The sequence below is a fragment of the Jaculus jaculus genome, chromosome 17 (assembly GCF_020740685.1).
Source record: "Jaculus jaculus isolate mJacJac1 chromosome 17, mJacJac1.mat.Y.cur, whole genome shotgun sequence".
Lineage (NCBI taxonomy): Eukaryota > Metazoa > Chordata > Mammalia > Rodentia > Dipodidae > Jaculus > Jaculus jaculus.
In genome coordinates this window covers 54,323,374-55,476,806 of record NC_059118.1, presented here as the reverse complement: position 1 = coordinate 55,476,806, position 1,153,433 = coordinate 54,323,374, and the positions used below count along the sequence as shown (strand labels likewise).

Below are 1,153,433 nucleotides of genomic sequence, written 5' to 3'. Positions count from 1 at the left end.
ATAAATAAACTTTAAAAAAATATATTAAAAAAATTTTTTTAAAAAGCAGCATGACTGTTTCAGGCTGCACATCCCATGCAGATGAAATTGTCTACCAGCAGTCCCTGGCATGGGTACGTCATCCTCCTGGACTCTAGCTCCACAACCGGGTCAGTGGGGAGAAGACAAAAGAAGGGAATCCTCTAGCACAGATACCTGCAGACACCTGTTGTCACCCATGTTCAGCTGTCCTTTTACCTCGCAGACTCCAGCAGGACAGACCCGCTTCTCAGGCCCTCCTTGATTACTCGGCCCCACAGAGCAGATTTGCAGAGGGCAGGCGAGTCAGAGGTCGTGGCTGCTGGACGGGAACCCTCTGTTCTGGTCGGGATAGGAAGCCGGTGTGCCAAGCCTGAGCAAAGTCCTCCTGCAATTGGCTCTGGAGAGCAGCCTGGCCGCCACTCTGGTTTTTGAGCCAGATTCTCTTTATTGGTTCTGGAGCTTGTGCAGCTCCAGTGATTCTTGGGTCTCTGCTCCCCCGCAAGAGTGGGGTTACAGGTGCACATGACCATGCCCACACTGATTACAAGGGAGCCGGAGATTTGAACTCGGGGCGTCTCGGGTCCCCTCAGCCTTCACGCTTGCACAGGAAGTGCACTTAACTGCTGATCCTTCTCTCCAGCCCGGCTCGTAGTTTCTTATACTGACGTCTCGTGAGGAGACATGAATGTGCACACCCACAGAGTGGGGAAAGTACGGGATTCACATCGAAATGAAATCCGGGGTTCAAGCAGTCTCTCTTAGTAACTCAGGCTCTGAGTCTTCTGTGTTCAAGGGGTTGGAATAATTACAGTAGTGACCTTCTGTGGATATGACCCATGCTGATTTACCAAAGTGCCGGGAACTAAACTGCTACTGTATTGATGCTTAACACGAGAGACCCCTCCTAGCCGCAAACTTAGAGTTAATCCCACTAAACCCAGACACATGACTTTCTGGGGGTCAACAAGGCTAGAAAGCAATTGGCTATGCTGGCTGTGCTGAGGTTAAACATGAGAAGAAAATTAACTAGCTAAGGAAAGAACTAGCTGGCTGTGTCAAGCAAACTTAATGAAGCCAGGTGTGGTGGCGCAAGGCTGCAATCCTAACAGTCAGGGGGCTGAGTGTGAGAGGCCTGACATGCAGGAGGGGACTGAGTTCTAGGCTAGCTTGAGCTCCATCCAAAAACAGGAAAGAGAAGAAAGGAGGAAGAGAAAAGGAAGAAGACAACTGGTCAGTCACACCATCAGTCACAGGCCTGTCCCACAGGGAGCAGGATGCCAGTAACCTTGGAATCTCAGGGGTACCATCCAGAAAAGACAAGGGCCATGGGGATGTGAAGCTGCTCGTTACCTTGTCACGAGTCAGGAAGCAGAGGCAGACAGGAAGTGGAGCTGAGTTACGTGGCCTCCAAGACCTGCTCCTAGTGACCCATTTCCTCCAGTGAGATTCAAACCCCAAAAAGAGGCACCAGAAGCTGGGGACCAAGTGTTCAAACACACGAGTCTGGAGGAACATATTATTATTCAAACAATAATAAGCCACCCTGACTCCAGATTGGCTCTTATCCCCATTTCTAACCAGTTTTAAGTTGAAAAGAACCCAAGGGTGGAAAGGAACTGAATGAGGTCTGAAATGGATAGAGGAAGGAAGGAAGGAAGGAAGGGAGGCAGGAAGGAAGGGAGGAAAGAAGGGAGGAAAGAAGGAAGGAAGTTTTGGAAAATCAATGGAGCGCAGGATGACGGGAAGCCAGGCTTGCTGGAAAGAAAACTGGCAACAGACATGAAAGACTTCTTAGCTAGTTTCAAAAGATAAGCCAAGCATATCATATTCTATGGACTATTTCCTTGTGATTGAAGAATGGATGTGAAACTCATTTCCTGTCCAGATGCTAGAGGGAGGCTCTGTGAGCTGACACCCCTTTTCAGGATGTGGGGAGACCCGGGAACATGGTTTCCTCATCACCATAGCTGTCGCTAAGCCTCTCAGGGTCCTGGGTGCTGCTCAGGCTCAGTGACTAGAGACTAGGCTTTCCACACCCTGATTACACACCTTATTCCATTAGCTGCAATAGCTCTCAGTCTCCCCACCTGGGGAAACAAGTCCACCTTAACATCCACCAACTGGAGGCCTGAGCTGGCCGTCACGCCATCAGAGATGTAAGTGGCACCTGCAAGTTGTCAGCAGTGATTTCCCTCTGGCCTGTGGCCTACACGGGGACTAGCGTGGGAAGTGAGGACAATGTGGGATAATGGAACCCGGAGTCACCGGCTGCGTGGGCACACAGAAGACAACCCTGAAACTTTCAGAGTACTAATGAATCCAAGACAGACAAAGTCAATGTGAAAAGACACAGCCTTCCCTTCCAGTAGACCATAAGGCATGCTCAGCCATTTGTGACATTTGCAGACCTTCCCCATTCCGTAAAACAGAAAGGAAGCAGCCGGGGACTTGTGCAGGACAAAGGAATCCCATGGGCCCAGCAGCCAGCCGTTTGTTAGCTATGAAGAAAACACCAACTCGAATTTCCCCTTTCCTGCTGCGGGACACGCACAGCTGATGCAGGCCATTCCATCACCCACGGCCCACACTCATCACAGAGCGGAAAAGGCGAGTCTGAAAGTCAAAAGAGGAAGGTAAAGAGGAAATTGCAAGGTCAAAGTGACCGCCTGGGGAAGTCTGATTACTCAACATGTTTAAAGCATTATTAGAGGTGTCTGGAGGTGGTAAGCTCAGAATGGGGGGTGGGGAGGGCTGGTGGTGAGGGAGGGAGTCCAAAGAGCTGCAGAAAAAAATAAAAAGAAGGGGCTATAAACTTAAGAATCCCTCCTGGGGTTTTACTGAACTGCCTGCAAAAGAAAGAGGACAGACCCAGCCAGCCAGCCAGAGAACGGGAGTGTGGAGTAGAGGTTAATTGTGGCCGTCAGAGATGAGTGGTTACATGAGGGGATTCATTTAAAATTAACGAGGCATTGGTTGCATTTTATAAGTCTTCCTAGGTAGCAAGATCATAAGCCAAAGGGGCAGAAATGGAATGGCTGTTCAGAAACTTTTCCTGACCAACCCTTGAGTCAAATAGGCATGCACTAGGTCAGTCTCACAGTCAGAACAGCACAAAGGTGTGTGGGTGTCGTGAACCCGGGGCCGTAGCAGAGGATGCTGCCTTGCATGCGTTGGGGCCAGGCTGCAGTTATATGGTAGTCCCGGGGACAAGCGAGGCCATGATGCCCTGAGAATATGCAAGTTTGTCACTTGAAATTGAACCATGTGCTTTGCCCTGAGATCACTATAAAAGAGAGATCCCTGTAACTACAAGGAGGTGCTTGTTTTTGTCAAAGATGGACTGCTTGTACGGTGGTGGTTCCCGAAAATTATATCACCTAGTGACGTCATAGTCATCTGCTGACAAGCAGTACTGGAACCATCTTAACCTGCGTAAGCCCACGCTGCAGTGTTCACGCAATGGTGACACGTAACAGGACATTCTCACAATGTTGGCTCCAGCCTTAAGCAGCTCATGACTGTCCTGTCTGAGCCTCATTTCACTATCAACATCCTTGGAGTTAGAAACAGTAGGCATGACTCACACAGGCACTGCCAATAAGTGCTTAGCACAAATACTTCTAGAAAGGCACAGATGGTTCTAGAATCTGACTTGGGAAAGAGGAAGGGGTGGGCTATCTCTATCAGGGTGATCTTGAATCAAATACTGGGGTGACTTGCCTCTTCTGGGAAGGCTCTCCCCTTGCTTTTCTCCCTCATGCCTCAGGCATAGAGTATCATTTCCTCCTTACATATCCCTGATCATCACGTTTGCTTGATTTTTGTTAGTTTGATTCAAGAGTGAGAATTTTGTCTCATCTACCACATGGCATTAGGGAAGCTCTATAGAAATTGTACCAGGGCAGGAGAGAAGGCTTAGCAGTTAAGGCTTCTCAACAAACCTACCTTGTGGGGGAAAAAAAAAAAAAAAAAAAAAAAAGAAGTGATAAAAGAGGATACTGACACAAATGAACCAGCTCTTCCTTTTCTTCTCCAAAGAAAAGAATGTGTGGGGTAGTGCCTACTGTACCGTAGGAAGTGGAGAGAAGGAGCTCTTCCGACGAGACACCGGGACGCACAGCAGTGAACCACAGGCTCAGCCGGGCCCAGTTCTAAGCCACGCTCTGGCTGACTCCTTCGTCCAGGCAGGAAGACACACACACACTAGGACCTCTGTGGTCAAAACCCTTCTTCACTACTGATCTGCCCGCCTGTGCTGGTGTGATTCAGGGGTCCCCATAAACTTAGGTGTCCTGAAGGCTAGATTCCCAGCTGATGGAGATTTGGGAATTAACACCTCCTGGAGGCAGTGTATTGTTGGGGGCGGGCTTAGGGGTGTTATAGCCAGTTTCCCCATGCCAGTATTTGGCACACTGTCCTGTTGCTATACCATATGTTGGACAGGGGGTGATGTCCACCCTCTACTCATGCCATCATTCTCCCCTGCCATCATGGAGCTTCCCCCTTGAGCCTGTAAACCAGAATAAACCTCTTTTTTTTATCTCATAAGCTGCTTTTTGGTTGGGTGATTCCTATCAGCAATGCGAACCTAACTGCAATACCACCCCACACTGTTGTTATTATGTCTTCTTCCTCCGCCTCTTCCATTTTTTCTTGTCTTTCTCTTCCTCTTCTTCCTTCTCCTTTTCCTCCTCTCCTTCCCCATCTGTCTTCTCTTCTTCCTTCCTCTCCACTTTTTCCTTGTCTTCTTCCCCACCCTTCTCTCCTTCTCCTGATCACCCCTCACACACACGCCCACACCCACATCCACTAAATCCTTCTTCTTTCTACATCTTAATCCGGTTAGGTTCAAAGTAAGTCTTTGACACCATGTGACCCAAGGCATGATGTGTACTGGGAAAGACAAACATTTCAGGGTTGTCATTCTGAGTAAAGCTGGCCAAACAATGACACTTCAGTAGAGAAGGCTACATAAGAAAGAGGCTTTGTCTTTTATCTATAAGATGTGGGTGCCATGTAGGGTCAGTGGGGGAGTCACGGGGCTGTGTCTCAGATGCATGACTCTTCCAGGACTGGAGGCTATTGTAATAGGTTGACAAGGGCAGAGGAGAGCCTGAGTCAGGCAGGCCACCCAGCAAGAGGAGGAGAGATGGGATGTGTGTATCCAGAGCTGTGCAGGGGCTGTGAGGACAAAGATGACCAGAAACATCACTCCCTTCAGGACCTGGGATGGGATCAGTGTGTGATTTGCCTGTAGATCTAAGTGCCATAACTCAGGTGGTCTTGGTTTACCTTGGAGACCAAACTGACCTTGTAGGTCAAGATGGCATGTCTATTGTTCTAAGAAAATGAATGTCCTCCTTGTCAACTACAGACAAGTGGGTGGGAATGGCTGGGGGGGGGAATGGACCCAGGTGAGGGTTCTAGAGAGTCACTGATGGAGCAGCAGGAAGTAAATGAGTAAGGCAGGACCTAGGGGCAAATTCAAGGCCTTGAGAGAAACCACCATGGGGCTAAAAGAAAACCAAGTGAGCACCTGACCTGGAAAATTCCATGATAGAGGGAGAGATAAGCGGATCCAAGGGGAGCAGAGGGTCTTACCAGGATGGATGTGTCCTGCAATTCAGCCTCACGGGGCACTGGACACTTCATGTCTCTGTGCCAGGGACTTTCACAGTGACTACAGTCCTAACAGGGCAACAAACATGACCTTTCTAAGCTGGTGAAGTGAGACACCATGGCTACCTTGGGTTTCATCTGCGTGACTGATTTATGTTCTTTGGACCCACCCTACTAATTCCCATTGGTCCTGGTTTTCTTTGCCTGTGTAATAAGAGCGAGAACAATTAACCTGAACCCAGAGAAATATCTGCAAGTGGGTGGCCCAGCAGTTTAGCTTCTTTTGTTCACCCTGACCTCAGATCAGCAAAACAGTCCCTGCCAGAGTTACGGTCCCAACATTCAAACTTCCTGCTTTAGTCGGATCTGGAATATCATAGCAGGCCCTTGTGTTAGAAGTGTGATGCCCCAGGATGACATTTTTGGAGGTGGGCCCAAGCGAAGGTTTTAGGTCATCGAAGACGTGCCCTTGAAGGTGACTCTATGACCCTTTATCTCTTCTTCCTCTCTTTCTCTTCCTGGCCATGAGATGACCAGTTTTGTTCTGTCACCCATTCCTGCCCTGACGTCACAGGCACAAAGGCAACAGGGCCAACCAATCATGGACTGGAGCCAGCAAAAACCATAAGTTAAAAATACACCTTTTCTCTTTATAAGTTGATGGTGACAGGAAGCTGACTAACACACTGCCACAGAAAGTTAAACTCAGCAGCTAAGAGCTCAGCTTTCATTCAATTCAGGGTGTTAAAATCCCTCCCTCAACCCAGTTCTCAGGGCTTTATTATATATGATCAAGTGAGTTTGAATGAAACTGTCTCCAAGTCCTCATTTTTATTTCATACTGACAATATTATTTTTATCAAGCTCATATTTCAAGAAGCTTTATTCTACTCTGACTTCCCAGAACCAGGGGAAATTATCTTGTTCCTTCCCTTGAGTTTGAAAGAAAACCTTTCCATAACTAATGTTTATCAGTGGCACAATTTCTTTTGCAAAAAAAAAAAAAAAAAAAAACCTGAAACCTTCTTGACATAGAAAGAAAAAAGAATATCAGGGGTGGAATGAATGTAAAACATGGGGAAAGCTTAAAAGGCAAGGGTATGTTTCCAGCAGTTCTCCCCTCTGAAGTCCTTCCGGGAACACTGATGTGGAGACCAGAGACCTGGATGGACTGCTGCTGGGCCAGGCTTTAACCCCATCCCTTCTGGTTCATGTGAAGATCTCGGAGAAAAGACAGCCATAGTCTGAGCTTGAGGAAATGGGGCATCCAGGGATTCCAGAATGTTCAGCTAACAGGCTGTGCGCATATGTGGAGGGAAGATGGGGACACAGAGAGGTGGGGATTTCAAAGGACAGGCTCACGCAATTACAGGGGCTGGGTAAATTGGCAAGCTGCAAGCTCAGGCAGGACTTGATGCAGTCTTGAGGCACCATTTCTTCTTCTCCAGGAAGCTGCACATGGGCTCTAAATTCCTTCATTGAGTGGATGAAGGCCGCCCACCTACTCAAGGGGAATTGCCTTGACTCAGAGTCAACTGACTATGGACATTAACCACATCTGCCAAACACCTTGCCTTGTTGTAGTTTAAATGTGAAATGCCGGCTGGGTGGTTAAAGGCACTTACTTGCAAAGTCTGATGGTCTGGGTTCAATTCCCCAGTGTCCACATAAAGCCAGACTCACAAAGTGGCACACGTGTTTGGAGTTCGTTTGTAGTCCCTGGTGCTCTCTCATTCTCTCTCTCTATGTATAGATAATAGATATATATATATATATATATATAGAGAGAGAGAGAGAGAGAGAGAGAGAGAGAATGTGAAATGTTCCCCATAAGCTTAGGTATCTGAACACCTGATCCTCAGCTGGTGCTGTTTTGGAAAGGCACCAACCTTCTCAGAGAAGGCAGAGCCTCAGTGAAGAAAGCGGGTCATGGGGAGGGCCTTGAGGTTTCATAGCTTGGCCCTGACCCTATGCACTCTGCTTCCTGACTGGAGATGCAATGCGACCAGCCACCTCTTGCTCTTACTGCCACACTTCTATCCCTCACCCCCGCAGGCCAACCGTGGTGGGTCCTATTCCCTCAGACCATAAGCCTGCCTTACTCAAGCTGCTTGTTCTAGGTACTTTGTCATGGCAGTGAGTAGGTAAAGAAAGTAGGGTCGCTCAGGAGATTCAAGGCAGCTGCTAGTCACAACCCCATTGAGGGCCTCTAGAAAATCTCTCGGCCCTGTTGTGACTGCAGCCACAACCTCCATCTGGCTCTGAAATGTAATCCAGCAAGGGTTCCTAGAAAGAGGAAGCAGGACAGAAAGGGGGAGACACAAAGGGGAATTTGGGGGCAGCTCCTAGGGGCAGCAACTGGGATGAAACATCGAAAATGTTCTCGGTCCTTATGCCAAAATCCTGTCTGTAAAACATGTACTTCCAAGTCACTGGTGAACCCACACTGGAGTGACCCCTACTTCCTTTACCAGCCCAGCAGTAGCATGAGGTGGCTGGTCACATTGCAACCCGTCAGGAAGCAGAGGGGAACTTCCATAATGATCCTAAGAGGAGAAGAAAATGCTATAATCCAAGAAACCACAGCTTCTGTTCATTGAGAATCTCCCAACATTTCATGAGGCCTTCTTAATAGCATTTAAGAGGTAACAGTTCTAACTCCCCTACAGGTGGAAAAACAAGGCTTCAAGAGATCAAGTAGCTGGTCCAGCACCATCACACAGTGCAGAGAACGAGAACTTAAATGTAGTTCTGTTCAATCAAAAATCCATGCTGTTCATATAACATTATGGAAAAAAACGGCTGTGCTGACCAGAAATAAAGTTAGGGATTTGGAGTGCCTGACTTCATGTCATCTGGTAAGGGGTGCCCAGTGTTTAAAACCAGACCTTTTAACCAGATTGCAAAAGTAGTTTTCATTATTAATAGTTCACCTCATAACCAAACCCAGGCCACTATCGGCACAGTTAGTTTTCCAGAAGATCTATGAATCTTGGGTTGTGTTTTGTCCTTGCCATCTAGCTCTGCAAGTCCAGTACTGGGTTTATAACAGGATGCAAGCTCTGGTTGATTCTCTAATGCACATAGCTATATTAACAAGGCAGTACATAAATACAAATTTATCAGCTAGCATGGTTGCTACATCGCTCGAAATGGCATTCTCCTTGCCCCCAAAGCAATAATACTTTGATTGCAAACTATTTCCCTTACCAAATATACTCCTTCCCACAGAGAACTGCTACCATGGAAATCTATGCAATAGATTCATTTTTGTGGCATTGCATATCAAATTTGACAACATGATTTTGACATTTGGTAAAAGTATATCTTTGTAAGAGGACTTGCTTAATAGCATTTTCTTAAATACTCATGCACAACATACTTCATGCCTACATCAAAAAAGAGGGTGAGGACTTTGTCATGTTTTTTGGCTTTGCTGTTTGTAATTTAAACACCTGAAGGAGTTTTTGAAAAATTAAAAGGCACCTGAAATCAGGTTGCGATTTTTTTGAAAAATGATTTTCAACTCCATATGGTACGCATAATTTTCAATTCAGTCATGACGTCCAAGCCTCATAATACCACTAACCTTGTCCATTCCACGTACCGCCCGATGCCAAAATCCTTTGGAAGGATCACTTTGAATTGGATTCACGAGAAAAAAAATTGAAGTTACTTCACTCCAAGAAACTAGAACCACATTATAATAAAATAATGCCAAATTATGCTTGGAACTAGGATATGCTTGGTTCCGATTTCTTGTGACAAAATAGTTCCAGATTACAACTATACAACGTAGGACAAATCCTTTTTATGCTTAGGTATTACAAACATCTCTAGCATTGTGTTATTTGTGAAAGAGAGAAGGAAGGAGGGAGGGAGAAAAGAGAAGAAACGGCAGAAAGAGAGACCCTAACTTTACTTTAGACCCTCACCATATTACTATTCCTTATAGAGTACGATTGTGTATAAAATGGTTTTATATTTGATCCAGGCACTGTTTTATAGTGAATTTCTTTTAAGTATTTGTTAAACTCAAGGTTAATAGCTTACAATTGACCAAAGAATCTGCTATTTTACTCTCTACTCAAATGACAAGTGCTTTGGGGCTACTTCTGTTGTACTGTCATCAATGGAGAAAGGCGCCTAAGAGAGATCAGCTTTTTCTAGCATGTTCACGAGCTAGCAGCACCTCAGCAAACACAATACAACACTGATTCAAATGCCTATCCCTCACGGAAGGAATTGATATGTTCAGCTACCAGATCCTCATTTGTTCTCCAGCATTCTTTGTCATTTTGAACTCAAACAAAAGAATAAATAAAAGCCAAGAGACCCAGCACTAGGGAGGTTGAGATAGGAGGATCTCTGACTTTGAGGCCACCCTGAGACTATATAGTGAATTCCAGGTCAGCCTGGGCTAGAGTGAGACCCTACCTCATAAAAAAAAAAAGAACTAGAGAGATGGCTTAGTGGTTAAGGCACATGCCTGAGAAGCCTAAAGACCCAGGTTCAATTCTCTCCAGGTCCCACATAAGCCAGATGCACAAGATGGCACATGTGTCTGGAGTTCGTTTGCATGGCTAAAGGCCCTGACATGCCCCTCTTCTATCTTTCTCTTCTCTCTTAATCTCTCTCTCTCTTACTCTTTCTCTCCCTCTCTCTCTGTCTCAAATAAAAATAAATTTAAAAAAAAAAAGTGAAGAGAATGGCAGAGAAGCTCCTGTTTGGAGAATATGAAGGAGAACTCTGGTTTATCACACACCTTCCCACCTTTTGTTTCTTTGATCCATCCATTCATTCTTGAGAAATTTCAAAATAAGTTGCAGACTTAACCTTTGTATTCTCTACTTTCCTCATCACTGTGACCAAATACCTGATCAGGCAACTTAAGAGAAGAAGGATTTGTTTTGCCTCACAGTCAGAGGAGATCCAGTCAGTCATGGTCAAGGATGCTTGGTGACAGATGGCTCTGACTAACTCACAGAGACAGAACAGGAAGTTGGTCCAGGCTATGAATCTCAGGACACACTCCCCAGTGACTCACTTCCTCCACCTTCTAAAAGTTCCACAACCTTCCAAAACACCACCACTAGCTGGGGATCAAGTGTTTAAGCACATGAGCTTATAAGAGCATTTCATATTCAAGCATAACTCCTAAATATATACATATGCATATCCCTAACTTAAATTTTAGATACCAAACATTGTTGATGATGGAATGACATGACCAAATTAGGAGTAAGGGCTGGAGAGATGGCTCAGTGGTTAAAGGTGCTTGTTAGCAAACCCTGGAAGCCTGGGCTCTATTCCCCAGTACCCACTTAAAGCCAGATGCACAAAGTGACGCATGGATATAGAGTTCATTTGTAGTGGCAAGAGGCCCTCATGTCTATTTCCCGTTTCCCTCTCTTCCTCTTCCTCTTTCTTTCTCACTCTCTCTCTCCTTACAAATAAATAAATAAAAATTTTAAAAATTAGGGGTGGGAGTAACCCCCCAGATGTCAATGGGATACATGAGAGAAGCCTGGTGGCTAGGGGCTGGAAGAGACGTTCACCAAAGGTCCAGAGACAAATGATAAGACCCCGGATCAAGGCAGGATCCAATCAAAACAAAAGCAGGAGACAAAGGGTATAACTGTACTTGATTGAATGGACATAGAGGACAGGAGAAATAGTAACTTCCAAATTTCTACCTTGAACAATAAACAGTAGGACAGTGTACTATTTAGGAAATGACATCAGGATGATGTAATGTATTGTGGGAGATGTAAGTAGAATTTTGGCTGTAATTTTGGGTGTATGTGTGCCACATCCAGATAAATTATCCAGTGAACAGTGGAATAGAGTTTCTGGTTGGAGAAATACACTCTGGTTGGAGTCTGTAAAATGCATGTGGTGTTGAGAGCTTTGCTCCAGAGAGGGAACATGTGGGCTCAAGATCAAAAACAGCTTGAAACAGCACAGAGATTAAAAGGGCACGTATGGAAGAGATGACCGTAAAAGAAGCTGAGAAGAAGCAGTTGGTGAGCAAAAAAGAGAACCAGGAAAGAATGAAATCAAAGAAGTAAGGGAAGGAGAAAATTTCAAGAGCCTATTGATTGTAAAGAATGCTGGAAAGTCAAGAAAGGGAATAGGAATGTGAAATTTGATATCTCAGGGGTTGACAATGACCTTGACAGCAAATAGTTTTCTTGGAGGTAGAGAAATGGGAGCCAAGTTTCAGTGGTTGAAGATGGACTGACAGATGAAGTCATTGATACACTACGTGAAGATCAATTACTGCAGAAATTTGGTCATGAGGGGTAAGATAAACATATTTAGAGGATGATGCAAGGTCATTGAAGGGTTTTCCATAAGAGTTGGACACTCTGACCACATATAAAGGAATGCCTACCTTATTAAATCAACATGAAAATCTATTGTCATGCACTGACAACTTGTATTGTGTGGGTGTATAATTACCCTGATTACACATGAACTTCTGTGAACAAGTGGACCATGGGCTGAACCCGTGGTGCCATGGGACATAAAACCCTGACTATGGGCTGGAGAGGTGGCTTAGCAGTTAAGCGCTTGCCTGTGAAGCCTAAGGACCCCGGTTCGAGGCTCGGTTCCCCAGGTCCCACGTTAGCCAGATGCACAAGGGGGCACACGCGTCTGGAGTTTGTTTGCAGAGGCTGGAAGCCCTGGTGCGCCCATTCTCTCTCTCTCCCTCTATCTGCCTTTCTCTCTGTGTCTGTCACTCTCAAATAAATAAATAAATAAATAAAAATTAAAAAAAATAAAATAAAATAAAACCCTGACTATGACAGGCGTCGCTGACTACATGTCCTCATCTTAAGATGAAAGCATCTAAAGCCAAGAGAGTGTGTAGCTCAGGGTCACACTCAGCAGTAAAGAGTCCTTCACAACGTGTTTTCCCAAAAGGGGAGAGATCTTATTTTCCAACACAACTGTGTGTAAGTTTTAGCCTTAGCACCATCTCAAAAGCATAGACCTGTCAGTGGATTTCCTCCATGTCTTACTGCAATGTGCTCATCTTAAAATAAATAAATAAGTGTGGGCTGGGGAGATGGCTTAGTGGTTAAGGTGTTTGTCTGCAAAGCCAAAGGACCCAGGTTCAATTCCCCAAGACTCACATAAGCCATATACACAAGGGGCACATGCTTCTGGAGTTTGTTTGCAGTGGCTACAGGCCCTGGCGTGCCCACTCTCTCTCTCTCTCTCTCTGTCTGTCTTCTCTCTCTGCTTGCAAATAAAGAAATAAAAATAAATCATTTTTAAAAAGTGTGTATATGTGTGGTATGTGCATATGTATATGCATGTTTGCATGTTTGTGGGTAGGTAAAGGTATGTGCTGGTGCACATGTGTGTGTGGCCTATGAAGGCCAGAGGCAACGTTGGGTGTCTTCTTCAATTGCTCTCCATTTTAATTTTTTAATTTTATTTATCTATTTTTATTGATTTGAGAGAGGCAGATAGAAAGAGAAAAAAATGGGTACACCAGGGCCCCTAGTCACTGCAAGCAAACTCCAGATGCAGGTATCACCTCGTGCATCTGACTTATGTGGGTACTGGGGAATTGAACCTGGGTCCTTAGGCTTTGCAGGGAAGTGCCTTAACCACTAAGCCATATCTCTAAGCCCTCCACCTTGTTCTTAGACAGAGGTCTCTCACTGAACCTGGAGCTCACCAATTCGGTTATACTAGTAGGCAGAAGACCCCAAGGATCCTTCTGTCTTGGCCTCCCCAGCCCTGGGATTATAGATGTTCGCACCTTGCCCAGCCTTTTACATGGGTGCTGGGCATCTGAATTCAGTTCTTTCTGCTTGTGCACCAAGCACTTTACCTACTGAACCATCGGCCAAGCCCCCTATACTCATTTAAAAAAATGTTTCTGTGCTCATTTTTATATGGATAAAACAAAAATGCTCTCCACTTTCAAGTTAGAAATGATTTGTAGATGCAAAATTTCTTGATAATGTACTTTTCCCATCTCTTCTCACTTCTCTTGCTGCTTATTCCTGTTCTGGTTGGTATAAAATGGAAGCATTCATAGAACTTCTGGTTGATCTGGCCTGTCAATAGAAGGTACATAGCAAAACAAGCTGGGCGTAGTGAAACATGCCTTTAATCCCAGCACTCAGGAGGCAGAGGTCTGTGGATCACCATGAGTTCAAGATCACCCTGAGACTACATAATGAATCTCAGGTCATCCTGGGCTAGAGCAAGGCCCTACTTCAAAAATCTCAGAAAAAAACCTACAGAATGGGAAAAAAAATCTTCTCCAGTTATATATCTGATAGAGGATTAATATATAGGATATACAAAGAACTTAAAAAGTTAACTAATAAGGAATCAAACAAGCCAATCAAAAAATGGGCTATGGAGCTAAATAGAGAGTTCTCAAAGGAAGAAATACAAATGGCATATAAGCATCTAAAAATATGTTCTACGTCATCAGGGAAATGCAGATTAAAACTACATTGAGATTCCATCTCACTCCTGTCAGATTGACTACCATCATGAAAACAAATGATCATAAATGTTGGCAGGGATGTGGAAAAAGAGGAACCCTTCTACATTGTTGGTGGGAATGCAATCTGGTCCAGCCATTGTGGAAATCAGTGTGGAGATTCCTAAAACAACTAAAGATTGATCTACCATATGACCCAGCTATAGCACTCCTAGGCATATATCCTAAGGACTCATCTCATTTCCTTAGAAGTATGTGCTCAACCATGTTTATTGCTGCTCAATTTATAATAGCTGGGAAATGGAACCAGCCTAGATATCCCTCAACTGATGAGTGGGTAATGAAGATATGGCACATTTATACAATGGAGTTCTACTCAGTGGTAAAGAAAAATGAAGTTATGAAAGTTGCAGAAAAATGGATGGATCTGGAAAAGATTATACTAAGTGAGGTAACCCAGGCCCAGAAAGCCAAGCACCACATGTTCTCCCTCATATGTGGATCCTAGGTGCAGATGACTGGGCTTCTGCATGAGAAGGAAAAAACTCAGTAGCAGAGGCCAGTAAGTTAAAAAGGAGATATAAAGGGAAGAGAAAGGAAGGGAGGAGGGTACTTAATAGGTTGGCATTGTATATATGTAAGTAGAATGATTGAGATGGGGAGGGGATATGATGGAGAATGGAACTTCGAAGGGGAAAGGGGGGGAGGGAGGGTATTACCATGGGATATTTTTTATAATCATGGAAAATGTTAATAAAAATTGAGAAAAAAAGAAAAAAGAAAAAAATCTCAGAAAAAGAAAAGGAAGGAAGGAAGGAAGGAAGGAAGGAAGGAAGGAAGGAAGGAAGAAAGAAAGAAAGAAAGAAAGAAAGAAAGAAAGAAAGAGAGGACACTTATACTCAGGACTGGTACAGTTATAGGAGTAATATTCTATGGGTTCATTTCGGACATCAGGTGATTAAAAGACATGGACTAAACCTTGCAACGTTTCCCTTTTCTTCCCCCACTTCTTCAGCACACTCCCTAAATTTAAAGTCCATTTGAAACACCCAATACCAAGAGAACGCAGTCTCTCTCTACAGAGCAGTAACCCAGTTTGGGGGCAACTGACTTAATCTATACAAAGAAACTTCATGTTAATTTCCCAAAATTTATCTCCTCTTTTTATTTGGAAAGCACAGTAATTTTCCACTTATTCTCCACTGATGTAAAACAGATTTGTCTGAAACCTAGAGAAGGCTCCATGTGGCACTGGTGTTTCTTTTCCATTTTCCCGCTAGACCACTCCAGGGGCTTAGCTGCGCATGCCTGCACTGGGCTTGGCCGAGCCCGCTGTACACACGCGGCACCGTGCTCCTCTATACGTGGCAAGCAAAAGCTCTACAGGTTGAACTAAATTCACCTGCTTCTCCAAAATTCCTTAATTTTATTGACAAAAAGAGCATTTCTTATTTTTCTTAAGCCGACTATAAGTAGACCATTAAAAGAACAGTGAGTGTCACCCTCAAATAGATTTTCCTAAAGTAATTACCTTCCCTTATGGGTCCTGGCAACATAATCAGGAAATTCTTTTGGGGTCAGCGTATAGATACAAAATTGCCTACCACAAGCTTGCTTTTCTTTGTAAAAGCAAACAAACATTATTTATTTAAGAGAGTAATAGAGATAGAGAGAATGAGGAAGATAGAAAGCGAATGGGCATGCAGGTCCTCTAGCCACCGTAAACAAACACCAGATACAAGTGCCACCTTGTACATCTGGTATCATGTGGATACTAGGGAATCGAACTGGGTTCATTAGGCTTTGTAGGCAAGTGCCTTAGCTGTTGAGTCATCTCTCCAGCCCAGAAGATTGTTTTTCTGACACTCTTTTTTTATTTCTCTTGTCCATGCTTACCCTAGTTTTAGTATCGATGTTTGATGATGTGCTTGTATCACAGCCTAACTTTTTTTAAATTAACACTATGGTTAATAGATAACTCCTTTATTGAGGCAGGAGTTGCTGTTTCTTTATTTTATGTTGATGGAACCCTTCTTATTCTAAGAGTCCAAAAATCCTTGATGTAGAGAGCACAATTATCCTGGAACTAGACAAGTGGGCCATGAAATTGCAAGGGTGCATCACCAGTCTGTACATCCCACTGCGTACCGTAGGTGAGCCTAAGAAGCAGAGTCAGGGCCTGCCAGCAAAGGGGTTCTGTCTCAGCGGGCCGGTTGTCTCAGCCACAGCCTGGCTGTGGTCCAGACTGTCACTCTGCTATGCTGGGGCTGGGAGAATGGGGAGTCTGGATTGGGTGTGCGCTGACCCACGCTGGAGGAAGCAATCAGTGTGGAATTGAAGCCTAGCTATGAAAAAGGAAGGTGCTAGAACAAAGACAAGTCTGAGGGGAAGCTAAAAGGTGTTTGACCCAGAACTAGAGAAATGTAATGGAGGAAGGAGAAGGCTTAGAGAGAGATTCCTGGAGACAAATCAGATGAGCATAGCCACACAGGGAACCTTACCACTGCTTTCCTTTGGTCTTGGGCAAGAAGGAAGCTACTTCAAGAACCAATTCATATCAGAGTAAAACCAGAGTCCATAATCATTGTTTTACTTTATGTGTGACTCACACTGAGGCACCCCGTAAACCGACCAAGTGTGCTTAACGTCTGTCGCCCACGGTGGCTCGGCAGGACCATCGGAACAGAGGTTGTAAGGCATCAGTTTAATTCGGTTGACATGGGACCTCAGCTAATGTCATTGGATTGACAAAACACCTTGTCAAACCCACATAAAGTTATTAAACTAACGGGTTCTGTAATGGAATGTAAAAGCTGTTCTTTCCTTGCCTCTGTTTAGAATTATGTTCTAAATACAGGATCAGGCCAGCGAGCACTTGGTTTCTCCCCTAAGTGATGGGTGGAGGCTAGACAGAGACAAATCGAAACACTTTTCTGCTAGGTTACCTTTTCAACCCATTTGTTTACAATTCATCAGTCACTTATGGGTTACAAAGAAAATCTCCCAGGATTTATTGCTCAGAAAGTTGATGCAGGTTGTTGGTGAGAGAATCACTAATAAATTGATGGAGAAGTGCTTTGTTAATGTGGAGTGCTGTTGAAATGCATAATAAAATGTAGCTTCTCCAAGGTCACTCGCCCTAGAACAAGCTTGAAGTCTGGATGCCTCACTCTCCATCTAACAGCCCCTGAACTCAAAGACAGCAGAGAGTATGACTCTAACCCCACTTAGGTGCTCCAGAAAGGGTCCTTACTTCTTTCTACACAGTAGTCTAGTTGTGCTTCGCAAAGTAAAACAAGAAACAGAGCAATGCTTTCAAGTTTTAGTATGTAAGCAAGTCAACTGGAACTTATTAAATACGAAGTTGGGAGTTCTTAAGTCCGGAATGGGACTCTAGATGTAGCAGGTAAGGACGCCGCACAACTTCAGTCTCAGGCACCTAGAGGCTGAGGTAGGAAGATCTCTGTAAGTTTGAAGCCAGCCTGAGTTAGAGTGAGTTCAAAGTCAGCCTGGACTAGGGTGTGATCTTATGTTGAAAAAGAAAAACATTCGGGTTGGAGAGATGGCTTAGAGCTTAAGCGCTTGCCTGTGAAGCCTAAGACCCTGGTTCGAGACTCTATTCCTCAGGACCCATGTAAACCAGATGCACAAAGTGGCACATGCATCTGGAGTTCGTTTGCAGTGGCTGGAGGCCCTGGCGCGCCCATTCTCTGTCTCACTTTCTCTCTCTCTCCGTCACTCTCAAATAAATAAATAAATAAACAAAAAAATTTTTAAAAAAAGAAAAAGAAAAAGAAATTCAAAACACAGATGCTATATGTCTCAATAAGCTGTCAGGTGACACTATTGCTGGTAATGCAAACTGTTGTTTCAATCAAAAGGGTGAAATGAGGTCCCTGGACCCCTGCAGTCTCTAGGACTTCATAGCTGACAAAGACAGTCTCTGAAGGAAGATGGAATTATTTGTTTGATAGTGTTCAAAATATGAAAATGAAAGCAACCAGTTGGGGATGCCTAGAAGGCAAAGGAACTGTAGAACTGGAGTTTAGGAAGAGAAGAAGGCCATTAATGCAGTTCTGGAAACCATAACACACATGAGTTAAGGATGTCATGAGTGTAGATAACTCCAAGTTAAGTTCCTAGATGAATAAACAAGCAATGTAGAAGAGACCTCAAATTTCTCCTTTCTGCATATATCATTACCCTTACCCAATACAAAGTTTCATTTTGACATTAGAGGCCATTGCCGAGGCCCTTGGTTTCCCCAACAGGAATAGATGGTAAGACCCTATTGCTGGAGACTCCACATACTTGGGCTGCGAGGTCACTGAGAAACCCTGCTGGAGATGAGCTGAAAACTTCCTCCATGTAGACCAGCTGACAGAAAGCTGAAAGAAGCCATTCTGCATGCAGTTCAATGGGAAAGAGAGAAATCACCAGTGAAGATACTCAACAGTGGACACTGCAAGCCTTATATTTTGCCAGCCAGGCCAAATGAGCCAGCGGGCACAATAGTGGCATGTCTGTCATGGTGGAAACCAACTGTCCTCTAATTGGGCTGGAGGCCAGCTCCATGGGAGGAAATACATCCCTGATACTAAAAACCTACAACAAGGGTAGTTCTGAGCCCTAGGGGTGTAACATCTGCTGTTGTCTGGCTAAATATATATACTATGCTCATCAAACTGCCCAGTAAGCACTTCTGTTAATGTTCACACCCCATATTAATGCTACTCTCACTTTTGGTAGAGAACCCTCTCTTTTCAGATGGCAGTGACCTTGGTATGACTCAGAAGGCATCATGGTGCTGGGAAGAAGTGACAGAGGTGTGCTCAGTACTGCAATATCTCCATTACACCTTCCAAGGCTCAGGGTCCATTGAGGAAGAGGTGGCAGAAAGAATGTAAGAGTCAAAGGAAGGGTCGGACTCCTTACAACGTGCTCCTCCAGACACAAAATGGCCTGGATATCCATGACCTTACAGTGCCTGACACTACCTACACAAGACCATCATAATAGGAGGAAAAGATCATGACATCAAAATAAAAGAGAAAATGATTGAGAGGGGGAGGGGATATGATGGACAGTGGTGTTTCAAAGGGGAAAGTGGGGGGAGGGAGGGCATTACCATGGGATATTGTTTACAATCATGGAAGTTGTTAATAAAAAATAAATTAATTTTAAAAAAGCTAAGTTACATTTTGAATTTTTTTTTTTTTTTGAGAGAGAGAAAGAGGCAGAGGGAGAGAGAGAATGGGGACACCAGGACCTTCAGCTACTGCAGGTGAGCTCCGGATGCTTGCGTCTCCTTGTGTGCGTGTGTGATATTGCAATCTTGTGTCACTGCGTGTCTGTCTGGCTTACATGAGACCCAGAGCGCAGGATAACAAAAACTCTGTGACGCTTAGTCACATTCCTGCTGCCATGGTAACAGGGTGTCCCTAGACCAAGCCCAGCTACCTCCACTTTTCTGAAAACAATAGACTCTTTTCTTCTCTCTCTCTGCATTCTTTAGTAAGAAACCCCTTCCCTTTTGAGTGAATACACCTGGCTCTCCCAAATGCTGGTGTAAATGCTACTTTCTGGACAAGGATAAAATTTACTGATTATTCTGAACGGTGAAATTCTTGGCCTAAGATGTTGGCCAATCCATGTGAATTTAGTAAAATTTGTCCATAGAATTCAAGAAGATATAAGCATGAGGAATTGAAGGAGCGCCACTCCCCCCATCTAAAGATTGGAAAGATCACTTCAGTGCCATTGCTATGGTGTCATTGTCATAGATTTCTGACATTATCCAGGCCTCACTGCTCTTCCTCCTCCTCTTTGCCATGTTCCGTGGATTAAGCTGTTTCTATTCGCTGAGTTCTTATCCACTGACTCGGGCCTGGGCCTCATTACCTGATGCCTGAATCATGGAGACAACCTCAGAGGACTGCCTCCTGCATGCAAAGCAGCCTACCTGGAGAGTCACCACCACCACACGATTGTCTGTCTGGCCACTGCCCAAGTATGAAGCTCGTGCATCAGAACCACAGCCCTTCACAACCTGGTCCCACCCTGCGTAGAGCTGACTTCTCATCATTGACAACCTGTACCTTCTGCTGCAGTTATGTAGACCTCCTTGAAGTCCCCCAAACACCGTGCTCTTCCCTCCCCTCCATGCCTCTCCCCGCCATTTAGCATGTTGGGAAGCCACCCTCCTGCACCATCCAGTTCAGCAGATCCCCCAGCCTCTGCCTCCCCTGCTCTGTCCACACTCCCAGAGCAGTGGGGCTCAAGCTCTCTGGTTTCAGGACCTTTTGTTTCTTAAAATGATTAGCATGCTGGACAGATGACTCAGTGGTTAAAGATGCTTGCTTGCAAAGCCTAACAGCCAGGGCTTCATTTCCCAGCGTTCAGGTAAAGCCAGATGCATAAAGTGGCACATGCATCTGGAGTTCATTTGCAATGTCAGAAGGCCCTGGCGTGCTTCATATACATTCCCCCCCCTTTCTTTCTCTCTCTAAAGTACAAAAATAAAATATCAAAAAATAAACTGGTAAGATCCCAAAGAACTTTAATTTGGTGGATCATCAATTTTTCCAATATAATTATATCCACCCTTAACTTACTAATGATTATATTCTATAAAATAAGTTTTATCAATGAAGCTTCTTTTTTTTAGTGTGTGTGTGCATGTGCCTATATGCATGTGGTTGTATGTGTGGCCAATGTGCGTGCAAAGCCAGAGGTCGATGTCCACTGTCTTCCTTAGTCACTTCCCATCTTCTTCTTTGAGACAGGGTCTCTCACTGAATCTGGAGCTCACCACGTGGATTAGTCCAGCTAGCAAATGAGCTCCGGGGATTCCCTCTCCCTCTCCTCCACCACAGGAACAACAGGCACATACCACTGGCTTTTACATAGGTGCTAGGAATCCAAGCGAAAGGCCTCATGACTGGAGAGTAAGCATGTTACTACATGTTACTACCTGAGCCATCGCCCCAACCCCTATCCTAGGGAGTTTCTAAATATTTATTAAATCATTAAAAAAAATCAAACCTGGGGGCTGCAGGGATGGCTTAGCGGTTACTGCATTTGCCTACAAAGCCAAAGGACCCAGTTCAATTCCCCAGGACCCACTTAAGCCAGATGCATAAGGGGGCACATGCATCTGGAGTTCATTTGCAGTGGCTGGAGGCCTTGGTGCACCCATTCTGTCTCTTTCTCTCTCTCTCTTCTCTCTCTCTCTCTCTTTCTCTATCAAATAAATAAATAAATAAAATATTTTTAAAAATTCAAACCTGGGATGGAAAGATGGCTCAGTGGTTAAAGGTGCATAAAACTTGATAAAAGTCTATTGCTCAGGTTCAATTCCCCAGTGCCCATGTAAAGCCAGACTTACAATGTGACACATCTGTCTGGAGTTTGTCTCTCTCTGTCTCATTCTCTTACTCTCTCACTCTCTCATTTTCTCTCTCAAATAAATAAATGAATAAATGTAGTATAAAATAAATATATTCCTTGTTATTACTAAAACACGATTTAATTAAAAACTGCATCTTCTAAAGTGAAAAAAATTATAAGGACAATAGTGGCAAATCAGATGTTTGAAAATTTCTTTAATATTTGGCTTAACAGAAACAGCTGGATTCTCAGACCTGTTTCTGCATTCAGTCTTCTGTGACACGTTGTCTTGGTTGAAGTAGATGAAAATTCCACCACACAGCCACAATGGGTAGAGGAAGGAGAACCTTAGTTGTCTTTTATTTTTATTTTTATTTATTTATTTACTTTTACTTTTTGAGATAGGGTCTCACTTTAGCTCAGGCTGACCTGGAATTCACTGTGTAGTCCAGGGTGGCCTCAAACTCACGGCGATCCTCCTACCTCTGCCTCCCCAGGGCTGGGATTAAAGGCATGCGCCACCACGCCCGGCTTTAGTTGTCTTTTAAAATGATTACAGATGTTCCTATTTCATATGAAGCAAACTTCAAAAGTGATAGCTCCTTACATGTGAATTACAATATGGAATCTGAACCTCATCAGCCAGATTTTCATATTTTTTTTACTCTAAAATTGTTTGATTTATCTTGCACTCGGAATGGATTTTTTAACCTACTTCTGATGTTATATCATCAAGCACTAAACCATTTAGAAAATATTGATTCACTGAGTTATAGATGTGGACATATCCATTGTTGAATATATATGTTTTTAAAAGTATTGTGCATCCATATGACCAACAATCTCATCAAAAATTCTTCAAGTATTGAGAAACTGTCAAGCTCATGGTGGTGAATACAAGTTTCCCAGAATTCTCTTTATTTGTAAGTTAGAACTTACTAATTGGTAACAAAAAAAACATCAATTGTCTTCCTTAAAGCAATAGGCTCTCTTTCTTCATATCCAAGAAACTGTTTGGCATATACCCAAGTATGCATAACTATAGTTAATCTGTCAGTCATGGTGATAAACAGAAAATGTATACCACCATCCCACTCTACATTACCACCACAAAGATCTATTCACCCCAGTACCCGTGAGTGTTACCATTTGAACAAAAAATATGTACCATGAGTTGGTGGGCTTATTCTGGATAAAATAGCAAGGTAGATCCTAAACCCAAAGGGAAGTCTGATATATGAAAGAGGCAGAGGGAGATCTGAGATGGACAGAAAAGAAGACATAAAGGCATAAAAAAAGATAAGGCCTGTGAAGACAGAGGGGGAGATCAAAGTGAGGCTGCAACAGCCAGAGACCCCCAAAGCACATCCAGCTCCCCAGAAGCTGGGAGAGCCACAAAACTAATTCTCTCCAGAACTCAAGAGAGAAAGCAAAGACCCACCAGCCCTTGACCTTAGACTTCTGGCCTCCAACGCTGGAAAGAATACATTTGTTTTTTCTGTTGTAAAGCACACAGGCTGTGGTGATTTGCTATGTCAGTGAACGTTGTTCCATGAAAGGCTGTTAGTTGAGCAACTTAAACAGCCACAAAGGTATTTATCTTGCAGGTATTGTGTTTCAATATGGATCCACAGTGCTTTATGAACACTTCTCATTTCATCACCCAAAATATTAAAAAGCCATGCAGTCAAAAGTTGAGACTTGGGCTGGAGAGATGGCTTAGCGGTTAAGCGCTTGCCTGTGAAGCCTAAGGACCCCGGTTCGAGGCTCGGTTCCCCAGGACCCACGTTAGCCAGATGCACAAGGGGGCGCACGCGTCTGGAGTTCGTTTGCAGAGGCTGGAAGCTCTGGTGCGCCCATTCTCTCTCTCTCCCTCTATCTGTCTTTCTCTCTCTGTCTGTCACTCTCAAATAAATAAATAAAAATAAAAATAAATTAAAAAAAAAGTCGAGACTTGGGAGAGATGGCCCATCAGATAAGGTGCTTGCCTGTAAAGCCTAATGACCCAGGCTCGCTTCCCCAGTACCCACATAAAGCCAGATGCACAAAGTGGCACATGCACCCAGACTTTGTTTGTTGGAAGCCTTGGCATGTCCATTCTCTTTGTCTCTCTCTATCTTCTCTCTATCTGCTTGCAAATAAATATATATATGTTTTTTAAAGTTGAGACTTGAATTGGGAATGTAGCATAGTCACAGAGCACTTGCTGGGCATGTACAAGGTCCTGTGTTCCATCCTAGTATTGAAAAAACAAAACAAAACAAAAAATTGATGGCTGGGAATATGGCTCAGTGGTTAAATGCATTTGTGGTACAATTGGAAGGAGAGTTCAGCTCCCCAGAACCATGTAAAGCTGGACACAGAGGTACGCATGCACTCAGAATCCTAATTGCAATGAGACGTGGATATTTCTATATTGTTTAAATTTCCGTGATAAAATGTGGAGGGGAGAGGCTGGAGAGATGGCTTAGCACTTAAAACACTTGCCTGAGAAGCCTAAGGACATAGGTTCAATTCCCAAGTACCCAGATGCATGAGGTGGCACATGTGTCTGAAGTTTGTTTGCAGTGGCTGGAGGCCCTAGTGCACTCATTCCCCCCCCCCCCTCAAATAAATAAATAAATTTTAAAAGTATGTGTATGCGTGCGCATGCATGCATGCACAGGTGCATGGTGCCATGGCACGTCTGTGGAGGTCCCATGACAGCCTCAGGTGTTGGTCCCCACCTTCCACCTTGCCTGAGGCAGGGTCTCCTCATCACCGTGCACAGTGGCCCAGCTGGTTCTACGGGGTTCTATGAGTCATCCCGTCTCCACCTCTCATCTCGCCATAGGAGCACGGGCAGAGCAGACGCATACTACCCCATCCAGCTTTCTGTGGGCTCTGGGGATCAGAACTCAGGTCCTCGTGTTCGTAACAGGTGCTTTACCCATCAGGCCATCTTCACAGCCCCTCCTAGACAATTCCTAACTCAATCAAGCTGATTAAGACCAAGCATCACAATTTGCAACCCCTGGACAGTGTCCAGACATGCATGGTTCCTCTAGCTTTCTGGGGTATTGTTTCCTGCTCCAGAAATGCTGCCCTTCTCTCTTTTTGCACCTTTTTGTTGTTGTTGTTTTGGGGTTTTTGTTTGTTTTTGTTTTGTTTTTCAAGGTAAGGTTTCACCAGTCCAGGCTGACCTGAAATTCACTTTGTAGTCTCAGGGTGACATTCAACTCACAGCGATCCTCCTACCTCTGCCTCCTGACTGCTGGGATTAAAGGTGTGCGCCACCACGCCCGGCTCTCTCTGCACCTTTCTTTGTCCAGGTGAAATTTAGCCTTCATGCGCTAGCTCTAGTTCTCTGCCTCTTTTGGCTGGCTCTGGACTTTGTGTACCTAGAGTCAGATTACACAGTGGAGCAGTTGGGCATCTGCCCAGGAGACATGCAAAATGATTGCTAATATATCAACAGAATAAATGAAACAGAGGATGCCAGCTAACTCAGGTCCTTACAAGCAGCTCCTGATGTAACAGGTGGCATGTGAATTAATAGCAAGAGTTAAAGTGTACGGTATTCCAGATGGAACTCTTCTACCGCCTTATGTCTCACCAGCATGCTTGCCCTAACATGAGAGGTTATCCTAAGCAACCAAAGGCCATTTCTGAGACTGTGGCTTGAAGTGGTAGTTGAAAATTGCAAAACTTTTTAGAGAAAATATCACAAAATAGGGTAGAAAGTTACTAGGAATGCATAGGTCATATTATATACATCTTAACCATTTAAAAAATTATTTATGGGGGCTGGAAAGATGGCTTAGTGATTAAGGCACTTGCCAGCAAAGCCAAAGGACCCAGGTTCGATTCCCCAGTACCCATGTAAAACCGGATGCAGAAGGTGGCACATGCATCTGGAGTTTATCTGTAGTGGCTAGAGGCCTTGGTGCACCCATTCTCTCTCTATCTGTCTCTTTTTATCCTCTTTTTCTCCCTCTCAAATAAATAAAAGATCTTTTAAAAGTTATTGACAAGAGCTGGAGAGATGGCTGGCTTAGCAGTTAAATGCTTGCTTGTGAAGCCTAAGGACCCTGGTTCAAGACTCCATTCCCCGGGACCCACGTAAGCCAGATGCACAAGGGGGCACATGCATTTGGAGTTCGTTTGCGGTGGCTGGAGGCCCTGGCACACCCAATCTCTATCTATCTATCTATCTATCTATCTATCTATCTATCTATCTATCTGTCTGCCTCTTTCTCTCTGTGTCTGTTACTGTCAAAAAATAAATAAAAATGAACAAGAAAGATCATTGACAATCTTCATATACACACGTAACATATGTTGACCACAGTCCTCTCACATGACCTGTTTTGGTCTCCCCTGTCCTCTTTCCAACGACGCCTTCTTCTTTCTAACTAGTCCCTCTTCTATTTTGATGTCTTGGCTTTTGCCTTCCTCCATCCTCCATGACAAAATGCTAATGGGCCCAGTATTGTGCAGTCCTGGGAAGTAATATAGCTACTGTGAGGTCGTGAATGCACCAGCCATTTCTTGTCTGGGAGACAACATTGCACTCACCTCCGCTCTCTAGCTCTTATGTTCTTTCTGCCCCTCTCCCAGTGCTGAGTGCTCAACAGCCACATATTGTCAGCACTCATATGTCAGAACAACACTGATATTTTGGCATAAACAAAAATATTTAGTGAATGATTAGACAGACACAACATATCCGTTTAGCCAAACAATAGCAGTAGCTTTCCTCCCTATGGCCTGTGCCCTTCCTAGCCATAGGCACTTGATTAGATTTTCAATACCAGACAGGAATTGTTGGCATCTGTCACTCCCTAAGTACTTCATTAAGTGAATCACCTCAGGAGCCTCAGATCCAATCAGAGAACGGTTGATAACCCCTTAATCGTCATGCCACTATTGCATCAGGGGCACATGTGGCCTGGTTTGTTGGTTGTCATATAGTTCACAGGGTCTACTGCGGGTTAAGACTGTCAACACCGCCCCCAAAGTCAACTGGATACAAAAATTCCAATTCTGAATGAAAGGTTAAGCTGTTCTAATAGATTCAGTAGCTATAATATATCTCTTATTTCAAACAAGAAGGAAAAAGGTACATAGTTTTTTCTTGATAGAGAATCCCTTTTGTGTCTCTAAATAGACTATGTGTTGAACATATATTCAAAGAGTATCAGTTTCAAGGAGTTAAGATTTTGTCTGCCTGGAATGCCCATGTATGTCTTTTTTTGTTTGTTTGTTTGTTTTTGAGGTAGAGTCTTTGCACTAGTCCAGGCTAACCTGGAATTTGTCTCAGGCTGGCCTCAAGTTCACAGTGATCCTCCTACCTCAGCCTCCTGAGTGCTAGGATTAAAGGTGTGCGCTATCACGCCTGGCATGCTCAGTCCATTCTTCTCTTGCCACTCTCTCCCATTCCTCGATCATGGCAGGACACTACAGTAGCTAAATTATAGGTATTTCTTTCCATATTTGACTATAAGCTCCTTGAAGGTAGGGACTGTCTATTTTTGTATTGTACAAAGCCCAGCCCAGTGCCAGATACCTACAAGTTGCTCAATATCTGTTTGGTAATTAGGTGAACATCTTGCAGTAAAGTACCTTTACATGTAAAATACACCATTGTACAGATTCTACATATAGTACTTTCGTTGCTAACAGAAATAGGGCTCCCAAGGAGACCCCCCCTCCCCTGCCCATGGGGTGGCTCACTTAATCAAGTATTTACGGAGCAACAAACACCAGCAACTTGCTGGCCTTGGAGCCGAATGCCAGAGAATGCAAAACAAAACCAAGCCTTCGCAAAAGCAAGCTCTGCGGCACCCAAGAAACATTTCAGAGAGATGCAGTCGTACCCCTCCAGGACAAAAGGAAGTCCTTTCAAGGGGCCCCAGATTCTGAATATAGCATGAAGACACCTGTTCCCCCTTTGTTCTAGAATAATCAAATGCAGACAGTGGAGTAAGGGAACCTGATTATAATATAGCATAAAAGCTCCTAGGCCACACAGGATATGATTTTTTTTTTAAAGTTAATAAAAGTGGAAAGAATTCTAAAGAGCATCTATGTACAACATATTCAAATATCCACCCTTGGGTGCAAAACAAAATCTTAAATCCTTTTCTGAGTACTGCATGGTCTGAACTATTGATTTTCAGGTCTTAAGGAAAATTTACCACCTACTACACCCAGGAAAGATTTAAAATAACAGCAGCTATATAACATGTCATTTTATATTTGTGACCTAATTAATCTTCATACTGTATCTCGGCGCTCGGCCCCTCTCCCTCACATCCTGCCCCCGAAGTTTCCGCAGCCTTCTGTCTACGGGGCAGAAGCCCAGCGCACTGCTGTTGGAACTAAGAAAAAGAAACCCCAGATGTGACACACTGGAATGCTGGGTATTTTAAATTCAGAGCCTGCCACACTTCCAGGACAGCTGCCAGATGTAGCAGCTATAGGATGCCGAGTTAGATCTGCGCGTTAGTCAACAGCGAGTGATACTGTTTAGCTTGTCTCAGAACAGGCAACTCCTACCAATCATTCATGCCTGGGCCAAACATCACCCCTACGGTAGGGATGAGGAGTAAGGTATCTCCCATTTCGCAGGCAGCTAGTCACCGGTACAGGTCCACAACAAATACACAGACATCTGTATGGCCTCACAGAGCCAAGCAGCACAGAGATTGTACAATGAGTCCAGAGAGCAGAGTCTGGGAACTAAAATCCACAAAGCCCTGACTTCCAAATGGTCAAAAACCCTGGCTTACACCCAGTCACCAGGATGTCAGCTGACTTATTCAAAGTAACCAAGCCCCTGCCTAACGCATCAGCCTGTAAGGAACCCCACATCCACCCAAGGTAACCAATGCAATGTGCCCAACTTGATGCCTAATTTACATCCCCAATACCAAATCAAAAGCCCCCACATGTGATCTAAGTAACCAGTACAATCCACCTCAACTCGACAGTTGCATCCCGAAGGGTATAAGAAGCCCTGATCCAAGTCACTGTGAGGCTACCCACTTGGGGCCCCGTCCTATCTTGGGGCTTCTTTGGTTTTAATTTCACTTGCTACTTGAACTGTCTGCTTTAGGGCTAATAGACTTTTGCTTGACCTACCCTTCTTCTGTGTCTGCACTTGTCATTCTTCGTGGGTCATAAGGCAGGAACTTGAGAGCCACCAGCCTGGGGAGCTTTCGTGACCAAAGAGTGTCTGATCCCTAAGCTAAGTCCATCCAGAGCCGGGAATGGCTCCATTCCTCTCAAAACCTGCAGCTGTATTTTCCCACTGTCTGGCCCCAAGGAAGAAAGCCCTCTCCTGGTTTATAGTTCTCCCACATGGCTTTTGCTTCCCTGTCTCCTGACAGAAGGCAGTCACTCATGGCCCTATCTCGTCCTTTCTACTAGACACTAGCTCCACACCCCCCAGCAACCAGTCCTGGGATGGGTCATAACCACCCAGGCCTTCACTAAAGTACACGAGCTTATTAGAACTAAGAAAAAAATGTAAATGTCACACTTTGGCATGTTGGGTATTTTTAAACTTTTTACTGACAACCTCCATACATATAAATAATATACGATGATCATAACCCCCCACCACTCTCCTTTGTCCCCCACCTCATCCATTCTTCTTTATAACTAGTCCCTGTTCTATTTTGATATATATTTTTTCACCTATTACTCAGGTCTTGCGTAGGTAGCACCAGCCACTGTGAGGTCATGAATGCCATGGCTACTTTATGTCTAGAAGACACAACATTATTGTAAAACATTGCTCTCCTCCTTTTTTTTTTTTTTTTTCAGGTAGGGTTTCACTCTAGCCCAGGTTGACCTGGAATTCACTATGTAGGGTCAGGGTGGCTTTGACCTCATGGCAATCCTCCTACCTCTGCCTCCTGAGTGCTGGGATTAAAAGAGTGTACCACCACGCCCAGCTTCTTACAGTCTTTTAACCACCTCTTCTGTAATGGTTCCTGAGCCTTGGAGGGAGAAGTCTCACTCAGTGCTGAAGACTTACTCCACTGTTTCTTCTTCTCAGCACTTTGATGAGTTGTGAGTCTCCCCAGCAGTCACTGCCATCTGAAAAGACAAGCTTCTTTAACCAAAAGTGAGTTGTACTGGGTATTTTGTTTGTTTGTTTATTCATTTGAGAGAGAGAGAGAGAGAGAAAGAGGCAGATAGAGAATGGGCACACCAGGGCCTCTAACCACTGCAAACAAACTCCAGACACATGCGCCACCTTGTGCATCTGGCTTACATGGATACTGGGGAACAACACCCAGGTCCTTAGGCTTCTCAGGCAAGCACTTTAACCATTAAGCCATCTCTCCAGCCCTATACTGGGTATTGTGAATTCAAGGAAATGGAATGGCTTTAGAAACTGCTTCAAGATCAAGGGCTCTCTGACCCACCCCAACTCTTCACCCCACCCTCAAGTACAAAAGTCTGGAAACACCCATGTTCATCCTTGTAACTAAACACAGCAGGTTCGTATCTTGGTGAGTCTAAAGCCAAATAGACACGGACAAGAAAAAAGAGCAGAAACCATTTCTGATCTGTAACAGGTAAGTAGAACATGAGAATTATTTCCAAAGCAAGGCCTCCTGTGAGCAAAGGAAACATGAGGATTTTACTCAGAGACTCAAATTACAGGAAGTGGTACATTCAGATAATGAAACACTTTGGGGGCAGACACACTCCTGAGCATGCTCAGTTTAAGGTCACAGTTCCACATGGCAAATTGGTGGAAGTATTTTTCAGCATGCTTAGCTCAAGGTCTTGGAGCACATTCTTGAACGTGTAAACTGGCAGGCAGGAGCGCCGTGGGGCATGCTCACCTTGTGTTGTAGTGATTTTACAGACAGGACACCTCTGGGCATGCTCAGCTTGTGTCATAAAGACGGCAGACAGGAACCCTTCTGGGAACGTCCATTAACTTCATCGGAAAGTTTTAGCTAAAAAGAAGAGCAAAGGACACTGAAATTGTGTTAATATAGTTTATCCTTAAACGGAGAGGCTTAGCATTCAGAAAGATCAAATTCACTCTCACTGGGGAACACCTATCCCATGCAAATTTGTTTCAGTTTTCTCTCTGAAATTATGTTAAAAATAAAAATATTTTCTGGGAATGTAAGTCAGTTGCAGAGCACTTGCCTACCTACCATTCATAGATTCTATCTTCAGTATCACGCCAAAAAAAAACAAAAAAATGATGGGCTGGAGAGATGGCCTAGCGGTTAAGCGCTTGCCTGTGAAGCCTAAGGACCCCGGTTCGAGGCTCGGTTCCCCAGGTCCCACGTTAGCCAGATGCACAAGGGGGCGCACGCGTCTGGAGTTCGTTTGCAGAGGCTGGAGGCCCTGGCGTGCCCATTCTCTCTCTCTCCCTCTATCTGCCTTTCTCTCTGTGTCTGTCGCTTTCAAATTAAAAAAAAAAAAATGAAATATTCAAGTCAACAAAAACATGCATTAGCTAGAACAGTACAGTATATACAAATCAATAGCAAGTGGGAAAGTATTCCAGAGAGTCAGGTTATGAGTCATAACATTCACAAAACACACAAAAAGGCAAAGGAGCCGGGCGTGGTGGCGCATGCCTTTAATCCCAGCACTCGGGAGGCAGAGGTAGGAGGATCACCGTGAGTTCAAGGCCACCCTGAGATGACAGAGTTAATTCCAGGTCAGCCTGGACCAGAGTGAGACCCTAACTCAAAAAACCAAAAAAAAAAATAAAAAGGCAAAGGAACACTTAAAGAATGTTCAACCTGATTATTGCTCAAAAAAATGGCATTGTTGGGCTTAGTGGTTAAGCGCTTGCCTGTGAAGCCTAAGGAACCCGGTTCGAGGTTTGATTCCCCAGGACCCACGTTAGCCAGATGCACAAGGGGGCGCACGCGTCTGGAGTTCGTTTGCAGTGGCTGGAAGCCCTGGCACGCCCATTCTCAATCTCACTCTCTCTATCTGCCTCTTTCTCTCTCTGTCACTCTCAAATAAGTAAATAAAAATGAACAAAAAAAAAATGGCATTGTTTTTCCTTTACAATAGCAAAAAGCATTGAAACACTGAAGACCTAGTTTTGACAACAATGTGTCTAAATGTGCACTCCCATGTCATTGCTACCACAGGCAGTGTGCATGAGGAGAGTGTACTGGTTTTTTATTCATCACTGAGACAAAATACCTGAGATAAACAGGATAAAGGAAGAAGGATGTAGTTTGGCTTATCAACATTACAGTTCATCAAGGCAGGGAAGATATGGAGGCAGGCACTTGAGACAGCTGATCACATTCAGGCCACAGTCCTCAGAAAGTGATGAATGCTATTCTTAGCAAGCTTTCTCCTTTCTATTTGTTTTTAAACATTTTTAAAATGCTTATTTTATTAATTTACTTGAGAGAGACAGAGAAAGAGGCAGATAGCGAGAAAGAATGGGCACACTAGGACTTCCAGTCACTGCAAAAGAACTCCAAAAGCATGTGCCACCTTATGTATCTGGCTTTACATGGGTACTGGGTTCTTTTGGCTTCACAGGCAAGCATTTTAACCACTAATCCATCTCTCCAGCCCCCAGTTCTCCCCCTTTTTATATGCTCCAAGATCCCAACCCATGGAATGGGGCCGCCCACAGTTACCTACTCTAGATAATCCAGATCATTTGTAGCAGGTGACTGACTCTAGATCCTGTGGAGTTGACAACCATGTAAACCATCACAAATAGTGTCTGCAAGGAGGCTGCCAATTCCCACCCACAACCTTGGAAATATACCTATTTTTTTTTTCTTTTAGTGTTTCGAGGTAAGGTCTCACTCTAGCTCAGGTTGACCTGGATTTCACTATGTAGTCTTAGGGTGGCCTCAAACTCATGGCGATCCTTCTACCTCTGCTCCAAAGTGCTGGGATAAAAGGCGTGCACATCACACCCGGCTAACATTCCTATTTTCTGACTTGGCAACTTTATTTCTAAAATCATTTCTCATGAGAACACCTCAGACAAGCACTCAAGGTTCTCACTACTGCACTATTTTTAAAAGACATTTTAAAAAGTGAGAAGCAAATAAATGCCTACTGATACAGGAATGATTAAATAAAACATTGTGTGTGTGTAAGAGAGAGAGAGAGAGAGAGAGTCAGTTTTCTGTTACTGGAGCAAATATCTAAGCTAACAATGTAAAAGAAGGAAAACTCGGGACTGGAGAGATGGTTTTGTGGTTTAGTGTGGTGGCTTGATTCAGGTGTCCCCCATAAAACTTAGGTGTTCTGAATGCTACGTTCCCAGCTGATGGAGATTTGGGAATTAACACCTCCTGGTGGGAGTGTATTGTTGGGGGCGGGCTTATGGGTGTTATAGCCAGTTTCCCCATGCCAGTGTTTGGCACATTCTCCTGCTGTTATTGTCCACCTTATGTTGGCAAGGAAGTGATGTCCACCCTCAGCTCATGTCGTCGTTTCCCCCTGCCATCGCAGAGCATCCCCTTGAGTCTGTAAGCCAAAATGAACCTCCCCCCCACCCACCCCACAAGCTGCTCTTGGTTGGGTGATTTCTGCCGGCAATGCAAACCTGACTGCAATAAAGCTTGCCTGCAAAGCCAAAGGACTCAGGTTCAATTCTTCAGTACCCATGTAAAGCCAGATGCACAGATGTTGCTTGAGTCTGGACTACATTTGCAGTGGGTAGATGCCCTGGCATGCCCATTCTCTTCTCTCTATCTGTCTTTCTCTCTTGCTTTCTCCAATAAAAATAAAAAGTAAAAGGAAGTTTTTTAAGAAAGGAAGGAAGGGACAGAGGTAGAGAGGAAGAAAAGAAAGAAAGAAAGAGAGAGAGAGAGAGAGAGAGAAAGAAAGAAAGAAAGAAAGAAAGAAAGAAAGAAAGAAAGAAAGAAAGAAAGAAAGGTCTATTTTGGCTCACAGGTTTGGAGATTTCAATCCATGGCACTTGGCTCTGTCACCTTTGGGTCTGGGGCAGAACAGCATGTCATGATGGAAGTGTCTGGCAACAGAAGCTGTTCATCTCATAGTGAATAGGAAGCCAAGAGAAAAAGGAAGAAGGAACTAGAATCCCAAGATCACCTTCAAGGGAACCAGTGATGATTTAACTTCCTTCCACTAAGACGCCACCACTTAAAGGTCCTACCATATCCCAACAGCACCACAGGATAATGACCAGGGCATTAACACATGGGCCTTTGGGAGACATTGATCTAGCCTATATCAATACAAACATAAGAAAAAAAAAATTATAGTAGTTATTGGAAGTTAGGTTTTCAAAATGAGTGCTGAGCAATCCTAACAAGAAAAAACAAACTTGTTCTAGTTGGGAGAAGCTGGTTGCTACTGATGTAATAATTTCATAGTCTCAGCAGAAATGTCTGTCTTGTTCACATCACACATCCAAATGAGATTCGGCAGGCTGTGAGAGGCAGGCTCCCTGCCTGAAATCACCAATGACCCAAACTCTCCGAAAAGTGCACATGATGCTTTTACAGCCATGAACATAAATGCAGAAATCCCTTCAAAAATACAGGACCTGGGCTGTGAAGTTATGGCCAGTTCTCATTGTCTTTCAACACACCTGAATTTTCTAAATTCTATATAAGAAATACATTAATTTCTAGAACCAAAAGAAAACAAGTCTTACATTTTAATATTAATCATACTATCTTATATTCTCTCTTTTTTTAATTGTTTTTTGTTTATTTTTATTTATTTATTTGAGAGCAACAGACAGAGAGAAAGAGGCAGAAAGAGAAAGAGAATGGGCATGCCAGGGCAATCAGCCACTGCAAATGAACCCCAGACACATGCGCCCCCTTGTGCATCTGGCTAACATGGGTCCTGGGGAATTGAGCCTCGAACCGGAGTCCTTAGGCTTCACAGGCAAGTGCTTAACCAGTAAGCCACCTCTCCAGCCCCACTATCTTCTATACTCTTAACCTTAGGAAGTAAATATTTCTTCCGCCTCACAGAGCAGAGTCTTTCTAAGACTGTCTGACTCAATCACACTGACAAGTTTGGGGGCAGTAGGTTACTTCACGTGGACACAGCTCATTCCATAAAATGGGACCCAGTATTATGTGTTCTTCCACCCATCAGAACTAAGTGAGAACTAAAAAATAAATGCTCACTTAAAGGCATTTCACTGTGATGTCTTCCTCAGCGCTGTTAGTTCACTGAGGCACTCAATCTGCATGTGAGATGAGGTGACATCTAACTAAAAGAAATGCCCAATTCAGATGATTATTCCCTAAGGAAATATGAACCCTTTCAAATAGTTCAAACTTAGGAAAAAGAATAGCTCAGAATATTCATTCTCAAGTGAACTGAGTTGATGCTTGGGTACCAAGTCCATTCTTGATGAATCTGTATCTTTCCTGGCCGGTGGGTCTCTGGAAATTTCTTTCTATGAAGCCTGTTGCATTCATAGTCCATATCACTTGATCAACCCTGAACTACTGAACCCCTTGTCTAAGTACTAATGTCCAGGGTCAGAGTTATTTCTGAGGAGGGTGGGGATGCTCTCAATGTCATTTTGTGTCCTCTTGCCTCAGCTGCTAGATAAATACTTGCTGGTTTGACCTGAACCCTTTGGAAGGAAAAGTAAAATATGGGTTTGAACATGGTCTCTCCAACTGACAGATAAAATCCCATTACGGAGACACAGAGGATTAGAAATGGTGGTAGAATATAGCTTGACCCTCAAGAGCCAAATTGAGATTCCATTCTTGTTACAAACAGAAACTCACAGGCTCTATCTAGTCAAAGAGAAAGGACTTTGTCTAACAAGGCTGTCAGACCGTCCACCATCTCTTGATGAAAAAAAATTTAAAAAAAGACAACTACCACGATGGGAATCATAGTGCATCTGAGACAGATGGGCTGCTGTGTTTGGAGTCTTTTGAAGAGTTTTTTTAACATGCCCCACTAGTCAAGGTCTCCATCGATGTGAGGAGAAATTAATTAGTGGCAGCTTTGGTGCCGCAGCATTGCTTAGCTAGCTGCCATGTACCAGGCGTGGGGAAGGGAAGGGAAGAAGGGTGGGGGAGGGTCATCATAAAGCAGATGAAGTTTTAATTAATGGAAGCTTGAGATGTTACCTCTCCTTGAACCAAATAAGAATGACCTCTTGACTGGTAGCTGATCCAATGCCGCATTCACTGTACTTCGCCCAGATGGTTCCCAACCGGAAAAGGAGTGGAAAAAAATTCTCGGGTGACGGAAACATCCTCCAAGCCCCACAAAAGACAGACCATCAATACAGGCCCAGGGACACCGAGACCACTGGGGCCTTGCTAGGTGATATGTGGGTGCAGTATGCAACTTTAAAGCACACCTGACCTCAGGTTGAGCGAAACCATGCATTTTTGACACAATTGCTATCTTACATTTAAAATGACTCCCGACCCCCTTTGAGTTGCTGGCTACAAGCAGGAGACTTAATCGTATCGTTTGGCTCTGCGATTTCTGGGTATTATCAATCACAATGTGGTTTTAGGCAAGTAGCATCTGTCAAAGTGCTAAGAGGCCAGATCAATTGGCATCTTATAAAGAAATAAAAATAAGTCTGTTTATAAAAATATTTCAGAGTAAGTGGCTTACTGGAATAACGAGCTTGGCTATTCTGTCAATATTCCCTTTCTCACTAGGATGTTATGATCTTCCTCCATTCTTCCCAAATCGACATCAGCACACCCATTGCCTACTCCCTCCATAGGGACACAGTGTCCCTTCTGTCAAGGTGTCCATCACTCTGGTTTTGTCCAGCATGAATGAGGACTCTAAGCAGGGAGAAGAGACCTGGAGAACGCGGGATCTGGTTTGTATCACCGTCGTCCTCTTAACACCATGCGTCCAGGTTTGCAAACATCACAAAGAAATTCCAAGTTCACTAAGTAAGTTAATCAAGCAGTGCGTATTCTACCCTGCTTGACACAGTCTGTCTTGTTTTTGCCATCACAAATGCCACACTGGTTGGTCTTTGGACTTGGGGATTCTCCTGACTCAGCTTCCCATTGCCATAGGCGTGTTGGGACTACAGACACGTGAACTGATTGAGTCCAACTTTGAATGGGCGAGGGGATCTGAATTCCAGTGGCCTTGCTTTTAACCACTGAGCCATCTCCCTGGCCCTTTACTGTCCAAGCCTCTGCACCCTATCTTTTAACTTCTTTTGTTTCTAATAGACATCATACCAACACCACTTTATACTAACAATCCTCGTTCAACTAAGAGTGACTTCTGCCCTCCTGGAATTGTTTAATAATGTTTAATAGCATGAAGAAATTGCTCAGTGGTTAAGGTGCTTGCCTGCAATGCCTAACAATCCAGGTTCAATTCCCCAGTACTTACGAAAAACCAGAAGCAAAAAGTGATGGAAGCATCTGGAGTTCATTTGCAGTTCTAGAAGCCCTGCTACACCCATTCCTACTCCCTCCCTCTCCTTCTCTGTCTGTCTGTCTGTCTGTCTGTCTCTCTCTCTCTCTCCTTGAAAATAAATAAATAATGCTTAACAACCCAAGCAAGTTTTGCTCGGGGCATTCATTTGTACGTGGCTGGCATCATACAATACCATAAGCTGGACAGCCTGAATGGCGGTCATTTACCCTCTCACAACTCTGGAGGCTTAAGTCCAAGGTCAAGGCATCCATGGCATTGGGTTCTCCTGAGGCCTCTGTCCCTCGCTTGCAGATGGTTGCCTTTTCCCTGTGTTCTTACATGGCCTCCCTCTGTGTATGTTTGTGTCCCAACCTCTTCTCTGAAGGACGCCCCTGTCAGATGAAATCAGGGCCCACCCACTCACCCAGGGGCCTTATATTACCTTCATTCCTTCCTTATTCTTCACCCCCCAAAACAGCTGCACTCTGAAAGCCTCAACGTGTGGATTGGGAGGGGCGTTGACACAATTCATCCTATAGCACTTTTCTACAACGTCACCAAAGTCAACATGTGCATAAATGAACACACACACACACACACACACACACACACACACACACACGCGCCGATACATATTTTGCCCTTTCCCATAATTTCCCCTAAAACCCTAGTTCTCACCACAAGATTGAGAGCTATGAAGGGAAGAACAAGTCCTTACACTCTGGAGTGAGCCCCGTGTCTTCCTGTAACCTCTCAGCTTCGTGGACTGTCTAAAGCTGCCGTCACTTTTCTCTAAGCGTGAAGGGACCTCACCGTCTTCAACACAGTGACAAGGAGTGACAAGGAGGCCCGGGTCACGCTGTCTCCTTGCTGAGTCTCCTGCCTGAGTCCTCACGGCTGGGTTTGCTGAAGAGGACAAGCCAGGGAGACTCAGCATCTGATTCCCGGCAGAGGCCGTCACCTGGCCACCTCTTCCTCTGATGACAATTCCCTCGGCTCTCCCTGCCCCTGCAGGTGCCCTAAGGACTGGTTGTAGTTGCCCACTGATCTCCAAGTCTGACAACTGACTTCCAACTGTCTTCTTCAAGAGAACTCTGCTCTGTCCTGGTGACGACCCCAGCAAGGTCTTAGGGGCATCCCCAAGCTAATGTCCACTTCTTCTGCCTACACAGTGTCATAGTTCTTCTTTTGTTGCTATAACAAAGCACCTGAGCTAGGTAAGTTATAAAGAATAGAGATCTATTTGGTTTGAGTTCTGAAGGCCAGAGTGTAAAAGCATGGCACCAGTATGTTCTTGGAATCTGGTGGAGGGCATCACATGGCAACATGGACCACTTGGGTATGCCTCCTCATTTGGCTCTTCCTTGTCTCATGAGGCCACTAATGCCACAAGAGGGCCCACTCTTATGATTGCATCTAATTCTAATTATCTAATATTCTAATAGAAGCTTCACCTCTAAAGACCAGCAGCATATGAATTGGGGATTGAATTTCCCCATTGATATTTTTGAGAACATGATGCCTATCGCCCTAGCAACTGTGAAACGAATATTCCAGTACATCCACAATAAGCAGACGGGGTGTGGGAAGCCCATTTATCTGCTTGCCATCACAGGCAGTGGGTAGACCACTGAATGCACTTTTTGGGTGTATGCGTATGCAGTATGCATACGTATGTGAATATGCGTGTGCGTGTTCATGTACGTGCATGTGGAAGTGCACACACTCGTGTGTGCATGCCTGTGGAGTCCAGAAGTTGATACTGAGTGTCTTCCTCTGTGTCCCTTCCCTTTATTCATCGACACAGGGTGTCTTGCTGAACCTAGAGCTCACAGATTCCACTAGACTAGCCAGTGAGCCCCACGGATTCCCTGTCCCGCTCCCTGAGTAATAGGGTTACCGGCGCATACCGCCTCTCCAGGGATAAGAACCAGAGATCCCAACTCGGTTCCTCATGCTTGTCCAGCAAGCACGTGGCCCACGGAGCCATCTCCCCCGCCCCACTCGCCAGGCTTCCATTGAAAGAGGCCTTGCTCTGGCCCCTTACCAGAAATCTCTGCCATTGGAGGAGTTCAGGCAACATTAACAGCAATTACCTTCCCAAGAGCCTGGCAGTGCCAACGGGTTTTACTGTTCCCTTATACGGCTCAGTTGGGAGAAATTAAGGATGTGAAAAACTTGAAGAATAAGATCAGATGAAAAAATTCAGTACAAAAGGCATGGATTGGGCTGGAGTGAGGGCTTAGCAACCGCCTGTGAAGCCTAAGGACCCAGGTTTGGTTCCCCAGATCCCACGTAAACCACGTGCACATGGTGGCTCATGCATCTGGAATTCGTTTGCAGTGGCTAGGGGCCCTGGTGCACTCTCTCTTACTATTTCTTTCATAAATAAATCAACAAACAAATAGATGTATGGATTGGCCAGTTCCCTGGTAATCATCACATTAAAATAGAGGGCCTGGATTGGAAACTAAACCAGGGTTCTTGGCATCATATCTTAACTCTCCCTTTCCCAAGCCTGGTATTTGCACCTACCTGTAAAATCTCTGTGTTTCCTCCTCTGTGGGATGAGGGTGCGGACAGGCCCACAGCATGCTGGTGTTGGGAAGTGAGCTAGATCTGCAGGTGGCACGTAGTAGACAAACAGTGAATGTCAGCTGTCATTATTGCTATCAGGTTCTAGGAAAGGTGATTACTATGGACACTAGTAGCTGTGATTTATTAAGCGCCTCTTATGAGCTAGGCAGTGTTATAAGTTTCCTAGGTGTCTAACAGGTGCTCAAAATTATTTATAAGAGTATTTGACAGTCTTTTCTCCACCCATTCCTAGGTCTGTCCACCCCACTACCACTTTTAAATTCTAACTCGATTCACTTGCCATTTCCCCATGGGATCGGTACGCTGGTCTTTGTCAACAGATGAGAGGGGAGGTACGGAAAGCCTGAACGACAAGGAGAGCTCTATTTGCAATGGCAAGAGTCCTAGCAAAAAATAAAGATTAGCTACACGAAATAACAGCCAGTGAACACGGCAAGCGTCTGTTGGGAAGGAAGAGCAGATTGAAGCAAGATTTTCAAGGATAGCAATTCTCCGTGGGAAGGGAAGGGCTTAACGCTGCAGACCAAGGAGTGCTTCTGCAATGCTGGGTTCAAACCCAGGGCCTCGTGCGTTCTGGACAAGCAAACTCCTGCCGGGCCACACCTCCAGCCCCAAGGCCAGAAAGTTTTCATTACATTTAGCTGTTTCCTATGTGTAAACTACCCCATGGAATTTTCTTACCATATTCCAATAAACACTTGAATTGCTTCTCACAAAACCTCTTCATGAATATTCTTGGAATGTGACTGTAAACTAAGACAAGGCCACATGTGGAGCTGGCTTTATGTAGGTTATACAAGCCTCCTTTTATTTTATCCTTGCGACAATCCCGGGAGCGGGATACTAATATTCTCTCTCATTTGAAGAGGAAACAGAAACTTGGAGAGGTCACTTGCCCACAGTCACACAGAAAGAGCCAGTGCTGAGGGCAAAGGGTCACAGAGCCCACATGCTGACCACTGGGCCACCTCAGCTCTTCCCTCAAGCTCGCCTCCTGGCATTTCCACCTCTTGGATCATCTCCTGAGATGGCTGCCTGCAGAAACTTGTGATGCATTTTCTCCCAGTAAGTGTTTCCTGTCAATAAAAATACAAGTCAGGGTGTGTGTGTTTGTGTATACTTTTAATTTAAACATGCAATTGTTTAAAGTGCAAATGGTACAAACAGAATACAGCAAAGTCCCCACATAATCCTCCAATTATCTGTCCTTCTTTCTCAGAGGAAAACAAACTTATCAGCTTCTATTACATCTAGTTTCATTTTTTAGAGAACAGTATTCAAAGAGTTGGGCATGGTGGCTCATGCTGGGAATCCCAGCCCTTTGGAGGTTGAGACGGGAGAATCACCCATGCACTGGAGGCTAGTCTGGGCTACAGAGCGAGTTCCAGATCAGCCTAGGTCTGGTTCGCGTGAGAGTCTGCCTCAAAAACAAAAAACTTCTGTTTGTTAGAGCCAGAGTTTCACTCTGTGGCCCAGGCTGTCCTAGAACTCAATATGTAGTGCAGGCTGGCCTCAAACACCGAGCAATTCTCCTACTTCATTTTCCCCAGTGCTGGGATTACTGGGATGTGCCACCATGCCCAGCTGAAAATACTGTCTTCATTCCCTTTTCATAAACGTCAGCATGCATGCTCACTCAAGGTTGTGTGCTTTGATGGTTTCTGCTAAGCCGTATATCCAGGCATCTCTGTTGGCTTATAAGTGGCATCTTCATTTTACTCAGTTTTCATCTTTCTTTTTTCTTTAGTCATACAAATTAGTAACTAAGAGGGCCTACACCTGTTAAATTCTCTATAAAAAAAAAAAAAGTAAGGGCTATCTCATTTGTCCTGGTGCTAACTTACTCTCCGTTGGAGAATCTGCTTCTCTCTTTCAGATAGATGTGGATCCTAAGGAGAGAGCCACCCAATCATACCTCAAAAAGGCCCTGGCTGAAACTAAGAAAAATTGGTGAAACAAGCAAGGTTGCTGTTTTCCTGGTGAACCGGGTACCAGCCAAGGGTGAAGGAGATCAACACAGAGAAAAAATCAACTCCTATCAAATCAGAGACCCAGAGACCCCCAACACCTTATCACAGAAACAAACCAAAAATGAACCCAACATGGCTCAGGGAAATTTGGCAGAAGAGGGGGCGGAAAGAATGTCAGAGCCACATGTTGGGTCATGATATGCAGAGACATTTATCTTACCCATAACTGTGGGCTAACTCCACAATGCACGAACCATATACCTCAACAAGGAGGGGCCACGGGGAGGGGATAGGTCATGGATGAGCCTAATAATGGTACCAAACTGACTGTATTTGCTGAATACAAAACTAATTAATAAAAAAATTAGTAACTAATGGTATGCTCACATTTATTTAAAAGTGTGCCAACTGTTGGACGATTTGAATATTTCTAATGGTGCTGCTGTTGACCTAACATTGAACACCTTTCACATCCCAGCATATCTGTAGTGCAATTCCAGTCAAAGACCAAACTCATATACTTAGATGCTCCCAATTACCTACATAGAATATCAAAGTACACTCCTACTTGGTGTATAAGATTACTTAGTTCCCATGCCCTCTTTTGCAGAGGGTCATTAAGCTTTTGGTCTTTTCCCATCAAATAGAAGATGTAAAATGCATTTCTATTCTCTTGCCTCAGGGAACATGAGTTTAAACTGTGCCTTGCTGTCCATACACCTCTTTCTTCATTCACTTAAACAGGACAAGTCATTAAACAGATATAGGTTTGGGTCTTGGGCATCCCTTTGCCCTATAAAACAAGAGCTTTCCTCCATAATTATATGTAAGATTCCTTCAAATGTCTGGGACTCAAGTAACTCCCAATGTCTTAATTATGGAATAATTTACTAGAGTTTTAGATAACAAATAAATAATGTCCCAGACTCAGCTGTCTCCGCAGCCTCCACCATCTTCATGTTGGGATCAATTAAAGAGAATCAGAGTCAGACAGATGGGAACGAGAATATATCGGCTTTATTTCTCAATAAAGCTGATTGAGGTCTGCAGCTTAGACCAGGAGATGGATGGGCTTTCTAATGCGTGCCCCACACAAAGGAAAGTCATGACTAAAGCCATACCCCAGTCAAAGGAACACCAGGCCACAGCTCCTGTGAGGTGATGACCATGCTCACAGGGCAGGGAGGAGGAGGGGCCTGAGGTCAGGTCAGCCTGGCCCACGGGGAGCCAGGGCAGGACCATATGGTCTGCCCAGCCCGGGCACAAAGCAGGCAGAGCTAAGCAAGAAGCGGAGCAGCTAGGCCAGCAGTGTCCCTCCCCCATATCTCTCCCTCTTGAGGCAAGGAAGTTGCCATCCTCTCTACAAGCAGAAGACAGGACTAAGAATTCTTCACTAATTATTGGACCTTAGTGAATAAGTTATTAATAAAATGAGGTCTTTAGGGGAGGGCACAAAAGTTTTTAATGGAAGAATGAAGGCTGTATAAGTTCATTCTTTCATTCAACATATATTGAGTGAGGATTTACTTAAATAAATGCCAAGATCTGTACTGGGATTGGGTTTTACAAAATGTATAGAACCCATGTCTCACCTTTTATAGGACTGACATTATAAAGGCAGATAGCCATGCCAAAAAAAAATTTTAAAAATCATCCTTGGGGCTGGAGAGATGGCTTAGCAGTGAAGGCACTTGCCTGCAAAGCCCAAGGACCCAGGTTCAACTCCCAAAAAGCAACATAAGCCAGATGTACATGGTGGTGCATGTGTCTGGAGTTCATTGGCAGTGGCTAGCAGCCCTGGCCCATCCATTCCCCCGACTCTCAAATAAATAAAAATAAAAGATTCTTAAAAATTATCCTTGAGCAGACTCCACCCTAAGCATATAACACACTGAAAAAAGGATTTGGGGCCTGGGCAAGAGGAGAAGTCCACATCAGGAAAATAAAAATCAATTGCAAACGTAGGGAATTGATGCAGGCTGTGCTTGGGGCATAGAAGATATTTCTGCTGGATAGAGACCTGTGAGAAAAGAGAGGACAGGTGTACGGTAAGCAGGATGAAGCTCAGAGGTGATTCCGATCATTGAGAAGCCCAATTCTCAGGGAAGGGGGAGGCCTGCATGTTTTTCAGCCCAACTGACATAATCCAGTTTGTTTCAGGAAGATCACTGTGGAAGTAAAGGAAGGGACCCAACAGTTAAAAGCATCACACACTTGTCCAGGAGAAAGAAGTTAAGAGACAAAGTGAACACAAAATGATTAAAAAAAACAAATTCAACGAACATCTCCCAGTTGGGATGGTAAGACATCGAAGTCCACTGAGAGGTGAGTGAGGAGGCATCAAGGACCAATCACTGCTGTCTGATGGTAGTCCATTAGCACGGAAGGCCAGAAGCAAAGGAGAAACACATTGGTGACAGAATTGAATTTAGTTTGCAGCTTGTAGCACTGGAATTGTCTGAAAGATGTTGTATTAATCAGCTTTCTGTTATTGTTACAAACAAACGAACAAACAAAAAATTGGATGGACATGGTGGCGCATGCCTTTAATCCCAGCACTCGGGAGGCAGAGGTAGGAGGATTGCTGTGAGTTCGAGGCCACCCTGAGACTCCATAGTGAATTCCAGGTCAGCCTGGGATAGAGTGAGACCCTACCTCAAAATAAAAAAAAAATTAAAAAAAAAAACTGGAGTTAATTGAGTTAAAAAGAAGAAAAAAATTGTTTTGGCTCACAGTTTTAGAGGTTTCAGCCTACAGATCTGTTGGCTCTGTTGCTTTTAAATCTGAGGCAGTGCCTCAGGGTGGAGCGTACATGACAGAGCAAGCTGCTTACCTCAGAGCAGCCACAAAGTGAACAGAGAGGGAAAAGCGGGCTGGAGAGATGGCTTAGCAGTTAAGGCATTTGTCTGCAAAGCCAAAGGATACTGGTTCGGCTCTCAAAGGGGCACATGTACCTGGAGTTCATTTGCAGTGACTAGAGGCCCTGGTGTGCCCATTCTCCCTCTCTCTCTCTCTCTCTCTCTCTCTCAAATAAATAAATAAAATATTTTTTTAAAAAGACAGAGCGAGAAAGGGAACAGGTGACTAACCTCCCACAGTCCCCAATATGAGCATTCCGCAGTGACCTAATACCCTTCAAATAGGCTCCACCTCTCAAAAAGCCCACTGCCCATATAAGCATCTAAAAAAATGTTCTACGTCACTAGTCATCAGGGAAATGCAGATTAAAATTACATTGAGATTCCATCTCACTCCTGTCAGATTGGCCACCATCATGAAAACAAATGATCATAAATGTTGGTGGGGATGTGGAAAAAAAGGAATCCTTCTGCACTGCTGGTGGGAATGTAATCTGGTCCAGCCATTGTGGAAAACAGTGTGGAGGTTCCTAAAACAGCTAGAGATTGATCTACCATATGACCCAGCTATAGCACTCCTAGGCATATATCCAAAGGACTCATCTCATTTCCTTAGAAGTACATGCTCAACCATGTTTATTGCTGCTCAATTTATAATAGCTGGGAAATGGAACCAGCCTAGATGTCCCTCAACAGATGAGTGGATAATGAAGATGTGGTACATTTATACAATGGAGTTCTACTCAGCGGTAAAGAAAAATGAAGTTATGAAATTTGCAGAAAAATGGATGGACCTGGAAAGTATTATACTAAGTCAGGTAACCCAGGCCCAGAAAGCCAAGTGCCACATGTTCTCTCTCATATGTGGATCCTAGCTACAGATGACTGGGCTTCTGTGTGAGAATGAAAATACTTAGTAGCAGAGGCCAGTAAGTTGAAAAGGAGACATAAAGGGTAGAGAAAGGAAGGGAGGAGGATACTTAATAGGTTGATATTGTATATATGTAATTACAATGATTGTAACGGGGAGGTAATATGATGGAGAATGGAATTTCAAATGGGAAAGTGTGGGGGTGGGGAGGGAGGGAATTACCATGGGATATATTTTATAATCATGGAAAATGTTAATAAAAATTTAAAAAATAAAATAAAATAAAATAAATAAAATGTTAAAAAAAAAAAAAACAGCCAAAAAAAAAAAAAGCCCACTGCCTCCCAGTAGTGCCAAAGTGGGGACTAAGCCTTTAGCACAAGGACTTTCAGGGTGTGACTCCGGCAGAAGTGTCTAGGAGGAGCAGGAGAGAGAGAGCTGGAGGGGCAGAGAGAAGGCTGGGAACCTAGGAGAAGCTGTAGGCACGCTGCCAACGCAGCCCTCCCTGCCTGGAGCTCCCACCACCTCTCTCTCTCTCTCTCTCTCTCTCTCTCTCTCTCTCTCCCCGCTTTCTCTCACTCTCTCTCAAATAAATAAATGGAACATTTTTTTTAAAAAAATGAAAAACTAAAGTGGAAAGCGACTGAGGCGGTCACCAGGTGTTAACCTCTGACTTCCACATGCACGCATACGTGAACCTGGACCCCACACACATGTGCACGCACAAACACGCATGCACACAACCACAGCCACATTCACACACAAGGTAAGATCATGCTGAAGTCTAACCCAGTTTGTGAAGCGTTCCTTTGTTTTCAGAGTCTGAACTCAACAGATGGCTCGTGTCTACTGTCCTCTGACTGTGGATTTAATCCATGTTAAGCTTTTTGTTAATTATTTTATTTATCATAATCATTTAGAGGAGCAAGCAGATTTTTTTGAGACAGCCCACGTCCTGCCTCTACACGTCACTATTTAATCCATGCACCTGACTGGCAGTATGGAGCATTTGTCTTGTGCCAAGCACTGTGTACAAGATGGGGATGTTCAACAAATGAAAGCAAGTGGAGAGAAAGCATTTATCCCATGGGCCAAGAAACAAGCATGGGTGTCCTTTGGGGAATGCAGAACTCACATCTCATGCCTCCCATTGCCTTGACAGACAGATCATTCTCCTAAGCAGAGAGTGGATCAGTTGCCCTTCTTATTGCTATGAGAAAAAAAAAAAAAAAAAAAAAAAAAAACACTGACAAAAAACATCTCCAGGTCATTGGGGAGATGGCTCAGTCAGTAAAGTACTTGCTACGCAACCATGAGGACCTTAGTTCAGATCCCAGCACCCAGGTAAAAGCCGGCCCCATGGTGCAGTCCTGGAATTCCAGCTCTGGGGCAGCAGAGTGAGAAGGATCCTGGAGCTTGCTGGCTGGCTAGTCTAACCAAATCAAGCTCCATTCAGTGAGGGACACTGTCTCAAAAATAAGATGAGGGGGCTGGAGAGATGGCCTAGCAGTTAAGCACTTGCCTGTGAAGCCTCAGGATCCCAGTTCGAGGCTCGGTTCCCCAGGACCCACGTTAGCCAGATGCACAAGGGGGCGCACGCGTCTGGAGTTCGTTTGCAGTGGCTGGAGGCCCTGGCATGCCCATTCTCTCTCTCTCTCTCTCTCTCTCTCTCTCTCTCTCTCTCTCTCTCTCTCTAACTCTCCCTCTCCTTCTCCCTCTCCCTCTCCCTCTCTCTCTCCCTCTCCCTCTCCCTTTATCTCTCTCTCTCTCTGTCTGTCTGTTGCTCTCAAATAAATAAATAAACTTTTTTTAATTTCAAAAAAATAGACCAAAAAAAATTTTTTTTAAATAAGATGAGGGCTGGAGAGACAGCTCAGTGGTTAAGACACTTGCCTGCAAAGTCAGCCAAAGGACCCAGGTTTGATTCCCCAAGATCCACATAAGCCAGATGTACAAGGTGGCACATGTGTCTAGAGCTCATTTGCAGTGGCTGGGTGCCCTGGCGTGCCCATTCCCTCTCTCTCTCTCTCTCTCTCTCTCTCTCTCTCTCTCTCTCTCTCTCTCTCTCCTTCTCTCTCCCTCTCTCTGCCCCCTCTAACAAATAAATAAAAAATAAGATACTTTTTAAAATAAGATGAGGGGCTGGAGAGATGGCTCAGCATTTGAGGTGCTTGCCTGCAATGTCTCACGACCAAGATTTGAATCCCCAGCACTCATGTAAAGCCAGATGCACAAAGTGGCCCACGCATCTGGAATTCATTTGTAGTGGCTAGAAGGTCTGGTGTACCCATTCTCTCTGTCTGTCTCTCTTCTCTCTGTTTCTCTCTGCTTGCAAATAAATAAATAATTTTAAAAATAAGATGAAAAGCACTTGAAGACACCCAATGTTGACCTTGGGCCTTTACATGCTTGAACACGCATTCACCCACATACACACCTGCACTACACATAAACACACATCTCAACAGCATGTAAAGGGAACGAGAGTCTATCATGGTTCACGAGGCTCGGTCCACCATGGCAGGGAAGGCATGGTAGAAGGAGCATGAGGCAAGTGGTCACGTTGCCTCCACGGTCAGGAAGGACACAGAGGGGAGTGAGTGCTGGCGCCCGGCTCTCTTTCTCGTTTTGATTCAGCCCAACACACCAGACCCAGGCATCATGGCACCCACATTTAAAGTGTGTCTTCCCATCTCAATTAACCCAATCCAGAAACTCTCACAGGCACCCCCAGAGTTGTGTCTTCTAGGTGATTCTAGCTCCTGTCAAGTTGGCATCACAGAGAGGAATGAACAAAACCTAAACTGTTCATGTTGACTTGAAGCAACAGTTGGGGCATGCTGCTTTAATAAAAGAGCCTTGCTTTTAAAATAGTTATTTATTTAAGAGAGACAGAGAAAGAGGGAGAGAGAGAGAGAGAATGGGTGCACCAGAGCCTTCAGCCACTGCAAACAAACTCTACAAGCATGTGTCACCTTGTGCATCTGTCTTACATAGGTACTGGGGAATCGAACCTGGGTCCTTAAGCTTCACAGGCAAGCAAGTGCCTTAACCACAAGCCATCTCTCCAGCCCAAGAGCCTTACTTTTTTATGCCAATAGTACTCCCACAAAAAATGCTGGATGCTCCTAAAAACCATCCCACTTTCTATAAGTGTGACAAGCACCAAATCCAAGCAACACAGTCCATGTACCCCAAAGCATCAGGACCGAAGCACAGTCATTATCATTATAATGAACAAACTAAGGCAATTTTCTGGAAAAATAGCCAAAGGTATAAAAAAGATTGTGCTGAGGGTGGAGTAGCCTGAGTCTAAGTGCAGATCTAGGAGAATGCAGCCACTGAGAGGAGAGGCACCCCCACATTGGAGGAGCAAGAGGAGGACAGATGACCCCGTGTTCAGCTTCATCTTCTCTTTTAGTAGGAAGACAAAAAAGTCTTAGGGTTATGTTCACTTTGAAAATAAAAGAGGCTTTTCTTTCTTGTCTTGAAATTAGGATATCCGTATGTTCCTTGTGAAAAGTTGGGGGTAGGAGTTTTCAATGCCCCCATAGTCATCCTGTCTAAGAAACAAGCCCAGTGACGATTTATGTAACTCTTTTCAGTCTCCTAGCAAGCCGTTTGAAGAGTGTTCATAGAAATGCCCTATATTGGGCTGGAGAGATGGCTTAGCAGTTGAGGCGCTTGCCTGCAAAGCCTAAGGACTCATGTTTGACTCTCCAGGTCCCACACAAGCCAGACACACAGGGTGGCACAAGCGCAGAAGGTCGCACACGTGCACAAGATGGCGCACGCATCTGGAGTTCAACTGCACTGGCTGGAGGCCCTGGCGTGCCAACTATCTCTCTCTCTCTCTCTCATAAAAAAAAAAAATTAAGTTTGGGGGCTTGAGGGATGGCTTAGAAGTTAAGGTGCTTGCCTGCAAAGCCAAAGGACCTTGGTTCGATTCCCCAGGACCCACATAAGCCAGAGGCACAAGGTGGCACATGCATCTGGAGTTCATTTGCAGTGGCTGGAAACCCTGGTGCATCCATTCTCTCTCTCTTCCTCTCTTCCTCCCTCCCTCTTTCCCTCTCTCAAAATAAACAAATAAATTTTGGAAATTAAATTTTAAAAAGTCCTATATTAAAAAGCCAGGCATGGTGGTGCATGCCTTTAGTCCCAGCACTCGGGAGGCAGAGGTAGGAGGATCGCTGTGAGTTCGAGGCCACCCTGAGACTCCATAGTGAATTCCAGGTTAGCCTGAACTAGAGTGAGACCCTACCTCAAAAAAACGAAAAAAAAAAAAGTCCTATATTAAGCACAAAAGTTTTATGGATTACTCCACTCTTCTACTGGTTAGCATCATAGTATAAACATTTTTTTTTTAGAAAGCATCTTTATGAACATCGTCTGTGAGAGGCCTCTTCCTCTCCTATGCATTCCTATAACTAGGGGAACAATCCTAGATCCCAGTGTGCCCCCCACTCCTCTGTCATCTCCCCGGTCAGGGTAGGAAGCCAAGAGCTCACACCATCCTCTGCTGTAACAACAGGAACCGGGAAGAGCAGAAAAGAAGCAGGCAATCAGCACCTGCTAGAAGCAGGGAAATGTGTAGGATCCAAAATTATTGAGCTGGAGGGATGGCTTAGCGGCTAAGGTACTTGCCTGCAAAGCCAAAGGACCTTGGTTCGATTCCCCAGGACCCACATAAGCCAGAGGCACAAGGTGGTGCATGCATCTGTAGTTCATTTGCAGTGGCTGGAAGCCCTGTCATGTCCCATTCTCTCTCTCTCTCTCTCTCTCTCTCTCTCTCTCTGCCTCTTTCCCTCTCTCAAATAAATAAAAATAAAAATAAATATACAAAATTATAACCAGGACCATCCTTGTGACCTTTCTTTTCTATCTTCCTTCCTTCTTTCCTTTTTTCTTTTCTTTTTTTTTTTTTTTTTTTTTTTTTTGGCAGTGTTACACGTGCCCCAGTTGAGCCTCAAATTCACTATGTAGTTAAGGCTGGCCTAGAACTTCCACTCATTCTGCCTCTACCTCCCAAGTCCTGGGATGACAGGTGTACACCACCATACCTAGCTTTATCTTCATTTCTATAACGAAGATTTGTAAATCCAAGGTTCTAAGAGATACTAGATATCAGAATCTGAAAGAAGGGCTGCAGAGATGGCTCAGCGGTTGAGGCACTTGTCTGCCAGCAAAGCCTGGCAGCCTGAGCTCGATTCCCCAGGACCCATGTAAAGCCAGATGCACAAGTGGCGCATGCATCTGCAGTTTGTTTGCTTTAAGTAGACACCCTGACTCACCCATCCCTCTCTCCGCCCCCTTTCTCTCTTCATGCAAATAAAAATATTTTTAAAAAGAAGCTGGAAGAGGCCCGGAGAGATGGTTTAGTGGTTAAGTGCTTGCCCATGAAGCCTAAGGACCCTGGTTCAAGGCTCAATTCCCCAAGACACACGTTAGCCAGATGCACAAGGGGACACATGCATCTGGAGTTCGTTTGCAGTGGCTGGAGGCCCTGGTGCACCCATTCTCTCTTTCTCCCTCTCTCTCTCCCTCTCTTTTTCCCTCTCTCTCCCTCTCTCTCTCCCTCTCTCTCTCTCTCTTTCTCTCTCTCTCTCTCTCTGTTGCTCTTAAATAAATAAGTAAATAAATAATTTTTTTTAACCTGTAAGAATAAAGATAAAAAGGTTGTGGAAAATACAAACAAGTGCCTAGTGGTATAGGACATTGTATACAATACCCTCTCACTGGTGGGGCCTCCCCCTCTGCCCCAGAAGAGAAGGTGGTTATAGCCTCTTGAAGGACATATTGTACTCAGTGGGAAGGAAGGCTATACCCCAAGTGCAGAAGCCTAGATTATACTTGTGTTCATTTATTTTCTTGATTCTGTGGCCAAATACCTGAAAAGAAGGCTTTTAAAAGAGAAAGGGCTATTTTGGCTCCCCTTGAGAGGACACAGTCCACACGGGTGGAGGAAGACACAGCATTCAGAGGAGAGGAGCGAGTCGGTTGGTCACTTGTGTCCGCAGTCAGGAAGCAGTGAGACGACCCTGGTGCCCGGCTCACTTTCTCTTCTGCTTTCAGACCAGGACCCCAAACCATGGCATAGTACCACCTGCAGTCAGAGTGGGTCTTCTCTCCCCTAATAAATCTCTCCGGAAACACACTTCTGGGTGTTTGTAAGACTAGTCAAGTAGGGCTGGAGAGAAGGCTTAGCACTTAAGCGCTTGCCTGTGAAGCCTAAGGACCCCGGTTCAAGGCTCAATTCCCCAGGACCCACATTAGCCACATGCACAAGGGGGTGCATGCATCTGGAGTTTGTTTGCAGTGGCTGGAAGCCCTGGCGCGCCCATTCTCTCTCTCTCTCTCTCTCTCTCTCTCTCTCTCTCTCTCTCTCTCTCTCGCAAATAAATAATAATAATAATAAAAAGACTAGTCAAGCAGAGCATAGGGCCGTGGTGGCGCACACCTTTAATCCCAGCACTTGGGAGGCAGAGGTAGGAGGATTGCCTTGAGTTCGAGGCCACCCTGAGACTCCATAGTGAATTCCAGGTCAGCCTGGGCCAGAGTGAGACCCTACCTCAAAAAAACAAAAACAAAAAAAATCTAAAACTGGTCAAGTTGACAATCAAGATTATTAACCATCACTAATCCTCATCTTGAAGTTCCACAGGTTTATTTTTTCCCCCATTTCCAAAAGGTCCTTGAGGATGAATCCAGCGGGAGCCTTTCCTGTGAGTTCTTGTAATGTGGCAATGCCTCCTAGGACACCAGTGACCAGGGAAGGAAAGTCCATCCCTACAATTGACTCAGGACCTGTCTCACCTTCAAGAAAGGTACGGGCTGCTTTTTGGAAATGGAGAAGCTCATGGAGGAACAACAACAAAGCCTCCACTTGCTCTTCCTTGAGGTCAATACCGTGAGCTCTCCCTGTCTGCACACTGGAATCACCTGATGCCTGTCTCCCTGTCCTGAGGTTGTCATCTCATGCATTGTGGAATGGCCTAGATTTGGAAGTTACTCAAACATGGCAAGGTGATACCTGTCAGACATGTTTGGAAGTTTCTGCTTAACTATAAGATCTTCTGGCAATCCCTCCTTCTTTTCGGTGGACCACTGCCATTGCCTAGGGCAACCATAATGCAGCATGTTACTGGAGCTATCTATCTTAAGTGAGAGAAAATGAGGTCGGATTAAAACAAACCTGAGCCGGATGTGATTTTGTGTCTGTAATCCCAGCACTTGGAAGGCTGAAGCTGGAGTATTTGTATATATACATACATATATCTATGTATACATCTATCATGAATATATATACATATATGTATATATATATATGAACCATAGAATTATAACTTGTAAGATAAAACATCATTACTGTCTGCTGATAGACCTCAACTTCTTTCTGGATAACTGAGAGGAAATGCTAAAGCTTTACAGTGTCTCTATACGTGGGATGGGTTACTTGTCCCCACATACACATAGGCTAACAGATATGTAGCCCACACATGCACTCAAGTTACATGCCTTCCTCTTTTCCACCCTAACATTCATCCATATGTGAGTCTAAGCAACTCCAGAACAAGTATCATCTCTTTGGTTTGTCACCTCGTGGCATCTTGAAGAGAAACATGTTCTCAGTAAATGTGCACAGTGTTCATTAACTCTCCTGCTGCTGCTGCTGGTTCTCCCAGAGCTGGCTAATGGACCAAGGAATAGCCACAGCTCCTAAGTGACAAGGTATTTCTTACCGAAGTGGTGCCTGGGGTCCTTCACGGAGACACCAAGAAAGAACTCTGCCCAATTAAAATGTTCCAGATGAGGACCATGACGTGGTCCCCAAGGATGGCACTGGCTGCTCCAGGGCTAAAAGCAATGCATACGTCACACCGCTTCCCACTCAACTGCCTTTTAAGTGGGGAAAACAATTTTCATCATCCCCAGCAGGAAGCTACCCAGAGCCTGGACAAGTTCTTTGAGCATCCTTGAGAGACCTGGACCAGAGGGAGAGCTGGGCCTCAGAGCTCCTGCCTGATGCAATCTGAGCACATTCCCCAGTAGATATATTTCTTACTCCTTAGCTCAAGAAAATAAGTCAAAAGTCTAGGGGAAAAAACCAAACATCCCCTACTGTGATTTCAGAGACAAAAGACAAACTGAACCCATCATAGCTTAGGGTATCATCCAGCAAAGATCAGAGCCCATGAATGTATGGAATCCATCAGTGGGGTACACGGACCTTCTCTTGGTACCGCTGACATGAGCACACAGGGCAAACCAAAGCATTCTCGCCCTCTGTCTTGTCTTTTTTAAATTATTATTATTCTGCCTTAAAAAAATCTTCTTGCCCAAGTATGGTGGCACATGCCTTCAACCCTAGCACCTGGGAGGCAGAGGTAGGAGGATCACTGTGAGTTTGAAGCCAGGCCCTGAGACTACATAGTAAATTCCAGGTCAGCCTAGGCTAGAGTGAGACCCTACCTTGAAAAACCAAAAATCAAAACATAAAACCTTCTTGTGGCACATGGCTTTAATCCTAGAACTCTGGAAGCAGAGGTAGGAGGATCACAGTGAGTTCAAGGCCAGCCTGACACTACATAGTGAATTCTAGGTCAGCCTGGGCTAGAGTAAGACCCTGCCTTGACAAAACAAAGCATCAAAAAAAAAAAAAAAATCATCCTGAGGTTGGGTACCTGGCTCAGCGGATAGAGTACAAACTGACTAGCTAGATTAGTGGAATCAGTGAGCTGGGAGTTCAAGTGAGAGACTCTGCCTCAGTAAATAAGGTAGATTGATAGAGGATCACACCCAACAGCAACCTCTGTCAACCATATGCACATGCACACATGTCTGTACACATGTGCCCACATTCACATGAACACACATACACATGCACACTCACCACATGTACCTGCAACACATGCAAAATGAAAGGTCTTCTCTTCTGACATCAGATTCCCTCCTACAGACTCTCTAATGATATATTTAATTAGTAGAGCACAGAATCCAACCTCAACTGTGTTGTGGGGAACCTCAAAAACTCATTATGAAGGAATTACTTAACATGAATATCTCACTCATGTGAGCTCACCTTGATCTTAAATAAAATCTATCTCTTGACACATTTGAGGTGATAAATCTGTTGGTGAAGGAAGGGATGTTTAAGAAAGATGAAACAAGGCACTGCAGAGATGGCTCAGTGGCTAAAGGCACTTGATTGCAAAGCTTAAAGGCCTGGATTCCCCACTTCACATAAAGCCAGACCCAAAAAGCAGTACCAGCTCCTCGCATTCTGTTTGCAATGGCAAGAGGCCCTTGTACACAACACACACACACACACACACACACACACACACACACACACACACACACACATGAGCATGCACATAAATAAATAATTTTTAAAAATAAATAACTAATAACAGGGCTGGAGAGATGGCTTAGCAATTAAGGCACTTGCCTGTGAAGCCTGAGGACCCAGGTTCGATTCCCCAGGTCCCACGTAAGCCAGATGCACATGGTGGCGCATGCATCTGGAATTCATTTACAGTGGCTAGAGGCTCTGGTGCACCCATTCTCTCTCTCTCTCTCTCTCTCTCTCTCTCTCTAGCTCTGTCATAAATAAATTAAAAATATATCAGACCAGCTATATATCTGATAAAGGATTAATATCTAGGATATACAAAGAACTCAAAAAGTTAAATAATAAGGAATCAAACAAGCCAATCAAAAAATGGGCTATGGAGCTAAATAGAGAGTTCTCAAAGGAAGAAATATGAATGGATATAAGCATCTAAAAAAATGTTCTACGTCACTAGTCATCAGGGAAATGCAGATTAAAACTACGTTGAGATTCCATCTCACTCCTGTCAGATTGGCCACCATCATGAAAACAAATGATCATAAATGTTGGCGGGGATGTGGAAAAAAAGGAACCCTTCTGCACTGCTGGTGGAAATGCAATCTGGTCCAGCCATTGTGGAAAACAGTGTGGAGGTTCCTAAAACAGCTAGAGATTGATCTACCATATGACCCAGCTATAGCACTCCTAGGCATATATCCAAAGGACTCATCTCATTTCCTTAGAAGTACGTGCTCAACCATGTTTATTGCTGCTCAATTTATAATAGCTGGGAAATGGAACCAGCCTAGATGTCCCTCAACAGATGAGTGGATAATGAAGATGTGGTACATTTATACAATGGAGTTCTACTCAGCGGTAAAGAAAAATGAAGTTATGAAATTTGCAGAAAAATGGATGGACCTGGAAAGGATTATACTAAGTGAGGTAACCCAGACCCAGAAAGCCAAGCGCCACATGTTCTCTCTCATATGTGGATCCTAGCTACAGAAGACTGGGCTTCTACGTGAGAATGAAAATACTTAGTAGCAGAGGCCAGTAAGTTAAAAAGGAGACATAAAGGGTAGAGAAAGGAAGGGAGGAGGATACCTAATAGGTTGATATTGTAAATATGTAATTACAATGATTGTAATGGGGAGGTAATATGATGGAGAATGGAATTTCAAATGGGAAAGTGTGGGGGTGGTGAGGGAGGGAATTACCATGGGATATATTTTATAATTATGGAAAATGTTATTAATAAAAAAAATCATTAAACTAAAAAAAACATATATATATATATATATATATATCAGGAAAAAAAACATTTTTTAATATAATGAATAACAAGTTATACAAACACCTGAAAGAGCCACAAATTTTCTGTCAAATTTTATTCATGGCCCCTTCAGGTATGCAGATTATTCTAAGAGAAATCTGTTCATAGAATAAAGGAATCCTCTGGCTCTTTTCCTTCCAGTCCCTGCTCTTCTGACTTAGAAGTCTGTACTAATGTGGCATTAGTGGCCACACGATCCTGTGAATGCTCTCGACTTCCCTGGCACCTTTCTCTGTGGATGTTTCTTAATTGACTTCCTCATTGGTGTGTCACCATCAAATGCATGGCCCCTTGGGCTCTGTCCTTGGTCCTTATCTCAAACACCCTTGAGTGCTTAGGAAACCAATCCTACACATCACCCTACTTTGACAGACCCAGCTCATGGCAGCTCCATGACTTCAGCAGTTACCTGTGAAGGATTCCCAGGTGTATCTCTAGTCCTGACCCCTTCGACATTCCCATAGGTTGGCCACTGCATAGCTCTTTTAAACTTGACATGTGTAAATCAAAGTGCATCATTCTTGTTCCTAAATCCCCCTCCCATTTATTTATTACTTACTTATATGAAAGAGAGAGAATGGGTGCACCAGGACCTCTAGCCACTATGAATGAACTCTAGACACATGTACCACCTTGTAAATGTGGCTTACATGGGTACTGAGGAATCGAGCCTAGGTCCTTAGGCTTCGCGGGCATGCGCCTTAACTGCTATGCCACCTCTCCAGCCCAGTTTTTGCTTGTTTGTTGTTTGAGCTAGGATCTTGCTCAACCCAGTGGTCTTAGGGAGGCCTCTACCTCCTGAGTGCTAGGGTTAGAGGCGTGCACCGTCAAGCCAGGCCCACTCCTTCCATTCTTCATCTTGCAGCTTGTGCTGTTATCTACCCACTGGCCAAGCAATAAGTGAGAGTCCATCCTCAGATCCATACCACTTTGTCTACCTTTGTCTCAGTCAAGAACTGAGTTTGGCCAAATAAAATCAGGTGACATTCACAGTAAGTTCAACTAGAAAATAGTCTTGGTTTCTCATGTAGTATGAGGTTCAGAGGCATATGAGCAACATTGGCATGCTGGGTCCATGTTGGGCATGTTGCCCTCAGCCCTTGGATTTCCATCTTCCCAAGGTTTGTGCTGCTTAGAGCACAACACAGTTATATCATGATGGTTCCCAGGCACAAAAGTAGAGAAGAAGCCATTAAAGCACATTCGGCTGAGTAAGCATCTGCAAGGAGCATTCCAGAAATGCATCCCATTTAGCTTATCTCATTAATACCCCTTTAAAAGCGTTACACATATTTAGATTTTAGGTAGTCCTTTTACTCCTCTCAATAAGGTCTGTTCATGAAGAGAAAGAATAGAACGGCGGGATGGAGAGATAGAGAAGAAGCTAAGGCCCTTGCCTGCAAAGCCTAATGACCCAGGTTTGATTCCCTAGTGCCCACATAAAGCCAGACGCACAAATGGCACATCATCTGGAGTTCCTTTGCAGTGGTTGGAGGCCATGGTGCACCCTTTGTCTGCCTGTCTGTCATCTGTCTCTCTCTCCCTCTCTCTCTCTCCTTGCAAATAAATAAAAAAAATTTTAAGAATAAAATGGCTATTAGAAGACAAGCAAGAAATTGGTGACATCCATTTGACTTTCTTTTTATATTTTTTTTTAGTTATTTGTAAGTAGAGGGGGACGAAAGAAGAGACAGAGAGAGAGAATGAATGAATATGGGCACACCAGAGCCTTTGGCACTGCAAACAAACTCCAGATGCATGTACCACTTTGTGCATCTGGCTTTATATGGGTACTTTTTATGGGGAATTGAATCCAGGCCTTGCTTTGCAAGCAAGAGCCTTAACTACTGAGCCATCTCTCCAATAGCCATTCCTTAATATATTTTGTATTCAATTTCCTAACATGCCTAATTCAGACCTTCCTAATTTCTCGTGGATTAATTCAGTTGCCTCCTCATCAGACCAATTGTCCATCACTTCTGTCTCTCTCACAGCAATCATTCCATAATTATTGCCCTTGAATACATATGTTTTCTGGTCAATCCCAGCTTAAAATCTCCTGGGTTTCCCCTTCATCCTTTAAGAAAAAAGCCCAAGCTGCTTTGCATGACTTTTAAGCCCTCTGTGATCTGGCTCCAGACACCACTGGGCCTCCGCTCTCTGCGCTGCCCACAAGCTCCGTGTGCACGAATCATTTTCCACCACCCAAAGTGCCTCAGCTCTCTCAGCTTTACAGGCACTGCTGGCTCTCTGTCTGCAACAGACATTGTCATGTGTAATCAACAATTAAAGATTCTAGGAAGTGCCCCCACAGCAAGGCCACCTGTTCATATGGAAAAATAATCAGCAAAATATGTTCTTTGTTATACATGTATAAATATCACTCCTTAACATATAATAAGGCTGCCTCCTCTGTCTCCAGAAATAATCTGAAGATATGGGTCATGAGAGATTAGACTATGCCACCACAGAATATGTAAGGTGACTGACCTGAAGGCAGTTAGGATGAAACAGAAAAGCCCTCTGCCCTCCCTCTCAGCCTAAAACCGAAAGGTACCCTGAAACCCTTCTCCCAGAGAGAGCAAAGGTTAGCCACTGAAGGCCGAGAGGAATCTCATTGACAAGTTACTTACCAGCCTTCACCTGTCATTTATTTGCCTTCTGACCAGTTGCTCTCCCTGGAGATCCACAGCCCTTTCCCTTTATTTCGTCACTTCCCCAAAAATGCACCGCTGGTTGTTGAAAATGATACACAAGCTAGAATTCAAAGCTGCTTCATTGAGGGCTGGAGAGATGGCTTAGCGGTTAAGGCACTTACTTGCCTGTGAAGCTTACGGACCCAGGTTCAATACCCAGGATGCACATAAACCAGATGCAAAAGGAGACGCATGTGTCTGGAGTTGGTTTGCAGTAACTGAGGCCCTAGAGCTCACATTCTCTCTCTCTCTCTCTCGCTCTCTCTCTTGCTCTCACTCTGCCTCTTTCTCCCTCTCTCTCTCTCTCTCAATGAAATAAAAATTAAATTTTAAAAAAGAGCTACTTCATTGAGAACTACTCATTCCCTGGGTGTCAACCATATATAAATATATGAAATACCTTTATAAAGATATTTCTTTGTGTTCTCTCTTGATCATCTAACTTTTTTTAAAAGAGCTCAAGTCAACTAAGAATTTAGAAGGGATGAAGAAAAATTATTTTCTTCTCCTTACCCTATCAAGGAAGAAAGCAGTGGGGAAGTTTACCTATCATTTCCACTCCCTCTATGAGCTCACTAGACATAGGAGTCCAGAGAAAGGGGGAAACACACCTCTCACTTGAGGAATCCACCTTGTCAGCTGAGACCTCCCTACACAGAGAAAAGCAGGCCAAAGAAAAGGCAAAGAATGATGAAAGAAAAGTTGAATCACCATGCAAGAGGAGCAGTACCCCAGATACATATAATCTCGGGCAAAGTACCAGGCCAGATTCAATCCAGAGATGTTGGCCTGAGGACAAGAACAGAGAATCAAGAACCAGCAAGAAGCTGGCTCAAGCTGGAAGCGACAGGGGCTTTCCTAGGTCTTCTCAAACCGGAGTTGCTTTCCTACAACTGGAACGGAAAGAAAACCACAGTCAAGAGTTACCGCTGAGTAGGCAAGGGTGAAGGTAACACAAAGTGATGTGTCTGGAGTGCCCTGAGCACAGCTTGCTACCTATGACAGACCCCTGTGGACAATGGAACCCTGAGTCTCTTTTGCCATCTGTCTACTGGCTCCTTCCTGGGAGCTTTACATGGATCCCCTTCATGCCAGTTCAATGTTGTCCCTTCACTGGAAATAAATGCTACTGGCAGGAAGCTGGCCTGTCACCACCCCCACCAGTACTAATACTTGGCCACTTCTTTCAGCACATGCGTCATCAGGAACGAGGTTGGTAAATGACTCAAGTACCTCAGAGAGAGAAAGATAACGACCACCAACGCTGCCCAGTGAAAGAGTCTGCTAAGAGCGCACATCAGCTGTCTGCCAATCATGTTACTGGCGCTCTGTGGGAAAAATCATTTCAGAGATGTTGGCAAGTGAGGGGAAACCGCTTTGGGAATCTTGGTTTTCTGCTTCTCCACTCCATAGTCTTAAAACAAAAAGAATAAATAATGAAAACTTACTTTTTAACCACAACTGATGAAAGAGAACTAGAAGACAGCTCAAGAAAATTCCAAAATTCTTCTTCATTGCAATGCAAAGCAACTTTTTTGGTGACCAGGATTGCATGACTGGTGGATAGAAAATGAATTCAAGCTTTGGAGGAAAGGGAGAGCTCACCGGAAGCAGCGGCAGTCGTGACTTTCCCTGGCATTTGCACAGCCTTTACAGTACTGGACTGCACGAGAATTGGCCATGAAGACAGGGACACTTCACTGTAGTCAGGGATAAGAGCCATTACACCCCACAATGAGAGGTGCTGACCCTGGGTACCATGACCAAGAGCCACTAACAACTAGACGTCATCTGGCTCCACTTGGCCAAGTGCACTGGTCATGTTATTGGCTTCCACCCTCTACATCTGATTCCCTCCAATTCTCCAATGTTCATCAATAATAATAGGGCAAAAGAGCCATCGCCTTTCCAGAACACTCGAGGGCTACTGTATCATAGGGGGAAATGATCCCTAAGCCCATAGGCCCTACAACCAAAGGTAGATTAAAGAGAAACACAGGACTGGGTATTGGTGGCATGCACCTATAATCCCTGCAGTTGATAGGCTGACACTGAGGCTAGTCTGGGGTACAAAGCAAGACCCTTTATTTTATTTTTTATTATTTTATTTTTGAGAGAGAGATAGAAAGAAAGAGGGAGAGAGAGAGAGTTAGAGAGAGAATGGGCACGTCAGGGCCTTTCAGCCACTATAAATGCACATGCCTTCTTGTGTGCATGTGCAACATTGCATGCTTGCATCACTGTACATCTGGCTATGTCCGACCTGGAGATTCAAACATGCGTTCTTCAGCTTCCCAGGCAAGTGCCTTAACTGCTAAGCCATCTCTCCAGCCCCAAAGCAAGACCTTTTTGAGAGAAGGATGAATGGACGGAAGGAGGAGGAAGAGAGGATAGATTAATATTTATTTAACATAAATTGTGGGTAACATGGGAACTAAGGAAATGAAAACCTAAATAGCTAAACCTATGTGCATGTGCGTGTGTGTGTGTATATGTGTGTATGTGTGTGTGTGTGTATATATATACATATACACATATATATATGTATGCTTGTATTTATGTATGTATATATATTATGTATGTATATATTTAAGACAGAGATGGAGATGGAGAACAGACAGACTACGAGTGTGCCAGGGCCTCTTGCCACTGTAAACAAATGCCAGGCACATGCACCACTTTGTGCATCTGACTTTACATGAGCACTGGGCAACTGAACGCAGGACAGGCTTTGCAAGCAAGTGCCTTTAACTGTTATGCCATCTCCCCAGCCCTTGTATATTTTTTTATGTTGAGGTTGGATGAAGTGGAGCGTCAGGGAGAAGTATGGCTAGACGAGGAGAGTGTGACCTAAAGGTAATTTATCAAGGCATGTGTGTTAGTATTTTTTTTTTTCTTGGTTTTTTCGAGGTAGGGTCTCACTCTAGTCCAGGCTGACCTGGAACTCACTATGTAGTCTCAGGGTGGCCTTGAACTCACAGGGGTCCTCCTACCTCTGCCTCCCCGAGTGCTAGGATTAAAGGCGTGCACCACCACGCCCGGCTTACGGATTCTATATTGTGTTTTCTGTCTTCAGAAACAGGGATGTTCATGTCCTTGGAGCATCTGCAAATACCCTCCAAGGGCAGGTCTTAGTCACTGCATCGGGGAGATCAGAGAATCTTTCTTAGTCTGTACCATCTGCTTCAGAGAAAAGAAAAAGATGGTAAGTGTGTCCTGCAAATATTTCTCAAGTCCTGTGTGGCTGTGGTTTAGTGTGTCCTGAACTACAACACCATCTCATGTACAATTGGCATGTGATGTCGCTTTAACTGTAGCAATGCTCATACTCCTATGCGAGAACGCTGCAGACTGCTGTCTTTTACTTGGAAGCACTTAGGTCAGCCTTCATTCATCTTTGGATCTGCCAAGCTCATCAATGACCCTGCGGTAGACTTTGCTTCCACACCTCAGCATTCATGGCAAAGTTCATTGTGTGTGCATCAAGCAATGATTTTGGAGCAAGACCACATTGCAATCAATAAAATGCAGTCAGTCTTCAACTTTTTTTATCCCCTCTTCCCCAAGCTCTGCTGAAAACATGAAGCTAAGTGGGGTTCTCCGCATATTGCTTCTGTTTGGAAGAAAAATACAAGAGTAAAGTTTTACATGAAAATGTTAGTTAAACAAGGTGTGGTGGTGCACGCCTTTAATCCCAGCACTTGGGAGGCAGAGGTAGTAGGATTGCCATGAGTTCGAGACCACCCTGAGACTAAATAGTGACTTTCAGGTCAGCCTAAGCTAGAGTGAGACCCTACCTCAGAAACCACCCCCCCCAAAAAAAATATGCTAGTTAATGTTCAAGTTTCACCTTTTTTTTTTTGGAGGGAGGGGCCTGAATCAGAGTCTCATTCTAGCTATCCCAGGCTGGCCTTGAACTCATGGCAATCCTCCAACCATAACCTTCCTGGTGCTGGGATTCAATATGTTCACTCTTGTCCCTTACACACTTTCAACTTAGGACAGGTAAGAGACAGACCACCGTGTCAGGGCCCTGCCTGTGTCTGTCCCGAAGTTGAGGCACCACAGGCCACCCTTGGTTCCACACTGAAGGTGGCAGGTCACGGGTGGCATTGTAGGGTGAGAGTCACCATGGGGTCTTGATTGGAGTAGATTCTGTAACAAAACACAAACTCACAAGAGGAAATGAAACAGATGCTTGGTTCTATTTCTCCCATACACATGGGAGACCCACAGAGGAGGAGAGGCTGTCTGAATTTCTGTTTATATCATATCTTCAACAGAGATGTTTAGCGAAGTACAAGACAAAAGAGTGGCAACTGGAGGCAAGGCAGACCACAGAGAAAGCCAGCCAGCAAAGCTTAATGATGCAGATTTCTCCAGAACCATCTTCAAGCCCAAGAGGGCCAGTGGTTCTCCCTGGGAGGAAGGGAGCCAGGATGCCTCTTGCTTCCAGGCAAACGGAAGGACAGAGAGCTCTCCTGATCTTCTGAATGAGCAACTGGACAAGAAAACTTCATATTTTGCAGGGGTCTCACCTGATCTCCCATAGCAGAGACTGAATGCAGAGGAAGCGACCTGAGTAATAGTTTTCCTTGCCTTCCTAACCCAGACAATTGAATCTTCTCTTGGCTCTGCTGAGTCTTCCAGAAAGGGGACATTCTGTCTCCTCACTAAAGCTGTCTACCTGTGGCTTTTATCACTGTTTTCAAGCAAAGGATGTATAGGTGAAGGAAAAGTAAGGAATTATGCTAGCCACACCTTTTCCTTGACTTTCTTCTGAAATGGAGGAAATGAAGGTGGATAGCCACCAGTAAACAAGGTGTCTAGTCTACACCAGTCCAAGAGTTTTACATATCAATTTGTTTTCTAGTATGGGTTGCAGGGTGTCCCCAGGGGGCTGTTTATTAATACTTCATTCACCACAGAGAATATAAACAGAGTAGGTAAAAGTTGCCAAGCCTGATGCAACTTCTTTTAGGGCTGAGCCAAACACTGATGCAAAACCCCAGGGAGTCTCAGCCCTTCCACTGAGGGGACTGAGCGACGGGAGAAATCTCATCTTTGCCACCAGCTTTCCATCTTTGCTTTAAAACCCCTGGGCCTTTCGTTCACCTGGCTAATTGTGGCTTACACACTTACATTAGAAACCCAGAGTCATGAGGGAGGTATAGCTCAAGAACAATGGAGGAGCAAAGGATGTTGGAAGGCAGTGACAGCCAAACCATGGAGGAGAACGAGGGCAGCCCACGTTCTAAGCATCCGTTTCTAAGGCTTCTGGTTATACCTATGCATCCTGCCCAGTATGTGAGCCACTTTCTTTTGGGTAAGGGGACCATGAAGAGAGTGTTGGGTACCACACTTCAGGAATATGAATTCAAGCCCTTTGGAAATTGCCAGCTTGCCTCTACTTATGCACTGAAAAGCATTAAGCGGCATTCATATCCCTCTGACCTGGCCCTCAGACAGCTAGGTAAATAGTTCTGCAATGACTGGATACCAATGTTTTCACAAAAGCTTCTCTCTCCCACCCCTCCTTGGGCCACAGTCCTTGTGAATTAAAAGGCTGAGATATTGAGGAACAGGACTGTGTGGAAAGGCCACAGGTCCTCGCTGTCCACAGCCTTCCCATTGAGGAGAAAAAAAAAAAAAAACAGCAGTAACCACTCACAGTAAGTATTGTTTTTACTCAGCCAGGCCTCAGGAAACCTTCTGACGTGAACTCCGTATGGAAAGTTCCAGACATAAGGTTTGTTTTTAAAGGAAACCGGATCTACTGGCCAAGTAATGAAGTGTCGGGCCCCAATATACATCACCTCCCAGGAAAGCCCCTTAAACTGGGGCAACACTCTTTCTTTATTCACCTGTGGTGTTTTACCAGAACTTGACACCATCACTTATAACCGATAACCCCACAGGAATGGCCTTGGGGCCAGTTCTTGGTCTACCACTGACATCCAAGTGGACAGAGAAAACATGTCAACTATTTCACAGGCCCGGTGAATGACAGGACTTTTGTTGCTGCTGTTTCTTTCCCATAGTTAGCTCATATTATATGTTTGTTTCCTTTGGCTTTTAAAACAATGAATTCCAAGTTTTATCTCTATGGCATTCTATCTCTGGAGGTCTCCTGATTTAAAGCAGGGTGGGGGGATGGAATCCAGTTTAGATTGATTAATTAAATTTAAATTGGTTTCCTAAATGCAAGTAATAATGACCAAAGGCTTCAAAAACAAAAAGGAAGTTCATTTCCATGTGATCTCATCTCTCACCTTGAATGTGTCACTGATTTTCATGCTCTCTGAGGAACCACACATCTATAACACTTTTGCATTCCTCTTTCAATTACCATAGCCATCCATTAGCAGGAAATGGGGGAGCCAGGATGTCCCACTTCAATGTTTGCGGTGGTGAGAGGGAACTAGAAGACCATCTAGGAAAGGAATAGCCAGGGTGAGTGGCAATTAGGAAAAGGGCAAAAAGAAGATAAAAAGGAGTTTCTCTTGCTGACCTTTTTCCTATTATGATGTGAAGTGTACTCACATGAGGGCTCTCTCTCTCTCTCTCTCTCTCTCTCTTCTTACTTTAGATATTCCAAAGTGAACATGGAGCCCCTGAGAGCTCGCTGTGGGGTTCTTCCCTCGTGTGCACCCCTCCCTCAAGTTGGCATCCCCCCCCCCATGTCATCTCCCCTTACATGGTAGTCTCACCTCATATAGGCGTTCTCATGACAGGGTGCCCCTTTATCACACAGACCACCCCTCACATGGTGGTCTCCTCTCATGTGGGTCTTCCCCTTCCATGGCCCTCAGCCTCCAGGGTAAGGCCACTCTACAGAGGCCCTAGTCAGACTTAAGGTGCCAAGAAGCACAATCATGTGTCTTTCAAAAGCACAGATAGGAAGAAAACAGACCATAGTCATTCTTTGATAGGATGTGTAATTTTCTGACATAAATCAGGGCTTTAGAAACCTGCGGGGAGGGGGTGAATAGAATCACAATGCAAGGGCCTCAGGATGTGGTGAGTCACCTCAACAGGAGCCCTACAGAAGTTCAGAGTCCGGTTGCCCTCTCAGTTCAGCCTCCCATTTCCAGGGCTCACCTCTTTTTATTTCTCCCTATGTAGCACCTTTGTCTGGAATTCTTGCTGGTCTGTAAATAATGTTAGTGGGTCATGCTGGACCTCTGGGGTTTTGAATGCCAGCATCCTGTTCCCAGCCCTTTGCTGTGAGCTAATCCGTCCACTTTGCTGAGTCCACCCCCATGATGCTGACCTGTTTTCAGTGGTGACATGTTCTCTTGGAGGAGAGGGAGCAAGGACACATGAGGAGAAGTGGATCCCAAACTACTCCAAAATTCCTCAGCCTCCCACCTGATGGTTACTTCTCTTGAATTTCTCCTTTTTTTTTTTTTTACCTCTAGCATTTTTCCAGTTCTCCTCCCCTTTCCAACCACGGTTTTCTAGGTCAGTTCATTGGTTTTCCTTCTGACCCAATATTCCAAATCTGGGACGAGTGGATAGAAAGGATCCCTCAAAACTTGGGATGGGAAGGGCATCCCGCATGAGGGTCTTGGGCCGGGTAAGGCTTTAGGACCTAATGGACCTTGTCCGGTGCGTTGCTCCTCTCCTCCCAAGCTCCCGTGTCCCCCAGCTCTGTCCCCCAGCTGACGGTGTGCCCTTCCTCTCCAGATCCCAAGGAGGGTAAACTGTGGCTGAGGATTTCTAGGCTCTGCTGGAGAACACAAGCCTAATCAGTGATAATGTTCCGAATCCTGGAAGTTCAGAGGTCGAACTATAGCAGCAATTTGAATATTCTCCACTCCAGGTTTACTCTAGATTTCCCTCCTGTGACCTCTGGAGGAGTACAAAGGGGTGATAAGGCCATGGCCTGGCATTCCTACAAGAGATAGGTTAATAAGAAAAAAACAGGTCCAAGTTGTTTCGGCAGTTTGATGGGACATGGTGACCTTCACAGGCAAACATGTGAATTCAAAGAAACATGACTATTTTGTGCCTAGATTGGAAATAGTACGCCCAGCAGCCTAGGTGACTAAATAAAAGGCTTTGGCCTCCTGGTGCCAGGTGTCCAGACCCAGTTCAGCCTGTGCAACTTCCTCCTGCTTTTTCTGGGTGGTGCTCCTTCCCCCAACAGTAGAATAGGACCCCTCTGCAATGAGTCTCCTGATCTACTTTGGGGCAAGGCAGGTCAAAGAATTCTTCTGTGGCCATCTTCAGATGGAAAGGCAGGGGAACTTCCATGTGGTCTTCTTGCTTCTGAATCTTTTCAATCTCACTTAGTTGAAAGAACTTTGGGGTAACATGTCCTAAGCCCTGACAACCTCTCATACTAAGATGTTCTATGTAAGAAAAGAAGCTGAGGGCTGGAGAGACGGCTTAGTGGTCAAAGCATTTGCCTGCAAAGCCAAAGAACCCAGGTTTGATTCCCCAGAACCCATGTAAACCAGATGCACAAGGGGTGCAAGCATCTGGAGTTCCTTTGCAATGGCTACAGGCCCTGGCACGTCCATTGTCTCTCTGCCTGCCTCTCTTCTCTCTATCTCTCTCACTCTCTGTTTGCAAATAAATAAATAAAAATAAATAATTATTTTAAATAATAATAATAATTAATAAATAGTGGGCTGGAGAGATGGCTTAGCAGTTAAGCACTTGCCTGTGAAGCCTAAGGACCCCGGTTCGAGGCTCGGTTCCCCAGGTCCCACGTTAGCCAGATGCACAAGGGGGCGCACGCATCTGGAGTTCGTTTGCAGAGGCTGGAAGCCCTGTCGCGCCCATTCTCTCTCTCTCCCTCTATCTGTCCTTCTCTCTGTGTCTGTCACTCTCAAATAAATAAATAATTTAAAAAATAATAATAATTAATAAATAGTTAATGTGGAGATGGCTCAGTGGGTAAAATGTTTGCTATGCAAGTATGAGGACCTGAGTTCAGATCCTCAGAACCCACATAAAGATGAACACAGGAATGAGTGTCTAATCTCTGTCCTCCTATAGTGAGATGGAAGGTATAAGACAGGAGAGTCCTAGAACAAGGTGAAAGGTGAGGACCAACACTCGGGTTGACCTCTGACCTCCACACATGCTCCATGGCAGATGCAGATGTATGCCCACATGAACACATGAACACACACACCACAGAGAGAGAGAGAGATTAAAAAGAGAGAGGCTGGGGCAGGAGTTTTAATTTGTATCATAAAGAAGCAAGAATGGAGCCAGGTGTGGTGGCACAAACATGGTGGGGTGGTTAGATTCAGGTGTCCCCCATAAACTTAGGTGTTCTGCATGCTAGGCTCCCAGCTGATGGAGATTTGGGAATTAACACCTCCTGGAGGCAGTGTGTTGTTGGGGGCGGGCTTATGGGTGTTACAGTCAGTGTCCCCTTGCCAGTGTTTGACATTTTCTCCTATTCCTATTGTCCACCTGATATGGGTGAGGGGGTGATATCCACTCTCTGCTCATGCCAGCGTTTTCCCTGCCATCACCGGGCTTCCCCTTGAGTCTGTAAGCCAAAATAAGCCTCTTTTTCCTACAAGCTGCTCTTGGTTGGGTAATTTCTACCAGCAACGAGAACTTTACTGCAACACATGGTAATCCCAGCACTTGGGAGGTAAGGGAAGGAGAGTAAGGATTTGAGATCAGTCTCTGCTCCATAGTGAGTTCAAGGCTAGCCTAGGCTACAGGAGCCCTGGTCTCAGAAAAGAGGGACATTTCTATTTTTTCTTTCAAAGTAACTGCTTCTGATCTCCACTTGCCTGTCTGGCAGTAGGCCATTACTGGAACGTCTGTCTCACTCCCACAGTGTTACAAAATGCACATGGTAACAGGGTGTGCAGAAGCAAGCAGAGGGAAGGAAGGTGCTAAGAGGTCAGGTTGTGGAAGTCACCATCACAGCCAAAGCTTCTTCTCTCCCCCTGCCTCTGGGCACCGGCCACCTGGCAAAATCTGGACTCACACCGGCTCCCATCCCATCGTCTCTTTATCCACAGGCCGCCTATGGAACCCTGATCCCTGCTCTCTATGCAACGTTCCTCAGAGGCACTGTGTCCAAGAGGGCCTGGCGGGAAGATAAATAATCTTTTCCTCAGCCCTCTTAGGTGAAATAATTGGGGGTGTGCAAATTAAACTAAGGAAGGACAGATTAGTCCAGAGGAGTGGGGAGGGGGCTGATTTAATTAGGTATGCATGCGCTGGAATTCACAAAGGTGTCTTGAGGGGGTGGTTAGAATTTGGGCTTATCTACCATCTTAACAGGGGTGGGAAGAGGAGCAGTTCTGTGAAAAGGGGGAAAGGGTGCACTTATGGAAAAATCAAAAGACCTTTGGAAAGATAAATGGGCCCTGGGGAGCATAGATAGGAGACAGAATAGTTCCGTGATAACATCTGTTGAGTGTGGGGCTGGTATCTCTCCACAAAGAGATTAGAATTGCTTCCAGGGAGGCAATATGACAACTGAAGTTTGGGGGAAGCTCTGCTTTTAGACAGATAAAAGATTACAGGAATTCACATACCTTCAGTTCAAAACCACTTTTTGTTTTTAATGCCACTTTGACTTATTCAAGACTCTACCACTGCCCAGGACTTTGCATGCCTGGAAACTCCAAAATCTGCCACTCCTCTCAGCCTCACAGAATCTCCAGTTACCCATCCACCGCCACCAAGCCAGTTCATCTTCTCCACTGCAAAACATCTTCCTTTATATCTTTCCTCTCCTGAACCACCAGTTTAATCCTACCCAGAGGATCTTTAAAACAAAGCTTCAGGCTGGGGGGCTTCCATGATGGGTACCCACCAAATTGTGCCTTGTCTTTGTTACACAAAGGCTTATTTCTCAGGACAGGGGAGGTGAAAATACAATAAAGAGAACAAAAGTAAACATTCAATAAATCTTCTCTCAAAAATATCAATGGGACAACAGCATGAAGGCTCTGTTTTGGCTAAAACAGTTTTTCTGCTTATGTTTTCTTGCCTGCCTGCAAATACTATCGTGTTGTTGAAATTACTCTCAAAATTACTTCAAATCCATGACATTCTGCCCAAAGCACCTCACTGCTATCTCCCGAGAACAAGCTGCAAGCTGCTGACTCTGGGTGTGAGACGTTCTTTGTGTCCCATCAGGCATATGGTAGGTGGAGAAAATTGCTTGTCAATTCAAAATAGCGCCATCCCATTCAATGAGAGGGAAGGGAAAGAGAATGGAATTTGTCTTAAGAAGGAGGCCTCTAGCCAACACAAGATATGATTGTGGTGGCCCATGCCTATAATCCCAACATTGGGGAGGCTGGAGCAGGTGGATTGCCATGAGTTGAAGGCCACCCCACTTTACATAGCAAGTTCCAGGCCCCTCTGTGCTATGGAGTGAGAACCTGTTTCAAAAAACAACAAAAAAGGCTGGGGGCTAGCAATATAGTTTGGTGGAAGAGTGTTTGCCTAGCGTGCGTGAGCCCTAGGTTTCATCCCCAGTACTGAAAAGAATCATTTTTTAAAAAATGTGGTCTTCTCAAAGGTAAAGTCAGAAAACTCATCGTAAAATAAGATCAGCAAATAGGATAAATTTGAACCAGGATCATTTTTTAGCACAAGCACTTATGTGCCATACAACATTTGGGATACAATTATACGAAAATGTATCTCCACTGGTTATCTAATCAAATTCGGCCATTCGGCGGTGGTTTTATTTGCTTACATCTGTCAGCCCTAGTTACAAGGCCCTTTGGAAGCAGCAGCTTGAGGAACTGATGGCGTGACTACTTAGCCTGATGGAGGCGGTGATGGAAACCCTGTGCTGGGTTACACCTCAACGGGAGCAGGCCAGAGGATGAGGCCAAGCAGCGTCCGGCTGCCGTCTAGCCCTGCGCCGCCTTTCTCAGCAGCAAGCAGGGGCCAGAGTGGTCGTGGCAGGAGCGGATGCTGCGCCCCAGCCACCGGCTACAGGACCGGGAAGTCCTGGGCTGGGGATGTGTCGTATAGTTCACGTGGAGCTCTTCAACTTGCTGCCCGGGGCCCAGCCCTAGATCCCAGGACTCCCTTCTTCGCCCTCTCCAAGAGGACACACTGGCAAATTAGGTGCACCTCTCACTAAGCAGGCTCCAGGCAGCTGCCCCCGGCTGAGCGCCTCTAAAGTTTCTCATCATTTTCTCAAAGTCAAAGAGCCAAAGCAAAACTCAAGCCCCCAGCTCCACCTCAGTGGCAGCCTTGCTCCTCGGAAGCTTGCACCCTGATGCTATCTCCGACATCACTCACTCTCCTTCCCTTCTCTTTAACTTTTTTCTTTTTTTTTTCTTCCAGACAGGGTCTCATGTAGCCCAGGGTGGCCTTGCACTTACTAGGTAGTTTAACATGACATTGACCTTCTGCTGCTCCCGTCTCTGTCTCTTGAGTGCTAGAATCACAGGTGTATGACATCATCCTCGGATCACACGGTACTGGGAATGGACCCCAAGGCCTTGTGCGTGCCAGGCAAACCCTCTACCAACTGAGCCACATCTCCGGGCCCAGGCCCAGTTTCTTTCTTTCTTTTCGCTTTCTTTCTTTGGTTGCTTCTTTTTCCTTCCTTCCTTTCCTTCTTTTCACTGAAAATTATTACTTGTACATAGTCTTTGTCAATGCAACAGCATTTTCCCCAGGCTACTCTTCACTCCTAAAAGTACAATATCCCCCAATTCAAGCAAACCAGGCCTTTCCTCTCCGAATCGGCCTCATTATAGCCATGCCCTTGAAAAAGTTCCCATGGCGTCGAGCTTCCTGCAGAGTTAAATGTAGACCTCTTTTCCTGCCCTTCATAATAAAGCCCTGCTTTGCCTAGAAACTTCCGTCTCTCCTACTTCCCAACACAAACCCTTTTCAATAGTGAGACCCCGGACCTTGTGCCTTGGGAATCCATTGCTGTCATTCCCAGCTCCACTGCACTTTCCCTAGTGAGAATGAGCTGGCTTCTGGCTTCTAAATCCTGTCCATCCTTTAGAGACAAAAGTGATTGATTTCCCGTTCTAATCACAGAGATTTCCTTGTATAACCCAGCCCACTGGGATGTCTCTCAACAGTCTCTATCTTTCCACTAAGTACAGTAAGGATAAAATGATGGAGCTGGGTTGGGATTTGGGTCAGAGTGCTTACCTAGCATGTGCTCAGTTACCTCTCCAGCGCCATAAAAAACTTAAAAAGCAGGCCTTGTGTGCACACCCGTAAACCTAGAACTCAGGTAGTGCAGGCACAAGGATCAGAAGTTCACGGGCGTTCTGGGCTCCATAGAGAATTAGAAACCAACCTGAGCTCCTTTCTCAAAAGCCACACATTAGACCATGTCTTAAAAAAAATAAGTTGGGCTGGGCATGGTTGCGCACGCCTTTAATCCCAGCACTCGGGAGGCAGACGTAGGAGGATCGCCATGAATTCAAGGCCACCCTGAGACTCCATAGTGAATTCCAGGTCAGTCTGGGCCAGAGTGAGACCCTACCTCGAAAAACCAAACTAATAATAATAATAATAATAAGTTGGGTGTGGGGTCACACACTTTTAATTCCAGCACTTGAGAGGCAGAGATAGACTAACCATGAGTTGGAGGCCACCCTGAGACTACCCAGTGAATTCCAGGTCAGCCTGGGCTAGAGTAAAACACTACATCGAAAAACAGTAAGAATAATAATAACCTCTCTGCCTCTTTCTGTCTCTCTCTCAAATAAATAAATAAAAATATTTTGAAATAATAATATAATAGTTAAATGGCAATATCATTTTAAGGATATCCTATCATCTTGCTCTAGCTGGCAAGAACAAGGCAGACACCTACTAGAGCCTATCTAAAGATTGTTATTTAATTAACTCTCCCAGAAGTGCAGAGTAGAGGGGAGAAAAGAGAGGAACAGCACAGCCAATTAGGAAACTATGGAAACAATCCAAGTGAGGTCATAAGAGCCTTAAATAAGGGCTGGAGAGATGGCTTAGAGGTTAAGGCACTTGCCTGCAAAGCCTAAGGACTCAGATTCAGTGCCCAAGTACCCATATAAAGTCAGATGCACAAAGTGGCACATGCATCTCGAGTTCATTTGCAGTGACTAGAGACCCTGGCCCACCCATTCTCCACCCCCCACCCACCTCTGTAAATAATTTTTTTTTTTTTTTTGGATTTGCAAGGTAGGGTCTCTCTCTAGCCCAGGCTGACCTGGAATTCACTATGGAGTCTCAGGGTGGCCTCGAACTCACAGCAATCCTCCTACCTCTGCCTCCCAAGTGCTGGGATTAAAGGCGTGTGCCACCACGCCTGGCAATAAATAATTTGTTTAAGCCTGAAATAAAATGGTACTAGCAAGAGGAAGAGGTCACAAAGGCATCAAGACATAGCAGGACCGAGGAGCTGACCTGAGGCTGGCAGAGACAGTCATCTATGCATAGAGAGAATGTGAAGCGAGCAGTAAAGGAAAGAGCTCCAAGTCACTTGACCAGGGTGCTGGGTAACGTTTGGTGCAGATAGTGGACCCTGGACCTGGTCCCAGGCATGGATGTCCAAGCTCTGTGGGAAAGAAGCTGTAGGCAGAAGCCAAAAGATGTGTTTTCTCAAGACTGTAGACACAGAGGCTAGACACACTGCCATGTGTCCCACTAATAAAATGTGACCCACACAAAGGTGAGCTCTGTTTCCTGTCACGCTCTGGCCCAAGGGGGGTGCACTTTAAGGGTGCTGATGAGGACTGAGACCCCCCCACACACAGGCTTGGGAAGCATCAAGAAAGCCTCAGGGGGAAACTCAGGGTCACGCCAGGGGACAAAGGCCAGGCGTGGATCACCAAGCAAACCGCAGGACCAAAGGGCAAGCCAAAGCACACACGCAAGAAAGACTCTGGGGACTCAGAAGGGCCAGACAGAGGCCCTGCGACAGGAGGGACGCTGGAGAACTTTGAGCTGTCACAGTGCCTTTGACCTCCTCTGTGCCCACAACCTTGGCGAAATTTGAAGCAGCCGTGTTGCAAAAGGACACAGGAACCTGCTCTTCCGAGTTCACTACGGCTCACTAAGCTTGGTCTGTCACCGTGCTCTCGGTACAGGGCAGGAAACACACAGTAGGTGTCACTGCGCCTGAAAGTGGATGAAATACCAAGAATCTCATCACCTGGCATTACGGAACTCCAGCACTGGAGATGAGAACCAGTCAGATGCCTCCTGGAAGAAGCATGAATTCTGAGGTGGCCATGAGGCCCAGGGGGGCCTAGCTGCCTCTGGTACTGCTGGAAAATGCCTCTTATCTTTCTGTTCCTTATAAAACTCAGATACCTGTAAGCTTAATAAAATCGGCAGCTCTGCAAGAATTAGCAGATTCAGAGGGGTAAAAAAAAAATCCTTTTCCTGTCTACATGGGGATATGCTAATTAACACAGAAAAAAACATACTTAATCTCATGTATTGGTGCTCCCTCCTCATCTGTAATTAATATTCCTGCATGGGCCAGAAAGGAAGACCAGAATTTGTTTAAAATGCAGATTTGAGCCATGCCTGTAATCTCAGCAAGGCAAGAGGAATGTTGCAAGTTCAAGATCAGCCTGCTACATAGTGAGTTTGAAACCAGCCTGTAACAAAATATAAAATAATACAATACAGCGCAATGCAATACAATACAATATGAATCTGAGAGGCACTGGGGGAGGGGAGGGATCCCAATTCTATTGCAGAAATGTCCCAGGTAAGCAAGGGACCAGCAATGACTACTGCTGCCCAAACTCACTGTGGTGGTTGGGATGTAAAAATGCCCCCCACCCCAACTTGTTTCAGATGTTTAAATATAAAACCCTAAGCTGGCGGCACTGTTCAGGAAGGTTGTGGAACCTTTAAAAGGTACATCCTTGGGCTGGAGGGATGGCTTATCTGTTAAGGCATTTGCCTGCAAAGCCAAAGGACCTACGTTCAATTCCCCAGGACCCATGTTAGCCAGATGCATAAGGGGATGCACATGTCTGGAGTTCATTTGCAGTGGCTGGAGGCCTGGCATGCCCATTCATTCTCTCTCTCTCTCCCTCTCCCTCTCTCTCTCTCTCTCTCTCTCTCTCTCTCTCTCTCTCCCTCTCCCTCTCCCTCTTTCTCTGTCAAATACATAAAAATAAAATAGAAGGGAGATCCTTGCTGGAGGAAGTGTATGACTGAGGGCAGGCCTTGAGGAGTTATAGCCTGGCTCCACGGGCTACTCTCCCTCCCTCCTTCTCTGTGCCCCTCTTTGTCTCCCTCTCCGTCTCTCTCTTTCTCGCTCTCTCTCTCTCTGCTTCCTGACTCTGTGAGATGCGGGACATGTAACCAATCCAGCCATGCCTTCCCTGCCACTCTAAAACTTCTTATCAAAACCATAAGCCGAGTTAAACCCTTTTTCCTCCATAGCTGCTTTTAGTTGATCTTTGTTCACAGCAGTGGAAAGTAACAGATACGCAGCAAGGCGAAGTCTAAGGGATAGAGGAAGAGGAGGCCGCAGCGAGCCGCAGCAGCCCCAGACCTCCAGCTAAGCGCCCACCCCACCCGAGTCACTAACAAGACAAGAAAACGCCAGCGTGACATGCCGCATTCCGGCTGAGCGCTCCCGCCTTTGGATAGAGAAGCTTCTCCCTGGGGACTTGGCTCAGCAGGGGTCACAGCACAGGGTAGCCCCATGACGTTCCAGCCGCTGCACCCTCTGCTCTATGAGCTACAGCCCTGCAACAGTAGCTAGGGCTTTGTCATTTAAATCCAAGTGAAAGCCAGCCTTGATGAGGATTTGGGGTGCTAGCTGGCTGGGGGCTGGAGAGGAAGGAATTAAAGACATTCTTGTGTTTCTGGTCTAAGACCCAAGTCAGATCTTCATCCCTATACTACTTCTTCCAGGTATTGATAACTGTGAAAGTGTGTGTGTGTGTGTGTGTGTGCGCGCATGCGGCCCATATATGCATGTGTGTACACGTGTGTAACCTGGAGGCATGCATGTAGAAACCAAAAGAGGGTGTTGGGTACCTTTTTCTGTCACTCTTCCATTGTACTTGCTTGGGACAGGGTTCTCACTGAACCTGGAGCTCGCTGCTTTGCAGATAGATTACCGCCAGTGAGCCCCAGCCGCCCTCTGTCTCCGCCCCTTAGCTCTGGGGTTACTAAGGGGCGTGCCCATGCCCACCTGGTGTCCTCATGCATGTACTGCCAGTGCTCTTACCCACTGAGCTATCTCTCGAGCACCCTGATTTTTAAAAAAATATTTTAATTATTTATTTGAGAGAGAGAGACAGAGGAAGAGGCAGAGAGAAAGAGAGAATGGATACACCAGGGCCTCCAGCCACTGCAAACGAGCTCCAGACGCATGCGCCCCCTTGTGCATCTGGCTTACGTGAGTCCTGGGGAATCGAACCGTGGTCCTTAGGCTTCGCAGGCAAACACCTTAACTGCTGGGCCATTTCTCCAGCCCCTGATTTTTTTTTAAACTACTGTGCCAAAGCCACACATTATTACAGCAACAGACTGCTCTGGCTCTCCCACCACTGCCGGGTAAGATAACAACCTCCAGATCAGGGCAGGCTGGCCTTCCAACACAGCGCCCGAGTGCGCTTCCAGAATTCGACACGGGAAAGAATCACTCCTAAAGCAAAGGAAACACGAATAGTCCACACAGTGCTTACAGAACATTAAAACAAGTGCTTGGCATCCCAGCTTGCTTGCCTAGTCTTAGTCACTAGAGAGGAAAAAAATCTTTTATTTACAGATATTGAACCATGTGGCTTTGGTCTTGAAATGGCCTGGTGATGTTTGTTCCCAGAATCTATGTGATATAGTAGATGGTGAGCCTGCCCATCACTATAAAGGGATGCAAGAGTTTCCAGTAGCTGAGATGAGAGGAAGATGAGACATGAAAGTCAACCCTAGGTCTAAATGACTCTGGCTTCATCAGACTGATAAGGTCCAAAAGCACGCTAAATTCTCAGTTGAACCTAGGCCCTTGGGCTTCACAGGCAAGCATCTTAACCATTAAGCCATCACTCCAGCCCCTCTTTAGCGTCTTCTGGAAGGGACCATAGATTTTGATGTCTATGATGTGGGTGAGAAGTTAGAAATAGTTCCCCCACCAGTACCCAGGGACAGCCATTCATAGTGTTGAACATGACTTCTGCCCTCAAGGACAGTCTGAGATTTTTCATGTGTAGAAAAGACTAGAAGAGAAAAATAGACCCTAAGTGAATGCGGCCTGCGTGTGGTCAGAGGAAGACACCTGAACATTAGGATAGACAAAGGGAGGAAGCTCCTCCGAGGGGAATCTCCACCACGAAGTCTCAGCCAGAGGCCAACGACACACAGAAGAGCAGCTCTGTTTGCAGAAGCCACCAAGAGGTTCTAACTTGCCATGAGAACACTGATGACTTTTGAAGATCCTCTGATGGCAAACCAAAACTTCATAGTACAGGGCCAGCTCATTTTAAATTCCCTGCCATGCACGCCCACATTTTATGTTTTCTTTCTCTTCTGACACTTGTTCCCTGGGGGATCTGAAAGTCATCTCCTCACAAGGCTGGATAGAGATGAAGGAAGAGGACCATGGGACTCCGGACTGAGGTCAGAGCCTCCCTCTGGGAGAAGCAGGGATTGAAGGCTGCAGGTACAAGGAAGGGAGCCAATGTCAATGTCATGTCTCCCTGGGCAAAGTGTGGTTAGGGCCTAACATCAGTAACATCGACTAGGGGGCCTGTTAACCGTATAGCACTCAGCACCTGTGATGGAATCAGAAAGTGCATTTGAGCAGCACCCTGGGAGTGACTTCACGCTACCTCATGGAGATGACCTGATTCTGTGATGTCAGCCAGCATGTCTAACAGCTGCTCTACCTGTTCTCTCCCTTTCCACAGGATCACCTGACATAGGTACTCTGAGCTCCCTAATACAGATGTGGTAGATTTCCATCACTGTAACAAAATGCTGAATTGACTTAAAAGAAGGAATGGGTGTTGTTGTTGCTGTCCAATGCTTTTGAGGTTGTAGTACCCCAATATCCGCTTTGGGGACACACCCTTGGTAGAACTTCCTTCCACTAAGCACTGCTTCCTAAAGGCTCCATTGTCTTCCAATATGACCACAAGCTGAGGACCAAGCCTTTAACATACGGGTTGTGGGGTGGGGGGGGGGCATTTACTATCTAAACCATAGCAACAGATGTAACAAAAATACTATGTTGGGCTGGAGAGTAGGCTTAGCAGATAAAGCACTTGCCTGTGAAGCCTATGGACCCAGGTTCAATTCCCCAGAACCCACCTAAGTCAGATGCACATGTCTGGAGTTCATTTTCAGGGGCTGGAAGCTCTGGTGCACCCATTGTCTCTCTCTCCCTCTCTCTGTAATAAATAAATAAGAATAAATATCTTTAAAAAAAAAAAAAACTTGTTAGCCAGGCATGGTGGCGCATGCCTTTAATCCCAGCACTCGGGAGGCAGGGGTAGGAGGATCGCTGTGAGCTCGAGGCCAGCCTGTGACTACATAGTGAATTCCAGGTCAGTCTGGGCTAGAGTGAGACCCTGCGTATAAAAACCAAAGAAAATAAGAAGTGTTGTTCAGAGAAATTAATGTAGATATGTTTGTTTATTTGTTTGTCTTGATCTTTGAAACAGACTCAGGAAGCCCAGGCTGGCCTCAAACTTGCTGCACAGCCAAGGATGATGACCTTCGACTTCCTGCTCCTTCTACTTCGGCCTCCAAACACTGGCATTACTCCCGTCCACCATCTTGTCCAGCCCAGAGAAGCTAATTGGCCTAAGAATGAACAGCTGTCTTATAGCAAAGCACAGAAGTGAAGTCTGGCTGGCTGATTTCAAAGTCCTGAGCTTTCCTACTTGATGCATGAAGTCTAACGCAAAGTGAAGAAAGGGGAAGTCCAGCCCGGGCCATCCTGGGTGGGGTGGGAAGGCATCAGTAGGCTGCTATCCAACCAGAGGCCACTAGGCTACAAACTAGGACTTAGGGTCCGTTGCAAAAGGCCTCCAGAAAAACCTGGGTCCATAGCAATTAGTAACGAGGGACCATGGAGACAGAGCTGTTTCACCCCACTATCTGGGCAGCAAGGATGGCACCCCATCCTGCAGACCTTTCTGGGGCTGCATCAGACTTCCATAAATCTTCCCACCTAAAATCGGACATGGTTTGGGAGGACGCAGCAGCTGCGGGGAGAGCTCCCAGGGGCCTACAAAGACGCTAACTGAACTGGCTGCTTTGTTGGGTGGTGGAGGGCCAGCAAGGTCCTGCAGCTGGTGGGCTTTTGCTGCGCTCAGTGGGGAAACGCCCTGGCATCTGCTCTCCCAGTCCAGGAGAGGCCAGGCAGTGATGGTCTCAATGCTTAGCTAAGACTGAGCCCAGGGACTGGTGAGGCTCCACTCCAACACAGCCACTCCTCCCCCATCGGAGCCATAAGCTTGTGGACATACTCAAAAGCACCTTGGGTTTCAGGTTCAAGGTGAGACCCTCCGCCTGCCTCTGCCTTTGGTGGAGAAAAGGTGACCAAACACTGTCTTCATTTCAAAGAAGCATCTAGGGGCTAGAGAGATAGCTCAGCAGCCTAGAGACCTGGTTTGATGCCTCAGTACCCACGTAAAGCCAGATGCACAAAATAGCACACACGCATCTGGAGTTTGTTTGTAGTGGCTCGAGGCCCTAGCGTGCCCATTCTCTTTCTCTTCCTCTCTGTCTCTCTCTTTTGCAAACAAATAAATAAATAAAAATGGAATTTTAAAAAATAAGTATTATACTACAGTATTAAAAGAAAATAGATTGCCGGGCATGGTGGCACACACCTCTAATCCCAGCACTCGGAGGCAGAGGTAGGAGGATCGCCGTGAGTTCGAGGCCACCCTGAGACTACATAGTGAATTCCAGGTCAGCCTGGGCTAGAGTGAGACCCTACCTCGAAAAAATAAAACAAACAACAACAACAAAAAAAAAAGATAGAAGTGTCTAGAAAGAGACAAAGGGATGTCAGGAAGATCTTCTCTGTCTTTGTTTTATGGGCTCTTGGATTTGGAGAGCCCCCTGATCAAGTGGGGATCCCATGCCTTTATATTTTGCAAGACTTCCTTACAAATGCCAGGCAGCAGACTGGGCACAGAGCTGCTGCCTTCAGAAGCTTGTTTTCTAGTGCACAGACTGCAGCAGCCCGAGCTGGGTGTTCCTGGCCAATCTGTCCCTCGCGTCATTACCAAATCCATCTTCTTCACTCAGAGCTCTCGCCCCAAGGCCCCCTTGCTGAAGGGCTTCTGAGACTGGTGAGAACAAGTCCAAACGCTGGATCTGCATTCAAACCACTGGGAACAGGCCACCTCCACCCACTCACTGCCCCCTCACCCAGAGCAGGCTTTACCCAAGTCCAGCCCCCCAGTACCCCTGGACTTTTCATTAAACTTGCTCCTACCAACAATGCTTCCTTAAACCAGCCAAACCTGCACAGTGGTGAAAACAAGCCAAGGTCAAGGGCAAATTGCAGCAGGTCCATCAGCTGGGTCCCTCTATTTATACGTGTTTAACAATTGGCTCTGTGAGGGAGAAGATGTGAGCATATGTTTAGCTACACAGGTTAATTATATACTCTACTAATATACAATATGTACAATCTGGAAATTCCACGTAGACAACTGTCCTAGATGCCTGCATTCATTTTTGACAGACTCCATCTGTCCCCAACCTATGGTGGCACTTGATGAGCAAGGGTAGTTTTGACATGGCTGTTGATTGATATTTTCATTTGTTTATTGTGGTTTTTTTTTTTTTTTTGTAGTAGTAGTAAGGATAGAACCTAGGGCCCCACACAGGCTAAACAAGTGTTCTACCAATGAACCCCAGCCCTGACCTGCACATTTATGCAAACACAAGGGAAACACCACAGCAAAGATCTGTGTCACTTTACTGCCAATGACAAGAGCAACTTCTCTGCAGAATTAAAGAGCAGTCTTCAAAGACTGGATTATTTCCTCCTTGGTGCTTGTCCCAAGATAACGGCTACTTCCAGGCTCACGCTAATACTTCATCCATGCTTCAACATTATCTCTCTCTCTCTTTAATGTCCTTTTTTTTCTTTTTTAAAAAGTTAACATATGGGCTGGAGAGATGGCTTAGCGGTTAAGCGCTTGCCTGTGACGCCTAAGGACCCCGGTTCGAGGCTCGGTTCCCCAGGTCCCACGTTAGCCAGATGCACACGGGGGCGCACTCATCTGGAGTTCGTTTGCAGAGGCTGGTAGCCCTGGCGCGCCCATTCTCTCTCTCTCTCTCTCTCTCTCTATCTATCTCTGCCTCGTTCTCTGTCTGTTGCTCTCAAATAAATAAATAAAAAAATAAACCAAAAAAAATTTTTAAGAAAAAAGTTAACATACAAAGCCGGGTGTCATGGCGCACACTTTTAATACCAGCACTTGGGTGGCAGAAGGAGGAGGATCACCGTGAGTTCAAGGCCACCCTGAGACTACACGGTGGATTCCAGGTCAGCCTGGGCCAGAGTGAGACCCTACTTCAAAAAAAAAAAAGTTAACATACCAAAAAATTGATTTTATCGCAACATTTTCTTATGTACGTACATTGTACCTTGCTGTTATTCACACCCTCAAGTCATTTGGTGTCCTCTTCCTCTCCCCAAATCATCTCCCCTTTTGATTTCATGTCACATCTATATGTATGTGTGTATGTACATATATGTAGTTAAATTTAGGCTCAGAATATGATAGAAAATATGCAACATTTTGTCTTTCTGGCTCTTCATTACTCTCTCTTGTTCCCCTCTCCTCCTCCTTTGTAGAGGCCCTTCTATTTTCATGACAGACAGACAGATAGATAGATGGTAGACAGACACACACACAGACATAGATTCTGCATATGAGAGAAACCCTGCAATATCTGATCAAGTCTGGCTTACTTTGCTTAACACATGGATCTCCAGTTCCATCTGTTTCCTTTTCATGGCAGAATCAAGTTCCATTGTGCACATGTACCAAGTTTTCTCTGTCCACTTGTCTGTTAATGGACACCTAAGCTGGATCCATATCTTGACTGCTATGAGCAGGGCAGTAACAGTCACAGATACGCAAGTACCCCCGTCGTGGGCTGACTTAGAGCCCTGTGGATATATACCCAGGAGTGATATAGCTGGATCATGCCACAGGGCTATTTTTAGTTTTTTGATTTCCACTGTGGCTATACAAGTTCATATTCTCACCAGCAGTATATAACCATTGTTCTTTCCCCACACCCTCACCAGAGTTTGCCATTCCTTGGTGTTAGCCATTCTGACCAGGGTAAGCCAGCGTCACAACGCTGCTTTAATCCGCATCTCCCTGATGGCTTAGGATGTTCACCACTTTGTTCAAGTACTTATTTATTGGCCTTTTGTATTTCTTTCCTCTCTTTTTTATTTTTTTTTTTTGAGAACTATCTGTTCAACTCATTTGCCTGTTTATTACTGGATGATTTTTACTTCTTGGTGTTTAAGTTTTGGAGTTCTTTCTAGATTGTAGATATTAATTTAACACAAAGAGTTTCTGCCATCCTGTATCTGTCCTTCACCGTGCTGGCTGTTCCCTCGTCTTCTGAGGCCTAGATCAAGATGCAGCTCTGCCTCTGTGAAGCCGGAGAGTGGGTCCCATTAGCTGGGTGAGCCTCGCTCTCGGCTTTGCCACTGTGATGGGGAATCAGCCATAGCCGTCAATTAAACGAAAGACTGTCATAGCTAGGTACCAATAAAACATTTATGAAAGCAGGTGGGAGCCCAGATTCCGCTCACAAGCTAGAGTTTGCCAACCCTTTGTCTAGACAGTGAACAGAACAATAAATCAAGCCCTGGTACGTAGTGTTTCTCTAGAGATCAGCTGCTGAGGCCAGTCCAAGCTATCAGCGAGGTAGACAAGAAGTGAGGAGTGAAGCCGGGCGTGGTGGCACATGCCTTTAATCCCAGCACTTGGGACACAGAAGTAGGAGGATCATCGTGAGTTGAGGCCACCCTGAGACTAAATAGTGAATTCCAGATCAGCCTGGGCTAGAGTGAGACCCTACCTAAAAAAAGGAAAAACCCAAAAAAGAAAAAAAGTGAGGGGGGAGATGAACACCAACCAGTGTGCATAGTTCTCCAGCATGGCATTTCTTCTGAGCATTTCCTGAGGCTGCAATCGCAGGCACCACTCACCAAGGGGCCTGGCTTCCGGTGCAAGGCTGGGATGTTAGGGGCTCTTGGCCTGCTGGACCTTCGCAGCCTCTGCTTTCTTCATCTTCATTTGGTGGGCTTCCTTTGCTGCCCAAAGTGCCCCTATTTAGAAGGGCATCAGTATTGGAGGGGCACTGGATGAGGAGCCCACCCGATGTCTATCTTCACTAACTGTACCTGCACCAGCCCTCTTTCCCACAGAGGCCATTCTGAGATGTCGAGGATTAGAACATCAACATACGAACATGGGTGTACAGTTCAAGTCCAAGATACCCACACAGCTAAAATAGTCTAAATCATGTCTAGAGCATAGTAAATAGGCATCTAGACATATAATCTGTCATTCCAATACTTGTGAGGCTGAAGCAAGACAAGGATGAGTTGGAGACCAGCCTGGGACATATAGCAAATTTAAGACCTGGGTGCATAAAAACCTACATGTAACTAAAGGAATGAATGAATGAGAACAATAATGCTTTTTGGATATTTATTACCTTTGTTTTAATGTAAGTTATCTAATAAATATTCATCAACTTTATATCTTTATCACACAATACCTGAGATAATTAACTTATAAAGAGAAGAGGTTTAGGGCTGCAGAGTTGGCTTAGCTGTTGAGGCGCTTACCTACAAACCCAAAGGACCCAGGTTTGATTCCCCAGTATCCATGTAAAGGCAGATGCACAAGATGGTTCATCTGGAGTTCATTTGCAGTGGCTAGAGGCCCTGATGCACTCATATTCTCTCTCTCTCTCTCTCTCTCTCTCTCTCTCTCTCTCTCTCTCTTTAATAAATAAATAAAAAGAGAAAAGGCTTAATTTGCCTCACAGTTTTGAAGTTGCCAGTCTGTGAACAGTTGGCCTCGTTGAATGTTTTGTGAGAAAACGTATCGTGGCAGGAACACATGGTGGAATAAATCCACTCACCTGGTGGACAAAACCCACTAAGAAGAGAGAAAAAAAGAGGGGCCATAGCACACTTGAGAGCACGCCCCACAGGAAAGACTAAGGACTGACCACTGTGTCCCAACATTTAAAACTTCCACTTCTTCTTAATCGTACAACCCTGGGGACCAACTTTAACACATGGGTCTTTGGGAGCCATTTATCCAAACCATAGAGAATGGTAAGTTCACATGAGGCTTAGAGAGTTGAATTTATAATCACAAGTGCATTTAATAGCAGGATCACACAATTCCAAGAGTGATCAGTTCACTCTCAAAAAGCCAGGATGAGTTAGCCTCCACACATCGTAGACTCAAAAATATCTGTCTGTGCCAAAAAAATGCCCTCCCCTCCAGAGGCCGGGCACAAGGAGAGCAAACTCACAGGCCTTGGTTCCTCCTGACCCCCCCCCCCGCCCCGAGTGTCACTCTCACTCACTGTCCCCACCTTTTTTTTTTAATTGTTCTCATTTATTTTACTTATTTGAGAGAGAGAAACAGACAATGGGCGCATCACGGCCTTCAGCCACTGGAAACAAACTCCAGAAGAATGCACCATTTTGTGCATCTGGCTTATGTCAGTCCTGGGAAATCAAACCTGGGTCCTTTGGCTTTGTAGGCAAGCACCTTAACCAGTAAGCCATTTCTCCAGCCCCGTCTCCACCTTTTGACATGCTCCAGGCACCTGATATCCTCAGCCTCATTCTCCTGCTCCAAAGAGGAAGGAACAGTTCTTTTGAGCTAAGCAGGGCACATTAAGCTGTCCATTGGACCCTGTCTTACTGTCCTCTGACGCTCACACTTCCTGCAAGGCCAAGGAAAACCTTCAGCCTTCTACGGCTTCTCCCACCTAACCAGGCCACACCAATCTCCCTTTTGCTGAGCTCCTGGAGAGTCTGCTTACATGTGGGATCACTATGTTCTATGGGATGCCCACATGAAACTCTTGCTTCTCTACTTAGTTTATAAAATATTTGGGAAGAAAAAACAATGATCTTTAATGTCTCAGCCCCATTCCAAAACAAGCTGGATCTAAGGACATAATAACTATCTTCCATTTACTTACATAAAGAACAGTAGACAGTTGTTGGGATTTTTTTTAATTATTTGTTTGCAAACAGAGAGAGAGAAGACAGAGAGAGAGAGAATGGATGCATCAGGACCTCCAGCTACTGCAAACAATCTCCAGCTGCATGTGCCACCTTGTGCATCTGGCTTTATGTGGGCACTGGGGAAATCACACCTGGGTCTTTAGGCTTTGCAGGCAAGTGCCTTAACCACTGAAGCATCTCTCCAGCCCCAGATAGGAATTTTGCATTAGGTCCAGGTAAGAAAGAACCAGACCTTGGCTCAGGGAAAGAAGATATGAAACTCAAGGATAGTCATCATCTATACTCACAAGTGTCCGTATGTGTGAAAGAGGAAGACCAACATAGACCAAGGAAAGATCTCGGCAGGTATGGTTTGTCTCTGTCTCCTGACAGCTCCCCATGGGAATGTGTTCTAAGCAGAGATGATGGCCAGCTTCTATGTATTTATTATCTACTGGTAATGACCAAGCCAATGTTATCCATCATAACAAATACACTCCTAGTTCTCACCCAGGGATTATAGTAGACAGCTTCAGGTTGCTGGGATGAACTTCCACACCAGGCAGTTTATGGGAGGGATGGAACTTATTTGAAGCTTACAGATGCAGGGGAAGTTCTACAATGACAGAAGCAGCTGGCTCCCTTTCACAGGTCCAAGCAGAGAGAAGAACAACCACCACCAGCACACGCAAGCACACCCCAGGAACCCAGGCAGAACTCGGGCACTCTGCCTACCTGAGGCTGGAATTCAGATCTGCCCCCAGTAACAAGCACCTTAGGGCTGAACCCCAGGGCCTGCCCAGTGACACCTCCTCATGCCAGATAGCTGGATATCCAAGTTACAGCTTGAATAAAACTCGGGGAACATTCATTCAAACTACCACAGGGATGTGACAAAACTTAGTTGTTTCTCTTGCTCACATCGATGGCTGTGACGGGAGTGGGGTGAGTAAGGAGGGAGCTTCGTTCACACAGCCATTTGTGAGCAGAGCTCACCATATTCCATACCTGGCTCCTATACCCTAAACACAGACACGTGGGAGAGGGGTCAAGGGTCAGTCCTGAGAGGTCTTACCACTTTTGTTCACCTTCTACTGGCCAGATTTCAGTCTCGTGGCTTCCCTCCTGCAATGTAGATGGCTGGTACCACAACTGCCCACTGTAGGATGGGACCACAAGCCATCAAAGGGCAGCTGTCCCAGGACCAAGAAAAATCCAGCCATGAGATTTCTTGGCTTCGACCCTCCTCAGAAAAAGCTATGTCAGTACACCCAAACACCTTATGTTACCATGTCAACCTAAACACCTTATGTTACCATATAAACCTGAATACTGAACACCTTATGTTGCCATGTAAACCTGAACACCTTATGTTGTAAAGCAATAATTTTGTTGCTCAGTAGGTATTGTCTCAGACTTCAGGGCCAAATTCTCAACCTCAAATCATTGCTACCCCTGCCTCTATGTAGGTTCCTTTTAAGCCCCACACTACATAACCTCCTTTGATATCCACATACATCACAGATCTTAAGGATTTTCCAAAAGAAGGAGTCTTGCCAGGACCTCCCACATTATCTAATAAGGACAGGCCAACATGGCAGCTTTACCAACCCTGCTGTAAAGCACTGGGCTGGGCAATCAAAGTGGGTGGTTAAATCCCAGCAAAGTTGGCCATCATTTATGGAAAATGCTGTAAACCAGGTAAGAATCTTACTTAGCTGGAAAGGCCCCATCGACAAATGCAGATATACCCAAGAGCTCAAATTCCTTTCTGCCCTGAGAGGTTCCGTGTCCTGTTTCCATGAGGTTACAACACCCACAGCTTACCGAGGCCCCTGAGTAATGTCCCAGCTCTATAGACCTCTCCCTTCAAGATCTCTCCCTCAGCCTACCTGAGCCTAAAACAAGCACCCTCACAGAGAGTGGTGGTAGCTTAAGGTTGTGGTACACTGAGTCTTTAACATTGGAAAACCCAGTCTGCAGACCCAGAGGTGCCAAAAGTTATATATATAAAAAAAAAGCCATGGCATCCTCAAAGCTCCCATATCTCAAGAAGGGAACTTGATGACCCAGCTCTTATTTTCTAGATGAGAACAGAAATGTGATCCACTATAAATTGTCTGGAGGAAGTTATCATTGGATTTCAAAACATCTAGCACTAAGAAGTACTAAGAATGCCACACTCTGAAATTTTGTCTTGTTTATGAGCCAGGAAATGAGAATTAGAAGGAAAAAAAAAAATAGCTCAAGTGGGATGGACAGATACATCAATGGAATAAAGTTCTTCCTTCTACAAAGCCAAGCTAGAAAAGTCTCGGAGCATAGCCCAGACTGATATTGGAACTAGGAGGAGAAAGATAATAAAAACACGAAGCTTAAAACAGCATCCATATGTGGAACTGAACTGAGACAACAGTTGTGCCAAAGGAAACGGAAAATAAAAATAAATGCTTTTGCACCACCTCAAAATAAAAATAGATGATCATTAAGAATGTTGGATTTGAAGCCGGGCACTTGGGAGGCAGAAGAAGTAGGAGGATTGCCATGAGTTTAAGGCCATCCTGAGACTACAAATAGTGAATTCCAGGTCAGCCTGGGCTAGAGCAAGACCCTACCCTGAAAAACCAAAAAAGGAAAAAGAATGTTGGCTTTGACAACTCTGAACCTTGGAGTTTTAAAAACTTGAATGTGTTTAAATTAATTTTACAATAAAAGGGGAAAGGATAAAAAGAACGGGCAAGGTATGCTTTATAGGAAAAAGATAACGATTTTTAAAGCAGCTGTATTTACCAAAAGGTTGGAAAGATTGCCCACAACAAAGACAATGGATCACCCAGGTGCTTTGCAAAGCAGAGCTTAGACAATTACTAGCTGGCCAGCTCAGAGCTTTCGACGGGACCACTGAGGTGGGTAACAAACCCCTTCCTCCTGATTTCCTCTCCCCTGCCCCTGCCAACCACCAACAAAATGCCCAAAGGAAAACATATGCTGTGGGTGTCTGGAAGGAGAATAAAATATATGACATCCTACCATGGCTTTAAACATATGAAGCTCTCAAAATAAACCCTAAGGGAGGGAAAAAAAAGACAAACAGCTTAGCATCTAGCCTATGTTTAAATATATATATAATAAAAACCACATAAAAATAAAGGCCAATCCTGCAAAGTGTGTGTCTGGAACAATTTATACAGTGAGTGGCAGGTAGAAACGGAAATGCCAGCAGATCCCACCATGGCAACGGCCACGCAGTCACCCCTCCGGGCTCCGAGGTGGCCCACAGCTACGTCCTCACAAGAAATATCGGCTCTTTAGTTGGACTACTTATAGATGATGATTTCTCTCATGGAAGAAAGGAATTTTTTTAAAGGGGGTTTCTGCGGGCTGGAGGGATGGCTCAGTGGTTAAGACACTTGCCTGCAAAGCCAAAGGATGCAGATTCAGTTTCCCAGGACCCACGTAAGCCAGATGCATAAGGTGGAGCATACATCTGAAGTTTGTTTGCAGCTGCTGAAGGTCCTGGCATGCCCATTCTTTCTCTCTCTCTCTCTCTCTCTCTCTCTCTCTCTCTCTCTCTCTCTCAAATAAATAAATAAAACAAAATATTTTAAAAAAAAGGTTTCTGAGCCAGGCATGATGGCATACACATTAGGAATGCAAGGACAACTTGAACTAAAGGAGTTGCAAGCCTGTCTGGGCTACATAAAAAAGACCCTATCTCATAAGTAAATAAATAAATAAATCTTAAAGGCTCTGGGGGGAGGGACAAAAGCATGTCAGATTATACTCAGTGGCATCTGAAACTTACCCATGATACTGGCAATCTTTTTCTTTCTTTTCTTTTTTTTTTTCCCCAGAGGTAGGGTCTCATTCTAGCCCAGGCTGACCTGGAATTCACTATGCAGTCTCAGTGTGGCCTCGAACTCACAACGATCCTCTTCCCTCTGCCTCCCAAATGCCTAGCTTCAAATTCAGCATTCTTCATGATCATCTCCTTTTATTTTGAGATGATGCAAAAGCATTTATTTTTTATTTTCCATTTCCTTTGGCTGATATTGGCAATCTTGCATTGATCCCTGCCACACTGACTTTGGGTTTGGCCATGGAACTAAAGTAAACTGTCAAGGATGACAGTGGCAAAGACTTCTGCCACATGGAAAGAGGTCCATCTGCCCTACTGGTGAGCCCACGTGGAACAGTCATAAACTGGATAGCAGCCCAGGGGCCACCCCAGATATGTGAGAAATAAGACCGTGGTGCATGTCCCAGTCCCTGTGGCCACCCACAGACCATAGTAACTGCTCCGCTGCCCTCAGCTCTCTACAGGATTATAAGAAGTGGTGATTTGGGATTATTTTAAAATACTCTGTCTTGGGTTATATGTACTAGCTAAAGATGTCAAGAACACCTCCTACTGACAAGTAAGAGGAGTCAAACCTTATGACCTTGGGATCAAGAGGACCTTAGTTCAACTCTCTTAACCACTTTTGACTAGGTGTGTGATGTAGAGCAGTTTCTCTAACCTCTATTCATCATTACAGTGATAAAGTAGTTTACTGTGGGTGGCTTCCCCACCCTTACATCCGGGCTGTTTCGTTTGAGAAAACCAATGCTACCATAGCTCCTGAGGGAGACAAAGGGACACAGGAAATCGATTAGTGTCTGCCTCCTGCCCTTATAGAAAATTGACTCAGGAGCTGAGGTGCTTAATGGTAGTGTGCCTTCCCAGCATGCACAAGACCCATAGGCCATCAAGAGAGCACGCTGGAACTGAGAGCTAAGTCAGTTCCCTCCTGGCTAGCTCTCATGGGAGCTGCTAGGGAAAATAGTTGCCAACAGTATAAACAAACAGGAAAGCCTGCAAGATATGAAATCACCCGGCTGGGCAAGAAGTACACACCTGTGCAATAGCGGCACACAACCCAGGTGGGTAACCAGCTATTCTCAGATTGGACATGAGACCCACTCATTGGGAGAAAACTCATACCTGGTACTGGGAACCAAGTCAGATGCCCATGGACAGGAAGCCAATAGACTCCAGAGAGAACCTCCACTGTTCTTTGGCTAAGAATGGGTACTCACATCAAAAAGTCTCTTAAATAACTATCTTTATCCCCTTGAATGCAAGCTGCTCTCACTTTTGGCTTGAGAATCTGTTTTATCTTACAGATGGCAGAGAATGCTGGGAGATGCAGGAACCATCAGCAGAACAAGAAAAGATGATCAACTGCCTATCATGAGATGGGTCACCTCTACCACATCTTTTGGCACCCAGCAGGAGAAAGTGGCAACATTAGTTCTGCCCTCACTTCTAGAGCGTTTTGATATGAGTTCAAGGTCCTTTTGCCTGATATTTATGTCTGTTGGACACTTCCTGCTGTGTATACTGTTTTTCGTTCTCAGACTAGTTTCTAGAACAGGAAATATTCATGTCTTCAGTTGAAGTCCTGAGATTCATTTTGATTGATTGATTGGACTCGGTTAGGTCACGAGCCTAATCCTATTATTTATTTATTTTTGTGCTAGAAATGGAATCCAGGGTCTTGTGCACGCCTGGAAGGCACTCCACCCTTGAGCTGCACCTCAGCTCCCCAGTCATTTTTCTGAAGGGCAGGAGGCAGGACACTAATTGAATTCCTGGGTCCCCTTGTCACTCTGAGGAGCTATAGTAGCAAGTTGTCACCAGGTACCAAACCTGCTGGGGCTTTTATCTGACTTCCAGCCTTCAAAACTGTGAAAAATACATTTATGTTGTTCACAATTCACCTGGCTTCATGAAGTCAAGCAATGCCTGTGAGGTGTACGGTGAAAATGCTAGCAGCCCTCCACTCTCTTGCGCTCTCTGTCTCGTCCTCTCTCTCATTATGTTGTCCATTCTTCTTAAGCATAAAGACATCACAAAGGCAATGACTAGCTATGCATTGTGCGGCTAGCAGTATGGACACCTTCCATTCATGGGGTGCCAGTGTGGTGCCTAAGTGTTTCACACATTGTTTCCAAAGCTCCAGACCGTTCTTTCCAAGGTCTCCAGCCAGTGAGTAAAAGCAAGGGCAACTTTCCAGCCAGCTCCTCTCCTTCCAATCCTCAGGCCCCTATTTATGTTCTTCCTCGATCCGCTTCTCCAGATACTCCTCAGAATCAGTAGCTGTGAGTTCTAAGGCCATTTCTGTAAGAAAGTGCTCCTAGGGGCTGGAGGGATGGCTTAGCAGTTAAGGCATTTGCCTACAAAGCCAAAGGACCCCGGTTCAATTCCCCAGGACCCACGTAAGCCAGGTGCACATGGTGGCACATGCATCTGGAGTTTGTTTGCAATAGGTGGAGGCCCTGGCACACCCATTCTTTCTCTCTCATAACTAAATAAATAAATAAATAAAATATATTTTTAAAAATAGTTCTAAGAAAGTGTTCCTAGATTCTTTCACTAGTGTGAAGGTCTCAGTCCTCCCAGCTTTGTTTTTTGAAGAATCCTCAAAAGGTAAGACTCCAACCACCTGAAAAATACCCATGCTATTCACCAACAATGAGCTAGGATCTTTCCTCAAAGGAATACTGCACCATATGGATGAAGGGGTGTCACCCACCCACATGGCCTGGGTAAAAATTATGAAAGGGAACTGTGAAAGAAAATAGAAAAGAAACTATGGAAGTTGGGTGTGGCAGCTCACACCTGTAATCCTAGCCTTTTTTTTTTTTTTTTTTTTTTGGTTTTTTGAGGTAGGGTCTCACTCTAGCCCAGGCTGACCTGGAATTCACTATGTAGTCTCAGGGTGGCCTCGAACTCACAGCGATCCTCCTACCTCTGCTTCCCAAGTGCTGGGATTAAAGGCGTGCGCCACTACGCCCGCTCAACTTTTTTGTTTATTTTTATTTATTTATTTGAGAGTGACAGAGAGAGAGAGAGAGAGAGGAGAGTGGGTGCACCAGGGCCTCCAACCACTGCAAACGAACTCCAGACGCGTGCGCCCCCTTGTGCATCTGGGTAATGTGGGTCCTGGGGAATCAAGCCTCAAACCAGGGTCCTTAGGCTTCACAGGCAAGCACTTAACTGGTAAGCCATGTCTCCAGCCCAATCCTAGCCATTCTTGAGCCTGAGGCAAGAGGACCATAAGTTCAAGACCAGCCTGGACTACATAGCAAGTTCCAGACAATCTCAGACAATAATCAAATAAGGTTATGAGAATCCAAAGAAAAAAATAGAATAAAGAAAAATGATTCTACATATATAAAGATAAAATCAAGCTGGCCATGGTGGCACACACCTTTAATCCCAGCACTTGGGAGGCAGAGGTAGGAGGATCGCCATGAGTTCAAGGCCACCCTGAGACTCCATAGTGAATTACAGGTCAGCCTGAGCTAGAGTGAGACCCTACCTCGAAAAACCAAGAAAAAAAGAAAGATAAAATCAGATAGAATAAGCCAAGCCTTTGGACGTCAAGGTTACTGGGACCTTGGAGAGAGACGACAGGATGACGGAGTCTGCGCTGTGACTTCAAGGGGGCTGGCTGGGTTAGATCCCCGCTTCTGGTCATACGTTGACTCAGTGTTTGTTGATCTGGCTCTTCGGGATTCCAGGTTTTCCTCTCTGTTCCTTATGCTCCCGTGCAGACATCTTCACAGGAGGGAAAGAGAGGTGCTTTCCTGGTGTCCGGGCTGCAGGGTTTGGCTGGTGGCACCCCCAGTTCTTCCCCGGGCCCAGGAGTTCCAGAGTCAACAGAGCTTTCCACCGGGCAAGCCTATATTCTAGCCACCTGCTCTACCCTCTCCGTGATGCCCTGGCATCCTGCTGCTTCTGCTTCTCGGGCTTTCTGGAGGCCTCGTGTGCCCTGCCTGCGGGAACTCTGCTGCCGATATGCCTGGAACACTCTCCCCCAGCCAGGACAGAGAGCCCCTTCTGCCCGAGAAGTCCAAGTCTTTCGATATAAAGACAGGAGGCCTCAAAATGCTACAGTGACTTCAGTTTCACTGCCAAATCTCTGAAAAAGCTTTCCCCAGAGAGTTTATTACATTTCCACTAATAAAGAGCTCTATTTTCACCCTCGCTTCTCCTGCCCAGGGTGTGTGAGCACTCTGGTAGGGAGTTGGTTCAATTAGAGCCATATGTTAGGATGGTTGAGAGCCTGGTTCCAAGCGGCTCACTCTCCACCCACAGGCTCTGTCACTTACTGCTTAGGTGGCCTTGAGCATTTCTGGGCCTCAGTTTCTCAGTTCAGACACTAACCTTCTTCATAGGGATCACAAAGAAAAGTATGTTATTCTCATAGAACCGTTTGGCCTAGAGGAAGACCACTGTGAAAACCTACTGTTGTGCATGAAGAACTGAACATTTAGCTCATATGGTTAAGCCGCTGCAACCAGAAAGCAGCAGCAAGCTTGGCAGTTGTGTGTCTTGTCATCCTGGCATGAGGGAGGCTGAGGCAGGTGGATTGCAAATTGGGAGGCCAGCCAATGGTATAAAGGAAAACCCTGTCTCAAAAATAAGTAATAAGGGGCTGGAGAGATGGCTTAGCGGTTAAGGTGCTTGCCTGCAAAGCCAAAGGATCCTGGTTCAATTCTCCAGGACCCACATAAGCCAGATACACAAGGGAAGCATGCATCTGGAGTTCGTTTGGAAAGGGAGAGAGAGAAAGAGAAAAAGAATAGGCATGTCAGGGCATCTAGCCACTGCAAATGAACTCCAGATGCAGGAGATACCTTGGGCAGCTGGTTTATGTGGGACCTGAAGGATCAAACTTGGGTCCTTAGGCTTTGCAGGCAAGTGACTTGACCACTAAGCTATCTCTCCAGCACAAATAAGATGCTTTTAAAATAAATAATAAATTTGGAGCCAAACACCACTTATAAATAAAAGCATTATGATTGGCTTTGACTGCTGAATAAGAAATGAATAGAAATGAACAAGTTAGTCAGGTATGGTCACACACATCTTTTAATTCCAGTATTGAGGAGGAAGAGGTAAGAATGTAACAGATAAATACAGGGTTCTGGGGTGTTTCCTGGAATCCCAAGCCCTGACTTCATATCTGCATATTAACCAAAGAATTAGCAATTCCAGACTAGAGAAAATGATTTTTTTTAATTTCTTTTGTTTATTTTTATTTATTTATTTGAGAGTGATAGAGAGAGAAAGAGGCAGATAGAGAGAGAGGGAGAACGGGCGCGCCAGAGCCTCCAGCCACTACAAACGAACTCCAGACGCATGCGCCCCCTTGTGCATCTGGCTAACGTGGGTCCTGGGGAATCGAGCCTTGAACCAGGGTCCTTAGGCTTCACAGGCAAGTGCTTAACCGCTAAGCCATCTCTCCAGCCCGAAAATGATTTTTAAACGCTGCATTTTATCCAGATACCACGGGGATGTGGGGAAGGGAGATGGCTGAGGGCTGAGTAGGGGAAGGTAACGTGGAAGAAGGGAAGCGGAAAATGCACCACGTGGTCCAGAAGCCCCTGTACACGAACATGGATCTTAGATGTACAAAAGAAAAAAATACATGAAAGGGATTTTTAAAAAGGCACGTGCTTTCAAAAACGATTAAAAATAAAGACTACTAAAAAGTGCTGCTGGAGCCGGGCCTGGTGGCGCACGCCTTTAATCTCAGCACTTGGGAAGCAGAGGTAGGAGGATTGCTGTGAGTTCAAGGCCACCCTGAGATTACATAGTGAATTCCAGGTCAGCCTGGGCTCAAGTGAGACCCTACCTTGAAAAAACAACAAAACGAGAAAGAAAAAAGTGCTGCTGGGGTGGAAGAGGGAAGTCTTACCAGAGCAAAGACCCAGATGCATTGCTGTAACAGTCCCAGAGCAAGATCTCTGCAAAAGTCAGCAAAGCTATACTTCAGAATTCATGCTGCGCACATCTAGACACCTATCCCAGATGTCCCAGCCAATCAGCCTGGCTCAGAGAAGGAATCCAGCCACACCTGGGCAGGGTGCACGCTCAAGAGAGATCTGGCCAGGGGCAGGGCAAACGCTGAATCCCACGACTGAAGCGGGCAGAGCAAGCTGAGATAGGCAAGGCCAGCTGGGCTAGGTGTGGCAAGGGTGTAATGTAAGATCATCCTACGATGCCGCCCTTAAGTACCACGTCCTGTTTAGCCAGATCTGCCTACTCTGGAACCCCCACAGGAGGATTGCTGTGAGTTTGAGGCAAACCTGACACTACATAGGGCATTCCAGGTCAACCTGGACTAGAGCAAGACCCCCTACCAAAAAGAAATTAACAAGTGAGTTTCCAAAACATTGAAACACTAAAACTTTGGGCTGGAGAGATGGCTTAGTGGTTAAGGCCCTTGCCTACAAGGACTAAGGGCCCAGGTTCGATTCCCCAGTACCCACATAAACGAGATACAGAAGGTGGGGTATGTGTCTGAAGTTCACTTACAGCCGCTGAAGGCCTTGGCACACCCTTTCTCTCCCCCCCCCCCACTTTCCCTCTTGAATAAATAATAAAATTGTTAGAAAAAAATTAAGCAGGGTATGGCGGTGCACACCTTTAATCCAAGCACTTGGGAAGTAGAGGTAGGAGGATCGTCATGAGTTCAAGTTCACCCTGAGACTACATAGGGAGTTCCAGGTCAGCCAGGGCTAGAGTGAGACCCTATCTTAAAAATAAAAATAAAAATAAAACCTAAAACTTTTTCACAGTTAAAATATCAAAAGTTATGAGAGCCAAGTATCAGAACACAGACCTAAATTCCTAGCATAAGGAAAGAAAAAGCAGGGAAACCTCAAGTTTGATGCCAATCTGGGTTACATGATAAGGCCTTGTATCAGATAGATGATTGATAGATAGGTAGGTAGATAGATAGGTAGGTAGATAGATAGATAGATAGATAGATAGATAGATGATAGATAATAGATAGAATCGATTATAGATAGATAATAGGAAAGCAGACAGAGAACGTGTGTCTGTGTGAGAAGAGACTGACTGACTTACAGTATTCACTCATGAGAAACCAAAAGAGAATTCAGAGAACAAAAGTTTGTATGAACAATCAATCAAAAGTATTAAATTAAGTTACCTGAATTAAAATACAAACTCATGAATGACTATAGGGCAATAAAAGTGTTAGCCTTGAAGTTGTTTTTTCTACTGGTCAAAAACCATTTGTATTTCTCTCTCTCTCTCTCTTTTTATTTTTTTGCATGTGTGTATACATGTGTGTGTGTGTGTGTGTGTGTGTGTGTGTGTGTGTGTGTGTGTGTGCAGTGTGCATGCATGCATATGTGTGTCTGTCCATGTGTGTATGGGCATGTGGAAAGCAGAGGCCCATGTCAGGTGATTTCCTCAATTGCTCTCAACTCTTTTCTTTTCTTTTTTTGGAGACAGGGTTTCTTACTGAACCAGAGCTTGCTGGTTTGGCTAGTCCAGCTATCCAGCTTGCCCCAAGGACCCACCTGTCTCTGCCACCTAAGCACCGGGATTACAGCACATCCCACCATAGCTGCCTTGTAGGTAGGTGCTGGGATTGAACTCAGGTCTTCATGATTGCCTGACAAGGTTTATACCAACTAAGCCACCTCCCTGGCCCCTATTTTGTATTTCTAATAAACAAAAGTCTCAATATAGACATGTAACTTCATGGCATCTGAGCTCCAATCAACAATATGAAAAGTGCATTGGATAAAGAATTAACCTTTGGGTGAACTCATGAGACAAGGCCCCAGTATAGAATCAAAAGATTTAGATAATTTTTTCTAACAATTGTTATGGTCTCCCAAAGTTCATGTGGCAAAACTTCATTACCAGGGAGGGATCTTTAAGAAGTCATGAAGTCTGAGGGTTCTTATTGATTTTTAAATTATTTATTTATTTATTTATTTGCAAGGAGAGAGAGAAGAGAAAGAGAATGGGTATGCCAGGGGCCCCTGATATTGCAAATGAACTCCAGATGCATATACCACATTGTACATCTGGCTTTATGTGGGTACCAAGGAATCCAATCCAGGGCAACAGACTTTGTAAGCAATCAGCTTTTTATTTTTTTAATATTTTATTTTTACTTATTTATTTATTTGACAGAAAAAGAGAGAGAATGGGCGCACCAGGGCCTCCAGCCACTGCAAACAAATTCCAGATGCATGCGCCCCCTTGTGTATCTGGCTAATGTGAGTCCTAAGGAATCGAACCAGGGTCCTTTGGCTTTGCAGGCAAATGCCTTAACTACTAAGCCAGCTCTCCAGCCCAGCAATCACCTTTAACTGCCCATGGAATCTTCTATGCCCTTCCTGCCCTTTGCCCCCTCTGTCATGGGAGGACATAGCTCTGTACAGCAACCAGACACTTGGGAGAAGAGCCTGGATCCTCAGCAACAGCAAACCTTCCAAAGCCTTGACTAGGGACTTCTCAGCCTCTGGAATAATGAAACTTGTTGTTGTTAAAATTACCTAGCCTTGTGTTTAGTGGTTAAGGCACTTGCCTACAAAGTCTAAGTACCCAGGTTCGATTCCCCAGTACCCACATAAAGCCAGATGCACAAGGTGGTGCATGCATTTGGAGTTCATTTGCAATGGCTGAAGGCCCAGGAATACCCATTCTCTCTCTTGCTCTCTTCCCCCCACCCTCAGATAAATACATAAATAAAATACTTTTAAAAAAATTACCTAGCCTCAACTATTCTTTTCTACCTGCCCAGACAAAGAAAATTATAGATAGGAGGATTTTTGAATTAGCTTTTTTAAACTGGCGTACAGTGTCCTGGGTTTTGTTAAGACATCTTCATACATTGGTTCCTGCTGACCCTCCCCCCCAATAAGGAAAGCTGTCTTCAACATAAAAGGAGTTCAGAGTCGAATATCAACACATCACAATTAGACTGCTATGTTCAGATTCCCTGTCTTAGTACTAAGGCAATTTACCAGCCACTATCTCGTCATTTCCTAATGTCACCTGGTACACTTTGCCATTACAAACAGAATTGAATATGTTGTATGCTGGGACTATTGTTAAAATGCAAAATATTCAAACAGTACTTCCAAAATAAATAGAGGCATCCACTGCCAAGGAAAAAACAAGGATTACCAAAGAATATCAATTAAAGCTCTACCAAAAATAAAACTCTTCAAAAATACTAATCCCTAGTATTATAGTTAACTATTTGTTTAAACACATTTAATCCATCAAAGCTACTATTTTGATTGAGTCACTTGTCCTTATGAATAAATGGTAATGGACTTGAATTTCCACAATACTTCTTACTCTTTAATTTAGAATCCAATAATTGGCATCTTTTGAAAAATCCAGTAGAGGCTGCTCAGAAGTTTGATTTTTTCTTTTTCTTTCTTGTTTTTTTTTTTTTTTTTTTTTTTTTTTGCAGCACACACAGAAAAGTAGTTTGATAAGGACCTTAGTAGTGGCAATCAAGTTAGAAGAGAAGGCTTAGAAAAGTGCATTTTAGCTACTTATTAACATTTTAAAATATTGTGAACCCTTTAGAAGCACCTATTTACATAAAATCAATGTAGTAATTAGAGATTATTCATATCTCTTCATTAAGATAAGCCTCCTAGAAGCCCCCACTCACCACTCAGTGCCGGCCCCTCATCTGGCTTCATCGAAAACACTCGGAAGATACTTTAAAAATAGAAACCCAGGTAGTTCATGTAATCCTGGAGATGCTGGCACAGCGGAGGAGCCCAGGCACGCGCACTAGACAATCCCACCACCGGTGTGCATGTGGACCAGGAATGAGGACCAGGAACCAGGAAAAGCAAGTTTCTCTGCAGGCCTGACTCCCATGCCAGGACATCCTAACACATCCTGGATCCAAAAGGGGAACTTGGAAAACATCAAACATGATACAGCAGCTCTCTACCTATATCCTACGGTTCTGAGGTTTAAGTGGACTTGGGCACCAGATCATGCTAATTCCTGAACTTTTAATTAGTTAATCTTAACTGATTAGTTTTAACTTGTATTTTATAATAGAAGCCTAAATTCAGTTAATCCTCTCTACTGCTAGGGGGTAAAAACAAAACCTAGAGGTGGCAAGCCATAGTTTCTTGGCCAAATACACTGCTCTTTCTATTCATATACATAAAGTCTTATTGAAACACATGTATGGCCTTTCATCTTTCTACTGCCTATGATTGCCTTCACAATAGAGGTCAGAGGTCAGAACAGAGACCATGTTGCCCACTGACCCTGAAACATTTTCCATTTGGACCGTAATGGAAAAAGTTAGCTAATTCTGGGGCCTAAATCTTCACTTAAGTTGATAAAAATGTTTTAATGTTTATTTATTTATTTATGTGCAAGCAGAGAGAGAATAGAGAAAAGACATACAGACAGAGGGAATGGGCACATCAGAGCCTCCAATCGCTACAAATGAACTCCAGACATATGTGTAACCTTGTGCATCTGGCTTTCATGGATACTGTGGACTGAAATCCAGGTCCTTGGGCTTTGCAGGCAAATTCCTTAACCACTGAGCATCTCTCAAGTCCCCCCAAATTTATTATTTGTATGAAAATATAAAGAATTTGGATACATGATACAACTCTTAAAATTTTATGAGAAGATAGCACAATGGGGCTGGAAAGTTGGCTTAGCTGTTAAGGTATTTTCCAGCAAAGTCAAAAACCCCAGGTTCTGCCGGGCGTGGTGGCGCATCGCTTTAATCCCAGCACTCGGGAGGCAGAGGTAGGAGGATTTCTTTGAGTTTGAGGCCACCCTGAGACTCCATAGTAAATTCCAGGTCAGTCTGGGCTAGAGTGAGACCATACCTCAAAAAAACAAATAACAATAATAATAATAATAATAACCAGGTTCAATTCCCCAGTAATCATGTAAGCCAGATGCGCAAGGTGGCACATGCATCTGGAGTTCACTTGCAATAGCTAGAGGCCCTGGCATACCCATTCTAGCTCCCCTCCCCCATCTGCCTCATTCTCTCTAAATAAATAAATAAATATTTTTAAAAGAACATAGCACAATGTCTTTATAGGCAAAATATTTGAACACAAACATTATTTTTAAAAAGACATATGAATGAAAAATAAGAACATAGCAGGATACTTGCAGTATTTCATTCAGCTTTCCCCATAAACTCATGTGTTTTGGAGACTTTTTTCCCAGCTGATGGCATTTTGGGAGATGGAGCCCTGCTGGAGGAGGTGTGTTGTTGGGTGTGAGCCTTGAGGTTTATTAGTTCTAGCTTGCCAGTGTTAGATTGGTGCACCCTCCTGCTGTGGTTGCCCACCAGATGTTTGCCAGGAGGTGGTGCCCAGCCTCTGTTCTACCATCTTTCTCCTGCCCTCATGGAGCCGTCCCTTGAGATAAAACATTCTTCTATGATTGCTGCTTTTTGGTCAGTAACTTTGTCCCAACAATAAGAAAGTAACTGCAAGAATACCCATAAATTGGGCTGGAGAGATGGCTTAGCGGTTAAGTGCTTGCCTATGAAGCCTAGGGACCCCGGTTCGAGGCTCAATTCTCCAGGACCCACATTAGCCAGATGTGTCTGGAGTTCGTTTGCAGTGGCTGGAGGCCCTGGCGCACCCATTCTCTCTCTCTTGCTATCTGCCTCTTTCTCTCTCTATCACTCTCAAATAAATAAATCAAAATGAACAACAACAACAACAAAATAAAATAAAATAAAGAGGACTTGTGTCATTAAAAAAAAAAGAATACCCATAAATTATCAGGAAAACACATAACTGAGACCAACCTAAATGCTTGGCAAACATCTAAGACTGATGGGACCGTGTGCCAACTGAGGAGGCAGGGCAGCTAGCCCCTGTGTGGTGCTGACGGGAGCTCAAAATGATATAAGCACGCTGAAAGCAGTGTGGTCGGGGGAGAAGAGTGAGTAAAGGAAGGGAGGGAGGAAGGCTAATCAAAATCTAAAAGGAATAATAAGCCATGTGGTAACCTGCTTTTTTGGACAATGGTGCATGCAGAAACCATTAATTGTTAGTAGAAAAATTTCAGTGCCAGGGATGGGATACCTTCCAGTGAGTTGTTGGCCAGCGAGGTACCCGATGCCTCCCTCAAAAAAAAAAAAAAAAAAACATTACAAGCCATTGCCAAGGATCTTGGTTTCCCACCAGGGATAGATGGTAAGACCCTATTGATAAAGACTCCACATGCTTGGGCTGCAAGGTCACTGAGAAATCTTGCTGTAGCTAATCTGAAAACCTCCTCCCTATAGACCAACTGACAGAAAGCTGGGGGTGGGGGAACTATAACTGCATGCTGCTCCATGGGAGAGAGAGAAGTCATCGGTGGAGATACACAACAGTCGATACTGCAAGGCTTATGTTTGGCCAGCCAAGCCAAAAATGAGCCAATAGGTGCAATAGTGGCATGCTTGATATGGGGAAACCACCTGCTCTCTAATTGGAATGGAAGCCCACTCCATGGGAGGGAATACATCCCGGATACTGAATACTTGTAACTGGAGAGGTCATGAGCCCTAGAGATGTAACACCTGCTGGTTTCTGGATAACTGCATATATTATGTTCACCAAACTTCCCAGTAAGCACTTCTGTTAATGGTCATACCCATATATTAGCTGGGCATGGTAGCACACACCTTTAATTCCAGCACTCAGGAGGCAGAGGTAGGAGACTCCTTGTGAGTTTGAGGCCACCCTCAGAATACATAGTGAATTCCAGGTCAGCCTGAGCTAGAGTGAGACCCTACCTCAAAAAAACAAAAACACCGTGTGTGTGTGTGTGTGTGTGTGTGTGTGTGTGTGTGTGTACTCTCACTTTTGGTTAGAGAAGCTTCTCTTTTCAGATGGCAGTGACCTCTGGGATGACTCAAAAGTCACCATAATGCTGAGAATAAGTGACAGGAGTGCTCAGCACTGAGACATCCCTATCACACCTTCCTTGGCTTAGGGTCCATTGTGGAAGAGGTGGCAGAAAGAATGTAGCAGCCAAAGGAAGGATAGGGCTCCTTACAAGGTGCTACTCCAGACACAAAATGGCCTGGATCTCCATGACCTCACAGTGCCTGACACTACCTACCCAAGACCATCATAATTGGAGGAAAAGATGATGACATCAAAATGAAAGAGAGACTAATAAAAGGAGGTAGAGTGGAGTTGTGAAGGGGAAAGTAAGGCGGAAGGGAATTATCATGGTTTATTGTCTATAATTATGGAAATTGTCAATAAAAATTTAAAAAAACAAAAGCAGTTTGGCTCTTTCTTTAAAAGTTAAACACAGGGGCTGGAGAGAAGCTCAGCCACTAAGGCACCTGCCTGCAAAGCCTAACGACCTAGGTTCAATTCCCCAGTATCCACATAAAAGCCAGCTGCACAAAGTGGCTCGTAGGTGTGGAATTTGTTTGCAGTGGCTGGAGGCCCTAGCACGCCCATTCTCTGTATCACTTCTTTCTATCTCCTCTCTGCTTGCATATAAATAAATAAAAATGTTTTTTAAAAGATTAAACATGTATCTACTACATGATCCAGCCATTATTACCATCCTCCAATCAAGCATTAATCCGTAAGAAATGAAAGAATGTGTCTATATAAAACCAGGCACACAATTGTTCATAGTAACTTTTTCTTTATTATCAAAACCTGGGAATACACAGGCATTTTGGTTCATGCCTAAAATCCCCAGCGCTCAGGAGGATGAAGCAAGTGGATTATCATGAGTTTGAGGCCAACCTGGGCTATTTAGTGAGCCCTATTCCAGAATGAGCTACAGGGTGAGAGCTGGTCTCAGAAACCAAACATAAAATCTAGGAATAACTGAGATGGATGAACAACCAGCAGAGTATATAGATCATGGAATAGTGCTCAGCAATACAAATGAATGAGCAAGCCGGGAGTGGTGGTACACTGCTTTAATCTCAGCACTCAGGCGGCAGAAGTAGGAAGATTGCTATGAGTTTGAGGCCAGCCTGAGACTACATTGTGAACTCCAGATCAATATGAGCTAGGGCAAGACCCTACCTTGAAAACCAAAAAAATAAACAAAATAAAATGAGGGTTGGATAGATGGCTTTTAGCGGTTAAGACACTTGCCTGCAAAGCCAAAGGACCCAGGTTTGATTACCCAAGACCCACCCAAGCCAGATGCACAAGGAGGTGCATGCATCTGGAGTTCATTTGCAATAGCTAGAGGTCCTGGTGTGCCCATTCTCTCTCTCTCTCATAAATATAAATAAAATAAATGGGGCTGGAGAGATGGCTTAATGATAAAGGCACTTGCCTGCAAAGCCTAAGAACCCAGGTTCAGTTCTCCAGGTCCCACATAAGCCAGAGGCACAAGGTAGTGCACGTGTCTAGAGTTCATTTGCAGTGGCTACAGGCTCTGATGAACCCATTCTCTCACTTTCTCTTTCTCTCTGTCTCAAATGAATAAATCAATAAGTTTAAAAAATAAAATAAATGGCTGAGTAACATGGATGAATGTGAAAACAATAATATTCAACAAAAGGAGTCAGAAATATATATCACTGGGTTAAATACATAGCTCGATGGCACAGCATGAGGCCCTGGGCTCGACTTCATTACATCCTATCCCCAAACACACACACACACACACACACACACACACACAGTATTCTGCTTTTTTGTTGTTTCAATTTTGAGAATCAAAGCCATGCTTAGCTCATGCATGCTGAGGCAGTGCTGTGTCACTGAACTACGTTGCTTGTCCAAAAGGTATAAAAGGCAAAGCTAGAGACAAAGATCAACACGCTGATCACCGCGAACTTTGAGTGCAGCAAAAAGATTGAGAGTGACTGCAGTGACACGCAGGGAATGTCTGACATGATGGGAACATCTCACACCTTGATGGTTGAAGTGGTTGCACCCTGTGCATGGTGGTCAAAAGAATGCCAACTATCCTCTTCAAAGGGAAGGAACGTTTTGTGTGTAAGTTACAACATGCTACTTGTGACTTGTCAAAGCCAACAGGAACTGGCTGGAAAAATGTGCATCAGTCAAGCAGGGGACAATTTGAACACCAAAATAAACAATAATAGTAACAGTTACCCAGTGAATAAAAGAGGAATCCCTAAGTCATGTAATTAAATAAGCAAAGAAAATGAAAGTGAGGGCTGGAGAGATGGCTTAGCGGTTAAGCGCTTGCTTGTGAAGCCTAAGGACCCTGGTTCGAGGCTCGCTTCCCCAGGTCCCACATTAGCCAGATGCACAAGGGGGCGCACGCGTCTGGAGTTCATTTGCAGAGGCTGGGAGCCCTGGCGCGCCCATTCTCTCTCTCCCTCTATCTGTCTTTCTCTCTGTGTCTGTCGCTCTCAAATAAATAAATAAATAAATTTATAAAAAAAAAAAGAAAATGAAAGTGAAAAGAAGGTTTGTGGACTGTGGAGAGATGGCTTAGCAGTTAAGGTGCTTGCCTATGAAGCCTAAGGACCCAGGTTCCATTCCCCAGGACCCACATAAGCCAGATGCACAAGGTGGCGCATGTGTCTGGAGTTTGTCTGCAGTGGCCGGAGGCCCTGGAGTGTCCATTCTCTCTATCGGCCTCTTTCTCTCTCTGTCTCTCTCAACTAAATAAAAAATTAAGAAAGAAGAAAAGGTTTGTACTAGCAAAAGAATGGCAGCTAATAAACCTGAATAACAAACTTAGAAAGCAAGCATGCGATTATCACTGTAGAATTAACTCAAAAACCATCAAAGGATGCTTAAACTAGTGGCGAGGAGTCTGTAGAAAAACTGAATGCCTGTATTGTACAGTCTCAACTTAACGTTCCCACATGATATTACTAATTCCAAGAAAAAATACAGTTGTGTGGTGCTGAGGATGGGACTCATGGGCTCACACGTACATAGTCTATGTAGGGTTACATCCCCAGCCCTGAAAAATAATGACTTTACAGAAGAGAAATTTGGTTGACAAATAAGAACATGATTGTAACAAACTGCCATCGGAAATGTCCAACATGGGATGTGAGGGAGCGGCTTGCTAGTAGAACATGTATTTAGCATGTGCTAATCCCCAGCCACACAACAGACAAATAAATAAATCATATATGTGGTGTTTCTATCAACTATACAAACCCAGAATTCTAAGCATGAGACAAATCCAATTTTTTAAAAATTCTATGAAATAGCTGGTCCATACTGCTCAAAAATGTCAGGTTAATGAAAAGACTTATGGGGGACATACCACATTAAAAGATATGAGGAGCCATGACAAGTGAACGCAACAGGGACTCACTGTACATTCTGGACAAGAAGAGACACTACAAAGCCAACTGGCAACTTCTGAATAAAATCAGCAGATGACAAAATATTGTATTAATTCTAATTTTCCAGATTTGATAAGCTGTTGCAGTTATACTTGAGAATTCCCTCATGTTTTACATTCTGTAGTACTTTGAGGTTAAGGGGCAAATATATTTGCAACTTAATCTCAGGAAAAGATATCACACACACACACACACACACACACACACACACACACAGGCATGCTGGCAACTGTTTAATAACTGGCGATCAAACATATGTGCACATGTGCACAGACATAAATTTAGCAGCAATTTTGTGTAAAATATACAGAGTATACTCCCTAAATAATTCAGCATGGCGAGCTAACACTTCCATTGTATTAAATAATGCACCTTGGCGAGTTAACACTTCCGTTGTCTTAAGTATAGTAAGTAATCTAGAGAGGACTGCGTGTATCCAGAGGACATGCATGGGTGGTATGCAAAAAGTATCCCATTGGGCTGGAGAGATGGCTTAGCGGTTAAGCGCTTGCCTGTGAAGCCTAAGGACCCCGGTTCGAGGCTCGGTTCCCCAGGTCCCACGTTAGCCAGATGCACAAGGGGGCGCACGCATCTGGAGTTCGTTTGCAGAGGCTGGAAGCCCTGGCGCGCCCATTCTCTCTCTCTCCCTCTATCTGTCTTTCTCTCTGTGTCTGTCGCTCTCAAATAAATAAATAAATAAAATTAAAAAAAAACTATCCCATTTTATGGAGAAGACTTGAGAAGCCTCAGATTTTAGTATCCTCAGGGGTTCTGGAACTAATCTGTCCTACATATCAAAGACAAAATATACATATAATGTAGAAAAAAATAGAAATTTAACGTACTTTTCTTGTAAATCCTATATGACTATTGACTCACAGAGTAGAATATCCCCTGCCCACTTTGGTGAGTTTTGGCACTCTTTGGTCTGTAGCCAGCCTGAGGTTACAATGGTGAATGATTTAGCTTTGTCTAGAATGCTGGCCAATGGTTTCATCTGCATTAATGAATAAACAAAAATAAGGGAAGGTTGGAACATCTAACTCCACCATGCCAGTGACATGAGAGACATTACTAAACCACAAGAATATTTTCTCGGAGTTCTTTGTGCTGATCACAATATGATCACCGCAAATCTGATGTACTTTCATGTCCTACATTAGCATCATCTAATATATGTTTTGGGCTGGAGACCAAACACAGAGCCTCGCCTATGCTAGGTAAGCACCCTACTGCTGAGCTACATCCCCAGCCCCTCCTCTTCTCACCATCTTCAATTTAGACAAACAACAGAACAATATGATAAGCCCTGATTTGACATTAACTTTTATATTTGTCAGTTGTTTCAGCATAAATGTTCCCACGGTGGCCTATTTCCAGCTACCTGTCAGATTTCACTGAATGAGGAGTTGGGAAGCAAGGTAGCAGGGCACTCTGTGATATTTTACCTGTTGACATATTATAGGAAAATCGCATCTGGCCCCTAGATAATAAATGAAAAAATTAGGAAGAGGTGAACGTTCAGTACTCCTTCATTGACTAATTATTTAAGTTGGAAGTTTGGACAAGGCATTGGTCACCGTGCTGTTTCCAAGCAATCTGGAGAAAGAGCATATAGCAATTCTTTCTGCTGTTCCTACAACTTCTTTGAAAATCTGAAAGTATTTCAAAATGTGTAAGTTTAGAAAATAAATCAACAGACCCTGATTTGTGAAGGTATTACAGTTTTCTCCTTGGAAAGATAGACTTGGTACACATTAGGTACATTGTTAAAGCACTACTAAAAAAAATTGAAGGAGACATGGTCTAACCTACTTAGCAGCAAATAACCTGTTGTGATGCCCACACAAGTGCAATAGTGGTGCACAGCCATGGTGGGGAACCAACTGCTCTTGATTTGGCTAACTGATCCCCTCAGTAAGAGACCCATAGCTGGAGCTGGGAAACAAGTGAGAACCATATCCAAACATAAGCCCACTCTCCATTAACAAGATACCATCAATCGTGGGCTACAAGAGGGCCTACACCTATTAAATTCTCTATATAAAAAAAAGAAAGGGTTATCTCATTTGTCCTGCTGCTAACTTACTCTCCCTTGGAGAATCTGCTTCTCTTTTTCAGATAGATGCAGATCCTAAGGAGAGAGCTCCCCAATCATACCTCAAAAGGTCCCTGGTTGAAACTAAGAAAAATTGGCGAAACAAGCAAAGGTGCTGTTTTCTTGGTGAACCGGGTACTGGCACAAGAATGAAGGAGACCAACACAGAGAAAAATCAAGTCCTACCAAATCAGAGATCCAGAGACCCAGAGGCCCCCAACACCTCAGCACTGAAGCAGACGAAAAATGAACCCAACATGGCTCAGGGAAATTTTGCGGGAGAAGGGGTGGAAAGAATGTCAGAGCCACATGTTGGGTCATGATATGCAGAGACATTTATCCTACCCATAATTGTGGGCTAACTCCACAAAGCATGACCCATATACCTCAACAAGGAGGGGACAAGGGGAGGGGGCAGATCACGGATGAACCTAATAATGGTACCAAACTGACTGTATTTGCTGAATACAAAAATAAGTAATAAAAAAATTAAAAATTATTTTAAAAATTGAAGGAGAAAGTCAAAAATATGGCTCAATGGTTAAGATGCTTGCCTGTGAAGCTTAAGTTTAAGATCCAGGTTCGATTCCCCCAGACCCATGCAAGCCAGATGCACATGGTGGTACATGCATCTGGAGTTCGTTTGCAGTGACTAGAGACCCTGGCATGCCCATCTTCTCTCTCTCTCTTCTCATAAATAAATAAATGAATTTAAAAAAAAAATTGAAGGAGTAAAGGCTCATTCAAAAACAAAACTAGGGGCCAGGCATTGTGGCACACACTTTTAATGCCAGCATTTGAGAGGCAGAGCTGGTAGGATCACCATGAGTTGAGGCCACCCTGAGACTACATAGTGAATTACAGGTCAGTCTGGGCCAGAGTGAGACCCTACCTCGAAAAACCAAAAAAATAAAAAATTAATAAACTAGGGCTGGAGGGATGGTTTAGCAGTTAAAGCATTTGCCTGCAAAGCCCCAGGATCCCGCTTTGACTCTCTAGGACCCATGTAAGCCAGATGCACAAAGGGGCACATATGTCTGAAGTTCATTTGCAGTGGCTGGAGGCCCTGGCATGCCCATTCTCTCTCCCTCCCTCTCTCTCTTTCTCTTTCTCTCTCTCTCTCTGTGCCTCTTTCTCTCTCTGTCACTCTCAAATAAATAAAATAAAATAAAAGGACACCGCAAGATGTCTAGTCTTTAGAAAGAAAACAAAAAATGACCAGAAAGTGTGGGGCAGTTGGTTGGCATGGAACAAGAAAGTCTGACCACCTGACAATGACTTCCATATCTCTCCTGTTAAATTAGAATTGGGGCCTATTCCCTTTCCAATCTAACATTTTAGTCTCCTGCTTCAGGCTTTAGACCACACTGTCCAGATAGCTTGTGGGTAGAAACTTAGACTTGACAGTACCAAAGAACAAAAAAGTTATCCCTACATCCCTGTGGCTCACCAAATTACCCTCCCCTTCCCCAGCTGGAATTTGGCCACGCCTTGACACAAAGCAGCTGTCCTGCGTGGGGCGACAATGCAGAGCAGCTTGGGACAGGGAGTGAAAGATACCGCATCCTCCTGAAACCGCACGGGGAACTTGCAAAGCCTATCATCGGAGCTCCCCAGTTGGGCTCTCCTGTTATGCCAGAGGGTGGATGAGGCTGTGGCCTCCGTGGCATGTGCCTGTGGGTAGCGACTCGGGATGGTTGGCCATGCTTAAGCCAGCATGGTGAATGTCCCTAGGGGGTGGTGACAATAACCACGAATTGACTGAGTGCCCTCATGGGGCCTGGATGTGGAGCAAGATGAAGTCACCAAGATTATGTCACAGCCCTGAAGATACTCAGAATGGAAGGATTCTGGAAAGATTTGGAAGTGGTCTTGGAGCTCATTTCGCTGAATGACGGTCATGCTGGAGAGAAAACCCGCGCACTGGCAAAGGCCCCTTGCCGCTCAAGGGTGTCAGTGAAGGGTGCCAGATGTATAGCAGGAATGTCCAGTTCAGGAGGGCCTGCAGAAAGACGCGATTATTCAAATCTGAGGACGGCCTTCCTCTACTCAAAGCAAGTCCTCTGCCTGGCCAAACAGCAATGAACAGGAATCAAAGATTAAAGAGGAAGAAAGCACTCTGGACCTTAGGGCTGGGGGAGAAGAGGGGCAGGCAGCAAGGTTCAGGGGGGTCGGGTTAACAACATGAGCTTCCCTGGGTCCTAATCGCTATGACCTGCGGAAGGATAATCAAAGGCCACCACGCAGAAATCAGTCTCAAACCTCCATCACCATCCATTAGGTGCTCAGCAAGAAGGAAAACTAGGAAAAGCGTGTTTACCTTTGGTTTGGTTTGGCCCAGCTTGTTTGTGTGTGTGTGTGTGTGTGTGTGTGTGTGTGTGTGTGTGTGTTTTCTTTTTTTCTTCTTTATCTCTACTGGGCTACCTAAATTTGTTTGTTTTCTGAGCCCATTGTCTGAGGTTCTGTTGGCACATCTTTCTACTCCAGCTTCCCCTCCCCCACTCCTCACCACAGTCTCTGTTTCGCATCCAGGGCTCCACACAGGGGCTCCCCAGGAAGATGGCAACCCACCATTCACACTCTTGAGAACGCCTATTTGGCAAGCCACCAGGCTTGGCTCTCTCAGAGGTTCTGGAAAGAAAGATAAAACGTGCCTTTTACAACACAATGTTTGTGGACTCTGTCTCAAATTCACGTTGCAGTCAGCTCTGTGAAACAGCTGGACGCAAAACAGAACCCCGAGTGGAACTGGCTGCCAAGCCCCACCTGGCATCCCAGACCCGAAGAATTGCCCAACCTCGGCCTTCTCAGGTCTCCAGAGCAAAAGGGGGTTTCCGGGGACCAAGTTCCCTTTCCTACCACAGCAGCATACAGTGGACATCTGACAGAGGTCCACAGGAGTGGTCTGTGACAAGCCAGCAGGCATCCTGGCCCTCATGGACCTGCGCCCTGATCACAGCCAGTCCAAGCAGCTTAGGACCATCTCTCTAGCTGTCAGTCTGCAAGGACTTATAACTACATCTTCCTAGTTTCAGGAGCCTACAGAGACCTGTTGAGGTGCCCTGAGCGTCTTACAACCACGTAGTCAGGATAGTCCCTCACAACACTAAGCCTGCAGAAAGCTCCAAGGTTAGAAATAGGTCATTGAGAGACCCATGTCGCTGACAGTTCCTGCACCCCTGGAGCCCTGTGACAAGCTACACAAGGCAGGGCTGGGTCCCAGACACCTCCAGTGACGCAGTCAGCAGGCCTCAGAGATCAGCATAGCACCTTGCTTCCATGTCATTTGCTCCCGACTTCTGTCCCCTGTCAGATCAACCCCAGGTTTAAGTGAAACCCAAGATCACAAGCTACACATGATGGTTTACACTTCTAATCTCAGTATTCAGAATGTTGAAGCAGGAGGATTATTGCTAGTTCAAGGCCAGTCTGGGCTATAGCTACAAAGTGAGATAATCAAAAAATACAAATTGGGGCTGGAGAGATGGCTTAGTAGTTAAAGGTACTTGCTTTCAAAGGCTAACAGCTTGGTTTGATTTCCCAGTACCCATATAAGCCAGACGCACAAAATGGAGCATGTATCTGGAGTTCATTTGCAATGGTAAGAGGCCCTGGTGTGTCCATTCTTTCACGTACTCGCCCTTTCTCTGTACTTGCCAGTAACCCTTAATAAACAAATTTTTCCCCAGAGTAATACATTACTTTCCCTTCTAGTCTATGAATTCCTGAAGTCACCAGGATTGGACTGATTCATGCCACCCTGCTCAGATTAATATAGCATCACTTTGTTGATCTGCAAAGACACTTACCTACTGTTGCTTATCATGAATTAATTTCTCCAGCAAAGACCTCAGATGATTATGGCAGGGCTCGTGCATTCTGTTAGAGAAGGAGAAAGGGGACATAGAGAAAGTGCATGAGGCTGGGAGATAGCTGGAACTGGGATGAAAGAAGAAAAACATCAGAGCAGAACTGGTGAGAGATGACACTGCTGAGGATATACTATGCGTCTCTTACAATTTTGGCTGCAAACTTCAAAAATCGAATGACCTCCCAACAGCTGCTGCATTTCCCTTCTCTTCGCTTGATGTAGTATTGGGGAGGAAGTTGTTACTGCTTGGGTTTTGAATAAAGCATGTTATATAACGAGTCTATAAAGCTCCAAGACCTCAAACAACCTCAGACATACGCTCTCACTCCCTCCTTCTACAGTTTCAAAGCTGCAGTCCCTTCCTGGGGCAAAGGTGACCCTCTGGGTGGCCTACACTCTCATCCTAATTAATATCATCCAGTCTTTGAGGAAGAGAGAATTTAACGAAGGGAGAGAGCCACCATGGAAGACCAAGATGAGTGTCTTGATTAAGAAAACAATTTTAGGCTGGGCCAGCACTCAGGAGGCAGAGGTAGGAGGATCGCTATGAATTCGAGGCCACCCTGAGAATACATAGTGAATTCCAGGTCAACCTAGGCTAGAGTGAAATCCTACCTAGAAAAAAAAAAAAAAAAAAAAAGAAAGAAAACAATTTTAGCCAGGTGTGGTGGTGTACACCTTTAATCCCAGCACTTGGGAGGCAGAGGTAGGAGGATCACCTTGAGTGTGAGGCCACCCTGAGACTACATAGTGAAATCCAGGTCAGCCTGGGCTAGAGTGAGACCCTACCTAGAAAAAAAAAAGAAAGAAAGAAAGAAAGAAAGAAAGAAAGAAAGAAAGAAAGAAAGAAAGAAAGAAAACAATTTTAGCCAGGTGTGGTGGTGCACACCTTTAATCCCAGTACTTGGGAGGCAGAGGTAGGAGGATCACCTTGAGTTTGAGGCCACCCTGAGACTACATAGTGAAATCCAGGTCAGCCTGGGCTAGAGTGAGACCCTACCTCGAAACCCCCAACCCCTCCCCCAAAAATTTTACTTTACAATCGCATCAAAAAGAATAAAATACTTAGGAAAAATCTTAACTAAAGAAGTAAATGATCTAAAAAATGAAAATAACTAAATGTGTCAAACTCAAGAACACCCAAATAAATGGAAGAATGCCTATTTTGCATGAATATGAGGACATAATACTGTGAAGATGTCCCATACTACCCAAAAGTGGCCTACAGATTTAATGAAATCCCTATTAAAATTCTAATTTTTGGCCTGGCATGGTGGCACATGCCTTTAATCCTAGCACTCGGGAGGCAGAGGTAGTTGGATCACCATGAGTTCGAGGCCATCCTGAGACAAGATAGTGAATTCTAGGTCAGCCTGAGCAAGACCCTACCTCGCAAAACAAAACAAAATGAAACAAAACAAAAATTCTAGTTTCTTTTCTTGTTTTATAGAAACAGAAAAAATCATCCCAAAATTCATATGGAATTTCAGGGACCATAAATGGCAAAAAGCAATCTTGAAAAGGGAGATGTGCTTCTATAGTTTCAGAATGGCCGTCCCTTCCTGGAGCAAAGGTGACCCTCTGGGTGGGCTGCACTCTCATCCTAGTTAATATCACCCAGTCTTTGAGGAAGAGAGAATTTAATGGAGGGAGAGAGTCACCATGGAAGACCAAGATGACTATCTTGATTAAGAAAACAATTTTACTCATAATCTCAATCAAACTGCTCTGAACACACACTTTGGGGCTAGACTACAAGACCTCTCCTCCAGCAGGCTACTGGAAACTAAAGTTACAAGCTTCATAAAAAATATCACAGGCTATGGGAGAAATATATTCACATTCAAACCAGCACAACAACAAGCTGTGTTTAGTGGTTGCAATAGCGGCATGACTGTTATGAAGGTAACCATCTGCAACTGCTCTCGGATTGGACTTGAGACCCACGCCATGGGAGGGAATTTATGCCTGGTACTGAAAACTTAATCAAAAGACTATGGCTGAGGATGTCATAGGCCCTAGAAGGAAAGTTACTACCATTGTTTGGCTAAATATATTTATGTTATGCCCATTTAATTACCCTGTAAATAGTGATATTTGTTCCTATAGATTGATGCTGTTCTCACCTTTGGTCAGAGGAGCTTCTTTTTGCAGATGGCAAAAAGACTATACATTATGTACACCTTATGTCTACTGGGGAAACTTAAAACTCATCAAAGTGCTGAGAATAAGTAACTGTTGAATGCTCAATGCCAAATGAGACATCTCTATCATGCTTTGCAAGGCCTAGGGAACATCTCAGAAGAGGGAGCAGTAATAAGGCAAGAGCCGGAGGATGGAAGGAATGCTTCAGAGCCCCTTTCTCTGGACATGAAGTTGCTCTTGCATTTCTAACCTACAGAGACTGTCATTACCTGTACAAAGCCTGCGCACTACTGGGTCCATCGACATTTCATCACGAATGGTGGAGGAGGGCAAAAAGAAAAAAAGAGACTAGTTATGAAGATGAAGGGTTCAATGGGAGGGTGTGGGGACAGGGGATAAAATAATGGGAGGAGATTGAGATCAAAATATATTTTGTACACATATTTAAATTGTCAATAAAAACATTTTCTGATGTTTTTGTCCAAAAGTGTTTCAGAGTCCTGACTTTTTTCCTTTTTCTGTTTTGGGAATGTTTGCTTATATATAATGAGGTATCTGGGAGATGGAACCTAGCCTAAATATAAAATTCTTTTTCCTTTTTTAGTTTCTCTTTTTAGACAATGTCTCACTGTGTAGTCCAGTGTCCTAGTCAGGGCTCTCTAGAGAAACAGAACCAACTGCTTGAACTGGTATTAAAAAGAGATTTACTGAAGTAGTTTACAGCAGTCCAACAATAGCTGATTGCAGGCTTGAAAGTCAAGGAACCCGACAGCTGCTCCGTCCCTGTGGCTGGACATCTCAGCAGTCCCAACCCAGCACCGAAGGCTAGAGGGTTCCTGGAGAGCCCCTGGTCCTCAGTCCATGTTGTAAGTCTGATGAACCTTGATCCCAGTCTCAATGAGGGATAGCCAAACAGGATAGGTACACTGATAAGTGAATAACAGAGGTGATGGCAGCCAGTTCAAAGGCACTCACCAGTGAGTAGCACAGGCAGGCAGCTGGAACAAGAGACTGTGTCTTTAGAGCTCCTTTACATATAGGCCATCCTGCAGGAAGATGGAGGGAAGCCTTCCTTCTTCAGCTAATCCCTCCTGGAAACAACCTCAGGGACCCACCCAAGAGGGATGTTTGTGGATTCCTAATCTGACCAAGTTGATAAATAGAATTTAACCATCACACCAGGCAGACCTCAAACTCACAATCTTCCTGCCTTTGCCATATGATTGCCGAGATGACGGGTGTGTCATTACACCTGGCCATTTGTATGTTATGTACACCTTATGTGCATAGCCTGAAGGTGATTTCATACACTGGCCTTAATGCACCAGCATTTTGGCTACAACTGGTAACTTGTGGTCAGGATCATGCGGATAGTCACAAAGGTTTCCAATTTTGGAGAATTTCAAATTCCAGGCATTTGGATTGGTATACTAACACAAATTAGCATGTCCCTCCAAAACCACATTCGTTTTCTCAGCTCCCAAGTCTCAACTTCAGGTGACTTTCAATCCTTCTATAATTTGTCTCATCTTTTCTCTTACTGGCCCTCAGTCAGTGCATGACCTCTAGTCCACCTGAGGTTTTACTTCTGGGTCTCTCATGTATCAATTTCATTACTTGGTGTATTATTTACTTCCTCATTGCTGTGATAAAATAGCTGACAGGAAGAAACTTAAGGAAGGAAAAGTTTCATTTTCAATTATAGTTTTTAGAGGCTATAGAGATACATTCCATTACAGTGGGGCAGGATTGGCAACAGAAGCAAGAGGCCAGCTCATCACGTTGCAGCCAGAGTCAGGAAGCAAAGAACAAACAGGAAGTGGGGCTGGGCTCTAAATACTCAAAGCCCATTCCCTAGTGTCCCACTTCCTCCGATGAGGCTCCACTTCCTAAAGATTCCACCACCTTCCCAAAGAGAACCACCAGCTGAGAACCAAGTGTTCAAGTACATGAGCCCATGGAGACAGTTTACATTCAAACCACAAAACCTGCAATACCTCCTTACTGACTTCCCTTCAAGTCCTGACGCATACCACCACTGTTGCAGTTACCTTTGCATTGCTACACACAGCACCCAACCAAAAGCAGCTTGTAGAAGGAACAGGTTTATTTTGGCTTTCAGATTCAAGGGAAAACTCCACGATGGCAGGTGAAAACGTGGCATTAGCAGAGACTGGACATCACCACCTGGCCAGCATCAAGTGGACACCAGCAGCAGGAGAGTGTGCCAAACACTGGAAAGGGAGAGCTGGCTACAACACTCATAAGCCCTTCCCCAACAACACACTTCCTCCAGTAAGAATCCAGTTCCCAAATTGCCACCAGCCAGGGATCAATCATTGAGAACTCATGAGCTTATGGAGGAACACTTGAGTCAAACCACCACACCCACCTTCAGAAGATGCAGTATACCGGTTATGGTAACTTATATCTCCCAGTTTCTCTCAGGTGAAACTGTACCATCCTCTGACTACCACTACTAAGCACTTTCTCCATTGCACTGAAATTAGCAGAGCTCTCTTTAAATGCACAGCTCTAGGCTAGAGACTAGATGAGATCCATCAACCACTGCCCTCTAGTTGACTCATCCATAAATCTTGTCTGGACAACCAGATGGTCAATTTCTTAAGGATGAGACCATGCATCTTCCCATGCCTCTGCACAAGACAAGTGTCAGGGTGAATATAAAAAGAGTTCTCTGGGGGCTGGGGATGTAGCTCAGTTGGCTGCATGAAACCATACACTCAATCCAGCACAACATCAACTGGGCATAATGGGGCATACCTTTAAGCCTAGCACTTGGGAGGTAGAGGCGGGAGGATCAGGAGTTCAAGGCCATCCTCAGTGAGCTGGAGACAGCCTGGGCTACATCAGACTCTGACTCAAAGAAAAAAAAAAGGCAGAAGAGTGACTAATTTTCATTGCCAATTCAGTACTAGAATGGTTATAATAATAAAAGAACTTTACAACTGGAGAGATGGTTGAGCAGTTAAAGTGCTTGCCTGTGAAGCCTAAGGACCCAGGTTCAATTCCCTAGCACCCACATAAGCCAGATGCACAAGGTAGAGCATGCCTCTTGAGTTCATTTGCAGTGGCTAGAGGCCCTGGCATGACCATTCTTTCCCTCTCTCTTTCTCAAATAAATAAAATATGAAAGAAAAAAATGCAGAACTTTAAAGGCTTACAATTTGAATAAAACTTCAATTATTTAAGGTAAGTGTGGTAGTGCACTCCTGTAATCCTAGCACTAAGGAAAATAACTGCAGCCATAGCAACCACACACGGCATGACCTGGTCTCAAAACCAATCAATCTGTTAGTTAATTAATTAATTAAAATAATTTAGGAGTTGGAAAGTTTAAACATAAGCACGTCATGCAAAATTCCTCCTGGTACACCCAGTCCTCGATACTTGTCCCAGAAAAGAAATCCCTTAAAGCAGGTAAATAACAGGAGAGGCATAGATTCAAGAAAGATGTTCTAGAGGAAAAATTGCTTCAGAATTTGCCATGTTTAGTTTTTTGTTTTTTTTTTCTGTAGGGAGAAGAATATGAAGAATCTGGGGCGTGATGTCGCATGTATGTGTACACATGTTTGTATGTATGAATGCATATGTGTGTGGAGGTCAGAAGACAAAGCTTGGGTGTCATCCTCGGGTACACCATCCACCTCCTTTGAGCTGGGGTCTCTCATTGGCCTTACATTCACTGGGCCAGACTGGCTACCCAGCGAGTGTACCAGGAAACCTCTTATCTCTGCCAGTGATTACAGATGCTCACAGCCATGCCTGGATGTAGGAGGGCACTAGGGGTATATCTCAGGTCCTTCTGTTTGCTTGGTACATACTTCCCCAACCAACCTGTCTCCCCAGCCCAGAATGCCGATGATTCCAGCAGACAAGGAAAGACTGAGGCCCAGCAAGATGAGCTGGCTATCCCACTATAGTAGTCAGCTCTACATTGCTGGGTCAAACATCCAGCCACACACAGCTTAAGGGAGGAAGGGGTTTATTTTAGGCATACAGATCCAAGGTAAGTTCCATCAATGGCAGAAGAAAGAAATGGCTCCCTTTCATGGATCCAAACAGAGAGACACCACCAAACAGCCAGCCCATCAAACAGCAAACAAACACCACCACCAGCAAACACAGACACCAGAGCTCTAAGCCGCACCTGTGGGCTGGAATTCAGATCCACCCCAAACACATCAGGACAATAAGATCCACCCCCCCACACACACACACACAAACACACACATACTCTCCACTTTAGCAGGGATCTGCCTGCTAGGGACTCAAGCAGAAAGTTAAATCAAAAATGCCTGAGGGGCCAGGTGTGGTGGTACATGCCTTTAATCCCAGAACTCAGGAGGAGGAGGTAAGAGGGTTGCCATGAGTGAATTCCAGATAAACCTGGGCTAGAGGAAGACACTCATGGAAAAAAAAAAAATGCCTGAGGGCTAGAGAGATGGCCTAGTGGTTAAAGACACTTGCTTGCTTGCAAAGCCTGACTGCCCAGGTTCAGTTCCCAAATGCCCATGTAAAGCCAGATGCACCAAATGTCTCAAGTACCTGGAGTTCTTTTGCAATGGCAAGAGACGCTGATGCCTCTCTCTCTCTCAATCTCTCTCTCTCTCTCTCTCTCTCTCTCTCTCTCTCTCTCTGTCTCTCTCAAACTAAGAAATAAATAGTTTTAAAAAGCCTGGATCTTTGGGGCCATACAAACTCTCCCATTCAAACTGCCACACCTACCTTACAGCCTGGACCCTATCCGTCCTCGCTTGTCGTCTGCACAGCTCAAATCAACATCCCAGAGCCACCAGGCCACTGCCACAGCCCAGGCTGCAGCATGCCATTGAACCTGAGGCTTCCACGTAGAGAAGTAGAGCAGTCTCTTCCTAGTGCCGTCCTGCATGAAATAGAGTCTGAGTAAATACAATTATGTATGATTTAAAATTTCCTTTTTCAAGAGGAACCAACTCATGAAAATTTCATAGAAAGGAAATCGAAAATCAAGGGCAGGATGTAAAACTGAAGAATCATAGAAGCAAATGTGTTAAGTGGGGACTTCCTAAAGAGCTTTTTACTGTCTCTGGTTATATATTCTACTTATCGCCAAAATGGAGACTAACAAGCTTGTGTTTTTCTTAGCAGATCCGTGAATGGAAAAAGCAAAGGAAGCAGTGTTCCTCCTATGTCGCTTCTGGAAGCTGCTCTGGGCACAGGCATGCCTCTCCAACCCACCTCAAAGCCGGCTAATACCGGATCAATCCTGAAGGGTCTGGCAACAACAAAAGGTGTTGACTGCTGCAATGAAAGGGCTACTTAGGCCCGGCTGGGCCCGCAGAGGTGCCCTGCTTCTATCTGTCCCTTGTCCATGCCAGGGGAGGCCCTTCAAACAAGCCCTTTGTGTCCTCAGGAAAGGGGCAGGGCAAGCCCAAGCAGGAAAGGGCCCTTGTTTAGAAGCCCACAACCCATCATCCCAGAGGGAAAGGAAAGCAAGGGAAATATTTCAACTGGGCCAGAAAGTCTTCAACATGCAGAGGTGGGCAGAGCGCTGTGAGGGACTGTCTACAGGTTGGGAGCTGCTAGAAGTTTCTCTTTTCCGTCTTTGCTACTGCAGAGCCCTGCCTGGCTAGTGCAAACTATGTGAGACCTCCCCAGAGCCATTGTGTAGACAATACCATGCATGGTCCGTACAGGCCTCGGAGAAGGATCTCCTGCTGTAAGGCAATTAGATGAAAGGTAGGCAAGGCTGTTTTTACAGCCAGCCAGGTCTATTTATCTCCCAAGATCTGAGCAAGGGAGAAACCCAGAATGTATGCCCATATTCTATTTCATAAAGATCAGTAAACTTTCAGCCATCCAGATTTATTTTTGGCCAAATAATGTTCTTTATAGCCACATGCTAGTAATTGTATTTTAATTTCCTTTGAAAGAGAAAATATACCATGACAAAAGGCTGTCATAAATTACATAATTTTTTGGGGGGGGGGTTGAGGTAGGGTCTCACTCTAGCCCAGGCTGACCTGGAATTCACTATGGAGTCTCAGCGTGGCCTCAAACTCACAGCAATCCTCCTACCTCTGCCTCCTGAGTGCTGGGATTAAAGGCATGCCCCACCATGCCTGACAAAATTATATGATCCTTTTAAAAAATATTTTTATTTATTGCAATCAGAAAGAGATAGAGAGACAGAGAGAAAGGGTACATCAGGGCCTCTAGCCTCTGCAAATGAACTCCAGATGCATACACCACGTAGTGCATCTGGCTTTGTGTGGGTACTGGGGAATCAAACCTGGGTTATTAGGCTTTGTAGGCAAGAGTCTTAACTGTTGAGCCATCTCTCCAGCCTTACATAATTCTTTTATCATAAATATGTATCATTTCAAAACAGCCTCCAGTGATACTTGAAAAGCTCAAGCAGAGGACATCATTCCTTTACCACCCTTCACTCTGTCCCCACAAGACCTTTCTCTGCTTCCTGTGCTCCTTAAGAGTCCATTGCTACAGGTTGAATAAGATATCCCAGGCTGGGGAAATGGCATAGCAGTTAAGGTGTTTTCATGCAAAGCCTAAGGACCCTGGTTCGATTCCCCAGGACCCACATAAGTCAGATGCACAAGGAGCAAATGCATCTGGAGTTTGTTTGCAGTGGCTAAAGACCCTGGCGTGCCCATTCTCTCTTTCTCTCTATCTGCCTCTTCTCTCTCAAATAAATAAATAAGAATAAACAAACAAACAACGAAAAGAGACATCCCAGCACCAGATCTCAGAGCAGAGGGGAGCTTTAAAGAAGCGTCGTGGTACCTGACCAGTGACTCATCTTCCCTGCACCCTCCTACCTCTGTTCCAAGCAGCAGCGCAGGGGTAGCACACATCGGGGGGGGGGGGTCATATGCACTGAACTTTCTAGATTCATCCTGAGTGGCAGCTAAAAGCTCCGGGAAATGGGTACTTTAGGTTTTCAGCATTGCATTTTCAAGAACTGTGATTGACTGAAACCTCAGGTTCTCCATTTATAAACTGAAACCTTACGTGTGGTTTCTTTTATTTTGTTGGCACATTAATTTATTATTTGTCAGAGACATTTGGTTCATGTGGCATCATCCATTAAAAATCTAAAGCCGCCAGGCGTGGTGGCTCACGCCTTTAATTCCAGCACTTGGGAGGCAGCGGTAGGCGGATCGCCATGAGTTCGTGGCCACCCTGAGACGACATAGTGAAGCTCGGGTCACCCTGGGCTACAGCGAGACCCTACCTTAAAAAAATTAAAAATTAAAAAAACTAAAAAAGAAAAATCTAAAGCCTCAGGCTAGAGATATGGCTTGTGCACTTCTCTACAAAGCCAAAGACACAGGTTCGATTCCCTACTACCCATTGCAAAGCCAGATTCACAAAGTGGATCATTGCATCTAAAATTTATTTGCAGTGGCTGGAGGTCCTGATGTGCCCATTCTCTCTCAATTTCTGCCTCCCTCTCTCCATCCATATATACATATATACCTCAAATAAATAAAATCTAAAGCCTGGGCCATAGAGATGGCCCAGCTGTTAAATCTTCTTGGCATCCATGAACACCAAATGCTAGCTATTGACATGAAACTGTCCACCATAAAAACTTGTGCCCAGGCTTAAGCAGGCAATCAATTAGTATTTAAAGAATGAATAAGAAAGAAAAGGACCCCATGGCAGTCGACCGGGAACCGGAGGGCCTCTGGACAAATTGGGTCTGGAGGTTGGGTGCGTCACAGCCACGCCCACACTCACTCACCATCCTTCACCCCGGCAGGCCTCAAAGCACTTGTCCAGTCAAGCTGATTGATGGGCCTGGAATGGCCTTGTTTGCCATGCGGGTGAGACACAGCAGCTGCTTAACAGCCCTGCAGTGACCCTGGTCAGCACTTTCAAGGTAGGAAGCGCAGAAGAATAGAGTGTCCACTTAAAGCTACACCAAAGGCAGTGGGAGGAGGACTGTCCCTCAGCGAAGGGTCCACTCTAATGATGCAAACACAACTGAGGGGCCAGGAGGAAGGGAGAGTGAGGAAGGCGGTGAGGAGCCCGGGCGACAGCGCTCTCACGCAGCCCTGACTGAGCCCTTTGTCCCCCGGGGCCAGTGTGCCTTGAACGCTGACATGAAGTCACATAAAGCCCCATGCCTCCGACAACAACATCCCTGTCTGGGCCAGTTTCTGGCTGCAGGAGCCTTTAAGATGCTCCTTAGTCATCCTCTTTCCGGGGGACAATTCACGTGCTGTGAGTTTCCCTGCTTAGCTCTTGCGTCATCCACATACTGTGTACTCATGGTTAAAGGTCCACAGCCTGGGGTGTTAGGAGGTGGGCCCTGGTCGAAGGAAGTTAGGCCACTGGGAAGGTGCCTTTGAAGGGGCTGTGGGAACCCAGGCAGCTCCTCTTCTTCTCAGTTCTTCAAGGTAACCCCACTGCTCCCACCGTGATGTATGGCCTCGCCCCAGGGCCAGACCAAAGGGCCAGCTGACCACAGACTGAAACCAGCCAGTCAAAATAATCTTTTGCTCCTTTGGAGTATCTCACGCATTTTTTTTTACAAGAATAGAAAGCTGACTGGCACATCTATCAGCCCAAGAGCCCCTCCTCCACATCACTACTGAAAGAAATCAAACAGAAAACCTAATCCAAGTGGACTCTCACTGCCTATAGCTGACACTTGAAGCAACGAGATTGGGAGTTCCAGTCCCATCTCAACTTACTGCTCTTGATGGATAAATTCTGCTTCTTTCATCCACCCTCCTGGCCCTTAGGCTTCTCCTCAGCTTCATGTCTTTTCTCACCTAAGTTTAATGAAAGACACCTACCTAGGCAGGACTATGATTTCTTTTTTAAAAAAATATTTCATTTATTTATTTGACAGAGAAAGAGGGAGAGAGAGAGAGAATGGGTGCACCAGGGCCTCCAGCCACTGCAAACAAACTCCAGCCGCGAGCGCCCCCTTGTGCATCTGGCTAACGTGGGTCCTGGGGAATCGAACCTGGGTCCTTCGGCTTGCAGGCAAATGCCCTAACCTCTAAGCCATCCTTCCAGCTCCAGGACTATGATTGCTGACTGCACAAGCAGATGAGGGCAAGTGTACATTTTGCAAGACCTAAAGTTTTCGGTTTTGTTGTCATTGGGACTTGTTTTGTTTTGTTTATTGCTTTTTTGTTTAGTTGTTTGTTTTGAAATAGGCTTTTAGTCTATCCTAGACTGGACTCAACCCCTCGGCGATCCTCCCACCTCAGCCTCGAGTGCTAGGATAGCAAGTGTGAGCTGCCGTGCCCAGCGCAAGACCTAACGTTTACACGACTATTAAAATACAAATCACACATAAGATTATAAATACAAATTAGGTATGGGCACCTTCAAGAGCATGCCCAGGTAAAGGGGCTCCAAGTTGATGTTTCATTAGCTTCCAGTAAATCAGCCCATGGCTCTGTGGATGGGTGGCATGAACACTCTCCACTACCTTCAACTTCCTGAGTAAGGGCCAAGTACAATGATGTGAACGCAAAGTGGGGGCGGGGGAGCCACTCACACCCTCCAACGAATGGGTCAGGAGGAAACACCTCTGAGTATCTTCTCGGCTTTGCTTCCTCCCGAAATGCTATACCAAATGGATATAGACACGGGTTGAATCAGAGCTGGGGATTGGCACCCTGAGAAAGCTACTATGAGTCCACATTTACTTCTTGGTTTGAAAATGAGCTCAGCCCTTCTGGGCATGGTAGCACCTGTAATCTCAACGTTCAGGAAGTAGAGGCAGGAGGATCTTCAGTTGGAGGCTAGCCTGAGCTACACGATGAGTTCGGAACCAGCTTAGTTTCTGTAGTAAGAGTCTGTTTTTTATTTACAAAAAATAAAAATAAAAATGCTCAGCCATGGCCAAAGGAGACAGTCTACCACAGAGCCACTCACTAAACAGGCAGTGGACAGGCAGGGACCCACAGTGTACTGAATGCACGACACCCCATTGAGTCCTAAGAAAAAAAGACAGAGGTAGGAGTCAGCTCTTCCCTCTATGTGGGAGCTAAAACTTTTGACCCAGGAGAATTTTACAATGCAGTACATTGTGTCGGGAGAACCTGGGGGAGAGAGGGAAAGCATGAGCTTTGGCCATGAAAGACGTAAGAGCCCTGTGTTGGGACTGAGTCATGCGGCAGTGAGGAGGTCTTGCTGGGCCCACAATGTTCCATGTGTAAACGGAGCAGCAGAAAGGAGTGCAAAGTCTCCTTCCGGGATTTGCGCTGTTTACTTGAGTAATTGCATCCCCTCTGCAGTCATCCAGGCTTGACCCCAGCTTGTCCTAACCCCACAGCCTCCCATTGCCCTTCTCTCTCCTCGGCCTCCCGTCCGATCAAATTGCAAACAGCAGTCTTGTAACCAAATGGGGAAATGGGTTTTAGTACACCATTTATCAAAAGGGCCTGTGGAGACGTAACAGAGAGGCGGGGATAAAGGACCAGGGAGAAAAAGACCAAGACCCCTCCTTTGGGGGGACATGTGCTGGTGTTGCTATGGCTGCTGGAGAGAGGCGAGGAAGCGAAGAGTAACATGGAGAAAGCAAGCAGAGAGGCCGAAGTCGATGTCACAGATGAGAAGTGGTGCCCATGGCTATGCTCATGAGGAGATAACTTCCCTTTTAGTGTGTGTGTTTTGTTGTTGATTTTCTTGTTTTTTGTTTTTTGTGTTTTTTTGAGACAGGGTCTCTAACCCAGGCTGGTTTTGAACTCCTTATATAGCTGAGGATGACCTTGAATTTCTGCTCCTCCACCTCCTAACAGCTGAGATCTTGGATATGTAACTTAACAACCCACTCAGGATCTATGCAGTGTTGGGGATCAAGACTCATATATGCTGGACAAACATGCTACCAACTGAACTACAGTGGCATCTTATTATTATTTATATGCACTAATTATACATATTAATGGGTCTCACTGTGACAGTTCCATAAATGTACAATCACACTCTGAGCGTCATACAGGGAGTCAGGCAAGTGCCTGTCTGAAACTCCCAAAGGCAGCCTCTGTCCTGGAAAGACCTCCTCCTCTCAAACCCTCTTGCATCACATAATCTTTTTCCTTCCTCCGGGCTCAGCATAACTGTCTGCTATGCGACCCCCAGTGGGATTGTGAGGTTCCTTCCTCACAGCCAGGGACATGTAGAGCTATCTCGTCCCTCTCTATGCTCTGATAGTCTCTGGTGGCTTTAGTTCTGTTCTCAGGCATCTTCTAGCACATTCTCCAGCTCTCCTTCCCCTAACCCCCATCCACTGGCCTCAAATCATGCAGTTCTTTACAGAGGATGCTTCTTGGGGTGTGTTTAATAAACATCATAGGGCATGACCCTGTCCTGGGGCCCCTCATGACTAAAGTTGCACAAATCTGATTTCATGGGTTCACATTAAGCTGAGCTGCTGTGATTCAGCCATGTTGGCATCTGAAAAGATGACAACTTTGTGAACGTCAGTCTAATAAAGGAGCCTCGTATTGAATATTGAAGACATTGATCTGACGTCCCACCTGCTCTTTTCCCACAAGCTATGTGTAAATTTGGAAGTGGGTGTGGGGGAAGAGAGCAGTGTGTATGAATTCTGCAAAATGTTTGGTTGGGGCAATTCTGTCCCAGCAGGGGCTGTTTCTAAATGTCTGGAGATATTGTTGGCTGTCACAATGGGATGGGTGATGCTACTGTTGTGAGATGGGTAGAGGACAGAGGTGCCACTAAATGTCCTGCAGCATGTGTGCAAGACAGCCTTCCACCCTAGCGAATTGTGATATTGGTGGTCATTGTCTTCCAGCAGCTCCCACGGGGCTTTCCAGCATTATGACAGCTAACCAAGGAGGGAGCTAGCCTCCCTTTTTTTTTTTTAATTATTTTTTTATTTATTTGAGAGCGACAGACACAGAGAGAAAGACAGATAGAGGGAGAGAGAGAGAATGGGTGCTCCAGGGCTTCCAGCCTCTGCAAACGAACTCCAGACGCGTGCGCCCCCTTGTGCATCTGGCTAACGTGGGACCTGGGGAACTGAGCCTCGAACCGGGGTCCTTAGGCTTCACAGGCAAGCGCTTAACCGCTAAGCCATCTCTCCAGCCCTAGCCTCCCTTTTTGTTTCAGCATGCTATTCTGATGTCCCGTGACCACAGCCTGGGGTGCCTTCAGCAACATGGTCTCACCTTTTAGCTCTGACAGATAATCCCAAAGTTAGTAGTAGACTGAATGTCCCGGATTCAAAGTGTTTGGAATTAGAAGTCAATGTCAGATGGGGAGGGAGGGTTTCTAATCTTTTCATAGCCATAAAGATAACTTTGGTATGAAACTTAAACCCACATGAAATATACTTAATGTTTCACATGTACTTTATACACATCGCATGAAGGTAATTTTTTACGTTATTTTTAGTGGCCTGCATTTTGGCTGCAACCCATCACATAAGGTCAGGTATGGAATTTTCTACTTGTGGAGTCGTATTCGCTCTTAAAAAGTTTCAGATTTTGGCGCACTTCAGATTTTTGATTTTCAGATGAGAGGTTTGTAAGTTGCACTGCCAAGGTGAGAAAAGCTGGTTTCAAGTGTTTTCCGGGAACCCAGAGCCTTCGACGTGCCTCAAGGTATGTTCTCTTCCTATGCTTGAGGAGCATAGCAGTGCCGAGCTGTAACCTTGCTCTGACCCTCAGCCACTCACCTCTCTGAAAGCCCCTTCCCAATTCTGCACAACATCATGCGCAACAGAAGTGATGGACATCTTCAGAGTGTCCCCAAATCCCTGAGGCAGACTCGAGGCTCAATTCCTTGCTGGAGAAGGGCACTTGCCCCTCTTCTCACCTGCTTCTCCCATGGGAAGGGAGCTTGTGTCATTGTGCATGATGGATAAGGGAATTCGAAAGCACACTATGGCCCCCAGCTGCCACTGCTGCCCACCATTAAGCCTGGGGAGTTCTGAAGGGACTGGGTAAGTAAGTTCACACTGTTCTTGAACTATATTTGCCCTTAATATGCAACCAGCTCAGCTCTCTCCAGTTCCTTCCATTGGCAGAGTATGTCTGAGACGGAGGCACACTCACCTTTATGAACTTGAACTTGAGGTATAGCCAGAGAGAAAGAAAGAGAGAGAAAGGCTGAAGAGGTGGCTCAGCGGTTAAGGCGTTTGCCTGCAAAGCCAAAGGACCTCGGTTGGATTTCCCAGGGCCCACATAGGCCAGATACACAAGGTGGCTCATGCGTATGGAGTTTGTTTGCAGTGGCTGGAAGTCCTGGCATGCCCATTCTTTCTCTCTTTCTCTCTCCTCCCCTCTCTCTCCCTCTTTCCATCTCTCAAATAAATAAATAAAAATAAAATATTAAAAAGAAGGGAAGGGCAGGGAGGGAGGGAGGAAGGGAAAGAAAAGAAAAAACTCACCACTCAGAGAAATGCCAGGAATGTTGGGAGCCATCTGAACAAGGCCACATCATGATTTCTAAAAATAACAGTCACGATATTGTGCTCCAGAAGGTTCCTAATGGAAGAGATTCCTTAGAAAGCCCTCCCCTAGTGTTGCGCCGCCCCCGGCTCCAGTGACATCCTCCTGCTGTCCCAGCATCTCCCCCTCCAGCTGCAACTGGACACTGAGCAGTAAAACAGGAGAGGGGGACATTTTTGAAAATAAAACTGAAGACATATGATCCTGTTCCAATACTTAGCCTGTTCTCTGCTTTTCAGAACTGAAAACCTGCCTGCCGTTCACCAAATGACTCCAAGTGCTGGCAGATGGAGGAGAGAGAAAAGGCTAAATGTATTTTAATGGGACCATTAGGATTATGTCAAAAGGTGAGAAAAAAGCATTTGCCTGCCAAGAAAATAAGCATTGGTCTAAAAGAAATATAGAGTGTCCCACAGCTTTCCCATTCACTCCTTCTTTTATGCTTTTTATGAGAACTTGATTCAATAGGAGACAGCCTAGGTCATGTGTGGCACACAAATGCATGTTTGCTTAAGCAAGCAATGTGGGCAGAGATATGTGAAGGGAGAAAAAGAGTAATCGCGTTGGTATCGTTTACATCCAATGGGATAGAACAACTTTTAGGCTAGGACCTAACTTCAGATAAACCAACCAGCCAGCCAGCCATATTTCCATTCAGGTTAACCAGTAACGTCTCCCCACTGCTCCGTAACATGTCATCAAACTTTGGAAGAACACATAGAAGTGAGATTGTTTTTCTTTCTTGACACAGGGTCTCCTGCATCCCAGGCTGGCCTCCATCCAACTCACTATGGAGCTGAGAATGACCCTGAACTTTTGATCCTCCTGCCTCTACCTCTTGAATGCTTAAGCTGCAGGCATGCAACACCATTTCCATTTTATGGGGTGTTGAGGATTGAACCCAGGACCTCATTCATACTATACAGGCACTCTACCAACTGAACTACATTTCAGCCCCAGAGATTTTCATCTGAGCCAGAACATATCTATGTCTTACTGTTTCCTTAGACCTGGACCAGAGCCATCAAAGGGAAGGGAGGATGCAAATCCCTTCCTTGATCGTGGCAGACACAGGTGACTCCATTACGCAGCCAGAGAAGAGATGGTTCCCCAAATCCTTGGCTTCTATTCAGGCTTTTGTGACAATAACAACGACACTGGAAAGGCTCTTTAACCACTGGCAGAGCAAGAGAAACACCATTTACTGTTGTTGTTGTTGTTGTTATTTTCCCTGAGAAAAGAAGAAACCCTAGAATTTAAGTGAGCTTCTGATTCCTGTTTTACAGAAAAAGAAGACATCCAAGGAGTGGATGGGAAGTGTAAGGCAAGTTTGGGAATAAAAGGAACTTCCTTGGGACAGAAAGATGGCAAGAGCCCACCAGATCTTGACTGTCAGTACAAGAGGTATGGAGACACACAGCTGTAATACCATTACAACTAATACCATTACTTGGCTGAGGCAGGAGGATGGAAAGTTTGAAGCTAATCTGGGCTACACAGTTGCCGCCCACAAAAATTTCTTTTTACTAAAAATTTTTAAAAGTCGGGCTAGAGAGATGGCTTAGTGGTTAAGGCACTTGCCAGCAAAGCCAATGGCTTCACATGCATCTGGATTTTTTTTTTGCAGTGGCTAGAAGCCCTAGTGCTTGCTTGCTCTCTCTCTTTCTCTCTCTCCCTCTCTCTCTCTCTCTCTCTCTCTCAATCTGTCTCTATCTGTTGCTTAGTAGATGAGGAAGGAGCTTGTCTGTGAGTGCCTGTGCAGATACAAGGCCAGGAGACTGACAGCATTCACTTCTGACATTAAGGTAATGTCTCCTAAAAGACTTCCACATCAACAGTATGACATGTGTACATTAGAATCTATGACCTACTCCTTAGTTCATTTATGTCACATTATTGCTAACCACAAATCCACCCAAGATTCTACAAGACTCACTCAGAAACCTAATGAGGGGCTGGAAACATAGCTTAGCCATGAAGGGACTTGCCTGAAAAGCCAAAGGACCTAGGTTCGATTCCCCAGGACCCACATAAAGCAGCAATTTAAGGTGGTGCATGCATCTAGAGTTCATTTGCTGTGGCTGGAGGCCCTGGTGCACCTATTCTCTCCCTCTCTCTCTCTCTCTTTCTCTCTCTCTCTCTCTCTCGTTCTCTCTCTCCTTCTGCCTCTTTATCTCTTAAATAGATAGATAAATAAATAAAAATAATTTTTAAAGCCTAATGAGGGCTCTGCAGATGAAGCTCAGTCGGCAGTTCTTGCCTGGCAGGTACAAAGCCCTGGCTTCAATCCCCAGCCCCTGATAAACCAAGTGTGGTGGCTCTCGTCTGCAATCACAGCTCTCAGAAGCATGGCAAGAGAAGTTCAAGGTCATCCTCAGCTATATAGTAAGTTCAAGACCAGCCTGGGCTACTTAAGACTGTCTCAAAGCAAACAAAAGACAAACAAAAAAATTGTAATGAAAACGTACACCAGAGGGTTTATCATTCATATGAAAGATTAAATTTTGGTTTTCTTTGGGTAAAGTGGTTAGTATGCAATACTTGGTTGTAAGAAATTAGCACAGGCACTACCACCCCTATGGATGAGCCCTAATCACATTTCACAAGAGATGACTTAGGCCTGTGCCACTCGATTCATGAGGGACAATGGTATATGACTTCTCCTGAGCAAGAGTATCACTTCACAGGGAACCTATGACACAAGTTGCTTGTTCATGGACAGGAGTGCCCCAGTCTATAGGACTTACAACTTGGCTTTGCACCTGGCTCTGAGGCTGTGGAGGAAGGGCCGTGTCACCTCCACGTGAGTACACTTAACTTGTTTGTTTATTGGACCCAGGGCCTGGCTCCGCTTGTATCTTAATTTCAAAGACTCCATGTTTCCCCCACACATCTGGCATTTGTGAAGATGACACAGTGCTCGTACCACAAGCATTATCAGGCAGTGTCTGCGGGCTGGCTGTGGCCTGGGCCCCAACAAGAAGCCGAGATGAGGGCCTGGTGGCCAGCACCAATGACCAGACCATTAAGCACAGGAGTAGAAAGTCAAAATGTTATAGATGACCAGACAACGGCAAAAGTGTGCCTGGCCCCCGCTGTTATCCCCCAGCCCATTGCTCACTCTAGCCTTCCACTGTAGACCAGCAGAAGAGCACTGGCTACAAAAAATACATAAATAAAAATGAACCATTTCTTCATAAATAATAACTCATCCCCTTCAGAAAGGAAATCCCCCAGCAGCAGAAGCAAAAGAATAAAGGAGGACGAACTGACATGAAATCAAACGGGGTTCAGTGGTAACTGTCCCCCGAAATAAAAGGAAGGGGGAACACATGCACAGTGGCACTCACATGCCCACGCTCATACATGTGAACATGCACACACACACACACACATACATACCAACATATTAATTAAAAAAGGATTTAAAAAAAAAAGAAAAGTGGGGCTGGAGAGATGGCTTAGCGGTTAAGCGCTTGCCTGTGAAGCCTAAGGACCCTGGTTCGAGGCTCAGTTCCCCAGGACCCACGTTAGCCAGATGCACAAGGGGGCGCACGCGTCTGGAGTTCGTTTGCAGAGGCTGGAAGCCCTGGCGCGCCCATTCTCTCTCTCTCTCTCTATCTGCCTCTTTCTGTCTCTGTCACTCTCAAATAAATAAATAAAAATGAGTAAAAAAATTAAAAAAAAAAGAAAGAAAGGTGAGCCAGGCGTGGTGGCACACGCCTTTAATCTCAGCACTCGGGAGGCGGAGGTAGGAGGATTGCCACAAGTTTGAGGCCACCCTGTGACTCCATAGTGAATTCCAGGTCAGCCTGGGCTAGAGTGAGACCCTACCTCGAAAAACCAAAACAAAAAATAAAATCAGAAAAAAGAAAAGAAAGAAAGAAAGGTGAGGGCTGGAGAGATGGCTTAGTGGTTAAGCGCTTGCCTGTGAAGCCTAAGGACCCCGGTTCAAGGCTCGGTTCCCCAGGTCCCATGTTAGCCAGATGCACAAGGGGGCGCACGCGTCTGGAGTTCGTTTGCAGAGGCTGGAAGCCCTGGCGCGCCCATTCTCTCTCTCCCTCTATCTGTCTTTCTCCCTGTGTCTGTCGCTCTCAAATAAATAAATAAATAATGAACAAAAAAAAAAAAAAGAGAGAAAGAAAGGTGAGACTGCCATTGGAAAGAAGAAGGAACACCCCAAGTTGTGGCTCCATTACTCTCATCAGCAGGTGACCCACAAAATTTCTTCCATATAATTTTACCCACTGCTTACTATCTTTAAATCAATTCATTTTGTCTCTAAATATCCTTATATTAAATCATGGGGGGCAGGGGAGATGGATCAATAGTTAAAGGCAGTAAAATTCTTGCTCTCAAAGTCAGCCAGCCTAAGGTTAAATTCCCCAGCACCCACATAAAGCCAGATATACAAAGTGGCATATGTACCTTGAGTTTGTTTGCAGCAGCAAGGGCCCTGGTATGCCCATTCTCTGTCTTTCTCTGTCTGTTTCTCTCTCTCTCTTTCTCTCTCTCTCTCTCTCTGTGTGTGTATATGTGTGTAACACACACTCACACTTACTTACAAAAAACAACTTCTCGATACAAACATTGAATTGCAAACCAAACCAAAGTTGCTTACAATAAGCTAAGGCCATATGAAAATAAACATCAATATACTAAAAGCTGGGAGCCTACAGCCTGTTACTCTTACCAAAAATGATAATCACAACTTTGAGGCCAGCCTGGGCAACCTACCAAGACCCTATTTCAAAAACATAAATAATACAAGATGTTTTCCCACCTCTTGTAGCTACCAGATTGTTTGCAAATACAGCTGACTACGTATTGGTTGAGCAGAATAGAAGAGTCTCCATGAAAGCTCCAGTGTTCAAAACACCAACACTGGCCTGCATGAAGCAGGACAAACCCATGAGAAGTGGTGATGGGGGTGTGGTGAGATCTCCCCGCTGGGTACAGCCAGGATAGAACACACAGCACGTCAGAAATCAGATTCAAGCCAGGCATGGTGGCGCACGCCTTTTAATCCCAGCACTCAGGAGGCAGAGGTAGGAGGATTGCCTTGTGTTCAAAGCCACCCTGAGACTACATAGTGAATTCCAGGTCAGCTGGCTAGAGTGAGACTCTATTTGGAAAAAGAAAGAGAGAGCTAAAAAAAAGAAAGGGAGAGAGAGAGAGAAAGGGAGAGAGAGAGAAAGAGAGAGAGAGAGAGAGAGAGAGAGAGAGAGAGAGGAAGGAAAGAAGGAAGGAAGGAAGGAAGGAAGGAAGGAAGGAAGGAAGGAAGGAAGGAAGGAAGGAAGGGACAAGGAAAGAAAGAGGCCTGGATAGATGGCTTAAACAGTTAAGGTGCTTGCCTGTGAAGCCTAAGGTCCCAGGTTCCATTCTCCAGATCCCACATAAGCCAGATGTACAAGGTTGCACATGCGTCTGGAGTTTGTTTGCAGCAGCTTAAGGCCCTGGAGTGCCTATTCTCTCTCTCTTTCTCTCTTTTTCTCTCAAATAAATAAATTAATAAAATATTTTTAGAAAGAAAGAAGGAAGAGAGGGAGGGAGGAAGGAAGGAAGGAAAGAAAGTCAGATTCAAACTACAGGCTCTCAAAGCTGAACCCTAGAAACATATCACTGGACTTCTAACCTTTTTGCTAACACTCAATGCTAAGTCCCCCACCTAAGAGGTCCCCCATAGCCCATGGAATGCTGCGATAAAGGACACACCAACAGTCACTGTATGGGTGAGGTGTGTCCAAGATTAATTGCCAAATTGAATAGGCAAACAAACTCAGCCCATCTTAAGTCAACAACTCAAGGCCTGCACACACAGCCTCCACCTCAACCTACTAATCACCCTCAACTGTCCCCCAAGACCATTACCCCCACTATACATCTCAACTCCAGTTCAGTTTGTGACTGGGACACACAGGGATTGAGGCACTAGGATTTAAATATATCTTTCAGATTAAAATATTCAGTTATTCATTGAACCTTTTGGGCATGTGTACAAGGAACTGGAGCCACGCCAGGGACTGGCCACCATCCTCAAAGGCTTCTCAAGCTACTGACAGGTCTGGGTAAGTCCATGGGTAGGGAGGGAGTGGACCCAGTTCCCACTACCCTCCTAGATTCCTGGACTGAGTCTCTAACTTACTGATGAAAGACAGATTGACAAAGGAAGCAAGCAGCCAGTCTGTGCTCTCCATGGAGGCTTGTTCTGTTTGGGAACCGACCTCACCTCCGACTCCATGAGCAGGGTTGGTGAGAACTGGGGGGGTCTATATGGCTTACCAAGAGAAAGTGAGGAGTCAGAGAGAGGGCACTTACACAAAAACAAATGATCATGTGGGAAGCTCACCAGCTCTTAGGAGATTTTTGACAGGACATGGGATAGGCTTAGGGCACTGGCTGACTTAGAGACTTCCAGTCTCCAAGAAGAAAGATTTCTGAGTTGATCCCGGGGAAGGACTATGAGAATGGAATTTTTTTTGTTTTTTGTTTTTTTGAGAGGTTCTGCTTTCAGACTAATAAGGGATCCAAACAACTTGAATGCATTCAGCTCAAAGTACTTAGAGGTTTTGTTCGGTTTGGTTTTGTTGTTATTTTGTTTCTTGAGGCAGAATCTCACTGCAGCCCAGACTGACTGGGAACAACTCACTCAAGCTGATCACAAACTCATGGTGATCCTCCTACCCGAATGGCCTGGGATTAAAGTTGTGAACAGCCACACCATTCTTCAAAATGTTTCTCATATCAAAAGGGCATATTTGAAAATAAAAGGGGCATATTTGGTGGTGGCAGGTCCTGCTGCCTTCACGGACAATGACAGCATAGGATTAGGGGCTGGGGAGATGGCTCAGCTCTTAGAAGCACTGGTTGGCTTACAGCCTGAGCAGTCACGGAAGACAGGGCACGAGCGCTGCCCACCTTCAGCTCCTCGCAGGCACCGGGCACAGGGCAAACACTGCAAGACGTTGCGTGGGACAGAGGCGATGGTGACGCAGAAGGGAGGTAGCGGAGTGGAGACGCCACACGTGGGGGCTCACTCCTGATCCTGAAGCTCAGGAAGCTGAGGCAGGACAGTAAATTCAAGGCCTCAGCTAAATAGTGAGATTCTGTCTCAAAAAGCAAAAAAAAAAAAAAAAGTCATTGGACAAAATATTGGGCTCTCTTCTCCCCTAGGAATGTTCCATCCACCCACTTCATGCATGATCAGACAGCCGTGAGCACCACTTGTCCAGGCCTATCCAACCAATGCCTTCTACCAGCACAGAATACATGGCCTTCAAAATACAGAAGAAGGGCTGGGGAAATAGCTTAGTGGTTAAGGCATGTGCCTGTGAAGCCTATGGACCCAGGTTCGATTCCCCAGGACACACATAAGCCAGATGCACAAGGGGGCACATGCATCTGGAGTTCATTTGCAGTGGCTAGAGGCCCTGGCATGCCCATTCTCTTTCTCTCTATTTGCCTCATCCTCTCTCTCTCTCTCTCTCTCTCTCTCTCTCTCTCTCTCCTTCTCTCTCAAATAAATAAACTATTTTTAAAAATAGTTAAAATACAGAAGAAAAAGGTTGGAGAGATGGCTTAGCAGTTAAGCATTTGCCTGTGAAGCCTAAGGACCCTGGTTTGAGGCTCGATTCCCCAGAGCCATGTAAGCCAGATACACAAGGTAGTGCATGCATCTGGAGTTCGTTTTCAGTGGCTGGAGGGCCTGGCTTACCCATTCTTTCTCTGTGCCTCTTTCTTTCTTTCTCTCTCTCTCTCTCTCTCTCTCTCTCTCTCTCTCTCTAATAAATAAATTAAAACAACAAAAAAAACACAGACGAAAAAGTCACATTTGCCTCCTCCCACCCACTCACCTCAGTTTGAAAACTGGACATCCTTTATTCTCCTTGTGCCAAAATTTGTTTTGCCTGGAGAAGTTCCTTTACACCAAAGCCTCCAGGCTCTTTTCCAGCCAGGGCCAAACAAAGCTTAGAGAACCAAGGAACAGGCTAAAACAGCCAGAGAGAGGGAGTAAGGATGGGAAAGCCAATTGCCACCAGCCTCAGCCTGCTGAGCCCAGCCAGACACTGCCTGGGCAGAGCCACTGACTCCAAAGTCTCAGCTAACCATTGTCTTCCCTTCCACTTCTTGTTAAAATGATTGAAAGAAGGTCTGGAGGGATGGCTTAGCCCTCAAAGTGTTTGCCTGCAAAGCCAAAGGACCCAGGTTCAATTCCCCAGGACCCACGTTAGCCAGATGCACAAGGGGGCGCATGCGTCTGGAATTCGTTTGCAGTGGCTGGAGGTTCTGGCACGCCCATTCTCTCTCTCCCCCCTCTTTCTGTCAAATAAATAAAAATAAAATGTTTTTTTTTAAAATGATTGCAAGAGAAGAGCTGGGGGTAGAGAGCCAGAGCTCAGGCTCTTCTCACATTGACGGAGAAGGATGTGTGGTTTATCCCAACATGCGCCCACGACTTACCAAACACAGCGCGGTGTGCAGCTGAGAGGCGAAGAAACTACGTGCTCTCTTCCTCAGCTGTTCCTACTGCTTTGGAGACTAGCTTGCAGGGGTGCGGAGGGGGGCAGGGAGGAAGGAATGTTTGAGGTTGTCAAGGGCAAAGGAGGGGGGAAGGCAGGACCAGGGGCTGGGAAGGCAGAGCAAGAAGGGTGCTGAAGTCTTTTGGCAAAGGCCATGGAGCTTGGTGAGTTAGCTGAAAAGTCCATTTTGAACATTCTGGAAATCCCTGGGGACACATCCCTGGCTGTGTTGACAAGTTTGGGAGCAGGGTTAGCTAAAGGATATTCAAAGAGCAGTTACAAGAAACAGCTACTCCACGTTGGTTGTTGCTCGGTTGCTTGTTTTTATGATTATTTATTTTTATTTATTTGAGAAAGAGGAAGAGAGAGAGAACGGGCACACTGCAAATAAACTCAAGATACATGCACTACCCTGTAGGTCTGACTTATGTGGGTCCTGGGGAATTAAACCTGGGTCCTTAGGCTTTACAAGCAACTGCCTTAACCACTAAGCCATCTCTCCAGCCTGGCTGCTTGGTTTCTGGAGACAGTGTCTTGGTCTGTAGCCCAGCCTGACTTGAAACTTGTGGCAACCCTCCTTCCTCAGCCTCCCAAGTGCTGAGACTACAGGTGTGAACCACGGAGCCTGGCTTCCATTTATATTTAACAAAGTTAAATTTGAAACATTGTTCAGTCTTGTGTAGCAGCATTAGCTCCCATCGCCTCTAGAGAATTCTACCCTGACAAAAAGTGTGTGTCTTCAACGCTGCAGTCCTCAGCCGGCTTTTCTGCCAAGCACTTGACCTTGATGGCACTGGCCAAGTGGCCTCCAGTTTTCCAGTTTCAAAGTCCTCTAGTGTCCTGGTCTTGGGTTCTCTCAGAAGAAGAGGGGATCCCCACCAGCCTGAGCTAGCACACAGTTTCAGTATTCCTGTGGTTGCTAGTGGCAATTATCCTGATTACAAGGCTTCCTAAAGCGCGTGTTGACCCTTTTGTGGAAAACACTGTGAGCCCCTAGGCTTTGAACTCTAAGCCTCAAAATCCTTACCATGTTATTTCCACTACCAAGGACACTGCGTCATGATCCTTACCTGAAAAAGCAGGTCTCTTCAAAGCCAAGTGCAATTTGACCCAGATGGAAGTTTCTTCCCCTTGAGAAAATTGCCATGATTATAGGAAAAGAGTTTCTTGTTTTGCTTAGAAATAAAGATAAGATGGTGGACGTAATGGCCTAAGAGCATCCCACTGCCAGCTTTGCCCAAGGAAGTTATCAGAAGACAGGGCCACGAGCTATAAAGCAAGTTGAGCCTCATTGTTTTGCAATGAGTCTTCCGTGAAAAGGAATGAGCTGGGCTGGAGAGAGTGCTCAGTGGTTAAGGCAGTTGCCTGTGAAGCTTAAGGACCCAGGTTCGATTCCCCAGAACCCACATAAGTCAGATGCACAAGGTGGCACATGTGTCTGCAGTTTGCAGTGGCTGGTGGCCCTGGCATACCCATATTCTCCCTGTGCCCCTTTCTGTCTCTGTCTCTCTCAAATAAATAAAGAAAAAGGAATGACCTGATATGAACACATGACATGCAGGGGACGGCCATGATGGATGACAAAGTTAAAGGGAAAACCAAGCATGGGTCCCAGCGTTGAGGATTACATATTCACTTTCCTCCTTTAAGCCATGCAAGGGAGCCCAGCACCCCAAATCTCCCCAACTCCACACGCTGCTTTGGATGCTGAGAAGCAAAACTGCTCACATGCATAACGTGACTTTGCTATGCCACTCTCTTTGCTGACATGGTTCTACCATCCCTGTGGTTGCCAGTGGCAACTGTCCTGATTACAAGACTTCCTAAAGAGCATGCTGACTCTTCAGCGACAGAGCGTAACCCATCAAGGATCACTGTGCCCTGATCCCTTCCTGACTCTAGCCAAGCCTCCACCAGGAAAAGGCCTGCCTGCTGTTGAATGTCCAGTTCCCGGTCAGTGGGCACCTGGCCCTGCCCTCTGGAGTCGCTGTTGGGGGCTCTTGTCTGGGTGGTTTCTCCCAGACACAGAAATCACAGATTGGGGCTGGAGAGATGGCTTAGTGGTTAAGCGCTTGCCTGTGAAGCCTAAGGACCCCAGTTCGAGGCTCGATTCCCTTAGACCCACGTTAGCCAGATGCACCAGGGGGCGCATGCGTCTGGAGTTCATTTGCAGTGGCTGGAAGCCCTGGCGTGCCCATTCTCTCTCTATCTGTCTCTCTCTCCCTCGCTCTCTGTCACTCTCAAATAAGTAAATAAAAATGAACAAAATATATTAAAAAAATAAATAAATAAAATTTAAAAAAAGAAATCACAGATTGCTATTGAGGAACCCAGCACCCACAGAAAGAATCCTGCCATCTCCACGCCAGAACTCTCCTTACCTACCTACAAGCAGAATCACCCGAAAGAATTCCACCGCCACAAACCTTTCGAGGAGTTTCGTGGCTAGAGGAGATTGACACCCGTGGCCAGACACAAGTCAAGTCCCAAGATGAGGCGTCCATGCAATCATCACAAGACTACCTATCAATCCCACCTATCCCCTGCAGATCTACTTATCTTTCCTAAAAAGCCGTTTCTTTTCTCCTAAGTTCCCTTCTGCCCCTCCTCTTCCCCCCATTAAGATGTTATTTACACCCTAAATTCTAACCACCTCTCTGAGTCACAGTTTGCTATGAACCCCTGTGTGCTCACATAAATAACAATCTCTGCTCTCTTGTTAATCTGTCTTATGTCACTTTAATTTACAAGACCTGACTATAGAACACGAGAGGGAGGAGGAAGTCAAGAATGAGTGTGGAGAAGGCTGAGAGAAAAAGCCACTACCTACAATTCGAAAGAAGACACTGGAAAATACTAACTAAAGTCAAAAGTACTGAATGTTTACCTTTGTTTATTTTTATTTTTTAAGTACATTTACTTGAGAGAGAGGCAGATGAGGAGAAAGAAAACAGGCATGCCAGGGCCTCCAGTCACTGCCAACGAACTCCAGATGCACGCACCACCTTGGGCTTCTGGCTTACGTTCAGTTCCTGGGGAATTGAACTTGGGTCCCTTAGACTTCACAGACAAGTGCCTTAATTGCTAAGCCATCTCTCTAGCCCCTGAATGTTTACTTCAAAGCATAAAGCTTTGGCATTTAAAAGGGAAATATTGAGCTAGGTGTGGTGGCACACGCCTTTAATCCCAGCACTTGGGAGCCAGAGGTAGGAGGCTTGCCATGAGTTCGAGGACACCCTGAGGCTACATAGTGAATTCCAGGTTAGCCTGGGCTAGAGTGAAACCCTGCCTCGAAAATAAATAAATAAATGGGAAATATTGCCTAATCTTCATGAATTCCAGCATTCAGTTTTTCCCATGAAATTCCTACTGTCTACACTGACATTCACATTTCTTCTCAGGGTCTTTTACCTCTCTCCTACCTCCTACTCCTTTCCTGACTTTCCTGTTTATCTTTTATAACAGTTTTATTCATAGAAGATTAACACAGAGAATTCTGCATACACTGTACTTTCTCTCCACACCTAATTCCCCTGCCATTACATCTTGCATTCATATGGTACACTTGTCACAATTGATAAACCAGTGAACACATTATTGTCAACTGAAGTCCATACTTTGAAGCCAGACGTGGTGGCGCACGCCTTTAATCCCAGCACTCAGAGGTAGGAGGATCGCTGTGAGTTCCAGGCCACCCTGAGACTACACAGTGAATTCCAGGTCAGCCTGGGCTTGAATAAGACCCTACCTTGAAAAACAAAAAAAAAAAAAAAAAAAGAAAAGGAAGTCCACACTTTGTTCAGATTTTTTTCCATTGCCATTAAGTAAAACCCCCACTTTTGTTCAGAGTTAGCTTTTTATGTCCTTCCTCTGTTACAGGATTGCATCTCAGAAACCACATTACACGTCACTCTATGTCACCTAGGGCTGCTCTTGGCCTTGATAGCATATCAGAGTTTGCTTGTTTCTGATGGCTTTGACATTTTTGAATGTTGGTCAGGTGTTATGTAAGATGTCCATCTAAGCTGGGCGTGGTGGCACACACTTTTAATCCCAGCACTTGGGAAGCAGAGGTGGGAGGATCACCATGAGTTCAAGGCCACCCTGAGACTACATAGTGAATTCCAGGTCAGCCTGGGCTAGAGCGAGACTCTACCTCAAAAGAAAAAAAAAAAAGATGTTAATCTATCAGAATTTGCTTGTGTGCGTGTGTGTGTGTGTGTGTGTGTGTGCGTGCGCGTGCGTGCGTGCGTGCGTGCGTGCATGCGTGTGTTTGTGTGTGTTGCCTGATTAAAATGGGGCACTAGGCTTGAAGAACGTGGATCTCAGAGGTCAAGTACCATTTCTATCACATCATATCAAGGGTATTGTATTGGTTAGCACTTTTTTATTTTTTATTTTTTTGTTATTTCAACCAAACATCTGGCAAGACGTAACTGAAGGAAGGAAGGGTGTATTTAATCTCCTGGTGGATGGGGACAGACCATCCTGGGGGGGACAGCATGATGGCAGAGGTGGGCCTTTGCTGTGGCAGCAGGAATATGAGGCTGCTCTCTCCTTTCTGGATGGATCAATAAGCAGAGATGAGGCAAGAAGTTGGCCAGGCTATAAACGCCAAGGCCCATTCCCAGCAGCCTACTTCCTGCGGCTAGGTTCTGCCTACTAACACATCCACAATTTTACAAAACAGCATGACCACATGAGGACCAAGTGCTCAAACGCATGATCCTGTGGGGACATTTTATACCCAAACCATAACAGCTACATGCTACTAACATGACTTCACCCTGTTGATATTGACCTTGGCCAATGGCTGAGGTCGCACTTGACAAGCACGCGGTAAAGTAACTCTTTCAGCCTCCCCCTTAGCTCTCTCTTGGAAAGAAGTCACTGTTAGCAGCTGTCACTCAGGGGCCAATAAAGCTCCATTTCTTTGAAGGTAGACTATTTGCAAAAATTTAGCATTTTTCTACATAGGAGATAGACTCTTTTCTCTTTTCTCCCCAGTTTATTAATGTATTGGGTAATTACTAGGTAGGGACTCCGGGCTACTTAGGGTTTTACACTTTGGGTCATGATCTGAGATTGCCCTGTTTGCACAGCTCACATCCACGCAACATTTGCCATTGTCACTTCTCAGCACTTGGATGCGTTTTGAGTCTCTCCAGTCTCTGGTAGTCACTGCCATCTGCCACCAGAAACATCTCTTACCAAAAGCGAGAAGAGAACCAATCGATGGGCATAAACATATGCATTTAGAGGGCAGTTTGGTGGGCACAATGTATCTACTGAGGAAACAACAGTAGTACCTTCCTCACTAGGTATGACCTCCCCGGCCAACTGTTTTTGACTAAGTTTTCAGTAGCAGGCGGGGACTCCTCCGGTGTTGCTTCTGCTTGGAGTGAGATGCTCCTCCTCGTCCCAGTCACAGTCAGCCATCACCAGGGACACGTTTTACATAAAGAAATTGTTTCCATTGCAACGCAAGAGTCACAGTGCGAAGAAGACCAGGGGACAATGAAGAAGGCTTAAGAGGCTCATAAGAACGAGGTGGCCAAACCTCTGGGCATTCTCGTGGTAAGAGGGCTAGGGGAGTTCTTGGAACCCACATTCTGCCTGGGTTTGTAACTCTACTTACTTCATACCGCAGGTATTTCGTTTATATGTGTGTTTTGGGTTTGTTTGTGTTTTTTGAGGGTATCTATGTAACCCAGTCTAATATGGAGCTTGAGACCCACTATCTCAGCCTTCCAGGTACTGGGATTATAGGCATGGGCCACCATGACTGGCTAAGCATATATTTTTAATATTTTGGATTATTTTTAAAAGGAAATGTTTAAAACATTTCTGGAATCGCTCAAGTGCCTCCCCAGAATATGAATTTATAAAACATTGCTAGAGACCAAGCAATTATGTTTTCCCTAAGTATCCCCACCCAATAACCCCATGGGGTGCTCCTCACACCCAGGGTATGTCCAACCTGCCCCCCCAACTTCTCTGGAAAGGTTAAAAGGTATGTCTCACCAATATTCTAGATGTTCATTAATCCAGTCAAGGTGACAAGGTAACAACGATGATTAATCATTACAATTCCATTCCTTGTCACCTTGACACTCAAATATATTAATTTCCTTAATCCAGAACATTCTATTCAAAGGTTCATGGCCCTCTCATAATGCAAAAGGTCTTTAGTCCAAGCATCACCAAAGTCTTAACAGTTCCAACATTATTCAAAAGTCCAAATTCAGGGCTGGAGAGATTGCTTAGTGGTTAAGGGTCTTGCCTGTGAAGACTAAGGACCCAGGTTCAACTCCCCAGGACCCACATAAGCCAGATGCCCAAGATGGTGCATGTATCTGCAGTTCATTTACAGTGGCTAGAGGCCCTGACATGCCCATTCTCTCTCTACCTGCCTCCCTCTGTCAAATAAATAAATAAGTAAAATAGTATTTAAAAAAATACAAACTTGGGCTGGAGAGATGGCTTAGCGGTTAAGCGCTTGCCTGTGAAGCCTAAGGACTCCGATTCAAGGCTCGGTTCCCCAGGTCCCACGTTAGCCAGATGCACAAGGGGGCGCACGCGTCTGGAGTTCATTTGCAGAGGCTGGAAGCCCTGGCGCGCCCATTCTCTCTCTCTCCCTCTCTCTGTCTTTCTCTCTGTGTCTATCGCTCTCAAATAAATAAATAAAAATTAAAAAAAATAAAAATAAAAAAAATACAAACTAGGGCTGGAGAGATGGCTTAGTGGTTAAGCGCTTGCCTGTGAAGCCTAAGGACCCCGGTTCGAGGCTCGGTTCCCCAGGTCCCACGTTAGCCAGATGCACAAGGGGGCACACGCGTCTGGAGTTCGTTTGCAGAGGCTGGGAGCCCTGGCGTGCCCTTTCTCTCTCTCTCCCTCTATCTGTCTTTCTCTCTGTGTCTGTCGCTCTCAAATAAATAAATTTAAGAAAAAAAAACTAGCTGGGCGGGGTGGTGCACGCCTTTAATCCCAGCACTTGGGAGGCAGAGGTGGGAGGATCGCTGTGAGTTCAAGGCCACCCTGAGGCTCCATGGTGAATTCCAGGTCAGCCTGGGCTAGAGTGAAACCCTACCTCGAAAAACCAAAATAAATAAATAAATAAACCAAAATAATAAAAAAAAGTCCAAATTCAAAGTCTCTCCTGAGACTCAAGGCAAACTCTCTTATAACCCTCTGTAAAATCAAGAAGTAATATACATACTCCCAACAGAAATACAATGGCACAGAGTAATAATTCCAAAAGGGACAAATGGGGAAATCACATGGAAGAATTGACCAAAGAAAGGCTAAAACCCAGCAGGGAAAACACAAGCTCCTCTAGTCCTATGTCCAGCATGAGAGCTTGGGCAGCTCTACCCACAGGCATTGCTATTTAAAGCCAATGTGGGGGGCTGGAGAGATGGCTTAGTGGTTAAGACACTTGCCTGCAAAGCCAAAGGACCCAGGTTTGATTCCCCAGGACCCATGTAAGCCAGATGCACAGGGTGGTACATGTGTCTGGATTTCTTTTGCAGCAGCTGGAGGCCCTGACATGCCCATTCTCTTGCTTTCTCTTTTTTATCTCTCTCTCTCTCAAATGAATAAATTATTGTTTTTAAATGCCAGCATGGCCTCTCTCTCCTGTAGCTTTCCTTAGCAAACTCTGCATATTCCTGACATTTCTAACACCCCAGAGTTTCAGCTTTGCATATTGCTTTCTCAATGCTCCCTGCAAGGACTTGACCCTGTTACATATCGCCTGGTCTCAGGGAGTCTTCTTTAAAACTCTGTGTGGAAGTCTCTACGAACCTGTAACTCTTACATTCTGCATGCCAGAAAAGTCAGCACCCCGCGGGTTATGCTTAGGTCTGTCACCTGCTCAGGTGGTTGCTGGGACCCCTCAACTATTGCTGGGGCGCTGAATGTGGACAAACACTGACTCAGCACTTCGGGCGCAGCACACCTGAGATAGCTCTTTTTTTCTCAACAGGGAACTCTTTTAAACATTGACAGTTTTACACCCTGGAGTGGGCAACAAGGCCTGACCAATTCCCCAAAGCATCTTTCTTTCTTTCTTTCTTTTTTTAATTTTTTTCTTTTATTTATTTACTTGTTTTTGCTTTTTAACTTATGTTTATTTATTTATTTGCAATTAGAGAGAGAGAAAGAAAGAATGGGCACGCCAGGACTTCCAGCCACTGCAAATGAACTCCAGATGCATGTACCCTTTGTGCATCTAGCTTACGTGGGTCCTGCGGAATCGAACCTGGGTCCTTTGGCTTCACAGGCAAACACCTTAACCGCTAAGCCATTTCTCCAGCCCAGCCAAAGCATCTTTCTTATTGTCCCAGTAGAGCAAGATTATTTATTCCAATAGTGCTAATTGCCTTAACAAATACACTCTATTTGTCCACGACCTTCAGTCCACTCATTTTCTTATTAGATGCACATTTCCCACTCTGTTTTTTGCTCCTCATTAGTCTATCACCTTTAAACCCAGCGCAAAAATGTCAGTTCTTTGCCAGAATGTGACATGAGTTTTCTCTAGACCAATTCTCTACCAGAGTCTTTTTTTTTTTTTTAATTTTTATTTATTTATTTGAGAGCGACAGACACAGAGAGAAAGACAGAGAGAGGGAGAGAGAGAGAATGGGCGCGCCAGGGCTTCCAGCCTCTGCAAACGAACTCCAGACGCGTGCGCCCCCTTGTGCATCTGGCTAACGTGGGACCTGGGGAACCGAGCCTCGAACCGGGGTCCTTAGGCTTCACAGGCAAGCGCTTAACCGCTAAGCCATCTCTCCAGCCCTCTACCAGAGTCTTTATTTTACTAGGAAACGGCATGAGCCTGGCCCTCTTTGCACGTTGCTGTCAGCACTCTGGCCCGGCGCGCTCTCACCAGCATGTTCACTGAGCCCTGCAATGGCATTGTATGGTTTCTCCAGCCCACGTGTCCAAACTTTCCCAAAGTCCTGTCTGAACCCAGTTCCGAGACCTAACAACCTCTTTGTCAGGTTCGCTCTCATCAGTGACCTTACAGCTAGCATGCGGGTTTTCTGGATAACGATGACAACGTGCCTGAAGAAAACAACTTAGGGAGAATGTGTTTTGGTCCCCGGTTTCAGAGCCAGCGTCCAGCCCATCGTGGCGCAGGATGTCGTGGAGCAGAGCGAGCGCTGGGGCTCGCACAGATGCATTTTTGTTTTGTGCTGTGTTGTGTATATGTGGTAGGTGTGACCCAGTGTAGGTGTGGTGTATGCACACGTGAGGGAAAATGCGGTGCCCTGTGCACACGCACACATTCACAGAGGCGAGAGGAGAACGCCTGGGGGCCCCTCTGTTGGGCATCTGCTTGCTTCCTTGGGACCACGTCTCTTTGTCGACTATGGAGCTAACCGTCTTCACGGCCCAGCAATTCTCCCATCTCCGCTGCCCATAGGACTGGGGCTACACGTGTGTGTAACCATGCCCAGCTATTAATGTGGCCTCTGGAGAATAAACCCAGTGGTCTCAGGCCCCCTCAGGCCCTCATGCTACCACAGGAAGTATACTTAATGTTGAGCCATCTCTCTAGTCCTATATATATGTTTAGGACATACATATATATACATACATATACATATATATATATATATATATATATATATATATATATATATACACACACACACACATATATGTATGTATGTATGTATGTTTGTTTGTTTTTGTTTTTGTTTTTTGAGGTAGGGTCGTCTCACTCTAGCTCTAGGCTGACCTGGAATTCACTATGTATGCTCAGGGTGGCCTTGAACTCACAGCAATCCTTCTACCTCTGCCTCCCTAGTGCTGGGATTAAAGGTATGCGCCACCACACCCGGCTTCATATATATTTTTTTTTAATTAAAAAAATCTTTACCTTTTTCAAAATGAAAGGATTTAAACCTATCCGTTCTGGCTCCAATGCCCATGCGTTTTAACAATATATGGTCTCGGAATACCATAATTTCCATGGTCACTGGACTCATAGCAAATTTGTGATTAATTTATTCCATAAGCATCCAAGGTGTCCCTGTCCTGTCCTTCCACAGGTCCTCTCTCAAACGGAAGGCGTGACAATGCATTGCTGGACTGTTCTGTGCACGTGCAAAGGCTCACATGCAGGGTCTCCCATCCCTGCTTCTCACCCTTACACACCCCAGGTGCAGTTCACACCGATCAGCCTCCGTGGCCCGTGGGCTATTCCTCATCATTGCCTGGTGCTTTCTAACAAGCTGCTATGGAAAAAAAAAAAAAATTCCCTTTCCTCTTGCCTTGTGAAATCTTTTCTTGCCAAGGCCCAGTCCTAATTTCATCTCCTCTACAGTTTCCTGAGCCCCTGACTCACCACCCCGTTCCTGTACTGCATACATTTTCTAGTGCGTCCTCTCTCACAGACAGCATATCACAGATAGAGAGGCCATTTTCATCTTCTGCACCCCAGTACTGGTATGTGTGTATATACATGATACAGTACTCTAATATATGGCAAGTACTCTAACAAGGTCTGTTGGAATAGATAAATGACATATCCTAGAAGCCCACTGGGAAATTATATTCTAGAGAAGACATAGTTCTATTTTCCAAGGAGGCTATGGTCGGACTGAAGAGATGTGGAAGACAAGAACAACCACAAACTAGGAAGCCAGTGCGATAAGCTAGAAGCAAAACAAGAAGATATCAGAAGACTGGAACGTGAGATGGTTCCTGCACCAGCTCTGCGAGCTTGGGCAGGCCAGTTCATTCTGAGTCCCTCCCCTCTAGTAAAAGGAGGACTGATGGAAGTCAGGGTGTCTCCCAGTCCCAACAACTCTAGTGAATCTGTGAGCAGGCGAGGCTTGACAAGTCAGCTTTCTAAAGGTACAGTGTGAGCTGGAGAGATGGCTTAGCGGTTAAGCGCTTGCCTGTGAAGCCTAAGGACCCCGGTTCGAGGCTCGGTTCCCCAGGTCCCACGTTAGCCAGATGCACAAGGGGGCGCACACGTCTGGAGTTCGTTTGCAGAGGCTGGAAGCCCTGGTGCGCCCACTCTCTCTCTCTCCCTCTATCTGTCTTTCTCTCTGTGTCTGTCTCTTGCAAATAAATAAATAAATAAAAAATTTAAAAAAAAAATAAAGGTACAGTGTATTGGCATTTAAAAAAAAAATGAGAAGACAAGCCTGTTGTGGTGGCACATGCTTTTAATCCCAACACTTGGGAGGCAGAGATAGGAGGAGTCTATGAGTTCAAGGCCACCCTGAGACTACATAGTAAATGCCAGGTCAGCTTGAGCTAGAATGAAACCCTACCTCAAAAAAATAAATAAAATAAATAAATAAGAGAGAGAGAAAGAGAAGACAAAAGATTGCTCTTATCTTCTCCTTTATATCCTTTTGTTCCTAAAGCAGTTCATAAAACCTTCATATGACAGATGACCTCCCTGTACCTGGAGGAGAAAAATGTCCTTATCTCTGAGGACCCTGGGACACAGGGAAGAATCTGAGTAAACAGGCCCGACCACTTCCCTCCAGGTTATACTATTAGGTGACACTTTTTTGTTGTTGTTTTGGTTTTTTGAGATAGGACCTCACTCTAGCTCAGGCTGACTTGGAATTCACTATGTCGTCTCAGGATGGCCTCAAACTTACAGAGATCCTCCTACCTCTGCCTCCCAAGTGCTGGGCTCCAAGGTGTGTGCCACCATGCCTGGCTTAGGTGACATCTTCTTTGTTCTACTACCCTTCCCCAAGAGCCTCCACAAATACACAGGTGTCCCTGTTTCTCTGGTTCTTCACTTCCCGAGGTTCCCATGTCTCACCGAACTTACATTGAAGAAATTTGCCCATTTTTCTCTTGTTAATTCATCTTCTGTTATAGGGGGGCTTAGCCAGAGTCTTGGCAATGAGTGAGAGGTCTTTCCCCCCAAAAGTACAGTCCACAAGGGAGACCAACCTGTCACTACTGACATGATGATGCCTCTCTCTCTCTCTCTCTCAGCCATCAAGAAGCAGTTGTGATACAACATGAACTCAATGACAGATGCATCCTCTATTAGGGAAGTGCTGGCGAAGCAAAGAAAGTTACAATGGCAGATCAAGCAGAGAGAGGGAAGGTCTGGATAGAACCAGATGGAAAGCTGGGAAGGAAGGAAGAGATGATTAGGACTTAGCCATCCATGAATTTGGCCATGGCCACACCATCATTAGAGTGACACTCAAGTACCAGCCTGTCCTTCTCTTAGCCTAGAGCCCCCATCAGAGCTGTTTGATGACATTCGCTCTCATCCCCTGAGCACTGTGAAGGAAAAGGTCCTAATGACTACTTCTGACTCCCAATTCCCAGCATAATGAGAGAGAGGAAGTTGTCTTCCCCCTGCACCTGCAAGAAGACTTCCTCCCAGGGATCAGCCTATATTTACCAGGAAGAAATTCGCTGCTTTGCCACGTGAAAATGAGGCCTGAGGTTACAAGCAGTGAACAAGGACGACCAGCATTTGGAAGAAGCTGGCTTCCAATATCTTACCGGCCTTTGTTGTGTGAATATTTCTGAGTCTATATAAGCTTCCAGGGTGATGGCATTACCCTGCATCAGAGATGTGTGAAAAAGTTGAGAAGCACAGGAGAAATCATAAACGGTGTTACGTAGCGTGGAGGGGGCATGAACATCCAACAAGGCTGAGCGCTGGGGGAGACCTACGGGACCTTGGAGAGAAGAGAAGTGGTGTTTTAGGTGCTAGGGACCGAGCCCTGGGCCTTGCGCATGCCACCAAGCTGTATCCCCGGCCCTGCAATGAGGACTCCAAAGCATCTAGAGCTGAGTCCCTGGTGCAAGTGACCCTCTCCCAGTCTCCTCTACAGAGCACTTACTGAAGTCTCTGCAGTCCTATTGAAAACCTCAAGAGGTTCTAAGTCCTGTATCCAGATTGCACATGGGACCATAACCCGTAGCAAAGGGGCGCAGTTGACAGCCAGGGTTCACTAGAAGGACAAAGGCCATGATAGTGAGCCCTGGGGGGGTCATCATAAATATTGCCCCATCATAAAGTAACGCCTTGGCTTTCCGTGACATGAATCACCCCGAGGGGAGTTGGATGACATGGTACCAGCCTCCACAGGGTTATGACCCCAGGGGAACAGGATCACAAAACGCACGCACACGCTGGCTGAGGAAGAGACAGAGAACCGGAGGCTTTATCATCAGACTGAAGGTCTACAATGGATGCACACACACCCAGACTTCCTCAGTGGTCACCTTGGCAAATTGCATTCCAAGGTAGAAAGAATGCTTGCAAACCATCACCAACTTTCCTGTCCCCTCAGACCTGTTCTCATAAAATTCCACCTTCTTCAGAACAGGCAGCTCCAGGGAGCTTTCTAATTGGCACGAGGTTGATTGGCCCACTAATCCCCCCCCGCCCCCCCCCTCACAACCACACGGACGAAGGGAGATCAATCAGGAAAAAGGGACAATGGGTCTCCAGAAGGCGCCAGGGAGTCTCAGAGTCTGCAGTGCTGCTTTGCAGGTAGATGGGACAGGAACCGGAGTGTTAGAGAAGGCCAGCCGAGCTGGAAAAGCCCACCTGCACAGACTCACATCCTGCCCCGCCTAAATTACTAATTACTTTAAGGGATTTCAAGGAAATGGCAGGAAGGACAGGGGACAGACAAAGAGAAGACCGGAGGAGCTGGATGGCTGGGAAGGATCGGGCTTTAAGCATCCCTTCGGGGACGGAAGTCCTTGCCAACCCCGGGCAGCGGCACCAGCAGCTGGGCAGAAAGAGAGCAGCTTCGAGGATAGGCAACAGGAAGGAGGAAAGGGAGGTGTAAGTCAAAAAATCCCCAGGAAGGATCAGATGCTGCTTTCGTGAGCAGGCGCACGGCGTCTGCCTGGGTGCCTTGAGCTAGTCTGAAACACAAGTCATGATAATGGAATCCAGGTGTCTTCACTTCCTACCAAAATGGCTGCCAACACCGTCAACGCAGAGCAATGCTCTCAACTACATCCGAAGCACATCTGTGTTTAGACACATAGCAAGCATATTTGCTTTCTTCTCCTCCAAGGAGGTGTCTGTTCTATATTTATGTTATGATAGCATCAAGGAGACTCGAGACTAAGATGGTTTTTAGACAGAGCCCTTCCAGGTTGGAAGAAAGTGTTGGAGTTTTGGTTGTTGCGTCCCAAAGAAAATACCGGTGAACTGGGTATGATGGGGTGAACCTGTAATCCCAGCGCGCAAGACTGAGGCTCAGGATGGCCCAGGAGTTCAAGGCCAGCCTGGGCTGCAGAACGAAGCCATGTCTCAAGTGAAAATAAAATCAGACACCCAGAAATCCTAAATTGCAAGAGGTATGGCTGCTCAGAGGTACCCCAAGCAAACATAAGAACAATACACCAATAAATGACATAATAAACAAAATAATCTTTCCTCAGACACATTCTTTCAGATTGCATTGTTCCATGGAGTGGGAGGGAGGAGTGTGGGTAAAATGTCCTTGGGAACACTGGCAACATTTTTCAGAAGCTCCCAGACCTGAATCCAGATCCATTATTCTGTTTTTGGAGCAGGGTCTCCGGTCAGCCTTTCTGAGGTTCACACTGACTTACAAGCTGGCTCCAGAGAGAAGCAGGTGATGGTGTGAAACTCACAGTGGATCACCCTGAGACTACAGAGTGAATTCCACGTCAGCCTGAGCTAGAGTGAGACCCTACCTTGAAACCCCCCCAAAAAATTGTCTTTAATTAAAAAAAAAATCAAAGTGGATCACCACCATCCAAAGCAAAAGCACACTTTTGTCTCCGAGCCTCTCTTTGTATCTCCCTCCCTCTGCTTGCTTATCATAACCCTGACCCAGAACGCCCTCTCCAGCTGTGGAGCCTCCATAGCCTTTCCACGATGGGGTCCATGGGCAGGAAACATCCTTCGCATCTCAGCATAAGCTCTCAGGAAAAGACTCGCCTGCGCGTCTTGTTTGTACTGAGCTGAGCGAGTCCCTAAGTCCCTAGGACAGCCTGGGCCCGTGGATCGGTAGGCCAGTACTATAGCCACAGAAGGTCTCCTCAGAAGCACGGGGAGAAGGAAATGCACAGACTGAGTGACTGAGTGAGTCTCTCTCTCTCTCTCTCTCTCTCTTTTTTTTTTTTTTTTTTTTTTTTTTGAGGTAGGGTCTCACTCTAGCTCAGGCAGACCTGAAATTCACTATGTCTCAGGTGGCCTAGAATTTATAGCAATCCTCCTACCTCTACCTCTGGAGTGCAAGGATTAAAGGCATGCGCCACCACACCTGGCTGTTATTTTCATTTTCTTGGCCACCTCCTCATTTATTAAGAAGAATGATAATTTGTCATTAGTAATAAGCTCCATTAGCAAAGCCATAGGACAGAGGTGGACATAAAATTGGGTTGAGTTTTTTAAGAAGACTATCTTAATATCAGGTGTGGTGGTTTATACCTGTAATCCCAACACTTTGAAGGCTGAGACAGGAGGATAAGCTAGTTCTGAGCTAAATGGTGAGTTCTAGGTCAACCTGGGCAATAGTGTGTGTGTGTGTGTGTGTGTGTGTGTGTGTGTGTGTGTGTGTGTGTGTAAGATAACTATATTGCTACAACTGTTTAAGGACATTTCTACACAGACTTAAGAGGAAAGGCAAAATGTCTGCATAGGGGCTTAGAATTCTACCTGGAGTCTTGGTACTAGAGTCTAAAGAACTAGAATGAAGGTGGCAGAAAGAATGTAGGAGCCAAAGGAAGGGTAGGACTCCTTACAACATGCTCCTCCAGACACAAAATGGCCTGGATATCCATGACCTCACAGTGCCTGACACTATCTACACAAGACCATCATAATAGGAGGAAAAGATCATGGCATCAAAATAAAAGAGAGGCTGAGAGGGGGAAGGGATATGATGGAGAGTGGAGTTTCAAAAGGGAAAGTGGGGGGAGGGAGAGAATTACCATGGGATATTGTTTACAATCATGGATGTTGTAAATAAAAATAATAATAAATAAATAAAAGAACGAGAATGGATGTCTATACTCAGTTAACACACATATAATGATATCATAACTGACAGGTACATTTATAGAGTCTGAGGAAGTCCTGCACATTCTAAGAGTAGTCATGGTCATTGTCATGTCACAGGCACAGGCAATACATGACCATGGCACCCCATGGGCAGACCTATGGCCATGCTGAGGACTTGCCCTCAGTGGCCCTGAGCCTCCAGTGGGTTCCTTCCCCAAGCCACAGTCCCCTTGAGAAGAGAACCCAGCGGCTTCCTCACCTCCCCAGAAACATGCTCAGTTATATTTTGCCACCACTACAGAAACTGATACAGGGACCACATAGGTCTTATTCTGCCTGCTTGCCCAAGGCCCAGCCCAGGGCTGTCACGAAGGCTATGTGACTGGATGAGGGAAGAGAGCTCTGTGGCCACGAGGAGCAGAAACTGTTGTTGGGGAGAGGGTGGCTTATTTAATTTTGTCTTGTTTTTTCCTTCTCATTCAAAACAAAGATTTGGGACAGAGCTGAGGGCCTCAGTACTGGCCAAGTGCGTTTTCGTCCTAACTCCTTCCCTGGTCTGTTTGTGGGTGAATGTGGACAGCTGTTTAGCTGTCCCAGGTTTCCACGAGGCAGTAAATGGGCCAATAATCCCTTCTCTATTTGGTAAAGATATATGAGGAGATCAAAAGAGCTCATGCATAGGAAAGACTCAGAAGAAAAGAAACGACAGCTTCTGGTGGGGAAGCAACTCTGAGGCCCAGGGCTCTGCCGGGGTCCCCAAAGGGGGAGCTGCACCCTGGATCTGGAGAAGTTTGAAGTTTTAGGGCAAATTTGCTCACCCACATTATCAAGCACTCAATGCATACTCTGAGCCAAGACCGAGAGACAGGTCGTGGTGCGTGCTACGCTTAGATATGGTTTGTCTCCTAGGGTTCAAAACCTTGTTCCCCAGTGTGACAGAGCCTGTGTTGGGGCTAATGGAAGGTAATTAAGCCATAAAGGCTCCATTCTTTTTTAAAAATATTTTATTTATTTGAGAGAGGGGAGAGGAGGCAGACAGAGAGAGAGAATGGGCGCTCCAGGGCTTCCAGCCACTGCAAACAAACTCCAGATGTCCAGCACTGAACACTCCAGCAAATTTCTTTTCTTGACACACCACTCAGCATCAGGTATTTTGTTATAGCAACATAAAATGGACTAAGACAATTGGTCTCCACCTCATGCTTACCTCTGGAAACTTCCGTCCTGAAGTACTTTACCTGGCCCAGTGACAGGTGTTTTGGTCTGACCTTTCACTACCTCCCACAAAATCATAACACTTGCTGCTGCTGCTGCTGCTGCAATATTAGTTGCTCTGAGACATTCATGTGGATGTACAGACCATCAGAGCTAGAGAAGGAATGCAGAGTTCTCATTTTCAAGATAATAAAACTGAAGCTCTGATTAGCAAAGAATCTCATTCCTCAAATAAGAAAGCTTCCTACTGAACATTGCCCCTTTATAAATTCTCAGATGAGTAGGTGATATTTGAATGCCAAATGATACCACAAGACAGATGAGCTTTGATTTAAATGCTGCTATAGGACAGACCCAGCCATCAATCATAACCTGTCTCTGGAGAGTCATCCTTTAGGAAAGGACTTGGGAGCAGCATGACCAGAATTCACAACGGAGCCCAACTTTGCATGGCAGTTCTTTTGTACCCAGCTCTGAGGCCGGGCTCTCCGTTGAGGCCGACATGGAGTGAGGACACTGCTGGGCCCATCCCCCGTGGATCCAGTGGATCCAGTGGAGTGGGTCAGGAATGGGGAGCAAGCACGGGTATTCTCACGTGTTTGGGCTGCTGCAGCAGCTACAGCTGCAGGTGGCAGGGGGACTGGAACCTTCTTGGAAAACCGTGCCAAGGCCGCAAGGGCACCGCACTTAATCTACAGAAATTTTAAGAAAATTGGGAATTATATTCACAATTCTTTTAGTTGGAGTTGGGGGCTAAATAGGGTGGATCTTCTCCATGCCAAGTCATATGCTGATGTCTTAGCTCCTGGTAGCTCAGAAGGTGACTGCTTGTGGAGAGAGGACCTTGTGCGTGTATGATATGTGTGTGTTTGGGGGCTGGGAATACCTGTGCGTGAGCGCACATATCAATGATGGGCATCTTCCTCCATCACTCTCCGCCTTATTTTATTTATTTATTTATATTTATATTTTGGTGGAAGCTGGGTGGTTCTTGACAGGGATGCAGAAGACTCCAGCCTTAAGTATGTGGGTGAGAGATAAGGCCTCACCCCAGCCTTTATACTTCTCCTTGGGTCTTGTGGGGGTTTGATTCAGGTGTCCCCCATAAACTTAGGTGTTCTGAATGCTAGGTTCCCAGATGATAGAGATTTGGGAATTAACACCTCCTAGAGGCGATGTATTGGGTGTATTGTTGGGGGCGGGCTTATGGGTGTTATAGCCAGTTTCCCCTTGCCAGTGTTTGGCACACTCTCCTGTTGCTATTGTCCACCTTATGTTGGCCAGGGGGTGATGTCCATCCTCTGCTCATGCCATCATTTTCTCCTGCCATTGTGGAGCTTCCTCTCGAGCCAGTAAGCCAAAAAAACTTCTTTATCCCAGAAGTTGCTCTTGGTTGGGTGATTTCTATCAGCAATGCAAACCTGACTAAAACAGGTCTCTTGGGTGCAAACTTCTCCTGTAGTCTCTTCCACATGCTTTTATTTATCTCCTCAAACTCTGGGGCGAGGGTACTTGTCTTTATAGTAGTTTGAATGGAGTCATGATAAGCTCTCATTCATCTGATCACAGACCTGAGGTTCCGTAACCTGTGTGTTCTCTCCTTCCCCAAAGGCTGCCCACGCCACAGGGAAATGCCCAAGTCCCGGCTCCATTTGGTCTTGACCACTGGCCATTCCTCACAGAGCTTAAGGAAACACCCACCCCTCCACCTTATCTTGGAGACAGAGTCACTCACTAAGCCTAAAGTTCACCAATTTGGCTAGACTAGCTGATCAGAAAGCCCCAGGGGCCCTCCTGTATCTGCCTCCCAGGACCCATGATAAGCCACCCCAAGCTGAAGCTTCGACCTTGAACTTCCAGTCCTCAAAACTGTGAGGATTAATCTGAGGCTGATGCTGCCCGGCCTGTGGTAGCATGTTATGGCAGACAGAAGAAGCAGGCTGGCACGAAGAGATACATTCCACAAGGAACCAAGGGTCGCGGGTTCTGGTCTCAGCCCCACCTTCAGGCAGGCGAGCATTGTTCTCTCAACTTGAGAAGCTCTTCTGTCAAATGGGAGCCATGACCTGAGCTCTTCCTGCCACGCGAGAGCTTTGTGCAGCTTGAAAATAGAAAAATATGAACATTGTGGGATGTTGGTGAGGGGCTGAGCCCCGCTCTCAGGCATCCCTGGCTCACTTCGGGTTTGCTATGTAGCTGAGAATGGCCTTGAACTTCTTATCCTCCTGCTAGGATTATAGGCATATGCCACCACACCTGGCCAAGAAATTATTTTTAAAATGAGAAATTTGGGGCCAGGAGTGGTGGCTCATGCTTATAGCTCAATACTCAAGAAGCTGAGACAGGAGGATCATGAGTTTGAAGCCCCTCTGGCCTACAATAGCCAACTTCCAAGCTCATTTGGACTAACTATAGAGATACTGCTGTCCCAAAATAAATCAATAAATAACATTTTTAAGTATCAATCACATTACTTCTGGTTCTGAACTGCTAACATGTCAAGATACAGCCAGGCATGGTGGTCCACACCTATTATCCCAGCACTACAGAGGCCAGTTGAGACAGGAGGATCATGAGTTCAAAGCCAACATGGACTACATAGACTCTGTCAAAAGAAGGGAGGAGTCTGGGTGTGGTGGTGCACACCTTTAATCCCAGCACTTGGGAGGTAGAGGTAGGAGGATTTCCATGAGTTTGAGACCACCCTGAGACTACCTAGTATATTCCAGGTTAGTGTGGGCTAGGAAAAGACCCTACCTCAAAACACACACCCAAAAAAGAGGGGAGGATGGGAGAAACAAAGAGACACAGAGAGAGATCTAATTTTTCTTATTATTATTTCAGAGAGAGAGGGGCAGATAAGAGAGAGAAAATAGACATTCCAGGGCCTCCAGCCACTGCATATGAACTCCAGACACGTGTACCACATTATGCCTCTGATTTATGTGGATACTGGGGAATAGAACCTGGGTCCTTAAACTTCACAGGCAAATGCCTTAACCACTAAGCCATCTCTCAAGCCTGAGATCTAGTTTTATAAGAAGGCTGGTCCTTAAAGCAGTTTTGTACTGAAGACCAAACTCAGGGCCTTACACATGCTCGGCACATGCTCCACCACTGAGTGACACTACCAGCCCTAATCAACATGCATGCAACCCGCAAAGATGAGACTATCAAGCAGGGCCTTGGCAAGACTGTCTCTCTGAAACTTGGCCCTCAAAGATGACCACACATAATGAAAAACAGAGCCAAGAGAAAGAGAAATAGACAATAGAAACACTCCCACAGATGAGTCCACAATGACTGATAATCTGACTCAGTTGATCATGTGTAAACTTTAAGCAGCTGTGATCATCTGTTCAACAAAAGATGGAATTTCATGGGATAACTGGACATCAGATTTTTTTTAAAAAAAAAGGAATAATCTAGTGGAAATTCTAGAGCTGCAGTTATGTACTGCTTGGCTGAGTTTAATAGCAGGTTAGTCTCAGCTGTGAAGAGGGCTAGTAAACAAGAAAATAAATCATTAAGACACATCTAGACTCAACTGCAGGGAGTATAATGAGTGGAAAAGCCAGAAAAAGAGCACACGCGACACATGAGATGGGTGTCCCAAGAAAACCAGTAACTGTAAGAAGGCTAAAGTTGGTGTAAGTCAAGTCCCAGAGGGGAGGGGACAGAAGGGAGCCGTGACCATAAACAGCTGAAGCAAAGAGTGAAAAAGTCTCCAAAACTACAAAGCCATGTGGATCCACAGGGCGGAAGACAATTGAAAACAGCACACAGAGCCCAGGCAGACCAGTGCAGAGCAGTGACAGGCAGACATGAAGCGCTTCCACAATTGCATATTCTGATGATTTTGGAAAAAGAAAATGCTGGGGCTCTTGGCTGAATTCACAGAATCAAAAAGAGCACAGGGAAGCCAGGCGTGGCGTCTCATGCCTTTAATCTCATACGCAGAGGTAGGAGGATCACTGTGAGTTCGAGGCTTGGGCTAAAGTGAGACAGTACCTTGAAAATAGAAAAGAATACAGGGGATGGGGCACAGGGACACAGGAGATGGGGGCACAGCCTGGCGGTAGAGTGCCTGCCAGCTTGATCCCCAGTGGCATAGAAAAAGGGGAGGGAACAAAGGAGTCATCACCTTGATCCTCAAGGAGTCACAGCCATTTGAGAAATATGCTAAGAATGAATTATTCTTTGTAATTTTTAATTCAGTTTCACTGGTAAGTAATTAGAGATGAATAATTAATATTCATAAAATACTCTGAACGAGCTGGGTGTGGTGGCTCATGCCCTAAAGCTCAACACTCAGGAGGCCGAGGTAGAAGGATTACCATGAGTTCAAGGCCAGTCTGAGACTACATTGTGAATTCCAGGTCAGCATGGGCTAGAGGGAGACCCTACCTCAAGAAAAGAAAAAAGGAAAATACTTTGAACAGCACAAGACACATAATAAATACATAGGTGAGGAATTTGTAAGCAAAATAAATAATTAAATATTGAGTATATTATGTATTAGACTGACTTACCACTTCACTCAGAGAAATCTAAGAAAAAGTAGCTGCTAAATCTGGGCAGGATTTTTTTATTATTATTATTATCTGAGAGAGAAAGAGGCAGATGGAGAGAAATGGAGAATGGGAGCGGCAGGGCCTCCAGCAGCTGTGCCGCCTGTGCAGCTAGCTTCTGGGGGTCCTAGGGAATTAAACCTGGGTCCTTTGGCTTTGCAGGCAAGTGCCTTAACTGCTAAGCTATCTCCTCCGCCCAAGAATTCTTTTAAGGAATCTTCAACTCTCTAAGACAAAGTTCCTTAACCTCCAATCTTTGGACCTCACAAAGTGCCTATGGTGAATACATGTCCCCTATAGCCTCAGGGGTTTCTGATTAAGGTTAAGGTTCCTACTTAAGTCTCCAGCAGCCTGCTGGAGGAGGGGTCCCTGGGGGCGGATCATTTAGTCCAGCCCTCAAGTGTGTAAAGAGCCAGTTTGAGCTCAGCTGTTCCTGATTGCTGCCTGTTGGTGATGTTTCTCTGCTATGGATCTATGGAAGTGAGCTGGCTTCTTCTGCCTCGATGGAACTTCCCCTGGGTTCTATAAGCCTGAAATAAACACTTTCCTCCCATAAGCTGCTTCTTGTCACATATATGTCCAGCAATGAGAAAGTAACTGCATCTATAGACAGAATTAAAAGGAGTCAAAGCTAAGGGGGAATATATATAGTATGTGTGTATGATTTTATATATAATATATATAAATATAATATACATATACATACATACATATATATATATACATATGTATATATTTGATTTTTGAGGTAGGGTCTTGCTGTAGCCCAGGCTAACCTGGGATTAGTCTCAGGCTAGCCTTGAACTCACAGTGAGCCTCCCAAGTGCTGGGATTAAAGACATCTTATATTTTTGTCACTAGATGCTAAGTTGAATTTAGCATTTTCTTCCATTATGCTTCTACACAATAAACTATTTATATGAGCGGCAACTGTGATTTGTCACCAGTGAAAAACACTTCTCATACAATGTCACAGAGATCAGAAAATATCCCCCATGGATTATTGCTTTGAAATTACGATGGGCATTAGATCTGCCACAAGATCGTTTTGTTTGGTGCTGTAATAGAGAAGCATATTTGTTATGATTTGGAAAATTAGGATTTAAAAAATATTTTAATGGGACTAGCAGTTGTAGCTCACTGGTAAAGTGTAGGCCTGGCCATTCAATCCCCAGCAGACAGAAATATTTAGGGATGTCTTTAATATAATAGGATTTTTTCTTTTGTAATTCTATGTATTCTATGTTAGATACTTAAAGATATTATTCTGAAATGGAGTGTAAACATTTCCTTCATCTTACACAGGATCCATAGTATTGGAATCAAAAGGCGGAGGAAGCCAGGCGTGGTGGTGCACACCTTTAATCCCAGTGTTCAGGAGGCAGAGGTAGGAGGATCGTGGTGAGTTTGAGGCCACCCTGAGACTACATAGTGAATGCCAGGTCAGCCTGGGCTACAATGAGACCCTACCTTGAAAAACCTAAAAAAAGAAAAAGAAAGAAAGAAAGAAGGAAAGAAAAAGAGGAGGAGGAAGAAGAGCCCTGATCAAAAGAAACCATGAAGGGTTGGGGAGAAGGCTCAGCAAGTAAAGTGCTTGCCGTGAGAACATGAGACCCTGAGAGGGAGAGTGACAGAGAAAGACACCAGCATCAGCCTCACACACACACGCACGTGCACCTGCACACACGCAAGAACACACACATTCACGTGTGCTGCACACACAAATAATAGTTATATAGTAAAGAAACACTAAGCAAAGATGAGCGTGCACACCTGTCATCCCAGCACACAGGAGTCTGAAGCTAGAAGATCACAAATTCAAGGTCAGCCTCCACAGCAAGGGGAGACCCTGCCTTAAATCACACACACACTCACACACACACACACATACACACATGCACGCATGCACACACGCACACACACTCGCAATTTCTTAAAATCCATTTCTCTACGTAATGTTACTTTACTAAATTTACTTTAGGTTTGTGATGTGTTAATAATTACTTAAACCAGTCCCTAGATTTAGACTTTTTGTTCTATTTCTCTTTCTCATTTCCCCTTTCCTCCTCCTTGGTGACATTTTGTGGAAAACCCCTCCTCAGAAAAGTCACCGAGACAAGCTTCAGCTGTTTCTCTCTTTTTCTTTCTTTTTTTCTGTTTCTTTTTCTTTTCAAGGTAGGGTCTCACTCTAGCCCAGGCTGACCTGGAATTCACTATGGAGTCCCAGGGTGGCCTCGAACTGACGGTGATCCTCCTACCTCTGCCTCCCGAGTGCTGGGATTAAAGGCGTGCGCCACCACACCCAGCTGGCTGTTTCCCATTTTTGTTTGACCTTGTCTGGGGACCCCATGTAGAAGGGCACCGTCTTCTTAGCAGTGACACAGTGCTTTGGGCTTTCCCAAGCTTTTTTCTTTAAGCTAAGTGTGGAACCCAGGAGCAAGCTCCTGTTCTAGCGCCAACCAAACCTAAGCCACACAGCAAGAGAGTTAACCAGGAGCTGGGGACATGGCTCAGAGGCTAAACATGTTTGCTGCACAAGCCTGACAACCGGATTTGAGTCCCACAGAAGCCATGGAAAAGCTGGACACAAGTGACACATGCATCCGTAATCTTGACACGCCTAAAGCAGAGTGACCTAATCGGGAGAATGTCGAAGCTCACAGGCCAGCTAGTCTGGCAGGCGTAGAATCTCTCACTGAACCTGCAGCCCCCCGTTCTCCAGTTACACCGGCTGAGCAGAGACCCCCCCCCCCCCGTGACCTTCTTATCACTGCCCCCTTAGCAGGGGGGGTACAGGCATGTGCAGCAAGGCCTGGCTTTTTACATAGCTGCTGGAGGATCAAACTGAGGTCCTCTGCTTGCACAGCAAGCATCCCTATCTGCTGAGCCGTCTCCCCGGGCAGTTGCTGTTTCTTGAAAGATTTTATTAGCTTTATTTTTAATTGTAAAACTGAGAGCGATTACATTCCATGAAATAGAGTAAGTATCCCCATAAAGTATTGCTGGAAGAGTTCGGCACCGCAAGTGTGACTCCAGGGGAGTGTTCTCCATGGAAGAAAGGCTTGGGAGCAGGACCTGGCTGCCCCATGCCAACCCGTGCACCTGTGCTTCTGCTGGTTTTGCTCTGCAATTTTTTTTTTCATTTATTTGAGAGAGAATGGGCATGCCAGGGCTTCCAGCCACTGCAAACAAACTCTAGATGTGTGCGCCCCCTTATTCATCTGGCTAATGTGGGTTCTGGGGAATCGAGCCTCGAACCGGGGTCCTTAGCCTTCACAGGCAAGCACTTAACCACTAAGCCTCCAGCCCCTTACTCTGCATTTTTGCCATGGTAAACTATAGCTGAAAATACACTATGTGATCTCTCTGTAGAATGGTTGAGCTTGGGGCAATCTTGGCTAGCCTTGGCCCTAAGAATAGAAACCTCATGTCCAAAGAAGGGAGCCAAATGGTGGTTTATTTTCAAATGTCTATGTGTGTGTGTGTGTTTAAAATGTCATTCCATGGCTATCATCATGAAAACGAGTGCCAATAAACGCTGGAGAGGAGGTAGGAGAAGAGAAACCCCTATTTACTTCTCTGGGAGGGTGAACTTGCACAGCCACTGTAGAAAAAAGTATGGAGGCTTCTCACTAAAACTAAAAATAGAACTACCACTGGACCCAGCTATATACTCGAGTATCTGCCCAGAGGACTCTTAGTCTACATACCAGAAATACTTGCAAATCCATGTTTATTGTAACACTATTCACAATAGCCAAAACATGAAACCACTCTAGATGTCCATCCATAGATGAACAAATAAAGAAAATCTGAAGCTGGGCGTGGTGGTACACATCTTTAATGCCAGCACTCTTGAGGCAGAGGTAGGAGGATCACTGTGAGTTCAAGGCCAGCCTGAGACTACATAGTGAATTCCAAGTCAGTCTGGGCTAGAGCAAGACCCTACCTCAAAAATACTAAAAAAAAAAAAAAAAAAAAAAAAAAAAAAGTAAAGTAAAGTAAAATCATGACATATACAGAAAAATGGATAGAACTGGAAATTATTATGTTAAGCAAATTAAGGCAGGCTCAAAAAGACAAATATTGCTTGTTTTCTCTATGTTGAATCTAAACTTTTACATATGTGTGTGTGTGTGTGTGTGTATGCACATATATATTTGTTTGCTTGTTTTTTTGTGTTTTTTTTAATGACATTCTAGCTGGGTGTGGTGGTATAGGTCTGTAATCTCAGCACTAGGGGAGGCTGAGGCAGAAGGTTACAAGTTCTAGGCCAGCCTGGACCACATAAGGCAACTCCATCTTAGGATGGCGGGGGATATCATTCTACAAATCAGCTCACAGAGATAGTAAATGCAAAGTAATTTTATCATTGTTATGATCACTGAGACATTCGTAAGAGCGAAGTCCACTCATGGTGCCTGATAAGCAATGAGGTCCTGTCATGAGGCCAGAGGGCATCAGGTCTTCCAGTCCTTTTCCACTGTGGCATCCTCCATTAGAACAAAAACGTTCATGAACGAGGGCTGGAGAGATGGCTTAGCAGTTAAGGCACTTGCCTGTGAAGCCTAAGGACCCAGGTTCAATTCTCCAGGTCCCATGTAAGCCAGATGCACATAATGGCACACTCGTCTGGAGTTTGTGTGCAGTGGTTAGAGGCCCTGGCATGCCCAATCTCTCTCTCTTTCTCCTTGTCTCTCTCCATCTGTCTCTAATAAATAATAAAATAAAATATTAAAAAATTTTCATGAATGAAAGGAGGGTAGTGCCTTGAGTTAAAGGTTGCTGAGCTTCCTCGTTTGAGGCCTGCAAGGAGCTTCTTGACACCCCAAAACCTGGAGGGGAACCCACTGGAAACAGCTGATCTGATGTAATTCTCTTGCTTACAGATGAAAGAGCCTGAGCATAGAATAAAATGAAGATTTGCAAAATCACAGCACTCATTTATTGTCCAAAATCTTCATGAAAAACCCATCAACAGAACTTCTTTTTTTTTTTGAAGGGGTGGGTAGGGAGAGCATGCATCCCTCCTGCATTCTCTACTTCTCTTACAGGACCTCAGAGAATATTCTAGACTCGGCTGGCATTGCCTGCACAAGTCCTGCGCAAGATAGGACCCTTCAATATTCCCTTGTGAGTGGTGGAGGAGCTCACGAGGACCCAAGCCCTCCCTGAGGAGTTACTGGTGGCTAATGGTTGCTAGGAGAGACAGGCATTTTCTTCAGTGGTGTAGTCCCAGTTAAGTGGCCCATAATCCAGTAAACAATCCCTACCATGTCCTGGAAGCCACTGTTCTTCATCTCAGAGGGGAGAAAACATCAAAGCAAAAGTGAGTCTAGTTGGGAAGAAGGGGGATTTTAGTGGGAGGGTTAGGGGGCAAGAGAAGATAATGAGTGATAAATATGATCAAAATATATTACAGAAATGTATGAACATTGTCAATAAACAATTTTTTTTAATTTTTTTTATTCATTTTTTATTTATTTATTTGAGAGCAACAGACACAGAGAGAAAGACAGATAGAGGGAGAGAGAGAGAATGGGCGCGCCAGGGCTTCCAGCCTCTGCAAACGAACTCCAGACACGTGCGCCCCCTTGTGCATCTGGCTAACGTGGGTCCTGGGGAACCGAGCCTCGAACCGGGGTCCTTAGCCTTCACAGGCAAGCGCTTAACTGCTAAGCCATCTCTCCAGCCCAATAAACAAATTTTTAACAAAAAAAGAAAATAGAGTGAAAATACAGCACCAAAGTAGTGAGATGGGTAGACCCCCGGACCAGCCAAGTAACTGCCCCGCCTACGACTAAGACACCCTAACCCAGAGCCATCAGACGGGGAAGGGCAGGCTGCGAGAGTTCAGAGCAGCAAGCCCTGCAGGGGCGACTGTGTACAAGGCGTGATCGGCCTGTGATGTCACCCTTCCTCCCTACACCCAAATCAGCCCCGCACGGGCCTCACTGGGCTTAACAGCAAGAAAGTGAGCCCCTACCAGGCTCCCGGCCTCAAATGTCCTGGGATTCCCCGGGGAAGGCCCGCATGGTGCATAAGTCTGCGCTGTGGATCGCTTGTCACTCCCAGAGCCCTGCCCTGCTTCTGTCCTGAAACCAGACTCTGCAGGCAGCTGCTGCCACCCTTCATTGGCCTGACCCTGGGCACAAGCCTCCTCCTGAATTTCCCTCCGTGGCAGTTAATGGTCGGAAAAGCCAGGGGGTGACCAAAGCTAACTGAACCCCAAGAACCGGAGCTGAAAACTGCAGACAGCTGTTACTCAAGTCCATGGGTCCTGGCTTGTGTACGCTCATAGTAAGTTCTGCCTCAGGCTTATTTATGAAGGGTCACTTCTCTTTCCCCCATAAGCCCAATCCCAGTGGTCAAGATTAGGGAAAGGAAAGGTTTTCCACTGGGGAGGAGGTGAAAAGTCATTTCCATCTACATAGAAGACAAGGTATTAGACCATGAGTTCATCTGGTCTTGAACTCCATGACTGTTCTCTGCTTTACCATTGCTTAAGCAGAGACCTTACAACATTTGTCTAGACAAACAGACAAGATGAAATAAAGCCCTGTGCCTGAAAATAATGAGAAAATAAAACAACAACATCAAAATAACCATTTACACTTAAAAAAAAACTTTTTGTTTACTTACCTGAGAGAGAGAATGGGCATGCCAGCGCCTCTAGCTACTGCAAACAAACTCCAGAATACTGCACCACCATGCGGAATCGAACTTGGGTCCTTAAGCTTTGCAGGCAAATACCTTAAACACTTTTGAAAGGGTCATCTTTCTTACTTTCAGTCCTTGATGGCCCATGAAAATTTATTGGTTAATAAATATATGGAGGGCTGGAGAGATGGCTTAGCAGTTACGGTGCTTGCCTGCAAAGTCAAAGGATCCCAGTTCGATTCTCCAGGACCCACATAAGCCAAATGCACAAAGGAGCACATGCATCTGGAGTTTGTTTGTAGTGGCTGGATGCCCTGGTGTGCCCTGCCCATTCTCTCTCTCTCTCTCTCTCTCTCTCTCTCTCTCTCTCTCCCCTTTCTCTCTCTCAAATAAATAAATAAAATATGTTTAAAATAAATAAATAAATATATGGAAAAATATGCTTAACATTGAGAGAGAAGAGAAGAATAATGTGAGGATGAATACAAAAAGAAAAATGCTTAAAATCACTAGTGATTAGGGAAACACAAATTAATACAACAATGAGATAATACTGCATGCCCATTAGAACATACCCACACAATGTTGGTGAAGATGTAAAGAAATCGGAACCCTTACGTGTCACTGGCAGGAATGTTACATGGAAAGATATGTCATGGTCATTCGAAATATTAAACCTAAAGTTAGCCATAAATATGATTCAGCAATTCCACTGCTGCAATCCACCAACTCCCCCCCGCCAAAGGCATTGAACATAGCCTGAGAGAAATCTGTATGCCCTCTGGCAGCACCATTCATGACGCAATGAGGCAGACACAGCCCAAGTGCCCATCAGCAGAGCAGATGGAGAAGCAAAGTACAGTAGATGCCATTCATGTGCCGATGTAGAATAAGAGATGGCTCAGTGGTTAAAGGCACTTGCTTGCAAAGCCTGCTGTCCAGAGTTCAATTCCTCAGAATCCACATAAAGCTCGATGCCAGATGCACAAAGTGGCACATGCATCTGGAGTCCATTTGCAACAAAAGACACTGACATGTCCATACTCATTCTCTGTCTCTCTCTCCCTTCACAAATAAATAAAATGCTTTTTATAAACTAAACTAAAAACATATCAAACTGCATATACTTATGGTACAGTTTTTCTTTGTTTGTTTTGTTTTTCGAGGTAGGGTTTAGCTCTAGTCCAGGCTGACCTGGAATTCACTATGTAGTCTCAGGGTGGCCTTGAACTCCCGTCGGTCCTCCTACCTCTGCCTCCCAAGTGCTGAGATTAAAGGCGTGCGCCTCCACGGCCAGCATAGTGAGTAAATGTTTTTAAAAGATGGATGTAAACCAGTAAAGTGCTTGCCTAGCATGCACAAAGCCCTGTACCCCGCCCCCCACGAAATCACATAAATCAGATGTGGTGGCACGCACGTGTGATGCCAGCACTCCAGAAGTGGAGAGAGAGGATCAGCAGCCCGAGGCTGAGCTGAGGGGCAGCTCAGTTGGTAGGCCGTGCGCTCGCCCAGCATGCATGGAGCCCTGGGCTGGACCCCCAGCACCACATAAGCCAGGCATGGTGATGCATGCCTGGAATCACGGCTCCTGGAAATACAGCTAGAAGGACCAGTTCAAAGACATTCTTTTTATTTATTTATTTATTTATTTATTTGAGAGCGACAGACACAGAGAGAAAGACAGATAGAGGGAGAGAGAGAGAATGGGAGTGCCAGGGCTTCCAGCCTCTGCAAACGAACTCCAGACGCGTGCGCCCCCTTGTGCACCTGGCTAACGTGGGACCTGGGGAACCGAGCCTCGAACCGGGGTCCTTAGGCTTCACAGGCAAGCGCTTAACCGCTAAGCCATCTCTCCAGCCCCATCAAAGACATTCTTTGACTGCATAGTAATTTCTAGGCCAGCTGGGGCTACGTGAGACCTGCCGATTAAAACCCAGGAACAACGAAACAAGCTGACTGATCCTTTCAAAGTTACTTTCCTTGGCTGACAGTGTGGCTCAGTGGAAGACCATGTGCCTGAAGCCCCAAGTATGATGTCCAGCACCAGAAACAAAGGAAGGTGGGGACCCAACAAGACAAAAATAACTGACTGAGCCAGGCATGGTGCCACACGCCTTTAATCCCAGCACTCAGGAGGCAGACAGAGACAGGAGGATGACCATGAGTTCAAGGCTACCCTGAAACTACATAGTGAATTCCAGGTCGGCATGGGATAGAGCGAGACCCTACTTCAAAAGAAAAGAAAGGAAAGGAAAGGAAACTTGGCTATTATCTCTCTAACCTTAATATTTCAGGGCTGGAAAGATGGCTCAGCTGTTGAAGGTACTTTCTTGCAAAGACTGACATCCCAGGTTCAAATCCCCAGTAGCCGTGTAGAGACAGATGCACAAAGTGGCACCATCATCTGGAGCTTGCTCGCAGTGGCAGGAGCCCTTGGCATACCTGTACTCACTCTCTGTCTGCCTCTTTCTCTCCCCCTCAAATAAATAAATACAAACACTTTAATTTTCAGAAGCAGCTTCGGTTCAGCCGGATAATGAAGACTCTTAGCGTGAGTGACTCCATTTTGATTTTCAGCTGGGTTTGTTGAGGCCCAGGAGAGTAGCCAACCCATGCTCTCCTGACATTTAATTGAATAACAAACACTCATCACTGTCCACCGACTGTTCTGTTGGAATTGTTTTTCTAACAAGTTATGAGAAATTATGTAGCCAAATGTCATGTTTGGAATAAGAACCCAGCCCCTTGTACACTGTTCCCATATACTATGGCTTCCCTGTGCCTGCAAGGATGTGGTAACAGCAGCACCAGAAAGCCAGGGTGGTCCTCCAGCTTGGCCCCCTTGGGTCAACATCACAGCTAAGTTCTAACACCACAGCCTTCCCTGAAGGGGGCCCGGCGTTCTCCACAGCACACAGCCACAGCCCACATAATGGAAGCCACGAACGGTTGTGTGCGCTATTTTTAAACCTCCAAAGATCCTACTGAACCTGGATAATGGGAACGCCTAAGTGCCCCAGTGTTACGGCCCCAGTCAGCATGCCATCTAAATGCAGAAGATAATAATCTTGCTTCTAATAGTATCCCCTTGAAAAGGCGCCCCGTTCAATGCACTGTTGTATAAATGGCCTGCCTGTTGAATAGGAGAGGCTCCATCTTTTTATGAAGAAAATCTCCCTGTGAACCATATCTCCCTGTGGTGATATAGTCGTGCATTCAACTGCATGCTCTGCTGGCTTTTTGTGTAGGCTGAAGCTGGAAAGATTTGACTAAATATAAATATCGCTACATGATTCTAGGTGGTGTGTTGCCTATTTTCTCTCCTTTATCCGTTCCTTTCCCTTGTGTGTTCTTACACTGACCGTTCAGGCCTAACTCTTCCTTGTTCTACCTTGTCTAGTTTCTGCTATGTGTGGAAGACGTGTGTAAGCCCTGGATCTTCGTAGTTTGGAGGTCTGGCTCTAAACCCCAAGTAATAGTAGGCACCACTGACTAGGCCTTTGCTGGGCATTAGGCACTAGGTGAGGGCATGCTTTCATATGCCTGACATTATTGTGTTTTTCATTAGGGAAGTGTCAATAGAATGGGAGTTATGGCCAAGTCAACACTCATGAGTCAAATTGGTGGAATAAACAGGCAAAGCCAGAGGCAGGCAGACACTTCAGCTCCTGTTCCAATACTTGTTAAGAGCTGTGTGTCCTAAGATTAAATATTTATGTATATGTGTGTATATACATACATACATTTGCCTTCAGTTCAAAGCTCCTTGGAATTTGATGGGCAAGACATTTTTTATTGCCTTGGAGGAAGAAATACAAAGTCCAATCAATTGATCACTCTAGAGGACAAGTCAGACTTCTTCAGAAAGACCATAGATGTCCACCGTGAGGGAACAAGGGACACCAGGCTTCCCTCCAGGGAGGTCCCCTGGCATGGGCTGTGCACTGAGGCTGCCTGTACCTCTCAGCATTGACAGAGGCTGAACCGCCCTGTCTCTGTGAATCAGGACAGCCAGGTATGGTGGCACACACTTGCAATCCCAGCACCCAGAGACAGAAGCAGGAGGACCTGAAGTTCAAGGTCATGCATCTCAAATGAAAATGTCTAAGAACATGTCCCCGAACTTGCTTAGAATGAACAAGTGTTTGCAATTCTAGGAAGGTTTTAGAATTTTGTTGTTGTTATTGTTTGTTTTGGGGGTGGGGGGATTGCTTGATGGTTTTGTTTTTTGTTTGGGGTTTTGCTGTTGTTTCAGACAGAGTCTTACTCTGTAGCCCAGGCTGGCCTGGAACTCACTTTACAGCTCAGGCTGGCCTCAAACTGGTGTATCAATCCTTCTGTTTCAGTCTCTGGTATACTGGAATAAGAGGAGAGCCACCAGTAGTTCAACATTCAGAATTTCAAATAAAGATTTCTAGTATTTTTGCATTAGAGGACCAGTGAATATGTTTGCTAGTGAAGCATTGCCACAACATTTAAGACACTATAGCCTGTGAAAACAACAGTTTAGCTTAGCAATCTCAATTTAGAAAGTGTAGCTGAGTAACTGGTTCAGACTTAAGACATTAAGTTGAAATTGTGTTAAGTGCTTAAACATCTGGAACATTTAAGAGTTCTTACAGTGCTATATCTTCACATGTTTATCAGATTTATTAAAATTACCTCTATGCTTAAAAATTTTGTTATCTGATCTCATCCCTAAAAATAATACGTTGTGTAATACGTTAAATTTATATGTGTACTTTAAAATATATAAAGAGCTTCAATTAACTAAGCATATGAATCAGAACACACAAGACTCAAAAGCTCCTAAAAACTCCAGCCCTCAGGAGAACTGTGTGTTGAAGGCCAGCCTCAACTATCTAGTGAGACCCTGTCTCAAAACAAAACGAAATACTAAATCTTGCTAGAATGATAAGTAGAGTAGCAAAATTCTTAAATCAAACTTAAAATGAAATTTCCACATTTGTAATTTCAGTAAAGAAAATGTCACTCATGAAACTGAAATAAGTTTCATCTTTTGTTTACAAATAAAAAGCCCTTGAGGGTATCCAAAACTGTCAATATAAGGGATCATTCTTTGGAGCCCTGCTCTGGGCATCTAACACAAGCCCTAAGGATGCCCAGCCACTTAGCTGAGAGACTTCTATAACTATAGCAACTGTCCCATGGCATGACATTGCTTTCTTTGGCAAAACCCTCCCCTCTGTTCATCCGGGTTTCCAGGGCCAGGAGTTAGAGAGCTGCCTTGCTGCTCTGAAGCCTGCCAGAGGCTGGTGAGCAGTGTGAAAGTTCCCAATGTTGAGCCCAGAAGCAAACATCCTTCCCAAAACTTGAGGACCAAAACCTGTCTTAAAGAATGGGAGATCCGGGTGTGGTGGCGCACACCTTTATCCTAGCACTCGGGAGGCAGAGGTAGGAGGATTGATGTGAGTTCGAGGCCACCCTGAGACTCCATAGTGAAGTCCAGGTCAGCCTGGGCTACAGTGAGACACTACCTCCAAAAACCAAAAAAACAAAAGAAGAAGGAGAGGAGGAGGAGGAAGAAGAAAGGGAGAGCCCAGAGGTACCCAGAGAAGAGGGAGGCTATGGTCCGGATGGGTTATTTACTGGCCTGGAACACTGCAGGGTCTCCGTACAGGTGTGCTTACTGAAAGTATGCAAGAGCTTAAAACTCCTTTGCAGAGGCCCCACATGTCAGAGACAATATAGAAATGTGACTCGCCTGGCAGTTATTGATAGAATATTGGAAAAGCCACGGAGCCTTCCTGGCCTTTGTAAGGGTTAGTGCCTACTTCTCTAACTCTCAATGTCACAGCTGCAGGTGACATCAGATTTCCTGCCACATGGGCTTAAACCAACAAAATGAATCTATCCATGGGGGAGGCCAAGGTGGCCATAATGTGGGGTTCATAAGGAGGGACTGAGCAGTAAGGTCCAAATAAACCAGACTAAGATTGTCCCTGCTGTCTGAGGATGCCTCACCACATGGTCTCACGTTCATGAAGCTTGGCTGCCTTTCTTGGTGGAAAGAAGGAAGAAAGGAAGAAAGGAAGGGAGGGAGGGAGGGAGGGAAGGAGGGAGGGAGGGAGGGAGGGAGGGAGGGAACATGTGGGGCAGCAAGAGATACCAGGGGCTGTGTCTCAGACCCAAAGATGGCTTAGGGAAAAATGTTAAAACTTCACTTAATTATTAATCAGTAACTAATATTATTTTTTAGTATTTTATTTATTTACTTATTTATTCGACAGAGAAAGAGGGAGAGAGAGAGAATGGGCACTCCAGGGCCTTCAGCCACTACAAACGAACTCCAGACGCATGCACCCCCTTGTGCATCTGGCTAACATGGGTCCTGGGGAATAGAACCTGACTCTTTCGGCTTTGCAGGCAAACGCCTTAACTGCTAACCCATCTCTCCAGCTCCAGTAATTGATATTATTAATTGGTTTGTTGCAGCAGTTTGCTCGCTTACATCCTAGTAGTGTGACAAGTGAAAGACCGGTCACTTCACACATCATTGTAATCACATGTTCCTAACAGAACACACACTCTGGAACATTCAGAGCTTTTTCCTAAAGATGGCCAAAGAGTGAGAAACGACCAAAGACTTCAGAATTGCAGTGTGAATAATCCCAGCATGTTGATTCTTCACTTAGGGTGGGAAAGACCCCACAGGGTATGTTTTTGTCTGTTTGAACTTTCTTTTCAAACACAATTGCATTTATTTCTTTGCAAGCAGAAAGAGAGAAAAGACGGACAAAGAGTATGGGCATGCCAGGGCCTCCAGCCAGTGCAAATGAACTCCAGATACCTGGGCCCCTTTGTGAACTTGGTTGTACAAGTGGTTACTGGGGACTCGAACCCAGATCATTGGGCTTTGCAGGCAAGTGCTTTAACCACTGAGCCATCTCTCCATTTCCCTACACTCTCTTGAATACCTGTGGGAGGAAAGCGCAGCACATGACCACGTTCACACAGGCCGTCTCAGCAGCCCATTGGCTAAAGCCCTGCAGGAAGAATGGAAACTGGAAATGCAGACTATACCCTTCCTTTCCAGAAAGTCGTGGCACAGGTATTTTCGTAGAACTCCAGGGCTCGTGATGTTCCAGTAATTCCCCACAGGTCCTGTGGTTTCCCCTTCTGTATTAACTCAGGAGACACGAAGAAAGTGATGCAATTCCATTGTCTCTCCCTTCAACCACATGCAAAGCTTTCACCTGCCGCAGTCAGCCCTCCTTCCCCAGACTCAAGAGAGTCCTAGCCGCCCAAGGCAGGTCCCCAGGGCGTGAGGAGAAACAGTGGAGGGAGGTGGTAGGAAAAAAAAAATTACATTTCTCTTGCAGAGAGTAAAGCACATTCCCAAGTGGTAAAAATAACTTCCAATGACTTGCCTTAAACCAACTCTGTAACAAGAGGCTTTGTGCCCCAGCACTTCATTTGCCTTACAGGGCAGGCAAGCGTTCGTGATCAGTGTACTCCTTTCCATGAAACACCTGCTGTCTGGGACACGTTTAGGACAAAGTCCTCAAAATGTGAACTAGGACCATCTTCCTAGGACTCGCCTGAGTCATTTATTAAAAATACCAACGTATTGGGACAGATGACCAATCCCAGCCTTTCAAACCTGCTGGAAGCAGCATTTCTACCCTAAAATTCAGCTACTGAGCTCATCAATGTCACTAATAGAAATGAAATTCTCTGTCTTGACCAAACAGTTTTCCCATTATCTTCTCTTGTCCCCTACTTCCCTGCCCCACTACCACTGAACCCCTTTTTCTTTACAAATAGTCTTTCTTCACTTTGATGCCCCTCCTTTTTAAGAAAAAAAACACAATTTCTTATGACTCTAAAAATCTTCTAGCTGGGTGTGGTGGCAAACCTTTAGTCCCAGCACTCAGGAAACAGAGGTAGGAGGATCACCATGAGTTGAGACTACATAGTAAAACCCAGGTCAGCCTGGCCTAGAGCAAGACCCTACCAAAAAAAAAAAAAAAGAGAGAGAGAGAGAGATGGCTTAGCGGTTAAGCGCTTGCCTGTGAAGCCTAAGGACCCCGGTTCGAGGCTCGGTTCCCCAGGTCCCACGTTAGCCAGATGCACAAGGGGGCGCACGTGTCTGGAGTTCGTTTGCAGAGGCTGGAAGCCCTGGCGCACCCATTCTTTCTCTCTCCCTCTATCTGTCTTTCTCTCTGTGTCTGTCACTCTCAAATAAATAAATAAATAATTTAAAAAAATTTTTAAAAAACCCTTCTAGAATTAAGCTGGAGACATTGTTCAGTGGTTGGTTAAGGCACTTACCTACAAAGTCTAATGACCTGTATTTGATTCCCCAGTACCCATATAAATATGCACAAAGCGACCCATGAATCTGGAGTTTGTTTACAGTGTCTGGAGGCCCTGGCATGCCCATTCTCTCTGCCTGTCTCCCTCCTCTCTATCTGGCCCTGCTTGCAAATAAATAAAAATATATTTTTTAATAAAAGTCTTTTAAAATTACACCTAAGTTAAATATTTATTACACTATCTATCTTTAATAAACAATTTTGGAGGGTTTTCATTTTGAGTATTTTTTGTTTATTTTGGGGGGATGTTTTGCTTTTGGGTTATTTTTTAATAAGTAATTATTTATTTACTTATTTATTTTGCTTGGTTTTGTTTTTCGAGGTAGGGTCTTACTTTGGCTCAGGCTGACCTGGAATTCACTATGTAGTCTCAAGGTGGCCTCGAACTCACAGCGATCCTCCTACCTCTACTTCCAGAGTGCTGGGATTAAAGGCATGTGCCACCATGCCCAGCAGTAATTATTTATTTGAGAGCACAGAGAAAAGCAGAGAGAGTATGGGTACACCATGGCCTCTTGGCACTGCAAATGAACTCCAGATATATGTACCACTCTGTGCATCTGGCTTCATATAGGTACTGGGGAACTGAACTCAGGCTGGCTGGCTTTGCAAGTAAGTGTCTTTAGTAGTGGATTTATCTCCCTAGTCATGTGTGTGTGTGTGTGTGTGTGTGTGTGTGTGTGTTGTTGTTGTTGTTGTTGTTTGTTTGTTTGGGTTTTTTGAGGTAGGGTCTCACTCTAGCTTAGGCTGACCTGGAATTCCCTATGGGGTCTCAGCATGGCCTCGAATTCACAGCAAGCCCCCTGACTCTGCCTCCCAAGTGCTGGGATTAAAGGCATGTGCCACCAGGCACAGATCCCTTGTTTATTGATTTATAAAACAGGATGTCACTCTGCAGTCCAGCCTGGCTTAGCCTCCTGAGTGCTAGGGTTATAGGTGTGTGCCACCATGCCCAAGCCTTGAATGATACTATTTTTTGAAGTGTGATCTCCCTCTAGCCCAGGATGACTAGGAACTCACTGTGTAGTCCAGGCCAGCCTCCAAAGCATAGTGATTCTCCTTCCTCAGCCTCCCAAGTACTGGAATGAAAGACATGACTCAGCACACCCAGCTAAATATTTTTTAATTCCAAAATAGTTGCCAAAGACAATGCATAGAAAATCCATTGTAAGGAGTGCACATGCGCATGCATACACAAACACACACAAATGGGCTGGAGAGATGGCTTAGCAGTTAAACACTTGCCTGTGAAGCCTGAGGACCCCAGTTTGAGGCTCGATTCTCCAGGACCCACGTTAGCCAGATGCACAAAGGGGCGCACGCATCTGGAGTTCGTTTGCAGTGGCTGGAGACCCTGGCGCGCCCATTCTCTCCCTCTCTCTCTTTCTCTCTCTCTCCCTCTCTCTCTCTCTCTCTCTCTCTCTGTGTGTGTGTGTGTGTGTGTGTGTGTGTGTGTGTGACTCTCAAATAAATAAATAAAAATGAACAAAAAAGAATTAAAAAAAAAACCTCAGGTATCACGAGTCCATAGTGACTTCAGCTGCAGTGAACACCGAGCAAAGCCAATCTGACCAAGCAAAGCTCAAGTATTGACACCCCTTCGATCTCATTACCAAACTCCTAGAAAGCTGATCGCAAAGCAAGCGCTGCTGTGCTTACTGACATTTTAACAACTCTTACTAGCCAGTAAGCACAGCACGGCGCTGTGATTTTCTCCGTGTGCTCAGGTGAAAGCGCAGTTGCCAGCAGCCACCTTGTCCTCCCAGGGCCGTGGCTGCCCACGGGGCCGCTGAACAGCTGGAAGGGAGGGAAAACTTTTCCTCTTTAGTTCAGTCACCTGGAGCCTGAGAACTAAATGGGTCAAAGAAGGCTGGGCATGATCACATACGCCTACACCCGGCCGAGGCAGGAGGGCTGCTAGGCTCCTTGGTCAGCCAGTCTAACTGACAACGGCAGCTCCAGGTTTGTTGAGAGAGTCCATCTCAGGGAAATACGGCAGAAAACTATAGAAGGAACCAGTCACTGTCTTTCTCTGGCCCCCACAAGGGTTCATGAGGTGTGTACATCTGCACACGCATACACGTATTCCATACACACCACCACAAGCATGTCCACACCACATACTACACACACAAAAAAAAAAAAGTGTGGCAAAAAAGGTAATTTACAAGGAGGAAAGGCATACAATTTCCATTGATGTTAATATGCATCTGTGTACAGAAAAAGAAAGAAAACCCAAAGAACTATTTATACTGGGGGTATTACATATCATTTTAACACAGGATGATAAATTGTGGACAGCTGACCACAACAAAGGAAAAGGGGCTCAGGAACTTAGCGGTGATAAATTGTGGAAGATGACTTGGAAAATATATGGAGGAAATCAATGGAAGATAAGGGTTATTTTAGTAAGGTCTATTTACACACATTCATCTTGTTGTTGAGTCCTGTCTGTAGTGATAAGAGCTGCTCTCCTCTTCCTGATACAAGGAGGGCACCATTCTCATGGGAAATTTATGCCCTGCTTTCAGAAGGATTGGGCAAGGGCTGGAGGCTCTTCCCGAGTCTGCAACACTACACCACTCACAAGAGCTAAGAAACAGAGCCAGCCTCGATTTCCATCAACACATAAATGGTTAAAGAAATTTTGCTTTGGTCCCTCTTATTATAGTATTGGAATTAAGTCTAGTTAATTTATCAAGTCATGTTCATGCCATGATTTTATATACTTGTATCTATCAATAAACATTGTGATACTTGAAAAAAAAAAAGAAATTATGCTACATATACAAAATGGAATCTTTTTAATATTTTATTTTTATTTATTTATTTGGGAAAAAAAGATAGAGAAAAAATGAGCCACCAGGGCCTCTAGCCACTGCAAACAAACTCCAGTGTGCCACCTTGTGCATCTGGATTATGCAGGACCTAGAGAATCAAACCTGGGTCCTTAAGCTTTGCAGGCAGGCATGTTAACTGCTAAGCCAGCTCTCCAGCCTGAAAATGGACTGTTATGCAGCCAAAGAGAAATGAAATCCTGACATTTGCAGAAAAATAGTTAGAGCTGTAGATCATCATGTTAAGCTATATAAACCAGACTCGAAAAGATAAATAGTGCACACTTTCCCTCAGATGTAGATTCCAGATTTAATTTCTTATTTGTTTTTTTTTTTTTTTTTTTGAGACAGGGCCTCAAATTCAACTATGCAGTCAGGATGACCTTGAACTTCTGATCTCCTGCCTACACCTCTAGAGTGCTTGGATCACAAACATGTGCCACCAGGCCAGGTTTCATGCAGGTCTGGCTTCATAAATGACAAGCAAGCACTCTACCCACTGAGCCACATCCCCAGCTCCTAGGTGTGTGTGTGTGTGTGTGTGTGTGTGTGTGTTAAAAAGTTATTTGTGACTCACCTTCCATGGACCAGGGTCCATTGCGGAAGAGGTGGCAGAAAGAATGTAAGAGCCAAAGGAAGGGTAGGACTCCTTACAATGTGCTTCCTCCAGACACAAAATGGATATCCATGACCTCACAGTGCCTGACACTACCTACACAAGACCATCATAATAGGAGGAAAAGATCATGACATCAAAATAAAAGAGAGACTGACTGAGATGGGGAGGGGATATGATGGAGAGTGGAGTTTCAAAGCAGAAAGTGGGGGGAGGGAGTGAATTACCATGGGATAGTGTTTATAATTTTGGAAGTTGTCAATTAAAAAAAAAAAAAAGAAAAACCAGGGGGGAAGGGGGGGAAGAGTAGAAGGGGGCTAGGAAGATGACTCAGCTATTAAAGGCTTGTAAGTTCCTGCCAGCCTGGGTTCAATTCCCAAGCCCCCCACACAAGCCACTCATGTTAGCCAAATGCAAAAAAAATGGCACAAATGTCAGGTGTTCATTTGCAGTGGCAAGAGGTCAGAGTGTGCCCCTACCCTCAATGCACACATGCAAATAAATTAAAATTTAAATGAATATATGTAAAAAAAATATCTATGACTATCACTGCCAACACATACAACAGACCCTGCTTCAAGGTTCTGTGAGACCTTAAGAGGCTGAACCCTTAAATAAAAGTTAATGCCCAAAATATTGTCAAAACCTTCTAAATTTTCATAAATGCCACAGATTCTTGCATGACATATTACGTCTCTTTACTAGTCTATGCTCCAATTAGTGATTCCAAAGCTATTCATAAATTAAGGCACCCACTTTTCTAACTGCTGCCTAGGCCAGCTTAGGAGCAGTCTATGTATCAAACACGTCATGTTGCTCTAAAACTTACCAACGAGGGCTTAGGAGGACAGCTCAGTGGACAACGAGCTTGTTGTGCAATTCTGAGGACCTGAGTTCAGACGCCCAGGCCTACATAACTTTCACATAACTTGTGCTATGGTTTGGGAAAGTGTTAGCAAAGGCCCACGAAGCACAGGATCGGTGTTGACCGCACTGCTCTCAAAGAACATCCTGGGATCTTGGTCTCTTCCTTCTGTAAGCCAGAAGCTGTGACAGAAGGAGGCAGAGACATGAGACTGTCCTAGAAGCTTAAGAACTGAGCTGTGACGGGACTGAAGAGATGGCTCAGCAGTTAAGACACTAGCCTAGGGCTGGAGAGATGGCTTAGCGGTTAAGCACTTGCCTGTGGAAGCCTAAGGACCCCGGTTCGAGGCTCGATCCCCCAGGACCCACATTAGCCAGATGCACAAGGGGGCGCACGCATCTGGAGTTCGTTTGCAGAGGCTGGAAGCCCTGGCGCGCCCATTCTCTCTCTCTCTCTCTCTCTCTCTCTCTCTCTCTCTCTCTACCTCTTTCTCTGTCTGTCACTCTCAAATAAATAAATAAAAATAAACCCCCCCCAAAAAAAAAGACACTAGCCTACAAAGCCAGGATTGATTCCCTAAGTCCCACATAAGCCAGATGCACAGGCTAGCACATGCATCTGCAGTTCATTTGCAGTGGCTAGAGTCCATGGTATGCCCTTTCACTCTCTCTCTCCCAACCTTGCAAATGAATAAATAAAAATATTTCAAAATATATTCAAATTGTTGAAGATTATTAACACACCTGAAATACAAATCTATTCACTGTGACAAAATATCTGAAATAGTCACGTGTAAGGGGAAAAGCATTGTTTCAGCTCAGTTCTGAGGTTTCACACTATGGTTGGCTGGCCCATTGCTTTGGGCCTGTGGTAAAGCAGATGATGGAGCCTGTGGCTCATCTCATAGCAGCCAAGAAGCAAAGAGAAGAAGAATGAGGAGCCCAGCACCCTGGATCCCTTTGGAAAGCACTGTAGGCCACCAAGCCTGAAGTACATGGACCTTCGGTGACACTTACCCAAACCATAATACAAGCTATGTGAAGTTTATGATCATAACAAGACTGTGACTACGGTGAGGCAAAGTGAGAGTAGCATGTTATAGAACATTGAACCCATGGCAGCAGCCAAGGAGTGATTTCTAGAACCTTGCAGGAAAGGATGAGGTAGGAATAGGAGCTACGGGATGATCCCATAGATAGTTGCATTTAGACAGTTAAGAGACCTCGTAGTAATGACAATTGAGGCATTGGATACCCAAAAAATCCTGGGATCAGATCGCAAATGTTCTCACTTTGAGAAAAATTTGTAAATATGTGAGATGCTAAGTATGTTAGTTAGCGTGATCTAATCATTTCACAATGTATGTGCATATCAAAACATCATCATACACAGTAAACATATACAGTTTTTATTTGACAGTTATACCTCCATAAAGCTAGAGGGAAGCGTTATGGAATAAATATGTGACCTTCATGAATTATGTACGTCTTTGTCAGCAACAGCTGATCCAAACACCTCCATCCTGTTAAGAGAACACTCTGACACGAGCAATAATTACCTCTAGTTGGCTTTGATAGATTGCCAACTTCTAGTCATTGAAAAGCACAGATTTACATAGATTTTTAAAAATTTGATTGTTAATGATGATATATTTGACAGCTTGAAGGATAAAAAAAATCAAATTGCAATTTGTAACTTTAAATATTTAGATAAACACTCCTGGGTCTCCATGTGCATCTTGTGTTTGGATCCTGTGAAAATTAGCGGGGTGGGGGCTGAATGTGCAGCCAGTGTTGAAAAGGTGATTGACCTTGGGCCTGAAGGTGATTCTCAGCATACCTCCCTGATTGGGAAGTTATCTGTACCCAGACTTCCCTGGAAGAAAATACTCTCTTAGTTTGTTTCTGGTGCTGCAAGAAAATACCCTAGACTGGGTAAGATGTAAACAACACAATTGAATCCTCGCTGCTGTGAAACCAGGCAAGTCTATGATCCAGATCAGGTAGATTTGGTGTCTGGGGAAGACTTGGTCTCTGCGCCCAAAATGGCATCTGTGTGAGTTCCTGGCAGAAGGTGAGAAGGGCAAACCCTGTCTTCACAAGGCCGGAGAGAATGGATTTTTTTCTTTTTTTTTTTTTGGTTTTTCAAGATAGGGTCTCACTCTAGCCCAGGCTGACCTGGAATTCACTATGGAGTCTCAGGGTGGCCTCGAACTCACTGCAATCCTCCTACCTCTGCCTCCTGAGTGCTGCAATTAAAGGCATGTGCCACCACACTCGGCCCATTCTTTTTTTTTTAATTTTTATTAGCATTTTCCATGATTATAAAAATATATCCCATGTAAATTCCCTCCCTCCTCCCCCCACACACACTTTCCCCTTTGAAATTCCATTCTCCACCATTCATTTTTTTAATATAGGGAAATTCTGAGACAGAATCTCACTTCTCAGTTTTCTCTTTTTGTTTGTTTGCTTAGTTGCTTTAAGTTGTTTGTCTTGTCGGCAGTGCTGGGATGGAATCCAGGACTTAGCTAGCTGTATCCCCAGCCTTCGCTTCCCTCTGCAGAACAATCAAGTGTGAGTCTTAACACAGGCCACAGGGACAGTAGGGTCACCCCTGTGCTGACCGGTGCCATCCCCGGGCCACTGTGCAGAATGAACACACTTGTAAGGCTCTCCTTAGTGAGACAGCCCGTGTGGGTGCGTGGCTGGGTGGCATCAGGAAAGAAAGGCTCTCAGAAGGACCACGTGTATATCAGTTTCAAGGATGCCAGCTCAAATAATAAATGTTTCCCGACGTGTGTGCGCACCCATGCATGTTGTGTGTATGCATAAGAGAATGGGAAAGTAAATTTTCTTTGAACTAAGTCCTTTTGAGTATCAAACAAATCCTGTGGGATTTGCTGAGCTAGAATTGCTAAGTCAGTTCTCATTTCCCTATGCTATGCTGTTATCACAGTGCTCATTAATAACTTTCATTTACGGAGCAGGGGCTGCATTCAGGGCCGGACGCATCACTTTCTCATTACTTGCTGTAACAGAACACCTGACAGAAGCCACTTAAGGAAGGAAGGGTTTATTTTGGCTCACGGTTTGAGGGTACATTCACCGTGGTGGGGAAGGCCTGGTGGGAGGGGCTTAAGGCAGCTGGTCACATTGCACATTGCTCAGTCAGGAAGCAGAGAGACGTGAGTCCTGGTGCTCAGCTCACTTTCTGCCTTTTATTCAGTCCCACACCCCAGCCCGTGGCTTGGTTCCACCCACACTTACCTCAACTAACCTAATCTAGCAGCTCCTTCACAGACATGCCCAGGCCTTGCTTGTTCCCTTGGTGACTCTTATGTCCCAACTAGCAGACAAGGTCAGCCATCACAGGGGCACTATGAAGAGCTTAGGTTTGGGTCTTACCTCCTGTTACTAATAACCCTGGGAGGTCTGCATCATTCTCTTTATTTAACAAATGAATAAGGAAACTGGGACTTAGAGGAGTTGTTCTCCACATTCAAAGATATTTGGCACAGCTAGGATGTCAACCTAGGTCAGCCACATGTACTGTCCAGGACAGCCCTAACAAATTATACCAGCAGGTAGCTTTAGGCAATAGAAGTTTATTCTCTCTCAGTCCCGCAGTGTGGAGGGACATGACGTTGATTTTGACACACGTGCCTGCTTTGGAAGCTGAGAGAGTAATTCGTTTCATGCCCCTCTCCTCAGTCTGGTGTGTGCTGGAAACACTGGGACTCCTTGGCTGCTACACCCACCAGTCTAACCATCCCACTAAGCATTCTCCTCCGAAGACACCACTGGCTGGTGGTGGTACATACCTTTAATCCAAGCACTTGGGAGGACAACGTAGGAGGATCACTGTGAGGCTGAGTTCAGACTGAGACTACAGAACGAGTTCCAGGTCCGTCTGGGCTAGAGTGAGACCCCACCATGGAAAAGAAAAAAAGAAAAGTGAATGAGCCACCCTCTTTGGCACATAGTATTCTCAAAGTTGCTGTCAGACGTATTAGTAAGACAATAAATATTTGCCTCTATCCTCCTTTGCTTCCTAACCTAGTGCTTAAGCTCTTATAAATTCAAGATGCTGCATATATGCTGTGAACTGACCAAATGCTGTAGCAAGGTTGAGGCAAGTCCCAAAGCCCTTAATCAGCCTGCGAACAATAAAGATACGATGTGTGTGTATGCGCACGTGCAAAAGACAGACTCCGTTGTACTAGGAACAGAACGTGTCACAAGGAGGAGAGACTCCCCCAGAGCGGCACATGGCTTCTGTGTCTAGTCTTGACATGAGGCTGCAGGTAAACAAAGATAAGAAAATTTTGATTATTTTGCTTAAAATCCTTAGTAGTGCCTCTTTGCCTAAAAGAACCAAGTCTTAAACATTTCATGTATCTCTAATCTCCCCAGCCCTTTTCCACTATGAAAGAATGACAAGGCCATCCTTGGGACCATGTACAATTCTCATGCTTATACTGTCCTCCCGGCCCAACTGGAGACATTCCAGTGATCCTTCTAGACTTCCATTGCAATTACCAGCCCTCTTTACAACTTGACATAGTCCACCATCCTGGGTAAGATTCCTCTGTGCCTTCTCTATGTCTCTTCTCTCTTATCTTTTAGACAGGATCTCATGTATCCCATGCTGGCCTTGAACTCACCGTGTAGTCAAGAATTCCCTTGAACTTCTGGTCTTCCTGCCACACCATCCTCCTGAGGGCTGGAGTATAGGTCTGCTCCCCCCCCATGCTTAATGTGTATGGTGCTGGGCATGGAACCAAGGGGCTAATCATGCTAAGCAAGCAGTCTATCAACTGAGCTGCATCCCCAGCCCCCTTGTCCATGTTTCTAGTGTAATTTTCATCATGTCCTATTGTTATTTACTTAAGAACGTGAGGTCAAGAATTGTGCTCTATTCATCTCGGTGTCTCAGGGTGGGAAGTGCCAACGCACAGTGGCTGCTCAGTGAGTATTCATCTTATCAAGCGTTCCTTTCTATGCCTGCTCCCCTTTCTTTTTATTTTTTTTAATTTTTTTTTTTTTATTTGAGAGCGACAGACACAGAGAGAAAGACAGATAGAGGGAGGGAGAGAGAATGGGCGTGCCAGGACTTCCAGCCTCTGCCAACGAACTCCAGACGCGTGCGCCCCCTTGTGCATCTGGCTAACGTGGGACCTGGGGAACCGAGCCTCGAACCGGGGTCCTTAGGCTTCACAGGCAAGCGCTTAACCGCTAAGCCATCTCTCCAGCCCGTGCTCCCCTTTCTTGAATTCATTTCATCTTCCTGGAAATTATCTCTAACTTTCGCTCAGACATCTGGCAAATTTATAAACCAAATTCTCTTTGTAATATTTTATTTATTTATTTGAGACAGAGAGAGAAGGGGAGAAAGAGCTAGAGAGAAAGAGTGCACCAGGACCTCTAGCCCCTGCAAACAAACTCCAGATGCATGTGCCGCCCTGTGTGCATCTGGCTTTACGTGGTGTGGGGGTTTGACTCGGGTGTCCCCCATAAACTTAAGTGTAATGAATGCTAGGTTCCCAGCTGATGGAGATTTGGGTATTAATGCCTCCTGGAGGCAGTGTATTGTTGGGGGCGGGTTTATGGGTGTGTTATACCCAGTTTACCCTTGCCAGTGTTTGGCATACTCTCCTGTTCCTGTTGCCCACCTGATGCAGGCAAGGGGTGATGTCCACCCTCTGCCTGTGCCATTGTTTTCCCCTGCCATCATGGAGCTTCCCCTCGAGCCTGTAAGCCAAAATAAACTTTTTTCCCACAAGCTGCTCTTGGTTGGGTGATTTCTGCCAGCAATGTGAACCTGATTGCAGCTCATTGGTACTGGTCCTTCAGCTTTGTAGGCAAGGGACTTAATCGCTGAGCCATCTCCCGAGCCCTAAACCAAATGCTTTATGTTCTCAAATCATTTCCCCATCTTATAGAAGTCATAAATATTCTAGCGTGAGTGACATCATTTCAGTCCCTTTGTTGAGATGTTGTGACTGTGACCCGGTGGTTTTGCAAGAAGCAAGGATTGCATTTATGTCTGAAACCTGTCTTGACACCCAGTTTGGTTTTTAGAGCTCTCTAGTAGCTTAAAGAAAACCACCCTTCAGAGAGGAAAGGTAACAATTATGATGGAGGCAGCAAAGCAACAGCTTATGGTAAGGGAGGGTGACTAACTCTGCCACCGGAGCTGGGAGCTCTCCAGAAACATGGGGTGTCACAGAAAACTAGACACCTTAGCAAGGCACCAGAAGAGTACGGTAGTAACAGAGCGAGGCACGGATCCTCACAGAGCAGCCAGACCCTTCATGGGACTGGACTGCGCCTCCCTCCCCCACCAGAAGCAGATTGTCACAGGTGTAAATACTCTCTGAAATTGGGGCTCAGAAAACAACGCATCAAGGAGGAGACATGAAAATGCTGAGCACTTCGAATGAAAAGAAATTGAACGGTCTGAAAAGCTACCTTGGAATCAAAGGCTCGAATCTTCCTTTATTTGAATTGGAAACGAGGAAGCATCTTCCAGAGAAAGGCAATTGTCTTTCTCCCTTCTGCAGGAATCTCATTCGGTAACTGAGAAAGATTAAGGCTAGAGGAGAGGAGAAGAAAAGTCCCTACCAGGGCTGAAGAGATGGCTTAGCGGTTAAGGCACTTGCCTGCCAAGCCAAAGGACCCAGGTTCAATTCTCCAGCACGTAAGCCAGATACACAAGGTGGTACATGCATCTGAAGTTTGTTCACAGTGGCTAGAGGCCCTGACATACCCTCTCTCTCTTTTTCTTTGCTTCTTTCTCTCTCTTAGAAAAGAAAAAAATAAGGCCTTACCAGGCCCAGAGAGACGTTTCATAAACTCCTCTGAGGGGGCCTTCCAGAAATTACCTGGGAGATTATCTATATAAAATAGCTTTTTTTCATAGTGACACAACACCTCTCACCTCCCCATGACTCATTGCTGCTCCCCCACCCAACCCCACTGCCCAGAGGAACTTTGTCTGATGTCCCCATCTATCATTTAGGATCATTCACATCTCCTAAAAGGCCTTTGCTACTCTTCTCTATTCCCTCCCCTCCGTTACACCTCCCCATGAGGGAAGCTTCAACTATTTGACCCTTCTCTGTACCCATGGCAAGTAGAATAGATGAGCATGCTTTTTGCCTGCTCACTGCCCGCTAAAATGCAGTGCACTTCAGAAATGTCAAATGCTAGGGGGAGTTACCTCTCATCATGACTCACAGCTGAAAGGTGTGTGATGGGCTGAGCATGGTGTGACCCCCCAGATACCCAGCACTTGAGGCTGATACTGAAAAAGAGGTTTGAGACCAGGAGTTCAGGCAAGCCTGGGCAACATAGGTAGACTCTGTCAAAAAAAAAAAAATTTTTTTAATTTAAGAAGAGTTAGGGGCTAGAGAGATTGCTTAGCGGTTAAGGCACTTGCCTGCAAAACCTAATGACCAGAGTTGGATTCCCTGGTACCCACATAAAGCCAGATGCACAATGTGTTGCATGCATCTGGAGGTCAATTGTAGCAGCTAGAGGGCCTGGTGTGCCCGTTCTCTCTCTCTCTCTCTCTCTCTCTCTCTCTCTCTCTCTCTCTCTCTCTCTCTGTGTGTGTGTGTGTGTGTGTGTGTGTCTATCTGCTTACAAATAAATAAATTAAAATACTTATATAAAAAATGTAAGTACAGGGCTGGAGAGATGGCTTAGCGGTTAAGCGCTTGCCTGTGAAGCCTAAGGACCCCGGTTCGAGGCTCGGTTCCCCAGGTCCCACGTTAGCCAGGTGCACAAGGGGGCGCACGCGTCTGGAGTTCGTTTGCAGAGGCTGGAAGCCCTGGCGCGCCCATTCTCTCTCTCTCCCTCTATCTGTCTTTCTCTCTGTGTCTGTCGCTCTCAAATAAATAAATAATTTAAAAAAAAAAAAAAAGGTAAGTACAAAATCCCCAACTAACTTCTTGGGGTGCGAATGCAGCCCTGCTTTAGCTGTGCCCCTCTTTTCTACTTTTCTGTGAGTTTGGCAAGGGGGGTTATTGTTGGTGATCATTTTTGGTTTTGTTTCTTAGGATCCTGATTTCTGCTGTAGAGATCAGGCTGATCTCAAATTCTCAGTTCCCCTGCCTCAGTTTCCAGAATAGCTGAAATTACACTTGTGGGCCATTGCACTCTAATGTACTTGTGCTTTCTTTTTAGGGTCTCACTCTAGCCCAGGCTGACCTGGAATTTGCTATGTATTCTCAGGGTGGCCTCGAGCTCACGGCAATCCTCCTACCTCTGCCTCCCAAGTGTTGGGATTAAAGATGTGCACCACCACACCTGGCTACTTGTGATTTCTTTACCTGAGTTTTCTGTTGTTTGTTGGTTGGTTGGCTGGTTTGTTTGCTTTGAGACTGGGTTTTGTTTTGTAGCCCAGGCTGGCCTGGAATTCATAATCTTTCTGCCTCATCTTCTTAAGTACTGGGATTACAGACAGGAGGCTAGCTTGCCACCTGAATTTTACCTAGAAATAAGGTTCTTCAGTGGACCAGAGAATAACCAATAAAAAGGAAGCAGAAGAATATGACAAACAGGGAGATTAACTCCACAAAAGGGAAGGACAGGGACACTTGAAGAGGTGTTGGTGGCTCAGGCAACTGAATGAGGGGGCTACGGATTGCTCTCTGAATGGAACATTCCCAGCAAATGACTTGATTGTGATGTGAATACTGCAATATGTGTTAAGTAGAAACCAAATTCCTGGCACTGGAGAGGGCTGGGGTCCATATTTGAACTTGAACAATGGCCTGAGGAGAGCACAGCAGGGCCACAAACCTCACAAAAGGGCAAGAATAGACATGCGAGGAGGAGTGGATGCATCGTGGGAGAGAGAAAGAAAAAGGCAGAGACAGGATGGGCACATCCGGGCCTCCAGCCACCGCAAATGAACTCCAGAAGCATGAACCCCCTTGTGCCTCTGGCTTATGTGGGTCCTAGGGAGTTGAACCTGGATCCTCTGGATTTGCAGGCAAACACCTTAACCACTAAGCCATCTCTCCAGCCCTGATCATGTTTTCTTCAAGGTGACAGAATTGTGATGCTTACAGCACACATTCCTTGTAAATAAATGATAATCAGATGAAGCTGTTTGATCAAATGACTGGATCAACATTCTGTGGCTAGAAGGACTCACAGTGACCTGAGAGGGAGACCCTCACCAACTTGGCAAAAATGCCCTAAATCCCAGGGTTTGGGGACTAATACAGGAATATCTCCCCCCCCCCAGATTTTCCTGACTGAAGTAATCACCATTCCAGAAGATGCTTATTTAGGCAACCTTCTTCAAAGACCATAATGTCCTGATATGTCCCTTCATGACCCCTGCATAGCAAGAAGCACCATGCTCTGCTGAAACTTAGCACAGAGCCAAATGTAAACTGGAATGTTGCAAGTCCCCAGCTGGCCTGCTGACCCTGGGCAAACCTATACATTTCAGGCTTGTAGCATGCTCTTCGATCTGCCAAAATAAGAGAGTATGGTGGTACGTGTAGTGCACACCTGGAATTCCTGACCCTGGGAGGGTAAGGCAGGAGAGTCAGAACAAGTGCAAGGCCAGTATAGGCTACCTGAGTTCAAAGCCAGCCAGGGCTACACAGTGAGACCCTGTCAATAAATAAATGAATAATGAAAATAAATAAATGAATTAATGAATAAAAAATAAAGAAAAGAAAAAAGTGAGACTTAGTAGGAGGAAGAATGAATTAATGATAGTTAAGCACCTTGGAAATGCAAAGTGCTTTTTAAATACAATAAACTGCAGATTAACAAGTTCACTTGGGCTTCAAGGAGGACTATCTACTACAGAAACCATTAAAAACCGCAGGCTATAAAATAGCAGTAAAGTAGGCTTTGTTCAGCTTTGCCCTAAAGAATCATATAACCTTGCCTGAAATTACCCATTTCCCCCAGGTTAGAACCTATCAGAAGGAAGTGTTCATCCACAGCTAGATAAGCCCTCACGCCTCTGAGGAGAGTCCTGTCTGCCTTTTGTATTTGCCTAGTCTCACCACCCAAGCCACTCCAGCCATTCCCGTCACCCATGTGGTCCCAAGGGCTCACTCCAACTGAACAGCTCAGAGATAGAGGTACCATAGTGGCCACGAATCCAATACCTAGTCCAATTCAGTAACTTGTCTGGGGTAGAGAAGTCCCATACGTGAGTCAGCTGAAATAAACCGACAATAGACAGATGAACGGCAGAAAGACATCTACCTTTATCACATGTAAATGGAGCCACGCAGAATACGGCGCTCAAAGAGGGAGCAGATGGTTGAGGATTAAATACCCTCTGTACAGGAGAGAGAAAGTAGGGACTGCAAGTCAATTTTAGAGCGGGGAATAAATGTATGTTAGGAATGGCCAGTGACCTAGGACAGAGTTCTTCCAGTTTTGAAGTGGTGTTTGATTCTCAGTCTCCTCCTGGCCGATGTGAGTATAATCTTCCACGTTAATGAGATTTCCACAAGAGGAACCAAAGCCGCTGTGCTTCCTGGTGGTCACCTCAGTGGTTAAGGAATGAGGGAACTTCCTGGAAGGTCCTTCCTACCTTTGCTCTCCCCATGTTTTCTCAGATTGAAGCTCAAGGGGTCAGATGTCGGGCTCATCATTTCCTAAGCTTAAATGCAAACATCAAACAAGTCAAACCGGAGACACTGCCTGGTGCAGCGGGGCACGCCTTTAATCCCAGCACTCAGGAGGCAGAGTGGATCACTGTGAGTTTGAGACCACCCTGAGACTACATAGTGAATTCCAGGCCAGCCTGGGCTAGAGCAACACCCTATCTCAAACACAAACAAACAGAAAGAAAAAAAAAAAAAAAGCAGAGATAGAAACAATGCAGTTTGCTTCTGGCCCGATTCATCTCCAACGGAGATAATCCTTCATCCCTGCCCTCATTCCTCAGTCACTAATCCATTCTGGTCACTGCATAACACCAAGGCAACCTAGATTGAATTATGTGAGCACTTAGTGCAAATTTTGGAAGAGAAGGGAGGGAGCAACAAAGAGACTCAACTTCCTTTATTCCCATAGTTCCTTCTGGGACATTTTATTTGCTTGAAAATCTCTTAACTAGATTTCACAAGTGGTTAAGCAGAGAATGAGTCAATATTTCATACTCTAGGATGTCACTTGATTTTCTAACCCAACAGTGAGCATAGAGAAAAGAGACAAATACTCCTGAAGTCAGTCAGATGTCAGCAAGTTAGAGATGAGGTCCTGTAATCAACTGAGTAGAAAGGAACACGGTCCCTACCACTTCCACAACTGATGACAAAACTCAGAATGGGTCCAAAGTGTCCTTCAGGCTGTCCATGGGAACTTCTGGGGGACTTTTTTCTCTAGAATCAAAAGCATGGGTAGACTTAACTTTGAAAATTATATCCTTGTATAGGTCTTTCCTGCTGTGTCTTTAGGTGAGAGGCTCCCCTTTTTACACAGGAGGACTTATGGGGTCAGTTTGAAGGAGGCATCTGCAGGAGCCAGAGTGGTATTAAGACAATAATGTCAGATATTTTTAAAGACACAAAGAAACTTGGCATGGTGGTACACACATGTAATTTCAGTAGTCAGGAGTTGGAGACAGAAGGATCAGAGGTTCCGAAGACCATTCTCAGCAACGTGATGAGTTTGAGGCCAGGCTAGGTTACAGGAGACCCCCATTTCAAAACAAGAAGAAGAAGCAAGCCCAGCATGGTGGTGAACACCTTTAATCCCAGCACTTGGGAGGCAGAGGTAGGAAGATCACTGTGAGTTTGAGGCCAACCTGAGACTAAGTAGGACATTCCAGGTCAGCCTGGGCTAGAGTAAGACTCTACCACCAAAAGAAAGAGATGAAAATGGATGGACCTGGAAAGGGTTATACTAAGTGAGATAACCCAGGCCCAGAAAGCCAAGTGCCACATGTTCTTTCTCATATGCGGATCCTAGCTACAGATGATTGGGCTTCTGCGTGAGAATGAAAATACTTAGTAGCAGAGGCCACTAAGTTAAAAAGGAGACATAAAGGGAAGAGAAAGGAAGGGAGGAGGGTACTTAATAGGTTGATATTATATATATGTAAGTACAATGATTGTGATTAGGAGGTAATATGATGGAGAATGGAATTTCAAAGGGGAAAGTGGGAGGGGAGGGAATTACCATGGGATTTTTTTTATAATCATGGAAATTGCTAATAAAAATTAAAAAAAAAAAAGAAAGAGACGAGAAGAGAAGAGAAGAGAAGAGAAGAGAAGAGAAGAGAAGAGAAGAGAAGAGAAGAAGCAGGAGAGAAGGCATATCTACAGGAATTACTTGAAAAATGCAACCATTTGCCAACTACTCAGAAAGGGAATCATGTGAAAGGCTTAGGTGACCTGAAAGCAGCTGGAGCAGGTGAGGGCAGATGGCAGAAGGTTCATCGCCCTTAGGGAGGGCAGTGACAACCTAGACCACAGAACAGACAAAACCAAAAGGCGGGTGGGGGGGGCTGAGGAGAGGAGGAGAAGAGCCAGTTGAGTCCCATGTGACAAATGGAGACAATAACACCTGTTCACAGGACATAAAAGGAAAAACGCAGACGCTGTAGCCACCTTAGACCCCGAGGCAAATAGAGAGGATGGTCGAGACGCGCACAGATGGAAGCCCCCTCTGTCCTCATGGGACCAGTTCGTGAAGGAAGGGGAAGCAACATGATGACGCTCCTAACGCCACTCCCGATGGTGTCCCCATTTTCTCCCATTGAACTTCAGATTACCTTGCTCGATATGTATTCCTGTATCCATTTTACAGGTAAGCAAACTGGCACTTAGAAGGGATCTTAGGCCAGGCATGGTGACAGACACCTTTAATCTCAGCACTCAGGAAGCCAAAGGAAGAGGGTGGCTGTGAGTTCAAGGCCAGCCTGAGACTACAGAGTGAATACCAAGTCAGCCTGGGCAAGAGGAAGACCCTATCTCGAAACTCTCCCTTCCCCTGACAAAAGAAGAAGAAAAAAGTTTCTGGAGGGGGTCTTGGTGTCATAGGAAATAGAAGCATATCCATGAAGCCCTCAGCCAGGGAGAGGCCGGTGCACACTGCCACATCCCCAGTCCCCGTGGAGGCCGAAGGGAGCCTGTGCTCTAGACACAAAGGCAGGAAGACAACACAGTGCTTGTCATGAACAGCTTGTTCCCCTCAGCCGAGCAGCCCCTGGGCTCTGATCTCTAACAGATGATGGTTCTCAGCCACAGAGAGCTGTCACCAAATTAGCTCACCCTGAAATGAAGCTTAATTGGTCTACAATATTGGCATGTTCCAGCCAAGACAAAGAAAGGTTTTATTATCAAACGACAGCCTGGGGTAAAGATGACTCCAGAGCAGCCAGAGGATGAGATGAGAGTCAAGGAAAACTGGCCAAAAAGGAAAATGATTTGGAAGGGTTAAAACTGGATAAAAATGCTTAATTATTCTTTCTCCCGGGTTAGTGTCAAGGTGGAGGCCTCAGGACCTAGCGCTATAAGTGACCATAGAGGAGCAGTGCTTTCACATTGCTGCGCAGAGCCGTGTCTCAGGGTCTCCTACGCGGAGAGAATATGTTCCTCAAGAGCCTGTCGTCACAGATCAGAATCAGGGAGTTTGAGACTGGAAATTCAGGATTTCTACTTATGAGATGTGGCCCGGACTAACTCACTCTGTTCCAATGCCTTTGACTTGATTATCTGCAAAGTGGGATGAGTTATCCGCTGCTATATAACAAATAACCCCAAAACTGAGTGGCTTAAGACAAAATTACACCACCTTTCTTCCTGCATGCTCCAGTGCATGAACAGGAGGGATAAACAGCTCTGGATCAGGGTTAGTTCCAAGGTTGCAAAGAGATGTTAGCTGGCCCTGCGGACAGTCTGAAAGCTCCACCGAGGCTGGAGGATCTGAGGAGCCACATCCAAGATGGTTCACATGGGCTGTTGGAAAATCACCTCGGTGAATCTGCACATGGACCTCTCCACAAAGTTTTCTCCATTGTGGTAGCTCACAGGGATGTAGAAGACAGAACCTTTTATGATGCAGCCTTTGGACACCCACAAGCATAACTTCTATCTTGTTCTGTTGCTTGAAGTAATCAGTAAGCCTAGCCGGGCATGGTGGCGCATGCCTTTAATCCTAGCACTTGGGAGGCAGAAGTAGGAGGATCACCATGAGTTCGAGGCCACCCTGAGACTACATAATGAATTCCAGGTCAGCCTGGGCTACAGTGAGACCCTACTTCGAAAAAAAAAAAAAATCAGTAAGCCTCATGTATAACCACGAGTGCAGTAATTAGGCTCTAGGGAGGGAAAAGAAACAGAGAATGTGAATGGATATTTTTAAGTCACCAGTGGTGAAAAGTGTTACACATTTTTTGAGGGGAAGGGTTGGAGGTAGAGTCTCACTCTAGCCCAGGCTGACCTGGAATTCACTATGGAGTCTCAGAGTGGCCTCGAATGCACAGTAATGCTCCTACCTCTGCCTCCCGAGTGCTGGGATTAAAGGCATGCGCCACCACGCCTGGCATGTTACATATTTTTAAGAAGTACATACTATATGGTAAGCATCTTATTAAATTAGAAGAAAAGAAAAGGAAGAGAAGAGGAAGTAAACGAAGAAGACAACTGGAGACACCAGAAAGATAATTGAAGAACACACAAGAAAAGATCCAAGGGCTGGAGAAACGGCTTAGCTGGTAACGTGCTCACCTGCAAAGCCTAATGATGCAGGTTTAGTTCCCTAGGACCCATGTAAAGCCAGCTGCACAAAGTGGCAAATGCGTCTGGAGTTTATTTGCTGTGGCTAGAGGCCCTGGCACACCCATTCTGTCTCTCTCTCTCTTCTTCCCTCCCTCCTTACAAATAAATTAAATAGTTAAGTAATTAAAACTTTTTTTTTTTTTTTTTTTGGTTTTTCAAGGTAGGGTCTCACTCTAGCCAAGGCTGACCTGGAGTTCACTATGGAGTCTCAGGGTGGCATCGAACTCATGGCAATCCTCCTACCTCTGCCTCCCAAGTGCTGGGATTAAAGGCATGTGCCACTATCACGTCCAGCCAAAACATTTTTCTTTTTTAAAATATTTTATTTATCTATTTTATTTATTTATTTGAGAAAGAGAGAGAGAATTGGGTGTGCCAGGGCCTCCAGCCACTGCAAATGAACTCCAGACACATGTGCCACCTTGTGCATCTGGCTTATGTGGGACCTGGAGAATCAAACCTGGGTCCTCAGGCTTCGCAAGCATATACCTTAACCACTAAGCAATCTCTCTAGCCCAAAACATTAAAAAAAAAAAAAAAAGGAAAGTTCTAAGCACAAAACAGAGGACCACTGGGAAGCATGGTAAGTCTTAGACCACTTATAAGGAGTAAGAAGAAATTTCCTAAAATAAGTGCCTTCTTTGCAGAGTCCTAAGAACAGCTAGGAGTGTGGAACAAAGGTTTTCCAATAGAGTACAACAATATTTTCCAAACAGAATTGTAACTCACTAATGAGTCATGAAATCAACTTAGTATATCCAGGTCAGCACTTGTATTTAGATGAACTAAAATGAGAAATATCAAAGAAAATGGTATGCAATAAGGATATTTTCATAGATCTTTTGTGTTATTCATGTTTATGTCTGCGTATTTCTGTGAGGTAGATACCAGGTTATGATGAAAACTTATTACATCATAATACATCATGATACACTTAGTTGCTTACTAACTTACTTCCTATGAGTAGATTCAAAAACAAGTTTGGAGCTACAGAGATGGCTTAGGAGTTAAAGGCACTTGCTTGCAAAGTCTGATAATCTGGGTTTAATTCCCCAGTATCCACATAAAGCCAGCGATACAAAGAAACACATGTGTCTGGAGTTTGTTTACAGTGGCAGGAGACCCTGGCATGCCCACTCTCTCTCTCTCTCTTGCTCTTGCTCTCTCTCTCTCTCCTGAATATAGATTTAAAAAATAATGAACAGGGGCTGGAAGAGTGGTTTAGCAGTTAAGGTGCTTGTCTGAAAAGCCAAAGGACTCAGGCTCAATTCCCCCGGACCCACATTAGCCAGATTCACCCATTTTTCTCTCTCTTTATCTCTCTCTCTCTCTCTCTCTCTCTCCCCCCCTTTCTCTCTGTCAAATAAATAAATAAAAATATATTTAAAATTTAGATGAAAAATAATAAACAGATAATAAATTGGATAAATAAATAAAACAAGTTTGAAGACACAGGACTTAGTAGACAATGAGGTGAGGAAATGACAAGATGCTGCTGCTTTCTGTCGCCCACTAGAAGGAGACAGTAAGACCCCGACCCTATGACCAGAGATGTGATATCACCCCCACTTTGATTGCAGGACACTGAGAAATCAAGCTGAGACTACACAGGAAGCCTCCTCTCTGCTGGCTAGCTGCCGCATTGCTGAAAGGTGCCGAGCAAGCTGCCGAGGGAGAAAAGTCACCCCTCAGCCCCCTTACTCAGTATTGGACCCTGTATGCTGCATGACCAACTCATAAGGCAAGATGTGCCATAGGTGCGATAGTGACATGACTGTTAAAGGGGTAACCAAACACTTTCTGATTATCTTCAAGACCCATTCCACAGGAAGGAACTCACATCTAGTACTATAAACACAGTCAAAAGCCTGTGGCTAAGGTGGTTATAGGCCCTAGGAGGTAGCCAGTATGTTGTTTACTAAAGGGACATGATACGTAATCATATTGCCTCTTGAGTATTTTTGTTTATGTCCATAGATTAGCCCTGCTCTCAGCCTTGACCAGATAAGGTTTTTCTTGCTTTTGTTTTTATTTTTCAGTAGGTGGCAGTTAATGCAGACACATAATTGGCCAAAGTTCTAAGAATAAATGATTGTTGAATACTCATTCCTAACGAGGCATTGATATTACCGCCTTCTCCCTCAAGGATCAGGCAACATAGAGGGACAGGAGGCAGAAAGAATGCAGAAGCCAGAGGGAGGGGAGCGATGCTGGGAAGCACCATCTTTCTGGCATGACATGGCCATTCCATCCTTGAAGTCTCAAAAGTTCTGGTTTGTTGCATATGACAAGCACAAGGTTGCGACCATCACCATTCTGTCATGGAGGAAGGAAGGGCTCCTGAAGCCCCAGCCTTCTCTGGGGGTTTACAGGAAGCTAACAGTGGCTGACAGAGAGACATTTCCTTCGGTGGGATAGCCAATGGCAGGTTACCCAAGTTACCCATGCTCCTTAAATAACCCCTTACCCATGCTCCAGTAAGCAGCCTAATAAAATTCCGTCATTGGTTAACAAAAAAAAAAAAAAAAAAAAGATGGGTCGGAGAGATGATTTAGCAGTTAAGACACTTGCCTTCAAAGCCTAACGACATGAGTTCATTTCCCCATACTCACATAAGGCCAGATGCACAAAGTAGCACATGCATCTGGAGTTTGTTTGCAGTGGCTGGAGACCCTGGTGTGCCTATTCTGTCTCTCTTCTCTCTATCTCTCTCTCTGCTTACAAATAAATAAATAAAATATATTTTTTTAAGTCAGGCATGGTGGCACACACCTTTAATCCCAGCACTTGGGAGGCAGAGGTAGGAGAATTGCTGTGAGTTCAAGGCCACTCTGAGACTTCATAGTGAATTCAAGGTTAGCTTGAACTAGAGTAAAACCCTACCTCAAAAAAACAAAACCAAAATATATATTAAAGAGAAAGAAACATGAAAATAGAAAGGATAGTATTTGGGGCTGAAGAGATGGCTCAGCAGATAAGGAACTTGCCTGCAAAACCTAACAACCAGGGCTAGAGAGATGGCTTAGCAGTTAAGGTGCTTGCCTACAAAGCCAAAGGACCAGGTTCAATTCCCCAGTATCCACGTAAGCCAGATGCAAAAAGTGGTGCATGTATCTGGAGTTTGTTTGCAGTGGCTGCATTCACTGATGCTCCATTCTCTCTATCTCTCCCTCTTTCTGCCTCTTTCTCCCTCAAATAAATAAAAACATTTTTTTAAAAAAAAAACCTAACAACCGGAGTCAATTTCCCAGTACCCGCTTGAAGCCAGATGCACAAAGTGGTGCATGCATCTGGAGTTCGTTTGCAGTGGCTGGAGGTTGCACCCATTCATTCTCTCTCTCTCTCTCTCTGTCTCTCTCTCACTCTCTCAAATATTTTTTAAAAGGGTGGGGGAGTATTTGGGAAAGGAGGTCCCATGGGAATGGAAGACGGATAAGAAGGGGTACTGCGGGGGAGGGTAAATATGATCAAAGTACATTGTATGCATGTTGAGAATGTCATAATGATACCATTTACTATGTATAATTAATAGATGTGCTAATAAAAATAAAAATCTTCCCATTAACAGATAGGCGCATGAACACAATTGTACATACATAAAATGAAATGGTATTTAGCTTTAAAATGAAAGTCAGAAACATGTTGCAACATGGATAAGCCCTCCTGTGATAAACATCATGCCAAGTGTAATCAACTAGACACAAAAAAGACAAGCGCTACACAACTGTGTTTCCTGAGAGCCAGGATGGTGACTGCCAAGGGCCGGACAGAAAGTGGAACAGGAGAGATCGTTTACGGGTCAGTTTCAGTCTAGACAAGCTCAAGCGCGTTCAGGGCAGTGTGGCAGTGGATGAAATATTTTTATTTATTTAGTTGTAAGCAGAGAGAGAGAAAGAGGGCTCACTAAGACCTCTGCAAACAAACTCCAGATGCATGTGCCACTTTGTGCATCTCGTTTCACTGGGTAATTGAATTCAGGTTGTTAGGTTTTGCAGGCAAGTGCCTTAACCACTTAACCATCTCTTTAGCCCTAGTTTCAGTTTAGGGAGAAGAAAAAGTGCTGGGGATAGATGGTGGTAAGGGCTCTAGATAAGTGTGAACTTCATGAACTGACCATATAAAATGCTACATTTTTTTTTTTTTTTTTTTTTTTTTTTTGGTTTTCTAAGGTAGGGTCTCACTCTAGCTCAGGCTGACCTGGAATTCACTATGTATTCTCAGGATGGCCTCAAACTCACTGCGATCCTCCTACCTCTGCCTCCCGAGTGCTGGGATTAAAGGTGTGCGCCACCACACCCGGCTACATTTCATATTTTTAAAAAAGAAAGAGGCAAGAGGTTAGGTCACAAAGATGTGTCCACGGGGGCTGGCTGGGTTGTGTTGCAGACACAAATGATCCCACATCTCGGAAGCGATGGCTGTTTTCTCCCCCGTATTCCTTGTACTTGAGAAGCTGTTGAAGCTTGTGTGGCATTCACGCCAGGAGCTAGTGTATGCTGTGTATGATGGGGCCCATCTCTCCGTGGGACATAGCGGGTCACATAAGAGAGAGAGAGAGAACCATTCAGTGGCTATTAAATGTCTGTCTGGAAATTCCACTTACTCATATCTCATTGGTCACAGCAAGTCAAGGAACAGTACATTTGTCAGTAATGGGGCAGAGGAATTCAGATGCTTTCCCCCCAGGAAGAGCAGCAAGCCATCAAAGACAAATGAACACCTGTCATCCCAGCACTCAGGAGCTGAGGCAGGAGGATCATGAGTTCCAGACCAGCATGGGCTACATAATGCAGTATGACCCTGTCTAAACCTCATTTTGTTCTTGGGGACTCATATATATATATATATATGAGTCAGGGCAAATGACATCCTCAGAAAGGCCAGTCAAGGGTGGGCTCTGCAGAGAGGCAAAGGGACCCGCAGCAGTGAAGAAGGAGGACGCAGCCACGCTGGCTTGACAGCAAGGATGGATGGGTGCCCGCAGGGAACACAGAGTTGAGGGCCCCAAGCTGGAGGCTGCGATTCAATTGCACACTCCAGGACAGTTTTAAAATAGAAGTCTTGCGTTTGGTATTTGGTGGTAATAGCTACAGAAAGCCATGAAGTCTTTCTTAAAAAGAAAAATTTTTTTAATCAATCCTTAGGTCTCCTCTGGAGCTTGAAGGGTAGTCCTGCTTTTTCCTGATCTTGGACCGTAGCCAGGAAGGCGAGTGAAAAGATGAGCCACCATCACTCCCTGGAAGGACGACACCCTCACCCTCAAACGTGCTAGGACCAGATCAGCCTTTGGTAAAGCGTGACTTCTGATCACTCAGGGAGGAGGAAGGCATACTGTCCCATGCCCGCCATCTCAGCACTTGGAGGCTGAAGCAGGACGACTGTTGTGAGTTTGCAGCCAGTGGGGACATTGCCAGACTCTCAGAAAACCATGTCCAGGGACTGGAGAGGTGATGGCTCAGGGGTTAAAGGCACTGGCTTGCAAAGCCTGCTGACCCGGATTCAAGTCCCCAGCCACCCACATAAAGACAGACATGGTGGTGCATGCATCTGGAGTTCCTTTGTGCCCGTTTTCTCTCTCTCTCTCTCCCTCTCTCTCTCTCTCTCTCTCTCTCTCTCAAATAAATAAGTAAATTTTTTTTTTAAAAAGGATGCGTTTTGGCTCATGCTCTGGAGGTTTCCGCACATGCTCCCTTGGCTCCACGCTGCTGCTCCCGGTTGGCCCTGGTGGGCACGCGTGCTCAAACAAACGCCGAAGCGGAAGGGAGAGATACAGGGGGGGTGTGGGGTTACTGTCCATCACCTGCTAAGGCAGGCCAGCGACATGACTTCCTTCCGCTAGGCCCCGCCTCCTAAAGGTGCCACCACCTTCCCATCTAGCCTTGAGCAAGACAGCCTTTGAGGGACAGCCAAGATGCAAAACTACAGCCAGCAAACACAGTGGCCTGTCCACCCTCCCTCACACAAGGGGGAGTGGGAGCAATGGTGACCAGGTTATGGCTTCATCAGAAGGGGTCTCACTCTGCCACATCCCTTCTCCTCCTCCCTCCTGGAAGTTTATACAAGTGAGACATCTGATACAAATTCGCCTCCCGCGCTCACAGACGGAGAGGAGAAGCAGGGTGAGGATGCATAAATGAGCATATTTTCCTAGTTGATTGGAACACCCCTCTGTATGTGGCATGTGTTTCATTACACAGGAGGCTGCCTCTGTTAAAAAGTGATGTTCTAGAATGCTGTGCCTGTCTGTGTCTTTCTGCAAAAGGAGTTCTGGAACTCGGTTCCCAAACGCCACCCGTCGAAGTAGCAACACAGGTGCATGTGTGTATACATGGGTGAGGACAAGGCGACAGTCACAAATACAGAGGAGGAGGCATCGCCAGGCAGGTGCTTAGATTTAGAGCCACAGTTGTACACTGGCTTTGCCATTGGTTAGGGAGGAAGAGCGCACACACACACACACACACACACACACACACACACACACAAGCCCCTCCTGAAAACAGTGTCGCAGTGGGAATGGGAATGAGCAGGTATAAACCTACAATCAGGATAGAGTCTTCCATCTTTCCTGAATGTCATGCCCCAAAGAAAAGCGTCAACATTTTTCTAACTACCTTCCCAGGAGAAGCTGACAGTTTTGTTTGCTATTCTCCCCCCAAGTAACTCAACGAAAGGAGCCTCCCTCGCCCCCAGTGATGTGACCAGTTTTACATCTCTCCTCCTCCCCTGGTGAAGGCTTCTTCCTGCAGAAATGGTCCCAGAGACTCGGCAGAGAGGCTGCGTACCCAGCAGCATGCCAGGGCCAAGGACCCCTCTGAGGAAAGGAAACTGTCACCGAGCTGAATAGGAGAAACTTGATTGCCCATTATTTTCTCAAATAAATGGAGTCCAGTTTGCCTCTGCTATAATCCAGGCATAACATTTATATGAGAACATAAACTGCTACGCAGCTGTAAGTAAAACAATATGCTGTCCCTGAATATTAGTGGCACCACTTGCCAGTAGGACTGTATTTTGCCCAAATAAAAGATGACCGAAATTTGACTCGGTGGGATGAGATCTACTCTATGATTGCTTCTTGAAAATAACGGGGTGGAGATAGAAAGGCTCCTGAGGGTGGAGAGAAATGGGTGAAACCAACAGAAAGAGGAGGGAAAGTTCCATGCCTTTCTCTGGGTTTGAAGCTTAGTTTGTACAAAGAAAAAAAAGGCATTTAATTTTAAATGTTTCGTGTGTCCTGCCCAAATAAAATCTTATTTTATATCAGACAGCCATGCTGCCAAGCTTCACGTGTGCCAACGTCACATATACAAAGAAGTGGCTTTCTAGAGATAATGAGGAATGCATAAAAATCGTAAGCTCTGCAGTCTCCAGTGAATTTTATGCATTCTTCCCTTCCATCTTTCATTCATATGTATGATCGCTTGTCAAGGATGCATTGTGGGCTTAATATGTAGCAGCTCTCGCCCTGAATGAGTCTACAGCCCTTGGAAGGGAACCAAGGAGGCAGATCGTACCAACCCAGTATGAGAAGGACCATGACAGGAGGAGCCTCCGCACAGGGCACACAGCACTGCCACGGGAAGAGCGCAGGCTTCCCGACACCTCGCAGAGAAGATGCTATGGGAAGCACAGGGATCAAAGGTAATAGGGCGCGAGCTGGGATTAAACCTACAAAGAGAGAGGTTCAGCAGGAGGAAGATCTACCCTGAATGTGGGCGGCGTCCCAGACTGAATAAAGGGGCGTCGAGCAAACGCCAGTTCCATCTCTCTCTACTTGTGTGCTGCTGAGCTGTGAGCAAGCAGTTGTGTGCACTGTGCTGCCTCAGCGTCACCCGCCACCACGACTCCCCCACCATGATGCACTGTATCTCCTCCAACCAGGAGCCCAAAAAGCCCTATATATTCCCTTTAGTTGCTTTCTGTTAGACATTTGATCACAAAGCCATGGAAAAAAACTAACACACTAACCTCCCTTCATTGGCTGGCAGGAAGAACTAGCAAGATGGAGTGTCGAGGAATTGCTTCCTAAGGCTGTATATAATAAATCACCCAGAACTTTGCGGCTTGAAATAACACACGTGTAGTCTCTTTGGTTCTGTAAACTAGACATCTAAGCTCAACATGAGTAGACTCTCTGCAAGGATCTCAACAAAATCTAAGCTCATCATGAGTAGATTCTCTGCAAGGATCTCAACAAAGTCTAAACTCATCATGAGTAGATTCTCTTCATGGATCTCACAGAAGTGTAAAATATAGTCACCCTCACCAAGGCTCTCCATGGGCTTCATCCCACTTAAACATTGTGAGAGGCTGGAGGAACCCAAGGACACAGCTTCAGTTCCCCAGTACCCACATAAGCCAGTTCGTTTGTAGTGACTAGAGGCCCTGTCATACCCATTCCCCCCTCCTCTCTCTCTCTCTCTATCCACCTTTTTCTCTTTCTCAAATAAATAAATAAAATATTTTTTAAAACACTGTGGGGTTTTTATTTGCCCTCCCATACCTCCTATAGAGTCCCTTCCACCCCTACCCAATAGACCTTCCTTCTGCTTTCACGTCACATCACAAATATTCCTTTCCCCGTTCTTGTCTCCTTTCCCCTTCCCTTTAGAGCTCTTCCTGCCCTCCCGTAGCCCCCTTTCTACTTCCAGCCTTACATATATATTATATGTAAATTTAAATCTAGAGTCTACATAGGAGAGCAAATGTGATATTTGTCTTTCTAAATCTGGCTTATTTCACTTAACATATTGATTTCCAGTTCTGTTCATTTTCCTGCAAATGTCATAATTTTTTTTTGTTTATAGCTGAATAAAGTCCCATTATGTATAGTAAAAAAAAAAAAAATTGCAGGCTTTTAGTAAGCATATGTCTTGTTACCCTGTGGATCTAGTATGCAGCTAAGGCCTACCTTCATTTTCCAGGCTGACAGCCCACATCTGATTCCTCTCTCTTAACTCAAGTGTCTTTGCTGTATTTACTCTGACATTCAGTTCTCTTCAGGGAGGTTACAAGAGTGCTCTCTCTCTCTCTCTCTCTCTCTCTCTCTCTCTCTCTCTCTCTCTCTCATCCCCCTCTCCTTCCCGTCTATTTACATTGATCATGTTCCAGTCAATAGCCTTCAACCAGCATCTGTTTAAACTGGCTGGGATAACTGGCTCTGCTACCTGGATTCTCTTCCTTTCTCTGGCACAAACTCCACTCCCCAGAAGGACAATATGGTGTCGTGGCTAGAAGACTGTTAGAACCAGATAAATGTACTTTCTAGCTGAACATACGCGGTCTCTCAGGCTCCCAACTTCCTCCATACATGTGTGGTTGAACCTACCACATTGCGCTGTTGAGAGAATTAAATGACATAGTTTATAGCAGGCATGAGCTCCAGGCGCTTCCCCTCTTCTCCATCTCCTATCTCATCTTCCTTTCTCCCTCTCTCCCTTCTCTCCCTTCCTCCATCTCAAAGAGCACTGAAGGACAGATGTGAGGACAATCTGGCTGTGGTATCTGTCACCCCACTGATCACCAGGGCTGATTTAGCTGGCTAGGCAGGTATTGCCTTCTCCCCTTACTGCTCCAGGGTGTCCCTCCCAAAGCTATAGGTGGGTTGAAGAGAACGGCCTTCCCCATAGAGGAGGACTGTTCTTCAGTGAAGAGTACGTGAGCAGTCACTCTTCCCTGCTAGAACCTCCAACAAGCTCCCAAGAGCATTGAAGGCTAGTGATCAACGAAGAGCATCCCACTCTCAGCCTCGTACTTGCACCCAGACCCTGTCTGTGTCAATGCCAACAGGACATGAGTTGTGGGGAACGGGTTTGACACTAACCAATCATTTCCAGATGGGGCTGTTAGAGTGAGGATCCTGTTCGTCCCATGTCCTGACACCATTTGTCATACCTTTCTCTGAAACTGTACTTGGCCCGTGTTTTCACACACTGCTACTACATGCTCACAGATTTATGCTCCTTAGAAAGCGTTCCAAGTATATCCCTTCTAGAGATGCTTAGGATTAAGGAAGGATTAATGGTCAAAAGTAACTTAACTGAAGAGCCAAGGCAGCCCAGGAGGAAATGTGACGGACTGCTTGGCACAAAGCTGCACTTTCTGGCAAAGTCCTCAAAGTGCTGAATGAAAGGGGTCAGGAGTCATCTACTTAAGGACTGGTCTTCTGGGCAAAAGAGTGGAGTCCAGTTCAGCTGTCACAGTGAGCTATGGTGTGCGTGTGACATGGACTTAACACAGCAATTATACCAGTCATAAGGCACTTTTTAAAATTCCTGAAGCATGATTCTAACCTGCTGAATTTTTTTTGTTTTTTGGTTTTTTTTTTTGAAGATTCTAACTTGGTGGTGTCTTTGAGGTTGTGCCCATGAGAAGGTTCTGAAAACAAGCCCCCTTCATTCAGCATTTCTGGGTTCAAGCAATCATGGGAACATGGATACAAACAACACCTCTGGAGAAAAGAACAATAAAATTGTCAACCAGGGACCTCCAGCTCTTCCCACCCCATAGCTCAAATGCATTCTTTGTGCTGTGAAGCAGGACTCCAGGGACAAGACTAATATGTCCACTGAATTTTAATGATCCACACAAGAGAGCTCATCTGCCCAGGCAGCTCATGCCAGAGTCAAGCCCCCTTCAGCAAAACGGTCCTTCTGTGAATCATTAAAGACGGAGGTAACAAGAAAGCTACTGGATTAATCCAGCATTATAGGCAGAAGGTTTACATTTGCCAAATGCTTTACAACCATTTTAGGAAGTATTACTCAAAATACCCTAGGAGATAAATGAGCAGTATGTACCCCAATGCAGAACTGAGGACGCATTTGGCCATGGAGGGCCTGGGGAAGTTAGTAGCAAGCTCATGTTAAGACCTCCAGCCAACTCTCTAGACCGACAATTCCATGCTTTGCCTCGTAACAAGAATAACTTTATGTTATGAACCAGAGGATAAGCTTAAATTTGGAGCCCAAGCAAAACTAGGTGGTGAATTATAATATATATATAATTTTCGAGGTAAGGTTTCACTCTAGTCCAGGCTGACCTGGAATTCACTATGTAGTCTCAGGGTGGCCTCGAACTCTCAGAGATCCTCCTACCTCTGCCTCCCGAGTGCTGGGATTAAAGGCATGCGCCACCACGCCCAGCTTCTTTTAATATTTTTGTAAAATATTTATTTATTTATTTATTGGAGAGAGAGAGAGAGAGAATGGGCAAGCCAGGGTCTCTAGCCACTACAAACAAACTCTAGATGCATGCACCACCTTGTGCATCTGGTTCATGTAGCTACTGCTGAATCCAACCTGGGCCATCTGACTTTGCAAGCAAGTGCCTTAACTGCTAAGCCACCTCTCCAGTTCAGCCCTGAATCTTTTTTAAAACATATTTTTAGCAGAGTATGGCGGTGCACGCCTTTAAGCCCAGCACCTGGGAAGCAGAAGTAGGAGGATCACTGTGAATTCAAGGCCACCCTGAGACTACATACAGCTTAGGCTAGAGGGAGACCCTACCTTGAAAAACCAATCAATCAATAAATAAAATATTCTTATTTAATTAATTTTGAGCAGAGAAAAAGAAAATGGGCATACCACGGCCTCTTGCCACTGCAAATGCAGTCCAAGAGACATATGCGCTATTTTGTGTGTCTGGCTGTAAGTGGGTACTGGGGAATAGAACCCAGGCTGGCAGACTTAGCAGGCAAGCAACTTGAATTGCTGAGCCATCTCCCCTATATCTTGGGTTTGAAACGTTCCCAAAGGCTCATGCATTGAAGGCTTGGTCACCAGGGTGATGCTGTTGGGAAGTGCTGGCACCTTTGAGAAGAAGGACCTTTGGGAAGTTCTTAGGTCACTGAGAGGGACTCTGGGCCTCTGGCCTCTCCTTTCTCTTTGCTGCCTGGCCATGGGGAGGAAGTTTGCTCCTTCATGCACTTCTCCATGACAAGCCTCAACTCAGGCCCACAGATACCGCCCAGCCAATCAGGGGCCAGAATCTCTAAAACTGTGCCGAAATAAAGCTTCCTATTCCATAAATTAGCTCTGTCAGGTATCCTTCATAATGATGAATCTGGCTGGAGAAATGGCTTAGCAGTTAAGGCGTTTGCTGGCAAAGCCAAAGGACCCAGGTTTGATTCCCCAGTACCCACATGAACCAGATGCCCAAGGTGGCGCATGCATCTGGAGCTCTTTTGCAATGGCTGGAGGCCCTGGCACACCCATTCTCTCTCTCTCTCTCTATCACTATAATATATAAATAAAATAAATATTCTAAACATATATTAAAAATAGTGATGAATGCTGAGTTCTAGTCACTTAATTTTTACTGATACACCTCACTAGCTTACGAATAAGGGTTTCATTAACACCCTTCCAGGTAAACACAATGGTTTATTTCCTTCCTCTTCTCATGTGTATCGTAGTCCAGAGGTGCAGGGCAGCAGTGCCGTCCTCAATATGTAGTTTCTTTCCTTTCTTTCTTTCTTTTTTTTTTTTCTTTTGGTTTTTCAAGGTAGGGTCTCACTCTAGCCCCAGGCTGACCTGGAATTCACTCTGTATTCTCAGGGTGGCCTCAAACTCAAGGTGATCCTCTTACCTCTGTCTTCCAAGTGCTGAGATTAAAGGCGTGCACCACCATGCCCGACTCAATATGTAGTTTCTGTCTTCTGTGTTCAAAGTGTCTCCCAGTTTCACCATGCCCAGTCATCATGAAACAGGGTCCAGCAACACACACCTATAATCCCAGCACTTGTGAGCTAGAGGCAGGAACAGCCAGAGTTCAAAGTTATCCTTGGTTGTATAGCAAGTGCATGGCCAGCCTTAGTTGTATGAGACCCTGTCTCAGAAAAGAATGAAAGAAGAAGAGGAAAGGGAGGGTGGACATAAAGGGCAGCACTTGACCGAGAAGTCATATCCTCCAATTTAATTCATGGCTCACTGGCCAGAACAGTTATTTGGCCATACCAAGCTACAAAGGAGGCTGGGAAAGGAGGTCTAGTTGTTTTGTCAAATGCCCCACAGAACCCTGGAAGCTATAGAGAAGAAAGGATAACAGCGGCCAAGTAGTCATTGTCAAATGACACATGAAAAGCAAAGGTTGACAATCCTCAGGCCCACTGCTCCTCTATCCTCCCGAGTCAAGGCAGACATCACAAAGGCATGCCAGTTCTTGCCTGACCAGGAAGAAACGCGATGCAGTGAAACGGGAATGACGTGGAGACCCAGATGACCTCATTCCTGTTCTGCCATGTTAGCTGTGAGATCTTGGTCAGGTCAATGAAATTTTGGATCTATTTCATCATATATTTTAAAACAAACAAACTAGGCTGGAGAGATGACTTAGCAGTTAAGGTGCTTGCCTAAGGACCCAGGTTCAATTCCCGAGTACCCATGAAAGCCAGCTGCTCATGGGGGCTCAAGCATCTGGAATTTGTTTGCTATGCCTAGAGGCCCTGGAATGTCCATTCTCTCACTCTTTCTGTGTGTAATGAATATATAAATATAAATAAATAAATAAATAAATATATATATATATATATATATATATATATATATATATATATATATATATGAGCCAGGCATAGTGGCACACATCTTTAATCCTAGCACTCAGGAGACAGAGGTAGGAGGATTGCCACAAGTTAGAGGTCACCCTGAGACTCCATAGTTAATTGCAGGTCAGACAAAACAAAATGTGTGTGTGTGTGTGTGTGTGTGTGTGTGTGTGTGTGTGTGTTTTTAAATAAATAAAAATTTAAAAATAAATTTTAAAAAACTATGATAGCACACACCTGTAATCAGAACACTTAGAAAGCAAAGACAAGAATATCAGGCGCTCAGCTTGGGCTGCATCAGGCCTTGTCTCAAAACATGAAGACAGGGCTAAGCAGAAGGCTCAGTGGACAACTTGCTTGTGTGCAAGTGTGAGTACCTAAGTTTGAACTCACAACACCTACATAAAACCAACCATTATAACGCTAGCATCGATAATCCCAGCACACCTAGGGCAAGAAGGGAGGTTGAGAAAGGAGAGCTTCCTGGAATCTCATGAGCCAGCTCTCCCGGCAAACACAGAAAGATAAATAGGGAAAGACCCTGCCTGAGACAAGGGGAAAGGCAAGGCTAATGATCCGACTTCTCCTCCAACCCCTCAAACAAGGCGGAAGGAGAGGACCAACATCCCAAGCTCTCCTCCACCCTCTGCATGTGCGCTGCAGCTCACACAGGAACATGAATACACACACAAATGCATCATGCAAAAAATTAACTACTTAAAGTAAAGTCATTAGACCAGGTGATCATTGAAGGTATTTCTAGATCTTTTACTTGATGATGTCAAGTGAACAAAATGGCATGATAAACTTTATAATAAGCCATCTCCCCTCACATTGACAAATACATGATCAGAACACACATTATGGTAAGGTCTTAATTTTTTAAAATTACTTTTATTTATTTACTTAAGAAAGAGAAAGACGTAGATAGGGAGAATGGGTGCACCTCTAGCTGCTGCAAACTAACTCCAGATGCGCGTACCACTTTGTGCATCTGGCTTACGTGGTTCCTAGGTAATGAAACCTGGGTCCTTAGGCTAGAAGGGCAAGTGCCTTAACCACTAAGCCATCTCTCCAGCCCAAGTTCTTAATCTTATGAAATGTCTATAGTAAGCTCACTTTATGAAAATCACTGCATGATGCTGCATCGTTCAAGGCACATTCTCACAGGACAGCAATGAGCATTCTGTGGATGTTAATCAAAGCTAGTTTTATTAAACACAATGGATGATGAAGCTGATGGTAGAATGTGTTGCTTTTTATATAAATAGTAAACTGAGTCTGAATGGTGTCACATTCCTTTGATTCCAGAGGCAGAGAAAGGAGAATCCCAAGGCGAGGCCCGCCTGGGCTGTATAGAGCTCAAGGCCAATCTGAACTAAGTAGGAGACCCTGTCTCAAAAAACTAAGAGCTAGCAGAATAGCTAAGTAGTAGTGTTCACCTAGCATGTGCAAGACTCTGGGTTCAGCCCCTAGTCCTGGATAGATTAAAAAAATAAGTAATAAAAGCCGGGCATGGTGCGCACACCTTTAATCCCAGCACTTGGGAGGCAGAGGTGGGAGGATTGCCATCAGTTCAAGGCCACCCTGAGACTCCATAGTGAATTCCAGGTCAGCCTGAGCTACAGTGAGACCCTACCTCGAAAAACCCAAAAATCAATTAATAAATAATAAATAGACTAATATTGTTTAATCTAGTATATGTTATTTATACATATTTTAATGGTGTTTAGTGTGATATTTCAGCGCATGCAAACAGCAATCTGGAACTTTTCTGAATGAAGTAACATGTAATTAATGGGAATGTTAGACTGCTTTCTAAGCTGATTACCTTTGAAGAAAACAACTATATAAATATTTTGTTTAATTTGGCTACTTTTAAAAGTCTCATTGCTTGGGCTGGAGAGATGGCTTAGCGGTTAAGCGCTTGCCTGAGATGCCTAAGGACCCCAGTTCGAGGCTCGGTTCCCCAGGTCCCACGTTAGCCAGATGCACAAGGGGGCGCACGCGTCTGGAGTTCGTTTGCAGAGGCTGGAAGCCCTGGCGTGCCCATTCTCTCTCTCTCCCTCCATCTGTCTTTCTCTCTGTGTCTGTCGCTCTCAAATAAATAAATAAAAATTTAAAAAAAAAAAAAAGTCTCATTGCTTTATAATTAGATAATAACTCCATACTGTGAGGAATTTCCAAGCGCCAGCTGTGTTTCTAACGAACCACTTTTAGATGGACTTCTCCCCCGAACTTCCCAAAAGGGTGCTTCCAGCTCCTGTGCGTGTCTGAGGCCCACTCCCCCCCTTACTCAGAAGAGATCCTCATTTGTGGGAAACTTCAACGAAGCACTAATTTAGCATCCTAACTTGTTTGACATCAACGCCCAATAGGATGGGAATAAGGTGGCACCGGCTCAAGATTGCACATGCGCACAAGGTGGCACATGCATCTGGGGTTCAATGGCAGTGGCACGAGACCTCGACACATCATTCTCTGTGTGTGTGTGTGTGTGTGTGTGTGTGTGTATCTCCCTCGCTCTTGCTCTCACTCTCATTTAAAAAAAAGCCGGGCGTGGTGGTGCACTCCTTTAATCCCAGCACTCAAGAGGAAGATGTAGGAGAATCGCCATGAGTTCGAGGCCACCCTGAGACTACAGAGTTAATTCTAGGACAGCCTGAATTAGAGTGAAACCCTAAATAAATTTAAAAAAAAAAAAAAAGCCAGTCTGATGGGCATGCCTCAAAAAAAAAAAAAAAGTGGCAATAATTGAAACATCAATTTAGTTCATTGTTGTCTATAGCTAGAATTATTTTATTTTAATTTGTTTTATTTATTTGCAAGCAGAGACAGATAGAGGAGAGACAGACAGAGAGAATGGGCCCACCAGGGACTCCAATCACTGCAAAGGACTCCAGATGCATGTGTCCTTTGTGCATCTGGCTTTACATGGGTACTAGGGAATCAAACTCAAGTCATTAGGCCTTGTAGGCAAGCACCTTAACCACTGAGCCATCTCTACAGCTCCTAGAATTATTTTAGAGAAGAAAATATGAACTCTTAAGTGAACCTAAGCCACCATAATTTGGGATGTTTTATTCTACGCTATTAGTATTTACTGATAACCTTCCCATTTCTTACAAACAAGCATGTTGAGATTACTCATGAGACAGAGGAGTGACAAACTCATCTCAGGTCCAACAGCTGTGCAAGTGGAGAGCCATGCTTCAACTCAGACAATCTGACTCCTGCAATTTCTGTCCCTCAGAGCCCACATCTGCATACTTTACTGGTTAAAAGTGGAATAAATAGAAGAACAGATTAACAGGGGTGAAAAGGCCCAAGTGAGGTCAGGGGAAGAGATTGAGTAAAGGAAAGAGAGCTAATCAAGATCCAAGAGGATATAAATAAATCATATGGAAACCTACTTTTTTGGATAATGGAACACTCAGGAGCTGTAGATTGTTACTAGAAAATTTTCAGTGCCAGGGATGGGCTACCTTCCAGTGAGTTGTTGGCCAAGGAGGTCCCTGATGCCCCCAGTTGCCAAGGCCCTTGGTTTCCCACCAGGAATAGATGGTGAAACCCTATTGCTGAAGAGTCCACATACTTGGGGTGCAAGGCCACTGAGAAATCCTGCTGGAACTGAGCTGATAACCTCCTCCATGTAGACCAGCTGACAGAAAACTAGAAGAAACCATTCTGTATGCAGTTCAATGGGAGAGAGAGAAATCATCAATGAAGATACTCAACAGTGGACCCTATAAGCCTTATATTTGGCCAGCCAGGGCAAATGAGCCAACAGGTCCAATAGTAGCACATGTGTCATGGTGGAAACCAACTGCCCTCTAATTGGACTGGAGGCCTGCTCCATGGGAGAGAATACATCCCTGATACTGAAAACCTAAAACAGGGGTAGTCAGAGCCCTATGGGTATAATGTCTGCTGCTGTCTGGCTGAATATATATACTATGCTCATCAAACTGCCCAGTAAGCACTTCCCTTAATGATCATACCCATATATTAATGCTACTCTTACTTTTGGTAGAGAACCTTCTCTTTTCAGATGGCCTTGGGATGACTCAGAAGGCATCATGGTGCTGGGAAGAAGTGACAGAGGAGTGTTCAGCACTGCAATATCTCTATCACACCTTCCAAGGCTCAGGGTCCACTGCGGAAGAGGTGGCAGAAAGAATGCAAGAGCCGAAGGAAGGGAAGGACTCCTTACAACGTGCTACTGCAGATACAAAATAGCCTGGATATCCAAGACCTTACAGTGCCTGACACTACCTACACACGACCATCATAACTGGAGGAAAAGATCATGACATCAAAATAAAAGAGAGACTGATTGAGAGGGGGATATGATAGAGAATGGAGTTTTAAAGGGGAAGGTGGGGGGAGGGAGGACATTACCATGAGATTTTATTTACAATCATAGAAGTTGCTAATAATAACTAAATAGGGCTGGAGAGATGGCTTAGCGGTTAAGCGCTTGCCTGTGAAGCCTAAGGACCCCAGTTCGAGGCTCGATTCCCCAAGACCCACATTAGCCAGGTGCACAAGGGGGCGCATGGGTCTGGAATTCGTGTGCAGTGGCTGGAGGCCCTGGTGCGCCTATTCTCTCTGTCTCTACCTGCCTCTTTCTCTCTCTGTCTGTCACTCTCAAATAAATAAATAAAAATGAACAAAAAAATTAAAAAATAGTAATAATAACTAAATAAATAAATAGAATGGAAAAAATGTTGGGTGTGGGGGTACATGCTGGTAAGCCTATCAAGAGGGATGCTGAGGCAAGAGGATGGAGAGTTTGAGACCAGCTTTGGCTATCTGGTGAGACTCCTTCTTAAAATAAGCTGGGTGTGGTTAATCCCAGCGCTTGAGAGGCAGAGGTAGGAGGATCACTGTGAGTTTGAAGCCAGCCTGAGACTACATAGTGAATTTCAGGTCAGCCTAAGCTAAAACAAGACCTGACCTAAAAAAAAAAAAAAAAAAGTCAAGAACGGGTTGGACAGATGCTTAGCAGTTAAGGCATTTGCCTGCAAAACCAGAAGATCCCGGTTCGACTCTCTAGGAACCACTGAAGCCTGAGGCACAAGAGGGCACATGCATCTGAAGTTAGTTTTCAGTGGCTGGAGGCCCTGGCATGTCCATTCTCTCTTTCTCTCTCTCCCTCTGCTTTGTTCTCTGTCTCAAATAAATAAATAAAATATATTTTAAAAAAAAGTAAATAAATCTCTGACTCAGCTGGATGAAGCCAGCCTAGGACAACAGAGTGAGTTCCAAGTTAGCCTGGGCTAAAGTGAGACCTTACCTCAAAAAAAAAAAAAAAAAAGGGCTGGAGAGATGGCTTAGCGGTTAAGCACTCGCCTGTGAAGCCTAAGGACCCCAGTTCAAGGCTCAGTTCCCCAGGTCCCACGTTAGCCAGATGCACAAGGGGGCGCACGCGTCTGGAGTTCGTTTGCAGAGGCTGGAAGCCCTGGCGTGCCCATTCTCTCTCTCTCCCTCTATCTGTCTTTCTCTCTGTGTCTGTTGCTCTCAAATAAATAAATAAAATATTAAAAAAAAAAAAGAAACAGTATTTGCCATCTTGTTCCTCCACTTATTTTTTTAATTACAACTGTTCTTGTTTAATTTTTATTTATTTATTTGAGAGCAACAGAAAGAGAAAGAGGCAGAGAGAAAGGGAGAGAGAGAGAATGGGCATTCCAGGACTTCCAGCCACTGCAAACAAACTCCAGACACATGTGTCCCTTTGTGCATCTGGCTAACGTGGGTCCTGGGGAAGCAAGCCTCGAACTGCGGTCCTTAGGCTTCACAGGCAAGGGCTTAACTGCTAAGCCATCTCTCCAGCCCTTGTTCCTCTACTTTTGTTTAGCCTCTACATGATGCTATAAAATCACAGAAGTGACAGAGGAGTGGTTGGCTATCATAATTTAATGTGTTAAGTCTATGGATTGCTAAGTAATTATGCATGTACTTTGCTACACCACGTAACGAAACTGTTGTGAAGATCAGTACTTCATGATGAAAGTCCATTCCCCTCCCATTCGACTTCTGAGAATTCTTCAGAGGCCAGTGATCTTCTCAGACCCACAGCCCGTCCCTGCATCCATCATTGCAATGACATACATGCTTGCATGCATGAAGCTGCCGTGCTAAGCCAGACCTTCACAGCCAGGTCAACCTTGATTTCCTGCACTGTGGGACTAATAAGAAAGGAATGCTTCGGAGCTGGAGAGATGGCTTAGCGGTTAAGGCGTTTGCCTGGAAAGCCTTAGGATCCAGGTTCGATTCTCCAGGTCCCACATAAGCCAGATTCACAAGGGGGTGCATGCATCTGGAGTCTGTTTGCGGTGGCTAGAGGCCCTGGTGTACCCATTCTCCCTCTCTCTCTACTATAAATAAAAATAAATAAATATTTTAAAGGGAAGGCCTCAGACAACTGTAATGTATTCCAAATATTCTGCCCTCACATTTATGCTCCATTCACAGCAGAGTGCCAGGGGAGCACCGTTGTTTCATTGGCACCCACATCTTCCCATGATCTCCTAGCAAACTCCAAGAGCACCCAAAGGCTTGTGGATGGCCTTCAGTGCCCAGTCAGCAAGAAATAGTCCAGCAGCCACCACATTGCATTCTGCTGATTAGACTGAAATTAAGACCTATCATTGCACAGAGAGGGTAGCCGGATTGCAGAATGGATCGTCCTAGCTTCCCAGAAACAGCAGGGACAGACGTGTGCCCATCACTTGGTCATGGTAATCACCAGTCAGCCTGACTGTGAAACTGCTGAAAGGCCATGACCAGTTCCAGATCAAAAAAGACCCAAACTGAGAGGGTTTCACGTATGAAAAACAAGTTACTCACCAACCAAAAGCCTGAGAGTCTCCATCAGCACGTGAGGAGTTATGGGAGGTATTTCCTGAGAAAGTTCAAACTGTGTTTCTGAACCTTCGTGCTGGACATATAAACCTTTTTGTTTCTCTAGATCCATCTTCTCCACTAAAAAAAAAAAAAAAAAAAAAAAAAAAAAAAAAAAAAAAAGGCTGACCTGTAAGGAGAACATCCAGGGACTCTCTGGCCCCCAGCTCCCCACTGCGTTTGGCCACAGGGAAACTCCAGCAGATGCTGGAACCATCCATGCAGGAGGAAAAGTCCAAGGTCTCTCCTCTGCGGGCTATGAGCTGACAGTGCCTCACCACTGAAGGCCAGCACTGCTGTGAGGCACCCTCACCTACAGCTGTCTCTCTGTCTCTCTTCGGGTTCCAGCCTCTTGCCCACTCCTTCCACCTCTGGTACAGTAGTGGTTGGCTTCCCATTGGTACCCGCCATAGTATACTATGATCTCTGTATGGTCTCTCTACCCAGTGCCCTGCCCAGACGTAATAACTCTCCTCATAACATCCAGGCAGGGCTGGAGAGATGGCTTAGCGGTTAAGTGCTTGCCTGTGAAGCCTAAGGAGCCTGTTTCGAGGCTGATTCCCCAGGACCCACGTAAGCCAGATGCACAAGGTGGCACATAAGTCTGGAGTTCGTTTGCAGTGGCTGGGGGCCCTGGAGCACCCATTTGCTCACTCGCAGTCGCTCGCTCTCTCTCTCTTTCTCTCTCTCTGTTGCTCTCAAATAAATAAATAAATAAAACACAAATCACAATGATGCCAAGTGATTTAACCCTTGTGTCCTATAGAAAATATTAATCTATTTGCCTTCCTTCAATTAAAAAAAAAATACCACACTTTTGGACTGGAGATTTGCCTTAGCAATTAAGGCATTTGCAGCAGCTGAAGGCCTTGGTGTGCCCATTCTTTCTCATTCTCTGAAGTAAATAACTTTAAAAAAAAAAAAAAAGAATATTATAACATCCAGGCAGAACATACTCCCCTTTTTTCTTTCCTACCAGGGTTCTTAGAGAATGTCCAAGTAGGTTCAAACAAGAGTTTGGAGGTCCAGCCAGGTGTGGTGGCGCACACCTTTAATCCCAGCACTCGGGAGGCAGAGGTAGGAGGATCATCATGAGTCCAAGGCTGCCCTGAGACTACATAGTGAATTCCAGGTCAGCCTGAGCTAGAGTGAGACCCTACCTCAAAAAACAAGCAAACAAAAATAAAAAAGGAGTTTGGAGGTCCAGAGCATACTGGGCTCAGGGTAAGGAGACCTTCAGGGGTCCCACTGGGTTCTCCCACCAGCCCAAATGGCACAGCAAGGTACCCTATTACTCTGCATCTTGTATCTTGACCTTCCAGATAAAACACAGAACTCAGGGCTGGAGAGATGGCTCAGCAGTTAAAGGCACTTTCTTGCAAAGCCTGACAACCCTGGAAAGTGGCCTGTGCAGCTGGAGTTTGTTTGCAGTGGAAAGAGGCCCTTGAGTGCCCATTCTCTCTCTCTCCTTACAAATTGATAAAATTATTTTTTTAACACAGGACTCCAATGACCTCTAAGATCATGTCTACATAGAATAGTCTCATAGATCTCCTCTACCTTCCCTGCCTTTTTTCCCACCTGTGAAATGTCTCATGTGTTTGAACACTTAGAAATCAGCTGTGGTACTGTTTGGAAAGGCTGTGGATCCTTTGGGAAGAGGCTTGCTGGAGGAAGTGGATCACTAGGGCGGGCCTTCAATTTTTTAACTTGGCGCCACTTCCTATCTTCTCTCTGCTCCTGGATTGACTGTGGATGCAAGGTGACCAGTGACTCGTGTGTCCACTACCATGCCATCCCAAACATGATGGACCAGGTCCTCTCAAACCAGCAGCCAAAACAAACCCCTCCTGTGTTAAGCCACTTCTGGTCAGGTGTTTGGCGACAGCAACTAAAAGAGTGACACACCAAAGTGTCACCTGAAAAACAGTGCTGGACGTTAGGGGTAGAAAGCAAACAAAGACACCATTGTTTTCTCTTCATACATCTGAATCTCAAAAGCCCCAGAAACTCAGACGCACCAAATTCTATTTTAAATTTTAATGTAGATTTAAAACTCTGTGGCAGTGTGATCGTTGGCATAAATTACAACTTCATAATTTAACAGTTCAGGTTACAATGAACTATACACGGGTCCTTGGTCAGCTCATTCCAAAACAGTCCACCCTTGACTTTTATAAGCATTTAATTAACACAAAACTGCAACAAATTGCAGAACAATGTGGGAATCTGGTGTCCAGAAACGAATTCAGCCAATTCATGGTTGTCAAGTGTTTATGCAAGTTGAGCAGCAGACAAAACTGGAGCTCCAAGCCTTCTCCCACTTCCAATTATGTAAACCACAAAGTCAGCTGCTGGCAAAAGTATGCGTACATGTAACCCCAACTTTCCAACTCAAACCTGCATGAATTCTTAAACTGCACCAATAAAGCTGTGAATCGCCTCAGCATGGGGCAGGTGCGGGCCGACTGGACTCAGTGGTCAGTCTTGCTCTGTGGCCTTCTGACAGCATTGCACCATCTTCTCATCACTGTGACAAAACACTTGGCAAAAGCAACTGAAAGAAGGAAGGGCGGAGGCTGGGGAGACGGTAGAGTCAGCAATTTTCACTTTTACTTCATCTTGTGAGAGGACCTGAGCCTCATCCTTAGAACCCACATTAAAACACATTAAGGGGCTGGAGGGATGGCTTACTGGTTAAGGCGTTTGTCTGAAAAGCCAAAGGACCCAGGTTTGGTTCCCCAGGACCCATGTTAGCCAGATGCACAAGGTGGTGCACGCGTCTAGAGTTCGTTTGCAGTGGCTGGAGGCCCTAGCGCGCCCATTCTCTCTCTCTCCCTCTTTCTCTCTGTCAAATAAATAAATAAAAATAAAAAATATTTTAAAGGGCTGGAGAGATGGCTTAGCAGTTAAGCGTTTGCCTGTGAAGCCTAAGGACCCCAGTTTGAGGCCCGATTCCCCAGGTCCCATGTTACCCAGATGCACAAGGGGGCGCACGCATCTGGAGTTCGTTTGCAGTGGCTGGAAGCCCTGGCATGCCCATTCTCTCTACATATATCTCCCTCTTTTTCTCTCTGTTGCTCTCAAATAAATAAAAATAAACAAAAAATATTTTTAGATTTTTTTTAAAAAACACATTAAGAGCTGGAGAGATAGCTTAGTGGTTAAAGCACATGCCTGCAAAGCCTAAGGACCCAAGTTCAGTTTTCCAGGTCCCACGTTAAGCCGGATGCACATAATGGCACATGCATATAGAGTTCATTTGCAGTGGCTAGAGGCCCTGGTGTGTCCATTCTCTCCCTCCTTCTTTCTCTCTGTCTCTAATAAATAAATAAAGTCTTTAACAAATTAAAAAAATTTTAAAACGCATTAATAACACTCCTGGTTGTGCTGGTAGCTCCAGCTCTCAGGAGGCAGAAACGGGCGGGGCTCTGAGGCTCACTGTGCAGTCATTTTGAGGTACTATCTCAAAAAGGGGTGGGGGGAGCCAGAGCTACAAAAGGAAGAAGGGGAGGAGATAATGCACAGTTCAGTTTGATGCTGACTCCAAGGCCCTCAATTAGCCAAAACCCTCCCAGCTTTCAAGAGCACACAGGGCAAGGGACAGACAGCTGTGTCCATGAAGAGAGATGAGGGCAAGGAGGAATGGCAATTCCAAGCAATAGGAATGCCTCCCTTCCTCACTCTTTTACCTGTTTACCTCCAAACTTGGTTTTCCATTTCGATCTTAAGAACTGCCTTTTCATCTGGGCGTGGTGGCACACTCCTTTAATCCCAGCGCTTGGGAGACAGAGGTAGGAGGATTGCCATGAGTTCAAGGCCACCCTGAGACTATATAGTGAATTCCAGGTCAGCCTGGGCTAGAGTGAGACCCTACCTCGAAAAACAAAAAAAGAAGAAGAAGTAGGAAAAGAAAAGGCATGAGGGCTGGAGAGATTGCACTATGGTTAAGGCAATTGCCTTCAAAGCCTAACAATCAGAGTACAATTCTCCAGTACCTACATGAAGCCAGACACACAAAGTGACACACACATTGGGAGTTCATTTACAGCAGCTAGAGGCCCTGGCATGCCCATTCTCCCTTGCTCGCTCACTCTCTCTCTCTCTCTCTTTCTCTCTCTCTCTTTCTCTCCCTCCTTGCAAATAAATAAATAAAAACATTTTTTAAAAAGAAGCATGGGGCTGGAGGAGCCGTAGATTGTTGCTAGAAAATTTTCAGTGCCAGGGATGGGATACCTCCAGTGAGTTCTTGGCCAGGGAGGTCTCTGATGCCCCCAAAACATCATAGGCCACTGCCGAGGCCCTTGGTTTCCCACCAGGAATAGATGGTAAGACCCTATTGCTGAAGACTCCACATACTTGGGCTGCAAGGCCACTGAGAAATTCTGCTGGAACTGAGCTGATAACCTCCTCCATGTAGACCAGCTGACAGAAAGCTGGAAGAAGCCATTCTGCATGCAGTTCAATGGGAGAAAGAGAAATCACCAGTGAAGATGCTCAACAGTGGACACTGCAAGCCTTATATTTGGCCAGTCAGGCCAAATGAGCCAACGGGTGCAATAGTGGCACATCTGTTATGGGGGAAACCAACTGCCCTCTAATTGGATTGGAGGCCCGTTCCATGGGAGGGAATACATCCCTGATACTGAAAACTTAAAACAGGGGTAGTCATGAGCCCTAGGGGTGTACTGTCTGCTGTTGTTGCTGCTGTTGTCTGGCTAAATGTACATACTATGCTTATCAAACTGCCCAGTGAGCACTTCTGTTAATGTTCATTCCCTTAGATTAATGCTACTGTCACTTTTGGTAGAGAATCTTCTCTTTTCAGAAGGCAGTGACCTTGGGATGACTCAGAAGGTATCATGGTAATGGAAAGAAAATGACCACAGTGCTCAGTACTGCAATATCTCTATCACACCTTCCAAGGCTCGGGGTCTAATGCAGAAGAGGTGGTGGAAAGAATGGAAGAGCCAAAGGAAGGGTAGGACTCCATACAACATGCTCCCTCCAGACACAAAATGGCCTGGATATCCATGGCCTCACAGTGCCTGACAATACCTACACAAGACCATCATAAGAGGAGGAAAAGATCATGACATCAAAAGTAAATGAGAGACTGATTGAGGTGGGGAGGGGGTATGATGGAGAATGGAGTTTCACAGGGGAAAGTGGGAGGAGGGAGGGTATTACCATGGGATATTTTTTATAATCATGGATGTTAATAAAAATTTGGAAGAAAAAAAAAAGAAGCACGGGGCTGGAGGGATGGCTTAGTAGGTAAGGCGCTTACCTGCAAAGCCAAAGGACCGTGGCTCGATTCCCTGGGACCTACGTAAGCCAGGTGTACAAGGTGGCACATGTATCTGGAGTTCGTTTGCAGTGGCTCAAGGCCCTGGCACGGCCTCTCTCTCTCTCTCTCTCTCCTCTCCCACCTCTTTCTCTATCAAATAAATAAATAAAAATAAAATATTAAAATAAAAAAGGAAGAAGCATGAATCGATGGGGAGAAGAAAGGTGTTAGCAGGTGGGGAAAGGGAATAAGAGGATAATTAGAATAAGATCAAAACACATAACATATTATATAGATGCATTAAAGTTTTTAAATGAAAACAAATAAATGTTCTTTAGAATTGCCTTTTACCCAAGGTCTTAAGTATTTATGTTAAAGTATGACCAACCTCACCTCCCTGGCGAGCCGGTGGGCAGCCTTGCCATTTATTTGCAGGAAAAGCCAGGAGACCCCTGGGAGACAACTAATCCTGAAGAACTTCATGGCGAGGGGCAGGGGTGGGGGGGACCTCAAGTTCCTCTCACTTCACATAACCTGGGGGGAACAACCAACAGGCCTTTGTACTAAACTCTGAGCGACCTGAGAGCCCTGTTTGGGAACAAGAGTATCAAATAGGTAGAAGAAAAGCTCATGCTCTCTTTCTCTCTCTCTCTCTCTCTCTCTCTCTCTCTGTGTGTGTGTGTGTGTGTGTGTGTGTCTGTCTGTTTTATGAGGGGACAGTGTCCTCCAGGAACACCAGGCAGCATCAGTACCAAACTGGTCTCTGCCTGGCTCTGAGGGAGGAGATAGTAACTTTGGCAGCAACAGAAAATGACTGTTTCTGCCTCAGAGGACTGACACAATTATTGGCCAAAATGGCCATGTATAGCCCAAGTACAAGTATTAGAAAGAGGCACAGGAAAAGCACTGGTAGGAAGACGCACTGGTTTTCATTCTGATGCACGCAGCCTGAATGGTTACAATCTCTGCAAGCTACTAAAATCTCACTCAGGCGCCCTCTCCCACATCTAACGCTCATGTGTGTGCCTACGTGCATACATGCGGGCGTGCATACATGTATGCCTGTGTTTGTCTGTCTGTCTGGCGGAACACTGGAACCCAGAGCTTTACCACTGAGCTACATCCTTACTCCCTGTCTGGTGGCCAGTACGCAGTCTGGAATCCCTGACAGAACTTGCCAGAAGTCGCAAAGGCTGGCCTGTCAAAGCTGTGCTCCCACTTCCTGTTGCCCCTCCTCTCTCAGGGACCCCTCACCTCAGGGAACCCATCTCTTCTCCTGGCCCTTTATCTTTTCTATTTCCAGAGTCACCTTTTACACATGCCCCATATCTACCAGGTGTGCAACCTGACAGATGTGAGGGAGACAGAGGAGGGAACTTTCCTCACTGCATTTGAAATTCCTCCAGCCACCCACATCTGCACCGCCCTGGGTCACCACCTGTTACCCTGGGGGCTTGGCCCACATTTTCTCATTCACCCCTGACACCCTTCTTCACTTTTCTCTTCTCTTCCTTCCATCACTGCCCATAAAGCCCTCTTCATTTCTTTTGTTTGTTTGTTTGTTTTTCGAGGTAGGGTCTCACTCTAGCCCAGGCTGACCTGGAATTCACTATGGAGTCTCAGGGTGGCCTTGAACTCACAGCGATCCTCCTACCTCTGCCTCCCGAGTGCTGGGGTTAAAGGCATGCGCTACCACGCCTGGCCCCTCTTCATTTCTTAAGCAGACTGTGGATGTCACTGTCACTACTTTTGGTGACTCGGTTTTCCAGGCCTAAGAGAAGGGACTTCCCCTCACATCTCACCCAGACAGTGTTCTGTCAAAGTATCTTGCCAAACAAAAGACTACTTACTTCACCAAGGGATTCTGCCACGCCTGTGGGGCATAGACAGCTGTAGTCTGTTGTACTTTACAATGCTATTTTTACCTCTATTTGGAGGATGTTTCAAGCTTTCCCCACAACCTTCATTAATTTAAAAAAAAAAGCAAGGGTTCACATACAGGCCAATGTGGTGATTTTCACTCCAGAAGACATTCGACAATGTCTAGAAGCATTTCTTATTGCCACAGCTGAATGAAGGGGATGGACTCTGCAGTGGATAGAGTATGCACCCCGCAAACTACAACATGACCCCACACAACCAGGGCCCAAATGCTAATAACACTGAAACTGCGGTTCTGCAGCATCAAAAGGGCGACCTTGGGCCAAGCGGGTTATCACATGCCCGTCACCCTAGCAACTCAAGAGGCTGAGGCAGGTGGATTAAAAGTTTAAGGACAGGTATGGAGAGATGGGTCAGCGGTTAAGGCACTTGCCTGCAAAGCCTAAGGGCCCAGCTTCAATTCCCCAGTACCCACGTAAGCCAGATGCCCAAGGTGGAGCTTGCCTATGGAGTTGGCAGTGGCTGAAGGTCCTGACATGCCCATTCTCTCTATGTATCTGCCTCTTTTTTTCTCTATATATATCTGCCTCTTCTATCTAAATAAATATAAAAACAACTAAATAAGCACAAAGGCCTGGCTTCATCTCCGACAGCACATAAACAGGCCCTGATGGCACACCTCTGTTATTCCAGAACTCAGGAAGTTAAGGCAGGAGGATCAGGAACTCAAGGTCATTCTCCTAACATAGTGTGAAGCCAGCCTAGGCTACATGAAATGTGTCTCTAAATAAGTTTTAAAAAGTATCCAAGTAAACAAAAAGCTACAATGGGGCTGGGGCATGAAGAGGTGAAGGTTTCACCAGAGGGAAAACAGAGGGCAAATAAACACGTGCAGAAGAGAGGCTCACTGTCACTGACCACTAAAGGCAATGCATGTTCAAGCCATCACCCCCTGTGTAAAAGCCTGAAGAGGCACACTGGATTCTCATGATGATATGGAGAGATGGTCAATTAGCTGCAGGTGGAGGTGGGAAACAATTAACTTCAGTCTTGCTCTTTCACCCAGATAAATGAAGATGTAAACTCACTCAAAGACCTGTGTCTGAATGTTTATAGCATGTTTCTTTCTGATAGACACAGTAGAAATAACTCAAGTGTTCTCCAAGGAGTAAGTAGCTCAACACAATATGGTAGCATTGTGCCTCAGAATCCTGCCTAGCAGGGACCTTGGGATGACTCAGAAGGCATCATGGAGCTGGCAAGAAGTGACAGGAGAGCTCAGCACTGCAGTATCTCTATCACACCTTCCAAGGCTCAGATCCCTGTGTTATTTCTTACAACTACAAGGAACTAAAAAAAAAATTGGCGGGACTGGAGAGATGGCTTAGCGGTTAAGGCATTTGCCCGTAAAGCCAAAGGACCTCGGTTCGATTCCCCAGGACCCACGTTAGCCATGCGCACAAGTCTGGAGTTCGTTTGCAGTGGCTGGAAGCCCTGGCGCGCCCATTCTCTCTCTCTCTCTCTCTCTCTCTCTCTCTCTTTCTCTCTCTCAAATAAATTAATTAATTAAATTTTTAAAAAGTGTTTGGCACCGGGCAGCCCATTGCCGAGTGCCATGGCGAGCTCCACGGGGAGGTGGGCTCCGCGGTGGCTCTGGGTGGTGGGGAGCGGCCATGCGGTGGCCAGTCCCGGCCTGGCCCTTGAGTGCCCAGCAGCTGGCCCGGATTCAGAACAAGGCCGTGGCCCAGGGGCTTTGGTGACAGCCAGAGAGGCACCTCCGCGGAGAGTTCGGAAACCAACTTGATCAAGCCAGTGTGGCATCGGATGCAGAAGGAAGAAAACATTACCGCGTCTACCCATCCCCGGCCCAGGTCGTTCACATGGGCCCAAGGGTGCGACGTGAGAGAGGCGAAGGGTGTCATCCCGGGACAGGATCCCTATCATGGACCCAGTCCAGCTCGCGGGCTCTGCTTCAGCGTCCGAGGGCCGGGAGCAGATCAGAAGCCATCAGAACCTGGGCGGCCCTGTCTCGCGCAGGGGAAGGGCAGTGCCCCAGCAGGGGCAGCACCGCATCCCGCAGATGGCTGTGGTCAGTGGTCAGCGGACAGACGTGGGGCCAGAAGCCCATGGACGGGAAAGCGCTGTGACCTGCACCAAGGGCGTCTGTCTCCGCCAGGGGTTCGGAAGAGCTGCTGCTGTGAGGTCACCGACAGTTTTCTGCTGGTACAGGCTATTTGAGGCCTCCGGGAAGGATAAGAGGTGGTCCCAACCAAGCCAGGGCTGCCTTGACCAAAACTGAGCCCTTTCCTACCTTGGGGTGGAGGGGAGATCAGCAACTTTGGTCGTCATTGTTGCAATTTATTTTTACCTGATAGGTCAACAGGTTACAAAGTCTTGTGTCCTATCTTTCTAGGAGCTCTTGGGCCTGTCTCAGGAAGAAGCACAGGGGTGTTAGGAGAGTTTCTGGAAATCTGGCTCAGAAATTGGGGGGCTCTGGCTCCTGATTGTAGTAGAGGGGACTGCCTGTAGTCTCTCCACAGAGAGCAGGAGCCACTGATCTATCCCTGGCTCCTTGACTCTTTCCTCCAGTAAGTGGGAGAAGTTGGACACAGGAGATTTTGTTTTAAATGAGGGTGGGTGGTTTGTTCCTAGGACTATGCAGACTTGCTTATATATTTATTTATTTAATTTCATATATTTTAATATAATAATGTAATATATAATATTATTAATGTATAATATATGTTATTTATATACAATATTTATATATTATATATTCAAATATATGATTATATAAATAATATTTATATTACATATTAATATATAATAATATAATAAATTTAAATATATAGTTGTCTTTTTAAATATATTTTATTTATTTATTTGAGAGAGAGAGAAAGAAGTTGAGAGAGACAGAATGAATGCACCACAGCCTCCAGCTACTACAAACAAACTCCAGATGCATGTGCCACTTTGTACATCTGGGTTACGTGGGACCTGGGGAATCAAACTGGGGTCCTTTGGCTTTGCAGGCAAATGCCTTAACTGGTAAGCCATCTTCTCCAGCCCTATATTTGTCTTTTTTTTTAAGTGACAGTCTGTATTGGGTTTGCACCTCCAGCCTGGCTCTCAGTGGAGTAGGTGAAAGAATTACTCCCTGCCTGAGTTTGATGATAAAAGATTGATGAGGTTGACTAAAAATAATAATAATAGGGTTGAAGAGATGGCTCAGCAGTTAAAATGCTTGCCTGTAAAGCCTAGCAACCTGAGTTCAGTTCCCCCATTACTCACATAAAGCCAGGTGCACAAGGTGGAGCATGCCTCTGGAATTTGTTTGCAATGGCTAGAGGCCCTGGTGCGCCCATTCTCTCTTTCTCTCCTCTTCTTTCTCTATGTCTCTCTCTCTCTTTCTGGGGCACGGTGGCACATGCCTTTAATCCCAGCACTCAGGAGGCTGAGATAAGAGGATCATTATGAGCTCCAGTTGATACCCTACCTTGAAAATCAAAACAAAGCAAAAAGGTTAATAAATGTGTGTGTGTGTGTGTGTGTGTGTGTGTGTGTGTGTGTGTGTGTTATACTCAACACTGTGCATTTTAGACAAACTTCCTACTACTAAGCTATATTCCCAGCTCTAAATAGATAGGTAGATATAGGAGATGGGTAGACATGTACATATACAAATACACAGATATATAAATACATTGATCTTTCTATTCAAGCATGTTGTGTTTCTCTTATCTTTTTCTTTTTTGAAGTGCTGGGGATCAAACCCAGAGATTTGCACATTCGAAAAAAACAAGCACTATTACCACCGAGCTTCATCCAAGCCCTGTGTTTATATAAGTAAAGAGAGTGATGATAGATATTTGATAAATGCTAAGAGGCACCCTTGTGATGTGACCAGGTGAACCACACATGGTTCTAATCACTTATAATCCCAGTGCTTAAGAGGCTGAGCTAGGTCTAGTTGCAGACAAGCTTGGGCTACACAACAAAACCCTGTCTCAAAATAATAAAACAAACAAACCAAAAATGTGATCAGGGCATAAGGACACCCACTCTCCTGAGATCAGCAACACTAATCCATGGTAAATAAGTGCAAAGTCAGGGCTGGAGGGATGGTTTAGCCATTAGAGCACTTGTCTGCAAAGCCAAAGGACCCAGGTTCCATTCCCCAGGACCCACATAAGCCAGATGCACAAGGGGGCAGGTGGCGCATGCAGCTGGAGTTTAATTGCAGCAGTTGAAGGCCGTGGGTTTGCTCATTTCTCTCCCCCTCCCTTCTTTCTCTGTCTCTTTGCCACTTTCTCTTCTCTCTCAGATAAATAAAATAAAAACAGTTTTAAAAAAGAAAGTGCATAGTGTGAGACGAGTGTGGAACAGGAAGGGGGTTTTATATGGCAAGTGCAAACGGAAAGCATCTGGAAGCTGAAGGGCAGAACACTAAATGCTTTTGCCGCACTGACCAGACCAGAACCCGCTGGCCAACGTAAGCATCTTGTCCACTGGGCGAGCATAGTTCTAGCTGACGGAGTGGGTCACACTGGGCAGTTACCACGTGACAGAAAATAAACCCTCTAGGAAATCCAATTTTCTTTGCTCTAGCTCCATAGTCATCAAGCAGTTTCTGATCTTAATTTGATTTTTGATGGTTTCCTTGCTGGAAGAAAAGGAGCTACTGAGACCCAGACCACTAAATGATTGTGTTTTCTTCCCTTGTGACTCTTCCATAGTTTTATGGCATTGGGCATTTTGTTCTAAGTTATGTCCTTTCACAGGCATCTTTTCTCCAACAAGAATATAGTCCTGGGCTGAGAAGATGGCTCAGCAGGTAAGGTGCTTGCCTGCAAAGCCTAAAGACCCAATTCAATTCCCAAGTACCCACATAAAGCCAGATGCACAGTGGCACATGCATCTGAAGTTCATTTGCAGTGCCTAGAGGCCCTGGCATGCCCATTCTCTCTGTCTCTTCTCTCTATCTCTCCTTTGCTTACAAATAAATATATAAAATATTTTAGAATATAGTTCTGCAGTGCATGGTGGCACACAGCTAGAATCCCAGCTACTTTGATGACTCAAGCTGGAGGGTTGCAAGTTCAATACCAGTCTAGAGTACAGAGTAAGGCCCTAATTTAAAATAAAAAGGGAGGGGCTGGAGAAATGGCTTAGCAGTTAAGTGCTTGCCTGTGAAGCCTAAGGACCCTGGTTCAAGGCTCGATTCCCCAGGACCCACATTAGCCAGATGCACAAGGGGGCGCACACGTCTGAAGTTTGTTTGCAGTGGCTGGAGGCCCTGGCGCACCCATTCTCTCTCTCCCCCTCTCTCAAATAAATAAATAAAAATAAAGTTTAAAAAAAAAAGGGGGTTGGGAAGAAGGCTCATCAGGTAAGAGCACTTGCTGCACAAGTATGAGGTCCTGAGAGGGTCTGAGTTTGACCTCTGACCCCACGTAAACAGTTGAGCATGGCCACACATGCCTGTCACCTCAGAGAGCAGAGAGTCACCAGGGCCCTCTGGTCAGCCAGTCTGGCTGAAAATGGTAGCTCGAGGTTCAATAAGAAACTCCATCGGCCTGGAGAGATGGCTTAGCGGTTAAGCGCTTGCCTGTGAAGCCTAGGACCCCAGTTCGAGGCTCAATTCCCCAAGACCCACGTTAGCCAGATGCACAAGGGGACACATACATCTGGAGTTCGTTTGCAGTGGCTGGAGGCCCTGGTGTGCCCATTCCTCTCTCTCTCTCTCTCTCTCTCTCTCTCTCTGTGTGTGTGTGTGTGTGTGTGTGTGTGTGTGTCTGCCTCTTTCCCTCTCTTGCTCTCTCAAATAAATAAATAAAAATTAAAAAAAAAAAAAAAGAAACTCCATGGCATCCAGTGTTCTCCTTGGGCCCTTGCACATGCAAACACGGGTCCTGCACATCTACATACATGCACGCATGCACATACAAACACCATACCACACATACTGCTGTGGGCACACGTGCATGCATGCCAGAAGAAAAAGAAGGAAGGAAAACAAAGTCTGTCAAGGTTCCTTCAAGAGTTGTTTCCGCATATTTACTGTGACCCTGATCTGAGCAGGCTCAGCCTTGTGTACGTGAGGATGCATCTCTCCTATGGAAGTGTCCCCACGGACGGTGCTTTGAGAATCGCCCGCTGTGCGCGTCTTTGCTCACTCTCCCGCCTGCTGGTGATACTGCGCCGCTTTTCACCCACACAGGTGCAAACTCGGGCGCTCTGGGATACTATGAGCAACCTCAACTCGGATGCTACTGTCTGCCAAACATAGTCTGCGGGTACAGCACTTTTGCTCAACAATCTTTTTTTTTCCAAGGTAGGGTATCCCACTCTAGCCCAGGCTGGCCTAGAATTCACTATGTAATCTCAGGGTGGCCTCAAACTCACAGTGATCCTCCTACCTCTGCCTTCTGAGGGCTAGGATTAAAGGCGTGCGCCACCAAGCCCAGCTCTTTTTGGTTTTTTTGTTTTGTTTTGTTTTAATATTTTTAGTTATTTATTTCCAAGCAGAGACAGAAAGGTGGGTAGGTGAGAGAATGGGTATACCAGGGCATAATGCCACTATAAATGAATTCCAGATGCATGTACCACGTTGCATCTGGCTTTATGTGGGTACTGGGGAATTGAACCTGGGTCCTTAGGCTTTGTAGGCAAGTGCCTTAACCACTGAGCCATCTCTCCAGGCCTATTTTTGTTTTTTTATACTTTTTAACATTTTAAAGCTTTAATTTTATTTATTTATTTGAGAGAGAGGGGGCAGAGAAAGGGAGAAAGAGAGAATGGGTATGCCAGGGCCTCCATCCACTACAAACAAACTTCAGACGCGTGCACCCCTTTATGCATCTGGCTTACGTGGGTCCTGGGGAGTCAAGCCAGGATCCTTTGACTTTGCAGGTAAACGTTTTAACAGCTAAGCCATCTGTCCAGCCCCTCTTTTTGTTTTTTTAATATGTTTTTATTTTTATTTATTTGAGAGAGAGAGAAAGAGACAGAGAATGGGTGCTCAGGGCCTCCAAACATTGCAAACGAAGTCCAGACACATGCACCCTCTTGTGTATCTGGCTTACATGGGTCCTGGGGAGTTGAACCTGGGTCCTGCAGGCAAATGCCTTAATAGCTAAGAAATCTCTCAGCCCCTCTTTTTGGTTTTTTTGATGTAGGGTCTCACTCTAGCCCAGGCTGACCTGAAAATCACTGTATAGTCTCAGGCTAGCCTAGAGCAGCAATCCTCCTACATCTGCCTTCAAGTATTAAAGGTGTTCACCTGGCCTTAAATATTTTAATTTATTTACTTGAGAGAGAAAGAGAGTGCAAGGGTCTCTTACCACTACAAAGGAACTCCAGACACATGCACCACTTTGTGCATCCAGCTTTACATGGTGTTGCAGTCAACCTCACATCTCTGGGATGAGCTTCCAAACCAGGCAGAGCCACGGAGGAGGAGGGAGTTTATTATTACAGATCCAGGGGCAGCTCCACCATGGCAAAAGAGGCTGGCTCCCTTTCACTGATCCAAGCAGAGAGGAAACCACAGCGGCCAGCACCACAGACAAGACAAAAGCTCAGCAAACAGCAGGGGCTCAGCTAACTCAAGCTCTGCACACCTTTGGGCTGGAAATCAGACCTGCACCGAGAGACACCTTAGTGCTAGACCCCAGGATCCCCAGTGACACCTCCTCCAGCCAGGCAGCTGCAGATCTAAGTTACAAGCTTGAATAAAAGTCCTGTATCTATTAGGGGGCATCCATTCAAACTACCATACATGGGTACTAGGGAATCCAACCCGGGAAGGCAGGCTTTGCGAGCAAGTGTCTTTAACCACTGAGCAATCTCTCCAGCACTTTAAACTCTGACTTCCAACTTCCTCAATCTCCACTGTGTTTGGTTTTACCTCTGCAGGGCTGAGACCTAATAGCAGAGGTCCACCCTTAAAGGACAAAGCCTCCCCAAAGCAGAAATGCACATGTAGTCCGCCTCTCACCGCAGAGACTCTAGAAAGTCCTAGGGTACTTTACTAAGCAAGGCACTCTATCACATCTGTTTGTATTATTTTAACTAGTAGAAAGCCCAGCAGCTGGGTTGGAGGTCAAGTCTGACAGTTGCATGAACCATGGCTATGGTATCCGAACAGAGCCCTGATCAGAAAAAATACTTCTCTAGTCAACTTAAAATTAAAATTAGCTTGAATCTGCTTCCTGTTTGTTTATTTGAGTCTTTGAGGCAGGGTCACTTCAACTCCAGAATGGCCCTGAATTCACTCTGTAGCTGAGAATAACCTCGAACTCCATCTCCTAAGTGCTAAGATCATAGGCATGTGCCACCATAACGAGCATTAAATCTGATTTTTTTTTTAATTTTTATTTATTTATTTGAGAGCGACAGACACAGAGAGAAAGACAGATAGAGGGAGAGAGAGAATGGGCGCACCAGGGCTTCCAGCCTCTGCAAACGAACTCCAGACGCATGCGCCCCCTTGTGCATCTGGCTAACGTGGGACTTGGGGAGCCGAGCCTCGAACCGGGGTCCTTAGGCTTCATAGGCAAGCGCTTAACCGCTAAGCCATCTCTCCAGCCCTGATTTTTTTTTTTTTCAGCGTTGGGATCTGGGGCTTGTGCGTGTTGGCAAGTGATCTACCACTGAGCTTTATCCCCAGTACTTTTTTCACTTAATTAAAAAAAATTAAGGGGGCTGGAGAGATGGCTTAGCGGTTAAGCGCTTGCCTGTGAAGCCTAAGGACCCCGGTTCAAGGCTCGGTTCCCCAGGTCCCACGTTAGCAGATGCACAAGGGGGCGCACACGTCTGGAGTTCGTTTGCAGAGGCTGGAAGCCCTGGCGCGCCCATTCTCTCTCTCTCCCTCTATCTGTCTTTCTCTCTGTGTCTGTTGCTCTCAAATAAATAAATAAATAAATAAAGGGAGGTAATATGATGGAGAATGGAATTTCAAAGGGGAAAGTATGGAGGGGAGGGAGAGAATTAACATGGGATATTTCTTTATAATCATGGAAAATGCTAATAAAAATTTTAAAAAATTAATATTTTTTGGCAAGGAGAGAGAAAAAAATGGGCTCTCTATATTTAACTACCTCTTTATCTCTCTCTCTCTCTCTCTCTCTCTCTCTCTCTCTCTCTCTCTTTCTCTCTCAAATAAATACATAAATAAATAAATTATATATGTAGATATATTTTTTCCCCAAGGTAAGGTCTCACTCTAGCTCAGGCTCACCTAGAAATTACTATGTGGTCTCAGGGTGGCCTTGAACTCATGGTGATCCTCCTACCTCTGCCTCCCGAGTGCTGGGATTAAAGGCATGAGCCACCACACCCGGCTAAAATACATTTTTTTAAAAGGCAAATAAAGCCAGGTCTGGTAGCTCACGCCTAAAATCCCAGCACCTGAAAGGCTGAGGTAGTAAGATTGATGTGAATTCGAAGCGGTCTAGGCTATAGAGTAAATTCCAGGTCAGCCTGAGCTACAGTGAGACCCTACCTCAAAAAACCAAACCAACAACAACAAAAAAAAACTACCATGTGGCTTGTGGCAGGAGGTTGACAGAGTCATTTTTTCTCTCTCTCTCTCTCTCTCTCTCTCTCTCTCTCTCTCTCTCTTTGTTTTGTTTTTTGAGGTAGGGTCTCACTCTAGCCCCCAGACTGACCTGGAATTCACTATGGAGTCTCAGGGTGGCCTCGAACTCATGGCAGTCTACCTCCTGTTGCCTCCTTAGTGCTGGGATTAAAGGCATGCACCACCACGCCCAGATAGACAGTGTCATTTTCATGCTACAGGTAAGCACACATTTACATAATTCAACTCAGCAAACATTGATTGAGTGCTACATAGTATTATATAAATACATAACAATACACATGAGAACCAAATGAAGAGAAACTGGTCAAAAGGACGGAGTATAGAAAACAAAAATGCAGTGTGGATAAGCCCTTCCCCCTTCAGTTCCTGCTGTGGGATTGAGCTGCTTGACTTTGGGGAGCAGATGTCATTTATATACCACCACATTTTTCACCTAGCTCTCCCTGGTGCACGTCCCTGATCCCCCAGCATGGTGGATAAATAAAATCTGTGTGCATGTATTGAATCAGCATGAATCACGTACTGCCAGAAAGCACACAGAAACTGCATCTTTACTTCCAAGCACATGTCATGAGAGACCCTAAAAGAGATTGCACTTGCAGAAACCAACAAAATATGCTAGTTGTTTGTTTCTTTCTTTCTTGGTTTTTGAGACACGGTCTCAGACTCATTGTGTAACTCATTACGTAACTTTGTAGGCCAGGCTGGCCAGGAACTTGATGCATTCCTCTCACCTCCTAAGAGGCGAGATTGCAGACACGAGCCACTATGCCTGGCTTCCAATGTGAAGCCTTTATTTTGTTGTGTGTGGTGGGCGTGTAAGTGTGTTTGTATGTGTGTGGATGCACATGTGAGTGTGTAAGGGGTGTGTGTACTACACTGAGGTGTTAGAGGTTCAATGTCGGAATTTTAAGGAGACATCATTCAGCCCATAATACAATCATGAGTGCTTTGAAATAAAAATGTTGGCTGCCTGGGTATGTGGCTAGGTGATAGGATAAAGCACATATACAGCCTGAACTCAATCCTCAGCGTCAAAAATATAACACTGAGGGTCTGAAGAGATTGCTCAGTGATGAATGTCACTTGCTTACAAAGCCTACCAGCCCAGGTTCACTTCCCCAACCAAACATGTAAATCCAGATAGGCGTCCATTTGCAGTGGCAGGAGAGCCTGGTGTGTGTATGGGACACACAGACAAGTGAGTAAACACTTAAATATACATCCACAGTATGCACGTAGTGTGTGTGTGTGTGTGAGCCAAGCATGGTGGCAAAGTCCTGCAGTCCTGGCAGTTGGGAAGCAGAGGCAGGAGGATCTGGCTTTGTAGCACAGATTGGCTTTGAACTCATGAACCCACTGCTTTAGCTTCTCAAGTGCTGGAACTGTAGGTATTTTCCGCCAAGCCCAGCTTCTCTATATATAAGGATACCAGACTTATTGGACTATGATTGTGTCCTTACCATCTTCTACGCTCTCCACTGTAAAAATGGAACCCAGGGCTTCATTCTTTATGAACTGAGCTCTATGAACATAGCCCTTATTTTTATACTGCTACACAGCAAATTCATGGCCAGCCTGGGCTACATGAGACCCCGTCTTAAGAAGGTCTGGAGAGACGTCTTGGTAATTAAAGGCCCTAGCTTGGAAAGCCTGACAGCCTGGGTTTAATTCCTCAGTACCCATATAAATCCAGATGCACAGAGTGATGCATGCATCTAGAATTTGCTGGCAGCTGCAAAGGCCCTGGCATTCCCCCTCTGTCACTCTCTCATGCTTGCTCACGCTCTCAAATAAATAAATAAAATCTTCTTTTAAAAACATAGTATGGGCTGGAGAGATGGCTTAGCAGGTAAGGTGCATGCCTGTGAAGCCTAAGAACCCAGGTTCAATTCTCCAGGTCCCATGTAAGCCAGATTGCACAAGGTGGCATATGCATCTGGAGTTCGTTTGCAGTGTCTAGAGGCCCTGGTGTGCCCATTCTCTCTCTCTCTCTCTCTCTCTCCCCTCTCCCTGATTCAAATAAATAAATGAAAATAAAATCTTTAAACAAAAAAGCATAATATTGGGCTGGAGAGATGACTTAGCACTTAAGGCACTTGCCTGCAAAGCCAGAGGACCCAGATTCAATTCCCCAGGGCACACACAAGCCAGACACACAAGGTTGAGCATGCGTCTGGATTTCATTTGTAGCAGCTGGCGTGCCCAGTCTCTCTTCCTCTCTATCTGCCTCTCTTTCCTTCCTTCTCTCCCAAATAAATAAATATAAATATAAAATATAATATTCACAATGATTAATTTTTATGAATAGTAGCACATTCTTGAACTAAAATCTAGAAAGACATTATACTATACTATAGCTGAGGATGACAAGCACAAAATAAGCTTAATGCATATATTGTTAGTCTCATCTTTTGTGTCACATGCAGCACTCAGTACAGCAGACACAAAGGTGAAACACTACTGCCCTTGAGGCACAAACATGGAATTGTGTATGTGTGTGTGTGTGTGTGTGAGTGTGTGTGTGTGTGTGTTCTGTTTTGAGATAAAGTATCACTATGTGGTGCAGGCTGGTCTCAAACTCCAGGTGCTCCTCCTGCCTCAGCCTCGAGTTCTGGATTACAAGCACGAACCACCACACTACCCTCAAATACGGGATTTCAAGGGAACATGCTCAGCCCGCTACATAATGTTCTCTGACATCGCGTCACCCCTCCTAGCTCGTCAGGGGCTGTTTTCTATGTCCTTTCCTGAGTATTCCATTAAAGCTTGATTATTATGATTTTTTTTTTCAAGGTAAGTCTCACTCTAGCCCAGGCTGACCTGCAACTCACTCTGTAGTCCCAGGCTGGCCTTAAACTCACACTGATCCTCCTACCTCTGCCGCCCATTAAAGACATATGCCACCACACCCGGCTATTATGATATTTTAGTGGTTATCGACAATTTACCTGGCCTAACCCTGGAGAACAGAACAGACGAAAACTGGGCTAGATAGCCAACTCAGAGTTACAGTTTAATAATCCTGCTCATAAGGTTTGAGCTGATGAACTATAAGGTCAGGACGACTCCCTTAGGGACAAGAGTCTGCCTCTGGTGAGCAGCCACCAGGTTGCTGACAGCCAGCATAGAGAGATTAGGTGCTCAAGTGGCAGCCTTGCATGGTGACCAGGACTCCTGCAAAGGCTAGCTTCTCTGATGAAGAAATCACTGTGGGCACGCCCACGCCCTACGGCAGTGGAGTCAGGAGGAATCCTGCAGACCACTCACACCATGCCTATAACCCCATCTCTCCAGAGACGGAGGAAAGAGGAGTGATGCGGGCTCCAGGCAAACCTGGGTTAGATAGTTCCAGGTCAGCCGGGAGCCCCATTGGTTGTGGGTTCTCAGCACCCACCTGCATGCAGGAAATGGCCCTGGGTGCAGCAGTGACAGTTCTGCTCTGCTTGCTCCATTGATGGAGTGGTTCAAGAAAAAGTCACTCTTCAGTGGAGTGTTCGGCACTAAGTGAGACATCTCTATCACACCTGTCAAGGCTCAGCAACCATCACAGGAGTCAGGGCACAAAGAATGTAAGAGCCGAAAGAACCTAGCGGAGGAGCGCTTTGCAGCACTGTATTCCAGACGCAAGGTGGCCATGGTATTCATGGCCTCGTAGTGGCTAACACCACCTATACAAGACCTTTGTAATAAAAGCAGGGAAATGACGACATAAAAATAGGAGAAAGGGGCTGGAGAGATGGCTTAGCAGTTAAGCGCTTGCCTGTGAAGCCTAAGGACCCCGGTGCAAGGCTCAGTTCCCCAGGTCCCACGTTAGCCAGATGCACAAGGGGGTGCACGCATCTGGAGTTCGTTTGCAGAGGCTGGAAGCCCTGGCACGCCCATTCTCTCCCTCTCCCTCTATCTGTCTTTCTCTCTGTGTCTGTCGCTCTCAAATAAATAAATAAAAAATGAACAACAAAAAAAAAATATTTAAAAAAAAATAGGAGAAAGACTAGTGGAAAGAAGGTATTCAGTGGAGGGGGAGGGGAAGATGATGGAAAGGGATTACGATCATGATATATTGTCTGTATGTGTTGAAGTTGTCAATGAACGGTTTTTTTATTATTAACTTTTTGCTCAGTGAATACAGTCAAGTTGGTACCATTGTTAGCCTCCTCGCTGCCCTCCCCCCTCCACATGGACCCTCCTTGTTGGGGAATATGGGTCATGCATTGTGGGGTTAGCCATCAGTTATAGGTAAGAGGAAATGTCTCCGTGTATCATGACCCAATGTGTGGCTCTGACATTCTTTCTGCCCCCTCTTCTGCAAATTTCCCTGAACCACATTGGGTTCATTTTAGATCTGCTTCAGTGATGAGGTCTTAATAAAAAGTATTTTTTTAAGTCACTCTGGGGCTGGAGAGATGGCTCAGCAGTTAAGGCACTTGCCTGCAAAGCCTATCAACGCAGCAATCGTTTCCCAGTAATCATGTGAAGCTGGATGGACAAAGTGGCCCATACATTTGTAGTTCCTTTGGAACTGGAGACCCTGGTGCCACCATTCTCATTCATTCTCTCTTTCCCTCCCACTCTGTCTCTTTCTCTCTTCTTCCCTCTCTCTCCTTGCAAATAAATAAATAAAACATTCTTTCAAAAACCTTTTCTGTTTTCTCTTTCCACCTGATAGCGAAATACAAATGCCAGGGCGCTGAGCGCGATCAGGTTGTATTTTCTGTTTTGCCTGCATGTAACATTGACTTAAATGCTCATGACCAACCCCAGCCCGAGAGAAATGCTGAGTCCACCCCGATGGCTGTGCTGGGTGAGTGCCCATCACCTTTGGAGGCTCAGCACAGGATTGGTGACCACCAACTCAGACTCACCTCGCCGTCGGTACAAACAAGCTAAACTGAGAAGGAAGCTGGGAGAGTGAACATTGAGTTTCTGGCATCTTCCACGCTCTCCTAACCTCAGGAAGCACCCAGCCACATCTTGCACAGCTGAATTCCCAAGCTGGTTTTCTTTTCTCTCTTTTGTGCTAAAGCACCCTCCTTTCCATGGGTTCAAGCAGCAGCCCTCACCATCCCTGGCAAAAATGATGAAAGTTCTGGAGCTGGAGAGATGGCTTAGCAGTTAAGCCTCTTGCCTGCGAAGCCTAAGGACCCTGGTGTAATTCCCCAGTACCCACATAAGCCAGATGCACAGGATGGAACATGTATCTGGAGTTCATTTACAGTGGCTGGAGACCCTGGCATGCTCACTAGTGCTCTCTCTCCCTCTCTCTCTCTCTCTCTCTCTCTCTCTCTCTCTCTCTCTCTCTTTCTCATTCGCTTGCTTGCTCGCTCAAATAAATAAATAAAATATTTTTTAAAAATTTTTAAAAATAAATGATGACAGTTCTTCAGAGATATAGATGGAATGTACTCGGCCAGTGGTCCAGGATTCATGCAGTGAACACAGACTGGGGCTCACATGGGCAAAAGAAACTGTGATCAGTGAGGGGGCGCTCCACGGGACACCAGACCCCGCACGGCTGCAACCCATGCTGTTGCAGTCAGGTTCGCATTGCTGGTAGAAATCACCTGCCCAAGAGCAGCCTGTGGAAAAAAGAGGTTTATTTTAGCTTACAGATTCAAGGGGGAAGCTCCATGATGGCAGGGAAAACAATGGCATGAGCAGAGGGTGGACATCACCTTGGGCCAACATAAGGTGGGTAACAGTAACAGGAGAGTGTGCCAAACACTGGGAAACTGGCTATAACACCCATAAGCCCGCCCCCAACAATACACCACCTCCAAGAGGCGTTAATTCCCAAATCTCCACCAGCTGGGAACCTAGCATTCAGAACACTAAAATTTATGGGGGACACCTGAATCAAACCACCACACATGCCAAGTGGCAAATGGTGGTGGGTGGCATACCACAGACAGACCACATAGGCAAGAACCGTGTGGCTTTGACTTGCTCAGCAAAAACAAGTTCATAATTGGGCAGGAGCCTTAAGAGACTTCTTTGAATGCTTGGTCCCCAGTTGGGGGCAATTTGGGAGCTGGAGCCTTACTGGAGAAGGTGTTTTGTTGGAGGTAGACTTGGGGGTGTAATAGCCAGCACCCCTTGCCAGAGCTCAGTTCACTTTCCTGCTGCTGTTTTCCACCTGCTGTGGCAGAAGTGATGCCCAGCCTCTGCTTGTGACATGTTTTCCTCTGCCATCATGAAGCTTCCCTCAATCCTTTAAGTCAAAATAAAAACCTTTTGAGTAGGGTATGGTGGTACACGCCTTTAATCCTGGAAGCAGAGGTAGGAGAATCACAGTGAGTTCAAGGCCACCCTGAGACTACATAGTGACTTCCAGGTCAGCCTGAGCTAAAGAATGAGACCCTACCTTAGACATAAAAAAAAAAAAAAAAAAAAAAAAAACCCCTTTTGGCCTGGCATGGTGGCACATGCCTTTAATCGCCTTTAATCTTGGCCCCCGGGAGGAGGCTGAGGTAGGAGGATAGCTGTGAGTTCAAGGCCAGCCTGAAAAACGGTGTAGTGAATTCTAGGTCAGCCTGGGCTAGAGCTAGAACTTACCAGCAACAAGAAAGTGACCACAACACTTTACGCACTTGCTTTAACCCCCACAAAGAGAATAAGAGATGAGTACAGTGACTGCCTCCGTTTACAGAGAGGGCTGAGTGACTGTTGGCGACTGTCAGGGACTTGAACTCGGGTAACCCGGCCCCAGGATTACACTCTCCCCCTTTGCCCTGCAGGAAGTGTGTACCAAATTTAAGGAAGGACCCAGGAAAAGCAGGATATTCAGAAAAGTCTTCTAGAAAGGAACATGTGCTGTGTTTTTCTTTGTTGTTTTGTTTGATTGGGTTTTGGAGATAAGTTGGCCTGCAGTTACCTATGCAGCTGAGGATGACCTTGAACTCCTGGTCCTCCTGTGTCCACCTCTCAAGTGCTGGGGTCCCCGGTGTGCGCCTCCACAGCTGACTTCATGCAGTGCTGGGAGTTGAACACAGGCTTTAGGCAACCAGTCTACACATGGAGCTGTACCCCAGTGTTTTCTAACACCCCCAGAGCAAACGAGATCCACCAAGCCATGTTATTCATGTTGCCCAGTGGCTCTGCCCCTGCAGACAGAAACACGGCCTCAGAGGATTCAAGTTCCTCCACCCAGTCCCACAGTCAAGTTCACATCCATGAACAGTGGTAGCATCAATGCATGGGAAAGGGAGAAAAAAAAAAAAAAACAGCAGTGAATGACCCAAACAGAACCAAAACCAAAACTTGTTAATTTACATAGACAAAGATGGAGTACCAAGCAGCTTGGACCCCCAGACATGTGGAATCAGGTGAGGACTCTGAGTTTTCAAATCCATTTCCTGGTGTTTATGTCCAAAATCCAAGTGGGGAACTTCACCTGGATTTTACAAATGAGGAAAGGGATGGAGAAAGGCCACTGTCGGTGGCCAGGATTCTGACCACCCTGTTTTCATTGCATGCTGCCCAGCAGGAGAATTAACCTGGGAAATCCAATTAAGACATTGCCTCTGCTGGCTGAGAGCAGGCTCCGAAGTGGTGCTGCGAAGCGGCAGGGCGGTCTTGGGGAGACAGGGCTACAGGATGTGGTCGCCTGACCCCCCGCTTCACCACGCAGGAAGTCTGCCTGCCAACCGCAAAGAACCCTGAAGTGACAGTCAGGGCATGTGTCCCCCCCGTTCTCTGCTGGGTGGGGGACTCTGAAGCTTGTCAGTCCCCCATCCTCTCACCTTTTCCAATATTGCTTATCAGCTCAGAAAGCCACCGCCATTACAACATTACATCATGATGGGCATATTACAATTTCCTAGATTACATCTTATCTGACGCTTGTTACGTTTTAGGGAGGTTGCTTTCTGGCACTTTAATTTCATAAGTAAGCTATCTCCGGATCCCAGAGGAGGATGCCGTTCAGCTACTTCCATCCGCTCCCTGAGCCTCATTTCCAGAAGCTACCATTTTCTTCCTCCACCAGCCTGGATTTTTAGGCCATATTATCTGCTGGCTCCACAGCTTTCCATCCATTAACTGTAATAAGTAATGATAACGTTCTTTCCCTCAATTATTTTGTTTTCTACTTTGGGTGTTTGGCGTGAGAGGATCTACAGGCAGAACTGGTATCAAATTGTCATCTTGATGGCAAAGTGCCCTCTGCAAGAGCTGGGTCATCAGAGTCCTAAGGAATTTTTCTTCTTATGGTTATTAGTTGTAAGTATAGGAATTACATGTCACATAAAGAGACATCAAAAATATAGCTGTGCCATATTACAATATAATCCCCAGAGTTAACAAGTGTAAGAAGGAAAGAACATGTTTTACAAAATAGAACTGACCTATATTTTATTCACTACCTCTGATAAGTCAAAGAAAAATATCAAATCAGGTCTATGAAGCGTGGCCTGGCACTAAACTCAATATTTGACTTTCTGCCACATGATGAGGAGAAGGTGGGGTCTTAATTTCAATTTCTCAAAAAAGAAATTGTTGTTAGTCAGGTTTCCATTGCTGCAACAACTATCTAAAATTAGGCAAATTAATAAGAGAAGAGGTTCATGGGGACACGGCTTTGCAGGTTTCAGTCTAATGGGTCCCATTAATTTGGGCTTCTGACAAAATGCCACGTGGTGATGGGGTAGACAAGTTACACCTCATAGCCTAGCTATAAGGGAGAGAGGAAGAGAAGGAGATGGAAGCTGTGCCTTTAAGGGTTACCCACGTGACTAAAAGACTCCCCACTAGGTCCAGCTCTTAAAGGTTCCAACACCTCCCAACAGGGTCAGGCCCTAGGGACCAAGCCTTTAACACATGGGCCTTTGGGGAGCATTACCTAAACTGTAACAATTCCCACACTGCTCTTGACAGCTATGAGGGAAAAAAAAAAAAAAAAGACAAATCTAAGGAAGTGGGGAAGTTGAGATTATTAAAAATGATGAGTTCGAAGACATGATTAGGTCAAACCTCTTCACTGGGCAAACTCGGGGGCACGTTTTCTATAGAATTCTTTTTCTAACCCTCAATCTTTATTTCTCCCACGATCCTGTCGACCCCACATGTAGGTCAACTGCTTGGAGCTGAGTGCATTGAACCTGTGCTTCGCTTCTTTACAGACAAAGAGAAAGATTTATTCATTCCTACATACTGGGAAAACGGAAAGTTTTCAATGACTCTTTTCCTGAATGGAGCAAATTCTGCCTTAGAGGAAAATAAGTATTCCATGTACTGCAGGCATTAAACACATTCCACCCGTTACCTACTGGGAATGAAGTAGTAATGGTTAGGCTTCCTTGGGTTGTTTTTTTTTTTTTTTTAATGTTTTTATTTATCTATTTGCAAGGAGAGAAAGAGAAAGAGAATGAATGGACAAACCAGGGCCTCTAGCCACTGCAAACAGCCTCCAGACACATGCACCACTTTGTGTATCTGGCTTATGTGGGTCCTGAGGAATAGAACTTGGGTTGTTAGGCTTACTGACAAGCACCATAACAGCTGAGCCATTTCCCCTGCACCTAGACTTTATTATTGAATGCCTCTGAGCTTTGGTCACTGAATTTGGATAAGTAGACTGAATGTCAAAATTACAAAACAAGCTAAGTGTGGTGGCGCACACCTTTAATCCCAGCACTTGGGAAGCAGAGGTAGGAGGATCACTGTGAGTTTGAGGCCACCCTGAGAATATGTAGTGAATTCCAGGTCAGCCTGAGCTAGAGTGAAACCCTACCTCAAAAAAATATATATATAAAGCATAGCAATAATAATAATAATGATTTTTTTAATTTGTATTTATTTGAAAGAGAGAGAGGCAAATAGAGAGAGAGAATGGACATGCCAGGACCTCCAACCACTGAAAAAGAATTCCAGACACATGCACCACCTTGTGCATCTGGCTTAGGTGGGTACTGGGGAACTAAAGGGGGGTCCTTAGGCTTCACAGGCAAGCACCTTAACCACTGAGCCATCTCTCCAGCCCATAATAATAATTTTTTAAAGGTACTCCAAGCATATACGGTCTAGTGAGTTACTCCTTCATGCTATGAAAGAATAATTGGGAGGACAGAGGGTAGAGCGTGACTATGTCAGCAGAAGACCTTGCAACACTGAAAAGCCAGTGAGCGTGGGAGACTTGAACTTGCAAAGCATTAGACCACCGTATCCCGGATTGTGTGGACTCAATACCCATCCCCATGTCCTTGTGTCCCTCCATCACCAGAGAGACTAGAAAGCCAAAAGTGACATTTCTGTCTCTTGCAGTAAGATGGCAGATATATTTAAGGCTCATAGCTGGGTTCAAAGAATGGGGGGGGGGAACCCTCCTAGCTGGGCATGGTGGCACACGTCTTTAATCCTAGCACTCAGGAGGCAGAGGTAGGAGGATCGCTGTGAGTTCAAGGCTACCCGGAGACTACATAGTGAATTCCTGGTCAGCCTGGGCTAGAGTGGGAACCCACCCCCCCAAAAAAATGCAATGGTGCCCTAACGTCAGTTCTTCACATCTTCACAATTTGATAAGTCTCTAACTCCCTACATCAAATCTCTAGCCACTGCAATTCTCAAGAATGACTTCTGTTTCCTACATCAAGTGTTAATGAACATATTTTTTCTTGTGTTCAAACATTCTAAGATTCTGAGGATAGATGAGAGTCTGGGCCCAGATAAGTCTTTGGAAGGGCAAATTTGATGGAAGAGAATAGTTTGGATGGCACTTCAACCACTGTACATGAGTGTGGGTGGTAGTTTAAGAGTACTAAACAAGGGCTGGAGAGATGGCTTAGCAGTTAAGCGCTTGCCTATGAAGCCTAAGGATCCTGGTTCGAGGCTTGATGCCCCAGGACCCATGTTAGCCAGATGCAAAAAGGGGCACTTGTGTCTGGAGTTCGTTTGCAGTAGCTGGAAGCCCTGGAGTGCCCATTCTCTCCCTCGGTCTCTCTGTATCTCCCTCTCTCTCTCTCTCTCTCGCTCTCTCTCTGCTTCTTTCTCTGTCTGTTGCTCTCAAATAAAAAAACAAAAATTTTAAAAATTAAAATAAAAGAGTACAAAATAAGACTGGAGAGATGGCTTAGTGGTTAAGACACTTGCCTGCAAAGGGCTCAGGTTCAATTCCCCAGGACCCATAGAAACCAGATATACAAGATGACACATGTGTCTAGAGTTCATTTGCAGCAAATGGAGGCTTTGGCATGCTGTCTCTCTCTCTCTCTCTCTCTCTCTCTCTCTCTCTCTCTCTCTCTTTCTCTCTCTCTCTGCCTCTTGGTCTGTCTGTTGCTCTCAAATAAATAAATAAAGATATTTTTAAAAGATTGTACTTATTTGAGAGAGACAGAGGCAGATAGAAAGCTAGAGAATGGGCACAACAGAGCCCGCAGCAGCAATCTATAACAAACTCCAGACGCACGCGCCACCCTGTGCATCTGGCTTATGTGGGTCCTGAGGAATTGAATCTGGGTCCTTTGGCTTTGCAGGCAAGCGCCTTAACCACTAAGCCATCTCTCCAGCCCACTCTCTCCTTTTTATACAGCCCAGGACCACAGCCCATGCGATGATGCCACCTATTTTTAAGGTGGGGCTTCCTACCTCAAGTACCCAATCAAGACAATCCCTCACAGGTGACTGTAGATCCTGTCAAGTGGCAATTAATACAAACCATCGCACACATTAACCCCGTGTGTCAGGAAAGAGAACAGGTTCTGTGCCTTTGATTAAACACTGGCACTTAGCTACATGTAAAAACCTAATTTGATTTAAACTTGCTTGTTTATTTATTCAAGAAAGAAAATATAAGTGTGCCAGGACCTCTTGCTCCAGACACGTGTGCCACTTTGTGCACCTGGCTTTACATGGGTACTGGGGAATTATAAGAGGGTTAGCAGACTTTGCAAGCAAGTGTCTTTAACCACTGGGCCATCTTCCAAGCCCAATACATTTATTCTTGGAATTATCTCCTCTGAATGGCAAGGAGTAGAAAATTTCCGTTTATGTCACTAAGAAGAAAGCTCCTTTCATTTGCTACATTTTATCTTGAAATCTGGTAGATGTTAAAAACATAAAGAGTACTACAGTAAACATCCCTATTGCTGTCAGGGAGTCAGCCATTATTTACATATTTACTCTCTTCATCTGCAATTTCTTTCTTGGTCAACTTAAAAAGTAAATCACATGCACAGTGATACAAGCCCCTAAAAATACTTTGGTGTGCAGCTCCAGGGGCCAAAACAATCTTCTACAGAACCCAAGGCATACATCATAGAATTAACAATCCCACACACACACAATTGTCTAGCCCGTGTTACATCTGGAGGGTGGTTTTTGTTAGGTCAATTTACTTTCAAGATGTGAGATGATTGAAAGAAAAAAGTCATCAGATGATTAATAATAAGGACATAAGAGAAAGTGATGGTGGCAGCATTATGAGACTCTATCTTGGAAACTAATAGCTGGGGAATAGCAGAAATAATAGGGCATATTGTGTACACTGTGTAGGAAAAGGAAATAGAACACAAAATGATGTTAGTAAGGAGAGAGAAAATTACACAGGACAAGAAATAGAAGTCATTTCTTGGCCAAAAGCTAAATATGGGGGCTTGGGATGTAGCTCAGTTGGTAGACTGCTTGTCTAGCACGTGGAAGACCCTAGATCCAATTCCCAGCACAGTAAAATCCAGGTGCGGCGCTGCCATCCTTGCCTAGAGTTCAAAGACAGCCTGGACTACATGAGACCCTATACCAAAAACAAAAGCAAACAGACAAAAGACTCAGCAATGTGTGATGTGAGTCTGTGGCAGGCTTGGAGTTCAGGGCCAGCCTTGGCAACATATGAGGACCCCCCCCCACCTTAGGAGAAAATAAATGTGGGTGTGAGACATGGCCCAGCTAATGAAGAGTAGCATTTTCAATTGGCCTATGTTGTCACAAAAAGCACAAACATGTAAACAGTTGATATATAACTGATGAGAAAGGGTACACCCCATTTCTTCTGCCCCTCCAAACTCCTATGAGGAGAAGGGGCAAGGGTGGGAGAAGGGCATTGCAGAAGAGGTAAGGGGTAGGGAAGATTTACATGTGAAAGTTAAAAGTCAGTGGGTGACAGGAAGAGGCAGGGCAAGAAAAGGAAGGGACTGGGATAAAAGTAAAACTGAAGCCTGGAGTCCAGAGGGCCCTTCTTCCTCAGAAGATCAGAATTGCATTCCGCTCCCACGTGAGTATGCCAGTGGCAGAGGACTGGAGATAATTGCCAATATAACCAATTGTGTTTTATGAGGTATTGATTTATCACTTGGTTTTAGTATATGTGTCAAGTGTTAAGAACAAGCCCTGGCACATGAAAAGCACTCAATAAATGTTCACTATCATTTTTATTGTCACCTCCCTCATTTCCATTCTGTGATGGTTAATCTCTGGTTATCAATTTGACAGCCTTTAGAATCACCATGGAAACAAATTTCTTGGCATGTCTGCTAGAGATTTTTCTAGATTATATTAATTGAGGTGAGAAGACACATCCTGAGTGTGTGTTGTGCTATCTCATGGGCTGGGGAGTCCTGGACTGTATAAAAAGAAGAAAGCTAGAAAAAACCAATAGAAGAAGAAAAGAAAAAGCAATCTTGCTGGAGCTGAGCTAAAAACCTCCTCCCTATAGGCCAGCTGACAGAAAGCTGGAAAAAAAACTACACTGCATGTATGTCTCCATCCATGGGAGAGAGAAGTCAGCAGTAGAAATAAATAACAGTGGACATTGCAAGCCTAAGTTTGGCCAGCCAGGCCAAATGAGCCAACAGGTGCAATAGTGACATGTCTGTTATGGGAGAAACCAACCATTCTCTAATTGGACTGTAGGCCCGCTCCATGGGAGGGAATATATTCCTGATACTGAAAACCTACGACAGGGGTAGTCATGAACCCTGGGGCTGTAACATCTGCTGGTGTCTGGCTAAAAGTATATACTATGTTCACCAAACTACCTGGTAAGCCCTTCTTTTAATGTTCATACCCATATATTAATGCTCCTCTCACTACCAAGCTGACAGAAAGCTGGAAGAAGCCATTCTACATGTAGTTCAATGGGAGAGAGATACCACCAGGGAAGATACTCAACAGTGGACACTGCAAGCCTTATAATTGGCCAGCCAGGCCAAATGAGCCAACAGGTGCAATAGTGGCATGTCTGTCATAGTGGAAACCAACCGCCCTCCAATAGGACTGGAGGCCCACTCCATGGGGGGGGGGGGGGAACACATCCCTGATACTGAAAACTTAAAACAGGGGTAGTCATGAGCCCTAGGGGTGTAACATCTGCAAATGTCTGGATAAATGTATATACTATGCTTATCAAACTGCCCAGTAAGCACTTCTCTTAATATTCATGCACTTATATTAACGCTACTCTCACTTTGGGTAGAGAATCTTCTCTTTTCAGATGGCAGTGACCTTGGAATGACTCAGAAGGTATCATAGTGCTAGAAAGAAGTGGCTGGAGTACTAAGTAACATCTTGATCACACCTTCCAAGGCTCAGGGTCTAATGCGGAGGAGGTGGCAGAAAGAATGTAAGAGCCATATGATGAACAATGTAATTTCAAAGGGGAAAGTGTCGATGGGGAAGGGAGGGAATTACCATGGGATATTTTTTTATAATCATGGAAAATGTTAATAAAAATTTTTTAAAAAAATTTAAAAAAAGAATGTAAGAGCCAAAGGAAGGGTAGGACTCCTTACAACGTGCTCCCTCCTGACATAAAATGGCCTGGATATCCATGACCTCACAGTGCCTGACATTACCTACACAAGACCATCATAAGAGGAGGGAAAGATTAGACATCAAAATAAAAGAGAGACTGATAGAGATGGAGGGGGACATGATGGAGAATGGAATTTCAAAGGGGAAAGTGGAGGGGTAGGGTATTATCATGGGATTTTTTTTTTTTATAATCATGGAAAATGTTAATAACAATTGAGGAAAAAAAACTTAGTATAAGAGCTTAAACATCTAAATAAATAATTAAGTGCATTTATCATATATATATGATTTAAGATCCCCTGCTCCAGAGGGTATGCAAGCAGAATGAGTAGGCCAGAGCTCCCAGTTCCCTCCTTCCCCACCTCCCAGTTCCCTGGTCCCCCTACCCCTGCTTCTGGCTTGGGGCTGCCTGGGCCATGCATGCGCACTGAAGAGGCAGAGCTTTGCTCTGCCTTCCTGATTGAAGGAAGTGCCCAACTCCCGAATCCCCTGCTCCTAAGGATGTGTGTGCAGAGTGGCGAGACCAGAGGAGATAAGCCACCTTGCACATCTTAGTCAAGACTCCGGCAAGACCACAGAGGAAGTGGAGAGACCAGCAAGAGCGCTGCCCCCATGGTCAGCCTGACAGTTAGCTCCAGGGTGAAGGAGACCGATACTGAAGATACTCCACATTCCAAAGCAGAGGTCCAGAGGATCCTAAGAGCTCAACACTAAAGTACATGAAGCCACATGGGGCCGGAGAGATGGCTTAGTGGTTAAGGCACTTGCTTGCAAAGCCTAAGGACCCATGTTCCACTCTCCAGATCCCAAGTAAACCAGACGCACAAGGTCACACATGCACAAGGTCACACATGAGCACAGGGTGGTGTATACGTCTGGAGTTCAATTATAGTAGTAGAGGAGGCCCTGGTTGCCAATTCTTCCTCTCTCTCTCATTAAAAAAAAAGGCCAGTCTATTGGGCATGCCTCAAAAGAAAAATTGCAGAAAGGGTGCAGAAAGATTGCAAGAGCCACAGGTTGGGATGTCATGCCCAAAGGCATTGCCTCCCCCCAATAACTAACTTCTGCTCTCACAATGTACAGCCCACAACTCCATGGGGAATACCAGCAACCCCACTGAGCAGGGAAAAGATGGCACCAACACATGCTGTAGCCATACCAAGTATGAGCTTAATTAAAAACAAAATTAATTTAAATTTTAAAAAAAAGATTTAAAAAACAATTCCTCCAGCATTGCTCTATCTCATAAAAGTTTCATAACTTTCCCAACAGCACCACCAGGTCTGGACCCAGTGTTCAAACACGTGAGCCTCTGGGAACATTTCACATTCAAGCCACAACACAGTCCATCCTAGCAGGGAAGGAATGATGGCTGGCAGCTTGGCTCACAGAGGCAGGAGTCAGCACCCCAGCTTATGACCAGGAAGCAGAGAGGTCAGCCAGGAGGCCAGCTGTAACCCTCAAGTCCTTCTTCGCAGGGATCCACTTCCTCCAACACGGCCTCACTTCATAAAGATTTCACAGCGTCCCAAAGTAGCACCCCGAACGGGGAACTAGTGTTCAGACACACAGGCTGTAGGAAACATTTCATACACAAGCCATAATACACCATATCTTTAGTTCTTCTACTTTGAAACAAAAAGAATATCTCAATAGGGGCTGGGGAGATAATTCAGCAGTTAAGGCACTTGCCTACAAAGCCTAATCACCTAGGTTCAATTCCCCAGTACCCACGTAAAGCCAGATGCACAAAGTGGCACATGCGTCTGGAGTTTGCAGTGGCTAGAGACCCTGATGTGCCCTTCCTCTCTCTTTCTCTCTCACTCTCTCTTTCTGCTTGCAAATGCATAAGTAAAAAGTTTATATATGTGTGTGTCTAGATAGATAGATAGATTAGATAGATAGATAGATAGATAGATAGATAGATAGATAGATAGATAGATAGATATAGATATAGATATATACAAAAAAGCATATCCCAACAAAATATTTTTCTAAAATTTATCTTGTTATGATCAAATTTGAATGTTTTATTGAGCTGGTATGTATGTCGGGGGTTGAATCCAGGGCCTTGAACATTCCAGGAAAGTGTTTACCGACTGAGCTACATCCCAGCCATCAAATTTGAATTCTTCCACCAGAATGGCCAAGTGTCACATGGATGATCCCCTAGCCTTAATTTGAAGAAATAAAAGTAAGGACTCTGTCTTGCCATGTCGCTGTGGAGATCCAAAGTTCCTCTACGTTTTCTCAAATGTTACCTTGTTACCTCACCCAGAGCATAAGCTGAAGGCACATGGCTTTACACAGACATCACCAAACACTGACAGGAAGAGCCTTAAAGGGACAATGACAAGGTGAGAGGCTGAAAATGTTGACCTATTTTTATCCTTTATCTGTTCTAAAAGATCATTATCATTTTCTTCCTGGGAATCATGTCGGTTCTTTAAACCACACACACATAGATCCTGTCAGTGGAGGGCAGAATTTGACCTTACATGTTTGCTTTTTGTTTTGTATTCAAATGCTTTGAGAAGTGCAAGTTGAAAGAGGGGATTGGAGAGATGGCTTAGCAGTTAAATATTTGCCTTTGAAGCCTAAGGACCCCAGTTTGAGGTTCAATTCCCCAGGACCCACATAAGCCAGATACACAGGTGGCATATGTATCTGGAAGTCATTTGCAGTGGCTATAGGCTCTGGCATGCCTCTCTCCCGCCCCCCCCCCTCTCTCTCTCTCTCTTTCTCTCTTTCTCTCTCTCCCTATTTCTCTCTCTGCCTGCCACTCTCAAATAAATAAATAAATAAAACATAGTGTGCACTTGTAATCTAGGCACGCCAGAGGTGGAGGCAAGAGAATCAGAAGTTCATGGTCATCCTCGGTACACAGGAAAATTGAGGCCAGTCCTAAGCTACATGAGACCCTGTCTCAAAAAGAAAAGTTGTGGGGGCTGAAATAAGGAGGCTGGGGCAATGGCTTAGTGGATAAGAGCACTTGCTATGCAAGCATCAGGACCTGCTTTGCCCTGAGTTCAATGCCCCAGCACCCACTAAGCAGCCGTGCATGGCCACACATGCCTGTAACCCCAGTCCTGTGGGGAGCAGAGAGCAGAGCATTGCTGTCAGACAATCGAATGGAAAAATGGAAGTTCCCGTTTCAGTGAGAGACTGACTCAAGGAGACGAGCAGATGAGCAACAGAGGAAGAACACTTGACATTCTCCTCTGGCCTCCACGTGCACATATGCACACCTGCAGACACCACACACACAAAGACAAAAAAAAAAAAAAAAAAAAAACAGATGCAATCGGGCCAGACTGGCCTCAAGCTCATCATTCCCTTGCCTGGGCCTCCCAAGTGCAGGAATTCCAGGCGTAGGCTGCTCCCCTGCTCCATGCATTTTCATACAGACTCTCCGACTCAGGCTACTCTGCGACTTCAGCCTAGACCTCCTGTGGCCCCTCCGCCCTCTTCCTTACCGTCCCCTCCCAGGTTTCTGGGGCCTATACTATATCAGGGATGGTCTGCAGAGACCCCAGACAAGCTTCTGAGGAAGAGCTACTGGAAATTTCTCCTGCTAACCTGATGCTACTCATCTGTGGCTATTAACTAGACAGTTTTCCCCCAGGTGAAGTAAATAAAGCCTTGGCCTTCAGTCTTAGTCTGCTTTCTGTTACTGTAGCAAAGTACAGAAGGCTGAGTAACTTACAGAGAAATTATTTATTTTGGCTCATGGTTCTGAAGCCCAAGATTATGGTGCTGGCCTCATCTCGGCTGTCGGTGAGAGCATCATGCTGCATCCTACCATGGCAGACAGGTGGAGAGGTGAGACAGTGAGCTAGCTAGAGAAACTTTGTATAAGTCATTCCTACCATGACCCATCTACTCAATTGTTTTTTTTTTAATTCTTTTTGTTTATTTTTATTTATTTATTTGAGAGGGACAGATAGAGAGAGAAAGAGGCAGATAGAAAGAATGGGCGTGCCAGGGCCTCCAGCCACTGTAAATGAACTCCATACGCATGCGCCCCCTTGTGCATCTGGCTAACGTGGGTCCTGGGGAATCAAGCCTCGAACCAGCATCCTCAGGCTTCACAGGCAAGTGTTTAACTGCTAAGCCATCTCTCTAGCCCCCTACTCACTAATTCTTAATGCATGTGTGGACTAATCATTCCTATCAGTCCTGCCTCATCCCCTGTTCTTAACACCTCAGAGTAATGATTCAATTTCAACATGAGGCCTGAAGAGATTGCTCAGTGGTTAAGGCACTTGCCTACAAAGCCTAAGGACCCAGGTTTAATTCACTAGAGCCCACATAAGCCAGATGCACAAAGTGGCATGTAAGTCTGGAGTTCGTTTGCAGTGGCTAGTGTCACTGGTGCACCCATTCTCTATATATCTGTCTCTTTATCTCTAAATAAAATAAATAAATAGGGCTGGAGAAATGGCTTAGTGGTTAAGCGCTTGCCTGTGAAGCCTAAGGACCCCTGTTTGAGGCTCAATTCCCCAGGACCCACATTAGCCAGATGCACAAGGGGGCACACGCATCTGGAGTTCGTTTGCAGTGTCTGGAAGCCCTGGAGTGCCCATTCTCTCCCTCTCTCTCTCTCTCTCTCTCTCTCTCTCTTTCTCTCTCTCTCTCTGTCACTCTCAAATAAATAAATAAAAATGAAAATAAATAAATAAATATATATTTTAATTTCAATGTGAGTCTTGGTGGAGACCTTCAAATCATAGCACCTTCACACCTTACATACCAAGCAAGAGTGAGAACCATCCCAAACTGTAAGGACGCCTGCAGCCTGAAGAAGGGGCATGGGTAACCAGATTGGCCTTGGGGATGGGAACCAGATCAGTAGACATGGCTGTTTGAGATGCTAATGGAAGGTGTACCGTGGATTAGTCTTATGAGGTGTAAATTGCATGTCAATGGTACCCTGTGATGCCTAGAAAGAAAACATGACAGTTTTTGCTAGAGGCCATTGTTAGAAATGTTCTTGGACTTTTAAAAGGCTTTTAAAACTCTCTAAAGAGCTGAAGGATGACTCTGAGGTTAAAGGTGCTTGCTTGCAAAGCCTACTGGCCCATGTTCAATTCCCCTTTCCCAGTGCTCATATAAAACCAGATATGCATGCATCTGGAGCTCATTTGCAGTGACAAGGGGCTCTGGGTACGCCCATAGTGTCTCTCTCTCTCTCTCTCATAAATAAATAAAAATATTTTAGAGGAAAATAAAAACTCTATTTAAAAAATCATATCAGGAGATCATTGTAAGTTTAAGGCCACCCTGAGACTACATAGTGAATTCCAGGTCAGCCTTGACTAAAGCAAGACCCCAACTCAAAAAGGAAAAAAAAAGAATTTATATATATTGCTAGAGAAATGGCTCAGTGGTTCCCTCCCCCTCTCTCTCCTTATTTCATATATATATATATATATATATATATATATATATATATATATATATATATATATATTTTTTTGGGGGGGGGGAGGAGAGTAAGAATGAATGGGTATGTCAGAGCCTCCTGCCCTGCAAACAAATTCCAGATGCTTATGCAACTTTGAGCATCTGGCTTTGCATGGTTATTTGAGAATCAAAGCAAATCCATCAGCTTTGAAAGCAAGTCCCTTTAACCAGTCGCCATCTCTTCAGACCCTACCTTAAAGGAGGTGGATGAATTTCTGAGGATAACAAAGTTGTTTCTGGCTGGGTGTGGTGGTACATGCCTTTAATCCCAGCACTCGGAGGCAGAGGTAGGAGGATCACCGTGAGTTTGAGGCCATCCTAAGACTACATAGTTAATTCCAGGTCAGCCTGATCCACAGTGAGACCTACCTCAAAAAAAAAAGAATATACAGGGCTGGAGAGATGACTTAGTGGTTAAGGCATTTGACTGCAAAGCCAAAGGACCCAGGTTCGACTATCCAGGACCCACATGAGCCAGATGCACAAGAGGATGCATGCATCTAGAGTTCATTTGCAGTGGCTAGAGAGCCTGGCGTGCCCATCCTACCTCTCTCTCTCTCTCTCTCTCTCTCTCTCTCTCTCCCCCTTTCTCTCTCTCTGTCTGTCTGTTGCTCTCAAATAAATAAATAAAAAATAATATGGGCCAGCCATGATGGCACACGCCTTTAATCCCAGCACTTGGGAGGCAGAGGTAAAAGCATCACCATAAATTTGAGGGCAACCGGAGACTACATGGTGAATTGTAGATCAGCTTGAGCTAGAGCGAGACCCTGCCTTGGAAAAAAAAAAAAAAAAAGAACATAAGAACATGCATACTTGATTAAATAATATATTGTACAAAAGTGCAAAATGAAAAAGAATCACACCAAAACAAAGCTCTCAGCACTGTGCTCTTAAGGCTTTAAACGAATGAATTAAGGGCTTTGAAAAATATTTCTCTGCCAAGCGGACGTGGCAGCCCACATGCAATCGATCGCTCGGGAGGCGGAGACGGGATCTCTGCTAGTTTAGCAAGTCAACTCGGAGAGGAGCGGGAGACTGGGTCTCAAAGGACCGAGTGGGACAGTATCACAACACAAGGGGTACCAGACATTCTCTGGCCTCCATGCACACCTGCACACGCACCATACACACACACACACGCACACACACACACACACACACGTCAAAGGGGACAAAAAGGAATTTCTGACCCCTTTCACATGGTTTGCCATGTTTCCCCAAAAATTTGCTTACAGACTATTTTCCCAGCAGGGGAAACAAAATGGAGGTGCGGTACATCACTCAGTGGGAAGCACAGGGGACTCCCCACCATCCGTAGCACCCTCCAGAGCATCATACAAAGTCGGATCAGGTTGTACTGTATCCCTGCTTAGATACTTCAAATCACTCGCTGACAACGGCCCAGAGGGCTCTCAGGATCCTGCCCCTGAGCACCCCCAGCCGCAGCCCTCACCTACTGGAACGCCCATCACCTTCCATGTGAGGCTCCCTGTAGATCTTCTCTTGCCTCAGGACCTACAGCAGTGGTACCTGCTCAGTTCATGTTTCACATTTCAGTGAAATCCAAGTTAAGTGTTATTTTCCTTTGAGGCTCTGCAAGGCACTTTCTATATCCCCTACTTTGATTTGGAGACATTCCTCAAACACTCAGGTGCAGAAGACTTGATCCAAGCCTATGGGGCTAGAGAGAGGTGGGGGAACCTTTAGGAGGTTGAGTCTAACAGGAGGAAGTTAGGAATTAGGAGTACGTCATTAAAGGGAGATATTAGGATCCTAAGCCCTTCCTATCTGTCTTTGCTTACCTGAGGAATGGTTCAAGCCAGCCTGAGTTACATAGTGAGACCTTTACTCAGAAAGAAAAAAAGCAGGGGCTGGAAGGATGGCTTAGCGGTTAAGGCATGTCCCTGCAAAGCCAAAGGACCCAGGTTCAATTCCCCAGGACCCACGTTAGCCAGATGCACAAGGGGACACACATGTCTGGAGTTCATTTGCAGTGGCTAGAGGCCCTGGCACACCCATTCTCTCTCTTTCTCTCTCTCTCTCTCTTTCTCGCTCGCTCTCTCTCTCGTTCTCTTGCTCTCTCTTTATCTCTCTCTCTCCCCCTCCTTCTCTGTCAAGTAAATAAATTTAAAAAAAAAAAGGAAAAGCTGGATTTGGTGGCTCACGCCTTTAATCCCAGCACTTGGGAGGTAGAGGTAGGTAGATCACTGTAAATTCAAGGCCACCCTGAGACTGCATAGTGAGCGAGATCCTACCTCAAAGGAAGAAAAAGGAAAAAAGAAAAGCACATACCTTTAATCCTAGCACTTGGGAGGCTAAGGTAGGAGAATCACTGTGAGTTTGAGGTCAGCCTGGGCTAGGGAGGGAAGAGGGAGCCGGAGCCAGGGCTGGAGAAAAAGCTCAGTCAGTAAAATGTTTGTTCTCAAGTATGAAGACCTGAGTTCCATTGCTAGTGCACACATTAAAATGCTAGATATGGTGCTGGAGAAGATGGCTGAGCATTTAAAGCACTTGCTGCAAAGCCAAAGAACCCTGGCTTGATTCCCCAGGACCCACGTAAGCCAGATGCACAAGGAGGCACATGCATCTGGAATTTGTTTGTAATGGCTAGAGGCCCTGGCGTACCCATTCTCTCTCTCTCTCTCTCTCTCTCTCTCTCTATCTATCTATCTATCTCTCTCTCTCTCTCTATCTCTATCTCTCAAATAAATAAATAAATAAATATTTTTTAAAAAGATAGATATGGTAGCACATGCACTGGGTGGGTTTGGGCTAGTGGGGAGGCGAGGGGTCTGGTCTGGTCTGGAGAGTTATTCAAGGACCGGATCCCAAGTACCATAGAAATAAATAAAATCATTCCAGGTATGGTGGCACACGCCTTTAATCCTAGCACTTGGGAGGCAGAGGTAGAAGGATCGCTGTGAGTTCAAGGCCACCCTGAGACTACATTGTGAATTCCAGGTCAGCCTGGGCCAGAGTGAGACCCTACCTCGAAAAACCAAAATAAATAAATACAGAAAACTAAGAAAATATTAAGAAATGATTAACAAGTTCTTAATACTATTTTGCTGTTGTTTTGTTGGAGTTTGTTTGTTTGTTTGTTTGTTTTGGTGGTAGTGATGATCTCTGAGCCTTACACATGAGCCAGGGGTTCTGCCACTGGGCGAAATCCCCAGACCTACATTCTTGTAATCTACCAAATTTTGTGTGGTCCAAGTGCAGTACCAGTTACTGGTGGGAAAGGGAAAGACAGAGGCTCTGTCACACGGTGTAGAGTACTGGCTTATCATGATCAAGCACCAAGATTCAGTCTGCTAGGGACAATTCAGACAAAAGACAGAACAGGACAGAGGTCCCTGCTGCAGCTGGGAATCAAACCCATGGCCTTCCAAAGGCTAGGCAAGGGCCATAGTACTGAGCTACGTCCCTGGCCCAGAAGAGAGGCCCGCACGCTGGCAGAGGCTGAGAACTCGGCAGGCAACCAGGCCGCCAGTCTCTCTCAACAGCGATCAGTGGTTCATCACTTGAGACTGGAACCCTCCATTTCCCGTACCGGCCCTCTGCCACCCAGCTAAAATGCCATGTACAGGCCTGTGCCATCGCCTCCTGTCCCCATCTGTCCTGACCTGTGGACAGGCATGATGGTCAATTCCCTCCAGTCCCTTTGGTCTCCAAAATTCCCAACGTTTTTAGAATTTGCAAGAACTTATATGAACCATCTGTCAGACTTCCATAAACTGACTTTTTTAAAGTCAGGTTTTTTTTTTTTTAATTTATTTATTTATTTGAGAGCGACAGACACAGAGAGAAAGACAGATAGAGGGAGAGAGAGAATGGGCGCGCCAGGGCTTCCAGCCTCTGCAAACGAACTCCAGACGCATGTGCTCCCTTGTGCATCTGGCTAACATGGGACCTGGGGAACCGAGCCTCGAACCGGGGTCCTTAGGCTTCACAGGCAAGCGCTTAACCGCTAAGCCATCTCTCCAGCCCTAAACTGACTTTTTTATTAGCATCTACAGGTAACTTTTTTAGTCTCCAAAGCTCACCTTTCTCCTATTCAGAAGCAACCAGGGGATAGGGACACAGCGAGTCTCCCTTAAAGACTCTAAATGTTGGCAACTGTCAACTCCAGTTGATTAATAAGAAAATGAGCCAACAAGGGCACGGAGAGCATAAGAGTCTATTATTCCTTATCCACAATTCTGAAATTCAAGAAGCTCCTCAAACCACAAGGCATTGCGTAACTCACTGGGTGTTGCGGCCTGGCCTGACCTGAACTGAAGGGAGCCTATTTATAGGTCTTATCTCATTCCCTGGGCCTGGCTAGCCTTTGGCTGCAGAAATAGTAAGATAAATGATGTCTCTGTGCTGGAAGGGACCTCACTAGGAGTGGCAGGTCAGCTTCTGAGTCCTAAAACTCTTCTGGCCTCAAGGATTTTAGATATGGGGAACCACCGTGGGCTGGGTATCAGTGCAAAGTTGGTTTACTTTTTAGCCTAACTTTAGTTTTGTGAGTAGGTTGGCTGGTGGTTAATGTCTGTCTATATAACTCTGGCTGAGTTTGAACTTACCATGTAGCATCATGTAGGCCTTAAACTTGCAACCTTCCTGCCTCAGCCTCCTGAGTGCTGAAATTTCTCTATCTCTCTTCCTCTCTCTCTTTCTCTCTCTCTCTCTCTGTCTCTTTCTCTAATAATAATAATAAATAAAATATATTTTTAAAAAAAAGAAAATGTAAAGCCAGGCGTGGTGGCGCATGCCTTCAATCCCAGCACTGGGGAGGCAGAGGTACGAGGATCACCATAAGTTCAAGGCCACCCTGAGACTACAGAGTGAATTCCAGGTTATCCTAGACTAGGGTGAGACCCTACCTTGAAAAATCAAAAAAAAGTGCCGGATGTGGTGGCGCACACCTTTAATCCCAGCCCTTGGGAGGCAGAGGTAGGAGCATTGCTGTGAGTTCGAGGCCACCCTGAGACTACATAGGGAATTCCTGTGCTGGAGAGAGACCCTGCTTTGAAAACCAAATGAAAAAAATGTGGGTAGAAAAATTATCACCCTTATTTTTTTCTTCAGTCTCACACATGCTGAGCAATATCATAGGTCCCACGCTGTTCTTTTATTATTTTCGGCATGCATATGTGTGTGGTATGCATGCATGTCTGCATGCATGTCCATAGATATGTAGATGCACCTACATGTGGAAGCCAGCGGTCACCTTTAGTCAATTGCTTTCTACCTTGTTTGTTTGGTTTTATTTTTAATTTTTATTTATAAATGTATTTTTTTTAATTTTTATTTATTTGAGAGTGACAGACACAGAGAGAAAGACAGATAGAGGGAGAGAGAGAGAATGGGCGCACCAGGGATTCCAGCCTCTGCAAACGAACTCCAGACACGTGCGCCCCTTTGTGCATCTGGCTAACATAGGACCTGGGGAATCAAACCTGGGTCCTTTGGCTTTGCATGCAAACACCTTAACCATTAAGCTATCTCTCCAGCCCTCTACCTTGCTTTGTTTTTGTTTGTTTGCTTTTTGGGTTTTTTTGTGTTTTTTTGTTGTTGTTTTTCAAGATAGGGTCCCACTCTAGCTCAGGCTGACCTGGAATTCACTCTGTAGTCTCAGGCTGGCTTTGAACTCACAGTGATCCTCCTACCTCTGCCTCCCCAGTGCTGGGGTTAAAGGTGTGCCCCACCACACCCAGTTCTACCTTGGTTTTTTGTTGTTGTTGTTGTTGTTGTTTTTTGGTTTATTTTTATTTATTTATTTGAAAGTGACAGAGAGAGAGAATGGGCGCACCAGGGCCTCCAGCCACTGCAAACGAACTCCAGACGCGTGCGCCCCCTTGTGCATCTGGCTAACGTGGGTCCTGGGGAATCAAGCCTCGAACCAGGGTCCTTAGGCTTCACAGGCAAGCGCTTAACCGCTAAGCCATCTCTCCAGCCCTGTTAGTTTGTTTTTTGAGGTAGGGTTTCATTTTAACTCAGGCTGACCTGGAATTCACTATGTAGTCTCAGGCTGGGCTCGAACTCACGGCAATCCCCCTGCCTCTGCCTCCTGAGTGCTGGCACTAAAGGCGTGCACTACCACACCCCGCCCATTGCTCTATTTCTAAAAGTTTACTATGAACTAGGCATGGCGGTGTACACCTGTAATCCCAGCACTTGGGAGGTGGAAGCAGAAGGAAGAGAGTTTCAGGACAACCTGGATTTCCTAGCTACACCCTGTCTCCAAAACACAAGGGCTATGGATGTAGCTCAGCAGGAGAGTGCTTGCCTAGCATACACAGGGCCTTGGCTTCTATTCCCCAGCACAACACAGGCTAGTGAATATGACTGAGGTTCACTATGATAAGCCAGTTCTTGCATTTGCCATATTCAGTTCTCTTGAACAGTACCCAAACTCTGGATTTAGTTTTAAAGTTCAAAGTTTTCAAGCCAGACGTGGTGGCGCACACCTTTAATCCCAGCCCTCAGGAGGCAGAGGTAGGAGGAGCACTGTGAGTTCGAGGCCACCCTAAGAGTACAGAATGAATTCCAGGTCAACCTGGGCTAGAGTGAGACCTTACGTTGAAAAATCAAAATATAAATAAATAAATAAAATAAAGATAAGGGGAAATAATATAAAAGTCAAGATCTTCTAAGGAAAGATTCCTTTACCCCTAGCAGCCTCAATTGCAGCCAGACTGCACCAGAGAGTGGACAGAGAAAGATTAATTAAGGCAGTTGGGTTGGAAATGAATCTGACATACTAACGTGACAAATGTGTGTGAGCCCAACCCTAATTAGCAATAAAAAAATACTTATCTTTGAAATACACAAAGCACATATTTTCAGTGACAACTCATTCTGTTCTTAATCTCTGCATGAACATGTGGGTCAGACCGGTGCTTTCCTTCCCTGCCTCCCCAGACCTTCACTAAGAGCCTTCCAGAACAGGGGAAGCTCACTGGGCTTAGGCCCAGTGGGGAAAGAGGTCATGTGCCAATAGGCAAATGCCCCGAGGCCCACCTCTCCATTCATAAAGCTGTCTGCATATGTGTGAAGAATTCACAGGCAAAATAGTACTAAAGGGGCTGGAGAGATGGCTTAGAGTTTAAGGCGCTTACCTGTGAAGCCTAAGGACCCAGGTTCGACTCCCCAGAACCCACATTAGCCAGAGACACAAGGTCACACATAAGCACAAGGCAGCACATACATCTGGAGTTCAATTTCAACAGCTAGAGGCCCTGACGTGCCAATTATCTCTCGCATGCTCACTCTCTTCTCTCTCTCGCATTAAAAAAAGTAGTATTTAGGCATTCAGTTTTAATATTTTATTTATTTATTTGACACAGAGAGAGAGAGTATGCACACCAGGGCCTCCAGCTGCTACAAACGAATTCCAAACATATGTGCCACCTGGCCATCTGGCTTTACATGGGTACTGAGAATTGAACCTGAGTCCTTAGACTTTGCAGGCAAGTGTCATAACCACTGAGCCATTTCTCCAGCCCCTAGATAATCATTTTTCTTGCTTTTTATTTTTTTTTTTGGTCCTTTTTCTTTTCTTTTTCTTTGCTTTATTCTTTATTTTTGTTTTTGGTGAGGGTCTCTTGTTTGTTTAGTTTGGTTTGGTCTTTTTTTGAGACAGCATCTCATGACTCTGTTGCTTACTATGTGGTCAAGGAAGTGCTTGAACTCCTGATGCTCCGGCCGAGACTCCCTTTGCTGTGATCACAGGAATGCGACAGCACTCCCAGCTTTCTGCCTTGTTTTTCTTCATAGGACTATCATTGCCTAACTTTGTAGCGTAAACGTATAAACATAATTTTATCTTGTTCTTCTGTACTACCATGAGTACCGCCATGCGGGAGACAGTGACGTTTGTGTGTTTTGGGTTTTTTTGTGAGCCTGCAATCCTTCTGCCGTCAGCCACCCACACGCAAGGTTACAAGCATGAGCCACCGCGCCCAGTAAGAACTTTACTTCATTCTGTCAATTCAGTGCCTAAAACGATGTCTGGCACTTGGTAAGCACTTAAGAAACACTTGAACTGTGGGTGAGTAAACGCGAGAATTCGAGTAAACAGCTGAAGAACAACGCCTTTGTCAGTTCCCTGGGCTCAGTCTGTTTGCAGGGTGCTGGAACCCAGGGGAACCGTTCCCAGGAGGTCCAGGGACCGTCCCCTCTCGGCTGAGGACTGAGGACCCACAATGTTGGACTTCTAAAGGAGGTTTTGCGGAAGATCTGTTCCGTGTTATAGAGAATGGCTTGAGCTTCAGATAAACATAGGTGAGCCAGGTGTGGTGGCACACACCTTTAATCACAGAACCCAGGAGACAGAGGTAAGAGGATCGCTGTGAGTTTGAGGCCACTCTAAGACTACATAGAGAATTCCAGGTCAGCCTGGGCTAAAGTGAAACCCTACCTCGGGAAAAAAAAAAAAAAAAAGTGAACACTGATGTGGTCTTGGTAGCGCATGATTGTGATTCTACCACTTAAGAGGCTGAGCAGAGGACTGCCCTGAGTTTGAGGCCTGCCTGGGCTACAGAGTAAAAAACTGTCAAAAAGAAAAGAAAAAAAAAAAAATACAAGGGGGCTGGAGAGATGGCTTAGCGGTTAAGCGCTTGCCTGTGAAGCCTAAGGACCCCGGTTCGAGGCTCGGTTCCCCAGGTCCCACGTTAGCCAGATGCACAAGGGGGCGCACGCGTCTGGAGTTCGTTTGCAGTGACTGGAGGCCCTGGCGCGCCCATTCTCTCTCTCTCCCTCTATCTGTCTTTCTCTCTATGTCTGTCGCTCTCAAATAAATAAAAAATGAACAAAAAAATTAAAAAAAAAAAATACAAGGTTGAAGGTGTAGCTCAGTTTTGCTTAGCATGCATAGACCATGGATTTAAGCCCCAGTGCCACAAAATAAACCCAAAATAAAATTAAAAATACAAGAAAAGGGCTGGAGAGATTGCTCAGTGGTTAAAGGCTCTTGCTTGCAAAGCCTAATGGCCTGGGTTCAATTCCGCAGTACTGAAGTAAAGCCAGATGCACAAAGTGGCACATGCATTTGGAATTCATTTGTAGTCGCAGGAGGCCCTAGAGTGCTCATACTCACTCTCTCTCTCTCAAATAAACATATAAAAAAGGGGGGCCTGCTGTGGTGGCACACGCCTTTAATCCCAGCACTCAGGAGGCAGAGATAGGAGGATCACCATGAGCTCGAGGCCACCCTGAGACTACACAGTGAATGCCAGGTCAGCCTCAGCTAGAGTGAGAACCTACCTCAAAACACCAAAAAAAAAAAAAAAAAAGAAAGAAAGAAAGGTGCTAGAGAAATGACTCCGCACCAAAGGCATTTTCCTGAAAAGCTTAAGGACCCAAGTTCGATTCTCCCCAGTACCCACATAATGTACAAGATGGCACATGAATCTGGAGTTCATTTGAAGTGGCTAGAAGCCCTGGTACACCCATTCTCTTTCTATCTGCCTCTTTCCCTTCCTCTCCCCGCACCGAAGGCATTTTCCTGAAAAGCTTAAGGACCCAAGTTCGATTCTCCCCAGTACCCACATAATGTACAAGATGGCACATGAATCTGGAGTTCGTTTGAAGTGGCTAGAAGCCCTGGTACACCCATTCTCTTTCTATCTGCCTCTTTCCCTTCCTCTCCCCACCCATCAAGTAATTAAATTACGTATTTTAAAAATATTTTAAGCCGGGCATGGTGGCGCACACCTTTAATCCCAGCACTCGGGAGGCAGAGGTAGGAGGATCGCCATGAGTTCGAGGCCACCCTGAGACTGCAAGGTGAATTCCAGGTCAGCCTGGCTAGAGTGAGACCCTACCTTGAAAAATAAAATAAATAATAAATACACACACACACATTTGATGCAAGAAGCAAAGTGAACATCAGTCTTGAAGCTTTCAGGAGGCCTGGGGAGAATGCCCTGCACCTCCGGAGGGGAGCCTTTGGAGTGGAGTGATGACTCAGCCAGCCTTGTCAACTAGTGACTTTCCAGTTTCCACCCAAGGCTCTTCGGGTCGGTTGCACAGGTATTGCGCAAGCCCTGCAGTTTGGCTCCCCTTTTCTCTCTCTTCCTTCCCCTGCTCTGTCCTCCACCTCACTCCCACGTTTGGTGTTTCTGGACCGGCTGAGGAGACGCTGCCAGTAAGAGGCAAGTACCTGGTTTTGGAAACTACTGCAGGCCTACAGTGGATCCCACAGCCAGGGTCACTTCCTCCTCCTTTTCCTGAGTCTCAACCACTGTTGTGAGTGAGGCAAGGCGAAAGCGGGAAGGAGCAGAGATGAGACAAGGCGGTAAACAGAATCTCTGGGGACATTCCTAAACTATGGGAAACACCCCCAGCACTAACTTTCTTAGGAGAGGCAAGCCAAGACAGTACATTTACCATTTAAATTATGATGTGCGGCTGGAGGAATGGCTTAGAGGTTAAGGCTCTTGGCTGCAAAGCTAAAGGACCCAAGTTTGATTCCCCAGGACCCATGTAAAGCCAGATGCACAAAGTGGCACATACATCTGGAGTTCATTTGCAGTGGCTGGAGGCCCTGTCACACCCATTCTTTCCCTCCCTCCCTTTCTCTCTCTCTCTCTCTCCCTTAAATAAATAAACCACAATGTAATGAAAAGTTCAAAACTGCCAAAGTGATACATGATTTCTGATTCTTTTTCACAACTTAGAGTTCAGTGAATTGGAAGAGTTTGTCTTAATCAGGGAACTCATGGGGAAAACAAATGTTCCACTTTCGCAAACTTTATTGTGGATAAACTGTTTTAATTTTATTACTTGTTTGGAATGCAATCTTGTATATTTGCATGTTTTGGAATCAGAAAGCACTGAGGAGACTAGAAACTGAAATACCCTCATGAACTGACAGATTCTTTTCTTAAAATTTATTTTTATTTGGGAAAGAGAGAAAGTGGGAGAAAGAGGCAGATAGAGAATAGAGGGTTGAAGGGATGGCTTAGAGGTTAAGGTGTTTACCTGCAAAGCCAAAGGATCCAGGTTCAATTCCCCAAGACCCACATTAACCTGATGTACCAGGTAGTTCATGTGTCTGGAGTTTGTTTGCAGTGGCTGGAGGCCCTGACACACCCATTCTCTTCCTCTCTCTCTCTCTCTCCCTCTCTCTCTCTCTCTCTCTCTCTCCCTCTCTCCCTCTTTCTCTCTATCAAATAAATAAAGAAAATAATAAAATAAATGAGAGAGAAAAGAGGGAGGGAGAGAATGGGTGCACCAAGGCCTCTAGCCACTGCAAACAAACTCCAGACACATATGCCATCTTGTGCATCTGGCTTACCTGGGTCCTGTGGAATTGAACCTGGATCCTTTGGCTTCACAGGCAAATACCTTAACTATTAAGCCATATCTCCAGCCCATAAACTGACAGATTTATTTTTGTTTGTTTGTTTTTCGAGGTAGGGTCTCACTCGAGCCCAGGCTGACCTGGAATTCACTATGGAGTCTCAGGATGGCCTTGAACTCACGGCAATCCTCCTACCTCTGCCTCCCGAGTGCTGGGATTAAAGGCATGCGCCACCACACCCAGCTGACAGATTTTTTTTTTTTTTTTTTTCTGAGGTAGGGTCTTACTCTAGCTCAGGCTGACCTGGAATTCACTATATAGTCTCAGGGTGGCCTCGAACTCATGGAGATCCTCCTACCTCTGCCTCCCGAGTGCTGGGATTAAAAGCATGTGCCACCACTCCTGGCTCTAAACTGACAGATTCTTAAGCCAAAACGTTCCTCACCATTCACTGGAGCTTATAAAAGACCTTTTGGAGCTGGGTATGGTGGTACATGCCTTTAATAACAGCACTTGGGAGACAGAGATAGGACGATGGCTATGAATTTGAGACCAGTCTGAGACTATGTAGTGAATTCCAGACCAGTCTGGGCTCGAGTGAGCCCCTACCTGGAAAAACCAAACACAGACACACATAATGATTGTTAGATAGATAGATAGATAGATAGATAGATAGATAGATAGATAGATAGATAGATAGCTGAGATGGAGTTGATAAAGAAAGAGAGAGATTGGACTGAGTATGATGGTGCGTGCCCTTGATCCCTCAGGAAGCAGAAGTAGGAGGATCACCTTGAGTTCGAGGCCATCCTGAGACTACATAGTGAATTCCAAGGCAGCCTGGGCTAAAATAAGACTTTGCCTTGAAAAAACAAACAGAAAAACATATCTTGAGGCTGGAGAGATGACTCAGTGGTTAAAGCTCTCACTTGCAAAGCTTGATGGCCTGGGTTTGATTCCCCAGTATTCACATAAAGCCAAATACACAAAGTGGTGTTTGCAGGGTCTATCTCTCTCTCTCTCTCTCTGTCCTTATAAACAAATAAATATATTTTAAGCATATTTTTTAAAAACATATATTTTGGAAAGTGAACCAATATTTTGGGGGAAGTGAATATAAAAATAAAGAGGCTGAGGGGCTGAGGAGATGGCTCAGTGGTTAAAGGCACATGCTCGTAAAACTTGGCACAGGTTTGATTCACCAGTACCCACATAAAACCAGATACACATGTGACAGAGTTACAAAGGGGAAAGTGGGGGGGAGGGAAATACCATGGTTTGTTGTCTGTAAGTATAGAAGTTGTCAATAACATACATACATGCATACATACATATATATATATATATATATATATATATATATTTTTTTTTTTTTTTTTTTTTTTTTAATCTAAGTGCACAAAGTGGTGCATATGTCTGGAGTCTGTTTACATCCCTGACACTGTCATGCTTCTTCTAGCTCTCTCTCCCCCTGGCAAATAAATAAATTATTTATTTTTAAAAAGAAGTTGAGGGCTTGAGAGATAGTTTAGCAGTTAAGGCGTTTGCTTACAATGCCAAAGGATCCAGGTTTGATTCCCCTGGACCTAGGTAGGCCAGAACTCCAGGCACATGTACCCACCACTTTGTGCATCTGGCTTTATGTGGGTACTGGGAAATTGAACCCAGGCTGGCAGACTTTGCAAGCACATGACTTTAATCACTGAGAAATCTCCTCAGCCCAATTAACCAGTTTTTTAAAATATTTTATTATTTATTCATTTGCAAGGAGCAAGAGAGAAAATGGGTGTGTTAGGGCCACTAGTCACTGCAAATGAATTGCAGATGCATGCACTACTTTCTGCATCTGGATTTACATAGGTACTGGGGAATTGAATCCTAGGTCGTTAGGCATTGCAGGCAAGTGCTTTAACCACCGAGCCATCCCTCCAGCCCAGATTAACCAGTTTTGATGCCCACCACTTTCCTTTTGGCAAGGATGGGGTTGCATGCATATCAGGCAAGCACACCACTAGTGGACTATTCCCCCAGCCTACAACACCCTTAAACCTCACCCCATTTCATAAGCCTGTTGAGAGGATAGATTTGATAGTTCATCTGAAATACTTGGTGTAAGTTTATAGACATGTGAGTGTTAAATGCATGGTCATTATTAGCATCAGTTCTCATGTGATCGTTTGTTTACCAAGTTAACACAGACTTCCTATGGATGTTGTATGAGATTAACAGCCCAATAGTCACATGGTTAAGTCAGGAAAGCTGGTGACACAGAATCAAGATCCTGGAGGTAGAAAAGTGTCAGCAGCCAGGTCCGAGTTAGGTGTGGCGCTACCCAACAGTCACCCTAGCCACTGGGTGGTGGAAGCAGGAGGATCTGGAGCTCAAGGCCAGCCCGGACTGCAGAGAAAAACAAGAAACCGAAGCTGGAGCTGGAGAGATAGCTCACTGGTTAAGGCACTCATTTGTAGAGCCTGATGGCCCAGGTTCAATTCCCCAGGACCCACGTAAAGCCAGATGCACAAAGTGGTGCATGTGTCTTAACTATTCATCCCTTCATCCTCTATCTCTCTGTCCCTCTCTAGTAAATAAATAAAAATATTTATTAAAAAAAAAACAACAGAGGCTAATTAGATGGGGCTGGGACCAGATATCTTAAAGGTGGAGCGAGGTTGGGTCAGAGAAAATCTCTCAACCACCAGATCTCCTGCATAACAATTTCAATCTGCTTCAGCCAGTGGGTCTTAAGAGGAAGGTCCTAGGTTCCAGCAACTGTGGAATCTAGTTAAGCACTTAGACCTTACTCTTTGTCCAGAGCCCTGCAATTCCACCAAGCTCAACTTCATTCGATGGACATTTATTTATTTTTGTTACATGCTGAAGAATTCTCCTAAATTCCCTAAAAGTTTCAGAGTGCAAAGTAACCTCTTCCCAGTTCAAAGGAGGTGAAGCAATTATCTTGAGGGAAAAAAGATGATGAAGTGGGACTTAAACATCTACCTTGCTTATTGCTGTGAAGTCTTTGCAAAGCATTTATATATCCAGGGAAGCTGTTCTGTTTGTTTAATAAGCATTGACTAGTCCTTGACCCTGCTCCATTTCTCATCAGGACGAGTGATTGACTGACTGATGAAGAGCAGCTCATTTTACACACACACACACACACACACACACCAGATTTTCTGGATTCCAAAGCCCTCACAGTATATATAGACTCAGCAGTATACATAGACTCAGCAGCTATACTCACCTTTCTAAAGGGTGTAATCTCTTTGGGACAGATGTATAAAACTTCAGCCCAAAGTAGATAATTTCCTAAAGAACCCAAAGCAACGAGTAAACCTGCTGCATAAAGAGAAAATGCTGGGAAAAAAAAAAAAATATGTTCATTTATACAGTTCTTTCTTTTCTTGACAGCCAGGACCTTTAGCCACAGGGCCAGCCCTGTTCATTGTGATGATGGGGAGAAACAGGTTATCTTGCCTCCCTATTCTGGGCCGTTTGCATTGACCAGTATATATAGGAGGGATTGTAGCTCAACGGTAAAGTACTTTCCTAGCATATACAATGCCATAGGTTTGGTCCCTGGCACCACCAAAATAAAAAGAGGGGAATTTCCAGGTAAGATGGAGGCATAGGAACCACACCAAACTAGCCTAGTGAGGGGCTTAGGCAAAACCACAGCAAAATACACTCTTCCTCTGAAAATTAAAGGTGTATAGGTTTTTATTAACCATGGTGGAAAAGCACAAGAGACCAAGATCCACCAGAAAGGAGGAAAATGGCCAGAATCCCACTGAGGCTCTCCGGCCCTGATCCATGCAGCCCGCGCTCCCATCAGCACCACCCGCCCACCTGGCACTAAGCTGCAGGAGCAGAGGCCAAACAAAAGGATTTTTTCCAACCTCATCAGCCTCCCTGCAAAGCCAAGAAACTTGAAGGAAAGACAGCGGAGATCAGCTAAGGAGCCGCTGAGAGAGGTGGGACCAGCTAAGCAGTTCCAGTACAACTCCAGGCTTCTGCACTCTCCCATCCCCCAGCCACTGGGCCCCGGAGGCAGGGCACCCAGTGCAGCTGACCAGAACTCCAGCTCCACGGCACAGCACAGAGGGACTGAGGTGGGCACTCAGCCTTGGTGAGATTGGAAGCCACCCCAAAAGGTAACAAGGCCAACTGACGAAAACAAGCAGGTTCACAGGCCTGCACTGGAAGTGCTAATCTCTCCTTTCATGTCAGCTCGGGTTATGGGTTACATTTTCTTGGTTGGTTGTACCATTTTCAAATAAGCTATATTTGGGAATTGGATATTATTGCCTTTCATGCTTTCAGATTTATAGGGCCTTTGTCTTTTTTGCTTCTGTCATTATTGGGGGCAGGGTCTGATTCAGATCCAGGATGACCTGGAATTCAATTCAGAACAGAAATCTCAACTTCCCACCTGACAGGATTAAAGGTAGAGAGCAACAAACACACTCTTAGGGATTTTGGCTTTATAAGGTTATCTGTTCAGGGTTTTTTTTTAATATTTTATTTATTTATTTATTTGACAGAGAGAGAGAGAGAAAGAATGAGAGAATGGGCGCTCCAGGGCCTCCAGCCACTGAAAACAAACTCTAGACTTGTGTTCTCCCTTGTACATCTGGCAAACGTGGGTCCTGGGGAATCAAACCTGGGTCCTTTATCTTTGTAGGCAAATGCCTTAGCTGCTAAGCCATCCCTTCAGCCCCTATCTGTTCATTTTAATCCCCACACTTGTATACTCTGTGCTGATTTTTATTGAGTGTGTATATTGCTTAGAACTTGCCAGTAACTTGCTCCACCCAGCCCACTAGAGTACTTGCATAGCGGGCAAAGTCAACACCTAGGGCTACTTCAGTGGCTGGGTTGGAGGACAAGAGCTACGCTTGGCAATTTAAACTCCTACTCTGAAGGTATATAAAGTTGGAGTTCCAAATCTAAAAGCACCACAGATTGTTAGAAAACCCAAGCATCAAATCAACTCAGAATGCAAAAATTGCAACATTATAATACAAGAAAAACAAAGAATCAAGACAGTACAATCCCACCAAAAATTATAAATCCATCAGAAATGGCACCCAATGAGACTGTTTTAGATGAAATGCCCTACGAGGATTTCAAAAAAAGGACTTTGTCTATACTCAAAGAAATCAAAGGAATCAGAGAAAAAAACAAAGGAATTAAAAAAGAAAACAAATTTCTAAAGGAATTCCAAGAGAACACAGGAAACCAGCTTAATGAAATAAGGAGGTCATTACAAGACATGATAAGGAAATAGAAATACTGAAGAAAAACCAGGAAGAAATTCTAGCTCTGAAAAATACAGTCAATCAAATAAAAAACTCTGTGGAAAATCTCACCAGGAGAATGGATGAAGGAAAGAACAGAATATCTAAACTAGAAAACCAGGTAGTAGATCTAATATAGTCCACAAAGAGATAGAAAAGCTAATAGGAACGTATGAATGGGAATTTCAAGATAGCCAGGAAACTATGAAAAGATCAAAGATAAGAATTCAGGGTATCATAGAAGGAGAATTTCAATCCAGAGGCTTGAAAGTAGATAGAAGAAAAAAATTTCCAAATTGGGAAAGAAATGAGAATGCAGATACAGGAAGCTTTTAGAACACCAAACAGACGAAACCTGGAAAGAACCTCTCCTCATCATGCTATAATTAATCTACTAAACACACAAACCAAAGAAAATATATATTGAAAGCAGTTAGAGAGAAAGCAGTTAGCCACCTTCGTAGGCAAGCCCATCAGGAATACAGCAGATTACTCAACACAAACTTTAAAAGCCAGAAGGGCTTGGAATGATGTATTCCAAGTTCTGAAAGATAACAACTGTCAACCAAGATTACTTTATCCTGCAAAGTTATCTATCTAAATTGATGGAGAAATAAGGACATTCCACAGCAAAAACAGGCTAGTGGAATTTATGACAACTAATCCAGTTCTACAGAAAATACTTGAAGGAATCCTTCACACTGAGAAAGCAGAACACACACAGGAGGAAATAGGTAAAAATAAACCACACTCAAATAACAGTTAAAACAAGTGAGTAAGGCTGGAGAGATGGCTTAGCGGTTAAGCACTTGCCTGTGAAGCCTAAGGACCCTGGTTCGAGGCTTGGTTCCCCAGGTCCCACGTTAGCCAGATGCACAAGGGGCACACGCATCTGGAGTTCATTTGCAGTGGCTGGAAGCCCTGGCACGCCCATTCTCTCTCTCTCCCTCTGTCTTTCTCTCTGTGTCTGTCGCTCTCAAATAAATAAATAAATAATAATAATAAAGTGAGTAAAGAGAAATCAGGAAGCACTACAAAACAAGAATGGAGAGAATAAATACATACCTTTCAATAAAAACTGTTAGTATCAATGGCCTCAATGCCCCAACCAAAAGACACAGGCTTGCAGACTGGATTAAAAGGCAGGATCCTGCCATTTGTTGCCTCCAGGAAATTCATCTCCCAATAAAGATAGACACTGTCAGCCAGGCATGGTGGCACACGCCTTTAATCCCAGCACTTGGGAGGCAGAGGTAGGAGGATCGCCATGAGTTCAAGGCCACCCTGAGACTACAGAGTGAATTCCAGGTCAGCCTGGGCTAGAGTGAGACCCTACCTCAAAAAAATTAAAGAATTAAAAAGTTAAATAAAGATAGACACTGTCTTAGGGTGAAAGGATAGAAAATGGTATTTCAAGCAAATGCAAGCAGGGGTCACTATTCTAATATCTGACAGGAAAGACTTCAAGCCAACATTAGTGAGGAAAGATAAAGAAGGTTCCATTCTCCAGGTGCCAGGTAAGCCAGAAACACAAGATGGTGCATGCATCTGGAGTGAATCCATTCTCTCCCTCTCTATCTAATAAATACATAAGTAAATAATATCAATATTTTAAAAAATAAGAAGAGGGAAAAATGATAGCCAGGCATGGTGGTGCATGCCTTTAATCCCAGCACTCTGGAGGCAGAGGTAGGAGGATCGCCATGAGTTCAAGTCCACCCTGAGACTACATAGTGAATTCCAGGTCAGCCTGGGCTAGAGTGAGACCCTACCTCAATTAAAAAAAAAAGAAAAAGAAAAGAAAATAGGCCAGGTGTGGTTATGCACACCTGTACCTCAGTAATGAAAGGTACAAAGAATTGCCAGGGCTCACTAGTCAGCAAGCCTAGCCAAGAATTGGTGAGTTTTTAAGTTCAATGAGAGACTATATATCAGGCAGGAGAATGGTATAGGAGAATACCTAATGTCCTTCGCTGGAGACACACATGTACATGTCACATGCACACACACACACACTCATACACACCACAAACCCTATAAGGACAAAGGAAGCAAGAACTGGGAATATAATTCAGTGGTAGAACTCTTACTAGCATCTGTGAGGTCCTGATGAATAAATTTTCAGAATTAATAGTAATGAGAATAGTTACATATAGTTAATATAGGTTGTATGTAGGAAGTATAGATTGTACACAGTATGTATCAGATACTGTGCCAGGCCAGCCTTGGAAGTTAGATGGACTAGGAATTTAATCCCAGCTCCACCATTGAAGGATGGCATAAAAGGGGGACCGGCTGGCAGAGATGGTTTAGTGGTTAAGATGCTTGCCTGCAAAGCCCAAGCACCCAGAATCAATTCCCCAATACCCACATGAGGCCAGATGCTCAAGGTGGAGCATGCATCCTGAGTTCGTTTTCAGTGGCCAGAGGCCCCAGCATGCCCATTCTCTCTCTATCTACCTCTTTCTCTCTCTCCTTCTCTCAAATAAATAAATAAGACTTTTTTTAAGGAAAGAAAAAAAGATTGGCATAACTTCTGGGTCTGTTTCCTGTAGAAATCGTGACATCTTCACAGTGATGCTTTGCTTAACTTCAGGGACATGGGAGAAATGCCCTCAGGCTGTTGCATCATTAGGTGACTTTATCACTGTGCAAGTACCAGAGAATGTCCTTACACAGATGTCACCAGGAGACATGACCGTATGGGACTGACACCCTACACGTAAGCCAGGGTTGACTATCAGTACGTGGCCGACTCGCCGCAGGAGAGCGTAGTGACTCAGGGTGTTATTGTACAAATGCTGAGAGCCAGTGGGACGGCTCCTGTCCATCGCCCCAGCCCCGGGGGTGGACGCAGAAGGACTGGGGCTTCAAGGTCATCCCCTGCTGCACAGGGAGTTCGATGGATAGGTGAGACCCTTAAAAACAATAATAAATGAAGAAGGAAATACATGCGATGCTCCCTCCTTCACCTGACTCAATCACCAGAGAATGATAGTTATTAACACTTCTCCCCAGCTCTCATGAGAACCTTGCAGAGTAATTAGTATCACTCTCAGCTGATAACTAGGGAGGGGCCAGGGAGAGTCATTAGAGTCCTCTTGTCTTGTCAGAGATGTAGCTGGGTTTTTTTTTCTTTCTTTCTTTCTTTCTTTCTTTCTTTCTTTCTTTCTTTCTTTCTTTCTTAGTTTTTCAAGGTAGGGTCTCACTCTAGCCCAGGCTGACCTGGAATTCACTATATAGTCTCAGGGTGGCCTTGAACTCACAGCAATCCACCTACCTCTGCCTACCGAGTGCTAGGATTAAAGGTGTGTGCCACCATGCTAAGCTTCTTTTTCTTTTTTTTTTGGGCTTTTTTTTTTTTTTTTTTTTTTTTTTTTTTGAGACAATCTCATCTAAACTAGGCTCAGACTCATTATGTAGCCCAGTATGATGTTGAACTTCTGATCCTCCTGCTTCCACTGCCCATAGTGGGATTATAGGTGTTTGCCACCACGTCAGATTAGGAACTTTAAATCCAGTTGGTCTGGCTCTGAAACACTAAATCGGGACAAACACCTGGCACTCAGGGCAAAATGAAAATCTGGGAACTCCTTGTTTTAAAATGATCGAACTGGGCTGGAGTGATGGCTGATGGGTTAAACTCTTGCCTGTGAAGCCTAAGGACCCTGGTTCGAGGCTCAATTCCCCAGGACCCACGTTAGCCAGATGCACAAGGGGGAGCACGCGTCTGGAATTCATCTGCAATAGCTGGAGGCCTGGCGTGCCCATTCTCTCTCTCTCTCTCTCTCTCTCTCTCTCTCTCTCTCTCTTTCTCTCTCTCTCCCTCTTTCTCTCTCAGTCTGTTGCTTTCAAATAAATAAATAAATAAATGATAAACAAAATTAAATGATCGGACTGAGGGCTGGGGCAATGGCTCAGTAGCCTTCTTTGGATAGCTTGCCCCATGACCCTGAGTAGGTGAATCTGGATCCTTAGACTCCATGTGAAAGTTGGACTCAGTCTTCTTTAATCTTCTTTACTCTCACCAGCAGTGAGATGGGAGGCAGAGGTGGGAGGCTTTCTCAAACTGGGAAGCAAATGAGACCCTGCCTCAAATAAGGTGGAAAGCAAGGACTGACCCAGAAGTTGTCCTCTGACATCCATGCGCAGGCCTACACAAACACACATATGCTAAATCAGAAAACACATAATAATTAAGTAAATAAATAACTTAAGTTAAAAATGAGTGACAGACTGGATGTGATGGCTTGTGCCTGTACTCATGGGTTGCCATGAGATTAAGGCCAATCTGGAAGACAAAGACCTTGTCTCAAAAAAAAAAAAAAAAAGTAGGGCTGGAGAGATGGCTTAGCGGTTAAGCGCTTGTCTGTGAAGCCTAAGGACCCCAGTTCAAGGCTCGATTCCCCAGGACCCACATTAGCCAGATACAAAAGGGGGCGCACGCGTCTGGAGTTCGTTTGCAGTGGCTGGAAGCCCTGATGCACCCATTCTCTCTCTATCTGCCTCTTTCTGTGTCATTCTCAAATAAATAAAAATGAAAAAAAAATGTTTTTTTCAAAACACAATACTAGACTAGCATTAAACCGGGCCCAGAATTCATACGTGTCAGTTAATAACGAATAAACAAACCCGTGCAGTCGGCCTGCCGCAGCCTTCACGTGCATTCATTCGTCTTCAGGTGTCTGGATCCCTCCATTTCATCCCTGCTGGTTTCATTCACCTCCCCAAAGCTTCACATCCTCAGTGCGCTGTCTCTTTAACTGGTTTCTCCAGGTCCAAGTCTTTTCCCCAACTCTGTACCCCACCTGCCAATGCGCCCACTACCCTGCTTACGGAACCATCTTCCCAGAGCAGAGCTCCAATTACACCTTTCCCAGTGCAGAAACCCTCTAATCACCTCTCCTTGCTTAACAGAATAAAGCTACGCCCCTTAGGGTGGCAGTCAAGGCCCTTGACAATATGACCTTTGTCAGGTTTGCCATGCCAGGTCATTGTCATTCTGCATGCTTATCCCTCCACGAGGCCACTGCTGTTTGTTCCTCTTGGCCTAGAATTGCCTTCCCTCATCTCGCCACCTCTTTCCCCGTCGGAATCAGTGTCTCTCTCCTCTGAGCCTTCTTTGGATAGCTACGTGCTAGCTCTCACACTGTAATTTGTACTGGGGATAGTAGCCTGTGTTCAGGCATTGGCGATTAAGATGGCTTGGGTTCAGGGCTGGAGAGATGGCTTAGCGGTTAAATGCTTGCCTGTGAAGCCTAAGGATCTGGGTTCGAGGCTCAATTCTCCAGTACCCATGTAAGCCAACTGCAAAAAGTGGCGCATGCGTCTGGAGTTCCTTTGCAGTGGCTGGAGGCCCTGATGTTCCCATTCTCTCTCCCTCTCTCTCTCTCTCTTTCTCTCTCTCCCTACTCTGCCTCTTTCTGTCTGTTGCTCTCAAATAAATGAATAAATTTTAAAAAATCTTTTTAACCCCAAAATTTAAGATGGCTTGGATTCAAGTTGCAGCCTGGGCCTTCCTTGGCCTGAGCAAGTTATTCCATGGCTCTGAATGTGATAAGCAGGGATAATTGAGAGAAGGGAAGTGCAGGACTCTCCGTGGTAACTGGAACACCTTTGCCATGTATGGAATTTGTCCTCCCCACCAAACTTTAGATTCTGAAAAGTTAATCCTTAAATTCAGATGTTGATGGTATTTGAGACCTTTGGGAGGTCATTGGGATTAGAGGAAATCATGACAACAAGCCCCATGATGATGATATATTCCTGACTTTATAAAATGAGGAAGAGAGAGCCAGGTGTAAAAAAGCAAAGTGGGGGGGGGGACTGGAGAGATGGCTTAGCAGTTCAATTCCCCAGAACCCACGTAAACCAAATACACATAATGGCACGTGTATCTAGAGTTCATTTGCAGTGGCTAGAGGCCCTGATGCATCCACATTCATATTCTCTCTCTCAAGTAAATAAATAAAAATAAAATGTTTTTTAAAAGAGAGACACAACACCTACCAAAGCAGAGATCCAGAGGCTCCGAAGAGCTCATCACTGAAGTAGACTTAAAACTCACCCACAGCCAGGCATGGTGGCGTATACCTTTAATCCAAGCACTCGGGAGGCCCAGGTAGAAGGATCTCCATGAGTTCAAGGCCACACTGAGACTACATAGTGAATTCCAGATCAGCCTGAGCTAGAGTGAGACCCTACCTCAAGAAACAAAAAAAAAAAACCACTCACCCAGCACAGCTCAGAGAATTTTGTGGGAGAGTGGAAAGACTGTAAGAGCCACAAGCTGACACATCATGCCCAGAAGCATTCCCTCCCACTGAAAAATAACTGACTGCTGTTCAGACAATACAGAGACCACAACCCCATAGGGAATACTTACAACCCCACGGAGGAGCATCTTCAACGGAAAGGGGGCAGGGACAAGGGAAAAGAGGGTACCAACACATGATGTATCCATACAAAATACGTTGTTAATTTAAAAAAAAAAAAAAAAAAAAGGAAAAGAGCCCAGCATGGTGGTGCACGCCTTTAATCCCAGCACGGGAAGCTAGAGGTAGGAGGATCACCATGAGTTCAAGGCCACACTGAGACTACATACTGAATTCCAGGTCGACCTGGGCTAGAGCATGACCCTACCTCAGAAAAAAAGAAAAAAGAGAAAGAATGAATAAATGTGAACTAAACAAGAAAAAAAAAAGTGATCAAGGCTGGTTACTTGTTAAGATTAATCCAGAAGACTCAATTCAGCTCTGAGCCCTATTCCTCCTGAACTCTGACCAGCTCTGAGCCCTGCGCCTGGACTTCACCAGCTCTGAGCCCTGCTCCTGGATTTCCCTTCTGCAGAACACTGGAACAATGCACTTTGAAGTGCTAGAGTGAGCCCAGGGCCTTGTATATGCCTATGTTAGACAAAAATTTCTATTCTTTACAAATTTCCCTGTCTTGATATTTTAATAGCAACAAAAGGGGACAGAAATAATCAGAATCTTCCATTTTCCTACTTTTCCCTTTAAACAGACAGTATCTTTTAGGTCTTCTTTTTATTGTCAGCTTCCATAATTATAGACAATAAGCCCTTGGTAATTCTCTCCACCCCAGCACCACTTTCCCCTTTGCAAGTCCATTCTCCATCATACTCCTTCCCCCTCGCAATCAGTCTCTCTCTTTTTTTTAATATTATATTTTTGTTTATTTACTTGACAGAGGGAAAGGTGAGAGAAAGAGAGAATGGGCACGCCAGGGCTTCCAGCCACTGCAAATGAACTCCAGATGCATGTGCCACCTTGTGCATCTGGCTTACGTGGGTCCTGGGGAAGCAAACCTGGCTCCTCAGGCTGTGCAGGCAAGCGCCTTAATCGCTAAGCCATCTCTCCAGCCCTCAGTCTTTTTTTTTTTTTTAATTTTGATGTCATCATCAGAAAGGACAATTCTTAAATAAATTTTAAAAACGAATTTAAAAAAAAAAAAAAAGAAAGGACAATTCTTAAGCCAGTCATGGCCATGAAGACCTGAAACCTCAGCACTGAGTGGGGCAGAGACAGGAGGATTGATTGCTGCTGCTCACTAGCCAACCAGTGTAACTGGAAAATGGCTTGTGTTCCAGGTTCAGTGAGAGGCGACTGTCTCAAGGAAATAAGACTGAAAGAAGCAATACAGGACACCACCCAGCCTCTCCTCATCCCACCTCTGTTCTCAGGATGCATGCATCTTCCTGCTCACACACACACACACACACACCAAAAGAAAAAAAAAAAGGAAGGGAGAAGGGAGAACTCACAGCGTCTGCGCAGAGCCTTACCCACAGTGGCCATCTGACACGACCTTACCCAGGTCACTTATAGACCTCTGAGTGCTCCAATGGTCAGCTCTGCTTCTGCTCACACTCAGCGCCTAAATGCCCATGGCAGCAAAACCCTAGCAGGTAACCTGTTTCAATAGAATCGTTATCTACTCATGTGCATGCGTAGCTGCCTTTGGTTGTGAACGTGAAGACTGCCTGTAAAGATGGCCCTGCACAGGCCCTGAGCATTTGGGGGAGGAGAGGAGAGGGATGCTAGGGGTGAAATCCAGGGCCTGGTTACACCAGCCCCCACCCCACACACACACACAGTCTAATGACTGTTTGTCTGTGGTCTGTGGGCTTGAGACAGGATCTCAGTCTGTTGCCCAGACTGACTTTAACTTACTATGTGACCTAGGCGAGCTTCTAACTCTCAGCAATCTTCATACCTCATCCTTTTGTTTTTAATTTTATTTATTTATTTATTTGAGAAAGAGGAGAAAGAGAGAGAGAACAGTTGCATCAGGGCCTCCAGCCACTGTAAATGAACTCCAGATGTACAAGCCACCTTGTGCCTCTGGCTTGTGTAGGTCCTGGGGAATCGGACCTGGGTCCTTAGGCTTCCCAGGCAAATGTCTTAACCGCTAAGCCATCCCTCCAGCCCCCTCATGCCTCAGCCTTCTGAGTGCAGGGATTACAGGAATATACCACCACAACAAACTCTGAGAACTTTTTTTTTTTGTCAACTAATTTATTGTTTGTGTGTGCGTGCATGTGTGTGTATGTGTGTGTGTGTGTAGGAACCCATACGCATTTGGAGGTCAGAGGACAACTTTGGGGTTAGTCTTCACCTTCCATTGTGTTTGAGGCAGGGTCATTTGCCGGCAGTCATTGACCCATTTGTGAGCTCCCAGGAATCCACCTGTCTCTGCTCCTCATTTCTCATCTTGGGTCCACTGGGATTACAGAAGCCAAAGCATCTAGCTTTAAAAAAAAAAAACCTCTGGAGATTAACTTGATTTTTTTTTTAATTTTTTTTTTTATTTATTTATTTGAGAGCGACAGACACAGAGAGAAAGACAGATAGAGGGAGAGAGAGAATGGGCGCGCCAGGGCTTCCAGCCTCTGCAAACGAACTCCAGACGCGTGCGCCCCCTTGTGCATCTGGCTAACGTGGGACCTGGGGAACCGAGCCTCGAACCGGGGTCCTTAGGCTTCACAGGCAAGCGCTTAACCGCTAAGCCATCTCTCCAGCCCTAACTTGATTTTTAACATCTAGGGATCAGATCTCAGATACTCATGGTTGCTTTATCCACTGAACCATCTCCTCAGCCCCACTGAGAACATTTTTTAGAAGTGTTTATTCTATTTATCTGAGAGAGAGAATGATACTATAGGTGTGCCAGAGCCTCTGGTCTCTGCAAACAAGCTCCAGGTGCGTGCTCCACTTTGTGCAACTGGCTTTACATGGCACTAGGGAATCGAGTCTGGGCCAGGAGGCTTTACAAGCAAGTGCCTTTCACTGAGCCATCTCTCCAGCCCCTGCAAGAATTTTTTTTTTTTTTTCAAGACTGGGTCTCACTCAAGTCCAGGCTGGCCTTGAAGTCACGGTCATCCTCCTACCTCAGGCTCCCAAGTGCTGGGATAAAGGTGTAAGCCATCATGCCTGGCTCATCCAAGAACTTTTTTTTTTTTTTTTTTTTGGTAAGACCATTTTTTCTTGTTTTATTTTTACTTATTTATTAGAGAGGGGGAGAGGGAGAATGGGCATGGCAGGGCCTCTAGCCACTGCATAGTACATTTTTAAGATCCAGAGTTCATGCCTTCAGAATCATATGGCCTTCGGTAACCCATAATGAAAACTTAGTTGTTCCCACTTAGGTTTTTACATCTCATCTCAAACTACGTTATATCAGCCCTTAGCTCTGGGAAGGAGATACCCTTGGCTGGTTTGAGTCAAGTGGGCAGCTTCCATGGCACAAATAAAGAGCCTTTCCTTCCTCCCTGCCTCCCACCCACAGAGGGTACCATTCCCTGAAGACAAAGCTTCAGGGTGCTGCTTGGAATGAGCCTTCTAGAGGTTGGCTCTGGTCTTCAGGTCACTGGAGGTTCCTGCTTATTCTGGAAGATGATCTCACCTAAGATCATGCCAGGTGTCTGCAGCCAACTTCCCCTGCGGTACTTCTCCTGCTTCCAGAACCAGGAAGGGGACGCTGGTGGTTAGGTAGCTGTGGAAAAGCCAGCTTTAAGACTCCTAATTACTAGTTTAAATAGCAGAGTACAACGGGCTCTGGTAATATGATATATTTTATTGGGCTTGTTCATACTTATGACTAACAGAAGCTATAGTTTATGTACCTAAAAGTTACCTGACTGAGGCCCTGTGATCTGGAATTACTGCAGGCCTGTGGGGGAACCCAGACAGCTCTCCAATATCTACACCCTGTGGCCAGTGGGTACAGCAAAGATGTCTCAATGGCAGAGTCTGTGGATGAGCTACATGTGGGGATTTTGTTTGTTTGTTTGTTTTTGTTTTTCGAGGTAAGGTTTCACTCTAGCTCAGGCTGACCTGGAATTTACTATGTAGTCTCAGGGTGGCCTCGAACTCACAGCGATCCTCCTACCTCTGCCTCCTGAGTGCTGTGATTAAAGGCGTGCGCCACCATGCCCGGCTTATGTGGGGATTTTTGACAAACCCTTACTAAACTTGTGTTTCCCCATGGTAATTTATGGGACTGACCTTTGATGAGTTCGGTGTCCTCTAATAAATGTGTCACTGGATGATTCACGAGGAGCAGCAATTTTGGATACCCACGCCCCTTGTCCTTTCGCTGTTCTGCTAGGTGACCCTCGCCCACCTCCCAAGCCTCAGGAGTTCTGAGCTCCCTTGGACCTTTGAACTTTTGCTGTGTGAGGACCTGGCAGCTGAAGGCCCAGCCTCAGCAAACCTGGCAGTTCGGGTACACAGACTTGCCCAAGTACAGGCACAGCGAGAGCCGAGGCTGACTCAGATGGGCTGGCCCTCTGCAGCAATGGAGGTGTTTGCGGTCCACTTGAAAGGGCAACTGAAAAGCCTCAGGGTATTAGTTGCCCAGGGCTGCTGCAATGAAGTACCCACGCCTGGGCACTTCAGGCGAGCATCTGTTCCTAGTCCTTTGGTTTGCTGTGTTGGAGTTGTTTTTTTTTTTTCCCTCTCGTCTTCAGGGCTGGGATCAATCCCAAGGCCTTGTGCTGAGCCACACCTCCTTCCCTGTGTCCTTCTGTTAATGACTGGTATTGCTGACAGTCCCTGGTGACCTCTGGCTTGTGGACACATTACTACAACCCCTGCTTCTGTGGTACATGGCCTTCCTTCTTGCTGGAACCTCACATTGTCTCTCCTCTATGTTTGTCTCTCTTCTAGTCTCTTCTCTTTTTCTCTCTCTCTCTTTCTTTTATTTGGAATCGAACCCTGGCTAGGAAGCTTTGCAAGCAAATGCCTTTAACCACTATGCTTCCAGCCCCTAGTCTCTCTTGTAAGGATACCAATCACATTGAATTAGGGGACCATCCTATTCTAATAAAATTCCATCCTAGGGCTGGAGAGATGGCTTAGCAGTTAAGGTGCTTGCCTGCAAAAGCAAAGGACCTCAGTTCGATTCCCCAGGACCCACATGAACCAGATGCACAAGGTGGCACATGCGTCTGGAGTTCATTTGCAATGGCTGTAGGCCCTGGCCTGTCCATTCTAGTGCTCTCGCTCACTCGCTCACTCTCTCTCTTTCTCTCTCTCTCTCAAATAAATAAATAATAACAAAAAGGTATGCACAACCATGCCTGGCTTTTTAATTTTTTTTAATTCCATCCTAATACCTGTGGCAAACTTGTTTTAAAATAAAGTTATATTAGGCATGGTGGTGCATGCCTTTAGCCCCAGCATTTGAGAAGCAGAGGTAGGAGGATCACCGTGAGTTCAAGGCTACTCTGAGACTACATACTGAATTTCTGGTCAGCCTGAGCTAGAATGAGACCCTACCTCGAAAAATCAAAAATAAAATAAAGTCACATTCTAAGTTACCTGGGTTAGGAAAATGTTATTTATGTCTGCTCAGACTGGCATAACCAAATGCAGGTTGAATACTCCTAATCTTTGGGACCAGCACTGAGAATTAGCTCAGTTGTTAGAGGGATTTTCCAGCATACACAATGCCCTGAAACCCATTCCCAGCACCACCTAAAGTGGACATGGTGCCTCTCACCTATAAACCCAGCACTTGAGAGGTGGAGGCAGGAGGATCAGGAATTCAAGGACGTCCTTGGCTCTCTAGTAAATCTGAGGTCAGCTTGAGTATGACACCTTATCTCAAAACAAAACAAAAATGGGAACACAAGTGTTTGAGATTTCACATTCTTCAAATTTTAGAATATTTATGTATATACAATGAGATAGCTTAAGGAATGACTGAAGCCTAAACAAAATTTATTCATGGGGCTGGAGAGATAGTTCAGTGGCTAAACTGTGAACTGTGGGGGTTTGAGTCAGGGGTCCCCCATAAACTTAGGTGTTCTAGATGCTAGTTTCCCCTGCTGATGGCAATTGGAAATTAAAGCCTCCTGGAGGCGGTGTATTGTTGGAGGTGGGCTTATCAGTTTTATAGCTAGTTTCCCCTTGCCAGTGTTTGCCACACTCTCCTGTTCCTGTTGTCCACCCGATGTTGGCCAGGAGGTGATGTCCACTCTCTGCTCATGCCAGCATTTTCTCCTGCCATCGTGGAGCCAAAATCAACCCTTCTTCCCACAAGCTGCTCTTGGTCGGGTGATTTCTGCCAGCAATGCGAACCTGACTGCAACACTGCTCAAATCCAGGCGTCCAGCTTCAATCCTCAGATCCCATGGAAAAGGCTGGAAACCATGGTGTGCCTGTGAAACCCCAGCATGCTCATTTCAAAATGGGAGGCAGGGACGGAATTTCCCAGAAGCTCTTGGAATGAGCGCATGCAAAAAAGAAAAAACAGCAGGACCACAGGGAGAACATCCCTGCCGCATGAGGTGGGAGGAAGAAAACGGACCCAAAAGTTGTTCTCTGACCCTCACGTATGTGTTGTGGCATGAGTGTGCCTACCCTGTTTCTCACGTGCACAAATACGTAGACACACTCACACACACATAAATAAATAGATTTGGGTTTTCTTTGTTTTTCCAAGGTAGGGTCTCACTCTAGCCCAGGCCAACCTGCAACTCACTCAGTAATCCCTACCTCCTGAGTGCTGGGATTAAAGGCGTGCTCCATTGCGCCTGGCAATTTGTTTGTTTGTTTTTCAAGGTAGGGATTCACACTAGCCCAGGCGGACCTGGAACTCACTATGTAGCCTGAGGGTGGCCTAGAACTCACGGCAATCCTCCTACCTCTGCCTCCCAACTGCTGGGATTAAAGATGTATGCCACCATGCCCAGCTTCATAGACCCTTTTAAAATAGTGTACACATGAAATACAGTGTCGTGGTATAGAGTTTTTTACCTGTGGCATAATGGCAGTATTTTAAAAGTTCCAGATTTGAGGGGCTGAGGAGATGGCTCAGCAGATAAAGCACTTGGCACACTCGCATGAGCACCTGAGTTCAGATTAGCAGCACCTATGTGTCTGTAATCCTCATGTGCCTATGGCGAGAAGGGAGGCAAAGACTAGAAAATCTTCCGGAAGAGGCCGGCTACCTGCCAAACCCAGGACACCAAGAGACCCTGTTTGAAACAAAGAGGGCAAGGATTGACCCCCACAGTTGTTCTCTGGCCTCCCTGTATGTACTGTGGCACAGGTATGAACACGCACACGCACATACAGAGAGAGAGAAGAAAAGGTTACAGATTTTGGACTATTTCAAATTTAGGATTTTTAGATTAGGGATGCTCCTCTTGTACCAGGCAGAGAATAGTCTGTATTTTGTCACAGTTTTGGAAGCTGTGATGCCAAGATAAGGTAACAGCAGGGTCCTTCATGCGAGGGCTTTTCTCCTGGCTTGCAGAAGGCCACCTTCTCACTGAGTCCTCACGGTGAGCTGTCCGGTGTTTCCTTTAAAGGGCTCCTATCCCACCAGGAGGGCTCACCTTCATGTCCTCACGTCACCTAGCTGTCCTCCAAAGGCCTCATCTCCACATACCGTCAGTTGGGGAGTTCAACAGTAACTTGGGATGGGACATAAATATGCAGTCCCAGACTCCTGGGTGACAGTGGCCTGCCCATCCACCCACCTATGCAGCTCTAGGGCAGTGGCCAGGAGTCAAGTCTCCTCTAATGGGTGGAGAGTTCCAACCACTAACATCTGACATGGCCAGCCTTTCTGCTGCCGGCCTCTGCATGAGGCACTCCTCGGACAACCTTTGCCTAGGGAAGGGGATAAATCAGGAAGGTCACTTCCCCAGATGGCTAGTCAGCAGAGTGCGCGCAGGAAAAATGCTGGCCAACTTGGACAGTGGCCCTGCGAGCTGGCACAGTCCCCTGACTGGAAACAACCCCAAGGGGAGGACAGTCTGGCTGGGACCCAAGGACAGCTTCCCTACTGGGCTCCACATCACTGCCACAGACCAGTTTAACAGGAACAGCCCTTGATCCCAGCCCCCCAGCTCCATTGTTCCCGCAAGCACAGCGTGGGGAGGAGGCCCCCTTGCGTTTCACCCCTTATTGTAGTCCCTGTCCTTTGCACCAACCACCAGACCATACTCCAGGGCCCCAGTCCTTCCTAAAGGGGCCTCTCTTTGGACCCTTCTGCTCTCTAGCCCTCCACTGCCCTTCCTGCCCCCGCCCCAGGAGTTTAAGTAGGCACCATCCTTTGTTTGGGAACACTGCGCCCCACCACTATTAATAATGCATGCAGAAAGCCCATCTCTGAGGAGCTCCAAGTGCTTTACGGGCATTATCTAATTAGCCCTCACCACATCCCGGGGAGGTTCAGCAGATGCTCTGCTCCAGCAAAGCCAGCAGGGAAAACTGCTCACTCAAGCAGGGCTGCTAAGGGACAAAGGCGTTCTCAGGGCTCTCCATGAGGGCAAGGGGTACAGCACTCACCCAGGTCGTGGGTGATGCCCATACAAGCAAAAGGGCAACTTGCTAATGACCAACAGTGATAGTGACACAGCAAGGATGGATGCCACATGCAGGGCACTTCTGCCAGTCCTGATGGCACACACCTTCAATCCCAGCACTCAGAACACAGAGATAATAGGAGGGTCACTTGTTCTTAGTTCAAGGCCTGCCTGGGCTAGAATGAGACCCTACCTTGGAAAAAGGGATGGAAGGAAGGAAGAGAGGGAGGGAGAAGGGAAGGAAGGGAAAAGAGACGGAAAGGAAAGGAAAGGAAAGGAAAGGAAAGGAAAGGAAAGGAAAGGAAAGGAAAGGAAAGGAAAGGAAAGGAAAGGAAAGGAAAGGAAAGGAAAGGAAAGGAAAGGAAAGGAAAGGAAAGGAAAGGAAAGGGCAGAGAAGGGCAGAGAAGGGAAAGGAAGGGAAGGGAAGGGAAGGGAAGGGAAGGGAAGGGAAGGGAAGGGAAGGGAAGGGAAGGGAAGGGAAGGGAAGGGAAGGGAAGGGAAAGGGAAAGAGAAGGGAAGAAAAGGGAAGAAAAGGAAAGAAAAGGAAAAAGAGCTGGGCGTGGTGAAGCACGCCTTTAATCCCAGCACTCTGGAGGCAGAGGTAGGAGGATTTCTGTGAGTTCAAGGCCACCCTGAGACAACAGAGTGAATTCCAGGTCAACCTGGACTATGTGAGACCCTACCTCGAAAAACCAAAAAAAAAAAAAAAAAAAGAAAGAAAGAAAGGGAAAAAGAGCCGGGCGTGGTGGCACACTCCTTTAATCTCAGCACTCAGAGGTCAGAGGTAGGAGGATGCTATGAGTTCGAGGCCATCCTCTGTAGTGAATTCCAGATCAGCCTGGGCTACAGTGAAGCCATACCTTGAGGAAAAAAAAAGATCGGGCTGGAGAGATGACGCAGCAGTTAAAGGCAATTGCTTGCTTGCAAATCCATTGAGCATGGGTTTAAACCCCAGCACCCACATAAAGCCAGACGTATAAAGTGGCACATGCGTCTGGAGTTCATTTGTAATGGCAGGAGGCTCTGATGTGCCTGTCCTCTCTCTCTCTCTCTCTCTCTCTCTCCTCTCCTCTCCTTTCGGTCCTATTGTAAATAAATAAAGTAATTTTTAAAAAAAGAGAGAGAATGATGGAGGCTGGGGATATAGCTCAATTGACGAGCGCTCGCCTTAGCATATGAGGAGCCGTGGGTTGAATTCCCAGCAGTGCGAAATGATAACGAACAGTCATGATGATGATGGCGCTTGACTGTAATCCCAGCACTTGGGAGACTGAGACCAAAGGATCTCAAGTGCCAATTCAGCCTGGGCTACTCAGAGAGCCTCTGTACCAAGGAAGGGGCCAGTGCTCAGTGTTAGAAAGCTGCTCTAGCCTGCACAAGGGCCCGGGTTCACACGAACGAAACATGGTGGTGCACACTTGCCACCCCAGCGCTGGAGAGGCGGGGGCAGGCAGAAGGATCAGAAGTTTAAAATCATTCTTGACTACATAGTGAGGCTGAGGCCAGCCTGTGACAAGATGAGAGTCCCAGCCTCAATAAATAAATAAAAATAAAAATAAATAAATAAAGGATAAAGGGGCTGGGAAGATGGCCCCACAGTTAAGGCGCTTATCTGTAAAGCCTAACAACTGGGGTTCAATTCCCCAGTACCCACATAAAGCCAGATGCACAAAGTAGTTTATGTGTCTGGAGTATATTTGCAGTGGCTGGCAGCCCTAGCATGCCCAATTCATTCTCTCTCTCTCTCTCTCTCTTTCTCTCTCTCTTTCTCTTCTTTGCAAATTATATATGCATTTTTAAAAAATTAAAAGTGGGGCTGGAGAGGTGGCTTAGCAGTTAAGCGCTTGCCTGTGAAGCCTAAGGACCCTGGTTCGAGGCTCGATTCCCCAGGACCCACATTAGCCAGATGCACAAGGGGGCGCACGCATCTGGAGTTCGTTTGCAGTAGCTGGTGCCCTTGGCGTGCCCATTCTCCCTCTCTCTCTCTCTCTCTCTGCCTCTTTCTCTCTGCCTCTGGCTCTCAAATAAATAAATTAAAATAAAAAAATAATAAAAAGTGAAAAGAGGAATGGGTATATAGCTCATTGGTAGATGTCTTGCTTAACATGGGTGAGGTCTTGGGTCCAATATCCAGTTTATTTATTTATTTTTATTTTTTTGTCTATCTGTTATTTTTGTTTGTTTGTTTTGTTTTTTGTTTTTTCGAGGTAGGGTCTCACTCTAGCTCAGGATGACCTGGAATTCACTCCGTAGTCTCAGGGTGACCTCGAACTCACAATGATCCTCCTACCTCTGCCTTCTGAGTGCTGGGATTAAAGGCATGCACCACCATACCTGGCTTGTTGTTTGTTTTTGGTGTAGGGTTTCATTCTAGCACAAGCTGACCTGGAACTCATAGTGATCCTCCTGCCTCAGCCTCTCAAGGGCTAGGGCTGTAGCTATGAGACACCACACCCAGCTCAATACCAGTTTATTTTTGTTTGTTTGTTTTGAGAGCAACAGACAGACAAAGAGAAAGAGAGAGAGAGAATGGGTGCATCAGGGCCTCCAGCCACTGCAAACAAACTCTAGAGGCATGCGCCACCTTGTGCATCTGGCTTACTTGGGTACTGAGGAATCAAGCCTTGAACTGGGATCCTTAGGCTTCACAGGCAAGCACTTAACCACTGAGCCATCTTTCAAGACACTTAATTTTTTTATTGACAATTTATATACTTACCGACAATGAACCATATTTCCTCCCCCTCCCCCACTTTCCCCTTTACAACTCGGCTCTCCATCATATCCAGTCCATCTCTCTGTTAGCCTTTCTTTTATTTTGATGTCATCATCTTTTTGTCCTATTATGAGGGTCTTGTGGAGGTGTTGCTAGGCACTGAGAGGTCATGGATATAGAGGCCAATTTCTGACCAGACAGTTGCATTGTAAGGAGTGATGCCCTTCCTTTGGCTCTTATATTCTTTCCACCATCTCTTCCGCAATGGATCCTGAGCCTTGGAGGGTGTGACAGAGATGCTTCAGTGCTGGACACTCCTCTGTCCCTTCTTCTCAGCACTATGTTGCCTTTGGGGTCATTTCAGTGCTCACTGCCATCTGACAAGAGAAGCTTCTCCAACCCAAAGTGAGAGTAGCATTAATATATGAATATGAACATTAAGTGTAGTGTTTTCAGGGCAGTTTGGTGAGAATAATATATGCACTTAGCCAGACAAGAGCAGACTTTATACCCCTAAGGCACATGACCTCCCCTGCCACAGGCTTTTGATTAGATTTTCAGTTCCAGACATGTATTCCCTCCCATAGAGCAGGCCTCCAGTCCAATTAGAAAGCAGCTGGTTTCTCCCAGAGCAGACATGCCACAATTGCTCCCGTTAGGTCATTTGACCTGTCTGGCCAAACTTGAGGCTTCCGGTGCCCGCTGTTTTCACCACTGATGACTTCTGTCTCCCGTAGGGCTGCATGCAGTGCAGCTTTTTCCAGCTTACAGTCAGCTGATCTACAGGGAGAAGGTTTTCAGCTCAGCACCAGCTTGATTTCTCAGTGATCTTGCTGCCCACGCATGTGGAGTCTTCAGCAAGAAGGTCTTAGCGTCTGTTACTCCCCGCCAGGTCTTTTATACAGTTCCACATAGAGGGTGATGCCAAGGTAAGAGGCAACGATGAGCAATGGTGGGACAAGCATATCGCCCAGCCTTGGGAGGTGGTGGCATTAGGATAAGGAGTTCAATGCCAGGCTCTGCCACACCGAGACTGGAGTGAGAGACAGGTGATGCTCCAATTTGGACGTATCCACATTCCATCCTGTGTTCTGACACAAGGGTTGAGTGGGGTGCTTGGTCATGGGGACACTGTTGTCGTTGGCCTGGCAGGTGAAGAAGGGGAAGGGTTCATTTCTTCACAGTCTGAATGACATCCTCGTCCCCCAATGTATGGTCTTAACCCACTTTCTGAGATGACTGTTTCACAGAGAGACCCCCAGACCGGAGCATATTTAAATTCTTGGATAACATTTTTGCGAATCTTCTTACAGAAATCTTCCACCGTGGTTCTGGAATAAGGTAAAACTACTGGAGATGTGTGAGCTGGTAACTGTCCGTTGGGTTTGATATAAATTCTCCCTGGTTTCAGATAGTCCCAGATCTTTCCCAACAGGTCATCAAAATCCCAGCAGTGTTGTGCAGAATTGGGTACACAGTGAGGCACCTTATAGATAATGTCCAACTCCTCAACGGAGATTTGATCAATCTTATTTAACACATAGACACAGGGGACATAGGCTCTATTTCCTTATACCATGTCAATGAGGTCATCAGCTGTGGCGTCGCTCTGCAAAGTCACGTGGGCATTGTGAATTTTGTACTTGGCTAGAATGCTCTTCACAGTCTCGGCATCCAGCTCACTCTGCGGGCAAGTGGCTGTTAGATTAATGCCTCCCTTATCTTTCTTCTTAAAGCCAATGTTGGGGGGAAGGGATTGATGTTCAAGCAGATACCAAAGCCTTCCAGCTCATTTTCAATTATCTTCTTATGTCCCAAGGGCTACAGGATATCCAGAACAATCAAGATCAATCACATGGCTAGGCCACTACAATGACTTGACAAGCTCTACCTTTCCCATCCTTGGCACTTTCAATAATACCTGGAAGATCCAGGAGCTGGATTTTGGCACCTTTGTATCTGATGACACTGGGCACAGTGGTCAAAGTAGTGAATTCATGGGCTACTGCCTCAGAAAACACTCCTGCAAGGTTACTTAGCAGCGCTGACCTCCCCATAGATGGAAAACTCACAAAACCCAATTCGAGTGTCACCTGACTTGGGCACATCAGAACCTTCTCCTGGCCCCCCACCACCACCTTTCAGAGTAATGAGTTCTGGGCGAAGCTTAGCAAGGCGAGCCTCGAGCAGCCCAAGGTGGCGTGGTAGCTTTGGTCTTCTGAGTCCAAGCCACCTCGGCCTCCATCTCCCTGTGCTCATGGTGCCGAGTACCCAGGGTGGCATCCATCTGCTGGCTTAAGTGACCACCCCCCCCCCCACCAGCCAATGGAACCAAGTAGCCCAATACCAGCATTTTTTAAAATATTTATGTATTTATTTGCAAGAAGAGACAGAGAGGACTTCCAGTTAAGATGGCAGCATAGGAACCATGCCAAAGCAGCCTAGGGGAGAAAAAGCCAAAGAAAACCCAACAAAATACACTTTTACTAAAAAGTGAGGGTTATGAAAAATTAAAACAGCAGCAGAGAAGTAGAAGAGTCGCAGAGCATCCACAGCCTACACAGGCAGGCCGAAGCAGCTCCAGCAGCAATGCCCCAGCTCCAGCAGCAACAGCAGCGGCTCCGGCACCGGCAACAGTGGCCTCAGCAGCGGCAGTGGCAGCTTCGGTAGCAGCAGCAGCTTCAGCAGCAGCAGCGGACCCAGCAGCGGCAGCTTCAGCAGCAGCAGCGGACCCAGCAGCGGCAGCTTCAGCAGCAGCAACGGCAGTTCCAGCAGTGAGGGTGCCCATCTGCAGGGCCACAGTTGCCAGGCTCGGTTTGCCCCACAGGAAAAGCCAGGGCCCAGCTCCAGAAAACAGAACAGCGGACCAGCAACCCAGCCACCCTACTTGACTGAGACCAAAATCATCCAAAAAGATAACTGGGATTGCACCAGGGAAGGGTCTCACTTGGTCACAAGCTGACTTGGAACCCTCAACAGATCAGAAATCTTAACCTCTTTGTTGATAGACAATCTGGTTGTTATAATACCTACTCTTACATAAATACTTGGTGCTGTTGTTGATTGAATGTATACAGTGTTTAGTTAAATTTTAGAATCTACCTGTATTTTGTTCCACTCAGCCTGCTTGAATGCTCCCATAGCAGGCAAACCCAACCCCTAGGAACACTTCTCTGGATACTCTGAGAGTGTTAAGAGTTGTTATCTTTCAGAATGACCTAACATTTTAATCTCCTACACTGAGGATATATAATATCAGATCAATTGATACAGCTAAGAATACCCAGCAAACTAGAAAACCCAAGCATTAACTTAACCCAAGATGCAAAAATATATACATTATAACACAAGAAACACCAAAAATCAAAACAATATAAAACCACCAATAAGTATTAATGCATCAGAGATGACCTCCAGTGAGAACGAGTTAGAGGAAATGCCTGAGAAAGATTTCAAAAGAATGATTGTAAATATGTTCGAAGAAGTCAAAGAACAAATCAAAAGAAACAAAGGGGAAATCAAAGGAATCAAAGAAGATGCAGGACACCAATTTAATGAAATAAAGAAGGCAATACGCCGGGCATGGTGGTGCACGCCTTTAATCCCAGCCCTCGGGAGGCAGAGGTAGGAGGATCGCTTGTGAGTTTGAGGTCACCCTGAGACTCCATAGTGAATTCCAGGTCAGCCTGGGCTACAGTAAGACCCTACCTCCAAAAACAAAAAAAAAAAAAAAGAAGAAGGCAATACAAGACATAAATAAGGAAATAGAAATAATAAAGAAAAAGCAGGCAGAATTACTAGCAATGAAGAACACAGTTAATGAAATTAAAAACTCTGTAGAAAATCTCACCAGTAGAATGGATGAAGGAGAGGACAGAATATCTAAGCTAGAAGACCAGGTGGCAGATCTAATATAGTCCAACAAGGAGAAAGACAAACTAATAGAAAAGTATGAATGGGAATTTCAAGATATTCGGGACCCTATGAAAAGACCAAATATAAGAATTTAGGGCATAGTAGAAGGAGAAGAATTTCACTCCAAAGGCATATTAGGTGTCTTCAACAAAATCATAGAAGAAAAAAACTTCCCCCAAATTGGGAAAGAGGTGCCAATGCAGATACAGGAAGCCTTTAGAACCCCAGCCAGACAAAACCTGGAAAGAACCTCTCCTCACCATATTATAATCAAACTACCAAACACACAATCCATAGAAAAAATATTGAAAGCAGTCAGACAGAAAAATCAAGTTACATACAAAGGCAAGCCCATCAAGATTACAGCAGATTACTCAACACAAACTATAAAAGCCAGAAGGGCATAGAGTGATGTATTCCAAGTTCTGAAAGATAACAACTGTCAACCAAGGTTACTTTATCCTACAAAGCTATCCATTCAAATAGATGGAGAAATAAGGACATTCCATGACAAAAGCAGGCTAAAGGAGTATTTGAAGACAAAACCAGCTCTACAGAAAATACTTGAAAGAATCCTCCATGCCAAAGAGAAGGAAAAGCACACATATAAGGAACCTGGAAAAAACAAGCAATACTCAAATACTAATTAACACAAGAGAGCGTAGGTAGAACCGGAACCACAAAAAAAAAAAAAAAAATAGCAAACATAAATACACACCTTTCAATAATATCACTTAATATCAATGGCCTAAATGCCCCAACCAAAAGACATAGGTTTGCAGATCAGGTTAAAAAGCAGGATCCTACAATTTGTTGTCTCCAAGAAACTCACCTTTCTACAAAGGATGCACATTATCTTAGGGTGAAAGGTTGGAAAACGGTGTTTCAAGCAAATGGGCCTAGAAAACAAGCAGGGGTTGCTATCCTAATATCTGACAAGGTAGACTTCAGTCCAACGTTAGTCAAGAAAGATAAGGAAGGTCACTATATTGATTAAGGGCACACTCCAACAGGAGGACATTACAAGCCTAAACATATATGCACCTAACATGGGGGCACCCAAATTCGTCAAACAAACACTATTAGAACTAAGGTCACAGATAACACCAAACACAGTGGTAGCAGGTAACTTCAACACCCCACTCTCATCAATTGGCAGGTCATCCTGGGAAAAAATAAACAGAGAGGAATCTGGACTAAATGAGGTCATAGAAGGAATGGACCTAATAGATATATACAGGACATTTCATCCAAATGCTACAGAATATACATTCTTTTCAGTGGCACATGGAACATTCTCTAAAATAGACCATATATTAGGGCACAAAGCAAATCTTAACAAATACAGGAAAATTGAATTTGGAATCAAACTACAAATCAATAGCAAGAAAGGCTATAGAGCATACACAAAATCATGGAAACTAAACAATACACTACTAAATGATGAATGGGTCAATGAAGAAATCAAGAAGGAAATCAAAAAATTTATAGAGTCAAATGATAATGAGAACACAACATAACAACATAATCTCTGGGACACAATGAAGGTAGTTCTAAGAGGTAAATTTATAGCTTTAAGTGCCTATATTAAGAAATTAGAAGGGGGGGGAATTACCATGGGATATTTTTTTATAATCATGGAAAATGCTAATAAAAATTAAAAAAAAAAGAAATTAGAAAGGTCGCAAGTAAACAACCTAATGTTTCACCTTAAAGCCTTGGAAAAAGAAGAACAAGGCAAACCAAAAATCAGTAGACAGGAAAAAATAATAAAGATTACGGGCAGAAATTAATAAAATAGAAACAAAAAAAAAAAAAACAATCCAAAGAATTAATGAAACAAAGAGTTGGTTTTTTGAAAGGATAAACAAGATCGATAAACCCTTAGCAAACCTGACCAAAAGAAAGAGAGAAGAGACACAAATTAAAAAATAAAAATATATATAAATATATATATATAAAATAAAATTAGAGAGACAGAGAGAAGAGAAACAAACAGAATGGGCCAAGCAGGGCCTCCAGCCACTGCAAAGGAACTCCAGACTCAGGCCCCGCCTTGCACATCCAGTTTTATGTGGGTTCTGGGAAACCAAACCCAGTTCCTTTGGCTTTGCTGGCAAGTGCATTAACAGCTAAACCAGCTCTCCAGTCCCATTACCAGTTTTTAATTTTTCCAATACTGGATGTTTTTTGTTGTTGTTGTTTTGGTTTTGGTTTGGGTTTGGGTTTTGGTTTTGGTTTTTTGAAGTAGGGTCTCACTTCTGGCCCAGGCTGACCTGGAATTCACTATGGAGTCTCAGGGTGGCTTCGAACTCACAGCGATCCACCTACCTCTGCCTCTCGAGTGCTGGGATTAAAGGCGTGCACCACCACGCCCAGCTTCTTGTTTTTGTTTTTTTAAACATATGTGATAATATGAGTTGTTTTTTTTTTTTTCTTTGTTACAGTGCTGGGATTGAACAGGGCCTCATCCATGCAAGGTTCTGCCGGAGCTACATGCTCAGCCTGTGAACTTTCTAAAGGAAGCAGCAGGAGCGGAGGGCTGGGGACAGTGACAGCAAGTATTCCTTCCTGCACATCCAAAGATGTGACTCTGTTTATGGCTTTGCTCCCATGATGGTTAACTTTCAATGTGACTGAAGCACAGGGTGTCCTGATTAAACATTCTTTTATTTCCAGTGTGCCTAGAAGGAGGTTTCTGAGTAAGATTAGCCACTGAACACATGGACTCTGTAAAAACAGATTACCCTCTCCAAAATGGGGCCTCAGGCAGCCTGCCGCCGAGGCCTGAGCGGACACAAGGCAGAGGAGACATTCACCCTTCCTCTTCCTGATGTGAGCCGGGCTGGCTCACGGGATCTCAGTGCTTAGACCGGGCGTGGTGCCATCAGCTCCTCCGGTTCTCAGACATTGCTCCTGGACACTGACCCAGCTCCCCTCTCCTTACACGCGTGCAGGAATTTTATAGATTCAGCCCCCTTAGAGTTGGCCAAGGCCATTTGACTTGCATCCACCAATGAACTGTGGGCAGAGCGATGTGTCACTGAGGTAGATAAAACAGAACTCTCCGGCTTTCTTTCTTACCAATAGTGAGAGTAAAAACGTCCTTTAGCCTACTTCCAGGAGTGACCACCATGCGCTGACCTGACCAGTTAGTCTGTATCAAATATGTACAAGGGGTTGGAACACAGCTCAGTAATAGACCACGTACTTACCACACACAAATCCCTACATGAAAGTAAATAAATAAAATCATGAACAAGAAATATATATATAGTGGTATTCTTGAGGTAGGGTCTCGCTCTACCCAGGCTGACCTGGAATGCACTATGTAGTTTCAGGGTAGCCTTGAACTCATGGCGATCCTCCTACCTCTCTGCCTCTCAAATACTGAGATTAAAGACATGAGCACACCCAGCTATTTTTGCTTTTGTAAAATATTTTTATTTATTCATTTGAGAGAGGGGCGTAAAGAGGGGGAGAGAGAGAATATGGGTGCCAGGGCCTCTAGCCGCTGCAAACAGACTCCAGATTCATGCGCCACTTTGTGCATCTAGTTTACGTGGGTCCTGGGGAATCGCACCTGAGTCCTTTGGCTTTGCAGCAAATACCTTAACCACTAAGCCATCTCTCCAGCCTTTTTTTTTTTTTTTGCTATTTTTACATAGGAACTCTCTGTAGCTCAAGCTGGCCTCAAACTCATGATTCTCCTGCCTCAGCCTCCTGAGTGCTAGACCTCTGTGTTATCACGTCCAGCAAGAATTGTTAACAGGCTTTGAAGTGCTGAGGTGTTAGATTATTACTATAGCACATCCTATTCTTTTTTTTTAATATTTTTTGTTCATTTTATTTCATTTTATTTATTTATTTATTTGAGAGTGACAGACACAGAGAGAAAGACAGATAGAGGGAGAGAGAGAGAATGGGCGCGCCAGGGCTTCCAGCCTCTGCAAACGAATTCCAGACGCGTGCGCCCCCTTGTGCATCTGGCTAACATGGGACCTGGGGAACCGAGCCTTGAACCAGGGTCCTTAGGCTTCACAGGCAAACACTTAACCACTAAGCCATCTCTCCAGCCCCGCACACACTATTCTATCTTCAGTGATACACTACCCAGAATCCCCTACCAGTTTTTTAGTAGGGCTAAACCCATCATGGTTCTAAGAGCAGATCCTGTTTGGCATATACTGGTAATGTCAATTCTTCTGCTACAGAGGTTAGAGTAAACATAGATTATAATCGAGCCCAAACCAAGTGACTGCTGGCATTTGCTTACAGAAGTTCAAGGATGAGGCAATCAGTGTGAAAGTGAAGGTGCTCAGTGATTAGAGGAAGTGGGGTTTCCTCCCCAGGGGGTGACATCTGGCAAATGAAGGAACTCCGCCTGAGGTCAAAGGTGAGCGAGCGCTACAGCAGCAGTTGCAAACTGTAGATGTTCTCAGGTAGCCCTGAACCTCAGCGGTAAGCAAGTAATTCCCTCATCCAAGCTGCTGTTTTGTCACTTAATTTTTTTTTAATTTTTTTTAAATTTTGTTGATTTTTATTTATTTGAGAGCGACAGACAGAGAGAGAAAGAGGCAGACAGACAAACAGAGAGAGAATGGGTGTGCCAGGACCTCCAGCCACTGCAAACAAACTCCAGACGCGTGCGCCCCCTTGTGCATCTGGCTATCGTGGGTCCTGGGGAATCAAGCCTCGAACCGGGGTCCTTAGGTTTCACAGGCAAACGCTTAACCACTAAGCCATCTCCCCAGCCCCAGGACCTGGCTCTTTTAGTTCCTAAGGCTGCCACCGACCTAACGTACCACCAACCAAGCTGGCATAGGACAGGCTTGTATTGTCTGAGTTCTGCAAGCCAGAAGTCCAACACTTCAATATCCTCTGGGTCAGTTCCTCCCTAAGGCTGTTGTCACTTAATTTTTTTGTTTGTTTGTTTCTTTGTTTTGTTTTTCAAGGTAGGGTCTCACTCTACCCCAGTCTGACCTGGCACTATGTAGTCTCAGGGTGGCCTCGAACTCATGGCGATCCTCCTACCTCTTTCTCCCGAGTGCTGGGATTAAAGGCGTGCGCCACCACGCCAAGATTTTAATTTTTTTTTAATAACCTAGATGGGAATGTTACTCAGTGACAGAGCTCTTGAGCTAGCTGTCTAGCATCTCACTCATATACACAACAAAATTATCTGACACTTAAAGAACTTCCTCTCCAGAATGTTAACCCAGAGACATAGCCAGGCGCATCTTTTGAGAATCAGTTGTATTGTTTACATACTGAGTATATACATATCTAATAAAGAAAAATATGTGTGTGTGTGTGTGTGTGTGTGTGTGTGTGTGTGTGTGTATAATTTTTTTTTTAAAAAGAATCAATTGTGCCAGGCATGGTGGTACACAACTTTAGTCAAACACTAGAGAGGCTGAGGTAGGAAGATCACTGTGAGTTGTGAGTTCCAGGCCAACCTGGTGCTACAGAGTGAGTTTCAGGTTAGCCTGAACTAGAGTCTACAAACAGAACAAGAGCCTGAATTCAAAAAAGAACGGGGTTGGAAAGGGGGAATCAATGTATGGTCTTTGGGAGGCACTAAGTGTTAACTTTTGTTAGTTTAAAAATTCCCAAGAAAAGTGACAGAAGTGACTCTTAGAGTCGGAAGGGATGTAAAAAAAAGATCTGCAGCTCAGTGGCTGGAGTGCTTGCCTTCCATGAACAAAGCCTGGAGTTTTATTCCCAGCAACACACACACCAGGGTGATCGTGCACGCTTGTAATCCCATCCTTCACCATAGACACAAAGTGAGGTCAAGGCCATATGGGTGAAATGGATCTTGCCTCAAAAAAAGAAAGAGAAAGAGTAGAAGTAGAAAAAGGGAGGGAGGGAGGGAGGAGAAAAGGGGGAGAAGACGAGAAGAGAAAATAGAAAAGGACTATCTGGCCTGCCTCCTTTCGTAGATGAGTTCTACAGCACAGGAAGGCGACATCACTGACATGGCACAGTTTTCTATCTTGGTTCCCTCCTGACCTCTGATCCCACCAGTCGTTAGTGTACACCCTGTCAGAGTCACCGAGAAACACATCTACACCTAGCTCCCAGGGCCACGGGTGCAGGGCAATATCAATATCAACAATATCTGTGTGCTTTTTATCAGTCGCTTACATTGTACTACTGAAGTGGTGGATGGGGCAACAAATAACTGACACTCTTCTTATCAACGACATTGAGAGAACTCAGCAGGCCAGAGGAGGAGCCAGGACCTTGAACTTGAGGCAATAACCAGGCCACAGTTGTCTGCTGAGGTAAGGGTTGGCTCTGAGTCCCACAGAGCAGCTATGGTCACCCGAGCTGTACACCACGTACCCTCCCCATCCAAGCTGAACCTCACAAGGAGACCATCTCTGAAAGAAGATGAGAGAACGCGGGCCGTGGTGGTGCCTGTGTGTAAAGATCAGGAGTTCAAGCCCAGCTTCAGCCATGTGAGTTTGAGGACTGAGGCCAACCTAACCTATAGGTGACTGTCTTAGAAGGAGGAACACTGGGACTGCCCAGGCTGGGCACACCTGCAACCAGGTAAAGTATGGAAAGGGACCGATCTGCCTCCATTGACTCCATGGAGAACGTTACAGGAAGCCCAGGGCTTCTGAACCTCAGTGGGGACCAGAGACACCTACCAAGGATTCTTCAAGGACCAGAAGTCCTGGTACACCTGTAAAGACAGCCACTCACGGAAAGAATGTAACAGCGAAAGGAAGGGTAGGACTCTTTATAATGTGCTCCCCCCAGACACAAAATGGCCTGGATATCCATGACCTCACAGTGCCTGACACTACCTACACAAGACCATAATAAGAGGAGGAAAAGATCATGACATCAAAATAAAAGAGAGACTGATTGAGAAGAGGAGGGGATATAATGGAAAACGGAGTTTCAAAGGGGAAAGTGGCTGGAGGGAGGGTATTACCATGGGATATCTTTTTTATAATCATGGAAGTTCTTAATAAAAATTTGGGAAAAGGGCTGGAGAGATGGCTTAGCGGTTAAGCGCTTGCCTGTGAAGCCTAAGGATCCCGGTTCGAGTCTCGGTTCCCCAGGTCCCACGTTAACCAGATGCACAAGGGGGTGCACGTGTCTGGAGTTCGTTTGCAGAGGCTGGAAGCCCTGGCGCACCCATTCTCTCTCTCCCCCTCTATCTGTCCTTCTCTCTATGTCTGTCGCTCTCAAATAAATAAATAAAATAAAAATTTAAAAAAAAAATTTGAGAAAAAAAAAGATAGCCACCCAAAGTTTTGTAGCAGCTGTGTGACAGGGACTTCAGTCCACCATGGGGACAGGCCAGCCACAGGATGCAAACTGTGACTAGTTGGTTCCCTCGCCCCAGCCCTGCTCTAACAAAGAGTAGTAAGGACAGAGTTTCCATATTCTGGGCACCTGCAAGGCAGAATGTAAAAGAAGCAAGACTCCAGCAAAGGAAAGCCTAGGCAACAAAAGCAGCAAGGATTACTTGTGGCTGCATTAAAAGGCAGTCCTGGGCTGGAGAGATGGCTTAGCGGTTAAGGCACTTGACTGCAAAACCTAAGGAACCAGGTTCAATTCCCTAGTACCCACATAAGCCAGATGCGCAAGGTGGCACATGTGTTTGGAGTTTGCAGTGGCTAGAGGCCTTGGCACACTCATTTTCTCTCTCTCTCTCTCTCTCTCTCTCTCTCTCTCTCTTTCTCTCTCTCAAAATTAAATAATAAGTAAATAAAAATTTTTCAAAACAGGCAGTCCTGGAGAATGTTTCTCTTGTTGGTTTTGGATTCCAATGTCCTTAAGTCACTGGAATCACATACATTCAAATGCATCATCCAAAATGCAAAGGCTTTTGTATAGATTGGGGAGCTGAGTGATGACCCCGTAATAGATTTCTCTCTCGTTCTCTGCCTGTATAAACTGAAGAGAATGTAACTGCTCTGCACCCTCACACCACTCAGTATTGTTTACAAGAAATAAGATTTTGTTTTGTTTTGTTTTGTTTTTCAAAGAGGGTCTCACTCTAGCCCAGGCTGACCTGGAATTCACTATGGAGTCTCAGGGTGGCCTTGAACTCACGGCAATCCTCCTACCTCTACCTCCCAAATGCTGGGATTAAAGGCATGCGCCACCACACCTGGCTTGTTTTGTTTGTTTTTGTGGGGATTTTTGCTTTTGCTTTTGCTTTTGGTTTTGGTTGTTTTGTGAGGCAGGATCTCACTCTATTCCAGGTTGACCTTGAACTTCCTCTGAAGTTCCAGGCTGGCTTCAAACTCACAGAGGTACCCCATTTCAGCTCCCCAAGTGCTGGGACTAAAGACATGAGCCACCATGTTACAGCATAAATCTTTTTTTTACTAACCGGGCTTGACCCTGCTTAGCTTCTAGCTGAGACAAGACCGGGGACACTCAAGGTGGTTTGGCCATAATCTTTCTTGTTTGTTTGGTTGATTGGTTTGCTTTGTTCTTGTTTTGAAACAAGGTTTCATGTAGCCACGGCTGTCATCATCCTCCGCCCTGTACCTCCCTAGTGCTGGGATTACAGGCATCCACCACCACACCCAGCTAGGGATCCCACCCAAAGCTTCCGTACATGCCAAGCAACCAGTAAGCACTCCCGGCTGGGCTATATCCCCAACCCCTTGCTTTTCCTTAAATATGGTGCAAGGATGGAACCCAGAGACTTGTTTGTATATGCCTGGCAAATATTCTACCATAGAACCACATCCCCAGTTTCATAATTACTATTATTCCAATAACACTGTCTCTCTTCTTGGTTGGGGGGGATGTTGAGACAGGGTTTTATTATGTAGCCATAACTAACCTGCTACTCATTATTTGGCTCATGCTGGTGGCAAACTCACAAAACTCACAGTAATCCTTCTGCCTCAGCCTCTCAATTACTAAGATTATAGGAGGTACCACTGGGCCAACCCCTCTTCTTATTCCCCCCCCCCCCTGCAAGATAGTGTCTTGCTCTAGCCCAGGCTGACCTAGAATTCACTATATAGTCTCAGAGTGGCCTCCAACTCACAGCAACTCTCCTATCTCTGCCTCCCAAGTGCTGGGCTTAAAGGTGTGCACTACCACACCTGACAATATTTTTATTCATTCATTTATTTATTTATTTATATTAGAGAGAAAGAGGCAGATAAAGAGAGGCGAATTGGGGCTGGAGCAATGGCTTAGTGGCTAAAGCGATTGCCTGTGAAGCCTAAGGATCCAGGTTCAGTTCCCCAGGACGCATGTAACTGAAATGCACAAGGTGGCACATGCATCTGGAGCTCATTTGCAGTGGCTGGAGACCCTGGTGTGCCCATTCTCACTCCTTCTCTATCTATCTGCTTCCTTCTCTTCCTCCCTCTCTCTCTCTCTCTCTCTCTCTCTCTCTCTCTAACAAATAATATTAAAAAAAAAAAAGAGGAGAATTGGAGCACCAGGGCCTTTAGCCACTGCAAACAAACTCCAGACTCATTTGGCACCTTGTGCATCTGGCTTTATGTGGGTCCTGCGGAATCAAATTTTGTCCTTTGGCCTTGTAGGCTAGTGCCTTAACCACTAAGCCATTTCTGCAGCCTACTAAATAACATGGCAAAATGCTTAATATAAGCCAAGGGCTCTGGGCCCCACCCCCACAGGGAAGCAGACTGCAGCCCTCTCTTTCTCTGGCACACACATTTCTTTCAGAGACAAATTCATTGGATTTATCTGATCTCCACTTTGTTCAAGCAAATCATTTTTCCAATCTCTATTCAGTAGCAGCTGCGGCAACTGCAAAATGACTTACTCTTCCTAACACTTTGCTTTGGCGACAGGAAGAAAATTAGACAAACTGCAAAGGTACACTCCACATTTCATTCCATGTTGTATAAAAAGCCCAAATGCAATAATCCTTCACTATGGTTCCAAGTGTCAGCTAAGCCAGAGGGTGAGGGAAGAGGCAGAGCTCGTGAATGAGCTGGTGATTGGAGAACAGCTCCAGACATTGCCACAAGCAGAGGGAGAAATGCTGGCATGGGCCAGTCAAGGTCAAGTTGACCATCGTCTGCAGTCACCCACATTCACAGACACATGGAGTTCTCTCTCTTCCTTCTAACTCCCACTTTTTTATTTTTATTTATTGGGGGGGGTTCAAGATAGGGTCCCACTCTAGCCCATGCTGACCTGGAAGTCACTATGTAGTCTCAGAGTGGCCTTGAACTCACAGTGATCCTCCTACCTCTGCCTCCCAAGTGCTGGGATTAAAGATGTGCACCACACTACCACCATTTATTTTGGAGGGGGTTGGTTTTTCAAGGTAGAGTCTCACTCTAGCCCAGGCTGACCTGGAATTCACTGTATATCCTCAGGGTGGCCTCGAACTCATAGCGATCCTACCTCTGCCTCCTGAGTGCTAGGACTAACCAGACCTGGCTGGCCCCAACTTCTTAATTTTCTTTTTTAAAATAGTGTCTCATGTAGCGCAGGCTGGACTCAAACTCCCTAGGTAGCTGAGGATGACCTTGAACTTCTGATCCTTCTGCTTCTGCCTCCTAAATGCCGGGATTACTGGTCCACCCCCACCACACCTAGGTTACATAGTACTAGAGATTAGACTCAAGGCTTCAAAAATACCAGGCAAGCATTCCACTAACTGAACTACATCCCAGTTGTTTTGTCTTGGACAGGATCACATTCTGTAGCCTCAACTGGCCTTGAACTCATGACAGTTCTCCCACTTCAGCCTCCTGAGTCCTGGGATTACAGGCATAATGCACTATATGCCCGCTTCCAACAGCTGTGCTTAGGAGAGATTCATTGAACCTCAAGGTGAAATCAAGTCACTTAACTGCCAGTCTCTGAAGGCACTGTCATCTTAACTGCCATCATGGTTTAAGAACTTGAGTACAAAATCCAGGTCCCCTAACGGGAGGCAGTCCTACGGGCACGACCCTCGGCAGTGCTTGGCCTGTGCCTGATCTCAACTGCTCTGAAGCCTGAGCGCGGGGCCCGTTTCTAGAAACCGTCCACTGAAGAACCACGCACCGAGTCACATGCGGGCACGCCCGGGCCTGGCTAACGAAGAGTGAGTAAGCGTTCAGGAGCGTACATTACCCCTTTTCTGTTTGTTGTCACTGCCCTGGAGATCGAACCCACGGCCTTGTGTGTGCTAGACAAGTGTTCTCCTCAGAGCCACATGCCCACACCCCAGGGTCAATGTGACGGCGTCTGATTGCTTTGCTTTGTGAGGCAGGGTCTTAATATGTAGGCTTTGAGTTGTTTTTTTCTTCTTTCCTCTTTTCTTATCGACACTCTCTCTCTCTCTCTCTCTCGTGTGTATCCCAAATTAGCCTGGAAATTGCTATAAAGCTGAGGATAACCTTGAATTTCTGATCCACCTGCTTCTTCCTTCCAAATACAGGGATTATAGACCTGAGTTATCAGAGGCCTGGTTTAATGTAGTGCTCGCTCTCTCTCCAAATAAATAAAATTTTTTTAAAAAATATCCAGTGCTGGAGGCGCTGGAAAGATGGTTTAGCTGTTAGGCACTTGCCTGTGAAGCCTAAGGACCCCAGTTCAAGGCTTGATTCCCCAGGACCCACATTAGCCAGATGCACAAGGGGGCTGGAGTTCATTTGCAATGGCTAGAGGCCCTGGCAAGCCCATTCTTTCTCTCTCTCTCTGTCTCGCTCTCACTCACTCGCTCACTCGCTCGCTCTCAAATAAATAAATAAAAATGAATAAAATATTTTTAAAAACCAGTACATTAAAAAATATCCAGAGCTGGGTGTGGTGGCACAGACCTTTAATCCCAGCACTCCAGAGGCAGAGGTAGGAGGATCACCGAGAGTTCAAGGCCACCCTGAGACTACATAGTGAATTCCAGGTCAGCCTGAGCCAGAGTGAAACCCTTCCTTGAAAAACCAAAAGAAAAGAAAAAAAAAAATACAGTGCTGGGGGCTGGAGAGATGGCTCAGCAGTTAAAGTGATTAACTGAGAAGCCTAAGGATGCAGGTTCAACTCCCCAGGACCTACATAAACCAGATGTACAAGGTGGCACATGCCTTTGGAGTTCATTTGCAAGTAGAGAGAGTGTATGAGCATGCCAGGGTCTCCAGCCACTGCAAATGAAGTCCAGATGCATGTGTTACTCTGCACATCTGGCTTTGCAAGGGTACTGGGGAACCAAACCAGAACTGTCAGCCTTACAAACAAGTGCCTTAAACCCCTGAGCCATCTCTCCAGTCCTAAAATACTATTTTAAAGCCATGTTCAGGCTGTGAAGATGGCACAGTAGTCAAATGCACTTGCTCGCAAAGCCTACCTAGGTTTGATTTTCCAGTACTCATGTAAAGCCAGATGTACAAAGTGGTACATACATCTGGAATTCATTTATAGGGGCAAGAGGCACTGGAGCACCCACCCACCCACACACACACACACACCCTCTCTCCATCTCTCTCTTTCTGTCTCTCCCCCCCCCTAACAAATAAATAAAAATATTTTTCAAATCTTTAAGACAAAGAAAAGTCATGTTCATGTACATCAATCTTCAATGCAGACTATTAACAGAGACTTTAGCTGGGCTCTTGGCCAGAAGATAAGCATGTGCCCCAGGTTTCCTCATAACACGATGTCTGAGTGCCAAGGACAAGTCTCCTAACAGAAAAAGAATCAAGTAGAGGCCCATCCTTAGCAGTCACCCAGTGTTACTTGCTCCAGAATCTAGTCATCAAGATAATCACAAAGAAGGCAGAGCATGGTGGCACACGCCTTTAATCCCAGCACTCAGGAGGCAGAGGTAGGAGGATCACTGAGAGTTTGAGGCCACCCTGAGACTACATAGTGAATTCTGGATCAGCCTGGGATAGATTTAGACCTTACCTTGAAAAACAAAACAAAACAAAAAAAATAGTCTCAAAGAACTGTCCAAGTTGGAAGAGGGACTAGGTTCCACCTCCTGATTTGGTAATGGGACACTTCTGGAAAGAAATGCCCCTGTATTAACTGTATTTTTTCCAATGTTGGGATTGAACCCAGGACCTTGTGCATGCTAGGCAAGCTATAAACCACTAAGATACATCTCCAATGCTCATTTTATTTTTAATTTTGAGACAGAGTCTGGCCACATGTCTGGGTTGGCCTTGAAGCCACTCTGTAGCCCAGGTAGGACTTGAACTTCTGATACTCCTGCCTCAGCTCCCCACCCCACCCCTAAGTAGTCAGGATTACAGTCCTGTACCACCAGGTCCAGCTTCTTTTAATGTCTATAAGGTGATGTTTGGATATTTGGCCCATGCTGGCTCTGAAGGGTCCGCCCCTCCCAGAGTTAGCTTATTCCTCAAGAGGATCAGCAGCTGCCTGCACGTGGGCTGGTCAAACACACACCAATCCATGCAGAACCCTTCAGTTTTGCTCCATCACACTCTAAGCCCTATCTAACTGCCCCAGTCACCCTGAGGACAATTACCAAGCAGCTGAAGATAGCCACTATGCTCCAGAGACCATGAAAATTATTCAACCTATCAATTCTATGTCTGTGTATTAGTTAGTTGTCTCATTGCTGTGACAAAAATACCTGACCACGGCTGGAGAAATGCCTTAGCAGTTAAGACACGTGCCTGCAAAGCCAAAGTTCAATTCCCTAGGATCCACGCAAACCAGATGCACAAAGTGGCACATGCATCTAGAGTTCATTTGCAGTAGCTGGAGGCCCTGGTGCATCCATTGTCTCCCTGTCTATCTGCCTCTTTCTTTCTCTGTCTGCCTCTCTCTCTCTCATATAAATACATAAATAAGTAAAATCTTTTTTTAAAAAAAAAAAGTGTGCACTGGGGCTGGGGAAATAGCTTAGCAGTTAAGGCATTTGCCTGTGAAGGCTGAGGACCCCAGTTCAATTCGCCAGGACCCACGTAAGCCAGATGCACAAGGGGCACTTGTGTCTGAAGTTTGTTTGCCCTGGCACGCCCATTCTCTCTTTCTCTCTGCCTCTTCCTCTCTCTCTCTCTCTCTTTCAAATAAATAAATAAAACATATTTTAAAAATAAAAAGTAAATAAAAGTGTGCACCACCATGCCCAACATTTAAAAATATTTCTTAATGTCATTGAGACTGGTGACATAGGCCTGTAATCCCAGCTACACAGGACACTGAGGCAGGAAGATAGAAATTTCAAGGACTGCTTGAGCCATTGTGAGTTCAGGACAAACTGGGCAACTTAGTAGGACCCTGTCTGAAAATAAAAAGTAAAAAGAGGGCTGGTGATATAGCTTAGGGTTAGAGCTCTTGTCTAGCATATGCAAGGCCCTAGAAATAATAATAATAATAATGTGGTCATCATTTTACCACAGGCTATTATTTTTATTAAAATATTAAAATAAAGCTTGAATATTAGTTATTATTATTATTGTTTCACCACACCTTCTGAGCCAGTCCCCCATGGTCAAATGACAGCACCATCAGCAATGGGAAGAGCTAAGTGGAGGAGCAAGAAGCTTGTGGTTGGGTAAGCACCTGAAATCACAGCGAGGGTCTTGGGATGTGGCTCAGTTGCCAGAGCTGCTGCTTAGCATAAGCAAAGCCTTGGATTTGACTCCCAGCAGTACATCAACCATGCTCGGTGGCATGTACCTGTACTCCTAGCACTGGGGAGGTGGAAGCAGGAGACTCAGAAGTTCAAGGTCATCCTCAGCTATGTAGTGAGTTTGAGGGCAACCTGAACCCCAGAAGACTGTCTCAAAAAAAAAAAAAAAAAGCCAGGCATGGTGGCACACGCCTTTAACCCAGCACTCAGGAGGCACAGGTAAGAGGATCGCCGTGAGTTCGAGGCCACACTGAGACTCCATAGTGAATTCCAGGTCAGCCTGGGCTAGAGTGGAACCCTACCTGGAAAAAAGTAATAATTTTTTTTTTTTTACTTGAAAGAAATAAAACATAGATATGCCAGCATTTCTGCCAAATATGAGGGACAGCCTGTCTCAATACTCTTCTAGCAATATGGCCTTGTCCTGTCTCCTTTTGTTAGATCACACCTTCAAGAGCTGCTGCCCTGTCTATAAACCTAAGCTCTAACTCTGTAAGCCAGCTTTTGTGATGCTCCTATCTGGCTCCAGTCCCACCTTCCACCTTACCAAGTGTTCCTACTGTTTTCTCCAAAGACAACTTGCAATTACTCTCTCCTGGAGGTCCTGCCCACCTCTCAAAGGCCAGCCAGCCTGGGATACAGGGTACCCTTTTGTCATCTGTGGTGACAGGTAGGCTGCATTCTCCCTCTTAATGCTTAGATAACATATCTACAGATGCCGTTGACTGCATTCTGAAGCTTGAAGCTCTAAGGAACTCTTGGAGATGACCTTGTTCAAATCTCTTAATTTGTAGGCCTGAGTGCCTAACATTACTCATTTAGTGGCAGTGGAAAAAACAGAATTCTTATTCCAATTACTATCCCATTATCTTTCCATGTAGTAAGCTACCTGAATTTAACTATCTTAAATATGTTACCAGGCCAGGCATGGTGGTAAACAAGTGCTTTGGGTGGCTGAGGCAAGAGAATCAGGAATTCAAGGCCATTCTGGACTACATGAAATCTTCTCTCAAAAACCAAAACAAGGAGCTGAAGAGATGGCTTAGTGGTTTAGGCACTTGCCTACAAAGCCAAAGGACCCAGATTCAATTTCCCAGTACCCACATAAGCCAGATGTACAAGGGGGTGCACGTGTCTGGAGTTCATTTGCAGTGGCTAGAGGCCCCGGCGCACCCATCCTCTCTCTATCTGCTCTCTCTCTCCTTGCAAATAAATTAAGTAATTAAAAAACAAAAACAAAAACAAAAAACAAAACCCTAAACTAAATGTGTTGACCTTGGTATCCTTAACAAGAAGCAATGCCAGGGTAGACAATGACCACATTTCATGCAGCATGTTCCCAAAATATCCAAGATTATAAGTGCATGTTGAAACCATAATGTGTTTATATTCTCCTTACCTAGCAGGGCTTGCAAATTTTCTCTTGACAATATCTCTCTCTCTCTCTCTCTCTCTCCTTCTCTTTTGGGTTTTCGAGGTAGGGTCTCACTGTAGCCCAGGCTGACCCAGAATTCACTCTGTAGTCTCAGGGTAGCCTTGAACTCAAGGCAATCCTTCTACCTCTGCCTCTGCTGGGATTAAAGGTGTGCACCACCACACCACCCTAATACTGTTTTTATTGGTTGTTGCTAGAGTTTTAAGTGGAGAGAGAGAAAAAGAGGGAGAGAGAGAGAGAAAAAACAGAGACTGACTCTCACTTTGTAGCCTCAGCTGACCTCGAACTTACAGTCCTCCTCCCTTAGCATCCTGAGCAGTGAGAATAAAGATATATGCCTCTATATCAGGAACAGTTTCTTAAGAAAAAATAAATGATAATTTGAGGCTTGAAATGTAGTTCAGTGATAAAATGCTTGCTTACTACCATGCCCAGGGCCCTGGATTCAGAATATTTGGAACGGTTTCTTCTTGAGACTCCATTAGGATCCGCTGGTAAAGTGCTTGCCTAGCATGCATAAAGCTCTGGGTTGGATCAAGCACCAAGCTCCGAATAACCCTGGGCGAGGAAGAAGAAGTGCACACCTGAAATTCCAGCACTCAGGAGGTAGGGGCAGGAGGATCAGAAATTCAAGATCAGGGGAGAGTAAAGGGGGGGGACACAAAACTGGACCCAAATGGAAATGGTACCATAAAATCCTAAAAGACTAAAAGGTTGAACCTTCATCAGGTCCTTAGAGGAAACACCTGAATCAAAGGGCCCTAGAGAAGGTATGATGAAGACTAACCTTAATCTTCTCCTGTTTCTCTTTCTCTCTCTCTCTCTCTCCTTTCTTTCTCTTTTATATTACCTATCTTTTACTTCCTTCCTTTCCCTTGGCACTGGCCTGTAACTCCCAGTACCAGGATGCAGTTAATATCCACAATGAGCTGTTGACCAGACAGACCTACAAGGTTTCCCAAAAGAAGGCAGATTTCTGTCAGAACACTTGATGACCCACCAAAGGTTAATGGTAAGACCCTACTGCCAAAGACACCATATGCTGTTGGTACAGAACATGTAGAGACCTGGCTGGAATCTGGAAGAGAGTCAGTCCCCAGACAGCTTGTCTACTGCTAGAAGGTGAAAAACTGGGGGAAAATGAGCAACGTCTACCCAAGCAACTCATGGTCTAAGCAACTCAGCAGCAAACAACCTGATATGATGCTCACCCACGTGCAATAGTGGCACACAGCCATGGTGGGTAACCATCTGCTCTTGAATTGGCTAATAGATCCGTACAGTGGAACAGAACCCATAACTGGAACTGGGAAACAAGTCAGAACCATATCCAAAAAATTGAGTCTGCTCTCCAATATCAGCCCCCACAAATCTTGGGGTACAGAAGGACCTACATCTATTCAATTCCATCTAAAATAAGAATGGCTATCCCATTTATCCAGTGCTGGCTTCATTCTCCATTGGAGAATCTGCTTCTCTTTTTCAGATGGTTGTAGAACCTGAGGAGAGATTCAGCCCATCGCATCTCACCAGGGCCCCAGCTGGAACCAAGAGTAATTGGGGAAATAAGCAAAAGTGCTGTTATCTTGGTGAACCTGATACCAGCACAAGGGTGAAGGAGACAGACACAGAGAACACTCAACTCCTACCAAACCAGATATCCACAGACATAGAGGTTCCCAACACCTCATCACTGAAGTAGACCTAAAACAAACCCAACATGGCTCAGGGAAATTCGCGGAAGAGGGGGTAAGAAAGATAGATAGAGCCACATGTTGGGACATTATGCGCAGAGACATTGCCTCTTCTCCATAACTGATGGCTAACCCCACAAAGCATGACCCACTATCCCCAACGAGGAGGGTACCTCAGAGAGGGGAGGACAGGGAAGAGGCTAATGGTGGTACCAACATGGCTGTTTATACACTGAGTATGTACATAACTGATAAAAAATATTCAAGATCATTTATATATGTACATATATACCTATTATCATATAGTGTTATCATATATATATATATATATCAAGTTCAAGGTTAACCTGGGCTACATGAGATCCTGTCTCAAAAAATAAAATGGGGGTGGGGTGGGGTTGCACTGGGCAAACCAAAACAAATGAAGATAGGTCATTCACTTGAAGAAACTTGGCTAATATTTGCACTCACCAGCAAGCATGCTCTGTTTCTTCTCAGACCTAACTGGGGTCCCACCATGAATTGAACCAGACACACTCTTAATTTTATCTCAACTCTGCAGACAGATTGTAGCCCAGGGTTAGTTTAGCTTGTCTGTTTCCTAGTTCATTCATCCATTGCTCTTGCTGTCTCGCCATGTGGGCATCCTTTCCAGTGAAATAAATGTGTACAGCCGGCTTCCTCCTCCACACAGCTCTTAAACGGAAAAAAAAAGCAACCACAGCTTGCTCATGGTCAATTCCTTCTCTCCTTAGAGACATTGAACCCCCTTATAGAGGTCCAGCAGCATCTACCTAAGCCAGTGATTTCTGCTAACGTCCCATTACCTAGGACACTGCACAGCTCTCCACTGTGAGCAAGTTCATCTTTCTGGGAGCCTGTTCCCTTCTTGGCTTAATGGATCCTGTCAGAGGCAGGATGTGGCTTTTGCCATCACAGACCAGAAAAAGGCAAGGATAATGGCTACAGCGATGGCTGCATCCTGCTGGCCCATCAGCGCTGGGATTCAATGGAGGGGAAGAGAGGAGGGAACTGTAGAAAGTTCTGGATGCTGAATAACTTTGCGTAGACAGTCAGCCCCATAATTACAGAAATGCTTGCAAAATTTAATTAAAACCTGGGCGGAAACGAACACTCAGAAACAAGTGTCATTCATCAACTTAAAACACCAACTAAAGTAAACAGTGCCACAAACTCATGAAAAGAAAGGAAGGATAAAGGAAAAAGAGGTGATTGTTCTAGATATCAAGCAAATCAAATTATTCAGAAGGCCCTGCCAGACACGTACATTCATCATCGGTTATCCGAGCCGCACACCTGGACAGAGAGGAGAGCCGCTGACGGAGGGCACAAGCAGGAGGGACGCCGAGGCAGGCCGCAGTGGGTCACCCGGAAGTGGCCCTGTGGCACCCCAAGGCTCTCCAAGGACCAGGTGGAAGGAAGAGGGCAAGCAGGTCGGACTCCAGGCGGGGTTGCCAACTCCTCCATTCTGCAGCCAGTTCACTTCCTTTTGCACCTATTAATCTTTTCTTTTTTTTTTGTTTTCCTCCCTTAGGGGACAAATCAAGCCAAACCACCCGGGAAAGCAAAGTCCCCTGGCACAGGTGACTTCCAGGTGAGCCTAAAGCAAGTACAGGTTGGTTGTTTTTCTTGTTGGGTTTTTTTTTTTTTTGGAGGGGGGGTTGGTTTTTCAAAGTAAGGTCTCACTGTTCTTCCCAGGCTGACCTGGAATCACTATGCAGTTCACTATGTATCCTGAGTGCTGGGATTAAAGGCGTGAGCCACCATTCCCGGCTCAAGTTGTGTTTTTGTTTGTTTGATTGTTTGTTTTGTTGTTTTTGTGGTTGCTGTTGTTGTTTTTCTGAGGTAGGGCCTCTCTCTAGCCCAGCCAAGTCCAAGTTCTGTGACTCAGGCAGGGGAGCACTTTGAACTTGCAGATCTAGCCCATGGATGTTTCTCCTCCTCTCCTGAGGTTCTGATTGTTTTGTTTTGTTTTGTTTTGTTTTGTTTTGTTTTGTTTTGTTTTGTTTTGTTTTGTTTTGTTTTTCAAGGTGGGGTCTCACTCTAGCCCAGGCTAACTATGGAGACTCAGGGTGGCCTCGAACTCATGATGATCCTCCTATCTCTGCCTCCCAAGTGCTGGGATTAGAGATGTGCGTCACCATGCCCGGCTGAGGTTCTGATTTTTGCAAGAGGGAGCAACGGTGGTCTGGGGACAAAGCGAGCTGCTGACTTGGTTTCCTGTGGGGCGCAGGCTTTGTACACCCAGGAGGAATCCCCAGGGCTGGTAGCTGGGAGCTATTTGTAGTTGAGCACTTTCAAGGGGGAACCATTTGCCTGTGTGCCGTGTGGACACCAGAGTGCGTTTCGAAGGAGCGCATGATTTATTATGGGGCCACCACAAAGTCTCCCTCAAGAAGGGAGGGAGTCTCTTCCTCCCTCTATTTATCATTAGGACCATTAAAGAGGGTGGAATCCACTTGGTCACTTAAGCCAGCCTGGAAGGGAGTCACAGCTAATCAGCAGCAGCCGGCTCCACTCCTCCAGCCTTTCTCTGAGTACAGCAATAAGCAGAAACGGAAAAAATGGACTGCAGGCCACTTGGCTGTTAAACTAAGAGAAAAAAACAAAACACCTCCCAAACGGTAAAAACTATATTTTGGTTTAACTCTCCCGTGTCCTTCCTGCAGAACAAATTGAAGGGGTACCCACAACTGGATTATCCCCCATGGAAAGTGAAGTAATGAATAATTCTCATTTCAGACTCTTAACTCAAGTGCAGAACTTCCTAGCAAAGCAGAGTGGCCAGGGTCCTCCTTTAGTGACTTACTGCGACTAAGTGTGACGCGCCAGTAAGCAGACAATGTCTTCCAAGCACTGGTGGGAGTGATGTGTGTTGGCCATCTCGCTGGTCCTTGCAACACCCTAGGAGATGCTTGTTGCTATCACGTGATGGAAGAGGAGACAGAAACGTTAGAAAACGTGCGTGAAGTGTCCTGGCCTGCCGCGGGGCTCCGTTCTTGGATGTCTCTATGGATTGAAGGTTCTGTTTTTTTGCATTTTCTTGAATGAAAGGAGCAAGCTCCTTCCCTTGAGCACAAAGTTCTCTGTGTGAATAAACTCAGCAGACACTTGCAGTCACTCCTTTAAAAGCCATCTTAGGGGGCTGGAGAGATGGCTTAGTGGTTAAGGCACATGCCTGTGAAGCCAAAGGACCCAGGTTCGATTCTCCAGGTCCCACATAAGACAGATGCACGTGGTGGCACATGTGTCTGGAGTGCCCATTCTCCCTCTATCTCTGTCTCTAATGAATAAATAAATAAATATAAATCTTTAAAAGCCATCTTAGCTGCCACAGTGGAGCATGCATTTGATCCCTGCAGTGGGGAGGCTGAGGGAGGAGAATCACCACGAGTTTGAGGCCAGCCTAAACCGCAGGGTTCCAGGAGGCCTTGCTTATTAAAAAAAAAAAAAAAAAAAAGCCATCATTTGAATTTTTCATTTATTTATTTATTTTTGGTTTTTAAAGTAGGGTCTCACTCTAGCCCAGGCTGACCTGGAATTCAGTATGCAGTCTCAGGGTGGCCTCGAACCTATGGCAATCCTCCTACCTCTGCCTCCCAAGTGCTGGGATTAAAGGCGTGCACCACTATAACCCGCTATCTTTAGAAAATTTTAATTCTTTGGATATTGCCCCCGACCTGCGGGGCCAATGTTACGCGGGGTGGTCAAGGAGGGCTGCAACCTGAAAGAACGGGCGGGAAAGAAGAAGGAGACCAAGAGGAGGTTTTGTCAAGGTCATGTTTAATGTTGGATTTTTTAGCCTTTTTATAATCAGTCAGCAGGCAGGGGGGATCAAGCAGGGGGCACAAGGAGGTAGGGCCACCTGGCCGTAATCTTTCTGGAACATCTTGGAATGGAACATCTTGTGACATTTTTCCAGAGCTGTTTGTTTTCCCTCGGGGCGGGGCCATATGAGGGCTGTTAGTTCTTCTTTTGTCCTAGGGCGGTGAGGGGCCATATGAAGGCTGTTAGTTCTTCTTTTGTCCTAGGGCGGTCAGGTCATGGTCTCTGACATTTCCTCCCTCTTTATATAATTGAAATGGGCGAGGTACCCTGTCTTAGGCTATATGGTATGTTTCCAGTCCCAGCACCAGTTACTGAAGATGGCCCGCCTGTCTTAAGCTACGAGGGCTGCCTCCACTCCTGGATCCACAATAATCCCGTCATTGGCCACGATTACAGCTCATGGAAGGTGATCCGCCTGTCTTAGGCTATGCGGATGGCCTCCAGGGAATGGGCCCTACAATATTCTCGTCTCTGGCTGCGGCCATAGCTTAGCGATGTGCCCCTGGGCTTGGTACCATAATAATCCCATCACTGGGAGCCTCGCAGCCATTTAGGGAATCAAAACCATGACCCGTTGTCAGCCAAGGGAGAAAAATCAAGTCGGGCTGAAGGAGAGCCGAGGGGTATCTCATCTGTTTGGCCCTCTTCTTCTTGTAGCTGTAATCTGCGGTAATGGACAGACACCGAATTTCTGGTGGCAGAATCAACCTGTTCTTTGACAAAAGAAGTTAGTCGTTTAAATGCCCAAGGTCCAAAAGAAAGAAGAAGGAGGAGTCCTACAAAGGGACCAAGAATAGAGGGGAGTAATGTGGAAAACAGAGGAGAAGTGGAGAACCAGTTTTGGTACCATGACTCCTGCTTTTCTCGGTTATGCTTTCGTTCCTCCAAACTGGAACGGACCTTGTCAATACTATTTTGAACTAGGCCAGTTTTGTCCGCATAAAAACAACATTCTTCCTTAAGTGCAGCACAGAGTCCCCCCTCTTGTAGAAAGACTAGGTCTAGCCCGCGTCTGTTTTGGAGGACCACCTCAGACAAGGATACCATACAGTCCTTTAAGTCTTGAAGACCCTTTTGTAATTCCTGCAAGTCCTTATCTACTGCCAAAGAGAGTTGATTAAATTGTTGTTGGGAGGTGACTAATGAAGCGATGCCTGTGCCCGCTCCGGCGGCACCCAACCCCAGGATACCAGCAAGAGTGATGGCAGTGATAGGCTCCCGTTTGGCACGTGACGGAGATGTTCCTCCCTCCCCAAAAATGGAGGAACTCATCTTTGGAATGTATTGTTAGCTTGGGGAAGAGTTGTACAAGGACACAATAATCTTTGTGAGCTAAGAAGGTGGAAGTTACAACATAAGGAGTGAGACCAGTAGAGCATGCGAAGTAAGTGCCAGCAGGGGCAACAATATAGAGAAAGCTAGAGTTAACAACATGAGTGAGATTGCAGGTTGTTTGAAGCTCTATAGGGGGAAGCATGGACGGACCCAGGAGGCACACCCCACACCCAGATACCTGGGTGACCGTGAGGCCAACCCCATCTTGCCGTTGCCACCGTAAAGCCATGGTGTCATTGGTCACCGTTAATTCTGCATATAAGGCTATCCCTTCATAAAAAGGGGGTTGAGGTGAATAACATACCCAGCATTCCTGAAATTCAGATATATTGGTCTGATGTATGGCCTCTATAGAGGCGTTAACCATGGTCAGAATAAGGTCTGCCGATGAAGGCAATCCTAACGGTAGGGTAGGTCGAAATAGAGTGACATCAGTATAACAGCTTGTGGTGTTGGGGGGGGGGGTGTATGTTTTTAGCCTGGCTGGGAGGGGGCTGATGAAGAACGGGATTTGGTCCTATAGCAACTTTAGAGAATTGAGAGGGTTTTTTAAGAAGTTTAATTTTAAAAGTGAGGCCGGGGTCTGTCCCAGAGACATATAACCTAAGGCCCCACTCAAAGCCTCTGTTGGTCCAATCCTGTCTTTTGCCTTCTGGCGTGAAGCTGATATTGAGTGGGTTACACCACCCTTTTCTAGAAGAATCATGTCCGCATTCCGAATTTAGCGGTTTTGGATCAGAGACAGTATAAGACTTTTTTTTTGGGGGGGGGTTAAATATGGTCTCATTAATTGAAGCTTGTAAAGAGCTTAAATCTGTAGATAATTGAGCAAACTCTTTTTGAAGCTTAAGCACATCCCATAATTCAGTTATCTGTTTAGTGAGATGTTCTTTGGCACCAGTAAGGATAGAAGGGTGAACCCCTGGAGGTAGCAGAGTGGGTAAAAGAGTGGGTGCACAAAGCTGGGAGGGGTAAGGGGGCGGTCTGAAAGGGGGGGCCGATGCAGCGGGAGGCCAGTCGGGATTATGGTATTTAGCAGCCTCCTCCTCAAGAGAGGTAGCGTCACCCGGATCAAGAGGCTCGAGATCGCAATTTTTTGAAAAAAACAGGTTAATGAGGGGTGTACATTGAGAAGCAGTCTCGGGGGGAGCGGGCTCAGTCAAGGGCGGGTACAACCTTTCTACTGCTTGGGGAGCACCAGAGTTATTGGAGTTAGAACCTATATCGATAATGGACCAACAGGCAAGGGGATTTTTCAGGAGGAGAGGGAAGCGAAACTAAAGAAACGCCACACAAGAGAGGGCGGAGGCAGTATTCAGCAACAGAAAGGAGTTGTTGTTTATCTGGATCTGAATGCGCTTCTTCCACTATGTCTCTTATGAGTCCCCAGTAGGAGAAAATCGTGGAGGGAACGGAATGAGGTCCCTCCTCTAGAATACGGCGATTTAGGTCTTTACTGACCTTTTGCCATGTTTCAGAATGAATATCAGGACCAGAAATAATGAACCAGGGAAACACTTTGTCAATGAAAACAAAAAAATTAACGAGGTCCTTTTTCTTAACTCTAATTCCTCTTTACCTGAGTGAGCTCTTTAAATCCTTAAGAAAAAGAGCCTCTTTACTAAGCTTTTGGCCCATTCTGAAAATCAGATGAGAATGAAAAATAAGCACCCTGACTTACCGTGTCCCGTAGCTGAAATCGCGAGCGACGAAACGGCGGGGCATTCTTCAAAATGTCTCTTGGCGTCCCGAGGAGATCTCCAGCGCGGTTAGTCGAGACCCGTGCCTCGAGCCCCATGTTGGGCGCCACTTGCCCCCTACCTGTGGGGCCAACGTTACGCGGGGTGGTCGAGGAGGGCTGCAACCTGAAAGAACGGGCGGGAAAGAAGAAGGAGACCAAGCGGAGGTTTTGTCAAGGTCTCGTTTAATGTTGGATTTTTTTAGCCTTTTTATAATCAGTCAGCAGGCAGAGGGGGTCAAGCAGGGGGCACAAGGAGGTAGGGCCACCTGGCCATAATCTTTCTGGAACATCTTGGAATGGAAGTTCTTGTGACATTTTTCCAGAGCTGTTGTTTGCCCTCAGGGAGGGGTCATATGAGGGCTGTTAGTTCTTCTTTTGTCCTAGGGTGGTCAGGTCATGGTCTCTGACAGGATATGAATTTTGTTTGTTTGTTTGTTTTGTTTTTCTTTTCAAAGTATGGTCTCACTCTAGCTCAGGCTGACCTGGATCTCAGGCAGGCTTTTTAACCACTAAGCCATCTTTCCAGCCCATCCTTCTGAAATTCTTTTCTGCAATATAGACAAAGTTCCCTGTTTCACCTGAATAGAAATCTCAAAAAAAGAACTCGTCAGGCTGCTGTGGGTGGAAGAATTGACTATGCCTTCACCCCACTGCCATCCCAGTGCTGGCTGATGAACCCATCAACTAAAATTCTCCACTAAGAACTAGTTCTTCAAGCACCATGATGCTGAGACGTGACAGGAGTGCTCAGCACTGCAATATCTCTATCACACCTTCCAAGGCTCAGGGTCCATTGCGGAAGAGGTGGTGGAAAGAATGTAAGGGCCAAAAGAAGGGTAGGACTCCTTACAATGTGCTCTCCCAGACAAAAAATGACCTGAATATCCATGACCTCACAGTGCCTGACACTACCTACACAAGACCATCATAATAGGAAGAAAAGGGCTGGAGAGATGGCTTAGCAGTTAAGCACTTGCCTGTGAAGCCTAAGGACCCCGGTTCGAGGCTCGATTCCCCAGGACCCACGATAGCCAGATGCACAAGGGGGCACACGCGTCTGGAGTTCGTTTGCACTGGCTGGAGGCCCTGGCGTGCCCTTTCTCTCTCTCTCTCTGCCTCTTTCTCTCTCTGTCGCTCTCAAATAAATAAATAAAAATAAAAAACAAAAAATATTTTTAAAAAATAATAATAATAGGAAGAAAAGATCATGACATCAAAATAAGAGAGACTGATTGAGTGGGGGAGGAGATATGATGGAGAGTGGAGTTTCCAAGGGGAAAGGGGGGGGGGTAGGGAAGGAATTACCATGGGATCTTGCTTACAAACATGGAAGTTGTCAATAAAAAATAAATATAAGCCTGGAGAGATGGCTTAGTGGTTAAGGGCTTGCCTGTGAAGCCTAAGAACACCGGTTCAAGGATCAATTCCCCAGGACCCACGTTAGCCAGATGCCCAAGTGGGCACTCGCATCTAGAGTTCATTTGCAGTGGCAGGAGGCCCTGGCACACCCATTCTCTCTCTCTCTCTCTCTCTATCCCCTTCTCTGTCTGTTGCTTTCAAATAAATAAATAATTAATTAAAAAATAAAAGCCGGGCATGGTGGCACATGCCTTTAATCCCAGCCTTTAGGAGGCAGACATAGGAGGATCACCGTGAGTTCAAGGCCACCCTGAGACTACATAGTGAATTCCAGGTCAGCCTGGGCTAGAGCGAGACCCTACCTCAACAAAACAAAATAAATAAATAAAATAAAAAGGGGCTGGAGAGATGGCTTAGTGGTTAAGCACTTTCCTGTGACGCTTAAGGACCCCGGTTCAAGGCTGCATTTCCCAGCACCCATGTAAACCAGATGCACAAAGTGGCACATGCATCTGGAGTTCATTTCCAGTGGCTGGAGGCTCTGGCACACCCATTCTCTATCTGCCTCTTTCTCTCTCTTTCACTCTCAAATAAATAAATAAAAATAAACAAAAAAAAACTAAATAAATAAAAATTAGGAAAAAAAAAAACCTGGAGCCGGGTGTGGTGGTGCACAATTTTAATCCCAGCACTTGGGAGGCAGAGGTGGGAGGATCACCGTGAGTTCAAGGCCACCCTGAGACTACATAGTGAATTCCAGGTCAGCCTGAGCTAGAGTGACACCCTACCTCAAAAAAAAAAAAGGAAAAAAGAAAAGCCTATATTGCCAGGTATGGTGGTGCATGCTTTAATCCCAGCATTTAGGAGGCAGAGGTAGGAGGACCACCATAAATTTGAGGCCCCTTTGAAAGTATATAGTGAATTCCAGGTCAGACTGGGATAGAATGAAACCCTTCCTCAAAAAGAAAGAAAGAAGCCGGGCGTGGTGGCACACGCCTTTAATCCCAGCACTCAGGAGGCAGAGGTAGGAGGATTGCCATGAGTTCAAGGCCACCCTGAGATGACAGAGTTAATTCCAGGTCAGCCTGGACCAGAGTGAGATCCTACCTCAAAAAACCAACAAAACAAAAAAGAAAGAAAAAAAGAAAGGAAGGAAGGAAGGAAGGAAGGAAGGAAGGAAGGAAGGAAGGAAGGAAGGAAGGAAGGAAGGGAAGGAAGGAAGGGAGGAAGGAAAGAAGAAAAGAAAAAAAAGAAAACACCTGTCTCAATAAGTAAATTTATTAGATTCTTGACACATAATACATGACATTTTGTGAGGCGTTTTGTGGCATTTCAGCATACGTGCTCAGTGAGAAATGATCAGAGCAGGGTAGTTGGTGGAGCCGTCTCCCGCATGCTACATGCCCGTGGCTGGAGTGTTGAGTTTCTCTCTGACATGACCCGCCTTACCAGGGATATTTCTCGGTGACCGTTAGGAGCAGCAGGCTCCCATCAGAAGCAAGCACCGGTGTGTCCCCGTGGGGCTGGAAACTGTCCAGGTGTGGCCGTGTGAGCATTCTGCTGGGGCGCAAAAACCAGCGATTATGGAGGGGGAGCGGAGGGGGAGGGAAGGAGTTGAAAAGAGGTTACAAATTGTGAAAAGAAATAACAGCATTTATTTCTAAATGACGACTCTTTATCTTGCCACCCCAGGCCTATTTGTTGACAAGCCATTCTGTCAAAATTTGTTGGTCAAGGAAAAAGAGGCCACATGTTCACGCAGCATATTAGGCCTTGATCTTGTCTCTGCTGGAATTCAAGGGGCTCCCCATAAGCAATCAGCCTCCTAATGGGCAAGAGGCACCTCTGGGAATGAGGATTTGACAAGGCTTGTCACAACTGTCAGGCAGCACGGAGTGGTTTTCATTCTCCTACCACAGGAGGGAACAACTCTCTGAGCTGTGCCCAGCCTGTGAGGACAAGAGCCAGGACCACTGCGAAACGCTGCGAAGCCACCTTCCTTCTACTATTGTCGATGAAGGGAACGGTATGCTCAGCACCCAGTGTGTCTTGGGGAGCGGGAACACTTAGCAGAGCAACTCAGCAGTCAATCTCTCTCTCTCTCTCTCTCACTCATAAATTAAAAATATTTTTTGCCAGGCTTGGTGGCACACGCCTTTAATCCCAGCGCTCGGGAGGCAGAGGTAGGAGGATCACTGTGAGTTCAAGGCCACCCTGAGACGACATAGAGAATTTCAGGTCAGCCTGAGCTCAAGTGAGACCTTACCAAGGCAAAACAAAAAAAAGTCAAAGCAGGTGGCTGAGAGATGGCTTAGTGGTTAAGGCACTTGCCTGCAAAGTGTATTCAGGTTAAATTCCCCAGAACCCTCAGAAACCAGATGCACAAGGTGGAGCATGCTTCTGGAGTTTGTTTGGAATGGCTAGAGGACCTAGCATGCCCTTTCTTTCTCTCTCACACTCTCTGTTTTTTGTTTGTTTTTCCCAAGACAGGGTCTTGCTCTAGCCCAGGCAAAGGAAGGAGGATTGTTCTGAGTTTGAGGCCACCCTGAGACTACATAGTGAATTCCAGGTCAGCCTGAGCTAGAGTGAGACTCTACCTCGAAAACACAAAACAGAAAGGGAAAATATGCCAAGGTCAAGAGAAGCAGCTCCTTATTTTCTTCTTGTTCAGCCCCTCCCTCTAGCCACACATATGCATCTCAATCCCAACTAATATGTCTTGAAGATAGACATACTTTCTGGTGGGGTGTGTGTGTGTGTGTGTGTGTGTGTGTTTTGGTTGAGGTAGGGTCTCACTATCTAGCTCAGGCTGACCTGAGCTAGATAGTGAGATTTCACTATGATTTCACTATGTAGTCTCAGGGTAGACTCGAACTCACGGCAATCCTCCCACCTCTGTCTCCCTAGTGAGGGGATTAAAGGCGTGCGCCACCACGCCTGGCGTGTGTATCTTTTGTTGTTGTTTTTGTCTTGTTGTTTGTTTGGGGGGGGGGGGTTGACGTAGAATCTCATTTAGCCCAGGCTGACCTGGAACTCAGTACATAGTTTCAGTCTGACCTTGAACTCACAGCAATCCTCCCAACTCTGCCACCTGAGTGCTCGGTTAAAGGCATGTGCCGCCACTCCTGGCCACACTCAGGTTTGGTTTTGTTTTTTGTTTGTTTGTTTGTTTGTTTTTTAACTAAAAACCTATCTTTTGTGCTAGAGAGATGGCCTAGCAATTAAAGGCGCTAACTTGCAAAGTCTGATGGCCTGGGTTCAATTCCCCAGGACCCATGTAAAACATCTGGAGTTTGTTTTCAGTGACAGGATGTGCTAGACTGCCCGTTCTCTCTCTCTCTCTCTGAAATAAATAAATAAAAATAAATGTGAGAGCAATAGATGTGATAACTACTTAAAATGGAAAAAAAAGATTAAAGAAAAAGAAAACCTGTTTCATTACTTTTGGCTCAGAGAGTAAAACCTTCCCTCCTGAAAGTGCTTTCTGTGCCCCTTGAGGAGACGCATGAAGTTATGTGAAGTGTCCCCCAAAACCAGACGCACAAGCATTAACAATTGGCTGCAGTGCGTGGGGGAAGTGCACGGACGCCCTGTAGATGACGAGCTTTGGTCACCTGGTCCTGTGCCATGTCTCCTTGTTCCAGTGCAGCTGGCACTTCCAAATTCACCCTGGTGAACATTACTGAGGTGCCATCGTGACAGCATAAATGAGGAGCACCAAAACGAACTAGCTGGCAATATTTGGGAAGTAAAAGCAGAAGAAAAGAATTCAAGTCATCCTTGGCTACATAGCATTTTCAAGGCCAGCCTCAACTACCTGAGACCCTGTCTCAAAAAAGGTAGAGGGAGGCCGGGCGAGGTGGTGCGCACCTTTAATCCCAACACTCAGGAGGCAGAGGTAGGAGGATTGCCGTGAGTTCTAGGCCACCCCGAGACTCCATAGTGAATTCCAGGTCAGCCTGAGCTAGAGTGAAATCCTACCTCAAAAAGGAAAAAAAAAAAAAAAAAAGATAGAGGGTGCCGGACATGGTGGCACACCCCTTTAAGCCCAGCACTCAGGAGGCAGCGGTAGGAGGATCGCCATGAGTTCAAGGCCACCTTAAGACTACATAGTGAATTCCAGGTCAGCCTACACTAAGGTGAGACTCTTCCTCAAAAAACAACAAAAATAGAGCGAGACCCTACCTCAAAAATAAATAAATAATAAATAAAAGGAGAGAGAGGCTATGAATGTACCTTAGTTGGCAAAGTGGCTGTCTAGCATACACAGTCTCCTGGGTTTGATCCCTAGTACCTCATAAACCAGGTGAGCTATCACACCTGTAACGCCAACACACAGGAAGTGGAGGCAAACCAACCAGGAGTTCAAGGCTATCCTTAGCTACATAGAAAACTGGAGGCTACATAAAATCTGGTCTCAAAAATAAAATAAGGGGGCTGGAGAGATGGCTTAGCTGTTAAGCGCTTGCCTGTGAAGCCTAAGGACCCCGGTTCGAGGCTCGGTTCCCCAGGTCCCACGATAGCCAGATGCACAAGGGGGCGCACGCGTCTGGAGTTCGTTTGCAGTGGCTGGAAGCCCTGGCGCGCCCATTCTCTCCTTCTAGTTCCCTCTCTCTCATAAATAAAATACACCATCATGGAATCTACCATGCAAACAATGGCTTCCACTCTGAAGACGGTTTGGGTGAATTTTCACAGACAGAAGAGGCTAGCAAGCAGCTAGAGGCCATCAGGATACAGCTGGTTCACACAGCGGAGCCCTCACTCGACCCACACAAGCATGCAGCTCACCCCAGAAGCCGCGCCACAAGACACAGCTGCATTTGGGCTTCTAATTACTTCACTGTCTAATTCATGCTAACAAAGCAATTAGTGATAAAGCTCAAAACACTCATACACATTGGCCTGACGACATTTAATTATGACATTAGATGTATTGCACTTCATGAGATAGGTAGTTTAGCGAGTCAGAAGAAATCTGCCCCTCTAAATGACAATGGTCTAAAAATGAGGGGAGCCCTGAAACCTTCACTTTGCCATTGAACAAGAATGTGTGATGGGTGTATTTTTATGTGAAATATACCCTTTCCAGAGGCTGACTAGAACAGTTAGGTCTTAATTTTTCCCCCCACTAGGTAGGGTCTCGCTCTAGCCCAGGCTGACCTGTATTTCACTATATAGTCTCAGGCTGGCCTCAAATTCACATTAATCCTCCTACCTCTGCCTCCCCAGTGCTAGAATTAAAGCTGTGCACCACCATATCCAGCTAGGTCTTGATTTGACTTTTTGTTTGTTTGTTTTTTGTTTTTGGAGGTAGGGTCTCCCTGTAGCCCAGGCTGACGTGGAATTCACTACATAGTTTCAGGGTGGCCTCAAACTCGCAGTGATCCACCTGCCTCTGCCTCCTAACTGCTGGGATTAGTGGCATGCACCACCACCATGCTCGGCTAGGTCTTGATTTTGTAAAAAAAAAAAAAAAAAATGGGTGGACGAATAGCTTAGCAGTTAAGATGTTTGCCTGCAAAACCCCAAAGGACCCAGGTTCGAGTCCCCAGGACCCTGGAGTTTGTTTGCAGTGGTTAGAGGCCCTGGCATGCCCATTCTCTCTCTCTCTGTCAAATAAATAAGTAAATAAATAAAAATATTTTTTGTTTTCTTAAGGTAAGGTCTTGCTCTAAAAGTTTGTTTTTTGTTTTTTTGGTTTTGGTTTTGGGTTTTTTTTTTTTTTTTTTTTTTTTTTTTTTTTTTTTTTTTGGTTTTTCAAGGTAGGGTCTCACTCTAGCACAGGCTCACCTGGAATTCACTATGCAGTCTCAGGCTGGCCTTGAACTCACAGTGATCCTGCTTCTTCTGTCTCCACAGTGCTAGGATTAAAAGCATGTGCCCCCATGCCTGGCTAAAAAAATATTTTTATTTATTTGTAAGCAGAGAGAGAGAGAGAGAGAATGAATGTTTCAGGGCTTCTAGTAGCTGCAAACAGACTCCAGAAGCATCCATGGGTATTGGCAAATCTAGCTGTTAGGTTTTGCAAGCAAGTGCCTTAACCACAGAGCCCACCTTTCCAGCCTTAGGCCTTGATGTTTCAGAGGTAGGGAGAGGGGCACGCCCTGGTGGTGCACACCTGTCTCAGAGCGCTGCAGCAAGAAAATCATCAGTTCAAAACCAACCTGAGCTGGGCATGATGGTGCACGCCTTTAATCCCAGTACTTGGGAGGCAGAGACAGAAGAATCACAGTGAGTTCAAGGCCACCCTGAAACTATATAGTGAATTCACGGTCAGCCTGGGCTAGAGTGAAACCCTACCTCAAAAAACAAACAAACAAAAAGCCTGAACTCCATAACAAAACTGTCTCAAGTTGGGGACTGGAGGGAGAAGGGAGGGGGATTTCATTATCACTTGAGACTTCTTATATCCATCTCATTTTCAGTGCCTTAGAAATCAGCAGACAGGTGGAGATGCAACATTTTCTTTGGGGTGTTGCTGTTGGTTTAGTGGAAGCTGCTCATGAGGCCTGATTAATAGCTCAGCAGCACTTCCGGAGAGCCCAGGAACCTGGCCATCCGCAGTGTAACTGACACACTGCTTGTGTCGCAGACACCTCGGCTTGCTTAGCTCGCTGACTCCCAGGGGAGCATGCAAAGCAGCTGATGATGCAACGCACACTTGCGGGCACTACAGTTTTGGGGTGTCTATTCCTGATAGCACCCAATTAACTGCCACATAAAAGCCCGAGCCCCCTTGATCAACCTCGTCTGGATGTTACCTATTCACATTCTGAGACAGGGTGCTGCAGTTCCTTCAATCCGAAACCTGCCACTCGCCCTGGAAGGTATCCTGTTTTCTCTCGCTCGCCTCACTTCTTCTGTTTACGTCTTTACTTTCCACATTAATATCAAAAGTTCTTTTTTGTTTTGTTTTGAGATATGTTTATTTTTATTTATTTATTTATTTATTTATTTATTTGACAGAAAAAGAGGGGGAGAGAGAGAGAGAATGGGCACACCAAGGCTTCCAGCCATTGTAAACGAACTCCAGATGTTTATGCCCCCTTGTGCATCTGGCTAACATAGGTCTTGGGAAATTGAACCTGCATCTTTTGGCTTTGAAGGCAAATGCCTTAACCACTAAGCCATCCCTCCAGCCCTGTTTTTTGTTGTTGTTGTTGTTGTTGTTATTGTTGTTTTTTTAAAAAAATATTTATTTATTTATTTGAGAGAGAGAGAGAGAGAGAGAGAATGGACATGCCAGGGCCTCCAACCAGTGCAAAGGAACTCCAGATGCGTGTGCCTCCTTGTGCATCTGGCTTACATGGGTCCTGGGGAATCAAACCTGGGTCCTTTGGCTTTGCAGGAAAATGCCTTAACCACTAAGCCATCCCTCCAGCCCTGTTTTGTTGTTGTTGCTGCTGTTGTTGTTTTGTTTTGTTTTTTGTTTTTTTTTTAAATTACTACCACACCAGCCCAACAAATCCTTAACTCCTTTTTTTTTAATATATTTTTATTTATTTATTTATTTGAGAGCAACAGACACAGAGAGAAAGACAGAGGGAGAGAGAGAGAATGGGCACGCCAGGGCTTCCAGCCTCTGCAAACAAGCTCCAGATGCGTGCGCCCCCTTGTGCATCTGGCTAACGTGGGACCTGGGGAACCGAGCCTTGAACCAGGGTCCTTAGGCTTCACAGGCAAGCGCTTAACCGCTAAACCATCTCTCCAGCCCTTGTTTTTTATTTTTGAGGTAGGGTCTTACTCTATCCCAGACTGACCTGAAATTCACTATGAAGTCTCAGGCTGGCTTCAAATTCACTGTAATCCTACTATTTCTGTCTGTCTCTTTTTATTTATTTATTTATTTATTTATTTATTTATTTATTTATTTATTTTTGGTTTTTTTGAGGTAGGGTCTTATTCTAGCCCAGGCTGACCTGGAATTCACTATGGAGTCTCAGGGTGGCCTTGAATTTATGGTGATCCTCCAACCTCTGCCTCCCAAGTGCTGGGATTAAAGGCATGCGCCACCACGCCCGGCTCTCTTTCTTTCTTTTTTGAAATAATTTTTTTATTTACTTATTTGCAAGCAGAGAGAGAGAGAGAGATAGCAAGACAGACACAGAGAGAATGGGCATGCCAGGGCCTCCCGCCACTGCAAACAAACTCCAGACACATGTGCCCCTTGTGAGTCTGGTTTGCATGGACCCTGAGGAACTGAACCTGGTCCTGTGGCTTCTCAGGCAAATGCCTTAAATTAAGCCATCTCGGCTTAGCGGTTAAGCGCTTGCCTGTGAAGCCTAAGGACCCCGGTTCCAGGCTCGGTTCCCCAGGACCCACGTTAGCCAGATGCACAAGGGGGCGCACGCGTCTGGAGTTCGTTTGCAGAGTCTGGAAGCCCTGGCGCGCCCATTCTCTCTCTCTCCCTCTATCTGTCTTTCTCTCTGTGTCTGTCGCTCTCAAATAAATTAAAAAATTAAAAAAAAAAAAATTAAGCCATCTCTCTAGCCCCTGTTTTTCGTTATTTATTTGAGAGAGAGAGGAGGCAGATAGAGAATGGGCACTCTGGGCCTCCAGCCACTGCACACAAATTCCAGATGCATGCAAGACCTTGTGCATCTGGCTTATGTGGGACCTAGGGAGTTGAACCTGGTTCCTTTGGCCTGGCAGGCTAATACCTTAACCTCTAAGCCATCTCTCTAGCCTCTTACATGCTGGGATTAAAGGCATGCACCATCATGCCCAGTTACAAGTTCTTTTTTTTTTTTTTTTTTTTTGAGGTAGGGTCTCACTTTTAGCCCAGGCTGACCTGTATGTATATTAGTATATAGTCTTGGGCTGGCCTTAAATTTATAGTGATCCTCTAATTTCTGCTTCCCAAGTGCTGGGATTAAAGGCATGTGCTACTATACCCAGCTGTTTTATTGGTTTTAATATTTAAATATCATTTATTAATGATAATATACATATAAGTATATTATAATTTTAATATAATTTATTTATGTGTATGGGCTCACCAGGGTTTCTTGTTGCCACAAGTTTTGCATCTGGCCATTTTGTAGGTTTTTTTTTTTTTTAATATATTTTATTTATTTATTTGACAGTGAGAGAATGGGCATGCCAGGGTCTCAAGCCACTGCAAACGAATTCCAGACACATGTGCCCCCTTGTGCATCTGGCTTACATGGGTAACTGAGGAATTGAACCAGGGTCCTTTGGCTTTGTAGGCAAATGCCTTAACCACTAAGCCATCTCTCCAGCCCTTTATTTATTTATTTATTTATTTGAGACAAGATCATTAGCCCAGGCAGTCATCAAACTCTATGTATCAAAGGATGACTTTGAACTTCATACATGCCAGGCAAGCACGCTATATCCCCAGCCCAAAAAATCTAAAATTTTGACATGCTAACTTCCTATGTGAAGTTAAGTTTTCCTAACTTGAAACATTCACAGCACCCTCTCCAGGTCCTCATATTTCTCCCTTTCCATAAAAAAATTAAAAATAAAAAACTAGGGCTGGATAGATGGCTTAGTGGTTAAGGTACTTGCCTGTTAAGTCTAAGGACCCATGTTTGACTCTCCAGGTCCCACATAAGCACAAGGGGGTTTGTTCATCTGGAGTTCACTTATGGTGCCTGGAGGCCCTGGCATGCCCATTCTCTGTCTCTCTCTCTCTTTCTCTCAACTAAATAAATAAAATATACCTTAAAAAAAAGAGAGAGAGAGAGAGCCGGGCGTGGTGGCGCACGCCTTTAATCCCAGCACTCGGGAGGCAGAGGTAGGAGGATTGCCATGAGTTCGAGGCCACCCTGAGACTCCATAGTGAATTCCAGGTCAGCCTGGGCTAGAGTGAGACCCTACCTGGAGGGTATGGGGGAGATACAATACTCACTAGGCAGAGCAGCCACTGTGAAGATTAAAGATTACATAAGGAACAAGCTGTAAAGCCCTTGGAAGCAGAAGGCAGCTAGGGGTAATTATTACCATTGTTATTAATCACCTGGGCTCATCATGTACAGTAAACAGGAGACAATAAAGAGGGGACTCTTAAATGCAGTATCAGCAGCAAGACCCATTTATTACCTGCGATTTGCTTGCATTCCATTACAGTTATAAAATTCTACACTCATCTAGCACTTTCCTCTGAGAATGTCAGAGCTCTGGACAAGCACGGGCGCTAATTACCCCGATCCTGGAGCCCAGGAAGCAGCAGCAGGGCCACTTGAACTGGGGTGACCCACCTGTCCCAGTCCTGGAAGCCTCCTGCTAAGACCTGCACCTAGAAACTTCTCAACTCCCAAGAGGTCCCTAGGCAAGTCTGTGCTGTAACGTATGCTGAGGGTGAAGCCTCCCCTGTGCGAAGCACTTGCGCAACAGCCAAGGCCCCGCGGAACTTTCTTTGTTTCGGTTTCTTTCTCTTCTGCTTTCAGTGCTAGGACACCACACATGCTACTGGCCTCTGTCCCCAAACTTTTTGCTATTTGTTCATTTGTTTTTGTTTGTTTGTTTTTGTTTTTCAAGGTAGGGTCTCGCTCTAGCCCACGCTGACCTGGAATTTACTATGGAGTCTCAAACTGATCTCAAACTCACAGCAATCCTCCTACGTCCGCCTCCCCAGTGCTGGGATTAAAGGCGTGTGCCACCACCCCTGGATAATTTTTTGTTGTTGTTGTTTATTTTTATTTACTTATTTCTTGGAGAGAGAAAAAGGAGGATATATAGAGAGAGAATGGATGCACCAGGGCCTCAAGCCACTGCATATGAACTCCAGATTCATGCATCACCTTGTGCATCTGGCTCACGTGGATCCTGGGGAATCAGGCCTGGGTCCTTTGGCTTCGCAGGCAAATGCCTTAACCACGAAGCCATCTCTCCAGTCCTGAAATAACAACATTTCTGTGTTAGGGGTACTTGGGTGTAATATCACCACTAGGGAGTCTAAGACAGGAGGATTACCTCAAATTAGAAACCAGCCTAGGTTACAGAATGAGTTGCAGGCTAGCCTAGGCTATAGAGTAAGATCCTGTCTCAAACAAAAAATAAAAATAAAAAGCAAATGGAAGGGAAGCTGGGGAGATAGCTCAGTGGTTAAGAACACTTACTTGAAAAACTTGCCTGCCTGGGTTCAATTCTCAACCACCCAGGTAAGTCACATGCAAAAAGTGACCCAAACACCTGGTTCAGTTGCCCTGGTGCACCCATACACACACACACACACACACACACACACACACATAAACAAATGAAGCTGAGAGTGGTGGCGCACGCCTTTAAACCCAGCCATCAGGAGGCAGAGGTAGGAGGATCATCATGAGTTTGAGGCTACCCTGAGACTACATGGTGAATTCCAGGTTAGCTTGGCCTAGCATGAAACCCTACCTACAGAAAAAACACAAATAGATAAACAAACAAACACAGTTTTAAAGAAGGGGAGAAGGGTATCTAAACAAAGCAAGAAAAGCCATGATCCATGACCCATGGCGGGTAGAAATTGACCTATAGAGTCTGTGTGCTGGCATTCCTTCCTCCTCTGCTCTGAGATGCATTCATCAAGAAAATAAGAAGCCCCTTATGACACAATCTCCCCCTATAGCCTAAGAGACAAAAAGAAAGACTCCTGTGACACGAGGATTATTTCAGGACATGGTGACCCTTCGTCTAGAGAATTTAAGACACCACGTTTACACGTTGCGGATGATGTAAGTTGGGGCCAAAAGAGCTAATTCCCAGTACAGGAATGAGTGGCTTCATTGCTGCCTCCAAGACAGAAACCAGCCAGGACTGGGGACGCTCTCCATGGACAAAACTGCTCTTCTGATTATCCCATAGAGCCAGCGTATCAGAGGTGAGCGGTTCCCTCTTCTGTCCCAATTGTCAACTGCTCTTGTCATCACAGAGCTCACGCTGAGTCACTACACAGCTTGACAGACAATAACAGTAACAACAACCAAAAGCCCTGCCTGGAAAATTATTGTTTTTATACACAATGTAGATCAGTTTGGTAGACAGTTCCCAAAACATCCAACAAGCCACAAACACGGTCTCCGGTCTTACCCCATTAGATCCAAGTGCACCCTCAGGGCACACAGCCTTTCCAGGCCACTGTGGTCTTACACAAACACTGTGATTACTGCCATACTTGCTCCTATTAGCGTCAGCACAGAAGAACGAGAATGGCGGGGTTGGGTCACCCGCAGAGTTCCAAGCAGAGAAATTAAAGTTGGTATTTTTAATTGATTTTTTTTAATTTTTATTTATTTATTTATTTGACAGAAAAAGAGGGAGAGAGAATGGGGGTGCCAGGGCCTCCAGCCACTGCAAACGAACCCCAGACTCCAGACGTGTATGCCCCTTGAGCATCTGGCTAACGTGGCTTCTGGGGAATCGAACCTGGGTCCTTTGGCTTTGCAGGCAAACGCCTTAACCGCTAAGCCAGTCCTCCAGCCCAGCACTCTTTGTTAATTGATAGATAATTGTACATCTTTATGGGACTCACTGGATAGGACAGTGCATTTATACATTGTCAAGTGATCAGCTCAGAATATTTGCTGTCTCAAACATTTATCATTGGGTTAGTATCTGTTTGTTTGTTTTCTTTTTTGAGGTCTCACTCTACAGTCCAGGCTGGCCTGGAACTCACTATATATAACCTATAGGGGCCTTGGTCTCCCAAGTACTAGATTATAGGCATGTACCACCACAGCTGGGTTATGTCCTACTGGGGATTGAAGCCATCCTTTTGGGGCTTCCTGCATGGTAGGCCAGCACTCCAAAAACTGAGCTATGTCCCCAGCCTCCAGAATCTGTTTTGGTGTTGTTTTGTTTGTTTGTTTGTTTGTGTTTAGTTTTGTTGTTTTGTTTTGCTTTGCTTTTGTTTTTTCAAGGTAGGGTCTTTCTTTATCCCGGGCTGACCTGGAATTCACTATGGAGTCTCAGGGTGAGCTAGAACTCACGTCCATCCTCCTACCTCTACCACCAGAGTGCTGGGATTAAAGGTGTGGGCCACCACACAGGCCCAGCCACTTTTATTTTTAATTTGTGTGTGTGCAGTGGATACAGTCATGTCAGGGTCTCTTGCTGCTGTAAACAAGGTCTATCCAGTTTGACATGAGTGGCTGGGAAATGAACCTGGGCTGGCAGGGTTTGTAAGCACCTTTAACCACTGAGCCATACCCCAGCCCCGCCCCCACTTCTGATGGTTGAATTTTTTCTGTTGTTTTGATTTTTTGGTTTGGGTTTATTTATTTATTTATTTACTTATTTATTTATTTACTTACTTATTTGCAAGCAGAGATACAGACACAGAGAGAGAGAGTGGGCATGCCAGGACTTCCAGTCGCTATAAATAAACTCCAGATGCATGTGCCACTGGGGAATCCAAATCAGGTCATTAGGCTTTGCAGGCCAGTGCTTTAACCACTGGGCCATCTCTCCAGTCCTGGTTTTGGTTTCTTATTTTATTTTATTTATTTCAGAGAGAGAAGCCAGGCGTGGTGGCGCACGCCTTTAATCCCAACACGGGAGGCAGAGGTAGGAGGATCACTGTGAGTTCAAGGCCACCCTGAGACTACATAGTGAATTCCAGGTCACCCTGGGCTAGACAGAGACCCTATCTCAAAAAAAAAAAAAAAAAAAAAAAAAGAGCGGGAGAGAGAGAGAGAATATGGGCATTCCAGCCAGGCGTGGTAGCACGTGCTGTGTGTTTGAGGCCACCCTGAAACTACATAATGAATTCCAGGTCAGCCTGGACCCTACCTCAAAAACAAACAAACAATATATATATGTGCATTCCAGGGCCTTCTGCCACTGCAAAGAACATGAGACACATGTGCAACTTAGTGCATCTGGTTTTATGTGAGAACTGGGAAATCAAACCTGGATCCACAAGTTTTGTAAGCAAGCACCTTTACCTGCTGAGCCATCTCTAGCCCCCTTTTTGTTTTTGAAATATTTATGAGCGAGAGAAGCTGATAGATATATAGAGAGAGACAGAGAAATGGTGGGCATGCCAGGGCCTCTAGCCACTGCCAATGAACACCAGATGAATGTGCTGTGCCACTTTGTACATCTGGCTTTATATGGGCACTGGGGAACCGAACCCTGGTCCTTGGACTTTGTAAGCAAGCGACTTTAACCACCAAGCAATCTCTCCAGCCACTCTTTGTTGTTGCTGTTGTTATTCATTTTTATTTATTTATTTGAAAGTGGCAGACAGAGAGAGAAAGAGGCAGAGAGAGAATGGGTGCACCAGGGCCTTCAGTCACAGCAAACGAACTCCAGACACGTGCGCCCCCTTGTGCATCTGGCTAATGTGGGTCCTGGGAAGTCAAGCCTCGAACCGGGGTCCTTAGGCTTCACAGGCAAGCATTTAACCACCAAGCCATCTGTCCAGCCCCCATTGTCTTTTTTTGTTTGTTTGTTTGTTTTCTTTTTTGAGGTCTTACCTTAGCTCAGACTGACCTGGAATTCACTATGCAGTCTCAAGGTGGCCTTGAACTCACAGTGATCCTCCTACTTCTGCTTCCCAAGATCTGGGTTTAAAGGTGTGCAATACCACACCGGCCTTTGTTTTTGTTCTCAAGACAAGTTTCCTATAGGCTGGACTAGCCTAGGACTCACTAAGTCCTTGAGGATGACCTTGAATTCCTGGGTGAAACAGTCTCAACAGAGTAGCCAAGGCTGAACTTCTCAAGATCTTCACGTCCTGCCTCCAGAGGGGTAAGGAGCAAATTAACTTTTGCTGCATAAGTAATATTCATTATACAGCAAACACAAATAAGGAAGGAAGGAATATGTTACCAGGTCTAGAGATTCATTTATATCTCTAAATAATTTATTTCAAAGTTGACAAGTTACAGCTCCCATGATGACCTTCAAGTTTACAAATTCAAAGGAAAATAAATCTCTCTCTCTCTTATTTTATTTATTTGTTTATTTTGGTTTTTCAAAGTAGGGTCTCACTCCAGCCCAGGCTAACCTGGAATTCACTATGTAGTCTCAGGGTGGCCTCAAACTACCTCTGAGTGCTGGGATTAAAGGCGTGCGCCACCACTCCCGGCTTTTTTTTTCCCCCCAGGTAGGGTCTCACTCTGGTCCATGCTGACCTGGTATTAGCTATTTAGTCTCAGGTTTTGTTGTTTTGTTTTTGTTTTTTGAGGTAAGTTTCACTCTAGCCCAAACTGACCTGAAATCTGGAACTCACCCTGTATTCTCAGGGTAGCCTCGAACTCACAGTGATCTATCAAGCTCTACGCCCAGAATGCTGGGATTAAAGGCATGAGCCATCATGCCCGGCAGGAAAAAATATCTCACCATAAGCCTACTAAAGAACAACTAAAGCTCGTATGATAGAGCCCACTCAAGTTTTCGCAGAGGCTGTAAACACACGAATAAAAAAGGAGCCTCCTTTAAAACTAGCTGTCAATCCTAATTCAGATGCTCAGGGCAAAGGGGACAGAGGAGCACAAGGCAGACAGCTGGAAGGCAGAACATTTGGAATGCAGAGGCTTTGATGCGGCTCTATTGATACAGTGCTGGCCTAGCTTAAAGCCCTGGGTTCAACCCCCAACACTGCCTAAAACCACGTGTGATGGTGCCAACCTATAATCCCAATACCCAGGAAGTGGAGGCAGGGGGATCCAAAAATAAAAAGATTTAAGGTAGGTACTAGAGATATGGCTCAGCAGTTAAAGGTGCTTGCTTGCGAAGCCTGATGGCCCAGGTTTAGTTCTCCAGCCACCCACATAAAGCCAGATGCACAAAGTGACACATGCATCTGGAGTTCATTTGCAATGTGGCAAAAGGCCCTGGTAAGCCCCCTTAATCACTCTCTCTCTCTCTCTCTCTCTCTCTGTTTGCCTCTTTCTTTCTTTCTGTCTCTCTCAAATAAACAAATACATTTTTTTTTAATTCAAGGACAGTCAGACATGGTAGCATACGCCTTTATTCCCAGTACTCAGAGCAGAGAGGTAGGAGGATCAATGTGAGTCCGAGGTTACCCTGACACTATATAGTGAACTTCAGGTCAGCATGAGACCCTACCTCATAAAAACATATATATGTGTGTATATATATATATCTCAAAAAACATATATATGTATGTATATATATATATATGTATATTTTAGTGACATAGCAAATTTGAGGTCAGCCTAGGACACATGAGACTGTCTCAAAAAAGAAAAATAAGCCGGGTATGGTGGTGCACACCTTTAATCCCAGCACTTGGGAAGCAGAAGCAAGAGGATTGCCATGAGTTTGAGGCCACCCTGAGACTACATAGTAATTTCCAGGTCAGCCTGGGCTAGAGTAAGACCCTATCTTAAAAAAAAACAAAGAATAAAATAAATGAAAAAAAAAGTAAATAAGCCAGGCATGGTGGCACAACCTTTAACCCCAGGCCTTGGGAGGCAGAGGTGGGAGGATTGCCATGAGTTCGAGGCCACCCTGAGACTACATAGTGAATTCCAGGTCAGCCTGGCTAGAGCAAGACCTACCTCAAAAAAAAAAAATCAAAATAAATACATAAATACAGGGGCTGGAAAGATGGCTTAGCTTTTAAAGGTGCTTGCTTGCAAAGCCCACTGGCTTGGGTACAATTTCTAAGACATCCATGTAAACCAGACACAAAAAGCAGAGCTAGCACCTGGCATTGATTTGCAGCAGGAAGAGGCTCTGGCATTCCCATTCACACACACACAAATAAAAAATAATTTGGCGGAAGAGGTGGTGGAAAGAATGTAAGAGCCGAAGGAAGGGTAGGACTCCTTACAACGTTCTCCTCCTGACAAAATGGCCTGGATATCCATGACCTCACAGTGCCTGACACTACCTACTCAAGACCATCATAATAGGAGGAAAAGATCATGACATCAAAATAAAAGAGAGACTGACTGAGATGGGGGGGGGGTATGATGGAGAAGGCCGTTCCAAAGGGGAAAGTGGGGAGGAGGGAGGGTATTACCATGGGATATTTTTTATAATCATGGAAGTTGTTAATAAAAAAATTTTTGAAAAGAAAACACAATAATAATAATAATTTGTCACAGCCGGGCGTGATGGCACATGCCTTTAATCCCAGCACTCAGGAGGCAGAAGTAGGAAGATCACCATGAGTTTGAGGCCACCCTGAAAATACATAGTGAATTCCAGGTCAGCCTATCTTGGAAAAAAAAAAAGGGGGGGGTGCCCTGGAGAGATGGCTTAGCAGTTAAGGCATGTGTCTGCAAAGCCAAAGGACCCAGGTTCGATTCCCCAGTACCATGTTAGACAGATGCACAAGGGGGCACACGAATGTGGAGTTCATTTGCAGCAGCTAGAGGCCCAGGTATGCCCCTTCATTTTCTCTCTCTTTCTCTCTCCCTATTTCTCAGTCTCTCTCAAATAAATAAAATATTTTTTAAATTAAAAAAGCACTTTAAAAAATAAATGGAAGTGCATTTGGAATGCTAGTATCCAGGCAGGACACTAAAATCAGTTTCTTTCTCCTCCAGTAGCTGCCACCCTGTGACATAGGTCCCTGAAGGGTAATTGCAAGGATGTTCTAAATCCATACTCATGCCCAGTAGCTTTGAGTGAAAAGATAATTAAAAGTATAATGACCATCACATAAAGCTCATTAAATTCTTTGGTATTAACAAGGGGTCCTCACCCTCATAAAGACAGACAGCATTACTCTTGTCTGCGTTTGACTCCTCATTTTTTAATTTATTTGAGAGAGAAAGAGGCAGAGAGAGAGAGGGAATACGCATGCCAGGACCTCCAGCTGCAAACCAACTCCAGATGTGTGTGCCAACTTGTGCATCTGGCTTACAGGGGTCCTAGGGAATCAAGCCCGGGTCCTCTGACTTTGCAGGCAAGCGCCTTCACTGCTAAGCCATCTCTCCGGCCCAATGTTTGACTTTTCGGACAAGAGTCTTTTGTTACTGCTCATCCAGGTCCATCTGCCTTCAGGGGATGTGGCCTCAAGCTCACTCTATCTACAAGGCTTTAGACACCTCACTTTTCAGCTCAAGTCTTTTGTCATAGGCCTTGTATGAAGGACTATAGAGTCCTTACTACTCAGGAAGGCTGAACCCAAGAGTTCAGGGCCATCCTGGGCAACATAGTAAGAACCAGTCTCATCTTAAAATAACTAGATAATCACCAAGCTTGGTGGTATGCACCTTTAATCCCAACGCTTGGGAGGCAGAGGTAGGAGGATCACTGTGAGTTCGAGGCCAGCCTGAGTCTATATGGTCTATATAGTGAATTCCAGGTCAGCCTGGGCTAGAGCAAGACCCTACCTTGAAAAACAAACAAACAAAAAGAATTAAATAAAAAGAGTTAGTTGGGCGTGATAGCGCACATCTTTAATCCCAGCACTCAGGAGGCAGAGGCAGGAGAATCGCTGTGAGTTTGAGACCAGCCTGAGACTACAGAGTGAACTCCAGGAAAGCCTGGCCTAGAGTGAGACTCTACCTCAAAAAACAGTATTGGGAGTGTAGCTTGCGTGAAGTCCTGGGTTCAACTACCACACAGTCCCCTGATACTGACAGTTCTGTCAGGGTAGCAACAGTGCTCCGGCTATTCCTGAAGGCCGAAACTTGACCCTGCTCACCCTTCAAGATTAGCTAAGAGAAGCCACTCTGCATTCAGCATTGCCTTTATTTAGTTTGATTAAGTTAATTTGGTTTTTTCAAGATAGGGTCTTGCTCTAGCCCAGGCTAACCTGGAATTCAGTCTGTGGTGAATTTGAGAGTGGCCTCAAACGCATGGTGATGCCCAGCAACATTGCTTTTAATCCTGAAAGTAAAGAGCCCTGATTTTTGCCTGGGCTTGCAATTTTATTTTATTTTATTTTATTATTTTATTTTTCTTTCTTTATTTTTTTCTTTTTGGTTTTTTATTGTTGTTGGGTTTGTTGTTGTTGTTGTTGTTTTGGTTTTTCAAGGTAGGGTCTCACTCTAGCCCAGGCTGACCTGGAATTCACTATCAAGTCTCAGGGTGGCCTCGAACTCATGGCAATCCTCCTACCTCTGCCTCCCGAGTGCTGGGATCAAAGGCGTGAGCCACAATACCCGGCTTTTTTTTTTTTTTTTTTTTGAGGTAGGGTCTCACTCTAGCTCAGGCTGACCTGGAATTCACTATGTAGTCTCAGGGTGGCCTTGAACTCATGGCGATACTCCTACCTCTGCCTCCCAGAGTGCTTATTTTATTTTATTTATTTATCTATTTTAGAGAGAATGAGTGAGAATGGGTGCATCAGGACCTTCTTCCAATGCAAACAAACTCTAGATGAATCATCATCATTTTGTGTGTCTGGCTTTACATGAGTTCTGGGGAGTCAAATCCAGACCATTAGGCTTTACAAGCAAGCACCTTTAACCATTGATCCATCACCCTAGCCCCTTGGCTCACATCTAACTGAGCTGGTCTTTGCTCCCAATCTATCTTTCTATCTATCTATCTATCATCTATTGATCCCTGTTTTCTCCTAACTTCATTCATTTGCAGGAGATTAAAAAAAAAAAAAAAAAAAAAAAAACAGTCAAGGGCTGGAGAGATGGCTTAGTGGTTAAGGCATTTGTCTGCAAAGCCAAAGGATCCCAGTTGGGCTCTCCAGGCCCCACATAAAGCAGATGCACAAGGGGGCGCATGCTTCTGGAGTTCATTTGCAGTGGCTGGAGGCCTTGGTGTGCCCATTCTCTCTCTCTTCTCTCTCAAATAAATAAATAAATAAATAAATAAAATGTATTTTAAAAAAAGACCCAGTCACACTAGTGTTTTAATCTCAATTCCATCTGAATCTTAATTTCCTCATGTGTACAATGGAGCTAATATTTACTATACATAAACTACTTACTGTAGGACTTGATGCAGTGATTACTAATAATAGCTAGAGCTATTACTGTTAAAGACCACAGAGGAACCCCACGAGGAGCAAGGAAGGAAAATAGATTAGGGGAACCTCTTTTAGAAGTGCAAAGTCAGATCCTGATTTGTTAATCTAGGCCAGTTAAGATGCTTGGGACAGGATGGTGAGAATACCGTGGGCTGCGAGGAGGAAATAGTGTTTAGTGTGAAGGTGAATGGCTTAGGTTCTCACTCGCTCTGGCCCAGGCTGGAATTCACTCTGTAGTCTCAGGCTGGCCTCGAACTCATGGCGATCCTCCTACCTCTGGCTCCCCAGTACTGGGATTAAAGGTGTGTGCCACCATGCCTGGCAGAAATATTTTTTAAATAATAAAGAGAGAGAGAGAGAAGCCCAGGTCATCTTAATACAACCAGCCCTTTTCTCTCTCTTAGACACTCACACAGCACTTTCAAGCATCCTTGAAGTCAATAAAAGTGTGACCCTGATACATTAAGAAAACTGCTCTAAAGCAGTCAAGAGTGAAAATAAACATGACTGAGCAATAAATTAGGATCTCCTTCACTCTCCTTCTACCTCCCACATGCTTGGGTTTTGCAAAGAGGTAAAAATATAGTCATCTGGAGGATGTGGCATTATCAGGGTACTCCCACCCTTCCCCACCCTTGGCACACACGCATGCCTCCCCCAGGTGACTCTGGAACATACATCAGGGTGCACTGTGATGGACATGAGCTGATATAGATGGAATGAGCAGATGTCTGCAGCCCTGTGCCCAGCCAGTGAGGAGCAGAAATTGAGGAGGAGGCCCAGAGGGAAACAGACACCCCATGATCCTACTGATCCTGATCCTTTGAAGGGTAGTAGTAAAGATGACAAGGACGGGACTGGAGAGATAGGATAGCAGTTAAGGAGCTTGTCTGAGAAGCCCAAGGACCCAGGTTCAATTCCCCAATACCCACATAAACCAGATGCACATGGTGACACATTTGCAGTGACTGGAGGCCCTGGCATGCCCATTCTTTCTATATATATCTGCCTTGTGGTAGGACATGCTTTTAAATGTTTTATTTATTTATTTATCTATCTGACAGGCAAAGGGAGAGAGAGAAAGAGAGGGAGAAAATGGGCGTGCCAGGGCCTCCATCCACTGCAGATGCACTCCATATGCTTGAGCCCCCTTGTGCATCTGGCTAACGTGGGTCCCAGGGAATCAAACCGAGGTCCTTTGGCTTTGCATGCAAACGCCTTAATCGCTAAACCATCCCTCCAGCCCGTGAGGCATGCTTTTAATCCCAGCACTTGAGAGACAGAGAGAGGTAGGAGGATTGCCAAGTGCTTGAGGCTACCCCTGAGACTAGTGAATTCCAGGCCAGCCTGGGCTAGAGCGAGGCCCTGCCTTGAGCCCCCCCTCCCAACAAAAGAGAGAGAGAAAAAAACGGCTTATTCTGGTCTTTGGGGACACTCTCCTGAAACCTTTCCCTATACTGTGACTGTTTGAATAGTAAATATGGTTCAAATAATAAATGTTCCCCACAGGCTCATGTGTGGAATACTTAGTCCCTAGCTGATGGTACTATTTGGGGAGATGCTGGACGTTTAGGCATCAGTGGAGAAACAGGTACCTGGGGCCAGGCCTTTGAAGGTTATACCTGGTCCGCAGTCCTTGCTTGCTTGCTGCTTCCTGTCCATCGCAAGGTGAAGAGCCACCTCCACAGCTTTCCTCCATCATGATGTCCTGCACACGTGCGTGGACCCAAGAAACCATCTGTTGAATCCTCTGTCACAGTGAGACAAAATAAACCCTTCCTCCCTTAGATTGGTCATAGAATGCAAAGTAGCTAACAGCATCTGCTTGAGTCTACACAAAATAATGGAGCCAAAGGGCACTGTTGGTCACATGATTTTGTTCATCCAAGTGACAGAATTAGAAAACTAAAATCCTCTTTTATTTATTTATTTATTTTTTGAGGTAGGATCTCATTCTAGCTCAGGATGACCTGGAATTCACTATGTAGTCTCAGGATGGCCTTGAACTCATGGTGATCATACCACCTCTGCCTCCCCAGTGCAGAGATTAAAGGCATGAGTCACCAGGGGTTTTTTTCTCACTCTTGACCAGGCTGATGTGTAACTCACTCTGTAGCCCCTAGCTGGCCTAAAACTCCTGGAGATCCTTCCACCTCAAACTCCTGGTGCTGGGATTAAGGGCATGCGCCACCATGACAGGCTCATTTTCCTTTCCTTTTGTTTCTTACTCTTTTTCTTTTGGTACTGGATGTTTTGTTTTGTTTTGTTTTGTTTTGTTTTGTTTTGTTTTGTTTTGTTTTGTTTTGTTTTGTTTTTGAGGTAGGATCTTGCTCTAGCCCAGACTGACCTGGAATTCACTACATAGTCTCAGGGTGACCTCAAACTCATGGCGATCCTCCTACCTCTGCCTCCCAAGTGCTGGGATTAAAGGCGTGTGCCACATGCCACCAGCCAGTACTGGAAATTTTTTTTTTCATTTTTATTTATTTATTTGAGAGTGACAGAGAAAGAAAGAGGCAGAGAGAGAGAGAGAGAGAGAGAGAGAGAGAGAGAATGGGCGCATCAGTGCTTCCAGCCACTGCAAATGAACTCCAGACACGTACACCCCCTTGTGCATCTGGCTAACATGGGTCCTGGAGAATCGAGCCTCGAACCAGGGTCCTTAGGCTTCACAGGCAAGCGTTTAACCGCTAAGCCATCTTTCCAGCCCCAGTACTGGAAATTTTAATGTGGACCTTCTATATGGTGAGTAAGTGTTCTACCACTGAAGCACATCCCAAGACATATAATATGCATACACACTTTTTTTTTTTAATTTTTGTTCATTTTTTATTTATTTATTTGAGAGCGACAGACATAGAGAGAAAGACAGATAGAGGGAGAGAGTGAGAATGGGCGCGCCAGGGCTTCCAGCCTCTGCAAACGAACTCCAGATGCATGCGCCCCCTTGTGCATTTGGATAACGTGGGACCTGGGGAACCGAGCCTCGAACCGGGGTCCTTAGGCTTCACAGGCAAGCGCTTAACCACTAAGCCATCTCTCCAGCCCTGCATACACACTTTTGATGTTGAAACAGTCCTTTGATAAGTTGTCCATGCCTCCCTTGAACTTACTATATCCCTGGCAGGCTTTGAACTTCTGACTGTCCTCCTAAAGAGTTATTCCAGACCTATGCCACCAGGCTCAGTGGGTCCAGAGCCTTTAAAGGACTCAATCAATCTCACCACTTAATTCATTTGAGAACCCAAAGCAGACTCCATGTCTTCTCCTTTCTAGATCAGTCCTTCATCAAACCCACAGCTCTCACTGTATGACCGAAGATCATCTACCCACGATCACACCAAATAGGCTATGGTGGGCATCTGAAACACTAGATCATCATATTGATGATGAAAATGTCTCTCTCCGGGCTGGAGAAATGGCTTAGTGGTTAATATGCTTGTCTGAGAAAGCTAAAGATTTTGGTTTGATTCCCCAGCACCCATGTAAGCCAGATGCACAAGATGGCACATGGTTCTGGAATTCATTTGCAGTGGCTGGAGGCCCTGATACACCTATTCTCTCCCTCTCTCTCTCTCTTTCTCCCTCTCTCTCTCTCCCTCTTTCTGTATCTCTCTCTCAAATAAATAAATACAAGCCAGGCATGATGGTGCACGCCTTTAATCCCAGCACTCGGGAGGCAGAGATAGGAGGACCGCCATGAGTTCGAGGCCACCCTGAGACTACAGATGAATTCCAGGTTAGTCTGGGCTAAAGTGAGACCCTACTTCAAAAAACCAAAAATAAATAAATAAATACAAAAGTAAAAATTATTTTTAAATACGTTTTATTTTTATATTTATTTATTTGAGAGAGAGAAAGAGGCAGAGAGAGAGAAAGAGAGAGTGAATGGGTGCACCAGGGCCTCCAGCCACTGCAAACAAACTCCAGATGCATGTGCCCCTTGTGCATCTGGCTTACATGGGTCCTGGAGAATCGAACCAAGATCCTTTGGCTTTACAGACAAACACCTTAACTGCTAAGCTATCTCTCCAGCCCAGTTAAAATTATTTTTAAAAAGTCTCTTTGGCTAGAGTGATGTCTTAGTGGTTAAGGCACTTGCCTGCAAAGCCAAAGGACCCAAGTGCAATTCCCCAGTACCCATGTAAGCCAGATGCACAAGGTGGCACATACATCTAAAGTTCGTTTGCAGTGCCTGGAAGCCCTAGCACGCCCATTCTCTCCCTCCCCATTCTCTCCCTCTTTGTCTCTCTGTCTCTCTCCCAAATAAATAAAATAAAATATTTATTTAAAAATCTTAAAAAATAAAGCCTCTCAGCTGGAGAGATGGCTTAGCAGTTAAGCACTTGCCTGTGAAGCCTAAGGACCCCGGTTTGAGGCTCAATTCTCCAGGTCCCACGTTAGCCAGATGCACAAGGGGGCACACGTGTCTGGAGTTCACTTGCAATGGCTGGAAGCCCTGGTGCGACCATTATCTCTATCTATCTATCTGCCTCTTTCTCTCTCTGTTACTCTCAAATAAATAAATAAAAATGAACAAAATTAAAGCCTCTCTGCAGATGAATAAGAAATTCGAGGTCTAGGAAGATGCAGAGGTTAAAGGTACTTGCTTGCAAAGCCTGCCAGCCCAGGTGCAATTCACAAGCCACCTATGTAAGCCAGTCACACACACACACACACACACACACACACACACACACACACACACGGTACAAGTGTCTGGTGTTTATTTGCAGTGCCAAGAGGTACTAACATACTCATACACACACATGCAAATAAATAAATAAAATTTCTTGCAGAGCAGGGAGTGGGAAAGTAAAAATTACAGTTGATGGGCTTGGGAGATGGATCAGTGGTTAAAGGTGCTTGCTTTTTCCGGGCGTGGTGGCGCACGCCTTTAGTCACGGCACCTGGGGAGGCAGAGGTAAGAGGATTCCTGTGAGTTCGAGGCCAGCCTGAGACTGCATAGCGAATTCTAGGACAGCCTGGGCTAGAGTGAGACTCGAGACCCTACCTGGGAAAAAAAAAAAAAAAGGTACTTGCTTATAAAGCATGATGACCAGGGTTCAATTCCCTAACACCCACATAAAGCCAGACATAAAGTGGCTGCACTTTGTTTGCAACAAGAGACCCTAATTCACACACATACACACACACAAATTCATGCAAATAAATAAAATTAGATTAACAAATAAATTACAATTGGTAAACACCTACTATGTACCAAGTTTGACACGGGATGCCAGAAAAGAGAGAAGTGAATGACACACTCTGCTTCCCTTCCTCCTGGAGCTTAAATTAAATTCCACTGAAATGGATAAACAGAGAGGAGACTCAGACCATGAATGAACACGGAATAAACATAGATAACAAGAAGACAAGATTAAATATTTAGATTATATATTGGCCAGGGGTTAAGTGGATTAATGGAGTGATGAGTTGGGCAGAGTTATGGGATTTCCATGTTTAGACAGAGTGGATTAGGTCTCCCAGCGTGGGGAGATGCAAATCGAAATGCTGTCATCAGCACTAACACCCTGCATTCTGGAGGTGCCTTTTGGTCACAGGGTGGAAGGGGCAGGACGATGTCTCACCCATCTTTATGACAACCTAGTGAGTCACCGACAGCACTATAATTCCCAGACTCATGGGGAGGAAACAGACGTAGGGCAGGGAGTGGGAAAGTCAAGGGCCACCAACATCCAAGTGCTGGCTCCTCTTCCTCTGCAGTCAACATGACTCCCCTGGAGCGCTTGGCCAATCCAAACAGGCACCGACTTGGTGATCCATTGTACCTCAGCCCTTTTGATCTCCTCCTCAAAGGCAGAGAAATTGTGAGTTGCCTTGTCATTATTTTTCAAGTACCTCAAATGGGCATCTCAGGCTCTGTAGAGCGTAAGTTTCCTACGGGCAGGGACCGTCTTCAAATGCCCCAGAGGAAGATGCTGCGCTGCCAGCCAGGTGTGCTTCTCACCGCGCATGCGCTGCCTGCCCTGCCTACCTAGCGCCCCGGGACGCTCGCTCCTGAAACAAGTCTCTGCGAGGTCAGTGATTCATGCAGGTGCCCCTGAGATCACCTGCCTCGCTCCGCTGTCCTCAGAAACAAAAGGGGGTATTCACAGAGAAACGTGAGAAGTGCCTGGAGACCTCGTTCCTTTGCCCTTTTGTAATCGTCTTCTCTCGGCCGGCAGTCTGTCCAGCCCACAGATGCTGCGCATCAGAAAATAATGAAGGGGACAGGCTTGGTCACAGCTCCAGGCTTGAGCCTGCTCCCTCCCATTACTCTTCTCCCAAAACAACTCTCAAAAAAAGAAAAGGAAAAGGAAAAGGAAAAGGAAAAGGAAAAGGAAAAGGAAAGCCGGGCGTGGTGGCGCACGCTTTTAATTCCAGCACTCAGGAGGCAGAGATAGGAAGATCGCTGTGAGTTCGAGGCCACCCTGAGATTACATAGTGAATTCCAGGTCAGCCTCAGCTAGAGTGAGACCCGACCTCACAAAAAAGAGGGTGAGGAGGGAGGGCATTACCATGGGATATTTTTTTTTTTTTTATAATCATGGGAGTTGTTAATAAAAATTTGAAAAAAAAGACTCTCAGTTACTATCCAGCTGCATCAGAAAGGAATTTTTTTGCATTATTTTCTTGTTGCTTCTTTTTTTTAATATTTTATTTTTATTTATTTGACAGAGAAAGAGGGAGAGAGAGAGAGAGAGAGAATGGGCATGACAGGGCCTCCAGCCCCTGCAAACGAACTCCAGACATGTGCGCCCCCCTGTGCATCTGGCTAACGTGGGTCCTGGGGAATCGAACCTGGGTCCTTTGGCTTTGCAAGCAAACGCCTTAACCACTAAGCCATCCCTCTAGCCCTTGTTGCTTCTTTATAGCATCAGTGGATAGCGTGTGTCTTTTAGGGCTCAGTTATGGGCGGGTGCTCGTTCACAAAGCAGCTCTAAGAGGGCAATGTGGATGTAGAGACGGGACACAGTGGCAAGCTGACTGGACCTGTTCCTGGTGAGGCATCGGGCACATGACAGGCTGCATGAGTTAAATAGCTAGATCTAGTCATCATGAGATAGGCCAGTACAATGTGGCAAAGGAGAAATGCATACCATTTTCACTCATTAATTAGACATAGAAACAAATCAATAAAGGGAATTGTGTAATAATAATAATAAAAGAAATGTGATTTAGCCGGGCGTGGTGGTACACGCCTTTAAAATCCCAGCACTTGGGAGGCAGAGGTAGGAGGATCTTCAGGAGTTTAAGGCCACCCTGAGACTAATTTCAGGTCAGCCTGAACTAGGGAGAGACCCTACCTCGAAACAAAAGAAAAAAAAAGTGATTTAATACAATTTCTTTGTTTTCTTTATTTTCTTTTCTTTTTTTTTTTTTAAGGTCTCGCTCTAGCCCAGGCTGACCTGGAATTCACTCTGTAGTCTCAGGGTGGCCTTGAACTCACAGCAATCCTCCTACCTCTACCTCCCAAGTGCTGGGATGGGATCAAAGGTGTGCACCACCACACCCGGTGCAATACCTTTTAAAAAAAAATATTTGTTTGTTTGTTTGTTTATTTTTTTTATTTGAGAGGAAAGGAGCAGAGAGAGTGAGAATAGGTGCACCAGGGCCTACTATCACTATAAATGAACTCCAGACACATGTGCCACTCTGTGAATCTGGCTTTATTTGGGTACAGAGAAATCAAACTCAGGCCATCAGGCTTTGCTAGCAAGCGGCTTTAACTGCTGAGCTATATCGCCAGCCCTGTAATTCCTTTTTTACTTCGTGTTGTTTTTTTTTTAATCTTTTTTTTTTGTTGTTGTTATTTTTATTTATTTGAGAGTGACACAGAAAGAAGGAGGCAGATAGAGAGAAAGAGGGAGAGAGAATGGGCACGCCTGGGCCTCCAGCCACTGCAAACGAAATCTAGACACATGCGCCCCCTTGTGCATCTGGCTAATGTGGGTCCTGGGGAATCGAGCCTCGAACCGGGGTCCTTAGGCTTCACAGGCAAGTGCTTAACCGCCAAGCCATCTCTCCAGCCCTGTGTTGTTTTTTGAAGTCGGGTCTCCACTCTGTAATCCAGGCTGGCCTCAAACTTGTGTAATTCTCACCACCTCTACCTCCTGAGTGCTGGGTGACAGCATGAGCCACCACACCCAGCATGTAATCTCAGGGTGGCCTTGAACTCACAGTGATCCTCCCACCTCTGCCTCCCAAATGCTGGGATTAAAGGTGTGCGCCACCATGCCCGGCTAGCTATTATTGTTATTTTGAGACAGGGTCTCCTGTAGTCCAAGCTGGCCTGGAACTTGCTATGAAGCTGAGACTGGCCTTGAAATATTAATCTTCCTGACTCTACCTCTTGAGTACAAGGATCACAGGCATGCGACCAACCAAGCTCAGCTCTAAGGAAATCTTTCATTAACAAATGTAAAGCTGAGGCCCTGAGACTTTAAAGAAACTATCTCACTATCTAAATATTTGCCCTTGATGCCATAAAGAGGGAAATGATTTAGTTAATTAAAAAAAAAATGTGGACCAGGAATAGATGGTAAGACCCTATTGCTGAAGACTCCATATACCTGGGCTGCAAGGACACTGAGAAATCCTGCTGGAACTGAGCTGATAACCTCCTCCATGTAGACCAGCTGACAGAAAGCTGGAAGAAGCCATTCTGAATGCAGTTCAATGAGAGAAAGAGAAATCACCAATGAAGATACTCATCAGTGGACACTGCAAGCCTTATAATTGGCCAGCCAGGCCAAATGAGCCATAGGGTGCAATAGTGGCACATCTGTTATGAGGGAAACCAACTGCCCTCTAATTGGACTGAAGGCCTACTCTATGGGAAGGGAATACACCCCTGACATTGAAAACTTAAAACAGGGGTAGTCATAAGCCCTAGAGATGTAATGTTTGCTGTTGTCTGGAAAAATGTATATACTATGCTTATCAAACTGCCCAGTAAGCACTTCTGTTAATGTTTCAGATGGCAGTAACCTTGGGATGACTCAGACGGTATCATGGTGATGGAAAGAAATGACCACAGTGCTCAGTACTGCAATATCTCTATCACACCATCCAAGGCTCAGGATCTAATGCAGAAGAGGTGGCAGAAAGAATGTAAGAGCCAAAGGAAGGGTAGGACTCCATACAACATGCTCCCTCCAGACACAAAATGGCCTGGATATCCATGACGTCACAGTGCCTGATACTACCTGCATAAGACCATCATAAGAGGAGGAAAAGATCAAGACATCAAAAGTAAAAGACAGAGCTGGAGAGATGGCTTAGCGGTTAAGCGCTTGCCTGTGAAGCCTAAGGACCCCGGTTCGAGGCTCAGTTCCCCAGGTCCCACGTTAGCCAGATGCACAAGGGGGCGCACGCATCTGGAGTTCATTTGCAGAGGCTGGAAGCCCTGGTGCGCCCATTCTCTCTCTCTCCCTCTACCTGTCTTTCTCTCTGTGTCTGTCGCTCTCAAATAAATAAATAAATAATTTAAAAAAAAAAAAAGTAAAAGAGAGACTGATTGAGATGGGGAGGGGGTATGATGGAGAGTGGAGTTTCAAAGGGGTAAGTGGGGGGAGGGAAGGTATCACCATGGGGTATTTTTTATAATCATGGAAGTTGTTAATAAAAAAATTTTTTTTAATGTGGAGCTGGAGAGATGGCTTAGTGGTTAAGGAGTATGCATGCGAAGCTTAAAGACCCAGGTTTGATTCTCCAGGTCTCACATAAGCCAGATGCACAAGGTGGCACATGTGTCGGGAGTTCATTTGCAGTGGCCAGAGGCCCTGGTGTGTTATATATATTCAGGGCTGGAGAGATGGCTTAGCAGTTAAGGCCCTTGCCTGCAAAGCCTAATGACCCAGGTTTGATTCCCCAGCACCCACATAAAGCTAGATGCACATGGAGTTTGTTTGCAGTAACTAGAGTCCCTGGTGCACCCACATTCTTTCTGTCTCCCTATGTGCCTCATTTTCTCTCTCACACACACAGACACACACAAAATAATAAATATATTTCAGCCTCTGTTGTTTGTTTGGGAAGAGGGGTGCTGGGCTGGAGAGATGGCTTAGTGGTTAAGGCGCTTGCCTGCAAAGCCAAAGGACCCAGGTTCGATTCCCCAGGACCCACGTAAGCCATATGCACAAAATGGTGCATGTGTCGTTTAAAGCAGCTGAAGGCCTTGCTGTTCCCAATCTCTCCCTTTCTATCTACCTTTCTATCTCCCTCTCCCAAATAACTAAAAATTTTTAAAAAAAAGAAAAAGGGAGGTGCTATGTTTGAACATCAAATGTCCCACAAGTTCATAAACTTGAGCACTTGGTGCCCAACTGGTGGCTTTATTTTGGGAGGTTGTGAAACCTTTAGGAGATGGGGTAGCTAAAGATAAAAGTAGGTGGCTGGGGTCCCAGCCTTATAAGTTACAGTTATAGAACACTTCCAGTTCCTGTGTCATTCGTTGCTTCATGGTGCAACAAAATGTGTGGAATCCCAGCCACTGTGTGAGGAGTTCTTACTGCCACGACCTCTGTCTGCATGCCATAGCCCACCATGATGGACTGACTGTATAATCTCAAACCACGAGCCAAATCAATCCTTCCTCCCTTCAGCTGTCCCAGCCAGCCTGGCCTACATAGTGAGGGAAAGAGAGTCATGCACGGGTTGAGACAGAGTCTCGCCCACCATGGAAGCCGGGACTGACTTGGAACTTCATACTGTCCCCCCATAAGTTCTGGGGTGATGGGCATGTTCCGCCACACCCGCATGGTTGGTTCGTGTTCCAGACCACAGGTTACTTGCCTGTTATCGTCCATTCCACCATAAACCCTGTCTCTTGAGATAAGGTGGGAACCCTCGCCTCTCCCTGCCTGGGAACTTGCTGTTTCCATGTGACCATAAGTTAAACGGGGACAAACATTGAAATGGTTGTGAGATGTGTGCAAATAGGTTCCTGACTTTTATCCACTACCCCCCACTGGGTGTGGTCGCCAACGTCCCAACCAGTGGCCCTTGATCCTGACCCTAGACCGTCTTTCCCACCCACTTTCTCTTCAGCTCCTGCCTCCTTGTCATCTACCATGTCCTCAGAGCATGCGAGGCCTCTGTCCTCCAGCTGGTTCTCCCAAAAGACTCACTGGTTCCTCCACATGGAGAATCACAAAATAAATGTGTCCATTCCAGCGTCCCTCATGTGCTATTTGCTCCATAAATGAGGATATAACTCAGAGCCCTGAAGCTCTAAGGGAGTTTCAATCCTTGGAGTACTGACGCATATTGCTGTCTTAGTGAGACAACCAAAAAAAAAAAAAAACATCTACTCCAAAATGGCTTTGGCCTTCATTGACAATATGAGAGTGATATTTAAAGGGTAGGTCCTGGGAAAACCCCACAACACTTAAAATAGCCCTTGAAAATACAAACTGTTGGGCTGAACTCATCATTGTGGGTTTTTTGTTTTTTTCTTTCTTTCTCTTTCAAAAGCAGAAAAACATTTTTTTGCAATTCTGGGGTTGTGTGCCCTCGACACCATCCTGACATGTGTTCTTTAAAAGCACAAAGGAAAGCATTCTTCCAATGACAAACAGATAGAATACGGAATCCCGGGATGCATGCCTGACTGAGAGATGTGCTTATTGGCAGGGTTCACGTGCCAAAGCTTCTACCACGCTGACACACGGGAAATGCGGGAGCAACCAAGTCTCTCTTAGTTTGACAAGTTTGACAATTAGAAATGAGAAACAGCCTTCACCTTGACCACTTCTGGACTCACCTGAAAACTTGATTTAACCCAATTTAGTAGCATATCTTGGGCTGAGGATGCAGATCAGTTGATCCAGTGGTTACCTAGCACTGTACAAAGCCATGGGTTCAATCCCCAGAACTGCATAAAGTTTGAGTTGTTGGCATAGTCTATACTGCCAGCACTAAGGAGGTGGAGGCTGAAGATACTATAACAATTAAGCAAGCTGGGCGTGGTGGCGCACACCTTTAATCCCAGCACTTGGGAAGCTGAGGTAGGAAGATTGTCATGAGTTCGAGGCCACCCTGAGACTACAGAGTGAATTCCAGGTCAGCCTGGGCCAGAGTGAGACCCTACCTCAAAAAACAAAAAAACAGTGGGGGCTCAGTAGAGAGGGATGGGAGATGGGGACAAAGAAGGGTGGTGATAGGGGATTAGGTAAAATTCATAATGAATTTTTTTTTTATTTTAAACTTTAAGGATTAAAATAGAAAACAGAGTTGAGGAAATCTAAGTGCACTTCCTGTGTAAGCATGAGAGCCTGAGGAGGCCTGAGACCTCCCGAGTTTGATGCCTCAGCGCTCACGTGAAATGCTGGCATGGCCAAGCACATCTGTAACTCCCGTTCTGTGGGGAGCAAAGACCAGGGGATTGCTGGGGCTCAGGAGGAGCACGATCCAGAGTGAGTAAGAGACTCCATCTCGAGGAGAAACAGATGCGTGAGTGGCACAAGGAGATACACAGCAGATGCCATACCAGCACATACATGTGCACACACACACATACACACACCAGTACCACCACACATACTACGTACATGCAAAAAACTTAAATAAAAATAAATAAACTGTATTTAGCTACATTGCAAGCTTGAGGCCAGCCTGGGACCCTGTCTATATAAATAAATGGATACAGGACCAAGGAAATAACTTAGCAGTTAAGGTGCTTGCCTACAAAGCCTAAGGACTCTGGTTCAATTCCCCAGGAGCCCACGTAAGCCAGATGCACAAGGGGGCGCATGCATCTGGAGTACATTTGCAGTGGCTGGAGGCCCTGGCGTACCCATTCTCTTTCTCTCTGCCTCTTACTCTCTCTCTCTCTCTCTCTCTCTCTCTCTCTCTCTCTCTCTCTCTCAAATAGATAAATAAAATGTTTTAAAAAAAAAAGTCATCCCAGCACTCAGGAGACAGAGGTAGGATTGCTGTGAGTTCGAGTACACCCTGAGACTACATAGTGAATTCCAGGTCAGCCTGGGTAGAGCAAAACCCTACCTCCAAAAAAAAAAAAAAAAATTAAAATTTTAAAAAAAACTTTAAATAAATGGATACAAACTAATTCACCTTCAGGGCTCAGTGCTACGGCTCATGCTTAACATGCTGCAAGCCCTGGGTCCAATCCCCACTACCAATAAATAAATAACCGTACTTTAAAAATATTTAATTAATTTATTGATTTGAGAAAGAGAGAGGGGAGAGAGAATGAGTGCATCAGGGCCTCTCGCCAATGCAAATGAACTCCAGATGCATGCGCCACCATGTGCATCTGGCTTTACACGGGTACTTAGGAATTGAACCTACGTCCTTTGGCTTTGCTGTCAGTGCCTGAACTGCTGAGCCATCTCTCCAGCCCATCCTTACTTTTTTGTTTGCTTGTTTTTGGAGGTAGGGTCTCACTCTACCCAAGGCTGACTTGAAACTTGCTCTGTAGTCCCAGGCTGGCCTCAAATTCACAGTGATCCTCCTACTTCGGCCTCTCAAGTACCGGGATTTAAGGCACACACCACCATGCCTGGCTTGTAACCTTACTTTTATTTGAAAACCACAAATAAAACCTAGAAGATCTGGGCACAGTGGCATGTATCTGGTATCCAGCACCAGCACTCAGAAGGCTAAGGTGAGAATAATTAATTTTGGGTTAGCCCCATCTACACAGAGAAACTGTTTCAAAACAACAAAAATAAATAGGGCTGGAGAGATAGCATAGTGGTTAAGGCACTTGCCTGCGAAGTCTAAGGACCCAGGTTTGATTCCCCAGAACCCACATACAAAATGACATAGGCGCACAGGTGGTGCATATATCTGGAGTTCCTTTACAGTGGCTAAGGCCCTGACGTGCCAATTCTCTCTTGTTCCCTCCATTAAAAAAAAAAAAAAAAAAAAGTTACAGGAGGCAGAGGTAAGAGGTTTACTGTGAGTTTGAGGCCATCCTGAGAATTCAGAGTGAATTCCAGGCCAGCCTGGGCTAGAGTGAGACCCTACCTCAAAAAAACAAAAAAAAAAAAACAAAACAAAAGTTAAATAGAAGCCAGGTGTGGTGATACACACCTTTAATCCCATTTAACCCCAGCACTCAGGAGGCAGAGGTAGGAGGATCCCCATGAGTTCAAGGCCAGCCTAAAACTACATAGTGAATTCTAGGTCATCCTGAGCTAGAGTGAGACCCTACCTCAAAAACAACAAAAAAAAAAAGTTACATAAATAAATAGGGATGGAAAGATGGCTCAGCAGTTAAGGCGCTTGCCTACAAAGCCTAATTACCTGGGTTCGATTCCCCAGTACCCACATAAGCTAGTTGCATAAAGTGGCACATGCATCTGGAGTTTGTTTGCAGTGGCCAGGGGCCCTGGCACAGCCATTCTCTCTCCCCCTCTCTCTTTTTCTGTCTGTACCTATTTGCTTGCAAATAAATAAATAAAATATTTAATTAATGATGAATAAAAATACAACCTAGAAGTCGGGCACAGTGACACACGCCTTTAATCCCAACACTCAGGAAGCAGAGGTAGAAGGATTGCTGAGTCTGAGGCCAGCCTGGGGCTATAGAGAGAGTTCCAGGATGGTCTGGACTAGAGTGAGACCCTACCTGGGAAAAAAAAAATACATGAATAAAAAAGATGAAGCTGGGCTGGACAGATAGCTTAGCAGTTGAGGCATTTGCCTGCAAAACCAAAGAACCTCGGTTCAATTCTCCAGGTCCCATGTAAGCCAGATGTTCAAGGGGTGCATAAGTCTGGAGTTCATTTGCACTGGCTGGAGGCCCTGGTGCACCCATTCTCTCTTTTTCTCTCTGTCTCTTTCTCTCTCTCTTTCTCAAATAAATAAAATATATTTAAAAAAAAAAAAAAAAAGATGAAGCCAGGCGTGGTGGCGCACACCTTTAATCCCAGCACTCGGGAGGCAGAGGTAGGAGGATCACCATGAGTTCGAGGCCACCCTGAGACTACATAGTGAATTCCAGGTCAGCCTGGGCCAGAGTGAGACCCTACCTCAAAAAAAAAAAAAAAAAATGATGAAAATAAAAATAAAATATAAAACTTAGAACCTAGTAAACCTCCTTCATCTTGAAATTAATTTCTTGCAAAATTCTTGCCTTGGCTCTGTGTGTGTGTGTGTGTGTGTGTGTGTGTGTGTGTGTGTGTGTGTTCTTTTGAGATAATAATCTTGTGATAATAAATGAATCTTCAACAGCTTACTCAGTTAAACACCACAGTGACAAGATAATTTTTTGTTTTATTTTTCAGTACAATAAAGTAGGATTAGAGACTCTAATCAAATTATTTGCTCAAAACATCAATTACCTACCAAAAACAAAAGCTCAGATTTTGAATTTTCTGAATCAGCCCTAATTTCAAATTTGTGTTGCCATTTCACAAGAAGTAGTTTGAAATATTCTGGAAATTCTTAGCTGTTCTCATTTGAGATGACCAACATAGCCAAATCTCACTGAAACCCTCTGTTCAGTGGTCTTAATTCTGGTTTAGGGAAGAAAACAATTGCCCAGGCCTGGAGAAGGAGTCCTGGTGGCCCACTCACTTCACAGGACAAAATACAGATACAGCCAAGTCACTGGTTTCACCGGTCCAACTTGATCTTGAACCTGGACTTCCTATTTTTTTTTTTTTTTTAAGGCAGCGTCAATGACCTCGAGTTTGCATTGAGCCTACAGGCGGTCGGAATTACGGTCCTGTACCGCATACCTGGCTTGACCTTTATTTTCCGGGTAGCTCATCATGTTGAGAAGAGCTGTTGGCTGGTGTCATTCATTTTTAGAGCTGGGTGTCCTTTCTCCTCACTGAGCCCCCACCCTGTTCCCAAACAACACGGGAGTGGGGGGAGCTGGTTCCCACAAAATGAGGGTGGGTACTGGGGGCAAGACCTTTGAGAAAGTAAAGACCAAACCCAGACAAAGTAGGAACGCTGGCTGTCTAAACAATCTGGAAGGATTAGGACTAAAACCAAGGTTTCTCTGGGATCTTGGGGTAGGGTTTGTTTTTAGCATTGCTAAAACTCAAAACTGGCAAAGTTCTGGGTCCTTTTGTTTGCTTGTTTGTTTGGGGGGTGGTGAGGGGTTGTTTTGGCTTTGTATGTGGCAGGGTCTAGCTCTAGCCTAAGGCTGACCTGAACCTTACTTTGTAGTCCAAAATGTCCTTATGCTCAGGGAAATCTCATTACCTCTGCTTCCTGAGTGCTGGAATTGAAGGTGTTTGTTTTGACACAGGGTTCCATGTAGCCCAGGCTGGTCTCATACTTTGACCTCCCAAATGCTGGGATTAAAGCCATGCGCCACCACACCTGGCCCTCCAGGCTGGTCTTAAACACATTTTATAGTAAAGTATGACCTTGAATTTTTCATCCTATCATCCAAATGATGAGATTACAGACATGCACCACCATGCCTAGTTTTATGTGGCATTGAAGATCAAGGCTCGGTACTTCTTCTTGGGGTTCTTTTTTTTTTTTTTTTTTCGGAGGGGTGAGGGTGGGTTCAAGATAGGGTCTCACTCTAGCCCAGGCTGGCCTCAAACTCACAGCAATCTTTTCACCTCTGCCTCCCAAACTCTGGGATTAAAGGCATATGCCACCATGTTCACACCCCGCTGTATTTCTTTTATTGTTTGCTGGTTTTATTATTATTATTTATTTATTCAGAGAGAGAGAGAGAAAGAGGCAGATAAAGGGAGAATGGGCATGCCAGAGCCTCTAGCCACTGCATATGAACTCCAGAAGTATGTGCCAGGTAGGGTCTGGCTCTAGCCCAAGCGAAGTTGGAAATCACTATGTAGTTTCAAGGTGGCATCAAACTCACAGTGATCCTCCCAGCTCTGCCTCCCCAGTGCTGGTACTAAAGGCATGCACTGTCATGCCCGGCAGTTTCTCTATTTCTAACAAGCTTCCTAAGGATCAAACTCTGAGTTAAGCGATTCACCTGGGGTGTGTGTGTGTGTGTGTGTGTGTGTGTGTGTGTGTGCAGGCACACGCGCGTGTGCACACACAAGCACACTTGGACTAGAAGATAGAATGGAAATTGAACTCAGGCCTTGTACATGGAATGCAAGCCCTTACCACTGAGCCGTATCCCCATCCCAACAACTGATAGTGGTCAAATTTATCAACCCTAGGAGATGGCTCCCAAGAAGCCAAATTTAATTTGAGTTAGAAAAATTAAATAAGGGAAATTTCCTGCATTCATGTGTGGTACAGCAAATTCAAGCTCATTTCTTATGACACATGCTCGCCCACATGTAATCTAAAGCTCTAACACAGCTGTTGCCCATCAACATGAATTAGTCACCGAGGACCAGACTCCGTGTGCGGTACCCACAGACTCTCCAAGACACCAGTGCATCTCAGAGACGAGCCTCCATCGCCTCGCCTCACTGTATCTCAGCTCACAAAAGATGGTTGCTTAATTATTACTTATTCTTGTTTGTTTGTTTTCAAGATAGGGTCTCACTCTAGCCCAAGCTGACCTGGACTTCAACTCTGCAGTCGCAGGGTGGCCTCGAGCTCATGATGATCCTCCTACCTCATCCTCCCAAGTGCTGGGATTAAAGGTGTGTGCCACCATGCCCAGCCTGCTTAATTATTACAGAACCTTCATTCTTCATTTTTTGAGTGGATGATCACTTTTTAAAATCTTTTCAAAGCCATTTCATAACTTCTTTGTTTCTCCTAGTTAAAGCTAAAATTTGTACATAATCTATGTCACTGTGTTCTCAGCATCATTTATATATTAGGCACTGTGCTTGGCTTCTCTTTTTTTTTTTTTTAATTTTTATTTATTTATTTGAGAGCGACAGACAGAGAGAGAAAGAAGCAGATAGAGAGAGAGAGAATGGGCGCGCCAGGGATTCCAGCCTCTGCAAACGAACTCCAGACGCGTGCGCCCCCTTGTGCATCTGGCTAACGTGGGACCTGGGGAACCGAGCCTCAAACCGGGGTCCTTAGGCTTCACAGGCAAGCACTTAACCGCTAAGCCATCTCTCCAGCCCTGTGCTTGGCTTCTCACACGCACTATTTATCCCTCATAAAAGGCAAGCACAGTCTCTTTTTCTTTCTGTTCTCCCATTGTGTTTGCAAGGCAGGCCTCAGACTCCTATGATCTTCATGCCTCAGTTTCCCAAGTAGCTGGGACCATAGATACATGCCAGTGTTCAGGTGAGACTCACAACCAGGGAAATTGATTGTCAAAGAGTTTGAACAACTTGTTCAAAGCCAGGCATGGTGGCATATACCTGTAACTTTTTTTTTTTTTTTCGAGGTAGGGTCTCACTCTAGCCTAGGCTGATCTGGAATTCACTATGGAGTCTCAGGGTGGCCTCGAACTCACAGCAATCCTCCTACCTCTGCCTCCCAAGTGCTGGGATTAAAGGTGTGTGTCACCACGCCCAGTTGGCATACACCTATAATCCCAGCACTCAGGAGGCAGAAGTAGGAGGATCGCCGTGAGTTCAAGGCCACCCTGAGCTAGAGTGAAACCTTGCCTCAAGAATTAAAAAAAAAAAAAGAATTTGTTCATGCTTTCTTTTAAGTGGTTGAACTAAAAATTAAACTCAAGACCTACAGCTGCTTTTTTTTTTTTTTTTTCTAAGGTAGGGTTTTACTCTCGTCCAGGCTGATCTGGAATTCACTATGTAGTATCAGGGTGGCCTCAAACTCAGGACAATGCTCCTACCTCTGCTTCCTGAGTGCTGGGATTAAAGGCGTACACCACCACACCCGGCTGACAAATAAAATAAGTTTTACAGAGGACAAATGAGAGAGGACATATGTGATACTGTTTGTCTATACTAGGCATAAAGGTCCCCAGGGAAAACTGTCCTTCTTCCTTCCTTTCTTTCTTTCTTTCTTTCTTTCTTTCTTTCTTTCTTTCTTTCTTTCTTTCTTTCTTTCTCTCTCTCTCTCCATCTAACAAGGTCCCATGTAGCCAATGCTGGCCACTAGCTGACCATCAAAGTCATGAGACAGAGAAGACACAGCTGCCACACATCCTGATCTCCCTTACCATCCCCTCCTCACGTCACCCACACTTAGCCGAAACCAGAGTCTTCTGAAAATATGAAAAAAAGAGAGGGAGAGACAGAGAGGGAGAAGCCGGGCGTGGTGACGCACATCTTTAATCCCAGCACTCGGGAGGCAGAGGTAGGAAGATTCCTGTGAGTTCAAGGCCACCCGAGACTGCATATTTAGTTCCAGGTCAGCCTCAGGCAGAGTGAGACCCTACCTCGAAAAACCAAAACAAAAAATAATAGATAAAAATAAAGAAGAGAACAGAGGAGGCCTCCTCAGAGGTAAATCCCTGCGGGAAATGAATGGGAAGAGAATCACAATCCTTTTTTTTTAGTTCTGAGGTAGGGTCTCACTCTAGCCCAGGGTGACCTGGAACCCACTGTATAGTGTCAGGGTGGCCTCGAACTCACAGCGATCCTCCTACCGCTGCCTCCCAAATGCTGGGATTAAAGGTGTGTGCCACCACACCCAACTACACAATCACTTATATTTTTCTCTTCTCCATTAGTAAACTTATCTCTGGCAAACTTGAAAGTCCTTTCCACCTTATTTTTTTGGAAAACCAACCAATAATAATAAATGTTGGATGTTATCTATCTCATTAATAATTCTAAGATAGTAAATTGGGCCAAGTGTGGGTCAAATTAAACTTTCGCCCTTCTCCTGGGATGGTGTCTCGATTCCATTAGATCTTATCTATATGACCTCTCACAGTGCTTCAAACGCTGCTCAGGAAGTACACGGTTGACTGGTTTACCCCACAAACCGTGTGTGTGTCATTTATCCACATGTCACTGACACTTCATCGTTTCCCTGGACTGACTGATCCCACAACATAGAACCAAGTCCCTGCATCTTTGTGTTCTTCTGCCTCAAAGTTATCTGCTTGAAAAAAAAAAAAAAAAAAACTGCTTTCTGAATCTGAGTTCAAGTTCAGATCGAAATGGTGCCTTTTCCGCCTCTTGCTCTTCCACTATCACCCCTCCTTCCCTGAGGCCCCTCTATTCAGCATACAGAGCTAGTGGCCAGGGTGAGGCCACTGAAGAAATAACTGCTCAAATAAGTGCCCCAGCGGGTTTTGAGCCACTAAGTCAGGAGTGCTAGGACGCAGGCCATCTGCTTTGTATCTTGACACCACGGGGTGTTTGCTGTAGTCACTCCACTTAGTTCCTCCCATTCTCCCAAACACCAGCATATTTATAGCCATTCAGTAATACCTCTTAGCCAGGGAATTCAAAGTAGTTCAAGTTGAGTGACAATAATTAACAGTCCTATGAAATTATGTCTGTGGGTGAGGAGAGAGACTGGCAAAGGGAAAAATAGAACTCAGATGCTCTGTTCTACAAAACCCCATAGACACTGCCTTTGGGATCAGCCCCATGCTCCTAGAATGACAAGAATTGAGAGGGGGTCAGGTAGCTCTTTTAGGCAGTTAGGGTGACTGGACCCCTGAAAGCATCTTGCAGTCTACACTTGCTACAGATTAAAGGATGATCTAGATTGCTATCTTTTTTTTTTTTTTTTGTGCTTTGTCGAGGTAGGATTTCACTCTAGGCCAGGCTGACCTGGAATTCACTATGCAGTCTCAGGCTGGCCTCGAACTCTTGGAGATCCTCCTACCTCTGCCTCCACAGTGTTGGGATTAAAGGCATGAGCCACCACACCCTTTTTATCTCTTACCTAGATCTGTTTTCCCACAAACAACCTGGGACCCAGGTTCAACTCCCCAGGACCCATGTAAACCAGATGCACAGGGTGGGGCTAGCCTCTGGAGTTACTTATTAATGTTATTTATTGGGCTGGAGAGATGGCTTAGCAGTTTAGGCGCTTGCCATCAAAGCAAAGACTCCAGGTTTGATTCCCCAGTATCCACTCAAAGCCAGATACACAAGGTGATGCATGCATCAGGAGTTTGTTTGCAGTGGCTGAAGGCCCTGACCCTCCTATTCATTTTCTCTCCCTCCTAAAAAAATAAAATAAAGGCTGGAGGGATTGCCTAGTGGTTAAGGCACTTGCCTGTGAAACCTGGGGGCCCAGGTTCTATTCCCCTGGAACCCACATAAAGCCAGATGCACAAGGTGGCCCAGGCATCTGAAGTTCATTTGCAGTGGCTAGAGGCTGTGGCACACCCATTCTGTCTCTCTCTATGTGCTTGTCTCTATCTTAAATAAATTAAAAATAAAATAATTTTTTAGAACATAATTTATTATTCACTTGAAAGCAGAAAGGGGGGGGGCAAGAGTATGGCCTTGCTAGGGCCTCGTGCCACTGAAAATAAACTCCAGACACATGTGCCACTTTGTGCAACTGGCTTTATATAGGTAGAAGAGATTTGAACCCAGGCCATCAGGCTTTGCAAGCAAGTGCCTCTAACCACTGGGCCATCCCTCCAGACCTCGTCTGCTTCTTGTTCCATCATTCTCTTCCCTTTGCCAGTTGCTGACCCACACGTCAATCAGTTTTGGAAAGACATGCCCAGATATGTTTGTTAAACCAATTTTCTAGGCATATTTTATTCTAGTCAAGTTGACAATCAGGATTACCCAGCATACAGATAGTACCTCCAAATCTGCAAGCCCTTTAACTGCTGAGCCACTTTCCCAGACCCTTGACCTCCAAACTTGGATCACATTATTCCTTCTGTTTGCAATATCTTTCCCCAGGATTGCTACATAATTTCAGTTCCTTTAGAGAAATCATCATATTTCATATTAGCATTGAGCAAAACAATAGCATGTTTGTTGGGAATTTATCTCAGTTGGTACAGAGCTTGCCTAGCACCCACATAGCTTTGGTTCCATCTCCAGCACTGAATAAACCAGGCATGCTGATGCTCACCAGTAATCCCAGTACTGGAGGTAAAGGCAGGAAGACCAGAAGTTCTAGGTCATCCTTGACTATATAGTGAGTTTGAGGCCAGTTCATGAGCTACATGAGGCTCTGTGCAAAAGAAAAAAAAAAAAATTAAAAAAAGAAAGAAAAAAAAAATAGGGCTGGAGAGATGGCTTAGTTAACCAGTTAAGGCCCTTGTCAACAAAGCCTGTGGACCCAGGTTCGATCCCAAAATCCATTTAAGCCAGTGCACAAGGTGATACATGTGTCAGGAATTTCTTTGCAGTGGCTAGAGGCCCTGGCACACCCGTTCTCTCTCTCTCTCTCTCAAATAAGTAAATATTTTTTGGGGCTGGGGGTATTTCAAGGTAGGGTCTCATTCTAGCCCAGGCTGACCTGGAAATCACTATGTAGTCTCAGGCTGGTCTCAGATTCACAGCAATCCTCCTACCTCTGCCTCCCCAGTGCTGGGATTAAAGGCATGAGCCACCACACCCGGCCTCTTTTTTAATTTTTATTTATTTATTCAAGAAGGAGAGAGACAGTCAGAGTGAGTGTGGTCCCACCAAAGGCCCACTGCCACTGCACATGAACTCCAGATGCATGGTCCACTTTGTACATCTGGCTTCATGTGGGTACTGGGAGACTGAACCTGGGGTATCAGCCTTTGCAAGAAAGGGCCTTTTACCCCTGAGCCATCTCTCCAGCCCCAAAATATTTTCTTAATATTAAAAAAAAAATTTCTGGAGCCGGGTATGGTGGTGCACGCCTTTAATCCCAGCCCTGGGAAGGCAGAGATAGGAGGATCACCATGAGTTCAAGGCCACCCTGAGACTACATAATGAATTCCAGGTTAGCCTGGGCTAGAGCGAGACCCTACCTTGAAAAACCAAAATAAAATAAAATAAAATGGTCAGGTGTGATGGCGCATGCCTTTAATCCCAGCCCTAGGGAGGCAAAGGTAGGAGGATTGCTGTGAGGTCAAGACCATCCAAGACCACATAGTGAATTCCAGGTCAGCCTGGGCTGGGGAGAGACCCTACCTGAAAACAAAGAAAATCATGTAGGGCGTGAGTGCTAAGGACATCCGGTGAGCACAGGTGGAGGTCAGAGGACGTCTTTTGGATTGGTCCTCACCCACCACATCGTTTTGAGGCAGAATCTTTACTTTGTTTTTGTCCATCACTCCATCATAAATGTTCAGGAAATCCTCTCATCTCTCTGCCTCCTTTCTTGCCCTCGGCACACTAAATTCACGGAAGCCTAAGATAACTTCTGTCTTTTACACGGAGTCTGCATCCATTCAGGTGCTCAGGGTTATGGACTTTATCCACTGAGCTCCTCTCCAGCCCTGAGGACACTATTTTTGAGTCCTACCATCAGGATTAATTAAATTCAATCTGATTAACTTTAGGAACTTTGACTGCAGGGCTGGGGAGATGGCTCAGTGGTTAAAGGCATTTGCTTGCAAAGCTTCCTGTCTGGGTTCAATTCTCCAGTGCCCGTAGAAAGCCAGACACACAAAGTCGCTCATGCACCAGAGTTCATTTGCAGTGTTAAGAGGCCCTGGAGGGCTGGAGAGATGGCTTAGCGGCCTTGCCTATGAAGCCTAAGGACACCAGTTTGAGGTTCAATTTCCCAGGACCCACGTTAGCCAGATGCACAAGGGGGCGCACGCGTCTGGAGTTCGTTTGCAGTGGCTGGAGGCCCTGGCACGCCCATTCTCTCTCTATCTGCGTCTTTCTCTCTATCACTTTCAAATAAATAAATAAACAAAAAAAAATTTTTTTTTTAAAAAGAGGCCCTGGAACACCCCATTCCCATTTTTAACCACTTACCTGTCAGTACACAGGTGTTCCCTGGTTAAACATCACAGGGAATGGATAGAGTACTTGACAAGTATTCTCAGATTAGAAAGTGGCTGGAAATTTTCCTGGTCCTTGTGCTGGTTGGAAGAGTGTACAGCAAGCTTGGGGATGCGGCTCGGCGGTAGAGCACTTGCCCAGCATCTCATGAAACCTGGATTCCATCTCCAGCACTACCGAAAAAGAAGGCACACAGACTTAAGCACGTGAGCAGCAGGGTTGGGTTTGTTGTTGTTGTTGTTTGTTTGTTTGTTTGTTTTGTTTTGCTTTGGGTTTTAGGGGTTTTTTTTTTGTTTGTTTTTTTGAGGTAGGGTTTCACTCTAGCTCAGGCTGACCTGGAATTCACTATGTAGTCTCAGGATGGCCTCAAACTCACAGTGATCCTCCTACCTGTGCCTTCCAAATGCTGGGATTAAAGGAATGCCACCACACCACAGCAGGGGTTTTATTCACTGTTTCCCCCTCTAAGGCTTGTCATGCAATCATAAGTGGACCCTGTTTTTCCAACAAAAGAAAGATATGCAGCCTGATATGGTGGCCTTAACCCCAGCACTTGGGAGGCAGAGGTAGGAGGATCACTGTAGGTTCAAAGCAGCCTGAGGGCTACATAGTGAATTGCAGGTCAGCCTACCTCTAGATTAAAAAGAAAGGAAGGAAAAAAGAAAGGAAGGATGGAGAAAGAAAGATGTAGCAGCTGGAATACAGTTGTCACTAGTATTGTCTCCTGTCACGTGTCAGTTTCTCACTGGGTCTGAAATCCACTAGATTCCTCTGTCATCTTTGAGTGTGAGAGAAGGAAAAGATAAATGAAGACCATGACCTGATTTCTCCCTTTTCTAGAAACCCTGGTGTATTTGTTACTTTTCTTGTTGCTCAGACCAAGTACATGATAAGAAGTTCTCTACTAGTTCCGAGTTTTAGAGAGTCCAGGTGGCAAGTAGGCATGGCCCTGGGGGGAGGGGAGGGCGGGACCCAGGAAGCAGGTTGGCCACACTGCATCCATACTCAGGAAGCTGAGAAAGAGGAACATTGGTGCTTAAATGGTTTTCTCCATTGTTTTGTTGATTTTTCAAGGTAGGGTCTCTCTCTCTCTACCCCAGGATGCCCTGGGATTCACTATGTAGTCTCAGGCTGGCCTCAAACTCACAGTGATCCTCCTACCTCTGCCTCATCAGAGCTGGGATTAAAGGCGTGCACCACCTTGCACGGCTCAATTTTTTTTTTTTTTCCTACCTCTCCTTTCTCTCTCTTTTTTTTCGAGGTAGGGTTTCACTGTAGCCCAGGCTGACCTGGAATTCACTATGTAGTTTGAGGGTGGCCTCAAATTCACAGCAATCCTCCTACCTCTACCAACTGAGTACTGAGACTAAAGGTGTGTGCCACCATGCCCTGCTTTTTTCTTTAACTGATTTTTATTTTATTTTAATTTATTAGAGAGAGAGAGAAAGAGAAAGAATGGGCGCACCAGGACCTCTAGCCACCTCAGACAAACCCCAGATGCATGTGCCACTTTATGCATCTGGTTTACATGGGTCCTGGGGAATTGAACCTTGGCTCCTTTGGCTTTGCAGGCAAGTACCTTAATGGCTAAGCCATCTTGCCAGTCCAGTTTTCTCTTTTTATTTTAGTCAGCGACCCAGCCTGTGAGCTCAAAGAGGATCTTCCCACTCACTATGGCGTTTTAAATGTATGTCTCCCAATAGATTCATGAGTTTTATTAAAGCTTGTAATTTAGATCTCCAGCCGCCTGGCCGGGAAGGTGTCACTGGGGGAGGACCTGGAATTTCAATCTAAAGATATGCGGAGTGCTTGAGCCATGCTATTATGGGGCTTCTGAAGCGTGCTTGCCTGTGTTGGTGGCAGTTGCTTTCTCTCTCATCATGGACCTGTGAAGGGAGCCACCTTCTTCTGCCATTATGGAACTTTCCCTGAATAAATTCCCTTCCTCCCATAGCAGTGCCTGGTCTGCAAGTTCATCCCAGCAACTGAAGCTGGCCTCTCTGCGTGTGTGGTGGCGCACACCTAGAGTCCCAACGCTTGGAGAGGTAGGAGGATCGCTGTGAGTTCCAGGACATCCTGAGACTAAGTAGTGAATGTTAGGTCAGCCTGGGCTAGATCAAAACCCTACCTTGGGAATATAAATAAATAAATAAAAATAAATAGGGTTGAGGTGATATCTCAGTCAGTGAAGTACTTGCCTTGCAAGCATGAGGACCTGAGTTCAACCTCAGTTCCAATCCACAATGCTACATGTGGCGGCATGCGCTTGTGATCCCAGGGCTGTGGAGATGGAGACGGGAGACCTCTGGGGCTGAGAAGTCAACTAGTCTAGCCGAACTGGTGAGCTCCAGGCCACGACTCAAAGCCTGACTCCAAAGGAGGTACATGGTTTCCCGAGGATGACAACCTAGGCTGTCCTCTTGCCTAGACACACACACACACACAAAAATTAAAGAAGGCTAGTGGTGTAGTTCAGTGGTAGATTACATGCTTAACAAACCTGAGGCCCTGCATTCAATCCCTAGAACCCCCAAACAATCAGGAAGCAAGAAAACAAACAAATAGGTTATCTCCTTACAAGCAGTTCCAAGTTCCCAGGGAGAGACAGAACCAGACAGGCTTTGGAGGTAGAGCTCTAAGCCGAGCTCTGCTGCCTTCTAGACCACGTGGGGCTGCTCAGAGCACTCCTTGGTTCGTGAACTCTCTCGCTTTTTCTGATGCTGGCAGCAACGGCCCCATCTCCAGGAGTTGGGCTGAACACACGGGCTCACAGATGTCCAAGTATGTTCCTTGTACTTTTCCATCAAGGCTTCTTACTCAGGGGTGCACAGACCCCCACGGCCTGAGCCTGAAGATCTTAATGAACATCCGGACATCATAAATAAAATCTGACATGTATATGCACATGAGCTTTTTTTGTGTGGAGAGAAGGCCCAGCACTTTCATCAGATTTTCAAAGGAGTCTGTGACCTAAATTAGTATCCCGTTCCCCTTTTCTCTGTAATTAATTACGGAGTGTTTACGGAGCCTGCACCGTGGAATCTGTCATTAGTGACGCAGCTAACTTCCACCACGCTGCTAACCTCAGCAAAGTCCAGGAGGTTTAAGGGGTTTATATAGGTTTCGGTTTCACTTTATAGGAGGGAGGGGGTGCTGACTCCTGTGAACCTGCCTCATCGCCAGGGGAATCTCAGCCCACGAGCTCTCCCACTGTCCGTCTGTCTGTCCATCCGCCAGGGCAAGGGAGCTGCAGGGCCTGTTCTGAGGCACAGTGCCTGCCTTCCACTCCAGCAGTACCTAACATATGGTGTGTGTACTGATGCTTACGAAAACAGTGATTCATTCTTAATCCTTTAAAAGAAAAAAAAAAGTCAACCCTATGTGGCCTTGGCACTCCTCCCTGAGCCTCCTTCTGTTCTGCAGAACGTCTGTAGTCACGGCCACTTCTGCGGGTCACTTGCTCTCTCTTTCTGCCTCTTCTGCAGGCTCCTGGCCAGAGGAGAGGTTCTGTCCCCAACTTTCCCTTTGCTCTTGCCACCGCCGCCTGTTTTTGTTTCTATTTGCTCTGGTTTGGTTTTTGTTTTGGTTTGTTTTTCTCCAGTTTTGTTTTGGTTTGGTTTGGTTTTGGTTTTTCGAGGTAGGGTCTCTCTCTAGCCCAGGCTGATCTGGAATTCACTCTGTAATCTCAGGGTGGCCTCGAACTCATAGCGATCCTCCTACCTCTACCTCCCGAGTGCTGGGATTAAAGATGTGTGCCATCAAACTTGGCTGGATTTTGGAACAAGGTCTCACACTGTAGTTTAAATTGACCTAGAACTCTCTATGTAGCCCCGCTGGCCTTGTACTCAGCAATCTTCCTGCCTCAGCGCCCCCCACACACACACCAATGGCAGGATTGCGGGCGTGAACTGATATGCTCAGCTTCCTCTACGGCTTCATGTCTCCTCAGCATCTTCCTTTCCTTCTCTTGCCATCCTTACCAAATGCCCCTTTGGCCTCACACTTTGTCCATACCTGCTCTGTCTAGACTGGATCATTCTTCCCTACTTGTTTCAAGGAATTCTCACCAGTTCATTTTTTTTTTTTTTTTGAAAAAAGAACAGAAAAAAAAAAGGAAAAAATAATGAGGGGATAATAAGGGATGGGGGTATGATAGAGGCTGAGGTAAAGCTCAGGAGTAGAGCCAAGGAAGAGAAGAAAAGGAAAGTGGGGGGAGGGAAGAAGAGGGGAAAGGAAGGAGGGGAAAGTAGAGGGAAAGAGAGGAAAGGGAAGGGAAGGAAACGAAAGGAAAGGACAGAAAAGAAAAGGAAGAACATGGTGGCTGTGATGATTAATCTTGATTGTTAACATGACTAGATTAAGAATCACGCTGGGAGTGGTGGCACACGCCTTTAATCCCAGCAAGTAAGAGGAACGCTGTGAGTTCGAGGCCACCCTGAGACTCCATAGTGAATTCCAAGTCAGCTTAAGCTAGCATGAGACCCTACCCCAAAAAAACCTAGAACAAACAAAATCATGTAGGAGGCTGGAGAGATGGCTCAGCAGTTAAAGCACTTGGTCTGCAAAGCCTAAGACGGGTGTTCTATTCCCCAAGACCCACGCAGAGCCAGATGCACAAGGTGGGACACACGTCTGGAAGTTTGTTTGTAGTGGCTAGAGGCCCTGGCATGCCCATTTTCTATCTATCTATATGCCACCCCCTCCTCAAATAAAATACTTTTATTTATTTATTTTTTCAAATAAAATATTTTTTAAAAGAATCATGTAAAAAGGGGACACACCTTTGGCCATGTCAGTGAGGGAGCTTCCAGGTAGGTTTAACTCAGTAGGGAAGGCCCACCCTGAAAGTGGGCTACACCGTTGCAAGGACTAGGGTCCTGCACTGAGGAAAATGGGAAAGGAAAAGGCATGTCACCAATGGCCATTTCTCTCTGCTTCCTGATTGCAGACACCCTGTGATCGGCTGCCTCATGGTCCCCTTCCATGATGTCCCGCAGTGACAGACTGTACCCTTTCAAATAGTGAACCAAAAGTGAACTCTTTCCTTCCTGAAATTCCATTTGTGGGGTATTTTGTCACAATAATGACTAATAGAGTGTCTCGCTCCTGAAATCCCAACACTGGGGAGGCTGAGGCAATAGGATCAACATGAGTTTAACACCAGCCTGGGCTGCAGACTGAGTTCCAAGCCATCCTGTGCCACTGTATGAGACCTTGTCTTAAAAAAACAAACAAACAAAGCCAGGCGTGGTGGCGCACGCCTTTAATCCCAGCACTCAGGAGGCAGAGGTAGGAGGATCGCCGTGAGTTCAAGGCCACCCTGAGACTACAGAGTTAATTCCAGGTCAGCCTGGACCAGAGTGAGACCCTACCTTGAAAAACCAAAAAAAAAAAAAAAAAAACAAAAAACAAAAAACGGCAGAGCCAGGCATGGTGGTACACTCCTTTAATCCCAGCACTCAAGAGGTAGAGGTAGGAGGATTACCATGAGTTCAAGGCCACCTTGTTACTACATAGTGAATTCCAGGTCAGCCTGGGCTAAAGTGAGACTCTATCTTAAAAACGAAAACAAGGGCTGGAGAACTGGCTTAGTGGTTAAGGCATTTGCCTGCAAAGCCAAAGGATCCAGGTTTGATTCTTCAGGACCCATGTAAGCCAGATGCCCCAGGGGGCGCATGCATGTGGAGTTCATTTGCAATGGCTAGAGGCCCTGGTGCACCCATTCTATCTTTCTCTCTCTCTCACTTTCTCTGCCTCTTTCTAACTCTCAAACAAATAAAATAAATAAAATATACTGAAAAAAAAAAAAAAAAACAAAATAGTGCTGCAGAGATGGCTTAACGGTTAAGGCGTTCACTTGAAAAGCCTAAGGACTCATGTCCAACTCTCTAGGTCCCATATAAGCCTGACACACAATGTGACACAAACACAAAAAGTCTCACATGCACACAAAATGGCACACGCGTCTGGAGTATGATTACAGTGGCTGGAGGCCCTGGCTTGCCAATTCTCTTCCCCACCCCTCTCTCTCAGTTTCTATCTGATAAAATAATCATAATATTATTAACAATAATACATACATACATACATATACAAGTGCTCAAAGTGAAGTTTAAAATAACACACTTGTCTTTATTACCAGGACCCACCAACATGGGTCTCATTCCCACCAAAACTATGAAGAAAGTACCATGTTGACCTGGCCAATGACTTTCACCCCTTGAAGCGTATGTACAATGAGGTCACTTTTACTCCCAACAAGGCAAGAAGCTCCCCAGTACAACAGCTATGTCCCCCACCGGATGAAGAGGATTCAAAGGGGCCCTGTGACAGGAATGTCCATCAGATTCACGAGGAGGAGGGAGAGGAGAGATAATCATGTGGCTGAGGTCTAGGCCCTGGGTCAGACCTTTGTGCTCCATCCTGACACTAAAGCAATGCTGAGGCTTTTGGACCACCTAGCCTGAGACTAGTGAATTCGAGGTCAGCATGGGCTAGAGTAAGACCCTACCTGGACAATCTAAAGAGAGAGACAGAGACAGAGAGAGGTGAGTATGAGGAGGGAGGAAAGGAGAAAAAGGGATAGGAAAGGAAAGGAAAAGAAAGGAAAGGAAGGCTGGGCGTGGTGGTACATGCCTTTAATACCAGCACTCTGGAGACAGAGGTAGGAGGATCGCCATGAGTTCGAGGCCACCCTGAGAATACATAGTGAATTCCAGGTCAGTTGGGGCTAGAGTTAGACCCTACCTCCAGAAAAAAAAGAAAAGAAAAGAAAGGAAAGGAAAGGAAAGGGAAGGGAAGGGAAGGGAAGGGAAGGGAAGGGAAGGGAAGGGAAGGGAAGGGAAGGGAAGGGAAGGGAAGGGAAGGGAAGGGAAGGGAAGGAAAGGAAAGGAAAGGAAAGGAAAGGAAAGGAAAGGAAAGGAAAGGAAAGGAAAGGAAAGGAAAGGAAAGGAAAGGAAAGGAAAGGAAAGGAAAGGAAAGGAAAGGAAAGGAAAGGAAAGGAAAGGAAAGGAAAGGAAGAAAGAGGGAGGGAAAGATCAGCTTGGCACACAAGGTAGAAATAACATTTGTAGAAAATTAGGAAAGAGGGCTGGGGTGACAGCTCAGGGGTAAAAGGTGCTTGGTTTCAAAGCCTGACAGACCAGGTTCAATTTCCAAGTCACCCATGTAAGCTGAACACTGAAAATAGCTCATGTCTGATATTCATTTCCAGTGGCAAGGGGCCCTGGTGTGCACATACATACACACACACACACACACACACACACACACGTAAATAAATAAATAAATAAATAAAAATTTAAAAGAAGAAAATTAAGAGAGAGATAAAGCTGGAGAGATGACTTAGCAGTTAAGGCGTTTGGCTGTGAAACCTAAGGACCCTGGCTTGATTCCCCAGATGTATAAGGTAGTGCATGCATCTGGAGTTTGCAGTGGCTAGAGGCCTGACCCACACATTCTCTCTCTATCTGCCTCTCCCTCTCTCTCTCAAAAATAAATAAATAAGGGGGCTGGGGAAATGGCATTAACGGTTACAGCATTTGACTGTGAAGCCTCAGGACCTGGGTTCAATTCCCCCGGGCCCACGTAAACCAGATGCACAAGGGAGCACATGTGTCTGGAGTTCGTTTGCAGTGGCTAGAGGACGTGGCATGCCCATTCTCTCTCTCTCTCTATCTCTCTTTCATAAAGAAATAAATATTTTTTAAAGAAATAAAATTGAAAGAAAGAAATAGAGAAAAAAGAAATAGTCAGGCGTAGTGACACATGCCTTTAATCAGCCTGAGCTAGAATGAGACCATACCTCAAAAAAGAGAAAGAGAGAGAGGATGGTCAGGAGCTGGAGAGATGGCTAAGTGGTTAAAGGCACTTGCTTACAAAGTCTGATGGCCTAGGTTCAATTCCCCAGTACCCGCTTAATGCTAAATGCATAAAGTGAATCATGTATCTGGAGTTCCTCTTACAGTGGCAAGAGGCCCTGACATGCCCATTCTCATTCTCTTTTTCTCTCCTTGCAAATAACTAAACAAAATATTTTTTAAAAAAAGAAAGAAAGAAGCAGAGGAAAAGACAGAATAGAGAAAAATGACAGCTGATCTGTGACTTTTCAAAGAAATTATTTTATAACTGTTCAAAAGGAGGCTGTAGTCTGGGTGTGGTGCACACCTGTAATCCCAGCACTCTGGAGGCCAAGGTAGGAGGACCACCATGAGCTTGAAGTCAGGCCAAGGCTACAACGTGAGTTCCAGGTCAGCCTGGGCAAGAACTAGACCCTATTTCAAAAAACCAAGAAGAAAAAAGGAGGCTTCATAGTAATGTAATACAGCTTGCATTGAATCTGATATCCACTTCTATCCCAAAAACATCTGTCTCTAACTTCAGAATTTAAAATTATGTAAAGCTGGGTATAATGGTGTACACCTGTAATTCCAGGCCTGGGCTATTAAAAAAAAGAAGACACAATTTTATCTTGTTTCATCTTGAATCCTTTTTCCTAATATCTCAGAGGTAGGGTGGTAGACTTCACTACTTTAAAGAGTCAATTTAATTAATTTCAATGTGTCAGATGATACAAAGATAAGAATGTTACTATTGTATAGCATATTGATGTCAGAAAAACAGAATAGTAGTTGTTGCAAGAATGTAGTAGATTTGCAGTTTTGGTTTGCAATGGTATAAGAATTGTTGCAGAGATTGTCTGAAATTCATCCAGGGTTACTCTCATCTTCTTTTCTCGCTTCAATTTAAATTTTCTTATTTACTTGGAACACATGTGTTCCGAGTAAATTAGAACTCTCTGATCCTTTCTTGTTCTTTGTAACCCCAGTTCTAATCATCCTAGGTGAGCAGGTCTAGGTGACAGTGACCTAGAAGAAAGTGTATTGTAATTGTTAGACTCATTTGATCCAAAGGCCATCATTTGTAATGGCAGCATCTCAGATAGAGGACAAACGGTGGGGCGTTGCATAAAATTGTCCTGTGCCACTTGCATTAGAGTTTTGTGGTCGCCCTTCCTTTCTTCTTTCCTTCCTTCCTTCCTTCCTTCCTTCTTCTCTCCTGCCTTTTTGTTTTGTTTTCTTTGAAACAGTCTAGCCCAGGCTGAGCTGGAACTTGCTCTCTTTTCCCAGGCTTGCTTCCATCTCACGGCAATCTTTGTACCGCAGCCTCCTAAGTGCTAGGGTTAAAGGCATGTGACACGACCACATTAGGTCTTTTTCTTTTATTATTATTTATTTGAGAGAAAAACAGACAGATAGGGAGAAAGAATGGGAGCATCAGGGCCTCTAGCCACTGCAAACAAACTCCAGACACGTGCACCACCATGAGCACCCGGCATATGTGGGTGCAGGGTCCTTAGGCTTCATAGGCAAACACATTAACCAATAAGTCATCTCTCCAACCCCTTTTTCTTTCCTTCTTTCGTTTTTAAGTTTATTTTAATATATATATATATATATATATATTGTTGTTCATTTTTTATTTATTTATTTGAGAGTGACAGACACAGAGAGAAAGACAGATAGAGGGAGAGAGAGAGAATGGGCGCGCCAGGGCTTCCAGCCACTGCAAACGAACTCCAGACGCGTGCGCCCCCTTGTGCATCTGGCTAACGTGGGACCTGGGGAACCAAGCCTTGAACTGGGGTCCTTAGGCTTCACAGGCAAGCGCTTAACCGCTAAGCCATCTCTCCAGCCCGATTTTAATATATTTTTATTTATTTATTTATTTATTTATCTATTTATTTGAAAGAGGGAGAGAGAGAATGGGCATGCCTGGGCATCCAGTCACTGCAAATGAACTCCAGATGTATGCACCACCTTGTGCATCTGGTTTACATGGGTCCTAGAGAAATGAACCTGGATTTGCAGGCAAATGCTTTAACAGCTAAGCCATCTCTCCAACCCCTTTCCTTTCCTTCTTTCTTTTTAAATTAATTTTTATTTATTTATTTGACAGAGGAAGAGAGAGAAAGAAAAAAAAAGAATGGGCGCACCAGGGTCTCCAGCTGCAGCAAACAAACTCCAGATGCATCTAGTTTACATGGGTGCTGAGGAATAGAACGTGGGTCCTTTTTCTTTGCAGGCAAATGATTTAACCACTAAGCTGGAGAGACCCCCCTCCTTTTTTTTTTTTTTCGAGGTAAGGCTTCACTCTAGTCCAGACTGACCTGGAATTCAGTAGGTATTCTCAGGGTGGCCTTGAACTCACAGCAATCCTCCTACCTCTGCCTTCCAAGTGCTGGGATTAAAGGCGTGTGCCACCACGCCCAGCTTCCCCTTGTTCTTTTAAGACAGGGTCTTATTATGTACAGCTAATTGTCCTGGAATTCACCAGGTAAACCAGGCTGGCTTCAAACATGTCATAATCTTCCTGCCTCTGCCTCCAAAATGCCAGTTCTCTTTATTTCCTTTATATATGAAAAGATTTTTTTTTTCTCTGTTCAATGCATGGAATTGTGTAGAGTTTGGAGTTTTCTTTTTTTGAAACAAATTTTATGCATTTATAAATCCCACATTTGTTTCTTCAAAGGTGTCTATAAAGATACATGATACTCACTTTGGCAGCACATATACTAAAATTAGAATGATACAGAGAAGATTAGCATGACCCCTGCACAAGGATGATATGCAAATTCATGAAGTATTCCATATTAAAAAAAAAAAAAGCCAGGCATGGTGGTGTACACCTTTAATCCCAGCACTCAGGAGGCAAAGGTAGAAGGGTAGGAGAATCCCTGTGAGTTCGAGGCCAGCCTGAGACTCCATAGTGAATTCCAGATCAGCCAGGACTAGAGTAAAACCATACTTAGAAAAAACAAACAAAAAAAAAAAAAAAAAAACAGATGCACAAAAGGGCAGCAAGCAGGGGCCCTGGGGCCCTGGTACACTCTCTATGTCTCTTTCTACTTGCAAATAAATAAATCAAAATATGTGGGGCTGGAGAGATGGCTTAGCGGTTAAATGCTTGCCTGTGAAACCTAAGGACCCCGGTTCGAGGCTCGGTTCCCCAGGTCCCACGTTAGCCAGATGCACAAGGGGGCGCACGCGTCTGGAGTTCGTTTGCAGAGGCTGGAAGCCCTGGCGCGCCCATTCTCTCTCTTTCCCTCTATCTGTCTTTCTCTCTGTGTCTGTCGCTCTCAAATAAATAAATTTAAAAAAAAAAAATATGTTACAATGGCAAACAGTCACACAATTATAGTTTACCAACTCTGCCCAATGTGAAAGAATTTTATAGGCTACAAAGTCCATAATGATTAACTTTCCTCAAATGAAACTTTAAGGCTCTACTTTGAACCCACAAAAGACAATAAATGCATACTTAAGGCTGATTTTCATCAAGTTGCAACAGGGAATTGTCATTAAAGCTGTCCCCTGCTGCCTTCATTAAAGTCTCCATCTCTTGTTGCAAATTTATTTTCCTTTATGGGTTTAAGGCAGATACTGGATATTCTTTTAATCTATATTTATTAGGCAAATTATTGATGAGGTTTTTATAGTCACAAATTTGTACACAATTTTCTTGGGTCATTCTAAAAGGAGGCTTTGTTTGTTTGTTTGGCTGGTTGGTTTTTGGTTTTTGTTTTTCGAGATAGGGTCTCACTGGGAATTCCAAAATAGCCTCAGACTAAATAGTGAATTCCGGGTCAGCCTGGGTTAAAGTGAGACCCTACCTCAAAAAGGGAGAAGAGGGCTGGAGAGATGGGTTAGAAGTTAAGGCGCTTGCCTGTGAAGCCTAAGGATCCAGGTTCAACTACCCAGAACCCATGTAAGCCAGATGTACATGCTGGTGCATGCATCTGGAATTTGTTTGCAGTGGCTAGAGGCCCTGATGCACTCATTCTCTCTCTGTCATAAAAAAAAAAAGTATGAAAATTTTTTTAAAAAAATTTAACTAGGAAGAAAAGGAGGAAGAGGAAAGAAGGAAGGAGTTTCTTATAGAAACACCAAAATTGAAAAAAAAAGAAAAAGCCAGACATGGTGGCACACACCTTTAATCCCAGCACTCGGGAGTCAGAGGTAGGAAGATTGCCCTGAGTTTGAGACCACATAGTGAATTCCAGGTTGGTCTGGGCTAGAGCAAGAACCTATCTTGTTGTTGTTGTTGTTATTTATTTTTATATATTTATCTGAGAGCAACAGACAAAGAGAGAAAGAGGCAGATAGAGAGGAAAAAAAAATGGGTGTGCCAGGGCCTCCAGCCACTGCAAACAAATTCCAGATGCATGCCCACCTTGTGCATCTGGCTTACATGGGTCCTGGGGAATCAAGCCTCAAACCAGGGTCCTTAGGCTTCACAGGCAAGAGCTTAACCTCTAAGCCCTCTCTCCAGCCCTGAGACCCGATCTTGAAAAATCAAACACACACACACACACACACACACACACACAAATATCAAAACTGGGCTAGAAAGATGGCTCAGCAGTTAAAGGCACTTGCTTTCAAAATGGGATGCCCTAGGTTCAATTCCCTAGAACTCATGTAAAGGTAGATACACAAAGGGGGCATACATCTGGAGTTCATTTATAGTGACAGGAGGCCCTGAAAAACTCTCTGTCTGTCTGTATATCTCCCCCTTTTTCAATAAATAAATAAAAATATTGTTAAATTTTTAAATAGAACTGGAGAGATGACTTAGCTGTTAAGACATTTGCCTGCAAAACCTAAGGACCCAGATTTGATTCTCCAGTACCCATGTAAGCCAGATGCACACAGTGGCGTATGTATCTGGAGTTTATTTATAATGGCTAGAGGTCCTGGCACACCCATTCTCTCTCTCTCTCCCTCCCTCTAATAAATAACTATATTTTAAAATAATTTTTAATAAATAAAATAAAATAATACTTAGTTGGGCATGGTGGCTCATGCCTTTAATCCCAGCACTTGGAAAGCAGAGGTAAGAAGATCACCTTGAGTTCAAGGACACCCTAAGACTACATAGTGCATTCCAGGTCAGCCTGGGCTAGAGTGAGACCTTACCTTGAAAATAATAATAATATATGAAATTGGCAGGAAAATGGATGGATCTGGAAAGGATTATACTAAGTGAGGTAACCCAGGCCCAGAAAGCCAAGCACCGCATGTTCTCTCTCACATGTGGATCCTAGCTACAGATGATTGGACTTCTGTGTGAGAAGGAAAAAACTCAGTAGCAGAGGCCAATAAGTTAAAAAGGAGATATAAAGGGAAGAGAAAGGAAGGGATAATAGGTTGGTATTGTATATATGTAAGTAGGAGAATAGATTAACGGGAGTGAAAAGGCCCAAAGTGAGATCAGGAGAAGAGATTGAGTGAAGGAAAGGTGGAGGGAGGGCTAATCAAAATCTAAGAGGATATAAATAAGTCATATGGAATCCTCTGGTTTTGGACAATAGAACACTCAGGAGCCATAGATCATTGTTAGAAAATTTCCAGTGCCAGGGAAGGGATACCTTCCAGTGAGTTGTTGGCCAGGGAGGTCCCTGATGCCCCCCAAACATTATAGACCATTGCTGAGGCCCTTTGTTTCCCACCAGGAATAGATGGTAAGACCCTATTGCTGAAGACTCCATATACTTGGGCTGCAAGACCACTGAGAAATCCTGCTGGAAATGAGCTAATAACCTCCTCCATGTAGACCAGCTGACAGAAAGCTGAAAGAATCCATTCTACATGTAGTTCAATGGGAGAAAGAGATACTACCAGTGAAGATACTCAACAGTGGACACTGCAAGCCTTATAATTGGCCAGCCAGGCCAAATGAGCCAACAGGTGCAATAGTGGCACGTCTGTCATGGGGAAAACCAACTGCCCTCCAGTTGGACTGGAGGCCTACTCCATGGGAGGGAACACATCCCTGATACTGAAAACTTAAAACAGGGCTAGTCTTGAGCCCTAGGGGTGTAACATCTGCTGATGTCTGGATAAGTGTATATACTATGCTTATCAAACTGCCCATTAAGATCTTCTCTTAATATTCATACCGTTATATTAACACTACTCTCACTTTGTGTAGAGAATCTTCTCTTTTCAGATGGCACTGACCTTGGGATGACTCAGAAGGTATCATGGTGCTGGAAAGAAGTGACTGGAGTACTGAGTAATATCTCAATTACACCTTCCAAGGCTCAGAGTCTATTGTGGAAGAGGTAGCAGAAAGAATGTAAGAACCAAAGGAAGGGTAGGACTCCTTACAACATGCTCCCCCCAGACACAAAATGACCTGGTTATCCGTGACCTCACAGTGCCTGATACTACCTACACAAGACCATCATAAGAGGAGAAAAAGAGCATGACATCAAAATAAAAGAAAAACTGACTGAGATGAGGAGGGGATATGATGGAGAATGGAATTTCAAAGGGGAAAGTGGGGGGGGGAGGGAGGGTAATACCATGGGATATTTTTTATAGTCATGGAAAATGTTAATAAAAATTGAGAATAAAAATTTTAAAAATTTAAAAATTAAATAATAGTAATAATAATACCAAAATTGCTTTTAATTAAGAACCACTAATCCTCAAAACATACCAAAGCAGAAATCAAGAACCCACTGACAGCTCAACACTAAAGTTGACTTAAGGGCTGGAGAGATGGCTTAGCGGTTAAGCGCTTGCCTGTGAAGCCTAAGAATCCCGGTTCAAGGCTCGGTTCCCCAGGTCCCACGTTAGCCAGATGCACAAGGGGGCGCACGCATCTGGAGTTTGTTTGCAGAGGCTGGAAGCCCTGGCACGCCCATTCTCTCTCTCTCCCTCTATCTGTCTTTCTCTCTGTGTCTGTTGCTCTCAAATAAATAAATAAATAAATTAAAAAAAAAAAATAAAGTTGACTTAATACACACCTGCTACAGCTCAGGGAATGTTGTAGAAAGATTGTAAGAGCCATGGGAAGCGGGGAGAATATTCAGAGGCATTGCCCCCCACACAACCATTGACTATCTCTCACAACTCCTAACCCACACCTCCATGGTGAATACCAGCAATCCCACTGAGGAGGGCCCTCAAAGGAATGGAGGTGGGGAGGAGGGGAATGAAGATACCAATACATGATGTGCTATACAAAGTATATACTTAATAATAATTAAAAAAACTATTTATTGCTGAAAACTCCATATACTTGGGCTGCAAGGCCACTGAGAAATCCTGCTGGAACTGAGCTAATAACCTCCTCCATGCAGACCAGCTGACAGAGAGCTGGAAGAAGCCGTTCTGCATGCAGTTCAGTGGGAGAGAGAGAAATCACCAGTGAAGATACTCAACAGTCAACACAGCAAGCCTTATATTTGACCAGCGAGGCCAAATGAATCAACAGGTGCAATAGTGGCACATCTGTCATGATGGAAACCAACTGCCCTCTAATTGGACTGGAGGTCCACTCCATGGGAGGGAATGCATCCCCGATACTGAAAACTTAAAACAGGGGTAGTCATGAGCTCTAGGGGTAAACATCTGCTGCTGTCTGGCTGAATGTATATACTATGCTTATCAAACTGCCCAGTAAGCACTTCTCTTAATGTTCATACCCTTATATCAATACTACTCTCACTTTTGGTAAAGAAGCTTCCCTTTTCAGATGGCAGTGACCTTGGGATGACTCAGAAGGCATCATGGTGCTGGAAAGAAGTGACCAGGGGCTGGAGAGATGGCTTAGCGGTTAAGTGCTTGCCTGTGAAGCCTAAGGACCCAGGTTCGAGGCTCGGTTCCCCAGGTCCCACGTTAGCCAGATGCACAAGGGGGCGCACGCGTCTGGAGTTCGTTTGCAGAGGCTGGAAGCCCTGGCGCGCCCATTCTCTCTCTCTCCCTCTATCTGTCTTTCTCTCTATGTCTGTCGCTCTCAAATAAATAAATAAAAAATGAACAAAAAAAAAAAAAAAAAAAGAAGTGACCAGAGTGCTCGGTACTGTAATATCTGTATCACACCTTCCAAAGCTCAGGGTCTAATGTGGAAGAGGTGGCGGAAAGAATATAAGAGCCAAAGGAAGGGTAGGACTCCTTACAACATGCTCTCCAGACCCAAAATGGCCTGGATATCCATGACCTCACAGTGCCTGACACTACCTACACAAGACCATCATAAGAGGAGGAAAAGATCATGACATCAAAATAAAAGAGAGGCTGATGGAGATGGGGAGGGGGTATGATGGAGAGTGGAGTTTCAAAGGGGAAAGTTGGGGGACGGAGGGTATTAACATGGGATATTTTTTATAATCATGGAAGTTGTTAACAAAAAAAAATTTGAAAAGAAAGAAAAAAACTACTACCCCTTATATTTTTCTTATTTCTCCAACTTCTGAGCTGTGCAGGATTGGGAGGGGGTAATTTACAGACAAAAGCAGACCTCTGCTTCGTACTGTATTGCTGTGCAATTATAAATGTTGCTGAAATCAATTCAAACACATCTTCTTTGAAGCTCTTTAAATGCAACCACTAACCTGTCTCGATGTTTAACTTGCAGGTTTCAAAACCTGTCAGTTAACCCTTGCTTACTGTCGCCGCTCTCCTCTGAAGCTATAAGCCTGGAGAGAATTTCTGCAGCAAATTGGAAACAAGCAAGCCAGACCTGATGGTAGCAAAAGTCTGGCATATGGATGGGGTCCAGACACTCACAGGGCCTCTAATGAGGGTGGGCCTTCTTCTCAGTTATGACATGAGCAGTCAATTTCCTTCACAGCACCTGGTGTATTCCGAGAAAAAAAAAAAAAAAAATCAGTCCAGGGGCTAGAGAGATAGCTCAGTGGTTAAGGAGCTTGCTTGAAAAGCCTAAAGTCCAGGTTCAGTTCCCTAGCACCCACGTGAAGCCAGATGCACAAAGTGGGGGAAGGAAGGGTATTACCATGGGATATTTTTTATCATGGAAGTTGTTAATAAAATAAAATTTGACCTTTAATTCCAGCACTCGGGAGGTAGAGGTAGGAGGATTGTCATGAGTTCGAGGCCACCCTGAGACTTCATAGTGAATTTCAGGTCAGCCTGGGATATATATATATATATATATATATATATATATATATATATATATATATATATATATATATATAATAAAATAAAATAAAAATAAAAACAGGGATAGTGCTTAAAGCACTGGCCTGCAAAGCCAAAGGACCCAAGTTCTACTCCCCGGGACCCAAGTAAGCCAGATGCACAAGGTGGCACATGTGTCTGGAGTTTCATTGCAATGTTGTCCTTAGTATACACACACGTGTGGCACACATGCACCCATAGTCACACACAGAAGCCCACACACAAAGATAATGAAAAAAAATTGAACATCATCGGGGGGCGGGGAAGGGGCTAGGAAGATGGCTGAGTAGTTGAAGGTTCGTAAAGCCTGCCAACTTGAATTTGATTCCCCAATACCCACCTAAAGGTGGAAACAAAGGGGCACATTAGTCTGCAATCCCAATATGCCTAATGGAAAGTGGAGCCACAAGAATCCGAAGGGCCCGCTAGACTGGCACTTTGAGGGATTTTCTTTTGGTTTTTCGCGGGTTTCACTGTAGTCCAGACTGACCTGGAATTCACTCTGTAGTGTCGGGGTGGCCTCGAATTCACGGTGATCCTCCTACCTCTGCCTCCAGAGTACTGGGATTAAAGGCATGTACCACCACACCAGCTTTAGACTGGCACTTATTTGCAATGGCAAGAAACACTGTGTGGTGGTTTGGTTCAGGTGTCCCCCATAACCCTAGGTGTTCTGAATGCTAGGTTCCCAGCTGAGCTACAGAGAGAGCCTACCTCAAATAATGAAAACTGATGGGAGGCAGAGATAAGTGGACTGCCATGAGTTCGAGGCCACCCTGAGACTACATAGTGAGTTCCAGGTCAGCCTCAGCTAGAGTAAGACCCTACCTCAAAAAAAAAAAAAAAAAAAAAAAAAGAAAAAAAAGAAAAAAGAAAAAAAGGAAAAGAAAAGAAAGAGAGAGAGAAAGAAGCTGGGCATGGTGACACATGCTTTTAATCCCAGCACTCAGGAAGCAGAGGTAGGAGGCTAAAGTGAGACCCTACCTCAAAAAAAAAAAAAAAAAGAAGAGAGAGACCCTAACTCAAAGACAGTAGAAAAAGAGCCCAGACACCTCAAGGTTCTCTGACCTCCACACACACCATGACACACATGTACCCTCACACACTCATACTAAAAACATGTATGCACATATAAATAAAAAATGGAAAAGCCTGGTATGGTGGCATACATCCTTAATCCTAGCACTTGGTATGCAGAGATAGGAGGATTGCTGTGAGTTCAAGGCCATCTTGAGACTACATAGTGAATTCCATGTCAGCCTGGGATAGAGCAAAACCCTACCTTGAAAAAAAAAAAAAAAAAACACCAATTAGGGCTGGAGGGATGGCTTAGCGGTTAAGGCACTTGCCTGCAATGCCAAATGACTCAGGTTCAATTCCCCAGGACCCACCTTAGACAGATGCACAAGGGGCACACACCTCTGGAGTTCGTTTGCAGTGGCTGGAGGACCTGGCACGCCCATTCTCTCTCTCTCTCCCTTTTTCTCTGTTAAATAAATAAATAAAAAAAATATTTTTTCAAGTTAAAATATGTAATTGGCCTGGCGTGGTGACACATGCCTTTAATCCCAGCACTCGGGAGGCAGAGGTAGGTGGATTCTGTGAGTTCAAGGCTAGTCTGAGACTACATATAGTGAATTCCAGGTCAGCCTGGGCTAGAGTGAGACCCTTCCTCATAAAACAAAAACAAAAAAAAATGGTGGGGGGCTGGCTGGAGAGATGGTTTAGCAGTTAAGGCATTTGCCAGTAAAGCCAAAGGATCCCGTTCGATTCTCCAGGACCCACATAATCCAGATGCATAAAGGGGAGCATGTGTCTAGAGTTTGTTTGCATTGGCTAGAGGCCCTGGCATGCCCATTCTCTCTCTCTCTCTCCCTCCCTCTCTCTCTCTCAAATAAACAAGAAAGAAAAAAAGAAAGAAAGAAAGAAATACACCAGGCATGGTGGCCCATGCTTTTAATTCCAGCACTTGCGAGACAGAGGTAGGAGGACCTCTGTGAATTTGAGGCCACACTGAGTGAGACTACATAGAGAATTCCAGATCAGCCTGGTCCAGTGTGCGACCCTACCTCATAAAAATAATTTATATATATAATCTGGAGAGAGACAGCTCAGCAGTTAAGGTACTTGCCTTCAAAGCCTAACAACCTGAGTTTGATTTCCCAGTATCCACGTAAAGCCAGAGGCACAAAGTGGTGCATACATCTGGAGTCCTTTTGCAGCGGCAGAAGGCCCTAGTGCATCTACCCTCTCTTCTATCTCTTTCTCTGCTTGAGTGCTAAGGATGTAGCTCAGTAAGGAGAGTGCTTGCCTGACCTGCACAAAGCCCTGGGTTCAATCCCAGCACCAGGAAAAATCCATCAATGGAGAGCCAGGCATGGTGCAGACGCCTGTAATATAGTGCTGGGGAGGTTGAGGCAGGAGGATTAGGAGTTCAAGCCTGAGTTACATAAGACCCCCCAGGAGACAGAAACAGAAAGAGAGAGAGAAAGAAGGAAGGAAGGAAGGGAGGGAGGGAGGGAGGGAGGGAGGGAGGGAGGGAGGAAAGAAGGAAGGAAGGGGAGAAAGAAGAAAGAGAGAGACGGAGGAAGGGAAGAGAGTCATAGAAGGGAAGGGAGGAAAGGAAAGAGGGAGAAATACTAATTGTAAGAAATATGTTACATAGACATCATGTCCATTCACATTGAGGAACCATTACCACTACAAAATCTCTTTCATCTTTCCAAACTGAAATATAGTACCCATTAAAACACTAACACCCCTGCCCTTCCCACCCCAGTCCTTGGCAGTCACTATTCTACTTCTTTTTTGTTTGGTTGGTTCCTTCTTTCTTTCTTTCTTTCTTTCTTTCTTTCTTTCTTTCTTTCTTTCTTTCTTTCTTTCTTTCTTTCTTTCTTTTTTGGTTTTCCAAGGTAGGGTCTCACTCTGGCCCAGGCTGACCTGGAATTCACTATGTAGTCCCAGGATGGCCTCGAACTCATGGTGATCCTCCTACCTCTGCCTCACAAGTGCACCACCAAGCCCGGCTTGTTTTCTGTTTCTTGAGACAGTGTCTTGCTATGTAAGTCTCAAACTGCCAGTTCTCCTGTCAGCCGTCAGAATACTAGGACTGCAAGAATGCACCGTGATGCCTGGCTTGAGTTCCATCTCTTCTAAGGCTGAGTCATGCTCCGTTTGTATATGTATATGTTTTTTAATGCTTTTGGACAGGATCTCATATAGCCTAGCTGACCTTGAGTTCACTATGTAGGTGCAGCTGGCCTTGAATTACAGATCCTCCTGCCTGCCAAGTGCTAGGATTGCAGACATTTGTCAGTACACCCATCTGGATGCCAGGATTACAGCCCTGTACTTCCACCATACCTGGTTTCATTGTTGTTCCTTTTTTATTTGTTTTTTCAAATTTTTATTAACAACTTCCATGATTAATTCATATATATATATATATATATATATATATATATATATTTTTTTTTTTTTTTTTTTTTTTTTTTAAGTAGGGTCTCACTCTAGCCCAGGCTGACCTGGAATTCACTATGTAGTCTCAGGGTGGCCTCGAACTCACAGTGATCCTCCTACCTCTGCCTCCCAAGTGTATTAAAGGCATGTGCCACCTTCCTGGCCTGTTTTGTTTTGTTTTGTTTTGTTTTGTTTAATTACTTTTTGTCTGGTTGGGATGTTGGTTTGTTTTGACGTAGGGTCTCACTTCAGCCAAGACTGACCTAGAACACACCCTGTAGTCCCAGACAGCCTCAAAATCAGAGTGATTCTCCTACCTTAGCCTCATGAGTTCCAGGATTAAAGGCGTGCACTGCCATTTAATGTAACTTGAAGCAACTATTCTAAAACAATTTTTTTGGTGTGGGGTGGGCTTTGTTCATTTGTTGGTTTCACACTGGGAATTGATATCAGGCTCTTAGGAATGTGAATACTCTTATCACTGAGCTATACCCGCAGCCCACAAAACAATGTTTTTATGGCAAAGAGTAGGTTTTGGTGACCTCAGTCTTAGGTGACAATAATCTCCCTCACTCTGCAGGTGTTTAATAAATATTAAGAGATCAACTGACTAATTACTTATGGTCAGTGGATTGTGACATTTCATACAATCTTTTGCTCAAAATAGTATTCTCTAATGCATTGCTTTTATTTGGTTGAATTTTGTTCAGAACCCACTAAGCCAGGGCACAAATCCTATTATGAGATTCTATACTCAACTCAACAGAGCAGTTAACTTGCTCTGTAATGCAGAATGAATTCTCTTTAGTTGTGGGGAAAAGTGTACCTGGTCAAGTTTTGGATGCACCCAGATATAAAGGACAATGCAGTCAAGCTTCCATATCTACCGATATCTATAATTCAGTTCTACAAACAGTCTTCTTCTTTTCTTCTTCTTCTTCTTTTTCTTTTTCCTCCTCCTCTTCCTTTTCTTCTTCTTCTTCTTCTTTTTTTTTTTTTTTTAAGGTAGGGTTTCACTCTAGCCCAGGCTGACCTAGAATTCACTATGTAGGCTCAGGCTAGTCTTGAACTCATAGCAATCCTCCTACCTCTGTCTCCCAAGTGCTGGGATTAAAGGCATGTGCCACCACAACTGGCTCAAACAGTCTTTTTTTTTATTACTATTAAAAATATTTTATTTATTTATTTAAGACAGAGAAGGATAGATAAAGAGGCAGATAGAAAGAGAGAGAACAGGCATGCCAGGGCCTCTAGCGACTGCAGATGAATTCGAGATGTATGTGTCATCATGTGCATCTGGCTTTAGCATGGGCAGTGAGGAATCAAATTCAGGTCTCTAGGCTTTGCAAGCAAACACCTTGGCTGGTCAGCCATTTCTCCATCCCTGCAAACAGTCTTCATCCCATGTGAACCTAGTCAGATTCTAGGCAAGCAGATTGTGAACTGTGTGTGCGCGTGCTATGTATGGGTATTTCTCACAAATCTGATGAACACTGTTTGTACCACGAGTGGACAAGCTCTTTTCATGAGGTTTATTTGCATACATTTGCTCATAATGGGAAATGATAGTAAAAATCAAGCCAAAATCATTTCTTTTTGTTTCTTTTAAATATTTTTATTTATTGATTTGCAAGCAGAAAGAGAGAAAACAGGAATAGCAGGACTTTTTGCCAGTACAAATTCCAAATGCATGTAGCACTGTAGCCCAGGCTGGCCTGGAGCTCACTCCGTAGTACAAGACTGGCCTCAAACTCTCAGTGATCTTCCTACCTCTGCTTCCCAAGTGCTGGGATCAAGGATGTGCACTACCATGCCTGGCACAAACAAGCATTTTAACAGCTGGGCCATCTCCCCAGCCCGTTTTGTTTTTCTTTTGACACAGGATCTCACGGCATAGCCCAGGTTGTCCTGGAACTTCCCACTAGTGAGTCTCAACTTCCCAAGTGTGTGAGCCACCATGCCCAGCCATACCATGATTGAATAGGAAAAAAAATTGTTTTTTTCTCTTTCTGTTTGAAAAATATTTGTTTATTTTATTTGAGAGAGAAGGAAAGAAAGGCTCTGCAAAGAACTCCAGATGTATGCACTACCTTGTGCATCTGGCTTTATGTGGCACTGGGGAATCTAACCCAGGCCGTCAGGTTTTGCAAGCAAGTGCCTTAAAAGCTGAGCATCTTCCTCACATTCTTGTTTCTCTTTTCCTTTTTCAGAAAGGGTCTGGCTGGGTGTGGTGGCACAGGCCTTTAACCCCAGCACTCAGGAGGCAAAGATAGGAGGATCGATCACCGTAAATGCAAGGTCACCCTGAGAATACGTAATTAATTACAGATCAACCTGAGCTAAAGTGAGACCCTACCTCAAAACAGAAAAAAAAAAAAAAAAGGCCTTGCCATGTAGCCCAGGTTGGCCTCAAACTCACAATCCTCCTGCCTCAGCCTCCCCAGTGCTGGGATTATAGGTGTGAGTGTGTGAAGACACAGCGGGAAATTCTTTTTCTTAGGAGATGGAGCACTAATTATTGGCATTAAATAGCATCCACACAAAACAAAATTCTACCTTGGAAGATAGTGTTGATCTTTGTATAGGGAGGTATTTGCCTGTTTCTCTGGGGGAGACAGTGATATCTTGATGAGTCCATAAATTACTATTGATGGATGCTAGGGGACTAGGGCATTCCCACACCCCACAAGCTTGATTGGATGAAAGACTTTACATAATCCATTTGCTGACAACTTGTAATAATGCAACTGCTTTTTAAAAATTCCCTTTGCGCATCCTGAATAGGCTCTGTCAGAGAGCACATTGGAAGAACATATGTTACAAAGTATTCTGTTGCTTTTAAAACATAATTGACCCCTGGAGAGAAGGCCACGTACTCCTCATCAGTCCTCCTGCAATGTTTTCTCTGCTTCTAAGAACCATTGATGTCTAACATGTGCTGTTTCGAAGCACGGCAGAATATCTTACACAACTGGAGCTCCAATCTGCGACGGTGCTCTGGAGAGGGAAAACCAAATGACAATATTCTGAACGAAAGAACAAAGTACGGCATGCCATCTAATCACTTGTTTCTTCTGCCTTCTCCCTAAACTTCATTCACCAACGCTGCTATTTCAAAGTGCCAAAATACAAACTAGTATTGTGCACCTGTAGTCCCAGACGTGTGAGGCTGAGGCATGAGGATCACAGAGCCCAGGAGTTCAAGGTCGGTCCCTAGGTGACATAGTAAGACTTGTTCTCTAGGGCTGGAGAGATGGCTTAGCGGCTAAGCTCTTGCCTGTGAAGCCTAAGGACCCCGGTTCGAGGCTCGGTTCCCCAGGTCCCACGTTAGCCAGATGCACAAGGGGGTGCACGCGTCTGGAGTTCATTTGCAGAAGCCCTGGCACGCCCATTCTCTCTCTCTCTCTCTCTCCCTCTATCTGTCTTTCTCTCTGTGTCTGTCGCTCTCAAATAAATAAATAAATTTAAAAAAAAAAGACTTGTTTTCTTAGCCTGGCATGGTGTCTCAGGCCTATAATCCTCGCAAGGTTGGGGGCAGTGTGAGTTAAAGAGTGAGTTCCAGGTCAACCTGGACTAGAATGAGACCTTGCCTCAAACGCCTGCCAGCCTAGGTTCAATTCCCCAGACATCCAAATAAATTGCTGGGGGACTAGAGACATGGCTCAGCAGTTAAGTCACTTGCCTGTGAAAGCAAAAGACCCAGGTTTGATTCCCCAGAACCCACGTAAGCCAGGTACACATAGTGGCTCATGTGTCCAAAGTTCATTTGCAGTGGTCAGAGGCCCTGGCATGCCCATTCTCACTTGTGCGCTCCCTCTCTCTCCCACTCTCTCTCTCTCTCTCTTTCTCTCTTTCTCTCTCTCTCCCTCCCTCCCTCCCTCTCCCTCTCTCTCCTTACATATATATATATATATATATATATATATATATATATATATATATATATATATATATGGAGGTTAATCTAGGTGTGGTGGCCCACATGTTCAATTCCAGCACTCTGGAGGCAGAGGTAAGAGGATCGCTAAGAGTTCGAGGCCACCCTGAGATTACATAGTGAATTCCAGGTCAGCCTGAGCCAGAGTGAGACACTACCTCAAACTTCCCCCCCCCAAAAAAAAAGTGCCTGGGCCCCGTATGGTGGCACACACCCTTAATCCCAGCATTTGGGAGGCAGATTTAAGAGGATCATCATGAGTTTGAGGCCACCTTGAGACTACATAGTGAATTCCAGGTCAGCCTGGATTAGAGTGAAACCCTAACTTGGAAAAAAAAAGGCGGGGGAGGAGTCTGGAGAGATGGATTAGCAATTAAGGCACTTGCCTGGGAAGTCTAAGGACCCAGGTTTGATTCTCTAGTACCCATGTAAACCAGATGAACAAGGTGGCATGTGAGTCTGGAGTTCATCTGCAGTGGCTGGAGGCCCTGGTGTGCCCACTCTCTCTCTCTCTCTCTCTCTCTCTCTCTCTCATTGTCTCAAATAAATAAATGCTTTTTGTTGTTGTTGTTATTGGCTTGGTTTTTCGAGGTAGGGTCTCATTCTAGCCCAAGCTGACCTGGAATTCATTATTTAGTCTTAGGGTGGCCTTGAACTCACAACGATCCTTCTACCTCTGACTCCTGAATATGCTGAGATTAAAGGTGTGTGCCCGCACACCCTGCTCTCACCTTGTTTTGAACCCCAGTCTCTTTACTCTTTTCCAGTTGCCACTTCCTTGCAAGACTGGGGCTGAGCATAGCCATGCGCAGGTGTTTATCTGGGAGCTGGAGATTCAAAGTCTGGTTTCAGGCCTCCTCAAGGCCCTCCTGCTTCTGCAGAAAGAATACTTGACCACCATCCCTCCAGTCCTGTGTTCATTTTTAATTTTTTTTTCAATTATTTATTTATTTATTTGAGAGCAACAGACACAGAGAGAAAGACAGATAGAGGGAGAGAGAGAGAATGGGCGTGCCAGGGCTTCCAGCCTCTGCAAACGAACTCCAGATGCATGCGCCCCCTTGTGCATCTGGCTAACGTGGGACCTGGGGAACCGAGCCTCGAACCGGGGTCCTTAGGCTTCACAGGCAAGCGCTTAACCGCTAAGCCATCTCTCCAGCCCCTGATTTCATTTTTAAAAAATTTATTTGCAGCCGGGTGTGGTGGCTCAAGCCTTTAATCCCAGCACTCTGTAGGCAGAGATAAGAGGGTCACTGTGAGTTCAAGGCCACCATGGACTACATAGTGAATTTCAGGTCAGCCTGGGCTAGAGTGAAACCCTACCTCATACCCTCACCCCCCAAAAAATTATTTGCAAGTAGAGAGAGAATAAGAGACAGGGAATGAGTGCACCAGGGCTTCCTGCCACTGCAAATGAACTCCAGAGGAATACACCATCCTGTGTATCTGGCTTTATGTAGGTGCTAGGGAATGGAACCCAGGCCATCAGGCTTTGTAAGCAAGCGTCTCTAACCACTGAATCATCTCTCCAGTCCTGGGTTTATTTTTCTTGTTGTTTTGTTTCACTTTGTTTTTGGAGGTACAGTCTCACTCTGGCTCAGGCTGACCTGGAACTTACTCTGTAGTCCCAAACTGGCCTGGAATTCACAGTGGTCCTCCTACCTTTGCCTCCTGAGTCCTAGGATTAAAGCCATGCATCACCATGCCAGGAATATTAAAAATATTTTAATATAGGCTTTAAGCATGAGGGTTAAGAGAAAGATTAATCACTCAGAAGAAAAGAAAGATACACACCAGAAAATGGCTGTGGGTTCTCAAATAGTCATCCTTCTGCAGTCTTTTTTTCTTTCTTTTCTAAAAAAACAATGAGTTTTATTTTATATATTTGTTTTATTTTGTTTTGTGTTTTGAGGCAAGGTCTCACTTTCTAGCCCAGGCTGACCTGGAATTCACTATGTAGTCTCAAGATGGCCTCGAACTCACAGTGATCCTCCTACCTCTACCTCCCAAGTGGTGGGACTAAACGTGTGTGCCACCATACCCAGCTTCACTCTCTCTGTTTCTGTATCTATTTCTATCTGCCTCTTTCTCTCTCAAATAAATAAGTAGATAAATTGCTAAAAGAAAAAAAAAAAATACAGGTCTTGATTTAAAGTGCTGTTACCTTTATGGGGAGTGATTTAATCTTTGGCTATTCTACAATCACACTTACTTTCAGATAGAGTCCAATTGTCTGGACCAGCCTTTATTTAATTAGTGTTTCTGTTGATTCTACCCTTTCATCTGGATGTCAGATTATAGAGAACTTTTAATAGCGGTATGAAACGTCAGCGTGACTGCACAATGCAGGTTGTCAGCAGAGGTGGCTGCTCACGCTACCCTGGAAACTTAACTGCTTGTCTGGCAGCAACAGGTTTACAGCTGGATGAAGGCTCTGTGAGATAGAAGATTAAATATGTCATCATAAAATTGATAATATATTATCACATCATATATATTAAAATACAAATTTTGACCTGGGCATGGTGGTGCATGCCTTTAATCCCAGCACTTGGGAGGCTGAGGTAGGAGGATTGCCATGAGTTCGAGGCCACCCTGAGACTACATAGTGAATTCCAGGTCAGCCTGAGCAAGAGCGAGACCCTACCTTGGAAAACCAAAAATAAATAAATAATAAAATACAAATTTCTGCAAACCAAAAAATAAGAATATCTGGCAGAGCCAGCTCACACCTGTAATACAACATTTTAAAAGCTGACGTAGGGAGATTCTTCAAGTCCAAGGTCAGCCTGGGCTACAAGGTGAGTCCAAGGCTAGTCTGAGCTATAGGGTAACTTCCTGTCTCAAAAATACCAAATAAACCAGGCATGGTGGCACATGCCTTTAGTCCCTGCACTCTGGAGGTAGAGGTAGGAGGATTGCCATGAGTTCAAGGCCACCCTAAGACTACATACTGAATTCCAAGTCAGCCAGGGCTAGAGTGAGACCCTACCTCGAAAAAAAAACAATAGAAAATAAATAAGGTCTTAGCCATTAAGATGCTTGCCTGCAAAGCCAAAGGACCTCAGTTCAATTCCCTAGGACCCACGAAAGCCTAATGCACAAGGTGATGCACGTGTCTGGACTTCTTTTGCAGTGGCTAGAGACCCTGGCATGGCCGTTATCTCCCTCTCTCTCTCTTTCTCTGCCTCTCTAAAATAAATAAAATAAAATACCAAATAAAAGCAGGGCATGGGGGTACACACCTTTAATCTCAGCACTGGGAGGCAGAGAGGTAGGATTACTGTAAATTCCAGACCACCCTAAGACTACATAGTGAATTCCAGGTCAGCCTGGGCTAGAGTGAAACCCTATCTCAAAAAACTAAAAGTTTAATCCCAGCACTCGGGAGGCAGAGGTAGGAGGATTGCCATGAGTTCAAGGCCACCCTGAGATGACAGAGTTAATTCCAGGTCAGCCTGGACCAGAGTGAGACCCTACATTTAAAAAAAAAAAAAAAAAAAAAAAAAAAAAACCTAAAAGAAAGAAAAGCAAAAAAAAATCACAAAAAGCAAATAAGAAGCCAGGTATGGTGCACGCACCTTTAATTCCAGCACTCAGGTGGCAGAGGTAGGAAAATTGCTGTGAGTTCCAGGCCAGCCTAGGGGCTACAAAAGTGAGTTCTAGGTCATCCTGGGCTAGAGTGAGACCCTACCTCAAAAATAAAATAATAGGGCTGGAGAGATGGCTTAGCGGTTAAGTGCTTGCCTGTGAAGCCTAAGGACCCCGGTTCGAGGCTCAATTCCCCAGGTCCCACGTTAGCCAGATGCTCAAGGGGGCGCACGCGTCTGGAGTTCATTTGCAGAAGCTGGAAGCCCTGGCGCGCCCATTCTCTCTCTCTCCCTCTATCTGTCTTTCTCTCTGTGTCTGTTGCTCTCAAATAAATAAATAAATAAATAATAAATAAATAATAAAAATAAAAAAATAAATAAAATAATAGCCGGGTGTGGTGGTGCATGCCTTAAATCCCAGCACTCAGGAGGCAGAGGTAGGATGGGCATGAGTTCGAGGCCACCCTGAGATTACCTAGTGAATTCCAGGTCAGCCTGAGCTAGAGTGAGACCCCACCTCGAAAAAAAAAGAAAAAGGAAAACCAAAAATAAATAAATTAATAAATAAAACAATAATAATAATAATAATGACGGGCTGAGGAGATGACTATAGTTAAAGGCCTTTGCTTGTAAAACTTAATGTTCCATTTGCAGTGTCAAGAGACCCTGACATGCACACACATGCACACGCACACACACATGCACAAGTACATCATTTTCGTCAATATACTTTAAAAAAAAAATTTTTTTTTTGAAGTAGGGTCTCATTCTAGCTCAGGCTGACCTGGAATTCACTATGTAGTCTCAGGGTAACGTCAAATTCACAGCAATCCTCCTACCTCTGCCTCCTGATCTTTTTAAATTTTTGTTTGAGAAAGAGACAGAGAGGTAATGGGCACACCAGGGCCTCCAGCCACTGTAAATGAACTCCAGAAGCATGTACCACCCTATGCATCTGGCTTACGTGGGTAGTGTGGAAATGAACCTTGGTCCTTAGGCTTTGCAGACAAGCGCCTTAACCACTATCCCATCTCTCCAATCCCATACTTATCTTTTTGCAGCCTAGAAAGCTGGTTAAGTTCTCAGCTTAGTCTTGAGCTAAACTTTTCTCGTAATTTCTTGGGCTTTTCACAGACTGGATACTGGGTTTTCTTGTGGGATTTCTTAGGTTTCTCACATCTCTTGTAGCCAAGGCTTACTTTGAACTCCCAATCACTCTGCCTCTATCACCTAGAACTTGGAACTCAACTAGCTTCTAATCAAGCTGGGAATTTCCTCCCCCAGCCCTGCTGTGCTACAGAAGCTGCCCACTCCACTGGTCCTTCTGGGGTTTGTATAAACCTTCAGCCATTGGGAAAGTTCGCAGATAAGCCTGGTGATGTTATCATTTGATTCTGACCTTCCCATATCCCACACATATGACCAACATGGAAAACATCTGCCACTTACAAACACAGCAACGCCAAAGAACAGAGATGAAGTCCACAGTGGCCATCACTATACTTCTGCATTAAAAGGCACACTTGGGGGGCTGGAGAGGTGGCTTAGCGGTTAAGCACTTGCCTGTGAAGCGTAAGGACCCTGGTTCAAGGCTTGATTCCCCAGGACCCACTTTAGCCAGATGCACAAGGGGGCGCGTGTGTCTGGAGTTTGTTTGCAGTGGCTGGAGGCCCTGGTGCACCATTTTTTCTATTTCTCTCTATCTGTCTCTTTCTCTGTCTGTCACTGTCAAATAAATAAATAAATTTTTTAATTAAAAAAAAAGGGGGGCTAGGGCTGGAGAGATGGCTTAGCGGTTAGGCGCTTGCCTGTGAAGCCTAAGGACCCCGGTTCGAGGCTCGGTTCCCCAGGTCCCACGTTAGCCAGATGCACAAGGGGGCGCACGCGTCTGGAGTTCGTTTGCAGTGGCTGGAAGCCCTGGCGCGCCCATTCTCTCTCTCTCCCTCTATCTGTCTTTCTCCCTGTGTCTGTTACTCTCAAATAAGTAAATAAATAAAAATGAACAAAAAAAAAAAGGCACAGTTGGTATGCTGGCTTCTGGCTTCACACCCCATGCCAAAGTGAGCAAGTTTTCTTTGTAACTTTGGCAGTCTCATGATGTTGCCCAGGCTGGCCTATAACTCAAAATCTTCCTGCCTCAGCCCCAGTGTTGAGGCTACAGGATTAGAGTTACCCTTCCTCTTTCAAAAAATAAAACTGGAAGTGAACAGAAGTGGCTGCGATGTGGCCAAAATGCCCCCTTTGGAAAGCACATCTATGTAATCTCCCTGTGCTTTGACTGGCAGTTGGAGGCGGGAGCTGGAGGGAGCAGAACGGACAGAGCACCCATTCTGTGATCCCTGCCAGAGACACCTTCTTCTTATTTATTTGGATTTTTTTTTTTTTTTTTAGGTAGGGTCTCACTAGCTCAGGCTGACCTGGAATTCACTTCTCAGGTGACCTCAAACTCACAGTGATCCTCCTACCTCTGCCTCCTCCTGAGTGCTGGGATTAAGGGCTTGTGCCACCACGCCCAGCTATTTTGGGGGGTTTTCAAGGTAGTGTCACACTCTAGTCCAGGCCGACCTGGAATTCACTCTGTAGTCTCAGGGTGGCCTTGAACTCAGGGAGAGCCTCCTACCTCTGCCACCACGCCCAGCTTTGACACCTTCTTAGAGATCTTCAACCTCATAGCTTTTGCCATCTCAGTCCTAAGCCTCTCTGTAACATGGTCAGGTCGATCCGGAGTCGTTCAAGTGCAAGGCAAGTATGATCACACACGCAGTGATCTTCGCTTTCACCGAAGTTGAAGTTTGGATCCATAACCTGCCACTGTGGCAGGTGAAGGACTTCAGCAGTTTGGTGTCCATGATGGGGGGCATTCCAGGGCCCAGGGCCCTGTTCTGCTTCATCTCTTTCTGTGCTCGGAATTTGATGAGGGCGTCTAGAAACCATGGGCATCTTGCCCGGAGGCCTCCGCTCTCCTCATTTGATGGCAAAGATTTCAGCGCTTCTATGACAAAGGAGCCGTGGCTGTTCTTTTCAACCATCTTCAATATTTCTTCAGATATGACTTTCCCGAAAGCCTCAGGTGGGCTCTCGAGGGCCTCATACTGCGCCCGTGGCAGGGAAGGATAGAGGGCGGGGGTCATCTTGCCAGTCGTCCTGCGTGGCACCGCAGAGCAGGGCATTCACGCCCTCTGTGTCAGTGATGCCCTCTGCAAGATTCAGAGATTCGCCCCCAACTTACCTCATTCTCCTGGAGTTCCGAGATCGCTTCTGTTTGGTGGTTCCAGAGGCTTCGATGCAAGGCTCCATCAGCAAATAGGGGCTGCAGGCTGGACCGCTCACCATCCTGTACTTCCAGGAGGCCAGAGGTCTTGGTCCAAATTCCCAGAGTGCCTGCACAGCGTGCCTTCGAGGAGTGCCGCCCCAAAGTCGTTTCCGAGATAGCAAAGTCTGTTGGCTTCCGCTGCCCGCATCCACTGGCTCCTCTTCTGGGGTCCACCACGTCGCTGCCCGCACAGCTCTCTGCTTCTCCTCGGACGCCCCGCAGCGCAGCCACGGCGCCCCGGGCAACACCCCTGCCCCAGAGATGCCCGCGCAGCCATCCACAGGTAGGGATTTTTATTTATTTATTTTATTTTTATTAGCATTTTCTATGATTATAAAAAAGTAGCCCATGGTAATTCCCTCCCTCCCCCTATTTTTAAAATATTAAATAAATAAATAAATAAAGATCTGTAATCCCAACAATCTAGAGGTAGAGACAAAAGAAGTAGAAGTTCAAAGTCATTCTCAGCAAATTCAAAGCAAACCTGTCTCAAACCAAACAAACAAACAAACAAAAAACAAGACAAGCTTGATAATAGTTTTTCTCCACAATGCTGGAACCCAGGGCTTCACGTATGCTAGCCAAGCGTTCTACCCCCAACCTTATTTTCTCCTTCTTCTTCTCCTCCCCCTCCACCAAACACACATGAGGTAGAATCACACTCTCTCCCAGGCTGACCTGACTCACTCTGTAGTCTCAGGCTGGCCTCGAATTCACAGTGATTCTCTTACCTCTGCCTCCCAACTGCTGGGATTAAAGTCATGCGCCACCATGCCCAGGTCATTAGCTTTTTATAGGGCTTCAAATCCAAAGATAGGAGCAAGAGGGATGTTAAGTGGCCTCCAGGAGTATGCTAAACTAGACTTATCTGGGTGAACATGTCTGTCCCTGCCCCCTTGGCAAAAGCTTTTGGAACATGACCAACGCCCGCAGAACCCATGGGTTTGTGACCACCGTGAATACAGAAGCTCAAGAACAGCACTATTCAGGGACCCTTCACACTTTCTGTGAAGGAGCGTCCAGAAGACAGCCATAAATCATCCTGAAACATTAAAAAATCTAATGAGGAATATGATTAGTGTTTGTCCTCATTTCAGGGAGAATCACCAAGAATGAGGGCAGAAAGGAATTAACTCCTGGGAGAGAGCTAGGAGCAAAAGTGGAAATAGCAAGCCAGGCACAAGGGCCTGGGGAGATGGCTCAAAGAGGAAGAGCACTTGTCACACAGGCTTGGGGACCTGACTTTGATGCTCAGTGCCCACATAAAAAGTCAGTATGAGGTGCTGGAGGGATGGCTTACCAGTTAAGGCGTTTGCCTGCAAAGCCAAAGGACACAGGTTCGATTCCCCAGGACCCACATTAGGCAGCGGCACAAGGAGGTGCATGCATCTGGAGTTCGTTTGCAGTGGCTGGAAGCCCTGGTGTGCCCATTCTCTCTCTCTCTCTCCCTCTTTCTCTGTCAAATAAATAAATAAAAACAATTTTTTTTTTAAAGTCAGTATGAGCCGGGTGTGGTGGCACACACCTTTAATCCCAGCATTCTGGAGGCTGAGGTAGGAGGATCACCCTGAGTTCAAGGCCAGCCTGAGATAAGACTACATAGTGAATTCCAGGTCAGTCTGGGCCTCACCCTACCTCCAAAAAAAAAAAAAAAAAAGGTCAGTGTGTGGACTGGAAAGATGGTACAGTGGTTAAGGCTCTTGCCTGCAACACCTAAAGACCCAGATTTGATTCCCCAGTACCCACATATACCTAGATGCACAAAGTGGTGCATGAGTCTGGAGTTCATTTTCAGCAACTAGAAGATCTGATGCTCCCTCTCTCTTTCATCTTTTTCTGTCTCTCTCTCTCTGCTTGCAAATAAATAAATTAAAAAAAAAAACCTCATGGGTGGAAGAGATGGCATGTGTCTACAAAGCCAAAGGACCCAGGTTTGATTCCCCAGGACCCATATAAGCCAGATGCAAAAGGTGGCACATACATCTGGAGTTCCTTTGCAGCAGCTGGAGGCCCTGGAGCGCCCATTCTGTCTGTCTGTCTCTCTCTCTCTCTCTTCCTCTCTTTCTCAATCTATCTATCTGCCTCTTTCTCTCTCTGTCTCTCAAATTAATTAATTAATTAATTTTTTTAAATCTGAGAAGGAAAAGTCAGTGTGGCCATGCAGGTCTGGAACCCCAGCACTGAGGGGCACGAACAGGAAAACCACTGCAGCTCCTTGGTCACTCAGGTTCAGTGGAAGACTACACCTCAAGGCAGCATGGCGGGACAGCAATAGAGGACACCCCATGTTCTACTTGGACCTCCACATGTGTGTGCTCAGGCCACATGCATCTGCACATACATGCACACTTCTACATGACACAGACCAAAGAAAGGAAGAAGGAGGGGCCATGTGTGGTGTGACACATGCCTTTAATCCCAGCACTCAGAAGCAGAGGTAGGAGGATCGCTGTGAGTTAGAGGCCACCCTGAGACGACATACCGAATCCCAGGTCACCCTGGACTAGAGTAAGACAGAAAGACTCTACCTTGGAAAAAAGAAGAAAGAAAGAAAGAAATTAAATGCTAGCCTGGGCTGCATAAGATCCTTTCTCAAACAACAAATTTTAAAAGGGGGTTGGGGCCTGGAGAGATGGCTGAGTAGTTAAGAAGTTTTCCTGCAAAGCCGAAGGACTCAGGTTTGATTCCCCAGTACCTGTGTAAGCCAGACACACAAGGTGGTGTGTGCATCTGGAGTTTCTTTTGCAGTGACAAGAGACCCTGGCCTGTCCATCCCCCCCCCCTTCTCTCTTGAACTATTTTTTCTGTATTTTACTTTGCTCTATCTTGCTTTCTCCAAGTTGAAAATGCACTATCTCGTCAAAACAGTCTCTACTTCGGCTGCCAAAACAAACAAACAAATCCAAACATGAAAACAAAAAGAAGTGCATGCTCTCGCAGATGTGGAGTCTAGAAGCTTGAAAGCCAGGCAGTAGCAGTAGCAGGACGCACACTCACTCCTACATCTGATAGTCGTTGGCAATCCTCAGAGCTCTCTACTGCAGCTGTAGCGCTCCAACTGCTGCTTTTCCCCCTGTGTCCCTAGCTTCAAGGGGTATTTTACTCTCAGTCTCTACTGCTGGGTGTCTCCTCTTCAATTAGAGTGCCTTTTATGTCCACCTTCCTCCAATATGGCCTAATTGTATTTTACATTTTATTATGTCTGCAAAGCTAAGCTATGTGTCAGTGAAAGAGCATTTGCTCACCATCCTTAAAGCATTGGGCTCCATCCCCAGCACCGCAGGAGACAAACACCATAACCACAACAACAACAAAAATCACTTATATCTCCAAGACTTTATTCCCAAATAAGCTCCCCTTTACAGGCAGCAAGGGTTAGGAATATAACATCTCAGCCGGGTGTGGTGGCGCAAGCTTAGATGGATTGCTGTGAGTTCGAGGCCACCCTGAGACTACATAGTGAATTCCAGGTCAGTCTTGGCTAGAGTGAGACCTTACCTCGAAAAACAAAACAAAACAAAACACAAATACACACACACACACACACACATATATATATGTATATATACATAACATATCTTTTGGGAGTATGCACTTCAACCTACAAGAATACAATCAGTGCATTGGTGTCATAATTTAACATCAGCACTCAGGAGGCAGAGGTAGGAGGATGACCGTGAGTTCAAGGCCACCTTGAGACTACATAGTGAAGTTCAGATGAGCCTTCACTAGAGCAAGACCCTATCTCAAAAAATCAAACTGTGTGTGTGTGTGTGTGTGTGTGTGTGTGTGTGTGTGTGTGCTATTTATTTATTTGACAAAGAGAGAGAGAGAATGGGTTCACTAGGACCTCTTGCCGTTGCAAATGAACTCCAAACACATATGCCACTTTGTGCATCTGCCTTTATGTGAGTATTGAGGAATTGAACATGGGCTGCCAGGCTTTGCAAGCAAGTGCCTTTAAGTGCTGAGCCATCTCCCCTGCCCTCTATGTTCTTTGAAATGAGGGTCTCCCTTTCTCTCCACTCAGTGGCTCAGCTAGACTAGGTATCCACCAAGCTTTCCCATGAGTGTTTGGAATGGGGACACGGGTCCTCCTGCTTCTCTAGCAAACACTTTGCTGACTGAGCCATTTTCTCAGCCTCATATTTTTCAAATCCTTTTAAAATTTGGGTTGGAGAGATGCCTTAGCAGTAAAGGCACTTACCTGCAAAGTCTACAGACCCAGGTTCGATTCCCCAGTACCCACATAAGCCAGGTGCATAAGGGGGCACATGTGTCTGGGGTTCATTACAGTGGTTAGTGGTCCTGGTGTGCCCATTCTTTCTCTTTCTGTCTCTCTGTCATAAATAAGTAAATAAATATTTAAAAAAGAAAAAATAGTTGTTTTTTAAAATATTTTAGTTATTTATTTGAAAGAGAAAGAGGTGGGGGGATGGGCCTCCCAGGTCCTCTAACCACTGCAAAGGAACTCCAAATGCATGCACCACCTTGTGCAGCTGGCTTAAATGGGTACTGGGGAATCAAACTTGGGTTCTCAGACTTGGCAGGCAAGTACCTTAAACGCTAAGCCATTTTTCCAGCCCCTAAATTTATTTAAAATTATTTGCAAGGAGACAAAGAGAGAAAAGGTATACCAGGGCCTCTTGCCATTGCTAAAGAACTCTACATATATGTCCCACTTGTGCATCTGGCTTTACATGGATACTGGAGATTTAAACCCAGGCCATTGGCTTGCAAGCAAGCACCTTAACCCCTAAGCCAGATTTTTATGTACTTATTTACAAACAGAGAGAGAGAGAGAGAGAGAGAGAGAAAGTTTGGGAGCTTTAGGGCCATCAGCAGCTGCAAATGAACTCCAGATGCCCCAGCCTCACAGCATTTTAATGACTTATTATTTATTTTTAACTTGTCATTAATTTGTTTATTTAACATCCAAAATAATGGGTCTCATTATGACATTTGTATAAGCATATCTTGCTGTGCTTTGATTTACACCCCTTCACTCACTGGTCATCTTCCTTCCCAAAATAGTTCCCCTTATGTTATATATTATTTGTTTGTTTTATTTATTTATTTATTTATTTATTTTTGTTGTTGTTGTTGAGGTAGGGTCTCACTCTAGCTCAGGCTGACCTGGAATTCACTCTGTAGTCTCAGGGTGGCCTCTAACTCTCAATGATTCTTCTACCTCTGCCTCCCGAGTGCTAGGATTAAAGGCATGTGCCACCACACCCAGCTAGGAGGTTTCTTTGCTGTTCTTTTGTTTTTTCTCTCATTCTTTTATCCCAGCTTTCTGGAGACTAAAATAGGAAGATCACCATGAATGTCAGGTCAACCTAGGCTACACAGTTTCAAGTCAGAATGGGCTAGAATAAGACCCTTCTTTAAAAGAAAAAAACAGGTGGGTGTGGTGGCACACACCTTTAATTCCAGCATTTGGAAGGTAGAGGTAGAAGGATTGCTGAGTTTAAGGCCAGTTTGGGACTACAAAGTGCATTCCAGGTCAGCCAGGGCTAGAGTGAGACCCTACTTTGAAAAACAACAGAACAACAAAAAAAAAAGAATCCCAGCACTCGGGAGGCAAAGATAGATAGGGAGATAGAGATAGAGTAGAAGGATTGCCATGAGTTCGAGGCCAGCCTGAGACTACATAGTGAATTCCAGGTCAGCCTGGGCTAGAGAGCGAGGCCCTACTTTGAAAAAACAAACAAAACTCCTTAAGAAGGGAAAACAGATACTTTCTCCATCCTAAGAATCAGTGATTCTGGAGGAGTGTCCATGATCTTCAAGCCTGCTCATTTCTTCTTATTTTTTTAATTTTATTTTTATTTATTTGTTGCAAGGGGGGAGGGGGGAGAAAGAGAGAATAGGTGCACCAGGGCTTCAAGCACTACAAACTCCAGATGCATGCACCACCATGTGCATCTGGCTTATGTGGGTCCTGGAGAATAGAACCTGGGTCCTTAGGCTTTGCAAGCAAGTGCCTTAACCTCTAAGATATCTCTCCAGCCCAAGCCTGCTTATTTCTCTCTTTCTTTGTCTTTTTTTTTTTTTTTTTTTTTTTTTGGTTTTTCAAGGTTAGGTTTCACTCTAGCCCAGGCTGACCTGGAATTCACTATGTAGTCTCAGGCTGGCCTCAAACTCACAATAATCCTCCCATCTCAGCCTCCCAAATGCTAGGATTAAAGGATTAAAGGTCACCCCACCCTGCAAATGTGCTCATTTCTTTCTAGCTCCCTGCAGTGTATGTAACTTCTTCACATTTTTCTATATTTTCCAAACATTCCACAAGGGATTGTCTTAATTTAACCATGTGGGATTAAAATTAGAAAAACTAATTAGGAAAAGACAATACATCGCTGATGGAACTCTGAAATCTGCAAAGTCCTCACTGGGGAAAGTGGGGCATGTTTCAAACCAGGAAGCAGGTGAGAAGACAGGGGCTATTTCCAACCTACAACCCAATAAATGATCCAATAAATGTGAGACAGAGTTGCCCTGGCTGAACAGAAGGTGGGAGAGGGAACCTTCTGAAGCGATGGGGTGGGGTTGACGCAGCTCCCTCCCAAGAAAACAATACTGGTGAAACCATTTTGTCAGCCTGCCACTGAAGGAAAGTACCAGTTCTAGAATCCGACCGGGTGGTACACCTCTGTGATCCCAGCACTCAGGGAGGTAGAGGCAGGGTAGTAAAGTTGAGCGCAGCCTGGAATGCACAGTGAGACTCTGTCTTAAGGAAGAATGAACAAAGAAAGGAAAAGAGGGGGAGGGGAGGGGAGGAGAGGAGAGAGGAGAGGAAGGGAGGGGAGAAGAGAGAAGGGTAGGGGAGGGAAAAAAGGAAGGATAAGAGGGGGGAAAGGGGGCTGGAGAGATGGCTTAGCAGTTAAGGTGTTTGCCTTGCAAAGCCAAAGGATCCCAGTTCAATTCTTCAGGACCCACATAAGTCAGATGCACAAGGGAGGCGCATGCATCTGGAGTTCGTTTGCAGTGGCTAGAGGCCCTGGCGCGCCCATTCTCTCTCTCTTCCTGTCTCCCTCTTTCTCTCTCTCTTAAATAAATAAAATAAAAATATTTTAAAAGAGTAGGCAAAGGGAGAGCTAAGGGAAAATTCTAATTGACTGGATCTTACTAGATCACAAAAAATAAAACAGAGAGAAAAGGGGGTACGGGGCTTGTCACCCCGTGAAGGAGTCTAGATGCCTTTTCTCCCTTTCACTCTCATTCCCTGCTACCAAGCACTCGCTAGAACGGAACCAGAAATCTATAACCTATAAACAAAAATTTAAATTTTTTAAAATTTTTTATTTATTTTGAGAGAAAAGCAGATAGAGCGAGAGAGAATGGGCTCACCAAGGCCTCCAACCACTGCAGACAAACTCCAGACGCATGCGCCACCTTGTGCATCTGACTTAGGTGGATCTGCAAGCTAGTTCTTTAATGGCTAAACTGTCTCTCCAGCACCTCTCCCCCTTGTCTTGCAATGTACTGCTCAAAAAAGTAAGAGAATCCCATCATCCCAGTGCTTGGGATAATCCTAGGTTACACAGTGAGTGCAGAATGGCCTAGGCTGTATGAGACCTGTCTCAAAAAATAGAGAGTAAGAAAAAGAGAGAGAGAGAGAGTAGGGCGGGAGAGATTAGCCATTGAGGCGCTTGCCTGTGAAACCTAAAGACCCTGGTTCAGTTCCCCAATACCCAAGTAAACCAGATGCACAGGTGTTGCATGCATCTGGAGTTCATTTGCAATGCTGGAGGTCCTGAGGTGCCCATTCTCTGTCTGCTTCTTTCTCTCTCCAATGAATAAATAAATACATAAAATATTTTTTAAAAGAAGAGAGAAGACCTTTAATCCCAGCACCGAGGAGGCAGAGGTAGGAGTATCACCGTGAGCTCAAGACCACCCTGAGACTACATAGTAAATTCCAGGTCAGCCTAGGTTTGAGTGAAACCCTTCCTCAAAAAACCAAAAGGAAAATTGAGAGAGAGAGAGAGTGAGAGAGAGAGAGTAAGTAATGGGGCTGGAGAGACGGCCAGCAGTGAAGGTACTGCCTATAAAAAGAAAGGACCCAGACACAAGGTGGCACACGCAGCCCTGGCATGCCCATTCTCTGTTTCTGTGTCTTTCCGCCTACAGATAAATAAAATTAAATTAGGAAAATAGTAAGAGAGGGAAAGGAAAGGAGGAAACACCACTGGGTAAGATTGCACATACAACAAGCCTGAAGGTTGCCGGGCATGGTAGCACACTCCTTTAACCCCAGTACTGGGGAGGCAGAGATAGGAGGATCACTGTGAGTTCAAGGCCACCCTGAGACTACATAGTGGATTGCAGGTCAGCCTGGGCTAGAGTGAGACCCTACCTCAAAAATACAAAAATACGGGCTGGAGAGATGGCTTAGCAGTTAAGTGCTTGCCTGTGAAGCCTAAGGACCCTGGTTCGAGGCTCGGTTCCCCAGGTCCCACGTTAGCCAGATGCACAAGGGGGCGCACGCGTCTGGAGTTCGTTTGCAGAGGCTGGAAGCCCTGGCGTGCCCATTCTCTCTCTCTCTCCCTCTATCTGTCTTTCTCTCTGTGTCTGTCGCTCTCAAATAAATAAATAAAAAATTTTTAAAAAAAATACAAAAATAAGTAAATAAATAAATAAAGATAAGCCAAAAGGGCTCCATCTCACTAGGCCTATGGAGAAACTGGAAACCAGTTTTCAGCTTTCCCCTCCAGAAGGACTGTCGGTGTAACTATCGATCTTCTGCCTCCAGCTTCCTACTGTCTACAGATTTGGTGGACTCCCCAGGCAGGAAGCAACATTTCTTTTCCCTGCATGCACCCGAGGGGGCCCGTGCATGGTGCACAGCAGGTAGCCTGGGAGGTAGGAATTGACTTGCAGCCCATGGGGCTGCCCACTCCATGCACTGCGGGAGCAGAAGTGAGGCTGGGGAGGACGAGAGGCCCAGGTGCGGAGGACCATAGAGGAGGACCACAGACAGGAGAGCACCGAGGCTCAGGATGTTCTCTACGCAGATCCATTCGGCTGCTTCTTGTGAGAGCAGATTTGAAGACTGCAAGGGCAGAAACGGTTCTGGAATCTGGGCTGGGTTTGAGAGTGTTGGGGGCATTCTCAGCTCTTGATTGGGCATTAACCAGAGTGAGTTAGGGTGCTGGACCTTCACAGTCACAAAAAGAAAACTTGGCCGGGCGTGGTGGCGCACGCCTTTAATCCCAGCACTTGGGAGGCAGAGGTAGGAGGATCGCTGTGAGTTCAAGGCCACCCTGAGACTCCATAGTGAATTCCAGATCAGCCTGGGCTAGAGTGAGAACCTACCTCGAAAAAACAAAAAAAAAAAAAAAAAGAAAAAAAAAGAAAACTTGCACTAAGTCGGTAGCCTCTAAGTTCTCGTCTTATGAATGAATCCCGTGAATGAAACCCACAGGCCATCGAGGGTGGAGTTTGGGGTACAGTTTAGGAGAAGGAAAAGAGGCAGGGCCCCACAGCTATGGGAACCCATCTGGTGACTGACTCTGCTTGGAGTGTCTTAGGGTAACGTACTGAATGGGGGCCCGAGCTGGTCAGTCCAGCCACCAAACCTGGGGCCCAGGTGTCCTCCCAGGTTTCCTGGAAAGGGAGTAATCTCATTTACATTTCTAGGAAATGATAACTCCTTTAGGGAAGAAGAGATAAGGAAAAGGCAGAGCCAGCTGCGGACATTCCTGACCTCCAGCAAGGGAGAGGCTGTGAGGAATCCTTTAGGGGAAAAGATAAGACATCCTAGCAGGTGGGGTGGGGGTGGAATGCCTTTCCTCTCAGCACTCCAGAGACTGAGGTAGGAGGATCTCTGTGAGCCTGAAGCCAGTCTGGGGCTACAGAGTAAATTCCAGCTCAGCCTGGGCTAGAGTGAGACCCTGCCTCTCAGAGAGGGCTGGAAAGATGGCTCCATGGTTAAAGGTGCTTGCTTCCAAAGTCTGGGCTCAGTTTCCCAGAACCCAGGTAAAAGCCAGATGCACAAAGTGACACATGCTTCAGAAACTCATTTGCAGTAGCAGGAGGCCTTGGGGTGCCCATTCTCTCTCTCTCTCACTCACTCTTTCTGTCTCCCTCCCTCAAATAAGGAAATACATTTTAAAAGAGAGAGAGAGAGAGAGAGAGAGACCAAGTATGAGTGAGGTCAAGGGAGAAATTGCATACACTGCTTCGGAGAGCAATTTGGCCCATTAGGGTCATAGAACCTACAGTATGCATAAGTGTTCATAATAATGAAAAAACCATGGGCTGGAGAGATGTCTTAGTGGTTAAGGCGTGCTTACCTGCAAAGCCAAAGGACCTGGGTTCAACTCCCCAGGACCCACATAAGCCAGATGCACAAGAGGGTGCACGCATCAGGAGTTTGTTTGCAGTGGCTGGAGGCCTTAGCATACCCATTCTGTCTTTCTATCTGCCTATTTCTGTATTTCTCTCTCTCAAATAAATAAATACAAATATTTTTAAATAATGAAAAAACCAGGAACAAGTCCAATGTCATGGACATGGATTTACAAATCTCAGCCATTCTTATGCTATTTCATGGTACTTATAATAAATTAACTACACTTTCATGAAATGGATAGATCTTGAAAAAGAGAGAATTTTGGGCTATGTGGCTCAGTTGCTAGAATGCTTGCTTAGTATGAAGGCAGCCCTACATTCAATCCTCTGCCTTGTAGCCGGGCATGGTGGTACACACCTTTAATCCCAGCACTCAGGAGGCACAGGTAGGAGGGTTGCTGTTGAGTTCTGAGGCCATAATGAATTCCAGGTCAGCCTAAGCTAGAGTGAGACCCTACCTAAAAAAAAAAAAAAAAAAAAACAGCAACAACAACAACAAAAAGGAATTTATTGATCCAGGGTAAAAAAAAGAAGAGTGTGGAGGAGAGTCATAGAAAGGAACATTCATGTCTTCTTTTTTTTTGTTGTTGTTGTTGCTTAAATTTATTTATTTATTTGAGAGTGACAGACATAGAGAGAAAGAGGCGGAGGGAGAGAGAGAGAGAATGCTCATACCAGGGCTTCCAGCCACTGCAAACAAACTCCAGATGCATGCACCACCTTATGCATCTGGCTAACGTGGGTCCTGGGGAATAGAGCCTCGAACCAGGGTCCTTAGGCTTCACAGGCAAGCGCTTAACCACCAAGCCATCTCTCCAGCCCTCGTGTCTTCTTTTGATTGTGTTAGAGCTTAGCTGTGTTGGCTCAACAATGACCAGATTCTGCTCTATTATATATAAAGTAACTGTCTCATTTCTGGCATCTCAAGTCCAGTGTTTATAACAAAATTGGTTCTTTAGACATATTCCCTACTTCAGTGTACAGCCTCATGTTCAAACAATGGTCCTCATTTGAGAAAAATAATTTCAAGCTCCATAGTTCTGTTTCCAAGTTCCCTGAGTAACTGGTACCCACACAGGTATCTGGACCAATCAAAGATGTTTTCAGCCAGGCATGGTGGCATACACCTTTAATCCCAGCAGTCGGGAGGCAGAGGTAGAAGGATCATCGAGAGTTTGAGGCCACCGTGAGACTCCATAGTGAATTTCAAGTCGACCTGAGCTAGAGTGAGACCCTACCTTGAAAAACCAGAAGGGAAAAAAAAAAAAAAAAGACAGGTGCTAAGACTTTAGAAAGATTCTTGTCTTTGGGAATTGACAGAGACCTTCCAGGAATTGGGTGCAATCTCTTCTCACGCCCTTCAGAGTTCTTACAGTCCTGTTCCTGGTTGTTATCAGCTGTCCCAGAGCTGGGGAGGATTCTAATGCAGGTGGAGGTCAGCCAACTTAAATCCAACCAGTTTCAGCTGGTCCCAGCTAAAGAGAAACTTATGGCCTGTAGGTATCCTTAAAGACAAGTAAGATTAGGGTCTTCTGGTCATCCTGTGTTCAAAGATAAGCAAGATGAGGATAGCGTGGAAATAGGCTAGGTGACCTGTAAGAATCTGACAGGAGCCGGGCAGGGTGGCACAGGCCTTTAGTCCCAGCACTCAGGAGGCAGAGGTGGGAGGATTGCTGTGAGTTCGAGGCCACCCTGAGACTGTATGGTGAATTCCAGGTCAGCCTGGGCAAGACCCTACCTCAAAAAAATGAAGAAGAAAAGAAAGAAAGAAACCAACAGGAGCAACAGGAGACTTGGACTGAGATGTGGCTCAGCAAGTGGGGTGCCCAAGTTTCATCCCCAGCACCAATACAAACCAGTTACAGTGACACTTGTAATCCTAGCACTTGAGAGATAGGGACAGAATTGTCACTAATTTGAGGCTACTCAGGGCGACATAGTGAGACTGTCTCAAACAATGAATTTGGTTTAGCCATTAAGGTACTTGCCTGTGAAGCCTATGGTCCCAGGTTCAATTCCCCAGTCACTGCTTAAGCTGGATGCACATGTTGGCACATGCATCTGGAGTGCCTTTGAGGTGGCTAGAGGGGCCCTGGTATACCCATCTCTTTCTCTAATAAATAAATAAAAACAATTAAAAAAAAAAGAAGGGAGGAGGATACTTAATAGTTTGATATTGTATATATATAATTACAATGATTGTAATGGGGAGGTAATATGATGGAGAATGGAATTTCAAATGGGAAAGTATGGGGGTGGGGAGGGAGGGAATTACCATGGGATATATTTTATAATCATGGAAAATGTTAATAAAAATTAAAAAAAAAAAAAAAGAAGAAGAAGAAGTAGAGGTTGGAGAGATGGCCCAGTGGTTAAAAGTGTGCTTGCTTGTGGGGTGGAGGGTGACTTAATAGGATGTTATTATATATTATATATATATTACATATTATATATGTAAGTAGAACAGATTCATAGGGGTAAAAAAGCCTAAGTGAGGTCAAGGGAAGAGATTGAGTAAAGGAAAGGTGGAGAAAGGGCTAATCAAAATCTAATAGGATATAAATAAATCGTATGGAAACCTACTTTTTTTGGACAATGGAACACTCAGGAGCCGTAGATTATTGCTAGAAGATTTTCAGTGCCAGGGATGGGATACCTTCCAGTGAGTAGTTGGCCAGGGAGGTCCCTGATGCCCCCAAAGCATGACAGGCCATTGTTGAGGCCCTTGGTTTCCTACCAGGCACAGATGGTAAGACCCTATTTCTAAAGACTCCACATACTTGGGCTGCAAGGTCACTGAGAAATCCTGCTGGAGCTAAGCTGATAACCTCCTCCATGTGGACCAGCTGACAGAAAGCTGGAAAAAGCCACACTGCATGTAGTTCCATGGAGATACTCAACAGTGGACACTGCAAGCCTTATAATTGGCCAGCCAGGCCAAATGAGCCAACAGGTGCAATAGTGGTACATCTGTTATGAGGGAAACAAACCACCCTCTAATTTGACTGCAGGCCCGCTCCATGGGAGGGAATATATCCCTGATACTGAAAACTTAAAACAGAGGTAGTCATGAGCCCTAGGGGTGTAATGTCTGGCTAAATGTATATACTATGCTCACTAAACAGCCTGCTAAGCACTTCTCTTAATGTTCGTAGCTATTTATTAATGCTACTCTCAATTTGGTTAGAGAAACTTTTCTTTTCAGATTGCAGTGGCCTTGGGATAACTCAGAAAGCACCATGGTGCTGAAAAGAAGTGACAGAGGAGTGCTCAGCACTGAAATATCCCAATCACACCTTCCAAGGCTCAAGGGTCCATTGCGGAAGAGGTGGCAGAAAGAATGTAAGAGCCAAAGTGCGGGCAGGACTCCTTACAACGTGCTCCTCCAGACACAAAATGGCCTGGATATCCATGACCTCAAAGTGCCTGACACTACCTACACAAGACCATCATAATAGGAGGAAAAGATCGTGACATCAAAATAAAAGAGAAGGGCTGGAGAGATGGCTTAGCGGTTAAGCGCTTGCCTGTGAAGCCTAAGGACCCCGGTTCAAGGCTTGGTTCCCCAGGTCCCACATTAGCCAGATGCACAAGGAGGCACACGCGTCTGGAGTTCGTTTGCAGAGGTTGGAAGCCCTGGCGTGCCCATTCTCTCTCTCTCTATCTGTCTTTCTCTCTGTGTCTGTCACTCTCAAATAAATAAATAAATAAATATTAAAAAAAGATAAAATAAAATAAAAGAGAAACTGATTGAGAAGGGGAGGGGATATGATGGACAGTGGAATTTTCAAAGGGGAAAGTTGGGGGAGGGAGGGTATTACCATGGGATATTGTTTACAATCATGGAAGTAGTTAAAAAATAATAATAATAATTAAATTTTTTTAAAAAAGTGTGCTTGCTTGCAAAGTCTGTCAACTTGGGTTCAATACACAGCCATTAATGTAAAGCTAAATGCAAAAAGTGGTACAAGTATCAGGCATTCAATTTGCAGTGACAAGAGACTCTGGCATGCCAGTGCACAAATAGATAAATTAATAGAATTAAATTAGAATGCAGAGGAGGTTATAGTGTTGGCAGTTTCCAGAAGATTGTTGCTCCAGTCAGAATGATCCAGGTTGTTCGCAATGACCATCTGGGGAAGAAAGTCCTCAGAAAGTGCAACACCTATGACACTATTTTGGACCTTAAGAAATGGATCCTAAACCAGGTGTGGTGGCGCATGTCTTTAATCCCAGCACTCGGGAGGTAGAGGTAGGAGGATTGTTGTGAGTTCGAGGTCACCCTGAGACTCCATAGTGAATTTCTGGTCAGCCTGGGCTAGAGTGAGACCCTACCTCGAAAAACCAAAAAAAGAAAGAAAGGGATCCTAGAGCTGGGCGTGGTGGCACATGTCTTTAATCCCAGCACTCGGGAGGCAGAGGTAGGAGTATTGCCCTGAGTTTGAGGTCACCCTGAGACTACATAGTGAATTCCAGGTCAGCCTGGGCGAGAGTGAAATCCTACCTGGAAAAAACAAGCAAACAAAAAAAAGATATAAGAGCTGGACATGGTGGCGCACATCTTTAAACCCAGCAGAGGTAGGAGGATTACCTTGAGTTCAAGGCCACCTTGAGACTACATAGTGAATTCCAGGTCAGCCTGAGTTAGAGTGAAACCCTACCTGGAACCCACCCCCCCCCAAAAAAAATGAGAAAATGATCTTGTCCCAAACAACACCTGTTAGGACAAGACTGTTCTTAGAAGTGGCACACCATTTTTAGGGACCGCGTATCTCTGGGCGACTGAAATCCATGATGGAATGTGAATCTGGGGCTTTATTACCAACTGAGCAGAATTCTTTCCTTTGCCTGTCCCCAGCTGCACTGGGATGGATGCTTTTAATAATCCACATGAATAAAAACCTAGATGCTGGGAAAAAAAAATGCAATATGCTGTCTTTTTCATACCAATAGACAGACAGATAGATTATATAGCCTGTGTTTGTGTGGTGTTGGAGGTAGAACCCATGACTTTTGTTTGTTTGTTTTTCAAGGTAGAGTCTCACTCTAGCCCAGGTTGCCCTAGAACTCACTCTAGTTCTAGGCTGGCCTTGAACTCAGGCTGATTCTCCTACCTCTGCCTCTTGAGTTCCGGGACCACAACAGCATAAGAACCCAAGATTTTTTCCATGCTAGGCCAACCATTCTGCCACCAAGCAATACCACACCATAAAACCTATTTTATTTTGGCTTTGGTTTTAGTTTTTCGAAGTAGGATATACAAGCCATTTTGTGTCTGGAAGATAGCATTGTTAGCAGTCCTACCTTTCCTTTGGCTCAAACTTTTTTTTTTCCTTTTTTGAGGCAGTGTCTCAGTCTAGCCCAGTTGTACCTGCAAGTCACTACCTTACCCTACTGGTATTAAAAGGGATAAAGCTTTACACGACCACCTTTGGCTTTCTTTTTCCTTTTTCTCATGTAGCCCAAATTGGCTTTGAACTTGTTATATAGCAGAGGATGACCTTGAACTTCTGATCCTCCAGCCTCCTAAATACTGAGATTTACAGGCTTGTGTCCCCACACTCACTTCTGGCACTCCTAGGGATTGAAATGGGGGTTTCTCAGCTTCACTCCACCTACTGAGCCACATCCCCAGCTCTGGCCTCAAACTCTTTTTTGTGTTTGTTTGTTTGTTTGTTTGTTTTTAAGGTAGAGTCTTGCACTAACCCAAACTGACCTGGAATAATTCGCTATGTAGTCTCAGGGTGGTCTTGAACTCAAGGTGATCCTCCTACCTCTGCCTCTGGAATGCTGGGATCAAAGGCTTGTACCACCACACCCTGCTGGCCTCAAACTCTTGTTTGTTTTTTCCAGGTAAGATTTCGCTCTAGTCCAGGCTGACCTGGAATTCACTATGTAGTCGCAGGCTGGCCTCGAACTCATGGTGATCCTCCCACCTCTGTCTCCCAAATTCTGGGATTAAAGACATGTGCCACCACGGCGCAGCTGGCCTCAAACTCTTAATTCTCTGCTGCAGTCTTTTGATTGCTATGACTTAGGCAGGTGCCAACACATCTGGCTTTATATTTTACATGTTGGACATACTTTGAAGTCAGAAAGACTTGAGTTTGAATCTAAATCCCACCGTTATGAAGCCATGTGATCTTAAGGTACTTGCTTAACCTCTCCAAATCCTCATTATCTCCACAATAAAAAGGGGCAAGTCTACTTCCTCCCAAAGATGGTCTATAGATAGATGGATGCCAGTAAGTGTCTGGTGCATAGTAAATCACCCATAAATGGCACTACCATGCTCCTTCCTGGCCAGAGCCAGCATTGATATATCAAGGGGCTAAATGAAATTCCCATGAGACACAGTATAACAAATATTTAATAACATTTGCAATTTCCTTCAAGCCAAATTATGGGCAGACAATCAAGCCCATATAGCCAGACTACATAATACATAGAACCGGGTTCCTCGGTAATGTTTCTCTATTTGTAACATGGCAGAAAATCATGTACCTGCTTGTCTCTCTGAGGCTCAAAGTATAGCCAGAGGGCTGAGCAGCCGTGGAGCATCTGCCTCCTCCTTGAAATTCAGGGTCAGCAGGAGGACAGACCCGCAAGAGCACTCACAAGGGGAAAGAGTTCTTAGCAAGGCAGATGTAAGACAGACATTAAGCCCGCAAATGTGTGTACGGGTGTGGATGAAAAAGTGGGCACCATGAGAGCCCTCAGAGTAAGTGCCAGCCAACTTTATATCACTTCATATTCATTGGGAGAAATTGCAGTTTAGTCAAGCTCAGTAATACTTGTGTAGGAAAAGGAGGCACAGTAGGAAATGCGGGCCATGTTCATAGAGAGTAGCCAAAGGTCCCCATTCTGAAGAGCAACTCCTGTGGTTTTGATATCTTTTTTTTTTCTTTTGAGGTAGTGTTTCACTCTATCTCAGGCTGACCTGGATTTCACTATGTAGTCTCAAGGTGGCCTTGAACTCACAGCGATCCTTCTACCTCCGCCTTCTGCTGGGATTAAAGGCATGCGCCACCACACCCAGCTTCGATATCTTTTAAAAATGTTTTATTTATTTACCCATGTGCTCCCTTGAGCATCTGGCTTACATGGGTCCTGGGGAATTGAACCCGGGTCCTTAGGCTTGGCAGGCAAATGTCTTAACCGCTAATCCATTTCCCCAGCCCCTGTTATCTTTTTTAAAAAATATGTTAAACTGGGCACAGTGGCACACACCTCTAATCCCAGCACTCTGGAGGTAGAGGTAGGAGGATTGCCATGAGTTTGAGGCCATCCTGAGAATACATAGTGAATTCCAGGTTACCCTGAGCTAGAGTGAGATCCTACCTCAAAACAAACAAAATTATTTGCAAGCAGAGAGAGAGTCGGGGGAATGAGGAGAATGGGTGCACCAGGACCTAAGCCACTACAAACAAACTCCAGATGCATGAGCCACTTTGTGCATCTGGCTTTCTGTAGGGAATTACAAAACCAAGAAAAAGAGCAGAGAGCTCCTGGCATGTGGAGAGAAGCAGGGGTAGAGAGAGGCAGGTGAGGGGGTAGTTCTCCCTTGATGCTCAGCCCAGCCAGGCAGAGACCAGGGAAGACTCTCTAGAACCTGGAGGTTCAGGAGCAGTGAACAAGCAGGCAAGGGGAGTCCTTGGACCTGGTAAGAGTCTATTTATATATTTATATATTATATATTTATACTGACTGCGGTGGGCGTCACCATCAGGCTTAGGTGTGGCAGAGTGAGGGCTGATTGGTCTGGGTTAGGGCGGGCTCAAAAAGAAGTCAGTCGTGATAAAACCAACCACAATGACAGGATCAGATTTAAATTTTAGAAAAGGGGAACTCCTTCTCAGGGAGGGTCTCAGGTTGTCCTTGGAAAAACATGGGTCTAAGGAACTCCTTTAGTCAAGAGATAAGAAGTCAGTTTATTCTTTGATTTCTAGCAAATTGAAGATTGCAAGGGCAGACATTCCTTCCTTTACTTTTGGGGCCCAATCACCCTAAACTACCTAAAAAGCTACCTGACTTTCTCTCTCTCTCTCTCTTTTGTTTTGTTTTGTTTTTTAAGGTGGGGTCTCACTCTAGCCTAAGTTCTCCTGGAATTCACAATGTAGTTTTGGAGTGTCCTTGAATTCTCTGTGACTCTCCTACCTCTGCCTCCAGAGAGCTGGGATTAAAGGTGTGCTCCATGACACCCAGCTTCTTTTTTTTTCCTTCTTTTTTTCTTTTTTCATAAGGTAGGGTCTCGCTCTAGCCCAGGGTTGCTTTGACCTCATGGCATTCCTCCTACCACTACCTACAGAGTGCTGGGATTAAAGGTGTGTGCCATGTCACCTGACCTTTCTTTTATTTATTTGAGTGAGAAGGAATGGGAATGCCAGGGCCTCTTGCCACTGCAAATGAACTCCAGACACATGTACCACTTTGTGCATCTGGCTTTACATGGGTACTGGGAAAGGAAACCCGGGCAGGCAGGCTTTGTAAGCAGGTACCTTTAACCTTTGTTTTAGCTCCAATTCTCTAGCTTCAGTACCAAAAGGCCTTGGGCCAGCTTCAGTCCTCTGGCCAAGGAGATCGAATAGGGAGACCTGTAAATCCTGAAATCCTATCACTATTTCTCTCTCTCTCTTTCAAAAATGGAACCTCAGGACTAGCTGACCCTAGCTAAGCAGATGGCTAAACTACACTCTCCAATCTCTCTCATCCATGAACAGGGGATATAAGCTAGGATCTCCAAGACCCCTCCTAGGCACCAGATCCCAGGAGTTACTCATTAGCAAGGATAAACAATTCCCCAGCACTTCCTGGCTAGGTGAGTGCTAGGTACATAGCCCACAGCACTTGGCCAGTGGACAGCCAGAGTGAATTGATTTATCAAGGTTATAAAAACCTTCGCTATGCCAGAGGAGGATCTGCTGCTTCCCTGGCTGGAGGCAGACTTCTTGCCCCCAGAGAACTCACTCATTTACCCGGGATAAGGGGAAGACCTCGCATGCCTAAACCTGAAATCCTTCCAGTTTAGATGAGCTCTGGGCCTACAGAGGCTTTTATTCCTTCTTTCATGAAATGAATCATGATTAATAATAGCCAGAGGGTGAGGAATTAGAGTCATGCCTTATTACTGAAGACACGTCTTCACCCTCGCAATGGAGCAGTGACGAAGCCTTTCATCAGCTGGAGAAGAGACCTAGAAACCCACCTCACACGCCCCAGAAGGGCTGAGACAGGTGGAGGGAGAGTCACAGGCCTCCCACTGAAGGCGTGATTCAGCGCTGGGCCTCAGAAGCCCTTTCATGGTAGATTTTTTGGTTCGCATTTGTTTTTTTGGTTTTTCAAGATAGGGTCCCACTCTAACCCAGGCCAACCTGGAATTCACTATGTAGTCTCAGGGTGGCCTTGAACTCATGGCAATCCTCCCACCTCTGCCTCCTGAGTGCTGGGATCAAAGGAGTGTGCCACCACTCCCGGTTCTGATTTGGCTTTTTATTTTTTCTATTTTTGTTTTTGTATTTATTTATTTATTATTATTATTTTCAAGGTAGGGTCTCACTCTAGCTGAGTCTGACCTGGAATTCACTATGTAGCGATCCACCTACCTCTGCTAGGATTAAAGGCCCAGATTTCATTTTTTTTTTTGATACAAGGTTTACTGTGGCCCAGGCTGGCCTTGAACTTTGCCATGTACTAAGGTGACCTTTTACCTCCTAATGTTGATCCTTCTGTCTCCACATCCCAAGTGCTGGATTACAGATGTGCTCTGCCTCTTCTGGCTTTTTATTTATTTATTTTTGAAAGAGATTGTCCAGCACCTGGGAAATGGGAATTTTGGAGTTCTTACCAACATGCCAGCACACCAACAAATTTAGGGTACTCTGGATTGTCTTTAGGGATTTAAAGAATGAAAATCCATAGACCAGAAGTTAAGGTTTAGACAGACTTTATTAGATTAAGAGAAGGAAAGAGGGCTGGAGAGATGGCTTAGAGGTTAAGGCACTTGCCTGCAAAGCCAAAGGACCCAGGTTTTATTCCCCAATACCCACGTAAGCCAGATGCACAAGGTGGGCATTGCATCTGGAGTTCGTTTGCAGCGGCTGGAGGCCCTGGTGTTCCCATTCTCGATCTGCCTCTCTCTCTCTCACTCAACAAATAAAATACTGGAAAAAAAAAAAAAGAGAAGAGAAGAAAGTGCAGGGAGCTGCAGCCATGTGGAGGGCAGGTGGGGGTAGACAGCCCTGTGCAAGTAAGGGGGACGCCTCTCCTCATCTCCCGGAGAGCTGAGTCAGCATTTTCATTTACCATCTCTGTAGCCTTCTCTCCCTTTTTGTTTTGAGAACTAATGTTTTTGTCATCACAAGTGCAAATGAGGTTTATTCACTGAAGGGAGCCTGGCTTAGCCTGACCTCTTTACTGTGAGTGGTGGATTGTTAACCCTAATAAGCATATGCACACTTTTTCTAACAAATAGCTGTGGGGTACAATGCAAGATGACCTGCTACAAAAATAAAATATTAAGTACTTAACATTTTACCATAAAGAGCTATCTAATGTCAGGTCATGTGGGATTTGATGTCTTACCATTTGATTCAGTTTCAATTATTTTCATTTTTCTGTTCCTGGTTTAGTCAACACCCATCATCACCCTCCCAGATCTCGGTGGGTCCCTTTGCCTTTAAAATGCTCTGAACCCACTGCCCTTCAAGAAACTGCCCTTCCCTCTCTTTAATTACAGCTATCCAAATGGTAAATGCTTCTATTTGCATGTGAAGAAAAAATTCAAAGAATTGGTATTGGAATGAGGAAGCTCTTGAATGTCCTAACTATCCGGACCACATAAACTCAAAGGAAGGGAAAGTCTGTAAGAGAAACAACTTGACAAACACGGCCAAGTTCACAGTCAGAAAGGGAGAGTGTTTGTACCTTTCCCACCCAACCTAGCCCTCCAGCCCTTGATTTAGTCACAAGTGTTTTTTTTTTTTAATTTTAAAATATTTTATTTTTATTTATTTGAGAGAGAGAGAGAGATACAGAAATAGGAGGGTAGACAGAGAGAATGGGCACGCCAGGGCTTCAGCCACTGCAAATGAACTCCAGATGCAGGCACCCCCTCATGCATCTGGCTAACGTGGGTCCTGGGTAATCGAGCCTTGAACCGAGGTCCTTAGGCTTCACAGGCAAGCACTTAACCGCTAAGCCATCTCTCCAGCCCAAGATTTCTTTTTGTTGTTGTTGTTTAAGGTAGGGCCTCACTCTAACCCAGGCTGACCTGGAATTCATTATGTAGTCTCAAAGTGGCCTGGAACTCCTTCCTCTGCCTCCCTAGAGCTGGGATTAAAGGCGTGCACCACCATGGGCTGCTCACAATTTTTTTTTTCCCAAGGTAGGGTCTCACTGTAACTCAGGCTGACCTGGAATTCACTATGTAGTCTCATTGTGGCCTCAAACTCATGGCGATCCTCCTCCTACCTTTGCCTCCAGAGTGCTGGGATTAAGGGCATGCACCACCATAACCCACACACAAGATAGTTTTGATTGATTCTCCACAGAAAGTTTTGCAAGGCAAGGGTGGAGTGCCCTTCTCTGATGTGTTTCCTCTGTGGTGGCCTTTCCTACACTCTTTGGGTGTAAGAGAGAGGTAACAAACATCTGAAATGCCAAGCAAGAGTATGTGGGTATTCAGAAAGAATCAAGAGTTTGGCATTAGAGCTACTTGGCTTTCCCATCCACACAACTGGCTGGACTCCACTTCAGCTGAGAACCTTGAACCAAAGGTAGTTGTTAGTTTCACTCACCCAAACCATCCTGGCCAAGTTAAGCCCCAGACTACTTCCTGGTATGATAATTGAATATACCTGTGGACTAAGATAAAGGAAGGTCACCTTCCTGCTGCTCAGACCTCAGCACACCACCATAGACACCTTCCTCACAGAAGTTTCTCAACTCTTCCCATAAAACCCACTTCCTGCCCTGCCCTTCCTCTCTGGATCGCCTGCTTCTCAGTGTGCATTCCCCCAAGCCCCACCACCCCCCTTTATTTTTCTTGAGGTAGGGTCTCATTCTGGCCCAGGATGCCTGGAATTAATTTTGTAGTCTCAGGGTGGCCTCGAACTCATGGCGATCCTTCTACCTCTGCCTCCCAAGTGCTGGGATTGTGCGCCACAATGCCCAGCTGAAGATTCAGGTGTTTTTTGTTGTTGTTGTTTGTTTGTTTTGTTGTTGTTTTTGAGGTAGGGTCTCACTCTAGCCCAGTCTGACCCTGGAATTCATTTTGAAGTCTCAGGCTGGCCTCAAACTCACAGCAATTCTCCTACTTCTTCCTCCTGATTGCTGCGATTAAAGGTGTGTGCCACCACACCCAGCAAGACACTTTTCAAGTACATTGGCTAACCATCAGGCAGTCTGGTCAGAACAGGGGCAGAGGGGAGTGCCCCTATAGGTTTCACGTGCTATATGATGACATTCTTAGCCCTTGGGTTGGTGGAAGTTGAGGGGCTGCACATTCCAAAAAGTTCATACCTGATCAACTGATGGTCACCCAAGAGTACAAAGTTGGCCTAGGTTACAGAGAGAGCGCCAGGCCAGTGCAGGCTAGACGCTTTCTTATTTGGTGGAGGGTGGGGTTTTAGCAGGGTTCTCACTCTAGCCCAGGCTGCTATCAAACCCATGGTGATCCTCCTACCTCAGCCTTCCAAGTAAATGCTGGGATTAAAGGCAAGAGTCACCAAGACTAACTTGGGTATGACTCTTTCTCAGAACAAAACAAAACAAAAATCCAACACATAAAACATAATAGAAGCGGGGTGTGGTGGCACATGCCTTTAATCCCAGCACTCAGGAGGCAGAGGTAGGAGGATCACCGTGAGTTTGAGGACACCCTGAGACTCCATAGTGAATTCCAGGGCAGCCTGGGCCAGAGTGAGACCCTACCTTGAAACCCCCCCACCACCAAAAAAAAGCCAGCTGTGGTGCGCACGTCTTTAATCTCAGCACTCAGGAGGCCATGAGTGCAAGGCCACCCTGAGAATACATAGTGAATTTTAGGTCAGCCTGAGCTAGAGTGAGACCCTACCTTAAAAAAAAAAAAAAAAAAAAAAAAAAACAACTATAGACCTAGGACTCTGTATTGCTGTGTAGACATATAGAGTATTAAAGCAGTAGCAAGCATTTATCTCATGACTGGGATTTTGGCCAGGGTGCCTCTTTCTTACCCCACATGATGCTGAGAATCTGGGTGACCATGTTCATTGTGGCCTCACTTGTCTGGTGTCTTAATTAAGATGACTATAACATGTAGGCCTGGCTGGTTCTTGCTTCTTCCCACGGCTCTCACCACCCAGTAATGTGGCCAGAACTTCTTAACACAGTAGCTCACTGCCAAAGAGAGGGGAAAGGAAGCTGGGCTCTTAATACCTGGGTTTAGAGGTCCCAGAATATTACTTCCATAACAGTCTGTGGGTGGAAGCGAGTAGAGGCCCAGAGGAGGGAAAATAGACTGCACCTGTTCTCGGGAAGAATCCTCCAGGCGGCTAGCTACCTCCGCAGGCAATCACCAAAGCTCATAACCAGATTTGCATTGTGGGAAGAGCCTTCTCTCCTCACTCTAGAGAATGGATGGTAGCTGGGAGGAGAGAGGGCACAGAAAGACCACTGTGGAAGGTGTTACACAGCACAGGAAAAACTTGAAGATCTAACTGCAGCAGTGCATAAAAATAGGCCCGGTGAGCCAGGCAGGGATGCTTGAAGCAGGCGGAGCTCCATGGATGTGAGGTTAGCTTGGGCTAGAGTGAGACTTGCCTCAAAAAAGAAAAAGCTGTGCTGGAGAGATGACTTAGCAGTTAGGGTGCTTGCCTGGGAAGCCTAAAGGACCCAGGTTCAATTCCCCAGAACCCACATAAAATAGCTGCACATGGTGGCGCATGCATCTGGAGTTTGTTTGCAATGTCTAGAGTCCCTGGCATGCCCATTCTTTCTCTCTAACACATACATTTTTAAAAAGTAAAAACCATTTACTGCCACATGTGGCAGCACACACCTTTAATCCAAGCAGAGGCAGAGGTAGGAGGCTCTCCATGAATTTGAGGCCACCCTGAGACTACAGACTGAATTCCAGGTCAACCTGAGCTAGAAACCCTACCTCCTTAGGGAAAAAAAAAAAAAAAAACAAAAAAAACAGGAAGCCAGCTAGAGAGACGGCTCAGCAGTTAAAGGCACTTGCTTGCAAAGCCTAATAGCCCATATTTGATTCCCCAGTTTCCACATAAAACCAGATGCACAAAGTGGCACATAACTCTGTAATTGATTTGCAGTGGCAAGAGGTCCTGGTGCACCCATTCCCTCTTTCTGCTTGCAAATAAATAAATTAAAAAACATATACCAAGGGCTGGAGGGATGGCTTAATGATTAAGGCATGAGCCTGCAAAGCCAAAGGACCCAGGTTTGATTCCCCAGGACCCATGTAAAACCAGATGCACAAGATGGCGCATGCATTTGGAGTTTGTTAGCAGCAGCTAGAGGACCTGGTGTCTCTGTCTCTCTCTCTCAAATAAATAAATAAATAATACTAAAAAAAATCAAAAGAATAAAAAATACATATCAAAAATATTTTATGTGGGCTGGAGAGATGGCTTAGCGGTTAAACACTTGCCTGTGAAGCCTAAGGACCCCGGTTCGAGGCTCGGTTCCCTAGGTCCCACGTTAGCCAGATGCACAAGGGGGCGCACGCGTCTGGAATTCGTTTGCAGAGGCTGGAAGCCCTGGCGTGCCCATTCTCTCTCTTCCCCTCTATCTGTCTTTTTCTCTGTATCTGTTGCTCTCGGAAAAAATATATATATATTTTATGTTATCACTTATATGTGTATCTATACATATGTATACATATATATAATCAGCCTGGGCTAGAGGGAAAACATACCTTGAAAAAATAAAAAAATATTTGTTAGGAGCTGGAGAAGCTAAAAGGCCCTATGGCAACCTGCCATGGTGGCCAGCATGGGGGGCAGGAGCCAGGGTCAGCCAACCCTGCCTTACCCGTCTTGACCACCCCACTTGAGACTTCTACACCATGATGGTCATAAAGGCCCAGCAGATTCATTTTCTCTCTGATAGGTTGCTCCATCCACCAGTTGGGGTAGACTTTAAATATATATGTTTATACCTCTGCCTACCAAGTGCTGGGATTAAAGGCATGCACCACCACACTCAGCTTAAAATATATTTTTGAAATATTTTATTTTTTTATTTATTTGAAAGAGAGAAGTGGCAGATAGAGAAAAAGAGAGAGAATGGTCATTCCAGGGCCTCTAGCCATTGCAAATGAACTCCAGACACATGCACCATGTGTGCATCTGGCTTACATGGGTACTAGGGAGTCAAACTTGGGTCCTTAGGCTTCATAGGCAAACACCTTAGCCTAACCACTAAGCCATCTCTACAGGCCTTTTAAATAAATATATTTATATGTATATTTAGCCAGGTGTGGTAGTGCACACCTTTAATCCCAGCACTTGGGAGATAGAGGTAGGAGGATCTCCATGAGTTCGAGGCCACACTGAGACTACATAGTGAATTCCAAGTCAGCCTGAGCTAGAGGAGACCCTACCTCAAACAAACAAACAAACAAATATACATTTTTAAAATATTTTAGGGGTAGACTTTTTCTTCTTCCTTTTTGTTTTTGCTTTTTATTTTGAGGTAGGCTCTCTAGCCTAGGCTGACCTGTAGTCTCAGGGTAGCCTCAAACTCACAGGGATCCTCCTACCGCTGCCTCTCAAGTGCTGGGATTAAAGGTGTGCACCATCACGCCTGGCTTTTTTTTTTTTTTGAGCTGTCTATGTACCTGAGGTTGGCCTTGAACTTCCTGGTCCTCCCGAGTTCTCTTATGTGCTACCACATCCTTGGCTACTGGCAGCAGTACCTGAAGTGACAATGAGGCTAAGGTCCCCTAAGAGCAAGCTTTTATTCAGAAGGCGTTTTTTCTTAGGAAGCCAAGCTGGGCTAGTCCCAAATGAGGGACCTGTGATTCTTGTCCGACTGGCCCGTCAGGAAGCCCGGATTCTCTGAGTGAGAATTCCTCAGAAAGACAAAAGTCTAGCCAGCTATGAGGTTCCCCAAGTGTTCCCCCACCTGCAGCCAGCAAGGATGAGAGGGGAACTCTGGATCCCAAGGTGAGGACCTCGGCAAGTGTTCCATTAAAAACTGTAGTAACTTAATTGACTATTGATCCCTTAAGCTCTTGGGTAATTTTAGTTTATTAAAAATAGTTACACTTTGGGCTGGAGAGATGCCTTAGTGGTTAAGCACTTGCCTGTGAAGCCTAAGGAGCCCCGGTTGGAGGCTCGATTCCCCAGAACCCACGTTAGTCAGATGCACAAGGGGGTGCACGCATCTGGAGTTCATTTGCAGTGGCTGGAAGCCCTGGCACGCCCATTTTTTTTTTTTCTCTCTATCTGGTTCTTTCTCTCTCTCTCTCTCAAGTGATCAACTTTCAACTTTTCATTCCTTCCCTCCTAACTTCCTTTCCTTTCTTTCTTTTTTTTCTTTCTTTCATTTTATTTTATTTTAATTTAATTTAATTTAATTTAATTTAATTTTATTTTATTTTATTTTATTTTATTTTATTTTGAGGTAGGGTCTCACTGTAGCCCAAGCTGACCTGGAATTCACTACGCAATTTCAGGGTGGCCTTGAACTCACGGCGATCCTCCTACCTCTGCCTCCCCAGTACTGGGATTAAAGGTGTGCACCACCAAGCCCGGCTTCCTTTTCTTTTTTTTTACTCACAGTCACAGCATACTCAGAGCTGCCCAAACAGTCAACTCTGAACTTGGATTGGCCCTTCCTTGTCCCAGGAAACCATTGCTACCTAATCTTGTTGATTCTTCCACTCAAAAGCATTGTGACATGGAATGAATTTTGGGGTTCCTCTGCCAATGTACCGATATACGGCACTGCACCAATAATTTGGGGGTGTTTCAGATCCTTGTCTTGTGAATTCCAAGAATAAAATATACACATCAGAAGATAAGGTTCATTCAGAAAATTTTTATTATATCTGGGCATGGTGGTACACACCTTTAATCCCAGCACTGGGGAGGCAGAAGTAGGAGGATTGCCATGAGTTCAAGGCCACCCTGAGACTATATAGTGAATTTTAGGTCAGCTTGAGCAACCACAGCTACAGTGAGACCCTACCTCAAAAAATATATATGTGTGTGTGTGTGTGTGTGTGTGTGTGTGTGTGTGTGTGTGTGTGTGTATGGCTTAGAGGTCTTTTGTTTTGTTTTGTTTTCTGACTTTTCTGACCTGTGGTAAAGTGTAATGACCTAGATTTACCCCTACAGGCCCAAGGACATTCCTGAATTTTGTCTAGAGAAAGCTATTCACTTTGGGGTCCTGCCACCCTTAAACTGCCTAGCCAATTTGTTTCCTATCACTGTAACAAGGGTCACAGGCTTGTAGTTTCAGCTACTTGGGGGGCTGAGAAAGAAAAGTTTTTGAGGCCAGGAGTTGGGAACCTTCCTAATAAAAAATAACTTTGTAACCAGGCATGGTGGCACATGCCTTCCCAGCAATCCGGAGGCAGAGGTAGGAGGAACAAAGTGAGTTTGAGGTCACCCTGAGACTACATAGTGAATTCCAGGTCAGCCTGAGCAGAGTGAGACTCTACCTCGAAAAACCAAAAAAAAAAAAAAAAAAAAAAAAACTTGTTTGTTTTTCGAGGTAGGGTCTCACTCTAGCTCAGGCTGACCTGGAATTCATTATGTAGTCTCAGGGTGGCCTCGAACTCTCAGCAATTCTCCTACCTCTGCCTCCCAATGCTGGAAAAAAAAAAGAAAAAAAACTTTGTGACATTCCCTCAGTCAGGCCCCCTGAGAGTGCACTGTCACCAGTGTTGTAGTTTTCTTTAAATATTTAGTCAGTTAGTTGATTAGTTTGGGTTTTTCTAGGTAGGGTCTCGCTCTAGTTCTCCCTCTCCCTCTCTCTCCATCAGTCTTCTCTCTCCTCTCTCTCATAAATAAATAAAAATAGAGGAAAAAATTAATTAGCGGTTTTTAATCACAGCAGCCAGGAGGCAGAGGTTAGAGGATCACTGTGAGTTCATCTGGCTTTACCTGGGTACTGGGGTATTAAACCCAGGCTGTCAGACTTTGCAAGCAAGCGCCTTTAACCATTGAGCTACCTCTAGCCCTTCATCTACTTCTTCCCCCCTTTCTTCTTTCCTGCTTCTTTTCTTTTCCTTTCCTCCCCCTTTATTTGAGGTAGAGTATCACTCTTTTATAGGCTGACCTGGAATTCACTCTGTAGCCCAGGCTGGCCTCAAACTCATATGATGATCCAACTTCCTCAGCCAACTAGTGCTGAAATTATAGGCATTTGCCCACCAATCGTGTGTGTGTGTGTGTGTGTGTGTGTGTGTGTGTATGTGTGGATGGATAGATAGATAGATAGATAGATAGATAGATAGATAGATAGATAGATAGATGATAGATGATAGATAGATAAACAGATGATGTGTGTGTATATGTGTGTGCATGTGGAGGCCAAAGTGCTTGACATCAGGCACCTTCCTCAAACACTCTTTAAAAAAATTTATTTATTTATTTAAGAGAGAGAATGGGCATGCCAGGACCTCCAACCACTGTGAATGCACTCCAGACATATGCACCACGTAGTGCATCTGGCTTTATGTCGGTACTGGGGAACTGAACCTGAGTCCTTTGCCTTTGCAGACAAGTGCCTCAAGTGCTAAGTCTCTTCTTTTACTTAGCAAGGTCCCTCACTTGAACCCAGAGGTAAGATTCCCTTATCTGACTCCCAAATTCTGGGATTACAGGCTGCTGTCATGCCAACCAGGCATTTACAATCAGAACTCAGGCTTGCACAGCAAGTGCTTTATCCGCTGAGCCATGTTTCCGATATTCATGGTACCCCCATTAAAAATATTTGTGAGAGCTAGGAGACAGAGAAAATGGCATGCCAGGGCCTCCAGCCACTGCAAATGAACTGCAGATGCATTTGCCACTTTGTGTATCTGGCTTTACATGGGTGCTTGGAAGTCCAACTCAGGTCGTTAGGCTCTGCAGGCAAGTGCCTCAACTGCTGAGCCATCTCTCCAGCCCTGTTTAGTTTTGTTTTTCAAGATAGAGTCCCACTCTAGCTCAGGCTGATTGGAATTCACTATGTAGTCTCAGGGTGGCCTTGAACTCATGGCAATCCTCCTACCTCTGCCTTCTGAGTGCTGGGATTAAAGGTATGCGGCACCACACCTTGTTTCCTGTTTTTTTGTTTGTTTGTTTTGTTATTTCAAGAGGTTTTATTGCTGGAGTTTACAAGATAAATTCATGCCAGTAGGGCAGAGGCTGTGGATGACTCATATTTCCATTTGGGAGGAAGCACCCTCCTGGTCTTATAGTAAGGAGCCAATGGGAGAATTCGGCTCTCTATCTGAATCAGCTGGAATTTAGCATCCATATTCTTTCTGTTCCTCTCCAGATGCTTGTGGACAACAACTGCTTGCTTGATTTGACGGCAGAGGGCCTCAGGAAGATCAGCCAGTCTTTTGGACTTCAAGAGTTGCAAGATTTTATGGCCTGTCACAAAGCGCACTTGTGCAAGCCATGTGAGTTCCCTCGGGATCACACCGACCTGTGAGGGAGTCAGACCTTTCTTGGCCAGTTTGTAAATCTGCTCCTTCGAGTCGTCCGACATTCACTTCAGCACATGGGCTTGCGGATGAGCCAACTGGGACAGGCCGTTCCCGGGAGCGTGCAAGCAACCCATGACAGCAGTCCGGTGGCAAAGACCTGGTTTGGTTTTGTTTTTTTTGAGGTAGGGTCTCACTGTAGCCAGGCTGACCTGAAATTCACTATGTAGTATCAGGGTGGCCTCGAACTCATGGCGATCCTCCTACCTCTGCCTCCCGAGTGCTGGGATTAAAGGCATGAGCCACCACGCCCAGCTACCAAGTCTTTTCATTATCTATTTGCCTCATTCTGAAGAGGTGAAGCTTCAGGTTGCCAGGGCGTGGACGTGGGAGGCTCCTCCATACACTTCTCCTCCCCTACTCAAGGGCCCCGTGTAGCTTGATGTCATCTGGAAGCTCCTTGTCATCTTGCTCCTTCTGTCCCCCTTGTTTGTCCCTCCTCCCTTCCCCCATTGTTCAGGGTTTTCTTAGACCTCTATTTCAAAGCTCCAAGTCCCTTCAGGAAGACATCCAGCTCGCAACATCTCTCTCTTTTCTGATTCCTATGGCCTTGCATAATCTAATCTTAGCCATTTATTTGTGTTTAATCATATGTCACTTAGTGCTGTTATTTAATTTTTCTTGAGGATATGTTTTTTGTTCCAACTACATTATAAGAGCAAGGGTCATTTTTTTTACTTGAGTTTTTACTTTTTAATATCAACATAGGGCACATTATAGACCCTTAATATATTCGAACAAATTACAGCAAAATATAAAATGCAAGAATAGCAAGAAGTATATTAAACTTTTACCTTCAGCACTCTGTCAAGCACTGTGAAGTGGGCTGGAGGTGCAGGTCCTTAGCAGAGTACTGCCACAAGGCCCTGAGGCCCTGAGTTCAAGTCCCACAGCAGCACAAAAAAAAAAAAAAGCACGATGAGCATTGTAAAGAGTTATTTATGTCCTCTGGACAGGCGCTAATGGTACATTCATAACCTCACAATGATTGTTCTTACTCCACGAGACCTGCACTGTTCTGAGCCCATCAACAGTTTGACATGGAGGACAAAAGAAATGAGACATCTAAATAAAGGAAGGACTATTTGGAAAGAGGAGTGTGCTCAGTGGAATGGAGGTGGCAGAGAGGGGGACAAAAGAGTGTAATGGAACAGGAATATTGTCAAATTATAGTGGGAGGATCACTGTGAGTTCCAGGCCAGCCTGAGACTACAGAGGGAATTCCAGGTCAGCCTGGGCTACAGCAAGAGCCTACCTCAAAACACTGCAAAGCCTTCCCCCCAATGTTTGTTTTGCTTTGTTTTGACGTACGGTCTCACTCTAGCCCAGGCTGACCTGGAATTCACTCTGTAGTCTCCTGGTGGCCTTGAACTCATGGTGCTCCTCCTACCTCTGCCTCCCAAGTGCTGGGATTAAAGGCATGTGTCACCATGCCAAACATTCTCTTGTTTTTGTTGCTTTTTAAAAAATATTTTTTTTCTTTTTTTTGAGGTAGGGTCTCACTCTAGCCCAGGCTGACCTGGAATTCACTAGGTAGTCTCAGGGTGGCCTTGAACTCATGGTGATCCTCCTACCTCTGCCTCCCGAGTGCTGGATTAAAGGTGTGCGCCACCACGCCCGGTTTAAAAAGTAATTTTTGGGGACCAGGCATGGTAGTACACTCCTTTAATCCCAGCACTCGGGAGGCAGAGGCAGATGCAAGAGGATCTTTGAGTTCAAGGCCACCTGGAAACTACATAGTGAATTCCAGGTCAGCCTGGGCTAGAGTAAAACCCTACCTCAACAAACAAAAAGAAACAAAAAATTGCCTATGCTGGACCCACTCCTGGGTGGTAGGGCGCATATAGCTAGTGTGTGCGAGACCTTGGGTTTGACCCCCCGCACTGCAAGAAGACAAGCCTCCACAGGATGAACACCTGATGACTCGTTCCTTCATTCATCCTATTCCTGCAACAACCTGAATCAGTTTAAACGTGATTGAGTGGCACCCTGCAGGATTTATCATATTTGCGACAGGAGAAACCATCAGTTTGGCAGGGAACAAATAATATTACGGGGCCCAAAGGTGAGTAATTGGCCCTAATGACTTGGAAATAATTTTGAAATCACATTGGGCAGGCTGTATAAATATCTCCTATGTAACTGCAGGCCTGATGCTGGGGTGGGGGCAGAGACGTGGGAGGGGCAGGAGCCAGGGGAGCAGGGAGCACTGTTGCCAGCTGCCCCTTGCAGCTGGTGCCTTTCCCACTCCCTTCTCCTCCCCAGGCTGAATGGCAGTAGGTTAAAGGAACTGCTGAAGCAGGGACAATAAGCAAAGAAAGTGGCAATTCGCAGCCTATTAACCTTGGATTTTGGAAGTTGCGCCACTCCCATGATTCTCCACTGCAGCTGACTTTAAAATTGCAGCTTTAAAGGTTCACCTCATCTCTACTGAGGTGTACTATTTTGGTTAAGAGTGACCAGGAGTTGGAAGAATGCTTTGGGGGTCCAGGAAAGGAAACTGATTTGGAGAAAGACTCCTTTGTGTATGAAAGTCCCAATAGTAAGAGTGACAGACCCGGGAACGGTGGTGCACACCTTTAATCCCAGCACTCAGGAGGCAGAGGTAGGAGGGTGACTGTGAGTTCGAGGGCACCCTGAGACTACATAGTGAATTCCAGGTCAGCCTGGGCTAGAGTGAGACCCTACCTCGAAACAACAACAACAACGAAAGTGATGGAAGCTGTTTCTGGAGTTTGTTTAAATCATGTCTTTTCTCCTGAGTGTTCAGAGAAACTGGCAGTCATGATGAGAGCAGTCACTGTCAAGAAAACATTCATGTGTTCAGTCATGCTGGAAGACTTCGCAGTTGTCTATACTGCCCGTTCTAGAGAATCAAGAATGAAGCAAGGGCTGGAGAGATGGCTTTGCAGCTAAGGTACCCAGTATCCTTGTAAGCCAGACGCACAAAGTGGTACATTTGTCTTTAGTTCCTTTACAGTGGCCACAAGTCTCCTGCTCACCCATTCACTCTGCCTCTTAATCTCTTCCAAATACATAAATTGTGTGTGTGTGTGTGTGTGTGTGTGTGTGTGTATGTATGTGAAAGAAGGAGAAACAATTAAAAGCATTTTCTTGCAAGGCATGACAGCCTAAGTTCGATTCCCCAGGACCCATGGAAAGCCACATACACAAAGTAATGCATGCACCTGAAGTTCTTTTGCAGCAAGAGGCCCTGCTGTGCCCATACTCTGCTCTCTCCATTTCTCCACTCCCTCTCTCTGCTTACAAATAACTAAGTGAATGAATAGAAATGAAACAAAAGCTCTACGCTTATAGAACCTGAAATCCCCAAGGTCTTTCTTTGTGAAGGCAGCCAGCCTCACCAGTTTGCCAGTACTGAGGAGATTTCTGAGATGCAAATCTTTCACTGCCGGTATCAGGAAAGTCCTTGGCACCCCCAAAGGTGTTTGCTTTCTTATTTAAATTATTTATTTATTGAGTTTTGGGCTCTTCCTTCCTTCCTTCCTTCCTTCCTTCCTTCCTTCCTTCCTTCCTTCCTTCCTTTCTCTCTCTCTTTTTCTCTCTCTCTCTCTCTTTCTTTCTTTCTTTTTGTTTGCTTGTTTTTTTCAAGGTAAGGTCTTGCTCTAGCCAAAGCTGACCTGGAATTTACTACATAGTCTCAAGGTAGCCTTGAACTCATGGCAATCCTCCTACCTGTGCCACCACACCCGGCATTTTTTTTTTTTTTTTTTGGAGGGGGATTGAGGTATTTTGGGTTTTCTTAAAATATATTTGTTTGTTTGAGAGAGAGAAAATGGGTGCACCACGGCCTGTAGCCACTGCAAATGAGTTGCTGACGCATGCACCATCCTGTGCATCTGGGTGCTAGGGAATTGAACTTGGGTCCTTATGCTTTGCAGGCAAATGCCTTAACCACTAAGCCATCTTTCCAGGCTGATGGGTTTTTGAGGTAGAGTGTCACTATAGCCCAGGCTGACCTGAAATTTATTATTGTAGTCTCAGGCTGGCCTTGAACTCACAGAGATCCTCCTACCTTTGCCTCCTGAGAGAACTGGGATTAAAGACATGTACCACCCAGCTAAATTTATTTTTATTGTGTTATTTTAGCTTATTTTAAATTAACACATGTGTGTAAGTGCGTGTGCATAGGTCAGAGGACAGCCTCAGTGTCGTTTTCAGGAGCACCATCTGCCTCCTTTGAGACAATGTCTTTAATTGAGCAGGCCTTAGGCTAGATGAGTTGGCCAGGAAGCTCCAGGGATCGTCCTGTTTCCTCACCAGCACTGGGATTACAGACGTGCACCACCATGCCTGACATTTTAGGTGGAGCTTGAACTCAGACCCTCATGCTTGTGAGGCAAGCACTTTACCAACTGAGCCATTCTCAACCCTATTTAAATTTTTTTTTTTGGGGGGGGGATAGAGTTGCACTCTAGCTCAGGCTGATCTGGAATTCACTCTGTAGTTCCAGGCTGGCTCCAACTCGATCAATGCTTCTACTTCTGCCTCCTCAGTGCTACGATTAAAGGTGTGCACCACTATACCTGGACCTATTTTATTTTAAAATTTTTATTTATTTATTTGACAGAGTGAGAGATAAAAAGGAAGGGAGAGAGAGAGGGAGAGAGAGAATGAGAATGAATGGGCGCATCAGACCCTCCAGCCACTGCAAAGAAACTCCAGATGCATGCGCTACCTTGTGCATCTGGCTTACATAGGTTCTGGGAAATTGAACAGAGGTCCTTTGGCTTTGCAGGTAAACACTTTAACTGCTAAGCCATCTCTCCAGCCCCCAGTTTATCTTTTTGTTTTCGAGGTAGGGTCTCACTTGTAGTCCAGACTGTCCCGGAATTCACTATGGAGTCTCAGGGTGGCTTTGAACTTACAGTGATCCTCCTACCTTTGCCTCCTGAGCGCTGGGTTTAAAGGCATGAGCTACCATGCCTGGCCGATTTTACTTTTTTTTTTTTTTTTTTTTTTTTGAGGTAGGGTTTCACTGTAACCCAGGCTGACCTGGAATTCACCATGTAGTTTCAGGGTGGTCTTGAACTCATGAGCAGTCTGCACTACAGCAGTGCAGTACAAAGTCCTCGCCTTTCACCCCAGTACTAGGGAGGCAGGCAGAGGGAACAGGATACCTATGAGTTGGAGGCCATACTGGAACTATCGAGTGAGTTCCAGGTCAGACTGGACTAGAGAGTAAGACCCTACCTTAAAAAAAAAAGAAAAAAAGACAAACATCATTTGTCAGATGAATGTATCGAAAATGACCTTGAATTGTAGGCTCATCACTTGCAAAGGTCCTGGGCTGGAGGTGAAGCTCTGCAGTAGGTGACTTGCCTAGTATGCACAAGGACCTGTACTCCATCTGGTACCTTCTCTGGACATTTCGTGAAAGAAGTTCTGGCTAGAAAGCAAAATGGAGATCTTTTTAAGTGTTACTTGTCAAACAGTTTCACTTCCTCCTAATTGCAACTCCCTGGTGGAAGCTACCAAAAGATCACCCCAGATGCAAACAAGTACTTGTGAACAAAGTGGCAGTTGGCACAGTGTCACATGCGTGTGTGTGTGTGTGTGTGTGTGTGTGTATGTGCGCGCGCGCGTACATCTGCTAGGGTCTCTTGTCACTGCAATTGAATGTCTGTTCAGCGTTATGTGGGTGGCTGGGGAATTGAACATAGGCTGGTAGGCTTTGCAAACAAGCACTTTTAACTGCTGAGCCATCTCCCCCAGCCTGTATTTATTTTTTCCCTCTCCCCACTTATTTATTTTCCTTTTCAATTTCTTTTATTAACAACGTCCATGATTATAAAAAATATCCCATGGTAATACTCTACCTGCCCCCACTTTCCCTTTTGAAACTCCACTCTCCATCATATGCCTCTCCCTCTCAATCAGTCTCTCTTTTATTTTGATGTCATCATCTTTTCCTCCTCTTATGATGGCCTTGTGTAGGTAGTGTCAAGCACTGTGAGGTCATGGATATCAAGGCCATTTTGTGTCTGGGGGAAGCACGTTGTAAGGAGTCCTGCCCTTCCTTTGTCTTTTTGAGGTAGGGTCTCACTGTAGCCCAGGCTGACCTGGAAATCACTCTACATTCTCAGGGTGGCCTCAAACTCACGGTGATCCCCCTACCTCTGCCTCCCAAGTGCTGAGATTAAAGGCGTGTGCCACCACGCCCAGTTTTTTTTTTTTTTTTTTTTTTGAGGTAGAGTCTCGCTCTGGCCCAGGCTGACCTGAAATTCACTATGTAGTCTCAGACTGGATTTGAACTCATAGCGATCCTACTGCCTCTATGACCCCGCTCCCCCGAGTGCTGGGATTAAAGGAATGTGCCACCACAACCCAGTTCTAACATATCTTTTTAAAATTATCTATTTACCCAGGCATGGTGGTACAAACCTTTAATCCCAATCCCAGCACTGGGGATTGCTGTGAGTTCGAGGCCCCCTGAGACTACATAGTGAATTCCAGGTCAGCCTGGCCCAGAGTTTGACCCTAACTTGACCCCCACCAAAAAATATATATATGTATATATATTTGAGAGGGGCAGGGAGAAAGATAATGGGTGCATGAGGGCCTCCAGTCACTGCAAAGGAACTTTAGAGGCATGTGCCAATTTATGCATCTGGCCTGTGTGGGTCCTGGGGAATTGAATGTGGATCCTTTGTTTTTTTTCAGGCAAATACCTTAACCACTAAGCAATCTCTCCTGCCCACCATTAGCCATTTTTATCTGCACTTCTTACACTAGCAACCAAAGTGTCTCTATTAATACATCTTTCTCACTCCCTTTTCCTACTTACAGAGACATGTAGTGTCCCCTGTGGGTTGGCTGATCATTGGCAAATTCCATCCCAACACAGAGTATAGTATTGTTTATTATTATTATTCATTGGTTTATGAGGTAGGGTGTCTCTCTAGCCCAGGCTGACCTGGAATTCACTATATAGACTCAGGCTGGCCTCAAACTCACAATGATCCTCCTACCTCTGCCTCCCAAGTGCTGTGATTAAAGGCATGTGCCACCATACCTGGCAAATATAGTATTATGAACAGAAACATCAATTTTTAGAACTGCAGGTTTCCCTTTCTGGCTTCCTTACCAGTTTCTGAATGAGGGCCAATTCTCTTTTAATATGAGACACAATTTAAGTAGAATAGTAATAAGCCAGTTTAGGGGTGATGGGGCTCCAAAATTAATACTTCTTTTTCCATGTCTAAATTGTCTGTAGGGGAAAATTACACTTTAGGTCATTACACTTTACCACAGGTCCTTATCTCTGCCTCTTAGACAGTCTTTCCAACCCCTTCTGAGAAAATTAAGATTTCCTTGAAGATGGCCCTTTTCCAGAAATTCTGACCCCAGACACCTGTCATCAGGACTAGACTGACTAGACCAGCTTCCCATCCATTGTGTTCACAGAAAAAACCCTAACCTGAGTGTGGAGGTGGGCTTTTCAGACCCCCTCTTGCTCCTTGGACAAGGGCTGTCTTCCATCCTTCCCTTAAGCCCCCTTCTCTCTCTTTCTCTCTTTTTAAATCCTGTTTTTTTTTAAACTTATTTTTACTTATTTATGTGTGTGTGTGTGTGTGTGTGAGAGAGAGAGAGAGAGAGAGAGAGAGAGAGAGAGAGAGAGAGAGAGAGAGGCAGGCACAGAGAGAGAAAGAGGCAGAGAGAGCTAGAGAGAATGGGCACACCAGGGTCTCCAGGCACTGCAAACGAACTCCAAATACATGTGCCCCCTTGTGCATCTGGCTTATGTGGGTCCTGGGAAATTGAACCAAGGTTCTTTGGCTTTGTAGGCAAATGCCTTAACTGGGGCTGGAGAGATGGCTTAGCGGTTAAGTGCTTGCCTGTGAAGCCTAAGGACCCTGGTTCAAGGCTCGATTCCCCAGGACCCACATTAGCCAGATGCACAAGGGGGCGCATGTATCTGGAGTTCTTTTGCAGTGCCTGGAGACCCTGGTATGCCCATTCTCTCTCCCTCTCTCTGCCTCTTTCTCACGCTGTCTCTCTCAATAAATCAATAAAAATAACAAAAAAAAATTTTTTTTAAATGCCTTAACTGTTAAGCTATTTCTCCAGCCCAAAGCCCCCTTCTCTTAAAGCTCTAAGCTATAATGAAACCTTTCTGAATCTTATTGTCTAGTTTTTGGAGTTCATTTGTCAAATACAAAAGACAAGAATCCAGGGATGGCCAGGTGTGGTGGTGCACGTCTTTAATCTCAGCACTTGGGAAGCAGAAGGTAGGAGGATGGCTGTGGTCCAAGCTAGCCTGGAACTACAGAGTGAGTTCCAGGTCAGCCTGGGTTAGAGTGAGACCCTACCTCAAAAAACAAACAAAATATATTTGGCCTCAGGAACCTCTTCTTTCAGAAGGAGTTTGTTTTTGCAAGTCTTAGAACCAGCCTTTCCTTAATGAATTTGTGCTTCATAAATAATTGCTGACTGACAATAGCTCTTACCTAAGTGACTGAGTGCCTTATGTGAAGTTTCTAATCTTACGTAGGTCTTTCTTCACATGTGGGGGAAGGGAGTGAGGAGGAGGGATGTAAAAGAATCATCTTTGACTGATATCAGGTTTATAAATAACTATGAGCCAGTGTACTCAGAAGGTGGGAGCTTCTATTGAAAGGCAGAACAGCTATTTCAATCCAACTGAGATTTGCAAGAGTATTTTAAACACACTAGGAGGTAAACCCTAGACATAAACAGCCATCTTCAAGATGGAGTGAGTGATGTCAAGGATACAATAGTTCTTTTGTCAGCCAGCGCTTCTTGTCTGAATTTACAGTCTTATTTGTCAAGCCTCAATAAAATGCCATAGTATAAACCAGAAGTGATCAAGTTTGAGGTCAGCCTGGGTTACAGTGAGACCTTACCTGGCAAAAACTAAAAAAAGAGCCAGGCATGGTGGCACATACCTTTAATCCCAGCACTTGGGAGGCCGAGGTAGGAGGATCACCATGAGTTCGAGGCCAGCCTGAGACTATACAGTGAATTCTAGGTCAGCCTGAGCTAGAGTGAGGCCCTACCTTGAAAAAAATATATATATTGACTTGAGAGAGAGAGGGGGGAAAATGAATGAGCATACCAGACTCTCTTTTCTTTTCTGGGCTGGCGAGATGGCTTAGCAGCTAAGGCAGTTACCTACAAAGCCAAATAACTCAGGTTCGATTTCCTAGGACCCAAGTAAGCTAGACGCACAAAGTGGCACATGTGTTGAGTTTCTTTGCAGAGGCTAGAGGCCTGGTGTGCTCATCCTTTCACTCGCTCCACCTCTTTCTCTAAAATAAAACTCTTTTTTTTCTTTATTTATTTGAGAGAGAGAGAGAGAGAAAGAGGTAGATATATAGAGAGGGAGAGAATGGGTAGGCCAGGCCCTCTAGCCACTGGATATGAACTCCAGATGCATGTGCCACTATGGGGAGTAGAACCTGGGCCCTTAGGCTTCATAAGCAAGGGCCTTAACCACTTAGCCATCTCTCCAGGCCCCACATCTAGTAACATTTTATGGAATAATATTTCTTGGACCATAATTTTGAAATAGAGGGGTGGTCTACACAGAACATGGAGCAAGGAACCCTGAGTTTGACCCTGGCTCACAAATTCAAGTAGTACATGATTTTAAGAAAATTATAGCATCTTAGTATTTCATTTTCATATTGGAATGGTGAGATGATAACACTCATCTTGTTCTGGATAGTTTTATGAGTTGGATTCGATTATGATGGCTGAGCTTTAACTACTATAAAAAGTCATGCAAATGAAAGGTCTCACTCAGATAAATATAAGATACATAGGTAAGTGATAAGGGACAAGTGTAAAAGAATTTGGCCTAGCAATTCTTACCAGCTGTGAATTGAAGTGTACTCAGGGGCCAGCAAGCACAGAACAAAGGTCTAAATGGAGTAACAGCATGTTAAATCAAGAAATGGCTTTTGTAACAACTGAATTTAGTTCCCTTGTTTTATTGACCATAGACTTGAGGTCCAGATCAGACAAGTGAATGGCCTAAGGTCACAGTTGACATTAGAAGCAACTAGCTGAGCACGGTAGCTCCTGTCTTCAATCCTAGCACTCAGGAGGTTGAGGTGGGATTGCCCTGAATTCCAGGTCTGCCTGTGGCTGCAGAATGATTTCCAGGTCAGTATGGGCTACAGTGAGATCCTGCTTCAAAAAATCAAAATGGGGCTGGAGTGATGGCTTAGCTGTTAAGGTGCTTGCCTGCAGTTAAGCCTAAGGACCAAGGTTCCATTCCCCAGTACCCATGTAAGCCAGATGCACAAGGTGGCACATGAGTCTGGAGTTCTTTTGCTGTGACTAGAGGCCTTGGTGCACCCATTCTTTTTATCTTCTTCTTTCTCTCTCTCTCAAACAAATAAATAAAATTTAAAAAATCAAAATGAATAAATAAAAGTAAAAAACAGGCCAGGGATGCCTTTAATTCTAGTACTCAGGAGGCAGAGGTATGAGGTTTGCTAGGAGTCCAAGGCCAGCCTGGGACTACAGAGTGGTTGCCAGGTCAGCCTGGGCTAGAGACTCTGCTTTAAAAATACTCCCCCCCCCCAAAAAAAATAAATGAATTAATTAAATAAATAAATAGTGTGTGAAATATCAAGGGCAACTCAAGAATGAATAGGTCAAGCATCAGGGCTTAACTGAAGAATGTACAATGTTAATGTGGATTTGGAAGCAGGGCGTGGTAACACATGCCTTTAGTCCCCGCTCCCGAGAGGGCGGATTTGGAGGATCACCTTGGGTAGGAGGCCAGCCTGGGGCTGCAGAGTGAGTTGCAGGTCTGAGACCCCGCCTCAAACAAACAAACAACAAAACACCAGCTGGGCATACCTTTAATCCCAGCACTCCCGGCTGAGAGCCTCCTGAGTTCCAGGCCAGCCTGAGACTACACAGCGAATTCCAGGTCAGCTCGGGCTAGAGTGTGACCTTACCTCCAAAACCAAAACCAAAATAAAAGCACCAAGTAAGTAAACAAGGATTTGGATAACATAAAAGGAAATTTAGCAGTATTCCAAAATGAAATTGGAGATAACAGCAGCTGTTTAAATGTCTAAGTAATTGGCATTACATCCTCAGTAAAGACAGATAATGTCTGGCCTGACCAGGATGGCAGAGGAAGGAAGTTCATGGATAGAGATGGTTACTTCCACAACAGGAAAGACTCTGAACCATTAAGAAGGCCAAAGTACTTTCCTTGATTCAGGGAAAACAAGACTATTATCCAAATCTTCTGGAAATGAGCTAATTCCTTCCTTCTGTGAAGGTGTCAACCAGCAAGTAAGTACTGGTCACCTCGTCTTGGTATTCTGGAATGAGAGTTCACAGGCCTAGACTGGGAAGTCCAGCCAGCCCACTGAGGGAACCCAGAAGCAGCTCACCTTTGCTCTTTAGTCTTTGCCTTGGGACTGACAGGCCGGGCATTAAAACTTACAGAAAGCTGTTTAAAAATCACTAACAGTGTAGAGAAGCAGATGTCCCTGGTGTATAGGTCATAATGACCAGAAAGGCTTTAAAATACCTGTGGTAACCTAAACTGTAAAGTCACTTGGGTGGTCATAACTGCACTGTAAAATGTGTCTTTTCTGCCAAGCCAAAACAGTGAACAAGTTTTGTGGGATTTAGGGCACAGGTGATCATTTATTTTTCTGATTGTGTGTAATGAATATAAAACTTTTATTTTTGTATGAAAAGCATGTAATTTTTTTTTTTTTTGAAGAGGTAGTGATGAAAGAGGTTTTTTGTTTGTTTTTGTTTTTTCGAGGTGGGGTCTCACTCTAGCCCAGACTGACCTGGAATCCACTATGTAGTGTCAGGGTGGCCTCGAACTCATGGCGACCCCCTACCTCTGCCTCCTGAGTGCTGGGATTAAAGGCCTGTGCCACAACGGTTTTAGGCATAATTTCTAGAGGAGGAAGTTGACTGGCTTTTCTTTATGGAGTGCCCACAGTGCCACTTGAATCCGTGGCTGTTACCTTGTTCCTTACAACTTTCTAGACACCATGATTAATTTTAACGCTGTTGCAAAATAAAAACCTGGCAGTGGTGTTAGCCGGGCGTTTACGTTTTTAAAAAGTCAGCCTACTGGGGAAGGAGACTACCTAACAGGAGGCAGGTGGACCAGGCAGCGCTTTCCGTCCCTATCGAGGCGAGCCTGACATCATTTGAAGATTGTTTTTTTCCCTCGCAAACCCCAAATATGAAAACAGAAGGGAAATCCACCACGCAGAACGGCGGCGTGGGGCTCGGCAAAGTTGCCAACGAGGCGAAGGTGCGAGGGAGCAGAGCCGGCCTTCGAGAAGCTTCCCCGGCCTGCGTGTGTGCGTGTGCGCGGGGGAGGGGCGGGTGCCGTTTACTTTCGCCGCGCCCGCGGGCCGCTCCGGACGCCAGCCCACGCCCGGGACGCGAGGACCCCGCCCGGCCCCGGTGCTCGGCGTCTCCACGCACCGCCGAGCCCGGCCGGCCTTCCGTCCCGCCCGCGACGCCCCGGGGGCCCGTGCGGCCGGGACACGCTCGCGGGCGGCCGCGGGCCCGGCTCGGGGAGGGGCGGCGGCGCCGGCACGCGGGGTCGTGCGCGGCGTGTGCGGGCGCAGCGAGCGCTGACCTCGGGCCACCCCGGCCGCGCTGTCCTGAGGTGACACCGACTGCGCGGCGCGAGCAGCCGGCGCCGCCGGGCAGCGACTTCGCTCCGAGGATTCCTCTCGGTGCGTGGCCCAGCCTTCCTCGGGACGGGCTCCCCGCTCTCGCCCGCACCGCCCCCGCGCGCCGCCACGCTCCGCGGCCTTCCCCGTGGGGAAGCCTGGCGGCCGGCCTCCGCGCGCGCACGCGATTCCTCGATTCCACAGGCGGTTCGCGACACGGGTGGGGGGGCGGGGCGGGGCGCGGGGCCGGGCCGGCCGCCGCCTGGGAGGGGACCGAGGGCGGGTCGGCGTGGGGAGTTCCTCGCTCGCGGACCACACGCTCCGCGGGCCAATCCCGAGCCAGCCTCTAGCTGTGTCGCACGCGGGACACGTCCAAGCGTTTGTTGGCCTGGGCCGGCGAGGGGGAGGGGGCGGAGAGGAGGAGGGAGGGGAGTTGAGTGACAGGCGGTGCAGGGCACGCTGGGAATTGTAGTTCCCAGTTCCCGTGGCCATAGCCATTTTGTAGTCTGGGGACTACAACTTCCAGAAGATCAAGGGGACCATTCTAAGGTGCCCCGGGAATAGGCGGCTCTCCCCCGGGCCCGGCGTCCTGGGGCACTGGTACCCAGCTGGCCCGGCTGCAGGTAGACGTGAAGGGCAGTGGTGAAGGCTCGCATGTGGCGGCTACGGGGTGAGCGGCGAGCTGGGGAAAAGGGGTGAGGTGGAGCGACCGAGCGTGCCATGCATTGAGCTAGGGAGCCTCTCTCAATTCTCCGCTTGGGCTCGGCGTGGGAGAGACGCCCGAGGGGCTGTCCGGAAGGGATTCTTAGAGGCCTTTCGGGGGTCTGGTAGACTAAGCTGCCGGAGTCTTCCGCCCCGGGCCGCGGGCGGCGGGCGCCGGGATTGACTGACGCGCGGTGGCTCAGCTGTGAGAGTTTTCGTCTGGCGTGGGGCGGGGAATTCTGCGAGGAGCCCTAACTTGTATAAAAGCAGAGTCCATTTAAAGTTGGGCTGGATAGCCTCCCTCTCATTGGTTCGGGGGCTTGGAAAAAAGAGACTCGGCGAGCTCGCCGTGCCGCCGCCGCCGCCGCTGGAGTTGACTCTTCTGCTCGCACTGCTGCTGCAGCACAAACGTGACTTCCAACATTTTAAATTTATCTTCCCCTTTTATTTTCCAAGATGTAACTACAGATCAGACACTAAGGACCTGCACGTTTCGCTGATGTAGTTTTTGGGGAAAAAAGGGGGGGAGTGAAGGGCGTCGTTTTTTTTTTTGTGTGTTGTATGTTTCGGGGGAAATTTTCCATTATGAGTGTTTTACTAAAGTGAATTTTTTTTGTTTGCTTCGTTCATCTTTGGCTCCCTTTTTTTTTTTATCCTTCTCAATTTCGGATTTATTTCAAGGCGAATCTGGCTTTGGGGGACGAGGAAGAAAAGTCGGATTACAAGATCACCACTACCAACAATAAAAATCACCAGGATTTTTTTTTTTTTGCAAATTTTTGACGGCTTTAAATTCATGAAGCAATTGTCCCTTTTTGCAATCAGCATTTGGATCTCAGAATGAGCAAGGAAAGACCCAAGAGGAATATCATTCAGAAGAAATACGTAAGTGTTCCTAACAACACATCCTTTGACTTGCAGTTTTAAGCAATGGCTGTGAATGTCAAGTTTGTAGATAATTCTGCAGCTGAAGGGTTTTAAACGTAGCGTCCGATCAGACAGTTTCTTTCTTTTCTGAAAGGGCTTTTCAGGCAAAGTCGTGTCTGCCTAGTTTGGTTGAGAAAACAGATTGGTGTGGAGATACCTCAAGTGAATAAATTGACCTCGAATGACACAACCATAATGTAGTTTTCGATGAAAGGCAAGGGATTTTAGTGGGGCTTGGGGCGTGTGGTGTGTGTGTGTGGGGGGGCTGCGGTAATGTAACTAAACTGCATTCCTGGGCGGATTTGGCCCTATATTGCACTTTGCATGCAAATGAGCTTCTGGTATTATTATTGATGTTATTTGGAAAATCATGTAAGGCATGAGTGCTGGAAGCCATTTAAGTTGCAATCGAGGGTCCGACTATGGCGATCTGGTCGCTTTGGCAGGTCCACATTTAACGTAAGTGGTCGTTTTGGCTTGTGTGGTTTGCAACATAACCCAGTTGGGAATCACGTTACAGCGAATGCATTTGTTGGGATTGACTTTTTAATAATGAGGTCGATCTTGTATTCTTTAAAAAAAAACATGATTTCCAGTTTTAGGGCAAAAAGACATATACCATGGCTAATGTTTTAAGTATATGTAGAAATATGACTATATATGCCTCCAAATAACTGGGCTTCTGAAATTGTGGTTTAGAGATTTAGGTGGTTTGTAATAGTTAAATTTGTTTTGTTCATAGTACAGCTACATTTTGATTGGCATAGGGAGTGTTTTTGTTTTGTGTGGTGGCCTTTTTTTTTTTTTTTTAAGTTTGGGGGGGAGGGAGCCTAGGGGGACCGAGGGATTAACCAAATATGCACTCGAGTGATTGGTGGCTAACTGCATGGTTGAAAGCGAAGAGCCCTTTTTTTTTTTTTTAAAGGAAAAAGGCCCTTTGAAGATACATAAAGAATGTTACAAGAAAGTTTTATTTACTAAGAGTTGACAAATTGGTGTTAATATTTTGCCCTTTTGATAAGTGTGTAGTGTGCCAAGGGAGATGACCTTCTGGGCAGTGGTTTTGTTAAAATTTTATTTCATGGAAAACCTGAATGCCTCTTCCGGAGGGCTGATCCTATCTAGACACGTAAACTTACTATGAAAGCAATGCAAGATTAAATAATCCAGTTCGATTCCCCAAGCTGTTCCATAAAGAATTAAGAATTAAAATACATCCGCATTGCAGAGGGCTGGGTAGAATGCAAAAGCCTAGTTTAAAGTCGGTCTGGGGAAACTGCTTGAAGACTGCCTTTCCTGGATCGTTGAACCTCGGCCCCAGCCCGTCCGTTTCGGAGGCAGCCACAAAGGAGATGGGGTAGAACTTGGACCAGACTGGTCTCCATCCCGGACCTCGCTAAGTTGGAAAGCAGCGCGGGGCGGCTTTCTTATTTGGGGGTGGGGGTTGTTGGTGGCCGCAGGATCCTCTCGGGTCCGGTCGCTAGCTCGTGTGGCCGGCGGTGGCGGCGGGAGGCAGGGCACGAGTTCGGCTGCGTTGCGGAGACCGTGTTCGCGACGTGCTCGGGCCGGCTACGGCCGGGAAGGCTGGGCCGGCGGGTGGCCTGCAGGGGGCGGGCTCGGGGCTCGGGGCGGGCGGGCGCCGGCGGTCCCGGGCCCCACTCGCCGGCCCAGCGAGTGGGTGGGGTCGGGGGCGGTGCGTCCCCGGGCCGGGGAGAGGCTGGCGGGGGCGTGGCGGGGAGGCCGCCGGCGCCCCCCCCTCGGCGCACCGCCGAGCATGGCGGCGGCGGTGGCCCGGGAGCGTCTCTGCCGCCCTGCCCGCGGGCTCCGGCGCGGTCTCGAGTGCAACAGGTTAAGCCGGCGAGACGTCAGCGCGCGGCGCCCCTCCCTCCCTCCCTCCCCCCGACCCCCGCGGCGCCGGGGCCCGCCCGGAGCGGCCGCGGTCTGTTGTCATTGTGACGTCACAAAGGGACGGCCCGGGTGGAACCTTCCTCTCCTCGCCCGTGACGTCAAAAGTCGGGCGGGAGGTTCCAGGCCGCGGCGGAGGAAGGAGCGGGGCGGGGGCGGGGGCGGGGGCCGCCGCGGAGCCGGGCCGCTGAGTGGGAGGAGGAGGATGCCCAGAGTCTCCGTCTTCCGCCCTAGGGTGCCGCAAGTCTCACCAGGTGAGCGCCGGAGTGCCTTGGGTACCCACGCGGAGTGCTGTGGATCCTTGTTGGGATAGTCCGGGGCTGGGAGGCAAAGAGGAGGCGCTCCATCACGTAGGAAGATTGTCACTCCTGTTCAGGTCTCTTGATGGCTGGGCATTACTATCCGGGGTCCCCACGCCCACGCTAATGAAAACCACGGGAACTGTTCAGGGGAAGGTTAGCTTATGGGAGAGCAGTGTTGAAGATTTGGCCCCTGTCTCTATGCCTTGTTGGGGGATGTTGGCAGGATGTGGTAGGGTGTCTCTGAAGATCTTGTGCAGAGCCACAAGTGTGCTCCTTCTGAAAGCTTTGCATTGTCACGGTGTGTGGGGGGGAGTTCCCCTTTGCCGTGGAAATTTTGTTGTGGGGGCGTAGAGATGGAAGGATGTTCCTTGTACTGGGACGACCACCTGAGCTCTCATGATCCACTGGGCTTAGTTTTTAACAGAATAAACGATTCAGATTGTGTCTTCACTTAAGTAAAATGGAAAAGTAATACCTGCTTTTGTCACTTTACTAAGTCACTGAGATTATGTGGGTGGAAGATGTAAAACAGTGTGAAGCTTTATATGGAAGGTGGCATTATTACTTGAGCTGGTGGAAGGCAGCATGCTTTCTACAATGGGTCTCAAAAGCTTTAGATGCCTGCCGAGTTGCCATTTAGTTTATTGCCTCAGCAAAGTAGAGTTCGAGGGTGTGTTGTAGATGGCAGGGTTTGGGAGAAATGATGGTTGTATTTCTTATTAAATGACATCTTTGAAAACCTCATAAATTGCAATATAATCCTGTCTTAATTGTGTTGGGCATGGCTCCCACTACAGTACCTTAAATAACTGGAAACCGCTTGCCTTTTAGAGCCCCAATTCACTTGGACAATAAAACAGTTGCATATTTTGCTCAGTGAATGTTTTCTGCCACTTCCATCAGTGGAAACTGCTTGTTTATTCTTAGGGGAAGTAACAGGATAAACAGGCATCTCAGCTGTTTGGTCTTCCTTGATACCTCATAGGAGTTTCAAATAAATTCTCTGCTACATGAAGATGTGATTGATGCATTTACCCCCAAAATAACAATTTGATTTCTAGGTCAGGACAAGCAGAGTTTACGCTGTCATGCTGTAAGTTTCCAAGGTCTCCTTTTCCTTATTTGAAAGTGGCCTGGTGCAGTGCTACATGGCTGTGATCCCAGAACTCAGAAGTACAAGCAGAAACTCATCTTTGGCTACCTACAGAGTCTGAGTGCAGGACTAGCCTGAGCTATGTGCAGCTCTGTCTCAAGCACCCTGCTCTCCCCAAAATGCAGTGTGATTGACTGGAAGTTTGCTTCATAAATTTCAGAAGCAAAATTTAGCATAATTAGCTAAAGCTGTAAAGAAAAGATTAAGAAGAAGTAAACCAGGGATGAACACTGGGAGTTGAGCTCATTGTTAGAGGTCTCAAGGCCTTTGAGTTCAATCTCCAGCACTGAAAGAAAGAAAGAAAAAACAATACACCAAAATAAAGGTTTAGGTTTAAGAACTTTGTTCTTTTCCCCTTGTACAAATAGTGGCTGGGTTACTTTACATTTATAGTGGGGAGAACTTGCAGAAGTTACTTAATTGCTATATTTTCCTTTCCTGGTATGTTAATATGGCTTTTTTCCTGCTTTGTTTCTAGTAGTGGAAAACCTTGCCCTTTTCGCTGAAAGTCTAGGGCAGAGGCAGTTAATTTTTGCAGAGCTGGGGGTTGAACCCAGGGCCTTGTATGTGTTAGGCAAGTTCTTTACCACCAAGCTACATCTGGTCCCAAGCCTATGCTACTGTCACGGTACAGGCACGGTATATAGACAGTAGCCGTCAGGTTGAAAGTGTGTCAATTTAAAATGAACAATAAGCCTTGTGTGGTGACACAGGCCTTTAATCCCAGTACTCAGGAGGCAGAGTTAGGAGGATTTCTGTGAGTTCGATGCCACCCTGAGAATACAGAGTGAATTCCAGGTCAGCCTGGACTAGAGTGAGACTCTACCTCGAAAAACCAAAAGAATAATTAAGTTGTGTCCGGAAAGTACAGATTGGGTTTAGTACCCTTTGTAGGCTGATGTTGGACAAGTGTCCATAGCCTCTTGCCCGCATAATAGTCACCTAGAATTCTCCTGTAGTTGGAGTCTAGTGGCATGTCTACTCCTAGTTGTTAGAACAGGAGTTCCTGTTGTGGTTCTAGGGCAAGTAACTGACTTATTATAAGCCAAGGGCCTTGGAAATCACTCCAGTGTTAATGTACACCCCCAAAGGCTATTTAAGCTACTGCTTTTGGAATAAAACATCCATTCCTGCCTTTTTTTTTTTTTTTAAACTAGAGTCTCACTTTAGCTTAGACTGACCTGTCACTCACTCTGTAGTTCCAGGCTGGCTGGGCTTGAAAACTTCTCTTGATGTATATGATTTGGTTAAATTCAGAGTAGGACTGTTTTCAGAGTGGATAAGGGAAAGTCATACTAAGCCAAGTACATAAACATTTGGGGCTAGTCTGGAGTATTTTTTAACATTGTTTCTATTTATTTATTTGAGAGAGGGAAAGAGGGGGAGAGAGAAAGAGAATGGGTACACCAGGGCTTCCAGCCACTGCAAACGAACTCCAGATGCATGCACCACCTTGTGCATCTGGCTTATGTGGGTCCTGGGGAATCGAACCAAGGGCTCCTTAACCGCTAAGCCATATCTCTCCAGCCCCTAGTCTGGAGTATTTTGAATTGAATGGTCTGTCTTTGGTGGTTATAGTAGGAGGACTCAGACTCTGGGGCATTTTGTTATAATCCGGGTTGCACAAGGTTCCATTTCTGCTAACGTTACCAGCTGAAGTCTCCCAAGCGTTAATGGGGTCAGCTCTTCTTACCACCCTCCTCTTGCCCAGCCTACTTACCCTTGGCTGCAGAACATTCTGGTTTCCTTTCGCAAAGCTTCTGGCCAGTAGACAGCTCTGGGGTGTGCCCCTGTCCCCTTTGGCTCCCACCCAGAAGGCTTGCCAAGTGTCAGATGTTTGTTCCCAAATCTGGTTATTCCAGTTGGGCTTATTCTTGTAATTACAATTAAATCTTAGGTAAACCTTGAAATGACCAAAAAGAATTGGTTCAATTTGAAGTTGAATGTTTTGGAGAAGACATGATAAAAGTTAGCTTCTAAAAGAAAAAAGTCTGTTAAATTAGGTGTAGGCCCTGGACATTTAAAACATGTTGTGGATTTTTTTCATTGTATTTGTTTTTGTGTTATCTGTGTGGTGCATGTATGCAAATGTGCATGCCATGTGCACCCACATGGAGACTTTTCCATATTATTTATTGAGAACAGTCACTGAACTGGAAGAGTGTTGTTTTCAGTTAGACTAGCTGACTCTGGAGTCTCACTGACCCTCCAGGCATTTTTTATATATGGGTTCTGGGATCGAACTCCAATCCACACACGACAGCAGAAAAGGCTTTACCTACTGAGTCATTACACCCCATGGTGCTGTGGGCTAGGCCATACTCCAAGTTTTCAAATCATTTCCTTTGAAAATCCAAGCTTCATTTGTATCCAAACTCATCTCTGCAACAAGAAAAATACACCGGGGATCAAGTCTGAAGGACAGTTCACATGAAGAAATACAGACCATGTTTCTGAATCAAAAATGAGCCCTGGACACTCTAGCACTTAGAGGCTGTTAGGTTAGTTTCACAGTTTGAAGGATGGGATTAAAGGCGTGTGCCCCCATGTCTGGTTATTTTCTACTCTCACAATCCAAACTGGCCTGAAACTTCCTGGGTACCTGAGAATGGTTACAGATAATAGTGCCATTCACTGGGGTTGGGGGTCAGGGGCGAGGGTGGGTTAGGCAGGTACCACCTAGTGGTTTAGCAACTAATTCATGGAGTTCAAAGTTTGTCTTCATTTTTTGTTGTTTGTTTGCTTTGAGACTCATGTAGCCTAGGATTATAGACATTCACTAACATGCTTGGCTAAAAGTTTGTGTCTTATGTTCTGGCAGCTTCATTGTCTCATGCGATATTGCTGAAAGTTGGTTCCATTTCAGATCCTTAAGTTGGCCTGTCCCCCCCACCCCCCAGGCTCAGGCTGACCTGGAACTTACTATGGAGTCTTGGGATGGCCTCGAACTCACGGCGATCCTTCTACCTCTGCCTCCCGAGTGCTGGGATTCCAGGCGCACACCACCGTGCCTGGCTCCATGCCCGCCTCTTTTTCTTTGGTGGCAGGTTCGTCCTCTGCAGTCCCCAAGCGCTGGAATTACTGGTGGGTGTCATCATGCCTTTCTTACTTTAGGGTTTTTTTTTTTTTTTAATAAATTTTATTTATTTCTTTTTCAAGCCACTGCAAACTAATTCTAGGTGCATGTGTCCCTTGTGCATCTGGCTTACATGGGTCCTGGGGACTTGAACCAGATTCCTTTGACTTCACAGGCAAATGCCTTAACCACTAAGCCATCTCTCTAGCCCACTTTAGGTTTTTTATTCAATTTATTATTATTATTATTATTATTATTTCTGAGGTAGGGTTTTACTCTGGCCCAGGCTGAGCTGGGATTCACTATGTAGTCTCAGGGTATTCTCGAACTTATGGCTGTCCTCCTAACTCTGCCTCCCCAGTGCTGGGATTAAAGGCATGCGCCTCCATGTTTGGCTGCTTTAGGATTTTTTTAAAATTTTTAATTATTTATTTATTTGAGAGTGACAGACACAGAAAGACAGATAGAGGGAGAGAGAGAGAATGGGCGCGCCAGGGCTTCCAGCCTCTGCAAATGAACTCCAGACGCATGCGCCCCCTTGTGCATCTGGCTAACGTGGGACCTGGGGAACCGAGCCTCGAACCGGGTTCCTTAGGCTTCACAGGCAAGCGCTTAATCGCTAAGCCATCTCTCCAGCCCTGCTTTAGGATTTTTAATAAAGTTAAATGCCTTCAGAAAAGATTAGTTCAGAGTTTTTTAATTATTATTATTATTTTTTTTTTTGTGGCAGGGAATCACTTTACCCCAGACTGACCTGGGACTCACTCTGTAGCCACTATCTTTTGGTTCTCAGTGAAAGTATTAAAAGCATAGCTGACCCTTTCTGGTGCCAGGTGCCACAATCCTGCCTGCTTCTAAGGCTTTGTGTCCCCGTTTTTTTCAATTTTTATTAACATCTTCCATAATTATAAAAAATATCCCATGGTAATACCCTCCCTCCCTCATCCCCCCTTTTTAAATAAATATTTTATTTATTTGAGTTAGAGAGAAAGTAACAGATAGAAGAATGGCCGCTGCAGGGCCTCTAGCCCCTGCAAATGAATTCCATATGCATGCTCCACCTTGTGCATCTGCCTTATGTGGGTCCTGGGGAATCGAACTTCGGCCCTTAGTTTGTGCAGGCAAGCACCTGAATCACTAAGCCATATCTCCATCCAGGCCCCCCCCCTTTTTTTTTTTTGCTTTTCGAGGTAGGGTCTCACTCTAGCTTAGGCTGACCTGGAATTTACTCTGTAGTCTCAGGGTGACCTTGAACTCATGGTGATCCTCCTACCTCTGCCTCCCAAGTGCTGGGATTAAAGTTGTGTGCTACCATGCCTGGCCAGCCTTTTTTTTTTTTTTTAATATTTTTTAGTTTTATTTATTTGAGGAGGGGGGGAAGAGGGAGGAACGGGGAGGGGGAGGGGGAGGTGGAGGGAGGGGGAGAGAGGGAGAAAATGAATGAATGAATATGGGTTCGCCAGGGCCTCTAGCCACTGCAAACATACTCTAGATGCATGTGCCACCATTTGTATCTGGGTATTGGGGAATTGAACCTGGGTGCTTAGGCTTCACAGGCAAGTGCTAAGCCATCTCTCCAGTCTAACTTTGTTCCTCTTACTTCTTGCAAATAGCTTTCAGTTTAGAGTCTGGATGTCTGGGGTAGGAAAGAGCCTATGTGCAAAGGCAGAAACTGTTCCACCGTGCGAGGACTGGGTCCCACCTGAGCGGTGGCCAGAGCTGTTGTACAGCCCCAGGTCTTCAGGTCTCTGCGTTTATTTTGCACTTTGACTACAGTTGATCTTACTGCTGTGTGATGAGAATGCCACCCACCTCCCCTTGGGCCCGTCTTTGCCCTTTGCAGGAATTTAGAAACCCCTGGATTGTGCAGAAAGACTTTATAGTGGTCACTCAGCACCCACCCTTGGGAGACCCAGCTGATATTGAAATAACTACCAACACTTATGATTTTTTTTTTTTTTTTTTTTTTGGTTTTTCGAGGTAAGGTCTCACTCTGTCCCAGGCTGACCTGGAATTCACTATGGAGTCTCAGGGTGTCCTTGAACTCACAGCGATCCTCCTACCTCTGCCTCCTGAGTGCTGGGATTAAAGGCGTGCGCCACCACGCCCGGCGACATTTATGATTTTTTTTTGACATTTATGATTTTTATTGCAAGTTCACAAGAAGGGGCTTTTGAGTCCATTTTGCAGAAAAGAAAACCAAGGTTAAAGTTTTATCTTCTGCTTTTTAGTTCAGATGAAATAGATTAAAATTGATCTGTATAGCTCTGAAGGAAAGAACAGGTCCCTTGTCTCTTGACTTTGAGAGGTTTTTTGCTTGAGAAAGTACAGAAAGTGAAGGTGATAGCTTCTGAGAATGAGTTTGTCAGTCTCTAGTACTTGTTTGTGTTGCTGTTTTTCAATACACCAGTTGGTGGAGCTACCCCCTTGTCCCCAGTTGTCCCGCTGTTGGAGTCCTCTTTGGAAGGTCTCAATCTTGACGGCTGTTTGTGCTCTGTAGTTTTGCATTTGCCCTGCTTGCCCCAGTGACGTGCCTGAGAGCCCGTTTGGACAACAGTTCTCTTCTAGGAACTGCTTTCATTTCTCAGGGCTGTGACAATCACCTTCAGTACCTTTCCTTGCATGTATATTATTGCTCTTGACTTTGCTGTTTAGGCAACATGAGTAAAAACCATTTGCCCTTGGTCCTTGTCAGTGGCTGGGTCATTCATTAAATCAACTGTCCAGATGTGTTGAGACAGTTTGAGTAATAGGAGCATTATACATAGTTACTCATATAGTCATAAGGATGGATGACTGTTAGAGAAGGGGAGCCCTCCTACTGGTACAACTTTTTTTTTTTCTTAAATTGAGGTAGGTATAGCTCAGGCTGCCCTTAGACTTCCTTTGTAGCCAGAGAGTGACCTTGAATTTCTGCTCCTTCTATTTTATCTCCCCAATGCTGGGATTATAAAGCCTGTGCCAACTCACTTGACTTTACATAGTGCTGGAGATTAAACCCAGACCTTCCTACTAGGCAAGCACTCTACGAACAGAGTTACATCTCAGGCTTGTATTTTTATTTCAGATAAGATTTCTTTTTTTCTTTTTTTCCTTTTTTTTTTTTTTTTTTGAGGTAGGGCCTGGAGTATAATTCACTATGTAGTCTAAGGCTGGCCTTGAACAGTGATCCTCCTACCTCTGCCTCTCAAGTGCTGGGATTAAAGGCTTGCGCCACCATGCCTGGATCCAACAGGATTTTTTGCAGCCAAGGCTGGTCTTGATCTTAATATGTAGCCAAGGATGGTCAGGAATTTGTGGTCTTCCTACCTCTGTTTTCCAAGTGTTCAAATTACAGGCATGAGCTACGATGCGTGGTCTAAATGGGACTTTTACATTCTTAGTGGATTTGTCAAGCTGTACCACCCTTGAAGAGAGATTGTTGTGCACTGAAATAGTGTCAGCAGCATTTGCTAATGTTACCATTCACTCTAAAAAGCTAACACGCTGCCCATCAGCATACTCTGAGCAGCAGGCTGTGTTTGGATGGAGAGAGGGTTGTGTTGTGTCTGTTGTCATTCAGATGACCAGGTTTACTGGGATAGCATCTGGGTATTTCTGGTGACTGAATTGTCCAGAAGAATGTGGGAGACCTGTTCACATCTCTTTATTTCTGCTCTCTTACAATCTGGGTGGTTCTTCCTCCTTTATTTCCTAACCACTACTTTGGACAAGGCTCAGGGCTCAATGGTTGGGTGTATTGTCTCTTGCTTCTCATTTTTGTCAGCTGTTGAAGTGTTTGGTGCCTGTGGGGGCAGCAGCAGGTGCCAGGAGGAAATGAGGAGGGATTAGGACTGAACATGTGTTTCTTGTGTTTATTCCTTCTATAGGTTTGCAGAAAGGGGTTGAACTTTTTCTTTCTTTTCTTTTGGTGTGTGTGTGTCTGCCTTATTACTTCTAGCACATAGGCTTCAATCATGGAATGCTGGGTTTGGACATTTGTTTTTAATCTGTTGGGCACTTTAGTCATGGGTAAGATTGGAATGTGTACTGAGTTCAAGTTTGGCTCTGTTAAGCTGGCTAGATGACCCTGGGCACACTGTACAACATTACTCAGCTACTTCCTCATTTGGAAAACTTGTTCACAAGCTCGTTGCTGGGTGAGCCAGGGAAATTTTTGATGTGAAAGCACTTTGTAAACTGCACACTGCTGCACAAATGCTCAAGGTATTATTACACAGTGGGAAATCACCAACTTGGAGACATCAGGCCTGCCGGCAGCCTTCCTAGCTGACTCAGAAATAAATCAATCCAGTGAATTCATAGCAAACAACAGATCCACTGTGGGATTTAGAACAAGGCTTTAAAGATTAGGAGGTGATGTTGTTATCTGCCCCCCCCCCCCCAACCGGTGTTGCTGGTTGAGCATCTACTGCGTGGACAACAACACTCCAAACATCCTGGGTGTGACTTACAAAGAAGAGGAGAATTCAGATTAGAGTGGTGCAGAATCTGTTCAGTGATGTTCGAAGTAGAACTTGAAAATCTGACCATGGTCCTTCAGTGGCTCCTTGTGGCCTTCAGGATTAAGTGTATAAACTAAGTTTGTTCTCAGCACAGCATAAAAATCCCTGTTTGCTGTACTGTTGCTGCCCCCATCCTGTCCAGCACTTCAGGCTTCAGCAGAATTCTGCTTCAGACTTTGCAATTTCCTGTCCTTTACTTGTCCAGTGATGATTTGCTGAGGAGCTCACTCACTGCTCCTCATAAGCTGGAAGGCTAGCTTGCCACATCCCCCGTCCCAGCGGGCAGACCCTGCCTCTTTGTTGTTGGCACTCAGCAACTTCTAGGTGCTAGAATTGTTTCTCTACATGGACCACACTGTGTTAACCTACAAGAGCAGGGATGGGTGTTCTTGTCCAGTCTGTTAATATACATTGAGTTAGGGAACCACCTAATGGTGGGATGGATTTGATGTGGCTGTAGTGGACAGAGATGGCCTAACTACTCAAAATTTCAGACTCCTTGCCTTTATACATGGGGACTGTTAGAATGCCCAGGGGCCAGCACCTCATAGTGGAAGGTCCTCTCGTGCCTTTGGACAGGTATTTGTGAAATACATGACTTTGCCTTCCAGGAACATTCTTAGTTATCCATTGTGGCCACAGTAATTGATTCATTTTCATGGAAAAATAAACTTTAAAAAAAATTTTTATGTTTTTAGTTTTTAGAGGGTCTCCCTCTAGCCCAGGCTGACCTGGTATTCACTGTGTAGTTTCAGGCTAGCTTCGAACTCAGCGATCCTCCTACCTCTGGCTTCTAAGTGCTGGGATTAAAGGTGTGTGCTATCACACCTGTCTAAAAATAAACTTTATATGTAATCACAATGGCAATAGCACTTTTTATTTGTGAAATATCTTATATTAAAAATATAAATTTTAGAGAGAGAGAGGGGCATGTCAGGTCCTTCAGCTTTGCCACCTTGTGCATCTGGCTTACATGGGTCCTGGGGAATTGAACCTGGGTCCTTTGGCTTTGCAGGCAAGTGCCTTAACCATTAAACCACCTCTACTTCCCCCCCTTTAAAATTTTTTCACACTTTTTAAAAATAATTAACAACTTTCATGATTGTAAAAGTATTCCATGGTAATTCCCTCCCTCCCCCCACTTTTGCCTTTATAACTCCACTTTACATCATTTCCCCTCCACCTCTCGATCAGGCTCTTTTCTTTTGATGTCATCATCTTTTCCTCCTATTATGATGGTCTTGTGTAGGTAGTGTCAGGTGCTGTGAGGTCATGGGCCATTTTGTGTCGCAGGAGGATGTTGTAAGGAGTCCTACCCTTCCTTTGGCTCTTACATTCTTTCTGTTACCTCTTCTTCAATGGACCCTGACGTTGGAAGGTATGATAGAGATATTACAGTGTTGAGTACTCCTCTGTCACTTCTGCCATATGAAAAGAGAAAGTGCTCTAAAGAAAAAGTAAGAGTAGTATTAATATATGGGTATGAACATTAAGAGAAGTGCTTACTGGGCAGTTTGATAAGCATAGTATATACATTTAGCCAGACAACAGCAGCAACAACAGCATATGTTATACCTCTAGGGCTTATGACTACCCCTATTTTATTTTTTATTTTTTTGAAAAGATGCTTTTTTATTTTACATGGAAATCTGCCCCCACTCTTTCCTATCACCACCCCCCATTCCTAGCAGCAAGCCAGAGGCAGGCAGAAGCTCAGGCTGGCTGGCTGAGAATCTTCAAGCACTTTCATGCACACAAGTCAGTCAGCAAATGATCCTAGTCTACAGGGCCACGGGAGCCTGGCCACATCTGGTCATAGAACAAAATCTGAGCCTGCTCACTGGAACTGTAAACTGGTCGTGTCAGCTCCTAAAGTAAAGTCCAGTGTCATAGGGCAGAGTGAGTGCAGGAAGTAGTTTTGGGGTGTTACTCTTGCCCTCTCTACTTGTCTGCTCTTGCTCTCAGGGCTGGTCCGGGAAGAGAAGCCGTCCCCTGAAAGGCTCCTGGCCTGGCCAGGTCTTGGCCTGCTAACTGGAGGCGTGAATGTGGTCACTGCTCACATGACTCTTACCGCCACAGGAAGGCATCCAGCTTGGCCTGAGAGGGAGCGTGCTCAGTCCTTATCTTCACTTTCTGCTTAGCCTTGTCCCTGGGCTTAACAGGCAGTGGACGGATAGTGGCTGTGTCCGAAGGCTGGATGAATTTTGTTCGGCCTCCAAGTCCATCGAAGCCTATTCTTACCACATCTGTGCTGTGACAGGACTCTGCTGTGGCCCTCTTGGGCTGCTTGTGACCCAGGACAGCATTCTGGATAAAGAGAGGGAAGGCACCCGTCACTTCCTCATCGGGCTCTCCTACACAGCTCTGACCACCTAGTGAAAGCTGGGACTCCTTCTTGGGGCCTGTGGGAATTTTCTTGAGGATGTCCTGGGTAGGAGAGTGTGCCTTCTCGGGGCAGGGCTTCTTGGAGTGGCTGTGCTGGCAGCTGGAGGGCCGCGCTGTGGGGGTATTGACGTCGAAGGTGGCATTGAGACCAAGCTCATCGCTGAAGGATGGCTGGTGGTGCTGCAGGTTCAGCATCTCCACGGGGGCTGGGCTCTCTAAAACCAGGCGGTTGACAGTCTCGCCGGCCACCGGAGGCAGGTTCAAGGTTTGCTGCAACATTGTTAGCTTCTTTCTTAGGCTCGTGATTTCCCTGTCAGCATTCTGTAAGTCCTTCTGGGCCGACCTCAACTCTAACTTTGCCTGGTCCAGTTCAGAGTAGGCTGTCTGCAACTTGCTCCTGGAGGAGGCCAAGTCCTTCCTCAGCTTGTCAGCCTGCTCCCCTGAGGCTTTCCGCGCTTCTTTCAGATTTTCATACTCTTTCTTGAGGGACACGCAGTACACAGCCAGCTGCTCCACTGCTGGCTGTCCCACACCCATGTCTCAGATCACATCCTCTACATCAGGCCGCTGGCTGTGGAGTAGAAACTCAATCTGCTCCATGGTCTTCATCTTGCTCCGGAGTTGGCGGGCCTCCTCGCGGGCTTGCTTGCTGTCGTCGTGCTGCTGCTCCAAGCACTTCATCTGCTTTTTCAGAGCAGAGCACAGCATCTCGGCCCTGTCTAAGGCCTTTTGGAGAGATTCCACAGTGGCATTGCGTTCTTCCAGGGTGTCTCGCAGAGTGTCGATAATGGCTTGATGGTCCTGTTTCTCTTTCTCTTTAAGAATTCGGCATCCAAGACACTCTCCTCCTCCTGGGCGAGGTCAATGAAGAGTTTATTGATAATGGTTCTTTTGCCAATCTGGATTTGGCATTGTGGGCAGGTCCGACTTGGTGCTGTCTCAAACCAGTGAATCAGGCACTGCAGGTGAAAAATGTGGCCGCACTGGATGGTGGCCACGTCGCGGGAGTGATCGAAGAAGTCCGAGCAGATAGTGCAGAGCGCACGGATGGGCATCACGACTGAGCTCCGGGGGCCCAGGTAGCCAAGGAAACCGCAAACACGTCCAGTTTGGTGGCGAAGCCTGACTACCCCTATTTTAAGCTTTCAGTATCAGGGATGTATTCCCTCCCATCGAGCAGACATCCAGTCCAGTTAGAGGGCAGTTGGTTTCCCCCATAACAGATGTGCCACTATTACAGCCCTTGGCTCATTTGGCCTGGCTGGCCAAATATAAGACTTGCAGTGTCCACTGTTGAGTATTTTCACTGGTGATTTCTCTTTCTCCTATTGAACTGCATGCAGAATGGCTTCTTCCAGCTTTCTGTCAGCTGATCTGCATGGAGGAGGTTATCAGCTCAGTTCCAGCGGTATTTCTCAGTGTCCTTATAGCCCAAGTATATGGAGTCTTCACCAATAGGGTCTTACCATCTATTCCTGGTGGGAAACCAAGGGCCTCGGCAATGGCCTATGATGTTTTGGGGGCATCAGGGACCTCCCTGGCCAAGAACTCACTGGAAAATATCCCATCCCTGGCCACAATCTACAGCTAATCAAATTCTAAGAGGCTATATAAGTAAAGCATATGTAATCCTACTTGTTTGCACAATGGAACACTCGAGAGAGAACATTTTTAAAAAATTTATTAGAGAGAGAGGAGAGAGAGAGAATGGGCACATCAGGGCCTCCAGCTGTTGCAAATGAACTCCAGACACATGAGCCACATTGTGCATCTGGCTTACATGGTTTTGCAGGCAAGTGCCTTAACCACTAAGCCATGTCTCCAGCCCCTGCTAAGCCATCTCTCCAGCTCTGCTTTTTGCATTTCTATATTAACTCAGTTATGAAAATAAAATGGTTTTGTTTTGTTTTGTTTTTGAGGCAGAGTGGCCTGGAATTTACTCTGTATAGTCTTAAGGTGGCCTTGTAACTCATGGTGATCCTCCTACCCCAGGACTTCCCCCAAGTGCTGGGATTAAAGGTCTGTGCCACCACGCCCTGCCTGTATTGGTTTTTGAAGGCCAACAAGCAAATCCACTGTTTTTGTTCTTTGTTTTTGGAGGTAGGGTCTTCTTCAGGCTGACCTGGAATTCACTATGGAGTCTCTGGGTGGGCTCAAACTCAAGGTGATCTGCCTACCTCTGCCTCCAGAATGCTGGGATTAAAGGTGTGCACCACTACGCCCAGTTTCTACTGGTTTTTAACATGCACCATGCATAGAGCCATAGATTAGTGCTTCCTGTCTCCTAGAAAGCAATGTGGCACAAGAGATCAAATGGTAAAGTGGGTATCTGAGTCAGTAATTCCACACTGAGGAATTTGAAGTTAGTGCCAAATGAAACATATAGGACTGGAAAGATGGCTTGGTGGTTAAGGTGCTTTCCTGCAATGTCTAATAACCGGGTTTGATTCCCCAGTACTCACATAGAGCCAAATGCACAAAATGATGCATGTATCTGGAGTTCATTGCAGTGCCTAGACGTCTGGCTCTCCCCATTCTCTATGTTTCTGTCTTTAGATCTCTCTTTGTCTGTCTGTCTCTCTCTCTCTGTGCTTACAAATAAATAAATCAAAACTTTTTTTTTTTTTTTTGAGGTAGGGTCTCACTCTGGTCCAGGCTAACCTGGAATTAACTATGTAGTCTCAGGGTGGCCTCCAACTCACGGTGATCCTCCTACCTCTGCCTGGGATTAAAGGCGTGCACAATAAAAACATTTAAAAAAAAAAACATACAAAGCTGGCTGCACAAGACAACATTTTGTACAGCAGCCCTAACTAAGCCTGTGGATAAGCCATCAAAGGGGAATGGGTCAAGTGAAGTCTGTGTCAACTGAATTCTTTGTTTTTGAGGTAGGGTCTCACTCTAGCTCAGGCTGACCTGGAATTCACTATGTAGTCTCAGGTGGCCTTGAACAATCCTCCTACCTCTGCCTCCCAAGTGCTGTCAACTGAGTTCTTATAGCCATTAAAAACCACTGTGGTGGCACACACCTTTAATCCTAGCACTTGGGTCAGTGAGTTGGAGGCCAGCCTGAGACTACATAGTGAATTCCAGGTCAGCCTGAGCTACAGTGAGACCCTAAAACAACAATGACAACAAAACAACACCCATTGTGGGGGCGGGGGCTGGAGAAATGGCTTAGTGGTTAAGGTGTTAGTCTGCAAAACCTATGGATCTACGTTTGATTACCCAGGACCCACGTAAACCAGATGGCACATGCTTCTGGAGTTCATTTGTAATGGCTAGAGGCCCTGGTGCACTCATTTTTATTCAGACTCTCCCCCTCTCCCTCCCTGTTTGGTGTGGTGGTGCACACCTTTGATCCTAGCAGCCGTAGGAGGATTGCTTGGGACTTCAAGGCCAGCCAGAGACTACATAGTGTATCCAGATCAGCCTTGGCTAGAGGGAAACCTTACCTTGAAGCACCAGAAATCATTGTTTTGCCAGTTATTTTGCCAGCACTAGGGAGACAGGTAGGAGGATTGCCTGAATTCAAGGCTAGCCTGGGACTACGTGAGTTCCAGGGTAGCCTGGGCTAGAGTGAGAACCAATACGGGGGCCTGGAGAGATAGCTTAGTGGTTAAGGCGCTTGCCTGCAAAGTCTAATGACCCAAGTTCTGTTTCCCAGTACCTACTCAAAGCCAGATGGACAAAGTGGCACATGCCTCTGGAATTGCAGTGGCTAGAGGCCCTAGACCACACATTCTGCCCGTTTCTCTTTCTCTTTCTCTGCTTGCAAATAAAGAAAAAGTGTTTTTTTTTTTTTTTTTTTAAAGAAAAAGCAATCTGGGCACTTGTAAAGATGTCAGTTGAGTTTTATTTAAGTTTCTTTTTTTTTCTTGTCCTGTCTGAGGGCATTTAAAACTAAGTGAGATAAGATATGTGAAAGTACTTTGTGAAAGAAAATTGCTTTAGGAACACAATGTATCACTAGTCAGAAAGGCTGGAATAGTGAAGGGAAAGAGAAAATGGTTATAATAGTATAATTTTTTGTGTGTGTTTATGAGGTTATTTTCTTTGTAAGTACATGGAAGGAGATGTTTATGAAATACAGGTGACGGGGTCTCATTGTTGGTACATGTGATTTCAGTTCTTTGCAAGGTGGGCTTTGTACCATTAACAGGTCCTTTTGGGTGGTGGCTTGCAAGATCATTCAGCTAAGTTAAGCAGGTTTGGTTGTTTACTAGCATTGTGCTGTTTGCCTTCTTCCTAAGAGAATTTGAATGGGGAGCATGGATGCAAGCCACTAGGAGGAGAGCGTGGCTGTGGAGGCAGATGAAGTTCAGGATCCTGTTTATATTTGCAGTGTGGTGAGATTGGGCAAATCCACTCACTTCTCTTTCTTTGCCTATAAGGAAGGAGAGTTGTATCTCCCTCATGTGTCTTTCAAGCTCATTTTTTTTTGGGGGGGGCCGCAGAATAACAAATGAAGCATCACTGTCTAGACTTACTAAGCCTTACTCATCTGTGTGGCTGTGACTCTCCCAAGTTCAGGGTTGAAGAGAATGTGCTTCCAGATCATCTTTGGCAATTACTACATGTCCCAGGAAAAGGATGGAAATAAACGGGGTGTGGGGGGGAATCCAGCACTTCCCTTCTCACCAGGAATTCCTTTGAAACTAGTGGAAAACTCACTGATTGATAATTTTTTCCCCCTCCTCTGTGAGGATGGCTGAATGTCACAGAGTGGTTAAGAAACTGTGTGTGTGTGTGTGTGTGTGTGTGTGTGTGTGTGAGAGAGAGAGAGAGAGAGAGAGAGAGAGAGAGAGAGAGAGGTAGAGAGGGGCACGTACGCGCGTGTGTGGGGGAGAGTGTTCTTGTGGATGATCTTTGCCTTTTTAGGTGGAATTTAATGTGCAGTGGTTTTATTACCCAAATTGCCCCATTCCCATTCTTGTACTGCCCAGAGCACTAAGGCATAGTTTGTTCTATTTTCAGCTTGTAATAATGTCTTGATGTTGAGGATGAAAGAGCCAATGTGAATGGAAGGCATTTAATAAGGAGTCATGGTCTGGGCTCCCAGTTAAATTAGTAGCACATGGTGTTCATCTGCCTTAAGGGTTTGGTTATGTTGTCTTTCTTTGCTGGAGTTGTGACATCACACAGTTTGGCCCTCCACATCTGTCGCATGACTCCTTTTCAGATGAGATGATGTGGGTGGCAGAGGCCATTGCTTTCGATGCTTAATGCAGTTACTTAGTATTTTGAGATTCATGAAATGTTCGTTAGGGCTTTACAAAGACTCCATTGCATGGAGTTAGGGAAGAGTTTGAAGGGTAAGGTGGGAAAGAGCATACCATCTTAATATATTAAAAATATTTATTGTTTATCTTCAGGGAGAGAGGGATGAAAGAGAGAGAGTGAGAGAGAGACTGGGCATGCATGCCAAGGCCTCTAAGCTGCTGCAGATGGGCTCCACATGCATGCTCTATCCACTTTGTGTATTTGACTCTATGTGGGCATTGTGGAATTAAAAGTCAGGTTATTAGGCTTTGCAGGCAAATGCCTTAACTGTTGAACCATCTCTCCAGCCCTGTACTATCTTAATAATGAGCCTAATTATTTTACTGACATTTAGGCTCATCACGTTTTCAGCCTTTTCCCTGGGAAGCTTAAAGACCCAGGTTCGACTTCTCCAGGACCCACGTAAGCCAGTTGCACAAGGTGGTGCATGTGTCGAGTTCGTTTACAGTGGCTGGAGACCCTGGTGTGTCAATTAAAAGAAAAAAGTAATAAAGTGAGCCATGAGGCAGGCTCAGCTAGCTTTCCAAGTTTGATCTAAAACTTTAATTACAGGCAACTTTTGCTAAGTGGTATTGGTATTGACACCCTGACAGAATTTCTAATCTGGAAGAATTTTAAAGATTCAGGAAAAGTAATCCCCAGTGGTGATTACATCTGAGTGGCAGAGATCATATTTCTATTTAAATGCCAATTCAGTTTATCATGGTACTATTGTGCAGGGAGCCAGCGAGGCTCTGGATTTAATAATGAACTCTTTTGATGTTAGTTGACATCAGAGTTCTGGTTTTTTTTTAAATTTTTAAATTTTTTATTTTTTCTCCTGAAGTACTGTCTTATTAGCCCAGGCTGACCTGGAATAATTCACTGTGTAGTCTCAGGGTGGCCTCAGACTCATGGCGATCATCCTACCTCTACCTTCTGAGTGCTGAGATAAAAGGCATGCGCCTCCACACCCAGCAGTGTTCTGTGTCTTTAAAAATGTTTTCAGGGGCTGGAGAGCTGGCTTAGCGGTTAAGGCACATGCCTAAGAACATGGTGGCGCATGCATCTGGAGTTCGTTTGCAGTGGCTAGAGGCCCTGGCATGCCTACTCTCACTCTCTGTCTCTCTCCCTCTCTCTGCCTCTAATTAATAAATAAAAAATAATATTTCAAAAAAAATGTTTTCAGGACCTGGAGAAATGGTTTAAGTGGTTAAGGTTCTGGCCTAAGGATCCCAGTTCAATTCCCCAGAACCCACGTAAGACAGATAACACATGTGGCTGGAAACCTTGGTGTGCCCATTCTGTCTGCCTCTTTCTGTCTCTCTCAAAGAAATAAAATATATTTTAAAAATGTCTTCAGGGCTTAGAGGGCTGGCTTAACAGTTAAGGTGCTTGCCTGCAAAGCCAAAGGACCCAGGTTTCATTCCCTAGGACCCACGTAAGCCAGATGCACAAGGTGGCACATACATCTGGAGTTCATTTGTAGTGAGCCTAGGTGTACCCATTTGTATTTATTCTTTCTCCTTCTTCCTTCCCCCTTTCTGTCTCAAATAAATGAATACATAAAATATTTAAAAAGTGTTTTTAAATACTCATTCTGATTTGTAATTAAACCTCAGAACTACTGCTAGAATTCTAAAACGTCGTGGCTTAAACTAAGGCTGGAATCTGAAAGGTGGTAGACCAGAATGAAAGGAGATCTGTAAATGTAGAACATGTTTGGATCGCTGGCTTGTCCCAGAGTCTCAGCTGTAGGAGTATCTAAGTCTTGGGCCAAGTCTCTTGATGAGAGAGGTCCTGGAATCCTTGTTTTTCATTCTTTGCCTCTCCCTCTCCCCTATATTCATCATCAGTTATTTCTTACAGATTTGAACTTGCTTCATGTTATATGGAGTTTTTATCTAGATGAGATGAGGAGGGCACAGTATCTCACACTCACTGTACTTGTGATAAATCAGAACTCTAATGATGCTAATAAAATGGGTCTTCTTTCTGCCTAGGTAAGCTGGAGAGCACTGGAGGTGGGAGAAAATGGGTCTGACTTGGTAGCATATGAAGATGAGCCTGATTTTTTTTTTTTTATTTTTCCTTCCTTTTCCCCTGTGTTAATTAAATGATGTCATTTGCAATCCCAACACCTGACAAAGACTAGGATGAAACACATTTTCTACTCACCACCCTTCCCCCACTCCTTCCAGGAGACTTGCTGAAGTTGTCATGTTATTTCTTTGAGAATTTATTGAAGCAGTAGGCAAACCCTCTTGGGAATATAAATAATGATGATCATAAGGAACAGTCAGTTTACCCAGGAAGGCCATTATCTTTGACTTGCAAAGCTTTTACAGCCAAACAGTATTTGCTTACAGTTGTTTAATACAAATTAAGACCTTAATGGTAACCTATTGTAAGCGTGTCCTTTTCTTCTTTTGTACATGGAGGTCATCTCTGTAAAGAAGAGAAGATGTCACCTCAGCCAGGGGAACAGCTTGTTTCTCTGAGCAGGCATTATATATGGTCCACAAGAGCTTTGGGTGGTTTCTCTCTCAAGGAATGTAGTTCTTGGTGCTTTCTTTCCCGCCATTAGCAGTAAGTAATCCTCTGTGCTGAATGTTCCAAGATTCCTAGTGCTGCTCAGCAGAACTTGCTGTACTTCCTGCTACTTTATGAACTTAGGGACAGTCTTAAAGCTAACTTAAGGGACTTGTCAGAGTAGGCACCAAATGAAAACAGTCTATTAGACTCTTGCTTTGCATTTAGCACAAAGCATAGCTGTAAGGAATTTAGAAAGCCTGGGATAGCAGTTTTTACTCGTTTGGAGGCTCAAGTCTCCCATCACTGCACTTACTTACTGAGCTGGGTCTCACTGTGCTGTCCACACTGGCTTCAAACGTTTGGGATGAAGCAGTCCTCCTGTCTGAGCTTTCCCAGTAGCTGGGAGTGCAGATGTGTGCCACTGAGCCTGGGTGTCTTTCTTTTGGTGGTGTGATTGGAACACAGGGCCAGGCTTATGGCAGGCCAGCACTCACTCCATCACTGAGCTATACCTCAGTGTCTTATGTAGCAGGGGCTAGCTTCTAACTATAGGAAAAGATGACCTTGAACATCTAATCCTCTTGCTTCCTCTGCCGTGGCTGCAAGGCGAGCTCCCATGCAGTACTGGGCGCCGGGGTCCCACCAGGGCTTCCTGCGTGCCAGGCAAGCGCTACTCTCACTGAGCCGGTCTCTAAAATAGCACTTGACGTGGGTGGCTAGCCTCAGCTTGCTAGCTTTCTAGCTGTTCTTTATTTTATTTTGTTTTTAAAAAGAGGCGGAGGGTGGGGTGGGAGGGTGCCCTGCAGGGCCTTCAGCCACTGCAAACAAACTCCAGATGCATGTGCCCCTTGTGCATGGTTTACTTGGGTCTTGGGAGTTAAACCTGGGTCCTTTGGCTTTGCAGACAAGCGCCTTAACTGCTAAGCCATCTCTCCAGCCCTAGGTTTTTATTTATTTATTTAATTTTTGTATTTATGAGGGGGGTAGGGGGAGGGAGGGAGGAAGGGAGGGGATACAGGTGTACCAGAACTTAGCCACTGCAAACAAACTCCAGATGCATGTGCCCCTTATGCATGGTTTACGTAGGTCCTGGGAAATTAAACCTGGGTTCTTTGGCTTTGCAGACAAGCACCTTAACTGCTAAGCCATCTCTCCAGCCCTAGGCTTTTATTTATTTATTTAATTTTTTTATTTATGTGAGAGAGAGGGAGGAGGGAGGGAGGGGGAATGAATACAGGTGTGCCAGAACTTAGCCACTTCAAACAAACTCCAGATGCATGTGCCACCATGTGCATCTGTCTTACATGGGTATTGGGAATTGAATCTGGGACCTTAATCTTAACAAGCAAATGCCTTAACCTCTGAGCCATCTCTTCAGTCCCTAGCTGTTCTTCTTTTTCTTCTTTTTTTTTTGGCATGTTAGTGGTAGGTTAAATCAAAGTCAGGCCTTTTGGGCATCTCAGTCTTTCCCTGTGTAATTTTGAATGTGAATGTGGTGATGTCTTTTAAACAAAGCTATGAATTTTAGTATATTTCTAAAGTTGTGCAACCATTACCATGGCCAATTTTTAGAACATTTTTGTCACACAACACAGAAACTATGCCAGTGGTGATCAGTTCCCACTTGACTCCAGTTCCCCTCCACCTCCAGCCTCTGACGACCACAAATCTTTCTTGCTGAGGATTTGCCTTTTGTGACCAATCATGCAACTACAGGTGAGTCTCAGGAAGAGCAGTCTGCCGTAGTAGCATGTGTTGGTCTTTCATTCATCCTAAAGGCTTAAGTAACCACAGTGCACTATATGGTTGAGCATCTATCAGTCATCCATCATTTGATGGACACTTAGATTATGCTTTTTGTTTTTTCTCCCCCCTAGTACTGGAGATTGAATCTAGGGCCTCACATATGCTAGCATGCTAGGCAAGTGCTCTCTGAGTTTTATCACCAGCACCAGCCTCTTTTCTCTTCTTCCCTTTTCTCCTTTTCTTTTTCTTTCTTCCTTTTCTTTTCCCTCTTCCTTTCCCCTCCCCTCCCCCTTCCCTTCCCTTCATTTTCCCGTTTTTGAGGCAAGACCTCATATAGATGGAGGTGACCTCAAACTCCCTATGTAGCTAAGGAGGACTTTCAACTGATGATCCTTCTTGCATCTTTCTGAGAAGTGGGATTACATGCATGCACCATGCCTGACTTGTGTGCAGGTTTTGTGTGGACACATGTTTGCATGTTTGGGGAAGTTTTGCACATACCCGTCACTAACTGTGTTTACTGTGGTGTGGCTGTTTCATCCTGTTCAGTGGTGCCCTGGGCTCCTGGCTTTCTACGTCTGCTCTTTCACCTCACCTGATGGTGCTGTACACACTCAGTTTTCTCAGTACTTGGCTGCCACTTTCTTTGTTGAGGCAAGGTCTTCTTCTAGTCCAGGCTGATCTGGAACTCACTCTGTAGCCCAGGCTAGCCTTGAATTCAGAGATCCTCATGCCTCAGCCTCCTGATTACTGAGAGTAAAGGTGGGTGCTACCATGCCCAGCTCTGACGGCACTGTTCACACACATTTATGCTAGAGCATTCTGCTTGCTTAGTGGTGGGATTTCATTTTACCACAGTTGACTTTCTCCTTGTGGGGTGTTCAGGTGTGTTTTTAAGATATTTTATTTATTTGAGAGTGAGAGAGGCAGAGAGAGAGAGAGAGAGAGAATGGGTGCTCCAGGGTCTGTAGCCACTACAAAAGAACTCCAGATCCGTGAGCCACTTTGGGCATCTGGCTTTATGTGGGTCCTGGGGAATCAAATTTAGTTGTTAGCCTTTGCAGGCAAGTGCCTTAACTGTTGAGCTGTCTCTCCAGCCCTGTTTTTTTTGGGGTGGGGGTCGGGGAGAGGGATTTATTTTCCTACCCTACCTTAAAAATCTTTTGAAGAATATTTTATTCATTTGAGAATGAAAGAAACAGGTATATAGAGAAGGGGTGTGCCAGGTCCTTCAGCCACTGCAAATGAACTCCAGATACATGCGCCACCTTGTGCATTTGGCTTTATGTGGAATTGAACCTGGGTCCCTTGGCTTTGCCAGTAAACGCCCTAATGGCAAAGCCATCTTTTTTTTTTTTTTTAAAGGTAGGGTCTTGCTTTAGTTCAGGCTGACCTGGATTTCACTATGTAGTCTTTGGGTGTCCTTGAACTCAGGGCAACTCTCCTACCTCTGCCTCTCTAGTGCTGGGATTAAAGGTGTGTGCCACCATGCCTAGTTTATTTCTGTTTTTGATACAGGGTCTTGTTCTAGCACCGGCTGGCCTGAAAGAGAGAATGCACTCAACAGGACCTCTATCTGCACACAGACTCCAGATGCCAGTGTCACTTTGTGCATCTAACTCTAAGTGGGTGTTGGGGAATGGTAGATTTTGCAGGCCAATACCTTAGCTGCTGAGCCATCTCTCCAGCCCAAAATGTATTCTCCTCCCCCCCTTTCAAGGTAGGGTCTTATTCTAGCCCAGGCTGACATGGAACTCATGGTGAACCTCCTACCTTTGCCTCCACCATGCCAGGCTTTATTTATGTATTTGTTTGAGAACAAAAGAAACAGAGAGAGAATAGCTATGCCAGGGCCCCCAGCCACTGCATAGGAACTGCAGACCCAGTGCATCTGGCTTTACATGGGTACTGGGGAATCAAACCTGGGTCTTTTGGTTTTGTAGGCAAGCACCTTAACTGCTAAGCCATCTCTCCAGTCCTTAAATTTTTTTTTTTTTTTTAAATTTATAGGGCTGGAGAGATTGCTTAGTGGTTAAGGTATAGGACCACATTTGGCATTTTTAAACTAATTTTCTTTTTTTCTTTTGTTTTTTGAGGTAAGGTCTCACTCTAGCCCAGGCTGACCTGGAATTCACTATATAGTCTCAGGGTGTTCTTCAACTCACAGTGATCCTCCTACCTCTGCCTCCCAAGTGTGTGTGCCACCATGCCCAGCTAGTTTTTGACTTTCTTATGGCTATTTCTGTAAAGCTTGTGAAAAGGACTAAATGACTGTTTACCTCGAAGTTGTGTTTCTTTTTGTGGTTGGAGAGAGGATGTTTGACATAGGGTTTCAAACAGCCCATGGTGGTCATTCTTGAACTTCTGTGTGGGGTGGTGGTGGTGGGGAATTGGGGTACATGCATGTATCAGGGTGCACTTGCAGAGGTTAGAGGACAATTTTGATGTTTTAGTCTTCACCTTCCACCTTGTTTGAGGCAGGATCTCTCTTGTTTGTTGCTACTTATGTCAAGAAGTAAGTGCTTTTAGCCACTGAACTGTCCCCAGCCTTAACTTTGAACTATTTATTTCTTTGTTTTTTGAAGTAGGCTCTTGCGTGAATCAAGCTGGCCAGGAATTCACTGTGTAGTCTCAGGCTGTCCTTGAATTCAAGGCATCCTCCTATCTTTGTGGGTAACTTGGAACTTTTGCCTCTTGTGCTTCTCCCTCCCAAGAGCTTTTGTGGCCCACCACTCCTGGCCCGATTTTCCTGTCACTTACAAGCCTGTTAGACTAGAAACACATTCTGCATGTATGAACTGGATATTCTTTGAAGGACTCGGGATAGGGCAGATTTTATTTTGATACTTCCGTTTTAACAGATTTATTATTCTTCATGAGTTGGTGTGAAGTTGTTGAGAGGGTGTGCTCTCTGACCAGAGTTGGGTGAACTTTGTTCATTTCAGGTGTTCAGAGAAGGCGGGTGGCGAGGAGAAGAGGAGTGGTGCAGGCCGCTGAAGGCTTGTGGCCCCAGGCTTGGGACGCGTTCTGTGCAGGAGTGCGCTGGCGCCTGTGCCCTTCTTGGTGTGCGTATTCGTTCTTTACTCAAGGCTCCTGGTGCAAGGAAACTGAGAACCAATGTGTCTGCCAGCATTTGGAATCTTTAAAAATTATTTATTTGACAGAGAAACACAGAATGGGCATGCCATGTCCTCTAGCCACTGCAAACAAATTCCAGATGCATGTGCTACCTTGTGCATCTGGCTTACATGGGTACTGAGGAATTGAACCTGGGATCTTAGACTTTTCAAGCAAGAGCCTTAATCACTAAGCCATCTTTCCAGCTCAGCATTTGAAATCTTATTTATTAATATTGTCAACAATTCTTTACTAGTGAACACCCCCCCCAAGAAAAGAAAATAATTTCTTTACTAATGGTGTTAACCCTACTTTTTTTTTTTTTTTTTTTGAGGTAGGCTCTTGCTCTAGCCCAGGCTGACCTGGAATTCACTATGTAGTCTCAGGGTAGCCTTGAACTCATGGCGATTCTGATCCTCCTACCTCTGCCTCCAAGTGCTGGGATTAAAGGCGTGTGCCACCCTACCCAGCTGTTAACCATGCTTTTCACACTCCAGTTTTCATGTATGGTTCTGTGTTCCAAACCAATGCCAGTGTTTATTAATTTGGCTTACCTAATATGAGGCTGTATTTTATATTTCCTTAGCATTGACCAAATAATCAAGAGTTTAGTAGGTTAGAGATCGCCTCACCTTTCAAGTAGGTGTGTGTGTATGTGTCTAAGAAGGAGTTAATATTTTAAACTTTGCAGTAACTGGAAGTCTGTTCAACTGCTGAGTTGCTTTTATGGCGTACCTATCACCTACTCCATATACTTGGGTCGTTTGAAAAACAAGTGCCACATTCCTCTTGCTAAAATTAAAATTGCTTATTAGAGCTAATTTTAAGAATTGAGTTAGAACTGCCCTATAATGTAATGCGGAATATTTCCCAGCAATGCCTAGGTTAACAATGATAGTCTTGCTGCATTGTGCAAAAAAGGCTTCTGTTCAGACCCAGCTGGGTTTCAGGCTTAATTCATTGCTCTATGGTGGGATCACCACAGCTGCTGTGGGGCCTTTACAAATGCAAAAAAGCTGTCAGTGTTTGTTTCATCAGCTGCATAAGTGATGAGGCCAAGTTGAGGAATCCATTCCAGTGCGCAGTGTGCAGGCTGTAGCCATTATTGTTTACAGAATTAGTGTGTTAGAGCTTTAAAATAGTTGGCACATCGTCTGCCCTTTAGAAGCACAAGACTAAGGAACGGGACCAGTTGGTTGTCCTCATAGCTCTGGCCTGATCCAGTCCAACCCTTGTCTTTTAACAGGGCCCTCTTCTGTGTTGTGGGCTTAACCTTGTTTGGATGCAGTTAGAGTGCTAAATTTTTGTGTCTCTTTAGCCCTGCACCACAAACTTAGGTAGGCATTCTTTTTTTTCCCCTGTTTTTACTTTAACATTATTTATTTATTTAATTGAATTGATTTAATTTGTGTGTGTGTATAATGGGCACATATGTAGAGGCCAGAGGAGTTAATCTGTTCTCAAACTTTTTTTTTTTTTTTCCCCGAGGTAGGGTCTCATGCTAGTTCATGCTGACCTGAAATTTACTATGTAGTATCTCAGGATGGCCCTGAACTCCTTCCTCTGGTGGAATTAAAGGCAAGTGGTGGGATTAAAGGTGTGTGCCACCACGCCCGGCTTTGTTCTCAAACTTTTGAAATAGGGTCTCTTGCTACCGCAAATGAGTGGCCTGTGAGGGGCTTTATGTGGACTGGAGAATTGAACCCTGTTCAGCAGTCTTCCCAATTAATGCCTTTTAACTACTGAGCTTTCTGTTTTTAAAGTTTCACAGTTAGGTCTCAAAAGCTTTAACCATCCTTCAAGCCCCAAATAAATTTGACCATCTGCTGAGTACTAGTGTAGAGACGAGTTCTGCCTTTGTGAGATTGATTTTCTGAAGGGATATTGTTTTGGGATTGCTGTCACTTCTTGACTACAGAGAGACCCATTGGATAGGACACATTCTGGCCAATTGAGAAGGTCTTAACAATGTAAGGTGACCCTGAGGTCCTGATATAGCTGTGGCTGCATGCCTAGATTGTGTTTGGCAAGTGGGAGTTAAGGGCCAACACTCATGTTCTCCGTGGTCTTTCTTTTACAGGATAGGGTAAAGTCATGTTCCCACTTACTACTCTCTACCACACCCTGCGCCCCTAAAACTTGTTTGCAGCCAGGGCTGATAGGGAACTTGAAATCCTTCATACTCCACCTTCCATGTTCTGGAGTCATCATCATCCTGCCTCCAGCTTCTCATTCACTGTCTTTTTTTTCTTTTCTTTTTTTTTTTCAAAGAAGGGTCTTGCTGTAGCCCAGGCTGACCTGGGAGTCACTATGTAGCCAAGGTCTCCTTGACTTCCATGATTTTTGTAAACAATATCCCTTGGTAATGCCATACCTCCCCCACTTCCCCTTTGAAACTCCATTCTCCATCATATCCCCTCCTCCTCTCAGTCTTTTATTTTGATGTCATGATCTTTTTCTCCTGTTATGATGGTCTTGTATAGGTAGTGTCAGACATTGTGAGGTCGTGGATATCAAGGCCATTTTGTGTCTGGAGGAGCATGTTGTAAGGAGTCCTACCCTTCCTTTGGCTCTTACATTCTTTTTTTTTTTTTTTTTGGTTTTTCGAGGTAGGGTCTCACTCTGGTACAGGCTGACCTGGAATTAACTATGTAGTCTCAGGGTGGCAGCTCTTACATTCTTTCTGCCACCTCTTCCGCAGTGGACTCTAAGCCTTGGAAGGTGTGATAGAGATATTACAGTGCTGAGCACTCCTGTTAACTTTTTCCCAGCACCATGATGCTTTCTGAGTCATCCTAAGGTCATTGCCATCTGAAAAGAGAAGGTTCTCTACCAAAAGTGAGAGTAGCATGAATATATAGGTATGAATATGAAGAGAAGTGCTTATTGGGCAGTTTGATGAGCATAGTATATACATTTAGCCAGACAGCAGCAGATGATACACCCCTAGAGCCCATGACTACCCCTGATGTAGGTTTTTCAGTATCAGGGATGTATTCCCTCCCATGGACCAGGCCTCCAGTCCAGTTATAGGGCAGTTGGTTTCTACCATGGCATAAAATATTTTAATTTCTATTTGAGAAGGAGAGGGAGGGGAAGAGGGATGGAGGGAGGGAGAATGGGTGTGCCAGGTCCTCCAGCTACTACCAGCAAATTCCAAATGCATGCACTACCTTGTGTATCTGGCTTATGTGGTACTGGAGAATTGAACCTGGGTCCTTTGGCTTTGCAAGTAAGTGCCTTAACTGCTGAGCCATCTCTCCAGCCCTCACTTTTTAATGTTCATACCCATACTACTAGTCTCATTTTTGGTTAGAGAAGCTTCTCTTTTCAGATGGTGGCAACATTTTTTTTTTGGCTCAGCTCTAGCAAGATATCTCAGTGATTGTGCAGCCCAAACATGAGGAGTCTTCAGCAATAGGGTCTGACCCTCTAGCTGTTCCTAGTGGGAAGCCAAGGGCTTCGGCAATGGCCTATAATGTTTTGGGGGCATTAGGGACCTCCCTGGCCAACAAGTCACTGGAAGGTATTCCATTCCTGGCACTGAAAAATTTTTCGTGATAATCTATGGCTTCTGGATGTACTGTTGTCCAACAAGTAGGTTTCCATATGACTTATTCATACTCTCTTTTAGTTTTGATTAAGCTTCCCCCCACCCTTCCTTTACTCAATTTTTCTTTTTGGTGTTTCGAGGTAGGGTTTCACTCTAGTCCCAGTGGCATGGAATTCAATTATGTAGTCTTAGGGTAGTCTTGAACTAATGGCAGTCCTTGTACCTTTGCCTCCTGAGTGCTGGTGTTAAAGGCATGCATCCCCATGCCTGGCTTTCATATATATATATATATATATATATATATATATATATATATATATATATATATATATATATATATTTTTTTTTTTTTAACTGTGGTGCTGGGTCTTGAGCCCCCACCTCACACAGGACAAATGTGTGTTTGTGGTTTTTGGTTTGCTTTTCCGAGGTGGGGTCTCGCTCTAGCTCAGGCTGACCTGGAATTCACTATGTAGTCTTAGGGTGGCCTTGAACTCATAGTGATCCTACTTCTGTACTGGGGTTAAAGGCGTATACCACTACGCCCGGCTTTTTCCAAACATGTTTTATATTCCCCCTCCTACCCCCGTCATTTTAAGCTTTAGCTCATGCTGACTTGGAATTCACTATGTAGTCTCAGGCTGGCCTAAACCCTGGACGATCCTCCTATGTCTGCTGGCATTAAAGGTCTTCGCCACCACGCCCTGCCCCTCTTTGATTTTAAATGAATGCATTTCTAGACCTCTTCTCCATTCCAGTCTTTGCGAAAGTTCTGCCTCATGGAAGCTGGAGGGCATGGGTGGTGGCCAGTACAGGCTGTAACAGTGGAGCGTGTTAGGCTCTTAGCCACCTGGGATGATACTTCCTTTCTCCCCGCTGGAAAGGCCATAGTCACAGGAAAGGTGGTGCGGTGGGGTGGGAGAGTCCAAGTTAAAGGTCAGTGCTGGTCCTCTGTATCTCTTATAACTGTCACTCATAACCTCCTGGATTCCTTTACCTTTAGAAGTGTCTGGAGCTCAAGAGGACAAATGGGGCTGTGAGTTCCCTGGGGTGGTGTGCGGATGAAGCACTTTGCTGGGGGTGGAGTCATTAAATACATCACCTTTCCTTTAGAGCCCTTAGGATAATCTCTGACAAGCCTGTGTTACCTTTTAGTTACAGCAAACTTGCAACAGAGAACAAATAAAATGCCAATCTCTACCTTTACTTTGATACCCTCCCACCTCTCCCCCTCTCATGCGCACCCTGGAATCGAAGTAATGAAAGGAAAACAGCAAACAGGGAACGCCACATCCTCTCCCTGGGGAAGGGCTGATTTGCAGGGCCTCCTAAGGAAACAGCAGTTTCATGGTCATTGTTCTCTGCCTGGTGGCCCTGAGCGGAACCTGGTTTCTCCTGCCTAGGGTGTTATGGGTGGCAGGAGTCTTATCAGGAGCCCTTTCTACTACCTTTCTGAGTAATTTTGGTACAAACCTTTTTTTTTTTATTTTTTATTTTTCAAGGTAGTTAACCTTGCTGTAGCCCAGGCTGACCTGGAATTCATGATATAGTCTGAGGATGGCCTCTAACTCCTACCTCTGCCTCCCAAGTGCTGGGATTAAAGGTGTGTACCACCACGCCCGGCAGGCCGAACATTTTCTTGTGATGCTTTCAAAGATTTTGTGGCTTTAATGTTTTACCTTTTTTGAGGAGATGAGAAACAGTTGTGTTAATACACCTGCGCACTCATATGAGTCCTTTCCTGGGGATGTACCTTCTAGAAAATTGCTGCTGTCAATAAAAACTTGAATGTCAGCTGACCAAAAATTGCTCCCTGCCAACCTAGTAGCTGAGTTACCAGGAAGCTTGCCGGGCCTTGTCTAAAACCTCCGTGTTACCTGCTGCAAAGTGAGCTGCACATTCCTGGTGGGGTGATGAGGTGCTCCGATAAGCATAACTGTGCCCTCCACTTTGGGGGCATTTCCCTGCCACCAGTCATCAGCTGCTGTGATACAGGCATTAATACGGGCATGTTAAAACTTGCTGGATGGTGAACCTTATCCTCTGGTTATAGATAGAGAGACGACCCTGGGCTTGTCTCCTGACCGCCCAGTCCCCTCCTAAGGTGGCTCCCGCACCTGCCACGTTCCTGAGTGTTGATTTCACCTTTCCCATGGGAAGTGGTTCAAGATCTGCTTGCAGAAGCCTGGGCACACCCACAACCACCTACAAAAGAACTGCAGATGCCAGTAGGTGCTGAGGAGGGAACTGCTGTTCCCTGGAAAGATATCAGTTGTGAAATAGTTTAGGTAAGGTTCAAACTATAGTATAATGTAGTTGGACTCTGAATACTGTGGGAATATGGAGTATGCACGCGTGTTCTAGTGAATTTGCTTGTCCCAAGCCATGCTATTGAAATATCTTGTGAGGACACGTTTTTGACTTTCCTGCCTTCAAGTTTCTTGTGATGTTGAGGTTTCACGTCATTGTGTTAGTGAAGACCTCATTAAGTGTGACCTCAATGTGACTGTACCATTCACCTGGTCATGTGATCAGCTATTACTGGGCTGGGCACACGCTGGTCCTAAGGGGTATGCATTTTACCTACATTTCTGAGGTAAGTGGGGGCCCTGAAATGAACATTAATAATTTCCAGAATACTACTGGCTTAGGGCTATTCAGTGTTAACTCTAGACCTTTGACAGGGAGGGAGCCCTTAACGGAGAGTCATATCCAAGCTGTAAACTCCTCCTCGCTTTAGGAGGGGATGGCTACAAGATGATTATGGGACATTTGTTCCTTTGGATCTTGTTCACTTGAAATTATGATAAGGGAAGGTGGTCGCCTCTTTTTTTCAACTATCAATATAGAAATTAAAAACTCAGATGGCAATTGACCTAAATTAGCTACCCCCCCATGAGGGTAGAGCCAGATTTTTCTTGATAGCTTTCAAAACAACTGCAGAGCTCATCCGCGAACTTTTTAGCTGTTGACTGCCCTGGTTATCATGTTGCGGGTAACAGAAAATAAAACGTTCATTTGCCAAAGTGATTGTCACTTCCTTCCTAGGAGTGCAGCTTAACTCCAGGACTTCATTTAGTCGAGGAAAATGGTTGCTACCCCGTTAAGCTGCTTTCCTTTATCCAGTTGTGGCAGAAAGACTGCTGGGGAGGCCTGGGGATGGGGTCACATAAAGGGAGGCTAAGAAGGGCTGCGGCCGAATGTGTGCTTGGATCCCCAAGCCTGTGTGGGGAGGAAGGTGGCTTTAGAGAGGGGTGAAGGGGAGGGGCAGCGATCGCTGAAGCATGACAGGCCTCCAGAAGCCCCTGCGACTTGGATACAAAAAGGAGCTTTTTGTAGCTCTTTTACTTGCACACGTCTCCCTGGGCTCCATCCATTCTCCCCTGCTGGTTTGCAAATCTCTCAGTTGGAAGTTTCTGACGTGGGAGAGCTTCTTCCTGCGCCTCGGTTGGCAGAATGCTCACACGCAGCTGCGGGGAATTTCCTTTCCTTTCACAGCATCTCTCATTTAAAAGTATTAGTGAGACTACAAAACAAAATAAAAACTTGGAGTTTTCAGAAGTGGAAGCCAAGTTTAATTCAAGTCAAGGAAGTTGGGGGCCATAACTCTTTTGTGAAGCCTCTTAAAGTCAGACAGGAGCGTGTGCCAATGGCAGGCAAGGTGGGAAATGCCAGCGGCTGTTCCTCCTTAGGAAACTTAAAGGCCTGTTTGTCTTGGGTGTGTTTGTGGGACATCTTAGAATTTATCAAGATGTGCTGAGTCATCATCTCTTTGGCCTCAGAATGTTTGCCTGTTGGCAGGTGATGGTCTTTGTTGGAGGAGGAAAGCTTGAAAACACTTGTGTCTCCTCCTAGCCCTTTGTAAACCTAATCTGAGCAACCCCCACCCATCCACAATCTGACCAAACCACTGGGCTGGGAAAGGATTAACTAAAAGAGAATTTTCTGGGGTGGTTTAGCAGTTAAGGTGTTTGCCTGCAAAGCCAAAGGACCTAGGTTTGATTCCCCAGGACCCATGTAAGGTAGATGCACAAGGTGGCACATATGTGTGGAGTTCTTTTGCAGTGTCTGGAGGCTCTGGCTTGCCCATTCTCTCTCTCTCTCTCTCTCTCTCTCTCTCTCCCCCTCCCCCCCCTCCCTCCTTCCCTCTCTCTCTCTGCCTGCTTCTTTCCCTCTCTCAAATAAATAACAATAACTGACCTGTTAACTATTGTAGAACACTGGATTCACTCTTTTTTTTTTTTTGTTTGGCTGTACTGGGGGCTAAGCACAGGATCTGGGCAAGTTGTATGTTGACATGACCTTCAGTTGAGTTTTGCAGGAAGTTCGTTAGCTTTACTAACTGGTTTCTTTCTTATGAAAGGTTCAGGAGTGACGAAGACCACACAAACCACTGTGAGGTAAAGATGGAGGCTTTTATCTGGAAAAGCACAAGCTGCCAGGTCTGACTCTCAGGAGCCGAGCACAGGCAACCTGAGGTTCCGGATAGTGCACTTTATACAGCTCTTCAGTCGGGAAAGGCTAGGAAAGGAAAAGTTAAAAAATAAATTTCTTTAGGGGAGATCTAAGATAGCTGGGGTGTGACCCCAGAACAATGACCAGGTAAGATGAGGGGTCAGGAAATCATGACCTGGGGGGCATTGTTAGGCAAGGAAGGGATAATGACTGGGTGGTTTCTTGGGGAATGTGGATAAGTCTGTCACCATCTTGCTGTCCCTTGGTGACTCCATTTCCGGGAGCCTGTTCCCACCTGCTCCTTATCCTTTCCCTCTTTTTTCTCTTGTCTCCCCTTCCTCCTCCTCCTCCTTTTTTTTTTTTTTTTTTTTTGGCTTTTCGAGATAGGGTCTCACTCTAGCCCAGGCTGACCTGGAATTCACTATGTCTCAGGGTGGCCTCGATCTCACAGTAATCCTCCTACCTCTGCCTCCCGAGTGCTGGGATTAAAGCTTTGTGCCACCACGCCCGGCTTCCTCCTTCCTTTTTTTGTGGCACTTTTTTCTCACTGTAGCTCGGGCTGACCTGGAACTCCCTTAGCTGCCCGGGTGCTGGGATTGTAGGCATGAGCCCTAATACTTGGTTTGTGGTTTTTTTTTTTCTGAGTTATTAAACAGACATTTGTCTTTTTTTTTTTTTTTTCTTTTTCAAGGTAAGGTCTCACGCTGACCTGGAATTCACTACTACGGAGTCTCAGGGTGGCCTTGAACTCAGAGTGATCCTCCTACCTCTGCCTCCAAGTGTTGTGCCTCCACCCCCGCCTGTTTTTTTTTTTTTTTGTTTTGTTTGTTTTCCTTTTTTTCCCTTCCTATGTAGAATCTCACTCTAACCCGGGAGACCTAGAATTCAGTATGTAGTCTCAGCTATCCTCCTGCCTCTGCCTCCCAAGTGCTAGGATTCGAGGCATGTGCTACCATCCCTTGCTTTTGTTATTTATTTAAGTTTTTTTTTTTTTTTTTTTGAGGTAGGGTTTCACTCTAGTTTCAGGGTGGTCTCCTACCTCTGCTTCCTGAGTGCTGGGATTAAAGGTGTGGGCAACCACGCCTGGCTGCTGTATCTTTTAAAAATTTTATTTTTTATTTATTTACATGACAGAGTATGAGTGTGCCAGAGCCTCCAGCTGCTGCAGACGAACTTCAGACACATGCACTACCTGGTGCAGCTGGCTTATGTGGGTCCTGGGGAATTGAACCTGGGTCCTTAGGCTTCTCAGGCAAGTGCTTCAACTTCTAAGCCATCTCTCCAGCCCTTGAATCTGTTTTTTTAAGTAATGTTTTAAAAAATTTTTAAAATACATTTTATTCATTTGAGAGAAGGTGAAAGAGAGAGAAAATGGACACACCAGGGTCTCTAGTCACACAAACGAACTCCAGATGCATGTGCCACCTTGTGCATCTGGCTTATGTGGGTACTGGGAAATTGAACCAGGGTCCTTTGGCTTTGCAGGCAGACACCTTAACCACTAAGCATCTCATCAGCCCTTAAATTTTTATTTATTTGAGAGAAAAAGAGAGAGAGAGAGAGAGAAAGAGGCAGATAAAGAGAGAGAATGGACACACCAGACCCTCTAGCCACTGTACATGAATTTCAGACTCACATGACGCTTTGTGCATCTGGCTTATGTGGGATCTGGGGAATCAAACCTAGGTCCTTTGGCTTTGCAGGCAAGAGCCTTAACTGCTAAGCCATCTCTCCAGTACCCCTTTTGTCTTTTTTTTTTTTTTGTTTGAGGTAGGGTCTCATTCTAGTCCAGGCTGACCTGGAACTCATTGTGTAGTCTCAGGGTGGCCTTGAACTCAAGGTTACCTACCTACCCTTGCTTTCCATGTGGTGGGATTAACGGTGTGCGCCACCACGGCAGCCCCCTTCTTAACATGTTTTTTTCTTTTTTTTTTTTTTTTTTTTTGATGTAGGGTCTCACTCTGGTCCATGCTGACCTGGAACTCACTGTGTAGTCTCTGGGTGGCCCCAAACTCACGGCATTCCTCCTACCTCTGTCTCCGGAGTGCTGAGATTAAAAGAGTGTGCCACCATGCCTGGCTAACATGTCTTTTTAACATGATTATTATTATTATTATTATTTTTAAATTTTTATTTATTTACTTGAGAGTGACAGAGAGAGAGAGAAAGAGGGAGAGAGAGAGAGAGAGAGAGAGAGAGGGAGAGAATGGGCGCGCCAGGGCCTCCAGCCACTGCAAACAAACTCCAGATGCATGCGCCCCCTTGTGCATCTGGCTAACATGGGTCCTGGGGAATTGAGCCTTGAACCGGAGTCCTTAGGCTTCACAGGCAAGTGCTTAACCACTAAGCCAGCTCTCCAGCCCTAACATGATTATTATTAGCACAAAAACTTTGTAGTAAGGGAACATGGCTATTCCTTACTATGTTTGTAGATCTTTTAGATTTCTACCTGAGGAAATGTCTTGTGAAGGCTTTGCTCAGTCATCTTTGGGTTCTCCAGCATTTGACTGTTAGATGGCTGATAGGCCCAGAGCTTATGTAGAGACTGATCCTGGTCTTGGAATTGTTGTGAGTCCTTTCAGGTTAGAACCTTCGCAGTTTTCAGTGACTGCCTCAGATTCCAGCGATGCTTTCTAAAGTTTAGGTTTTTGCTCTGTTATGTAAAAAAATCTGTGGGAGCAGTGGTAAGTTGCTTATAATAATTGAGTTTTCCCTCTGCATCATCATAGCTTATGATTAGACCAAAGCTCGCTATAGAGTGCTATGATTTTGAGGGTGGGGTATTGCTTGCCTAGCATGCACAAGGCTGTGGGGTGACACCTCCAAAAACAACTAAAAAAAAACCCTATGATTTTTTTCCTCCTTCCCTTTTTTCTTCTTGGTCTCATATATGCTATGCTAGGTTTGAACTTCTGGTGCTCCTGTGTCTATCTCCCAAGTGCTGGGCTTATAGGCGTGTCTCACTTCACCTACTTTCTTAGATTTATTTTAGAATGATGTCATTTTCATTTATTCATTTAAAACATGCCTTCCAGGAAGATGGCTCAGTGGTTAAAGGCACTTGCTTGCAAGTTCTGCTCACCTGGATTTAATTCTCAAGACATCCATGTAAAGCCAGACGTAAAAAGTGGCTCAAGCTGGGTGTGGTGGTGCATACCTTTCTTTAATCCCAGCACTCTCGGGAGGCAGAGGTAGGAGGATCGCCATGAGTTCGAGGCCACCGTGAGACTACAGAGTGAATTCCTCGTCAGCCTGAGCTAGAGCTAGAGTGAGACTCTACCTTGAAAAAAAAAAAAAAAAAAAAAAAAAGGTGGCTCAAGCGTATGATGTTCTGTCTTCATTGGTAAGAGACCCTGGTGCACCCATACAAACATGTGCAAATAAATATTCAAATAAAATCATCTTAAAGGGCTGTGACTCGGGTAATCTTTGCCTCACATGTGTGAAGCCTTGGGTTCAACCTCCAGAACACACTCACTCACTGTGTGTGTATGCAAAAGATTTTTTTCTTGTGAGTGTTTAGATCCCCCCCCCCACCTCCCCAGGTAAGATCTTGCTCTAGCCTAGGCTGACTTGGAACTCATTTTGTAGCCTCAAACTCAGAGCAGTCCTCCTACTCAGTCCCCCAAGTACTGGGATTAAAGGTGTGCCACCATGCCCAGCTGTTTTTGTTTGCATTTAAAATATATTATTTTTATTTTATCTATTTGAGAGATGGAGGAGGGAGAGAGGGAGAGGATGGGTGTGCCAGGGCCTCTAGCTGCTACAAATGAACTCATGTAAGGGTGAAAGATGGAAGTTTGATGGGGTGTGGGGGGGGATCGCAAGCTGCCAGCACTGACTCTCGAGCAAAGCAGTCAGCTTGGAGTTACAGAGAGTGGGCTTTAAGGGCTCTTCTGTAGGGTGAAGGTGAGGAAGGGAATGATTTTCTTTGTTGGGGCAGTAAATCTCTATTCTTTACATTAGCCATAGGGTGAGACCAGAAGTGACCTGATGAGAGATAAGGGGATAATAAATCTAGACTTGGAGCCTTGTTAGGCAGGTGAGGGATAATGGCTGGACAATTCCTTGAGGAATGTGGATGATTCACTTTGCCCTCCTGCTGTAACTCCATTTTGTCCTGACCTAACACAGATGCATGTGCCACCTTATGCATCTGGTTTACATGGGTTCTGGGGAATTGAATGCTGGGCCCTTTGGCTTTGTAGACAAGTGCCTTAACCACTAAGCCATCTTTCCAGCCTTGTTTATTTTTCTTTTTTCTTTTTTGGTTTTTCAAGGTAGGGTCACACTCTGGTCCAGGCTGACCTGGAATTCACTATGTAGCCTCTGTGGCCTCAAATTCACAGTGACCTCCTACCTCTGCCTCCCAAGTGCTGAGTTTAAAGGCCTGTACCACCACACCAGGATATAGCTGTTTCTTTCACTATTCCACCGTTCTGTCAAACCAACTGTTTCAGGGTGGTGGGGCACATGGTAAAACCAGTGAATTCCATGATCATGAGCCCACTGCCGTACTTCCTTTGCAGTGATGTGAGTTCCTTGGTCAGAAGCAATGGTGTGTGGAATGCCATGATGCTGGATAAGGCATTCTGGTTTTTTTTTTTTTTTTTGTTTGTTTTTGGAGATAGGGTCTTACTGTAGCCCAGGCTGACCTGGAATTCACTATGGAGTCTCAGGGTGGCCTCGAACTCATGGCAGTCCTTCTACCTCTGTCTCCTGAGTGCTGGGATTAAAGGCATGCACCACCATGCCTGGCTTGGATAAGGCATTCTGTAAGCCCACTGATGGTAGTTTGGCAGAAGCCTATGTGCATACCCAAAATAAGTGTCTATTCCTGTAAGGACAGAACGCTGCCCTTTCCATGATGGAAGAGGTCTGATTAGTCAGCTTGCCACCAGGTTGCTGGCTGGTTCCCCTCTAAGAATGCTACCATATTGGGGCCTCTGATTTGGTCTCTGCTGCTGGAAGATTTTGGACTAAGCAGCAGCTGTAGCCAGGTCAGCCTTAGTGGAAGTCTATGTTGTTGGGCCCATGCATAGCCTGCATCCCTGCCGCCATGGCCACGTTGTTTGTGGGCCCACTGGGCATTGACAGGGGTGGCTGAGGAAAGAGGTTGACCACTATCCACAGGTCAGCTTATCTACTTGATTATAAAGTCATCCTCTGATGATGTCACCTTCTGATGAGCCTTAACATGGGACACAATTATCTTTATATCCTTTGCCCATTCAGAGAGGTCTATCCACATACACTTTCCCCAAATGTCCTCACCAATTTTCCAACTGTGCTCCTTCCAAGTCCTGGACCATCCAGCCAAACCATTGGCCACAGCCCATGAATCAGTGTATAATTACACATCTGGCCTTTTTTCCTTCCAAGCAAAATGCACAACCATATGCACTGCCCGAAGTTCTGCCCATTGCGAAGACTTCCCATCACTGCAGTCCTTCAGAGTTTTCCCAGGAAGGGGCTGGAACGCTACAGCTATCCACACAGCGTGCCGAACCATCTGTAGGCCCTGCCCTTGTCCTGTTGTCCTCAGTCACTTGATCATAGCGCACACCCCATGCTGCCATAGGTGCATGCTTGGGAACAGAATGCGTTGTAACCGGAGTAGAAACCATAGGCATTTGGGCAACTTCCTCTTGTAACTTACTTGTGCCTTCAGGGCCTGCTGGGTGCTGAATCATCAAATAGTACTATGGTGGTAGAGGCAGGAGGATCCCGAGAGCTCCAGTCAGCCTGTCCTACATAGCTGCTGTTAAAACGCTATCCAGGGACACATAACAAAACCCGGTTTCAAAAGACAAAACTGAAGACTTGTGTCAGAACAGTTTTCCTGAAGGATGGTTTTTAGAAATAATGTGGATTATTTAGGGCTGTGTTATTATTCTGAGACTGCATTGAAAGAAATTGTGTATTTTTCATCTTTCTCTCTTTTGGCTCTTAATCTCTCCTGAACTGCTAGGCCTCTGCTCTGGTAAACCGCCTCATCTCCGGGCTGAGATGGGGGCTACTTTCCTTTGGCGCTACCCTCTCCTGCCTTCCACGTGGCAGGAGCTCTCTGTACTTCTTTCTTTCCTTCTCTTAGTCTAATAAAGTCTCATTAATTCTAAAAAAAAAAAAAAAAAAAAAAAAAAGCCAAAACTTTGGGCTGGGGAAATGGTTCAAAGGTTAAAGGGGCTTGCTTGGAAAGCTTGCCAGCTTGGGTTCAATTTCCCAGTATCCTTGTAAAGTCAGTTGGACCAAAGTGGCACATGTGTCTGGTGTTAGTTTGCAGCAACAAGAAGCCCACACTCCCTTTCAAATGAATAAGTTTTAGAAAATTTCAAACAATCATGTCTATATGTTTTACTTTCACAGCTTTAAATAAAAAACCATTTTATGCATTAGTAAGTACTGCTTTACATTTCATGAGTATCTGTGGATCTTTCTTTAGAATTGCCCGAAGAAACAGGTGCATTTTTTTTCCTGATAGAAAATAAATTTGAGGGGCTAGAGAAAAGGCTTAGCAGAAAAGGCTTTTGTCTGTAAAGCCCAAGGACCCATGTTCAGCTTTCCAAGTCCCACATAGCCAGACAAGGGGGCACATGTGTCAGGAGTTCCCTCCTGGAAGTAAGGAAATTTTATGTACAAAGGAGAGGTGGTTTAGAAGGTCCAGAGAAATAGTTCTATTGCCTGTTCCTTTGATTCCTGGGTATTTCTGTCAGTGGTGGTCTTTCGGCTTTTAGTGCCCACTTGGACATTTTCAGAGGCTTCCGTTTCCCCCTTTCTAACGTCTGTGTACTGTTTCATTACCTGATCACAGCAGTGAGACCCTTAAATAGCCTCTGACAATCTGATGGTCTAAAGCCCCACCTGCAGTTAGAAATTGGTTCTCCTTGGGAACCTGATGCCAAACCTTTAGTGTGGAAGGTTTCTTAGTCTCTTAATTTTGTGGTTCCTAGGGTAGTCCCTGGATTGCAAGAGTTTTACTGGGTGGCCTTGTCTCTGACTCTGAGTTTTAGCTTCAAGAGGCCAGAGTTGCCTAGAAGGTGTGCAGGCCACAGGAATGCTGTCTGCAGAACCTCAGAGCATGTGGCAGTAGAGGAGGTAGGCTTTTGGGGGGTCACAGGCAAAGCAGAATGAACTGGAAAACTGTCCTGATTGAGAAAGAGGTTCACGGATTGGCGTTGGGGTCATTGGCTTGCGTTTCCTTTTTGTTCCTCTTCATTTTTCTTAAGGTTGTTTGCAGAATTGGAGTATTTTCTCACACGCAGCTCCGTCAGTAGATACCACCACCCATAAACTTAAAGTCACCTGTCACTGGAAACAGCTGCTGTTTCCCCAGCTGACTAGGTGCTCATAGGTCTGATGCCTTTTAAATTTGCTGGATTCAGACAATTCATATTTTAATTAAAGTCCACTTTGCCACCCACCCCCATTCCCCAGTCTCTTGCCTCTCCAGTGACCTGGATTTTCCAGTAATACCTTTAAAATTACATGGGCATTCCAGTAGAAAGGTGTATAATATAAGTTCAAGGACGTGCTGTTGATGATGGCATTGTATTATTAAATAGCAAATTCAAGAGCATTGCAATTCCCTTTCCTCAGCCTCTCAACTTTGCTTTTATAGTGGGGAAATTAAATTCCATGAGAGACTTTTGTCCCCCTGTTCTTGGGACACAGGTGTATTAGCCTAATTGTTTGTGTCACCACTATAGGGAAGTACTGCATGAAATTGGACTTTCCATCTAATGGAGTTTGCAAATTAAGTCACCAGTAGTGAGGCTCGGGACAGTTGCAATAGTGGAAAAAAGTTAATAAGCACTGTGGAGAGGCTGCACTGTGTCCACCCAACAGCTGGATGGAGGAAAAGACTGCTTTACTTTTAGAGGGCAGAAGGTTAGAGGAGAAATTGCCCCTCACTCCATGACACTAATGAGGAAAGATGGCTGTTTCCTCCCATTCCTAACTTAGAACCTAACTTGGGCTAAAGCTCCACTCCACAGTTAGTTTAGTTCAGGTTCGTCCCTCTCCTCCCCCTCTATTGCCTGATCTTGTTTTTACTGACTTGCAAGAAAACCAGGGCAGTGCAGATCATTAGATTCTACCTGGCCATTCTGATGTACAAGCGTTCTCTGCTCTGGGAGACATGTTCTGTGCCCAAGAGGAGTGTTAAAGGTCACTGAGAGAGCAAGCTTATTCCTGTCACTGAAATTGGGATTTATATAAGTCTCTGTCCCTTGTGATTTACCACTGTCATATACTGAGCACCAGAAGATGTGTACACGTGGTCAGCCAAGTGACGTTTACCAGTGGAGCAGCCTACTGATCTCTCATCTAGAAGCTGCCCAGGTGTGTGCAAATGGTTCCCACATTTGAGTGGAGAACCTGTGGCATACATGGGGAGTCTTTTGTATTCCTCTCTTGGACTAAGTCAGTAACCCTGGACTCCTTGATGTGGAAATGGTCTCATGCAGGAGCCAGGGAGTTTTGTTGGTTCCTTGTACCTAATCAGACACTGGGCAAGGAGTGAGGAGTGACTGCTTTCAGTGGGCTCCTTCTGTGGGTCTGCCATCTTTTGGGGTTTCCAGCAACTCCCTGTCACAATATTGCTGTGGTAACTCTTGGAAATAATAGGTGCAGTGTGATCTGATGGTGTCTGTGGACTTCCCCCATGTCCAACCATCCCCCTGTTAAACTTCAGGTGTATGTTAACACTTGTGAGAATTAGCCTTTTGCTCGTTCCTGAATGAGTTTGCTTTTTTTTCTTTTCCCTTTCTCTTTTTTTCTTCTTTTGATTTTCAAGGTAGAGTCTCGCTCTAGCCCAAGCTGACCTGGAAGTCACTATGTGGTTTTAGGCTGACCTTGAACTCATGGCAATCCTCTTACCTCTGCCTCCCTAGTGCTGGGATTAAAAGAGTATGCCACCATGCCCAGCCTTTTTTTTCTTTTTCTTTTTCCTTTTTAGGCAAGATCTCACTCTAGTTCAGGCTGACCTGGAACTCACTCTGCCAAGGCTGGTTTTAAACTCAAGGCAGTCCTCCTACCTCACCTCCTCAGTGCTGTGATTAAAGGCATTGTACCATCATGCCTGGCCTGTGTGAGTTCTTTTTTTTTTTTCTTTTTTCTTTTCCCTACCCCAGAATGACCTGGAATTTACTATGTAGTCTCACCGTGGTCTCAAACTCATGGCGGTCCACCTACTTCTTCCTCCTAAGTGCTGGGATTAAAGGTGTGTGCCACGCCACTACTGGCTATGAATGAGTTCTGCCACCCCCCCCCCCCAATTTATTAGTCTGTATAAATGAATTCTTTTTTTTTTAAATTTTTATTTTTTCCATGATTATAAAGTATATCCCATGGTAATTCCCTCCCTCCCCATCCCCACACTTTCCCATTTGAAATTCCATTCTTCATCATATTACCTCCCCATTACAATCATTGTAATTACATATATACAATACCAACCTATTAAGTATCCTCCTCCCTTCCTTTCTATAAATGAATTCTTAATACGTGCTTTGTTAAACTGTCTCTGTGGTAGTAACATGTATATGTTTGGCTTAACAAGTGTGCGTGTGCATACACACACACACACAGTTTATGTTACTCTTGTTATAACAAGAATGACTCCATTTTTAGGGCTGGAGAGAACCTGGGTCTTTTGACTTTGTAAGCAAGTGCCTTAATTGCTAAGCCATCCCTCCAGCTGAGTTTATTTGATTTTTGATACCAAGTCTCACTGTAGTCCAGACTGACCTGGAACTCTTTTTTATTTATTTATTTATTTTTAAATTATTTATTTATTTTTCTCAATTTTTATTAACATTTTCCATTATTATAAAAAATATCACATGGTAATACCCTCCCTTCCCTCATTTTCCCCTTTGAAATTCCATTCTCTATCATATCCCCTCCCCATCTCAATAAGTCTCTCTTTCATTTTGATGTCATGATCTTTTCCTCTTAGGATGGTCTTGTGTAGGTAATGTCAGGCACTATGAGGTCATGGATGTCCAGGCCATTTTATGTCTGGAGGGAGCACATTGTAAGGAGTCCTACCCTTCCTTTGGCTCTTACATTCTTTCCGCTACCTCTTCCACATTAGACTCTGAGCCTTGGAAGTTGTGATCGGGATGTTACTCAGTACTCCAGTCACTTCTTTCCAGCACTATGATGCCTTCTGAGTCATCCAAAGGTCACTGCCATCTGAAAAGAGAAGATTCTTTTCTCAAAGTGAAAAAGTGCTTACTGGGCAGTTTGATAAGCATAGTATATACCCTTATCCAGACATCAGCAGATGTTACACCCCTAGGGCTTATGACTAGCCCTGTTTTAAGTTTTCAGTATCAGGGATGTATTCCCTCCCATGGAGTGGGCCTCCAGTCCAATTGGAAGGCAGTTGGTTTCCACCATGATAGATGTGCCACTATTGCACCCGTTGGCTCACATGGCCATATGTATATGTAGAATGGCTTCTTCCAGCTTTCTGTCAGCTTGACCTGGAACTCTTGATATGGTCCAGTTTGGCCTTAAACTCACTGGAATCCTTCTGCCACAGCCTCCTACTATAGTTTATTACTAGAGAACCAAAGCTGAGGAAATAACTCAATTCAGGATTGCAAGTATCCAGCAAAATGGTGCAGGAGCCTAATCCTAGCACCAGGAGGTAGAACAAGAAAGCCAGGATTTCCTGTGTGTGAGGCTATCTCAAGAAAACAAAAGGATCCTATCTAGTTAGAAATGGCACAAGAATTTCAGGAGAAACTATGAAAACGTATGGATAGTGGTGGATCGCTTGCTTTTACCTTTCATGCTCAAGGCATGAAAGTTCCATCTCCAGGACTGCAAAAACAACAAGAGAATTGCCATGCCTTTAATCCCAGCACAAGGAGGATTGCCTTGAGTTTGAGTCCACCCTGGAGACTCCATAGTGAATTCCAGGTCAGCCTGGGCTAGAGTGAGATCTTACCTCGAAAAAAAAAAAAAAAAAAAGGAAGTATCATAATTCCTTTCTTGATGAGAAGGGCACAAAGTGTGTGTAAGGGGAACCCCAGTGAGGGTTAGAAACTCATTATGTCGTGACAGTAAGAGCCTGGGTGTCATTTCCCCATCTGCAGTCTTCTCCTTTTGCTGCACAAGGGACTTGGTTGTAGAAGCAGTTGGCAGGAATCCGGCAGCTCTGTGTAGGCCCACAGGGGTTGCTGGTTCTTTTGGAGGGGAAATTTTGCTACTGTCCCACACTTGGCTTAGCCCTGGCTGCTCAAGACCTCATTTTGTGTAGATTTTCATATGGAATTGAACTGGCAGTGCGGGAGGTAGGGAGGGAAGCAACATTCTAGAATTCAGAAAAAGTCCTCTCATCTTGATCTCTGCCACTCTGCTGAAAGCAGACACACTGCTTCCATCTCTTGAAAAGGATATGTCCGGGACTAGAACTGCCCACTTGAGTTGGTTTTCTTGGCTACATTATTTTTTCTTAGTCTCTTCAGTTACCATATAGGAAGCCACACAACTAAGGCCACTAGCAAATAGCAGGGTCTATGCAGAGAAAGGTGAAACTATAGGGCTTGAGGGAAAAATTTAGGGAAAAAATACTTGGAGGTTGAGTTCAAAAGGAGATTCAAATATATCTATTGATTATGGTCAGTGACATGGCTTTATTTCTTGGCAATTTAAACAGTAGCTCTTGGGCTGGAGAGATGGCTTAGCGGTTAAACACTTGCCTGTGAAGCCTAAGGACCCCGGTTCGAGGCTCGGTTCCCCAGGTCCCACGTTAGCCAGATGCACAAGGGGGCGCACGCGTCTGGAGTTCATTTGCAGAAGCTGGAAGCCCTGGCGCACCCATTCTTTCTCTCCCTCTATCTGTCTTTCTCTCTGTGTCTGTCGCTCTCAAAGAAATAAATAAATAAAATTAAAAAAATATATATATTTAAAAAAAATAAACAGTAGCTCTGCCCCTTCATGTTTATATTTCTAGGATTAAAGGCGGGCACCACCATGCCTGGCTCTTACTGTGCTTTTGTTTTGTTTTATTTTTATTTATTTATTGGAGAGCAACAGAGGGGTGGGGAAGGGAGGGGAATATGAATGAATGACAATAGGCACGCCAGGTCCTCCAGCCACTGCCAACAAACTCCAAATGCATGAGCCACCTTGTGCATCTGGCCTACGTGGGTCCTGGGGAATTGATCCTCAAAGTGGGGTCCTTAGGCTTCACAGGCAAGTGCTTAACTGCTAAGCCATCTCTTCAGTCCTCCTTCTGTGTTTTTAAACAAATATATTATTTATTTGTAAGAAGAATGGGGAAGGGAGGAAGGAGAATGAGCATGCCAGGGCCTCTAGCCATTACAGACAGACTCCAGATGCATACACTACTTTGTACATGTTTTTATTTATTTATCCAAATTTCTTTTTGTTTTTTATTTGCCACTGCAAATGAACTCCAGATACATGAGACCCTATCTCAGCGCCTGCTCCCCAGAATAAAAAGTATGTGTATGTATGTCTTTCTCAATGTCTAGTTCTTCATTCTCATCCATAGCTTTGGCAGTTCTGAACTGACCCTTGATTTTCTATTACAAAGGGATGAAGCAGGACTGGAGACATGGCTTAACAGTTAAAGCACTTGCCTGCAAAGCCAAAGGACTTTGGTTTGTTTCCCCTGGACCCACATAAGCCAGATGCACAACGTGGCACATGCATCTGGAGTTCATTTGTGTGGCCGGAGACCCTGGCGTGCCCATTCTCTCTCCCTCTCACAAATAAAGTAAAATTATTAAAGAATATTTTTTAAAAAGGGATGAAATAACCACAGTGGCAATCCTATTTGTAGCATTTCAGTAGCAGTAGTTAACAAAAAGAAAGAAAAAAACAACTTGAGAGTGGCTTTAATTTTTAATTTAATTAATTTATTTTAAAAATATTTTATTTACTTAAGAGGGAGAGAGAAACAGGGAGACAGAGAATGGGCACACCAGGGCTGCCAGCTGCTACAAACGAATTCCAGATGCATGCACTACTTTGTGCATCTAGCTTATGTGGGTCTTGAGGAAGTGAACCTGGGTCCTTTGGCTTTGCAGGCAAGCCTGCTTTTTATTTTTATTTATTTATTTATTTTGGGCTAACGTGAATGTTGGCTGCCTTTCAGCTAACTAATGTTGCTTCTCTGAATTTGTTCAAGTTGAACTCCAGGAGGGCCAAGTTGAGAAATAAATTTCACGTTTTTTCCCCTTCCAATTTAGGGGCCTAAATGATTTTTTGTTTGTTTGTTTGTTTGTTTTGAGGTTGTGTCTCACTCTAGCCCAGGCTGACCTGGAATTCTATATGTCATTTCTGGGTGAACTCAACTCACAGTGATCCTCCTACCTCTGCCTCCCAAGTGCTGGGATGAAAGGCATGTGCCACCACACCCAGCTTTTAAATAATGTTTTGATGCTCTTGTTCTTACAATCTTTCCTGTATTCCTTCTCCTATGTTAAAGAAGATCATGATACAGCATGTAGCCAACCTAAGATGTCCTATTGAAGCCATGAGGTTTGAATTTTATATTCTTCTTAATTAGTGGTAGTCTTTTTAAGTTGACAACTTCCGTATATATGGTTAACAACAGCCACTGTGATGTCATGAATATACTGACTACTTTGTGTCTGGAAGACAGCATTCCAAAGCACTCCTTCCCATCTTTTGACACACATACACACTTTTTTTTTTTTTTTTTTTTTTTTTTTTGAGGTAGGGTCTCACTCTAGCTCAGGCTGACCTGGAATTCACTATGGAGTCTCAGGGTGGCCTCCAACTCATGGCGGTCCTCCTACTTCTGCCTCCCGAGTGCTGGGATTCATGGCGTGCACCACCAAGCCTGCCTGGCCTCCTTTGGCTCTTAGATTCTTTCTGCCATCTGTTTCTCAATGGTCCCTGAGCCTCTGAGGATGTGGTAGGGATGTCTCATTTAGTGCTGAACACTCTGTTAGTGGTAATTTTCAAGTGGATATCTGGATCTGCACTGCACTGCAGCTGGGTACTTCAGTAGGCAGTTTCCTCTCAGTCAGAAAAGGGCAAGTGGAGGGAGGGTCCAAACATTGCAGGAGTTCAGAGAGGAAGGTTGTGTTTTGTATTTCTTTCTTTTTTAAAAAAATATTTTTAATTGCTACTTATTTGACAGAGAGAGACAGAGAGAGAGGGAGAGGGAGAGGGAGAGGGAGAAGGAGGTAGGGAGGCAGGCAGGCAGAGAGAGCGAAAGATTTGGTGTATCAGGGCCTTCAACCACTGCAAACGAACTCCAGAGGCATGTGACACTTTGTGCATCTGTCATATGTGGGTTCTGGGGCTTTGCACACAAGCGCCTTGACTGCTAAACTATCTCTCCAGCGCATGTGTTTTGTATTTCTAACTGTCCACCTCTAGCGCAGAGCCAGGGCTGTGTGTAGTATATGTGTTCACCATCACACAGCAATGTGCTTTCTAGCCATTCATCCTCTTGAGATATTTCATAATGCAACAAAACAGAATGGAATTGCCAGTGACTAAATTTTGTAGACACAAAATATGAATTTAATGCCAGGCATGGTGGTGCATGCCTGTAATCCTAGCACTTGGGAGGCAGAGGTAGGGAGGATCACCATGAGTTCAAGGCCACTATGAGACTACATAGTGAATTCCAGGTCAGCCTGAGCTAGAGTGAAACCCTACCTCGGAAGACAACAACATGAATGTAAACTTGTAAAAGGACAGGAAACATTTGATTTAGCATCCTGCTCTGAGCCCAGGTCTTACTCTTTTTCCTTTTTGTGGGTGTGCTGTGTGTGGGTCAGGGTCTCACTGCTGTCTCAGTTTTCTGACAGCTCAAGCTGGTGTTTTCCGAAGTGTATGACTTGGTCCAGCAGAAGAGTGGTGGAGGGTGAGTCCAAGGACAAGGATTAAAGGAAAAGCAGAGGAATGAAGAGTAGTAGATGGTCCGTTCAGAACATTGTCCCCAGTACATCTATCTTTTGATGGAGAACAGCATAAAATAACAAGTATTTCATTATATAAAGGCACCTTTCTCCTCATACATCTTTTCAAAACATAATTGGAACAAGATTTCTTAGTTGGAGGCAAATAGATAAATCTAAAATCTATAGAACAGTGAACTCTGTGCTCATAAAGGGAAGCAAGAGAACCCTAAGCTTTGTGAAGAGCCACATTAGCAAACCTTTGCTATAATGAATGGACCGCTGGGTCCTGACTTCTGGCAGCCACGCATTTCTGTGGAACCGCGCCCCAGGTGGAAGGGAGTTTTGCTTACCATGAAAGTGCTTGTACATACTCTCCACCAGTGTTCTGCTGTCTGTCCCTATAGTTACCAATAGCCTGTTTTTGGCATCATATTCACAGATCATATTGTTTTGTTCATCACCAGTTTATTTTCTTTGATTGGCTTGCTAGCTTTGCATGTCATGGAGCTATCACACACATTCTTGGTTCCATTGCCTGGCTGATGGATTTGAGATAGTTTTCAGATTTGGAGTACTAGGTGGTGGTTTTTGTCTTTGTTTTGAGGGATGCTTTTTCACTGTGTAGTCCAGGCTGGCATTATGCTTATCAGAACATCTGTAGCCTGCCAAATGCCACACACTTCAATGTGTTCATAGCATTTTGAGGCCTAAATTTCTCAGGGGTATTACTATACCATTACTCTTGGTGATGTTGCTTTGTTTGTTTATACTCCTGCCTAGGCCTCTCTCCACGGATGAGAGATATAAGCTAGCATACTTTAAAAAAAAAAAAAACTACTTATATTTATTTGAGAGAGAGAGAGGGAGAGAAAGGAGAGAGAATGAGGAGGAGCATGGTCAGGCTTCCTTCCAGACACATGCATGCGCCACTTTGTTCATCTGACTTTAAGTGGGAACTGGGGAATTGCATCTGGCCTGGTAGGCTTTGGGAGCAAGCACTTTAAACTGTTGAGCCATCTCTCCAGCCCCCAGCATACTTTAAAAAAAATTGACAATTTTCCTTGTGTCTGGTCCCCCCCCCCCCCCCGCCTCCCGTCCAGTTAGGGTGTTATTCTAGCCCAGGCTGACCTGGAATTCACTCTGTAGTTTCAGGGTGGCCCAGAACTCATAGCAAACCTGTGTCTTCCCTGTGCTAAGTAAGATTAAAGGTGTGCACTACCATGCCTGGTGACAACTTTCTTAGGTATACAATGTACCCTGACCATAATCTCATCACCACTCTTCTTTGCTGCCCACTGGCATTAAACAATTTGTTCTTTCAAACTAGTTCTATTGATGTCGTTTTTTGGCTGGCTGGCTTGCTTTCTTTCTCTCTTTCTTCCTCCCTCCCTCCCTCCCTCCCTCCCTCCCTCCCTCCCTCCCTCCCTCCCTCCCTCCCTTCCTTCCTTCCACCATGACAGAATGTTAATGGGCACAATATCCAATATTATGTGAAGTTATGAATGCATTTAAGTCTGGAAGACAGTGTTCCAAAACACTCCTGTCCATTCTTTGGCTCTTTCCCTTCTGCCACAATTGTCCCAGAGCCTTGGAGGGGGATGGTGTCATAGATGTTGTATTTGGTGCTGAATCCCCAGCTGTTCTCAGCGTTTTGAGTTTTGAGTCTTCCCACTGCCATCTGGAAAGTGAAACTTCTCTACAAGTGAGATCAGCCCCCCTCTCCCCTCTTACACATACAGTGCTAAGCAACAGTAGTAGCTTTCTCCTCCGTTAGAACTTATGACCTTCTCAGCTATAGGCTTTTGACTAGGGCTTCAGTATCCCGCACAAATTCCTTTCTGTAGAGTGGGCTTCAGATCCAATCAGAGACCAGTTGGCTACCCCATAACAGACATGCAGCTGTTGCAGTAGTGGGCATATCTTGCCTGGCTTGGCTAGATGTGTAGCTTTCAGGGTCCACTGATGGTTAAGACTGTTGATGAATTTTCTCCCTAAGAAGAACCATGTTGTTTCTGAGTGCTAGGATTAAATCCAGGATCCTAGTGCGCACGCAGAAGACATACTCTACCACTGAGTGGCATTCCTCTCCTGTGCATGCATGTGCCTGTGTCTGTGGGCAGCAGGTCTCTTGCCACTGTAAATGAATGCCTGCCTGTCTGGCTTTCCATGCAGGTGCTGTGTCAGAGCTCTGAGCCGACCCCAGCTCTGCACCAGTCTCTTGTTATTGCAAACACCACACCTATGGGCTACCTTTTTGCATTTGCCTTTATGTGGATAGTTGGGGAACTGAAGCCTGGCTAGCAGGATTTGGGACAAGTCCTGAGTCATCTCCCCAGTCCACTGTTTATAGAGGGTTGGATTTACAGGTGTGTGCCATTGTAAGCAGCCCATGAAATTCTTTCTCTCCATTTTGTAGTGTTAGTATCTGGTAAGGGTCAAGGCCATGCAGTGAAGAGATGGTGTGGTGGTTTGAGTCAGGTGTCCCCCTTAAACTTAGGAGTTCTGGATGCTTGCTTGCCCAGCTGATGGCAACTGGAAATTGATTCTTCCTGGAGGCAGTGTATTGTTTGGGTTGGGCTTATAGGTGTTATAGCCAGTTTTCCCCTTGCCAGTGTTTGGCCACTCTCCTGTTGATATGGTGTACCTTATGTTGGCCAGTGGTGATGTCCACCCTCTGCTCATGTTGTTGTTTTCCCTGCCATTGTGGAGCTTCCCCCTTGAGCCTGTAAGCCAAAATACCGCCCCCCCCCCGCCCCCACAGAAGCTGCTCTTGATTGGGAGATTTCTACCAGCAATATGAACCTGACTGCAACAGATGGTGAATGTTTGATTAGTTTTGGTTAAAGTGTTTTATCTTCTCTTAGGTTAGAAATGATCCTTTTGTTTTCTTCTTTTTCTCAGCAGATGAGTTCTTATACACTCTTTAACAGATTAAGGTTTTGACTCTTTGTCCAGAATTCCCTGCCAATCTTCACCTGTGGTATGTCTTTATGTATGAGGAGGAGCTGCACTATTGGCTGCTTTCACCTACAGTCATGTGACGTAAATAAGGTTTCTCAGCCTCTGTCATACTTAAAGCAGCATGTAGTTAAATGCACAGGAAGTGTTTCTTTGAATAGAGGAAAAATATTGGCTCTACAGTGAAGGATGCAGTAAATGGAGCCTGGCATACCCACAGCTGCCAGTGAGTGGGCAGCCCAGCCTTACGCTCAGTAGCAGGGGCCATCGTTGCCTGTACATTGCCCTGCCTGCATATATGGTTTTGCTTTGAGACAGGTTCTTAGGTATCCCAGGTTGGCCTCAAACTCAGATGTCCTCAACTCTCTTTTATCCCCCCTTGAACTCTTGGTCCTTCCTGCCTTCACCTCCCAAGTGCTGAAATTGCAGCTGTTTGCCTCTGCACCTGGTTTTTGTGTGTTGTATCCTCAGTCCACATAGGTTAGAATTCTATTTTTTTCTTTCTTTCTAAGTAGTAACAGAAACTAGAAAGGTAGAAATAGTTACCTCAAGTTCCATGACCCTTCTCAGCTGTTACAAACTAACTTCCTTTCCTTCCATATGTGTATGTATATATCCTACTGTATATATAATTGTCTCCATATTGTGGGATGTTAACATAACCATTCCTTTATATTATTGTAGTTTCCATTTTTATTTTAACAGATATTAAAAACTACTCATTTTCATCTTTTCCTTCTCTGAAATAACTCCTTGTAACTTGGATTTCATAATGAACAAACTTCAGGTCTTTTTTAGCTTTACTCATTCTGTGTCACTAAGCTTGTGCTTTTTTTTTTGGGGTTGTTGTTTTAAGATAGGGTCTCTCTGACTTGAAATTCATTATGTAGTCTCAGGATGGTTTCGAATTCATGGCAATCCTCCTATCTCTGCCTCCCAAGTGCTGGGATTAAAGGTATATGCCACCATGCCTGGCTTTAAAAAAAAAAATATTTATTTATTTGACAGAGAAAGGGGGTAGGGGAGAGAATGGGCATGCCAGGGCTTCCAGCCACTACGCATGTATCTAGACATGTGCACCCCCCTTGTGCATCTGGCTAATGTGGGTCCTGGGGAATCGAACCTGGGTCCTTTGGCTTTGCAGGCAAAGGCCATAACCGCTAAGCCATCCCTCTGGCCCTTTTAATATGCGTATTCTCTTGTGTGGGTGTGTTATTACAGACTTTTGGTTTCTTTAAAACTTTTTTTTTTAATTTTAAATATTTATTTAGTACTCAGGGCCCAGGGTCAGAGTGGATCCCAGCTCCTCACACATGCTAAATATATCCTGTAGCAGTGAGCTCTATCCCAGGATTTTTAAAAAGGAATTAATTTTTAAAGATTCAGGTCTTAAAAGCAACAGATGTTGGCAATTGATGGGCAGTTTATTTTATTTTATTCTTTAGCTTTTTTGTTCATTTTTATTTATTTGAAAGTAACAGAGAGACAGAGGGGGAGAGAGGGAGGGAGGGAAAGAGAAGGAGAATATGGGCACGCCAGGGCCTCCAGCCATTTTGCAAACGAATTCCAGATGCATGCGCCCCTTGTGCAGCTGGCTAACGTGGGTCCTGGGGACTTGAGCCTCCAATTGGTGTCCTTATGCTTCATAGGCAAGTGCTTAACTGCTAAGCCATCTCTCCAGTTCTGGGCAGTTTCTTTTAAATGGGTGCTGTAAATGTATGTGCTGAGGCCTTGTTAAATACATTATTTTTATTAATGTTGTGTTTCTTGTATTTTTCATTATTTCCCTGTGTAGCAAGAGAGATGTGGATGAAATGACGATTATTCCAGGGTCACTTAGGCACAGTCTTTTCAGACTCTTCCTTTAAAAAAATTAATCCTTAGCCTGACATGGTGGCACACACCTTTAATCCCAGCATTTGGGAGGCAGAGGTAGGAGGATTGCCCTGAGTTTGTGGCCACCCTGATACTATGTAGTGAAATCCAGGTCATCCTGAACTAGAGTGAGACCCTGCCTCAGAAAACAAAAACAACAAAAAAGTCATGAATAATTTTATTGGTTTACACTTACTTTTAATTTTAGGGATAGGCACCTCAAGTGGATATCTTACTGGGTGTGTGCGTGTGTTGTGTGCCTATGGATGGGGACACTAGGCCTCTGGCCACAGCAATTGAACTGCAAGTGGCATGCACCACTTTTTGGGTCTGGATTTACATGGTGTACTGGGGAAATGAGCCCAGAGCAGAAGGCTTTGCAAGCAGCACTTGGTAGGTCTGGAGCAGTTCTTCACTAAGAAAGAGTCTTCATAGTTTGTGCTGGACCTGTCACCTCGTGTGAACTTTCTGCCCCAGTTTCAGACTTCTTTGTCCAGCATAAATGCATGTCATGATGCCCGGCTACCTACTGTGTGACAAGAGGTCAGTGGTCATGAGTCTTGTGTCAGGAGGGACCCCTTGGCACAGTCACCAGCGCCTTTTCTCTCTTAGCCGATCATGGTTCATCCAGAGCTTGACCACATACTACAGCACAGATGCAGACTTGTATGAAGTGGTCAGTGGACAGAGGTGCCTTGTGAAAGCTTTGATAGGGACGGTGAGTGCCCTAGAAGGCTTCCTCGAGGAGGACAGAACAGAAGTTAGATGAAGACAGAAATAGTGGATCTGACTAGAACATTGCAGATAGGTGGGAGAGGAGCAGGGGCACCTTCTTGTTACATGCATAGCAGTGTGTAAGCTTGCAGGGGGAAAGCCATGAAGGGGGTGAGGCTGGAGTGTAGAAGGATTCCAGAAGCCCAATGAGACAGGCAGGAAGAAGGAGAGTTTGAAGCCAACATGGGCTACACTGGAGCTCAGGACCACTATGGCTAGTGTCTCGTCTCAAAAACCAAACTGAACCAAATCAGTTACTGAAGATTGTAAACCTGGGATGGTTAACATGTTGGATGGGAAGGAGATATAAGAGCCTATGCCTGGTGCTTCTTGATAGCTATACAGGGTATGGATTTGTCATTTGGGAGACTACTGGAAAGCTGGGAGAGGAGAATATTGGAGCAGAAAAAGTATTATAGAGAATTCAATAATTCAGTTTTCATCGTTGGATTAACACTTTCTTGAAGAGGGTTTCATATCTCTGAAAGCTCTGTAGTAGGCACTCTGTTAGACCCTCCCTAACACAGGTCAGTCTGGGCTACAGCAAGAGCCTACGTCAAAACACCACAAACCCCTCCTCTCAATTAAAAAATTTTTTGTCATTTTATTTTTATTTATTTATTAGAGAGATACAGAAATAGGCAGATATATATAGAGAATGGGCATGCCAGGGCTTCAAGACACTGCAAATGAACTATAAATGCATGTGCTCCCTTGTGTATCTGGCTTCCATGAGTCCTGGGGAGTTGAACCTGTGTCTTGCGGTTTTACAGGCAAATGCCTTAACCGCTAAGCCATCTCTCCAGCTCCCAGTCCCTATAATTTTTATCAATCCAAATGATGTTCAAACATCTCCATAGTCCAGGATCATCTAACTGAGCCATAATACCCCCCCCCAAAAAAAAAAGCCATAATGGCACAGAATAAACGTTCACACTGCAAAAGATGGCATTGGGCATAGCAAAGAAATTTTCAGCCAATACAAGGTTTAGGCAGGACAAACATCAGACTCTGTAGCTCCAAGTTCAATAATTCTGACTAGCAACAAGTCTCTGAAGTTCCTTTTCCCCTCCGCCCAGTTAGACTACTCACAGTCCTGGAAAATTTGTGGTGCTGGGATCTCTTCTTGGCAGTCATCCCATAGTCCTGGTATCTCCACTGGGTCTCACACAGGCAATCTAACAAGCCTGCTTCACACTGCCTATGACCTTTTCCAAGAAACAAAGCCAGGTCACAAATTAAATGGCACTGTCTTTCCTGCATTTGTTGAATTCCATAGTACCAGGTGGGCTGCCAATTTGTTAATCCATGGGGAAATAATGCAGACTTTGAAGAACAAGACACTTTAGAATTCAGGTCCCTTCAAAAGAGTCTGCATTCTTTCTGTTGTCCCAGTGTAGGTCTGCTGGCCCAATCTCAGTGGTTGTAATCTCATACAGGTGCAGCTGAATGTGCAGCAGCTGAGAGTCTAAAGATTTCATTATTTTCTGTGCCTTATCCTTGTGTACTCACCAGTCCATTTCTATACAATGCAGCCCTGCGCAAGTTCTCAGGACACAGCTATAACAGCAAGCCTTTTACACAAACTGCTTCTAGCCCAGCCCAGTCCAGTCCAGGCAAAGGTCTTTCTCACCCTCATAGGCCAAACCTTATAGTCCATAGCTCTTACTGCGTTTAGGTCTTTCAACTCTACAAGAACAATTCATCAAGATGTACTTTCAGCACTGCAAGGCTTCTCTTAGACCAAGGTTTCAAATCCTTCCACATTCCTCTCAAAAATAGCTCCAAGCCGGGCATGGTCATATATGCCTTTAATCCCATCATTTGGGAGGCAGAGGTAGGAGGATTGGGAGATTGAGGCCAAACTGAGGAGGCTACATAGTGAATTCTGGGTCAGCCACCCTACCTTGGAAAAAACAAACAAACGCCAAAAGCCACATAGGGTTAACAGCAACAATCCCACTTCTCAACACCAACTTTACTGTTATAGCTTGTAGGGAAAAAAGAGTTTATTTTGGCTTATAGACTTGAGGAGAAGCCCCATGATGGCATGAGCAGAGGGTGGGCATCACCTCCTGGTCAACATCAGGTGGACAACAGCAATAGGGGAGTGTGCCCAGTTTATGTTCTGAGACAGATTCTCACTGTAGCCCAGGTTGGTCTCCATCACACATGTGGAATTTAGTGATCTTAACTTTTTTTCTTCAGCGGTGTAAGTGTAACTGCAGCTCAGTTTCTGCTTTTCCCCCTTTCACCCAACCAAACTCAGGGCCTCGTGGAAGTGTTTGAGCTACACCCTCAGCTCAATCCTGTGTGTGCACAAATTCTGTCCCAGCACTTTGGGAATAATGCGTACACATTCCTCTACTAGTGGTGTACACTCAGCTTTTGCCTTAGAGTTATGTGCCAGCCTATTTATTTACTTATTTATTTATTTTTCGAGGTAGGGTTTTCCTCTAGCCCAGGCTGACCTGGAATTCGCTATGTAGTCTCAGAGTAGCCTGGAACTCACAGCCATCTTCCTACCTCTGCTTCCCAAGTGCTGGGATTAAAGGTGTGCACCACCACACCCAGCTCTAACCTTTCTTTTTTTTTTTTTTCATCAATTTTTATTAACATTTTCCATGATTATAAAAAATATCCCATCGTAATGCCCTCCCTCCCCCCTCTTTTTTTAAAAAAGACATTAAATAAATACACAAATGAAAAGCCATATAAAAATGATGTCAAAAAGAGGGTTTTTTTTTTAAGCATTTTATTTATTTATTTGAGAGAGAGAGGGAGGGGGAGAAAGAGAAAGAGAGAGAGAGTGAGAGAGAGGCTTCTAGACACTGCAACCAAACTCCAGACACATGTGCTCCCTTGGGTATCTGGCTTACATGTGTCTTGGGGAATCTGACCTCCATCCTTTGGCTTTGCAGGCAAATGCCTTAACCACTTAGCCATCCCTCCAGCCCCCCCCCCCCCCTTTATTTTTTTGGAAAAGCAAACACTTACCAGGCATGGTGGCGTGTGCCTTTAATCCCAGTGCTCGGAAGGCAGAGGTAGGAGGACCACCCTGAGTTCGAGGCCACCCTTAGACTACATAGTGAATTCCAGGTTAGCCTGGCCCAGAGTGAGACCCTACCTCGAAAAACAAAACAAAACAAAACAGAGCAGACACTTTTGTAAGGCTAGTGTACAAAAAAAGCATGTTGGCTTATTTTTCTACCTTCTTTGTTTTCTAATTTTGCTTCTTTTTAGTCCAAAATAGAAGTTTCTCTTTGTCTTTTAAATAACTTACCATAAAAAGCAATGCCTTTGTCAGTGACATTTTTATAAGTGGCCTTGTCAGTAACATTTTTTTACAACTTGTTTCAAGTCGATTCTATTTCTTACTCTTCTTGGCATAATTCCTGGCATGCATTGCACTTGGGCGTTTGTCATGGGCATTTCAGTGAAATTGCACTGGAGCACTTGGGCTTGGAGAGCTGTGATGGCAGCAGCAAGTCAGTGTGAAGATGCAGACCTTAATCCAGGATGCTCCCCCTCTGAGGTGGGGCTCGCTCTAGCCCAGGCTGACCTGGCATTCACCAGGCAGTCTCAGCGTGGCCTCGAACTCTCAGTGATCCTCCTACCTCTGAAGGTGTGTGCCACCACTCCTGGCTCCATGCTGCTTTTGTGGCTGATTTGTTTAAAAAAGAAAAGTTGCAAAAATAGTGCATTTCCACAAGTATTTGCCAGATTACTGTGTTCTCTCTCTATTCTCTCCACTGTTTTTGTCAACTTTGGGTTGCTATGATAAAATGCCTAACTAGGGTTGATATCTTCCCTCCTACCTGCATTTCCTGAGTGCTGGGACTACAGTCTCTGCTTATAGTTAAGTTTTGGGACCTCTTTGGTGTTTGTATGGCTGAAAGCTGAATTAGGATAATTGCATGGTACAGTTTCTTTTTGTTTGTTTGTTTGTTTGTTTTGGTTTTTCGAGGTAGGGTCTCACTCTGGTCCAGGCTGACCTGGAATTAACTCTGTCATCTCAGGGTGGCCTCGAACTCACGGTGATCCTCCTACCTCTGCCTCCCGAGTGCTGGGATTAAAGGCGTGCGCCACCACGCCCGGCTCCAGTTTCTTTTCTTTGTGTTCTTTTATTTTTTAGAGGTAGGGTCTTGCCCTATTCCAGGCTCACCTGGAATTCACTATGTAGTCCCAGGCTGGCCTCAGACACACAGTGATTCTCCTGCCTCTGCCCACCAAGTGCTGGGACTAAAGGCATGCACCACCAGTGCACAGCCTGGTCCAGTTTCTGTGAACTGTAGAAAAAAGATTTTCACTTATGTTTATTGGAGAGAGAGGAAGAGAGACAAAGAGACAGCCAGGGAGAGAGAATATGAGCTTGCCAGGGCCTCATGTCACTGCAAGGGACTCTAGACACATGCTCCACTTCGTACATCTGGCTTTACATGGGTATTGGGGAATTGAACCTGGGCCGTCAGGTTTTCATGGTTAATATTTATTGATTTTGTTGATAAACAGTAGGAGATTAGTAATGCATACTGAGCTGTGTCTTGTGATGACCTTTCTAGAGACCTCTTGAGGGCTATGACCTAATTAATGAATTAATCTTAACTAGATATATTTGCAGTATAGGAGATTTTTAAAGGAGGAAGTAAGTCATTGGGGACATGTCCCTGGGGACTGGATTGTGACCAGACCTCGTCTGTATTCCATCCTGTGTGTCCTGGCTGTCGTCACGCAGTCTGCGCTACTCTTGTCACCCTCTCCCCACCATGATGGACAGACACGTGAACCGTGAGCCAGAATCAGTCTTCACACCTTTCAAGCATTTGGTCACAGCCGTGGAAAAGTAATACAAAAGCATATATCAAACGTGATTATGCTGGGTGAGGTGACGCATGCCTTTAATCCCAGCAGAGGTAAGAGGATTGCTGTGAGTTGGAGGCCACCCTGAGACTACATATGTATCCCAGGTCAGCCTTCTTGGGCTAGAACAAGACCCTACCTCGAAAAACAAAACAAAACAAAAAATATGATCATGAGTATATATATATATATTTTTTTTTTTTTGTAAAAAATCTCCCCTGTTAACTAAATTTCCCCACAGGCCAAACCACCAACAAAACTGGATAAGAGAAGATGGTGTGAAGTGTGTAGGGTATTACTTAGAGCAGTGAGGATGCTTTAGTGGCCATATAATTTGTGTATCTTATAATTTGTCTATACACTGTAATGAAATAAATCTGAATACACTAGACATTAGCTGACCCGGGCACTAATACAGTAGACATTCTCAAACTGAGCCCATCCAAGCACTCTGATTTTGAATACTATCACTTGGATATGAGGGACTCTGCGACCCTTTTTGGGAAAGTATAAAATGGTGTAAGAACATCAATTGAGTGAGTTCTTACCCCATAAAAACTTTGGAAGGGTAGTGTGTGGTTCTGGTTAGTCTAACCATTTAGTTGTCTGCTTGGCACAGTAGGAATTGGCTTAGATCTTAGGCTAGGGTTTTGGTGTACTTGTTTTAGAGGGAACTTAAATGTTTGCTTGCATTCTGGCCTTGTGTTTTATTGTGGACTCATGCATAGTCTCAGGAGTGTCCAGCCTTTCTTCTCTGGTCTTCCTCTTCATTCCCTCCCCTTCTGGTTTTTTTTTGGAGACAGAGTCTCACATTGTAGTCCGGCTGACCTTGAATGCTGGGTCCTCTTGTCTCATTCTGTGGAGTCTGGGATTATAGGTATGTGCCCACACCCAGGACAGTCAGTGCTTTCTCTGTAATAAGGAATTTGACGTTTGGAAAAGTAGAAGTAGAATCCTTGAGTTGCTCTGCTTTGAGGGTTGCTGGTTTTTCCTCAGTTACACTTGTTTGCAGAAGTAAAAACCAGTCACTTGAATGTTGGAGAAACCACTGGTTTGTGCCTTGGTTCTTTTTCTCCAGTGCTGAGGTCCTGGGGGCCACACAGATGGCCCTGCTGCAGTTCCCAGAGCGCCCATTTGGCAGGAAGTTACTTAGGCAGCTGCTGTCTGTTTCCTCACTTCAAAGGGGTAGGGTGTGGGTGTGTTGCATCATTTCTCTTTATCTGCTTGCCTTGAGGAAAATTGTCTCCTTACTACTTTGCTCACTGGCTCTTAAGAGAATGGGTGTGCTGTTGTCTGGCCCATGCTAGCATCTCTGTGGATGATACGGGCTTCTGCATGTCTGTCAACTGCCTGATGGGCATTCTACCCCATAATGCTTGCATGGCTCTATCCTCCATGAATGAGCAACATGGAGTTACATATGTGCTGCAGTGTGATTTCATGAAAATAAATCACTGACTACAGTGGTTGGTGTGGTGTGAACTATTAGTGATGTATAGGTAGGAATCTATGAAGCTTAGATGTGTATTTGGTTTTGTTGTTAATTATTTTGTTTGTTAGAAAATGGCAAGGGGGAAGGGGCAGAGAGAATGGGCACGTCTGGGCCTCCATTCACAGCAAATGAACTCCAGACGCATGCGGCACCTTGTGCATATGGCTTACATGGGTCCTGGAGAATTGAACTGAGGTCCTTTGGCCTTGCAGGCAATTGCCTTAACTGCTAAGCCATCTTTTCAGCCTTATTTTATTTATTTATTTTTTTTTTTGAGGTAGGGTCTCACTCTCGTCCAGGCTAACCTGGAGTTAATTCTGTCATCTCAGGGTGGCCTTGAACTCATGGCAATCCTCCTACCTCTGCCTCCTGAGTGCTGGGATTAAAGGCGTGCGCCACCACGCCCAGCTCAGCCTTATTTTTATTTTTATTTTTTAATTTTATTTTGAGAGAGTGTGTGTGTGTGCGTGTGTGCGCGTGAGCAGGCTAGGGCCTGTAGCCACTGCAAACGGTTTCCAGATGCAACCTTATGCATTTGGCTTATGTGGGTTCTGGAAAATTGCATCCTAGTCTGTAGGCTTCACAGACAAGCCTTCACCAATAAGCTATTTCTCCAGCCCTTATTTTATTTAAGATAAGGTTTGACTGTGTAGTCCAGGCTGTCCTCTAGCCTGTAATCTTCTTGTTGCCTTGGCCTCCCCAGTGCTAAGATGATAGGTGTTTACCAGAGTGCCCAGCTGTTTGGCTAATTCTCTGGCTGCCATGTCTTTTCATAAGCACTTGAATGTCTGTGCTTAAAGACTATCAAGAAAGACCTAACTTGATTCCCCTTCTTTTTTTTCAAGGTAGGGTCTCACTGTAGCCCAGGCTGACCTAGAATTCACTATGTAGTCTCAGGGTGGCCTCGAACTCATGGCGATCCTCCTACTTCTGCCTCCCGAGTGCTGGGATTACAGGCGTGCACCACTACGCTTGGCTAAAATTTTTTCTTTAATGTTTTGCTTGTTTTTTATTTATTTATTTGAGAGAGAGAGAGAGAGAGAGAGAGAGAGAGAGAGAGAGACAGACAGACAGACAGACAGAGAGAGAATGAGTGTGCCAGAGTCTGTAGCCACTGCAAACAAACTCCAGATGCATGTGCCACCTTGTGCATCTGGTTTATGTGGGTCCTGGGGAATCAAGCCTCATACTGGGCCCTCATACTGGGGCCCTTAGGCTTCACAGGCCATTGCGTAACTGCTAACCCAGCTCTCCAGCCCCTGAAATGCAGTTTCACCAATAGTGCACACTGGTATGTGTGTATAATTTTTCAACCTTAGAGGCATGCTGATGGCATCAGGGGAACTCAGTGCAGAGCCTAGGGGTAGACAGGGTCATTCCATTCCATTGTTACTGGGTAAGTGACATTTAAGCTTCATTCTATGGAAGTGTCTTGGCCTGGGAAACCTTCCTCTCATCTCAGCTTCCAAGGCAGAACGCTTGTTGTGAGCTTTTTCACAGTAATAAACTACACCAGTAATTCACGAGCTTGCAAGACCTCCTTCAACTGCCTTAAGCCAGGAGAGTAATGAGAACATTTGAAATTACAGATTGCTCATTTTGGACCCTTTCTGTTTCGAGTTATGAATGAAATTTATGAGCCAATTACTAGATGATGGAGCCTCTTTGCAAAGCCCAAGTGCCCTCTTGCTATCACAGCTGCTGCTCTGTGAGTGCATGTGAAAGGGTGGGTGGAGAAATGGAGTTGGCAGTGCCTCTCTGCCCATGATGCAGGTATTAGGGAATCCAGTAACTGCAGGGACTCCAGTGCAACACAAGAAGAGTTCTTAATTTTAATTTTTTTTCATCTTTCTTGTAACATTTTAAAAGGGATGCATACAGTTTCTGTCAGATTTATCAATTGTCAGTCTCTAGACTAGACACCTGCTCATTTTGATACTCAGAAACAACTATTGGGATGAGAAGACTCTGGGTTTAAGAGAATTTGAAGCATTCTGTCATGTAGTCACTATAAAACACTCAGGCGTTTGAATTTCTAAAGTGGTAAGTAGGTAACTGGGTTTTGTAACTTTCTGAAATTGCTGTAATTACTGAAATCCCAGGTCTTTGAAAAGGAGCAGCGAGGACCACAAAAGAGGAAAAGCTACAAATGATGGTGGGGGTGGCTGGGTGGGTAGGGGGCCTCAAGTTCGAAAATTGGAGCTTGAGCTCCTTTTTCACTTTAATCTTTTTTCTTCCTTTTTCAGAGACTGAGAGTTTTAGTGGACCTTAACAATTCTGAGATGATACTGTATTAATCACAGGAATTACAATATCTGTCATGAGCTACAAATTTTGGCCTCAAATCAGGCCTTGGTTTGTTAGAGATTTACTGAATCTCATTTGTAATTTTTTCTTTTTTTGCAAGCCCTCTCAGATAGATCTCTTCTGAGGGACTGGAAGTAACATTTATTTATTTACAATGGAGGCTCAATTTATACTAATGGATAATCACAACCTTTCCCATTATGCCACTATAACATTAAGTGGATACCGTAGGCCACATGTTATTTCTTTTATGGAATTAACTCCATTGTCAATAGGTCTTTAAAAGTAGTGTGTGAGAAATGGTTTGGTTATCTTTCCATAGTGACTCTGTGTAAAGAATAATTGCAGAACTGTAGATGTTCGTTATTTGAAATATGAGGGAAATTATGAGGATGATATCTGGGTGTTCATATCAGGAAATGGGCCTGCCTGTTCAATGTGCCGGTTGGTGAGTGTGCTTCATTGCAGACTTGTAGCTTAGTGCCTTTTATAATAAGGGAAGATTGTGATTAATTTTTTGGAGCAGTGAAATTGTGATCATCAAAACTGTAGCACTGGTAAGTTGCACGCTCTTTTTTGGTCATTGATAATTTATGGAAACATTTGTCTGTGAAGGAGAAGAAAATGGTTTATGAATCCTTGGACAAAGAGGAGGTGGTGATACCACTCCCTTCCTCCTTATGGAAGGTTCTCATTCATGATCTGTATATCCACTTTTTAAAAATATTTATTTTTTTAGGTGGTGGGAGGAGAGAGAGAGAATGAGAATATGAGTCAGTGGGTGCAGTAGAGTCTCTTGTTGTGTTGCTACAAACTGACGTTTACACCACGTTGTGCTTTAAGTGCGTACTGGGAAGTTGAACCCTGGGCTGATAGGCCTTGCAAGCAAGTGCCTTTAATGGTTGAGCCATCTCCCCAGTCTGATTTCCATCTCCAAATTCAAGTTTTATAAGGATAATAAATACTTTACATATGATGGAGAGCCCCTCTTTCTCTCTCCCTCCTTCCTCCTCCTCTTGCTGCAGGTGGAACTCTTAGGCCTCTCTAATGATGGTTACAAATACTCAGCCAGTGAGCCATACCCCTGCCTCAAGAGGTAACTTTTCACAGCTGGGTTTGTGGCTACATATTTGATGGTGTAAACCCTGTTTTTGCCTTGGTGGCATTTAGGTGGTTTATGTAAATGCTTTTGTTGCTTGAGTGGGGTGGCTGTATTTAATGTTTTTTTTTTTGAGGTGTGGTCTCCAGGCTGACCTCACAGCAATCCTTCCAACCTCTGTCTCCCAAGTGCTGGATTAAAGGCATTCGCCAGCCACCATGCCCAACTGATTCTTAGTTTTCTTCAAACAATAATAGCTTTGTTTTTGTATGGCAATTTTTCCCCATTTTTCCTTGAGTAGGGTCTCACTCTAGCCCAGGCTGACCTGGAATCCACTGTGTAGTCTCAGGGTGGCCTTGGACTCACAGCAATCCTCCTACCTTTGCCTCCCAAGTGCTGGGATTAAAGGCATGTGCCACCATACCGAGCCACTTTTTATGAGAATTCTTTGCATATCCTAGGAAGACCTGCCTTTTGTCTAGGATTGTTTGATATTAAGGTCAGGACAGTGCTCAGAAGGACAATGGTGATGTTATGAAGTACAGAGGGATTTTTAATAAGTTCAAAGTTGCTTTATGGCAGGACCAGGTACATTATAAGAATTTATGGCTTATTGTGACAGGTTCCTAGCAATTGGTTCTTTTTACTTATCTCTTTTTGCCTTCTGTTATAAGGTGTCTTAAGGCATTGAGCCTGAAATTTTAATATGCATCACCTGGAGATCTTGTGCAGTTACCCCTTCTGGTTCAGTATGAGTGACATAGGTGCCACAGGTGCCTTCTCATCAGACAAGTGCCTAAGTGGCATGGTTCTTAAAAAAAATTTTTTTTTGAGGGGGAGGAGCAGACACAGAAGAGTGAGCATGGACATGCCTCCTGCCACTGCAAACAAACTCCAGACGCTTGTGCATCCGGGATACATGGGTACTGGGTCATTAGGCTTTGCAGGCTAGTGCTTAACCACTGAAGCATCTCCCCAGCCTCCAGGTGGCACTCTGGAACCTTCTTTGTGGGAAAGCCTCAGGCCGGAATGCTGAGTAAGGTGTGGGGGGGGGGCCCTCTCAGGCCCACGGCCCACTTCCTGAAATGTAAGGTAGGTAGTAAGTGTGGTTGCTGCTTCTGCTGGAGTTTTCTGGACGAGGGAGCTTTTTATCCATAGAGCTGATTCTTTGCCTTTTAGTCCATTGCTGTGTGTTTACTGTCCGCTTGTTTGCCTTCTATTAATTATCGAAAGCAGTGGTTCACATGCTGTCACCCTCTTTGCCCCGGCAAGTAAGGACTAGTGTTAGAAGAGTTGTCTGTCCTTTTGCTGTCATCTCAACTACTGGTGCTTTAGGGGCAGAAGTTGTTCTTTAACCTGCCAGCAACTAAACCTGGAGTCCAAATGTCACCTGCTGTTCAATAACTGTAGGCTCTCTGTGCCTCTTTCTTCAGATGAGTTTATTTCCTGATTAGTTACTGTCCCCCTGACAAGTACCCTAGACAACTGGTCTAAGGTGCAGAACTCCTGAGCCTGGGATTACCTTTCTGGTTAGGAGGCTACCTTAGCCTCCCCTACAGCCTGGGTGATCATCTACAACCTGAACTTGATGGCAATATCCTGGAGAGGTGATAACTATTCATTTAAAAAAAAAAAAATCCAAGTGTGGTGACACATGCCTTTAATCCCAGCACTTGGGAGACAGAGGTGGGAGTGTAACGGGATGTCTAGGGGTCCCCAAATCGTAATTTGTTTGTTTTTAATTTTAATCAAAGTATTGAATAAAAAAGACTGAGAAGGATAATTATTATATTTATTGAGGGAAGTACAGAGCCAAGGAAAGAGACCCACGAGGCTAGAAATCCCATATGGAGGGCCTGGAAAAACCGTGGAAAGAAAGAAAAGTTCAAGGGGGCTGGAGAGATGGCTTAGTGGTTAAGTGCTTGCCTGTGAAGCCTAAAGACCCCAGTTCGAGGCTCGATTCCCCAGGACCCACGTTAGCCAGATGCACAAGGGGGCACACGCGTCTGGAGTTGGTTTGCAGTGGCTGGAAGCCCTGGCGTGCCCATTCTTCTCTCTCTCTCTCTCTCTCTCTCTCTCTCTCTCTCTCTCTCTCTATGTGCCTCTTTCTCTCTGTCACTCTCAAATAAATAAATAAAAATGAAAAAATATTAAAAAAAAAAAAGTTCAAGGAACTCCTGCCATGTGGGGAGCTGGAGGGGATAAAGGAGCCCATGTGGAGAGTTAGGGCTAGGGGCCTCCCCTCAGCTCAGCCCCACTAGGCCTGGGAGCCCAGCTGAGGGAAAACCTAACCCACAGCTGGAAGTTCCCAAGTGGTTAGAGAACTTGCCCCCCACCCCCCTTTGCAAAGCTTTTTGTAGCCTTAGAGTGGTGGGCTGCTTCTACTGGATCAACCACAGTGCTTAAGTCCTATGAAAGACCTCTCTCCCGGGGGGGGGGGGGGTTGGTGGTGGTTCTGGGTGTTTGTGGAAAAACAGGTCTAGGGAACTAGGCAAGTGATAAGAAGTCAGATCATCATTAACTTTTAGCAAGTGCAGACTTTTCTAGTTGCCCTAACTGTATCCCCTCTCAGGAGGAACACTCTGATTTTGAGGCCACCCTGAGACTACAAGGTGAAATCTAGTTCATTCTGAGCTACAGTGAGACCCTCCCTTAGAAAAACAAACAACCCCAAACAACATAACGTTCTTTAAACAGCCCCAAGGCTGTCCTTAAGTTTATTCAACTAGTCTGGTCAAGGTGCAGCTCTGGAGAAGTCATTGTCTGGCTTCATTGCATCCGGTGCAGGCCAGAGCATCATCACAGGGCCTTCACGGAGTCTCTAGTCTCCATGAGTGATGCTTTCCTTTTGACCTTTGTCCTATGTCCCTTGTTCTCCTCCATAACCCTTAAGTGTCTTTAAAAAATAAACCAACAAATGTTTATTGAGTGCTTTCTTATAGCTTAAAAAATGTACCCATTTTAGGCTGCTCTGCGACCTCTAAGGGTTTCTGCCCCTTGTGCAGGGAGAACCCATCAGCCCTAGCTAATTGGTTTAGTATCTTGCTAGGTCATGGATGTGAGCTGAGCCCAGGGATGGGGAGGGCCCTACTTGAAGGATTGTGACCCTGGCTCTGGATCTTTTCCTAAAGCTCAGTAGATCCTCCTCCCTTAGCCTGGGGTTATAAATGTGCCCCACCATGTTAGCTTTCTCAGCTAGAGGCTTATATTTCTTCATTTTTAAAATTTTTATTTATTTGAGAGAGTGACAGAGAGAGAGAGAGAGAGAGAGAGAGAGACAGACAGACAGACGGACACAGACAGGCAGAAAGAGAGAGAGAGGGATGGAGGGCACACAGAGGGAGCTCACACAAGTGAGCGAGCACACACCGGGGCCTCCAGCCACTGTAGACAGACTCCAGATGCATGCGCCACCTTGTGCATCTGGCTTACTGGGGAATCAAGCTTTGAACCAGGGTCCTCTTTTAACAGCCAGTTGTGGTATAATCTTTTAAAACCCATTTTGGGGATGCCACAGCCCCATCTTCAGTGATTGGTGACAGGGCTGTTCACCAGGAACCAGCACAAGGATTTTGGCAGGGTCAGGGTAGTGTGTAGGGTGGGGTTAGAGGTTTTGTTTGACATTTTCTGCTGCAAAAGGAATCTGTATTGAGAATGTGATAACATACTGTTAAAGAGTTGTGAAGAGGGAGTTTTATTCTTTTAAGCTGCCCATTAAAGATTGATGCTGGCGAGCTTACTTCCCTAGTGAGAGCTGACCTGGGAGAGGGGCTGCTGGAGGAGCCCTCTTCACAGTTGGTACTCGCCACCTTCATTCAGTTCCCTTTCCTCCTGCGTAGGTCAGCTTCTGGGTGAAGCTGCTGTGCTCTGCTGTGCTGTGCTTTCCTTGCGTGGGTGAGCCTAGACTACACTCAAGCTAGTGTGGGGTGCTGATGTGTGTGTAAATTTGCTTAGTTTCTTTTAGACACCCAAGGCTCTTGAGTAATAGGTGGAACAGGAGGGGGTGGTTTACTGAGAATCCAGAGTTTAAGAGGCCAGAGGGGTTCTTGGTTTTGGTCCCTCTTCCTGTTCCTGGGGTCCTCATGTAATATTTGTTGACCTTTTGTTTGTGAAAGGTACATTTAATTGAAATGAAGTCCTGTGTGACTTCAGCAGGGAGTTCATTTTGGGGTGGGGGAAGGATGGTCCATATTATGCATTACTTCCTGCTTTTGTATCTTCTGAGTTTTTTTTTTTTTTTTAATTTACTTGAGAGAGAAAATGAGAGCACCAGGGCCTCTAGCCACTGAAAATGAACTCCAGACACATGTACCACCTGGTGCGTTTGTTGGGCTTTATGTGGGTGCTGGGCCATTGAGACCCAATCCTTAGGCTTTGCAGGGAAGCACCTTAACCACTGAACCATATTACCAGTCCCTTGTTCTGAATTCTTAAGGAAAAAAAAATTCTATGTATTATTCAGTCTTGTGGGACTGACCACAATTTTTAAGAAAAATTATTTACTTAAAAAGAGAGAGAGAATGAGAATGGGCATGCCAGGGCTTTCAGCCACTGCAAATGAACTCGACTCCTGTGCCACTTTGTCCATTGGCAAGCACCTTAACTACTAAGCCATTTCACCAGCCTCTGGCTGCAAGTTTTAAAATATTTTATTTATTAGAGTGACACACAGAGACAGATGTATGGAATGAATGGGTGTGTCAGGGCCTCCAGACACTGCAAACTCCAGTCACATGTGCCACCTTCTGCATGTTGCTTACATGGTATGGTGGTTTGATTCAGGTGTCCCCCCAAAACTTAGGTTTTCTGAATGCTGTTTTCCCAACAAATGGAGATTTGAGAATTTATGCCTCTTGGAAGCAGTGTATTGTTGGGGGTGGGCTTATGGGTATTATAGCCAGTGTCCCCTTGCCAGTGTTTGGCACATTCTCCTGTTCCTGTTGTTCCCCTTATGTTGGCCAGGGGTGATATCCACTCTCTGTTCATGCCATAGTTTTCCCCTGCTATCATGGAGCTCCTCCTGGAGTCTGCAAGCCAAAATACATCCTTTTATTCCCACAAGATGCTCTTGGTCGGTTGATTTCTGCCAGCAATGTGAACCTGACTGCAGCACATGGGTACTAGAGAGTCCAACCTGGAGGCTTCTCTGGCAAATGCCTTGACCGCTAAGCTGTATCTTCAGCCTGTGGCTGCAGTTTTTTAAGAATTCAGTTACATATTTGGTGGTCACTGGTCACTTGTGGGACACGTCTGCCCCCCTCTTTCCTTCAAATTATTTATTAGAGGGGGGGGAATGAATGAGAATGAGTGTGCACACCAAGGACCTCCAGCCACTGCAAATGAGCTCCAGATGCATGTGCCACCTTGTGAATCTGGCTTACATGGGTCCTGGGTGATTGAACCTTGGTCCTTTGGGTTTGCAGACAAGCACCTTAACTGCTAAGCCATCTCTCCAGCCCAGCCCTCCCCCCCCCCGAAAGTCTGTCCTTTTGAAAGGTCAGGGTTCGAGGTGCTGCCTTCTGGAGCATCGCCTGGCAGATTGCTTACTGGCCTCATGGGCTGGTGGTTGATTGCGGGGCCAGTCATGAAGGTGCTCTGATTGTTCCTGTTCACCTAAGCCCTAGAAGTGGGAACAGAAAACACTGTCCAGTGCCAGTAGTTGGGTTGGACCGATTATATAGAGATGATGCTCTTTAGTTAATAATCTGTGGAAATAGAGGAATATTAGATGTTTTTAAGTTTATTTTCAGGTGTTTAAAAACAAACAAACAAAATACCTTGGGCCGGGAAGATGGCCCAGAGGTTAAGGCCACTTGCTTGCAAAGGCTGTACCAGCTGGGTTCAGGCTTGATACAACAACTGGCAGAAGGGCCCATAGCATGGGTTCAATTCCCTAGTACCCATGTAAAGCCAGATGCATAAAGTGGCACTTTTGTCTGTTCATTTACAGTGGCTGATGTCCCTTCTAATAAATAAATAAAAATAAAATAACTTTACCAGGCTTTTAATCCCAGTAGAGACAGAGATAGAAGGATCCTTTGAGGCCGCCTGAGACTGTATAGTGAGTCTTTATATATGGACCACATATATACTCCAGGTCAGCCTGGTCAGAGTGAGACCCTACCTTGAGAAAAAAAAGAGTTGGCATTCATTTGCAGCACCAAGAGGCCCTGGGGTACCCATACATAAGCAAACTTTTTTTTAAAAGGAATAAAAATAAAACTTTGAGCTGTTGTGTAAGTAACTGAAAACACTTGTTTGGTATTTAGAATCATGAAAAGAATCTTGGGGGGTCATGTCTTAGTGGTTAAGATGCTTATTTATCTGCAAAGCCAAAGGACCTAGGTTCAATTCCACAGGACCCACATTAAAGCCAAATGCACAAGGTGACACATGCACTAAACAGATGCAAAGGAGGAGGAGAATTTGATGCACGTCCAAACCCAATACACATTATCTGAGGAAGGAATTTATTTCAAACTCACAGATGGGTTGGGAGGGTGGGGGACAGTTCCATCAATGGCAGGAGAAGCTATTTCCGTACATCTAAACAGAGAGAAACAACCAAACAGCCCATAAAAACCAAAAGTAGCTTGCACCAAAAGCAGCAGGGGGACCCAGGCAGAGCTCAAACCTCTGTGCACACTTTTGGGCTGGAAAATCAGATCCCTACTCTCCCGTGACACCTGTCCAGCCAGGCAGCTAGAGATCCAAGTTATAAGCTTAATAAAACACATTCTCTATGGAGAATATTCATTCAAACTACCACAGTTACAGGGAACCCAGGAATACAAGCTCAGGGTTCATATTGAATGGAGAACAGATGGAAGGCGTGGGAGGTGGCAGCCTATCTTTTCTCCTGACCTCACTTTTACATACTGGAAGTTTAAGTGTATATTGTCTTGGCATGTAATAAATTGCACTTAACATATACATTTAAGCTTTAAATTCTTTGGATCTCTATTTGGGGAAGGGAAGGAATTATGGATTAAAGTGAAACAAAAAATCATGTAGGTCACCCACCAAGAAATTACAGTTTTGGAGTTTGAGGTTGGTCTCTTTCTTTCTTCCCTCCCTCCCTCCCTTCCTTCTGTCCTTCCGTCTGTCTGTCTGTCTGTCTTTCTGTCTTTCCGTCTGACTTTCTTTCGTTCGTTCGTTCGTTCGTTTTTCGAGGTAGGGTCTCACTCTGGTCCAGGCTGACCTGGAATTAACTCTGTAGTCTCTGGGTGGCGATCCTCCTACCTCTGCCTCCCAAGTGCTGGGATTAAAGGCGTGCGCCACCACGCCCGGCGGCTACTTTCCTTTTACAGCACTTCCGTGAAGAACATGTTTGTGAGGAGAACCTTTGCATTTTTCTCTATTCAGGCAGGCTCCCTTTTTGATTAGGTTATTTTCAGATTTATTCACTTGGGAGATGTGAAGTTCATTCACTGCCTATATTTGCTGGTGTGGCAGAGCCTGGTCTCCCGTGGTGTGAGTTCGTAGCGGCATGACTCCCCAGGCCCAGTATGAATGTGCCACTGCAGCTTGAAACTTTTTTTTTCCTTCTTAAACCAGAATGTCTATTGTCCAGCTTGGCCTGGAACTTTAAAGTCAGTGTCTACATTGGCACCACAGTGCCTGCCACCTAACCCTCTGGAGGGTACCCGAAGGAAGGCAGTTTTCTTAACTCCCTCTGCCTCCCAGTGACGCTCCTTAGATGCTTTCACATTTTCTTGAGTCCTTTCCAGCTTTTGTTATTATTATAGTCTTTTGTGCTGTTTTGGGAATCCAACTCTGGGTAGAAATGTATCTGTGATGCCATGCATTTATTTTATATATATATATATGGGACCATTTGAGGTTAGCCCTACTGGAATCTTAATGTAGCCCAAGCTGACCTGGAATTCATTTTACTCTCAGGCTGGCCTCAGCTCACAGTAGTTCTCCTATAACTCGTGTCTCCCGTCTGTGATAAAAGGCGTGCACCATCATGCCTGGCCTCTGCTTCTGTTTTTTTGAGACAGAGAGAGGGAGAGAGAGAGAATGGGTGCTCTAGGGCCTCCAGCCACACATCCACCACAACGTGTATCTGGTTTAGTGGGACCTGGACAATTGAACCTGGGTCCTTAGACTTCGCACACATAAGCTTGCTTTCCAGCCCTGCTTCTGTTTATTTATTTATTTTGTTTTTTTGAGGTAGAGTTTTGCTCTAGCCCAGGCTGACCTGGAACTCACTGTGTAGTCTCAGGCCGGCCTTGAACTCACAGCGATCCTCCTACCTCCTCCTCCTACTGCCTCCTGAATGCTGGGATTAAAGGTGTGCGCCACCATGCCCAGCTTGCTTTTGTTTATTTTATTTTTAATTGACAACTTCCATGATTGTAAACAATATCCCATGGTAATGCCATCCCTACCCCCCACTTTCTCCTTAGAAACTCCACTATCCATCACATCCCTCCCCCCTTAATCAGTCTCTCTTTTATTTTGGTGTCATGATCTTCCTATTGTGATGGTCTTGTGTAGGTAGTGTCAGTCACTGTGAGGTCATGGACATCCAGGCCATTTTGTGTCTGGAGGAGCATGTTGTAAGGAGACCTACCCTTCCTTTCGCTATTACATTGTTTCTACCACCTATTCCACAATGGACCCTGAGCCTTGGAAGGTGTGATAGAGATGTTTCAGGGCTGAGCCCTCCTCTGTCATGTCACTTCTTCTCAGCACCATGGTGCCTTCTGAGTCATCCCAAGGCCACTGCCATCTGAAAAGAGAAGGTTCTCTAACCAGAAATGAGAGTACCCTGCTTCTGCGTTTAACATAACCCCCTCACCAAACCTTCTTGCTGAAAGCCTTGAGTCATGGTCTTCATCCCTGCAGCTGATACTCGTGGTGAGGGGTTCTGAGGCATGTCCTGTGTGCCACAGACATTTTACATGGAGGGACTCATTTTACCCTTGGATCGGGCATGTGAAGATGGCACTGTCAGAGAGTCCCAGATCATGGGCAGTCTAGCCCCAGAGCCCTATTCCTAGCTATCAGGAACTTGGTGGTAGGTATTCAGTCTGCCATTTTGATAATACCAGCCTTCTTGAAATTACCATCTTTCCAGAGAAGCTGAAATGGAAATTTATTCTCTTCCTTTTCTTCCATTCCTTTAAGTTTTAAGTCTCTTCTTCATAGCTCATTTACATATAAATGTTAGCAGAAATCAAGAAAAGAGATAATCTAATTTTCTCTCATGGGACTGTTAATCTCTTAACTTCTTTAAAAAAACAGACAGATTAGACAATTAAGAGCAAGGGAATGTTGTCACTGGCACTCTGTGCTCATTGGGGAATCTTACTACATTGCGCATTGTTACAGTAGGTGCCATGAAGCTGCTAGACTAGGTCATATCTTTCCCATTTTGAGAAACCAGGGTTGGTATACCGATAAAACAACCAGGACAGTCCAGTGTAAAATTTACCACTTTAGCAGTAAATTTGCTGCTTGCTTGGGTAACAGTGGAAAGTCTAACCATGCCCCCTCCCCCCAAGTTTAACCTGAAAAGTAGGGAATTTTCCTTCAGGGTTGAAACAATAGTAGTAGTTGAATATGAATGAACTTGACTGTGTCCTGATCTTTTGCCCTGTCAGGACTCTTCCCTCCCTCAGTGTGAACAGCTGAGCAACTGACTGTGAGATGGATGCTGGATAGTTCTTTAGGAAAATTCCTTTCTGTGGCACTTAATTCACAGAATATCACTGCTCCCTTTTTATTTTAGTTTTTGTTTTTTTCTAGGTAGGACTTCACTCTAGCTCAGGCTGACCTGGAAGTCTCTATGTAGTTAGTGGGTGGCCTCGAACTCATGGTGATCCTCTTACCTCTGCCTCCCGAGTGCTGGGATTAAAGGCGTGCGCCATCATGCCTGGCTCCTTAGAAGTAAATAATCATGATCTCCAGTCAGCAGGTTTATTGTTCATCTCTACGCTAGAGGATTCCATCTTTCTACAGCCATTTCTTTCTTTCTTTTTTTTTTTTTGTGGGGGGTGGATGCTGAGGAGGGACAGGACTTCACTGTAGTTCAGACTGACCTGGTCCCAGCTAGTCCCAGGTTAGTTTGGAACTCACAGTGATCATACTATATCTGCTTCGTGACTGCTGGGATTGAAGGTGTGTGCCACTATTCCCTGGCCTTATCAGTCTGAGAAATTTCATTGATCTTCCATGTGTTGGGTACTTGCTAGATGCCTGGCACTCACTGGTGACCCAGGACTACTACATTCTCTCAGGAGTAACGAGAGGGAGCTGGAGAGATAGCTTACCATTAAAGGTGCTTGCTTGCAAAGTCTGACAGGCTGGGGTTTGACAGATAGTGTAGTGCCTAGGTAAAGCTAGGTGCCCAAAGTGACTTCCTGCTTCAGAGTTCATTTGCAGTGGCGGGAGATCCTGATGTGCCCATTTATTCATTCAGTCATTCTCTTTCCCTCCCTTCCCTTCCCCCTCCACTTTTCTTTCCTCTCCATATCCCCCTCCTCCTCATAAGTATCCACATAAAGCCGGATGCACAAAAGTGGCACATGCATATGGAGTTCCATTTACAGTGGCAAAGAGGCCTTGGCATGCAGTTCTCCTCCCCCCCCTTCTCCTTGTAAATGAATAAGAGCTTTTGTGTATTTTTTGGGGCGAGTGTTGGGGGTGGGCATCTACTGATGCATACTGAGTGCTACATGAAGACTCCTGAGTGTCACAGTGTAGCTACCTCAAGGGCCTGAATGGGAAGATAAAGGTTGGTAGCCATGTGTTTCACAGGCAACTAGAGGCTCTGAGGTAAGAATAAAGAGTTCGGAAGGGAAGGGTGGTGTTCTGGAGATAGGGCATATCTGTATTTTCTTCAGTAACTTTGTCACTCTGTAAGTTAGAAAGTGGTGTTTAGACTCTTCTCTTCCAAAGCTGCCACTGATATAGTGGATGTATCATTTTATCTACACTGGAGACTGTGGGTTTGTAAGATGTTTTCCCAGGTTGACTTTTGATGGGCTGAGTGTTTCTGGTGAGACGTATGAACTCCAGATAGACAGCTAATTTAATTTCCAGAGGTGTTGTTCAAATGCTTTTGCATCCTGCTACAGGGTAGAGGCAATTGTACATGTGATTTATGTGAAAATGTAGGAATATTGGGTTTTTATCATAGTCTGGCAAGGGAATCAAGGCAGAAATGCCCCCTGTGTCAGCTACTGTGCAGAGTAAAATTAAGAAACTGTCATATTCACACAGCTGGTCACTCACAGTGGAGACTATGCTTGCAGATAGCATTAACAGACTCCCTTCTTTCACCAGAACCGAAGATGATTGACATAAGACAACCCCAAGGTGAGCTAGTGGTGACCCCAAATCTGGTGTAAGGATTCTTGAGCTGGCACAGTTTGCTGTCCTCTCCTTCTGGGGATTCCTGACACTCTGCATTTCCTGCTGAATAGTTGTTGTCTAAAGGGATGTCTTTACCCATATTAGCTTCTGCAGGGGCTGGCATGGAATGGGCTGAGGTCTACTGTAGAGATGTCTATGAAATGGAATCTTACAGTCCAGATCAGTCACTGTTTGCCTCTGGGGCACTTGTGCCCCAGTTCAGGAAGCTAAGATTGAAATCAAAATTATTGTTTCAGAGTGAATCTTGGATGTGAGCACTTCGGGATGGCTTAGAAATCATTTCAGGCCTGGAACTGAACTGACTTTATCTTGTGGGATGGGGTAGCCAGTGACTTACAGTGTGTCCGCATGGTCGTCTACGCACACCCATTTTGGAACCATCAGAAGAAATGCGAGGACCGGGCATCCTTTGGCACACAGAGACTTGAGTTTGAATTCAGAGTATTCCGGTCATACTTTTCAACTCAGAGGCTGTTGTGTTCAAATGCCTTGGCACATGGAGCATTGAATGTCCCTGGCCTGGGCAGGAGATGGGATGCTTAAGGGTAATTTATGGATTCACAGGTAAACAATAAGACACATTTTTGTTTCAGCACACATTGTGGTGAGAGTCATTTCCCCCTAAAGCTCCTGAGGATTTGTTTTCCTTCTTTCTCTGGAAAGTTTTACTCGTCACTTCAGTAAATGTGGAGTTTTTTTCTCTTAAAATTTTTTGCCTTGCATACATGATCAATAATAAGTTACTCTTCTCTTCAGGTTACTTAAATGTTTACCACGTAATTTAGGGGTCCACTAACCCAAGTAGAAGGTATCCCTTGAGTCCCAGAGCTGTTGGGTGTGGGATGTGGATTTTGGGTGGTGTTTGATAGTTTAAAAAAATTTTTTTTGTTCATTTTTATTTATTTATTTGAGAGCAACAGACAGAAAGAGGCAGATAGAGAGAGTGAATGGGCGCGCCAGGGCCTCCAACCACTGCAGACGATCTCCAGACATGTGCGCCCCCTTGTGCATCTGGCTAACATGGGTCCTGGGGAATCGAGCCTCGAACAGGGGTCCTTAGGCTTCACAGGCAAGCGCTTAACTGCTAAGCCATCTCCAGCCCAGGTGTTTTTTTTTTTTTTTTATCCTGCGTGAGACTTTGTAATCTGAAAAGATGGCGTGGCTTCCCCGGGTTTTGTGTGGTGGTGGGAGCGTCCATTACACAAAGCTGGTGGATGCAGAGCTGGCTGTGGTTTGCAAAAAGGAACAAGGAGTTTATATAAAACCTGTCCTGGTCCCCACAGAATGTTTGTTTTCTGACTCCTCCTCCTCCTGTTGCCCTGCTTGTTGCAGATGAGGGAGGGAGGTGTAGGCAAGTCTGTTTCCCTGGCTTGGACTTTGCTGGTGGTGCTGAGCTTTGAGCATGCTCTGAAATACAAAAGCAAAAAATGACAGCTGTGAGACTATGAATGATTAGACAAACAGATCTTGTTCTGCCTTTGTGTTTAAACTTGAAAGAAAAAGCTAAAATCCAAGGTCCACTGGACAAGTGAACATGGCCCCATACTAGGTTGAAAAGGTGAGTGAATGTAGAAGAAATAGGGAGACAGGAAGTGGGGCTCCGTCCTGGCCCGGTGCTTGGCAGGGCGTGTGCTCAAAGGTGTCTGGGATGTCTGCAGGAAACTGGTAGGATTGGCTAGTGGGGGCAGCGCACTTCCAGGCTGCTTGTTTTCTTAATGGTTGTTGCCCCCACCTGTCTGCAGCAGGAGAAGCCTGCCCTGAAGCTTTGTGATCTCCCACTGTAGAGTGGCCAGGATTTGGATCCTTGAAACCACATGCTCTTGCCATTCACTAGGAGTGTCCCATGCTTTATCAGTCCAAAACCTTCAGAGGAGCATCATTTTGGGCAGGCTTACTGGGATGTTATTGCGTGGGGCTGGCCTGTCCCTCTAAAAAATAGTTTCTGGAGAAGAGACAGTGGGAAAGGTAACCAAACCCACTTGGGATTCTTGGATTGCTCAGGATGTTATAAACATAAGTGCTGCCTTTGATCTTAGAGGGTGGTGTGGGGTAGGCAAGAAAGGGGTGGTGGTTATTGAGAAGAGAGCTGGAGCCAGACAGCCGGATGGCTTGTCCAAAGGGTGCTGTGAATCCCAGTGGCAAAAGGATCTGCATTTCCCACTAATTTCTGTTTTCTTTGCTGTGGTTAGCTTTATTAAAAGGGCACAAGGAAGCAGCCTAGACATTTAGTTCCAGTTTCTAGGCTGATGGGAAGAGGTAGGCGAGCCCTTTGGTTCTTTCAGAGAAAGTAGGACAGCTAGGGTTTATGGCTTAACTTCTTACGAGGAAGGAATATTAGAGATTTTAGAATACTCCACACCATCAGAGGCATTCTTGGTTTGTGAGCATGGATGTTTCATTCTGTTTCCACACATGGGAAGGTTTCACACTGGTAGAGCAGTGAAGGATTACTGCCTTGAGCATAACTTTAAAAGGAAGGTCTGACAGTCCCTGTATCTTATTCCACCTTTTTCTTCCCATGTCTCTGTACCAGCTGTTAGGTGTGTGCTTGTGGTTTCTTTACCAAAGCTAGGAAATTTTGTGCTTGAGGGAACAGCAGTTACAGTTTAACCTCAGAGAGGCCCTTGAACTTTCTGTGATGAAAACCTTCCTAATCAACATTTCAGGGTATGTAATGCTGATGAAGTCATCAAGCCTTTTGCTTCACAATATTGTTGACCTTCTCAGTTCTGAGTTCAGCCCCTTGACTCCTCCTGGAAGTAGGTAGCCAGATATTTGTCACATACTGACTAGGGAGTGAATTGATACAAATGAGATGTGGCTGTTTTCACCTGACACAGCCCTGTTAGTAGTAGAACCTGGTCAATTTTCGCTCACTGCTTTCTTCCATTGGCTTACATTGCTTTCTCAGTGTGTTTCAGATATTAAAATGTTGTCGGCTGTCATCTTTTCTGCATGGTTAGCTGACTGGCCTCTGCTCCCATGTGAATCCTTACCTAATGAAAGCTGTGGTCCTTCAGGCTTATTGCTGTTTAATTTTCCACACTGTTCCAAGACATAGTATTTAATTAAGACATAGGTTAGATCTTGGTGGTAATCCAAGCTAGGTTTAACCCTGTTTCACATCTACCGTAACCAATTCAAAACAGGGAAGCCTTGAATTTAATTAAACTGTTCATAGGCTATCTGGGTGAGAATAGAAAGATATCTTTGCAGAAACACATCTGTGTGTGGGCTGTAGTAATATAGGTGTGATAGCTGGGGTGGGGTCCAGTCATGTAGGTGAAATGCTGACTGTCCATCTCACACAGCTACATAAATGTGATTTGGAGGTGGCTTTGAAACTCCACTGTGTTTTAAGCTCATCTGGCACTCATTATGTGCCATGCAGTTCTTCAGCCAGATGAAGCTGTACAGCTAATGACATAGACTGTTTCTCCTCATCTAATCAGGAATCTTCCTTGAGTAGCTAGATTAGATGCCATTCAGAAAGGATAATATAGGAATAATTACTCTCTGTATTTCATTTCTGGAGTACACCATATGGCCTGTAATGTTACATATATTACATGTGAAAATAAAATCCACCAAGAATAGGTTACTATTTCAAGCCAGGGACACATACGAATATGATATTGCAGTTCATTTTCTTAAACTTGTGTAGGAAATGTGCTGTACAGTCTGGAGTCGTTTTGTGGTATTGGTTTATCTATTTAGGAGAGTTTGATGGAATTGTAGAGTTTAACTTTTGGAACAGGAGGCAGGTACTATAACAAGATTCATCCAAAATACATGTGTATTTGTTGCATAAGGTGGTGTTTGTGGTAGTTACTGTGTTCTGAGCAGACTGAAGCTGCCAGAAATTCACAAAAGAAAGTAGCTAGATCTAGCCAAGATTCTGCATTTTGATATCTGAATGCTACCTACCATTCATAGAAAACACTGGCTCTTTGCCAGTTTGCAACTCCAGTTTGCAGCCTGCTTTGAGAGAGAAGTTACTAATTTTTCCACACTTGATGCCGAGGAAAGAACCCCGGACCTTGTACATGCTTAAGCCTGTGCTTTGCCATTGAGCTACGTTCTCAGCTCGAGAAATGACATGCCCGCCACTTTGTACATTGTGGAGAATTCTGGCCACAGCAAGATGCAGAGTATTTGTTGCAGCATGGTTCATTAATGTGAACTTTCATGCTTAGTAAAGATGTGTTGGTTCCAGCAATGTAATTCACATTATGTGTGACTAAGAAATACTTAATTATGGAAAATCTTTTCGTTTGGATCCTAAAACATGCCTTATACCTTCTTATTACTCTTTCTTTTTCCCTCCCGTCCTCCCTTCCTCCCTCCCTGCCCTCCTTGCCCTTCCCTCTCCCTCCCCCCTGTTTTTATTTCTTTCTTGCTTGCTTTTTTGCTTTCTTTGATTTTACTTGAGAGAAAGACGCACATAGAGCCAGAGAGAGAATGGGTGTGCCAGGGCCTCTAGCCATTGCAAACCAACTCCAGATGCATGTACCACTTTGTGCATTTGGCTTACTTGGTTACTGGGAAATTGAACCTGGGTCCTTAGACTTTGTAGGTAAGTGCATTAACCGCTAAACCATCTCTCCAGCTCCTGCTTTATTTACTCAAAACCAAAGGCTGAGTATCAGGATTCATGCATTTCATAACATCACAATTTATTTGTGCAGTTAGGTCTTGCTGTAACCCAGGCAGACCTGGAACACTCTGTAGTTCTAGGCTAGCCTCAAACTTGAGCGTCTACCTCTGGGATTAAAGGTGTGTGCCACTATGCCTGTCTCACAGTATTTTTTATATCTTCTGTCACATACATAGTTTTTGCTATATTCTACAGAGTTCACAGCTAAAATAGCATTAAGGAGGAGAAATTAATAGAATGTGAAAGGGTTCTTTTTGTGTGGCTGTGCATATATGTGAATTAATATGAATGTGCTTGTGTGTGTGTGTGTAGAGGCTAGAGGTGGACATTAGGTATCTTTAAATTACTCTCCAAGTTACCTTCTGTTTTAGTTTTTTGGCGGAGAGTCTCACTTTAGCTTAGGTTGACTTGGAATTAGACTCATACGAGCCTTGAACTTAGCAATCCTCCCGGCACAGCCCCCAAGTGAGCTACATCGCTGGGTCACCTTACCTTTCTGAAAAAAAGCATCTTATGGGCTGGAGAGATGGCTTAGCGGTTAAGCGCTTGCCTGTGAAGCCTAAGGACCCCGGTTCGAGGCTCGGTTCCCCGGGTCCCACGTTAGCCAGATGCACAAGGGGGCGCACGCGTCTGGAGTTCGTTTGCAGAGGCTGGAAGCCCTGGCGCGCCCATTTTCTCTCTCTCCCTCTATCTGTCTTTCTCTCTATGTCTGTTGCTCTCAAATAAATAAAAAATGAACAAAAAAAAATTTAAAAAAAAATAAAAAATAGCATCTTATAATTTGTAAGCAGAGATTGGGGAGGGAAGGAGAAAAAGGGGGTCCCAGAGCCTCCTGCCATTTCAAACTCCAGGTGAATGCATCACTGTGTGCATATAGCTTTTCTTTGAGTACTGGGGAATTGAACCCAGGCCATTAGACTTTGCAAGCAAGTGACTTTCACCGCTGAGCCATCTCGCCAGCCCTTTTACCTTGTGTTGAGAGAGAGAGAGGGAGGGAGAGAGAAAGGTATTGAGGGAGAGAGAAAGGTACTCATTGCTATAAACTTTGTGCATCTGGCTTTACATGGCTACTAGGAATTGAACCAAGGTCAGCTGGCTTTGCAAGCCTTTAACCACTGAGCCATCTTCTCAGCCCCCACTTTTTTTCTTTTAAGGCAGGCTTTCAGTCTAGCCTAGGGTGACCTATAATTTACTCTGTAGCCCAGAATGGCCTAGAACTCAGGGCAATTCTCCTGCCTCAGCCTCTCCAGTGCTGGGATTACAGGTGTGACCCACCACCTAGGCTCATCTTACTTTTTAGAGAGGGTGTTGCAGTGAACCCAAGAGTTCACTGATTCAGTTTAGCTAGACAAGCTGGTAATGAAATTACAGGTTCAGGTCACTTATTTATTAATAAATAATACATGCTCAGGTTATTGGTTTTTCATTTATTTAAACATAGGTTCTGGGACTTTGAACTTGGATCCTCATATATACATGACAAGCACTTTTACCCATTGAGCCATCTCCCCAATCCAGGGTTTTATATTGGTGGAGGGGGTGGAGATGGAAAATCCTTATAGCTCCTGTTTGTTAGAATCAAACATAGGTAAATGTACTTGGGTCTAGTGTAGTCCCAGTGTCTGAGAGAGTAGAGTTGATTAAGTACGAAGTTCAAGGCCAGCCTGGGCAACCCAGGAGCCCCCTGCATCAGAAGAACTGAAAACAACAAAAACTTAAGCACCATAAATACAATTCCAACACTGCCAACCCAACCAAGACTATGTCAAATTTTATCAGGATAAGAACAGTATGACGTGTAAGAAGAGTACTGTGATAGGCTTCTGCCTTTTTCATTGTTAGGCATGAAAAACCTAAGACCCTTACATCATTCTCTGAACTAATTTATTAAAAACTGTTTTTTTTGTTCATTTATATTCATTTATGGTGGGGGGAGAAGGAGAGGGAGAATGGGCACGCCAGGGCCTGCAGCCACTGCAAATGAACTCCAGACACATGTGCTAACATGGATCCTGGGAAATCGAGTCTTGAACCAGGGTCCTTATGCTTCACAGGCAAGCACTTAACCGCTAAGCCATCTCTCCACCCCTCTGAATACCTACAGCGTGTGCTTCTAGTTACATTTTTCTGTCCTTCCTTCCTTCCTTCCTTCCTTCCTTCCTTCCTTCCTTCCTTCCTTCCTTCCTTCCTTCCTTCCTTCCTTCCTTCCTTCCTTCCTTCCTTCCTTCCTTCCTTCCTTCCTTCCTTCCTTCTTTTTGTCTGTCTGTCTATCATCTGTCATCTGTTCACCTATTTATGCTGTGATTAAACCCAGGGTCTTGGGCATGCTAGGTAAATTCTCTACATCCTCTATCAATGAATCCCATCCCAGTTTTCAGAATTACATATACTATAGTGTGCCTTTCTGTTTGCTATCAAGCTTAGGATACTCCTGCCTCATTCTCTCAGGTGCCACCACACTGGGCTCATTTAGTATTTTACACCACATGAGAAATGTTTATAATACTGCAGGGTATGTTCTGTGTTTATTGAATCAGGGATTAGTTTGAGCTTAAATTGAAGACATTCTTTTTTTTTTTTTTTGGTTTTTCGAGGTTGGGTCTCACTCTGTCTCAGGCTGACCTGGATTTAACTGCGTAGTCTCAGGGTGGCCCCGAACTCACAGCAATCCTCGTACCTCTGCCTCCCGAGTGCTGGGATTAAAGGTGTGCACCACCATGCCCGGCTTCCAGACATTTTTTAGCCAGTGGTCAGAGAGCATCTGCATCGAGCCAGTGAATGAGGCCTTTGCTCATCATGGACCCATCCTTTGAGGAATGGATACGGCCTCGGAGGGCTTTGTGGGAATGTAAGGATAGAGAAACATAGTTGGTTTCTTACCTATGTGCTGATTATCTTCGCCCCTATCTCCTGTTCTGGAAGGTCATAGCCACAGAGCACACCATGCAGCATATAGAAATGATGTGGCTCATTCTCACGGGAGTGGGTAGGATTCAGTGGTAGCTTATTCTAATGAAGGTTTGCATGTAGGTGAACTGCAGGCCTATAGGCGGCTTCCTCCTGCAGCATTCTGTCCTTTTAAATTTATCTGCTTATTTATCTGAGAGAGAGATAGCGGCAGATACAGAGAAAGAATGGCCACGCCAAGGCCGTCTGCTGCTGCTAATGAACTGCAGATGCATGCATGCATCATCCTGTGCATCCGGCTTACATGGGTTCTGGGAAATTGAACCTTGGTCCTTTGGCTTTGCAGACAAGCACCTTACCTGCTAAGCCATCTCTGTAGCCCAGCATTCTGGTTTTCTATCTTTACAAGAGAACCATTTAAAAAAAATTTTTAAAGTAATTTATTTATTTGAGAGTGGGGGAGAGGAAGGGGCAGATAGAGAATAGCATGCCAGGGCCTCTAGGCACTGCAAACAAACTCCAGACACATGTGCCATCTTGTGCATCTGGCTTGCATGGGTACTGGGGCATAGAACCTGCGTCCTTAGGTTTTGTAGGCTAGTGCCTTAACTGCTAAGCCATTTCTCCAGCCCTGAGAACCACTTTTTGGTGTTTGTCTTTCCATCTCTGGGCTGTAAGGCTTTTTCTCGTGTTGGTGTTAGGCCTTCCCAGTTCCCTTTCTCCTGCACTGTGTCTGCAGTTGTTGAGCCTATTGGGGTTTTACAGGGGCAGAGCTCTCTTGTCCTTTGCTTTGCCTTTCTTATACTGTGGAATGAACACACTCTGTGATTTCTCTCTTTCTCCTGTGTGTGTGTGTGTGTGTGTGTGTGTGTGTGTGTGTGTGTGTAAGAGACAGACTTGACAGACAGTGAGACTGAGACTTCTTCCTGTATCCTAGGGAAAGTTTGCACCCCAGAAGCCACACCTTCCTAAGCTATCTACTCCTCTTGTGCATGTGAAATCAGGGAAGCTTTCCTGTCACATTTCTAGGGTGTGCTTTGTCCTCTGATCCTTGGAGCCCACCTTAATGGTGAAACTTATTAGACCCATATGCAAATAACAGCTTCATGTCTGTATTTTGGGGGGATGATTCAGCCCATAACATTTTTTCGCATTGTCTTGCAAAGCTCGGAACTTTGATTTTAGGTAAAACTCAGTGTTGTAACGATTAGAGTACGATCATTTGAGTGATACGTGTATGTATGTTAAAAAGAATGGAACACAAGTGATTTTTAAGGTGATTTCCCCTCCCCTCCCCTCCCCTTCCACATGCACCACCATGTGCATCTGGCTTTTGTGGGACCTGGAGAATTGAACCTGGGTCCTTAGGTTTTGTAGGTGTGTGCCTCAACCGCTAAGCCATCTCTCTGGCCCAAAGCCACCTTTTTGTTTTTGTTTTCCGAGTTAGGGTCTCACTGTGGCTCAGGCTGACCTGGAATTCCCTATGTACTGTCAGAGTGCCAAAGGCACCTTTTTTATTTTTACTTTTTTGTTGTTTACTTATTTATTTGAGAGCAGCAGGGTGGGGGGGGGGAGGGAGGGAGGGAGGGAGGGAGGGAGGGAGGGAGGGAGGGAGGGAGGGAGGGAGGGAGGGAGGGAGGGAGGGAGAGAATGGGCGCTCCAGGGCCTCCATTCACAGCAGACGAACTCCAGACTTGTGCGCCCCCTTGTGCATCTGCCTAACATGGGTCCTGGGGAATCGAGCTTTGAACTGGGGTCCTTAGGCTTTACAAGCAAGTGCTTAACCACTAAGAAAGGCACTTTTTAAAAAAAAAGTATTTTTATTTATTCGGGGTGGGGGGAGGAGGAAGGAAGGAAGGGTGCACCAGGGCCTCCAGCCTCTGCAAACGGAAATGTGCTCTCTTGTACTCATGTGGGCTTCTGTGGGCACTGAGAAATTGAACCTGGGTTCTTAGGCTTCACAGGCACGTGCCTTAACCATTGAGCCATCTCTCCAGCCTTGTTGTTGAATTTTCTAAGGACTGGATTTCACTGTGAAGCCCTGACTGTCCTGGAGCTCTCAGTGCTCTTGCCTCAGTTTCTAGATTGCTTGGATCACATGTGTGTGACAACTATGCCCAGCTTCATTTCTTATTCAGAGAAAACACCTGATACATATCAAAGAAGGATTCAGTTCCTCCAATAATTGGTTTAGTTTTTGTGAAGGTTAATGTAAAATAAGTTCCATGCAGTAAGATTGGTTGGTAGTTTGTATTTAATCACCTGGGACTTAGGTTTTGTTTGCTGTTATACTAGGTCCTTATAGGTATAGTCATATAGCAGAACCGTGCTGGCTAACTAGCCAGCAAGTTTTGAGGTGTTTAAAATTTTTTTATTTATATTCACAAAAAGGGAGAGAATAAGAATATGAATTGAATATGGTACACCAGGGTCTCTTTTCACTTCAAACAAACTCCAGATCCATGTGCCATTTTTGTACATCTGTCTGCCCAGGCTGTCAGGTTTTGCAAGAAAGCACCTTTAACCTGTAGCCATCTCTACATCCCAGAGGCTAGTTTTTGAAATAGTGTTCATTGGGTTTTGCTTTGGGGATTGACCATATCAACCCTTAAGCCTCTGCTTGTTTTCAAGGCTCTTTTGTGCCTATATGTCTTGTAGTTTCTTTCTTTTCAAACAATCACTTTCAGGCAACTTCCTGAGTCACCTCAAATTTGCTTGTGCATATTTCCCTGTATTAGTCTCTTTCCAGTCATTGTATTGTAGCTCTTGACATTGAGTTGGAATATGTTTTAGTAGCAAAGAACTCTCCCTATACATATACATGTGTAGTTACTCATTGATTCCCTTCATGGGAATACAGCAGCAGCCACTATTTCCTGAGCGTCTGCTGTAAGCAGGAACTGCCTGCCTGTTTGCCATGCTATCTCCACACCACAGAGCACTTTGCAGCTTACCGCTTCTCCCATGTTGCTTGCTACCTTCTGCCTGAAAGACTTGGGCCAGTTAACTTGAAATACAGAAAGTTGTACACACACGTACATTACGTAGAGCAGAGCAAAGTTTTGTTGAATGCTTAATCCTAGTATGAGCAGAAGAGGGATTTGAAGCACTAGAACGTTATGCAGGTTGCCCAGTGTTATATAACAAGGAAGTGCTTATACTGGGATCAAAGACTTTCTCACTCCAAACTTCAGCATACAAGGTGAGTCACAGTGACACTGTGTAGCTGTGGTCCCAGAGCAAGATTCAGATCATCAGGAAAGGGCTTCCTATGCTTGAGCTCAGTGCTCCTGTTCTCCCCAGGCACTGTTGGTTACTGCTGCTGCAGGACCGCTGCCTGGCCATGGCAGCGTGGACAGAGGCACGCACACCCGCCTGTGCTCACCGGCAGATGCAGGGGCAGCATCAAAAGCCAGAGAAGCCATAGCTGGCTGACTTGTTTCATTGTATGTTAGCCGTCCCATCCCTCCTTGTAAGAATTTCTGAAGCTTTTCCTTCCTTTCCTCCTTGTAGTAAGGTGTTTCTGTCTGTCTCTCTCTCCATATGTATGACTACTTTACCAAGTCGCTTGGAGGCAGCATCTGGCTTGCCATCTTACGTGAAGTTTCTATAGGGTGCTTTTTGCGAAGTTCTCATCTATCTCACAAGGCTCCTTGAGTGTCTATGTATCCACCAGGAATGTTTTGGCTTCAGTGATGCCAAGAGGAACATAATTTCGGAGCCTAAAGAAGCAACCTCTGTGGTGACGCCTGAATTGAATGAGGCAGAAACGAATGCTGTTTTAATATTGGCTTGCATTATTTTCGTGTCCCCTTAGGCCTGTAGTTCCCTCCTTAATCATCATTGCACTGTCCCTTGGGTCTGGCCTGGGATTCTTCTTTTCTCTGGTTGTGATTAATCCTGGAAGGGGTGGGGAGGGATGGGCCTGGGGAAGTCAGCTGCTGCCCACAGGGTTTATTATAAGAGAACTCCCTGCTGGGATCTAACAGAATTGAGAGGATCGTGGATTCACTCAGAGAAGGTTCCTCGGAATCTGTGTGTGCAGGCGTATGTATCACTACTGTGTGATGGCCTCTTCTTGCTGTCCCTATTCACATTACTTAATCTGTGAAAAAGCTTTTATCTCCAGCAAGTGGGTTAGACCTCATGCATTTTGTGCAGTAGGAAGGTTAAAGGCATACATTTGGATTTTGTCTTCCCAAAGTTAGACTTCTTGGCATTTTAGTTTAATGTGTTTTCTTCTTGGCCCACCCGTGAAAAACATCCCAACTTCATAGAAGTTTTATATTTCTCATGATTTCAAAAACATGATACCTTTCCATTTACTTACATGCTAAGCCCTGAAATGGGGGTTTAGCAGAATTTTGCCCCCATTCTGTTTTCCCTGGGTTTCTGGATTTTGCTGTAATTAAGTTTGGCATTCATTTAAGAAATGACTTGGGATGTTCTGTGGTCATGACCCAGGGAACAGGATGTGTGTCTCTAGGAGTGCTCTAGGAGTCCTGGATTCTTGCGACCACCTTTTTATTTCCCTCTCCTCTTTGATTTCACAACGCAGGCTGCAACTTTAAAAAGAAGCTGTCGGGCTGCTCCCCAGGTTATTCACAAAACCACTCTTTGTGTGCCTTTTCATTCACCCGCCATCTGGTTACAAAGCTAAATTGGAATCGTGCTTGTTTTAATTATTTTCTACTTGTGTGGCCAGGAGGTTATTTGGTCTGGTGAGGTTACGCTATAAGCTCTCGTGCTCAGTGCTCATTAATGCCACCGTGTCCACATCCTGTGCCAGCACCAGAAGGGTTAAGTGGATCCACTTGTGTGGCCAGTGCTTGATAAAACACAGTGGTCACGACAAGCCACTGGAGGAGGCGTGGGGTCACTGTGTGGTTCCTGCTTTCTTTTTTCATTTTAATCTACAATAATGTTAATTGTAAGTGCATTTTTCTTCCAGCAGGAATATGACTACAAGTGACTTAATTTTAGATCAGTGTTTATTAGAGATATTTCAAAAATTGGCTTTTTTTTTTTAGATGAAAAGCAATATACAGAGCTCAACACATTTCCACCACTATCTACCACATGAATAATAGAAGTTGTATAGACAAACTTCAGTGTGCAATTATTATTTTGGTGAACTAGTCAAAAGACATAAGCCTTGCAATGAAGTATTGTTTCTTGGTAGAAAATGACATCATCAAGAGACTTGCCTCCGTGCCTCTTTGTGTCTCTAAGTAGTTACATGAAATTTGGACATAAATATTTCAAGTTCCTTACATGTCTACTTTTCCTGCCTTAAAGGAATGTATACCATATGTGCGTATATGTGTGTGTGTATGTATGTATGTATGTGTATATATATGCACATACATACATACACATATACATATACATACATACATGTTGTTGTTTATTTTTGTTTTTATGAGGTAGGGTCTTGCTGTGGCCCAGGCTGACCTGTAATTCACTATGGAGTCTCAGGGTGGCCTCGGACTTACAGTGATCCCCCTACCTCTGCCTCCCGAGTGCTGGGATTAAAGGCATGCGCCACCATGCCCAGGTTACTTTATATTTTTAAAAGGTAATTATTTAGGGGACTAGGGAGATGGTTCAGCAGGTAAAGGTGTTTTCTTGCAAAGACCAGTACCCACATGAAGCCAGATTCAAAAAATCGTACCTAGGTGCATGTACATACAAATAAAGTTAAAAGATGATAATTTAGAAAGTTCTGTGAGATTATTAGGAGTTGTAATTAAATGTTTCTTAAGAGATAGTCTTTTAAGTGCAGAGAAAAGTCCATTGTCTAGGAAAAACTTAATTTACTTGTGCACTGCTCTGCAAACTTCCTGTTTGGGGAGTGGATGAGTGGTGATACCCGCTCTTCCTTAAAAGACAATGCTCATACAGGTCAGTAGCGGGGAAGAAGAGTATTTCAGTCTGTCATGTGAGCATGGTAGTCCTTGCCTGCAACTCCAGTATTTGGGAGGTGAGGCAGGAGAGTGGCTTGCCAGGGTTTCCAGATACTGCAAACTCCATACCATGCACCACCTTGTGCATTTGGCTTGCATGGGTGGGTCCTGGGGAATTGAACCTGCATCCTTTGCCTTTGCAGACAAGTGCCTTAACTGCTAAGTCGTGTCTCCACCCCCCCTCCCCCTGAAATTTTGTTGTTGTTGTTGTTGCTGGGTAACTGTTCTTTTTAGTTGAACTAGGCAATTATATTTTAGTGTTTATATTGGTTCAGGAATGTATATAGAAAGGAGAATGACAGGCAGTGGAAATTGCATTAGGTATGATCCTATATGACATTCCAAGTTGGTGCCATTACATGCTAAGGGCAGGTAGTTTGGGCCAAGGGAAACACAGTAATAGTTTCAACAAGAACCAGCAGAGTTATGTGTCCTGTCCCCACCCTGACTATGGTTATTGGTTCAAGACACAGTCCTAGCATGTCGGTGGGCAGGCCTTCCTTGAAAATAGCAGGTTAAAGTACGTATAACCCCAAGGATGGTCAGCTTGCCCAGCTCAGGTGCTCTCCGAGCATGCTTGAAGTGGTTAAGACATGCAAACAGGATTTGAACTAGTAGCAGGAGACACAACAGCTCCTCTGATTAAAACTTCTTAATGACATTAGGTTGTGTTGCTTAATTTCAATACATCATACATTAACAGATCATGTCTTTGAAGGGCCATTAACCTTGTCACAGAATGGAGATGGCTTAGTGGTTAAAGGCACTTGCTTACAAAGCTTCACAACCCAGGTTTGATATCCCCAGTATCCATGTAGATGCACAAAAAGCAGCACATGCGTCTGGAGTCCCTTTGCAGTCTGGAGGCCCTGGTCAGCCAAATTCATTCATCCCCTTCTTCTCCCTCATCGCTTCTTCTCCCTCTCCTCTCTCTCTTCAGCTTGAAAGTTCTGACCTGACTACTGCAGGGAGGTAGCTCCTGTCAACAGCAGGAACCTGAGCCTGTTTGGTGTCTGGGATTTCCCTAACTTCTGACTTCCATGCCTGATAAACATGTATTACAAAGTCTTCCTATAGGAATTATGGGTTCAGTGTGGGGAGGGGGCACTATATGCTTTGAAGCAGGTCTCACATTTATTCATTCCCCATTCTTGTTGCCACCACTTTTCTGATTTCTTCCTCCATCTTCAAGCTAGTCTGTACCTGTCCACATTTACACATGGCTGTGCCCCTCCCCTTCTTGACCATGTGACCATTCCTGTTGCCCTCTTGCACTTGACATTTACAGTATCAGCTCTGGCAGCCAGATGATTGATCAAATAGCCATAGGCTATTGTTATCAAGGCCATCAAGAAACATCCTATCGTGTTTTGTGGACCTATTCTTGATTCAATCCTGTAATATTTGAGAGCACACTCAGCTGTACATAGAGATTTTTTATGAAATTCTGCATGAGGAACAATGAACGATGGGCCACTGTGGGGCTGGGAAGATAGCAGTTACTGATGAAATTGGACTGTCATGTAGAAAACTGAAATAAAATAGTGTATGACACCACCTGGGCTCCTGAATGTTGCTATTCATTTGCTTTCATTGTTTAATTTTCAAAAATCAGTGTAATCATACTGGTGGGATATATTTATTTTCTATCTGATGCAGATTATTAAGTTCTTACTGGCCTTTTCCCCTGTCTTCATGCTATTAATGGTAAGTCACAGTGTGTAGGACTGGGGGGTGGGAGGTGCTGGGGAATAATCTGTCTATATCCCAATTTTGAAAATGCCTAAAAAGATGTTTCTAGGGACAGTGGACAGTATAGTGCCATCTAAAATGTAGCATCCGACACATGTGTTCTGTCATCCTTGGCATTGGGACACCATTCTGTATGACTGCTGTGTTGGTACGTTGGTTCTTTCTCTGGTTGCCTATTGTCCACTGTCCACAATATAAGACTGTGCCCATAACACTGGCACTGATGCCTCTTTGCTGCCTATGATTTCTGGGCACAGCCTTTAGCTTTGTGTGTCCTTTTGGATGACAGCTGCTGAAGGCAATGCACCTTCGAGTGATTGGGCTTCTGCCTGGGATGCTGAGACCAATGAGGTCAAGCAGGGAGATTGGATCAGGACAAATGCAGGCAGAGTTTGGGGTTCAGGACACAGACTTGAGAGAAAATTGGCTATTTTCAAATTTCTGTACATTGTTTATTTTAAAATAGGAATTTGAAGCAGGGCATGGTGGTGCACGCCTTTAATCCTAGCACTCAGCAGATGTAGGAGGATCATCGAGAATTTGAGGCCACCCTGAGACTACATAGTGAATTTCAGGTCAGCCTGAGCTACAGTGATACCTATGTTGAAAAGGAAGAAAAAGAATTGAGAGGCTGGAGAAACTGCTCAGCAGCTAAGCACACACACCTAGAGTTCGAGTTGCTTGCATGGGCAGGAGGCCTCGGTAGACCTATACTCTTCCCTTTCTGTCTGTCTCTCCCTCTCTCTCTCTCAATTAAAAAAAAAAAAATCGGGCTGAGCTGGAGAGATGGATTAATGGCTAACGGGGTTAAGGCACTTGCCTGTGAAGCCTAATGACCCAGTTAAATTCCACAGATCTCATGTAAGTAAGCCAGATGCACATTGTGGTGAATGCATCTGCAGTTCATCTTCAGTGGCTAGAGGCTCTGGCAAGCCCATTCTCTTTCTGTCTGTCTTGCTCTCTCTCCTAAATGAATAAAACTTTTAAAACAGGTTTAAAAAACTAAAAAAAAAAAAAAAAAAAAAGAAAGAAAAGAAAAAAATTGGCTGAAGAGATGTCTTGCCAGTTAAAGTGTTTGCCTACGAAGCCTGAGGGCCTGGGTTTGATTCCCCAGTACCCAGCTAAAACCAGATGCATAAGGTGGCACATGTGTCTAGAGTTCATAGCAGCTAGAGGCCCTGGTGCACCCCTTCTCATTCATAGTCCCTCCCATCTCCATTCCCTCTCTGTAAATACTTATATTCTGTGCTTTACAAGACAGTCAAGGTTGAAGTAGAAGGCAAAAGGAGGAATATCTTTAACATGTTCCAGACTTGTCTTCCACATTGGGGGAGGAGTATATCACTCTTTCCCTAGGCAAAATGGTTTCCTATCAAAACCTCATTACCTGTCATATACGAGCAATTGCATATGTTTTGTGTGAACGCTTAAAAAATAACACACTAGGGCTGGAGAGATGGCTTAGCGGTTAAGTGCTTGCCTGTGAAGCCTAAGGACCCCGGTTCGAGGCTCGGTTCCCCAGGTCCCACGTTAGCCAGATGCACAAGGGGGCGCACGCGTCTGGAGTTTGTTGGCAGAGACTGGTAGCCCTGGCGCGCCCATTCTCTCTCTATTCCTCTATCTTTCTCTCTGTGTCTGTTGCTTTCAAATAAATAAATTTAGAAAAAAAAAAACACACTAGCGTAGAAAAGTTTACTTTCTGAGCCACCAGCCAGAAATATTTCATCTTGTTCTTATTTTTTATATTACATATTACTTCCTTTTTAATATATTTATTTATTTATTTGCAAACAAAGAATTAAAAGAGAGAGGCCTCCAGCCACTGCAAATGAACTACAGATGCATGTGCCACTGTGCATAAATAACTTTTTTTTTTTTTTCAAAAAGTGATTTTGATTCTTTGAGTAACATTCACAACCTTCAGGCTTGGAAGATCTATATGTATACTTGGAAAATAATGATTTGAATGGTGTTAAGTGTGATAATGCATATGTTTGATGGATAACTCTTATCTAGTCTTGTTTTCACCTGTGGGATGTCAATTGGAGTTGGTCTCCAAGCTGTGAATTGGGACATGTCTGTCTTAACATAGGAGGCATAAGTCAGTCTTGAGTGTCTAGAGGCAACACAGCATGCTTGTATGTTTAATGACTACCTTTGTAAAAGAATAAAGGAGCTGACTGTTCTCTAAAAGAAGTCGTTCTCAATCTTCCTGCTCTGTGATAGCAAAGTATTATCTTTTTTAAAAAAACTTTTATTTATTTATTTATTTGAGAGGCACAAACAAGAGTGAGAAACAGAGGATGGGCACGCCAGGGCCTCCAGCCACTGCAAACGAACTCCAGACACCCTTGTGCATCTGGCTAACGTGGGTCCTGGGGAATCGAGCCTCGAATCGGGGTCCTTAGGCTTCACAGGCAAGCGTTTAATCGCTAAGCCATCTCTCCAGCCCAACAAAGTGTTAATCTTGATGGTTTATTTTGTATAATTTCCTTTTAAATGTATAAAATACTTAGCAAAATATCAGTGAAAATTTCCAAGTATAAAATAATCAGTAGAAACAGCACCCCCAGTCATGTCTTCACTTTTGCTATTTGTACCAATTTCCATGAATGTTTCTTCCTCCCATGTGTTCTTTCCCACTCACCTTTGCATATTTTGACTAGAAAATTAAAAAAGAAATTCTTATCTCTAGCTGGGATTTTTCTTGGCAATAGCAGGTATAAGAGGTTAGGTTGAGGATTTTTGGCTTCTCTGCAGTTGGTAGGGATCACATCCTGTCACTAAGGCATGCCTCAGCCTAGAACAGGAAAGATGTTTGTCAGTCTTCTAGCTTTACCCTCTTGGACCCACTGCTTTCTAGGGAGGGTATCACTAGTACTTCCACAAGACTTGCTACACTCCCTTGACTGGAATTGCTATTTTGTCCTCAGAATCTTTGGACAATATTGCACTGTAGGAGTTATTGAGGTGATGCCAATTAATTTTGCCATTTATTACTAAGTAAGTTTTGTTTTTTAGCACAGGTAAATGAATGATCAGATTGAAAGTGGTGTGGTGTCCACTTACATGTGGCAAGCTTGAATGACATTGTCAGGTTAAGTATTAGAATAGGATGTGCGATGCTGAGACTGGCTCACAGAGAACTGCAGGAGGAGGAAGTGGATAATTTGGTATACTTTGAAACCCTGTTTTGGAGTAATTTGGTTTCATTGTAAAGTAATTGGGAACTCTGACAAGACAAAAACATGTTATCTCCTAACTCCTTAATTTTTTTTTTCTTAAAAATATTTTTATTCATTTGCAAGGAGAGGGATGGATGGGTACACCAAGGCCTCCAGTCCCTGCAAATGAACTCCAGACCCATGTGCTACCTTGTGCATCTGGCTTACCTGGGTCCTGAGGAATTGAACCTGGATTCCTTAATTTTGCCGGCAAGCACCTTAACCTCTAACTCATATCTCTACAGTGCTGACATTTTTTTCTTTTCCAAGTTTTTTTTTAAAACTTCCATGATTATTTAAAAAAAAAAATCCCATGGTAATACCCCCCCCCCCCCACTTTCCCCTTTGAAAGTCCATTCTTCCCATCTCAATCAGTCTCTTTTTTATTTTGATGTCATGATCTTTTCCTCCTATTATGATGGTCTTTTGTCAAGCACTGTGAGGTCATGGATATCCAGGCTATTTTGTGCCGGGGGGGGGGCACGTTATAAGGAGTTCTACCCTTCTTTTGGCTCTTACACTCTTTCTGCCACCTCTTCCCCAATAGACCCTGAGCCTTGGAAGGTGTGATAGAGATATTGCAGTGCTGAGCACTCCTGTCACTTCTTTCCAGCACCATGATGCCTTCTGAGTCCTCCCAAGATGACTGCCATCTGAAAAGAGAAGATTTCCCTTCCAAAAGTGAGAGTAGCATTAATATAAGGGTATGAACATTAAGAGAAGTGCTTACTGGGCAGTTTGATGAGCATAGTATATACATTTAGCCAGACAGCAGCAGACAGTACACCCCTAGGGCTCATGACTACCCTTGTTTTAAGTTTTCAGTATCAGGGATGTATTCCCTCCCATGGAGCAGACCTCTAGTCCAATTAGAGGGCAGTTGGTTTCCCCCATAACAGATGTGCCACTATTGCACCCGTTGGCTCATTTGGCCTGGCTGGCAAAATATAAGGCTTGCAGTGTCCACTGTTGAGTATCTTCACTGGTGATTTCTCTTTCTCCCATTGAACTGCATGCAGAATGGCTTCTTCTAGCTTTCTGTCAGCTGGTCTACATGGAGGAGGTTATCAGCTCAGTTCCAGCAGGATTTCTCAGTGGCCTTGCAGCCCAAGTATGTGGAGTCTTCAGCAATAGGGTCTTACCATCTATTCCTGGTGGGAAACCAAGGGCCGTGGCAATGGCCTATGATGTTTTGGGGGCAACAGGGATCTCCCTGGTCAACAACTCACTGGAAGTTATCCCATCTTCGGCACTGAAAATTTTCTAGCAAGCTATAGCTCCTGTGTGTTACATTGTCCAAAAAAGTAGGTTTCTATATGATTTATTTATATCCTCTTGAGATTTTGATTAGCCCTCCCACCACCTTTCCTTTATTCAATCTCTTTGCCTGACCTCACTTGGGCCTTTTCACCCCCATTAATCTATTCTTATACTTACATATATACAATACTATCCTATTGGGTACCCCCCTCCCTTCCTTTCTCTTCCCTTTATATCTCTTTTCTAGCTTACTGGCCTCTGCTACTGAGTTTTCGTCCTATTCATACAGAAGTCCAATCATCTGTAGCTAGGATCCACATATGACAGAGAACATGTGATGCTTGGTTTTCTGGGCCTGGGTTACCTCACTTACTATAATCCTTTCTAGATCCATCCATTTTCCTGCTTACTGGGCAGTTTGGTGAGCATAGTATATACCTTTAGCCAGACAGCAGTAGATGTTACAACCCTAGGGCTCATGACTACCCTGTTTTAAGTTATCAGTATCAGGGATAATATATTCCTTCCCATGGAGTGGGCCTCCAGTCAAATTAGAGGGCTGTTGGTTTCCCCTATAACGGGCATGCCACTATTGCACCTGTGGCTCATGTGGCCTGGCTGGCCAAATATGAGGCTTGCAGTGTCACTGTTGAGGATCTTCACTGGTGATTTCTCTCTCCTGTTGAACTGCCATCTGTGTTTCTTCTTTTGAGAAGTCTCTTATTTCGTTCCATAGCCCATTTTTTAATTGGCTTGTTTGATTTCTTATTAAGTTTTTGAGTTCTTTGTATATCCTAGATATTAATTCTCTATCAGATGTATAGCTGGCAAAGATTTTTTCCCATTCTGTAGGTTGCCTCTTTGCTTCACTTGCAGTGCTGTACAAAAATCTTTGTAATTTCATGAGGTCCCAGTGGCCAATTTGTGGTTTTATTGCCTGAGCAATTGGGGTTGTATTCAGAAAGGCTTTGCTAAGACCAATATGTTGAAGGGTTTCCTCTAGTAGTTTCAGAGTTTCAGGTCTGATGTTAAGGTCTTTAATGCATTTGGACTTAATTGTCATGCATGGAGAGAGAGAAGAATGTATTTTCATCCTTCTACAGATACATATCCAGTTTTTCCAGCACCATTTGCTAAAGAGCTGTGTTTTCTCCAATGAGTATTTTTGGCATTTTTATTGACTATCAGGTGCCTATAGCTATCTGGACTTATGGGTCCTCTATTATGTTCCATTAATGTTCATTTCTGCTTTTGTGCCAGTACCATGCTGTTTTTGTTACTATGGCTCTGTGGTATAGGTTACAATCAGGTATGGTGATACCACCAGCCTTATTTTTGTTGCTTAGTATTGTTTTAGATATTTGAGATTTTTTTGTGATTCCAAATGAATTTTTGGATTGTTTTTTCTATTTCCGTGAAGAATGCCATTGGAATTTTGATGGGAATTGGATTAAATGTGTAGATTGCTTTAGGTAAGATTGCCATTTTCAAAATACTGATTCTTCTGTCCAGGAAAAAGGGATGTTTTTCCATTTCGTAGTGTCTTCTGTAGAGAGTTTTAAAGTTTACGCTGCAGAGATCTATTACTTCCTTGGTTAGGTTTATTCCAGGGTACTTTTTTTTTTTTTTAATGCAGTTGTGAATGTGAGTGATTCTCTGATTTCATCCTCTGTGTGTTTGCTTTTAGCATATAGGAAAGTTACTGATTTCTGTGTATTGTATCCTATTACACGTCTATAGGTGTTTATCAGCTCTAACAGTTTGCTGGTAGAGTCTTTAGGGTCCTTTATGTATAGAATCATGTCATTTGCAAATAATAACTTGATCTCATCCTTTCCAATTTGCATCCCTTTTGTTTGCGTCTCTTCCCTTATTGCTATGGCTAAGATTTCTAGTACTATATTAAATAAAAGTGGGGACAGTGGACACCCTTGTATTGTTACTGATTTTAGTGGAAAAGCTTCCAGTTTCTCCCCATTTAGTAATGTGTTAGTGGTAGGATTGTCATAAATAGCCGTTGTTATATTGAGATATGTTCCTTCTATTCCCAGTCTCTGTAGGACTTTTATCATGAAGGGATGTTGGATTTCTGTCAAATACTTTCTCTGCATCTAATGAGATGATCATGTGATTTTTGTCCTTTAGTCCATTTATATAATATATTACGTTCATCGATTTGCATATGTTGAACCATCCCTGCATCTCTGGGATAAAACCTACTTGGTCAGGGTGAATGATCTTTCTGATATATATATATATAATAAATATATATCAAATAAATAAATAATAAATATATAAATATAATAAATATATATCAAATAAAATAAGCAAATTTAATATATATTAATTATAATTATTAATTAATATATATTAAATTTGTTTATTTTGTTTATTTTTTGTTTATTAATTTGTTTATTTTATTTGTTTGAGAGTGACACAGAGAAAGAGGCGAGGGGGGGGGAGAATGGGTGCACCAGGTCCTCCAGCCACTACAAACGAACTCCAGACGCGTGCGCCCCCTTGTGCATCTGGCTAACGTGGGTCCTGGGGAATAGAGCCTTGAACCAGGGTTCTAAGGCTTCACAGGCAAGCACTTAACCGCTAAGCCATCTCTCCAGCCCTCTGATATATTCTTACATTCTGTTTGCCAATATTTTGCATCTATATTCATGAGAGAGATTTGTCTGTCACTTTTTAAATTTGTTCTGTCTTTGCCTGGTTTTGGTATCCGGGTGATGCTGTCTTCCTAGAAGGAGTTTGGTAGGATTCCTTCTTTTTCTAGTTTATAGAAAAGCCTAAGAAGCAATGGTGTTAGTTCTTCACCTATTCATTGCTGGGATTATAGGCAGTTGCTGCCACCAGGCCCAACCAATATTTCTATGTTGTGGTGTCAATTACTATTTCTCTTTGTTCATTTAGCAGTGTGAAGCATGAAGTAGCAACTCAAGAATGAAAAAAAAAAAAAAAAAACCCAAAGCGTATCCTCCATAATACTTCTAAAATCTTGCTGTAAAGTATTGGTGTATCTTTTGGTTTTTTTTTCGTAATATATATAATATGTATATGTATATAGTGTTTATAATGTATTTGCAGTAAATCACTTCATATGCTCCCCATGGCGATCACTTAATAGACTCCTGTGTGCTAAGCAGCATGCAGTGGGATATGCAGGATCCTGCTTCCTGCAGACATCTTCTGAGGGTAAACAGACGCTCCTGGCCCAGCCTCTGCTCTGTTGTCTGCTGTGATACACTAATACTGAATAAGGTGGTAAGGTTTGCGCTAATTATTTGCTGTTACAAGTAAACTAAGTAGCAGACACAAAGCTTAACATATTTGTCTCTGTACTCATCCTTTTTCTTGTTTTCCCCCGAGGTGTAGGGCCTTGCTCTAGACCAGGCTGATCTGGAATTTACTATGTACTCTCAGCACTCCTCTTACCTCTGCTCCCGGCCCCCCCCAGTGCTGAGAGAGCCACCACTCTGGCTTCTAGCCTTACTTTTTTTTTTTTTTTTTTCAAATTTATTTGAGAGAGAAAGAGGCCTCCAGCTGCCGCAAATGAACTCCAGACACTTGTGCCACCTTGTGCATAAGGCTTACATGGCGGATCCTAGGGAATTGAACCTGGGTCCTTTGGCTTTGCAGGCAAGTGCTTTTACCACTAAGCTCTCCAGCCCTAAGCCTTACTTTTTAGACAACTTTAAAATTTATGGAAATGCCAAGTTTCTTAAATATTTATTTTTATTTATTTATTTGACAGAGAAGGAGGGAGGGAGGGAGGGAGGGGGAGAGAGAGAGAGAGCGTGCGAGAGAGAGAGAGAGAGAGCGAGCGCGCGCGCATGTGTGTGCGCGTGCGAGCGAGCGGGCATACCAGGGCTTCCAGCCACTGCAAATGAACTCTGAATGCGTGCTCCCCCTTGTGCATCTGCCTAATGTGGGTCCTGGGGAATTGAAGCAGGGTCGTTTTGGCTTTGCAGGCAAATGCCTTAACCACTAAGCCATCCTTCCAACCCTGCCAAGTTTCTTAATTGGTTAAAATTATAGGACTATTTAGGAGATTTTACTATTATTGTTAGCCATTTCTCCCCCCACCCCTGAAGGGGAGTACTGTTAAGGATGGAACCCAAGTCTGGTGCGTGGTTAGCAGATGACAGATGACCACTGAGCTACAGCCCTGCCGAGTGTTAGCCATAGGGTTATTAGTTGGCATCCACACTCACAAATGAGCATTGTATGTCTTTTCTGTCCCCTTCTAGAGATCCGATCTTCACCTACCCATTGTACCAGGCTGACATTTACACTATTGCAGTCACAGGTTTCATTATGTTATTTTGGGCAACACCAGAGTCTATATGATCTCATAAAATCCTATAGTACAACAGGGATTAGATAATGAAAAAACTTGACATGCAGCCTACATGTGTGGGCCTACCAGTAAGTTTGTGTAAGTTCACTCCCATGCTCCCGAACAATAAGTTACAAGTGTGTTAACTGGACCCCTGTGGAGTACCATTGTGGGAATGGCTGCATCCTTGTGCATTCCTGGTTTAGAACTTTAAAACACCGTTTTCCTACCTTTCACCCTAAGATAATATCCATCCTTTGCAGAAAGGTGAGTTTCTTGGAGACAACAAATTGTAGGATCCTGCTTTTTAACCCAGTCTGCAAACCTATGTCTTTTGATTGGGGCATTGATGCTGTTGATGTTAAGAGATATTATTGAAAGGTGTGTATTTATGTTTGCCATTATTTTGTAGTTCTTCCAGTTCTCCTTTTGCTCTCTTGTGTTAACTAGTATTTAAGTATTGTTTGTTTTTTTCCAGGTTCCTTACATGTGTGCTTTTCCTTCTCTTTGGCATGGAGGATTCTTTCAAGTATTTTCTGTAGATCTGGTTTTATCTTGAAATACTCCTTTAGTGTGCTTTTGTTGTAGAATGCCCTTATTTCTCCATCTATTTGAATGGATAGCTTTGCAGGATAAAGTAACCTTGGTTGACAGTTGCTATCTTTCAGAACTTGGAATACTTCACCCCAAGCCCTTCTGGCTTTTAAAGTTTGTGTTGAGTAATCTGCTGTAATCCTGATGGGCTTACCTTTGTAGATAACTTGATTTTTCTCTCTAACTGATTTCAATATTTTTTCTTTGGATTGTGTGTTTGGTAGTTCAATTATAATATGGTGAGGAGGTGTTCTTTCCAGGTTTTGTCTGGCTGGGGTTCTAAAGGCTTCCTGTATCTGCATTGGCACCTCTTTCCCAATTTGGGGGAAGTTTTCTGAATTCTTAGGTTTGATCTTTTCATATCTTGAAATTCCCACTCATAGTTTTTTATTAGTTTGTCTTTCTCTTTGTTGGACTGTATTAGATCTGCTACCTGGTCTTCTAGCTTAGATATTCTGTTCTCTCCTTCATCCATTCTACTGGTGAGATTTTCTACAGAGTTTTTTATTTCATTAACTGTGTTCTTCATTGCTAGTAATTCTGCCTGTTTTTTTCTTTATTATTTCTATTTCCTTATTTATGTCTTGTATTGCCTTCTTTATTTCATTAAATTGGTGTCCTGCGTCTTCTTTGATTTCCTCTTTGATTTCTTTGATTTGTTCTTTGACTTCTTTGAACATATTTACAATCATTCTTTTGAAATCTTTCTCAGGCATTTCCTCTAACGTGTTCTCACTGGAGGTCATTTCTGAGGCATTAATACTTTTAGGTGGATTTATATTGTCTTGATTTTTAGTGTTTCTTGTGTTATAATGTATATATTTTTGCATCTTGGATTGTTAATGCTTGTAATTTCTAGTTAGCTGGGTATTCTTAGCTGTATAAATTGATCTAATGTTATATATCTTCAGGGTAGGAGCTTTAGGTGTTAGGTGTGGCTCTTAAGACTCTCAGAGTATCTACAAAGGTGCTCCTAGGGGTTGGGTTTGCCTGCTATGGGAGTATTCAAGTAGGCTGAGTGGAACAAAATACAGATAGATTCTAAAATTGAACTAAACACTGTACACATTCAATGAAAAACAGCTACCAGTATTTATGCAAGAGTAGGTATTTTAACAACCAGTTCCTCTTATCAACAAAGAGGTTAAGATTTATGGTCTTTTGATCCAAGTCAGCTTGTGACCAAGTGAGACCCTTCCCTGGTATAATCCCAGTTACCTTTTTGGGTGATTTTGTCTCAGTTATGCTGTGCTCTGCTTGTGTCCCTCTTTGGTGCGCTGTGGGTTCAAGTAGGCCAGCTGAATCCCTGGACTGCTGTTCTGTTTTCTGGAGCTCTCCACTGGCTTTTTCTGTGGGTCAAGCTGAGCTTGGCAGTTATGGCCTCAAAGACCTAGCACCACTGCTGCCGGATCTGCCGCTGCGGATCTGCTGCTTCTGCTCCCGCATGCCAGTGCCGGAGCCAGATCCGCCGCTGCCGGAGCCGCTTAGGTCTGTCTGTGTGGATCTCTCTTACTTCTCTGTTGCCGTTTTAATTTCTTATGCACCCTCACTTTTTAGTAAAAGCGTGTATTTTGCTGGGTATTCTTTGGCTTTTTCTCCCTAGGCTGCTTTGGTGTGGTTCCTAAGCTGCCATCTTAACCAGAAGTCTCCTACGTTAGAACTTTAAACAGGCTTTTGTGCATACTTTTCAAGTTTGCTTCTGTAATTTCTGGGATTTTTTCCACTGAAATTCTATAAAAGGTTATCATTAAGTTCTCTTCCAGTGCAGTGAAACGAGTTCTACAATTTTGGTGGATGTTAATATTACTGGTTCAACTCAGTGATGAGTATTATATTAAAATCTTCCCCTAAACACAACTGAAAGTAGATCATCTCACTGTAAAATGAGAGTGTAGGGCTACAGATGGTTTAGTGGAGTGGTAGAAGGGCAGCCTGATAGAATGTCATTGTGCCCTCCGACATTTAGCAGACATTGAGTTCAGGCTGTTGTGCAGTTATCTTGGGCATTGGAAGATCTGGATAAGATCACATTGTCAGACTAATATGCATCGATCCTGGCATAGGGATCACAATACTGTAAGCTAGCCAGACAAGGAAAAGCTGTTGGTGGGTTGTTAGGTTAACAGGAGTGCAACTTCACTGCTTCAGGTTTTTTTTTTTATGAATGCCACTTTTAGATTTACCTTGGGAAGGACCTTTTATTTTAAAAATGACTGTAGACTTAGAATCTCCTTGCTGTTAATCTTGCCCTGTGGATCTGGCATAGGATTGAGTGAGTCACCTGAGTAGCCCTCATGGCAGGTCCAGGTCATCAGAGGCTTGAGTTTTATGGAACTACATCATCTGTTATTCTTCGGAATGAGTAGGGTTTTTATAATTTCTGGTGGAGCCTAGAAACCCATTTTCCTTGCAGTGGTCACTCCTTATAGCTGATTGACTGTAAATGAAAAGAAAGATAATCAGTTTCATTCAGTGAGTGGCACTTGGTGTATAATTTCCTCTCTCTGTCATGTACATGTCACAAAGGCAGAGCACACAGGCATGTGTGAATTTCCTACTTACCTGGGGTGCGGGATGCACATAGCTTCCTTGGGTTCAGAGGATGTAGAGAGAAACAGAATGACAGTGGACAAGAGCCCTCCTAAAAATTTGATGAACTTTTCACTTAAAAGTGTCTGTCATGTATGATGTAGTCTACCCATTCACAGTATGCAGCTCCGTGGTTTTCAGTGAGTTTGTAAGGTTTTGCAATCATCACTTCAAATTCCATAATGTTCAGCTGTCAGCCTCTCAGATTTTACAAGGAAGTTATCATGAATGTTTCTGTGAATATATACATTATTCGGTGTTGATTGTAGTTGTTTTGACAACTCTCTGGGTAGCAGCTAGCTCTTTATGCTACCTCCTTTATACATTTTCTACAGAAAAAATTTAATTCCTGGTAGGCTCTCTCTTCCTTGTCTGAAGTCTTCTGTAATAATATCATTAGCTCGCAAACAGTTCCTGTGCCAAGGATGCCCATTAGTATTACTGTTAATTTTATTACAGTTCAGTTTGTAAAAATGCCCTTAGTAGTATAATAGACTCTTGTGGCATTGGATGGGTACTTGCTGGTTTGGGTTATTGTCTTCCATCTTTCTGATGGATACGTGAAGATAGATTTTAATTTTTTTTTTTTGCCAAAGCCTTAATTTAATTAGTGAAGCAAATTTGCTGTTGTTGCAGAAACCATATAATACACGCCAAATGTGAATTTTCCCTGTAATTTGTTTTTCTGATGCTGCAGCTGTTTTCCAGGCTTAGGATGGCAGTCGGTGCTCTGCTACTCTTTCTTTGGACGCAGGTCTGAAGTTTCAACTATGACATCTTTTCCTCAGCCTCGGAACTAATCGTACACTGCTTGTTGTCCACACAGACATATAGGTGACTTGTTCTTTCAGTTCAGAGCACCATATAGTTTCATGTAGTTTTTAAATTTTACAAATGGGGGGTGGAGGGGCAGATAGAGAATGGGCATACTGGGGCCTCAAGCCACCTCAGACAAATTCCAGATGCTTGTGTCATCTTGTACATCTGGCTTTTGTGAGTACTGGGGAATTGAACCTGAGTACTTAGGCTTTGCAAGCAAGCACCCTAACCACTAAGCCATCTCTCTAGCCCTTGTTTCATATTCTTTTTCTTTTCTTTTTTGAGGTAGGGTCTCATACTAGTCCAGGCTGACCTGGCACTCACTATGTATTCTAAGGGTGGCCTTGAACTCAGGGTGTTCCACTTACCTCTGCCTCCCAAGTGCTGGGATTCAAGGTGTGCGCCACCACGCCCGGCCTTGTTTCATATTCTCAAGCAGGGCATATGTCAGTCATGGCTCCAAGCTCAACTTGTGCCTGGCATGCTTCTTTCTCTACTCGAGTGTGCTCTGAGAGCCACTCTAGGGGCTTGTCTGTGAGCTTGAAATCTGTTGTAGATCTGGTCCATTTATTCTTGTCTGTTGGGGCAGGGCTTTCCATAGGATTAGTGTTTGGGAAAGTTGCTCAACCTTTTGTGGGAATTTTCATTCCAAATGCAATTCATAATGTAGTTGACATTTTATTAATGTTGCATTGTTAGGGATGAAATTAAGAGCATATGTGGTTTTAAAACTTTTTGAGGTTTTATAAGTTTACTCTCGCTTACAGTTGTATTCCCCTGAGCTGAGTATTTAGTAAAGAGGAATTCCATTTCTTGCTGTTAGGGTTGCATGTGTGTAAAGTTGGGTTTTAACCTGGCCTTTGGGTCCCTTTGCCCAGTTACAGTCTTAGGAACCTTGGGAGACAGAGCTCCCATTGATGTCGGAGAACATGGGCTTTGAAAGGAACTTTTGGGACTCTGATAGCTTTGCAGTCTGGGGCAAGCTAGCCATTTTTTACATGATGCTGTGAGAGTTTGTTTGCATTGATAAATGCAAAATGTGTTTTTGTTTTTGTGAGGTAGGGTTTCACAGTAGCCCAGGCTGACCTGGAATTCACTATGTAGTCTCAAGGTGGCCTCGAACTAAAGGTAATCCTCCTACCTCTGCCTCCTGAGTGATGTGAGCCACCATGCCCGGCTGCAAAATGTGTTTAATAAGTGCTTGTTGCTTTCTTCCTCAGCTGTTGGCATTTGAAGTAATGAAGTCTTATGGAGTGAATTTCCTGTCTTGTGTAGACGGGAGCTTTGAAGAGGATCCACTCTCATTTTGGCAATGTGCTTCGAAGCATCTATCTGGTGGATATGATGTGGTGTCACACAGTAGTTTAAATGTGCTTCCCTGAGAACCTGGCTCCCATTAATGAATTAATTCATTTACTAGGAGAGGAATTCATTTTTATTATACAGTAGCTTATGGCAGGTGTTGGAAACTCCTGTTGTTAACACTAATGGCAATCAGCATTTAACTTCTTTACTCTGTGCTGTCTTGTGGTTTTCCACCATTTATTCTTAATTGTCATGTACAGTGGAAGTAATTAAATCTACTAGTCTCCTCCTCTTGTTATGAATGTTTGCACCTCTTTTAAGTTCAGTTGGCTTTCCCAGATTCTGGTTTCAATTATGTGGATGGTTCTCTGGTCTCCAGAGCAGATTAGTCTCTTCTTCCTTCTGGCTCCCCCCCACCCCCCAAGGTAGGGCCTTACTCTAGCCTGGCTTTTTAAAATTGAAGCCCATACACAGAGCATTTCTCCATTCTTTGGGAGAGAATGTGGAGTCATCATTTTAAGATACATTCTTGGCTATTAACTTGGACCTGGCTTCATTTTGTCCTGATTATGTCCCAGTGTGCACAGCAGTGCTGTTTGCCATTCATTATAAACGGCTAGTGGATAAATTTCTCTCTGGAAACAATGGGACTATTTTTATTTATTTATTTGAGAGTGTGAGAAGAGGGAAAGAGGCAGTGAGTGAGTGTTGGGGGGGGAATATGAATGAATGATCTTGCCAGTGCCTCCAGCCACTGCAAATGAACTCTATAAACACATGCACCACCTTGTGCATCTGGCTTACGTGGGTTCTGGGACATCGAATAGAGGTCCTTTGGCTTTGCAGGCACATGCCTTAACTGCTAAGCCATCTCTACAGCCCCCCCCCCTTTAAGCTATATAGAAGGCCAGGCATGGTGTTGCATGCCTTTAATCAGCAGAAGTAGGTGGATCATGGTGAGTTGAAGGCCACCCATAGACCACATAGTGAATTCCAGGTCAGCCTGGACTAGAATGAGACTCTACCTCGAAAAACAAAAAATAAATAAATAAAAGCTATATAGCACGCTCTTCACCCCCATAGGGTCTCAATGTCCCCGAGGCTGACCTGGAATGTACTCAGTAGTCCCACTCCCAGGCTGGTCTTGAACTCATGGCTATCCTCCTACTTGTGTCTCCAGAGAGCTAAGACTAACAATGTTTAAGCGTGCCTAGTTTTAGAGTACTGTTCTTCTCTTTGAGGTAGGCTCCCACTCTAGCCCAAGCTGACCATGAGCATGAGTATGGTGGCAAGAGGAGAACATCAGGGCTTTTTTTTTTTTTTTTTTTTTAAGGCAGTGTCTCACTGTAGCCCATGCGAACCTGGAACTCACTCTGTAGTCACAGACTGGCCTTTAATTTACAGCAATCCTCCAACCTCTGCCTCCTGAGTTCTAGGATTAAAGGTGTGTGCCACATTGCTGAGCAGATTGTTTTAAAAAACTTATTTATTCGTAAGGGGAGGGAGGGAGAGAGGGAAAGAGAGAATGAGAATGAAAATGTGGTTAAATCAGGGCATCTAGCTGCCACAGATGAACTCCAGGCCTGTGCCACTTTGTGCATCTGGCTTCACATGAGTACTGGGGAACTGAACTTGGATTGTTAGGCTTTGCATACAAGCACCTTAACTACTAAGCCATCTCTCCAGCCCTTAAAATAACCTTTTTATTGATAGTTTTCATACATGTACATAATGATCATAATCCTTTCTCATTACTTTTTAAATTAATTTATTTATTTATATGGGAGAGAGAAGAGAAGAGAGAGAGAGAGAGAGAGAATGGGTGTGCCAGGGCATCCAGCCACTGCAAACAAAATCTAGATGTGTGTGCCATTTTGTGCATTTGGCTTACGTGGGTCCTGGGGAATCAAACCTAGTTCCTTTGGCTTTGCAGGCAAGCAAGTGCCTTAAATGCTAAGCCATCTCCAGCCCTTGTTACTTTAAAAAAATCATATTTTCGGGCTGGAGAGATGGCTTAGCGGTTAAGCGCTTGCCTGTGAAGCCTAAGGACCCAGGTTCGAGGCTCGGTTCCCTAGAACCCACGTTAGCCAGATGCACAAGGGGGCACACGCGTCTGGAGTTCATTTGCAGAGGCTGGAAGCCCTGGCGCGCCCATTCTCTCTCTCTCCCTCTATCTGTCTTTCTGTCTGTTGCTCTCAAATAAATAAATAATTTTAATAAAAAATCATATTTTCATTTATTTATTTGCAAGCATAGAGAGATCGAAGAGAGAGAGACACAATAGGTTTGCCAGGGTCTCCAGCCACTGCAAACAAACTCCAGATGCATGTGCCATTTTGTGCATTTGGCTTTGTGTGGGTACTAGGGAATCAAACCCCGGTCATTAGGCTTTATAGGCAAGCACCGCAATTGCTGAGCCATCTCTCTGGCCCTCATTACTTTCTTTTGCCTTTGTTTTCTCACTCTAGCACTGGCTGACTTGGAATTTACTTATGTAGTCTCAGGGTGTCTTCGCACTACAATTCTCTTACCTCTGCCTCTCAAGTACTGGGATTAAGGGTGTTCACCATCCTGACTTTTATCTTTCCTTTCCTTTCCCTTTTCCCCTTTTCCCGCTTCCTCGCTTTCCCTTCTGTTTTATTTATTTGAGAGAGGAGAGAGAGAGGGAGGGAAGGAATGAATGAGTGCACTAGGGCCTCCAGCCATTGCAAATGAGCTCCAGAAGCATGTGCCACCTTTTGCATCTGGCTTTAACATAAGCACTGGGGAACAGAACCTAGGCCCTTAGAGATTAAGATGCTTACCTGAGAAACCTAAGCCATCTCTCCAGCCCCTCTTTTGTCTTTTGTCCTTTTCTCTTACAGTGAACCCTTTCTTTGCAACTAATCCCACTTGTTTTTTTTTCTTTCTTTCTTTCTCTCTCTCTCTCTCTCTCTCTCTCTCTCTCTCTCTTTTTTTTTTTTTTGGTTTTTCGAGGTAGGGTCTCACTCTAGCCCAGGCTGACCTGGAATTCACTATGGAGTCTCAGGGTGGCCTTGAACTCATGGCAATCCTCCTACCTCTGCCTCCTGAATGCTGGGATTAAAGGCGTGTGCCACCATGCCTGGCAACCCACATCTATTTGATGTCAAATTTTTTTTTAACATTTGTTCTTTTTAAATAATTTTTTTGTTTACTTTTTTTTATTTATTTGAGAGCGACAGGCAGAAAGACAGAAAGAGGCAGACATGTATATACAGAGAGAATGGGCATGCCAGGGCCTCCAGCCACTGCAAACGAACTCCAGATGCACGCACCCCTTTGTGCATCTGGCTTACGTGGGCCCTGGGGAGTTGAACCTTGAACTGGGGTCCTTAGGCTTCACATGCAAGCGCTTAAGGGCTGAGCCATCTTGCCAGCTCCCAATTATGCTTCTTAAAAACAGAAAGTTACACCAATTTAAAAAAGAATTGTGTTCAGGTTTAAAAATCACACTTTGAGCTAGAGTGAAACTGTACCTCGAAAAACCAATGAGTAAATAAATAAACAAATAAATCACACTTTGAGGGGCTCAAGAGTTGGATTAGCCATTAAGGCACTTGCTCACATAAGCCTCTGGAGGTGTTTGTCATGGCTAGAGGCCTGGTGTGCCCATTCTCTCTATTTGCAACCCCCCCCATCTCATATAAATAACATGATTTTAAAAATCATACTTTGGTGTTCGCATGTTGGTGATGATGGGTTCCAAGTCCTTATAGGAATAGGAAGTTTCTTCTTGTGGTTATTTTCTTCCCTGGTTGTTGGTTGGTTTGGTTGGATGTATGTTTGTATGTTTGTTTTTCAAGGAAGGGTCTCACACTAGCTCCGGCTAACCTAGAATCCACTCTGTAGTTCTAGGCTGTCCTTGAACTCACAGCAATCTTCCTACCTCTGCCTCCTAAATGCTAGGATTAAAAGCATGTGCCAACATGCTCAGCTTCCTCAGGCAGAGAAGATCCTTGTCCTTGTACAAAGTGTGAAAACACCAATCTGGAGGTCATCCTGAACTCTGCCCTGGCACCACTGGAAGCAAAGCCCTGCTGAGGGAGCCAGCCCAGGCTGCTTTGCTCTGAGTTTTTGTTAGTTTCTCCTCATTTCTGAGTGTGATGTCGGGGGGAGCTAAAGCAATCAGATAAAATGTTCCTAAATTTGCTTTAGTAGTTTACCCTTTGAGGCCCACATGGTGGAAGTTGAAGTTTAACACTGGTTAATTTAAACCACAAAAAGAGAACTAGGGACTCTAGAGTTTTGTTTTTAAGTTAGTTTTCTGTGCCTCAGGGATGGAAAACATTTTCAGTAAGATTCCGTAAACCATAAACCACTTCCCCCTACCCCTCACTGTAGCTCAAGCTGACTTGGAAATCTGTAGCCCCAGGCTGGCTACAGAGATCTTCCTAACCTTAGCTTCCCCAGTGCTGGGATTAAAGGACAGCATCTGTGTGGCCAGTTTACATGTACAACTTGTGACCTTGCAGTTCATGTGGACTTGATTCTGGGTCCCATCATGGAATCACAGCTCCTCTGTGGCGAATGTGGGGGGTTATTAATCTTGAATCCCAGGTAGAACTTCCTTTTGGTAATGAGAGATGCTTCAACTGAGAATGGAGCTCTGTGGGCAGGTACATTTTTAGTGTCTGCCTCCGCGGCCACAGCCACATTCTGTGTTCCAATTTAGGTCTGTATGAGAGCCGACCGAATTGGGTGAACTAAAGAGTGTTTTCAGTAAGAACTATTTCCACATTGGAAAATTCCCATTTCTATTTCCAGAGTTGTTCAGTCTGGAGGTAGAGAACAAATTAAAGAGTACTGTTTTAGAAGTGGGACTGAGTTTTGGCATTGGCAGCTTGATAATTGTAGTTTTGGCAAAAGATCGTTGATGGATTTTGGCTCACAACATGAGCAGCTTCCGAGGAACGCTGACAAAAAGAAGACAGGATAGCGTGACGGACAGCATGAAGTACTGTGGACCCTCTAGGCTGCCATAGGCTAGTGTTTTCTTCATACCCACACAGCAGAGGGATGTAGGTTTCCTGAGGACTCCTGTTCCCTAAGCAAAAGGATAGCATCTTACTCTGGCTTTCCTTTTAAACACACATGAATCTTTTCTAAACAGAATTCTGAATGTTTTCTGTCTCCTCAGCAAACTCACAAATGGGGAGGGATTGCTTGGTGATGTTGACTAGAATCTCAAACAATACTGTGGTAGATGGATAGGTCTAAGGAAAATGCTCCTAAGAAGTCATCTTGTTCTGCTCCCCATCCACCGCTGCTAGTTAACATTTTTTTTTTTTTTTTTTAAACCAGGAGGTAGCGACATTGGGCTCAAGGAAGAAGGAGGCCTGTCCTTTAGGGTTCAAAGTGACCATCTGTCCACCATTTCAAGCTCTTTTCTCATGCAGGATGAATTGATGTGTAAATGTTTGTGTATGACAGATATCTATTATCCTGGTGTTGGCAGAGCAGGCATTGTACCATACAAGACTACTATGCTAAAGGCTCACTTACAGCTGTTTCCTGGGACCAGACCTATCCTATTCCCTGTGGCATTTTCTTTTTTTTTTTTTTTTTTCCTTTTTAACTCTCAAAGAAGACTCTCTGAAGACTGTCTGTGTGGTCTACCAATGCTTATGCTTTTGTGTGGAGGACTACTCACAGGGTTTGGTATCTGAGGCGCTTCAGTTGGCAAAGAGAGAGAGGCAGTCTGACTTACTTTTCCTGGTGCTTCCTCAAGGTTCTTCTCACTGCTTGTTTTCTCTGATCATATCCTAGGATATTCTCTTTTCAAACTATGTTATTCCTCCTTTAACCCTGGGGGATACATCCCAAAGCCCCTGTGGGTGCATCAAGCCACAGAGAGTGCTAAACTCTTATCTTTCCCCTTCTACTTATGATAAAGTTTGATTTATAGATCAGGAACAGCAAGAGGCTAATAACTAGTAATAAAGCAAAACAACTATAACTGTATACTGTGATAACATTGCTTCTTTTACTTTTTGATTTTTTTAAAATTATTTTTATTTATTTATTTGAGAGCAACAGACACAGAGAGAAAGACAGATAGAGGGAGAGAGAGAGAATGGGCGCGCCAGGGCTTCCAGCTTCTGCAAATGAACTCCAGACGCATGCGCCCCATTGTGCATCTGGCTAACGTGGGACCTGGGGAACCGAGCCTGGAACCGGGGTCCTTAGGCTTCACAGGCAAGCGCTTAACCGCTAAGCCATCTCTCCAGCCCTGATTCTTTTTTTGAGGTAGGGCTTCACTCTAGCTCAGGCTGACCTGGAATTCACTGTGTAGTCTCTGGGTGGCCTCCAACACAGGGGGATCCCTCTGCCTCCCCAGTGCTGGGATTAAAGGCACGTGCAACCACTCCTGGCTCTCATAATTAAGAGTCACATGAACACATGCACTGTGATGCCCCCTTCGCAGTTCTGGTTAGGCTACTATGTGGTCTAGGTGGTCTGTACAGCATAGATATTCTGGCAAAAGGGATGGTTCATATCCTGGTATAACCATGCTTATTAGTGTGAGATTTCATCATTTGCTCCAAATGGTAATCAGCTTATAAACTGCTTATGTATGAAAATTTTCACTTAACATTTTGGGGACACAGATACATAAAACCAGGGGAAGGAAGATTTGGTTTGAAAACAAGTATAAAGGATTGCCTCTTTCTGCATAATACGTTTTTTTCCAAAGGAAAATCACTACTAAAACCTGCTTGTAATTTTTTTGGGGGAGAGGGGGATGTATGTTGTGCTTATGTATACGAATGGGTGTGTGTGGCGAGTGTGAGTCGTAGATTGACATTGATTGACTTCCTCAGTTGCTTTCTACCCCCCCCCCCCTTTTTTTTTGAGACCGTCTCTCTGAACCTAGAGCTCAACCACATTGGCTAGACCAGCTAGCCATTAAGTCCTAGGGATCCTCTTGTCTTTACCCTCTCAGCGCTGGGATTCCAGACACCCAATGCTGGTGGTCTGAACTCAGGTCCTCATGCTTGTGCCATAGCCGTTTCACCCTCTGGGTCATCTGCCCAGGCTCTTGTTCTGTAGTTTTTAAATAATCCATGCTTACTTCCATGGTTCTGCTCACAGGCTTCTCCAGGAATCAGCAGAGGTCTTCCATGTAAACAGCAGGCACCATTGCACACTTACTTCCTCATTCACTTCCTTCCTGAAGACAAATCCAGATCAATTATTGACCCGTACTTCCTTCCACTAAATATTAGAGGCCATCTATAAATCTTGCATAGAATTCTGGGATTAACTGTACTGAACTGGCAAAGTTCTCAGGATTGTTAACAAGAAAAACTCTATAGGATGCACTTAATATAATACTGTCTCTTGCCTGGTTCCAAATATCACATGTGTTGTCATTGCAGATGTTAAGTTTTCAGATCAGGCATGCATTCCTAAGTGACCCTGGAGGAGGTACATTTGGCATGCTTCTATCCACAAACAGAATAGAATGGCAGTGAGTTGTGTGGCAGGTGTGGATCAGAGGCACAAAGGAAGATCCTTGACTCTCTCATTTGCGTCTGACTGACTATCGCAGGCCTTCCTTTAAACACGTCTACTAGTAGTATTTCAGTTGCTTGTCCAGTCACGTAGGGCACAGACCATAGATGGCATAGGTCCAGCAGGCAGGCAGTTGTATGGTAGCACATCTCCTTCTTCCCTCTCAGTCATCAGTTCAAATGGATTCAACTAAGTATCACAGGTTTTTATGGATCTGAGACCTGTCAGTAGGTGCTTTCTTGCACTATGCGAATTTCATACTTTATCCATCCATCCATCCATCCATCCATCCATCCTTCCTTCCTTGAGCCGTGGTTATTATGAGTAGCGCTGGGTGAATATTTGTGTACATGTTTTGGGAGGGCACACTTTGACTATTAATGTCTTTATTTTTATTTCTTTGTGCTTTTTCGAGGTAGGGTCTTCCTTTAGCCCAGGACGACCTAGAATTCATTATGTAGTCTCAGACTGGCCTCAAACTCATGGCAGTCCTCCTACCTCTGCCTCCTGAGTGCTGGGATTAAAGTCGTGCGCTATCACATGCGGCTATATTCATTGTCTATATTCATCTTAATAGATATGAAGTGATGTTTCCTGATTTTGATTTGAATTTCTCTAATAACTAATGGTGTTGATTTTTTTTCCCCCTAGTTATTTGAGGTAGGGTCTCACTTTAGTCCAGGTTTACAGGCTGACCTGGAATTCATTATGTAGTATCAGGGTGGCCTTGATCTCACAGTTATCCTCCTGCCTCTGCCTCCCAAGTGCTGGGATTAAAGGCATGTGCGACTACGCCTGGTTGGTGTTGATTTTTGCATCTTGGCTACAAATACATTTACACGTTCTTTCAATTTCAACTTAAGTGCTCAGTTTATGTATAAATGTCTATGTATAAGAGTGTGGGAAAAACACCGCTATCTAGAAATGATCACTTTTTGAATGATAAAATTTGCCTTTTTTGGGGGGGGGGTGTATGTTGGCCTGAATAGTCAGAAGCTTTCAAAATAGGTAGAATTTTATCCAAAATCCAGTAGCATTTGATACAGGTACATTACCTTTCTGGTGATCTGTTACAGGTCTAGAAGACAGAGGTGTCTCACATTAGAATGATTCCTTCCTGGTGCGAATATACATTCTCTTTATTGGGGGACATCAGAATAGGAGTCAAACCCTATAGTCAATTCTTTTCTCACTCAACTTTCTGTCTGGGGAACATGCAGTGTCTGCAGAGGGTACTTTTGGAGATACCAGTTATTGTTGACCCCCCCCCCCCCCCGGGGTTCATGCTATGCTATGTTAAATAGGACACTCAAGAAACTACTGTTTTCACAGTGCCAGTCCATTTTGGTACTGGTGCCTCCCAGTTCAGCTGTCCCTGTTTCCTTCTTCACAATAAATATACTTATTATTTTTGGAGGCAGGGTCTTATTCACATTCACAGGAACTCTGCTATCTCATACTCCAGAGGGCTGGGATTACAGGAGTGAGTCACCATATCTGCCTTATGTTCTTTTATTCCTCTGGGAGGATGGTAACACAGACCTTTTGGGAAGCTAAGTAATATAGTTCTTCAGATGTCTAACTCCTAGTCTTTGGATCCTGTTGTTGCACCCAAGATGATGAACTTTGCAGTGAATTGAAGGATCATCCTGTGGGGACACGTGGTAGGTCCTGTGCACTCTGCGGACAGGCAAAGGAAAGAAGTTTCCAGACAACACCCTGATTGTAGTTTAGTAAAAGTTATTTTGGGTTTCTGAAGTGAGAGTTCACCTGAGTTTCTGATGTTTTGCCAAGGTATCTGGGCCTGGTACACACCTTGAAGATAGATGTTATCTTTTTTTCTTCATCCCTTAGGAACAGAGGGTGCAGAGAGTGTGATGGTGCCTGTGCAGCTATGCACAGACACCATCACAGACAAGCCTGCATATTGCTAAGCAGCAGGCACTCCTGTCACAGACAAGGTGTTGGGGGCACACAGGCTGATTTCACAGGGTCACACAGTCGTTGGTTGGACTGCATACTTCTGGATCACACAAGTATGTTTCATAGAGGGAGATAGGATTGGCCTTGAACTGGTTAGTTACTTGACTTAGTTGATCTCTTTGGGACTCATCCACCTCCCTACTCCCCAGGAGAAATAATTACTCTTAGATAAAAATGAGTGTTAAGGCCTGGCGCATGCCTTTAATCCCAGCACTGGGGAGGCAGAGGTGGAAGGATCACTTTGAGTTCAAGGCCACCCTGACACTACATAGTGAATTCCAGGTCATCCTGGGCTAGAGTGAGACCCTACCTCGAAAAACAAACATAAAGAAGTGTTAAATAATTGGCTTTTTTTTTTTTTTTTTTTTTTTTGGGCATGGTTTTGACCATACCACTTGTTAATTCAGCCTCTTCTACAAATATCTCAGGGTTCATGTATGTTCTAAAGAAAGCTAAAACACATATTTAGACTGAGTGGTCAGAGAATAAGAAAGTGTTGTTTGAGAACTAAATAATGTAATAAAAGAAGATCCAGCAGAAGTTAATTCCAAGAAATTGCTTAGGAGAGAGCAGACCATGACCGTGGTATGACAAGTACAGACCACCCAGAGTCCCATGACCCATGGGTTCCTCCCTCCCGTTCCCTGCATCTGGCCACTGGGATTACACAAAGGCACCAGGAAGAGCAGAACTCTCACACCCACATTGCCCCTGAGGAGCGTTCCCTGCTCGCCAAGCCTCCGTCGCTACTTTGTTTCAGTATGAAGTTGTTACTGAATACGATAGATGAGCGCTTGTGCTAGTTCACACAGGCCGCAGCAGTAATGGAATCTTGGAATTCAGAAATTTGCTATACTGGTTGTAGATCTGGTTTGTGTACAAGATGGTTTCACAAGCTTTTCTTGACCCTGTTTATGGTTCTTATTTATAGAACTTTAACAAGGGAATAAAATAATAATTTTATTAGTTAGATTTAACATTTCAAAGTAATTCTGAGAAAATTTTATTTGAGGTTAGAAAATATAAAATAAATTTAAGTCAAAAGTTATATAGGAGGGGCTGGAGAGATGGCTTATCTGTTAGGCATTTGGCTTACAAAGCCTAAGGACCCAGGTTCGATTTCCCCAGGACCCATGTAAGCCAGAAGCACAAAATGGCACATGGATTTGGAGTTTGTTTGCAGTGGCTGGAAGCCCTGGTGTGCCCATTCTATCTGTATCTATCTGTATCTATCTCTATCTATCTCTATCTCTATCTCTCTCTCTCTCTCTCTCTCTCTCTCTCTCTCTCTCTCTCTCTCTCTCTGCCTGCTTGCAAATAAAAAGAAAAAAAATTTGCAAAAAATAATCTAGGGGCCATTTTAAAGTAAAATTCATTGGGTTTTTGGTTTAGTGCTTCACGTAGTTTCAGAGCGCCTTAGCTTCCCTGTAAACAAGAGCCCACCCTATGCCCATGTTTCCTCCCCCTTTGCCCTCTGTCTTTAATCACTGGCAGCCACAGGCTTACCCAAAACTTCCCCTTCTGGAATCATTTTGAAGGGAAGCCCTGCCCCCCAGCGTGAAGATGGAGCCAGTACTGGCTGCACTGGGGCAGGATGTAGCTGGCTTGTGTAGTAACAGTTCCTAATTATGGTTTGTGGGTCATTGCATCCTGTGCCATCTTTTGCTCGTGTGTGGACTACTTAATGCACAGGCTGATAGTGATTGCATTGCCCCATAACTTAGCCCAGGCTGGCCCCACCTTCTTTTCTTTCCCATGTCACTCTAGAGTGGTAGGGTTATAGCATGTACCCCCGTGCTCAGCCGTTGGCCTGCGAGGGCGGTGGTTGCAGCGGCTGTGACTGTTACTAAAAGGGTGCCAGGAATGTTTGTCTAAATGTTTTGTGACAGCAGTAAGGAGAGAAATTGAATGATTGTATACTCAATGTCTTGAGCTGCACTTTTCTGAAGTTGTTTTCCTGCTATGGGAGACATACATTTTCATTTTCTTCTTCCCCTAGCCATCCTAGTGGACAGAAATCTGAAGTAGTTATATGCCTTTAATTGTGTGTTTGTCAGGTGGTAACTCCATGGATAATATATAAGGGGAAACATGCTCTCTAATTAGCCATAGGTACAAGACTGGTTTGTGAAGAAACTTTTTTAAAAAATATATACTTTATTTATTTATTTGAGACAGAGAAAGGGGGAAGAAAGGAGGTAAGGAGGGAAGGAAGGAAGAAGGGGAGGAGGAGGGAGAGAGAAAGAATGGATACACCAAGGCCTCCAGCCACTGCAAATGAACACCAGATGCATGCATGTGTCCCCCTGTGCATCTGATTTACGTGGGTCCTGGGGAATCCAACTGGGATCCTTTGGCTTTGCAGGCAAACACCTTAACCGCTAAGCCCAGACTGAAACTTTGTTTTATACTTTTACTAACCTGTATAATTTAATTTACTAAGAACAAAGTAGAGATAGTAGACTTGTTTTCTTGATCTGATAGTTGAAGTTCTTATGTCAAAGCATTGCTTTTACAAGCTGGGGATGCAATTCATGTAATGTACAGTTGTTGCCTATCACACATGAGGTCCTGGTTTCCATCCCTGCAATGAAAACTTACATAAAAGAAACAACACTAACTGCATCTGTGATTTTCAGTTTTCTTCGTGTGTGTTCTAAACTTCTGGCTCAGTACAAAGTGAAAGATCTCTCTAGGGAGGGAGGACCTCCCAGGGGTATAAGGCCAAGTGCTGGAACCAGGCTGTTCTGCGTGAAGTTGGAGCGCTCCATTCTTGAAGAATTCCTTTCATGGAAATTTCTTCGCTGTTCAGAATGAGGGAAGCTCAGCAAGCATTCATAAAATGAGAGTTTAGTTGGTATGTTAGCAGACAGATGGGGAACACAGTACACTTAACACACTGGTAAAAGCAGGCGTGGTCATCACATCTGCAGTCCTGGCACTGGAAAGCCAAGAGAGGAGCAGTGTCTGTTCACAAGACCAGCTTGGCCGGTTTAGTGGTATCTTGACTCAGAAACAAAATGACCAAAAACTGCTGAGAAAGATCTAGAGGGAACTGGGTAGATTTATTTTAATGTGTGTCATTCATTATTAACTTTTAGTCTCAGGTTTACTACAGATGTGATTTGAACACCATATGTGAATGGGCATGAGCATTTTCCCACCTAACAAAACTCATGCAAATGTAGGACCTGTGGAAGGTGATAGGCTGCATTTATGGACAGGTGCAATTCTCAAAGGTTTGGTAAACATTTTTTTTTAAAAAGGAATTTTGTAATGAATTTAGAGAAAAATTCTACCCAGAACACTAAGGAAAAAATTCTTTCTCATTTATTTTCATTAAACTGAATTTTTTGGGGGGGGGGTAGGGTCTTGCTCTAGCCCAGAGTGACCTGGAACTCACTCTGTATTCTCAGGGTGGCCTTGAACTCATGGCAATCCTTTTCCCTCTGCCTCCCAAACTGCTGGGATTAAAGGCGTGTGCCACCACGCCCGGCTTTTTTTTTTTTTTTTTTTCCTGAGGTAGGGTCTCAAGCTAGCTCAGGCTATCCTGGAAATCACTATGTAGTCTCAGGCTGGCCTTGAACTCACTTACAGCAGTCCTGCTAGCTCGCTACCTGAGCGAGGTGGAATTAAAGGCGTGCACCACTAGACCTGTCTTCAGCTATTAATATTAATTAATTAAATAATTTTTTTGAGGTAGGGTCCCACTCTAGCCCAGGCTGAACTGTAATTCACTACATATTCTCAGGGTAGCCTCAAACTCACAGTGATCCTACTACCTCTGCCTCCCGAGTGCTGGGATTAAAGGCGTGTGCTTCAGCTATTTTTGATAGTGCAATATTGAGTAAAATATCTGCCCTTTCAAGCCTTCCTCTTCTTATAGCCCCAGTGGGCAATCAGCTTGGTTTGCTGTACTGCTGCTCTGGCCTTTTTGAATTGGTAGATCAGAGCCTTACTTATCTCTGATCCTAGACTTAAGGTTGGTATTATTTTCCTCATTTAGTTGGGTCAATGGAATTGTGGAGTACTGTGATTTGGTTCATGGTAGAAGACACTCGTTTCATATAAGTGAATAAAAGCCAGCAGTGTCGCTGCACGCGGTGGCACATGCCTCTAATCCCTGTTAGTTTGAGGTCAGTCTGGGACTACAGAGTGAGTTCCAGGTCAGTCTGGGCTAGAGTGAGACCCTGCCGTGAAAAACCAGAAAAAAAAAAAGAAACCCTTTGACTAACTTCAGAGAATATTGATTTCTCAATTCCAGAGTGTTACTTTCCAGGAAATTAAGTGAATGTGATACTCTGTGTGCTTTCATACCAATTACTTGGCTTTCTAAGTACATGAGTTTTGTTTTTAGTTTTGAAAAGCTTCCTTTCTGGGACAAAACACTGCATCAGAAGCAGCTTAGGAAAGGAAAAGGAAAGGGAAAGAGGGGGAAAGTGGAGAGGGAAGGCTTTATTTCTGGCTGGGTTCAAGGGGAAGCCGTGTCTCGGCAGGAGCAGTATGGCAGAGCAGACAGCCAGGGCAGCACATCTTGTCACATTAGCTGCGGAGAAGCAGCAAGAGTTCACTGAGCTGGGAGGGTGGGTGGACTCTAAAGTTCCAAAGCCTTCCCTATCAAGGCCCCACCTCCCATAGGCCCCACAACTTTTCCAAATTGCCACCAGCTGGAAACCAGATATTCAGAACAATGTCTGTTGGGGACATTTTACATTCAAACCACCAAAACTCCATCTGCATATTAGGCTCATGTATGGAGTTTTCAGAATGTTAATTTTAATGCTCAACCCTGGGTTCACAAAGGATGTAGGTGCAGAAGTTATAGTATAGAGTTCTAGAATAGCATTTCTGAGTGTATTGAACTCTCAGGGTACTTGCCACATCTTGACAGGGAATTCAGACTTGGAGTGAGTGTCTGAGTCTTCAGGTGATTTCCAGGGCAACTGAGCTTGGCAGCTGGTATTGATCCTAGAAAACTTGGGCTGCTACAGTCTGATCACAAGCCACCAGCTATGGAAAAGTAGCAGTGTGGATTTCAGTGTAATGAAGATTGCTCAGACAGAGCTCAAGGTTTTTCTGAGGGGGAAGTCCTTAGCACAGCATACGTATGTCAAAGGCAGCAGATGGAATTGGTTTTGGCACAGCAGAAATTATTTTCTGTGACCTCTCCTCCCCATCCCTCAGTGCCTTAGGGTTTACCTGCTTGGACTGAGTGCTTCCATGCACCCTGGCCCCACCATAACTGAAGCCAGAGGGAGTTCTTCCAGATCCCTGTTGGTCTTGTTCACGTTGCAGAAAACAAGCTGGAATTGGTTGCATTGCCACATATTCTTTCTGACTGGAAAGAATCTGATAGTCTTGTATTGATGAGGAGTGTCTTAGGACCATATTTTGGCTCCTCTGTGGTGGATCTCAGACTAGTATCCCAGTCGGGCTGCCTCTGCTTGGGGGTGTATCAGGTAATCTCCCAATCCGTATGAAATTCCTAATAGGAATAAGAATAAAGCTGTTGTGGCAGGGAGTGATTTTGATCATGACTCCTGGCTGATGGAATTTTCCTATCATTAATTATTCTGGGGCTCAGCATCCATTGCCTTGGGAGCAAAGAGTTATAAGTCAAATGTCAGCATTTACTGGTAATTTTTTAAAAGACTGGTTTTAAAAATATTTTTATTTATTTGCAAACAGGGAGAGAGATACAGAGAGAGAATAGGTGCGCCAGGACCTTCAGCCATTGCAAATGATCTTTAGATGCATGTGCCACTTAGTGCATCTGGAAAAGACTGGTTCTTTCCCTCCCTCCTGCACCCAGTCTAACCCAGGCTGCTTCTCTGGCAAGCTCTGTTCATTTCATATACTATGGCTTTTATCCCTCTTACTTTGTGATGTCAAGATGGGAAGAGTTATTATTTCACTTCTGTTTTGTTTTTTTTCGAGGTAGGATCTTGCTCTATCCCAGTCTAACTTGAAATTCACTATGTAGTCTCAGAGTGACCTTGATCTCATGGGCAATCCTTCTACCTCTGTCTCCCTAGTGCTAGGGTAAAGGAGTACATCACCATGCCTAGCTTGTCACCTGCCAGGTGATATGCCATGCCACTTTGGGGGGTGGCATGTATATGTCTTCATGAAGTCCATAGACTCAAACCTTATTCCAGCTTTATAGACTGAAATAGCTGCCGGGAACCTGATGGGAAAAGTGATAGAAGTGATCTTCATAAAAAGACCAGTGAAGATTTCTTTCCAGTTTTGTTAAAGTAGCCAAAGTAACATGATTGGTATATAGTTTTGTTAAATTTTGTTAAAATTTATCCTGAGAAAAGGAGTAGTATACCTTAAAGGGAAAAAAAATGGGTTTTATTGAATTGGAGCTCTGTGGTAAGGATCCTGGCCATGTGGAATTGTTTACATGCTATATGTTAAACAACCATATGTTAAACACTCTGCCTGTGTACTCTGACATGGGGACCCAAAGATGAGAGCTGCTTCCTCACCTTGGGGACCTGACATCTTGTCAGTTAGGGGTGGTTTGGGGGCCTGTGAAGAATCAATCTGATAGGGAAAGGAAGTCTGATCATATGATTTCATGGGTCCTGCTAAGCCCCTTGAAATCAGTCCTCCCCCGACCCATGCCCTCAGTTTGATCTAGAAGTTAAGTAGTGATTCACTGCAGATTGGGTGTCGAGAATGGTGTATGGGGACAGGGATGGGTTGGTGGCAGACATTTTAAAAGTTTCATAGGTTCAGTATAAAAGGTAAAAGTGTCTATGTACCAGTCACTACAATGTGTGGTCTGTAGATAGCATTCTGCATGTGACATTGGGGTATAGCAGCACTTCATTCAGAGGTTAAGACTGTGTCTGCAGACCCACATTTGTAATGAAGGGTGCCTGCACCGCCACAGACATCATTTACATTGCATGAACTCAGGGTTCCGTGGGTCATTGTTGTTGCTGGGAGACAGATGGGGGGTGCCATGGTCTCTTGCCACTCCAAACGAATGTCAAATGTTGGTGCCATGCTTTGTGTCCAGGTTTATATGGATGGTTAGGGAACTGAACTTTGGTCATCAGGTTTTGCAAACTTTGTCTTTAACCACGGAACCTTCTCCCCAGCCCCTGTAAGTATAGTAAGTATAGTTTTGGAAAGTGACATGAAAGCGTAGGAAAGCACCTTGAGAAGGACTCACTTAGGGACACAGCCCCGTAGTTTGTTAAGGAGCATCTGCATGGACTTCACCTCAGAAGTTCTCGTACATCCTCCGCCTGATGGGAAGACGGACATGTTGTGGATTGGTGTCTACACTTTCAGTAGTTCTGGCTTGCTTTTAGACTCTTTCCTCTTGCCCCATTTCTAATCTCTACATTTTTCTGAAACTGGAGCGTAAAACACAAGCTTTGAAGTCTGGTAAGTGTGGCTAGCCGACTTAATGGAACTTAATTGTGTTAATTATAAATAGCTGCATATGAGTAATGGCTTCAGTATTGGGCACAGCAACTTAGGGTATGACATTTGAGGGATTTGGGTGGGAGTTCATGTTTAATGTGAAGAGGTTATAATGATTAAGGAAGCAAGTCAGAAAAAGATTCATATCAGATTCTTTTGGGAAATGTGCCTATTAATAGCTTATTCATCTCTTTAACTTGTTGAATAGTGACATATTAGTATTATTGATCCTTTTGAGTATATGTTCCCTCTTCTCTCCAAACACAGTTACATGTAGCCCTGGCTGACTGTCCTTGAAGTCTTTTTCTCCTGCTTCCACCTCCCAAGCTCTGGGATTATAGGCATTTGCTATCATACCTGGTTTAATTTTTTTTTTTAATGATACTGGTCAGTAATTTAATTTTTAAAAATATTGTTTTGGGGGGGAATCAAAGATGGGGGCAGAGAAAGAGAGAGAGAGAGAGAATATGAACGGGTTCACTAGGGCCTCCAGCTGCTGCAAACAAACTCCAGGCGCATGTGCCACTTTGTACATCTGGCTTATGTGGGTCCTGGGGAGTCAAACACATGTCCTTTGGCTTTGCTGGCAAGGCCTTAACCACTTAACTGCTAAGCATCTCTCCAGTCTGGGAATTTAACTTGATTTTAATACTCCAGTGGATTGACAGTCCTAATGTCTCCCAGGTTCTTGGAGATAATTTTGGTGTAGAGCTGGGTTCTCTGTCAGTTGTGTCAGATGAAGAGGCGCAGGGGTAAGTTCAGCACCTGCCTGCCTGGTCTTCACACGTCGCCATCTCTGCCTGCTCTCAGTACTGCGGATGTGAGGCTGTGGACGGCTTGCAAAAGAGCTTACTTGGCAGCTGCCCAACAGATTCTTTTATAAAGGCTCAGTTGGTGGCCTGAGATTCAGGCTGTCAGAGTTGTGATATGCAATAAATCGTTTTTCAGCAGAAGTTCTTAATCCAATTTCAGCTATAGCTTTTTTTTTTCCCAAATAGGCAGTAATCAAAGATAAGTACACATTATTTAATGGGAGTTTGGAAGAAGTAAAAGTCCCCTTGCATAAGCATTTTCAGGCTGTTTGCCTTAACCCTAGAAGCATGTCTGTGAGAAAGTACTTGAAGTACTTTTCATTTGCAACCAATGCAGAGGAGCACCTCCTCACATTCAGGAGCCCATCCGTTTATCATGGCCCTGGCTAGTTACCACATTTCTAGGTATGACTTATTCCCCCCCCCTTTTTTTTTCTTTTTTGATGTTTTGGATATTGAAAACCAGCATTTTATAGAACTTTTTTTTTTTTGAGGTGGGGTCTTGCTCTAGCTCAGGTTGACCTGGAATTCAGTATGTAGTCTCAGGGTAGCCTCGAACTCACAGCGAACCTCCTACCTCTGCTTCCTAAGTGCTGGGATTAAAGGCATGCACCACTGTGCCTGGCTATTTTATAGAATTGAAAAAAATGGATCTGTATTAAGTTGATCCCTAGAGGTTTCTGAGGAAGGAAACGTTCTGCTTTTCCCCTCAAAGTGATGATGGGACTGTCTTCCATAGCAAGATTTGAGGGCACTTGTAAATAGGTCACTTGGCTCTCAGTTCTGTCCTCCTCCACGGACCTTGTCTTTAATTTGTTACACGTCAGTGTGCTCCTGTTAGTCACACCCTCCTCCTCATCACCACAGCACCTCGTTTCATGTTCGCCTAGATGCAGAGCAGGGTTGTGTGTTCAGATTGGAACTTGGGTTTCTGTTTCCTTTCATATATATATATATACACACACACATACATAGTTAAGTGGTGAAAATTTCACCCCTCCATCTTCAGAGCTTTGGCCAAGGTGGATGGAGTAGTATTCTAGTTGTGAAAATTAGCACACATGCACATGCGCACAACACATACTTTTTAGAGAAAGAATCTTGCTATCATGTCACAGACTGGCTTTGAGCTACTGGGATTGCTGGTGTGTACTGCCATGCCTGGCTCAGTGGTACTAATTTTGCTTTTACTTGAAAACTAATTAATACAAATTACACATTTGGCTTTTGGTTTATTTCAAGGTAGGGTTTCATTCTAGCCCAGGCTGATTTTTTTTGAGGTAGGGTCTCCCTCTAGCCCAGACTGGCCTGGCACTCACCTAGGCTGGCCTCAAACTCACAATGATCTCCTACCTCTACTTCCCAAGTGCTGGGATTAAAGGCGTGTGCCACCACCCCTAGGTCAATTTCTGAATTTTAAAATTTTATTTTCTGGTTGTGTTTCTGTCTAGCATCATCATTGGACAAGATGAAACTCATCTTTAGAAAACAACTCAACAAAAACTTGAAGCCTTAACTGTTAAGTAAGACAATCCCTTGTGGAATGTTTGGAAAACGTAGAAAAATGAGAAGCAACAGATACTGCAGATCTGCAAGGGAGCTAGTTAGAAATTATTGACTCATACCACACCCAGCTTGTGGTTTAGTTTTTTGAGGTAGTATCTCCCTTTAGCCCAGGCTCTCCTGAAATTCACTCTGTACTTCCAGGCTGGCCTTGAATTTATAGCAGTGCGCCTACCTCTGCCTCCTGAGTGCTGGGATTAAAGGTGTGCACCACCATGCCACAGGCACTTAAGTGTTAGTTAATGAGTTCAGAACATGACTGCTGGAGTGCATTCTGACTTTTCAATTTGTGTTTAGAACTATGGAAGTAATCTCTATGTGTTGGGTTCAGTTTCCCAGCCACCTATGTAAAGCCAGATGCAAGAAGTGGTACAAGCTTCTGAATTTCATCTGCTGTGGCGAGATGGCCTGGCATGCACAACTAAACATACTATTAATTTAAAAACAAAGTAAAAGGACTCAGTGCCGACTTGGAGATGGACACTGGGTCTTGCGTGGATCTGGTGTGTAGGGGCGGTCAGGGTGATGAAGGTGGCCCTGTGCTGAGTGCTGTCCTTGGTTTGCTGCTGAGGGTGAGGCTAGCCTAGCCCTTGTGGATTAGTCACCGTGGGAACTGTTTTATGGGGGAAGCAGTGGGTGTCACACAGGTTATGATCTCATACCCTACATTGAAAACATAGAATGTTGGCCAAGATTGGGCACTGGCAGGGTGTGTGGGGGTTAAATAGGGCTGACAGAGTAAGACAGAGCTTCATGATGTTTTTCATGGGTTCCAGACGTGCTTGTTAAGCTCTTGCTATGTGAGGCATGTTTTAGGAGTTGCATACAGTGGTAACCAAAATCAACAATCTGCTTATTCATGTAGATGTTAGTTTAAGTCACAGGTTCCATAATGCATGCCTATGGAAGGAAGCCCTGTATTAGTGTTTCTGTTCCCAGATTCCTGCTTCTGATGCTAGAGTTCTAAGAGACCATTCTGTGGCACTGGGGGTCAGGAGCTGGTCGCTGCAGAGTGCATGGTCAGCGTGGACTGCATTGTGGGTGGTAATGGCTTCACCTGCCTGCACGCCCAGCATCCCACTAGGGGGCAGTGTGGGGCGAGGATGGCCCATCATGATTGCAGCTGCAAAAGAGATTTGATGTTGAATATTCTGAATTATTGCTTTATTGGCACAGAGTCAGCTAATAATCTACAGGTGTGTGCTTGCGTCGGCTTTGAGGGAGGTGACAAGTCTTGACCAGCGTTGTAGATTACAAAAGAACGTAGGTGCGTGTGTATTTAGATTTTTCTTGTCTAGAATTTGAAACCCATAATCTGTGCCATGTATTGCGTTTTCTGTGTTCAAAGTATTTATACACGTAATGAAGCTGCTGTTATCAGTACTGAAACTTGATTGCAGCTTCCTTCACAGCAGATTTCTTGTCATGGCTTCTACTTTAATTGGACCTGAGTTGGAGGGGCATAATTCTCTCAACTTTGCTTGAGTCAGGATACAGTGCATTGTCATTGGAACTTCACAGTGTGAGCTACTTTAGGGCTTTTGAAATAAGTTAAATAGTTAAGTCCTTTACTTCCATGATGTCACAGCATCTGAATTTGCACACTGCACGGGAAGACACTTCTTCAACACTGGAATCCCTGCTTCAGGTGTGGGTACAGCTACTATATACCCTGTTGTCATTAACGAAAAAGGCGAGAATTCTAAGCTTTTAATTGCTTGGCATTATAAAGTTTTGTTCCCTACAGTTTTTAGTGAGGAAATTCCAGTAGATAATAAACACATTATTTTCAGATTACTGTAGATAAACTCATTATTGGAAATTATTTAACTAGTGGCACATTTTATGAAGAGAAATGAAATATTGAGCCCTTGTGTGTAAGGCTTCAAAGAGTTGGTTTAGGGAGTGTTGGCTGTCTCTGTAAAGATGGTATGATGGGTAAACATTCCATGTCTCCTCAGCAAGACCATATGCTGATGGGGTGGTGGGTTCTCAACACTGCTATGCAGACGCATGCTTGTTCGTCTGGAAGTTGATAAGTTGTCCTCCCTGAATGAGCCACTTCATTTGTTGTCATCCACCCCTGATGAAATCTGGAGACTTCTTCATGTCATTGATGGCAGCAATAGGGAAACCCCAGACGTGTGTACTCATGAGGTAGTCCCGGAAGTATTTGCCGCTTTGCACGCACCACAGCCATGGCCATCTGCTCCATTCCGCTCAGCCCAATAACCAGGGCTTTTTAATTTATAAACTCCCACATGTGGAGGAAATAATAGTTTATAATCTCACACACTGTTTTGTTGTGGAGTTGAAAATGATAAGAATGGGAACCTGGTATTGGGGAAGAGAATTCTGTGTGTATTTTTTTGTTTTTTCGAGGTAGGTTCTCATACTAGCCCAGGCTGATCTGGAATTCACTCAGGGTGGCCTCGAACTCATGGCTACCATGCCCAGCTTGCCTGACAGTCTTTATGATAAGACCTTGGCTGCTGAAAAGTTAGATGTCAGCCTGATAAACATGAACCAGGGGAGTCTGCTTGCAACCTCCAAGCGAGGTGCTGTAAAATAATCCCACCACATCTTGCTGCTCAGGGTTTGTGTGGCCTCCTCATCAGCTTCTCACGTGGAAAGATTATTTGAATTCCACAAATGGATTCTGTTTAGAGTGCTGCAGTTTTCTGTTCATAATCATGATTACCAAGATAACTAAAAACTTGAACGTGATTAGGGACATATCACTATGCTGGGGGCATGGCTTGGCATTCTCAGAGAGCTATTCGGGATATGCTTCGTTCCTCTAAAGGTGCTGCTCACAAATGGAAAGCCTTGCTTTGCAGGCTTGGAGGGAAGGACTAGCCAGGGTAAGGTGGAAATCTTAGCTCTCTTCCTTCCTGGGGTCTTTCCTCCACTTGCTGTAGAAGATGGAGAATTCTAGGAAGCCCCTGGAACTTAAAGAGTACAGCTTGTTATTTAGAGCTAGAGTCCTTTGTGGTTGGTTTTCTAAAGTGTTGCTTGTGTTCATGCTGAGTTTAGGGATTTAAGAGGTGGGAAAGACCTCAGATAATATAATCTAGCTACCTCATTGAGTCCATGGAGATTTTCACATGAACAACAGCAACAACAAAAGTCTTTCCTACATGCAGTACCCTAGCACCATCCTGCTCTTGAATGACAGTTCTATGATTTGACCTTCTGTCCAGCCAGAGCAAAGAACAGAAGGAACCCAAATGTCTCCGTGCTTTCATCTGGGTTAGTTTTCTGTATTCTCCTTTATGAGAGGCATCCAAAGCATCTGAGAGGCTCAAGTATTTCCACCTCTAAGTTGAACTCTGCTACAAAATGCTGAGGGCTTGAAGAAGATGTGTAATTGTAAATTCTTAGATTAGGAAACTGCTGAGGGCCACAGGCCAGAACCTTTGATGGACTTAGCCAGTGGAGTCATTGCTCAGAACCCTTAAGAATGTCTGCAGGGGGGCTGGAGGGGTGGCTTAGCAGTTAAGGCATAATGCCTGCAAAGCCAGAAGACCCAGGTTCAATTCGCCAGGGCCTTTGTTAGGCAGATGCACAAGGAGGTGCATGCATCTGGAATTAGTTTGCAGTGGCTGGAGGCCCTGGCACACCCACTCCTCCTCTTCTCTCTCCCTCCCTCAAATTAAAAAAAATAGAAAACAATGGTTTGCAGGTTTCCTAAAACAGTAATCCCTTTCTTCATGTTAGTGACTTGTATTTACCATTTCTGGGTTTCTAGATTGCTTAGTTGGGGGATGGAAGGAGACAGTATTTCACTATGTAGTTCAGGCTTTCTTGCCTGGGTTTCAGAGAGCTTTGTGTTAAAGGGGAGTCCCACCATGTCTGACTTAGTGTGGTATCCCCCAATCCCTAATGAGGCTCAGACTCCGGGCCTCATGTATGTAGGCAGGTTCAAAACCCTGAGCTCCCCGCCCAGTCCTCCACACCTTGTGTCTTCCCTGCTGGTGCAGCTTCTGGGCTCCTTGCTGGTTTCTTATCCCCAGCCCCTTCACTAATTTTTCCAAGAATTCGTATTGGACCCAAGCCTACAGACATGAGAAAGCCATGGGGGTGGGGGAGGGAGAAAGAGTAAGTATAGGAAGAGTAAGTATGGCACTCCGGGGCCTCCTGTCATTGCAAACGAACTGCAGATGCATGCACCACTTTGTGAATATGGCTTTACATGGGTACTAGGGAATTAAACTTTGCAAGTGAGTGCCTTTAGCTGTTTAGCCATCTCTCTAGCTCCTGAAAACATTTTTTTTTAAATACTAGGAGGACCCCCCCCCCCTCCAAAAAAAGCACTAAGAGCCCATTACAATCATGAATCTGAATACTTTTTTTTGTTTTGTTTTTTGAGGTAGAGTCTTGCTCTAGGTGGCGATCCTCCTACCTTGGCCTCCCAAGTGCTGGGATTAAAGGCACCACGCCCGGCTGAATACATATTTTAAAAGTATATTGTGAGCCTGAACATTTGCTTGTTTAGTAGTAATTTCCCTTCCTCCTCTTCTATTTCCTCAGGATGACAGTGATGGGATTCCATGGTCAGAAGAAAGGGTGGTACGGAAAGTCCTTTATTTGTCTCTGAAGGAGTTCAAGAATGCCCAAAAGAGGCAGCATGAGGAAGGCATTGCTGGGAGCCTGAAAACAGTGAATGGTGAGTCAACAGTTGGATGTGATCCTTGGAAACGTATGGCCTTGTTTCTGTATTGGATGGTTTCTGGCAGCTTGGGCTTCCTATTGGCAGTCTGTGTGAATATATATTGTCGTTATCCTGTTGAGTCTATAGGTTTATTTTTATGTCCTTTTAGGTATTGCAAAATAGAACGGACTAGGTGATTTAGTTTGTTTTCTAGGTCGTGGGTGGAATTTGAAGCCTGTCTTGCAGCTTTTTTGATGATTATCTTTTTATTCAAGTATGTGCACACAACCTTTGATGATCTTGCTGAAATGTGGTGCCTTTGGTTCTTGTCATCCCCTGTTTGTGTGAGGAAACAGTCTCAGCCTTCTGCCCTTTCTGTTCTGTGGCCCAGTGGCCTCATGAGCACCTGCTGGTTTCCTTGCTGGCCAGGCCTAAAGGTTGCCATAAGGTGTTCAGTGTGCAGTGGATTAGAATCCCAGTGTTTCAGCATGTGCCTCTGCCTGTATAGTTACCATTCTCTTCCTGCACAGTCACCAGATGGACTCTGAAAAGCCTAGCAGGAAAATGCCTCCTGAGTTGTTCCTTGTGATCCGTCTCTCTCTCCCTCCCTCTGCAGGCTGTCAAAGAGATACTCTCAAAATGATTTGAGAACAAGCATTACTTTGTCTGTTTCAGGGGGAAGGGGCTACAGTGATAGTTCACAGTATCTTGTAAATGTATTGCTTTAGAGTCAATAGATAACGTGAATGAGTTGTTTATTCCACTTTATACTTGGTCAGAGACAAGGAGAGAGGCAGGGGAGACTTCCTTTTACCTTAGAGGCTTGGTTCTGGTCTCATCACATAAGTCATAACATCAGGGTGCCTGGTACTTTATCCACTCTTCGTGATAGGTTGTTTGTGGTTTCTGGCTTTCAGTCCTGTGTACAGTTGTCCTCTACTCCCCCACACCCATGGTCTCATTCTAACCCAGGGTGGCCTGAGGCTCGTTGTATAACCCAGGCTGGGCTTGAACTCATAGCAATCTTCCTTCCTCAGTGGCAGAACTGAAGGCATGTACCACCATGCCTGGTTCTTGGTAGTTTTTCTTTTAAAGAGAGAAAGAGTGAGTATAAGAATAAGAATGAATGGGCATACCAGGGCCTCTAGCTGCTGCAAAGGAACTCCATATACATGTGTCACATTGTGCATCTGGATTTACATCTATGCTGGGGGATTGAACCCAGGCTGTTAGGCTCAGCGGTTAAGGTGCTTGCTTGCACCTATCTCCAGTTCCGTGGCATTTTTTTTCTTTTTTTGGAAACATATACTTTTTTCAAGGTAGGGTCTTACTCTAGTCCAGGCTGACCTGGAACTCACCATGTAGTCTCAGGGTGGCTTCAAACTCATGGCAGTTCTCCTACCTCTGCCTCCCAAGTGCTGGGATTAAAGCGTGCGCCTCCACGCCCGGCTGGAAACATATACTATTGCTTATAGACAAGACCCGTTGGTTGACCTCCTTCCATAGAGCCATGCCTGGGTTTTCTAAGACACCTCTGTGAACTCCACAGCACACCAGATGGTCTTTCTCTCAAGAGGGCTTTCTTCATTGATGTCTGATTTTAAAGGAGACACATATGTTACCCTATGGCTTTTTTTTTCCCTTTATGTGTGACTTGGCTGGTGGGGTTCTGCTGTGTTTGTGACATAGTCTTCTCCCTTGCTCATCTGAGCCAAAATATATGTGAGAGCTTCATTTGGAATCTACTTCTGGTTCTTTGTTGTGACAGTGTGTTACTGCTTAACATTGCACACACCATTTTGCCTGGTGAAATCTTGTGATGTCTGGGGATGGGGAAATGAGGGAGAATATCTATCATTGAATTCCAGAGCAAGAGTAGAGGAGTGTGCTCCTCCTGTCTTGGAGTGCCAGTGTGTTGGTCTTTCTTTGAATTTTATTTTTTAAATATTTTTATAGAAAAAAAATTTTTTTTTTTTTTTTGAGAGAGAGGAGTAGTGACAGAAAGTTGAGTGAGTGAATATAGGCACACCAGGACCTCCTGCCAGGGTAACTGGAACCCCACTTTGAGTCTAGCTTTATGTGGGTATGGGGGAATCAAACTGTGTTCAGCAGGCTTTGCAAGAAGTGCCTTTAAACATCTAGCCATCTGTTCATCTCCTTCTTTGAATCCTTCCCCCAATTAATTAATTTAATTAATTTGACACACAGAGAGAAATAGAGAGAGAGAAAGGGAGAGAATGGGTGCACCATGGCCTCCAGCCACTGCAAACAAACTCCAGATGCGTGCACCCCCTTGTGCATCTGGCTAATGTGGGTCCTGGGGAATTGAACTTGGGTCCTTCGGCTTAGCAGGCAAATGCTTTAACTGCTAAGCCATCCTCCAGCCCTTGAATCTTTTTTTTTTTTTTTTAAATTTTCATTTATTTATTTGCAAGTAGAGAGATAGAGAAGGGAGAGAGCCAGATGGGATGAATGGGCATGCCTAGGCATGTAGCCACCGAAAACTAAACTCCAGATGCACGCACCACATTGTGCCTCTGGGTCGTTAGGCTTTGCACACAAGCACCTTAACTGTTGAGCCATCTCTCCAGCCCCTTCTTTGACTCTTTGACAATGAGAAGGAAAACAAAACAAAACCAATCATTTTCCCCTCCCTGGCCAGAAATACCGTGTTTTAGGACAAAAAATTAGATAGCTGTCCAGGACTTGGTAAAATTTGGGTCATTGAAGAAAATTGAAACATAATAATCTTTTTAAAACAACCAGCGCTGGCTAGCTGGGCGCATTCAGCTTTTCAGTTATCACAGCCACTGTGGTGGTCCTGTGGAGAAATTCTAAGAACAGCTCTGAAAGACATCTCTCTTGGTGTCAAAGACTTCCAGCAATTCTTACAGTATCTTCATACTGAAAGGTTAGTTTTTGTCAGGCTTTTTGGTTTACTTTGAGAACTATGTGCTATTTTCTGGGCTGGCTTGGAAATTGCAGAAATCCTTCTGAGCTCCCAGATGCCAGGCTCCATGTCTGTGCTAGCATGCCTCGTTGGCCCTCTTCTCTTTGTTGATTCTGTGGAGGCACACATGCGGGGGAGGGCGGGAGGGGGCAGAGAGAGGGGGGGGGGGGGGAGAGAGCGCGCGCGCACCCACCCACCCACACACGTGTGTGTGCATGTGATGTCATGTCTGGTGTGTGCCCATAGGGCAAATGGTCATGCTCCATCAGCTCTCACTCATGCTCTTTCTCTCTCATTTGTTCATTTCTTTCTTTTTCTTTTTTTCCCTCCTTTCTGCAAGACAGTGTCTCACTTTGGCCCAGGTTGACCTGAAACTCACTCTGTGGTCCTGGGCTGGTCTTGAACTCACAGCGATCTTTTTTTTTTTTTAACCCCCAAGGTAGAGTCTCACTCTGGCCCAGAACTGACCTGGAATTCACTATATTGTCTTGGTTTTCTCAGACTTACAGCGAGTCTCCTATGTGCCACCATGGCCCGCTAGATGTCCTGGTATCATTAATCTGTGCATCTACTTGAGATGGGGATCTCTTCTTCAACCTGGAGTGCTATCAGTGAACCCCAGTAATTCTCATCTCTGCTCTCCCCAGTAACCTGTTATCTCTGAGATTACCATGCCATGCTTCTTACGTGGTCTGTAGTGGGCGCTTAACCACTGACCCATCTCTCCAGTCTCTCATTTGTCAAACATGGTGCTGGGTTTGTGCAGACAGCTTTCCAAGTCCACGTTTGTTCCTCTCTCTGCCAGTCAGATGTCCACAGCACTTCTGAGTAAACACATCCCCTTGTTTCAGAACTTGAGAATCTTAAATTGCTTAAGAAGTTAAGAATATTTATTTAAAAAGTTTGTTTGTTTTTCCTAAGTACAGAGAGAGAGAAAGAGAAGCAGATAGGAGAGAGAATGGGCATACCAGGGCCTCTAGCTGCTGCAAAAGAATTCCAGACACATGTACCACGTTGTGCATCTGGCTTCCATGGGTCCTGGGGAATTGAACCTAGGTCCTTTGACTTTGCAGGCAAGCTTCTTAACCGCTAAGCCAGCTCTCTAGCACTAAAAAAAAATTTCCCAAAAGTGCTTACTTATTTCTGTCTTTGAGGAAGAGACAGAGAGAAAAGGCACACCAGGGCCTCTAGCCACTACAAACAAACTCCAGTCACATGTGCCACTTTGTGCTTCTGGCTTTTATGTGGGTACTGGGGTATCAAACCCAGGTCCTTAGGGTTTGTAGGTCAATGCCATAACCAGTCAGCAATCTCTCCAGCCTGGAGGTTAAGAATCCCCCTCCCCCCCTCAGGTAGGGCTTCACTCAGGCTGACCTGGAATTCACTATGTAGTCTCAGGGTGGCCTTAAACTCATGGCAGACCTCCTACCTCTGCCATCTGAGTGCTGGGATTAAAGGCATGCACTACCACGACCAGCTTACTTTATTTTATTTATTTATTTATTTTGGTTTTTTGAGGGAGGGTCTCACTCTAGCCCAGGCTGACCTGGAATTCATTATGGAGTCTCAGGGTGGCCTCGAACTCACTGCAATCCTCCTACCTCTGCCTCCTGAATGCTGGGATTAAAGGCGTGCGCCACCACGCCCGGCTTATTTTATTTTTTAAGAATCTTGAAGGCAGGTCAGGTGCCATGTTAAACAAGGCGTGCTATTCTTACTTTGGTGGTGGTGGGGTGCTCTGGATAGCAGAATTGCCACCACAGACTAACTCTCCTTGTGAGGGTGTATATTTATTTTACTTTCCAGGCATGCGGTGCTGAGGTGTGTGGTATAAAAAAAGAGAAACAACAAGACTTCCAAGACTTTTGAGGCCAGTGAGGTTGGAAGTAGTGTGACTTGTCATCCCATACTGTGTTCTGTGTGGATATATGCGGAGCACACGAAATCTGCATGATGTGCCATTGTAATAGACGGTCACTTACAGTCTGTCCCATTGGAAAACCCCATTCTCTAGGTTAAATGAAGTCAGAATATGGGTTAGAGGGCTGAGATGAAGTGAAAGAAGGTTGATGTTTCTTATTGAAAATTGTTTCGGGTTAGTCTCTAACTTTCCTGAGGTCCCTTTTCAAAAGGTGAAATGTTATTTCACCTTTACAGTTGTTATTGTTAAGGAAATTTGCTTGGTGGGGTTGGGTAGAAATATAGCTCACAGACTACAGTATTTAGCTTGCAAGCATGAAGCTGTGTTTTACCACCACTTAACAATATGAAAATGTCTGGTGTGGTGGTATGTGCATGAAGCCCTAACACTGAGGAGGGATGTATTGGCGAGCCAGTGTCCAGTGTGTCATGATTGTTGGGTTCCAGGACAATGAGAGACTCCCTCCCAACATTCTTGCCTCCCACAAAGGTGGGCATTTCTCAGGTCCAATGTTGTCCTCTGACTTCCATACACATTTTTTCTCTCTCTCTCCCTATTAAATTGCTAATGCATAGCCCTTATTTGGAGGTGGCTTCCAGCTTTCAAAAACAGTCAAGAGTGAGAACACCCAGAGACACCCAGGCATAGGGTGATTTGGGGGGCCTTCCCCTCTTTTCAGCTTGTCTTTTTATTTTATTTTTTCGGTTGGGGGTGGGGACTTTGAGGGAGGGTCTCACTGGAGCCTAGGCTGACCTGGAATTCACTGTGCAGTCTCAGGATGGCCTCAAACTCATGGTCATCCTCCTATCGTTGCCTTCCAAATACTGGGATTAAATGTGGGCCATGCCTGGTTTATCTTGTCATGTTTTTGCTTGGATGTTAGATGTGGTAAAGATCTTGCTGAGGTTACATAGGCATTAATTTTGTAGTAGAAGAGTTGGCTAGAACATTAGCTCGAGTCTCACACCTTCCTGGCTAGCCCATAATTTGTAATACTAAATGGATGGAATTATACAGTATCTTTGAAAGAAGCTGTTGTGTTGAAAAGATGCTCTATTCTTTTACCTCCATCAGTTGTTTAATAAGGATATTTCTGGGCTACTGCCCTAGAATTTCCTTGGGGACATTCAGGTTCTTTTTCTTTTTTTAAAAAAATTATTTATTTATTGACAACTTCCATAATTGTAAATAATGTCCTATAGTAATTCCCCCCCCCTTTCACCTTTGCAATTCCACTCTCCATCATATCTCCTCCTCCTCTCACTCTTTTATTTTGATGTCATGATCTCTTCCTCCTATTGTGATAGTCTTGTGTAGGTAGTGTCAGGCACTGGGAGGTCATGGATATCCAGGCCATTTTATTTCAGGAGGAGCATGTTGTAAGGAGTCCTACCCTTTCACTGGCTCTTACATTCTTTCTGCTATCTCTTCTCCAGTGTACCTGAGCCATGGAAGGTGTGATTTGAGACATTTCAGTGCTGAGCACTCCTCTGTCACTTCTTCTCAGCACCATGGTGTCTTCTGAGTCATCCCAAAGTGATTTCCTATGTGAAAAGAGAAGGTGCTCTAACCAAAAGTGAGAGTAGCATTAAGATATGGGTATGAACATTAAGAGAAGTGCTCACTGGGCAGTTTGGTGAGTATAGTATATACTTTTAGCCAGACAGCAGCAGATGTTACAACCCTAGGGCTCATGACTACCCCTGTTTTAAGTTTGCAGTATCAGGGATATATTCCCTCCCATGGAGAGGACCTCCAATGAAATTAGAGGGCCATTGATTTCCCCCACAACAGACACGCAACTATTGCACCTGTTGGCTCATTTGGCCTGGCCGGCCAAATATAAGGCTTGCAGTGTCCACTGTTGAGGATCTTCACTGGTGATTTCTCTCTTTCCCATTGAACTGTCATCTGTGTTTCTTCTTTTGAGAACTCTTTATTTAGTTCCATAGCCCATTTATAATTAATTATTTATTTGAGAGCGACAGAGAAAAGTAGGGTGAAAGGGAGGGAGGGAGGGAGGGTGGGGGAGGGAGAGAGGGAGAGAATGGGCACACTAGGGCCACCAGCCACTGCAAGCGAACTCCAGACATGTGCACCCCCTTGTGCATCTGGCTAATGTGGGTCCTGGGGATTTGAGCCTCGAACCGGGATCCATAGGCTTCACAGGCAAGCGCTTAACCGCTGAACCATCTCTATAGCCCCATAGCCCAGTTTTTAATTGGGTTGTTTGGTTTCTTATTATTTAATTTTTTGAGTTCTTTTTATATCCTAGACATTAATCCTCTATAAGATGCATAGCTGGCAAAGATTTTCTCCCATTCTGTAAGTCGCCTCTTTGCTTCACTCACAGTGTCTTTTGCTGTACAAAGGGTTTGTAATTTCATGAGGTCCCAGTGGTTAATCTGTGGTTTTATTATCTGAGTAATTGGGGTTATATTCAGAAAGTCCTTGCCAAGACCAATATGTTGAAGGGTTTCCCCTACTTTTTTCTCTAGCAGTTTCAAAGTTTCAGCTCTGATATTAAGGTCTTTGATCCATTTGGACTTAATACTTGTGTATGGAGAGCGATAATGATCTATTTTCATTTGTCTATAGATATATATCCAGTTTTCCCAGTACCATTTGCTAAAGAGACTGTCTTTTCGCCAATGAGTATTTTGGCATTTTTATCAAATATCAGGTGGCTATAGCTACCTGGACTTACATCTGGTTCCTCTATTCTGTTCCATTGATGTACATTTCTGCTTTTGTGCCAGTACCATGCTGTTTTTGTTACTATGGCTCTGTGGTATAGGTTACAATCAGGTATGGTGATACCACCAGCCTTATTTTTGTTGCTCAATATTGTTTTAGATAGTTGAGATGTTTTGTGATTCCAAGTCAGCTTGTGACCAAGTGAGACTCTTCCCTGGTGCAACCAGTTTCCTTTTTGGATGATTTTGGTCTCAGTCAAGTTGCTGGCTGGGTCGTTGGGCTGCTGTTCTGATTTCTGGAGCTGGGCACTGGCTTTTCCTGCGGGGCAAACCGAGCCTGGCAACTATGGCCCTGCAGATCAGCACACCCACTGCTGGAACTGCTGCTGCTAAAGCTGCCTCTGCTGGGTCTGCCGCTACTGGATCTGCTGCTGCTGGGGCCGCTGTTACCGGTGCCGTAGCCACTGATGTTGCTGCTGGACTCTGCTCCTGCTTGGGTCCCAGGACACTGCTCTGTTCACTGGAGCTGGGCTCAGGTGGTGGGGGAGGGGAGGGAGCCGCAGCTGCTCTGGTTCTCTTGCTGTTCCACGTGTTCTTCTACCTCGTGGTCTGCTCCTCCGTTGCTCACTGCCGCTCTCCCTTCATGTTCCCTGAGTTGCGGAGACCGCCGGTGTGAGGGGAAGCGCCTGCACCTGGCTTTTCCTGCGGCTGGAGCCGAGCCTGGCGGCTTTCTGGTGCAACGCTGCTGCTGCCGGTTGGTAGAGCTGCCGGGTGGCTTTTGCCGGCCTGTGCGGGCTCTGGATGCTCTGGATCACTTCTACTTCCATTTCTTATGCACCTCACTTTTTAGTAAAAGTGTGTATTTTGTTGAGTTTTTTTTGCCCCCCCCCCACCCCCCCATTGCTTTGGCGTGGTGCCAACACCACCATCTTAACTGGAAGTCCTGTTTTGTGATTCCAAGTGAATTTTTAATTTTTTTTTCTATTTCTGTGAAGAATGGCATTGGAATTTTGATGGGGATTGCATTAAATGTGTAGATTGCTTTTGGTAAGATTGCCATTTTCAGGGCTGGAGAGATGGCATAGCAGTTAAGTGCTTGCCTGTGAAGCCTAAGGACCCTGGTTCAAGGCTCGATTCCACAGGACCCATGTTAGCCAGATGCACAAGGGAGCGCACACATCTGGAGTTTGTTTGCAGTGGTTGGAATCCCTTGTGCACCCGTTATCTGTGTGTTGATCTCAAATAAATAAATAAAATAAACAACAGTAAAAAGATTGCCATTTTCACAATATTGATTTTTCCAATCCAAGAACAAGGGATGTTTTTCCATTTCCTAGGGTCTTCTGCAATTTCTCGCTTGAGTGTTTTAAAGTTTTCCTTGTAGAGATCCTTCACTTCCTTGGTTAGGTTTATTCCAAGGTAATTTATTATTATTATTTTTTAAATTTTTATTAACATTTTCCATGATTACAAAATATATCCCATGGTAATTCCCTCCCTCCTCACCCCACACTTTCCCATTTGAAATTCCATTCTCCATCATATTACCTCCCCATTACAATCATTGTAATTACATATATACAAATTTATTATTTTTGATGCAATTGTGAATAGGAGTGAAACTCTGATTTCTTCTTCTGTGTGTTTGTTGTTAGCATATAGGAAGGCTCTTTGTATTTGTTCTGTACCCTGCTACATGGCTATATGTGTTTGTCAGCTGTAACAGTTTACTGGTAATGTCTTTACAGTCCTTTAATTATAGAATCATGTAATCTGCCAATAATGATAACTTGATCTCCTCCTTTCCAATTTGTATCCATTTTATGTGTGTCTGTTGCCTTATTGCTATGGCAAAGACTTTCAATACTATACTAAATAAAAGTGGGGACAGTGGACACCCTTCAAGTTTTTCTCCATTTAGTATTATGTTGGTTACAGGCTTGTGTGGTGGTTTGAATAGAATAGATGGCCCCCAATATATTAAGTTGTATGTTTGTAGTTTGCATCTGTTAGCTACCTGGCTGGAGGCAATGTCACTGGGTGGATCTTAAGGTGTGATGGTGGGTTTCAGGTTTCAATCTAAAGATATGCAAAGTGAGCATAGCTGGAGTTTCTGAAGTGTGCTGTGGCTTTTGGCTTTGGGCTTGTGCTACTCTCTCTCTGTCTGCTTGGGCCTTTGAAGGCAGGCCAGCTTCTGCCATTATGGAACTTCCCGTGGATCTGTAAGCTTCAATAAATCCCTTCTTCCGGCATGACCTGTCAATTAATGAGAGTGGGGTCTTGAACTCACCCTCTACCACTGTGTTTGGTGTAATCTGTTACCTTAGTTCTAATAGTGTTTGTTTGATGAATTTGGGAGTCCATATAATTTAGGATTGTAATGTTCTCCTGTTGTAGTATGCCTTTAATCAATATAAAATGACCTTCTTTATCTTTCCTAACTGGACTGAAGTCTGTGTTGTCAGATACTACGATAGCAACTCCTGCTTGTTTGCTAGGTACATTTGCTTGAAACACTGTTTTCCAACCTTTTACCCTAAGGTAGTATCCATCCTTTGTAGAAAGGAGAGTTTCTTGGAGACAACAAATTGAAGGATCCTGATTTTTAACCCAGTCTGCAAACCTGTATCTTTTGGTTGGGGCATTGAGGCCGTTGATACTAAGAGATATTATTGAAAGGTGTGTATTTATTTTTTCCATTTTTCTTGTTTTGTAGTTTTTCTGGTTTTACCTTTGCTTTCTTGTATTGACTAGTCTTTGAGTATGGTTTGTTTTTCCCAGGTTCCTTGTCTGTGTGTTTTTCTTTCTCTTCAGCATGGAGGATCCTTCTAGTATTTTCTGTAGAGCTGGTTTTGTCTTCAAATATTCCTTTAACTTGCTTTTGTTGTGAAATGTCCTTATTTCTCCATCTATTTGAATGCATAGCTTTGCAGGATAAAGTAACCTTGGTTGACAATTGTTTTCCTTCAGAACTTGAAATACATCATTCCAAGCCCTTATGGCTTTGAATGTTTGTGTTGAGTTATCTGCTGTGATCCTGATGGGCTTGCCTTTGTATGCGACTTGAGTATTCTGTCTAATTGCTTTCAATATATTTTCGTTGGTTTGTGCGTTTGGCAGTTTAATTATAATATGGCGAGGAGAGGTTCTTTGCAGGTTTTGTATGGTTGGTGCATTGGTATCTCTTTCCCAGTTTGGGGGAAGGTTTCTTCTATGATTTTGTTGAAGATGCCTACTATGCCTTTGGAGTGAAATTCTTCTTCTACTATACCCTGAATGTTTGATCTTTTCCTAGTGTTCCAAATATCTTGAAATTCCCATTCTTACTTTTCTGTTAGTTTGTCTTTATCTTTGTTGTATTGTATTAGATCTGCCACCTGGTCTTCTATGTTTAGATATTTTCTCTTCTTCATCCCTTCATCCTACTGGTGAGATTTTTCTACAGAATTTTTTATTTCATTGACTGTGTTCCTCATTGCTTGGAATTCTGACTGTCGTCTTTTTTTTTTTTTTAATTTCTATTCCCTTATTTATGTCTTGTATTGACCTTATTTCATTACATTTCTTTCCTGTGTCTTCTTTCATTTCCTCTTTGATTTCATTTGAATGTATTTATAATCATTCTTTTGAAATCTTTCTCAGGTATTTCCTCTAAATCTCTATCTTCTACATCCTCTAAATGGAGGTCATTTCTTATGCATTAATATTTTTTGGTGGCTTTATATTATCTTGATTTTTTTGTATGTCTTGTGTTATTTTATATATATGTGTGTATATATACATATACATATACATATTTGCATCTTGGATTAATTTAATGCTTATATTTTCTAACTATTAGATGTATCAATCAATCTAATGTTATATATCTTCAGGGTAGGAGTTTAAGGTGCTAGGTGTGGCTCTTGACTCTCAGAGTATCTGCAAAAGTGACCCTAGGTGTTGGGTTTGCTTGCTATCAGAGTATTCAAGTAAGCTGAGTGGAACAAAATACAGGCAGTTTCTAAAATTTAACTAAACAATGTATACATTCAATGAAATACCACACAGTATTTTTCCAAAAGTAGGTATTACAACGACCAGATCCTTTAACAAAATCACTGTCTCTTAGGGTGTGTGGTGCTCCACACCCTTAATCCTGTCAACAAGGAGGTTATGATTTCTAGTCTGTTGAGTGTTCCACATCAGTTTGTGAACATGTGTACAACAGAAGAACAAACAAAGGCACTATAAATCAAGCCCAAAATGTAGGTTAAGAATGGCAATCTAACTGACCGTCCATCAGATTTTACATATAATTTATCCTGATATGGAAGGTACAATTAGCATTTCTGATTCAAGCCTATATGTCAGGCTTATTTGGTGGGTACTACCTGGTGTAATCCCAGTTACCTTTTGGAATGATTTTGGTCTCAGTTATTCTGCGCTCCTGCTTGGGTCCCTCTTTGGTGCACTGTGCGTTCAAGTATCATGGCTGGGCCGTTGGATCGCTGCTCTGGGTACCGGTGTTGGGTGCTATAAGCTCCCTTCCCCATGTCTCTTGTGGTGGCTGGCACTTGTGCTGGCAGTGGGCATGGGGAGGCTGTGGATGGTGGCTGAAGTTCTCCTTTGGTCCTCTTTCTTAGGAGCCACTCCTCCATTCTTCCTTGCTGTTTCTTGAGTTCATGAGGAGGCCGGTGGGAGTCCACAATCCCTTCACCTGGCTTTCCCTGTGGTTCGGGCTGAGCCTGGTGGCTGTGGCCCCATGGACCCGGGGCTGCCACTGCTGGAGCCACTTCTGTCTGATTCTGTGGGCTCTATATGCTCTGGATCTCTTACTTTTCTGCTGCAGTTGATAATTTCTCCTCACTTTTTTAATAGAAGAGTGTATTTTTCTGGGTTTTTCTCCCTTAGGCTCCTTTGGCATGGTTCCTATGTCACCATCTTAACCGGAAGTCCCCTTGGAAAATTCAGTTTCTTGATTGCACAGTTTGGCATTAATAATGGGATTGGTGCTATGAATGGGCAACTAACTCTTTACCCCACTGTCCATGGGAGTTTACAGTGGAGTGGCCGTCTAAGTGGCCGAGCTTGTCCTGCCTGTCTGCAGGTCTAGTAGAAGAGTGATAATTCAAACAGGCACCGAATAAGTTACCTCATTTTAATGTCATAAAGTCCATGTTCACCATCCATCTTACTTTTGTGTTTTTTTAAGCTGACAAGTTTTCGCCCTACTAGAGACAGGAAATGTGAGTTTTGAGCAGTGTTGTGAATTGACCATAGAGCTTGAAGCAGTTATGCTTTGCCGGCTGTAAAGGGAGGTGGAATTGCAGTGCTTGCTGACGGTGGCCTGCGGAGATGGGGGCTCAGTGGATGAAGCAGTTGTGGCTCCAGCCTGCCTGTCTGCGTCCAAAGCCAGAAGCCACCCCAGCATGCTCATGGTGACATGGGAGGTGCTGTTAGGAAAAATTTCTGCAAGTTTGCAGCAGGAGAGACCCTGCTTCAAAGGTGTTAGAGCGGCGAGGAAGGACACCCAGGAAAGCTGTCTTCTCCCCTGCCATGTGTACAACCACCTGAACATGCACTCATCTTTCTCACACACCAATGAGTAAATTTAAAAAATGATTTGGTGGTTCTGAGCCCTCTGTTCTTCTGTTATTGATAACACCACTTTTCCTGGATGTAGTAAAATGACAAAGGCTTGAAAAGGACTGGTTGAGGCTGAGACCTTGACCATTCTCTGAGGGCCCTTGGCCCACTGGGGCTAAAAAGAGACATTTTAAGAATAACATGCGACACAAATAACGAGCACACAGTAGGAGAGGGGAGCTATTAGCTGTATTTGAATTTCATTTACTTCCCATAAATGCTATTCCTGATCAGCAATCTCTTTGGCCAGCAAAACAGTCTTGAGTAGATTTAATGGAATTTGTATCCCTTCAGAATATTTCCAGTGGGCAGAAGTGGTAGCCAAGTTGTTCTTCATATTTTCAGTGCATGTTCTAGAATGTACCTCTATACATAAGGAAATGATACTAAGAGGATCAGTTTGTCTACCCAACAAGGAAGCAGCAGTGCTGGAATATGGCTTAGACAACCACTTGTTAAGTTAAAGTAATTTGAAACCTTTCATAAAGGTAGGATTCCAAAACAAGAATTTGTAGGACTTTCTGTTTGTTTATTTGTTGCAAGGTAGTTTATTCAGAAGGAGACAATTGAAATTGTTCATTAGGAAAAAGACCTCAGGAAAAGAGTGCTAAGTATTGATTAAGGTGAGCATTTTGGGGGGCTCTATTAAAGCTTATTATTAAACTGATAGGAGGAATAAAATAAGTGTATTCCCCATATTACCCTCCTCTCTTTAGTCACAGACACATAGATGGGGGTCTTTGTTTCTTTTTGTTCTAAAATCAACCTCATCTCATTTCTCTAAGATGTGATTGAATGAAGTGCCATTATTGTGTATTTCAGTAAGAGCAAGCAAGAGGTGCTGCCAGTTTCCTTAATAAAGAGACATTCAGGGGGCTGGAGAAATGGCGTAGTTAAGGTACTTGCTGCAAAGCCTAAGGACCCATGTTCAATTCCCTAGTACCCACATGAGCTGGAGGCACAAGTGTTGCATGTCTTTGTAGTTTGTTTGCAGTTGCTGGAGGTCTTGGCCACCCATTCTTTCTCTCTCTTTTTCTTTCTTTTCTTTTTTTTTCCTTTTTCTTTCTTTTTCTTTTTCTTTTTCTTTTTTTTTTTTTGCTCTTTGCTCTCAATCTTTTTATTTTTTTATTTTTTAATTTTTATTAACATTTTCCATGATTATAAAAAAAATCTCATGGTAATTCCCGCCCCTCCCCCCAAAACTTTCCCCTTTGAAATTCCATTCATCATCATATTACCTCCCCATCACAATCATTGTACTTTACATATATACAATATCAACCTATTAAGTACCCTCCTCCCTTCCTTTCTCTTCCCTTTATATCTCCTTTTTAACTTACTGGCCTCTGCTACTAAATATTTTCCTTCTCACGCAGAAGCCCAATCATCTGTAGCTAGGATCCACATATGAGAGATAACATGTGGCGCTTGGCTTTCTGGCCCTGGGTTACCTCACTTAGTATAATCCTTTCCAGGTCCATCCATTTTTCCGCAAATTTCATAACTTCATTTTTCTTTACCGCTGAGTAGAACTCCATTGTATAAATGTGCCACATCTTCATTATCCACTCATCAGTTGAGGGACATCTAGGCTGGTTGCATTTCCCAGCTATTATAATAAATTGAGCAGCAATAAACATGGTTGAACATGTACTTCTAAGGAAATGAGATGAGTCCTTTGGATATATGCCTAGGAGTGCTATAGCTGGGTCATATGGTAGATCAATCTTTAGCTGTTTTAGGAACCTCCACACTGATTTCCACAATGGCTGGACCAGATTGCATTCCCACCAGCAGTGTAGAAGGGTTCCTCTTTTTCCACATCCCCACCAACATTTATGATCATTTGTTTTCATGATGGTGGCCAATCTGACAGGAGTGAGATGGAATCTCAATGTAGTTTTAATCTGCATTTCCCTGATGACTAGTGATGTAGAAATTTTTTTTAGGTGCTTATTATGCCATTTGTATTTCTTCCTTTGAGAATGCTCTATTTAGCTCCATAGCCCAATTTTTGATTGGCTTGTTTGATTCCTTATTACTTAACTTTTTGAGTTCTTTGTATATCCTAGATATTAATCCTCTATCAGATATATAGCTGGCGAAGATTTTTTCCCATTCTGTAGGTTGCCTCTTTGCTTTTTTCACTGTGTCCTTTGCAGTACAAAATCTTTGTAATTTCATGAGGTCCCAATGATTAATCTGTGGTTTTATTGCCTGAGCAATTGGGGTTGTATCCAGAAAGTCCTTACCAAGACCAATATGTTGGAGGGCTTCCCCTACTTTTTCCTCTAGCAGTTTCAGAGTTTCAGGTCTGATGTTAAGGTCTTTAATCCATTTGGACTTAATTCTTCTGCATGGCGTGTCTCTTTCTAATAAATGAATAAATATTTTTAAAAAATATAACGCCTCACAGTGCCTGACACTACCTACTCAAGACCGTCATAATAAGAAGGAAAGATCATGACATCAAAATAAGAGAGACAGATTGAAGGGGAGGGGATATGATGGAGAATGGAATTTCAAAGGGGAAAGGTGGGGCGGAGAGGGAGGGAATTACCGTGGGGTATTGTTTACAGACATGGAAGTTGTCAATAGAAAATATATCTATAATGAGACATTTAGGGCTTTCAGAAATGGCGTCTCAGTTAAGGCACTTGCCTGCAAAGCCAAAGGACCCAGGATCGATTTCCCCAGTGCTCATGTAAAGCCAGATGCACAAGGCGGTGCATGCATATGGAGTTCATTTGCAGTGGCTAGAGGCCTTGGTGCACCCATTCTCTCCCCGCCCCCAATAAATAAATACAACCTTATTTATATTTGAGAGTGTGTAAGAAACTATGGGCACACAAGGTTTTTTTTCCTGCTACGTATGAATTGCACATACATACACCACATTGTGCATCTGGTTTTTCATGAGCACTGGGGAATGGAACCTGGATGGGTTGGTGTTATAAGCAGGTACCTTTAACCCTCAACCATCTCGCTAGCCCCAAATTTATATTTTATTTATTTTTTTAAGTTCTTGTATTTATTTAAAACTTACTTATTTATTTATTCGTTTTGAGAGAAAGAGGCAGAGAGAGAGAGAAATGGATGCGTGCACCGCCTTGTGCATCTGCCTTATGTGGACCCTGAGGAATTGAACCTAGGTCCTTTGGCTTTGCAAGGCAAACACCATAACAGCTAAGCCATCCCTCTAGCCCAGAAATTTATTTTTTTTTTATTGTTGTTGTTTTTAAGGTAGAGTCTTGTTCTAGCCCAGGCTGACCCTGGAATTCACTATGAAGTCTCAGGGTGGCTTTGAACTCACAGTGATCCTCCCACCTCTGCCCTTCTGAGTTCTGGGATTAAAGGTGTGCACCACCTTACTTTTTTTTTTTTTTTTCCTCTTCCACTTTACTTTTTTTGAGGTAGGGTCTCACTCTAGCTCAGGCTGACCTGGAATTCTCTATGTAATGTCAGGGTGGCCTTGAACTCATGGTCTGCCTCCCTCTGCTGTGATTAAAGGCTATGTGTCACCACACCTAACTTGCGCCACTTTACATTTTAATGTGAGAAAAATACACATGATTAAAAATAAGTGAAGCAAGGTGGCACGTGAATCTGCAGTGGCTGGAGGCTCTGGCATGCCCATTCTTTCCCTCTTTTTCTCTGTGTCTCTTTCTACCAAATAAATAAATAAATAAAATATATTTTTTAAAATGAGCTTTAAAAAATCAGTAAATATATCAATAAAAATAACCCGTGGAATAAAATAAGTGAAGTACAAATATTATTGTAAGGTAATCACTTTAAAAACATGAGGAATTGGTAGAGTGCTTGCATAGGGTTTGCTTTAATCCCAACACTGCAGACGAGGAGGCAGGAGAAGCAGAAGTTCAAAGTCATTGGCACATAACAAGTTTGATGCTAGCCTGGAATATATAAAATCTTGCCTCAAGGTGTTGGGGAAGGGGAAGGAGGGAGGAGGTGTGGGTGCATGTGGTCTGGTGGGAGCAGACAGCAGGGAGACCTACTTGTGACCTCTCAGTAATGGCCACATTGAAGACCTTGCAACAAAACCTTGAACGATGGGTTAGGGTGAAAGTGATGTTAGCGGCACAGGGAGACACAAGGGCATATCTACTCTATCAAAATAGAGGGGCTACAATTGCAGGTTTCTGTGGTTGGGCCCCAACTCTTAACAGGGCTGGGACTGGGAAATTAAGGATAGCTAGAGCAGGAAGGGTTTTGGTATGTAGGTCAAGCTCATCTTTTTACACATGAGGAATTTTGAGCTTTGAAGAGGAGCTTAAGTGGAAGGAATGGATCATGCCGAAGTCTTATTGGAACCAGAAATCCAATTCAAATGACTGTGAGGCAGCAGGCTTTCCCATAGATCTGGTTGCTGGCAAGTATTTTCCATAGAGAGTTAGGAGTGGAGGTGCCAGTTCATGGGTGTTTTTTTCTGAGTCACTTTGTGCCTTTGGGTTACTTCTGTAAGCTGTCTGATGGTATCTTTATTCCCATGGCATGTTGGACATTCTGTCTGTCTGTCTGTCTGTCTATCAATCAATTAATAATTGTATATGTTTTGTGTGTGTGTCTGTGTGCATGTTCACCAGGGTCTCTTGGTGCTACAAATAAGCACCAGATGTTTTGGGGAAATTGAGCCTGGGCTGCCAAGGCCCTTAACCTGTGAGCCATGCCCCAGCCCCCGTCTTGGACTGCTGTAGTAGCAGAAGTGTGGGTTTAGTACCGCGGGAGTGAGGAAGAGTTGGCTTGAGTTACGCCTGCCTGCCTTGCTCACCCTGTCCTGCTTGTGGTGCTCCTTATAGAAGCTTATATAACCTCAGAGATGGTGCTTTCAGTGAGGCAAGAGGATGGAAGGCCAGTAGAAGTTTTAAAGCAGAAGTTCCTCCCAAGACTGTCTCTAGACAACTTCTCCCATTATACACCATATCATGCTCAACTCTCTGCCTCAAGCATCACTGTAAATGGCCCTTCCTTCCTCCACCACTTACTACCCCCATTCCTATGCTGCTCCCCCATAAAAAACATGCTATTTCTCCTCTCTTGACCTTGTATCTTCCACTTACACTACTTTTATTTATTTTTTTTTGTTTTTTTTTTTAATTTTTATTAACATTTTCCATGATTATAAAATATATCCATGGTAATTCCCTCCCTCCCCACCCCCACACTTTCCCGTTTGAAATTCCATTCTCCATCATATTACCTCCCCATTACAATCATTGTAATTACATATATACAATATCAACCTATTAAGTATCCTCCTCCCTTTCTTTCTCCACCCTTTATGTCTCCTTTTCAACTTACTGGCCTCTGCTACTAAGTATTTTCATTCTCACACAGAAGCCCAGTCATCTGTAGCTAGGATCCACATATGAGAGAGAACATGCCACTTACACTACTTTTAAAAAAAATCCTTGGAATAAAATGGCTAACTGGTCTGCCTCATGTATTTTTTATGTTTCTGTTCAATCCCTCTAGACTACCTTCATAGTCATTATTTTCCTCTCTCTCCCTCCTCTTCTTCCTCTTCTTTCCATCTCCTTCCATGAGGTAGGACTCTAGATACTTCCTCAGGCTGGGCAGGTGCTCAGCCTCTGAGATCCATTTATAGCCCTTTGGTTCTCTTTCCAACCACACACAGCAGGCTGCTACCAAGGCCAACATTGATATTTTTCCCCCCTTTTCTTCACACTAGGGTCTCACTGTAGCCCAGGCTGACTCATCAAACTCACAGTTATCCTCCTGCCTCTGCCTCCCAAGTGCTGGGACTACAGGTATATGTCGCCATGCTGGACCCAAAAGATCTTGATCCCCAAGTCTAAGTTCCCATAATGGTGAACTTTGGTTGTCCATTAGTCTCTGTTGTGTTAATAGAGACTCCTGAACCCTCTCTGACTTGGGACACTTTGAAGTCATGAATTTAAAATGTCCTCTCTCCTTTTGTCTCCTGTCTTCCCTGCTCCCTTGAATCTGCTTTCCCTTTGTCAGTAAATTGCTGTCCCCTTCTGGTTGCTGGGGCCTAAAACTTAGGAATCTAAGTCACCCTTCCCCATGTATCATTCTGTCCTTTAGTAAGTCTATTTTATTGTTTTTTAATTAATTAATAAGTTTTGAGGTAGATTCTCATTCTAGCTCATGCTGACATCACAATGTAGTCTCCAATTCACAGGGATCCTACTGCCTCAACCTCCTGAATGCTGGGATTAAAGGTGTGTGCCACCATGCCTGGCAAATCGGTTTATTTTAAACCCTTTGTATCTCTTGAACCTGAGCTTTTGTTACCACTGCTGTTCCAAGTTGGCATGCCCTGGACTCTGGGCTTGTACTGCAGTCTCCTTATACTATCTTAGTGTGCCCCTCCAGGCCGCCATCAAACAAGGTTTCTAAATACTTTTTAAAATATATTCTTATTTATTTGAGAGAGACAGAATGGGCATGCCAGGGCTTCTAGCTGCAAATGAACTCCAGATTCATGTGCCCTCTTGTGTGTCTGGGTTATGTGGGTCCTGGAGAGTCAAACTGGGATCCTTTGGCTTTGCAGGCACACGCCTTAACCACTAAGCCATCTCTTCAGCCCCCTTTAAAGTTTTTACACAAGGATTTACTGTGATTAGCCTGTTCCTCAATGGGCTCCTCAGTCTTTCTGTAGTTTCACCTGCTTAACCTAGTCTAGCCTTGCTGTTACATTGCACCTGGCACACTCCTTGGGTTCTTGCTAATCCTGTATCTGAAACAGCCCTCTTTGTAGTTCAGCTTTCTGCTCAAATTCCAACCTTGGAGCACTTGGTGAAAACTTGCTTCTGTTGTTTATTTTCTTTCTTGGTTCTATCTGTCAATAGACCATCTCATGGCCTGGCATTGTAGCTTGTGTGTTTAAAGTTGTGTCCTTACAGTAGATTGAGGTCTTTGAGGAAAAGCTTGATGTTGAGTGCTGTCTGCAGTGCTTGGTGCTCTCTAAAGCTGTGCTGTGTGAGGGATGCTGTTCCAGCTCTGCCTGAACCCTCCCCTTCGCTGGTCTCCACCATCCCTCTTTGCCCTGCTGTGGATGGATATATAGTTCTAGGTTCCAGGTCTTGAGTGAGTGCCAAGTGGGAATTAGATTTCAATTTGGTCAGGCTCATGTGGAGGCAGGAGTATGGGTCAGCTCTTCTGATTTTCTATGTCTTGAAAGAAAACTTGTAGTTTTTAAAAATTAATATTTTTCAAGGTAGAGTCTCACTATAGCACAGGCTGACCTGGAATTCACTATGTAGTCTCAGGGTGACCTCAAACTCACAGTGATCCTCCTACCTCCTCCTACCTCCGCCTCCCAAGTGCTGGAATTAAAGACATGTGCTGAGACCTTGTATCTGTAGTTAGGATTATAATAACGGTTCTTAGACTCAGACTATTTTTGTTTAATTTCTTGCTTAATCCCATTTGTTGAAATCTGCTGCCATCACTGACTGCTTCGTAGTTAAACTTACAATGGGCTTTAAAAATGTTACCTGTTAATTCTCATAAGTGGCACATTCCTTTTTTTCTTATTGACAGCTTCATAATTGTAGATGATAACACATTGTAATTCCCTCCCTCCCTCCCGCTTTCCTCTTTGCAACCCTACTCTCCATCATAATCCCTTCCTCCTCTCAATCATTCTTTTATTTTGATGTCATCATCTTTCTCTCCTATTATGATCAACTTGTGTAGGTAGTGTCAGGCACTGTGAAGTCATGGATATCCAGGCCATTTTGTGTCAGGAGGAGAAGGTTGTAAGGAGTCCTACCCTTCCTTTGGCTTTTAGATTCTTTCTACCACCTCTTCCACAATGGACCCTAAGCCTTGGAAGGTGTGATGGAGATATTTCAGTGCTGAGTACTTCCTCTGTCACTTCTTCTCAGCACCATGGTGCCTTCTGAGTCATCCCAAGGTCACTGCCATCTGAAAGGAGAAGCTTCTGCAACCAAAAGTGAGAGTAGCATTAAGATATGGGTATGAACATTTAAGAGAAGTGCTTACTGGGCAGTTTGGTGAGCATAGTATATGCACTTAGCCAGACAGCAGCAGATGTTACACCCCTAGAGCTCATGACTACCCCTGTTATAGGTTTACAGTGTCAGGGATGTATTCCCTCCCATGAAACAGGCCTCCATTCCAATTAGAAAGCAGTTGATTTCTCTCATAAAGGACATGCTATTGCACCCATTGTGGCCTGGCTGGCCACATTTAAGGCTTGCATTGTCCACTGTTGAATGTCTCCACTGGTAATTTCTTTCCTGTTGAATTGCATACAGTGTAGCTTTTCCAGCTTTCTGTCAATTGGTCTACATGGAGGAGGTTTTCAGCTCAGTTCCAGCTGGATTTCTCAGTGACCTTGTACCCCAAGTATGTGGAGTCTTCAGGAATAAGGTTTTACCATCTATTCCTGATGGGAAACCAAGAGCCTTGGCAGTGGCCTATGATGTTTTGGGGGTACCAGGGACTCTCCTGGCCAACAACTCACTGAGGGTATCCCATCCCTGACACTGAAAATTTTCTAGTAACAATCTATGGCTTCTGGGTGTTCCAATTTCCAACAAAGTAGGTTTCTATACGACTTATTTATATTCTCTTAGATTAAAATGTTTTTAAATTTTTTTTTTTTATTTCAGAGACAGGAAGAGGCAGAGAGAGAGAAATTTCTAGGTTAACATTTCTTGGGAACAGAGGATCATGTGTCTGTCTGTCTGTCGCTCTGTCTCTTTTAGACTTTTAAAAATCCCCCCCCCCCCGTGTGTGTGTGTGTGTGTGTGTGTGTGTGTGTGGCAGTTGTGCGCACCACAGCATGGGAGTGGCGGTCAGAGGAATTTTGGTTGCTATGCTTCCCCTTCTACCTTGTTGGGGCAAGGACTCTTGCTTACCACTCTGCTTGCAAGGCTCGGTTCTGTGGCCTGCGGTTGTGGGGGTTCTTCTGTCTCTGCCTCCTGTCTCACCATAAGAAGGCTGAGCGCAGCCTGGGGTCTGAATGTGGTTATTATGCATATTCAGCACGTGCTTTTACCCACTGAACCACCTCCCCAGCCTCCCTCCGTTTGTCTTGCAGCTGCTTCTAGAAGTGCTGGAGAGATTGGCCCACTTGGAAAGGTAGTCATTCTCAGCCGGACTGTTAAACTAGCATCCCAGTTGTTGTTCTGAATTCTCTTCAGGCTGCCTTTCTCTTATAGTGGGTTGGCCCATACTGTTGACATTCTCTGGATATTAGGAACACACACAAATATACATCCTGGACTTTGTCTAGTAATCTGTGTTTTCCTGCCAGGAGCCATTGTCTCCCCTCTGGCCTCTGACTAGAGATCTGTGGTAGCAGTGTTTTGGGAATGCTGTTCATTTTCTCATGGCCCTTGTGTTAGTCTCTTTATTAGTCAACTTGGTCTGCCATATCAAAAGACCAATAGGAATTTCTCACAGTTTTGGAAGCTTTCAGTTCAAATTAAGGTGCACTGCCCACTTAGCTTCTGTTGAGTATCCTCCATCTATGGTGGGAAGAAGTAAATTAGCTCTTGTCTTTTCCTTCTCTTGAGAACATATTAGAACCCTACCCTCATGTAACCTTTGTCTCCTGCACAGGCCCTCCTACAAGGACAGGCACATTCACAGTAGGGGGCTGGTTACAGCTTCAAAAAAGAAACAATTCAGCCCCTTACCTACCTGTAGGACTTGGGGATAGTGACAGTTTTATTTCATTCAATTGCATCAATTTTTACATTAATATTCACCTTGTTTTCTTTTGTGATTATGTGATCTTAGAACTGTTTTTGCTATTTGCCTTTGGGAAGTCATGTTCCTCTCTTTTTGGTGGAATTGAACCTTTATTTACCAAGTGGCTGCTTTTGTCAACAAGTCTCTTAGTTCAAGTGGTGCAAGGAGGAAGATTCCCAGGCCAGGGGAGCTGCTAATAGAAGGCATGATGGACCAAGAGCCCCCTGGAGAGTGTGTTGTGAAGGAGCTGGGTGACTGAGACACCCCTGGAAAGTTTTGAGGTAGGATCTCGCTCTAGCTCAGGCTGACCTGGACTTCACTATGTAGTCTATGCAATCCTCCTACCTCTGCCTCCTGAGTGCTGGGATTAAAGTCGTGCTCCACCACGTCCAGCACTGGAAATAGGTTTTTATAGTTTGAAATTATTTGAGGAAATGTTGTGGGTTATTTGAAGATTAGGGGTTGCAGTGATTCCTGCCCACCCTAACTGGAATATTGGAAGCTCAATGAGAAGTGTCTCCCTTCCATTTCTACCAGTGCATATAAAAAGGGCAAAGTCCCTGTGGGATCACCAAGCAGGCTTTCATTCACCCAAAGGTGGCTAGCTCGAATAGAATTTGCTTATCTGTGTTCATTCTTATAAAGTGATAATGTCACCCACCAGAGAAAGAGAGGCTCATGTGTTTTTTATGCCTGATCCATTTCATGATTTGAACTCTGCGATAAGTACATTGCTGGAGCTTTAATTACTATCAGGTTCTCCATGTACTCCTGCAGTGTTGCTGTGCTTGTGAATTTCTGAGGTCCTACCGCCCTCAAATTCAGCAGACCTTTACTGAACTTTTGGAAATACCTTGTTAGTGCTTGAGCCACGTTAAGTGTTTGGAGTTCTTTATGGCATATCTATAAAGCCAGCAGAGTGATTGCTAGATACAGTTTTGGGAAATTGCATTATAGCCGATAAATCACCTAATTTATAGCATTTCTTAATCTTACCTGCTGCCAAATCTCACCTGTCTTCTGGCTTCCTTTGTACTCGACCCATGCTTTTGCCCACGCTCAGATTTAGCCTCCTCACAGTTTCTTTCTCAGGGATCATTAACATGTTCAGCTCCTTATTCAAGGTAGCTGGGCAGAGGACGAGAGAAGCACGAGCTGCTTCATATGCCTTGCCCTGTTTGTCTGAGAGAGTGGTTACCTGTGTCAGCCCAGCAGCGAGGGTAAATCTAAGATGGACCCGTGTTTCCATTGACATGCTGGGAACTTTAGGCTCTTTTTTCTGCACTGGTTTAATTTATTTATTTGAGAGAGAGAAAATGTGTGCATCAGGGCCTCCAGCTCCTCTGCACTGTTTTCTGACGACACTGTTGATACATAAACCATGCTGTGGGTCTTATTGCTGATTTGGCTCTTGGGAGGGAGCTAAATGTCTCTACTTTGGAATCATTCATTAATTTATTAGTTCTGTTATTGTTATGATTGGTTGAATTTACCAGATGTGGTGGCACACACTCAGGAGACAGAGGTAGGAGGATCCACTGAGAAAGCCACTGAGTTTGAGGCCAGCCTGGGCTAGAGAGAGACCCTACCTTGAAAAAACCAAAATAAAATAAGTAAGTTGAGTGTGTGTGTGTGTGTGTGTGTGTGTGTGTGTGTGTGTGTGTGTTTGGTTTTTTGAGGTAGGGTCTCACTCTGGCTCCGGCTGACCTGAAATTCACTATGTAGTCTCAGGATGGCCTCAAACTCACGTTGATCCTCCCAAGTGCTGGTATTAAAAGCATGTACCACCATGCCCGGTAAATTAGTTGAATCTTAAGTGGGTATGGTAGTACATTCCTGTAATCCCAGCTATGAGATGGGAGGGCAAAGGGTTCTGAGGCAGGAGGCTCTTATGTTCAAGGCCTACCTGGGTTTCTCAGTGAGACCTTATTTCAAACTAAAATAAGGGTTTGCTTGGTGGGCTGGTTGGCTAGCTCAGTGGTAGATTGCTCTCCTAGAATATGCAAGACCCTGGATTCCATCCCCAGCTGTGCATCCTCCCCACCCTGTCCATCCTCTCCCAGAGGAGCGAGTGTACTTGGCCTGTAGAATGAATGCGTGCTTACCATCTCCAGCATACCTAGAATCTAGGAAATGACAGCGTACTGTGGGCGTAACACTGCGGTTCCACACTAGTACTCGGGAGGCATGGGGAGGGTTTGACTGTGTCGCATAGCTCTTTCTCAGCGGCTTTCCAGACATGCTTACCTTCAGACCATTTTGCTTCCAGTGTTATTTGAAAAGGACCTCCTTTCCCATTTGCTCACTTGGAAAGTGTTCTGGTTTAAAGGGTGAGCTGGAAGGCTCTCAGCTGGCACTTTCTGAATCCCTCTGAGGAGAATTTTGGCAAACTGTATACTCTGCCTGAATCCTCTTTATAAACGGAGAATCCGAGAGGAAGCTCTTGTATTGGTAGGCGGAAGCCTGTGCATTCTGGGGGGTGGGGAGGGGAGCTTATTATCCACAAAGGGTGGTTTTATGATATAACCATGTCTCTTCTTTCTTCCCTTTTGATGTGTAAGCGAGCCCTTTGGCCCACCTTCTTGCCACTGAAAACAGAAATAAGTAGTGAGTACTATTTATAGTATATTCCTAAAAACACCAAAACAAAACAGCAGGCATACTCTGGAGACCCTTTACCCCCAAGTGCCTATATGTTTTTTGATATTTTTGAAATAAAGTCTTCTAGCTGGCCTCGAGCTTGTGAATGGTCCTCCTGTCTCTGCTTCCCAAGCAGTGGGGTCATTGTCCTGCACCACTGTCTAGCTTCCCATTGTTTCTTCATTTTCTTTTTAAATATTTTGTGTGTGTGTGTGTGTGTGTGTGTGTGTGTGTGTGTGTGTGTGTGTGTGTTTATGTGTTGACAATGAGAGGGAGAAAGAAAGAGAGGGGTTCAGATAGAATGGGTGCACCAAGGCCTCTAGCCTCTGCAAATGAACTCTAAATGCCTGGAGAGTCATATCTGGGTCCTTTATCTTTTCAGGCTTGTGCCTTAAGTGCTAAGCCATCTCTCTGGCCCCCGTTATTCTGTTTTAAACAGTGAAAGTGCTGGGGCATTTCATTCAACAAGTTGTTCATCTTCCCATGAGGCTGGTTGACTTTTGTTGGATGCGCACGTGTGTGTGTGTGTGTGTGTGTGTGTGTGTGTGTGTGTCTGTCTGTCTGTCTGTCTGTCTGTCTGTCTGTCTGAGGGAGCCTCTCTCACTGTTGATTATTGCACCACCTGTGACTTGAGCCTTCAATTCCCTTCACATGGGAAACTCCTGTGGCCCCCACCATGGTGCCTGAGATGTTCCTGTCTTTCCTATTTAATCTATGGAAGAACTTCAGCCTGCAGCCACCTTCCCAGAGAAATGTGTGAAGATGGGCAGGGTGTAAGGGACAAGGCTGGCATCACCTCTATCCACTCTCTTCTCCTCTCCCCTCTTCTGCATACACAGAAATGCCCTTTCCACATTGTGCAGCCCACATCTGGTGCTGTTGCCCATCCATGGTCTCCCCAGTGTGAGATTACGAGGGACTAGGTTAAGGCTGCCATCAAGTGGCTGCTCTTGGTAGTGGATGGGAGTCTGCTGATGATTCCCACTTCTTGGCTCCTCCATGCAAATCAGTGAAGTTCATCACTGTCTACTGGTTGCCTGCTGGAATTGTGGTTTGAAGGGGGTCCAGATGCCCTGTGTGAGGGTTCGGAAGCCACACTGCGCCATCCTGTCTGAATGTACTCTAAACCAAGGCAGGCTCACTGAAGCTGTCAGCCTAGGCCGCAGAGGCTGCGAGTACAGCCCTAGAGCCTGGCATCTGCTTGCTGCCAGTCAGGCTAGGCGAGGTAAGCCACAACCGGCTGCTAAGGCAGCACCATTTTCTTGGCCCCTGTTCATTTTTTTTTCTCTGTTTGTAAGTGAGGCAATAATTTTTCTGTCGGAGGTGGTAGTCTCAAGATTAATAAGATAATTCTTTTGAAGCCTTTAGTACGTACCTGAAAGTAAACATTAGTGGGTAATTAGGATTGAGGGGGATGGCTGTTCATGACCAGTTACTGCCCAGAAAAGCATGGAAGTGCACAAAGCAGAACTCTTATGAATCATGCTGGAGTTTGTCTCACGCTCCTGAGGTTCTTGATAGAGGACTAAGAGCTGCAGCTGTGACCCAAGCAGCTCTGGTTTTCCCCAGCAGCTCCTGCGCGAGCATTAGGGAGTGAACTGGGGGGTCTTCCCACCAGTACACAGTGCACTCTTGAGGGCTGAGCTGTGGCAGGTGTAGAAAGGCCTGAGGCAGGCAGAGGCCTGTGGAAAAGATTAGATCCAGGTGAAACTGTACATTAAGAGCAAGGAGAAGAAGTCTTAGAACCTGTTTTCAACAGATTTTTAGAAGTGAAAGAAGCTATATGCTGTGTAACCATTCACCATTGCAATCAGTCTAGTCACATTAAACCAGAACTCCTGGAAATGAGCCATTACAAACAAGGTTGCATGCATCAAATTTGCTGTTAGAACAAACACTGACATTGGATCTTACTTCTTTTTGTACTAGCAACTGAGTATGGCTGAGTATCCCCTTTAGAAATACTTGTGACTGAAAGTATCTTCAGATTTCTCATTCTTGGGGAGCCTGGGATATTTACAGAGACCTTACTGGTTAAACTTGATTGGTTAGAAAACCTGACATCCTGCAAAATCTGAAACTCTTCTTTTTTTTTATTTTGAAGTAGGGTCTCACTGTAGCCCGGGCTGACCTGGAATTCACTATGTAGTCTCAGGGTGGCCTTGAATTCCCTGCGGTCCTCCTACTTCTGCCTCTCCAGTGCTGGGATTAAAGGCATGCACCACCACACCTGGTTTAAATCTAAAATTTTCTTAGCTTTATGTGCTTTCTCAAATTTTTCTGGAGTTTTAAGGCATGGTGGCACACGCTTTTAATCCCAGCACTCAAGAGGCAGAGGTAGGAGGATTGCTGTGTGTTCGAGGCCACCCTGAGACTCGATAGTGAATTCCAGGTCAGCCTGGGCTACAGTGAAACCCTACCTCAATAATTTTTTAAAATTATATATTTATTATTTATTTTCTTGAGTTTTAGATACACGACTTGTGTCTCTGAGCAAACATCCCTTCATAGGCTTTCTGCTTATGTAAAACATTCAGTTTGGTTTTAGCAGAGTGACTCCTTTTCAGTTTGAAACAAGGTCTCATATATAACCAAGGCTGGTCTTGAACCCTTGATCCTCCTGCCTGCACTTCCTGAGTGCTGGGATTATAGACATATGTGTTGCCACATCAGGGTTTATATGGTGCTGGGGATGAATTTAGCACTTTGTACATGCTAGAGACTCTGCACTGAGCCACATCTCCAGCCCAGTGACATTCCCTCCCTCCCTCCCTCTTTCATTCAAATATTTTATTTATTTATTTGAGACAGAGGAGAGAGAGAGATACAGAGGAGAAAGGGGGTGGGGAGAGAATGGGCACGCCAGGGCACCATCTTGTGCATTACATGTGTACTGGGGAATTGAACTGAGGTCCTTTGGCTTTGCAGACAAGCACCTTAACTGCTAAGCTATCTCTCCAGCCCCCCCCCCTTTTAAATGAGAGAGAGAGAGAGTGAGGGAGGGAGGGAGAGAGAGAGAGAGAGAACGAGCATGAGTGAGTTTGGGAGAGAGTGAGTGAGTGTTGGCACACCAGGATGTCTAGGCCACTGCAATCGTCACCTTGCATTTCTGGCTTATGTGGGATCAGGGGCTCGAACATGGGTTCTTATGCTTTGTCGGCAGTTTGCCGTAACCACTATGCCATCTCTCAGCCCAGCTCACTGGCTTCCTAAAGGCTCTGTTCTTTTTTTTCCCCTTTTGGAGCTTCAGTAGTGGTGTTTGGTCAGGACCAGAAAACATTTGTGTTTTTGTGGAATGTGCCCTAATGTATGGGAGCTCATTCTGAAACAAATGTCCCTTAGTTGGCTACTGTCCCTCTTGTAAAGTGTGTGAAGGCACATCTTGACAACCCCCCCTCCCGCCCATGTACATTGGACATCTGTATACCTGGAAATTGCATGTAGCAGAACGTGAGTATTGCTGTGCATGAATTCAGGTGGTTCTTTGTCCATGAATGGTCACGTGTTGCAACTTACGAGGCCTCTCTTTACTTTCAGGACATATCATGGTGGCTTCTAAAACCATTTCTGTTTGTTTTTGTTTTTCAAGGTACAACCTTGCTCTAGCTCAGGCTGACCTGGAATTGACTATGTAGTCTCAGGGTGGCCTTGAACTCATGATGTTCCTACCTCTGCCTGCTGAGTGCTGGGATTAAAGGTGTGTGCCACCATGCCCAGCTTGATTTCATTTTAATTATGTAAACTTCCAAAATTTCTGAAAATTGTTAAGATCACTGCTGGAGAGGACAGTATAAGTGAGCATACAGAATTGATTTGGCAGCTCTTTTTCTTTTCTTCTTCTTCTTCTTCTTCTTCTTCTTCTTCTTCTTTTTTTTTTTTTTTTTTTGAGGTAGGGTCTCACTCTAGCCCCGGCTGACCTGGAATTCACTATGGAGTCTTAGGCTGCCCTTGAACTCACAGTGATCCTCCTACCTCTGTCTCCTGAGTGCTGGGATCAAAGGTGTGCGTCACCATGCCTGGCTATGGGCAGCTCTTTTTCTGCCAGTCTCTGGAGTACAGGAAACTTTTTAATAGTGGTTGCTGGCCTATTGGGTCTTGGGTTATTTCACTTCCTAATAAAAGAAAAAGAATGTTGGGGTGTATCAGTTACTTTTCTTGCTGCTGTGACCAGATCCCAAACAAAAATACCTTCAGGGAGATTTCTTACAGCTTCCCTTTGAGGGTCAGTTCGATGGTAGTGAGTTCCATGATAGTGGGAACTTGCTGCAGGCACTCCTCACCTGTGTGTGAATAGGAAGTAGGGGATGAGGCTATAGTCTATAAATGGCGCCCCCTCATCACTCACTAGGCCCCACCTCCTAAAAGTTCCACCACCTTTCCAAACAGTACCACCAGGTGGTAGTGTTCAAACACTGGAGGCAGGGGTTAAGAAATTTACCTTTTTTATTGTTGTTTTGTTTTTCTAGGTAGGATCTCACTCTAGTTCAGGGTGGCCTTCAACTCACGGTGATCCTCCTACCTCTGCCTCCCAAGTGATGGGAGTAAAGGCATGCACTGCCATCCCTGGCAGGGATTTACTTTTAAAAACATAATAGTAGCTAATTGTGACTTTTTTTTTTTCAAGGTAGGGTCTTACTCTAGCTTAGGCTGACCTGGAATTCACTCTGTATTCTTAGGGTGGCCTTGAACTCATAGAGCTCCTCCTACCTGTGCCTCTTGAGTGCTGGAATTAAAGGCATGCTCCACCTTGCTCAGGTAATTGTGATTTTTTTTTTTTAACTTTTAAATTTTATTTGTAATGGTAGAGGAAGGGGAGAAATGGGATGCCAGAGCCTCTTGCCACTGCAAACAAACTCCAGGGAAATGTGCCACTTTGTGCATTTGGCCTTATGTGGGTATTGGGGAATGAAACCCAGACTGGCAGGCTTTGCAGACAAGCATCTTTAACCACTGAACCACATCTCCAGCCTCAGTAATTGTCACTTTCAAAAAATTATTTTGATTTATTTGTGATAGAAAGGGGGAGGGAGGGAGGAAGTGAGACAATGGATGTGCCAAGGCCTCCAGCCGCTGCAAACTAACTCCAGACACATGTGTTGCCTGTGTATCTGGCTTATGTGGGTCCTGAGGAATCGAATCTGGGTCCTTTGGCTTTAAAGATAAGTACCTTAAGTGCTAAGCCATCTCTCCAGCCCAGTACTGGTGACGACTATTTATTTAATTGAGGGGAGGGAGCGAGAGAGAGAATGGGCATGCCAGGCCTTCCAGCTACTGCAAACAAACTCCAGATGTAGGTGACACCTTGTACATCTGGCTTATGTGGGTACTGGGAATCAAACCAAGGTCCTTTCGCTTTGCAGGCAAATGCCTTAACCACTAAGTGATCTCTCCAGCCCAAGTAATGGTGACTTTTATCTGAACACTTTAGATATGAGTTTAACTTTGAGGATTGAAAATGTATTTACTATGCATCTACTTTAAGGAAGGCAGAGCAATTTTAAAAGCAGAAGAAATTATCTCCCAAACCAACGAACAAAAGAACAATTTTTTTTATTGACAACTTCCATAATTGTAATCAATACCCAAGGTAATTTCCTCCCTCCGCCCACTTTCTACTTTGAAACTCCACTCTCCATCATATCCCTCCCCCTCTCTGTCAGTCTCTCTTTATTTTGATGTCATGATCTTTTCCTCTTATTATGATGGTCTTGTGTAGGTAGTGTCAGGCACTGTGAGGACATGGATATCCAGGCCATTTTGTGTCTGGAGGAGCACATTGTAAGGAGTCCTACCCTTCCTTTAGCTCTTACATTCTTTCCACCACCTCTTCCGCAATGGACCCTGAACCTTGAAAGATGTGATACAGATATTTCACTGCTGAACCCTCCTCTATCACTTCTTCTCAGCACCATGGTGCCTTCTGAGTCATCCCAAGGTCACTGCCATGTGAAAAGAGAAGGTCCTCTAACCAAAAGTGAGAATAGCATTAACACATGGGTATGAACATTAAGAGAAGCGCTTCCCAGGCAGTTTGGTGAGCCAGACACCCGTAATCATTACATCCCTAGGGATCATGACTACCCTATTGTAGGTTTTCAGTATCAGGGATGTAGCGGGCGTCTAGTCAAAATAAGAGGGTGGCTGGTTTTCCCTATAGCAGATGTGCCACTATTGCACCCGTTGGCTCATTTGGCCTGGCTGGCCAAATAAAAGGCTTGTAGTGTCTACTGTTGGGTATCTTCACTGGTGATTTTTCTCTCTTCCATTCAATTGCATGCAGTGTGTCTTTTTCCATCTTTCTGTCAGCTGGTCTACATGGAGGAGGTTTTGCAGCTCAATTCCAGCAGAATTTCTCAGTGACTTTGTAGCCCATGTATGTGGAGTCCTCAACAGTAGGGCCTTACCAGCTATTCCTGGTAGGAAACCAAGGGCCTCTGCAATGGCCTGTAATATTATGGAGGCATCAGGGACCTCCCTGGTTAACAACTCACTGGAAGGTATCCCATCCCTGGCACTGAAAGTTTTCTAGTAACAGTCTGTGGCTCCTGAGTGTTCCATTGTCCCCAAAAGCAGGTTTCCATATGACTTATTTATGTCCTTTTAGATTTTGATTGGCCCTCCCTCCACCTTTCCTTTACTTGATCTCTTTCCCTGACCTCACTTAGGGCTTTTCACTCCCATTAATCTGTTCTTCTACTTACATATATACAATACCATCCTATTAAGCCCCCCCTCCTTCCCTTTCTATTCGTTTTATATCTCCTTTCTAGCTTACTGGCCTCTGCTACTAGGTTTTCTTTCTACTCACGTAGAGTCCACTCATTTATAGCTAGGATCCACATATGAGAGAGAGCATATGTGACGTTTGCCTTTTTGGGCCAGGATTACTTCACTAAGTATCTACTGATATATCTACTATGCATCTACTTTAAGGAAGACAGAGCAATTTTAAGTACAGAAGGAATCATCTCCCATATGAACAAACAAAAGCACCATGTTAAGTTTTTTTAAAGTGTTATTTCACCTGACATTTCTTGCACCTGACATGACTTTCTAAAGTTAGAGCTCTGAAATCCTTAACTTTGTCAGTGTAGAGTCATGATTTATTTTAAATTTTGTGAGGTATTCCTCCCTTAAGTTGAGAAACTACAGGGTGTTGGCATGTTTGAGAGACTCATGGAATGGGGCCTCTTCATCAAAGCATTTCTGGATCACAAGATCTTAAAATTGACAGTTTTTCCACAGGATTTGTTTTACATAAATTATTTTGTGTAGGCTTGGTGCTGAATTTAGAAGGTTATTAAGATGAGGAAAACTAAATCTTTATTAATTCACATGACAACTAGGCAAACATTGTTTTCTATGGGTTGTTTTTGCTGTGAAAGATAGGCGCTAGTGGCTAGCCACTGCGAATGGGCCTTGCTAAGCCAAGGGAGTGGAAAGAACAACCCAGAAGAGGGTACAAAGGTGGCAGAGACTAAGAGATCAGCAGTGTCCTTATCACTTAACTCGGTGTCCATGTGACTCACGGCCCAGGAAGCTGACACAGGGCAGTTCTTCCTTCTCTCTCTTGTTCCTCCTCCCCCAATAGAAAAAAATGCAGCAAAATAATTATGACTTTCTTGAAGTCTTTGCAAAGGGGGCTGGAGAGATGGCTCAGTGGTGCCTTGCCTGCAAAGCCCAAGGACCTGGTCCAATTCCCTAGTACCCATGTAAAGCCAGATGCACAAGGTGGTGCAAGCATATGGAGTTTGTTTGCAGTGGCTACAGGCTCTGGTACACACATTCATATAAGTCATTAGTGTTAATATCTATAGTGAGACTGTTGAGGTTTGACACTGAGCTGCTGGTGTCCATTACCAAGTTAACACTTTTGAAATACTAGTTTCAAACTACACTCGCTATGTATGAAGATAGCAGTTAAGTAAAGACGTGATCAGCCTTTTCTTTAGCAGCCCAAATTTTTATGTTCATTACTGTGTTTCAGGCCGAACTTCACTTTGTACCTTTGAGTCACATGATCAAGATATTCTCAAGACTGATGATCATTGCCTTTAAGCTGTTATGGCTGATTGAGCCATTTTCAAATACACTTAATGTAGTGACTAAGAAGCAACATAAATTCTGAATAAATTGTCACTACAGAGGTTCATGAATAAAGCATATAAATAGCCTTATAAAGACTTTACAAGGTAGCATAAGCTCTTGTATAGTTACTCCCACCCTAACCACCAGCATCATCCTTTTGTTTAGAAAAAAACCAAGGCACAGTGCTTTTGTGATCTGTCCTAAATTCACACAGTCAGTGGAACCAAGATTGGAAGCCCGTGGTCGGTCTGATTGTGCTGTGTGTTCTGTGACCCATCAGGGTTCTTAGTGCAAAAATCTTTACGAAGGAAACTTTTTATTTTTTTTAATTAAAAGAAATTCTTGCTGAGTGTTATCTTTTGCTGATAGCTTTTTAATTTGAATGCCCTAGTTTAATTGTAGCATTGTTTCATTGGCATTAACAACCAAGTGAGTTTAACTAATTTGTCACCCAACATGATCACTCTACTGAGTTCTTATAATTATTGGTATTATTTTATAATTGTATGCTGTGGCCCTGAAGTCACATTGGCCATCAGGCCAGCCACACATTGCATAGCTCAGGAATTATCAAACCCTCTTGGAAGGAGTCCAAGGTAGATTGTGTGTGTACCTAATTTTGCTTGGTATAGGGCCAATATATTAACTTTTAGTTAAATAAAAATTCTAATAAGCAATACTTATTATTGTGCAACTGTCATAGAGTGCCCACACTTTAGTAATTATATTTTTGGAAGTCAGATATTAGCACTGTAGATCACTTTTCTGCATTGGCTCTTACCACTGCCCAGGTGATAGGATGTGAAATCTGGCCACAGAACATCATTAGAATGTAGCCATCCTTCCACAATCTGTTTCAGTAGAAAGTTCCATCCATCACTGTGTATAGTATAGCATGGTGGCTTGTACCTGCAGTTCTAGCTACTGAGGAGGTAAGGCAGAATAGTGAGTTAAATTCAGCCTGGACAACAAGGTGAAATCCTGTCTCTACAAAACAGAGCAAAACAAAATAGTAAAAACCTATGCAGGTTTTCTATACTGTAAATGAAGTATAGATTAGTAATACTTCTTAATACAATGTAAATGTGATACACATAGCTATACTGCCCTATTTAGAAAGTTAAGAAAACAGTCGCATGTTCAGTACAGACACTAGATTTTTCAATGTAGGGTCTCACTCTATCCCCAGGCTGACCTAGAATTCACTATGTAGTATCAGGGTGGCACTTGAACACCCAGTGATCCTCCTACCTCTACCTCCTGAGTGCTGGGATTAAAGGCAGGTGTCATCATGTCCAGTTATTTTTAAAAATTAATTTATTTGCAAGGGGAGGGGGAGAATATGTTGGAGAATGGACATGTCAGGAACTCTAGCCACTGCAAATGAACTTCAGATGCATGCACCATTTTGTTAATCTGGCTCTATATGGGTATTGGGGAATTTCACCTAAGTTGTTAGGCTTTGCAGGCAAGCACCTTAACTGCTGAGCTATCTCAGCACCCTGGACACATTTTTTTTTTTTAAGGAATGCAAATTATTTTATTTATTTGAGAGACAGAGAAAGAGGCAGATTGAGAATAGTTACACTGGGGCCTCTAGCCACTGTAAATGAACTCCAGGTGCATGAGCCACCTTGTGTATCTTGCTTACATGAGAACTGGAGAATCGAACCTGGATCCTTAGTGTTTGTAGGCAAGTGCCTAACCGCTAAGCCATCTCTCCAGCCCACATACTGTTTTAAAAACTATTTTTACTGGGGTCTGGAGAGAAAGGTTAGCGGCTGAGGCGCTTGCCTGTGAAGCCTAAGAACTCATGTTTGAATCTCTAGGTCCCATGTAAGCCAGAAGCACAGTGATGGAAGCGTATAATGTTGCACATGCACACAAGGGGGCGCACATGCTGAAGCCCATTTGCAGTGGCTGAAGGCCCTGGTGTGCCCATTCTCTACCTGCTTCAAATAAATAAAATAAATGTGTTTTGAAGCCGGGCATGGTGGTGTACACCTTTAATCCCAGGACTCAGAAGGCAGAGGTAGGAGGATTGCCATGGGTTTGAGGCCACCCTGAGACTCCGTAGTGAATTCCTGGTCAGCCGGGACACAGTGAAACTCTACCTTGAAAAACCAAGCTGAGAGAGAGAGAGATTGATAGATAGATAGAAAGAAGAGGAGGGGAGAGGAGAGAATGGGCATACTAGGGCCTTCAGCCACTTCAAACAAACTCCAGATTGTGTGTCCCACTTTGTGCATCTGGCCTTACATGGATACTGTGGAATTGAATCTGGGTTGTTAGGCTTTGAAGCCAAACACCACTGAGCAAGCTCTCCAGCCCCTGGATACATTCTTTTTTATTTTATTTTAGTTTTTCAAATTTTTATTAACAACTTCCATGATTATAAAAAATATCCCACGGTAATCCCCCCCCCCCGCCACTTTCCCCTTTGAAACTCCATTCTCTACCATGTCCCCTCCCCATTTCAATCAGTCTGTCTTTTATTTTTGATGTCATAATCTTTTCCTCCTATTATGATGGTTTTGTGTAGGTAGTGTCAGGCACTGTGAGGTCACGGATAACCAGGTCATTTTGTGTCTGTGGGGAGCATGTTGTAAGGAGTCCTACCCTTCCTTTGGTTCTTACTTTCTTTCTGCTACCTCTTCCACAATAGACTCTGAGCCTTGGAAGATGTGATAGAGATGTTGCAGTACTGAGCACTCCTGTCACTTCTTTCCAGCACCGTGATGCCTTCTGAGTCATCCCAAGATGACTGCCATCTGAAAAGAGAAGATTTCCCTTCCAAAAGTGAGAGTAGCATTAATATAAGGGTATGAACATTAAGAGAAGTGCTTACTGGGCAGTTTGATGAGCATAGTATATACATTTAGCCAGACAGCAGCAGACAGTACACCCCTAGGGCTCATGACTACCCTTGTTTTAAGTTTTCAGTATCAGGGATGTATTCCCTCCCATGGAGCAGACCTCTAGTCCAATTAGAGGGCAGTTGGTTTCCCCCATAACAGATGTGCCACTATTGCACCCGTTGGCTCATTTGGCCTGGCTGGCAAAATATAAGGCTTGCAGTGTCCACTGTTGAGTATCTTCACTGGTGATTTCTCTTTCTCCCATTGAACTGCATGCAGAATGGCTTCTTCTAGCTTTCTGTCAGCTGGTCTACATGGAGGAGGTTATCAGCTCAGTTCCAGCAGGATTTCTCAGTGGCCTTGCAGCCCAAGTATATGGAGTCTTCAGCAATAGGGTCTTACCATCTATTCCTGGTGGGAAACCAAGTGCCTCGGCAATGGCCTCTAATGTTTTGGAGGCATCAGGGACCTCCCTGGCCAACAACTCACTGGAAAATATCCCATCTCTGGCACTGTAAGTTTTCTAGCTACAATCTTTGGCTTCTGAGTATTCCATTGTCCAAAACAGTAGCTTTCCATATAATTTATTTATATCCTCTTAGATTTTGATTAGCCCTCCCCCCACCTTTCCTTTACTTAGTCACTTGTTCCCAAATATTTTAACTCTGTGGCTGGTGGGATTCATAAATGTGCAATTAATGGATATGATGAGCAGTTATCATAACATGGCTAAATCAGTCTGGTCATTAAAATTCTGTAGTGCTTTCTTTTGTTTTTTTGAGGTAGGGTCTCATTGTAGCTCAGGCTCACTTGGAATTCACTATGTCCTATCAGGGTGGCCTCAAACTTGTGACGATCCTTCTACCTCTGCCTCCATGCCCAGCTCTGTAGTTATTATATGAGACTAGCTTGCAGAACACAATATCCCCTCATTATGATTACTTTTGAAGTAACTTAATTATACACAGAACTCATGTTAAGATGTCACTTGGTTATGCATTCTTGTATAGGTAGCAAGAAATTCAGGAAAATTTGAAGATCTAGTTTGTTGGTGCATGCTTTTAATCGCAGCACTCGGGAGGCAGAGGAAGGAGGATCACCTTTTGTTTGAGGTCACCCTGAGATTATATAGTGAATTCCAAGTTATTCTGGGCCAGATCAAGACCCTAACTCTAAAAGAAGACCTTGTTGATGTGCTACAGTTACTTTAAGGGTTGCCTTCACCTTGAAAAAATACACTTAATTTAATATAATTAATTTATTATTTGAGAGTGTGTTTGCCTGCGAAGCCTACCCTGGTTCTATTCCCCAGGACCCATGTAAGCCAGATGTACAAGGGGGCACATGTGTCGGAGTTTGTTTGCAGTGGCTAGAGGCCCTGCCACGCCCATTCATATTCTCTCCCCCCCCCCCCCCCAAACAATTAAAACAAACATATACTTCATTGGCAACTTCAATACATCCACACAATGTATCCTGATCCTACTCCTTTTTTGGACCTTCTGTGGTCCCCTTTCCTGTTTCCACTGAATCCCTCCTTCTTTACAATTGTTCCTTGTACTGTTTTTTTTTTCTTTTTTTTTCCTCTCAATTTTTATTAACATTTTCTATGGTTATAAAAAGTATCCCATGGTAATACCCTCCCCCTCCCACTTTTCCCCCTCATGTTATACAAGCCTTGTGTAGGTAAGTGCCACAGCGACTGCGGTCATTTTGTTCTGCTGCCACTTTGTATCTTGTAAACAATGTTCTGAAGCACTCCTCCCAGTCCTTTGGCTCTGAACATTCTTTTTTTGTCTTCTTTTGTGATGGTCCCTGAGCCTTGGGTGGAGAATAGAGATGTGTCATTAGTAGTGAACACTCACCTGCCACTTCTCAGCACTTTAGTTTTGAGACTCCCCAGTGGGCACAGCCATCTGAAAAGAGAAGTTTCTCTAACCAAAATTGAAAGCATTAACATATGGGTGTAAGCATTGGAGAGGTCAGTTTGGTGGGCTTAATATATCCATTTAGTCAATTTCAGTAATAGCTTCCCTCCTAGGTCTTATGACCTTCCCAGCCATAGGTTTTTGAGTAGGTTTTCAGTATCAGGCATGAATTCCCTCCTATGGAAGCGGGATGAAATCCAATCAGAGAACAGTTATTTATCCACCTAGCAAACATGTGCTGTTGTATTAATGGGTACACCTTTGCCTTTCAAAGGATCTCCCAGTCCTTAATATGGGATGAGGCTTTGTTTTATTTAGTTATTTTTGTATTTTACTGGTACTCATTTATTTGAGAGTGAAGCAGAGAGAATGAATGAATGAATGAATATGAGTGTGTCAGGGCCTGTAGCAGCTGCAAACTCCAGAGGTGTGCTCCACCTTGTGCACCTGCCTTATGTGGGTCCTTGGGGAATTGAACCTGTGTCCTTTAGCTTTGCAGGAAAACGTCTTAACCACTAAGCCATCTCTCCAGCTCCTGTTTTGTTTTTGAAAAAGTTCTTCGAGTGTGGCTCATGGTAGCTTGGAACTCATTGTGTAGCCCAAATTGGACTTCTGTCTCAGCCTCCAGATGTTATAATTACCACTGTAAACCACTCTACCTAGCAGGGCTAACTTTTCCGATTTGATATGTGAACTAAATAAGGTCTTATGCTTTTTAGACAATAAGTTTGTTAAAGGCCAGGATTAGCTATTGAAAGTTGAGTAAGACATACAACCGTGCCCTGCTTCTGTACTTTTTCAGATGCTAAATGCACTTAGAGGGTTTGCTGGAGCTTGCCCAATTTAGGGTAATGAGATGGTTGTAGACTAGGTGGAGATGCTCTATTCATCATAGAAGAGGTAAAATATGTCCTCTGGTGTCCTGGGCCGTAGGTGATAATTAGGTGGAAGGCAGCCATGTACCTGTTTGGCTGCATGGAGGTACTTAGGATTCAGGTCCTTTCCAAAACCCTGACCCCTGCAGAAGTGGTTATTTTGAGTGCAGTGCCTTGTTCTTTGGTGTGTTGAGTGACACAAGGTCTTCATGCAAACATTTTTTTTCGAGGTAGGGTCTCACTGTAGCTCAGGTTTACCTGGAATTCACTATGTAGTCTTAGAGTGGCTTAGAATTCACACTGATCCTTCTACTTCTGCCTCCTGAGTGCTTTTGTAAACATTTTTTAAAACATATTTTATTTATTCATTTGGGAGAGAGAGAGAGATACAGAGAGGGAGAGGGAGGGAGGGAGAAAATGGGCATGACAGTGCCTGCTTCCAGCCACTGCTAACGAACTCCAGATGCATGCACCCCCTTGTGCATCTGGATCCGGCTTACATGGGTCCTGGAGAGTTGAACCGGGATTCTTGGGCTTTGTAGGCAAGATATCTCAGCCATCTCTCCAGCCCCCTTGTGAACCTATTTTTTTAAAGAAAACATTGTGGGGCTGGTAAAATGACTGAGCTGTTAAGGCATTTGCCCTAGTGTGCCCATTTTTATGCGCCCTCTCTTTCTATATAACTCCTTCTTTCTCAAATAAATAAAGTATTAAAATTGTATATTTATTTGCAAAGGGAGGAGGGAGAGAGGGGGAGGAAGGGAAGGGGAGGGATAGATAGATAAGAGTGTTAATCACTCCAGGGTCTCTGGCTGCTGTAAATGAATTCAAGATATGTGTGCTACTTTGTGTATTTGGCTTTATGTGGGTCCTGGAGAATCAACTTAGGGAAGCAGGTGTCTTTTACTGCTGAGCCATCCTCCTAGCTTGAGGTTCTTATCCTCTTCCTCCCCTACCAAGGCCCAGGCTATTTTATTATTGAAATTGAGATAATGGTACCTTCATTATGTAAAACTGGAAAGAGACAAATTGCATTCTTCCCTCGCCCTCTCCATTTTTAAGTATGAATAGTGCTATTTCTCAACTGAATCTAGTTCCCATTTTTTTTGGTCTTTGGGAAGGGTGCATGCAGTGACTGTCAAAGCTGGAGATGTTAAGGGAACTGGTATCCATGTATGAGTCTGACATCATGTCTGGCTGGCCGTATACATTGCAAGTTTTTAGTTTCTCACTGTCCTTTCCCCAGACTTAGTACCCTTCAATATATCTGTCCTTTCCCAAAGTTCTGTTTTGTATACTTCTCATTTCTGAATAAGCCAAGGTACATCCTGGGAAAGGAAAAAGAAGAAATCCTCTAAATGTCCTTTATTGACTGTTTGACTTGTGCTGCAGTGGGACACGTGCCAGTCGCTTGCTCAGGGTTGCAAGAACATTGTGCCCTGGAGAGTGCTGTCTGGACCATTGCTGGGGAAGTTTGCAGAAAATCCTTCCACATTACTTGGGGAATTGTGACCTGGGGCTATACCAGTGTGTTGCATGCATCTGGCCCAAGCACCACAGGATTCTTGAATGGCTTCTTGTCTGTGAGATTTTTGTCAAAACCAAAGTAGCCTAAGCCACAGCCCTTTTTCCTTTTCTGAGGCAGGGTCTTACTATAGCCCAGGCCGTCCTCGACCTCACAGCGATCCTGCTACCTCAGCCTCCCGAGTGCTCTGATTAAAGGCATGCATGGACGTCCAGCAGCCACAGCTTTTTCATCCTGTGTTCAGTGTTTCTCTAATGTCCTATCTAATTCTCATTTAAAAGTGTGGATTTCAGCTGGGTGTCAGTCCGAGGCCACCTTGAAGCTACCTAGTGAATTCCAGGTCAGCCTGGACTAGATCAAGACACAACTTAAAAAAATGTAATATGATGGAGAATGTAATTTCAAAGGGGAAAGTGTGGGGGTGGGGAGGGAGGGAATTACCATGGGATTTTTTTTATAATCATGGAAAATGTTAATAAAAATTTAAAAAAAAAATAAAGAAAGAAAGAAAGAAAGAAAGAAAGAAAGAAAGAAAGAAAGAAAGAAAGAAAGGGTAGGTCTCCTTACAAAGCACTTTTCCAGACACAAAGTTGCCTGGATATCCATGACCTCACAGTGCCTGACACAACTACACAGACCATCTTAATAGGAGGAAAGATGACATCAAAATAAGAGAAACCACTCTAGAGGGGGGAAGGGTATGATGGAGAGTGGAATTGCGAAGGAGAAAGTTGGGGGAGGGACTAGGGAATTACTATGGATTTTGTTTATAATTATGGAACTTGTAAAAAAAAGACAAATAAAGAATTCTCCCTGCAAGTTTCAGGAGTGAACAAGACCACAGAGACCTCTCTGAGGCATAGATGGAAGCTTTTATTCAGGAAAAACACGAGCTGCCAGGACTGGCTCTCAAGAGCAGAGCACAGTCAACTTGGAGATTACAGAGCGTGGGCCATGTAGAGTTCTTTAGTTGGGGGAAGGTGAGGAAGGGAAATAGCTAAGGTGTGAGACCAGAACAGTGACCAGGTGACCTGAGAGATAAGAGGCAAAAAACCTAGACCTGGGGCATTGTTAGGCAAGGATGGGATGATGGCTGGGCAGTTCTGTGAGGAATGTGGATGACCCACTTCCTTACGTCTCTGTTGCCCTCCTGCTGTGACTCTATCCTCTCCCCCCCCCCCCCCCGCACGCCCAAAGTGTAGGTATCAAGTCTGCTTTAGAGAAGCACATCACCTCCCTTTCCATACTTACATTTGCTGTCATCATCTAAAGAGATGGTTACTTGCTATCCCCTGGTAACTGCTAGCCAATTGACATTGCACCTCAGGAGAGTTCACATCTGCCTTCAGTGTTTTGTGAGGTTTAAGTTAGCATGTGTGAAGTATTATTGCTATCTGGAAGGGACACATGAGATGAAACAATAAGGCCAAAATATTAGGATGGGGGTTCCTGAGTCCCTGGAATAAATCTTGGAGGAGAGTGCTCGGTGTCCCTGTGGGGCTCTCAGGTCTTAGTCTGCATCTTTTCCTTCCCCTAGAAGGGCATAAAGAGAAGCATGTGGGTAGTGCTGAGCATGTGTTTTGCACATCATCATGCCAGATGAAGTTCAAAAGCTTCAAAGGAATTGACTTTAAAAATCAAAAAAGAGACATGCACTCCAGTTACTGGAGGCCAGTTGGACGCCTGCCTTCTTCACCCCTCTCAGCAGCTGCCAGGCCACAGAGCCTGTTTTGTAAAAGATTTTCAAGAAACAATGAGGGAAAACAGCTTCTATTTGATTAGATTAGATCAATTTATGTGCTGTGGGGAGGGGCCTGTGCAGGGCTGGGGGAGGGGTGGCTCATGCCTGCCCATGCGGTCACTTCATAAGTAATGAAGCCCTGTGGTGGCTGGAATTGCAGGAAGGGGGAGGGCAGCTGGAGGAGGAGGAGCATGTGGAGGGAGATTTCTGCAGTCTGTCTGGAGAGCTGCCCAGCTTTCCCAGCCAAAAAAACAAATAAAAATAAATAAAAGGCAAGTGCTGAATGACACAGATTATGATATTAAAAAGGGATGCCATTGAAACTGTGCCCTGGATCCCGCTGTCTTTGGGGTGAGTGTGCGTGTGTATGTGCGTGCACACACATATACGTGTGTAAGATGGGGGGGGGGTCAGAGCACCGTCTGACAGGCCAGACTGTGGACACAAAAGTCTGAACAATTAAACTGTCAGTGCCCCCGTCAAGGTACCCCCTCCCCCACACGTCAGAAATTCTGTAATTCCGATTGTCTGCACTGCAGGTTGAGGAAATGGCAGAATGAAAAGCTAGTAGCTTGCTTTTTCTCGTTTTAATTTATCAGAATGGTAAAACCAGGAATTAAGAAAAAAGCCAGCCCGAGCCTCCCTCCTCCTCAGTGTTCGATTCCTCCCAGGCACATAAATAACCTCCTCTCCTGGCTGACTCCCCTCCCCCTGGGCCCCGTTGCTGTTTGGCCGTCCTATTGCCGCGCGGAGTCTGCACTGCCGCTCGCTTATTACGTACAGGGGAGGATTGTTGACAAGTGCTCCGGAGCCTGCCTCACTGCGCTCTTCTTCCTCCCTTCCTCCGTCCTCTTCTTCCCTGTCTCTGCAATGATTCGGCTCTGAGGATGGCTGCTCCACGGGTCTGTCAGGTGCAGTTTTTGGTGGCTTATCTTGAGGAACCTGGGATAGAAGGTCTGTTCCTATAAATAAAATAAAAACCACATAGCTCGAGATTCCTTTCAGACTGGTATGGCTTTTGTTGGGGAAATAGGCCTTTGTGGGTTTCCCTGCTGGGGTACTGATTAAATCCATTACGGATGGCAAGGTGCTGTGTATATGTGTGAGGGGTATATAAAAAGTGTTTCGATTTGCTTAGTATTAATATTCTTTTAGATTTGATATCCTCCCTAAGGGCAATGGTGGCTCGTGCTAAAGTACTGTGGAAATTTACAAGAGAGAATTAATGTCGTTCTTTAAAGCATTAAGCTCTGTTGACCATTTTATCCAAATCTGCAGTTTTAACTAGACTTGTATGAATATAAATATTTCTCTGGGGATCAAATGCTACCAAGCAATAGCTGATCCCTTTATTTTACTACCAATTGATGTGATCATTTTCCATAATTTAAAAATAGATGCTTGATTAAAGTGAATTAGCTTGTACTTGCCCTTCTTCTGGTTTCCTTGATAAATAGCATATTTGGTTTTCGCTTCTTCAACCTTTCCTTTCTCTGCTTTCTTCCTTTGAAAGGTGGAGGAAACTGAGGCATGTAAATAAAGGCCCCATGCTCAAGTGTTTCTGGATTAGACCCAGACGCCCTTTATTCTTTTCCCTCATTCTCTGCATCAGTGCATGTGTGCATTAACATGTGCCAGTAAGGTGTCTGCTGAACACCACCAGTGAATTGCAGATCCAGGAGCACATTCCTGTGCCCTGCCTTCTGCACTGCTTTCCACTGAATTCCAGTGTTGGAGAGACTTGCTCTCGAGGAAGTAGGCCTTACTGAATTTGTTTGATATCAGTAGATTTTGTTTTGTTTGGACTCTGAATAGAGAAGATTCTCTTAATCTAAGCACCTGAAGGGTAGTTGATTTGTTTATATGGAAGTGAGGTAATAAGCAGGTGGTGGTGGGGATATCCTAGTCATATTACAGGCAAAACATAACGTGGAGCTTGTGTGTCTTAGGTATATCAGAGCATTCAGAGGGATTTTCGTGTTGCAGCTGATACCCCATCCTGACCAGTGTAGATGATGTGGAGTTCTCACCAGGTTTCATCATAGACTAGTATGCAAATAGTTCAGTACATGGCATTTGTTGATGGCGTTAAAGCCAGAATTGCTTGCCTTTGGGAGAGCTTTAGTACAGTTGGAGAGCTTGTTTCATTTGCTATCTATTTTTGAGGGGTAAAGAAAATGATAATGAAGCTTTAAAGACATAAGCACACATTATAGTTGCTTATAGAATATCATTAGTTATCTGTGGACATGGTATGTTCATATGGAAAGCCTTGCTGAAGATCCTAAGTCCATGATAAATGAAATGAAGGCTTTCAACACACTGGTTTCAATGTAGTTTCAAACAAACAAAAAAAAATCTCAGAACCTGCTGCTGGGCTTACTTACCTGCCTTCATGTGACTCCTGAGAGCCTTCACTCTGCAAAGATGCCATTGTTCTGTAGCCCAAGCCCGGTGTGGCCTTTTATGGATTTTGCTTCTGAATGTAGAGAAAGCTTTTGACCTCAGGTGGTCAGTACTGGCCTTCTGTGTGGAGACCCAAGGATCCATACTGGGTGGTTGCTTGCTAGGCATGTGCTATGTGCAATTTAAATGGGTGTTGGGATGACACATGGGCCTGGAAGAGCGACAACCTAGGGCAGTGGAGCTGCTGACCAAGGGCAAGTCAAAGTAGACATTGTAGATGTGCTTACACTTCAGTCTTGAGTGCTGAAGACACTGGATGCATTCTCATGAAAGCCATGATAAGCATGAAGAATGAGCGAGAGAGGAAAGAATGTAAGGGAGCCTGAGCCTTGATCCAAAGAAGTAAGGGACCTGTGCCAAAATGAGAAGTGCAGAGGGTATTTGTGGATGTGTTGGTATGAGGCTACATAGCTCCTCGGCAGGTTCAGAAATCTTTCCTGAAGATCAGGGCTCCTTCCTATTGGGAACTAAGTGATTAATTTTCTTTATTGTTATTTTGGTGTTGGGGTCTCTTTATGAGCAAGCTTCTCCTTGTTAGGGCATAGGAAGGGTGTCGGTTCATCCAGGTGTTAGCCAGACTAGAACCCACTTGGGAGCAAAGGATGACCTGCACACCCTTTCCCACCCTATTCTGAAATGTCTGCTGGGCCTTTTCTCTTGGACTCACTTGAGGAAATGCTTGTGAGCTCAGGGCCCTAAACACCTTGTTTGGTTCTGAAAACAGGGCTTCTCGTCATCTTCTTTCCTTTTTTCCCGGGGCCCAGTGTTTTTATATTAATGATGTTCACAATGTTGGGTTGATAGCCTCACATCTAACAAAGGAGGGATAGGTTTTCGAGGACTATGTCCATCAGGGTCGAGATTGGTGATGGGCAAAGAATTCTTATAGATCATTGGGATTAAAAAGTAATTGACATTAATATGCGTGTATGTGTATATATATGTATGTATGTATACATATATTTCTATATATGTTGGAAGCACAGTACAAATGAATAAAAACCTGTTTTATCCCTCTACCTCTTGCTTTAGAAGCCATGGGTGGGAAGGAATTTTTGATGACATTTCTTGACTGGAATGGGAAATTCCCTTAGCTGATTGGAGAGTAGACAAAGGGGAGCCCCAGTTAGCTCTCATGAGAGAGAAAGATATTTTCCATAATCCGATGTATGAAGCCATTTTTATTTGTGTCTGGTTGGCCATAAGTGTGTCACTTGCATCCTGCCTCATGACCATCGTTTGTGCTCAACCACACCAGTGTGTGGATATGTTGTAAGCATGCCAGTGGCCGGGCAAGCCTGGGTTGGGCTGGGCATTACAGGCTTTTCTGCCCTGCTTACCCCGGCCCTGGGGCCCTGGCTTTGTTGAAGGTGTCACTGCTGACCTGCACGTGTGCACTCGGGGGGTTAATATCATAACAACATTCACACTGGCCCTGGGAAGCTGGCCCGGCATCAGAGTGTCTGCATTGTGTGAAAGCAGACAATCCAGCTTCCTTTCAAAGTCTGAGGGCATGTAGGTTTTATTTCTCTAGTAATGGCGGCAAACCGCGCATTCTGATTACCTCAGAGAGGGTCTTGCCTCAACCAAGACGGCTGCTTTCATAATTTTCCTCCCAACTCAAGTGTGCAGAAACGCATGCGTGTGCACGCACACACAGAGATAAATTGCTGCTGAAAATGAAAGCTCTCCTTCTCCTTGGATGCTGTCTGTTTAATATGTAATGTGATACCTTGTCTCACACTGACAGGGCGGCCGGCCAGCGGATGGCCCCTAGCACAGAATCACCTTTTGTGCATGCCTTATGCAACACAGCTAAAAACATTGATCCCTAATATGCTGATAAGTTTGGTGTGCTCCAGATGTTTGAAGAGCACTGCAGCCCTCAAAGTCCTCCTCCTCTCCCCTTCTTTTTAACCCTTCTTTGGGCAGTGCTTTGTGAAATGGACATGTTGGTTTTGTATCTCGTTGTGTTTGTGCAGGTGGTGGGAGGTCACTAACAACTTCTTTGTCTAAAACACTATGAAACTCGAAGTATTGCAAGATCTAGTTCTTTTTGCAGCTGTGTGGAAAGAATTACCTGTGTCCATACGTTTGTGTTTTGAAACCTACAGTTTTATCAACTGCTTCAAACTTCCTTAGCTGAAGGCATCTTTGGCCTAAGTTGTGATTCACTTTGCTGCCCCTTTTCATGTGAAGGCACAGGGGGGGTCTTGGACATCGCTCCCTAGTCTCCCCAGCAATTCATTTTGCTCTCCTCTGCCACTGTTCCTCATGCAGACGCTGTTGTGTTGCATTCCCTTGAGCGGCAAATCTTTTCATTTGTTGCTAATTTGGGTGGTGAGACGAATAGCTCCTGAGTTTTGCAGAACCCTTGGTGGCAGTGCTTTGTTGTATTTGATTTCTTGGAGGGGTTCTCTGGGTGCTGTGTTGTGGCCAAACCATGTCCAGGCTATGCCATGTTGTGCCTATCAGCTGATAGTATGTTGTAGCTAAGGTTGCTGGCTCCGTCTCTGAGCTGTCTTTACTAGAGTGATTTGGAATTTTCAGCTCATATTTACTGCTTTTGTAAAAGACAATAGACATGGTTTAATTTAAGTTCAACCTACTGAATATTAATGGAGGAGAACAGATGCTAATGTGAGGAGGCTGGCTCTTTGGGCCATTCATTTTCCTCTGTTTAACCTCTTCTTCCCAACAAAGGTTTTGTGTTAGCTGAGGGAGAGGTTTTGAAAAAATGAAAAATGGGTTGAGTGTGAGAAGGAGTGAATGCTGTTTCATTATTTCTCCTTGACTGAAAATAATTGACAACATTGGTGGCAGGACTGTGCTTTCAAGAGAAGCAAAGCAACTCATATCAGCTTCTCTAATGTCCATAATGGCTGTTCTGCCCCATGGCATCACATTCCATTTTGCTGAGGTGGCTCTCCTAGATCAGGCAGAGACTGTATGCATTGGTCTAAAACATCAGGAATGAAATAAGATAGCCAGCACTGTGGAGACATGAGAAAGGAAATGGGGTTGGGGAAGAAAGCTCTAGTTTATCCAACCATACAGGCTAGGGGATCTAAAATCAGTGTGAGTTTTTCTGAGTTATTTTTATGCAGGATGAGAATGCTCACATTGAAGAAGTTGGTCATGTACAGAACAAAATCTATTCTGCCCCTTCTTAAAGCTTGGAAGAAATTGCACGGCTAGCAATTGATTTCTTGTGCCTGGGTTCTGCTTTCTGAGTCTGATTCAAGCACCAACCCAGGGATGCCTATTCAAGTTCAGGTCATTGTCGATGCGCCATTGGAATGGGCAAAACTTGGAAGGCTAGTGAGGGCCAGGGCAGGCTGAGTCCCTTTTATTATTTCTAGAGTGGCTCAGTCTTGCCTTGAGATCAGAGTAGCTTCATCCCCTTGCCTCACATTGACTGCATAATAAAATCCCTAGGTAGGGCTAGAGAGATGGTTTAGTGATGAAGGTGCTTACCTGCAAAGTCTAGTGACCTGAGCTCCTTCATCCAGTACCCACGTAAAGCCAGATGGGCAAAAGTGTTGCATGCATCTGAAGTACATTTTCAGTGGCTGGATTCCCTGGCACACCCATTCTCTCTGTCTCTCTTCTTACAAATAAAAAATAAAATTATTTTTAAAAAGTAAGCCGGGCGTGGTGGCGCACGTCTTTAATCCCAGCACTTGGGAGGCAGAGGTAGGAGGATCTCTGTGAATTCGAGGCCATCCTGAGATTCCATAGTGAATTCCAGGTCAGCCTGGGCTAGAGTGAGACCCTACCCCGAGAAACCAAAAAAAAAAAAAAAAAAAAGTAAATAAAATCGGGCTGGGGAGATGGCTTAGTGGTTAAGGCTGTTTGCCTGCAAAGCCCAAAGGATCCCAGTTTGATTCTTCAGGACCCATGTAAGCCAGATGCACAAGGGGGCACATGCGTCTGGAGTTCGTTTGCAGTGGGTGGAGGCCCTGGCACGTCCATTCTCTCTCTCTGTTTCTCTCTGCCTCTTTCTTTCTCAAATAAATAAGTAAATAAACTTCTAAAAAGCAAATAAAATCCTCAGGTTTCCTCAGGTAGTTTCTCTGCATTTGTCCTTAGACAGTCACTGGTTGAGGGTGGGAGGGCTTTTTTCATTTAGGCTTTAAGATACACACTCCTCCCTCCCCAGCTTACAATATTTTGGAGGCTACACCTACCCTAGCATCTGATTCTTGTAACCTTGTGACAAGTTTGTAGGCAGACCTCTTTCCTTCCATAAAAGCACTCACAATAGTAGCCTTCAAGACATAAATCACAACTTTTCATCACTAGGAATGCCAGTAGAATTATGTAAGCTCAACGTGGAGTATTCACTACCCTTCACTGTGAACTATATTTACTGACATGGTTTTCCTGGAAGGACAGGAATAAATTTGTCATCTCAGCGATATAGGAATTTTAGGTTCCTTGTACACCAATGCATCGATAATTTTGGGGTATTTCCGAATCCTTGTCCTATGAATTTGAAGAATGAAATTTGCGGACCAGAGGGTAAGGTTTAGAAAGATTTTTGTTAGGTCTTAAAGCTTTAGGAGGACGAACATAAGGGGGCTTAAGCTTAGAACGGAAGAGAAGGAAGGAAGCTCTCACCCAAGGAGACAAGAGGGGTTGAGAAGCCCACCTTGAGACTCAGGTCTGGGCTTTTTATGGGGAGTGGCTATGTGAGGAAGACCAGGTCAGCAGGTTACTATGGGCAAAGACCAGATTTCACAGCTTTGCCAGTAATCTTAGGTAAGGATTGGAGTTTCTGTCCTCGAGGAAGAGTGAAAGCTTAATCTAGAAATCTTTCCTGGAGGGTGTAACCTTCATGTTTCTGCAAGCTTAGAGACACTTCCTGCTTTTAGTCAGGGTATAAAAAACCATTCACTCATTCACTTTTGGGATTCTGTTACCCTGACTGCCTAGTCAATTTCTGTTTCCTATCACCAATAGCTTGGCTTTCTCAAACTCTTAGTGGTTGTCCATTCCATAGTCTTACCAAATAGCGCCACCAGCAGAGAACCAAGTGTTCAAACACTCAAGCCTTTTGGGGGACATAGCACATTCAAGCCACCAAAGGTTCTGGTTGGCTGGCTGCGTTGGTTCTTGTTCACTACCTCTTACCCATTCCTTTTTCCCTGTTGGCTACACACAGTGTTTCTTCAATAAATAATATGCACACCTTTGTGTGTCTCCTCTCAGCTAGAATTGAGGTTTGGTTTCATTCTGCCTCCATGTCCTGTCAGAATAATATTAAGAAAGCATTTTATTTAATTACTTTTTGTTTCCCCCAGGGTAGTGTCTCACTGTAGCCCAGACTGGCCTCAAACTCTCGGGAGTCCTCTTGCCTCTGCCTCCCAAGTGCTGGGATTAGAGGTGTGCACCACCATGTGCGGCTAAGAAAACATTAAAAATTTTTTTTATTTCTTTACAGAGTAAGTGAGTGAATATGGGCATGCTAAGGCCTCTTCCACTGCAAATGAACTCATAATGTATTCACCACTTTGTGCTTTACATGGGTGCTGGGGAATTGAACCCCCCAGCTGACAGACTTTGCAAGCAAGTCCTTTTAGCTGCTGAGTCATCTCCCTAGCAGAAGCAACTCTGTCTTCTTTTCATTATTGTCCCTACTTTAAGTATGTGTATACATGTTGAAACATTGACTCCAACTGAGAGCATGGCATAGATTTTGGCCATAAATTATGTCCCTGAGTCCATCCCTGTTCTCTGCTGGGATATTGAATTAAGCAAGGAGGCTACACTGAACTATACTCCCCAACCCCTGTGCCAGTTCCTAATCTCTTTAGAAAGTATGATTTGCATTTCCTGTTGATTGGAAAATACATGCTCATATCTGGGCTTTTCTTCAATGTACTACTGGTGAACAGAGAGCTTTTTTTCAACCACATACAATGTTACTCTTTAGACCTGCATTCAAAGATACTGAAACAACTAGGTGAGATGCATGGTAATGTTTAACTCCACCTAATAAGTTTGAAATAGTTCTGAGTCATGAAACGATATGTTATTTTTAAAGTTAAATGAAATAAAATTTAAAAATTCATTTCACAAGTAGCCTTGCTTCAGAGGTTTGGCAGCCATGCCCAAGTAATAGCTACTGTAATGTGTGACAACAGTTCTCATCTGTACCAGTGTGGCTCATGTTTTTCCTAACAGCACAGGCTCCCCACGTTTCCTGTCTATTTGGGAGTGTTGTTTTCAGTCCCACGCTGTAGTCGTGGCCTGTAGAGCTACAGTACTCTAAACGATGACATTTTCTTTACTATGCTCATTTCAGCCCTGTTTTAGTGCTTTGTGTCTGAAGTGCTGTGACGTCAGGTGATTGAGGAGTACATGTGTAAACAGAGCAGGGCCAAGAACTTTGTTACACTCTGCTGCAGTCTTTCAGAACATGCTACCAGATTTAGCACTGGGAATGAAGTGCTAATGAAAATGGAAGGAGATCTAGAAGAGTCAGAAATTAGCTTCAAGGTTAAATAGTTCCGTGTAACTGTGGGTGTGTAAGGCTCTGCTGTGATGCCCATGAGGCTAATCCCTGGGGTCACTGGTGTTGAGGAAGCTTCTTAGTGACAGAACCTACATTCCATGTATAGATATAAAGGATAGAAAATGAAGCTTTTCTTCCACTTTTATTTACCCACTAGTGTGAACTGCCCAACCAACTGCTTATTAAGTTCCTCCCTCCCTCCCTCCTTTTTTTTCCCCCCTTGGTCTTTCAAGGTAGGGTTTCACTGTAGCCCAGGCTGACCTGGAATTGACTATGTAGTCTCAGGATGGCCTCTAATTCACTGCAATCCTCCTACCTCTGCCTCCCGAGTGCTGGGATTAAAGGCATGCACTACCATGCCCAGCTCCCTCCCTTTTTTATTTGGGATAGGGTCTCACTCTAGTCCAGGCTGACCTAGAATTCACTATGTAGTATCAGGGTGGCTTTGAACTCACAGCGATCCTCTGACCTCTTCCTCCAGAGTGCTGTGATCAAAAGTATGTGCCACCATGCCCGACATCGTTAAGTATTTCACAGCACTTGGTAAATACTGCTTCTAGAGGAAGCAGCCCCATTTCCTTGGACCAGTCACCATTTTATCACGAGCATTCAGCCATGAGTACCAGGGCTTTTCCAGTTATGAATGGTACAGTTCTGTAGTCCTAAAGTACCATTGTGCTTTGAGAAGATCCAAGGCAGGTTCAGTCACACCCTACCTAATTGATGGTTCAAGTAGAGAAAGTGGGGTATTGGGTCTTAGGATTTTTAGTTTATGTTTAAGATATGACAACAAGGTCATGGCTTTTTGCTTGTGAGGCGGGTATTGGTTCCTTAAGGTAATTCTAAAAAGGATTTCATACCTCTAGAATAAACATTTACCACTTCAAAAATAACTAGCTAGGCCAGACTTGGTGGTGCATGCCTTTTGTTCCAGCACTCAGAAGCATTAGTAGGAGTATCTCTGTGAGTTCCAGTCCACCCCAGGGCTACAGAGTATGTTCAGTTCAGCCTGGGCTAAAGGAAGCCCTGCCCCTCATGCCCCTTAAAAAAAGAAAAAAACTAGTTAGATTTGATTGACAGTTGACACTCCTTTCATCTTTTGTACCCTGTAGTCACAGAGGAGGAAGAAGGAGGAACATGAGTTTGAGGCCAGCTTGGGCAGACCCACACACACATCTTTCAGAAAAAGGGGCATATATATTATGATTCTAAATTTCTGCCTGGATCTCCCAATATTGAATTTGCTTTCCTTCCTTTTGCCTTTCACTCAGGTTTGTTTGTTTGTTTACTTGTTTATTTATTTTTTGCTCATTCAGAAGGGATGTGTATGCTTGTAATGATCTTCTGATTGTATTTGTGCTTGACTTCACCAGCTGTTTCATAGGGTTGACTGGTAAGTGCTGCTTCCTGATGTAATGTACTTAAGTGTTTGTCCCCTTTTCTCACCTGTAGGGCTCCTTGGTAATGAGCAGTCTAAGGGATTAGGACCAGCGTCAGAGCAGTCAGAGAATGAGAAGGATGATGCATCCCAAGTGTCCTCCACTAGCAACGATGTTAGCTCTTCAGATTTTGAAGAAGGGCCGTCGAGGAAAAGGTCAGTACCAAGGCTGAAATACCGGACCATTATTAAACAGGGACTGCAAACCCTGGGGCCGAGGAAAAGGTCAGTACCAAGGCTGAAATACTGGAACATTATCAAACAGGGACTGCAAATCCTGGGGCCCGTTTTTGCTCACATGGTAGTAAACGTGAGTCTATTCATTTTCGTAGAAGAATTAGAATTACACATTTTTTAAAGATAATGCCCAGCAATAATAATTTAAAAATGGAGAAATAAAAGATATACTGTGAGCTAGGTGTAGTGGTTGCATGCCTTTTATCCCAGCACTTGGGAGGCTGAGGTAGAAGGATTGCTATGAGTTGGAGGTCAGCCTGAAACTACAGATTGAATTCTAGGTAAGCCTGGGCTAGACCCTACCTTGAAAGGAGAAACGAAACAACAAAAGATGCTGTGGTCTGAATAAAGCATGCTCCTGCCATTAAGGATTGGTGCCAAAGTTGCCAGTTACCACCTGGTCTTAGGCTGTTTTTATTTGCACCGTTGGGAACACCTGGAACATATTAGATGTGGTTTGCTGTCTTCAGAAAAGGAGATATTTCTAAAAATTCGCCGAATTAAATGTTTTTGTTTTTATTTCTTTGTACCAAGGGTCTCTTGATGCTGCAAATGAATACCAGGTGCTTGTGCCACTTTTTGTATCTGGCTTCGTGTGGGTGCTGGGGAATTGAACCCATGCCAGCAGCTTTTGCAAGCACACACCTTAACTGCTGAGCCATCTCCTCAGCTCCTTAAATGTGGTGTTTTTGTTGTTGTTGTTATTGTTGTTTTGTTTTAATTTTGTTTTTCAAGGCAAGGTTTCACGTTAGCCCTGGCTGGCCTGGAGCTCACAGCAGTCCTCGAATCCCTGCCTCCCTCGTGCTTCAGTTACAGGTGTGTGCCCCTTACCCAGCTTACAAGTGTTTTATTTTTGCTTTGAAACTTGACATTACATTATGTACAATTTTTTTTATGTACAATTTTAATATGTCAGCATTTAACCAAGTTGTAGAGTCATGTCTATAGTTGTTTTCCTAGATGTTAGCTTAAGATAGTTTGGGAAGAAAGTTACCTTCCTGAGAGTTTTTGGCTTCAAGATTAGCCCAACAATGACATACAATAATCTTAACTAGGTTAAAAAAATCCTTTATTTCAAGTCTTACTTGTAAAATGTATGTTTCATTTTAGTACTTATCTCTTTAGATGTTTTACTGGATTTCCATCTTTTTGACTTTTTATTAGAATCTGATACTAGTTTGTGAAATTGGGGACTGAGAACTTCCTTGGTTTGGACATCTTTGTTGACTCATTGTACAGAATACAATCTATAAGTGTATCTGTAATGAAGAACTGCAAGTAGTAGAAAACAGAGAGGAAAGGAGGTTAGCCATGTATAGATACCTCATGATTTGAGCCTGAAATTTAAGATGCATTATGTTTGTTTAATCATATTGCTTGGGTCTGTGTTAATATCTACAATTATTTTCTTTCATTTCTCTCCATCGTGTCTTAAGTCGCCATTAAACTTGTGAGTATAGCTAGCATTTACATATAAAATGGGTCTGACAGTGTACTAAGCTTGGGACATTGCTCTTTTGTTGTTTCGAGGTAGGGTTGCACTCTAGCCCAGGCTGCAGTCCTTCTACCTCTGCACCTCCAGTACTGGCTTTGGCCGTTACACTCAAGTGTGTTAGTTGATAATTTGTATTATCAATACTCCATAAGAGCCCCTATCCCCAATCTGTAAAAATGAGTCATTGCAAGGCAGACAGGAAGGATGTGTGAAACCATCTCCTCAGTAACACATTGGAATATGGGACAATTATGCATGCCTTCTAGTGTGAGTAGTGTGAGCAAATGTTCACACCTCTGGCACCCCCTTCCACCTCCATTGGGAATCTGAATTCTGTGAGTCTGTTTTTAAAAGCCAGCACTCACTCCTGTGTGTGGCTGACTATCCCTCGTTCCTCAGTGTCAGTAGGCTTCATTCTGAGGGGAAGGGGGTGTTTAACTCTTGCCGCCGCCTCTTCTTATTTTTTTAATTAAAAAATTTATTATCAAGCAGAGAAAAAGAGACAGAAATTGGGTGTGTCAGGTTCTCTTGCTAGTGCAAACAAACTCCAGATGCATACACTACTTATACATCTGGCTTTATATGAATACTGAGGAATTGAACCTGGGCTGCCAGGCTTTGTAAGGAAATATCTCTAACTGCTGAGCCATCTCCCCAGCCCTATCTGTGTGTATTTAGAATGGTGAAAAGTTTGTTTCAAGGTAGGTCTCAATATAGCCCAAGGTGACCTGGCACTCACTCAGTAGTTTTAGGCTGGCCTCCTGAGTCCTGGGGCTAACGGTGTGTGCCATCACACCTGGTGATATTTCCGTTTTTTAAAGGGAATTTTTGTAGAATTAACAGCTAATACATTGTGGGTTTCCCTGCTAACTCATAAGTATATATATCCCAATTATGTGTTCTAGGACAGGGGAAATAACCACAGGATGAGTTGGGGGTCCCATTGGACAAACATTTGCCAAGACTCCATTGATCACCTGACCTCCATAAACATCTGCTTTAACTGGAGGGCCATGATCCTGTTTGGTGTCTCCTGAAATCAATGTCAATTCAGAGCCAATACCCAGTAGGCCCCATGAGGTCTGATTATTTGTTTTTCCCTAGTGTATAGTTTGTCTAGCAAAGGGCTATAGGTCTCTTGGAGAAAAGGTAGATGTAGGCTTTACATTAACTTCTTGGGAGTGTTAGGAGGGCTCTTTCTGGAGGGGACCTGACCATCCCCTCCATTCAGTGAGCTCTGGTTCTGTAAATTGGCTCAAGTTTAGAAAGTTGTTAAGATACTCTGTTGCTGTAATTCATAGTTGCCTTTTGTTCTTTTCTCTGGAAAATTTCTGTTTATACAAATCCAGCAGGAATTTAGTAGGACCCTTATCTGTTTTACCTCTGGTAGTGCCATGACTAATCAGTCAGCACCAAAGGCCTGAAGGAGTCACACCATTATGCGCATTGTTTTGCCTATGCTGTCCATTAAGGTGCCACTTGACCCATTGCATCTCAGTTTCCTAGTGCAGAAACCATGCCTGCTACTGTGATGTCTTCTTTTGCATGCATAGGAGCAGTAGCTGATGCTCTCCTCACAAATCTGTCTGTCAGTCTTAAGTGAAGGCACATCTTGTGGACCTTCACACTGGGGGGGGGGGAGGGTTGGTGGAACAAGATGATTTTATATGGCAAATCCACTTCAGCCTTTAAAAAAAGTAATAATGCAAAAGTGAGAAAATAGGTGTGCCAGGCTCTCTAGCCACTGCAGTTGAACTCCAGATGGGTGCTCCCAATTGTACACGCATCATGTTGTGCCTGGCTTACTTGGGATCTGGAGAGTTGAACATAAGTCCTTAGGCTTTGCAGGCAAGCACCTTAACTGCTATGCCATCTTTCCTGCCCCACTTCAGCCTATTTATCCCTTCAGCTACATTCAGTCAAGGGATACCAGGCAGCTTGAGCTCATTCACAGGCCGTCTTTGGATCCATACTTCAGCAAACCAATGAGACAAATTCTCAGCACCCATTAAACCTAGACTCTCTTCTCAGTGGGACCATATCAATAAATTCAGCCTGACCTAGCCTTATATACCTTCCTCTATTTAAAACCTATCCCCCCCAAAAAAGAAAGTCCATTCCCACACATACACCCCATGCTTCTGCTTGTACAAGTTAGAAAACTCTTGATGTTCTTTAGGGGTGTATCACATCTCCTCATGGGTCACGCTTTCTATCTCACCTTCAGGGGAGCTGCTTAGCCTTATATCAGGTTATACATCTACAGGCAAAGGTGGGTGGGCATTGAGGGACCTCAGTATGATCTTGTTTGGCATGAATCAGAGGTCATCACTGATTGCTCAGATGATGCAGGGTTCTTTTCCTTAGGCAAGGGTGGAGAGAGCAGTACTTAAGGATAGAGGGTGGGATGCCAAGAGCAAGGAGGCTACTTCCTCAGGCACAATAAGGTCATCAGAGTCTAAGAGTCCTATATCCCCAGATTGCAGGATCTCACTGCTTCCAACCAGTACCCTCACTTTAACTTATGATAGCGTGTGAGGCTGGGACTTGAACTTGCATTGCAAGGTAGCCAATTGTACTGTGAGGGCTTGGGTTTGATTTTCTGTAATTGGAGGCTTTTGGTGGGTAGAGAGAAGACTCACCTCCACGGCACACTTAACAAACATCAGATCATGTGTGTGGTCTGGAGCTGGGAAATTTCCATTCTGACCTCCGCTTTTCCCTTAATAGTTTATCCAGAGATGCTAGAAGCAACCAAGCAGCATTATTTGGCTTACTTACCCACAAATACTCACAAGTTACAGAGTCACTAAATTGCTTGCTCCTCATAAGACATGACTCATGAAGAGATGTGATAGATCCTTACTAATCATGCAGTTTGTTTCTTTGGGGGTGGGGACGAAGGAAGAGAAGAAAGGAAACGGGAAGGAGACAGTGAGGAATAAAATGTTCATTTCCTTCTTACGTATGTATTGCGTGTGTGGATGGACGCCTGTGTAGATGTGTGCACATACATCAGACCTTATCCAGCCTGAATTTTAAGCCACAATTTGAAGAGATTATATATTTAAAAACATTTATTTGTGTGTGTTTCTGTACTTATTTTTCATGAGTTTGGAATGTCTTTCCCTTTTTTCACACCTTTTTGTTTAAAAAAATTTTTTTTTATTAACAACTTGCAATGATTATAAAAAACATCCCATGGTAATACCCTCCCTCCCCCACTTTCCCCTTTGGTACTCCACTCTCCATTATATCTCCTCCCTATCTCAGTCAGTCTCTCTTGTTTTAATGTCATGATCTTTTCCTCCTATTGTGATTGTAGTGTCAGGCCTCCAGTCCAATTAGAGGGCAGTTGGTTGCACCTGTTGACTCGTTTGGCCTGGCAGGCCAAATATAAAGCTTGCAGTGTCCACTGTTGAGTATCTTCACTGGTGAATGGCTTCTTCTAGCTTTCTGTCAGCTGGTCTACATGGAGGAGGTTTTGCAGTTCAATTCCAGCAGGATTTCTCAGTGGCCTTGCAGCCCAAGTATGTGGGGTCTTCAGCAATAGGGTCTTACCATCTATTCCTGGTGGGAAACCAACGGCCTTGGCAATGGCCTATAATGTTTTGGGGCATCAGAGACCTCCCTGGCCAACAACTCACTGGAAGGTATCCCATCCCAGGCATTGAAAATTTTCTAGCAACAGTCTTTGGCTCCTGAGTGTTCCATTGTCCAAAAAAGTAGGTTTCCATATGATTTATTTATATCGTCTTAGATTTTGATTAGCCCTCCCTCTATCTTTACTTTACTCAATCTCTCCCTCTGACCTCATTTTGGCCTTTCAACCCCATTAATCTATTCTTCTACTTACATATATGCAATACCATTCTATTAAGTGCCCCCTCCCTTCCTTTCTCTTCCCTTTATATCTCTTTTCTAGCTCACTGGAATTTGCTACTGAGTTTTCTTCCTATTCACACAGAAGTCCATCTATTGTGAATTGAGTGGCAGTAAACATGGCTGAGCATGTACTTCTAATTCTAAGGAAATGAGATGATTCTTAGGACATATGCCTAGGAGTGCTATAGCTGGGTCATATGGTAGATCAATCTTTAGCTGTTTTAGGAACCTCCACACTGATTTCCACACTGGCTGGACCAGATTGCATTCCCACAAACAGTGTAGAATGGTTCCTCTTTTTCCACATCCTCGCTAGCATTTATGGTCATTTGTTTTCATGATGGTAGCCAATCTGTCAGGAGTGAAATGGAATCTCAATGTAGTTTTCATCTGCATTTCCCCGATGACTAGTGATGTAGAACATTTTTTACATGTGTATATGCCATCTGTATTTCTTTTGAGTACTCTCTATTTGGTTCTATAGCCCATTTTTTAATTGGGTTGTTTGATTTCTTATTGTTTAAATTTTTTTAAAATTTAATTTATTAGTTTTCTTTTCAGTGAATACAGGCAGTTTGGTACCATTATTTAGGCTCATCTGTGATCTACCCCCTCCCATTAGACCCTCCTTGTTAATGAAAATGGGTCGTGCATTGTGGAGTTAGCCCCCAGTTATTAGTATGATAAATGTCTCTGCAAATCATGACCCAACATGTAACTCTGACATTCTTTCCGCCCCCTCTTCCGCAAGATTGCCTGAGCCATGTTGGGTTCATTTTTGGTCTGCTTCAGTGCTGAGGTGTTGGGGGCCTCTGAGGCTTTGGCTCTCTGATTTGGTAGGAGTTGATTTTTCTCTGCGTTGATCTCCTTCCCCTTTGTGCTGGTATCCGGTTCACAGGAAAACATCACCCTTGCTTATTTCGCCAGTTGTCCTTAGTTTCAGTTGGGCCCCTTTTGAGGTATGTTGGGGCAGCTCTCTTCTTAGGATCTGCATCTATCTGGAAAAGAGAAGCAGATTCTCCAACGGAGAGTAAGTTAGCACCCGGAAAATTGAGCTAAGACTTACTTTTTTGATAGACAGTATGGTAGGTTTAGGCCCTCTTATACCCCGTGATTGATGGTAGCTTGATATTGTAGAGTGGGCTTGTGTTTGGGTATGGTTCTGACTTGTTTCCCAGCTCCAGCTAAGGGTCTAGTACCACTGAGTGGATCAGTTAGCCAAATCAAGAGCAATTGATTCCTCACCATGGCTGTGTACCACTATTGCACTTGTGTGGGCATCACATCCGGTTATTTGTTGCTAATTAGGTTAAACAATGTGTTGCTTGGACAGATCTGTCCAAGCAACACATTGTTTAAATTTTTGAGTTCATTGTGTATCTTAGATATTAATCCTCTATCAGCTGTCTAGCTGGCAAAGATTTTTTTCTCATCTGTAGGTTGCCCTTTTGCTTTATTCACTGTGCCCTTTGCCTTACAAAATCTTTGTAATTTTATGAGGTCCCAATGGTTAATCTGTGTTTTTTTTAATCAAATTTTTATTAACAACTTCCATGATTATAAAAAATATCCCATGGTAATACCCTCCCTCCTCCCACTTTCCCCTTTGAAACTCTACTCTCCATCATCTCCCTTCCCCTTCTCAATCGGTCTCTGTTTTATTTTGATGTCATGTTTTTTTTCTCCTCTTTTTTAAAATTTTATTAGCATTTTCCATGAATATAAAAAAATCCCATGTTAATCTCCCCCCCCCCCCCGCCCCCACTTTTCCTCCTCTTATGATGGTCTTGTGTAGGTAGTGTCAGGCACTGCCTGGTCATGGATATCCAGGCCATTTTGTGTCTGGGGGAGCATGTTGGAAGGAGTCCTACTTTTCCTTTGGCTCTTGCATTCTTTCAGCCACCTCTTTCACATTAGACCCTGAGCCTTGGAAGGTGTGATAGAGATATTGCAGTACTGAACACTACGGTCACTTCTTTCCAGCACCATGATACCTTATGAGCCGTCCCAGGGTCATGGCCATCTAAAAAGAGAAGGTTCTCTACCAAAAGTGAGAGTAGCATTAATATAAGGGTATGAACATTAAGAGAAGTGCTTACTGGGCAGTTTGGTAAGCATAGTAAATACATTTAGCCAGACAGCAGCAGACGTTACACCCCTAGGGCTCATGACCACCCCTGTTTTAAGTTTTCAGTATCAGGGATGTGTTCCCTCCCATGGAACGGGCCTCCAGTCCAATTAGAGGGCAGGAACCCAGGTTGTCATGCTTTGCAAGCAAGTTCCTTTAACCACAGAGCCATCTCTCTAGCCCTTAACATCGTGTGTGTGTAAACATATATATGTTTTTGAGGTAGGATTTCACTCTAGCCCAGGCTGACGTGGAATTAGTCTCAGGGTGGCCTCGAACACACAGCCATCCTCTTACCTCTGCCTCCTGAGTGCTGGGATTAAAGACGTGTGCTGTCACACCCAGCTCCTACCATACTTTGATAACAAATTTAAGGGCTGGAGAAAAAAATTTAAGGTCTGGTAGTAAGACAACTTTTTCCGTGCCTGTATATTTGTAAAGGTCTTAATTCAGGAAAGGTTCTTCAGCGCAGAGTGGTTGTTCACGCTTTTAGTCCCAGCGGGGTCACTGGGATCATGCTGAGTTCTAGGGCCAGCCTGACCCTTTGGAGTGCGACCCTACCTAGAAAAACCAAACTACATAAGTACATAAATGGTTCCTCATTGAAGAAATTGCTTCATGGATTCGGAAGATTGGCTCAGTGGTTAAAGGCACTTGCTTGTAAAGCCTGACAGCCTGGGTTCCCCAGTAACCACACACAATGTGGCAACCATGTACATCTGGTTTTTGAGTTTTGGGGAATCAAGTCTTGGTCATTAGGCTTCACAGGCAAGTGCCTTAACCAATAAGACATCTCTCCAGCCCAACCAGTATTCTTTAGTGTGTCTACATCACTACAGAACAGATTGGTCTGCATGGTTCTTCCTTTTGAACTTTTAAGTCATGCCATACCATGTTCTTTTCAGGATACACACACATAAACACACACACACACATACACACACACACACACACTGTTTTCCCCACTAAATCAAAATCCTGCAATTCCGTGAATTACAGCCATTTTTGCTATAGAATGGTGGGCAGAATTCTGGTCCTGTGTAGATAGAATTCAGGGATGGTTTCCTCTCATTATTCTCAAGAGTGCTGTCTCTTGGATAGTTTTCCTAAAACATGTGTGTACTAGTACTCAGCTGACAGCTTGAGAAGCCTGCCTGGCACATACCAGAGTTCTGTGTGTGGCCCTGGCCTCTGCAGCACTCTGCCTTTCACATTTTGTTTGCCCTAATTTCTTTTCTTTAAGCCATGTCCTTTGTCTTGTGTTAGGTTTTTAGTTCTCTGGCCGGTAAGAGGTAAACTCTTGGTCCGTGACTGCCTTTCAGCGAGGAGCAGAAGTTTCTTCTATTGCATGAGATGGAGAGTGCACACCACCGGGTGTTAGGTTTGTAGCTCTCTGGCCGGTAAGAGACAAGCCCTTAGTCCGTGACTGCCTTTCAGCGAGGAGCAAGTCTCTTCTGCGGAGTAGGGTGGAGAGCGCACACCACGGGGAAGCAGGAGTGCCACACCGTCCCTTTTGGCCACAGCCATCAGCTTTTCATTTAGTTATGTTGGTCATGAAAAAAAAAAAAGCAAGCCCTGATTTAGTGAAGAAAGGTATTTCACCATTAATAATGGAAGCATTTGACTTACAAGTAGTAAATCTCCCTCCCCAAGAAAGCTTCTGAGTATTAGAAATTCTTCCATGTCTTTGAAGTTATAAAACCCATGTCTATAAGAGGCATCCCATTTTCAAGGCACTCTTGTGCTAATAAATCTGCCTTCATTCTTGTTGAGACATCTGTAAGGTTTTATCACCCTTATTTTACAGCTATACTAGTAGGGTTCAAACCCAGGACTTGTGTAGATTGCCTGAAATTTTCTGCACATACCATGTTGCTTTCCAAATAGTGTGTCAAGTCGGGCGTGGTGGCGCACGCCTTTAATCCCAGCACTTGGGAGGCAGAGGTAGGAGGATCGCCGTGAGTTTGAGGCCACCCTGAGATACCATAGTGAATTCCAGGTCAGCCTGGGCTAGAGTGAGACCCTACTTCGAAAAACAAAAACAAACAAACAAACAAACAAACAAAAAATAGTGTGTCAAGTATATGACTTGTTCTTACAAATGCTTCCTCTGGCCAAATTGTGAAGAGGAACTCATTGGGGGCCAGCCACTGGCTTGGGGAGCAGAGCACTGTTGTGGGTTATGCATGCCCAAGGCCTCCTCACATTATTACTCTGTGAATTGATATTTTGGATTTAGTTGGTTGTTGCCAAAGAAAAGTTTTTAGTCATTCATGGGAATGATATCCAACCCCATAATCTCAGGTAAACAGTGTTCTGCTGCATTGACTTGCTTAAGGAAAATGGTTTGCTCGTCATCTGAAGTAGTTTTTATGACTTCTGTTACCTCGGAGATGAGATTGCAGGGATATCACTCAACCTCCCATGCAAAGCAGGGTCTCACACGCTTTCTGGTTGCCATGGAGACTACTGGGTACCAGTTTCTCTTTCTGCTCCTCTGTCATGGGTCTTCTTAGTCTTTTAAATATGAACAGCTGTCACATGCTTTTTTTTTTTTTTGTCTTCCTTTACTCAGCCCCAGTGGACATATCTAAACGTCATCCAGATGTCTGTGACTGACCATCCCTGGAACATTTCATCAGTCCCTGAATTGTCTGTGATGACATTCAGAGAGGAGATTGACATTCAGATGAAAGGCACTAGGTGTGCACTTATCAGGGTTTGGAGTCACCAGGATGGTGAAGGAGGTGACAGCCATAAGTGTCACTTGTGGTTCACATTCGTGTGCTCACATGGGGGTTGTCAGCATGGCTTTTTGTGCTGTCCGATGCTTTGGTGCTAGCTCTTCACTTGGCTGCTTCACTCAGTGGACACGTGCCTGAGCACTGTGTTCTGCCCCCACCCCCCACTGCTCCTCCCTGTCTCCAGGGAGGGGATTGACTGGAGAGCAACCAGAATGACTTGTTTCCAGGTGAGAGTTTGACTTATTTCTGCCACTGGAAATTTAAAGAGGAAATTATAGTAATAGCCAGTGACTCCACCCCTTCTCCTAATAAGGTAAATATCAGGCAAGATTGCTTTCTCCTTTGCTTTAGGCTTAATGGATTTGGTTTGTAAAGATAGAATCTTCTAGCATGTAATCCTCATAAAATGCCTGGATAGATTTGTCCTGATAGCTTAAAGCTCACTTTACTGGATTGTATCACCAGTACTTTTTCCTTCACATGTGTGCACAGGGGGAGGGCGAGGTGTTTGTCCTTGCCTAGGCTGTGACAGGGCCTTGTGCAGGCCTTTGGAGAGTGTGGCTCTTAGACCCTGGACAGATGGGACAGCCCTTGTTTATCTTTTTATCTCCAGTGCCTGGCAGAGTCTCTGGTGTGTGATAAACATTTGTATTTTGAGAAGAAAACATTATAAGGGCAGCTAAATAAAGTATAAGGAAAGGCAGTATTTATGAAGAAACCAACCTCTTTCAGAAGCAAATAATCCGTATCATCCTCAGATGAGGAAGTAAGGAGTGTGTGTGCACACTTGGATGAAATTTATGGCTTTGTGAGTAGTGAGCTTCACCTCTCATCTTCCTCTGGGTCTGCTCTGTCTTGCTTCAAAGCTTCACTGTTCTCTATATGGAAACCAAACTGCACCAAAAGCTTTCTTTACTCTGGGGGCATATGATTAGGCATAGGAAGTGCCTCTCTAGCTCCATGGCAGATCTGGATTTCTCACAGTAAAGGATGAAGTTGGAGAATCACCATTTAGTTAGTGATGCCAAGAGAAAAAGGCCACGTTGCCTGCAGGTCCCATTGGTTTCTCCCATGGAATTTACTTCACATTGACTCCTTCTCTTATCTCTTTAAAAATAAATATTTATTTTTACTTAGGAGAGAGAGAGGGAGGGAGGGAGGCAGATAGGAGAGAGAATGGGCCTCTAGCCACTGCAAATGTTCTACTTTGTTCATCTGGCTTACATGGGTTCCAGGGAATCGAACCTGAGTCCTTTGGCTTTGCAAGCAAGCACCTTAACCACTAAGCCGTCTCTCCAATCCTTATCTCTTTAAAATGAAAAAAAAGAAAAAGAAAAAGAAACGCCTAATCCAAGAACAGAAGTGCATTGTGAGTCATGGCTTTCTAGGGGAGTTCTTGGCTGGGCATGGTGGTACATGCCTTTAATCTCAGTGCTCAGGAGCAAGAGGTAGGAGGATCACCATGAGTTCAAGGCTACCATGAGACTACATAGTGAATTCCAGGTTAGTCTGGGCTAGAGTAAGACCCTACCTTGAGAATCCAAAAAAAAAAAAAAAAAGAAAAGGGTGGGGGAATCTTATATTGACTTACATTCTATGGGTTGGTGTCTCTTGAAACTTCTCCCCGGGGAAGCTCAAGCACATATCTGTGTACCCCACATAGGGCTCAGATGCCGACCAAAGCACAATTATACCAAAATTCAATTTGGGTGAACCAGTGAGGTTACTTTACAGAATCATGTGTGACTGAAAGAAGCTGCACCCCTCCCCCCCCCACCAAGTCCCATCCCATCCTGAATAGTGACCTCATGGAACCTACATCATACAGTCTCACTTCTGTATAATCTAGCTTATCATACTAAGATCTCTTGCAGCTGAGGCAGGGCAGGAGGACACAAAACACAAACAAAATAGACAGAAATATGAACATGTGACCATGGCTATTGGCCATTAACAGAAAACTTACCTCAGGATAAAGACAGACATAAAACATGTGAACACATAACAGTCACAGGCCAGCCTTAGACATAATGTCATAGTACATCTAATTATTAAAAGGAATTTATCATTTTCTTTGAAAGTTTGCTTATCCTTGAAATTGAGGAAGATTTGAGCTAATTTGATACTCTTAGCCACAAAGAAAAAATGGGTTTTATAAGCTTTTAAATTTGTCATTTGCCACTTTTTAGGGGAGGCATATTAGCAATTTGTATTTAAAAGCGACACTTTATTTTCTTCCTCTAAGAAAACTCTACTCTTTACAGTCCATGACTGGTTTTCTTATATTTTTCAAAGCAAGCCCATTTGTTCAGCAGAACATTCAACTCAACCAATATTTATGGGGCAGATGATCTGTTCTCATTATTGTTCACAGCTTCCAGGAAATTCTCTACCTCCCTTTTTGTTCGCATGCCAGGATTGCAGAAGACCACCTTGGCCTTTGGCTTTTACATGAGGTCTGGGAATCCAAACCCAGGTACTCAGGTCTGACCAGTAGATACCTTATCTAATGAGCCATCTCTCCAGCTTGATAATAGTTTTGAAATTACCCAGAACAAGCACCCAACAGCAACTCCATGTAGCAGTCACTGATAAAAATTAGTGTTGGGCTGGAGAGATGGCTTAGTAGTTAAGCACTTGCCTGTGAAACCTGAGGACCCAGGTTCACTATCGCAGTACCCATGTAGGCCAGATGCACAAGGTGGGGTTTGTTTGCAATGGCTGGAGGCCCTGGTGTGCCCATTCTTATTCTCATTTTCTCTCTCTCTGTACTCAAATAAATTTAAGCAAACAACAACAAACTCCACTATGGCTGGAGAGATGGCTTAGTGGTTAAGGCACTTGCCTGCAAAGCCAAAGGATTCAGGTTCGATTCCCCAGTACCCATGTAAGGCCAAATGCACTAGGTGGCACATGTATCTGGAGTTTATTTGCAGAGGCTGAAGGCCCTGTCATGCACATTCTTTTTTTTTTTTTTAATTTTTTTTAATTTATTTAATTGAGAGCGACAGGCATAAAGAGAAAGACAGATAGAGGGAGAGAGAGAGAATGGGCACACCAGGGCTTCCAGCCTCTGCAAACGAACTCCAGATGCGTGTGCCCTCTTGTGCATCTGGCTAACGTGGGACCTGGGGAACCGAGCCTCGAACCGGGGTCCTTAGGCTTCACAGGCAAGCGCTTAACCGCTAAGCCATCTCTCCAGCCCTCATGCACATTATTTATCTGTCTCTTCTTCTCTCTCTTTCTGTCTCTGTCTCTCAAATAAATACATAAATTAAAAAAAAAAAACTGGTGTCATTAATACTTACTTTCCTGAGGGTGGTTGACCTCCTGGGCACTTATTCCAGCCTAAAGCCCAGTTCAGCTTCTAAAAACTCTTTTGTAGCAAACACACCATGCTATAGGCCAGTTGAGGTTCTTTGTGTTTACTGTTAGTGTATATTGTATTTATCTTACACATTTTAAAACATTTCTTCATTTGGCCCAGGTGACACCTTTAATCCCAGCACTCAGGAGGCAGAGGTAGGAGGATCTCTATGAATTCCAGGTCAGCCTGTGCTAGAGTGAGTCCCTACCTCCTACTTTGAAAAATAACAAGAACAACACACACGTGTATATATATTCAATTTGAAAACTGTTGCATGGGATTCTAGCAATTTTAATTCACGCTTTAGAGCCACATGTTATTAGGACTTAACTACACATTTGTTCAGCTTATTTGTAGACTGGTTGTGATTGGTATAAATGATTGGTTGCATGCAGGGTTGCTGCTCTTGTTTATGAAATACCATCTGGTGACGTGGATGGGCACTTGGCTTGCCTGAAGCTTGGTCTCACTGTCCTGTAAGGCTTTGAGTTGTTTCATTCACCCTTCCCTCCCTCCCTCCCTCCCTCCCTCTCTCCCTCCCTTCCTTCCTCTCGTTTTTCAAGTTAGGGTTTCACTCTAGCTTAGGCGGTCCTGGAATTCACTATGTAGTCTCAAGGTGGTCTTGGACTCATAAGGATCCACCTACCTTTGCTTCCCAATTGCTGGGATTAATGGCGTGTGCTACCATGCCCCAGCTTGTTGCTGTTTACACCATTTCTTTCTTTCTCTTGGTTCTATCCTCTGTGCTGGCTGGATGGGGCCATTGTGATACTATCTACTTCCCCCAAATGGACAAGATGAGATAAACCAGAGAATTAGTTCTGTCCATGTTCAGCCTGGTGAACCAGTGAGCATGGCCCATCACCCTAGTGTGGTGGCACTCCTCAGAAAACTACCTCACCGTGGCTCCTGTCCCGCCTGTAGGCAGAGACCCTTCCCCCAGCTGCTTACTATTTATACTAATTTTGTGAATTTCTTGGTTTTATTGACTCTTGATTCCCTGGTACCCATGTAAAGCCAGATTCACAAAGTGGTGCAGGTGCATGCATTTGGAGTTTGTTTGCAGTGGTTAGAAGCCCTCACAGTCAGTCATATTCATTCTCTCTCTCCCTGGGGGTTGGGGGGTAGAATAGATAAAAAGATCACCTGACGAGGAGATCATTCCATACAGAGGAAAGCGATGGCTTAGAGGACTTGGGGTCCTCACACTCAAAGTGATTTAGGGAACAGTGTCTTGAGGTATGCTTTGCATGAGCTGAAATCATGCACTACCTGTTTGTGTGGTTTGCAAAACTTTTGGGAGGTTTTGGTGGGGGGATCCTGCTGAAGAAGAGCCTCTCTCACAGCAAACCTGCATCTTTTATTTCTCAGTCAACACCATCGTTAGTGTAAAAGGAGTATTTTTATGGGTTTCTCAAATTTATTTATTTCTTCTATTTATTTATTTTGGTTTTCCAAGGTAGGGTATCACTCTAGCCCAGGCTGACCTGGAAGTCACTATGTAGTCTCAGGGTGGCCTTAAAGTCATGGTGCTCCTCCTACCTCTGCCTCCCTAATGCTGGGATTAAACGCCTGCGCCATCTCTCCCCCCGGCCTATTTATTTATTTTTGAGGCAAGGTCTCATTCTCCCTCATGGTGGTGACCTAGAACTCACTCTATAGCCCCAGGCTGGCCTTGAACTTACAGAAGTCCTCTTACCACAGCCTCCCCAGTGCTGAGATTAGAGGCATGTGCCACCACACCCAACTCAAATTATTATTATTATTTATTTTTTTATGTAGAGTCTTACCCTAGCCCTGGCTGACCTGGTATTAGTCTCAAGCTGGCCTCAAACTCACAGTGATCCTCCTACCTCAGCCTCCTGATTGCTGGGATTGAAGGCTTGCAGCACCAGACATGACTATAACTATTGTTTTGCTTTGCTTTTCAAGGTATGTTTTTACTCTTGCCCAGGCAGGCTGGCCTGGAACTCAGTGATCATTTTACCTCTGCCTCCCGAGTGCTAGGATCAAAGGCATGTACCACCACTCTTTCCTCTCCCAAACTCCTCCATTGAATTCCTTCTTTACAAGTAGTTTCTATTTTGAAGTCGTTTTTTTTTTTTTTAATATTTTTATTTATTTGAGAGGGATAGTGGGGGGGGGGTGGAGGGAGGGAGTGGCGGAGGGAGGGAGGGAGGGGTAGGTCACACAAGTGAGCGCCAGGGCCTCCAACCACTGCAAATGAACTCCGGAGGCATGTACCATCTTGTGCATCTGGCTTATGTGGGTCTTGGGAAATCAAGCCTCAAACTGGGGTCCTTAAGCTTCACAGGCAAGCACTTAACCACTAAGCTAGCCATCTATTCAGCCCCTCTTCCCCCCTCCCCTGAGGTAGGGTCTAGTTCTAGCCCAGGCTGACCTGGAATTCACTATGTAGTCTCAGGGTGGCCTCAAACTCACTACATAACAGATAATCACTGTCATTCTGTATCCAGTCCTTTTCTGTGTGGACTGTGGTTTCTGTTTCTTGGGCTCAGTTTCTTACATGGCCCACTGGAGATCGTTCCTTTTCATGTTGAGAATGCTTCCTTCCTAAGCTTGTTCCTCTGCCTTGTGCAGACAGAAGAATATTACGTCTTTTCTTCTGTATTTTGATTTTTCTTCTGTTATTTGATTTTACTGATAAAATTGTTAGATATATGTCTCTTCCCTCCTCACCCTTGCTCCAGTTTTGGGTTGTGATTTCTGCTTAGTGGGTGCTAAGGAGATGAGCACACTACCTGTAGCCATGGCATCTGAGGTAAAGGCCTTTTTGTGAAACACAACTTGTCTAAGCAGTGTGATTTCATCTTGGATTGCCTTTGAATTGCAGTTGTAGATTAATCCTAGCTCTCTGTAGTTTACAGAACATGACACTTTCCTTGTAAACTGCCTTTTGTCCTGTAGGTAGTATTCATGGATGACATTCTAGGTGACAAGAATACAGTATCCACCACACTCTTGTTTATTTCCACTTAAAAAAAATTGATTCTTTCTTAGTTTTTGATGTAAGCATGCACATGAGTGTGTCTATATAGTAGTGATAGAATGGGATGTGAGAATATTTGTATATGTGTATACATTTATTCTTTAAAAGCCCTGTTAGATGTTTCAACTTGTACAGCCTTAATTTAATTTATACCCAGTGGGATATATGGGTAAAACAAATACACCTGTGTAAGCCTGTCTTTATCTGTGGCAGGTGTTTTGACAGTGTGAGGTTTTTTAAAAAAATATTTTCATTTTCATTTATTTCTTTGAGAGAGAGAGTGCACATGCACACCAGGGCTTCTAGACACTACAAATGAACTCCAGATACGTGCACCTGGCTTTACATGGGTACTAACTAGGGAATCAAACCTGGGTCCTTTGGCTTTGCAGGCAAACACCATAACCACTGTGCCATATCTCCAGCCCCTAAATATTTATTTCTTTGAGAGAGAGAGAATGGGCGCACTAGGACCTCTAGCCATTGCAAATGAACTCAAGACACAAGGTCCACCTTGTTGTGCATCTAGCTTATGTGGGTACTGAGGAATCAAATCTGGGTCATTAGGCTTCTCAGGCAAGTGCCTTAACTGCTAAACCATCTCTCACGCCCAGCTTGTGTTTTTAAAGTACGTTTGTTGTTGAAGGACTTTGACTTGGAGAGACAACACATGATACTGCAGTGGTACTTAGTGCACAAAACTTGTGCTTCTAGTCATGTGTAATGTGACAGGCAATCCTATGACCTGTGTTTTAACATGTTGTGTTTTTAGTCTTTGGGGTTGTTAAGGGTATCTTTCAATGAATATTGCACCAAGATAGAATAGAGTAGCTACCCAGAAAGGAGTCAATAGGAAGAAATATATTAAAATTTGGGCTGGAGATGTGGCTCTGTTGTTAAGGCGCTTGCCTACAAAGCTTAAGGACCCAGGTTTGATTCCCTACTACCCACATAAAGCCGTCAGATGCACAAAGTGGTGCATGCAGTAGCTGGAGGCCCTGGCATGCCCATTCTCTGTTGTCTCTCTTGCTTCTCTCGGCTTGCAAATAAAAATTTAAAAAAAGAAAAGAAAAATGGAAAATTGAGTGAATCCTTGATTACAATTTAAAAAAAAAAATCCTTTTGAGAGTAAGTAAGGTCAACTTTGATGTGTGTTTAATTTTAACCACTATGAAGTGTTGACGGGAATATTTTGGTTTACCAATGTCATACCAATAAAGAGTAGTCCCTCCCCTGGGAACAAAAAGAAATGAACCCAATTCTTACATCTTTGTAAGAGACTTTGCAGAATTCCATTATATGATCGATCCTTGGATTATTAAGTATTTTGAAAGGACGTTATTGTGTCTTCTCCAGTAGGTCCTCTTTCTTGCTGTCTGGGGGGAGAACAGATTCTCAAGAACACAACAGTGTTTCTCAGCCTTCCATAGCTTGAGCTTGTAAACTCACATTGTGGTCTTCTGTCTGTGCAATGCACATTTTATGTTTGTTTCAGTTGGAGCATGGCTAGGTAAAAGCGTTAATCATTGAGCTGATTGTGTTTTCAAGATGAGTGAGGTCCTGCTGTGTTGCCCAGGGTCCTCTGGAACTCCTGGACCCAAGCCATCCTCTTGCCTGGCTGGATTTTTGAGTGGTGCAAGTTCTTTCTGAATCTTTTCAAATGTTAGGTGAAAAAGCACACATCTCTTTCTTTCTTCCAGTATTTGTTCAGTGATACTCTCAGGCTTCACTGATTTGAGCGAGCTTTCTTTTCTAATGATATTTTCTTTTCTTATTTACTTATGAGGTGGGGGGGGGGGTTGAGAGAGAATGGGTGTGCCAGGGCCTCCAACCACTGTAAACAAACTCCAGATGCATGCACCACTTCGTGCATATGTACCCAGTACCCAGGATGGCCTGAAATCTGCCTCAGCCTCCCAAGGGTTGGAAGTACAGGCATGAGCCACTGTTGAAGATTTTCATACTGAAGAGTTCTTTGTCTCTTGATCGCCCCCCTCAAAAAATTGTACTTGGATAATGAGTGAGAGAAGCAAAGTGATTTTATTGAGAAAAAGATGCAAAGCCTCTAAGTGTCAAGGCAAAGATGATTAGGATTTTGGTAGTGACTATAATTATAATGTTCCTCCCGCCTCCTTAGCATGCTCAATGCGAGGGGAGGTCTCTGGACCAGGTCATCTACAGGGTCAGGTGGATTAACTCTTACAGGAGCACATTATGATCTTGTTTTGGGCAGTTTATAATGTCATGTTTCTACCCAGGGCTACAGGTAAAACTCAAATCAATTCTCTTCCCTTTCATATGGCTCCCTCCTGCATTTATGAGAGAGAATGGGTGCACCAAGGCCTCCCGCCACCGCAAGTGAACTCTGGGTGCCTGTACCACCATGTGCATCTGACTTAAATGGGTTCTAGGGAATCAAACTTGGGTTCCCTTGGCTTCACAGACAAGCACCGTAACCACTAAGCTGTCTCTCCTATCATAAGGCATTTTAAAATCTTAGGGATGAACAGATGTGATGTTTCCTTTTCTTATGTTACCAGGGAAATAGGAGGTATGAGGGGCACCTCACATTTAAGCCGGCTAATGTCTGTCCACCTACACTACCACCACGTGCTGTTTCAGAGTGGTTTTTGTGCTTGCTCTGAGTCACCGTTGACACATCCCAACACTGATAGAATCACCTGTTCAGGGTCATCCTGGGCCAAGTAGCTAGGAAGACTGTGAGACTGCTGTCATTGTGCACACTTCTGAAAGGGATAGGTAGACAATAAGCTGGGGAAGTCTCTGCACATCCATGATGCATACGGGCTTTAGTGCTGTGGGTGCTGTCTGAGGGTATTTTGGATTTTGGAAGCAGGAAGCTTTTAAGTGTCCAGATGGAAATGATCTCTTGCTAGGTTTACTTTCGCTTTTCCTGAGGTGGAGCCACTGCCACCCTTCCTAGGGCTGATAGATGGCCTGGAGTGTGGAGTTTGGCAGCCTATTGACACAGTGAAAGATGGATGCCTGTTGGATCAAAGGGAGACCATTAGGGCATGTTTAGGCTGGTGGAATTGAAGAAAGTCATTACAGAGAGAGTTGTTAAACACCACACCACCCCCATCTTTATGATTCTGCCTTGGCCCTCTTGGCTGGTGGGACATTCTGCTGAAGCCAGTGGTGAGGAAGGATGTACTTCCTGTTAATCAGTGACTTGCAGAGTAGAGAAGGAGTCAGTTACTTCTGCGCTCAGCATGTCGCCATTTCTTTTCCATTTGGATGGTGTGATAATTCCTTCTGACCCTCTCCCTCCTCCCTTGGCACAGTCCCTCCTCACAGACCTTCCCCCATTTCCTAGGAAGGGTTATCCTTGCCCTTAGCTACGTTACCGGGTTCAGCATAGCTTACAGCTGTGAAGCAAGCTCCTTGCTCTTGCAAGAAACATAGCGTGTTTCTGCCTGTGCAGTGTTGAATCTGCCTTGTGCTGGGTGGTAGATTAGGGGAGAAGAGAGCTGAAAGAGAACCCAGTGTGCGTACATGAAGTTCTTAGCCCTGGTGTTGAAGGACTCAGTGAAACCAGGTTTGAGGCTGAGAACGAGATAGATCACGTTATTCCCTCTCTGAGAGAAGTAAACAGCCAGGTCACTCCCTGTTACTCTCTGTGAAGAGACCCCAGGATCCTCTGGCTGCTGCCTTCTCTGTAGGGTTGAAGCTATGCTGAAGGAGGCTGCAGACAGTGGAGATGGGCTAAAGCCTCAGGGTAATGGAGAAGTGGCTGAAAGGGAAGTCTTCGCCCTTTCGACCTGCTGAAGGCCTGTGTGTTCTTTGGGTGCTTTTCCCCTGCTTAGGAGTTTGGTCTGATTTTCCTAGTTTTCTTAGGACTGGCTAAAAGTTTAGAACTTGACTTAGAGTTCAGATGTTCAGGAAAGGAGTGACTTGTTTGCTTCCCTGGGTGAAGAGGTGGGCTTGTGATTTCCTGATACCACTTCGGGGAGTTTCTGCTACTGGTTTTGAAGTCCTCGTAGAGCCAGCTCTGTGGTGCCACAGAGTGAGTGCACAGAGCATGCCTGTTGGCTCAGTGGCCGGGAGACAGCATTTGAGTCTGTGGATATTGAGCCTGTGTGAGCCAGAGAATGGTGTCTCTTGTTGACGTTTCATCTTGGTAGGCAAATGTGCCGCCGCACTTTGAAGCTGTCTCAAGTCCTCGTGCTGCGATGGGGCTCGAGCCAGAAGGCCTTCTTTTGCTGCGCTGTTGTTCTTAGGTTCTTAGGGTGACCACGCTTTCTGCAGGTTTGCTGTTCCCACCTGCAGCTGTGACCTGGTCACAGCCACAGCAGTCCCCTGTACCTTTCACTTTCCATGGACTCAGTTGCCTGTGGCCTGAAAATAGAAAACTTGAGCATTATTTAGTTCTTGAGCTTGAAGCGCTTTCACCGTTCTAAGTAGTGTGAGGACACCTCTCGTCCTCCTTGCCCACCGCCTCTTGTCCCGCACACAGGTGCTTCCTGCCATTGGTCAGGTAGTAGTTGCTGCCTTGGTTATTTGTTGAGCTGCTGTAACATTGCAGGGCCCATGTTCAAGTAACCCTTATTTTTGCTCTAGAAGCATCTTGTAAGTAGAAAAGTAGTGATGTGGCAATTTGAATACTCCAAGGAGAAGGTATAAAATGCTTCTTATTTATTTATTAGAAAGCGGCATAGAGCGAGAATGAATATAGGTATGCCAGGGCCTCCAGCCACTGCAAATGAAATCCAGATGCATGCACCACCTTGTGCATCTGGCTTATGTGGGCACTGGGGAATGGAACCTGGGCCCTTACACTTAAAAATGACAAGATGGAGCCAGTGGTGGTGCACACTTTTAATCCCAGCACATGGGAGGCAGAGGTAGGAGTATTGCTGTGAATTCGAGGCCATCCTGAGAATACATAGTGAATTCCAGGTCTGCCTGAGCTAGAGTGAAACCCTACCTCCCCACCCCCCAAAAAAGCAGCAGAATGCATAGTCTTGACTTAATAAGGAAAAAAACATCATGTACTGTGGTTGTTAAGGTGGATAGGAAGGGAAAAAACATGGTTTAAGTAAGGTTCTGTATAGTTTCTGGTTTCAGGCATTTACTGGGTATCTGCAGTATATATTCCCATAGATAACTGGGGAGGGCTGTGTGCACACATGTAGGGTCAGGCAGAGAGAGCTCAAGGTGCATAGCCTGTAAGGTGCATGCTGCAGTCAGGTTCGCATTGCTGGTAGAAATCACCCGACCAAGAACAACTTGTGGGGGAAAAAAAAGAGGTTTGTTTTGGCTTACACGCTCAAGAGGGGTGCTCCATGATGGCAGGGAGAATGATGGCATGAGCAGAGGGTGGGCTACAGAAACAGGAGAGTGTGCCAAACAATGACAAGGGGACACTGGCTATAACACCCATAAGCCTGCCTCCAACAATACACTGCCTCCAGGAGACTTTACTTTCCACCTGCCATCATCTGGGGAACCCAGCATTCAGAACAGCTGAGTTTATGAGGGCCACCTGAATCAAACCAGCACAGTGCAGGTTGAATACTGTGATTGGCAGGCATAAGCTGTGCCCTCTCTCTACCCTTGTTTGGTTTAGTCTAGTGATGATGTTAGGTTTCTGTTTTGTACAACCTTGATCCTTTCATATTCTGGTCACAAAAAGAAAGGTGACTTCGTGTCTCCATTCCTTCTTGTCTCCATTTTGAAGTGCTGCAGTGTCATTTAAGTTTTCTACCAGGGACATGGATCCTAAGTGGAGATGGCTAGTCTGCGATACCCAAGAGGTCGTATTTTCCAGTGAGAGAATTTGCCAGTGTTCTGGGATCACAAAGTACCAACAACAAAAAGTGGGGGCTGGAAGATGGCTCAGTTAGTTGTTAAAGGTGCTTGCTTGCAAAGTTTGCCAGTTTGGGTTCAATTCCTCAGTACCCATGTAAAGCCAGAGGCACAAAGTTGCTCACATGTCTGAAGTACTAGGCAGTGGCAAGATGCCCTGGTGTACCCATACACCCACTTTTGCTCTTCCCCTCTGTTCTCCCCTACCTCAAATTTAAAAAAAAAACAAACAAAAAACCAGTAAGAGTGAAGTATCACTCTTCCCACACGTACTAGCTGTGACATCCCTGAGTGAACCTGTCACAGCATTCAGGAAGAAAGCATGGGATGTAGGGCATAGAAAGGTGAAACAGAAAAAATCAGCATCTGGGAGTAGTGGCCGCCCCATACTTTTGAAAATGATTATTGGGGTTACTAAGTAATTTCTGTCAGAGCAAATGTGCTGGGTTTATTTCTGAGGGGATGTAGAAAAAAAAAAAAAAGCATGCATTGGTATCACAGAACATTGCTTCACACTTTTCTTGGTAGTAGCTTGCACTTTCCATTGCACATTAGAGAACAGTCCTGTCCAGTTCAGCTCTGGGCGTGTGTGTGTGTGTGTGTGTGTGTGTGTGTGTGTGTGTGCATGCGTGAAACTGTTTGAAAAGGCTGCATTGTGAGATTATGCTTTCCATACAAGTGAAAACTGAGAGTTCTAGTGGAGCTGGTGGGATAAGGTATTCCAAATAATGCTCATTTTGCTATGCATAAGCAGTGGTTAGCACCAGCTCCTAAAAGTTGGCCCCTGTCAGGCAGTGCTTGTTATAATTTATAATCCTAAACCAAACAAAACAAAAACAAACTTGTCAGAATGATTCTCAAATTAGTCAGAAGACTCTCTGTTGCCATCTATCGGTTCTTTATGGCTACTGCATAAGATTTTCAGTGTGTCTGGGACATAAATTTAGTGCTTTAGAGGAAGAGGATCAAAAAAGTCAAAGCCTGCTGTTTGCTCCGGGACCAGCTTGTGTGGTGAGCACTACCTTTGTGCTTTGGTTTGGAGTTACTGAGTGGACTTCATCATATTATACGTGCTGGGCTGGAACTCCAGGGCTTCCTTCATGCAGGCATAGGCTCTACCACTGACTCCACCCCAGCCTTGTAATGGACTTGAAAACCACCCACCATATAGCTCTACCTAGAATGTGGGAAGTTTTCGAGGTAGGGTCTCACAGTAGCTCAGGTTGACCTGAAATTCAGTATGTAGTCTCAGGGTGGCCTCGAACTCACAGAGATCCTCCTCCCTCTGCCTCCCAAGTGCTGGGATTAAAGGCATACACCACCATGCCCAGCTTCTAGCTAGGATTTTTGCTGAAATTATGTTTAAAAACAAAACTGGCTGTCTCACCTTGAGCATGAGTAGAAAGGCAAATTAACATTTTATTTTATTTGTTATTATTATGGGTTTTTAAGGCAGGATCTCACTCTAGCCCAGGCTGACCAAGAATTCAGTATGTAGTCTCAGGGTGGCCTCAGATTCATGGTGATCCTCCTACTTCTGCCTCTTGAGTGCTGGGATTAAAAAGGTGTGCGTCACCATGCCTGCCCCAAATTAACATTTTTTTAAACTTTTTTAAAATTTATTTTTATTTATGTATTTGAGAGCAACAGAGAAAGAGGCAGATAGAGAGAATGGGCACGCCAGGGCCTCCAGTAACTGCAAACGAACTCCAGATGCATGCACCCCCTTGTGGGTCCTGGGGAATTGAGCCTCAAACCAGGGTCTTCAGGCTTCACAGGCAAGTGCTTAAACACTAAGCCAGTCCCCAAATTAACATTTTAATTGGCATCTCTGGGACTTTTCTGGTGGAATACTTAGGATAATTTGTTCTCACCTTGTACCTACAATAATACATTAGGAGTTTCTTTGGCCAGATCCTGCCATTAATGACTGCTGTACTGATGCTTGTTTTCCTTACTTACCACCCTTTACCATAAGATTCAGCTTTGCTTAGAAACTACCATGAAATCAACAGCTGTGTTAAGAAGAAAGAGCTTTTGCTACTCAGCTGTGGGATTGAAGTTGGACCCTTGATAAGGAAGCTTTGTACTTGGGGGTGGTGGGACACTTGGCTTTATCTAGGTGGTAAACTTAAACTGACACTTGATGTAGCTGACATATTGGTGATATTTGTGACTGATGGAACAAAAGGGCTTTGTTGTTACTGTAATTGTTGATTAATGATGATCCCTCTGCAGTATGACTTGGTTGCTTTCTAGAACACAAAAGAAGTCTGTCATGTATTTCCTTGATTTTAACATTCGTGATTCCAGGCAGGCTTGGTTCTTTGACATTTCATGGTGCTACATAAGATTTCACATAAAGTAATTGAATAATTTTGTTAATGGAATCAAAAGCTGCTCTGCATATTACTTTTCATACTATGTGTGGGATGCCACCACCTAGCTGAGACCTTGTGTACGCCAGCAGATGTCTAACTTGGAAGAAGTTGTTGCTAGCTGTTTGGTTTGGTTTTCCGAGGTAGGGTCTCACTCTAGCCCACTTTATAGTCTCAGGATGGTTGTGGACTCATGGTGATCCTCCTCCTTCTGCCTCCCAAGTGCTGGGATTAAAAGCGTGCGCCACTATGCCCAGCTAAGAAATTTTTTATAGAGTAATTGTTGGGGTTGTGATGTCTTTTTAAACATTATCTTGTTTCCATTTGCTCCTAGCCTTCCAAATGCTGTGTAGTGTTCTTGCCTTTAATCTGAAGGTATTCCTGTGTTGCTGCTTTACCTGTCATCAGGTAAAATACCAGTTAAGTAATTGGTGCTAGAAATCTTTAACTTAGCTATAATACATAGTTTCGGTATTGAGACTTTGTACTGGCTTATGATCAGCACTTCTCACATAGAAGTTTGTAGATCCATGGAATCATTATAAGAATTATCCACTCAGGGAATTATCTACCCATATGTCCCTTGTTGTATTATAAAGGTTAGGCTTGGAGTGCAAATGAAGCCCAATTTGTTGTCCTTAGTTTTCAGGGGTTGGAGATAGGTCTTGTCACATACCCAAGGCTAACCTTGAGCTCACAGTCGTCCTGCCTCAGCTTCTTAACTACTGAGATTACACCACACCCTATTTAACTTATTTTCAAATGTTTGAGAAAACTAGACCCACATTGACATAGAAGAAAACTTAGTTGAGCCCAGGTTTTGCTATTCTGCTGCTCTTCTGGTGCCTGGAGACATAAACCAAACCTTAAGAACTCACTGGAAGGGGATTCCACCAGCAGAAATTTCCTCAAGGCAAATCCAGCTTCAGCAAACTTTCATTCTAAATAGTTCCCTATGTAACTTAATTAAGACAAGTGCTGCAAATATTTAATATCCTGTGGTTTTTAGCATAAGCAAACTATTTCATCTTTGTATATGTAAAACGGGTAGAGTGGGGGGAGAGGTTTGTGAAGCAATATGGCTAAATCTCAAGAAACATCATAAAGCAAGCCCTCAGTGCAGCAAAACTTTTCCTGGAGCCAAGTGACCTCCTTTTTTTTTGTCATTGTACGGTGTACCCAAATGCTGATTCAGCTATGGGAAAGGGTGGGGTGTGTTTGGCTAGTGTTCTGGCCACACAGTTGGGGGTGAGTTGGTCTTTGCTGGCCTCTGGGTTCATTTGAGGATGTGTTTATTTTCTCTTTACTATTCAGGATGTTTACAGCCATCCTGTGTGGTTTGCCCACAACTGCACTTGCATTTGAATTGGGTGGCAGCGTGCCCTGGTGGAGGGCATCCCTTCACTGTGCTCCCCATCCCCCACGCACACACATGGGCACACTCTTGTTTCTTTGAGCCACTGCCAGGTTTGTAATGTGTGTGTCTGGGGGTAGAATAGAGTGGGTAATTATTTTGGGGATGGAAACACAGGAAATTTTTTTTTTTTTTTTTTGAATAGGCCTTTCAGCAAGTTGGCAAAGTGTCAGGGCTGGCTCCCATGCCAGCACAAAGAACGAATCCATGCTGGTCATTCTGCATTTGCCAGGCATAGTTTCTTAGTCTTGAATGGACAGAGTCCCCTCTCTGATGTTCATTGCCCTTTGCTTAGCATTGGGTTATAATCGAAGTAATTGGATTTGCCAGCTTACATGTTTAATATTGGAAAATTGAGTTAATAAAATGATGCCTTGGCACACAAGCTCCTCAGCAAAGAGCCCACTGTGCACTGACCTCACACTACCTGACCTCCCTGCTGCTGCTGCCTTCCTTAAGTTGTGTGAGTGTGCTCGAAGTCTTGACTAGAGTGGAATTGAACTAACCTAGGAATAGCTTTTGTGCCCTAGATATAGGAGTAGCTTGACTGTCCTAGAGTTGGCTGTGTAGACAGAGCAGTGAGTAGATTCACCCTGCACTGCGCAAGGCTGGCCCTCAAGGACGCTGGAGAGGCAGCTCAGTGCTACTTAGCCCTAGCCACATTCAGAGGAAAGAGAAAGGGGAAGGGGAGGAAGACCATTAGTAAATTGCATGCTGAGGTTTGTAAGAAGCTCCTCTGATGAGCCAGTGTTTCGTTTCTTCCTCCTTCCCCAAGGAATGCATTTGGAAGGTTCCTGGGCAGTGGGCCATTGCGAGCCTCCCACAAGGTCGAGACAGCAGTAGAGTAAGTACTATGTGGACCATCAGAAGAATAGGAAATTAGATTTGGGGTTAAAGGGTATTGCATGATGATGTAATAGATAGTTGTGTCTCTGAGGGAAGTGACTTTTTAAAATTAATTAATTAATTTATTTATGAGAAAGAACAAGTGGACATACCAGGGCCTCTAGCCACTGCAAGCAAACTCCAGACACATGTGCTACCATGTACATCTGATTTATGAGGGTACTGGAGAATCGAACCTGGATCTTTTGGCTTTGCTGCAATTAGCCTTAATTGCTAAGCTTTCTATCTCCCCAGCCCCGGAAGTGACTTTTGAAAAGAGACATGAATAGGAAGCTGCTTTCTTTTTTTCTTTCAAGAGAACAGCTCATTTATTTGTCAGGAGACTGAGTTTTTATAAGCAGTTGAGAGAGAGAGAGTAGGAAGAGGGTCCTAAGGGGATTGGTGGGTTCAAAGGTTGCTTGCCAATGCCTAGGGATGTTCATTCCAGCATGTAGGGAGTCAGGTGATCTGTATAGTGGTGGGAAAAGGTATGGGGTATGAGTCTCAGAAGCTGCTTTTAAAAAATGATAGGTCTGTGGCCTGACATCAAGTATGAAAAATAACAGGCCTGAAATGCCCCCTCCCTTACCTTGCATAGCCTCACTCTGTGTTTATTTTTCTGTGTAGGTGGGGGGCGGGGAGCTTATTAAGATCCCTCAAAACACCCAACTCACTAGCTTTGGACATTTATTCCAAATGGCAGACATAATAGCCTAACTCCCCACCTCCCCCTTTTTTTTTTTGGTTTTTGGAGGTAGGGTTTCACTCTAGCTCAGGCTGACCTGGAATTTATTATGTAGTGTCAGGGTGGCCTAGAACTCACGGCAATCCTCATAACTCTGCCTCCTGAGTGCTGTAAAGGTGTATGCCACCACTCCCGGCTTTGTCTTTGTTTCTTTTAAAAATATTTTCATTTATTTATTTGTGTATGTGAGAGAGAGACCAACAGACAGACAGAGACAGCACATGGGCTTACCATGACCTCTTGCCACTGTAAACGAACTCCAGGTCATGTGCTCCTTTGTGCATCTGCTTTTACTTGGTTACTGTGGAATCGAACCTGGGCCGTCAGACTTTGTCAGTAGGTATCTTTAACCCACTCATCTTTCCAGCCCTGTTTCTAATTGTTTATTTGAGAGCATGTATGTATGGATGCACAGGGCTTTCCATGGGCAGTAAGTGAATTCAGTCTGCCAGGCTTTGCAGCAAGTGTCTTTAAATACTGAGTCATTTCCCCAGCCCCCAGCCCCTAGCCCCATTTTCTTTGGAGTTTCCTATTTGACTTTTATAGTTTTGTAAATGCATCCTCTCGCACGCTGCACGTGTCTACTTTAGTCAAGTGTTCTTTCACACTCAGTGCCCTGGCCCTGGGTTTTACCATGCTGCGACTAGAATGTTGCCTTCCTCCTATGCTGTACTTGTTTTGGATACGTTCACTCATTTCTCCCTCCAGTGCTTTACATTCATTTGATTTTTGTCCCTGTACCTTGGCTTACTAAGGACTTTGATTTAATTGGTTCAGTTGGCATAAGGGTAAATAGGAGGTTTTAAATGTGGACATGTTCTGTAAGGCATCTCCTAGAAGGCCTGATAAGACCCAAACAGTAGTGGGGCATGCTTTGTTGCGCCTTTGGCTCCTGCGGGGGCTGGGTCCTGCCGTGGGCTTCCTTGTGCATCAGGCACTGGAGGCCCGTGCTCTTGTTTTCATTTTGCTTCATGTCATACTCTAGACACAGAGATTGAATCTAAAGCCTTGTGCTTGCTAGATGCGCAGTCTACCACTGGGCTGTATTAACCCTGTTCTGGTTCGTCATGGAACATTCCTATGGCTTCCCCTCAGTCCAGAAGCCTCATGCCATGGAACCTTTGTTAGATATGCTAATATTGCTGGTGGGCTGGGAGGGGGCAGCATAGTGAGCGCAGCTAAGGGTTCCCTTAGCTGTGAGGTCAGACATCACTGCGCTGCTGTATGCCACCCTCCATGAAGACAGCATTTTTGTTGTTGTTGTTTTTGTTTGTTTTGCTTTTGTTTTGTTTTTCAATGTAGGGTCTTGCTCTAGCCCAGGCTGACCTGGAATTTACTATGTAGTCTCAGGGTGGCCTCAGACTCATAGCGACCCGATCCTCTTACCTCTGCCTCCTGAGTGCTGGGATAAAAGGCGTGCACCACCACGCCCAGCTCAGTGTGAATTATATCCCATCTGTACATATTATAGCTCCCTCTCCTGTCTTGTGAGGTAGGGTCTTGCTGTAGCCTAAGCTGACCTAGAATTCACTGTGTAGACTCAGGCTGCCTTGAACTCGCAGTGATCCTCCTACCTCTGCCTCCCAAGTGCTGGGATTAGAGGTGGGCACCACCTACCTGGCAGTCATCCATTTTTCTTTGAATTTATGTGTGTCACACACAGACACCCACAGGTCTCTTACTGCGAACAGTTGCCCATCTAGCTTTACATGGGTGGCTGGAAAATTCAACCTGGTCTATCAGGCTTTGCAAGGAAATACCTTTAACTGCTGAACCAACTCTCTAGACCTGCCCTACAGAATGCCAATGGGAGCCAGGCGTGATGGCGCATGCCTTTAAATTTCAGCACTCAGGAGGCAGAGGTAGGAGGATTGCTGTGAGTTTGAGGCCACCCTGAAACTACATAGTGAATTCCAGGTCAGCCTGGACTGGAGTAACACCCTACTTTAAAAAAAAAAAAAAAAAAAAAAAAAAAAGGGATTTCAATGGAACGTTTTCTTAGTTAGAAATAAAATTTGTTTTGTTTTAAAAAGCAGTGGGTTGGTAATGTGATGAGGAAGATAGGCTTTGCTGGGGAAGCAGGCCAGCCCAGCAATTTCATCATACTCTCATAGGACATTGACACACTTATCAGCTGACCATTTGTGTGGAAGTTTTACTGCCACGAGCCGGTGAGTGAGGTAAGGACAGACACTGAGAGCCAGTCACCAGAAACTTAAAGCAGTTTGACCACATGACTGTTTGCTGCAGGTTTCACTAAGTTTGGGCTCCTTTTTTTTCTATTTTAGTTCTGATATTAAGAACTGTAAGCTTGAGCTACAGGGCACTCCATCTCAAAACAACAACAAACTATAACAGACACCATTTCTTGTTTTTTGTTTTTTTTTATTTCTTTTTGTTTGTTTGTTTGTTTGTTACAGATACCATTTCTGAAGGAGAAATAAAACAAACACAAACCTCACATCACCCAACTGAAGTTTGTTTTAAGATGTTAACACCTCTGAGTTTTGCAGTAGTGTTGTGTTTAATATCAGAGTATTATTTTTAAATGCTTACTGTCTTGTGCTAAGCATATTGATGTATGCCTTTAATCCCAGCATTTGGGAGGCAGAGGCAGCACCATTCCTTTAGCCCAGGCTGACCTCGGACTCACAGTGATCCTCCTACCTCTGCCTCCTGAGTCCTGGAATTTAAAGGCATGAGCCACCACTCTTGGTATCATTTATTTTTATTAATTGATAGCTTTGTCTGTCTGTCCAGGTTTTGCTGTTACTTGGGGGTTCTAACCAGATTTATTTAGTGTTCTGCACTGCCAGGCTGCTTGCTGGGGCTCTGCTCCTGCCCTCAGCGCACATTTCTTTGGCTTCTCTCTGAGTGCTCCTAGATGGCTAATTCAAAACAACACATACACGTGGCATTGTTCTTGAAAGTGCCTGTTTAAAAGTTCATGTTTGTGACTATAGGAAGTTAGACAATCTGAGATATTTCAGGCCAGTTTTATATCAACTAAAGTGAAAGGTGACTCATGATGGTAAATTATTCCAGGACACATTAGTGTTTGAGTGTTTTTTTACAGCGTGTCATGTAAAAGACCCAGACAGATGAGTTACTATCACGGCAGGGTTGTAGTAGGAAAAGTGAGAATTTGGTCTCTTTGCAGAGGATAACCCCATCATATGGTGTGATTGGATACACTGATGTTTAATATTTTTCATGGGCCTTATGCATGCTGAGCAAGCACTTTTCCTTTGAGCTACATCCTAGCCCTTTTTTTTTGTTTCTAATGCTGTGGCTGAATTCAGGATAGACAGGCAAAGGTGGATTGAGTGCATATTTGTGAAGTAGCCTATGATGCTGTTCACATGCAATGGGAGAATTTACATTTTTCATCTCAATATAGGCTGAAATGAGATATGATAGCCTCTATTCCCCTCTGATCAAACGTTGTGTGCATTTTGTGCCCTTGTTGAGACAGAGGCTTTAGCCCAGACTAGCCTTGTACTCCTCCTGAGCACAGTGGCTCACATGCTTGATCTCACATCTTTGAGACAGGAGGCTCACTGTGAGTTCTAACCTGGGCGAGAGTGAGACCCTACCTTCCCCAAAAAAAAAAAAAAAAAAATCCTCCTGCCTTAGTATCCTTCTTGCATATGTGTATAAATGGATGTATTCATGACACATATTTTATATTTCTGTGTTAAATACAGTCCTTTCACCAAGTTTATTGCATTGTAATGCAGGCCTGTGGTTTATGAGAATATGAGCAATACAGAGCCTTAATTAGAGTTTGCTTGAAAAACCATCTTTTCCTTCTGTGTCATGGTTTTATTGTTGCACATAGGTCTGTATCCTCTGCTCTCTACTTAATTTAGTTTTATTTTTCTCCTGCAGGCCCAGGCTGCAAGCACAAAGGAAGTTTGCTCAATCTCAGCCGAATAGTCCCAGCACAACTCCAGTGAAGATAGTGGAGCCTTTACTACCCCCGCCAGCTACTCAGATTTCTGACCTCTCTAAAAGGAAGCCTAAGACAGAAGACTTTCTTACCTTTCTCTGCCTTCGAGGTAAGCCTGGGAGGCTGAGGGCCAGGAGCAGACTGATGGACAGAGCGGGGTGAAACACGGGCATGGAAATTGTTTTTGCTCTATGCTGCTCTCCTCTCTTAAGTTCCCTGTTTGGTTTGAGGTCAGATTTTAAGTGAGAAATGGTAGGCTGAGGAACTTTGTCATCTCCACTCTCTCTCTCTTTTTAAAAATTATTTATTTATTTATTTGAGAGTGACAGACACAGAGAGAAAGACAGATAGAGGGAGAGAGAGAGAATGGGCGCGCCAGGGCTTCCAGCCACTACAAACGAACTCCAGATGCGTGCACCCCCTTGTGCATCTGGCTAACGTGGGACCTGGGGAACCGAGCCTCGAACTAGGGTCCTTAGGCTTCACAGGCAAGCGCTTAACCACTAAGCCATCGCTCCAGCCCATCTCCACTCTCTTGTGTGCTTGCATGTGTGGGTCAAGGCCAGAGTGTGACATCAGGTGTTCTCTACTCTTTACCCAGGCAGCACCTCCCACATAAGCCCAGAGATAGCCAGCTTGCTCTCAGAGTCTTGGACTCCACTTCCTGCATCCTGGACTTACATATAGGCCGTCTGACCTACCCAGCTTTTATGTGGGTTCTGGGGATCCAAACTCCATCCTCACACGTGCAGGGAAAGTGCTTTTCCACTGAATCATTTCTCTAGCACCTAGGAAGAGTTTTCTCTCGGGCCTTTCCCATTTGGCTTTTACAAAGCTGTTTCAATTTTATAATTTGATTTTTCTCATCCACCACTTCAACCTTCCCCCCCTTCCCTACACGTGGGCATAGTTTGCTTTATTGATTGGGTCATATTTCTGTGTGTAAGGAAGTTGTAGATGGGTACAAAACCTCTTTTTCTTGTGTTGGTGACCAAGGGTTCACTCCTCTCCCAACCTGTGTCATATTACAAATGCATGCTAGCCCTGTGTACAGTCAGGGTCGCATTGCTGGCAGAAATCACCTGACCAAGAGCAGCTTGTAGGAAAAAGGGGTTTATTTTGGCTTACAGACTCAAGGGAAAGCTCCATGATGGCAGGGGAAAACAATGGCATGAGCAAAGGGTGGTTATCACCTCCTGCCCAACAGCAGGTGGATAATTGCAACAGGAGAATGTGCCAAACACTGGAAAGTGTAAACTGGCTATAATACCCATAAAGGCTGCCCCCAACAATACACTGCCTCCAAGAGGCGTTAATTCCCAAATCTCCATCAGCTTTGAACCTAGCATTCAGAACACCTACGTTTATGGGGGCGGGGTGGCACTTGAATCAAACCACCACATCCCATAATTAACAACATGTCAGTTTCCACTTATGGAGAGGACCCACCAGGAGAATGCATAGTGAGGATAACACACACACACTTTCCCCCATTCCCCATCCTAGGTAGGGTCTCACCCTAGCCCAGGCTGACCTAGATTTCACTATGTAGTCTCAGGCTGATCCCAGACACAGCCATCCTCTAGCTCCTGCCTTGTGAGTGCTGGAATTAAAGGTGTGTGCCACCATGCCTAGTGATGACATTTTCAGGGAGGCTGAGTTTGGATCTTTATTTATTTGCTTGCTTGCTTGCTTGTTTGTTTTTCAAGGTACGGTTTCACTCACCCCATCAGAAGCCAAAAGTTTACAGTACTATGGCACCCTGTACTGTCCCCACCCCCATTACAGCGCTCATGTTGGTGCTTGGTAGTGTCCCAAGTTGGGAGTCAGATGGACCTGTGTGCACCAAGGCTAATCTTTGTTGCCTTCTACACCCCCCATTCTTGTTCCTCCTTCCTGCATCACTGCATTGGTTGAATTTACATCTGGATCATTTGACATCCTAAGTATGTTGATAGTCCTCGGAAACTCAAGACGTAAGGAAAGAGAATAGATATGTCTCCTTTAGAAACTCTATAATCTTTAGTGCAGTGAGGTAGGGAAGACTTCTCACCAATACATCTTAGGTTTTGCAAAGCTTCTTGCTGAAAGACCTTGAGATGCTAAGTGATGAATGTAGAGATGGGAAGGAAGAATTAGGAATGCAGGATGACAGGATCTGTGGCTGGGTTGACTATAAGGGAAGCGAAAAGAATGTGTAGCAGGTTGGGAGGCAAGGGATGAGGTGAGGAATAATGTCAAGAAGGGAAAGGTAGGGGCTGGAAGATAGCTCAGTGGATAAAGATACTTGCTTACAGTGCCTGAGGGCCTGAGTTCAGTTCCCCAGCCCCCACATAAAGCCAGCTGGACAGAGTGGCCTGGGTGTCTGGAGTTTGTTTAGTGGGCCCCCTGCCCACTAAAATAACTGAAAATCAAAAATAGCAGAAAGGTAGCCAGGCATTTGAAGGCTAAAATAGAAGAATCACCATGAGTTCAAGGCCAGCTTGGGCTACAGCAAGAATTTCAGGTCAGCCTAGGCTACAAATGAGAACCTGCCTTTAAGAAAGGAGGCTGTAACAAGGCCAGGTGGGTCCCTCATCTGTAGTTATGAGACTGGGTCAGGTAACCTTGTTTCAAGAGTGGTGGTTTGCCGGAAATGATGGTGATTGGTATCTTTATTAACCTAGAACTAAATCATGAACCATAGCAAATGGAAGCTACATTTTTCTTATAGTATCATGCTTCTGAATTTGAAAAGTGTTGTCAGTTGCTTAAAGGATTCTGCAAGCCAAGAGGCAGAGGTAGAAGGATTGTCATGAGTTTAAGACTAGCCTGGGATTATAGAATAAGTTCCAGCTCAGCCTGAGCTAGAATAATAATCTGTCCAAAATGAAACAAAACAGAATAAGGATTCTGCTGATATATTATCATATGTGTTCAGACACATTTTTCTTGGATGTCAACTAAGATTATTGTAGAACTATGTTTGTATTATAGGAAAAGTTGCATTGGTAGGCTAAGTAAAAGTAGATCATTCATACAAAGGGTTGGGGTTGGAAAGATGGCTTAGTGTTTAAGGTTCTGACTGGAAATCCTAATGACTTAGCTTCCATTCCCCAGTATCCATGTAAAGCCAGATGCACAAAATGATGTATTCATCTGGAGTTCATTTGTAGTGCCTAGAGACCTTGGCATGCCCATTCTGCTGTCTCTCTCTCTCTCTCTCTCTCTCTCTCTCTCTCTCTCTCTCTCTCTCTCTCACACACACACACACACACACACACACTCTCTCTCTCTCTCTCTCTCTCTCTGTCTCTCTCTGTCTGTCTTTCTCCAAGTTAGGGTCTTGGCTCTAGCCCAGACTGTCCTGGAATTCACTGTGTAGTCTCAGGGTGGCCTCGAACTTAATAGCGATCCTTCTCACTCTGCCTCCTGAATGCTAGAATTAAAGGTGTGTGCCACCATGCTCGGCTCTGTCTCTTTTCTCTCTCTGCTTGCAAATAAATAAATTAAAAAAATTTTTTTTTAAAAAGAACCAGGCATGGTGGCACACAACTTTAATCCCAGCACTCTGGATGCTGAGGTAGGAAGATCACTTTAAATTTGAGGCCAACCTGGGCCATAGCATAAGTTTGCACTCCAGATCAGTGTGGGCTAGAATGAGACCCTGCTTCAAAAACAAACAAGCAGACACACACACACACATACACACACACACACACACACACACACACACACACGATGGGGGGAAACAGAAGAAAGGGCTGTTAGGGGTGATGTTGTGCTCCAAAGAAGGAATTTTCTTTGAAAGGTTACCAGTGTCATCAGCAAGACAAATTCTAGGTAGGAATTAAAGTTCTGTTGTACTGCAACTCAGTTTATGGCTTTGGTTATGTGGCTTTTGTGTTTTTGTTTTTGTTTTGTTTTTTTCCCCGAGTTAGAATTTTGCTGTAGCTCAGGGTGACCTGGAATTCACTAAGGTTACATGGCTTTAAAGTGTCTCAAGGGGGTAGGAGGGATGGCTTACCGGTTCAGGCCAATTGACCCAGGTTCTATTCCCCAGGACCCATGTTAGCTAGATACACAAGGGGCATATACATCTGGAGTTTGTTTGCATTGGCTGGAGGCCCTGCTGCATCCATTCTCTCACTCTCTTTCCCTCTTTCTCTGTCAAATAGATAAATATAAAATATAAAGCTTACTATAAAGTGTTTCAAGGGCTGAGAGATGGCCCAGTGTTTAAGACACTTTCCTGCAAAGCTTAACAACCTGGCTTTGATTCCCCAGTACCCACATAAACCCAAGATGCAATAGCACATGCATTTGAAGTTCATTTGCAACAGCTGGAGGCCCTGGCACTCGCTCATTCACTTTCTCTTTATCTGCTTGCAAATAAAGAAAATGAAAAAAAAATTTTTTTTTCTTTTAAACTGGGACTGAAGAGATGGCTGGGCGGTTAAGGCACTTGCCTGCAAAGCCTAACGACCCAGGTTTGACTCTTTAGTACCCACGTAAGCCAGCTACACATGGTGATGCATGTGTCTGGAGCTCCTTTGGAGACTTGAAACTGGATTCTTTGGCTTTGCTGGCAAATGCCTTAACCCCTAAGCCATCTCCCTAGCCCAATGACATTTTTAAAATTATTATTTTCATATTTTTGAAACATCTTGTTGTGTAGCTCTGGTTGTTTTGGAACTCGGTGTGGTCCCAAACTCAGTAATCCTTCTATCTCAGCTCCCGAGTTCTACAACTATAGAGGCATGAAGCTGGGTGTGGTGGTGCACTCTTTTAATCCCAGCACTTGGGAGGCAGAGATAGAGGATTGCTGAGAGTTTGAGGCCACCCTGAGACTACGTAATGAATTCCAGGTCAGACTGAGCTAGAGTGGAGGTGGGTGGGAGGGGTGACAAAAAACTATAGGCATGAGTTACCTACCATTCCCATCTATACCTTCAGAAGATCTGGCAATTCTGTTTCTGATGGAGTGTACTCGTCAGAGTGTGCACCATGAATGGCTGTGACTTATTTTTAGATGTTGAAGACAGGAAAGTGGAGAAACAGGCAGTATCTTAGTGACAGGATTTAGAGGGAATCTTGTGTGCTTATATCATGCATATGTGCATGTGTGTTACTTTTAAAATACTGTGTCCTGTTTTCTGAGGTGATTGGGCGGGCATTTACATGGAGAGAAGGGTACTTAATACCTAATAATGTCATCCAAAGAATCAAGGACTCAGCCTTGAGGTTTCAAAATTATACATGTAAGAGAATCATCTCTCCATAGACAAACACTTCTTTGAGATGACACAAGCAAAAGGATCCAAGTAAGTGAAATCCAGGAGATTTTGGAGAGCAGTTTTGGAAAAATGCTGCGCTTGGGGAACTCTTAGGAGCCAGACAACCAAGTCTGTTCTTTCTTAGCTGGTGTGTTGAAGAACAAGAACTCTTCTTGCTCCTGCTTTTTGGAGGGGAAGAATCACCTTGGGTTTCAAAGATCTTTTGTATATTTGTTTTGTTTTTGTTTTTGTTTTTATTTTTTTGGTTTTTTGAGGTAGGGTCTCACTGTAGCCCAGGCTGACCTGAATTTCACTATGGAGTCTTACGGTGGCCTTGAACTCATGGTGATTCTCCTACCTCTGCCCAGCTTTTCTTTTCTTTTATATAGGGCAGCCTCTGGCTTTTTATAAATTTTATTTTATTTATTTATTTGCAAGCAGAGAGAGGTGGAAGAGAGACAGATAGAGAATAGGCACATCAGGGCCTCTAGCCACTTCAAACAAACTCCAGACACATGTGTGCCTTGTGTATCTGGCTTACGTGGTTCCTGGAGAAATGAACCTAGGTCCTATGGCTTTGCAGGCAAATGCTTTAACCACTAAGCCATCTCTCCAGCTCTCAAATATCTTTTGCTAGACCATTTATGGTTAGCTTATCTGGCTGTATTAATCCCTGAGGATGCATGGGATAGGGTTTTAGAAATTGGATGGACTAGATAAGATATTTTAATATAAAATTACTTTGTTGCTGAAAACTTGTATTTTGAAGTGCTTAAGGGATGTATTGATGACCCCTGATATACCACTTTAATAATAATTTTCCTTAAATTTTATATTAAAACTAGTAAGTGGTTAAATTTCCTCATGTGTCATAAAAGTAATTCTCATTCTTGGAAATTTTGGTAGCAAGGATAACTAGGCAAAAGTGTAAATTCATAATAGCTTCCTTTCATTTCCCAGAGCTCCCACTGTTAACATGTCTTTTTTTTTTAATTTTTTTTGGTTTGTTTATTTATTTATTTATTTATTTATTTGAGAGCAACAGACAGAGAGAGAGAGAGAGAGAGAGAGAGAGAGAGAGACAGACAGACAATCGGCACGCCAGGGCTACCAGCCACTGCAAACGAACTCCAGACGCGTGCGCCCCCTTGTGCATCTGGCTAACATGGGACCTGGGGAACCGAGCCTCGAACCGGGGTCCTTAGGCTTCACAGGCAAGCGCTTAACCGCTAAGCCATCTCTCCAGCCCAACATGTCTTTTTAGTGAGTCTCTTATTTAAGGGAACCTTCTGTGTGCACATACAATACTTAAAATTTCTCAAAATGGAATTGTGCTCTGTTGTTATCATTTGTAGCATCACATATATACTGGTTGTCATGTTAAAAGCTTAGCTAATTTTTTTCCCCTTTATTCTTTTTTCTTTTGGTCTTTTGAGGTAAGGTCTTGCTATAGCTCAGGCTGACCTGGAACTTACTGTGTAGTCTCAAACTCACAGTGATCTTCCTACCTCGTTCTCCTGCTTGCTGTGACTAAAGGTGTCCATCACTACAACCACAACTTTTTTTATTTTTGAGGTAAGGTTGCACTCTGGCCTAGGCTGACCTGGAATTAACTATGTAGTCTCAGGGTGCCCTCGAACTCACGGAGATCCTCCTACCTCTGCCTCCCGAGTGCTGGGATTGAAGGCATGTGCTGCCACGTCTGGCAACTGTTCCTTTTTTGAGGATGTCTCATGGTTTGTCCTGATGCCCTCTCCATTATATTTCCAAACATTGGAAATCAATGGCTGATGATGCATGTTGTCAGTGAGATCTTTGCCTCCTCTGAAGCATTTTCAGCGTTCATTTCAGCATTCAGTTGAATCCCATTAACACTTTTAGATCTGCATTTTTAATTTCATGTCTTTTTCTTGGTGCTGAGTTTAAACCAAATTGAACCTTGTCAGACCCGCAGCCCTCAGGTTGAGCTGAAGAGTGTAGTCAGTCACCCTGCAGGATGCTGAGTGCTGGCCGCAGTGCAGACATTGGTGTGAGTTAACAAGCTCATTACTTATAGGAAAGAGTCTGGTGCAGGAACGCTGAAGGAATCTAATCAAAGACCTGGAAGAGATAGACGTTTGTGGCCAAAGACTACAAGTCCTTCATTTCTGAAGGCCTTTAATGTCTCAGCACGAGGTTGCAGTGGGGAGGAGAATAAGTAATGGGCTGTGGGAAAGACAGCAGATGGAATTCTTTTAGCCATGTCTTCTGAGAACCATGTGGCCTGGACCCTAAACACCAACATTGCTATAAATCCGCAAGCATATCAGCTAGAGCCTTTTCATTCTAGGTTCAAAAGCTCTGGAGGTTTTAAAATATTCTGTCCTAATGGCACTCAGAGGTGATCAGCCCAGTTGGCAGGGCTGTTCTTTGCTATTCAGTGTCACGCCCTAGAATTTCTAAGGGAAGGCAGGGTGGAATGAACATTGGAGCAGGGCCCAAAGTGTTTGCCTGCCATATATTTATCTTTAAATAGCTGCTTTGAAGGGGCCCACATGTCTCTTGCCAGAGGCATAATTAGTATCTTCCAGGGTACACACGGGGAAGAGAGCTTGTGCGTGTGTGCAGCGCCTCGTACTGTCGCAGTATTTCCTGCCACCAGTCTCGTTATTCTTAATGAGTTCTGTCTTCTTCTCTTTGTTCTGACTATAATTATTAAGAGATTTAAAAGAGCTTAATGCAGCAGAGCAATGGCAGGTTAAATGATTCTCTTATTTACATTTTTCTCTTTATGGGGCCCTGCAAATGAGGGAGAGTCCCAAAGGGGGACTCTTGGAACATACACAGCAACACACAGTTCATTCTTATGAGGGTGGTTGTCAATCTACAGGCTCAGTTCTGCCCAGTGTAGAGAACCTTTGGGTGTGGGGGGTGATTCTGAGTACAGTAGCTGTCAGCCATTGTGATACCTTGCTGTCTTGTTTTGGGACTGACTGCCTTTTGTTTCCCCTTTCTTACAGAATCTTCCATGATCTGCTGTCGTTCAGCTGCTAATTCATTCAGACAACCTTTATTGAACCCGTTTCTGTGCTAGACACTTAGGAAACAGAGATTAAGCACAGGAAGCAGAGTGCAGTGGTAGGTGAGACAGGAGGTGGTGAGGAGTGAGAGCTCCAGGGTAGGAGGTGCTGCACATGCGAGCAGGGAGGGAACCGCCCCAGGTTGGCTGGGGCGACTACAGAAAAGAAGGGCATTTGGGCTATGGCATAGAAGAGACTTTGCCAGAAGGGATTCTGCAGAGACCTCAGCCAGGGCATAGGCTGTAGAGGGATGAGTTTGTGTTGGTTTGGGTTAGTTGCTAAGCCGGCATTGTTGAAGTGAGTATGTTCGGTTGTGGTTCAGGTCACATGTGCCGAGGGCCAGATATTGGGGCACCGCAGAAGCTGGCATCTGAGACAGGACTGAATATACCTAGCAAGATAGGAAGGTGGTCGTGGCATTCTTCAGAACCTGACGAACCTGCTTTCAGTGTGGACATTATTGTAGAAACTCAGGCAGAAGGCTGGCCCTAGGTAGATGGCTCATGTCCTTTTCAGTTGGTGCTTCTTCTTGCCCAAAGTGGATATTTAGTTTTTGTAGCACATCGTTGCTGGGGTGTTTGAATGCAGCTAGTGAGTGTGTGAGGTGGGTCCCAGAGACTTAGACACCCAAGAACAGTTGTTATTCACAGTGAGTCTACACAGAGCTGGCGGAGAGAAAGGAGAAATAGGTTTGAAATTTGGGTAGAACAGTCCTAAAAGGACCCCTGAATATAACTTATCATACAGGTCATGGGAGAGGCAGCTCAGTGGAGTTTTCTCTGCTGTCAGCGTCTGGCCTTAACCATAAGGAGCACATATTCGCTGCACCACTGACCTTGAGCATTGAAGAGGAGAATTGTAAGTAGGGCAAGTACAAAAGTCTGAGATGATTTAGAGGTCATAGAATGAAAGTGGATTAACCTGCTAGGAAGCAATATGGAGCAAGGTGACGCTAACAATGAACTCCCTTGAGCGAAATGGGAATACATGATGTCATATAAGCTCTTTGGGGAGGAAGGCAAGCTGGTACACAAGGCTTTTGAGGTTCCTTCTATAAGGTGTTGCATCTTAATTTCTGAGCAAAGAACTATGGGACTGTAGTGGTTTCTGCTGCCACCCTACCCTTTGCTTCCTCCAAATCACACTAGCTGGATGCTTTTCCTAAGCTCTGTGCCCCTAGTGTCTCAGCAATGTGCGTGCTAGGACAGTTAGTCTACACGCAGTGAAGAGTCAAAACAGCGGAATTCTTGAGATCTGACAAGGATGGATCCCTTTTAATTATCCTGTGACCTTGACTCTGAGGGTTGGTCTGGCTTCAGGACAATTGGCCTCTGACCACATCGCCCTCCCAGAAGATAAAGCAGGTGCCTCTCTTTCCCTCCTAAGGCTGCTGGCCCAGGCTTCATGTTATTTTCCAGAATCCTTTCTGTTCTTCACTGCCTAGAGAATGCCTTTATATTTCTTTGGCTTTTTGAAATCCTTTGAGAGAAAGTAGTGCTGTGCTCATTGTTGGCCAAGCACCTTACTGGCCACGGAGGTTTCATCCTGTACATTGCTGCTGTCTGTGCCTTCAAAAAACATGACAGATTAATTAGTGTTTGTCTCTGATTTGATCTGAGAAGGCTGTGCATAGCTCACAAGGTCACAGAAGACTCTGGTGGCCTGGTGCTGACTAGTAGTTTTCGGTGAATTATTCTTACTTCCCAATCTTTTTTTTTTGAGGTAGGGTCTTGTTCCAGCCCAGGCTGACCTGTAATTTACTCTGTATGTAGTTTCAGGGTGGCCTTGAACTCGCAGAAATCCTCCTACCTCTGCCTCCCAAGTGCTGTGATTAAAGGCATGTGCCACCATGCTGGCTCTTCTTTTCTGTTTTTTGAGACAAGGTCTCATTCTGCTGTCCAGGCTGGCCTGGGACTCACTATATGTAACCTATAGCGGCCTTGATCTCCCCAGTGCTAGATTATAGGCATGTACTACCACAACTGGGTTATGTCCTACTGGAGATTGAAGCCATCCTACTGGCACTTCATGTACTCACCAACTGACCTATGTCCCCAGCTCCCAGCTCCCAGAATCTGTTCTGTTGTTCTTTTGTTTGTTTGTTTGTGTTTAGTTTTTGTTTTGCTTTTTGTTTTTTCAAGGTAGGGTCTTGCTTTAGCCCAGGCTGACCTGGAATTCACTGTGTAGTCTCAGGGTGGCTTGGAACTCACAGCCATCCTTTTACCTCTGCCTCCCTAGTGCTGGGATTAAAGGTGTGCACCACCACACCTGGCTTGCTTCCAAGTCTTAAGGTGAGGAGTTGCTGTCATGTCTGCTGTGAGGTGTGATGTGTGTCTTCAGGTGTGATTCTGATGGGATGTGTACTTAGGTGCGTTTGAAGCTTCCTGTGCAGAGACATTGGGGGAAGGTAGGAAAGTGGTGGGTTGCAGCTTTAATCACAGCAGCTCTTGATTAATTTATGAGACTGATGCTGGGAGACATGTGGTGCCTGTTAATTCCCCTGGCGTCTCTTCCTGGCGAGAGAGAAGAAATTTTCTCTATCTGGAATCAGATGGGCATACACATTACATTGTGTGTGTGTCAAGGTTGAATCATTTAGTCCACTGTCTGAAGGCACCTCATGACTGGGAAGTCATTGACTCTGCAAAAGATGTTCACGTGGCTGAAGGCTCCAAAACTCCTTACACTACTTTCACCTTTTCTAACCATGGAGTCCATTTTGTATTTCCACACTGATCTAGCATCTGATCTGCTTACCTTCCTGTTTGGTTAGAAAAAAGGATAGGGAAGCCAGGCATGGTGGTGCACTCCTTTAATCCCAGCATTTAGGAAGCAGAGGTAGGAGGATCTCCATGAGTTTGAAGCCACCCTAAGACTACATAGTGAATTCCAGGTCAGTCTTGGCTAGAGTGAGACCCTACCTCAAAAAACAAAAACAAAACAAACAAACAAATTAAAAAAAGATAGGAAACAACATTGCTTATATTTTGCTTATATCAAGCATGACAGGGCTGGGCGTGGTGGGCACTTCTTTAATCCCGTCAGAGGCAAGAGTATTGCTGGGCGTGCAAGTCCAGCCTAGGACCACAGCGCGATTTCCAGGTCAGCTAGAGTGAGACCCTGCCTGGGGAAAAAGAAGGAATGACAGGCCGTGGAGAGAAAGGTCATGGCTTAAATTCCTTGCTTGTACTGCCTGCTGGCTGGAATTCAGTTCCCCAGGACTCAACGCAGAGCAGCTGCACAAAGTGGTACATGCGTCTGGATTCCAGCGCATCAGCAAGAGGCCCTCCATGACTTTATGCCCATGAGCTGCTTTTGAAGCTTACTAATTATTTCCCCCAATAGAACCACTTTGCATTGAGTTGCTTATAGTGCTTTTTGTTTGTTTGTTTGTTTTTTGAAGCAGGGTCGTTTACTCTAGCCCAGGCTGACATGAAACTCTACTCTGTAGCTCTGGCTTGGGATTAAAGGTGTGTATCACCATGTGCCTCAGAGTGCTTTTTGTATGCATTGCCTTTCACCCTTGTGGCCATCAGATTCATTTTGGCTAGAATTGCCAAGAATTCTCCCTATGGAAACTGACTGGAGGGGCCAAGTGACTGACCTCAGGCTACTGCTGCCTGTGGCCTTTTAAGAGACCTCATTCATGGTCACTTGCATGAATGAATGTGTAAATGTAGACTTGTGGCTTGTTTGCCCCCCCTACCATGTAGAATAGTGTCTAGCACAAACATTACTGGATTAATGAACTAAGCTGAATGCTGGAGTTGTTGCTGTCTGTAGCTCTCCACTGTCACGGGGTAGAGCTTCTCTCCTGCCTCCGGTTTAGGAAATAAGTAGATAACTATTCACTGACCCAGGCCCCTATCACTTTCCTTTGAAGTTTAGCTTTAAAAAAAAAAATCTAATATGATAGTGGGGAGATGCTTACTTTTCATTCTTTTCGTGTATTTTAAGATTGAATCCTCAGAAATGGCAACCCAGCAGGCCACCCCCATGTTAATTGGGTCAAACTGCAGACTTAAGACTCCGTAGCTAAATGACTGTGCAAGGGAATCCCTTAAGGGTCTTTCCAAAAGAGCCCAGATATGTTTGCTTTGCTAAGAACTGGTTGAGGGAGGGAAGATAATGAGAAGGATTGCTTGTCTGGTTACATATTTCGTAGAGAGGAATCCCACTTTATAGAAGCCCAAATTAGAGAAAGCAAGCTTTTGGATTAAAATGATTTCTGTTGTGGTTGTAGTATACCACAGTTTGATTTTTGTCCAGATGAAAACATTTGGTTTACACTTCAGTAAATACTGTGGAGACGTTGCCAGCTAATTTTGAAAAGTAATGAAATACGGCTTTGGCACAGAGCAGATGCATCCCCATTCCTCGTTCCTCTTTATCTGATCCAAGTTCTGAGTTTTTACACATTTGCTAATGCACTTGAATAGTCAGGAGAAAAAAATATGTCAGTGATTTTAAGTATAGTTTTCTATTAAAATTACAGACTTCCCACCAAAAACAAAACAACCTTAACCGTAAAAGCACTTAACTCTATGCATTCACTGTTCATTAATCATTTCTTTTTAAAAAATTCAGATTTGTGATATTTATTTTCTTTTTAAAAATATTTATTTATTTGTAAGTAGCGAGAGAATGAGTGTACCTGCAAATGAATTCCAGATGCATGTGGGTACTGGGGAATTGAACAGGGTTTGTTAGGCTTTGCAGGCAAGCACCTTAACTGTTGAGCCATCTTTCCCTAGCCCATTAATCATTTCTTTTAAAAAACAATGTTTATGGAGGAGAGATACTATATGAATTCATGTGATAAGTTGGTCTATTTCATTTCTTCATTCACATCACAAAGGTGGTCTTGTGTGTTGGAGTGGTTGCCCCAAGAACTGAGGGCAGAACTCGGTGTGGAGTCGCTGGGCTGCTCCCAGTCTGCCTTGCTCATCCCTTCCTGCCCTCCTTGCAGCAGCCTTGACTCCTGTCCTGAGAGGAATGCCCTTTCTCTGGAAAGGGTTTCCTGCTGCCAGTCACCTTTATCCTAGCTCTGCGCTTGCTGCTGCCATCCTTGTACCTCCATTCTTATTCTTTTGAATACTAGGCTGACATGAGCTTTGAGCTTTTCTGACATTTGGAGGAATGGGGTCTCCTTAATGACATTTCTTGGTATGAAACTGACATTTATATGCCTATAATAGAAAAAATATATACACACACATTATTGTTCCCCCCTCCTACTCCCCCGCCCGTAAGGTCTTGCTCTTGTGCTAGACACTGTGTAGCCTCAGGCTAACCTTGAACTCACAGCAGTTCTCCTACCTCTGTCTCCTGAATCCTGGGATTAAAGGCGTGTGCCCCCATGCCCAGCTACATTAGGTTTTTGAGTTCTATATAGTGGTGCACCTTTATATTGAGTCAGCTTCAGTATAATACATCCTGGAACATACATGTTCACCCCTTTATTGTAAGGAACATGTGATGATGTTCCCCAGTTACAGTCAAGTAGCTCTGTGCATGCATTAAGGATGTGAAATCTCTTCCTTTCCTTAATGTTTTGTTTCTAGCATATTTCTCCTATGTCTTGTTTGTAAGGTAGGTAATCAGATTGTATGTAGTTGAGAAGGAAATAATAGTCTTCAGTAATCACATGGTTTCAGAAATGCTTTTTAGCTATCCGTTAATTGAGGTTGTGCCTTAGCTGTTTTCTGGGTTATCAGTCACCCTATCCTGAATGTCCATGGCGTAAGAGAGGCCTCTGCTGGTGGTGTCGCAATAAGAAAGCCCAGTGCTGCTTGGGCTTCATGTTTCCAGCCCTGTGATTCCTCCAGTCAGTGCTGGCTGGAATGCTAGTTTGGCTGCATGGTTAGTTAGCAAATGGATGGGCCAGCAGGATTCCTGAAGGAATTCCACAGGTGTGTGGTGATACAGGGTACATGGTACAGAATAGTAGCATGAAATTGTTGGAAAATACATACATACATACATACATACATACATTTAATTTGCTTTTATTTTTATTTTTCAATTTTGGGTTTTACTCTAGCCCAGGTTGTCCTGAAATTCACTATATGGTCTCATGGTGGCCTTGAACTCCTACCTCTGCTTCCTGAGTGCTGGGATTAAAGGCATGCACCACCAAGCCTGGCTGATTTAATTTTTTTGTCTCAGGAAGGCCAAGGAGATGTGCAGGTAGATGGGCTCAGCTTCATTTGGGAGGTGTGTGCTTTCTGTGTGAAATATAGTTATTACCAAGCAGTGCCTTCTTATAGGAGGATGAGTGTTGTCCTTGCATGGTTACAAATGATGTTGGAACTAAGGCATCTTCTCCTTTCTGGTGGTAGAGAGCTGACAACTGCACCTTCAATCCTTTGTGGTTCACCTTCTCCTGAAAAGGTGTTTGTTCCCAGTCTATAGGGGAACCCTTCATCACACATGTTCTTTTATTGATGGTTTCTTTCTCTTCAGGTGCATACCAGCTTGTCAGACATATGTATAAAATCAAAATCGCCATTTAGGTCAAAAGCAAACTGCTTTTTCCCCTGCTGTCTCATACTCTTTAGGTATTTGCATTGTTACAATTTTAAGATCTTTTGGTTGGAGAGTAAGTAGCCAATTACTTTCTTCTGTACAGTTCTCTTAGCTTCTGGCTTGCAGATTGTTCTTTCCCATATCTGACTCTCCTCCCCCCAACGATTCTCCCTCAGCTACTCTCTCCCCCCATTTACCCATTCAAGATCTTACTACTGTACAGCTCAGGCTGGTCTGGCTCTCACTATGTAGCCCAGGCTGGCTTTGGACTTGTGATAATCTATTGCTTCAGCTTCTTGAGTGCTGGGATTACAAGAGTGTACCACCAGGCCCAGCTGTTTTCTGTTTTTGTTAAGTTGTTCATCATGTTAGGCAGGATGGTTTTTCCCACTGTACTTGAAAAGCAGATTGTTTGTTTGTTATTCAAGGTAGGGTCTCTCTCCAGCCCATTCTGACCTGGAATTCACTATGTAGTCTCAGTCTGGCCTCAAACTCACAGCAAACCTCCTACCTGTGTGTGATAGTTTGAATAAATGCCCCACAGTAGATTCAGGAATTTATTAAAAGTTCTTGGATTTCTAGTCACCTGGATGGAGGAGGTGTCAGGTGGTGGTCCAGCCCTAAGGAGTGGTGGTGGATTTGACATTCCAGTCTAAAGATATGCAACGTGCCTGAGTTCTTCTGGAGTTCCTGAAGTGTGCTTGAGATTTGGCTTGTGGCCTTTCTCTCTCTCTCTACCTGGATCTGTGAAGATAGGCCAGCTTCTTCTACCACTATGGAACCTCCCCTGGAAAATATCCCTTCCTCCATAGCCCTGTCTGGTCTAGAGGTTCATCTCAGTGAACCTGAAGCTGTCTGCTACAGAAATTGGTACTAAGAGTGGGGTAGAGTGTTGAAATGAATCTGATCGTGTGGATTTTGGTCTTTGGGAACATTTTTTTTTTTTTTTTTGTATTGACAACTTTCATAACATGGTAATTCCCTCCCTCCCCCACTTTCCCCTTTGCAACTCAACTCTCCTTCATAGCCCTTTCTCCTCTCAATCAGTCTCTTTTTTATTTTGATGTCATCATCTTTTCCTCCTATTATGATGGTCTTGGGTAGGTAGTGTCAGCCACTGCAAGGTCATGGATATCCAGGCCATTTTGTGTCTGGAGGAGCATGTTGGAAAGAGTCCTACTCTTCCTTTAGCTTTTACATTCTTTCTACCACCTCTTCTGCAATGGACCCTGAGCCTTGGAAGGTGTGATAGAGATATTGCAGTGCTGATCACTCCTCTGTCATTTTTTTTCAGCACTGTGGTGCCTTCTAAGTCATCCTAAGGTCACTGTCATCTGAAAAGAGAAGGCTTTCTAATCAAAAGTGAGAGTAGCATTAATATATGGGTATGAACATTAAGAGAAGTGATTACTGGGCAATTTGTCAAACACAGTATATACTTTTAGCTAGACAACAGCAGACATTGTACCCATAGGGCTCATGACTACCCATTTTGTAGGTTTTCAGTATCAGGGCTGTATTCTATCCCATGGAGCAGGCCTTTGGTCCAATTAGAGAGCGATTGGTTTCCCTCATAATAGACATGCCACTGTTGTACCTATTGGCTCATTTGGCCTGTTGAGTATCTCCACTAGTTATTTCTCTCCCATTAAACTACATGAAGCATAGCTTTTTCCAACTTTTTGTCAGCTGATCAACTTGCAAGGGTTTTCAGCTCATCTCCAGCAGGATTTCTCAGTGACCTTGATGCCCAAGTAGGTGGACTCTTCAGCAATAGGGTCTATTCCTGGTGGGAAACCAAGGGCCTAGGCAATGGCCTGTAATGTTTTGGGGGTATCAGTGACCTCTCTGGCTAAGAACTCACTGGAAGGTATCCCATCCCTGGCACAGAGAATTTTCTAGTTAACAATCTATGTCTTCTGGGTTGGAACTTTTGATTTGGAGGAATGGGCATGAACTTCATACTTATAACTCAAGACACCTTCTGGAGTGGCAAGCCAGCCTTTGTGGACTATTCTGATGAGAGTTTGAGAATGCTAAGTGCAGAAGAATTGTATTTGGAGGTTCAGCTTATGAACTTTCTAAGGGTAAGGAAAGACTGCAGAGTATTTTGTTGGAAGTGGGGTACTGGTATAATGGCTGGCCTGCGTTCTGCTGCTCAGGCCCAAGCAGTTTGATCAAAGCTAAACTTGTAAAGATGTGCTTGGCTACAGATATTAGACTGAAAGATTTAAGATTTTAACTTGGAAAACCTCAAGCAAGTTAAAATTACAGGCACTGAGATTTTTTTTAGGTTACTGAAGCTGCTGTTATCAAACACATTAGCAGTCTTAAGGAAGGTGGCCTAACTGCTTTACATTAAAACAATGAAGAGGATGCCTGAGGAAATAACAGGACTGGGCAAGGGGTATGGTGGAGACTGTTGGCCAGGGATGGAAGTTTTATCTGGGTATTCTGCCCAGCTGGAGGGGCAGAATTTGATAATCCAGAAACTGTCAGTCACCGGTTATGTTACAGGACTTGAAGTGCAGGAGTTGATGCTGGTCTAATAGTTACTGAGTTCGCATTGTTTTAAACTCTTTCTTGTTATTCCCTATGCCAGTTGAAAATGTTTACTCTCTGTCTTTTTATGTTGAAAGTACATAAATTGTTGGGTTTTACAGGACTTATAGCTAAGAGACAATCTTAAATCTCAGAGGAGACTTGGGACTTTGGTACTATCTTAAGTTGCTAAAGACTTTTTAAATTGGGCCAAGGACAATCTGCAGGGGCAGAATGTGTTAATTTGACTATGTTATGGGTTCTGGTAAGTAAGACCATTGACTCATGGATTGTGGTTTCCAGTTTTATTGGGTAGGAAAAAAAAAAAGGAAATCTGGTGTACCCCATAGTTCAGGATCTCAAGATGCAGCCCTTGTCTTTTTGGAGTGTCAGCTTTTATTAGAAATATCTACATGATGTTTACAGTAGAAATAGGATCAGAGGTAAACCACAAAGTTGTATACTGTTAAACAAGGGGTGGGGCTATTACAAGAAGTCACAAGGTTACATAGGTCACATAGGCAAGAAACATTCTGTGCTATGTAGCAATCAAAAGATATTAGAAACAAGGTGATACAGGAAGGTCATAGTACACTGCATAGAGGGACCATCCCATTCCTTACACATTCCATTTTCCAAATGAATGTTCCCCAATAGATTCAGGAGTTTATTAAAACCTAAAAAGCCTTGGATTTCCAGCCACCTGGGTGGAGGAGGTGTCACTGGGTGGTCCAGCCCTAAGGTACAGTGGTGGATTTGACAGTCTAAAGATATGCCAAGTGCCTGAGTTCCTGAAGTGAGCTGTGGGATTTGGCTTGTGGCTTTTTTTTCTCTCTGTGTGCTTGGACCTGTGAAGGCAGGGCAGCTTCTTGTACTATTTTCAAAGATTACAGTACCATTGTGGAGCTTCCCCTGATCTGTAAGTTCCAATAAATCCTTTCCTCCATAGCTGTGCCTGGTCTGGAAATTCATCTCAGCAAACCTGAAGCTGTCTGCTGCACTGTGCCCCTCGAGCGCTGGGATGAAAGACACCACCATGCCCAAATAGATGTCCCTTTGAGTCCTGTGTAGGGGAGTTGGGTAATAGGAGAGCTTTAATGTTAATCAGATATTCTAGTACTTGATTTTCCCAGAAATGCCCAATCTGGAGAAAAAAAAAAAAATGAAGGGGTTATCTCTAGAGTTTTCATAGCATCCAGTGCCAAACAGTGCATAGAACAACTTGATTTGTATCTTGTTCTGAATTGTCTTTGTGATAAGGAAGAATTGTGTCCTTCCATGTAATGGTGACCTTATTTCATCCTAGGCTGTCTTTGGTAGAGAAATAGCAACATTTGAGCATGGGGAGATTAAGACATGTGGGCTCTTTTGTTTTTAAATCCCACTCTACGTGTTGCGCAGGAAATTATTTTAATAATTTTACATCATGTTACCCAAATTATAACTTAAGAGTAGCTTCTAGTTACTTTAGGGTCTTGGGGAATTTATGCCTGTCATTTGTTGTTATGAATACACAACAATGACCTTATAGCAAGCAAAATAAAATTGTTTTTATTGCTTCCTTCATTTTTTCTTTTCTTTCATTTCTTGTCATGTAAGTCAAATATATAATGTAGACATGTAGACTGGGCTCTTCTCAATGATTTGGGTGGATGTACTCATTGTGCATACAGTTTTCTAGTGCAATTCATTCCTTGATTTTTTTTTTTTTTTTAAGGAATGTTGCAGATGAGGTTTTTAAGTCTTAATTTGTTATGTTTGGCAAATCCTCGCTGGGGGATTTTGCTTGAAATCTGTTGAAGGACACAGATGGTCTGCGTTGTACTCCTGCCAGGTGTTTGAAGAGTAGCTTTCGTTTATGTGCTTTGCATGGACTCAGGTTGGAACTTTGAAAATGGAAGGAGTGAATGTGAAGGCTGGGGTTCACGAGCTTTCTGTCTGTCTTAACCCACCAGGTTCTCCTGCGCTCCCCAACAGTATGGTATATTTTGGAAGCTCTCAGGATGAGGAGGACGTCGAGGAGGAAGATGATGAGACAGAAGACATCAAAACAGCCACCAACAATGCTTCATCTTCATGCCAGTCAACCCCCAGGAAAGGAAAAACCCACAAACACGTTCACAATGGGCATGGTAGGTCCACTGCCAAGGACTTTCAAAAGGTGAAAACCAAGCTTTGGGGCAGGAGCTGGAGGAGAAGAGGTTGAAGCATACAGCTCAGTATCTGTTAGATTGTTCTGGGTGCTGCTCCAACTGCTGGGCTCCTTATGACAAAGAGATTGCTAGGCTCACACAGATCAGCCCTGGTGTATTCTAAATGATTGCATTAAGAGTAGTATAGATTTCTTCTGTGGTATAAACTGATAAAGTCCCTCAGACTGCAGGTGGTAGGAATCCACAGAGGAAACATCAGTAAGGATGGGCTCCAGATAGGCAAACCTTTGTTTTCTATTTTGTTTTCAGCAGGTGTACACTGTAGACCTGTGTGCATACTTAGAGTAAATCCCCATCTGTTCTCATTTTCTTCCCCAAGTATTAAGGAGTCGAAGGAGGGCTGGAGAAATGGCTCAGCAGTAAGGCATATGCCTACAAAAACTAATAACCTGGGTTTGATTTGCCAGGACCCATCATAAAGCCAGATGCACAAAGTGGTGCATGCATCTGGAATTTGTTTGCAGTACCTAGAGGCCCTGGTTATGCCCATTCTGTCTATCTTTATCTCTTCTATCTCTCTGCTTGTAAATAAATAGTAATTTTTTTTTGAGGCTTTCCATACACTGTGCTTTCTATGAATATTTTCTTTCTTCGTCTTTTTTTTTCTTTCGAGGTAGGGACTCACTCTAGCTCAGGCTTACCTGTAATTTACTGTGTAGTCTCAAGGTGGCCTGAACTCATGGCAATCGTCCTACCTCTGCCTCCCAAGTGCTGGGATTAAAGCCATGTGCCACCATGACTGGTTTATTTCATTTATTTTTTAAAACTTACTTACTAGACAGAGATCTGGGTGCTGCACATGATGTGTGGGCACTGTGGCATTGCCTGGCAGCACAGCAGCTTTTAGGAGAGCAGTGTCATCACAGAGAACTCTGCTCAGATGTTGTAGTGTTCCCACAGGAATCTTTTTGCTCAGCTCCATTATAACCCTTTTTCCTTCTGTAAGAATGAGCATGTCAGGGCCTCTCTCTTGCTACTGAAAATGAACTCTGGATGTATGCTCCATTTTTTACATCTGGCTTATGTGGGTGGTGGGGGAATTGAACCCAGGCCAAGTGGCTATGCAACCACGTACCTTTAAACTGCCGAGCTATCTCCTTGACCCCTCCTTTATAATCTCAAGGGGCCATAATTATAACAGGATTCACTGTTGACTAAAATACTCCTGTGTTGTGCACGACTGTCTGAAAAGAAGGGGTTGATACAGTGTGATTGAAAGATGGAATTGACAGGACTTGGTACCTGGAATTGCATGTGGCAGGGACAAGGAAGCCTAGGAGATGGTGGTGTGGAGATGCCATGGTCTTTTCCATTGATGCTCTCTCAGCTGCTTCACTGGACTAAATCACTTAGGACTTGCCTAAGAGGCTCAAAGAAGAGAGACCCTTTTTATAAACTCTGCAGCAAGTCAGTGTTGGATTTAGGTGATGTGAAGCACTGTCACATTTCTGTCTGTGTACTAGACTCCTGCTTGCCCCTGTGAACTCACTATGAATCTGGTATAGCATTTATCCTTAGTGAACTTGGTTATTTTCTACTTGTTCCCTGTCTCAGGACTGTGTTTAGGTGGCACATAGACATGGTAGAGCATATGACACACACACACCCTTTTAGTTGGGTGTTTTTTTTGTGTGTGGTTTTTTTTTTTTTTTTTTTTTTTTTTTTGGTTTTTCGAGGTAGGGTCTCACTCTGGCTCAGGCTGGTATTCACTATGTAGTCTCAGGGTGGCCTGGGACTCTCGGCGATCCTCCTACCTCTGCCTCCCGAGTGCTGGGATTAAAGGCGTGCGCCACCACGCCGGCTTGGGTGTTTTTTTTTTTTTTTTTTATTTTTTTACCCCCCGAGGTAGGGTCTCACTCTTAACACAGGCTGATCTGGAACTCACTCTGTAGTCCCAGGCTTGCCTTGAACTCTTAGAGATCCTCCAACCTCTGCTTTCTGAGTGCTGGGATTAAAGGTATGCACCCATGCTCAGTGATGTGACCCTTTTTTATGGAGTTGCAGCTTGATTGAGGAAATGTGTCCAATAAAAAAATCATGATCTAAATTTGAATCTTGATTACAGGAACTTACTACCTGTAGTTTTGATCAACAGGGAATCTTGGTGATTAAGGAAAGCTGCATGCAGGTGCTATACATGCATTAACAACACAGGGAAGGAGAATGGTATGAAGGGTCCAAGATGCAGCATTGCCAGCTTGTTTGGAGTGGTGACATGTTGTTACACCAGCATGGAAAATATACCTGTGAGGGGAGGTTTAATTGTGTTACTGAGTATACTTTGGAAAATCTTGATTGAGTCATTGTCATATGCTCTTCTAGGCAGGAGGAAGAATTTTATTACAGGCAATAGGGAGCTATTGATAATTTTAGTTGTAGAGCCAAAATGAACTAGATAAGTTCATGGGCTTCAGGGGATAGTTTGATAAAAGGAAATATAGTTGGAGTAGAAGGATTCCACCCAGGAAAGAGCTGGTCAGAGCTTGGGAACCTGCAGTTCAAGGAGGCAGAGTGAAGGTCAAGTAGAGGATTGGGAAGAGGTTTGATCTGGGGGATGTTAGGGACTTTGTCCTGTGCTGAGTCTGTGGTGATGGTGAAAGGCAGCTGAGCCACAGAGAGCAGAGGCTGAGGCTGAAGCTGTCAGTGTAGATACAATGGAAGAAAACTTGATTGTAGCAATTTTCTTTTTTAATCATGAGAAAATGCAGTGTGCTATTTCTCCCCCCTTCCCACCCCTGCCCCATACCACCTTCACGAAGACCCTTTTTTGTTGTTGTTTGTTTCGTTTTTTCCAAGGTAGGTCTCACTCTAGCCAGGCTGACCTGGAACTCACTAGATAGTCTCAGGCTGGCCTCGCACGCCTGCCTCTGCCTCTGCGGTTCCAGGCAGCAGCACGCCTGGCCGAGAGCCTTCCTTTCAACTCCTCTACCACCCGACGTCCTCATGCTTTCCTTCTCTTATGCAGGCTTGCGTCGGTTGTATCAGCCACTGTGAGGTCATGAAGGCCACGGCCATTTTGTGTCTGGAGACCGTGTTTATTGCAAAGCACACCTCCACTTCTTTTGGGTCTTACATTCTTTCTGCCAGCTCCCTGAGCCCTGTAGGGTGTGATGGACATGTCTCACCTCCTGTTTCACCCTCCACTGTCACTTTTTTTAGTACTTTTTTGATGAGGCAATGCGCTAGTTTTCTTTTTGATATGAGAGGAGGGGATTAAAAGTAAATGCAAATGAATAAAATACAAATTGCCCTTATTATCTGTTCATTTTGGTATGTCCACCATAGAAATGTATTTCCTTAGTATACTGCCTGTAGCAGACAGCTTCAGGTTTGCTGAGATGAACTTCCAGACCAGGCACAGTTATGGAGGAAGGATTTATTGAAGCTTCCACCACATCCAGGGGAAGTCCCATAAATGGCAGAAGAAGCTGGCAGCCTGCCTTCACAGGACCAAGCACAGGGAGAGAAGCACAAGCCAAAAACCATAACAAGCAGCACACTTCAGAAACTCTAGGAGGAACTCAGCACTTTGCAAATCAAACCCTCCACCATACCTTAAGTGACACCTCCTCCAGCCAGGTAGCTGCAGACCTAAACTACCAATTAATAAAACACTGAATATATTGGGGGCATCTATTCAGACTACCACATGATTTTGGTATGTCCCCATAGACACGTATTTCCTTAGCATACGACCTGAGTAGCTTCCTAAGCTTCTTCATTGCTTTTCACACTCTTAACTGTGATTGGACCAGGGAGTCATCTGTGCTCTTGATTGTTTAAAGCAATCTTATGTATATTTGCTTGCTTGTCATTAACTCCTCATCCATCCCCTTTTATCATCTTGCTTGTGCTTGCTGAAGAGAAGGTTCACTTGGCCATTTTCTCAAGATTCAGCTCCTAATGTCAACTTTAATTTTTTTTTCCAGTGATCTTAATTCTCTTTCCACATGAACTTTAGGATTGACAGCACCCTGCAGAGGTGTATGAAAGGTTGGGGATGAGGGTTAGAGAGTTGGCTGAGTTCACACACCTCAGAGAAGAGGATGCCCATTCTGCACTGACTGTTGTCCGTAGGAGTCAAGGAAAGGCATCCATCTCTCTGTATTTGTCACTACAAGTATCTCTGTATGCACATACATAGTTGAAATGTTTTCTGAGATTTTACTAATTTAAAAATTTAGTGTTTGAGTGAAAATACCATGGTGATTGAAAAGAGTTAAACTTTTTCATTTGGAGACTTTGCTTATTAATGCTTACAGTTTTAGAAACTTTGTTGGGTAATTTTTAGTCTACAAATGAGTTTCAGTGTCTTTTGGCTCTGACCTCCTTACAGTGATATTGAAGCTGGGTAGAGTTAGGGTGATGACCCCTCAAGGAAAAAGGGTAGGAATGTTTTTCTTATCTCTTGCCTAGTTCCAAAGACCTGTTTCACCACAATCAGGACCCTTCCTGGGAGGGGGGTTCTTTCATAGAATTTAAACATTATGGTTGGTCAAGTTAAGCTGATCTGTTCCTGAGATAGCCCCTAGACCTAACTAACCAGCTGGCCCTCTGGTTCACCTGGGGCAAAAGACAGCCCACCACCCTGAGCTTATAATTTCCTTTGCAAGGAGAGTGCAGTCTCTCTTGCTCTCTCTGATCACTTGGGAACTTCCAGCTGTGGGTGAGCTTTTTCCCTCAGCTGGGTCTGGGCTGGCTGGCCCAGGCCCAAGCCCAGCTTGGACGGCCCCCTAGCTCTTACTCTCTGCACTCATGGGCTCTTCATCCTTCCCGCAAGAGCTCCTTGAACTTTCTTTTTTCTTTTCTTTCCATGCTTTTTCCCCAGATCCATCTAGCCACATGGACTTCTGAGCTACACGTGTTCCACATGGGCTTTTGGGCTCCATGTGGTATACTTCTTTCCCCATACCTCTCAGGTATGTGGAAAGGCTTCCTCTTTCCACACTCCTTTGTAAAATCTAAATAAAATGTGGTAGTTTAAAAATCATTCTCTTAAATATGGAATTGCCCATTATTGATTTAGTGTATAGATATGAACTCAGGGGTTCCAGGAAGCACTCTAAAACCTCAGTTTCCCATTTATAGCATGAGTCTTTGATGAGAGAAGTAGCAGTTTTGTGGTCTCTGAGTTGTAAGTCCACAGGTCTGGTACCAGTGGAGCTTAGGCTAAGTCCCTGGGTAAGTGGTATGAGGTAAACATGAGGATATAGTCCTGACGGGATTATTTTCAGTAATCATGTAAGTGCATTTAACTGTTGAGCCAGCTTTCCAGCCCCCATGTATTTGAGATATCTTTTTCACTAGTTCATCTTCTATCACAGGATTTTAGTTTCATTACTTTCCCCGCCTCCAGTTAGTCCAGTTAGCTTCCAGGCGAGGCATTTATTCAGCCACTCTGATTTTTGTTATTGTTGTTGTTGTTTATTTTTATTTATTTATTTCAGAGAGAGGGAGAGGAGAGAATGGGCACATCAGGGCCTCCAGCCCCTGCAAATGAACTCTAGATACATGTGACACCTTGTGCATCTGGCTTATGTGGGTCCTGGGGAATCTAGCCTTGAACCTGGGTCCTTTCGCTTCACACACAAGCACTTAACTGCCAAACCATCTCTCCAGCCCCTGATTTTTTTTTTTTTTTTTTTGTAATTTGATTTATCTGCAAGTAGAAATAGAATGGGTGCCCAAGGACCTCCAGACCCCAACCCTAAGCTTTTTTAATCCAACTCTGTTTTCAACTCTTCCATGTTGCAATATAAGAACTATATTTCTCTCTTTCTCCCTGTTTTCTTGCCTTCTTGTCATGGTAAACTCTGTCAGAACAAATCTTCATTATTTATTTATTGTTTTTTGGTTTCTCAAGGTAGTGTCTCGCTCTAGCCCAGGCTGACCTGGAGTTCACTATGTAGTCTCAGTGTGGTCTCAGATTCACAGCAGCAGTCTTCCTTCCTCTGCCTCCTGAGAGCTGGGATTAAAGGCATGCACCAACATACTTGGCTTCAAAAATAAGTTTACATATACAGAACCTCAGATGATCCCAGCAGTAGAGCCCCCCCCCCCCCCACGTAATTGCTATTTGGAAATCAAACAATACAATCAAAACATTGTTTTGTGTGCGTTCGTAGTACAAGCTGATATTTGAAATGCTTTAGTTTTTAACACTGTTCCTAATTGTTTGTTTTTTTCTTCCTGTGTGGTAGATGAGAAGAATTAGTTAATAAGTATGGGATGGATCTGGCTTGGGCTTTAACTCAGTTCTGTGGTGAGCCCTTGGTTATCTTTTATAGGAGAGAACTTGGCTAGTGATAGTTCATTGGTCAAGCCAGTACCATGTTACATTTTTTCAAATGTTAGAAGGAATAGGAGAGACTATTGTGCCTTTTCCTTTCTGGAAAGGGGTCTTTCTCGGAAGATTTTTAAACAACATGCCACTGGACTCCCGGCTGAAATGGCTTAATTGCTTTTGGATTCACATCAGGGACCTATGTGGAAGGTCCAAGAAGCAATCATTTGAATGAGTTTATGCATTCGTGCTCTGTGGCTGTCATCAAGGTGCAGAGAGTCCCCCTCTGCCTGGAGTGGTGGGAGTGTTTGTGTGGCATGGGCCATGGTCTTGCCTGATTGAGGAATGCTGCTTGTCCAGTTTAGATGTCCATGGGATATCCTTTTGCCTCTTTGTAACCTCTGGTACTTCCATTTTTCTTGTCAAGGCAAGTGACTAGTCCAGATAAGTTTTAGTGGGTGTTGGCCTTGCTCTTTGAAAGAGCAACAGTGCATGAAAGTCATCTTATAAAATCTGTCGTCCTAATCATCCCCCAGCACATGTGGGCCACTGTTTGTTAGAGGCTATTGGGCATCGTAACTAGAGCACAGCATAGAAGCCAAGTTCTTATGGTTGTGTCCTCACATGACCTTTCTGTAATTCAGATTTCTTTGAAAGAGATCTCTGGAGGGCCCTTTTCATAGGCTTTGGCTGGTTGAATCTGCTGTACTGGCCAGTGTCATTAACACATGATTGAAAAAAAATCTGGAAGCTGGAATAATTTTAGAAATGCTAAGAAAATCCTAGAAAGTTCATGTGTTTCATGCCTGGCACATACCGATGGTTATCTAGAATCAGCTGTCACTGCTGAGTGTTGTGACATTATCAACCTTGCCAGGACTGTTTTGTGAGCTGTCTTAGTGGTAGAAGTTCTCTATGAATTCCTGTGACTAGCCATTTGATCTTAGTTCCCTTGTCTGAGGTATTTTCTTTCACTGGTCTGTTCAGTTCCATGCAGATGTATGTATATATTAAGACATCAGCTGGCCAGGAACACTTAGGTTTAGTGTGAGAATGTCAGAGTCCCGCCTGTATGTCTATTGCTATGACACCAGGAGGAGATGAGCCCAGGACTGAGAGAAAAGCTCTCTTGAAGCCTTGGTTTTCTTTTTACACCTGACTCCAAGAATCATTAGACTGGGGGAGGGGAGGATAGGGGTTAGAAAACAATGCCCACGGTGTGGGGCTTCTTTGGGAGTATTGAAAACCTTTTGAACCTTGATCCTGTAGTGATGATGAAACACTTAGGGTATATGCTAAAATCCATTGAACTGTGCACTTTAATGAGGGAATTACATGATGTGTGACTTGTAGCTTATAATGACATAAAGAAAAGTCTGTTGAGAGCAAAGGAGGTGACAAATACTTCTTGGCACTTGGAGCATTCTTATGCAAGTGGAAGGTGGCTGCTGTCCTTGTACCCTGGACTCTTCATGAGAATTGAACTGAAATATTTCCTGCAATTGTAACCAAATTAAATAGATTATATTTGGTTTTCTGAGTACAAAGTACTTAGATATACTTATGCCATATACATTATACATTGGCTTTTGCCTATGCTCAGTATTTCTCATTTATTTATTTGAGAGTGACAGAGAAAGAGGCAGAGAGAGCTGGGGACGGGGGGGGGGGGGGACGACGACGACGACAACGACAATGGGCACTCCAGGGCCTCCAGCCACTGCAAATGAACTCCAGATGTGTTCGCCCCATTGTGCCTCTGGCTAACATGGGTCCTGGGGAATTGAGTGTTGAACCAGGATCCTTAGGCATCACAGGCAAGCGCTTACCCACTAAGCCATCACTCCAGCCCACTGCTCAGTATTTTTTAAACTTTCAGCTGAATTTATCTGACTTGTCTTGAGTAGAATCTTCAGCCAACCTGGCAAGTTTGTTGCTCCAGAGTCTATCAGGTGTGCAGACAGTATCTCTGAAAGTCCTTGCTAACCTGGATAAAGGTTGGGTGGAGGCCCAAGAGCCTCAGAATCATGGAGTCAAGTATTTGGACAGCCTTAAGGACAGGTGTTAGGACAAAGCTGTTTTCTGTGTCTTCCAGTACAGGACCCTGTAGAAGGCAGACACATGTCACTTCACGCTGTTGTAATTTGCTTGCTGTCTGGCCTCAGCCATAGTAAACAGTGAAGAGGGTTGAGCCAAGTAGAGTGGTCCACATTGTAGTGCTCCTCCTGTGGTCTGCACAGTTCTATCTGCACAGCCAGACCACCCTTAAGGGGAGGAAGTCCTGCCTGCAGCAGCTGGGTCAGTGGAGGTTTCACAGTGAAGACAGGCTGTGCCTGGACAGGCCCAGTGCAGCACCACCTGCACTAGCTTCTCCAGCTCATCTGGACGAAGTACCTCAGCATCCACTGGCCCTGGAAATCAGGTTGGCATTGAAGCTGGCCTTGGTAATCCAGGAGATTTAAGTTCCCTGCCCTGTCACAGCCTGGCAGAATTTCAGGTTAGGGCTGCCACCACCCTTATCAGTGGACAGTGAGTCAGGCCAACCCTGGTCCCGGGCCGCAGGTCAACCCAAGAAGGACCTGAACCTCACATGCCCCATCTCCTGGGTTCAGAAGCAGGATTTGAGCTGAGAGATCCTGGGCCCAAGCCTTGGGCTCCAGAGTAACAGCAGCATGGGCTTGAAGTTCCTGTGCCATCATCTCTGTGACACGTGTCAGTGGCTGTGTAGCTGACCCTCCTGTCTCCACCCCCAAGTGCTGTTGTTACAGAGGTGTTCCACCACACACCCACATCAGAACTGGCTTGTTTCTATTCGCTGTGTTTACAGGACTGAGGCTGTAACCCGGGGCCTTGTGCCGGCTCACATTCTGCAGCCGAGCTGCATATCCTCACCTCTGTTGCCCAGTGTTTGTATGCTACCCACTGTTTCTGCATTTCTTCCAGTTCTTTCTTTTTCAACTTTATTTGTTGTGAGCACAGAGGAAGAAAGGATGGGTGAAAATATGGGCATTCCAGGGCCTCTTACCTCTTTTTTTTTCTAGGCTCTTATTTTTATTCTGGAAGTTGGTAATTCTCCTTTACCCTGTGTAATGGATCTTATTAATGGGATGGGAATGTACTCAGGCTTAATTTGCACACAGATTTTCAGGTTATCTCCCTCACAGTGTGTTGTAATTTCCCATTCAACTTCAAAGTGAGCTAGGTTCATACTGACTTAAGATGTAGTTGCACTTTCAGAGCTTACATCTTGTAATTTGAGCAGTTTTCTAAAACTCCACACTGCAGAATCACTGTTCCTGGTCAAATGCTTGACCCTTTTCTGCCTTCACTGCACAGGTCTGCTCTGTGCTGTTTGAGAGTGATAAAGTTGGGCCCATTTGCCCTGACTCCCTTCAGTGGTCCCTTCCGAGATATTCTGGAAGGTAAACACTTAGAACCACCGGCCAGGCTAGGGCTTCTCATGTTATCAGTGCTCCTTTGGGGCCAAAAAAAATATTCTGGGGCTGGAGTGATGGCTTAGCTGTTAAGGCGCTTGCCTGTGAAGCCTCAGGACCTGTGTTCTACTCTTCAGATCTAATGTTAGCCAGATGCATAAAGGTGAGGCAAGTGCAGGGTTGCACATGCCCACTAGGTGGCGCAATTACTGGAATTCAATTACAGTGGCTGAGGCCCTGGCGTGCCTATTCTCTCTCTCTCTAAAATAAAAATAAATAAATAAATATATTATTCTGTAGCTTGGTGTGGTGTCACACGTCTTTAATCCCAGCACTTGGGAGGCAGTGGTAGGAGGATTGCTGTGAGTTCAAGGGCAGCCTGAGACTACATAGTGAATTCCAGGTCAGCCTGGGCTAGAGGGAGACCCTACCTCAAAAATCAGTCAAACAAAACTACTCTGTGTCTTAACAAAATTTAAATTCTTCCTAAAAATAGAAGAAAATGCAGTTGGTTTAATATTTCATGAACAGGTTTCTTGTTGGGCATGGGAGCTACATAGTGACTTCCAGGTCAGCCAGAGCTGCATAGCAAGATTTGGCCTGAAATTAACTAAACAAATAAATAAGCACCCCCCTTTCCCCCTTCCCTCTTAATAGTGAACTATAATTCAAGTATGAGAGTTTCCCCTTGTAAGAATTCCAGGCTTGCGTTGCAAACATAGCAAAGCAGTAGAACTTGACTGTGGTGCTGGGCACTCAGATGCTGCTGGCGGCTCTTTCTGGCAAGTAAATTCTACGGGTGGTGGCAGCACAGCTGCTGTGTTCCTGAACTGTGCTTGTAGGACGTTCTTCCTGTGCACGCACGCGCTGTCCTCGCGGGAGGCTCTCCCTGCGCATGCAATGCTGTAATGGGTTTGGGAGCTGTTTTGGCCCAGAGCAAACTGAGCTTCAGTACTGCCTTACTAAAGAAAAAGCTTTCCGAGCTGTTGGCACAGGTTGGCAGAAATCCCATTGTTTTCTAACAAGAGGGACTCAAGTTGAACTAGCTCCAGAGAAGGAAGTCCAGCTTTGGTACAGTAATAAGGTTTCCCTGAAGCCAGTTGATGGAGTCGGTGTCTTGCCCAAGTCAGATGCCTTGTACATGAAGCTCACATTTAAGTGTCTGGCTTTGCTGGAGAAGCTTGCTGTGGAACTTCTTGCTTTGAGCAGCACCACACTCTCTCCCCTCCCCTCCCCTCCCCTCCCCTCCCCTCCCCTCCCCTCCCCTCCCCTCCCGTCCCCTCCATCTTTTGTTTGCTTTTCAAGGTAGAGTTTTGCTCTAGCCTAGGCTGACCTGGCATTCACTGTGTTATCTCAGGGTTTCCTGGAACTCACAGTGATCTTCCTACCTCTGCCTCCCCAGTTCTGGGATTAAAGGCGTGCACCATCACACATGGTTTATTCCTTATTGTTTCCTTTTTTTTTTAAAGCATGACACTACTTCCTAATCTATTTTGGTGGTTGGGATGGCACTATGTTAATTTCGGAGACATTATCTGTCCAGTCTTTCTTATCCTTTGTTTTTCCTGCTGCAAGTCCTAGCTATTTGGAAGAGCCCTTCAGGACCTCAGTGTCACGGAGCTATCCAGGGCAGGGCAGATTTGATGCTTCTTTTTCTTATTGTTTTTATTAGCAACTTCCATGATTATAAACAATATCCCATGGTATTGCCCTCTCTCCCCCCACTTGCCCCTTTGAAACTCCCTGCTCCATCATATCCCCTTCTCCTCTCAGTCTCTCTGTTTTTTATTAATATAAGAGGGAGGGGGGAGGGCGAGAAGAGGGGGGGATATGAATGAATATGAATGAATGGGTGCACCAATCCCAGGGCCTCTGCATGTGAAATCCAGATACATACGCCACTTCATGCATCTGTCTTCATGTGGGTGCTGTGAAAGTGAACCCTGGTTGTCAGGCTTTGCAAGCAAGTGCCTCTAACTGCTGGCTTTGCAAGCAAGTGCCTCTAACTGCTAAGCTATCTCTGCAGTCCCAGGTCTGAAAGTTTTGGTTTTTTTGAGGTAAGGTGTAATTCTAGCCTAGGTTTATCTGGAACTCACTCTGTAGTCCCAGGCTATCCTCAAACTCATAACAGTCCTCCTAGCTCTGCCTCCTGAGTGCTGGCATTATAGGTGTGTATCACCATACCTGGTGTTCAGTTAAAATAATTTACTTATTTGGCTGGTTATTGTGGCACACACCTTTAATCCCAGCATTGGGGAGGCAGAGGTAGGAGGATCACCATGAGTTCTAGGCCAGCCTGAGATTACATAGTAAATTCCAGGTCAGCCCAGACTATAGTGAAACCCTACCTCCCCCCGCAAAAAAAAAAAAAAAAAAAAAAAAAAAAAACCAAAAAAAAAACACAACTGTTTTTCAAGCAGTGTGTGTGCAGTGTGTGCATGCCAGAGCCTCTAGCCACTTCAGACACATGAGCCTCTTTGTGCATCTGCTTCACGTGTGTGCTGAGGGATCAAACCCAGGTTGTTAGGCTTTGTAGGCAAGTGCCTTAACCACTGAGCTCTCTCTCCAGTCCATGGGTCTTGTAAGGATTTTTTTTTTTTTTCGAGGTAGGGGTCTTACTGTAGCCCAGGCTCACCTGGAATTCACTATGGAGTCTCAGGGTGGCCTCGAACTCATGGTGATCCTCCTACCTCTGCCTCCCGAGTGCTGGGATTAAAGGTATGCACCACCACACCCAGCTCTCTTTTTTTTTTTTAGGTAGGGTCTCACTATAGCCCAGGCATACTTGAAACTCACACTGCCTCCTGAATGCTGGGATTAAAGGCCTGCATCACAGCGCCAGGTCTGGTCTGACACTTAATTTTTTTTTCTTGCTTTATTTATTTATTTTTATCTTTTCACAATTTTTATTTAATTGTTTTTAAAAAAAATTTATTTTTACTTATTTGAGAGACAGAGAGAATGGGCACGCCAGGGCTTCCAGCCACTGCAAACGAACTCCAGACGCATGTGCCCCCTTGTACATCTGGCTAACATGGGTCCTGGGGAATCAAGCCTCGAACCGGGGTCCTTAGGCTTCACAGGCAAGCACTTAACCGCTAAGCCATCTGTCCAGCCCTCTTTTCACAATTTTTATTAACATTTTCCATGATTATAAAAATTATCCCATGGTAATATCCTCCCCCATTTTTTTTTTTTTTTTTAAGAGAGAGACAGATACAGAGATGATGTACACACCTGGGCCTGCAGCCACTCCAGATCCATGTATCACCTTGTATATCTGGCTTACGCAGGTCCTGGAGAATTGATCCTTGGTCCTTAGAGAGAGACAGAGAAAAAGAGGTAGATGGAGTGAGAAAATGGGTGCACCAAAGCCTTCTAGCCACTGCAAATGAACTCCAGATGCATGCACCACCTTGCGCATCTGGCTTGTGAGGGTCCTGGGAATTGAATCTGGGTCCTTAGGCTTCTCAGATAAATGCCTTAACTGCTAAGCCATCTCTACAGCCCTGTCTGACACTCTAGCCCAGGTTGACCTGGAATTCACTATGTAGACTTAGGGTAGCCTTGAATTCAGTTATTCTCCTACCTCTGCCTCCTGAGTACTGCCATGAAAGGTATCTGCCACCACTTAAAAAATATTTTGATTATTTATTTATGAGAGAGAGAGAGACAGAAAGGAAATGAATGAGCGTGCCAGGGTCTCCAGCCACTGCAGACAAACTCCAGACGCATTCATCACCTTGTGAATCTGGCTTACGTGGGTCCTAGGAAATTGAACCAAGGTCCTTTGGCTTTGCAGGCAAATGCCTTAACTGCTAGGCCATCTCTCCAGCCCCCCACTACCACTTTTTAATCCTAGAATTTGTAGTAACTTTTGTCAGACACCAAGGATTCCTTCTTTACTGCTTACTTATCAAAACCCAGCAGGATTGCCTCCTGGTGATGAGTCCTTTATTTCTTAGGAGCAGTTAGTCTAGGTGATGGGTGGGTTTATGAGGCCAGAGGAAGCGGCTTTGTCAACTTCTTTTTTTAAAAAAATATTTTTTGTCCACTTCTTAATTTTATTTTTTTTAATTTTTATTTATTTATTTATTTGAGAGCAACAGACACAGAGAGAAAGACAGATAGAGGGAGAGAGAGAGAGAGAATGGGCATGCCAGGGCTTCCAGCCTCTGCAAACGAACTCCAGACGCGTGTGCCCCCTTGTGCATCTGGCTAACGTGGGACCTGGGGAACCGAGCCTCGAACCGGGGTCCTTAGGCTTCACAGGCAAGCGCTTAACCGCTAAGCCATCTCTCCAGCCCTTTGTCAACTTCTTGAAAATGAATTAATTTTTGTCAAATGTGGGCATCCAGAATTTTTAGGAGGATTGCCAGTGTTATATTTGCATAATGCCTTCCCTGTGGAACACCAGCACTAGACACTTGACACTTCATCTATCCTGGAGGGCTGAAGAGGGGAAGGTAGCTGGCTTGTCCTGAAGGAGTTGGGCACAGATATGTTGGTAAGCCAGGGATCTGGAAATCCAATCTGGAGCGTGTATATGCAGTAAGGGTTTAAAGACCCCTTCATGGAAAACGTGTGACCAGAGCTCATGGGCCACAGGGACTCCTGGAAGGTGTGTGAATTGCCTTTTGGAAAGTGTAGCTTTCCACCTTTGAGATGATTGCAGCAAAAGATGTTTCTAAAGTAGCATCTCTTGCCTGTTTCTTTTTCATTCTTCACTGGAAGAAAATCTTACTGACCCTCAATCAAAACATCAGCCTTTAGCTCGAAAGATTTTGCTTGCTATGGTATGAAAACACTTGTCTATAAACCATTTAACTGGCAGTGTATGTGTATACAAATCAACATATCTGCCTCTGTTCATTAGTGTAAAGCCATTTGTATCTGAGTACAATACAGGTTCTTAATAGGGTTCACTATGATGGATGCTTTAAGAAACTAGTCCAATTATTCCTTTTAATTGGGGACAGTGTGTGGAGAACTTCTGTGCATTGAAGTCTTTCTGACTCATGTTCATAGAGAGGCTCCTCCTCTTCCCCTCTTTCCCTTTCTTGAAAATCTTACAGATTAAAACAAAAGATAATTACTTGGAGGGGTAAAACTGGCAGGTTCCCACGACACTTAAAATTAATGAGCTGTTGGGTACAAAATATCCCGTGTCTTTGGCCCCATAGTCTTTGCTCAGTCCTTCTCTCCCCTTTTCTTCCCATTTAACACATGCTTTGACTTTTTGGCCATGTTTGCCACTGGAGTGTAGTGCTGCTTCGGAATAGCAAGGCAATTATAGGAAGTGAAATCATTTGAAAACTCTTTGTTTGCAACTCAAAGTTAATTTATTTCTACTTTTAATTTTTGTACAACTGAAAACTTCTTCCTTTGCGGGATATCTGATGGAGATGTTTTTAGCCAGTCACCTTGTTGCAGTTCCCAGAGCAGCTGGCTTGGTTCTTTATGCTAATGACACCTGCCTCTGTCTCTGCCCCCTGTAGTGTTGGCACTGCCCAGCTTAGCTGATTCCAGTCCAGGGCTTTAGTTTCTTGAGGAAAGAGGCTTAGGACACACATCTTAAGGTGTTCCCACGGAGCCAGAGGGCTGTGCCTCTTTTTTTCCGGCATAGGGAAGGCTGCTGGAGGATCAAGAAGACAGTGATTCATTTGGAAAGGAGCATGGCACCCTTCGGTGGAGGCCTTGTACCCTGCTTGGCAAGCCCCTTCTCCTTACTGCCCACCTTCTCATTGTGATGGGGGTAGATACTACTGACCTTTCCATTTTGCACAAGGTTTAGACAGGCAGCCAAACCAAAATCAAATAGGCAGTGATATCACCAGAGCCAAATGAGTCATCCCCTTGATGAAAGACTGCGCCAGACATCCGCACATGTAGCAAGGAAGAAGCTGGAGACCATTACGGGGGGGAGGGTCATCACTGTGACCTCAGACATTCGCTCTCGGCATGTCTTTCTAATCCTAGTAATATTTGAGTGTATAAATGTAGATTATATTTATCAATTTCACCATATTAAATTAAACTGAAGGGATTTTCCTATTGTTATTGGACAGTGCTGGGCACTGAACCCAGGATCTCTACCAAGCACTCTACCATTGAGCTTGTATCTATCTCTAGACCCCAAACTGAAGGAATTTTAAAATATTTTAAATAGTTTAAAAATATTACTTAGAAATGATACTACCCTGCAAGATTAATAGTTCCAAAGCTGAGACTTTGCTGATGAGAAGAGTTATGATGTTTAATCGCTTTGCATCTCTGTTTCCATATTTGATCATCTAAAATGTTTGGTCAATCCATATGTTTTTTCATGGTAGTCTCACTCTAGCCCAGACTGACCTGAATTTAATCTGTAGTCTCAGGGTAGTCTTAAACTCACTGCACTCCTCCTACCTCTGCCTCCCGAGTATAGGGATTAAAGGGATACGCCATCATCCCATGCCTTTTTGACTTTTACACATGGACCTACATTCACACAAAGAATAAAAATAAAATTTTTGGAGCCAGACATAGTGGCGCATGCCTTTAATCCCAATATTCGGGAGGCAGAGGTAGGAGTATCACCATGACTTCGAGGCCACCCTGAAACTGCATAGTGAATTCCTGGCTAGAGTGAGACCCTGCCTCGAAAAATAAAATAAAATAAAATTTAATTTTTGTGAGGTACAAGAAGTAAGTCACTTAAAGGGCTCTTCCGGGTGGTTGTGGAGCTGCCTCGAGTGGACGGATAGAGGGAGGTGGGTTTGGCTGTCGGGAGGCAGAATGATTTGACTTTTCCTTTTGAAGCATGAAGAGACCTTCCTCTCCTCCCCTCCTCTTCCTCTTTCTGTCTCTCTCTCTCTGTCTTCTCTTTCTTCTTTAAATTTTTTATGTTCATTTTTATTTATTTGAGAGTGACAGAGGGGGGGGAGGGAGGGAGGGAGGGAGGCAAATAGACAAATAGAGGCAAATAGAGGGAGAGAGAGAGAATGGGCGCGCCAGGGCCTCCAGCCACTGCAAACGAACTCCAGACGTGTGCACCCCCTTGTGCATCTGGCTAACGTGGGTCCTGGGGAATCGAGCCTCGAACCGGGGTCCTCAGGCTTCACAGGCAAGCGCTTAACCGCTAAGCCATCTCTCTAGCCCTGTCTTCTCTTTCTTAAGGTAGGGTCTTATTCAAGCCCAGGCTGACCTGGAATTCACTATGTAGTCTCAGGGTGGCCTTGAACTCACAGTGATCCTCCCACCTCTGCCTCCCAAGTGCTGGGATTGTAAGTGTGCACCACCACACAGGGCTCTTTTTTTCTCTCCCTCCCTCCTACAGAGTCTCCATGTGCACGCCCATGTTCATGGAGGCCACACTCTCACCTGTTTGTTTCCTTAGGTCTTTCACTCAACCTGAACTGTTATTTTCCATGTTGGCTTTTTACTGTTTGTTTTTTTCTTTTTCTGGTCAGCCAGCCCCAGTGATCTCCCCATCCCGCCCCATTTACCACCCCTGCACCCACACACATAATGTGTGGCCATACCTGGCTTCTTATGTAGGTGTTGGGGGTTGACCGCTGGCAGTCTCAGACCCTCATGCTTGGTCAGCAAGCTCTCTTAACCACTGAGCCATCTCCCCAGCCCCAATAAGCAGGAAGAAGTTTCTACCCAGTGAGGAAAACTTCAGTTTCAGTTCCTGCTTAGGTTGAGGTTGTGTATTCTACCTGTGTCCCGAGTGTTGTCAAATGGAGCCGGCAGGAGTCAGGGCTCACGGTCCTGGGACAGGGTGTACTATCTTGTTCACTGAAGAATTAGCCCCTAATGGGATGATTTGACTAGGAGAGGGAGATGGGCTAGGGGCAAAGGGAACATGTGACCGGGCTTTCCTTGCAGGAAGAGGGCTGGTCCTAAGGCATCTTCTGGGGTTGCACAGCCCATAGAGTAAACCATTGCTAGGACTACTGTAAACAGCACCCCATCATCACTGTTAGGCTCCCACGCAGCTTTGCTGCCTGGGTCTTAGGTGACGCGTGTGGGCCTGTGCCCGGTGCTCTTCCTCCCTGAAGATACTTCCGAGGATGCAAAGCCTAAGTTTATCTTAAAGCTGGCTTGGTACCTAGTAGCTGCTGCACAACAGCTCTCACTCTAAAGGGAATGAAAGATAGTTTGTTCTGAGCCATAAGAGAGTGACTGGCTCACGAGCATAGCTTAGGGCTGTTCTGAGTGAGTGACACCTTTCACCATGAAAGGGGTACGCAAACTTTTTTTAAAAAGTGTTTTATTTGTTTGCAAGGAGAGAGAGGGGAGGATGGGTTCACCAGGGCCTTTAGCTGCTGCATGCATCTGGCTTTACGTGGGAACTAGAGAATTGGCTTTGTAGACAAACACCTAACTCCTGAGCCATCTCTCCAGCCCCTCGCATGAACTTTTATAGTCATAGAACAAATTATAGTTCCTTTTTTTTTTTTTTTTTCTTTTTGGCTTTTTGAGGTAGAGTTTCATGCTAGCTCAGGCTGACCTGAAATTCACTATGTAGTCTCAGGGTGGCCTTGAACTCATGATGGGCCACCTACCTAGTGCTGGGATTAAAGGCCACCACACCTGGCTCAAATTACAGTATTCAAAAAAATATTTAATTTATTTATTTATTTGAGAGAAAGAGAGAATGGGCATGCCAGGGCCTCCAGCTGCAAAGGAACTCCAGATGCATGCGTCCCCCCCTTGTGCATCTGGCTTACGTGGGTCCTGGAGAGTTGAACCCTGGTCCTTTGGCTTTGCAGGCAAACGCCTTAACCACTAAGCCATCTATCTCTCCAGCCCTCAAATTACAGTTTTTTTTTTGGTTGTTGTTGTTTTTTAACAGTGCATTTACCAAATATGTTGGTATGGGCATTAAGTAGGCAGGAAGATCTCTGTTTTAGGTTTCAGGTGCTGTCTGATGACATTCTTAAGGTTTGGAGTTGCTGGAAGTGAATGAGCTAGTAATGCATGCTAGCTTTTAGCTGATGGTCATAGGTGGTCAGGGCAGATGCAGAGGTGGGAAGATGGATATCAGGGTCCCTCAAGGCAGCCCAGGAGAGCACTGCACATCAGGAAGTGACCAGTGCGCACTCAGCGGGTGTCTGCGCACCCTCTTCTGCCACTCACCCTGCACTGCTCCTGCCAAATGTGAGCTGAGTGACCGGGCAGAGACCTGGCTCCCAGCTCCGCCCTCCTTACTGCCAACCCTCCTTCCTCTTTCTTTTATTTTATTTTATTTATTTTATTTATTTTTTGATTTTTTGAGGTAGGGTCTGGCTCTAGCCCTGGCTGACCTGGAACTCTCTCTGTAGTCTCAGGCTGGCCTCTAGCTCTCCGCAATCCTCCTACCTCTGCCTCCCAAGTGCTGGGATTAAGGGGCGTGCGCCACCACACCCGGCTCTTCTTTACTTCTTTTCCTTTTGGCCCTGGAGTGTCATTGTAGTCGCTGCCTGCTTTGCCACAGCTTTTACTGCACAGCTCTGAGCCTGCTCCCATGTGCAGGTCCACATGTTCTTGGACTATGACTGCTTTCAGATGGTTGCTTGACTTAGATCTTGATGGTATGATGCAAAAGAGTGTGCGTTCAGTAACGCCTGTACTTTGAATACCAGATTTGGGTCTTTCCCCAGGCTGCCTGCATGCTGTCTGGTTCTTTCCTGGGGTGCGGCAGTGGCAGTGAGCATAACGACCGATCAGTTCCTTGACGTCACAGTGAGGCCACACTAAGCCATGGCGGCAGTCCCACAGTGGGTGCAATAAAGGCATTTTCTACCTAGCAGCAAGTTTAGTTTATGGTGGTTTTTTTATGGCATAATTTCATCATGAGCTGAAAAGTGCAGTTTGTTCTTTTCTCAAATGCAATCTCTCTGTGTCTAAAGTACAATGATGATAATCCTCTGAAGGATTTTTTTTTTGAAGATAGGCTTTATTCTGTGGCTCAGATCAGCCTGGAATTTAGTCAGTGTTCTTCCTAATTTAGCCCGCCCATTGCTGGGATTATTGCAAACAGCATGAGCCACTACACCTGGCATGTAAGGATTTTTAAAAATTGTATCTCTCTCTTTCTATTTTTATTGGTTATAGACGTACCCAGTGTGTAAACAGCACTTGTTGGTACCATGCATACCCTCATCCCCGCCCCCCACCCCAAAGGGAGCCTCCTCGTTGGGGATGCTGCTTATCCTCATGGGCATTGTGGGTCATGCATTGTGGGGGTAGCCATCAGTTATGGAGAAAAGACAATAATAATGTCCCAACTTGTAGCTCTAACAATCTTTCTGCCAGGATTTTTGTTTTGTTTTGATGTAGGGTCTTACTCTAGCCCAGGTTGACCTGGAAGTCACTATGTAGTCTCAAGGTGCCCTCAGACTCACAGTAATCCTCCTACCTCTGCCTCCCAAGTGCTGGGATTAAAAGCTTGTGCTACCATGCCTGGCAGGATTTTCTTATTAATGGATTTGTTTTTTGTTTTTTGAGGTAGGTTGTCACTTTAGCCCAGGCTGACTTGGAATTCACTATGTAGTCTCAGTGTGGCCTTAAACTCATGGCGATCCTCCTACCTCTGCCTCCCAAGTGCTGGGATTAAAGGCATGCATCACTATGCCCAGCTTTTTATTTTATTTTTGTTCTAGCTAAAGGAAATTGTTCTCAGGCTATGTTTAGGTATTTTTAAAAATTTTATTTGCATTGCTGGGAACCAAACCTAGGGCCTTCTCCCCCTCCCCCCCCCCTAATATTTTACTTATTTATTTAAGAGAGTGAGAGAATATAGGCATGTCAGGGCCTCTCGCCAGTGTAGCAAACTCCAGACCCCTGTGCCACCTTATGAATCTGGCTTACATGGTTCCTGGGGAGTTGAACCTAGGTCCTTTGGTTTTGCAGGCAAGTGCCTTAACAACTAAGCCACCTCTCCAGGCTGGTATTTTGTCTTTGTCTTGTTTAGTTTTGTTGGAGTACTGGTCAGTTCTCTTGGCTTTAGGGTACAGGGCATGTGGCAGGGCTCATCTTCTCAAGGCAATAACTTTACTTTCCCTCCCTCCCCCTTTCTAGTATTCAACGGTTCCAGCAGGTCGACACGGGAGAAAGAACCTGTTCAAAAACACAAAAGCAAAGAGGCCACTCCCGGGAAGGAGAGGCACAGTGAGCCCAGGGCCGACAGCCGAAGGGAGCAGGCTGCAGCGGCCCCCCTCGCGGCCGTCGCCTCCACGGGCTCCTCAGCACGGGCGCCCGCTGCCAACCACCACCACCCCGCTCCACACCGGTCGGCTCAGGACTTACGGAAACAGGTAATGCCCCGTTGGAGGGGTGTGTGGGTGTGCCAAGGGAACTCTTTCATTCACTATGGTGGACCTAGCCTCACAAGGTGGACCTAGCCTCAAGGAGCCCCAGAAAGAGGGCATGCCCGCTGATGTTCCTTGTAGCCTATGCGGCTCTTCCTGGCCAGGTCGAGTGCCTGTGGTGTCTACTCATGAGTTGACAGTGTGTGTGGAGTTTGACTCCCCCTGCCCTGCCCTGGGAGCCACATGAGGCACAGAGTACTGGGAATATTGTTTTCCTCAGTTTAGGCTGAGAGAGAGAGAGGCTTTGAAACATGTCTGCCGATGATATGGTCTTTCCTGGGACAAATGGATGTATTTTCCTGTTCTTTCACTATCACAAGTTAATTTCTTATGCCAGGACTTGTGAGTAGGAGCCCTGAGTTGGGTGGGCATGAAATGCCTACTGCTGAAGTGTCTGCATGGGGTGATGTGTGGCCGGCAGTCAGTGCGTACTGCTCTGATGCCCCATGGCGCCATGCTAGAGAGCAAGCTCCTGGAAAGGAAAACCTCCGGGATTGAACATGGTTCTTCTGTGGAAATCCTCCCCTCCCCCGCTTGAATAATAGTATCCCATGACACTGCATAGGAGGGTCATAAAGGCAGGTGTTTGGAGACACCTAAGGGTTGTTCAGGCAGGTTGCAAGTCAGTGACCCTTCATCCTTATGTCCCTGATCTATGCCAGGAACTAGCAGAGCTGCTAGGCTGAAGATTGGAGAACATGATCTCTCGGGTGGGGTTCAGAGAAGGATGAGGAGGAGATGGGGAAATTTCTTGACTGATGGTGTTCTAGAATGACGAAGAGATGGTCATTTTGGTGAGAAAGTACCAGAATTTATCCCAGTCTTCTTGGTTAACTCGTTGAGAGTGTTCCACGGTCAGTCAGGAGTGTATGTGTACAGATAGTAGGCTTAACCTTCTTTCTTTTTTCCTTTTTACTAACAACTTCCATACATATATAGACAGTATGTCATGATAATTCCCTCATACCACCCTCCTTTTTCTTCTTCCCCAACGCCCCCTATAAAATCCCTTCTTTCTAACTAGTCTTTTTTTAAAATTATTATTATTATTATTATCTTTTTTTTTTTTTTCTTTAGGTAGGGTCTCACTCTAGCACATCCTGACCTGGAATTCACTATGTAGGCTCAGGCTGGCCTCGAACTCATGGCAATCCTCCTGCCTCTGCCTTCCAAGCTCTGGGACTAAAGACTGGCTTATATTTTTCAGTTTTATTTATTTGAGAGAGAGGTAGAGGCATAGAGAGAAAGAATGGGTGTGCCAAATGAACTCCAGATGCATGAGCTGCCATGTGCATTTGGTTTATGTGGGTACTGGAGAAACGAACATGGGTCCTTGGGCGTCACAGGCAAGCACCTTAACCACTAAGCCATCGCTAGCCCTAGTCTCCTTTTGTTCCCCTTTGATTTGGGTGGGTTTTAGTTTTTCAATCTAGGGTCCCTCTAGCCCAGGCTGACCTGGAATTAACTATGTAGTCTCAGGGTGGCCTTGAACTCACTCACAGCAATCCTGTACCTCTGCCTCCTGAATACTGGGATTAAAGGTGTGTGCCCCATGCCTGGCCCCTTGTCTCCTATTTTGATATTGTCCTTTGTAGGTAGCCTCAGACACTAGGCGGCTGTGAGTGGCAAGGCCACTTTGGGTCTAGAAGACAGTATTGTACGCACTCCTCCCTCTTCTTCCTTTGGCTCTTATGTTCTTTCCCTACCTCTTCTGCGGTGGCCCCTGAGCCTTTGAGGGTATGATACAGATGTCTTACTCACTGCTGAAGCCTCCACTGTCACTGTTAACCTTACTTATCAAACATATAAGAATTCAGTCGAAGCAAAGTGGTCCAAACAAGAACTGTTGCATTTGGTTTTTCAAGTCAACCCTCTGCAGAGTCTGCTACTATTGATGCTGCTGCTGTGGCTCTGCCCCACTTTTAAAAGCAGGGTGTCACTAGGCCAGGCTGGCCTGGAACACACTATGCAGTCCAGGCTTGAAACTCACAGCGATCCTTTTATCTCAGCTTCATTTTCTGCAATGTTGCTTGAGACACTTCCCCCACAAAAAAGGTAATCTTAGCACAGTTGTGATGGGGGCCATGGTTCCCGAAACAGAGACCTCATTGTCCTACCAGAGAAGGCAACCAAGAGTGACTGTGACATTGGCCTTTGTCCACAAGCTCATGATACTGTTGCCTCCCAAGCCCTGTGCCCTGGTTTTCAGTGCTCTGAGACACACAGCACGGGGGTCACCCTGTTTTGTTTGCGATGTGTCGCCCCCATCCCACTCCCACCGCTATTGACCCAGCAGGAACTGGGGAGAAGTGGCCTCCAGATAGATGTTTTGGCTTGTGCAACAGAATAGACTTGGCAGAGGATCTAGAGATTCAGAGATGGCTGACAGTTGGTGGTGCACTTTGTCTGCATGGCTGCATCCTGCCTGTGTCCTTGTCCCCTAGATGACTTTATTTGTATGTTCTGTGCACCTGTCCAGCCAAGCAGCCACATCTCTGCCAGGGCAGGTACAGAAAACATGGTAGCAGTCTGCCATGGAGAAGTTCTAAGGCCAGCGCGGTGTGACTGCAGTTGTATCCCACTGAGCGTCCTTGTGACTAATGTTTTGCTACCCCTGAATCAATTGTTATTGTGTGTGGGGAAGAAGAGCTAGTGAAATGGGGAGAGGGTAAGCAGCAGGTAGATATGTGACTTCTGTTTCCACATGACCATGATTTCACGTATGTGCACTCACGCCGCATCATTCGTGTGGCTGTTCAATGGAACATGACTCCTAACTTGGCCAAGCTCTTGCTCTCTTAGCACTTGCCCTTCAGTTCAGGGTTTCCTATCACAAATGCACAGCAGGAACCCATCCAGTTAGACAGAGGTCAACCTGAGGGGAGCAGGTACTGCCTACCTGCTGCATGGTGTGTATGTGGGACTCAGTCCACTGATACCTGGGAGGCTGAGGAGAAGCCCTGGTGGGGTTAGACTCCTGCATCTGAGTGCTGCCAGGGCCTTGACTTTTTCCCTTGGTTCAGGTAGAGTCTTGATCATGTCAAATGTTCATATGGGGTGGCCTTGCAGGTGTGGAAGGGGATCCTTCTCCTTTATCGTCCTCTTTTTTCCATTTCTCTCTCCCTTCCTCTTCTTCCCCCCTCCCTCTGTCATTGGATTTAATCAGTCTAGTTGGGTTGACTCCTAAAGTAGGAGCCCTGCTTCTGCTAATTGTCCTCTGTCCCTGACCTTCACTTGGACTTGAAATGGGGTATTTCACCTTCCTGGCACCACTGTCTTTCAAGACTCCTCTTGCCAACTCCTGGAATAAGGAGGTTGTGAGAAATGCAAAGATAACTGGGAAACTATCAGGCCATATTAGTTAAGTGCTCTGAAAAAATAAGCTCAAGTCAAGCAGATTGTGGCTCCTTTATGACTGCTTGATGCAAATGATTAGACTCTGACCTTTCATCCTTGCAGCTATGTACAGACCCAAAGGATACTCCGATCTTTAATTTCAGATTTCATTTATTTATTTATGTCAGCCTAAAAGAAAAGGCTAAATGTGATTGTACAAGATAGAGGTAGGCGGGGGTGGAGCAACATGGTTGGCAATGGGCACTGCTGAGAAGTGGCGCTTGCTCTGTGGACACCCTTCTTTTGTCATAGCAGGGTAGCTCCTAACATACTCCTAACACAGTCACGCTAGGTGATAGGCCTCAAACTTCACGAAGAGCCTGGATCCAGAACATACGTGAATGCAAGCACTTCCCCTCTGCCCAGTGTGAGGCGTCTCTGGTCAGGCCTCTCCTGTCTCTCCGTGATACTGCTGGAGCTGCCTGCGTCATGCCCTTCTGGTCCTAGAAGTGGCCGGGGCTGTGGTGCACCTTGGGTGATTGGGAAGTGTGGGAGATACCTGACCCATTTTGTTTTTCTTAAACAGTGCCTCAAGGTTTAATGCAGTAACAGATAACAATTGATTCAGGGGTAGCAAATCATTAGGGTTTGCCCAGAGAGGCTTTTGTTTGTTTGTTTTTATTTTTTAGACAGGGTTTCACATTGAACCATAGTATTCGTCTTGCCTCACCTCCTGAGTGGTGGGATTATAAGCACACACCACCATTTCCCCAGCTCCCTAGAGGATTTTGGAATACTAATTTGCCAAAACAGTCACAAGATTTTTAGTCGTGTGGAGCTTTGTGTGTCATCTGGCATATAGGCCATTAGGCCAGTGACCTGCAGGTCTCATGTCTTGGGCTGAGGCTGGCTGTGACGTGGAGAAGGAAGTTGTAAACTGTGGGCAGCTGTCATACACTCTTGGCAGGATGAGCCACCGTGCTCAGTTACAAGAAGAGGTTTCTTGTGAAAAACTGGAAGTTGCTGAAAATTTCTGGTCTCAGAGGATTCACAAAGGGCCAAAGAACTCAGAATTTCAGTTTGGGAAAATAAATTGGGAATAAGCTTCAGAAAATGGAATTTAAACGTGTGGGAGAGGTCTGACTCTGCCTCTCACGAGTTGTGCTTGCAGTTTGAGCTGCACTTTTGTCACCTGGCATTTCTAGCTTCTTTAAAGAAGTTGTCTGTTTTAAGTACAGCCAGGTCACCAAGCTTTCCTTACCTTTGGCCTTACTGAAAGGGTTCCCTCCATCTGGGCTGTAGTCATGCAGTTAGAGAAAACTTTACTTCCTCTGCTGTCAAGTACTGCTGATCCTGGTGTGGTTATGCTCAAGTTCTACAGTGTGTTAGAGCCACCCCCACCCAACCCACTGCGTGATGGCGAAGACCTCTGGCTCAATGGCTCCCTCTAGTGAGGAATAAGATCCTGATACTAGTGACCATGATTGAACTGAGGACCCTTGTAAAATAAAATGATCTTGGTCTACTAAAACATTTTCACTTTTCTCCACCTTCCATTCTGCCTAGGAAGTGCAAACCCTTCCTTCTCACTTGTCATCCTGTGAGTTCATTTAACATTCTGTGTGTGTTGTGGGTAAAGTGTTAGGACATTGTGACTCACATTCTTAAATAAGTATATGTCACAGTATAAATTGGGTGCAGATTTTAAAGTGGAATTTCTATTACTAAGAAACAAGACAAGAAGGGTTGCTCAATGTGTGGGGCTTTCACCTTATGTCCTTCTGTAAGAAGTATGTATTGTTTCTATATGAGGGTACAAGTGCTAGGCCAGTGGAATATAACACTGGCTCCCTGTTAAATTGAAAGCTTCCTCGTTGTTGTAAGACTTCCTAACCTGGGATCACCTGGAACACAAGTCCAGGAGCACAGACCGCAGGCACTCAGTTTCTACAGAGCGGGGCACAGCCTGGAGCTGTGAGCTTAGGTGTTTATCGCTGCATGTTGGAGAATCCCGACATTTCTAGGCTGATCTCTGAGCCTGAGAATGAATTCCAGGTCACCCTGGGCTAGAGCAAGCCCCTACCTTGATAAGCCCATCCCCCCAAAAATGTATTCTTTCCTTTCATGCCTTATGTGAAACTACCTGGAGAGGCATAACCATGTCCCCTGACCTCCCACATGTGAGCAGAAACTTAGCATGTGAGAGTTTAGTTGGTAGAACACTGGTTGAGAATAGGGCCTCCGTGGCAGAGGAAGTCTTTATTTCCTCGTTTTCTTTGGTACTGATTAAGTGTTGGCCCTTAGTGACACGTGCGGCCTGTGACCAGGTATCTTTATGTTTACTGTGGGTCCCAGGCTTTCAGCTGCACTGGGCTTACTCAGGCTACTGGTTCTGTTTTACATCTAACCTTTTGGACACTGCACAGCTTATAGGATGGCCTGATGCTGAGAACTTGCCAGCTCTGATGTGGCTTGTGCTGGAGCCTGTGACTGTTGGCTGGGAGAGGGTGCTGCCAAGAACACCTGTCATAATTTAAGTCCCCTGTGCTGGGGTATGAAGGAGATGCATGAAGTCTGGTTGGATATCTGGACATGCCTGTATGGTATTTGAGCACACGCATTTGAAGATATCTAGTATGATAATGGGGGGAAAAGAGTAACTAACTCTTTTTTTAGTAGTGTAAATTAGTTGATTACATATCTTGGCAATGAGCTGTTGAAATCGCTGACTGTCAAGATACAGAATCCTACCATGTAGACCAGGGTTGCTCAACCTTTTGACATTGCAACATGATGTTGCTATCTAAAGTGTATAGAGGTTCATTCATAGGCGTCCTGGGACACCTGAGGCCTTGGGACTCGAGGTGGGATATGCCTGATGTTGATGGTCTGCGTCACTGGCCGCTGTGAGGAGCTCAGACATGCCTAGGAGCTGGAATGAAGAGCGTGCGCCCTCACTTGAGGTGGAATATGAGGGTGTTGAGGGAATGTGGGGCCAGGACATTTTATGGGAACACTGAGCCATCTGGGGGCTTTTGAATAGGTATTTCCTTTCTGTGTCATTACTGATTTGGTGGCAGGGAGTTTCAGGGTCCTAGTTTGAGAGAGGCTGAGTATGAGTACATGCCAGCAGAAATGATGGCAGATGACTACCAACTGCTGTGGCTTTGACTAGGAAGTGACCAGAATTGTGCCCCAGATGGTGAAGGCAAGTCTTGGGGTCAGTGGGGTGCCTGACCTCCACCGCTTGCACTGTAAATGGTGCTTTTCCCTAGACTGCCCACCTGCCCTCTCTCAGTGTCTTTAACACTGGCCATATGAGTCGTCCAAAACCAAATCTGCTGAAGCCACTTGTTTACTTCGAAATGCTTTGAGAACAGGAGGCATTTACATCCCTCCTAGTCCACGTTTGTGGATTCAGCACAGAGACTGTGTTGCTGCCCTCACCTGGCTGTGCACATTAGTCTCCAGTGACCTGTGGTCACTCTGTTCCCTTCTCCTCCACCATTCCTACCCTCAACTTCCACCTTTCATTCCACCAGCTCCCTCTCCTGTCCCCGTCTCGGCATTAGGATGGCTGGTGGCTTGCAAGCCAGCATGCATATCTGGAGTTCCCCTTTGAGCCTCCCCAGTGGGCCCCCATGCCGCCAGATCCTGAGGGCACTCAGTGGCTAAGCCCTCAGTTTGGCTCATGAGATAATACACCAAGATTTCATGGGGTTTTAATGGGAACACATTTTTTTTGCATCTACAGAGTCACAGATCTTACCAGTTATTTGTTTGTTTTTTAAAACTGCCACTGCTACTTTGTTTAGCGGTTCTAGTATCACCAGTGGCCAGGTGGGAAACAACTTTTTAGGTTCCATTCCATCCCAGATCAACTGTATGAGAGGCCCTAGTGGGGCCCAGGGATCTGTTTGGACAAATCGTGAATCCCTTGATTTACCCTCCTGTGCTGGATCACCTATGAGTTTGATCACTATCGTGTGTCAGCCAGAGTTCCCTGTACTCGATCCTCGGCAGCCCGCAGCCTAGTGCACAGGGCTCCCTGCCGCCCGCACCCTGTCTCCCTCAGAGTCGGTAACCGCTGCACATGATGCTGCTGCTTGTTGAAATGAGCCAGCCACAAACACATCAGGCCAGGTTCCCTGACCGGGAAGTGAGGGCTCCCCACCCAGCACCTTCCCTTTGTGCTCCTGTGACAGCAGAAAGGTTCTACCTTATGCTTGGTTTTCCAGCAACTGGGAATTTCAGGAGATAGTGGCAGTTTTAAGACCCCATGGTTATTTTTTTTAAATACATATACATACATATATATGTATGTGTATATGTATACACACACACATAAATAATTTTGTTGTTGTTGTTGTTTTTCAAGGTAGGTTCTTACTCTAGCTGAGGCTGACCTGGAACTTACTATGTAGTCTCAGGATGGCCTCAAATTTATGGTAATCTTCGTACCTCTGCCTCCCAAGTGCTGGGGTTAAAGGCGTGTGCCACCACACCCAGCCTAAAATATTTTATTTTTATAGGTTTATTTATTTGACAGAGAAAGGGGAAGGGAGGGAGGAGAGAGAGGAAGAGGGATAGAATGGGTGCGCCAGGGCCTCCAGCCACTGCAAACAAACTCCAGACGCGTGCGCCCCCTTGTGCATCTGTCTAACGTGGGTTCTGGGGAATCAAACCAGGGTCCTTTGGCTTTGCAGGCAAGTGCCTTAACCACTAACCCATCCCTCCAGGCGGTTGTTGGTTTTAAATTCATGTTGTAGATGAAAAATAACACCCAAATGGGTAAATGACATGTCAAAGCCACTGACTTGTAATAATAGCATAGTTGTGTACAATGACATCTATCCTGAAACCAGTGGTTCCAGCTGTTGGACTTTTCATTGTTCTTGTCTGGAAGCCAGCACACCTTGGGTCCACCACAACCACTGTCTGTGTACATGAGTCAACCTTTTCTGTTTACTCTGGCTGTGAGACTGTCAGATTACCAGTTCAGGGAGGCTGCCTCTGCCTAGTTAATATAAGACCAAATATGAATTTGCCAGGACCCATATGTGGAGAAGGGGGGCTAGGCATGTTTTGCTCTATTAAAAAAAAAAAAGAGTGACCACCTTGCATCCAGCAAGTCCCTTTCTTTGTCAAGTTGAATCTCAGACAAGAGAGACAGACAAGCAGCTGCCACCAGTTTGCAGCTACATCCTCTGAGTTTGGCCTGTGGATCCAAGCCCAGCCATGAGGGTCGTTCTTTTCCTTCCATGGTTTGTTTTTGTTCATGTAGCTACATAGAATTTTAAATTCTGTAGGCTGGTCATGCTGTCATGTGGTGAATTCAGAGAATGGCAAACAGACTGTTCTGTTGTATTTATTTATTATTTATTACTTTTTGAGAACAGGGATATATATCACACACCCAGGAAGGGCACCAGGCTGGGCTGCACAGAATGGTGCAGAGTGATGGGTGCGGAGGGGCACGGTGACCTTGATGCTGCCTCAAGTGATTCTTGAGGGGTTTTCTGCCCGTGTGGCTGCTGGCCCCATGGCTGTGCGCGCCGGGCAGCCAGTCCGCTGTCACCAGTAGCTGGAGTAGCTGTTCCGGGCTGTTGCAAGGTGCTGACTCTCTAACTCTTTCCCCTCACCCCACTGTTTCTCTAGGTTTCTAAGGTAAATGGAGTCACTCGAATGTCGTCTCTGGGTGTAGGTACAACCAGTGCCAAAAAGATCCGCGAAGTCAGACCTTCACCATCCAAAACTGTGAAGTACACTGCCACAGTGACCAAGGGGACTGTCACATACACCAAAGCCAAGAGAGAACTGGTCAAGGAAACCAAACCCAATCACCACAAGCCCAGTTCAGCTGTCAACCACACAATCTCAGGGAAAATGGAAAGTAGCAATGCAAAAACCCGCAAACAGGTGCTATCCCTTGGGGGGGCGTCCAAGTCCACCGGGCCTGCTGTCAATGGCCTGAAGGTCAGCAGCAGGTTGAACCCAAAGTCATGCACTAAGGAGGTGGGGGGGCGGCAGCTGAGGGAGGGGCTGCGGAATTCCAAGAGGAGACTGGAAGACGCGCAGCAGGTGGACAAGCCGCAGTCACCCCCCAAGAAGATGAAGGGGGCTGCCTGCGCAGCCGAGGCTCCTGGCAGGAAGGGCCCGGCCGCCTCAGCGGAGAAGCCTCTGCTGAACGGACACGTGAAGAAGGAAGTGCCCGAGCGCAGCCTGGACAGGAACCGGCCCAAGCGGGCGGCGGCGGGCAAGAGCGCGCTGGGCAAACAAGCACACGGCAAGACGGAGGGCGCCCCCTGTGAAAATCGTTCTACCTCGCAACCCGAGTCCTCGCACAAGCCGCCTGACCCACAGGGCAAGCCGGAGAAGGGGGCTGGCAAGTCCGGGTGGGCGGCGATGGACGAGATCCCAGTCCTCAGGCCCTCCGCCAAGGAGTTCCACGACCCGCTCATCTACATCGAGTCGGTGCGCGCTCAGGTGGAGAAGTTCGGGATGTGCCGCGTGATCCCCCCTCCGGACTGGCGGCCCGAGTGCAAGCTCAACGACGAGATGCGCTTCGTCACTCAGATCCAGCACATCCACAAGCTGGGCCGGCGCTGGGGCCCCAATGTGCAGCGGCTGGCCTGCATTAAGAAGCACCTCAGATCTCAGGGCATCACCATGGACGAGCTTCCTCTCATAGGTAAGGATGGCGATGGGCGCGGAGGCAGCGCCACTTCCCGCCTCACTGTGGGCTCCTCGTCGCCTCATTGGCTGACCTGTCCAGGCTCAGTTATGTGGAGATTCTCGGGTTGTAGGGACAAGGCTGCCATCAAGTGCCATAGTCTGTTACTTCCAACACCAGAAACTTGTTTTCTTTCAGCTGGATGCTTATCAGAGTGCAAGAGCAGGGTATTGACAGGAGTCGACTTCTGCCTGTAACACATTTTAAGTCACCAAAGAGGTTGGTTTAAGGCCTGCCTGGGTGAACATTAGCTCAGTCACCACATTGAAGACTTACCTTTACAATCCCATCCCATAGTAGGATTTTAGGGCTTGGCACTTCAGCGTACCAGTTTGGGTGGCTTTACAACCCACAGTCTTACCATTGGCTCCAGGCCCTTTGCATTTTATTTTCATGTTTGTCTTGTCCCCATCTCTCTGTCTTTTTGCAGCTTCAGTTCCTTTGATGGCCACCTGGGCCGTTCTCCAAGCCACAGTGAAGGGCATGTTCCATTTCCTTCAAGGGCCAGCGCACTGTCAGGGACTGACTTGCAGTTCTGTTCACTCCAGGGACTCCTGCAGTGACTGTGTGCTGGCACCCACAAGTGTGTTCGTCCCAGACATGGACCCCTGGGCCTGCTGCACTCCCTCTTCTGACCCCTCTCCTTGGCCTTGGTTGCTGGGCCTGCTGAATGGCCTGTGTGGAGCGGCAGGTCCTCTGGGGCACCCAGCGGGGTGTCAGTGTCCCACTGCCGAATGCTGTAGGCTCTAGCCCACAGTTGGCAATGCCATGCCTTCAGTGTGGAGCTGGGGTGTCGTTTCAAGGCCAAGAGCCAGAATCTGCAGATTAGTAGGTGGTCTCTTGGTTTCTCTCAGCAGGAGGATCAACCATGCTTGAGTAAGGATTACCTGACTCCTTTAATTTGTGGTCTGTTGTCAAGGATGGCGCTAGCGAGATGGACATGGTAATGTTCTGCAAGCACAGGGCCTGGAGCCCATTGACTGTGCCGTGGAAACACTCAGGTCACCCGGTCACCCAGAGACATGGTCCTTAGCGACACGGGTAGCAAATGTTCTGACCCCCTCCTCCCTGCTAGGTGGATAGCACATCTATGCAGGTTCAGGTGAAACCTCAGCCTGTTTTTCAGAGTAGCATTTTCTGTCTCTATCTGAGAGGAGAGAATGGGTGTGCCAGGACCTCTAGCCACTGCAAATGAACTCCAGATGCATGTGCCCCTTGTGCGTCTGGCTTCTGTGGGAATCGAACCTGGGTTCTTGGCCATCACTCATAAGTATAATCTGCCCGAGGGCTGTAAGTCCAGCAGGAGGCAAGTCTAAATCACTTGGAGTCCCTGATTACCATAGTGGATACATGTCCCTTTTTATCCCCACTATCCCTTGCCTCTGCCCAGTGATAGCTGGCTGAGCGAGTCTTACTGTTGCAGGGTGTGGGTGTCTGCCACCCAGCAGCAAATGGCCCTAGAATAAAGGGTCACTGGCAGGTGAGCAGGGTCATTCGGGTGCTGATTACAGAGACATCTGGTAGGATAGATGACTCCCTGCCAGCTTGTGTGTTTATACCCCAGGGGTCTCATTTCATTGCCCACCTATAACACAACAGCCCACAGAGAAAGACTTCCCACTTGTGAGACAGAAACACATTGTTTCACAACTGTTACTTTGTTTCTGAGACTTAGAGGATGTGATGAAGTCTTGGTCTGTTGGTGGCACTTGCCAGGTGTATTGGTGGCTTTCTCCAGGGTGTCTTGTCTCCTCTCCCTGACTTTGTATCCGTATCAACTCTGTTCATCAAGAAAAGTCAATGGAAGTCAGGCTGCTGGCTCTTTTCTCAGCTCACTGATTGGTTAGCTCAGGGACTAATTTTCTGTCTTGCCCATCATACTGGTGGGTCTTACAGTGCCCAGCGTGCTCCAGCCTCTTGTGTGCAGACAGAGCTCTGCTTCCTTTCTGATGCAAATACATCCCTCTTGCTGAAAGATTGCACATTTTCCTGATGCTTCGCTTGCCTCATCTGTCATTGGTAGTTGTGTTTTAAGAGTCCCTCATGGGCCCTCTCAAACTGAGGTTGTGAGATATTTAAACACGTCTGAGTCTGTCTCTTTCTCTGTGTGTGTGCATGCATGTGCCACACACCCATCCCTTATTTGAGGGGGATTTTAAAGATATTTTTATTTAATTGCAAGCAGAGAGACAGACAGAGACACTTGGGCATGCCAGAACTTCTTGCCACTGCAAACTGACTCCAAACAGATGCCCTACCTTGTGTTTCTAGCTTTCCATGGGTCCTGGTGAATTAAACCTGAGCCCACAGGCTTTATAAGCAGGCGCCTTTAACTGCTGAGCCCTCTCCCCATCTTCCATATCTGAGTTTTGATACATGTTTGAACTTATCTTCTAAGGTTAGCAGCCCCCCAAATGTGCAAATGTTCTTTGTTTTGTAAATCCATTGACAATGAAAATAGATCTCCCTGTGAGTGGATCAGGTTGTTAGAAGGGGAACTAGACTTGGTATCATCTGGTGTAACAACCTGCCCAGGCCCTGTCCACATCTCACTGGACACCCTGCTCCTTGGTGTGCCCTAGCTCATGCCACACCATGACTCGGAGACCATTGTAAATGGTGGTCCTCTCATCTTTGAATAGCGGCCCTCTCCTCTTCAGTTCTCCTCCTTCCTCAGACACCTTCCCAGACTACCTCCTAAAATGGCTGTTCTTTCTTTTGCTCGGTCTCCAGTACTGGTCCATAACCCATTGCTGGACACCCGCCTCCCCAGGCGCTAAGTTTGCTGCTTATTGCTCTACCCCTGGGACCTAGCAAAGCTTCTGGCTCATAGTAGGTATTGGATGTATTTATGTCCTTGTCACCAACCATCCTGTGCTTCCCTCCCTCCCCATTTCAGGAGGCTGTGAGCTCGACTTGGCCTGCTTTTTCCGGCTAATTAATGAGATGGGCGGCATGCAGCAAGTGACTGACCTCAAAAAATGGAACAAACTAGCAGACATGCTGCGCATCCCCAAAACTGCCCAGGACCGGCTGGCCAAGTTGCAGGAGGCGTACTGCCAGTATCTGCTCTCCTATGACTCCCTGTCCCCCGAGGAGCACCGGCGCCTGGAGAAGGAGGTGCTCATGGAGAAGGAGAGCCTGGAGAAGCGCAAGGGGCCATTGGAGGGCCACACGGAAAATGACCATCACAAGTTCCACCCCCTGCCCCGCTTTGAGCCCAAAAACGGGCTCATCCATGGTGTCACCCCCAGGAATGGCTTCCGCAGCAAGCTCAAGGAGGTGGGCCAGGCTCCACTCAAGACTGGCCGACGGCGATTGTTCGCTCAGGAAAAGGAAGTGGTCAAAGAGGAGGAGGAGGACAGAGGCGTCCTCAGTGACTTCCACAAGTGCATCTATAAGGTAGGGCTCTGCAGCCTCCCCAGAGCACCTGCCACAGCACAGGGGAGGGCACCGGGGTTGTGTGCCAGCCAGGAAGGACCCCACAGCTCAGCTGGGGCAATGTGGAGACACTGGCTTAGTCTCTTTGGAAGTTGCAGTGACAGAATCCTAAAGTGGCACATTAACAATGGTTCTGGAAGCTGGGAAACTCCACACCAAGATGTCAGCATCTGGCATGGGCCTACTTGTTGCATTGAACCAGGACAAAGAGAGCAGCTTTCATATTCCCATCCCCAGTACTATCCCAGTGGCATCAAATTTTACCTTTTGTTTTGGTGGAAACACCACCCTGCAGGACAGCAGGCCCTACCAGCTGTGTTCTGTACGAAGGTTCATTTGCAATAGAGACGCAGGAGGTGGCCGTGGAGGCAGGCTGGCTGGGGCTGGTGCAGAGAGTAGAGCTCTGGGCCTTTTGGACTTCCTTAAAACGAAATGTGGGGTTGCAGCTGTGCCAGGGTCAGAGCAGGTAAAGTGCATGTTAGTGTGTTCTATGTCTGCGAGTCTGTGCCCACCTCAGAGCAGGTCTTCTGGAGCTTTCCAGGTTGAGCACCCCCCCACCCCCGTAACCTTATATAGTCCACATAGCCTGCTGCCTCCTACTGCTCAGCACTGCCAAGCCTTCTGTAGAGAGCAAGCCTGATAAAGCGTTCAGCCCAGCTCTCCCTACTAACCACAGTGCAGGAAACCTGAGACCAGAAAATGTGGTATTGCAGCACAAGCTGCCCTTAGACACCTACTACTAAGTGGAATGAGGCAGTAAAGAATTCCTCTTAGCAGCTGTCTCACAAGGCCTTAGCCTAGCCTGCCAAGGGGTAAGACGGCAGAGTACCCTGTAGCCAGCTGACAGGAGCCCGTGTGTGCAGCCTCTCGGTCACGGTCTCTGCAGGTTGTCTGGCCCAGGCTCACCCTGTGCCCCTGCCTAGATTCCCTGGAGGCATTGTTCTCTGGGAAATTGTTGGCCAGGCCTGTCCTGGTGCAGCTCCTCAGTGTCAAGATAGGCAGATTTCTGCTTCACTGTCTGGGCTGGTCCTCAGGTCACCGTCCGTGTCCCTGTGCAGTCACCTCCACCAATAACTACAGGCCCAGAGAGGGGAGTGTGGCTGGCCTTGGGTACTGCTGCATCCCTTCCCAAGGGCCAGACCAACAACAGGTCTCAGTCACCCTTGCTTTGGCTCCAGGACTTCAAGCCTTGGAACTTTGTTTCTAGAGAGAGGAGCCCTGCTTGCCACAGGCTTGACTGTTACTAGAATTAGGATGTGGTCTCCTTTGGTCTGGTCTCTCCCTTCCTCTATGGTTCCATGGAGACAGGGGCATGGGTGACAGAGCAGATCCCAGCCCTATGGAATAGCCTTGAGTAGACTTCCAGTACCCTCTTCGGAGAAGGGAGCAGTAACCCAGGGACTCGTCATGTTTCCTCAGCCCCTGCGAAGCTGCCTCATCAAGTAGAGCCCCTCATTGAATCCCATGATTCTGAACCACTGAGTCCTGAAGTGAGCAGTGTTTTCCAGGCTTGTTACTGTTTACTTAAGAAGGCCACTGCTATGGGGATGTGTTATATGTGAGAAAAGAACTCTTATTAAAAACATAAATTCTGGAGCTGGAGAGATGGCTTAGTGGTTAAGTGCTTGCCTGTGAAGCCTAAGGACCCCAGTTCGAGGCTTGATTCCCCAGGACCTACATTAGCCAGATGCTCAAAGGGGCGCATGCGTCTGGAGTTCGTTTGCAGTTGCTGGAGGCCCTGGTGTGCCCATTCTCTCCCTCCCTCCCTCTCTGCCTCTTTCTCTCTCTGTCTTTCACTCTCAAATAAATAAAAATAAACCAAATTAAAAAAAAAAACATGAATTCTGGGCTGGAGAGATGGCTTAGTGATTAAGCTCTTGCCTGTGGAGCCTAAGGACCCCGGTTCGAGGCTCGATTCCCCAGGACCCACGTTAGCCAGATGCACAAGGGGGCGCACGCGTCTGGAGTTTGTTTGCAGTGGCTGGAGGCCCTGGCGCGCCCATTCCCCCCTCCCTCTGCCTCTTTGTCTCTCTGTCACTCTCAAATAAATAAATTAAAATGAACAAAAACAAAAACATGAATTTTTAGATTTAGTTGCAAAAATCCAACATCTTGACCAAGGTGCACAGAGCCTCTCACCACTCAGGTGTGGGCTTGCCTCCCATCGCCCTGCTGTCCTCTGTGTAGCACTGGGCTCCTCCTCGCTGTCTGCTTTCATTTTGTACCAAGAGGAAGCCAGGAGGGTTTGGAGCTGCAGAGAGCCCCGCAGCAGTGAGAACCCATGCTCCGCCTGCCGTGTCCGTGCCGACCACGTTATGTGGCCCCACAGCGGGGAGTCTGCGGCTGGTTCTCTGAGCATTCCTCTTGCTTTTGGTGGGGATGCCGACACTGAACAAGGGAAACTGATGTTGAGCAGCTATGGAAAAGCTGTACACATCTTTTCTCACCTCATCTCAGTCTCAAGGCTTGTCGAGTCCTCCCATGGCACAGAACTGCCCAGGCTCAGATTCTGTCTGTCTGTGCGCTGCTCCATCTCCATGCATCAGCGCCAGGCCTGGGCCATAGTTAGTACTTAGGAGCAAGGCCAGATCAAGAGAGAGAGTAAGGTAGAGACCCCTGAGAAGCCCACACCATGCTTGGCATATAATGCCCTTTTCTTAAGAGCCCCTCTCTCTCTCTCTCTCTCTCTCTCTCTCTCTCTCTCTCTCTCTCTCTCTCCCTCCCTCCCCCTCCCTCTCTCTCTTTCTCCTCCCCCTCTCCCCCTCTCTCCCTCTCTCCCTCTCTTCCTCTCCCTCTCCCTCTCCCCCCCAGGGATCATGCTTATTTAAATTTATATTAAGAAAAGTGTTTAATAAATTCTAACTTTGTTGCTCACCTTCCCTGCAAATGTTGGAAAAGGCAAGACTTTATGAAGGTCTTTCTCTGAGATAACCCATATACTGGAGGATAGGTAGGGCAGGAGTCCCCAGTCAGCCATTTCATCATTGCAGTTGACACAGTAGTACCGGAAACTAAACGGGACGGAGGGTGTGTGGGGTGCGCCTCAGGGTCTGGCTTTTCATTGAGCCGGTGTGCATGCAGCCAGGGTCTTGTGGGGGGGGGGGGGGAAGCCGTCCACGTCTCTGCCCACCATAGCCTCTAGGCTCCTGGTGGCTGTGGGCATATTTTCTGGGTCCGTGATCTTTATCTTCCTTACATGGATTTCCCTAAGGACTTCTGCCTCAAGTGCAAGGTGCATTCAAAAGCATCCCCTTGAGGAGCCTTTTACGCTCAGTGGGCATGTCCGTGTGTCTTCTGGGTAAACAGGCCATGCTTCCCAGCGGTCTGTGAGGGGAACAGGCATCTGCATTTCATGGTACTGGGGCTTCTTATTTTAACCTGACCTCAGGACTTTCTGCCTTGGGACACAGTGTGGCTTGTCACGATAAGGAAGCCACTGAGCCAAGACCTGTGACAGATGTGTGTCTTGACTTGAGGTCAGGGTTCCACTGTGTTTTAAGCTTCACTTTTGAGCTGGTTTTCTTTTGTTTCAGGGAAGGTCTGTTTCTCTGACAACTTTTTATCGAACAGCCAGAAATATCATGAACATGTGCTTCAGCAAGGAGCCCGCACCAGCTGAGATCGAGGTGAGTGGGTCCCTCCCCATGGAGCCTGTGAAGACGGGAGGAGCCCTCAGGTCCCAGCCTCCTGTGGATGTGGGACTGAGGTCATCCTCTGTGTTGAGTATCTGTTGGGACAGTTAATCTAAATGAATTCAAAAGCCAAAGTTGGTTCAGGGAGGATGGTAAGAGGCCTGTTTAGAGGCATGTGTCTGGAATCCCATCTCCAGTACGGTTCACACTTGGTGTCCTGTCACTCCTGTGTTGTCTGCAGGAGCATGTTTTGAGTCCCCTGAAGCTATCGTGCGTTTTTTCTCTTCTCCCATTCTTCACGTGGTGGGACTGGCAGATTGCCATTTTTGTGCCGCTGCCAGCTCTCTCCTTTGAGTTAGTGTGAGGTTGGAAAGACAGTGAGCACTTCTCTGCCCAGACCAATTAGGGGCTGTTGTGTGTGAGGCCCTGCAGGACCACGCTGCAGTTTATTTACATCCCTTGGCTAGAGCCCAGAGGAGCCCCTGTGACCCCCACCTCAGGGACCCTGGCAGCTGGAGGAACTCAACTCAGAGTCCTGGCCTGGACAGCTGAGGCCGGGAGGAGCGTTTGGGGACTGTAACTTCTGAAATGGAACTGGCTTCGGTTGCTTCATAGCCTGAAACTTGGGTCTGGAAACCTTGTTTGAGGAATTCTGTCTGTCTGTCGTCCACACCTATATCACCCCTGTTGAGACTCAGCTTCTGCTAAGAAGCAGGGCCGCTTGGCTTCACATCCATTCCACTCATGCCCAGGCTGTGCCATGTAAAGTGACCTGAGTTGAACCATTGATCATCACAGATGCTTCCAGAACTCCCATGACATTGCGATAGACCTGTCAGTTGAAGGGAATGTGGCCTTCCTTGAGCTGGAGAGGCCATTGTTGTTCTGCCTGTTTCATTGCGGGCATGTCCCAGAGGGCTTCATAGAGTGACACTGGGAAGGGCATTTCACAGTTTCCTCTCCTGGAATTAGTTTTCTCAGAAAGTCTGGGTTTTACAGTAACACTTAATGCAATTATTTAAACATAAAGTGAAGATTTGCTCAAACTCAAATATTGGTCCAAGGCTGGCTAGCCTTCTGTGTTCTGTAAAGAAGTTAGGCTTTCCTGTTTCCTGCCATGGCAGCTGGAGTTGCATTTCCTTCTGTGGACTGAGTCTTTCCCTTCCTTCCCACTGGCTGGGGCCTCTGCTCAAGGCTGCTGGCTGCTCTCGGCCACAGCTGCTGCATGGCAGGCTGGGAGCACCGAGGCTCACGGTTGGTCATAGGAGTCACTAGGAGATTGCTTGTTCCTTCTGGGCAGACTTGTAAGGAGTCCAGCCACTGGTTAGCCCTCCAGCGGTCTGTCCTGCTTCCGGCCTTGCAGACCGTGGGCCTGGCTGCTCCCTGCCTGGGCTTGTCTAGTTCCCAGGGTTCTGGTGGTGGGGACTTTTGAGATGAGGGAAATGCTGTGCTTCTGGAATGGTGATCGAAAGTACTGAGAAGGTGCCTGTGAGGGGCTGCCTCAAAGGGAAACAGAGTGCAGCTGCAAAATGCGTTTCTGACCCACTCTCCCGCCCAGCCCCGTGGCTGGAGGGCTCTGCTCCCCGCGCCATGTGCTCATCTCCTCAGCCGCCCTGCCGCCCAGGGCCAGCTTCTCAGAGTGGTGGCGCCAAGGGTGCTTTTGCCATGGTCTAAGTGGGTGCACAGGATGATTTCCCCCTCTTCTTGCCACTTTTTTATTTAAGCCTGTTTCCTATAAACAGGCCTTTTAGTTTACATGATACAACAGTCACCATTTTAACCTCTTTTTAAAAAAATTTATTTGTAAGGAGAGCTCTGTGGTATTAAGTCTCATTATTTTACAGCTATCTGCAGCACCTATCTAAACCAAAACTGCATACTGTAAGTAAGCACAGTAAACACTTTGGACCCCGTCATTTAGTCTGCCAGCCTTCAAACCCCCCCCCCCCCCCCATAGGGTCTCCCTCTAGCCTGGGTTGCAGGAGCTCACTCCAGTCCCAGGCTCTCCTCAAACTCACAGTGATTCTCCTATGACTCTGTCCCCAGAGTAATGGAATTAAAAGCCACCATGCCCTGCCCAGCCCACTTCCTGACTGGATTTCACTATTCCAGGCACCACTTCTCTGTGACTGATTATGTCACTGAATACAGTGCTTCCAACATTTAGTCACAATGTGTCAGAATTTCTTTCCTTTTAAAGCCAGGCTAGTGTTTCAATGTGTGGATAAAACATGGTGAGTTGGTTTTGCTGTCGTTGACAGCTCACTTGGGTGGCTTTCCCGTCCTAGCACATCCCGGCCTGTCAGCAGTGAGCCCGTGGCTCCCGAGACGCTGCCTCCGCTCGCAGCTGACTGCGGTGTGCTCACCTCTCCAGAGGGGTCCCGCCGGTGCTGTCGGCTGTCCCTGGAACACCCCGTGTCTGTTCTGACAGGCGCGTGATTGTACGTGGTGTCCTGCAGTAAGGTTCAGCTGTGCACTGTGGCTCAGGCACCACACAGACACTGATGGACGCTGTGCTCTTTCCTACAGCAAGAGTACTGGAGGCTGGTGGAAGAGAAGGACTGCCATGTGGCGGTGCACTGCGGCAAGGTGGACACCAATACCCACGGCAGCGGGTTCCCCGTGGGAAAATCAGAACCGTTTTCAAGGTAGTAGTGCAGCCCCCTCTCCCCCCAGTGCATGTGCTGAGGACCAGCAGGTCCCTTTCCCTGATAGCCTGTGACACTCCTCCTCTTTCCTTCTGCAGGCATGGATGGAACCTCACCGTCCTTCCCAATAACACAGGGTCCATCCTGCGTCACCTCGGTGCTGTGCCTGGTAAGCCTGGCTGTGGCCACTTGTTTTGACCATGGGGCCCAAGCCAACGGTTCTCTGAGCACCGGTGGGAAGGGCCTGGGCTCTTGAGTGCAGAATATAGGCCCTGAAGTGAGAGAGGAGTGAGGTTAGAGTTGAGTGAAGTCACGAATAATGTAGACTCATGTGGCTGAATGGGAGCCTTAGTGGCCTTATAAACTTATTTCTTTTTAATATTTTAATTTATGTATTTCAGTCAGAGTGGAGGGGTAGGAAAAAGGAGAGTATGAAGACACTGCTGCCACTGCAAATGAATTCCAGATACGTGTGCTTCTTTGTGCATCTGCCTCTATATGGTTACTGGGGAATTGAGCCCCAGGCTGTCAAGCTTAGCAAACAAGTATCTATTCATCCCATAAAGTGTTTTTCTTACCCCAACCTGACTCCTAAAAGGCACTTTGCTCAGAAGTCATGGTGCTTCAGGCTTTGGCTGAGGCAAGGGTTGTAGAGGTTTGATAGTCACTGTGAAGTCTTGGGGTCCTGCAGAGGACAGCTTGGGCCTCATTCCTATAGACCCCTTTCTGCCCAAGTCAGCATGTCCCTCATCCCAGCTTGTCATGGGTAGAGGTGGTTAACCAGTCCCCTCCATTCTCAAGTCTGAGGGCAGTGAGTCTTAGACAGGCATGTCATTAACGTTGACCATTAGCCAAACTCTTCCTTCCCTGAGATGCTTCTCTTTTCCACTAATGTTTTGAAACAATGTCCATGTTCTTGAACTTATTTCCACGTAGAAAAAACAGGGAGAGTAGATCACTAATTTCCCATGAGTTCTGTCACAAGGGAAAGAACCCCATTTCATTTTCTGGAGAACACAGTGGGTCTTAATAGCTATTACCCTTGTATGCTGGTGCCTTGCTCTAAAATGTTATTTCTCCCTTTTATTTTTCAGGAGTGACTATTCCTTGGCTAAATATTGGCATGGTCTTTTCTACCTCATGCTGGTCTCGAGACCAAAATCACCTTCCATATATTGACTACTTACACACTGGTGCTGACTGCATTTGGTGAGTACTGGTGCCCCTGTCGGTGGCACTGTGAAGTGCCGTGCCACCCTGGAGGGGAGAGAATTTGCTCCCTGTGCAGGATGCCCATGCTTCTCTCCTGGCTTTGGCTGTGGCTTCATTTGTCATCACAAGGGCTCTACTTGGCAGAAGACATTTCCCTTTTCCCTAGCAAGCAGATCACGCGTTTCTTTTGTGAACTGCTTGCGTGCAGTTTTCCTGCTGGGACGCTCGGCATAGATTTCCCACTGGCAGAAGGGAGAGGAAGACTGGTTCGCAGAGGGTGGCCTCTTCCAGGGTCTCGTATGGCATTGACTGAGGAGGGGCGGCTCCTGCTGTGGTGTCCCCCAAGTTGTGCTGTGGCACATAGTGCAGTGTTTGGGGCTAGGCCTGCTGCGCTGTCTGGGTTTTGTGTTTCAGCAACAGGCAGGAGTGACTGCATGTGTTCAGGTGTTCTGTCTGGCAGCCTAGGAGGCTTTGGCGTCACGTTCACTGCACTGACTTGCTTACTGTCCTAATGGGAGAAGTGAGACTGAGCCAACAGTCTTAGAAATGGCATTTCCTCTTCTGGGGCGTCAGTGTGGGTAGCAGCCTACTGGTGTTGGATGTGGGCTGGTTACGACCTCAGGAGGTTGGGGTCTGTGCTGAGGGCACTCACTGGTGTCCTGCAGGGCCATCCCGGGTGTGGTGAGGGCAGGGCCAGGGGCACAGTCTGGTGTGTGCAGATCTGGATGGGCTGTGGTCCTGAGAGTGAGGCAGACGGACAATTGTAGGGAGCTTCACTCTGACAACAGGCTGATTCTGTGGCTAAGGCCCTTCCCAGCTAGGGAGCATTCACAGGACTCCCCTGGCCTATCTCATACTGCCCATTTGCAGCCTTAGTTTGTTTTCATGTGAAAATGCAGTGTGAAGTGGCCCGTGAGCCTGTTTTCAGTGCTGGAGAATGGAGTCCTGAGGTGGCGAGACTTAAGATTCTCTGGGCTCTTTGAAGTCTCCTTCCTGGGTCCCTGGTGACTGAGAAGAAAGCAGAGCCAGGGATATGATCAGATAACTTTATAGTATGTGGTTTTTCTTACAACATGTGATTTATGTTAGAAACCCTTGTATTTAAATCACAAATCAGTAACAGAATATGTTGTCTTTGAAATGATCTAAACATTAAGAAATACATAAATGAGGCTTATGCCTTCACTCAGCAATGAAAAGCAGAATACAGCCTCTTAGTGAAATGATTACATCCTAAACAGCCAAGCGTCACAGTGGTGGCCTCGGCCAGGCCTGTGGAAAGGTGCCTGTGTGGAGCTAAAGGACGGGTGCCGCCACCAGTGACCAGTGCACCCCACAGCACCCATCCCTGCTTCGTGGGGCTGGGTCCTCTTGGACTGACTGTGTCCATGGTGCCCAGCCAGGAGTAACTTATTGGAGCTGGCTCTCTATAGGAGTAGAGTAGAGTAGGCCTCCTTCACCAGCCCCTTGATCACAGCAACGTGACCCCCAAGTCCTTACATTGTGATGAGGTCCAGTTTCTTACAGACTAAAGTCACCTATACTTTCCAATCCTTTTCTCCCAATAAGGCCCCCTTCTCCTGCCCCTATTGATTGTTGTGGTCTGACATGCCCCACAGACCTGCCTATGGTCTCCTCTGGGCGCTTGCATAGACCTCCACATGGCCTTTCCTGTGTCTTGTGATTCTGTAGTGCTGGCAGGCTGGGTCGAACACTGGAGAGAGGCGGGGCCCTGTGGATTCTCCCAGCTTCCCAGCAGCCGTGTCCTTGGCTGGATAGGTCACCTGTCATACTGTGCACCTAGGCCCAGTTTCCCAAGTCCCTATTTGGAGACCTTTTCTGTCTGGGTCCTTGGTCTTCCAGTCAGTCCTTGGCTAAGGACCCGAGGTACCCGTGCGTTCCTGCCATGGGCAGTGTGCATTTCTGTTTCTGTCACTGGAGGACTAGACCTTTCTCGGCGGTGTCAGAGCGCTCACAGGTATTGCATGTGCCTTTGGTTTACAGGGGTTTACCATCTGGGTTTGGTTTGAAAGCTCTGGCTCACCATGTTAGTGAGATCAACACAAAAGCTGAGCCACGTGTGTCCCGGCTGTGGTTGGCCCTGTGCTGGGTAGAAGAGGCCAGCAGTGATATGTGCTTGGCCTGGCCTGCACCCGGGCCTGGTTGTTCCGAGCAAGACGCTGCTTCTCCTGGCCCCACGGCTGCTCGGCGCCCACAGCAGGGCCTTGTCAAGCCTCTGCTCTGTTTCCCATGCCTCAGGTATTGCATTCCTGCTGAGGAGGAGAACAAGCTGGAGGACGTGGTGCACACCCTGCTGCAGGCCAATGGTACCCCAGGACTGCAGATGTTGGAGAGCAACGTCATGGTATGTCAGCAGAAGCTGCGGCTCTCCTGGGACTGTTTCATGTTGGGGCAGGCTTTTATTCGTGTTTGTCTGCAGGTCGGGATGTTTCTTGGTGGGACCCTAGTTGAGGGCCAGTGTTCTGGCTCCATGCATGCCTTCCCCCTGCTGGGTACCCAGGGGTGGGGCCCCTGGCCTCCACAGACTTGCACTTCGGCTGGGACGAGCCAGGTGCAGAGCAAGGGTGGTTCTTACCTTCTCCCTGCTGCCACTCTCGAGTTCCACCATCGCTGATTGAGACCTTCTGTTCTCAGAGTTAGTCTGTGTTTTTAAAATTTTATTTGTTTGAGGGAGGGGGAAGAGAAAGGGAAAAGAAGAGGTAGATACACATATATAGAAAGTGTGGGTGCACCAGGGCCTCCAGCCACTGCAGACGAACTCCAGACACGTGTGCCACCTTGTACAGCTGGCATAAATGGGTCCTGGGCAATCAAACCTGGGTCCTTTTGTTTTGTCTGCAAGTTCCTTCACTGCTAAGCCATCTCTCTAGCCCTGTGCATACTTTTTTTTTTTTTTTTTTTTGAGGTAGGGTTTCACTCTAGCTCAGGCTGACCTGGAATTCACTCTGTATTCTCAGGGTGGCCTCGAACTCATGGTGGTCCTCCTACCTCTGCCTCTTGAGTGCTGGGATTAAAGGCGTTCGCCACCATGCCCAGCTCTGTGTATACTCTTTAAAGGAGAATTATAACCTCAGCCTGTGAGCAGCTCTGTCTGTCAGGTGTTCCACTGGCAGAACTTTGAGGCTGGCCAGCCGGCTGGGCTCCTCCGCCCTGGTGCAGGGAGGTTCCTGGCTGGGTGCAGTGCACACCTCAGCTGCCCTGTCTCTCCAGATCTCCCCAGAGGTGCTGTGCAAAGAGGGGATCAAGGTCCACCGGACCGTGCAGCAGAGCGGGCAGTTCGTTGTCTGCTTCCCGGGCTCCTTCGTGTCCAAAGTGTGCTGTGGGTACAGTGTCTCAGAGACCGTGCACTTCGCTACCACCCAGTGGACAAGTATGGGCTTCGAGACCGCTAAGGTGAGCAGCGCAGCTGTCACTGAGCATTGTGGAGTGAGCGCCAAGATACACGGGGTGTGTCTGTCTGAAACTCGTAGATATTTCATATTGGAATGTGTTGTTGAAAACTGTAGTCCCTGAGTTCCATCCATGGCACTGACAGGAACGAAAATATTGGGGGTTGATTATATCATGAGGGGTTTTGATGTTCACTAATGGACAAAACCTGTGGTAGAGGGTGGAGCCCGAGCTGAATGGACGCGAGTGCAGAGCTGACGCTGCTCACTGCCGAGTGGAGGCGCTGGCGGTGTTCTCCGGCTGAGCAAGATGGCCGTGCAGTCTTGAGCAGCTGTGATCTGAATGCCCCGGCTGCCCGGAGCCTCACAGCTTCCACCTCCTCTTTCAGGAGATGAAGCGCCGCCACATAGCCAAGCCATTCTCCATGGAGAAGCTGCTCTACCAGATCGCACAAGCCGAAGCGAAAAAGGAAAACGGTCCCACCCTCAGTACCATCTCGGCCCTTCTGGACGAGCTCAGGTGCCAAGACCCTGGCTTCCCAGGACTTCGGGGAGAGGTTGTGCCTGGGTGGTCTGCGTGTTGGGCTGAGCAAGCAGCTGGAACTTTCTGTGTATAACAGCTGTGCGTGCTAGGCACCCTGCCCTGCCAGGGCTTGTCCTGCTGGACACATGCTTTCTGAGTGGGCCACTTAGCTTTTTGTGTTGTTGTTGTTGTTTTTATTTTTATTTATTATTTCTTTGAGATAGGGTCTAACTCAGACTGACCTGGAATTCACTATGTAGTCTCAGGGTGGCCTCAAACTCACAGCGATCCTCACCTGGCCCTTTGTTTTGCTTTTATGATGTCTGGCTTGCTGACAGGAAGTACTTTTAATCTTTCTTGTGACTGGACCCCCTTTTGTAGCAGTATTTCATCAGAGGCCTCAGGGCAGTGTAGGGATAGATAGTGGACCTCAATGCCCAGCCTTGGTTGTGGTATGGTGCTGGCTTAGACCCCCCAACCTGGCTTGTGTCCAGCAGTGACTGAAGGAGCTTGTAGCAGGTCAGGCTGACACCCGATGCCAAGATTCCCATCTGCCTGCGCCCCTGCTTAGCCCACTTCTCTCCCATGAAGCCTTGTGGGGTTTCTCCCTCCTTGGCGCGGCCTCCTGGTGGTGCTGGCAGACAGTGTCCACTGCAACAGCACCAAGAAGCTTAGCGCAAGGACAAAGGCCTCCAGTAACTTTTCACATGCTTCTGCCGTTTGCCAGTGACTGTCCCCGTGGTAACTCTACTCCAAGGCCAGTCACCATGTACCTTAGAGCTCATTTGGCTTTCTGAATGAAGGGTATGGTTCTCTCCTGGGGCTTTAGGAAGACTTCTGACCCCATGGGTAGTCCTCACTGCCTGTCCTTGACTGTTCTCTTGATGGAGAGGCAAAGCCTGCTGATGGTGTCCTCCATGTCTGAGCAGGGATACGGAGTTGCGACAGCGCAGACAGCTGTTCGAGGCCGGCCTCCATTCCTCTGCGCGCTACGGCAGCCATGACAGCGACAGCACAGTGGCCGGCGGGAAGAAGAAGCCTCGGAAGTGGCCGCAGCTGGAGACCTCAGAGAGGCGGTGTCAGGTCTGCCAGCACTTGTGCTACCTGTCCATGGTGAGTGTGTCCCTGCCCTCCATCCTGCTGGGCAGAGCTGCTGGAGGGCTCCATCTCTCAAGCCTGTTGCAGGGGCATGCCGAGTTCTTGGCCTCCAAGCAGGTCTTCAGGGCCCACCACACCAAGGGCTGCCCATCGGGAAATTCAGGTGTTTCTCGACTCCCCTCTGATGCCAGCCATTTTGTAGGCATACCCCAGCAGGCCGCCCTTGCCTGGCCTGTCCACCACCTTTCAAAGGCCAGTCACGCGCTACTCTCCTGAGGCGCCCTCTCCTCGCTGACTTAGCATATGGCTACTCTTGCTCCAGCCCCAAGCTATTCCAGAGCCGCGTTGCTGGCATTTTGAAAGCACCCAACTGAAAGCAGCTGATGGGAGGAAAGGGTTTATTTTGGCTTTCAGTCCCCAGGCCAAGTGTCATCATGGCATGATAAGCATGGCAGAGCAGAGGCTGGGCATCATCTCTTGCCACAGCAGCTGGAAGTAGCACCAAGAGTGAGCTAACAACTAGCTCTGGCAAGTGGGGCTAACACACAAGGTCTGTCCCCGTGACACACTTTGCCTCCCATTTCTCCCAGCTGGGAATAGGGTATGAGGTTAACCACAAACACCAGAGGCTGTGAGGGACGCTTCCTGCGCACAACCCAGCTGAAACTCAGGGTGGTTGGCTCTTCCCACCCGCTGCTGTAGTCTAGATCGCATTTCTCAATGATGGGTACCACCCCCACCCCAAACTGATCTCCTCCATCTGGGCCTTCTGTGGAATTCGCATTCTACACGTCATGTGATTACAGGACTCCACACTCTGTGGTCATAACACGTGAGTGCATCATGCTCTCTCCTGCTCCGTGGTGGGCCAACATCAGTACAGGGTGTGGCTCTCAGCTTGCCCAGCCCTTCATCTGCCAGCAGGGAAGAGGGTGAACTGGCAGTCCCGGTTGGGTTGCCAAACATAAGGGGTTGGAAGGTTGGCAGCCGTGGGCCAAAGTGATGGCAGTTAGTTTCTGAGGCCTGTGTCCTTGGCTTGTGGGGCCACCCTCTTGTGCTTCTGCCTGGCTGTCTGTCGCAGAGTCTACTCTGAAGGACACCATCAGTTCGGGTCAGGGCCAGCAATGACCTCTCACGGGTCCCATTGCTGAGGTGCTCATAGTAAAGACAGGGTGTGGGGGACAGCCTGTCATCATCTCATGCTGCAAGCCTCCTCCCCTTTCTTGTTTTCTTCTCTTGGAGACTTTCAGTGGGAAAGAATAACAGTAGCTCACTCTTGGTGCTACTTCCAGCTGCTGTGGCAAGAGATGGTCTTAAAATATCCTTTCAGCAAGCATCACTTGTAAGAGATGTGAAGCTGTCTGGTACTTTTTGGTGGCCTGTTCTATTCATTTTTGCTCAAGCTTTTGGGTGATTTTGAGGCCACATTCCTGTGGCCCTGGCCTATTCATCCTCTGCCAGGTTCTCAGGATGATAGTGTGTGGCTTGTTTTCAAGTTGTCTTTCGAAAGCTGAGCCTTCAGTTGGCAACTGGCTTTTCTCATCAGCCTGAATATTGAACCATCCTTGGTGAAAGTTAAAGCATCTAGCAGTTACTTTTTACAAGGGCATAGTTCACTTCGCATTTCGGTGGGAGGGTGAGGCGGCTGCTTACACCGTGTCTGCTGTTGGGAAGCAGGGAGATGAATGCTGCTGCTCCACTCTGTACCTCTTTATTCAGTCGGGGACCCACCCCATCAGTGATGGCACCCGTATTCAGTTAAACCTTTCTGGACATAGCTTCATAAACCCACCCAGAGATCTGTTTCCATGGTGAGTGTGACTCATCAAGGTGACCATGACAGTTACCTTTGTAGGGTTTCATTGTGAGAACTCGCATTGCCCAGACTTAAGTTTGAGCATGCATTTTTTTCCCCTAATATTTTTATTTATTTGAGAGATTGAGAAAGGGAGACACAGAGACTAGGCATTGCACTGAGCTCCAGACACATATACTACCAGTGCATCTGGCTTACATGGGCACAGGGAATTCGAACCTGGATCTTTAGGTTTGTGGGCACGCGCCTTAAACACTAGCCCATCTCTCCAGCCCCAGGACATGCTTTTCTTTTTTTTTTTTTTTGAGGGGGGCATCACCCCCCAAGTGCTGGGATTAAAGGTGTGTGCCACCATGCCTGGCTTTTTCCTTAGTGTTTTTTTTTTTTTTTTTTTTTTGAGAGTGACAGATCGAGAATGGGCGTGCCAGGGCCTCCAGCCATTGCAAAGGAACTCCAGATGTGTGTGCCCCCTTGTGCATATGGATAACGTGGGTCCTGGGGAATCGAGCCTCAAACCATGGTCCTTAGCCTTCATAGGCAAGCGCTTAACCTCTAAGCCATCTCTCCAGCCCTTTCCTTAGTTTTTTAAGGCAGGTTCTCACGCTAGCCCAGAGTGTCCTGGAACTCGTTCTGTAGCCCAGGCTGGCCTCAAGCTTACAGTGATCCTTCTCCTTCAGTCTCCTGAGCCTGGTTTCATTTTTATGTTGTCACATAGTTACATAGGATTTGAGGTCTGGGCAGGAGATGGGCACTAATCCATTGGGCTCTGTGCTCACCATGTGGCCTCAGGCAGCAGGACCCAAGGTCTTCAGGGGCTCTCGAGTTAGGTGTTTTGGTGGGTTTAGGTCCCCCAGTGAGGTCCAGGGCCCAGCTTTTGTCTCTGGCTGGACCTTCTGAGCTGTAGTGCGGTTCTGTGTGCTAGAGTCCACGCCCACCCTGCCGCCTCCTGTCGTATATTTTGACCAGAAATGCACAGGTCCTGGGCTCAAGCCCGCTATCTAACACAAGTGCTATGACATTTTTCCCCTCTGGGGTGGCCCTTGTGACACGGTGCAGCTCTGTGAGCCCTGAGGACCAGCCACGGGAGCCCCTCCCTGCCCTCCCTCCCCTCCCGGGCAGATGTGCTCAGCTGTGCTGCTGCCCCTGCAGGTGGTACAGGAGAACGAGAACGTGGTGTTCTGCCTGGAGTGCGCCCTGCGCCACGTGGAGAAGCAGAAGTCCTGCCGCGGCCTGAAGCTGATGTACCGCTACGACGAGGTCAGTCCCGGCCCGGCAGGGCCACGCGCACGCCGCCTCCCCCAGCGGGCTCTGTGGCACGGAGGCTGCGCCCAGCGTGAGGACTGAAGAGCTGGGAGCTGTGGATGCGTTCCGTTCCTCCCACTCCCAGCCCAGGGCCGGAATCTGCAGCCATTTGACCTGTACAAGCTCCTGCCACTGTTTGCTTCCGTCCACACCGCCTCTGCCGTGCTGCCTCCTGAGCAAGAGCACAGGGGAGGGCCGCCCTGCTCCTAACCCGGGGGCGGGTCCTTCCAGGCTGGTCTCAGGCTCACTGCCCTGAGCCCATCCACGCTCCTGTGGGTCATGCTGCGGGGCAGAGGAGGTTGCCACCAAGGCCACATGTGTCTCCACTCTGGCTGTCCAGAGGCTACACTACCCTTTGGAACCCCTTTCCCTGCAATTGACCACCACAGGGCAGGGTGCTTGGCAGCATTCTTGACCATTCCTTCTAGGAGCCTGCATTGTCCACCTGGCAGGAACACTTGAAAACGGCACTGCCCTCAGGCCTCTCTCCCAGCATACTCACCTGACTGTGCCTGCTGGAATGTTGGCTGCCCCACCCCTGACCTGGCACAGCTATGGGCAGTCAGGGCTGGTGGGCCTCAGTGTACATGGGTTTGGGCTTAATTTAATGCTGAAGGTGGTCCCCACATCCATACTGACCAGGTTGCCTGACAGTTGGGGGCTATGTCAGATATGGTGGTTCATGCTTGGAATCCTAGCAATTGGGGAGGCTTAGTCATGGGGGTTGCCACAGGTTCAAGTCCAGCATGGGCTACAGAGCAAATTCCAGGCCAGTGTGGGCTAGAGTGTCAAAAACACAAAAATACACTGGGTGTGGTGGCACTTGCCTTTAATCCCAGCACTTGGGAGGTAGAGGTAGGAGGATCGCCATGAGTTCAAGGCCACCCTGGACGACATAGTGAATTCCAGTTCAGCCCGGACTAGAGTGAAACCCTACCTAGAAAAACCAAACCAAACCAAATGAAATTGTGTACTGGTGGCTGGATCGCAGCCCAACTGTGCATGGCCGCCCTAGGAGAGGCTGGGCCAGTCTGTGGGAGCATGAACTAGTCCTTTTACCTGCATTGCACATGCCAGCATTCCATGGTCCCCTGTGGGCTGTAGGGCAGGGAAAGGAACGGAGGCAGCCCAAGCATCTCAGTGAGCCCCATGGGCTTCTGGTGGATGGCATGCCAGGGCTGCACCGAGGATGCCCAAGTGGCTCTATCTATCAGGGTCCTTGTGTCATATGGGCATATCTGCACCTGTGCCCCCCTCCCCCCACATACACACAGTAGCTCCACGTCCTTGTTGACCACTGCAGGTCGAGTGGCTGCACTCTAGGCTGCCCCAGGCCTATGGCCTCTGTGGGCTTTGCTTTTGTCTTCAGATTCTGGGTCTAGTTCTATATACAGTACTGGCTCCACCTTCCAAACCAAGCTCTGGTCCAGCCAGCTCTCCCCAGTAAAGGCCTTCATGTTCCAGTTGGTCTTGTTGCTCTCACTTCAAAGGTTGCAAGAGTCAGAGTTCAGAGGGAGCAACCTGAGGCTTTGTGCACAGGACTGCCTTCTCCTCCTTCGCCTGCAGTCCTGGGGCTCAGCCACACATTAGTGCCTCCTTCCTCCAAGAAACATATTGCAAAAACAAAGGTATTAATGCCCGCCTGTGCCTCCTTACATGTGTCCCAGGCCGGCCTTTACCGTGTGATCTTCCCCACCTCAGCTTGGAGAGGGTGGAGATTATAGTGGCCCAGGCCTAGCTGGGCATCCAGTTCAGTGCTGACAAATACCTGCGGTGAGGTGCTAGGGCACAGCTTGGTTTGATGTCTGTCCTTCAATGCAGAGGGTAAACATTCACCTCCTAGAGCGGGGTGGACCCAGTGATGTGGCCTCGTCGGCAGCTCAGGTCTGCTCCGTAAGTGCCTCCATGTGGGCTCTGTAGTTGAGCGGCCTACCATCTGCACCCAGGACTTTCGGAAAGTGATCACAGGGCTCATGGACCTAGGAAGAGATCCAATGTGCCTAGCTCCTAGCCTTAGCCACACCTGTCTGGGTGTGTGGATCGGGTTGCCCCACAAAGGAATATGCTTCAGATAAAAGTGTAACCCCAATCCAATCTGACCCCCCTCTGTGGGAAACCTGGCATGCACAGACTTGTTCTCATGTAGATCATCCAGCCCAAGAACAGAGAGCTGGAGGTGGCCGGCACCTGGCTGGTAGCCTGGGGGCAGGCTTTTTTCCCCTGACACTTTAGAAGTATTATTTCTTTTTCTGGTTTTTCGAGGCAGGGTCTCACTCTAGCCCAGGCTGACCTGGAAGTCACTGTGTAGGTTCAGGTGGCCTCAAACTCACCGGGGTCCTTATTCCTCTGCCTCCCGAGTGCTGGGATTAAAGGCGTATACCCCACTCCCTGCTAGGTGTTCTTTCTCAGGCACCATCACATCCATTCTCAAGGCCCACGGAATCTGGGAATCACTCTGGTCTCTGTAGAAGTCTGTTAGTGTCTTGTGCTGACATGGTTTGGTGATGGTCCCCGGCCCTTGACATGGCTGCATTAACTCACTTTGTTCTTTCCAGGAGCAGATCATCAGTTTGGTCAACCAGATTTGCGGCAAAGTGTCCGGCAAAAACGGCAGCATTGAGAACTGTCTTAGTAAACCCACACCAAAAAGAGGGCCCCGCAAGAGAGCGACTGTGGACGTGCCGCCATCTCGGCTGTCATCCTCCGGGTCATCCAAAAGTGCTTCGAGCTCATCATGAAGATGCCAACACCATGGTGGATTTCTATATATTTTTTGTAATTATTATATTCTAGTTTGGAGTACTTGCTGTAGGATACAGGCTGTCTTTGCACTAGCTCTAAAGAAGACTTTCTTCTGGTTTTAGAGAACTAATTTTGTTTTAGCATTAAACTGTTGAGGATTTTTGTACTTAGAATTCCTAGATACCGCAGTCAGAGTTTGGAAACTGCCGTATACTCACTGCTTTACAACCCTGGAGGGGCTGTATTAATTTGTATCGCCCCTGTGGCTGATGAAAGCTTTTTTGTTTTGATTTATTTTTTTTTTTTTTGTAACTGTTGGGGAAAAAGGCTTTTTAACCCATTTTTGAAGAGGGTGAAGTTTGGAGAACAAATTTTAAAACCATCAGTCATGTGAGCAGATTTTTCTAGATTGGAAAAGGGATAGGACACACACACACACACACACACACACACACACACACACGAAAACTTGAAAAGAAATGGCTTTACTTTGCTGTCTTTTCTTCTGTCATGTGCGAGATGAGTTTGTAACTTGGAAACTGGAGAGCCCATTTTGTTTGTTTGGCGTTAAGGCAGCTAGAGGTGGACGTTGTTTCTTAACCACAGGCAAAATGTGGAGGTTGGAGTGACGAGGTTCTCGTTACCAGCACATCACTATGCATCCGTCTGAGGAAGAGAGAGGATGAAGACCGAGACTGCCTGCCTTGCAGGGTCGCTGAGGGAGACCTGTGCCTGATTTCATTAGGAAATCCATTCTGTTATTTTTTTGGTGCTGTTGGCTACTTTATCAAAACAAAAACAACCCACCCTTCAATAGCATCCTTAAGGGAAAAAACTAAGAAAAAAAGGAAACAGTGATGGAAGCCGCAGCGCTTCTGTGTCATCGACGTGCAATCTCCAACATTCCATCTCGTCTCACTTGTCCTTCACCTTCACAGGTCAGCGTTAACCTTCATCTAAATGTCTTGTTTGTGGGCACATTAGAGCCATAGGTCTACAGTTCTTTTGAATGTGAAAATGCATTTGCGCTCATTTTGTCTATTTTTTCTCTTCATGTTTTAACAAAAAAGGAAAAAAAAAAAGAAAAAAAGAGAATCCCATCCCTTTTGTACATATGCCTGTAAATTGTTTTAAATACTTGAGCCTTTTCTTGGTGGGGGGAGGGGCGGGGTGAGAAGACAAGATGAAGAAAAGCCTTACACTTCAGTTTCTTCATCGGTTGGATTGGATGCTTACAGGGTTTTTCTTGTAACATTATAAGTGCTGCTTACATCACTGAACAACAACAAACATGATAATGGAGTAGCTGTTGCCCTTCTCCGGTTGTGTGTACAGTATGTGTGGAATAAAAAAGGGAAACTGTTTTCACAAGCTGTTCTTTGTTTCATAATTGGATCATCAGTCCCCTAGCTACCCATATTGCACTGAGCTTGCCAGTGGTAACTGCCAGGAACTCCCAGGATCCACTTTGTTGGTTGTTGTTACAGAAGACTGAACTGTTCTGGAGTATTTAACAGTTACATAGCAGAGTCACGTGTTTTCCAATGTGGTTGTCCCGTTTTCATGGCTTTGCTGTGTACTTTCCCTCTTTGACAGTAAACTTCCGCCTATGGCTTACAGTTTGACATTAATTTATTAGCGCTGCTCTGCACCCTCCCTCGTTTGGGAGACTTCATGTGGTTTATTGCCAGTTTTTTGTTTACTTTTCAGGTTTGTACTACAAGGTTTAATAAAAACAAAGTTTTTTGGACATTTTGTCTGTCTTGTGGAAGATGAGGGGAAATGGGCTTTGCTTCGCTGGTCAGTGGGCAGAGGCTGCACTCTTGGCCCAGCAGTGGAGCTCGCATTGCTGGCTCAGACGTCCATCCCTAGTGGTGCTGGGCCGCACCCGCCCTTTCCTGCCCTCAAGCTGTGGCCCACTAGGGACAGGAGCAGGTGTCCTTGGAGTCTTCCCTGAGGGAGCCAGCAACTTGTTTTAGCTCGTCTGTTTCTCTGGGATCTTCGTGTGTTCAAGTACTAAAGCCGGGGTTGGCCTGGTGGTGGTTATGCTAATACATTTGTAACGATCAGATGAAAACCTGATCTCATTGTGTCCTGTCAGTTCTCAATGTGATCACATGCAGTGACGTGTGATAGATTTAGCAAGGAAGTCACTATTTCATTCAAGATCGAGCTGCTGTGGAGCCCACATTGCCTGGCTCAGGCCCTGTGTCCCCCACCCCCCGGCCCCAAGACCCTTAGTACCTGCATGTCCTGGTCATATGAGCTGTAAGGATCTGTGTAGGCAAAAAGCCTTTCAAAACAAACTGGCCATGTACTCATTACTCAGTTCAGTGTCTAGTCCTCAAAATTTTATTGTTAGCCCTTCTCTCAGCTTCTCAAACGCCACTGGCAACTGGGTTGAGTCAAGACTCAAACAGCCTGGCCCTGCAGCTGGACTGTCCAGACCGCTGACACTTCACTTAAATGTCCTGAGTCGAGTCACTGTCATCACTGACATCTGGTGTGGCCTTTCTGTCGGCATGTAAAGTGGCCAAGGCAGTGTCCACCTGGACCTCTTCCTCATCAGACTGGACGAGGGGACAGTCTCCCCCATTACCGGTGGCCACATCAGTGCAGAAAGAAGGTGAGGCCGGCGACTGAGGTGCTAATTCTGTAGGATTTGGAACTGGAAGAGTAATGTCATTCTGACAAGGGTCGGATTCAGGCTCTGTGAAAGAAAGTAGGGGGGAAATGTGTCATTTCAGTAGTTGGCACTGAGGGGAACTGTCTGCTGCCACTAGAATAAAGTGCTGCATGTTGGTTGTTCGACAGCTTGTCTGCCCCTCCCTGCAGGAGCCATTACAAGAGGCCAAGGTACTGGCTAGTCACGCTGTTCCTTACTTAGCCTGGTGACACAATGAACTAATGAAGCAGGTGCTAAAGGCAAATACTGAAACAGCCCAGGGAACTTGAAGACTCTAAATCATTCTAGATCCTTGAAGGAATTCCTAAACACTGACTGTTGACAGAGTCTTGGGATTGCCCCTGCCAGCATTCCCACCCAAGGACTTCCCTGTGGGAATGTGGAGTGAGGACTGGGCACCAGATACTGGTGGGCCTGCAGACCTCAGCTCTTCCTTTCCCTCCCACACATGGACCATGCCAACAAGCTGACGCTGAAGTGGGGTACATACAGAAGGGGCCACACCAAGTGCTTGCTGATCATAAACATGACACAATCAGGGAAGACATGAAGTGAGAATGCTCACAGTAGATTCCCTCACATGAATGAAGGGGCAAAACAGAGTACATAAGCCACACAGGAGAGCATCCCACACCCATTCCAGTCTTTGAAATGACCGCCAAAAGTGAATTTTAGTCCATATCTAAGAGATCGTAAAATACAAACTAAGATGACCAACCCACTGAAACCAATGGGGCAGGGCATTTCTAAGCATGAGAAAATGCAGGGCTCAGAAGCCCATGTTTCATGTGCTTTACTTTCTGTGAGGCCAGACAGGTGTGTGGAAAGATGGGCCATCAGGGAACTGGGATTAGAGACAAATGCCTTGTGTGGTCATTTGGGGGAAATGTCAGTAAGCCGAAGATTTTCAACTCCCTACCTAAACCAGGGGACAGCACAGCATTGTCCTCTGTGCCCGAGTTCAAGAAGACATCAAGGGCTTCCTGGTCAGAGATGTCCATCAGGTCCATCTGCTCCAGCACGTCCACATTCACCTCCATGGATGACATGCTGCCCATGGGCTCTGAGGAGACAAGGAAGTATACTTTGACCTTTCATAATTCAAGGTGAATTTCTCCGGTAGTAGGTTAATTACATTGCATTTTTTCATGTTTCCTGATACTACCAGATGACACTCCAATTTAAATCTGTCCATCTGCCCTGTCATCTTTCTTTAAAAATATTTTTGTTTGCAGCTGGACATGGTGGTACAGGCCTTTAATCCCAGCACTTGGGAGGCAGAAGTAGGAGGATTGCTATGAGTTTGAGACCACCCTGAGACTACATAGTGAATTCCAGGTCAGCCTGGACCCTACCAAATACTACTACTACTAATAAAATGCTTTGATTTGCAAGCAGAGAAAGGGAAGAATGGGCACATGTGGACCTCTTGCAGCTACAAATCAACTCCAGATGCACATGCCACCTTGTGAATCTGGCACTGAGGAGCTGAACCCAGGCTGTCAGGCTTTACAAGCAAGCACCTTAACCACTAAGCCATCTCTCCAGCCCCTAAATCACCTTCTGTTACATTACCTTTGATCACCTCCACAGCACTTAATATACTGTGCTTATAGGTGGTGTTTGGAGCAGGACTCTTGACAGCACTTTGGCTAGGTAAATAGAATGTACCATTCCACTGCCAGCATCTCTCAATCCTGATTGTTTAGCCTTTGCTCTTAAGGCAGATGGGTTTCGGTGTCTGCAGGTTTAGAGTTGGGACCAAGAGCACCCTGCATTGATAGCAGACTGCCAGGAACAGAGATGGGTGACCTTGCCTCAGTGCTGATGGCTGATGCCTCGCAGGGATGGAGCACACATTTCCACTACCAGCCAATGAAGTCATCCACCCCAGCAGGGAGGCAGAGGCAATGCAAATGGTTTCTCGAAGGATGTTCCCTGAACTTTGGGCTTCACACTGACGAAAACTTAAAAGTGGGCTGGAGAGATGATTTAGTAGTTAAGGCACTTGCCTGCGAAGCCTAAGGACCCAGGTTTGATTCCCCAGGATCCATATAAGCCAGATGCACAAGGTAGCACATGCATCCAGAGGTGGTCTGTAGTGGCTGGTAGCCCTGGTGTTCTCATTCTCTCTCTCTCTCATAAATAGATATATAACATAAAAATATTTTAAGAAAAACTTAAAAGTGATCCCAACCCAACCTAGAAGTCACAACGAGAGAGGCACCAGCAACTCTGATACTGTGTCTTTCAGGTGGGTGCAGAGGGTAAAGAAATTAGAGCTGGGACCAAAGCAAGCAAGCTGTCAGAGCAGCAGAGGGTCAGCTCAGTGAAAATGAAAGATTGAACAAGCTCCCCTACAGTGGGGACCCATGTTTAGGGGGAAAAAATCATTTTTGAGGTAGAGTCTTATTCTAGCCCAGGCTGACCTGTAATTCACTCAGTAGTCTCAGGACGGCTTTGAACTCATGGCAATCCTCCTACCTCTGCCTCTCAAGTGCTGGATTTAAAGGTGTGCGCCACCTTGCCCGGCAAGCCAAACATTTGTAAAGTTGGGGATAACTGCGCAAGAAGGACAACAGGGCAGGGTGGCCCAGCGCTGACTCAGCATGAGGCTCTGTGACATTTAGAGAATGTGGGAGCTTGATTATTTAGACACATTGTCCCTGAAGGTCACTAAAGCAGGCATGGAACCATACAGTGTATTTTTTGGTACGGAGCCAAGCTTGCAGATCTGAAAGTATTGTCATCCTGAGCCAGTTGAGATCAAGCTTGCACAGGGTGGACTCAACCCTGAGCACATCAGATGTCAGCTGCTTTCATAGCATGTTGGATGTGATACCCACAGGGGTCCCCACGCACTGCCCCTGACAACAGGACTGACTGGAAGAAGAGGTACAGACTGCTTTCTGGTCCTCTGGGCAGCACACTGACCACCTCGCACATGAGGACTGAAGCGCCGAGGAGCCGCAGACTGCGTTCCACGCAGCGCGCCAGCATCCTGTGGGTCGGGCCGGAGTCCCCACAGGTAGCGAGGGACGGCTTCTACTCGGGGCGTTCTGACAATACAGATCGCCCTGTCACATCCTCTCAGTACATTTTTCAACTACCAGGACTGAACGAAGGGTTGGGGGCCCCATTCACAGTTAAACTCTACCACTAAAACTGCTTATCTAGCCCCGCAAAGATTTTTTAATGGGGTAAAAGAGCTCAAGATAGTATTAGGTAGGAAAAGTCAGTGACAGACACATAATAGTTTGATGCCAATTACATAAAAGTCTAAAAAAAAATCACATTAGAATTATGGGAAATTAGTTTTTTCACTTTTCTGGCTTAAAGTGTAGTTCAGTGGTAGAATACTTTTTAGCATGTGTGATGCAATGGGTCATTCCTGAGAAACCAAACAAAATATTCTTCCAAGTTTCGTGTGGGCATAATTTTATTTCTAATTTTACAAAGTTGTTATTTTTGATCCTCAAAGGCAAAATGGGCAAGTCAGATGTGGTAGTCTGAATGTGAGTGTGCTGCCTGTAAACTCTCAGGTGTTCATTAGGAACTGAGCTTGTTAAGGTGCTTGCCTGCAAAGCATAACCACCTAGGTTGGGTTCCCCAGGACCCGTGTAAAGCCACATGCACAAGGTGGCAACTGTGTCTGGAGTTTGTTTGCAGTGGCTAGAGGCCCTGCTGCGTCCATATTCATTCATATTCTCTCTCTTTGCGTATATATTGTGTGTACACACACACACACACACGTGTGTGTATGTATATATTGTTTTTAATTTTTTTTAAAAGAGCTGAGCTGGGCGTGGTGGCACATACCCTGAATCTCAGCACTCAGGAGGCTGAGACAGGAGGATCACTATGAGTTTGAGGTCATTCTAACACTAAGGAATTCCTGGTCAGCCTGTGCTAGAGTAAGAAACCTTGAAACTGCAGGCCACCCCCCCCCCCCCGCAAAAAAAAAAAAAGAATTGAGCTTATAATTTGAGTCTCCAAATGGGTGGAGTCCTACTGGGAAAGAGCTATGTCACTGGAGGCTGATCTGAGTCTAGGCCTACTAGGTGTGAAAAGAGCAGTTGGGGGCTAGTGAGATGGCACCGAGGTTAAAGCACTTGCCTGTAAGGCTTAATGACCTGAGTTCAATTCCCCTGTACCCATGTAAAAACAGATGTAATAGTGGTACATACATCTGGAGTTCATTTGTAGTGGCTGGAGGCTCTAGTGTGCCCATTCTCTTCTCTTTAAGACAGAAAAAGGCTAGAGAGGTGGCTTAGTGGCTAAGGCACTTGCCTGCAAAGCCTAAGGATCCAGGTTCGATTCCCCAGAACTCACATAAGCCAGATGCATTGGGTGACCCATGTGTCGAGCTCATTCACACTGCTGGAGGCCCTGGTGAACCTATTCTATCTGCTTCTTTCTACCTCATAAATAAATAAATAATAAAAACATTAGGGCTGGAAAGATGGCTTAGCAATTAAGGCACTTGCCTACAAACCCAAAGGACCTAGGTTCGATTCCCCAGGACCCATGTAAGCCAGATGCACAAGGTGGTTCATGTGTCTGGAGTTCGTCTGCAGAGACTGAAGGCCCTAGTGTGCTCATTCTCTCCCTGTCCCTCCCTCTTTCTCTCTCTCTGCCTCTTTCTCTCTCAAATAAATAACATAAATAAATAAAAATTTTAAAAAAAAATTAAAGAGAAAAAAAAGAGCATTGGAGCTCTGATAGTTTTGTGGGCTGACTGATGGGGTCTCGGCTTGGATCTGTGGAGGTGAAGCCAGCTGCTTCTGCCATAGTGAACTTCCCCTGGACTCCTGAGCCTGAAATAAACCCTCTCTACCCATAAACTGCTTTTGGTATTTGTCCAGCAATGTGAGGCTAACTACGACACTGGGCAGGGCCTGTTGCACACACTTTGGTTTTGGGGCAACAGGAGCCCTGCAAGGACCGCGTCATCCTCCCCAGGCAGGCAGAGCGGCTCGCGCCGTCCCCACAAGCCTGCAGCTATGGGCTCACCGCGCCGCTCCGTGAGCTGCAGGTAGCCTGTGGACAGGTACTGTTCCATGTCTTGCTGGAAGGCTTCCTCGAAGAACTTCTGCCGCTCCTTCAGCTTCAGCTGCTGGGTGTGTTCCATTTCCAGAACCTTCTGTGTGTGTTCCGCATCTAGTTCAGCTGAGGGAGCAGAGTGGTAGGGTTAGGGGTCACAAAGAGACTGGATGGAAAGTGGGAAATACGTCCTCCCGATGAGGTGTCACAGGCTTTGGCAGGCTGTCACTGATGCTGTGATACTCTGCACCCTCTTCACATGTGCTGTCCCTCTGCCTTGGGTCTTCCTATTCACCCCACCTGCTCTTCCTGCAGTGGCCTGGAGCCCCTCAGTGCGATTCTCCACTAATTTAAGTTGAGCTTTTAGCTCTGTCCTGATGTCTCCACAGTTCTATGCTCACTGTTTTTTGGGGTTTTTTGTTTTGTTTTGTATTCTGAGGTAGGGTCTCACTCTGGTCCAGGCTGACCTGGAATTCACTATATAGTCCTAGGCAGGCCTTGAACTCACAGCGATCCTCCTACCTCAGTGTCCCAAGTGCTGGGATTAAAGCATGCGCCACCATGCCTGGCTAATACTTTCTTTTTTTTAAAGCAAGGGTCAATCTGGGCATGGTGGTGCACACCTTTAATCCCAGCACACGAGAGGCAGAGGTAGGAGGATCACTATGAGTTTGAGATCATTCTGGGGGAGGGGGAACAGCAAGTGTGTAGACTTGGTTCTGCTGTTTATTAGGCACTCAGACATAGAACCTGGCTAGTAAGGCAGTTATCTTTTATATCTGAAAAAAATACATAGAAATATTAATTCAATATTGCCATAAGGACTGGGGATATAGCTCTGTTGGTAAAGTACTTTCCAAGCATGTATGAAGCCCTGTGTTGGATCCCCAGAACACCAGTAATCCCAGTACTCCATTCAATTACAAGTTCAAGGTCATCCTTAGCTATGTATCAAATTCAAGGCAAGCCTGAGCTAGATGAAATCCCTTCTCAAAGCAGATGATTACAGGAAGCAAGGAAGGTGTGGTAGTTTGAATCAATCAGATGTCCCCCCAAACACATGTATTCTGAATGCTTGATTCCAGGTGGTGGCAAGTTTGGAAGTGGCGCCTTCCTAGAGGACGTACGTTGCTGGAAGCAGGGTTAGGGTTGTTAGAGCCAGTGCCCCCTTGCTCACCCTCCTGCTGCTGTTACCCACTTCATGTGGCAGAGGCCATGTCCAGCCTCTTCTCTACCTGCTTTCCCTGCCATCACGGAGCTTCCTCTCAAGACTGTTAAGCAGTGGCCCTACAGGTTAGGCGCGGTCACCCACCAGCAGTAAGGACCACGACAGGAGTCAGTATTCAAGCCAGACCCCACGTACTAGCTGCTGAGCAGTCTGTGGCCTAGATGAACCAACAGCCTCAGGAACAATACTTGGCCAGTCACCCATTCTCCCTTAAGGGGCTCAGGGGTATCCAGACTTCCCTTTAGATCGTGAACCTCCTGCACCAGACATAGGGTGGTGGCTCCGTGTTTTGCATGACCTTTGAGACTGTGAAGGGTGTCAGCATGGCTGACTCATAGAAGGGTGGACCGGACCTGCTGCGGGTCTCAAAGGATGCTTTCTGGATAAGAGAGGCTCAGGAGGATCGGACACAGGCCATCTCTGTTGCCGGTTTGGATGAGCCCAAAGTAGGAACTGATTGTTTTCCATAACTAGCTTGACTGCTCTGAGCACTTTTTTCTTTTTTTTTTTTTTCCTTCCTGAGATAGCCCAGGCTGACTTGGAACTCCCAGGCTGGCTTTGAACTACCTCTGCCTCCAAAGTACTGGGACTAAAGGTGTGCACCACCTCACCAGGCTACTCAGAGCTGCTTTTTCCTCCTACACAAGTGACATCAAGGGACTCATTTCATAAGATGGGTGTCAGGATTCAGTGTGCTGACACATGTGAATCACCAGCAACATCAGGCTGGACAACAGCTGGCAGCAAACATGAATGAGCAACATGATGTCAGGAATAGACCGTCAAGAAGGAAGCACATTCCTGTAACAAAAGAATTAGGAATCCAAGGCCAGCCTAGGCTACATGAGACCCTATCTCAAAAATAACAACAGCAGCCAGGCATGGTGGTACTATAAGCCTTTAAATGCAGCACTTGGGAGGCCGTGGTAGGAGGATGGCTGTGAGTTTGAGGCTAGCCTCGGTCTACATAATGAATTCCAGATTAGCTAGAGTGAGACTCTACAGAAAAGAAAAGAAAAGAAAAGAAAAGAAAAGAAAAGAAAAGAAAAAAGAAAAGAAAAGAAAAGAAAAGAAAAGAAAAGAGGAAGGGGAAGGGGAAGGGGAAGGGGAAGGGGAAGGGGAAGGGGAAGGGGAAGGGGAAGGGGAAGGGGAAGGGGAAGGGGAAGGGGAAGGGGAAGGAAAGAAAACCCTGAAATATGATTTGAGAGCTGCTCCATGGGGGAGAAGGAATTCGTGCCTGATACTGAAAACCTAGTCAAAAGCCTCGGGCTGGGAAAGTGGTAAGCCTTAGGAGGGAAGCCACTACTGTTTCTTGGCCCACCAAATTGGTCCCCTAAATACTTATGTTTATGCCCACATATTAGTGCTGCTCTGACTTTTGTTCAGAGCAACTTCCCTTTCCAGGTGGCGGGGACTGCTGCGGAGACCCAGGACTCATCCAAGGGCTAATGAGTGACAGTTGAGTATTCAGCACTAACTAAAATCACACCCTCCAGTGGCTCTGGGAGGGTATGAGAAGAGGTGGCAGAGGATGTGAAAGCACAGGACGGGGAGAAGTGCGCTGGAACGCTTTCTCCCAGACATAAAGCGCTCAATGTAGTCACCACCTCACAGCGGCTGTCATTACCTGTATGAGACCTGTGTATTGTTGGCCATCAACAGGTTGATAATAGTGGAGAGAGGAAGGAAAAAAGGAAGGAGAAAAGGGAGGAAGGAAGAAAGAAAAAGAGGAAGAGAAAAATAATAAAGGAAGGCCCAGAGCAGCAGTGGCGACGGCCGTCCTTCCCCGGCTCTCACCCGCCCCACCCCGCTGGTGGTCGTCTGGGCGGATTTAAACAATCAAGTAAAATCAAGCTGGGTAATTGTGGCAGAAGGTGGCTTGGATCCCTGTGAATGCGTTTGCTCTCATGAACATGCGATGAGAAGGCTGATCAATCTGTTGCGGCAGTCCCAGACCTACTGTTCAGACACAGAATGTCCCCGGGAATTGCCAGGACCCTCTGGTGACAAAGGCACCAGTATCAATATGATCTTGATGGCCTTGAAGCTAACTGCGGTGATCTTGTTCTTGCTGAGACCGCCTAATCTAAGAGGATCCAACCTATCTGGGAAGCCAGCCAGTCCTCATAATGGACAGGATCCCAGGATCCACCAGCTCTCCTGTGGACTAATTTTATGATATGGGAAGCAAAGACAGCTAACACCTTGCAAGAGCAAATGACTGAAGATGACCAGAGTACTAACACCATTAGAACTGAGTTCCTTTTGCACATGCAGTATGGCATGGGATTGTTTTCATGAGCTTCTAGAAATTTCACTTGTAACCTTCTTTTTGCTTCGTATGTTGCCACCATTCCTATTTACAGTATATTTGAGTAAATGATTATATTAAAAGTTATATGGTGCTTTTTTGGTTGGACTGAACTTAAAACATTCCACTCATTCTGTTTGTGTGATCATCATTTTTGTGGTGGTTTCTGACCTAATTGAAGGAAGGTTGAGATTTCTGTATTTAAATATTTTAGTTTTAGTAGGGTTTAAGTTTTTCTTTCATCAGGTATTTATAAAGTTATTTGGGATTATCTGGGCTTGAGAGACTATTAGAATCACTTTGTATTTCCATTACTGTGGCAGTTTATTTCTGGTGGCAGTTTTCTCTAGTTCTTGGGACTATGTCAGCTTTTGGAATATTTTAAAGTTATAGCTGAAATCTGTGTCATTCATTACAACGCTTATGTGGCTAGAATGGATGTTGCAGTCCGGTTCGCCTTGCTGGTAGAAATCACCCAATAAGAGTAGCTTCTGGGAAAAAGAGATTTATTTTGGCTTACAGGCTTGAGGGGAAGCTTCACGATGGCAGGGGAAAACGATGGCATGAGCAGAGGGTGGACATCACCCCCTGGCCAACATAAGATGGACCACAGCAACAGGAGGGTGTGCCAAACACTGGCATGGGGAAACTGGCTATAAAGCCCATAAGCCCGCCCCCAACAATACACTCCCTCCAGGAGGCATTAATTCCCAAATCTCCATCAGCTGGGGAGCTAGCATTCAGAACACCTAAGTTTATGGGGGACACCTGAATCAAACCACCACAATGGAAAAGGAGAATTGGTTGTTGACTACTTTTTACTCCCATTAAACAAGTCTAATGTGAAATATGCTTTAAATAAACATGACTGATTAATGTAAAAAAAAAAAGAAGGAAGGGAGAGGAGGGAGGAAAGGGGAGAGAGAAAGTAAGAAGGAAAGAGGGAGGGAAAAAGGAAAGAAAGAGGGAAGGAGAGAGGGAGGGAAGGAAGGAGGGAGAGAAGAAAGGAAGGAAGGAGGGAAGAAGGAAGGCAGGCAAAAATATACCAATAGGGGAGTGGGAGCAGTAGGAAAGAAGACAGGTTCAGTGGAGCAGAGTGGGGAGGAAGGACAAAGGAAGGTGGCAGGGGATATGGAAAGGGAGGAGCATTACTATTATCAACAAGCACTAGAATCCACTACAACACTGAAAGTCACCCTCACTGCTCCACTCAGAGATTTAGGAATCAGGCACCTTTAAGTCCCCTCAATGAATCTGCAAGAAACTACGAGTGACTCAAGAAACATCTTTTCATTTGTTTCACTTCAGCCTCCAATGTGTCTGCTCCAATGTTTGGTGGGTGTCAAGTGCATTAGAAGAAATAATTCTCAAACATACTGCAAACACTTCAAAGTGCCATTAAACTGGTTAAAAAATAATTTCTGAAGGCTGGAGAGATAGCTTAGTGGTTAGGGTGCTCACCTGCAAAGCCAAAGGACCTTGGTTCAATTCCTCAGTACCCATGCAAGCCAGGTGCACAAGGTGGCACATGCACCTGGAGTTCGTTTGAAGTGGCTGAAAGCCCTGGTAAGCCCATTCTCGTTCTCTCTCTCTCTCTCTCTGCCTTTCCCTCTCTCAAATAAATAAAAATAAACTTCTGAATAAGGAGCTCAAATCCAAGACAAATGTGGAAATCACCAAAGGTTTTAATTAAAGAGCATCTTATTTTTGCTGAACTCAGATTTTCAATAGATATATCACTGCCAACATTTCATTTTTTTTTTTAAGACTTCTTTGGTTACTCCATGTTTCTCAATTATAGATCCTATAAATTATTATCTTAGACTTTTCTGTATGGAGAGGAAATGCAATCACATTTCAATCTTCTTGGGAGTAGGGATGACTTGGATTACAGAACTTAAATAACTTTTTTTTTCTTTTTAAAATTTATTTATTTGTAAGCAGAGACAGACAGAGACATATGAACAGACAGGCAAAAGGGGCACACCAGGACCACCTGCCATTGCAAATGAACTCCAGAAGTATGCTCTACTCTGTGCATCTGGCTTTATGTAGGTACTACGGAATTGAACCTGAGCCTATAGTCTTTGCAAGCAAGTGCCTAAACTGCTGGGCCATCTCTCCAGCCCTAAAATGGCTTTGATGTTTGTGATGGTTTTTTGAGGGAGGGTCTCGCTCTAGCCTAGGCTGACCTAGAATTCACTGTGTAGTCTCAGGGTGGCCTCGAACTCATGGCAATCCTCCTACCTCTGCCTCCCGAGTGCTGGGATTAATGCTGTGTCCCCCCACACTTAGCAGTTTTTTAAAAAGTGATTTTCTGTATTCTTTTTTAATCTTTATTTTAGAGCAAGAGAGAAAGAACTGGTGTGCCAGGGCCTCAACCACTGTAATCAAACTCCAGACACTTGTACCACCTAGTGGGCATGTGTGACCTTGCACTTGCCTCACCTTTGTACGTCTGGCTTACTTGGGATCTGGAGTATCAAATATGAGTCCTTAGGCTTCGCAGGCCAGCGCCTTAACCACTAAGCAATCTCTCCAATCTTCCAAACTTCCTTCCCCCCCTTTTTTTTAAAAAAATAAAAGGCATCTGCATTGGTGGTATAGGGGTGAGCATAGCTGCCTTCCAAGAAAAAAAAAGTCTCTGCAGGAAGTTTAAAACATGCTGCTGCCTAGTCACATGAAGTAGGGTCAAGTGTCCCATTCCGGCTCATGTGTGCTTTCTGGGCACCTCGTACGTCTCAGGGCCAACGGCTAATGAAGCTAGTCTTGCTGGAAAACTATCTGTTAAGGATGACAATAGAAGTTCCAAGGCAGGCTTTTGAAAATCACTGCTGTTGAAACAAAATCAATGAGGTCTGAGGTGTCCTGTGCAGAGCTTGTGACAAGAAATGACCAAATCCAAGGGTGGTTAGAGGATGAGAGGATAGCAGCAAGAAAAACTAGAGGCTTAATAAAATCTGAATCTTAAAATTGTTGGTAAAAAGTCTAAACTGTACAACCATCTCTACAAGGAAAAATGACCCTTTGTTCATATTTTAAAATGTTATTTGCTGGGCTGCAGAGATGGCTTAGCGGTTAAGTGCTTGCCTGTGAAGCCTAAGGACCCTGGTTTGAGGCTTAGGACCCTGGTTCGAGGCTTGATTCCCCAGGACCCATGTTAGCCAGATGCACAAGGGGGTGCATGCGTCTGGAGTTCGTTTGCAGTGGCTGGAAACCCTGGTGCACCCATTCTCTTTCTGTCTGTCTGTTGCTCTCAAATAAACAAATAAAAATAAACAAAAATATTTTTAAATGTTATTTGCTATTCTGTAAAAGACAACACAAAGATTTAAAGGATTTCAACAAATGGCTTCAAAACTAAATAGAAAAAAAAAAAAAAAAAACCAAACAGAGAAAAGAGACAATGGTTTTGTAGCAGGAGGCAGAGGCTTTCCTCTACTACTAACCTCAGGTCTCTCTCTACTGCTCAAATCTTCTTTCTGCAGCTTCCACTTTTGATACCACTATCCATTTCAAACGATAAGTTATTCAAGACAATAAAAATTCTACTACCAGTACAGAGGGTATAACCAATTTTATTCATGCATTTTAATGGATGCAGATACATGTAAAATTTACAAAAAAAAATTCTGCCTCCTTCAGGAACAATGTCACCACACTATACAATGATGCCTCTTTAGCAGAGCCAGTAAGAGACAGAATGAGAGTGCTAATGACTGAAAACGGTTCCCAAGGCTGCTGTAGGTAGAGAGGAAATGGATAATGTGAGGATAACCAGGATGAGCTTCTCTGTAAGAGTTAATGCAAATATACTGAGGTCGGGGCAGTTGCTCAGTATGTCAAGGGATATAGCAGCTCTGTGGTTGAGCACTTGCCTAGCATGTACAAGGACCTCATTTTGACTTCTAGCAGAGGGGAGCCCAAATAATGGGGTAAAAATCCCTTTGAAAACCACAATAGGAGCTGGAGAGATTGTTCAGTGGTCAAGGCACTTGCCTGCAAAGCCTAATGATCCAGGTCAGTTCCCCAGTACCCATGTAAAGCCAGATGCACAAAGTGGTGTATGCATTTGGAAGTCTTGGCATATCTATTCTGTCTCTCTTCTATGTATCCTGCTGCTCGCAAATAATTATCTTTTAAAAGCCACAATAGATGATCACCACTAGCTCTTTGGTATATACCCATTGGAATTTATTTTTCTATTAGGTTGAACCATATGAGGTTGCAATGTTCAATTTTTAAAGCTTTTGCTGTGAAATAATTTATAGATTCAAAACATGTTGTGGAAAGTATATGCTGGGCTATGGGAACTCAGTGGTGGCATCAGTGCTAAGCATGCTTGAGGACGTGTATTTGGTGTCTAACATCACAAACAAACGTACACCCTGAGCCTCCTCCACTGCTAACATCTTACATCTTATGATGTGGTATTATAGTAGTGACCTCATTGCTGGGACAAAACACCTGACCAGAAGCAATTCATGGAGGGAAAGGGTTTCTTTACAACTTCCAGTTGAGAACAAAGCTTCCTCATGGCAGGGAAAGCAAAACAGAAGCAGAGAGCCGCACCACACCGACCCCACAGCAGGGAGGAGGCAGCAAGAGTGAACTGAGCTCAGTGTGGCAGATGTCAAAACCAAGAAACTGAATTGAGTACAATCCAGAGCTCATTTGGATTTCAGCAACCGTGTGTGTGTGTGTGTGTGTGTGTGTGTGTGTGTGTGTGTGTCTCCATAGCTCTAGGCACTCTTATCAGATGGCAGTCTTGTGTAAACACCATCAAGATTCTCAATCTCAATTGTACCATCACAAGTCTTCCTCATGCTAAACCTTCCCCAAGCACTCTTCTGTTCTCCAAACCTGTAGTTACATTAGTTAATGAGTGGTACATCTACAGAAACATGCAGCATATATCTGTGGAGAATAGATTTTTTTTTTCACTCAGACTATTTTCTTTGAGCTCATCCATGTTCCCATACATACTGAAAATTTGTTCCTTTTTCCTGCTGAGTGGAATTCTGTGGTGTGGTGGTTTGATTCAGGTGTCCCCCATAAACTTAGGAGTTCTGAATGCTAGGTTCCCAGCTGATGGATATTTGGGAATTAGTGCTTCCTGGAGGGAGTGTATTGTTGGGGGCGGGCTTATGGGTGTTATAGCCAGTTTCCCCATGCCAGTGTTTGGCACACCCTCCTGTTGCTGTGGTCCACCTTATGTTGGCCAGGGGGTGATGTCCACCCTCTGCTCATGCCATCATTCTCCCATGCCATCTTGGAGCTTTCCCTCGAGCCTGTAAGCCAAAATAAACCTCTTTTTCTCAGAAGCTGCTCTTGATTGGGTGATTTCTACCAGCAATGCGAACCTGACTGCAACATGTGGTATATGTCTAACACTTATCCAGTGATACATACATGGGTGGATTCCAACCATGGGCTGTGAATAAAGCTAGTACAGGGCTGGAGAGATGGCTTAGCGGTTAAGTGCTTGCCTGTGAAGCCTAAGGACCCCGGTTCGAGGCTCGGTTCCCCAGGTCCCACGTTAGCCAGATGCACAAGGGGGCGCACGCATCTGGAGTTCGTTTGCAAGAGGCTGGAAGCCCTGGCGCGCCCATTCTCTCTCCCTCCCTCTATCTGTCTTTATCTCTGTGTCTGTCACTCTCAAATAAATAAATAAATAATTAAAAAAAAAAGCTAGTACATAATTTATATAGGTTCTTATGAAAATAATGTTTCTGAGATAGATGTCTAAGAGTATAATTTCAGGGTTAGATGATAAGTTCAATTTTTCTGCCAAAATATTTTCCAGAACAGTAATTTCCTCTTACATGGCCACAGTCAGTGGATAAGTGACCCAATGCTTGCAACCATGCTGATGTTTGGTGCAATCTACCCATAGTAGGATGCATATTCTGTTTCCTGTCCTCCACCACTTCATCAGAATAGTTATGTCTGTTACAGAAAAGTTTCAGCATCATTGTGTTTTCAAGACTGCTATTTATAAAGGCACTTTCTGTTCCTTGACAAATTTCTTTGTTCCCTGTAATTTACTACTTTTCACATTCTGGGCTTAGAAAAATATATTCAATGATAGGAAAACTTTATTCTGAAGCTGAGGACTTTTGAGACAACAAAATATACAAGATTTTTTTTTTAAGTTTTAAAAGAAATCTTGGTGGCTTTACCATTTAAAAAGTTACATTTTCCTTCTTTTGTTCAAAATAAGACATTCTCAACTTTCCTGTACCTAACTTAACAAATGAATACAAACTATCTCATAAGAGACTTTTAAATAATATTTTCCTGAAATTAGGCCTTTATATGTATTTTTTGGTTTGCTTTGGTTTTTTTCAAAGTAGGTTCCCACTTAGCCCAGGCTGATCTGAAACCCTGCAGCTCCAGGATGGCCTAGAAGTCATAGCAATCCTCCTACCTTTGCCTCCCAGGTGCTGGAACCAAAGGCATGTACCACCAAGCCAAAGCCTTTACATGTATTTTAAAAAATATGCTATTTTAATTTATTTATTATAGAGAGAATGGGCACACCAGAGCCTCTAGCCACTGGAAACTAACTCCAGATGCATGCACCACCTTATGCATCTGGCTTATGTGGGATCTGGAGAATTGAACCTGGGTCCTTAGGCTTCACTGGCAAGCACATTAACAAACAAGCCATCTCTCCAGCCCTTTTACATGTATTTTTAAAATATCAGCTTCTGAACCCTATTTCTGTATAGTTTTTAAAAGTATTTTGACTAGCTTTCACCAATACTTTTGTGGGGCTGGGGTAGTAAGTACATTACATCCTCACTACCCTTTATACATGCCGTATTACATCTATGAGTGCCCTACAGCAGCATTCTCAAGCCCTTACTCCTCAGAACTGGTATCTGTGGAAGAACAATATGGGCATGTTGAAAAATAAACATTTTAAAAGTATTTGTTGGGCCGGAGAGATAGCTTAGTGGTTAAGCGCTTGCCTGTGAAGCCTAAGGACCCCGGTCGAGGCTCGATTCCCCAGGACCCACATTAGCCAGATGCACAAGGGGGTGCACGCATCTGGAGTTCATTTGCAGTGGCTGGAGGCCAGGGCGCACCCATTCTCCCTCCCTCTCCCCCCCCCCCCCGCCTCTTTCTCTCTCTGTCTGTCGCTCTCAAATAAATAAAAATAAAAAAATATTTGCTAACTTTTATGGTGCTAGATAGAACCCAGGCCCTAACATGTACAAGGTAAACTCCACTACAGAGATATAGCCCCAGGACAAGTTAATATAGTTTTAAAAAGAAAGCTAAGTAAGTTTCTACAGAACTTTATCCTACTTGTAACACACACACACACACACACACACACACACACACGGCACTGTCATACACATCTGTCAAGTATTAAAGGGTACTTACATCTTTTACACGCAACTACGAATGCAGGATCCTTATGGACAGGTCAGGGTTAGAAGAACAGCAGGTTCTTGAAGTCAGAGTAAATAATATTTATGCCACAAAGAACTCATGGCAGCCCCAGTACTGTTCCCAAGCTAGTGACTGGGAACAGCTCCTGGAAATGCAGTTTTTCTAAACTCAGGCCACAGGAAACTAAGCTTCCGGAACTCTTGTTCCATTTCTGTCAAGTATCTAAAGGAAATGAGCATTATCTTGAGTAGTAGCGAAACACATACCACAGAAACCGAATGTACACCCAAGGTCTGTTGGATGGCAAGAGAAAGCCCAGCAGTGACTGCTTTGTCCTGTCCAGCCTGGCTAAGCACACCACTCACCACTGGAGACCTCAAATTTCCCATTAATTAAGAGGAAAATGGTTAGATGGCAGTTGCTTCCACTTCTTAAAACATCTATATTTACTTATTTTTGATTGGGGAGAAAAATTCCAAATTCTGTCTAGTTTTAAGTAAAATTATTTGATATTCATTTAATTATAATTAGGTCTGCATTAAAGGATTTGGAACCTTTTGACACTTAAGCAAATGAGACTTAACTAGTAACAAAATTCTGAAGGCATGCTTGCATTTATTTCACTGTTTTTGTTTTAGAGAACTACTAGGAATTGGAGGTACAACTCAATGGTTTGAGACACACACACACACACACACTCTGAGATTAGGAACAAAAAGTTTAAGATCAAGGATAAGTAAGAATGTGAGAAAAGCACTCACTTTGGTAAATAAATGCTTCATGAGTTATTAACTCGTTCAACATGTCTGAACTCCAGTGGGAAGCTATCTTTGCAGTGAGGTCAGGTGGCGTGAGGACTGCTACCATTTCTGCAAGGGGCAGAGAACCTGCATTCTTAGCCAATTCTGAGATATTGCTAGCATTCCCAGCCGAAGACTGCACTACAAAAATTACTGCTTAGGAGAACGAGAGTTAAGCCTCCACTTCACATTTACTTTGAATAAATACAGTGGTCCAATTCAGAGAAGTGACAGAAACGGCATTTGCTCATTCTCTTTAAAGCATCTGTGAAACCACCCAGCTGCATGGGCACTTCAGGCCCTTCCTGTGGCCCCTTCACTGAGGATGGGCTCCATTCCAGAAGACGCACTCCTGTGGCGCTACGGCTTCCATCCCAAACCCTGTGAGCAGACCCACACTCCGTTGTCGGCTCCATATCTAACAGAGGTGGAGCTGGTTCTCATCTTGACTCTCTTCAGACAGTAAAGAGGTCTTCAAATCATCTCAATTTAGAAATTCATGTGATTACATAAAATTAAAGCTCGTCAGCAGAACTATCTAAAGCAGTTTAAGGGAAAAAAGTACATATACTCAAAGAGAGAAATGACAAAGAGGTATGCCAACAGATGCCTAAACGATTATAAAAATATGTGCCTCCAAATACTAATATCATGTGTAACACCAATGAAATTAATTTTATTTATTATCATATATTAAAGGAATTAACACAAGAAATAAAATTATCCAATATTTAAGTCTAGCCAGCTGTGGTGGTGCACACCTTAATTTCAGCACTCTGTAGGCCTAAGTAGGAGGATTGCTACAAGTTTGAGGCCAGTCTAGGACTATACAGTGAGTTTCAGTTTAGCCTGGGCTAGAGACTCTGCCTCGGGAAAAAAAAATAATAAAGAAATTGAAGTCTGCTAAAGCAAAAAGTTTTCAAGCTTTAAAAGATGATGAAATATGAAAAATTAAAACACAAAGCTGCCAGATGCCCTTTTCCTAGTAATTCTGAGATCACAACTCGATCACCGATTGCGAATATTACATATTTTAGTTGGAGTGGGCAGGTGGGAAGGATCACTGGAGGATGTGGAGGTAAGGCTTCCATGACCACCTCTGCCCTGGTCCCCAACACCCACCCTAGCCTGTCAACTACAGGAAGTCAGCGCTCTCCAAGGTCTACCCTCTCTACAGTGAAAACAGACAACAGCAAGTCATTAGGGAGACTTTCCATTTCCATTAAAGAGAGATGTGAATGTTTGTAGTTCCCTAGAAGGAAGATTTTGATAGTAAGTCTTAAGCTATGTATGTTAGTGCCACCTATGGAGTTAAATCTCATTAATTAAAAGATCTGATAAAATGATGTACAGACATTATGTGATGCGATATTTTGTCTTCTATGTAGATTCCTCAAAAAGTGAAACTGGTATTTTAGATCTAATTCAAGTGTTTGTTAAAACATTACAAAGATGTTTTGAAATGCCTGTGAAATGGATTTAATATTCCATGTAGACAGGGCTCCAGTATTCTTGCAGATATAGTATGGGGGATGGGCTGGAGACCAACCTGACTGACACTGTCACACAAACTGATTCACAAAACACAAAGCTAGCTGACGGAAGCACGAGCCTGTGCTCCATGACTGTAAAGGGAATGGGGGCGCAACTTTAATCCCAGCACTCTGGAGGGCAAAGGTAGGAGGATCTATGTCTCACGTTGGACTGGAACTACAGAGTGAATTCCAGGTCAGCCTGGGCTAGAGTGAGAACAAAACTTGGGGGGGGGGGGGGGGAAAGACTACAAATTTTCTCAAGATTCCAAGAGATTTTAATATTGGTGACATTTGTATAAAAGTGCCAAACCTGCCCTCTTTTAAATAAAATATTTAAAAGGCCACTTCCAGGTAAAATCAGGGTGGGAGGGAATGAAGTCATCAGTCATCTACAATTACCATGCAACTGTTTACCCAAACTTGAGGGTAAGAGCCTTAACTTTTGCTCTTGGATTTGAGTCTAGGTTCTACATAGAAGCTGTAGAAAAGCAGCATGGAAGTTCAGTACTGCGCTTTTTTGCTCAGTGGTTTTCTGAGATAGGCTCTCACTGTAGCCCAGGTTGACCTGGAATTTACTTTTCAGTCTCAGGGTGATCTCGAACTCACAGTGATCCTCCTACCTTGGCCTCTCAAGTGCCAGGGAGCACCACCACACCTAGCATGGAAATTAAATAGTTTTCTAAATTGCATTCCACATGAAAGCATGTTTGCATGTATTGCCTATTATGTCATTTTCAAAAGTTATACATTTCTTTAATTATGTACAACCCAAAATGTTGGTTTTATATGGATCACAATGCAGCATTCTTTTATTCTTTTTGCTGTTTGTCACAATCATTATCTAAATAACCAAGTAGGAATTGCATGAATACATTTTGATTTTTCTCCTCCTACTTTAAATACACTCCAAAGTAACTGGGGAAAAATATTGTGATAATTTATCTTGTCAACTTGACAGGGTCTCATCTGTGAGGGACCATTGTGATGAGAGGAACTGACGTGGGAAGACCCACCTTAACTGTGGGCAGGGTCCCGGACTGCATACAAAGGAAGAGCAGGTGGCTGAAGCTTTCAGCACTCTGCCCTCTGCTTTCTCACAGTGGACTGAATGTGACCAGTTCCGCCCCCAGGCCTTCCCTGCCATGAGACTATAACCTGGACTATAAACTTTAATAAACTCTCCTCCCTTAAATTGATTTTTGTTAGTGATTTTATTCTATCAATAAGAACTTGGCTGATACAAACATTATATATATTTTAAAATATTTTTATTTATTAGAGAGAAAGAATGAATGGGTATGCCAGGACCTCTACCCACTGCAAACAAATTCCAGACACATGTGCCACCATGTGCCTCTGGCTTATGTGGGTCCTGGGGAATTGAATTGGGTCCTTAGGCTTTGCAGGCAAGTGCCTTAACCACCTGTAGTCCCAATATTATTTTTTAAATATTTTATTTTTATTTATTATTTATTTGACAGAGAAAGAGGGAGAGAGAGAGGAAGAAAGAAAGAAAAAAAGAAAGAAAGAGAGAAAGAAAGAAAGGGTGTGCCAGGGCCTCCAGCCACTGCAAACAAACTCTAGACATGTGTGCCCCCTTGTGCATCTGGCTAACGTGGGTCCTGGGGAATCGAACCTGGATCCTTTGGCTCTGCAGGCAAACACCTTAACCGCTAAGCCATCCCTCCAGCCCTGTAGCCCCAATATTATATATTTTAAAAGGGAACCTAGCCATAACACTTCATGAAAACTTAAACATTATGCAAAATGAAGAGATGGAGAAATCGCTAAAATGAAATAGCTAAGAGAATACTAAATTTAAAATCCTTAAAGTTACTTGTCAAGGATCTTATTAAACATTATCAGGGCTGGTGAGATGGATCAGCTTTTGCTTGCACAGCCTAATGACCTAGGTTCAATTACCCAATACCCATATAAAGCCAGATGCACTAAGTGGCACATGTATCTGGATTTTGTTAGCAGCAGCTGGAGGTCCTGGCACACCCATTCTCTCTGTCTGTATCTCTTCTATTTCTCTCTACTTGCAAATAAATAAATATATTTTTAAAAATATTAACAGATTTTCTGTAACATGGGCACTAAATACTCTTGCATGTTCAAAAAATATAACAAAAAGGGAAGATGGTTAAAAGAAATATAGTTGCTCCAAAGACTAGTATTATTTAACCACAGTAAAATAATGGAACCAAGTGTTGGTTTAAACACATTCAAAAAAAAAAAAAAAAAAAAAGCAGGGAGTGGTGGAACATACCTTTAATCCCAGCACTTTGCAGGCAAGGCAGGAGGACTGCTGGGAGTTTAAGGCTCAGGGCAGAAGGACCTTACTTAGCACACACCAGTTCCTAGGATCAATCTCCACTACTGCTGCAGTTGCCTTCCTGTTGCTGGATAAAGCACCCAACCAAAAGCAGCTGATGGGAAGACAGTTTTTATTTTGGATTATTATCTCAAGGAGAAACTTCATGATAGCATGGTATAGCAGAGGCTGGACATCACCTCCTTTGCCAACATCAGATGGCAGACAGCAGTAGGAATGAGCCTGGCAAGCTAGAAGGTAATAAACCTTAAGATCTACTCCCAGAAAGGCACCCCGCCAGCAAGGCTCCACCTTACAAACTGCCTCACAGTGCCTGACACCACCTACACAAGACCATCATAATAGGAGAAAAAGATCATGACATCAAAATAAAAGAGACTGATTGAGAGCGGGAGGGGATATGATGGAGACTGGAGTTTCAAAGGGGAAAGTAGAGAGAGCATTACCATGGAATATTTTTTATAATCATGGAAGTTGTTAATAAAAAATATTTGAAAAAACCAAAATAAAACAGTCTCCATAGTTTTTATCAATCAAAACACTGTTCAAACATTCCCATGGTCCAAAGTTTCATAACTATGAGCTATATAAAACCAAAAACACATAATGTCAGAGAGTAAACATTCACACTGCAAAAGCTGGCATTGCAAGGAAAGACTGAACCAATGTAAGATCTAAAACAAGCAGGGCAAACATCAAACCCTGTCGCTCCGTGCAGGCTTGGCTTGGAGTGAATGTGGTGTTTGAATTTAGGTATACCTTATAAACTTAGGTCTTTTCTTTGTTTGTTTGTTTCGAGGTAGGGTTTCACTCTAGTCCAGGTTGACCTGGAATGCACTATGCAGTCTCAGGGTGGTCTCGAACTCACAGTGGTCCTGGAATTAAAAGCGTACCCCACCATGGCTGGCAATGTGTTCTTTTTTAAAAATTATTTTTATTTATTTATTTGAGAGAGAGAGAGAGAAAATGGCAGAGAGAGAAAAACAGAGACAGAAAGAATGGATGCGCCATGACATCCAGCCACAGTAAAGGAACTCCAGACACATGTGCCACCTTGTGCACCTGGTTTATGTTGGCCCTGGAGAATTGAACTGAAGTCTTTTGGCTTTGTAGGCAAACACCTTAACCGCTAAGCCATCTCTCCAGCCCCACAAAACTATGGGGACTTTTTAAGTTGTACTGAATGTGTTGCATTTTATATCATGGATGGTCATCAGTTTATTGGGGTCAGGAGCCACCACTCAGGCAATAGCTGCTTTAACACCTCGTGGTTCTTTCTGCAAGCCATGCCCCAACTCTGGAACTGCACTGAGGGCACTGCATGCATTCTCCATGCCCTAGCTCCACTGCTCCCTTTAGTGGAAAAACCAGGGAGCTCCTGGCTCACTACCCACCATGCTCATGTAAATGGCATCTCTCCCTTGCCACCATCTGTTTGCCTTTCATTCATTCCACGTGATGCTAACTTCTTTCAGGACAGGCACTATGTCTTTCATTGTGCCCATCTGGTTAATGCAGCTTTAACAACCTCAAACAGGAACTGCATGGTCAGCGATGAATGCTGGCAGCAGAGCACCACCAGACACGTAGGTGGTAATGGTGGGAGGCCTTCAACCCGGCTGCTCGAGAGCAAAGTTGCATGAGGAGATCACTACAGGCCAGATGTCCAGGGCACTGATGCGTAAGACTAATAGCACACCAGCTCAGGAAACAGTAGCACAGCTGTCAGGAAATACCAGTATGCTATTACATGGCCTGAGAGCAAACAGTAGCAATCATCAAGGCTAAAAGTGGGAGCAGGAAGAGCTACCATGGCTTTCAGGGCAGGCAATGGACAATGATGTCACATTGAACCAATGCACTACACAACTCAAAACACCTGCCCTTGACTCATTTTTATATTTTTATGTTTTTAATTATTTGCACTGTGTGTGTCAGGGGTGCTAGGGTCGCTTGCCATTGTAAATAAACACCAGATGCGTGGGCCACTTTTTGCATCTGGCTTTATATGGGTGCTTGGGAATTGAGCCTGGGACAGCAGGCTTTGCAAGCAGTTACCTTTATCTCTGAGACATCTCTTCAGCTCCAAGACTTATTTTTAGGACAAAAGTTATATGCTGGTATGTTTAGCACCTAGGGTGACACTGGCTAAGAAATTTGTTAGCACATTAAAATCACTATACCCAAAGTAAGAAGGCAAAGCAGGGTGAGGTAGCTCATGCCTACAGTGCTAGCATCAGCAAGGCTGAATCAGGAATTCTACGAGTTTGAGGCCAGTACAGAATGTATAGTGAGTTCCAGATCAGCCTGGGGGATGGCGTGAGATCCTGTATCAAAAATACACAAGCAGCCGGGCGTGGTGGCACACGCCTTTAATCCCAGCACTTGGGAGGCAGAGGTAGGAGGATCGCGTGAGTTCGAGGCCACCTTGAGACTACATAGTGAATTCCAGGTCAGCCTGTACTAGAGTGAGACCCTACTTCAAAAAACCAAAAATAAATAAATAAATAAATAAAAATAAAAAAATACACAAGCAGCAGTGTTCTCCTGCCCCACCACAGAGACTGACTGAGGCCTTCAGGACCCCACCATGAACACCAATAGCCCTACTGAGGAGGGCCCTCAGTTCAATGGGGGCTGGGCAGAGGGGATAGAAGAGCATAGCTTTGTTATTTAAAAAAAAAAAAAAAAAACAAGCAAACAAGCAAAATTCACTACCAAATAATAAATACAGTCTCTAAATTGCTCCTAACATTCCTATTCACAAAATGAACCTTTCCCTGGGATTGACATTTGAAAGTAGGCAGGGAAGGCGTATGGGAACATGCTTAGAATGGCACACCATCTCCATGAGACTTCTTTTTTCAATGAAAGGGGCACACAAGCAAGACATGGGAATTTCCTTACACACACCCAGTTAAAATGATAGCAATCCTCATGCAAAAGCCTGATTTTTGCTTGTATGTATGTTTGTTTGCTTTTGCCTTTTGAGACAGGCTCTCTCATATCCTAGACTGGCCTCTACCTTACTAGGTAGTGGAGGCTCATCTTGAACTCCTGATCCTCAGCCTTCATCTCCCAAGTGCTAGGACTGTAGGCATATACAGAATACACCAGCACACCAGGCCCACCTATTTGTTTGAGAAAAGTGCAACTCACAGGCTGAGTGTACGTTTTGTTTGCTGTGACAAAATCAACTTGGAAAAGGCTTCTTTGGCTCACAGTTTGTGGGTATAGTCCATCCTAGTGGAGAGGGCATGGCAGCAGGAACACAAGGTAGCTGGCCATCAGTCAAGATGCAGAGAGGCTAATGTTTTCTGCTTTTTTATTCCATCTTGGATCCTAGTCCATGGAACAGTACTGCCCACACTGAGGGTGAACGTTTCTCACTCAGTTAAACCTTTCTGCAAATACACTCATAGACACACCCAGAGGTATGTTTCCATGGTGAATCTAAATTCCATCAAGCTGACAATGAACATTAACTACCATACTGAGCTAATATTCCTAAAATAAGACTCGTCCTGTTCTGAAACTTGTGATGTGACAGTGTCCTTTTGATGAACTCCCCTGGCAATGTGTCAGATGTTACAGAGGTTTCCTGCCAATCCAGGACAGAGTTGACGTTTTTGGGGTGCGTCAGGGTGTTTTACTGTTTTAGGCATAAAGTGGGAATTGTAAAGTGACTGTGAACCAAGTGAACTGGTGACTAACAGCCAGGCGACTTGGTGTTCAAGAAACATCCACTCAAGAAAAATGTATAGTTTAAGCCTAAACTAAACCGTTATTAAATAGTTGGCTTTTCATATGTCACCATAAGCAGGAAGCCTATCTGCCAACTATGAAAAGCAGACTGTGAGAATCAAGTAATCTAGTAACAGGGGCTGGGGCAGGGCCTAGGATAGCAGCCACTCAATTCCCATGGGCAGGAGTGCTGGGCCTGCTGGGACTAGGAGGGGATAGAGACCCCTAGGCACAAAGAGATTGCAAGTGGGGCTCTAACATGCACAGCCTGGACCTCTTGTCACTCAGGACACTGCTGGCTGGGAAGAGACATGAGGGGATGCTCAGAAAGAGTGAAAGGGTGCAGGGACCCAGTAATGTTTTGGTCCTGGCTTTGATCTTGCCTGGCATCTCTGGATTTGGGAACCTCAGGAGAAAACTGTCCACAGAAAGCCTATGTAAGGAACCACGAGGGTCTTAGATTTATATAACAGTATTCACACTTCTGCTAAGTGCCTGGACACTGCCTGCTTTGAGTATCACAGTTTCTAAGTAGTACTCTTGGCACCTAGAACAAAGAAGTACTCTCACTATTTACTGCTGCAGCTCGAAATGAACGCTAGAAGAGATGTGGGAGAAAAACAGCACACATCTACCCTCTTGAGAACCTGAAGTTGATCCATCCTTAAATCCCTGCAGGTATTTAGACACGTAGCCACTCATCGGCTACTTGCTAAGCACATCTAAGCATGGGGGGCAGGAGTAAAACAAACATCCAGTTCTTGAGCGTTTACACACAGGCGCGTGTGAGGGGGAGTGCTTCCAGTTCTGTCGGCACTGTTTTTCACACAGTTCCCAAATGCCCTGTTGGAGGTGTAGCCTCTCCTCTGGGCCACCACTGGGTTGCTGCTTGTATGTCACGGATCTTGGGACTTCTGATTCTAGGACCTCATGGGCTTAGCTTCGCTGCTTGGGTTCCCATGGTAGTGACTTTTCTGTTCAGTTTTTGCTTTCTGTTCAACAAACCAGGAAAGTTTAAATGTCTATTTTGCATGTCCAAAGTGTGGTATTCGGTCAGTATTAGGTCTCTGTGTTTCCTATTGATGAACACCACTGTTCTGTCAATACCACTGAATAAAAACTTTTGTCTAAAATGTAAATTCATTAAGGTTTTCATGTCCAAATGTATAGCCAAACCACCTTAATTCTCTTTCTTGTACAAAGTACCTAGATATACATGTAAGATTTAAAATACTTAAAAAAAAACCACATCCTTGTGTGTTTGTTCTATTAAGACACAGTTTTCCTCCTGTTCCTAAACCCCAGTGTTACGGTGTTTACAGAGACACAGAATTCTGACTGCAGGGTTAAGGGTTTGCTGAAGTAAGAGTCTGCTTACCAGGTCTAACCAGGAAAGTAGAGACTTACTAGGCATATTCCGGTACCCTGAGTATTGCCTAAGAGACCAAGATAAATTTCTACCGCATTTTCATCTTATTTAGCTGTAGGCAGCTAGAAGTTCCTTTATGGGTAGGATTAATTAGTAAAATACCAACAACAAAAACTATGTTACATGGCGGAATGCTAGGAATACTATGCTGTTATACTTATAAATCCTTAAAACATGTTATAAGGTCATAGACAAAAGATACAAGGTTTTAAACACCTTAAAATTTACACTTTATATTATTTATGTAAGAAAGGACCACACAAAATACATATTGTGTTTTATATTCAAATTGGTAAGCTGGAGAGCTGGTTCAATGGGTAAAGGCACTTACTTGCAAAGCCTGATGGCCTAGGTTCAATTCCCCAGGACTCATATAAAGCCAGATGCACAAGGGGGTGTATGCATCTCATTTGCAATGACAAGAGGTCCTGAGGCGCTCGCTCGTACTCTCTATCCCTCCCTCTCTCTATCCCTCCCTCTCTCTTTGCAAATAAATAGTAAAAAAAATATGTAAATATTAAATTCTGATAAGCTACAACCACGCAGTCTAAGCCTAATTCCTCCATTTATGATCATGGTGAAGTTCAAGATTCAAACACATTGTAAGCTGAAGGTATCTAAGAGCATTACAGAAACAAGAAGGTTGTAAGGTCTTCCCTACCCCCGATGGAAAGGGCTATCATTCTCTTTGAAGACTCAGGGACATGGAGAAGAATCAAAGTAGCAGTTCTGGTTAAATTCCCCCAACTTATCATCATTAGGTCACAGCCTTTTGTCTGTTGTCTTTCTCCATGACTGGTTACTCTTTATGAACCGAATACCAAACTATACAAGTGTCTTCCTATTCTTCATTTAAAAAAAATATTTATTTGCAAGGGGAGGGAGAAATAGATAGATAGAAAGATAGATAGCCCTAGTGCGCCCATTCTCTCTCCTCTTTCCCTGTCTCTCTCTCAAATGAGTAAAAAAAAGAAGGGGTGGCATATCTTGCATCATCACTTAAAAAATAAATAAAAGGGCCAGAGAGACGGCTTAGCGGTTAAGCGCTTGCCTGTGAAGCCTAAGGACCCTGGTTCAAGGCTCAATTCCCCAGGACCCACGTTAGCCAGATGCACAAAGGGGCGCACGCATCTGGAGTTCGTTTGCAGTGGTTGGAGGCCTTGGCGTGCCCATTCTCTTTGTCTGTCGCTCTCAAATAAATAAATTAAAATGAATAAAATATTAAAAATAAATAAATAAAAATAAGTGGATCAAAGACCTTAATCATAAAGGAAAGAGAAAGGAAGGGAAGAGGGTACTTAATAGGTTGATAATGTATATACGTAAGTACAATGATTGTAATGGGGAGGTAATATGATGGAGAATGGAATTTCAAAGGGGAAAGTATGGGGGAGGAGGGAGAGAATTACCATGGGATATTTTTTATAATCATGGAAAATGCTAATAAAAATTTAAAAAACAAACAAATAAAAAAAAACCTTAATCAAAAGCCTGGAATTCTGAAACTGCACAAGAAAAAAATAGGAAGCACTCTTCAGAATACAGGTATAGGCAAGAACTTACTAAACAGGTCTTGGGTAACATAGGAAACTGACCAAGAATTAACAAAATGGAATGATATGAAACTTAAAAAACTTAAAAGCTAAAGCAAAGAGACAGTCAGCAGAATAGGAGCTAATTTTTCCTAGCTCTATCTCAGACTGGGGGCTAATAACTACAATTTACAAAGAACTGTAAAAATTAAATACCAAAAAAAAAAAAAAACCAAAGCCTACCAATCCCCAAATTGGCTGAGAACTAATAGTCAGTTCACAAAGGTGGAAATACAAATGGCTATTCAGTATTTCAAAAAGTATTCAACAAGCCGGGCGTGGTGGCATACGCCTTTAATCCCAGCACTTGGGAGGCAGAGGTAGGAGGATCGCCGTGAGTTTGAGGCCACCCTGAGACTACATAGTGAATTCCAGGTCAGCCTGAGCCAGAGTGAGACCCTACCTCGAAAACCCAAAAAAAAAAAGTATTCAACATACCTAGCCATCAGGGAAAATCAAATTAAAACCATATGAGATACCATCTTACCCCAGCCAGAATGTTTATCATCAAGAAAACTGAAAGCAAGCCAGGAGTGGTGGTACAAGCCTTTAATCCCAGCACAGGCAGAGGTAAGAGGATCACCTTGAGTTCAAGCCCAGACTAAGACTACACAGTGAATTCCAGATCAGCCTGGGCTAGAACGAGACCCTACCTCAGAAAACCACAAACAGATAAAAAGAGAGAGAGAACTGACAAATACTAGCAAGGGTATGGAGAAAAAGAAACTCTGTACTTATTGCTGGTGGGAGTGCTAACTAGTAGAGCCAGTACAGAGGTAAGTATGGAGGTATCTTAAAGAATTAGACCTCCTGTATGATACAGCATATAGCCAAGAATGCCATGCTCTACTACAGAGAGACTTGCACATCCATGTTTATTGCTGCTCTATCTGCAATAGCTAATAACTGGAATCAGCCTAGATGTCCATAAGCAGATTGAGGATAATGAAAATGTGGTTCATATATACAGTGGAATTCTTATTTAGCAGTACAGAAAAACAAAACTGTGAAATTTGCAGGAAAATAGATGGGTCTAGACCAAATTATATTCAGTGAAATGACTCAAACTCAGACAGAAAAACACATATTCTCTTTGATATGCAAATCTCAGATTGTGTGTGTGTTTATGTGTGTGTTCCCAGCTTATAATATCTATAAGTAGGTGTGGGCTCACTAACCAAAACTGGCAACTCTGGATTGAGGGAGAGACCCCATCTCCAGCAAGTACATGGGTGACCAATAAGAAGGCGGCACCAGAAGTTCTCCTCTGGCTTCTGCAAATATGTGTAAGCCACATGGGCATCGGCACACATCAGCATACACCACAGATAAAATACCACACTGCACATACTCTACACACATTTTTTTTTTCATTAAGGCTGAAGACATGAAACACAAATAGTGGCCCTTTGTTATAAAATGAATTTATAACCCACTGAAACAATATATGGGAGAAAATTAATTGGTATTTCTTTCTATTCCATTGGGAGTTTGAAATTAAGAGAGAGAAAACAGTTACCAATTCACGTAATATTCCACTTTAAGTCTATCTCTACAATTTAGAAGGACAGATACAGGCTGGGGGTCTAGCTCAGTGGAACAATATTTGTCTAGTGTGTATGAGATTCAGGGGTTCATTCCTCAGAACTACCAACAACATGACACAGTAACAAGTGCTGGTGAGGATAAGGAGAAACTAGAACCTAAAACATTGCTGGTGATGATGTAAAACATCAGTTCCATTCTAGAAAAGTTTGACAGCTTCTTTTAAAAAAAATAATAATTAAGCCAGGCACGCCTTTAATCCCAGCACTAGGGAAAGAGAGGTAGGAGGATCACCATGAGCTAGAGGCTACCCTGAGACTAACTACATAGTGAATTCCAGGTCAGTCTGGGCTAGAGCAGGACCCTACAACCTTGAAAAAAAAAAAACTGGGCTAGAGAGAGGGCTTAGTTTAAGGCATTTGACTCCAGCCTCTTTCAAGGGCCTTAAAGTTGCTGCAGCCCACCAAAGGCTTTACTTATTTTTCTCAACACCCTGAGCGTCTTCCTCCAATGAGAATTCTCTTCCCCTCTGCTGGTTCACACAGCTTCTTTCCTTATTTAAAAAAAAAGTATCTTATTTATTTATTTGAGAGAGGGAAAGGGAAAGAGGCAGATAGAGAAAACATGGGTGCACCAGGGTCTCTAGCCACTACAAATGAACTCCAGACACATGTGCCACCTTTTGCCTCTGGCTTATGTGGGTACTAGAGAAATTGAACCTGAGTCCTTAGGCTACACAGAAAGCACCTTAACAACTAAGCTATCTCTCCAGCTCATCTCCTCCTTGTTTTTTTTTTTTCAAAAAATGTTTTAAAATTATTATTTATTAGAGACGAAGAGAGGAGGGAGACAGAGAGAGAGAGAATGGGTGCACCAGGGCCTCTAGCCACTATAAACAAGCTCCAGATACATGTGCCACTTTCTGCATCTGGCTTACATGGGACCTGGAGAATTGAACCTAGGTCCTTAGGCTTCACAGGCAAGTGCCTTAACCGCTAAGCTCTCTCTCCAGCCTCCTTATTATTTTCTGATCTGACTGAACAGTCAATCTCTTAGGGAGTCTCTGTCCTTCTCACGTCCTTCACCATCTAACTTATTTATGTTCCTGTGATATGAGGGCTGCTGGATGAAACCAAGGAGGGTTGCCTTGCCTCCTGTTCTTTTTCCTTCCTTTCTGTCTGGACTTTTTTTGCATGAACACAATGTGCTTGCATGGTAATAGATTTTCATGCTTTCTCTTCTGTTAATATACTTTTATTTATTTTATAAACTCATATTATCAAAAACTTCAGAAGGCAGAAAGTTCCTTGCATCCCTAAACTGTATGCTTTCTATATTTTTAGTGAAACATTTTAGCACTATGATATACTCTAGTCTAGAGGTTGAGAAAATCAATTTATTATTTAACAATATTGATCTTCTGAAATAAACTGAAACTTGTAATTGATACAGATAAAAAAAAAAATCCCTTCCAGGCAGGGCTGGAGAGATGGCTTAGCAATTAAGCACTTGCCTGTGAAGCCTAAGGACCCCAGTTCGAGGCTTGGTTTCCCAGGACCCATGTTTGCCAGATCACAAGGGGCACACATGTCTGGAGTTCGTCTGCAGTGGCTGGAGGCCCTACCGCACCCATTCTCTTTCTTTCTTTCCCTCCCCCTCCTCTCTCTCTCTCGGCCTCTTTCTCTGTCACTTTCAAATAAATAAATAAAAATAAAAAAATTTAGAACTCCATGCCAGGCATTATGGACCATGCTTATAATCCCAGCACTCAGGAAGCTGGGGTAGAATGATCACTGCAAGTTCCAGATCAGCCTGGGCTAGACTGAGACTGTGCCTTTAAAAAAAAAAAAAAAAAAGGAAGCCGGGCGTGGTGGCGCATGCCTTTAATCCCAGCACTCGGGAGGCAGAGGCAGATTTAGGAGGATCACCGTGAGTTCAAGGCCACCCTGAGACTACAGAGTTAATTCCAGGTCAGCCTGGACCAGAGTGAGAATCTACCTTGGAAAAAAAAAACTGGGGAGATGGTTCAGTGGTTAAAGATGCTTGTTTGCAAAGCCTGTGTCCCAAGTTTGACTCCCCAGTACCCATGTAAAGACAGATGCACAAAATAGCACATGCATCTGGAGCTTGTTTGCAGTGTCTGGAGGCCTTGGCATGCCCATTCTCTCTTTTTCTTTCTTCTTCTCCCTTTCTTTTTCTCTGCTCATAACTAACTAAATAAAAAATATATATTTTTAAAAAGTCCCTTATCATCTGGGCATGGGCGTGGTGGCACACACTTTTAATCCCAGCACTTGGGAGGCAGAGGTAGGATCACCAAGAGTTTGAGGCCACCCTGAGACTACACAGTGAATTCTAGGTCAGCCTGAGCTAGAGTGAGATCTAAAAAAAAAAAAAAGTCCCTTACAACGGTGCCTTTAAACCCAACACTCAGGAAGCCAAGGTAGGAGGATTACCATGAGTTTAAGGCCATCCTGAGACTACATAGTGAATTAGCCTGGGCTAGAGTGAGATCCTATATTGGAAAAAAAAAAAAGATTTAAAAAGTCCCTTACATGCTGAAATCTTGCCAAAAGATATTCCTATGAAAACAGACATTTTATCTTTCCAAAAAATGACTTATAGCTTAAATCAATACTTCTTTTTACATAGGGCTGTTTTACTCCATAAGATACTATGCTATATATAAAATACTTCCTTTTGAATATTTTCATTTGATGCATTATTTCATTAGAATAGACTATTAACCAAAATATGCCTCCCCTTAAAACAATTCATACCCTGCTAACCTGATTAAGTCCATAGTCTTTTGCTATAACCTGAAAACAGGAAAGTCCCGTAGACATGCAGATGTATGCCTGGCAGTGCAAACTGTCAGCACTAATACTAATAGCAGCCAGACTCTCCCTCCTATTTACGTGTCAGCCTGTAGTTGAGGCTGTTGCTCCCCTTGCAAATGTCATAGGCTATCTCAGCTGGAGAAGCCTTATTTACTAAACCATTTTGTTTTCATCCAAAAATCCTCAACCACAGACTCAATGTTAAGAAAGTCATATTAAGAGAAGCACATTAAACTGGAATATATGTTAGAAAATGAGCCACACACATTTGAGTACAGAAGGACAGGAAGCATGGGTGGCTGGGGGACAGGCTGTGGCGCTGCCTCTGCGCTTGGTGCTACTCTTCTGTCACTGCAGGACAAGCACAGCACTACTTATGGCATGTGGGACCTCCCTGGAATTTTTGTGACATGTAAACAACCTACTTTTGAAAAACTTTATCAGAAATTACTTTGTTTAGTAATGTAACCTTGTTGCCCAAGAGAACAAAAGGAGGATGGTGAAGAGGAATCTGTCTGGGTTGTTTTTTTGTCAGCTGAAGTGAGAACAATGCCCTACTTTTGCACCTGCCCCCACTTCCTCTCCCGGCAAGAGCACAAGAAACTTCACCTTCTAAACCAAGGAACATACTGGCAGATAAAAGACTTCTCTTACAGCAAACAGAGAAAGTGCTGTACTTTCTCAAATCCATTGATCTATCCTTTCTGGGAGTGCTTTAAAAAATAAGCTAATTATCCTGCCTGCTTTTGGTAAATTTTCACTAAAAGAGTATAAAAATTTATGATTGGGCTGGAAGGAGGGCTTAGTGGCTAAGGCGCTTGCCTGCAAAGCTGAAGAACTCATGTTCGATTCCCCAAAAACTCACATAAGACAGATGTACAAGGAGGCGCATGTGTCTGAAGTTCATTTGCAGTAGTGGGAGGCCACTGTCTCAAATAAATAAATAATAATAAAGGGCAGTTTGCTGACTGATTACTAGGTAATCTAAAGAGTAGTTTAAAACCATGGCTTTCCCTGTTCACAGCTTCCACATCTTTCAACACAGCGCCTTCTGGTTTCTAAGCTGTTATCTTTCTGACTACTTCCAGGCTTCAGTAAGAGTAAGATCCGTGTCTTATGTTTCTAGCTTCAGAGCCCAGGACTGTGCCTGTCCTCTGCATTCAATAATGAGGGAGCCTGTCCTGCTGTCAGCAACAGAAACCCCTATGGACCATAATTAATGTGAGCTTCCTTTTACTGCTGGCTTTTGATCAACTGAACTTAACAGATATAATAAAAACCCAATCTTAATAAACTAGAAATTAATAAACTAAACATTATAGAAACAAATATATGGCTTAAGGTCTAAGGAGGAACCCAAGATTACAAAATCTTCCCATTTGACTGTTTTTAAGGAATTATAATAATTACTGCTACATTCCTTTTAGGAGTAATGGTGCTGTGGCTGTATTATAAGTATGCTTTAGAGGTTTTCACTGAGACACTGGCAGAGGAAGTGCTATGAAATGGAATTTCTTTTAGCGTAATGAGCAAGGGAGAGCACAGAGAAAAAGTCATGGAGTCACGTAGGTGGCCATCTGATGTCTGGAACACCTCATTGTGCTCTGTGTTTGTTGCTCATTGTATGCATCTGAAAATGTCTATAACAAAAAGATGATGAATTATTATTTTTTAAGTATCTACTTGATCAAAGAAATATTTTAGCAAGCTACTATTCAAATTTATTCAATGTACTGTCAATCTAAATTAAAACTTGAAAAAGTACTACCTGTCACATTGAACCTTATATTAATCTCTTTAAAAACTACAAGTCACTGGTCCACAGTGAATTTTCCCTTCTCTCTGTTCCTCCTTTTCTCCTTAGTCCCATGATCTTCACTGCTTGTGGAGTTGTATAGCCATGTGGGATCTTTTTCAAGATACTTTTATACTCCCAAGGCAGAGGCATGGGATTTTTTGGCTTGGTGATGGGTGACTGCAAGGATACCCAACGGCTTTTCTCTAGGGCCCTCCTTCCTCTCCCCTGCATGCCTACAGCAGCCACCCTACCCCTGAGTTCACTGCTGGTACTATGGAGGTGACTGCCTCTTCTCACTGGAAGCTTCTTGAGGGAAGGGGTAGGTATCTTTCTTTACATTCTAAACTTAGACACAGAAGTTACAAAATAATCGTTTGAGGAATGAGAGAATAAATCTGTAAATCTCAAAGTTAGCAGCCTATCCTAAAACCCGAAATGCTGTAATTTCAAGACATTTTCCCCCAAATTATAATTTTCTCCCTTCTTTTTTTGAGCTAGGGTCTTACTCTAACCCAGGCTGACCTGGAATTCACTATGTAGTCTCAGGGTAGCCTCGAACTCATGGTGATCCTCCTATCTCAGCTTCCCAAGTGCTGGGATTAAAGGCATGAGGCACCTATATATACACCTGGCCTATTTTTTTTTAATTTATTTAATTATTTGAGACACACAGAGAGGAGGGTTAGTTAGAGAGAGAATGGATGTGCCAGAGCCTCTAGCCACTGCAAACAAACTCCAGTTGCATGTGCTACCTTCTACATGTGGTTTTACGTGGGTGCTGGGGAACTGAAGCTGGGTCCTTTGGCTTTGCAGGCAAGTGCCTTAACCGCTGAGCCATCTATCCAGTCCTCCCCAAATTATTTTAATGTTGCTATTACCACTTCTGAAACCAAGTGTGAATTCAGAAGGATATTGATGGTAAAATGATCCAACTAATATTTGTATCTGAACAATTATTTTAACCTACAAAGCCTCAACATTGTTTGCTTGTTTTTTGTTTTACACACACTGTAGTGGTGCATGTCTTTAATCCCAGCACTTGGGAGACAGAGGTAAGAAGACTGCTGTGAGTTCAAGGCCAGCCTGAGACTACAGAGTGAGTTCCAGGTCCTGGGCTAGAGTGAGAACCTACCTCAAAAAAAGGTGGAGGGATAGCTCAGTGGTTACAAGTGCTTGGTTGCAAAACCTGACAGCACAAGTTTAACTCCCCAGGACCCACATGAAGCCACCAGATGCACAAAATGGTACACGCATCTGGAGTTCATTTGCAGTGGCAGGAAGCCCTGGAGCCCCCATACTCATTTCACTCTGTCTTCCTCTTTCTTTCTAAATAAAAGAAAATCTTAAAAATATAGCAATGGGCTGGAAGATGACTTACGGTTAAGAGCTTGCCTAAGGACCCCTGTTCAAGGCTCGATTTCCCAGGACCCACATTAGCCAGATGCACAAGGTGGCGCAAACATCTGGAGTTCATTTGCAGTGGCTGGAGGCCCTGGTGTGCCCATTCACTCTTTCTTTCACTCTGCCTCTTTCTCTGTCTGTTGCTTTCAAATAAATAAATAAAAATAAACAAAAAAATTTTAAAAATATAGCAATGGCTAATCAAAAACTGGAGACAGGCACCTCATCCGTAAGACTTATTAATGTTAACATGAATTAATAACCCTTACAATGTCTTGCCTGTTTATCATATAGCTGGCAATGCTCATATTTCAATTACTCCTACAAAGTTCCATGAAGTAATGGTGGGGTTCTGAAATGATGCCCAAAATAAGTCTCCTTGGATTTCAAACTGAGAGGATCAAGAACAGAGTCAAGAAGGGTTTTGCCTGAGCTTCTTCACCCCATAAAGGCCAGATCTACCAAGGAGGAGTGAAGTGGCCTTCACTCCTGCTCAAGTCTCACTACATGCAAGACTGAACCATCACAAAGGAATGAGTCTGAGAGTGCGAGTCGAACTTTATCCCATGTAACTGTCTATTGTTTACCACCCCTCTGAAATTATCAACACCCCTACTTTTCTCTCCCCTAGGAAGAAGGATACTTAAGCCTCATCCATGTGCCTCTTCTTTGAGTTGTGTATTTCCTGTGTCCCTGAGCACATGCGCACAGAACATGCTTAGGGTTCAGTGTTGTTGGTTTGTCTCAGCAGAGCCAATTGCCAAGTTTTCAGAGCTAAAAGCTAACCTTAGAGTAGGCACTTATTATCACCATTTTGTGAAAGGAAAAAAAAAAAAAAACCCACAGAAGTCATCTGCCCCAAAACACATAACTTTAAGCAATGACACAATTAGAGGCAGCCTGTGGGCTTGACGGCTGAAGCCCTTCTTTCAGTGGCCTTGTCAAGCTGCCTTCTAATTGTACTATGAACAGGAAACTCAGCTCTCATCTGTTTTGTTTTTGTTTTCTGAGAAAGGATCTCATCTAGCTATGTATCCGGGGATAACCTTTAACTCCCGATTCCCCTGCCTACACCTCCTCCCAAATGCTGGGATTATTGGTGTGTACCACCACGCCCTGCTGGAACTAAGCTCTGCAACCCAGGGCAAGCACAGGCTTGATTTTTCTGTTGTTTCTGTCTTCTCATAATATAAGTACAACACAGGAAAACAAATCATTTAACTTGTGTGCCTAGTGTCTGTAATGACTGTGGCTAACTGTGTGTGTGTGTATGGGGGAGAGGTGCTTGGCACTGGACTCTAGGCAAGTTGAGCTGTCTCCACAGCTGTAAGTTACATACAGATGGCACTTCTACACTGAGGCTAGCCATTTCTGTGTATGATTCAGTTAATCTCTTTAGTAATTCAAGGACATAGGTCCTATTATCACCATTTTTCAAAGTAAAAACCAAGGCTCAGAAAGGTCAGGCAGCACTAGGCTTCAGCTCTTCCAGTCTGGCTCCAGATTCCCTGTACTTATTAATCCCACTGTCCAGTGTGCAAACATCCATGGGTACACCTGGACTATATGAATTAAGAATTAAGCAGCATAAAGGCCCTAAATAAGAGCAACATTACTGTTTGCGTCAGTATTGTATTTTTAAAAGAATATTCTTTCTTTACTAAAATTAGGAAAGAGACAAATATCCACATTAGTGGATATACTATACAAAGTAGACATTGTTCTTCTCCATCCTTCTTACCATCCAGATCTATTTCCTGCATGGCATATAACAAGAGAAGACTAAAGCAAAGGCCACCTAAAAGAACAAGACAACCAAAACCTGCTAGCATTCCTGGAGCCAGTCAACTCTAACGGGCTTGTTTATATGCCTACGTATGTGAGTTATTCAAAACATTCTTTTAAAAAATTATTTATTTATTTGTATTCATATGCACCAGGGCCCTTGTCATTGTACATGCATGCCTGACACATGCATCACCACTTTTTGCATCAGGCTTTTCATGGGTGCTGGGAATTGAACCTGGGTCAGCAGGCTATGCAAGCAAGCGCATTTAACCACTGAGCCAACTCCCTAGTCTCTGAAACATTCTTGAAAATGAAAGACTCACTTTATAAGTATTTTCTTCTACTGTATACAGTTAATATAAATTCTTAGCTCCTACTGTTAAACATCTTTCACAGAAAATGATAAATCCAGATGGTTAAGAATTTCAAAGGTCCACATCTGTGGAGTCTGAGAAACCCGCCCCCCCCCCACACCTGGTGGATTCTCAGTATCACCACAAACCAGAAAATGCAGCGATCACATAAAGAAATGACTTGTTTCCCCCCTCCTTCTAAAGGGCAAACACCAGAGATGCCTCACTGGCCTACACATCCCTAGTTGGGGGAGCGGAGATAGAATAGTTTCAGGACACAAAGCAGCTGCCCAAGGCAAAACACAGCACTCCAATGAGAAGGATTTGCAGTATCATATGAGAAAATTGTTACTGGGGCTGAGAAAGCCAGACCTTCAAGTACAGTGCACTAACAAGCTGAGTGCTCTCACACAAAACTGTAGCCTCAAAACCAGAGTCTCTGATGGACCCTTGCCTGCTCCCAAGAACAGAAAGGGCCTTCTCTGCAGCCCATTCTCTAAGAAAGAGCCTCCAGAAGGAAAACACTTGTCACAAGCCCTGAAGCGAGCCTTGAAGCCACACCCAACACTCAGGGAAATGGCCCCAGACTATGACCTATCCTTCAGGCCCATTCATTCCCTGAGAATCATTTATTCTTCCTCTACAATTGCTCCCTTCCCTAGGACAGTATTGGAGCTTCTAAATCCCACTTGGTCATTAGATGTACACCCTCCTCTGTGTGTGTATATACACTCCTGTGCAAACAGTAAACTCACATGCCTTTACTCCTGTTAACCAGTTTATTCCAGCAGACTTAACTATAAAAATTTCAGAGCGCAGGAGCAAGTTCCTTTTGCCTTCACACTGTCAAAAGTTATGAGATTTACTGCCGGGCATGGTGGCGCACGCCTTTAATCCCAGCACTCGGGAGGCAGAGGTAGGAGGATTGCCATGAGTTCAAGGCCACCTTGAGACTCCATAGTGAATTCCAGGTCAGTCTAGGCCAGAGTGAGACCCTACCTCGAAAAACCAAAAAAAAAAAAAAAAAGTTATGAGATTTAAAGGAAACAACTCAGAATGTATCACTGGTATAATTTTGAATGCCATCTACATGTTTATTTCAGTACACTGTGAACATACTATTTTCACGTTGAAGTTAGTAGACATGAACCTAATCATGCTCTCCAATGTGCATGGAAATAAACCTCCTCCGGTACTCAAGGCAATGCCCTCGGCAAGCTGTTCCACCCAAATGCTCAAAAACTGCTATGGGGGAGAAGGTTGGCAGGTATCCAACCATTTCAAGGACAACTATGATTGGTATTACTTGGCAGTGAGAAAAAAAATAGTCTACTTACTAACTAATGTTAAGGCCTTCTAATGTATCTATCAAAATGCAGTGTCCTAGACTTCCTAATTTTATTTAGTACAATCCTAAAATAAGAGAGATTTCTGACTGCAGATTGCTTTCTACCACAGAGTTACAGGTATTCATTTTTCTGAACAGAGAATTAAAAGGGATTTATTTTATAAATATAAACTATTTTATGCTTTTGTTGTTTTAAAAATGTTTATTTATTTATGAGAGACGGAAAGAGAGAATATGACTGAACCAGGGCCTCTGGTTGCTGCAACTGAACTCCAGATGCCTCATGCTACATTGTGTATCTGGCTTTATTTGGGTACTGGGGAAATGAATTGGGGCCTTAAAGCTTTGCAAACAAGCAACTTTAACCACAGAACCATCTCTTCAGCCCTGCTTTGTGAGTTTTAAACACATATAATATTGCCATGTTTGCCAGGTATGGTTGTGCACGCCTTTAATCCCAGCACTTGGGGAGGCAGAGGCAGGAGGAACACCAGTGAGTTCAAGGCCACTCAGACTACTGAGTGAATGCCAGGTCAGTCTGGGCTAGAGCGAGACCTTACCCTGAAAAAAAAAAAAATCCATTAAATACTGCCACATTGTCCCAAGTATCTCATCAGAAAACAGTAACATCTTCAAACTATTCTTTCAACACAAACAAAATCAGCCGTGTAAAGACATATCTTCTTGTGACTTTCACAAAAATGGTTTTCAGGGCTATTCCAGGGTTTTTAAAATGGTTTTATTTTATTTTATTTTGGTTTTTCGAGGCAGGGTTTCACTCCAGTCCAGGCTGATCTGGAATTCACTATGTAGCTCAGGGTGGCCTTGAACTCTCAGTGATCCTCCCACCTCTGCCTCCCCAGTGCTGGGATTAAAGGCGTGTGCTACCACACCCGACCAGTGCAAATATTTTTTTTATTTGCAAGCAGAAAGAGAGAGATATAGAGAGAAGAGACAGAGACAGAAGGGGCACACCAGGGCCTTTAGTCACTGCAAACTCCGGATGCATGTGCCCCTTGTGCAACTAACTAGCTTATGTGGGTCCTGGGAAATTGAACCTGGGTACTTTGGCTAAGCAGGCAAATGCCTTAACTGCTAAGCCATCTCTCTAGTCCCAGTGTTAATTTTTTTTAAGGGAAATTTTAAAGAGAATACAGCAATACAGTGATCACATATGGTGGTTTGAACAGTAACAGCCCGTTTTCTGTTGCTCTCTTCCTGTTCTTGCAGCCGTGCCTTTCCCACCATAAGAGACTCTCCCTCAAAACTGTAAGCCAAGTGAAGCAGGGTGTGGTAGTGCATGCCTTTAATGCCAGTACTCGGGGGACAAAGATAGGAGGATTGCTGTGAGTTCAGTTCAGCATGGAATTGCAGAGTAAGTTCCTGGTCAGCCTGGGCTAGACAGAGACCCTACCTCAGAAAAACAAAAAGAAACAACAAAAAAAAACCAGCCTGTAAGCCAATTAAATCCCTTTTCTTCCATAAGCTGTTTCTATTCTAAGTGAGGTATTTTACCCTAGCAACAAGAAAGTAAATGATATACCTCAGATCTGAGGAAAAAGTATTTGTTCTTTACATTATAAAACCCTTGTGAAGGTAGTTAGTAGGGCTTAGACAAAGCCATCTGATAAATGAGTGACTACCAGAGAACCAAAAATAAAAATAGAAAACCAAATAATGTACTCAGTTCCTAAGACATTGTCCCTCTTTTCCAAAATTACTTGAAAGGGAAGACACTACAGAACGTCTCTTTATTTCTATGGTGATGTTCCAGTTAGAACAGGCATTCTAGCACTTCATCTCACAGATGAACAAATGCAGAACTGTTAAAAGTCTTGCTAGAAAGAATTCCCTTAGAAAGCACCCTTGGGAAGGAAGAGGGTACTACCAAGGTATCTGCCAAAATATCTTCTTGTTTGCCATGTATTTTCTTTCTCATTGAACTTTAACTTTGGTCAATGGGAAAACACTTTTGAAAAAACTGCATAGGTCAGGCTGGAGAGATGGCTTAGCAGTTAAGGTGCTCGTCTGCAAAGTCAAAGGACCCAGGTTCGAATCCCCAGGACCCATGTAAGCCAAATGTACAAGGTGGCCATATGTATGGAGTTTGTTTGCAGTGGCTGGAGGCCCTGGTGTGCCCATTCTCTCTTTATCTGCCTCTTTCTCTGTTTCCCTCAAATAAATAGAAAATAAAAAATAGTTTAAGAAAAAAGAAATGGTCTGGGTCAAATAAATGTAGCAATGAAATTCTGACTAACACACTTAGCATGGAGTAACCTCATTCAGACTTGTAAGTACACTGAAGTGAACTAAAAGTGGCTGGAAACTTATGAAATTCATAACAACAGAAGGCTTTCACCTGACCACCAAACTTAAACAATATTAAAATTTTATTCTTGTTACCATTTTAGTAAAGAAAGTAAGTTAAATTTTAGGATGGGCATAGTGGCACACACCTATAATCCCTGCACTTGAGAGATAAGAGCCAGAAGAATCAGGAATTTAGGGCTACTCTCAGCTACACAGTGAGTGAAAAGCCAAACTAGGTTACATGAGATCTTACCTGAAACAAACAGAAGTAAATTCTCTTGGGTGAGAACACACAAAATGAGTATCATAGAGTGCTAATAATGTGGGAATTGGCACAATCGTTCTCAAAAGCTAGGTCAGCATGCTAACAACTATGAAAAAATATTGTAACTGAAAAAATATTAATACACAGAGATGCTTATTATTATATGAATTATAATTAGCATAAAGTTGGGGTAGCCACTACCAAATTCCCAATAATAGGAAATCATTATTTTCCAAAACTGCACTAGAGATGTAGGGCAGTACTCACTTTATAATGAGTAATCTAGCTGGGAATAATGGCATATACCTTTATTCTCAGGATTCTGGAGACTAAGGCCAGAGTGAGACACTAATTCAAAAACTATGGACAATCTAGCAGAAAGGAGAGGCCAAAGCTGTGGTAGTAACCTACCTTCCTTCCCTCCCTTTCTTTCTTTCTTTTTTGAGAGGGACAGACAGAGAGAGAGGAAGGTGGGGGGAGAGAGAGAGAGAAAATGGGTGTATCAGGGCCTCCAGCCATTGCAAACGAACTCCAGATGCATGCGCCACCTTGTGCATTTGGCTTAACTGGGTCCTGGGAAATAGAGCCTCAAACCGGGATCCTTAGGCTTCATAGGCAAGCGCTTAACTGGTAGGCCATCTCTCCAGCCCTCATTTCTTGAAAGCTGTACAGTTTCAAACTCAGTTCTTCTAAGGAGTGCTAAAAAAAAAATAGAGTAGGTCCATACAAGCATGCTCAGGACAACACAACCTCTGTGGCCAGAGTTTTGGAAAGAACCAGGTACACAAGAGCACTCTGCAGAGCTCCTCCCAGATGGGCTCTGATGGAATAGGTAGGGTGTCTAGGATGCTGTCAGCAGCAGCATGGTTCTACATCCCGAGTTCTCAGAGACCTGACTGCACCGCAGAAAAGAATTTCAGGCCTGGCATAGTGGCATGCACTTGGGAGGCAGAAGTAGAAGGACTGCTGTGAGTTCCAGGCCACCCTGAGACTACATAATAAATTCAAGGTCAGCCTGGGCTAAAGTGAAAACCTACCACTAAAAACAAACAAACAAACAAAGAATTTCAGGATGAACTAGTATGAAGCATAGTTTGGTGGCGGGGCAGGGGTTGGGATTGTATTGTTTTAAATTTTTATTTATTACTTATTTGCAAGCAGAGGAGGGAGGGGGAAATGGGCACACCAGGGCCTCCCACCACTGAAACAAACTCCAAACACATGCATCTCTTTGTGCATCTGTCTTTACATGGACACTGGAAATAGAACACAGGGTCTTAGGGTTTGCAGGCAAGCACCCTTAACTGCCAAGCCATCTTTCCAGCCCTGCTGTTTTACGTTATTCTTCTTTTTTAAAAAATTGTTTTTATTTTTTTTATTTGAAAGCGACAGAGAGAGAGAGAGAGAGAGAGAGAGGCAGGTAGAGAGAGAGAGAGAGACAGAATGGGCATGCCAGGGCCTCTGGCCACTGCAAACGAACTCCAGACGCGTGCACCCCTTCATGCATCTGGCTAACGTGGGTCCTGGAGAATCGAGCCTCAAACCAGGGTCCTCAGGCTTCAAGGCAAGTGCTTAAACACTAAACCATCTCTCCAGACTCTGGAGTTCTGGAATGAGTTTATCAAGAGATTTTTGACATAAATTTAAGCATTGTGGTAATTTAAATGTATGTCATTCTCCCATTAGACTCGAATGTTATTAAAATTAAGTTTGCAGCTTCTGCTGCTAGCAGGCAGACTCCTGTTTTGGGGGGGGGGGCGCGGTCACAGGAAGCTGTAACTGAATTCCAGCCTCAAATATGCACAGTAAGCTTTAGGGGTCCTGCTGCTTCAGGTTCATACTCTTGCTTGAGGGGCTGGCTGTGTGGCTGTGTCTTTCTGCTTGGATTTGTGAAAAGAGGCCAGCTTCTTCTGCCATTATGGAACTTCCCCTGGATCTGTAAGCCGGAAATAAAGCCCATTCCTTCCATAAACATTGCCTGACTTGGAGGTTCATTCCAATAGCCTATAACAAGCATGGAGGGAGGATTGAAAGGGAGGAACACAGGGGCAAGATAAGACAGACACATTGAGTGTGGGTATGGGCTTCTCAAGATAGTGTGGCATTTAATTGTCTTTACAATGATTTTGGTGGGTTCTGAGGTGTGGTGGTTTGAATAGAATAGATGGCCCCCAATATATTCAGTTGTTTATTTGTTTGTAGTTTGCATCTTTAGCCACCTGGCTGGAGGCAGTGTCACTGGGCAAAGTGTGCCTAGCTGGAGCTCCTGAAGTGTGCAGTGCTATGTGGGTTTTTGGCTTTTAGGCTTGTGTTTCTCTCTCTGTGTTTGGTCCTGTGAAGACAGGCCAGATTCTTCTGCCATTATGGAACTTCCCCTGGATCTGTAAACTTCAATAAATATCCCTTCCTCCATAAATGTGCCTGGTCTGGAAGTTCCTCTCAGTGAACGTGAAGCTGTCTGCTACATGAGGTTACATCTTCAAATAATTTCTAAGGAATCTAAATGAGATCACCTGGTGGTTCCTGAGGTATACTGGATAAGATTACAGATAGTAAGGTAAAACTTTAGATCATAAAGTGGGAAGTTAGGATGTTTTCAATGTAAACAAAATTTAGTCTTGTGAGATTCCCACAAAATATCTGGGAAAGGAGTAAGGCCATACTCAAAGCAATATATACTTGAGCCTTATGTATGACTCATTTACTTATTTTTAATTTTTTGATAGGGCATCATGTAACCTAAGCTGGCTTTGAACTCAATACAGAGTGTGAAATAGCCTTGAACTTCTGATCCCCCTGCCCTCACCTTCCAGATGAATGCTGGGATGACAGCGGTGCACTACCACACAGTGCTGCATACTGAATCTGGCGTCCAGGCAAGCTGGGCAAGCACTGCACCAACTAAGCTATATCCTCAGTCATTCTGATGGATCTTATTTGAAAATATCTTTAGAAAGGAGAATATTGCCTCTATGTCTGTAACCTAACCTTCACAAAAAATGTTGCTAATTGTGCTTGACTTCTTAATTCTCAGATGGCGAGCAGCTTCAACCAGACTCTACAGTGAGAGGCTCCCTTCCTTCCCTTCCCATGTCTACCTCCTTTTCCTTGCCATCCCAGTCTGCTTCAGTGTGATGCTAGAAGTAGAAAAAAGGGAACTGAGATTCTTTTACAACTGTTATTCAGAAATCACTATCTGAACTAGTGAAAGCTATCAAATAAGAGCAGTCAAATATTTCATGTCAGTCTTAGGCACATTGTAGGAAGAGGACCTAGAGAACTTAACAGTTTTCTTTCAGTCCTGCTTGAAGCTTTACCTCACAGACCAGATTCAGAGAAATCTACCCAAAGCTATGGAACACAGATCAACTTTCTTTAAACAGGAACAACAACAACAACAACAAAAACCAGAAATAACAATAAACCTGGGTCATTGTCTTTAAAATAACTAGGTATAACCAAGCGAGAGCCACCAGGCAGAACCAATAAAACAATTAGAACAGAGTCAAAGCTGAAGTCTCAGTCAGCTATTTAACTATTAGTTTGTAAGATGCAATTTATCTAGTACAGAAAGAGAAAGAGAATGAGAGAGAGAGAGAGAGAGAGAGAGAGAGAGAAGGAAGGAGGGAGGGAGGGAGGGAGGGAGAGGGAGAGAGAGAAAGAGAGGGAGAGAGAGAGAGAGAGAGAGACACAAATGCAATACTTTAGGAAAACTGAACATTAAGGAAATAAAAGTTGCCTAAATCTTACTGTTTACCTTTCAGTCTTTCCCAGGAATTACTGTGGGCAGACATTCCTGGGTTGTCCATCTCTGGCTAAATGCTGATCTCTGACTGACTTGTTAACTCAATTTTCTCACTATACAAGGGACACTTGCATACTGTGATATTCAAAGCATGTAGCTAGCATATTTTAAATGCCAAGCAAGTAATAGATTTCTCCTTTTCTCTAAAGTATGACAATTTTTTAGATTTTATTAGTTTAAGAGAAGGAGAGAAAGAAAAGAGTGGTCCTGCCAACTAGAAGCCCCTAATATTAGAATTTAATTTAATTTAATTTTGTGTTGTTTTGGTGCTAGGGATTCAATCTATGGCCTCTAGTATTCTATGTGCTTGTGGTGGTTTGATTGAGGTGTCCCCCACAAACTTAGATGTTTCGAATGCTAGGTTCCCAGCTGACGGAGATTTGGGAATTAACACCTCTTGGAGGCAGTGTAATGTTGGGAGCGGGCTTATGGGTGTTATAGACAATTTCCCCTTGCCAGTGTTTGGCACATCCTCCTGTTGCTATTGTCCACCTTATATTGGCCACAGGGTGATGTCCACCCTCTGCTCATGTCATCATTTTCCCCTGCCATCATACAGCTTCCCCTCGAGGCTGTAAGCCAAAATAAACCCTTTTTTCCCCCAAAGTTACTCTTGGTTGGGTGATTTCTTGCCAGCAATGTGGACCTGACTATAATAGTGTTCTACCACTAAACTGCCCCTTATTATAATTTTAACAGAAACAAAAATATTATACTCCTATTTGTAGTATCACTACAATGACATATTAATTTTACTAAATAAAAAATTCTGATGGCAGGCTAATATATTCTTTTTGTTTTGTTTATCGAGGTAGGCTCACCTGGAATTCACTATGTAGTCTCAGGGGGGGCCTCCAAGTCACAGTGATCCTCCTACTTCTGCCTCCCAAGTGCTGGGATTAAAGACAAGTGCCACCACACATGACTACTTCTTCTTCTTTTTTTCTTTTGGCAGTGTTGGGGATCAAACCTAATGCCTCACACATACTAGGCAAATGATCTATCCCTAAGCTGAACTCATAGCTCTGTTTCAAAACTCACATTATTGAAATTACTCTTGTAAATCTTTAAAAAATTATTTTAAATTATCAGAGACAGAGGTGGGGGGGAGGCAACCACAAAGACAAGAGAGTGAGAGTATTGGCATGCCAGGGCATCTAGCCACTGCAAACGAATTCCAGATGCATGTGCCACTTTGTGCACTGGGCTTTATATGGGTGCTGGGCAATCAAACCTAGGCTGTCAGGCTTACAAGCAAACACCTTTAACCACTGAGCACTCTGAAGCTCACTCTTGTAAATATTATTGCAAATATTTTTTTCTTTCCAATTAAAAATAAACATAACTGATTAAATGCTTTCCTGCAGTTAAGTTTCTGGCCATACAATTCCACCTTATCTATAAGTACAGTATTTATTTAGTAAGTTTTCAAAATGAGAATTAGGGACTTAAAAGGAGTAGCACCTTAGTAAGTATCCTATGCTAATTGTTACTCAAGTGCTTTATGCAATCCTTAAGAAAACAATGAAGGGAAGAGCTCAGTAATGCTCCAGCATTCCTTTAGACATCTCCCCTTAAAATAAATACTGACTTCCCCAATCCAATCAAATCAAATTCCCTGTACCTATATGGAGACCATGCACACTATCACAAAAGAACACTGCAGAATCCTGCAGAAGCTACAAGCAGGAGCAAGAAGCTCCCCTATCTGTCATCTGGCCATCTGGCCTCTCCCCTGAACCAAAAGTCCTCTGGGCTGATGGGAACTCCACCAGTGGCTTGCAACAGTATATCCAGCAGAAACCCCACAGGTCATTCTCAGCACAGCCTCATAAAAGCTTGAGACAAACCATGAAATGCCACATGGATTCACTAGATGACTTCTGTTTGAGTCTGACAGGTAATATTTTCACAGAATTCTTTTTCTAGTACTGGAATTTAGTCTTATGAAAGGTATAATTTTTGCTGTCAAGTTTATACCATGTTCCACCACAAGGGTAATGAAACAGAATTGCTACATTTATTCATGGTATCAAGCATATATGTTATACAAGAAAACCCTGTCCCAATCCATTCCAAAAATGATCTAATGCTGTAATTATTGATCATGCAACAGTGGCATATAATCTTTAAGGAAGAAAAGTAGCAGAGCAGCATTTACGTGTCACAACCCTCATCTTCAGTTCTATTTTTATGTAATGCAAAACCTAAACAAGCTGCCAGAGTGCCAACTTCTCTCCGGTACAATATCATTTTCCAGTTCCAGGTCATGCCACAGTATGACATCTTATAACAGGGAAACAGGAAAAGACTCAATGAGGTTTAAAAAATAAACTGCCTCAATCAAAATGAACAGACAGGATGCAAATGTTTATGAACTAAAGGACATAGCTTTCTTTAAACATTGTTACCTAAATATAAATCCGCTTAAAAAAAAATCATGCATACATATTGGCCATAAAAAGGCCAAGTGAAGACACTTAAAAATCCTGCCAGTGCTGGGCGTGGCAGCACTCACCTTTAATCCCAGCACTCCGGAGGTTGCGGTAGGAGGGTTGCTGTGAGTTTGAGGCTACCTTGGGACTGCACACTGAATTCAAGGTCAGCCTGGGCTACAGCAAGACCATACTTTGAAAAAACACATATACAAAAAATCCTGCCAATATTCATCAACAAATCAAGACTTTTAGGAAGCAATTTCCCAGATGAATAATTTAAAATCCTATCTATACTCTAATCTTGGCTCTTAGAATCTCTAGTGTTAAGATACTACAACTGAAAGATGTTACTTATTATACATTCCCTAATAATACTTTAAAATAAATACTGAAGTCCTCACTGTCTCTATTCTACTCTCATTTTCATTTCTCCCTGATTGCCTAAGTCAAATGTACAAGAGGGGTGTATTTCTATCTGGAATTACATCTCATCAAGGCTCTAGTTTTAGGAGGAATTCAGTTAGTACACGCCAAACACAGGGCTAGGGAATGGTGGAGCTCACTAGGAGAGGTCAAGGCCTGGGATCAATGGTTCAATCTTTAACAATGCCCCCCAAATAAAACAAAATTAGAAAAAGTCTAAGTCTTAAAGAGCTGGAAGATTTTTCTAAGCTACACAGAGATGGATATGAGCCAGGGAAAAAAAGAACATCTTTTAGTTTCACTTTGGTATGCCTTATTCTATCTAATCTCAAAAAGAGAAAACCCATGAGAGTAAAAGATTTTTAACAACATGTACTTCTTTCAATTTTTTCCAGTTCTTAAAAAATATTTTCATTGATTTGCAAGCAGAGAGAAAAAGAGAGGAGGGAAAAGAGAGCATATGGACAGGCCAGGGCCACTTGTTACTGAAAATGAACTCCAAATGCACGCACCATTTTATGCTTCTGGCTTACATGGGTACTAGGAAATTGAACCCAGACCATAGGCTTTGCAAGCAAGTGCGTTTAAGAGCTGAACCATCTCTCTAGCCTTCATCCTTTTCCATTTTGAAACAACTGGACTTCTATCTGATAAGGCATGACATATACAATATATCACAATATCTGCCATCTTAACGGCTTAATGGAAAGTTTTAAAAATGTAATAAATAGTCAAATTTATTAATTTCTTCTAAGGATAGAATCATATACTACTCAAAAAAATTAAAAACTAATTCTTTTTTTATAGTCACCATAACTGTTTTTATTACATTCCAATAATAATGAGCAGTACAGTTCATGACAAAAAAATTCACAAGTTTCAGATCACTTCAAAGCAAAAAACTAATTTTTAAGATTTACTTTTGCACCAATTTTACGAGTTTATATGCTTGTTTTTGTAAAAAAAAAAAAAAAAAGTGTATTTAAAACCATGACCTGTGGTGATGGTGATAAAAAGTGCCACATTCTGCAGAATTATGAAAGTAACACATTTTAACCTGTATGAAGCATCATAACATTTTCAAAACCCATTTTGATAACCAGCCATCTTAGATGAACTGATTTAGTAGCATGGAGTGGATTTTAACTTTACACTGTCCCTGGATGTGGCTCACATACTCAGCACAGTAACTTCTCGGGAAATGAACAGAAGCAGTAAAACACAGACGTGAGTGAGCTCTGTGCACTGACATGAAGAGATGCACTCATGAGTCTAATAGGTGGCATCTGAGGTTTGTCTTTTAATATAATAAAATGCTGTTTCATAAAAAAATGGATGAGAAGACAAGTATAACAAATACAAAGTCCCAGAGTCTCACATAACATTGTTTAAGTATTAATCTGGTAACTTGGCTTGTTGATAATATAGAGAAAATAAAGTTCTCATTAAAATGTAGTGCTCACAGGTTCAAATCAGGCTAAAATCAATTTAAGTTACTTAAATAATATATCACCTATATACCATGCAAATTACAGCAATGTACCTAAGCATGGGGCTAACAATTTTAAATAAAAGCAGGTAAGGAAAAACATGAAATAAACATTCCACCTACAGGGATTCCTCTGACTCTTCCCGGTGAGTCGTGGAGATGACATGGATTAAGACCTGGACAAGTAAGCGGAAGCACTGCTGGCCAATCAAGCAAAAGCTCCGCTTAGGTACCTGCAGCTCCCTTCATGGGCATCTTCTGGGATGGAGAACAAAGGAAGCGAGGCTGCAGCCAGAAGCCGGTTTAAAAAAAAAAAAAACAAAAACTCTATTAAGCCTGTTAGTTTTATGCTGATGGCTTAAACGGGCATATATCAGAATGTACTGCCTCTATAAAAGCAAAATGCAAGCTCTCAGGGGCTCTGGTGTACAAAGATGTATGCATGAATCTGGGACTATACCAAATGCTCCTCAAAAGGAGGGGGACTGGAAATATACAAATTCCTTCTGAATTTGTCATCTAGGCACAAAGACGCATTAGTAACACATCAAAAGACAAAAGAAATCTTTCTGTCTAAAAGAAATAAAATGAAAATTAAGCATATATTCACTTTGTAATACCTTTATATTTCTAAATTTCCCCCACCTCATTTAACTGTAACTTTACCTTAAAGGTTCCTTCAAATCAGTAATGCTAACTAGTGGCTTGGGATGTATGCTATTTTTTGTTGTTGTTAATGTTGTTTATTTGAGAGAGACAAAGAAGGAAAGAGGGAGAGAGAGACAATGAGGGTACCAGGGCCTCCAGCCTGTGCAAACGAATTCCAGACATATATAACACCTTATTCATCTGGCTTATGTGTGTCCTGGGGAATCAAACCTGGGTCCTTTGGCTTTGCAGGCAAGTGCCTTAAGTGCCTTAGCCACTAAAGCATCTCTTCAGCTGTATGTGCTATTTGTAGTAAGTACCTTAAATCATCAGAATTCTGACAGTTATAAAAATGTGTCAGCAGCCTTCTGCTTCAGAAGAGCATGCATGCCTTAAGTCCATCCCTCTGGTAGGCTCTGAATCATATCCCATCAATCAACCCTTCTTCTTCTATCATCAACCTCAGCCTCTCTCCAGCTTCTTTCCCCCTTTCTAGGCAAACATACACAATTTCTTTAATAAAAAAAAATCCTACTGGGCGTGCTAGTGCACGCCTTTAATCTCAGCACTCAGGGAGACAGAGGTAGGAGGATTGCCATGAGTTCAAGGCCTCCCTGAGACAACAGAGGGAATTCCAGGTCAGCCTGGACTAGTGTGAAAACCTACCTTGAAAAACAAATCAAAACAAAACAACAACAAAAATCTTCTCTTCAACCTAATACTGTCTTCCATCTAGCCTCTTTTCTCCTCTTAGTCTGGGCTTTTGAAAGCATTTTCTCTCCATCCTCACTCACTCAAATATGTATTAAGTACTGAGGCACCAAACACCAGAGTCACAGTGAGGCACAACACTCAACTCACTTAAGCCCTCTGCCATTTGGTTTTCACTCCCACCCCCATGTTCCATGTTTCAAATCCACACTGCTGAAATTAGCCCCATTATTAACATCACAAGCTAGTTCTTAACTGTCAAGTTCAATGACCTTCTCTATATTTTATTTTGTCCCAAAATGACATTGCTTCCTGACACATCATGAAATGCTCTCTTTTAAATGTTACACTGTCCTTAGCTCTGAGAAAAATGGAAAATTAGTGGGGAAATATTCTACATCCACGAATTTGGAAGATTCAACATAGAAAAGATGGAAATTCTCTCAAAATAAATTTACAGATGCAACATAATCCCTATCAAAATCCCAGGCTTTTCCTTAAGGCAATAATCAAAGTGATTGTAAAATTTACATGCAGATGCAAAGGACCAAAACTAGCCAAATTGATTTTGACACGGAACAAAGTTGGAGGACTTCAGACTTCAAATTTCAAAACATACAACAAAGCTTACAGTAACCCAGGCAGTATGGCACCTGCAATAAGGAACAACATAGGTCACTGCTTTGTCTTTATTCTATCAACTCATTTTCGAGAATATGCTTATTTCTACCACTGCCTTAGTTCAAATCTTTATTGTGTAAGCATTTCAATGGGACAAGACAATCTTTTAAAATGGTATCAATATGTGAAAAAAATGATTGGATAACAATATGTGAAACAATGACCTTATAGCCTCACCTCTTTTATAACACAAAAATTAACTCAAAATGGATCCTAGACCTAAATCTAAGTACTAACAGTAAGAAGTGCTGTCAAGGATGAGGGAAAACTACACCCTTCCACATACTTCTGATGAGAATGTAAAAAAGGTATAGCCATTCTGAAAAGCAGCTTAGTTATGTCTAACTTGAGCATTCATATGATCCAAAAACTCTAGGCTAAACCACACATGCCTATGAGAAGTGAAAACATGCCTACAAAAAGTGTTGCACAAAATTTATAGAAGCATTGATGCACAATACTTAAAACCTAAAAATAATCCAAATGTGTATCAACTGGTGAATGGATAAAATGCATGCAATGGAATATTAATTCAGCAATGAAAAGAATCATCTGCTAATTTTCTAGAATGTTTCTTTCTACCATTCTACCACAAGCTGAATTCAAATCTTTTCAGTAACTTTCCACTAAGATCTCTCCTCCCCACTGTCTCCTTCCCACCTTTCCAGGGCTTGTCTTCTACCCAGGCTGTCTCAGTCTCACGGGCTCATGCAGTCTTTCTGCCTCAGCTCCCATGTTGCATGGATGCTGGGACAAGCCAGCAAACGCAGCTCAACAAGTCTCTCATCCTGGACCTGATCTTCTCCAGCCCACCTCCTCTGTGATCCCAGAAAACTTGTCAAAAACATGCAATTCTGATCCTGCTGCCTTAATAACCAGAACTCTTTGGATTCCTCCATTCCTGAACTTGTCTTTCTCAGCTGTGGCAGTAAGCTATTATGATCATGCACTTCCATAATAAGCAAAAACTTTTAAGTGCTTATTTTAATTTTTTTGAAACAGAGTCTCACGTAGCCTAAGATGACTGAACTATTTACCAGAGTCTGACTTTGAACTCCTGATCCTCCTGCTTCCACTTCCTAAAATGCTGGGATTAGAAGCATCCATCCATCACATCTATCTATCCCATCCAGTCTTCATGGCACCAGAGCTTCATGCATGCTAGACACACTACCAACCGAGTCATAGCCACAATAAGCAAAACATTTTTAAATGTACATGTATGTACATTTACATATCATATAAATTAATTCCTATGTTCATTTATTAAATAATATACACAGATTGATATTTTAAAGGATAGCATAAACAGAAAACAGGTTCTAATTCTTTGCTCTGCTTTTAATGGTCTGCACACTCATTTCCCTCTGTGGGGGCCACTAGTCAAAAGAAAAAGTCCAAACTCCTGTGCATGACACACAAGATCACATATCACTTGTTTCCTGCCTACATGTCCAACTTCACCCCACACACCAAATGCTTCAGCCATGACAAATTATTTGTAGTTCCTTCAATGAACAAGACATTAAATTAGCTTGAATTCTTGAAATAAACATCTCTGTAGCTTTGCAACTGTTTTTCCCTCTTCCTGAAATTATCTTTTTTCAGCCCTGCAAGCACTCATCATCCAGACAAGCGGTACTGCTGGTCTGCAGTGGATTACTCCCACATTAGCATGTTTATTCCTGTCACCCTTAGATTTCATTCTAACTGTGCGCACATCTTTTGATTCTCCAGGTTCTGCCATGCATAAACTGCACCTGCAAATCATCAAAGAGCCGAGACTCCTAAGAGAATGGAAAATCTCCAGTTCAGATGACTTCTGTTGCATTCAGCTTTAGTATCATCAACACTGAGAATTTGGAATTCACTATGTACTCTCAGGTGGCCTTGAACTCATGGTGATCTTCCTACCTCTGTTTCCCACGTGCTGGGATTAAAGGTGTATGCTACCATGTCCAGCAATTTGCTCCACTTCTAAGATATCAAAATGAAATCCTTCTTAGAGTAGAAGATACACCTTGACCACTGAACCCTCTTCCCCTTTTATGATGCCTACCTGACACTGCTTTGCATGCTTCTTTTGCTGGTATGGCTGGGCACCGCTCATTCATCATGAACTCCATAGCCAGGCATTTTAATCATGCTCATCAGCATTCGTGGACCCATCATACATGTTGTTCTCACTCCAACTTAGGGTTAACTAAAGCACACCTGGTTTTAAAAAATGTTTTTATTTAGGGGGCTGGAGAGATGGCTTAGCAGATAAGGTGCTTGCCTGGAAAGCCAAAGCACCCAGGTTCGACTGTCCAGGACCCACACAACCCAGATACACAAGAGGGCACACACATCTGGAGTTTGTCTGCAATGGCTGAAGGCCGTAGCTCAGCCATTTTCTCTCTCTCAAATAAATAAATAAATAAACAAAATAAACTTTAAAAATACTTTTATTTATTTCTAAGCAGAGAGAGAATAAGAATGGGCATGCCTAGCTGGGTGTCCTGGCGCACACCTTTAATACCAACACTCAGGAGGCAGTGGCAGAGGCAGGAGAATCATGCTGAGTTCGAGGACACCCTGAGACTACATAGTGAATACCAGGCTGGCCTGAGCTACAAAGAGAACCTATCTATCTCAAAAAACCAAAAGAAAAAAAAAGAAAAGAAGAATGGGCATGCTAAAAGCCTCTTGGTGTTACAAATGAACTCCAGATGCATGTATCACTTTACATATCTGGCATTATGTGGGTACTGGGAAATCAATCAAACTTGGGCTGTTAGGCTTTGCAAGCAAGCATCTTGTTGCAGTCAGGTTTGCATTGCTGGCAGAAATCACCTGACCAATAGCAGCTTGTGGGAAAAAGGGTTTACTCTGGTTTATAGACTTGAAGGGAAGCTCCATGATGGCAGGGGAAAATGATGGTCTGAGCAGAAGGTCGACATCACACCCTGGCCCACATAAGGTGGACAATAGCAACAAGACAGTGTGCCAAACACTGCCTTGGGGAAACTAGCTATAACAACCATAAGCCTGCCGCCTAACAACACACTGCCTCCAGGAGGTGTTAATTCCTAAATCTCCATCAGCTGTGAACTTAGCATTCAGAATACCTAAGTTTATGGGGACACCTCAATCAAACCACCACATTCCACCCCAGCCCCCATAAACTGATAACCACTGATAACCAACCATACATGATGTAAAATGCAATGTATTCAGTCCAACTTTAAAAGTCCCCATAGTTTTTATCAATTCCAGTGATGTTCATACATCCTCATAGTCCAAGACCTGTTAACTGAGCCATAATAGCAAAAAAACCCTCCCCCAAAACCCATAATGGCACAGAATAAATGCTTATACTATAAAAGATAGCACTGGGCATAGCAAAGAAATATTCAATTAATACAAGATTTAAAACAACCAGGGCAAACATCAAACTCTATAGTTCCAAGTCCAACAACTCGAGTCAGTGACAAGTCTCCAAGTCCAATAATTCTAACCAGCAACAAGTCTCTGGAGTTCCAATTTTTCCCCTTCAGCTAGGCTACTAGTAGTCCTGGAAAACTTCATCGGGGTGGCAGCTTTCTTTAGCAGCCATCTTGTGGTCCTGGCACCTCCACTGGGTCTCCAACACAACCCACAATTCATCCTCATGGCTCCATTGGGTCTCCACGCAGGCATCCAGCAAACCTGCTTCACATTGCCCATGGCCATTTCTAAAACACAAGACTGCATTGCAAACTCAATGACCCTTTCTTTCCTGCATTTCTTATACTCCACAATACCAGGTAGTGTGCCAACTTGTTAACCTGGGGGGCGGGGGGAATAAAGCAGACTTTGAAGAAAAAGACATTCCTTGAGCACTCAGGCCCCTTCAATAGAGTTTACATTCTTCCTGTTGCCCCAGCGCAGGTCAGCTGGCCCAGTAACGGTTGTAATCTCTCATACAGTTGCAGCTGAACAGGCAGCAGTTTGGGCCCAAAGATTTCATTTTTGTCTGTGCCATATCACTCTGCTCACACCAGTCTGTTTCTATGCAAAGCAACCCTGCACAACTTCTCAAGACACAGGCATAACAGCAAGCCTATCACACAAACTGCTTCTAGCCCAGTCCAGGCAAAGTTCTTTTTCACCCTCATAAGCCAAACCTCACAGTCTTTAGTTCTTACAGCATTCAGGCCTTTCAATTCTGACCAGAATAATCCATTAAATTGTACTTATAACACTGTAAGGTGTCTCTTAGACCAAGGTTTCAAATCCTTCCACATTCCTCTTGAAAATCAGCTCCAAAAGGCCAAAGCCACACAGTCAGGTGTCTAGCAGCAACGCCACTCTCGGTACCAATTTTACTGTTGCAGTCAGATTCACATTGCTGGTAAAAATCACCCAACAGCAGCTTGTGGGAAAAAAGAGTTTATTTTGGCTTACAGGCTCAAGGAGAAGCTCCATGATGGCAGGGAAAATGATGGCATAAGCAGAGGGTAGACATCACCTCCTGGCCAACATAGGAGAGTGTGCCAAACACTGGCATGGGAAAACTGGCTATAACACCCATAAGCCTGCCCCAACAATACACTCCATCCAAGATGCATTAATTCTCAAATCTCCATCAGCTGGGAACCTAGCATTCAGAACACCTAAGTTTATAGGGGACATTTCAATCAAACCACCACACATCTTTAATAGCTGAGTCAAGTCTCCAGCTCCACAAACAGTTATTTTGACTTCTGACCCTAGCCTGAAAATATCTTTCTTTACATGAATTTCATTCAAAATAACTTCATTCCTTACAAATTAATACCCCTCCATCCCCAGTTATCCTTTCCTTCTTTAAGACCTCAGAAAAGTAGTTGGGGAAATGGCACTGTGAATAAGGTGCTTGCCATACAAATGTAAATGCCTGAGTTTGAATCCCTAGAACCCACATAAAAACTGAATGCTGTAGTGGGCATATGTAATTCCAGAGAGCAGCTAGCCTGGACAACACAGTGGTGTCAAAATGAGGAAGGCAAGGACCAACACCTAAAATTGTTCTCTGATCTCCACACCTAAATCCCCCTTCCCCCCAAAAAAACCAGGAGACAAATAAGGTCTCAGGGGAAGAGATGTGTGCATAGATCCTCTCCAAAACGGATTTATCTAGACACCATTCTTTACATGTTCTCTAGGATTTGATCCATTCCTTTAGTATCTTAAATTTCACCTTCTCCCCTGACCTTGACCCTGATCCTAGCTCAAGTTACATTTATTTCTTTTCATTCACAAAGAATAGTTCATGTAGGCCAGGTGTGGTGGCGTGGGCCTTTAATCCCAGCATTTGGGAGGCAGAGGTAGCAAGATCACTGTGAGTTCAAGGCTACCCTGAGACTACATAGTGAATTCCAGGTCAGCCTGGGCTAGAGCAAGACCCTACCTCAGGAAAAAAAAAAAAAAAAAAAAAAGAGGAATAGTTCATGTCACTTTTATTTCTTAACTCCCTTCTGATTTACAATCTAGATTTTGCCTTTCCAAACAACTCTTGCAGGTCACCAATTTACCTGTGCATTGTGAAGTCTAAAGGGATCTTTAGACACTTGGGAAGTGTCTGTCAACATAACCACTTCTCTAAACTTTCTCTTCTCTGGGCTTCACTGTCATTAAGTTATTATGGTCTTCCTCTTATTCCTCTGTCCATTATGGTCCTATCTCCCTCAGTAGCTTTTTGTTTTGTTTCTCGTGATAGGATCTTGCTCTAGCCAGAGTTAACCTGGAATTTCACTATGTAGCCTCAGGCTGGCCTCAAATTTATAGCCATCCTCCTATCTTGGCCTCCCAAGTGCTAGGATAAAAGGTATGTGGCACCATGCCTGGCAAATAGCTTGTTTTAGGAGCAAAGCCTTAAAAATGATCAGATATGACATCCAGTTAAAATGGCGGTATAGAAACCATGCCAAAGCAGCCTAGGGGAGAAAAAGTGAAAATGAAAAAAAAAAAAAAAGATCAAATTGTAACAGGCTGGCCCTAGTTGACTCATTTCACATTTTCTCATGAACACATTTCACTGTGATAGTCCATTTATATAATGTATTACATTTATTGATTTGCTCCCTTCAATTCTCTTCCCTTTCTATATCTGTTTAGCTTACTGGCCTCTGCTACTGAATTTTTTCCTTCTCACACAGAAGCCCAGTCATCTGTACCTAGGATCCACATATGAGAGAGAACATGCGATATTTGGCTTTTGGGGCCTGGGTTACTTCACTTAGTATAATCCTTTCCAGATCCATCCATTTTCCTACAAATTTCATAACTTCATTTTTCTTTACTGTTGAGTAGAACTCCATTGTATAAATGTGCCATATCTTCATTATCCATTCATCAGTTGAGGGACATCTAGGCTGGATCCATTTCCCAGCTATTGTGAATTGAGCAGCAATAAACATGGTAGAGCATATACTTCTAAGAAAATGAGATGAGTCCTATAGCCTAGGAGTGCTATAGCTGGGTCATATGGTACATCAATTTTTAGCTGTTTTAAGAACCTCCACACTGATTTCCACAATGGCTAGACCAGATTGCATTCCCACCAACAGTGTAGAAGTGTTCCTCTTTTTCCACATCCTCACCAGCATTTATGGTCATTTGTTTTCAAGATGGTAACCAATCTGATAGGAGTGAGATAGAATCTCAATGTAGTTTTAATCTGAATTTACCTGATGACTAGGGATGTAGAACATTTTTTTAGATGCTTATACGCCATTCGTATTTCTTCTTTTGAGAACTCTCTATTTAGTTCCATCCCATTTTTTAATTGGCTTGTTTGATTTCTTATTAATTTTTTGAGTTCTTTGTATATCCTAGATATTAATCCTCTATAAGATGTATAGCTGACAAAGATATTTTCCCATTCTGTAGGTTGACTCTTTGCTTTATTCAAAGTGTCCTTTGCTGTACAAAATCTTTGTAATTTCATGAGGTCCTAGCAGTCAATCTGTGGCTTCACTGCCTGAGCAGTGGGGTTATATTCAGAAAGTCTTTGCCAAGACCAATATGTTGAAAGGTTTCCCCTACTTTTTCCTCTAGCAGTTGCAGAGTTTCAGGTCTGATGTTAAGGTCTTTAATCCATTTGGGCTTAATTCTTGTGCATGGAGTGAGAGAAAAATCTATTTTCATCTTTCAACAGATAAATACCCAGTTTTCCCAGCACCCTTTGCTGAAGAGGCTGTCTTTTCTCCAATGAGTATTTCTGGCATTTTAATCAAATTTAAGGTGGCTATAGCTAACTGGACTTGCATCGGGATCCTCTATTCTGTTCCATTGATCTATGTGTCTGCTTTTGTGCCAGTACCATGCTGTTTTTGTTACTGTGGCTCTGTAGTATAGGTTAAAATCAGGTATAGTGATACCACCAGCCTCAGTTTTGTTGCTCAGTCTTATTTTAGATATTCGAGTTTTTTTGTGATTCCAAATGAATTTTTGGATTTTTTTTTTCTATTTCCATGAAGAATGCTGTTGGAATTTTGATGGGGATTGCATTAAATGTGTAGATTGCTTTTGGTAAGATTGCCATTTTCACAATATTGATTCTTCCGATCTAGGAACAAGGGATGTTTTTCCATTTCCTAGTGTCCGCTGCAATCTCTCGCATGAGTGTTTTATAGTTTTCATTGTAGAGATCCTTTATTTCCTTGGTTAGGTTTATTCCAAGGTACTTTATTTTCTTTGATGCAATTGTGAATGGGAGTGATTCTCTGATTTCATCCTCTGTGTGTTTGTTGTTAGCATATAGAAATGCTACTGATTTCTGTGTATTTATTTTGTATCCTGCTAAGTGGCTATAGGTGTTTATCAGCTCTAACAGTTTGCTGGTAGAGTCTTTAGGGTCCTTTATATATAGAATCATGTCATCTGTAAATAATGACAACGTGATCTCTTCCTTTCCAATTTGTACCCCTTTTATGTGTGTTTCTTGCCTTATTGCTATGGCTAAGACTTCCAGTACTATATTAAATAAAAGTGGGGACAGTAGACACCCTTGTCTTATTCCTGATTTTACTTTTTCCCCAGTTTTTTTTTTTCCAGTTTTTCCCCATTTAGTAATATGTTGGCTGTAGGCTTCTCATAAATAGTCTTTATTATACTGAGATATGATCCTTGTATTCCTAGTCTCTGTAGGACTTTTATCATGAAGGGATGTGGGACTTTGTCAAATGCTTTTTCTGCATCTAATGAGATGATCATGTGATTTTTCTTGTTTGTTTGTTTTTGAGGTAGGGTCTCACTCTAGCCCAGACTGACCTGGAATTCACTATGGAGTCTCAGGGTGGCCTCGAACTCACGGCAATCCTCCTACCTCTGCCTCCCGAGTGCTGGGATTAAAGGCATGTGCCACCACATGATTTTTGTCCTTCAGTCCATTTATACAATGTATTACATTAATTGATTTGCATATGTTGAACCATCCCTGCATCTCCGGTATAAAGCCTACTTGGTCCGGGTGAATGATCTTTCTGATATATTCTTGTATTCTGTTTGCCAATATTTTGTTGAGAATTTTTGCATCTATGTTCATGAGGGAGATTGGTCTGTAATTTTCTTTTCTTGTTCTATCTTTGCCTGGTTTTGGTATCAGGGTAATGCTGGCTTCGTATCTGCATTGGCACCTCTTTCCCAATTTGGGGGAAGTTTTCTTCTATGATTTTGTTGAAGACGCCTACTATGTCCTTGGAGTGAAATTCTTCTCCTTCTACTATGCCCTGAATTCTTAGGTTTGATCTTTTCATAGTGTCCCGAATATCTTGAAATTCCCACTTATACTTTTCTATAAGTTTGTCTTTCTCTTTGTTGGACTGTATTATATCTACTACCTGGTCTTCTAGCTTAGATATTCTGTCTTCTCCTTCATTCATTCTACTGGTGAGATTTTCTACAGTTTTTTATTTCATTAACTGTGTTCTTCATTGCTAGTAATTGTGACTGGTTTTTCTTTATTATTTCTATTTCCTTATTTATGTCTTGTATTGACTTCTTTATTTCATTAAATTGGTGTCCTGTGTCTTCTTTGATTCCTTTGGTTTTCTCTTTGATTCCTTTGATTTCTTCTTTGACTTCTTTGAACATATTTATAATCATTCTTTTGAAATCTTTCTCAGGCCATTTCCTCCAACTCGTTCTCACTGGAGGTCATCTCTGATGCATTAATACTTTTTGGTGGATTTATATTGTCTTGATTTTTAGTGTTTCTTGTGTTATAATGTATATATTTTTGCATCTTGGATTAAGTTAATGCTTGGATTGTGGCTCTTAAAACTCTCAGAGGAGCTACAGAGGTGTTCCTAGGGGTTAGGTTTGCCTGCTATTAGAGTATTCAAGTAGGCTGAGTGGAACAAATTACAGATAGATTCTAAAATTTAACTAAACAATGTACACATTCAATGAAAAATAGCAGCAAGTATTTATCCAAGAGTAGGTATTATAACAACCAGATTGTCTATCAACAAAGAGGTTAAGATTTCTGGTCTGTTGAGGGTTTCAAATCAGCTTGTGACCAAGTGAGACCCTTTTTGGATGATTTTGGTCTCAGTTATACTGCACTCTGCTTGTGTCCCTCTCTTTGGTGCCCTGTGGGTTCAAGTAGGATGGCTGGATCACTGGACCACTGTTCTGTTTTCTGGAGCTGGGCACTGGCTTTTCCTGTGGGGCAAGGTGAGCCTGGCAGCTGTGGCCCCACAGACCTGGCACCACCGCTGCTGTATCTGCTGCTGATGGAGCCGGCACTGCCAATGCCGGAGCCGGAGCCACCACTGCTGGAGCCACTTAGGCCTGCCTGTGTGGGTTCTGGACCTCTCCTACTTCTCTGCTGCCGTTTTAACTTCTTACACATCTCACTTTTTGGTATAAGTGTGTATTTTGCTAGGTACTCTTTGGCTTTTTCTCCCCTAGGCTGCTTTGGTGTGGTTCCTAAGCCACCATCTTAACCAGCCTGGGCTAGAGTGAGACCCTACCTTGAAAAACCAAAAAAAAAAAAAAAAAAAAAAAGTTGCCTGGCATGGTGGCGCATTCCTTTAATCCCAGCACTCAGGAGGCACAGGTAGGAAAGTTGCCATGAGTTGGAAGCCACCCTGAGACTCCATAGTGAATTCCAGGTCAGCCTGGGCTAGAGTGAGACCCTACCTCAAAAAAAAAAAAAAAAAAAGTATTTTAAGGCAGGAGAGATGGCTCAGCAGATAAAGGCACTTGTTTGCAAAGCCTGATGATCCAGTTTCAGTTCTTCATGCACAAAGTAGCTCATGAGTCTGAAATTCATCTGCAGTAGCAACAGACCCTCACATGCCCATTCTTTCCCTCCCTTCCTCCCTCACCCTCTTTCTTTCTGCTTGCAAATAAGTAATAAAAGTATTTTTAAAAATATTTTTAAATGGAATTTCAAAGGGGAAAGTGTGGGGGGTGGGGAGGGAGGGAATTACCATGGGATTTTTTTTTAATGTTTTTTTAAAATTATTTATTTATTTATTTGAGAGCGACAGACACAGAGAGAAAGACAGATAGAGGGAGAGAGAATGGGCATGCCAGGGCTTCCAGTCTCTGCAAATGAACTCCAGACGCGTGCGACCCCTTGTGCATCTGGCTAACGTGGGACCTGGGGAACCAAGCCTCGAACCGGGGTCCTTAGGCTTCACAGGCAAGCGCTTAACCGCTAAGCCATCTCTCTAGCCCGGGATTTTTTTTTATAATCATGGAAAATGCTAATAAAAATTTAAAAAAAATAATAAAAATATTTTTAATATATTTTTACACAGAGAGAGAGAGAGAGAGAGAGAAGGAGAGAGACACAATGAGTGTCCCAGGGCCTCTATCCACTGCAAATGAACTCTAGATACATGCACCACTTTGTGCATCTGGCTTTAACTGGGTACTGGGGAATGAAACCCATGTCATTAAGCTTTGCAGTTAAGTACCTTAACCACTAAGCCATTTCTCCAGCCCAAATAAAATATTTTTATTTATTTGTTTGTTTGTTTTTGTTTTTTTGAGGTAGGGTAAGCAGAGACAGAAGAGATAAAGATAGAGAGAATAGGCACACCAGGGCCTCCAGCTGCTGCAAATGAACTCCAGATGCATGCAACACTTTGTGTATTTGGCTTTACATGGGAACTGGAGAAATCCAACCCAGGTTGCCAGGCTTTATAGGCAAGTGCCTCAACTGCTGAGCCATCTCTCTAGCCCAGAATATTTTTTTAAAAAACTATTAAGCTGGGTGTGGTGGTGCACACCTTTAATCCCAGAACTTGGGAGGCTGAGGAATGAGGATCACCGTGAGTTCGAGGCCACCCTGAGAATACAGAGTGAATTTCAGGCCAGCCTGAGCTAGAGCAAAATCCTACCTCAAACCCCAAACCCCTTAAAAACAAAACAAAACAAAATAGTATTAATTCATGTGAGCACAGTAGTGAGATTCCTTCCCCAATAAAATAGTACTTTTAAGATCCAACTTTTTTGTTGTTGTTGTTTTGTTTTTCAGGTAGGGTCTCACTCTAGCCCACGCTAACATGGAATTCACTATGTAGTTTCAGGCTAGACTTGAACTCACAGCCATTCTCCTACATCAGGCTCCTGAGTGCTGGGATTAAAGGAGTGTGCCACTACACCTGGCTTGATCCAACTTTTGTTAGGAGTGGCAGTACCAACTTGCAATTCCAAGTACTCAAAGATGAGAGGAAAATCAGAGACTTAGTGGCTGTTTCATTTTTTTTAAATATTTTATTTTTATTTATTTGAGAGAGAGAGAGACAGGCAGGTAGAGAGAGAGAAACAGGTAGATAGGTGAGAGAGAGAGAATGTGTACCTCAGGAACCTTAGCTACTGCAAACAAACTCCAGATGTATGTGGCCCTTGTGCATCTGGCTTACGTGGGTCCTGGGGAATTGAACCTAGGTTCTTTGGCTTTGCAGGCAAATGCCTTAACCACTAAGCCTTTAGTGGCTATTTTTTTTTTTTTTGTCTTTTCTTTTTGGTTTTTTGAGGTAGGGTCTCACACTAGTTCTGGCTGACCTGGAATTCACTATGTAGTCTCAGGGTGGCCTTGAACTCACAGTGATCCTCCTACCTCTGCCTCCCGAGTGCTGAGTGCTGGGATTAAAGGCGTGCGCCACCACGCCCGGCTAGTGGCTATTTTTAAAATAAATAAGAAGAGTATAGCTAAGTAGTCAATTGTTTTTCTTTCTCTTTTCTTTCCTTTTCCTTTTGTTTCTTTCTAAACAAGCAGGGTCTCCCTGTAGCTCAGGCTGACTTGGAATTCACTCTGTAGCTCCATGCTGGCCTCAAACTCAGTCACCCTCCTACCTCAGCCTCCTGAATGCTATGATTAACCATGTGATTAACCATGCCAGGTTAGTATATTATTTTTCTAGCATGCCCATCCAGTCCTCAGTAATGGATCCCACCCTACCCACAAAACTCCTACTGACTTTTTCCTATTGTCTAGTAATTTAAGTGATTGTCAATATAAAGTTTAAAGGAATGCAATAATTAGGAAATGTAGAAATATTCCTACTCAATGTTAAAACAACTGGCTTTCATACTACTATAGACATTTGTCTCATGCAGCACAAGTGACAGGCGAGCTTAGTTCACTATGGTCAGTGGAGTACAGAGGATGAGAAGCATGGTATTGCTGATTTTGACGGTTTCTGTTACCCAAACCAACTTCCCCCTACTATAAAAAAGGGCTTCTAAATCAAAGTTGAATAAGGCAACTGGAGAAAGCTAACCCTTCTCCTGCATTGAAAACAGAAACATAGGGGCTGAAGATATGCTCAAAGGCTAAAGGCCTTGGCCTGCAAAGCCTATTGGCCCAGGTAAATTCCTCAGCCACCCATAAAAAGTCAGAAAGCCACTTGTTAGCAGTGGTAAAAGAAGACCCTGGTGCGCTCATGCACATGGAAATAGTTTTTTTTTTTTTTTAAAGGAAAAACAAAGACAACCTAGGAAACCCCTATACTATTTAAATGGATTTTTAAATCATCTTTTTTTTTTTTTTTTTTTTTTTAAGGTAGGGTCTCACTCTAGCTCAGGCTGACCTGAAATTCAGTATGCAGTCTCAGGGTGGCCTTGAACTCATAGTGATCCTCCTACCTCTGCCCCCCAAGTGCTGGGATTAAAGGCGTGCGCCACTGCGCTTGGCAAATCTTTTTTTTTCTCCATTAATTCTTTGGAAAATCTGGTTTTGTTATAGACTACTTATGATTTTGAAATATTAACAAAGTATTCAAAAAGAAACTAATTCCCCCAAGTTGGTCCTATACTATACTCCTGGGCTCAAATGATCCTCTCACCTCAGCCTCCTATGTACTAGGAGTATGGGTATGTACCACAGCATCCAGTACAATGTTAATAAGCGCCAATACAAAACACTAAATATGATGCAATACTCGATTTAGGGTTTGCTAAAATTCATGAGCTTAAATTGCCCTGTGGGTGGATCTGATATGCTGTTACATGTTGTACATAATTAGGGACTTATGTATAAACAAGATATTTAAACCTAATTGATTTTACCAAGCAATGTGCAACACTACCTAACCTTCTATAAACTGCTTAGTCTTTGTGAATACTGTTATACTAAAAAAAGAATGTTTCACACTGAGATGAAAGCAATGCTGACACTTTATATAATGTGATCCTGCCTGTCTTTTAGTATTAACTTGATTGTTTTTCCACATCTCTTAGCATTACATAAGAAATGCTAAACTAGTACCAAAAGAACTGAGAGGAAAACCAGCATGTTATAAAGATTTCAAAGCTTATTTTAAACCACCAATGAAAAATAATGTCCATGAGCAGTGGTTCACAAATTAACAAAGAACAATGAGAACCATGAGTAGTGCATGATCAGTGACCTTACTTTCAATGGGCCAGGAGCTTTCTCATTTACTATTATAGCTGCCATGGGTCAAGTAGAGATCTAGACAAAACAAGCCTGCTGTTCAATTACAGTCAAGTAGGAAGAAGGTTTACGCCTTTTGTCTTGAGGATCAGTCATTTTTTCTAAAACATCTAAACAGATCAGACAGACAATTCTAACTAAAATCTTCAATCTTCAGTAAATCTTACGGTCAATGCTAGTTTATAGCATAAAACAAATCAAAGGTGATTTAGTAAGTCATTTAAAGTCTTCTGGTCCTTGAAATAAGTCTCTCCCAGAATAGCAATCCCTATGTAATTACTAATGAATAATTGGGGGGGGGGGGATAAGTTAGAAGAGCTTCTCTCTTACACTCCTGGCCCCCCTCCAGGTAGGGTCTCGCTCTAGCCCAAACTGACCTAGAATGCACTATATAGTCTCAAGATGGCCTCAAACTCATGGTGATCCTCCTACCTCTGCCTCCCGAGCGCTGGGATTAAAGGTGTGCGCCACTACACCTGACCCTCTTTTAACTAGTGCTTCTCCATGACCAGTATGGGGCAACATGACTGAGAGTTATTCTCCAGTGTCCCTTCTTCAAAACAGGTCTCTAAAACTAATGGTAACACCAAGGTGGCTTTCCAAATCTCCTATTTCATCCACCTTTAATTTACAGTGACAGAAACCAAGCCACCAGTTGACCATCAGCATCATGCGACTGAGAGAAGACACAGCTTCCACAAATCCTGATCTCCCTTACCATCCCCCTTTTTGGTGACCCGCTCTTTGCATAGCAGAAACCAAAATCTTCTGAAACAATGGGGGGAAAAAAGAACCTTCTTATAAGCCAGTACTGGGAAGGAAGAGGTAGGAGGATCATTGTGCGTTCAAGGCCACCCTGAGAATACATAATGAATCCCAGGTCAGTCTGGGCTAGAGTGAGACCCTACTGCAAAAACAAACAAACAAAAACACACACACAAAAAAACAACAAAAAAGATTCAACAACCTCAGAGTTAACACTGTATCTTCTGAAAACACTACTCACTTGGTATGTATGTTTTAATTACAAGAGAATATCAAATCTACTTGTGATCAAATAAAGCTACACAAACAGTATTAAGAGACTTCAACTTTTTTTTTTTTTTTTTTTTTTGAGGTGGAGTCCCACACTAGCCCAAGCTGACCTGGAATTCACTACGGAGTCTCAGGGTGGCCTCAAACTCACAGCAATCCTCCTGCCTCTGCCTCCTGAGTGCTGGGATTAAAGGTGTGCGCCACCATGCCTGGCAGAGACTTCTACATTTTAATGTAAACTGATTTAAAGGCAAGGGAATGAGTTCCTTTATCACCAAGATAGAACATTTGACATCACTTAATTCTCAACTACTTTCAAGTGAAGAATTAAACACACAATTACCTTTGAAGACTTCAAGTTCCTTCCTGTAAGAAAAAATAAAAAGATGAAAATCTGAAATAATCTCTTCCCACTGGAAGCTGTGCTATTATAATGTGTATGTCCTTCCAATGCCCAGAGTGGTAGTTCAGGATGCTCACATATTAATGCACTCAGAATTATGCAGTGATATCCAGTAATTTTTGATATGGTCTCAAAAAATGTACTGAAATTCAAAAGCTTATAAGAGGCTGGAGATAAGGCTCAGTGGTTAAGGTGTTTGCCTTCAAAGCCTAAGGACCCCAGTTTGATTTCCCAGTACCCACAAAAGCCAGATGCACAAGGTGCCACATGCACCTGGAGTTCATTTGCAGTGGCTGGAGGCCCTGGTGCACCCATTCCCTCTCTCTCTGCCTCTCTCACTAATTAACTAACTACTATTTATAAAAACACAGAGGATACTGTAGTGCCAATTATGAACCATCTACAGACATAATAATCAAATGTTAAGAGTGCTTATAATTTCCCAATTGATAAGAGACAGTTTCATAGGATTTTTAATTAAACACTACCCAGAACAGGAGTACTCATTTCCCCTTTAGTAGAAAAAGAAAGAGGAAGAAGAAAGCGCAAAGCAATGGATCGACAGGGCCACACCTCCAGGCATCTTCTTGTTTTGTCAGTATTAATTAAGGATGCTGAAATGCAACTTCCTGGGGAAATGCATAGCACATGATGGATCATAAATTAGATATTCTGTGACAAAAAAGTTAAAGCAAGTTGTGTTCAAGCTTTCTCTTATAATTGTACTATTATACGTGGTTATTTTTCTGTATTAGTACTAACAAAAAATTTAAGAGGTAAGTTTCTTTTGTAAAGGCTTGTTATCCCAAAGTCTGAGAAATTTATCTCTTATCTGCACACTAGGTTTTATTAGAAATCTGGAGATATTCTCAACGCAGTACCCCACCCTCCTAATTACAATACTGCTCTGGTTCTAAAACAGTTTACTACAATTAACAGCTGTCAGCAGGACTGGCAAGCGGCCTGATGAAGGGCTCAGCAGATAATGTTCTCACAGCAGCTCAAGTGGAAGTTCCTACATCAGATGGTCACTCCACTCCTCTTTTACTAAAAATCCCCACTTTTTATTATAATTCTCCAGCATCATGGTTCACAACTATGAAAGAATATTCAATTCTAGGTTGTTTTTTTTTTTTTTTTTTTTTTTTTAATTTTGTTTTTGTTTTCCCCAAGGTAGGGTCTTGCTCTAGCCCAGACTGACCTGAAATTCACTATGTAGTCACAGGGTAGCCTCAAGCTCATGGCAATCCTCCTACCTTTGCCTCCCAAGTGCTAGGATAAAAGTCAAGCGGCAACATGTCCAGCTTTTTTTGTGGTGAGTTCTTTTCCCCCTCAATTCTAGCTTTTAAAAACTGCAGTTGTTCCCTTCAGCAAATAGCTAACTTTATTCTTAAGATCTTAAATAGAAATGCCTAAATTCAACTTTATAACTCCAATCATATGACAAAGGCAAAACGCATGGTAAGAAAATCCCGGGAGGGCGGATCTGAAGGAGATACCTGTGGCCCAGAGCCCCTTGAGGAACAGAGGAGAGTTATCACTCATTTCCTTTTTGGAGTTCTCTGCTTCCTCACAGTTCTGGGAGTCTTATGCTCCTCCCTGGTCTGAAGCTCTGATCTCTCTGGCAATATAAGCCCTAATCTGTCTAGACTGGGGAACTAAGAGCCAGTTTGTTCTATGAGGGGCACTCAGCCTGGGAGTTCTTGGTCACTGATAAGTCAGTAGTTAGAGCTTCAGCTCACAGTGGATGGATCCAACAGTAGTTACTACTGCAGAAGGTGTGAACTCTGTGTTTTGGAAGTTGTAGGAATTTCTTCTTATGCACTGAAGTAAGAAAAACCATGGGCAGAGAGATCTCAACAACAAAAGCATAACCTGACTAAGAGTACAAACTGGATATTCAGTTGGTGAATCAGAGGGTTCACCAACAAATTAAACTCCTGTGAGAAGATAGCTAGCTCAGAGCAGGCTAGTTGATCTGAGGCCACTAGCAAGCTCATGAAAATGTCTGTGCAACAGGGTACCCCAGGAAAGCACTGTACGATGAAACCCTGTGGTGTTTCCTTCTCCTCTCTGAGAGACCAAAGATACCATGCAAAAACAGACTCCTCCATTTACCAGGGTCTGATCTTTTCCCAGTTCTTGTGTATTGCACTAATTTTCTCATTGCTGGAGAAACACCCAACCAGAAGCAGCTTATGGGAAGAAAGGTTTTATTTTAGACTTACAAAACCCAGAGGAAGTTCCAGCAGGGCAGAAGCAGCTGGCTCATTTCCACAGATCTATAGCAGCTAGCAGACACAAACAGCCAGAGCTCAAGCTGCTCTGGACACACCTTAAGGCTGGGCAGTGACACCTCTTCCAGCAGGCTGCTAAGACTCAAAGTGCAAGCTTCATCAAAAATACCTCAGGCAGGGGCTGGGGAAATAGCTTAATGGTTAAGGCGTTTGCCTGCAAAGCCTATGGACCCTGGTTTGATTCCCCAGGAACCACGTAAGCCAGATGCACAAGGGGGCACTTGTGTCTGTTAGGTCAGGCAAAAATGGAGTTATAGCAGGAGGGCGAAGTGAATCATCCACATTCCTCAAGAAATTGCCCAGCCATTATCCTTCCCCTGCCTAACAAGGCTCCAAGTCTAGATTTACTATCCCCTTATCTCTCATCAGGTCACTTCTGGTCTCACTCTATGGCTAATGTAAAGAACAGAGATTTACTGCCCCAACAAAGAAATTCATTCCCTCTTTACCTTCCCCAACTGAAAAACCCATAAAGCCCACTATAGCTGACTGCTCCACTCTTGAGAGTCAGTCCTGACAGCCTGTTCTTTTCCCCCTGAATAAAAACTTCCATCTTTGCCTCAGAGTGGTCTCCAAGGTCCTTGGTCACTCCTGAGCTTTACATGTGGTGCCTGACTCAGATAGGAAGGCTTCTGATTGCCCTTTTGGGTGGCCAGACCTCCTTTTCCCTGACCGGACCCAATATAGATTTGTTTATTTTAAATGCTGTCAGCCGATCTTTTTGTTCATAGTTTACTCTCTGTAGCCTCATGTGTTTTAAATATATAAACTCTACCTTTTGTTATTATCAGACTTTTCCAGATATCAGAATATTGTAATTTGGTTTATACAAAGTCCATACATGATGTTTCACTATCAATAAGCATACATTACCATGCCTGACTAAAACTCTATAATTTTAAGATAGTTCTTGTCTTATTCAAGCTGATTTTGCTAGATGATTACCACTGAAGTTATGATCTAAGTCTTATAAAAAGTAATTTACTGTGATTTTGTTCTTAGAAAAACTGAAAAAGTTCCCCATGTCTTATAAAAATCCACTGTATACAATGTTAATATAGTTTGTCTAAGCTTCATGTAACAGTCATAAATATTTCTTTAGTTAAGTCTTAAAATTGTTCGATGGTAAAAAATTGCTTTGTGTTTGTCATATTGTCTCTAAATTAATGTTAGATTTAGGCTTGCTTAACTCAACAATGACCAAGTTTCATTTTATTCTTGAGCTATGTATAATAAGTCTCTATCAAAGTTTCATTTAATTGTCTCATTTCCGATATCTTAAGTTCATTAACTATAGAGATATTGATACATGTTTCCTGCCTTAAAAATAATCTAAATTGCTGTTCTACTTCTAGTTTGGGGGCAATTGGTACTTGCATTAATATACAGACTAATCCAAGTTGTTTCAAACACAGATGCTAAGTTTTTAAACTGTCTTGTCTTTTCCTAACACACAATTTCTAAATTAAATCAACTGCCATAGTTATTGATAAAATATTGTTTTTCAGGCTACTAAAATGTTCTGCCTATGCTTATAACTGACAGATACTTAAAAGATAGAATGTATAGGCTTTCTATGTCCCAGATATAGCTTACACTGTCACCTGACAACTAAACTTAAATATTAATCAGAATGATGTTTAAACTATTGTGTCATTCTCTAAACAGATCTACTTTGCTAATCAGATACTAATCTGTTTTGCTAGTCAGATACAAACAGTCTCTCGGAGTGAGTAATAACCATATGTAGAAGCCAAAATCAACTGGAAACATTGGAGTTAAAAAAATAACCAATATTTTGGTTCCTACTCCCAGGTCAAAAGGCCACAGAGATAATGGGACACTTAAACTTCTAACCTCTGGTAAGTCACCTATCTTGTTGATCAGAGAGGATGTGGAGACCCAGAAATGAATTCCAAATCAGCGTATCTGCAACAGGAGAATCACATCGGAGGCAAATCAGTCCTCTAGGCTTCCCAAGAGAGGGAGGGCTACCTGGTCAGCATGGCCTTAACCTATCCTAGCAGATAACAACAATGAGAGTCATAGAACTCCTCACAAGTCCCTGAAAGTCTCTCCTATAGAGCCATTATTGACTTCCAGAGTATACAGTTAATTCTGACAGCCTACGTGGTCTTAATCACCCAATGAGAAAAATATAATTACAGCCAGGCATGGTGGCACATGCCTTTAATACCAACACTAGGGAGGCAGAGATAGGAGCAGCACCATGAGTTCAAGGCCACCTTGAGACTACATAGTTAATTTGAGGTCAGCCTGGACCAGTGTAAGACCCTACCTTGAAAACATATATATGTATGTATGTATGTATGTATGTATGTATGTATGTATGTATGTATGTATAGATATAGATATATACACACACATATACAAACATACACACACACACATATATATATATATATATATATTATTTATTTATTATACACACACACAATATAAACAATGAGTCAGACTAATAGGCTCCCCTGTCTGGTGCCGATTCACAATACTAAACTCTAACATTAACTCACCTCTTCTGCCTCTGCCTGTCCCTGATTAACTTCACCTACCCTGACCCCAGCTACTCCCACTTGCCTTAGCCAGATTCAAAACTATTCCTTGGACCCCCTCCTTCCTTAGCCCTTACTCTTACCCTGATCCTAAAATGCCCCTCTGCCTTCTCTCTCTTGCCCCAAGCCCTCTATCTCTCACCTCTGAATACTCATCCTCCCTTTACACCTGGCATTTTGACAAGAGTAACAAGTTCCTTCATTCTCCCTTCTGTTTTCTCACAGGGTGCACAGAGCCCATCTCCCTCACCTTCTCTATAACAGGTATCTGCCAGCGACGGCCCTGATTACGAGAGAAGTCTCTGCTGCACTCAGGACCAAGTCATAACAACATGCTACACTGGTGCTGCTTGATCTCACCACTCTGCCATCTCCAGGCACCATGGCCTCCTCATCACCTTCCCTGAAGAGAGATCCATCAACTTCCTCTCCCATAACAGCTCATCACCCTTATAGTCAGCATGAACCTCCATCTCTTAATATTAACAAAAGGCTGGAATGTTAGGTCAGGACAAAATGGAGTTATAGCAGGAGGGCAAAGTGAAACATCCATATTCTTCAAGAAATTGTCCAGCCATTATCCCTCCCCTCCCTAACAAGGCTCCAAGTCTAGATTTACTGCCCCCTATCTCTCACCAGGTCACTTCTGGTCTCACTCTATGGCTAATGTAAAGAACAGAGATTTACTGCCCCAACAAAATAATTCCTTCCCTTCCTCACCTTCCCCTAACTGAAGAGCCCATAAAGCCACTATCTGTAACCCCAAGCTGACTGCTCCACTCTTGAGAGTCAGTCTGGGCAGCTTGTGCTTTTCCCCCTGAATAAAAACTTCCATCTTTGCCTCAGAGTGGTCTCCGTGGTCCTTGGTAACTCTTGAACCTTACAAGTTCGTCTGCAGTGGCTAGAGTCCCTGGCATGCCCATTCTCTTCTACTCTCTATCTGCCTCTTTCTCTCTCTCTCTCAAATAAATAAATATACCCCAGGCAGCCAGGCATGGTGGCTCATGCCTTTAATCCTAGCACATGATGGCAGAGGTAGGAGGATCACCATGAGTTCAAGGCCACCCTGAGACTACATAGTGAATTGCAGGTCAGCCTGGATCAAAGCAAGACCCTACTTCAAAAAACCAAAACCAACCAAACAAACAAACAAAGAAAAACAGCAAAGAAACAAACAAAAATACCTCAGGCTATGGGGAGACATACATTATACTCACATTCAAACTACCAAATTCTGTCCCTGGGCTCCACAGATTGATGATTATCTCACAATGCAAAGTGCATTCAGACTAACTTTGAAGGGAGCTAGTCTTTACCAACTTTAACACCTTTGAAAAGACTCATCTGAGATTTAAGGCTGTCTTTACTGTGAGTCCCATATGATCAAAACACAAGTTATTACTACCAAACACATAGTAATAGCATAGAGTAAACATTTCTATTGTAAAAACACATAACAAGGAGAGACTGAACCAATGCAAATAATAACAGGTAAACGTCAAACATCTGAAGTTCAGTTCAACATCTATAACCAGTGACAAAAGTGTTTGGATTCTATTTTAACCCTCCAGCTGGCAGCCACTCCACAGTCCTAGTCTTCAGAGCTACACTACAAACGATGGTTCATCTTCATAGCTCCATACAATAGCCTTACTAAGACTCCACACAGGAAATTTCAACCCTGCTTCCTACTGTCACATCTCAGCAGCGACTGAAACAGGTTCATCTTCATATAACTGGGTCTCCACACAACGATTCCCACAACCATTTCAGATGTTACATCTCATGGCTCCGACAATGGCCTTACTGGGATTTCACAAAGAGATTTCAACTCTGTTTCACCCTACGTAGGGGCCATTCCCAAAAAACAAAAACCATGTTGTATTTCACTTCCTTGTATTTTTCATGCTTCCAAAACCATTACCAAGTTAAGTGGCATAGCCAAATTTGTAAATCCAGGAAGAAATAAATCTTGACCTTGAAGAGCAAATTATTTCTCGGGAATTACTCCTTTAAACCACCTCCTTGCAAAAGGATTTGTATTCTTACTCATTTGAACCTTCCAAGGGTAGACTTCACCATTAAACATCTTTTCCATTACTCCAATGCAAAGCACTTGGCCCACACTTAATGGTGGTAATCAATCTAACAATTTCAATTTCAGGAACCTAAAACCAATCTGTGTCAGTAGCTTTCCCATCTTTTTGTTTGACACCTTCTGACAAACATACCAGTCCACTGTCTTTTATCTTTTTTTTTTTTTTTTTTTTTTTTTGAGAGAGAGGGAAAGGAAGAGAATGGGTGCACCAGGGCCTTCAGCCACTGCAAATGAACTCCAGACACGTGCACCCCCTTGTGTGCATATGTGACATTGTGCACTTTGCATCACTGTATGTCTGGCTACATGGGACCTGGAGATTCAAACTTCACAGGCAAGCGCCTTAACTGCTAAGCCATCTCTCCAGCCCCAGTCCATTATTTGGGCATGGGCAGAAGAACACAGCCAGCCTTTATACCACTAGCCCAATTCTAACAAGGTTCTCTCTTTCCCTTTGAAAGTTCATAAGCCAAGCTTTCAAAGACCACAATTCTCTGTGCATTTAGCATTGTCAAACTCTCACCAGAATAGTCTATCAATATCTGTTTATAGCACTGTAAGGCATTTTGGATTCTACAATATTGACAAAACAACTTGATCAGCTATAGCTGCCCCCTTTGTACAAGTGCTTCCTCCCAAAACAAGGAGACTCATAAAAAGATAGCTGGGCTCACGTCTATAATCCCAGCCACCGGGAGTGTTAGAAACAGAAGGAATGCTGCAAGTTCAAGGCCAGGCTGGGCTACGGTATGAGGTCTTGTCAAAAACAAAAAATGGAAGGTTGGAGAGATGGCTTAGTGGTTAAAGCCTGCAAAGCCAAATACCCAGATCTGATTCCCCAGAACTCACATAAGCCAAATGTACGAGGTGCCCATGTGTCTGGAGTTTGTCTGCAATGGCTAGAGGCCCTTGTACACCCATTCTCTCCCTCTCACCCCACCTCTCTCGCTCATATGCATACATACATACACACACACACACACACACATTTAAAAAAATTAAAAAGGAAAGAGTGACAAATGATGAGAAGAAAATACAAGACTGGCTGAATCAGTCACTACAGCAGAACATTTCCAGAGGAACTTTGCAAAAAGCTAAGAAACAAAAAACTTCCAAATTAGTGTCCTTGTGCTTGGCTAGCCTATGGAAGTGACGCCAGGCACTTTTTTCTGGAAAAAAAAACAAAAAAAACCACAACTCATTATTCCTATGTGACACAACCCTTACAAACTTACTGGAGAAAGACTATCTTCTTAAGCTACTCTAGAGTGTCCCGACCTACTTGAGCTTCATCTTTTATGCATTTTGCATTCAATGTTCCTCTGTTTAACTGAAGGCTTATGGGCTACATTATAGACTAACAATTGAGGAGCTCCTTGGGATTCAAATAGATTTCACATAGCCTCTTTCCCAATTTTGTCAATATCCACTCAAATCCAAGGCCCTACAAGGTTTGGTACCAAAAACAGAGGCTTACTAGGTCAGATTATCTCCTGTGTACCCCAGCTTTACTTGTACAAAAACCCAGAGGATGAGGGTGAAGATCTGAGCAGGAACTCAGAGTTATTAATAGGATAGTTATTCTCTATTTCCTAGAGGCTTCAAACTCTGATACACTGTAGGTACAGGTTCCCCCAGATTCTAAGTGGTTTTCAGTCTTTTGGACTGCAGAGGACTTTCTACTGGTTCAACATTCTTAATCCAATGTCCCCAACCCAAAACTTTTACAATGCTAACAGAAAAACTGGTCAAACTTCTTAATGATGTATGCAGTTTAGTGTTCTCAATTCTGAGTTTACCAACTTCCTTTTGTGAGCAAATTAACCTTCTATGAAATCCTTTTGCTTTTGCTTTCCAACCTTCTTCTGAAATGCTGTAACATTTTCAGTCCTGCCACTTTGTATCTTTGACCTGATCAAGGTGAACCCCATAACTGTACAACGGTATACTCAGAGTTTGTCACTCATGATCATGACTTGTGGGCCAATCCCTCACAAAATCCTATTTTGATCTTTCTTGTGGATAGACCTTATGCTAGAGATCAAGTAAGATGTTTCTATGCTGGATACAGTCCCACATCATGGGCTCATTAAAAACAGCCAATTGCATAGCCTGGGGTAATGGCTCAGTGGTCAAACTGCTTACCAGGCAAATGTGAGGACCTGAGTTTGGATCCCTAGTACATGAGTAAAGTGCCAAGTGCGGTGGTGCATGTCTGTAACCCTGGTTTCTGGGGAGGAGAGGAAAGAAAATCCCTGGGGCTAAAATGGCTAATTAGTCTAGTAAAATCAGTAAGCTTCAGGTTCAGCAAGACACTGTCACAAAGACTAAAGTAGAAAACGATGATGGAGACACCTGACATACACACATGTGCCCAAACACATACAAACATGCACACTAATACCCAAGACACATCAGCCAACATAGCATCTATCATGAAGTCTTATCACGAAGGCAGGCCATCATGCTCTTACCTGTATCTGCATTTTCTCTACAAACCAGCCTGGCCACATTTACACTGACAGGTGCTAGTTTGGGGGAGGGTGTTGATTCATAAATCAAAATGCTTTGGAGGGCTGGAGAGATGGCTCAGCAGTTAAGGCACTTGCCTATAAAGCCAAAGGACCCAGATTTGATTCTCCAGGACCCATATAAGCACAAGGTGGCACATGCATCTGGACTTTGTTTGTACTGGTTGATGGCCCTGGTGTGCCCATTCTCATTCTCCCTCTCTCTCCTTCTCCCTCAAATAAATAAATTGATTAAAGTAAATTTTAAAAAATGCTTTGGGGCTGGAGAAATGGCTGAGTGGTTAGGCGCTTGCCTGTGAAACCTAAGGACCAGGGTTTAAGGCTTGATTCCCCAGAACCCATGTTAGCCAGATGCACAAGGGGGCGCACACATCTGGAGTTTGTTTGCAGAGGCTGGAGGCCCTGGCGTGTCCACTGTTTCTCTCTGCCTCTGCCTCCTTCTCTGTCTGTTTCTCCCAAAAAAATAAATAAATAAATAAATAAAAATAAAATGCTTTGGAAGCAAAGAGGTTTCCTGACCTCTGCTGGAAAAATACTATCAAATGGCCCACAAGTATACAGCTGTCTAGAAAGATGACTGTCATGAAAACTGAGGCTCATATAAAGATGGCTGGGAGGACTATGGGAGAATTCTCTTTCATGTCTAAATAAATAGACAAATAAATAAATACTGCTTTATGATTACCTCTTTGTTTTTCACTAGAAGGCTACTGAAAGTTTAAAAATATCTTACTAACACACAGAACTAAGGACCAAAGGTATAACTCAGCGGAATAGCATTTGCCTAGCACGCACGAAGTACTGGGTTGGCTCCCCAGCACAGCAAACAAAGCAAAACTGAAGTAACACCACAATTCTATATGTGAGGAAAGATGTGGTTTTGGTAACTGAAAGTATAAGATATGAAAAATGTGTTTTTGTTAAGGAAAAAATTATAATTTTTGTCCTAAAGTAGAATGACTGCTTTAAATAAGGAAAGTATAAAAAGTACATAAACAGAGTTGTAGATGGCTTATGAAAGGAATTGTCTAGAATCTTGTGAAAGGAATGCTATGTGAGAGCAAACTGGCTAAGTGAATTACTTTTTCTCTGAAAGCTGAGCACCAACAGTAAAATACGGGAGCGTAGGACTGGTGTGCAGCTCAGTTATGTACTAGGCCCTTGGTTTCACCCCAGTGCTCAAAAAGAGGGTACACTGAACCAAACCAGAACTGGGTCCTTTCTGTTAAAACTGGGTTTCTTTCTTTCTTTCTTTCTTTCTTTCTTTCTTTCTTTCTTTCTTTCGAGGTAGAGTCTCACTCTGGTCTGGAATTAACTATGTAGTTTCAGGTGGCCTCAAACTCATGGTGATCTTCCCACCTCTGCCTCCCAAGTGCTGGTATTAAAGGCATATGCCACCACGCCTGGCTTGGGTTTCTTTTTTTTTTTTTCTTTGCATACCTATTTGCTTTTAATTGCATGTAGTAAAGGGCTACCAGCCATGATGAGACATCCCAGCCATTTGAGAGGCTGAAGCAAGAGAATCAAGAGTTTGAGACCTGCCTCAAATATGTAGTAAGACTTAAAAAAAAAAAAAGTAGAAAAAAAACCAGTGGCGAAAGCTGTTTTTCTTTAAGCTTCTATTTTGAGACATACATCATTAAAAACCTTACAGGTCCACATGACACAGACAGATGATCAGAGAAGGAAGTTAATTTAGTCAGAAAACTTTGATGCCTGTCAGCTGATGCTGAACCCGAAAGTCTGGGAGTATGAAATACTAAAGAGCTAAGAGGAACAGATAATTAGTATTTCTCTTCTTTTCATATTTTCCTTCCACACAATTGATACCGACATCTTCCTCCTAATCTACATACAGGGCAGTCATTCCCTTACGGGCCTTAGGAAACTCCTTCCTCTATGCCCTCACCTATGTACCAGTGCATAAAGGGATGTTTGGCATACATCAGATAAACTTGTGGTCTAGGTGAGCCCAGGCCTCAGAAAGGACTGTAGAGATGCTTAGTAGGTATACAGCTCATTGTACCTTGGCAAGATCTCTATCAGGTGCCACAGTAAGAGACTGGTAGTTAATGCCAACTTTAAAGCCAGTAGGACAGCAGTCTACAAACTGAATCCTGTAGTTGGTGTTAATGGGGGCAATGGTGATACTAACATCTTTAGGAACCACATCACCATGGCACAACAGGCAGTAGGCTGTGTACAGACCATGGCTAGGATCACATTTCATCACCTGGCTGGCTGGCTCAAAGCAGGTACTGGTAATCTCTGCTATAGAAAGCTGGTAAACGTTCTCAGAAGAAATGGCAAGGCCATATGTGGCCAGAGAGAAGTGGATGCAGGGATAGGGAGAAACAACCAGGTTGGACTGAAATTCTGTCAGATCAACATTGGGGGATCGATCAAATCTGAGAAGTGGTGCTAGAAGACACAATGTGGTTAATAAGGCACTTAGTGTAGGTGTCTTCTCAACACTGAGGTGTGTATGGCAGATGTCACAGATGGCCTCATTATCTACCATAAAAATACAGTCAAGAATGCTTCAGGGTGGGTGTGCATGTTAAGGATGAAGTTGTAAGACTCAACTACAGCAGGAGAAACCTGGAGAGATGGGTAAACAGACGTGCCATCAGCAAGGCGGTGAATCCAGAGCCAGTTCCCTCACATTACAGCTATAGAAACCAAGAAGTTCTGATGACCTGAGTACTGGTCAGCTTGTTAATTCAGTGCAAGATAAGGTTAATGATCTCTGCATGCTGCGGTGCCCATGGGTATAGTGACTGGCAGCATTCTCCTAGCCAGTGATGAACTCCTGCGGTAGACTCCACTGCAGCACATGCCCTGGGTACATGCTTGCCAGGGCCTGTTTTACTAAAGATGACACTAAAGGAGTTGTTCTCTCAATGGTCTTCTTACTTGGATGTCATGTTCCAAGCAGCACAGCTCCCAACAAACATTGCCAACTAGGCACTAAGTGTGCCAGTGGTGTGGTAGACAAAAGCAGACATCTTGGCTACTTGTCTCCAACAAGCTAAAAGTTGAGGTGAGTAAAATACTAAGGCTTTTTAAAAAAAAATGAAAATTTTTAATTGAACAGAAAATATCATACTGTGCTTAACTGCAACATGACAGCACAATCATGTATAAAATCTATAGACAACATGCTGGTACCAGAGCCAGGCATGGTGGCACACACCTTCAAGCCCAGCTCTCAGGAGGATGAATAGGAGGATCACCATGAGTCTGAGGCCAGCCAAGGCTATAGAGCGAGTTCCAGGTCAGCCTGGGCTAGAGCAACATTCTGCCTCAAAAAAATAAAAAAAATAAAAAAAAAATGCTGGTACTAAACACAGTACTTAGAGGCTTGAGCTTCGGTCTGAAAAAAAATCTTTCCCAGATAGGCAGCCACAGTAATTTCAAACAGGCAAAAACAGGGAGAGGAGGAGGAAGGAACCACTTCAAGACTGAAGAGGAGGTAGAGCAGCGTGTGCTGTACAGTCTTCGTGTTCAACTCCAAGCGAGGCAGGAAAACAACACTGAAGTCATGATGGTGTCTTGAGTCCCAAGGGGCCCCTCTTTATTGACAAATACATAAGAGACCTTTGACAAAAACACAGTGCTCTTGTGGGAAAAGGGTTTCCGTTTTCTCTTCCTGGATCCCTGAAGGATAGAAATGCTTGATGTGGCTGTGTCCCTGGATGTTTTGCCAGTCAGTAAAAGCCATCTTTTTTTTTTTTTTTTTAACAATGTGGTTTTGTTGTTGTTGTTGTTGTTTACAATGGTCCTTTTAAAAAAATCTTTAATAATTTGAGAGAGGGAAAGAGGCAGAGTGAGAGAGCGAGAATGAGAATGGGCGCATCAGGGCTTCCAGCCACTGCAAACAAACTCCAGATACATGTGCCACCTTGTGCATCTGGCTTATGTGGGTCCTGGGGAATTGAACTGAGGTCCTTTAGCTTTGCAGGCAAACGCCTTAGCCATTAAGCCATCTCTCCAGCCCCAAAAGCCAGCTGTTTAACCACACATGTCCAGTCCCACCTAAGGAGACTTCCAAGTTCATGGGCAATTAGCTGTGATGGCAGAAAAAAAAAGTACCCAGATGTTGCAGTCAAGTTTGTACTGCTGGCAGAAATCATTCATCCAAGAGCAGCTTGTGGGGGAAAAAAAGGGTTATTTTGGCTTACAGGCCCAAGGGGAAGCTCAATGATGGCAGGGAAAAACAATGGCACAAGCAGAGGGTGCACATCACCTCATGGCCAACATCAGGTGGCCAATAGCAGCAGAAGAGTGTGCCAAACACTGGCAAGGGGAAACTGGCTATAATATCCATAAACCTGCAGCCTAACAATGCACTACTTCCCAGAGGCGTTAATTCCCAAATCTCTATAGGCTGAGCCTAGCATTCAGCATACCTGTTTATGATAGACACCTGAATCAAACCACTACATTCTGCCCCTAGCCCCCATAAACTGATAATCATACATGATATAAAATACAATGCATTCAGTCCAACTTTAAAAGTCCCCAGAGATTTTATCAATCCCAATGATGTTCAAACATCCCCCAAATGCAAGGTCTTTTAACTGAGCCATAATGCCAAAAAAAAAAAAAAAAAACAAAAACCATAATGGCACAAAATAAACATTCACACTGCAAAAGATGACATTTGGCATAGCAAATAAATATTCAACCAATACAAGATTTAAAACAACCAGGGCAAACAAACTCTGTAGCTCCAAGTCCAACAACTCTAGCCATTGACAAGTTTCCAAGTCCGGTAATTCTAACCAGCAACAAGTCTCTCAAGTTCCAATTCTGCCCCTCCAGCTAGGCTACTCACAGTTCCAGAAAATTTCATCTGGGGCCTACAGCTCTCCTTAGCAGCCATCCTGTGGTCTCTGCGTTTCCACTGTGTCTCCACTGCAACACACAGTTCATCCTCACAGCTCCATCAGGTCTCCACACAGGTAACCCTGCTTCACACTGCCCATGGCCATTTCCAAAACACAAGACCATGTTGCAAATCCAATGACCCTCTCTTTCCTGCATTTCTTATACTCCACAATACCAGGCAGGGTGACAATTTGTTAATCCACTGGCAGGGGAAACTGGCTATAATACCAATGAGCCCTCCCCCAACAATACAGTCTCCAGGAGGTGTTAATTCCATAATTCCCAAATCTCCATTAGCTGGGAACCTAGCATTCAGAACACCTAAAATTATGGGGGACACTGAATCACACCACCACACCAGGGAAAGGGAACAAGGGACAGTTTCTCGCCAGGATACATACTGCTGAAAAGAAGGGCCACTTCCTTGAACATAATTTCCTTCTTGTACATATTGTTCCTTACTCTGGAATAATAATCCTCAAATAAAGGGCAGGTCTGCCTAAGACGAGTTCTCAAGGCTCCAAAAAGGTTGTGTCCCAGATACAGAAGCATCAGTTTCCACTCACTTGAGAGCAAGTACACATAAGAGTAAAATTTCTGACATTTCTGGATAAGACGGTGGCATAGAAGCCATGCCAAAGCAGCTGGGTGGGGGGGGGATAAGCAGAAAAACAGAAAAATGCACTCTTCTACAGAAAACTGAAGTTGTATAAGGAATCATCAAGCTCAGCAGAGCAGCAGGCAACCAGGCAGAATTGGCTCCCGACGCAGAGCACCAACAGCCCATTCTTCGCGTCCTTCTGGCCTACCTAAGTGGAGCCACAGAAGCGGAAGGCAGGTGAAGGGGTTTTTCCACTCACACCAGCCTCCCAACAAAGTGAAGAGACTTGAAGGGGAAGACTGTCGGGACCAGGTGAGCAGCTGCCAAAGGAGAACACAAATGGGAGCACATGAGCAGCTATGGTACAGCTCAGGTACCTGCACAGCCTCCCTTCCCCAAATGCCACCTCCATGAGCCTCCATTGAACCACTTCCCAGCCACACAGCATCCAGCACAGCCGATCACCACACCAGATCCAGCAAGCCAAGCAGCCTAACCAAGTTCACAGCACAACCAAGGTGGGTACTCAGTATAGATGAGATTGGAAGCCATCCCAAGAAGTAACAGGACCTCCTTACACAAAGCTAGGTACATATGCCTGCACTGGAAGTGATAATCTCACCTTCCATGTCAGGGCAGGTTATGTGTTAGATTTTGATTGATGTATTCTTGGTCAGCTTTACAACTGTCAAATAAGCCATACTTTGGTGTTGACTATTATTGCCTTTGACATTTCCTGATTTACAGGGCCTTTGTCTTTTTTTGTTTTTGGTTTCTCAAGGTAGGATCTCACTCTAGCACAAACTAATCTGGAATTAACTAGGTAATCTCACACCAATCCACCTTCCTCTGCCTCCCAAATGCTGGGATTAAAGGTGTGCACCACCATGCCTGATTTGTCCTTTCCTTCTGTCATTATTGGAGGCAGGGTCTCACTCAGCTCCAGGCTGACCAGAAACCCATTTCAGATCAGAAATCTCAGCCTGCAGTTGACAGGATTAAGGGTATAGGGAAACCCACACTCCTAAGGACTTTATCAGATTATCTCTTTGTTTTTGTTTGTTTGTTTGTCTGTTTCCAGGTAGGGTTTTACTCTTGTCCAGCATGACCTGGAATTCACTATGTAGTCTCAGGATGGCCTTAAACTCATGGTGATCCTCCTACTTCTGCCTTCCAAGTACTGGATTAAAGATGTGGGCCACCATGCCTGGCTTATATCTTTGTTTCAATCCCCACTCTTTCATAAACACTCCATGCTGGTTTTGATTGAATGTGTATATTGCTCAGTTGAATTTTAGCACTTGCCAGAAATTTGTCCACCCAGCTTACTAAACAGCAGGAAAACTCAATACCTAGGGTCACCTCTGCTGTTACTATATGAGTAAAATAAGAGCCACCCTGACACCTTTAGCTCCTAACCTGAAAAAATATATATAAAGTCAGATTTACATGTCTAATAATACTGAAGATAATTAGAAAACCCAAGCATCAAATTAACTGAAGATGCAAAACTCTCTACATTATAATACAAGAAACACAAAAATCAAAATTCTACCAAAAATTATAAGTCCATCAGAAATTACTTCCAATGAGACTGTTTTAGACAAAATGCCCGACGAAGAATTTTAAAAAATGACTATGGTCAGGTATGGTGGCATATGTCTTTAATCCCAGCATTTAGGAGGCAAAGGTATGAAGATCATGATGAGTTCCAGGCTACCCTGAGACTACATAGAAAATTTTAGGTCAGCCTGGGCTTGAGTGAAACCCTACCCCCCAAAACAACAAAACAAAACAAAACCAAAAAAAAGATTATATCTATGTTCAAAGAAGTCAAAGAAGAAATCAAAGGAATCAAAGAAGAAACTAAATGCCTAAAAGAATCCTAAAATAACATAGAAAACCAACTTAATGAAATAAGATCAAGACATGAGTAAGAAAATAGAAATAATGAAAAAATACCAATCAGAAATACTAGAAATGAAAAACAAAGGAAGTCAAATGGAAAACTCTGAAGAAAGTCTCACTAGTAGAATGGATGGAGGAGAGGACAGAATATATAAACCAGAAGACATGGTAGCAGATCTAATACAGTCCAACAAAAAGAAAGACAAACTAGAAGGAAGAATTTCACTCCAAAGGCATACTAGGTATTTTCAACAAAATCATAAAAGAAAATTCCCCCAGATAGGGAAAGAAATGCCAATAGAGACACAGTGAGTCTTTAGAACACAAAACAGACAAAATCAGGAAAGAACCTCTTACTGTCATATTGCAATTATACTACTAACACATAAATCAAAGAAAATATATTAAAAGCAGACAGAATAATTAAGTCACATATAATAAAGGCAAGCCCATCAGGATAACAGTAGCTTACTCAACACAAACTTTAAAAACAAGAAGGGCTTGGAATAATTTGCTCTATGTTTTGAAATACAGTACCTGTCAATCAAGATTACTTTATGCAGCATAGCTATCCATCTAAATTGACAGAAAAATAAGGACATTCCACAACAAAAATAGGCTAAAGGAATATATGACCATTAAACAAGCTCTACAGAAGAGAAAGAAAAACATAAACATAAGGAAACAGGAAAAAATAAAACATACTCAAATAATATTTAATACCAGACAGTAAAGGAAAAAGAGGAAGTATTACAAAATAAGGAGAGTGGCAAGAATAAATGCACACCTTTCAATAATAACTCTTAATGTCTAATGGCTTCAGTTCCCCAACCAAAACATGCAGGCTTGCACACTGGGTTAAAAGGCATTGTCCTTCTACTTGTTGCCTCCAAGAAACTCACCTTTCCATAAAAGATGGACATTATCTTAAGGTGAAAGGATAGGAAATGGCATTTCAAACAAATTGGCCTGGAAAGAAAACAAGCAGATGTTGCGATCCTACTATCTGACAGGATAGACTTCAAACCAACATTAGATAGGAAAGATAAAGAAGGTCACTTTATACTGATTAAAGGAACAATTCAACAGGAGAATGTTACAATTCTAAACCTATATGCACCTAACATGGGGTTCTCAATTTCAAACACACACTGTTAGATTTAAGGTCACAGATAACACCAAACACAATTGTAGTGGGTGATTTCAATATACCACTCTCATCAACTGACAGGTCACCCTGGTAAAAAATAAACAGAGAACCATCTGGATTAAATGAAGCTCATACAAAAAATTCAATCCAAATGCTGCAGAATACACATTCTTTTCAGAATCACATGGGATGTTCTCTAAAACAGATCATACATTAGGACACAAAGCAAACCTTAACAAATACAGGAAAACTGAAATAATTCCTTGCTGTCTATCTGATCACAATGGGATTAAACTATGAATCAACAGCAAGAAAAGCTATACAGCATAGACAAAATCATGGAAACTAAATAGTACACTACTAAAGGATGAATGGGTATATGAAGAAATCAATAAGGACATCAAAAAGTTCATAGAATCAAATCATAATGAGAAAACAACATACCAAAATCTTTGGGACACAATGAAGGCAGTCCTAAAAGGGAAATTTATAGCTTTAAGTGCCCATATTAAGAAATTAGAGAGCTGGGCGTGGTGGCGCACACCTTTAATCCCAGCATTTGGGAGGCAGAGGTAGGAGGATCGCGTGAGTTCGAGGCCACCCAGAGATTGCACAGTGAATTCCAGGTCAGCCTTGGCTAGAGTGAGACCCTATCTCAAAAAACCAAAAAATAAATAAATAAATAAATAAATTAGAAAGGACACAAGTAAACAACTTAATTAAGATCTTGGAAAAAGAAGAACAAGGCAAACCAAAAGTCAGTAGATGGGAAGAAATAATAAAGATTAAGGTAGAAATGAATGAAATAGAAAAAAATATCCAAAGCATCAATAAAACAAAGAGTTGGTTCTTTGAAAGGATAAACAAGACTGATAAACCCTTAGCAAATCTGACCAAAAGCAGAGAAACACAAATCAATAAAATTAGACATAAAAAAGCACCATTACAACAGATACCCATGAAATTCAGAAAATCATGAGGAAATACTTTAAGAACATATTCTGCACTAAATTTGAAAAAGTGAAAGAAATGAGTGATTTTTCTTGATTTATATGACCTACCAAAATTAAATCAAAATGACATAAACCATTTAAACAGACCTATAACAAGCAAGGAAATCAAAACAGTTATTAAAAAAAAAATCTCCCAGTAAGGGGCTGGGAAGATGGCTTAGCAGTTAAGGTGTTTGCCTACAGAGCCAAAAGACCAGGGTTATATTCCCCAGGACCCATGTAAGCCAGATGTGTAAGGTTACACATGCATCTGGAGTTTGTATACAGTGGCTGAAGGCCCTGGCATGCCCATTCACTCTCTGCCTCTTTTTTCCCCCCCCTCTCTCTCAAAGAGATAAGTAAAAAATTAATCTCCCAACTAAAAGTCCAGGTCCAGATAGATTCACTGGTGAATTTTACCAGACCTTCATGGAAGAACACACACCAATGCTTCTGAAAATTTTCTATAAAATATAAAAGGAAGGAACTCTACCAAACTCCTTCTATGAAGCCAGCACAACTCTGATACTAAAACCAGACAAAGACAAAACAAACAAAAAAAAATTACAAACCAATCTCCCTTATGAACATATATGCAAAAATTCTCAACAAAATACTGGCAAACAGAATACAAGAATATATCAAAAAGATCATTCACCTCAACCAAGTAGGCTTTAACCCAGAGATGCAGGGATGGTACAACATATACAAATTGCTTAATGTAATATACTATAAAAATGGACTGAGGACAAAAATCACATGATTATCTCAACAGATGGAGAAAAGGCATTTGACAAAATCCAATATCCCTTCATGGTAAAAGTTGTAAAGAAACTAGGAATAGAAGGAACATATCTCAACATAATAAAGGCTGATTATGACAAACCTACAGCCCTAACATATACTAAATTAGAAAAAAACTTGAAGCTTTTTCACTAAAATCAGGAACAAGACAAGGGTGTCCACTGCCCCCACTTTTATTTAATATAGTACTGGAAGTCTTAGGTATAGCAATAAGGCAAGAGACACACATAAAGGGATATAGCCAGGCATGGTAGCACATGCCTTTAGTCCCAGCACTCAGGAGTCAGAGGTAAAAGGAATCACAGTGAGTTTGCCTGAAATGACATAGTGAATTCCAGGACAACCTGGGCTAGCATGAGACCCTACCTCAAAAAACCAAAAAATATAAATAAATAAAATAAGATGGACACAAATTTGAAAGGAAGAGATCAAACTATCATTATTTGTAGATGATATGATTCTATACATAAAGAACCCTGAAAACTCTACCAGCAACCTATTAGAGCTGATAAACACTTTTAGCAACATGGCAGGATATGAAATAAACACACAAAAATCAGCAACTTGCCTATATACTAACAACAAACATACTGAGGATGAAATCAGGCAGTCACCCCATTCACAAAAGAAAGTACCTTGGAATCAACCTAATCAAGAAAGTGGCTGGGTGTGGTGGCACACGCCTTTAATCCCAGCACTCCTGGAGGCAGAGGTAGGAGGATTGCCATGAGTTCAAGGTCACCCTGAGATGACAGAGTTAATTCCAGGTCAGACTGGACCAGAGTGAGACCCTACCTCGAAAAACCAAAAAAAAAAAAAAAAAAGAAAGAAAGAAAGAAAGTGAAGCATCTCTACAATGAAAACTTCATAACACTCACTCAAGAGACAAATTTCAGAAGACACTAGGAAATGGAAAGACATCCCATGTTCTTGGATTGGAAGAATCAATATTGTGAAAATGGCAATCTTACCAAAAGCAATCTATACATTTAAGGCAATCCCCATCAAAATTCCTATAGTTTTCTTCATAGAAATAGGGAAAAAATTCATAAAATTTATTTGAAAGCACAAAAAAATAAAATAACCTAAATAATTTTCAGCAACAAAAATAAGGCTAGGGGTATCACCATACCTGATTTAATCTATATTACAGAGCCACAGTAACAACAACAGCATTGTACTGGCACAAAAACAACACATCGATCAACAGTATAGAACAGAGGACCCAGATATATGTAGACAGCTACAGCCCTCTGACTTGACAGAAATGCCAAGAATATTCATTGGAAGAAAGACAGCCTCATTAACAAATGGTGCTGGGGAAACTGGATATCTACACGTATAAGAATTAAAATAGATTTTTCTCTCTCTCCAAGCACAAGAATCAACTCCAAGTGAATCAAAGACCTTAATATCAGAACTGAAACTCTAAAACTGCTAGCAGAAAAAGCAGAGGAATCCCTTCAACATACTGGCATAGGCTCCCTGAATATAATACCACTTGTTCAGGAAATAGAACCACTAACCAACCACTGGGACCTCATAAAACTAAAAAGCTTTTGTATATACAAAAGACACTGTGAATAGAGCAAAGAGGCAACCTACAGAATGGGAGAAGATCTTTGCCAGCTGTATATCTGACAGAGGCTTAATATCCATGATATGCAAAGAATTCTGTTGTAATTACAACATACTTGATTCTTCTTAAGTCTTGCTCACATATTATTGCATTTGAAAGTGATCTGTTGGAACTGGAAGTAGGGCTCAGTGGTATATAAGACTTTTTTTCATAGTTTATTTAGTATTATTTCAGAAGATCACATAAGTAGAATTAAAATGCTATCTTTTGGGTTTAGCATATTATAAAACTTACTGAATTCAGCAAATACCTTTTCAAAATTTAGTCTAATGAACGCTGAAACTTAAACACTAAAAAATAATATCATGGGCTGGAGAGATGGCGTAGCGGTTAAGCGCTTGCCTGTGAAACCTAAGGACCCCGGTTCGAGGCTCGGTTCCCCAGGTCCCACGTTAGCCAGATGCACAAGGGGGCGCACCTGTCTGGAATTCGTTGCAGAGGCTGGAAGCCCTGGCGCGCCCATTCTCTCTCTCTCCCTCTACCTGTCTTTCTCTCTGTGTCTGTCGCTCTCAAATAAATACATAAATAAATAATTAAAAAAATTGTTACTATCATTAAAAAAAATAATAATAATATCACAGCTGGGCATGGTGGCACACGCCTTTAATCCCAGCACCCGGGAGGCAGAGGTAGAAGACTGCTGTGAGTTTGAGGCCACCCTGAGACTCCATAGTGAATTCCAGGTCAGCCTGGGCTAGAGTGAGACTGTACCTCGAAAAACAAACAACAACAACAACAAAAAAATAATATATATAAATATAATATATATATCACAATCAAAAGGATGAAACTGTGTCTAATTATTTTCTCTACAGGGTATGAGAGCAGGGGTTTCTTTATTTTTAATATCACATTGATAAATATATCTATGAGATATTATCAGAAGAATATATATATATATATATGTAGACTATAGTGTGTGTGTGTGTGTGTGTGTGTGTGTGTATATATACATATATATATATATATATATACACATACATATATATATATATGTATGTATAGATAGATAGGTAGGTAGGTAGATAGACAGACAGACAGACAGATAGATAGATAGATAGATATGTTGGAGCCACTGGACAAGTGTCTCCATAAACACAATCATTTCATATATGGAAGCACTCTAAATATTAAACAGCTACTCTAGGACAGTCCCTGATAATAAGACAATACAAATATCATACTTAAAATTTCAGCTATAAAGTCAACTCTAAGTTCCCTTCACATTTGAAAGTGTTTAGGAGAACACTGTTCAAAGCCATGATCAGCGGTACTTTCTGTACAGAGCATAGTTAAACAGAGTTACTTTGTTGTGGCAAGTAGACAAAATCTACTACAATGACTACTTGGTTCTAGGAAATACCTTACCAAAGTACTCTCAGAAAGGACTACCTACCACTCATCTATATATCACCAGGCCTAGCATCTCCAGCATTCTAGAGTCACACAGTGGCTACCTAAAATGGTGTACTCTTACAGGATGTTAGGCTAGTGGTCACCACAGCAGAAGGTAGTTTGGTACCAGGTAGGAAAAGTTGGGTTCCTTCCTGCTTGAGGTTAATTCTCTCCAGAGTATCTGAAAAGTCCCTGTGGGAATTTATTCCTCATATAGCGCCTACCCAACAAGACATTTTCAACATTATTTGTAAATAAAAGCTCATAAAAAAATAGTTTGGGCTGGAGGGATGGCTTAGTGGTTAAGGCACTTGCCTGCAAAGCCTAAGGACCCATGTTCTACTCTCCAGGTTTCACATTAACCAGACTCACAAAGGTGAGGCAAGCACAAGGTTACACATGCCCACTAAATGGCACAAGCATCTACAGCTCAATATCAGTGGCTGAGGCCCTGGTGCGCCAATTCTCTCTCTCTCTCTCTCTCAAAACAAATTAAAATAAATATATAAAAAGAAAAATGTTGATCAATTTAGGAGGAAATGTTCTACTTTGCAATCTCACATCAACCTGCTTCAGCAGTGAATGAATTCATGCCCTCTGTAAAGATGACAGGACCAATTTTCTCTGTCTGAACTAAAGACTATAGTCATCCTTTTGAACTGGTTCTTTCTTGAATGGCTAAGAATGTTTTTTTTTTTTTCTTTTTTTTATTTGAGAGTGACAGACAGAGAGAGAAAGAGGCAGATAGATAGATAGAGAATGGGCACGCCAGGGCCTCTAGCCACTGCAAAGGAACTCCAGATGCGTGCGCCCCTTGTGCATCTGGCTAATGTGGGTCCTGGGGACTCGAGCCTCGAACTGGGGTCCTTAGGCCTGACAGGCAAGTGCTTAACCTCTAAGCCATCTCTTCAACCCTAAGAATGGTTTTGTTTTGAGGTAGGATCTTACTATAGCTCGATTTATCCAGAACTTACTCACTGTAGTTCCAGGCTGGCCTTCAATTCACAGTGATCATCCTACCTTTGCCTCCTGAGTACTGGGATTAAAGGTGTGCATCACCATGCCCAGCCAGACCTCTTTTCTTAGTCATAAGAAAAGCCAGGGCTGGAGAGAGGGCTGAGCGGTTAAGCACTTGCCTGTGAAGCCTAAGGACCCTGGTTCGAGGCTCGATTCTCCAGGACCCACATTAGCCAGATGCACAAGGGGGCCCACATCTGGAGTTTGTTTGCAGTGGCTGGAAGACCTGGCGCACCCATTCTCTCTCTCTCTATCTCTCTCTGCCTCTTTCTCTGTCTGTCGCTCTCAAATAAATAAATAAAAATGAACAAAGAATTTTTTTTTAAAAAATAAGAAAGAAAAGTCACTGCTGCAATATAGCCCAGACAGGACAAGGGACAGACAGGAGCAGGGGAAGCACTCCACCTTTTCCTGCCACCAGTGGCAGAGCAGGAGGACAGATGCTAAGCAAACCTCTGCCCATCTCCTCTCCAAGTCTCTAAAGAAAACAGGAAATAGAAGAAATGCTGGTGTTTACTACATCTCAGGTGAAAACTAGAATAACTCATTTCATGCATTTGAAAGCATCTCTGAAAAACAGAAGTCACAATGGGGAGGCAAAGGTGAAAGATCAGGAGCTCAAGGCCATCCTTGGCCACAGTGAGTATGAGGCCAGTCTGAACAAAACAAAATAAAAGAGAACTCAGGATAAACTATTTAATACTGATGACAAGTAGCCACTCATAGTTCAAAATAAAGCTTGAAGCAATTCAAATACCAGTACTAAACTGTATTTACTGTCATCCCAGGATCTAAAAACTGTTCCTTGTCCTAGCTACATCTGTTCTGGTGACTCTATATAATGTCTCCAACTGCCAAGACACTTTAGACTCAGCAGGCATGTCCAACCCACAGCCCACTGGTGGCATAGAAAAGCTATCACTGTGGTCCAACATCATAAACTTACTTAAAATACAGAGGATTTATTTTTATTTTTATTTTTGTAATTCAATTGTGGAGTTCTCAAGTGTGATCTCGGTAGATGACGATGTCATGTCACAAAGTCAATAGGTTGCTCCCTGCCAAAGCAAGGGTTTAATTCTTGCCAACTCATTGGTTTAGTTTTCAAAGAAAATGAAAGATATGATTACACATTAATGAAGTCAACAATATTATAGCTCCGCTTGTATTCAAGAGGTCACTGGCCTGCCAGGTGTGATCACCAAATTTTAATAAATATAATAAACTACAAATTTCAAGTTTCTTTTACTTAATCACGTAGGAATCTAGCATCTAGTAGGAAGGAGGAAATAAAAGGAGAAAATAGAGAAGAGATGAAAGTTTGGGCCTTTAAAAATATTTTCCCTACTTAGTAGCAGAGGCCAGTAAGTTAAAAAGGAGACATAAAGGGAAGAGAAAGGAAGGGAGGAGGGTACTTAATAGGTTGATATTGTATATATGTAAGTACAGTGATTGTAATGGGGAGGTAATATGATGGAGAATGGAATTTCAAAGGGGAAAGTGTGGGGGGAGGGAGGGAATTACCATGGGATTTTTTTAATAATCATGGAAAATGCTAATAAATTTTTTTTAGAAAAGGGAAAAAAATAAAATAAAAATAAAAATATTTTCCCTACTTCTACTTAACTTTCTGAATTTACAGAATACAGTTGCAGTAAATCTTTTCATTATCTCATTATCTTCTCAGGTAAATTTTTATTTTATTTTATTTTTTGAGGAAGGATTTCACTCTAGCCTAGGCTGAACTGGAATTCAGTATGCAGTCTCAGAGTATCTTTGACCTCAAGGTGATCTCCTACCTCTGCCTTCCAAGTGCTGGGATTAAAGGCGTGCACTACCACACCTGGGATAATTCTAACATCTGTGTCAGCTCTGAACGGTTCTGACTGACAGGCTGTCCTCCACAATGTTTACGTACTAATCTTTGCCTACATGCCAGACACTGGGATTTCTCTTGCTGAGTGCAGACTATTTTTGTGTTTCTACCAATACTTCTGAGCTTTCTTTGGGATACTGCTTAGTTGCAAATTTTGATCTTATAGATGTGATCCTTGTGCTTCAATACAGAGATCTGGAGCAGAGCTGTCAGGGCCGGGAACCCAGGTACACTCCCTGAAAAGCCCTTCCTGAGCACTTCCCCTGGCCCTGGCATTGTGTTTCACATGGCTTTTGACAACAGGAACTGGTCTTGGTAACTGGTGCTTCTGGGCATGCTCTCCGCAGCTGGCACAGCTCCTCACATGCATCATTAGACCTCAGTGGAATAGTCCAGGGGGCCCCCTCCACATTTCTGGGATTCTCTTTCGGAGATGCTCTCTCCCCTTGGGTAGTACTGCATCCTATCAACTCTAACTGCCTTGGTCTCCACAGGTCCTCACCTGTCTGCTCCCCTTGGTCCCACTCTCCACTGCATCCTGAGGCCTTCCTGACAGCCGGCACGCTACGGCGATTACAGTGCTCTCCACAGTCACTTCCTATCTGTCAAATCCCATCACATTGCCCCAAGTCTAGTGTATGTATTATTATTTATTTATGAGAGAGAATGAGCATGCCAGGGCCTCATGCCACTACAAACAAACTTCAGATGCAGGCACCACTTTGTGCATCTAGCTTTATGTAGATACTGGGGAAATGAACCCAGCCATATGGCTTCGCAAGCACCTTTAACTGCTGAGACTCAATCGCATCTCCAGTCACGCTCTAAAGGTTTGTTCCCCAGCTGATAGCAATTTGGGAGGTACAGCCTTGCTGGAGGAGGTGTATTCATTGGGTGGGGGAGTGGGCTTAGGGATATTATAACCAGCTCTCCCTTGCTTGAGACTGGCTCTTTCTCCCGCTGCTACTTTCCACCTGCTGTAGCAAGGGGGTGATGTCTAGCCTCTGCTCTACGATCTTTTCCCTGTCATCATGAAGCTTCTCCTTGAGACTGTAAGCCAAAATAAAATAAAATAAAAGCTTTCCTCCCATCAACTGCTTTTGGTCATGTCCCTGTCCCAGCAACAGGTAACTAAAACACCCCCCTAGATGTGTACCACACTCCTGCACAACCTCCCACTCTCTGAGGTGCACTTGCCAAGGATCTTTGGCCAAATAACCTGCCCAGGTTGGATCAACAGACTTCTTGCAACCTAGGAGTTTAGAAGATTACCCTCCAGAACATGCTGATCAAACATCACTAGAGATCTGTTGTAACGTTTCGCATGCCTTTTACACTTTGTTCTAAAGGTTTTCTTCAGTTTAACTACATTACCATGAAATAAACATACACAAAAAAAGATATGGCCCCTTATCGTGATCTGTAATGGATCTATAAGCCTAAAGGAAAAAGACTAATGGCTCTCTTAAAACACATGCACAGACTCTAATCAACAGAACAGGGAATGCCACTCATAGGAGAGAGGATCTCAATATATCAATACATCAGTGAAAGGGGGATCCTATAGGCTAGTATGCCCTCAAACCAAAAGACCATGTTAAAATTACAAACCAGGCATGGGGAGATGGCTCAGCAGTTAAAGGCACTTTCTTGCAAACCCAGACAACCCAGATTCAATTCCACAGTTCCCATATAAAGCCAGATGCACAAAGTGGTGCATGTATTTAAAGTCTGCTTGCAGTGTAAGAGGCATTGGCACATTCTCTCTCTCCCTCTGCTTACAAATAAATATATATTTTTTTAAATTAGGAGTCATAAATAATCTAGATTGCTCAGACTGCTGTTTCAAGGGGTAACTATTTTTTATATAAGCAATAATATATTTTGTACTAAAGGGGAAAACACAAGTGATCTGGAAGCTTGGAAATAAGAATGTTTTAAATTATATCCTTGGGCCAGAGAGACAGCTTAGTTGATAAAGTACTTGTAACTGTGAGGACCTCAGCTCAATCACCCAAACCATGTTGTTTTGTTTTAAGAGTCAAGCATGGTGGCATGCACTTGTAATCCCAGCACTGGGGAGGAAATAGGTGGACCACTGGGGCTTGCTTGCTAGCCAGGCAGTCTGGTCTAATTAGGTGAGTTCCAAGTCAATGAGAGACCATCTCAAAAAAGGTGGACAGCATCTGAAGGCATGATACCTAAGTTTGTCCTCAGGCCACCACATGCATATGTACCCACACCTGCAAACATACATACACTTGCATGCACACGAACATGCACCCACACATCTCACAAAAATCAATTATTTTCTTGTACATGGTGTATGCTTTCTGCCTTCGCTTCATTTTCTTGCAACAGGGTCTCACTATGTAGCCCAGATTGGCCTCAAATGCACAATCCTCCAGCCTCATCTTCCACGTACTGGGATTAGAGATATGTGTCACCAAGCACAGATCTTTTTTAAGTGTAATACAATCAATCATTGTGAGAGAATTTCAACTAGCATTCAAGGAATGCCGGGAGGAGCTGAGTTACAAGGCTGAGAGCCCACATTTCTCTTTAGCTCTACTTCTTCCTCCTCACTCCATCTGCTACTCATGTCTCATGAGATTTGGGCCTATCATCCCTCCCACCTGGAGCTGTATGAGCTGAGACCCTTCTTACTCAGGTCTCCTCAGAAAGGCCTTCTTTCTGCTCAGCCTACCTAAAGGAATCCATTCTTTTTTTTAATTTTTTAAATATTTTTTTGTTTATTTGTATTTATTTATTTGATAGTGACAGAGAGAGAAAGAGGCAGACAGGGAGAGAAGAGAGAGAATGGGCGCGCCAGGGCCTCCAGCAAACGAACTCCAGACGCGTGCGCCCCCTTGTGCATCTGGCCAACGTGGGACCTGGGGAACCGAGCCTCGAACCGGGGTCCTTAGGCTTCACAGGCAAGCGCTTAACCACTAAGCTATCTCTCCAGCCTGAATCCATTCTTTTTCTCACCATTATCACAGCATTCCATTTTCTTCAAAGTCTAGTTTATTACCTAAGACTTAATTTTTAATACACTTCATTGTCTGCATCCCTCATGTCCCATGTAAGCTGATTTCATGCAACTCAATCTTCTTCTCAAGTCCAATAACTGCTGCTCTGCCCCGTGTGGCTATGAAATAGTGAATGGATAGCCGGGCGTGGTGGCGCACGCCTTTAATCCCAGCACCTGGAGGCAGAGGTAGGATGATCATGGTGAGTTCAAGGCCACCCTGAGACTACAAAGTGAATTCCAGGTCAGCCTGAGCCAGAGTGAGACCCTACCTCAAAAAACAAAAACAAACAAACAAACAAAAAAAAGAGTGAATGGATGAACGAGAAGGTAAGTAGGAGCCACTGCAGAAACCATTAGCAATGTAGAAATACAAGAAATTCTCTCTCCCATCTCCCAATTACATCTAGCTATCTAGATTTTTAGGAAACCCAAAGGGTATATGGATATTGTTTGTTTAAGACATATATATTCATACATGTATCATATATCCAATATTTTGTATAATATATTATCTGATTCAGAACAAGAAAAGTAAAACTTGTGGGAAACAGCTCAGTGGAGAAATGTTGAGGATTTGAGTTCAGATCCCAGAACCCACGTACTGCAAGTCTCTAATGCAAGCACTTCTAGATGAGATGGGAAGTGGACACAGAAGGATCCCAGAAAGCTTCCTGGTCAGAGAGCCAGGTGTCTGCAGACACAGAAAGACCCTGCCTCCAATAAGGTGGAAGGCAAGAACCAACACACAAGGTTGTTCTCTGACCTTCACATACTTACCATGGCACACAACACCTTCACCTGAACATGCACATGCGCATGTACACACACACACACACACACACACACACACTGAAAAAAGTCACTAACATTTTATACATTTTATATGTTTAAAAGGCAGGGTTTTTATTTTTTTAGGACACTCTTCTTTGAAGTTCATCACTTAAAACTTCTCAGTGTTATACAGAATACTAATATGCCATATGTACCACAGGCAAACTAGTCCTGTAAGCAAGTTAGTTGTGAAATGCAAGAGTCAAATAAATGTCTATCCTACAGGAAATTCTTAGAACCTGTAATACACAATGACACTACGAACCTCCAAGAGGCAGATATAAAGACAAGGCGTTTCTGAAACTTGAGTGATTATGCAATGTCTGACCAGTGACTACCTGCATACATCCTTTATTTTGTAGCTAAGAAGACATTTTACATGCAGTGTAGGTTTACAGTGCATGTATTTTCCTTAAGTCCAGCAGCACACAAGAGAAGATGTTTTAACAAATTAGGCCCCTGCTCTCTCCACCATTCGCCAAGCTTTTCACAAGCATCCACATTTTTAAGTATTTCTTCTAGCACTGACTTGTTATTTATAAGGAATATGTCAACACTGACATTTTAAGTTTTGACATTATCATAATGTATACAATACAGCAACATATTTTGATCTTATTCTCCCCAGTTACCCTCTCTTATTCCTTTAGCCCTCCAACTAAGCACACCCTTCTTCCTTACTAGTCCCCATCTTATTTTCATGCCTTTGTTTTTTACCCACTAAGTTAAGCAGGTTTAAGCAGGCTGCATGATCATGTGTAGAAGGCTGTTTACTGTAGAGTGGGTAACTTGCCAGTGGCTACACCACTGATGAACACGCGCCCTCTCTCCAGCAACCACAAGCTGATGTTAGCTACTATGGGAGGTGTGGAGTCAGGTAAAACCCTTCTTCCACTGACATCAATCTTACACAGGAAACCATAGCCACTGTGAGTTCATGAGTGTGACGGCCATGGTATAACATAAACATGATCTTCCATCTACCTTAGGTATTAGTGATTTCTCTTGTTGTAGAAGACAAGAATTAACCTTTTAAAAAATTATGATTATTATTATTTGGTTTTTCTAGGTAGGGTCTTGCTCTAGCCCAGGCTGACCTGGAATTTATTTTGTATTCTTGAACTCAAGGTGATCCTCCTACCTTTGCTTCCTGAGTGCTGGGATTAAAGGCATGCACCACCACACCCAGCCAAGAATTAGGTTTCTGATATGCCCCTTGTGGTGGCTTAATTCAGGTGCCCCCATAAACTTATTTGTTCTGAAAGTTAGGCCCCCCGCTGGTGGCAGTTTGGGAACTGAGGCCTCCTGGAGGCAGTGTGATGTTGGGAACGGGCTTATGGGTGTCACAGCCAGCTTCCCCTTCAGTGTTTGGCACACTCTCCTGTTGCTGTTGTCCACCTGATGTTGGCCAGGGGGTGATGTCCATGCTCTGCTCATGCCATCGTTTTCCCTGCCATCATAGAGCTCCTCTTCAAGTCTATAAGCCAAAATAAACCCTTCCCTCCCACAAGCTGCTCATGACTGGGTGTTTTCTCAGAACAACATGAAGCTGACTGTAACACCCTTCCTACCTTTCAATATAAACATGCTCTCTCCCCTTCTCCCCAAAAAATCTGGACAGCCATTCTGTATTCAATGATTATAGTATTTTGTAAATACTGTTAAAAAGAGGCATGCAGTTTTATTTCCTTTCTTATAAAATTCTTTCCTAACTTAGGCTTAATATTTTGCCTTGCTGCTATTGGCTTAGTTCAAAAATATCCATCACCAGTTCCTCAACAAACTCATCTCCGCAGGCAAGCACAATGACTTAACAGCCTCACCCATCTTCTTAGAGCAACACATCGCTTTTGTTCTGGGGTCAGCCTCTCGTATGGTCAGCTGCCCTGTGTGCAGAGTAGATCCTCCGGTGATGCGCTAGCTGAAGTTTTCTACTTCTGCTGTCACATATTTCGTTTCTAAGAGCTCTTTCTTGCTGTCTTCACAAGTGAATAGGTGAGCTAAAATTGAGTCCTTTTATGCTTGGATATTATCTTATTTCCTTATGCCTGATGAAGTTTACTAAGTAAATATTCATATTCTAAGCAGAAACCATTTTCTAGTTCCAGTGTTGCTGAGTACCTGAGGTTCCTTTGGATTCCTACTTCCGCACATAAACCCTTTTTCAATGCTTGATCATAGGGACTCCTCATGGAGTGAAATTTACCGAAATATTTGTTGACAGTCTCTCTCTTCCCACTCACTCATGGGCATTTGGTAGGCCCTTTCAACCCTAGACGTTTATATCCTTCTGTTTTAGACAATTTTCTTTTCCTTTGCAACATTTACTTTAAAAAAATTCTCCATTTTAGAATGGAATTTCAAAGGGGAAAGTGTGTGTGTGGGAGGGAATTACCATGGGATTTTTTTTATAATCATGGAAAATGTTAATAAAAATTTTTTTTAAATCTCCATTTTATACCTTTTAAGATTAAAAAAAATCACAAATTAAGGATGAAAAAAATTGTTGTAATCATTACAAGTTCGATAATGTTCTTATATTTTTTCAGTAAAATTTTCTTTCTCTTCCTGAAGCACCTACTACTAAGATATGGAACCTATAAATTAATTCTCTCATTTCTTTTTTTTTGTTTGTTTTTTGTTTTTGTTTTTTGTTTTTTGAGGTAGGGTCTCACTCTAGCCCAGGCTGACCTATGTAGTCTCAGGGTGGCCTCGAACTCACAGCGATCCTCCTACCTCTGCCTCCCAAGTGCTGGGATTAAAGGCGTGCGCCACCACGCCCAGCTAATTCTCTCATTTCTTAAGTCATATGTTGCAGTCAGGTTTGCATTGCTGGTAGAAATCACCAACCAAGAGCAACTTGTGGGAAAAAGGAGGTTTATTTTGGCTTACAGGCTCAAGGGGGAAGCTCCTTGACAGCAGAGAAAAATGACAACATGAACAGAGGATGGACATCACCCCCAGCCAACATAAGGTGGGCCATAGCAACAAGAGAGTATGCCAAACACTGGCAAGGGGACACTGGCTATAACAACCGTAAGCCCGCCCCCAACAATACACTGCCTCCAGGAGGCATTAATTTCCAATTGCCATCATCTGGGGAAACTAGCATCCAGAACGCCTAAGTTTATGGGGGACACCTGACTCAAACCCCCACATCATAGCTTTTCTCAGTCTTTTTGGTCTCTTAACTGGACACTTAGCAGGGTCTTTGAATGCTGTGACTACAGTGTTCTACTTGTGCTATCACACATTTTATTTCTTTTCTTAAAAATATTTTACTTGTTTATTTGACAGAGAGAGAAAGAATGGGCACACCAGGGCCTCCAGCCACTGCACATCTGGCTAACATGGGTCCTGAGGAATCGAACCTGGGTCCTTTGGCTTTACAGGAAAACGCCTTAACCGCTAAGCCATCCCTCCAGCCCACACATTTTATTTCTAAGAGCTTTTTTCTTACTTCCTAGTTGTTCCTACATCATAAATTACAAAATAATTTAAGATAAGCTCGTATACTTCAGGTTATTAATTATAGCTTTTTTGTTTTAAATTTTCTTTTGGGCTGGGGATATAGCTTAGTGGTAGAGTACTTGCCTAGCAGGCTTGATGCCCTGGGTCCTAACCACAGTGCTATAAAAACAAATAAGTTGATAAATTACACTGGTCCCTGCAATCTTCCTGCCTCAGCTTCCCAAGTGCTGGAATTAGACATGTGCCACCATACCCAACTTTAAATTTTCTTCTACTCCCCTTAGCTTTTCCCTATATTAAAAAAAAAAAATTATTAATTTTCTAAGCATTCATTTGTTTTGATTCATTTTAGAAGATTTCCACAGTTGAGTACTACTCCTCAACTGAGCATTCATATTTAAAAAGCTGAGTACAGGACTGGAGAGATGACTTAGCAATTAAGGCACTTGCCTGTAAAGCCTAAGGACACACGTTCAACTCTCCAGATCCCACGTAAGCCGAACACACAAGGTGACGCAGGTGCACAAGGTCTCACATGGGGACAAGGCATCACATCTGGAGTTCAACTGCAGTGGTTGGAGGCCCTAGCACGCCAATTCTCTCTCCTCCCCACCCCCTCTCTCATAAAAAAATAATAAATTTAAGAAAACCTGAGTACTAAAAGAGATTCTAAAATTCAACTCTGATTTAGACTGCTTTACAGACTTAAATAAAAGGTCAAAAATTTAGATGGGCTTAAGCACCTATTATAATAAGTGAAATCTTTGATAGACTGTTTAATTTGGGTTTGTTGCCAGCACACATGACTGACTGATCAAGTGTTTTACTGCTCGTTACAACTATCAGATGATGTTTTAGATAGAAATGATTTATATACTCCAAAGCAATAGAGTTATAAATGACAGGTTAAAATATAAGTTGCTAATAAAAGGTTATAAAAGTTAAACTAATAAAAGTTAATTGTCTAATAACAAAAGCCATTGTTATTTGTCCTACACTCAGGTCCTCCAATGTATAAATGGCCTTCTTCCCTAGGTCCCTACCAAGGAGATTTAACACAGGAACAATGATTAACATGAGCAAATTGATTTTATGTTAGGGCTCCATTGGGGACTCACTCTCTCCTACATAAGAATGGGCATCACCCTAGTTTTTATTTTTCTTTCTTTCTTCCTTCCTTTCTTTCTTTCTTTCTTTCTTTCTTTCTTTTTTTTTTTTTTTTTTTTTTTTTGAGGTAGGGTCTCACTCTACTTAGGCTGACCTGGAACTCACTATGTAGTCTCAGAATGGCCTCGAACTCACTGTGATCCTCCTACCTCTGCCTCCCAAGTGCTGGGATTAAAGGCGTGCACCACCATGCCCAGCCTTTTTCTTTCTTTTTAAAATTTTTTTGTTCATTTTTTATTTATTTATTTGACAGCGACAGACAGAGTGAGAAAGGCAGGTAGAGAGAGACAGAGAGAGAGAGAGAATGGGCTCGCCAGGGCTTCCAGCCACTGCAAACGAACTCCAGATGCGTGCACCCCCCTTGTGCATCCAGCTAACGTGGGTCCTGGGGAATCAAGCCTCAAACCAGGGACCTTAGGCCTCACAGGCAAGCACTTAACCACTAAGCCATCTCTCCAGCCCTGGTTTTTCTTATTACAGGCAACAGACCCCCTAGGAGTAAAGAAACCTGTCCCCTAAGGAGACACACAATACCATTTTTCAGCTAGACCTGTTTCACAAAATCATAATACTACTAATAATAATAATAATAATGGAGGAGGAGAAGTTGTTGTTCTTCTATCTCTAAAATCACCCCAAACTAATCCAGAGCCATAGATTAGATCCTCAGGCTTCTCAATCTCCCAGCTGATAGAGCTTAAGACTTTAAATTCCAGGGCTCAACTACACCAAGACACCATAAAATATTTGAGATTGTTTTTGTCAGAAAACTGGGACATTAAGTGGCCAGGAAATGAGGCCTATTATCTCCTGCTCACTCCCTGAGACCCTCAAGCAACTCAGTAGATTTTTAGGAATCTCAGTGTTATAGACAGCTCCACACTGCTGGGATGAACATCCACACCAGACACAGCTTACAAGAGGAAGGGATTTATATCAAGATCACAGATTAGGAAGGGACAAGTTCCATCAATAGTGGGAGAGATTTAAAAAAAAAACCAAAAGCAAAAAGCAAGCAGCAGGGACCCCCACCAGAGCTCAGAGACCTCTCTTATCTGCACTCCAGTGACACCTCAGGGCTGGACTCCAGGGATTTACTCACAGTGACACCTCCCCAGGCTACAAGCTTAATAAAACACCTGAGTCTATGGGGGACATACCGTCAAACTACTAGTTGTGGTAAAACTTGCCAGTTAAAATCACTCAAGAAACGAAGACAATAAAAATCCACAGTTCTAGCCCAGCCTGCCTCAAGACACTGACAATAGTCCCTCTAATTCACTAAGACTAACTCTGAGCAAGAATCCTACTAATGTGTTAGGCCTGTCATTCTCCATGAAAAATTTCTAACTGATAATTGCTCCCTGAGATAACAGGTCACTCTCCTAAGAATTCTTTTAAAATCAAAAGTATACCAGACACAAAAAAGGTCAGAATATATACAATTTATATATATATTCTAACCATATATCTAAATAGTTGGTTTTTCAAGGTAGACTCTCGCTCTAGTCCAGGCTGACCTGAAATTCACCATGTAGTCTCAGGGTGGCCTTGAACTCTCGGCAATCCTTCTACCTTTGCCTCCCAAGTGCTGGGATTAAAGGTATATGCCACCACACCCAGCTTAGTATTTATATTTTTGTTGAAAAAAATTGTCTTCAGGCCTGTTAACATGTTTGCCTGTACACACACACACACACACACACACACATTCTTTTTTTAAAATTTTTTAATTTTTTTTTTTATTAGAGACAGAGAGAAGGAGAGAGAGAAAGACAGTAAGTGAGAATGGGTGCACCAGAACCTCTAGCCGCTGCAAATGAACATCTGGCTTATATGGACCTGGAGAATCGAACTGGGGTCCTTAGGCTTTGCAGGAATGTGCCTTAACCACTAAGCCAATCTCTCCAGCCATATACTTTCTGTATTACAGATATGGCTTACAATGTCTTCAGACAATGAAATGTTACAAAATAATCTAAGGTTGTAATGCCATCCTTTAAGTAGATCTATTTTGCTAAGACAAAAAGTACATATATATTCCCATTTTTCTTCTGGGTGCTCAATAACCAGATATACCCATCAAAAAAAATGAGGACTTAAGAGCAAAAAGAATGGCCAATATTTTAGTCTCAAGCCCCTCCAGGTCAAAAGGGCCCAGGAGATGATGGGACACTTCTAGAGGGCCTTGCAGCTCTGGTAAGTCACCTACCTTCTTCATTAGGGACCACATGGAGACCCAGAGATTGGATTCCAATCAATATCCAGTCTGTAGAAGGGGAGTCAGAACAGAGGGGACCCTCAATGCTTTTAAGGGAAGCCCTACAATCAGCATGACCCTGACTCTCACCCCAGCATATGGCACAAATGCTGAGACAGCCATGGACCTCCTCCCAGGTTCCTAAAAGTCTCTCCTAAAGGGCCACAACTGACCTTCAAAAGTGCATATAAAATTTAAAATTCTGGCTACCTACTTGGTCTTAAGCACTCAACAGAAAAATATAGCCAGAGAATAAAATAAAGGGTACATCCAGGCACAGGGGTGCACACCTTTAATCCCAGCACCAGGGAGGCAGAGGTAGGAGGATCGCCATGAGTTCAAGGCCACCCTGAGAATACAAAGTGAGTTCCAGGTCAGCCTGGGCTAGAGTGAGACCCTACCTAGGAAAATAAAAAATAAAAAAACAAAAAAAAAGGGCTAGAGGATGGCTTAGCAATTAAGTCATTTGCCTGCAAAGCCAAAGGACCCAGGTTTGATTCCCCAGAACCCACGTTAGCCAGATGCACAAGGGGACACACACATCTGGAGTTCGTTTGCAGTGGTTGAAGGCCATGGTGCACCCATTTTCCTTCTTTCTCTGTCAAATAAATAAATACATAAAAATGAACTTTAAAAATTATTTTAAAAATCATACATTTAGACATCATAGCTCAGACTGTGACTTTACATAGATGTACTCACAAGAACTCAGAGATATTCATGCCACTCTAAGGTTAAATGCTATCTATATATTCTGCTAATGTCTCATCTGCTTTACAAGAATAGATCTAGTCCATACCATTTGGTAAACAGTTCTAAAAATAAATCTCAAAATTTTCATGGTAAGAAAAGATTGTAACAACTATAGTCTTTATAGTTCTTCTGTTGATCTTTGAACCCTGTATACTTAGTTGCTATTTTAACTTTATCTCTGTTCATTTACAGGCAGCTCATACTCAGATGATTAGATAACAATCTAATTCCATCTACACAGGGCCCCTTAATCACCCTTTGAGAGCTGATCACTCACCACTTACAAGAGGACTACCAACCACCCCTACCTCACAGTTAAACTTCGAACACCTGTGATAGGTCTCAATTCTTTATGTTACTAATACCTGTAATCCTCTTTTATACCAGTTTCAGAAAAACAGACCAAAGTAGAAAAAAAATCTCCATACAGATGACAATGAGACATCTGACTGACTCACAGGTTTCTCTCTTGACCCTTTCAATAGTGACGCCCCCAACTCTTAACTGCCATGCTCTATGACCCCATTCAGCTGCAAGTAGCTAAAGAACAGTCATCATCCCCTTTCCCTAACAGCAGTTAGAGTTTCTTCTCAAGAGAGGAGGGAATAAGAAGGAACTAGTCAGGTAGCTTTATTTTTCAGGTAGCCAGTTAGGAGATGTCACATTGCCTGCTTCAGCAGAACTGGAATTCAGCATCTGGCCAAGTCTCCTCCAATCCTCTCTCTCTCTCATCCCTACTCAAGTGTGCTGACCTCTTCTTGAGCCAGCCCCTGAGCCCAGACCAACCAGCTCTCTTTCTGACTCACCTGAGCTTGAGGGTAAAGCCCATGGCAATAAGATTATAACTAGATACTCACCAGGTAAGCAAGGCCTCTTCTGAATTATAATTTGTAGTTTCTTCATTACTTTAGTGTTTTCTATACATATAAATAATCTATATTTGTCTGAATAAAACTGTTTAATTTTCAGTGGTTGTACCCAAATTATGTACACTATACTCAATTATTAAGTAGTCATGTAAATAGACTACATTAACTATTTCCAAAAGGTCCCTTTTCCCTTCTTTTTTCTTCTCTTTTCTTCTTTTATCTTTCTCCTTTTCCTCTTTTCTCTCTTTTCTTGGTTTTTCTTTTTCTTGGTTTTTCGAGGTAAGGTCTCATTCTAGCCCAGGCTGACCTGGAATTCACTATGTAGTCTCGGGGTGGCCTTGAACTCATGGCGATCGATCCTCCTATCTCTGCCTCCTGAGTGCTGAGATTACAGGCGTGCACCACCATGCCCAGCTTCAAAAGGTTTCTTTCCAAAAAAGCTATTTCACCATTTTATGTGCTGAATAAAGTAGGCTGAGACTTTCAGTCTATAAACAAATTTAGACAAAGTACCACATTACTTTTGTTTATATTTTAAAAAGCAAGTGAGCTAGAATTCAGAATTTGATTCTGTGAGCTAACTAAGCTTGCATTTTACTTGGTCCTTTAAAAATAAAAACAAAAACTTTTTCTTCATAAACCCTGTCAGAAATTCTCATTAAAAAAAAAAACAAACAGAAATTCTCATTACCTCTACTTTACAGGTAATAAAGCTGATGATAAGCAATTTGCAAAATTTCAACCAGGTAGTAAATGGTGAAGAAGAAAGTCAAGATTAGGACTTTTCACAATAACTCAAATTGTACTTATTTATCTTTTTGAGACCAGATCTCTCCTATATGGCCCAGCATGGTCTTGAACTTCCAGTCATTCCTCTGGCCTTGGCTTCTAGTTTCAGGATTAGAAATACATATCACCACACCTGGCTGAAGTTGTATTTCTGTTAATAATTTGTAATTAAATCAGTAATAATCAACCAAGTAAAAATATGACTACAATTTAATTAAATCCACTGTCATTATAAGACAATTGGATGCAAAATGTTTTAACATTTCTAGTATTTTATGCAGCTGTCATGAGACTAATTATCTACCAATAATACTTCCACTCAGATGAAGTCTTAAGGTTAATCAAAAGACTAGCTAACTTAAATTTCTCATTCTTTAACCTTCTTGCTAAAATTTTTAGGTTTAAAAACTTATGACACTTTTTAAAATTTGGCCTAGCCAGACATAGTGACGTACACTTTAATCTCATCACGCAAAGGTAGGAGAATCACTGTGAATTTGAGACAAGCCAGAGACTACATAATGAATTCCAGGTCAGCCTGGGCTAGAATGAGACTCTACCTCAAAAAACTAAAAAAAATTGGGATATGAAATATTTCCCTATAAATTTAAGCTACTATTCACAAACTGGTCATCATAAATTAGCATGATACTTAATCTATTTTAGAGAAACAGACATTATCAAAAAGTTCATTTAGGGTTGGAGAGATTGCTTAGTGGTTAAGGAGCTGCCTGCAAAGCCAAAGAACCCACGTTTGATTCCCCAGAACCTACATAAACCAGAATCAAAAGGTGGCACATGTGTCTAGAGTTTGTTTGCAATGGCTAGAGGCCCTGACATGCCCATTCTCTCCCCCCACCCTCTCTCTCTCTATGTGTATGTATGAATGTATGTATGTATGTATGTATACGTATATATATATATATCTGCCTCTTTCTTGCTCTCAAATAAATAAAAATAAATAAATTTTTGAAGTTTATTATCATACCTAAGTTTAATACTCTGCCATTTCAATGATATAAAAAGATTGCCAGGTGTGGTGGCGCACGCCTTTAATCCCAGCACTTGGGAGGCAGAGGTAGGAGGATCACTGTGAGTTCTAGGCCACCCTAAGAATATAGAGTAAATTCCAGGTCAGTCTAGGCTAGAGTGAAACCCTATCTCAAAAAATGAAAAAGAACAAACAAAAAAAAAAATTAAGGCCGGGCGTGGTGGCGCACGCCTTTAATCTCAGCAGTTGGGAGGTGGAGGTAGGAGGATCACTGTGAGTTCAAGGCCACCCTGAGACTCCACAGTGAATTCCAGGTCAGCCTGGGCAAGAGTGAGACCCTACCTCGAAAAATAAAAAAATAAAAAAAAATTAAGATTTTTCTCAGTACATTTTGGCTTTTACTTAAATTTTAGGTGATGTTATTTTCCAAAAACTCCTTTATTTTGTAACATAAATTGTGATACATTAATTAAAGGTTATTTAAGTCATTGAAAGAGGGTGAAGAAAAGCATAATAGAGTTCTAAATACCATTCTTTCCTATAATCATCTATTATTGTCTTCTAATATTTAAAAAATATTTATTTATTTACTTGAGGTAGGGAAAGAGAGAGGGGAAACACCAGGGCCTCCTGCTACTGCACATAAAACTCCAGACACATGTGCCACTTTGTGCATCTAGCTTTACATGATGTTGCAGTCAGGTGTGCATTGCTGGCAGAAAACACCTGACCAAGAGCAGCTTAGGGGAAAAAAAGGGGGGGTTAGTTTGGTTTACAGACTTGGGGGAAGCTCCATGATGGCAGGGGAAAATATGGCATGAGCAAAGGGTGGACGTCACCTCCTGACCAACATCAGATGGACAATAGCAACAGGAGTGTGTGCCACACACTGGCAGGAGGAAGCTGGCTCTAATACCCATAAGCCTGCCCCCAATAATATACTGCCTCCGGGAGGCTGTAATTCCCAAAGCTCTTCCTCTGATGGGACTCCATTCTGAATGCATCACACAGTGGGCAAAATGAAATTGATACAAACCACCTCCACAAGGATTCACACACAAACTTTTAAAAATTAATTATTTATTAGAGAGAGAGACAGAGAATGAGCATACCAGGGCCTCTAACCACTGCAAACGAACTCCAGATGCGTGCACCACTATGTGCATCTGGCTTACGTGAAACCTGGAGAATCGAACCAGTATCCTTTGGCTTGGCAGGCAAATGCTTTAACCACTAAGAAATCTCTCCAGCCCTCACACATACTTTTATGAAGTTTGACACAGTCCTTGGAGTCTTTTATGTTTGCACAGCTTGTGAGCCCTGCCCATCGGTCTCTCAAAATGTGGTGCCTCATGCATCCCCATCAGCATCACCTGGAGTTATTTTAACACAACTGCAATAAACTTTGGACAAAGATCCTCTATAAGGGAGTTCAGGGATCTGAGTTCTAAACTCTCCCCCAGGTAATCCTTACTCTCATCAGCTTAACACATTCCTTCAGACATGGATGAAGAACTTCAGCTCTCTTTGTATCATTCCAGTGAACCTAACAGCTGTGTGATAACCCATCCCTTCCACACATTCAGTGTTTTCCTAACCCCCAATCTCAGAGAATTTTTGTCAGGATTAGTACATTACTATTCCCACTAGAAACCAGTGATCTTGAGGTTAAGAGATTAATTTGCTTGCTGTCTTACATCTAGTATGTGACCAGAGTTGAGATTCTGTTCTATCTGGCCTGGGCTCAAGTTCCTTCCCACCAACCCCCTCCCCCAACTCCATTAAAACAGAAGAGAAAATGGAAAGACTAGCTCAGCCACCTACTATTAAACAAACAAGAAAAAGCTAAAATAGGCTAGTGCTCCTATTTTGCTAGAAACTTTGCCCTTTGTTTCTTTCCACCTTCATATTGGGGGTACATTTTACCCTGCTTGTCCTTGGCTTTTTACAGCTCATCTCATTAAATGGCAGCAAATAATATTTTTTAAAAATAGATGGGGGCTGTAGAGATGATTCAGTGGTTAAGGCACTTGCCTACAAAACCTAATGACTCAGGTTCAACTCCGCAGTATCCACGTAGAGCCAGATGCACAAAGTGTGCATGCACCTAGAGTTGGTTTGCAGTGGCTAGAGTCCCTTGATTACCCATTCTCTATCTGCCTCTTCCTCTCTCCCTCTCTCTCAAATAAATAAATTTAAAATTAGATGGGAATACTTATTAATAAGCTTTTCATTCTAAATTTATAAAAACAGCCAGGCATGGTGGTGCATGCCTTTAGTCCCAGCTCTTGGGAAGCATAGGTAAAAGGATTACCATGAGTTTCAGGCCACTCTGAGACTACACAGTGAATTCCAGGTCAGCCTGAGCTACAGTGAAACCCTACCTTGGGGAAAAACAAAACAAAACAAAAAAAACCCTAAACTTATTAAAAAAACAGCATGCAAATCAATTCGGAACAGAAAATAAACGTTGTGGCCAACTTGCCAAACTTACCTCTTACTCTTCTTATAATTTTCCAGGCACAAAGACTGTGCATGTTTATGTCTTTCTAATTCACACTGCCCACACAGATCCTCCAGATGTAGCAGGTGATTTTCTACCTCCTCAAAACTAGACTCCAAATGAGCTAAAAAAAAAAAAAAAAAAAAGAAAAGAAAAGAAAAGAAATGTCAAGTCAGAATTCTTGATCAAAAAGAAAATGTCAATAAAACAAAGGATGGGTTGGAGAGATGGCTCAGTGGATAAAGGTGTTTGCTTGCAAAGCCTGCCTGTCTGGATTCAATTCCCCAGGATCCATGAAAAGCATATGCACAAAGGGTGCATGCCTCTGTTGTTGTTTGCAGAGGAAGGAGGCCTTGGTGTGTGTGTATACATATATAACTATATATATGTATATATTTGTATATGCGGATATGTATGTATGCATGTATATAATTATATGTTTCATATATATATATATATATATATATGTGTGTATATATATATATATATATATATATCTCCTTATAAACAAACAAGTGAAATTTTGTTTTGTTTTGTTTTTCATAGACCTTGCTCTAGCACAGGCTACCTGTAATTTACTATGGAGTCTCCAGCTGGCCTCAAACTGAGGCTATCCTCCTACTTCTATCTCCCAAATGCCAGGATTAAAGGCGGATACCACCACACCTGGTGAACGATTTTTTCTTGGTTTGTTTTGTTTTTCAAGGTAGGGTCTCATCAGTCCAGGCTGACCTGGAATTCACTATGTAGTCTCAGATTAGCCTTGAACTCATGACAATCCTCCTACTTCTGCCTCCTGAGTGCTGGGATTAAAGGTGTGCACCACCACACCCAGCTAAGACTTTTTATGTTGTTGAAAATATTTTTAAGAAGGTAAAGTTTTGGGCTGGAGAGATGGCTTGGCGGTTGGGCGCTTGCCTGTGAAGCCTAAGGACCCCGGTTCGAGGCTTGGTTCCCCAGGTCCCATGTTAGCCAGATGCACAAGGGGGCGCACGCGTCTGGAGTTCGTTTGCAGAGGCTGGAAGCCCTGGCGCACCCATTCTCTCTCTCTCTCCATCTGTCTTTCTCTCTGTGTCTGTCGCTCTCAAATAAATAAATAAATAAAAATTAAAAAAAAAATGTTTTAAGAAGGTAAAGTTTAAACTCTTGAAATTGGCTTCCATTTTTTTTTCTGGTATATGAATGTGTAGGTTACCTGTGTGTATGTGTGCTCAAATGCGTGTGGACACGTGTGTGTGTGTGTGTGTGTGTGTGTATGTGCATAATTGTGGAGGCCAAAGGTTAACGTCAGGTGTCTTCTCCAATTGCTCTTCAGTCAACCTAGTGCTCGCCAATCTGGCTAGTCTAGCTGGCCTGCCCTGAGGACAGCCGGCCTCCACCTCCCAAGCACTGCCCTGCACTACAGCCCACACCACCATGCCTGACACCACGCAGGGCTCTGGGGACCCAGACTCAGGTCCTCACACTTGGGTAGCAAGCACTTTACTAAGCCATCTCCCCAGTACCCGGCATGCTCTTAATATTTGTTTTAAATCTGTTTATTTTGTGTGCATGTGTGTAAGTGCACATGTGCCATGGCACGTATGTGAAGGTGTCGGTGCACCACTTTCTTTGAGACAGGAGTTCCTGCTACAACCAGGAGTTCTGGATTCTTCTAGCTCTGCTTCCCATTGTTACAGGCACACTGGGATCACAGACACAAGTACCACTTTGCATTTGGCTTTACGTGAGTACTGGGGAATTGAACCCAGGCTGACATGCTTCGTAAGCAAGTACCTTTGACTAATGGGCCATCTTCCCCTCTTAATAGTTTTCTCAAGGCAAAAGTAAGCATACTGAGCAACATTAAAACATACCTCAATTATTTTAGGTATATTTCAAAGATTTTCAATACTTAGGTTTTTTAAGTACTTTAATAATCAAATACAATAATGAAAAATGATAAAACTTGATTAAACTAATGTTATCACCTAATGATTGTAAATATAACATGTGCATAAACAGTTTTCACATGAGAAATAGTAAAATGTAATTAACACAAATTATGCCAATATAATTTATTATTTACAATTCCAATGTACTTTAGCATTTGTTTTACTTTTGGTACATCACAGATCTAAACCCCCAAGGTATGAAAGGATGCAGAAATACTTGGTCAGACCAGATTACTGAGCCAGTCAGAGGCCAGGGAGGTGGGGGAGAGGGGACCTGGTGGAGGTGGGGGAGGGGTGAGAATCAGCTCTACCTGCCAGTTGAGTAGTCTTTCACTAGCTATTCTGTCTCTAGGCCACACAGCTTTGCAGCTTTGTTGGAACATGGACAACAAATGGTCAAATATTTCACTGAAAATACTCAAGACCTTGAAAAACTAAGATAGGTCTTTGGCACACAGCCAGGGAAGGGCAGTGGGAACCCAAATGAGTCCTTTTTATGGTACAATGATGACAGTTGGTAGAATGCTAAATAATCCACTGCAAGGACTACTTTTTTTCTCTCTTTTACAACAGAAAAGCTTAAAGGTTTTAGAACTCCAACAGCCCCATAACCATTTGCTGATCAATCACTGGCATATGCCAGTCAAGGGGCCACAAGGATGAGAAAGCAGGCCTTATGCTCGTAGAGCTCACAGTGGTTGAGGCGCATTCAAATGGCAGTATGCCTGAGAGGGCAGGATGTGAGGAGCAGATCAAGGGAGTGGCCCAGTCAAGGAATGTCTGATGCTCTCTTTTCATGGGACCTTAAGTCTAAGAACATAGCCTACCTTGTAGGTATGTGAGTTTGTCCAGGAAAAATGACAACGTTACCAATATTCTGATCTATTACATCTACTGATCTTGTCACACATTCTTTTTTTTTTTTCTTTTTTGGCTTTTCAAGGTAGGGTCTCACTCTAGCTCAGGCTGACCTGGAATTCACTCTGTAGTCTCAGGGTGGCCTTGAACTCACTGTGATCCTCCTACCTCTGCCTCCCTAGTGCTGGGATTAAAGGTGTGTACCACCACGCCCACTGGTTAAAGGTATTTGCATGGAAAGTTGGCTTGCCTGGGTTCAGTTCCCCAGTAACCACATAAAGCCAGATGTACAAAGTGGACCATGCATTTGGAGTTCATGTGCAGCAGCAACAGGCCTCCACATACATACTCTCTCCTCTCATAAATAAAGTAAGGATATTAGATAAATAGTTGTTTTAGATACTTTTCCCATTTGCTCAGACCAAACACCTGACAGAGCAACTTAAAGAAGGAGCCATTTATTTTGGTTCACTATTTAAGGGGATAAGGTCCATTATGGCAGCTGGGAAAGTTCAGTTCCATTTACAGCAGTAGGAATTTGTGGCTAGTCACATCATAGGAGATCAGGAGGCAGTGAGCCTGGAAGCAACCCACCTCCCAAGTGGTCTAGTCCACAACCACCCAAAAAAGAGTCACCAGGGGGGCTGGAGAGATGGCTTAGCGGTTAAGCACTCGCCTGTGAAGCCTAAGGACCCCGGTTCGAGGCTCGGTTCCCCAGGTCCCATGTTAGCCAAATGCACAAGGGGGCGCACGTGTCTGGAGTTCATGTGCAGTAGCTGGAAGCCCTGGCGCGCCCATTCTCTCTCTCTCCCTCTATCTGTCTTTCTCTCTGTGTCTGTCGCTATCAAATAAATAAATAAAAAATGAACAAAAATATTAAAAAAACAAAGAGTCACCAGGGGCTGGAAAGAGGGCTTAGCAGTTAAGGCACCTGCCTGCAAAGCCTAAGGACCCCAGTTTGATTCTCCAGTGCTCATATAACGCAGAAGAACAAGGTGGTACATGTGTCTGACGTTCGTTTGCAGTGGCTAAAGGCCCTGGTGCACCCATTCTCTCGCTCTCTTTCTCTACCTCTCCTCTCCCCTCTCTCAAATGTATAAATAAAAAAAAAAGGTACCGGCTGGAGACCAAACACTCAACATATGAATCTGTGGGGGACATTTCACATTTAAACCAAAGCAATGGCTTCAATAAAACTCTGCTGGGTTTTTTGTTGTTGTTGTTGTTTTTGTTTTTTGTGTTTTTTTTTCCCCTATGAAGAACACAACAATTCCTTAAGGAAGGCAGAAGAGAGACAAGCTGGTTGCATAACCTGTCAACTCAAGCTCACTCTTTAAACTACAATAGAATCTCTTCATTGACCCACTGGACTTTCTAAACTAGCTTTCGGTGCACCTAGGTTAGAGAGGCAAATGCCTCAAATTTCAATTTGCAATTGTAGTTATTAAGATGCAATTTTTTTTTTTCCCAAAGTAGGCTCTCACTCCAGCCCAGTCGGACCTGGAACTCCCTCTGCAGTCCCAGGCTGGCCTCAAATTTACAGCAAACCTCCTACCAATGCCTCCTGAGTGCTAAGACTAAATGCATGTGCCACCACACGTAGTTTTAAATTTTTTAAATTTACATGGCTGGGAACCTAAATCTAGAATAACATACTTTACAATCAAGTGTCTTCAACAACTCAGCCATTTCCCCAGCTTCTTGCCTGTCTTGAGTTAATCTTTGTTAAATCCAAAGATTATTAAATCTAGAACCATTCCCATTTTCTGATATCCTAAATTTTTAAAAAAAGTTTTATTTATTTATTTGAGAGCCAGACAGAAACACAAAGAGAGTGAGTATGGGTGTGCCAGGGCCCATTACTACTGCAAACATGCAAACAAACTACAGATGCATGCGCCACTTTGTGCATCTGGCTTTAAGTGAGTCCTGGAAAACTGAACCCAAACCACCATGCTTTGCCAGCAATAACCTTTAACATCTTTAGTTACTGATGTCCTAAGGTTTAGCTTTACTAAATGCCTGGGCTTATAAAAACTCTTCTATCCAGCTTAAAGACATGAATTTTAGCAACTGTGAAGACAAATGTTTAGCAGTTCTGTTCAAAGACATTTCAGGTGCTGACTCATCATCACACGATGTATATAGCAAACCACTGGGCAATCTAAGCAAAGCTAACATCCATTCATGATGATTTTGACTATGTTCAGCAGCAATGCAAAATAGCTATTTCACAAGGTTACAGAATGTCTAAATGAAATAACCTGTAAAACCTAAATTGTAATCAATAATTATAGAATATTACTGATAGTCCATAAGGGGGAAAGGAAGAATGGTGCTACATTTAATCACCATTTGTGTCAGTTTTTGTTACATGGAAAGTGAGACTAGCAGACTCAGCTAGTACTACAAGCACCAGAGAGGCAATATTCATGTTATTCTCTCTTTTTTTGTTGTTGCCTTGAACTCATGGCAATCCTCCTACTTCTGCCTCCTGAGTGCATAAGCCACACTTTTTTTTTTTTTTGAGTTAGGTCCTGCTTCAGCCCAGGATGACCTAGAGCTCACTCTGTAGTTCCAGGCTGGCCTCAAATTGACAGTGATCCTCCTACTTCAGAATGCTGGGATTAAAGGCATACACCACCATGACCGGCTCCCTTCTTTTCTGACTAGTTTGACAGGGTCTTAAGACATACAAAAGACTCTCAGATCATGATTATTTAAAAGGATATTTCACTTTGGTGATAAGAACTAAATCTGATTTAACTCTAAGAGGCTTTGGTGTCATGCAGGCACCCTTAGTACAGGGAGCACCAGTGCAGCACAAGCTCTGAAACACACTTGGAAAGCCGGTTCTGACCCCACACACAGAATCTGCCATGTGACACCCATCTTTGGAAAGAAGACTGGAAACACTCATCTGGCAAAGGTCTCAAAAGGTTGAAGTGAAGCCGGGCATGGTGGCGCATGCCTTTAATCCCAGCACTTGGGAGGCAGAAGTAGGAGGATTGCCATGAGTTCAAGGCCACCCTGAGATAACAGAGTTAATTCCAGGTCAGCCTGGACCAGAGTGAGACCCTACCTCGAAAAACCAAAAAAAAAAAAACCAAAAAAAAGGTTGAAGTGAGCCAGTGACTAAACTTGGCATTTGACAGTGATTAAATGAATATAAAAATGCTGAACAAAGACTAGCTAAATCACAAACTTTGGTAGCCAGGCATGGTGGCACATGCCTGCAATCTTAGCACTGGGGAAGTCAAAGCAGGAAAATTGCTGTGAGTTTGAGGCCAGCATGGGCTACATGGTGAGCTGGAGATAGAGTCAGGATATCTAGCAATGTTCAATCTCAAAAACATCAAAAAAAAAAAAAAAAAAAAGATGCCAGGCTAGGTGGCACATACCTCATACCTCTAATCCCAGTATTTGGGAAGCAGAAGCACATGAGGAGTTCAAAGCCAGCCTTGACAACATAGCAAGTTGGAGGCCAGCCTGAGCTTCATGAGAGCTTGTGTCAAAACCAACTAGCAGGGCATGGTGACACATGCCTTTAACCCCACTACTCTGGAGGCAGAGGTAGGAGGATCGCTGTGACTTCAAGGCCTCCCTGAGACTACATAGTGAATTCCAGGTCAGCCTGGCCTAGAGCAAGACCCTACCTCAAAAACTAAAAAAAAAAAAAAAAGCCAGGCATGGTGGCACACACCTTTAATCCCAGCACTTGGGAGGCAAAGTTAGGAGGATTGCTGTGAGTTCAAGGCCACTCTGAGTTTCCACAGTGAATTCCAGGTTAGCCTGGGCTAGAGCAAGACCCTACCTTGAAAAACCAAAAAAAAAAAAAAAACCCTCAAAAAAATTCTATCGACCAGGAATGATCAAGATACAAGATCTATGGCTTAAAAGATCAAAATATTAATAGCAATTCCATTCTTTTTCTGATAAACTCATCTGTCTACAAATTATAATCTGGCTATAATCTTAGGGTTAGGATCCCATGTACTGAGGGGAATTATACTTCAAATTATTTTTAAAAGAAAATAAATAATAGAATTAATAATTGTATTGAAAAATATACATCCTTCTTTTCCCTTTTCATTTTTGCCTGGACAGATGGCAGTCTTCATTTAGATCTCAGTACTGTTACTTGACTAAGGAACTGAGGCCAGGTACTTGAATGAGTTACTACTTACAGAGGCCAATTAATTTCTTATGGATAGAATTGTTCTAGGTACAAACTGTACTTGCTGTTACAGGCACTCTGCTGTTAATAACATGGGGCGGGGGATGATGAAAATGTGGGAGTAATTTAGTACCAACTCTGAACACTACTAAGAAAACAACATCTTCATGCCAAGCTATGGGGTGAGTTGCAGGACAGCCCAGGCTAGAGGGAAAGCTTCCCCTGCTGGGGAGAGGAAGGGAGGAGAGGGGAAGGGAGAAGAACATCTTTCTGAATGGCAACAGCAACAAGAGCTCATGTGAAATGACAAATGTCAACTGAAGATACCCAGTGCAGTCACTGGTCACTTCACTGCTTCCACCCAATGAGTATTTATGTTCTCCTCTTTAAAAAGCTTCAGACTTGAGCTAGAGAGATGGCTCGGTGGTTAAGGCACTTGCCTGCAAAGCCTAACAACCCAGGTTCAATTCCCCAGTATCCACGTAAAGCCAGATGCACAAAATGGCACATCTGGAGATCATTGGCAGTGATTGGAGGCCCTGGTGTGCCCATTCTCTCTTTATCCCCCCACCCCCGTGCTTGCAAATAAATAAATAAATAACTTAAAAACAAAACAAAACAAAAAAAGCTTCAGGAGCACTGGGTCCCCGTGGCAGCTTCAGTGTTGGAACACGGAGGGGGCGAGGAGAGCGAGCGAGAAAGCCGGTGGAGAAATGGCAGAGACCGTAGCAGACACTCATCACCAAGACGCAGAACCTAAGGGACGCCTACAGGCCACCCAGCAACTTCCTGGAGATGGATGTGAGCAACCTGCAGACAGTGGGGGTCGGCAGATCAAGACAAATCTGCCTATCTTCAGGCTGAAGGAATCCACTGTTAGAAGAAGACAGAGTGACTTTGAATGGCTTTGAGTGAATTAGAGAGAGAAAGCAAGGCTGTAGTCTGCTCACTCCCTGGGAAAGCATTTCTGCGTCAACTTCCTTTTAGAGGAGATGATGGAATATTTGATGACAAATTTATTAAGGAGAGGAAGCAAGCACTGGAACAGTTTATAAACAAGGTCGCTGGTCATCCTCTGGCACAGAATAAACGTTGTCTTCACATGTTTTTACAGGATGAAATAATAGATAAAAGTTACACTGTATCTAAAAGAAGACATGCCTGAAATGTGGCAAAAAGAGGCAAAATCGTGACCATTGATGATTCATATGCACTACTGACAAAGTTGTCACTAACAGCATGCTGCACAGAGTCTAACACGCCCTGCTATCTAACACTCCTATGCTCTGTTTGTTTTGTTTTGGCACTTGACAAGAAGTTAATTTGCTTTGGTGAAGAAATCCCTCACGTAGCCTTTCTCTGTGAATAACTCTCCCCCACGTTAGTGTGTGCACTGTAGCCTCACCAGCCAGCCCCCATAGCTTACGCTGTCCTAACTAAAGCTGCTCACTCGGTCTGATCTGCAGTTTTTGTGTCATGTCTGCTTCTGGAATCTGGTTGACTAGAATTTTTCTCCTCCCCCTTTAATGTTTACTGTCTCTTGATCCTGATTTATGTGTAGGAGCACTACACCACTTGTTTCCAGTGCCCCACGTACAAGATACACTCTCGTGTGCTGAATGTATCTTCCTTCTGGCCTATAATCCCTTTCACATGGAAGATTAATGAGGGAAATACTTATATATATATAAACAAAATCAAATTTATATATTAAAATCATCTGTCTAAAAATTTAAGTTGTTTTTAAATAAAAGTAAAATGCATTTCTAAGATTTAAACAAAAAAGCTTCAGACTCCCAAGTCTTTCCACAATCAAGTTAAGCTCCTTAACTTAGCTTTCAGGGACTCTTTTGTTATAACCTACTGTACTATCTCACCGCCACTATCCTTCATACATTCTACCTTATAGCAAAAAGGGGCCTACTCACCACTCCAAGAGCCAAGAGTACACTCCTGCCTCCTTCCAGCCTTGGCTTGAGGAGCCTCTGCTTGCCTCCAGCCTCCCTCCCCCACCTGCCCCTGGCTATCCCTCCAGGTCCTACATGCTAGCCCTACCGAACCCTCTCTCCCAACCACAGATGTGCTTTCATTTCAGTCTCTGTGCATCCACAGACCTTTGAGTCTCACATAGGATTCACATCTGACTGACCTCTACAGCCATGTGTGTCTTCACATCTCTCAGGCATCAGGCCCTAAGGAAGAAGAATGTATTCTTGTGTCTTTCTATCCCCTAGTTCCTAGTTTGAATTTGATAAAGACTGATTTATGGTGATACAGTGCTTCTATTACTCTACAATGTAAAATAAACTGTGAAAAGAAATCTGTGTTCCATGGTCATCTAACTTAAAATTCTTAGTTATTTGTGAGCAGGCAGCAAGAGTGAGGGAGAATGAAAGAGAATGGGTGCACCAGGGTCTCCTGCTATTGCAAACAAATTCCAGACACATGTGCCACTTTGTGCATCTGGCTTTATATAGGTGCTGGGGAACTGAATCTGGGATGTAAGCTCTTACAAGCAAGTACCTTTACCTGCTGAGCCATCTCCCAGTCCTGATCATCAAATTTAAATGTTAAGAGCTCAAGGGACTTACAGTTAAGATGGTGGCTTAGGTACCACGCCAAAGCAGCCTAGGGGGGAAAAAGACCGAAAAAACTCAGCAAAATACACACTTTTACTAAAAAGTGAGGTGTACAGGAAATCGAAACAGCAGTGGAGAAGTAGAAGAGATCCAGAGCCCACACAGGCTGGCAAAAGCGGCTCCGGAAGGTCCGCCGACTGTGGCGGCAGCAGCGCACCAGAGAGCTGCCAGGCTTGGCTCCAGCCGCAGGAAAAGCCAGGTGCGGGCGCTTCCCCTCACACCGGTGGTCTCCGCAACTCAGGAAACGTGAAGGAGAGCGGCAGTGAGCAACGGAGGAGCAGACCACGAGGTAGAAGGACACGTGGAACAGCGAGAGAACTAAAGCAACTGCGGCTCCCTCACCTCTCCCACCACCTGTGCCCAGCTCCAGCAAACAGAGCAGCGGTCCTGGGACCTGGCCATGCCAACTTGGCCGACAGCAGGACCCAAGCAGGAGCAGAGTCCGGCAGCAACATCAGCGGCTCTGGCATTGGCAGCAGTGGCCCCAGCAGCGGCAGATCCAGTAGCAGCAACTTCAGAGGCAGCAGTCGCAGATCCAGCAGCAGCAGTGGAGGATCCAGAAGTGGCAGCTAAAGCAGCAGTGGCAGCGGCAGCAGCAGCAGCAGCAGCAGCAGTGGACCCAACAGAGGCAATGGACCCAGCAGCAGCGACAGATCCAGCAGTGGCAGCTTCAGGAGCAGCAGTGGCAATTCCAGCAGCAGGGGTGCCAATCTGCAGGGCCACAGTTGCCAGGATCGGTTTGCCCCGCAGGAAAAGCCAGTGTCCAGCTCCAGAAATCAGAACAGCAGCCCAACGACCCAGCCAGCAACTTGACTGAGACCAAAATCATCCAAAAAGGTAACTGGGATTGCACCAGGGAAGGTTCTTACTTGGTCACAAGCTGACTTGGATCCCTCAACAGACCAGAAATCTTAACCTCTTTGTTGATAGAGGATCTGGTTGTTATAATAACTACTCTTGCATAAATATTCGGTGCTGTTTTTGATTGAATGTGTACAGTATTTAGTCAAATTTTAGAATCTACCTGTATACTTGAATACTCCCATAGCAGGGAAACTCAACCCCTAGGAACACCTTTGTAGATACTCTGAGAGTCTTAAGAGCCACACCTAATACCTTAAGCTCCTACCCTGAAAATATATAACATCAAATCAATTGATACAGCTAAGAATACACAGCTAGCTAGAAAATCCAAGCATTAACTTAATCCAAGATGCAAAAATATATACATTATAACACAAGAAACACTAAAAAGCAAGACAATATAAATCCACCTCAAAGTATTAATGCATCAGAAATGACCTCCAGTGAGAACGAGTTAGAGGAAATGCCTGAGAAAGATTTCAAAAGAATGATTGTAAACATGTTCAAAGAAGTCTAAGAACAAATCAAAGGAATCAAAGAAGAAATCAAAGAAGATGCAGGACACCAATTTAATGAAATAAAGAAGGCAATACAAGACATAAATAAGAAAATAGAAATAATAAAGAAAAACCAGTCAGAATTACTAGCAATGAAGAACACAGTTAATGAAATAAAAAACTCTATAGAAAACCTCACCAGTAGAATGGATGAAGGAGAGGACAGAATATCTAAGCTAGAAGACCAGGTGGCAGATCTAATACAGTCCAACAAAGAGAAAGACAAACTTAAAGAAAAGTATGAGTGGGAATTTCAAGATATTCGGGACACTATGAAAAGATCAAATATAAGAATTCAGGGCATAGTGGAAGGAGAAGAATTCCACTCCAAAGGCATAGTAGGCGTCTTCAACAAAATCATAGAAAACTTTCCCCAAATTGGGAAAGAGGTGCCAATGCAGATACAGGAAGCCTTTAGAACCCCAGCCAGACAAAACCTGGAAAGAACCCTCCTCATCATATTATAAATGTTAAGAGTTCATGCCAAATTTTTGTAAAAGAATAAACCTAACTCAGGGAGAGGATGTTGAAAACATTAAGCAACATGACACTACTTTATTGTTAATATGTCAGACCTGGCCACATGACACGTGAAAGCAGAAGGAATAAAGATTTTCCATTTTAATGCTTGTGTTTTATTTTGAGATAAGATATCAAGTAGCCTAGGCTGGCCTTCAACTCACCTTGCAGCTGAAGATGACCTGATCTATCTGCCTCCAGCTGAGTGTTCAGATTATAAGTATGTACCACCACACCTTCCATTTTAACTCTTAATATAGCATTTGAAATCAGTAATAAAGTACAGAAAAAAAATACTACAAGATTTTCTTTTTTATATTGAAAATTTAAAATTAATTACTATCAATACACATAGGACATGTATTCTGAATATGTTTTATTGAATTTAAAGTACCAGAAATCTAATTTCCTGACTCAACCTCCTCACTCCCTCCTACATTAATTCACATGGAATGAATGCATGCCCATAAAACACCAGCAGGCCTCCATGAACCTAATATGCCTTCACAAGGAGCTCAAGCCTCACCATTTTGTTCACTGTAACAACAGCATATGTCTCTGTTAGTGACTGGTGGAAAAAGATAGGTGGAATTTTACTGTGAAAAGCCATTTGGGAATGCCTGACAGCTGTGTAGGAAAGAGCGCCACAAATCTTTGTGAGAAGATCGTCCCAGAGGAAGAACAATTCAGCCTGGAATTTTTCTTTGAGCCATTTATTTCATAGATACCATGGTATGTGAAGAATACATAGCACACTGAAATTAATTCTGCCATACTTAATGAGTTCTTTTCTAACAAAAATAATTAGCCTCACAGAACAAAGATAGCTTCTTTGATTGCAAACCCACGGGTCATAGAGGCCACGTATGCAAAGATGGCAAGACTTTTCGAATGTGGATGCCACCCTTTCATGCACTAAGGTTGGAAAGAAAGTTTAAGAGGAGCATTAACTTGCAAAAGTCATTTAGGAACAAATGAGAGCCATGTAGGTGATTGGAAATTATCTAAAGTCTGCTCTTTGAACAGCCAGAGCTCAGGAAGTTACCTGGACAGGATGACCTAGTTTAAGAAACACTCGTTTAGCTGTAACACTCCTCTTGTTAGAGGACCTCTCAAATTCTGTATTGAAGAAAGCAACACAATAATGTAGCAGACTAGATCAGATTAGAAGATATCTGAGCCGCCATGCTCAGATACCACTGTGTTGTCTTACAATGAACATAATTTTCTGTTCTAGATGAAGGAACAATCTTCTAAAATAGTTCATACAAAATAAATACAGAAAACTCAGACAAGCCCTTGACAGTGATAAAGGGACAGGGCTAGACTGCCCTCTAGTGGGAATTCAAGAGATCTCCTTAGTACTTTTAGTTATTTTTGAGGCAGGATCTCATGCAAGCCCAGCTGACCTGGTACTCACTCCATAGTTGGATGCTGGCCTCCTACCTCAGCCTCCTCACTGCTGGGAATGCAAGGCATGAGCCATCACCCCCAGAAATGCAGTACATTTCAAACACTTTTCTATATGTTCCTAGTGCTATAATAAAGGTACATGGTGGCCTTTTCACAAAATAGGAAAGTGGGCAGAACACGTATAAAATACCACCTCATCCTTACACTTTCTCAATGCACACTATTCATCTCACCACATATCATGATGTGTTTCTGCAGCTCAAGCTAAACTACACAGCATCCTTCTGCTAAAAAAAACAAGTCCTTGGAAATCTGCAAAGGCTAGAGGGACTTTCACTAGAAGGTCGGGTTCCTAATGGCAGAAACCCACACGTTCCTCAGAGGCTGGAATCAGCACTTGGCCTACAGCAGATGCCTGATACATACCAAGTACTGTGCTAACTGCTTGGCATTAGTCTTCTTTTAATCCTCAATCTCCTACGAAACAGGTTCAGTCATTTTTTTCGCATGCATAGGGAACCAATTCCAAGATCCCCACAGCTACTAAAATCCTTGGATGCTCAAGTGCCTAATACAAAATGACATAGCATTTGCATATATATGTTCATTCATCCTTTCATATACTTTAAAATCACCTTTAACTATTTAAAATACCTAATACCATGTAGAAAATATTATGGAAGTAATTGTACTGTACTTCTTGGGGAACAATGACAAAATTTTTAAAAGTATATAGATGTTTAATATAGTCACATTTTTAAATGAGTGTTTTCTATCTGTAGTCAGTTAAGCCTGTGGTTGCAAAACCCACAGATATGAAGAGCCAAGTGTACTCTAACCTTCATTTTGCATATCTGCATGTAAGCATATACAAAACTACATGGAAGCTTCGCACAGTGGCAGTGGCTGTATCGTAGCCAATGAGGTTTACTCGAGGCACAATTATTGCTAATAGAAAACTACATGGAGCTGGGGTAAATGACTCAGTAGATAAAGTGCTTGCTGAGCAAGCATGAGGACAGAAATCCAGACCCTTAGCACCTACATAAATGCCTGGTAGGTTTGGTGGCTTGGCCCTTATCTTAGCACTCAGGAGGAGGACCTAGCAAGCTCTGGGTTCAAGTAAGAAACAATGCCTTAGTAAAATAAAGACCAAACGAGAAGACATCCAACATCAACCTCTGTCCTCCACATACATATGCATTCATATGTACATCGCATACATACATATACAAAAAAGATATACACACAGATCTTTGGAAATGAGTTTCTAGAATTGAGAAACAATCTCAGAGTTGAGAGTCTATATTCCCTCTTTTTCACTTTCTAGCACACCATTATCCTTTTATTCTTTTTTTAAATTTTTTTTTTTGCTTTTATTTATTTATTTGAGAGTGTCAGACAGAGAAAGAGAGAGAGAGAATGGACGTGCCAGAGCCTCCAGCCACTGCAAACGAACTCCAGACACTTGCACCTCCTTGTGCATCTGGCTAATGTGGGTCCTGGGGAATTGAGCCTTGAACCGGGGTCCTTAGGCTTCACAGACAAGCACTTAACCGCTAAGCTCCAGCCCTTCTTTTATTCTTAAACTGCAGCACTTACCAGTAACTTATCAAGTACACAGGCTTTCATAAGCAGATGGAGCACATCCAATAAAAAGTTCTTATTGCTGGAACAAAACAATCTGACTAGAAGCAGCTTATGGAAGGAAAGGGATACTTATTTATTTATTTGGGATTTTTGAGGTAGCTCTAACCCAGGCTGACGTGGAATTCACTTTGTAGCCTCAAGGTGGCCTCAAACTCATGGCAATCTCTCCTACCTCAGCCTCCTGAGTGCCAGGATTAAAGGTATGCACTACCATGCCCAGCAGAGAGGGATTATTTTGACATAGAATTTTAAGGGGAAGTTTCATTATGGCATGAGCAGAAAGTCAGGTGTCACATCTTATGACATCAGCAGGGAGGAAGCAGCAAGGCTGAGCTCCTGAACACCTAGTGGGGCTGAACTAATAAACCTCAAGACCGTCCCCTAATGACACATCTTCTCTGGCACCTCCCAAAGGCTCTACCTGTGGGGAACTATGTATGAAACTTAATTGCAAACACATGAAGTTATGGGCAACCCTCAACATTCAAAATACCACACCTTGTTACTTAACAATTCCACAGCGAATAGGTTATTAGGACTCCTATTCATTAAGCTACATGACCGACCATGTAAAAGCAACATCAAATGTCTAAATTTCTCACACAATATAAACCCCTCCAGAGAACAAGCAAAGATCAAAAGAAGTAAAAGCTTGAAAATTGAAAAGACTGATGGAATATGGTATTAGATCAAGTTAAGGGCAGTTACTAGTTTAATATTTATTTACTTATGAGAGCAAGAGAGAGAAAGAGTAGGCACACTAGGACTTCTTGCCACTAGAAACTATAGACACAAGCACCTCTTTGTGTATCTGGCTTCACATGGGTGCTGGAGAATTAAACTTGGGCCACAGGCTTTGCAAGCAAGCACCTTTAACTACTGATCCATCTCCTTACCCATTATTTTCCTATAAGTTGTTTTGATTTAATTAATTGGCTAATAAGCCATGTAAGAAATTATTTAGATGATGGCAGGCTAGTGTATATATGTTTTTGGTTTTTCAAATCAGGGTCTTGCTACAGTCCAGGCTGACCTGGAATTCACTATGCAGTCTTAGGGTGGCCTTGAACTCACAGAGATCCTATCTCTGACTCCCAAGTGCTGGGATTAAAGACATGTGCCTGGCCAGTATATATTTTGAAGTTAACAGCAACCCCTCCCCCCAAAAACTTCAACAGCACATAAACAAACATTTAAAAACACTAAGTACTTCTTTTTTCTTTACTAAGTACTTATAATATCATAAAATGATGCCTAAACTAACGATTTTTTTTAATTTTTGAATTTAATATATTAATATATATATATATATATATATATATATATATATATATATATATATATATACACACATACATACACACACACACACACACACACACACATAACAGGGAGAAAGAGGCAGGCGGGGGGGAGAGAATGAGCATGCCAGGGTCTCCAGCCACTGCAAACAAACTCCAGATGCATGCAAAACCTTGTACATCTGGCTTATGTGGGTCCTGGAGAATCGAATCGGGATCCTTTGGCTTTGCAGGCAAATGCCTTAACTGGTAAGCCATTTCTCCAGCCCATAATTATAAATTTCTAAAGTGTACTAATGATACAGATTTGTTTGAACTTTCTCCACAGAATCTGGCTTCACAATTTTCTACAGTAATATAAGCACTGCTCCATGAAACTTGTCACTTAGGTAAAGTGTTACAATTTCAAAACAGCTAAGTATATTCTAGGTCAAGTTGCTATCTTTGCTTTTTTGTTTTGTTTTGTTTGTTTTGTTTTCCAACATAGGGTCTTGCTCTAGCTCATGCTGACCTGGAATCTACTCTGTAGTCTCAGGATAGCCTTGAACTCACAGCAATCCTCCTACCTCTGCCTCCCAAGCACTGGGACTAAAGGCGTCAGCCACCATGCCCAGCTTACATTCCTATCTTTCACAGTCATTCATTATTTCTTTTTGTTATCTTTATGTGTATGGTGTCTATAGGGAGGTGTGCATATGCCATGGTACACAGGGGAAGTCATATACACCCTCAGATGTTCTTGCTTTCTACCTTCTTTGAGGCACAGTCTCTTGTTCACTGCTGCAGACACTAGGCTGGTTAGCCTGACAGCTTCCAGGAATTCTCCTGTCTAAGCCTTCCATCTTGTGGTAGGAAGACTGGGATTATAGATACTCACAACAGCATCAGGCTTTACATGGGTTCTGGGGATCTGAAATCAGGTTGTCATGCTTTCATGGGAAAGCACTTTTACCCACTGAATCATCTCCATAGACCTCAATTCATTATTTGTGTGGGAGCAGGGAGGTTGTTTTGTTGTGTTGAGAAGAGCCTTCTCCAAAGCTCAGGCTGGCCTGGAACTCAATACATAGCCAAAATGGCCCCAGGAACTCACGGTGGTCCTCCTGCCTCAACCTCACAGTCATTCATTATTGAATACAAATATCCGGCAAATAACAGCAATAAATTAAACCCCCCAAAGCAGCAGGTCTTTCGAATGTTAATGAACAATTCAGATTGGCAATATATTCTTTAAGAGAACCATCTAAATTTTAGACATATCTTCTAAACAAGCTGAATTAATTTTCCCAAGAGTTCAATGTAAGTTAGACACTGACAAGGGGAAAAGTAATTCAAATTTTGGAGATGTGACAAAAGATCAGTACCTCAGAAGAATACTGCAGCTTTAATTTGTTGAGAAGTAGTAAAAGTCCTTAAGTTTGTAGAGAGAACTCAGAAGAGTATATAGAAAACCCATCACATTCATTTAAGAAGCCAAATGTAGCTTCTAAAAAGTAAGGTCATATATTACTAATATTAAACTTTATTCAGGATATTAGAATCTTAACTGAAAATGAAAACACAGTATATGTTTTAAGAAAGACATAGACTGCATTTCTTAGATAAAATTAACTATAAATAAAATTACTGTGACAAAATGCATGCAATTAGTATAGTGGTATGAAACAAAGAACAATAATAAAGGGAATTTACTCAGTTGGGGGGAAAAGCAGTCACCATAGGAAAGTATCTATAAAGAAATATAAAGCGACAGCAATAGGCAAGCTAAAAGAAATATAGAAAATTCCAAATATGTGAAGATAATTTCCATCTGTTAAAAGGATCATTAACCACAAGGAAGGAAACAATGCAGAGAGCCACAAACCACAGCAACTTGATTTTGTACTCTTCTGGAACCATGATCCTTTTCTATGCCCTGCCTTCACAAGCAACATCATCCTAGCCCCAGAAGGCCTCTCTAAGGGATGGACGCACAAAGATGACAGTGTTTGAAGGCTGGTTTGATGGCTGCCGTCTACGGCCTCATCATCCAAAGGGTTGCTGTGGCTGGGATCCTGCAAGTGTGCCACTTAGACCCTGACCACAACACAACCTCTGCAGGGCTCTCAGCCTTTTTTTTTTTTTTTTAATTGGTAAAGTGGGGATAATATCAGTGACTTTTAGAGTGTTCTTGTGAGAAGATAGTAGCTGTAAAGTTTCTAGCAAGCTCTGTCATGACAGGTGCTATAAATGCTGGCAATAATTACTAGTAACAGTAAATCTAAATACTTTTGTCTGTTCATTTTTGCCTATTCACATTCACAAAAACCTGCTTTTGCCAGTCTGGTGGCACATGCCTTTAATTCCAGCACTTGGGAGGCAGAGGTAGGAGGATCGCTTGGATTCAAGGCCACCCTGAGAGTACACAGTGAATTCCAGGTCAGCCTGGGCTAGAGTAAAAACCTACCTCGAACTACCCCCTCCAAAAAAAACCCTGCTCATATCCACTAATTACCGCCTTTGCAAATCAGTTTTATGTTGCTTTAAATGAGTGATACTGGAGAGCATGAAGTAATATCAGGGATCTCCTTCATCTTCTTGCTTATAAGACTAGATCAGGTTAGTAGTTCTAAAAGTTTATCTCTGGTGTAGGTAGCTCCTAGTTCTTGCTTCCTTAAGATCTTAAATTTAGTTAGAAGGGCTGGAGAGATGGCTTAGCAGTTAAGCGCTTGCCTGTGAAGCCTAAGGACCCCAGTTTGAGGCTCGGTTCCCCAGGTCCCACGTCAACCAGATGCACAAGGGGGCGCACGCGTCTGGAGTTCGTTTGCAGTGGCTGGAAGCCCTGGCGCGCCCATTCTCTCTCCCTCCCTCTATCTATCTTTCTCTCTGTGTCTGTCGCTCTCAAATAAATAAATAAAAAATGAACAAATATTTTTAAAAATTTAGTTAGAAAATAGTATTGAATAAAAATTACAGGAGACCACTATTTTGAATTAAGCTCTTGCACTGGGACCCAACACCAGGCAAAAAGTAAGCAGCAGTCATTGGAGCTGACGTTCCCCTGACCAGACTGAAGTTGAGTTGCTGATGTGACCTTCAGCAAAGCCAGGATGAAAAGGTAACAGCCAAATTTTCCAAACAAGCTAGTTTCACCTGGCATAATGAAGTTCCATCTGCCTTGGTCCCTAAAAAGGTAACCCAGTCCCTTTCCTCTCCAAATAGGCCCCTCTTCTGCTTTCATGTCTCACACACAGATTTCTCATGTGAGAGAAAGTATGTGATATTTTGTCTTTCTCTCCCCCAGCAAGGTATGGGAGGAGACCCAAGAGGGTGGTGGGAGGTGACGATGAGAAGGTACAATGATGTATGTGTATATGTCATAATGAAACCCTTTACTTTGTATGGTAACTAAAAAAGTTCAAGAGATGACCAGACCACTTTCTGTTTTTTGTTTCTATTTTCTTCAGATCTTCCTTCGTTTAGCTCATGAGAACATTTATTCTATTTTAAGGAATGAATGTTGTTCAATTTTAGAAAAAAAAATAAAACCAGTATCTTTATATTATTGTTATTTTGTCCTTTGGTAAAAGTAAGCCACACTCCACACTCAGGTATATCACCATCGTAACTTTCTAGATGCTATAAACCCAAGAACAAAGGTTATTAATATAATCCATCCAAATGAAAACAACAAAAATAAACTTCCAGCAGGGTTGGTGATGCACACCTTTAATCCCAGCACTTGGGAGGCTGAGGTAGGAGGACCACTATGAGGTCAAGGCCAGTCTGGGATTACAGAGTAAGTTCCAGGTCAGCCTGGGCTAGAGCAAGATCCTACCTCTCACACACACACACACACACACACACACACACACACACACACACACACACAAGTAGGGCTGGAGGAATGGCTTAGCAGTTAAAGCATTTGCCTGCAAAGCCAAAGGACTCATGTTAGCCAGATGCACAAGGGAGCATCTGCATCTGGAGTTTGTTTGCTGCGGCTGGAGGCCTTGGAGTGCCCATTTTTACTCTTTCTCTCTCTCTCTCCCTCTTTCTCTGTCCTTTGGAGTACATTCATCCAGCCAGGGCAAAATCATTGTAGCGGTTTGATTCAGGTGTCATTTGTGGATCCCGAATGTTTGATCCCTAGCTGGTGGCCATTTGGGAACTGAAGCCTTGCAGGAGGTGTGTTGTTGAAGCGGGTTATGGATGTTATAGCCAGCCACCCCTTGCCAGTGTCTGGCACACTCCTGCTGCTGCTGTCGACCTGATGCTGGCCAGGAGGTGATGTCCAGCCTCTGCTCATGCCGTGTTTTCCTCTGCAATCATCAAGTTTTCTCTCAAGTCTGTAAGCTAAAATAAACCCTTTCCTCCCACAAGCTGCTTCTAGTCAGGTGTTTGGTAATTGCAAAGTCATCATAATCCATTTTGGTTTGGTTTGGTGGTGTGGTTCAATTTTATTTAGTTCAATTTTGCTTTGCAGACCAATTCTCACATAGCCTAGGCTGGCCATCCAACTGGCTATGTAGTCAAGGATGACTGTGAACTTCTGATATGCCTAAGTCTACCTCTTGAGCAATGGAATTACAGGGGTGGAGCACCACACCTAGTTTTATAGAGAACTGGGAATCAATTTCACGGTTTGTTCATGCACAAGGCCGACACTCTACTGAGCTATAGACCCAGTCCTTCTACCTATGCTTCTGTTTGTGTGTGTGTGTGTGTGTGTGTGTGTGTGTGTGTGTGTGCGCTATGTGAGCACACATGCTATACATGTGTCATATGTGTGCACATTCCAGAGGTCTTCCTCAACTACTCTCTACTTATTTTCTGAGACAAGCTTTCTAAACCATAGAAGAGGCAGGGCAGATAGAAAGAAGAACACAGATTTATTTATTTTTTTATTTATTTGAGACAGGGAGAGAGTATGGGCAGATACATGTGCCACCATGTGCATCTGGATTATATGGGATCTGGAGAATCAAACCTATGTCCTTAAGCTTCGCAGGCATGCACCTTAACCACTAAGCAATCTCTTCAGCCCTGAGACAAGCTTCTTTGATGAACCCAGAGCTCACCAATTCAGCTAGATTAGCTGGCCAGTAAGTCTTGGGATCCACCAGTCTCTGCTTCTCAGTATAGAGATTACAGGTGTACACCTCCACACCTGCCACTTTTATGGGGTTCAAAGGATCCAAACTAAGTCCTCATGAACACACAGCAAGCCCTTCACCCACAGAGCAATCTCAGTCCTCATGCACACACAGAAAGCCCTTCACCCACACAGCAATCACCCTAGCCCTTTTCTTGTTTGTTTTCCAAAAATATCAAAAAAAAACTAATGTTACAAAGACAGTCCTAAAAACATTAGTGGTATGTTTTAGAAATAATTTCTATATATTTTCCATATAACTTAATCAGACTATTAAAGTAAAAAGAATACACACTTTTCCAAAAGACCCTTGTTAACAAAGAATTTAATGAATCTTAGAAGGCTCTGCACTTACACCCACCCTTGTGGAACTCTTTCCATCCCTGGAAATGATGTTCAGCTGCAAGCAGCAAACTTACCCAGGCTGGCCATCATGGAGTCTAGGTCTGTGAGGAGCCCTGGAAGGTGCTGGAGCTGTTCTTGCAGCTCTGACAGGCTGGTTCTTTTCTTCTCCCAGTGAGCCGAGAGCATGACCACTTCGCTGTCCACCAGCTGCAACACAGCCCAGCCACATTTAGGTACAGACAAAATGCAGTTAGCATGATGAGCTTTTAGTCCAAGTATCTTTAGCAATCTTCTATGGTGTCCAGATGACAGTACATGCAACAGAAGACTGAAGTGTATGTACTGTTTTAGAAAAGAATCAACTTAATATTCAGTACGGAAACCTCAAATTACAGGGCATCATAGCCCCGAATGACCTGAGAAATTACTTCTAAGTATACTCTCTGCTTAAAGAAACTGTTCATTTGAAAACCCAAATCTAGGGGGGAAAACACACACACACACACACACATAGACACTAGGGAGAAACCACACCCACCCACATGCACACGCAGAGCTACCACTAACAATCAAAAATAAAACAAAGAAAAACACATCTCAAACATAACTTATGGCTAATTAATTGCTTTACCAAAGTAATTCTTGTAATGGAAAAGTTCCCTAATGCCCTTTGAATATTGATCATTGTACAGTGAAACAGGAACACTTCTCATAAAAGTAAGGTAAGTGGTATACTATTGAAGGAATTCTTGAGGCAGCTGATCAATTGTAGCAAAAGAGATTTAAGTGAACAAAAATGGAATGTGATATAAAAGGTCCTAATAATAAGGTTGGATGATACTAGAGTAGCCTAAGATAATTCTAACTTCTTTTCCTGAAGACTTGCAAAGACAATGACAGAAATGAGTTTCTCCTAGACATTCTGTTTTGGTTTTAACCTGGTAGAAAAGAAAATGACCAAACTTAAGGTACAGAAGGAGCACAAAGAGGTTATTTTTTGAATATATGACCAACAGTCAGCTAGAATCAGGAAAAAATATACCCTGACCAATAAAAATAAAGGTTGTAAAACCTATTTAACAGAAGAAAATGCATTTGAAAGTTAAATGCAAAAATCACTAAGATCACAGTTAAATTATTTTTTAAAAAGAGAACAATTTATATTTCTCAAGATTAAGATTTTTAAAGAGGCAGAATCTGAATAAAACTGATTCCATAATCTTAATAGAGATTATTAGAGGAAAAATATAACAAAATAGTATGTGGTCCGAGACTATTCAGTTCATGCTTTTTTTATTTTTGAGACAGGGTCTCAATATAGCATGGGCTGGTCTGGAACTCACTATGTACCAGGATGCACTAGAAGTTGTAACAATCCTCCTGCCTCTGCCTCTCAGGTAGAAGTGCTGAAATTACATGCCAAGTGTTCATATTAGTATTACAAGTACCCACATCTCCCTATCATTTTGCAGGACACATGGAAGGGATATTCTCATCATGTAGCACGTTCAAACAGCAACAGAGATGACAGGAAGCCTTCCCCAAATAGCACTTCTAATTTGTTTAGTTTGTTTTTGAGATGAGGGTCTGTGTTGCCCAGGATGGCCTCAAATTCCTAGACTCAAAGAACTCTCCAGCCTCATCTCTCAAATAGCTCAAATATGGGTGTGCATCACCACCATGCCTAGCTTCATTAATTCTGTATTCTTAAAATTGCCTATTGGCAACCAGTCTTTCATAAAGATCTCTAGACGTAGCTTTAGAAATACTGAACAGCGCTAATAACCTATGAGGCAAAAAGAAAACCAGGACCTTTGCCCCATAATTCATCCTAACAGTCAAGTGATGCCTACTGAGCATCACTGCTGGGCCCCATGTTAGCACTGGAAACACAACAGTAAGCAAATGGAAAGAAAAGCCTGTCCTTGGGCATATGTGGGGGTGGGGGGGTGGGTAAGGTCTCTCAGTTTTCTCAGTTTCACACTTGAAACTTCAAAAGAACTTACAGGGCTGACTTATTTTGCTTGGTACATGGAGTATCTTTTTAGAAACTCTTAAAATCTTACTTCAGCTTATTAGATAACTGGAAAAGTTTAGAATTATTTTTAGATATTAACTATTTCTTAAAAGCAGAATATTTAAATTATTTATTTATTTATTTCCAAGGAGAGAGAGAATGAGAATGGGCGTGCCAGGGATTCTAGCCACGAACTCCAGATGAATGTACCACTCTGTGCATCTGGCTTTATATGGGTACTGGGGAATCAAACCCGGGTTGTTAGGCTTTGCGGGCAAATGCTTTAATGGCTGGACCACCTTTCTAGCTCAAAGTACAACATATTTAAATATTAAAATTTAATTGTTTACTTAACTGATGCCTTCCACAAAACTGAAAATTTTGTTCCGAATACAGAACACAAAAATACATGTAGTGCTTGCTTTGGCAGCACATATAGTAAAAATGGGACAATAAAGATTAGCACAGACCCTGCACAAAGACACGCAAATTTATGAAGTATTCCATCTTTTTTTAAAAAAAGAATTATATATAGAAAAAATATACCAGAAGGCACTAGACTATTTTAATCTGAAAGAATGGGAGTTTGGAGTCTTAGAATAATCATGGATAATTATACAATAATACAACTTATTTTAAGTGTATGCTATGAGCCAGGCCCTGTGCTAAGCAACATGTATTTTTCACTTCAACTACAGAGCAACCCTATAAACTACGCTACACTGTCACTGCCACCTGTTAAATGAAAACCTCCTGGAGATGAAGTGAGGCTATCAGTCCCTTTCCTAAGAACTACACTAGATCTAGATTTACTCTCGGGGGGAATAAAGCAGGCCCACCACTTCATCAAATCTAGGAGGCATGTTAGAGGGTTTATATAAGAAGAAGAAACATGGAAGAAAGGAACAAAGGAGGGAGGGAAGAAAGAAATGAATTCTGAAAAACTTATGTTGTTACCTACTCCTTATATATAATTTTTATTAATAATTAATCATCTCCAGAAGTTTATTTTTGGTACTTCTATGTAAATAACTCTGAATAAGTCCAAACTCAACATGAGAAAAAGACTGAGGAGCAAGACAAACACATAGTATATCATTCCTTAAATTCCTCCAGTGGTAAGAGAGCAGGCTTTTCCATCCCAGCATTCAGGAGACAGAAGTAGGAAGATTGCTGTAAGTTCAAGGTCAGCCTGGAACTCCAGGTCATCAGACTAGGAGACACTGAGACCCTACCTTGGAAACCACCCCCCCCAAAAAAAAGGACTAGAGAGATGGCTTAGTGGTTAAGGCTGTTGCCTGCAAAGCCTGAGGACCCAGGGTTCATTTGCAATGGCTAGAGACCCTGGTATGCCCATACACTCCCCCTCCTCAAATAAATAAATAAAAATAAAATAAGTTTTTTTAAAAAGAGAAAACACAGAAGCAAGTAGGGAACATCGATGACTAACAGTATGAATAAACTTACACCCTACTTGTACATTATAATTAGCCATGAAAAACTGACTCCACAGTTCAGTCTGTCCAAACAAGTTTTTCTGGTACGCCAAGTATGTAGGATAACACCATTTTATAGATGAAGAAAACTAAGAGACTAAGCTGTATGCCTAAGATCAAAACACATTTACACCAAAGATGAGAAAATAGGATTCCCAACACCCACTCCCAGGTCAGTTTAAATTCCAGTCAAAGGAAGCCCACACCGAACAGAGAAGTCAAGTCTTGTCCAACTGGCTCATACATTAAACAGTTAAATACAACCACAAACCTTAAGAGTTTAATTTGAAAGCAGTACATATTTCACAGCAATAGGAATCTGAAGCAAAACACTACAAGTCTAAGTTCAGAAAACTGCCCTGCATGTCTACCTTTAAGTCACTATTAACTACTCATTTGTAGATTGCTAAAGTGGGGGGAAAATAATCAGAGAAATTGTTTAGAATGGACTTAAGCAACAAAGTTACCAATGACCACAACTGTTGCTCTGTAAGTCCCCTTCTCAGTTGTAAGAATTTGCTCTCTTACAGAAATGAATGTTGAAGCAGACTGAAGGGTCCACAAGTATATTACTTTCCCGGTAAGGTTGATGCTACCTGGTTAAAAGCTGCGGAGGACACATGAGCAGGTTTGATAAGGGAAACACAAAGCCCAGCAAATAAAAATACAGTTAGTGGGCTGGAGAAATGGTTTAGTGGTTAAGGCGTTTGCCTGCAAAGCCAAAGGACCCAGGTTCAATTCCCCAGGACCCTCATAAGCCATATGCACAAGAGGGAGCATACATCTGGGGTTCATTTGCAGCAGCTGGAGGCCCTGACATGCTCATTCTCTCTCTCTCTCTCTCTCTCATAAAGAAAAATATTTTTTAAAAGATACAGAGTTAGTAAGTATCAAAGACACATTGCTGATGGCTTTAAATAATTTTTTGTGCTGAGACAAGGTCTTACTGTATTGTAGTGCACGCTGGCCTCCACCTTGGAACTACCCCCTGCTTCAGTCTCTCAGGTGTTGGGATTAAGGTATATACCACCACACTTGGCTTAAATGGTCAGGTTTAAACTGGATAGTGTGCTCCAGAACAGTGTCAAAGGTCATCTTTGGTTCTAGTGACTCAAGCTTGGGATGGCTTTTGTTTTTTGGGGGTTTGCTAGTACTAGGGAGGAGGTAGCCTAACAACTCATGGGAATCCCCCCACAAGGGATCTGTAAGGCGTCAAAGGGCACCTATCTGTGGCTCTTTCATGGCCTAACTTAGGGGTTGCTTGTGCGGGAATCATAACTCAGAATCCCACATTTGTGAAGCCAAAGCATAGGAACAAATCCAAGAGGCAAACTAGGGCGGCCAATCAACAGGTTTCCTATGACTCTGTTTTTGCCAACAGGCAGATTTCATTTCTTTTTCTCAGTTTAGCCTTTCACCAGAGTATGTAGACACATTAAAAGTCAAAGAGGGGGCTGGAGAGATGGTTCAGTGGATAAGGCACTTGCCTGCAAAGCTTAATGACTTAAGTCGATTCTTCACTACCCACATAAAGCCAGACACTCAAAATGGCACATGCATCTGGAGTTCCTTTGCAGTGGCTGGAGGCCCTGGCATGCCCACTCTCTTGGTCTCTCCCCTCCCCTCCCCTCCCCCACTCCCCACTGCAGCTAACAGCTAACAGCTAACAGCCTCCATCCCTTTGTTCTTACTCTTCCAGACCACAGCTATGTGCAGTCCCAGGCGTGATGCACACACATACCTGGGATAGCAGCATGCAGGGGGCTGAGACCAGAAACAACAAGCCCGTAGCTGTGGAATGGGGTATGTCTATCTGCATACTGAGTAATGCCCATCATTGATTTTCCCCCTTCGTACTCCTCACTCTTTGTATTAGTTACTTATTGTAACCAAATACCCAAAAAGCAACTTAAGGGAGAAAGGTTTTACTTCAGGTCACAGTGTGAAGGGGGACAGTCCATCATGGTGAAGTAGCAACAGGAGCATTGCAGCCACAATCAGCAGAACGATGCAGGCTGATGTTCACAAAGTGTCTACACGCCTTTTTATTCAGTCAGGGACCCATGGAATGGTACCACCCACATTTAGGGTAGGACTTCCACCTCAATTAAAATGATCTAGGAACTCCTTCACATACACACACAGGGGTTTGTTTCCATGATGATTCTAAATCCATCCAGTTGACAAGATTAACTATCACTGTCACTTCTACTATCATTTCCAAGTCAGTCATTCAACATGGCCAGCAACATTAGCAATAGATTTTGTATGCTTAGAGGTCAAGCACAAAAGAAAACGGCATAATTAAAAGAGACAAGGCAAGCCAGGCATGGTAGCACACACCTTTAATCCCAGCATTCGGAAGGCAGAGGTGAGGATCATGGCAGTTGAGTTGGAGGCCACCCTAAGACTACACAGTGAATTCCAGGTCAGCCTGGGCTAGAGTGAAACCCTATCTTGAAACACCAAAAAAAAAAAAAAAAAAAAACCCACACACACGCACGCACACAAAAGAGACAAGGCAAACAGGAAATTTCCTGCATCGCTATATAGTGTTTTACAATACTCTTTCTAGAAGTAGGAATACACTCTAAATAAACCAGTAACATAGTCCTTGATCATCATTATCAAGTACTATACACCACACAATTACAAGACTGACAGTACATTAGGTTTATTTACATCAACATTATCACAAATGGAATGTGTAGTGCTAAGACATAAAAACAGTTATGACATCACTAGGTGACAGGATGTTTTAGCTCCACCATAATCATATGAGACCATTCTGTACTGTGGACTGTGACTGGAAAACTGTTATGCAACATGTGGCTATATCCAGTCTGCATTAATGACAGAAATCAACATGCCCCACTTTTTTGATGTTGTTTTTACCAATTTTTAAAAATTTATTTGCAAGCAGAGAGAAACAGAAGAGATACAGAGAGAATGGACAGGACCTACAGCCACTGCCAAGAGTGCACCTGGCTTTACGTGGATACTGGGGAATTGAACCCCAGTCTTTAGGCTTTGCAGGCAAGAGCTTTAATCGCTAAGCCATCTCTCCAGCCCTGTTTTGTAGAGTCTCACTTTAGCCCAAGCTGAGATGGAACTCACTCTGTAGTCGCAGGTTACATATATATATATATATATATATATATATATATATATATATATATATATATTCATGGCTATGAACTCACAGCGGTCCTTCTACCTCAGCCTCCCAAGTTCTGGGATCAAATGTTTGTGGCAGCTGGAGAGATGATTTAGCAATTAAGGCATCTGCCTGCAAAGCCTAAAGACCTATATTTGACTCCCCAGAACCCATGTAAGCCAAATGCACATAGCATGTGCATCTGGAGTGCATATGCAGTAGCTGGAGGCCCTGGCACACCCATTCACTCTCTCTCTTTTCTCCTCCTTTCTTCCTTCCACCCCTTCCTTCTTTCCTCCCATCTTCTCCTCCTCATTCTCCTTCTTTCCCCTCCTTCCTTCCTCCCCCTCCTTATCCTTCCTTCCTTCCTCTTCCTTCCTCCTCCTTCCACTTCCTTCTTCCTCCACCCACCTCCTCCTCTTCTGTCTCTATCTCTAATAAATAAATAAAAAGTAACAGCCAGGTGTGGTGGTGCACACCTTTAATCTCAGCACTTGGGAGGCAGTGGTAAGAGGACTGCTGTTAGATGCTAGCCTGAGACTACATAGTGAATTTCATGCCAGCCTGGGCTAGAGTGAGACCCTACCTCAAAAAAAAAAAAAAAAGTTTACACCACCACACCAAACTAGAACATTCCCCACTTTTCAGTAATTTCTTTCTTTTTTAAAATTTATTTATTGTAAGCAGAAAGAGACAGAATGGGTACACCAGGGCCTCTTGCCACTGAAAATGAACTCCAAACACATGTATTACCTTGTGCATCTGGTTTTATATCAGTACTGGGGAACTGAACCCAGCCAATCAGGCTTTGCAAGCAAACATTTTAACCACTGAGCCATTTCTCCAGCCCTTTTTCTGTAATTTCTAACAGTCTGTGTTTGATTCCCCAGTACTCACATAAGCTAAATGCACAAAGTAGCACATGCATTTGGAGTTTGTTTACAGTGGCAAGAAGTCCTGATGTTCCCATTCATATTCATTCTCTCTCTCCTTGTAAGAAGAATATTTTTAAAAAAAGAAAAGATGAAACAGAGCTAGAGATAGCTTAGTGGTTAAGCACTTGCCTGCAAAGCCTAAGGGACCAGGTTTGATTCCCCAGTACCCATGTAAACCAGATGCACAAGGCGGCTCATGCATCTTGAGTGTATTTGCAATGGCTAGAGGAACTGGAATGCCCATTCTTCCTTTCTCTTTCTCTGAAATAAACAAAGAAAGAAAGTGGGATGGAGAGATGTCTTAGGGGTTAAGACTCTTGCCTGCAAAGCCTAAAAACCTGAGTTCAGTTCCCAAGTACCCACATAAAGATAGATGCACAAGGTGATAGAGGCCCTGGTGCACCGATTCTCTCTCTTTCTCTCTTCCCCAGGCATGGTGGCACACACCTTTAAGCCCAGAAATTGTGAGGAAGAGGAAGGAGGCCAGCCTGTGTCGGACATAGGCAGAGCCCTGGGTTAAAGCAAACCTAAGCTTTCTGACATGAAGGCACAGCAGCCTGAACCACCAGTCATATCTCAGTCATATTTGGGGGACCAGACCAGCAGGAGAGTTCCTCCCCTTGTTCTCGGGGGTTGCAATGAGCCAGGATCCTCTCCCCATTCTCGGGGGTCACAATGAGCCTGGACCCCTGGACAAAATCTCAGACCCTGAGATCGACAGGAAGTAAGGCCACTCCCTCTCAGAGCACGGAATACCTAGCCATTCAAAGACTTACACTTTGCCCATAACCCTGTGGCCTTTGGCCAGTTGCCTAGGAAATTCTTTATATGGTATCAGCCAGCAACCTTTGCACAGACCATGCCCCTGTACCCTATACCTTCCCTCTGCCATTGCCAACGTACTGGAATGCATATCCCCATATGCTAATAAGGCATCAACAAGCAACCTTATACATCTAATCCCCTTAGGACCCTCTTCCCACCCTCAACTGCTTATAAACCTATTTCCCTGATGGTGAACTGAGCTGTTCACCGAAACTGTCTCGTGAAAGTCTTTTCCTTCATGTGCTCACCACCACAGTTGCCTGGGACGACTTCAGGGTAACCGTGGCCGGGCCCCGGAGGACTCAGAAACCCACAAGCCTGCATTACAGCAAGACCCTACTTCAAAAGATAGATAGGCAGAGAGAGAGAGAAAGAAGAGTATCTAAATCGCATCATAAACATGCCTGCATTCTATGTGATTATTATATCTTCACTATTTTAGGTAAATGATAAAGTCAATCTAAATGTAGAAGACAAAATCACACAAAATCTTTTAAAAAATAAGCTTGAAATTGACAGGACAGGATATGTGACCTTGCCTATGAAAGCTTTAAGTATGTTGTACCAAAGAATTTTAATTTCAAGACACTTTGATTCAAGGTATATCTGTTAGAGTTTTAGGAAATGGTCTTGTCCTTCCTGTTTGCAATGAGATAGATGAGCACCTTACACTGTCACATGGTCTTGCTTAGATGATGTTCTAAGTACATGGGCCAAGCAACCATGGACAGAATCCTCTCAAATAAGGAGCAAAATATATATCCTTCCTCCCTTAAGCTGTTGCTGTTAGGTTGGGACAGACTCCCAAAATGGAGTCACCATGTAGCAACAGAGACATAAGGAAGTAGATTATCCACATTCCTCAAGAAACCACTATCCCCTTCATTGCCTAACAATAGCCCCACCCCAGGTCATGATTTCCTGCCCCCTTATCTTGGGTTCATTGTTCTGGTGTCACACCCTGGCTATCTTAGATTTCCCCTAAAGAAACCTTTTTTTTTTTTTTTTTTAACTTTTCCCTTCCTCGCCTTCCCCGACTGAAGAGCTGAAGAGCCGTATAAAGTGCACTTCTGGAACCTCAGGTTGCCTGTGCTCCGCTCCTGAGAGTCAGACCTGGCAGCTTGTGCTTTTCCAGATAAAAGCCTCCATCTTTACCTCAGAGTGGTTTGTGTGGTCTTGGTCACTCCTGAACTTTACATCTGGTGCAGTGACTCAGATGAGGCTTCCAGTTGCCCCCTGGGTGGCAAGACATTCTTTTCCCCTGACCAAACAAACCACTGAGCTGCCATTGAACCGCTGATGGCTTCAGACCATCTCTGCCTGGTACCAGCTTTCACATCCACCACAATTCGGCTTTGCTCTTCTTCCTTTCTCCATCTCCTCCCTCCTTCTTGGTGTCCCTCTCAGGTTGGCCTGCTCTTGGGTTTAATCCCTCCTCGTGGAAGCCGCCAGCACACCAGGCCACATCCCTCTGCCACTTTTAGGCCTCAACTCCAGGTCTCAAGAAAGACGCACTCTTGACACCTTGAATCTCTCGCTCTTTGGTCTACTGTACCTTAAGGGGTGCCTTCAGGTTCAGTTTCACCATCTTAAGACGTTCCCTCTCCTTCCCTCCTCTCCCTCCTGAGGTCTTATCTTCCAATACCAGCCAATTTCGCCATTGGGAGCACAGTCGCCCTCCTTGCCCACTAACAGGCCAAAAAGCCAACAGTTGTGACCTGTATGGCCTCTGCCCACATGGGAGGTGCAGGCCCTGTTCACCCTAACAGGCCAGGGGGACATACTGGTGTTATGTGTAAACCCAGCTAAGCCCAGATTCCTTTTCTCTCTCATTTTGCTCTTTCCCTCTCTCCTTAAGAACTTAAAGCTGCCATGACTCTTGGATGACATCTTATCTTTCTCTGCAACTCTGCCTGGCCACAATATAAGCTGGAAAATGGGTCCAAATGGCCTAAGAATGGTATTTTTGATTTCCAAATTCTCACTGATTTTCAGCCAATATACAGGCAAATGGTCCAAAATACCCTATTTTACACTCTGTGTGCATAGCCTTCTCTTTGCTTTACCTGCTCTTCTGACCAGGTCCTTCTAGTCACCTCGCCCCAACAGCTCCTCTGGCTCCTCCAGCTCCTTCAGCTCCTTCAGCCTCTCCTGACCCCCTACCTAGTAACAAGGTTTGATTTTAGTCTCCGGAGTTGTAAACAGAATAGAAATTTAAAATGGGAATGTATAACTTCTGAATGAATGAATGAATATGTGAAGGGGAAATGGTTGTCTAGAGTCTATATGAAAAGTGCACTTAAAATGAATGTGTGTATATGAGTGTATATGAGTGTGTATGTGGCTCACAGCCCTCAGGCTGCAGAATGATTTCTGTTCTGAGCAGTGCCATTTTCATTTTATTGTGGGGGATGTTGTCCACCAAGCCCACTGTACTAGACAGCACAACCAATTCTTACTGTTGAGTGTCCCCCAGGGGAACACTAAAAGTAATTAATATCCTAGGCAAAAAAAAAAAAAAAAGCAAGATTCTCCTACTCTTAAAAGAGTTATAAACTGGCAGGAGCAGAAAGCCTCCTTGTAGCCCTGAGTGATGTCCAAAACTCTCCCTGGAATTTAGGAAGAAAAAAAAAATGGCTCTTTCTTAGCTTCCCTGCCTTGCAGAGCCAGGGGGGTTGTAAGCACAGGGAATCTCAGGATCCTAGCCCCAGCATGATAGTAAAAGAATGCCAAGTCACTGTGAACAGATGGGGACTTATAAGAAATTTGTAACTGTTTTATGCTTACTTAATCTTTCTATGCTATGAAACTACTAACAAGACAACAGCCTCAAGATTTATGTTTAAATTTAGAAGTACTCGATACTGAGTTTGTAAGAAAATTTCTAAAATTTCTAAATAATATTTGAATCTGATTTCATATTTGTAAAAAATGTGTTTCAGGAAAGTTATAAGACACAAAGTTCTAAAATCAATAAATGATCAAATCTGTATGTTTATTCTGGTCTACTCTTTCAAAGAAATTATTTCAAAAGGCTTTCTGAGAAAAAAAAACTTAACTGGTCATATTACGATAAGGACAATAAAAAATTTTGTTGGTAGTTATGATATGAACTGAGTAAAGAAGATAAAATGGAGAGGTAACTTCAATTTTTTGTTTTTTTTCCCCCCAAGGTAGGGTTTCACTCTGGCCCGCTTCTGATGAATTTTAAAAATTCTAAAAGTTTTCATGTCTTCATATTTAAGCCAAAAATGTCACTATATAATATAGAATTCTTATTTATTTTAAATTCTGTCAGCAGATCTTTTGTTTAGTTTACTCACTGTAGCCTCATGTATCTTAAATATGTAAACTCTAATTTTTGTTAACATCAGACTTTTCCAGATATCAGAATATTGTAATTTGGTTTATATAAAGTCCATGATGTTTGGCTATCAATAAGCATGTATCACCATGCCTGGCTAAAACTCTGTTATTTTAAGATGGTTGTTGTCTCGTTCATGTTGCTTTTGCCAGATGATTATCACTGAGGTTATAAGTCTTATAAAAAGTCAGTTATGTGACTGGAGAGATGGCTTAGCAGTTAAGCACTTGCCTGTGAAGCATAAGGACCCTGTTTCGAGGCTCGATGCCCCAAGACCCACGTTAGCCAGATGCACAAGGGGGCACATGTGTCTGGAGTTTGTTTGCAGTGGCTAGAGGCCCTGGGGCGCCCATTCTCTCTCTCTATCTGCCACTTTCTCTTTCACTCTCAAATAAATAAATAAAAATAAGCAAAAAAAAAAAAAAAACCTTAAAAAACAACAAGTGACTTGCTGTTTGTTCTTTGAAAAACTGAAAAAGCTCCCCATGTCTTGGGAAAATCCATTATATACAAACAATATTAATATAGTTTGTCTAAGTTTCATGTAAGTCATAAATATTTCTTTAGGTAAGCCTTATAATTGTTCAATGGTAAAAGGTATTTATTTAAGAAATTACTTTGTGTGGGTCATACTGTCTCTAATGTAACTCAACAATGACCAATTTTTATTTTATTGGGTTTTTTTGCTTGTTTGTTTTTTGTTTTTCAAGGTAGGGTCTCACTCTAGCTCAGGCTGATCTGGAATTCACTATATAGTCTCAGGGTGGCTTCGAATTCATGGAGATCATCCTAACTCTGCTTCTCAAGTGCTGCGATTAAAGGTGTGCACCACCACGCCCAGCTACTCTTGAGCTATGTATAATCAGTCTCACTCAAGGTTTCACTTAAATAATTGTCTCATTTCTGGTATCTTAAGTTCACTGCTTATAGGGATATTGATACTTAAGACATGTTTCCTGCCCTATAAAAATAACCTTAAATTGCTGTTCTGCTTCCAGTTTGTGGGGTAACTGGTACTTGCATTGGTATGCAGACTAGCCAAAGTTGTTTTCAAACACAGATGCTAAGTTTTTACACTGTCTTGTCTTTTCCTGGTATATAATTTCTAGATTAAATCAACTGCATTTAGTTATTGATAAAATATTGTTTTCAGAGCTACTAAAATATTCTGCCTATACTTATAACTGACACACACTTAAAAGATAGAATGCATATGCTTTCTATGTCCCAGATATGGCTTACACTTGTCACCTGACAACTAAAATATTACTCAGAATGGTTTTAAACTATTGTGTCATTCTCTAAACAGATCTGCTTTGCTAACCAGATATGTTCTGCACCCTTTTTAACTAATCTGTTTTGCTAATCAGATATGTATAGTGTCTCTGAGTGATTATTAACCATATATAGAAGCCAAAATCAATTGGAAACACTGAAGTTAAAAGAATAATCAATATTTTGGTTCCTGCTCCCAGGTCAAAAGGCCACAGGAGATGATGGGACACTTAAAACTTCTAACCTCTGGTAAGTTACCTGTCTTCTTGATCAGAGAGGATGTGGAGACCCAGAAATGAATTCCAAGTCAATGTATCTGCAACAGGAGAGTCACATCGGAGGAAAATCAGTCCTCCAGGTTTCCCCAAAGAGGGAGGGCCATTTGACCAGCATGGCCTTGACTTATCCTAGCAGATGACAATGCTGAGAGTCATATAACTCCTCACAGACCCCTAAAAGTCTCTCCTACAGTGCCATTATTGACCTTCAAAACACAGTTAATTCTGGCAGCCCACATGGTCTTAATCACCCAGTAAGAAAAATATAACTACGAGCCAGGTGTGGTGGTGCACACCTTTAATCCCAGCACTCGGGAGGCAGAGGTAGAAGGATAGCTATGAGTTCAAGGCCACCCTGAGACTCCACAGTGAATTTCAGGTCAGCCTGGGCTACAGTGAGACCCTACCTTGAAAAAAAAAAAAAATATATATATATATATACACACACACACAATATAAACAATGAGTCAGACTAATAGGCTTCCCTGTCTGATGCTGACTTACAATACTAAACTCTAACATTTACTCACACCTTCTGTCTCTGCCTGTTCCTGATTAAGTGACCCCAGCTCCTCCCACATGCCTTAGCCAGAATTAGAGCTATTCCTGGGACCCCCTCCTTCCTTAGCCCTTACCCTATCTCATCCAGGGATAAGTACATTGCCACCCCAATGGGCACTCTCAAACTCTCTTGTGTTCCTACTTTTCCCCTGATCCCAAAATGCCCCTCTGCCTACACTCTTGCCCCAAGCACTCTATCCCTCACCTCTGAGTGCTCATCTTCCCTTTATACCTGGTGTTTTTATCATTGCTGTTGACAAGAGTAACAAGCTCTTTTATGCTCCTTTCTGTCTTCTCATGGGGTGCACAGAGCCCATCTCCATCACCTTTTCTATAACAGGTGTCTGCCAGCAACTGCACTGAAGCCAGCTCAATACAGGGATGGTATGAGAGAAGTCTCTGCTTCACTCAGGACCAAGCTGTAACAACATGCGACATGTGCCATCAATCTCACCACTCTGCCTCCTCATGAAACTGCCTCCTCAACATCTTTCCTGAAGGGAGACCCATCGACTGCATTATCCAGCCTCTTCCATAAGAACTCATCACTTTATGGTCAGCATGAAGAACTTAATCTTCGTCTCTTATCATTAACCAAAGGCTGGAATGTTAGGTTGGGACAGACTCCCAAAATGGAGCAAAAAACTCCAAAATGTAGCAACACAGACATAAGGAAGTAGATTATTCACATTCCTCAAGAAACCACTATCCCCTTCCTTGCCTAACAATACCCCCACACCCCAGGTCATGATTTCCTGCCCCCTTATCTTGTGTTCACTGTTCTGCTGTCACACCCTGGCTATCTTAGATTTCCCCTAAAGAAACCCCCCCCCTTTTTTTTTTAACTTTTCCCTTCCTCACCTTCCCCGACTGAAGAGCTGTATAAAGTGCACTATCCGGAACCTCAGGTTGCCTGTGCTCGGCTCCTGAGAGTCAGACTTGGCAGCTTGTGCTTTTCCAGATAAAAAGCCTCCATCTTTGCCTCACAGTGGTTTGCATGCTCTCGGTCACTCCGGAACCTTACAGTTGTTAGAACCAGAATGTCTCATTTCTGGACTCTTGACTTCCATTTTATTGTAACCCTCTGTTGCCCAAGAGTGACCCAATTAACCGCCCCTCCCCTTTATCACTTTCCAGTAGTGGCCCAAGCCCTGAGGCAAGGTGGACTACTCTGCAATTGAGGAATTCCAATGACACCACAACCACATAAGGGTCCTCTAGTGTGTAAGGGAAGGGGCTTCTGACCTGCTGGTCAGGGCCCTTCTCAGGTTTCCCCGAACAAAGCCTGTCTCTGTTGTTGAGCTGAGTCTTCCCTCTTACTCTTTTTAAAGTTTTTTTTTTTTTTTTTCCTAACACCAGTTTCTGTCAGGTATTAGGTAGCAGCAATGCAAAAATAACACAATACTAGATACATGGTACTTAAAAGTTTATTCTATGTGAATTGAGTATTCAACTTACTGAAATTTCTGTCTCAGTGTGTGTGTGTGTGTGTGTGTGTGTGTGTATTTTTTTTTTCCTAAGCAAATGGGTGATTTTAGGCAGACCAAGCAAAGCTTAGCTTTGTCCAAACAATAGAGATTTCTTTAAAGTAGACAAAATGATATGACATTTTTATAATTTACATATATGTTTGTGTGTGTGCCTGTGAACATATATATATATTGCAGATAAGTTATGTTGCTTGAATAAAGGTTATGAATAATCTAGCCCAACTAAACTAAATTACCTGAATGAGAAATGTTTTTAAAATATGTGCTTTAGGCTGGGCATGGTGGCACATGACTTTAATCCCAGCACTCGGGGGAGGCAGAGGTAGGAGGACTACGTTGAGCTTGAGGCCACCCTAAGACTAAATAGTGAATTCTAGGTCAGCCTGAGCTAGAGTGAGACCCTACCTTGAAAAACAAAAACAAAAACAAAAAATATGTACTTTAGGGTTGGAGAGATCGCTCAGTGGCTAAGGCATTTGCCTGTGAAGCCTAATGAACCAGGTTCAATTCCTCAGTACCCACATAAGCCAGATACACAAGGTGGCACATGCATCTATATTTCATTTGTAGTGGTTGGAGGCACTGGTGCACCCATTCATTCGCACTCACTCTCTTCAATAAACAAATAAAAATATGTGCTTTATTCAGGGAGTTTCATAATCAACTACTTAATTCAACTTTAGCTAGCCTACAATAATACAAATGCAATTGTAATATTAAAAGAAAGTAGCATTTAATGCTGGAAAAGGACAATATATCATAAGACTAAGACTAACAAATCCTTTACCTCTCCAGCATTTGCACATTCTTTGGCTCTTCTGTGAAGTGCAGCCCATGTATCCTCATACCTAAAGAAAGCAAAAATTAAATCAAAATGCAAACACATACTGAAAAGAAATACTATTTACAGATGATTTCATAATATTGATTCCATAAAGAAGAAGCTTCAAAAAATAATTATATACATATATGTATGTGTGTGTATGTGTGTGTGTGTGTGTGAACACACACACATACATATACATATGTATGTAATGTTACAAAGACACAGAAACCAAAACAATTTGAATGGCCACATATGGAATAATGTGAATAACAAAATAAATCCTGGTAGTGGGTTATAACCTGAAGAATAAGACAAACAATCATTAAGACTCAAGAAAACATAAGTAGTTGAAAGAGAAAGCAAGATGAGGTCAGGTATGGTAGTGCACACCTTTAGTTCCAGCACTAGGAGGGCGGGGCTAAAGTACGTATACTGCCTTGAGTTCACGGCCAGCTGGGATTATAGAGAAAATTCCAGAGGAGCCTGAGCTACAGTGAGACCTTGCCTTAAAACAATAATAATTTCTTTTTAATAGGGTCACATTAGATAACCCTGGCTGGCCTGGAGCTGACTACATAGACCAGTCTGAACTTGAATTTGCAGTAATCCTCCAGCTTCTAACTCCAAATAATGGGATTACAGTGTGAGCTAACATAACAGGCTTAAAAAACCTCTTCTCTATACTAGAATCACAATTAGTACTTGTAGAAGCAATAATGAAAACTATAGGTAAATACAACAGGAATTACTGTCAAGAAGGAATTCTAATGGATGTGCAATTAGTGAGTGAAAGTCTGAAGAGAAACAGAGTACCTAAAACAGTAGTAAAATAGTTTCTCCCTACAGAATGCTCACTAACCTGGAGGAAAATAGTCAACAGGAAAAACCTGCCAGATACTTTAACTAAGTGATCAAAAATAACATTAGCTGCCTTCTAATATGATATGCCAAGGACACAAATTACTCTGGCAAAGGTAATAAATTTACACATTAGGAAAGAAGAAAGAACACAAATGGGTAGAAATTTTGCAGAATAACTAACTAGAACTTCAAAGTGACAAGACCATGAAATAGGACGACTCGTGAACTGTTCCAGAATAAAGGAGATGAAAGAGGCCCAGTGACAAAACATGTGTGGTCCTGGATTTGATCTTCATCCAGAAAAAAGTGACATCAGTAGGTAATGATGAATCTAGAATGATATTTGTAGTAATGTCTTTACCAATGTTAATTTCCTGGCTTTAATCATTGTACTATAGTTATGCAAAATGCTAACTCTTAGGGAAACTACAATTCTTTGTTGTAATTTTGCAACATTTTGCTAAGTTTGAAGTTATCTCACAAGGAAAAGCTAAAGCCAGGCGTGGTAGTGCATGCCTTTAATCCCAGCACCCAGGAGGCAGAGGTAAGAGGATCACAGTGGGTTCGAGGCCACCCTGAAACTAGATACTGAATCCCAGGTCAGCCTGAGCTAGAGTGAGACCCTACCTCAGAAAACACACAAAAAAAGGAAAAGTTAAACAGTGCAATTATTATTATTATTATTATTTATTTTTTTATTTTTTTTTATTTGAAAGTGACAGAGAGAGAAAGAGAATGGGTGTGCCAGGGTCTCCAGCACTGCAAACAAAATCCAGACACATGCGCCCCCTTGTGCATCTGGCTAACGTGGGTCCTGGGGAACTGAGCCTCAAACCAGAGTCCTTAGGCTTCACAGACAAGCGCCTAACTGCTAAGCCATCTCTCCAGCCCAAAAGTACAATTTTTGAACTATTATCTATACTGTTCCTAATGTAAAACTTGATTTTTCTATCACTTAAAATTCCATCTCTCAATGTGTTGGAGAGATGGCCCAGCAGTTAAGGGGCATGCCTACAGAGCCTAACACTCAAGGTTTGATTCCTCAGTACCCATGTAAAGCCAGATGTACAAAGTGGTGCATGTATCTGGAATCTGTCTATAGCTAGGCCTTGGTGTGCCCATTCTGTCTCTCTGCTTGAAACTAAGTAAAAATTAAAAAAAAAATAAAATTCTATCTTTCAAGGTGATAAATGTCTAAACAGACATATTAATTTGATGAATTTATAGTACTTCTCTTCATAATAATGAAGAAATTTTTCTACTGAATTAAAAGTGGACATCCCATTTGATAATCCTGACAGACCAACTTGCATCTAATATTGAAAAGTCCTGCACAAGGTACACAATTAGCACAGTCCTTTGTCACTGTTAATTAACAGAAAGCTTGATGTTTTTCTATCATGTATCAGAGTGTGTATCTTTATTGAGTGCCAGGTATTAAGCACCAGAGTTCTGAGATGAACTTTACTTCTGTATCTCTGTTGTTCTGGCCCTAGCACAGAGGGCTTACTCAGTGTCTGCTTAGTAAAGGCATGAGAACACTAATTCCAGATTCACGGCTGCATGGTAAAACTGCCCATCACTTTCTAAGTCAATAGAAAAAAGGAAATTAATCCATTTGCCGTTTAAACTCACAATTTCTTTTCCTACCATCTCATTCCCTCTTACGATGTAAAGGCCTTCCATGCCCTCCTTACATTTCTGTATCAACCTCCCTCACATTAAACTTCTTGCATCAGCACCTACTTTATGATTCCCCAGCTGTACCTGTTACTCTCTGTGTAACCATCTAGATTCTCCCCACCATTCTTTGCTCTCCTGTGAGACTGTTATGCTATTGGACACTGCTGGAGAAAGGCAGCTAATCCATTACAAAGACATGATATCCAACATTGCAAAGGACTTAGCTGCTGGTTAGCAGTTTTTGAAAATTCATTCCTCATTGGATGGTTGCTCCCTGAAGTCCACAAAAATGTTAACATTCCATACAGCCTTGAAATTCATCCCTTTAGTCACTTTCAAAAGCTGGATGGTCTTATACCATTTTACTGACATAAACAACCTGGATATAAACTCCTGCAATTTTTTTCTGTTTCCAAATATCTTTAAAACTAGGAGGATTCAAAATGAAGAAACTACATCCATAATGCAGTAATTCATTCAAACAATTACTGAACATATTCTCAAGTACTACAGAACTAGTGGAAGTGTTCAGTCAGGCAGATCAACATACATGTACATAATTACCTCCTAAGACAGGCACAGCAAACTGCTTCATAAGGCCTTAGAGCTGGAGAACAAAGGAGATGAAGCTATGGTGCTTACCGTTAGGCCAGGATGGGCTCCCAAGAGTCACCATGGTGAGCAGAATGGTGACAGAGGCATAGGAAAGTGGATTATCCACATTCCTCAAGAAACCACCTAGTTCTTATCCCCTCCTTGCCTAACAACGTCCCAGGTCATGGTTTCCTCCCACCTTGTCTCGTAAGACACATGGTCACTGCTCTGGTCTCACACCCTAGCTATTTTAAATGGTTAATGTAATGATCTCCCTTAAAGGAACTTTTCTATTCAACTTAACAAAAAAAAGAGTTCTTTTTCCTTTCCTCACCTTCCCCCAACTGAAAAAGCACTATAAAGCCCACTACCTGAAAACTCAGGTCAGCTGTGCTCCTCTCTTGTAAGCCAGCCCTGGCAGCTCCTACTCTTCCCAAATAAAAGCTTTCAGGGCTGGAGAGATGGCTTAGCAGTTAAGCACTTGCCTGTGAAGCCTAAGGACCGGAGTTCGAGGCTCGATTCCCCAGGACCCACATTAGCCAGATGCACAAGGGGGCACACACATCTGGAGTTCGTTTGCAGTGCTGGAGGCCCTAGCGTGCCCATTTTCTCTCTTTCTTTCTTCCTTTCTCTCTCTCTCTATCTGCTTTGTTCTCTGTGTCTGTCACTCTCAAATAAATAAATAAAATAAAATAAAACATAAAGCTTTCATCTTTGCCTCAGAGTGGTTTGCGTGGTCTTGGTCACTCCCAAACCTTATACTTACAAAGCTATGACCTGGAGGCTGGAGGGAAGAGAGGGAAGCACAGCAATCTGGCTCCCTCACCGACAGAGCCAAGTGCACTGACAGAACCTGCCTGATTCTGTGATGGTTTGTTACTTCAAGGGAAAGGCTTAGGCTTAGAAGGAAAACATTAATTTTGTTCACTCTGGTCTTACTAGAGTAGTAGTGAACCACACCACACAACCCTCCCATGGTCTCATAGCAACAGCCATGTATTTGTTCCCAAAGGAGCTGGTGCGGAACTCAAGACTAGCAACCAGACACTATTCTCCAGTTATTGGAGATCTGTGCTGATTTCTAGTTGTTGAGTCTGACCAGGAAGATGTAGAAATGAGGCAACCACTAATGTGAATCCTTTACACCCCTGATAACAATTGTCAGGGGATTTTCAAGGCCAGTCCTTGGTTTTGGTGTTTCCCACCCCCACCACCATATGCAAAATAAACCCTTCCCTTTCCTAAGCTGCTTCTGGTCAGGTGTTCTATCCCAGCAATGAGAAGGTAACTACTAGAGAAAACTGGTACAAAGTGAAGCTGTTGCTGTAAGGAATCTAACACTGTGGTTTTCAGTATACAGGAACTGACTTACAGGAGGAATATGGAAGGATTGGGGGCTTTGCACTGGCAAAGCATTGAAGTGCTATAAGCAGAACGTGATGAGTCATTCTGGTGAAAGTTTCAAAGACCACAATTCAAAGAGAAGTGTGGGCTGGTTCCAGAGAGGAGAAAGGATGTTATTAGGAACTAGTCTAGAGGCAGTTTATGTGATATTCTGGCTGAGTTCTGCCTGGGCCCTGCAAACCTGAGCAAAGTTGAAGTTAGAAGTGATGGAATGGTATGTTGGCAGAGGAAAGTGCAGAGCAGTATGATATGAAAAGTTAGAAGTTTGGCACAGAAAGGAATATGAACTGAAAGTCTCGGGGCCCAGAGACTACAACCCCTTTAGCTATAGGTGCTCAAGAGATGACCAGCACTGAGGATGGGCCGCTATTCTGCACTGGGACAACAGAGTGTTGATGCTTTTGAAAGGTGGGGCCTGAAGGAATTTCCTGCTTCTCAAAACGGGGTTTTAGTTCCTCTGGATTAACAAATTTGGCAGCATAGCTTACCTGGCAGTAGTTTTGGAAGCATTAAGATGCAGGAAATAGAAGTGCCACAAAGAGCCAGGCATGGTGGCGCATGCCTTTAATCCCAGGGTGGTGCTTTGATTCACATGTCCCCCATAAACCTAGGTGTTCTGAATGCTAGGTTCCCAGCTGATGGACATTTGGGAATTAATGCCTCCTAGAGGCAGTGTATTGTTGGGATGGGCTTATCGGTGTTTATAGCCAGTGTCCCCTTGCCAGTATTTGGAACATTCTCCTGTTGCTATTGTCCATTTTAAGTGGGCCAGGGGGTGATCACCCTGTGCTCACGCCATCCTTTTCCCCTGCCATCATGGAGCTTCCCCCTTGAGCCTATAAGCCAAAATAAACCTCTTTTTCCCACAAGCTGCTCTTGGTTGGGTGATTTCTACCAGCAATGCAAACCTGACTGCAATACCAGCACTCGGGAGGCAGATGTAGGAGGATCGCTGTGAGTTTGAGGCCACCCTAAGACTACATAGTGAATTCCAGGTCAGCCTGGGCCAGAGTGAGACTCTACCTCAAAAAAAAAAAAAAAAAAAAAAAAAAAAATCGTCACAAAGAACACCCAGTTCTGGAGTTGGTTTCTAAGGCAATATGAGGCAAGTTTAAAGTCACTGCATGGAGACCATGAGGGGCCATTGCATGAAGCTGTGAGGATGAACCATGGATTGCAGTGGAGAACCCAGGATGTTGAAGATACAAGGACTATGGGATAGCCAACAAGTAGAGCTGTGGGTCAGGGTGGATTCTGCTATGGCTGGAGTAGCAGAGTTGCCCAAGTCTTTTGGAGCCCAGAGGATCACATCATGAATCTAAAAGCCCAAAATGGAGCTGCAAGATTTGATGTTGGTCATGCTGGTTTTTGATCAAATCTTTGCATCTGTACTTGGTCCAATCTTTCCTTGCTATGTCCTCATTCACTCCTTTTGGAACAAGAATGTTTCTTCCTCTGTGCCATTATGTGTGAGAAGTATGTAACTGGAGCTTTGATTTACAGGGCTCACAGCTAACTGTCTTGAGTCTCAGATGAGGCTCTGGACTTTTAAATAGTGTTGACTGTAAAGAATATGAGAACTTTTGTAGTTGAACTGGATGCATTTTGCACCATGACAAGTCTATGAGGCTATGGGAGCCAGGACAGAATGTGGTAAATTTGGATGTAAATGCTCCCCATAGCCTCACGTATTTGTGATTAAGCCTCACACTTAGTCCCCAGCTACTGGCACCTTCAAAAGGTGAAGCCTTGCTTGAGAAGGAATGTCACTAGGGTGAACCTTGAGGTTTATCAGCCCAGCCCCTCTGGGTGTCTGGAACTAGCTCACTCTTGCTGCTTCTTCCTTGCTGATGATGTGATGCCCAACTGTCTATTTCTACTATGCTTTCCCCATCATGACAAAGCTTCCCTCAACATTGTGAGCTGAGATGAACCATTACCTTCCATAAGCTGCTTTTGGTTAGATACTTTGTTCCAGCAATGAGAAGGTTCTGCTAAAGCAGCCATACATATAAGGAAATTTATGAGATGGAGATAGATTGGGAGAATAGCTCAGTGGTAGAGCACTTACCTACCACAAGCATGACCTTAGCTGGGCAAGATCTTAGCACTCACAGGATAAGGTAGGAGGATCTCCATGAGTTTAAGGCCAGGCTAGGCTAGAGTAAGACCCTGCCTCAAAAAAAAAAAAAAAAAAAAAAAGCCCCCTCCCTCTCAAAAAAAAAAAAAAAAAACACCTAGTTTCACTCACCAGCATAGGTACGTGTACCAGTGGTGGTTTTTGTTTTTTGAGGCATGTTCTCATGTAGCCCAGGCTGGCTTTGAACTCGATTCCCCTGCTTCCACCTCCCAAGTGTCAAGATTACAAGCATGAGCTACTACACCCAACAAACCAGTAGTTTCCACCACACTTCCTTTCATGTTCACTTATGCTTTTCACCCAACAAACCCAAGCAAGAAATTAGACTCAACCTAGAATAAGAAAAATTACTAGATTTAGCAACTATAAAAGGAAATCCAATTAAAAGCTAAAACATAGGAATGGATGGCTATGTAGAAATGGAAACAGGTTAAGTAGCTATCTTCTACTGCACATGCTTATAAAATGTCTACAAAGAACTGCACTAACAATATAAATATGTCATATGCTTGCTTTATTTTGAAGGAAGGAGGGAGAGAAGAAAAGGGGGGGGAGGGGGGGAGGGAGAGAGATACAGGACGAACAGGTACTCAAGGGCCTCCAGCCATTGCAAACAAACTCCAGATGTATGTACCACTTTGTGCAGCTGGCTTTATGTGGGGAATTGAATCCTGTCATGCAAGCTTTGTAAGCAAGTGCCTTTAACAGCTAAGCCACATCCTCAGCCCATTTTTTAAAAAACATTTTTTATTTATTTGTACGCACAGAGAGTGAGGCAGGGGAAGAGAATGGGGACACCAGGGCCTCTTGCTGCAGTAAACTAACTCCCAATGCATGCACTACTCATCTGGCTTTACATGGGGACTGGGGAAGCAAACCCAGGCAAGCAGGCTTTGCAAGCACACACCTTTAACCACTGAGCCATCTCCTCAGCCTTATATTTATTTTATGATAGCTCTGGTATAACTAACAGTCTATATAATTCATCCTTTTGAAATGAATTCTTCAGTAATTTTTATATTAACAAAATTATACAACTATTTTATTATATTCATAAACTTATATATTTTTACTATACTATATTCACAAAAGTAAAATTATATATTTTACTATTTATAAAATTGTACAGTGTACACAAACTCTAATAAAACATTTTCATCAGCCTGGAGAAATGGCTTAACGGTTAATGCACTTGCCTATGAAACCTAGAGACCAAGATTCAATTCCCCAGGACCCACATAAGCCAGATGCACAAAGTGGCACATGCTTCTGGAGTTCATTTACAATGGCTAGAGGCCTTGGTATGCCCATTCTCTCTCAAATAATAAAATTTTCATCACTCAAAATAGAAACTTCATACATATTAGCAGTGACCACACATCCTCATCTCCTCTCCAAACACTGGTCCTCACTAATCTTTTGTCCCTGCAGTTTGCTGCTTCTGGAGAAACCATGCAAGACTCATATAATCTGTGCTCCTTTTGAGGGCACCTGTCACTTAGCATAGCATTTTAAGTTTCATTTATGTTGTAGCATACATCCATCTTTCATTCTATCTTTGTGGCTGAACAACATTCTATTATATGCACATTTAGTTGATGGGCATGGATGCTATTTCTATTTTCCAGTTACTGTGACTATTACTACTACTCCACACATTCAGGGTTCAGGTACAAGTTTGGGGGTTTTTGTTTGTTTTTCAAGGTACGATTTCACTCTAGCCCAGGCTGACCTGGAATTCACTATGTAGTCTCAGGGTTGCCTCAAACTCATGGCAATCCTCCTACCTCTGCCTCCCAATTATTGGGATTAAAGGCGTGCATCACCACGCCCAGCAAAGTACAAGTTTTTATGTGGGTATGTCTGTTTGTTTCCTTCCTTCATCCCTTCCTCCCTACTTCCTTTCTTCCTTCATTCTTTCCTTTCTTCAGTCATTCCTTCCTCCCTTTCTCCTTTCCTTCTTCCTTCTTTATGAAACCCAGTCTCATTATGTAGCACTGCACTGAAACTCAGAATCCCCCTGCCTCAGCATCCCAAGTACTGGGAATATGGGTAAGTGCTACCACACCTAAGTCTAGATATATATTTTCAACTCTCTTAGAGCAAAATTGCTGGATTACATTATAATTTCATATCTAACTTTTTGAGAAATTATCTAAGTGTTTTCCAAAGTGATTGCATTAGTTTACATGTCTACAAACAATACCTAAGAGTGTTGATTCCTCTAGGTCCTTACCAGTATTTGGAACAGTACAGCTTTTTGGATAGAGAGGTGCTACTATGTGGGAAGTGGTTCTTCAGGGTGCTTCTGATGTGCATTTCTCTATCAGTGCTGAGTATCATCTTGTATTCTTGATGGCCATTTGTATATCTTCTCTGAGAAACGTCTAGAAATCTCACGTCTATTACCTCACTAGGCTGTGTTTCTATTGCTGAGTTATATTCTTTTTTTTGCTTGTTTGTTTTGTTTTGTTTTCGAGGTAGGGTCTCACTCTAGCCCAGGCTAAGTTATAGTCTTTATGTATTCTGCCCTGGTATGGTGGTGCATACCTTTAGACCCAGCACTTGGGAGGCAGAGGTAGGTGGGTTGCCATGAGTTTGAGGCCACCCTGAGACTACACAGTGAATTCCAGGTCAGCCTGGGCTAGAGTAAGACCCTACCTCAAAAAACAAAACAACAACAAAAAATATTTATATATTCTTTATGTATTCTACATACAAGCCTTTTATCAGACATACAATCTTTCATTCTGTGGGTTGACTTTCTAGATGGCATTCAGACCCTAAAGTTCTTAATTTTGTTGTGTCTAATTTACCTATTTTTTTACTTGTGTTTTATTATCATTTTAATATTAATATTTAAATGGGGCTAGAGAGATGGTTCATCAGTTAAAGCGCTTGCCTGCAAAATCAAAGGACCCAGGTTCAGTTCCTCAGTACCCACGTAAAGCCAGATGCACAAGGTATGTGTATGTAATAGAGGCCCTGGCACAACAATTCTCTATCTACCCCCCTCTCAAATAATAAATAATAAACAATTTTTTAATATTAATATTAGAACTTTTTTTGTTTTTCAGAGGTAGAGTCTCACTCTACCCCAGGCTGACCTAGAACTCACACTGATCCTCCTACTTCTGCTTCCCCAGCACTAAGATTAAATGTGTGCTACCACACCCAGCATGTCATTTGTTTCAGTCAGGTTTGCATTGCTGACAGAAATCGCCTGACCAAGAGCACCTTGTGGGGGAAAAAAAGGTTTATCTTGGCTTACAGACTTGAGGGGAAGCTACGTGATGGCAGGGAAAATGGCAACATGAGCAGAGGGTGGACATCATCCCCTCGCCAACATCAGGTAAACAACAGCAATAGAAGAGTGTGCCAAACACTGGCAAGGGGACACTGGCTATAACACCTATAAGCCCACCCCCAATGATGCACTGCCTCCAGGAGGCATTAATTTTCAAATGTCATCAGCTGGAGACCTAGTATTCAGAACACATAAATTTAGGGGGACACCTAAATCAAGCCACCATGTTATTTTAATATTAATTTGTATGTTCATAAAAATGGATTGGAAAATAAATAGCATAAAATTAAGACTCAAAGAGACCACAGCTGGGGTGATAGCTCAGTTGGTAGAATGTTGGTCTAGCAAGCACAAAGCCCTTGGTTAATCCTCAGCTCCACATGAGACCAGGTGTGGCAGTACACAACTGTAATCTTAGCACTAGGGAAGCACAGGCGGAAGAATTAGTAAATTCAAGATCATCTTCAACTTCACAGCAAGTAGGCCAGCATAAGCTACATGAGACCAGTAGCAACAAACCAAACCTGAATAATTAGAATCAGTTTGGTTTTTCTTTCTTTTTTTTTTTTTTTTTTTTTTTTGTGGTTTTTCAAGGTAGGGTTTCACTCTGGCCCAGGGTGACCTAGAATTAACTATGTAGTCTCAGGTTGGCCTCAAACTCATGGTGATCCTCCTACCTCTGCCTCCTAAATGCAGGGATTAAAGGTGTGCGACACCACGCCTAGCTGGTTTTTCTTTTTACCAGAAAAATCATATATATAATAAAAGCACACAATAAAGCATCCACCAGAAAATAAATAGTGATTTATCTGTCTGAAGTCTGAATGACTTTTGAACTGACCAGTGAAAAGTACAAGCCTTCAAAGAATAGCAGTCGTAAATAATTTCTAATCATTGCGTTAGGTAAAGCTTAGCCGGTTTAAGGTTTCATCTATAAAGTTGTAAAGTATTTTTAGACAGCATTTAGAAGTATGACTTTCTTCTCTAAAGGAACTTTTACCTGCTAAGTAATTCTAGTCCAGCAGAATATTTCAGCAAATATGGAGCAGTCCTGTCAAAACAAACACTTAATTTAGTCAACTTAAAAAAAAGTTTCCAGCCTGTGGCTACAGAACAAGTTCCAGGCCAACCTGGCTAAAGTGAGACACTGTCTTGGAAAAAGAAAAAGTTACACACAAATATTTTGGCACTGTCAGTTATTGTGTGAGTTATTTTATTTACTTATTTATTTTGAAGGCAGAGTCTCACTCTAGCCCAGGCTGACCTGGAATTCACTCTGTATTCTCGGGGTGGCCTCAAACTTGTGGCGATACTCCTACCTCTGCATTCCAAGTGCTGGGATTAAAGGCACATGCCACCACTTTGGCTTTTGTGTGAGTTATTTTAAAACTACTAATGGGGCTGAAGTGATGGCTCAGCAGTTAAAGGCATTTGCTTGCAAAGCCTGCTGGCCGGGGTTTAATTTCTCACCAGATGCAAAAAGTGACACATGCATCCGGAGTACATTTGCAGCAGCAAGAAGCGCTGATACACCCTATATGAGTGCTCTCTTTCTAAAATAAATAAATACAATTAGTTTTTAAAAATTAAAATTACTAATGACAAGTTACCTAAGCTTTCAGAAAAATATAATTCAGAAATAATGTACTATACCAACCAAAACTTTGTTATGCAGCAATTATCTTAGTATATAATACAATAAATATTTTAACATAATACTAGATAAAAAGAAAATGAATAACCAAAGTATATCATATCCTGCTTTAGAGTGAATTTAGTCACGTTTTACTATACAAGTGAAGAAAGCAGCTACAATTCCAGTGTTCTCCTACAAAACACTTAACACAGCTAAAGAGACTCACTTGCCAAGTTCTGTTGTATTATTAATTTTCCTTTCAATTATTAAGAAGTTTTAGTTGGGTCTTAATATACAAGTTAAAATAATCGGGTGTGGTCAAATAATGACTATTGATTGTAAAATGACTGCATTTTTTAACTATTGCACAAGTTTATTACAAAATTATAATATAAAATTTAGAAAGAATCAATCAACTATTTTATAGTCAGGTGCCCTCAGTAAACCTAAAGCCCATGAAGTAATTCTATTATTATGAATATAATCAACAATTATATGAAATTCAAGTCATGGTGAATGAAGATCTTGGCACAAGCTTACCTGGGTTTGCCTTTGACTTTTGCTTCTCTTGACTTGTCACTTAATGTCTTCAGCCTGTAATTCAACAAAAATATAATGTATTTTTATAGGTCAAGATTTCCTACCACAAGTTTTCATTGCTTTTACAATTTTAGATGGGCTAACTCATCTTTATTTTTTAAGTTTACAGGTTTATTACATATATAGGTAGAACTTAACAGGAGGTAGAAGAAAAAAGTTTGTAAAACAAAAATGGGGGTGGAGTGGGGTGGTGGGTCAGAGGATAAAGCATTTGCTGCACAAGGCAAACCCTGTCCTCGCAGCCTGAGAGCTGGGAGGTTGAGACAGAACAGTGAGGGAGCCTGCCTCACACAGGCAAGGACTGGCCTTCGAATGCTATGCATGCTGTGGCTCACACACACCTGCACTCACACCAGATGTCATCCTCCTGCCTCAGACTACAAGTCTTCTGTAATGAAAAGTTTGCAATGTATTTTTAAAAGCTTAAAACACATGAGTGTGATACTACAAAGTAGTGCAATAAAAGTGATCAATTAAGCAAGGCATTAAAGGTTCCCTATTACCACGCCCTGAGCTGCCTTTCCAGCTGATTCCATTTCACTTTCACCCAAATCTATTACAATCCTTGCTCCAAGGTCCAGCTGGTCCATCTGAGGGCACCCACAACACAGAGGGCTCATCCTCTGGGCTCACACACCCACCTCCTCCCATGTCTTTAACTCTTGGTTCATTCGGCTCTGCTTTGTTACCAGCTGAGGGCATCAGAGGGCAGAGACAGCTTCAGCAGCTTGGCAGCTCCAAGCAAAACCTACTCAATGGACCTCAAGTGCTTAGTCTACGTTGTGGGAAACTATGGACACTGTCTCTCTGAACTGGCCACGCTGTAAATTAAATGACACTATCTTCTTCTTTGCGCAGATTGGCACAATGGAAAAGGAGAAAGGAAGATAAATACTGGGCAAGGGTAGAGGTCAGGAGTAGTGGTGGCTTTGGGGCAGGGAGGGAGCATCCACTCTAGTTGCAATAAATAAGTTTTTTTAGCCCTAACCACAGAAACCCACAGCATGACAAACGGGAAACACAAGCTTGTGGCAGCCAGCTGGAAACCTTTAGTAAACCAGAGTTTCAGTTCCCTGAAGCGCTACATAGGCCTAAATACCTCAGTCCTGAGGCTTCTGGTCACAACTGCGTAGAAGGTAAGACAGGCCCAAGTGTACGTGACTTATGTGCTTCCTTCCATATATCTAAATGTTTGCCTTGAGACTCAAGCAATGCCAGACGTGGTGGCACCCAACACTTGGGAGGCAGAGGTAGGAGTATCACCAAGAGTTTGAGGCCACCCTAAGACTACAGAGTGAATTCCAGAACAGCCTGGGTTACAGGGAGGCACTACTTTGAAAAACCAAAAACAAAAAATTTCAAGCAGATCTCTTAAAAAATAAAAAAAGTGAATGTTCTATGAGAACCAACGCCTAAAATGCTCCAAGAAAAAGAGATCACAGTGAGAGAAAGATCTCTACCTGAGACCAGAACCACTGCTCTAGTCCTGGGGCTTTGGGCTGGCCCACCCCCTTCTTGGGCAGCTTGTCTAAGTCTTCCAAAACTGCTGGCATTAAGACAAGTAGATAGAGAAGGCCACAAGTGGCCATGAGGCTGTGAATTCTATCACCAGCACTGTAGAACAAAACAGGAAAAAAAAAAAAAACGCCAAGCCCAGGAACTTTGGGTTCCTTCAGAGCATAATTAGTTGCTACCCCGTCCTTTCAGGATCATGATCATAGGTGCTGGGGAGATAGCTCAGTGGGTAAGAGCTTGCTGCACAAGCACGAAGACCAGTCTTTGGATCCCCAGTGGATCCCCAGCATCCACACAAAAAGCCAGGTGTTGCAGCACAAACCTGTAACCCAGAACTGAGAAGCCAGAAACAGGAGAATTCCCACGACTTGCCCGTCAGCCAAAAACAGCAAACTTGAGTTGAGGTTTCGGTGAGACTGTCTCAAGGAAATACAGCAGAACAATAGAATAGACCTAATGTCCTCTGGCTTCCACAGGCACAAGCACATTGTTACACATATATACGCAACTAACACACACACACACACACACACAAACCAGAATCATGCTTAAGTATGAATGGAATATTGGTATTCATTGTGTTCACTGGACATGGTTTAGCTACTAATGTGACATACTCTGAGAATTAAAGAATCAAAAAAAAAAAAAAAAGAATCAATACGTTGGGCTAGAGAGATGGTTCAGTGATTAAGGCACTTGCCTGTAAAGCCTAAAGACCCCAGTTCAACTCCCTAGTAGCCACGTAAAGCCAGATGCACAAAGTGGCACATGCATCTGGAATTCATTTACAGGGGCTAGAGGCCCTAGCGTGCCCATTCTTATCCTCCCTCATTCCCTTTCCCTTCTCCCTCTTTTTCTCTGCACAAGCCTTTAATCACAGCACTCAGGAGGCAGAGGTGGGAGATCGCTGTGAGTTCAAAGCCCTCCTGAGACTACATAGTGAATTCCAAGTCTGCTTGGGCTAGAACAAGACCCTACCTCAAAAAAAAAAAAAAAAAAAAAAAAGCAATTTGCTGAGTTAGGCTCCATGCACATAAATTTTCAGATACTGAAAATGAGCAGAAAACCTGAGGATGCTGCTCGTGGCCATGCTGAAGGAGCCCATAGTCTATTGACTGCAACTTGAGCACTGACTACACATTTAAGTTTATTTTCAAAGGCAGCTGCTCTGGCTGCCATACACTTGCTTTACCTGCCAAGGGCCTTACAGGTACACCAAGCCCAACTTGATAGCTCTGGAAGATGTCTATCCTGTCCTCTTTCATTTCAACTCTTCCATACCTCTTAACAGCAGACACTGTGCTTCACTTCACTTTTTCTCACTAACAAAAAACAGTCATGGGGCTGGAGAGATGGCTTAGCGGTTAAACGCTTGCCTGTGAAGCCTAAGGATCCCGGTTCGAGGCTCGGTTCCCCAGGTCCCACGTTAGCCAGATGCACAAGGGGGCGCACGCGTCTGGAGTTCGTTTGCAGAGGCTGGAAGCCCTGGTGCACCCCTTCTCTCTCTCTCCCTCTATCTGTCCTTCTCTCTGTGTCTGTCGCTCTCAAATAAATTTAAAAAAAAATTTAAAAAAAAAACAGTCATGAACATAAAACCAGGTGAATGGCAAGCTGAATGTGGAAGGATTTAAGATGCATTGTGGGACTTGTTAGTTGTCCCCGTGGCCCTGCACAGGAACCTGAAGACTTGAGCACAGTGAATATCAAGACTGGAGCTGCTGCTTAGCTGGCAGACAGGCAGAAATTGGAGTTATTTCCTTGCCAAGTAAGAGGGGACTAGCACACAGTCTGGAGGTTGGTCAGCTAAGTGATCTGTATAAAAAGGAAGCCAGGGCTGGAGAACAGCTTAGCAGTTAAGGCACTTGCCTGCAAAGCCAAAGGACCCAGGTTCAACTCCCCAGGACCCACAGAAGCCAGATGCAAAAGGTCTGGAGTTCATTTGCAGCAGGTGAAGGCCCTGATGTGCCCACTCTCTCTATCTGCCTGTTCTTCTTTCTCTCTCAATTAAATTAAATTAAATTAAAAAGAAAGCCAACATAGGACTTACATGGAATGAAGCCTTCTCAGGATATCTGATTCTCAACTGGCCCAGGCAAAGGCATCAGTTTCCAGAAACTTCTAACCAGATCTCCTACAGTCCTCTCCCTAAACTCTAACCCTTTACAGGATGGTGTGGGCCTGGGCAGTCCACAACCCTAAGAAATCTAAGCCAATTCCTGGAACATGAGCAGGTTCTGAGACAACAGTGTGATACACGCTTAGAGCAACTACTAAGGACTGCTATGCCATCAAGGAATTTCTTGAAGCAAGCAGTAACAGGAGTCCACCCAAAAATGTTTTATTCAAGGGTACTCTCGTGCTACAAGGAGGCACCTAGCAGCACACCAAAATTTTTTAAGTTTATATTCTGGAAAGAAAAAAGTTACTTTTTCTAAATGTACAGGGAGGGGAAAAAAAAACCTGCAAGCATGCAATAATACCCATCAATGAATAATTCTTGTGCACCTATATTATCATCAAGAATACCAAGCTAAAAATTATCAAAAATGTGACAATATAAGTGGTAAAGTTCAAGTACTCGCCAGCTTGTTACTATTCAATAGGTAAACAGTATCCTAAGAGTTCAGGCAACATGTTTCCTGCTAAGAACTTAAAACGGTATAACAGAGATCCTTGGATTGAGAACATTCTCCATATGGATATGTAAAATACAGGAGACAACATCAGCCTGGTTTGGTGGCAATATACCTGTAATACCAGCACCAACCAGGAGGCTGCGGCAGGAGGACTGCAACAAGTTCAAGGCCAGCCTGGGCTAGTGTAACACGGTGTCTCAAAAAAAAAAAAAAAGAAAGAAAGAAAGAAATAGGGCTGGAGAGATGGTTTAGTGGTTAAGTTGCTTGCCTGCAAAGCCTAAGGACCCAGGTTCAATTCCCTAGACCCCATATATGCCAGGTGTACATGGTGGCACATGCGTCTGGAGTTTGTTTGCAATGGCTACAGCCCTGACACACGCATTCTCCCTCTCTATAATCTAACTCTTTCTCCTCTCTCTGGTAAATAAATTTAAAAAATTTAAAGAAATTACGAAAAGATGACAGATCCTTTATTAAATGTGGTATTTTTCTGAAGCAATAAAAAATGAAGTAAATTAAGTACTTATAGCCACAGTGACAATGACCCTGTTTGGCTTGCAGTCTCAATCGTATGTGAGAAATGAAGTCATTATACCCATTTTACAGTTGCTGAAGCACTAAGGTAAGGCAAGAGTCCGGGTCCGCTTGAGCGATGGGGCCTGGACGAGTCCCAGTCAAGTTCTCAGACCTGACGGAACACTTCGATCACCGGAGGAACTTTTTACAACTCTGTCCCCTGACACTCGGGCTCAACTGCTCCTCCAAGAGCCCCGAGGATGGAGAGAGATCGCGCGAGGTTCCCGGACGCGCGCCAAGTTCGGGAAGCTCCAGCTCCCAGCTCCCAGCTCCCAAGCCCGGGGGTCGAGCGTGGCTGCGGGCGCCAGGGCGAGAGCTCGGCCCAGGGCGAAGGTGGAGGGCGGGCTGCAGGCGACGGCCGCCGGCCGGGCGCGGGGTTTCGGGGCGCCGCTCTCCGCCCGGCCGGGCCTGGCCGGGTCGAGCCGCGGGCAGCAGCGGCGGGCGGGAGGGTCCGCGCCGCGCCCGCAGCAAAGCGACTCCGCGCCGACGCCGGGAAGTCGGCCCGTCTCCCCGCGCGGGGCGCCGGGCGGGGGGGACCGGCCCCAGCGGCAGCCCCGCCCGTCGGCCCGCGGGTCCCTTCCGGTCGCCCACCGCGTACCCACCCGGAGGTGAAATCCTGCTGCACGCTCAGCAGCCGCTCGCGTAGGGTCTCCAGCATCGCCGCCGCGTCTCCTCCCCTCAGGCCTCGCACGGCCCCGGCCTCGCTCAACCGGCTCCCTGTCACGCGAGCGCCCCTCACGCCCTCCGCCCCGCCGGCCGGCCGCGCCCCCGGCTCTCGGCCAACCCGCGCCTTCCGCGCCCCCGACCCCGCCGGCCGCGCGCGCCCCGCCCCCTCCGCGCGCCCCGCCCCGCCCCCAGCGCGCCAGGCCCGCGCAGCCGCAGTGGAGCTCTTCGCAAAAGGGGCGGGGCCTTGGCGGACCGCGGCTAGCAGCTCTGTACGGTTCTATTGGAAGGAAGCGTTAGGTCGGTTCTCCTTTGAGTAACGAGTTGGATTTTACGGTTCGTTAGACAACGGGGTAAATGTCTTGCGTGGTTGCGCCTTCCTGTAACAAAGTATTCTCTAGGTCAAGAATCTGACTAATTGGTTAGTTCCCCAGGCTCTGAGATAGGCAAGCACTCCAAGCTTTGGCTTCTTTAACAAAATGTCACCTGTCCCAACATCCTTACTTTTCACATGGTGGTGGTATGTTTTTAAAACTTTATTTTATTTTTAATTTTATTTATTTATTTATTTGAGAGCGACAGACACAGAGAGAAAGACAGACAGAGGGAGAGAGAGGGAATGGGCGCGCCAGGGCTTCCAGCTTCTGCAAACGAACTCCAGATGCGTGCGCCCCCTTGTGCATCTGGCTAACGTGGGACCTGGGGAACCGAGCCTCGAACCGGGGTCCTTAGGCTTCACAGGCAAGAGCTTAACCACTAAGCCATCTCTCCAGCCCTTGGTGGTATTTTTTAAACTCCATCTGTGCTTTCTTATCTCCCATGCTGACAAACCCAATTTTTATTCCTCCACCTTCATGCTAGGGTTGGAAGCCAACTGGAGGCCCTCGTTGTTATTTCCGTCCTGGTCTTTTCGTGTTATGCCAGCATGACACTAAGCCATGCAAAAAAAAAAAAAAAAAAAAAAAACCCTACCCAATTGACTAAAAAGTTGCTCACTGGGAATATCTAATTATTTCCATCTTATCTGATGCATTGTTTATGAAAGAACTTAAAGTTCTTTATAGTGTTAATCAGGGGCTGGAGAGATGGCATAACAGTTAAGGCACTTGCCTGCGGAAGCCTAATAAATCAGGTTCAAATCTCCAGGTCCCGCGTAGCCAGACACACAGTGACACAAGCATGCACTGTGGCACATGTGCATCCTTGGCAGCATCTGAAAGCCCTGGAAGCCAATCCCCCCCCTCAAAATAAAAAAAGATAATCAGGTATTAATAAGAAATAATGATCTTTAAAATTAAATTAGAACTTGCCTTGAAAACATGAGCACTTGAGTTCAATCTCCAGGGCCTATGTTTTAAAAAAAGGTTCCTCCCCATTGGTTCAGCTGGTAAGAGTCCTTGCAGTCAAAGCATGAGAGCTTGAGAGGGTCTGAGACTGTATATGTTCCACTCACCAGAGTGTAGTGGACATGGCTACACACACCTATAACTCCAGTCTTAGGGGGGCAGAAATAGGAGAAATGTTGGGGCTTGCTGGCCAGCCAGTCAACTCCGGTTTCAGTGAGAAACTCTATCTCAAGGAAACAAAGTAGGCCAACAATAAAGGACACCCAGTGCTCTCCTCTGGCCTCCACACACGTCACAGTGCACACATTTGTGCCTACACCTTACATACTACCACACACCACACACACACATCACCACACCACATATGCCAAAAATAAAAATAGTAAAAGCTCTGCACAGCTGAAATCCCTGCACTGGGAGACAGACACAGATGGATCGTTGGGGCTGGCTGACCAGTCAGTGCAGCGTAATTGAGAGCCCTTGCTATGAAAAAGGTAGATAGTATTCCTAAGAAATGACACCCAAGGTTGTACTTCTGGCTTCCACGTGCACACCTGGGCATGTGCATTCCCAACATGCATTTGCACCCACACACACTACACACAAAATTTAGAAAATAATTGCTATTGTGCGTAGTCTTCTAGGGAAACTAGAAGATGAATGATTAAGGGGCATAGAGTAGAAGCATGTGATGGACTGTGCTGAGAAAGCTAATGATCAGGAAAAAGTAGAAAGATTGACTGACGCACTTTTCAAGGCTGGAGAGCAACATGAATATTGGAAATGACTGGCTTGGTGTTAACTCAAGAGAGCTGATTTGGCAGCTCATTAGCTCAATAGTGCAGAGTAAGTTTTGGTTTTGGTGATGAGACATGTGGGTCAAGCGCCAAAGGCACTGAGCAGTTTCCTATGACCATTTTCCTGAACCACTAGCATCAGCATTCCTAAGGAGCTGATTGGAAGTGTGGGCTCTTGGGCCCCACCCAGACCTTCTGAGCCTCTCAAGATGCCCTCGTGAGTAATGCCCAAGTTCCCATGAGAGAATCACTTCATGCCCCTATTTCACCAGAATCAACAAATTCTCACTACAGAAGTGACAAGTGAGAACTGAAGATATGGATTAGTGGTTAGGGCATTTGGCTGGAAGGCCCAACACCCCAGGTTCAATTCCCCAGCACCCACATAATGCAGATGCACAAGGTGGTGCATGCGTCTGGAATTTGTTTGCAGTGGCTAGAGGCTCTGCTGTGTCCATTCTCTCTCTCTCTTTCTATCTCTCTCATAAATAAATAAGTAAAAATAATTATTTTTTAAAAGTAAAATAAAGTTCCTACTAAAAAAAAGAAGTGACAAGTGGGAATGGGATGGAATCATATCCCCAAGGAAAGCTGCCACTGACAGAGACTGTGCCCCCCAGAAGACTTCACACCACTTCACTGTTAGAGGTCTTCTGGGAGAGGCATCATGGTCATTATATTTCCAGAACCTAGTTCAAATTTACAAAGATATGTACAGTGGCTCCTGTGTGTGTGTGTGTGTGTGTGTGTGTGTGTGTGTGAAGTATGTATGGTGTGCATGTGGTGTATGTACATGTGTGTAGATGTGTATATCCTGTGTACATGCGTGCAAGGGCCAGAGGAGAATGAGTGTCCTCTTTTTGATCATCCACCTGTTTCCATGAGACAGAGTCTGACTCGACCCAGAGATGCTACTTTTGCTACAACCCCTGCCCCCAGTCTGCAAGCCCCAGTGATTTTCTGGTCTTCAACTGTTGTAGGACCAGGGTTACAGACATCCATAGCCATGACCCATTGTTTATGTGTGGACTGGGGAATTAAATTCAGGCGGTCTCAGGCCCTCAAACTCTCCTAGCAAGCACTCTTGACTGCTGAGCCATCTCCCCAACCCCTGTGGTGTGTTCTTATTAACTACAATTTAAAAAAATGTGTAAATATTGTGCATATCTGTAAGAGCTTAAAGATGCCAGAATAAGTCACATAAAAACTGTAAACGTTTCTTGTGAAGCAATGCATAGCTCTAAGCATAAGATAAAGTAGATAACGCTGCAAAGGTGCTATCTGGGTGGCATTTTGAAAAGGAAAGCAGAGATGGAAATCAAGGAGAGGGAGAAGGGGGGGTTCTACCACATAGGAACAAAGGACAGTGTGTGGCTGAGGAACGTAAGGAAAGAGGTTAGGAGAGGGTGGCACGGTGCTGCAGCCACGTCCTGGGCCACAAGGGTGGGAGTGAGGTGCTGACATGAGCTAACCTGAGAGACAAACACGTGGCGTCTTCATCACCTACATCTACTTGCGTTCTATGACCCAGTTCACTGTGATAGAGTGATGGGCATCTGACCTTGTCTTTTTGCTCGGGTGAGAAATAGAGGGTACCATACCACTGAAGGAAGAAAGCCTTGTAGTTTTGTTAATCTCTATCTGGATATGTATTAGCTGTAAAATATTTCTAAACAACCAGATGATTCCAATCATCAAGGTGTACAGACAGACCCTACATCACTCATAGAGACCACAGTCTGTGATCTTACAAATATATCACTTCCTCTGGAAAAGTCAGGGATTACATCTTCTGAACAAATACAGCATAGAAGTATCTTCAAATGGGAGAACTTAATAACAGACCAAAACTCTTTGGCTAGTAGCAAAGAAAAAAGAGACAATCATTATCAATAATAAAGTTTTAGGGCTGGAGAGATGGCTTAGTGGTTAAGGTGTTTGCCTGCAAAGCCAAAGGACCTTGGTTCAATTCCCCAGGACCCACATAAGCCAGATGCACAAGGGGGTACATGCATCTGGAGTTCGTTTGCAGAGACTAGAGGCCCTCATGTGCCCATTCTCTTTCTTCCTCTCTCTGCCTCTCTCTCTCTCTCTCTCAAATAAATAAATAAAAAGGAAGTTTAAATTTTTTAAATAAATTAAAAAAAATAATAATAGGGGGCTGGAGAGATGGCTTAGTGGTTAAGCACTTGCCTGTGAAGCCTAAGGACACAGGTTCGAGGCTCAATTCCCCAGGACCCATGTAAGCCAGATGCATAAGGTGGCACATGCATCTGGAGTCCATTTGCAGTGGCTGGAGGCCCTGGAATACCCATTCTCATTCTCTCTCTACCTGCCTCTTTCCCTCTCTGTTTGTCTGTCACTCTGAAATAAATAAGTAAACAAATTTAAAATAATAATAACAAAGTTTCAGCTACGTAAAATCTTGGAGAAAACACCCTAAAAATTGATAATTATTCATGAAAAATAACTGATATTTATACTTGCAATTGGTGGTTCTCAAGCCTACCTGCACCTACAAATCATGAGGGAAACATTTTTAAATAATCAAGCCTGGGCTCAAGCCCCAGAGCATCTAGTTCAGCTAGATCAGTCCATACTGGGTGAAAGATGCCCAGTGATTTTGATTTCTGGTCAGGGCTGGGAACCACTGCACCATGTAAGGTCCTGGGCTGTCCTGCAGGGACAGACTGCACATGTCCAGAGAACAGCAGACTCACCTCAGAATCTATGAATGTTTCCCTGACTCCTGAAGTCAAGGCCGTAAGATTCTGATCTACTTAGGACAGAGTTATGTCCTTTGAAATCCACTGTGTGCCCTCACCTGCAGCTGCAAAGCAGAAAGGGAGGTGCAGTGTGCAAGGGTGCGATGATTAAGTTTCATCGTCAACTTGATTGACTTGAAATCATCTAGGGTATTTCCAGAGAGATTTAAATGAAGAGGGGACACCCACCCCAAATGTGGCTGACACCACCCCATGGGCTGAGTGTTGGATTACATTAAAGGAAGTAAGAAGGAAGCCCACTGAACACTAACATTTCCTAATTATGGATATGATGTGACCAGCAACCTCATACTCCCACTGCCACACCTTCCCACCATGATGGACTCACTGTAGCCCCTCAAACCATGATCCAAATAAAACCCTTCCTTCCTTAATTTGATTTCATCAGGCACTTTGTCACAGCAACATGAAAAGTCATTAACATAAAGGCAAAGATCATAGTGTGTATTATAAGCCCAGGAAAAGTCCCAAATTTAAAATGCAAAGCATCATTTGTGCTGAATGTGAATCTCTTTCACGTCCTACTGTAACGTTTACCCATCATGTGTTGAATTGTCCTAAGTTGGAGACCAATTATAGTTTGCCCGCACCTTTCCCAGCACACTCACAAGGTCTCCAGTCTCTTCCTTAATGTGTCATGTTTGGTGCTCTGAACTACCGGCCAGGCATGATTTTAAGCACTTCACACATATCAATTCCTCCACTTTGCAACTGGACAAATGAGGCCCACATCAGCCTGTTGAAGAGATGCAGATCTAGAAAGGAAGCCACACCCAAGAGGAGATTTGTGTCTGAAGTGTAGCTGCGATCACCCAGACAGAGTAAGAGTGACTCATCTTGCCTTTGCTTTGGAAGAGTCCTTAAAGTTGGCCTGTTGTGGGGCCTGCCATAGAAATTTAAATCAAGAGGTTTTAGCACCATGGAAGGCACATGTGATAGGTTTGGTGACGTGTGGGCCATGGCTCAGTTTTCCTAGGCAGAGCTTTGGCAAATACTGCCTAAAACTCCTGCAGGAAGAAACCCTGGATCCTTTAGGGCTTCGCATATCAGATCCCAAGCAGATTGACAAGACCCAGGGGAAGAAAACGGAAAGCCCCACGTGGCCATGGTCATGTCCAAGTCAGCTCCCACCCTGGGGCACTGTGGCTTCTGGAAGAGAGAGGAGAAGGTTACACACCCCGGCTAGGATCCTACTGGGCAGACACAGAGCAGAGGGAAGGAGAAGCATCTTGACAGGAGCACGAGGCTTCCTGATGTGAAGGTGAGTCAGACATTGGTGGGTTAGGTTGGGCCCTGACTCTGAAAGTGGGCAAGGAAGAAGCAGCTGCGGGGTGGAGGGGCGTCGCTCACTGTGATGCCCTGACCTGACTGCCTAGTGTCTCTTTAGCCCTCAGTTGGTTTCCCCATATCTTTGCCAGCCTGGCTTTCTCAAACCTGGAAGCTACTGCAGGAGGACACCCAGCAGGTAGGGTCATTCCTGTGGCATTGGCTATACCAAGGTCTCACACAAAACTCAAAAAATGTTCCGTTAAGGCATCTGCCTACTGCTATGCCCAGTTCTCAGCGCCCCCAGTGACCACCAAGGAGAACCAAACACGTATGTAAGGGCAAGGAGCTTTATTTCAGGCTTAAGCTCAGACTCTTGACTTCACCAGCGCAGTGGATCTGTACAAGAGCCCTGAGCAGCGGGGGGGGGGGGGGGGGGGGGGGGGGGGGAGGGGGGGTAGGTTTTTTTGTATAGGGATTTGAACAAAGAAGTAGGGGAATGGCTACATGATTGGTAGATTTAAGCAGTAACTGCACTTGTATTTTTCTAATAGGCTTAGGATGCTGGGGGGGGGGGCAAAGCTGGTGAGCAGGGGCTAGGGGAATTTCAAGCAGATTAGGTAATCTTTATTGTGATTGGCTATGTGTGTTTGAGGAACTTAAGAACTTATGACTATAGAAAGGTATGGCATAAGCAGTTTGTGGTCTTTTTTCAGTAACTGTTAAATTCTTATTTAAACCTTGCTGGGAAACAGAAACTTAGGCCTACTGGTGACTCTGAAGCCTATCATGGCATCCCTCTGGTTCCTGTGTCCTTTACCTGCAAAGCCTAATTGATTCCCCGGTACTCACATAAAGCTAGATACATGTATCTGGAGTTCATTTGTAGTGGCTAGAGGCCCTGGCTTGTCCATTCTCATTCATTCTCTCTGTCTCTCTCTCTCTCTCTTCTTCAAAATATTTTTAAAAATATTTTTAAAAATTATTTATTTATTTGAGAGCGACAGACACAGAGAGAAAGACAGATAAAGGGAGAGAGAGGAAATGGGTGTGCCAGGGCTTCTAGCCTCTGCAAACAAACTCCAGATGCATGCGCCCCCTTGTGCATCTGGCTAACGTGGGACCTGGGGAACCGAGCCTCGAACCGGGGTCCTTAGGCTTCACAGGCAAGCGCTTAACCGCTAAGCCATCTCTCCAGCCCTCTTCAAAATATTTTTAAACTTTTTATGTTCATTTATTTGACAGAGAGAATGAGATAATGGGTGCACCAGGGCCCTTAGCCACTGCAAATGAACTCCAGATGCATATGCTGCCTTGTGCATCTGGCTAATGTGGGTCCTGGGGAATTGAACCTGGGTCCTTTGGCTTTCCAGGCAAATGCCTTAACCATTAAGCCATCCCACCAGCCCCATTAAAAGTATATTTTTTAAAAGGTTCACATTGAGCTATAAAGATGTTGTAATGGTTAAAGTGCTTGCCTAAGAAGCCTAAGGAGCCAGGTTCAGCTCTCTCGCACCTACATAAGCCACACAAGATGATCCATGTGCAGGTCACATATGCACACAAGGTGGCACATACATCTGGAGTTTGACTGCAGTGGGTAGAGGCCCTGTGCACCAACTCATTCTCTCTCTCTCCCTCTCTCTCTCATAAAAAAATGTTTGCATAGGGCTAGAGAGATGGCTTAGCAGTAAAGATGCTTGGCTACAAAGCCTAAGGACCCAGGTTCAATTCCCCAGGACCCACATAAGCCAGATGCACAAGGTGGCGCATGTATTTGGAGTTCATTTTTAGTAGCTGGAGGCCCTGGTGTACCCATTCTCTCTCTCTCTCAAAATAATTTTTTTTTAAAAATGTTTACATCATAGAAGTCATCTTTCCAGAGCATCCAGCTCCAGAAACAGCCTTGACTCTCAGCCAGTTCATGCACTCTGAAAATGGTTTTCAGAAGGATTTGCTCATTAAAAATCTGTAAACAGGACTGGAGGGGTGGCTTAGTAGTTAAGGCGCTTGCCTGCAAAGCCAAAAGGACCCAGGTTCAATTCCTAGGACTCAAAGTAAACCAGATGCACTAGGTGGCACATGCATCTGTAGTTTGTTGATAGTGGCTGGAGGTCCTGGCATGTTCTCTTTCTCTTCCTTCCTTCCTTCCTTCCTTTCTTTCTTTCTTTCTTTCTTTCTTTCTTTCTTTCTTTCTTTCTTTCTTTCTTTCTCTCTCTCTCTCTCTCCCCTCTCTCTGCCTCTTTCTCTCAAATAAATAAATACAAATAAAAGCATGGTAAATGCCTGAGTATTTATATATAGCCTTTTTTAAAAGGCTATAAACATTTCACCAGGAGAAGTGTGTAGCAGGCAGGGTCCAACTAGTGGGTCCTGCAAGCCACCTCAGATAGCAAGCTGTGGTCCATTGTCATCATCCACATAAACCAAACAGGCAGCCTTTGTTCTGGTGGAAGGGCTCAAGAGAACATTGTGGAAGGTGGAACTTAAATGTCGTATTGAAGAAATGGGAAAATTTGCACAAACTCCATTGAACCCCTTGAAGAATCTGAATAATTCTCTTTTTAAGTCAACTGGGCACAAAACATCTCAGATAAGCTCAAGTGGTCTCGCTGAGGTCAGCTGATGAAGGAGCCCATGGGGAAACTCATTGATGTAAAGGGAAGGAGAGAACGTGAGGTAAGATAGGTAAGGCTTGCCAGGTGTGGTGGTGCACGTCTTTAATCCCAGCTCTGGGGAGGCAGAGGTAGGAGGATCTCTATGAGTTCAAGGCCTCCCTGAATTCCAGGTCAGCCTGGGCCACAGGGAGACCTTACCTTGAAAAAAACAAGACAAAACAAAAACCAAGATACGTAAGACTTGCATAGATCACTTGAGCCAAGGGCAATGTCAAATCTATTAGTCAAGAGCCAGTTGGAGTATAACGAAGGTTTTAGGAGTGAAAGTGGAAATTATATGTAAACAGAGATCTGAGTCAGCAAAATGACCTCACTGAAAGCACAAGACATTTTCAGCACGGAGCAGCCAACTATTGCTACAACTCTAGTTCATTACAGGTATTGAGTCTGAATTTTGACCAACAAAGAGAAAACAAGACACTCTGTGAGGTCTTGAAAGTGTTAAGGGAGGAAAAACTCTGACATGTGGAGGAAGGGATTCAGTGATGGCTGAGCTGGAGATTAAGTTGGTAATAATTTTAAGCCCCAAAGCTAGTGAGAACGAACAAATTAGAACCAGGACACTATCCTCAAGCCCTCCTTGCATAGACTGTGTGGGGGCTGGGAATATTGGCTACAGTGACTCTTCTCTTTCTCTCTCTGTCTCTTTTGAGGTAGGGTCTCAGGCTAGCCCAGGCTGACTTGGAATTCACTATGGAGTCTCAGCGTAGCTTCAAACTCACAATGATCCTCCTACCTCTGCCTCCTGAGTGCTGGGATTAAAGGCGTGCACCACAACAACTGGCCCCTCTTTTCTCTTTTTATTTTTGAAAATGTTTTATTTGTACGTGTGTGCGTGTATGTGTGTGTGTACACACGCGTGTGCACACTTGTACATGTAGGCCAGGATCTCTCGATGCTGCAAGCATGCCACGTGCATGTGCCACTTTTTGCATCTGGCTACACACTAAGGAATTGAACCTAGGCCAGCAGACTTTGCAAGCAAGCCCCTTTCACTACTGAGCCATCTTTCCAGCCCATCTTTTCTCTTTTTAAAATGCTTTGTCTACTCATAGGGAGCCATAACCATCTTATTTTCGTTTGTTTGTTTTTAGAGGTGGGGTCTCACTCTAGCCCAGGCTGAGTTGGAATTCACTATGTAATCTCAGATTGGTCTCAAACTCACAGTGATCCTCCTACCTCTGCTTCCTAGGTGCTGGGATTAAAGTCATGCACCATCATGCCCAGCTCTGTATCTTTTATATTTTATTTATTTATTTATTGGTTCTTCAAGGTAGAGTCTCACTCTAGCTCAGGTTGACCTGGAATTCACTATGGAGTCTCAGGGTGGCCTTGAACTCATGGCAATCCTCCGACCTCTGCCTCCCGAGTGCTGGGATTAAAGACTTGCGCCACCACGCCCGGCTATTTATTTAAGAGAAAAGAGAGTGAGACAGAGAGAGAGAGAGAAAGAGAGAGAGAGAGGGAGAGAATGGACATGATGGGGCCTCTAGCCAGTACAAATCAACTCCAGACACGTATCATTTTGTGGATCTGGTTTATGTGGGTACTGGGGAACTGAACCTGGGTCCTTAGGCTTCATAGGCAAGTGCCTTAATAGCTAAGCCATCTCTCCAGCCCTATCTTTATCTTTCAGTATAGAATATGGCTACTAAGTGTTTGTAGGTCCTTATTGCATTTTCACTATTGCAGCTCTAAACCAATCAGAAGTGGGAACTTGCTCATGGGCCAAATGGAATCGGCCCAGGACGCGAGGACCAGACCTTGTCTTCAAAATGCTCCCTTTCCTTCTTCCCTGCCCCTCCTTCCTTTCTTTCGTTTCTTTATGTTTTTGTTTGTTTTTCCAAGGTAGGATTTCACTCTAGCCCAGGCTGTCCTTGAACTCAAAGGGATCCTCCTACCTCTGCCTCCTGAGAGCTGGGATTAAAGGCATGCACCACCATGCCCAGCTTCCTTGATTATTATTAATTATTTTTGTTATTATTTTTTTGCTTCTGAGGCAAGTACATTTTGCCTTAATGTAATGAGGTGTTTTGAGTGGGATGAGAATTTCTATGACCTCTCTATCTCATATCCATCTGATGTGAAGTCTGAAATTCTTTGCCCTAAAAATAGCCAAGGGCTGAAATGGGAATGGATAGGAGGATTGCGTCAGCGATGGTCTCATGTATCAGAAGTCTGAGTGCCAGTGAATTCCCCTTGCTCAACCCTGCTGCAGCCTCCACCCTGAGAAAGCTGCATCCAGACACTTCATTGCACTTCCTAATCAATGTTAATCCATATTAATAGACACAGATAGGAAGGCCTCACTGGAACACTAATTACCCTGAGTATTTTTTTTTTTTAATTGGATGATTTTCTTTTGGAAATGTGAACTGATGCAATTTTGTGTGGGTGTGTGTGGGGGGGCGGTGGATTGCTTTTTTTGGAAATGAAATTAAATACTAATTAGAGGCTTACTGCCAACAAAGCTGATGCAATGCACCTCATCAACTTCTAGTAAAAAAGCAAAACTTCCATGGTTTGTACTAATATATCATGTTAAAATGAAACCTTTGCTTCCAGCAATTAAAAATAGCACTTCAAATTCTTTTGTCTATTTTTCACAAAATTGAAATACACATGGGAATTCACACACATAGATTATTTAAAGAAACAGAAAGACATGAGGTGCAACGGGATTCCCTGTAATGACATTCAATGGATCTTACTTTTAAACTTAATGGTGTTGTACAAGAAAGGATTTTATAAAGTTCAATGTCTCACTACTGTAACAAAAGAAAATTGTCATGAGTTGTTACAGCTTGTTCAGAGCTCACTCTGGGAATGGGGTGAGCGCTCCCTCCCCACACAGACCCAGGACTGAAAACAGTGTGCACTTGAAAGGGAAGCCTTTTCCTAGGCAGCATGGCACCTTCTTAAATCTTAAAACGCAAACCAAGGTCACTATTTAACCCATGGCATAACAGTGCCTAAGGTGGGAACTGATACTGGAAGCTTCACTCCAGGGGAAGGGGCCTGAGATTGACTCCAGCTCACTGTCTTTACTCACTTGGCTTCTTCAGTCCTTTCTGCTGGATGCTGGTCAGGGCCCAGAATGAGATTTTCTCCTTTATCTGCTACTTGCCATATAGCCCTAATAAACTCACTCATATAAAATCAACAGTATAGCTGTTGTATGTTAATTTTCCAGATGAAACAACTACTGTCATGGGAAACTGAGTCACACAAAGATGGCACCAGAGATAGAGTGGAGAATCATAAATTTTATTCATGTCCACATGGACTCAGGGGAATAACTCCCACAGCCTGACAGCTCAGAGGTTTTATAGACAATGTGGCAGGCAGTCTGACATTATATTGAGTTCTTTACATTACTGGTGGGTTACAAGTTCCTAAGGTTATGTGATTTTGGAGCACAAACAGAAAATGCTTTAGCAATCAGTCAGTGATAAGTAAGTACAAATGTAGAACAGAAATCTGCCTGTTCAGAGTTTTTTTTTTTTTTTTTTTTTTTTTGTACCCATGGATTAGATTTGTAAGATATCTGACTGACCCAGAATGGGATACAGTGACAAAATTGCACTGGGTTATTATGATAAGAATCAGACAAGGTTGTTTACATTCTTTTTAAAAAATTATTTATTTACAAGACAGAATGAGCATAGGCACACTAGGACTTCCAGCCACTGTAAACAAACTCCAGATGCATGCGCCACCTTGTGCATCTGGCTTACATGGGTTCTGGTGAATCGAACCAAGTTCCTTTGGCTTTGCAGACAAGCACCTAAACTGCTAAGCCATATCTCCAGCCCTTGTTTACATTTTCTTAAGCTTAGAATCTGAGGTGTTTGCAAAACATTGCTCAGCATAGAAAAGGAGAGAGGGCCTTTAGTTTGAAATCTCCACCACACTACCTATACAGATTTTAGTTCTGTCTTTACCCAGCAGTAAAATAAAGCCATTCATTTCCAAACAGTATATAAAGGGCATAGTTCTTTCTTTCAAAGTTTTTATTAGCCTATATTAATTATACATTATAATGAGCTTTATGACATTTTCATACATGTATGTAATATATTTTGATAATAGCCATCTCCATTATAATCCTCTTTTATCCCTTTCCATCTCCTTCCTGTCCCCAACCAGTCAGCTTTCCACTTTCATGTCTGTTTTTGTTTGTTTATTATTTGATTTTGGTGACTTAGTGACTTTTCCTGTTGCTGTTATGAAATGTTAAAAAATACCAGGTGTGGTAGTTCATGCCTTAATCCCAACACTCAGGAGGCAGAGGTAGGAGAATCACCATGAGTTCAAGGCCACCATCCCCAGCTTAAATTTGGAATTTTTGTTTCTGCCTTCCGGAAACTATCACTCTTGCTTTGAGGTGATTTCTCACTTATAGAGATGTGCTAAAACTGAACAATTTCTTGGGATTATGACTGCAATACATGGTCTGTAATCAGCTTTAAGCATACTTTACATGTAAGTAATGATGAACTAGCCAAGGTGATCAAGGTCCTCTGATATCTTGATTTTTGCTGCAACAGTGGTCATTGTCCATGAGAACAGTTGATTAGCATCTCTTTTTCCTCTCAGGAAGCTACTGCTCTAAAAAGGGGTCCAGGCACTATGGTTCCAATCAATTAGGAGAACAGTTTTATTTATTTATTTATTTATTTATGTATTTATTTATTTATTTATTTTAAAAAAATTTTTGTTTATTTTATTTCTTTGAGAGTGACAGACAGAGAGAGAAAGAGAGAGAGAGGAGGGGAATGGGCGCACCAGGGCCTCCAGCCACTGCAAACGAACTCCAGACGTGTACACCCCCTTGTGCATCTGGCTTACGTGGGTCCTGGGGAATCGAGACACAAACTGGGGTCCTTAGGCCTCACAGGCAAGTGCTTAACTGCTAAGCCACCTCTCCAGCTCCACATGATTTTATTTTATTTTTTTAAATTTTTTATTTATTTATTTGAGAGTGACAGACACAGAGAGAAGGACAGATAGAGGGAGAGAGAGAGAATGGGCGCGCCAGGGCCTCCAGCCTCTGCAAACGAACTCCAGACGCGTGCGCCCCCTTGTGCATCTGGCTAACGTGGGACCTGGGGAACCGAGCCTCGAACCAGGGTCCTTAGGCTTCACAGGCAAGCGTTTAACCACTAAGCCATCTCTCCAGCCTGATTTTATTTTTATATAGTAGCAGTCATGATTGCTGGTGGCCTGGCTTAGTGCAGGGGGAGAAGCTTTGAACAGTGCCTGCTTTAACCAGAGGAGTCTGATGAACATGTGAGAGCTTTGTGTGAACAGCACTTCCGAGATCACAGCATGGCTCACGGTGACCATGCATGGTGTTGCAATGAAAAATCACCTTCGTTACAAAGAACTGCTGTTGCCAGTTTTCAACTCAAGTTAATCTGCACATCATTCAAAACAGATGTGGGAAAGGTGCTTGCTTTTATCGGTCTACTATGCCCTATACAATATCTGTAATCACGAAAATGAAATAAATTATAAGATTAGTTAAAAAGAAAGAAAATGTCACTAGGCTGGGCGTGGTGGTGCATATCTTTAATCCCAGCACTCAGGAGGCAGAGGTAGGAGGATCACCATGAGTTTGAGGCCACCCTGAGACTACATAGTGAATTTCAGCTCAGCCTGGACTAGAGTGAGATTGTACCCGGAAAAACAAAAACAAAACAAACAACAACAAAAAACAAAAAAGAAAAAAAAGAAAAGAAAAAGTCTATTCCTTACTCAACAACTATTGGCTGCCTATAAATCCTCAGCAAAGGGAAGGCCTACATGAGCCCTTCTCCATGACAAAATGCTGACTGGCCCAGTCTTTTTTTCCTGGCTGGGTGGGTTTGAAGTTGGGTATCACTCTAGCCCAGGATGACCTGGAAGTCACTCTGTAGTCCCTGGCTGGCCTCGAGCTCACAGCAATCCTCCTACCTTTGTCTCCCGTGTGCTGGCCTTAAAGATGTGGGCCATCCTGCCTGACAACAGGACCAATCTTGAAAGACTAGTTCTTATTACTGATTGATTTTTAAAAATATTTTTTGTCCATTTTTTACTTATTTATTTGAGAGTGACAGACACAGGGAGAAAGACAGATAGAAGGAGAGAGAGAAAATGGGCGCACCAGGGCTTCCAGCTACTGCAAATGAACTCCAGACGCGTGTGCCCCCTTGTGCATCTGGCTAACGTGGGACCTGGGGAACTGAACCTCGAACCGGGGTCCTTAGCCTTCACAGGCAAGCGCTTAACCGCTAAGCCATCTCTCCAGCCCTACTGATTGATTTTTATTGACAACTTCCATGATTGTAAACAATATCCCGTGGTAATTCCTGCAATCCCCCCACTTGCCCCTTTGAAACTCCACTCTCCATCATATCGCCTCCCCCTCTCAATCAGTCTCTCTCTTATTTTGATGTCATGATTTTTTCCTCCTGTTATGATGGTCTTGTGTAGGTGGAGTCAGGCACTGTGAGGTCATGGATATCCAGGCCATTTTGTGTCTGGAGGAGCACGTTGTAAGGAGTCCTACCCTTCCTTTGGCTCTTAATTCTTTCCGCCACCTCTTCCGCAATGGACCCTGAGCCTTGGAAGGTGTGGTAGAGATATTGCAGTGCTGAGCACTCCTCTGTCACTTTTTTTCAGCACCATAGTGCTTGAAGAACTAGTTCTTAGTGGAGAATTTTATGGGTTCATCAGCCAGCACTGGGATGGCAGTGGGGTGAAGGCATAGTCATTTTTTTCACCCACAGCAGCCTGATGAGTTCTTTTCTGAGATGTCTATTCAGGTGAAACAGGGAACTTTGACTATATTGCAGAAAAGAATTTCAGAATGATGGGCTGGAAAGATGGCTTAGTGGTTAAGAAGCTTGCCTATGAAGCCTAAGGACCCAGGTTCGATTCCTCATACCCACGTAAGCCAGATGCACAAAGTGACACATGCATTGGAGTTTGTTTGCAGGGACTAGAGACCCTGGTGCACCCATTCTCTCTATATATCTGCCTTTATTTCTTTCTCTCTCTGTCTCACTCAAATAAATAAATAAATAAAATAGAAAGAACTTCAGGATGAGCCAATATGAAGCAGAGATTTTTAACATAACGTTAAGTGTGGAGGTTAATGGAACAAGGCGCTCAGAGAAAGAATAAGAGACAGCCAGGAAGGTGGGTGAATGGTACAGGAGGATGCTACTTGTCACATAACACACACACATAATTGTGGTGAGTTTTGAAATTATCTTTGAAGTGTTATTAAAAAATTCAATGAGGGCTGGAGAGATGGCTCCACAGTTAAGACACTTGCCTTCAAAGCCAAATGACTCAGGTTCAATTCCCCAGTACCCAGGCAAAGCCAGATGGACAAAGTGGTGCGTGCATCTGAAGTTTTGTTTGCAGTGGCTGGAGGCCCACGTGTACCCATTCTCTCTGTTTGTATCTCTTCTCTCTATCTCTCTGCTTGCAAATAAATTTAAAAAAAAATTTTAATTCAACAAGATTACAGAGTGGGTTCTTAAGGTCAACCAGACAGGATTGTAGCTGGTAAGGTAATGCCACAGTCACAAGAATAAGGGAAGTTAGGGTGCTTTCACTATGAACAAAAGTTAATAGTCTTATTTGTGAGATTGTAAGAAAATAAACTTGAAAGGAGTAAAGCCATATGCAAAGTCATGTATGCTCAGGCCTTACACATGGTTCATTGCTTTTGTGACATTTTTATTTGAGATTATCTTTATATAAAAGGAATATTTGTTTTGTTTTATTGTTTTTCAAGGTAGGGTCTCACTCTAACCCAGGCTAACCTGGATATCAGTATGTAGGGCTCAAACTCACGGCAATCCTCCTACCTTAGCTTCCCAAGTGCTGGGATTAAAGGTATGTGCTGCCATGTCCTGCTAAAAAGAATATTTGGGGGAGGGGGGGAAGCACTCTTTAGCCAAGGTAGGAGGATTGCCATGAGTTTGAGGCCACCCTGAAACTGCATAGTGAATTTCAGGTCAGCTGAGCTAGAGAGAGACCCTAACTTGAAAAAAGAAAAAACTGAAAGAAAATTAAAAAGGAATATTTGTCTCCATGTCTGCAACCTTTACAGCAAACGTTAACTATGCTGGAATTCCCGACTCTCAACTAGTAAGGGACTTCAACCGGACTCCAAAATGAGGGGTTTGTTTTCCATGTCCCCCAATTTTTTTTTCTTTTTTTACTGACCCAATTGGGCTAAAATAAGTGACTGGGGGAAGGGAAGTACACTATTAGTCATCCACTATGAGTAGACTCCAGGGCATTACACTATTAGTAGCCAATTAGCTGTCAAACAATACACATGAACTAAATCACTGGAATGCCAGCTGGTGGCCCAGGGGTACATCTGCGTGAAGGTTGGCATCTGAGAAACTGCCTTGCTTCTTAATTCTTAGCAGCAGTTCCTCAGAGTTCCTTAGAGTTGAGAACCACTCTGCTATGTAGGGGTGAGTAATGTCACCCTCTCACTTCACAAGTGGGAATATTACTATCATATGTTGGTATATAAATGCCAGCTACCAAAAAGAGGTCTTCGTTTTGACTCCATTTTCAAAATCTGCAGTATTTGCAAATAAGGATGTGTTGTGAGGTACAGAAAGATTGTCATCACAAATTAGGCTTTTTGTGTTTTTCAAAGTAGGGTCTCACTCTAACTCAGGCTGATCTCTGTAGTCCCAGGCTGGCCTCAAGCTTACAGTGACCCTCCTACCTCTGCCTCCTGAGTGCTGGGATTAAAGGCGTGTACCACCATGCTTGGCACAAATTGAACATTTTGGAATTTTTCATCAGCAAAATTGGTGTAATTTGGGTCTTACTTTCCAAGAACCATTTCATTTTTTCTGACTATTCTTAACCAATAGAGATGCTTTAAGATCAAAATACCATCAGACTATTGCACTTGCTATACTTCTGAAAAGCTAATAGAGTGCAATAAGATAACTGCAAGCAACATGGAGATACTTTTGTTTGTTTTAGTTTTTGCTTATGTGACAGAGTCTCATGTAGCTCAGGCTGGTCTTGAACTACAGATCCTCCTGCCTCCACCTGCCAAGCACTGAGATTATAAGTGTGCACCCCACCTAGCTCAGTTTCATCATTGATTTATTTTTTTACTTGTGAAGTTGCCATGGACATATTTTGAAACTCATGAATTGTAAGGCGATGCTTGCTCTCGTGAATGTAGAGTCCACTCCATCCCACATATCATCCTGGCCAGGCATGGTGGTGCACGCCTTTAATCCCTGCACTCGGGATTACATAGTGAATTCTGTGTCATCCTGGGCTAGAGTAAGACCTACCTCGAAACAACAGCAACAAAAACCCACTCTCTTCCCTCTTTCCTTAGGCCTGCCTTCCGGCCTCATCAGAGCCTCCATGGAGAGGACTGGAGTTACCCTCTCTAGGTATCACAGGGAGAAATGACAACGTCTGGAACAATCTTCTGCTGAGAGCCCTGGTTACCTGGCCAGCCCGTCCCATCCGGCTGTTTCCTGATCCTGCTGATCTGACCTGCCTCTCACTTCCTTAGCCTCTAAGTGGAGGTGGCCTTGTCTAGGAGACAGCCTTCTGACAGAAGCATCTCAAGGAAGCTACTAAGTCCCTCATGACCCCCAGGAAAATGCAAGTGACCTCTTTGAGCCTGTTCATGAGCTTTGGTAAAATCCCTCAGTGACAGTTTGTTGTAAATCCATCAGACTAGATAAAGACACAGAAAAAGGCATGATAAAAGTCAATTTGTATCATTAAAAGCATAACTGAATTATCTGCAAGTGAGAAGAAATTTGGCTTGATGATGGAAGTCTCCAAGCTAGATCACTCAGTTTAAATTCAAGCAACAAAACCTCACAGTAACCTGGCATGGTGGCGCACACCTTTAATCCCAGCACTCAGGAGGCAGAGGTAGGAGGATCACTGTGAGTTTGGGGCCAGCCTAAGACTACATAGTGAATTCCATTCAGCATGGACTAGAGTGAGACCCTACCTCGGGAAAAAAAAAAAAAAATCCAACCGCGCAGTACAAGTGCTGTTTTGTGGACAATGGTCCCTACGGAAAAAAAATGGGTTATGAGCATTTCTATCAATATTTAGAAACTCAAGATGCACTTCTCCCTGGGGTGGCTTGAATTATGTGTCCCCTAAAAACTCGTGGGTTCTGAATGCTAGGTCCCCAGGTGGGGGCAATTTGGGAACTGGATCCTCCTGGAGAAGAGGAATTGCTGGGGGTGCGCTACTGGGTGTTATAGCCAGCTTCCCCTTGCCAGCGTTTTGGCTCAATTCTCCTACTACCTGACATTGGTCAGGAGGTGATGTTCAGCTGCTGCTCGTTTTCCCTGCCATCATGGAGCTATCCTTCAAGTCTGTAAGCCAAGATATGCCCTTTCCTCCCACAGGCCGCTTTTGGTTGGGTGCTTTGTGCCAGTGGCTGACTGTGGTATGCCCCTAGGCTACAGTGCTGTAACTGGTGATTTGGGTGTAAGCCCTCTTCTGTGGGATCCTTTTTAGCCCCTAAAGTGGATGAACTACAATGCAAGCCTGACCTGTTCCCAGGAGTGGAGAACCAAGTCCTTAGTAGGCCCCAGCCAGCTTTAGTTAATCCCTCCCACCGCAAGGACTCCGACCTTTCATTTGCTCAAAGCTCCTGTATTTCCTTGTGCTAGGCCTGCTTTTGCCAGGGCACCCAAATCACCCAGTTCCTTCACCCTTTCCTTCTCTGCAGTCTCTTATTGAGAGTCATAGGAAAGCAGAGAGAATGATAGTGGAAGCTAACATTTGACTTTCCAGGAGCTCTTCCTCTTCCCCTTCCTCTCCCCCCGTTCCCCTTCCCCCTTCCTCCCTTCCCCTTCCCTCCCTTTCCTTTTCCTCTCCTCCCTCTTCCCCCCTTGTCCCTTACTCCTCTCCACCCTTCCTCCTTCCCTTCCCTTCCCAAGTGCTTCCATCTTTGCAAAAGTGCTTTTCTGGGTTTGGAATATTGCCTCTTGCTGAGAGCCTGAGGCATCAGGTGCAGATACAGAATAATAAATCTACTATTCTTATTGGTTGTTCACACTATCATTCTCCCTTTGTCTCAATTGCCTCTTAATTTCTTGGGGAAAAACAAGCCACTCCAGGTTACTTAGCAGTATAGACACACCCCACAATCCACTCTCCTGCTGAGGCAGAACCCGTCATTTCAGCACTGGTGGTGGTCTTGCTTATGGTACTGACTTATATTACTCTAGGCAGCTTGTAACCCTCTAGCTGTTTTTAGGCAAATGTCCTTATGTAGAGGAATGTAACTTTTGCTGGATGTGTTGGGATTTTTACATCATGTTTTGTCACGCTTCCTCTATTCAAGGCTCAGGCAAACAATCTTATGTAGGCTAATTACCATCTTCCTTCTTTTATTGTTTTGTTTATTTTTATTTATTTGAGAGTGACAGAGAGAGAAAGAGGCAGAGAGAGAGAGAGAGAGAGAATGGGCGCGCCAGGGCCTCCAGCCACTGCAAAGAAGCTCCAGATGCGTGATCCCCCTTGTGCATCCGGCTAACATGGATCCTGGGGAATCAAGCCTCGAACCGGGGTCCTTAGGCTTCACAGGCAAGTGCTTAACCGCTAAGCCGTCTCTCCAGCCTGCCCTGTTTGTTTTTGTGTAATTTGAGACAGGATCTCATGTAGCCCAGGCTGGCCTCCAACTTGCTATGTAGCCAACAATGCAGACTAGAGGTAATAATCTTTTCTAGTAGTAACATCCAGATATAACCATTTATTAATTTATTATTCAGATCTTCTAGAGGTGGCCTCAATTTGACCCTTCTTCCCTCCTTCCCTCTCTTCCTTCCTTTTTTTTTTTTTTTTTTTTTTTTTTGAGGCAGTGTCTCACTATGTAGCTCAGGTTGTGCTTAGACTCTTGATCCTCCTGCCTATCAGCCTCTGGAATATGGGATTAATCCACTAAGCTCAGTTCCTGAGTCTGTCCTTTTAAAATTCATCCTTCTCTGGGATGGAGAGATGGCTTAGCAGTTAAGGTGCTTGCCTGCAAAGCCTAATGACACAGGTTTGATTCCCAACATTCACATAAAGCCAGATGCACAAAGGGGCACATGCATCTAGAGTTCATTTGCAGTGCCTGGAAGCTCCATCAAATCCATTTTCTATATTTGTCTCTCTTTTCTCTCTACTTGCAAATAAATAAATAAAAATTAAAATCCATCATTCTCCTTTTATGCCCCATGTACTTCTCAAAGAATTCCTTTTGGCTTAGTTTAGTTAGGCTTAGCTTGCTTGTTTTTTAGAGAGAGAGAGAGAGTTGGTGCACCAAGGACTCAACCACTGCAATCCAACTCCAGACGCTTGCGCCACCATTGGGCATGTGCGACCTTGCACTTACCTCACCTTTGTGCATCTGCTTTATGTGGGATCTGGAGAGTAGAACATGGGTTCATAGGTTTCTTGGGCCAGCACCTTAACTGCTAAACCTTCTCACAGCCAACTTAGCTTGTTTTGTGCTTGATGTAAAGAACTCTGACTGATACAGCTGTCCACTCTCTTATCTTTTCTATACTATGAACTCAGGGACAAGATCATGAAAAGAAGGCATATGTACGAGTTACTCTTGTGTCATTGTGATCAACTACACAAGAGAACAGCTTAAGGGGGGAGAGGTTTATTTTGACTCAGTGTCATACGGTTTTTCTTGGCTCTGTGATCTTGGGCGTAGCATCATTTTGGCAGGAGCATGTGAGAAAAGGGGTTGTTACTTCTTGACACACAAGAAGTGGAGCAGAGTCATAACAGGGGTATCAGACAGTCAGGAACATGCCCTGAGTGACCTATTTCCTTCCTTATCTAACAGAAGTTATTGTACTTGCCTGCAAAGTTTTCATTATACTTGTTCATACAAATGAATCTGTCACTGGTGCATTCCCATTCATACACTATAATGAACAGAAAGACTTTAGGCCGAGTAAGGTACTGTTGAACATCACTTCCCAATGAAGCAGACAAAAAGAAATTGTTTAGGGATGCTGTAATCCAAACAAAAGAATTTCATTAGTTTATACCAGTAATATTCTTGTCAGAGACATTTTGTTTATTCACCATATATACAACTCATATTACATATATATTTATATATTATATATATTCAAACATATATAATTATGATTGAAATATATATATTGGAACCAGTGGCAAGTGCCTTGAAACCCACGGTAGGTCTAAGATGTTTTCTGACTGGTTGTAGTTCCAAGTTCAAAATGCTGGGATAAGCTGGGTGTGATGGCATACACCTTTAATCCCAGCACTTAGGGAGGCAGGGTAGGAGGATCACTGTGAGTTCGAGGTCACCCTGAGACAGCACAACACTGTTGGCTATTTTCCCCCAGTAACTCATGTAGTACTTTCCAGCTCTATATGTATGGGCAGACCTGGGAACTGGCTTCCTTCCAGATTCATCCATCTCTCCTGATGTTCTGAATTGGCAGCATGTGGGTCTTACCGTTTACCTCAGGTGAGTAATCTTTGACAGAAGCCTGTCTTTTTTGGGGGACCTCATAGATCTCTCTGATAACAGCTCAGTGTGGATTGTAATTGATTTCTGGTGCTGGAGGTCACAAGCCAGAGCCAAATGTTTTGAGGCTAGGCTTCATCCCACCTTTACCAGGATCCTTCTTGCCAGACAATCTCTGCATATTCCTGTTGAGGGTTTTATCTTTTAGTCTGCTTTCCAAGGAAAAGCTTTCTATGGTACCAATTCATTTTGGCTGTACTTTTGTGTCTATCTCCCCCCACCCTCCAATTTCCCATCCCCCAAACACTTCCATCCCTATTATTTGTCCCTGAAGTCACCTGCCAAGTTTGACTGCAACTCAGGTTGTTCCAGGTTAGAAACCACAGACGAGGGAGGACATGTGGCGTTTGCCTTTCTGTGCTTGTGAGTTTGCTTAGTGATCTGTTGCCAAGTCTGTCCATTTTCCTACAAATTTCATTGTTTCATTTTTCCTTACTGCTGAGTAGAATTTGTGTGTGTGTGTGTGTGTGTGTGTACATCACATCTTTATTATCCAATTGTCAAATGATGGGCTGATTCCAGTTCTTAGCTATTGTGAATTGAGCAGCTCTAAACATGGTTGAGCAAATATCTCTGTGCTGAAGAGTTAAGGATGCCCAGCAGAAGAATAGTTGGGACAGTTGGTAGCTCTATTTTCGGGAGTCTCCATATTGATTTCCATAGTGGGTGTACAAGTTTGCACTCCCACCAGTGATGAATGAGGGTTCCTATTTCTCCACATCCTCACCAACATTTGGTCATTTGACTTTTTAATGATTCCTGACTGAGGTAAGGTGGAATCTCATAGTTGTTTTCTTTTCATATTTTATCTATTGGAGAGACAGAGGGAGAGAAAGCTAGATAGAGAGAACTTCAGACACATGTGCCACCTTGTGCACCTGGCTGATGTGGGTTCTGGGGAATCACACCTGGGTTCTTAGGCTTTGCAGGCTGGCACCTTAACCTCTGAGCCATCTTTTCATCCCCCATAACTTCATCTTAACTTGCAAAAGGGACTATTCCATAAACTCCTGAAGCTAGGATACAAGACATCTGGCCACCCTGAGACTACCATAGTGGGAGGAAGCCCAGGCCAGCCACACCGAGACTATATGGAGAGAGAGTTATCTAGCTGACCTCTAGCTACCCTCTTACTGCTACAGCAGCAGTCTGTGTTTCTATATCCAGCTTCCTTCTGAGGCAGTCAGGGACAGACCCCAGCTGTGAGCTTATCAGCTGAGCTGGGTCAACCACAGAGCCGGGAGAGATGACAATGACTGCAGTTAAAGCTGCCTAGCCAGGTGCAGCAGACACCTGCAGCATGTGCTGAGTGGGAGGAAGGCTGGCGATGTTGAAGTTTCCCTTTGCCTAAGGTTCTGCGCTGTTCCCTTTGCATACATCATGGGGTGAAAACTATCAACATGGGACGTTGACAGATTTTTCCACCAGTTACCTTCCTATACTGACAAGTACAAGCCTGTCATTTCCAGTTTAATCAAATTCATCAGGCTGGAGGGATGCCTCAGCAGTTAAAGTGCCTGCCTATGAAGCCAAAGGACCCAGGTTTGATTCCCTAGGACCCACATAAGCCAGATGCACAAGGTAGCTCATGTGTGTGGAGTTCATTTGCAGAAGCCAGAGGCACCGGGAGCCTATTCTCTCCCTCCCTCCCTCTCTCTCTCTCATCTATTGGACTTTCTCTCTCTCTTTCTCTAGTAAATAAATATGTTTTTAAAAAATTTCATTTCTGGGGCTGGGGAGATGGTTCACTGGTTAAAAGCACTTCTTGCAAAGCCTGCTTGTGCTAGGTTTAATTTCTCAGTACTCACATGAAGTCAGATGCACAAAGGAGCTCTTTTTCAGAGGCTAGAAGTCCTGGTTCATCCATTTTCATCTCTCTCTCTCTCTCTCTCTCTCTCTCTCTCTCTCTCTCTCTCTCATACACACACACACAAATTCTTTTTTCTGTCCAACCTTACTTACTCTTCAAATATAACCTGATATTTCTGTAGGAATGTTTTTGGACTTTCTATGATGCAGAATGGTCATACAAGAATCTCAAAAGGGATGAAAGTTTCATTGTAATAAAGAGATGAACAGACACACTGGGAGTGGAGTGGGAAGGACATGTGGGTGGTATGGAAAGTGATGTGCAGGGCATCCATTTGCAACAGATGGAAAACAAGCAAACAAAAACAGCAGGCTGGAGAGATGGCTTAGCAGCTAAGGTGCTTGCCTGTGAAACCTAAGGACCTAGATTTGACTCCCCAGAACCCATGTTAGCCAGATGCACATGGTAGTGCATGTCTGGAATTTGTTTGCAGTGGTAGAAGGCCCTGGCACACTCATTCTCTCTCATTCTTTTTCTCATAAATAAGTTTTTTTTAAATTAAACAAAAAGTAACTATGTGCAATCTATAATGGGTTATAAACTGGATTCTGTTCAACATTGTTCATACAGTGCTGGAGAGATGGCTTAGTGGCTAAGGCATTTGCCTGCAAGGCCAAAGGACCCAGCTTTGATTCTCCAGGACCCAGGGTGGCACATGAGTCTGGAGTTCTTGTGCGGCTGGAAGCCCTGGTGTGCCCATTCTCTCTCTCTCAAATAAATAAACAAAAATGAAATATTTTTAAAATAAAAGAAATTATACATTCATATAAACAAATATTCACTCTCACTACTGCCCACATTCATACCCCATTCATGATCCTCAATGACAGTCTATGATGTGAGATAAAATGGTTTTAGATGGGTACTAACTACAGTGGTGAAGTAGACAGTCAGGGTGCCCATGGGCCTGGATGAAAATGAAACAGGAGAGCCGGGCATGGTGGTGCATGCTTTTAATCCCAATACTCGGGAGGCAGAGGTAGGAGGATCACCGTGAGTTCAAGGCCACCCTGAGACTATATAGTGAATGTCTGGTCATCCTGGGCTAGAGTTTGACCCTACGTCAACCAACCAGCCAAACAAACAAAAAAGCTGGGCCTGGTGGTGCACACATTTAATCCCAGCACTCAGGAGGCTGAGGTAGGTGGATTGCCATGAGTCCAAGGCCACCCTGAGACTATGTAGTGAATTTCAGGTCAGTCTAGGCTAGAGTGAGACCCCACCTCAAGACACTTTCCCCCCAAAAAGTCTGATTTGTAGAGTGGAGAGATGGCTCAGAAGTTAAAGGCACTTGCTTGCAAAGCCTAATGGCCCACATGCACAGAGTGGCACACATGGCTGGAATTCATTTGCAGCAGCCGGAGGCCCTGGCACACCCATGCTGTCTTTTTTCTCTCTCTTTCTGTTTCTCTGTTTCTCAAATAAATAAAAATAACTTTACAAACATCTGATATGTGTTCTTTATCATATTTAAAAGCTACTGACTTGATATAATCTACGAAAAAGGTAAAAATAAGGGACAGGGGATGGAGAGATGGCTCAGTGTTAAAGGTACTTGCCTGCAAAGCCTAACAACCCAGGTTTGATTCCCCAGTACCCATGTTAAGCCAGATGCACAGTGACACAGGTATCTAGAGTTCATGTGCAGTGGCTGGAGGCCCTGGTTGCACCCATTTTCTGTCTCTCTTGTCTCTATCTTTCTCTGCTTGCAAATAAATAAAAACAGAAAGAAATATATGGGGCATAGGCTATCCTGAGGCTGTGTTGGAATGATACATTAAAAATAATAAAACATCCAAAGTTGTTTCTGTTGATCTTAAACCCAGATAGAAAGATCGATCAGTTTCTTCCCCTTTCTTTGATGCCAGCAGTTGCTTGTTAACCTTTCTTCCTCAGCTCAGGGTCTGTCTCTGTTGACAAAGGCACAAGGATGTCTCGTATTCTCCAGGCACATTTGTGTCATCAGGTATGTACGCTCTGGGGAAAGAAATGAGAACTGTTAGTTTGTCCTGGCAATGAAAATATTCACACCGAATTTCCATAACAAAAACAAGCAACTTTATTCTTGCTGATAGCATACAGTTCCTAGTTTAAATATGAGCTGGCCATGGTGGTACATGTCTGAGGTCTCAGCATTTGGGAGGTAGAGGCAGGAGACTTAAAGGCTCCAAGTCATTCTCAGCTACATCGCAAGTTTGAGAGGTCAAGGCCAGCCTGGGCTATGTAAGACCCTGTCTCATTCACCCTGCCCGTATATATATATAAAATTATGAAAACAAATTTATTTTTTAGCAGCTGCTCATACACAAAAGCAGGCCCTGATTGTACAGAAATGCGTGCCTGGTATGTTCTCACAGTCGCCTTCCCTCACGTTTCACTTCCAGCAGAGCGTAGGCCAGGGGGTAGGGGGGAGTTTTCACCCAACCAATTTGACTAACTGTTTTTGATTTTCTATTTAAAGATTTGGGAGAAACACTAAAAACAAGAATTGGCAGTTAGCTGTGAATTTTAAGTAGTCATGTTTTCTCATGTTCCATCTCAAAATACAAAAAAAAAACACTGTATTTTCAGAAGATAATAAAAGAAAGGCATTGCAAAAGGGGAAGGACAAGGACAGTGGGGAATCCAATTCAGGTCCTTAGGCTTTGCAGGCAAAGTGCCTTAACTGCTGAGCCATCTCTCCAGCCAAGATTTTACTTCTTTTTTTTTTTTTTTTAATATTTTTTAATTTTATTTTTGAGACAGGGGAAGAGGCAGAGAGAGAGAATGGGCACGCCAGGGCCTTTCTGCCACTGTGAACCAACTCCAGATGTGTTCGCCCCCTTGTGGGAATTTGCAACATTACATGCTTGTGTCACTTTGCCTCTTGCTATACATGGGGTCTGGAGATTGGAACAAGCGTTGTTAAGCTTCCCAGGCAAGCGCCTTAACCGCTAAGCCACCTTTCCACCCCCAAGATTTTATTTCTTATTCCTCATGTCTTGCATGGAGAGGAAAAAGGAACAGAAGAAAGGAAAGGATAGTGGAAGAAGGGTGTGTGTGTGTGTGTGTGTGTGTGTGTGTGTGAGAGAGAGAGAGAGAGAGAGAGAGAGGGAGAGAGAAAGATTGCTTTTGCCTTCTGAGGTCTAAGGTGTTCCAACATACCAAAACCCATCTCCTTTGTTGCTCTGAATGTATTCTTTGAAAGCTTCAGGAGCCAGTGGCAAAATGCCAGCACTTGAAACTTCTTGTTCTAGTTATTTAAGGGATAACAAAAAGGGGGGAGCTGGAGAGGTGGCTTAGCAGTTAGGTATGCTTTCTGGACAGTATGGGGCCCAAGGGGGCTTGAAATCACCCAGCACCCATAGGCAATTGGTCATAGCTATGTGTAATTCTGCAGGCGACAGAGACCCGGGAGTTGTTAGAGCAAGCTCTGGGATCAGTAAGAGCCTCTGGCTTAATCAAGAACAGGCAGAGAGCTGGAGAGATGGCTTAGTGGTTAAAGGTGCTTGCCTGCAAAGCTAAAGGACCCAGGTTCAATTCTCCAGTTCCCTCATAAAGCCAGAAGCACAAAGTGGTACATACATCTGGAATTCATTAGCTGTGTCTAGAGGCTCTGGCATGCCCATTCTCCTTCTCGATAGCCCCTCTCTCTGTCAAATAAATCAATAAAAATAAAATATTAAAAAATGCGCTGGGACACAGTGGAACAGGCCTTGGACTCTTAGCCTGAGTCTTGGGCAAGACTCCAGCCCCAAGTGGGAAATGGATGGCTTGGTCCATGTGGCAGGGAATAATCCTGCCACCTTCCAACCCCAGGAGGACTGTGACCAGCTTCGCTTGCTCTGCTACCCGGATACCGACGTCTTCCTGGCATGCTTCCGCTTCGTGCGTGGTGCAGCCGGGCTCCTTCCAAAGCATCACCCGAGATCTGCACCCACAACCCCCAAGCACCCGTGGTGCTGGTGGGCACCCAGGCCGACCTGCGGGACGATGTCAGTGTACTGATTCAGCTGGGCAAGGGGGCCAGGGAGGGCCCCGTGCCCCAACCCCCAGCCCAGGGTCTGGCCGAGAAGATCCGGGCCTGCTGCTGGTACCTTGCGTGCTCCGCCTTGAGGCAGAATTTGAAGGGATTATTTGACACGGCTATTCTCGGTGCCCTTGGGCACAAAACCCGGCTGGAGAAGAAACTTAATGCCAAAGGAGTGCGCGCCCTCTCCCGCTGTCGCTGGAAGAAGTTTTTCTGTTTTGTTTGAGCAGCTGTGATCGTGCAAGTGGAACACAGGAGGCCAGAGACTTCTGGAACCTGGGGCATGGGCCTTTGAGGGTACTACCGGCAGGGCCTGGGCAGCCCTGGGACTCAGTTTCCTACTGACCACTGGGGACATGAGCCTCTAACTGCCCACTCTGATAAGCCAGATCGAGCTAGGGCCTGGCAGAAGGCAGGCTGATTTGGATTTCTTTGGTCAAGGCTCACAGGAAAAAAACCAGCAGTTTTTGATTTTCATGGGATGGTCCCAATAGTGTCAACCATTTCGGAGCAGCTTGGGATGCCATTCCCAAGTTTTCTCGTAATGGGCCCACAAGTCAGGTTGGTAGTGTGAACCCCTTCAGCGGGTCCTCACCTGTCCTTGCACAGGGGTCGGGAGTCAGGGGAAAACAGCGGGGCATCTTGAGTGGCTGGCCGACTTGATTTGGAGAGGATTGGGATGGAGTTAAGAGGCCAGTGAGAGATTAAATTAAGGGAGGGCACGGAAGTTGAGGCTTGAGGTGGTGGGAATGAAGGCAGATCAGAGGGCTGGGTTGGAAAAGAGGAAGACAAGGAAGAAGAGGTCGGAGGCTGTGGAGCAGGCTGTCACCTGGGCTGCCCTCAACCCTGAAGGCCAAGGAGGGCAGGGCTGCTCCCTGGGAAGAACTGGGTGTCTGGGCTCCCTTGGCACTGCCCAAACTGGCTGGGCCAGCAGCGGGGCAGGAAGTGAGAGTCAAGGCCCAGCAAAGGGAGGGGGAGGCTCCACAAATTAGAGCCTGAAGGAGGAAGAGAACGCAGTTATCCCTTTCCCCAAGGTCACACACAAACCTGGAAGGTAGAGCGTGCAATCTGCAAATAAAACCATACAGCTTCTGAAAAAGAAAACAAAAACAAAAACAGGCCAACGAGTGATAGAGCGGATGCCCAACATGCTGCTGTGGCCACTGCAGGTGAGCTCATGGGTGTTGCAAGGGCACATGCTTGTGAATATGCCAGACACACCGCAAACGTACGTAGACATAGCCATGGTCAGCACGACTAACTCCACCCCTCCCCAAAAGGTCCCGAGCAATGGCTCACTATTAATCAGGAGTGCTTTAGTTCAATTCCTCAGACCTCACGTTGAAAGTTGGAAGCCATGGCAGGCTTCTGTAGTCCTGGCACACTGATGGTGAGCTGGGTGGTGGAGACAGGGTAATTTCCCAGAATCTCATGGGCAGCCCAGCAAAACACAAACACAGTGAGAATCCGGAGGGAGAAACCCTGCCTGAAAATGAGGTGGAAAGTCAAGGACGGACTCAGACAGGGTTCTATGCACACCGTGGCATATGTGCCCCGGTACGCACACACAGACACAAAACCAAATACATAAATAAAAGGATTAAGAAAACAACGTTCACAATACCATAGTATCTATGGTTATTAATTTTTTAGACTTACTAGTAAATGAACATCTTCAAACCCTCCTAGGCTGAGAAGGAGAGGCCAATGTGCCATCCAAGTGTCCAGTTGGGTCTCCCCTGGGTTTTTCTAGACACCAGTCCTCATGGGGAGGAAACACAAGCAGCAATGTGATAGAGACATTGCAGTGCTGAGCACTCTGGTCACGTCTTTCCAGCACCATGATGCCTTCTGAGTCATCCCAAGATCACTGCCATCTGAAAAGAGAAGATTCTCTACCAAAAGTGAGAGTAGCATTAATATAAGAGTATGAGCTTTAAAAGAAGTGCTTACGGGCAGTTTGATAAGCATAGTATATACATTTAGCCAGACAGCAGCAGACGTTACACCACTAGGGATCATGACTACCCTTGTTTTAAGTTTTCAGTATTAGGGATGTATTCCCTCCCATGGAGTGGGCCTCTAGTCCAATTAGAGGTGAGAATCCATTGCTTTTGCTCGTTACAAGTGGTAAACCCACCGAGGCATATTCTCTGCTTTTTTTTTTTTTTTCCTTTTGGTCTTTCAAAGTAGGATTTCATTCTAGCTCAGGTTGAACTGGAATTCACTATGTAATCTCATGGGGGCCTCAAACTCATGGTGATCCTCCTACCTCTGCCTCCCAAGTGCTGAGATTAAAGGCGTGTGCCACCATGCTGGGCTTATTCTCTGTTTGTACAGAGGGCAGCACAGAAGACTGCATTAATATTTGCCTATTTAAAAATTTTTTTAGATTTATTTTTATTTGAGATAAAGAGAGAGAGAGAGAGAGAGAGAGAGAGGGAGGGAGGGAGAGAGGGAGGGAGGGAGGGAGGGAGGGAGGGAGAAAATGGTGGTGTTAGGGCCTCCAGCCACCACAAATGCATTTCAGATGCATGTGCCACCTTGTGCATCTGGCTTACATGGGACCTGGGGAATCGAACCTGGGTCCTTAGGCTTCATAAGCAAGTGACTTAAGCCTTAAGCCCTAAGCCATCTCTCCGGTCCATGTTTGCCTATTTAAAAAACTATTTTATTTATTAGAGAGAGAGAGACAGACAAACAGAGACAGAGAGAATGGGTGTGCCAGGGCCTCTGGACACTGCAAAAGAACTCCAGATGCATATTCCACCATGTGCATCTGGCTTTATGTGGGTACTAGAGAATTGAACCTAGGTCCTTTGACTTTGCATGTAAGAACCTTTATTGCTGAGCTACTTCTCCAGCTCCGCTCCATATTTGCCTTTTTAAATTTTATTTTATTTTCATTTCTTTATTTAGAGAGAGAGAGAGAGTGCACACCAGGGCCTTTAGCCACTGCAAATGACTTCCAGACACATGTACCACCATGTGCATCTGGCTTACATGGGTTCTGGGGAGTCAAACCTGGGTCCCTAGGCTTCACTGTCAAGTGTGTTAACCATGAAGCCATCCCTCCATCCCATGTTTGTTTATTTTAAGGAGGACTGTCGGCCTTTGTGTTGAGTGGTGAAGTTATGTTGAAGCTGATTAGATTTGGTTCACTCTTGGAGAGAGGCAGCTTGGTTGTGATAGTTGACCTTGATTGACAACTTGATTGAATTAAGGGACATGCAGGGCATTAGTGAAGCACACCTTGGGTGTTTGTCAGAGCTTTCACGGAGAGGATTAACTGAGGGAAGAAGACACACCATGAATGTGGGTACCATCCCATGGCTTGAGGTGCCAGGTTGAATATGAGTGTCATTCCCCTTTCTCTGTTTGCTGTTCCTCCAAGATGTGAGCAGGCAGCCATGCCTTCCTCACCACAACAGACCAGATCTCCTCAGGTTGTGAGTCAAATTAATGACGGACTGTTATCTCCTCAGGTTGTGAGCCAAAGTCCAATAAATCCTTTCTCTTTCACGTCAGGTATTTGATCCCAGCAGTGAGAAGAGTATCAAACATGATGGAGGAAGGGAGCTTTGAATTCTTATTTATTTATTTAATATTTTTATTTATTTATTTGAGAGACAGAAAGAGGTGGGGGGTAGTGGGGAGAATGGGTGCTCCAGGGTCTTCAACCACTGCAAATGAACTCTAGACACATGACCCACCTTGTGGAGCTGGCTTACATGGGTCCTGGGGAATTGAACCTAGGTTCTTTGGCTTTGCAGGCAAGTGTTTTAATCACAAAGCCATCTCTCCAGACCTAGTGCTTTTTTTTTTTTTTAAATTGGTAAGCTCTGTAGTCTCAAGCAAGTCACTAAGCCACTCTGATCATGTTTCTTCAATTGTCAAATAAACAGAGTAGTGAAAACATCTACAGGAATTTCTAAAGAGTAATTTTTCAACAATTTCTGCAGTGGTGCAGCCGGAGGACCCATTGCTCTGGTAAGTCATTCTCTATGCTGTCAACCCTAATTCAACTCAGTGGGTCACACCCAACCCCCCAAAAACCAGAGACATCAAAGTAGAAGGGGATTAGATGGAAAGAAAGGGTTCAGTAGAAGGGGTAAAGGGATGTCAAGAGAAGGAATGAGAGATGATTATCATCAAACTATAGTCGATACATGTATAAATATTTTCATAAAATCCACACTTTTTAGGGACTAGAGGGGATAAGACTTGCTGTACAAGTGTGAAGACCTGAGTTCAATCCTGGGGACTCACTTTAATACAAAAAAGTCATGGGCTGGAGAGATGGTGTAGCAGTTAAGGTGCTTGTCTGCAAAGCCAAACGACCCAGGTTCAATTCCCCAGGACCCAAGTAAACCAGATGCACAAGGTGGCGCATGTGTCTGGAATTTGTTTACAGCAGCTGGAAGCCCTGGTGCACCCATTCTCTCTTTCTATCTCTCAAATAAATAAAATAAAATTAAAAACAAAACAAACAAACAAACAAAAAATAAATCAGGTGTAGCCATGCATACCTGAAACCCCAGCCTGAGTGGGGAAAAACAGGAATATCCCTGGAGCTGGCTAGTCTGTCAGTTTAACTGGAAAACAGCAAATTCTAGGTTCAGTGAGAAACTGTCTCAATGAAATAAAGTGGAAAAGTGATGGAGGAAGACACCTAATGTCCGCCTTTGGCCTATGCACATGCATCTACACACACACACACACACATACACACACACACACACACACACACACTGAGGAGGGGAGAGAGAACACATACACAACACATTCTATATCATACACACACCATAAAAGATTAACTTTTTATATATGTACAGATATAAAACACACTGCTTGGCCTGTAATAGACTCTTAGAAATGTTTAAGACTGCATGAATTGTTACTCATAAAATTATTCATGAAATTTCAAAACCAAGAGATAAATTGTGCTAATGAAAATTACGCTAATGTTAGTTATGCTAATGCGAATCCACCCACATTATGAATGTTTACTTTGGATTTGGGATTATTTTTTTTTTTTTGAGGTAAGGTCTCACTCTAGCCCAGGTTGACCTGGAATTCACTATGTAGTCTCAGGGTGTCCTCGAACTCACAGCAATCCTCCTACCTCTGCCCCCCCAGTGCTGGGATTAAAAGCGTGCACCACTGTACCCATCTTTTAAGACAGAAGAGGGCAGATAAGGATTCACATGCCTCGAGGACAATCTTCACTTCCTTCCTGACTTCTGGTATAAAATTTGTAATAAGGCACACATTCTTTGCATGCTTCATTTTCTTTGGATTTTGTTTACTTTTATTGAACAAATGAGGCCATAGCATGTCTACAGGGTTGATAATTAAAGCTTCCAGGAGATGGAGCTATAAAGATAAAATATGACTCTAGTTATCAGAGGAGAGCCAGACATAGGAGCTTTTGAAGCAACTTGGATGATTCACGGGGCTACAGTGTGATTAAACATTTAGTTTGAAACTAATCGGCATTAACTAACAAGGAACTACGGCATAGTTCTTTCGGCCTTTTGCTAAATACAAACGGGAGAAATTCTCCAGGGTGTTTAGCTAGTCTCTGGACACAGCTGGAAAACGCACACACCTCTGGAGATTTCTCAGGAAACATAATGGAGAGTTTATGTGAACTGCTGCCCACAGAGATTCTCTTGCTTGAAGTCAGTTCTCTGATGTGGATATCTCCATTTCTTTCCTTGCAGTTTCTGTCTGGCTTCTCGGTTTTCTTCTGACCACTGCTCTGGGTGACATTCCAGGCCTCCTGACCACCAGCAGCTCTCCGCATAAGCTGACTGTATTAGTCATGGTTCTCAGGAACAAAACCAAAAGAATGAATATGTATTATAAAGGTGTGGGGGTTTACATCAGATGCCCCTTATAAACTCATGTGTTTTAAATGCTTTGTTCCAAGATGGTGGCAATTTGGGAGGTGGAGCCTTGCTGGAGGAGGTGTGCTCCTGCAGGCAAGCTTAGGGTGTTATAGCCAGCTTCCCCTTGCCAGAGCTCAGCTCACTCTCACTGCTGTCTTCCACCTGGCAGGGAGTGATGTCCAGCCTCTGCTCATGCCATGGTTTTACCTGCCATCATGATGCTTCCCCTCAAGACTGTAAGCCCAATAAATCCTCTCCTCCCATCAGCTGCTTGGGTATTGTGTCCCAACCACAAAAAAGTACAACAAAAGGGGTCTAGTAATTAGTTTATGGGATATGGGCTAGGCATTACAACACTGGCAGTCAGCAGGCTGCTGAAGCTAAGCAGAGTCTGAACTTGGTAGCTGTTCAGCCCTTGAGGCTGGATGACTCAGTAATACCAATCTGGTGCTAAGGGTCTAAAGGACTCTGGAGAGCCACTGGTCTTGATTCCATGTTGGAAGGCTGAAGAAGATGAATTCTGATGTCCACGAAGGATGGTGGAGACAGGGTAGATGTACTCACTAGCAAATAGCAGGGACAGATAGGCAAAAGACAATGCCACCATCTGAAAGGTCATCGGCTCTGGGGGAGGTCTTCCTCCCTCAGTTAATGCTTCCAGGAAATGCACTCACAGACTGCCCTAGAGGCAATTCTGATCTAATAAACTGACAATAGAAATTAATTGTCACACCTCTCAAACACTGTGTTGATAGAGCTATCTTCATAAGGTGTAGTTCTGTATACCATCAGTCTTGCTCAAATACCCTTTGTGGCTTCCTCTGCCCATGAAATGAAGCCCAACCTCCTTCAAATGACACAGTCAGGCCCTGTATTATCGGACCTCAACTCCTAGGTCTTCTTGATTTCTGACCTTTATATAATCATTCAAAACACACTTTTAAAAGTTCCAGAAGTCAACCACTTGATGGCAAATGTACAAGGCACACTCTGCTCCCAGGGAACGGAGAGCATGAAGGTGACCAGTATATGTGAAAAAAAGGTTGTTCAATAACATGTGGTTAGAGTTATTTTCTCCACATCCAATAAATATGTAACAAGGACCTGTGATGTTCCAGGCGCAAGGCACACAGCGTAGAGGGGAGTGGAGAGGGGAGTGTCGGAATTTTTGTCTGGAGCCAGCAAAAGTGTCCAGAGGGAAATGGCTTGAGCAGATGGCCTTCCCGTGCACATGGGAGATTCAGGTAGGGACAGAGTAATAGACAGGAGAAAAGGCTTGGGAGTGTGGAGAATCTGTGGGCATGCTGGGACAGTTGTCACAGTGAAAGCCTGGCTTTATGATTTCATAGGTTGAAAATTAAAGAAAACCCCTCTCCTTTGCCCCTCACCCCTGTTCCCACTGTACTCTTCTCTCTCTCTCTCTCTCCCTTTCTTTCCTTCTTTCTTTCTTTTTCTTCTTGCTTTAGCTCAGGCTGGTCTCAGGCTGGCCTTGAACTCAGTGATTCTCCAACCTCTGCCTCCTGAGTATTGGGATTAGAGACTTGTACCACCATGCCCAGATTCTTCTGTTTTCTTTCACTAGGTTTGTCTGCAGGCTTATCTTGGAGTATACCATCAGTTTAGACTAGAACAGCTTGTATTTTCCCTTCTAATTCAATTAATGGTAAAGTACCATTTCTTCTCCTTCATTCCACCTTTAAACTTTCAGCTTGGTAAAGGCAAAATCACATCTGACCAGTTCTTATAATGTTTGCTGTTTATACTGCTGAGCCACCTGTACCTAAATGACTTGAAATAAATATCTTAGAATGAGTAATGATGGGTTGACCATATTACTCTTAAATATTATCAAAATATTCCAGAATCCAGAATGGATTCTGCAGTTTCACTAGGAGTGTTTCTTTTTTTATTTATTTTTATTTTATTTATTTATATATGTTTTTTTGTTTTGTTTTTTTGAGGTAGGGTCTCACACTAGTCCAGGCTGATCTGGAATTCACTTTGTCGTCTCAGGGTGGCCTTGAACTCACAGCAACCCTCCTACCTCTGCCTCCCGAGTACTGGGATTAAAGGCGTGCACCACTACGCCTGGTTTATATATGTTTTATTGACAACTTCTGTACTTACAAACAACAAACCATTGTATTTCCCTCCCTCCTCTCCATTCCCTTCCCCTCCCCCACTTTCTCCTTCATAACTCTGCTCTCTTTCATATCCCCTAGGAGTGTTTCTTACCTTACTTGATGGCCATCAACTTCTGTAGGATGTTGTCACTTCCTTACCACACAGTCTCATACCTACTCAGAAATATATACACTTTATCATTTACTTTCTCATTGCTGGAACAAAATACCAGACCAGAAGCAACTTAAGGAATAAAAGGGTTTATTTTCAGTTTACAGTGTCTAGGGGAGCTTCATCATAACAAAAATCATGGCAGGAGCAGATGTCTCATGTCATATCTTCACATCAGCAGGAAGTAGCTAGAGCAAGCAGAGATCAGCAATAACACCCCAAGGCCTGCCCCCATTGACACACTTCCTCTAGCAAGGTTCCATCTCCTAAAATTTCCATAACCTTCCCAAACAGTGCTACCAAATGGGGATTAAGTATTCAAACACTAGAGTCTATGTGGGACATTTTATATTCAAACAATCACAGACTAATACACATCTATCTATATATCTCCAGACCCACATTTACACACACACACACACAGAAAGAAAGAGACTCATATACTTACATTCCTGTCCCCCCCCTCTCTCTCTACATACATACATACATACATACATACATACATACATACATATATATATATATATATATATATATATATATATATATATATATATTTGAGGTAGGGTCTCACTTCAGGCTGACCTGGAGTTAGTCTCAGGCTGACCTCAAACTCCTACTTCATCCTCCCAAGTGCTGGATTTTAGGTGTATACCACCACATCTGGCCAATTTTTTTTTTTTTTTTTGAGAGGTCTCACTATGTAGACCAGGCTGGGTTTAGAAGCAAGTGCCTTTAACCATTGAGAACTCTCACCAGTCTATTCTTAAACATTTTATTTGAGAGAGCAACAGACCAAGAGACAGACAGAATGAAGCAAACACACACACACACACACACACACACACACACACACACACACACGGGGGGGGGGGAGGGAGGGAGAGGGAGAGAGAAAGAGAAAGAGAGAGAGAGTGAGTGAGTATGATATTCTAGGGCCTCCAGCCACTGAAAACAAACTCCAGATGCATGTGCCACTTTGTGCATCTGGATTTATATGGGTATTGGGGAACTGAATCAGGGCCGTCAGGCTTTGCAAGTAAGTACCTTTAACCACTGAGAAATCCCACCAGTCCATTTTTTAAAAAAAATTTTGTTTATTTTTATTTATTTGAGAGTGACAGAGAGAAAAAGAGGCAGATAGAGAGAGTGAATGCCAGGGCCTCCAGCCACTGCAAACAAACTCCAGACGTGTGTGCCCTCTTGTGCATCTGGCTAACATGGGTCCTGGGGAATTGAGCCTTGAACCAGGGTCCTTAGGCTTCTGCCTCCCGAAATTCTGGGATTAAAGACCTGAGCCACCAGGCCTGGCTCTTACTCATCCCTTTCTTGTGCTAGTTTCTTTTCTCATTGCTTGAGTCAAATACCTAACAAGAAGCAACTTCAGGGTGGAAGGGTCTGCTTTTGCTTACATGTGAAGAAGGGATAATGGACTCATCATGGAGAGGAAGACGTGGCGGCCGGAGCGTGAGATGGTGGACCACATTACATCTATAGTCAGGAAGTGGACAGGGGACAGAAAGTGGGGCCTGGCTGTAAAGCCTCAAGGCACCTCCCTGTGATTCAGTCTCTCCAGCAAGGATCTACCTCCTAAAGTTTCCACAACCTTCCAGACCAGCACCACCAGCTGGGGACCAAGTTTTCAAACCCATGAGTCTGTGAGTGATATTTAAACCACAACAGGAGCATTGGAATGGGTGGCCAAGCCTAGTTTGGTGGGGTATCCGAGCAGGGCTTCTGCCCCAAATCTCTGGTTATATGATCTCAGGCAGTCTTTGTAGAGGGGTGTAGTGACCTGATGTTGTGTTTAAAAACACTCTAGGGTTAAGCCGGGCGTGGTGGCGCACGCCTTTAATCCCAGCACTCGGGAGGCAGAGGTAGGAGGATGGCCGTGAGTTCGAGGCCACCCTGAGACTCCATAGTGAATTCCAGGTCAGCCTGGGCTAGAGTGAGACCCTACCTCGAAAAAACAAAAAACAAACAAACAAACAAAAAACAACCTCTAGGGCTGTTATTATACTTCTGAGTTTTCCCACCCTGCTCTGAACCTCGCTTAGCCTTGGCTAAGGGCTGACCTAGGGTAGTAATTTTCTAGGCATCTCTTGTTCTCAGACTGTAAGAACAAAGGAGTCCCAAGAAAGAACATAGGTGCTCAGTGTTAGAGACGAAAGTGCAGAGAAGTGAGGTTCTTGAAGATAAGAAGCTGTTTTAGTGCGTTCAGGTAGGTCACCTGACAATGTCTATTTATTAAAATGCTGACAGAGTCTCAGAATTTTCTCCAGCTTAGACTTGAACACTGAACTTTGTAGCTCTTTCCAACATCATGACAGCTAGTCAAAAGAGAGGAGGCTTCCAGCTCAGCTCCAGCTTGGTTTCTCAGTGCCCTGAGGCCCAAACATGTCTCTCACTGTTATTAATCAACACTGCTGTCAGGCTTGTGAAGACTGTCCCAAAACTCCATGGGCTCAAAAATATGAAGTAATGCTCGGAATCAGTGTGATGCTGTGTAGGTACAGTTCTCATTTCATTTCAAACATTCAGCGACTGAGGAGATACAGCACAATTGGTGAAGTGTTTGCCTTGTAATCATGGGCATTTGCGTTTGGTCCCCAGAATCCACTTAAACATGCTAGATGTGATTGCACATGCTTGTAATCCCAGTACTTGGGAGGTAGAGACAGACATATCTCTGGGGCTTGCTAATTAGCAGGTTAGCCTAATTGGCAAGTTAATACCAATGAGAGAGCCTGAAACAAAAATGGTGATGGTGCTCCTGAGAAGTAACACCTGAGGGTGTCCTGTGGCCTCCTTACACATGCATACCTATACACGTGTGAACCTACAGACAGACATAAAAAATGCAGAGTTTAGGCCAAGCTCTGGCTGCGTAGGTCTTAGTGTTTGCCTAGTGTATAAAGTACTTTCTCTCTTTCTTAAAAACATATTTTATATTTATTTATTTATTGGGAGGGGGAGGGAGAGAGAGAGAGAATGGGCACATCAGGGATCTCCAGCCATTGCAAACAAACTCCAGACACATGTACTGCCTTGTGCATCTGTCTTATGCAGGTCCTGGAAATTGAACCTGGATTCTTAGGCTTTGCAAGCAAGGCCCTTAACCGCTAAGCCATCTCTCCTGCCCTAGATGTAATGATTTTGTTCCTATATTTTTGGTCTGTCATGGGTTGGCTTTGCAGATGTGGACCAACGGTTATAGAGGGCTGCCTATTAACAGACATGCACATGGGCAAGTAACCAGGCAGTATGTGATTGGAAACATGATCCTCCATTACAAGTGTGGGGCCATGGATCTGTGCAAGACAAAGGCCTTTTATTATAATCAAAACCAGATTTCTCAAACTGAGTGTGATGGTGTATACCTTCAGTCTAAGCACTTGGGAAATTGAGGTAAGACGATCGCTGTGCATTTCAGGTCAGCCTGGGGCTACAGAATGAGTTTCAAGTCAGCTTGGTCTAGAGTGAAACCCTACCTTGAAAAAAAAAAAAAACCAAACAACCTTAAAAACAAAGTTGGGCTACAGAGATGGCTCAGCAGTTAAAGGCACTTGCTTGTGGCACTGGAGAAATGGCTTAGCGGTTAAGGCGTTTATCTACAAAGCCAAAGGACCCAGGTTTGATTTCCCAGGACCAATGTAAGCCAGATACACAAGTGGTGCATGCACCTGGAGTTTGTTTGCAGTGGCTGGAGGCCCTGGTGCACCCATTCTCTCTCTCCTTCTCTGGTTCCTTCTCAAATAAATAAAAATAAAGTATTTTTTTAAAAGGCATTTTCTTGCAAACCCCAATGGCTTAGGTTCAATCCCCCCATACCCACATAAAGCCAGATGCACAAACAAACTGGCACATGCATTTGGAGTTTGTTTGCAGTTGCTGGAGGCTCTGGTGTGCCCATTCTTTCCCCTCCCATCTGCTTACAAATAAAATAAAATGTTACCAGAGGTGGTGGTTTGATTCAGGTGTCCCCCATAAACTTAGATGTTCTGAAAGCTAGGTTCCCAGCTGATGAAGATTTGGGAATTAATACCTCCTGAAGGCGGTGTATTGTGGGGCCGGGTTTATGGGTGTTATAGCTAGTGTCCCCTTGTCAGTGTTTGGTAAACTCTCCTGTTACTGTTGTCCACCTTATGTTGGCCAGGGGGTGATGTCCACCCTCTGCTCATGCCGTTTTCCCCTGCCATCGTGAAGCTTCCCCCTGAGCCTGTAAGCCAGAATAAACCTTCTTTACCCCCAAAGCTGCTCTTTGTTAGGTGATTTCTACCAGCAATGCGAACCTGACTGCAACAGTAAAGTGGTACTGAGGAGTGGGATTGCTGCTAGACACCTGACTGTGTGGCTTTGGCCTTCTGGAGCTGATTTTCAAGAGGAATGTGGAAGGATTTGAAACCTCGGCCTAAGAGATGCCTTGCAGAGCTGTAAGTGCAGCTTGATGGACTATTCTGGTCAGAGTTGAAAGACCTGAATGTAGTAAGAGCTATGGACTGTGAGGTTTGGCTAATGAGGGTGAGAAAGCGCTTTGCCTGGACTGGGCTAGAAGCAGTTTGAGAGGTGCTGTTATGGCCACGTCCTGAGAAGTTGTGCAGCATTGCATTGCATAGAAATGGACTGGTGTGAACAGAGGGATATGACACAGAAAAAAAATGAAATCTTTGGGCCTAAACTTCTGCCCACTCACCTGAAAATTGTTTAAGATATAACAGCCTTTGAGATTGGGCCAGCTGGCCTGCACTGGGGCAACAGGAAAAATGTAAACTCTTTTGAAGGGGCCTGAGTGCTCAAGGAGTGTCCTGTTCTTCAAAGTCTGCTTTATTCCCCCCTGGATTAACAAATTGGCACCCTACCTGGTATTGTGGAGTATAAGAAATGCAGGAAAGAGAGGGTCATTGAGTTTGCAACATGGTCTTGTGTTTTGGAAATGACCATGGGCAGTGTGAAGCAGGTTTGCTGGATACCCTCATGAAGACCACAGGGTCCATGAGGATGAACAGTGGTTTACAGTGGAGATCTGTGGAGATGCCAGGACCACAAGATGGCTACTAAGGAGCTGCCGGCCCCAATGAAATTTTCCAGGACTGTGAGTAGCCTAGCTGGAGGGGCGGAATTGGAATGTCAGAGACTTGTTGCTGATTAGGATTACCGGATTTGGAGACTTGTCACTGGCTAGAGTTGTTGGGCTTGAAGCTACAGAGTTTGATGTTTGCCCTGGTTGTTTTAAATCTTGTATTGGTTGAATATTTCTTTGCTATGCCCAATGCCATCTTTTGCAGTGTGAATGTTAACTCTGTGCCATTATGGGTTTTGGGGGGATTTTTTGGTATTATGGCTCAGAAGATCTTGGACTATGGGGATGTATGAACATCATTGGAATTAATAAAACTATGGGGACTTTTAAAGTTGAATGAATGCATTGCACTTATGGGGGCCAGGGACGGAATGTGGTAGTTTGATTCAGGTATGCTCCATAAACTTAAGTGTTCTGAATGCTAGGTTCCCAGCTAATGGAGATTCGCGAATTAACACCTCCTGGGGGCAGTGTATTGTTGGGGGCGGGCTTATCGGTGTTATAGCCAGTTTCCCCATGCCAGTGTTTGGCACACTCTCCTGCTGCTATTGTTCACCTTATGTTGGCCAGGGGTGATGTCCATCCTCTGCTCATGCCATCGTTTTCCCCTGCCATTATGGAGCTTCCCTTCAATCCTATGAGCCAAAAAATAAACCTCTTTATCCCACCAGCTGTTCTTAGTTGGGTGATTTTTCCAGCAATGCGAACCTGAGCATAATACTAGACTTCTCAACTTTGACAAGATTGATAGCTGAGTCATCCTTACTGTAGAAAGTCCTGCGAGGGCTAGACAGATGGCTTAGCACAGTTAAGATACTTGCCTGCAAAGACAAAGGACCCTGGTTTGATTCCCCAGGACCCATGTAAGCCAGATGCATAAGGTGGTGCATGCATCTTGAGATCATTTGCAATGGCTGAAGGCCCTACATGCCCATCTTTTCTCTCTCTCTTTCTTGGCCTTTCTCTCTTAAATAAATAAAATAAGATAAAATTAAGTTTTTTTTAAAAAGAAAGCCCTGTGAAGAGCTGGGTATGGTGGTGCATGCCTTTAATCCCAGCACTTGGGAGGCAGAGGTAGGAGGATCACCGTGAGTTCAAGGCCACCCTGAGACTACATAGTGTATTCCAGGTCAGCCTGGGCTAAAGCAAGTCCCTACCTCAAAAAACCAAAAGCCAAAAAGCCCTGTGAATCATACACCATTTAACAACATTGCTGAGTACTACCCAGTAGCAATTCTGCAATCCTAAGGATATCTCTGCATGCTGCCAGTTGTCCCGTGAGGTACAAAATCACTCCTGGTTGAGAATAACAGGGAAAGACTGGAGAGATGGCTCAGCTGGTAAGGCATTTGCCTGAAAAGCCAAAGGATCCTGGTTTGACTCTTCAGGACCCATGTAAGCCTGATGCACAAGGGGGTGCATACATCTGGAGTTCATTTGGACTGGCTGGAGGCCCTGGCAGGCTTATTCTCTCTCTTTCTCTCCCTCTCAAATAAATAAAATATTTTTTTAAAAAAGAAAATAACAGGGAGAGAAAGGACAGAGTAATATTAAACCATGCAAAATAACACTTGCATATTAAATGGGAATGGAGAAGGGCACAGTTCCTTTTTTTTTTTTTTTTTTTTTTTTGAGGTAGGGTCTCACTCTGGCCCAAGTTGACCTGGAATTCACTATGTAGTCTCAGGGTGGCCTCAAACTCACAGCGACCCTCCTGTCTCTGCTTCCCAAGTGCTGGGATTAAAGGCATGCGCCACCATGCCTGGCACAGTTCTTTCTTTCTTTCCTTATTTATTTTAATTTTTTTATTTTTTTTGGTTTTTCAAGGTAGGGTCTCACTCTAACCCAGGCTGACCTGGAATTTACTATGGAGTCTCAGGGTGGCCTCGAACTCACGGCGATCCTCCTACCTCTGCCTCCCAAGTGCTGGGATGAAAGGCTTGTGCCACCATGCCCGGCCAGTTCTTTATTTAATATGACCTCAAGGAGGATGGTAAGAGGGGGCTGTGATCATGCTATATTGTCTATACATAAGTTGTCAATAAAAGGTTTTTTTTTTTAAGACTTTAACAGACTGCTTTTATATTTTTACAAAAAGCTTGACATACACATGTCATATTCACTTCATTGATTTAGTAGTTGTGCTTCTGGAAGTGCTAAGAATTCAACAAAAGAGAAAAAACACACAACATGTTCATTGCTAATTATTTTAATACTAAAAGTTGTAGAAACATAAAAGAACCAATTTGAGCCTGGCGTGGTGGTGCACACCTTTCATCCCAGCACTCAGAAAGCAGAGGTAGGAGGATCGCCGTGAGTTCGAGGCCACCCTGAGACTCCATAGTGAATTCCAGGTTAGCTTGTACGAGAGCAAAGCTCTACCTCAAAATAAATAAATAAATAAAAGTTGAATGTCAACAGGAACATGTAGTATCTAGTAACTTGCAGTTTGATTTTCTAATTATTCATTTGGGTCATTTTTCAAAATAACAAGATATTATCTTTTTCACTTTTGACTAGTTGATGTGTGTGTGTGTGTGTTTGGGTGCAAATGTACCTTGGTATATATGTGGAGGTCAGTGGACAGCCTCAGGGCTGGTCCCTCAATAGGGTTTGTTTACCTCTCTGTCTGCCAGGTTAGCTGGCCTACAAGCTTCCTAGAGATTTGTCTGTCCTGCCTTCCATCTTGCTGTAGATACAGTTTACACGGGCTCTGGGGATCTGAACTTGAATTCAGAGCCATGCAAGGTAATCCAGGGTCTTACTACTGAGCTCTGCCTCCTGGATAGCAGGAATTGTGTTACCCACTCTGTAGTCCCAGGCTGGCCTTGAACTCCCAGCAACCCTCCTCCCACTGCCTCTCGAGAGCTGGGAGGTGTGCACCACCATGCCCCGCTCCTTATACGTGTTTTTAGTAGCAGCCTAAACATGTTCTTAGACAGTCCTTGGGTGAAGACAGAAGATGAACGGAACATTTGGAGACACAGGCAATCCTTGGTTCAGGGTACTTCAGATTTCCACTGTTTACAATCCTGATCTAAGGGCTGACCTTGATCACCTGGCTGACTGCCTGCTTATCGCTGGCTGTTTAGATCAACTTTAGTGCTTGTCAAATAAATGTTCCATTTTTGTTTTTTTCAAGGCAAGGAGACACTCTAACCCATAGTAACCTGGAACTCACTCTGTAGCCCCAAGCTGCCCTCGAACTTACAATGATCTTTCTTTCTTTCTTCCTACCTGATCCTCCTCCTTCCGCCTCTGAGGACTAGGGTTAAAGGCATGCTCCACCACGCCCAGCTCTAGGTATTTCTTTAGGCAACTTCCTGAAACGTGGCCTTTCACTTTCCCATTCCTAGACTCCCAGCCCGGCAGGTAGCCTGCTTTTCTGTACTCAGCCATGACAGGCTTCGAGATCCACCCCCCCCCCCCGCAGCACCCCGAGTTCACTAGCTCATCCCTTGTAGCTCTGACGGCTGAACTTGTGCGCAATGACGCGGGATCACCACGCGCTGCTCACACCCCTGCTCTCTGCCGCTGGACCCTGCGACCTCGGTGACTTTACAGGCCTGCTGTCAACCCACTTCGTTGCTCACACCCATGGGCAGCTCTTCCTATCATCAGGGCTGCTCCTCATTTAGGCAGTGTGGATTTCTCTGTTTCTTTATGCCAGCTTGAGATGCCCCGCCAGCCACACGCCCTCTGGCAAATGAACAAGGAAAACTTGCCACCACACAGAACTTTCCTGTGGATGTATCTATGATAAGAGATCTGATCATTCGATCTATTTCTCATTTCATAGATGTGATGTGATTTATTTATTGAGAGAGGGAGAGAGAGAGAGAAAGAGAAACAGGCCTTTAGTCCTAATAATCAGGAGGCAGAGGTACGAGGATTGCCATGACTTCAAGGCCAGCCTGAGACTACATAGTGAATTCCAGGTCAGCCTGGGCTAGAGCGATACCCTACCTTGAAAAAACTAAAAAGAAAAAAGGAAAAAAAAAAAAAAAAGAGGCAAATAGAAAGACTTTGCAGGCCAGGGCCTCCAGCTACTGCAAACAAACTTTAGATGCATGTGCCACCTTGTGCATCTGCCTTACATGGGTACTGGGGAATCGATCCCTGGTCCATTGGCTTCTCAAGCAAATGTCTTAACCACTAAGCCATCTCTCCAGCCCCTCATTTCATATTTCTGATTTTCCTCTCCCTTCATCTACTTGACTACTTCTCTCTTCCCTTAAAAATGTCCTCTGTACTCTGGAGGCTAAGGTAGGGGAATGGCTGTGAGTCAGAGGCCAGCCTGGTGCTACAGAGTGAGTTCCAGGTCAGCCTGAGCTATAGTGAGAACCTACCTCAAAAAAAAAAAAAAAAAAAAAAACACCAAAAAACAAAAACAAACACCAACAAAGCACTTCCTCTGAACTGTCATTTTATTTTATTTAATTTATTTTTTGCTTCCAACATCTCTAAGCAAGCAGCCTGCCCCAGCCAGCTTTGCAGAACCCTGACCGTGATTAGATTCCTGCTCACTGCTGTTGTGTCTCATGCAGTCCGGCAACGCTGACCACGGCCCCTGAGGCTCTTGACAGCCTGGCTCCTGTACTCCAGGCAACAGCACTGAAGCTGGTCTGAAGCCTTTTTGGTTTGAATCCCATGGCAGGGGATGGAATTGAGTTGAATAAGGAGATTTCCTGTGGAAATCAGGACTAGACAATAATGCCCAGGGCTGTACAGTAGCCACAAGCTCCCCTGCCTTCCTGGCCCACACCAAGAGTCACTCCCCCTTTGATGGGTCAGACCCAATAGGTGTGTAGTTTGAAGCCCTGGATTCACTTTCCAACACAGTATAATGCAGCTTTCATCACCTAATACATACGCAGTTCTTAGGACACTCACCTGGACTTTCCTAAATTAGTCTATTCTCTTTCTTTTGTGGTGGGTGGTGGGATTTTTAGGTAGGCTCTTGCTCTAGCCCAGGCTCACCTGAATTTACTATATAGTCTCAGGCTGACCTAGAACTCACAGCGATACTCCTACTTCAGCCTCCCAAGTACTGGGACTAAAGGCACGTGACAGGTGGTGTATTATTTGAGCTTTCTTTCATTTTTTAAATTTTTTTTGGTTTATTTTTATTTATTTATTTGAGAGTGACAGGCAGAGAGAGAAAGAGGCAGATAGAAAGAGAGAGAATGGGCACGCCAGGGCCTCCAGCCACTGCAAACGAACTCCAGATGTGTGTGCCCCCTTGTGCATCTGGCTAACGTGGGTCCTGGGTAATTGAGCCTCGAACTGGGGTCCTTAGGCTTCATAGGCAAGCGCTTAACCACTAAGCCACCTCTCCAGACCTCTTTCATTTTTTTATATGATCTTTTCTTGGTTGTTGTTTTTATTTTTTTTTTTTATTTATTTGAGAGTGACAAAGAAGCAGATAGAGAGAATGGGCATGCCAGGGCCTCCAGCCAACTGCAAACAAACTTCAGACTTGTGCACCCCCTAACATGGGTCCTGGGGAATCAAGCCTCGAACCGGGGTCCTTAGGCTTCACAGGCAAGCTTTTAACCACTAAGCCATCTCTCCAGCCCTTTCATTTTTTAAAAAAATTACTTATTTATGAGAGACTGAGACAGAGAAAGAACTGGTGCACCAGGGTCTTTCAGCCACTGTGAATGAACTCCAGATGCATCACTTTGCACCTGGCTGTGTGGGACCTGGAGATTCAAACATGCATTCTTAGGCTTGGCAGCCCTTAACTTTAAGCCATCTCTCCAGCCCTAATATTATGTTTTACTATGAGGTTGAAGAGTGTGATAGAGTGGATAGGAATGCAATATTTACACATATAATTTATGTCATGAATCTCAATGCTTCACACAGAAATGTTCATTTCTCACTCTTGTCCCTATCTCCATAGCACGGGGACATTTGAGGTCCTGGGTACCAGCCGTGAGTACCCCATTTCAAGTACTCCCTGAATTGGGAGTTTCAGGCCAGTCTGAGACTGCCTAGTGTATTTTAGGCCAGCCTGGGCGATAGTGAGACCCTACCTCACAAGACAACAACAACAAAATATTGTATTGTGCCTGACGAGTCTCAGTTCAGCTGCTAAGTCATGTGATAGGAACCAACTCTTCTCTCTCCCTAGGCTTGGTTTCCTTACTCTTCACTCACAAAATAGTTCCTCTAACTTCAGCATGAAATAAATTATCTATTCCACTTCACGAAGTCATTTTGCTATCTTAAGTTAGCCCCTGAATTTCTCCCTTTTCTGTATCTTCTACTTAAATAAAAGCCCTCCCCACAACCACACTCAGTGACACCTTCCGTGTGCCAAACCCAGTGGCATGAGCTTCAGAAGTACAGGTTATTAGTCATACATTCATATTCATTTCTCACAACATGTGCCCTCTTTCCTGCCTGTACCTCATCATGAGATCAGCATTCATCATTCTTTGGCTGAGGAAACCAAAATTAGAAACAAGCATGATTCATTCAGGCCCTCACTCTTTGATGGCAGAGGATCCATCCTATCCAGTCTGCCCTAGTTCTCAGTCAAGAGCCTTAACCGCTGAGCCATCTCTCTAGTCCCTATGCTGGGTCTCAGTTTCTCATGGACCACGGACGCTCTGAGGGTAAACTTGACCGAGTCTAAGTCATTCGATATGCTCCTCCCTGGGTTTGCTCCTGTTGGAGAACCAGGAAGGAGGCTGACAGAGGAGGGAAAGATGCTCCCAAGAGATGGTCTGTTTCACCCTGGTTCAGGTGTCCCCTCCTTTGTGTAGAAACAACACTGCTGAGTACACCCACTCCCACACATGCAGAGAAAAAGGAAGTTCATGTTATTTGTGAATTGTGGGTATCCTATCCTTCCCCACCACCACCAGAGTTGACATCCATCCTGACACAGGATAGCTGTTGGCCCCCGTGTTTCCCAATGTTAAGACATCTGACCCCACCAACGCTGTATGTGGTTCAATGGGCCCCAGTAACCAAGGCCATACTCTCAGGTATCTGCGTCCCCTACTCACTGGCGCATGGAGGATGAGCCCTAGTGATATGAAAAGCTGAGGGAGGGATTTCAGATGACTCTTAAGAATGTTCTAGAACATCTCCCTGATAATTTACAGTAACTCCAAAATATGTGCAGTTTTCCAGTACCCATTCCTCACCAAATGCCCTGAATGAGGGAAACTAGGTGAACAAAAACTAATACTAGGGCTGGGCGTGGTGGCGCACATCTTTAATCCCAGCACTAAGGAGGCAGAGGTGGGAGGATTGGCATGAGTTCGAGGCCATCCTGAGACTAGTAAATTCCAGGAAAGCCTGGGCTAGAATGAGACCCTATCTCCAAAAACCAAAAAGAAAACAAAAATTAATACTAGCTACTAGGCACCCTCTAGACACTGAGTGTGTGCTAACTCATGTGCAGTCAAGGCAAGTACTATGATTAATTCCAATTTAATCCATGTCTCCTGTCGTCATTCTGGGCTGACTTGTCTCAGGTTCTTCAACCGCTCACACATCTAACTCATCTCCCAGCAGACCTCAAGCTCCTTGCTGAGAGAGGACATTTCTTACACTTTGCCCTTGGCCACAAGAAACCTAGCAGGTGGGAGACACAAGTACTCCATCCTGGCCTGTTGGCAGGTCAGAATGACAGACCCACCTTGGGCACTTCTAGATGACCCTGAGAGAGCCAGCGACCCCACTGCTTTCTCGTCAGGACTGCCAGATGCACAAAGCCTGTTTCCATTGGCAGAGCTGATGCATCCTCTCTGAGCAGCTCTCTAAGCTCTCACGGGTCCCTGACACTCAGAGAGGAAGGGACAGCTTCTGACAGTGACTTAAAAGCATGTCACAGCCAGGATTCCCAGCATGGGCCACTTGCTTCCCGGAGGGTGGTGAGGCACCTGGGCCTTTCAGCTCTGAGGCTAAGTAAGTTTGAACTCCAGAAGTTAACAGCACACATCAGCCTCTGAGCTCTGAGTCGGCCTGGAGCAGCCTCCAGCTCAGGGTGTCACAGTACAGCAAGCAGAGTGACAGCTCCTGCTCAGTCCCTCTCTGAACCTGTCCAGCATCTCCCTCTGCTGCTGCATTAAGAGCCAGTCCTGGCTGGGCTGGTCCTTCACTGGCTCAGAAGCCAGCAGCCCTGGCGCTGTCCACGGACAGGTGACTCCAGTTGTCTGCTGAGTGACCGGTAGTGGCAGAATCATTCCTGGGTCCCAGAAGAAGGGCCAACTGAGAAGATGGGAGGACAAGTCGGAGCAAGGGGAGCCTCACGAAGGACTTATTGGATAGAAAGCTCTCCGGGAGCAGCTGTTTTAAATGGATTTACTCCTTGTCAGATTCTGGACCAAACCCATGTGACAAGTCTCATACAGACTCCTCTAATGTCTCTTCTGTGAAGGACATATCTGCAAACCTCACTCTAATACCAGAGCTTAGGGTCCATTTGTCATTTGGGGCCCACGAGGGCCAGAAATGCACTGTACTGCTTCCAACATGTGACACATTGGCCTGCCCCCCAAAACACACCTCCCTCCATCAAGATTCCACCTCCCAAATTGCCATCAGCTGCGAACCAAGCATTCAAAACACATGTATTTATATAGAACACCTAATTCAAACCACCACCCATACCCTGTCTTGGTCATTACACAAGCTTGTATTAAATCTCTGTATCCCCTGTGTAATGTTTCCATCTTGCTTTCCTCCACTTCACCCTCTTGGCCCTTAGCATTTTATTATGTTTTTTTTTTTTAAAGAATCATCTTATTATATTACTATACGAGATAAAAATGAGCAAGCTGGGCTGGAGAGATGGCTTAGCGGTTAAACGCTTGCCTGTGAAGCCTAAGGACCCCGGTTCGAGGCTCAGTTCCCCAGGTCCCACGTTAGCCAGATGCACAAGGGGGCGCACGTGTCTGGAGTTCATTTGCAGAGGCTGGAAGCCCTGGCGCGCCCATTCTCTCTCTCTCCCTCTATCTGTCCTTCTCTCTGTGTCTGTCACTCTCAAATAAATAAATAAATAAATAAATAAATAAATAAAAATAAAAATTAAAAAAAATAGAAAATCCCTTTTTTAAAAAAATGAGCAAGCTGGCTGGGTAGTATTGAGATTTATTGAATTCCATGATGCTAGTTTCCTAACTGCATGGCCGCCTCTTGGTTCACCTCAACTTGTGGCACGGTAGTAATTAGCAAAGTGACAAGGGAGTGTGTACTGCAGGACTTGGCCCGTCCATCCCGGGCCTAGACTTCTGGTCCCTCCCTTCCAAGTGGACACCCAGTTGTGAGTGAGGCACAACATGGGAAGCCTTCCGGGCAAACATGGCCCTGATTGACATTACACCTGGGTGATCCCCCCCCCCCCCCGTCCCTAACATGAGCACAGCTTTCTCTCTGCTCTTCCCTGAGGTGTAGCTACCACAGGCATGTCTCTGATAGAGTCAGCCTGGAGGGTCATCTCTGAGCAGGTGGCACCACTGTTAGGTGGACTTGGCCATGCTGCAGACCTGTGCCCAAGTCAGCAGGCTGTGGGCCTTCTTGTCATGAGCATGACACCATTGACGGCGTGGATGTGAAATATGATAAGAGTCAGTTTTCTTGGCCAACCAGAGAGAGAGAGTAAGGAGACCAAGGTAATGGCCAAGGGGACCGTGAATCCCCCTCCTCCTGCTTCCTGTGCTGGGCAGAACTGAGCTGGCAGGCTTCCTTGGCGGCTGGCTTGGCAAGCTTCCTGGATGCAGCACAGCACTGCATTCTCCATGAACCAAGTCGTGCCTCTCTCCTTCACTACAGCCAACCTGCATGCGCACTCGGACGTGGTGCACTTTCCCATGGAATTCATTCAAAGTTCAGTTCCCATGGAAACTGGGATTTATCCACCTCTCGCCGCCCTCCACACAGAGGCGTCTGCTCTCTCTTGCTTTCTTCCCGCCTCCCTCTGCAATCAAATCAGGCAGAGGTGGGGCACATGCCTGGGTCCTCCTGGGGCAGAAAGGACCAGGGCCATCTGGGCTGAGGGTCTGGGATCCCCAGCGGCTCCTCCAGAGGCCGGTCCGTGAGGAAGAACTGGCTGTGAGGAGGCACTGGGTGCATGAGGGTGCAGCTGACCCTGGGTGCTGAGGAACTGGCAACTCGGGAAGCTTGTCCAGCAGGGCAGCTAGCTGTGAGCTATGCCCGGGCAGCAGGACCTGGGGGGCAAATAAAGGAGGTGGAAGGACCCCAGTGACTGCCTGCCCCAGCCTCCTTCCCCGCCTCGGCCAGCCCTGCCTGGGTGACCTCACATCTGTCACACCGTCCTGAGGTGACGACATGGCAGGGAATGGAAGAGCCGAGCTCTGCCTTGTGCACAGAGGGGCGGGTGATAGACCAGAGAAAGAGACGAACACCCCGGTTTCCGGCAACAAGGAGGCTGTGGGGAGGCGAGGAAGCTTGTCGGGAGCCAGTGCTGGGGACACGGGCCCAGGGAAGGCCGCTGCTGGGAGGAAGTAATGTGGGCAGGAAGGACGACAGCAGACATGGGGAATGACAATGGAAATCAAGGTGAGAGGGTGACATTGCCCCAGCTGGCAGCACCTGTGGAAGGATGGGTCCAGGAGGGAGACCCACAGGAGGCCCTGGCCAAAGTCGGGCGGCATCTGCTCTGCTTGAACCAAGTCTCCTGCGAGGTATAGAAGTCACAAAATGGGCTGAGGATCTGGCAGCGACCAGGCAGAGGAGCAACTGGAAGTCTGGGGACAGCAATGGGATCTCAGACTCCAACCACCACAGGAGCTGCTGGCTGGGGTAAGGGGGGTGCACCCCACAGACACTGATGCTGAGAATGGGAGGGGGGCCACCAGGCTGGAGGGGCAGGGCCCCTGGAAATGAGACTGCCCATGCCCTGGAAACGTCATACCTTTCCCTGCCTTCCAGGCCGAAGCAGCCCTCCTGCGCCCTCACCCAGACCCTGCTCACCACTCCCCTGCGGCAGTCACTGCTCTGGCATGGCTGCTCACGCCTGGCCTACACCGGGAGACCACGCCCTTCTCCAGACTCTGCCCCACAGTACGCGCACCCTGTGCCTGGCGCCGCCTCAGCATGGTGGGCAGGGCACCTGTGAATGGGCCTGCTGCTGTCGATGGCAGGGCCCAGGGCTATGCCTGGCACAGGCCGCATGATACGGAATAGGAGAAAGTAACTTTTAAATTGTACATTTACATAGTCACCAGAGACAGGACCATGGGATACCACCGTGCCTGCTCTGGCAGGACTAGAACCCGCGACCGGCCAGCCTTGTGCAGGATGGCGGCCAGCAGCTCCTCTGCAACAGTTTCCTGTTTTGTCACATCTAGAGGCTCAGCTCACCTGTGGGCTGCTCCCTCCTGAGCCAGCCTCTCCTTCCATCAACCAACGAGGCCTATCCCTCCACAATAAGACTCATCCTAACTGGCTCTTTGACCCATATAAACCTCATGAAACATGCCGCTTCATGGACTCCTGAGCTGGAGTAAGAAGAGGAGCAGAAGTAGACCCCACCTCACTGCTCCCCATGACAGCTCTCAGGCCCTCACTTTCTCAAGCTTCTACATATTTTCGCCAGCTCTGCACCCTGTTAGAACTCACTCAGGTCCTCACTCCTTTTCCACCCACCATCCTCTCTGAGGCCAGCTCCATGGCCAGTGTGCTGAGATGCTGTGATAGGCACTAAGCACAGGGCAGGAACTGGTTGCTGCCCCAGGAGTCCAGGAGGGAAGTAAACCCTGTAGGGCCAGGACAATGGTCCTTGTTGGTCAGGGGGGCTGTGGCCCTCGGAGAAGGTGCACAGGAGGAGGAATCCACTTCCTCCTGGGAAATGAAGCCAGCCTGCCCCCACTCGCCTTGCCAAGAGTCTCTACAAACCATCCAAATTGAGGGCTGGGGCGCCCATGATGCAGAGTACTCAGCTCAGTTGTCCAGTGTCCTTCTCTACCAGGAAAGGGCAACTGATCAACAGAGCTCTGACATGGCCTGGCCACAACCCTGTGCACACAGAGTGGAAGCAGCTGAGGTCTCCCCCATGGGATGTTGACCTACCTTCCAGCTCCACCGCCTCAGGGCCAAGGCCCAGAGGCTTCACATGTGGACTTCCAAACAAAGTCCTTGGCTCTACTTTCTGAGCCACCACCGACAGATCCGAGAATTCAGAGCCTCCTGTCGGACACACGGCTCCTTTTCCATGTTCTGTGTAAGAACTGAAAATATCCAAATCTCAGGCCCTTGGGCGCCACAAACCACCTGCCACCTCTAAGAAAAGGTTGAGCCAGCACATGCCAGCTGGGCAGTGTACATGGTGAGTCTCAGACCACCTCACCCAAGCCCAGAAGCTCCCCTATTGGCACAACACCTTTTCTTACTGTCCCTCACCCACCTCAAAACCATCATGGGAGGAACACCAGCCCCAGCCTGCTCAGCCTGCTCTACCCAGGAGAGACTTCCCAGACCCACATGTCCTCACCTGCCCTGGGGGTCTCACTCACCACAGGTCAACATGCTGCTCCTAATGGTGGGCACCTTATGGGACTTGGGAGTTCCGTACTACCTGGGGGAAAGAGGGGTCAAGGTCATGGCCGGGCCACTGGTCTGAACAGAAGCTACTTCAGTTTCCCCAAGGCTCACAAGCCATGCCTGGACCAGTGGGCCAGAGGCATCACTTTGTCATCTAGAGGGCTAGAGGTAATACCTGATAGCTTGCTGGTGTCTGTAAGAGGTGATGTTCAACTGGAGAAAAGACCTGGGCCAGACCACAGTCAGCTATATGGAGCTGCCTGTGACACTGCTGGGCAGATTGGCAAGCTTTGGGCCTTGGGTGTACACAAAGCAGCCCTGGTCCCCATGCATCTCCCAGGGCAGGAGAAGGAGACAGCCCAGACCCGTCTCCTCCTCTACACCACTAGCTGCTTAACCGGAAGGCCCTGACCTGCTCTAGTGAGCTTCGTCAGGGGCTAGCCTGCTGCAGCCCGCACGAGGACAGCCCCATGCATGACTTTGGCATGGCAGAAGTATGCCCCTGAGCAGCATCTGCAGGGAGCTCCTGACTTCTGCCAGGGCCAACAACCTCTGAACATGGCGTATTTTTATGCCAGGTCAGACAACATGAACTTGGAGGTCAGCACAGAGCCCATGTCTTGTGGGAAACAACATTCAGCTTAATCACCTGAGGGGGGATCTGGCCCCAGCTCACCTGGAAAGACCTCCTCTGGTGCCGCTAGGACCCACAGCCAGACCCTGACCAGGAACCAGGAGGCGGAGGACACAATGCAGGGTTTGAGTTCAGAGCAGGACCTGCTGCTTGCCAGACACAAGATGGCCCCACTCTGACTCTATACTAACAGCCCAACAAGGTCGGAAGAGGGCCGCTGAGTGGGCAGCAGCAGCCCACCACCTGAAGACCATGTTGAGAGACACACCCAAACACTTCCCGTGTCCGCGAAGACCACTAAGTCCCAGTGTCTTGTGGAAAGCGCAGGGATCACTTCTCCCCCAGGGCTGGGACAGGCTGACACACAGCACACTCGGAGCCCAGGCACATCGGGGCCAGGCTGCACAGGGCAGAGAGCTGGGCCATGTGGACTCACAGGAGATCACAGCACAGGAGACAAATGACCAGCAAATGGACCAAAGGAACAGTTTAGACTTGAAGGTAAAGGAAAAGATGGATGAGGGAAGTGTGATTTTTTTTTTTTTCGAGGTAGGGTCTCACTCTAGCCCAGGCTGACCTGGAATTCACTATGGAGTCTCAGGGTGGCCTCGAACTCATGGCAATCCTCCTGCCTCTACCTCCCGAGTGCTGGGATTAAAGGTGTGCGCCACCACACCCGGCTTGGGGAAGTGTGATTTTTAAGACTGGACAAAGGGATGCTTGGTCTATGTAGGGTCAGGAAATCTTGTCTAGGAAGCAGCTCCAAGCAGGACAAGCAGCAAATGACAGGTCATGAGAGACAAATCCAGAGGAACATGAGATGGGCTGGAATCCCGGGAAGCAGATATAGGTGGATAGAAGGAAGGACAGAAAACAACTGACGGATCGTAAGAAATTGATGACCCAGACGTCCTTCCAGCTTGCCCGCCCTTTCCCAGCTCCACTCACCACTGAATACCATCGACCTCCTGCAGGGCCGTGGTCTCCCTCGGGCCTGTTCGGAGATGTCATCCTTTAGCAGAGTCAGGGCCACCTTCGTGAGAAGAGAAATCTGGCCAGTCTGCAGGAGAAAGCTAACACAGGGCCAGTCAGCCTCAGCTTGGGGGAACACTGAGAGAGAGAGGGGGGGGGGGGGAGGGAGAGAGGGAGAGAGAGAGGGAGAAAGGGAAGAAGGGACTGGTCCGCCTGGCACTGGGGAAAGGCCTCGACCCTCAGAGCCATGTGCTCCCCTTCAGTCCTGCCGCTGCAGCCACAGGGCAGCTGACAGACCAAAGGCTTCAGTGAGTGGCAGACGCAGATGTCGTGAGGGGCTGTAGCTCAGGCCACAGGTAGAAGAGGGCTCCTGCCCCTGATGCTCATTAGGAGGAAAGGAAATGTTTTCCTGACAGGTGACTAAGGACTGGCAACAGATACATGGTTGCTACCTTGCCCGCCCTGGTAGGAACAGAACTTGCATCCAAACTAGTCCCCTTCAAGATCAGAAACAGCTCCCTGTTTCTTCTTCATTTTTATCATCATCATCATCATCATTATTACTATTATTTTGTTTTTTTCAAAGTAGGGTCTCACTTTAGCTTAGGATGACCTGAATTCACTATGTAGCTCATGGTGGCCTTGAATTTATGGTGATCCTCCTACCTCTGCCTCCCATTGCTGGGCTAAAGGTGTGTGCCACCTCGCCCAGCCTTTTTCCTCATCTTTGATTCCCATATTACCTCCATTCTGAGAAGGAGGCTGTAGGCGGTAAGTACCAGCCAGATTTCCTCTGGGCGACAGTTCCCGCAAATAGCCATACCTGCTCTCCTGTGCCGGACCAGGCTGTCTGGGCCAGGTGTGTGGTCATTTGCTGCCTGGACTTCAGTTCTTGTTGGTACTTTCTGAAGAATCCAGGCTGACCCTCACTCCATGGTCCCAGACCACAGAGCTCATCCCTGAAGCAAAAAGACACAAAGGAAGGACTCATCGTGACCTTCAAATCCAGAGGACGGATCCTGGGCTGTGTTTACCCTGCTGTACCAGAGCTGCCGTCCACAGTCCTCCCTCTGAAACTTTCCTCCCTTTCTCCACCTCCTTCCCTCCATCCCCAGCCTCTAGGCTTGTCATCTTGTGATGTCTAATTCTCACTCAACTGTCTCAGATGCCACATACGGATGATGCTGGAGGCTGGTCCTTCTCGAGTGAAAGATACAGTAAGTTTCATATCCCATAAACAAATATAAATATTTGCTAGTTGCAAAGGATAATTTTTAAAGCATCAATAACATAAAATGTAGAAGTGTGCCATGATCGCCCACCTACCTGGCTTCCTGTGGCTCCATTCTCCTCCCCGTTGACTGGAGCCACTTGATTTTGGGACACTGCTCGTTCTTCCTTTATACAGCAGCAGAGACTTCTGAAGCATCTCCTGATTCTGCTCCTCAGTCTCCTATAGCCGTGGTAAATGTTTTGAATAAACACTCTGCCGGCAGCTTGGGGTGGTGGATCATGGCGGGATGCACTCTTGTGTTCTTCGGCATCTCTGGTGCTCTCCCCCTCAAGTGAGCCTCTGGGACTCATGTGTGGTTTATGTGGAGAGGAAGAGCTGCTCTTGGTTGTAATCTCCATTTCTTTGGACACCACAGAGGCCTTTTGATGTGACCCAGTTGTCTGATGGGAGCCAGCACTACCAGGATTGGTTGGAGACTGGCTTCTTGGGCTGGCATCCTCTGTGCAATTGTCATCAGTTTCAATTTCTATGTCACCTAGCCTACTGGAGGTCACAGACTCTGAGGGCACACTGGAGGAGACAGGAGCTGATGTGTCCACTGGTAGTGCATTGCTTCCAGACAAGCTGCTGCTGGGCTCGGCAGAACCGCTCACCTCGGGCACAGCACAGTCAGGCTGTGGGGCACAGATGTCAGGGCAGCTGTGCTTCTGCCTGTCACCAGTGGCTTTCTGGCCGTGTGGCTTGGCAGATATGGCGAGTGTAGGGCGGGCACCTTCGCTGACCGGTCTTCCCAGCAGGGTCCTAACCACACCACTGGAGAACCTCGATGCACTTTGCCCTTCAGCATGTTCTCCCCAGGGACTTTCGTGCTTTAAGATCAAGTACGCGGCCATCACGCTGTCGTAGGTCTTGTCGTGTAGCGCCTGCGTGAGCGCGTCGGCACTGTAGCCCAGGATGCTCATCAGGAGAGAAATGCGGTGGTGAGCGCTGTCCACGGGTGTGTCTTTGCAGGGGGGCTGGGCAGGTTTTCCACCAAACGTCAACCAAGGGTGGGTCTTGATGTCATCAATTGCGGGCCTCAACCTGGGGTTAACCGTCAACAGGGTGTGGATGATGTTAACTATGTCACTTGACAGTCCTGAAGGGAGGCCAAGGTCTTTTTGTTTACACGTAACCAAGATATGTTCTTTTAGGTTAGAGCGTGTTACCCCTTTAAACGGGAGGTATCCGGAGACTGAGAAATAGAGTACTATTCCCAGACTCCAGATATCCTGCATCTTGGGATCATAGCCCTGACCGTCTAGCATTTCTGGGGCACAGTAAAAGGTTGCACCACAGCATCGCTTAAGAATCTTGCCAGGAGTGGCTTGAATCGAGAGGCCAAAGTCACACAGTTTGATACTATTTTTCTTATCCAGCAAGATGTTGTCGGGCTTGATGTCGCGATGGGCAAATCCCTTGGCATGGCAATGTGCCACAGCCAACACTAGTTGTGAAAACAGTCTCTGGGCCTCCGCCTCTGCCAGTGTGCCTGCTGTGAGCACATGATTCAATAGGGTTCCTCCTGGAGCGTTCTCTATGACAAGATACGTAAACTCCTGTGTGTTAATTATGCTGTACAGTCGGACAATGTTGGGATGATCCATGGCTTTCAAAGCAAGTATTTCACTCTTAATTACAGAGTCATTGCCCCTTTTCAGTTTTTTAATAGCCACACAAATATTTGTAGGCAGGTGACATGCAAGATTGACCTCAGCAAAACTGCCTTGGCCCAGTTTATGTAAAATCTGGTAGTCAGAGGTGATGGTCTCCTCTTCATCAGGGGAGCTGGCCTTCTGGTCCTCCTCCATCCTCTCTCTTGAATACTGAATGGAAGTTGTCCGCACACCTCCTCAGGTCTAAGAGGCAAGTGTTTAGTGATGAATTCTTATGTCAGAAACCCAGCCATCAGGCTGGAGAGATGGCTTAGCAGTTAAGTGCTTGCCTGTGAAGCCTAAGGACACCAGTTTGAGGCTTGATTCTGCAGGACCCACGTTAGCCAGATGCACAAGGGGGCACATGCATCTGGAGTTTGTTTGCAGTGGCTGGAGGCCCTGGCATGCCCATTCTCTCTCTCTGTCATTCTCAAATAAATAAAAATTAAAAAAATTAAAAAAAAAACAGACATCTGGGGCTGGAGAGATGGTTTAGCAGTTAAGGCGCTTGCCTGAGAAGCCTAAGGACCCAGGTTTGATTCTCTCCCAGTCCCACATAAGCCAGATACACAAGGTCGTGCATGTGTCTGGAGTTCATATGCAGTGGCTAGAGGTCCTGGCATGCCCATTCTATCTCACCCTCTCTGTCTCAAAAAAAAAAAAAAAAAAAAAATTAAAAAGCCCAGAGATCTGGGGCTGGAAAGATGGCTTAGTGGTTGAGGCACTTGCAAGCCAAGCCAAAGGACTCAGGTTTGATTCTCCATTACCCACGTAAAAGCCAGATGCACAAGGTAGCGCAGGTATCTGGACATTGTTTGCAGTGGCTGGAGACCCTGGTGTGCTGCATTCTCTTTCTATCTGCCTCTCTCTCTCTGTGTGTAACAAATCAATAAATAAAATATTTAAAAACCCAGAGATCTGTCAAACAACCTGATGAATTTCAAGATCACACAGACGCAAAAAAGAACAGAGCAAACAAACTCCAACATGCTAAGAACCAGAGCTAAAATCAATGACACGGAAACAAAGAATAACTAGGATCCAAGAAATAAAGTGTTAGTTATTGAAAGGACAAATAAAAACTGACTAGCTCTTACCAAACTAACCAAGAGAAAAGATGCAAATTAATAAAATAGAAATAGGGATGGGAGAGATGGCTTAGCAGTTAAGGCACTTGCCCACAAAGCCAAAGAACCCAGATTTGAGTCTGCAGGACCACGTAAGTCAGATGCACAAGGTGGTGCCTGTGTCTGGAGTTTGTTTGCAGTTCCTGGAGGTCCTGATATTCCTATTCTCTATGTCTCTCTCTCTCTCTCTCATTCTCTGACTCACTTGCTCAAATACATAAATATTAAAAGTAACATCAGAAATAAAATAAGGCGATATTAATATGGGTACCATTGAGTTCTAGAGAATCACCAGGAAATGTTTGGAGGATTAATTCTGCAGTAAATTAAAAAAAATCTGCAAGAAAGAAATTTCTAGACACATATGACCTACCTAACTTGAATCAAGAACATATAAAACAGCTAAACCAAGCAATAATAAATAACAATATTGAAATAGCAATGAAAAAAAATCCCAATAAATAAAAGCCCAGGACCACTCACTGGCAGATTTCACATTAAAAAAAATATGTAAGAGAGAAAGAAAGAGAAAGAGTGAGTGTGGATATGTCAGGGCCTCCTGACACTTTATCTACATGTGCCTCTTTGTATATCTGGCTTTATATGGGTATTGGTAGATCAAACCCAGGTCATCAGGCTTTGTAAGCAAGTGCCTTTAACTGCTGGGCCATCTTACTAGCCCCACATTCCACCTTTAAAGGAGAAAGAACATTAGTATTCTTCAAACTATTCCTTAGAACAGAAAGGGAAAGAACACTGCCAAACTGTCTCTACAATGCCAGTATTATGATTCCAACATCAGATAATGGTGCAGGAAGAGATTTTAAGCCAATCTCCTTGAGAAACTCAGAGATGAAAATCCTCACTGAGAGTACTGAACATTTCACACCAAACTCGATGACACACTGAAAAGGCCAGGTGTGGTGGCACACCTTTAAACCCACCACTCAGGACGCAGAGGGAGGAGGACTGCTGCGAGTCTGAGGCCAGCCTGGAACTGCAGAGTGAGTTCTAGGTCAGCCCAGGCTAGAGTGAGACCCTACCTTGAAAAGCAAAAACAAAAGCAAACAAAAACCAAAAGGGCCATGATGAAGATGGGTTCACTGAGGATGAAGATGGTTCCACATCACCAACTGATAACCAATAAAGCACACAGATAAAATCAAAGGAAAGAATCACATACACAACCATCAGGAAGAAAGAAATTTTATCATTTTTAGGAAGATAGACGGAAGGGAAGATGAATGTGTTATGTGTGACAAGTCAGTCTTACAAATATCTCCTGTTTTCTCTCATGCAGAATCTGCGGGAGGTGCTGAGTATAAAGAGGTGTGCTTTTGGGCTATGGAAAGGGAAAGGAGAAGGGAGAAATGTAATGGAGCAGGTGAATATGAACAAAATACAGTATAGGCACATATGGAACTGTCATCATAAAGTCCCTTATTCTGTACAGTTAATATGTACTAATAAAAGTTTTAAAACTAGAGATGGGGGCTGGAGAGATTGCTTAGCAGCTAAAGCACTTTGCCTGCAAAGCCTAAGGACCCACGTTCAATTCCCCAGTACCCACATGCCCAGAGGTATAAGGTGGCATATGTGTCTGGAGTTCATTTGCAGTGGTTAGAGGCCATAGTGTACACATTCTCTCTTTCTCTCTCAAATAAATTAATTAAATTTAAAAAGCTAGAAAAAATATACCAAGATGAAAAATGACAAAGGAAAATAAAGATGATTCAAAAAGAAAATATAAATAATTACGAAAAATGGGGCTGGAGAGATGGCTTAACAGTTAAGGTGCTTGCCTGAGAAGCCTAAGGACCCATGTTTGACTCTGCAGATCTTGTGTAACCCACACACACAAGGGTGAGGCAAGTTCAAGGTCACACATGTTCACTGGGTGGAGAAAGCATCTGGAGTTTGACTGCAGTGGCTGAGGCCCTGGCACACCAATTTTCTCTCTATCTCTCTGTCTCACTCTCTACAAAATAAAAAATAAGAAAATAAGAAAAAGAAAATGAAAAAGAAACCAAAAAAACAAAGTAAAAAACCAGAACCAAGGAATGAATAATTAATGAACAAAGTAAAAAAAAAAAGTGCTGGGCGTGGGTGGCTCATGCCTTTAATGCCAGCACTCAGGAGACAGGGGTAGGAGGATCCCCGTGAGTTCGAGGCCACCCTGAGAATACAGAGTGAATCCCAGGTCAGCCTGGGCTAGAGTGAGACCCTACTTTGAACAAACAAAACTAAATTCTAAAACCAAGACCCACAACCCAGCAACCAAACTCACTATAATGCAGCGTAACAGATGACAAGTATCAATTCCAAATATTCACCAAGTGGAAGTCTCTCCAAAATCCGAGTCCTTGCACCTTCAACTTTCTCTGCAATATAAGGAAAAAGCCAGAAAAGTCAGTCCTAGACAGTGGTTTGTGTGGTCATGTGACTTTAACGCCTCACAATGGGTCCCTGGTGAGGTGAGAGCAGTCCACGGGCGGGTCAGAGCTGATCACAGCCGCCTGTGGTTTCTCTCCTACCCCAACCAAGGTCTCTGCTCACCTCTGTGACCGGATCCCTAAGGAAAACCTAAGGGAGGAAGGACCGATTTCGGTTCATGCTTTGAGGGAGCAGAAAATGCATGGGGAGGAAGCAGCTGGCACATGGGGTCACTGGGGCTTTGAGGGGAGGTGAGACTGCACCAGCACCCCGCACCCCTCTGCAAGCGCATGGTCCTGCTTGAGCTCACCTCCCTAGTGCTCCACAAGTTCCCCGAACTCCGGGGAATCAAGTATTCAAACACATGAGCCTGTGTTCAGAAACATTTAACAGCCAAACCATAGCAGACGCTGTCCACCTGAATAATAAATAATAAAGCCACGGTGCCCATGACCCTGAGAGGCTCTGGGGCTTGATGCTCCGGGGGCCATGGCGGTGGACGTGTGCTAGCCAGACAGTGAATTACAGGTGCCGCCAGGGCCTCTCATGTGGACTCTAAATCCCTGTAATAACGTAGCCTTTCAAGGACTAACCATGTCTACACTCAAGGTACTCAATTTCCTCTTCTTTGAACTCAGAAGGGGTTGGTGTCAGTGGATGGTGGGTCCTCACTGACATTGTGATGCTGAGTCAAAATCAAAATTCTCTGCCCCGCCCCCCCCCCCATCTGGACACCCTAGGGCTGTGATGACCAGCTGTGGAACTGACAGGAAGAGAAAGTAGGATAACTTCCCTGTGAACCCCACATCCGATTGCTCTTCAGAAGCCCAGGATTTCAAAAGAGGGTGGACTGATATGAACAGGGTCAAACAGCTTTCAGCCCAGAAGGGCTTCAGTCCTGAGCAGGACAACTCCCCTGGGAAAGTTGTCTGTCCTGGAGGCCATAGAGAAGAGTGCAGAGCCCACATCAACATGCAGGTCAGGAAAGGGTCTTTCCCTTTGACCACTGCTCACTGAACCCCACAACAGAGCCTCGTGTGTTCTGCAGTAACTCTGCCTGTCTAACACGGGACACTGGGTTTCTCATCTGAATTCATCTCAGGGGAGGGCAGAGCAAGAAGCCGGAACACGCTCCTCCCAGTAGGCAGGAGGAGCAGACAAGACAGAGGAAAGGGAAAGGAACACTTGAGCAACTGGAGCTCCAGCAAACCGGAGAGCTCAGAGGGAAGGGAGGACCTTTCTCAAAGAAAGAAGGGGGAGAAAATGTCACAGAGCAGGTGAACGCGATCAAAGGTACTGTAGTAAGTGTGGAGACAAAAATGAATTTTCTTTTTTCCTTTTTTGGTTTTGCAAGGTAGGGTCTCACTCCAGCCCAGGCTGACCTGGAATTCGCTATGTAGTCTCAGGGTGGCCTCAAACTCATGGAGATCCTCCTACCTCTGCCTCCCAGTGCTAGGATTTTTAAGGTGTGCGCCACCATGCCTGGCTTGATGGATTTTCTTAGTTTGTATAATTAACGTATACTAACAAAAGTATTTAAATAAAGAACACTTAGCAAAAATTTTAAAAAGTGACAAGGAAAAATGAAAGAATAAAGAAATAGGAGAAAATAAAATGAAAAAATAAAACCCTACGCCATCTATAAATAAATAGACATGAAAGGCAAAGTTGTATGCACTGGTTCACAACCTTAATCCCAGCGCTTGGGAGACTGAGGCAGGTTGCTGTGAGTTCAAGGCCAGCCTGGGCTACAGAGTAAGCTGTACATCAGCCTGGGCTAAACTAACACCCTGCCTAAAAAAACAAACCCAACAAATAAAACCAGAAAACCAAAACCAGGAAACCAAAACCCGAACCAGAAAACTGGACAACAAACTCACAATGTCAAAATTCCGGGGCTGGTGAGCAGGCTCACCTGTGGGCAGGAGAGGGGTCACCTGACTTTGGATCCCCAGCACTCACATAAGCAGCCTGGCATGCCACACAGCTCTACAACCCTAGTCCTGTGAGGAGTGGACAGGAGATCATGGGGGCGTGTGAAAACCCAACCTCTGGAATCACTGACAGACAATGTCTCAAGGAAATAAATGAATGAACAATTTAGGGGGACACCTGATGTTCTACTCTGGGCTCTGCACAATACACCACACAAGACCCCCCCAACCCCCACCGCCAGATCACCAATGTCTCACTCCAATGGATCACAGGGAGAAAGAAGTCTCTCACACTCGAAGTCTGAGTCCTTGTGCTCTCCTCCAACCAACCACTAAAGGACAAAAGTCAGCCTCAGCCAGGGGCTCATATAGGCACAGGCCTTGGATTCCTCACAATGGCACTGAGGTCATAGCCAGAAATGGTCCAATCACAACCAGGCACATCCCAGTGTCTGGTCTCACATTTTGACTCTAAGAACTAGGTTAGTTACTTTTCTCAACCATGTGGGCAACTGTCTGCTTCAAGCACATACTGATAACAGCCCTTAGGAAGAAATTCAAATCCCATCAGTAGCCATGAGGCCTGTGAGGTCTGGCCTGTCCACATCTCCAGGTGCTCAAATTTCAGTGTCCTGGTGCCTACAGTCTCAGCCACAGTCTTGCCAGATTACCCCTCACACAGCGAGGTACACAAACCAGCTCCCAGAAAACTGCCACCCCCTCTGTGGGGACGTGTACCTGGCTGCTGGTTGCCCACTTCCATTTAGGCTCCAGCCCTTAGAGATGGGAGGAGAGGAAGGCGACTTCAGGACAGGTGAGAAATCTGACCATCAGGTTGTGTGTGAGAGAAGGCTTGGGTTTATCACGCCTGCACGGAGAGCTTTTTTAACTATTATTTTATAAAAGGTTAACCTCCAGATCCCTTCATCCCACCTCTGCACTCCTGCCCCTCTCCCCTTCAGGCCTCCTCCAGGGGTTCTTGGTGGTCACTGTGGGGTCATGATGGCGTCTATGTGGGGTCCTGAGCCTCAGGGTATTTCTACCCACTCTGCGCTCTTGCAATCCTTCCGCCCCTCTTCTGCAATGTTCCCTGAGCCATAGTGGGCCTGTTAGCAGTCTGATTTAGTGTTGTGTGTTCTGTGGCTTCTGTGTTTCAGCTTTAATGGTTTTGTTTTGTCCTTTAAAAAAATATTGAAAGCTTTCATAATTATAGACAATAAGCCATGATAATTCACCCTCCCACTTTCCCTTTCACAATTCCACTGTCCATTATATCCTGCCTCCTCTCAGTCTCTCTTTTATTTATTTACTTTTTTAATATTTATTTTTTATTTACTTATTTGAGAGATACAGAGTCAGACAGAGGAAGAGAGAAGGAGAGAGGGAGGGAGGGAGGAAGGGGGAGAGAGAAAGAGAGAGAGAGAGAGAGAGAGAGAGAGAGAGAGAGAGAGAGAGAGAGAGAGAGCGCATGGGTGCGCCAGGGCATCCAGCCACTGCAAACAAATTCCAGACACATGCACCATTACTTATGTGGGTCCTGGGGAATCAAACCTAGGTCCTTTGGCTTTGCAGGCAAGTGCTTTGGCCGCTAAACCATCTCTCTAGCCCATCTCTCTTTTATTTTGATGTCATCATCTTTTTCTCTGATTATGATGGTCTTGTGTAGGTAGTGTCAGGCACTGCAAAGTCATGGATATCCAGGCCATTTTGTGTCTGGAGGAGCACGTTGTAAGCAGTCCTACCCTTCCTTTGGCTCTTACATTCTTTCTGCCACCTCTTCCGTAATGGACTCTGAGCCTTGAAAGGTGTGAGAGAGATATTTCAGTGCTGAGCACTCCTCTGTCACTTCTTCTCAGCACGATGTGCCTTTTGAGTCATCCCAGAAGTCACCACCATCTGCAAAGAGAAGCTTTTCTAACCAAAAGTGAGAGCAGCATTAATATATGGGTATGAACATTAAGAGAAGTGCTTACCAGGCAGTTTGGTGAACATAATATATGCATTTGGCCAGACACCAGCAGGCATTATACCCCTAGGGCTCATGGCTTCCCTAACATAGATTTTCAGTATCAGGCATGTATTCCCTCCCATGGAGGGGGGGTCTCCAGTTTAATTAGAGCGCATTTGATAGTACTCCTACCTCTGTCTCCAGAGTGCTGGGATTAAAGGCATGCACACTCCCCTCACCCCGCTTTAAATTTTTGATTCAATTCCAGGAAAGAACTTGAGAATGCAAAAAATTAAGGCTTTATCTCGCTCCCACTTTTAAATTAATTAATTAATTTTATTTGGAGACAGGATTTCATGTAGCTTGGGTTGACCTCAAACTTACTAAGTAGTCTACTAGGTGACCTTGGACTCCTTATCCTTCTGCCACGACTCTGCACATTCTGGATAACAGGTGTGCACTAATGCCTGTTTCCTCTTGAGAGGATGAGGATTTAGCTAAGGAAGGAAACTATGAAGGGGCAAAAATATTAAGATGGTCACTCATTTTATTTATAACATTTTGCTCTGGTTTCAAATACCATTGCATTCTCAGGAGATCTGGGCTTAATTTTTCTTTTTCTTATTTTTTTTAACTTTTTAAATTGACAACTTCCATAATTATAAACAATAAACCATGATAATTTTTTGGTTAAAAGTTTTTTTTTTTTATTATTTATTTGCCCACAGAGAGAGAAGAGAGACACAGAGAGAATGGGTGCACCAAGGCCTCTAACCACTGCAAAACGACTATGCATGTGCCACTTTGGGCATTTGACTTTATATGGGTACTGGGGAATCGAACCCAGGTCATTAGGTATTGTAGGCAAGTACCTTAACTGCTGAGCTATCTCTCCAGCCCCTACCCCCCACTTTTTTGAGGTAGTTTCTTTCTTTAGCCCAGACTGAACAGGAATTCACTGAGTAGCATCAGGCTGGCCTTAACTCACAGTGATCCTCCTACATCTGCCTCCCAAGTGCTGGGATCAGCCTACCACTCTGGAGGACATAATGAAAACTTAATAAAGCTAGGCACAGAAATACAAAAGACCTTATTGTTGCAATATACGTATAACCTAAAAGAATTGAACGCATAGAAAGAAGCAGAGAGTAGAACGGCGATGGGGGATGGAGTGGAGACTTGCTAATCCGAGGATCCAGAAGCTCAGAGGACTGGGTTCTGAGACCCACTGCTCAGCTGGATGACTCGAGCCAATGGTGATATTTTGTGTATTTTGCTATAATTTTAAATGCCTTCCCATAAAAATGATAAAAAAGCAAAGTCATGAATATGCTAAGTAGCTAGACTTACTCCATGTTGTTTAAAAGCATCAAAACATTACTACACTGAAACCAGGCATGGTAACACACACCTTTTATCCCAGCACTCAGGAGGCTGAGGTAGGAGGATCACCATGAGTTCAAAGCCAGCCTGGGGCAACTGAGTGAGCATCAGGTTAGCCTGGGCTAGAGTGAGACCCTATTTTGGAAAAAAAATCACAGTGTATATTGTATCATATTGTATATGTATATCATTATTTGTGAATAAAAACTAAAGTTAATAATACAAATCAACATAAACATTCCATGCTAAAACACTGACATCGCAACTGTAAAGAAGCTTGGGCATTAAAATTCTTTTGGGCTGGAGAGATGCCTTAGCGGTTAAGCGCTTGCCTGTGAAGCCAAAGGACCCCGGTTCGAGGCTCGGTTCCCCAGGTCCCACGTTAGCCAGATGCACAAGGGGGCGCACGCGTCTGGAGTTCGTTTGCAGAGGCTGGAAGCCCTGGCGCGCCCATTCTCTCTCTCCCTCTATCTGTCTTTCTCTCTGTGTCTGTCGCTCTCAAATAAATAAATAAATAAAATTAAAAAAAAATTCCTTTACCACCTTCAGGGCAATTTACTCACCATCGCCTACATATTTATTAATGAAAACAGTAAGAAGCTGGGCATGATGGCACATACTGGTAATCCCAGCTGCCCAAGAGGCCAAGATAGTAGTTCAAGGCCAGCCTGGGCAACACAGTCAGACCATGTTTCTTTAAAAACAACGAGAGATGGAGAGAGAAAGAGAGAGAAGCAGAGAGCGAGCGGACATACCAGGAATCCTGTTGAGCATCACCCAGAAGTGCTCATCGGGGCTGCAGGTGTCCTTGGACCACGAGAGCAAATCCATGGCTTGTTGGTCTTTGAGGACAAAATTGGCAAATTCTCGCGTGAGGGCCACATAGGCAGTGCCAAAGTAAACGGTCATATTGTGAGGAGGAGGGCTTTTCAGCGCGGTCGTCCGATGCACGTGGGGGTTTCTGCGATCCAGTAATTCCGGTGCACGTACTTGGTCCGCGCGACGGCGTGCGCCGGGGGCAGCACCCCGGGGGTGAGGTTCTTCCCCAAGAACCCCTTCAGGTACCGGACGATCTCCCGGTTGGTCTTCAGGGGGAAGTCCTGCCCGCAGGCGTTGAGGAGGTACTTCCAGGGCACCGGGGAGGCCACCAGTTCCTCCATGCAGTTGAGGTCGGCCTGCAGCCGGGAGAAGCCCCTGTAGACCACCGGCTCCGTCCTGGCGGCCAGGAAGGCGTTGGGGAAGCAGCGCAGCAGCCGCCGCACGGCGCCCCGGAACGCGGGGGCCGCCTTGCTGTCCACGTGCACGCAGTACACGTTCTGGGGCATGTAGATGGCCCGGAAGAGCCTCTCGAAGGTGGCGAAGTCCTTGTGCACGGTGAGCGTGAAGGCCAGCGGGAAGCGCGCCTCCTCCGCCGACAGGGCCTCGGTGATGTAGTGGCTCCGCAGCCGGTACTGGAGGCAGGACGGGGCCGCGCCGGGGCTCAGCGCGCTCTCCGCGGGTTCGGGGCCCGCCCCGCGCAGCGCCCGCAGGCAGACCTCGGCGAGCAGCGAGGCGTTGAGCGGGGCGCCCCGAGGACGCCCGCCCGCCCGCAGCTGCCCGTGGTAGACGAGGACCAGGCTCAGCGCGGAGACCAGAGACGTGCCGAACAGGCAGTACTTGCCCGCGCCCATCGTGCGGGGCAGGAGGCGATCCGGCGGACGGGGCGGACCTGCGCCGCTCACATGGCCGCCCCGGCCCCGGTGGACGCGGCTCCCGTCCCCGGGCAGCGGTCCTCGGGCGGCCCTCTTACCGCGCTCCGGCTGAATCCCGCTCTTCCCCGACTCGTGTCTGGCCCGGTGCCATTGCCCCGTCGCTAGGAAAACGCACAGCCCGGGGCGGCTGCGGCCGCGGCGGCACCGAGCCTGTCTGTCCCGCGGGGGAAGCCGCTGGCCGACGAGGCGCCCACCGGGCGGGTCATCGCGGTGCGCGGACTTCAGACCCGGTGTCGCCTCCTCCCGCCGCGGAGGCCGCGCGTCCCTCCCCGGCTTCCTGTTAATCCTTGCGTCCAACCGAGCCGGCTTGTTTGCTTAAGCAGCGCTGCCAGGTTGCGAGCTTCGGCCCGAGCACGTGGACGCTGCCTGGAGACGCCGGGAGTAGGATGTGAATGCTGCCCGGCCAAATTCTTTCCTGGGCTTAATTTTCTCTGCGGATAGGGAAAGTCCTTAAAAAGCCTCTTAATTAGTAAGCTGACCTCAGTACCTAACTTTGTAGGGAGGCTGAAGTTAGTGGATGTCAAATTCATTTTGCCCTTGCCCAAATAGATACAGATAGAGAACCCTGATGCTTAGAGAGGTAGGGAGGGGAGCCAGCATGTGTTCTAGAGCATTCACACCCAGAAGCACTATTTATGTATTTGTTTGCTGTCTGTCTGTCTGTCTGCCTGCCTGTCTGTCTGTCTGTCTGCCTGCCTATCCATCTACCTACCTACCTACCTACCTATCATCTATCTCTCTATTGATTTATATTTTGGTTTTTTGAGGTAGGATCTCACTTTCTACCCCAGGCTGACCTGGAATTCACTCTGTAGTCTCAAAGTGGCCTTGAACTCACAGCGATCCACCTACCTCTGCCTCCCAAGTGCTGGGATTAAAGGTGTGTGTCACCATGCCCAGCTTGCTTATTTATTCTTACTATGTCATTCAGCCTAGACTTGAACTTCCAGACTTGATCTTCCTGCCTCAGTTTCCCAATTAACTGGAGCTACACTTGTGTCATCATATCTAACTAAGATTTAAAAACCCTTTAAAATGCACACATAATTATTATTATTATTATTTTTTAGGTAGAGTCTTGCTCTAGCCCAAGTTGACCTAGCATTCACTATGTAGATTCAGGCTTGCCTCAAACTCACAGTGATCCTCCTACCTCTCCCTCCCATGAACTAGGATTAAAAGTGTGCTTCGGGCTGGAGAGATGGCTTAGTAGTTAAGTGCTTGCCTATGAAGCCTAAGGATCATGGTTTGAGGTTCAATTCCCCAGGACCCACGTTAGCCAGACGCACAAGGGACGCATGCATCTGGAGTTCATTTGCAGCGGCTGGAGGCCCTGGCGTGCCCATTCTCTTTCTCTATCTGCCTTTCTCTCTCCGTCTGTTGCTCTCAAATAAATAAATAAAAATACACAATAAAAAAAGATTCTCTCTTTTTAAAAAAAATAGTGCATCACCACACTCGGCTAGAAGGCATATATCATTAAGTGTTATAATTGAGAATAAATTTACCACTACAACCCCATCATAAGACTAAACCTAAGATAATATGTAAAAGAATTCCAGAGAAACCTAGACACATTGCTTTAAGCAGGTAGATTACAGAGTTGTAAGGTTAACTTTAGGGCAAGTTATAAGTAAGAAACTTAGCATCTAACGGCAATAATGTCGGAAAAGTATTTGTAAGGCCCATAGGAAATATTCCCACAGTTCTTTCTCATAGTTCATTCCCATAGTTTACTTATTTCTGTTTTTTTCTTTTTAAAATTTTTTTATTGACAACTTCCATAATTGTAAACAATATCCTATGGTAATTCCCTCACTCCCCCACTTTCCCCTTTGAAACTCCATTCTTCATCATATCCCCCCCCCTCAATCAGTCTCTCTTTTATTCTGATGTCATGATCTTTTCCTCCTATTATGATGGCCTTGTGTAGGTAGTGTCAGGTACTGTGAGGTCATGGATATCCAGGCCATTTTGTGTCTGGAGGAGCACACTGTAAGGAGTCCTACCCTTCCTTTGGCTCTTATATTCTTTCTGTCATCTCTTCCACAATGGACCCTGAACCTTGGAAGGTGTGATAGAGATATTTCGATGCTGAGCACTCCTCTGTCACTTCTTCTCAGCACCATGGTGCCTTCTGAGTCATCCCAAGGCCACTGCCATTTGAAATGAGAAGCTTCTCTAACCAAAAGTGAGAGTAGCATTAATATATGGGTATTAACAGTGAGAGAAATGCTTACTGGGCAGTTTGGTGAGCATACATTTAGCCAGACACCAGTAGACATTGCACCACTAGGGCTCATGACTAACCCTGCTGTAGGTTTTCAGTATCAGGGATGTATTCCCTCCCATGGAGGGGGCCTTCAGTCAAATTAGAGGGTGGTTGGTTTCCCCCATAACAGACATGCCACTATTGCACCCATTGGCTCATTTGGCCTGGCAGGGTAAATATAAGGCTTGCAGTGTCCACTGTTGAGTATCTTCACTGGTGATTTCTCTCTCTCCCATTGAACTGCATGTAGAATAGCTTCTCCCAGCTTTCTGTCAGCTGGTCTACATGGAGGAGGTTATCAGCTCAGTTCCAGCAGGATTTCTCAGTGACCTTGCAGCCCAAGTATGTGGAGTCTTCAGCAATAGGGTCTTACCATCTATTCCTGGTGGGAAACCAAGGGCTTCTGTTGCTGTTTGAGGCAGGGTCTCACTGTAGCCCAGGGTGACCTGGAATTCACTATGTAGTCCTAGGCTGGCTTTAACTCAGAGAGATCCTAATACTTCAGCCTCTTGAGTGCTGAGATTAAAGGTGTGCACCACCATGCTCAGTTCATAGTTTATTCTTAAAGTTCATCCCCGTGCTGTAATAATAAAAGAATAAACAAGAAGGTGGGCTGGAGAGATGGCTCAGTGGTTAAGGTGCTTGTTTGCAAAGCCTAAGGACCACGGTTTGATTCCCCAGTACCCATGTAAAGCCGGATGCACAAAGGTCATTTGCAGTGGCAGGTGGCCTTGGCGAGCCCATTCTCTCTTCCAATTTCCCTCTCCTTCCTCTATACTTGCAAGTAAATAAACCTTTTTTTAAACTTAATTTTTAAAGAAGCCTATAAGCTAGGCATAATGGCACATGACTTTAATCCCAGCACTGGGGAGCCTGAGGTAGGAGGATCACTGTGAGTTTGAGGCCAGTCTGAGAATAGAATGAACTCCATCCAGGTCAGCCTGGGCTAGAGCAAGACCCTATTTGGGAAAACCAAAACAACAAAAAAGAATCCTATAGTAGTTAAGGTGCTTGCCTGTGAAGCCTAGGGACCCAGGTTTGATTCCCTAGTGCCCACATAAGCCAGATGCACATGGTTGCACATGTGTCTGGAGTTTGTTTTCAGGGGCTATAGGCCCTAACATGCCCAATCTCTCTCTAATTAATAAAAATAAAATATGAGAAGGAGGCCTGTTTGTGCATACATATAGAGCTTTCCTGATTTTCTGAGTGTCTCTCATTTGACATCTTACTTATTTCTTCCCCTGCGAGTCCATACTAAGTAGACTACACTTTGGAATCCACTGATGAGCTCTGCATCCTTCGGTAGCCCGTGGCATGGGGCATGAGGGAGCATTTGGACAGCCCTGAGCTCATGAGTTCTGTCTTTTCTAGCTTCTCCCTTTGTGTGTACATAACACACAATCAGACATTTTTGAGTGAATGCTCAGGCACTCATTTCCCAGTTTCCCTGAGCATATCGGTGAGAGATTCCAGGTAATAATGATTGGTAAGAGGATATTTGTGTCTACAAATGTTTCACATTCAGTATACCTGCTTTTTTTTTTTCTTTTCCCCAAGGTAGGGTCTCACTTTAGCTCAGGCTGTCTTGGAATTTACTATGTATTCTCAGAGTGGCCTCAAACTCTTGACAGTCCTCCTACCTCTGCCTCCCGAGTGCTGGGAGTAAAGGTGTGCACCACCACTCCTGGCCAGTATATCTGCTTTTGTTTTCAACATGTCTTCTTAATTTTTTTGAGGTAGGGTCTTGTTCTAAGCCAGGCTGACCTGGAATTCACAGATAGTCTCAGGCTGGCCTCAAATTCACAGCAGTCCTCCTATCTCAGCCTCCTGAGTGGGATTAAAGGGGTACTTACTACACCACACCTGGCGTATATCTTCTTAATTTTTAGAGACAATGTGATAGTCTGTGAGCATCCTTTGCATCTTTTAATTTCATCTACCACCTTCCCAAAGACATACACATTTTAGTTTTACATGTATATGATGTGTGCTTGTATATGTATATACACATTTGTATGCAGGTGTGCATGTGAAGGCCAGAGGTCAACAATGGGTGTATTCCTCAGTCACTCTCCATCTTGCCTTTTGAGTTGGGGTCTCTATTGAGAGTACTGATTCCGTTAGGCCGGCTAGCAAGGAAGCCCCACGGATCCTATTGGCTCTGCCTCCCCAGTGCTGAGATTATAGGCATGTGCCAATGTATCCAGCTTAAATATTTTTTAAAAATTATTTGAGACGGGGGGGGGCAGGGGGAGGGGAAGGGGGAGAGGGAGAGGGAGGGAGGGAGGGAGGGAGGGAACCAGAGCCTCCAGTCACTGCAAATGAACTCCAGACTCATGTGCCATGTTGCGCTTCGGGCTTCACATGGGTACCGGGGAATTAAACCTGGGTTCTCTGGCTTTGCAGCCAAGTGCCTTAACTGCTAAGTCATCTCTCCAGCCCCACGTTCAGCTTGTACATGGGTGCTGGGGACCAGACTCGTCAAGTCCCCACATTTGCCCAGCAAGCACCTCACCCATTGAGCCTCTCTGCACACCCTACATCCTGCTTTGCCAACTGGAGATGACAGCCGGCCATCACAGGGGTGCTTGGTCTTCAGAAGGCTGTGGTCAGTGATGGGCTGGACTCCCCCATCCCAGCCGAAGCCCAATACGTTCGTGAGGTGGCTGCCAAGTCCGTTTCCCATGTCCCAGGAGCACAGGAAATGACAGGAAAGGACCCTGGGAAAGTTCTGTGGAAGTCCGTCAGTCTTGGTGCTCCAGGAATGACAGGGCTCGGCTGTGCGCAGACGTGACCCAGCATGCAGCCAGTCAGCCCAGGAGCCCTTCCTCCCCTGCTGCCACGTGCCCATCATGCCATGGGACAGATCACTTCTGCAGTGCGGAAGCCATTTCTTTCTGAGATGGCTAAAATTTCTTTAATTTGTTATTTTTTTGAGGTAGGATCTCACTCTAGCATAAGCTGACCTGCAATTCACTATATAGTCTCAGGCTGGCCTTGCACTCACATTGATCCTTCTACCTCTGCCTCCTGGAGTGCTGAGATTAAAGGCGTGCGCCACCATGCCTGTCCTGTATTATTTATTATTTATTTTGTGTGCATGTGTGATTGTGTGTGTGTGTGTGTGTGTGTGTGTGTGTGTGAGAGAGAGAGAGAGAGAGAGAGAGAGATATCGAGCCAGACAGAGAGAATGGGCACGCCAGGGCCTCTAGCCACCACAAACGAACTTCAGACACATGTGCCACCATGTGTATTAGATTTAAATGAGTTCTGGGGAGTTGAACCTGGGTCCTAAGGCTTTGCATGTAAGTCTCTTAACTGCTAAGCCATCTCTCCAGCCCTATTTTAAAATATTTTATTTATTTGAGATGGAGAAAAAAAGTGAATATGGGCACACCAGGGCCTCTTGCCACTGCAAATGAACTTGTGGACTTCAAATGCATGCGTCACTGTGTGCTTCTAGCTCCAAGTGTGTGCTGGGGAGTCAAATGTGGGCCAGTGGGCTGTGCAAGCAAGCACCTTTATCCACTGAGCCATCTCCCCAGGTGCCCCCCCCCTTTTTTAGGAATGAATCCATGCATCGTGGTGCAAGCCTTTAATCCCAGTACTTGGGAGGCAGAGGTAGGAGGATCGCTGAGTTTGAGTAAGACTACAGAGTGAACTCCAAGTCAGACTGGGCTAGTGTGAGACGCTACCTTGAAAAAAAAAGAATGAGTATAAGCTTACTTTTGAGATGAGAAAACGGCTCAACTCTCTCCCAGCTTCTTATCGGTGTGCATGCGTGTGCGTGCATGTGTGCGTGCGTGTGTGCGTGCATGTGGTGTGTGCACACACACTGGCCTGCAGTACGTGTCACCCTCCTGCAGTGGTTGGAATGGAAAGTTGCTCTTCTGCCTGGTTTTGTTTTTGGTCCAAAGTTTCTTCTTACTGTTTCTGGGCCCTGCTTTGGGGGAATTCATCAATTCTTGCATCTCTGCTTCCCTGTGGGACTGGGGTTACGGATGTGCGTGGCCATGCCCAGCGTTTCATGTGGGATCCGGAGACTTGAACTTGGGCAGCCTCAGGCCCCCTCAGCCCTCATGCTTGTGCAAGAAGCACGTCTAACCCCAGAGCCTGCATTGCAGACCCCTCCCAGCTGCTTCTTTTTCTTTGCCCCATAGTAGGGTCTCAGTCTAGCCCAGGCTGATGCCAGAACTACTTCTGTACTTCCAGGCTAACCTCGAACTCACAGCAATCCTATTCTTGCTTCCTAAGCGCTGGGAGTAAAGGCATGCACCATCACATCCACCACCTCCCAGTGACACTGCTCTGGCCTCCCTTCCTAGACCCCAGTCTCCCTTAATATGAAATCCCACAGTTTGTGATTTCTCCCTAAATAAATTTAATAATTCATAATTTATCCTTCTTGAGTCTGTCTTTATTAATTCTGTATTAAAGGTAGGACAGAACCTAAAACTTGGGGTTCATCAACCCTGGGGGACTCCTCATGAACCCCCAAGTCCTGCAACAGCAGCAGGCCCAGAGTTTAGAGAAAACATCCATATGATAGATCTAGAGTGTAAAGGAAATACACACATGGTAGATTAGGAGACCAGAGGAAAATCATACATGTAATTAATGTGAGAAATTAACCCAATGTATAAAGCAGAGGCAAGCAGAAAATTACCCAGGGCAAGAAATAGTGCTTTGCTCTCCCTTCACCCTGGTGTGTAGGGAGCAGTGGGGATGGTGGTGGGGGGGGTGAGAAGCCAGACAATGTATCCACGTAGAGATATCACAGAGCAGGAGCAGTAGGAACAGAAAGGACAAAAGAAAGAAGAGGGCTAGAAAGAGCAGGACAAGGACAAATCAATTGACAATGGATTCTTTTCTCGGATTCAGGAATGTAAGGGGACTACTCAAGTGGTTTGTAGATTTAAAGGGCATACCTCTGAGGCCAGCCATCTGGGTAAGTATGTTAGACAGTGGGCAGCAGGGAACTCTGTAGCTGTTGTAGATGAATCAGGATCAGACACAAGTTCCATTCCTGCAGGTTGGCATGGGGTGGGGGGAGGGGGATGGCATCTTCTGGTTCTCTCTTTGGGCTTCTATCCCTAACTGAAACTGCCTAAAAGAAGCTAGCTCTCTGCTGAGTCTCCCACACTATCATTACCCACTGCTTTTGGGCATTGCCTACTTAGCTCCTGTTACATGCCAGATACTGAGGTGTAAAGGACGGATCACCCCGTCTCACCTAAGTGTCCAGTCTGTCAGGTGGGCAAGGGATCAATTGTTTTTCCCGGGTTCGATGATATTGAATATTCACTCTAACTAGAAATAGTTCTGTAATTAGGAATTTAAAGATTATGTAGGCCAGTGGGAACAATAATTTCTAAAAGTAGTGGTAAAACAATTGAGTAGATTTCCATAATATTTAGGATATGACATTGAATATTAAAAGAAAGTTTCCAGCTGTGATCATTGTTAGGATGTTGAAGCACCCTCCTCCTTCCAAGTGGCCCAAACTAAGGTCTTTAAAAAAATTTTTTTTTTAATTTATTTTTTTGAGAGAGGGAAAGAGAGAATGGGTGCGCCAGGGCCTCCAGCCACTGCAGAGGAACTCTAGATCCATGCACCCCCTTGTGCATCTGGCTTACATGGGTCCTGGAGAGTCAAACCGGGATCCTTTGGCTTTGCAGGCAAGCGCCTTAACTGCTAAGCCATCTCTCCAGGCCCCAAACTAAGGTCTTTAAAGGGCTCACTTCTTCAGAGGTCTAGCTCTATCCACAGGGGACCTAGCCAGCCTGTCTCCTTCCCTGAGCACTGCACCCCCCCCGCAGGCCCCCCTCCCACTGGGCAAGCCCTCCACACCCCCAGGATATTGACATAAAAGGCCAAGAGCCATTCTGTCTTTCTCTTTCTTCTATCTCTCATCTGCCTTTCATCTGTTTTTTTTTCTACCTTTGCATCTCTTCTCTTTCTCTCCTCTCTCCCCTCCCCTTGCTCTTTCCTCCCTTTCTCCCCTGTTCTTCCTTCTCTCCCTCACCTCACTTTTCACTTACACCCAGCTCCCTCCTCCTGCTACCTCACCTCTCTGCGGCTTCTGGGCTGGCAGCTCTGCACTCCATCTCCAATTCTCCACCTTGCCTAAAACTCCTTTTCCAAGCTGTTACTAATCTCCCTATTCCCAAACATGTGGTCTCAGAGCCTCTGTATTCGAACCTCTGTCAATCATCATTTCACAGTCTCCCAATGCAAAGAGGCAAGCTTTTAACTTTAAAGTGCGTTTTTGCGTACTAACCTACTTTTTCTAACTTCCAAGGCACCCCTAGCTTAGAGCAGAGACATACAAAGAAGTGGAAACTCCTTCTGTCTCCTATCCACATCTAACTAGTTTGAAATCTACAGTTTTTCATTTCTCTCCGTATTACTTATTTGGAACTCAAGTTCTCAAGGCCTGAGGAGAGCGAACATGTTTGAAGTGTAGCTAACTTCTACTGCCACTAGAGGGCAGAGCTCAGCAGCCTGAGACCGGTCACTGAGGCTGCCTCCCAGTCACCTCATTGCATCGCATCTTGGGTCTCCAGGGGGCGCTGCAGCTCGCCTCAGCTGCAGAACAAGGAAGCAGTTCTGCCTCGGTTCTGGAAGTCCTGAGCGGCTCTCTTCAAGCTGGAGGGAAGAGTACCTCATTTGAGAGGCAGATGCACGCCCCCATCTTCACCACCTAGCCCAGCCTCAGAAGCCTCTTGTTATTAAATTCTGTCACCTGCATTTATCACTGGCACAAACAAATAAATAAGAATAAATAAGGCATTGTACTTCTCTGAGCGTGCAGCTAGAAGGACTAAAATAAACCCTGACTGCGACAGGGGTTGAGTGACCCATCAAAACTGCCCGAGGAAATACCCTTGCTATTACTCAATTTCTGCAGGGGCAGCATCATGATGTGACTTTGGTGGACAGGTGTCATTACTAACTTTGGAATTTTCTTAGAATTCTGAAGCAGCTTTGTGTTTTATCTTCAACTCCATGAGGGAGATATGATGACTGTTTCCCCATGTTATTGTTATTAAAAAATTCATCTGGCCTGGCGTGGTGGCCCATGCCTTTAATCCCAGGACATGGGAAGCAGAGGTAAGAGGATCACTGAGTTCAGGGCCATCCTAGAGCTACAGAGTGAGACCCTGTCTCAAAAAAGAAAAAGAAAAAAAGATTGATCTGTTTTCTTCTTTTCCGCTTAGCAATTTAAAATTTCCAAAGCCAAATAATGTTAAAACCATGAACTAGCACGGAAGTGTGTCTCTGTTCCTCTCATACTCCTTTTCCTGGTTTTGTAACTCAGGGCAGACAGTGAGCACCCTTAATGGCTTATGCAGGATTATTATTTTATTATTTACTTATTTATTGGTTTTACAAGGTAGCATCTTGCTCTGGCCCAGGCAGACCTGGAATTCACTACAGTCTGTTATTTTCCTACCTCTGCTGCCCAAGTGCTGGGATAAAAGGCATGGGCCACCACGCCCGGCTCTCCTCTTCGATTTTGATTAACCCTCCGCCACCCTTCCTTTCCTCAATCTCTTCCCCTGACCTCACTTAGGCTTTTCCACCCTCAATAATCTGTTCTTCTACTTACAAAAATACAATGCCATTCTCTTAAGTCTTCCTCTTTCCTCCCTCCCTTTAGAGGTTTTTTTTTTTTTTTAACATTCTGATTGACTGGTTGAAGTAGGGCCTTGAACTTGCTATATAGTGGGATCACAGGCATGCAGTACTATGCCTGGTTTTATGTGGTGTTGGGGATTAAGTCCAGGGCTTTGTAAAGTAAGCACTCTACCAACTGAGCTATGTTCTCATCTCTATTTTTCTATATGTAATGTGCTTATGATAATTGTTTCTTGGCTTATCAAGTCTGCTATCTATTGACTTTCTGCTACAATAAGTGAAGATATTTAGGTTTTTTTGTTGTTGTTGTTGTAATTTGTTTTGTCTTTTCAGACAGACTCTTACCCTGTAGCCCAGGCTGGCCATGAACTCATGGCAATCCTGCTTCATCCTCTCAAATTCTAGGATTACAGGTTCAAGCCACCACACCTGACTAGGATTTAGCTCTTTTGAGAAAGTCTATGATCTCTGTTTTAAAAATGAGGAAACCATGCTGGGTATGGTGGCACATGCCTTTAATCCCAGCACTTGGGAGGTAGAGGCAGGAGGATTGTTGTGAATTGGAGGTCACCCTGACACACCATAGTAAATTCCAGGTCAGTCTGAGCTAGAAAGAGACTGACTCTACCTCAAAAAACAAACGAGGAGCAGGGCGTGGTGGTGCACGCCTTTAATTCCAGCCCTCAGAGGTAGAAGGATTGCTGTGAGTTCAAGGTCACCCTGATAATACAGATTAAATTCCAGGCCAGCCTGGGCTACAGTGAGATCCTACCTCAAGAAACCAAAAACCAAACAAACAAACAAAAAACCAATGAACAAAAAAAACCCCCAAACAACACAACTAAACAAACTAAATAAAAAATAAATAGAAAACCAAAGCTCACACATTTCAAGGGATTTTTTTCAAGGTCATAAAATGAACCACCAACAGAGTAAAAAATGCTAGGAAATTGCTAATCACCTTTTTTTTTTTTTTTTTTTTTTTTTTTTTTTTTTGCTACTTAGTGTTAGGTATCAGAAAGATATAAGACTACTTGGGATAAGGTTGGATGATAAAATACAGGATGCCCAATTACATTTGAATTTCAGGTAAAGAACAAACCTTTAAAACATATCCAAAGTACTGTGTGGGACATGGATATTTTTGTTTTCCAAGAAGAAAAGAGGTTTCTTTTCCTATCCATCACTACATTCAAGGCTGAGACTCCTATGACAAAAATTAAATTCGTAAAGAAACAGCATGATAGATTTATTTGAAATAAGCTTGAAAGACCAGAAATGAAGCACCAGAGAATGGGAAAACTATATTTATGGACAGTTGCATAGAAGTGAAGGAGAAACAGGAGAAAGATAGCTTTTGTAAAATTTTATTTATTTTTAAGCAGAAGGAGAGAGAGAGAGAAAGAGAGAATGGGTGCTCCAGGGCCTCTAGCCCCTGAAAATGAACTCCAGTTGCATGTGCCACTTTGTCCATCTGTCTTTGTATGAGTACTAGGGAACTGAACCCAGGTCATTGGGTTTTGCAGGCAAGTACCTCAACTACTGAGCCATCTCTCTAGGCCAAAAAAATAGTTTGCTTATCAATTAATTAATTAATTAATTTTTGCTGGCTCCAAATGCCTTTAGTTATTTTGTATTGTGCTGTGCTGTTATTATTATTTTTTTTCTTATCAATAGATAATAAGAGAAATGTTTGGGGCTGGAGAGATGGCTTAGTGGTTGAGCGCTTGCCTGTGAAGCTTAAGGATCCTGGTTCGAGGCTCAGTTCCCCAGGTCCCACGTTAGCCAGATGCACAAGGGGCGCACGCATCTGGAGTTCGTTTGCAGAGGCTGGAAGCCCTGGCGCGCCCATTCTCTCTCTCTCCCTCTATCTGTCTTTCTCTTTCTCTCTCTCTCTGTCGCTCTCAATTAAATAAATAAAAAAAAAATAGAAATAAAAGTATAAGGCTGGAGAGATGGCTTAGTGGTTAAGGCGCTTGCCTGTGAGGCCTATGAGGAACCCAGGTTCGATTCCCCAGAGCCCATGTAACCAGATGAACGTGGTGGCACATGTGTCTGGAGTTCGTTTGCAGCGGCTGTAGGCTGTAGCTGGCTTGCCCATTCTCTCCCTCACTCTTTCTGTATCTGCCCCTCTCAAATAAATAAAAATAAAATGTAAAAACAGATATTTCAAAAAAAAAAAAGAGAGAAATGTTTGAATTGCGGGGAGGTTTAAAGCAAATTAAAAAAAAATTTACTGACAACTTCCACAATTATAGACAAAAAAAATCGTGGCTTGCGGCGCTGGCAGATGGGGGAAGGGAGGCCGGGCACGGTGTCTGGAGTTGGACTGGAGCTGCTCAGCTGGTCTTGCTTGTGTTTTCCTTCAGCAGCTGCTCAGCTGGTCCCTGCGGTCTTCCCCTCTGGGGTTCTTGACTTTGCGATGAGGCTAATGTGAGTGGAAACTCCCTTCACCTGGCTTCTTCTCCTGCAGCTCTGTGCTGCACTGGGTTGGGTGGGCACACAGAGGCCCTGGGCAGGAGCTACTTTTGTGCTTCCTGCTTGCTAAAGTTCTCTGTCTCTCCTGTTTCTCTGCTGTGGTTGACAATTCCTTATACACCTTCACTTTTTAAGAAAGCTAATTGGCAGTCAGCTAGGGACAGGAGCCCACAGAAAACATGGACGTCAACTTGCCAGCCCTGGCAGGACTAGAACCCATATCAGACCCTGCCTCAATGGCTGCAAGCAATAGTCCCCCGTAGCACTTCCGGCTTCTTCCTCAGTTCTATCACACCTGCGTGGGCTGGCCACTCCTGTGTCAGCCTCTTGAATCTTCCAGTCAATCATGTTTCTCCCTTACACACCTGATTCGGTTGACAAAGTACATTCTAACTGGGTGCTTAATCTGTATGAAGGAGTCTAACCATGTGTGCAGATCTCTTCCTGCGCTGGGCACTTTCCTGCCTTGTTTTTGGGTGTCTTTCTGCTTTGCAACATGTGCAATTGCTCTTTAAGCTCTGAGCCCTTCACAGTCTCATAACCCCCTCTGATCTTTTATGTGGGGGGGGAGCGTGTGACTTGGGCTCTTCTGCTTTACTTTCTGCATGTTCATGTGTCTTCTCCAGAGCCTTCATCCCTGGAGAAGTGAAGGAGATTTTCTCCAATTCCCCTCCCCTTTCCAGCAGGGAAAGGGAGAGAATTCCTCTTTGGTTTGAGCCTTTCAGCTAGCTTTCCCCTAGATCCCAATTGTCCTTAAAATAAATCTCATAATTCTTAATTCATGGTGTCCATGTTTTCAATTTTTAAAAAATTTTTTTGAGGTAGAATCTCACTCTGTAGCCCAGGCTGACCTGGAATTCACTATATAGTTTCAGGGTGGCCTCAAACTCACAGTGATCTTCCTACCTCTGCCTCCTGAGTGCTGGGATTAAAGGCGTGCACCACCATGCCCAGCTCATGTTTTCAATTCTTTGCTAACTTAGATAAGAATCCAGAAGTTGAGGTCAACAGCCGTAGGATCTTCTGCACCTTTATTTAACTTAATCCCTCCCTGGACCCCAAATCCTACATCAGAAGTGTGATTGGTTTGAGGCTGTGCTCTGATGGAGGAGCTTTGCGAGATCTGTTGCTCACATTCTTCTCAGTGCCCCCGAGCCCCCCATAAGGATGATCCTTTCCTCCAGTATGAGAAGGACGCCTACCCGATGAGGGACTTATAACCTGTTTTAGGGGATAAGGAATCGGGGGAAGCGAGAGACCTTGCTTTTATTAGTTTGTTTTACTTACTATGACCAAAAGCTTGACAGAAACAAGGGAGGGAGATTTATTTTGGTTCATGGTTTCAGAGACATAAGTCCATGGTTGCCTGGCCCCATGAGCTTGCACAGAACATCATGGCAACGCAAGCTTGAAGGAGAGCAAAGCCCTCTACACCACAGGAGCTAGGAAGCAGAGAGAGACAGGAAGCCGCCAGGGACAATATGCTCCCAGGGACCCACTCTCTAGTGACATACTGTCTCGACATAGCCTCTATCCTAAAATTTCCACAACCTTTCCAAATAGTGTCACCATCTAAGTTTTCAAGTCACGAGCATGTTGGGGAACAATTTACAGTCAAACCATCAAACTTCTGCTAATTTCCAAGCATCAAAGTGTTCTATTTTGGGCTAATGTGTTCTGAAGTCCGTCACCATCTACCTTAAAACTATGAACCTGGGCTGGAGAGATGGCTTAGTGGTTAAGTGCTTGCCTGTGAAGCCTAAGGACCCCGGTTCGAGGCTTGATTCTCCAGGACCCACGTTAGCCAGATGCATGCTGGCTGATCCTGCAGAATAAATGCTCTTTGCTTTTACATACTATTTGAGCCTGGGGTCTTTCTTCAGCTATTCTTGGACCCTTACAGATAAGGTTACAGTGGCTGAAATGGAATTTATTCTGTTTTAGATGTGATATAGTTTTATGTGCATATATTTTGTTGAAAACAAAAGCTATAATAAGCACACCAAGATTCTGGAACAAGACAAAACTGAGTTCTAATCCTGGTTCTAGTCTCTTGGATCTTTGGTTTCTTCACATATAGATTGGGAATAGTCATATGTAGTTGGCAGTGGTGTGGTTTAGGAGCCATGTCTGTAAGTGACAACACAGTGGCAATGTAGTCTGTCTTTAGGAAACGTGACTGAGCAAGACTGTGTGGGGTCAAGGAGAGATTGCAGGAACACATCTTCATGCCGGTAAGATGATGTGGCCATAGCTTTGCTTCAGTTGCCTCATCTAAATCTCTTTCATTGGTGCATGCTGAAAAGATGAAGAAAGCACCCGGAACCTTACACGCCATTAAGAAATAGATCTGTGAGGGAGTGAGTGATATTTGTTGGGAAGAATTAAAACAGAAAGTCAATCCACTGATAATGTTAAGTGCTGGCCTCAAAGCACAGGAAACACAGAAAAATCAAAGAGAAGCGGTCTGCTAATTGGGACAGGTGATTTTGCCATGCACTTGTGAAAAGCAAACCGATCCCTAAGTGTACATTCTCAGAAGCTCCACAAGGCAAACACATTTTCAGCAAAATTCTGATTCATGGGTCTTTAAAATGTCTCTCCATATATATCTATATTTTCAGCTTTTTCAAAAAGTTTATTTAAGAAGGAGAGAAAGAAGCAGAGAGAGAGAGAGAAAGAGAGAGAGAGAGAAGGAAAACGGGCACATCAGGGCCTCTAGCTGCTGCAAAGAACTCCAGACACATGTACTACTTTGTGTATCTGGCTTATGGGGGTACTGGGGAATCAAACCTGAGTCTTTAGGCCTCACAGGCAAGTGCTTTAACCCTCTCTCCAGCCCATATTTTTGGCTTTTTTTTGAAAACCAATACCAGGCTGGAGAGATGGTTTAGTGGTTAAGGCGCTTGCCTGAAAAGCCTAAGAATGCATGTTCAATCTCCAGGTCCCATGTAGCCAGACACACAGTGACACAAGTGTGCAATGTTGCACATGCACACAAGGAGGCACATGCATCTGGAGTTTGTTCACAAGGGCTGAAAGGCTCTGGCACACCCATTCTCTCTCTCTCTCTCTCTCCCTCTTCCCATCTCTCTGTCTCCCTCTCAGAAAAGAAAAATAGTAACAACGACAAGAACAACTCCATGCTACAAAAACAAAACAAAGGACCTTTTTTTTTTTTTTTTTTGAGATAGGGTCTCACTCTAGCCCAGACTGACCTGGAATTCACTCTGTAGTCTCAGGATGGCTTCAAACTCATGGCAATCCACCTACCTCTACCTTCTGAGTGCAGAAATTAAAGGAATGCACCACCATGTCTGGCTTTTATATATTTTAAAAATTAACTTATTTATTTGTAAGCAGAGAGAGATAGAGAGAAGAGAGACACACAAACAGATGGAGAAAATGGCTGCCCCAGGGCTTCCAGTCACTGCAAAAGAACTCCAGACGCATGTATCACCTTGTGCATCTGGTTTTATGTGGGTACTGGGGAATTGAACCTGGGCTGTGAGACTTTGCAGGCAAGCATCTTAACCACTGAACTGTCTCTCCAGCCAATAATATATATTTTTAAACCTAGCTTAAACTGAGTGTGATAGTGCATGTTTTTAATCTTAACACTGGGAGGCAGAGGTAGAAGGATTGCAGTGAGTTTGAGGCCAGCCTGGGGCTACAGAGTGAGTTTCAAGACAGCCTACCCGACATACATATGTTACTCTCATCGTGGGAGGGGCAGAGCCTGGAGAATAACTGGGGCTCCCGTGAGGGAAGATCCCACCTCAGGAAAGAAACACCTCAATGGATGATAAGAGGACGCCTGCTGTTCTCTCTCTTGCACATGCATGCCCGTGGGGTATACAAACATCACACACACACACACACACACACACACACACACACACACACGTATTCATATACCACACACCACAAACAGCACGATGCCTATACTTTACACACACTCAAGAAAGAAAGAAAGAAAGGAAGGAAGGAAGAAAGAAAATAAAAAAGATGCCAGGCCTGGTGGCCAACGGTGGGGGTGGGGCGGATCCAAAGTAGGCAGTTGGTTTCTTGTATTAGGTAGGATCAGCCCAATTGTTTCTTTTTTAATTTTTTTGGTTTATTTTTATTTATTTATTTGAGAGTGACAGACAGAGAAAGAGGCAGAGAGAGAGAGAGAGAGAGACAGAGAGAATGGGCATGCCAGGGCCTCCAGCCACTGCAGATGAATTCCAGATGCGTTTGCCCCCTTGTGCATCTGGCTATCGTGGGACCTGGGGAACAGAGCCTCGAACCGGGGTCCTTAGGCTTCACAGGCAAGCGCTTAACTGCTAAGCCATCTCTCCAGCCCCCAATTGTTTTTAAATGAAGAATTTGCTTTAAGTCATGACGGAATAATAAAAGCAGCATCTTTATATTTTATCAAGTCAATTTAGAGGAAAATATGCCATAGCAACTTGTTTTTCATGTACCTTGCATCAAGAGTTAACATGCCCTGGGAGTAAAATGCTCAAATTCACAAGTTATCTAAAAACACAAATCAAAATAATATTGAGAAATCATTTCACCCTAAAAATATTCACACTTATTGCTGCCCAAGGCCTAGTGAAGGGGTCATTTTATGCTTTGCCAGCAGGATGTAAACGAGGACAATCTAGAAATCAGTTTGTTAACATGAAGAGCTCTAAACATGCTTATGTCCTTGGGCTTTATAATCTGATGGGACTGTTTCTTAAAACTCGGAGACATGGCCTCAGCCTCCAGAGACCAGTCCTCCATCCTACCTCACTGATCTGGCTCCCAGTTCATACAGTACATGGATATGCAGATTCATGGAGTATTTTGTTCTTGTTTTTTCTTCAAAATTGGAATTATTGGGCTGGAGAGATGGCTTAGCAGTTGAGCGCTTGCCTGTGAAGCCTAAGGACCCCGGTTCGAGGCTCGGTTCCCCAGGTCCCACGTTAGCCAGATGCACAAGGGGGCGCACGCGTCTGGAGTTCGTTTGCAGTGGCTGGAAGCCCCAGTGCCCATTCTCTACTCTATCTTTGTTTTTTATTTATTTATTTTTTAAAAATTGTATTTATTGCTGGGCTTGATAGTACACACCTTTAATCCCAGCACTCAGGAGGCAGAGGTAGGAGATTCACTATGAATTGCAGGCCACAGTGAGACTACATAGTGAATTCCAGCTCAGCCTAGGCTAGAATGGGACCTTGCCTTGAAAAAAACAGACAGACAGACAAACAAACAAACAAACAAACAAAAAACCCCAAATTGGGGCTGGAAGGGGGGCTTAGTGGTTAAGGCATTTACCTGCAAAGCCAAAGGACCCAGGTTCAATTCCCCAGCACCCATGTTAGCCAGATGCACAAGGGGGTGCACGCGTCTGGTGTTTGTTTGCAGTGGCAGGAGGCCCTGGTGCACCCATTCTCTCTCCTCCTCCTCCTCCCTTTTTCTCTGTCAAATAAATAACTTAAATTAAATAAACCCAAAATTGTATTTTTTTTTAATTAGGGAGGGAGAGAAAGAGAGAGAGAAATTATGAATTGGTTTGGCAGACCTCCTGTTACTAGAAATGAACTCCAGGCACATAGGCCTTTGTGCATCTGGCTTTATGTGGGTACTCAGGAATGACACCCGGACTGTCAAGCTTTGCAAGCAAGTGCTCTAACCACCTGGCAATCTCTCCAGTCCTCCTTTTCATTTTTGTTTTTGCACTGCTGGGGATTGAACCTGAAACATATGCTAGGCTAGGCTGTGGTCTACCGCTCAGCTACATGCCCAGCCCTCTTTTTATTTTGAGATAGAGTCTCACCAAGTTGCCCCAGCTAGTCTTGAGCTCACTGGCTGAGTCTTTGGTGATCCTCCTGCCTAAGCCTCCTCAGCAGCTGGGATTATAGGATTGCTGCTAAGCAGGTATTTTCTCCTTTTGTTTTTGTTTGTTTGTTTGTTTATTTATTTTTATTTATTTATTTGAGAGCGACAGAGAGAGGGAGAAAGAGGCAGATAGATAGAGAGAGAGAACGGGCGCCAGGGCCTCCAGCCACTGCAGAGGAACTCCAGATGCGTGCGCCCCCTTGTGCATCTGGCTTAACGTGGGTCCTGGGGAATCGAGCCTCAAACTGGTGTCCTTAGGCTTCACAGGCAAGAGCTTAACCGCTAAGCCATCTCTCCAGCCTGTTGATTTATTTTTTAACTTTGTGTGTGTGTGTGTGCGTGCATGTGCCCACGCTCATGCGCACATGCATTTAGTAAATATATGTGGCTGTATATGATGTTTGTGTGTGTATTGTGTGTGTGTGTATGACGTGTGTGTGTGTGTGTGTGTGTGTGTGTGTGTTTAGTAAGTATGCATGTGGGGGTGTGCACCATGCGGCTCACGTGGAGGTCACAGGACAGCTTGTGGGAGCTTGCTCTCTCATTTTGCCTTCTTTTTTCAGGTAAGGGCTCTCATTTTGTGGCTGCCTGAACTCCAGTCAAGCTGCCTTACAGCTTTGGATTCTTCCACTTCTGCCCCCCATTGGCACAGGCGCAGTTGGGGTGTGTGTCACTTTGTGTCAGGCCTTTGTGTGGGCTCTGGGGCATCAACCTCAGCCAGGAGGCTTGCAGGCAAGTGTCTTTAACTGTTGAGGCACCTTCCTAGGTGCCCAGGAAGGTAATTCTTTTTTAATATTTGTATTTATTTATTTCAGAGAGAGAGAGTGGGGGGATAAGCCTTCAGCCATTGCAAAGGAACTCTAGATGCATGTGTCACCTTGTACATCTGGCTTACCTGGGTGCTGGGGAATCAAACCTAGTCCTTTGGCTTTGCAGGCAAGCGTCTTAACCACTGAGCCATCTCTTCAGCCCCCAGGAAGGTAATTCTGATGATGGTGAAAAAGGAATGTTATAACTTGGCAAGTTTCTCCAGATGAAAATATTCCCTCCTAGAGCTCCTGGAGAGAGGAGGAAGGCTCAAGAGATTCAGGAGGTCAACACGTGTGTGTGTGTGTGTGTGTGTGTGTGTGTGTGTGTCGGGAGGGGGAGGTGGTGGTGGTGGTAGAGAGGAAACGAAAACTTACAAGGTCACAAGACTCCCTCCCCAAGATGACAGAAGTAGTAAACAAGTGGTTGGGGGGGGGAGGGGGCGGGTAGGACTCTGACCAGCCAAACTGCCTAGAAGTCCTGAAGTTAACTCCAAAGATACAGCCGGCAGGGGGAGTGTCACCAATGCTGGGGTGGCTCTTTCAGAGATGCGGCTGCCTTCGAGTCATCCATGCTCCTGTAATAAACTGAATGGTTCACCAAAATTGTTTTTTGGTACAATCATGCTTTGGTATGTCATGTGTGCTCTATTTTGGGTGAATGGACAAGCGTCTGTATCTCCCCACACACACCAGCTAAGTATATGTTAATGAAGAAATGATGAAATAACTTAACCTAAACTCATACTGTGGAAGATAAATCCATTAAAGGTACCAGGATTTTAAAATTATTTTATTATATTATATTTATTTATTTGACAGAGAAAGAGCGAGAGAGTTAGAGAATGGATGTACTAGGGCCTCCAGCCAGTGCAAACAAAGTCCAGATGTGTGCTCCCCCTTGTGCCTCTGGCTAACGTGGGTACTGGGGAATTGAACCTGGGTCCTTTGGCTTTGCAGGCAAACACCTTAACTGTTAATCCATCCCTCCAGTTCAAGGTACTAAAATTTGAATAGAAAAAGAAGATGCTCCCAGATTTACGTTAAGTGAAAAAAAAAAAACTGTATACAAATGCTACAGAGTAATCTCAATTATGAATGTATATTTATAAAGACAATGGAATAAAATAAACCATATCCTAAGAAGTGGGACTGTTAGTTTTTTTTGATTTTAGCTTACCTGAAATGAATAGAGTATTGTTTATATAGGAGATTAACGAAGGGTCCTTTTGTTTTTTATTTTACAATGGTGTGAAAACAGTGTACTGTCTGTCTGCTCGATACTTCAGACTTTGAGTCAGGATCTTTTCCAGGCCTCGTGGCTTTTCATGTTGGGCAGTGATAACTCCCGTCAGTCATGCTGTCCCAGGGAACAGCTGATACTCTACAGGGTACCGTGTCACTAAGCACCCTAGTGCTTGCTAGGTTAGGTGTAGTAAATGTAGTTTTGATTTACTACCACTTTTAATTCATGACGGTTTTTATCAACTCTTACTGGAAGTTGAGGGGAGCCAATACTTTATTTTGCTGCTATGTAATACTCTGCATTATATACTGTTTTTAATTGTTCCATAGATGTTGGCCCTATATCCCCAGTTTGATTTATCATAATAATAATAATTGTAATTATTATTATTATTACTATTTTTTTTGAGGTAGGGTCTTACTCTAGTCCATGCTGGCCTTAATCTCATGGGAGTCCTCCAAACTCTGCCTTCCAAGTGCTGGGATTAAAGGCTTGCACCACCATGGCCAGCCAGATCTTTCATTTTTTTTTTTTTTTTAATGAGTGGGATGAATGTAAGTAACTCAGCTAGGTTTAATGAACATTAATGTAACTGCATATATATATATATATATATATACATATATATATACATATATATATATATACAATATTACATTATACATATAATACAATATTATATGTGATATATGTTTTATATATATATTTATTTACTTGAAAGAGAAAAAGATGGGGGGAGGGAACACCAAGGCTCTTGATGCTGCAAAATAATTCCAGATACATGTGCCATTTTGTGCATCTCACTTAATGTGGGCACTGGGGAGTCAAACCTGGGCTATCAGGTTTTAAAAAACCAAGCATCTTTAACCACTGAGCAATCTTTCCAGTCCCCCCAGTTAGATCTTAAATACAGCAGTAAGCAGTAACTATGTTTTCTATTCCTCTGGTGTTTCCCATAGTGTAAAATACAATGTTGAAAACAGAGGGCATCTAAAAATAAAAAGGTAGACAAAAAAACAATGAGAAAGTCCTGGGGGGAAAAAATCTGAAATGAGCACAGGGATGCTGGGGCCAAACAAGAGTGGTATAAGGTTTGTGGCTCCATCACACACTCCCCTCAAATATGAATCCTGTATCAGATGGGGCTCTGTTTGGTTTTCAGAAGGATTTTTTGGTGGATATGAATCCTCACAGTAAGCAAGGCCTTATTACATGTTCTTATTCATGAAGTAATGTTTAAAATGTAAAGTCATCTCATTACCAAGCATATGAAAATGAGACAAATCAGGAGAATGTGACTCCCAAGGGCACTGGAGTGGGGTTCAACATATGAAGCACTGTTAAGTGCTATGAAGACGGCTGGTTTTGTGCTGAGCTTCCTTATTTCACTTCTTCATTGTAAGCACTTGTATTAGTTACTTTCTGTCCTGGGGCAAAACACCTGGCAAAAGCAACTTAAAGGAGGAAGGGCTCATTTTAGCTTGCAGGCAGAGGCTACAGTCCATTGTGGCTGAGAAGCATGATGGTAGGAACTTGAAGAACTGGTCACAACCAGCCAACAGTGAGGAAGCAGAGGGTAGTTAACGCTGCTGCTCAGCCAGCTCTCTCCCCGTTCTTCTTCTTTTTTTTATGTTTCAAAGTAGAGTTTTGCTGTAGTAAACAGCAACAAAAACAACCCCACACCACAAAACAAAACAAAAGACCAATCTTTTTTCAAGATAGGGTCTCACTCTAGCCCAGACTGACCTGGAATTCACTCTGTAGTCTCAGGGTGGCCTTGAACTCATGGTGATCCTCCTACCTCTGCTTCAAAGTGCTGGGACTAAAGGATTGCACCACCACACCCAGATCAATATTTTATTTATTTACTTATTTATTAATTAGAGAGAGAATGGGTGTGCCAAAGCCTCCAGCTACTATAAACAAACTCCAGATGCATGTGTCACCTTGTACTTATGTGGCTTATGTGGGTCCTGGGGAATTGAACCTGAGTCCTTTAGTTTTACAAGCAAGCACCTTAAACACTAAGCCATCTCTCCAGACCTAGCTTTCTCCCTTGTATATAGTCTAAGACCTCAGCCAACAGAGTGGTGCTGCCCACTATTTAAGTAGCTCTTTCCATTTTAACCTAATCAAGAAAATCCTTCACAGGCATACCCAGGGGCTCACTTACTCGGTGATTGTAGGTATTGTCAGGTTGACAATAAATATAAACCATCAGGCTGGGTGTGGTGGTGCACTCCTTTAATCTCAGCCCTTAGGAGGCAGAGGTAGGAGGATCCTTTGAGTTCAAGGCCACCTTGAGACTATAGTGAATTCCAGGTCAGCTTAAGCTAGGGTGAGACCCTATCTCAAAAAAAAAAACAAAAAAAAAAAAAAACAAGAAAAAATTATAGACCATCATATCACTTTAACATTTTTTTCCCTCTGAGCAAAATACTCAGGACAAATCCTTCCCTTATGCCTGGCAGCCTGAGTGACGGTGGTGGTGGGGAAACTGTCATCTGATCAGTCCCTTTCTTGTCTGGCTGGATTATCCTCAAGGCTGCTTTGGTCACTCTGCTGTCATTCTGAGAATATGCCAGCAATAAGGACCACTTCAACTGGGACCATGACTCATGTTCCAGGAGGCTTAGCTCCAGTTATGACTATTCTAGAATACCTGCACAGCCTTGCATGACAGCACTCAGGAAAAGGCCATTCTACGCAGACCAGCTTTGGTGAACTTTAGATGACTGCAGTTATTCTCACTCATGATGGGAGGGAGAACATTGCCTCAGTAACTCTCCGGTGGTTGGTGGAAATGAAAGATACGCTGTGATTGGTGTAAATATAATCCTTCATTTGCATGGGACATCTATGCCCCGCATACCCAATCCTGGTTAGGTAACAAGGCTGTCTTTTTTTGTTTTAGAAGATTTTAAAATTTATTTATTAGAGACAGAATGAGGGAGAAAGAGGGCGGGGATGGGCATGCCAGGGCCTCTAGCCACTGCAAACAAACTCACATGCCATCATGTGCAGCTTGCTTATGTGGGACCTGGAGAATCAAACTGGGGTCCTTAGGCTTCACAGGCATGTGCCTTAACTGCTAAGCCATCTCTTCAGCCCCTAACAAGGCTGGTTTGAGACATCTTTCTGTGTTGCCCCCTTGGTATTGTAACATTAGGTCCAATAAAAGGCTGCTCTCCAATGTCTTTACTTTCTTGTAATTTTTCTCCCAAGTAGAGAGGGAGATGAACTGAAAAAAAAGGAGGAGAAGAAGCAACATTAGTAGTGGTTGCTATGGAACCAGCCGCAGTGGGAAGACAGTGGTCCAGGGTAGAAGTGGTGGGCATCAGAGAAGACAAAGTGTGGTGGAAGTGCAGAGAAGGTGAGAGAAGGCACAGGGTCAGTAGTGTAGGAAGCAGAAGGTGGCGGGGGTGGACGACTGCAGCTTCTAGTCACTGAACGACTTCTCTCGAGGTGCCAAGCCTTGAAGGTCCCAGCCCCAGAGTCTCGAGAGCTGTAGCACTGGGTCATTAAAGGCAGAGGGTTTCAGAACCCAAGGCTTAGGATCTATAAAATGACCCAGCTCTGACTGCTGCCTTCAGCAACTGCTGCTCAGAGCTGAGGGTTTCATTAGTAGCCAACTGCTGGGTTGCTGGAAATTGGAACATGGAACAACAAACATCTAATTTGAACACTTAGCACTATATATTTTTGGCCGATAACTCCTTAAGTCTCAAGCCTCTAGTTATCATGGCTGGGAGCTGTATGCTTCTGAGCCTGTCAACCCTAGCCATAAGCCTTGAGCATTAGAAAGGCGAGTATTACCAACATTAGGAGAACTACTGCTCATCTACTCTTAATTTCCATCCATGTAGAGCAAGAAATCCCAACCATTTCATGAGTAATGGAAGGAAATAGCACTTTTATTCTCAATTCCTTAGAGCTTGAGAGTTATTTTAAATCATTACATCAAAGAGATACTCTTCTGTTTGTTGCAACACTAATCACAATAGCTAAGATACAGACTTAACCTAGATGCCCATCTATGGATGGGGAAATGGAGGGAAAAGAACTTGAAAGAATTTAGGATCACCATGGAAACAAGTCTTAGGACATGTCTGTGAGGGAGTTTCTTAAATAAGGTCCATGGGGTGGGGTCCTGGACTGCATAAGAGGAAGAACGTGAGCTGAGCATCACTGTTGGTCACTTTCTGCTTTCTGACCATCAGTGTAATGTATCCAGCTGCCTCATGCTCCTGCCGCCATGATGGACTGTATCGTCTCAAACCGTGACCCAAAACAAACCCTTCTTCCTCAGCTGCTTTCAACAGGTATTTGTTGCAAGAGCAAGGAAAGTAACCATGCACACCTGTAAGCACTCTTGGAGTTCAGTCAGTAGGGCATCCCTTCTGTGGTGGTTTGATTCAGGTGTCCCCCATAAACTTAGGTGGTCTGAATGCTAGGTTCTCAGCTGATGGAGATTTGAGAATCAACACCTCCTGGAGGTGGTATATTTTGGGGGCTTGCTTATGGGTGTTATAGCCAGTGTCCCCTTGCCAGTGTTTGGAACATGCTCCTGTTGCTATTGTCCACCTTATGTTGTTTCCCCTGCCATCATAGAGCTTCCCCTCAAGCTTGTAAGCCAAAATAAACCTCTTTTTTACCCACAAGCTACTCTTGGTTGGGTGATTTCTCCCAGTAATGTGAACCTGGCTGCAACACCTTCCTTGCTTCACCATTCCTGGATCCAACTCTCCAGGACCCTCTCCCAGGTATCTGAGGCACGAGTTGCTTGCCTCAGAGGTCTCACTCCATTCCATGGAGCCCTTTCCTGAGCTTCTATTACTTCTATTAATTTCTATTAATTCTGACCTTTCTTTAGTTCCTCTGTCCCAGGGTAAGAAATATCTGCTTCTAATGGATGTCATCTCCACGACATCTTGCTGTTTCTTTGCCTTGTCAGCTGTCCAAGGTCTGGCTAGCAGTCATTCATGCTACAGTTTCTCTGTTCTGCTAGCTGGTGATGCAGTCACCCACAATGGACTCGCATCCTGGTGAATGCGCAACCAAAACCAGCACACTTGAGACATGAAAGTAGAGAAGGATTTATCATCGCAGCAGGCAAGGAGAGTACAGGTTGTTTCTGAAGCAATGCTCTCCCTGAACACAGGAGGCGCAGAGACTTTATCCTGAGGGCTTATTCATATTCAGAGAGTGGCGGGCCAGTTCCTAAGCATGCCTCAGTTTAGGAGTACATTCCCAAGCACACTCAGTGTAAGATCATAATTTAAACTGCAAAGATAGTAGACACAGTGTCTTTTGGCCTGTTTAGCTCAAAGACTCAGAGCACATATGGAAAATATTGATGTGATAGAAAAAAATGCCTTTGGACATGCTCAGCTTACACCATAAAGTTTAGGCTGAAAATAAAAGAAATGATCTTTAAGGTGCTTTAACACAGGAGTTTATCTCTAACGCGCATGCCTCCCTTAGTTACCAACAGTGCGATTTCTGTCTTCTTTGAAGATCCTGATGGATGCAGCTTCCTAAAATTATAAGATTGGTATTACTATTAATTCACTCCTCTGTAAAAAAAAAAAATATTTGCAAGCAGAGAGAGAGGTAGAGAGAGAAGAGAGACAGAGAATATGGGAGCGCCAGGGCCTCCAGGTACTGCAAAAGAACTTGAAATGCATGTGCCACCTTGTGCATCTGGCTTTACATGGGCACTGAGGACTCAAACCCAGGTTGTAAGGCTTTGCAGGCAAGTGCCTGAACCACTGAGTCACTGTGTCTCTCCAGCCCCTAATTCTCTCTTTTAAAAATAGTTATTTCACTGGGCGTGGTGGGGCACACCTTTTATCCCAGCACTTGGAAGGCAGAGGTAGGAGGATCACAGTGAGTTCCAGGCCAACTTGAGACTACATAGTGAATTCCAGGTCAGCCTGGGCTAGAGTGAGACCCTACCTCAAGAAAAAAAAAAAAAAAAAAAAAAAAAAAAACCCAAATATTTATTTGGTGTGCATGCTCACGTGTGTGAGTGCCAATGCCCATGTGCTATGGCGCTCGTGTGGGTGTCAGAGATTATTTCGGTGTTGGCTGTTGCCTTCCAACTCTTTTGAGGTATGGTCATTGATAGCTCACTGTCCCATTCCATGAGTTTCCAGGAAGATTTGCTGTCTCTGCCTCCCTTATCACCGAGGCACAATGAGATTTCAGAAGCCCACCACAGCTTCCAGCTCTTAGAAGAGTCTGGGGATCTGACCGAAGGTAATCAGAGTCACACAGCAAATTGCACTGAGCTTCCTCCCCAGCCCCTCATTGTTCATTCTCATGAAAAGCAGGCTTGCTGCTGAAAATGTCTTGGAAGTTATTGTGTTATGTGAAATTAGCCAGGTGAACAAATAAGGTTGAAAATTACCTCTTCATTTCTAGCTCATAAGAGTGTCCCCAAAGCTCAAAGGGCTAGACCATATAGAAAATTATCTTGAATACACTTACTTAAGCTAATTGTTAATGTACACATATATACTTCTTTTCATATCATTTATTTTTTATTTATTTGAGAGAGAGAGCTAGAAATAGGCAGGTAGAGAGAGAATGGGCATGCCAGGGCCTCCAGACACTGCAAACGAACTCCAAATGCATGTGCATCTGGCTTACGTGGGTCCTGGGGAGTTGAACCTGGGTTCTTTGGCTTTGCAGGCAAGTGTCTTAACCACTAAGCCATCTCTCCAGCCCTATACTTCTGTTCTTGCTTGCGTAAAAGTTTCTCATAGAAGTTCTCAATCCTGTAAACCATATGAGGCAGTGGACATTCTATAAGAATCTAGTATTATGTTTAAAAAACATGTTTATATATAGCATGGTCTCAATGTCTCTTTAAGTAGAAAGAACTTAACATTTAAATAATAATTATAAATAATATATAAGAACCTATGATGTGTTCATAATATTTAAATATTAATTATAAGTACTCTGTAAGAACCCATTATGTGCTCATGTAGGTAGCATTTTTAAAATTTTTGGTGTGTGTATTATGTGTGGTATGTGTGGTGTGTGTGTTCATGTGATGTATGCATGTGCACATGCGGATTCATGTACCTTGTATACTGTATAAGTCAGCCCCAGGTTGCTGGAATGAACCTGCAAATCTGACACAGTTTATGGGAGGAAGGGAATTTCCTGACGCTTACAGATCGAGCGACGTTTCATCATGGCAGAAGATGTTAACCCCTTTCACAGACCCACACAGAGAGAAAAGCCACCACCAACACCATAAGCAAGCAGACTTCAGGAACCCCGGCAAAGCTCGGCACTTTATGTATCTTGGGTCGAATTCAGATCCACCCCAGTGATGCCTCCTCCAGCCAGCTTTAATAAACTCCTGAATCAATTGAGGGGCATCCATCCAAATCACCACATATGCACATGTGGGGAGGCCAGAGGAACATGCTAACAGTCACCCACTGTGGCTATTCTGCTTTATTTCCTGAGACAGATTATTATTATTACTATTATTATTATTATTATTTTTGGATTTTTGATTTTTAGCTCAGGCTGACCTGGAATTCATTATGTAGTCTCAGATGGCCTTGAACTCACAGCAATCCTCCTACCTCTGTCCCCAGAGTGCTGGGGTTAAAGGCGTGTGCCACCACGCCCGGCTCCAGATTATTTTTAATAAACTATTTTCTAAATCCCAGGGCTGGAAAGATGGCTTAGCGGTTAAGCGCTTGCCTGTGAAGCCTAAGGACCCTGGTTCGAGGCTCGGTTCCCCAGGTCCCACGTTAGCCAGATGCACAAGGGGGCGCACGCGTCTGCAGTTCGTTTGCAGAGGCTGGAGGCCCTGGCGCGCCCATTCTCTCTCTCTCCCTCTATCTGTCTTTCTCTCTGTGTCTGTCGCTCTCAAATAAATAAATTAAAAAAATCCCAGAATATTTAGTTAGATGAGGGGAAAGTTTTAATTTTTTTTCACATCTTGTGAAGCTTAGTAAAAGACAAATGAATCCAGGGCTGGCCTATGACTCAGTTGATAACAGTACTTCCCTCGTAAGCATGAGGACCTGAGTTTGCTCCCCAGTACTCAGGTAAAAATTTCTGGTCTGGAGGCTGGAGAGATGGCTTGGTGGTTAAGATGTTTGCCTGCAAAGCCAGAGGACCGCAGTTCAATTCCCCAGGATGCATGTAAGCCAGATAAACAAGGGGGCACACACATCTGGAGTTCGTTTGCAGTGGCTGGAGGCCCTGGCGTGCCCATTCTCTCTCTCTCTCTCTCTGCCTCTTTCTCTCTCGCTCAAATAAATAAATAAAAATAAAGTGTGGTGGTGCACACCTTTAATCCCAGCACTTGGGAGGCATAGGTAGGAGGATAGCTGTGAGTTTGAGGTCACCCTGAGACTACATAGTGAATTCCAGGTCAGCCTGAGCTAGAGTGAGACCCTACCTCGAAAAACCAAAATAAATAAATAAATAGATAAAAAATAAAATAAAATAAGCTAAAAAAAATGCCTGGTCTGGTGGTGCAAGGCTTTAATACCAGTGCTGGGAAGGTAGAGGGGCTTATCGGATAGCCAGTCTAACCTAACTGGTGAGTTCCAAACCAGTGAGGCCCTGTATCAAAAAGAGGTGAACAGTGTACCTTAGGAGCAACATCCAAGGATGTCCTATATGTTCCTCATGTGTGCACCCATCCCCACACAAACACGCATGCTCACACAAACATTTAAGCATTAAAAAACCTAAGTATGAAAAGACAAAAAAGAAGCTGAAGAGATGGCTTAGTGGTTAAGGCACTTGACTGCAAAGCCAAAGGACCCAGGTATGATTCTCCAGTACCCACATAAGCCAGATGTACAAGGCTACAAAGGAGAGCTACCTATGTAATTGTCAATTTACTAATAGTATGTTAAAAAAGAAACAGGTGAAATTACCTACACACACACACACACACACACACACACACACACACACACACACATATATATTTTTTTTTCTTTTTCTTCAGGGTAGGGTCTCACTCTAGCTCAGGCTGACCTGGAGTTCACTATGTGTCTCAGGGTGGCCTTGAACTCATGGCAATGTTCCTCTGCCTCCTGAGTGCTGGGATTAAAGGCATGCACTACTACACCTGTCTTTACCTTAACATATTTTACTAATACAATATAGTGTATCAAAAGTATTATTACCTTGACACATAATTAGCACAAAACCATTAATGATATATTTTGCACTCTTTTCATACCATGTCTTTTTCTAAAAATTATTTTATTTTTTATTTATTTCAGAGAAAGAGGCAAATAGAGGAAAGAGAGAGGAAGGGTGCACCAGGTACTCCACTGCAAACGAACTCCAGATTCATGCACCACCATGTGTATCTGGCTTATGTGGGTACTGGGGAATTAAACCTGGGTTCTTAGGCTTCCTAGGTAAGCACCTTAACTAATATGCCATCTTTCTAGCCCCCAAGCCTTTGTTTTTAAACCTTTCTTATATTTTATTTATTTATGTGCAAGAAGAGAGAGAGAGAGAATGGTCACACCAGGGTCCCTTTACCACTACAAACAAACTGCAGATGCATGTGCCAATTTGTGCATCTGGCTTTACATGGGTACTGGGGAATTGAACCTGGGTTGTTAGGCTTTGTAGGCAAGTGCCTTCACTCTGACTCATCTCTCCAGCCCTCTTACCAAGTCTTAAAACTTGGTATGTATAGCATCTCTCAATTTACATTAGTTGCATTTCAAATGCTCAGCAGATATGTATTTGGCCAGTGGCTATGATATTTAGCAGTGATATTAGTTTTATAGTGACATTGTAAAGAATGCAATCTTTAAAAATAGTTTTACTTATTTATTTATTTAAGAGTGTATTAGTCAGGGTTCTCTAAAGGAACAGAACGTATAGAATAAATTGTGTTAAAAGGGAATTTATTGGATTAGTTTATGGCAGTCCAACAATAGCAGGTTGCAGGCCTGAGAGTCAAGGAGCCCCGTAGCTGCTCAGTCCATGAGGCTGGAGGCCTCAGCACCCCCAATCTGGCACTGAAGGCCTGGAGGTGTCCTGGGGAGACGCTGCTCTGCAGTTCACACTGGAAAGCAGCGAGCAGCACCGGCAGCCAGGTGCCAAACTCTAGACGCACGCACCACTTTGTGCATCTGGCTTACTTGGGTCCTGGGGAATCAAACCTGGGTCCTTAGGCTTCACAGGTAAGTGCATTAACCACTAAGCCATTTCTCCAGCACCCTCTTTTTAATATTTTATTTATTTATCAGAGAGCAGGAGAGAGAGAGAGAAAAAATGCAATCTCTTTTGACTGGCTGCTTTTTCACTCAGCCCATATTTAAATGTAGCTATGTTTTAGTGTGAATCAGTAGTGCTTCACTTTTATTGTTGCATAATATTCTACCATTTGATGGAAGAGTATTTATCTCTTCTCCTGCAAATGGCCATTTGTTTTTTCCTCTAAAGTTTTGGTTACAAAAAATCAATCTTCTGGGCTGGAGAGATGGCTTAGCAGTTAAGCGCTTGCCTGTGAAGCCTGAGGATCCCGGTTTGAGGCTCAGTTCCCCAGGACCCACGTTAGCCAGATGCACAAGGGGGCGCACACGTTTGGAGTTCGTTTGCAGTGGCTGGAGGCCCTGGCGCGCCCATTCTCTCTCTCTCTATCTGCTTCCCTCTCTCTCTCTCTCTCTCTCTCTCTGTCACTCTCAAATAAATAAATAAAAATGAACAAAAAAATTAAAAAAATCAATCTGCTATGAATAGGTATGTGCAAATCTTTGTATAGATACATGTTTTCATTTCTTATGGATAAATAGCTAGAAATGGAATGGATAGGTTAGACTGTATAAGCTCAACTTTTGTTGTGCCCCTTAAGACGCATACCACATTGGATATGAGTTCCAATACTTTATAATCTCTTTAATATGTGATATTGTCAATCTTCTTAATTTTTGGCCATTCTATTAAACAGGTAGAGATATTGTGATTTTAATTAATTCTTAATTTGTATTAGCATACAAAGAATTAGGTTTCAGTGTTATTTTACAAGTAAATTATTTATTTATTTGAGAGAGAGAGAGAAGGAGAAAAAAGAGGTAGATGAGAGAGGGGAAGACACAGAGAGGGAGAGCATGGGTACGCCAGGGCTTCCAGCTGCTGCAAACAAACTCCAGATGAATGAACCATCTTGTGCATCTGGCTTATATGGGTCATTGGGAATTGAACTTGGGTCCTTTGGCTTTGCCGGCAAGTGCCTTAAGCACTAAGCCAGCTCTCCAGCCCTACAAGAAAATTTTATTTTCGCTTCCCTTCCCCCACCATAACCTCCTTCTGCTTTCATGCTGTGATAGTTTGACCATATATTTCCAAATAGACTCAGGTATTTTAATGAAAAAGCTTATCTCCAACCACCTGGCTGGAGGAGGTGTCACTGGGGATCCTGGGGTCTAGCACTAAGGTGTCTCTCGGGGCAGGTCTAATTTCAGCCCAAAGGTGTGCAGAGCTTGAGTTTAGCTGAGCCCCTGCTGTTTGCTGAGCTTTTGTCTTGTCTGTGGTGCTGGCCGCTGTGGTTTTCTCTCTGCTTGGGTCAGTGAAAGGGAGCCAGCCTCTTTTGCCATGGTGAAGCTTCCTGCTATTCCCCCGGATCTGTAATAATAAACCCCTTCCTCCTCCTCCAGGCTCTGGCTGGCTGGGAAGTTCATCCCAGCAGGGTGGGGCTTCCTCTCCTCCACCCTTCCTCACCTCTCCCCCACTAATGATGCTGTATGCCCTTTCCCTAGCAGGATGCCTTGCGTAGATCTCTTTGATGTGTGGGTATGAATCTTTTGCCTACTTTTCTTCTTATCATTGCAAGAGCTCTTCATACATTCTAGGCATCCGTCCTGCTTCCAACTCACATCCTCCTGCCTCAGCTTCTCAAGAACTGAAAGTACAGGTATAATCTATTATTCTCTTATGAATTCCTTTGGAAATAAGATTCCTACAAAGTAACAGTAGGTCTTGTAATCAGGTATTAAGTTCATCACCTCACTTTTAGACAAATCTTCCTATGTAGCACAGAATGACTTCAAACTTTTAATCCTTCTGCCATAGCCTTGAGTGCTGGGATTACAGACTCATGCGATTATGCCCAACAATCTTTCAAAATTGCTTTTAGATGGCATAGTGTTTTTATTTTTTGCATTTCATATAACCTTTACAATTAGAGTTGAGTGTGGTGGCCCACACCTGGAATTTCAGTATTTGGGAGGCTGAGGTAGACAGTTGTGAGTTTGAGGTACATAGTGGCTTTGAGGCTAGCCTCAACTGACTGCATAGCAAGATGCTATCTCAAACAAAAACAACAGCAAAATCAAAACCAGAAAAAAATTTAGAATATCAACTTTTTTAAGTTTAAAAAAATCGTATTATCAATATTATCACAAATACCATCAGAAAAATCTAGGTATTAGAAAGTTCCAGGGTCACCAAGGCACATGAATTTTCCAAAAACTCTGAAGTTGGCTGGAAAACTCCTTTTTTTTCCTCTGGCAGTAAATGCTTTCAGTTGCTTCCTTTGAAATGACAGGTTCATTTGGCTTCTGTCAGAAAACATCTGCCAAATGTTTGTCTAAATCCTAGCTTGTTTGTCTGTTCTTCCAAATAAAGGTGGTGCCAATGGACAGAAACTATCAGGATGGATAAAGAAATCAGACGCAACTATATACATTGTCTACAAGAAACCTAATATGAATATAAAGACAGATATTGCAAGTCAATGGATGGAGAAAGGGATACCATGGTGACAGTAATCAAAAGAAAGCAGGAAAGTTATATTAGTTCAGACAGCTGACTTCAGACCAAGGATAAGGAATGAAAAAGGGAAATTACTGAAGGACAAGTGAGTCAATTTTATAAGAAGACATAACAATCCTTAACATGCATGTGTCTAATAAAAGGATCAAACCATGTGAAGCAAAATCAAGAAAACTACAAGAAGGAACAGATCAAAATTGGCAACTTTAGATGGGAGAGATGGCTCAGTAGTTAAGAGGCTTGCCTACAAGGCCCAACAACCCAAGTTCTATTTCCCGTTGCCCATGAAAAGCCAGATGCACAAAGTGGTGCATGCATCTGGACTCTGTTTCCAGCGGCTGGAGGCCCTGGCACACCCGTTCTTTCTGTCTGTCTATCTTCTATCTCTCTGCTTGCCAATAAATAAAAGCATTTAAAAAAATGTCAACTTCCATATCCCTCTGTCCATAATTAACAGACACAGCAACAGAAAATCAAGTGAAAATAGTGCTTTGCCAAACAAAATAGATAACAAATAAACAAAAATAACATTCAGTTTCCAATTCAAACTAAAAACAAAACAAAACAAAACAAAACCTTTTTAAAAAGTCTTTATTTATTTACTTGAGAGAGAGAGAGAATGGCTGCACCAGGCCTCTAACCACTGTAAACGAACTCCACATGAATGCACATCTGGTTTACATGGGTACTGTGGAATTGAACCTGGGTCTTTAGGTTTTGCAGGCCCATGCCTTAACTGCTAAGCCATCTCTCCAACACATTTTTTCTTTTGGAATGTTTTTACTGACAGTTTTTCATCATGTACTTTGTTCATAATCCCCTTCAGTTACTTTCTTTTATTTCCTTTCTTCCATTTCCCTCTCAGTGAGCCTGTTCTTCTCTTTAACTAGTCCCTCTTCTATTTTTAATGTAACTTTTTGTACTCTTCCATAATTCATGAAGACAAGGTGATGGGCCCGCTATTGTGCAGGTAATGGATGCTGCTGTGAGGTTATGAATACAAAGGCCACTTCATGTCCAGGACACAGTGTCCCAGAGCCCTCCCCTCATCCTCTGGTTCTTATGGTCTTTTCCTGCCTATATCACAGCATTCTCTGAGCCTTGGAGGATATTATAGGAATGTTTCATTTAGTGCTGAGTACTCAACAGTCATTTATTTTCAGCATTTTGATGAGTTTTGCGTCTCTCCAATAGTCATAACCATCAGCAAAAAGCAGCTTCCCTGACCCAAGGTGAGAGTGGCATTAATCTATGGACATAAACATATTAAGTGGGAAATCTGGTGGGTACGACATCTCCATCCAGCCAAACAACAGTGGTAGCTTCTCCACTAGATCCCAGGCTCTTCCCAGCCATGGGCTTTTGACTAGGTTTTCAGTACCAGGCATGAATTCACTTCTGTGGAGCAGGCCACAAATCCCATCAGAGCACAGTTGGTTACTTCCTGGATAGCCATGCCACTATTGCACCAGTGGACACATCTTGCCTGGATGGCCAGTTGTGTAGCCACAGGGTCCACTGTTGGTTATGACTATCTTTTCCCTCCCAGAAGCCTACACAGCACTTTTCAGCCCTGTGACCGCTACCCAGTGGGGAGAATGCTTCCAGTTCAAGTCCAGCTTGATTTCTCAGCACCCTCTGACTGAAACATAAGGTGTCTTTACAGTGTTTTCTTTTCCTCAGACAACCACTGGAGTTTGGTGACAGAAGGGCTTTATGTGTATTTCCCACATATGGTAGTTTGAATCGATGGCCCCCAATATATTCAGTGTTTTGTTAGTTTGTAGGTTGCATCTGCAGCCACCTGGCTAGAGGCAGTGTCACTGGGCAGATCTTAACGTGTGGTGGTGGGTTTGAGATTTCAATCTAAAGATATACAAAGAGTGCTTAGCTGGAGTTCCTGAAGTGTGCTGTGCTGTGTGGTTTCTGGCTTGTGCTTCTCTCTCTCTGCTTGGTCCTGTGAAGGCAGGCCAGCTTCTTCTACCATTATGGAACTTCCCCTAGGTCTGTAAGCTTCAATAAATCCCTTCCTCCATAACTGGGCCAGGTCTGGAAGTTCATCTCATTGAACCTGAAGCTGTCTGCTATACCACATCACCACAGAGAATATTAAAAATTCACGGATTCATAGGAAGATCATTGTGAGTTTGAGGCCACCCTGAGACTACATAGTCCCAGGTCAGCCTGAGCTAGACTGAGACCCTACCTTGAAAAACCAAAAAAAAAAAAAAAAATTCATGGACTCAAGGATTGAAATTTAACACAATTGGTCATTTTTACCACATCAACATGGACATTGTTAAGTACAACTGCTTTTTCCTCCACCTGTCTCATTCTCTCTCTCCCCTCCAACCCCCTTGCTTTGTGGCAGGGGAGAATACAGTACCTCTGGAATAGTCAGACAGCACTGCCTTGATTCCTCGCCATTGCTCTTGCAAATATAAAGGACAAGTGATGTCGGTATAATCATGAATATATTTTTGACCTTGGGAGTTTCAGGAAAAGCCTCCTCCCATACTCCAGAGTTCTATGGACCATACTTTAAGAGTCATTGCACAGAAGGGCACTGGTACCACATGACCTGAAATTATCCTGGGAGGCTTTGCTGAGAGAGAGAGATCCCAATGGTAAAGAAGGCTGGTTGTCTAGATAAAGGGAAGACAAGAGTGAAAGAACAAGCTGTGACTAGCAGAGACCCCTTCCTCACTTTTGGTCAAACTAAGGTGCAGGGCAGGCTACAGGGGCTCAGACGGCAAGAGATGTAAGGCCCTCTGAGCAGGAAAGGAGCTAAACTTTTACCTTTCCATTGCTAGGAATTTCATGAAGGTTTTATGGCAGGAACAACACAATTAGTATTGTCTATTATTGCTAGCACTCTGGAAACAATGTTGGGTGGATTTTGGAGGCTTACATTGGAGAGAGAGTGGTCAGTTAGACGTGTGTGCCTCGTCAAAGTAAGAGATGATTTAAACGACAGATGGGCAACTAATTAAATGCTCAAACCTCCATCCATTAATTCAGTCAAAAAAATTCTACCTGGTGCTGCGTTTCCTTAGGGGACCCAACTTTATGTCACCTTTAATTACGATGCAGATGAATTCAATCATTTCCTAACAGTTTGGTTACCAAGAGCAGAGAACAGTGTTAGAAATGGGTTTGCAAGACTTTTTTTTTTTTTCAAGCACATAACTGTTATAATACTATAGCAATCTAAGGTCCTAGAATATTTTTAGGGACTGTGATGCTCTTGTCTCTCTGTGTATATATGTGTATGTGTGTGTGCATACACACATGTGTTTGTTTCCACACATAGAATTGATTTGTATATTTTGAAATTGAACTCTGCTGTTACTCTCTATTCTAACTCTCTAACAAATGTCTGGATTTGGGCAAAGACTCCTAACCAGAATTTCTGCTTCTTACCCCTTCAATCCGTTCGATGCATAGCAGCCGTAGTGATGTTTAAAAACAAAAAATCAGACCACATGCTTGCTTTCAGTCCTCTAAAGATTACATGTTCTACTTTGAAAAAAAAAGCCCAGGTCCTGATGCAGCTCCCCAAAGCTCTAATAGCTGAACTCTGCTCCTCTCTGACTTCCTTTAATCCTCTTTCCTTGCCAGCCACAGTCTTCCAGTCACTCTGACTCTTTGGTGTTTCTCTCTTAGGGCCTTTGGATTTGCAGATGTCCCTGGAAGGGATGTGGTTTCCCAAACTTCTCTTAGTTTCTAGTTTCCTTTTTTTTCTTTTAATAATTTTTGATAGGGGAGAGAGAAAGAAGAGAGAGAGAGAGAGAGACAGACAGAGAGAGAGAAAGAGAGAGAGAGAGAGAGAGAGAGAGAGAGAGAGAGAGAGAAAGGGAGAATGGGTATATCAGGGCCTCTTTCCACTGCAAACAAGCTCCAGATGCATGTACCACTTTGTGCATCTGGTTTTTATGTGGGTACTGGGGAATTGAGCCTGGGTCATCAGACTGCATAAAAGCACTTTTAATCACTGAGGCATTTCTCCAGCCTGTGTCTAGGTTCTAACAAATGATGAGAAACTCTGGGAGAGTCTCTCTATGAGCCCCTTCCACTGGCTTTACCTTCATCATAGTTTTCAGTGGCGGCAGCCACTGAAATATTCAGTAAATATTTGTTCCATCAGTGGGTACATGGCAAAATGGTTTCTTTTCTTGTCACGGTGACTAAATACTGATGATACAGCTTAAGGGAGTGTGATGGCCAATCTTGTTTGTCAACTTGATAGGCTCTAGAATTACAGAAGAGACAAATCTCTGGGCATTTCTGTATGGAATTTTCGACAGGAGGTTAACTGAGGTGGGATGATCTACCCTAACAGTGGGTAGCACCATTCCAAGGACTGAATAGAAAGAGGGAGCAAGTTGTGCAGAAGCATCTGTCATGCTTTGCCTGCGCTGTGATGCAGTGAGACCAGCGGCTCCTTCTCTTCATGATGCCGTGCCTTCCCCTTCCCAAAGGAGCGCACACCCTTCCACTTGTAAGTAGCTAACACCGGGAGTGAAGGTTTCAGACCATGAAAGAGGGCGCGGCAGAGTTCATAGCATTGGCAGTATATGATGGAGGATCCTCATGCACAGTGGGCCAGGAAGCAACGAGCTCAGACAAGAAGCAAGCATGCGCAAAACCCACCAGAGGTCTGCCCCCAGGGCTACCAAAGCAGTGTCATCTGTTGGAGACCAGGTGTTCAGACACATTCACCAATACGACATTTCAGCTTCAAATCGTGACATTCCACCCTGGGCTCTCATAGGCTAATGCTCATCTTATAGTGCAAAAGGTATTCAGTCCAACTTAAAGACTCCTCATCGTCTTAATTGTCCTAACACTGTGCCCATTCCCAAAGTCCAAAGTCTCTTCTGAGACTCAAAATAATCTCTTAGCTGTGATCGCTATATATATATAAAAAAAACCCAAACAAATGAAGTAGGATACTCACTTGTAATACACAATGGCACAGAATGTACATTCCAGTTCCAGAGGAGAGAGCTATGAGAAAAGCCAGATCCAAGCAAGACAAACCCAGCAGGGCAAGCATTAGAGCCTGAGGCTCCATATCCAGCATCTTGGGCTCATGGTGGCATCCTATGGGCTCCATTGGGTTTGGATAGTGCCACCCACAAAGTACATGGTCTATCTCTTAGATGGGCTCTAGCTGGTCTCTACAGCTTTCTTTCGCTGATTGGTGCACCATGCTCCTGATATCGCCAACATCCTAGGGTCTCCACAAGTGGGTTTCACCCTCAGAGCTCCATGCAGAAATCTCCAGAGATCCACAGAGGGCATGTGACCTGCTAGAACCTTGTCTGGCCTCCATCAGCTTTTGCCTGGAACCTTGGTGCATGCTTCACTGACCCTTTAAGTCTTGTGCTCTGCTTTCCAGATTCTGCTGCCGGCTTGAGGTGTAGACTATTCCTTTTTTTTTAACTACAGCTGCAGTGGCCGCTAAGTGTCTGCATGGCTGAACCTGAGAAAACCCTTTCTTGGGCAGATCTGTTCAAGCAGATACTATGGAGGCTCTATTTTCTTTTTTTTTATAAATATATTTTTTAAATTATTTATTTATTTATTTGAGAGTGACAGACACAGAGAAAGACAGATAGAGGGAGAGAGAGGGAATGGGCGCGCCAGGGCTTCCAGCCTCTGCAAACGAACTCCAGACGCGTGTGCCCCCTTGTGCATCTGGCTAACGTGGGACCTGGGGAACCGAGCCTCGAACCAGGGTCCTTAGGCTTCACAGGCAAGCACTTAACCGCTAAGCCATCTCTCCAGCCCAAGGCTCTATTTTCTTGAAAACTCTCTAAAGGATAGTCTTTCAAATGGGATTAATTTTACTTAAATTTTTTTTTTCAAGGTAGCATCTTTCTCTAGCCCAGGCTGACCTGGAATTCACTGTGTAGTCTCAGGATGGCCTTGAACTCACGGTGATCCTCCTACCTCGGCCTCCCGAGTGCTGGGATTAAAGTGTGCGCCACCATGCCCGGCTTACTTTAATATTTTTATTTACTTATTTGGGAGAGAGAGAGACAGAGAGACAAAGAGGCAGATAGAGAGAATGAGTATGAGCATGCCAGGGCCTCCTGCCACTGTAAGTGAACTCCAGACACATGCGGCACTTTGTGCATCTGGCTTTACGTGGGTACTGGGGAGTTGAACCTGGGCCATCAGGCTTTGCAAGCAAGCTCCTGTAACTGCTCATCTATCTATCCAGCCTGGTTTTAGGTTCTAACAGATGATGAGAAACTCTGGGTTAGAGGTATTAGGCCTGGTGTGGAGCAAGAGAATTTACCTGTATGTTTATTGAATCAACAGTCCAGTGTTTCCCCCCTTTAGTGAGAGAAAAAGAATAAACATCTTATTATTGGTAGGACATAAATATATAAAACATTATAAAATGTGACCACAGCTATCATCAAGGCACATGGTGTTATGGTGAACTGGTTGTGGCAGCGATGCCTAAGTCATAAGCAGTTGATGAGTCATGAAGCATGAGGAAATTTCTAGTTAGAGAAGGAAGAAAAAGAATTATCAGTATGCGGAAAGGATTACAGAATGCCTTATAGGTGTACAAGAATGCGACATAGTGAAAAAGTATGTAGAAAAGACGGCCTCCACTGAATCCAAGATGAGGGCTTGGGTTCTTTTTTTGTTTTTATTTATTTATTTATTTATTTATTTATTTATTTATTTATTTATTTATTTATTTACTTGAGAGTGACAGACACAGGGAGAAAGACAGATAGAGGGAGAGAGATAGAATGGGCCAGGGCTTCCAGCCACTGCAAATGAACTCCAGACGCGTGCGCCCCCTTGTGCATCTGGCTAACGTGGGACCTGGGGAACCGAGCCTCGAACCGGGGTCCTTAGGCTTCACAGGCAAGCGCTTAACCGCTAAGCCATCTCTCTAGCCCAAGGGCTTGGGTTCTTAAGAGAACCCTCCCCAGCGGAATTCACAGAACCACTTTGAAACTAGAAAAGCAATGAGCTCATTGCCCATAAAATAAATCATAGGTAGATCCCTGTTGTCTGAAAAAGCCTAAGTCTTCTGGGTAGTGGCCACCACCATAGAAACCGGAACTATTAAAGAAAACACTACACAAAAGAATGCCTTTCACTTTTGAAGCAGGTGGAGCAGGGGCTGTGCGGTTGAGAACACGCCCCCGCCACTTGCTCCGCAGCCAGGAGTGCTCAGGGCAGCTGAGTCTGGGGCCCTGTGACCATCTCCTTCCTGGCCACAGGGCTGCTCCTGCAGATCTGACCCTGCAAGATGGGGAACTTCCAGCCTGGCTAGATTGTCTTGCAAATGTGCTGTGGAAGGAGGATCTGCCTATCCTGCCCTCTTTATTACTTTCCTCCATCATCCTTTCTTATCACCTTCAACTGCTTTCTTTCCTTTTTTCTTTCTTTCTCTCCCTCCCTCCCTCCCTCCCTCCCTCCCTCCCTCCCTCCCTCCCTCTCTCTCTCTCTTTCTTTCTTTCTTTCTTCCTTTCTTCCTTTCTTCCTTCCTTCCTTTCCTTATGATCGTCTAGGTCCATGAATATTTCCTGACTGAACCCATCTTGGCATCTGCAGAGAGCACAAACTGATGAAGACCCTGTGGAAGTAAATCATGAGACCTATGTTACCCTCGTGATCACATATTTTTGGGTTCTCTAACACCGGTGTTCTGAAGTGCACTGGTATTGGCCCCATCCCACTAAAACACTTAGGGAAGAGGCAAGGCTAGAGAAAGGAACCCTGGGTACTGAGCTATGTTCTTCACACTTGCAGATTGATCGTGGGTAAAGTTAAAAAAAAAAAGTCTAAATATAAGCAGACTGAAATCCTTGAATAGATATTTAAGAGCCACAGAAGAATTGGAGGCCAGTTCATAGAGACTGTTTTTACACCCACACAACCTGGCAGATCATTGCTTATGCCATCTTTGTTGCAAAAAAATACTACAAAAATATGGTTCTTTGAAAACATCTTCTGTCCCTGTATAAATGACATAAGATCCAGAGGCTTTTTTTTTTTTTTTTTTGCAAATAATATGTTTTCCTATTCCAGTGTAAAAATAGCTTAGAGTATTGAGATAAAGACGAAGTTGCCAACAGCATTGCTACAGTGACAAGAGAAACCGCCAACCTGGAGCCTCTTGTTGTTTGCGGCTAGTCCTGAAATGTGACAGACCTAACAGGATGCTGCTGCCACGTGACCAGACAGTGGCATGTGCTGCATCTCTGACTCTCGAGAAAAGGCCAGCGTAGGGCCTTCTTCACCTACTGGGACTTTTGTTGGCTTCTCCTTATGAGAGAAGTATGTTTCTTACACTGGAAACATGGCTTATTTATGTAATATTTTGTTTATGTATTTTTGTGAGGAGAGAGAGAGAGAGAGATTGGAGGAAGAGAAGGAGAAGAAGAGGAGAGGAGAGGAGAGGAGAGGAGAGGAGAGGAGAGGAGAGGAGAGGAGAGGAGAGGAGAGGAGAGGAGCAGAGCGGAGAGGAGTATGGGCATGCCAGGATCTTTTGCCACTACAATTGAACTCCAGATACAGGTGCCACTTTGTGCATATGGCTTTATGTAGGTACTAGGGAAATTGAACCTAGGCTGATAGGCTTTGCAGGCAAGTGCTTTTAACTGCTGAACCACACCCCTTAGCTTCCTATTTATTTATTTATTATTTATTTATTTTAAATTTTTTTTCTTCATTTTTATTTATTTGAGAGTGACAGAGACAGAAAGAAGCAGATAAAGAGAGAGAGAGGGAGAGAATGGGCGCGCCAGGGCTTCCAGCCACTGCAAACGAACTCCAGATGCGTGCGCCCCCTTGTGCATCTGGCTAACGTGGGTCCTGGAGAATTGAGCCTTGAACCGGGGTCCTTAGGCTTCACAGGCAAGTGCTTAACCGCTAAGCCATCTCTCCAGCCCTATTTATTTATTTTTAAATATTTTATTTATTTATTAGAGAGAGAGAGAGAGAGAGAATGGGCATGCCAGGGCCTCTAGCCATTGCAAACACACTCAGATGCATATGCCCCTTTGTGCGTTTGGTTTACGTGGGTCCTGGGGAGTCAAACCTGGGTTCTTTGGCTTTGTAGGCAAACACTTCAACTGCTAAGCTATCTCTGCAGCCCCAATAAGACTATTTTTTCGAGGTAGGATCCTACTATAGCCCAGGCTGACCTGGAATTCACTTTGTCATCTCAGGTGATCCTCCTACCTCTGCCTCCTGAGTGCTGGGATTAAAGGCGTGCACCACCATGCCCAGCTTCCCAATAAGACCTTTTTTGCAGGGTATTTTCTTTTTTAAATATATTATTATTTATTTATTTGAGAGAGAGAAATAGGCAGAGATAGAGAGAGAGAGAGAGTGAAAGGGCATGTCAGGGCCTCCAGCCGCTGCAAACGAACTCCAGATGCATGTGCCCCCCTTGTGCATCTGGATAATGTGGGTCTTGGAATAGAACCAGGATCCTCTGACTTTGCAGACAAATGCCTTAACTGCTAAGCCATCTCTCCAGCCCTCCCCCCCACCAGTAAGACTTTTGATGAGAGGGAAGGATCTTTAAAAAACAGGAGACTCGTGGATGCTCTAGAACAGTTTTGACTACTTATGCATCCTGGTCCTCTAACTTAGGGGCTTCTGTTGACAGTTTGGACTTGACCATTGCCATTTGCTGTGGTCTGAGCATTTCCTTAGATGTATATGCTAATGCTCAATCCCACTGTGGGTGGGGGTAAGAAGTGGGTCTTTTGAGAAATGATCAAATCACAACGCTCTGTCCTTAGAATAGCTTCCTGTCATAGAAAGGGCTGGAGAGAGCTAGCTCAGGCCACCTTAGCTATCATTCATTTCTTTTCTAATTTTTATTTATTTACTTGCAAGAAAGAGAGAAAAGAGAAAGAGAGAGAGAGAGAGAGAGAGAGAGAGAATGAGAATGGGTAAGCTAGAGTCTTTAGCCGCTGCAAATGAACTCCAGAAGCATGTGCCACTTCGTGCATCTGGCTTTACATGGGTACTGGGGAATCAAACTTGGGTCCTTAGGCTTTGCTGGCAAACACCTTAACCGCAGAGCCATCTCTCCAGCTCCAAGATGGCAGTTTGAATGCTGTGTTCTCACAAGGTAGGAAGGACAGAAGATCTACCAAAGGAAGCCTGAGGACTAAAGAGACCGCTTATCAGTTAAAGCATTTGCCTGCAAAGCTTGATGACCTGTGTTCTATTCCCCAGTACCCATGTAAAGCCATATGCACATGATTCTGGAGTTTGTTTGCAGTGGCTAGAGGCTCTGGGGCACCCATTCTCTCTTTCTGCTTGCAAATAAATAAATCAATAATATATTTTAAAAAATCCATCTTGGAAGCAGAGATTGGGACCCTTCTCAGATAACACCCCTACCAATGTCAGGATGCCATGACCTCAGACTGCTCTGCTCAGCCTTTAGAGCTGTAAGCAAGCCAATTTTTTGTTTTTTAGTGTTTTGAAGGAGGGTTTTGCTCTAGCCCAGGCTGACCTGGAATTCACTATGTCGTCTCAGGGTAGCCTCGAACTCATGGCGATTCTCCTACCTTTGCCTCCCAAGTGCTGGGATTAAAGGCATGCATCACCACGCCTGGCTGGTAAGTAAACCAATTTTTGTTCTTCATAAATTACTCAGTCTTTGGTATTTTATTACAATAGCACCAATGGATTAAAACATTATCATGGTTTGAAGTTAAAATGTCCCTTATAGGCTCATGTGTTTGAACACTTGGACCCTAGCTGTTAGTGCTGTTTGGGAAGGTTGTGGAACCTTTAAGAGGCAGAGCCTTGCTGAAGGAAGTGGGTCACTGGGTACGGACTTTGAAGTTTCATAGCCAGGTCCCACTTCTTGTTGGCCCCCTGCTTCTTGACTGTGGACACAGTGTGTCCACCTGGCCTCCCTTAGCTGCATTCATGCCTTCTCTACCAAGATGGACTCTACCCCCTGGAACTGTGAACCAAAGTACACCTTCCTTTCTCATGCTGCTTCCTGTCAGGTACTTGGTCACAACAACGAGTCAAAAAACTAATACACACACCATGCCTTTATTGACACTTAATTCTTAAATTCTATCTATCTATCTATCTATCTATCTATCTATCTATCTATCTATCTATCTATCTGTCTGTCTGTCTGTCTGTCTGTCTGTCTGTCTGTCTATCTATCTATTTATCTCTCTATTTATTTATGAGAGAGAGAGAGAGAGAGACAGAGAGAGAAGGAGAGAATGGGCACTCAGGGCCTCCAGCTGCTGCAAATGAACTCCAGATGGATGTGCCAACTTGTATATCTGGCTTATGTGCATTCTGGGGAATTGAACAATGGTCCTGTGGCTTTGCAGGCAAGCACCTTAAAAAAAAAAAAATCTCTAAGCCATATCTCCAGCCTGACACTTGAATTCTTGACATTTCTTGTCCACTTACTAAATGCTGGACTATAAGTACACTGGGGGCAGCCACGAGTGAAAACCACAGGAGAGGACCCTGCTCTTGGATACCAGGGCCCAGGCCGGGAAGGAGTGTGGCAAACAGACGGCCTCTTGGAAATGTGAGTGGTGGCACCGTGACTTGGAAGGGAGTGGCTGTTTCATTTTTAAAAGTATTGTTATTTATTTAAGAGAGAGATAGAGTGAGAGAGGGAGAGAGAGGCTCACCAGGGCCTCTTGCTTCTCAGCAAATGAACACCAGATACATGTACCACTTTGTGCATCTGGCTTTACGTGGGTGCTGGGAAATTGAATCCAGGCCTACAGGCTTTGAAAGAGAGTGCCTTTAACTGCTGTGGTATCTTCTTAGTCTGAGAGTGGCCATTTTAAATAGGAGTCCATGGATGGCTTCTCTGAGAAGCTGGCTTTGGGAAGATGACGGAGAATAGGCAACTTCAAGTACAGACACTTGGGTGGGAATAAACTTGGCCTGTTGAAGGGCCAAGAAGAAAGAAGACCAGTAGAAGTCCACAGTGGGTGCAGGTGGGCAGAGGGAGGTGAGCTCAGTGAGAAACGCTGGGCTCAACCATGTAGTGCCTCACGGGCCCACCTTGGTAGGGAGTTTGGCCCATTCTGAGGACAAGGAAATTTGCTGGACTTTCTGGATTCCAGACACAGAAATGGACCCTTAAAATGTGAGAGGTTTTTGTCACAGATGTGACCACTTAAACTTTTTGAATTTTGAATTGCCTGTGTTTGTTATGTGTCTTCTTTCCTCTTGTAATGTGAGTCTTGGTGTCCTCAGTGCCCAGCACATTGGCCTAGCAGATGTGGAAGTACAAAGAAGGTTAGAGGACGCTGCTATTGAGAAAAGAGCGGAGCACAACCAGTTAAACATCAGTGTGTGAGATGACTATTTAATGGGATAGCAGAGGACGGAACCCAAAGGGAGGAAAGCAGTCACATAAGCTCTTGTAGCCAGTCCTAGTGAAGAGACGTGAACCAGCTACTGGACTTAGTGGGGAACTTCAAAATGTGACTCCATGTGAGACCCAGGAAAAAGCTGTAACCATTAGCGTGTTTCAATGGCCTCTTTCTCAGAGGGTATGATTATGTTTCTTTGCAGAGGAAGAAGGGAAAGAAGCATGAATATTTCTTCTTGTTTGTGCTTCTTGAGAACAAAGTGAATCCTTGTCTTTTTTTAGGGGGGGGCGGTTTTCGAGGTAGGGTCTCACTCTAGCTCACGCTGACCTGGAATTCACTATGTAGCCTTAGGGTGGCCTTGAACTCGTGGTGATCCAACTATCTCTGTCTCCTGAGTGCTGGGATTAAAGGTGTGTACCTCCACTCCCGGCACATCCTTTTCTGATATATATACACACATATACATGTATATATATACATATATATGTGTATATATACATATATATATGCACATATATACATATACATACATACATATATACATATATATACATATATACATATATACACATATACATACATATATATACACACATATATACATATACATACATATATATATACATATATATATATGTGTGTATATATATATATGTATGTATGTATACAGTATGGGATGTGCATGTGACAGTTCAGCTGAGTGCAAGGTGGGGTTAGAGGACAACTTTTCAGAGGTTGGTCCTCGTCCTCCACCTGGTTTGTGAGGCACGGTCTCACTGTTGTTCATGACTCTGTTGGCCAGGCTAGCTGGTCTGGGCTTCTGTGAAATCCTCCTGCCTCCACCTCTCGTCCAACCCTCAGAGTGCTGGGACTGCAGAAGCCTGCCATGGCCTCCAGCTTTTCCACAGGGCGGTGCAGCGAGTGCTTCACTCCCTCAGCCATCTTCCCAGCCCTGCTTGTCCTTCTTCACATCTGTTCAATATCCGAAACCCTTTCCTATGCTTGAGGTTTCCTGCCTTGGGAGTGTCAGAGATGGAAGAGCCCAATTCCGGCTTTCTCAGCCTCCTTTGCACCAGCCAGGTGTGAGTCATGGACTCCACATGTGCAAAGAAGTTTGGCAAACCCGAAGAAACACTTCTGTGTCCGTTAGGGTCGAGGACAGCAGAATGATCAAGTTTCTAGGGATCATGGTGTCAGAGATATGGGTAAGAGGTAACAGTTAATGACATTGTCACTTGTATGCACTGAGACCCAACTGCCCATTAGAGGCAAAGCTTTAGGAACCAAGACATCAATTGTAATGCGTAACATGAAAATTACAAGGAATTAAGTAATTATGGGATGGGATGGCTTTTTCTAAATAGAATGCATGGCTCAAACAAAGATTCCACCTCAAATTCCTAAATTCTCAGTTCAAAGCATGTGCTGAACGCCAGAGGCCTTGCTCGCTTTGTTAAGATAACTCTTTTGCATGAATATGCGCATGTGGTGTGCATGCACGTGTGGTGTGCGTGCGCGTGTGGTGTGCGTGCGCGTGTGGTGTGCGTGCGCGTGTGGTGTGCGTGCGGGTATGTGTGTGCTTGTGTGCACTCGTGCATGGAGGCTAGAGGTCAACATCAGGTGTCTTTTCTAGTCATGCTGCACCTAAGTTTTTTGAGATAGAGCTTCTTTTTTTTCATTTTTATTTCTTTATTTGTTCATTTTTATTTATTTGAGAGCAACAGAGAAAGCGGCAGGTAGAGAGAGAATGGGCGCGCCAGGGCCTCCAGCCTCTGCAAACCAACTCCAGACGCGAGCACCCCCTTGTGCATCTGGCTACAGTGGGTCTTGGGGAATCGAGCCTCAACCAGGGTCCTCAGGCTTCACAGGCAAGTGCTGAACCGCTAAGCCATTGCTCCAGCCTGAGATCGAGTTTCTTGCTGAACCCAGAGGTCGCAGTCAAGCTAGACAAGCTAGCCTGCCATGGCCTCCCCAGAGCTGGCTTCTATGTGGGTACGGGGGATTTAGACCAGAGTCCTCATGCTCAGCAAGCACCTTCCTCACTAGAAAATAATTTCTATCTTTTGCAGTTTAAATATGGAGAATGACAAATACCAATACATTCTTTCTGGTTTTTTTTTTGTTTTTTTTTTTTGAGGTAGGGTCTCACTCTAGCTCAGGCTGACCTGGAATTTACTATGTGGTCTCAGGATGGCCTCAAACTCAGGGTGATCCTCCTACCTCTGCCTCCCAAGTGCTAGGATTAAAGGCATGCACCACCATGCCCAGCTCTAATACATACTTTGGTCCCTAAACTTTCTGGATTAAGAAGAGGTAAACTCCCATTCTCAACTGGTCTCTTTCTTTTTTAAAAGGTGTGTGTGTGTGTGTGTGTGTGTGTGTGTGTGTGTGTGCGCACGCTCGTGTGTGAGTGCAGCATGCACGTGCCACCGTGCAGGTGTGGAGGTCAGGGACAACTTTCAGGTCAGTCCTCATGTGACACCTCATCCTGAGGCTCACACTCTCTCTCTTTCATCCTCCCTCTCCCTCTTCCTTTAGCTGTTTCTCTCTCATGTTTTCACTGTTGTTGATGGCCGAATTTGCAGGGAGCTTCCATTGCTGGGATTACAAAAGCCCCATCACAGCTTCTGATGTTTTACACGGGCTTGGGGGATTGAGTTTGCATACTGAGCCTTGAGCAGCAAGAGGTTTAACCACTGAGCAACCTTAGCTGCTCTCTCTCTCTCTCTCTCTCTCTCTCTCTCTCTCTCTCTCTCTCTCTTTGGTTTTTTGAGGTAGGGTTTCACTCTAGGCCAGGCTGACCTGGAATTAACTATGTAGGGTGGCCTCGAACTCTCTGTGATCCTCCTACTTCTGCCTCATAAGTGCTGGGATTAAAGGCAAAAGGCATGCGCCACTACGCCCGGCTATAGCTGGTCTGTTAAGAGAAAGTTGGAGCGCCACCTAAGGGAAGAGTGAGCCTGGAGGTTCTGACTGGATGATGCACAGAGCCCATGGCCAGGCACAAGGCACCAAAGTCCTAAGAAGACCCAGTTGCCAAAATTAAAAATAGAATAGTGGAATGGGGGACTGTCAGACATATGGACTTCCTTACGACATAATGAGATGAACCCATGAATACTGATGCATTTCTCCATGCTTCTTTGAGAATACGAGAATGTAAGTGGCAGACTGGAATCTTCACTCTGAGGTTACCAAGATCACCAAATTTCTGGAAGGTTTTTTAAGTATTGTTCTTTTGTGTTCCCTTTTGCTGGTTTAAAACCAAACCCAAGGGTGGAGAGATGGCTCACTGTTTAAGAGTGCTTGCTGTATATGGGTGGGGGCGCGAGAGGGCCTGATTCTCCCTGAGTTTGATTTCTCAGCACCCATGTAAACATTGGGGCATGGCCGTGCATGCCTGTAACCCCTGTTCTTTGGGGACTGGAGACCAAAAAATTGCTGAGCTTGCTCTCAGGCAGTCTGATTGAAAAGCAGGTTCAGTGAGAGATTGCATCTCAAGGAAACATATGGATGAGTGATAAAGGTTCATGCAGTATTCACTTCTAATTAAGTTTAATCTCTCCTATATCTATGATTTATAGGTGCTTATCATTGTTTTAAAAAATAGCTTTTGAGTTTATGTTTTCATTTTCACAAATTTCTGCTTTATAAAGAATCAAACCATACAAGTTTCTCTTAACAGATTTTTGTTATACTTTGGAAATTTTCTTAAGATTCCAGTATCTATTAATAAAAGGTTTTTTTAATTAAATCTATAAAATTTGATTTATATTGTTTACAACTAGAACCCAGAGATGTATTGGTAAAGAAGAGTGCCTTGTCAGGATGAAATGAGTTATCTGTGAAGAAAGCTAAGAAGAATGATCATAAGTGAAGTGAAAAAATAATATCAGCATAGGCATATGTCAGAGGTGAAAAGGCAAGAAGAAACAAACACTCGGGGTGGGGAGATGTCTCTGTGGGTAAAAGTGATGGCTGTGCCAGTGGTAACACGAGTTCGGATCCCCAGAGCCGCGTAAAGCTGCACTCAGTGGTGAGATCTGTCATCCTGGCACTCCTACCACAAGGTGGGAGGCAGAGAGAGAGATTCCCAGAAGCGCATGGGCCAGCTGCTTGGTGTACGCAGCAGTGAACAAGGTGGGAGACAGGGCTACTCTGTTGTTTGCCACTGAGAATGCCAGGCTAGCTAGCCCTGAGCTTTGGGATCCTCTTGGCTTCACCTTCCATTGCTGTAGGTGCGTTGGTACTACAGACTCACACACCACTGTCTGGACTTATGTGGGCTGTGAGGATCTTGAAGTCCAGTCATCAGGCTTGCACAGCCAGCATGCTTTTTATTAAGTTGAAACTTTATATGAAGGCATCAAGTGTTGGTACCATCATCCCCTCCTCCCTGCGCCCACTCCACTAACGGTCCCCCTAAGTGGGATTGCTAGTATTCCTTCTTTTGTTTTTGGTTGAGGTAGGGTTTCACTCTGGTCCAGGCTGACCTGGAATTCACTATGTAGTCTCAGGGTGGCCTTGAACTCATGGCGATCCTCCTACCTCTGTCTCCTGAGTGCTGGGATTAAAGGCATGCGCCACCATGCCCGGCTTGATTGCTGGTATTCTTTTAACACTGGGCTGTCTTTCCAGTTCCCACATATTTGTTTAAAAATATGTTGGTAGCTATTTCAATGTGATTGGTTTCCTTTGGAATGTCTCTTTTTAAAATTTAAAACCAGTATTCTGAGGCATGGCTTCATAAGTTTAATGACAGTACTACAAAATTGTATGGGTCTATAATGGTTGGATGACCAGCCAGCCAAGATATGCCCACTGGTGCAATAGTGGCATGATGTTATAGGGTAACCAATTGCTCTCTGGTTGGATTTGAGGCCTGCTCCATGAGATGGGATTTGTCTAATCAAAATGTAATCAAAAGTCTATGGTTGGGAAGTCATTGGCCCTGAGGGGAAGCTATTACTGTTGTTTGGCTAAGTGGATATGGTGTACCCTTAAATATTTATATTTGTGCCTGTAGATTAGTGCTGCTCTTTGGCCTTTGGTCAGAGTAGCTTCCTTTTGCAGATGGCAGTAACTATTGTGGAGGCTCAAAGCTCCTCATACTGCTGAGAGGAAGTGACTGTTGAGGGCTCAGTACTAAATAGGATGTCTATATCTTCTCCTCCAAGGCCCAGGAAACACTGGAGAAGAGAAGGCAGAAAGAACCTAAGAGGCAGAGGATGGGCAGGGTGCTTTGAAGTGCTGTGTTCTGTCCATGAAGTGGCTGTTGCCTTTATGACTGCACAGTGACTGACCTTACTTGCAAAAACCTGCAAAATATTGGGTCTATCAACATTCTGTCATGGATGATAGAGAAGGGAAAAAAGAAGACTTCAAAATAGAAGAGGGACTAGTTGGGAAGAAGAAGGGGTTCAGTAGAAGGGTGATTAGGGAAAGGAGGCTAAAGTGGGTCATGGGAGGGGATTATGACCAAAATGCATTACGTACTTGTATGAAAGCTGCCAATAAAAACTTAACTTATTCACACACACACACACACACCCACAGTCACTCACATGCACACACGCATGCATGCACACACACATGCAAATAGAGAGAGAATGGGCTTGCCAGAGCCTCTAGCCACTGCAAATGAACTCCAGATGAATGCGCCACCATGTACATCTGGCTTACATGGGTACTGGAGAATTGAACCTGGGTCCATAGGTTTTGTGGGCAAGTGCCTTAACCATCCCTCCAACCCAATAAAAAAGTTTTAAAAGAAACAAATTGGACAGAAAATAGAAATAAAAAAGAGGTTGGAAAGTACTTGGACCCTAGTGTTAGATTCAAATTCCAACTCTGTTTATTTTTCTTTTAAATTTTTAAATTATTTTTTCCCAACTCTGCTTCTTTTTTTTCCCTTAAATTTGTTTATTTTTATTTATTTATTTGAGAGTGACAGGCAGACAGAGAAAGAGGCAGAGAGAGAGAGAGGCAGAGAATAGGCATGCCAGGGCCTCCAGCCACTGCAAACAAACTCCAGACGCATGCACCCCCATGTGCATCTGGCTGATGTGGGTCCTGGGGAAATCGAGCCTAGAACCAGGTTCCTTAGGCTTCACGGGCAAGTGCTTAACCACTAAGCCATCTCTCCAGCCCCCAACTCTGCTTCTTAATGAGTCATGTCTATGTGGCCTAAGATATTTCCTCACCTGTTAAGTAGGGATATCAATAGCAACTAACTTGTAGAGATACTGCAAGGATTATCATGCCAATATTTTGGTCCAATAGCTGGCACATCTAGTGTTATCTAGCCAGGTCTTGAATAAATTACACAAAACAAAAAGAGAAAAATTTGGCAAAGAGTGACTGAATTTAAAAACCATGAAAGGGAGCTGGAGAGATGGCGTAGTGGTTAAGCGCTTGCCCGTGAAGCCTAAGGACCCTGGTTTGAGGCTTGATTCTCCAGGACCCACGTTAGCCAGATGCACAAGGGGACGCATGAGTCTGGCGTTCGTTTGCAGTGGCTGGAGGCCCTGGTGCGCCCATTCTCTGTCTCTCTCTAGCTGCCTCTTTCTGTCTGTCACTCTTAAATAAAATAAAAATAACACAAAATTTAAAAAAAAAAACCATGAAAGGGGGATACACTGGTGGATAAGGTGACAAACAGGCCAAGTTTGCTGGACCAATTAAAGCAACAGGATTTAATATCCTTACTACTTATCATTATCTCTATGGGGAACACATTAATGGGCCAATTAACTACAAAAACAGAGGCTGGAGAGATGCATCAGCATCTAAGATGCTTGCTTGAAAAGCCTAAGGACCTAGGTTTGATTTGCCCTTGTAAAGCCAGATGCACCAAGTGGTGCAAGGTCTGAAGTTCATTTGTAGTGGCTGGAGGCCCTGGCACACCCATTCTCTCTCTTTCACAAATAAACAAATAAATTATTTTTAAAAAAGAGTTTGCCTCTTTGTCAAAAAAATGATTCTTTATGGGTCCTTTTAGAACTTTAAACATCAAGAGTCATTTTGAGTCTCGTGATTATGGTCTGTTCCCATTCATCAGCCGTCTGCTCACACTATGGGTTCACCGATGTCCAGCTCGGCATGATTCAGTGGAAGTAACCTGGCAGAGCAGAACTTGAAGCAACTGCATGACAAAAGAAATATGACTAAGAAGCCTCAAAAATGGAGTAATGAATCAGGAAGTCACAGACTCAGACTCAAATGTCACTGTGGCATTGGTCCAAGGGCACATCCACCTTTTCCAAAGGCTGAGAGCTTTAATGGAGGAGGGAGTCAACGTCATCTTACACTGCAATACTGGCAGCATGTTGCTATCTTATTACCCACTTCTCTGAGCCTTTAAAACTCAGCCTAACCCCTTATGACTAGGAATAATTTTTGTTATTGCTTCCCTTGTGTGTTTACATGATGGGTCGTCTGTGTATTATTCATAGTACCTAAGAGACAACCCTTCTTTAACAATGAGAAAATAAAAGCTTAAAGATGGGTATTAAGACTATCAGCATTTGGGCTGGCGAGTTGGTTCAGCAGTTCAGGCGCTTGCCTGCAAAGACTAAGGACCTAGGTTTGATTCCCCAGGATCCACATAAGCCAGATGCACATGGTGGCACATGCATCTGGAGTTCATTTGCAGTGGCTGGGTGCCCTGGAGCGCCCATTCTCTATCTGTCTCTTCCTTTCTCTCTCATAAATCAATAAATCTATCAGCATTTATAGATTGCAAGCAATCCAGCCAGAATTCAAAATTTTCAACATACAGAGAAGTTGGAGGAATTGTAGTTGAGATACCTGTATATCCAAAGTCTGCCTAACTGATACACCTTTTACATCCATATGGAAGTTATTTGTTGTGTATGTGGGGTACATGTGTGAATGTGCAGATGCATGTTCTTTGTGTGCATGTGTGCAGAGGTTAGGGGAGACCGTAGCCTGTCCTCCTTCACTCTTCTGCTGTATTTCCTTAGATGGGACTTAGACAGACTGACCAGCAAACACCTGTGATTCTCCTATCTCTGCACTATGTTTGCAGACATGAATGGCCACACTATAATTTTTACATGGGCGCTGGGATCAAACCCAGATCCACATGCTTATACAGTAAGTACTCTTACCTACCAAGCCATCTCCTCAGCCCCTAAATCCACAGACTCTACCAGAAATTGCCAGACTTCTTTTTTAAAACATATTTTTTTATTACTTGCAAGGAGAGAGAGGGGAAGGAGCAGAGAAAGACACACACACACACACACACACACAGAGAGAGAGAGAGAGAGAGAGAGAGAGAGAGAGAGAGAGAGAGAGAGAGAGAGAAGAGCATGGGTGTTGCCCCAGGACCTCTTGCCACCGTAAACAAGGTCTAGACACATAAACCGCATTGTGCATCTAGCTTTTTGTAGGTGGTGGGGATTTGAACCCTGGCCATCAGGCTTTGCAAGTAAGTGACTTTAAACACTGAGCAATCTCTCTAGCCCTACCTGATTTCTTGTACAGGAACCTAGCCAGAGATAAACAGAAATCTGATGATATATGTGCTTCTGGGCCAATGGAGACCGTTCTTATCTTCACAGATGATCCTGTTTGCTTACATGAGCACTTCTCCTTTTGGATGCTTCCTAAGCCTTCCACATTTTAAAGGGTTTCTTTGGGTCAGGAAATTCCTCCAGAAGAAGTTAAATCCTAGTTGGCATCAGGGTTTCTGCCCTTTGCATGGAAGTACTAGGTGGTTCTAAGGAACCAGAAGGTCTTGCTGAAAGGTGCTGTGATGGGGGCATACCTCTCTGGTTGCTGACTCCTGCAGAGCTGTGGGAGGGACAAGCACTGGGGGAAGTGAAGTTCATCACACACCTGTGTCCCGTGACCCAGAGAGAAAGATAGCGAGCACTGGTGCATCTCTGATCCACACTCTGGGACTAAACAGCCATCTTATCATATAAACCTGTTGAACTTAAGCTGGAAGGCATCGTCCAAGTGATCCAGTTCAGCCTCCTCATTTAACCTGTGAGGGAACAGACTCATGGAGGCTTCCAGCAGCCGTGCAGCAGCCAGTGGCAGAGCTCACAATCCACGTGTCCCAGCATGCTCCACGGCTTCAGAATGCACCCAGTACTTCCAGGCTGTGCGGGAGAAGCTGGTCTTGAATGTGTCACCCCCCTGCCTGTGAGATACTTACAACCTAATGAAAACCAGAGTCTCCTTCATTGTACAACTCCTGGTGCCTTTCATACATCACGTCTACACACAATCTTCCAAGTCAAAGGCGCATTATTGTAGCATTGGCGGCTCAGTGGTAGAATCCTTCAAGCCACGCCACTGATCTGAACTCATGTCCACGTGACTCTGGTCTGTGCTCAGTCCACTGTGAAACTCCGCGTGCCTGGGCACTGTGAGCACATAGTCTACTTCCACCATGCCAGTTTGGGCACCTGTGTGGGTTGTAGAAGGCTGAGAAAGTATTAGTCCAGCACCAATTTTTCTAGTGGGGAGATCAGGCAAAAAAGATGGAGTTAAGTAATGAGGAACATAGAAATGACTTTCCTAGAAGGATTTTAAAACAGCCAGGAGGAGTGTCTATAGCAGGTTAAGCGAATGTTCTACAGTGATTGCCTCCAAATGGAAACATCCCTCCTGAGGGGAGGCTCAGAAGAGTCAGGAGGGAACAAAAGCTTACAACTCTCAGAAGGCTGGAGTGTGCACGGCTCACAGGCCTCTCCCTGAGGTCATGCAATCAACAAACAATTGCAGGGCCCAGGAGAGTGTCCAACCTGCAGAACAGTCCACAAGCCCTGCAGGGGGCTCCAGGGACACCTCTGCCTTTGCGTCACCCCTGCTCCTGTAACTAACCATTCCCCTGTAAGTAGCCCCCATTGCTCATTGGTTCACCAAGCCTAGACTTGGGTGGAATGGTTTCTCAGGTCTGGTGTCATGCCCTGTCTGTGGTGAAAAGACATTTATTCCCATCACTCCAGGAAACATCACACAATAGAGCAGAAACAAGTAATGAAGGAATGAGGACAAAGCCATAAGAAAGGGATGAAGAGGAGGCCAGCAGCGAGGCAGGAACATAGAACATTTTTCATGGGCCTCAGAACACTGGCTCTCAGGGGTTAAAGGACAATTCCACCCAACAGTTCTAAGAACACACGGCTTGTCCATTAGTACTGGAAAACCGCAGTGGTCTAGAACCAAGAGCTGTTAGAATCCCATCCTCTCTACTCAGGAGATTTTAAAGGACTTCACCTGATTTTACCTCTGTGTGATGTGAACTTAAATTAGACACTGTCTTAGAACACACAGTGAGCGGGTTGTGGTGGTGCATGCCAGTAGGTTATTGCTGAAGAGGCGGAAGCAGGAGGATCAGGAATGCGAGGCCAGCCTGGGCTACACATTTGCCGGGCGTGGGCACGCCTTTAATCCCAGCACTTGGGAGGCAGAGGTAGGAGGATTGCCGTGAGTTCAAGGTCACCCTGAGAGTACAAGTGAATTTCAGGTAAGCCTGGACTACAGTGAAACCAAAAAAAAAAAAAAAAAAACCACAGTGAACTCTATACTAATATGTTTAAATGAGACACTGTCTTAGAACACACAGTGAACTCTATACCAATGCATGAGACTAGAGTTCCATTTCACAGAAATCTTTCTCAGACAAGACTCACGTTTCAAAATGTGCATGGTTAAGGTATTATGGAAATACATGTTGCATAACAGCGTTTGAGCTGTGCAGCAAAGAAACAGGAGGGGCTGAAGGAAGAATGTTCCAGAAACATTGGGCAATGGGAGGCTCTGGGGGTTGGAGGCAGATGGACTGGCTTTAGGTCTCCTTTAGCTTTGTGGCATAGAAAAGCTACGTCATACCTCCAAGTCTAATTCCTCATTCAGAAAACGAGGATAGTTCTCACTTCAAGTGAATTTTGCAAGGCAGCCAGGTGTAGTGGCACATGCCTGGAATGCCAGCTCTTGGGAGGCAGAGGCAGGAGGGATTAAGAGCCCAGAGCCAGTCTTGGCTATAGAGCAAGTTTGAGGCCAGCCCTGTCTCACCACACACACACACCAAAAAAAAAAAAAAAAAAAAAAAAAAAAGAAAGAAAGAAAGAGCATCTTGAGGGCTGGAGAGATGGCTTAGCAGTAAGGCTCTTGCCTGCAAAACCAAAGTACCCAGGTTTGATTGCCCAAGTCCCACATAAGCATGAGTCTGGAGTCATTTGCAGCTGTTGGAAGCCCTGGCATACCCATTCTCTATCTGACTCTGTCTTTCTGCTTCTTTCTCTGTCTCTCTTAAATAAATAACTAAATAAATGTTCAACATAAGGAAAAAGTATTTTCTCTGACAAGAGAGAAATAAGTATTAAAGATGAAATATCAGGAGACTTCAGGCCACTGATGCTGTTGTCAGTGAGGCGAACACTGGATTTTCCGTTTCATCTTGGGATGTCTCCTGACAGCCTGGCTCTAACTGCTGTTAGTGACAACAAACCACAGCAATGAGGGTGAAGAAGACAGTGCTCCCCAGTAATACTCTTTCCTTTGTTCAAAGAAACGTCAGTCTAGGTCATGGGTTGGGTCCCCAGAGTTTTGTGTGCAGAATGTTGGTAGCGTGAATTTTCCTGGGAATTCTGTTTTGATCCATTCTGGATAGAGAGGGCAACGATGAATTAAGGAAATGGTTGGTACAGTTTGGGGAACCACTGGATGGGGGTTACTTACAGGACACATGGGTGAAGGGTTTCTTACAGGAGCATGGGTGACACTCAGGCAGCTGGGTCACCAGAAAGCCCAACCCCAGCCTGCACGGCAGCTCACGGACGCTGCAGTCACTCTCTGTCTCCTGTAGACCTTTGCAACTGCGCATAGCTGGGCGGAGCAGGAGGGCTGGAGTGTCAGGCAAGGTTGTAATGACCACTTCTCCTCTCCACACCTGGAGGACAGGGTCCCACAACAGTGTTGATTAGGCTCATCCTTGGTTTCCACATTTGGGAAAGGTGTACCGGGAAGGAAACGTCCAGTAGGCTTGACACCGGCCACGGCCTGCGGGCAGTTCTGGAGCTGAGCTGGCCCCTTAACATTTCCCAAGCTGGGCTGAGATGGTCCAGGCTTTCTGCTCTCAGTTTTGGCATGTGGGGCACTCTTGGAATGGGGTGAACTTAGCTAAGAGGATTCTTCCCAACTAAGAAATCACAACAAGCCACATCCTTCCTGGAGCGGGGTTCACCTAGGTCACACATCCTATGGCTTTTTCTCTGGTGACCTGTTTGCCTTTCCGGACGAAGAGAATGTCAACAGAATTCAATTCTTTCTAATTCGGTTTAAAAATATTTTATTTGAGAGAGAGAGGCAGATATATATATATATAGAGAGAGAGAGAATGGGCATGCCAGGGCCTCCAGCCACTGCTAACGAACTCCAGATGCATGTGCCACCTTGTGCATCTGGCTTACATGAGTCCTGGGGAATTGAACTGAGGTCCTTGGGCTTCTCAGGCAAGCACCTTAACTGCTAAGCCATCTCTCCAGCCCCCTTCTAATTCTTTTGATAGCAGTTCCTAGGGTAGTTTGAAAGCAATCAGGAACAACAGCACACAATGATTTCCAATGGAGAGGACATCCTTCCTCCTCTTCTGGGTGGATGAGCATCTCTTAGACTTGCTGAGTCATTCATCAGGGCCAAAGTGGAGAAGGTGGAGACAGCCCAGGGCTCCACCAAAGGAACCTGAGCAGACGTAGTACAGGCACAAGCTGTGGGAGACTTGATCAATTTCCATAGGCATGCCCACATCCGAGGGTCCCTAAAGAGAGTAGATGACAGTAGAGACAGAGGGCACACTGTAGCATTGTAGCTTAGGAATTCAGGCTCAGCTTCAAATATAGAAATAAAATAGTGGCAGAATACAAATAGCAGTTTTTTTTTTTTTCCCCCAAGAAAGAGCTCTGAGAAAAATGGCAGGGGAAAGAGACACCCTCACCTCTAAATTGCCCCTCAGAATGTAAACAAAATTTTAGTCTTGATATACTACTGATGAAATATCCCTATTCTCTTTGTCTTAAATCAAGCGAGGCCGATGATTGTTCAAATAATGATAGTTTTTCATGAAATTCATATCGACAGAAAGAAACATAACTCTCCTCCGAGTTCCAGCTGAGGAGAGGGGGCCATGCTGGGACTCTCCCCAGAGGCCACTGAACAGCACTTCGGTGAAGCCCACAGAACTATCGTGCACAGAATGCCTGTCTACCTTCTAGTGAATCCAATTCACTTGGCCGAGTATTTATTTGAATGTCCATTCCAAGACTGAGAAATCAATAATTCACCAGAGGAAAGAGAGAGAATCAAGCCACATTTCACCTACCCTGTGGAATGAAATGCCAATGGAGATCTCATAGCAGTACTTTTACAGTCTTTTCTAGAACTTGTTAATTTGAGTGCTTGACTATCACCTCTGGCCAGTCAGTCTATCTTTTATGCTAGGTTGGTATTTATGCCTTGTAGGGGAAATTCAGAGAGGGCTGAAGAGAAAAACAGTAGAATAAGTCCTGCCAACCTAATAAAATGGCACCTGTCAAAACAACAATTTGTGTGAAGGAGCGAGAGATGAGCTAATACAGGGGCTTGTCAATGCACACCTAAATAATAGTGCTTTTATCAACAACCTCTGGGCTGTGGTTTGTCCTTAAAATACACATGTCTAGGAACTCAGTAGAGATGCAGGTGAGCTAGCTGCTCTAGTTCATGACAGACTAATAACACACTTAATGCATTCTTCATTCTGAACAGGCAGAGCAGGGAAGAGAGGGGTCTTGCTGTGTAGACCACTTGTAATTATGGGTGTTGAACCCAGGGGCTTATGTATGCTAGGCAAGCTCTACCACTGTGTTATGTCCCTGGCACAAAGAGGATTTTTAGGGCCATGCAACTCCTCTGTTTGATAACAATGGATTTTACATTTCATTTACAGGTATTTGGCCAACTTTACATACATTTTTCCACAATGGTAGAAAGTGACACAGTAACATAAACTTCCATACAAACTGTTTTAGGTAATGATAGTAGTTCACTGATTATGTAACGGAACATAATGGTATCACATCTTGGTGAGCACAAAGCCCAAAAGAAGTGCAGCCAAGGCATAAATGTGGAAACCAACCTGAAGCAGGTGGGGAAACTCCAGATCATGGGGATTTTAGTTAGGAGGCTTGTACATGTTCTGTGGGGGAGGCCAATTCCTAAGCAAGCTTAATTGAGTTCCAAATAGAAAGTTATATTTATATACTTGTGTGTGTGTGTGTGTGTGTGTGCTTGTGCACACACATGCACATACCAGGACCTCTCGAACTGCAAATGAACACCAGATGTTTCCACCACTGTTTTCATGTTGGGAATTGAAACCAAGCCCGAAGGCTTTACAAGCAAACACCTTTAACCACTAAGACATTTTCCCCAACTCCATCATAACTTTTTATTTTTCAAAAAAAAAAGGAGTAGTAGACACAGTGTTTGTGCATGCTTAGCTCAAGTCATGGAGCACATATGGAAAATATTACGTGTGCCTATGGGCATGCTCTGCTTGTGCCATAAAGCTGTAGCTGAAAATAAAGGAAGGGATATTTTGAAAGTGCATTAACACGGGAATCTGCCCTTAAAAGCACACACCTTGCTTAGTCACTATCAGTTACAGATTACTGGTGGAGGTTGATTAGAGAAGGCTTGTTTGGGGAGAGGGGAAGGGAATTCTTGCTCCCTCCCTCCTTCTTTCTCCCCTTCCTTCCTTCTCTCCTTTCAGGCTATTCTCAAATTCATGATCCTCTAGCCTTAGCCTCCTAAATGCTGGGATTACAGGCATGTGCCACCACACTTGGTTACACTTCATGAACCTAAAGCTTCTATAAAAATACATTCTATTAAGAAAAAAAAAAATCCCTCCCAACAGAATCTGAAAGCCTTTGAGAGCGCAGTGTGTGGCAGCGTGGGTGGAGGTTTCCACAGACAGTTATTGAGGGCATGATCACAGTTTTCTATTCAAATGAACTTGTCCATAAAAAGCGAGGTGATCTCTGGCTTGGTATAGGAAAGTTGGTGGAATCTACCCAGGTGTGTACATTTCACTTTGGGCAAACAGGCAAGGGCACAATAGTGCTCCGGAAAACACCGGATCCATGCTGGAGCAGCCCACACCTTGCCAGAGGTGGGTGATCTGGGCCAGGCTTTGTGAGTCACACGCCAGCCCTTCAGGAGAAGGCTGAGGTGGGGGAAGAGGCGAGGATCCCAGAAGTCTCACCAGTGGACTTTTCCCGTTGTGCAGTTTGTTGGTGGGCGCGTAGGGGGTGGTGGTGAGGTTTGGAAGACGTCCAGTCTCCTTTACTTTCCTCCCCCCCTCAATACAAAGCCCCTTTATAAATGAACGGCTGCCCATCGGTTTCAGCTCAGTGTTGCACCGTTGTCCACGATGCACCTCCGGGCCAGTTCCTGTTGAGAGGCTGTGGAGTAAGCGGCTCTGTGATGTTCCTGACGCTTTCATGTTTCTTTCCTTCGTGTTTATTTTCTTACATCCAACTTGGTTTCCTTGTACCGCTCTAAAGAATTTCCCCATTCTGAAGTTCGAGATTTAATAATGTTGTGAAATGATTGCAGAGACAGTTGAATTATGGGAAGAAAGACAAATCTATAATTCATTTCCCTCTCTTTCTCTGCCCCCCTCCCTCTCACACACAGAGGGTGGGGGAGGGGGACCTAAGCTGGGTCCCTGCCATATCCAGGCGGCAGTTTTTATCGGTTGAGTCTACCGGGATTGCCACCACCCTGCATCCTTCCCACTGCAGAGCCAGCGACCCCTCCCTCCGCGCTTGCAGAGGAAGCCTTCGGTTTCGTGTGCATTACAGCTGCGCTGCCGCCTGCGCGCCCGAACGCGGCAGCCCGGTTCTCCGCCCGGCCAATCCGCAGCCAGCCCAGGGTCTGAGCGCGGCCGCAGCAGACACGCGTCGCCCTTTCCCGGGGCGGCGGCGGCTCGGCTGCTGGACTTGAGCTCGGCTGGCGGGGCGTCTAGACCCGGGCGTTCTTTAGAGCTGGTCCTCGCACGAAATGTGATTTAATGTTTCAGTTCCCGCGCCGGCTGAAGGTGCGGAGAGGGCGCAGGCAATCAGAGCGTGCCACCCGCACGCCAGCCCCGCCCCGGCCCCCCTGAGCAGTTTGGTCCTTTTTTTGTTTGTTTGTTTGGAGGTAGGGTTTCACTGTAGCCCAGGCTGACCTGGAACTCACTGTAGAGTCTCAGGGTGGCCTCGAACTCACAGCGATCCTCCTACCTCTGCCTCCCGAGTGAGTGCTGGGATTAAAGACGTGCGCCACCTCGCCGGACCGGTTTTGCTTTTAAACAAGCACTGCAAGACTTTTCATTCACCCTGGAGGGTGGAAGGCAGATGAGTGGCTGCTTTAGCTCATGAGTCTTAAATACCAACTATCCCAGTATGTCCCCGTGGGAACATTTGTGAACTGAAGTTCCCCTGGAGCCGCGAACACCCTGCAGGGCGGACTGCCTAGTAGAGCTCATGTGATTGCAGAGAGAACCCTATGTTACATTCAGAACCAAATTATCTTGGGCTACCTTCAGTTCCCTTAATGGCTATTTATGTCCGACTCCGGCGTCTGACCCAACATCCTTGTGACTATCAAATGAAACTATTTAGGATACGCTAACAGACCACAGACTTCACCAACCCAAAGGCTAAGAATGTCATCAGACAGCATCTGAGCCCTATAAAGGGATTTTCCGGCTTTGCTATAACCAGTGTTTCCACCAATGTACTTGAAACGTGTGTTAATTTATGACTCTCTTTGTTCTGTTACAATAAAAACTTTATGAAGCTGTTACCATGTTGGAATATTGAATTTGGGGTAAAATAACTCTGTGTTTCCAAGTTGGGGTCAATCATATTTGGCTCCAGAATAAGCTATCTCTTATTTTTTTGAGGTAAAAGCTGTTTTTTTCCCCCCATTAACACAGCTTAAAGAACAAAGTAATAAAAATGAGGCAATTAAAAGGTAAACACAACAAAGTTAAGGCCTGGGATGTTCTTGAGCCTGTGAGGGGAAAACTGGTTTATCTCTTAATATCTAAAGACTGACTCTAGGATGTCAGTAAGATTACTTGATATGCGAACACTGGCCCGAGGGTGTGAGTGAAATTACTACACACATGAACACTGACCCGAGGATGTGAATAAGATTTCTACACACATGAACACTGACCAACACTGACCCGAGGATGTGAACAAGATCTCTACACACATGAGCACTGACCCGAGGATGTGAACAAGATCTCTACACACATGAGCACTGACCCGAGGATGTGAACAAGATCTCTACACCCATGAGCACTGACCCGAGGATGTGAACAAGATCTCTACACACATGAACACTGACCCGAGGATGTGAACAAGATCTCTACACCCATGAACACTGACCCGAGGATGTGAACAAGATCTCTACACACATGAGCACTGACCCGAGGATGCGAACAAGATCTCTACACACATGAGCACTGACCCGAGGATGTGAACAAGATCTCTACACCCATGAACACTGACCCGAGGATGTGAACAAGATCTCTACACCCATGAGCACTGACCCGAGGGTGCGAACAAGATCTCTACACCCATGAGCACTGACCCGAGGGTGTGAACAAGATCTCTACACCCATGAGCACTGACCCGAGGATGTGAACAAGATCTCTACACCCATGAGCACTGACCCGAGGATGTGAACAAGATCTCTACACACATGAGCACTGACCCGAGGATGTGAACAAGATCTCTACACCCATGAACACTGACCCGAGGGTGTGAACAAGATCTCTACACCCATGAGCACTGACCCGAGGGTGCGAACAAGATCTCTACACACATGAGCACTGACCCGAGGATGTGAACAAGATCTCTACACCCATGAACACTGACCCGAGGATGTGAACAAGATCTCTACACACATGAGCACTGACCCGAGGATGTGAACAAGATCCCTACACCCATGAACACTGACCCGAGGATGTGAACAAGATCTCTACACCCATGAACACTGACCCGAGGATGTGAACAAGATCTCTACACCCATGAGCACTGACCCGAGGATGTGAACAAGATCTCTACACACATGAGCACTGACCCGAGGATGTGAACAAGATCTCTACACCCATGAACACTGACCCGAGGATGTGAACAAGATCTCTACACCCATGAGCACTGACCCGAGGATGTGAACAAGATCTCTACACCCATGAACACTGACCCGAGGATGTGAACAAGATCTCTACACCCATGAGCACTGACCCGAGGATGTGAACAAGATCTCTACACCCATGAGCACTGACCCGAGGATGTGAACAAGATCTCTACACCCATGAACACTGACCCGAGGATGTGAACAAGATCTCTACACCCATGAGCACTGACCCGAGGATGTGAACAAGATCTCTACACCCATGAGCACTGACCCGAGGATGTGAACAAGATCTCTACACCCATGAACACTGACCCGAGGGTGTGAACAAGATCTCTACACCCATGAGCACTGACCCGAGGATGTGAACAAGATCTCTACACCCATGAGCACTGACCCGAGGATGTGAACAAGATCTCTACACCCATGAACACTGACCCGAGGGTGTGAACAAGATCTCTACACCCATGAGCACTGACCCGAGGATGTGAACAAGATCTCTACACACATGAACACTGACCCGAGGATGTGAACAAGATCTCTACACACATGAGCACTGACCCGAGGATGTGAACAAGATCTCTACACCCATGAGCACTGACCCGAGGATGCGAACAAGATCTCTACACACATGAGCACTGACCCGAGGATGTGAACAAGATCTCTACACCCATGAGCACTGACCCGAGGGTGTGAACAAGATCTCTACACACATGAGCACTGACCCGAGGATGTGAACAAGATCTCTACACCCATGAGCACTGACCCGAGGATGTGAACAAGATCTCTACACCCATGAGCACTGACCCGAGGGTGTGAACAAGATCTCTACACCCATGAGCACTGACCCGAGGGTGTGAACAAGATCTCTACACCCATGAACACTGACCCGAGGGTGTGAACAAGATCTCTACACCCATGAACACTGACCCGAGGATGTGAACAAGATCTCTACACACATGAGCACTGACCCGAGGATGCGAACAAGATCTCTACACACATGAGCACTGACCCGAGGATGTGAACAAGATCTCTACACACATGAGCACTGACCCGAGGATGTGAACAAGATCTCTACACCCATGAGCACTGACCCGAGGATGTGAACAAGATCTCTACACCCATGAGCACTGACCCGAGGATGTGAACAAGATCTCTACACACATGAGCACTGACCCGAGGATGCGAACAAGATCTCTACACACATGAGCACTGACCCGAGGATGTGAACAAGATCTCTACACACATGAGCACTGACCCGAGGATGTGAACAAGATCTCTACACCCATGAGCACTGACCCGAGGATGTGAACAAGATCTCTACACCCATGAGCACTGACCCGAGGGTGTGAACAAGATCTCTACACCCATGAGCACTGACCCGAGGGTGTGAACAAGATCTCTACACCCATGAACACTGACCCGAGGATGTGAACAAGATCTCTACACCCATGAACACTGACCCGAGGATGTGAACAAGATCTCTACACACATGAGCACTGACCCGAGGATGCGAACAAGATCTCTACACACATGAGCACTGACCCGAGGATGTGAACAAGATCTCTACACCCATGAACACTGACCCGAGGATGTGAACAAGATCTCTACACCCATGAACACTGACCCGAGGATGTGAACAAGATCTCTACACACATGAGCACTGACCCGAGGATGTGAACAAGATCTCTACACCCATGAGCACTGACCCGAGGATGTGAACAAGATCTCTACACCCATGAGCACTGACCCGAGGGTGTGAACAAGATCTCTACACCCATGAGCACTGACCCGAGGGTGTGAACAAGATCTCTACACCCATGAACACTGACCCGAGGATGTGAACAAGATCTCTACACCCATGAACACTGACCCGAGGATGTGAACAAGATCTCTACACACATGAGCACTGACCCGAGGATGCGAACAAGATCTCTACACACATGAGCACTGACCCGAGGATGTGAACAAGATCTCTACACCCATGAACACTGACCCGAGGATGTGAACAAGATCTCTACACCCATGAGCACTGACCCGAGGATGTGAACAAGATCTCTACACCCATGAGCACTGACCCGAGGATGTGAACAAGATCTCTACACCCATGAGCACTGACCCGAGGATGTGAACAAGATCTCTACACACATGAACACTGACCCGAGGATGTGAACAAGATCTCTACACACATGAGCACTGACCCGAGGATGTGAACAAGATCTCTACACACATGAGCACTGACCCGAGGATGTGAACAAGATCTCTACACACATGAGCACTGACCCGAGGATGTGAACAAGATCTCTACACCCATAAGCACTGACCCGAGGATGTGAACAAGATCTCTACACACATGAGCACTGACCCGAGGATGTGAACAAGATCTCTACACACATAAGCACTGACCGGAGGATGTGAAGAAGGTCTCTACACCCATGAACACTGACCCGAGGATGTGAACAAGATCTCTACACACATGAGCACTGACCCGAGGATGTGAACAAGATCTCTACACACATGAGCACTGACCCGAGGATGTGAACAAGGTCTCTACACCCATGAGCACTGACCCGAGGATGTGAACAAGGTCTCTACACCCATGAACACTGACCCGAGGATGTGAACAAGATCTCTACACACATGAGCACTGACCCGAGGATGTGAACAAGATCTCTACACCCATGAACACTGACCCGAGGATGTGAACAAGATCTCTACACACATGAGCACTGACCCGAGGATGTGAACAAGATCTCTACACCCATGAGCACTGACCCGAGGATGTGAACAAGATCTCTACACCCATGAGCACTGACCCGAGGATGTGAACAAGATCTCTACACCCATGAGCACTGACCCGAGGATGTGAACAAGATCTCTACACACATGAACACTGACCCGAGGGTGTGAACAAGATCTCTACACCCATGAGCACTGACCCGAGGATGTGAACAAGATCTCTACACACATGAACACTGACCCGAGGATGTGAACAAGATCTCTACACCCATGAGCACTGACCCGAGGATGTGAACAAGATCTCTACACCCATGAGCACTGACCCGAGGGTGTGAACAAGATCTCTACACACATGAGCACTGACCCGAGGATGTGAACAAGATCTCTACACCCATGAGCACTGACCCGAGGATGTGAACAAGATCTCTACACCCATGAGCACTGACCCGAGGATGTGAACAAGATCTCTACACCCATGAGCACTGACCCGAGGGTGTGAACAAGATCTCTACACCCATGAGCACTGACCCGAGGGTGTGAACAAGATCTCTACACCCATGAACACTGACCCGAGGATGTGAACAAGATCTCTACACCCATGAACACTGACCCGAGGATGTGAACAAGATCTCTACACACATGAGCACTGACCCGAGGATGCGAACAAGATCTCTACACACATGAGCACTGACCCGAGGATGTGAACAAGATCTCTACACCCATGAACACTGACCCGAGGATGTGAACAAGATCTCTACACCCATGAGCACTGACCCGAGGGTGTGAACAAGATCTCTACACCCATGAGCACTGACCCGAGGGTGCGAACAAGATCTCTACACCCATGAGCACTGACCCGAGGGTGCGAACAAGATCTCTACACACATGAGCACTGACCCGAGGATGTGAACAAGATCTCTACACCCATGAGCACTGACCCGAGGATGTGAACAAGATCTCTACACACATGAGCACTGACCCGAGGATGTGAACAAGATCTCTACACACATGAACACTGACCCGAGGGTGTGAACAAGATCTCTACACACATGAGCACTGACCCGAGGATGTGAACAAGATCTCTACACCCATGAACACTGACCCGAGGATGTGAACAAGATCTCTACACACATGAGCACTGACCCGAGGATGTGAACAAGATCTCTACACACATGAGCACTGACCCGAGGATGTGAACAAGGTCTCTACACCCATGAACACTGACCCGAGGATGTGAACAAGATCTCTACACCCATGAACACTGACCCGAGGATGTGAACAAGATCTCTACACACATGAGCACTGACCCGAGGATGTGAACAAGATCTCTACACACATGAACACTGACCCGAGGATGCGAACAAGATCTCTACACACATGAGCACTGACCCGAGGGTGTGAACAAGATCTCTACACCCATGAGCACTGACCCGAGGATGTGAACAAGATCTCTACACACATGAGCACTGACCCGAGGATGTGAACAAGATCACTACACACATGAACACTGACCCGAGGATGTGAACAAGATCTCTACACACATGAGCACTGACCCGAGGATGTGAACAAGATCTCTACACCCATGAGCACTGACCCGAGGATGTGAACAAGATCTCTACACCCATGAACACTGACCCGAGGATGTGAACAAGATCTCTACACCCATGAGCACTGACCCGAGGGTGTGAACAAGATCTCTACACACATGAGCACTGACCCGAGGGTGTGAACAAGATCTCTACACCCATGAGCACTGACCCGAGGATGTGAACAAGATCTCTACACCCATGAACACTGACCCGAGGATGTGAACAAGATCTCTACACACATGAGCACTGACCCGAGGATGCGAACAAGATCTCTACACACATGAGCACTGACCCGAGGATGTGAACAAGATCTCTACACCCATGAACACTGACCCGAGGATGTGAACAAGATCTCTACACCCATGAACACTGACCCGAGGATGTGAACAAGATCTCTACACACATGAACACTGACCCGAGGGTGTGAACAAGATCTCTACACCCATGAGCACTGACCCGAGGATGTGAACAAGATCTCTACACCCATGAGCACTGACCCGAGGGTGTGAACAAGATCTCTACACCCATGAGCACTGACCCGAGGGTGTGAACAAGATCTCTACACCCATGAACACTGACCCGAGGATGTGAACAAGATCTCTACACCCATGAACACTGACCCGAGGATGTGAACAAGATCTCTACACACATGAGCACTGACCCGAGGATGTGAACAAGATCTCTACACACATGAGCACTGACCCGAGGATGTGAACAAGGTCTCTACACCCATGAGCACTGACCCGAGGATGTGAACAAGATCTCTACACACATGAACACTGACCCGAGGATGCGAACAAGATCTCTACACACATGAGCACTGACCCGAGGGTGTGAACAAGATCTCTACACACATGAGCACTGACCCGAGGATGTGAACAAGATCTCTACACACATGAGCACTGACCCGAGGATGTGAACAAGATCACTACACACATGAACACTGACCCGAGGATGTGAACAAGATCTCTACACCCATGAGCACTGACCCGAGGGTGTGAACAAGATCTCTACACACATGAGCACTGACCCGAGGATGTGAACAAGATCTCTACACCCATGAGCACTGACCCGAGAATGTGAACAAGGTCTCTACACCCATGAACACTGACCCGAGGATGTGAACAAGATCTCTACACACATGAACACTGACCCGAGGATGTGAACAAGATCTCTACACACATGAGCACTGACCCGAGGGTGTGAACAAGATCTCTACACCCATGAGCACTGACCCGAGGATGTGAACAAGATCTCTACACCCATGAGCACTGACCCGAGGATGTGAACAAGATCTCTACACACATGAGCACTGACCCGAGAATGTGAACAAGATCTCTACACCCATGAGCACTGACCCGAGGATGTGAACAAGATCTCTACACCCATGAGCACTGACCCGAGGATGTGAACAAGATCTCTACACCCATGAGCACTGACCCGAGGGTGTGAACAAGATCTCTACACCCATGAGCACTGACCCGAGGATGTGAACAAGATCTCTACACCCATGAACACTGACCCGAGGATGTGAACAAGATCTCTACACCCATGAGCACTGACCCGAGGGTGTGAACAAGATCTCTACACCCATGAGCACTGACCCGAGGATGTGAACAAGATCTCTACACTCATGAGCACTGACCCGAGGATGTGAACAAGATCTCTACACACATGAGCACTGACCCGAGGATGTGAACAAGATCTCTACACCCATGAGCACTGACCCGAGGATGTGAACAAGATCTCTACACACATGAACACTGACCCGAGAATGTGAACAAGATCTCTACACACATGAGCACTGACCCGAGGATGTGAACAAGATCTCTACACTCATGAGCACTGACCCGAGGATGTGAACAAGATCTCTACACCCATGAACACTGACCCGAGGATGTGAACAAGATCTCTACACCCATGAGCACTGACCCGAGGATGTGAACAAGATCTCTACACCCATGAGCACTGACCCGAGAATGTGAACAAGGTCTCTACACCCATGAACACTGACCCGAGGATGTGAACAAGATCTCTACACCCATGAGCACTGACCCGAGGGTGTGAACAAGATCTCTACACCCATGAGCACTGACCCGAGGATGTGAACAAGATCTCTACACCCATGAGCACTGACCCGAGGATGTGAACAAGATCTCTACACCCATGAGCACTGACCCGAGGATGTGAACAAGATCTCTACACCCATGAGCACTGACCCGAGGGTGTGAACAAGATCTCTACACCCATGAGCACTGACCCGAGGATGTGAACAAGATCTCTACACCCATGAACACTGACCCGAGGATGTGAACAAGATCTCTACACCCATGAGCACTGACCCGAGGGTGTGAACAAGATCTCTACACCCATGAGCACTGACCCGAGGATGTGAACAAGATCTCTACACTCATGAGCACTGACCCGAGGATGTGAACAAGATCTCTACACCCATGAACACTGACCCGAGGATGTGAACAAGATCTCTACACACATGAGCACTGACCCGAGGATGTGAACAAGATCTCTACACCCATGAGCACTGACCCGAGGATGTGAACAAGATCTCTACACACATGAACACTGACCCGAGAATGTGAACAAGATCTCTACACACATGAGCACTGACCCGAGGATGTGAACAAGATCTCTACACCCATGAACACTGACCCGAGGATGTGAACAAGATCTCTACACCCATGAGCACTGACCCGAGGATGTGAACAAGATCTCTACACCCATGAGCACTGACCCGAGGATGTGAACAAGATCTCTACACCCATGAGCACTGACCCGAGGATGTGAACAAGATCTCTACACCCATGAACACTGACCCGAGGATGTGAACAAGATCTCTACACCCATGAACACTGACCCGAGGATGTGAACAAGATCTCTACACCCATGAGCACTGACCCGAGGATGTGAACAAGATCTCTACACCCATGAGCACTGACCCGAGGATGTGAACAAGATCTCTACACCCATGAACACTGACCCGAGGATGTGAACAAGATCTCTACACCCATGAGCACTGACCCGAGGATGTGAACAAGATCTCTACACCCATGAGCACTGACCCGAGGATGTGAACAAGATCTCTACACCCATGAGCACTGACCCGAGGATGTGAACAAGATCTCTACACCCATGAACACTGACCCGAGGATGTGAACAAGATCTCTACACCCATGAGCACTGACCCGAGGATGTGAACAAGATCTCTACACCCATGAGCACTGACCCGAGGATGTGAACAAGATCTCTACACCCATGAACACTGACCCGAGGATGTGAACAAGATCTCTACACCCATGAGCACTGACCCGAGGATGTGAACAAGATCTCTACACACATGAGCACTGACCCGAGGATGTGAACAAGATCTCTACACCCATGAACACTGACCCGAGGATGTGAACAAGATCTCTACACACATGAGCACTGACCCGAGGATGTGAACAAGATCTCTACACCCATGAGCACTGACCCGAGGATGTGAACAAGATCTCTACACACATGAGCACTGACCCGAGGATGCGAACAAGATCTCTACACACATGAGCACTGACCCGAGGATGTGAACAAGATCTCTACACACATGAGCACTGACCCGAGGATGTGAACAAGATCTCTACACCCATGAGCACTGACCCGAGGATGTGAACAAGATCTCTACACACATGAGCACTGACCCGAGGATGTGAACAAGATCTCTACACACATGAGCACTGACCCGAGGGTGTGAACAAGATCTCTACACACATGAACACTGACCCGAGGATGTGAACAAGATCTCTACACACATGAGCACTGACCCGAGGGTGTGAACAAGATCTCTACACCCATGAACACTGACCCAAGAATGTGAACAAGATCTCTACACACATGAGCACTGACCCGAGGATGTGAACAAGATCTCTACACACATGAGCACTGACCCGAGGATGCGAACAAGATCTCTACACACATGAGCACTGACCCGAGGGTGTGAACAAGATCTCTACACCCATGAACACTGACCCAAGAATGTGAACAAGATCTCTACACACATGAGCACTGACCCGAGGATGCGAACAAGATCTCTACACCCATGAACACTGACCCGAGGATGTGAACAAGATCTCTACACCCATGAACACTGACCCAAGAATGTGAACAAGATCTCTACACACATGAGCACTGACCCGAGGATGTGAACAAGATCTCTACACACATGAGCACTGACCCGAGGATGCGAACAAGATCTCTACACACATGAGCACTGACCCGAGGGTGTGAACAAGATCTCTACACCCATGAACACTGACCCAAGAATGTGAACAAGATCTCTACACACATGAGCACTGACCCGAGGATGTGAACAAGATCTCTACACACATGAGCACTGACCCGAGGATGCGAACAAGATCTCTACACACATGAGCACTGACCCGAGGGTGTGAACAAGATCTCTACACACATGAGCACTGACCCGAGGATGTGAACAAGATCTCTACACACATGAGCACTGACCCGAGGATGTGAACAAGATCTCTACACCCATGAACACTGACCCGAGGATGTGAACAAGATCTCTACACACATGAGCACTGACCCGAGGATGTGAACAAGATCTCTACACCCATGAGCACTGACCCGAGGGTGCGAACAAGATCTCTACACCCATGAGCACTGACCCGAGGGTGCGAACAAGATCTCTACACACATGAGCACTGACCCGAGGGTGTGAACAAGATCTCTGCACACATGAGCACTGACCCGAGGATGTGAACAAGATCTCTACACCCATGAGCACTGACCCGAGGATGTGAACAAGATCTCTACACACATGAGCACTGACCCGAGGATGTGAACAAGATCTCTACACACATGAGCACTGACCCGAGGATGTGAACAAGATCTCTACACCCATGAGCACTGACCCGAGGATGTGAACAAGATCTCTACACCCATGAACACTGACCCAAGAATGTGAACAAGATCTCTACACACATGAGCACTGACCCGAGGGTGTGAACAAGATCTCTACACACATGAGCACTGACCCGAGGATGTGAACAAGATCTCTACACCCATGAACACTGACCCGAGGATGTGAACAAGATCTCTACACACATGAACACTGACCCGAGGATGTGAACAAGATCTCTACACACACCCATGAGCACTGACCCGAGGATGTGAACAAGATCTCTACACACATGAGCACTGACCCGAGGGTGTGAACAAGATCTCTACACACATGAACACTGACCCGAGGATGTGAACAAGATCTCTACACACATGAACACTGACCCGAGGATGTGAACAAGATCTCTACACACATGAACACTGACCCGAGGATGTGAACAAGATCTCTACACACATGAACACTGACCCGAGGATGTGAACAAGATCTCTACACCCATGAGCACTGACCCGAGGATGTGAACAAGATCTCTACACCCATGAACACTGACCCGAGGATGTGAACAAGATCTCTACACACATGAGCACTGACCCGAGGATGTGAACAAGATCTCTACACACATGAACACTGACCCGAGGATGTGAACAAGATCTCTACACCCATGAGCACTGACCCGCGGATGTGAACAAGATCTCTACACACATGAGCACTGACCCGAGGATGTGAACAAGATCTCTACACCCATGAGCACTGACCCGAGGATGTGAACAAGGTCTCTACACACATGAGCACTGACCCGAGGATGTGAACAAGATCTCTACACACATGAACACTGACCCGAGGATGTGAACAAGATCTCTACACACACCCATGAGCACTGACCCGAGGATGTGAACAAGATCTCTACACACATGAGCACTGACCCGAGGGTGTGAACAAGATCTCTACACACATGAACACTGACCCGAGGATGTGAACAAGATCTCTACACACATGAACACTGACCCGAGGATGTGAACAAGATCTCTACACCCATGAGCACTGACCCGAGGATGTGAACAAGATCTCTACACACATGAGCACTGACCCGAGGATGTGAACAAGGTCTCTACACACATGAGCACTGACCCGAGGGTGTGAACAAGATCTCTACACACATGAACACTGACCCGAGGATGTGAACAAGATCTCTACACACATGAACACTGACCCGAGGATGTGAACAAGATCTCTACACCCATGAACACTGACCCGAGGATGTGAACAAGATCTCTACACCCATGAGCACTGACCCGAGGATGTGAACAAGATCTCTACACCCATGAACACTGACCCGAGGATGTGAACAAGATCTCTACACCCATGAGCACTGACCCGAGGATGCGAACAAGATCTCTACACCCATGAGCACTGACCCGAGGATGCGAACAAGATCTCTACACACATGAACACTGACCCGAGGATGCGAACAAGATCTCTACACCCATGAGCACTGACCCGAGGATGCGAACAAGATCTCTACACACATGAGCACTGACCCGAGGATGTGAACAAGATCTCTACACACATGAACACTGACCCGAGGATGTGAACAAGATCTCTACACACATGAACACTGACCCGAGGATGTGAACAAGATCTCTACACCCATGAGCACTGACCCGAGGATGCGACCAAGATCTCTACACCCATGAGCACTGACCCGAGGGTGTGAACAAGATCTCTACACCCATGAGCACTGACCCGAGGGTGTGAACAAGATCTCTACACCCATGAACACTGACCCGAGGATGTGAACAAGATCTCTACACACATGAACACTGACCCGAGGATGTGAACAAGATCTCTACACACATGAACACTGACCCGAGGATGTGAACAAGATCTCTACACCCATGAGCACTGACCCGAGGATGTGAACAAGATCTCTACACACATGAGCACTGACCCGAGGATGTGAACAAGATCTCTACACCCATGAGCACTGACCCGAGGATGTGAACAAGATCTCTACACCCATGAGCACTGACCCGAGGGTGTGAACAAGATCTCTACACACATGAACACTGACCCGAGGATGTGAACAAGATCTCTACACACACCCATGAGCACTGACCCGAGGATGTGAACAAGATCTCTACACACATGAGCACTGACCCGAGGGTGTGAACAAGATCTCTACACACATGAACACTGACCCGAGGATGTGAACAAGATCTCTACACACATGAACACTGACCCGAGGATGTGAACAAGATCTCTACACCCATGAGCACTGACCCGAGGATGTGAACAAGATCTCTACACACATGAGCACTGACCCGAGGATGTGAACAAGGTCTCTACACACATGAGCACTGACCCGAGGATGTGAACAAGATCTCTACACCCATGAGCACTGACCCGAGGATGTGAACAAGATCTCTACACACATGAGCACTGACCCGAGGGTGTGAACAAGATCTCTACACTCATGAGCACTGACCCGAGGGTGTGAACAAGATCTCTACACCCATGAGCACTGACCCGAGGGTGTGAACAAGATCTCTACACCCATGAGCACTGACCCGAGGGTGTGAACAAGATCTCTACACACATGAACACTGACCCGAGGATGTGAACAAGATCTCTACACACATGAACACTGACCCGAGGATGTGAACAAGATCTCTACACCCATGAACACTGACCCGAGGATGTGAACAAGATCTCTACGCACATGAGCACTGACCCGAGGATGTGAACAAGATCTCTACACACATGAGCACTGACCCGAGGGTGTGAACAAGATCTCTACACCCATGAGCACTGACCCGAGGATGTGAACAAGATCTCTACACCCATGAACACTGACCCGAGGATGTGAACAAGATCTCTACACCCATGAGCACTGACCCGAGGATGCGAACAAGATCTCTACACCCATGAGCACTGACCCGAGGATGCGAACAAGATCTCTACACACATGAACACTGACCCGAGGATGCGAACAAGATCTCTACACCCATGAGCACTGACCCGAGGATGCGAACAAGATCTCTACACACATGAGCACTGACCCGAGGATGTGAACAAGATCTCTACACACATGAACACTGACCCGAGGATGTGAACAAGATCTCTACACCCATGAGCACTGACCCGAGGGTGTGAACAAGATCTCTACACCCATGAGCACTGACCCGAGGGTGTGAACAAGATCTCTACACCCATGAACACTGACCCGAGGATGTGAACAAGATCTCTACACACATGAACACTGACCCGAGGATGTGAACAAGATCTCTACACACATGAACACTGACCCGAGGATGTGAACAAGATCTCTACACCCATGAGCACTGACCCGAGGATGTGAACAAGATCTCTACACACATGAGCACTGACCCGAGGATGTGAACAAGATCTCTACACCCATGAGCACTGACCCGAGGATGTGAACAAGATCTCTACACCCATGAGCACTGACCCGAGGGTGTGAACAAGATCTCTACACACATGAGCACTGACCCGAGGACGTGAACAAGATCTCTACACCCATGAGCACTGACCCGAGGGTGTGAACAAGATCTCTACACACATGAGCACTGACCCGAGGGTGTGAACAAGATCTCTACACCCATGAACACTGACCCGAGGATGTGAACAAGATCTCTACACCCATGAGCACTGACCCGAGGATGTGAACAAGATCTCTACACACATGAGCACTGACCCGAGGATGTGAACAAGATCTCTACACCCATGAGCACTGACCCGAGGATGTGAACAAGATCTCTACACCCATGAACACTGACCCGAGGATGTGAACAAGATCTCTACACACATGAGCACTGACCCGAGGATGTGAACAAGATCTCTACACACATGAGCACTGACCCGAGGATGTGAACAAGATCTCTACACTCATGAGCACTGACCCGAGGGTGTGAACAAGATCTCTACACCCATGAGCACTGACCCGAGGATGTGAACAAGATCTCTACACCCATGAGCACTGACCCGAGGGTGTGAACAAGATCTCTACACACATGAACACTGACCCGAGGATGTGAACAAGATCTCTACACACATGAACACTGACCCGAGGATGTGAACAAGATCTCTACACCCATGAACACTGACCCGAGATTGTGAACAAGATCTCTACACACATGAGCACTGACCCGAGGATGTGAACAAGATCTCTACACCCATGAACACTGACCCGAGGATGTGAACAAGATCTCTACACCCATGAGCACTGACCCGAGGATGTGAACAAGATCTCTACACCCATGAACACTGACCCGAGGATGTGAACAAGATCTCTACACCCATGAGCACTGACCCGAGGATGTGAACAAGATCTCTACACACATGAGCACTGACCCGAGGATGTGAACAAGATCTCTACACACATGAGCACTGACCCGAGGATGTGAACAAGATCTCTACACACATGAGCACTGACCCGCGGATGTGAACAAGATCTCTACACACATGAACACTGACCCGAGGATGTGAACAAGATCTCTACACCCATGAGCACTGACCCGAGGATGTGAACAAGGTCTCTACACACATGAGCACTGACCCGAGGATGCGAACAAGATCTCTACACCCATGAGCACTGACCCGAGGATGTGAACAAGATCTCTACACCCATGAACACTGACCCGAGGATGTGAACAAGATCTCTACACACATGAGCACTGACCCGAGGATGCGAACAAGATCTCTACACACATGAACACTGACCCGAGGATGCGAACAAGATCTCTACACCCATGAGCACTGACCCGAGGATGCGAACAAGATCTCTACACACATGAGCACTGACCCGAGGATGTGAACAAGATCTCTACACACATGAACACTGACCCGAGGATGTGAACAAGATCTCTACACCCATGAGCACTGACCCGAGGGTGTGAACAAGATCTCTACACCCATGAGCACTGACCCGAGGGTGTGAACAAGATCTCTACACCCATGAACACTGACCCGAGGATGTGAACAAGATCTCTACACACATGAACACTGACCCGAGGATGTGAACAAGATCTCTACACACATGAACACTGACCCGAGGATGTGAACAAGATCTCTACACCCATGAGCACTGACCCGAGGATGTGAACAAGATCTCTACACACATGAGCACTGACCCGCGGATGTGAACAAGATCTCTACACACATGAGCACTGACCCGAGGATGTGAACAAGATCTCTACACACATGAACACTGACCCGAGGATGTGAACAAGATCTCTACACCCATGAACACTGACCCGAGGATGTGAACAAGATCTCTACACACATGAACACTGACCCGAGGATGTGAACAAGATCTCTACACACATGAGCACTGACCCGCGGATGTGAACAAGATCTCTACACACATGAGCACTGACCCGAGGATGTGAACAAGATCTCTACACACATGAGCACTGACCCGAGGATGTGAACAAGATCTCTACACACATGAACACTGACCCGAGGATGTGAACAAGATCTCTACACACATGAACACTGACCCGAGGATGTGAACAAGATCTCTACACCCATGAGCACTGACCCGAGGATGTGAACAAGATCTCTACACACATGAACACTGACCCGAGGATGTGAACAAGATCTCTACACCCATGAGCACTGACCCGAGGATGTGAACAAGATCTCTACACACATGAGCACTGACCCGAGGATGTGAACAAGATCTCTACACACATGAGCACTGACCCGAGGATGTGAACAAGATCTCTACACACATGAGCACTGACCCGAGGATGTGAACAAGATCTCTACACACATGAGCACTGACCCGAGGATGTGAACAAGATCTCTACACACATGAACACTGACCCGAGGATGTGAACAAGATCCCTACACACATGAACACTGACCTGAGGATGTAGGATTAGGCATGTGAATGCTGACCTGTATGTGATAGCCTGCAAAATTAAGGGCACCAGGGTCCTTCTTGGTCTACAACTTGCTGGAATGTATCTCACTACTGGCACTGAAATTTTTCCTCCTCCTCCTTCTCCTTCTTCTTCTTTTTGGTTTTTCAAGGTAGGGTCTCACTTTAGCTCTGGGTGACCTGGAATTCACTACGTAGTCTCAGGGTGGCCTCAAACTCACGGTGATCCTCCTACCTCTGCCTCCAGAACACTGGGATTAAAGGCATGCGCTAGCATGCCTGGTTTGAAAATTTTCTAATAACAATCTATGGCTTCAGGGTACAAACATTCACCTCCACAAGATACCTCTGCCTAAACACTCTCTTTTGTCATTTTATTCTTTAAAGTGAGATTCAATTCACCTACAATAAAGGTCATCTTTTTTAACAACAACAACAACAAACATTTATGTACTTTTGAGTTTCATACTAAGCCCGGGTACCAGTGGAATTAGCTAATTCTATGACTATAATATTTTCAGTTGTTTCTGCTTTGCAATCTTAGAATAGTAGGAATTCATGGGGCTATTTTGCACTATTATACAAATGTGGCTATGTTGCTAGCCCAATATGTCCCTTGAAGCAATGGCTAGACATAGGAAAACTCTTCTTTTTTTAATAAAAAATATTTTATTTATTTATTTGAGATAAAGAGGCAGACAGAAAGAGGGAGGGAATGGGTGGCCAGGGTCTTTAGCCACTGCAAATGAACTCCAGGCACATACATGGGTCACCTTATGCATCTGGCTTATGTGGGTACTGGGAAATTGAACCTGGGTCCTTAGGCTTTGCAGGCAAGCACCTTAACTGCCAAGCCATCTTTCCAGCCCAGGAAAAACCTTCTTAAACACCTTCAAGCCAGCTTCACAAGGGGGCCACTATTACGGGCATGAACGATATATTAGTTATTATTCTCTTTATTGAGACAAAATACCTGACCAACACAACTGAAGGAAGGGTGTCTTTTGGCTCCCGGTTTGAGGGCGCCATCCATCATACCAGGGAAGGCGTCGCAGCCAGAGTGCGGTGCAGCGGGAACGTGAGGTCACAGTGCACCTGCAGCCATGAAGCAGAGAGAGACGGATGTTCAGGCTTGGCTTGCTTTCCACCTTTATTCAGTCCAGACAGGCAGCCCATGGAATGATGTCACCCATAATCAGGGTGGGTCTTCCCGCTTCAATTAATCCTATTTAGAAACTTCCTCACACATCTGTCCAGAGGTTTGTCTCCTAGGTAACGCTAGATCCTATCACATTGACAGTAATAACTCACCCAGAAGGAAAGGGCTCAGGAGCAGTCCTGAGCCAACAGCCTGCTTTCTACTTGAGGACTCCAAGGCAAGAGCAGCTCCAGCCTCTGCCTCATCAGGACTTCAGTGCACAGTGTTGGGCAGGAGCCCAGGCTAGTTGGTAAGTGTGTACCTAGGCTGAGCTGCCAGATGGCCTGGGTTCAAATCCCAAGTCCACCATTTATTATGGGTGAATGGTTTCGCAAGATATTTAAGCTCTCAATACTCCAGTCACTTATAAAATGGGAATAATATTTACCTGGTGAGGTTAGTGTGGGAATTCAAGGTGATAAGCTCAGTACCTTCCACATAATGAATATTGACAGATACAGGCTATTATTGCAGCTGGTTGGAGTTTATAAACTATTCTGACATCTTTTTTCATTCTCACGTGTTTATACAGGTATAAATCTGTGGCGTAGGCAGAAGAGGTAACATACGCGTTCACGGACAGGGAATATGAGGTGATTAAGTGAGCCATTCTAGGACATGCAGCAGATAGTCAATTTCATGGAGAAAGCAGGATTCAAATCCAGATTTTTCCTGCCTCAGCATCCCATGTTGTTTCTACTGCAAGGCCTTGAGAGCCTCTAAGCAGAAGGAACGATTTCCAAAAACATGATTATGCTGAAGATTAGAGTTCAACACATGTGCACATATGATAATTTAGAGTGAGCACACAGGCTGGGGCTCAGTGGATAGAGTGCTTGCCTAGTGTGCTCGGAGCCCTGGGTTCAGGCCACCAGCACCACACAACTGGGGCATAGCCCTATATGCTTATGATTCCAACACTCTGGAGTTGTAGTTACCTCTGTGTTATTGGGACAAAGAATATGACCAAAAGCAGCTGATGGGAGAAAAGGGTTTATTTGGTTTATGGTCTCAAGGGACGCTCCATGGTGGCAGTGAAAGCATGGCCTGAGCAGAGGCTGGGCAGCGCCTCCGCCGTAGCAGGTGGAAAACAGCAGCAACGCAGGGAGCTAAACTGCGGCAAGCGGAAGCTGGCTGTAACAGCCCCAGCACACCCCCTAGCCACACACCACCTCCAGCAAGGGTCTGCCCCCCAAATTGCCACCAGCTGGGTGGGGACTGAGCATTCAGACCACATGTGTCTATGGTGTGCATCTGATTCAAACCGCCACAGAGGTGGAGGCAGGGAGATCAGAAGTTCAAGGCCATTCTTGGCTATTTGATGAGTTGGAGGCCAGCCTGGGATGCATGAGACCCTGTCTCAAAATAAAACAAAGACAAAAAGTGTCACCACGCCAAGGGCATGTTTTATAGGAGGCCAATTCTCTGGAAGGAGGTGGTTCTCAAAGGCAACTGTGTTAATGTGCTGCATCAGTTTCCTTGTGCAAACTAAGGGGCCTTTAAGGACCTTCTGATGTGCTGTTGTGTAAACGGCAGTGGAGGGAGTTCTGAGACTGTCTCAGGCCCGAGCTTTAGTGATTTGCATGTTTCTGGCAATAGAGTTAAGGTGAGGTCTCAAGGCATATTTCCCATGCAAAGGGAACTTCTTGGATTGAGATTTTTAGTGGCTGAAGTGCCAGGATGCCTGTTCTGGTGCTTTTTAAATGACTATTTTGCCTCCAGAAATTTTGTACTGGACAAGATGCTCCCACAAGGTTGTTGAAATGGATCTTGGTTAGTCTGTTTAAGGCTATGGCATAGTCCTAGTGGCAGAAGTAGAACCCTGGCATTGGCCTGGACAGGCATATTTTCAACTTAGTTGGACTCCAGTTTTATTTGCCTTAATTTCTCATCACCTCTTGCTCCTCTCTCATCACCTCCTGTCTTGACTCATAGTCTATAATTATGGACTATATTTATATTACATACTATGATACATAATATATAATATAGATTATTATAATTATATGCTTATAGATTATACTTATAGTAATTATAGTAAATACTCTCACATCACCTTATTTACTCGCATTAAGAATTATGACTCAGGGCTGGAGAGATGGCTTAGCAGTTAAGGTACCTGCCTACAAAGCCAAAGGGCCCAGGTTTGATTCCCCAACGCCCATGTAAAGCCAGATGCACAAGATAGTGCATGTATCTGGAGTTTGAATGCAGTGGATAGAGGCCCTGGTCCATCCATTTTCTCCATCTGTCTCTTTCTCTCCTTTCTTTCTGTCAAATAAAAAATTAAAATATTGAAAAATAAAAATAAATTTTAAAAGCACAACTCACATATGATAGAGACCATGTAATTTGTGTCTTTCTGGGCCTGGATTACCTAATTTAGTGCTATCTTTTCCAGGTCCATTCATTTTTCTGAAAATTTCATTTTCTTTTTTTAAAACATATTTATTTATTTGAAAGAGGGAGAAAGGGACAGAAAGAGAGAGAGAAAATCGGCACGCCAGAGCCTTCAGCCACTGTAAACGAACTCCAGACACATGTGCCACCCTGTGCATCTGGCTTATGTGGTACTGGGGATTTGAACCTGGGTCCTTAGGCTTTGCAGGCAAGCACCTTAACAGATAAGCCATCTCTCCAGCCCTTGTTTTTCTTTTCAGCTGAGTAAAATTCCACTGTGTATACATACCACGTTTTCACTATCCAGTCATCAGTTGATGGACATCTAGACTGAGTCCATATCCGAGCTGTTGTGATAGAGCAGCAATGAACATAGGTTTGCAAATATCTCTATAAGGAAGACATGAAGTTCTTTGGTAGGTGCCTAAGAGTGGGACAGCTGGGACATATGATGGCTCAATCTTTAGCTTTTTGAGAACCATCCATTCTGAGTTTCCACAGTGGCTGCCCCTGTTAACACGCCTACCAACATTCTTTCCCCCACAACTTGCCAGCATTTGCTGTCATGAGTTTTCTTGATGATAACCATTCTGACTGGTGTAAGATGAAATCTCAAAAGTGGTTTTAATTTGAATTTCCCTGATGTTGAACATTTAAAAAAAGTATCTATTGGTCATTTGAGTTTCTTCTCTTGAGAGCTGTCTGCTTAGTTCATTTGCCCATTTGATTGCCAGCTTTGTTATTTTGGTGTTTCATTTCTGCAGCTCTTCATATAGCCTGGCTAACAAGGCCCTGCCAGGGGAAAAGCTGGCAAAGATTTTCTCTGTAGGTTTTCTGTTTGTACTGCTGATAATCTCCTTTGATGTGATATTTCTGTTTAGTATTTTATTTTTATTTATTCTTTTATTTGACAGAGAAAGGGGAGAGAGAGACCGAGAAAGAGAGAGAGAGAGAGAGAGAGAGAGTGAGAGAGAGAGGGAGGGAGAGAGAGGGAGAGAATGGAGGTGCCAGGGCCTCCAGCCACTTCAAACAAACTCCAGATGTATGTATCCCCTTGTACATCTGGTTAATGTGGGTCCTGGGGAATTGAACCTGGGTTCTTTGGTTTTTCAAGCAAATGCTTTAACTGCTAAGCCATCCCTCCAGTCCTAGTGTGATATGTTTAAATTTCATGTAGTTCAGTTTGCTGATTTCTGGGAAATACCTGTGCTTTTGGATACTTTAAAAAAGTTGTTATTTATCCCTATAACTTCTAGTGTACTGCCTATGTTTTCATCTAGTATTTCCAACACTTCTGGCTTTACATAAAAGTCTTTGATTCATTTTGAATTGATCTTTGTGAGGGTGAGAGATATGGGTCTAATTTCATTCTTCTACTTGTAGATATCCAGTTTTGCTAGCATCATCTGTTGAATAGGCTGTCTTTATCTGTTTTTTTTTTTTTTTCTTCTTTTTTTCTGAGGTTGGGTCTTGCTCTAGCCCAGGGTGACCTGGAATTTGCTATGTAGTTTCAGAGTGATCCTTCTACCTCTGCCTCCTGTGTGCTGAGATTAAAAGAGTGCACCACTGTGCCTGGCTTTCCTTCGTGTTTTTGATAGCCTTGTTGAAAATCAGGAGACTGTAGCTGTGTAGCTTTATTTCTGAGTGCATTATTCAATTCTATTGATCTTTGTCTGTTTTTGTCACTAAAGCTCTGTAGGATAATTTTAGGTCAGGAATTGTGATACTTTTGGTGGTGCTCTCTCTGCATAGGTTCACCTTGGCTATGGCCTTTTGTGGTTGCAGATGAATTGTTGGATTGTTCTTCCCAGTTCTGAGGACAATGTCATTGGAAGTCTGATGGAGATTACACTGAATGTGTAGATTACTTTTGATAATAGAGCCATTTTCACAATATGAATTCTGTCAATGCAGGAACATGGAAAGTCTCCCCAGTGTCTGATATCTTCTTTTAAAATTTTTATTTATTGGGCTGGAGAAATGGCTTAGTGGTTAAGCGCTTGCCTGTGAAGCCTAAGGATTCCGGTTCGAGGCTTGATTTCCCAGGACCCACGTTAGCCAGATGCACAAGGGGATGCATGCATCTGGAGTTCGTTTGCAGTGGCTGTAGGCACTGGCGTGCCCATTCTTCCTCTCTCTCTCTCTATCTGCCTCTTTCTCTCTGTCTGTTGCTCTCAAATAAATAAATAAACATTAAAAAAATTTATTTTTACATGTATGTAAGTAAGTATGTATGTATGTATGTATGTATGTATGTATGTATGTATGTGTGTGTGTGTATGGGTGCTCCAGGGCCTCTTGCTGTTGCAGATGAATGAATGCCAGACACATGTGTCACTTTTTGCATCTGGGAATATGTGAATACTGGGGATTTTAACCCAGGCCATTAGGCTTTGTAAACAAGTGCCTTTAACTGCTCAGCCATCTTTCTAGTCCATCTTCTTTTACTTCCTTTTATTTTGTGTGTCTTAAAGCTTTATTTGTAATGGTCTCCCTCATCCTTGGTAAGTTTTATTTCTAGGCAATTGTTTGGAGCAACTGTGACTGGGATTTTTTTTTTTTTCTAATTTCTTTCTCAGCAAGTTCATTATCAGTATATGAAAACCACTGATTTTTGTGTATTGATGGCATTCTGCAACTTTACTGAAGGTTTTTAAGTCAAAGAGTTTTCTGGTAGGATCATTTAGATATAAAGGTCATGTCATCTGAAAACAGGAATAATTTCATTGCTTCTTTTCCTGTTTTATGTTTTCTCTTATTGCTATAGCTCAGACCTTGAGAACTATATTAAATAAGAGTGGAGGAAATAAGGGGCAGTTGTCTTGTTCTAGATTTTAGAGGAAATGTTCAATTTTCCCCATTCAATATAACGTGGACTACACACAATACAACATGCATCACATAACACACACCCCCCCAAAAAGTTCCCAATATTTCATGTGGCATATTAGTACTAACAATCTAAAAGAAGAGATAAAACCTGAAATTCAAATTAGATTCTGTGGCTTTCTGTTGGCCTTGGAAATTCTATGTCTCTAGAAAAGTACTTGCTTAAGACTAGTGAATAGAAAAGAGAAGGATGCTGGTAATTTTGGGGTTTTTATTTTAATTAAAGTATGTAATAAAAATATTAAAGATAAATTTTCAAATAAAGAAAAGCCTGTGCATAATGCTAACCATTTCAAATGGGAATTGATTTTCATTTTGGATATCCTCTTCATATTCCTGTTCTTGCACATTTTCATAGTTATAATATTATAGTACAACTATGTATTTTATGTTTCATTTTTAAACATTGTCTCAAGCACTTTTTCCAATTCTTACTATTTTTATAATTATTTTAAGGGTCACTTGCTGTTTTACATATATAGCTGTGCTTAATTTTTTTTTTTTGAGATTTATCCCATATAGTAATGCTACTTTCACTTTTGGTTAGAGAAGCTTCTCTTTTCAGATGGCTGTAACCACTGTGGTGACTTAAAACTCACCAAAGTAATCAGAAGAGACAGTGCAGTGGTCAGCTCTAAGTGGGACCTTTTGATTTGTTTTGTCTTGTTTTTTGAGGTAGGGTCACACTCTGGCCCAGGCTGACCTGGAATTCGCAATGTGGCCTCAGGCTGGCCTTGGATTCACTGTGATTCTCCTACCTCTGTCTCCCAAGTGCTGGGACTAAAGGAGTGTGCCACCAAGCCTGGCATATGTGAATCCCATCTTTTAATATCTCTGTATGTCAGTAGGGGTTGTAAGAGTGAGTATAGGCTATAAAACTAGACAACAGAACATGAAAAGGAATCAAAAGCAAGAGGAATTGGGAAAAGGTGGTGGGTAAAAAGACCCTTGCAACATGAAAGTAGAAGGGAGTCTATGGCTAGGAGAAAGCATAAGAGTAGGGGACAGGGAAGAGAGAGGAAGGGAAACTAAATAATTTTTAAAAATGTATTTACTTATTTGAGAGAGAGAGGGAGAGAAATAGGCGGGGGGGGGGGAGGAGAGAGAGAGAGAATGGGTGCACCAGGGCCTCCAGCCACTGCAAACCAACTCCAGATGCCTGTGTCCCCTTGTGCATCTGGCTTACGTGGGTCCTGGGGATTGAACCTGCATCCTTTGGCTTTGCAGGCAAGTGTCTTAACTGCTAAGCCATCTCTCCAGTCCCCAAAATAATTTGTTTTAAAACTGCTGTAAAGAAACCAAACTCACTAGGCGTGGTGGTACACACCTTTAATCCCAGCACTTGGGAGGCAGAGGTAGGAGGATTGCCGTGAGTTCCAGACCACCCTGAAACGACATAGAGAATTTCAGGTCAGCCTGAGCTAGTTAGTAAGACCCTACCTCATAAAACAAACAAACATCAACAAAAAGAAACCAAACTCTTTGTGTGCTAGTAAAATTTTTTTCGTTAAAAAGAAAGAAAGAGCTGGGTGTGGCTCATGCCTTTAATTCCAGCACTCGGGAGGCAGAGGTAGGAGGATCACCACGAGTTCGAGGCCACCTTGAGACTCCATAGTGAATGCATGAGCTAGAGTGAAATCCTACCTTGAAAAAAGAAAGAAAGAAAGAAGTACAAGGGCTGATTTACTGGATCAATGAAGTCTGTGCCAATACCTAATAGATGTTTAACAAGGCTCATCAAGAAATCCTCTCCTTTCTAGTCTACCTAGGCAACAGGAAAACCACTGAGGCAAATTGTCCTTATTTCCTGTTAAGTCTCACAAGAGGAATAAATAAGTTCTTTCTGACCCAGGTTTCCTAGAGAAGCATCCTTGTTGGAGGATTACAGATGCAAAAATGTTGTATGCTAATTAGGATTCACTGACCTCCTAATCAGCCCGTGAGGTGCTGAAAAGCAACCTCCATTAGTAGTTTCTGGCGTGGCCATTAGCTGTCTTGAAAGAACCTGTCTGGTGTCCCCCCCCCACCCACTTTCCCATTTATAGTAGTCCCCTGGGCCTAGGGATGTTTGCGGGAGCTCGGTAAACAATCTGTTCTGACATATTGCCGTTGCCAGCAGCACCACACCAGGATCCTCATCAGCTCTAAAGACTGAGAAGTGAATTCATTAGCATCTCCCAGACAGGCAGCACCAGGGCCTGTGAGGAAGAATGTACTGGAAGCATGCTCAGAGCCTGCTGCTTTGGATACTTGGAAGATAAGCCCTTTCTGTCTTCTCCTTAGTCTCTAGAGCTTCATCCTCCATAACCAGCTTCCTGTCTCACAATCAGGGCTTATATGCAGGCAGGTTATATTGCCATCCCAGTGAGCCAGGGATACTGGTCAGTGCTCATCTCCAACACCACACCACCACCGAGTCTTTGGTTCCGACCACAGCACGTGACAGGCCGTAACCTCCAGTCTTGAGCTCAGGACGATTTGATGACCTGTGCTTCTTGGGTCCCTCCCACCTGGGGTAGACTGAAAATATCCTCCAAAGATATCCCGTGGCAGGTTACTATAAAAGGCAGATAGCTATGAATACTAATTCAAATGTCCAAAGATGTGCCTGAGTTAATGGTTTTGAGGTGGGTCTTGATGTTGGCTTATCTGGTGCTTTGCTCTTCTCCTTCTTGTGACCAAATATCTGACTAGGGGAAGGGTTATTTCCACTCACCATCTGAGGATACACGCCACCATGGCAGAAGGCATGATGTGGGTAGGTCAGAAATTCATGACCAGATTCCACAACCTGCTGAACAGTGCCTCCCCCCGACCCAGCTGGGGACCACGTGCTCAAACACAAACCTATGGGGGACAGGTCCCATTCAGATCACAACATCTAGCTGCACTCTAGGTGCAAAGTCATATACACCCCATGAGAAGGAGGCAGAGGTAGGTTAACAGGTGGCAGAGGAGAAGACAGTGAGAAAATGAATCCAGAGATTTACAAGCGTTGGCCTTCAACATCATCCTATGCACCATTTGAATTTAGCCTGCCTGTCTAAAATCTCCCGCCCTCCCAGAATCACTGCCCCACGTCCTTTGAAAATCCAGTTATCATCTAAAAATATCATTTTGTACCTTGAATGTGAAATGTCCTCCACAGGCTCATGGTGACGGTGGCGATGCTGCTTTGGGGGAGCCTTTAGGAGGTAAGGAAGGAGGTCACTGGGGGCAGCCCCTTGGTGGGTATACTATCCCCAACTCTTTCCTGTCACATCCTCTCTGCTTCTTGGTCTGGATGTGGTGTGAGATGTGCCACTTTATGCTTTTACCAGCACATAGCTGTTTAACCATGATACACTGAACTTCCGAAACTGTGAGCAAAAACAAGTCCTTCTGCTAAGTGGATTCTGTCCCAGGATATAATCACAGAACAAGATGTTTCTCTTGATTTCTGAAAGACTATTTATTGTAGGACACTTGGAAGTCACAGACAATTACAAAGAAAGTTAAACTCTCCAATATTTCAGCCTTCTAAGGTTTTTATCCCCCTAAGCACAACTAGAAAGACGTAGACCCTTAAAATTAGAACTTTGTGTTAATATTAGTCTATGTTCCATTTTTGGCTCAGAAGCATAACTGTTTTCTGAAGTTACATGTAATTTGTATGTTAGTTTCCTTTAATTATATTTTACACTTAGAATGCAGAAGTTCTGCTTCTTTTTTATATGTCACAGAGTGTATGATTTGGCACAGAGCACTTACTCAATAAACACTTGAATTAACTGATCGGAAAAAAAAAAGTCAATTAGGCCACACACATTTATTGAGTCATTATTTACCTCACAGCTGATAATAAGCTTAATTGAAAGTTGGATAAACCCAACTGCACTTTAAGTTGGAATAACTTACTGAACTTGGAGACAGATGGTACCTCTTTCCAGTGTCTAAATGTAGGGCAATCCTTTCAGGCTTTCAGCTCATCTTTCCATCCGTCCTACTGATAAGTGTGAGCCCGCTTATGTTACTGACTTCTTCCCTCTCCTGAGATTAAGTGAGAAGCACATGAGATAATGTTCGATGACGTAATGCACAACGCGGAGCTTCATAAATTAGGAGGTGAGTGATCGTGCCTCTCTCTACCCTTACTGTACCGCGTGAAATATACTCTGTGCTTAGTTTTTTTTTTTAATTTTATTTATTTATTTATTTGAGAGCAACAGACACAGAGAGAAAGACAGATAGAGGGATAGAGAGAGAATAGGCGCGCCAGGGCTTCCAGCCTCTGCAAACGAACTCCAGACGCGTGCGCCCCCTTGTGCATCTGGCTAACGTGGGACCTGGGGAACCGAGCCTCGAACCGGGGTCCTTAGGCTTCACAGGCAAGCGCTTAACTGCTAAGCCATCTCTCCAGCCCTGTGCTTAGTTTTTCCTCAGCCATTTGATCACATCTACTTCTCTGCAACATTATCTAAGAATATAAACCCCAGGGACTAAAGAGATGGCTTAGCAGTTAAGGTACTTGCCTACAAAGCCTAAGGACGCAGGCTCGATTCCCTAGTACCCACGTAAACCAGATGTACAAGGTGGCACATGCATCTGGAGTTTGTTTGCCATAGCCAGAGGCCCTGGCATGCCTATTCTCTCTCTCTCTGTCAAGTAAATAAAAAATATATTGCAGTGCCTGACACTACCTACACAAGACCATCATAATAGGAGGAAAAGATCATGACATCAAAATAAAAGACTTATTGAGAGGGGGAAGGGATATGATGGAGAGTGGAGTTGCAAAGGGGAAAGTGAGGGGAGAGAGGGAATTACCATGGGTTATTGTCTACAATTATTGAAGTTGTCAATAAAAAATATATAACTTCCAAGTTACCAGCATGTAAGTTGGTTTTGAAAGATTACTTTATAATGATACATAGCCCCCCTACAGTAACAGCAGGTATATCCTTGCTTTCTATAATTTTTATTTTTATTTATTTATTTGAGAGAAAGAAGCACAGGGAGAAAGAGAGAGAGAATGGGCATATCAGGGCCTTTGGCCTCTGCAAATGAACTCCAGACACATGTGCTACCTTGTGCATCTGACTTATGTGGGTTCTGGGGGAATCCAACCATTGACTTTGCAGGCAAGTGCCTTAACCACTAAGTTATCTCTCCAGCCCACTCTTTTTTTTTTGTTGTTGTTCATTTTTATTTATTTATTTGAGAGTGACAGAGAGAGAAAGAGGCAGAGAGAGAGAGAGAGAGAGAGAGAGAGAGAGAGAGAGAGAATGGGCACGCCAGGGCTTCCAGCCACTGCAAATGAACTCCAGATGCGTGCGCCCCTTTATGCATCTGGCTAACATGGATCCTGGAGAATTGAGCCTCGAACCGGGGTCCTTAGGCTTCACAGGCAAGTGCTTAACCACTAAGCCATCTCTCCAGCCCCCACTCTTTGTTTTAAAAGTGTTAGTGCCATTGCTAGCCCCAGCTTTCCTAAGTCACGATACTATAAATTTTGAATTATTTATTTTGTAAACATATTCAAGTAATTGTTTTAGGAAAAAATGTAAATTCAATAAACCTTCTAGCTTTCTAACATCTGCAAAATGTCTAAACCTCTTCCTTTTGTCTTTATTTGGAGTTTTCAGATAATTTACAAGTCTGAAAGCTTAAGGTGAATTTCAGATAATGAAATTTTAGTCAGTGAAAAAGCCTTAGGATTTACATACATCCCATGCAATATTTGAGACCAACTTACCATAAATATATATTCATTCTTTATCTGAAATTCAACTGGGTGACATGTCTGTGCTCTGACTTGTTTGATTTGGCAATGTTGCTGTGTATATACTACTTTGGGAACAACTTCGAGTTATTAGCCTTTTCCTCACAAAATTCTTTTTTTGCTCATGTGTAGAGTGTGTGTGTGTGTGTGTGTGTGTGTGTGTGTGGTGTGTTCATATGTGTTAGAGTAAAAATGTGTGTGCACGTGTGTGTATGTGTGTGAGGGTAGGCCAGAGGACAAGATTGGGTGTCATTGTCAGGAACACTGTCCACCTCTTTTTTTAAAAAAATATTTTATTTATTTATTGTTTTTTCAAGCTAGGGTTTCTCTCTAGTCCAGACTGACCTGGAATTCACTATGTAGTCTCAGGGTGGCCTCAAACTCTTGGTGATCCTCCTACCTCTGCCTCCTGAGTGCTGGAATTAAAGGTGTGCACCACCACACCGGCTTTCTTTACTTATTTGAGAGACAGAAAAAGGGAGAGAAAGAGAGAGAGGGAGAAGAGAGTGGGGAAGGCCTTTCTTTGTTCTGTTTGTTTCTTGACAGTGTCTCATATAGCCCATACTGGACTTGAAGTAACTACGCAGCCCAGGATGACCTTAAACTGCCGATTCTCCTGACCCTGCTTCCTACATGCTGGGATTATTGGCATGTGCTACCATGCTTAGGTGAGATGCAGCCCAGCCTGACCTTGAACGCATGCTCTTCCTGCCTCATTCTTGTCGTTTGCCCACCAGCGTGTGCCACCACGTCTTGTTAAAACTCTTAAGAAGGATATGCCATAATTTTCTAACCCCCACTGTGGAGTCTGATTTATACTCCTTTCTGGATAGCATTCCAGTCTTGTTGCTTCTCCATGCTATAGCGACTTTATTTTTTGTTCTAGGAGGTATTTTTAAGGACATGTAGGAACTTCAGAACTTAATCAAGGCTCTCCCAAAGCTTCAGGGGTTCCCGACATTATACAATATACCTGGTGACCAATCTTCCTGACTTCTCCTACCCCTGTCCTTCCGGTTTGAATATGAATTTAATCAGATATATATTTGTCACAGAATGGTGAGAGGGAGTTGAGGAGATGTTGGTTTGTTTGTTACTTTTCTCATTGCTATGACAAAACACTTGGCAAAAGCATGTGAACGAAGGGCTTATTTTGGCTCACAGCTTGAGGGTTCCATCCCTCGTTGTGGGGAAGGAGCAGCAACAGGCGCTTGAGGCACTTTTCACGTGTCTGTAGTCGGTGAGTATAGAGATGAACCCTGGTGCTTAGCTTGTATTTTCCTTTATATACAGTCTGGAATCCCAGCCACAGAATAGAACCACCTACTGCAATTAGGGTAGGCCTTCCCACCTAAATTAATGTAATCTAGAAAATCCCTCACAGACAAGCCCAGAGGTTTGTTTCTATTTCATTGTCATTCTAAAAATCTCAGCAAGTTGACGAGATTAACATCTCAGTTGGAAAAGAGCAGATGATTGAATAGGGACTGGACATTAGAATTGGCCACACATTTCTCAAAATCTCTTGCTAAAACAACCCACAATACTTGGCAAAAATATGAAGATAAAGATAGTCTTTGTTACTAGTTCCCTGATATAAGGAATGCTATTAAGAATGAAGGCCAGGACAGTCGTTTCAAGGAAAGATAGGGGGTCTTTAAAATGTGTATGAGAAATATGATGCAGAAAAAATTCAATTAAGAAACATTGACAAGTGGGCCTTTATTTATGAGAGGCAGAGTGAAACTCATGCTTCACTCTGTCACCCTTGCTGAGAGGCCTGTGAGCATGAGAAAATAGTTTTTCCCACTTTGCAATGAATGACAACAAGGTGTCCTGCTGTTCAGAAGAGCGACATTCTAGCACTGACAGAGGCAAAAGGCCAACGAGAGCTCTTTGGATTGGGTCCAGAGAGAATGCACCAAGAGGGGCCTGTGAAGGGTAACTGACTCCTGAGGCCATCAGCATGTTCTGGAAGGAATACAATGCCCTTTGATGTGAGCCTGCCACCCTGAGCAGGCATCTAGTTACCAGTCTCAAACTGTCTCTAAAAACAAACCATGACTAGACTTCCCTGGGTAGCTTGGCTCTAACACCCTCACGCCTGCAGAGTGAAGAGTTCATCCTCCCTCAGCTCCTTACCAGCCTCTCCCAGCTTTTCCATAATCGTGGCAAATATTCCACATGTCTACAGCAGTTTTGTAGGTGCTGTGGAAAGAAGATGTTTCTCTTGACTGCTGGTACATTAGTGCAAGCTCATTTTCTTTAGGGCAATAAAGTAAATATTCTTTGAATTATCAAGTCTTAGCTATTAACCTCCGTCACATCTAAGGGGATTCTAATTTGCTTCCCAACTGTCTTATCTTCCTTCATCTGCTTATTAATATTTATCCAACCATGTGAGCCTCCCATGACATCTAATTTCCTAGGAGATCCTACTGGCTAAGCAGCAATAACAATAGACAGGCTCCCAATTTTCTAGAATTCTACCATGGAACTACTGTCGTCACCTGAGCTTGAGTTCAGCACCATGCTGGATTTTTTTAACTAAAAAAAACTGTTATTTATTTATTTATTGAGAGATCAGAGAGAGAGACAGAGAGAGAGGCAGATAGGGAATGGGTACACCAGGGCCTCTAGTCACTGTAAATGGACTCTAGACACATGCTCCACCTTGTGTAGTTGGCTTACATGGGTACTGGGGAATTGAACCTGGGTCCTTGTGCTTTGTAGGCAAACACCTTAACCACTAAGCCGTCTCTCCAGCCCCTATCCTGGACTTTTTACCCTTAGGTAGTGGTCGGTGCTTCAAGGAAGTCCCAAGTCTCCCTTTTAATTAAACAATCATGAGGTTTGTTTTTTTTGTTATGTTTTTCTTTTTTGTTTTGGTTTTCTGAGGTAGGGTCTCATTCTATTTCAGGCTGACCTGGAATTCACTATGTAGTCTCAGGGTGACCTTAAACTCACAGTGATCCTCTTACCTCTGCCTCCTGAATGCTGGGATTAAAGGCATGCACCACCACACCCAGCTATGAGTTTGTTTTTTTTTAAATTTGTTTTAGTATATTTATTTCATTTATGAGAGAGAGAGAGAGAGGGAGGGAGGGAGGGAGAGAACAGGTGTGCTGCGGCCTCCAGCCACTGCAAAGGAACTCCAGATATATGCACTCCCTTCTGCATCTGGCTTATGTGGGTCCTGAGGAATCAAACCGGGGTCCTTTGGCTTTGCAGGCAAGCGCCTTAAGCGCTAAGCCATTTCTCCAGCACGGTCATGGGGTTTTAAGGGCCTCAAGGGAAAGCTTTATCATTCCTAGTACTTTATCACCATATAGATAATGACTGGAGATCTAAAAGCTGTAAATGGCATCATTGCTAGTTTGTGAATCTGACCATGAGAATTTTGTACTAGAGGTTAACACGTATGTGCTGGAGCTGGGCATGGTGGCTCATTCTTGTAAATCCTAGCACTTGGGAGGACGAGGCAGGAAGAGCGCTACTGGTTTGAGGCCAGACAGCTACAGAGTAAGACCCAGTAACAGACAGATAAATAGACAATGTGAACTCAACAAAAATATCAATAGAGGTATGTGTGCATGTGTGTGTGTATGTGTGTGTGTGTGTAGACCTACATATATAAATATACAAAATAATATTGATAAGTGTGCATTACAAACTCTGGAAATGAACTAATACCTTTCTCTTGCCTCTTCAGATTTGGCCTGATTAGAACCAAGTGTTGGAACTCATGGAAACTCTCTGACTACTTTAAGTTAAGAATGGATGATGACACGCTGGATGTGATGCATGTCTCTGTTACTTTACTTGTGTGGACAGAACACCTGACCAGAAGCAAAGTGAGGAAGGAAAGAGTTTAATTCAGCCTACAGTTCCAGGGGATCCCTTCCATCATGGCAGGCAAGGATGCCAGCCCATCACGTTGCAGCCAGGAGGCAGAGAGAGTGACCAGGAAGTGGGGCGGGTTATAAAACTTTAAGGCCTTCCTCCAGTGACCCACTTCCTCCAGGAAGCTCCACCTACTCAAAATTTCTTTCCAAACTGAGTTACCAGCTGCAGACCATGTGTTCAAATACATGACTTTATGGGGAGACATTTCACATTCACACTACCAGGTGGTACATACCTATTAAAACTTCAGCACTTGGGAGGCTGAGGCAGGGAGGCCTGAGCTACATAATGAGAAGCTGGCAGAGAGAGAGAGAGAGAGAGAGAGAGAGAGAGACTGAAAGAAGGAAGGAGGGAGGAAGGGAGGGGAAAGTGAGATTGATTCATATTAAAAATGAGAGAAAGTATTTGGAAAAGATAATAGAGGGAGTGTTGGTATGGGCTTGAAGGTGGTTGTCAACATTTAGAACTTACTTATAGTATGGTAGCCCAAATGGGTCATTTCTGAACCATTTGAGCTAGTCTTTCTTGTGTGAAACATCATGCTAAGTGTGACATTTCATCACACAATTCCAGGTCATGGTGGCCTCACTGTTGTGTGCCTGCTGTCTGGAGGGCAATGGCCTATCTGCTGATGGTAGTATGAATATACATGGAGGGAAGGCAAACAAATAATTCTTATAGGAAGAAGAAATAAAAGTCATTTTTTAATGGGTTTAGCTACAGTTTCACTAAGCAGGAATCCCACAGTAAAAGCTGGGACTGGTGATTCGGGCCTGTCTTCTAGCTACTTGGGAAGCTGAGACAGAAGAAGGGCAAGTTCAAGGTCAGCCTGGGTAACTTAGTGATACGCTGTCTCAAAATAAATAAATTGATAAAAGTAAAAAGAGAGCTGGGGGTATAGTTTAGTGGAAGAGTGCTTGTTTAGCATGAGTGAGACTCTGGGTTCAATCCCTAATGCCACAAAAAGTACACAGGGGACTTTTTTTGTTTTTGTTTTTTCAAGGTAGAGTCTTGCTCTAGCACAGAGATGACCTGGAATTCACTATGTAGTCTCAGGGTGGCCTCAAACTTATGGCGATCCTCCTACCTCTGCCTCCCAAGTGCTGGGATTAAAGACGTGTGCCACCACACCTGGCCATAGGTGACTTTTATAATTCCATCACCTTATTAAGTGAAATAAATAATTTGCCACTTGGTGAGAATTGGAAGACCATACATTACTGCATGGTCCCAGGCTGCTTTGGCATGGATGGCTCTCTTTTCTCATTCCATTCCTATAATTGAGCCTACTGGGTATTAAAATACCCAAGAAACAGAAAACGGTTGCACCTGGGAGGGCGTGCCACTTGCAATTTCTTAATTGTAGGAACAATGACATATGATGTGTTAGTTACTTTCTTATTGCTGTGACAAATCAACTTAAGGGAAGAGGGGGTTCCCGTCACTCAGTGTCTGAGCGTGCAGCCCATCACAGCCGGGAAGGCATGGTGGCAGGAGGTAAGGCAGCTGGTCACCTTGCGTCAGTGGTCAGGAAGTGAAAACGACGGATGCCTGAGTTAGGTCCCTTTCTCCTTTTTCTTCAGCCCAGGACCTCAGACTGCAGATGGTGCTGCACATTTAGGCTGAGTCTTCCCAGCTCTACTAACCCAACTTACAAACTCCCTAAGTGACATGACCAGAGGGTCGTAGCCTAGTACCAATAATTCTTTCAAGCTGAGAATGTGGGTGTTTCCAGTGAAGCCAACTGTTGCATAGGATGCCAGAGGAGAAGAGGTTGCACAAGCTAAGGGAAGGGAATTGGCCTGCTGTGGTCCAGACAAAGATCATAGAGTATTGGAAGATCCCCATGGGACATAGAAATTGGAAGGGATAAGCAGGTAAAGGAATGTGTAAAAAATGAGGTTGACTGGGCATGGGGCTCAAATGCAAGGCAAGGCTGAGATATTTAGGTCAGCTTTGGAATATTGAAATGTGATGAATCACAGGGGTCTTGGCTCTGTAGCAGGGAATGTCCACCGCCAAGAGAGATGACCTGATAGCAGATAGCAAGGCCCTGCAAGGAACCTGAGCTATCTCCATCAAATCCCGATAGTCAAGGTGCATATCAAGATCACACGTGCATCCATATGGGACTAGATGCATACATACATACGTGTGTGCATATGTATGTCATTGCTGTTGCAGATGTTACTGGAACCCTGGCCCCTTCTTTTTGCTCTCTGTTTTTGCATCCTGAACACTAAGACAGCAGTTCTGTTTTGCTGAAGGCATCCACTGTTATATGCTGCCTTGCCACAGGTCCAAAACAATGTCAATAGGTCATGACCTAGGACTTCCAAAGCCATGATTCAACATATATATATATATATATATATATATATATATATATATATATATGTATATATATATATATATAAAATTTATTCGTTTGAGGGAGAAAGAGAAAGTGGCAGATAGAGAGAAAGAGAATGGGTTGCCAAGGCCTCTAGCCATGTCAAACAAACTCTACCTTGTGCATCTGGCTTACATGGGTATTGGGGAATAGAACCTGGGTCCTTAGTCTGCAGGCAAGCACCTCAACTGCTAAGCCATGTCTACAGCTCAAAATAATTTTTCTTTTCAAGGTAGGGTTTCATTCTGTCCCAGGCTGACCAGGAATTCACTATGGCGTCTCAGGGTGGCCTTGAACTCATGGCGATCCTCCTACCTCTGCCTGCCAAATGCTGGGATTAAAGGCATGCACCACCATGCCCAGCTCAAAATAAATATATTTTTTTCTGCATCAGGTAACAAGGTAGCAATAGTGGTGACATTAATAAACACGAATAACATGAATTGAGTTCTTAAGTGCTGGGCTCAGTGTTTCACCTACATACACCTTCTCTTCTCATTCAATCAGAAAGAAAACAGAAGCCGGGCGTGGTGGCTCAGGCCTTTAATCCCAGCACTAGGGAGGCAGAGGTAAGAGGATCACCATGAGTTTGAGGCCACCCTGAGACTACATAGTGAATTCCAGGTCATCCTGAGCCAGAGTGAGACCCTACATTGAAAAACCAAAAAAAAAAAAAAAAAAAAAAAGAAAGAAAACAGAGGTCTAGAGATAGCAAGCAAGTTGTTCAAGTGACAGTGCCAGGTGGCAGAACTAAGTGGAACCAGCTTTGTCTCACTCTCAGGTCCCTTTTCAGGGTGGCCCCAAGCAGGGAACCTTGAGCCACAGCAGAATGGCAGACAAATGCATGTCAAAAGCGGGCCAGCGCTGACCTTCATGGTAATGTTAATGAATATCAAGGCTGGTTATGTTAAACAGACTCTAGAAAAGTTTCTGCAAAGTAATCACTTCATCATATTCATGATAGATGAAAACCTTTCTGGAAATCTACTTTGTTTTTGAAGATAGAGGCAAAGCAATTAAAATTCAAAGATATTTCTGGGCATTATGACATGGGATGGAACTCATGTCACATACATTACTTATTAGAGATTGGATGTGTCCTCTAAAACATTATGTTGAAAGCCTAACCCCTGGTACCTGTGAATATACTTTATTTAGAAATAGGGTCTTTGCAAATGTAGTCAAGTTAATATGAAGTCCTATAAATTAGGGGGACCTTAAAGCCAAAAACACAAGCCAAGGAAAACCCCAGAAGCTTAGGAAAGGAAGGCTGGATTCTCCCCTAGGGTCTTCAGGGGAGGATAGCCCCGGTGACTGTGATTTCATAGTTCTAACCTCCAGAACTGTGAGAGGATAAGCTTCTGCTGTCTTAATCTATCTAGTTTGTGGCACTTTGTAAGAATATGTTTAGGAAACTACTGTATCGTTAGTGGGATAATTGTACCTTGAAAGATCTTGAAGCAATTTAACAAATGTATCAAAACCTTAAAAACTCATATTTTCTTTTTTTTATTTAAAAAAAATTTTTTAATTATTTATTTATTTATTTGAGAGCGACAGACACAGAGAGAAAGACAGAGGGAGAGAGAGAGAATGGGCGTGCCAGGGCTTCCAGCCTCTGCAAATGAACTCCAGATGCGTGCACCCCCTTGTGCATCTGGCTAACGTGGGACCTGGGGAACTGAGCCTCAAACCGGGGTCCTTAGGCTTCACAGGCAAGTGTTTAACCACTAAGCCATCTCTCCAGCCCCAAAACTCATATTTTCAACATTCCTATTTTGAGTAAATAATCCCAATATATTAGTCATAAATTGAGGCACAGAAAAACCTTATTCACATATGTGTATGATGTATTTTGATTGTATCCACCCCCTCCTTACCTTCTCTTTTTCTTCTACTCCTGGGGAATACAGTCTTCCTAAGTGGCCTACAAGCCAATTTTAGTAGCATGGCAAAATATATGTTATCTTAAAAGGAACAGAAAATAAGTAGAATATTTAACTGAGAAGATGATAACTCTTACAAAATATGCATTGGAAAACTGGAAGGAAATTGATTAAGAGATTAATAGTGGCTATCTTTGGATTTTGGGACTATGGGTAGCATTTTTCTTTATTTCCTTTGATATTTAAAAATCATTTAGTTATGAGTATGTTATTTCTTTTCTTTTTGAAACAGGGTTTTCCCTGGACCTCACTACATATACCAGGCTAGCTTCGAAGTTGCTGTGACCCTCCTGCCTTGTTCCTCCTGATTGTGGGATTTCAGGTGTGCACCTGGCTGTTGCTTCTTATAACGGGAACACATAAGTTATAAATAAACCTCTGCGATTGTTCCTAGAGGGTTGAAAAGGGAATATCCACTGAAAAGTCATCTCTGGAGATTAGAAAGTTGTCTTTGTTTGCCATGACGGAAATAGGTGAATGTATTTTAATGTTGACCATACGGTTGGTTGTATTTGCATAGACATGTGTAGCACTTCCTAGGTCATGTGATTTGCAAAAAAATTCTCATTCCACATTTATTATCTCATTTGATTTTTTGGTGTGTATATAGTGTATGCACCCATGGTTGCCTAATGTGCACACATGTGAAGGCCAGAGGACAATGTCTATTTCTCTTCCATTTATTTCCCTGGGATCAAGTCTCCCTGAACCTGGAGCTGCTATTTTTGGCCAGATTGGCTGGCCAGTGAACCCCAGTGATTCTACAGTTTTTGACCCCTTCAGGACTAGGGTTACAGGTGTGTGAACACGCCCAGCTTTTTATGAGGGTGTTGGGGTTGAACTCAGGTCCTCATGCTATGTAACAAGCTCTCTTACTTGTTGAGCCATTTTCCCAGTTCCCTCATTTGATTCTTAAAGCAAGTCTGTCAAAAGTAGGAGTCACTGCTGTCTTTACTTTACGGTGGAGGTCTCTGACGCTGGCAGAATAAGAGCAGAGCAGAGGATCAGTGCCTCTCCTGCATGTGTCCAGCCCTCCCTTTCTCACCAGAACAGATCCTGTCCTCCTTCCAGCTCCCTCGTTTACCAGAAAAGTCCCTTCTGCCTCCAAAATCCTATAATCCTCAAGCCTAGGAGGTCTTTAGAGATGGTGAAAATGTAGAAGCCTTAACTCTTTGATCCTCCCTCACACACTTCCTATTTCTTCTTAGAGATGAGGTAATGGTAGACATTTGAACCATTCTCTCCCTCTCTTCAGTCTGCCCCACGCTGAAATCCCTGAATATTCCATTTAATGTCTCATGGGTGGTGAACTTAGCAGAGCTCCACGGGCAGGACTTTGCGCTCGCTCAGGTGACTCCTCTCATGCTCTGTGGCCATGGAAACATGTCACCTTCATATACGATGATTTATTACACTGTCTCAGTGACGGGATGCGTGGCCACAGTGCAATAGACTGCCCGCCTTTCTCTGCTCTTTCAGCCCTGACAGCACCTCATCAGACAGCTGCTCTGACATCTGGCTGCCGCTTCTCTTCAGTTACTTAAATAATAGTCATAAAATTGAAAGACTCATCCTGCCCTTGGGCTGGGGCACAGGTTTTGCCAAAACCATCTCCCCCACCTCAGCTTTCTTCCCTTGATCATCAGTTCCAGGGCCAGACGAAAAGACATCAGAATTAAAGCAAGGGTTCCCTGTTTGCATCCCATTTGCATTTGAGTATAAATTATGAAGGGCACTTTAATTCTATGTCCCAGTTTCCTACAGTACTAGGCCTCTGATGGATTCAGCTGAAATTACATTAGCTCCTGCCCTGGTTCCCAAGCTTGCCTGGAGCAGGCTGATAAATCGAGTCCTGCCTGTCAGATCACTTGATGGGCTTAAGGGAAAGCTTGGAGGGAGTTTCTCTAAAATCCTGGTGTTTGACCCTAAGCATTTACTAAGGTCATTCTACGTGGAAGGTAAAACCCAGAGCTTTACGTTTCTTGCCTCCCTTGCTTCATGGAAAATGCCGTTGGCTCCCGGACTTCGAGTGTGACAGATGCAGGCTGATGAGTTACAGACAGCAACTGTCAAAGAGGAGCTCACACGAGGCCTCCGGGAGATGGGAGAACACATACTTGTAGTTGGGAGTGGTGGCTATGGCTCCCTGCTCTATCTATCTCTTTCTAGCTGTGTGACCATGTACCAGAGCATACCATTTCTCTGAGTCATTTCCTTACCTGTAAAGATAGAGGAAATTATAATCTTAGCAAAAGGAGCATCAGCATGAAGGAACAGCACGGACAGCTTCTGACATAAGCCCTGGCCTCACTAGGTGCTCCTTCGTGTTGCTCGCCCTTCTTCTCAGGTAATTACGGCATAGCACTTGTTATGCCGTAATTATCTGACGAGTCACACCCAGAGTTGTAGGGCTTTAGAGTAAGAGAGAGATCAGTTCTGACTTTCCACCCATGTAGTGGCCTTGGGTCTCATTGGGGCCACGGGGTGGCAATGCTATGGGAGTTCAGTGAGCTTCCTGAGGCAGACTACATGGAAATATTAGGCTGCATCTGTGGCTTTAAACTAAGACTTGTAAGCAATTCCCTTACTGTCTCTAAGGGACAAGGAAGTCACTTGGGGAGTGTACAGTTTAACTGTTTTTTTTTTTGGCATCACCTCTTCCGTTTGTCAGGTACCGTTGAAGTGGGTGAATGGTAAAGAAACAAGCAAACAAACTAAAGGGAAAGACTTGGATGACAAGAACTGCCATGGAAAATGGCCTTCTGGAGCCCAGTGAGATTACCGAGTCAGTTGGGGATACTCTATTCCTGCTAAGCATGCTTGCAGGTGTCACTGACAACAGAGAGGTGATGGGCTGTCACTAGCGCCGTCAGCCAGCGTGGTGAAGGCCCGAACCTAGGACACTCCCTAGGCAGTGACAGGAAGCCACAGATGGACACAAAGGCAACCAGGAGAGAGCAAATGCTACAAAGTGAGGAAGGCCAGGGCCACTGGCTGCCAGGGGTCACGTTATGGACATGTGTGCTATTTCTCCAAGCAGAAGAAAGGTGACAAGGTGAATGTGGAGAGCGACCATCATCATGCCAAGGACTCTGCTCTGTAGTTTGCAATGGTCAGGACAATAACCATTTGATTTTCTTTCTGTGATAGGGTAAGTTCACTGAGAATGATCTGTTCCAGGTTCAACCATTTTTTCTCAAATTTCATTGTGTCATTTTTTCTTACTGTGGTGTAAAATTCCACTGTGTAGATATACCACATCTTAGTTATCCATTCTTCTAGTGATGGGCATGCACACAGGGGGCACATGCATCTGGATTGTAGTGGCTGTAGGCCCTGGCAAGCCGCTTCGCTCTCTTTCTTCCTCTCTTGCTCTCACTCTTTCATAAAAAAGGCCAGTCTGAGGCTCGAGAGATGGCTTAGTGGTTAAGTGCTTACCTGTGAAGCCTAAGGATCGCAGTCCAAGGCTTGATTCCCCAGAACCCATGTAAGCCAGATGCACAAAGTGGCACATGCATCTGGAGCTCATTTGCAGTGGCTGGAGGCCCTGGCACGCCCATTCTCTATCTATCTGCCTCTTTCTGTGTCTCTCTGTCGCTATTAAATAAATAAATAAAAATAAACAAAAAAAAATAAAAAAGAAAATGTTATATAAAAAAGAGGGCAGGGCTGGAGAGATGGCTTAGTGGTTAAGCACTTGCCTGTGAAGCCTAAGGACCCCGGTTTGAGGCTCGGTTCCCCAGGTCCCACGTTAGCCAGATGCACAAGGGGGTGCACGCATCTGGAGTTCGTTTGCAGTGGCTGGAGGCCCTGGCGCACCCATTCTCTCTCTCTCCCTGTATCTGTCTTTCTCTCTGTGTCTGTCGCTCTCAAATAAATAAAAAAAAAATGAACAACAACAAAAAAAAAGAGGGCAGTCTGTTGGATTTGCATCAAAAACAAAACAACAACAACCACCAAAAACCCTGTTAGGTTGGGCTGTGGAGACAGCTCAGAGTGGACAGTGCTTATGTCAGAAGCATGAGATGAGAGCCTGAGTTCTATCCCCAGAGCTCCCTAAAATGCTGAGTGTGGTACACTGCACCTGTCCTCCCAGCACTGGGGATGCAGAGGCAGGAGGAGCTTGTGGACCAGCTTGTGCAGTCTAGTTGATGAACTTCAGGCCAATGAGAGATGCTGTCTCCAAAAGATGTGGACAGTACCTGTCGTGATTTAAATGTGTGGCCCCACGGACTTGCGCTTGAATCTTGAGTCTCCAATGGACAGAGCCCTACTGGGGAAGAGGTATGTCACTGGGAGTGGATCCTAGAGTTCAGCCCTAAGGTGTTTGGGGGAAGATTTCAAGTCCAGCCCTAAGGTGTGTGAAGAACAATTGGAGCTCTGGTACTTTTATTATTATTATTATTATTATTATTATTATTATTATTATTATTATTATTTTGGTGGTGCTGGCTATTTGGTGGTGTCTCTCTGCTTGGACCTGTGGAAGTGAGCCATGTTCCCCCACCACTGATGCTGTTCTTATGGAATTTGTGAGCCTGAACTAAACCCCTTCCTCCCATAAGCTGCCTAAGGTCAGATGTTAATCACAGCAATGAGGAGCCAATCTAATAGTACCTGAGGAATGACATTCCAGTGTTGTCCTTTGATCTCTCCATCACCTGAAGACATAGGTGTACTCACACACATATGCATATAAATAGGCATGTATACATGCATAACACACACACACACATACACACACACACACACACACACACACACACACACACACACACACATTGTAAGAAAAATGATGCCCTGGGTTTTACTTGCCCTCTCCCAGTGATGATTGGAAACCATTAATCTCATTCAAACTGCAGTGTAAGAAAATGGACTCAAACTCTGATCTTAATAACAGCACAGGCACCCCACTGCTACCCAAAGTTCTAAACTACCTTTAATATCCATTTTATATCAAATTTGATGTTTTGTTCTTGATGTGCTCTGATCTTCCAGCTGTACTACACCCCTAGGAAAAAGAAAAATTGCATTCTTATGTGAAAGCTAACTTTCAATTTTTAGAGTTAAGAAGAGACTCTTATAAACTTTCCTTCATAAGTACATAGTGATACCCTTGACAGAGCCTTAGCTCATTGTGTACCCATGAAAAGAACACAATATCCTGAATGAGTCAAAACCGAAGATGCCAAATGATGATACATGGAATTTTTAAGGAAAGTCAGAGAAGTGAGCCAACTTCTTACTGTTGTTATTAAGAGTAGAGTGCTGGAGGTTATCAGGGCCACTTGTTACCAAGGACAGGGAATGGGGTCACATAGTGCCTTCGTTTTTTGCTTACTGAATCTGAAGCCCTTGCAAAGTCAGGATGGAAAGCCTCCCATGGGTACCCATGTCAAGAGTATTTGGTCTTTGTGATTGCCAGGTACAATCAAAATAGGCATGCAAGTATGAAGGTCAAAACTCTCTTCAAGTGTAGCATCTCTTCTGTTTTTTTTTCCATAGACGTCATGGGCACTTTGTTGATCTAAAGCGGAATGACATAATAAGACTCCAATATTCTGAGAAACTCTTCTATCTACCCCTGAGCTCCCTCTCAATTGTTACTTGTTGCAGGTACCTTCTGTTGCTGACCAGAAGCAGCTCATAGGAGGAAAGGGTTTATGGTTCCGAGGGTAGGTTTCATCGTGGCATGACAGGGCAGAGTTCTGGGGCATCATATCTTATCATAGCAGCCAGGAAGTAGCAGCAAGAGCTGAGCTCTGACAGGAGGGAGCTGGGCTATACTACAAGTCCATCTCCAGCAACACACCTCCTCCAGCAAGGCTCCCTCTCCCAATTACTACCATCTGGGAACTAAGTATTCAAAATGCATGAAGCTACTGGGGGACATCTCATTTACACCCTTCCACTAGTCAAGTTCTGGCTAGAAAATGCGAGGGATAGAGGCTTTTTTTTTTTTTTTTTTTTTTACATTCTCTATACAGAGCTAAAAAGTAAAGGTTTAACACAAAATAAACCAATTTATATTTATTGACAATATTCATAGCATCTGTATTAATCTCCTATGGCTACTGTAACAACTACTATGAATTCAGTGGCTTAAAACAACAGAAATTGGTGAACTTCTTGCTGCTGAGACGAAATAACTGGTTAAACTCAGTTTAAGAGGAAGAGTTTATTTCAGCTTACAGTTCCAGGTTATAGACCATCATGGTGGGGGAAGGCCTGGTGGCAAGAGCTTGAGGCAGCCGGTTATGTTCAGCACAGTGAGGAAACAGAGAGTGATGAATACTGCTACTCAGCCAGGTCTCTCCTTTTTACATAGTCCAGAAACCCAACCTATGGAATGGTGCCACCCACAGCTAAGGGAGGTCTTTTACCTCCATTAGCCTAATCAAGATATTACCTCACAGGTGATTCTAGGTCCTGTCAGGTTGACAATCACTATAAACCCCCCACATTGGTTCTATCACAACTTGGTGGCTGGAAGTTCAAAATCAACCAGGACCAAATTCGACTTTGTATCTCCCTGTTTTAGAGAAGTGTTGGCATTCCTTGGCTGCAAAGCTACAGTCTTTGGTTAGCATATAACTCTGTAAGCTTTGGGAATGACCAAGACCACACAGACCTCTCTGAGGCAAAGATGAAAGCTTTCACTTGGGAAAATCATGAGCTGACAGGGCTGGCTCACAAGAGAGGAGCACAGCCAACCTGAGTTTTCAGATAATGGGCTTTAAAGGTCTTCTTCATTCAGGGGAAAGTGAGGAAGGAAAAAGTTGAATAAAAAGGGTTTCTTTAGGGGAGATCTAAGATAGCCAGTGTGTGAGTCAAGAACAGTGATTTGGCAACTCATGAGATAAGGGGGCAGGAAACCATGACCTGGTAGCATTGTTAGGCAAGGAGTGGATAATAGCTGGGTGGTTTCTTGAGGGATGTGGATAATTCACTTCCTTCTGCCTCTATCGCCATTCTGCTGTCCTTGGTGACTCTATTTTGGGATCCTGTCCAGACCTAACAGCCTCCACTTCCTCTGCCACCTTTTACAAGGATACATGTCAATGTACTTAGGTCTAACCTGGGTCATCTAGGGAGACCCCATTATCTCAAGACTGCTTTTACTACTTTTTTTTTTTCCAAGGAAGGGCCTTACTCTAGCCAGGCTGACCTGGAATTCACTCTGTAGTCTCAGGCTGGTCTCAAACTCACAGTGATCTTCCTACCTCTGCCTTGTGAGTGCTGGGATTAAAGGTGTGTACCACCATGCTGGGCTATCCCAAGATTTTTAACTTCAGCACATCTGCAAATATTCTTTCCCCACATATGATTACTCTGATAGGTCCTAGACATTCAGGTAGGGGGATATCTTTAGAGGAATTGGGGAGGACTACTATTTGACCCCCTGTACACATAATACTTACTGTTCTCTGTGTTAAGTCAGTCTTGCTAGCGGCTACAAAGATTCTTAAAATTATTATTCTGTACTGAACATTTTCAAGTTATAATTCTTTTGAGGAGAGATGCCAAGGACAAGATGATGAGATTAGGATTCTGAAAGGATAATGGTTTACAGAGGAAGTGAGAAACTCATAATCAACTGTCAAATCAGAGGTAGGTAATTAAAATGGGTCAAAAAGTTCAGCCATTCACTTTCAAATGTGCTCTTGTTCAGTTTGCATTACAAATTGGTGATGTACCTGTTCGTTTTTTCTTTCTTCACATGTATAAGTATATGTAGTGTGTGTGTGTGTGTGTATGTAATATGTATGGTATGGTATGTGTGTATTGTATGAATGTGTGTGTAAGTTGCTCGCTGTTGTTCATCCATATGCTTCCTTAAGACAGGGTCTCTCACTGAACCTAAGCTGCCATTTTCTGTCAGACCGACTGATCAGTGGACCCCAGAAATTCTCTGATTTCAGTTAAATCCTCAGACCCTCATGCTTGCAGGCAATTGCTCTTATCTGCTAAGTCATCTTCCCAGCCCCCCCTTTCTTTTTTTCATGGGAAGTGTTGAACCTGTGGCCTTGTGCATGGTAAACAAGCATTGTACTGCCGAGCTATATCTCCAACCCTTGGATTTTTTGAGACAGGATCTTAAAATGTAGCCTAGGCTGGCCTAGAATGAGCAATCCTCCTGCCTCTGTCTCCTGAATGCTGGGATTACAGGTGTATGCCACCATGCCTGGCACTGTGATCTGTACTTTAAAAAATAGGGAAACAGAGGCTCAGGAAGCTGGGGAGAATTCTCAAATTCCATCAATTAATAAGGTCAGAATAAAGTAATCCAAGCCAAATCCCAGCTTTTATCTCTAAAAATTTCTTTCAGTGGCCAGGAGAGGGGATTTTGTGTTCCTGGGATCTCTGAGTCTGGTGTCACTGCCTCAGGCCTGTGACTTTCCTCTGCTAGGGTTCCCGATGGGGAGAGGAGGCCGAGTTCTAGCTGTAAGCTAATGGCTTCTGAGTTCTATATCCAAGAGAGGAAAGAGATAATTCTCAAGTGCCTCTGTCAGCAACCATCATGTTACATGCTATTCTCATCACTGTAGCCCATACCTAGAAAACTGAACAGGTAAAACGGGCCTGAAAAGCCAAATGTAGTGTTTTAGGATGGTAATAGGTAATAGGTAATAGGGACAACTTAGTCACAGCATGACAACCTCAATAAATCAAAAAGATAAGTCTCCAAGTGGCAGTAAGGTTTTATGAAAACCAATTTTGGCACTTTGAATTAAAAAAAAAAAGAGCACATGACTTTACATACTTTGGAGAAGGAAGAAAGAGATAGATGCAATATAGTTGAAAATCAAAAGTTTTTTTTTTTTTTGATTTTTTTTTTTTTTTGAGGTAGGGTCTCACTCTAGCCCAGGCTGACCTGGAAATCACTATGTAGTCTCAGGGTGGCCTCGAACTCATGGCGATCCTCCTACCTCTGCCTCCCAAGTGCTGGGATTAAAGGCGTGCGCCACCACGCCCGGCTGAAAATCAAAAGTTTTATTTTTCAAATGGACATTTAAATATGAATCTTTGTTGAGAAGGAAACTTCTTCAGTCAAATAACAGAAAAACTGGAACATAGAATTTTTTTCTACAGTCACATGTAGCAACTTCAGTCATCCTTTGTCCCTTCAAAATATTTAGGAAGACCAGCACCCAAGCATGGACAGAGAGCTCTGTTCACAGGAGGATCATGTGATAATTCAACGGCACCAGGGCGACCTGCATTTGAGAGGAACACTCCCGACGGCCTAGTGCTTGGTAAGTCAAGGTGTAATCTCCTGCTAAAGACCGAGGTTAAATGTTCAGAATTACTCCACAATTATCTCCTTGCCACAGTCATTAAGCAGAGTGGCTGATTTTTAATTAGACTTTAATGGGTGAATCACTAATGGTTTAATGACAAACATAATTTGATAATCAGACCCTCCATTTGTTCTGGAAAGCCTCAGACCATTCCCGGAATCACCGATGTGGCTACGTGGAGACTATGGGAATGATGATCTCAGAAGCTTTCTATAGAATCTTCTAGACACAGGCATAATTCATTCAATTTCTTTTTTTTTTCTTTCTTTTTATTTATTTATTGGAGAGAAAGAATGAGGGGGAGAGAGAGGGAGAGAGGGAGATAATGGGCATGCCAGGGCTTCCAACCACTATCAATGAACTCCAGACATGCACCACCTTGTGCACCTGGCTTATATGGGTCCTGGGAAATTGAACCAAGGTCCTTTGGCTTTGCAGGCAAGTGCCTTAACCACTACGCCACCTCCAAGGTTTTGCTTCTTATCTGAATGCTTGTGGAAGATGTCAACTGATGAGCCAATCAACGTAGCTAATCACATTGATTACCCAAGGCTTGAAACCATCCAGGCTATATTTAAATCCTATCAATGGATTCTTCCAGAGAAAGGACCTTTGAGAGGAAGAGATACGAGGTGGAATGACAGGCATGGGGTTAATACTTTCTGGCAGGACAGTCTGCCTGTCACATCCAAGAGACTCCTCTCTTATTAGACTTACTGAACTGGTATTTGGAAAGTGTCCACTGTGGCTACAGCTGAGATGATAGGTAACTTTTGCAGAAAGCTTAAGGATTTGATTCTTGCTCTCTTAACTCATTGCACTACCAGAGAGACAAAATCCTGGCAGAAAGGATCAGGAGCTGGTGTGATCGAGGAGCACTGGATTAGAATCCTGGTCAGTAAAGAAACATCATAGCTAAACTATACTACAGATTCAGTGGGCTTTACGGTAATTTTGTCCCACACTTGCAGAATATACATCCTTTCATCAGTGCATGGAGCTTTCTCTAGAATAGACCACATATTGGGTCACAGAACAAGTCAATACATATCAAAGGAGCAAAATTATTTCCTATATCTTTTCTGATTACAATAGGGTAAAACTAGACATCAATATAAAAGAAACTAGAAATTATACAAATTTATGAAGATGGAACAATACATTTTAAAAACATTTTTATTTATTTGCGTGTGTGTGTGTGTGCGTGCGCACATGTGTGTGTGCACGTACATGTATGCCAGTCTCTTGCCACTGCAAACAAACACCAGATGCTTGCACCACTTTTTGTACCCATCTTTATGTTGGTGTTGGGAAATGGAACCTGGGCTGGTTGATTTTGCAAACAAGCTCCTTTAACCGCTGAGCTGTCTCCCCAGTCCTGGAAACAACAGTTTTGAGCAGACAAAATCATTAAGTCAGAAGGGAAATTTAAAGAATCCTTGAAACAAATGAAAATGGAAGCACAACATACCAAACTATGTGGGATGAAGCAGAAACAGCGCTAAGAGGAAACTGCATAGCAATGGGTGCTATGGGAGTTTGAATGTGTATCCCCATTGACTCAGGTGTTTTATTAAAGCTTGTTACTTTGGGTCTCCAACTATCTGGCTGGAGGAGGTGTCACTGGGGATGGACCCTGGGGTCCAGTTCTAAGGTATGTTTGGGGGCCGGATCTGAATTTCAGCCCAGAGGTTTATAGAGGGGTTTGGGCTCTGGGCTCCTGCTTGCTGCTGGCTTGTGCTTGCTGCTTTTGGTTTTAGCTGGCTGTTTAGTTGTTTCTCGCTGCTTGTAGGTCTGTAAGCAGCTTCTGCCACTGATGGAGCTCCACCTCGCCCCATCAGTGAGCTTTAAATAAATCCCGTCCTCTCTTAAACTGTGGCTTGCTTTGATGTTCATCCCAGCAACACGGAGCTGTGTACAAGTGTCTACATCAAAAAAACAGAAATATTTTAAGTAACCTAATGAAGCATCTCAAGGTCTTAAAAAAAGAACAAGAAAAATCCAAAATTAGCAGAAAAAAAGCAATCAAGATTAGAACAGAAACAAATAGTATCCAAAATACAGACAACAAAAGAAAGAGCTGGTTCTTTGAAATAATAAACAAAATTAGCAAACCGGGAGAGAGAACAATCTTAATACAATTAGAGATGAAATAGGAGACATTACAATTGACAACACTAAAATATAAAGTGTCCTAGAGATTATTTTTTAAAAGTATGTGCTGACATATTGGGAAGATTTCTGGATACATACAATAGAGCAAAATTGAACTATGAAGATATTAAAAAAAAACCTAAACAGACCAGTAGTTTGCAATGATATTTAATCAGTAATAAAAGTTTCCCAACACAGAAAAAGATAGCTTTATGCTGAATTTTACCAAACTAAAAAAAAACAAACAAAAAACTAATGCCAAAACTTCTCAAAATATTCCATAGAATTGAAAGGGAAGGAACACTTCTAAATGCCTTCTTTGAGACCAGTATGATCCTGTTTCCAAAACCTGAGAAGAACACACTCATACAAAAGAAAACTAGACATGTAAAAATCCTCAGCAAAATACTAGCAAACTGAATTCCACAGCACATAAAAAATATTCTGCACCTTGATAAGTTACTTTCAGTCTAGTCACGCTAGATTGGTTCAATATAGGGTAATCAATAAATAGAATACATAACACCCACAGAATTAATAAAAATCATGTGATCCTCTCAACAGATGCATAACAGGCATTTGACAAAATCTCTGACCAAACTATGTGTAGAAAGGTCATACTACCACTTAATAAAAGTTACACGACAGCCAATATCCTGAATGGGGAAAAAATTGAAAGCATTTCCTCTAAGATCAGGAACCAAAACTAGGGTGCTCACATCCACTGCTACTATCCTATGTAGCACTAGAGGTTTTAACCAGAGTAATTAGACAATAGAAAGAAACAAAAGACAGACAAATAGGAAGAGAGGAAGCTAAATCATTCTATTTTCAGATGATATGATCCTATACATAGAAAAGTTTAAAGACTACCAAATGGTTAATATGAGTTAAAACAGAAAAAATCCAAAATTAATGCATAAAATTATTAGTATTTCTATATAGTAGAAGCAAATTTGTTGAGAAAAATTAATGAAAACAATCCCATTCACAAATAGTAAAATAGTTAGATATGAACTTAACTAAGAAGGAAAAAGACCTCAACATTAAAAATTTTGGAATACTTAGGCAAAAAATTGGAGAAGCTACAAATATTCCATGTTTGTGGATTTGAATGGTTAACAGTGTTAGTAGAGCTAAATGTTAAACTGTCCATACTTCAGAGGTGATGCGGAAGGCTGAGGAAGTAGGACAGCATGATTGAGCCCATCTCTGGGCTACATAGTGAGATCCAGCCTCAAAAAATGAAAATAACCCATATCACTCAAAACAATTTATAGATTAAATTCAATTTCCATCAAAATACCAAGGTCATTCTCCAAAGAACTAGAAAAAACAATTCTTAAATTCTCATAGAAGTCCAAAAGACCTTGGATTGCAAAAGTAATCTTGAGTAAGAAAAATCCTAGGCATCACAATAGTTGCTTTAAAGGCATACTACAGGGCCTGGAAAGATGGCTTAGCAGTTAAGAAGCTTGCCTGCAAAGCCAAAGGACCCTGGTTTGATTCCTGAGGACCCATGTAAGCCAGATGCACAAGGGGACACATGCATTTGGAGTTCGTTTGACATGGCTGGAGGGCCTGGCATACCTATTCTCTGTCTGTTTCTGTCTCTCTCAAATAAATAAATAAATAAAATATATTTCAAGGTATACCACAGAGCCATGAAAACCCAAAGAGGATGCTGCTGGCATTGAAAAGGGTACTTAGACAGTGGAACAGAATAAATATTACAGAAATAAATCCATGCATCTACATCCTACTGACTCCAAGAGTAGATCGCTTCTTCAACTAATGGTGCTGGGAAAACTGGATATTCACATGATTAAGACAGGAGCTGGACCCCTTTTTCTCATACCATACAAAAATCAATTCAACATCAATCCAAATCCTAAATGTAAGGTCTGAAACTCTGAAAGTACTAGAAGAAAATGTAAGAGAAATACTTCAAGACATTGGTACAGGTAATGATTTTCTGGATAGAACTCCAAAAGCAGAGGAAAATATTCACAAATATAATTGTAACAAATGGGCAAACTTTTGAGCAACAATGCTATAAGCAGCAGTGAAGTGACAATCTATGAATGGAAGGAATATTTGCCAGCTGTTCATCTGACAAGGTTAATACCTAGACTGTATAAAGAACTCAAAAACATAGTAATTAATCAGCGATCCAGGACAAGGCATGGTGGTTCTTGTCGGGAATCCCAGCAGACAGGGTAAAACCAGAAGGATCTTGAGTTTAAGGCCAACCTGGGCTACATAGTGAAACTCTGTCTCATAAAACCAAAAACACAACTGTTAAAACCCCCAAGTAAACCAATCAAAAATAAGCAAATGATTTGAATAGATGTTTCTCAGAAGAAGAAATGAAAATACATGTAAATATTCTCATTATCATTACTTTTAGTGAATTAATTATAAATCAAAACTATAATGAGAAATCATTTAGCTATTAGTTACAATGCTACTAAAAGTAACAATAAAAGCTAGAAAGATATGAAGAAAAAGGATTTTTTATGCACTGTTAGTGGAAATGTAAACAAACAGCTACTGTGGAAATGAGTATGGAGGGAGGTTCCTCAAAGAATTGAGAACAGAACCACAGTAAGATCTAGATTCCCCACTCCTGGTACGTACGGGGTACATGTGCAAGGGAAGGGAAGTGAACCTATGAACAGGATACACGCCTGCCTAGGTTTAGTTAATACTACTGAAAATAGTTTAGGCATAGACCCAAACTAGGTGTCCATCAACAGATGAATGGATTGAGAAAACATGGCATCCATATATGTTGTTGTTCATACATGAAGACATTTGCAGCAAAATGGAGGGAACTGGAAGACATAGCATTATGTGAAATAAGCCAGATACAGAAAGCCACATACCATATGTTTTCTCTCACGTGTGGAAAGTACAAATAGTCATTCTGAAATGAGAGAGGTGATCACTGTGGGCTTGGAAGGGTGCTGTGGTGGTGAGAGTAGACAAAAGCTGGCCGGAGGTGACCAGTGTAGGCCATGTGAATGTATGGAAATGTCATACAGAATCCCTCCAATGAGTACAACCCCTGTGTGTTAATTAGACAGGATTCTTTTTTAATTTAAATAGGGAAGAGATAATCTCTCATTATAGTTGTGATTTGCATTTCCTGAACGGTAATGCTATTGAATATTTTTTCATTGTATTTATATTTCCTCTTTAGAGAACATCTATTTAGATTACTTGTCCATTTTAGTTGGTTTACTTAGAGTTTTCTTTTTTTTTTTTCTTTCTTTCTCCCTTTCTTTCTTTCTTTCTTTCTTTCTTTCTTTCTTTCTTTCTTTCTTTCTTTCTTTCTTTCTTGTTTTTTTTCGAGGTAGGGTCTCATTCTAGCCCAGGCTGACCTGGAATTCACTATGGAGTCTCAGGTTGTCCTCAAACTCAAGGTGATTCTCCTACCTCTACCTCCCGAGTGCTGGTATTAAAGGCGTGTGCCACCATGCCCGGCTACTTAGAGGTTTGTTTGTGTGTTTTGGTTTTATTATTTTTTTTGTGAGAGTCTATGTAGCCAAGGTTAGCCTTGAACTCAAGATTTTTTGTCATGGCCCTGGCTCTACCCTGGGAGATTTTGTTTCAGTGAGTTTGGGGCAGAACAGAAATGTAAAGGTGTAGCAACTGATTTAGCCACTGTCTAATTTGGAAACCATTGTCTGACAGAAAGGAACAACCCACAAAAGAGGCATTCATTCTTTTTCTTTTTTTGTAATGAATTGTTTTATTTATTTATTTAGAGATAGAGAGAGCCAGAAAGAGGGAGAGGGAGAGAGACAGAGAATGGGTTCACCACCAGGGCCTCTAGCCACTGAAAACAAACTCCAGATGCATGAGCTACCTTGTGCCTCTGGCTTTTTATGGTACTGGGAAACCAAACTTGGTTCCTTAGCCTTTGCAGGCAAGTTCCTTAACCACTAAGCCATCTCTCCAGCCCCTTAACCTATTCCTTTCTCACAACAGACCCACTTTCCAAGGACTCTGTAAAGTTGTGCATTTTGAGATGGTAAAAACAGACAAGTTGCCTTGTTGGTGGTGACAACGTGGCCAAACACTCTTACCTGCATGCCTTACTTTCCCTAAATACAGTATGGAGTAGCATGTGAAAGTCCTTTCCTGAAATGGAATGGTATTGAGTGAAGTGCACGCATGCAGTCCTATGAGCTTTCTGGAGGACAGGAATTTTCCTCCTTTCCTCCTGAGAGAGCTGTTACTTTATGGTAGCAGCTAGACAAAGTGTCCCCTTTCCTTCTTGATCATGTCAGGAAGGAGACACATTTCTTCAGTTGTGAAGCCTGTGAAAATCTCTTTCATTCTTTATGTGAAAACTGCTTTGAAGGATGAGCATCTTTCTCTCATGCTCAGATGGGAAATCAACCACCGAGAGTCCTTCTCTGTTTCTTTCTTCCCCCAAACATAGGCACATTACATAGCCTATGACTCTGTTCAGGTCTGGAATGACCAATAGTTACCCTGTGCTCTGAAGTTCTGATCTTATTCAGTAGCTCGTGTTAACAGTGTCCATTTGGTACAAATCTATTTGGAGCTTGGAAAATGAGAATGTGTTTGAAATGTAGTCTGTTTCGTCCCCTTCCCTATCACCTATAAAAATACCAGTTGTCCAAGTGGCACCCTGGAGTCCTGAGTCAAGGAGGTGATAGAACATGGATCAAGTTTGGCCTTGCATCTATGGAAAGTACATTTAGGGGAGAAAAGCTGTTTTCCTGCTGCAGGATATCTGGGTTCTGGGGTTCTGGTCTTCCTCTAGGAAAAACAGCAGGGGCTTGGGTGGGGAAGAAAGAAACTCAGCTTTCCCCAAAGCCGGTGTCTCTTGTTTCCTGGGTAAGTTGTTCTGCTTTGTATGTTAAGAGGTAGGGATAGGATTGCTGACTCTTCACTCTTGGGAAGAAGACCTTCAGATAAGATGAAATGATGCCAGAAGAGGTGAGAATGGGAAGTTCTGCTCAGTTGAATGATGGCCCCTAAAGAAAAGCCCGTCACAATCCATGGATGTGACCTTTTTTGGGAAAGGGTATTTTTTTTTTCTTCTTCTAGATGTTACAATTGTAAGAGCCTCAAGAGGATAACTTAGATGGGGGTGGGCCTTAAAGCCACTGACGAGTGTTTGTGTAAGAGAAGACCCATGGGTTGTATAGCTGTTCCCTGGACTAAAACAGTCCGTCAAGAGCTCCCTTCATGAGAAACTTAGAAGACGCAGGAGTCCCTTATACAGGTTATATGAACAGTAACTCACTTCCGAGGATGCTCTTCCATGATAAGCTGTGCAGGGGATGCCATTGCCACAGCTGTCCCAATCAATCCTGCTCCTCCCTGTAAGTAATTCCAGTAAACTCCCTGGCTCACCAAGCTGCTCTTGGATGACATTATATTCTGCTCTATCATTGCCAACTCAACCTGGGGGAAAAGAAGTTTGTTCATGTCTCTCCAGGAAAAGTCACGCAGCACCATGAGACTGACCAGAGGCAGACACTGGCCGTGTGCAACCATAGACTGCTCTCAGGAGTGCCGGCTGCCAGAAGCTAGACATGTTGAGGACCATGCCTCCCTACAGCCTTTGCAGAGAGTACGGCCCTGTCAAAACCTTGATTTTGGACTTGGATCCTCCAGCTATGAGAATCAGTGTCTAGCGTTTGAAGTCAGTCGCTCAGCTTGTGGTGGTGGTTCTAACAGTTCTGGGAAATGACACGGAGGATGAACCGAGGGTCCACCATCTAGCGTCATGAGACCCTCTCGTTTTCCTAATCTGGTTCTACTCATTCGTTTCTCATCTGTTCTTGAGAGTTATCTACAGGCCCCTAATGTGATTAACTTTTGATTGGTACGGGACAACTTTTCCCTCTGTGAGAACAAATTTGGAAGTGCTCAAATGTTTTTAGGCCTTTGTTCAGTTTCTTTCCTTGTGTATATGTGTGTGGTTTGCATGTGTGTGTGTGTGTATACGTATGTTTGTAGGTATGTGGCTGCATGTGTTTGTGTGGGTTTGTGCACATGTGTGTGTGGACACCAGGTGTCTACCTCTACTGCTCATCCCTTACTTATTGAGACAGTATCTCTCACTGAAGCCAGGGCTACTTGAACCCCCCAACTTGCCCATCTCCCCAGCCCATTAATTTTTTTTTTTTAATCAGAACACGGGCTTGAGAACTCTTCTATTGTTCCTTACAAATATGACTGCCGCGTACGCATCCAGTTCAGAGGTCTTGCTTCCACAGCATAGGTTTTGGTCCCGTGCATGTTCTGGTACCAGTTTTTCTTGGACAAGGTTCCATGTAGTGTAGTCAGGGAGCTGATGGTGGTGGTCTTTCACTTTTGATCTGCCAGCCTCTACCTCCCAAGTGCTGGAACTGTGTGCCCCACACCCACATCCACATCCACGAGGCCCTCCTTGACGGCTCTTGCCTAGGTTTCTGGGAATCCCCGAGGCCCTTTTACTTTCTTCCTGCCTCTCTGCGCATGCTCTCTGCTTTGTAGACATACCTTGCTCTATCCAAGTCCAATGTCCCCATTTAACTTTGTACCTTTTCTACTTACATCCATGGCTTTGATTAATTTTCATGCAAATGACTGCCATTTTCCACTTATGACCTGGCTTCCACTTTCTTCCTGCTATCTCCTTTTGGATTAAAAAAGATTATTTATTAGAGACAGAGAGAGGGAGAGAGATTGAGAGAGAATGAGAGAGAGAGAATGGGTGCACCAGGGCCTCTAGCCACTGCAAACGAATTCCAGATGCATGCGCCACCTTGTGCATCTGGCTTACGTGGGACCTGGAGAATCAAACCTAGGTCCTTAGGCTTCACAGGCAAGTACCTTAACCACTAAGCCATCTCTCCAGCCCTCCTTTTGGCTTTTTCAAAGGGATCTTGGATACAACATGAACTGAGCCTCTTCTCCACCAACTCTGGTGTCCTTGTAGTTTGTTTCACTTTGATGAGTGATTACCAGTTAGTTACACAAGCCAGATGTGTACAAATGCCATCTGCCACACCCCCCTTCTCCTTCCCCTTCCTAATCAGTCACCACATCTAATCATTCTTCCCTCCAACCCAACCCTTGTTTCCACTCTGGCCCAAACTCCTCTCAAGCACTGTGATGGGCCTATAGCTGACTTTCTGCATCACTCCTGTCCCCACGTGGTCCTGCCTCTGTGCAGTAGGCAGAGTGGTTGGAAGGCAAATCTATAAATGCCATCTTCCAGTTCAAAACTTTTCAGGAGCTTTCCATTGTGGGATGCAGAAAACAAACAGGAACAACATTGCTGTGAGGTGCTGCAACAGACTGGCCCCAAAGGTCCCTGGCTGTCCCTTGGGTCATGATCCTCACACCCCGACTCTCTGTTCTAGCCACACTGATGAATTTTGGTCTCTTCTTCTTACCATGGCCCTTTCTACAATCGAACCTTTGCAAATCCTTTCCCACCCTCTTTTTGCCGAACCGACTTCTATTTATTCTTCATAATTAAGACTTCCCTGGTCTTCACAAAGCTAATCCGTCTTTTCAGTCAGCTTGGGCTGCTATGACAAAACATCGCCAGCTGGTGGCTTATCCGTGATAGAGCTGGTCCATCACAGTCTAGGGGCAGAAGTCGAAGATCTGGGTGCCAGCATTGGCGGGTTCCAGTGAAGCTCCTTTCCCTGGTTGTAGTCTACCAACTCCTGATGTCTCATGTGGCAGAAAGAGAACTCTCTAGCTAGGCTGGCTGCTTTTTTTTTCTTTTCTTTTTTTTAATAAGGTTACTTATCCACTCTCATGATGCGATCATCTCTGGAAGATGCTACCTCCAGAGGGTTAGGATTTCAACGTGGGAATTTTGAACAGTTGTAGCAATTCGGTCTGTAAGAGACCTGTGTCCTCTCTGTCATGGCAGAGGCCTTTTCCTTAGCACTGGCCACATGGAAGCCTTAGACCCAGTGGGGTCTATGCTTGTATTTTATGTTAAAAGAGATGCATGTTTCATTGTCTTGAGTGCCATTTTACATAAACTCATGGGTAGCTCCTAGACTGAGGTGACTTTTGGGAAGGAAGCGTGGCTGATGTTGAGCTTGAGTTCTATGGTCCTTTGACTGGTATTCTTGAAACCAAAGAGCAACCCAGGAAAACCCTCTGGGATCTTGAGACTGCCTGGAGAATGTCACATTGGGAAGCAAGATGCCAAATGTCTACAGATGGTTTTTCTGTGCCAAAAAGCACTTCTTCTTTGTCATGTTACAAACGAGAGAACCATCTAGGTTAGAGTCTTGAAGGTTAGCGGAGGAAAACGTCTGCTCTAAGAGAACTCAGACCCACTGGCTCTTTCGGAGAATTACTGTTATCAAGCGAATGACCTCTAAAAGGCACCCTGGATCTTGAAAAATTTGAAGTTTGATGGAATTTTTTTTTCTAGTTTTATGTTTCTAAAAATTGATATCAGGCTGGAGACATGGCTAAGCACTTGCCTGTGAAGCCTAAGGACCCTGGTTCAAGGCTGGATTCCCCAGGACCCATGTTAGCCAGATGCACAAGGGGGTGCATACGTCTGGAGTTCATTTGCAGTGGCTGGAGGCCCTGGCGTGCCCATTCTCTCTCTCTCTACCTCTGTCTCTTTCTCTCTCTGTCTGTTGCTCTTAAATAAATAAATAAATAAATAAAAATCAACAAAAATTTTACAAATTGATACCTACATAGGATGCAGTAGGACAATTTTTTCCTCAAAAACCTTTTATGCTGATGATAAAACTTTCTTTGATAATCTCTGTCCAATTAGGGCCTAGTGGGTGTCAGTAGGGTGCTGGTCTCCAGGATGTGCTGGAGGTGAGTGAGGCTGTGGATGGAGAGTGTGGCTTGAAGTTACTGTACAAATAAATCTCACCTCCTCTTAGCTCTTGCCACTTGGCATCTCTTCCGTGTCTTTCCTAATGTTTTATGGTTTTGAATTTTGACCACAAGTTGTTCCATGCATTTTCCTGCCTCTGAAAATATGAATTTTGAGGTTTTTTTTCCCCCCTCACATTTGGTATGGGGAAAAGGTCTTTTCAAGGTACAAATAAACAATTCTACCTGCAATGTTTACCCAGAAGATTTGAAATTAATCTGTGGACAATGTGTCTTCATTTACATGCTCATTGTAGTTCTAGTCACAGTTATGAAATAATTGGCCTGAGGAGATGGCTCAGCATTTAAAGGCATTTGCTTGATGGTCTGGGTTCAATTAAAGTGGCACATGCATCTGGAGTTCATTTGCAGTGCAAGAGGCCCTGGAACACCCATACGAAGTACTCTCTGAAGTCAACAAATAAAATATTAAAAATTATGGAATTAACCCAATAACTCATATGAGTGAATAAAAGCGATACGATAACACAGTGGCATACTGTCCAGCCTTAAAATGAAGAGAATTCTGTCCCTTGTAACAGCATGGGTGTAATTAGAGAACATCATGCAAGTGAAATAAACCTGGCACAGGAAGACAAAGGCCACATATTCTCGTTTATCTGTGGATTCCAAAATAATTGAACTTATAGAGGCAGAGCAGAATGAAATAGTGGTTATAGATGCTCGGGGCAGAGGGATGGGGGATGGTGCTCCAAAGCCCAGACAGAAGGAATAGAGGGCGTGTTCCAAGATCTGTTTCACAATGTGTTGATATAGTTAATAACAGTTTATTTGTACACTTCAAAATTATGAGAGTAAATGTCAACGCCCCCCTCCTAAAACTGCTGACTGATCCTAGGAACTGTCCATGCTAGGCAAGTTATAGCCCCATCCAGAGGGTAAATTTCAAAATTATTTTGTTGTTTATTTTCATTTATTTATTTGAAAGTGACAGAGAAAGAGAGAGGAAGAGAGGGAAAAAGAGAGAGAGAGTGAGAGGAGAGAGAGAGAGAATGGGTGCGCCAGGGCCTCCAGCCTTGAACCGGGGTCCTTAAGGCTTCATAGGCAAGAGCTTAACCTCAAAGCCATCTCTCCAGCCCCAATTATTATTATTATTATTTTTACCATAAAAATGATGTTTGAAGTGACAGGTTAATAAGGATGACTTGATTCACCTTGCTGTATTCATAAATCACACTATCTCTGAGCCATATATATATATATATATTTACCAACCAAAAATTTTCAAAAAAAAACATACAACCCCTAGTCTCTGGGAAATTTCAGCAATTCAGCAGCCAAACCACGAATTTGAAGCTTCCTCTGATAACTAGAGAGGGCAAAAGTACTTTCCCGGACTGCATCGCCTGCGTACGTTTACGGAAAGTGTGGAAGTAGCAGCCCCAAATGTGCCGTGACACGGAAGGCTAGGGCTCACCTGAACTCATCGGTCTTAAAACACCCCCGTGGCGGCCTAAGATGCCAGTCCGCGGCATTAGGGAAGACGAGCAAGGTGAAACCGAATTGTGCAGAGCCACTAGCGCCCCCATGCGGTGGAGGAAGCGCACCCAGCCACGCCCTGCACAGACTGAGCAGATTCCATGGCCTTGTGCTTTCAGGGAGCGATGGTTCCACTCCATTGGCGGTGCGCCCTTGCTCGAACCCACTCCTGTTCTCTGCCTGTTTTCCTTAAGAACTGTGTCTTTGGGCTGGTTCTGGTTTCTGCTGTGGCCCTGCAGATTCCTGATGGGTTCAGATGAGGGAAGGACGTGGGAACCTGAGAGCAGGGTGAGAGGAGGTGAGGGAAGGACGTGGGATCCTGACAGCAGGGTGAGAGGAGGTGAGGGAAGGACGTGGGAACCTGAGAGCAGGGTGAGAGGAGGTGAGGGAAGGACGTGGGAACCTGACACAGGGTGAGAGGAGGTGAGGGAAGGACGTGGGATCCTGACAGCGGGGTGAGAGGAGGTGAGGGAAGGACGTGGGAACCTGACAGCAGGGTGAGAGGAGGTGAGGGAAGGACGTGGGATCCTGACAGCGGGGTGAGAGGAGGTGAGGGAAGGACACGGGAACCTGACAGCGGGGTGAGAGGAGGTGAGGGAAGGACGTGGGATCCTGACAGCGGGGTGAGAGGAGGTGAGGGAAGGACGTGGGAACCTGACAGCAGGGTGAGAGGAGGTGAGGGAAGGACGTGGGAACCTGACAGCAGGGTGAGAGGAGGTGAGGGAAGGACGTGGGATCCTGACAGCGGGGTGAGAGGAGGTGAGGGAAGGACGTGGGATCCTGACAGCGGGGTGAGAGGAGGTGAGGGAAGGACGTGGGAACCTGACAGCAGGGTGAGAGGAGGTGAGGGAAGGACGTGGGATCCTGACAGCAGGGTGAGAGGAGGTGAGGGAAGGACGTGGGATCCTGACAGCAGGGTGAGAGGAGGTGAGGGAAGGACGTGGGAACCTGACAGCAGGGTGAGAGGAGGTGAGGGAAGGACGTGGGATCCTGACAGCGGGGTGAGAGGAGGTGAGGGAAGGACACGGGAACCTGACAGCGGGGTGAGAGGAGGTGAGGGAAGGACGTGGGAACCTGACAGCAGGGTGAGAGGAGGTGAGGGAAGGACGTGGGAACCTGACAGCAGGCTGAGAGGAGGTGAGGGAAGGACGTGGGAACCTGAATGCAGGGTGAGAGGAGGTGAGGGAAGGACGTGGGAACCTGACAGCAGGGTGAGAGGAGGTGAGGGAAGGACGTGGGAACCTGACAGCAGGGTGAGAGGAGGTGAGGGAAGGACGTGGGAACCTGACAGCAGGGTGAGAGGAGGTGAGGGAAGGACGTGGGAACCTGACAGCAGGGTGAGAGGAGGTGAGGGAACGACGTGGGATCCTGACAGCGGGGTGAGAGGAGGTGAGGGAAGGATGTGGGATCCTGACAGCATGGTGAGAGGAGGTGAGGGAAGGACGTGGGATCCTGACAGCAGGGTGAGAGGAGGTGAGGGAAGGACGTGGGATCCTGACAGCGGGGTGAGAGGAGGTGAGGGAAGGACGTGGGATCCTGACAGCAGGGTGAGAGGAGGTGAGGTGTTTCTTCCTTTCCAGCCCTGTCCTGGTTCCACAGTTGAGACAGTGGCTAGGTCCCCCAGTGACCACAGCCCTTCTTTCACTGTCCTCTCCTCAGGTCTAGGGATCTGTGGCTTCCCATGGTATTTTCTTGGTCTCTGACGGCTTCAGTATCTCCTGGAGTTCCTCACCTCTGCTCACATGTATAAAGTCTCTTCAGTTGGGTCACCTGAAACCATCTTTTCCACATATCAGAGATAGGTTAGGTTTAAGGGGATTGGACTTAGTAATGTTCATTTAGCAAGTTCATGCCAGCACTCTGCCCATGATTGTGACTTTCCCCATGGAGACCCTTGGGTTGTCTAAATAGGCCAAAGGCTGGGAGACAGAGACCTTGAGACCCTTTACCCCACTTGGTCTTTCCACGTTGCCCTTTCCTGATGCACCTGCCCACTCCATTCTCTTGTTCCAACCCTGCAGCCCACTTCAGTATGGGCTCCGCTTCCCTATCTTGCTCTCCCACTGAGCTGTCACTTCAGAGAGCAGACATTTCAGTGAAAACAACCAGCTTGTCTTGTCATCACTCTGTCGTTTACATACCTCCTCTGCTCAGGATAATTCATGCTATCTGATGTCCCCAGAAGTTTATCTCTTCACCAATTTACATATATATCTTTCCCACAAATGTTCTGTCAGCTTAGCAAATGGAAAATCTACTTAATTTTGGCACAGATGAAATAAAACTTCCTTCATCAGGTTTCCCTTGACCCCCCCCCCCCCGCCCTGTCCTAGGCAAGCCCATCCAGCTCTGTGCCTCGTGCCCACTGCGCTCACGTGGGTCATTTGTGGATGATGTTTGCTGACACACTCGTGTCATTTACTAGTGATAAATGGGAAGGTGAGAGACGCACAGGGAAGCTTTGCTTGAAGTTAGGAAATAAGGCTGAGAAACCTACCTGGTCACCAACTTGTTTGATTACCAAACTGGACAGGAGTTTCCTCTTTTTCATCTTAGAATAGTTGACTCAGGTGACCCTGAAGATGTCCAGCACCAGCAACATTTTGTGAACACTTTTTTTTTGGTGGTGGATATGGAGTTTGGATATGCTGCCTAGGCTGATATCCTACGCCCAAGAGTTCGTACTTGGTGAGCCCTTCTGAGTAACCGGGTACAGGAATGGACCACAGTGCCTGACTCTCTATCAGTGGTTTATCAGACCTCTAGAGTCTAGCCAATAAGATGTGTTTGTCTATCCTCCTAGCTTCTGTCTCTCTGGTGAAAGGGATAGACATTAAGATGGTTAATTTTTGCTTTAACTTGATTGGATTAAGAAACCTCTAGGAGGTTAATAAAGCATAATCGGGTGGGTCCGTCATGGTGTTTCCAGAGATCGCTGATACACTGGGGGGATAAATCCAGATTGCTAATATGATGACATGGTTGGCAGTTGGGGAAAGATAGGAGGTGGTGCCTCGTTTGAGGAAGTAGGTTCCTGGGGTGTATTCTTTCTTGGGGGATGTCTTACGCTGGCGCCTTCCTGTGTTCCTCCTCTCTGCTTCTTACTGCCATGAAGTGAACGGACATCACCTGTCTCACTAGACAGCCAGCCATCATGGACCCACTTCTCCAATACTACGAGCCAGAAGAAGTTTTTGTCAAAATATTTGGTCACAGTGGCAAAAATCTCACAGATATAGACCCTTTGTGTTGGTGTCAGACAGCATCTGACCAAAAGCAGCTTGGGAGAAAAGGTTTATTTTGGTATACATTATCAAGGGGAAACTCCAGGAGGCAGGGGGAAGGATGGCATAAGCAGAGGCTGTCCATCACCTCACCATAGCCCAGGTGGAACACTGCAGGATGACAGATTATGAACCCCACAATGGCAAGAGGAGCTGGTCATAACACCCATAAGCTCACCTCCAACAATACACCTCCACCAGCAAGACTCCAATTCCCAAACTGCCGCCAGTTGGGGAATCAAGCATTCAAAACACCTGAGTTCATGGGTGGGGGGCACCTAGTTCAAATCCTCATAGCATGTTACACTGGCCATGGGCTACTGATGATGGAGATGGGACTGTCACGGTGGTTAAGATTATATGCTTCGTTTCATCAGGTTTGAGTTTGAATCCAGCTTCATGCTTTTTAGCTATACAAATTTGGACAAAACATGTAAATGTTACACACTTCAGTTTTCTATTTATAGAACAGTGATCATATTACCATTCACCCTGAGGGCTGCTGAAGGTGAAGGGAAATACTTTAATGAAAGTCCCTTAATAAACACATGGTAAATAGAATCTGAGCGATAAAGCCCCACCTTCTAGCAAGATAAACTGAGAGCTTATTTGACCAGGACAGGGAAACTTATATCCAGTTCTCAAATGTAGTCACATATTAGAATTACTTTAGAAGTTAAAAAAAAAAATATCATCCCCTGAGCTCCATGTCACACTGAATCAGAATTGCTGTGGGTGGGGCCTCGGCAAGTCACTCTCCAGTTTATTTTAATTTAGAGCTAGGGCTGTGAACTACTGTTCCAATGAGAATTTAATTGACCTCAAGAGAGAATCTCTATGTAGAATAACAAATTTCTAAGTCATGCTTCAGAGAAGTCTGAGGAACTTAGGCAAAGATAATCTGCTTCCTTAATTCAGAGTCCTTGAGTGTCTGAAATCATACCTGTCTTCTTTATACTTCCTGATGGATCTCAGTGTGTATAAAGCTCCCTGCCTGAGTTAGGGCCTTGATATGCATACGGCTACCTGCCTGAACTACCTCTGAAATGCCCACCTTCCTAACACTTGAAGCCATTCTGGAAGAGTCAGAGTCCTCTCTCCCCTTAGCTCATTTATGAGTTTAAGATTTGAAATCCTAGTTGGACACCCTTTCCAGTTCTCTCTTCCAATCTGTAACTCAGTAGGCTGTCACCATAGAAACAGCTGGGATTTATGTCCATGAAATATGTGTATGGCGTCTGGACTTAGGTTCTTCTTAGGGACGGTGTAGCCCTTCCTCTGAAGCTATTCACGTTCCATTTGCCACAACAAGATATTGTTTCTCCTGAGAAAGAAGGGATAATCCCCCATTACTCAATAGTAGGTAGGTCAGTTTCCAACTAAGAAAAGGTAAAATTGTCATTTATGATCTGCTTCATTCTCCACTTTTGACTGGTGCGTGGAGTGCTGGCAGTCCTGGGGTGGGGGTGGGGCTGTGCTCTGAATCTCCAGCCCACCGGAGAGCAATGACCTAGAGCTCCACCCAGTGTTCGTGCTGTCCTTCTGAGTCTTTAAAATTTCTGAAACAAGTCAACAATTGGCACTTTTGCCTTCATGGATAATGAAGACAATGGAAGAGAAACAAGGTGGGACCCAGGTAGGAAGAGGATGCCATTGGATGAAGAGGTGGGCATGCTGTGGGCATCTGAAGAAAGCCCGATTGCAGCAGAAGAGAAGGGTGTAATGGCAATGAGATAAATGTGGAACTGAGTGACAGGACTCACTGCCTTTAGAATGGAAAAGCTTGACTGTAAGGAGCCATCAGCACATCACTTCTGCAGATGATTCATAGAGTAGTTTATGCAAACTTACCATTCCCAGTATGTAAAGTGTCTGAGTGTTTCTCCTGCATGGAAGTCAGGATTCCAGGTCATTTTCTTTCTTTTTTAAAAAAAATTACTTTATTTATTTGAAAGGGAGAGAGAAGAGGGAGGAGGGAGGGAGGGAGGAAGGGAGGGAGGGAGGGAGAAAGAGACAGAGAGAGAGAGAGAGAAAGAGAATGAGTGAGTTCTCCAGGGCCTCCAGCCACTGCAAATGAACTTCATATGCTTGTGCCCCTTGTGCATCTGGTTTACATCGGTCTTGGGGAATTGAACATGGGTCCTTTGGCTTTGCAGGCAAGTGCCTTAACCTACTAAGCCATCTCTCCAGCTCTTAATTTTTTTTTAAGTTTATTTATAGGAGGTGAGGGAATGGGCATGTTAGGACCTCTCACCGCTGAAAAAGAACTCCAGATACATGCACCACTTTGAGCATCTGGATTTACATGGGTTCTGGGAAATTGAATCCAGGCCAGCACACCTTGTAAGCAAGTGCCTTTAACCATGAAGCCATCTCTCCAGCCGATCTCCCAGGTGTCTGTGTATGAGTCTTGCACAGTTGCACATCTTCCCAGCCACGGAGACATCACTAGCAGCAGGAAGACACTTGCTTCATCTTATAATTATTTAAACAGATCCATAACACCATTTCTCTTATTTGGTGTGATCAGTTAGATTCTTTTTCCTTTTTCTTTCTTATTTGAGTAAGGATCTCATGTAGCCCAGGTTGGTGTCAGACTCGCTATGTAGCTTGAACTTCTGATCTTTCTGATTCATCTCCCAGGGGCTAGGATTCTATATGTGTGCCACTGTATCTGATGTTACTTAGTACTTGGGATCAAACCCAAGGATTTGTGCATGTTAGATAATAGACAAGCACTCTAACAACCTAGTTACATTCCAAACTCCTAGAATATATTTTTTTTCTAGAAAATTCTTTCTGTGTTTTAGGCTCCTGCTTCATAACCTGTAACATACATATATATTGCTAAATAAAATACTACCTTCATTCAATACTGGGCCATACCCTCAGAAGCACAAACACTTTTCAGTAGCATTTGTGATGAATGAACACACCAGCTGTTGCTCTGTAATGAATGAAGCTAAGCATTAGGGGATGCAAACAACCCGATGATGGTGGAGATCAACTCTTAGCTTTCAGAACCAATTACCCTCAACAGGATCAGGGACCAGGGCACTGAACTCAAAGCATGAATTTTGATGTGATTCAACCCCTCGGCTAATGGATCAGAAGTGCTGAACGAAGGGATGTACAAACATTTAAATAGCTTTGCCTTGTCTACATGAGGCTGTGGACAGCCAGGCAAACACACTGCATCTCATCTCTTAGTGTTTATATCTTTCAAGTGTTTTTGATGAATTCCAAAACAATGTGGATATGACACAGAAATAGAATCACAAGTGTGTTTGCTATTGTACAATTTGTATACACGTCGTTTCTGATTTCCTTTATTTTAAATTTTTTTATTGTTTTTTTCAAGGAAGGGTCTCGCTCTAGCCCAGGTTCACCTGGAACTCACTGTGTAGTCTCAGGATGGCCTTGAACGCACAGCAATCCTGCAACTGCTGCTTCCTGATGCTGGGATTAAAAGACTGTGCTGCCACACCTGGCTTTTCTTTTTTTTTTTAATTAAAAAATTTTTTTTAATGTTTATTTATTTATTTGAAAGTGGCAGACAGATAAAGAGGCAGAGAGAGAGAGAGAGAGAGAGAGAGAGAGAGAGAGAGAGAGAGAGAGATGATGGGCTCGCCAGGGCCTCCAGCCACTGCAGACGAACTCCAGACGCGTGTGCCCCCTTGTGCATCTGGCTAACAATGGGTCCTGGGGAACCGAGCCTCGAACCGAGGTCCTTAGGCTTCACAGGCAAGCATTTAACCACTAAGCCATCTCTCCAACCTGTCACCTGGCTTTTCTTTTGTGGTTTTTATTTTTTATTGATGTTTTGCTTTATGTCTGGGCTCCTGGTGGTCTCTTGGTTTTACTTATGGCAGTGGGTGATCACTGAGGTCATACAAATACTTGGAAGGAGGTGAAAGAGATGTAGATGTAATAGTGGGGCATTTCTGGGTTAGGCAGGCTGACTGCCATTGTGGTTCCGTGCCTGGTGTCTGCTCTGAGCATATGGGAAAACATGCTGACTTGCCAAGCTCAGCCAGTGCTGCAGCACTTAACAGAGTGATCTCACAGGAAGATACAAGGTTGCAATTCGGGAAGGCAGATGTAGTCTCGGGAACCCTCCTGTGCACATGTGTCCATTGAGCTTAGCTGCATATGACAGAAAAATTAGAAGAAAAACAGGTACAGTGATAGAAGTAGGTGTATATTTTTCTCTCATATAATGAAAAAATCTGGAAGTAAGCCAGTGGAGGTTCTACAGGGCAGCAGAAACCCAGATGGTTTCTCTTTTTAATGTCTTACTGACAAATTCCAGAAATATAGGCAATATACCATGATCATAATTCCCTTCTATTCCATTTCTCCCCCTTCCAAGTCTACCTTTCACTAAATACCTTCTTCTTTCTAAGTAATCTCTCTTTTATTTTTATGTGATCTTTTTTTCTATTATGTATTTTTTTTTTCTATTATGAAGGTCTTGTGTAGGTAGCGTCAGCTACTTGTGAGGTGGTGAATACCATAGATACTTTGTGTCTGGAAGAAAGTATTGTAAGAATTCCTCCCCATCCATTGGCTCCTATATTCTTTCTGACACCTCCTCCACAGTGGGTCCCAAGCCTTGGAAGGTGTGCCAGAGACGTCTCATTTTGTGCTGAGCACTCCACTGTCACCTCTTCTCAATACCATGGCAAATTTTGAGTCACCCAGTGGTTGGAAAAGAGAAGCTTCTCTAACAAAAAAGTGAGAGAAGTATTAACATATGGGCATCAGCATAAGTATTTAGAGGGCAGTTTGGTCGGCACACTATTTCCAGTTAGCCAGACAACAGTAATAGTTTCCTCCTCTAGGGTCTATGACCTCTGGATCTTTTCATTAGGCTTTCAGTACCAGGAAGGAATTCCCTCTCAGAGAGCGGGCCTCAAGACTAATCACAGAGCAGTTGGTTTCCCCCTTAGCAGGCATGCCACCATTGCACCAGTAGGGATATTTGGCCTGGCTGGCCAGCTGTAAAGCTTGCAGTGTCCACTCCTGGTTAAGACCATTTAGTGCTTTTCTCCCACAATAGTCTGCACAGAGCCAGTGTCCTGACAACTAGTCAATAGAGAAGAAGTTTCCAGCTCATCTTAAGCTTGATTTCTCAGTGACCTGCAGCCCAATAATGTGGTGTCTTCAACAATAGGGTCTTAGTATCTAGTCCTGGCATGCAACCAAGAGCCTTGGCAATGGTTTGGGGCATCAGGAGCCTCCTTAGCCAACAACTCACCAGAAGGTATTCCACCCCTGGCAGTGGAATTTTTCTAATAGCAATCTATGGCTTCTGGGCACAGCATTATCCACCTCCACAGGATGATTCGGCCCCAAGTCTCTCTCACTCTTTTTTAAATATATAGATTAGCTAGTGAAGAAGGAGGTTTCCATATGGCATATTCACAACATCTTGAATTTTGATCAACTCTCCTCCCACCCCCTTATCTCCTTCATCCCCTCCCTTGATCCCACTTAGACCATTTGCCACCAGTAATCTCCCCTTCTACTTGCATTTCTACTATGCCCTCCCCTCAACCCCTCCCCTCTCCTCCCTCCTTCATTGCTCCTCTCTAGTTCTTTATTGACTTTCATTCCAACCCAAAACAAATCTTAACCTTTAGAGCTAAGAGAAACCCAGACTATTCCTTTTTGTAATATCTTATTTCTATTGATTTATTATTTGAAAGACAGAGAGAGAGAGAGAGGCAGGTAGAAAGAGAGAAAGAAATGGCATGCCAGGGCCTCCAGCCATTGCAAACAAACTCCAGATGCATGTGCCACCTTGTACATGTGGTTTATGTGTGTCCTAAGGAATCAAAATTGTGTCCTCTGGTTTAGCAGGTAAGTGCCTTGACCACTAAGCAATCTCTTCAGCCCCCAGACTATTTCTAGTTCCCTGACCAATCATTCTTAGAACCCAGGTTCCCAGACTTACAGACATCTGCAGAAACACCAGATATGGGAGGAAGAAATAGCTAATGCCCAGGGGTATTAGTTGACAGCTACTTGTTACTTTTCTTCTATAATGTTCCTGTTTTAAAATAATTGGTGTGTAGTATGTGTGTTGCATGTGTGTGATGTATGTGTGTGTATGTGTGTGTACAGATGTAAACACAAGCATGTGTGGCCATTTCTAGCTGTTTATATGGGTCAAGTTCAGCAAGAACTCATACCTGATGAGGCATCTCTAAGCCTCCATGATGTTTTACTTTATGTGTGGACCTGACTGAGCCTTGGGGTACCTAAATATTTTGCCAGATATTCCTGATGTTTCTGTGAGGGTATTTTGGATGAAATTAATATTTGAGTCAATGGGCTGAGTGACTCACATGGTCCTCCTTAATGTGGGTGGGTTTCATTCAATCAGTAGAAGGGCTGAATAGAACAAAAAGTTTGACCCTCTTTGAAGAAATACTTCTTTCTTCTTGATAATTTCTTTCAACTCAGAACATTAGCTTCTTCCTGTCTCTAGATCTGAATAAAAGCATCAGATCTTGAGTCGTGTGTGTGTGTGTGTGTGTGTGTGTGTGTGTGTGTGTGACAGAGAGAGAGAGAGAGAGAGAAGGAGAGGGAGATGTGTATATGCCTATGGGTATACATGTGCCATACTGTGCATGTGGAGGTCAGAGGGCAGCCCTGGGGCATTGGTCCTCACCTTTCACCTTGTCTGAGGTAAGAAACTTGTTGTTTTGCCACTGTGCATACTAGGCTACCCTGCCCATGAGCCTCAGGGTTCTCCTGACTGAGCCTTCCATTCCCATGGTGTGTTCAGACACACCATTCAAGTATGGCTTTGTGTGAAAAGCACATGAGTTTATGGGGAACATATGATTAAAACTACCAGACTGGAACTTATACTGTTCAATTTTCTAGATGTTAGTCATTTTTTTCATTACTATTACAAATATTTGTGATAATCAACTCATGAGGAGAAAGGATTGGTTTTGGCTCACACTTTTAGAGGTTTCACTCTATGGTTGTTTGGCCTTGTTGTTTTTGGGCCTTTGACGAGGTAGTACATCACAGAGGGAACGGTGTATTAGAAAGAGGAAGAGACCAGCATTCAACAATTCCCCTTGGGGAATGCTGCCAATGATGATGATACAAGACTAGGTGGCTACTCCTAAATGTTATGCCACCTCCAATTAGCACCAAGTTGGACATATTTTAGATGTCAACTATGCCAGATCTTAGAAATTATCAGAGCCCCCATAAATTTGTGAGCAAATGCCTTATAATACATATATCCATCTATCATTTACATTTATCCTATTGGTGCTATTTCTATGGAAAATGCTAATATTCACAGGCAAATTTTCAAGTCCCACTCAAGAAACATTTCTAGATGAAATCAAAGATGATTAGTTATATCAGAGATATACCACAATTTCCTCCTATGCAATACCTGGGACTTGTTTGTACTAAAAAGTTATATATTGTTTATCTGGAATTTAAATTTATCTAAGAGTCTTGTGTTTTTGCATGCTGATCTGAGAACTCTACACTTCCCATACTTCTATTTTTATAGTATGTAATGCTATAGTATCCATCTCAGACATTTATTTTTATAGAATCTATTTTAGTAATTTTAAGTATTATATTATTTATAATGATGGTTGGCAAAGGAGGCTGGAAATATGGTACTTCTATCTTGAGAACATTGTTGTGCAAGAAGACAGGCACTCTGTTAGTAAAGGAGATGCTGACTGATGATGGGTGTTAGGAAGGTAACTCTAATCAAGACCAGCCTACTCATTTACACATGGGAGATGTCGGGTAAGTTTGTGTTGATAGTCTTATTAGCTACCATCACACATTGGGTTTTTGCTTTGTGTCATTTAAACATCATTCTAGGATCTTTTTTTTTTTTTTTGCATGTATATGCTATGCATATGTCTTCAGATGTGTCTAGGCGCGTGTGGAGGCCAGAAGTTGATATTAGGTGTCTTTGTCTATCACTCTTTGCTTTAGTTTTAGAGACTGAGTCTCTTATAGAACCGGAGCTCACTGATTTGGCCAGAATAGCTCTCCAGAAAGCCCCAGGGATCCTCCTTCCCAGCTCTGGGATGACAAGCATGCACCACCACCCCTGGCTTTTACACGGGGGTTGAGGATCTACTCTCAGCTTTGAGTGCTCGTACAGCAGAACACTTTACCCACTGACCACCTCCCCAGGCCTACTGCCTTAGCTGTGCATAGAGCTTCCCATTTAACCTATACAACAAAATTATTGCCGCTTCCATTTGGTAGATGAGATGCCTTACCCAAAGCCCAGTCTAAGACAGGCTTAGGAGTTGCCTGAAGTTACACAGCTATTAAGTTGCAGAGTTGGGGATAGAATCCAGGTCCATAGGATTTCAAAGTTAGTGTTTTGGGGATTTTTTTTCTGCAACATCAATTCTGTCATAGTAGTGGTCAAAGTCATTGCCATCATCAGGCTTACCCATTCCACAATATCTGAACTGTATATCTTAAAAATTTATATGTTGAGTTTCTAACACTTTACATAACTGTGTTTAGGGCTGGAGGTAAGGCATTTGCCTGCAAAGCCTAAGGACCCAGGCTCAATTCTCCAGGTCCCACATAAGCCAGATGCACATGGTGGTGCAAGCATCTGGAGTTTGCAGTAGCTAGAGGCCCTGGTGTGCCCATTTTCACTCACTCTCTGTATCTCTCTGTCTCTAATAAATAAATAAAAATAAATAAATCTTTAAAAATTGACAAAAAAATAACTGGGCTTTTAAGGATGCAATAAAAGTTAGGGCCCTTATCTGATAAATTGATACTTTTATATGAAGAGGAATATAGAAGTGTTCTCTCTCTGTCTTTCCCTTCCTCCCTCTATCTTGAATCCTCTCTCTCCTTCCTTCTCCACATGTGTACTAAGAAAATGCCCTGTAGTACTATGGAAGAAAGTATCATTCTAAGGCCAAGAATAGAGCTTTCACCAGAAACAACTCTAATAGCACCTCAACCATGGACTTCCAAGACTTCCAAACTGTGAGAAAATAAGCATCTGTTTTCTTAGCACCCAGAGTCTGTTATATTGTGCCTTGTCAGGCTGAGATAACTAATAAACCTCACTACTAGTAGAGACATAAGCTAAAATGGGAAAATATAGGATAAATTAGTAGTGATAAGGATAGGGGACTATAAGGAAGGGAGGAGAGGAGAGGACTTAAGGGGATGGTAGTGCATGTATGTAAGTAGAAGAACATATTACTAGGGGTGGAAAGGCCTAAGTGAGGTCAGGGGAGGAGATGGAATGAAGGAAGGGTAGGGGAAGGGTTAGTCAAAATCTAAGAGGGTATGAAAAACTACGTTTTTTGGACAATGGCACACCCAGAAGCCATAGATAGTGTCAGGGATGGGATACCTTCCAGTGAGTTGTTGGCCATGGAGGTCCCCAGAACATTATAGGCCATTGCTGAGGCTCTTGATTTCCCACCAGAAATAGATGGTAAGTCCCTGTTGCTGAAGCCTCTGCATGTTTGGGCTGCGAGATCGCTGAGAAACCCTGCTGGAGCAGAGCTGAAAACCACCTTTGTATAGACCATGGGAGAGAGGGAAGCCATCAGTGGAAATAAACAACAGTGGACACTGCAAGCCTTTAGTTTGACCAGCCAGGCCAAATGAGCCAATGGATGCAATAGTGGCATGCCTGTAATGGGGAAACAAATTGCTCTGTAATTGGACTGGAGGCCTGCTCCATAGGAGGGAGTACATGCCTGATATTGGAAACCTATGATGGGGAAGGTCATCAAACCTTGGGGTGTAACACCTGCTGGTGTCTGTCTAAATACATATACTGTGCTCACCAAACTGCCTGTTAAGGACTTCTCTTAATATTCTTACCCATATATTAATACCACTCTCACCTTTGGCTAGAAATCTTCTCTTTTCAAATGGCGCTGACCTCTGTCTGGGATGATTCAAAAGGCACCATAGTGCTGAAGAGTGACAGAGGAGTGTTCAGCACTGAAATATCTCTATCACACCTCCTAAGGCTCAGGGTCTATTGCAGAAGAGGTGGTATAAAGAATGTAAGAGCCAAAGGAAGGGTAGGACTGCTTACAATGCACTCTTCTAGACACAAAATGACCTGGCTATCCATGACTTCACAGTTCCTGGCACTACCTACACAAGACCTTCATAATAGGAAGAAAAGATGATGATATCAAAATAAAACTGATTTAGAGGGGGAGGGGATGTGATGGTGAGTAGAGTTGTGAAGGGGGAAGTGGGGGAGGAGGGAATTATCATGGTTTATCATCTATAATTATGGAAGTTGTCAATAAAATATATATAAAATATTTAAAAAAGGGTAAGAGGAGAGAGTACTGAGGATGACCAGTCGCTACAAAGGATCCTTAGCACACACAGTGATATGGCATTGAGCTTTGGTGTCTCTTGATACTCTAATGTCTATGCAGGAGGGGGACAGGCATAAAGAACAGGGTTCTTAGGGTTCTCGGGAGGCGAGAGCATGGGGCAAAGTGTGGGCAATGAGAATGCAGAGAGTGAGAGGGGCAGGGTCCAGGCTGTGTATGAGGATTTGGAGTTTGTATTCATTAGTTCTGCATCACTGTGATATCTGACAAAAACAACTTAAGGGAAAAAAGCTTTATTTGGGCTCATGGTTTCAGAGACCTTTCAGTCCATAATGGCATGTCAAGGAAGGCAACGCGGAAGGAGCAGCTCTATCCATGCAGGTGGGAGTCTCTTCACATCACGGTGGGCTGTAAGCAGAGACTCTGAAACCAAGAGCGGGCATTCCCCACCAAGGCCTGTCCCTGGGAGTCTACTCCTGCCACCCAGGCTCTGCCTCCTCTAGGCTCCACTGTCCTCAGAATAGCATGGCAATCTGAGGATTAAGCATTCAAAACCCAAGCCTGTGGCAGGGTGGATTTCAGGCAAAAACAAGGTTCTAAGTCTGATAGGAAGCTGTGGGGAAGTTAGGGCAGGAGAGTGACATGTTCCGAAAAACATTTGTTAAAAGATCAATCACTCAGCTGCTCTGTGAGGAACAGAATCATGGGCACAGGAGCCTGGGAACTGGAAGACAGTCAGGAAGTTACTCCCACAGTGTGGACTGACATGATGTAGTTTGGAATAGCAGAACAGACGTGGGGGTGGTGATATATTTGGAGAGATATTTAGTATGTATTGAGAGAGAGAGAGAGAGAGAGAGAGAGAGAGGGAGGGAGGGAGTGGGAGGTCAGTGATGAAACTGAACAATAGAAAGGAATGAATTGTTATTTACTTAGAAGGATTGGGGCTGGAGAGATGGCTTAGTGGTTAAGCACTTGCCTGTGAAGCCTAAGGACCCCGGTTTGAGGCACGGTTCCCCAGGTCCCACGTTAGCCAGATGCACAAGGGGGCGCACGCGTCTGGAGATCGTTTGCAGAGGCTGGAAGCCCTGGCGCGCCCATTCTCTCTCTCTCTCTCTATCTGTCTTTCTCTCTGTGTCTGTCGCTCTCAAATTAAAAAAATAAATAAATAAAGGATTGCAGGATAATGTTCAGATACCAAAATCGAGTTCTGCTCAGGATATTGGAGAGGGCTTTGAGGGTACCCTATAAGTGGCACCCTTCTTCTCTGCCTGAGAAGTGAAGAGATAGAGGCCCCAACAGTGCCTTTCCTATTTGGAGAGGACAACTGGAAGTGATAGGTGACAGTGGGAACTCTGGAATGGCTTACCACCCAGCCCCAGGCAGTGTCACCTGCAGCCAGCCCTTGTGAATCTTAGTGGTCAAAGGAGCACATTTCCTGTCTGCTCTCAAGTGAGCATGCCCCAACGCATACTAATCAGATCACCTGGGGTGGTGGAGGGAGTGTAAGAAGAGAGACATTGGACCCCCTTTCTCAGGAAAAGGACCTCAGGAATCGAGAAGACATATTTTCTGCCAATAGATGGGTTAGGTTTGAGGTTGGTTAGATATGCAAGTGGAAGAAGGAGTTGGCTATGTAACTCTGGTATGGCCCTCCAGTAACAGGATCAAGGAAAAGGATTTGGGATCATCAGTGTTCTCTAGTTGGCTAAAGGCCTGTGACTATGTGAGGGACAGATAGAGACCCAGAGGCCAGGAAGAGGCTGTGGCACAGCCAGTGAAGAAACACTGTGGACACTGAGATGCTTGGCATCCAGAGTGAGGAGACCTCTGAGAGACGATGGGCCTTGTCAAGTGCTGCTCAGAGTTCTAGCCTTGCCCTTTGCATCTTCAGCAAGGGGGCTGTTTAACTGATGTAGGATTTGGCTGGCCTTGTTGTTGCTGGAAGAAAGACTCTAACTCTGGGGAATTTCCCAAGAAATATGAGTGTTTTTGTTATGCGTGGTGGAAACTGACAGATGAGGTGACACATTAAAAGTTTGGTTCATATGAATTGAACTGTGGTATGTTTTTGTACAGTAGTTCCCTGTAAGCAGGGAAAGTGTTCTCAGAGGAAGAATTACAAGTGGCAAACATACACTTAAGAAAATGTTCAACATCCCTAGCCATTAGGGTAATGCAAATTAAAACAATTATGAGATTCCACCTTACCCCAGTAAGGATAGCAAACATTAAAAAAATCAAGTGAAAACAAATGTTGGCAAGGCTGTGGAGAAATAGGAATCCTCATTCACTGTTGGTGGGAATGTAAGCTGGTACAACCACTGTGGAAATCAATATGGAGACTCCTGGAAAGGATGAATATAGAGCTATCAACAGATCCTGTTATTCCCTTATTGGGCATTTGCCCTAAAAGCTCCACACTTCAGTTCAGAGATATTTGTTCAACCATGTTTATAGCTGCTCAATTCATAATAGCTAAAAACTGGAATCAATCCAGGTGCCCATCATTGGATGAATGGATAACCAAGATGTGGTATGTCTACATGATGGAATTCTACACAGCAGTAAGAAAAATGGCACAGTGAAATATGCATAAAAATGGTCACACTTAGAACAGATCATACTAAGCGAACTCACACAGTCACAGAAAGACAATCAGGTCTCACTCATCTGCGGTTCCTAACCTGGATCAGCCAAGGTTGCTGGCACACCTGAACATCTTGAGGCTTGGACAATAGGGAGAGTAGGATTGGGGGAAGGGGAAGGGTAGGGTGACCAAAACTGTACCCAAATTTAACTGGTACCATAGAAGCCTATATCCTGGAAGCTTGACTAAAAGATTGAACCCTCAAGAGGACCTTGGCGGGGGGGCACCTGAATCAAAGGGCCCTGGAGAGGGTGAGATGAATTCTAACCTTAAATTTCTCCTGTTTCTCTCTCTTTTTTTTTTTCTGTCTTTCTCTTTCTTCTATTCCCTTGGAGTTGGCCTGTAATTCCCTTTACCAGGACGTGATTAATATCCACAATGAGCTGTTGATTGGAGAGACCTACAAGGTCTCCCAAAACAAACAAGACAGATTTCTGTCAGAGCACTTGACTACCCACCAGAGGTTAATGGTAAGACCCTTCTGCTGAAGACACCATTTACTGTTGGTGCAGACCATGGAGAGACCTGGTTGGAATCCAGAAGAGAGCCAGTCCCAGACAGTCCATCTAGTGCTGGAAGGCACAACATGAGCTCCCAGGGGAAAGTGGTCAACATTTGTCCAAGCAACTCAAAGTCTAAGCTACTCAAAAACAAACAGCCTGACATGATGCTTACCTAAGTGCAATAGTGGCACACAGCCATGGCTCTTGGATTGGCTAACTCATTCATCAGTGGAAAGGAAACCATATCTGCAACTGGGAAACAAGTCAGAATCATATCCAGATAATGAATTTGCTCTCCAGTGTCAAACTTCCATGAATCTTGGGCTATGAGTGCATCTCCACACTTCAAATATTTTATTTATTTATTTATGGGACAGAAAGAGACAGACAGAGAGAAAAGGAACACCAGGGCCTCTGGCCACTGCATAGGAACTCCAGACACATGTGTCCCCTTGTGCATCTGGCTTATGTGGGTCCTGGGGAATCTAACCCAGGTGCTTAGGCTTCACAGGTAAATGCTGTAATTGCTAAGCCATTTCCCCAACCCCCATCTACACACTTTAAATCCTCTCTAAATTAATAATGGTTATCCCATTTAACTGGTGCTGACTTCACTCTCTACTGGAGATTCTGCTTCTCTTTTTCAGATGGGAGCAGTACTGGAGGAGATAAATGACCCAGAGCACTCTACCCCGGCCCCAGCTGAAACCACGGAGGAATTGGGGAAATGAGCAAGAGTGCTTCCTTCTCGGTGAATCTGATATCAGCACAAGGGTGAAGGAGACAGACATTGATGAGGAGACTCAACACCTACCAAAAAGCAGAGATCCTGAGACTTCTAAGAGCCCATCATTGAAGTAGACTTAAAATATACCCAACATGGCTCAGGGAATTTTGCAGAAGAGGGGGCAGAAAGATTATTAGAGCCACAAGTTGGGACATTTTGCACAGAGACATTGCCTCTCCCCCATAATTGACTGCTGTCCCCACAATTCAGGACTCACAATCCCCATGGGGTTGACCTGCATCCCCAACAAGGAGGGCCCCTTCAGAAAAGGGGCAGAGAAGGGAGAGGATGGTACCAACATGTGTTGTTTACATACTAAGTATGTCCATAAGTAATAAAAATCAAGAAAATCCCCAGGGGAAACACCATCAATGGTGGAACAAGCTGGCTCACTTCCACAGGCCATAGCAGGTGACACCACCAGCCATCCAGCAGGAGTAGCCAGCACTGCAGCTGCTTTCTATGTACCCAGTAGGGCAGACTGGCCCCTCGTGGCACATCCCCAAGCAGGGGTCTGCCTGCTGGGGACTTAAGTAGGAAGTTTAGTCTTTTTTTTTTTTTTTTTTTTTTGGTTTTTCAAGGTAGGGTCTCACTTTGGCTCAGGCTGACTTGGAATTCACTATGTAGTCTCAGGGTGGCGTCGAACTCACGGTGATCCTCCTACCTCTGCCTCCTGAGTGCTGGGATTAGAGGCGTGCACCACCACGCCCGGCTTGGAAGTTTAATCTTAATCAAAAATGCCTGAGTCTCACTTCTGGTTAGAGAAGCTTCACTTTTCAGATGGCGATGACCACTGGGATGAACCAAAAGGCATCATCATGCTGAGAAGGGACAGAGGAGTGTCCAGCACTGAAACATCTCATGACCTCCAAGGCTCAGGGTCCATTATGGAAGAGGTGGCAGAAAGAACATAAGAACCAAAGGAAGGAGTCTGCTCCTTACACACAACTGTCTGGACAGAAATTGCCCTTGATGCCCATGACCTCTCAGTGCATAGCAATACCCATGCAAGACCTCATAATAGGAGAAAAAGATGATGACATCAAATTAAAAGAGAGACTAATGGAGAGAGGGAGGGGATATGATGGAGAGCAGAGTTGTGAAGGGGAAAATGGGGGAGGGGAGAGAAATACCATGGCTTATTGTCTGTAATTATAGACATTGTCAATAATATATGTATACATGTATACACATGTATATATATTATATGTTATATATATAATAAAAAATTTAAAAATGCCTGAATCTATGGGGCCATACATTCAAATGACCACAACCACTGAGATACATCTTCAACCCACCTGGGGAAGTTTAAATCTCTTTATTTGTAGCCATGTTATAACTTCAAGGTGAATTAAATCAGGATCTGGGGAGGGAACTGGTGACCTAAAAGTCTCTAGTTGGTCCTAGAGCTTGAGGACCCTTTCGTAGGTTCTGTTATCTGCCAGAGGTAGGTCAATGAATTTATCACTGGGTGGGGTGTGCAGAAGAGACTCCTTCCCGCTCATCCCTGAGGTACCAGGGCAGAGAACCCCAGGTGGAAGCCATCTTGAGCGGGACAGACAGGCTTCCTTTGGAATTACAAACTCTCATCCCTACCCCATAGGCTCAGATGAGGGCAAGCTGAAGTGCTACAGAAGGACTGATTAAAGGAATGTGATTTCTTGGTATTTTGGTCACTGAGCTACAACTGAGAGATGTGGGAGAGCCTTCAGTGTGACCCACAGTGATTAACTACATTCAGTGTTTACTGTCTTGTACAAAAAAAAATAAATAAATAAAATAAAGCACTACCTTGGTTTTCAATGTAATCAGCCCTGCAGGAAATCTCCTCAGCCTCCAGCTGGACATTTCTGCCGAACAGAACGTTTAGCCTATAGGCTGCATTGTAGTTTACAGAGTCCAGCAGGAGAGCCAGCATAAGTGATGTCCCATCTCCATCAGCATGTAAGCAGAGGGATTTGAAGAATAGAGCCTGTCTTGAATTTTGTGGTGTGGGGAGGCCAAGCCATTAATTATAGCCAATAAAAAGAGGCAGGCAGCCTGAGAGCCGTGGAAGTCACAAGGCAGTTGGCACCATCTGTGACATCTCAGGGCACTGAACACGATGACTTTGGAGAGAGGGTGAGAGGTCATACACCAGATGATTGGAGGCATAAAAAAATAGTAGATTGTGTGCAATAGATAGCCACACTCAGGGGCAGAGAATGCAGGAGTGGCTGGCCTATCAGTATAGTCTGGCCTTTTCCTTGCACTTGTATATTATCTGTCCATCCATCCATCCATCCATCCATCCATCCATCTATCATTTATCTATCTATACATATAAAATCTCCCCCTCACTTATATTTTCTTCTCTTTCTTGCTCTCTTTCTTATCCCTTCCCCCCTCCCCTTCCTTTCTTTCTTTCCAATGAGGGTTTTGCTATATTTCTGGAGACTTCTTTAATGAGGTTAAAAGTAGCACTGGGTGATACACACCTGTAATCTCAGCACTGGTGAGTGAGGCTGAGCCAGCCTGGACTATATAGTGAATTGCAGGCCAGCCTGGGCTACAATGCAAGACCATGTCTCAAATGTCAAATCAAAATAAAATAAATAAAAACAAACAATGGGAGCAGGGTAGCATCCCAAGTGATAAACTGGACCTAAAATTCAAAATGGAGCCTGACAACTGATTTGTTGATTTTGGGGTCACACACTACTCCGTGATCTCCCCTGGAGACCTACACATGACACTGGGCTTTGCAGAGCCACACTCCTTTTCCAACTGCGAGGCTAAACAGAATCCCACTAACCTGAATCTCATTTTGATGCCTGAAGTTGACCAATGAACTACATCTACAGTCATATGTAAGCATCAACCAATCATGAATGGGCATAAATGCCTCTATTGACATAAAACTGACCAATTAGAATTGATCATTGTTTAACTCTTTAAAAAATATTTGATTTTTCTTTATTTGAGGAAGAGAAGTAGACAGGGAAAGAGAAGAGAGAGGGAGAATGGGTGCCCCAGGGCCTCCAGCTGGTGGAAACGAACTCCAGATGCATGCGTCCCCTTGTGCATCTGGCTTACATGGGTCCTGGGGGGATCCAATCTGGGTCCTTTGGCTTTACAGGCAAGTGCCTTAAACTCTAAGCCATTTCCCCAGCCCTTAACTCTTATTTGTATAAGTAGACTAGGGTGGGAGATTGGGCGGACTCTCCCTCTAAAGCTGCAGACATTTGTGTATGTGTTGAGACACGGCTCAGGCCCTTCCTCTCAAGAGCCACAGTCTGTTGGAAGGACCAGGGTAAGACACTAGTCACAAAGTGAGTGTGCGAGTGTGCGGGGCGAGCTGTGCACATGGAGGTGCCACAGCCTGGAGCCTGTACCTGGCTCTGAAGGAAAGGTGTCAAGAAAGGGCAAGCTGAGCCTTATAGGGAACTACAGCAATACGGTATCAGCCACTGCAGTGGTTAGACTGTATCCTCCAAGTTCATGTGTTTGAAACAGTCCTCACTGCACAGTTTTGGAAGACGTGATCTCATGGAAAGTGTCTAGGCTAGTGAGATGGGTTATTGCTAATTGGAAAAGGGCTTGAGTTTTTCCTCCCTTTTTGTTAGGGAATGTGGTGGTTTGAACCCGATGTCCCCCATAAAGTTATGTATTCTGAATACTTGGTCTGCAGCTGGTGGCAATTGAGAAGGTGAAGTCTTTCCGGGGGAGGTATGTCGTCACGGGTGGGCTCTGGCGTATTATAGCCAGTCCCCCTTGCCAGTGATAAGCTCGCTGTCTTGCTGTTGTCCGCCTGCTGTGGCAGCGGTGATGTCCGCCCTCTGCTCACAAGTGTGGTGGTTTGATTCAGGTGTCCCCCATAAACATGCATTCAGAATGCTAGGTTTCCAGATTGTGGCAATTTGGGAATTGGAGCATCCTGCAGTTGATGTTTTGTTGGGGGCAGGCTTATGGGGGTTATAGCCAGCTTCCCCTTGACAGTGTTTGGCACACTCTCCTGTTGCTGTTGTCTACCTGATGTTGGCCAGGGGGTGATGTCCACCCTCTGTCCATGCCATCATTTTCCCTGCCATTATGAAGCTTCCCTTCGAGTCTGTAAGCCAAAGTAAACCCTTTCCTCTCACAGGCTGCTCTTGGTTGGGTTTTTTCTAACCATAACGTGAAGCTGACTGCAACATCGACCTTTCCCCTGCCATCTTGAAGCTTCCCCTAGAAACTGTGAGCCAAAATCAAAAGTATATTTCTTCCCACCAGTAACTCTTGTGGGGAGCTTTGAGGCAATGAGGAGGTGACCGCAGCAGTGTATATTGACTGTGCATATAATGAGTTTCATTATGACATTTTCATTTATGTTTATAATCATTGTCACCTTCTTTTAGCTCCTTTTGTCCTTCCTCACACTCCTGCTGTTTCTTTTCTTCTCAAATAGTTCCCCTTCTACATCCGAGTCATTGTTTCTTTTTGAAATCTACATAGCACATCTGAGAGAAAATATGTGATGTCTATTTTTTTCTGAATCTGGTCTATTTCATTCATTATAATTTCTGGTTCTAGCCATTCTTTTTACAAATGATATAATTTCTTTTTTTATGTCCGAATGTAACTCCACTATGAATATATATCACATTTTCCTTACCTGCTCATGTATTGATGTGCACCTAGGCTGATTGTGTGAGTAAGGTGACTGTTGTGAATCGTGCCACAACAACACGGGTATGCAGGTGTATCTGTGGGAGGCTGACATTGGTTCTTGGGGTGACACCCAGGAGTGGTGTAGCCACTCTGCATAGTGGCTGGTTTACATCCCACCAACCATGTACAAGTGTTCCTTTTCCTAAAAAAAACAAAAAAAAACAAAAAAAGGTTTGTGTCTTGCTTTCTCCCTCTTATTCTTCTGCCTTACGGTGTGGGATGACCTAAAGAAAAGGCCTTTGTCAGACACGGGCACCATGCTCTTGACTTCCCAGCCTTCAGCACTATGGGCTAGTAGATCTCATAATTCTGTTCATTATAAACTATTCAGTCTCAAGTATTGTGTGACAGAAGCACAAATGGACCAAGACAGCCCTCTTCAAGATGTCTTAGTATGTCAAGCACGTCTTGGGTACTAGCAGTGTTCAGGAGCAGGCGCGTAGGGCACCCTGACACAGCAATCACTAGCCCATCAGCTGGCGATGGGCACCTCTCTTCCCCTACATGCCTTCTTAGAATTTAGCATCTGGAAGTGGTTGTAGAGAGCATTTGTCAGCTTCTCATTCTCAGACATGGAACTAAGCCCTGCAAGGCAGATGACACCAAGCCAAAGGTGCACAGTGAACTCCTGAAGTGTTCATCTCCACACAGCACTCCATGCCGAGTGTGCAGTAGGAACACCTGGGAAGCTTGGGAAACCAAAGGCGTCACACGTCTGCAATCTCAGCACCTGGGAGGCTGAAAGAGGAGGACCATGAGTTCGAGGCCAGCCTGGCCTACAGGGCAAGACAATGTCTCAAAAATAAATGACAACATCATAGCAATAAAACAAAAGGTTGTTTAGCCCCACCCCAGAGTTCTGACTGGTCAGGATAGTGACTGAGAATCTACATTTTTGCTGCGGTTTCAGGTGACCCAGGTGTTGTGGATGCCTCAAAACTACTGCTCTGCATCATGCGCTCGCTGATATGTGGAAGGTTCTTGAAAAGGGTTAATGTTGCAGTCCAGTTCACACTGTTGGTAGAAATCACTCAACCAAGAGCAGCTTCTGGGAAAAAGAGGTTTATTTTGGCTTACAGGCTCAAGGTGCATAATGGCAGGGGAAAACGATGGCATGAGCAGAGGGTGGACATCACCCCCTGGCCAATGTAACGTGGACAAAAGCATCAGGACAGTGTGCCAAACACTGGCATGGGGAAACTGGCTATAACACCCATAAGCCCGCCCCCAACAATACACTCCCTCCAGGAGGCTTTAATTCCCAAATATCCATCAGCTGGGAACCTAGCATTCCTAAGTTTATGGGGGACAGCTGAATCAAACCACCACTGTTACTAAAACACTAAGTGGTTGGTAATTTTACAGTGGACATTGATGGATTTGGCCTTGGAGGAAACCATAGTGAACAATGGCTACCCAGAGGAAAAGTCCAGAATTTTCCTCCAGGGTCCTGAACAACAAAGATTTTTAAGAAGATTGTGATCAGGAAAGAAGCCATTTTGCCTGTCTGTGACCTTTTGGGTCTGTATGATGGTGCAGAATGAAGATAAGGCAATCAGCATTGCAACTTGGTGGTGATCAATTCTCGGGGCCCCCCAGCAGAAAAGGCAGGCAGGCACGAAGCAATGAAAATGGTGGAGAATCAAGAAGCAGAGCTTAGCTGCTGAGCTGATAGGAGGAGAGCCACTGCAGAGGCCACTTTCAAGGCGTGGACACGAACTCATGCTCCCACACATTTTCAGCACATCACTTGTTTTTCTCCTTCCCTGGAAGGAGAAGAGTCCATTAATTATACCAATAATGAGGTTGATGAGAATTTCAGCAGGTACAGGAAGAAGTTGTGACTTGGGTTAAAGTCAAACTTTTCTGGCTTGGCTGGTAGTGGGTAGAGGAGGTAAGTGACTGAAAGGAAGTCTCAGTGTCATTCAAGAGTCTTGAGTGAAATCAGAAAGCAGCCAGGGTCATTCTGTCCATGGGGCCGACCCTGCTTGTACGGCACAAAGTTACTTCTGGTGCTGAGTTCTGAGTTCCTTCTGTTGCCCTGGAATCCCCTCCTACCTAGCCTCAGGGAGAAGCTCCAAGGCATCAGAAAAAAAATGTTCTTTTTTTTTTTTTTTTCAGCCGAGTATTGGAGTATTGTACAAGTAGTCATGAAATCTCTACAAAGTAGAATAGTTTAACGAGTCTATTTATGTCAATGTCTTATCTCAGTAAATACCCCTGTCTGTAATGGTGGAAGGGAGCCAAGAAGTAGAAAAGGGCACAGATGTGTGGATCTGACTTCCCACTCAGCACGTGGAAGGAGGATAGGCAGCTCACTTTACGTGACCTGAATTCAGTTTTGGCTCACTTGCCCCCATCACAGCATGCTCCTCTGCTCTTGATTTCAACTTGCAGAAAATAGTAATGCCCTCCATCTTTGACTTTTCTTCGCCAATTCATCAACAAATCCTCTTAATTCTATCCAAAAGGTCTTGAACCTTTATTCTTCACCCACCCGTCTTTGACCCCCATGCTGTGGTCACCACTGGGTGATTAAATAACTTGATGGCTTTGAAGAAGTGAGGGGAGGCGTTGTACAGCGAATTCCTCAGTGTTGAAATATCCAGTTCTGGGGAAATCCAACCACTGGCATCTCTTGCTTCTCACTTCTCACAGGGCAGCCTCCTGTGGTCCCCCTGCTTCTCCTCCTTCTCCTCATGGGGCACAGAAACAGCCCAATCATGTTGCTCACTCTGACCTCAGGTTTCCAATGGTTCCTTCTAATAGTCAGCTGAAAATCCAATATCAGTCCCTCCCTGATTTCACCATTCTCTTCCTTGGACTCCTCTCCTGCTCTGACCATATTAATTTTTTTCTATTCCTCAGATACTCCTCTCTTTCTTTCTTCCTTTCTTCCTTTATTTCTTCCTTCCTACCTTCCTTCATTTTTTTGGTTTTTTGAGGTAGGGTCTCACTCTAGCCCAGGCTGATCTGGAATTCACTATGGAGTCTCAAGGTGGCCTCGAATTCATGGCGATCTTCCTACCTCTGCCTCCCGAGTGCTGGGATTAAAGACATGCACCACCATGCCTGGCAAATACTCCTTTCTTCTTCTTATTTTTTTAAATCTCAGCCTTTGTGCTTATTTTATCTTCTGGCTGGAACTCTTTCCAAATCTTTGTAAAGATTATTTCTTTTTTTTAAAATTTTTAAAAATTTTTATTAGCATTTTCCATGATTATAAAAAAATATCCCATGGTAATTCCCTCCCTCCCCACCCCCCACACTTTCCCCTTTGAAATTCCATTCTCCATCATATTACCTCCCCATCACAATCATTGTAATTACATATATACAATATCAACCTATTAAGTACCCTCCTCCCTTCCTTTCTCTTCCCTTTATGTCTCCTTTTTAACTTACTGGCCTCTGCTACTAAGTATTTTCATTCTCACACAGAAGCCCAATCATCTGTAGCTAGTAAGATTATTTCTTATTTCCTTCAAATCTCTGGTCAGATTTCACTGCCCCAAGGAACTTCCTTGGTCACTGACTCACCACCCTTGAACCATTGCCTCCTCGCCCTGCCTTATTTTCCCTTGTAATCACATACACTGGCATGTCCACTGGTCCTTGTCTACATTCTTGTCGTGTTCCCTTCTTTGCGTCCTAGCAACAGTACCTAAAAGTGTCTGTAGAATAGGTGCTATTTATTAAGTGCCCCTGGGTACTAGTGATTGTGTGCTCATTGCTCCACTTAATTGAGCCATCACCCTGTGTCATATGCATCACTGTCATCCTTTTACACACAGAGAATGGGAGCCCAGCAAAGAGGCTCAGGGTTGATCCACTGGAAAATAATGAAACTGAGATAAGAGCTTCCACCCTCCTGAGATCCTTTAGCAGAATAACGAGTCAGACAGGCTACAGCAAATAAATGAGCTCTCCGAGTGTGCTGGATTTCTGTCTCTTATATAATAAACGCTTGAGGTAATTTATGAAGAGAAAGAGTTTATTTTTGGCTCACAATTTTAGAAGTGTCAATTCATGATCCATTGGCCCTGTTGCTTTTGGCTATGGTGAGGCAGCATGCCATGGTGGAACTTACAGCAGAGAGAACCTGCTCACTCCACAGTCAGAAAGCAAGAGAAGGGCCTGGGGATGAAGCCTCCAAAACGTGGCTGTTAGGAGAACACTTACGATCCAAAAAGTGTATCTGTCCTGGTGATAGCAACAGTTATACCCACCACCAGTGCCTGTGCTATAAATTTAGTTTCTTCTTTCATTTCCCTATTATCCTTTAGAGGCAGGTACTTGCTATATCCATTTTGCAGAAAGAAAATCAGGAGGCACAGAAAAGTTTAAGAATGTCCCCAAGGTCATTTTCCAATAAGCAATGGAGGCTGGGTTTGAACTCATGGGGTTGGGTTCCAAAATCTTCATACGTAACGTTCACGTTCTTCTGCCTGGAGTTCCCGTGTGCAGTCTGCCACAGGTGTGCGTACACACCATTTCCTACCCTGCACTCTGCTGTCCTCACGCACAAGGGCCCCTTGTTCTTCTCCATATCCGTAGCTGTAAGAGCATCTGGCACTGAGTAGAAAGTGACACATGTTGAATAAATCAAAGTGGTGAAAGTTTCAACTGGAGTTTTTATGTCACCTAACATTTATAAATTTCCCCTTTGAGCCAGTAAATCTTTAATGAATGTTACCACCACGAATGTCTGGGGTTAACAGGATCTGATCAGCAGGTTTTTCACAACAGAATCATGGAGCAGATGCTTACATCTATACAATGGAAAAGACATTGCACTCAGGACTCTTCTCTTTCTGACACATTTTAGAATCTGGAAAGGACAGCACATTAAGGAGGGCCAGTGGAGCAATTGCAAGGCAAGAACATACCGAGGAATGTACCATGAATAAGCATGACAAGCCCATTTTTATCTCTGTGCACATGCACAATCCCCATGTACTTACATCTTTAATAGGTTACACAATGGATACAGACTGAGAATATGTGGGAATGAAAATAAATGCTTGTTTCAAATTGTCTTAATCTGACAGTACCTTTCTGACATAGCTTAAAACATTAATGAGGGGCTGGGAGATTTTCTTAACCTAACAGGACCTTTCTGAGATAGCTACCTTGGCTTGTAAACATTAACGAGGGGCCAGGGAGATGGCTCACTGGTTAAGGCACTTGTTTTCAAAGCCAGGTTTAATTACCCAGTATCCACATGAAACCAGATACACAAAGTGGCTCATGCTTCTGGGGTTCATTTGCAGTGGCAAGAAGCCCTGGCACATTAATACTTTCTCTCTAGCGCTCTTAAATAAATAAAAATGTTTTTAAAATTAACAACAGTACAAGAAATAAAAAATAAATTGAAACCCAAAACTTATAGCAATGGAATGGGTCTCTGATGCCTTTGGTATTTCCTTGGCTCTGGTCAAATGTCAGAGCCATAAATTTCCACTGTAAGTCTATGAAGAAGGATGGGAAGAAGAGAGAAAAAGGCATGAAGCGCTTTTAGGAAGGAAGGATCAAGACCAAATAAAACTGAAGGAAGGAGTAATCAGAATATGCAGCAACTGTTATTTTAAGGAAAATAAATTCATGAGATTCAAATTTCAGCATGACAGTGGAAAAGCGATTTTTTTAAACCTTCTCCACAAGATGTTGAGCAAGCTGAATCTGTCAAGAAATGGGGAGAAAGGTCACATGAAAGCCAATAGGAAGTCATGGATGGAATTCATTCTGTCACACAGATCATCTCAATTAAAATACTCACGAGAGATTGTCATTAGATTCACGTCTTCCCAAGAACTTTAATATGGAACGTTGACAGGGCTTGTTTATTCCATAGGAGACCCTCTGAAATCTTCCCATTAGGTTTGTAGTCTGATATAATTAATGTGTGAAATGGTCTATTGGTTTTATTTTGACAGGAGCTGTCTAAGATAGATGGCAATTTGATTGTAAACACGGCAATAAGTTCCCTTGGGATGGCTAGGGTTTGCATTATTCTCTTGGATGGTGCCAGATGTAGGGTCCTTCTGTTTGCCACACTGGGTAACTAGGAGCTGGGAGCCGGAGCCCAGGTAATGACTTACCTGAATGAAGCCTCAGTAGCAGGCAGTGGCTGGTGCTAGTCATTTCTCTCTTCACTGAGACACAATACCTGACAAGAAGTAACTTAAGAGAGGAAGAACTTATTTAGGCCTGCAGTTTGAGGGTGTAGCCCATCAGGGCTGGGCAGGGCAGGGCAGGCACGGTGGTGGGAGTGACTGTCTGCTGGGGAGCAGAAGCAGGAGGCTGCTTGTTCACACTCAGGCTGGTCAGGAAGTAGAGAAGGTCATGTCCTGTTTCTGCTCATGTTCTCCATTCTCCTCTAGTATTCAGTCTTGGGCCCTAGCCCATGGGATTGTGTTGCATACCTTCAGGTAAGTCCCCATTCACTGCAGTTAATCCTCTCTGGAAACACTTTTACAGACACACCCAAAAGAGTGCCTTGCGAATTCCCTAGGTGTTTCTTTTTTTTTTTTTAATTTAAAAAATTTATTTATCTTAATTTGAAACAGAGAGAGGGAGAATGGGCATGCCAGGCTTCTAGCCATTACAAGCAAACTCCAGACACATGTGCCACCTGTGAATCTGGCTCACATGGGATCGGAGAATCAAACCTGGGTCCTTGGACTTTGCAGGCAAGTGCCTTAACCACTAACCCATCTCTGCAGCCCTCCCCCCCCAGGTGTTTCTTAATCTGAGAAACTTGATAATCAAAATTAGTCATCACTATCAAGGAGTGGCCCAGACAAATTAAGCGCAGGAGAGAATACTTGGTCCGGGGGTGATTACTCAGTTAGCATTCTGCAGGCGTCGTGGAGGTAGGCGTGGTAAAAGCATGGATTTCTTTGCCAGTTTTTATGGCGTGAGTGCTTCTGACAGGGCTGATTTCAAATAACCATCAATTTCCTGATTGCATGTGCTGCAGGAGGGCCATCTGGGATCCAACTCAGGGCTTCATGCATGTTAGGCAAACACTCTACTGAGCTGTACTCTGGTCCCAAATTTTCTGAACGCATAACCATCAGCTCTGGTTAGCCAAGACAAGCCAGCTCCATTGTACCATTGGAATCGTATGCATCGTTCAAGGCAGATGTCAGGGATGCAGGAAGAGAAAGTTCAGGAACAGACTGCAAGCAGGCAGAAAGCCTCAGCTTGCCTGGAACACCATCCTGCAATTTTCCAGCCTTAAAATAACATCAGGAATGAGTAGTGTTCTCTCTCTCTCTCTTTCTCCTGGTAGGCAAGGGACATGTGACTTAGGATTTCTAGGGGAAGACAGAAGACTACATGCTGACATTGAATAGTAATTGAATAGTATTTGAATAGTAATTGCTAGATCTGGCAAGTCCAAGGGCTCACACACCTGGCAGCGTGCCTGGAAGGATTGTGCCTCTATGGGGAGCTGCTGTCATCTGCTTCTCCAGTGAGAAGACCCAGGACTTCCTCTTAGGTGGTCCCACCCAAGCTTACCAAATGCATTGCAACTTCAGAGGACATAGTTTTGGATAGTTCTAAGACAGCCTCTGTACCCCAGAAAACCAGTTCATAAAAGTAACTATTAGAGAAGCGTGTGGCTTGGGATACTCCAGTCTTCGGTTCAGCCAGCAGCCCGCAGGAATTTTCTCTAGCCATGACTTTCCAGTAGGAAGTGCATGCTTTTTAAAGTCATCAGCATTCAATATCGTCATTAAAAACTTCTGTCCATTTAGAGCTAAAAAGTATCTGGATATTTTTAATTGGCATTTGCTTAGTGGATATGAATGTCTGTTCAAGTGTTTATTGTATTTGTTTCTTTTTATTTGAGAATTCCTTGTTCTTCTCTTGGGCTTAGTTATTTAAATCTTGAAATGAGCATATTTTTTTCTCATTAACTTTTAGTCTAAGGGTGTTGTTCATTAACTATCTGTTTACCAGGTGGGGTACTTTTAGTGATAAATAACAGAAAAGCCAAGGGATTATAATCTCATAAATAAAAGAACATAAGTAAGGGATTTCTGAAATTGGTGAATTCAAGAGGTTCTTGGTATCACCAAGACTTGGGTTTTTTTCTGCTCTTCCCCTCCATCCTTGACATATGGTTTTGCTCTCAATCTTGTGTTCTCATGGTCTTCATGGAGCTGGTGGCTCAGAATTCCAGAAATCACTTACTCCTCACAGCATATAGATGCACAAAGAGACCAATCTCTTTTATGAGTTTCCTCAAATTTCAGCCCTCACTGGGCTAACACCGAGGTACCTACTGGGCAGTGCTCCTCCAGGAGGCTTTGGGGGCGCATCTGTTCCTTTCTTTTCCCAGGGTCCAGAGCGTCCTCTGCTCACAGCCTCCCGTCACAAGAAACTTTTCTTCCTAGGGAGATGCAAACACACTTCTACTCACCCCAGATGAGGCACAGATGTCAGACAGGCCAAAGCACAATTACACCAAAGGTAGTCAACCAGTGAGTTTACTGGAGTTAATTATAGAGCAGGGGGAGGGGTTGCTTACAGGAGCATGGGTGACTCAAAGGCAGCTGCATCCCCAAGGTGCCCCCCGCCCCCAGCATAGGTGACGGCTGTGGAAGCTGCATGTCTGTAGCTCACTGCATAGCCTGCAGGCAGCTCAGCTGGTGAAGAGGTGCTCCCCACCTCAGGCAGCTGTTTTCCCTGTGCAGAACCTTAAGGAGGGGTCCCAGATTTTTTGGACCTCCAGGCTCTTCCTCCTCCCCCAGAAGGGAGTGTTTTAATTCAGAGAAAATTATTATATAACACTGGCATCAGTCTGCTCCTCAACAGTTGTTTACTGCTCCTAACCTTGAGGAGGGGTCCTGTGACCTTTTAAGCTTCGGTTTTCCCACACTTGATCTCCTGAGTCTCCTGAGCCTCCCTCCTCCCTTCAGGAGGGAGTTTCAGTTCAGAGGAATCTGCTCTACAATACCTCCCTCCCTTCTTCAAAGCCATCAAGTTATTTATTGCCCAGCATCAGGGTGACCTTGTCTTCAGCCTTCCTCTAGAATTTGGAAGACTCCTGTGATTGCCATGGGACACCAGATAGTTTGGGGCAATCCTCCATCTGAAGATCACCTGATTAGCGATCTTAATTCTCTTTAGCCATATAACCCAACATACTCATGGATCCGGATCTTTAAACTCAGAAATCTCAGGAGTGGGAACATTTTCCTGTCTATCATAGTGGGTAACAAAATCATTCCCTTCCCTCTTCTCTCATCTTTATTTAATGTTACTGTGGGATAGCATCTAGGACGCTCTGGGCTTAAAATAGTCCTGTCCTGGTTTTCTAGAGACCATTCCATTCACCTCCTTATGGACCCTCCAGGGCTCTGCCTCTGGCTTTTTGCTGTAGATACAGCATTTGGAATCTAATCAAAGAGCATAAGTATCTTTTTTCCCAGCATTTCTAAGCCTCCCCTTTCCTAAGCATCAATATTTCTATCCAGTTGCTCGTTATAGACTCTGTGTTCCACTGCACTCCAATTTAGGGTTGTACTATAAGCATTCATGCCTCTTTACTCTGACTGTCTTGTCAGAACAAATCCATCTTGGAGCAGAGAGCATTCTCATGGATCTGTAGAAGCCACATGCCAGGATGAAATTAGCCCAGTTCTCGCCTCTGGCAGGCCCTACAAGCTGTCCTTATATTATTATAAATTGCCTTATGTTATTTCAACAGGTAAGAAGTGATTCTCCTTCACACACACCCCTTCCCAATCTTACTTGTTACACAACATGCTTTCTCATTATTTCATAATTTGAGCCAATAACAATGGGGAAACAGAAGACTCAGGTGAGAAGCTTTGGAGCAGCGGGGAGCTCATGAACAGAACAGAAGGAGCTTGTGCAGTCTGCCCTCTACTCACAAAGCCTTTGCTCTTTGGCCCCTGAAGATTACTTGTGGTCCAGAAAGCATCAAAGACATGAGTTACTTCCCTACTTGTGACTAACTTGGTATTAGAATTTAGGACCCAGTAACCTAAAAACGTCCACATGGGTAGCTTAGTAAATTCTGACCTAATTAAATAACCTCTGTTTAGCCAAATGTGATCCTTTGAGACTGACAGAGTAGAGATAACCCCCAGGCCACATTTGAGACTTTACTCAGTAAAGATTAAAAAGAACAAGTACGTTTGAATTGTGCTGAGTTAATTCTCTATAAAAACTTGTCTGGATGCCCTGTGGCATAGACTGTTCAGGGTTTCATAATATAGGCGTGTCGGGGGGAGGACATGGAGCTATCTGATGACTTTCATGCGGTTGAAAAACCAATTACTGACTCTCGCTGCTCAGCTGGGCTGCTTGTGTCTCCATCAGCGTGAGCTGTGAAAGCTGAATACTTTCAGAGGCATCTCATATAAGCACAGAAGGTGTGTGGTCTCCCACACCTGGAGCCTGGACTTCTGAGATCGCCCAGCATGGCTGAGTTCTGTTGAGGGTCTTCTTCCAGGTTGTAAATTATCAACATCTTCTAACCTCACGTGGAAGAGGCCAGAGGTAGGGATGTAAGCTATCTTGTGTATCTTAGAAATGCATTAATCCATTCAGAAGGATTCTACCTGGATAGTCTCATCTAGTCTTGATTAACTCCTACAGGCTCCCACCTCTTAACACCATCAAAATGGGAGATGGTGTTCCAACACATAAAGTTTTGGAGAACACAGACCTTCAGTCCATAACAAGCTCTACACATTATTGGAGAAACCCAGCAAAGGTCCTCCTTACCCTCACCCTCTGCTTCTTTAACTGACTCCTATGAAGCTCCTTTGCCCAGCTAAACACTGGGCAAAAAAGAAAGGCAAGGAAAGGAATTTAAGAGCTAAAGGAAGGGTGGGATTTACAATGTTATCTTTCTGTCACAAAATTGTCTTGATATTCATGACCTCATAGTGCCTGACACTACCTAAACAAGATCTGCATAATAAGTGGAAAACAATGGTGACCTCAAAATAGAAGAGAGGGTTGGAGAAATGGCTCAGCAGTTAAGGCACTTGCCTGCAAAGCCTAATAACCTGGGTTCAGTTCCCAGGTACCCAGGTAAAGCCAGGTGCACAAAGTGGTGCATGCATCTGGAGTTCATTTGAAATGTCTAGAGATCCTGGTATGCCCATTCTCTATATCCTTGCAAATAAATAAATTAACAATGTACTAATAAACAAATAGAACAGAGGGGCTGGAGAGATGGCTTGGCAGTTAAAGTACTTGCCTGCAAAGCCTAAGATCTCATGTTTGACTCTCCAGGTCCCACGTAAGCCATACGCACAGTGACAAAGCACACAAGGCCGCACATGTGCACAAGGGGGTGCACGCATCTGGAGTTCTATTGTAACAGCTGGAGGCCTTGGCCTGCCGATTTTCTTTCTCTCTCTCCCTCTCTCTCTCTGTCTTGTATGAAAATGGCAGTCTGTTGGGTTTGCCTCAAAAATAATAGAAGACACGCTCGCTGGAAAGAAGAAGGAATTCAGTGGAGGGCGGAGTTGGGAGGGAACGTGGCAGTGCTGGGAGGAGACCGTCAAGGTTTGTTGTCTATACTTGTGGAAGTTGTCAATAAAAAGTTACAAAGTAAGAAAAAAAGAAAAGAAAAAAGAAATCGCCTCAGGCTCCTTCCATGGGAGACAAAAGCTTGGACAAGGGTGTGGACAAGGTACCGGGAGGAGCAGGAGCGCTGTCCCCCGTGCACAGCCATGGCGGCAGAGCTCTGCGCTGGCAGTCAAAGCCGTTACCAGCATCTGTTCTCACCGTGGATGTTCCTCGCTTTCCACCATGTCATTTCTGAGAGCCCTATAATTACTCAGCCTTGTGTGCAGCCCAGCTGTCAATAGGATCTTCTGAGCGAGACGTGGCTAACCAACGTCTATAATGAGGAAAGGACAGCAGTCCATGGCGGCTCTGTGACAGTCTTCCACGGTTCTGTTCTGCCTCATTCTTACCGGGACACCTGCTTATTCGCTACAGGGACCAGAAGACTGCTGCAGCGGAGCGACGCTCTCTCCTTGCGTTTCCAGTTAAGCCTGCGCTCCAAGGGCCCTGTGACCATGCAGAAGCTGGAAGTCAGCAGTGGCAACATGGAAGAGGCTCTTGTCTTAATTAGGAACTTGTCAGGGCCTTGTTTGCTGTCTTGATTCCTTCTACTTTAAAGCTCTTGAAATGTCTGCTTGCTTGTGTAGGATTCTGTGGCTCTCCGAGAGGGTCAGTCTACGTGGCGGTCTTTAAAGAGTTACTCCTTGTTCCCTGTGGTAAGTGGAATTACGGCCCCTCAAGGATGCCACACCCTAATCTGCCAAACCTCTGAACACGTGTGATTGAAGGCCTGGCGACGAAGAGATGATCCTGGATTCTGCAGCTGGTCCAACAGAACCTTAAGGGTCTTCATAAATGTTGCAGTCAGGTTCATGTTGCTGGCAGAAAACACCTGACCAACAGCAGCTTGTGGGGAAAAGGGTTTATTTTGGCTTACAGATTTGAGGGGAAGCTCCATGATGGCAAGGGAAAACGATGGCATGAGCAGAGGGGGGACATCACCTCCTGGGCAACATCAGGTGGACAATAGCAACAGGAGAGTGTGCCACACACTGGCAAGGGCAACCTGGCTATGACACCCACAAACCTGCTCCCAACAATACACCACCTCCAAGAGACTTCAATTCCCAAATGTTCATCAGCTGGGGAGCTATCATTCAGAACACTTCAGTTTATGGGGGATACCTGAATCAAACCCCCACAGTAAGGGAGACCGGGAGGCAGGAAAATCAGGTAAATGATGATGGAAGCAGACGTTAAAATCCTGCAACTGCAGGCTCAGCTCTAGACACCCCTAGAATCAGGAAATGAAACCGACTCTTTGCCCAGTGCCCCCTGAATGCATGCAGCCTTTATGACATTTTTATATTAGTCAGCTCAATTCAATTCAGGATTCTGATTTCAAGAACCACCCATTCATAAATGTGTGGGGTTTTTTTGTTCTATGATGGAGTGAATTGGGATTAATCCCCAATGTGAGACATTAAGAGGGTAGAAACTTATTCTGATGATGGTGTTGGGGTGTGGGGCCTTTGCGAGGATAATTACTATTGGATAAGGTTACCATGACTGAGTCCTGGGCTTTATGAGAGAGAGAGAGAGAGAGAGGGGGGGGGGGGGAGACTGTGCTAGAATTGTGAGACTGCCATCTTCAGACTCTTATCAGCCATTCCACATGTGAATTCTTGACCTTGGACCAGAACTGTGAGCCTAAATAACTACATTTCTCTATATTTCCCTAGTCTGTGGCATTGTGTTATTAGCTTTAGAAAGTGGACTAAAACAAGGTCACTAGTTCGTGCTACTTTTTGTTGTTGTTGTTGTTTTGAGGTAGGGTTTCCCTCTAGCTCAAGCTGACCTGGAATTCACTATGTAGTCTCAAGGTGGCCTTGAACTCACGGTGATTCTCCTACCTCTGCCTCCCAAGTGTTGAGATTAAAGGCCTGTTCCACCAGTCCGGCCCATGCTGCTTTTTAAAAATATTTATTTATGTATTTACTTTTGAGAGAGAGAGAGAGAGAGAGAGAGAGAGAGAGAGAGAGAGAGAGGCAGCTAGAGAGAGACTGGGCACACCAGGGCCTCTAGCTACTGCAAACCAACTCTAGGTCCATGCACCATCTTGTGCATCTGGCTTATGTGGGTACTAGGGAATTGAGCCTGAGTCATTAGGCTTCACAGAAAAATGCCTTACCTGCTAATCCATCTCTCCAGACCCTTATGCTGCTTTTAAATAGCAGTAACATGGCACTGACACACTCCCCTGACCAGAATACTTTTTGATGGGTCTGTTTCATTGGTAAGGATTAACATGTGCACCTCAAGCCATAAGGGGTTTGTTCTGGGGAGTCCTGTATTGAGAACTTACTAGAAGTGGGACCTGAGGTGTGCATCTAGTCAAATGGCTCCAGGGATCCTGGAGAAGCCTACTGGCTTTGAGCTCCTCCTGACCTGTCTTGAAGTACCTGGCTCATTTTATCCCATTTTTTCCATGTTCCATTTTTATTTGCTAGGCTCTGTTTCTTTTCCGCTCCTGCTTTGTCCTGAAAATGATGTGTTATTATTTCTCCCACAGACGGCTCAGCTTTAGGCTTCTTTGTTGTCTCCTTCATTCTCTGTAGGTCTTAACTCATGTTCCTGAGGGAGAAAGTATCTTACTTTATCTAACTTATCATACCAGCTTGCCATACAGGCTTACAGCCCGGCGGTGAGTGGATCCTGCTTTGATTTTCCTCCACTGCCAATCAGTTAGCTGTGGTCAGAGAGTGAGAGTAATGTGTGAAGGAATGTGGCTTCCTGAGAGCAGCCTTGTTACTAAGGGATGGCTGGGTGGAAGGGGCGTCAGGTGGACGGAGGGCTGATCATAGCCAACTTCAATCTCAGTTATAATTCATAACCAGTGAAGCTGGTTTTATTTCTGAATCATGAATGCAGAGACATTTTCAAATGGAATCTGTCCCTGATAAATCATGAGGAGCCTCGAAAGAAATATTAGTTTCTTGTAGCTGTGACCAAAATAACTAAGAGAGTCAGGACAAGAGAATTATTTCAGCTCACAGTCTCAGAGCATTCAGTGCATCACTTTCAGGTTCCATTCCTTTGGGCCTGAGGTGGGACTGAACTCCATACCGTGGGAGCAGGTAGAAGAGAAAGTATTCACTTCATGGTGGACAGGAAGCAGAGATAGAAAAGACCTGTATTCTTGGGATTTCTCCTTTTTTCCTGTTATGTCCATATTGTCTTTAGCCCATAGAATGAGGCAGCCTAGATGCCTGCTGGTTCTTCCCCCCTCAGGTAATACTCTCTAGAAACTGTCACAGACACACCCAGAGGTGTGCTTTACTATTTCCTAGACATTCCTTAATCCATTCAAGTTAATAAAAGAATTAACCATCACAGTGGCTCGAAAGATGGCTCAGCAGTTCAGGTGCTTGCTTACAAAGCCTGACAACCCAGGTTCAATTTCCCAGTACCCATGCAAAGGCAGAGGCCCAGGGTGGCACATGCACCTGGAGTTTGTGTGCAGTGACTGGAGGCCCTGGATTGCCCATTTTCTCTCTCCTCCCCATCTTTCTCTGCTTGCAAATAAATAAATATGAAGAAAAATTTACCAGTATATAAGGTATGCAGTTCAGTCACCCCCTTCAGCCCTTATGGACTCTCCAAGCAAGAAGAGATTGCCATTTTCTGCTTTTATAGTGCTGAATTTTATAAAGCAGAGCTAAATAAAATAATAAAATAGTGCTAGTTACAGAGTTCAGTTAAAGACACAAAGATCCAGATTAGGAAGGGTCAGCAGCAAGTACAAAATGGAATGGAGAATTACTCTCTTCTAAGTACAGTTTCTTGGAGGGGTTGCCTCCAGGACTGCGTGTGGATCCCAAGTCCTCAGGTTCTTACATCTCATACAGATTGACACATTATTTACATTTTTTCATCGCGACTGGTTGAATCCATAGACTCAAAACTTGTAAGTGCAGAGGGCTGGTTGTATGCAGGTACTGATTTAGGCAATTAGGATAAACAGAAAAATCCCCTCACAAAGTTGACACTCCAAGGAGAGGTGATACATAGTGATAAAGCTCCTGGTTGAGGTTGGTACCCTGTCACAGGAACCAGGAAGGAAGTCTGTAAAAGCATGAGAAATACGAGAAGAGCTCAGCAGCCACTGGTGGGCAGGCAGCAGGGAAGAGGCTGTCAAGAGAGAAGCCCTCAGAGCCTGGCAGAGGGAGTCTGTCTCAAGGATATGATGTTCCAGGCGTTACACAGATAGAGGTAATGGTGACAGGGACCTGGTAGTAATGAATACAATTCCACAGTGAAATCTTCATAGTTAGAGTCCTAGAGAGTTTGCAAAATTTGGTTATATAGGAACAACCAGACACTAAGATATATGGTTCAGAGATTTGGTTTCTGAAGAATAAAACAGCCACTCAACCTAGAGTCATTGGGAATCAATAAGAACCATTTCACAGTAGAATTCTGAGTGTCTGGCTTCATGCCCTCAGTCTCTTCTAAGAATCTGTTGAGGGGCCAAATTTGGACTAGGACTGATGACGCGAACTTCTCAGCCATGCCATCTCTGTCAGGCACGTCAGAGGGTACTCACAGTGAGATCTGATCCTGGGGTGTCATTCCCTGTGCGACCTGAGAGCTGCTGTGTTCCCAGTTCTGATGGCTACAGATACAAATATCAAGAGGAAATCTCCCATGTAGCAGGCTTCCAAATGTCCAAAGTCATGTCACAGTTCTCAGTGATCTACAAACGTTACTGCGGGAAGAGCAGCCCACCTCTGCCCCTGCCCACCTTTCTTTGATGTGGCTCATATGCTATAGCCCAGGATGTAGAACTCTTTCTTTCAACCTGGGCTAACAGGTCTACTGTTCCATACACCCCTTCTTCAGTCTTTGTTTTTCCACAGCCTTTTGGCCATGCCTATGAAATTACCAGTGAAGTTTGAAAACTCCCTCAGACGTCTCTTTTTTAGGCTAAGTATTTCTAGTTTCCTTCAAAATTTTAACTACGCTTACAAGTTTCCAGAACTTTTCCCAATATAGTAGCTCCTTCCTGGGTGGACTGTTTCTTAGCATGTGCTCAGTAACTACAATTCTGTCTAGAACAGTCCAGATCTCCATCCCTCTGGACCCCCGCAGGCAGTCTTCCTATGCTGTGTGCATCTATCTCACCACCTGTATGTTTGCTATTAACTGGCCTATTCCGTAGACATTTACTGAGCCCCAGCTATATGGCTTAACATCAGATCTCTTTGAAAGTAGAAGAGAGGGTCTGGTCTCTCTCCTTGGGACTTCAAGAGCATCTCCATCCCCTGAAATGGCATTGCTGGCCTCTTGTCAGGCCGTGCATTCTAGTCTCTAGCTGTGTGACTGTGGTTTGGTAATTTCCTGCAGGATGGAATGACCATCAGCCTTGAAGAGCAGTGGTGATAAACCCATCCAGACCCCCTCCCCCAGGTCTGGCTTAGTCACACTCCATCATGGGGGGGGGCTCATGCTAGTCAACGCTCATGGGCCCCTCCCCTACCTGAGAGTCCAACTGCCACTACATAAGAGGTGAACCATTGACTGGGGTGGGACTTCTTAGTAACGTGGCCACATAAGGGTCAGTCACCTATGCTCCCCAATGAACTCTTTGGTTCACCTAGGTTGGGATTTAGAGATGACATCTTTACTTTGGTCTGTTGATGCCCTATCTATATGTGATGAATCAGTGCTTCTTTGTGTCTTTCTAGGAACACAGTAAACTATCTCTACCCATCCCCATCTCCGCTTTCTCAGTGGGAGGAAACTGTACCTGAATAATAGCAAGATCCCCTCCTGTTTATCCAGGGTCTAATTGTGATCTTCCATGGCTTCTGATTTGGTATCCCTCTTAGAGCTTAAAATGCTTTTTTTCTTCATGTAACACATTTTTTCTGTAGTGTTCAGGAGTGCTTTCCAGGAGCTCAAGCGTATTTGGAAATCTGATAGCAACATTTCTCAAAGGAACAGTCATGATCCTTGAGAGCAAACTTCATTTTTCAAAAACTCAAAAGAATCCATCAGTTTTCCTCAGCAGCTCTTATTTCATCCTGTCTGTCATCCTTGAGCCTGGCCTCTACTTCTGGCAACACCTCCTATTCTTATATTCTGGGTTATACTTATTTTCATTCTACCTCAAATCCCCAGTTTATACTCATATCTGATTTTGATGTTTCCAAGTTTGGCCAGTGTGTTATATGTATACAGTTGTCCTCAAATCTAAGTTGTCTCTATTTCTTCTTTAGTTACTAGTGGTCAACCGTGGTCTGAAATGTAAATGTAAAATACTGGGAATGATCAATACATTTAGAGACCTCGTGACTTTCTCAGCAATGAGCTCTTATGTGGTCCAGCTCCAGCCCTCTTGAAACATGGTCCATCCTTTTGTCCAGCATATCCACATCCATTAGTCACTTGGTAGGCATTGTGGGTATCAGGTTCTCTATCATAGTCATACTTGTGCTTAAGGATCTTTTATTTTATTTATGGCCCTAAAGTACAGGAATAGTGATGTCAAATGGGCATGAGGGCATTAAACATGGAAGGACAGTTGGCTTTTGGTGCCATGTGGCTGTATTGCAGGGCATATGAGAAACATGTAGAATTCATCTATCTATCTATCTATCTATCTATCTATCTATCTATCTATCTATCTATCATCATCATCTATTGATCCATTATCTATTATGTACCTGTCATCTACCTATTTTCTGTCTATTATCATCTATCTATCTGTTATCTATGATCTATCATCTCTCTGTGTTTCAGTGTTTTTGACAGTTTGGGGCATCCACTGGGGTCTTAGACTGTATCCTGTGGAAAATGGAGGACCACTGCAAGTTTTCAGTGCTCTACGGGAAATAGAACCTAACTACAATTCACCCCACTCCTTACACTCAGTCAAAAGTTTCTATGCAGGGCAGCAGACATCTGAGTAAACTTAGAATATAGCACCTATGACAGTTAAGTACTTTCCACTAACTTGTGGCAGCAGTCAGTTGCTTTCTCACTGCTGAGACAAAACACTTGACCAGAAGCAGCTTATGGAAGCGAAGGGCTTATTTGAGGTTTACCGTTTCAGGGGGAAATTTCTTCTAGGTGGGAAAAGCATGGCAAGAACAGGAAGAAGGGGGTCACATCCCACACCAGCAGGAAGGAAGTGGAGGGCTGAGTTCACGAGCACCGGCAAGCAGGGCTGGACTATGAAACCCCAAGGTGCTCTCCAGGGACTCACCGCGTTCGGCAAGGATTGCCTCCCACGTACTCCACCAGCTGGGGATTAAGGAGGAGGCTTAATCACAAACAAAATTTTTCACATTAAGTAAATGACAGTAAATGACTGGGTAAAATGGACACACAGTGTGACTGGGAAATAAAGTAGTGTGCAAACATTAATGGACCAGGGTGGTGATGTGACTACAAATGCCCCCCTCCCCCATAGCTTCATATGTTTGTGCTGAGTTTTTCCATTTCTGTGGTTCTGGGGATTGATCCCAGGGCCTTATACATGTTAAGCAACTGCTACAACCTTAACCTCTTAAACATATGTTGGTGTTTTTGCCCTTAATTAAGATGACTAATTCAAATGTCCCGCCAGTGAAAAGTTGCCTGTGTGTATTTTTTTTGAACATACACTCTTTGGACATTATTTGCATCTCTTTGGGACCCTGGGATTCCTATTTTGTGTTTTGTTTTATGTTGCTGGTGACCAAACTGGGCCTCTCACCTTCTAGGCAAGTGCTATACCACTGAGCTGCACCCTAACCTCAATTCTGAGATTTCTAGATGTGGACATTTCTGGTATTGTGAATCCCCATCTGATTCCTAGTAGAGATTTCTATGGACTTTTAATTTTTATTTTACAATTATGACTTTTGAAAGCATAGTTTGTTGTTTCAAATTTCTCATTTCTCTAAATCATAGTCTCTTCCAGCTTGAGAACTCTACCTTTATTTCTCTTAGCACTCCAATTTCATTCTTGCTGCTAGAACAAGCGCCTGACCAGAGGCCGCTGATGAGAGGAAAGGGTTTATTTCAGCCTCACCATTTCCTGGGGAAGGTCTTCACGGGTGGAGAAGCTGGCTCACCTCCCCAGACCCACAGCAGACACCAGATAGCAGGAACAGCAGCGCTCGGACTGGTTCTCAACACACCCCCGGCTGGATGTAAGCTCTGCCTTGAGTGACCAATCTTTCCCAGCAAGCTGTCGGAGACTTGAGTGGGAAGCTTAGTCTAAAATATCATTTTCTATTACATCACCTTCTCACTGCTGGGACAAGCATCTGACCAGAAGCAGCTTATGGAAGGAGAGGGTTTACCTCAGGCTTACTGATTCCAGGGGAAGCTTCCAGGTGCGGAGGAAGCTGACTCACTTCACCAAACAGCCACAGCAGAGACACCAAAACCAGCACCACAAGTATGGACCACCAGAGCTCAAACTGGCTCTCAACACATCCTAGAGTGGGACTCAGGACCTTACCAGTGACATTCCTCTTCCAGCGGGCTGCTGCACTTACAGAGGAAGCGTAATCTAATGTACCTGAGTCTATGGGTGACGTGCATTGAAACCACCACAAATCTTAAAGCTGCTCTCTCGTGCATGTGCTTGTACTTATGATTAATTTAAGATTGTTAGGTGAGGCAAGGTGATACTCATACCCTGCTTTTCAGCTCTGGCAGGGTTCTTTGTTCTTATGGCTTTGTCTCTTCAGATTTTTCATCGTTACCCTTAAAGGTTATAATGACCTTCAGATAATAGCAAGTGAGTAGTGAGCCAAAGATCTCTTTCAGCACCTTTTTTTTTATCCCCTCAGCATTTTCTTTATTTGAACTGCAGCCCAAGCACATTGCTGTGCTATTTAGTCATGAATTCTATAAAAATAAACAAAATAAAACTAAAACTTATTCAAGATGGCTTCGCTGTGTGGGTCTATAACCAGACATAACATGTGTTTCTCTTTTTTTTTTTAATTTTTTTATTTATTTGAGAGCAACAGACACAGAGAGAAAGATAGATAGAGGGAGAGAGAGGGAAGGGGCGCGCCAGGGCTTCCAGCCTCTGCAAACGAACTCCAGACGTGTGCGCCCCCTTGTGCATCTGGCTAACGTGGGACCTGGGGAACCGAGCCTTGAACGGGGGTCCTTAGGCTTCACAGGCAAGCGCTTAACCGCTAAGCCATCTCTCCAGCCCAACATGTGTTTCTCTTCTAAGGGGATTAAAAATGCTCTCACGAGGCAGAGACTGGCGGCCACCCTCCTTACCTCTGTTTGCTCCCTTCTGTCTTGTTCTATTGTCCTTTCACACTGAGTATGCCATTGGACTTAATGAATTCCTTCCTGTTTTTAGGTAATTTTTGTATTCTCATACCCTGAGAACATGCACATCTGAACATGGACCTTGAACTCATGAAGGCACTAAATTTGGGATACAGATTTTCTGTCCCCACAGCACCCCCCCCCATCATTCCTAGAGGTTAGTAAGCTGATGCCACCAAAGGACCAGCTGACTCCAGACTGTCCCCTTGTCTACTCAAGTCTCAATATCACATTTACAGAAGGGGAGTACACAAGGAAGGGGAAAGTATTAACAGCTGATGTGTGAACTTTTCTCTAAGGAGAGAGACCAAAGTAACAATTTCCCCCAAGTCCAGCATGACAACAGAATGAGTTAATTAGGGTGACTTTCAAAGAGAATAGGTGAGGGATTACCTACAGGAGAATGGGTGACCCCCAAACAGTTGCATCACTGGAATGGTCTCATCCCAGTATGGATGTTGATTTCCCCACAGCTGCATTGATGGAGCCTTCACCTTCAGTTACTTCCACCCTCTATACACCTCCAGAGACCACATGTAGCTAGTTCAGAATTACCCACTGCTGGGAAAGGGGTGCAGGAGCGAGAGGCGGGAAACTCAGGTGAGGGTCTGATAGTGCCTGTTCCCTTCTTCCACCAGGGAAGGTCAGCAGACCTGATCGCTTCCAGGTACTTGCAGCTGCTCTGACTAAGGTGATAATTAACAGCTGTTAAAGTTCAGAGGCCAGCACTTTACCCAGCCTACTTGTTCTACGGAGTTCGGAACAACATGAGACAGCAGAGTGGCAAATATATACCTAACTTTATAAACAAGATTTGGTATTATGACAGTATATCTAGTATTAGAAAATTACAATGTTTGCTAAAACACAGATCTTTGTATAGATTCTCTTCTCATTTTCTATATTAGCATGAATCTCAGCTTTATCAAGGAAAATTGTGTACTGTATCAGAAAACAAATTTGAGAATTAGGAAACTTGGGTACTGATCCTGGCATCACGGACTGTAATATTCCATATAAGCCTGGTTGTTCTGACTAATACTGATAGCTAGGACTGTATTAAAGTTAAACCTTTTAAAAATTATTTATTTATTTGCAAAGAGAGGGAAAGAGGGAGAGAGAGGGGGGGGGAATGGATTCTTCAGGGCAGACCTCTTGCCACTGCAAATGAACTCCAGATGCATGTGCCCCTGTGTTCATCTGGCTTTAAGTGGGTTATGGGGAACGAAGCTGGCCATCAGGTTTGTTCTTTGCAAACAAACACTTTTAACTGTGGGGCCATCTCTGCAGTCACAAAGTTCAGGCTTTCATGTTCGTTACTTTATTCAATACTCACAACTTGTTAAGGGGTTGTTGTTGTTAGTATTATTATTCTCACTAACAGGAGAGGAAACAGAGGTTTTGAGTGACTCACACATCACTCCTCTAACCCAGGTTTCAGATACCCAAACCCAGGTTTGTACAATTCCAGAGTGACTACCGTTGCCCACTGCTTTTCCAGTAGTAATGTGAACTATAATAAAAGAACAGTATATATACAAGTAATTGCTTCACAATCACCTTCTACTTTGTCCCCCTCAAAAGTGATAGAACCCAGCATTTAACTCGGGAGCTGCAATGAATGGGAGCTTCCGTTTAGTCCAGCCTCTTTGGGAAAGGATGTAGTATTTTCACTAAGTCAACAGCCAGCTCAGGAGCTGATACCGTAAGGTCAGTGCCGAGTTTCTGTACGGTCTCCTGTGACACTTTGTCACAGTTGAAGCTTCCTCTTTCACAGAGCACAGAAATCACTCCTTGGATGGGTATCAGAGATGTACATGGCTTTAAAAAGGAAATCATGCCTGCTCTGTCCAGGTCTGTTTTTTTTTTTTTTTTTCTTCTTCTTCTCACATTCAAAAGGCAGGGTGAGCATTACCGTATCTTTGGAAGCTACAGTTTCCCAAAGGAAACACTCATTGTATATTCTCTTCACTCATTGCCTATTGAAATATTTGTGCCACTCTGCTGGTGTCTACTGTGAGGTTCAGGACAGGCCCCAAATTGTTAGACCAGACATCATAGTCCATGAATCAAAGTGTCTGACTTGTTGTCTTATGATTTTTCCTGGGAGAAGTGAACAAATGTTTATTCACCCTAGACAGGGCCCAAAGACAGACCAAAGAAGCAACTCCACCCAAGTTAGCTTGGTGCATGTGAATTTATTAGAACACGGATAAGGAGGTGTTCACAGTAACATGGATATCTTAAAGGTGGCTGTCCACCTAGAACACAGCTTCTCACTCAAGAAAGCTGCTTCCAGACCATTCCAGTCTCTGTGACAGCTCCCTTCATGGTTTCAAAGAGGCTACAGAAGGGCTGGAAAGATGGCTTAGTGGTTAAGGCATTTGCCTGCAAAGCCAAAGGACACAGGTTCAATTCCCTAGTACTCACGTAAGACAGATGTACAAGGTGGCACATGCGTCTGTAGGCCCTGGTGTGCCCATTTTCTCTTTCTCTCTCTCTCAACTAAAAAAAAAAAAAGGCTATAGTACTGACCGGCATCTCATCTTCACACCACCAATGTCCACAGGCAGAAGGGGGGGGGGGCAGTGTCATGCTTGTGTAAAAGCAAGAAAGATGTTCCAGGAATCACTCCTGTGTCATTGGACAGAATAGGATCATATGCCATTTCCTAAATCCATAACTAGCAAGAGAATGGAACTCCCAGGAGTAGTTTAAACTAATTAGGATTTACTTCCAGGTAGCTGAGATGGGGCCATCCTTCCCAGAGGTCTTATAGGGGAAACAAGGGATCTTCCACACTGGGGTTTTGATAGCCAAAAAGGAGGAATTGTGATTGATTGGGCTTCTTGATATGCTGTCTTACTAAAAATGTATATTTTCTGAAGCCTCTGCTGCCCTCAAACTTGCTGTGTGACTAAAGCAGGAGCTCATTCTCCTGTTCCCACCTTGAAATGCTGGCATAAGCGACATGTGACACCACGTCTGGCAAGTAATATTTGACCTAAGTCAAGTAATAGTCAACTGTGATGGTGCATGCCTATAAGCTAATCGCAGAGGAGGCTAAGATGGGGGATTGTCAGTGAGAGGCCAGCCTGGGCTACATAGATAGGCAATGTCTCTGAATCAGTCATCAACCAATCACTCAAACATCTTTGTATTATATAATTTGTTGTTTCTTCTTACCTAATTATATCAAACACCTTTGTCAGAAAATTAAGAACATTTTACTACTAAGAAGAAAATGACATTTTTTCTCTCCTTTTTGTTTATTTTATTAGGGTTTTGTCTCACTTGAGCTCAGAGCTCACCAATTCACCTAGTCTAGCTAGCCAGCTTGCCCCGAGAATTTCCTGTCTCCATCTCCCGTGGTCTGGACTTGCAGGTAGCCAACTGCTACACCCACTCAAAATACCTTTTTTTTTTTTTTTAAGTGTTTTTAATGAGTGAGAGGGGAAGAGAGAGAGAGAGAGGTGCACCAGGGCTTCTAGCCACTGCAAACAAACTCCAGATGCACACACCGCCTTGTGCATCTGGCTTTACATGGGTACTGGGGAATTGTACCTGGGTCCTTTGGCTGTGCATGCAAGCTCCTAAACCACTAAGCCATTTCTCCAGCCCCCTCAGTCAACATTTCTGCAGAAATCAGAGATCAGAACTTCAGTCTTCATGTGTTTGCAACAAGTGCTGTACTGTCTGATCCAGCTATCTCCCCAGCCCCCATGTGCTTAATGCTGGTGAGAATATATTGAAATACTGTTGTTCATTATCTGTAATGCCATAGCTAACACTGAACCTTTCAGAGATTCATTTGGCAATATGTATTCTTGAGACCTACTAATTTTTCCCAAAAGTCTACCCTAAGCAAGAAATAGCTATCAATATGAAGATATTAATTCTGATATTATTCAGTGAAAATTTGGCAATGACTAACTGGGGGAGGGGTCATGACATGGTGGAGGAGCCATTGGCATGGAGTTGGATGACCTTGAACAAAGAATCTGGCTTTTCCCATCTGTTTAAGGCACCTTGCACCTCTCTGAACATGGATGATACATTGAATTTCCAGGGTCATTTGAGACCTGTGTTATTCACGTCAGTGAAATAAGATTATAAAATAAAACTCGTCTTTAGAAACCTCCAAGATGGCTTTTAAATATGTTTTTCTTCCTTTTTCTTTCCTTTAAGAAAAGTTCTTCTATCTTGTTTTGATATTCTGGCCTAGATTTACCCAAAGCTAAGCTTTGTTACCACCTTCTCAAATTTTTCATATGTTGATGGATTTCACTTTTTTCTCAGAGTTTGCCTCTTTGTAGCTTTCTTTCTGCACACTGACCTTTGTGTGAGAGCACTTCTCTCCCCTGTTCACACTGACAGTCAATATTCCCCACAGTCAATATTCTCTCACTGGTTTTCCATATCTATTTTGTGTCTTGACGTTGCTTTGCATTGATTCCACTCTTTGCCGCTCTCTTTATCTCTTTTCCCACAATTGCCTGTCAATCTTCATCCTGAAAGCCTAGAAAGACCTTCAGTTCATTAATTAGCTGCCTGACCTTCCCCTCTTCTCCTCCCGTCTGAAGAACTGCTTCTCTCCACACACCCTTCGTAAGATGATTGAGATGTGTGCAAACACCCAAGTCAGAAAGTGGGTGGGAGACCAGGGGCGCTGAGAAGTCTCAAGGTCATGCCATCGAAACACTCTTGTTTGGGATCCCATGACAGGTACAACAGCTGTTGTCACTACTGAGCCTTGTCACTAAAAATGGAAATGAATGCAACTTCTTCATGTGTGGTATGTACTAGGCTGATAATCAGAACTGGGGCATCTGATGGCTGTACTGAGGTTAGGAGTCTACACCCTCCCTGCCATGGGTGGTGTATCAGTTTGTTTTCTGTTACTATATTGAAGTAGCTGACATAAGTAACTTACAAAAGAGTAAAGGTTTATTTTGGCTCACAGTTTTAGAGGTTCCGGTCCACAATTAGCAGGCCTGTGGTGAAATAGCACATAATAACAGGAGTTTATGGCAGAGCAAAAACAAGTCCCTCATGGACAGAAGACAAAAAGAAGCTGGGCATTGTAGACAGCTCCATGATGCTGCTGGGATGAGCATCCAACCAGACAGTGTATGGGAGGAAGGGATTTAGTTCAAGCTTACAGATACAGAGGACATTCCATCAATGGCAGAAAAGGCTGCTTCCATGCATCCAAGCAGAGAGAAAAACAACAAATAGCCAAGAACACCAAAGAGCAGCAAGTTCACACAGGCAGCAAGTAGGAACCACCAGATCTCTCTGCATACCTCTGGGCTGGAATTCAGATCCACCCCGGTGACATGCCCCCTGTCGTCAGGGTCTGCCTGCTAGGCTGAAGATGGAAACTCAGTTTTGATGAAACACCTGAGTCTGCACAGCCATACAATCACACTGGGGTCCCACTGTACTCTTCAATGAGCTAGGCTCTGCCCCTCAAAGTTGCCACCATCACCCAATAATGTCACCCAGGGGACCAAACTTTAAATACACAAGCCTTTGGGAAATCAATGACCAAACTTTAGCAGAAGGATCTTTTAGGCTTCTGTGGTGGAAGATGATAGTGCCAAGCTGCCAGCAAAGTAGTGAAGGTGACCCATATGGGAAAAGTGTTCAATTCAGATTGAGGATAAGTTAATACAGACCAAGCCAGTATCCTTTGCACCTATTAGGATCCTGTGTTCCCTAAATCATATAGCCTTGATGTTATGTGATGGGCCGAAAGGGGGAGTGCCTCTTGGTTCTTGTTTTCTTAAAGGATAGAATTTGGTCAAGATATAGACTATTTAAGCAGAAATCTATTTAGCAAAGCAAAGAGAGATTGATTTGTCCCCAGAGAGGGGAAGAGCAAGCCCAGTGTGTCTGCATTGTATTATCATAGAAGTTTTTGTGAATGTTGTAAGGTGGGTAGGATATTTGTGGGGTGATCCCTTTCCCTCACAAATAATGGTGGCGATAGTCTCTTTTAGGGTATCTTTTCCCATGATACTCTGTGAAAGCCCTTACTGGAGTGTGTGTGTGTGTGTGTGTGTGTGTGTGTGTGTGTGTGTGTGTGTTCCACAATGCAAGTGGTATTATAATGAAGGCAGAGTCCTCTGAGGATGCAGACCCTGAATTAGTGTACATGTGTTTTAAAATGCTCTAGTTTCTGAGACAGTGAGAACAACTTGGGCTTCTCTTCGAGGCTGTCTATCCACAGAGGGGCACTGACTGTCCCGAGACACAGCTACCAGAATCAGCTGCTGTTTTCCTCGGCTCCCTTGCGTCTAGCTCCTTGCCTACCAGGTACTGTACTGCTGGGCTACGCCGCAACCGTCTTCAAGTAGAATTCACCTGTGCAGCATTTCCCGTCCACCTTAGAAGCAATTCTCTGGCTGCTCATTGTATTCAAGGTAAAAGGGTAACATTCACTTTTCTCTTACTGCCTCATGCCAGGTTTTGTTTGTATCTCTCTCCCTAAAAGCAAAGCAGCTTTTCCATAAAGGCTTTGTATCAGTTACCTTCTCACTGCTGGGACAAGATACCTGACAAAAGTCAGTGGAAGGCAAGAACGGTTTATTTCAGAGGACAGCTCCGGGTTCCAGGCCTTTGTGGCGGGAAGACATGGCAGCAGGAGCTTGCAGCCGCCGGCCACTTTAGTGCACCATGATGCCTGCTGCTGCTGGGCCACCTCTTTCCTCTTTAGAGCGCCCAGGGCTCCAGCCACGGAATGGTGCTGCCCACCTCGTGTTAGGGTGGGTCTTCCCACCACAACTAACCCAAACAGGGTTGTCCCTCACAGGGGATTCTAGGTCCTACTAGTATCAACCATCAAAAGCTTCCTGCACTGAGTATTCTCAAGCATGTGCGTCTCCGTGTCCTGCCCTGCCCCAGCGCACATGCCGCCCAACGCAGACGTCAACTCGCTGCGTTTTCCCATCAAACTAAATACTTCTCGAGACCAGATATTGCCTCGCGTGGCTTTTCCCTCAGCACCTAGGACATCACCCAGCACATACAGTCTTTTAATACATAATACTAGTTAAGGAATGAATGAATTTATGCTACTTCTTTCTGTATATTTTGTTCAGTATTTTATCTAAGAATTTTAATTAGCATATGCAGTATTATATTTCACATCAACTTTTTCTTTTTTAAAAATTATTTTTATTTATTTATTTGAGAGCGACAGACAGAGAGAGAAAGAGGGAGAGAGAGAGAATGGGCACGCCAGGGCTTCCAGCCACTGAAAACGAACTCCAGATGCGTGCGCCCCCTTGTGCATCTGGCTAGCGTGGGTCCTGGGGAATCGAGCCTCGAACCAGGGTCCTTAGGCTTCACAGGCAAGCGCTTAACCGCTAAGCCATCTCTGCAGCCCCACATCAACTTTTTCAAACAAAATTTGTCGTGTTGATTTTCTCTACCCTCTTTCATGTCATATATTTGCTGGAGCAATTAGTAGTGAAATCTTCTTTTCAATAAAGAACACTCATTGTCTAGATAAGATTCATTTTTATGTGATTTCAATACATGCTTTATAATATGTTCTTAAATGGCAGACAATTCTTTATCAAGCTTCACTCCAATTTTGGTTTAGAAAATGGTAATTCCTATGATTATCAGGGATAACACACACTTCTTGAAAAAGTCGCCTCTGCAAATTTATTTCACAAAGATCAAAAATAAGCCCTCAAAAGGATTTTTTTTTTCTGGTGTTCCGTATTTGTCTCTTGGCATCATTTCTATTTCTGAGCATAAGTGTAAGGAAGTGGAGATTTTGGGTGCTTTTCTTCCTGCTGTTGGGAAGCTCACTGTCAAATGTCCCCTTTATGGGGCCACCACACAAATTCTGCCTATTGAGAAAATCCATGCCTGTGTGTGCCAGTGGATCGTCACTGCAATCATTCCTTAGCTAAATGATTTTCTACCCATCAGAACACTTTTTGTTACAACAAAATTATCTAATAACACCCTGTTGCAGTCAGGTTCCCCTTGCTGGCAGAAATCACCCAACCAAAAGGACTATTGGAAAAAAGGGTTTATTTTGGCTTATAGACTCAAGGGGAAGCTCCATGATGTCAGGGGGGAAATAATGGCATGAGCAAAGGATGGACATCACCCTCTGGTCAACAAAAGGTGGACAATAGCAACTGGAAAGTATGTCAAACACTGGCATAGGGAAACTGGCTATAATACCCATAAGTCCCCCCCCCCCAACAATGTACTTCCTCCAGGAGGCATTAGTTCCCAAATCTCCATCAGCTGGGAACCTAGCATTCAGAACACCTAAGTTTATGGGGGAGACCTGAATCAAACCACCACATTCTGCCCCTGGTTTGCATAAACTGATAACCATCAATGGTGTAAAATGCAATGTAGTCAGTCCATCTTTTAAAGACCCTATAGTTTATTATCAATCCTAATGATGTTCAAACATCCATATAGTCCAAGATCTTTTAACTGAGCCATAATACCAAAAAAAAATCCTCCCCAAATCCATAATGGCACAGAACAAACATTCACATTACAAAAGAAGCATTCAGAAGACCTAAGTTTATGGGGGACACCTGAATCAAACCACCACACCCCCTTTTCCTCTTTGACAGTGAAATGGGTGAGAAATACCCACCCCTTTTACAAAAACTGCAATACAAGGAAAACATATAAGGAAGAATTAAGCCTACTAGGAAGACATGCGGGATGAGCATTCCTGATCTGAGGCTCCAACATCCAATATGCTCCAGAGTTCTAAACTCTTTCAGAGTCAACATGACCTCACAAGTAGACAGTTTTATACCCAAGTTTGTGTGAAAAAAATCATAATTTAATACACAAATTATTAAAAATTCTATATAAAATTGTCTTCAGGCTCTGAATGTAAATTGTGTATGCAACACAAGTGAATTCATTCTTAGGCTTGGGTCCCATCCCCAAGATGTCATGAGTATGTAAACATCCGCCCAAGGCAACAAACACAAACAGGAAACGCTTCTGGCTCTAAGCGTTTTGGATGATAGCTATTCAAGATGAAATTACAACATAATGTGGCACATTTCACTTTTTAAAACTTTTTTTATTACAGACAATAAACCATGATAATTCCCTCCCCTCCTTCACTTTTCCCTTCACAAATCCATACTCCATCATATTGTCGTCTCCCTCTCTCCCTTAGTCTCTCTTTCATTTTGATTGTCATCATATTTTATTTCTATTATGAGGGTCTTGTGAAGGTAGTGCTAGGCACTGCCAGGCCATGGATATCGAGGCCAATATCTGTCTGGTCAATTGCACTGTAAGCAGTCTTACCCTTTCTTTGGCTCTTACATTCTTTTTCGGGAGACAGGATTTTAGTTTTTGGTCACCTCTTCTACAGTGAACTCTGAGCCTTGGAAGGTTTGATAGAGATGTTTCAGCACTGAACACTCCTCTATCGCTTGTCAGCACTGTGCTTCCTTCTGAGTCATCCCACTGGTCACCACCATCTGAAAAGAGAAGCTTCTCTAAACAAAAGTGAGAGGAACATTAATACATGGGTATGAATGTTAAGTAAAGAGCTTACAGGGCAGTTTGGTGAGCATAGCATATGCATTTAGCCAGACCACATTTCAGTTTTATCATCATCACTTGCGTGTGTGTGAGAGTGTGTTTGTGTGTGTGTGAGTGTGTGTATGGGCAAGCATGACACTGTGTGCGTGCAGAGATCAGAGGAAACCTCAGGGTGTTTGTTGTTTATCCCACTGGTAAGGCCATACTAGCTTTGGAATTCTGACTGACTGCACCTCCCGCCACCATAAACTCATTGGGATTACAGATGCCTGCACCACTTTGCATCTGGCTTTACATGGGTGCTGGGGATCCGAACTTTGGTTGGCAGGCTTGCAAAACCAGCACCTTTAACCACTTAGCCATCTTCCCAGCACTTGCGTTTCAACTGTAATTAATTAATTGATGGATTACTATTTTGGTGTTGAGGATGGAGCCGAGGGGCTGCATTACTGAGCTGCACCCCAGCCCTGTGCATTTTGGGAGGAAACAGCTAAGGATCAGAACACCACTGCAGAAAACAAGGTGAAGCAGTCACGTGCCTCATCTGAGGCAGGCTGTGCAGGGTGTGAGGACCCGGGATATCAATGAACCTGTCTAATTCTAACCTGTATTGCGGCACTTCCCTGAGTCATGGAGCAGGTGCATCACTCGAAAACTCACCAGTTCAGGACTGTGCCAAAGGATATTTTGGGCTTAGTTGAAAACAGAGTAATGGTCTATACTCAGCAAATCAGAAACTTTTTCTTGATTCTTTATTATTAAAAAAATCATAAGAGCTGAAATAATGAATTCTGGTACATAGCCAAATGAAAACTTCTTCCCTCTAGAATCATTTAAAAGTGGTAATAGATTTTATAATTTATTTCAATATACAGCTTCTAAGAATAAAGACATTTTCCTACATATTTATAAAGCCCTTATCATACCTTAATGAATATAATGACATTATCATTAACTTACTGTCTTATATGTCTTCTATATGTAAATTTCTCTGATTGAGTCAAAAGTTACTTAGTCATGATATTTATTTATATTTATTTTTTATGATTTTTAAAAATCAGGATCCAGGGCTGGAGAGATGGCTTAGCAGTTAAGTGCTCACCTGTGAAGCCTAAGGACCCTGGTTCGAGGCTCAATTCCCCAGGACCCACATTAGCCAGATGCACAGGGGGCGCACGCCATCTGGAGTTCCTTTGCAGGGAGGCCCTGGCACACCCATTCTCTCTCTCTCTCTCTCTCTCTGCCTCTTTCTCTGTCTGTTGCTCTCAAATAAATAAATAAAAATAAACCAAAAAAATTTAAAAATCAGGATCCAATCACTATTTAACTATTGTATTTGTTTATTATGTCTTGCTAATTTGTTTTATTCTAGAAAAGTTTCTCTATCATTTTCTGAGACACTGATTTGCTTTTGAAGCAGAACAAGATCAATTGTGCTGAAAAATGTCCCAAATTTGGATTATAACAACTATTTTTTCTTTTTTTAAAAAAGGTTGTATTCTTGTATCTGCCCCTCCCCCATTCCACTGAGGGCCCTCCTCAGTTGAGTTCTTGGTCTTTACTGTGGGCTCATGACGGCCTCAGTCAGTCTCTGTAAAAAAGGGGGTTGGTGCTCCTTCTTCTGCAATGTTTCCTGAGCCTTGGCTCATATGTTAGAGATCTGATTTAGTGTTGAATTCTCTGCAGCCTCTGAATTTCTATTTTGATGAGATCTGTGTGAACACAGTATCTGTCACCTCCTCCCTGGGACTGGTTGTCAGGTTAGCAGTAGGAGAAGTACTCCTGATGCCCTTCCTCTGCAATATCTCCTGGGCCCTGGTAGATATGGCAAAGGTGACCCATCTCATGATAGGTAGTTGGCTAGCTTTTCTTGTTGTACTAATATATCCTGGATCTTCCCAGTATTCTCTGCCAACTGTAAGGGCAAACATTCTCCAACTAAAAGTGAGAACAGCTTGGATCAAATGGGATAAGAATAGTTGAGAAGCTTATTGATGTGTTTTCCCACTCTTCTTAGCCAAAGAGCAGTGGAGGTTCTTTCATGAGTGTATTGGTTTTCTGTCCATGGGACTCTGCCTTGGTCCCCAGTACCAGGTATGAGTTCTCCCGCACCAAGCAGGTCTCAGTCCAATCTGAGAACAGCTGATTACCAGCAGCGGTTTTGTGCCACCATTGCATAGGTGTGCACTTCTTGCTCAGGTGGTTGATTTTGTAACTGATCGGATCTCCTGCTTATTCACACTGTTGGCAACCGCTACTCTCCGGAAGCACCCATAGCACGTTTCAGTGCGATTCGGGCTAGCCGGGAGGGAAATGGTTTCCCTCTCAGTTCCTGCATGGTCTCTCCATGTCCGGTGACCACAGACTGAGGTGTGTTCAGCAATAGGAGATCTTACCTTTTAGCCCTGGAAGGCAACCAACGGCTTTGGCAATGGCCTGCCTTATTTGGGGGACCACATGTGTCTTCTTGACTAACAGCTTACTGTGGGTCAGGAAAAAACAATCCAATTCTGGCCTTAGGATTCACCAGTCAAAGCCTATGTTTTAGGGTTAAGTTTCCTCCACCTGCTAAGAGGTTCTACTGTCTGGCTTTCCCCTTCCCCTTATTGAGGATTATATCTTGTAGAAAAATAGGAGTTTCTATGGGACTGATTCATGTTGTCATTACTTTTATGTAATTCACCCCACCTTTCCTTCCCTCTATCCCCCAAAGACCCTTCTATACCCACTATTCTTTCCTTCTTTCTCTTTTTAAAATCTCTGTCCCTCAGCTTGCCTGTTGAGTAGCCTCTCTCCCTATTCCCCCCTTTTTTATCTAGTTTCATTTTAAATAAATAAATTTTATTTATTTATTCACACATATGTATGTGTACCCATGGTTTCTTGCTACTGCAAATGAACACCAGACCCTTGAACCATTGTTTGAAACTGGCCTACTTGGAAGGCTTGGGAATTGAACTTTGGACATCAGGTTGTACAAACAGATGTCTATAACCACTGAGCTATCATCCCTGCCCCTAATTCTTATAACTTCTTGATATATCTGTCAGTTTCTAATTCAGTTTCACTTTTCTGTTCTTATAGTTGTAATCAGTCTTTTTCTTTAAAAATGATTTATTTGAGAGAGAGAGAGAGAGAGAGAGAGACCACCAGGGCCTCCAGCCACTGCAAATAAATTACAGACACATGTGCCTTCTAGTGCATCTGGCTTACTTGAGTCCTGGGGAATTGAACCTGGGTCCTTAGGCTTTGCAGGCAAGTGCCTAAACCACTAAGCAATCTCTCTAGCTCTGTAATCAGTCTTTTATCCAGGCATTCTAATTCCATGTTTATGAGATCCTGTTTGTAATTTTTTTGTAATTGAGTTCATTTTCTATTTCCTATTCAATACAGATTTCCACATAATTTATTTATTCCATGTTTCCTTTCTTGTGTTAAACATTTTGGTTCCTAATAACACTAATTTGCCCATTTGTTTGCTTTCTCCCTCAATGTATAAAAATATTTTATGGGCTGGAGAGATGGCTCAGTGCTTAAGGTGCTTGCGTACAAAGCCCAGTACCCATATAAAATCAGATGCATGTATCTGGATTTTGTTTGCAATGGCTAGAGGCCCTAGTGTGCCCATTCTCCTCTCCCTCTCTCTCTCATTGCAAATAATAAATAAAACATTCATCCATTATAAGATGTTATGTCAGTCAGCTTCATGTTACTGGCAGAAAACACCCAACCAAGAACAGCTTGTGGGAAGAAAGGGTTTATTTTGGCTTACAGACTCGAGGGGAAGCTCCATGATGGTCAGGGAAAATGATGGCATGAGCAGAGGGTGGACATCACCCCCTGGCCAAGATCAAGTGGACAACAGCAACAGGAGAGTGTGCCAAACACTGGCATGGGGAAGCTGGCTATAACACCCACAAGCCCACCCCCAACAATACACGCCATCCAGAAGTATCCAATTCCCAAATTGCCACCAACTGGGGACCTAGCAATCAGAACACATAAGTTTATGGGGAACACCTAAATCAAACCACCACCCCTGACCACTGTAAACTGATAACCATCTATGATGTAAAATGCAATGCATTCAGTCCAACTTTAACGTCCCATAGGTTTTTTTTTAATCAATCTTAATGATGTTCAAACATCCCCCATAGTCCAAGGTCTTTTAACTAAGCCCTAACATCAAAAACAAAGAAAAAAATAAAACCACCCCATAATGGCACAAAATAAACATTCACACTGCAAAAGATAGCATTTGGTTAAAAAAAAAAAAAGGAAAAATCGAACCAATACAAGATGGAAATAAAAAAAACAAAAACAGGGACAAACAAACATCAAACTCTGTAGCTCCAAGTCTGACAACTCTAACAGGTGACAAGTCTCTGGAGTTCCAATTCTGCCCCTCCAGCTAGGCTACTCACAGTCTGAGAAGGCTTCATCCAGTGCAGGCAGCTCTCATTGGCAGCCTTCCCAGTCCTGGCATCTCCACTGCAACCCACAGCTCATCCTCATGGCTCCATCAGGTCTCCATGAAGGTCAACCAGCTAGCCAGCCAGCTTTCACACTGCTCATGGCCATTTCCAAAATACAAAACCATGTTGCAAATTCAAAGACCCTCTCTTTCTTGCATTTGTTATACTCCATAGTACCAGGTGGGCCACCAACTTGTTAATCCAGTGGGGGGAAAAGCAGACTTTGAAGAACAGGACACTCCTTCAGCATTCAGGCCCCTTTTAAAGAGAGTCTGCATCCTATTGTCCCAATGCAGGTCAGCTGGCTCAATCTCAATGGTTGTTATTTCTCCCATGGATATGCTCTTGTTCATGGACCACGAAGCCCCTGAACTCAGGCCTTTTGGTTTTTTATGGAGGTGTTATTGAATAAGCAGAGTTGAATAAGTCATTCCACTGGTGATCAGCTCAGCCTTCCAACCCAGAGTTCAGGAGTGGGAATGAATCCTTTGATCACATCCTTGCCAGCCAGCCTCATTCCGAATCTACTCAAGATACCAGCCATCTCATAAGTATAAATGATTCTGTTGCCACTCCAGAAAGTCCAAGGATTTCTGGACCTATGTGTCAGGGAACTGGACAAACACCACATGTCTATTTTACAGTATGAAGATATTAGCTACAAAGTGGATTGCACACTCACCAAGTGTGAGAACTATGAAGTCCCAGGGTCTGCAGTTGGCAAGCTGGAGATGCAGGAGAGCCGGTAGTCTATTTCCAGCCCACCAGTCTAGAGCCCAAGAAAGCTGAGAGTGTACGTCCTAGTCGGAAGGCCAGCAAGTTAGAAACCAGGATGAGCTGATTCAGTTCAAGTCCAAAGGCAGGAAAACCAACAGCAACCCCTACCCAGAAACCAATACCAAGGACAGCCAGGCAGAAGGGATTTCCTCTCACTCAGCCTTTTGGTTCTGTTTAGGCCTGGAACTGACTGGATAATTACTTGTTTCACTAGCTCAAGGGTCACGCTCATCTGGAAATACCCTCCCAGCAACAGCACTCAGAACAGTGCTTGACTCTATGCCCGGGCCCCTGGGGCCCTGCCAAACTGACATATCTGATAAGGTATTACAATGAGGATGTCTCCTCCAACTGGAGGAGACTGCAGAGAAAGCAGCTGGGATCCTAGAAAGAAAGAAAAGGTCTGGGATCCTTGCACACCTCCTGTTTCAACCTCCCGAGTGGCTGAGACTGTAGGCCTGGGCTTTGATATGTTAAGAATCATTTTATGGGCAGATGGCTTACGGAAGATGATTCTCTCTCCTTTCTCTTTATCTTATCGTTTATCTTTCTGCCTCCTGCCCATCTGGCTCTTCTGACTGGATGACTTTAAATACCTCACTCCCACCCTTACAACACAGCTTGGTCAATTTTATTGAAATCATAATATTTTTCTAGGGACATATACCATTTCATTCTTGGTATTTCAGCTTGGTAATGTGACTGCAAAATCAAGACAGCAATTTCCTGCTATTTTCCCCTCTGGAGATACCTGTCTAGGTGCATTATTTATAACCTTGTTTCTGAGATTCATGCCATGGTCTTCAAGCCCTGTAATTCTAGAATATTTCTTATAGAAAGCTCCAGGTGCTCTCACTAATGTTGTCATGGATTTTCCCCTGACACAAAGCAGGACTCTACAGTAAGCAAAAGTTCCCAGGACCTTATTTTGGGGGACTTGGGCTATGAAGAGGACACAGCTGACAGATGAAGCTGCTACCACTGTTACCATGTCTGTTATTTAAAAAGTGTACTCTTGGGCTGGGGAGGTGGCTCAGCAGTTGAGATGCTTGCTTGCAAAGCCTAAGGACCCAGGTTCGATTCCCTATTACACACATAAAGCCAGATGTACAAGGTGGTATCTGCACCTAGACTTTGATTGCAGTGGCTAGAAGCCTTGGCATACCCATTCTCTCTCTGCCCTCCCCTCTCTCTACCTTTCTCTTTCTGTCTTTTAAATAAATAGATGAATACATAAAAGATTTTTAGAGGTGTATTCTTGCTCTAGATTATAGGTATGGCACATTAATGACTTCTTTGACATTTGGTGAGGGGAACTTGGGATTGAACACAGGGCTTTGCACATGCTAGGAAATTGCTGTACCCCTGAATCATATCTTTAGCTTCCATTTTAAATTTAATTTAATCAAATTTAATTTTACTTTGTTTCATTTTTTTTGTTGAATATGGTCTTGCTCTACTGCTCAGAATAGTCTTTGTGGTGTTTGAATATGTAATGCCACCCACCCCATAGACTCATGTATTGGGATACTCAGAGACAGGAGGGTCACTGGTGCTAGCTGGTTACACAGTCTAAGTGGAAGATGGTGAACTCCAGGTTCAGTGAGAGACAAAATAAAGAAAATGAGGCAGGCCGGGCGTGGTGGCGCACGTCTTGAATCCCAGCACTCGGGAGGCAGAGGTAGGAGGATCACCGTGAGTTCAAGGCCACCCTGAGACTACAGAGTTAATTCCAGGTCAGCTTGGACCAGAGTGAGACCTTATCTCGAAAAACAAAAAAACAAAAAAAAAGAAAAAGAAAATGAGGCAGAAGAGAAACAGAGGAGGACACTGCATCTTACTCTAGCCCCTGCACGTGTGCACCCCATGCACATATGCACACACGTGTATACGACATGTGCACACACCACAGAAAAGTCCTCCCTCCTGCAACCACCACTTCCTAGATGATGCACCTGCCCATGAGCAGCCTTTCTGAGTACGGTCCAAATGCAGACCAGCTCTGCAAATCCAAGTCTAACAGAAGAAAACATCCAAAACCCATGTTGGTACAGAATTAGCTACTCTCATGAGTCTTAGTGGAGAGAGAGAGAGAGAGAGAGAGAGAGAGAGAGAGAGAGAGAGAATTGATGCTCCAGAGCCTCCAGCCACTACACTCAAACTCCAGATGCGTGTGCCACCTTGTGACCTTGTGTGACCTTGTGTGCTTGCATCGCCTTGTGTGTCTGGCTTATGTGGGACCTGGAGAGTTGAACATGGGTCTTTATGCTTTGCAGGCAACCACTAAGCCATCTTTCCAGCCCTCTGTTTTTCTTTATGTACTTAGAATTTTTAAATTTTTCTTATACTGTTTCTTCCCTCATGTTTCAAAGTCTTTTTCTTTCAAAGAATAGCCAATTCATTTATTTTCCAATATAATGGGAGGGACTTGCCTTGTAAGCAATAACAAGTATTTTCTGAAAATGAATTATTATGATACTGTTTCTAGGACAACCTGGGGAATAAAATAAAAGGATAAAAACAGCTGCTGGGTAACTGGTATAAAATTTCGTGGAGTTCTAAAATAACCATTTTCTTTACAAAGTGTAAGCTGAAAAAGTAATATTTGAATATTGGATATTTGGCATTGGAGAGCTATGAGCAGGTCACATTCAAATAAGTACCCTAGGCAGTTTTCTTTGGCCAGCTTGATATTGATGGGTGTTACATAAGTGTTAAATGGAAGGTTCTAGAAATGGAATGTAATATCCCTTTTTATCCAAGCATAACTCAGTGTCTTCTGAGGTCACAAGTAGTATCAGGCTTATGTATAAGATACCCTTTCTTTTGATGGTCTTAGAGAACTACTATATGAGTAACATCTAAAGTGTCCTTCCTAGGGGCTGGAGAGATTGCCTAGTGGTTAAGGCACTTGCTTGTGAAGCCTAAGGACACAAGTTTGATTCCCCAGTACCCACATAAATCATTTGCACCTGGTGGCACATGCAATCAAAGGCTGGAGGGCCTGGTGTGCTCATTCTCTCTCTCTCTCTCTCTCAAGTAAATAAAGAAAAAAAAATGTCATTCCAAAATATTTTAAGAAATAAGAGCTGGGTATATTGAGTCATGCTATAATGTAATCCTGTCCTAGTCAGGAGAATTGCCACAAGTTCAAGGCCAGCCTGGGCTATATATTAAGTTTCAGGCCAGCTTGGACTATAGTGTGAGAAAAATAACCTAGAATTTATTAATGTTAGTTTGCTACCAGGATTCTGCTTGTTTTGTATATGCATGTGTACATGTGTGGGGGCCATAAGTGTGAGTGAATGAGTGTGTGTGTGTGTGTGTGTGTGTGTGTAATGCATGTTCACATGTGTGTACAGGTTTATTTTGGACATCCTCCTCAATTGCTCTCCACTACATTTTTGTGACAGGGTCTCTCATTGAACCTGGAGCTCACCAATTCAGCCAGGCTAACGAGTCAGCAAGCCTCAGGCTTCCTGTTACTTCCACCTCTCCAGGGCTGGGACTTCAGGCGTGCACTGCTGGAGCTGACTGTCACGCAGGTGCTGGGGACCCAAACTCAGGGCTTCAAGCCCGTTCTGCGAGCACTTGACCCACTGAGCCAGCTTGACAGGAAGGCTTTTATCAGTCCCACACGCCACTGTACCAGCAACCTACTCTCAAATGCCTCTGGAAAAGAGTTCTTTTACTATACTGGCAATTTTCTATACTTTTGAAATTATCTCAATTTTAAAAGATATATATCTATATATAATGCATATATAATATGTAATGTATATAAATGCATAATTGCATGCAAATCCAGGCATGGATATGCCTGTAATCCTATCATTTAATTAGAAAAACTTCCCCCTTGTATTTTTAGATCATCCTTTTTTTTTTTTTTTGGTTTTGGTGTTTTGAGGTAGGGTCTCACTTTAGCCCAGCCTGAGCTGGAGCTCACTATGTAGTCTCAGGCTGGCCATGAACTGAAGGCAATCCTTCGAGTGCTGGTATTAAAGGCATGCAACACTATGCCCAGCTAGTCATTTCCATTCTTTTAAAAAAACATTTTATTTATCTATTTAATTTATTTATTTGAGACAGTGAGAGGGAAAGAGAGAAAGACAGAGAGTGAGAAAGTGAGAATGGGCACATCAGGGCCTCCAGCTACTGAAAACGAACTTCAGATGCATGTGCCACCTTATGCATCTGGCTTATGTGGGTCCTGCGGAATCAAACCTGGGTCCTTGGGCTTCACAGGCATATGCCTTAACTGCTAAACCATTTCTCCAGCCTCATTCCTATTCTTTTAATGCAATTGCTACAATGAAAGAAATAGCTATGACTGGGTGTGGTTGCACACACCTTTAATCCCAGTTCTTGGGAGGCAGAGGTAGGAGGATTTCTGTGAGTTTGAGGCCAGCCTAAGACTACAGAGTGAGTTCCAGGTCAGCCTGAGCTAGAGTGAGATCTACCTCAGAAAAACAAAATAAAAAAAGAAAGACAAAAAGGAAGGAGGAGAGAGAAAGAGAGAGAGATAGAGATAGAAAGGGAGAGAGGGAGGGAGGGAGGAAGGGAGGGAGAGAGAGAGAGAGAGAGGGAAAGAGAAGTGGCTATGGACAAAGACCATTGTTGTACATAACAAAAAACTCAGGAGTCTGGTTTTGTGCAAATTCACTAAGCTGTAAGGGCGGCTTTTGCCTCTTGTCAGTTACGGACTGTTACTTGGCAAAAGCGAGACAGGATTGATTTTTCTCTGCCTTGGAGTTTTCTGACTAGGCTCACTAACTTTGGAAGTGACATCTAGACTCTATGAATTTTCTTCCATCTCAAAACCTAATACAGAATTCCTTAAGCACTGTCAGAGCGCATTAGATAGAGAGGATGGCCGCTGCGTCCATGACAGGGACATTGCCAATGCCACTAGGTTGCAACAAGGAGACAGAAATGACACAGAGCATTTGGCTGTGCGTCCTTTCTAGTGTGTCAGCAGGAAGCATTCTGATTCACCAGGTCTTTAAAAGTTACTGATTATACTGATATTACTCAAATTCCAGTATTCAGTGATGGAGAATTGGGGCCCAAGCTGGGCTAAACGTTGTAACAGGGATCCTGTGGTGAAACGGTGGCACACATGTTATTTATTTATTTATTTATTTATTTGAGAGCAACAGACACAGAGAGAAAGACAGATAGAGGGAGAGAGAGAGAACGGGCGTGCCAGGGCTTCCAGCCTCTGCAAAGGAACTCCAGACGCGTGCGCCCCCTTGTGCATCTGGCTAACGTGGGACCTGGGGAACCGAGCCTCGAACTGGGGTCCTTAGGCTTCACAGGCAAGCGCTTAACCACTAAGCCATCTCTCCAGCCCACATGTGTTTTAACACCCTTTATTTCTAACATCTAAGTTGATTCTCACACATGCTCTGGGACGACACTGTCATTACCATTGTGTTGTGGTCCTTGAAGTGACAATGAGGGTTGAGGTCACCCTCCAGGTTACAAGGAGACAAAGCTGGGATTTGTGCCCTGGCTGTCCAGTCATGTGTCTGGTGTTCCCAGCTGCCCAGCATTCTTCACATCCAACAGGGTGTCTTACCCTTCTCTGGCTCTGCGTCTGAACTTGGGATCCCCCTGCCTCAACCTTCTGAGTAGCTGGGATCACAGGTCTGTGTTATCAGGCCCTGTTGACTGGGTCTTCAATTTTCTATAGACAGGAAGCAAGGCAAGAAAGCCATCCGGATGTTGACAAGGCAAGGTGACCAACGTTCCCGGCTAGCTGGAGACTCTTAAAGATGCCAGCACTGAAGGCTCTGCAGAGACGCTGGTCACCTCACTCACGGGGTCAAACCAACCAAGCCGTGGTAGAAACAATGCTGTATAGTCACCAAATCTCATTGTATTGTCTGCAGCTTGGGCACAAAGGAAAATAAACTTTTCAGTTTTCCCTGCGGTAGCTTGGGACAGGATATAGGGTTCGTCAATGGGCCTAAAGCTTCCTGCGTCACCTCCCGTCACCATCTTATTCTTTCTCCCTCTCCCACAGCCACGTGTCATGAGGAGCTTGGGTCCCTGATTTATTGTCTATAGGAGACACTCTAAGAAGAACTTATATTCTGCACTGGAATATGTTGCAAAAGGGATATAAATCTGATCATTATTATTATTACCACAATTATGATTTTGGTGGTACTGGGGATTGAACCTAGAACCTTGTACATACTAGGCAAGTGCTCTGGCAGTGAGCTAGATTCTAAACCTCTTTCTCTCTCTCTTTTAGCTTTTTTTTAGTTTTAGATAAGGTCTAAGTTGCCCAGATTGGCCTTGAATTTATTCTGTGATCCAGGCTTGCGTTGAACTTTTGATCCTCCTATCTCAGCCTTTTCTTTGTGTGTGTGTGTTATGCATGTATGTGCATATGGGTGTTTATATGTGTGGGCACATGTGTGTGCAGGTGTACATGCACATGTGTTTGGGTGTGTGGAGGACAGAGGTCAATGTTAGGGGACCCTCAGTTGCTCCCCGCTGTACTCTTTGAGACAGTTCTCTCGCTGAACCTCAAGCTCACCTATTCAGCTAGACGGGCTGGCCCATGAGCTCCAGGGATTCCCTGCACTGGCATTACAAGGGCATGCCACCACACCTGGTGTTGGACATGGGTGCTGGTGATCTGAGCTCAGGCCCTCATGCATGTGTGGCAAGTATTTTACCAACTGAGCCCACCTGTCACAGCCTCTTGTGTAGCTGGAGTCACCAGGTGTCACCTAACTGAAATCTCTGCATTATTTAATAGACCATGAAGATCTGAGGACTGTTTGCTATAGAAACTCCCATTTATTACACTGACTGGCAAAAAGGGCAAGAAAATGAACATGGAGACTCTACAGTACAGTTTCTCTCTTTCCTCAGATTGGGCAACTGGTTTAAGCTGACATCATTTCACCACCGTCAGGGTGCATTGTGCATGTTTTATTGGTTGGCCTTACAGCTCTGGGTTTGAAAGGGCCTCATAGAGGGAGAGGAGAGACACTGGGTGCAAAGGAGAGAGAGGGGAGAGGTGCTGGGTGCACAGCGGAGGGGGTGGAGAGGTGCTAGCTGTATAATTGAGAGAGGGGAGAAGTGCTGGGTGCACAGTAGAGGGAAAGGAGAGGTACTGGGTGCATAGCAGAGGGAGGAGAGAGGTGTGAGTCTGAAGTTCATGTTAGAGACCCTCCTTGCTCATTGAAGGAATCAGAACTGAGCAGCAGAGGTCAAGGATATAAACATATTTATACCTCAGAATCTAACAGCAGCAATAACGAGGAGATGCCTCAGCTTCTCACTCCACCCAGTTCTAAGACAGCTAGAAGCTGTCATCTCCTTAGCCACGCTTTCACTTTGTGCAGTTTCAGTTACCTGTGGTCAGCCAGGGTGAGGTGAGCGCAGTGTGGTAAGTTATGTACTGTGGGAGGGAGCGAGAAGACGTTCACATAACTTATTCTGTTGCTCTCACACCTGCTCTATCTTGTCACTATTCACTGCTTATCTCTTGTGTGACTAATTTATAAATTAAACTTTATGGGCCTGGAGGGATAGCTTAGCAGTTAAGGTGCTTGCCTGTGAAGCCAAAGGTCCCAGGTTCAGTTCCCCAGGACCCACATAAGCCAGATGCATCTGGAGTTTGTTTGCAGCAGCTGGAGGCACTGGCACACCCACTCTCTCTTTTTCTGTTTCTCTGTCTCTGTCTCTTTCTCTGTCTCTTGATCTTCCTCTTTCTCTCTGAAATAAATTTAAAAAATAAAATAGAAAAAAATTAAGCTTTACCACGTGTGGATGTCAAGGGAATCGTAGTGTGTACAGGAGTTGGTGTGGTGGGTGTTTGCAGGCATGCGTTGGAGGCCCTGGGCTGTGTCCCCGGCAGGGAATAGAGACTGACTGTATTCCCAGGTGATCCCTTCCCACTCCCAGTACTAACCCTTTTTGAGTCCCAGAGGACCCACTTTCAAGGCATGGTGTGCATTTTTCCTCTTGCTGGAGATACCATTAAACATAGGAAGGTTAATTCCAGTCCTGAGAGCATTCTGGGAGTCCGAGCTCAGGAGTGTGGCTGAGGCAAAGATTTTAAATGTATCTTAAGAAGCCCTAATAAGGACCTTACCAAGTGGTGAAAATGATCCCACTCCCTCAGGCATCGACCTGGAAACGTGTCTTTGTTACTTAAATTATAATTACAACGTTTCAGGCTGCATTTTATTAATGAGCTCTAAATGGAAGTGTTTATCTCAGTAGGAAATACTGTTTCTTCCTCCTGTCCCTGGTGACGCACAAAACATACTAATTGATATGAAGCTGAGACAGGGTAGCCCCAAGGCCTTTGTCACACGGATGAGGTTGGCTTAGAGTCATTACGGTACCTGTCAAATCCAGGCTGGAACAGACTACACTCACTGCTGGTGTCCGCTGGGGACACCGCCTAGCACACTTAGCAGTCAGACATCTGCCCATGGGAAAAAGCTTCTGTCTTCACTGAGACTGTATGAGGACCTCACTGTGTTCTGTGAAGAATTCCATTCCTTTCTCCCTTTTGAAAAATTTCATATCTCACTTTATCACACTGGCTCAATTTTCATCAAGTAGACAGTTTATTTGAATGAAGAAGTAATCACCTCTTTCAAAACCTGGTAAACTAGGGCTAGAGGTATAGCTTAGTGGTAGAGTGCTTGTTTAGCATGTACAAGGCCCAGGGTTCAATCCCCAACACTGATAAAAGAAAAAGAAAGAAGTAAGCTCCAACATGGATGCAAGGCTACGGGTGGTACTCTGGTGCCTCACCCACTGCCCTCTTGCAGTGGAATCAACAAACCATCTCTCTTATTCTGCTGAATTCACTTACCACCTCCAAGCCCTTCCCCACCACTGGAAACAAGAAACACAGATGAAAGACAGAAGATATATCGCTCATGCGTACAGAGACTATTCAAATCATGAGCAAAATGGCAAACAGAATAATTGACAATTCCCTGCTGAAAAAGGGAGAGAAGGACGTGAGAATATAAAACACCAATGGGCGATGAATATCTTATATTAAACAAATTAATTTTACCAGCAAGTAAAAGAAAATAAATGAGATACAATATAAATGCCACAAAGAGGAATAGCTCCTTACCTGCAATCAGATTAAAATGTTCACTTTTTATAGTAACACCTAATCATGCAGAGGGAGTGGGGAAGGTGGCATTTTTCAGACACTGCAGACTACAAAGCAGAGAAACATTGAAAGCAGAGAACATTGAAGGACTGTTTAGAAATATTTATCTAGGTCTTAAAAAGGTTATTACTCAGTACCATTCCTAGGAATTGATTCCAAGGAAATAAACATGAATGTATGTGAAGATTTATCTAAAAGGCACTACAATAGAACTACTTAAAATAATAGATTTGGAAAACAGCCACATTCCAACAATGGGGAATGGGCAAAATAAAAATAAATTAGAGAACATATAGACTCGAATGAGCTGTAGCACTAAAACAATACTCTAGGGGATGGAGAGATGGCTCAATAGTTAAGGCACTTGTCTGAAAAACCTAAGGACCCGGGGTCAACTCCCCAGCAACTACATAAAGCCAGATGCACAGTGGCACAGGCATTAGGAGTTCCTTTGCAGTTGCTGGAGGCCCTGGCGCTCCCATTCTCTCTGTCTCTCTTCTCTATCTGTTTGCAAGTAGATAAATAAAAATATTTAAAAAAAACAATGCTCTAGATGCCCAATGATATGAGGAAATATTTCTGATATATTGTTCAGTGAAAAATAGTAATTTAAAGCAGCATTAACACAATTCTGAAAAAATATGTGTATATGGCAAGCAGATTGAAAGGCTATATACCAAAATTATTAATGGTTATTATTACAGTGATTGGGTTTATGGGTGAGTATGGAATGATTTCTATACTGTTCAGTATTTTCATTAGAGAAAATATATTTCTTTAATAACAAGAGAAGAAAATATATGTATATGTGCATACTTATTTCTTATAAATATTTATGTGTTTATATACATATTTATACTGGACATCTCTCAAAAGGTTTAGGAATAAAATTACCCATGTAGCCACTTGTACTAGCTTCCTGGCTTGCTTTTTGTCAACCCCTACTTGAGAACTATTTGCGAGTTCAGAAATAGAAAGAATGGGGCTGGAAAGATGGCTCAGCAGCTAAAGGTGCTTGCTTGCAAAACCTGATGGCTCCAGGGTTCAATTCCCCAGTATCCACATAAAACCAAATGCACAAAGTAGTGCATGCATTTGATGTTTATTTGCAATGGTGGGAGACCCCAGAGAGCACTCTCATTCTCTCTCTCTCTCTCAAGTAAATAAAAATATATTTTAAAAGGACAGATAAACTTGGAGCATTTGGGAGGAGGCAGGCAGAACAGCTTGTGTAAGGGCCACGACGCCATGAATGCAGGTGGCAAGGGGAGAAAGACCCTCAGGTGAGAGAGGTTTAGACAAGACTGTGGGAACCACCAAGGACAACTCTGCCCATGAGGGACAAAGACCAATATACTGCTGTCGAAGCCCAGTGTTCATTTGGGAAAGGCAGAGGATCCTTAGCTCTTTTTTTTTCCTTGTTTTATTTTATTTTTGTTTTTCAAGGTAGCATCTCACTCTAGCCCAGGCTGACCTGGAATTCACTCTGTATTCTCAGGGTGGCCTCAAGCTCATGGCAATCTTCCTACCTCTGCCTCCTGAGTGCTGGGATTAAAGGCGTGTGCCACCATGTGTGGGGGAGGGAAGAGAAAGAGAGAGAGAGAGAGAGAGAGAGAGAGAGAGAAAGAGAATGGGCATGCCAGGGTCTCCAGCCACTGCAAATGACTCTAGATGCATGTGTCACTGTGTGCATCTGGCTTACATGGGCACGGGGGGACTGAACTCTAGACATTAGGTTTTGCAGGCAAGTGCTTTAACTGCTGAGCCATCTCTCCAGCCCCAACTTAATTAATTAATTTTATTATATTTTTATTTATTTGCAAACAGAAAGTGTGTATGAGAGAGAGAATGAGAACAGGTGTGCCAAGGCCTCCAGCCACTGCAAACAAATTCCAGACACATGCACAACCTTGTGCATCTGGCTTACATGGGTTCTGAGGAATTAAAACTTGGCCCCTAGCCCTTTTCTGTTTTTTTTTTTTAATTTTGTTTTTAATTTAGTTTTTTATAAAGTTATCCATGAAGATCAAACAGGAAAATGTCTACATGTGCTCTTAACTTTCCTTTGAATTTTGATTTTCCTGAAAGGTTTAGCAAGCATGGAAAGTGATAAGGAAAAGGAACAATCAATTATTTTAATTGGCAACCAGATAAAACCAATGGAAAAAAAAACAAACAAAAAACTATTCCTTGTCATTAGTGGATTGAGTTGCCAGCAAATGGTAGGTTACCCAATGCCACCTGGGGTAGTTTATGTTCTCATGTCTCAACTCTGTGTGTGTGTGTGTGTGTGTGTGTGTGTGTGTATGTTGGAGGACAAAGGATAGCCTCAGTCTTTCAGATAACATCCACCTTAACATTTTTTTGAGGCAGTTTTTCACTAGTCTGGGATTTACTAGACAGTGACCCTAGAGATTCATCTGTTTCTGTCACCCTGTACTGGGATTACAAGCAAGTCATCATATCTGATATATATATTTGCAAGCAGTGAGGGAGGGAGGGAGGGAGAATGGGCACACCAGGGTCTCCAGCCACTGCAAATGAATTTCAGATGCACCACTGTGCATCTGGCTTTATGTGGGTCCTAGGGAATCAAACCCTGATCCTTAGACTTTCTAGGCAAGTGCCTTAAACAGTAAGCCATCACTCCAGCCCCACTTGGGTTTTTAAAACAAATATATTTTATTTATTTATTTATTTATTTATTTATTTATTTATTTATTTATTTGAGAGAGAAAGAGAGAGAATAGGCATGTCAGGGCCTCTAGCCACTGCAAACGAACTCCAGATGCATTCACCCCCATGTGCATCTGGCTTACGTGGGTCCTGAAGAATCGAACCAGGCTCCTTTTGACTTTGCAGGCAAACACCTTAACCACTAAGCAATCTCTCCAGCCAGACATTTTCTTTTAAATGTGGCTTCTGAGGCTAGAACTCAGCTCTTCATACTTGCAAGGCAAGCACTCATGTCTCATCTCTGAACTTCTTAAACTTCAAACACAATATGAAGGTCATGTATTAAGGAAGTCCTGGGACTTGACCAGACCCAGGCTTTTGAGATTACATACAGTATATGGCACTCAGCAAGCAAGCACAGCTCTTCCTTGTTGGACCAGGACCTCCTTCACTAGCCCTGGGTCTGGGGAAGGTATTAGTGACATGGGCACTCTGTAGAGACTGACTGGGTGGAGACAGGTGCAAACTGTGCCTTACTTGGCACAATAGCAGGAACTGAGTGTCTTTAGCCTGAAAATAAGCAAGTGGGACTATGTCACCCATCTGCTGCTAATTTCAGAGATTTTGGGGGAACGAGATAATAGATAAACATGGTTTGGTTTCAAAGAGCAGGACCCAAGACCAGAGGTTACTAGGCTATTGGTTGTGTTTCAAAACAGAAAAAATTTTAATGAGTGCATTTGCCCAACATTGGGATCATGCTGAATTTTCAGACAGAAAAAAAAATAGACATGTATGTGTGTGTGTGTGTGGGGGGGTGTTGATGGTGTATTAGTATACCTTTTGATTCTCTACTGCAGGTTGGATTCCTAAGAGACATGCTCAGAGGAGATAGTGGCAGTGGGTGATTGGACAGTGTATTTATGATCAGCAGTTGCAGACAGAAATGGAGGAAAGTAAAGCCGACTGAAGGGGAATGAGCAGGGATGTGTCGCTGTGGAACCCTTGGCTGATCCTACTGACATGTGGAGAGGAAAGGACCCCCAGAGCTGTCCTGAGCGCCAGAGCAAGGGGCCCACCCTTGTGCCTCCTCTTCAGTCAATGGGTCCCAGCTGTTTCAGGAAGGTGACATGGCTCATATAAGGAGACTCCCTCTGACTTCACACTGTTTAATAGCACTGTTCCTTGAAATCAGTATCTCCCACCCTTGAATGGGGCTCCAGTTGGCTCATTAGAGTATATATTATGCCTTGGGGCAGGGAGAGAATTTTAAATAAGACATCAAAATCGTATAGCTATTAGATACTATATAGGTAAAAGAAAGATCCGTTTGGCTGTATTAAAAATAGGAGCTCTTATTTTTCAAAAAGTAGCATAAATACAAGGAACACCTGTAAGTTGGAGGAAGATTTACACCTGAGAAAGCGTTCGTATCAGATAAAGAGCTCCCGCATATCCTTCATGATAGGAAAATCAGAGTAGCAAGAAGATGCACAAAGGTCACAAGTAAACATTCTACAAAAGAAAAACCAGCCGTGGCCAGTAAGAAAGCTGCTTAACTACATCCATGATTACAAGGATGCGAGTAACATATAATTTTAGATGCATCTGATTAGCAAGAACTAAAAACCCTGAAACTAGAAGTATTACAGGGCATATGGGTCAACAGAACTTCTTATACATTATTGGTAAGAGGGGAGCTCTGTGGAAAGTGAATTGGCATTGCCTTTGAAAAATTGGATGTTCACTTATTGTGATGGTTAATCTCTGGTGGTCAATTTGATGGGATTTAGGATCACCATGGAAACAAAATCTCTGGTTAGGTCAGTGAGGTGAGGAATTTTCTAGATGAGATTAGTTGGGGCGGGAGAACCCTACCTGTGGACAGCTCCAGCCACAGGCTGGGGTCTTGGACTGTGCGAGAGGAGAAACCTGCCTGAGCTTGCAGTGTCTGTCTCGCCTCTCGTTACTTCCTCCCTGCTGATAGAACAGCATGATGCTGCCTCCATCTTTTGCTCTTCATGATGCATTTCCCTTCAAAACTTTAAGTCAAAATTAAACCCTTTTCTTCCTGCAGCCGCTTCTGGTTGGGTCTTTTGTCCCAGCCACAAGACAGTGATGGATACACATATACTGTATGATTTAGCAACTCTGTTCATAGGTATGCTTTTGTGCATGCACATGAATAGGCATGAAGAAGCCAGGTGTGGTGGTGCAAGCCTGTAACGCCAGCACTTGGGAGATGGAGGAAAGAGGATCGGGAGTTTTGGACAGCCTTGGCTATGCAGCAAGCTTGAGGCCAGCTTGAGCTACATGAGACTGTCTCAAAACAACAACAAAGAATAGACATGGAAGAAGTATTTATTTATTTATTTATTTTGGTTTCTTGAGGTAGGGTCTCACTCTAGCTCAGGCTGACCTGGAATTCACTCTGTAGTCTCAGGGTGGCCTCGAACTCATGGCAATCCTCCTACCTCTGCCTCCCGAGTGCTAGGATTAAAGGCGTGCGCCACCACGCCCGGCTGGAAGAACTATTTCTAATAGCAAATTATAACTGGCAGGAGAGGAAACAAAGTGAAGTCTAGCTACACAATGGAATGTTGTACAGCAGCTAAATGAATGAGCCACGTGAATCACGCAGGCAAAGCTGAACATTCTACTACTTGGTATTAAAAGATAAATCTTAGGATATTCATTAAGAAAAAAGGCAGAGGCTGGGCATGGTGGTTCACATCTTTAATCCCAGCATTTGGAAAGCAGAGGTACGAGTATTGCCATAGTTCGAGGCCATCCTGACACTACATAGTGAATTCCAGGTCAGCCTTGGCTAGAGCAAGACCCTACCTCGAAAAAAGACAATTTAAAAGAGGGACTAGTAGAAAAGAAAAGGGGGTGCAGTGGAGGGAGGGGAAGGAGAAACAAAGGAGTGTGATGGGAAAAAAGTATATAATTTTTAAAGAAAGTTTTTTAAAATAAAAAAATAAAAGCAAGGTCCTGATACAAAGTGTAACTTTAGCTATTAGTTTTGGAAATAAAAACGTTTACCAGCTAGGGTGTAGCTCAGTGGCAGAGAGCTTGCCTAACATGCAGCCCTCAGTTCCAACCCCAGCACCCCTCCCCTCAAACTTAAAAAAATAAAAAGGTTGCTAGGAAAAATGGTGTCTACCTATAATCCCAACACTCAAGAGACAAAGGTAGGAGGATAGTACGTTCATAAGCTCCAGGCTAGCCTGGTCTATGTAGGAAAAAAAAAAGAAAATTCATTAAGGTATGATACACCATTTTTTTTTTTTTTTTAGGTAGGGTCTCACTCTAGCCCAGGCTGACCTGGAATTCACTATGGAGTCTCAGGGTGGCCTCGAACTCTCGGAGATCCTCCTACCTCTGCCTCTCAAGTGCTGGGATTAAAGGCGTGCGCCACCACGCCCAGCCTATGATACACTTTTTTAAAAAGAAAATGTTTTTGAAGCAAGTCCAAAAGACTGGCCTTTTTTTTTTTTTTTTTAATGTGAGAGAGCGAGAGTTAGTGAAAGAGTCAGAGAGATAGTGAAAGAGAGAATTGCTGCACCGGGGTATCCTGCTACTGCAATCAAAGTCCAGACATGTGAGCCCTTGTGTGCATGTAACCTTGCATGCTTGTGTCTCTTTGTGCTTCTGGCTTACGTGGGACCTGGAGAGTCGACCATGAGTCTCTAGGCTTTGCAGGCAAGTGCCTTAACCGCTAAGCCATCTCTCCAGCCCTGATATACTTTTCATAAAATGAGAAGTAAAACTAAACAGATCGTTTGAGAATATAATATATGTGACAACATTAGAGATAGGCAAAAATGAAAATGACAGACTGCAAGGTATTTTCCCATGTTGGGGATGGCTGAGACACAGGCGGAACGATGACAATGGGGAGCGTTTAACAAACTTTCGTCAGTATTTTAGTTTGGGGAGACTGGGGAGATGGCTAGGTGGGCAAAATACTTGCTGCACAATCCTGACATGCTGGCTTGGACCTCGTGACCCCATACGTAGTGGTTTGATTCAGGTGCCCCCCATAAACTTATGTGTACAGAATGTTGGATCCCCAGCTGGTGGCAATTTGGGAATTGGAGCCCCCAAAGGTGATGCATTGTTGGGGGCAGGCCTATGGGAGTTATAGCCAGCTTCCCCTTGCCAGCATTTGGCACACTCTCCTGTTGTTGTTGTCTACCTGATGTTGGTGAGGAGGTGATATCCACCCTCTGCTCATGTCATCATTTTTCCCTTGTCGTCATGGAGCTTCCCCTCAAATCTGTGGGCCAAAATAAACCATTTCTTCTCACAAGCTGCTCTTGGTTGGCTGGTTTCTGCCGGAAACGAGACACTGACTACAGCGCCACGTAAAAAGCTGTGGTGGCACATTGCAAGAAGAGAGATGGAGACAGGAGAACTTCCTAGATGCTTGCAATGGAGTGGTGAGGGACCGGAGAGATTGCTTAGTGGTTAAGGCATTTACCTGCAAAGTCTAAGAGCCCAGGTTCAATTTCCTAGTGCCCATGTAAGCCAGATGCACAAGGTGGGACACACATCTGGAGTTCTTTTGCAGCAGTTGGAAGCCCTGTCATGCCCATTCTCTTTCTCTGCCTCTTTTTCTCTCAAATAAGTAAAATTAAAATTTAAAAAAAGATTAAAGAAAGGAATGGTGAACAACAATGTGAGACTCTGCCTCAAAAAAGTAGGAGGTGACCGATATCCTCTGACTTCCTCGTGTATACCATGGCACACACGTGGGCCCCCTCCAGATAAATGGAAAGTGTTTGGAAAATGCTTGGTTTGTTTTTGGTGAGTCATAGGTTTGTGGATATTATTATATAATTAGTAAGTGAATATGTATACTTTAAAATTCTAAATAGGGGCTGGAGAGATGGCTTATCAGTTGAGCACTTGCCTGTGAAGCCTAAGGACCCTGTTTTGAGGCTCGATTCCCCAGGACCCAAGTAAGCCAGATGCACAAGGGGATGCATGCATCTGGAGTTTGTTTGCAGTGGCTGGAGGTCCTGGCATGCCCACTCTCTCTCTCTCTCCCTCTCTCTGCCTGTCTGTCGCTCTCAAATAAATAAATAAAAATAAATAAAAAATTCAAAAACAAATTCTAAAGAGCCATGCTTGAACCAATCATGAGAATATATCATGCAGCAAGAAGGTATACTTTAGATCTGTGCACCTGTGGTTCAAATATAGGAAGGAGTGAAGGAGAAAGAAGGGGATGGTGGCTCAAGCACACACCATCCTGTCTTTCCAGGAGTGTGGCAGTAGGGCTCTTCTCTTAGAACCACCCAGAAACATAAGGGATCACTCCTTGGTCAATAGCTACTCTTTTATCACACATGATCCCAGAGGCCACTGGATTATCAGTCTCCCTCTTACAAGGCACAACCCTGCATTCTTCCAGTTAGTCTGATGATCTGATCCTGTGACATTTTATTTCTGTCCTGGGAGGCTCTCAGCTGTTCTGCTTATTCTCAGTGACTCCATGGAAGAGATGGAAATGTCTCTAGGTGTTTTATGTTATAGGCGAGTGCACTCTACTGCCAAGTACTTGGTTCTGGGGAACATGTTGCCCTAGTGGGCTGGGATGAGAAGCCTTAGGCAGCCAGCATGCATGGGAGATTGAATCAGGGCTTGAGAGGCAGTAGGTAGTTTTCCAACCCTGGGGGTATTCAGAACGTTTGGAGGATGACCTTGAAGTCCTCTTCCAACTCTGGATTGGAGCCCAGGTTTCATGTCCCTGCACAGGACAATCAGAGCTCTGTTTATTGGATCAAGTGGCATTTTGATTCCACTCTTTACCCCCCCATAGCAATTTTGTCATAAGGTAATAGCCTGCTCATTAGCTGAGATTAGAGCACTTATTAGGAACCTGACATATGGGTATTTATGAGCCTTGAAAATAGAGGCCAGGAAGTCACAAGGCCCAGAATACTTTATTAGCTTTCCTCCTTTCCCATGACAGATCCCAATATTATGGAGATAAGGATGAAATGCGGTTTGAAAGTGTGCACTTCTTAAGATAACAAGTACCTTTAGCTGATTTGACAGCCAGAGAAAAATTCATTCAGACGATCTGCCTCATAGGTTTTATTTGGTATCTCGCTCAGATTCCAGGCTTCTCTGAATGACCTTGTGATTTGATTGTCTGATCCAGGAACACTACTCATTAAATATAAATGTACGAAGAGGTTGGAGATTGAAGTTTCATGTTTTATTTGTTGACAAGAAAGAGGTCATGTCAACTAGGCAACTTCAATGTGCAAAATGCAATCCCAAACCTGTTAATCCAGGGGCCAAAGAAGAAATCACAAAACCACCTAAACCAACTTGTTCAAAGGACCAAGACAGGTTTCTTTTTTTTTTTTTTTTTTTTTGGTTTTTCTAGGTAGGGTCTCACTCTAGCCCAGGCTGACCTGGAATTCACTCTGTATTCTCAGGTTGGCCTTGAACTCATGGCGATCCTCCTACCTCTTCCTCCCTAGTGCTGGGATTAAAGTGCTGGGCTCCCAAGAAAGGTTTCTTAAACATCTTGGTAAAGTTGGGTTCTACTGAATATAGATTTATTCCCCACAGATGTCACCAGTATGCTTTTTAGTCCCTTTGGGGTACATACATGCATCCTATAGGATAGCTGATTTTAGAACATTTCACTGTAGGAGATAATACGGTTCAATTATGTTCACTTAAGCATTTTGTTTTATAGTAAAAATGGTCAATGATTCTTTATAGGAAAACTGTGAATTTTCCATTGTCCTTTGCGTTAGCTAGCTATTCATCAGTATAATAGAATGCCCAAGAAAACCACCGTAAAGGAGGAAGGATGTGTTTTGGCTCTGGTAGGAAGGCATGCTAGAGCAAAGCCGCTCATCTCATGGCAATCAGGAATCAGAAAGTGTGGGAAGACCACAGATCTAAACGGTTGTTCCTGTTAGGAATGTCTGCATTTTAGCCAGCAACTCTAAAAGATTCCAAATTCCAAGCCCCCAAAGCCCAAAGGAATGACTTTTATTTATTTTTATTTTTTTTATTTTTTAATTCTTATTAACATTTTCCATGATTATAAAATATATCCCATGGTAATTCCCTCCAGGAATGACTTTTAATAGGAATGCTCTGCTCTGGGTAATAGAAAGGAGATAGGTTTTTTTCTGACATTTTTTTGTGATTTACAGAGATGACCATCAAGCTATTGTGTATAGAAATATGTCTCCATGGTGAGCTAAAAATATCTAAATCTAAAAAAATTTTCCTTTTAATTTTCAAATTCTTAGCAAAGCTATTCATTTTACAAAACAGACACTTTAATTGACTTTGTACCTCCCAAGACAACTGTTGCTAGCAGCTTGTTGTTACCCACATGTCCTTAATGACTCCAGGGTGGTTTGTCCCGAGTAGACCTGCCACTGTTCCCCATAGCAACATTTGCTCATAAGTCCTGATGGGAACAAGCTAGTTTCAAATGGATTCTCATTTCTGTATAAAAAGCATTCTTCAACCCATTCTGTTTAAGTTTCTTCTAATTAATGCTCCTCATTTTACAAAGTGCTGCTTTAATCTTCATGCCATTAGATAAGAAAATGCTCTGAAAATGAAATGGCTTTCAGCATCACACAGACAAAAAGTGGATTCTTCCAGCTGGGGCTTGTGTTGGAAAGACTGCTATGTGGGAGCTGATTAACAGCTTCTGTGTTTAACCCATGATCATGTAATCATCAGCAGAGTGGAGGCTGTCATTCTGGCTACTTTTAGAGAAAGGATCACAGCTAAGGAGATGGCGGG

The 1,153,433-nt window shown here is 44.5% G+C and overlaps 3 protein-coding genes, 1 non-coding gene and 8 pseudogenes across 9 annotated transcripts; 5 read left to right on the top strand and 7 right to left on the bottom strand.

Annotated features, from left to right (window-relative positions):
* Positions 1 to 283,675: 283,675 nt before the first annotated feature.
* LOC101604304 lies at positions 283,676 to 284,792 on the bottom strand (annotated as a pseudogene).
* Positions 284,793 to 311,027: 26,235 nt separating this feature from the next.
* LOC123455534 lies at positions 311,028 to 387,568 on the bottom strand (annotated as a pseudogene).
* LOC123455633 lies at positions 366,548 to 366,654 on the top strand. The gene has a single exon (XR_006634023.1). It is a non-coding gene; the product is annotated as a U6 spliceosomal RNA (small nuclear RNA).
* A 29,423-nt stretch (positions 387,569 to 416,991) lies between the features above and the next one.
* On the bottom strand, positions 416,992 to 417,432 carry LOC123455610 (annotated as a pseudogene).
* Positions 417,433 to 430,525: 13,093 nt separating this feature from the next.
* Jarid2 (jumonji and AT-rich interaction domain containing 2) lies at positions 430,526 to 720,105 on the top strand. Of its 5 annotated transcripts, none has more exons than XM_045136482.1 (19): positions 430,526 to 430,643; positions 431,404 to 431,607; positions 560,612 to 560,747; positions 613,756 to 613,966; positions 645,750 to 645,919; positions 665,149 to 665,325; positions 686,173 to 686,408; positions 695,457 to 696,489; positions 699,431 to 699,933; positions 703,506 to 703,598; positions 706,134 to 706,252; positions 706,351 to 706,421; positions 707,347 to 707,461; positions 709,724 to 709,829; positions 710,696 to 710,878; positions 711,264 to 711,394; positions 712,327 to 712,510; positions 715,461 to 715,568; positions 718,169 to 720,105. In XM_045136482.1, the coding sequence occupies exons 2-19, from the start codon at positions 431,563 to 431,565 to the stop codon at positions 718,349 to 718,351; spliced, it is 3,804 nt and encodes a 1,267-aa protein (XP_044992417.1). In that variant the 5' UTR covers positions 430,526 to 430,643; positions 431,404 to 431,562; the 3' UTR covers positions 718,352 to 720,105. The 5 variants fall into 5 exon arrangements, with proteins under 5 accessions (XP_044992417.1, XP_004667997.2, XP_044992416.1 ...); XM_004667940.2 differs by having other exon boundaries at positions 430,540 to 430,690; positions 613,756 to 613,897; XM_045136481.1 differs by having other exon boundaries at positions 430,540 to 430,690.
* LOC123455549 lies at positions 444,416 to 446,069 on the bottom strand (annotated as a pseudogene).
* A 575-nt stretch (positions 720,106 to 720,680) lies between the features above and the next one.
* Dtnbp1 (dystrobrevin binding protein 1) lies at positions 720,681 to 885,413 on the bottom strand. 2 transcript variants are annotated; one of them, XM_045136485.1, is made up of 10 exons: positions 885,285 to 885,413; positions 879,896 to 879,949; positions 878,720 to 878,770; positions 867,692 to 867,752; positions 851,581 to 851,713; positions 830,107 to 830,239; positions 787,614 to 787,636; positions 726,055 to 726,210; positions 721,961 to 722,104; positions 720,681 to 721,065 (listed from the first exon to the last, which is right to left on the bottom strand). In XM_045136485.1, exons 1-10 carry the CDS (start codon positions 885,338 to 885,340, stop codon positions 720,818 to 720,820), a joined length of 1,059 nt encoding a protein of 352 aa, XP_044992420.1. In that variant the 5' UTR covers positions 885,341 to 885,413; the 3' UTR covers positions 720,681 to 720,817. The 2 variants fall into 2 exon arrangements, with proteins under 2 accessions (XP_044992420.1, XP_044992421.1); XM_045136486.1 differs by lacking the exon at positions 885,285 to 885,413 and adding an exon at positions 884,702 to 884,955.
* On the top strand, positions 837,798 to 838,249 carry LOC101603140 (annotated as a pseudogene).
* Positions 853,938 to 854,036, top strand: LOC123455660 (annotated as a pseudogene).
* Positions 885,414 to 913,420: 28,007 nt separating the features above from the next.
* LOC101611149 lies at positions 913,421 to 913,911 on the top strand (annotated as a pseudogene).
* A 22,436-nt stretch (positions 913,912 to 936,347) lies between these two features.
* Positions 936,348 to 954,508, bottom strand: LOC123455565 (annotated as a pseudogene).
* Positions 941,971 to 944,169, bottom strand: LOC123455533 (sperm motility kinase X-like). Its single transcript, XM_045136364.1, has 2 exons — positions 942,780 to 944,169; positions 941,971 to 942,044 (listed from the first exon to the last, which is right to left on the bottom strand). Exons 1-2 carry the CDS (start codon positions 944,167 to 944,169, stop codon positions 941,971 to 941,973), a joined length of 1,464 nt encoding a protein of 487 aa, XP_044992299.1.
* Positions 954,509 to 1,153,433: the final 198,925 nt, after the last annotated feature.

What these genes read in the sequence shown, in the direction of transcription:
- Jarid2 (XM_045136482.1), top strand. Translation starts at nt 431,563, where the DNA reads ATGAGCAAGGAAAGACCCAAGAGGAATATCATTCAGAAGAAATAC. An exon ending in GAGCCTGAAAACAGTGAATG is followed by an intron (nt 560,748 to 613,755) that starts GTGAGTCAACAG and finishes TCTCACCTGTAG; the next exon opens with GGCTCCTTGGTAATGAGCAG. An exon ending in ACACGTTCACAATGGGCATG is followed by an intron (nt 665,326 to 686,172) that starts GTAGGTCCACTG and finishes CCCCCTTTCTAG; the next exon opens with TATTCAACGGTTCCAGCAGG.
- Dtnbp1 (XM_045136485.1), bottom strand. Translation starts at nt 885,340, where the DNA reads ATGCTGGAGACCCTACGCGAGCGGCTGCTGAGCGTGCAGCAGGATTTC. An exon ending in CTCCATGATGGCCAGCCTGG is followed by an intron (nt 830,240 to 851,580) that starts GTAAGTTTGCTG and finishes TTTTTTTTTTAG; the next exon opens with CTCATTTGGAGTCTAGTTTT. An exon ending in GCAGCTCACGGAGCGGCGCG is followed by an intron (nt 722,105 to 726,054) that starts GTGAGCCCATAG and finishes TTGTCTCCTCAG; the next exon opens with AGCCCATGGGCAGCATGTCA.
- LOC123455533 (XM_045136364.1), bottom strand. Translation starts at nt 944,169, where the DNA reads ATGGAGGAGGACCAGAAGGCCAGCTCCCCTGATGAAGAGGAGACCATC. An exon ending in CCAGTCTCCAACCAATCCTG is followed by an intron (nt 942,045 to 942,779) that starts GTAGTGCTGGCT and finishes TTTTTGCTTCAG; the next exon opens with GGATGAGCTCTGTGGTCTGG.